The 1,153,433-nt window shown below is 43.6% G+C and overlaps 1 protein-coding gene across 1 annotated transcript; it reads right to left on the bottom strand.

Annotated features, from left to right (window-relative positions):
* Positions 1–195,366: 195,366 nt before the first annotated feature.
* Positions 195,367–1,063,647, bottom strand: GLIS3 (GLIS family zinc finger 3). The gene is made up of 11 exons (XM_069228373.1): positions 1,063,173–1,063,647; positions 994,349–994,824; positions 771,486–771,693; positions 750,772–751,921; positions 479,831–479,992; positions 468,919–469,029; positions 342,192–342,333; positions 276,846–277,017; positions 268,903–269,084; positions 203,427–203,609; positions 195,367–199,954 (listed from the first exon to the last, which is right to left on the bottom strand). Exons 2-11 carry the CDS (start codon positions 994,719–994,721, stop codon positions 199,818–199,820), a joined length of 2,820 nt encoding a protein of 939 aa, XP_069084474.1. The 5' UTR covers positions 994,722–994,824; positions 1,063,173–1,063,647; the 3' UTR covers positions 195,367–199,817.
* Between the last annotated feature and the right edge of the window lie 89,786 nt (positions 1,063,648–1,153,433).

Below are 1,153,433 nucleotides of genomic sequence, written 5' to 3'. Positions count from 1 at the left end.
TGTTTTGTACGAGTTGTGTATTTCGACCTCGGCGGTGTGTACCGCCAATAGAATACCGCAGTTGAAAGACCGCCGCGTGGATTCGTGGATCGTAATGGCATGGGCGTATTTCTGTTGGCGTGACGGTGGAGGTTTGGTCATCGCCAGTTTATCGCTGACCTTTGGTGTGACGGACTTTTGTGGATGTCGGAATTTTGGCGGTTTGCCTGTTGTGGGTCAGAATGACCGTGGCGGTTTACCGCGACCGTGGCGGTGTTATGGCGGTCTTCTGACTGGCGGTAAGCGGCTTTTACCGCCGAGGTTGGAATGACCGCCAAAGTGTTGAGAAGCAGTGGTTATTTGCACATCTCTAAATTCCGGGGCGCCCATACTAGCATGTGAATTACAGGGAATTTCTCAAATAGGCGTCTTGATTACACACTGTCTAACATTTGGAAGGCAAAAATGTACAGAAAGGCAAGGGGCAATAACACTTGTTTTACTATTCTGTGTTCCCCCAAGTCTCCCGATAAAAATGGTACCTCACTTGCGTGGGTAGGCCTAACGCTCATGACAGGAAACACAACATCGAACATCACATTTTTACATTGAAATCTGACGTGTTTGGCCTAAAGTGCCTAGCTGTAGATTTTGGCCTCTAGCTCAGCCAGCACCTAGAGAAACCTACCAAACCTGTGCATTTTTGAAAACTAGACACCTAGGGGAATCCAAGATGGGGTGAATTGTGGGGCTCTCACCAGATTCTATTACCCAGAATCCTTTGCAAGCCTCAAAATTTGGCCCAAAAACTATTTTTCCTCATATTTCTGTGACAGAAAGTTCTGGAATCTGAGAGGAGCCACAAATTTCCTTCCACCCAGCATTCCCCTGAGTCTCCAGATAAAAATGGTACCTCACTTGTGTGGGTAGGCCTAGTGCCCGTGACAGGAAATGCCCCAAAACACAATGTGGACACATCACATTTTCCCAAAGAAAACAGAGCTCTTTTTTGCAAAGTGCCTAGCTGTAGATTTTGGCCTCTAGCTCAGCCAGCACCTAGAGAAACCTACCAAACCTGTGCATTTTTTAAAACTAGACACCTAGGGGAATCCAAGATGGAGTGACTTGTGGGGTTCTCACCAGGTTCTGTTACCCAAAAACCTTTGCAAACCTCAAAATGTGGCCAAAAAAACACTTTTTCCTCATATTTCGGTGACAGAACATTCTGGAATCTGAGAGGAGCCACAAATTTCCTTCCACCCAGCGTTCCCCCCTTCTCCTGATAAAAATGGTACCTTACTTGTATGGGTAGGCCTAGCACCCACAACAGGAAATCCCCCAAAACACAACATGGAAACATCACATTCCTCCAAAGAAAAGAGACCTAATTTTTGCAAAGTGCCTAGCTGGGGATTTTGGCCTGTAGCTCAGCTGCCACCTAGGGAAACCTACCAAACCTGCACATTTTTGAAAACTAGACACTAGGGAAATCCAAGATGGGGTGACGTGAGGGGCTCTCACCAGGTTCTGTTATCCAGAATCCTTTGCAAACCTCAAAATGTGGCCAAAAAAACTCTTTTTCCTCACATTTCAGTGACAGAAAGTTCTGGAATCTGTGAGGAGCCACAAATTTCCTTCCACCCAGCGTCACTCAAGTCTCCTGATAAAAATAGTATGTTACTTGTGTGGGTAGGCCTAGTGCCCACGAAAGGAAATGCCCCAAAACACTATCTGGGCACATCAAAATTATCAAATACAAAACTACCTGTTTTTGCAGGGTGGGGGGGCACCTGCGTTTTTGGTCCTGGGCTCAGCAGCCATTTAGGTAAACCTACCAAACCCAGACATTTCTGAAAACTGGACACCTGAGGAGTCCAGGGAGGTGTGACATGCATGGATCCCCCAATGTTTTCTTACCCAGAATCCTCAGCAAACCTCAAATGTAGCTACAAAAATCACATTTTCCCACATTTCTGTGTGGGATCACCACACCAGGACAAATTTCCTACCACCCAACGTTCCCCTCAGTCTCCCGGTAAAAATGATACCTCACTTGTGTAGGTGGGCCAAGTGTCTGTGACAGGGAAGAGCCAAAAACATGTCAAAATTGAGGGGGAACCAAAGAGGGTCCAAAAGGGCAGTTTAAAAAAAACATTTTAGGCTGACAAGTGCAGCAGAATATTTATCAGTATAGATGAGACAATGCCGGGTAGTAGGAATTTTGTAGATTCCTGCAGGTTCCGGAAGGTTTCTTCACAAAAATGTGGGGAAAATGTGTGATGTCCAGCAAAGTTGGAGGTTTGCAGGACATTGTGTGTAAGAAAATGGTGCAGGGTGCATGTGAAGCACACCACCCTGGAATCACCCATATGATTCATTTTCAGATGTGTCTAGGTCTTGTGGATTTTTCTACATGGCAGCGTCCCAAAGTCCAAAAAGTGCAGCCCTCACTATTCCAAGTGGGACAATTTTGTGAGTTAGCCAAGCTCTCATGGACCAAATGTAAAATGAAGGGGCATATTTATACTCTGTTTGCAATGAATTAGAGTCATTTTTAACTCTAATCCAGTGCACAACTAACTCCATATTTATACTTTGGCGCTAGACCCGTTTAGCGCCAAATTTATGAAGTTAAAGTCATTTTGTGGAAGTCGAAATCTACCTTGCCTTTCTGAGATGCAAGGTAGGTGTTCCCTTGCAAAAAATGATTCTATGGCCTTAACACCATATTTATACTCCTGTGCAAAATTGGTGTACAGGAGGGTTCAAAAAATGGTACAAAGCTCGGTCAGGGCAGGCGTTAGGGGACATGTGGGCCTCTTGCCATGGTGGAACACCATGGAATAAGCCCACAGATGCCCTCCCCAGGCCCCAGAGACACCCCCACCCATACAAGTGGGACAGCGGAGGATGGGGGACCCCATCCCAGGTAAGTACAGGTAAGTATTTCATTTTATTTACTTTTTAAAGTGAGTGCCATAGGGGGGCCTGAAATGGGCTCCCATACATGACACAGGGTGCAAAGGCCATGCCCAGGGGACCCTGGTCCCCTGTGCTGGCCATTGGGGTGGTGGGCATGACTCCTGTCTTTTTCTAAGACAGGAGTCATGTGGTATGGATGGTTTTGCATCAGAAAATGACTCTAGGCTGGTTAGAGTATTTTTGTTTTCACTCTTACCTGCCTAACATCATTTTTTGGTACAAAACCCCCTGCTTCCATACAACCAGCCCCACCTGACTAACGTCATTTTTTCTACACTAGCCTACCATTTGCACCGGCTTGCACCATTCCACAAATATGGGGCCCGCTGGTGCACAGAAATGGTGCAACCCGGTGCTAAACATTTTGGTGCAAAACTGCGTTAGTGCTGTTTTGCCCCTAAAAGTATAAATCAGGGCAAAAAAAACAAAATAATCAATTGTCCTCTTGCTTGCCGTGGGATAAGATGTTTTAGTGTGCGGGGGGAGAGCTGAAAGACTGTTATCCCCTTCAATTGGGGTGGAGGCATAACCAGGCCCATACTGGTTGGTAGCCAGCACCCCACTATTTATTGTTTTTTTCTAATTCCCTGTCATCTAGTAGACTTTCTGCACCCCCCGGGTATGGATCGGGGGTAAACCCCATTTTTTTGGGTGGGGGTATGCCATACCCCCACACTCTTATTTTGGAAAAAAATCTTCCCTGGTCTCTGGTGGGCTTTCTGCCCCCCTTGGGGGGCAGATGGGCCTTCCAAAAATAGGCTGATCTGCCCCCAAGGGGGTCAGATATGGCCAACAGTAATGTGCCCCATGGGGAGCGACCCTTGCCCAAGGGGCTGCCCCCCCAAACAAAACAGACACATACACACACACCAATCCCTGGTGCCTAAGTGGTTCCTGCCCCCCCCGGGGGCAGATCGGCCTAATACAAATAGGCTGATCTGCCCCCAAGGGGAGCCTAAATGGCCTAAAATAACCCCCCCCCCCAGGGGAGCGACCCTTGCCTAGGGGGTCACTGCCCTTGAGTGAAATTGGCGCAAAAAAAATCCCTGGTGCCTACTGGTTTCTGCCTCCCTTGGGGGCAGATCGGCATAATAAAAATAGGCTGATCTGCCCCCGAAGGGGGCAGAAATGGCCTAAAAACAAATTCCCCACCCCCCCCCAGGGAGCGGCCCTTGCCCAAGGGGCCGCTCCCCTTGTTCAATTACAACAACAACAAAATCTGTGGTGTCTAGTGGGCATTTCTGCTGCCCAATCGCATCGCGATCGGGCAGCAGAAATGCTGAGAAAGACATCAAAGGAAAGGAAAGGCATTTCCTTTCCTTTGATGCCTTTCTTGGCCCCTCCACGTGATCGGAGAAGAAATGCAATCGGCACTGGAAGCTGAGCTTCCAGCGCGGAGGGGCAGGCCTCTGATGAGGTCAGCACGTGATCGCGTGCTGATGTCATCAGACGCCATCGGGGGCGGGGTTGGGGGGACACGGGGTGGAAGGGGAAGCAATTCCCCTTCGATCCCTGCCCAGGAGAGGGGGTTTCTAGCACTTCCCCCGTGGACCCCTATCTGGACATAACAGTTACGTCCTGGGCACCCGAGAGGTGTTGCCCAGGACATAACTGTTACGTCCAGGGCACCCAAGGGGTTAATTCAAGTGGGTGTCAGCACATGGCAAACAAGCAGTCATTGAATCATTTAATGCAAACATTACTGCTTTAAATTTACGAATAGTTACAGTTTCGTGTCAGGTAGAGAAAAAAGTGGACTTGTGAAATTAAGAATTATTTTCTCCTAAATGCACAACCTTAAATATTTGATCAAAAAATAAAACGTCTTTGGTGGTATGTTTGAATATGTAGTTGTTTGTTGAAATTCAATTGCCTACAAGCTTATTTTGAATACTGTTTCCAGTAGTTTAATAAAGTATGCATGAATAAAATAAACTTAAACTTGAATCTATAGAAGGATGTGAGTCATAATTGCAGAGTACCACTTCAGAAAGGTCCTAAGCACAGGTGTATTTGCTATTTCTTTGATTGAATCGGATCAACTGCATTTTCTCTTTTTTCTCCTGGCAAATGTCCAAACGTGTTAAAGAACTGTAACTTTAGCATTTTCTACATCAACTTCCTGCTCTGGTATGTTACCATCACCACCCACAACCATGCATATGCAAGGTGAAATCCCATATAGAACCTGCTGACCAAGTTTGAGAAAACCCTTCTTTGCATTTTACAAACCTTCTTTTTATGTTCATAGACCCATCATCAGATTGTGCTGTTCTTTATTCCTTTGGCCCGCGAACACTGCTGGTGGGGAAATATCCTGAACCGGAACAAGAGGTTGTCAACAACGCAAGTGTAACCACACTTGCTGGAAAAACTACTGCCTTTTTCTCTGCCCTAACCACGCATGTGCTGAACTACGTATATGCATGGTTAAAGCAGAGAAAAAGGTGGAGTGGATCATGAGAGGGCTAGGTCTGGTAAGTGGGGTTGGGGGGACGGGGTGGTTTGGTTTTTAGGGGTGGGGTGAAGGGATCGGAGTAGTTTGGTTTTTAGGGGTGAGGTGGGGGATTGGTGTAGTGTGGTCAGGTAAGTGGGGTTGAGGCAGGGTTGGGTAGTTTTTAAGAGGTGGTGGTGGATTAAGGGCTTGGGGTGGGGGTAGGGGTAGGGGTAGTTTGGTTTTTAGGGGCGAGGGTGGGGGATCAGGGTAGTTTGGTCAGGTAAGTGGGGTTGAGGCAGGGCTGGGGTTAGTTTTTAGTGGTGTGGTGATTAAGAGCTTGGGGCGGGGATGGGGGGTTCCGGGTAATTTGTTTTTTAGGGGCAAGGGTGGGGGGATCGAGGTAGTTTGGTTTTTAGGGGTGGGGTGAGGGGTCAGTTCATTTTTAGGGCGGGTTGGGGGGTCTGGGAAGGTTTAGAGCTCAGGGTGGGTGAGGGTGTCGGGTACTTTTGTTTTTAGGGGTGGGGTTGGGGGATCAGGGTAGTTTGGTTTTTAGGATGGGGGTCAGTGGATTTTAGGGCAGGTGGGGGGTTGGGAAGGTTTTAGGGCTCAGGGTGGGTGGGGGTGTCGGGGTAATTGTAGGAGGCCTGCCTGGTTTGTAGTGGGTCCCTGAGGTACTTGCACCTTATACCAGGTCCAGTTATCCCTTATTAGTGAAATGCAGGCAGTGTCTGGCAGCTTAGGCTGTCTAGGGGTAGCTGTAGCAGAGCAGCCAAGGCTGAACTAGGAGACATGCAAAGCTATTGCAATACCACTGTAGTCACACAGTACTTATACACAATAAAAGACAACACTAAGGCCCTCATTTGGACATCGGCGGCCTTTTTTCAAGACCGCTGAAGTACCGCTGTGCTGAAGACCGCCAGTGCAGGCGGTTTTCCGCACATCGTATTATGACTGCTGGCAGCTCTCTGCCCTTTTTCAGACGGAGTGCCGCCAGCAGCCATACTGGCAGTCAGCAGTGAAGTGGAGGCTGCTCCACCTCCACTGCTACGTCATCAGAACACCACCCACTGAATCACGTCCAAGGATTTGGTGTGGCGGTGTTCTGGTGATGGGTGCTGGCAGCGGAGCAGCCCCCATGCATCCCGTTCCCTCCCGGAGGATCATCGGACCAGGTAAGGTGATCGTCCGTTAGGGGAGGGTGGTAGGGGGATGTTGTGTGTTGTGTGTGTGCATGGGGTGTGCGTGTGAGTGTGTAGAGGGGGTGTGTGAGTGCGTGTATGCATGCGGGGGTGTTGTGTATATGGGAAATGTGTGCGTGTATGTCTGTGTGTATGTGTGCATGTATGTGTGCGTGTATGTGTAGTAGTTGTGTGAGTGTGCGTGTAGGGGGGTGTGTGTGTCTCAATTTTTGAGAGGTGGTGGGGAGGGGGGTCCTACCACCTTTGGTGGGTGATAGGGGGTTGTGGGTTTGGGGGGATGACTGGGAGGGGGAGAGGGGTGGAGGAGACCCCTATCAGTGCCAGGAAATGAATTCCCTGGCACTGATAGTGCCTACTGCCATGGATTTTGTGGCGGTACAGAACCCCATGAAATCCATGGCGGTATGCGGGGTCGTGATACCGCCAGCGGTGTAGTGACGGCCGCCGGGCTGGAGACTGAAGTCTGCAGCCCAGCGGTCGTTACCACCCTGGCGGTCGTAGTGCAGAAGTGGCGGTTTGGTATGGCGGTCACTGCCATGCTTCTAATTTCATTTTTTTTACTGCCGGCCCGTTTGTGGTATTACCGCCACTTCTCCACCAACTGCCAGGGTTGTAATGAGGGCCTAAGTGTTACCAAAAATAAAGGTACTTTATTTTAGTGATACAAGGACAAACAAATATCTTAGAGGCAATACTCCTTCTGGAAGTATTATACACAATATATACACCAGTAACCAAAATCAGGTAAGTAAACAGTCAAAGCATAGTGCAAACAGTGAAAAACACAATAGATTGCAATGGGCCTTGGGGCAACACAAACCATATTCTAAAATAGTGGAATGCGAAAGTCGGATTCCCCCCTAGGCAAGTGTAGAGTGTAGAGGGGCACTGGGAGTGTAAGAAAACACCAAAGGTAAGTACAATACCCCACCCTAGAGCCCAGGAAAACAGGAGTAAAATACAGCAAGTTTCCTTAGAACTCACTAGAAGTCGTGGTGAAGGATTATGCAAGAACCAAGCAAGACTGCAAGAAACCAACCATGGATTCCTGGACCTGAAGACCTGCGGAGAGAGGAGACTAAGGGGGTCATTCCGACCCCGGCGGGCGGCGGGCGCCGCCTGCCGGGCGGAATCCGCCCAAACACCGCCCGCGGTCAGATGACCGCGGGGGGCATTCCGACTTTCCCGCTGGGCCGGCGGGCGATCTGCAAAAGATCGCCCGCCGGCCCAGCGGGAAAGCCCCAGCAAAGATGAAGCCGGCTCCGAATGGAGCCGGCGGATTTGCTGAGGTGCGACGGGTGCAGGGGCACCCGTCGCGATTTTTAGTGTCTGCCAAGTTAGTGCTGTTTTGCCCCTAAAAGTATAAATCAGGGCAAAAAAAACAAAATAATCAATTGTCCTCTTGCTTGCCGTGGGATAAGATGTTTTAGTGTGCGGGGGGAGAGCTGAAAGACTGTTATCCCCTTCAATTGGGGTGGAGGCATAACCAGGCCCATACTGGTTGGTAGCCAGCACCCCACTATTTATTGTTTTTTTCTAATTCCCTGTCATCTAGTAGACTTTCTGCACCCCCCGGGTATGGATCGGGGGTAAACCCCATTTTTTTGGGTGGGGGTATGCCATACCCCCACACTCTTATTTTGGAAAAAAATCTTCCCTGGTCTCTGGTGGGCTTTCTGCCCCCCTTGGGGGGCAGATGGGCCTTCCAAAAATAGGCTGATCTGCCCCCAAGGGGGTCAGATATGGCCAACAGTAATGTGCCCCATGGGGAGCGACCCTTGCCCAAGGGGCTGCCCCCCCAAACAAAACAGACACATACACACACACCAATCCCTGGTGCCTAAGTGGTTCCTGCCCCCCCCGGGGGCAGATCGGCCTAATACAAATAGGCTGATCTGCCCCCAAGGGGAGCCTAAATGGCCTAAAATAACCCCCCCCCCAGGGGAGCGACCCTTGCCTAGGGGGTCACTGCCCTTGAGTGAAATTGGCGCAAAAAAAATCCCTGGTGCCTACTGGTTTCTGCCTCCCTTGGGGGCAGATCGGCATAATAAAAATAGGCTGATCTGCCCCCGAAGGGGGCAGAAATGGCCTAAAAACAAATTCCCCACCCCCCCCCAGGGAGCGGCCCTTGCCCAAGGGGCCGCTCCCCTTGTTCAATTACAACAACAACAAAATCTGTGGTGTCTAGTGGGCATTTCTGCTGCCCAATCGCATCGCGATCGGGCAGCAGAAATGCTGAGAAAGACATCAAAGGAAAGGAAAGGCATTTCCTTTCCTTTGATGCCTTTCTTGGCCCCTCCACGTGATCGGAGAAGAAATGCAATCGGCACTGGAAGCTGAGCTTCCAGCGCGGAGGGGCAGGCCTCTGATGAGGTCAGCACGTGATCGCGTGCTGATGTCATCAGACGCCATCGGGGGCGGGGTTGGGGGGACACGGGGTGGAAGGGGAAGCAATTCCCCTTCGATCCCTGCCCAGGAGAGGGGGTTTCTAGCACTTCCCCCGTGGACCCCTATCTGGACATAACAGTTACGTCCTGGGCACCCGAGAGGTGTTGCCCAGGACATAACTGTTACGTCCAGGGCACCCAAGGGGTTAATTCAAGTGGGTGTCAGCACATGGCAAACAAGCAGTCATTGAATCATTTAATGCAAACATTACTGCTTTAAATTTACGAATAGTTACAGTTTCGTGTCAGGTAGAGAAAAAAGTGGACTTGTGAAATTAAGAATTATTTTCTCCTAAATGCACAACCTTAAATATTTGATCAAAAAATAAAACGTCTTTGGTGGTATGTTTGAATATGTAGTTGTTTGTTGAAATTCAATTGCCTACAAGCTTATTTTGAATACTGTTTCCAGTAGTTTAATAAAGTATGCATGAATAAAATAAACTTAAACTTGAATCTATAGAAGGATGTGAGTCATAATTGCAGAGTACCACTTCAGAAAGGTCCTAAGCACAGGTGTATTTGCTATTTCTTTGATTGAATCGGATCAACTGCATTTTCTCTTTTTCCTCCTGGCAAATGTCCAAACGTGTTAAAGAACTGTAACTTTAGCATTTTCTACATCAACTTCCTGCTCTGGTATGTTACCATCACCACCCACAACCATGCATATGCAAGGTGAAATCCCATATAGAACCTGCTGACCAAGTTTGAGAAAACCCTTCTTTGCATTTTACAAACCTTCTTTTTATGTTCATAGACCCATCATCAGATTGTGCTGTTCTTTATTCCTTTGGCCCGCGAACACTGCTGGTGGGGAAATATCCTGAACCGGAACAAGAGGTTGTCAACAACGCAAGTGTAACCACACTTGCTGGAAAAACTACTGCCTTTTTCTCTGCCCTAACCACGCATGTGCTGAACTACGTATATGCATGGTTAAAGCAGAGAAAAAGGTGGAGTGGATCATGAGAGGGCTAGGTCTGGTAAGTGGGGTTGGGGGGACGGGGTGGTTTGGTTTTTAGGGGTGGGGTGAAGGGATCGGAGTAGTTTGGTTTTTAGGGGTGAGGTGGGGGATTGGTGTAGTGTGGTCAGGTAAGTGGGGTTGAGGCAGGGTTGGGTAGTTTTTAAGAGGTGGTGGTGGATTAAGGGCTTGGGGTGGGGGTAGGGGTAGGGGTAGTTTGGTTTTTAGGGGCGAGGGTGGGGGATCAGGGTAGTTTGGTCAGGTAAGTGGGGTTGAGGCAGGGCTGGGGTTAGTTTTTAGTGGTGTGGTGATTAAGAGCTTGGGGCGGGGATGGGGGGTTCCGGGTAATTTGTTTTTTAGGGGCAAGGGTGGGGGGATCGAGGTAGTTTGGTTTTTAGGGGTGGGGTGAGGGGTCAGTTCATTTTTAGGGCGGGTTGGGGGGTCTGGGAAGGTTTAGAGCTCAGGGTGGGTGAGGGTGTCGGGTACTTTTGTTTTTAGGGGTGGGGTTGGGGGATCAGGGTAGTTTGGTTTTTAGGATGGGGGTCAGTGGATTTTAGGGCAGGTGGGGGGTTGGGAAGGTTTTAGGGCTCAGGGTGGGTGGGGGTGTCGGGGTAATTGTAGGAGGCCTGCCTGGTTTGTAGTGGGTCCCTGAGGTACTTGCACCTTATACCAGGTCCAGTTATCCCTTATTAGTGAAATGCAGGCAGTGTCTGGCAGCTTAGGCTGTCTAGGGGTAGCTGTAGCAGAGCAGCCAAGGCTGAACTAGGAGACATGCAAAGCTATTGCAATACCACTGTAGTCACACAGTACTTATACACAATAAAAGACAACACTAAGGCCCTCATTTGGACATCGGCGGCCTTTTTTCAAGACCGCTGAAGTACCGCTGTGCTGAAGACCGCCAGTGCAGGCGGTTTTCCGCACATCGTATTATGACTGCTGGCAGCTCTCTGCCCTTTTTCAGACGGAGTGCCGCCAGCAGCCATACTGGCAGTCAGCAGTGAAGTGGAGGCTGCTCCACCTCCACTGCTACGTCATCAGAACACCACCCACTGAATCACGTCCAAGGATTTGGTGTGGCGGTGTTCTGGTGATGGGTGCTGGCAGCGGAGCAGCCCCCATGCATCCCGTTCCCTCCCGGAGGATCATCGGACCAGGTAAGGTGATCGTCCGTTAGGGGAGGGTGGTAGGGGGATGTTGTGTGTTGTGTGTGTGCATGGGGTGTGCGTGTGAGTGTGTAGAGGGGGTGTGTGAGTGCGTGTATGCATGCGGGGGTGTTGTGTATATGGGAAATGTGTGCGTGTATGTCTGTGTGTATGTGTGCATGTATGTGTGCGTGTATGTGTAGTAGTTGTGTGAGTGTGCGTGTAGGGGGGTGTGTGTGTCTCAATTTTTGAGAGGTGGTGGGGAGGGGGGTCCTACCACCTTTGGTGGGTGATAGGGGGTTGTGGGTTTGGGGGGATGACTGGGAGGGGGAGAGGGGTGGAGGAGACCCCTATCAGTGCCAGGAAATGAATTCCCTGGCACTGATAGTGCCTACTGCCATGGATTTTGTGGCGGTACAGAACCCCATGAAATCCATGGCGGTATGCGGGGTCGTGATACCGCCAGCGGTGTAGTGACGGCCGCCGGGCTGGAGACTGAAGTCTGCAGCCCAGCGGTCGTTACCACCCTGGCGGTCGTAGTGCAGAAGTGGCGGTTTGGTATGGCGGTCACTGCCATGCTTCTAATTTCATTTTTTTTACTGCCGGCCCGTTTGTGGTATTACCGCCACTTCTCCACCAACTGCCAGGGTTGTAATGAGGGCCTAAGTGTTACCAAAAATAAAGGTACTTTATTTTAGTGATACAAGGACAAACAAATATCTTAGAGGCAATACTCCTTCTGGAAGTATTATACACAATATATACACCAGTAACCAAAATCAGGTAAGTAAACAGTCAAAGCATAGTGCAAACAGTGAAAAACACAATAGATTGCAATGGGCCTTGGGGCAACACAAACCATATTCTAAAATAGTGGAATGCGAAAGTCGGATTCCCCCCTAGGCAAGTGTAGAGTGTAGAGGGGCACTGGGAGTGTAAGAAAACACCAAAGGTAAGTACAATACCCCACCCTAGAGCCCAGGAAAACAGGAGTAAAATACAGCAAGTTTCCTTAGAACTCACTAGAAGTCGTGGTGAAGGATTATGCAAGAACCAAGCAAGACTGCAAGAAACCAACCATGGATTCCTGGACCTGAAGACCTGCGGAGAGAGGAGACTAAGGGGGTCATTCCGACCCCGGCGGGCGGCGGGCGCCGCCTGCCGGGCGGAATCCGCCCAAACACCGCCCGCGGTCAGATGACCGCGGGGGGCATTCCGACTTTCCCGCTGGGCCGGCGGGCGATCTGCAAAAGATCGCCCGCCGGCCCAGCGGGGAAAGCCCCAGCAAAGATGAAGCCGGCTCCGAATGGAGCCGGCGGATTTGCTGAGGTGCGACGGGTGCAGGGGCACCCGTCGCGATTTTTAGTGTCTGCCAAGTTAGTGCTGTTTTGCCCCTAAAAGTATAAATCAGGGCAAAAAAAACAAAATAATCAATTGTCCTCTTGCTTGCCGTGGGATAAGATGTTTTAGTGTGCGGGGGGAGAGCTGAAAGACTGTTATCCCCTTCAATTGGGGTGGAGGCATAACCAGGCCCATACTGGTTGGTAGCCAGCACCCCACTATTTATTGTTTTTTTCTAATTCCCTGTCATCTAGTAGACTTTCTGCACCCCCCGGGTATGGATCGGGGGTAAACCCCATTTTTTTGGGTGGGGGTATGCCATACCCCCACACTCTTATTTTGGAAAAAAATCTTCCCTGGTCTCTGGTGGGCTTTCTGCCCCCCTTGGGGGGCAGATGGGCCTTCCAAAAATAGGCTGATCTGCCCCCAAGGGGGTCAGATATGGCCAACAGTAATGTGCCCCATGGGGAGCGACCCTTGCCCAAGGGGCTGCCCCCCCAAACAAAACAGACACATACACACACACCAATCCCTGGTGCCTAAGTGGTTCCTGCCCCCCCCGGGGGCAGATCGGCCTAATACAAATAGGCTGATCTGCCCCCAAGGGGAGCCTAAATGGCCTAAAATAACCCCCCCCCCCAGGGGAGCGACCCTTGCCTAGGGGGTCACTGCCCTTGAGTGAAATTGGCGCAAAAAAAATCCCTGGTGCCTACTGGTTTCTGCCTCCCTTGGGGGCAGATCGGCATAATAAAAATAGGCTGATCTGCCCCCGAAGGGGGCAGAAATGGCCTAAAAACAAATTCCCCACCCCCCCCCAGGGAGCGGCCCTTGCCCAAGGGGCCGCTCCCCTTGTTCAATTACAACAACAACAAAATCTGTGGTGTCTAGTGGGCATTTCTGCTGCCCAATCGCATCGCGATCGGGCAGCAGAAATGCTGAGAAAGACATCAAAGGAAAGGAAAGGCATTTCCTTTCCTTTGATGCCTTTCTTGGCCCCTCCACGTGATCGGAGAAGAAATGCAATCGGCACTGGAAGCTGAGCTTCCAGCGCGGAGGGGCAGGCCTCTGATGAGGTCAGCACGTGATCGCGTGCTGATGTCATCAGACGCCATCGGGGGCGGGGTTGGGGGGACACGGGGTGGAAGGGGAAGCAATTCCCCTTCGATCCCTGCCCAGGAGAGGGGGTTTCTAGCACTTCCCCCGTGGACCCCTATCTGGACATAACAGTTACGTCCTGGGCACCCGAGAGGTGTTGCCCAGGACATAACTGTTACGTCCAGGGCACCCAAGGGGTTAATTCAAGTGGGTGTCAGCACATGGCAAACAAGCAGTCATTGAATCATTTAATGCAAACATTACTGCTTTAAATTTACGAATAGTTACAGTTTCGTGTCAGGTAGAGAAAAAAGTGGACTTGTGAAATTAAGAATTATTTTCTCCTAAATGCACAACCTTAAATATTTGATCAAAAAATAAAACGTCTTTGGTGGTATGTTTGAATATGTAGTTGTTTGTTGAAATTCAATTGCCTACAAGCTTATTTTGAATACTGTTTCCAGTAGTTTAATAAAGTATGCATGAATAAAATAAACTTAAACTTGAATCTATAGAAGGATGTGAGTCATAATTGCAGAGTACCACTTCAGAAAGGTCCTAAGCACAGGTGTATTTGCTATTTCTTTGATTGAATCGGATCAACTGCATTTTCTCTTTTTTCTCCTGGCAAATGTCCAAACGTGTTAAAGAACTGTAACTTTAGCATTTTCTACATCAACTTCCTGCTCTGGTATGTTACCATCACCACCCACAACCATGCATATGCAAGGTGAAATCCCATATAGAACCTGCTGACCAAGTTTGAGAAAACCCTTCTTTGCATTTTACAAACCTTCTTTTTATGTTCATAGACCCATCATCAGATTGTGCTGTTCTTTATTCCTTTGGCCCGCGAACACTGCTGGTGGGGAAATATCCTGAACCGGAACAAGAGGTTGTCAACAACGCAAGTGTAACCACACTTGCTGGAAAAACTACTGCCTTTTTCTCTGCCCTAACCACGCATGTGCTGAACTACGTATATGCATGGTTAAAGCAGAGAAAAAGGTGGAGTGGATCATGAGAGGGCTAGGTCTGGTAAGTGGGGTTGGGGGGACGGGGTGGTTTGGTTTTTAGGGGTGGGGTGAAGGGATCGGAGTAGTTTGGTTTTTAGGGGTGAGGTGGGGGATTGGTGTAGTGTGGTCAGGTAAGTGGGGTTGAGGCAGGGTTGGGTAGTTTTTAAGAGGTGGTGGTGGATTAAGGGCTTGGGGTGGGGGTAGGGGTAGGGGTAGTTTGGTTTTTAGGGGCGAGGGTGGGGGATCAGGGTAGTTTGGTCAGGTAAGTGGGGTTGAGGCAGGGCTGGGGTTAGTTTTTAGTGGTGTGGTGATTAAGAGCTTGGGGCGGGGATGGGGGGTTCCGGGTAATTTGTTTTTTAGGGGCAAGGGTGGGGGGATCGAGGTAGTTTGGTTTTTAGGGGTGGGGTGAGGGGTCAGTTCATTTTTAGGGCGGGTTGGGGGGTCTGGGAAGGTTTAGAGCTCAGGGTGGGTGAGGGTGTCGGGTACTTTTGTTTTTAGGGGTGGGGTTGGGGGATCAGGGTAGTTTGGTTTTTAGGATGGGGGTCAGTGGATTTTAGGGCAGGTGGGGGGTTGGGAAGGTTTTAGGGCTCAGGGTGGGTGGGGGTGTCGGGGTAATTGTAGGAGGCCTGCCTGGTTTGTAGTGGGTCCCTGAGGTACTTGCACCTTATACCAGGTCCAGTTATCCCTTATTAGTGAAATGCAGGCAGTGTCTGGCAGCTTAAGCTGTCTAGGGGTAGCTGTAGCAGAGCAGCCAAGGCTGAACTAGGAGACATGCAAAGCTATTGCAATACCACTGTAGTCACACAGTACTTATACACAATAAAAGACAACACTAAGGCCCTCATTTGGACATCGGCGGCCTTTTTTCAAGACCGCTGAAGTACCGCTGTGCTGAAGACCGCCAGTGCAGGCGGTTTTCCGCACATCGTATTATGACTGCTGGCAGCTCTCTGCCCTTTTTCAGACGGAGTGCCGCCAGCAGCCATACTGGCAGTCAGCAGTGAAGTGGAGGCTGCTCCACCTCCACTGCTACGTCATCAGAACACCACCCACTGAATCACGTCCAAGGATTTGGTGTGGCGGTGTTCTGGTGATGGGTGCTGGCAGCGGAGCAGCCCCCATGCATCCCGTTCCCTCCCGGAGGATCATCGGACCAGGTAAGGTGATCGTCCGTTAGGGGAGGGTGGTAGGGGGATGTTGTGTGTTGTGTGTGTGCATGGGGTGTGCGTGTGAGTGTGTAGAGGGGGTGTGTGAGTGCGTGTATGCATGCGGGGGTGTTGTGTATATGGGAAATGTGTGCGTGTATGTCTGTGTGTATGTGTGCATGTATGTGTGCGTGTATGTGTAGTAGTTGTGTGAGTGTGCGTGTAGGGGGGTGTGTGTGTCTCAATTTTTGAGAGGTGGTGGGGAGGGGGGTCCTACCACCTTTGGTGGGTGATAGGGGGTTGTGGGTTTGGGGGGATGACTGGGAGGGGGAGAGGGGTGGAGGAGACCCCTATCAGTGCCAGGAAATGAATTCCCTGGCACTGATAGTGCCTACTGCCATGGATTTTGTGGCGGTACAGAACCCCATGAAATCCATGGCGGTATGCGGGGTCGTGATACCGCCAGCGGTGTAGTGACGGCCGCCGGGCTGGAGACTGAAGTCTGCAGCCCAGCGGTCGTTACCACCCTGGCGGTCGTAGTGCAGAAGTGGCGGTTTGGTATGGCGGTCACTGCCATGCTTCTAATTTCATTTTTTTTACTGCCGGCCCGTTTGTGGTATTACCGCCACTTCTCCACCAACTGCCAGGGTTGTAATGAGGGCCTAAGTGTTACCAAAAATAAAGGTACTTTATTTTAGTGATACAAGGACAAACAAATATCTTAGAGGCAATACTCCTTCTGGAAGTATTATACACAATATATACACCAGTAACCAAAATCAGGTAAGTAAACAGTCAAAGCATAGTGCAAACAGTGAAAAACACAATAGATTGCAATGGGCCTTGGGGCAACACAAACCATATTCTAAAATAGTGGAATGCGAAAGTCGGATTCCCCCCTAGGCAAGTGTAGAGTGTAGAGGGGCACTGGGAGTGTAAGAAAACACCAAAGGTAAGTACAATACCCCACCCTAGAGCCCAGGAAAACAGGAGTAAAATACAGCAAGTTTCCTTAGAACTCACTAGAAGTCGTGGTGAAGGATTATGCAAGAACCAAGCAAGACTGCAAGAAACCAACCATGGATTCCTGGACCTGAAGACCTGCGGAGAGAGGAGACTAAGGGGGTCATTCCGACCCCGGCGGGCGGCGGGCGCCGCCTGCCGGGCGGAATCCGCCCAAACACCGCCCGCGGTCAGATGACCGCGGGGGGCATTCCGACTTTCCCGCTGGGCCGGCGGGCGATCTGCAAAAGATCGCCCGTCGGCCCAGCGGGAAAGCCCCAGCAAAGATGAAGCCGGCTCCGAATGGAGCCGGCGGATTTGCTGAGGTGCGACGGGTGCAGGGGCACCCGTCGCGATTTTTAGTGTCTGCCAAGCAGACACTGAAAATCTTGCTGGGGCCCTGTTAGGGGGCCCCTGCACTGCCCATGCCAGTGGCATGGGCAGTGCAGGGGCCCCCAGGGGCCCCACGACACCAGTTCCCGCCAGCCTCTTCCTGGCGGTGTAAACCGCCAGGAACAGGCTGACGGGAAGGGGGTCGGAATCCCCATGGCGGCGCTGCTTGCAGCGCCGCCATGGAGGATTCCTTTGGCCAGGGGAAAACCGGCGGGAAACCGCTGGTTTCCCTTTTCTGACCGCGGCTTTACCGCCGCGGTCAGAATTGGCCAGGAAGCACCGCCAGCCTGTTGGCGGTGCTTCCGTGGTCGTTGGCCCGCCAGGGTCAGAATGACCCCCTAAGTCCAGAAGTCGGTGATGAGTCCAGGAAGAAAAGGAGCCCCTGCCAACCTGGAAGAAGGTGCAAAAGTGGATTCTCCGGTTGGAAGAAAAGTACAGAAATGCACCAAAGAAGATAGCTTTGGGTTCCTGCTTGGTGCAAGAGATGTCCGACGTTAAGTCGTTGGATGCAGGCTGTTTGCGTCTCTGGATTCCGCCAACAAGCCTTGGTTCACGTAAGAAGGCATGTTGCATCAAAGAGGAGCTGCCTGGCCCCAGAGGGACCTTGGGGTCTCAACTCAGACTGAGGAGACAGAGGGGGCTCTCAGCACTTCAGTGAGCCAGACAGCACCCACGGAGGTCCCAGGACATAGGGACAAAGGAGTGGCAAAGTGCAGTCATCGCAGCACTACACAGAGGGATCCCACACCGACGGAGAACAACTCAGGGAGCTGAGCATCGCAGAATAGAGTGCTGGGGACCTGGGCTATGCTGTGCATGAAGAACTTTTGGGAGAAGTGCACAGAAGCCCAAGAAGCTGCAGAGGACAAGATGCACAGGGGTACTGTCTGGCACAGGGAAGCAAGCCCTTACATCCACCAAATTTAGACAGCTGGACCTTTGGACAGTCAGGATCACTTCAGTCCACCACCTGTGTTACAGGGATCATGCTCGTCGATAGGAGAGGAGTCCCAGAGTACCAGTTGTCGTCGCAGAGAGGTGCTTGCTGAAGCAGAGAAATGACTCTGTCACTCCACCGGAGATTCCTTCGGTTCTTCTGGTGCAGGGTGAAGACAGGCATTCCTCAGAGCATGCACAACCTGGAAACTGTTGCAGTTGCTGGCAGGAGCTGAAGTTGCAGGTCACAGTAGCGGTTCCTGTATTGGTCTGGGGTTGATCAGACGGTCAGAAGCTGAAGCAGAGGATGCAGAGGAGTCCTGTTGGAGTCTTGCAAACCGAATCTGAGGAAACACCCAAAGGAGAGACCCTAAGTAGCCCTGAGAGGGGGATTGGCTACCTACCCAGGTATGCACCTATCAGGAGGGGTCTCTGACGTCACCTGCTGGCACTGGCCACTCAGATGCTCCCAGAGGGTCCCCACACCTTGGAATCCACAATGGCTAAGGCCAGGGACTCTAGAGGGGCTCTGGGCACCACCCCTGGGGTAGTGATGGACAGGGGAGTGGTCACTCCCCTTTCCTTTGTCCAGTTTTGCGCCAAAGCAGGGACTGGGGGTCCTTGAACCGGTGTAGACTGGATTATGCGAGGAGGGCATAGTTTGTGCTCTTCAAAGCGTTTCCAGAGGCTCTGGGAGGCTACCCCGCCCATGCCTGTAACACCAATTTCCAATAGGAGAGGGTGTGACAACCCTGTCCTAAAGGAAATTCATTGTTCTGCCTTCCTGGGATTGAACTGCTAAATCCCCAGGAGTGCAGAACCCCATCTGTGAGGTGGCAGCAGCTGGGGCTGCAGTGGAAACCTCAGAGAGATGGTTTGGCAGTACTGAGGGTCCATGGTGGAGGCCCAGGGTGCATGGAATTACCCCCCAATACCAGATTTGGATTGGGGGGTCAATTTCACAATCATAGACACCTCACATGGCCATATTCGGAGTTACCATTGTGTACCTACATATATGTATTGACATATAGGTAGTGTGTGCTTATAATGGTGTCCCTGCAATCATGAAGTCTGGGGAATTGGCCCTGGGTAATGTGGGGGCACCTGTGCTAGTGCAAGGGTGCCCTCACACACAGTAGCTTTGCACCTAGCCTTCAGCAACTGACGGTTAGACATATAGGTGTCTTATAAGTTACCTGGTGCAGTGAAAATGGCTGTGAAATAGTGTGTGCACTATTTCAGTCAGGCTGCAGTGGCAGTCCTAAAGGAGTGTTTTTATGAGGTCCTTATGGGGGACAAAAGAAATGCTGCAGCCCATAAGGATCTCCTAGAACCCCAATGCCCTGGGTGCCTGGGTACCATATACTAGGGACTTATAAGGGGGGGTCCAGTGCGCCAATTAGAATTGGTATATGGAGTCACTAAACTATAGTGACAAATTTGGTAAACAGAGAGAGCATAAGCACTGGAGTCTGGTTAGCAGAACTCCTGTGACACAGTCAAGCATACTGACAACACATAAAGGCCACAAACCATGAGCACTGGGGTCCTGCCTAGCAGGATCCCGGTGACACAGTAAAAACACACTGACAAACTCGCAGAAATTGGGGGTAACATGCCAAGACAGATGGTACTTTCCTACAGTAGTTTTGTTTTAATGGGTGGGGGTGGGGAGAGTGGGGTAGTTTTGTTTTTAGGGGCAGGGTGGGGTGAGGGGGTGCTTGTTTTTAAGGCGGGAGAGGGGTCGGGGAAGGTTTTAGGGCTGAGGGTGGGTGTGGTGTGTTTGGGTACTTTTATTTTTAGGGGCGGGGTGGGGGGTTGGGTAGTTTTAGTATTAGGGGTGGGATACTTTTGGGCCTTAGGGTGGGTGGGGGTGGCATGCTAGAACCACACATGCCATTCCCACACATGCCTTTACTAGCCATGCTTTTACAAAGAAAAATTGTTGTAAAGGCATGCGTGGTAAAGGCATTTGTGGTAACAACGCAGTTGTTGTTCCGACCGCGCTGTTCAGGCATGCATGGTTCTGGCATGCATTGTTCCATCATACATCCATTTTGAAAGGGGGGAACGGGCGAAATCATTACCTTTGTATTCGCACTGTTCAATAGCTTACTGCACGCTATTGCCATTTGTACACCTTGAAGCCGCCATCTTGGAAGTTGCTCTAGTTGTTTTGGGGCAGTCCTCCTTAAAATAAAGCCACAGCACAGACACGCCCCTAGAACCGACACCACACCGCAAAGGCTACTGCTGTGGGTCGTTTGTAATGTTTTTATTTTTTTGGCGAGTTTTTAATAATTTTTTCAATTACTGCTCTGAATTTGTAAAGAAGGAAACTGGGGAAATTGTTACCTTTGAATTTGTACTGTTTAATAGCTCACTAAATATTATTTCCATTTGCACATTTTAGAGCCGCCACCTTTGGAGGCAATCTAGTTGTTCTGGGGTGGTCCTCCTTAAATAAAGGCTGTTGCAAAAAAGGCAAGTCCATCTGCATCCGTCCTCACCCATCCGGGATCAGGGCCAGGCATTATTCCCCTTGCAACTACACAAAGGAAACATGTACCCCCAGCCAGCTGTGAGCATTTCAGATCATGCCCAATGGCTCCTGCCTCCACTCCTTTAGATTTAATCAGCACTGTCCTGTAAAAATTGTAGAATACACCTTGAGCTCTGGCCGACTCAGACCATCCCAGATGGCAAGCAAGGAGAGTCATTAATTGCCGCTCCTTGGCGGGTCATAAACTGGACATTTTCTATCTTATTTCTGAGACTACGGCGGATCTGTTATTCCTAACCAAAATCTGGTATCATGAGGGTTCCTCACCCAATGTCATTTAAGCCCTACCAGCAGGCTAACTCATCAGCAGGGCAGACCGGACTGGCAAAGAGGCGGTGGGGTAGCCATCATCTAGAATGATACATTCAGATGTTCCTTTATGCCCCTCAGCCTTCTCAACTGTGAGACCTTTCTCTTTTCTATCTTACTCACCCTCACCTTCACACTTCCAGGGACCCTACGTCACAGGCCGCCCCATCCCCAGGCTCATTTTCTACATCCATTTCTTGAACTGGTGACTAGCATGGCCATGAACAAGGCCAATTTCTCCCTCCTGGGTAACTTCAGTATACATGTTGTGACACCAATGATTTGACCTCAAGGAATCTTCTACAAGATCCCTCCAATTTAGGCAGCTGGTCAAGAGCCCTAATCATGAGAAAAGACACACTACAACATCGCAAACCTGTGCAAGGTCCTTTGCCACTAACCTGGTCAGATCTCTTTTAACTAACCATCACCTTGTCTTTTCCCTTCCCCCTGACTCCCCTTCCTCTGGTCAAGCAGAAGGAATGATGCTGACCTGAGTTAAACTTCACAAAGTGGGCAGTTGCTCTGAATAAAATCAGACCTGAACCATCCAACCACATTACTACATCTACCCACAGATTTAATGATTAGCTCAATAACTCCTTAGATAAGGTCTTACCTGCAAGATGCCACAAGGTTTCCTAGCAAGTTCACAAATCACCTTTGTTTCACCCCCAGCTTATGGCCTTGAAAAAGAGTCCTAGAGAGAAACTGGAGAAAGTCTTATGATAAGGCCAGTTAATCCATACATAGGAAAGTCATTAGAAATTACAGTGCAGAAATCATAGCCTCCCAAGCCTCCCATTACTCTGCCAGGATTAAAAACGTCTCCAACTCACACAAAGAAACCTTCAAGATTCTCAAAACCATCATTGAGCCCATTTTAGTTAGCCCCCTACCTGAAGCATCAGCAACAAACTGCCATACTTATTTCAAAAGAAAACAATGAATATGTGTTCATCCTTTTCTGACATGCCAGACCTGGATGGCCCTCTGTTCAGGAATACCTCCTCAGAGCAACCTTGTGATGGTCTCCTGGCCTTACCTGATGTCACACCAAGTTTCCTTAGACACCTGTTTAGCAAGGTAAAATTAGGCTCTCCCTTACATCCAGTCCCCCTGAACATTATTGGTCAAGGGTCAGAAGCATTTTCCCTGTCCTACTTGATATGCTAAACAATTCTGTTATCAGCGGGGTGGCCCCCTCGCATTGGATGCATGCAGTGGTAAAACCACTATTAAAAAAGCCCAGCCAAGATCCTCTATGTCTGGACAACTAGAGGCTGATTTCTCTGGAGCCAAGCATGTCAAAGCTCCTAGAGAAACAAAGAAACAAACATCTTTTCACCTTTCTTGAAGCCAACAAAATTCTCCACCCCACCCAAATGGGATTCAGAGCACAGCCTAGCACTGAAACAGCACTGCTGGCTGTAGTGGAAGAACTGAGACGGCTCCTGGATCTGCAGCCATCATTCTATTGAATCTCCGTGCAGCTTTTGACACTGTCGACCAAGCCTTACAGAGAATTTCAGTTGCTGGCATTGGAGGTAGGGCACTAAAATGGCTCACTTCCTCTCTTGAGAATAGAACTTTCCAGGCGTTAGACGAGTTATGTTACTCAGATAGTCTCCCAGTGAGCTGGGGGTACCCCAGAGCTTCGCCTTGAACCCCACCCTCTTCAACCTATGTTTTCACCTCTTGGCAGAAATTGTACACTTCTTCGGCCTGTTGGTAGTGATAACACCCAGTTAATTATATCAAATTATCCAGAATCCAGTTTGAATCACCTCCAGTTAGCCCCCTGCCTACAGGAAGTGGCCAGATAGATGGGAAACTGTCACCTGAAATTCAATGAAGACAAGACACATAGGTATTGCTGCTAGGAAATATTGCCAGAAACAACCAGGAGCCAAAACGTTGGCTTACTTGCCTCCAGAGCCTTCCTAGCCCAAAAAGCCTGATAAAGAACCTGGGGGTTTGGCTGGATAACAACCTCATCTTGGACTGCCAATCAAAAAAAATTGCAGCAAGCTGTTGCGGCATTCTTTGAATGATTAGAAAGGTCCTTGACCTCCTCCCTTTCACATCTAGAAGGCTGATTATCCAGGCCCTGATAATCTCACACTTTGACTATGACAACTCCTTGTATCTCGACTCTCCTCGATATGTGCTAAGAAGGCTTTAGGTTGCTCAGACTGCCATCGCTCTCCTCCTCCTAAACATTCCAAGGCCTCATTCTGCCAAAAAGACATTAGTCGAACTACATTGGCTTTGGATGGATGATCGGGTGGAGTTTAAGGCCTTCTGCATGTTGCACAAAGCACTTCACAATAAGGACCCTGTGCTGTTACAGCCTTTAGCCTCTCCCTATACTCTTGGTAGGCTACTTAGATCATCCTTGGCTAACTGTCTGTCTGTCCCAAAGATTCTCAGATCTAGAGGGGAGGCCATTCAGCACCTATTTAACCCCTGAACTTTGGAATTCTTTACCAATTGAACAATGCTGCATGTACTGACAACTCCCCTTTTAGAGATGCCCTGAAAACGTGTTTTTCATGCGTTAGCTCTCTCCTAACCGCTGCAGTTTAGTTGGTGCTATGTTGGTTTTAATGCTGAGAGGCCCCTGGGTAGCCATGCCCTTTACAAATCTTACAGAATAGAAGATGTTGCAGTTTTGTCGAAAGCATTGCCTCATCTTTCTATTTGTTACTCATTCTTTCATGAGCCCACCTCTCTGCCTTACTTTTCACTCACTGTCGTTTCATCATTTTCCTTAGTTACAGTCCCTCTCTCTCATCACCCCTCCCGCTGAATGACTCACTATCTCTGTTCCTGATTCTTGTACACCAGAGAATCCTGAGCCCTGCTTGTTACCACATTTCTTTCCACTTGCTCCCATGTGGCTGTGACATAAACTTGATCATTCTGTGCACTTGAGCCAAGCTACTAACCACACTCCATTGCCTACCTTCTTCTTTTGTTCTGTGCCTTCCATTTTTCAGCCAATTACATGTCTTTCTCTGCCTGCGCACCTTCTGCTTTTGTCTGCTGAACTCTTCTCTCTACTCTTTCTAATATCCCCATTGTACCCTTATTCTGACAGTCCCTGCACACCATTAATGGCTCCTTTTCTGATGCGCTAAACAATTGTCTTTCTGAGTCTGAAGACCCAAAATGTGTTTCTGACACCTTAATTATTTTATCTTCCTCCCACCACTACCTGTAATCTAAACCACGCTTTGTCCCCTCCCCCACATTTAATTTCATGATCTCATTTAACTATAAATATCAAACTTTCTTGGCCACATTGCACGATCCAGTGGGATAGTTCTTTTAATGCAACAATACACCAATCCCATAAAACCTCATAATTATGAGTTCCCATAGTTCGTGGACATCTCCAAATTCTACCAACATCAAAAGTAAGAGTCTTTTGATGTCAGCGTGAATTCAGGTATGTCCAGGGATTATTGTGAAGTTTTATAGGATTGATGTATCGTTACATCATTAGAACTATCAGACTAAACCACGAATTGTGGCAAAGAATATCAAAAGAGTAAGCTGCACTGCATCAATTTTCCCTAAGTTGAGTCCGTGGGCTAGTAAGTCATTTTGGAAATATTGATAAGTTTCTGAGGTTTGTCTGTATATCTATTTGGTCAGAATAAAGGAGCAATTTGAGATCTTGAGAAAACAAACAATAAAAGGTGGCATGACAACTGTGCAATGTGATGTACAAGGAAAAAAGTATTTATATTACAAGCCCCAACTTACAGCAATAGAAGAAATAGTTTTAACAGGTGGTGTTTCTGAAGAAGGTGGTAGAAAAATAAATAAAGCCACCTAAATGTGTGTCAACTGCTTTTATTAAGATTCAAGGACTGTTACCTGGCTACATAGAAGAAAGACATATTAATTATTTATCCTCTTGATCTGGGGATAAAAGGAGGTCCTTGAATGTTGTGTGAATTGTTTTTAGAACAATGGAATGTTGGGAGCTCCATTGAAAACAATGGAGTGCTCTGGGCTTGTAACGGCCAGTAGAAGTCCGGGGTACCAGCATTCCAATGTTTTTGTTCACATCTGTTGCTGTGAACAAAGGTCTCACCGTGCCTGAGGGGATTTTGATCCCCTCGGGCCCATGAGGCCTTTGTTTTATTTAATAGAACATTCTGCCCTCTAGCGGCAGAATGTTCTAATAGCCTTATAGCCCTCCATAGCTGGGCTATACCAGCATAAAATCCCACTCCCTTGTCAAAGGCCTTCACCTTCGGCTTGGACCTTCAACGCTGGAGCGGGCCTTTATTGACCGGTATAGCCCATTACGGAGAGCTTTAAGGCTATATCAATCAGTCTTGGGTATGAATGAGATGCATGTGTGTGAGATATGGCTGTGACGTTTGTTACAATGTATTTAATATTGACTTGTTATTACTGTGATGCATATATTTGCTTTACTATAAAGTGAAATTGTGCATATTATGGATACATTAAGGAATATATTTTGCGCTTGAACATATATGTTCATACAGATCATTAGTGGATGATTTCCAGATTGAAGTAATACAGGTTGAGTGTGAATTATGTGTGCTATTTTTAGTTATTAACCCCTTTCCAGAGCCTAAAAGTAAAATTTGGTGGATCCAAGTTGGTATATGTGATGATCTAATTCAGCTTCATGTTATTCTCTTCTGCTCCTCCTCAAATCTCCCCATCATGAAAAGGATTTTCATAGTCCATGCCTCCATCCCTACCAAAAGTGACTTCCTCAACACTCAAAAAATATTCACAATGTTCACAGTATCAAACAAGCAAACCAACCTGCAAAATCAAAACATTAACACTAAACTAAACACTAAACATATTTTATCAGAAAAGAAGGCTCCTTTTATCGATTATGAGTGCTCTGCTAACTTTCTAATAAAATAGTCTTGGCATGTTCTCTCTGATCAAAACATACACAACTTGGCAACAGGTGTGTTGTTGTATCTGAGCACCAGTGATGTGATACTATTTACACCAAAAGGGCTGTGCATCGACTACAGCATTGTTGCTTGAGTTTAAACTTTAATAAACACTATGCTGCCCATGGTTGGGACATCAGGCATTGGCTCTGTATGGGCTGGAGATTGCTGAGAACAGGACACTGGAAGATAAAGATATGATGAACCCCAGACCAATAACTGACAAGTAAAAATTAACTTCCTATGGTATAGTAAATTTTGGAGTATTCAGGCGTGTGACAGGATATAATGCTACTTCAACATGGAGCTTGAGCTTGGCGATGTGTTAGTTAATGTAGTCCTCCGCTTTGTTACATTTCACGTCCATTTACTCATTCCTCATTGTTAGAAATTGGGTCTCTACTTGGTAGAGGTATGCACCCTGTCCAACTATGGACCACAATCCTAGTCAGGGTAAGTCACAGCACAACCTAAAGTATCCTGTGCTCACCCTCGGGTAGTTTGGCACACAGCAGGCAGGCTTAACTTAGAAGGCAATGTGTAAAATATTTGTGCAATAACTCATAGGGGAACACAGTGAAAACATCAGAAGGTACTCCACATCAGTTTAGGAAAATAAATAATATTTTTCTGAATAAAATACGACTAAAACCACAAAAATCCAATTTGCACACGTCAAGATATCACTTTTTAAAAGTTTAGATGAGTCTCAATCCTTAAGAATCAGTGGTTGTATCCTTTTAACATACAGTACCTAGGATGCATCAAAAATAACAACGCAGAGGGCCAAAGAGGAGGGGATGCGTTGAAAAGTAAAGTAATGCGTTGTTTTTTCAGACGCGGCAAAGGTGATGCATCGTTTCTTTCCACCCAGCAAAGTGATACGCCAATTTCTGGGAGCGCGGGCTTGGTTCCTCACTGCAATGCAGGGATATTTTGATGCCCAATGATGATGCGTGGAAAACCCAAAATGCCTTGTAAAGAGGCAACAGGTGGTGTGTTGATTTGGCAGGTGATGCAGTGATTTTTCAGCCGCGAGAAAGGCGCTGTGCCGATTCTGCAGGCATGGAGTTGAATTTTGCAGACGTTGCATCAGTTTTTCCAGTGCTGGGGATTTTCGCCTTCAGATGAAGTCTTTGATGGAGCTGAATCTTCAGAACAAGGGGCAAGCTCAGTCCAAGACCTTTGGAGAGCACTTGTGGGGTAAGGCAGAGACCTTAACGCAGACTCAAGGGCCAGCAGGCAGCAGGGCAACAAGCAAGAAAGCTGTTCTTCCAGAAAAGTAGTCCAGATGAGTCATCTGGGCAGCATAGCAGTCCCTCTGACAGAGTCCAGTTGTAGGTCCAGAAGTGTCTGATTTTAGGGGGTCACAGACCTAGTAGATATACCCAAATATGCCTTTCAATTAGAGGACAACTTCAAAGAGTGGTTTGGAAGTGCACCAGTTCCCCTTTCAATGCAGTCTTTTCTGGCAGGAGATCTGTGTGTGGGATGGGGGGTGGAGGGGTATCAGTCCTCTGTGTCAGGTCCGGCCACTAGCCTTTGAAGTGTAAGTTAGAGCCCCTCCACCCCTCCTGCCTAAGAAGACCCATCAGTATGCAGATGAATGCAGATGCAGCTGAGTGTCCTGTGTTTAGGGCTGCCAGGGTGAAATACACAAGGGGAGCTGTCACCAGCACAGACCAGACAGTGATTGGAGACAGTCTGTAAGGCTCAGATAGCAGTATGTGCAGAGTAATGCCTACTTTCTAAAAGTGGCATTTTAGCAATTGCAATGTTAAATCAACATTAAGCAGGATTTCTCGCTACCATTCCAACCATATCAAACATGACAATGACACTCCTTTCAGGTCAGAAATGATGACTTAAAAATAAAGAAGGGAATTTCCAATGCTGGCCTATGAGAGGAGCAGGTTTCCTAGCAGTGAAAAACGTCTGTGGGTGTTTTTCACTACCGGGACATGTAAAACTTACTAGTACATGTCCTGCCTTTCACTTACATAGCACCCTGCCTTATGGGCTACCTAACACCTACCTTAAGGGTGACATATATGTAATGAAAGGGGAGTTTAAGGCTTGGCAAGTATTTCTAAATGCCAAGTTAAAGTGCCAGTGAAACTGCACACACAGGTCTTGCAAAGGCCTGACTGTTGGTTAAAGGGTTACTTATGTAGGTGACAAAATCAGTACTGCAGGCCCACCAGTAGCATTACATTTACATTTACTTACTTGTGATTTTCTCTTGCTTTACAACAGTGGTTCCCGACATGTCATCTGGGGACCCCTGGGGGTCCGCAAAGCCTCCTCAGGGGGTCGGCGACTGCTTGGAAAATTAAATAGTATTAACAGATTAGGTCCCCAGCTTTCAATAATGACTCAGTGGCGATCCCCGGTTTCAAATAATGATTCAGTGGGGGTTCCCTGGTTCCAATAATGATATAGTGGGGGTCCACAGAAGTCAAAACATTGGGAACCACTTCTCTACAGCAAACAGTCCACTCAGGTTAAGGTTATCCTATATCGTTCCCTGGTCTATGATGATCCATCCAGAAAGTAAGGTCCAATCTGGTGTTTCTCTGTCACTTCCCTTCTCTGTTTCCCCCGAATCCTATCACAGATGCATTAGTCAAATTTCCACAAGTGTGCAAGTTCAGGGATTGCAGGGGTATTTAGCTGGTTTGTGCAACAGAAGCCTGACAAGCCCCACCCTTCACAGCTCAAACTCCTGGATTGTCCAAACTGGACACTAGCAATATTATCTCCCCTTTCCAATTCATTGGGCTCTCAGCCACCCTTCAGAAGCTCCTAGTGGCTTATCAATGCCCTCTCATGATACTTGTTTTCCCTTGCAGCCTTAGCATTGCTACAACTACGTTGCCTGGTTATCTAGTGGCAGTCCAAAATTGTCAATGATCAAGACCATCTGCACAGGGCCACTCCATGGCAATCCATTGGCTACCCCTCCCCCGAGGACCTTGTACTCCAAAAATATGCATAAACCTCTGCTGTCTCTCCTGTTTAACTCTTCTCTGAGTTAAGAACTTCTAATGAGGCACTAGGACAAAGATATCTTGTGATATCAGACATGCCTAATGCATTGTATCTGTAAGTTAAACCCTGTCCGGTCTCTCATAGCAACTCAACACCCATCCCAATCTCAGACAGTTTTACCAGTCACCTCACATCATCTCACTCTGACTGCAGTTCCTTGCTGCCAGTGTTGTGACATGCTACACGTAAGACCCATATTAGTAGTACACTGATTCATTGCTTTATTATGATGATGCTGCATCTGCCATCTTGAGCTGAGCAAGACAGCAGACTGGAAGATTCCACCCACACAGCAAAAAATTATAACTTGGCCTCCCACTTCTTCTTCCATCAGAGCTTGTTTATCTACAATGTTCCTGGGGGAATAGCATGTTGATACCACCCACTCAGATGTAGAATGGTCTCTGATCTGTAAAGCTGAGTACAAATATTTTACCTAATTTCTCTCCTTTTATGTTTCAAGTATTTTTGTCTTACTGTCTGTCATGACTGCTCCTTGGTGAATGTTGTGCTAGTGGACAAGGTAATATAATAGCTGGACATAGTCTATTCTTGAGTATTAACAATGATCAAGGATTTTTTTCTTGTGACAATATATGTTTTAAAAAAATTCTATTGTTTATGTGCATTCATTATTGAATTGGGCACAGGAAGCAATGGTTTCATATCTCTGTTTTTGAGCTTCACTATCCAGAGTTCATTCACTATCTAATTGTGAACTTAGGGCCTGATTTAGATCTTAGTGAAGGGAAAACTCCGTAACAAACGTGACATATTTCGCGTCTGCCTCAGTACAATCTCCATATGATATCATGGGATCATAATAAGGCGGATGGGATATCTGTCACATTTCTGATTGAGTATTCCCCTCCACCAGGATCTAAATCAGGCCCTTAGGGCCTGAACACGACCTTGGCGGAGGGGATTACTCCGTCACAAACATGATGTTTATCCCTTCTGCCGTATTGCAAGTTCCACATAATATGATGGAACTTGTAAAATCGCGGGCTGGATATCCATCACATTTGTGACAGAGTAATCCCCTCCGCCAAGCTCATAATCAGGCCCTTAGTTTTATGCACTTTATACAGTGCAATGTTTTAAAAACAGGTGCACACTTGTGAAACAATGCCCCCCTTAGTGATTCAACTGCAGTACATCTATGTTTCTGAAGTAATATTTTTTCATGAATTTTTTGCTTATGTTTCAAGAATATTTTGTGCAACCCTGTTTTCTCTCGGTTTGCATAATGATTGCTAGTAAAATAAAGCATTGTGTTTCAATCGTCAAAGTTATTGTGATATATAGTGTCTCCCTTTCATGTCTCATCAATAAATCCAGAAACGTAATTTCTAAATTGCTTCCAGATGCCGTAAACTGTATGTGTTTTCACTTGTTATTGACCCATTCAATTAAGGTCCTGAGTCCTACTGTGTTTCTATCCCATAAAAACACTACTTCATTGTTTCCACTGAATGATCTTAGTTTTGAACAGGTTGTCTCACATACTCTTTAGTTTTCATATTTCACTACTATTTCTGCTGAAATCGTAGCAAAATTAGCTAAGTTTACCTTTACTAAATTAAGGATTACATTTATCAGAACTTTGCATGGTTGATTTATTCTGTCAGATATAGTACCTTGCCATCCAAACTTGCATTCTGTGGAATGTTCATGTATAGGGATTGTAGGTTTATAGTGACCATTAATTAGTAATCAATTGGCCATTGTCGTTGAAAAGGACTCCCCTTCTTATGCATTAATGGCATCAATAGTATCTCAGAAAGGATGTAGTGCTTGAAACAAATGGTTTAAAAATATCTACATTGGATCCAGTGGTGCCCCGCACCCTGACATGATGGGTCTTTCTGGTAGTTATTTGGATCTCTATACATATTTGATGATACATAAGACAGCTGCTCCTAAATGTTACATTTTCATGCTATCATATTCCTTTTGGGATAGACATCCCTCTATTTGGCCTTCAACTAAAATTTGTATGATTGCATTCTGTAATTATTTGATCAGACTGTAAAGCATTCATCTGTTATGGTTTGAATTTTCTAGATGTGCGATACTTGTTTATTATAAAAGTTGGTATCTGCTATCTTTTATATCTATGAATTCCTCCTTAGTATAATCATGATTGGATCATGCTTTTTGAGGTCAATGAGAGTGTTGAATTACTTTCTATCACCAAAGACTATCAGTTTACCCCAGTCACTAATTCTGGAGGCAACTTGGTAGACAGTAGAAAGAAAATTATTTTTTCAGGTCATTTGATATAGAGAGTTTCAGTTTTCTTGGTTGTTGAAAAACAGCTTTAGTCTATTTTTTCAGAAATATTCATGAATTTACTTTCTTAGATCTATAAAGTTTGTCCACTTTGTCGGTATGAAGGAGAACCCTTGGTCCAAAAATTCTTCTTTCTCCTGATGGCTAGTTAATATTATCTGCAAAATGTATGTACTGAATTCAAGGCTGGGGGTGTGAGTATTGGTATCTTTCCATGAGTACTCAGATGACTCCATATCTTCATTCTGCTCTTCATTGTCTTCCTCCTGGCCTCACACTAAAAAATGGGTGGTCTTTCTGGATCTGCTCAAAGATGTTTTTTGAGAAAGCCACAAATTTACTTCTTGATTAGCCCCAAGCTTTTGTGTTTTTTTTGTGTATTATACAATTCTCTACTTTTGAGTTAGTATGTTGGTGGTGAAGTATTCAACATGTTTCTCAATCTGCTCTAAGAGTGCCTTAGTGCCTTGAATTGTAATGCGTTTGTTCTGACTTCTTCTGGTGTTTCTGTTTCTTCTAGCTCCTTCTTATAGTCTCTCTGATGTCTCAATTGATGCCACATGGCAATCACCAGAATATTTTGTGAAGACTAGTTGATCAGACTAAAGAAAAAGAATATACACATACTGTTTTATATGGGGAGCTTGTTTTAGAGTATCTCAATACAAATACTATACCTCTAGGACTATGAGTTTGGATTGTACCTCTACTTTTCATTGGTGATGATGAAAAATGCATGACAGACTTTGTCTAGGTTAGTCTGTCACTGGTGAATAGGTTGTGTGACTGAGCTCCTATCCATACATATTCATATGGTGAAGACTGTGGAATCTAGTCCTTTCATTATGAATGGCCCACCATTACACAGTATTGGAAAATATCAGGGATTTAATACACCTCAGATGAAATGCTGTATACAGAGCAAACTTCCATGGCAACATTTGTAAACATGACTACATTTTTGGATGCATGCATTCAATTCCAATTATTGCTAACAGCAAAAGAGGAAAAAAAGGAATGTGAAGCCCCCCTCTACTTGCTACATGGTAAATAAAAAGATGATTCAGTAAAGGGTGTAAACCTTTCAACCCACTTGCCATCTGCTGCAGCAGTTCTTCTGCTTGCTCTCTCATTGACCCAAATCTTCATAATGAGAGAGAGAGAGAGAGAGAGAGAGAGAGAGTGTGTGTGACATAGATACCTGAACATGTGTGTGTGTATGTGTGACATCGATAGCTGAACAAGATATGCAAAGATGAAAGCCACATTTTTATACTTCCCACAATTCTTTTATAGTATTGTGGCTAATTTTGAGAGTGTTTGTTTGTGCTTATTTATTTTATATTTTTAACTCAAATCAAATATTTTAAAGTATATTAGTTTATAGATTATTTAAGATTTGTGTTATTTATTGAGAAAGTAGAGTTGTTTTGTATGTAAAATGTAAATGAGTCTCAGAAACAGAAAAAAACATATACTGACTGTAATAGCAGGCATAGTATGCCCATACCAAGCACATTTTATGGGATACTAGACAAAGTGAGGCACAGTATAAAGAGCATGCAAGGGGTGATTGGAACTTTACACAGTTACTGGTCTTCTTCAGTCATATAGGTGCAACAAAGTGTATTGTTTGGTCTGCAGGTTCACCTGCACAAATGTTAGATGTGTGGTAGCAAGCATAGCTGCTTGAAGATTCTGTCAATGGATAGTGGGCAAGATTTACCCTCACACCCCCTTCCAATAGCAAGATTATTATACTCTATCACCAGGGAAATACAGGGGAGTGTTGGTTATCTGCAAACATCATTTTAGGTGCACTGTTATCGATCACCTACCTTACAGACCAATTTAAGATTCAAATTTATAAATTAGAAGTATCTCCTTTAAGGGCTAACTACTAGGATTCTATCCCATGGTTCAGGCATGTGTTAAAATGGTTTAGTATTCAGAGGCTTGAAAGCTACTGGGAGAATCCACAGAACTTAGGGAGAAACCACAAACTGACCCTGAAAGCTGCTTATTGGTCTTATGTAAAAAACAATCTCCTCCTTTGCACATCATATGGTCAGCTGACTAATCAATTTCTTGTTTTTAAGTGGTACCCCCAATTCGAACCTTATCTAGATCTAATACCTGATATACCTGATATATTAGGGAAGAGTCTGTATGCTCGTTTTCGTTTTGGGTGTTTACCGCTGTTGACCCTAACAGGTGGTTGGGGATCGTCTTTAACATTTGACTTAAGTCCTGCCTGTTGTAACAATATTGAATTTGATGAACATTTTGGCCCTCATTACAACATTGGCGGGCAGCAACCGGCACCCGCCAAGTTGTAACCGCTGCCGGCGGTGGCCATTTCGACATCCCCGCTGGGCCGGCGGGCGGAAACCAAGTTTCTGCCCGGTCGGCCGCAACATGGAAGCCGGCTCTAAATGGAGCTGTCGGTGTTGCGGCGGTGCGACGGGTGCAGTTGCACCCGTTGCGCTTTTCACTGTCTGCTATGCAGATAGTTACAAGCTTCATGGGGCTGTGCCAGGGGGTCCCTGCACTGCCCATGCCAAAGGGCCATGATCCATTTTTTTAAAAGCAAATACAATAATAAAAAGCCAGATTTTCAAGTCCAGGCTATTGCCCGAGGGATGGGGGCCCCGTGACTCCCCTTTCTGCCAGCCTTTTCATGGCGGTTCCTGCCGCCATGAAAAGGCTGGCGGGAGGGAGACTCGTAATCCCCTCGGCAGCGCTGCCCTGGAGGATTCAATCTGCCAGGACCAACATGGCGGAAAACCGCCGGTCCCGGTGGTGCGACCATGGCGTTTCCACCATGATCGTAATTCCCGAGTTTGTACCGCCAGCCTGTTGGCGGTACAACCTCCAGAACAGCCCTGGCAGTCTTTGACCTCCAGTGTTGTAATGAGGGCCTTTATGTTTTTTTGCCTGGCATATTCTATCCCCCGGCGCTTGTGGATTTGTACAATTTTATGGAATTTGGGCATAAGACAATGTTGCGCTACCTTAAGTATTCTGAAAAGTGATACTTTAACCCTTCTAATTTCTGCGGTTAGCAAGTTCCTTGTGGCTGCCTGGTATATACACATTTGTTTTCCTAAGAATTTTAAATCTTTGTAAATAAGTATGTTGTGTATATGAAGTGGGAGGTTTCACTTTTTATTGCAATTGCAATTCTTGCATGTTATTTGTTTACATTTTCCCTATGTTCTTAACTATTTATGATTTTTAGATAGTTTTTTCGTGGCTGCTTCGACAGCCAGGTGGAAGACAATGTACCACCCACTGTATTATAACAGGCCTATCCGCCACCTTTTCCGGGGTGGATCAAAAGCACAGTGGAAACAGAACACAGAAGTTAAAGGACTCACCTCTGGAGACTCAGGGAACAACCACGATGCCATGGAGCCCAAGTTGCACATTTTTCCGGTGCTCGTCTCCCTTTTCCTGCATTATGAGCAGCAATGCCGGCGAAGACGACCACAGTGAGTACTGCCACCTAGCACACAAGGGAGTGGGGAGAAAAAAGAGAGTGAAACACACATGCAACACACAACACCCCCACCCTCAACACCATACACACAACTAGATGCAGTAACATTACATAAACATCCCGTACCCCTCAGGAATAATGCAAGGACAAAATGATAGGAAGAAAGTGAGTGTAATACGATAAAATACTATGAATAAGTGCATCAAAATACAAACGTATATACACATATTTACAAATGGAGGGACACTGCCCAGTCCTCAATGTCCGTGGGCCACAGGGCCACATCACATAGGCCAAGGCCCCACCTCACTCCAACAACAACACGGAGAGAACACTGCAGGGGCATCAGGTCGAAAATACACAGGCACCTCAGGGGGAGGGAGGATGGGGGGGGGCACCTCAGCAGGAAGATGGTACAACACCACTGTTCCTGGAGGGGGCTACATGCCCTGTGGGATGTCCTGCGGAGTGCAAGGCCACAGTCTCTCAAGTGGGTGGTTTGCCCACTGCTTGGTCCTGGGGAGTGCAACAGTCTCTCTAGCGGGTGGCTTCTTCCATTGGTTCTGGATGGGGCATTGTGCCCAGGATGCTTCATCCTGGGAAGGATGGGGTGAGTGGATGGCTTCTTCCACTGGTTCTGGAGGGGTGCATTGTGCCCAATGTGCTTCATCCTGGGAAGGATGGGGTGAGTGGATGGCTATTTCCACTGGTTCTGGAGGGGGCATTGTGCCCTGTGATGCAGATCTTGGGGAGTGCAAGGTCACAGTCTCTAACCTGGGTGTCACACCTACAGGATTTGCGGGTCCAGGACACATTAGGGCCCATGGAGGCAGGACTACACACTGCCCACCTGTAGTGACGGCTGCTCAGTGATGGCAGTGTCAGGCTGGTGTTGGGGCTGACAGTGGTGGGGGTAGGCTCCAGCCCTTCCCCTGCAGCCTCGGACGGCTGCCCACTGGGGCTGCTGCTGCTGGCAGTGGTGCTGGTGGTGGTCCTGGTGGCAGTGCTGGTAGTGGTGGGGGGAGGCTCAGCCCTTCCCCTGCACCATCAGCCGGCTGAACCACCATGGGTTGTGGTGGGGGCTCCGAGTGAATCCCAGCACCAGGCCTCCTGTCCTTCCTGCCTGCAGCTGGTGGTGCCTCCTTGCCCTTCTTTTTGCAGCTGGTGGTGCCTCCTTGCCCTTCCATTTCACAGCAGGTGGTGCCTCCTTGCCCTTCCCTTTCGCATCTGGTGGTGTCTCCTTTCCCTTCCCTTTTGCAGCTGGTGGTGCCTCCTTGCCCTTCCTTGATGCACCTGGTGCAGGCACACTTTCAGTGCTGCTGGCTGGTTCCTGGGATCCTCTTCCACCTGCAGTAGCTGTCGACACAACTGTGGCCATGGACTTGGTGGCTGAGGTGCTCGCCTGGGTCCTGACCACCCTAGCCCGACGTGAAGGATGGGGGGAGGGGTAGGGAAGAGGTCAAGGGTGGAAAGGAAAAGCTTCTTAGGGACATAGGGGCGGGAAGAGGGTGGAGGTTTGGGAGTGGCAGAAGAGGAAGCTGTTGTAGGGGGTGTCTGTCTGCTGTGTTTGGGTGCAGGTGCATGGGCTGGGTGCTGTTGTGAGGTGGATGGCTGTTGGGTCTCTGAGTGCTTGCGTTTGTGTACTTTGGGAGGAGGGGGCACAGACAGAGTGGGAGAGGACACAGGGGACGTGTGCATGGATATGGGGGTGGTGACTGCCAGTGAGGGGTGTGTAGTGATAGGCATGCTGGTGATGGAGGTAGTGGGTGAGGATGTAGTGCATGCAGTTGTGAGTGGAGATGCTATTGGGAGGGAGGTGGGCGAGGAGGAGGAGGGGGACAGAGTGGAGGCAGTGGATGTTGGTATGTCTGCATCTGGATGGTGTTTGTGTGGGTGCTTGTGTTTGTGTTTGCTTGAACCACTCCTGTGTGCATGCTGGTCTGCCTGTGTGCTTGGGATAGGTTGGGGTTGAAGGGAATGGGATTGGGAAGAGGAAGTTGGAGGGGGGAGGCTAGAAACAGAGACAATGGCTGCCATCAGAGAGGAGGCCAGAGCCTGGATTGATCTCTGTTGGGTCGCCATGCCAGAGTGAATGCCCTCTAGGAATGCATTTGTTTGTTGCAAATGGGCTGCCAGCCCCTGGATGGCTTTCACAATGGTTGACTGCCCAACAGAGATGGATCACAAGAGGTCAATAGCCTCCTCACTCAGGGCAGCAGGGCTAACTGGGGCAGGGCCCGAGGTGCCTGGGACGAAGGAGATGCCCACCCTCCTGGGTGATTGGGGGTGGCGGCTGTACCTGTAGTTGGGGTGGCCACAGAGGTGTCCGCCATCACCAGGGAGCTTCCATCGGAGGAGGTATCACTGTCCAAACTGTCCCCTCTTGGCTCCGCTGTGGTGCTCCCCTTGTCCTCCGTCCCACTGGTGCCCTCACTGTCAATGGATTCGGCCTCCTAGGCCATGCGGGATGCAGCTCCCTCTGTCGCTGGTGTCTCAGCTCCTCTGACAGATGATGCTAATGCACAGAAGGACAGGGTGATAAAACAAAAAGGGGGAAGAGACAAAGGATACACTTGGTCAATGCCTGCTCCAACACCACCGTTGGCGTACACGACAGACACACACACACACACAGGGAACAGCCCTAGGCATTAGGCAATGCACTACTAGCCACAATGCTAGTCACCAAGCCATGGACAGTAATACCTAACGCCAATAACAGCATACCTGAGACCCACAGACCCCTGCCCAGTAGTGGATGCCTACTAGTTTGGTTTGAGGTGGTTCACATCATACCCTGTCCAACATGGGACCTACCCTGCAATGTCCAGCCTGGCCTAGGGGAACCCACAGGCCCACATCCCTCACCCAGAGACCACCCCACCACGCGCAAGTAGTATATTGGGAAACTATACTCACCCCCTTGTGGCTGCTGTGATGCCCTCAAGCTCCCATCCAACTCCGGATACGCCCCCGCCAGTATGCGGGCCATCAGGAGGGGTTAGGGTTCAACAGGCACCCCTTCCTCGTTGGGAGGCCATCCCCAGCTGGGCCTCCGCCGCCTTCCTTGTCCAGCGTCTCAGGTCCTCCCACCATTTGTGACAGTGGGAGATACGCCTGCCATAGTCCACCAGGGTCCTCACGTCCTTGGCGATGGCACCCCATATACCCTTCTTCTGATGGGCGCTGACCTGCAGAAATATACACATAGCAAAAGATAGCAGTCCGACCGTCCGGCCTGTTACACTCATGTCCCACCATAGCCCTCCCATCCCCTTACGCACAGACATTGCCCACCATACATGCAGCACACAGCCCAAGGCCCTTCCACCAAACTCCCCACTACACGAGGCCCTCACACACAGCACTCCATGCATTCATGCCCCATGCATCATGCTCACAGTGTACTCACCTGTTGGTCTGGGAGCCCATACAGCATTCGGTAGTGGGGTAGGACCCCATCCACCAGTCTCTCCAACTCTGCAGCGGTGAAGGCAGGGGCCCTTTCCCCAGTGACACTAGCCATGGTCAGTTCCAGACACAGGTCACAGCAGCACTTGCAGTGTAAGTCCTCTCCTGTTGAAGGTCAGATAGCAAGTGAGTGAACAGACAGAAAATGGCGGTCACGTCCACAGCGGTGCGTACCGTCACCGCTGGCGTACATCACCATTGGCCACTGTAACCCATATGACCCAATGGGATCCAATGAGGAGTTGCATGGCGTTTTTCGACTGCCTCCCGCAATGGCGCACAATGTCAGCAGAATTACCTCATTTCCACATGTACCTCCATACAAGACAGGGGGATGCCATTTCGGGGGGTTAGGCCATGGCACCTAACTGCGTCACAGTACACATAGGCACCATTTGGGCCTATACAACAATATTGCGTTACAGTCACAACATGCAATGCAGTGTAGTGTTTGGAAATATGGAATACTGACCAGCTACTCACCGTTTGCCCCCTAGATTGCAACCGCTGCGGGTGAATAGGAGATGGAGACATACCCCGTATACAAGCCTCTAGTGGACTTGGCAATAATGGAAAACAGGCACACTATCCTCACCTATAATCTGGACAGGGCCACAATCACAGAGCTGTGTGCCCAATTGGAACCTGACCTGATATCTGCTATCCGTCAGCCCACCGGGATCCCCTCTCTTGTGCAAGTTGTAATAGTGCTCCATTTCCTAGCATGTGGTTCCTTCCAAGTGACAGTGGGCTTGGCAGCAGGAATGTCTCAGCCAATGTTCTCAATAGTGCTGACCAGAGTATTGTCTGCCCTGATTAAACACATGCACAGCTACATCGTTTTCCCCCAGGTGGAGGATTTGGCCACAGTGAAAGATGATTTCTATGCTATGGGACATATCCCCAACATTATTGGGGCTATTGATGGTACACATATTGCATTTGTCCCCTCTCCCCCGGAGCAATGAACATGTGTTCAGAAATCGAAAGAGCTTTCACTCCATGAATGTGCAGATAGTGTTTCTGGCGGACCAGTACATCTCCCATGTCAATGCAAAGTATCTTGGGTCTGTGCATGATGCCTTTATCCTGAGGAATAGCAGCATGGGCTGGGGTGATGATAGAGAAAAGTCCAGGATAGAGTCCAGTCTATTTGTATCACAGGTGCATTGTCCAATGGGGCAAAGGAAGGGGAGCAATGGCAGTTTAAGGTGGACATGGTGACAGAGTGGGACACAAGGGTGACATTCAGGAGAGTCTTATTTCCTGGCGGGGGTCTTGGTAATGTTCTTTGGCTAGTGCCTCGATCGCAGGGACCGTTTGCGGGGTGGTTCTCCTTCTGCAGGGGGTCGGGTGCTGGTGGCCTGTTGTTCCTGTGGCGGGCCTCCTGTCCACTAGCAGCAGCGGAGGTGGAAGGCTGTTCATCGGTTTGGCTAGTGTCAGGGGCCCGGTAGTGTCAGGGGCAAGGTGGTGTGCCATTGCCTGCCTCATGGTGTTGGCCATGTCTGCCAGCACCCTTGCAATGGTGGCCAGGGTGGTGTTAATGTTCTTCAAGTCCTCCCTGATCCCCAGGTACTGTTTCTCCTGCAACCGCTGAGTCTCCTGCAACTTGTCGAGTATCTGGCCCATCATCTCCTGGGAATGGTGGTATGCTCCCAGGATGTTAGTGAGTGCCTCCTGGACAGTCAATTCCCTGGGCCTGTCCTCCCACGTGGCACAGCAGTACTCCCAGCTTCCCTGTTGTCCTGGGCCTCTGTCCACTGAACCATGTGCCCACTGCCACTGACCCCAGGTCCTGATCGTCCTGTGTTTGTGGGGTGGCCTGGGGACCCTGTAGTGGTGGACACACTGCTGATTAACGTGTCCTGGGGACAGAGGTATGGGCCCGCTGGGTGGGTACTGTGGTGGTGTTTCCTGAGGGGGGAGGCTCTGTGATGGTATGGGACTGTGCCTGGGTTACGGACTGTCCGAAGATCCCTCATGGGCCAGGTTGGTCATCCAGATCCAGGCATCCAGAGATGCTGTCATCACTGTGGGCCTCTTCTGGGGGTGGACTGGAATTTGCTGGCACCTCCTCTCCGGTGACGTTGGGTGGGGGACCTGTGGGGATGTAAATGCAGTGTTATTGTTTCTGTGTGTGTCATCATGTGCATGGGTGTGTTGCCCTGTATGGTTGTTATTGCCTTGTCAGCTTTGCCTTGTGTGAGTAGTGATTTTGTGGGCAAGGTAATTCTCTCTAATGTGCATGCTGGTCTGTGAGGGGTGTCCATACAGGTCTTTGAGGGGTGTCCATGCATTGGTGTTGCATGCAGGGCTTGGTATTGGGATGAGTGGGTTGTGATGGGGTGTGTGTGAGGTGGTGGAGTGATGGGAGTGAGGGTAAGGGTGGGTGTTTGTGACGGCATGCAGGGGGGTAATAATAATAGAGATTTGACTTACCAGAGTCCAGTCCTCCTCCTACTCCAGCCAGGCCCTCAGGGTGCATGATTGCCAAGACTTGCTCATTCCATGTTGTTAGTTGTGGATGAGGAGGCGGGGGTCCACCGCCAGTCGTCTGTACAGCTATTTGGTGTCTTGCTGCTGTGTAACGTACCTTCCCCCGTAGGTCGTTCCACCTCTTCCTTATGTCATCCCTTGTTCTGGGGTGCTGCCCCACGGCATTGACCCTGTCCACGATTCTCCGCCATAGCTTCATCTTCCTTGCAATGGACGTCTGCTCACCTGTGATCCGAATAGCTGTGGCTCTATCCGGATAATTTCCTCCACCATGACCCTTAGCTCCTCCTCAGAGAACCTGGAGTGTAGTTGCGGTGCCATGGGTGTATTGTGGGTGGTGTGGGTGAGGGTGTGTGGGGTGCTGTGTTGGGGTGTGTGATGTAAGGTGCGTGGATGCTGTATAGGTGATGGTGGTGTGTGTCGGTGGTCTTGTCTGTGGTTTTGCTATCTCTCTTGTCGCACTTGTTTGTAATGGTAAAGGGTTGTGGGTAATGTGTGTGTGTGTTTTATAATGGTATGTGGGTGTGGAAGTGGTGTATGTATGTGTGTCAGGTGTGTGTAGTTTGAATTGTCTAATGTAATGTGGTGTTGTTTTGTATGTGTGTATTTTGAGCCCGGCGGTATGTACGCCAATGGTTTAGCGTCATTTAATGTCCACTGCGGTGATTCGTGGGTCATAATGCTGTGGGTGCAGTTCTGTTGGCGTAACGGTGTCGGTTTTGGTACCGCCAGTTTATTACTGACCTTTCGGCTGGCGGACTTGTGTGTGTGGCTGTATAGTGACGGATTGCTATGTGTGGGTCATAATATGGATGGCGGTAATTTGCTGCATTGGCGGTATGTTGGTGCAGTCAGCATGGCGGTAAGTGGCATTTACCGCCAACGTCATAATGAGGGCTATAATCTTTACCACAAAAAAGGCAAATGAGATGCCATGGTTTATACTGTCCAAACAAGCAATTACACAGTTAGTGGGAACCCTGGAATCCCTAAGTGTCCTATGAAAAAAAAGGATCTGAGAATTAAAAAACTTTGTAAAGGATCGCCTCACACACCACACTGGGTGACATGCTTCATCCACCATGTCAACATCAGGAGGATACAAATTCTATCTAGGTGTGGTGGCAGGGTAAGATCTTTTCAAAGTAAGAATACACAAGCTGAAAAGCCTCAAAGTATCTGCTACGTTTGGCAAATTCACTTGTTAGCTTTTTTGCCTACCACAGTGTGTGACTACAAGCCTTTCCTCTGTGTATTCCTCCATAGGATCTCCCTAAGGATACAATAAGTTAAGATGTGTGTGGAGTGGATCTGCATGAGTTTTTACAAATGGACACTTACTTACACTGTTTTTTATCACCAATGTGCAGGGGTTTGCAGTGAATACCGATCCCATGTGTCAAATGCAAATTGCTAGTATCAGCATGCAATAAGAGGCATTGTTTTCTTCTTGTTTTGTGAGTCCCTATTTGTCCTATGTTGTATGTTCTCTTGTCTGTTATTTTTAACAATATGTATTTTCTTCTCAAAGGACCATTTACAAAATTGCTCCATAAGCAAATTAATCTAAAACACAAACAAGAAGATTGGGCATTTAAAGAATGTGTGCTGGTTCTGTTATATGATTTAATGTAATCCAGGAAAGTAGAGATCCCAGGTCCTGACGAAAACCACAGACCCTGGTGTGGGACACTGCCTGAAACACGTTGACCCACCAGATGCAGGAGTATTAATCACTCCTCTGCATCCCTAATGGTTTTTAATCATCTTGAAACCCTTCTGTATACTAAGAGATTTCCCTAAATAGACAACTGAGATTTTTACTTATGCATTTGGAATTCCTTTTCCCACTTCTCATTCATAAGTACTCCCTGCCAATACAGGGTATCCACCCGCCATTTGAAGATTCTTTGGCAAGCGTGGATGGCCAACGATGAAGCATGACACCCCCGGGGTTGTGTGAGGACATCTTTTACAAAGGTTTATAGTTCTCTTTTCTTTTATGTTATAGGACATTTAGGAATGTCAAGGTTACCCCTAGATGTGTAATTTCTTGTGTGGACTCTGTGTTAAACCTGGTGTCTCGTTTGCCTTTTTTGTTGTAAAGAATTCACGCAGCCAACTGCCTCTGAAACATCCATTTCGTCTTCTTCTGAACTTTGTGAGACACTGTCCACCTTTTTTAGCAACAAGATAAAAAAGATCTATGATCCTTTTGAAAATCATTCATTAGTATTTCCTTAGAAGGGGCATTTTTGGAAGCACAGAGAGAAGACTAGGGACTTTTATAGAAATTACTGGTCAAGACATAGAATATCTGATGACGAATGTCCACTCGGGTTCCAAAAATAATGCATGGCCATCACATGTTGTGTTTTTATTTCCATCCTTGTCCTTTTCCCATCTGACCACACTTTCTAATCTTTCACTCAGGACAGCCAAGGTCCTTAAATCTTGGAACTTGCTATTGTGCATCAATTACTCAAAATACCTTCTGCTCAAACCACAAACCTTTAGAACTATTGCCTCATGTTGCTCTTTTCCTTTCCAGCCAAATTACTGAAAAAATAACCCCCAAACAATTATCCCAGTAGTTAGAAGAAAAAAAATGATTAGACTCATCTCAGTCTGGTTTTAGGGCAGTGCATAGTACAGAAACTATGATCCTGCCAGCCACTGTGTGTTTAGGACCAGTTTTGATAACTAGACCTCTCAGTGGCCTTCGATATGATTTCTTATGAAGTCCCGATCAGGAGGCTGTATGAAATTGGGGTGTATCTTGGGGAATTGGCCTGGTTCATCTCTTTTTTGCCTCACAGAACAGAAGTGATCTATCAGCCACACGTTAGATATAATGCCATTAACACTATGTGTGGGACTCCACAGGGATCGTCTCTTAGGCCCACACTTTTTAAAATTTACATAGGTTTACTGCAAAGGTCATTGTAAAATTTGACTTTGAAATATTATCTTATGCTGACAATACTCAGCTGGTATCAATTGCTGAAAATCAAGTGTCCACCAGAATAAGATTTTGTGAATGCATGAGATCCATGGCCCTCTGGATTTACAGAAATGTCTTGACTATAATGGGGACAAGACTAATATTGCCTGGTTCACTAAAGCAAATGAGATACGGTTGGGTAACTGGTGGCCATGTGGGAGCTTGGAGAGGCTCCCAAGAATTTGGAAAGGAATCTGGGCATCTTTATTGACAACACACTCAGCATGAAAGCTCCTATTTCTGCGCTATTTGGGTCCTGCTATGGGAAACAACACAAGCTCTTTAAAATATTCAGTTACACCTCTCTACAATATAGGAAAATGTTCATGCTTGCCCTAATCACCAGTTGGTTAGTTAATTGCAATGCCCTATATGTAGCCATTAGTGCCTCTCTTCTATCCCTCCTTCAAATGATTCAGAACACAGCAGCCAGATAGATTGGTCATCTACCCCAGAGAACTGATTCTGGCCCCTTATTAGATTCTCTTTGATCACTGCACATCCAGACGATTATTATCTTTAAACTTTTCTGTAATGTGCACAGAGTCCTTTACACTAGTGGCCCCTGCTATTTCCACACTCTTGACAGTTTTTACCATCCCAGTAAAACTCTTAGGTCATCTTCTCAGGCTCTGACAATCCCTCCCTGAATTTATCGAGTTAGGAGTGATGGCCATTTCTTTTTGTATCTGACCTCCTGGCATGGAATAAACTTCCATTTGCCATTACCATTTGCTCATGCCGAAAACTTGATACTACAAAAAACCTCTAAGAACATAGCTCTTCTAAGCAGCACACTGTGGAACTGTCTCACAACAGTCAGAGCACTCGGTGTTGCCTCAGCTCTGGGATACTCTTCTGACAGTGTCATTGGCACTATAAGAGAAACCCTTAACACAATGTAATACAGGAACTCAAACATCAACTTATATGCACTTCCGAAAATGTGGTCTTTCCCCAAGACAAATGCAAGCTCAATAACAAGAGAAAAAGCCCTCCTAGTCGAGTTAGGGGTGGCAAAACCCTATGTTCTTTCAATTTACATCTAGGTACTGTAAGATTACCCTTACAGGCAGTGTGAAGTATGGACTGGCATTTTCTACACAAGTGAAACATTCTCAAGTCATTCCATTGGCCTCAAGGATGCAACTATTGCTTTTATAGACTGATCAACCAGGCTCTCGTTGATACAGTTGGCATTAGTCTTGCTAACTTGGAAGATGTAGTATGCATATATCAAGTATTTCTAAAGCGCAAACCTAGCCAAAATGTAATGGAGTACTGTTTATGGTCAATATATAGTCAACAAATTATTGAAGAGACAACTGTGTTCTTAGAGAAGGCATAAAGCCTTACTGTTTTGTAATGCAGAATTCTAAATAGAGGTGTCTTCAACTTTTTCCCATACTGGAGCAACATTGTTGCGGTGTTGATGCATAAGGTGGGGCAGTCTGATGGTGCCCTGCCTGATTACCAGGATTCAGCCTTGAAATGTTAATGGAACTATTCACTCCGCTGAATGGAGATTGATAAATACAATGGAAATGCCAGGGCTAAAGCTTCTCATCAAAGGGCATACTTGCGAACTATATGGATCCCGACAGAGTACACAAACTTTAACATAAAACTCTCAAGGTGCACCTCTATGGCAATTATGAAAAGGCCACTTATGAGGAATTGAATGTGCAGCTTACTAAGGGAACAACACATTCTTGGGTCAGTGACATAACAAATCTTGAGGGGTCCCCCTGCAAAGTACATGAGGGACCCCCTTGAGTTCACTCAGGAGCTCTCATGCTAGGGTACTGAGCTGGGGGGATGCCCGGGAGCTGAACCCCCCCCCCCCACACACACACTGTGGGGGCTTTTGTTACGGGGGCAATATGAATAGAGCATGCACCATTGCACCTCTTCATTTGTTTCTGTGTCACAGTTATCTACTGCAGTGGAGTGACACTAGTGCTTAATGTGAGTTGGTGATTGCAGGTGAGGCCTCCGGCGCTCTTTTTCCAGACCAACACTTACTTTTCTTCAACAGACTTTGATCCAGAGCAAGATAAAGAAAAACACAAAAGAAGAAAAGGAGGAGGAAGAGAAAGACAGAAAAACAAGCACAGAGCGATAAAGCAGATAGGAAATTAACCGGCAAGAGTGAAATAAAGGGTAATGGAGCATCTGGTGGTGAAAGAAAGAGGTTTGAAATGGAATCTAGACTAAGCAGCTTTGGTATCCAAACACGCTGAACTTTGATAGCGCCTGCCACTTGCGTCTGAGCAAAACTTTGGGCACCAGCATTTTTTGCTTTACAAATTAAGAATTTGGTATCCCGACACGCTGAACTTTGATAGCGCCTGCCACTTGCGTCTGAGCAAAACTTTGGGCACCAGCATTTTTTGCTTTACAAATTAAGCATTTGGTATCCCGACACGCTGAACTTTGATAGCGCCTGCCACTTGCGTCTGAGCAAAACTTTGGGCACCAGCATTTTTTGCTTTGCAAATTAAGCATTGACTCCCAAGAAGGGTCCCAGTAGTGCAGGCCGTTCTGTGGTTTTATTTTTAAAGAAACATCAAAAATGACATAGTAACACACAGTGAACTAGTTACAGAGCCCCAATCGTTTTGTCTTTTTTGCGTTTTCTTTAGGGTGCTCCAAATAGGGCATTCCCTCCACTGATTCTCTGGCTTTCGAATATTTAGTTTTAAAAATGGCTCTCAAAAATTTCAACCATGTAGCTTTAAGGTAACAATATTTATCTGTGAATGAACATAGCCAAGAAGGGACACATTCCTTATTTAACTTCGTGCACAGCTGAAAATCTGTAGTATGGAACCAGGGTAAAAGCGTGCACCGCGTACCCGAGGTGCTACTGCCTGTTTTAGGACGTCTGCGGTTTAATATTGTTTTAAAAGTCTGCATACCGCTGTATAGTGATATTTAAAAGTAATTGAAAGACTGTCAGTAAAATACAAGTTTTTTGATCCAGGTTAGGAAATCTGGCTTTCTTTCTATGACTAAAGGTTGCAAAGTATGATAGTACACAGGGGGTCATTGTTCCAAGCGATGTTTTGGTTCTGCCTTAGCCTTTTACCTCTCACAATACGGTTTACAGCAATACATAACTGGGAAAGGGTGACGTGTTTACTACACCCAGCAAAGACGAGTACTACCGGGTGTGGAGTTTACTGGGAAAAGTAAATTCCCAATTTCCTTTAAAAATGTGGTATTACATGTTTAGACCAAGAATCTGTGTATACTGCATGTTTTAATATGGTAAATTTTGACAACATTAAACAGTGGAAAATTATGAGGGGACCGTGGTAATTACTGCAGTGCTAGGAATTGTAATCTCTGCAAAAACAGAAATTTGTGCTGGGATAAAAAAATGTCTAGCTATTGCGCCAATAATTTTCAATTCTATTAAGGACATGGGGCGAGGATTATGCTTTCTTTCTCTTTCTTTACCGAGAATAACAGCAGCCAATCAAAACGTTTAAATCACAAAAACTACTTCTCCCCAAGATCCCCATTAGTCCATACCCTGTCCAATCACAATCAGGTTCCCTATATATATGCCTCTTGTATAGCCAGTCCTTCATCTTTCTTTGCAACCAACTGGTAACACAGCAATATGAGTCCAAACGAAACTGGAATCCAAACTAAAAGCCCTGAATGAACTTCGAACACCATTGTCTACGTGACTTAAAGCAACGCACAAAGACCTCAGATCCTGAACCCTAAGGTAGTGTCCTTCGCACTGATTTTTTTTGCCAGGTGTTTGTCCTACCCTGAAAAATCAGCATGACTGGCTCTCTGCGCAATGCATGAGCGTGCTGCTTTTTATGTTTTTCCATCTATTCATGCCCTTCACTGACTCCCCGTCAAGAAGTGCATCATTTTCAAAGCTCTTTGCTTTCCTATGGTGCTTACCATCAACTTGTTCCTAGCTATATCTGCTGTAAATTCAGGCACCATGGCCCATATTTATACTTTTTGACGCAAATCAGCGACAGGGCAGATTTGCATCAAAAAGTTTACCACCGGCTAAAGCCATTCCAACGCATCTGCCGGGCGCCTTATTTATGGAATGACGTTAGCTGGCGCTGCAGCCTGGTTTGCGTCAAAATGAATGACTCTAACTGGGAAGCGGAGGCGAAGGGAAGACTGGGGGTTGTGCGCCAAAGAATGGTGCAAGTCAGATTAGAGTAAAAAATATTGGCTCTAACCTGACTTTTGCCATTTTTTGACGCACAACCCCCATGGAACTGACTCCTGTCTTAGCAAAGAATGGAGTCATGCCCCCCTGCCCAATGGCCATGCCCAGGGGACTTTGGTCCCCTGGGCATGGCCATGGGCAGAGAGGCATGTAGGGGGGCCCACGTTAGGCCCCCCATGCCACTCTAAAACAAATATATATATATACTTACCTGCACTCACCTGCACTCATCATGGATGGGTCCCCTCATCCATGGGTGTCCTCCAAGGGTGGGCTAGGGTGGCAGGGGGTGTCCCTGGGTGCACTGTTTTAGAACTCCTAAATTGTACAAATAATATTGGTACTGTTCTCAACAGCTTGTATAACTTTAAAAAAAAATAGACTTTTTATGGTGGTATACTTTCTAGGAGCATTAAAATATTGTTTGCTAGGTTTCCCTTTGTAACAAGATCACACTTTTGCCTAAAAAATACACAAGTTGTTTTTTGATTATTAAAAAATGTTTGTGTTTGCAAATATAGAAATGGTATTGATTAATTTGTAACAAATAACTCCAACTTCATTGAAATGTATAACACTCTTTAAGTCATTTTGAAAAAGTAAAAGTTTTTAACACACAGCCTCACAGAGGCATACAAACACATAACAGGAATAATAACTTTTTTAAAGGGAAGTCTGGGTTCCTTCTCATTTCCCAAAGTAACTAGTATCATATAAATTCCTCTAAAAATGTCAATTGAAGGGATATTATGGTTGCTAAAAGATACTTAAATTTGTATTTTACAGTGAGCTTTGCAACCTTACCTCATGCAATGCAGTGCTAGAGACCTGAAACATGGTACATGGTACATGGCGTGTGACGATACATGGCATTCAACCAAAGTCTATAAAGTCCAAAGTGTATAACTTATACATATATCTCTTCTGGGAAATCCCAAAATGGTGTTTTGTCATCAGATACTTTTTTGTGCAGTGAACCAAAGTGATTTTGCACACCGGTTGAAACAGTAGTAAGATGTTCTTTCTTGAGTTCATCATTATGAGGCTATAGCAGAATGTTTTTCTGTCCATACATGTTTTGTTAATGACATTGGCTTGTGTAGTTATGGTATATCACTAGGATAAGTAACAGGTGCACTAGAGTTTGTAGTCAAGTAAATAATATCTAGCTTCCTAGATAAGATGTGCTACTTATGCAATTAATTTTCCAATGTATGTGGCCCTTTACATGCATTTATTTTACCTTCAGTTAGAAGAAACATCTCTATGGATGATCTCTACCCTCTAACAACAACTAACCAATCAGATACCACACATCACCCACCCAAACATAAGTATCTTATGATATTGCAATTGTGAGTAATGGGATGTGAGGAATATATGGTATTCTTTATTATGCTAAGATGAGGGCCTACAACATGTACACTATATACTGAATAACCTGTCATATGCTACATTGCTCTCTAGATGCTAAGGAATACGCGTAGTCTTGCTGCAGGAAAATTTGTGAGAGAATTTCGGTTTTTAGAGCCTTTGTGAATGTAATCAGTTTGTGAAGTGTTTTTGTTGAAAAAAACATATGTGTTTTTTTACGCAGGTACTTGAAACACAAGTAGTCTCTTTTCGTGTTCCATTAGTCTGATGAAGAAATTATTCAAGCAAGTAAAAGTTACTTAGAAGACACATTTTCTGAGTTTAAATGACTGAACTTAACGAAGGTGCGAACTGGCACTTGCCATGATTTAAGGCCCACGTTCGCTTGTATATGCCAGATGAGAAGGGAGGTGCAGTCCCTCCAACTTCAGAGCTGCTCACGTTTTCTGGCGTGAGAACAGCAGTACAGAAAGAATGTGAGTGCCGCGCGGTGTGAGGCTTCACAACTGCAACGTGTGCACTACGCGAAAAACATAGGTCGAATTAAAACAAACTACATCAACCAGAGCACTCAAGAGACTTGTCATCTTAATGACAGCCATCTTATATCCATAGAGTGCAAGCTCCTCATATTTCAAAGATTTCCTTGCTAGGCAATCAAGCTACTGGGAATCACTGCCCCTCCATCTGGAATTCTCAGAGACGTGTTTGATTCAGAAAAGTGTTCTTTAATATTAAGGATGAATACTTGGGCCCATATTTATACTTTTTTAGTGCCGTATTTGCGCCGGTTTTTGACGCAAAAGTGGCGCAAACTTCAAAATACAATTGTCCCATATTTATACTTTTTTAGCGCCGCATTTACGTCATTTGCGTACAATTGTATTTTTCAAGTTTGCGCCGTTTTTGCGTAAAAAAGCGGCGCAAATGTGGCGCTAAAAAAGTATAAATATGGGCCAATTATATTTTGTAAGTTTGCGCCGCTTTTGCGTCAAAAAATTATGCAAATGCGGCGCTAAAAAAGTATAAATATGATTTCTATGTTAATAATGGAATCATCCTTCAAAGGATTATGAACTCTATTTCACAAGTTCACAAAAACAGACCAGAAATCCTCAACTTGAACAGACTTTGTTTATATTATGTATGGTTTTAAGGTGTTGCTAGAGGTGGGGAAGTAAATGATTATTGTGAGAAATTAAAGCACAATCCTAGTGTGGATCCATAATGTTACAGCTGAAGGACTTAGGCCTTAGGCCCATATTTATACTTTTTTAGCGCCGCACTTTTGTAGTTTTTTGACGCAAAATCGGCGCAAACTTACTAAATTTAATTGTAAGTTTGCACCGCTTTTGTGGCAAATAATGACACAAATGCGGCGCTAAAAAAGTATAAATATGGGCCTTAATATATTGTGAATCATTCAGATCACTACATTGATTTGAACATCACGAAAGGTAGCTATCTGTTTTGGAACATGTATTATAGCTCAGATTATTTATTTTCATCTGCTTGAAATGTTTAGTTTTCTTTCAGCTCTATAAAGCTCTATAAAGTCATAGTTTTCACCAACCATAGGGAGTGAGTTATACTGTATATTATCCTTCATAGTAGGAATAGTTATCTGTAATGCAAATACCAAAACACTAGAAGAGTTAATTCTTGTTTTAAATATCAATGCCTCTTCAGTGCAGGGTAAACCCAGCAGAATGAACATGGAGAACGAATATATCCAGTGTTGCTGTTTTTTATCCTATGTCCTATTCCCATTTCCTTGAGTCTACCGCTGATAGGCATAAATATCCTTTTTTAATCTGTGTTAGTGGTGGAGTTTGTGGAGTTCCCCCTAATCCGTGAAGTGACAAAAAAAGTCTGCTGCCCTCGTGGAGTTCTGCAGGCGACAGAGTGCGTTAAGTCGCGTCATTTGAGCTGATTTTTAGTGCTGGGTGTTTGTCCCATGCTGTAAAATCAGTGCGAACAGCACCATGTGCAGCGCAAAAGGGCGCTTCTTCTTTTCTGTCGCTCCAGTAGATTTTCTACTCGAGCGGCAGCTTCCTCAACGCGAACAGAAGGTTTCTCAAGCAGTAAAGGCCATCCGTGAGCGCCCACATTGAGAAATCTCACCGGGAGGCGGTCTGGACCCAAATTAATATTGGCGAGCGCGAACAAGGAAAATAACTTTGCTCTACTAAGGTACGCAGCGTTTTTCACAACTCTGCGCTCTAAGCGGGGCATGGAGTGGGAAAAACTTGACAAACTCTGCAAGAGGAGCAGAGTTCACCACCACCCCCTAGTCATGGAAGCACTGATACTAGCATTGTTCCTGTTGAATTCAGATTAACAGAATGGTGCAACCCTGACAGTATTAAGTGATTTCAAGACATTCATATATACTCTTTAGACCACTAAATGTGCCAAACTGCAAACCCTCCAGGGACATGCAACCTTACTAAACAGGAAGGCTTGAGGACAGGACTTTTACATTGTTCTCTTTGGAATTTACTTTATAGCTGATGCCAGCAAGCTAAGGCAAAATATTACCATGACAGTTTTTAATACTGTTTTGAATCCATTAAGAAAAACAACTGATATTTAGTAGAAACGGTATCTTGTAAAAACAAAGGGCCTTATTTAGAGTGTGGTGGATGGGTCACTCCGTCACACACATGATAGATATCCCATCCCCCATAGTATGACTTCGGGATATCTGTCACATTTGTGACGGAGTAACCCCATCTATCAAGCTCTAAATCAGGCCCAAAGTATAAAGAATGTTGAATGGAAGAATTCTGTTTAACTAATAGAAAACCTTTAATATTGTTGCTGTAAACATCAATTAAAAGAAGGAAAACTTCCCAATAGATGGGAGGTTTGGGTGGATAAATTCATGAAAAGAGGGACAGATTGGCATGCAGAATGGAAGGTGTTTGCAGACAGAAAGAAGGCTGCGAAATGGGAAGTAAAAAGGCATAAAGACAGGGAGCAATATCAGAATGGGATGGGAACAGGTGAGAGTAGCAGGTAGAAAAATAAGGACTTGGGATTCCCTCATGGAAAGGGAAAGCAGGAGCAAGAGACAGGCATTTAGGTGACTAAAGGGCTACTGGCTCAAGGACTAGGAAGGAGTGTGGAGGCAAAAAGGGAGCAGCAGTAAGGTATTGGCCACTAAGGGGCAAAGAGGTCACACGGGTAATATAAAGAGGCACCTTCCATAAAACTTAAAAGTGGGCATGATTTGTACATTGTGCCTGGTGGCAATGCCCTTTTTCCACTCTTGGATGTAATGCCCTGGAAGCAAAATCATCTTTGCCCAGATCCGGAAGTGACATCCTGCACATATCTCGAGCCAAAAGTGATGCCACCAATGCTCTTCTCAATCAATCAATCAATCAAGGATTTATAAAGCGCACTAATCACCCGTTAGGGTCTCAAGGCGCTGGGGGGGGGGCTACTGGTCGTAGAGCCATGTCTTGAGGCGTTTCCTGAATGTCAAGAGGTCTTGGGTCTGGCGAAGGTGGAGCGGTAGGGAGTTCCAGGTCTTGGCGGCTAGGTGAGAGAAGGATCTTCCTCCGGCAGTAGTGCGGCGGATGCGGGGATGGAGGCGAGGCTGGCGGAGCGAAGATTGCAGGTGGGGGTGTGGAAGGTGAGTCTGTCGTTGAGGTAGGTTGGGCCTGTGTTGTGGAGGGCCTTGTGTGCGTGGATGAAGAGTTTGAAGGTGATCCTATTTGATATTAGTAGCCAGTGAAGGTCTCTGAGGTGGGGGGAAATGTGGTCACGGCGTGGGATGTCCAGAATGAGGCAGATGGATGTGTTCTGGATTCGTTGCAGTTTTGTTAGGAGTTTGGTTGTTATTCCTGCATATAGGGCGTTTCAGTAGTCCAATCGGCTGCTGACCAGGGCGTGGGTGACAGTTTTCCTGGTTTCAACGGGAATCCACTTGAAGATTTTGTGGAGCATGCGAAGAGTGTTGTAGCAGGGAGAGGAGATGGCATTGACCTGCTGAGTCATGCTGAGTGTGGAGTCCAAGATGAAGCCTAGGTTGCGTGTGTGGGTGGTGGGTGAGGGCGCGGTTCCTAGGGAGGTGGGGCACCAGGAGTCATTCCAAGTTGAGGGGTTGGTGCCAAAGATGAGGATTTCTCTCTTGTCTGTGTTTTACTTGAGGTGGCTTGATTCCATCCAGCTGGCGATGGCGTGAAGTCCGTTGTGGAGGTTGTTCTTTGCAGTTGTAGGGTCTTTCGTGAGGGAGAGGATGAGCTGAGTGTCATCTGCGTAGGACACTATGTTGATGTGGTGGGTTCGTGCGATGTTGGTGAGGAGGGCCATGTAAACATTGAAGAGCGTGGGGCTGAGCGAAGATCCTTGGGGAACGCCACAGATTATTCTGGAAGCTTCTAACAGGAACAGTGGGAGGCGGACTCTCTGGGTTCTGCCTGAGAGAAATGACGAGATCCAGTCGAGTGCCTTGTCGCGGATTCCAGCATTGTGTAGGCGTGTGCGGAGAGTGTGATGACACACCGTGTCGAAAGCTGCGGAGAGGTCCAGGAGGATGAGTGCTGCTGTTTCTCCTTCGTCGAGCATGATCCTAATGTCGTCTGTGGCAGCAATGAGTGCAGTCTCAGTGCTGTGGTTTCTGCGGAATCCGGATTGGGAGGTCTCGAGTACCTTGCTGTCTTCCAGGAACCGGGATAGTTGGCTGTTTACAATTTTTTCGATTACATTGGCTGGGAAGGAGAGGAGGGAGATCAGCCGGTAGTTCTTGGGGTCGTCTGGGTCTGCTTTTGGTTTCTTTAGCAGAGCGTTGATTTCTGCGTGCTTCCATCTTTCTGGGAAGGTGGCTGACTCGAAGGAGCTGTTGATGGTTTTGCAGAGGTGGGGGGCGATGATGATGTTTGCCTTATTGAAGATTTGGTGTGGGCAGGGGTCCGATGGTGATCCGGAGTGGATGGAGGCCATGGTGGTGGCAGTGTCCTCTATGTTGACGGGGGTCCAGGTGTGGATGAGGTGGGTATTGCTTGGAGCGTTGGGTTCTTGAGTGTTTGTAGTCAGCTGGTGGGTCTGGGGTTTGAAGCTATTGTGGATTTCTTCTATCTTTTCGACGGAAGTGGGTTGCCAGTGAGTTGCAGAACTCCTGTGATGGCAGGGGTTTGTTGGAGCAGGTCCTGGGGGTGGAGATCTCATTGACGATCCTGAAGAGCTCTTCACTGTTGGGAGCGTTAGCTTTGATGCGGTTTTTGAAGTGGGTGCGGATAAGTTGGTGATGTTTGCGTAGGGCATCCTTGAAATCGATGTGGTTGGCGTTGGTAGGGTCAAGGTGCCAGTTTTTTTTTCATTCTGTGACATAGCCATTTGGATTCCTGTAGTTCTGGGGTGAACCAGCTGGCCTTGATTCTGTGGGATGTGTTTTTTTTTTTTTTGGAGCGGTGCGAGTGTGTTGGCGCAATCTTCTATCCAGCGATGCAGGTTGGTGGTAGCTATGTTGGAGTCTGCGGTCCCAGGGGGTGGGGCCTGGGCGAGAGTGGAGATCAGCTGATCCGCTGATATTTTGCTCCAGTTGCGTTGGGGGGGTTGTGTGCGGTGGTGGTGAGTGACTGTTTTTTCGTAGGAGAAGTGGATGCAGCGGTGGTCTGTCCAACTGAGTTCGGTGGTGTGGCTGAAAGAGACATGGTTGCTGGCTGAGAAGATGGGGTTGAGTGTGTGGCCTGTGGAGTGGGTGGGTGTAGTGACGAGTTGCTTGAAGCCGAAGTTGGCAAGGTTATCCATTAGGTTGGTGGTGTTGATATCGTTGTTATTTTCTAGGTGGAAGTTTAGCTCACCAAGGAGGATTTAGTCTGTTGAGGCGAGGGCTTGGGAGCTGATGGCATCGGCGATGTCATCACAGAACTGCGGTCTGGGTCCAGGGGGTCTGTAGACCAGTGTTCCTCTGAGTATGTTGTTGGCGTTGATGTGGATTTTGAAGTGGAGGTGCTCGGCGGAGTTGATGGTGTCGTGGGAGTTGGTGCAGACTCTTATGGTGTTTTTGTGGACTAAGGCGATTCCTCCTCCTGGTTGGTTGATTCGGTCTCTTCTGGTGATCTTGTAGTTTTCTGGTATGGCTATGGCTACGTCTGGTTCTGAGGCCGAATTCATCCAGGTTTCGGTGAGGAATGCGACGTCGGGCGAGTATGTGGTCAGGAGGTCCCCGAGTTCAATTGCATGTTTGTGGACGGAGCGGGTGTTAAGTAGGATGCATCTTAGGCGGTTGTCTGTTTTGATTTGGAGTTTGGAGGTTAGGTTGCACATGAAATTGCAGGCTTTGCAGGAGAAGGGTCCTTCGGTGTGCATCGGTGTGGACTGGAAGCAGATGGAGGAGCGTCCTGGATTAAGAGCGTGGAGTTCGTTGGCAGTGTAAAGGTGTTTGGTGGTGCGGGAGGCGTGTTGGCTAGGGGATCTGGCGCTGGGCGTGGTCTTGGCACGGACAGGCGCAGACGGGATTGCCTTACGCGTGCCTTCGGTGCGCCAACAGCGCACCCCCTGCACGTGTCCACTGCGCGTTCGCGCTGCGGCCGGCATAAGAGGGAAGGTGGGAGGAGTGGCAGGTGGGAGGAGGGAGGAAAACTTCCAATGGGAGTGCGGGGTGGAGGCAGCAGGAGTCAGGAGCGGGAAGAGCTCCGAGGAGGAGAGAGGGTCGCGAGGCCTTCTGGGAGAGGAGAAGCCAAGAAACCCAAACAAGCCCAAACAAGCGCAGTCAAGCCCAGACAAGCCCAGACACGCCCAAACAAGCCCAAACAAGCCCAAAACAATGGCAGCACTTACCGGAGCAGTAGTGAGGAGGAAGCGACCTGCCTGCAAGGATTCAGGGTCAGAGGTCGCCAACATTTCAGTAATGTCACTCATGAGCACTGATCCTGATACCCAACCAAGAAGTGACCTCATCTTGCTACTAGTGGCCATTTAGCCACATTCTCAAAGTAACTTTATTGATGAGCCTCCTCCTAAGGTCTGCATTGACAATGATGTCACCTATAAGCTCATAACTGGAATCCCAGCCCCAGAAGTGACATAACCTCATGAACCCTAACCGGAAATACATTCATGAATTCCACCAATGTTTGTACGAGAAGTGATCCAAGAGGAAGAGCGCCATAGGAGACCCAGACATCTTGGTCCAGAGAAGTCAAAGACAACTAGCTATCCAACCACCACTTACCTAGCTATGCACAGGAAGTAAGATGCTTGTGACCACAACTTCCGGTCCCAAGGGGTTAGTACACATCTGTCCTTCAATCCCATCCCAGCATGCAATGTATCAGAAGTGACATGAAAAGAGGACTCTCGTCAGCTGATGAATATTAATGTGAGCTATGCTGCCTCTAGGTTTCACGAGGAACTATGTTACAATTTATCAAACATAACTCTTTGTGATCTGCTGCAGCTGATATTAACAATTGAGAACCACGAGGATAGCGTTACTTCTTGTAATGCCTGTAAACAATATTGCTGAAATGGCAGCTGCAGAAGGATTTATATTGGTTCCTGACTCACTGGTGTATGACAATATGATCTATTTTTGGATAAGCTAATTCCTGAAGATGTTATGTCAAAGGAATCTCAAACAAACCCCAATCAAGGTCAGAGGATTTGAGCAACTCCAGGACGGGTCTCTATCTTTGAATGATTATAATGCTCTACTGTTAGTAATTATTTTATTTCATCTATGTTTTATACTTAATATATGTCTATGTTAGATCCCAACAAGGACTGTATTTCTTTCTTTATTGGATTACAAGAACATTGAAGGAAATCAACGGTGCTCAGGATCACAGACAATGGCTATCTTTATCAGTTATTAATGCTTCTCCTGTTCAAAACAGGATATAAGTTTCAGCATCCATACCAGAAAGATGCTATAGAACTGTGTTTACCTTGAGGATGATGATAATTTTGAAAGGGAAGCAAGTATTGGGCAAACAGGGCACCTTTTGAAGTATGTTGTTAAGAACCGATTTCAAAGAAGACACACTAATTGTCATTGCATCAGCATCCCCTAATATTAATTACTAGAAACCTATAGTCCACTGATTCTGACTGACCGCTTCACTATCCCCTGCACCAACGCATACATCAAGGACAACTGAAAAGAGGAAAAAAAAACTTCCACTTCATTAAAGACATTCATCTAGTAAAAATACAAGAACTAAACAACCTCCCAGACCCCTTAGAGCCCACCATAGATGTCAATGCTCTGCTTGGCATGTACATCTCCAGCGTGAGAACTCATTTTGAATGCTATGCTTCACTATAAACCTGACTGACTAACACAAAGGCCTCAGCTCCCTGATACAGAGCTTATTTAAAATAAACGTATCACATGGAAAAAGGAAAAGAAATGGAGAAGATCAAAACTCAGGATGACCTCACCCTACTCAAAACAATTGGCTCTAATTGCTGTTCTCTCGTTATCACAAACAAAGTCGCCTACTACTAGACAACCATCAATGAGATAACCAACAAAAGCAGACCCCTTCAAGACTGTCAAATAGTGAACCATTCCCTCCCAGAATTCACAATCACTGTTTTAGGTGAAAAATGTAGCACTTCCAATCTCTTTTTTGCCAAGAACATCAACAAAATCTGATTCAACTGCATTAACCCTCTCCAGGCCCCCTGACTTTCAGCCATCCCTCCCATCGCCTCACCACCAAATGGATCTTCATCAATCTAGTCTCACACATAGCTCTCTGCAATATCCTGAACTCTCGTAAGGAAACCTCCTATGAGGAGGACACCCTTCCTTCTTCCATCATCAAATCCCCCCCCAAGAAGTGGATCCCCCACTCCTATTTCTCATAACCAATGCTTCACTAAGCCTAGTAGTAATCCCAGATGCCCTTGAGGCATGTCAATTTCTTCCACCGCTAAAGGAACTACCTTTGTATGCAGATGACCTAATTATCTTCCACACTATTACCCACTTTCCATTCATAGATACATTCTTCAAGATACTAGTCACCATGCAGCTATAGGAGGACACCTGTAATCCTATGGGATTACCAATCAAGTTTCAAGTTTCAGACAATGCTTCGGTACTGAGACAACAACACCTCAAGCATGTCCTCCTCCTTCGTGACAGGAACAACTTGAGCCTTTGATCCTGAGTGACCTCTCGGCATCCTTCGACAGAGGAAACCATCTAGCTTCCATCAACACTCTGTAAACATGCATGGGATTTTGAAGCAATGTCTTGAAATGGATCTCATCCTACCTCATCACCTGGTCCCAGCTCAAGCAAATAGGTGCCATAACATCACAGACACTCCCCATCTCCAGTTGAATACCCCAGGGCTCCATCTTTTTTCACATCATCCTTAACCTCTGCATATAACCTCTCAGATCCATTTTAGCACATAGCAGTTCTCAAGATCCATCAATATGTAGATGATACTCAACTATACCTAAAAATGTAATTGCTCAGTGTCATAGAGAGACCCAGATCCTTACACAAACTAATCCAGTCTTGGATATCACCTAAGGTCTTGAAGCTAAACTTCACCAAGACCGCATTCCTCCTCTGCATCAACAGCACCAGAGAACTCCAGAGTCAGGCCTGGATCTTGAATTATACCCATCAGGATTTACCTCTGAGCTGACAGGCCACGCAAAAACGTGGGAATCTCTCGGAAAATTACTTCTGAACAATCGTACAAGCCTTGCTCATCTCCCACCTGAACAGAGGCAACATCCTGATCAGTGTTTTCCCTCAAACCCCCCTAGCACCCCTGAAAGGTATCTTACACTCAACAAGACAGCTGGTCAATGACTCAAAGAAATTCACCCACATCATCCCCACATTAAAAGACCTACCCTGGCTCCCGCTTCCAGTCCAGATAATCTAGATGATTCGCATCACTAAGGCCTTAGCAAAAGGGCCCCTGTTTACCTGGCTACTAGCCTAGTCTGATATCAATGCCAGACCAAAAGCCTGGATACTGCCAGACTGGAGAGAAAACATTGCAAGAAGAAAAGCCTTCTCTATTCATGTTTCCAGGATCTGGAACAGCATCCCTATTAACATGATGTGCACCAACTCTCATACAATTCAGAAAAAAATCTGAAGACAAAGCTCTTCAAGGAACACTTTCCCCCAATCATTTTATCTTCAGTCCTGTTTGGCATTTTAACACTTTGGCCCTCATTACAACATTGGCAGTAAATGCCGCTTACTTCCGTGCAGAAGACCGCCAACACACCGCCGTGGAATTCCGCCACAGCTATTACAACCCACAGCTCGGAATCCGCCAAAATCTAGACACCCACACAAGTCCCCCACACCAAAGGTCAGTGATAAACTGGCGATAACAAAACCAACACTGTCACACCAACAGGAATATACCCACACTATCACGACCCACGAACCCACGCAGCGGTATTTCAACCGCGGGAAACCATTGGTGGTACACACCACTGCGCTCAAAATACACACTCATTTACAAAACACAACCACTTTGGACAATTCCAAATACACATACCTGATACACATACACACACCACTCCCACACACCCAATACAATATAAAACACCCGCCCACATCACCCACAAACCCTTACTACCAGAAATTTTGACGAAGGCCAGAGAGACAGCAAAGCAAAGACAACACCAGCATACAGAGGCACACAACACCATCACACAAACACATCCACGCACATAACACCACACACCCCTAAACATTACCCAACACATCACAACACACACCACCTCACACATCACCCCCACCCCCCATGGCACCACAAAGACAACCCAGGTTTTCTGAGGAGGAGCTCAGGGTCATGGTGGAGTAAATCATCCGGGTAGAGCCACAGCTATTCGGATCACAGGTGCAGCACACCACCATAGCGAGGAAGATGGAGCAATGGCGCAGAATCGTGGACAGGGTCAACGCAGTGGGACAGCAACCAAGAACACGGGATGACATCAGGAAGAGGACCTACGGGGGAAGGTGCGTTTCGTGGTCTCAAGACACCACATCGCGGTTCAGAGGACTCGCGGCGGACCTCTTCCCCCACAACTAACAACATCGGAGGAGCAGGTCTTGGCTATACTGCATCCTGAGGGCCTCGCAGGAGTAGCTGAAGGAATGGACTCTGGTAAGTCAATTCTTAACTATTACATCCCCCACCCTACCTGCATGCTATCACATAACCCCACCCTCACCCCATCACTCCAACACCTCACATATGTCCCACTATCACAAACCACCCATCCCAACACCAAGCCCTGCATGCAACAACAAAGCATGGACACCCATCACCAATGCATGGCCACTACACATCCCTAAACAATTAGCACACAAGGTCCTACACAGGAATGCAAGCACTGGGGCACAGGGTCACCCACCCATTGCACACCATGGCACACACAGATGCAATAATCATGCCTTTACACCCATGCAGGACCCCTACCCAACGTCACCAGACTGGAGGTTCCAGACATGTCCACTCCACCCACAGAAGAGGTCCACAGTGATGACAGCATCTCTGTCCAACTGGATCTAGATGACCAGCCCGGCCCATCTGGGACCTCGGTACAGTCGGTTCCCCACACACTGGCACAAGCCACCACAGAGCCTCCCCCTCAATAAACACCAGCACAGCACCCACCCAGTGGGCCAATACCTCTGTCCCCAGGACACGTCAAGCAGCAGTGTGTCCACCACTACAGCGAACCCAGGCTAATCCACAAACCCAAGAACAGCAGGGACCTGGGGGCAGTGGTAGTGGGCACACGGTTCAGGGGACAGAGACCCAGGACCACAGGGGAACTGGGAGGGCTGCTGTGCGACAGGGGGAGGACAGGCCCAGGGAACCCACTCTCCACGAGGCCCTCTCCAATATCATGTCAGTGTACCATCATTCCCAGGAGACAATGGCAACTGTCCTGGCCAAGTTTCAGGAGACCCAGCGGCTGCAGGAGGAACAGTATTTGGGGTTCAGGAACGAACTCAAATCCATCAATACCACCCTGGGCACCATTGTAGGGGTGCTGAAGGAACTCGTGAACACCAGGAGGGACACTGTGGCACAACAAGGGGCCCCTGACACTAGGCTGGATGATGAAATGCCCACCACCTCCACCGGCGCTAGTGGACAGGAGGCACCGCCACAGGACCATGACACCAGCACCCCACCCCCTGCAGATGGAGAACCACCCCGCCTGAGATCCAGGACAAAGACAGAGAACAATGCCAAGACCCCCGCCAAAAAATTAGACCACCCTGATTGTCATCCTTCTGTCCCACTTTGTCACCCTGTCCATCCTTAAACTGCCCCAGCTCCACTTCCTATGCCCCTTTGAACAATGCACCTCTGAGACCAATAGACTGGACTCTGCCGTGGACATTCCTCCACCATCACCCCTGACCATTTTACAACCCCCCCACTATTTAGCACTTAAATAAACACCCTTAAATCACAAAACTATCTGGAGTCAGTCTGTGCTTTCACAAATGTGTATTTGCAATAACTGAGGGAAACAGCAATGTCCATTGTATTGTCAACATACCTATGTCACACAGCTATAGTCCATGAGGAAACATAGCAGAGGTCACACAGTGGGACCCACATCTGTGAAATAGAAAGGGACAGTGACAATTCAGGGTCCATACACTGGGTGAAAGTGACAGACAGATGAGAGGTAGAACAAGTGTATCAGATGTAGGAGGCAGTGATGTCTTCTTACCTTTGTCTCACTGGAAGTATTGATAAATCACGGTGTTTCTGTTGTCTATGTCCTCTTCTTCTACCTCCTCTTCTTCACTGTCCACAGGCTCCACAGCTGCCAAAACACCTCCTTCAGGACCATCCTCCTGCAGAAAAGGCACCTGTTGTCGCAAAGCCAAGTTGTGCAGCATACAGCAGGCCACAATGATCTGGCACACCTTCTTTGGTGAGTAGAATAGGGAACCACCTGTCATATGGAGGCACCTGAACCAGGCCTTCAGGAGGCCGAAGGTCCTCTCTATAACCCTCCTAGTTCGCCCATGTGCCTCATTGTAGTGTTCCTCTGCCCTTGTCCTGGGATTCCTCACTGGGGTCAGTAGCCATGACAGGTTGGGGTAGCCAGAGTCACCTGCAAATGTCGAGGGACAACTGTTAGACACACACTAACCCTTAGGGACAACCCCAGACCCAGACAAATATTCACACTGTATAGGGTCCATGTCCTCACCTAATAGCCACACACAGTGCCTCTGGAGTTGCCCCATCACATAAGGGATGCTGCTATTCCTCAGAATGTAAGCGTCATGCACTGAGCCAGGAAACTTGCCATTCACATGGGAGATGTACTGGTCGGCCAAACACACCATCTGCACATTCATAGAATGGTAACTCTTCCGGTTTCTGTACACCTATTCACTCCTGTGGGGGTGGGAACCAAGGCCACATGTGTTCCATCAATGGCACCTATGATGTTGGGGATATGTCCCAAAGCATAGACATCACCTTTCACTGTAGGCAAATCCTCCACCTGAGGGAAACTGATGTAGGTGCGCATGTGTTTCAGCAGGGCAGACAACACTCTGGACAACACGTTGGAGAACATAGGCTGGGACATCCCTGATGCTATGGCCACTGTCGTTTGAAAACACCCACTTGCCAGGAAATGGAGTACTGACAGGACCTGCACTAGAGGGGGGATACCTGTGGGATGGTGGATAGCTGACATCAGGCCTGGCTCCAACAAGACAAACAGTTCATGGATTGTGGCACAGTCAAGTCTGTAGGTGACAATTACATGTCACTCTTCCATTGTCGACAGGTCCACCAGCGGTCTGTACACCGGAGGATGCCGCCATCTCCTCACCTTCCCCAGCGGACGTGCTCTGTGGAGGAGAACAGCGAGCAGAGGGTCAGCCAACACTGAGGTACGAAAACACAAATGTATTCCACGCTTTTGTCAACCCCCTAGGTGCCTGTCTCTGTGTGTATGCAAGGCCTAGATATGTGTGACGCTTCTAAAATTAATGCCATGTGGCCCCCTGAAAAGGCGGCTGCCTGACCTGTAAGGTGGGACAATGGGATATTAGGTAACTGTACACCGTCGCGGTAGGCGGTCGAAGACCGCAGCGCAATCCTTCCTTGGTTAACATTGGACCCTATGGGTCCGAGGAGCCAATGACGATGTACGCTGGCAGTGACGGTACGCATCGCTGCGAACGTGACCGCCATTTTCTCTCTGTTCACTCACTTGATACCTGATCTTCGACAGAAGACAGACCTACATGGCAAGTGCTGCTGTGACCTCAGTCTGGAAACGACAATTGCTACAGTGTCTGGGGAAAGGGCCCCAGCCTTCACTTTGGAGGAGTTGGACAAACTAGTGGATGGGGTTCTCCCCCAGTACAAGCTATTTTACGGTCCTCCAGACAAACAGGTGAGCACAATGTGAGCATGCTGCATGGGCAATGCCTGTTTGGAGTGGTGTGGAGTGCAGATAGGGGAGGGGAGAATGAGGCGTTCATGAAATGACGGTGAGTGTATGTGCGTCAGGGGAAGGGTGGAAATGTGGGCCAATGACAGTGATGGTCCGGACGGTTATATTTTCTCCCTTTCCCCTGTACTATTCCTCTAGGTCAGCGCCCACCAGAAGAAGGATATTTGGCGTGCCATCTCCAAGGAAGTCCGAAACCTGGGGGTCCACCACAGACGGAGCACCCACTGCCGTAAAAGATGGGAGGACATTCGCCGCTGGAGCAAGAAGACGGCGGAGGCCCAGCTGGGGATGGCCTCCCAACGTGGGAGGGGTGCCCGTCGCACCATGACCCCCCTGATGTTCCAGATCCTGGTGGTGGCGTATCCGGAGTTGGCTTGAGGGCATCACAGCAGCCACAAGTGGGTGAGTACACTCTCATTCAGCTGAATCAGCGTGCATTGGAGGTGTCTGGGTGGGGGAGGTGGGCTGTGGGTTCCCCTAGGCCAGGGCGAGTTTAGTAGGCAAGGTCCCTTTGTAAGGCAGGCCATGTGGCACCCCACCCCACCAGTGTTCAGAGCCAAATACACCTAGTCAGGCTGTTGTGACTTCAATGTGTGCAGCAATCGGGCATAGGCCTTGTACCCCATGTCCCAGTGATTAATTAGGGAACTCTAAGTGCACGGCGTAGTGCAGAGGGCTTCTGTGTCTGAGGTGTCCGCCAACGGTAGCGGTATTGCATGCACTGAACATGTCTTTCTTCTGCCTTTCCCCCCCTTTTTGTGGTCTCCCTGTTCTTGTGTGCAATAGCATCATCAGGCGGAGGAGCAGTGGCACCGGAGCAGGAGGGAGCTGCATCCCACATGGCCCTAGAGGGTGAGACAACGGAGTCTGAAGGCACAAGTGGGACGGAGGGCGAGGGGAGCTCCACGGCGGGGACAGGAGCTGAGACCAGCGACACGGATTCCTCCTCTAATTGGAGCTCCCTTGCGGTGGCGGGCCCCTCTGTGCCCACCGATCTACAGGTACAGCCGCCACCCCCCCTACCAGCACCGCCCTCCCAGCAGCTCCTCAGCGTGAGCCCCGTGGCCGCTCACCCAGGAGGGTGGGCACCTCAGCCCCTGCCCCTGTCAGCCCTGCTGCCCTCAGTGAGGAGGCCATTGACCTCCTCAGATCCCTCACTGTTGGGCAGTCTAACATTCTGAATGCAATCCAGGGTGTAGAGAGGCAGTTGCAACAGACGAATGCATACCTGGAGGGCATTCATTCTGGTCAGGCAGCCCAAAAGCGAGATTTTCAGACTCTGGCCTCAGCACTGATGGCAGCCATTGTCCCTGTGTCCAGCCTCCCCCCTCCACCTTCCTCCACCCAGACCCAAATCCCTGTACCTCAGCCTATCCCAAGCACACCATCAGACCAGCATGCACACACCTCAACACAAAAGGGAAGCTATGGCAAACATTAGCCCCACCGTCCCACAGGCACTCACACAAGCATCATACCAATGCAGACATACCAACATCCAGTGCCTCCACTGTGTCCCCCTACTCCTCGTCTCCCTCCTCCCTCCCTGTCACATCTCCACTCACACCTGCATGCACTACATCTTCAGCCACTACATCCATCACCAGCACACCCATCACCACACACCGCTCACATGCACTCACCACCCCCACTACCATTCCCAGTGTGTCTGTGAGCCCACCTCCCAAGGTACACAAACGCAGACACACACACACCCAACAGCCATCCACCTCACGACGGCCTCCAGCCCATGCACCTTCACCCAAAGTCAGCAAACGTACACCTCCTACAACCACTACCTCTTCCTCCACTCCCAAACCACCTCCATCTACCCTTCCCAGTGTGTCTAAAAAACTTTTCCTGTCCAACCTTGACCTCTTCCTCTCACCTCCCCCACCCCTTCAGTCCCCTAGGGCATGCCTTTCCAGGTCCCAACCCAGCACCTCAGCCACCACATCAGCGGGAACAGTGGTGCCAGCAGTAACCAGCTTCTGGGGTGCGCCAAGCAGCAGGACAGCCAGTGTTCCAAGGAGCCAGACCACGGACAGTCCCCCACCTCAGAAGCGTAAGAAGTTGGCCGCTGCCCGGATGGAGAAGGGCAAAACACCTGCCACCAAGGGCTCTCCCAGGACTACAGTTGGGAGTGGGAAGACAGCTGCACCACCATCCAAGGTGGGCAAGGGGCACAGAAAGAAAGTGAAGTCGCCGCCAACCTGCTCGGCGGACAAGACCGCCACCAGCACCGCTGCCAAGGACACCGCCGCCACCAGCACCGCTTCCCAGGACACTGCTGTCACCAGCACCGAAGCCAAGGACACCGCTGCCAAGGACACTGTCGCCACCAGCAACGCTTCCCAGGACACCGCCGCCACCAGCACCGCTGCCAAGGACACCGCCGCTACCAGCACCGCTGCCAAGGCACCGCCGCCACCAGCACCGCTTCCCAGGACACCGCTGCCACCAGCACCGTTGCCAAGGACACCGCCGCCACCAGCACCGCTGCCAAGGACAGCGCTGCCACCAGCACCGCTGCCAAGGACACCGCCGACACCAGCACCGCTTCCCAGGACACCGCCGCCATCAGCACCGCTTCCCAGGACACCGCCGCCACCAGCACGCTCACTGAGCCACCCACCAGCACCACAGGCCAATGAGCGCTGCAAGCACCGCCGCTATTGAGGCCGCCACGAGCAGGATGAAGCACTCTGGGCACCAAGCCCCCTCCAGAACCAGTGGAGATTCACATCCACTACCTCAGTCTTTGGAAGGATGAAGCACTCTGGGCACCAAGCCCCCCTCCAGAACCAGTGGAGAAAGGCATCCATTACCTCAGTCCTTGGCAGGATGAAGCACTCTGGGCACCAAGCCCTCTCCAGAACCAGTGGAGATTCACATCCACTACCTCAGTCCTTGGCAGGATGAAGCACTCTGGGCACCAAGCCCCCTCCAGAACCAGTGGAGAAAGGCATTCACTACCTCAGTCCTTGGCAGGATGAAGCTCTCTGGGCACCAAGCCCCCTCCAGAACCAGTGAAGACTGTTATCCACTTGAGAGACTGTGGCTTTGCACTCCCCAGGATAAAGCAGTGGGCAAACCACCCACTAGAGAGACTTGAGAAACTGTGGCATTGCAATCCCCAGGATAAAGCATTGGGCAAACCACCCACTGGAGAGACTGTGGCTTTGCACTCCCCAGGATAAAGCAGTGGGCAAACCACCCACTGGAGAGACTTGTGAGAAGGTGGCATTGCACTCCCCAGGATGCAGCAGTGGGCAAACCACCCACTGGAGATACTTGTGAGACTGTGGCATTGCACTCCCCAGGATGCAGCAGTGTGCAACCAACCACTGGAGAGACTTGAGAGACTGTGGCATTGAACTCCCCAGGATAAAGCGATGGGCAAACCACCCACTGGAGAGACTTGTGAGACTGTGGCATTGCACTCCCCAGGATAAAGCAGTGGGCAAACCACCCACTGGAGAGACTTGTGTGACTGTGGCATTGCACTCCCCAGGATAAAGCAGTGGCCAAACCACCCACTGGAAAGACTTGTGAGACTGTGGCTTTGCACTCCCCAGGATACAGCAGTGGGCATGGAGCCCCCTTGTGGATCTGGCGTTGTGCACTCATCCGGCTGAGGTGCCCCCCTTCCCTCTGAGGTGCCTGTTGTATTTCTATCTGATGCCCTTGCAGTGTTCTCTCTGTTTTGATCAGGTATGTTGTGTGGGCTTCGCCCTTGCATTTTGGGACCAGTGGTCCACGGACTATGTATGTGCAGTACATGGACCTGAATTCTTGGTGTATATATTTGTTAATAGTATATATATATTTTTGAGTACTGAATTTTAATTGATTACAGTCGTTACAATCATTTCCTTTTGTCCTTGCGTTCTTCCAGGGGGGATTGGGGGGGTGTAAATGCAATGTTTCAACATGTATTTGTGTGTATGTTGTTGTGGGTGAGGGTGGGGTTGGGGGTGTTGCGTGTTGCATGTGTGTGTCACTCTCTTTTCCCTCCCCCCTCCCCTGTGTCATAGGTGCAGTACTCACCGTGGTCTTCTATGCCGGCGTTCGTGCTCCTGGTAGAGGAGCAGGAAGACAAAGGCAAGTAGAATATGGAGTTCTGGCTCCATGTCGTCCTAGTTCCTCTTGGGGTGTGTAGAGGTGAGCATTTTTCCTTCCAAGTCCTGTTTCCGCCGTGTTTTTGTTTGCGGTGAATCCGCCCCGGAAAAGGTGGTGGATTGGCCTATAGTAATAGTGTCGGCGGTACATTGTCTTCTGCCTGTCTGTTGGCGGTTACCGCTGCGGTGTTTGTTTGTACCGCCGTGGCGGTCGGTGTGTTAAAGTGGCTGTCTATGTTGGCGGTTTCCGCCATGGTTGTGATTCCATTTTTTTTACCGCCGGCCTGTTGGCGGTTTTACCGCCGCTTTAACACCGACCGCCAGGGTTGTAATGACTCCCAAAGTACCTAAAGTATAAAAGTTTATTCTTCTAACTTTTGAAAAGATCTATTGTGGTCATTCCAACCTCTTTTACACTCCACATCCTTATGACATAATTTCTCTTTTAATGCACATTGTGTTTATTAAGTACTATGTTTGCCAATGACACATACATCTTCTTATCCTTCATTACTGCCTTCTCAGAATTGTGCTTCCCCTGTGAATTCTGCTTTATTTCTCCAAGCAGCACCAACATTTCCTCATGTAATTCAGTTACATTTAGTTGAGTTTCGCTCAAGGTATCAGGCCAGCACTTCCAAGATAGCTATTAAAAACAAGCATTGGCAAAGCCAATAGTTCTCGCAATTTAGACCTATTGGTTTTGCCATTTCTTTATGCTGAAGCCATGCGTATGGTGAATAATAGATTAAAACACAGACATTGAGCTGAGAACCTGAAACCCAGACCCTCAACCAGAGGATACAAGGAAGTACAGAGATAAGATACACACTAAAGGTTTACGAGTGCTCACCTTCTGGTAGCTTGGCACTGAGCAGTCAGGCTAAACTAAAGAGGAAATGTGTAAGGTGTTTGTGCACAGAGTAACAGCACAAAAGGGCTGCTCACCAGTTTAGGAAAATAGCCAATGATGATCTGAGTCAAACAAGACAAAAACAACAAAAGTCCAACATACACAAGTCAAGTTATGATTTTTTAAAGATTAAATCAAAATGCAGTGCTTAGAAGTGAGGAGCTCCAAACCAGGGCTATCTGGTCACTCTGGACCGGGGCAAATTCCAAAGTTCGGTCCAACCGCAATGGAGAGTGGGCCAGCTACAGAAGTCACACAGGCCTGCTCACAGTACCTTGGTTGCGTCGCAACTCTGGGATGATGTGTTGATTCAAAGGAGGGAATGTATCGCACTTGCAGGTGATGAGTCATCTCCTAATGAGCCAACATTGTTGATGCGTCGATGTCCGGAAGCGATGTGTACCTGTTCCGATACGTTGTTTCCTCATCGGCCAAGTCAAGGCTGTGTTGTAAGTTGGGGTCGATGCATTGTGCAGTCGGTGAGCGGTGTCTGCAGGTTTGGTGCAGGCAGCAGCAAAATAGTGTTTCTGCAGCGGGATGCTTCAGTCCCAAGTGATGCACCGGTGTCGATGCGTCAGTTCTTGTGTTGCATGACCACATTCACCTCCAAGGGCCCAGGACTGTATTTGGCACCACTTGGCAGAGCAGGACTCACAGCAGAGGAGCCCATCTGCTCGTATCAAGTTGCAGGGAAAATCCTTGATATCCCTGAGACTTTCAGAAACAGAAGGCAAGCTCTTGGAGAAACTTTATATTACAGGATGTAGAGAGCTAAATCAGTCCTCTCACTCCCAGGCAAGAAGCAGCAGGCCAACACAGCAGAACAAACAGCAAAGTGGCAGTCCCTCCTGACAGCCCAGCAGTCCTTCTTCCTTGTGGAATTTCCTCAGTCCAGAAGTGTTCTGACTATATAGTGTCGTAGGCACAGTACTTATACCCAAAATGGCCTTTGATGTAGGGGCAACTTCAAAAGAATTCTCTGAAGTGCACAAGGATCCCTTACAGCCCAGCCCGGGCTCCAGACTATCAGTAGACGGTAATTAGCCCTTTGTGTGAGGGCAGTACATAGCCTATTCAGATGTAAGAGTGAACTGCCTCTCCCTCCCTCTGCCCAGGACAACTATCAGTATGCAGATGAATGCAAATGTGTCTCCTGTCACCCCAGCCCTTCCTGTATGTGGCTGTCTGGAGAGAATGCACAAATGTAGCTGTAACATAAACCCAGCCATGTATTCAATGACAGGCTAAGGCACAGAATGATTAAAGTAAGAAAATGTCAACATTCTAAAAGTGGCATTTTCATACCGGCAATATAAAAAAACACCTTTACCAAAGGAAGCATTTTAGAAATTTTTAATTTCAAGTCCAGAGACCCCACACGCCATAGTTCTATCTTTTCACACTTGGAAATTACACTTAAAAGATGTTTTAGGCAATCCCAAAGCGAGCCTATGGGCGCGTTTTTCAGTATCTGGGCAAGTTAAACTTAAAAGTACATGTCAACTTTTTAAATACAGTGCACCCTGTACTTGGGGATAACTAGGGCCTAACTTAGTGGTGATTTACATGTAATAAAAAGGAAGGATTGGGCCTGCCAAGTTGGTACACTTGCCAGGTTGAAATGGCAGTTTAAACTGCGCACACAGGCTCTGCGGGGGTAGGCTTGAGACAAGTTTGAAAAGCTAATTCTGTGGGTGGGGCAATCAGCGCTGCAGACCCACTTGTAGCATTTAATTTACAGGCTCAGCGTATATGGTATGCCACTTTACAAGGGACTTGCAGATAAATTAAATATGCCAAACAGGTGTAAGACAATTATACCAAGTTTTTGGGGAGTGAGCACATGAACTTTAGCACTGATTGGCAGTGATAAAAGGCCCAGAGTCCTAAAGCCAATAAAAAGAGGGCCAGAAAAATAGGAGCAGAAAGGCAAAACGTTTGGGGATAACCCTGCAGAAAGGGCCATTTCCAATAGCATAAAATAAAAATAATGGGATGTTCGTTTGCAGTGGTGGTTTCTCCCAAAAATAGGAGTAGGCCTGCCTGTTGGCCACTTCTTGCAGCCCAAATGCCATTCCACCAACGCCAGGCCTCGTTTAGTGTACACTGTATTTTAGTCTCCTTTTCTGTTTTCAAGGGAAAAAGGGCCCACAAAGTTTTCAGGTCCAAGAGAGGATACACAAAATTATTTTTGGCTTGCATTTTATAACATATCGGATGAGCTAGGTGATGTCATCATCCTAGAATCTTGGCTACCTAGACGCGAATGTTTCAATAAACAATGCAGGATCAGGGGGAAAAAAAGATCCACTGACCGTCGCAGCTTAAAGACATATATGCATATGAATAAATACATTTGAACATGAAACATGCTCTCAAAAGAAACTAGTGATCCAGGCAACCTAAAGGATTGTATATTAACCTGAATCAAGTTCATGGTATATTTAGCAGGCCAATAAATCGAACAATTCAAGGATTTTATAGCTTTCAAATGTGTTTAAAGAAAAACACAGTAGCAAAATAATAATGATGGAGCCCATCTCCACACAACAACCACAAACTTCATCAAGTGAGATTAAACCAACTCCATAGTGACATACATATTAATGTAATTACAAACGATCGCGCTAAATGACCTAAACTACATCATAAAGCAGGGCTGCAAAGAAATATGAGAATTGAATATTTTGTATACTTGTCATTTTCAAACCTAAAGCAACAGACAGAGATAGCCATGTATTAATTAGTCAGTTCATCACAAGAAATCGAACGGAATGCATACACTAGCTCTATCATGTGAGCTATAAATACATATTTAATTAATCATCCGCCTAAAACATGAAATGAAAAGAAGTGAACAATAAATCTGTAATATAAAATCGTACATTCATCTAAAGCCTTTAACTGTGAAACTCTCACGCTCTACTGCACAAAATATGTAACATACACCTATACTTTATAGGAAAAGACGTGCATAGCAAAGAGGATTATAACAAAACAACGTTATCGGAAAAGAAAGCACAGAGAGAAAACATGCATTTAAATAAAAACTATGCTGATTCATTTGAATTAACAAAATAAAAAACAATATGGGAAAATAACGTACGGACATTCGCAAATATCTAATTGCTCTATGAAATCACTAAAACACATCTTACAATAATTACACGAAATGCAAAATCCAAAATCTAAACGTTTTGGATTTTTCACCTTTTATCGGACAAACTAGTTAAAAAATACAAATATGGTACAACATTTTAGCCTTCAAGGCCCAACAAACTTCTTTAAATGTCAGTTGTGAAATGTTCAGCATGCAACGTTTGGAAATTATTTTCAAACACACGGTAAGAAAATTACATATCTGAACACTAGACGCTAAGAGTAAAAAAAGATTTGAGAAGCTTTACTGTGAATGGCTTTTGGCCATGTGCTAAGTTCTTATGTCACTCTCGGGAATTTAAGAACAAAATAGTTATGTGATAAACAAGGACGAAAGTACAGATCATCTCAAGAAACAAAAAGCAGACTTTAACTGAAAATATATGTTCAAAAAACAAAACAGGAATGTGGATTCTAAGGTCCAGAATTTACACAGCAAATATTGTCGTATTTTTTTCTAAACCCTTCAAATAGGGCATGTGTCACAACACACAGGGGTATATTTATACACCGTGTGCGACGATTGTGCGTCAAACATTTTGACACACAATCAGCGCAAACGTTGCCCCGTATTTAAACTTTGACGCCCGAGCCCGCAGACGACAAAATTCTGCCGTGTGCGTCATTTTTTGGATGCAGCAACCCGCCTTGCGTTAATTATATGCAAGGTAGGCGTTCCCGTCCAAAAAATGTCTGGGAGGCGGAGCCAGAAAATGACGCACAGCCCGATTTGAGTAAAAAATTAACGCATGGGTCAGGGCAGGCATAAAAATGGGGCAAACACACCTGTATTTAATCAGAACACACAGAACAAACAGCAGAGCAGCAGAGCAGCAACAGGGAGCCATGGAGGTGATACTAATCCAGCGTGCACGCAGACGCAGAGCCCAGCAGCAACAACAGCAGCTACAACACCACCAGCAGGGACCCCAAAGGCAGCGCAGAAGGCAGGAGAGGATATTCCGCCCAAGAACAACCCTTCAGGGCCTCAGGGAACACGACATCATACAGAGGTACCGATTGAACTGGCAGGCCATTCAGCAGCTGGTGCGCAACATTGAACAGCAGTTGGCCCCCACTTTGGTGACACCCTGCACCATCCCAACAGAAACAAAGCTGCTTGCCGTACTTCATAAGCTGGCAAGTGGCTCTTTCCAAACAACTGGTGCCCTGGTTGGCGGAATATCACAACTATCATTCTCCGCCTTTTTGCCCAAAGTACTGGATGCCATCATTCGACTGGCACCCCGCCACATCTGCTTCCCTAACACACTGCAGAAGCAGCAGGAAACAAAACAGGGGTTCTACCTCATCAGTGGCTTCCCACTCGTCCTTGGTGCAATCGACTGCACACCTGTACGCCTTGTGCCACCTGCTGCAACTGAACACCTCTACCGCAACAGGAAGCACACACATTCCATCAACGTGCAGGCCATAGTAGATCACCAGGGATTGATCACCAACATCGTGGCTAAATATCCTGGGAGTGCACATGACTCATACGTCTTCATCACTGCACCATCAATGAACACTTCCAGGATGGACGGTATGGCAATGGACTACGTGGTAAGTACAAAAACCTACTTATATACACACTGCACAGCAACCCTCTAGGACACACAACACATACACCACAACAGCAACATGTGAACAGGAACAGACTGAGGTCGTGACACCGCTAGCCATGTTTCTTAAGTCACCATTGAACCTGTCACACATCGGAAATTACTGTACAGCCTAATGTTAAGACGTCAATGAGTGTGGTTGCCTAAATGTCACCTTGCAAATTGTAAGTGTCTCAATGACCTTTACATTAATACATTGCATAAGTTTCAAGGTATGGGATGTCCAGGGTACTTTGATATGAACGTGTTAACAACACTTTCAATTTTAACTGTGCATGGAACTATCATCTCACCCCCAGTGAAGACACACGGACACCTGTATCACAAGTCACAATGCTAGGGAGGGCACACTGTACTGCAAATCCCAAAACATACTACTGACAAATGGTTAGCAGACAAACACTCGTTCAGCCAAGGAAACAACACAATGCAGATGGTACATCCAACAAGCATAGGATGCCACATTAGTACACAAAAGAGTCACAGACAACACTGGACAACTACTGCCATGAAAGGTCTTTTCAATAGTGCCATCTACATCAACATGATCCCATTCATTTTCTCTTGCAGCTGATCAGGGGTATGGCATACAGTCATGGATTATGACACCATTTGGCAACCCAAGTACTGCTGCAGAGCGTGCATACAACGACGCCCATAGGAGGACACGCAGCATTGTCGAGTGGACCTTCGACATCCTCAAGTCAAGGTTCCGCTGCCTCAACATCACTGGTGGTAGCCTCCTATATTCCCCCGAGATGGTCTGTAGGATCATCCTCACATGTGCAATATTGCACAACATTTGTATCAAAAGAAACATTCCCCTCCTGGAACCAGAGCCACACATGCCTGAAGAGGAGGAAGAGGAGGATGCTGACCTGCAACAGGAGGGGGAACTACAGAACACATCTCCTGGTATACGCAGGCGGCAACAGATTGTAAATAATTTCTTCTAAATATGATCACCTTCACCACTTTAGTTAACAAATTTAAATAAGCACCTATTCTAATCACCATATCATGGTCTGGCTATTCCTTTTTGCACACCTTCATCTCTACTTATCAGAATAAGAGTGTTGCCTCATGGAGCATTGCTGAGATACTGAGTAGGACACGGAACATCCCAGAGCTAATGTGATGCCTAACATACAATGGTCCAATACACACACACTCTTAATTACATATATCTTGTACATATCTCCTTTGAAGGCCAATAGCAGAGGACCACAACTATTTCACACATACATGTTGAAATCAAGGTCCAACGCAGCATATGGCACACAACTAACACACCATCACTCAATAAGGGGAAAACAAGCCTCATACATGAGGCAGTCAATGTGCTTTGGCATCACTAACAGGAATGCCTGACCAGACCCTTGACAGCAGTTAGTCCAACTGCATCCAATATTTGCAAGGACTATCTGTGACTAGAGTTCCATAGAAGCAGAACATAGACAGCACAAGTGCCACACATATGACATGCATTGCGCACATGACATTCCATGTCAGCCCATTTCCTAACTCATTACACACCCATGCACCTGGTCACAACCCACCTGTCGGAAGAGGTCCCTGGAATACTAAGATGTGTACCCTGATAATACCTCCTCTACACACACAGACCAACATTAGCAAACCAGTGTGCTACACCCTTTCCTATGGTATGCCATTGTCATAGAACATCTGACTGCAAGGACATCAGGCCAATTTATACACTGTCTTCTAGTTTCAAAGCCCTGTTAGCACATGTAGATTGCTTCCCCTTGTGAAAATGTCTGTTGGCCACTAGAATGCAAGTCTCACCTACAGGACTGGTGAGAAACAAATGCAGCCCACACCTATGATCACCTCCATGCACACCACCCATTTAAAAAAGCACTGCCCCTGATGATGCCTGGAACAGCATAGTAGTTGCCATTATGTCCAATACACCGTCAACCATTGATACTAATTAAGCCGTGTAACACAGCCACTGGGTTCATTTGTCACCTTCAAAAACACAGGACGTACACAGTTTGACATGTCAACTGTCTACTTTGTCCTCAATACAGTCTCAGTCAGACCACTGATTACGTGACTTGTCAAGTAACTGGATCCTGAATTACCTTGCATTCTGTCAGCCTGACTGGCAACTGTCTGTGCGTCACACAAAAGTATCCCTGTGTCTACATATGTGCCACACTTGCGTTAGCAAATCTCCCATTCATCAGGGGGCATTGGGCATGGGCTTCTTCCATGCATACCCAAATACATTGTATAGCATAATCTGCCTTTTAACTGTACCATCTGAGTGACATCCTCTTGGAAAAGCAAAATTCATGGCCCATCCCTTGTCTGGGTTGCATTTATGCATGAATGACAAAGTGTGACAGTGTCCCAGGGACATAGGCAGGGATTGGGTACCGGGCTTTCAGCACAACCAGCAACCTCTGATAATGTCCATGAATAATACACAAACGTCAGGACCATGACAGTTAACACACAGCATCACAGTGCGCACAACATAGTGATGAGCTGTGTGTGGTGAATAGCTGTGAGAATAATCATCACAGAGGCTATGATGTTCCCAGATGCAGTGGGAAGTGCAGAGGCCAACCTGTGTACAAATGTTGTAATGACACCTGCCGGAACATGACACCTGAGACATTATCTCACTCAGCACACCAAGGTTGCCCTGTTGACTGTCTCATTACACGTCTTTAGTGACAGGGTGGGACCATCCACATGTTGGTTCACATGTCCACATCTACTTTACTCACATTGATCAACCAAGGATACTCAGTAGTTACAGGAATAGCTGCCACTGACTCATGATGAGTCCTGGACCGAACTGTGACAAATTACACCCCAAACAATTTACAGGATCATCATTGGACCACACACATGAACAAGACACCTATGTGCAATTGATCACTGGAAATATGTGGACACGTGCTGTCTTGTATGCTGGTCCACCACAGCCACTTGATAGTTGGGGCTCACTTCTATGGCCTCAACTGTGGTGTCATCATACATATGAGATTCACCCTTGTCTGTCTGTGCAAACAACATGGTACCCACTTCCTCAATGTATGTGTATGACTCACTGTGGGATTCATCAACTAGTGCCTAGGAAGCTCTTACCAATACTCTAGGACATAGGATGTAGAAAATGTGGACGATTGACATGAACATGCGTCTGCCATCCATCTGGTGCATGCTATGTCACATGTGGTGTCTACGTGACCCTAAAACTTGGAAGTACACTTTACGGGTGTTGTTACATGTATGACTAACACATGCCCTTGCACATTTTCAATTTGACTTGCATCTAAGGATTGGACACATGGACGTCACATTCATACAACCATATGTACAATTATGCTTCATGTGATATACACACACTTGGTCAACCAACACATTCGTTGTCAAAGCACACACTTTGAGCCAAAGGCATTTAGGTATTGTACATATGTGCGTCATATTGCTATCCTCTCCTTATGCCAAACATGCACAATTTGTGCAACACATATATGTAGGCCACACTTATGACCATCTATTGCGTCAGCCAACTGTAAAAATACTGTGAAGGGTGTAGTGGATGATGTTCCGCTGCAGTATAATGTCACACATGTGAACATACACCATCAACACCATACTGTCTTCAATTAGCCAATCTCTGATGTGTTCAAAATGTAAAATAACCAAAAAACAAGTAAAAATTCCCCAAACCATTTAATGCACTGTAATTTTGACGTCCCTAGCGGTGTGCGTCATTTTTTGTTTACCAAAACTGTATTTGCGTCATTTTTTTTGACTCACAGGAGTGAAATTTAGCCCGCATCCAGATATTTGTACAGTCCATGTATCATTATGTGGATGCGGGTAAATATTCACGCCTGTGCGTCAAAAAAAAATTACGCAAATACAGTTTTGGTAAACCAAAAATGGCGCATAACGCGAAAAAGGTGGGACTTTTCATACAGGAAGTGATGTAATAGGATATCCTGTTTACAGATCATGTACAATGGGTGTACTTTCACTTTCGCTTTGCAGTCTATGATCCTTCTAGACTGTGTGGCTGTGTAGAGAGTGTTGTCCTGAGATTTTGTACTGTTTTTGTCCTGTATGCTATCTGTAAAGTCCTTTTGTGAAATAAATATTGTTTGTGTATACTGTAGTACTGTGTTTTGTCTACATTTGTCCATTTATCTTGTGTTTATCTTGTTTGTGGGAGTCTGTTGTGGGTAGTGTTAGTTTGGGGATAGTTGGGCTCTTTTAGTGTTTAGGTTTACTTTTTTTCTGTCTTTGTACCCCTACTTTCACTCTTTTCCCCTTTCTATTTCTTTTACCCCTATTCCTTATCGTCACTTATAAGTATGTCTGGTAGGCCGCATCTTGGCAGGATGGGGGAAGAGGAGTTGGGGGGCTTCATCTGGCTGGTGACGCATTTCTTGCCGCTCATGATCCAGGCAGAGGGCAGGGTCATACAGGGGTATCCGACACAGGCGTGCAGAATCCGGTGGGGAAAGGTGCTGCATCACCTGCAGCGTGTGTATGCCAGCCAGAGGAGTGACCACCAGCTGAAGCACCGGTGGGCTGACCTCATCACCAGGGAGCAGGATCTCTTGGATCACCTGGGAATCATGATTGGTGGCACTGTTGGTGAGTACGACTTATATTAATGTGCACGATTAAATGTTCTGTAGTGACATCAGGGGATTAGTGCAATGTCTGCCAGCTAACTTGCTGACTGTGTGTAATGCTGGGGAAATACAAGGGGATCATTGATGCACCATGGCAAGGATCACAATTGCTAGCTGTCAGTTAGAACGTGCTCAGCAAACTTACAGGTTACTTTTCCATGAAGGAAATTGGTGTGGCCTTTTTGTCAGAACAGCTAACAAAATAGAAGCCAATCATGTCTGTATAGGGTACTATTGACAGAGAAGTACAGATGTACCAACATTTAGGCCAACTATATTGACGCAATTGCTAGACTGACTTTACAATCACAACATGATGCAGAAAATGAGTGCTGCCTTCACGTAAATTGATAATAGCAAAGTGGCTCAGACATATGTCTCATGTGAGTCTGGTGAGTGTGGAAGGAAAGCGTTCACAGAAGTACTATGAATGTGTGGGATTATTGTGTTCCTTGATCTTTTTGGATACATGTCAGTTCTTGATTTGAAAACATCGTGAAAAGGTGTAAGGTGCCCTCAGCTAACATCTTAAGATGTTTGTTGGAATTAGTTGAGCCACAATCCAAATATAGATGGCAGTCCAAGTGTATGCACATGGCTTCACATCTCCATGGTTGGTGCAAATCACCATAGCTGGGCCATATCAATTGACTATACTGTAACAACAGGATGGCTTACAAAAGTCCCTGCCCCTCCCTCTGTAAATTGGGCCTATGTGCAATAAATGTGTCATGGCCACAAGTCATGTTTGACTGGTAACACAGTCCTCAAGTAATCAGGCTTTGGATGTCTCTCTTGGATGCACATGATGAGACGATTACACTCCATATTTTTTAGTGCTCACCAATTATGGGGCATGTTTGCAACCACATGATAGTTAGGGCCAATGTATGTGTGCAGATATGTGTGTGACTGTCACAGGAGACCCATGCTATGTACAAGTTGGCTGTGATATATCAGATCCAGTACCATCATGTCTGAATGGCTGCCATTTAATTATTAAGCCTACACATTGTAAATGATTATGAAATTGTTGCACTGTGCACAGATTTTGAGCACATTTCTTCCTTCCACCTTACAGGTGGACCGACACCCTACACTGTGGGAGAGGTGGTGACATTTGAGGACCCCGACCATTCCAGTAAGTGTTGATATGTCTGTTATGTGTTTGCTGGTTATGGACTCGTGTGAGTTGGACGCATAGCAAGGTGTGATGCGTTGGACAAGCTTTTCACTTGTTCCATGAGTGTTTTGAGTTTGCCAATGCGTATCCAATGGAATCATGTAGGGATTGTAGGACATCCCTGTAGGCCCCACTGTGAGTACAGGGGATAGTCATGTGTATGACACTTGTATCACCAAGAGTCGCAATGGAAGTCAGCCCCAATTTAGTCAGCCTCTCAGACCCACATTCTCTAAGATTGGTACAGCAAAAAGCTTTCCAATAGACATCTGCTTCCCTATTTACCTACGTAATTTTGAAACAGTAGGTAGAACCTCCTAGCAGCATGTACTTCCACATGTACTGCATCAAGTCTGTGGAACCTGAGTGCAATGGCCTAGGTGTGCATGCAATTCATGATCATGGGTGTTCTAGCAACTCTGTGTCTGATGTAAGTCAGGCCTCACTGGAAGTATATGTTGTGTATTAAGTTCTGCATTTCCTGACATGTCTGACCCTATGAGTGCTCTAGGGTTTGCTGACTCCTATTTGTAGATAGACCTTACCTGTGGTGTGTCTGTAGAGACAAACATGTGTGGAGTTTCCTATACACTCCTCTGTGTACATGTTGTTGGCAAATTATAGTTGTGTATCCACCGCCCCCCCTCAAACACGGCCATGGGTTTGTGAATGGGGTACCTAGTACTGATGCTACCAGTATGTTATACATACATGTGAATAAGTGACGGTTTGGTTGCATACTAGTATACATACTCAGGTTTGGCACTTGGTACTATACTAGCAAGTCCAGTTACAACTTGCAGACCATGTGGCTTTAGTTTTGCTTTCCGTACACTGACATTTGTAGCCCAGCTCTTGGCGGAGGATATGCAGCATGATTCTTAGATGATAACTGTCAGAACTCTGATTGCAAGTCAAAGCCAGGTATTACCCATCTTGTAGGTTATGGATGTGCTTTGTGTGATGTGACCTTTGTAGTCTGGCCTGCCATATACTTCCTCAGGGACATTCAGTGCTCTGTATTGTGATATGAGCTGTTACAAGTACAGTAGATGTAATGTCTGATTAACTTGCTGTGCCGTTTCACACAATGCAGTTACTAATGTAGCATATCTGCATTTGTCTTCACAGCTGATAACATGACTCCAGACCAGGTCCGTGAATTTCAGCGTCGGGCCATGAGATACCAGCACATCCTGCTGGTGGAGTCGGGGTTCCGGAGGATGGCCCGGCGATATCGCCATGAACGGGCCTCCGGGGTATGGCGAGCCTTCCCACAGGTTGGGCCTACTTTGCCCACCACAGCCACCACAAGCACAACCACCAATCAGAGCCATGTGGCCCCACCCACAGCTGCCACTGTTGGTCCAACATCTGCAGGACTTCCTGGCCCCAGCATTGCCACCGGTGCAGGACAGCCCACAGAGACCTCCTCCACCGGTACCCAGACTGCCACTGCTCCATCTGTTGACCCTGCAGCCTTCAACAGAATGGAACATAAGATGGACAAAGTGCTGCGCAAGTTGAGCCACCTGAGCCGGGACGTGCGGCACATTAAACGGCGGGTCAAGGATATTAAGAGGACCCTCCGGAGGTCCAACCTCTAGACACTTTGGGGGTGATTCTAACTTCGGTGGGCGGCGGAGGCCGCCCGCCAAAGTTCCCCGACCAAAATACCGCTCCGCGGTCGAAAGACCGCTGAGGATATTTTGGGATTTGCCCTGGGCTGGCGGGCGGCCGCCAAAAGGCCGCCCGCCAGCCCAGGGCAAATCAACCTTCCCACGAGGACTCCGGCTCAGAATTGAGCCGGCGTAGTGGGAAGGTGCGACGGGTGCAGTGGCACCCGTCGCGTATTTCAGTGTCTGCATAGCAGACACTGAAATACTTTGTGGGGCCCCCAGGGGCCCCGCGGCACCCCCTACCGCCATCCTGTTCCTGGCGGGAGACCCGGCAGGAACAGGATGGCGGTAGGGGGTGTCAGAATCCCCATGGCGGCGGAGCGCGCTCCGCCGCCATGGAGGATTCTGCAGGGCAGCGGGAAACCGGCGGGAGACCGCCGGTTTCCCGCATCTGACCGCGGCCGAACCGCCGCGGTCAGAATGCCCTGCGGGGCACCGCCGGTCTGTCGGCGGTGCTCCCGCCGACCCTGGCCCCCTTTATTTGATGGACATGATTCCCTCCCCTCCCTCCTCTTTCCTTGTTCTTATAGTTAGTGGGCTTAGGGGGCTTGGTGTTAGGTTAGTATAGGTTGTTAGTTTAGTTAGTGTTAGTGGGTGTGGGGTGGGGGGCCTGCTTGTTTCTTTTTTTACTTATTACATGTGTGGGTGGGTGAGATGTGGGCTATGTTGGGGTTCTTGTGTGTAAAAAAGAAAAAAAATATATATATATATATTTGTTTAGGATAGTATAGTATGTGTTTAGGTTAGTATGTGTTGTCCTCCATGTGTCCCGTCTCATAAGGGGGGTGGGGGGTAGATGTTTAGAACGTTTCGTTACATGTGATAAGTAAGTGTAGCTTAGGTTAGTTAGGGACAGTTGTGGGTAATGAGTAGTCACGGTAGATTAGGGTAGGTAAGATTTTTCCTTCAGTTTCCTCATCTATGGTTAGCATTTAATAAATATTTGGTTACCCCTTAATAGTATGTGTTGAATGGTACTTGATCGTGGGTTTGGATTCAGTGTACATCAATTTGGTACTATAACATCTGTGTCCTATGCTACAAACAAATCCCAACTGAGCTGTACGATTGGCAGCTAGCCCAGAGCTACCTTGCAAAGTGTCGACCCTTTGTTGCAACCACCAATCACAGTTAATATGGATCCTAATGTGCTTCTGTTGATAAGTGTGTTTTCAAAGTCACTAACAGTGCTTCCAGACTTGATATTGGGGAAACAGTTTTAGGTCTGACTGCAGTGTGATGATCATGCACACCCTTATAAGATGAGTTCTCATTGGCAATCTTGTATTCTTGTCTTCATGACCCTCATACATCATTTGTGACACAGTTTGGCATGATTACCTATTTGTATGTTAACTCAGACACCTTCCTTTGTGCAGTTTTTGTAGTGTTTACTTAGATTAGTGTGGCATGTTTAGTGTGTTATTTTTGCATGGTGACAACATTTTGCTAACACTATTTGATGACTTAGTTATCCCCTGAGGAAGCATTCTTCTGTCCAACACAGCATGATGGAGTATGGTTTCTCACTTCATGAGATTTGTCCCTCAGGATGGGCAGAGTATGATGCAGTCATGGACACTGTGCAGATTTCTCTGACTACATATTATCAGGACAGTTGTATTGACAAGCTACGTAATTTGACAGTAGGCACATTTCAGTTATCTACTGCACAGTTGATATGTCACATTACCCAGAGACAGATTTGTTGTGTAAGTGTTATTTATTGAAAAGTGCTGTAGTGCTATCTGTACATTGTCCATGATTGTGAGTCCATTATAGTGACATCTTACATTGTGATCCAACACAAGGGTTTACCAAAATGCTTTTGTCATGCTGGGGTTGCTGTTTCAGACAGTGCAGAGGGACAGACTTAGCCAATGAGTAGGAGAGAGACAATCACTGGGCTGGGTGACAAGATATACAGTGGTTTGCAGAACAGTGCTTGAGTACAGTTGCTTCAAGACTGGCAAGTTACAAAGCGCAGGGCCTTGGTAATAGTTGGCCATGTGGCAGGGACTAGTGCTTCCGGGTCATTTTCCTTGTGAATGTGATCTGTTCCATGTCTTCTTCTTCTGATGTGTGTGTTGCCTGCTTTGTCCTTGTTGTTGTTGGTTGTGAAGGGGCAACACACACCTCAGTGTTAGAAGACGTGGAGTCAGACATCCAGGTCGCTACTCCCTGTGAAGGTCTTAAAGGTAGTACTGCAGCAAGGAGGGCCTGCTGGTTCTTGAGAATAGCAGCCACATCACGATGGTAGGCAGCCAGGTCGGCTCTGAGGGGTTCAATGTTGCATTCGTGCACGCGTTGACAGGATTGCTGTTGTAGGTTTTGGGTCAACTGTATTACAGCTGTGCTGATTTCTTTCTGGGTTTTCTGCAGTTCCTGCAAGATAGATGTTAGGGCTTGCATAGCTGCTGCCTGATCTGCAGATGACATCATGCACGAACGCATCCCCTCAAGGCTGGCTGCCATATTTTGCATCCCCACCCGCACCTCCTTGGCCAGCTCCCACTGTACTCCAACTACAGTTCTCTCAAAGCTGGTGCCAGTGTCGTCTGAGTCCTCAGCTGTATTGGAGCTGGCAGGTCTTACAATTGGGGTGGTGGGTGGTTCCTCTGCGATGGCTGCTTGTTCTGTGCTCCTCCTTGTGACACATGGTGGGGTCTGGAGGGTTTCAAGGACCTTTTGGATGGTCTCCTGGGGAATGTTTATCGGCTCGTCATCCATGTCATCAGGGAAATCTGGGACAGGCATATCGGCAGGATATCCATCTTCCTCTGCAATGAAACAGGGTACAATTAGTGTGTCTGTGTTGTGGCAATTTTGATGTGACGTGCCTGCCTTTTGATGAATTCACTTTGTGATCTTGTTTTGTGTTAATTTCTCCAGTCCTTCAGATGGGCATTCTTCCAGGCCTATGGCCCACCTGTGTGTCACATGTATGTTATTGAGTTATCAAACTTGTCAGCCTCATCGCCTCTAGGTGTTGATTTATGCCAAATAGAGAATTGCCACCTTCTTTTCCTACTCGACCCTCCGTGTACATCCATTCTCATGGTGAGACCTTTCACTGGCTGTGGGTGTACTGATGGCCCTGGCAGCACACTTAACAACCTGGACCTGCCCCAATCTCTGATCGTTCACATCCACTTAAATGTCATTGACATGTGGCATATCCAATGCATGGCAATGTTGTGATCCGATATGGATGTTGACATTGTTAATGTGTCCTGCTGATGTTGGGGAATGTGTGTTACATTGGATCGCCCTGATAGTCGTATCAGTGTCCTATTTCCTCCTCTGACTGTGCAGGTGTATTTCAGTGACCAGTTACATGTGTCCCCTCCTCAATGCTGTTGTCTGAGCAGTATGACATTTGGGATGTTGCCTTGTTACCAGGCACAGGATGGACCCTGACATATGCAGCATGGGTGTGTCCTTAGTGCTGTGTAGCTCCTATTGTTGTTTACATTGGCTGATGTTTGTGACAACTATGGGCATTGACATTTGAGAGTACTGGGGCATTTGTCTTGTTTCTGGGGATTTTTGCAGTTGTCATCCTCACACCCTAATTTAGGTGTGTATGATCCATGGGGAGGTTACTGCCATTGGCTACTTGAGCTGCACACAGAGCAGAGGTGGTAGTGGCAACTGTTGTCGCAGTTACATTGTAGTTGGCGGTATGGCTAGAGGATTGCTAATAGGGCCCTAGTTAATGTAGGGGGTATGTTGGCTGATGTGTGCTAGGATGTCAGTTTGACGTAGTGGCCTTCCCTCCTGTCGTGGCTTTCCCTTTGCTCCATCATTGGCATGACAGCATGCCCCCATGGGACTGTTGTTGGTGTAGTGTAATGGTGTGCCACAGCTTCTGTCTGTGCAGGCCATGCCCCCATGCCGTGCCCCTTCACCCATGCCACTCCATGTATATGATGACTTACATGCAATGTGTAGTAGGTATTCCCCCCCCCGTTGCAGTTGACATTAGTGCATTTCAATTCCCCATGCGACTTACCCTGCATGTGTGTTGTTTCCTGTTAGTCTGCGCTGTCCTGTCCTTGAATCCCTGTGGCGATCTCCTCAGGGATGACGGCTGCGACCATCTTCTCCATGTGGTCCACGGCCTCCTGGTGTGCTGGACTCCCACCTCCAGTCTGCAGTGCTGCCTTCCTGTTCCTGGCCATCTTTTCCTTTTTCCTGCGCTTGCAGTCATGCCAGCGTTTCTTGCACTCGATGACTGTTCTGCGTACTTCAGCCACACTGTAATCTTGTCGACAATTTATTGCCATATAGCCTCTCTCCTACTGATTGGCAACTTTGATGTGACAAACAGTTGGTGCTGGTGTTCCGTCACCTCTTTAACCAGAATTTCCTGCTCCTCTGCACTAAAGCGACACTTTCTTTTCTTCTTAAATGTGTCCTGGTTCTTGTGTGGGTCATTCTGGCTAGTTCCTGGTCTGCTGTCATCTTCCTGGGGTCTGTAGTGGCATCTGGCATCCATTTTGGCTCTCCTCTGGTGAAATGGCTGTGTTCGCTGGTTTTTTTTACACTATTGCAGACGCTATTGCATTAAAAAAAAGGCGCATATCCGGTTTGCGGTGTCGTAAATCGACCCACAGTCATTTCCGCCGCATTAACTTTGTTTTGCTTTACGACTTGACGCCGCGGTGTGCGTCAAAAATAATGACTCCCACCTGTTGTTTGCGCCGCGGTGCGTCAAAGTATAAATATGACGCCCGCATGGCGCACCAAAATGGCGTTAGCCAGCGGTAATATTTTTGACGCAAAACTGCACCGGCGCAGTTTTGCGTCAAAAAGTATAAATATGGGCCACAGTCTTTATTAGATTTACTCAAGTGGTTCAATTATGATCGAGGTATTCTCGACTACATCTTTGATATGCAGTCGTAAATGAAACCAGATTGAGCATGGAACATACTAACAGAGATGTGTGTTTATGGTGCAGGACTGTTATTTTAGCACTGTAAGTACTGTCTGGGAGCTATATGCCTCTTTTGATGCAGCTCTTTTGTGGAAGACTACAATATTGAAAGTTGAACGATACACAAAATCGTGGCAACAGATTATTTCCTACATATAACATTTAAATATCGGTTTGTCCCCCCCCAACACATGTGCCAACTCCTTCATTATACTCAGTGGTTCAAAAGAATAGACAAGCGTCAATGTGGTACATAACTATCCCATGCAAAGAATATTAGCCTATTCGTTCTTATTACTTGTGCTGTAAACAAAATGTAAGCAATGTTATATACCCACCCATATGAGTTACAACTGGTGGTGAAACAAGAACATGCTGATCTTCTTCCCTGTATGTGTTAGGCATGCACATTTGTACCTGTCTAAAAACGGCTGCTAAGACTTGTTTCCACTTTCCAAAAAGGATTTATTTAAAGCTGATTGGGGTTGCATTTGGAACTCACTCACACTTTTATAAGGCTTCCCACCCTTGAAAAAACATACAGGCCTTACTCCAATGTCCAAAATTGCAATCATAAATAAATTGGCAACTGGACCTATTTCATCTACAGTTGGGGTGAACACAGACACCTGTGGCTTCGGCCCATGTCGGAAGACCCTGAACCAAAATCAAATGAGCGGTAGTACTGTCACATTTTGGGAGATTTTATTTTGCTAAATGAAAAATATTCAAGATGACTTAATGAAGTGGCTGTTATAAGTTGGGTCCAACACCAGCCTTTTCAATATTGCTGTTGCTGCTTCTTATGTGGGTGCTAAAGATCAGCCTAAGACTGATTATTGGATGGCCATTGCTTCCTAAAACCAAAAGGGTCCATCTATTGAACTATTCGATGTAAAACCAGCAGTTGACCTCGCCAACAAAACTCTTAAAACATTAAATTTTTACCAATTTCGATGCAAAGATGGCCCTCGATGCTCAAACAACATGTAATGGCTTTCTCAACCTGCACTAACCCCCCAAATCTCAATCCTTCTAGAAGATGATCACACAGTGGCGTGGTAGCACAGACTACTTCTTCAAATCTGCAAGTCTCTTCTATTTAGTAATCCATTTGCCTAAACATGAAATCACTCAACCTTCTCCCCACCACCTCTTGGTTGCCCTTCAAATTCTTGCACAGGCCTGAAAAATGCACCACGAGGAGACCTCTGAAGTACCTGAAGAGCAAACGTCAGCACTGTGTAATTGAAAGCACCTTGCACAAACACCCAACCAACAAAACTGTATGTGGAAGTTCATTGTGCCTGTTTTGCATGTGTTGCTATTGAAGCTTTGCTGCTGGTGTGACATCTATGTGACATCTATTCTCTGCCTCCGACACTGTAAATTACAAATCTTTCCAGGACAGCCCAGTTGAGGATGGGCCTATCTTTATCTTTTTACAGCTAGCCTTAGAGGTCTGGGTAAATTTAATATATATCTAAACTATCACCATGTCTTTCCTATCTCTCATAGCACTGATAATGAATTCAATCTAATGACAGATTTCATTTGAAACTCGGTGTCAGACCATTGTCTAGCTCTAATGCTTCTAAGACAGAACTGATGTTAATGAGATCCAACTATGTTCTGGGGCAGCTTGCCTTGTTGTATGATGAGTTTGATATCGAGGGCATTTTTTCTTTTGGCAAATAGGATGAAAACTCTGGGGATTGTGCTTGGCTCTTGCCTCCTCCTAGAGCAGAAAGTAATCACACTAACCAAAAACTGGATTTTTATATTCAACTCTTAAGAAAAAAAAGAGCAAGCAAAAGCTGCTATTGTGCCACCCATTATTATGTCATGGATAGATTATTGTAGTACTCCGTTTATTGGTGCCACTCTTATGCTCTCATTACTAGTGGATCATTCTTTTTTGATCACTGCACTGAAATCAGAACAAGTTTTGTTGTAGTTACCACATACCTTGCAATTTTCCCATGTAAGTTTTGGCAGGTGAAACCTGTGCTGAAAATGCACAGTATGTCCCAGTACTAGGCCGGAAGTAGAACTCCACTCTGTTGTGGAGTTTGCGGAATTCACACACTTCGCTCTATGTGGAGTAGTACTGAGTTCCTGAATTACACAATCCCGCATGGTTGGATTTTGGCGCTCTCTCGTGAGTGCCACGGTACTCCTGGGCCGTTAGCGTGAGCATGCAAGACTTTGCGTTTGGTGACACTGTTTCTGGCCACGCGCAAGACTTGGTGTTTACTTGCGCTGCTTCCGGCCATGACAGCAGCTGAAATAGTTCCGGTTGCGAGCACAAATGCACCTGCAGTAGATTTTCTACTCCAGATACATCTAGATCAGTCAAATGTGATTTTTGAGTGGATTTTCTTCTTCAACTGACCCTTCTAGCTGTTTTTTACATTAAGAAGCCTTTGTTTCAAACAGGAAGGAAATGCCTCAGAGATTCCAACTTCCTGTCCAGCAGGCTCCTCCCAGTGCTTTGTCCATCTCCTGGTCACTTTTCAATTGAATTTTGAGGTGGACCGAACACTCTCTTTGCTTCCTGGATATACCTTTGGATTTAGGGACTTTGTTTTTGTGAAACCACAGAAGTAACTTCCAAAACTGTTGAATAAGGGTGTTGTTTGTTTGCTTGGGCATGCACCAATATTTCTTTGTACTTTAATTTTATTTTCAAAATCTATAGTGGTGGGTGGCCTTGAGGTCCCAGAGTTTAAGTATGGGCCTAGTTATTTATTTTGCATTTAATTGATTTTTCATCTTTTGTAAAGGAAAATCCTTGCACAGCTTAGTACCTGTCCTTTTCTACATGTTTGCAACATTTGCAATATTATTCTACTATGTGGCCTAGATTTCCAAAGGGCAATCTAGCCAGTAGGCATTGTACTTTTAGTCATCAGTGCATTAAATAAATAGTTCAGTGGTATATGTTTTTAAAACTTCATTTAAGGCAGGGGTGGCATTGGATTAAATACACAATATAGGCTATTGTTTTCATTTCATTTTTTTGTAAAAAGTGTATATGTTGTGTTGTAATAGTTGATGGCATAGGAGGTTGTGTGTACTGTTGTTGTGAACGTTTTATAGCTCAGTTGATTTTTTATGTTTTGCATTGCTGAATTCATGTTAGTGCATTCTTCAGTGTTACCATCATGGCTCCTTTTGGCCAGTGCCTGTGTGTTTGTGTATATTTGTCATCTTCCACCATTTGTTTTTTTCTCCATGCCATCTGGCCAGAGGCTTTTTTGTGTAATCTATGTCCATAAGCTTGCATGTGTTCTTTGTGCTCCATTCCTTCTTGTTCACAGTTGTTGTTTGACCTTGTGGATGGCGGCTTGTGTTCTTCTTTGTTCTCCTTGCTCCTTGTTGTTGTTGTTTGTCCATGTCGCTGGCAGCCATTTTGTGCAAGCAGCCAGTGTTCCTTTGCCATAGTTCTGTCTGTGTTCTTTCTTTGATCCCCATGCCTCCTAGCTCCTTGCTGTTGTTATTTGACCATGTGGCTGGTGGTCATTTTGTGCATGCAGCCAGTGTTCCTTTGCCATAGGTTTGCCTGTGTTCTTTATTTATTACCAATGCCTCCTTGCTCCTTGTTGATTTTGTTTGACCATGTGTCTGGTGGCCATTTTGTCCATCCAGCCAATGTCCCTTTGCCATGGGCTTGCGTGTGTTCTTTGTTTGCCAGGCCTTCTTGCTGTCGTTGTTTGACCATGTGGCTGGTGGCCGTTATGTGCATGCAGTCAATGTTCCTTTGCCATAGGCTTTCATGTGTTCTTTCTTTGCTCCCCATGCCTCCTTGCTCCTTGTTGGTTGATCATGTGGCTGGTGGACATCTTGTCCATCCAGTCGTGTCCCTTTGCCATAGGCTTGGATGTGTTCTTTGTTTGCCATGCCACCTTGCTCCTTGTTGTTGTTTGACCATGTGGCTGGGAGCCAGTTTGTGCATCCAGCCAGTTTGTTTTTGCCATAGGCTTGCATGAGTTTTTCTTTGTTCCCCATGCCTCCTTGCTCCTTGTTGTTGTTGTTGCTGTTAGACCTTGCGGCTGGTGGTTATTTAGTCCATCCAGCCAGTGTCTCTTTGCCATAGGCTAGCATGTATTCTTGGTTTGCCATGCCTCCTGGCTCCTTGTTGTTGTTTTACCATGTGGCTAGCAGCCATTTTGTGAATCCAGCCAGTGTGTCTTTACCACAGGCTTGCATACAAACATCATTAATTAATAATCGTTTGTTTATTTTAAGTTTATTTTTTCATTTTTCTTTTCTATTTTATTTTTTTATTCTATTATTTTTTAATTTCATTTTTATTTAATTTTTAATTTTTTATTTTAGCTGAATTTGTATTATAATTTTAATTAAATTTGTTAATTTCTTGTTTTTTTATTTTAATGTTATTGTTTTCATTTATTATTTAATTTTATTTACTTCTGCATTTTGCCTTGATCCATACGTCCATCCATCAATCCATCTTCCAGCCATTCTATATCCATCCATCAATCAATCCACCAAAGGCGCAGAGCCGTAGTACAGCATTCGGTTTCTATAGGTGTATAATAATTCTATTTCCTACTAGACACCCTGGCTGCAGCACTGTAGACAAACCACTGCCGCATAATTATTTTTTTTAATGATTATTCCATTTTCCCTAGACCACCTTGCTGCCATAGAATTTTTAAGGATTATTCCATTTAACCATGCACCTCTCTCTAACTACCACAGGTGTCTCCTTTAAAATAGATGAATATAAAGCAACCAGTTATATCTGCATGTTGTGCTGACATAAAATTTTATAGTGTGGTGGTGTGGTTTGACTTTACCATGTTTGATTAAATTGGTATTTATTACATAAGTAACCAACCGCACTAAGGGCCATATTTATACTTCCTTTGCGCTGAATTAGCATAGTTTTTTTTACTGTAATTCAGCGTAAACTTAACTCCATATTTATATGTTGACACTAAACCTGGCTAGCGCCAAAATATTGGAGTTTAAGTCATTTTTTGAATGCTCGAAACCACCTTGCGTCAATGAGATGCAAGGTAGGCGTTCCCAACCAAAAAATGACTCTGAAATGGGCCCCTCTACATGGCACTGGGTGCAGTGGCCATGCCCAGGTGACCCTTACCCCCTGTGCTGGCCATTGGGGTGGTAGGCATGACTCCTGTCTTTTAAAAGACAGGAGTCATGTGGTATGGATGGTTTTGCTTCAGGAAATGACACTAGGCTGGTTAGAGGCCTTTTTTTGCCTCTAACCAGCCTAACATCATTTTTGGTGCGAAACCCCCTTTCCCCATAGCGCCACCCCCACCCGGCTAACATAATTTTTCCAGACGTTAGCCCACCGTCATGGGCCTAAGATTGCATTTGTCTGTACTATTTCAATCTGCAACAGTGCCATGTTTCACTAACTACATGTTTTTCTTGCTTGGTTGCTTACCCGTACTGAGTAGAAGTAAGCACTGCAGCAAGGCAATCAGAACACTCACCTACATCAAGTTCTTCTTCAGGCGTTGGCCCAGTAAGAAAGTACTTCTCTGCAGTTTGGAACGTTTTTTGATTAGCAAACAGGATATGCTCCATTTGCCCCTCAAGTGTTCCTCGAGATAAGCCTGGTTCACATTATGGTACTTGATAGATTATTGGAGTACAACCAGATGATCCCTATATTCTTAAATTTGTGGTAGCCTTCAGAAATGGAAGGTTCCAAGTCAGACCTATTTTGCCCTTGTTGCTGTTCCAGCATAGCTTCACAATGTGCTGCAGTTGGTTGGACAAGTTTTGCAGGAAAGTGTTTTCGACACTATCCAACTGACGACAGACATGAGGACCAGTTGTCAGGCTACTGATTACATGTGTATCACTGCACACTGGATGTCTATTGCAGGGGTAAAGCAAAAGCTATCTACAGGTCTTGTACCTGAATACATTTTTAAGAGCCTTCAGAGAGATGCAACATGAGCCAAGCTCACATGGAGAAACCACATACATCTGCAAAGATCTTGGATAAACTTAATAGCAAGGTGTCTGAATGGCTGCGACTCAGAGGGCTCCAAATAGGATTTGTTGCCATGGACAATGGCAGTAACATAGTCAAGGCCATGACAGACAGTGGCTTTTTCAGGGTCTTGTGTTTGGTGCACTACATCAACCTGGTTGTGGAAGACGTTCTAAAAAAATGAAGACATAATCAGCAAAATACTGACTATGTGCAATAAAATCTGCATTAATTTCAGCCATTCTTGTAAAGCCCGGAAGCAGCTGCAGATTATTCAGTGTGATAACATAGTACCAGTTAAAGCCCTGATACAGGATCTGCCAACATATTGGAACTCAACCTATTATATGTTGCAATGCCTGTTTGAGCAGTACAAACAGATTAATGACTATGTCATCCTAAGAGGGGATCCAATTGGGAAAGCTATGACCATGAATGCAGACAAATGAGGCCTAGTCAAATGCCTAACACATATGCTGCTCCCTTTCTTTCGGTTTTCACTTGGGAAGTTAGCAAGGAGGTCAGTACGGTGGGCAAAGCTACCCCATTGTTGCATCTGCTACAGAAGCAGCTAAAGAAGGTGTCTCAAAGGTTTGCACTAGAGGTGTGAACGAAAAGTCAGAAGCGCATGCCTTAGTTGAGAGCTAAAGTCTTTGCTTGTGTTGTAGTGCAAGGATGAAAAATGACATTATCTCATCCAAAGACTACATCTGAGCAACCCTACTTAATTCATGCTGTAAAAAAATCTTCACGGTTTGATTTCTTTTTCTGACAAGGATGTTTCAAAATACAAGAGTTAGAAAGTTGAGAAAGCTGGAGACTGTAAGAAGAATGGCTGGAACTTAGAGTCCCACTCTGTAGTTCTGGAGTTCAGCCTTCAACTTCCAGGGAAGGCAGTCTTGCCTCACAGGACACAAAACCGGCAACAAGAACACCGGCAATTATAGCATCAGAAGAAATGGACCCAACCTCAGCATTAGCTTGGCTTCTAGTGGCAGGTCTTAAGTCCAGTGCGGAGGCAAAGACAAAAGAGGTCAAGCAAGTGGCAGCGCCAATGACACTTAATTCCAGGAGTATTTGGATGACCCAAAAGAGGTGTATGTGGATTCGTATGGAAAGATGCACCAATAGCCAGAGCTCAACAGGCTGGCAATAAAGTATCTAGCTTGTCCTGTAGTCAGTGTGTCTGCTGAACGTGTGTTTAGTGCAGCTGGTGCAGTTGTAACAGTGAGAAGAACCAGTCTCTCACTTCAAAAGGTGGCCAGATTAACCATGATAAAAATGAACCAGCATTTAATACCACCTGATTACACTGTTCCCGAAACCCCACAAGAGGAGGAAGAGGATGATTGGTCAGAATCGAGTGTGCTTCCTGACCTGCTTCGAGGTGAACCACCTGAGTTTGAGGACAAACTCCATTTCCAGGACTGGGTATCCCAGTGCCACCATAGAACTTTTTAATTATTTCTCATTGAACTTCTTTCTTTCGCTACAAAAAATAAATAAAGAAATAAATTGCTAGTGGAACATTACATTTGTGTCAGATTTATACTGCCCCACCATTTTTTAGTGACGTATATGCCAGATTGGAGTTGGACCCATGTGCATGTGCAGTGAAGAAGCCCCCACATTCCCTTCAGAACATGCCTCCTTCACATGCCAATGCCTATCCTTTTTTTACACCACCTAGCAAGGGTGCCCAAGAAGATCATTGATTAAAAGACTGCCAGTGCCAATGCCAAATTCCAATGTGTTGCTACAATTGAAGAGGAGAAAATATTTTGTCAACCACTGTGCTTGGATTGGAAGAAGTAACTACTAACTATTGCACCAAAGAGTGTTCATATAATGAGTGATTATGAGTGTTGATTGATGATGTATGTGGTGGCAGACAATGAGGGAGGGAGTTAAAAAAATTAGCAAACTTGTTTCTGATGATTTGCAATGTCTGGGGGCTGATGGGTGATCGTTTGTTCCTGAAAGTGACTTAGTGAAATTTACCTGCATACTTCCACTCCTTTTTTCTGGTTCCTCACTCCAGATCAGTCACTTCAGTTACCAAAATGCAAATCTACATAAAATACTCCAGTTCTGTTTGTCTATTTGTTCTTCAGTAGCAGTGCACTACATAAGTCTACCTCACTCGGTTTGGGACTGGGATGCAGTTACTCAGAATCAGGAAAAGGAGAACAGAAGGACTTAGGGCAGGACTACTACAACAGCTAGAAGGAGAAAGCTATCGACTTCAAAGAGAAACCATGGTGATGGAAAAGACTCTGAGACCTAGTACTCACTAAGCTCTGTGGACTGGGGAGGTGCCTTGATTTGGGAAATGCACCTGAGTATGTGTTTGCTGCATTGCTTGCTTAAACGTGATACTCCTCTTATGTTCTTGCCCTGCCTCTGAATCTTCTTGGTACACTCTGACTCCTCATGAAGCTTACCTGCTTCCTTTTGTCCTTCTCCTTTACTCTATGATACAGTTACTGTTTTTTTCAAAAGGCAGGTCTTCTCCTTTTCCTCTTCTGCACCAACAAAACTTGGTGAAAGCTCAACACTCCAGTTTACCTATCAGACTGGTTCAGCCAAGCACCTGAGAGTGATAGACATTCCAAAAAGAATGGAAATGCACCGCCCAATTTGGCAGTAAAGTATCATTTTCCTTTCAACAATCATAATTTTTACTGGGTGGATTAACTTCAATTCTTCATAATTTGTATTTTCCAAACCTAGAAGACATAACATTTAGAGATATACTATCTTGGGTCTCTCTGGGGCAGAAGGACTGTTTGCAATGCATTTCACTGAACAGTGTCTTATTCATTCCTTCATTCTTCCCTTCCACAACAGATTGATAATGGTGTGCTGTTCACCACCCCAATGAATATTGTTATGGTTTCTTATGTGCAGTGTTTGTCTTTGTAACAACTTTCCCCAAATACTCTTTCACATCTGTTCATTAAACCCCAAACCCTCTTCCCCTGGGTTGTGTAATTTATTGAGGTGTGACTTAACTTTACACCATAAATGACTCACACACTTGATGTAGTGAAAGCAACAGCAACTCACTGCATGACCTTTTATTACCTGAACCATATTCCACACTGTTTCCATCAACATCATCATTAAGGCCTTGTGTAGTGAGTTGCGTAAATGCTTAACCTTGTCCTACCACTTCTGACTTTGAGCCCACTTCTCCTGACTCAAGGATTTCATTTACTAAGTGTAGTTTTTAAATGCTAGTTCCCCATTGCTCAATAGAAGTTGATATTGTCAGTTTCTTTTTATCGTAAAAGGTCTTCTTTGTTGTGTGCCAAATACTGTCATTGTGGTAGTCTGGTCTCAGTCTTCCTAAAGTTATGATATAATATGTGACCCACTAACTCTCTATTTTCCTTCAATCTAGTTGACAGTGACAGATAACCCTTTGATTAATCCTGCAGTTGGAGTTCGCATAGGTAGGAGTGGCAACTAGTGTCTTAGCTGTTAGCGCACTAGCCTGCAACTACTACTATACTACCCTCATAAGTTAAGATGCCACCTTGGTAAAACCCAGCAGTAAGAAGACTGAGGCATCAGCCCTCGCTTCATCTATTCAGGTAAGAGAAGAACAATTGATTTAAGTGAGCTTGTTTAGCTAGTAATTAACTTCTACCAAAGAAGATGTTGTTTGTCTGTACTTGGGATTTTAATACAAAATAGGTAATGCAATCATCCCCTAGTGGTCATTATAGTTACAGAGGGCAGTAGAGCAAGGGTATAAGTAAATGAAATACAGTTATTGTAGCAGATTTAAAAAACAGGCAACAAGAAAAGACAGCAGTGGAAACTAAAACACCAAAATAAACATTTGAGGCATAAATGAAGTAAAGTAAATGTTCTCATTTTATTTTCAACAGATAAGAAACCCCATCCTTTCCACCCACAACAGGCCCACCCCTCTCCCCTAACAAATAGCTCCATCCACAGAAAGTCCAACAAAAGTCCAAAGTGAAAACCAGTTCCGACTCACAACAGGTCCCTCCCACCAAAACAATAAAATGTAAAAAGGGCTCTCCATATCATTCATCTGCTGCAATATATATGTGGAGGATTGCCATGTCATTCTGGGAGGGGGCGGCAGCAGGTGCGGTCAGGGCCCCTGACAGCTGGTGGCAATGGCGATGTGATGGGCGGGAGGCTGGAGGCTGGGGTTGGCATGTCGCTGAGGACCTGAGTCCTGGGTCAGAGGCAGCAATTTCTGCCTCTTCATCCTCCAGGATCACCAGCCGCTGGTATTGGGCCTGGAAGTTCTTCAGCCTCCGCAGTGACTGATGGGCTGCTATCTCCTGCCTGGTGGGTGGTGCTGGTCGACCAACAGGAGTAGCTATATCAAGAAAAACAAAAATAAAAAAGACAAATTGTAAACAATGCTTTGAGCAAACACTTCTTTAAATGTAAGTAGTGGGTGGCACAGTAGCAGTACATTGCTGGTCCCCTATGGACATTGGTATTTGTTGTTATTATGATTAGGAGAGCCACAGGGCAAATTGTATTTCTTTACCCACACATGCCTCACATGAAAGCACTGACTCTCTGGTAGAAAATAATTATGCAGATTAACACCAGATTTAAAAAAAACTGTGATTTGATTTATTTTTCTTTTAAAGGCTTTTCTAGTAACTAAACAGACACTTTTGGTGGAAAAATAAATTAGCTCTCATTTATGAGTAAGACATGATGCGCTATTGAGTATAAGTTGTTGTACCAAATTAATAGTGACATACTAGCCAGCACTTCGGGTGCTTTGATACTGTCTGGAGCTGGTGCAGCTGTAGTTGACAATTATCTATCTTTAATTCCAATGGCAGTGCTCTTCTCCAAATGCCTTTCACTTAGTTTCTACCCTGACTCCAAAGAGGCAGATGAATATTAAATAGAATACATCACACATGTCACAAATAAAATGTGGTCATATTATCCTGTCTGCCATAAATAGACAATGGGGAAAACAATTAACTGCACTAAAGGGAAGTAAACTGGCTATATAGAGTGCATTTGGCACGTTCGTCACAGAGTATCCCTTATGCCTAACTTGAAATCAAATCAGGCACTTACTAGCCCCACTTTACTCACTGGCCTCGCCCACCACCACAAATTATTTACAACAAATTCATTTGCTGGGCAGTAAGGAAAGGAAACTTGGCTTACTCTACTGTGGGGTAAGGCAGATGGATTAGATAGGTAGGTAGAGCTTTTGTTATGGACTAAAGGGGTGTCACTGATCATCCTGTACCTAAACTTTGGCTTCTTTGGTCACTGTATAGATGAAACTCTAAAGGGAACAGGCATAAAGTAAATCTGTTATGGGAAGCCATGAAATATATTTTGGAAACACTTCATGTAACCATAAAAATGGCATGAATGGACTTTGCAATGTTTTTGGTAGGCTGGGATGGAAGAACTTAGGAAAGAATAAAGGAGTGAAGTACTAAGAGGTGACTGAGTGGGTGAAGGGAAACACACGTTGTGTGTTTGGTTTACAATGCATTGAAAACTTTGTAAATGCCACATTAAATGAAGCAGACGCACATTGTACAGCCAAAACTACAGTCACAAATTGAACATTACTGCACTTCTTTAGTCATGGGTGGCAAAATGCCATGGGTAGGGAGGGGATTGATGAATGATGATGGATGGGATACATATATGCCTCGCTTAACAAAGACAGTGAGTCAAGGGATAAGAAGAATACACATTGAAATACCCCTCAATTTGAACCTTGGCTTCCATAACCATAAAACAAAGTAGGTGAAGTAGGTAAGCAGCATACCTCCCACTTTGAACCTTAGCTTTGATAACCATAAACCAAACCAAAGTAAGTGAAGTAGGCAAGCAGCATGCCCTCTCCAGAAGAGCTCCATTGTTTCGTCATCCAAGCAATTATTCAGACATCCTTCCATTCTTCCTAAGTATATTCACCCATAACCACCAAGATTTAGGCTTTACTTTCTCTCATCCAGTCTTTTACCAAAATTTCCAATCCATTATCTATCCATTCACTATCCACCCTTTCTTTCAATCCTCCTTTGACCCATCCATACATTTACCCAATACTCACCCACACATACTTTCACCCACCCATGCATCCTTTCCTTTCACAGATTTCACCCATCCTTTTTTTAACCTTCCATTCCTTCCTGTTTCCATCAAGTCATCCTTTTTAGAGTACATTATGTGAGCTTTTGCTGAGTTGCAGATAGAAGAGGCCCTAACTCATCCACTGCTGTGGCTGGTAAAGCGGGGGGTTCATGATCACGAGTCATGATGATGCCTATGTAGCAAGTGAGTATAATGGTAATTGTCAATAAGCAAGCCATGTGACATACCACTGTCCATCCCTGCCACCGCTTCTTCTCCTGCTCCTTCTGCTCCTGCAGCGGAACGTGAGCCAGCGGCACTCTGTGTGGCTAGAATGAAAAATGACACATTTTGTAGATGCCAGGTACGCCTTCCCTTACTTATTTTTTTTATAAAAAAGACAAGCCCAATGCATTACTACACATTGGTTACCACTGCAGTATCTTTTTATCACAAGCTCGAGTTAGAGCTATTAGTGGTGTAAACTCCTAACTGGATTTTTCTTGCCACACAAATTAAAAGAAAAAAAACGCAGCCCAATCGCACCATGTAAAATGCAGCGCAATCGTGCTGAAATTGGAAACGGACGGAACAACCCAGCATGATCGTGCTATGTCAACCCCAGCGTGATAGTGCTGCGTGGAAAATAAACAGATAAAGTAGTCCGGAAACCATGCTGAAAACTTCAAGCCTCGTATGTTTTCTGTACTTTACCGGTGCTGTATAGGTGTGCTAAACACCGGAAAAAGCATGACGTATGCATGCCTTTCACAAATGAAAGCAAGCAGAGTTTTAAAGGCAGGCCCACGAACCAATGAAAATTACTGATGTGACATGGGCGTGGGTGGAAACCCAAAGAGAGAATACTGCAGGGGACAAAGCGCTTTGCGCTCACCCCTAAAAAAATAGGTATTCACTAGTCAAGCAAACAAAAAACTTTTTGCAATGGGGGGGAGGAGCTACATAGCCTATGATGATGATGAGTCGGACTCACTAAAGCGAATTGAAGGGGTGATATAATAATGGTGAAGGAAAGACATATGGTGTTGGTTGGCAAATGCAATGGGACCTCATACTTTCCAGCCATGCTGCACTGTCATGGGAACTGCTGTTATACTGTATAAATGTATTACACAGTACAACATTGGGGGTTGAAGGTTTGGTCCATGTACAAGGCCACTCTCTTGTTACCTGTTAGAGCATGAGCAAGAAAAAGAAAGCCTCCTCAACAAACATATGGTGAATTTACTTATAATGCTAGCTTACTCAGTCCTTAGTCCTGCAATCTTCACAGTAGACAGTAGAGTGCCAAACATCTGTTCTTAGTCTTGCAGTGCCACAAGATATATAGGGGGCAGGGAAAGATTACCAACAAAGCAGAAGAAATGCACAGACTAGTGCAGACCGAAAAAAGCCACCTACCAAACAAAAATGAATGAAGGAAAAAACGATAATACAGTGATAACAGGACTTAAACAGAAATTGGATAGAGAAGTTGGAAAAAAAGGAAACAGTATATAAAAAAGCAAGGCAAAATTAAAAGTAGTGAGCAGAAGTAAAAGTTAGGAAAATATTAATAATAAATAATAGTACTTATTGGGGTGAGCAGATTGCTCAGCAGAGACAGTGGTGGTCGGCGCCTCATCCCCAGCTCTTCCTGGACAGCCTCGTCACTGTCCCTCTTCTTGCACTTGCTTATGTAAGAAATAAAGAAGATAAAAACATAGATCAGTGGTACAGTTAATCTCCACAAAAAGTATTGCAACAGGCAAACGCAGTAACATTGTACTTAATCGCCTATGGTACTCGTATCGACTATTGTTGAGTTGACTATACTGATTCTAAAATCCCTATTCCAAATATTCTTAACAAAAACTACATTTGGAACAAATGCTTTGCGATGAATGATCTTTGACTGTATTCTCATTTCCAAACGCACTGATGGACCAACTCTGTCCCTCTTTTTTGCAATGCATAGATGCATACTAGTACTACACATCACTTTGAAACGGCTTGGGACTGTACGAGCTACATAAAGAAAGTCTTAGAGAATGCTAACTCACTGATATCACTAATTCACATGGTGACAGGAGAACAGAGGAGTCTGCATTGCAATGGATTCTTAAATAATCAGCCAAAGGAAGCATTGACGAGTACAATGAGGTAGCGCCGAGCACATACCTAGCTCTAACTGGATTACTTAATTATATTTTTTATGTAAACTAAACGCAACTCACCTCTGAGTGTGAGCAGCATGATATTCAGAAAACAAGTTAACACTGCAGAAAACAAACAAAATAATATAGTTAATACTCATCGAGTCCCAGAATCTCACAGAAGATGGGCCAGGGCTGCACCCCTTGGCGGTGGCTCTGCCCATAGGGTAGTCAGCTGCTGCTGGCTGTTCAGGGGGGCCTGGAGCTGCCGCTTCCCTGTTTGCCGGTGCCGCCCTGCTCAGCTGTGGGTGGTGGGGTGAAGAAAAAAGAAACAGGAGAAGGAAGGAAGACATAACTAAAGAAGTAAATGGAAAAATAAACAAAAAGCACACAAATAAAATAAAGTTTAAAAATACACAGACACAACACTAACGCAATAAATAAAAATGAGAGGTAGATTAATTAGAAGCGTGGCAGACTGAAAACATTTTTAAGGGATGAAAAAAACATGCTCAGCACCATAAACAGAGTGAAAAACAAGATGGCCACACCCATGCAAACCGTGTGGTGCCATTCTCGTGTGATTTTGAACGTGAGAACATCCTCCATGTTGCGTCTGGTGTAAAATGCAATGCAAACCGGTGCAATGGGGAGCTCCACCCACCTGCAGAATTCCATGTAGCAAGGTGGAGTTTTTTTACCACTTTATGGAACTCCACCAGCTCTGCACACCCCTACCCAGTACATGCTGATTTTGGTGCAGAAACCACCACAATTTGCAAGTTATGTCCCATTTTCAAGAGCACAACTTGTAATAGGAGGTAATTATCATACTTTTTAAATTACAATCTCTGTGGTATCGGATTTCTAAAGGTACAATAATAATCAGTTTTTCAGTCAGGCCCCTCATAATGAGGGATTTAGTGGGTAGTTTGTATAAGATTCTGAATGTCACTAAAAGAACCACCACTCATATCAGTATCAGTACAGTGCAACTTATTTCACAAACCCTTCATTCACTCGACTTCCATTGAAATTCATGATAATATTTATGTTGGATCTGATACAAATATTGGATCGATTTGGATACCTGGTATAACCTAGAGATACTTGGGGCTGCAGCCACTCCTTCAGTAAAATGTTTGAATGACCTTCCTATTGACCCTACCACAAATGCCATATGTAAATTTGTGCAGTGGAGTGCTGGCTTGTAGCTCTCTGCTGACCTCTAAATGAGAGCGCATGTCTGTTGGACGTGGCTCTCTCTGCATGGTCATCCCCAAATGTTTTGCCTTAACCTTCCTGTTTTCTGAACCCGTTGACTTTTAGGACTCTACAAGCTGTACCACGGCTAACCAGTGCTAAAGTGCTTGTGCTTTCACCTTTAAACAATGTGAAATTGGCTTACACCGGGTTGGCACATTTAATTTGCTTGTAAATTCCTAGTAAAATGGAACTACAGGTACCCAAGGCCTGCAAATTAAATACTACCAGTGTACCTGCAACACTCATTGTGGCATCCATTTAAGTAGCCCTTTAAATATGTCTCAAGCCTGCAATTGCAGCTTGTGTGTGCAGCTTTAAATTGTCATGTCGACCTGGCAAACTAAACCTATTGTCTAGTCCAAAACGTCCTTTTTAACACATATAAATTACCCCTAAGGTAGGCCCTACTGTGCCCACATAACAGAGTCTAGTGTATTAAAAAAGTTGGACATGTACTCTTAAGTTTTCCATATCAAGGTAGAGAAACACCCTTCAATTAATTTTTCACTCCTGCAAGGCTTACCTCTTCGATGGGATAACATTGGGTTATCTTACTACATTTAATGTGATAACTTTCAATTGGGAACAACTAGGAATGTTAACTTTGGTGTCTAAATAACTATAACTTAAACCCCTCTTTAATAATAAAGTTGGATTTTAAGTGACAATTCGAAAAATGCCCCTTTTAGAAAGTTGGCATTTTCTTGTCGTAACCATTTGGTGCTTGTAGACTGTATCCTGGGACACTTAACTAGGAGTAGCTGGCAGTTGGTCTTTGTCTATTGCTCTCAGATAGTGAGACAAAGGGGGAAACGTTGTCAGGATGGACCACCTCTGACTTCATACAGGGGAGGAGCTTTCACCTACCATACTTACACATCATAAGGCCTTTGCCTCTGCCCACTCACAAAGGCTTTAACACTAGTCTTTAGGTCTCCAAGACAAACTGGGGCCAGGGCAGAGAGAAAGGACATTCCAAACACCTTCTGAGGTGGAACACTCTAGAAACTTCTCCTACTTCAAAGCTAGCACTAAGGATAAAAATTGGTCCCTTAGGCCCAACTCTTAAGAATGCTCCTGGACCTGTGGATACTACAGAAGGACACACTCTGTCCCTGCTGTCTGAGGTCTGCACTGCTACCTGAGAAGGAAGACTGTCCCTGCACCCTCATCCCAGGCTGAAGTGACTCCAAAGGTCAGCTGACTAGCCTTCTGTTCTGAGTTACATAGCGAGCTCCAGAGGCCACCCTGCATCTGCCCAGCTGACCTGCTGCTTGGACCTGATACTGGTACTGCCTGAGCCCTGCTGGCCTCTGCTGGACTGAAAGCCTGATTGCCAAGAAGTGCCCCCCAGACCCTGGACTTGTGGTATGGCATCAGTTGTGCTTCCCCTCCAAAGAAATATAATGTTTTGGGCTCTTCTTTCTGGCTAGTTTGCCAAAATCTTGCTGCCTGTGCTGACTGAAAAACAGAAGCTCTGGCAAACTTGACTCTTCATGCTACAGCTACCACCAGTGATGACCAGCAACTCAAACCTGCACTTCGAGCTATAGCATTGACAGCTTTTGGTGACCTCCATTGTGAATCTCCTGCAAAGACTGTCCTGGACACCTGACATGATCATCCCACCACAGTAATGACCATCGACGAAGCCCGGCCTACTCTTCACACTACAGCAACAACCATCCGTGATGCACTCCCTGCTCCTTGTAGTGCGTCACACTACAGAAGAGATACTATTTCTGTCCAGTCACAGCTCTCTTGAGGAAAGCCGGGTACCCCTACTCCAGAGGTCACCCATTATGAATCATCTTCCACCTGGAAGGCAAATTTTATCAGCTCGAATCCTTTAAGGAAGGCTTGCTGAATTCTTTGTCTCAAAGACCCCTCGTCAGGAGAACAACTGCATAGCCCCTAAAATTGGACAGTGCAATGAAGACTATGCTGACGGACGACACACCAGCCCTCTGATACTATTTGCCCGGACCCAGGGACTATGGCCATGGAATGAAAGTCAGTGTTGGCCACACTCTCTGGAGATACTGACAAGCCTGGTTCCCCATAAAGCTAGGGATTCTTGATTTCATTCCCTGGCAGATGGGGGAGCGGGCTGAATGCAGCGAGGATGGGGCACAGGGATCTCTCTGTCTTGATTTGATATCCCCACCTCTTTATGGGTGGATGCTTCCCCCGCCTGAGACTCCTTTTGGCTTGCTGCCTGGCCCGTCTGGGTCACACCTTACACAAATTTCCAAGTTCCATGGACTGATTTGTTTGCAGTAGTACTGTTTATCTTGTTTGGTGGGGCTTTTGGGGTCATGTGTCTCCTCTGTCATACTATCCGGTCATCCCTTGGCTACTTATGCAATGCTGTAGTGGTTCAATATTGGGATACTACCCCTCTGCTATGCAGTCACATAGCTCCCTGTAGCATATACGTGATTCTATGCCCTTTAATTGCACTGCATGAAGCTAAAGACTATTAGCCTTAATGTGCGAGGTCTTAACAACCCTACCAAAAGATTATCTGTTCTCTCTCCTCGAGCGCTCCAGAGGCCATATCTGTCTCCTGCAGGAGACTCACTTATTCTCCAAGTGATCTCTGCAGTGAAGAATCGGCACCAAAGAGATAAATGAAAGAGTCTTGAAAAATCTGTCACCAAGCTGGGAGCCATGCACAAATGAACCGGAGTTCATAGAGTTTGGAGAGAACTGGAGAGGACCCGGCTCCTGATTTGAAACTGATTTGTTTGGTAAGAGTTCTTTATATATGGTTGTGTTGTAGTGGGATCAATACAGTAGTGGGGGCATTGTGCAATATATTGAACTGTTAGGATTAAGTGTGACTCAAAGATAATTGAAGGTTTCACTGAGTTTTGTATTCTGATGTGTAGATTTTTCATTCTGCTATCCGTTTTATATGTTTTACAAAGCGCAGCAGGGGCCGCAGGGTTTGGTGAGAAATGCCATCAATGATGTTATCAGTAATGTAATTTCACATGTCATGAGGTTATAGTTAGTTCAGTAAATTATAACTGATGAATAACAGTATTTTATGGTTTTGGTTTTTAAATATCATTGTTTCAACTCCTAGCTATAAAATCGGTTTAATCTTAGCTTTTTAGTCAATTTCTAGGGTGCTTTAAACATCAGGTAAGATACCTAACTATATTTTTTATAACCTTTGTTTTTCAGTTATTTTCTACAGATTTGTCTAATGCAAGCTAAGATCATATCACAATATTTAATTATAATCTCACTTTAACCTTTCTTTTTTATATCTCAGTGAAATTAGATAGATAGATAGATAGATAGATAGATAGATAGACAGATAGATAGATAGATAGATTGATTTTCACTTAAAATATATAGTTAGAAGTTAGTCATAGATTAACAAAGGCATCACCAGTGGAAGGCCAGGCAAGCCCTGTAACCAACACCTGCCCGTAGGACCTGCCCGAAGGCCATGTACAGCACAGAATGCGATGCAGTGCAGAATGGGTACATGATGCAGTACATCATAAAAATACAAAATTCACTGAAAAAATAGCAATTAAAAGTTTGCTATGGTTTAATGAGCATAAAACTGACGAAGCCCTGAAATATGTCAATAATAGTGTGCAACGTACAGTATACACCATCCGTGGCTTATTCTGCAGCGTTATGCAGCAGAAGTCTTCCGTTTAATAGCGTATGGCATGACTGCTTCTGTCTTGTAACAAGTCTTCTCAACCCTAGTAAAGAATGTCATAATGCTCCCTTTTCACTGCTAGAATGTAAGTTTTGTTGCTATACATCCTGCTCTGAACAGCTGCATTCATGCATGAGGTTGGCATTATTAGTCGTGTGGAAAGAATTACAGCGTCTTTAATAAGGTGCTCAGAGAAGAACTACTTCTCATGGTTCACCGCTCTGGCTCTCATCTCTTTTGTGAATCATTAATGGCACACATGGCCAGGTAAATTTACTTAGGCTGTAAATCTATAAATGGCATGGGAAGATATGGTACACTGATTTTAATATCGTGCGGTACAGAAATTAATACAAGGGCAAAAGTTAAGACATAATGTTAGGTTTTGTGAGGTCAAAGGTTAGCTGCTTGAAGTTCCATAGCAGGCGCTTTTGAATTTCAGTTTTGGTTGAACTGTTTGCAAGGAGGCACATTTCTTAAATTATGCGAATTCTCCTTCCCGTTTTAAGTGACAGTCTGTTTTGAAGTAGGCCTGTGCACGTTTACTACAAGCGTCATGTTATAGCAGGTTCTAAGATTCCCTTTCGCGATGCAGTTTTGGTTTACCTTAGAATCGTAACAGTCATTTCTGTTAAAATTACAAACTCCAGAGTACACAATAAATCAGACAGTCTTAAGGTTAATAAATAAACCAATGCAGGCTCAGCTGGTTTATTGCTAAGCGCGCGTGGAAGCGGCAAAAGGATGCTTACCAGTGCGGCGGTGAAACTTGAAGGGCAACCTCTTCGAAACTTCGAAACGCACTTCCACATGGAGAAGCCACCAAAGATGGGGCCCTTGTACATACACATCAGTATATGCTAAATTGCCACATTTTCCAATGCACATATGTTCATTCTTATAAGTATTCCTGGGAAGCTGAGTGGAAGTATCCTGAAGTACACTTGGAAATCATTCTGAAGTCAAAGAAAATCTGATATTTGCTCCAAGTTTAGGAATCAAGTAATGTAAAGTTCATTCACATCAATGTGTGTGTTAGCGCAGAAAGCCATAACCTGACACAACCATGTATAATAAAAAAGTTCAGTGACATTATAAAGCTCCAAAACCAGATCACTCCTCCACGGTACCCCCAAAACTTAGATGAGTTTTCCCCCCAAGCCAGCTCACTTAATTTTAGGGACCTCCAGCTGACCTGAGTTCAAGGATGCCCATGATCTATTAGCAGTTAATCAAATGAGTCAAGACATCTAGATATTGTAGTGTCTTCGAACTGTATGTGCTAGGACCACTACTCAAGGTGGCCCAAAAGAGAAAGCTGCCCAAATAGCACGAAGAAATGGCTCAAATGAAACAAAAACACCAAAGCAAATACCAAAGCATTCAAGAAACAAACAATGCACTTGCCGTCAAGAGTGAAGAAGGTGCAGCACAGCCACTGGGTTGGGTCAGTGGCACATGCTCAAGTATGGAGCCGGTACTTCCAGAAGGCGCAGATTCAGGTGCACAATGAATGCTGCCTGTACAGCACAAACTTTCAATGGAAGAAGAGAGAAAGGTGAAAAACACGACAGCTGCTTTCCTGAAACCTCTGCCACCATTCAACGCTGTCCAAAAACAGAATATTGGCACCAGATGGACCACGTTGATGAAGACTTTCTTTGATTTCACAGATGCTCAGAAAGAAGCAAGAGATGAAAAAATCATTGAATACTCAACGAATCTTGCTGATGAAGGAGTGAAAAAGTGTTAAAGAAACTCTCACAGACTGAGACAATGTCTTAATATCAGATCAAAGAAGAATTAGGAACCAAGTTAAACCCAATGCCAAACATCAACTATGACTGGTACATTTTCAAACAAGCGTGAAATGATGGATGAGTTTGTTGAAAGAGTTGATGTGCTGATCAAACATTTCAAATTCTGTGAATTTAATGATGAAGAAGCCATTTGCCTCGGAGTCATTGATGGTTGTCAGACTTGTCCAGAAAACACGTGTTGTGATAGACCCTCAGTATAGAAAATGTATTGATGGCCCGATTGAGCTGAGGAACAAGCCAATTGGCAAGCCATCGACATGGAAGTGAAAACAGCAAAAGGTGAATTGGCACTGGTCATGAAGAAAAAACAGCAGCACCAAGCAGTTGCCAGTAAGTTAGCGTTCTCAAAGAAAGAAAGACTGTGTTTCCAACTGAGAATAAATGCCCAGCCACTGGACAAAAGTGCAAGGGTGTGGAAAGGAGAACTACTTTGTAACCGCTTTTAGGGCAAAGAAAAATCCAAGTGCGTCATGACAAGAAGAAAAGATGGACACCAGAATGTTCCAGAAGCAGTCTTGCCACACCAACAAAGACAAAAACGTCCGCAACTGCGACAGGTCAAAACTAAATGAAGTCAATCACCTTCAAGTTCATCCTGTAAGAGTTCCTTGACATCAACATCAACATCGAGCAACAGAGAAGAGTCTGAATGTGCGATGATCATAGATAAAGGGGAACATTATGAACGAGTGGGCCTTCCCGCTTGCAAGGAAAATAAAAGAAGCGGAGAAACAAGTGAGCTGAGAAAGCAAAAGAACTTGTACGGACATTTCCCCAAAATCAAACTGAACGTCAACGATTGCCTGGTAACTTTTGTAATTGACAGTGGTGCATCGATCAACATCATGCCAGTTGAACAATTGCATAGTATACAGTCTATTCCATGACTCAAAGTGTCAAGTATGAAGGTGTACACATGGGCTTCTTCCAAACCATTGCAGAGTCAAGGATCATTCGTAGTGTCTCTGCAGCACAAGAAGACGTCTGTGCAGGCCCTAGTTCACATTCTTCAAGTTACTTCATCTAGTGGATGCCTATTTAGCTTTTGACATGGGGCAGATGTCCATCAGTTATGACCTAAATACACACATTGAAATTGTGAGTCAGTTTGTGTCACTATTTCATGGTCTAGGGAAGTTCAAAATGATGCAACTTCACATTAGTGAGGATGTCAGGCATGTTGCACAGGAACACCTCAGGGTAGCAGTTAACCTACAGGAAGCAGTAGAGAACAAGCTAGAAGCTTTGCTGAAACATGACATTCTTGAGCGTTCTACTGGTCCATACCCTGTGTGTTGCCCATTGTGGTAGTGCTGAAAAAGAGAGTGGAGGTGCAGTGCTCATCTGCGTGCATATGCGTCAAGCTAACAAAGCAATTGACAGAGAGAGTGAGCCATTCTGATCCACACATTGTGAATATGATCATGCCGTTAAAGGGAGCCAAAGTTTTCTCCTGTCTTGATCTGAACAAGGGCTAGCATCAGCTTTAATTAGAGGAGAACTGCAGGTACATTACCACTTTTCTGACTCATATTGGTTTATTTAGATGCAAAAGATTATTATTCCAAGATGTCATAAGTAGGATTATTCAGCCTGTGACACACACCTTCAATTACAGTGATGATGTACTGGTATTTGGTGCAAAACAGAAAGAGCATGATGAGGCCCTCAAAACAAGTGTGGCAGTTACTTACAGATGCAGCCTTAAATACAGAAAAGTGTGTATTTCAGAAAACAAATCTCAAGTTCTTTGGACATGTATTTCCTGATGGAGGCATGGCTCTGACAAAGTACCAGCACTACCAGCCAGCAGTTTTCCACAAGAAGTTACCATGGTATGGTCTTTCTTGGGCATGAACAGTTATTGGTCAAGATACATTCATGACTTTGCCACAGTGAGTGCCTCTTTGCGAGGCCTGAAAAAACAAAATGTCCAGTTCCATTGGTCTGCTGAATCAAAATATATAACATGCAATTGAAAATGAAAATGTGAATGGGATGGCTTACTTTGAGATCAGTGTGGATGTGAGCCAGGTGGGGTTGGGTACAATCCTTGGTGTGCATAGTGGACATCCAAATGCTTAGAGATACATTGTGGCATATGCCAGTCAAAGTTTGATTGACACAGAATGTACCTATTCCTAGCCGGAAAAGAAGAGTCTGGCTGTGGTATAGGAATGTGAACATGTTCATGTGTTTCTGTATGGAATGCATTTCACGATCATCACTGATCACCAGGCGTTACTATTTTTAGCAATCCAAAAGCCAAGATGCCTTCTCATATCAAGAGGTGGGGGTTGCATTTGCAGGGGTATGACTAAACACTTGTGGACAAGCCAGGCAAAAATCCAAACTCTGCTGATTATTTCCCACGAGTACCTTTACAGCAGCACAGTTCAATGTTCAAAATTGATTAGAAGTACATTAAATTGATTGTAAAGTCCTGCACACTTCAGCTCTGTCGATTTAGAAGATCATTACCACTACCAATGCTGATAAGGACATATGTGCCCTTGAAGATATTATTGCAACCCAGTCCTGGAGATGGAGTGTTCAACCTTTGAGTGATGATGTCAAATTTCAAAATACTGCAATGTCCAAGATGAAGTGTCTGTTACCAAAGAAGGGATTGTGCTAAGGGTGATCCCATATTGCCATACTTCTGATGAGAAAGTGGAAAGGGATATACAGAGTGCCCTTTATGCAACTGCCTGTCTCCCAAGGTAACCCAGTGTCCCCTGACAATGTCCAATCTCACTGCGTGTGCATGGGAAAGAATTGCTGTTAAATTCTTTGGGCCTTTGGCCAGAGGCCATCCCCTTATAGTGATTATGGACCAATGTTCCCGGTTTCCGCTGACAGAAGACATGTCATACACCACCCACCCACGACAAAGTCATTGAGTGCCTGGATAACATCTTTGTAGTGTGGGGCATACCAGACATTCTCAAGACTGACAATGGCTCACCATTCAACAGCAAGATGTCCAAGGAGTTTCTAGCTGGTCTTATTATCAGACATCAGAAAAGCACACCTTTGTGGCCTCAAGCCAATGGTGTCATGGAATGTTTTTTGGGCCCCTGAAATGAATAATTCAATGTGCATCAATAGAGGTTCTTGATCTGAATCACGCATTATGCCAAGCCCTCCATGCTTATCAATCAACATCTCATCCCACTACAGGTGAGAGTCCTGCCACTCTAATATTTGGGAGTGTCATGAACAGCAAATTACCCCAGTGGACACCTGAACAAACCTTACATGATGATGTGACTTGTGCTGCTAATGCTGTTCGGAAGCATCGGATGAAGATGTATACTGATTGACGTCATAAAACTCAGGCTGTCGTGTTCAATGAGCGTGATTTGGTCTTTGTCAAACAAAAGCGAAAGACATCCCCTATTTGATGATGAACCTTTAAAAGTTGTGATATGAAAGGGATAAATGTTAACAGCGCATCGTCCCAGCAAATCCATCACAAGGGACGCATCCCACTTCAGACATCTGTCTTGTCGATCATCAGTCTCTTCTGATTAAGAGGTAACCGCCCCACCTGAAGAAGCTGACCAACCATTCAACACTGTACCCTTGGGGCACAACCCGGGTACTGCACTACTACCTCATTCAAAATAGCCTGGCTGAACTGTGCGATATCCTAGACAGCCGATTGAAGGAATATGATGCTGCTATTTGTTCATGTCTTTTGTTTGTGTCTTTATTTAAAGAGGGGGGAGATGTAGTGTCTCAGAACTGTACGTATTAGGACCCTGTACCTAAGGGCAGACTTATGAGTTAGTACATATTATATGCTGAATAGTAAAGATGTTAATTCCAAGCTCCATGTGTGGTGTGTTCTTATTCATGCTATTGGGCCAGGGAATACACAACAGATATGTAGATCTACTTACTGATTGATGTTACGGAATGGCAGGGATGGCAAGCTTCGGGGGGCCATCAGCACCCTCCCCAGTCTGCTTTACCTAGTGTACTTAGATCATCCTCCCATTTGTCTCACAGATCCAGGACATTACACACTAATACTCAATACATTTTCAAGATGCCTCCTTGACCAAGGCATCCCATTGCAAGCTAAGGCTCATGTTTATGAAATGTTCGCGTTGTCTTAGCATAATTTCTTTTTACGCTAAAGTGGCGCTAATTTAACTCCATATTTACATTTTGACGCTAGACCCGTGTAGCGTCAAATTAGATGAGTTAGCGTCATTTTCTGGAAGCAACAACCCACCTTGCATCACATTGCGACAATGACATGCAAGGTAAGTGTTCCCTTCCAAAAAATGACGCTAGCCCCCAGTGCCATATTTACCTCCCTACGCTAAAACAACGTGCACCTAGAAGGTGGAGCCACGAAATTACACTATGCCCAATTAGCGTCATAATTTTACTTCTGGTCAGACCAGACGTTAAAGTGCTGTGAGGCACATTTCCATGGAGAAGCACCATAGAATGGTCACATAGATGCTCACCCCAACCCCTAGCATCACCACCACCCACACCACAGGGACACAACTGGAGGAGTATGTTTGTTGTGTGCCACTGGAGGCCACTTACATGGGGCCCCCAGGCTGGCACTGGCTGTGATGGGGTTGTCCAGGGGACACTTGTTCCCTGTGGTGGACATTGGGGTTGTGGGAATATATCCTATCTATACTTAGACAGGAATCATTTTTTGGCTGCTTGTGAGCCAAAAAAGTATGCAAGGTTGACAAGCTAACCAGTCTAGTGTCATTTTTGGCCCACTGACACCATTTTCCCTGATGCCATTCCACACCGGCTAACTTCATTTTTACTGACGCTAGCCAGTCCTTAGCGCCATTGTGTGTCTTTTTTTAAATATGGTGCATAGATGGCGCTAGGGAATGGCATTAGCTCGCTCTATATTTCTTGACGCACAACTGCGCTAGCGCAGTTGTGCATCGTTTTTCATAAATATTGCCTAAAGTGTTTGTGTGTCAGCTGCATCAATAAGGAAACATAGCAATTTGGCATCCAACAAATCATGCAATGTACACGTTGAATTGCATGTGGGATGGGTTGGAGGCCTGAGGGACACCACATGTCGATTAAGCCCTGGTAAAGTTTACATTTTGCTGACGTAATTCATGTCATTTTGGGAATTTCGCAAAGTGCTTGTTGTGTAAAGTTCCAGAAGTTAAGCCACATTGTGTGCCTAAGTCACGTTCACTGGAAAGTTTCAGCATGGGAACATGGGACCAATTAAAATGACCAGAAAACAAGAGGCTGTTGTTTGTGGTGCTTGTATTTTTTGGTGCTAATTTTAGTGAAAATTTCATCCTCACAGCCGAAATGGAGGATGCATTTTGCACTAAAATAAAGTTCAAATGCATATTTTCACCTTGCACATATGTTTATATGTGCAATTTAAAATATGTTTCCCAAAATTTCACATAATTATGATAAAGCAAACTATGCGCATTTCATACACCCCTAATGTCAACTGCACCAACGGGACAGACAAAGCATTATAGCAGAAGAGGAGAAATCTCCACAATATAATGTGGTTAACTGAACAGGATTGTAGAGTGTATTCTATCAAAAGTGGCTAAACGTTTCTGGAAGACTAACCATACTGCCGACCTCTAGTACTCTGTCTTCTGCAGCGTTCTGTCCTGTATATCTGGCAGAGCCATCTACATAATGTCTCTGAAAGACAGATTGGAGATAACCTGGCAGTTAACTTGTCTTTAGATGTTTGGTCAACTGCCTGGTGACCACGTTTTTATGATTCTGGTCAAGAAACACATACAGTCAATGGTCTGACAGGCTCACTCGAGTTAATGATGGTGTTTTAAAAAAAGGGAAGCCCAAGAATGATGTTTATGATAGTCTGGCACCCCTATTGTGGTCAGGGAACATGTAATATACCCTGTGGTTCCCATGGGCACAACACGTCCTTCACGATGGGGACAGGTAGCTGGAGAATTGTGTGATATTCATCCCTCCAATAAATTCCTCCACCTCACACACACTTACCTTTCTATGCCGATACTTAGGTATTGCAATTATCAACAAAATATATCTCTGAGGTAGACAGAGAAGGTTAAAATTAACTAATGTTTGTCTATACCACATGTAATCTTAGTATGGTCCTTTTCCAAGAAAATGTCCTGAATAGTCTGGGCTGAGGCAGTATTCTGAATGCTACTAGAGAATTCATTAACAATCCTCATATGAAATGAATGAAGAAATGTGCATAAGTATGATCTGCAGCGTACTGTATTTGGGTGCTTAAAAACAGTCTTTTTGGCTCTGCTAGATTTTCCTGGAAGGTGCACTACAGAGAGTTAATCATTACCTTGTTAGACTCAAAATTAGAGTTTTGAAAGTTTCTAGCAGCACTCCTTAGTTTTGAATTTCACCTGCCTGAGAATTCCATATTCAGAGAAGTTCAAACTTTCTCCTTCATTAGGGCATCTTTCAAAGCGACCAAATGATCCGATATCCCAGCCAAATTTGTGTTATATAAACCAGTCTAGTCTTTATCCTCAGCCACATAAATCTTGGTTCATGAACAAGAGGACAGTGAAAGAAAATGTCTGTAAGGAGTGGCTTGAGCTACTGGGAAATCAGTTTTCTACAGTCATATTTTCCAGATTTTCTTCTATAGGCTTGTAAACGCATCCCTTTATGATAATTTATTTCACATCAGGACTCATTTTAGGCCAATGAATCTTTTGACCCAGTTGAGAGACACCGTAGTACGAGATAACTAATCAATATATCAATCAATACATCAATAATGTCATCAATATTTATCACGATAATGCATTTCACTTTAGTCAAAGTCATTAATCAAGTCAAAATGCTACCATGACCTTTCAGTCATGAATAGCCACACCAGTTTAGTAGAATTTTATGAATTTTATTCCCTATTAATTACAATCTAGAAGCATATGCGTTAATCTCAACACCAAGAAACATTATAGCATAGTCACGATATGGCAACTTTGATAAGATTTCATTAAAGCGAGAATCACAAACATCAGAACATAACACGGCGTGAACATAGATCAAGATTGGCAGAGTGTCAATATTGCGTCAATTCAACAAAGCATAGTCTTGGTCGTTTGTCTATTTGCGTCAGTTTAGGTGAACACCTGTCCTAACCACTGATTAGCATTAGCATGTTGGGCTTCATGCAAAACAATTTAGAACACCAATTTGGAAAACATTTAGCTAAGGTCTCTATCAAAAGTAAGCAGTTGGTACCTAGAAAGGAAAAGCAAACAGACAAATCACAAATGCATTGTCATAATTACCCTCCAAAGATTGGGTCAGCGCACAGGTTCAGTCTTCGTCTTCAGGACATCAGTCAAATCGCCATCAGTAAGAACTCAGCTAAGGGGCAAAAAGAGGTACTTCCCTCATAAGGAGGAAAGTGTAAATGGACAAACTAAGGGCAAGGATGGTTTTAATAAAATCTCAAGTCACCAAACAGAGTGACAGAGTTTCTGGATAAAATCAATAGCATTCCCTAACCCACCTAAATGACCTCTCTGTGACATGGGTTTTCATCCCTTTTTCGTAGTACATTCCCCCAAAATTCTATTGGACATTTACTATACCCCACTATCTTTAACCTATCAGAAAGTACATTAAGTAATCCTAATCTTCACCCCATATTGATTTACAAGTTTTTGATTGGTCTTCATAATTGACGTCTTCAGAGGTGGCACATCCGGTGACTTCATCCCCTTGTAATTCTTTGCACATCTTTTGGTCAGCAATTCCACTGTCTTCTTCGGTTTGAATGACCTTGTACATTACATTAATCTACACTGTTTCAGTTCATTTATAACATTCTAGTTTTAAAATGATGGGAGCGGGTGAGAAACAGATCCAAGTTCGAAGGCAAAGAACGAACGGGGTCATGGCCCCCAATGAGCCAGCACACTGAAAAATAGGAAAATGCATTTAATATGAGAGCCAGGCAACTAAACTCCGGCTCATGCTAACTTAAGGCCTATGAGGTTTTCAATACAGATTTAATAACACAAATGTTAATATAAGCTCATTTAAACGTAACATAAACATTTTGGTCATCATTATTAGTTTGTGTATACATTGGTGGCCACTCATCGTGGTCACAATTCAAGTGCACGTTTAAGCAAAATTGCTATTACTACAGTTTCTATGCGGCATCATCACACATTAATTCATAAACATTTCATGTTAATATAGATTATATAAGCTATGCTCTCTCAGGCTTATCAAAGGTGTATTCAATGGTTGCGTTTCAAAACACACAGGAAACTAGAGCATAGTGTGACCAGGTGGAAAACTGAGAAGTAATGGACAAAGTGTCACACCTCTTCGACGTCAAGGCCCCTTACTGGAGTTGGCACTTAAATGTGAAGCAGTGGTGACAGATTTCTTCAGTCCTACTGTCTTCAAATATAGCAAAAGAGATGACACAACCACATTGACAGTTTGGTCCTCACAGATATAAAAATTCCGTATTCAGAAGAGTTTGGTAGGAATACCTGAATGAGTTGATAAAATCCTCTTCAAGGGGTGGGGAGAACGATAAAGACAAGCATCAGAGCATAAGGATTTGGAGTTTATCATACATTTGCAGGCAAATCCTTCAAATGAGGAATATGTAGGCACAGAGATTTGACTGCTATCAGTTTATTTTGTAAAAATAAGCCTGCATCACCATCCTAATGTTTTTTTGTATCTTCCGCCAAGGCTCAGAATTTAAAGAAGGATGAAGTTGAGTACAAAAGAATACTCCCTGAACTATGTCTCAGCTATTGTAAGTATCTACAAATCAAGACCGACTTGTGACTGTATGTCGTACCGATGGATAACTGCCCATCTGTCATCAATATATTACATTCTCAACACATAATTAGAATATTGGAATGTTGGGTGCTCCATTGAAGACAATGAAGTGGCTAATAATGGCTGGTGTAAGCCTTCTGCTCCTACATTCCAATGTTTGTCTTTCTGTCTCTTCCTTTTTAATTTAGAGCATTCTACCCCTAGTGAAAGGAATGTCACAAAAGCCTTATGGTTCTTCTGCCTTGAGCTTTATTGGCTGTTAAAGACCCTCTACCTCGTTACTTGGCTTTTGGGACTTTAACAACCTGTACAGCCCTCAGCAGTGGGATATAACACTACGTTATAAGCTCTGGGAGAGTAGTGACAGACCGTGTTTAACACTTAACCAACACAGACTGATTTAGATTTGTGGCTTGCTCCCCCTCACCCCCCAAGTATAGGCGCGCAACTCATTGCCTTGGAGTGGGCACTCACACTTTGGTACCTTCCAACCTTGAATTTAAGTTCAGAAAAAAGGCTAACAGACTCCCAAATATATACAGCCTTGGAGTCCATAGTTTGAAAATAAGAATCCCATTCGACCCATGATGGGGGTTGTCAAGACCCCGCAAAGGTGGAGCCAGTCACCTGCACCACCTAATTTTGTAGAGGCCTTTAGCACCCACATTCAGAAGTTGGGATGAAAGGTGCCCTTGAAAGGCACTAACAGCCTGGCACTCAACACATTTTCAGTATCTTTGCAGGTGCACCTTTGCCTGGCTTCTAGAGGGGTAACGAGGACCCTCACTTTCCCCTCCCAAAAGGCACCCACAAGAGGGCAGCTATTGTTCATCACCACCTTGATGACAGTGTTAGCATACTATAGACAACCTCATTCTTCAGGCATCTGCATCTAAAATATAGCACAAACATCATTTACAGTGGGCCATACCACTATGCAAATCAGAGATTACCTGCTTTACATTGCCAGATGCCAAATTTACTGAGGGAGTCACATACTGTTTGCAGTTCCATTTTTGATACAGAAAAGACCGAGGTTTAGTAGAAAATATCCATTTTACATGACACCCCTGGCTCTAATGGACATGATGTGGGCTATTTTGTAATGCAACTTAAGCCACGTATGGCAGCACACTCATTACAGACAGCACATTTTTCATTGAAAAGGCTACTAGATTTACTCAGACATACAGTTTTACACAAATGACAATGTGTGGAAATTGGGTTTCAGTGAATATTTATCATTTGTTCATCACCAAATAAAGGCCCTCATTCCGACCTCTGTGGTCTTTTTGAAAGACCGCCGAGGTTCTGCCGGGCCGAAGACCGACAGTGTTGGCGGTCTTCTGGCAACCATATTATGACTGGTGGCCACCCTCTGCCATTTTTTGGACAGAGAGCCAGCAGCAGCCATACTGGTGGTCGGCGGTGTAGTGGAGGTTGCTCCTCCATCACCGCCACGTCATCAGAACACCGCCCACCGAATTACATTCCAGTATTAGGTGTGGCGGGGTGCTGGCGGCGGAGCAGCCCCATGGATCCCGTTCCCTCCAGGAGGAACACCGAAGCAGGTAAGGTGATCATCTGACAGGGGAGGGGGCTGGGGGGGTGTTGTGTGGTAAGTGCATGAATGGGGGTGTGAGTGTGAGTGTTTAGAGGGGGTGTGTGGGTGCGTGTATGTTTGCGGGGGGTGTGATGTGTGTAGTGGGATGTAACGTGTATGTATGTGTGCATGTGTGCTTGTAAGTGCGCCTCTATGTGTGTGCGTGCGTGAGTGGGGGGTATGTTTGGGCGGGCCTATGGGATCAGGGGGCGGGGTGGGGAGGGGGCCCTACCACCTTTAAGGGTGGTGGGGGGGTCGTGGTTGTTAGCGGTGGACTCCTGGGAACGAATTCCCTGGCACTGATAGTGCCTTCCGCCATGGATTTCGTGGTGGTTCAAAATCCATTAAATCCATGGATCCATGGCGGTATGCGGGGTCATGATCCCGCAGGCGGACTGGTGATGGCCGCCGGGCTGGAGACCGTTGTCTCCAGCCTTGCGGTCAATGCCGCCATTGCGGACGGTGTGGTACATTGGTGGTGGGGCGGTAACTACCGCCTGCCTGTTTGCGGTCCTACTGCCAATATTGCACCATCCGCCACGATTGTAATGAGGGCCAAAGTGTCTTGATTTGTTTTAATCCTAATAAAAACTTTGATTCCTTAACACTTCAGAATTCCAAAAAATTTACATCGTGCAACATTTCCTTTCACTATCTCTGTAGTGCAGGATTATCACTTAGATTACTTTACACTTCTTTCTCTGACTGCAACGTGAAAGGGGGTAGTAAACACCAACCCCTATGTTAAAAACATAAGCAGCAATTTGTTAGAAGAAATAACCTGAACTTTGACCCCTGTCTTTGAAGTGCAGCAAACGTGACAAGATAAATACATAACTTCAAGAAATCTTTAATATTTGCTCTGACTTTCATGAACCTTCACAAAAACATCTTGTGACCCTCTGGCCCACAGGTTGGGAAGCATTGGGCTAAAGTATTATGAACATGAATAGAGCCCGCAATGACATATATTGAACTGAAATATAAATGATGTAATATGGCAAAGAAATGTGAGAAATATGCTTAAATAAGAAATTGTGCTCAAATTGATCCAATCGAAAGAGGAGCATGTGTTATGCTACATTATGAGTATTTGTATAATGCGGACTACCATTAGAATTGTGTCTTGCTGATGCAGGTCATCTGGTTCGTGCACTGCCACATGGCAATTGATGTTGCCTGTTTGTGTTATACTGGTGGTCTTACATGCATTCATTGAAAGGAAAATAGGAACCTTTGCAAACTTAACAAAGTATGCATTTAGAAATAGGAACTTTGTACAACTCCAGGGGCAGAAGAACATTTCTTCATACCACTACTTTTCCAAAGTTTTGATTCGCATCTAATATTCACTTTTACTATCCCTATTTCGTTCAGATTGTGAGGTATATTTTGATATCTACATACATTTTGGAATGGAGAATGTGGAAGATAGGTGTAGATTATGTCTAATGAACCTGTGGCAGTTAATGCTGGAGTGGAAGAATCAAGTCCATGCTGTTTCCTGTTGGTTTGTGAAGATACTACTTAAATTAAGAAGAATATCTCTTCTCATTATGCCTAAGACTTCATTTCACAGGAGACAAGCAAGATACTTATCAAGCCCTAAAAGAGTGGTCCGAGCTGGGCCCATCAAAACTGGGGTTGGTTTTCTGGAGTTACTGACAGAAGAGAGACACTTATGAGGTGGAAACCAAGTGAGAAGTAATTCAAGGCGAATATTCAACTGGATGAACTTCATCAGAGTTGGTTTCCAGCTCAGGATGAGGTTCACATTTCAAGACAGCCTTGTGCTGGACTGGCATGCACTAACTGACTTTGCGCAAGTACTTTCACAAGGTATTGAGAGAATTGCTTATGAGGTTCATGTGACGTGCACATACTCATCATGTCAGCTTCAACATCTTGGACCATTGTTAAGGGGACCAGCAAAATACACAATGTGACTGTGTGGTGACATTCAGAGCGTCTCCAGAGGGCGGAGAGCCTCTGCTCTGATGCAGTTGACTGAAGTGTTAGAGTGTCTCCCCGGAAAAACTGTGGAAGTGTATGCCTAGACGAGCACTGTGCAGCATCAAAGTAAAAGCAGTGAACCTTCACAGTGGAAAAAGGAGATATCTCGACCAGTGTTGTTGATTCTCTCTCTCAGCGTCTAGATCCAGGAGAAAACGCTGATCAGTAGATATTCATCCCAAGCCACTTTCATGCTCACAATAGTCAAGAAGTAAATAATAGAAATGACTGCATGTACTGGAGCTCTTTACGTGCATAAGTAGGATTGTTGTGTTAAAAGATCAGCATGAGGAAAGGGAAATGTGAAGTGTCTCACATAGTATTGATTGTACAGGAAGCACTTGCAACTCTACTTCGTGCATTTAAAGAACAGACAACCATGGTATTATGTCCACAATTTAGAATGTCACAGCCACACCATTTCTTCTAACAACGACAGTCAACCTCCCAATAAATGCAGCAAGTGGAAAAGCGTTTTCTGGCATTACTCCAGAGTGTGTGGCACAAGCCTCTCAGCTGAAAGAAAAAAAACCTTATTGATACACTATTTTGGAGTAAAACAATAAGAATCCTTTGAAGATCTGCCCAAGATGGTACCAATTGAAGCTCTAGGTGTAAATGAATATGAAATGTGTTTAATAAAGTTGGCCATGTGCTACCTGCCTAAAGTGAACATGGCTCTAGAGAGTCATAATTTTGGGGTTAGAGCTCAAAGGTAAAATAAAAGTGGTGAAGAGCATGCGATTAACCTAAGGAAAATTGCTTCAACTTGTACATTTGCAAATTTACCTCAACCATAAATGAAAGATTTAGGCCCTCATTATGACGTTGGCGGTTTGGGCCGCCATGCTGGCGGTGGCGGTAAATACCGCCATCCGGCATGGTGTCCCAGACTCCCACATAATAAAGGTACTCCTCCACCGCCAGGCTGCCTCCGACAGGCTGCCTGATGGTGGACGGCATCATTATCCGACAGGGCAGCGCTGCTGCTCCTCAGATAATGATCCCATTTCCTCCAGCCTTTCCCTGGTGGGTTTCCCCGCCAGGGAAAGGCTGGTGGAAGGGGTGCTCCGGGGCCCCATCACGCAGTTCACTGCCCGATTTACGTGACGGGTGCACCCGCCGCACAGAGGCATTGACAGCGGCTCCATGTGGAGTCACCGGCAATGTCCCGGCCAGGCATTCTGCTGGGCCGGCGGGCGGAAACAATGTTTCCGCCCGCCGGCCCAGCAGAATGTATATTATATGGTCGGCGGGGTCCCGGGGGGCTGGCAGTCTATAGAAAGACCGCCAGCATGAACACAGCGGTGTTAACCGCCGTGTTCATAATGAGGGCCTTAGTGTTGAAGTGTTGGAGTCTTTAGGTATGAGAGGAATTGTGGATGAAAGTTGATTCTATTTCAAGAAAAGTGTTGGCGGTAGTGAAAAAAATTGCTTTCTTTAGCATGCATCAATGGAATCCAAAAAAGGAAATAATACCCCAGGAGGAGGATTTACCGGAGCGGATGATGGTCAGAAGGTACATGTGGTGGAAAGGCAGGATGGGAACTGTGCTAACAAATTTGCACACAAGGCAAAGAGGAAGGACATACAGGAAGCTGAAGAAAGTTCTCTGCAAGTGGTTCAACATGTAGCATTTGTATAAAAAGTGGTCATTGTGCGGAATGTTGTCATTTTCTTCAATACCTTTATTTTTGAAGTTTTACAACCACATGAACAAACCAAACAATTTAAGCCATCAGTTACATGTGCCTCATGCTCTGTCTACTGTGATCACTGTGATTGAAACCAAGTCAATGAGCCAAACCAGCACATGCATATTTTAACCACTACTGACGTCCACATTTCAGTTATACACATCCATACATAGTGACAGTATTTGTCCATATCTTCCCAGTCCAAGTCAGTATTATGCTCACCACAATTATTAAATCATTCCAAAAGTAACCCCCATATTTCCACATCCTCAGAAGCTTTCTTGTCAAACCGGGACAGTCTTATCTGCTGCTTCTCTGCAAGCACCCATTCCAGCACATCATTAACACTGAGTGCTGCCTATGGCATAAGGGATCCCATCCACCTAAATTCTAGCTGCAGCTTAGCTAAGAGGAGTGCACATTGTAAAAACTTATAGGGCATCTTTCTTCCTCTGGGCTTTGCCACCATCCCTAGCCGTCGGGCCCTTAGGTGGAAGGGATTGTAACTCCTGTAGTCGTCTCAACCTAAGGTTCCACCGATATGCAAAAAAGTGGCCCCATCCTCACCATATCTAGCACATCTTGCTCTCCTAGTGGGATCAATTTTGTTCAGGGAGTATAGTCAGATATGCCCAATGAAGGTAAATAAAAGGAAAAAGTTCAAACCTACTATTATGGGAGATTCTGTGTACTAACTCACATACAAGTCTAATCCATGTCCATAAAGGGTTCCCCCCACTCCAACTCCCAGACCAGCCGGGCTCTAAAATGGGGCTTGTTCATGATCCCCTTTAGAGCCTTACACAAGATGGTAATCAAGTGCCTACCCTACCCCCATCGGAATAAGCCACCCAACACTTGAGATAGTATTTTCACTGCCAGGAAACCACACCTCCTTTGCTGTATATTCTAATTTTGCATATTGCAAGAAGTGAGCTACCCCCTACCTGGAATGGCTCTTGTGCATCTACAAAGGTGATAAAGAACTCCCTCGAGTAAAAGCCCCCAGCTGTAATGTGCCTCCATTTTGATTCTCAAGTTAAATTAGCTTGAAGTTGGGCCTTACCTGAGCATTTTACATCCAAAGGTTTGCCAGTACACTGTTTCTCTCTCCTCTGCAGGTGTGTTATTGGGTTCCTCACCAGCTAAAGAAAGGTTTATTGCTATGTATTAGACTGATAGTGAGGCCTGGAAAGTGAAAGCTGGGAGTGAATGGGAAGGAATGATGGTCAAAGGAGCCTCCTGTTTCTGGGATACTAGGAAGATGCAGCTCTCAAGGAGAAGCTAATGTGTACCTAATTATTTGCGAATCGGAATTTGGGGCATTTACAGAGTACGGTTAATGCTTCCATGGAATTGGTCTTGGGCTATGGGAGAGAGATATGGATTTTCAAGAACCTTCAAAGTTGTTTTTAATGAGTGTTCCATAGTTAGTTAGGGCAGTCCCTTCCCTGACTTACACGAGAGCAGACCTTTCTGGTCAGTTTTTCCCTGAGTGGAAAGCTTTATCCTAGGCACTCTTTTATTTTCTTCTGAACTTCTTCTGAGATTCATAGAATGCTGACACCTTCTTGGCTTCCTCTTTGGAAATCCCCAACTCTCTTTCATATCTTAATTGAGATAGTGATTTTTTGGGATTATATTAGTTGGATATTTTACATTACATATTGATTGTTACTGTTCTGTATTTCATGATACTTACATTTAGAATACTTGAATACCTAGAGATTCTAGCTGTACTAGTATATTTTCTTAACCATTTCCAAGTTTGCTGAGTGATGAATTGAATAATAATTTGAAAAAAAGCCTTACGTTTAAAATACCACTCTGTTTTCACTGGATTTGAAATGTTTTTTTTTCAATGTTAGCTCCCTCTCAACGCTTCAGGTTGACAACCAAGGGTCTAAATTACCAGTGGGCGATACTGTATGATGATTTTACCAAGTTATTGAGGTTCATATACCTACATTCCATCAAGAGGTAGCGCTGAGAGGATGATTTTTCACTAACGTGTAGGAAGCTAGAATACCCTAGAAGAAATCTGGAGCCTCTCAAGCCCAGTTCGTGCCCTTAAAATTGATTGAACAGTTCGGAAGATCAGCGGTGTTGCAATAGGTTTGAAGAAGTCTGCATTAGCTTAGCAGTGAATATTATTAGGGTTGCGTGTTGAGATTATGAATGTCAAGCTTGCTGTGTTGTGTTACAAATGTGTGTCCTGTGGTGTGATGATGCTTTTAGGCTTATTGTACATGTGCAGATGCACAAAATGTGAGCAGTTGAAGTTGTTAGTGGGCTTGTTGCAGTCCAAGATCCAGGGATAGATAAGAGTATGTTGTTGTTAACTTGTGTGTTGAAGGGTTGTAGTGTTGGTTCATGATGTACCATCAACTGCACAATAGATAGGGAGCTGTACCTTCGTTGTGAGAGTACTAACAGTGGTTGATGCTGGCAGATTCTGTTGCATAAAGGAGAAACTTCATCAGTCAAGGTTATTTTTTGCTGGTCGAGATCCCATCTGTGTGTGTGTGTTTATGCCAGAAAATTGTATTTCTCTTGTCCCCTTGATAGAGCGTTTACTTTGAATTTCTTAAGTAAAGCTGACAAGGATTTTGTATTAAGAGGGCCTTGAAAAAGCTTGTATGTATGGAGATATTGTAAAGGAGGGTGAACACCTGCAAGGAGTGATAGTTGCGTCACAGGGTGCAGCGCTGGTATTGGGTTGTTGGTGCAGGTGTCACACTGCTATTGATTGTTACATCATCGGATGTTGTGCTGTGGTAGGTCAGGACAGAGAGAGCTGTGCAGGTATTGGGCAATGATGATGAAAAATAGTCAACTGTGTTTTGATAAGAATTGCCTGCTGTTTAGAATAGATTTCTTGTTCCCTGATTGTTGAAATTGGCATAAAAAGGTTTCGGAGCCATTAGGGATATGGTGAAAGGTGATGTGAGAGTCCCTGTCTGAGAGGGCAGGGAAGACCCACGGGAAAGCATGAGAGGTCATTATATGTCCTTAAATGTGGGACTCCACACATGCATTTGAACTAATCAGTGGCATAAGCTCACTGAGAAACAAGGGACATTACAATTTCCTCGATATGGGACATTTAATTTAAGAATAATTTAACATTTGAGACGTGCGTTATATGATTTGAAGCCTCTGCCTAGACATGGCCAATTTAAGACTTTCAATTCTTGGGAGCACACTGCCCATGTGAAAGACAAAGAGAAATATCAGAACAGAGCTAAAAAGCTGTTTGCAGTTGTATGGGTGCTAAATGGCATACAGAACAGCAAAAGTGGAGAAATGAAGTACCAATAGAGTTAGGATGTATCCTATTGACAAATGAGACACCTAAGAAACAGAAAGCCCAAGGAGAGAAAGATACGGAGAAAGCAGACAAATGTGGCTTGGATAGTGACTCCAGCAATGATTTTCTAGATTACCTATTGTCATCCCACCCTCTGCCTTATAATGCCTCCCCACCTTTAAATAGTAATGCTGCCACTAACAGCTGTACTGTTGCTACGGCTCCTGTTCACCCCAATGTGGCACATTGGCCCTAAAGTGGCACCCTGTTCAACCCTTTAAGTAGCTGTTGTGTCCGATTAATCTACTCTACTCGAACTATCTTAACTGCCACTGGGCCTGTTGTACCTGTTTTTGGGTTGCCACCACCTGTGATGCCTGCACAGCTTGAAGTAGTCCTAACAACGATAGCACTGTTGATTAGTACTCTGTTGCCCCCAACGTTAGGTTCAGTGGAAAGAGTGTCAATGGTTGAGTTTACCCCTCAGTATCAGAATTTCCAAATAAGCATTTGAAGTCCACCACAACATTTTCAGAGTATTAATCTTGGAGGGTGGGTAGTGTTCACAGCCCTAACCAAACAGAACGAGATAGGTTTAACTGAGCTTGACTAATTGATTTGCTTCTTTAAGGCATGTCTGGGTAGTGATGAGACTGTGGAAGCAAATAAGGAACATCAGTCCCCATCAGATGAGAGATCATTGGAAACTGTTAGGCTGCAGTTAGTATTTTCAGCAGATTCATATGACATATATATCAACAGAATTAAATATTTTCAGAAAAGTTTTACCACTCGTTTAGATGTGAAGGCTATCTTGAATATGAGGGCTTCTGGAATGAAATTGCAGACAAGGGAATTGTTTGGTAGTGTACAACAATGGAGTGATTTAGATAAATGGAAGAACAGACAGTAGTTGTTTTGGGAGAGAGAGAGAGAAGCTGCCTCTGTCACATCCCGATAGAATCACAAGAATATATACATGTGTTCTGGATACGAGGTGATCTAGCCACTTTCACAAATCAATTCATGAAATTATGAGAAAATCCTGATCAGTAGTGTACTCAAGTTGAACGGTTTGTAAAAATGTTGAAATGTTTTGTGAGAGAATTCAAATACCCTGTTTGAAATAATGGTCCCAATTGATTTATGAGCTGAATGTAAAGTTTCCCTACAGTGGCCAATAGCTGAGCTACTGAGGGTGCCTGGGACAAACGCTCCTCCCTTTGATATGATGATGAAGCATGACCAGGTAATTAACTTCTTGAAGGGCAAGGTTCTGCAGAAAGAGATCGAATGGTTGAAAATAACTTGCATCACAGTGGGGTCGATAACCCAGAACTGAGAAATATGAGCAGTTTTGTGTCTGTTTGTTCCTGGTTACAGCTGGAGATTAGCATGCATGTTCAGCAGAACTTGATATGTTGGCAGAACAACCTCTTAAATTAAATTCTTCAGTATGTGAATTACCGCAGTGAAGATTTGTGCTGGGGCAAGCCAAATTGGTTCAGAAGGGATTTGGACCATATGTGAGGAAAGCTGAGGTAATGCAAGGCGTAGGATGTCCATCTGGAGGGCAACCAGTGTATGGCAAAAATGATGGTTCACAAGGTAGAGGTTGTGGTGGTTCTCTTTATCCAAATACAGGGAATGATATTGCAGCATTAAAAAAATCTAACCCTTCTCATTATTGTAATAAGTTGGGTCATTGAAAGCATGAATGTCACCTGTATCCCAGTAAGGGGTTAAATGACAACCAGGTGACAAATACAAATATCCGCAAATGCAGAATTTTAACTCAATGAGAATGCAGAATAACCCAATGCAGAGAATGCAAAATCCTAATATGTCTCAAGCTCCAGTGATGCAGGTTCCCCAATCCCTGATGCTGCAGCAGAATGCTGGGTATCCTAGACTCCATTTAAACCAATGTGCCCGAGTGAATTCAAACCCATTTCCAAAGCAAGCCAGTCTCCAATAGTTTCCTGTTTTTGATTCCTCAAAGGATTATTACTTTGATCAATCGCAATGATGGTGCTTGAGAGGGAAAGAAGATTGCATACTTAGCGCAGTCTTGGAGGTAGACAAGAGTGGTTTATTTGAGGAAGGTGAGGAGAATGACTATCAAGTGCCCTTTCTTATCAGCACTGTTGCTGTCCGTTCCACTGTGACAACAGTAGAAGTCACAAACCCACCCCTTTCTGGGAAACAGATTTAATTTGTTGGAGTTGCCTATAAACAAATCATTAACCCTGATGCACTATATCATGCATACCGGATGGTTCTGACTTTCAAACTCACAATTAAGATGTTGATTTCAAACTGGCCAGGCAAGAGACAGCTGTCAGTCTGTATCCCTTAATAAATATTGCAGATTTGCCCTTAGATCCTAGAGATACTGAGAGATACTGTAAATCCCCAAATCTGGGACTTCTTGGGTAAGGCCATTGGTCTCATAAAGGTGTTGAAACTACTAAAACAACTATCAAACCAAGTTGAGTACCCTAGGACACCCTAATACTATCTAACACCGGAGACAACAGCTGGAATCACTTTAGTGATTGGGTCACCAATATAACAGGGTATTCTGAAATAAATAATGGGGAGTCCAGGTAACTCACACATTATGGGCCTGCAGATTGCTAACAGTAAATACTGGATTGGTCAGGATCTAAGAAAACTAATAATATTGTTGTATGATGTTGTCCTGTGGTACTGAATCCTGCTGTAATATTATTCCAGATAACATGTGAGGCTGAGTGAGTTATTGTTGTTGACCTGTATCAGGCTTTCTTCTCCATACTGTTGCACAAGGAAATTCAGTTATTTTCTCCTTTAGGTTGCAAAATAGAGTTTTGGCATGGTGCTGAATCCCTCAGTGGTATAGAGTGAGTACCTCTGTATTCATTCAGATACTAAAGAAAAAAACTTTGCCCTGCAACTTAGTTCTTGTGCAATTCATTTGCAATGTTTTAATTGCATCAGATTCACAAGAAACCTGTAGGCAGGATAATACCGCCCTACTGAACCACTTGGCTGAAAATGGACACAAAGTGTCCCCAATTAAATTACAGTACTGCCAGAATTAAATTCTATTCTTCGTTAATAATATTTAGAATGGAGTAAGGATGTGTCACAAGAGAGGATATGTGCCATTTTGAAAATGAATCCCTCTACCATGCAAAGAGAAGTTTGGATGTTTTTGGGAATGGTGGGCTACTGCAGAAAGGATATTCTAAATTTTTCCAGAGTGGTGAAACCTCTACAGAGGTTAACCCACAAAGATGTACCTGATCCACTACAATGGGACAATGATTGTTTGATAGCAATTCCAGAGCGGAGAAAAAGTCTCTGTCATACTACAGTACTAGAAATGGCATATTACAACAAAGCTTTTACACTGTTTTGCAGTGGGAGGGTGGGCTGCACTCAATCAGTGGTTGCGCCAATGCATGGGGATGTTCAAAGAATTGTGTTTTGTTTTTCTGGTACTCTTGACCTTGTAGTCACAGGACTGCCCTGCTGCCCTAAAGGTATTGCAGCAGTAGGTGGTAGCATTGAGAGGCGTAAGAGTATAATCATGGGACATCCTTTGACAGTGATGGTTCCCCATTCAGTGGAGATTCCACTGACCTGCACCCAAACCTAGCACCTGACAAATAGTCACCTGACAAAGTCTTAACAAGTTATATTGCCTGCTGAAATGATTACTTTAAAGAGACGCTCATCACTGAATCCTGCTACACTATTATAATTACCTGAAGATGAAATGATTGATGGGGAGGTTGAGCATGATTATCTGGATGTCACAGAACTGTGCTCTATGCCAAGACCTGATATTAAAGATGAACCCCTTAGCTAGATAGATTATATATTGTTTATAGACAGCTCTCGCCTGAGAGATGATGGAGGAAATCGCAGAGCTGCGTATGTGGTCTGTGCTGTTGAAGGGGTAGGCGAAGCCTCATGACTCTGTGGTGTTACTTATGCACAAGTGGCTGATTTAGTCATTCTTACGAGAGCTTTCAGCATCTCAGACCAATTGAGCGTGACTATTTTCACAGGTAGTCTGTATGGCTTTTCTGTCATCCACAAAGGGGATTTATGACGTCTTCATGTTCCCCCATAAGAAATGGGAAATATGTTATGAGACTGTTGGGGGCATTACAGATGCCTTGAGAAGTTGCAGTGGTTAAATGAGCAACGCACAGGAGTGGAAATGATCATGTGACAGCTGGTAACCGGTATGCTGAAGAAGTAGCTCGGTACTGCTCTCATGGGTCTTGTGCGTTTAAAGGAGAATACTGAAATCAGTCTGAAAATTGGAACAGTTTAAATATTTTGTTGTATATAGCAGATACGTGGAAGGAGGTTAAAAGGTTGCAGGAGGAAGTGCCAGAGACTAAGCAGCAGGATTGGATCAGAGCAGGTTATGTTAATAATGAGGATGAGATGTGGATGCCGATAGATGTGTTACCTGATAGCCTGTTGTTTCATATGGCTAGAGATTTCCATGGTCCCTTCACCTTCAACAGGATGCAACTGGATTTAATTGAAATGCCTGTATGTAATGGGCTAAGGCACCGCCTAGTTTTTGTGTGCATTTTCTCCTGTTAGGTCGAGACATACCCGACTAGGAAGAATGACAATCCCACTGTGGTAAAGCTGTTGCTGTGAGAGTTGATACCACGTTTTGGGCTCCTGACTTCCCTGAAATCAGACAGAGGGACTAATTTTAATAATAAGATCCTGAAATTGTTATGTGTAGCATGACAGATAGAGCAACTATTGCACTGTAGTTAACGACGCAAAGAATCTGAAATTGTTGAACAGGTTAATGGAAATTGAAATTCTTGACTATGAAAGTGTGTGCATCCACGTCTATATCCTAGCCATCAGAGGGATGATTGTAGCAAAGTAATTTTAGGCTCCACCTTCTATATATCATTTATATGTATTTATGGGCCTGATTACAACCTTGGCGGATGGGATACTACATCACAAATGTGACGGCTATCCAGTCTGCCATATTACAAGTTCCATTATATTCTATGGAACTTGTAAAATGGTGGGCAGGATGTCCGTTATGTTTGTAATATAGTACCCCATCCACCAAGGTCGTAATCAGGTCCTATGTGTGAATCCTATATTCAAAGTGTGATTTCATTAATCTGCATGTTCCAATCTAATAAAAATTGTAGTGGGTCGTCATTTCTTAGCCTGTAAGAAATCAGATGTAACTGTGGTCACATGAACAAGAACCAAATTAACTGGATTTGCTGATTGTACTTACACTTTAATATTAATCATTTGATGTCTAAGGATTAATTGTGCTGTAATGTGCTTCCATTTTGATTCTTTAGTTAACTTAACTTGATGTTGGGCTTTAGCTGAGTATTTCACCTATGAAGTTTGGCCAGCATGCACTTTCCTCTGCAGGTGTGTTATCTGGTTCTTTGTTAGCTGGAGAAGAGTGTATTGTTATGTATTAGACTGATAGTGAGGCCTGGGAAGCAAAGGCTGGGAGCAAATGTGAAGGGATAATGATGTAAGGAGCCTCCTGTTTCCGATGTACTAGGAAGATGCAACACTCAAGGAGAAGCAGATGTATACCTAATTGTGTGTGAATGGAAATTTGGTGCATTTACAGATTCCCAGCAAATGCCACCATGGGTTTGGTCTTGGACTGTGGTAGCGAGATTTGGATTTTCTGAAACCTTTGGTTTTGCTTTTAATTCATGTTCCATAGTTAGTTAAGGCAGACCCTACACAGAGATAGGAGAGAGCAGCCCTTTCAGTAAGGGTTTCTCCTGAGGCAACATCTTTATTTTAGACATTCTTTCGTTTTCCTCTGAACTACTATTGAGGTTTGAAGAATGAAGACACCTTCTTCCCTTCCCCTTTAAAAATCCCTAATTTTCTTTCATTTCTTATCTATTTATGGAACACAGTATATAGATATTTTGTATTCTTTTTATATTGATTGCTACTATTCTTTATTTTATAATACTTAAGCTTAGCATACTGAAGCACCTGAATATTCTGGTTGTACTAGTATATTTTCTTAACCATTTCCAAGTTCACAGAGTGATGAATTGTCTAATAATTTGAAAAATAAACTCTTATGGTTAAAATCCCACCCTCTTTGTCGTCATTGTAAAGCCACCTTGGTTTCACTATATTTGAAACATATTTTCAATGTTAGCTTTCTCTTAACACTTCAAGTCGCCAACCAAAGCTCCAAATTACTAGTAGGGGATACTGTTTGACAATTTTACCAAGAGATTGAGGTTCAAATGCCCCACTCCATCAAATGTTAATGAGATAATGGAGCCACTTGAAGAATTTGTTCACAAGTAAGCCGGGGAGCATGCAAAAAACTCAAGGATATAGTGCGATTGGATGAACTAAGCATTGAAATACCATCCTATTCAGGACCATTGCTGATATTATTACTATATATTACACATATATATATATATATATATAAAGCTTTTAGTGAAAACAATGCTCAAACAGACAAACAGACAAATTGAACACTGGGGGGATACAGAGGCAAAACAATAAGGATGATGGCTTAGTTTGTTGTGCAGCTCAGTGTGAGACACAAAATGTGAGACAGGATGTATGTGGTACATGAAGGAGATTGCTTACCGAGTTGGCTTCATCAAAAGTTATTATGAGTCACTCTTAATCTGAATGCTCAACCACAAATACAAACAAACTCAGTGGAGTTTTTTGAGGTGAACTTCGTTAAAGATTTTCCACATGCCTTCGCAGAGACATTGGGATGTTTCAAGGGATAGGAACTTAAGATCTGATTAATGAGATCAGCCAGGTCCACAATGAGTGAGGAAAGGAGCATTCCAGTAAGTGCTTGAGAAAGAGTAAGGGCAGAACATGACAGGTTAATGAGGTTAGGCAACACAGAATTAGTTGATGTAACTCAATGGCTAGCCACAGTGGTACTGGTGCAGAAGCCAGTAGATAAAATATTTCTCTGCATTGGTCTTAAAAATGTAAACAAGAATGTTATTGTGGATAAATATTCGCTGTCTATTTTCAAGGCATTTGTGGCACTCTTCAAAGTGGCCAGAGTATTCAGCACCCTTGATCTCATTGTAGCTAACCCTGAAGAGATGCCCTATGAAAACTGGAGCGATTTGACAGACTTTGTAACACCAGCACTTTCAGGTGGATATGCATGCCTTTTGGTTTACTAACAGCAGCCTCATTGTTTCAAAGAATCATGGGGTGTTTACTTGGTGATATTGAAGGCGTCCAATATTTCAAGGATGCTGTGATTTTAGTAGGAAGGAACAAAAAGGAACATAGGGCCTGATTCTAACTTTGGAGGACGGTGTTAAACCGTCCCAAAAGTGGCGGATATACCACCTACCGTATTACGAGTCCATTATATCCTATGGAACTCGTAATACGGTAGGTGGTATATCCGCCACTTTTGGGACGGTTTAACACCGTCCTCCAAAGTTAGAATCAGGCCCATAATGTTAGAATCAGAGCAGTTATGCATGTTCTTTATTGGAGTGGCATGACAGTGATGCCGGGAAATGCTACTTTGCAAGGTTGGAAGTACAATACAAATAGTATATGATAACACCAGAAGGTGTGAACCCAAATGGGAGTTTGGTTTGTACTGCAGAGAAGTTGAAACCACAATCAAAGAAATACGAATTGATGTCATTAGTAGGAATGGCTTAATTTTACAGTCAATTTTTTATAAAGCTTTGCATTTAAGCGCGGGTGAGATTATTGTTAAACAAAGGAACATATTTTAAGTGGACCTGGTATGTGAGACGGAATTTATGAACCTAAAAAAGGATATGAGACAGGGACCTAGCCTTTCATTTCAAACTCATATGTATGATGAGGTCAGATGCCAGTGACAAGAGATTGTGGACATTTTTGTTGCAAGGGTATTACACCATTGCTTTCGCACGCAGCACAAGTGGGAAGAATGAAAAAAAAAACGGTCATTTGAAAAGGAGCCATAGCAGTATGTGGGAAGCCCAGAAGTTATAGAACCGCCTATGGGGGCACAATTCAGAGTACAGACAGCTTCTAAACCAACCCCTACAGGAAGTCTTTTGCATAAAGGCTCTTCAAGAATTGTAAAGTGCATTGTGCTCTGACAAGAATTGGATTTTCCAGTGAAATATTTTCCAAGGGTAAACTATATTACAGCAGATTACCTAAGTAGCTCGTCTGGAGGAGGGGAGAAATTGGAAAAGACAGGATTTGTGGAAAGAGGTAAATATTTGTGAAGTGTTGGAAGGATGTATTTCGAAGGAGTGGCAGTAAGAAACAGAAATGGATGGCCTGTGAAGGAAAGTAATAGAATGAATTAGAATTAAGTGGCCTAGGAGAAAAGAGCTGAGTGAAGGACGCCAGTGGTTGGAATATTCAGGAAGAGTTAGAGATCAATGGTTTAATGTTCAAAGGGACATCGCTAATACCACCTGTAAACCTAAGATCCAAGCTTCTTGAAGCAGCACATGCTGGACATCTGATCATAAGTAAAATGAAACAAAGGATACACAGTGAATCTGGGTTGCAGTCTAGACATGGTGATAGAGATATGCATTAGACTATGCATAAAACAAGGTGAATAAAATATGAATACCTCCATTGGTGCATAGAAATTTCCCACATTATAGTTTAAGTTGATTCATTTCATAATTCTCCTGAACTGGATATAATCTCAGTACTGAACTCTAGTAGAGCGATGACGTTCAGGAGCGTAGTATTTGTGCAGGAGTGTTTCTCTGATGTTTTTCTCATGGACAATGGACTGCAATTAATGTCAAACCAGATGAAGGAATCCCCAAGGAAAATGGGGATGAAGAAAATCCGCCTTTTCTGCATGGTCACCCCAGATGTTTTTGCCTTTTGCTGGCCCCTTGGTCATATTGGCATACTCCTAATTGGTTATTTAACTTGCCTATAAGCCTCTGTTTATGGTACAAAGTATTACTAGTGCCTGAACTATAAATGTCACTAGGGAGCACCAGCACCTATTGTGCCATCCACTACAATGGCAGTGCAATCATTGCTTCACGCCTACCATTGTGACCTGGCTGCAGCACCATACAAACTGCAACTTGACCTGTCAAAATATACCCCTTAGAGAGGTCATAACCTCCGTTTTAAGCATTAATGTCACACCTATGTAGGCCATGTAGCCCACAGGTAGAGTGGGTGGTATTTAAAAGTAGAACACGTAAAAATGTTAAGTTAATGTCTTTACAGTGCTTTGTAAACATATTTTCACTATAGGAATGACGGCTGGCCCATAGAGAAAATAATAGTGCAGATTAAAATAGTAATACTGTATTTTAAAAATGGAACTGGCTACAAAAATAATAAAACAACTATTTGTAATAGTTACAAAAAATTCAAGTCAATAGTGAAGTTGGATTTTTAATAAATTTTAAGGAAAAGTAACTTTTATAATGTTATCCTTTAGCTGCCTTAACTGTCAGAAAGCTAATTAGCATAATCCACTGCCAGTTCTCAGCCAGGGTTTAGACTTTAAATAGGCGTGAATAGGTGTGAAGTGCCTCCAATGAGCAAAAAATAGATTGACCTGAATGGGCTGGGATGACTCATCTCAGTTTGGCAAAATATGCATGGTGGGGCTGTAGGCGTCCTTTTGACAGCAGAGTTTGCTGAGCTACATGCAACACCTGAAAAGGAGAGAACAGGATGCCAAGAAAGTTCTTGTGTATCCACTGTCTGGTTGCTCAATGATCCTGCTTTGTTCTACCACACTTCTGTCTCTGAGTTTACTGTGGATACAATGGCTGCCTGAAACTGCATTTTAGTGTTAGATATGGGAGGACACTAGGATAACATAGTACACTCCCACATATACCCCCAGGCCTCAAAGCTCAAGGTCAGTGTGGCTGAAGACTTTTGTCATCTCGAAAATGTCTAAAGTGGGTAGGGCTGGCCCTGAGAACTTTTACCCCATTGGTTAGGGCATGCCCTGGAGTCATTCACACCCACCAGCTAATGGAAAGCATGAATGTGGCATCTCCAGACACTCACTTCAGAACACTTCCAGGCCTGCAGGAAAACAGAACTAGACCTGCTGCCTATTCCCTGCGATGAGCCCTGAAGGACTGGACCTGCTACCTCTTGTACCCAGGACAAAGAAGTGGATTTCAAGGGTCATAAGGAAGACCTTCTATTCAAGCTAGAGGGATACAACAAGCTGCAAGAGGCCTTTTACTGAAAGTACCTAGCTGACCAGTGGCAATAAGGACTATACTGGATCACACTTTTGGCTTCTGCCAGACACCTTGTGAGTCTCTAAGTGCGTCCTCTGAGGTCCTGGGGAATTTAGAAGTTTACATCTGTAATGGATTCAAGCTTTAAGAACTAAATAAGAAGGTAAATTCTTTGACTAGGAAAAAACTGATTGGTGTTTCTGACACATGCTCTATTGCGGTCAGCCTTAAAGTTCACCTACATCCTGGTCTACCACGACCAGTGACTAACATTGGCACTTTGTGCTTCTTGGTGCTATTCCTACTTAAAACTATTTAAAACGCATGTCTCCCATTCTTCTTATTGGATTTTGTCACATTTTGGTGACATTGTGTTTATTAAAGTTTACCTTGGTATTCTAATCCGGTTTCAGATTTTTATTGTTTTGAATTTTGCCTTTATTACTGTTTTTGTACTGCATAAATGCGTAACATATTGCCCTAAGTTAAGCCTATTTGCTCTGTGCTGTAACTTCCAAGGGGTTGAGCTCAGATTCACTTAGTAATTTAGATTTTTCACCCTGACAAGGGCTGAGATTATTCCGTGAGGTGCGAAGTCATCCACCCCAAATAATGATAAAAATTCTTACAGGGGATAAAACATAACAAAATGTCTTTGGACTACCCCAAAACCAATGAGGTGATAGAGAGCTTTAATTTCACAATAAAGTAGGCGAATCAACGGGCAAAGAGCAATAGAATTAATTAAAAGGCAAAGTGTTATAAAAAACTTGGGCATACAGGGTAACACATATAAGCACCATTGGGAGCCATTTTCAATTGGTCAAAGGGAGCACGCCAAACACTTTGCTATCTTCCATCTCAATGGACTGGAAAAGCAGTGGCCTTGACTACGATTGTTGAGGTGGTGTTTAATTGTGTTGTCAGACCTGAAGAAGAGAGCCTTTGGAACCTAAATAAAGTTGCAAAATGTAGTTCACAGAGGAAGGTGTGACAGCATCCAGCCTGCCTAATATGCACCCTGCAGATGATCAGGGAGAGCCTCCAGGTAACCTGATAGAGCCCAACTGTACAGCTCTTGTCAAACCTAAATATCTGGACGATTATCTTTTATATAATTTTGTTAGACTATTTTATTGTTTAGTCCACTGTTTCCCAATTTTATCTCTTAATTCTTAAATCGTTTTGTTATGTAACAGAAAGGAGATTTGTAATATGTTCATAAATTCTGTAAAGTACAATGTGGAAGATACGTGTGGGGTGTATCACATTGACCTGGGGTAGCTATGAGTGGTGTAGAAGCCTAAAGTCCACGTTGTTGCCAGTTGCTCCTACATACCCATTAGGTAATAATCTTCTCACTGTGCCTAGGACTTGATTTTGAACAACACACTGTGAATTCCATTTCCAGCACCACCAGATTTTACTATTTGTGGGACTGTTGGTATGTGCAATGCAACATCTGTGGACTTGGATGTCTTTCTTTCGAATGTGTCTGGTTATTATTTACACATGTTCTTGTTCTGCTCCTTGCACACCTATGCTTCAATGTAGTGGTTACATTCTGTTCACATGGACATGCTATGCAACGGAACATTTAGGAAACATTGAGGCGGTCATTCCAACCCTGGCGGTCAATGACCGCCGGGTTGGAGGACCGCGGGAGCACCGCCGACAGGCCGGCGGTGCTCCCAAGGGCATTCCGACCGCGGCGGTAAAGCCGCGGTCGGACCGGCAACACTGGCGGTCTCCCGCCAGTGTACCGCCGCCCTTTGGAATCCTCCAAGGCGGCGCAGCTAGCTGCGCCGCCGAGGGGATTCCGACCCCCCCTACCGCCATCCAGTTCCCGGCGGTCCGCCCGCCGGGAACCGGATGGTGGTAGGGGGGGTCGCGGGGCCCCCGTAAGAGGGCCCCTACAAGTATTTCACTGTCTGCTTGGCAGACAGTGAAATAAGCGACGGGTGCAACAGCACCCGTCGCACCTTCCCACTCCGCCGGCTCGATTACGAGCCGGCTTCATCGTGGGAAGGACGTTTTCCCCTGGGCTGGCGGGCGGCCTTTTGGAGGCCGCCCGCCAGCTCAGGGGAAACCTCAAAATACCCACCGCGGTCTTCCGACCGCGGTACGGTATTTTGGCGGCTCCTGCCGGGAACGCAGTAGTGCATCAAAATTGTTACCACCGGCTAACGCCATTCCAACGCGCCATGCGGGCGCCTTATTAATGGAATGACGTTAGCCGGCGCTGCGGACTGGTGTGCTTTAAAAAAAATTATTCACACCAGGCAGCGCCGGCGTATGGGAAAATGGGGGTTGTGCGTCAAAAAACTGTGCAAGTCAGGTCTGAGGCAAAATTCAGGCCTCAAACCGGATTTGCGCCATTTTTTTTGATGCCCAGCCTCCATTGACATGACTCCTGTCTTAGCAATGACAGTAGTCATGCCCCCTTGCCCAATGGCCATGCCCAGGGGTCCCCTGGGCATGGTCATTGGGCATAGTGGCATGTAGGGGGGCCCAAATCAGGGCCCCCTATGCCACAAAAAAAATCGGAAAAAAATACTTACCCAAACTTACCTTTCCTTCCCTGGGATGGGTCCCTCCATCCCTGGGTGTCCTCCTGGGGTGGGCAAGGGTGGCAGGGGGTGTCCCTGGGGGCAGGGGAGGGCACCTCTGGGCTCCTTCCGAGCCCACAGGTCCCTTAACGCCTGCCCTGACCAAGGCGTTAAAAAACGGCACCCATCAGGCTGTGCGTTGTTTTTTAAGGCCCACCCCCTCCTGTGCGTCAAAATGACGCCAGAGTATAAATAAGGGGCACAGGTCTTAAAGTCATTTTTTGGAAGGGAACGCCTACCTTGCATATAATTAACGCAAGGCCGGTTCCCCCTTCCAAAAAATGACGCACATGGTGGGATTTTGACGCCCGCGGGGTCGGACGTCAAAGTATAAATATGGGGCAGGGTTTGCGCTGATTGTGCGTCAAAAATGTTGACGCACATTCGGCGCAAACGGAGTATAAATATGCCCCTGAGTATTTAGCAGACACTTCATAACTTTAATGATATGAAAAGATACCCTCATATTGAATTGTGGAATATAACTGACAGTATATTACAAAAAGCCAAGAGCATAACGTTCGCAGCTCAACATTTTGAATAAACAAAAATAAAACATAACATTTGCAAACTGAAGAAAAAATACACAAAATAAACTCATCAGACCATCAGCAACCATTCCTCCAGAATGTTAGTTGCTGCTGTTTATCAAAACTCTACCCCTAAATTGTCAAGCTACGCCTTATCTATCCACTGTTCTTGGACCTCAGAATTAAACTTCTCACCTTGCCTCTGAAACTGCGTCTCCAACAATGTATCTACAGCAACACTGTGCGTTTTTGGGATGGTAGTATGTGCGGGTCAGGAGTGGGATGTGCAGATTTTCACTGGGTAAGTTCACACTTTTCCTGTGAGAACTACTGATTTACAGTAAGAGTAGAGAGTCCTAGGAGGTGGACACTCACTCAAAATTAGGTTTTAGGTCTCTGTGTTTAGCTGTCTGTGGCAAAGCATATTGTTTCCAACACATTACATTTGTTAGAAGTGGGCTTGGGGTAAGCCCTTTTCTCTTGAAGGCCTTGTATCTATCTCAGTTGTCTGCTCTTGAGCTGATTGCTCCCAGTTATTGTGTTTCTACAACTGAGGAACATTATGGTCTCACAATGCTTTGAATGAACAGGTCGATGAATTATATTCTTCCACTGTTTACTTCAGATGACTCTTTTTATTTGAAATTGTGCGATCCATGTGAGTGGGTGTGTTTCCTTGTGCTCTGTCCTTCTTTTTCCACACCTGTGTGCTCACTCTGAACACACCCTCCTACCCAATGCTCTCACGCCATTGTTCTGCTCATCCCATTCACAGTTACATTTTATTGATCTAACTATCTATCTATCTATCTATCTATCTATCTATCTATCTATCTATCTATCTATCTATCTATCTATTTATTTATTTTTGTGGGACCAGGTATTGTAACGTGCTGCAAGGTTGCTGTCATCCTTTTTTGCACTTCGATCACACTTCTTTTATCTTTCAAGTAGCACTTTCATTTGCCATTCTAACATAACCACCCACCAAGTTAGAAAATAAAATAAAAAATGGCTGCCATGAGCCACAACACATGCTCACACTATGTCACGACACATGCACGTGCATCAGTATGGATGAGTGTGCATCACCAGCCATCTTGGAATGGGTTTTCTTGGATAGAAAATCCAATTTAAGATTGGCAACCATGCGTGTGCATGTGTCTTGATACATGTATTTGCATGCCATTGACAAAAAGCCTTGGCAAAGTCAATAGCTCAGCCTTGTAGAGCTAAAGCTGATTGCCTTTGCCAATGCCTGTTACCCTCTGTAATTAGTGTAATGATCATGAACAGGTTTCCCTTGTCTGCTCAGTCGGATGTGAGGTAAGTATAAACAAGGTATGTATGCAGGTGAAAAAACTTCACAAACAGGACCGGCTTTAGCGCTGGTGGCGCATGTTGTGATAATCATTTTTGGGGCTCTCCTCCCCCCAACCCCTCCGGATTCCCTCACTACCACCGGCAAAAGTGCCCCTCATCTCTCCATAGCCCCAGTCTTACACATATTTAATTTGTTTTGAAACACTGGTAAAGGCGGGCTTTACTAATAGGAATGTGTATCTACCTAAACAAATCCTTTTTAGCAACACAAGAACATGAAAGACTGGTTAAAAAATATAGGCCCATATTTATACTTTTTATACATATTGTATACATATTTATACTATGACGTTCTGGCCCATATTTATACTTTTTTAGCGCCGCATTTGCGCCTCTTTTTGACGCAAAAACGGTGCAAACTTACAAAATACAATTGTATTTTGCAAGTTTGCGCTGCTTTTGCGTCAATAAATGACGCAAATGCGGCGCTAAAAAAGTATAAATATGGGCCATAACGTCATAACCTATTTTATGCTGTTTGCATGCAACTTTTTGATGACAGTTTGTAACAGTCACTGTTCTATCTTAGGGTTGTATCTTATGAACTGTGGTAACAAAAGGATCTCTGTGACAAAAGCAGTAATCCACTCAACTATTCACATAAAATACAGATCTGCATGGTTTGCATCTTTGCAGCAGGCTTATTAACCATCTGCACTACTTTATGGTGAGTCAAAAGTGCCACTAGACAAAATGTCATCTTTCTCCCTAGTAGGAACATTAATCACAAGCGTTACCTTGGCATTTCTATTGCTACCTGAAAGCTGGATGCACAAAGAACTCTGCAGCAGCTGTTTTTAATTCATACTTATTGGTAAACACAGCACCTCCCCTGAGGTCAGTGCCCCCTCCCAGGTCAGCCCCCAGTGTCACTGCACCTCCCTGAAGCCAGCCCTGCTCACACATTTCCTGTGCATCAAGTCACATGATGCTGTATAACACCAGTTTGACCATTTCAATGTTTTCTGTACTGACGCTTCCTCCTCTGTTTTTTTGCCTTTGTTTTCACCTGCCTGCTACTGACTTTTTCATAATTTTATCCTTTTCATTTTTAGTATTTTTCGTGTGGTTCTTGTGTTCAATCTGGTATGTAATGTTTCATATTTTATTTTAATTAACTTATTTATTTATTTGTCAGAAGCATGGCAGAGCAGCAAGGAAAGAGAGAGGCCAACCCCCACCTAACCAGGCTGTGGAATATTTTCTTTACAAGGGAGGTAGCAGCATTTATTTGTTTTACTTTATCAACACATCTTATGTATGTTAGCGGCAGGCAACAGATCCACTTTTAATCGCAATGTGCCTGGTGCAGCACTAATGAGTGGACACCATTAGACATAGGAAGGCCCTACCACAGTACCTTGAAGGTAGATAGATGTTCAGGCTGGCAAGTCATGTTTAATATTTCTTAATATCTTTAATTATTGATTTATCTAACCTGTGTCTGTAACCTATTAATGTTTTTCTGGAGGATGTCTCTTCCATTTGTTGTCAGTGTAACGTTGCTAAGAAAAGTGCTTCATCAGTTTCTTTTTTGAAGCATTCACCAGGTTTGCACGCTTGCTGAGCTAGAAAAGCTTTAAAATATGTGTGTCACTAGTTAAGAGGAAAGGAAGGGATTGTGCTGTGCAAGGTGTAACAGACATAAACAGCTAAAAAGGACAGCACCGTTTCGGAGGAGGGAAGCTTTCTACCGGAGTGAGAAATATATATCCATATGTGGTAGTGAGAGTGAGACATTCCCCACATGTTGGACTTTGAGGATATTGTAGTTTTGAGTAATATGCAGCAGATTTACACGGGAATATAGAATTAGGAAATAGGGACATTTAGGATGGGCAAGTAGGGGTTCGTTGGTTTCTAACAGGTGCATGTTGACAGAGTGCGAGTGATGTGATGAAAGTGCTACGTTGTCAATATTTTTATCCAGTGGTGTTTGCAGCGAAAAGTAATGGAGAAAAAAGAAAAGGGAGGATGTGTGAATTTGAAGCCCCTTGAAGGCACAGGTTACATACATGCTGATTGACAAGTCAACTCAGTGAGATGAAGGGGAGAGCAGAGCACCAGAGAAGAAAGTGTAATAGGACAAGGAGAGAAGTATGATAATAGTATTTCCTGTAGGAATGCTGGAGCTGCAGCACTACGGAATCCTAGCTATTACTTAAACTGAACAGTGGATTCTGCGCAAGAGGTCAATGGATCGACATGACATAGGAATGAGGGGATGTCATCAATGAGGAATGTAAGCATTAACAATAATCAATATAAACAAAGATTTTGAACCTCAAACAATAACCACACCAGTTTATTAAGAAGAATTATAAAACATATGTCCCTAAATTAACAATGCTAATGTCAATAAGATAACTCTCAAACATAAATGATAAGCATATCAAATTAATAGTGGTTGATTAGAACATCTTACATATCTGAGTTTAATAAAACAAATCAGGCAAATAATTTCCAAAATGACTACACTGACTAATAGCGCCAGAATTGATAATAATGGCAAAGTATGCATTAGTACAAATATTTAAAAGGTGTCAATATAAACCTTGAGCATTAGAAGTTAATACTCTCCCTAAGCACAAATTAGCATCAACATGTTCGGCTTCACGTAAAAAGAATTTAGAAACACAAATTTAGAAAAATCACTCTAACTCGGGCTATTATGAAAGAAAACATTATTAGTTTGCCTCAATCAAATTATAAGTTTCAGCTGGTACCTGCAAAGCAAAAGAGACACATATAACATTGCAATCTCACATGCATTTGAACCTGTTTTTTCTGATGTTCCTGCAACTGGTTCAGGAATAGTATAATCCACTAGGGCGGGACTACCCTCAATTCCTTTCCCAATGGGGTCACTCCTTTGTTCAGTTTGGTATGTCAAACCACCTGCTTCTGAGGACACCCTCCTCTGAGCAGATCTTCTCTCAGCCAAATGTCCCTGATCACTTTCGCCTGAGGACACCCTCCTCTGATCGGAATTTCTCTCAGACAGATTTTCTCTGTATTCAGGAACCAACTCTTTTTCTACTCCTTTTGAAGATTGTTCAGCTTTATCTGCATTTTGTTCCTTTTCATCTGTTATAGGAGTAGGCACATCTCTCTCATTCTCAATGTTCAGCTCTTCACTTTCCTGTTCTTTGCTCTCAATGTTGTCAACTGTTGGTAATCTTAAAACAGTTCTTCTTCTCGTTCTGTTGGGTCATTCACCTTTCTCGTGTGGCTGGCGTGCACCCAGTTCCGTAACCCTACACACTTCACAGCTGTCGTTGTGAGTACGATCTGGGAAGGACCCTTCCACCTTGGTTCCAGGTAAGGCTTCCTCACATGCTTCTGTATGATTACCCAGTCACCAGCTCTCAAGTTATGGCCTTGACCTTGCATTTGTTGTACTGTTGTTGCTTCCACCTGATGAGAAAAAGACCGAACCACATCAGCTCGGCTTTTGCAATAATCAAGCACGATGTCATCTGTAATATTCACAAGTGCATTTGCAGGTATTGCTGGCAATCTCATTGCTCTCCCCATTAGAATTTTGTGAGGAGACAACCCAGGCTTCTTATCAGGCGTGCTTCTCATTGACATAAGCACTAGTAGTAAAGCATCTGGCCACTCTAAATTTGTTGATGCACATACTTTTGCCAATCGTGACTTTAAAGTTCCATTCATTTGCACCTGAGGCTGCATTTGTTGTATTTGTGGCATATGTACCTGATGTACCTGTGGCTGTGCATTCTGCACCTGTTGTCTTGGCTGCAAAGGCTGAAATCCTTGCATATTATTCACATTAATCTGGAAATTTTGATTTTGACCCACCATTCTAGCTCCTCTCATGCTCTGAAATAGATTGACCACAATAGTCTGTTGTACAACTCCACCTTGGTGGTAACATTGGACACTGTCTCTTCCAATGTCCAATTACTCCACAATTATGACAACGTAACACTTTCCACTTTTGTTGCTCATCCTGCATCACCACTGAACTCAAATCCACATTTTGATTGACCACATATTCCACCTCGACCTCTGCCTCAACCTTGATTGGGAAAGAAACGATTCCCCTGTAGCAGCTGCTGAAATTTAGTCCTGTCTGTGCAGCCTTGATCTGAATCACCATCACATTTTCCTTTAACTTTTTCTGCTTTAACTCAATTTCATCACTACAGTATTTAGCATACTGCAACACCTCATCAATCGGTTTTGCTTGCCAACAAATTAAATGATTCTTAATCATCTGATTTATTTCCGGTTTCAGACCTTCAACCAACCTGAACACCAAATGATTCATGCTCTCTTTCTCAATTGTTTCCACACCACTAAATTGCTTAAACACCTTCAACAACCTTTCATAATAGGCACGAACCGATTCCTTCCCTTCCTGTGATGTTCTGTCTATGCATTGCCAATCAGCGTTTTTTGGCAAAACTCTTGTTTTCAGAAACTCAATAACCTTATAGTAATATTTCATTACTTTGGGAGATGATGCACCTGTTTTCAGATTTCTTTGCTGTTCACTCGTTGGCCAATCGACACTCATTTTGCATTCAATCCACAAATCTGCTGGAACAACTATATCAAAGAGTGTATTCAGGTCTTCCCACAGACATTTCGCAAGTTTCACAAACCTATCGGTCTGCTGGTACCATTCCACTGGTTTTTCTCTCAACCTTGGGTAATCCTTTGTAAAACTTAAAATATCACCCCTATTCCAAGGTACATGTACACAATTTCCTCCAGGTGTTTCCCTCATTGGTAACATCTTCACTGGATCTCCTGCCTGTGTCACATCATCTTTCTTTGGTCTTTCTCTTTTCTTGACCCATCTGCCTTCCCATTTGTCTAAGGCTCGCCAAACCTGCACTCTCTCAAGTAATTCTCTAAGATGTGTTTTCATCCCTGCAGATCTCATGTGTGTTAAATCGTCCTGCTCCATGTTTAGTTTGTAACTTCTTTTCAGACTTTTCATTTTCCATAAATAAATATCATATTCATCTGCTATTTCTTGTAGCTGCTGGTGTACCTTATCTGCTACTCTGGTAATTATTTTACACAACTATCTCAATTGGGCTACAGTATAAGAGTCAAGTTTGTTCAATCCCATACTCCCTTTCAGAAGTTAATTTCCTTTCATTGATAACCTCTCTCTGTTTATTTTGTCTTCTTCCCAGTCTTTCTTTTCTTCGGTCTTTAAATTACTTACATTTTCCAACCACTTCATTACTTCTTATGCAGATAAACCTTTCAAAGAAACTCCATTAGATTGTGCACCTAAATCTCGCTCTTGTCCCAAGCCAGCGCATTGTTGCAGAACCATTAATCTCTGTCATTGACTATTGTGAGATATTGTCCCAGAATTCTCAACAGGAGACAAATCTATTAAAGAATAAGGCCCTCATTCTGACCCTGGCGGTCAAAGACCGCCAGGGCGGAGGACCGCGGGAGCACCGCCGACAGGCCGGCGGTGCTCCAATGGGGATTCCGACCGCGGCGGTAAAGCCGCGGTCGGACCGGCACCACTGGCGGGCTCCCGGCAGTGTACCGCCGCCCCATTGAATCCTCCACGGCGGCGCAGCTTGCTGCACCGCCGCGGGGATTCCGACCCCCCCTACCGCCATCCAGATCCCGGCGGTCCGACCGCCGGGATCCGGATGGCGGTAGGGGGGGTCGCGGGGCCCCTGGGGGCCCCTGCAGTGCCCATGCCACTGGCATGGGCATTGCAGGGGCCCCCGTAAGAGGGCCCCTACATGTATTTCACTGTCTGCTGCGCAGACAGTGAAATACGCGACGGGTGCAACTGCACCCGTCGCACAGCTTCCACTCCGCCGGCTCGATTCCGAGCCGGCTTCATCGCGGAAGCCTCTTTCCCGCTGGGCTGGCGGGCGGTCTGAAGGCGACCGCCCGCCAGCCCAGCGGGAAAGTCAGAATTACCGCCGCGGTCTTTCGACCGCGGAACGGTAACCTGACGGCGGGACTTTGGCGGGCGGCCTCCGCCGCCCGCCAAGGTCAGAATGAGGGCCTAAGTCTAATTCAAAGCTTGTCCTTGTCTAGGAACTGATTTCTCCAAAACACCATTCTGAACTTTGATTAGAGAATTTACTCCATTATTGTTTACTTGTGCATATAATGGAGTTACCGGACACATCGTAATAGGTACAGTAATTGAATCCGGATTTGCTAAAGATCCAACCCTCTGTATCTGTCCTGCACCCATGCTCTGCATTTGTGGAATCTGTATTTGAACAGGCTCTCTTACATTCAATACCTGCTGACCAGACCAGGGGACAACACTAAATTAGTAGTCGTCCTTATAAATTGAGCCTCTGGCTGTATCTCAGGAATGTTTATTTCCAATTGCTGTCTATTGTTCAGCGAATCGTTGAAACTACTCTGCATCTGAACTCTTTCATTGTTCAGGATACCTCTTGATATCTCTGATGTGGATGGTGCAGTAGGAATTGTATTACTAATTCCACTCCCATTTGATCCACTATCACTTATCTGATTCACATTTGGTGGAGGATAAGTCTCTACAATCTCAGAAACTTACTCATCTTCACCCATCTTATTGTCATCATTAAACATGCCTTGTTTTAAGTCTTTCAATTTTTGTTATTTTGTCTCTGTTTAACCCATTTTCTTTTTCTTTCCATCTTTTGTCTCATCCTCATCTTCCTTTGTTCTTGCAGGAAATAATCTTATTCCCTGCAATGTTTCTACTCTCCACCTTTTCTGCTCCTCATCCCATCTAGCTTCCGCTAGCATCTTTTCCACTATCCTCAATTTCAATGCCTGTTGTTGTTTAGCTACCAGCTCCGAAATCGCTAAAACTTAGTATTGTGCTTGCCTCGGTGGAGGTTTTAAACTGCACATCTTTATCCTCAGATTCTCCAAGATTCTCAAATTAAATGTTCCATTCTCTGGAAAAGCCAAACAACCTTCTTTTCTTGTAATCTTAACCCATTGTTTCAACCAAAGACACGCTCCTGCACCCTTCTCCTCAAATACAATATATGCCAGAGTATTTTCTGGAGGACAGATTTCTCCTTCGAGTGCCAGAATATATTCATCACCTCTCAATGCGCTTCTCAAAGTCTTGAAAAACTTAATTTTCAACTAAATTTTATTCAAACCTGATGTCCACAACAAAAGTTATTTACAAACTAAATTAAACTAAGCAAAGCTTACCACTTACATCACACTAACACATACACACCATCTGCAATCGCTGAGACACTGACAAAGCCTATTGTTTCAATTTCTTTCATAACCCACACATAAAATCAACGCAATAATAATTTGTGAGCAAAATTCAAAACCAAAATAAGGAAACAAATTTGCCCATTTACTGCAGGTTGGGTAATACAATCGCTTCAAGAACCTTCCAAAGTAACCTTCAGCTTTTGCCTACTCTTTTTCAAAGTTCCCCTCAATCACAAGTAAAATTCGACCTGCAAACTTCACTTCTCAACTGATCCTTGGACTGTCGTCCTAGTGCACTTAGTACCCAGTATTGTTCCAATTACACCAATTAGCTCACAACCTCGACTTAACAATCACGCTGGATCAGTCCATTAAATGGACAAATTACAACATATACCAAGTGTCTCACTATACTTGTCAATTTACTCCGGAGTCCCAGACCTCTCTCCTTAGGTCTGTCATCAACAACCATGTGAATAATTTTCCTACATTAAGCGCCACACTCAAATGAAAAATGCCACTTCCCTGCTCTCATACCTATAGGAGTACGCCCACTCCTTCTAAAATTCTACTTGAGTAGCTCCACTTCTCTGATCTCGTACACACCTCAGTCAAGCTGTGCAAGTGCAAATCACCCCACTCAATTTAACCAAACACCGCTAGAAACATACCCTTCAACCTAGAAGGTCTCCAAGAACTGGGGAAAGTCACTGAAGGCAACTAGCAACTCACCTTGTCAAATCCGTATAACATTTCAGAAAAAGAAAACCAACAAATTTTACTTTTCAGGAAAAGGAAAGAAATCTTACATTATCCTCTTTATGACATCATCAAACAATGACGTATCTGTAATCTGCTAACAAATACTGCTGTAGCACTACGGAATCCTAGCTATTACTTAAACTGAATAGTGGATTCTGTGCAAGAGGTCAATGGATCAACACAACATAGGAATGAGAGGATGTCATCAATGAGGAATGCAAGCATTAACAATACTCAATATAAACAAAGATTCTGAACCTCAAACAATAACCACACCAGTCTATTAAGAAGAATTATAAAATGTATTTCCCTAAATTAACAATGCTAATGTCACGAAGATAACTCTCAAACACAAATGATAAGCATATCAAATTAATAGTGGTTGATTAGAACGTCTTATATATCTAAGTTTAATCAAAACAATCAAGCAATTAATCTCTAAAATGATTACACTGATTAATAGCACCAGAATTGATAATAATGGCAAAGTATGCATTACTACAAATATTCAAAAGGTGTCAATATAAATCTTGAGCATTCAAAGTTAATACTCTCACTAACCACAAGTTAGCATCAACATGTTGAGTTTCATGTAAAACGAATTTAGAAACACAAAATTAGAAAATCACTCTAACTCTGGTTATTATGAAAAAAAACATTATTAGTATGCAGCAATCAAATTATAAGTTGCAGCTGGTACCTGCAAAGCAAAAGAGACACATACACCATTACAATCTCATACTTTACCCCAGCGACAACAACATGTAGTCTACTTCAGCAAGGGGACACCATCAGGTATGTCTTCAAAGGATCAGGCCTAACGACAGCTAAACCCACTCTGCTAATATGACTTGGACCATCTGGAGCTCAGGTCTCTATCAGTCTCTCTTCTCAAATTCTCATTATGTAATCTCAGAATCTCTCTTTCTAACTTCTGCCATCTGTCATCTCACTAAAGAAAATTCCTACTCCAGTTGTTATACTAATCTTCAAAAAACGTATGACTGGTCAGTTCATGGGGTGGTTACGATTCAGCCAATAATATTTCTAATTGATAACCTAAAATGCAACAATGTCACGTTAACCAGGAAATTCTCTCAACAGTAACTTTTCCTCTTCCGTCTCGTCTGTAGCTCCATTGTTCCATCTCATCTAAACTTCTCTTCTCAGGAAGAAACCTTCTCATTTGCTACATTCACTTCCATCCTCGAGGAAGAAACCACGCATTAGTAGCATATTCAAACAATGGAACACTCAACTTATGCAAAGCTTGGTTAAACATGGCCTTGTAGGACATAATGCAGCAACCCACTAGGGGTAGCTGTGTACACATCTGTTAAATCATCTAACACACTTTTATATAAGCATTAAACTATGGAAAATAATCACAACACTTAGTTAGAATTTTGCTCAGTTAGGAACAGAAATGAACTCTGGCGACCATTTCAAAAGTCACCCGTTTTCACATGTTAATTCACTATATAATTAATATACCAAAATCATTAATAAAATATGTTAGAAAATTCACAGTCTCACACGGGTGATATTACCCGATAATCAACCATTTTAAAGATCTACGGATGCCATGTTGTTGATATGTTACTGACATCATGAAGTTGGATAGCTGAGTATAACAGAGCTGTATGTGCTACTATTGCACTTGATTTAAACGTATTATTGCAATACAGTGGGAAGATTCCATGGCCACGGATTTTGATTTAAACTTCTTTGATTTTGCACCATGACTCGTATTTCAATATTTCACATTATATGTCACAGATTTACCTTGCTACTGTTCTTTTCATCAGTCACCGCTGATAATTTTTGTTTGGCGATGTATAGTACATCACAGTCTGCAAAATACAGCTTCCAGAAAACGCTTCACTGACACTGCGACCTTCTTGTTTTTTTCCTTTTTTGACATCCACTCTGACTCAAGCTTCTGGTGTCTTCCCACATCAGAATATATTGATGAATTCAATTGTTTCCATATAGGTATTACACAACAAAAGTGGCAGGTGGCCTTGCTCCCTTTGGTGATTGCCCCCATGCCTCAATCAACCTTCATTGTTGCACATGCCACATGCCGACAGGTACCACAGTTTATTAGAGCCAACAATCACAATCTGAGGCCAACATTTTGTTGTGATTAGTACTCTATACTGCTGCCATTATTTTGCCTGTAATCCATTGTGTCCTCACAATACAGCACTTCACCTCAATCCAGGGATATTTTAGCATCCTCAACCTTCCCATAGTCTAGGGACTGCGCATAAAGGGAGGCATTGTATGAGGCAGAAAAATGCTTCATTTGTATTTTTTCCAATACAGTCCATTATTTCAGAGGTCTTGTCTAAAGAGCAAAGTGTTCCAACTGCTTTGAAAGAACAAAGATTGAAAGTTCTCTAAAGAACCCCCACTGAAGTTATAAAGGTCTGGACCTCTGTTACTCAGCAGAATATACAAGTAAATTAGGATATTACTTCCCTTATGTATCTCTAGGTGCCTCCCTAGGCCCATATTTAACTCCAGCAAGGGAAAAGACATTGTGGAGAGACATTCACATCTTGGGGCAGATTCACTAAACTGTCACCCAACGCAGCTCAGCAGACAAAAATGCTGTGTTGGTGACAGGGAGGGAGGGAGCAGGAGAGAGCTATATCTTCAGAGATATGGCACTCTCCTCCCTTCTTCCTAGCGCCAGATCAAATTTTGGGTGTTGTACGCCACGCACACAACTTTGAGCCATAGTACAAGGGTGTGTGCATGAGTTTTTTTTTACTGGAAGGCTACCCTTCTAGTACAATATACAATGCCTAGTCAACTCATAAAATGTTTTTACTTTGTGTGTGCAGTACAGTGCAGCACACATGCAAAAGGAGAAAAATGAAAACATTTCTCTTTTTAACGCCTGGTTTCAAAAGGCATTATAGTTTGATGCAAAACCCTGACTCACATTTTTAGTAGACAGGGTTTTGTGTCAAAAAGGGTGGGAGGATGTATGGGAACACCCATGTAACACCCCATTGATGCTAAGTAATGCAAAGCAGCATTTCATACTATTTTTTGTTACTTTTAGTCAATTTCCAGTGCACACAAGTTTTGCACTGGAAAGTAAATAATTAAAATAAAAATTGTACTGGTATGCGTCACGTTTATGATGCAAACCCAGCCCAGAATGTTAGTAAATCCTCTCCCTTGTGTTTTCCTAGACTTCAAAGCAGGGAAACAAGATCTGCTATCTTTTTGACAAAAGTGCTCCACACAAACATGAAAGCTGAACTTTATAGTTTGAACAAACATTTTGTTCAGATAAGTTAGTTTTTGATTCATTCAGACTTCAAGGTCAAATAGTGGGTAATAATTTATAAGCAAAGACAAAGAGGGAGAAGAAGGTTGTCTTGCTGGATCTGTCCTCCTTATATACCAAGTAACATTACAAAAAAGGCCCAGCATAAGGGGAAAAAAAACAGCAGGATGGACGAGGAAAAAATAATTTTCCTTTTAGAAAAACCGTCACCTACTAGGTTTACCCCTTAGTGGCATAGAACTATTGGAGAGATGTTAGAGGCAGATGATTGGGGAGAGGCCTTGCCGAAATTGATGCAACACTTTGTCGTTGGGCTCATGCTCTTGAGAGCCTGATGCGTTGCTGATCAATTTATGACCTGAAGACGAAGACTAACTTTGTTGCTAATCCATTCCGTGGATAGGTAGCTATGACAATGTGCCTGAATAACTTTTGTGCCTTTTCTTTCTAGGTACCAAATGCGCTGTCTAATAGTTTTTTTCTCTTAGCTAGATCTTTTTCCAAATTCATGTTCTAAACTGTTTTCGCATGAAGTCCAAAATGCTAATGCTAATCTGGGTTAGGTGAGGGTTCTATGCTAAAGACGTTGACATATACGGAGACAAATGACTGATGGACTGATTTGCTGAACTCTGCTACTGATGTTGTAATATTCATCTTTGTTGGCTTATGCTGAAGCATTAGAACGTACGTTTTCTCAAGTTCTGATTGGAATATCTTATTGGTGGTCACTAATGAATTAATCTTGAGTTGATTGAATAAAGTTTGTATTAACTTCATGAATGAGTATTGTAACTAATAGGGAAATAAAATTGCTAAAACATATATTGAGTTATGGTTATTCATGAATTGTTGATGCTATTAGCTGCTGATTAATGTTTTCCTTAATAGTTATTGATCGGTATATTTGATTATTGATGGTCATTGATTACTACATAGATAGAATACTCCGTGCGAATCAAAAGGTTCCTTGACCTATACGCGTCCCCTTGTAAGTTTACTTACTAAGGACCAGACGCGATATCACTAACGAGTATCATTGGAGGATATCACTTAAGATAGGTATCATTTGAGGATACCACATTAGATAGTTGAATTACACCTTATTGCGTAGCATGTATTATTTGTGCTTACACTAGTGGTAGTCATTTAAGGAGTGAAACCAGGGAGTAAACTTGGTCCTGAAGAGAAGCGTAGGGGTAAGGCTCCAAAACATATAGACCAAGAAGAAAGGTACATGGCATACCCAACTTCCATAGCGCCTTTTTAACCATACCGTCTCCAGGAGTTCTTTTAAACTATTGGAACCACTAGGAGGCAGGTATTTTTAACTTGTCCAAGACCCCACCACTCCTAACCCTTATTTGAGTCACATTGAAGTGACTACATCAGTTCTCCCACGTATCTCGCTGGTCGTAGCACCAGGAACCCAGTGATGAAGCATGCCACCAAGGGGTAAACCTTGTGGGTGAGGGTCTTTTTGAAAGGATAATCCTTTTTTCCTCCCCCTTCCTGTGGGGTGGGGGTTACATTCTGCTGGGCCTTTTAGTAATGTTTAATAATTGATAATACCTGGTATGCTATTCACTTAGCGGTTTAGCACAGAAGCAAATAGAGTAAAATATTTAACTTTAAAAATATGTTGCCTGCTTAGCATCTATTGCATGGCCTTAGACCCCTTGCTAATCCTTTACAGAGCTTTAAGGCCTACTCAACCTGTTAGGGTATCTGTAGCAGAATTTAGTGGTGCGCTATATAGAACACAGTTAATTGCTTCAGAAAGCATGTCTGAACATGAGCCAGGATCTTTTAACGCAGCCCAGATCCTACCGATATCAGTCCCACTTTAGCACTTGTCAGTGAGATTAAGTAATGGCATCATTAAGACAAACAGCATTTTCATGATAAAAAGCCTGGTGTATTACTAATTTCCTCCCACTGTCCACCTCCCCGCAATGCTTCCATTTCTTGCAAAACGAGCTTCAGTTATCTTGCAGTTCCCTGGTGACTTCCTTTTCCAAGATTGTGCTTGGGTATGGAGGTTTGAGATTGAATGGTAGGTGGATTGCACATATGGACCTGCTGGAGGTTTGTTGACGAGGAGAGGTGATGATTGCATGTAATAAAGAGCCAGAAGAGAAGCATGAATTAAGCATAAATTATGCCTGTAATGTTAGCAGGGAAGATTGGGATCACTTTAGTCACACAAGCAGCTGGGCAGGGTAACACTGGGAGTTTCTATGCTTTGTTGTTGTTTTGCACAAATATTTCTTCACTTACATAAACGTAAAGGATAAGAATGATCAATGGAGGAGAGAGACTGTCTGGTAGATTAAGGAGATTGAGCAGAGCTGCGGATGATTAATTTCCAATGCTGAAAATTTTAGACTTGAAGAAATCTACCTGAAAACCCTAACTACCTGATTTTTGCAGTGTTGCTTTGAGGTGATCGGTGAGGTTCTGATTACTTCAGGTTGGACTGATCTTGAAAAATGTTAGCTATCATCTTTGTTCAGTTCGCGGACACTTTTATATAATTGGAGAGCTAGGCCTGTTTTTCTTGGTTTACTGCTTTGTATCGTGTAGATGAGGTGGTGCACCATTAGTGTTCCAGGCTCCAATATTTTCTTTTCTGTCAGGTGAGAACTATACCATTTAAAGATTAATTTAGTCTAGAAGTGACTGATATTTTCAGCCCAGATTTATGGGCATTTGACATAGGTCAGTGCTGCAAGTCACCTTGATGCGCTGCCCTTCGTCAAAGGGAGAGGGCAGGAATGTGTCACATCTATGAAATATGGCAAATTCCTGCCCTATCTCACTGCACTGGTGCAGTTTTGGCTGCATAACGCCAATGCAGGCACCCTTGCACCATGGTCAAAGGGTATCTGGGTTGCATACAGGATTGTTTTTGTGCAAGAAAGGACACCTTCCTGCGCAAAAACACTCCTGGGAGGCTTTTTTCTCCTTCTATGTGTGCTTCAAAATACTGTAGAGGAAAAAACGAGAAGAAATAAAAAGTATTTCTCCTTGTTAGGCCTCGCCTGGGGAGGATTAGGGTTTTGATTCATAACCAGGATTACATGGCCTTGTAAATCTGTCAATGCATCAATATCAATGGTTGTTGCATGGAAACACCCACCGCAATGCCCATGGAACACCTCCCTAATGCAGAGTAAGGCAACACAGTGATTGTCACTGCCTTGCCATACTCCATATCTCTATGAGGCCAGAAAAAGTCACACAAAGTGGCTTTGCGTGGTCTCACAGATATGGTTAAAAGGTTTACACTGCAAAAGCGGCACAAGCCTCTCATAAATATGCCCCTCAGTTTATTGTCGAGGAAGAAAAGTAAGGAATAGTCTAACCATGACTGTGGCTGCACAAGTAACAAATCACTCCCAGTGGTGTGAGTGAACAAAAGATCCGAAACATGAGTTGACATACTCAGCACTTTTGTAAAGCTCAAGGGGTCAGAATTACTATATTTTAATACAATACAGCACATCAATCAAAGTTGCTGCACTGTGTTGTGCTAGGAGGAGAGAGTATGGCAGTGCCATATATACTAAGACACAGAACTCCTGCTGGCACCTCCAGGGCTGGTGCAGAAACATGCTGACTAGTGTCATGCACTATTGTAAAAAGGTGTCTGTGTGATGCTTAGCATGGTATAATATGGCTAGTAAAATACTGTGCTAAGAGTTGAACATTTATCAAACTTTTATGTGTGCTGTCCAGTGTAGCACACATGCAAAGTTTGAGAAGTTTGGATAAATAAAAACAATTTTCCAAGCAAGTTTACTCAAAGAGTTATTACTTGTTGGCACAAAGCCTTGTCTACATATATGAGTAGTTAGGGTTTTGTATGTGGTTGCCTGGGAACAACCATGTACCACCTATGGTACGCCCCTTTGAAACCAAGTAAAGCAAAATAGTGCAGAGCATTTCTTTATGGCTACTTCCCAGCGCAAAACACATTTTGTCATGGAAAGTAAATCCCCATTCTACATTTTTGCTGGTTTCTGTCACTTTTTAAAATATGACCCCAAGAGTTCAAGTCCTAAATTAGTTTCACTGCCTAGTTTCTACCAGAACTGTCTACGAGTCTACCATAATGGTGTTTTTCTGGGTAATGGATTGTATATGTATGGCTAGCATGAATATTTTATTCAAAATGGGTAGTTGTAGCCAACTGGCCAGTATATGACAGTTAAGGTAAACAAACAACTTGAGTTCAACCTGCAGATGATGAGAAACTTTGGATTAGGATTACTGGGCAGCTGTTGATGAATAATAAATCCCTGACATCTGCCCCCTCTCTTGGATTCTCTACTTTTGTGGATAATATTGTATTCAGGGAAGAATATGTAATCGAAAATTGCAAGCAGTACATGTCACTGTTAACTCAATATAGCAATCTGACTCACTTAGAAGGTCCTGATCTTCCAAAGCAGATTTATCAGCAGAGAGCATATTTATGAGGCCTAGCTAAGTGAGCAGCTTAGATTCTGGTTTATGTTGAAGAGGAGCACAGTGGCAGGGTGGAAAAGCACTTGGGTTGTTGAAAACCAACATTTTAAGTCAAAATTAATAAAACATTCTTCTGTTTTATGAACAGAAGAATGGCCAGATGCTTCATTTGCTAGAGATAGCCAAACATTTACTGTCCTTTCAGTGTTTCTTGGTGGATGGCCCACAACAGGGACATTCTTTTTGTTATCTATTATTCTGTTCATTTTATCTGATTTATTCCTTTACTCACTGCAGTTGTAAGATGCAAAGTTCATTCTTGCAATTGGTAAGGTGTAGGGAGCTTGCAAGAAGAAATTCTAATAGTGTACCCATTGCCAAGAAATGAATGGAAATTATGCACCAAAATACATTAAGAGAACAACGTATAAGGACTGTGGATATACAGGAGTGAATGCTTATTTTGCAAGGGTTGGTGAAGTAGGCGATGGTGAGCATCTATATAAGTGTTCTTTGATGTGGAGGGCTAGCCAAGAGGGATCAATTTTTGGTAAGTGTACAGGTTTGGTGGAGACTAACTGCAAACACCATTGGGAGTCAGAGGGATGATGGTGTAGAGTCCGAATTTAAGGGGAGGGAAGATGAAGTGAGGTGTCCTGGGCACAGGAAGGAGATAGGGAGAGTGGGACGCACACAGGCATTCACCCAGTTTCTGATGTGAGGTGCACATCAGAAACTCCTGTCACAGCGGGGGCCAGGTGTAATAAAGGAATTGGATACCTGCTATCCTCTGTCATGTCTTCATTCGGGAACTCCCCCTTCATTACACGACAGCTGGTGATGAGGCAGCTGAACCTGGGGTTCTCCGACCCGCCACCATATCATGGCTCTCAGCAAACCAACATGTGCAGCAAGGCCTGGGGTGAGGTCCTGTGGGAGACTGGCACTGTCCATTCAGTCTGTACGCAGTGTGGTGAATCAGGCCCCAAATACCCCTCTAAATCCATGGACCTTACCTGACCCCTCACAACCTGACGGCAGCCATCTTGGATTGGTCCGATTGAGACCTTCTCTACCTTAGGGTCGGCCATCTTGCATTGGGCTGAGTGCACCAGTCTTCTTCACTCCTGTCAGCCATCTTGCGTTGGGCAAACCAAGACTATTTATCCGAATGGTGTGTGCCATCTTGGATTGGGCTGACACCTCCTGAGCAGCAACCTGTTCTAGTCAGGCCCCAACTGTTATGACTCTGTCGTCCCATTTCTAGGGGGTGCTGTAAGGGGGCTCTCGGTTGCCTGGGAATCACCTTGAACACTTATCAAGAGTCCCTTGCTGACTCCTGTTTGTTTCTTTTTTCGCCATGGTATAATTGTGTAGTAGTACATTTGCTTCCAGGGACTGCAAATCCCATAATGCACAGCCTGGTAGTCAGGAAAGCCTGGATTCTGTTTCCCATTGTTTTCTATGGGAGAAGTCCAGTGGCTCCTTTTCACTGGATCCTCTCCTCCAGGACTTGCAAGTGTCTGAAACTACATACACCTGAGACCTCTCCTGTGCAGCCCAGCTTGGAACTGCTTATAAGCAGCCATTTCCTCAAGATCCCTGTCGTGCATTGGAGTTTGATTCCTTTGTGTTACAGCCCCTTTATCGGATGGAGTTCTAGTCTTGTTCCTGTTCTGTTCCAGTTTGAACCTGTTTCCTGTTTCTCTGTCCTGCTCCTGATTGTTCCAGTCTGCTCTCTACCTCTTAGCCTTGTATCTGTTTGTTTCTTCCAGAGCCTGCTCCCTGTTTCTCTGCCCTGCTCCTGCGTTGTTTCAGCCTGAACCTGCTCTCTGTTTCCCAGTCCTGTTTACTGCTTATTCCTGGTCCCTGTATTCCAGCCCTGTCCTTGCTTGTTCCAGCCAGAGCCTGCTCTCTGTTTCCCAGTCCTGTCTCTGTTTGTTCCAGCCAGACGTTTGCGCCCTGTTTTCCAGTCCTAGTCCTGCCTTTGCTTAAGCCTGAGCTTGTTCCTAGTTCCTGCCTCTGTCTCTTAGTTTGTCCCTTCTGTTTCTGCTTCCTCTCGGTATTTGTGTCTGGTAAGTGTTCTATCAGTCTTCACCAGTGTATTAGTGTCCTCCTTTGAACTGGGGTTGGCTCCTGGTTTCCAGGAGGCAATTCCAGCCCCCATCCTTGTCTAGTGTTATACGTTGTCTTTCGTGCCTAACAGTGTTGCAGGAATCGCCACTGTGTTTCCAGCTGGACCCACAAGAGCGTGTCTTGTGTATGTACCTACTATCCTTGTTTGTGCTCTAGGGTCCAGAGACAGAATCACTTCTGCTGCCTCCTTTCTATGGGGCTGGCAGGGTGACTATCTGTAAGAACAAACTGCACAGAGGCATTGACATTCCCTGTCACTGTGGGAGGTTTTGCGCCTTACTCTGTGTACAACCCCAGCGTGTTTGTCCATTAGTTATCTGTTTCCTGTTTGTTTACACAAGGGTTGCTCTGTTTTTACTTTCCTGTGACTGTCCATAGCTGTCCTTTCCATGTATGCCTTTCGCTGCTCTTCTGCCCCAGTATACTACCTCTTTAGGATATTCGGTGACCTCAAGGGGTGTCCCAACCAAAGTCCTGATCAGACCTGCCAGAAACCGTGACAGAATGCACAACCCAAAAATGTCAAGCTCCCCTGGCAGTAAAGACACACACAGACCTAAAATGCTTTCCTATCATGTTAAGACACCCCTTTCTAAACCTAAACATTCCCTGAAGACCTCTAAAAAAGGCCTTAGTTTAAAGGATAGACTTGTTAAAGAAAATCAAAGATTGCAAATTCAGTACTACATTGCGTGGCTTGCTGATCCATCAATGTTCAACTATTATCATATCGGTGATTATGACCCACAGTCCCTATCTGTAGAGGAATTACAAAGAAATAATGAGTTTTTGGAGATTCTATTACCTCAAACAGTGGAGAATGTTCCTGACAATTAATGTGTTTTTGCTATCTCTGCACAAGACACTCCCACTCAAGAAAAGGCGGTTAATTCCTTGCCTCATGCTAGTGCATCCCAAGTTCACTTCCAGGACTCTGCCATAACAAAGAACCCTGACACTGTCCAAGAAGCCACACTAGGGATTCCCTTGTTTTCTAATGCGTGCTTCAGCCCATCTAGGTCAGTTTCTCAGAATTCAAAGTGCAATGCTGACTCTTATGAAGACCTACCGGTCCCTCAGAGCTTTCAAATCAGCAGGCTAGACCCTGTATCTAAGGGATCAGTAAAGACTGTGGGATTCCTTAGTTCAACTCAAATGGCTTGTGCTCTTCCCAAATTGGATGACAGTACATCAGTCTTAATTCCTAAGTGCTGTGCTGACTCTTGTAAAGACTTACCAGTCCCTCAGAGCTTTCAAGTCAGCAGGATAGACTCTGTACCAAAGGGATCAGTGAAGACGGTGGGATTCCTTAGTTCCACTCAAAAGGCTTGTGCTCTTCCCAAACTGGATGATAATCCACCAGCCTCAATCCCTAAAAGCCCTGCTAAACCCTTTTCTATTCTGAGTGGGTTTGATAACAATATGGACATACACACACTAAAAGAGCAGCTTTGGCAGATTAAAAGGCAGATGTTGGACTTCTATGATGAATATGTTGTAACACACACTAGAAATCTTGCCCGTGGGCTCTTTTCATCAATGCATATTTCACTGTTGCCAGAAACAGACATTCTGTTTATCTGTAAGGTAGAAGAAGTAACAGAGCAGCTGATGGAAACTACTGCAAGGCAATTTGAAAACCTGAAAAAAGAAAATGATCACCAGCTCTAGCTTAAAGAACAATATGCTACTTCATGTGCCTCTCCAAAGACTACTATAGAGCAAATTGTCCCTTCTATTATTGACAGTCAAAAGACAGCTCCAGTTATAAATATATCAGCCTCTTCTTCAGACTCTCTCTCAGCTTGTAGTTCTCCAGAGAATATCCCTGAACAATTGACTGAATCTCTGACATCTCTGAGAGATTTGACACCTATTGGTTCAAAGGATGAATCAGAGTCTTCCGAAGGAAGTGTCTCAGCCACTCTATCAGAACAAATAAAGTCAAAGGAAGAAGACAATGCTGTTGCAGACTCCAATAGCTGCACCATAAGAAACCAAGATATGACTTTACTGGAGAGTAAGGGCAAGTTGTGCAGCAGTGTTGAAGAATCTGAATCTAGTGATGACAGTGGTTCCTGCCCTGCTGTGAACAAACCTGCAGATAGTGCAGTTCAAATGACGCACACACCAGAATTTTCAGATTGTGGAGATACTCTTGCCATTTCAAATGCTATCATAGAATTTGCAGATAATGAAAAGACAGTTCCTGTTTCAAGTGAATTAATGGATTTTTCTGACCGTGAAGAAATACCTGCAGTAACTAAGAATGTAATGGACTTCTCAGAAAGTCAAAAAATCTCTTCTGTGTCAAAGCAAACCGTGGAGATTTCAGACAAGGAAGAAAGCCAGCAACCTGAAACAGAACAGTATGTCATAAGAAATGATAGCCTTCTCCTAGAACTGGACACAGTTGCAGCCTCAACCACTGATCCTGACCTGCTGATCCCTGCCAATGTGTATCCTGTTTCCAGCTCAATGGTTAGTGAAGAACAGATCTCTGATCTACCAGTATCTGATCTTGATGTAAAACCAGCCACGACAATGTCACCTGCTGTGTCCCTGAAATTAAAGACTCCTGAAAACCAGCAATCTGAAACCGAAGCTCAAGTACTGAAGATGTAATATTTCCCATTAAAACTAAAGACTTGAATTTGAATCTTGTATTCGAAGATCTGATGATAAGTACTGTTCTTAGTGTTTTATTGCCAGAAACCATCATCAATTCAAAGGCTAGAGCTGAAAATGTAGGTAACAGAGTAAAGGCGATTTCTGAAGAGACTACAGTTCTATTTCTTTCCAAAGAACAACCTTTCAGTGTTAACAGAGTTGAAGATCAACTACCTGTAGTAGAAACGCTTAGCAAAGAAACCATCTCTGATACCACGAATACAACACAGAGCACTTGCAATGAAGAAATCTCAGTCTTGTCTGAAGATCAGCCTAAAGAATTAGCTTGTGGAACTTCTACATTTTCAGATGTTAATCCAGTTTCTAAAGACTTAAAAACTCTTGTTGCTCCTGAATTTGATACTCCAAAGTCATCCAATAATAAAGAAAATTCTGACTTTTTCATGTTGACCTTGAGAACACCAGTTACCCCGGTCTCCCAAGTCTCTATGCTTTGCAAGCCTCAGACCACAATCCTTGCAAATACTGCTGCAGAAACAGACATATCCTGCTTGTCGGAAGGTGTTACAGACCTGACAGTTACTAGTACGCCAATTATCTCCTCCAAAGAAGAAAGCATTGAACAGGAAACTAATGTCATAAAGAATACTGCCCATGGTGCCTTTCCAGATCTCCTTGCTCCTGAATCCACTTCACCAGACACCAACTCCATGCACTCCTCCCATATCAATCGAACAATAAAGAGGAAAGACATCAGAGCTCATATGTGTATTAATACATGCTTTGCTCATTGGATGATTCATCTGTGGCAGGACTGTAAACTTATCTACCAAGGTTCGTGTTGGATTTTCTTGCTGTGGCTTTTCCTCTTCCACTTTTTGCAGCCAAAGGATCGCCTTCTCTTCTTGAGCAGACTGGTGGGAGGGGGTATACTATTACGACTCTGTCGTCCCATTTCTAGGGGGTGCTGTAAGGGGGCTCTCGGTTGCCTGGGAATCACCTTAAACACTTATCTAGAGTCCCTTGCTGACTCCTGTTTGTTTCTCTTTTCGCCATGGTATAATTGTGTAGTACTACATTTGCTTCCTGGGACTGCAAATCCCATAATGCACAGCCTGGTAGTCAGGAAAGCCTGGATTCTATTTCCCATTGTTTTCTATGGGAGAAGTCCAGTTGCTCCTTTTCACTGGATCCTCTCCTCCAGGACTTGCAAGTGTCTGAAACTACACACACCTGAGACCTCTCCTGTGCAGCCCAGCTTGGAACTGCTTATAAGCAGCCATTTCCTCAAGATCCCTGTTGTGCGTTCGAGTTTGATTCCTTTGTGTTACAGACCCTTTGTCGGATGGAGTTCCAGTCTTGTTCCTGTTCTGTTCCAGTTTGAACCTGATTCCTGTTTCTCTGCCCTGCTTCTGATTGTTCCGGTCTGCTCCCTACCTCTTAGCCTTGTACCTGTTTGTTTCTTCCAGAGCCTGCTCCCTGTTTCTCTGTCCTGCTCCTGCCTTGTTTCAGCCTGAACCTGCTCTCTGTTTCCCAGTCCTGTTTACTGCTTATTCCTGATCCCTGTATTCCAGCCCTGTCCTTGCTTGTTCCAGCCAGAGCCTGCTCTCTGTTTCCCAGTCCTGTCTCTGTTTGTTCAAGCCAGACATTTGCGCCCTGTTTTCCAATCCTAGTCCTGCCTTTGCTTCAGCCTGAGCCTGTTCCCAGTTCCTGCCTCTGTCTCTTAGTTTGTCCCTTCTGTTTCTGTTTCCTCTAGGTATTTGTGTCTGGTAAGTGTTCTATCAGTCTTCACCAGTGTATAAGTGTCCTCCTTTGAACTGGGGTTGGCTCCTGGTTTCCAGGAGGCAATTCCAGCCCCCATCCTTGTCTAGTGTTATATGTTGTCTTTCGTGCCTAACACTGACAGTGTGCTATTGCTGTTTTTGCAGGAATCGCCACTGTGTTTCCAGCTGGACCCACAAGAGCGTGTCTTGTGTATGTACGTACTATCCTTGTTTGTGCTCTAGGGTCCAGAGACAGAATCACTTCTGCTGCCTCCTTTCTATGGGGCTGGCAGGGTGACTATCTGTAAGAACAAACTGCACAGAGGCATTGACATTCCCTATCACTGTGGGAGGTTTTGCGCCTTACTCTTTGTACAACCCCAGCGTATTTGTCCATTAGTAATCTGTTTCCTGTTTGTTTACACAAGGGTTGCTCTGCTTTTACTTTCCTGTGACTGTCCATAGCTGTCCTTTCCGTGTATGCCTTTCGCTGCTCTTCTGCCCCAGTATACTACCCCTTTAGGATATTCGGTGACCTCAAGGGGTGTCCCAACCAAAGTCCTGATCAGACCTGCCTGAAACCGTGACACCAACACATCCTGCCAGTGCTGAACTTCTTGGATTGTACCAGATGACCCAGATCAGCAGATTTTAGACCTAAAGCAATCTAGGGCAATCTGCACATCCCGGAGCACCTGCAGGCCTGTGATCATCTTATCTTAGGTAAGACGAACCAAGTACGACACAACTGCTTTCCTGAAGCCACCACTCCCTTTCAGCACTATGAAAAAGCACAATATGGGTGCAAGATGGACCACCTGGATCAAAAAATTCAACAACTTTATTGACGTCCTGGAGGAATCTGACATGGCAAAATCATCCAGTACATTAGGAACCTTGCGGTGATGGAGTCAAAGAAGTCATCAAGAAGATCTTGAAGGAAGACCGCAACACATACCATAAAGTAAAAGATGTACTTGTTAAGAAATTCGACCCTGCCACCAACGTGGATTATGAAAGATACACATTCAATAAGGCCCAACAACAATAGGGAGAGACCATGGATGAATGTGTAGAGTGCCTGGGAGCCCTCCTCAAGCACTGCAATTTCAACAAGTAAAAATAATGAGAAAGACATGTGGCTCAGGATCATTGATGGGTACCAGTCAGAGACGTTTCAGAAATTCAGGCTGAGAGAAATATACTCTGTTGACAAAATGCTTGCAGCTGCATGTGCCTAAGAATGGGCAGATAATTAGTCAGACATCATGGAATCTGCTACGTCCTAAAGATAGACAGCACTAGTCATGCGAAGCAGTCACCAGTCCTGCAGAGACAAGCACAAACCAGTATCCTGCGGGTCCCAGAAGATATCCTACTGATGTGGTCTCCCCTACCCACATGACGGCAATAACTGGGCCATAGGGCAGATATGCAAGCGTTGTGGCAAAGAGAATAACTTCACTTCTGTGTACCAAGTTCAAGACAAGAAGAAGACATCTGACCATCACCGGCCCCAGGATAAGAAAGAAGGGGAGTGCAAACACAGCCACAGATTGAGGGACACTGTAACGCACCACATGTGGAGCATCGCATCCACATCCAGGCAACAGACCACCATGTTGTTCTCAGCACTGTCCTCTGCATGAACAGCCAGTGACAGCGAGAATGATGGATATTTCCTGGTGTTTTCCATGAGCAGCCATGTGGGTCAGCAACCCTCCATCACCCTCACGATGGGAGATTGTGAAATGGACTTCATAGTCAACAGTGGTGCCACATTCAATGTAATAAGCGAGAAAGCTCTTGCATGCCTCCCAAATCCCCATCAGCCAGCGGAAACTCAGAAGATCTACTCAGGGGTCGAGACAATGCCCCTGTGCTGCAAGGGAAAATTCACCACAACTCTCTGACGCAAGGAACATGCTACAACCACCAAAATCTACATACTCCGCGCCAAGAGTCCTATGACTTGATACTCCAATTTGCCTAGGGCTCATGAATGCGCAGGCGGAAGGAGAAACAGTCCAGTATGTGAAAGGGCCCACAGTCAAATGCTCTGTTGTCCACCTGCGAGGAAACAACCACACTGTGCCCTTCATCTTTGATAGTGGTGTGTCAATAAAGGTGATGCATTATGACCATTTCAACGAGGTCACACCAACTCCAGGCGTTACAGACATTCAAGTGTGCATGTGGGCTGCATCCAAACCTCTATGCAGCTGAGGATCTTTCATGGCTACAATAGCACACAGAGAGACTATCACTGAGACTAACATACACATCTTTCAAAGCAAGACATCAAGAGCATGTCTCCACAGTTTTGCCACAGCTGCAGAGATTAGCCTCATTTCCATCAATCAACACATACAGGCCAACCACAGAGTCACCCAGAAATTCCCCACCCTTTTCAGAGGCCTAGGAAAACTAAAAGGAATCCACATACAGCTTCACATCAATGTGGCTGTCCGCTCGGTGGTGCAAAGACACTGGCTGGAAGCAGCAGAGGAAGAGATTAACAATCTCTCCGACCTCAACTTCTTTGAACCTTCCAAAGGTTTCACCCATCGGACAAGAAGGGAGATGAGTGGATCTTTGTTGATAAGCACCAGCTGAGCAAAGTGATTGAGCAGGAGCACCAACCAGGCCCCCACATTGCAAATATAATCACCCAACTAAATGGTGTAAACTTTTCTCTAAGCTTGATCTAAACAAATGTTACCACCAGATAGAGCTAGAGGAGTTAAGTTGATACATCACAACCTTCACCACACATATGATACTCTTTTGATGCAACTGACTGAATTTCAGCATCTTGTCGGCCATGGAGATTTTCCAAGCTGTCACCTGGCGAGTCATTCAGTTGGTGCCCAACACGTTTAACTACAATGATGACATACTGGTATTTGGAACCACGTGCAAAGAAAATGATGCAGGATTTAGACAAAGTCTGTCACCTACTCCAAGATGTAGGGCTCACTCTCAAACCTGAGAAATGTGAGTTACACAAGACCAAACTGAAGTTTTTTGAGCACATATTTTCGGAGCTGGGAATGATGGCAGATTAAAACAAAATAGTGGCCCTCACCACTGCCAGAACACCACGGGATGTCAACACACTCAGATCCTTCCTGGGGCTGGCCAGCTACTGTGCTGGACATATATAGGACTATGCCACGATCAGTGCTCCCCTGCGCCACATCACAAGACAAACTGTGGATTTACAGTGGTCACAACAGTGTCAACAGTTTGCGCCAAATTAAAATGGCATTTATGATGGTTGATGCCAGCCTGGTTAGGCTGGGGGCCATCCTGTCACAACATAGTGAAGCACATGTAACTCAGCGACCAGTGGTAGGCTACGCAAGCAAAGCCTCTGCTGGACCGAGAGAACCTATTCCCAACAGAAGAAAGAGAGCCTGGTGGTAGTCTGGGCCTGCAAACTTTCCACATAATTCTAGGTGGCAAGCAGTTCAGTATTGTGAATGATCACCAAACCCTCCTCACAATTTTCAGAAACCCTGTAGCAAACATCCCACCCTGGATCAAAACGTGGGAAATACGCTTCCAGGAATACAACTATGTTATAGTTCACAAGCCTGGCAAGGATCACAATTCCGCTGATTACTTTTCAAGGCACCCGGTGCAGCAGACAAAACAGCCTATGTCCATAGCTGAAGAATACCTCCACTTTCTAGTCAACATGAACATACAACCTGCTCTCTCAGTTCCACAAATAATCACTGCCACCATGGAAGACAGAGATCACATGCCAGTCAAGCATCTCACAGAGACACATAAATGGAACCACAGAAAAGACTGGGGTGGTACTTCTGAAGAGATCAAAGCTTTTCAAAATATCAAGAAAGAGCTAACAGTAACTCAAGAGGGATTCATACTAAGAGGGTCACAAATTGTAATCCCCAAGAGCCTTCACAAAAAAATCATCAACATTGCCCACAGAGGGCATCGGAGAATAATCATCATCAAGAGGACTTTTTGTGGGAGATTGTGGTTCCCGAAGCTAGACACCATGGTAGAGGCTGAACTGCAGACATGCTTCAAGTGTGTATGCCTGTCATCAAGGTCAAAACAGCTGCCACTAGACATGGCAGAATTTCCAGATGGTCTGTGAGATCAGGTGGCGGTAGACTTCTTCATCCCACTCTGTACTGTCAAATACTTATTTGTGGTAAAAGGTGAATCCAAATCTTGGACAACATCTTTGCAACTTGGAGGCTTCTGAAAATACTCATGTCCGACAACGGACCACTCATTCATCAGTAGAGACTTTAAGGACTTTGTAACTCTCATGGCAATCGAACATAGAAGGATAACCCCACTGTGGCCCCAAGCCAATGGTGTGCTGGAATGATTCATGGGCACTCTAAAGAGGACAGGCCAGAGAGCCACCAATGAAGGTCTGGTGGTTGAGAAGGCATTGTGCCATGTCCTTCGCTCATATCGCACCACTCCTCACTCAACAATAGGCTAGAGCCCTGCCACTCTAAAGTTTTGGAGAGCTATCTGAACCAAACGTCTGCTATGCACTTCAACTTGCTCTGTCGACCCTACCAAAGTCAAGACCACGGATGGTAAGAAGAAAAAAAATATGAAAGTGGATTCTGGCATCAAGCAGCAAGTGCACACAAAGATCTCTGACTGTGTGGTAGTCAAGCAACAAAAGAAGAGAAAGTCGAACACACCATGTGACATTGAACCACTCCAGGTGACTGAGCTCAAAGGAAGTAAGCATGATCAACATGATACACCTGGGAAATCCATCACACGGAATGAATGCCTCACACTTTACGGTGACCACCCACTTGTGCAAGGAAAGCACATGAAGCAGGTACGCCTTGAAGCCTGAGGCACTGACAGACTTCGCTAGTGGGCTGAAGGTGAATGAAATTTCTCCATTGAAGAAGACCACTTATTCTGGCCACCACACAATGAGGCCTTGAAGGTTCATTGAGGAGAAATGGTCTAGCAAGCAAAGGACTCTGTTAATGTTTAGAATGGTGGAAGGTGGAGAGTCAGACCATAGAGGAGGGAAGAGAAAGTGATGTCTCCTGGGCAGAGGAAGGAGGTATGCAGGGCAGGACACACACAGGTATCCAGGTTCCAATGTGAGGTGCGCATCATATGCTCCCGGCTCAGCAGGGGCCAGTTGTAATAAAGGAAGCGGAAATCTGCTATTTTGTGTCATGTTTTCATTCAGGGGTGCCCCCCTTCACAACACAATAAACTGCCAAAATGGAAAGTAGATATTTCCTTGAAGGCACCCTAATCTCTCACACCTGAATGTTTTGACAGAAGCACATAATGACCATTGGAAATAAAAACATGGAACACACCAACTCCACCTCATTGAGTACATATTCCTCTAGCTACTTCTGCTTGAATTATTATGGAAAGAGTGAATATTGTTAACTACCTCCTTCCTGAATATGATTATAACATTGTCTGCCATATGATAGGAAATTAGTCAGTGCTGCTGCAAACCCCAATCAGAAGATGTTAATGTACATTCAAACTGAAAAGCTAGTACACTCTTAAAGAGGGCAGAAACATCCTTTCTGTAGATGGAGAGAATAGTTCTTTTGCAGAATTAGCAGTGTGGTAAGTGACAAGAGAATGCTTGAGAGCTGGTTCATGAATTCCATAAACACCCATGATGGCATTGTGCCTAACAGGAGTAATGGTTATAGGCTGCACGTCAAGGGTAGTTCACCAATGGGGAGCAGCTATCAACAACTATAGTGCATCACTCGCTTCTAAGGTGGGAAACAATTTATAGATAAGCAGGATCCCACCCGTCTTTATGGTTGCACTTCGACTGAAGAAAGTAAAAATTTTGAATAGTATACCAAGTTTGGGGATTTCATTGGTCTCTTTTTGGTGTATAATATAAACCATGACTTAACGGTGTGCTCAAATAAACACAGACTCATTACATTTTTCAACATAATCAATACTACACTGCAACTGGAGCTTTCATAGTTAAGAAAATTCATTAAAAGGGAGAAGGATTGCCCATTGGTGTTGGCCACATTCAACATCATTATAGTTTGTCGCCTTAAATCCACAGATAGTCGAATACAATTGATGTCATTCAAAACGCCTAAACAGGTGAGGTATGGGGAAGAACCTTGTTGGTCCAGTGAAGGTGGCCAAATTCTGTTCTGGACCATTTCAAACAACTAAAAACTTAACAGAGTGTCAACAGTGGTGGCTGTGTTGGAATTAAAAAACACCACTTCCCATCATCATCACAATTTTGAATAACTTAATGACATTTTCAAGGCAATCCTGTAAAACATATAGGGTCCTAATTATGGCAATGTGGTGCAGAAGCAAAGCAAACCTTAAGTGAGATTTATGAAGCAGACTCCTCAAATCGTAAAGAAATCACAGCACTCCACCAGGAATTTATGCAGTGAATTTATTGACCAAGGATTGTCAAACGCCTTTCGGCACTCCCTGCTCTTAAGATTCACAAGGATAGGACTAATCCTCCGGGAGACTCATTATAGCAGCAATAGGCAGCCTGCTGGAGAATACCTCAAGGTATATTGATGACTTTTACAGCCTTTGGTTAAAATGCTCCCTTCCTATATTAGAGATACAACAGATTTTTTTAAAGAGAATATTTGATGTCTCATGGGAAGAGGGTATACTTATGATGACCTTAGATGTGTCCACATTGTATACTAGCATATATCATTGTGGTGGATTAAGAGCTGTAAGACACTGTCCGAGAATAAGACCATTGAAATTCTGTGCACATAATGAGATGTTGCTTAGGATGACTGAGTGGTGTCTAACACAGATTATTTTAATTTTTAATGGTGAATTGTTCCAACAAGAGAGGGGAACAGTGATGGGAACCTGCTTCGTCCCCAGCTATGCAAATTTGCATATGGGCTGGTAGGAAGATCAGGTTCTTCATAATACTGATATGGAAGAATGGGCAAAGAAGATCTTGCTATGGATGAGATTTATTGATGACCTATTTGTTTTGTGGTGTGGAGATGAAACATTAGCTAAAAGGTTTGTGGAGATCATAAATGACAATACATTAAATCTGCATTTTATCTGCAATATAAGTACAAAACAAATTGACATCCTGGATGTGTGAGTACAAATGGAAAACTCCAAATTGGTGACTTCGGTTTTCAGGAAGTCACTTGCAGGTAATAGTACATTGCATGCACAGAGTTTTTGCCCTGTGACCTTAAGCAGATCATTCTTTATGGAGAATTCTTAAGGTCAAAACAGATTTGTAGTACCCAGACACAATTTGAGATCTTGCAAGAGGAAATGATTTCGAGTTAGGGGGTATACAGATACTACATTATCATTAGCTAGATCTAAGGTTCGTACATGTAGGAGAGAAGAACTGCTCTTTGGCCTGAGTAGAAAGAAGAAAGAAAAAGAACAGGACAATAGTGTGAAGGTAAGCATACTTCGTTATCATATAGTGCAATTGATCAGGCACCAAAGAGATCGAGGGGAGGAGATAGAGAGACAGTGCTTCACAGGCTTGGATCAAGATATATATTACAGCTGAACACCAAAGAACCAGTTAAGTTGAATGTGGATTTGAAGGAGTTTGTTCATGTATGAGTTCTCATGGCAAAAAATGTTTTTAGCTCGCATAGCTGCTATCTTTAGTGTGTTAGTGCTCTTTATATGAATAAAGTTGCAAATAGGGTCTTAACTTCTGATTTTGTATATGTGTTTTTACAGGGGCAGAGCCTTCAGGAGGGATATGGGTGAAAGATCTATCAAATGTAATGGTCAACGTTGGTGTAATGATGCATTTAGGAGCATGTATTTATGAACTGATTGGATGGTCGAACAAGGTTATATTTGTCCATTTGGGATTTATTCAGATGATCATAATCTTTTACATGACATGAGGACAATAGCTCTGAATAATAGTTTGTTTACTTTATTGAAATGATTTGGTTAGATGATCACTTGTGGACACTGCCGTTATCCTCATAATGAAGTTATTTAGAACAATGTTTCTCCAATATGGTAAAATTGTGAGGAATGCAATTCTATGATTACTTTTCAAATAGTTGAAATGTATTTTTGTGTTCATTTATTCTTCTTTACTCTGACATGCTTGAAGATGGTGCTGCCCATAGCATATATTGGGCCTGATTACAACTTTGGAGGAGGTGTTAATCCGTCCCAAAAGTGACTGATATACCACCAGCTGTATTACGAGTTCCATAGGATATAATGGACTCATAATGCGGCTGGTGTTATATCCGTCACTTTACCGTCACTTTTGGGACGGATTAACACCTCCTCCAAAGTTGTAATCAGGCCCATTGTGTTTGTCCATTGTTGATTTTAATTTTGCAATGCACCAATGGGTTTTGTTTAAATTTCACATTTGGGGCTAACAACAATGTTGTGACAAAAAGTGCAGGGAGCGCCAAAACGCGTTCAAGAGTCCTTGGTCAATAAATCAATAAATTCACTGCATAAATTCCTGGTGGAGTGCCGCAATTTCTTTACGATTTGAGGAGTTGAGCTTTTTCATTAAATAAGGTGAGGGGCACTGCGCCATGTGCGGCACTGCTGGTGATTTGGTAGCCTGAAGATGAACGCATCAGAGAGTACAGAAGACATATATATATATATATATATACATATATGGAAAATGTCACTTACCCAGTGTACATCTGTTCGTGGCATTAGTCGCTGCAGATTCACATGCTGTGCACATCCCGCCATCTGGTGTTGGGCTCGGAGTGTTACAAGTTGTTTTTCTTCGAAGAAGTCTTTTCGAGTCACGAGACCGATGGACTCCTCCCATTTCGGCTCCATTGCGCATGGGCGTCGACTCCATCTTAGATTGTTTTCCCCCGCAAAGGGTGAGGTAGGAGTTGTGTATGCTAGTAATAGTGCCCATGCAATGGAGTAATGTACATAATGTAGTTTAAAGTAATATATTTTCAAATTTACAAATTTACAAATTTACAAATGTTCAAGATTAACTTTTTAACGGCTACAGGCTTCCGGGGAGGCGGGTGGGCGCATGTGAATCTGCAGCGACTAATGCCACGAACAGATGTACACTGGGTAAGTGACATTTTCCGTTCAATGGCATGTGTAGCTGCAGATACACATGCTGTGCATAGACTAGTAAGCAGTTATCTCCCCAAAAGCGGTGGTTCAGCCTGTAGGAGTTGAAGTTGTTTGAAACAATGTTCGTAGTACTGCTTGACCTACTGTGGCTTGTTGTGCCGTTAACACATCTACACAGTAGTGTTTGGTAAATGTATGAAGCGTAGACCATGTAGCTGCCTTACATATTTCGGTCATTGGAATGTTTCCCAGAAAGGCCATGGTAGCACCTTTCTTTCTGGTTGAGTGCGCCTTTGGTGTAATAGGCAGTTCTCTCTTTGCTTTAAGATAGCAGGTTTGAATACACCTAACTATCCATCTAGCAATGCCTTGTTTAGAAATTGGATTACCTGTATGAGGTTTTTGGAAAGCAACAAATAATTGTTTTGTTTTTCGAATTAGTTATGTTCTGTCAATGTTATACATTAACGCTCTTTTGATGTGTAATGTATGTAGTGCTCTTTCAGCTACAGAGTCTGGCTGTGGGAAGAACACTGGTAATTCTACTGTTTGATTCAAGTGGAACGGTGATATAACTTTTGGTAAAAATTTTGGATTTGTCCGTAGAACTACTTTATGCTTGTGTATTTGAATAAATGGTTCTTGTATGGTAAATGCTTGAATTTTACTCACTCTTCTTAGAGATGTGATGGCAATTAAAAATGCAACTTGCCATGTTAAGTATTGCATTTCACAAGAGTGCATGGGCTCAAAAGGTGGACCCATGAGTCGTGTTAAGACAATGTTGAGGTTCCATGAAGGAACTGGTGGTGTTCTTGGTGGTATAATTCTCTTTAGTCCTTCCATAAACACTTTTATGACTGGTATCCTAAATAGTGAGGTTGAGTGCGTAATTTGCAGGTAAGCTGAAATTGCGGTAAGATGTATCTTTATGGAAGAGAAAGCTAGCTTTGACTTTTGCAAATGTAGTAAGTATCTTACGATGTCTTTGGCAGATGCGTTTAAGGGTTGAATCTGATTATTATGGCAGTAATAAACAAATCTTTTCCCCTTATTTGCATAGCAATGTCTAGTGGTAGGTTTTCTAGCTTGTTTTATGACCTCCATACATTCCTGTGTAAGGTCTAAGTGTCTGAATTCTAGGACTTCAGGAGCCAAATTGCTCGATTCAGTGATGCTGGATTTGGATGTCTGATCTGTTGTTTGTGTTGTGTTAACAGATCTGGTCTGTTTGGTAGTTTGACATGAGGCACTACAGAGAGGTCTAGTAGTGTTGTGTACCAAGGTTGTCTTGCCCATGTTGGCGCTATCAGTATGAGTTTGAGTTTGTTTTGACTCAATTTGTTTACCAAATATGGAAGGAGTGGGAGAGGGGGAAAAGCGTAAGCAAATATCCCTGACCAGCTCATCCATAACGCATTACCCTGAGACTGATCTTGTGGGTACCTGGATGCGAAGTTTCGGCATTTTGCGTTTTCCTTTGTTGCAAATAGATCTATTTGTGGTGTTCCCCAATTCTGGAAGTATTTGTTTAGTATTTGGGGGTGAATCTCCCATTCGTGGATCTGTTGGTGATCCCGAGAGAGATTGTCTGCTAACTGGTTCTGAATTCCTGGAATAAATTGTGCTATTAGGCGAATGTGGTTGTGAATCACCCAATGCCATATTTTTTGTGCCAGGAGACACAACTGTGTTGAGTGTGTCCCTCCCTGTTTGTTTAGGTAATACATTGTTGTCATGTTGTCTGTTTTGACAAGAATGTGTTTGTGGCTTATTATGGGTTGAAATGCTTTTAGCGCTAGAAATACTGCCAATAGTTCTAAGTGATTTATGTGAAACTGTTTTTGCTGAGTGTCCCATTGTCCTTGGATGCTGTGTTGATTGAGGTGTGCTCCCCACCCTATCATGGAGGCATCTGTGGTTATTACATATTGTGGCACTGGGTCTTGGAAAGGCCGCCCTTGGTTTAAATTTATACTGTTCCACCATTGAAGCAAGGTGTATGTTTGGCGGTCTACTAACACCAGATCTAGAAGTTGACCCTGTGCTTGTGACCATTGTGATGCTAGGCACTGTTGTAAGGGCCGCATGTGCAACCTTGCGTTCGGGACAATGGCCATGCATGAGGACATCATGCCTAGTAGTTTCGTCACCATTTTGACTTGTATCTTTTGTTTTGGATACATGGTCTTTATTACATTGTGAAATGCTTGAACCCTTTGTGGGCTTGGAGTGGCAATCCCTTTTGCTGTGTTGATTGTCGCCCCTAAGTATTGCTGTGTTTGACACGGCAGAAGGTGTGACTTTGTGTAGTTGATTGAGAACCCTAGATTGTGGAGGATTTCTATGACGTACTTTGTGTGTTGTGAACACCATTTTAGCGTGTTGGTTTTGATTAACCAATCGTCTAGGTACGGGAACACATGTATTTGCTGCCTTCTGATATGTGCAGCTACTACTGCTAGGCATTTTGTAAAAACTCTTGGCGCAGTTGTTATTCCGAATGGCAACACCTTGCACTGGTAATGTACCCCTTGGAATACAAACCTTAGGTATTTTCTGTGTGAAGGATGTATCGGTATATGGAAATATGCATCCTTTAGGTCTAGTGTTGTCATGTAGTCTTGTTGTTTGAGCAGTGGGATTACGTCCTGTAATGTCACCATGTGAAAGTGATCTGATTTGATGTATGTATTTAATGTTCTGAGATCTAGTATAGGTCTCAGACTCTTGTCTTTTTTGGGTATGAGAAAGTACAGAGAGTAAACTCCTGTCCCTTTCTGTTGGTTTGGTACTAATTCTATTGCTTCTTTTTGTAGCAATGCCTGAACTTCTAGTCCTAGAAGATCTATATGTTGTTTTGACATATTGTGTGTTTTCGGTGGGACGTTTGGAGGGAATTTGAGAAATTCTATGCAATAACCATGCTGGATAATTGCTAGGACCCAAGTGTCTGTTGTTATTTCCTCCCAATGTTTGTAAAACTTGGTTAGTCTCCCCTCCACAGATGTTATGTGTTGGGGATTTGTGACTTGGAAGTCACTGCTTGTTTTGAGAAGTTTTGGGACTTTGGAACTTCCCTCTATTCTTTTGGAATTGTCCCCCTTTATATTGTCCCCGAAAACTTCCCCGCTGTTACTGGCTCTGGTAAGTGGGTCTTGTTTGTGAGGTTGTGGGTTCTGTGCTTTGTCCTCGAAACCCCCCTCTAAACTGTGTTTTTCTAAATGTGCCTTTGCTCTGTGGGGAGTAGAGTGCGCCCATGGCTTTGGCCGGGTCAGTGTCTTTCTTAAGTTTTTCGATCGCAGTGTCCACCTCCGGCCCAAACAACTGCTGTCCGTTGAATGGCATATTCAGCACAGCTTGCTGTATTTCTGGTTTAAATCCTGATGTACGCAGCCATGCATGTCTCCTTATTGTTACTGCTGTGTTGACAGTTCTAGCAGCTGTGTCTGCAGCATCCATTGCTGACCGTATCTGATTGTTGGAGATACTCTGTCCTTCTTCTACTACCTGCTGTGCTCTCTTTTGGAACTCCTTGGGCAAATGTTCTATAAAGTGTTGCATTTCGTCCCAATGGACCCTATTGTATCTGGCCAACAAAGCCTGTGAATTGGCAATACGCCACTGGTTTGCTGCCTGTGCCGCCACCCTCTTGCCTGCTGCGTCGAATTTTCGACTTTCTTTATCTGGAGGTGGTGCATCTCCCGAAGAATGTGAGTTCGCTCTTTTGCGCGCTGCCCCTACTACAACTGAGTCCAGTGTTAGCTGTTGTGTGATGTACACGGGGTCTGTTGGTGGCGGTTTATATTTTTTCTCCGCTCTTGGAGTAATGGCCCTTCCTTTTACAGGCTCTTCAAACACTTGTTTGGAGTGTTTTAGCATTCCGGGTAGCATAGGAAGACTTTGATACTGGCTGTGTGTGGACGACAGTGTGTTAAAAAGAAAGTCGTCTTCAATGGGCTCAGCATGCAGGCTGACATTATGAAATGCCGCTGCTCTCGACACCACCTGTGCGTAGGCTGTACTATCCTCTGGTGGCGACGGTCTAGCTGGATAACATTCAGGACTATTATCTGACACTGGTGCGTCATAAAGGTCCCATGCATCAGGGTCATCTTGACTCATTCCTGTATGAGTTGGGGATTGAATCATTGGTGGAGTGGCTACCGGTGATGGTTGCGGAGAGCATTGTGGAGATGGTGGCGGGGTTACTTGTTTAGCCACCTTTGCCTGTGGCTGCTTGTCTTTTTCTTGGAAGGCAAGTTTGCATCTCATTTTAATTGGAGGGAGAGTACTGATCTTCCCTGTTTCTTTTTGGATATGGAGCCTTCTTTGTGTATAGTCTGGCTCTATTGTTTCCAATTCCCATCCAAATCTATGTGTCTTCATTTGTGTGGACAGTTCTTGTTCCTCAGTGTAGGAACTTGTTTTCGGTTCTGAGGCCGGATGTTTCGGTATCGAAACCTTTTCGGCTGCTTTTTCGGTTCCGACGAAACCTTCTTTACTTTTAGCGTCGTGGTCTCTCGGTGCCGACCCATTTCGGTGCCGCTATCTCGGTGCCGAACCTGCTCGGAGCCACTATCTCTGGCCCGAGATTGCTGTGTGGCGGTATCTCGACCGGAGTCGGATGACTTCGCCACCAGCGTGCCCTTTTTCGGTGCCGATGATCGGTCCCCTATTTTTCGGGTTAAGCCATGGCCTGTTGGAGGTGGCGTCCCCTGGGCTTTAGTGTTTTTTTCGTGAGTTTTGTGTTTCGACGTCTTACTCACGGTTTTCGGCGTTTCTTCTGGATCGATCTCATCCGAGTCCGATTCCTGGATGGAGAATGTTTCTTCCTCCTCCTCGAAACGCTCTTGTCCTGTCGGCACCGACGCCATTTGCAGTCTCCTTGCTCTTCGGTCTCTTAGAGTCTTCCTGGACCGAAACGCTCGACAGGCTTCACAAGTATCTTCCTTGTGTTCCGGCGACAAACACAAGTTACAGACCAGATGCTGATCTGTATATGGATACTTGTTATGGCATTTTGGGCAGAAGCGGAATGGGGTCCGTTCCATCAGCCTTGAAGAGACACGTGGCTGGGCCGACCAGGCCCCGACGGGGGATCGAAAAAACCCCGAAGGGCCACCGGAGCTCTTCAAAAGTCGGTGTCGATCTGTTGTAACTAACCCGATACCGAACGCAAACAATACCGATGATTTTTCCGAGATTCTAACTAACTTTCCGACCCGAAACACGGAGCAAAAAGGAACACGTCCGAACCCGATGGAGGAAAAAAACAATCTAAGATGGAGTCGACGCCCATGCGCAATGGAGCCGAAATGGGAGGAGTCCCTCGGTCTCGTGACTCGAAAAGACTTCTTCGAAGAAAAACAACTTGTAACACTCCGAGCCCAACACCAGATGGCGGGATGTGCACAGCATGTGTATCTGCAGCTACACATGCCATCGAACATATATATATATATAACATAACTAGTTAGTATGTCAACTAGAAGTTTAAGGGTTATGGGATGGTAAGGGTTCAGGTTGGTAAGTGTTCTAATGGGTTTTTCTGGGTTCAGAGATGCGTAAGAGTATGAGGTAGTGAGGTTTTTACAGTGGTTTAGGGGAGTAATCAGAGGTAGTAAAGTTCTTTTGGATTCAGGGATAGGTAATGATACAGGGTAGTATGGGTTTTACAAGTGTTTTTAGGCTTCATCTTTGGGTAAGCATAGAGGTTAGTGAGAGGAACATGTAAAAGGGTAGCAGAGACATATATATTTAAAATATATATTTTAAAAATAGGGAGATTGGTGTGTGTCCTAAGTTTTTATAAAAAAACAAAACGATTTGTTGGGGTGATCTCACCCAACAAGTTTTAGTCTACTTGTTGGGCATAGACATAATGAACAAAGGGCCATATTTATACTTTTTGACATCAAAAAAATTAGCGCCGGCTAACGCCATTCTGAAGTGCCATGCGGGCGCCGTATTTAATCAATGACGTTAGCCGGCGTTAGCCGGCGGCGCTGCCTGGTGTGCGTGGAAAAAAACGACGTACACCAGGCAGCGCCGGCGTAGGGAGATATGGAGCTTGGGCGCCAAAAAATGGGGCAAGTCAGGCTGAGGCAAATTTTTCGCCTCAACCCGATTTGCGCCATTTTTTTTTACTCCCAACCCCCATAGAAATGACTCCTGTCTTAGCAAAGACAGGAGTCATGCCCCCTTGCCCAATGGCCATGCCCAGGGGACTTCTGTCCCCTGGGCATGGTCATTGGGCATAGTGGCATGTAGGGGGGCACAAATCAGGCCCCCCTATGCCACATAAAAAATAAAAATAAAAATACTTACCGGAACTTACCTTAATGTCCCTGGGATGGGTCCCTCCAGCCTTGGGTGTCCTCCTGGGGTGGGCAAGGGTGACAGGGGGTGTCCCTGGGGGCATGGGAGGGCACCTCTGGGCTCCTTCCGAGCCCACAGGTCCCTTAACGCCTGCCTTGTCCAGGCGCTAAAAAACGGCGCAAAAGCGGCCGTACGTCATTTTTTTTGACCCGCCCACTCCCGGGCGTGAATTTTGCCCGGGAGTGTAAATACGGCGCACATGCCTCGGAGTCAATTTTTTAGACGGGAACGCCTACCTTGCATCTCATTAACGCAAAGTAGGTGTCGACGCTAAAAAATGATGCAAACTCCATGGACTTTGGCGCTAGACGCGTCTAACGCCAAAGTATAAATATGGAGTTAGTTTTGTGTCGGAATTGCGTAAAAAAAACGACGCAATTCCGGCGCAAAGAGAGTATAAATATGCCCCAAAGTGCCTTGCGTGCTTGATTGTAACTTGCTTTTTGCAAATTTGCCCATCAGTTTAAAGTTTTGTAAAGAATCTTAAGCGATCTTGCATGTTAACTCTTCTTTCATAAAGCACAATTACCTATTTGTGCCTTTTTCACCCTATATAAAACTGCAAATATAAGTACATTAAATAAAACGCTCTGCTTGACAAGGCAATAGCGCAGTTCATTTCACATTTAGCTTGCATTCTTAAACTTAGGGCCAGAACATTTGCAAACCTATGACCTCATGAATCAGCCAACATTTAAAATTTGGATTAAATTCATGTTTTAAGTGTGGCTTGAGTTCAAATTTTAAGTGCTGTCCACGTTTTACTACTTTGAAAAATGTGAATTTAAACTCATCCTGAAAAAAGCATCTTGTTAATGTTACATTCAGAAGTTATATATGGCTAGCCATGAAGTCATTGCATTCCATGGATACCATAGTACTGAAAAGATTTTGTTGGAGATTATGCGTGAATCTGCCAAGGGTTGGCTGTATGTACTTCTATCCTTAATAAACCCAATTTTACAGCTAAAGCAGCGTCTTTGTAAAATTGGCGATGAGTGGCGAACCTTCAAAGTTTCAACCCCTGAAGGATCATGCCGCAGGAACGGGCGGATACACGTTATTGTTGCCTGGAGCCAATGAGCTGATATTCTCGTCCATCGCATCGCACACCACTCTGCCAGAATCGGACAGATTTACAATGAGGGGACCCGCGGAGAGAGAGACGCAGTCTAGTCTCTCCGCGGGTTGATTCGGGACGGGGGAAGTGGCGCGCAAGGCGCCCGATTGGTTAAGAGGTAAGTGGGGGCGGGGTGCTAGTGTAGGTTTATAAGGGGGGTGGAGGGTGGGGTCGGCCCTTTTGCGCACCGACTAGGAGGGAAGAAGGTTTATTTTAGGTAGGTCCGATTTAGGTAGTTTTCAGGTCAGATAGGCCCCAAAGCAGCGTGGGTGTCGGCCGGTTGCCAGGGAACCGAGGCGCAGCCGGGAGCAAACAGGTGAGCGTCGGATAAAAGGGGGGCGGCCCCGTGGGCAATTTTATCGGCGTTTACAGCCGGGAGGGGGGGGTAACCACCCCTTGGCTGCAGCGGAGGGAGCCGGCCCCTCGGGCAATAAAATATTTCATTTTGACGCGCGGAGAGCGCGCAGGGCAGCGCGAGGCGGCCCCCTGGTCCGAGGCCAACTCCGGGAGGCCGCGTTAAGTTTAGGAAGGCCGGCGGAGGCAGGCCCAGCAGCGCCAGCGGCCCCCACACCCCCGAGGGGGCCCCACAGAAGGGGAGAAAAGCGATTAGGGCGGCGAGGGGCCCCAAAAAAAAAAAAAAAAAAACTTTTTTTTTTGTTCATATATTTTTGTAAGGCCTGGGGAAAGGCAGATTCAGCCCCCACAAACCCCCCCTCGCCCCCCCCCCAAGCGATGGGCCACGGGGAGCAGCATTGAGGGCAGGAAGTAAAAAAAAAAAAAATATATATATATATATATATATATATATATATATATATATATGTGTATATATATATATATATATATATACATATATATATATAATAGCTGTTAAATACTCACCCAAGGTTAGTTATAAAAGTCATCAGATATACCCCCCCAGAGCCCGGGGAACAGGAGAACAGGCCCAATTTGGACAGTTTTGGGTCAGGCCGGCGGGCGGTATGGCCACAGGTCACGACGCAGAGGCGGTGAGGGCTGCGCTGCGCATACTCGGCGAAGCAGGCAGGGCAGATTTGCTCAGGCCATGGGTGTTAGACCAGGCTTGGGTCGGGATGGCACGCCCCGCCAGGGCGGCATCGGGCAGGGTCACGGCAGCAGTTGCGGCCTGTGAGTCTCAGGAATCCGAAGGGGAAAAAGATGAAGGGCATATACCCCCCGGACAGGGCACGTCGGAACAAGCACTTCACGGTGCACAGAGCCCGCTGATGTTCGGAGAGGGGACACAAGCTCCCCAGGCTAAGGGCACAGACAGCACACAGGCAGATTTGGACCCCGCTGGCCCGGGCGGGCAGGCAGCAGGGGGGGCCGGTTTCGAAAGGCAAGGCAGGGAGGCAGAGCAGCCCATACCAGGGACTAGCGGGGTTTGCGCCCCACTAGATTTGTCATACCACAGAGGGGAGGCCCTCAACACAGTGTGGTCCGGGGCGCCAGTCAGGAAAAGAGGCAAGTACGCCGGGAGAAACAGGGGTGGGCCGGGGAGAGCCAAGACGGCGCCCCGCCAGGCCAGGGGGGGGGAAGTTAAGTTACCACAGGAACCAAGGGCCGTGGTGAGCCAGAGTTCGAACACACAGGGGAACTGGGACCAGGCAGATACCTGGGACCTAGAAGCCAGAATCAGGGAACAGCGTAGGGCGGTATTGGAGACAGAGGCCAGGTGGGCACAACTGTGCAAAGACAGGGAACAGGTAAGTGCCCACAGCGAGACAACGCCTAATACTAGTGAGGCCAGCGGGCAACCAGGTATGCGGCAGCCAGGGCAAGAGAGAGGGACCTGGGTATGGGTGCCGCAAGTAAGAGGAGAACAGGGCCAGGAGGCTAGAGCGGCCGAAGGGTTAGTCGGCGCGGGGAAGCCTGGTGACGCAGACGGTCACAGGGTCAGCAAGGCAGCAAGGCTAGCGACAGAGGTTGGCAAGAGGAGGCACACGCCGACTGGGCGCAAGACGGCCCAAACGCGTTGGCACGAAGCGCTGGAGGGGTCTACGGCGGCCTTCTCCACACCGAGGGACCGAGGACAACGTCAAGAGGACACGCTTTATGCGGGCAGGGAGGAAAACGATAGTGCCTCAACCAATGTGAGAGATGTGGATCAAAGCAAAGGCCAGTGGGAAGGCGAAGATGAATTGGAATTGGATTACGAGGAGGAAGGGGATGAATGGGAGGACGGTGAAATACGAGATTGGGAGGTGAGCGCTGTGAAAAAGGGTGGCGGGCGAGGGCGCAAGAGCGGCGCAACCTCTTCTTCGTGCTCTGTTTTGCAGGTTACGGCTCCGCTGGAAGGCTCCACTGGTGTTCGGCAATTTACGCTGCGTGGCAGAAGCCAAAAAAGAATACCAAGGAGTTTCGGAGACATCGCGGGAGGTAAGAATTGGTGGTCAGTGTGGGGTGAAGGGAGCGGGACAACAAGGGAGGCTAACACAAAAAGGTCCATTGGGGTGGGAGAAGGGTCAGTTGTAGAGAAGGCAAGTGACAGCGACAATCAGAAGACCGTAGAGAACAAAGATAAAGAGGGCACCGCCACGAGCGGGACGGACACAACAGGGAAGGCGGATACAGGAGAAAAGACGGGAGACGACAAGGAAGGGGGAGGACACAGAAAGAGATTGCCGTACATGGGTTTAGCCATGCCACTAGGCTCGCACGTGGCCGAGAAAACAAAAAACAAAATATGGAAACACGAATATGTAGACGTGTTTAAACTGTTACACAGGGACATACAGGCAAAGGAAGGGTCCAAAGAAGAAGAATGGGAATTAGCACGTAGGCCCCGGGTACCGATAACAATGGACAACTGGACATCGGCTTTTCTGATATTCGCCAGTATATACTGCGAGAAATACCCAGACAGGGCCATTGCACTTTTTAAATACATGGATATAATTAGGAAGGCACAAATGCATTTTGGAGGTTTCGCATGGCTCAGTTATGATGAGGAATTCAGGGCCCGGGTGAGTGTCAATCCGGAAAAACCATGGGGTGATGTGGACCCCGAATTGTGGATGCAATGGATGGCATCGGCACAGACAGCGGCGTCCACTCACACTGCGAGTGGCCTGCCAGTAACTTACAAGCCCTTTCAAGCTCGCCCCGCCCAGGGAGGGGCGGGCAATATCACTAAGACAACAGGGACAACAGCAGGGGCTTGTTGGAACTTTAACAAAGGTTTTTGTTCCAGGGCACAATGCAGGTTCAAGCATGACTGCTCCAAGTGCGGGGGCCGTCATCCAGTCACCCAATGTTTCTCTTTGTCCAGCCCAGCTGAACAGTGGAGGGCCGCCAGAGGGAGAGGGGGACATGGCACTCCTGCGCATAAAGGGGCCTACACCAGTTAGACTGGAATTCCTTTTACCATGGTTACATAGTTACCCAGATGGGGAAAAAGCGCGTCTACTCGAATGGGGGTTTAGAGAAGGTTTTAGAATAGGTTATCAGGGCCCTAGGCAACGGAGATGGGCTGAAAATTTGCGGTCAGCAAAAGAACGCCCGCAGATACGGGTAAAATTGGCAAAAGAAGTATCGTTATGCAGGATAGCAGGCCCATTCTCCAGGTGGCCAAGCGACACCCTGACGATATCCCCCTTGGGAGTGGTACCCAAAAAAGCACAGGGGGAATTCCGGTTGATTCATCATTTGTCTTGGCCGGAAGGGACGTCTGTCAATGATTTTATTGCCCAAGAGGTTTCTAAAGTAGTTTACGCGTCAGTGGATGATGCGATAAAGTTGGTCCTAAAATGTGGCAGGATGGCGGAATTGGCAAAGTGCGACATTTCAATCGGCTTTTAGACTGCTCCCTATTCATCCAGCAGATTTCGACCTCTTGGGCATGCAGCTGGACGGCAACATATACGTGGACAGGGTGCTGCCCATGGGCTGCTCGATATCATGTGCTCTTTTTGAGACTTTCAGCACATTTTTACAGTGGGTCTTTGTAAGGGCGAGCGGACATAGGTGGGTGACGCATTACCTATATGATTTCCTATTCGTGGGGCCAGCGGCATCAGGGGCGTGTGGGCGGGCTCTGGATGCTTTCCAGAGAATGACACAACAGGCAGGTGTGCCTTTGGCTCCAGAAAAAACGGAGGGCCCCGTGCCGATTTTAACCTTTTTGGGCATTGAATTGGATACGAAAGACCTGGTCGCCCGTTTGCCAGCGGCAAAGGTGGGAGAAATGCTGGCGTGTTTAGCGGAGGTACGCGTTTGGCATAAAATGGACCTGAGAATGGCTCAGAGGCTATTAGGCTACCTTAATTTCGCGTGCAGAGTAGTTAGGGGAGGTAGAACTTTTTGTAGGCGTTTGGGATTTTCCATGTCAGGTGCTGTACTTCCGCACCACAGGATAAGAGTATCAGTGACGTTACGAGAGGACATCAGAGTATGGGAGATTTTTCTGAGACATTTCAATGGAGTGCCGATGTCTTTTGGGGAGTCAGACACGGTATGGCAAGTACAAATATTTTCAGACGCAGCAGGTGCATCAGGTTTTGGTTTGTATTGGGACGGGAGGTGGTGTGCGGAGACATGGCCGGCGTCTTGGATGCAGCAAGGAAGAAGCATTGCGTTTTTGGAGTTTTTCCCCCTTTTAGTTGCGCTGGCAGTGTGGGGACAAGAATTAGCTAACAGGACAGTGATGTTTCAGATAGACAATATGGCAGTGGTAGAACTAGTCAATAGACAGAGAGCAAGGGACCTCAGAGTTTTGCGTTTGTTGCGCCAGTTCATGTTGTTATGCCTGTCTCTGAATGTTATTTTTAAAGCTGCGCATATACCAGGGATTTACAACGAGATTGCAGACTCATTATCTCGTTCACAGTGGCGGCGTTTCCGCGAATTGGCACCTGGAGCGGATCAGATCAAGACTGTGGCCCCGGCAGACATCTGGGAATGGGGGGCATGATGATCACGGGGCTGGTGGAGATGTCATTAGCAGTATCCATGCGGCGTAATTACAGAATGGCATGGTTGGATTTTCAATCTTTTGAACAGTTTCGGGGCAATTTTTGGGCACAAAGCCTGCCAATTTTGGAAGCCAGGACTAGAAGTTTCGTGCTGTTTCTGATGGGGAGGGTTTATCTCCAGCCACAATTGGGGGGAAACTGGCTGGTGTGTCTTTTTATGGCAAATTGTTTTTCGGTTATGACCCAGCGCGCAATGATTTATTGGGTAAAATGCTGAAAGGATGGAGCAGGGTTAGAGCGAGCGGTGACAAGCCAGCAAGGGAACCCATTACGTTTGAGATGTTGGTAGAGATGGTACAGGTGCTACCAGTTTGTTGTAAGGATGACTACGAGGCGAGTTTATTTAGGCTATGTATGTTGTGGATGTTTTTTGGCGCATTTAGAGTATCAGAGTTGCTGGGGGTGGGGAAAGAAATCGGGGTACGAAGAAAAGAGGTATGCGTGCACAGAGACAGGTTTGGGATATGGCTAAGACGGTCAAAAACTGACCAGCTGGGGAAAGGCAAGTGGATATGGTTGGGAAAAGGGGGTGTGGAGTTAGCTTGTCCGGTTGAGGAATGGGTCAATTTCAAAGAGAGATGGCCAGGGGCAGGTGAAACAGGGGTTTTCATGCATGCGTCAGGTAGGAAGCTAACAAGTTATCAACTTCTACAAGTCATGAGGATGGCCTTAGGAAGGATAGGGCGGCGCGCAAGTGACTACGGAACACACTCATTTAGGATTGGCGCGGCAACTGAGGCAGCACACTTGGGATGGGATTGGGATAAGATCAAGGCTATAGGGAGATGGAAGTCTAGGTGCTGCGAGAGATATGTTAGGCCTTGAAGAACATGGAGCAGATAGAAGGAAGAAGAAGGGGGGGGGGTTGTGTATTTTCAGGCATTTGTTACAATGTTGTTTCTTTACAGGCTGTGTGGCCGGGCCGGAGACGGGAAAAATGACGACATGGTTGGTCGGCCATTCGTTTGTGCACTGGGCAGCGAAATTTGCAGAGAAGCAGGTTTACGGCAGATCATTGGGACTGCCCAGCAGAAGACATGAAGTGCGATGGTGGGGCAAGAGCGGTATGAGGTGGGGGAGCCTGCTTCCGTTTATCACGAGTAACTTGCCTCAGTGGGGATGCCCAGATTTGTTATTGATACATCTGGGGGAGAATGATCTGGTGAAGCTATCGGGGCTCACTTTGATTCAATTGATGCAGAGGGATTTGGAACTTTTAAAACAGAAACTATATGGAACATGCTTGATATGGACGGAATTTGTGCCAAGAAGGGTATGGAGAGGGGCGATCAATCATGAGCCATAGAGCGGGCTCGTAAAAAATTGAACAGAGCCATGAGAGTTTTCTGCTGGGCCCAGGGGATTAAAGTCCTGAGACATGGGGACATAAAAGAACAAGAACAAGTTTTGTTTCGAGACGATGGGGTCCATTTATCTCAGTATGGTATGGTATATTATATCACAGAATTGAGATTGATGATAGAAAGCGCATGGGGTACAAATTTGTGCGCCCGGAAATAAAGGGGGTGGGGCAGCGAAACGCCTAACGGGTTTCGCTGGTTGGCAGGAGATGGGGGAGGGTGGAGAGCCAGGTGCGGGCTTGTCCACCCTTCCAGGGGGAAAACAAGGAGGTGAAGCATCAGAGCGGGGAGGGGTAGGCTATAGGCAAGGAAGGCATGGGCGGAATAAGGGAGCACATACGGCAGGAAAATTGAAGGGAGACATTTGAGGACAAAATGAAGGAGAGGGAGTTTTGGAAAGTTAAAGTCTGCTTTAAAGAGATATACAGTTAAAGGTTTTAAGTATTGTTTGTGTTTAAATCCTGTTCTAATAAAATGAGCTTTTACACCAACAAGAGCGTCACGTATGTATGTCCCGATGAGGGGACCCGCGGAGAGAGAGACGCAGTCTAGTCTCTCCGCAGGTTGATTCGGGACGGGGGAAGTGGCGCGCAAGGCGCCCGATTGGTTAAGAGGTAAGTGGGGGCGGGGTGCTAGTGTAGGTTTATAAGGGGGGTGGAGGGTGGGGTCGGCCCTTTTGCGCGCCGACTAGGAGGGAAGAAGGTTTATTTTAGGTACCACCCACCCACCCAGCTAGGAAGACAGGGGGAGGAAGGGGTTTTTTAGTTAGGTATATTTAGTTATGTCAGGTAGGGGGGGTCAACAGTCATTTAGGACAGGTGAGTTGTAAAGAAGTAGCAGGAGATGGGGGAGGGTGGAGAGCCAGGTGCGGGCTTGTCCACCCTTCCAGGGGGAAAACAAGGAGGTGAAGCATCAGAGCGGGGAGGGGTAGGCTATAGGCAAGGAAGGCATGGGCGGAATAAGGGAGCACATACGGCAGGAAAATTGAAGGGAGACATTTGAGGACAAAATGAAGGAGAGGGAGTTTTGTAAAGTTAAAGTCTGCTTTAAAGAGATATACATTTAAAGGTTTTAAGTATTGTTTGTGTTTAAATCCTGTTCTAATAAAATGACCTTTTACACCAACAAGAGCGTCACGTATGTATGTCCCGATCTGAGAATGAGGGAAAAACTTCGGGTGATGTATGCTTTGATTTTGTAATGCAAGTACGATAGTGCCTAAGTAACTGTTATTTGCGCAAGCCACCAATCAGTTTATCATGCTGCTATGACATAGCATGCAGGGAGCAGCGCGTCATGAGCAGCAGCTGCATGTGTTCATCCAGTGAATATTCATCGGTCATTAGAGGCAGGGCGTGTAAACTTATGTGCTAGTCAAACGTGGCATACCTCAATGAGTACAATAATCTGAAAAGACGGCAAGCTGGAGTGAAGCCAGAAAAGGAGTATTGACTACAGCAATTTGCTTGCCAAAGGAAATCCTGTGTAAAACTCCTCCCAATCATACATATCACAGCAAGTGAAGGAGGACCAATCCTGGGAAGTTACATAGAAATAAAAAAAAGATAATCTCAACTTCAGGAAACAGTCTTTAAAAAGAATTTACTATCTGCACCTAGACTACGATGATTACTTTTGTTGTGTTGATTTATTATTTTTTTAAAACACCACTTGTGAATTATTTAAAAAATATATTTATAATAAGTTCAGAAACATTATCACTTAGAGAACATTATAGAACATGGATATTCAATCAATTACACCTCCTCCAAAGTTTTTACAGAATCCAGGCCATCCAATAATGCCATGGGAAGAATGGAGAGAAGCTTTTGAAAAATATTTGGAGGCTGTGGGAGGAGAAGTATTTAATTCTAAATGGAAATTAGCAATTTTAAGACATAGTTTGGGTGTGGAAGGGAGGAGGGTTTTGAGAATTTTAACTATCCAAGTCAACACTGAAAACAATGAGGATGGCGAATCCTCAGTACATGATGAGGCATTGGAGGATGAATATGGGAAAGTAATGAAAGCCTTGAAGGACAATTTTGGAAGAAGAACCAGCATAGTGATAGAACACCACAGGTTTTTCAAGGGCACAGCACTCTGGGGAAAGTGTGAAACAGTATACATCGGTTTTAAGCATGTTAGCAAACACTTGTAAGTTTAAAGGCTTGCAAGACAAAATAGTGAGAGATCAATTTATTAATAGAACAAATTATACCAAGGTACAAGAAAAACCTTTAGGGTTGCAGAACCCATCACTTGACAAACGTATATTTATAGCTAGGTGCATGGAGAATACTTCCAGGTATGTGAAGAATTTGAATGTGGAACAAACAAAGGAAAATACTAAAACTGACAATATTCATTTAGGACAGAGAACAGAGAATCTACCTGATTCACTCAAAGGCAATGTTGGCACTCGATCTTCATATAAAGGGCAATCTTCTAGACGCCAGTGTTATTGATGTGGAAGCACTAAACATTTAGCTGAGTCAGATACTTGTCCTACTATTGAGGCCAGATATTTCAAGTGCAAGAAAAACTGATTTTTTTTCCAGGATGTGTAGACAAAGAATGCGTAATGAAAACATGAATGTGAATATTGTACAGGATGCGGCATGCATTTTGAGTTCAAGTTTGAACGTGAATTCATCAAAAGATAGCGAAGTAGAAATATTGGTGGTGGATGCTAATAGTCACCAAGAGGACTTTATTGGGAATGTCAAAGGGGATTATCATCCTCCCAAGTGTTGGTTAAATGTGAATGGCAAAGGAATGCACATGTGGGCTGATTCATGTTCTCCCTAAACTATCATTTTCCGGGCAATGTGGGAAGGAACGTTTAATGCTGATCTTGTTACACCTGATGTACAACCAGAAGGCTACTTTAGGGTTAGAATACCTTTGATCTGGGTTTTCAAAGACAGTTTAGAGTATAAAGGACAAGTTGCTGAAGTTAAGGTGTGTGTGGTGGAAAATGGGAAAGCACTATTAGGATGGAAAGAGCAGGGAAATGTGAGCATAGTCTTAGATCCTAATCATCTTCATTAAGTACTATTGACTAGGAACAAAGACATTTCATAAGAAGAGTTATGGAGTAACAAATTCCCCAGTCTCTTTGCAAATCATTTGGGGTGTTTGGAAAACTGTGAACACAAAATTGTGTTGAAGAAGAATAGCATTCCTAAAGTACACAAGGTTAGGAATGTACCTTTGGTATTGATGGGTTAATTGAAAGACGAACTAGATTGATTATGTAATGCAGGGGTAATCAAACCTATAGAATCATCTGAGTGGTTGAGCCCAGTGGTTTTGGCAACTAAGGCTAACGGTAAGCTCAGAATGTGTTGACCTAACGGACCTAAATGAATGCATATGGGTAGAACGACATCCCCTTCCATGCATAAATTAAATGTTGATGAACATAAGAGATGCTAAATATTTTTCCTCACTAGATCTTTCCAGTACTTATCATCAAGTGAAACTACATGTGGAGTCAAAACATCTTACATCATTTATCACTCCAGAAGGTGCTTTTCAGTTTGCACGCATGCCGTTCGGTTTCTCTTTTGCGTCGTCAATGTTCCAGCATGTAATGCAAAACATTTTGTTGGGCATAACCAAGGTTTTATGTTTCCAAGATGATAGGCTAGTGTGGGGATCTGACTAAAGAAGACACAATGAAGAGTTATGTGCAGTATTGCAAAGTCTTGAATGGGCTGGTTTGACTGTGAGCAAGGAAAAGTGTGAGTTTTGCGTTCAGGAAGTGGAATATCTTGGGCATACTTTATCTAGTGATGGAATTCGACCTAAGCTAAAATTGGTGGAAGCTATCAAGAAGGCACGTCCACCAACGAATATGGAACAACTTCAATCCTTTTTAGTTTTGGCCGAGTATAATTCAAAGTTTGTGGAACGATTTTCTGACAGAGTGCATGCATTGCAAGTGTTAATGAAGAAGGGAGTATGTTATGACTGGACCAAGGATTGTCAAACTGCTTTTGAGGATATAAAAAAGCCATTATTGAAGCTGTTGTTTTGAATTCTTTCAATACTCAAGATAAGACAGTAGTTGTAAAAGATGCAAGCAGGTATGGATTGGGGGCAGTATGGCAGCAGAGAGGAAGTCAAGAGAGGGTAGTTGCTTTTGCGTCACATACTTTAAAGGGGGCAGAAGTAATGTACTCCATCAATGGGAAAGAAGCATTAGCTCGTTGTGGGGTGTGCAACACTTTAGAAAGTATTTTGGGGCACACCATTTGAACTATGGACGGATCAGAAACCCTAAGTACATTTGTTTTCCACATGAGGTGCGGCTAAAGCAACTCCCAGAATTGCTAAGTGGTTATTCCATTTACAGGAGTATAATTTCAAAGTCTACAGGGGTAATACTAGTGGTTGTCTTGGTGGCACCTCACACCTCCAAGGAACAGTTGGTTAATGTAACTAGTACACTTTCCCTGTCAGGGGAGACTTCCAGTAATAACCAGCAGAAAGAGTGTTACTTCCGGGAATTCCTCAAAATCATCACACATATTTGTAAAATTGTAGAAATGCCTACCTTTAACATTAATACCAACTCCGGCATTTCTGTTATATTTTTCGGACATGTTCCGCACCTGGACCTAAATTGGCTAAACATGAAACAACACCTGAACGTTCACAGCTGATTACAAAACTATTGCGAGATCACTTTTCTGCAGTGCAGCCGGTACCATCACCACATGAACAGTCCCAAATAAAGAAAAAAGTACACTCTTTAACTTATTTATTTCAATGTGTAGTGTTATAGATTTCCAGTTTTATTTTTAACCATGTGCACAAACCCTTCATTTTTACCTTTACAAAAAGAAAGACTTCATGAAACATGGTAAAATAACTTATGATTATATGAAACATAACTGTGACAAATCACAAAACAATGCACCTATTTTTAAAGGATTGGTAACATGTAATATGCAGCAAGTGTGCTACTGTAAAAGGAATTGAACAAATATGCAGCATATGTGCATGTAGTTTAAATCGGCATGTGATTTTACAGTATATAAATATATACAAACATTACTAAGATTTTATGTAAAACATATCCCCCTCCCCAAAGTGCTTTGCATAAACCACATTCCACATGATATTCTGCTGTCTGTACAAAATAAAGTTTCTTTTCTACACACAAAGTTAATTACTTCATTTTGTGGGTGATCGTGCTTCATTGCTGAAAGTAACAATAATAATCATGGGCAACTTCACACAAACAACAAAAAGTGCTGTTTTTCTTTTTTTTTTTTTTAAAAAGCCAATACAAAAGTGTAATCAAAATTATAAAAATATTACAAAAAAAGTTTTTGTACAAAAGTAATTCACAATAAATTGAAAAAAGTCTTTGTGGCCTGCAATTTCATCACAAACTGCATTGTTTCCTTTCTCTGATCCTCTGGAAGTTAAGTGGTATTCCAGTGTAGACATAAATTCATCCTTAGTTGACACAGGCAATCCAAAGGCCCATAACTCTTTTCTATGAGCAGTTACACACAATGAACATGCAGGTGTGGGTAATAAAATAATGTCCTAGTTACCTCATTTAATCTTTTTTATGACTACAGTAAGAAGATTTATTAGAGCTAACCATGAGTAGCAGCTGCTGTCCCAAAGCTTGTCCTTTGGTATACATCTGGGGCTTTCTTGCATACAAAAGAGTATACAGGGTTAGAATAGACCTCTTTCTTTTATGCTGATTGTATACCTTGCCCCCTACCCACAACAGCATACAGTAGGCTTTCAAGAGTTACAGAGTGGTGCATGGGGGGCAACACTGTGAGATCACTGAGGTCAGAGGGTGTCTGGTGTCACTTCCATTACCCCTGGCATTTTAGGGGATCAACACCATGGACTACAGTTTCATCTTTGATCTGTTAGAACCCACCTTTGTACAGACTCCAATTTTCCACTGTATTTTGAGTTCCTTTAGAAAAAGCAATTACCATTGAATCATCATATGTGAGGTGCATTTATCACTTAAAAAAATAGTTAGAGATATCCTCAGCACCCAACATCACAAGAAGTTGTACATTGATGACCAAGATGTCTAATGTAATTTATACCCTTTGCCATGTGCCTGACTTTTGCATGTTGTTCTTCCATAATGTGTATGCTTGTCTCCTGGCTCATTTGGGCCATGGGTAGTTGTCCAATTAATTTTTCCTCTGTAATTTTTTGATGTGCCATTTTTTTGTACTGGCTTCGGTGAATGTGCCATTTCTTTGCTGAAGCCCTCTTAGAAAGGGGTGGGATGACTCAATGTAATGGTTTAGAATAATGGTCAATGTTTTCAATTCTTCTTAAGTGAGCAAGATGGCCTGCAGCCCGACGAAAACCTCTGTGGCTCACTGTCACCAACTCTACCCAAGATAGTCACATTGTATATTTTGCAGCTCATCAGTATTTATTTGGGTAGGTCAGCTTGGGAGCATGATTCAGATTATTTAAAAAAGAGCTCTTTAACCATTTACAGATGTACAGCCCTAAACCAGAAATTCTCAAAATAGGCACTCTAGATTTTCATAATTTAATGTAATAAAGTTTTTATTATCTGTGGTTATCTAAGAATGGGAGAATGTCAGTATATCTAACACCAATATATTGTGCTACAAGAATTGTTGAGGAAATATTTACAGCCAAAATATTGTGGAAGTCAGTATATATATTGGTACGTATAGATGTATTATTCTTAACTTCATTTCTACGTATATAGATGATATACATAGCATGATTATTGAAAATGAACAATGTTATTCTCTGTCCATTAACTTGAAGTATAAAATGAAATCCCTGAGCAGAGAAGATTCTTTACTCATTCATAAGAACAGAAAAAACTTCTTACATTTATTTTAAGATTCACGACTAATGAATGACTAATGAAATATTTCTGGTGTTTTAATATTAGTAAGGTTATAAACCAAAGAGATACCTCAGGTAAGTACCCACAACCACAGAAAAAATATCAGAGTTTATTATCTGCACGCTTATTGGGGCATTAGTGGATATGATTTATTTGTATACTGCTTTCATTGTCAATTGCATTGATGGCGTCATAAAAACAGACTTTGAGTGAAAGTTTTGATGGGTAATGAGAAAGTACCCGAGCATTAATAGTAATTCTCCTTTTACAAGGTACTTACATAATACATATGTAATACATATTTTTTTCATGAGGTCCAACTATTTTTCCAACGTGGACATTCTTTTTTATGCCAAAATGTATTACAGTTTATGATCCATACAGTGCAATGCACATTGGTGTAGGGAGTAATGGCAGAAAGAAAGCCTTCAATAAGGTGTTGCACACATAATTTGGTGCAAAAATACTGCTTTCATTGTGATGTTCTATAACAGTGATGCGATCTAAAAGTGGTGCATAAACTATGATGTACTATTCATTATCAATACTGAAGGACTGGAGGGTCCAGGACTCAGAAAAGGCAGACGCAGACCCTCAAGTACATAATTATGCCCATTTCCTTTCTCAAAGTGGAAATTAAACAATACATCATACTGTGCACCTGTTTATACGTTGTTATGTTATGTTGTTGTCATTTGCATACCTCACAGTCTGCCTTCAGTTTGGTTTTGTAGTATTCTTGGCTGTTTGAGGTTGTCTGAACACCAGAATCTAGGGGTTCCATAGGAGATTGGAGTTAAAGTCAACCATCTGTGGTCAGGCAGTGGTGCTATGCTCAGTGAGCAGAGAGCGTGAAATTTTGGTGTCTGAGAGGTGTCCTGAAGAGTGTTTTGTAACCTTGTACTATACGTATAAAATATTATATGCACACCATCTCTAGAGCCAGACAACATCACAGGAGAATTTAATTCCATTAAAGTAGCCCAAATTGATCAATTGTTCTGGGTCTCTTTCATTTTTGCTCATGTCTAATCATTAATACAGCATTTTTTATTTGGAAAATCTAATTTCGAACCAGGTGGCACATAGTTTTGTCCTTTAGGTTGCTCACCTTAGTCACCTGTGACACAGTATGTAATTTGGTGCTAAGGTGCTTTGTTTTTCAAAGGGCCCATGATGTCACACATTAATGGTTGCATAGTCACCTGCGTGGGAATTCTTGCAAACATAGGTGTAAAATAATCAGCAAAGCTCATGGCTACCAGGTCCACCAATGACAGTTTTATGGACAGTTAACCCTTTGAACAGAGATCTTGCAGTTCCTTTGTGGGCTTTCATAGGTTAGCTGGAACATAAAACAAAAGAACTGTAGGTGCTCAAAGGCTCTCTAGCTAAATGTACATTGTGGGAGAAGAAGAAGTTGCAAAGTTATAACTACGTGAATCCATTTACAGAAAGCGTGGTAACTTCTATGTGAGTATCCTCCTAACCAGTCACTGTAAAAGCACGCGTCTGAGGGTGTGAAGTTGCTTGCTCTGTACTACAGAAAAAGGTTTAGCTCACTAATGCAGTTACATGGCTTGCTCTGGTAGAGGAAAGATAAAACAATGATGTCTGGCTAAAAAAAGAGAAGGGAGGGGAATCTAGGCCAGGATTTTCAATTCCTTGAGAATGAAGAAGCAAGCTCAGGATTCTGAACTGTATGTCTGGTGTCAAGTATAGTAAAGCTATTCTTACCTTACAATGTGGTCGAAGTAATGGATGCGGTATCTTTTAAAGGACGAAATTAAGAACCTTGATGGACTGTCATACAATTGTAACTACACAAATGCATAAATTCATTAGTGCAATTTCAAGTAAGCACTAGTGTTTTGCCCGCAAGCACAGTCTAAATTCATGGTATACACCCAGCAAAAATCAAAGCCTCGAGGGCACATTTTCATTGTATGGAAGAGTGCAGAATGTGTCCCTTAGGCATGTGCAGAAGTTTTATTCACATGCATCCTTATCCATTATGTAGCTTCATGTTCTTTTCTAACTGCACTTGCATGTCCAGTATTCATGCTTGTTTTATGTCTTCCTGATATTATTCAGCCGGAACAAATAGCCCAGGTCAGAGGGAGGCACACAGGAAGGAGGGAAATCTTGGATTTAAGTAGGAAAGAGGAGAGGATGATGATTTATTTGGCAGAGGGAGAACAGGAAGTCCTAACACAAGGGAGGTAATCAATGTGAGCTTCGAAAATTGTTGCATACCACTAGGTGCCTGACAGTGGTAGCTTCATTGATCAGTACTCTGCTTCGAGATTTGCACATTTTTTGTTGCTGAGGCTCTGACATACTAGTGAAATCTTTGACTTGGATACCGATGACGTTTGTTCTCACAGGCACGTTCCAGCAGCGTTAAAGAGACCCTTCGAGGCAAGTCCATGAGCTCAGCCTCTCCAAAGACTTTTGTATACGGAATGACAGGAGTGGCACACAGGAGACTTTATTCATACTGCATGCATCGAACATGGCCAATTCGTTAATACTGGCGTTTTAAAGTAATCTATTTTCACTAGATAGATCTGACTAGTTCTCAAAGACAGAGGACAGCAAAGAAGCAGAAGAGAAAGCTGCATTTGATTTAGTTAACCAGTAGGGAAAGAAGAGACAGCGAGAGTCAGGGCCAGAGTGGGTCAGGAATTAGGCCTGGGCTCCAAAATAGAAGTGGACCCCATTAGCGAATCAGATACCTAAAAAGTGGTCCACGTTTGCAAACGGGGAAGTTTTGAACTTGTAAAGGCACACTGTATGTGTGTTTTGCAAGGTAGTGCATGCTTTTGTACTTGCTGCAGGAAAATCAAAGGAAATAGTCCCACCAGCCCATAAAATAGGCCCATAAATAAACAAGCATTTGCAATGCAATGGGTCCCGCGTTTGCGTGAGTTAGAGCTATTAGCGTGTGAAATTCGTAACTGGACTTTTCTTGCCCCATAAACTAAAAATTAAAAGTAAAACAGTTGACAGAAGCAAGCCAATTCAAAGCACCACCGCTGCCATGAGACTTATTGGTTCCCTGCGTGAATGTCTAGAAAGATTCCTGGCTGGCATGAAAGGCACACCAAAACCGGAGGAGGGGCTATCACACGCTGTGACAGGAGGAAGCGTGACGTAATGTGATGACCAAAATTGAAATGTTCACTTAGTTAAAACGTCTAGGGAGGGAACTCAGTACACAAAGGAGGGACATTTCACAAAATGCACCAATCAAAATGAAGCATTTAAGACAAGCACAACAACGAATGAACAGCAAGAGTGGGTGTGGTTAAAAGCCCACAGAGAGATTACAGCAGGCTAGAGCGCTTGCGCGCTCAACCCTAAAAAGACCTGAACCTTTCTATTTCTTCATTCCTAAAGCTCAAAGCAAGTAAATCAGGGTCAATTTGTTGATCACTGAGCCAATCGTTTGCATCCAATTACCCCAGAGTAGCGTTTTGATTGATAAGAGGAACATTCTATAGGGAGTGATTATGCCTTTGTCTCTGATCAAACATCTGCTTGTTAGCAAGATCACTTATATCAGGAGGTTTGTAAAAGAAGCCCAAAGGTAAGGCGCCAATCCTTGTGTTTACCAACCGTGCCCCTCTGAGACAGAGAAAGACATGCCTGATCAAATTAGGAGATCTAAAATTCATTATGACACAATCATCCATATCGGTCTTTGGGCTCCTACTTACCCAGCATACCCTATGAATCATATTTAGATTGTTGAAAAGCTGGGTAGTGACGCCTGCTCTTTGGATAGATTTATTTCGGAGACTCTGTTTGATTGGTCTCAAGGGGTGAAACATGCTTCAAAATAATTACAAACTGCCTAGCCTCTGGAGGGAGGCCCAATTTAACTTGCTTAGAAGAAGAAGGCTAAACACTCTTGCCAAATGTGCCAAGATGGTGGTCTCAGATCTCGTAGCATATTTCTCCCCGCAAACTTTTGTGCCGTAAAATGAGACCCTTACCCTCGGCCACCGTCTCACCCTGTTCTTTCTGGTCCGGCTCATCAACCAAAGCACAACAACTGACTGGACCATTCTTATGTGCAAATCTGCATCCCCCTAAGAGACCATCATAGACTTAACATCCTGTACCACTGCGAGACAGGTATTAGCAGTGTTTTCAACCACCTGTAGCCTGGAGAAAATTAGATCCAGTGATTTTTTAACCGGCAGAACCAGATCCTTCATAGCCCTCATAAAATAACTTGTGCCCTCTTTGGAAATGTCATGTCTCTGCCCAAGATTTGTCTTATTATTACAACCACTCAGGCTTCTAGCCTGCTTGCTGTTGACAACCTCATTAGGTGTGTTATACTCTTTATTGGACAACTTTGTCACTGCATTCCTTTTCCTTTTTTGGGGTGGGTGTTGTTTCTGACACATTTGTCAATTTACAAAGGCTCATAGGACACACATGGGTTTGTTAGAACCTTCTCAGCCACAGCCTTCTCAGTATTAGGTAGATTTAGAACAGTGTTTATTGGAGTTTCCAAAATTTCTTTTGGTGGGTTTTGCATCGTAGCTAAGCACTCTTCAGTACTAATAATTTCTCTTTCAATCACACTCATAACATTAGTTACATATGTAGTGATAGAGTTTGATGCTTTACCTGTGATGCTAGTATGCTGAACATCCATTTTCCTTTTGCCCATTTTTAGGTTTTTGGACACAGCAGGCAAAACTAAATGCCGTAGCCAAGAGGGGTGGCCTACCCCAACCTCTTCCAGGCTCTGACAGACGCAGACGTCCCGAGCACTACGCAATGCAAAAGTTAGCTGGCACCCCTATTCCTGTCTCCGGAATGCAGGGGTATGTAGTCCAACCCCAGCAGCAACAATGTGGCCAGAAAAGTGACCCCCAGAAGTACTATTCACATACACCAAAATGCCTATGCAAATGAGCATTGCATACTTTTTTAATGCACAGTAATTGTGCTCAGTTTAATGTTTGCACAGGCAGTCACCACCAGGTCCTACATTTGGTAGGTCTGCAGGACAAAGATCAAGCATGAAGATTTGCATCTTTGTAAGAGCCCCGTCTCAAACCACCATTGTTCTTAGAAACCAGAAAAAACAAATGCGGTCCAACCCACATAACTAGCACAGCACAGTAACAGTTGTATTGTACTGTAGACTGATGTAGTGTTTACTAACCCCTAGTGGGGACTTAAAGCACTTTATAGATGGATAACATGCTAGTCCGTGAAGCCCAGAGTTAGTTTCCAGCGATAGTTCTAAGAGTTGCAATTAGACGTATATTATGTAAAATTGTTGGAGCTGGTGTACCAATGAGTTGCATGTGGATTCTAGTCTAAAGGAAATGTAGTTGTTAATTGTTGTTATTAATCAGATACTTCAATTATGTATCAATTTGCGTATAGTTGTCTAATCACTAGTTACCAATAGTACAAGACACTTGTCACACATACCAATAGTCGCCGACACAACAGAAAGCATTACAGTCCACCCACACCCTCATGCATGTAGAACAGCATCAAAGCCTCATATTTGCATGTCACCAGCTGCGCTCTTCAGTGGCGTAACAAAACTTGAGGGGGCCCTCCTGCAAAGTACCTGGAGGGGGGCCCCTCCCACCTGGACCAAGTCAAGGGCCTGCCGCCCGCGCACAGTGTACTGTGCTGAGGGGGTGCCCTGGCGCTCGGGGGCCCCGCGCACCACAGGGGCTGAGTGGGCCTTGGTTACATGACTGGCTCTCTTGTACCAGCACCCGTTCTGCAGGCTTTGGACAACCACTCACCCTTGAGGAATAGCAACACCTTACAGCTCACTCGCTCGGACACAGAGCACCTCAAAAAGACTCGGTGCAATCAAAGACACAAGGGCCACTAAACAAAATGATCCTTCACTGAAAAAAACACAAAGTCACACACATGTAACAAAAATAAACCTGACGACCGTGATTCTGCTCAGTGAGAAAGACTAAAGATGGAATGCGGTGAGAGAATGAGAGGAGAGGGTGTGGGAGAGGATGTGAGTTAAGGCCAGAGCTGCCGACTTTAGGGACCAGGTTTGGGTCTTGTGGTTAGCGCAACATCCTGTGGTTCTGGGGAAATCCCTTACTCTCCCTATTCTTAGGAAAAAAAATGAAGTCGACCTTGTGTCTGGGCAAATCCATTACTCTCCAGGTGCTTTAAAAAAAACACATGAAAGTGATCTCGTGTAATGTAACTGGTGTTCACCTTTGAGTAGACCGTGCGCTAAAGTACTGCGGGGGGGCACAGCTCAGGGCAAAAAAACACTAGGAACACTGTCAAAAAAACGAAAAAAAAATCATGCACCAAAGATCGCTGGGACCAGGTGAAAAATTGTTGAAACTCTGTGCTAAAGAAGGACTGTGAAACATGCGTAAAGATATGGCATCCCCGCAAAGTGATACTGACGTCAAACTGAGGAGGAAGGAAGATTATAATGAGAAAGAATGCATGCTCCACCAGAATGCACTGTGTCCCTCTGGAACTATTCCTTGAAATAAATATTGAAGCTGCCTTATCTATGCAATCAGATACCCTGGCTTTTTGACTAACATCACTTCGCCTGCAGAGATTATTTAGGGCTGTCTTTCATTGGTAAAAGTGAAACTACAAATCCCAAAATGCAACCATCTGTTGCCTAGGCATCAGGAACTGGTCGAGAGTGTCACGTATGACCTGGGACCACTTGGCAGCTGCAAATGTAATCAGCTGCTTGTGTTTTGCATATTCACATTTCACAGTTATAAAGGAACTTGTGTGATTAATTCAAAAACATTTCCCTTCCAAAATAAACAGAAGAAAAGATGATAGGTGAGAGTGAAAGCAATACCATATTAACTGAGTATGTTCACAAAATGTTAATGGTAATCAAAACAAGCATTTTCAATGGGCATTTGCTCGAGTTAGAGCTATTGGCGTCATAAACTCCTAACCGGACTTTTCTTGTCACGTAAATTGAAAATGAAAAGTGAAACAGTTTCACATAAGCGAGCCGCCATGAACATGAGTGTAAAGGAGACACACAAAAAGAAAAAGAAGCTCGCTCGCAGCCAAACGTATTGGCAAAACTGCAATTAGCCAAGTGACAGGGTCGATGGCCAAGGCGGTAACCAAACCGCCCCAAGGAGGAACAAACGTAAAGCCTTGGCCAATGATAACAAATGATTTTTGAAAGGCAAGCCCATGGACGAGTGCACGTGATGGGCGTGAGGTGAGCGTGGTTAAAAGCCCAAATAGATAACTACACGGTTGGGAAAACTCGACCTAAAAATGATCCACATACAGACCTTCCAGACCAGCCCTTCCGGCACTGCCAGATTGCCCTGTATGCCGGTCCAGCTCTGGTAGCAGATTAAGGCAGCCTACCTAGAGGAAGGTATAGTCAATTGCCACCCTGTAGAACAGTGCATATGGAATTTTATTCCCTGGGACAAGTAAACAATATGGGGCAGACATACATGCTGGCAAGTCAGCTGTGCCTCTTCACCTTTTTAGTGTGTCCTAAGGCCTTTTTCACTTTTCATTAAGAACACAGCACTGACAATGAACAGGCTCCTCCTGCTTGTGTTGACCTGAAAGAAAGTACAGCACAACCCACTGGGAGATGATTTTCAAAACATGGCTGCATGAATATCTCATGTGCATATCGGCTTTACTGCATGAAATATGTCCTTTCGACAAGTGCTGTCATGAGCATACAGCCAGCCAGCACTGAAAGACTCAGGGAAGAGAAGACATCATGCTGAGACGTGACTCCCAAAATGTACCTAGTACATCAAACTCAAGACGTCACCGCTGCGGTCAGTCAAGCTGGCCTTAACATTATGTACTTATTAACAGCTGTTTCGCTTTACTTGCTTTGGAAACAGGCAGATCGACTGTACATGAACCTTGCCTTACAGGTTTGATCCCCATGGGTTTTCTAAAAACTGCGTTTTTATTTTAAATCCTTTCCAGTGATTCAGTCCCAAAACAGCAGTAGTTCAAGTGCACTCTTTGCTTTCCCTTTTCTGCAGATAATGCTGTTGAAGATGAATAATCAAACAATAATAAAAAGTGGGAGATGCCTTTTTCTCTGACTTAGTTTGCATTTTTTTCCAACATTTTCTTTACTAGGCTGAGTCTCGTATGTCATATGTTGGGCCAATATTTTCAATGCATTGTGCTGACTGGAGGCTTGTAGATAAGTCTTACAGACCAATACAAACGAAAGGTGGCGTGTAGAATGATAGGGTCAAGCAGCCTTTATGTCACCCTTCAGTGTAGATGGAGGATAGCTGGCTTGGACATCGGTCCACCGCGTTAATTTGAAGGAAACCAGTGTCCTCACTGCCATTTCTCATTGAGTCTCCAAAAATCCCAGTCGATCCATGTGGGAGATCATACACTGGAGGAAACAGAGATAAGAACAATTAAATTAATGTGTAGGTTATTTGGTAACATAAGCTTAGTAGAGATCTCATGCTGAAACGAATTTCAAAATAATGTTAATCATGTACAGACTTTACTTTCAGAGATATATGTAAGTTATTAACTAGGTGGATAAGTAGTATGGGACTTAAGCTTCCGACCTAGAGGACCCAGGGCCCTATCACACAATGGACATAGAATTGCTATCTGTGCCCAGTTTGTCTAGTGCAAACTGGGAAAGCGCACCCAAATACAAAAAATAAATTGTTCTCAGTGCAGGAACAGTCATGCCTACAGTGGAAATAGTGCATTAATGAAAGAAGTACCGCCTGTTTGAAACTGCCATAGGTGCACCCAGGCTCAGTTTCAAGCAGCCCATGCAGGTGGGTGGCATGTGACTGGACCTGCTTGTGTGATGTGCCATTACTTCTTTAGAAGATTTCTGTCTTTAAAGGAGTACCTCATTTACGATCAGTAAAGAACTTCTAGTTCCTCCAGGCTTCTAGTGGATAATCTTGTTCTAGTTGTACATGCTCTTGATTTGGCTTTTCTCTCTTTTAGGTACATAGCTCAGTCTACAGAAATCTCAACTTAAACACACAATGCAAGCACTTCTGATTGTGTTGTTCCTAGACATGCACTCCGCTCGCTCTTACTTTCAGCAGACATTTTGCTTCACTCAATTTTGGTCTTGCATTTAATTCTTTGCTCTGCCCATTTCATGCAAACATTCACCCTCTCTTATAGACCGCTAAGCATTGACTCACCTCAAATCTTTACATAGAGCTCTTTATTCAGTGCTAAGCACAATATTGCTGGATGGACCAAAACTCACTTTCCTCCAGACCACACTGACCATTGTACTCTCTGCCCCTCTTATAACCCTTCATCTCACATGGACTGCAGTGTCGAATCTTTAGTATCCTCTATCTCCTTTTTTCTGACTTCAACAAATTTCACAGCTGTCTTCACCTGAACTTTGCCCCCGCTCTCTTCCCTTGTACATGTGAAACACTCAGTCTACAAATGCACACATGCTTGGATTTACCTGAATGGACCTCTCCAGGCAAATTTTTGTCCCACACATTCATAGAGACTGCCTCTCTTATTGTTGACAACCATCTAAATTCAACCCACTATGCTAAATTATTATCCTTCTTAAAAATTTCAACCTTTTGGTGGCTTGTAACTTCCAGCCTCTTTGCCACCCTGTCTTGTTCACTTGACCTTTCCTTTCCGGGTTGACTCTTATATTTACAATCTTTCTTAGATAGTCACCGCAGCCCAAAAACTTTTTCTCTCTTTTGTTATTGAGCATAGGCTTGATCTTATAAATAATATATTTTGGTTAAACAATTTTCTGTTCCCAACAATGCAAACGAAATGTACTACTTGTAGTGTATGATCTTCTCAAAATTTAACATGAATCCACTTAGCACAAGACAAATCCTTTGATTCTAACCCTCCATGAACAATTGAAATGCTTCATCTTCAGTGTACAAGCTTCTCTTTGCATTAACGTTAAAGTCAGTGGTCTTGCAGTTTCATGGGAGCCGGAAAAAATCCTGCATGCACTAAACTTTATCCCATATCATAAGGGACCAAGCTCAGAGATGGCAAATCATGGTATCTTTTGTCTCCTACCCATATGTTTCGATTCAGAGGAATCACATTATGGGCTTGCCTGCACTCTGTTCTCCGTCACTATTTTTTCTCCATGGACACCTCACCACTATCATTTGTTCTTCTGGGATGTCTTCTATGCAGATACGTTTCTAATGTTCATTTCATTTCTTTCCTCCTCTTCTTCACAATACAATTTCTGGCCATCAGAATTTGAATGTCCTCTCACTTTAAACACCTAATTTCTTCCAAAACTAAGAGTCTCATTTTTACTCATTACATACCTACAGCATAGACTTTGAAGTCTTCAGTTCTGAATATCATCCATATGTGAACCAATATGTAGAGGCAGTCTCGGAAACAAATACTAAAGTACAGCAGGCGGTATCCACCCTTCTTGAGGTGAGGAATCCCATCCGTGGTAGGAATGACAGTGGCAATTCAAAGAGCAGTGTATCCAATGGGCCACCCTCCTTCAACAGTGTCTACCTGAGAAAAACTTTCTATTTTCAGAGATGGGTCAAAAGCATGAAAGGTAAATACTCTATGACAGATCCACAAACCTAGAGGACTCCTAGTGCCACAGCAATATCATAAGTAACCTAGAAGGAAAACAAGCATAGCGCCCACTTCATGATCATCAAATACACAATGGCAAAAGACATTGGAAAGAGAATGAATTTATACAAGAGGTCCCAGATTATTGAAATATTGATCAAATATATGGAAAAGAAGCCACAATGATGGACATGAAGTAAAACAATATAGTACACACTACTGTTACAGGAATGTTGCTATAGAGTGAGCTAGCAATCGTTACTTTAACCTCACAACATAATTGTAATCAACAGAATTGTAATCTACTGAGTGACTTTTCTCTGGTAGCAGAAATGCTGGAATACAATTGGCTAATAGCACTGTTGTTTGCTGTAAGGAACAGTATTTAAGAGTGCAAGAACATCTTTGAATAAATAATTTTCACCAAGTTTGAATGTATTTCAACAGATATCTAAAAAAAAGCTTTGTGAGTAGGAAGAGACATTTACTATTCTTTTCACCACCCTTACCTTCAGGGGGCGTTCGTCCTCAGGAGTGGAGGAGCATCACCCCACCTGCTGTGAGTACAGCAGGCAAACACAAATAAACAAAATGGATAATAATGGTATTTTATTTTGCCATCAGCTTGTGCTGTGTACCTTGCAAGCATGAAGGCATGGAGCGGGGCTGAATCCTGCAATTGCAGGATGACTGCTGCCCCTTTCAAGATGCATGTCGGATTGGCCGGCTATCTAGCTACGACCAGCCTGACACGTGCACTGTAGACCCAGCAATCACAGGGCTGTCAAACAGCCAGGGAGGTTACTGGCACAGGCTCCCAGCCTCAAAATGAGCGCTGGGTTATCCTGCTCCAACCAATCCTGGAGCAGCTCTCATGCTGGAAAAGCCTGAGAGCAGCTCCACAGTTGGTTGAAATCCTGTTTCATTGAGCAGGAAGTCAGTCCTTCCATTCCTGCTCAGTGGACGCCGGGGGAGTAACAGATATGGTGAGTTGGGCATTCGCGCCCCATCATATTTATTACTTGCAGGCCACCGCTGCTTAACTTGTTGGCTCTCACCCTGCCTAACAGGAGCCCTTTTGCATGCTTCTAATGCTGTATTATAGTAGCAGTCGAAGCACGTTCTCACATCTCCATTGAGAAAAAGCATCCATGTTATGGCGCTACAGAATTGTAAGAAAGAACATTCAGTGTAGTTTGAAATATAAAAATCAAACGTATTTAGAAAAGAGAAAAGGCTGTTCAGTTGAAACACACATCTTGCTTTACCTGTAATTCCAGAATGTGCTGAGAAAGCTCTGTGAAAAACATCAAGACCTGCCTGTCCCATAGACGTGGGCACAAGGCAGTCCTCAAATGGAGGGACCGTATTGTAGGAGTTGCTGTGATGCATATTCCTCTGAGTGTCGTTGTAATGCGGAGGACAGAAGGTTTGCAGTTGACCATAAAAACCTAAAAGTAGAGAAATGCAATATATCATCATTTCCTCTCAAAACCAATTTCCCAAGAGGTGTGGTCATGGATTTAAAATAAATGTGTGCATTAGCATGTAACTTGCTACTCAGCGGCAGAAAGTTACGACTCCATAACAGCATATTACACATTACAAGACATCCCTGGGTCAGATTTGAGAATGGCCATTGCATTCAGTAAGAAAAAGCTGTATAAACCGCCTGGCTTTGTGAATACAAATCCCATCTTTGCAGTCTTCTCTCTGGCTTGTTGGTGGGTGGTGCATCCTGGATGATGCTCAAAGTGTTAATTGAGCAGCTTTTGTGGGTGTGCAGGGTAAAGGTCTTTTTAGTTAGGTGTGTGTCTGGGGACGGCCTTTTTGGCCTATGATACACCCATGGGCAGGGGGTAGCTTAGTCATTCTCTGTGGTTAGGACAAAGGAGGGGTGTTGTTCTAATATCAGTGGTGCCCAGATAGGGTAGGTTACATTTTAAGCATGGCAGGTCCAAATAGGATAGTGAAGGCACTAGAAAAAAAAAGGTAGGGAGTATTTAGTAAAAGTGTCAATTTTGGTGCAGGCCTGGTTAAGCTTGAAACATCCAAAATGTGTGCCAGGGGAGGGAGTAGAAGTCGCTGTCTGGACTTGCTCCCAGACACGCATTAAAACGAAGAAATGCTTGCAAAAATGTACTGGCGGAAGGACAGCAGTTACGTTACCCCAGATTGGCGATGAGGCTTTGGTCACGAGCAGTTGCTGGTAGCAAAAGTACTGTAGCGGTGCTGTCATATGGTCTACAGCGAGGGGCATCATGTCCTTCTGGGCAGTGAGGTGTGTTCCGTAAAGCATGAGTGGGCGGTAAGTGGCAGGGAGTCCTGATTATGGATGTGGTGTCCGATAAGGGGCAGCAGAGGGCAGGAGTGCTGCTGGTGGCTCACAGTACAAGTTAGCATGGAGAGAAAAGCCTGTTAACAGTGCTCTCCAAGTTGGAGGCATCCAGTTTGCTTCAGTCTGAGCTGATTTTAATGGCAGACTCAGAAGGTGAAGAGCAGCACTTGAAAGGTGAGCTCCAGCAATCATTTATGCCTCATTTCGAACTCATGAAAATAGTGTACAACTATTAAAACAGACACAAGTTGCACACAGGAATGCAGTGCCACTGGTGAACAGATTGTCTAGCCCAATGAAGTATAAGGTGCAAAGGTGAGTGATTGGAAACAGTGGGTTGACTCCCTGTACACATGTTTTGAAGGATGACCAGGCTGGTAGTAGGGAAATGGAAAAGCAGCTTTCATGTGCAGGAAAGGGGCATGGCAGAGATGAGTTGGGATTGTCAGGACAGTGGGTATGAATTCCTACTGATCCAGGTAGGCACAGCCTGGAGCAACTGAAAGGGCTTCTGTGTGTCTTGCATCACACAGGACTTAGTGACCTGGGTGGCATAGATGCATCGATGATGACATATGAGTTCGGTGAATGCTTCCAGACCCCGGTCAAGTCAAGAGCGTCTTGCAGACAGCGGGCTGGAGAGCAAAAAGGGTCCAAAGCTATCCTCCTGACATCGAAGGAGTGATGACCATATGTCAATGTTGATGGCAGTGGTGTTGGTGATGGAGAGTAACTGAGTACTAGTTCAGGTGGTTACAGTAGGATGAAAACTTTGGCGGATGATGAATTGCTGGATTATAAGGATGATGATGTAGTATTGGAGAAAGGGGAAATTACGGACGATGAACAAGTGGTAGGGAAGGCTGTGGAGAAGGAGAAGGTTGCTGGGAGGTCTTTTATGGTTAGTGGGAGTATTGGTGTTTTTCAGGAGAGTCATAGTAACCTGCAGAGTCAGGATGAGGCCACAGAAAGAATGAGTTGTGCACAAAGACTGGTGGTGGAACAACATAGTCTACGTACAGGTCAGAGTGCAGGAACAGGTATGGTTGGCCCCACGGCACATGGGGGGGCAGTCCAATTTAAAGTTTGGGGCCATTGGGAGTAGAGGTCTTACTAAGTTGAGTTTGACTGAAGCGGATGGGACAGCAGGTAAACAGCCTCAAAGCAAAGATGGATTTGTCATCAAAGTCAATTAATAGTGTAAGGGAGGGTAAGCAGCAGGAAACTGCAATTTAAATATATGAGAAGGGGAAGGAGTAATCAGGTAAAGAAGGTAGTGAGGCTAGTGTGGGTCAACATTTGTATATTAATGCCATTGGGAGGTGCATTTGATACAGGCCATGAAGGAAACAATTCAGAAGAGGTAATTTGTTGATGTATTTAAGTTATTACATAGGGAATTGAAGGCCAAAGGAGGAAGAATGGGAGATGGCACATCATCTCAGGGTGCCCACAATGATTGAGAATTGGGCATATACCTTTTTGATTTAGGCAAGTGTTTTTCTATGAACGTCATCTGAAATGATGCTTTGCAATCTTTAAATAATAGATGTGGTTCAGAGGGTGAAAATGGATTATGGGGGTTTTGGTTGGTTCCAGTATGAAGAAGAATTCAGAGCTTGTTTGGCAGTGTCCTCAGAGGAGGAATGGGGAGACATAGATGAAGAATTGCGGTTGCAGTGGATGAGACCGATTAAGCCTGTTCTAGTGGTACACAAAGCCAGCATTTTGCCTATGCAGCGTATGTCCTTTCAGGGGTGTCTGATCCAATCTAGGGTTTGCATCTCAGGTAGAGGACAGTGGCCACAGAATGGTGCTTGCTTGTCCTTCAACAGGGTAACTGCTTGAGACCACAATGCAGATGTAGGTATGATTGTGACAACTGTGGAGGGAGGCACCCAATAGTTCAATATCTAGGAGGTATCTAATTTGGTTGGAAAGGAAGCCCATTAAGAAGGGTGAAAGTGACAGAGGTCAGCTACAGTTGGCGGAAAAAAGGGCCAACTGCAATTGAATTGCAAGTTTTGAAGTATTGGTTGCAATTGTATTCACATCAAGAGGAGGAGAATTTATTTTATTTTTTTTCAGAAAGTTTCAGGCAGTGGTATCAAGGTTAAAGGAAAACACAATGGGACAATAATTTGTGTTTTGCAATTAAGAGCTCAGAAGTGGTAAATAGAAACCTCCACAAGGAGGTCAACGAAGGGAGAATTGTTGGCCCCTATTCTGTATGGACATGTAAAGAATTGACAATTTCTAAAATGGGGGTGGTATCTTGGAAGCAACAAGGGGATTTTCAACTGATTCTTCATTTATCTTGGCCAGAAGGTGAGTCAGTTAACAACTTTATAGTTAGCGTGGGTGCAGTTTTAAGAAGGCACTATGTACTAATGAGGTTAATTAGTTTTGTAAGGCATTTGGCCTATGTTTGCTGCTGGCTAATGCTACAGTTTCCAAACGTGTTCCTTTGAAAAGGCTTTTTACCATTACATATGAGCGAGTGTCATTCTTGGCTCCTTCTGTGGGCTTGGGGGAGATGGGGTTGCCTAGTCTACCCCTGTGCGTGTTGCGTGGGTGCTGTGGCCTGGATGACACTCAAAGCATTAAATGTGTGGGTGGACGGGTTAAGGGTCATTTTAGTTAGGTGTGCAGACAGCATCTTCAGCCATCGACAGACCCAGGAGTAGGGCGCAGCTTAGTCGTTATCCCATCCACCTTCCCCATTTCTTTTGCAAGAAGCTCAAATTTTATAAGGGAACTCATACTCCTGATTATTTATTGTATATCATTTAGGGTTTTAGTAGGGCAGGTCTGATTTCAGGATTTGTGGGTTTTGCTACTGGTAGGCAGGTCTGGTGATGTGTAACACGGCAAGAAGATGGTTGGTAGATGGGGGATTGAAAGGTGTGTGAACACAAGCTCAAGAAGGTCAGGGATTTGGTCGAAGACCAGAAAGATAAATGGGGTAAAGGTAACTGGGGAATGGTTTCATGACATCACTGGGGCCAGGAAGGAAGAGTTTTGAGGAAGGGGGCAAGGAGATTTTAGAAGGGTGGGGTTTTAGGAAGTCATTTTGTGCTAGTGAGGCTAATTAGTTTTGTACGGCATTTGGCCTAGGTTTGTTGATGGCTAATGTTACAGTTTCCAGGCCTGATCTATTAAAGCAGCCTTTTACCATTATATATGAGTGTGTGTGTCATCCTTGTGCCCTATCTCACCCAATGCCAGAAAGTTCACTGTGACTAAACCTCTGTTTCACAATTCGTGAAAACAACCACCTACACATTTATTATGAGATTCATAGTTAGGAAACAAAAGTTAACGTTCCCCATCACATCTTGACTTCCCTGCCCCAAAATTAAGTATTTCTATATTTGGAGAAAAACATCAATATTACACAGATAATGTTTTCTTCTGCTGATATCTGATTATAGTCACCCATGCAGCTTTAACAATGTGCCTAAAGTGATGAGGTGGACTTCCAACATTTTCTCATCTTAAGGGGAATCTGTATAACACCTAGAGACTCTAATGAGGTTGTGACTGTCTTCAGATCAGTAAAATGGGAAGAAATCACAGTACCGTCTGTCAAGAATTACTTTGCATGTAGATTTGTGGTACCAATCACTGAGTATATATTTGACATATAATTAAACTATTTAATAGTATAACTCTAGGTCTTGCAATTTTACTGTCACTTTTCAGGACCAATTTAGGGAGCTCTTTACTTTGCTTTTTTGGAGCATTCTGGGCAAAAGCTTAGTATGGGCTTAGGTAAAGCCAAACAATGAAAGTCTCTTGCTGCTCAACCAGACTACCCTATCAGGTGACTCTGATAGACACAGATTCTGGTTTGAGGTCATGTCCTGTGCTCTCTAAGTTCTCTAGTGTTTACTTAAGGAAGACAAAAACTCTTACATAGTGTTCATAAAGTCATTGAGTAAGTCCACATGTCCAGCTGCACTATCCCCATTACTTTCACTTTTGTCTTGATATTTGCCTGAAATGTTAATTTTGGCAGAGTTTTTATGTTTTTAATACCTAGGGACCACTCAACTGCAGATATGGTGCTCCACAGGATTCCTGATTATTCCTTAGACTGTGGACACTTCCATCAGTCTCTCAAGTCTGTAATTACAAGGAGCAGTCCCCTTAAACCTTGTTTGCACTCTTTCTGACTTATCCCAGCATTATAGTGTTTTGGGTAGCTGCACCCAGGGGCTATGCTTACTGTCCACCATTTTTACCTTAAATTACATTGGCCTCTGGGATTCCTTCATGTTATCATGAACATTATGTTCAAAGGTATTGCATTCATAATCACAAACTTTGTAATGTTTTGTGCATGGAGGATAGTTTATGACCATTATTGTTGCACCTACTGTTGAGATTACCGTTAGCTGATCACAAAAATCTTTTTATGTGTCTAAATGGAGTTTGCATGGGAGAGGATTTATCTGCCCGGATGCACAGGTGTAAAAGGATGTCCCAGCAGGCCCTGTGGTGTGTGGGGGGACCAGCGTTCCTTGGTTTGGGGGGCCATTATCCCTTAAATCATGTCAATGCATGCCTTGCAAAACGCATGCAATGGCATGGAATAAGAAATAGTTAACTGTGTGAAGGCCCCTGCAGTGCAAGCAACCGTTCAGGGGCTCCCATTGAGCCCAAGACCAATGAATATCTGTGTGATATGGGAAACACCAGGGACACTCATCACATTCTGCAAGAGGCCTAATCATTTTGCATTACACAACTGCCCAGGGGTAAGCACACCTCTGCCCTGCATCACTTGCAATGTTTTTGCTCTCCGGGTAGTGCCTCTCTCTAATTGGAGAAATATAGAACCTTTTTGGCCTGTACACCAGCTAGAACGATAAATGCCTTTGGGCCCGATGATTTGTTCTGTGGTCTCAAACACTACAGGCCTGATTTAGATTTGGCAGACAGGTTACTCCGTCACAAAGGTGAGGTATTTCCCATCCGCCGTATTACAATCGCCACAGGCTATAATGGGATCGTAATATGGTGGATAGGTTATCCATCATGTACTCTAAAATAGGCCCTTAATCCCGGTAGGTCAGACTGCAGTATGCTCTCCATCACAAAAGCCATTCCCTTCCTAGTGTAGAACCACTGACACAGATTTCCTAGTAACCGCAAGAGATGCGATGGCAATTTTTTTTAAAAGTTGATCACTACTATCCCTAAACCGGGGATTATGATAATCTTCCCTGCCACTGTTTCAAATTTATAGGCATGTGGTTACTGTATCATTGCTTCATTGTTTGCCATTGTATGTCTTCCTTTCTTTCAGATAGTATTTCGTGTTTCCGATCACCAGGACTACAAGTATCATTTTGTAACCTGACAAAAGGCAACCGTGTATTGGTGGAAGTGGTCCTCAAATTTACAATACAGAATTCACAAGCAGGGAGTGATCGCAAACTCCAAATACTTGGGAACATAGTTTGATACATCTAACCACCTTACCTGTATCTGAATTTTGCTGCTTTTTTCATGTTTGGTTTTCATGTGTTCACAGTCATTCAGTGATCACCACTATAGAGTTTCCATTCAAGGGGTCTGTTTTATCAGTCTTATTTATCAGTCTGCTGTTTCTGCATAAGCTTTTAATGCATTTCAGATGAATGTACTTTTTAAATGTTGACCTTTATTGTACATATATACACAGTTTGTGGAATATTTTTATATTAAAGTGTTGCATCTTTACAAAAATTCACGCCCATATCTAGACATTGACATCTTTAATAGAAATCCCATACTTGTGCTGATCTGTACTCAAACTCAGACTCACATCACCTTCTTCCATGAACTAAGCCTTGACTGCTCATCCAATGGTACCTAGAAAGTCAGGAGGCTTGACTCTCCAGGTAGCTGTGAATCATCTGTCTGACTTTTATCTAACTACTAAATGGTGCATTGTGTTCTTCTTTAGGAGCGCTCCAGTATTCGTCATGCTCTAGTAATCACAAACGCTAAATGGTATTTACGTCCAGCCCGGGTTATATCACTGTATGGTTAAAGCATTTCCTTTTCATTGTATTTATGATTTGTGTACTTCTTACAATACATAGAGCTGTGTACTGAGATAATGCAAAAGCTCTTAGGCCTGGTTGCAAATGGTTCCTTCTTTATTGCAGCTGAAATAACTGTGTTTTGGGATGTAACTCAATCCCACACGACCTTCTTAGAGCTAAGATTTGACTGCTCATTCACATCCACCCATAGAGTTCAGAAAGATTGTGAGGTCAACTTTTGGCACAGACCAATTACCCCAGAGCTTGGTTATTGAGAAACACCTGTACCCTGGAACTAACTCTGTTTTGCCTGCTTCTCAGGTTGTTGAGAAATGCTGAAAAGATCAAAATTTGAGCCAAAAGGCTCTCCCAAAAGCCTGGACGGTAGTTCATGGCATGATGGAGAAGAACCTTTCACAGACAAATCGTTTTCTTAGGAAGGAATTTTCATATAGCTTTTGCATTATCGAGTGCATACTTTCAAGATCTGAGTTTACAATGAACATCATCCTCCAAACATTTCTATTCTAAGGGTACACACTCTTTATTTTCCTCCAGGATACAACTATGTGGGTGATGTGATTGGAAAGAAAATATGCCCGAGACTTCAATATGGCTAATATTAAAGTCCACAATATTAATCCTATTGGCTCCCATTCTCTCTGCATAGAAGTAGATGGTGCTGATGATTTAGATTTGAAGGTGGTTTAGACTGATTCCCTCTAAGCTAATGTGGCCAGTGTCAATTCTGTCAACACTGAATAGAGAAGCAGTGTTTACATGCTCTTAATTTATCCATGGTTTGCCCAGCTGTCATCAATGGAGGTAGCTAGTATAAAAAAAAAGACTTTTTTAAATAAGCAAAAGAGTCTTCAAGGGAAAAAAAGATGAGGGAAAATCTAAACTAAGTCCTCCTCCTTTAGACAGCTTCCGTGAATATGTTTTGCCTCTTAGAAGGCAGGATACGTGCTGGGACAGGAAGGAAGCATTTGAGATTCACTGGACAGAGACCGTCAACGTCTTTCATCTACAGACCTGGAAGCAATGTAGGAAAGAAGGTTTAGGCCAGGCTGACTGAAGGTGATCTGAAATATCTCCTTCAGAAACGGATTTTAAAGAGTAAAAATGTTTTTTTTACAAAGAGAGGCCTGATATAGCTCTTTTCTCGCTGTTATATTACCTATCTAGCCAGGGTTTCATTTAATTTGCTATGCACGCCCTCATCTTGTCCTTCATTTGCAGACAGTGTCTTCTTTGAAATGACGGTGCACCCTTTGAAAAGTACACACCCCTTTTAAAAGTCAATAATTGTGCAAGTTGAGTAAAATTGGCTATAACATCTACATGACAGAACAACAAAAAATAGGAAAGCTTTAAAAAACACATGACGCTGAACAGACTGTGAAGCCAGAGGCTGTATTTATGAAATCCCAAGAGGAGGAGGACACATTACATCACTAGGAAGAAGGGTTTTGGGGCATGTTTGGTTGAGGAAATTCCAGAGCTAATTGACTCTTTCTAGGCAGAGAAAATGAAAATGTTCAGTGAAAAAGTTGGAGGTAGGAGTGTTGTTCAAGGTTCAGGCTCCACTCAAGTCCTCATTGTTCTCATCTAGGCAGTCTCTGATTCAACAGGTACAGGCGAAACTGACAAGGATCTTAGAGCCTCAAAAAAATAAGATCTAATCAAACTTACTAAGTTTAATAAGACGAGAAATGTATGATACTGCAGCACCCAGAGTGTAACTAAAGCATGGCATCAGCAAACGACTAGAAAATTTCGCCTCATGAAAGAAACAAATAGAATTATTGATGATTCAATCTAGGGTGCCTATCACAGAATCTTCAAGGATTCTTTTTAGACTGAAACCCACAGTGTCAGTTAAGGGAGAAGGTAGGCAAAAGGGAAGCTGCTCCCTTGAGCAATTCTCAATAACAGTGACTGCATTTCCTCGTCAAGTGAAAGAAGCCAACCACAGACTAGTCCTCGCCTTGCCAAAGCAACAACACTATCGCTGACTGCATCAGAAATTTGCCATAGTCACACCTTTAGCTGACAAACTTGAAAATGATATCCAAGCTCAGCTCAGCATATTAGTAATTGGATCATGAGGTTAATAATGGATCTGCCTGCTGATGGACAGCATTGTTATAAACAATGGATGATGGCTTGCAATCTTGCCCTATTCATGGCACTACACTCTTTCTATGCAATGCTCTTGGCGTATCAACAATGTCAGAAGAGAAAGTTATGGAGGACGTTCCCTCAGATCAAATTTCTGTAACAGAAAAAAGCTCTTTATTCGAAGGACATTTCATTCTAGCACTGAGGCTTGCAGGTAGTCTACAGCCACAGCATTGTATGTAAAGCATTATTTACTTATTAAAAATTTCCACCAGAAGAACATGGTACTATGGTTGAACTCACTAGAGGCTCCATTGTAAAGTATATCACCCTTGTATGGGAAATCAAGGTCTATCCCCGTCATTGTGGTTTGAATAAACAACTGGGTGATTACTGGACTGCATGACTATGTTTAAGGGGGTATGAGAATATGATAGATAGAACACAGCATTGGAGTGGTGGATAAAGATAGTTATATTTGTGGAACGATGATGTGAAAAAAGTTGTCTCTGTATGCATGAGTGGTAGGACACTGCCTTTGTTAGAATTCTGTGCTGGAGCGTGGCCTCTATTAACTTCAAAACACCAAAAACAGTGTACATTGTGTTTTATTTAGGTTTATTTTTCAGGCATTTTATACAGCAGGCTTCAGCTTAGGGCCTCAAAGCACTGGTTGTAAACACTTCTAAAGGAGTAATAAAAATGAATGGAAAGTCATTTTAACAAAGGATGCTATTAGAGGTGAAAATACTTAAAACACAGAAGCTAAATAAACCAAAGCCTTAAGAATAACTTGGAAATAAAATGCAAGTAGGATTTGATGGGAAATTGTAGTCCTGAAATTTGAGAACAAATTCAGGACGAGTAAATGATTGTTAGGTTGCTGAATATTTGCCACAAAGGGCATAAAGGCTAAAATCAAGTAGCAGTGGCACATACTGGTTAAAGTTAGAAAGTAAGTTTCCAGAGAACAGAATAAGGGTTGCTGGCACAAAGGGGCATATTGCAGACAGTGAGAGTATTGGGATCCACAGAGATCAAGGTCTTGCGTTTGCGTAGGTGGAATCATGACAATGCAAGATGGTATTAAAATGAAATAATACAAGACCTGTGTTAGGGATAAGCTTGGTAAGGAGAGATAGTGCTCAGAGACTCAAATGCAACTAGATCTATTTCCTCTTTCAGACCTCTGCTCATTGATCTTTGTGGGTACACCAATAAGAATTTAATTTGGATCACAATAGAGGAGAAACTTTGTGTAAGAAATTGGGTTACTGGTTGACTGTGGTGGGCAACCTTGTCAAGCAGCAACCACAATCCTTGTCAGGGTGAGGCACAAGCCACCTGTAAATTAACCTGTGCTCAACTCTCTGATAGCTTTGTACAGAGCAGTCAGGCTTAACTTAGCGGCATTGTGTAAAGTATTTATGCAACTTTTCAAACAGTAGAGAAGTGAAAACATCTCACAAAAAGGATCCCACATCAGGTTAGAAAATTAGAATACTTTCCAATAAATTAAACAAGACCAAAGCGGCCAAAAAACAATTAGTAGAACCAGAGATATGCAAGTTGAAATATTTTAATGTAAATAGCGCCAAAAAGCGCAAAGCGCCAATTGTGGAAATCTGCGTTGGAGCTATGCTGCGCAGCCCAAGCGATGCGTCGGTTTCAAGATGCAGTGAGGCTGCGATGCATGGTCTTGTGTCATTATCAAGGGACCCATTAGTTAAGGCTTGAGATGCAAGGTTCTGCTTAGAGGATACATTGGACAGGTGGGGTGATGTGTGAGTACTGAGGACCTGTGAGACTGCGATGAATAGTCTGGCATCGTCCATGAGGGATGCAAGGGCCTGCGCTGAGGATTCATCACACAGTGGCAGTTCCAATGAGGAATTGGACCGCAATGTGATGCTGGTCTTTGTAACAGGGAAGACCCATTCAGCGGTAATAATGCGTCAGTTGTGTTCAGATTTGCGTCGCACAGCAGCAGAAGATTCATTGGTTCTGCTGGGCCAAAAGAGGCTGGCAGAACACCTTAAGCCTACTTCCAATGGTCCAGGACTGGGGTGGCAACACTTGGCAGGGTAGACTCACAGATGACAGAATTCAGGAGCTGGGGTCAAGTTGGTTGGAGCTTTCGGTCCCTGAGACTCAAGTCAGGCGGCCAGCCAACTAGCCCTTGGAGTTACCCCGGGGTCCTGCGTTCAACAAATGCAGGTCCAGTCCTTCTCACCCAGACAAGAGTGCAGTAGACAGCAAGTCCTCATATCAAGGCAGAAGTCCTTCAGAGCAGCAGTCCAGAAGGGTGGCAGCCCTTTGAGCAGCACAGCAGTCCTTTCCACTAACAGAATATCCACAGGTCAGAAGTGTACTGAAGAGTTAGTGTCTGAGGTCTAATATTTATACCCACTTGTGGCTTTGAAGTGGAAGAAGCATCTACATTCTTGCCTTTGATGTTTACAGGTTCCCTGTCTTCCTCGCCCTGGCTTCAGACTGACTAGCTACAGGGGGCATGCAGTCCTTTGTGTGGAGGCAGGGCACAGCTTATACAAGTGTAGGTGAGGCAGTGCCCAGCTCCTTCTTCCCATCCTGCCAGTGGAGGCCCATCCAGACACACCTCAGCTTTCCATTGTGCGGGGTTGTATAGGAGGAATACACAAAGCCCAACTGTCAACTACACGAAGTAATGTGACCCAGAGAGAGGCAGCAGGCACCAAGGTCCTGATTATGAGTTTGGTGGGCGGAAAAGCCTGCCTGCCAAACTTCTGTTGTCGGGTTACTGCCTATGCGGCAGCCCTCCTGCAGCCCCTATTATCAGTTTCCTGCTGGCCCAGTGGGAAACAGCTCACAACACTAATGCAGGCTCGTAATCGGGCCTGCACAATGTTCCTGTCCGTCAGATGCACCAGCACCCATCACGCTTTTCACTGTCTACTAAGCAGACAGTAAAAAGCATGACGGGGCTGTCAATGGGGGCCCATGCCAAGTGCATGGGCAGTGCAGGGACCCTCATGGGAGCCCCGGCACCCCGTCTCTGCCAGCTTTTACAATGATGGTGCAATCGCCATGTAAAAGCCGGCAGAGAGGGGACTCATAATCCCCAGGGCAGCGCTGCCCTGGCAGATTAAGACCGCCGGCACTGCCAGGCCATCAGCCAGTGAAAAAGTGGCAGTGACGGCAATCTGACCTTGGAGCATTTGCCACGTTCATAATGTGGAGGCCGGACTGCTGCATTGTCCGTGGTCTGACCGCCCCTGGGACCGCCAGACTCATAATGAGGGCCCAAATGGCTAGGGCAGACAAATACCAACTTTTGAAAGTGGCATTTTCAAAATTGGAATTTAAAATTCGACATCACCATAAGTTAGGATGTTTTCATTACAATTCCAAAGACCCCAAACAAGAACTGGTTACCTGTTCCGAGTTGGAAATCACAGTTTATTACATCTGATACAGTAACTCTATATTGTCCATTGGAAGAGGTAGTGAAAAATGAATTTAAGAGTTTTATACTGCCAAGACATGTTAAACGTGCCTTACTTTTTAAATACATGGAACTCTGCCCTCTGGGCTGTTCAGAGCCTGCCCCCGAAGAGACATATGAATTAAAAAGGAAGGTTTAGGCCTGGAAAAAGGTTTATTTTGCCAAGTCGAAATGGCAGTTTAAAGCTATACCCGCAAGCTGCAATGGCAGTCTGGAGACATGTTGAAACCAGTATTTATGTGGTTGGCATGATCAGTACTGCAGGCCCACTAGTTGCATTTAAGTTACAGGCATGGGGTACAGGTAGTGCCACTTTAATAGGGACTTACATGTTAATTAAATATGACAGTTGGGTATAAGACAATTCTACCATGTTTTAAGGAGAGCACAAGCAGTTTAGCACTGATTAGTGGTGGTAAAGTGTGCAGAATCCTAAAGCTAGAAAAAGCAAAGTCAGCAAACAGGAGGTCTGAAGGCAAAACATTAGGGGGAAAACCAAGCAAAGGAAGCCAGGTCTAACAATATGTCAGTGTCCTGCAGAATGAATGAATAAACTCCCTCTGGCAAGACAAATGCTCTCAGTTCTCCGCAGAGGTTCGCTGGGTAAGTGCCCATTAGGGAAACCAAGGTCCACAGACCACCACTCTGCAATTTCTGCGCACAGCAAATGTCTACTGCATGCCTAGAATTACCACATCACCCATGTAAAGGGTCACAATACTCCAGACCTGGGTCTTCCTTTTACATACCATGATAAGTTGGTGATTCAGTCAACTTGATTCAGTTGATGTGAATCAAGGCTACAACTGTCAAGGGTATACTGCCTTGTTACATTAAGGTCTGGGACTGGATGAATGTGTCGGAACAACGCATGCTGGAACCACACACGCCTGAACAATGCGGTCGGAACAACGACTGCGTTGTTACCACTAATGCCTTTACTACGAATGCCTTAACAATGATTTTTTGTTGTAAAGGTATTCCTGGTAAAGGCATGCATGGTTCCAGCATGCGACCCCCTGGCCCCCCATCCCCACCCCTAAAATGACTGTGACCCCTTGCTACTAAAACCTAAAACTACCCCAACCCCTGCCCCTCAAACAAAAACTACTCCAACTCCCACACCACCCCTAAAACTACTGCAACCCCCCACCCCGCCCATAAAACCTAAAATTACCACAACCCCCATCCCGCCCCTAAAACCTAAAACCACCCCAACCACCCGCCCCGCCCCTAAAACCTGAACTACCCAAACCCCCCACCCCCACCGATAAAACTACAGCGACCCCCACCCCTAAAACCTAAAATTACCCTAACCCCGCCCCTAAAATTATCGCAAACCCCCACCCCCGCAACTAACACCAAAAACTACCCCAACCCCCTACCCTAAAACCTAAACTACCCCAACCCCCTACCCCGCCCCGCCCCTAAAACTACCGTGACCCCCACCCTACCCCTAAAACTTAAAATTACCCCAACCCCCATCCCACCCCTAAAATTACTGTGACCCCTCATCCCGTCCCTAAAACCTAAAACCACCCCAACCCCCTAAAACTACTGCAACCCCCCACACTGCCCCTAAAACCTAAAATTAGCCCAACCGCCCACCCCTGCCTCTAAAGTTACCAGGACCCCCACCCTGCCCCTAAAACCTAAAATTACCCCAACCCACCCCTAAAATTACCGCAACCCTCCACCCTGCCCCTAAAACCACCACAACCCCCAACCCGCCCCTAAAATTACCGAAATCCCCCCACCTCCACCCTTAAAACCACCCCAACCACCCACCCCTAAATCCTAAACTACTACAACCCCCACCCTGCCCCTAAAATGATTACAACTCCCACCTGCCCCTAAAACCTAAAATTACCCCCAACCCCACCCCTGCCCCTAAAATGACCACAACCCCGCCCCTAAAACCACCCCAACCTGCCCCAAAAAAACAAACTACCCTGACCCACCACCCTGCCCTTAAAACTACCCCCCAACACTACCCCAACCCCACTTACCTGACCACATCCTCTCTAATCCAGAGTGTTTTCCTCTGCCTTAACCACGCATGCTCGTTGTTCCAGACAGGCGTGGTTAAGGCAGAGGAAAACAGGGTCGTTGTTCACAAAAGAGTTGTTCCACTTTCGTGGAAAACGACCCTCGTTGTTAAGGAGTCGTGGTTTAGGCTGCTTCCCGGACTGGACTATTGTGCCCTCATAGACATGAAGTCCTCTAATAATCCTACCTATGCTGCTGAGAGTTCCAATGTCAAAGTCCCCATTCTCAGTCGCATATCACCCGTGTCATGGTGTAATCTCATGGTCAAGGTGGATCGAGAAGCCTCGAACAGTCCAGGGCAGATGTCTCTGGAAAGGGGTGGACATTCATCTCAAGTGACCTGTGGGAGGGTGGGGGTTGGAGTTGATGGGTCAACCTTTATCCTCAAGGTAAATGTGAGAGGAAAGTTCACTGCAGATGCTGAATTGCTAGAGACAGCTGAAGGCATGCATCTTAAACTTTAGAAATGCTTATGAGGAATATAAAAACCTGTAGTAAGTAAGTCCTAAAAAAGCAGTGGAGTAGCAAAAACATTTTAATGCAGCCCAGCACCTCTGGCAATCAACCCAATAACTTAATGCTTAGTCTGCCCTTGCAGCTCAGATGAACGTTATTCCTTCGGTGAGTGACCAGTTGGGCTTGAAGGTGCAGCAAACAATACATATCAAACACCAGCAGCCAGGGGGCAGGGTGAAGATAAACACAATAATTTATGTGATAAGAAGGTACACACACCCAAAAAAGAGCTTGTTTAGCATTTACTGCAAGGCAATCATCAGAGCTTTGCTGGGATCACTAATGAAAATATCTCAACGTGCTGCAGCTAAGACCTTTGGAACAAGATGCTCTAGAACAAAAGTAAAAAATGGAGGAGATAGAAAATATCATAGGGGCCATTATAGTGCACAAGTCACTGGGCCTGGGTGGCTTGGCCAATGAATTTTATAAAGAATTCTTCTTTAGGATAACCAAACTATACAATTCAATTAAAGAACCGTGATCAGTCTTAGAGTCTACACTGGGTGCGGATATAGAATTGATATACTAGCCTAGGAAACCAAGATTTATGTGACCATACAGGCCAATCTTGCTGCTAAATACTGATTACAAAATATACATTAAATGTATTGGCCTCACTTTTGGAATCATTGATGGTACATCTGATAGCTACAGACCAATCAGGTTTTATTAAAAACAGACTTTTGATAATATCAAGAGAGCACTGCCTGTAATCAAAAGAGCAAACAAATGAAAATTCTGGTAAACATTCTTCCTCTTGATGAAGAGAAAGTCTTTGACAAAGGAGAAAGGACTGTGGGCCAGACGTATCAAACATTTTTGGGATTGCAAATGGCCCAACGTGCCGTTTGCGATCGCAAAAAAGCCTTTTGGTATGTAACAAGTCCAATTTGTGATTCAGTAACTTGTTACCGAATCGCAAACTGATTTGCGACTACATACCAGCTCGGTATTACGAAGGGGCATGTCAAGGGCGTCCCTTCCTAATACCGAATTGCAAAGGTATGTATGATTGTTTTGGGACCGTGAATGCGGTCGCAAAACAATCGCAGTTACCACCTACTTCAAGTAGGTGGTAACCCAATCACAAAGGGGAAGGGGCCCCCAGGGGAGCCCATCCCCTTTGTGAAGGCATGAAAAAAGTGTTTTGGACCACTGCCTGCTCTTAAAAAATGAAAAGAAAACTTTTCATTTTTCATTTTTAAATGCAGCCCGTTTTCCTTTCAGGAAAACGGGCTGCATTTAAAAATAAAAAAGATTGCTTTATTGAAAAGCAATCACAGACATGGTGGTCTGTTGAGCCCAGCAGGCCACCATCCCTGTGATTGTAGCCACTCGCAATTGCTCGCAAATTATGACGTACCTCATAAATATTGATGAGATAGATCCATTTGCAAGCCCATGTGAATCGCAGTATGAAACTCCTGTAGTTTCATACATTCTAATAACAATTACTTAATTCGCAAAAAAATTGCAATTAGGTAATCGCTATTGGATAAAATGATACATCTGGCCCTATGACCTTTCAACTCAAAAGATGTTTCCACTTCTATTTGCCTGATTGTAAGCCCCCTAGCAAGGAAAGTTGGGCAGATGATAGGAACAGAGGTGATGCCCTTTCAGGACCCCCATTATAAAATACAATTATTCACAGACAATTACCCCCTAGCGTGGGTCAGAACAGAAAGCTTCTTCCCATTTGTATTGATGGTCCTAAAGGAATATGGCTCTATATCATGCTTCAAAGTAAGCTTGGAAAAATCTGAAATTCTGTGAGTTAATCTGGGACCCCGATTAGGAACGAGATTAGAGTGGCTATCTTTTTTAACTAGGCAAAAAAAGTCCCTAATATATGAGAGGCATCATCACACCAACGATTCAAGGTCCATATAAAGTTAACTAGCTGTCTGTTTGCAGTTTTAATAGGCATGTCTTGACGTTGTGACCTTAATTTATCACATGACATTAAAGACAAACATATTGCCACACCTTCTTTATTTCTTTCAAGTGCTTCCGGTATTTATCCCCGAAATTAATTGAGAACTTAACAATCAAACAACAGACACCATAGCTTAATCTTTAGTCCAGCTCTTGTCTTTTGGAAAAATAAAGTTACATTTAATTACTCATTCATACTCAATATGATATAAATCAAAAAAGCATACAGTGTGGTATCCATGATCATGATTCCCGTGTGGGTGTTGCAGCTCACACCTCCATCCTTACCTCCACCCCTGCTCATGCTTTCTGCCACCCAGTCACCCTAGTAGGATCTGTTCTCCAGCAAAACTAGGGTAGAAGCATGAATAAGACTCAAGTGCAGAATACATTTCGACTCACGTAACATATACAATTATTCACTGCTTGCTCTGCTTCTTGTGCCTGGTACCACAGTAGGTAGGACATCAATCTTTAGACTTCTGCACTTCCTTCAGCAAAAGTTTACTGGCTCAGGCCCTCGCAGAGGGAGGCCTTCAGTTTCAGCAACAGCTGCAGAGGAAGCTGGCTGCGGCTCGCATCTTCTCTTCTGACTGTAATCCTGGGTAGTCTGGCATTGCTTGGCCAGCCTTGGCATCACTCTGTGGGTGATTCTGGCACTGTAGCCCACTTTTGTGCTGATGCAGATAAACATCATTGAAGATGTGGCCCCAATCGGGGTCATTGCGCAAGTTGAGGCAGTTGTAGCACACCCCAGGCTGATATGCACACACAAGTAGGCAATTGCAGCTTGACCTGGGTCAGTACAGAGGGCATTGAAGCTGCAGCCCCGACGTAGGCCAATTTACATTGCAGGAGAGTTGCAGACTGAACCTGGGCTGGTGCACAAGGAAGAGCAGGAGAAGCTCCAACCTGGGCCAATACACACAGCAAGGAAGATCCAGTTCTGTCCTTGGCCAATACAAATGGGAAGATAGATACTGCAAGGCACAGGCGGATGGGCAGATGAATGTAAACTTTTTTGGTTCCCCCCAAAAAAGCAGAGTGACTGGCTTCTATCTCTCAAGTAGTCACTTTTTGGGTGTTTCTCAGGCCGGGACTACACGGGGATTCTCTTTCTTCATAGTCTCTTCTTCTCTTCTTTAGATCCAAATACATGCCTTTCTTCACTCAGAAGGCAGGAAGGCTTCAGGGCATTAGACCCTCAGGTCCTCCAGCATAAGGTGCAGATTTCCGGTGATGTCCCCTCACCTCCGGGAGGCTGGATGTTAGGCAGGCTCAATCCTTAGCCACACAGCAGCCCTTTAAGTTTTCTCCAGAGCAGTCCCTTTCTTTGTCATGACAAACTTGTAACTGGAACAAAGTAGGGTGGCTTGGCTCTCATATTTATATACATTTTCTAGACAGGTTATGTGGATCTACTGTCTCAAACTTCAAAAATGGTTTGGGGTTGGTCCCTTTCGAGTGTCCTTCTCCGACTGTTCTCCGTGGTAAGTGAAGCTTTTAACCTCAGGTAGCATTGGAGCTGCCTACAAACAAGAGCACCCACAACATGGACACAATAAAGTGTGAGGTTTCTGCACCTCACTGTCTTCAGCCTCTCTGATGTAGTAAAAAAGAACAGCAAAAGGAGAAGCCTGATATAGAAACTCCCTCAATTGACTTTAACAACAGAAACAACAGTCCATCCTCCACTCCTACAAGCTACCAAATGGCAGCATTCATGAAGAACTAATCAGCAACCCCTTGTTACCAAAGTCTTCATGGAATTTCTAAAGGGAGCTTTGTCTCCATCCTTCTCACTTGAATGTCTGGCCCCACACACTGGAATGCAGACAGTGCACAACGGATGTCTTGAGAAGCTGTAGTCATCCTCCATCTTGTGCCATGGTAACCCAGAAGCATCCAGAACAGTTTGCACTGTTTTTAGAGCTCATAGTACTGCACAATCTTACTACTGCCTCTATGTGACACTCATAGTACACATGCTAACACACTTAACATACATGCAGGATATCAGAACAAGGTTCTGAGTTTTCACCTAACAAAGGAGGTTTACACGAGAGGGAGCAGTAAGCCACACTCTCTCAAGGACACAGATAAAATGTCTGGCTTACTACATGGGATCCCAAAACATGTATGCTTCCATTACTGCCTTGTGTGCTGATCCCAAAAAAGGGCAGTAGTCACTTGTGTATTCTAAAGGTACACGTGGTGCACCCCTCCAGGTCACAGGGCAGGTCCTAGGTTTTACTTTTTCAAAGACAGGCCTAGGCCTCTGTTCACACACTAGAGTAGTTTAACGTCAGAGCCAAAAATAAAAGCTTTAAATCTAATACTCATGCTGATGGCAGGTTAAATGGTTGTATACCATGCCGGGGATATTCCAGTCCCAATAGGGAGCAAGAAACAACATTCTGGGACAGTAACAGGAAGATAATGAAAGCATGGAAATGACACCTATTAAAACACCAACAAATCACTAACATGCTGCTAATCTCTAAGGGTAAAAAAAGCAGATCTTTCTGTTTCTCTGCGTGGGTCCTTTAAGCCTAATAGAAAGAAACGTGCACCATGTACCACATCACTAGTGAGTCTGGGTTGCTGACACCATCATGCTCTAGTCATTGATGCTAGAAAAGTAGCACTTCACACGGACTCTAGTATCTCCATCTTCCTTCATAGAGCTCCCATTTGTGAATCTGGACCTGCAATTGCACTCGCTCATTAGAAAGAAGAAAAACGCTCCTCACACATGTGCAATCTCATTTCTGCAAATTGACTCTAGGGCCATCTCTTCCACTACTTTGCTTGCCTGAAAACAGCTCCTTCCTTTTACGCCACCATTACATATTTCTTTTTGACATTTAAATTAATACGTACTTATAGTTAGACCAACTTTACTCATAGACAAAGTGTTTTTTGTTTTGTTAATAACTTTGGTGCAGTTTGAAGAATTTTCATAAAATTTGCAGACTAGTTTGCCACTCATTTTGGCTGCTGTGTGAAAAGTTTCAGGGTGATTCATGAAGCAGGAGCTGACAAAAAAGGAGTTTCAAAATGCTTTTTCCTCATGCAATGTCTAAGGAGATTTTGCAGTTTTTCAACACAACTACTGCCCGAACTTACACCAAATTTAGAAGAAAGCTGATCTTGGTCCCGAAAAATCTCTTTTTGATATTCTGTGTAAATGTGTTGAGTAGTTTTGAAGTTATTAAAGAAAAAATATAGATATCTAGGGCCAGGGATCCACTGCGGATCCCTGTCCCAATTAGCTGGCAACAACCAGAAAGGAAATTTCCGGCTCCGTTTTTTTGTTGCCTGGCCTAGGGGAGGGAAAAATAATGTGCAAAAAAACATAAAGGGGGCAGGATACCAGGATACAGTTATTCTGACCCCATAGGACACATCGGATCTCAAGGGCAAACATTTTATAACGTCCCTGTAACCTTTGGTTTATATTTGTATGCGTGGTGTGTGTGTATATATTACATATAAAATATAATATGTGTGTGTGTGTGTATATATATTATATAAAACCTACTGGCAGTTGTCAGTAGGTAGCTGTAGTTAGGACCTAGTTTCCATAGAAAAAGCTTTTTTTGACTTACCTTTCCCTTTGGTACAGTTGGACGAATCTTCATGACATTTTCCAACAAAAGTGTCATGTTGGGTCTTGCTGTGCATGGAAAATTTTGGGATAATCCGTCAAGCAGAGACTGAGAAAGATGGGGGGTAAATAACAAAAGTGTGTTTCCCATGTTAATTCCCATAGACTCTTTAGGCACGCCTGCAGGCTGAACCCCTGGACAGAATTACACCAAGTTTGGCAAAAAGGTAGCTTTTGGTCTGCAGATCACCATTTCTTTTAATTTATGTCTAATCTGTTCAGTAGTTTTTGAGATATTAAGGGAAAAAAATTGTATGTCTAGGGCTGGGATCCAGGGAGATCTCCGGATGAGATCTGATTGTCTGCCAACACAAGAACTGTTTGCAGCCCTTTTGGGAGTAGGCTTAAGCAAAGTCCCAATAAAAACATAAAAAAAAGAAAAGGGGGCAGGGAATATATATATAACCCCTAAACTTGGCCAAAGGCTTATAAGTATTTTTTTGTAAGTCACAAAGAAATCCATCACTGGATCTGTGTATTCCACTGTGATTAAAAACAAAATGCGGTCTCCTGCATTTGTAAATTCTTTGATCCCCTGGTAGGCCAGATCCTGGGGACATTGCAGGCCTAAAATAGGTCGCTACTAGGTAGTTATAGTTAGGACCATGTTTCCATGGAAAAGCGTTTTTTGACTTGCCTTTATCTTTGGCACCATTTGACACTTCACAAAATTTTCCAGAAAAAGTGTTGCAGTGATTCGTGTTGTGCACAGAAAGTTTCTGGGTGAGCCGTCAAGTGGGGCAGAGAAAAAGGGGGGGTTAAAAAAGTTGCATTTCCCATGTTAATTCCGATAGGACCATTAGACACGTCTACAGCCCGAAATACTGGACGGAATTTCAACAAATTTGTCAGAAAGCTAGCTTTCGGTACGCAGATTAAGCGTTTGTTTATTTGGAGTAAATCTGCTCACTGGTTTTTGAGAAATATAGGGAAATTCAAATTTGTATATCTCTAGCCACAAAGTATTCACAAAGAAAGACAAGCTTGTGCAGGGAAATATACAGCTCTGATTGACTGCCAACACTTCAAACCAGGAAGTATTGGCAGCCATCTTGGGACTCGGTTTCAGCTGAGTCCCAGTAAAAAAAGTTTTAAAAAAAGAAAAAGGGCCAGGGCAGAGACACCTCAACTCCTTAGCTCTGGTAGGGGGCATTCCAGACGGACACCTCGCAGAGCAAAAAAAGCATTTTTTTAATGATCTTTTTGCCGTGAAATTGCGATATTTGTGAATTTGCAAAAAAAATAAGTGCAGGCCACTGTGCTTGTTTTTGATAGCCCTCCCAGGAGGGTCAGGTCCCAGGGGCATTAATGATTTTGAGTTGGGGGGCCTCCAGCCCCCCCATAGCCCTGGGGACCACCATCTCACTGGAGCAACTTTTTCCGATATATGCAGGGTGCCCGTGGCCCTCCCGCACTGCAGGGACCACCACATTCCTGGGGCAAATTGGTTTAAGTGCGTGGAGGAGGCCCATCGACCTCCCCATAGCCCGAAGTACCACCACCTCCCCAGGGCAAACAATAAAAATATGGAAAGGGGTCCGTTGTGGACCCTCTTAGCGCTGGGGACCACCACTTCCCTGGGGCAACGTCCATGTTGGAGGGGGGCCCCGCGGCCTCCTTGAGGAGCCTCTGATGGTCCTGGGGACCGCCACACCCCAGGACCGGCTCCTGCTATGTTCTGGGGTGCCCCAAGCCAAGCCACAGCAAACACTCTGTTTTTTGACAGTGGGGCCGGTCAAACAGATTTACTCTGCTGTCTAAAACCAGGCCTTTCATCTCTGTTCCCTGAAGGCAGAAATGCATACAGGAACAGCGATGAAAGGTTTGCTTCAGCAAGCATGGAGCTGCTGTTAATACAGCTCCTTGCTTGCTGAAGCAATGTCACCCATGGTGCCAGACAGCCCATAAAGGACATTTTTCTTTACATAAAATATATAAATAAATTTGTAGGGACTGCGGGGAGCCCTTGAGGGCTTCCTCGCAGTCCCAGATAGCCCATAAAGGGCTAAAAAAAAATAAAGCTTGAAAAAAAGAAAAGCAATAGCTCAATTTGAAAGTCACGGACCTTCGCATTGAGGATTCGAGTCCAACTGGGCTCGTTTCCCTCTTTTTTTTTCTTTTACTACTAATCTTTAAGGTTCATACTGAAAGGTAATCTTACTCTTTTTAAACGACAAATAAAATTTTCTTTTTAATTTGTCTAGAAATATCTAATTCTAAGTAAGCCTAAAGAAATCTCTCACTCACTTTCTCTCTCTCTATCTCTCTCTCTCTCTCTGTCTCTCTCTCTCTCTCTCTCTATCTTTCAATCTTTTTACCACCCACTCAGACAGTTAATTAACTACTCACACACCCACTCAGACTGTCAAACACCCACTTACAGAACCACTGACACACTCATGCACACACTCACAGACCCACACACATATTGACGCACCCACCACAACATTGATGTATGCACTCTCATACCCAGACAGACACTCTGACAGCCACTCTCACACCTATTCTCACATCCAGAGAGACCGTGGCCAACTTCTACCAACGTGCATGGCCAAAGGGCTGTGCACAGCATGGGGTTGGATGGCTGGGGGGGGGGTGTTGGCCACAGGGACAGGCGGCAGTCCTGCCCTTGCGGGCGATCCCTACTGCGCACTTTCGAAGGTGGAGCACGGTGCAAGGTTGGGTGCTTATAGGTGGTTGGCCTCAGTGCCTGGCCTGGCCCGTTTTGGCTTTTGGCCATGCGCTGTTATGGTTGGATTAACATATAGTAAAGAAATCACTGTATGCTAAAAAACAATAGAAATTCACTGAAAGAAACAAAGGTTACAGGGATGTTATAGTTAGGTTCTGAATTTACTCATACAAAACCATAGAAATTCAGCAGTTGTAATTAGAGTTCTTTCAAGTAACCATAACTCGCGCCCTAATGTAACTAAAACTCGTGTCTTTACCATGTACAGCTAATTGCTCCACATATTATATAATTGATGCCATCTTCTATCCCATCTTTCATATTATCACTGCAACGTTTGCAATAAAATTATTGATGAGACAACTGTGCATGGTGAAGGCGTGAGTTAGGGTTACCTTAGGGAGTAAGTTATTGTTACTTGAAAGAACTCTAACTATAACTGATGAATTTCTATGGTTTTTTACGAGTATACTCAGAACCTAACTACAACGTCCCTACAACTTTTGCTATTTTCAGTAAATATATATGTATGTATATATATCAAAATAAAAGGTTTCAGGGAGGCTATAGTTAGGCTCACATTTTTTTAAACATATAAACCATATAAATTCACCTATTATATTTAGAGTTATCTCAAGTAACTATAACTTGTGCCCTAAGATAACTATAACTTGGGCCCCGCCATGCATACTTTTCATCAAAACTTTTACTGCACAGATTACATTGACTTTATCAATGACGTTATCAAAGATGTCATGAGTGCCATAATTTGTTGGGTAATTAGCAGCGCATGTCGAGGCAGCAAGTTATAGTTATCATGGGTGCGAGTTATAGTTATTTGAGATCACTCTAACAGGTGAATTTCTATGGTTTTGTACATTGAAAATGTGAGCTCAACGATAACGTTTCAGTAACCTTTGTTTTTTAAAGTGAATTTTTAAGTTTTTTAAATTCTATTTCCTAACTATAATGTCACAGTAACCTTTGTTTATTTCAGTGAATTTCTTTGTTTTTTTATTGTACAGTAATTTTCATTACTATACGTTCAGCCAACCAATGCCGTGCATGGTCTTCGGCCATGCACGGCAGTGGTTAGCCGCAGAGTCTGTGGCCAACCCTCTATAATACCCCACCTTGCACTGCTCCTTTGTCTGTGAGCGGTAGGGTTGGCTACTGGGCCTGGCCTGCGGCCAACCCTCCAATCACCCATACCTGAGAGAGAGAGAAAGTTTGAGATTGAGAGAGCTTTGATGAATAATATACTTAAAATGAGATATTTGTGGACAAATTGTAAAGAAACATTTTTTGTCAATTAAAAAGAGTGAGATCACCTTTCAATATGTAATTTAAATATTTACAGTTGAAAAGAAACTAAAGCAGGAAGTGACCCAAAACTCACCTACACTGGAACCCTTAACCTTCAGTGTGCATGGCTGAGACCTTAACCACTGGGCCAGAGGTGACTCTTTACTGTGCAGTGTCCTGATTTAGCTATGACATTTAACCCACAGATTTTGAGAGGTAAGAGACTTCAATATCCCATAATTAGGAATGTAGTATTAGGCCAGAAGGGATCCTTCTCTTCTGTCCATCAAAATGTAAGTATCACATTTGCGCCAAACATCTTGCTGGCTTGATGCTTTGAAGTCATTGCATGGAGTGAACATTGCAATTACAATCTCTCTCTCTCTCTCTCTCTCTCTCTCTCTCTCTTCCATCCCATTATGGGATGGAAGAGAGAGAGCAAGTGACTGGACTGCGGGGGAAGCCTCAAGGTCCCTGCAGTTCTAGCCAGCTCCCCTCATCCTAGGCATTGCGCCAACAAGCAGGGAGATTCTTTATATAGTAGCTCCTTGCATGCAGCAGCAAAGTTTTCATCTGTTTCCGTGCACGCATATATGTTTCCAGGGAAACAGATGAAAACATCACTTTCTGCAAGTGAAAGCTCCTGCCAAGTCAGAGGAAGCAACAATGTCCCAGTGATGGGCACTCCAGCACTTAGCAGAAGCTGACCCTGGGAGGAGGTGGCAGTTCCTAGAGCCATCTATGGCTCCTCAAGGGGGGTCTCCTGGACCCCCGCCACCGTAAAATAGCCCCGCTGGAGTGGTGGTCCTCAAGGCTGCTGGACGGCTGTGCGGCCCACACAATTGTATTTGATTTCGGCCACAGGAAGATGCCAGTCCCTTAGGCTGTTGGGGGACATGCAGCGACCCTGTATTGTATTTGATTAAAGCCCCAGGGAGGTGGCGGTCCCCAGGGCTGTGGGGGGCAGCCATGCACCCCCTGCATAGGGAGGTGGTGGTACACAGGGCTGTGGGAGGGCGCACACCCCCCCCCCACATTATATTTGATCAAAGCCCTAGGCAGGTGGCAGTCCTCGGTGTGGCGGGGAGGGCCGTGTGGCCCCCACATTCAATATAAATGAATCGCGGGAGGTGGCAGCCCCCGGGCATCAAATGCCCTAGGAGGAGGGCCTGTGTGCCCCTCCTTTATTTCAGCATGCCCCCGGCATCTGGCCCACCCGGGGGATTCATAAAAACAAGTGTGGGAGCCAAATAATTTGGGGTGAATTTGCGACGTGTATTTTAAAAAACGTGCTTTTTTGGCATCCACAAGAGCTAAGGGGTCAGAATGCCCTTACCCTGACCCTTTTTCTTTTTCTTTAAACTTTTTTCTGGGACTGGGCTGAAGCCGAGTCCTAAGATGGCTGTCAACACTCTGGTTTTAAGTGTTGTCAGCCAATCAGAGCTTTGCAGCTCTGTGCACAAGCTCTTATTATTCATGGAGTCATCAGGGATGATCTTTAGCCCTAGATATACAAATTTGTTTTTGCTTTAATATCTCAAAAACTACTGAACGGATAAAGCACAATCTGCTAAACAAAATCTAGTTTTCTGCCAAATCTGGTGTAATTCTGACTAGCAGTTAGGGCTGTAGGCGTGTTCAAATCTCCAATGGGAATTAACATGTGAAACGCATTTTTTTTTACCCCCCCCTCTTCTTGGCCCCTACTTGACAGATCACCCTGAAACTCCCTATGTGCAACAAGAATCATTGGCACACTTTTTTGGGGAAAGTTTCATCAAACGGCACCAAAGATATAGGCAAGTCAAAAAATGCTTTTTCTATGGAAACATGGTCTTAACTATAACTACCTTGTGGCAATCGCCACTAGGTAATATACATAAATATATATAAAAAAATATAAATATATATATATATATATATATATATATATATATATATATATATATATATATACCACTAACATTTGTATAACAGCAATGGAGTGCTCATAAAGTACATTTTATTACCTCTTCAGCCATGTTACCATTTGTGAAATAATAACTTTTTCATATTCTGTTTGGTTTACACCAAGAACAATCCAGTGCAGTAGCTTTATCCACCAGGACCTGAGCCAGTGTGTTTCCTGAGTACTAAGTGATGATTAATGACTTGTTTAGAGATGTATTTGGGGCAGCCATAACTGCACTCTGCGGCTCTTCCTTTGTACTCCTACCCATGGTGCTGTGAAGAAATTAGAACAGTCAGTGCTTGAGAACCTCTTCCCGTAAAGTGTACACAATGGCATTGGCTAGGGCTCCTAGTTTCAGCAGCTCTCTGCAATGCTGATTCCGTTTAATTGAGAGCAAGGACAGCCAGCCTGATAATCGTGATGTTTTTTTATAGCTCTTCAGACCTTTGCCATGGACTGCCACTGACTTTTGAGAAACAAGTGGATTGCATTAACACTTCCCGGAGCTGCTTGTAGGACATCTTCCAGCGGATTTAATGGCATGTTCATAGATTCTGGTGTCTTGTGTTGCTAGGAGCTGCTTTCTTTCAATTACTTCTTAAGACTTCTTTATCGTTCACAGATTGGTAACCTTAAATGTTTGGTAGTTTTACGAGCCAGCGAAACTTGCTATGGCAGATAGAAAAAACATAGGGGCATATTTAAGAACTTTTAGTGATGCTTCTGTGGCACTAAGCACAGCTCCATATTTACAAGGTGTAACACCACTTTTTTGTGACATTATGCCTCCTTGTAAATATGGGCCCCAACAATGCAGTTTTCTGCATCAGAGGGGCATGCATTGGGTGTTGCTGTGGGCGTTCCACAGCAACACCCATTGGTTTTGACGCTGCCTCATATTTACAAGTTGCCAGGGGTGCTGCAAGCATGGCAAAATGAGGAGGAATGCATTTATTCCTCCTCATTGTTTGCTTTTTCTATGTATGTTGCGTTTTGCAGCACACATAGAAGAAGCAAAATGACATGGACGATTGTTTACATGCAGGAAGGGACACCTTCCTGCACATAAACAATCATTCAAAATTACGCTTTGGTACTTCTATGTGTGCTGCATTTTGCAGCACACATAGAAGTGCCAAATCACCATTATTGATTGTTTATGAGCAGGAAGTGACATCTTCCTGCACATAAACTATCTATCCCCTCAATGCAGACATCAGTGGGAAATGCAGGGGTGTGCCATATTCCTCTAAATACGGTGCCGCCTGCATTTCATAAATAGCACAGCGCTGCTATTTTTGGCGCAGCATTGCGCTGAGCCACTTTAGCATAAATCTGGGCCTTAGTTTTTGCCCTCTTACTTCAATTTTTGTCAACAACAGTGCTAATCCTTCCCAATCTTCGTCCAGGGTATATACCACCCAGATGTCTTGAGGTACCTTTCACAACCGATATGCCTGTCTCTTCTGCAGTGGTCTATTTAACTGTAGGCGAATTAAGGAAAAGAATGGTAATGATTAGTCAGGGTAGTTGATGCATTGCTTGATTCTCATCACTAAGCCCCACCGAAAAAGAATCAGGGACACAACAATACATGTCTGTGATCAATGGAGTAACTGACTTCGTATATGTGACGCTACAGGGTTAGTATGTCATGTCTGTAGCAGCAAATTCCAGCAACGTTTTAACTTATTTAATGTTTCTTTTTGTGAGTGACCATTTCTTTTGCAAGATATTTTCTCAAAATTGTAGAAAAACAAAGTTTGTGTGGCAGTGCCCTCTGTGTAAACTCAGAACTCACGATTTACGCCATGTTCTTTTTATGTGCGGCACTCTTCATAATGTAAGGTGTCCTTATTTAAGGAGCATGCTTTTGGTTAACAAACTTTGTAATTCTAAACATGCTCTGTTGTATGTTTTGAATTCAAAAACTTGGATAGATGTGCACAAGATTTTTAATTTTTAAAATTAACTTTATTTTTTTTATATGATTGTACATTTTTTAAATACCATTGTCTTTTACGTGGCTTTGTTTACTGTCTGCATTAATGCAGATTCATCAAAGGAGTAACTTAAATTGAATTGAATTGACGTCAAACTTCAGAAGTCGCTAAAAGATGAATGTTTACAAACTATTTGACTAGAAAATGTAGTTACTTACAAACCAGGATACTCTGAGAAACGTTAGGATGAAAAGTTTGTTTGCTGTTTCCAAAATGGGAAAGAGTCATATTTACGAAATCATGTTTACTTAAACAAATACATTTACATCCTTAAGACATAGCCACTGTTTTAATTTATAATCTCTGATAATAGGTGATTTGTAAATATAGGCGCCATTCCAGCCAAAATGGCCCCTTGTGAACTAATGATTTACCACGCTCGCTGTCACATACCTATGTACAGATACTCAAGGCAGGAAGAACTTCCAGCATAATGGCTAGTTATTTATTCTTGGCAAAAAACAATCTTCTTCTCCAACAAACAGCGTACTATATAATGATGTCTATAACTTCTTATATGCTGAGAGGAAGAGGAATCACCAATTTCAGAAAGGGAAAGGGGAGAAAGGAGAAAGTTTTAGATTTATTCTTCTATAGTTTCACAAAAGGTAGAGTAAAATTCTGTCATTTAAGGACTTGTCTTTGAAACAGCTTTAGTTGTCTTGACAAGCTATTGTGTTCCCCACAATTATATATAATATACATACACAGAGGAGTTTTGGATAGCAGGCTTCATTAATTGGTCTGATAAATTGTCATTCACATTTTGCTTACACCCATCACAGCAAAGAGCACTGTGTAGTGGATCAGCCAAATTTGCCCATTGGCTCCCTTCACTTTGAGTGACTGCACAAAGCCTGTGAACATTGTTCACATCTGCCAAAAGCTACTTATGTTTTTTAAAGTAACAAAACTGGTTCAATGTGTGCTTTTTATTTTTATTTATTTATTATACTGACTTAAAATGCTGGCTATTTATAAATAGTTTATGTGACATTGTAACTTTGTGACGATTTAAGTATTTGGTTATGTGGTGATTTATTCTTATATCCTTCACAATTAAAAAATAAAATACGTATCACAATTGAAAGGCATGAAGTTTAGAAAAATCACTAGTAGAATAACCCCACACTCACATTTGAAGTAATACTGTCTAATGAAGAAGAACAAACATCTGAAACACATGCTTAAAGATACACAGCACTGACTGCAAAAATGATGGTGAAAACTAAAGACTTTTAAAGTAAGCGAGTATTAACAAGCACTGCATAGGGAAAAGTGTGTGTGGTAATGCAAAGCAGTGTGCTCCCTACTCCTTGCTGTGGTCGCCTCTTTGCTGATTTATTGGGCAACCTCATTTGAATGCACCTGCGTTCTGGGAGTGGTACAAAAACCTGAGAAGGGGTTGAGCGTATTGCCAGTAGCCCCACATTTAAAGTGATACACTCTTCTGAAGAAGGACAAACACCCTAAAACACGCCTAGAGATACACAGCACTGGCTGCACCGGCAATGATGAAAACTAAAGACTTTCAAATTAAGTGAATGTCATTAAGGATTGCATTCACCACAATGGACTTGGGCACAAAGTGTTTCGGTATGCCAGAGTGTGTGCTCCTTCACCTGTTGTTTTAATTTTTTTCTTAACTTTTACATTTTTATTCTAAGCATAAGGCAGACATTTGTAGGAGACAGCATAATTTATTTAATCTATTTTTATTTTTTGAGTGTAAAAACAGTTCCATGACTGGTCCTGGAAATCCCAGTTTTAGGCTTCCCATACACATGCATCAATTTCTGCATATAGAATAAATATCACACACTTTCATATGTTTAGCAGGATGCACATTTTCATATGTATGTTTAACGTACTTCTTCTACTGAGTACATAATTTTCCATTGTAGAAAACCTTCTCCTTTACAACCGCTCATTATACAGGTGTTTGCTCACCATTCCAGTCCTTAAAATGCACTTCTTAGTCCTTTGAATGAAGTAGATTTGAGTACATATCCAGGAAAAAAAAAAACCTACAAAATGTTTTATTTGTTCACTGCATCTTGCTTGGCATATCCTCAGGGATGCCCATATTCCTGCCAACAGTACTAACCCTTATGCAGTTCCACTTCTGACAACAAACAGTCAGCATTCCTGACACCGTGAATCAAGATTGCGTTAGTTCGTGAAAGGCTGTTATGCCCTCCTAAAATGTACAAAATGTACAAAAATTAACGCAGGTACACAGAAACATCTAAGATTTGTGTTTCATATGTTCATCTAGGTTATATTATGTCAAACATGGTTCGTTTACTGCACAATAATACATTGTGAAAACACATTTCTACCTGTGTTTCTTCCGTTGTGTTTATGATTAGCCGTGAAAAAGGCTGAACAGGTGAGAAACATTAGCATTTCTGAGACTCACAAGAGATGTTATTGAAATTAACTTACAAATCATGAACTAAAATATTATTACACAATGATTGCACCAAGGCAAGTGCAGCGTCATATTTTCATACAAACAAGTGTGCACCTAGAGCTGTAGAATGCTTTAAGGTGTAGATTCTGAATTTTAGATCAATAATTATTTAATTTGGGAACATTTCTAATTTTCAGAAACAATGCAACTGCAAAAGAGAACATTGTTGCCAAAGATCACACAATTTGGTATGTAGAGGGATCAGACCTTATCTCATGAACTCTAGCTCTCCAGCTTGCAAAGTAGAATAGAGATCACCATTCCTCACTGCCACCAATGCACCATTACATCCACTTTTTGTTCAAGCAATCAGCGACTCATTATGTTCTTGACAAGTAAAAGCTATCTGCAAGGAGCTCTTTATGCAGTGCAGCACCACATGATCACTATGAATGGCCAGAAATGCCTTTTTAGGTCTTCTCTAAATAGTGCATGCACTGTCTCCTTGAGACATATTGTTATCTAACAGTGGGCTCAGATGCTGCCCATTACTTAGCATTGGTTAGCTTCATTGCGCTCTCGTTTCCTTGCTTTGTATTGGTCAGCTGCCATGGGCTTCCTTCTACTTCCTGTCTTTGTCCCCTCCTTACAGCATGCACTGCTCATTTGCCTCCCTTCTGTGTTCCTCCCACGCGCCATCACCTCGCTGTTCACCTGTTTCCGCCAGTTCCTCCATCCTGCCGTTATCCGTATGCTTGTTCCCAGCCCCCCTTCCACCCTACGTTATTGTCAGCTTGCCCCCAGCCCCTCCCACTGACCCGCTGTTGTCATGAGCTTGCCACCATCCCTTCCTTCTGACCCTCCATTGTCATCAGCCTGTCCCCAGCACCTCTCTCCCTCCTTTGTGCTGTCACGCAACTCGTCCAACACACCTCTCCTCCCACAATTAACAAACAAAGAAAAAAATACTATGATGCAGCCAGTGCTGGATATGTCAGACCCCTTTTGTTCCCACCGCCTCCCTCTGTGCTATCCCCCATGCGACCTTCATGTGTGTTGCTTCCCACTCCCTTTCCTGCCCCACAAGACGTCATGACCATATCATAGAGCTTTTTTATTTGTATTTTGATTTCAACGATCTGCCCAGCAAGGCTAAAAAAACTGACAAAGCAATCGCTCCCTCGTAGATTAAACGTTTTGGGTTTGCCAATGTGTGTTACATTTTGTTCAGTAGCAAGACTGAAGTAGCAAGGCTGAAGCTTTCGAACTGTTCGCCTGTTACATATGCTGGGGAGGATGAGTGATGTATGTTTATAAATGCCCAATCTGACATTTTACACAGTCTAAGGGGCCAATTCACAAATGTATTTCTGATCACGATATTTAGTACTATAGGAGAACTAAAACTCCCAACTCCGGATTAGGAAAAGTGCAAATAGGGCACAGCCCTTTCTCTTTGAACTAGTTGTAAATGACTATTCCCTTAATATTCCCATTTTAGATGTTTTGGAGCCAATTCAGAAAAGACTGAAAGAGCATGTGAAAGTGTGCTACAGAAGTCCTACTTTACATACTCCAAAATGACTTTGTAAATAGTCCTGTTAGTATCCATCAGCTAGCAAGATGTGTGCCTTTAAATTTAAAGCTGGGATACTGCTTACATCTCTTTTGTTGCGTTGGTAGGCATGCTGGCTGCCGCACTTACTTTCTTCTGTGGCATAACTAATTTAGACTCAGCTGACAAGTTTAAGACCACATATCGAGATGGAAAAATGTCCCCATTGTTTGGGAAGAGATTGAGCTGAGAGTTCAGTGGCTGTAGCAGCAGCCCTCTAAATCAATCGAAGCAGCTTATGTGAACATTAGCAGGCAGGACCACAGAGTATGAGTAAGCCATGTTGGTGCATATCAATAAGCGTCTGCACTAAACCGGAAAGGGCGATGTAATAACTGCATGACATCCCTTTAATATACTGAAATAAGCAGTTATTGGCGGGACTTGATCTTGAGATTAAAACATGGTAAGTGCCTGACAAAAACAGCAAAATCTCCTCCATCTTCTTTGAATATGTGTGTTTTTTAAATTGGTGCAGGGATCGCAAATCCGAGGAGCGGGATAATTGTCATACACCTGCTGTTTTACCGCAACAAACTTTGCCTGTTTTTATCAACCCGGTAGAAAATTAAAGCAAGTCGTTTTATTTCAGGTAACTGGTAAATCTGCATGTTATGCCTCATTTTCAAAGCCAAAACTCCAAGAAGGTAGACTTAAAAGTGTGATAAATACCTCACCCTGGGCCATCAGTATTTAAGGGGTGCTGTAAATACCCCAATCCATACTGACACCCTGCACCTCCTCCCCCACCCCAATATAGACCACCTGTATTGTATGGTAATATTTGTATAACACTTTATATCCTTGATGCTTCCTAATGTACAAGCAAAAGGCTACTCTGTTTTTTGCGCTTAGTAGGAGTGTCGGTTGATAAAGCATCTTATGATGGAGGTGATAGTAGTGCTGCATGAGTCTGCATGAGTTCTCCAAATATATCACACTGAAATTGTAACATACCTTTACACATGAGTGGAATGGTGAATTAGTTGCATTTTACATATGCTCACCATTTTTCAGTATGAGGCTAATTTGTTCTATGTGAGAGGCTAAAAGGGTATGTTCATGTGACCATACAAGGGCATTGTTTTATATGGGAAGCGTTTTGATGTTGTTCGTGGATTCAGGAAGGGTGCATCATATGTTTCGCTGTGAACTAAAAATGAGGAAATCCAGCTATATATAGGAGAGAAATGGCTACCCAGATTATGATTAGTGTGACGCGGTACTATTCAGGTAACAGGCTGCTCACTGGATGGCGTGCAGCACTACAAATGACTGGACACTACCACATGTACTGATTAATGCCAAGAGACCATCCGCAATGACTTTGGCCTTTATGTATACCTTCGGGCAGCTCCTGGCTCTCTGGCTGCATGTGCAATACATAGAATATTAGAGGCCTGGGTGGCACTCTACATACCTTCCAACCTTTACTAGGCTAAGACATTAATAGGTTACTTACAAAACTAGAACACAACATTCATGGTTTTTCAGTCTCTGGCTGGGCACAGGATTGGACCTGAAATTGAATTTCTTACTGCGGCCCCTTGCACCCTGGCTTGGGGTTTACTCACCACATGTGTCCGCTGGGGTTTCAGTAAAGTGTCTGCTTGTCTCTCTCAAGATCACCACCACCTGATCTGGTGCAGTGTCCAGACGGGGGCTGAGGGCGGGCGTGTCAGATTCAGGTGCACCATCCACTTCTTCTTGACTGTTGTTCCACCTGTCTTCATCTGATGTAACTTGCTTAAACCATGGGAAATTTCTTGAAACTTCGTACAATCCTCTTTGAATGCTGATCATGGTCCATTGGATTTGGTGATCACCCACCGTTCTCTTTCAAAGGGAGTGCGGAATTTTTAGCCTGGCTGTCAATCTTTCATGTTCACCTTGTCTTCAATAGTGAGGTCAGAGGCAACTGCCCTGTGATCTTGACTGGCTTGGTCTTTTTTAGCTCGCCGCTTCTCTTGTGGTGCTTGGGCATCCATGACCGAGGAACTTCAGCTGGGCCCAGCCGGAATGATATCTCGAGTGCTCCGCTGTGTATGGAGTCCCCCCCCCCCCCTTGGTATACCTAGACATAGGTGAACACCCTACCGGGGTCTACCTGGAACGAGAAGGGCCCAGCGCCCCATCCGCAGGTCAGCTCAGTCTCCACATTTGGAGAGCATCCATGCTTGCCCCTCCCCCTCTGCCCAGGTGGGGGCAGAGCCAGTGGCCCACAGCCACTTATTCGGGATCTGCCTTCCCACTTGGGGTCCTGGCCATCTTCTCTCCCTTCCCTATCCAGGCACAGCTTTTGGGATGCACCCGTTTGGCTCAACCTCATCCTCAGACCTCTGTTTTGGGTTCCTCTGGGGTGGCTCCCCTATGAGGGGTACTCACCCTGAGCATGGGTGCCTGTAGGCCCCACAGGCCTAATCCGTCAGGCTATGGGCATTACTATGGTGTTGCCAGCCAGGGCAGCATAAGTGCCCATACTTCTTCAAGCAACCAAGGTCACCCACCCCCCCAGGTATCTAGTACCCAGTTGTGGTGCCTTCCATGTCCTCCCCCTGCCACCTCCTACTACAGGTAGGGCAGGGGGCTCACTTCCCTCCTGCCAGACAGCAGGGAAGTGTGTAGGCCCAGCACAGGGAGAGAGCATTGACAAGGGGGAAAAAGAGAAAGGTTTCAGGATTTTTCCTTAAGGCGAGCCATGTCCAACAGCCTGCCATCAGGGAAGCTGGCAAAATCCATACTCACACACAACCACAGGGGTGTTAGGCAGGCTTCTTTGGTAATGACCAGGGCTGCTGGGGGATCCCCACTCATAATGGTGCAGGAGTGGCGGTATCTGACTTTCTCGTCAACCCATTTGTCCATGCCAGGAAACCACAACTTCTCTTGAAGACGGGTCTTGGTCTTCACAATGCCCTGGTGTCCCTGGTGTGCCAGCTCAACCACTCTTGTTCACAGGCTTCTTGCAACATTATCTGTCACCCTTAAAGATGAAGGTCTTCTTTGCGCTTACTGACCTCGTCTCGCACTCTCCATATTTGGCTCATCACCATTTGCTTGTCAGCGGTGAGGGCCTTTGACCATTTAGTAAGTTTGTGTCACTGCCCTTTGCAGAGCACTTCTTTCACTTTGGAGATACTTGTGTCACTTTTGGTGGCTTCCCGTAACTCATCCAGAGATATAGCTCTTGGACAGGCATCATTAAATATCATCCTTAGGAACTCCTCTGCACTGTCATCTTTCTCTGGTGGGCTGCTTTCAGTCAATGTTGCCGGGTGCCTGGACAGGTAATCTGCAGGGTTGTTGACCCCTGGTCGATACAGAAACTCAAAGGAGTATGGTTGAAGCTGCACAGCCCAGCGTTCAATGCGTGGTCCATTTCTGGCAGTGCCGGCGAAAAGGGAAATCAGTGGCTTATAGTCTGTCACCACTCGAAACTTCTGCCCACAGAGATCAAGGTGGAAATGTTAGGAGGCCCATAGAATAGTCGATGCCTCAAATTCTATCTGGGCATAGCATGTCTCCATATCAGTGAGAGCCCTGCTGGCACAGGCAATGAGGAGCCATGACCCTTCCTGTTTGTCCTGCAGCAAGATGGCACCCTGACCTACCAGGCTTGCATCTACTACCAGCTCTGTTTTGCACCAGGCGTCAAAGTGCGCCACTGTCGCGTCTTCAACGAGCGAATCTCTTCACCCTCCTGAATGCTCAGTCAGATTTGCTGTCCCATTCCAATGGGTAATCGTGCCTAGTCTGGGCTCAGAGTGGTTCTGATATATTTGCCAACTAGGGGATGAATCACCCACAGTAGTTGGCCATCCCTAGGAAGCTAATGACCTCCAAAGCATTTTGTGGGGTGGCTGCCATCCATATTGCATCTACTTTCTCTGGATCAGCTTGATGTCTGTCGTCTGAGAAGCAGTATTTGAAGAACTCAACAGAAGTTGTATAGAATAAGCATTTCTGTGTGTGGAGTGTTAGCCCACTGTGTGCCAATTGCTCACTTTCGGCATGCCGACTAACCCTGACAGGGTTTCTCGGACGATGTCTTGAAAGACTTCTGTGGCAGGGGAAATTCCAAAACTGTGGCATCTGTATCTGCAAAGGCCTATGTTGGTTGAGAATGTGGTTAAATATCTACTCACCTCATCAAGCTCAAGCTTGTGACAGCCTGCATTAACATCACGAGCTCCGTTGAGGTCTGCCACTACATCATCTTTTGTGGGGGTGATGTGTCTTTCAGGCCGTATTGCTTTAGTAGCGAGCCACATGTCAATGCATAGTTTAATTGCTCCTGGCTGCTTGGGTTTGGGGTCTATCACCAGCGGTGATACCCACAGGGTAGGGCCTGACACGTTTTCAGTTATCTCCATTCCTGATGGTTTTATTGATGTGGAGCTTTATTTTCATGCCTTTCAGGCATCCAAGACCTCGGAATAGATGCTTCTTGAATACAAGTCATGTTTTTGCCAGGCAAAGAAGACCAAGTCCAAGTCCTCCACTGTGTGGCATCCCAGAAGGGTGCCTGTGTCTCCCTTTGTTACATAGAATCTGGCTTTCGTCATCTTTTCTTCACTTCTCCCATCACCTCCACCACTCCTCTCAGGCGTTCTGTGCCTCCATATGTGTAAATTCTAGCTTTGGTGGGCGCCACATTTTGCCATGGTTTGAGTTTATGGAATTTGGTAGTGTCCATAATATTTACAGACCCGTTGGTGTTGAGGAGGGTGGTGATTTGTGCTTCACCAATTTGCACTTTGCACATCGGTGGTCTTCTACGATGGTTCTCTCTAACCACAAAGGACACTGTGATTACTTTGTCATCATCTTGGGGGTGAAACAAGGATAGGATTCTAGCTGCAGCACATAATGCCCTGCCTCATCTTCAACCGGGAGATTAGGAGGAGGGTGGGACGCCCTCAGTCTCCTGCACCAGTGGCTGGCGCACAACAGGGGCATACCTTTCCAAAGTGGTTGATGTGACCGCATTTTGAACATGGCTTTCCTTGCACTGGGCAAACGTTGGGTGTGCAGTGTGTCAGTTTGCAGTTCCCGCACCCTTATTCCAGTTGTTTGGTAACAGCAGAGCTACTTGGTCGGGTAGGGCGTTTTGGGATGGTGTCAACTTGTTCCTCTTTGATATTGACTGTGCAGGTTGTGATTGGCAGGGCTGCTCCTCTTTCTAGCACAATCCCCATGTCCGCAGCTCTACTGTTTACCAGTTCATGGGACGTTAAATATCAGGATGTCATCCAGGGATATGCCCAGCTGGTGAAGGGTAGATGACCAGCAACCCTGGATTAGCTGAGCTCTAATTTTGTCTGGCTTGCCATTGCCAGGGCCGGCGCTCACTAGTTTGCACAAGGACGCATAAAATACATCCAAAGATTTGCCTACTGTCTGGCAGGCCTGCATCAGTTTAAATCTTTCATAGCTGGGGTGGAGTTGGGGGTCAAAGTGTCAGTTGAGGCCAGTCATGGCAGCATTTAAGTCATCATATCCTTCTGTGTAGGGGAGGTGTTTGAATAGGTCTTATAACTCTACCTCGGCTACAAGGAGCATAATGGGCCTCTTCACCACCTCATCAGTCTCATGTGGGGTGTGGAAGTAGTGTTGGAGGTGCCTTATCTATTGGCACCAGCGTGGTGTGGTGGGGTCAAATAACTAGCTAAATGGTGGCAAAGCTGTGATTGACATGTGCATGCACCCTTGGGGAGCAGGAGGCACTTCATCTTGTTGACTGGCAGACAGCTTTTGGGTTCAATGTTCAAATCACTCCTTTTACTCTCTCAGGGTCAATTACCTGTGATGTATCCATGGATTTATTTTTCAGAAATGCCAGGTACGTGCTGCGAGTGATACTCACAACAGTCTTTCAAAGTCTCTCTGTCATCTAGTTCTTGTACTTGTGATTGTATTTAGCACTGCATTAATTATTTTTTTCTCTCTTATGCTTTTTTTCATTGTTGTGTAGTGGTTTCTTCACACTTCCTGTACCCAGTGGCGCCGCTGACTAGATCATGTCTTCTCTGGGCCAGTTCATGCACTCATGCGCTCTCATGCCAATGTAAACTCACATGCCTGCTGACAACTGGGCCCCACAATGCTTGCCAAGTGTGCCCTTGGCTTTCTGACAGGCCGAGGTGTGATATTGTGAGTGGCCGCTACGTGGTGCTGCAGCCACCTCTGACACACTGCAAAGGCATCTCCAAAACCTCTGGCCATGGCACTTGCTCTGGCATGGAGACAACAAGTACAGTGACGGGGGCACCCAGTGCTGGCACAAACCAGTGCCCAGGCTGCACTACTCTCCCTAGGTGGTGCTGCAGCTGCCTCTAAGACACTGCGATGGCATCTCCAAAACCTCTGGCCATGGTGCTTGATCAGGCACAGAGAACAGAGACAACAGGTGCAGTGGGGGGGGGGTAGGGGGCACCCAGAGCTGGCACAAACCAGGGACCAGGCTGCACTACTCTCGAATGTGGGCAGGTTGCTAGAGTCTCACATCGTCTGGCTGTGTGTGAGGCAGAGAGTTCTTCATTGGCTTGTGCACTGTGTGGCGGTCAGCTGATCTGTCCGCCTGCAGCGAGTGGCTTCTGTGCACTGGGATAAAACCGACCTCGTCGCGGGTGTGAAGTGGCACTTTTGGTAGCAGGCCGCTCAGTGTATGATGCGCAGCACCGCAAAAGACTGGACACTACCATATGTACTGGATAATGCCAAGTGACCATGAGTGATAACTTTGGCCTTTATTTCTACCTCGCTCTACAATTAGGGTGCTATTCTGATGCAGGCCTTTGGATGGCACTGTGTGGATTTGCAGTCAGGGTTGGAATGGGAAGCATTTTGGGTTAAATTCTGGTCTGTGATAGATGATAGTCTGTTCAGTTCAAGAGTGTCTCTGCTAACAATGAAAGCTAGGGCAACTGATGCAGTGGAGAAATGGCTGCTACCTTTGATGGCATAATGTTGATCCATACATGACCACAATGAATGCCTAATGTGTGAGCTAATGCTGTACTAATGTGAAAGTGGTGCGCTCAAATTCAATAATGAAGTACTTTTACTATAGTGTTAGGAAATTATATGTGTGAGGTATAACCATATTAATTGAACTGTAACTACTGATTATGAAATTTCAACCATCCTCATGTTAATAGAGAACTTTTACCTATAAAACGATAATGGTTTTCATAATATGTGTGTATTAATGTTGTAGGCTAATGTTGAGAAATGTAGTTCTCCATCATATTCATTTACATGTATAATCAGTTTATTTCGTTTTATATTTACTATGACACTAAGTTTAAATATGAATGTGACTGACATTTTCTAATGCAAAGACGATTTGCTTAAGGTAAAATTATTTAAATGTATAATTGAAATATTGCTTTAGTTAGCTTTGCTAGGCCTGAGTTTCCTAAACTTGAGAAACTGTTCCCATTTTGCTAACGTGTCATTTCATTTCAGATGTTCTTCACATGAAATGTTAGTTTAGGAATAGATGTGATATTGTCTTACTCATACAGAATCTGAGAAAGTAACCTTGTAAGAGGTACATGGAGAGACAGAGAATGTGAAGACTGACCCTATATATTATGTTGAAAAGACATGCAGGGGACCAAGGACAGCTACATTTTCATGATGGTCTTGGGAACAAAGAGGAATTGTTGCAAGTTACACTGTGAGACTAAAGGAGATGTCACCAGTATGGGCTGATCGGAGGAGGTGCTACCTAATCGAAATTGTGACTTTAACTAGGACTTTCACTGATCAATTTCAGGAACAAAACTGATTCCCTTGGGAAGGAGAGATAAAGACCTCTTTTGCCTTGCCCCCCAATGCTTGCTGTGAGAGACTTAGGCCCTCATTCTGACTTTGGCGGGCGGCGGAGGCCGCCCGCCAAAGTACCGCCGTCAGAATACCGCTGCGCGGTCAAAAGACTGCCGCGGTAATTCTGAGTTTCCCGCTGGGCTGGCAGGCGACCGCCAGAAGGCCGCCCGCCAGCCCAGCGGGAAACCCCCTTCCACGAGGATTCCGGCTCCGAATGGAGCCGGCGGAGTGGAAAGGGTGCGACGGGTGCAGTTGCACCCGTCGCGATTTTCAGTGTCTGCTATGCAGACACTGAAAATCTTGGTGGGGCCCTGTTAGGGGGCCCCTGCAGTGCCCATGCCATTGGCATGGGCACTGCAGGGGCCCCCAGGGGCCCCACGACACCCGTTACCGCCAACCAGGTTCCGGCTGTCAAAACCGCCAGAACCAGGCTGGCGGTAAGGGGGTCGGAATCCCCATGGCGGAGCTGCCTGCAGCGCCACCCTGGAGGATTCCTCAGGCCAGGGTAAAAACCGGCGGGAAACCGCCGGTTCCCCTTTTCTGACCGCGGCTTTACCGCCGCGGTCAGAATAGGCCTGGATGCACCGCCAGCCTGTTGGCGGTGCATCCGCGGTCCCCGGCCCTGGCGGTCCATGACCGCCAGGGTCGTAATGACCCCCTTAGACTTTTTCTGACCCATTGAGAAGATTCTTGACCAAGCTTATGAAATGCTGACACCATCCCTTTTTACCTACTTTAGTTAGCTTCTTTTTCCCCAAGATGTCCTTTTCCAGGATTTTTGTCCTTTATTTGTTTTTACCCTTTGACCCCATGTTTTGCGGTGCAGCTCATGTCAACTAGTGACATGATGTTTAGGGAGTTTTCCCTTTACCCTAGTTAGCTAATTTAGATGATTTTGATTTGCACTTATATGTTAAAGATTGGACCAACACTTATTTTCAGAACACCAAGTCTTCTTGTTATTCTGTATAGTAGTCATTGAATGCCTTGTCTGTCTTATGCTGTTCCACCTTAACTTCTTTCAGCATTTCAGTCACCCTGGGGTGTTGTATCTTTAAAGCTTGTTTTTGAGTATTTTTTACATCATCCTGAGCATAACTTTGTAATAACACCCTTTAACTTTATTTCCAATTTGGGTTTTCATTGTGTAACCAAATTGTTTTTTACTGTCAATTAAATGTTAATTAATGTCAGGTATTACTAGATCCTCACCCCAAACATGAGTGCTGATGGGCCCTACCTTCAAACACCTTCTCAAATTAAACACTGAGGACAGATCCACTAAAAGGAGGCACTGATGAAGAATGACATGAGGTTTGGAGGAAGGAGTCTTTAGTTTACATTTACGATACATAAGTGATTTGGGGGAAATCAATGCATTTCTCTGTGCTTTAGGAACTGTATTAAAAGCAGATGCACTTCACTACTTTCTAGCTGGAGAACGCAAAATGATGCAACCTTAATGTTTGTTGAGGGAAAGCCAAAATGGCACTTAGGCTTGCTGTGAAAGGGTCAAGCTTACACCTCTGCTTCCTTTAAGTATTATAAGCAGCTAAGCAATCTGCTTCCTTTTCATGCTGTTCAGCCCTATAGCTCACTCCTTCCACAGCCTTATATCTGACTTAACATACTCACTCCACCACCCATTGCTCATAGGCCATGTTTTGAGGTATTCTTTAAGAATCTCTGTCTAGACCCTAATTCTCAACAAAAATGTTGGCTCTCTCATCAACTTGGAAAAGGTTTTGCTCGATCTAACTAGAATCTCCAACAGAGATTTGGGCAGGCAAACAAGACAGTGAAAATGTTACTTTTTTTCACTAATATCCTTTCAGATTGCATTCTGAGCATACGCTTACACTTTTCTATATCATGTCGTTAATTTCCATTAAGGTTACATTTGCAAATCGAATACACAAAACCTCACTAACAGAGTAGTGGAGTGCTTCCTAAATGTTTTAAAACCACAACACACGTTTTAGCATGATAAGCTTTTGCAACCCACCTATCTTTAAAGGACATGAGGCAGCGATTTTATAACGTAACTAAGGCATCTTGTGGTATCGCACTGTCATTTACAAACAGCACATTTTCCATTATAACATTCACTAATCTTGCATAGAACTTCAGTTTTAGTAATATAAATATATTGCACATGATACTGTGTCAAAATCGGGTTTCAGTGAATATTTATCATTTGCACATTGCAAAGAAAAAGTGTCTTGATTTGTTTTGATCTTATCATTTGTTTCCATCACACTTCAGAATTCCAAAAAATAGGCTTCCTTTTTGCTGGTCAACTGCTGAAAGTGTTCTGTTCATTTACAGGCATTTACGTTTTGTTGTGAGTTACAAAAAATAAAATCCTATAACCTTTCCATTTGCACTTTCTGTTCCCCCACAAGATTGTCACATCATTCATGTTGCTTTTCTCTCTTTGACTGTAAAATGAGATTCGCTTTTAAACACCAATCCACATGTAAAAAACATGAGCACCAATTTGTCAGAAGGACACCTGAAATGTGTCCTTTGTTATTGAAACATAGCAAGATAAATACAGAATTTAAAGGCATCTTTATGACTTGCACTTCCAAAAATCAGCTCGCAGGAAACACTGGTGTAGTGCTTCAAGATACTCAAATAGTTGAGATTTTCAAGCCTACTTCAAAACTACTGCAGAGTAGTAAGACAGAGTTGGTGAATGGAGCTTTTGGATGTGGTCTCTGAAATGGTGCGAATCTCTGATGCACCCTAGCAAGCGTCCTCTAAATGTATACGTTTTAACTCATACAATAAACCTTACTCAAGCATTTCACAGTTATGATGGATATCTTCCTTTGGTCCAAATAACATGGTCTTCCTAATAGTGTCATAAATTATAATTCTGGTTGGTCAGTCTCATAAACTTGTTTTGTTGCAATATAAAACTTTCTTCACACTGCAGTGAGTGATCCAGGCATTGTCAACATCAATGGCACCTGAGACCAGATTTACAAACATTTTGCGCTGTGTTTGTGCCACAAAAGTGACTCAAACCAGCGCAAAATGGTTTTTTTGGTATTCACTTTCAAGAGCAAAACGTTGTTATGTTGGTACATCCCTGCAGCATTTCTTAGCATTTGGAATGCCACTATGTTAGAGGAGAGCTTCGTGACATGGGGAAAGTTCAATGGCAGCAGGGTGGACTCGAGGAGAAGATGCTTCTGTCTGGCCTGCTGGACACAGGATTTTAGCTCTGGAATAAAAGTGAAGCTTACTCTACAGAAGCCTCCAGTTGTGTTTGTGAAAGGAAACACAACATATTTTGGCAACGGTTTATGGGATTGGCCAGTACTGTGAACAGTTGGAACCATGCCGTTTGTTCCAGAGAAATCCTCTTTCACTGATTCCCACTGATTCCCACCTGTGCGGTAGGACTGCTTCAGTTTCCTATGAGTTTTAGCTATCTTCCAGTCCCTGTGCCGATCTTCTATTGTGCGCACCCCTCCATCCATAAACTATGACTTTTGGACCCCACTGACTCAGGTTCTCACGAGCCAACACTGTGAGGCAGGAGACAGCATCAGAGCCTGTCGACACTTGTGTTGTGTGCTTGAGCACCTTTGAAGTCTCTGTTTGAGGCCTATCTTCTCAGCCCTCTCCTAGCTGATGTTCAAGGTGAAAGCGGCATGTTGTGAACTCTGGCCAGTGCAGCTACACATTTACTGGCAGCGTATTAATTAAGCTCACACTACTTCAAAGCATTGTTTTACGTGCTGCACACAAATGCCTGCAGTATATTAAAAGAGCCCACGAAACCACATTGCTCTTGTGCAGTGTCAGGCGCTCTCTACCTGGATTAGGATTCCTCTGTCTTTCCTCCAAAAGGATCTGCCATTGTTTCCTCCCTTCGTGTTTGAAGAAAGCATAAAAGCCACTTTGTGGTGCACTATCATAGAGTTTTGGAGCTATGGCGTGCTGAATTGAAGCACAGTGCCACCTACCAGATTCTATCACTACTGTACTCTTCTCAGGTCTACCAGCAATGCACTTGCTTTTAATATCCTAGTTTAGCATGAGCATTAGTCCATCTGCATTGGTTCCACCTTAATTCTAGATGCAGCAGGGAGATCCACCCATTGAATGGGAAGATTGGGTGGAAACTTTTGATAATTATCTGGTGGCTCTTGGGGACACTAATTTCTCTCCTCTCAGAAAGAAAGCCTTGATGATAGAATGTCTGGCCACAGAAGGTCAAGTTTTTGTCAAGTATTTGCCCCACGTGCGAGAACAGGATGGTGAGGAATTGGGGAATGTGTTCAAAGAAGCAAAATTGTGAATACAAAATCTTTTTGCCAAAACAGTGAACAGTGTTGTACAATGCCATACGTTCTGTACACAGCCACATAAAACAGAATGAGTCTGTGCTGAATTTCTGGCTAGTTTGAGAGAATTGGCATCAAAGTGTAAGTTTGAGCTGATGACAGAGGAGTTAATTATAGATCAACTTATAGTCCAATGTAATAAAAAAATGTGGGAGTGACTTTAGGCTGCCAGTGATAGGAGAGACTTTAGGCTGCCAGCAATCCAACTTTGAAAGAATCTGTCAAGATAGCCAAGGTAGTTTAAGAATTGAACAAATGCATGAAGGAGATTCAAAAGATGGATGAATAAAATAGCTCAGAGGTAGCGGAGGTGGAGAGTGATTCAGAAACGGTTGCTTTAGTGAGAAAACTAAGTGCTGCCAGGGCAACACAGAACTGAGGTGGAATTGTGAAAGTCACTAACTCCATGATTGCAACCAAAACCACCATGTGGTCCCGCTACAGGTGTGGCAGAAACTCACATCTAAGGGATTCAAAGAATTGTTATGCTATAGGCAAAGAGTGTTGCACCTGTGGAAAGAAGGGTCACTTATCACGAGTGTGCAAAGCAACCAACAAAAGAGTTGCTTCTATTGAGGGAACAGGAGAAAAGGTGGCGCACACAATTCTTATGGTTGACTCTGATGAGAGAGGGAGTGTCACAGATACTGTGGCAAATTGAAGGACAGCCCCCAGGCAGATTTCAATGTAGATGAAAACAAATTCCATTGATGGTGGATTCCGGCTCTCTCTGTACCATCATGCCCAAAGATTCATTTGAATTTGCATGGCCTAGAAGAAAGTTATGTTAAACTTATGTCATATTATAGGGTTATCAGAGGGCTAAAAAGGATTAATGGGTTCTGGGTGGTAAAACGTTAAATGCATGAATTGTCACTCTCAGGGGAAGGTATACGTAGTCACTGAGGGTCCACCCATATTAGGCTGGTCAGAACAGTATGACTTGAACATGAAAGTGAATCCTAGAGCGGTTGATCAAGTCATGATTGTTGATGATGGTGACTTGAATGCTGACGATGAATTGAATGCTTTGTTGGAACAATTTAAACCTGTCTTTCAGGTCTGGTTGGGTCAGGCCAAAAACTATTTGCACAATATAATTTTACAAAATGCTATCCCTGTAAGACATGTAGCTAAGAAGGTACAGGTGGCAATACAAATGAAAATTAAGGGAACTGTGGGCCAAATGATCCAAGATGGTGTCATTGAACCGACTGAAGCCACACAATGGCTATCTCCGGTGCTGATAACCATGAAGGCTGATGGGACATTGAGGTTCTGCTGTGACTTTCGCAGCTTGAATCAAAATGTAGATATGGATCACTTTCCTTTCCCTAACATTATAAAACTGATTTTCCTATTGGCTGGAAGGAAGTACTTTGCCAAATTGGATCTGAGACGTGCCTATCAATAGGCTGCACCCTAATTCAAAGCACCTAACAGCGTTCATAACTACTGAGAGGGTTTTCAGTTTAACAGGATGCCGTTTGGTTTGTCTTCAGCGGTGAGTGTTTTTCAGAGGCTCATTTCCAATGTGTTGTCTGGAGTCAGCAATTTAGTCGTCTTTCAAGATGACATGTCGGATTTCAGGGACAGTATCCCTGCTCATAATGGCACTTTACTTGAGGTGTTATATCAATTGCTGAATGCAATCCTCACTCTACAGAAAGAGAAATGTAACCTTTTGGAGCAAGAAGGGGAATATTAAGGGTATCTCATATTTGGAGAGGGTGTGGGACCAAAGTTAAACCTTGTTAGTGCCATTGGGAATTCGAAGACTCCAGATGACTAGGACAAGTTGTGTTCCTTCATGGGACTTGTGGAATATTACTCAAAGTTTGTGAGGGATTTTGCTAGTGAATTCAAACCATTAAGAAAAATACTGAGGAAGGGGAGGAAGTTTGAGTGGGGAGACGTTAAAAAAAGGGCATTTGAGGAAAACAAGCACAATATTTCAAATGCAGACATTTTAGTTCCCTTTCCATGGAAATTAAAGACTGTTCTTACAGTGGATGCAAGTGTTGCTGGCACTGGGGTGGTTCTTTCACAGATGCATGGAAAGGTAGAGAGGACTGTAGCATTTGCATCTCGCTCATTGACAGATGCTGAAAGGAATTACTCTGTCATTGAGCGGAAGGCATTGGCTGCTACATGAGCGACCAATTATTTCTGCACCTTCATTTGGGGAATGAAGATAACACTCAGGAGAGATCACAAACCATTGCTTAAGGTATTAGGGCCTAATGGTACAAAGAATTGCTCAGGACACCTAGCTAGGTTGGACATCAAAATGCAAAATTGTGATTCCATTGTTGAGTTTGATCCTGGTTGGAAGAACAAAGTGGCAGATTGCTGTTGATATTGCCTGATAAAACTATTGATGAACGTGATTTGTACACAGGGGACGTTGTAGCCGACGTGGAGGATGTCATGGAAAATAGGCAGGGAACCGTCCCAATAGAAGAGGGGATGAAAGCGATGAATGATGATAAGGTATTAAGGAGGTGGTGAGAATGATCAAAGGGGGAGTGCAGAGGGAGAGCACATATTCTGATGTGATTAAATCATATCATAAGTTGATTGTAGATTTGTCTTTGAGTGGGAAAAACACACTATGAGCGGTGAAAGGTTTGTACCTCCGGGTGCAGCAACAAAAAACAAATTGAGGTGCTAGGCACATGAAGGTCTCTTGGGAGAGATGCTTACTCGAAAGAGGTTGAGGGAGAATTTTTGGTGGACTATAATGTCAAACCTGGGTAGAGAGATGTGTGGAGTGCAAAAATTCTGAAAAAAGACTGAAAGGTGGATAAGACATTAGTGGAGATCACCAGCATATGTCGGAAGCAGATTTTGTGTGAGAAAAAATGTGTTTTGATTTTATAGGGCCTTTTGATTTTATGCATGAGCAGGAGAGGTTTACTGCTGTTCTGGTTGATGCAAAATCAAGGTGGTTTGAAGTGGTGTATATGAGAAGTGTAAACACAAAGTCCACTATTGCCATGCTGGAAGAATTTTTAGGAGAGAAGACATTCCTTCAAAGCTTGTCACCGACAATGGCATACAACTCAAAATATTTTTGGGAAGGTGTGGGAGTGTTGGAGCAGTAATGATTTAGTGGCACAGAAGTCAGCACTAGGTGACTTTATATTTGAACTTCAAAGCTCAACTTAATCAGTTGCACTAATACATATTTTAAAAGTGTACACGTTTTAATAGAGGCTGGACATTGTGCCTACCATGGCAGACATTGTGCCTACCACAACTGACAAAGTGCTAACTATTTAACAATGTTGAACTATATCAATCATTAGAATTAATTATTATGAGTAAAAATTATTATGATTTATGATTATTTGTGATTTATTGGTTTAAAGTTACATGTGTGCAGAAAAATAAATGCACACCTCTAACACATTTAATGTAATGCTTTAACAAAGATTGCAATTAATATTGAAATGTGTTTGCATATTTTTAAGATATATTATTAATGATGAATTTGTAATTTTGCATATTATGTGTGTTTTTCTTAATGACGATATTAATGCATTTAACTTCTTGAGTTAGCATAACTAGGCCTGAAGTTTTCATGTTGCAGTAACATGAAATGTCGAGTCATCTTCTTTTCTCTAGCATGAATTTTTCCATTAGTTTTCCATGATTAGTAAAGAGTCCTATTGTATTATGTGTAAGTTTCATTCACAGCGACCTTGGATGTTTCAATATTAGTGCATGAGGACTGGAAAGTAAAGCAGCACCATACCTTAATGGTTAATTCTCATGAGAACCAGTAGAACTATTCTGAGCCATGGGAAGATGTTGGAATGTATCAAGTAATGAATAGAGTTGTTAGTTATTGCCTGTGTCACACGGAAGGAGTAGTGATTTCACCCAGACCTGGGAATCTTCATTGTTGTCGCAAATTCAACTTGTGTTTTAATTTGCATTGGATTTTTGCTTAATGTGGACTCATTGAACTGACCAATCAGATTGTTTTGTGTATTTTAGAATAGAGATGAACATTCTAAGTTTCAGCCAGTGCTCTCTTGATTCTTGCCCAGTGACATTCCCCACTATGCTCTTGAACTGTTACCTTGTCTCCTCGGACCTTTATTGATTTCCATGTGCAGCCCGTGTTCTGCACTTTCCCCCGATGGTATTTCTAATGTACTTTGCCGAAGATTCCTTGATTTGTTAACAAACCTGAATTGTAAACTGGTGCCAGTAGAGGTATATTTGAAATGCTAATTGCCCCCCTTGCCTTGTTTCTCTACTTGAGTTAGCATGTTGACACCTGCCTATTGTTTCTTTTTAGTTAGACTAACTTAGCCTGATATAGCTGATTTTTGCAAATTATTTTTGTCTTCTTTTCTTCTTGCCTTTGTCCACATATATTAGCCCGTCCCCACACATTTGTCCTAATTTGTGATGGTAGTGGACTGCCCCTATACCTTGTTCATTGAAATTGATACTAAACTGATTGTTGAATTGGCTTCAACAATGCATCAACAAATTATTTGAAATCTGTTTCTGTTGCACAAATTGTGTCTTTGTTAGTATGTGTAATTCTTTTGGAATGCCTAATGGTGTTGATTTTGAGTAGATTAAATTAGTTTCGTAGACTTGGCCAGCCTATGGTTTTCCTTTATTTGTATAATGTGATCTAGCGCACAATATACGTTACTTTGGCTCTCTGGTTGTCCTAAAGCTTTGAAACTTATCACAGATTTTTTGTTTCCGTGGACACATTTGTCATGGTGTTTACATTTTGTTGTTGTATTGATTGAGATTGGAATGACTGTATGCGGTTAACCACACTCCTAATAAGGTCCAAAGAGCTCATCGACCTTGGAAGAAAGCGGTTTTTAAACCTGACCGGGAGAACAAAACACGTTAGCAGAGTGAAGCATTCTTGCATCTCACCGTATAATCCTAATGTAAATTGTCAAGTGGAGAGGGTGAATAGAGTGATTAAAGGGACTATGGAATTAGTTAGCAAGACAGGGATGGTTGTGAAGACTGCCGTAAAGGACATGTGGGCATATTGCACCACACCCAACGCTACCACTGGAAAAAATCCTTTTGAGCTGATGAGAGGGAGGAAACCAGGGGGGAAGTTGGTTCGGTGAGGTGAGAAATGTGGATTGTGGTAAGACCGGAAACATGATTAGTGTGGGAGATTGGGTGAAGGTTAAACCTGGAGGAGTGAGTCGAGGTTTGTCAAGTTTTGAGGTCCCTACGAGGTGAAGATTGTGGGATCAGATTTGGTGAGGTTGGAGAATGATCAGACATGGAATTTGGAAATAGTGGCACTGATACAGAAAGGAAGAGCACGTCAACTAGAGCTCAAAAAGGGTAGTGGGTCCTCTGCAGGGTGGGTGATGATGCATGATGGTGACTTTCAAACAAATGCCAATCCGACTTGGGGGAAGAGAAGGCATCAGAGAAGCTCATGTGTCTAGGAATGGCCGTATTACTGGTGGTAAATCATATGGTGAACATGGAAAGAAGACGTAGTAGACCACCAAGTTGGTTGCAGGATTTTGGGTGTGGTTAAAGGGGATTTGTTGTTTTGTGGGGTTTTGTCTTGTGATGTATGTTTTTTATGTGTCTTTATTTGTCTCTGTAGGTTATCAATGTTTGTAGGGAATTGCAATGTATGCAGTCATCACTCATGTGTCTGATTGTGATGGTGGGGAAATGTGTTATATTGTATAAGTTGTGCTGGCACATTCCTGCAGCATGTCTTAGCATTTGCAATGTCACTATGTTAGAGGAGAGCTTTGTGACATGGGGAAAATGCTTTGGCAATTGAATGGACTCGGGGAGAAGCTGTTTGTCTCTGGCCTGTCGGACACAGGATTTTATCTGTGGAATAAATATGAAGCTTACTCTACAGTAGACTCCAGTCATGTTGTGAAAAGAAACACAACAAGCGTGCTGGAAAGGTGCTAAAGGTAACACAAGAAGGGTGAACATTGCCTTGCATTATATAGTGACAAAGGGGCGTTACATGAGTGATATATAGGCATTCCCATACACTCACCCATGATTTTGATGCAAAACCCTGTCTACTAGCAAAAGTAGACAGTGCTTAGCATCACAAATTAATGCCACTTGAAAACAGACGTTAAAAGGAGGAATGTTTTTATTTCTCTTTTCTTTTCCGACTTTGAATGTGTGCTGCACTGTACAGCACACATACAAAGTAGGAAAAGTTTTTATTAAAGTTATCTAGCCATAGCATGTTGTACTGGAAGGAAATACTTCCAGTACAAAACCTATGCTAGACTCACGCACACACCCTTGCACTATGGCACAAAGGTGTGTGTGTGGTGCTTGGCAGCAAAATTATGTGCCAGCGCTAGGGAGATGGGAGGATAGTGCCATATCTCTTAGATATGGTTCTCTTCTGCTCCCTCCCTGCGTTGGGTGGTACTTTTGTAAATCTGGCTCCTTGTTTCTTTTTAAATGTAGTCACTAGAGAGGCAGCTACCAGAAATTCACATGGGCAAAATACTAGGAATTTCTGGTGTCTCACTCTAAACCTGATGGATACAAGCTGGCTGGCCTGTCAGAGAAGACATGTGGGGCCCCTGGAGAATTGATTTGGAGATAAGAGTAATCCCATAGACTACTTTCTTAACGGCTGTAACCATTGTGGCTTTCTCTTTCTGGGGAACCGTTTAGCTGTACTCTGGACACTGGCAAGGAGTCCAGGTTAGTTCCTTGTGGCAAAGAAGAATGAAGATCATTCGCATTCTTTAAAAAAAACTAGTACTAGGAAAATATGGCATGATGGTAACTCGATCCTTGAAATTATGTAGGCAACTTTCCAGGATATGATGTACATAATAATTATCAGCTTAGAGGGAATATGTCATATGGATGTCACCCTCATGCTTCCATTTCATGAAACATGAGAGGGGTTAAGGAAACGGATGTTGTAACCTAAGTAAAGTAACTTATGGGTGAAACATGGACCATTGCTACAACATGCTTTCCGCAATTAGGCCCAAAAGAAATTTGGCTAATAGGGATGTGAATTCTAATTTATGACAGTGTCCGTCCCCACTTATTAATTACCGCATTGATACTCCGTAAAGACAAGATTGAAGCAGTTTTTCACAATGCACGCATACACATCCAGTGAGAATCGGTTTCGCTCTGTTTCTCAAGTCTCCCAAAGCATATGAATTTTGTACTGTGGTTATTTATGGCAATGTATCTCGAATAAACTGTATTCATCCTGGATGAATTTGAACTCTTCTTACCTGCAAATACCTTATACAAAAGTATTTACCCTTGGCAAGTTGATCAGAAGTATAGTACTGCCCAGAAGTCACTCACATTTTTGCGGAAGGTAGACGGGCATACGTATTTAAACAAAATAGATAAATCTGTCAGGCAAATTGGTGAACTGGGTCTTCAGAACGGCAGATCTTTGATGCTGGTGTTAGCCTTGATTAACGATACTTGGTAACACCCGAATTGGTAACATCAGCAGAAAGCCGGTCTGCCAATTAAGTACCATGAACACAGTCTGTCAACTAGTGCTCAGGGCTGACTGTTCCGGAGAGCGCTCTGCTTCATTAAAAGCTTGGGAGCGAGAATCAAGCCTATCTCTCTAGAAGCCCCAGGTATGGAGAGCGCCTCTAGGTCGGATTTTCATCCCACAGGCAGGGTGGTGCTAGCTCAATCCACAGATTACTAAATTATTCAGGACCTAGTGTAGTCGATGGGTCTCGAAAATAATTTCGACATGAAGAAGAAATTGCATCCAAACCCATGTTTATTTCTTACTACGTCACAAAAATTACATAAAACTCTGAGTTACTGACTGCATGGTCTATTGTGCATTTTGTCATCCCATACACACCCTTTACTTTTCCCAGGATGCCACTATGTGACTCCCCGCACACCTAACCCTGCTGGCAGCAATCTGTGCTGTGTGCCAAACTCACACATGCCAACATTTACCTTGGGGTTAGAGCTGCAAAATTTTGTAAACGTTTACAAAAGAAAAACTATTTTCTCGCTTTTGGACTGCTTGAAATTCAGAATTAAAATACACCAAGTAAAGAACACAGTGCTGTTTTAGTAAAAGTGTGTGACTGCAACAATTTGATAGATAAAGTCATGCCACACAGTGTTCCCAGAACCGCAAACGGGTAACACGCTGCTCTACTTGGTTAGATTCCAAAGATCACAGTCCCAGACAGCTTAAGTTTTAAATTACTGTAACTATTTAAACTTCGCATGGCTTGTAGAAAAACAATAACCAAGACTTAATTATTCTGCGCCACGCTGGCTGTCAAAACCTGCCACTCTTATACAATTCGCATCATGTTTTCCACAATGCACAGTTCAAAAGTTTGACTGGATAATGCGGCAGGGTGTGTGTTGGTGTGAGGCAACGTTAGACGCTCTCGGGAGATTCGATGGCAGGGCACAATAGCAGAGGGAGTGACCTTACTCCGCGCACTGACGCCAGCCTGAATGCAGGCTTGTTGTAGTGCATTCATAAGCCATCTAGGCGTGTCTAGCTTAAACTTATCCAGTATCGCTCACCCCTTTCACTCCTTCTCTACACCTGTTACCCCACCTCTCCCAGATCACAGGATCTCAGAGTGGATGACCTCCTGTCACAGCCGCCATGGAAGAAAAAACTATAAAGAACACCATGAAGGGACCTGTAGAGCTAATCACAGCTGCAAGCTACCACAGTCTTTAATGTGAGTGTCTGTCTCTCACACTTTCTCATCCATGGCATCGCCATGTGCTGTGTCCCATAATGCTAACTGCATGCACGACATAGAAACAATTCCTTCATAGGCTCAAAGCAAAGACAATACACTTCCAACCGCCCATCCGCAGACTGTAACATCCTATCTGTGCAGGTAAATGCTTGAACACCCAGATAGGTGTGGTAAGCACTGTATAAAAGCTTCAATACAATATCATATTGTGACACCTAGCTCCACTGAGATCAGTTGCGTCAGTCTAACTTGTTAAGAAGAAGAAACCAATGACTACAACTCCCAGAATGCAGCAGACCTGTAATTAAAGGGTGCTGAGAACCCAGTTGGTCACCGTACCCATGATTGACTGAGGAGGTTAGCTGGATTGATACCTTTCTAATGTTGTAGAAAGTTCATAATTTATTTTTTGTTAGGCCCATACTTATGCCACAATGCATGGTAATACAGTGCTAGTAGGCACTGCAGCAAGGGCTGGACATGGGATAGAAGTCAATGTCATGCCTCTCTCACAAAAAAACACAACCCCTGAGTGGCATCAGAGAACCTGTCAAGAATGCCCCTGTCTATCTGGTAGAACATCATAAAGGATTCCTCACAACACGCACAAATCAAAGCAGGTGGAACCTCAAGAAAAGGAAAATGTATTCTGCTCTGTTTTTCTGAACCTGTTTTTGCAACTCAGATAGAAAATGGTGGTGGGCCAGAGCCGAAGATCTCACCAGGAATTTGCCAGAAGACTGCAAAATACACAGTAAAACAGATGCTCTATCAAAAGTAATATTATTATTATTAATAATAATAATAATAGGAAGAACAAGAAGATGAAGAAGAAGGAGAAGAAGGAGAAGAAGAAGAAGAAGAAGAAGAAATAGATGGCCTGACCAGTCCAGGATCACAGATAGGCCAACAGAAAGGAGATTGGTGAGATGGTCTTTCATCCTTTCTCTCATATCTACAAGGCACCTCTTATTGCCTGCTTTTGTGTTACTAATGCTTGAACAGACATTTTGTATGTTACATTCTACAGGGCTTTTTCCACTAACAAAGCAACTTTATTACATCACCCATGCTAATTAAAAGTTCTTCTCTTTAAGTATCAACAGAGGAATAGGGTTGTGCAAAACTATAAATACAGGTGTATGAAATTAGACCATCAACATTACCATGCCCACATGGGAGGTGCCAACTTCACTAGTGACTTTTGCACTTAAAAAAACATGTAATTTCCAGCCCTGACTCAGTGTTCCGAATTTCGAACTGCACTGGAAGTCCAGATGAGGGCTCATTTGAAGCTACAAGATCATTCAGGGCACCAAGAAGCCAGATGCATTTTCTTAAATGTCCCCCTTTCACTCACTGTGCATTGATTGCAAGAATGAGTAGTGGGCTTCCTCTGTAGTTCTAGGACAAGGGTGTGGATGACCAGCAGTCCACCTGGTTGCTGCCCCTAGATAGTGCAAGGGCTCTGGCAGTCCCATACAAACCGCCAAATTGCCCGTTTGTGCTCTTAGTCGGATGGAAAGCTCTGCCAGGACCCCAGTTAGAGCTCCGGTGGGGTCCATATGCTGGGCTGCCATGTCTTTGAGAAGCAAGGGAGAGCTCCCGGCTTCGCTGGACTGAAAAGACCAGGCCTTGGGTCAGAGCTCTGGCAGACCCCAGGTGAGGAACCCCTGGAACTGGGGTCCGTGTGCAGGGCTGTTGTGTCTCAAAGTGCCTGGGACAGGGTATGGTTCAAATTGCTTGGGTAGGTGAAGAAGCCCTAACCGGGCCCCATGACAGAGCACCAGCTGGCCCTGGGGTGGAAGCAATCGGCTCCATTACCCAACCTGCTGTCTTGTGAAGTGCCCCAGATGGGGACCCACAGGCCTATGGCATGGTTCCCCTGTTTGGGCAGGTCGAGGAGCTCTGGCTTGGCACTGGATCAGAGTTGTGGCTGGCCAGGGGTGGCAGCCGCTTGCCCAGGGATCCATTCCACAGCCTGGCGTGTCACAAAGTGCTCAGGAAGGGGTACCAGGAGGGCCCCCCTGCTTGACCAGGTTAAGAAGCTATGACCTGAGTCCAGGTCATAGCTCCAGTTGGCCTGGGGATGAAAGCCCACTGCCCTCGCCTCCCTTCTCCAGCCTGCCATGCCTCAGATTGCACAGCACAGGGTCCTGCAGACACCAGGGGGGCCCGCTGCTTGTCTGGGTTAAGAAACTCTGACTGAGCCCTGGGTCAGAGCTCCAGCAGGCCAGGGGGTGGAATCCTCCCACCCTGGTCTCCATCCTCCAGCTTGCTGTGTCAATTACAGCCAATACGGGGCCCCAACAGCTCGGGGATGGTTCTCTTACTTGGCTGGGTGGAAAGGCTCTGACTGGGCCCCAGGTCAGAGCTTCATCTGGCCCTGGGGTGGAAGTCCCCAGCCTAAAGCTCCCTTCTCCGGCTAGCTGTGCCAGTTAGAGCCCAGCACAAGCCCCTGCAGGCCCGGGGAAGGGCTCCTTATCTGGTTGGGTCAAAAACCTCTGAGCGGGGCCCTGGGTCAGAGCTCTCTCTGGCCTGGGGTGAAAGTCCCGAGCCTGGGACTCCCTACTCCGGTCCACCTATATGGCAACCTGCCCAGAACGTGGTTCCATGGACCCCAGGAGGACTCCGTGCTTTGCTGGGTTGAAAAGGTGTATCTGGGCTCTGGGTCAGAACTCCATGAGGCCCTTCCTCACAGGCCCTGGGCTCCAGGAACCCAGCTCATGGATCCCCTAGCTCCTTCTAGGGTGAGCGGAATCTGATTCATAAGACATGGTGCGACCGAGTGACTTCAATTACAGCCATCTTGTCACTTTTTGCTCGGCTTTCTAGTTGTGAATAGAATAGGAATAAGTGGTCCTGATATCCATAAAAGTGACACTGTGGATTTGTTCCAGGTAGTGGTAGTCCAACGAAGGAGGTGTCCACAGTATGGGTGTCACTTTCATGGATACTAGGACCACTTTTTGAACACCGCAGTAAGTGAAGAGGATGACAAGTGGTTCCATTTATTTTTGGAAGCGTGGATTCCATGGATAAGGGATTTGTGTGTAAGGCAGGCGCCGGTTTCCTGAGGAGACCCCATGATTAATTAGGGGTTGAAACAGCAAAAGAAACCCCCAAATGCTTAAGGGTATTGCTATAAGGGTGGAATAGCTCTGATACTCGGACAGCCCAGCATTTAAATTTATGCAAACACCATTTGTGTGTATACAGTATAACATTTGCCCTATACACTTGTTTGTATTGTTGTAATTACACATTAGCACTGCGCCGTCTGCACTTAATTTGGTTCACTTTATTCACACTGTCAATGTAGAGATTGTTTTTTCCAACTTATATGACTGCTGAAAAACTAAAATATAAAAGTGATTTATCACGTTGATGGATCCAGCATGTGTATTATGACCATGATTTGTGGTTCAAAGGCATGTTTTCCACGATTAAAATTGTTTTGCATTACATGCAATGTAATAATATAAAGGGATCACAGACCGCGAGGCTAGTTGCCATATGAAATAAGTCCCAGGTGACAATTGTACCTCAATATTCATAGAATAAGCCAAGCATGTGTAAATACACATCACCTGTACAGTGATACTGTGAGCATCTCGTTAACCAGTTATGGTTCCTTTAATCACTCCATCAATCACTTGGATTACTGTGGTAATTCTTGAAAAAATACTTGTTGATGAGTTACTACCCCCGCAGGTACATGCATTTATCAGACCAAGACCAATCTGGGCTCACACAGCTGCTTCAGTGACTCTAGACAACCTCAGGCGGATCGCACATCCCTGTGACAGCGAAGATACATTCGATTGTGTGCCCTATCAACTTCCATGGTGACCACGGGTAATGGGGAATCAGGGCTTGATTCTGAAGAGAAAGGCTGGGAAGCAGCAAACTATGATCAGATACCATAGTGATCTGGAGGTGTTATTCCCATGACTCGCCAAGTTGCGGCCCAGAAACCAAAGTCTTTGGGTTCTGAGGAGGAATATGATTGCAAAGCTAAAGCTTAATGGAATTGGTGGAAGGTACCACCTGGACTGGAGCCTCTAAACTTCACGCAGCCCACACACAGGAAGTATTGACAGAATGATAGTTCTTTCTTGATTCTATGGGTGGCAGTACATGTCCACTCTTAGTTGGTGGAGTGATCCTCCAAGCTAGATAGTTACATGACACCAACCAGTCTGCATTCAAATTGTTAGAGTGATAAATATTATTCAGCCACAGCAGATTGAGCAATAACAGGACTACGATGCTCTTTTATGTCTGGGGTAACATGCACTCTACACTGAATGGATCACCATTAGCCCTCCTGTACCTGATCCTAGACAGCCCTGTTTTTTGAGTAACAAAGGAGCAGCCTGTCTCGAGGGCAGGGCAGCCTTGATGAGAAGGAGCCAATGCCACTAGGGAACCCTGGCTCCTCTTGGCAGAGATGTTGTGCCCCTTGAAGGTGGTGCAAACTCCTTCAAGGGGCATGAGGGAAAGCTTTAATGCATGAAATTCTAGGGGGCATCACAAGCTTCTTTGAGGGCATGAGGCAACCCTGCTCTTCCTCTCCATCACACTCAACCAGGGAAGAGGGACCATAGTCTGCCAGCACTGCTATCGGCCAACACCTACACTGAAGACTCTCGACATGCAAGGGGTCAAGCTCTCATTCCACAAGGTAGCGGATAGGTGAAATGCAGGTGGTGTGACCCTCCCTTAGTGCCGGGAACCTGATTGCCATGTCTTTTGTGGCCAGGCGGGGGTTTGAAGACTTGTGCAGACCTGCCCAGGCATCCTGATGGGCCAACAATGGAGCTGCCTCCTCTGCTTCTGTGAGAGCTGCTTGCCTACCCACAGTGGCAGTGGGGCGGGGCTCCTGGGCTGAGCTCCTTGAAGCACTTTTAGAACCATGTATGATGACTCCCAGAGCTGGTGACTCTGTTGCCAGCTGGCAGGAGGGATAGAGTGCACGCTTGTGCAAAGCTGTCTTTACCATATGCTGTGCAGTACACGTCTCCTCACATGCTCTGCACCACAGGGTCAAGGCATGACCAGATGCCCAGAGCAGGTGCCATTGGAGTCCCTGAAAAGCAGGTTGGCTTGTGGCTCTGAGAAAGTCCTCCTGAGTCCTCCTGAGTGCTGGCCTGAACATGCATGGGCACTCTGATATTTGACTGGCATGGGCCCTTGCACACTGTTCGCACAGTCGACTTGGGCCATCTGGTCACCAGAAGGACCCAGGACATCTGATCAGTAGCTGCCAGCTGAATGACCAGTTGGTGGATGGTTGACAAGATGACTTGTGGGCTGGCTGAAACAGCAAACTATGACTTGTGTCTCCCCTCACAGATTCTGCAAACTCCCACTTTGTGGGGACTTATTAGCTGAGGAAAAGTAGCTTCTTGGGCAGGTCCAAAGGGAGGGGTGGTTGGACAAAACTCTTCTTGGCTCCCCAAGCTCACCCTCCATGAAGATGGACGGCACCACCCTAGGGCACTCCTGAGCTGATGGGCTGGGGTGACAGAGAGGGCAAGGTGGCTGCAGACCGGGGAGGGCTCCCATTCTCCTCCAGGGTGGAGTGGAGCAAAGACCACTAGACAGAGCCTCCTAACCTAACTGGGGGAGGATGGCATTGGACTGGGGAGTAGTCTGGGGCAACTGTGAGCTGACAGTTCCAGGAATCCCCATGGTAGGTGGGCAAGTGATGGCTTTCAGCTTGGAGGCCGATCCCTGTAGATCAAATCTCTAGGCACTTGGCAGGGCAACCTTCCCTCCCTGGGGAAGGGTGGCGTCAGACTGTGGAGGAGTCTAGAACTCCTGCGGGTTGAATAGATCCATGCAGTGAGAGGTAGGTAAAGCCATAGCTTTTGCCTGGTAGACCCGGTTGCCACAGGCTGGGGGCAGGATGGTGCCACACCCACAAGGGTTTGCCAGGTTTCAAGATGTTCAACAGTTAGTATTTTGGATTTGAGATCATGTGTTGGCTAAAACATCGCCAGTTACATTTCAATCACAAGGCTGATCAAGCCAATGGAATATTATAGTTGTGGCAACTCAATGAACCACATCACTAGCCAAGCAGGTATAATTTAATTTTCACACAGCCCTACAGACAATCATAAAAGTCCTTTTATATCATGGACTCTAAAAGGGAATGCATGTCGTATTAAAAAAATCGAAAATTATACCCTATTTCAACTAGCCTAACACTCAGTCAACAAACCTATTTTCTGACCTGGAATTAACTTAACAGGCATATATAGCTCCACACAACATGGCAAGATAAACTGAGGGGCAAGGAAACCTGTAAATTGCTTAAACCCATCAAAACGAGTAATATAAAAAGTTCTACTGCTGGTAAATATTAGACTATCTAAAACATGGAAATCCTAATTAAACAGGAACCTAAGTGAATTTGCCTGCATCTCTCTCCTGTGTCAATATTAAGGTAAAATTCTCACAACGTTCAGCTCATATCATGCCTTAAATGTGAGAAAGAATGTTTATGCAACACCAGCATCAAACGCGCCTCTTAAGACTATCACAAAGCTCTCACGTTTTCTGACTGCTTATTTATGACATACAATGGTTCAATGTTTGTATGTTATGGAAGTCATTCTGATTCCACATGTGTGACACTTTTAGTGGCATTTTCACATGAGTAAAATCAAGCAATTCAGTTCACCAAAAGAGATAAATATTGGAAATTTCCCTCTTGCGCAGTAAGAAAATGCTGTAAAACTGCTGCAAAATGTGAAATGAAAAGCCACTAACCTAATGTAATAGATCATATAGTAGTGATTTCCAGAAAGAGCCTGCCTGGGCTCTGTGTAATGAGTGCCATTAATTCTACCCGATCTCTTTTAAGTGGACTTTTCAGACCCTTATTCTGCAGTGAGTATGGTAGACTAGACAAACCTCCCAACACACACTAAGAAAAAGGGAAAGAGACAGATACACCATGCAGTCATCACTAGGGCTGCCACCTCCCAGTATTTTGCCAACCTGGCTGGTATTTTCATGTCAATACAGGTAAAACAGTTAGGAAAACCATCAGACTTCAGTATGTTTTACCCTTTAAAATACAAATATGTGCCTAAAAATACAAAACTTCACAATTTATAAACAAGTTAGTTGAAGAAGAATACAAAAGAATTTCTATGCAGATGACATGGTGCTGGCCGTGGCAAATCCCGAAACATCTATTTTAACAATTTTTGATATTACAATTTGTGTGGGCATATTCTCATGCTACCACAGCAAGTGAGTAAAATCCAATATAATGAACATGTATGAAAACCTCCATGAAAGGGAACAAAATGACTGGAAAATAGAAACAGTAAAAACACCAATCAATAATTGATATGGAAATTCATATCTCAATATCAAATAATGTAGCTCCCCATTTAATGCAAATGAAAGAAAACACGAACACATGATTTTTCTGAGTTTGGGAGTCTGAAGCAAAATCAGTACAATAAAATGATGCAACAAAACGATAATGATTTGGTTTTAGAAATATTGGTATGTTTCCTAAGTTATTTAGACATAAATATTCAAAGTAGGATATTTGGTGACACAAAAAGATGTTTAGAGAATTTATCTGTATCAAGAAGAAAGACCTGTATTTTCCAATAAACTGGAAAGTTCTACACTATGTGGAGGGTTCAACCTACCCAACATAAAATCTTACTGCAAAAGCACATTTCTTGTTTGAGTCAGCATTTTATTCAAAGCATTGCAGGATAAACACCTACATGAGGCTTACTGGAGAACAGTCTATTTAGAATTAATGCTGAATTACTGATTATTTCCTCATATAACGTTCAATAGAGGTGAGATGTTAGAGTGTTTGAAAGTAATGAGAAAAGTTGTGTAGGAGTTTTTTAGGGAGGGCAAAATTGTCATAAGTAACACAAGATAGACCTTCTTTTGGAATAATAAGCAGTTAAGGCTACCATTGGATGAAAAAAGGTGTTCTATTTGGATAAGATGAAGGATAACAACCTAGAACATGTTATTGATAAGAATACAATTGTAAAGTTTAATATACTAGTTACAACTTTTGAGTTTCCTTCAACAGAGATTTGGAACTATCTCATGTTAAGGAGAATTACTGAAATTTACTTCTTGAAGAAACCAAAGGGAAAGGTAGCAAATAACCCAATTTTAGTAAAACAGTTGATGATAACACAAGAGAATTGAAATCAAGTGTATTGTGAAAAATATTGCAAAACTATAAAATTAATCTATTTGCAAAATGTAGCTTGAGTTGTAATTAATTATGGAAATCCCCTTCTACTTATGGATAAAGATATTTGTATACATTCCTTAAGTCAGTATACATTTTGCACAACGTTACATGCAGCAAATAATCTGCCTAGGCAAATATAGGTCACCAGCTACAATCCACACACTCAGACTGCCATATGATAGCAGACCTGTAGGTGTGATTCTGAGAGAATAAATCTTCTTCGTTTAATTGCAGCATGACCAACTAGAGGAACTATTGGAGGTGATTGTGTTAGCGTTTTTAAAGGGTTATATGCTCCATTCCTGAAAAGGTTAAGACCCCAGGAATTCTGTACTTTTCTCTCCAGAAATTGTTAGGTACGCTTCTGAGACCTTGTGATCTCTGTGCCCCAGGACCCTATCTGGTTTCACAAATTATCTCCAATGGCAAAACTATATTCATGACGCCACTGTGGCTGGCCCCCCTAATTTCACTTTAAACATTAACATTCACTAGTCAGTGTTTCTTGAGAACCTTGGTGACAGGTGAATAAATTTTCAGTTTGTTTCTGAGAACTGTTGTTCTTTGGCCAAACACTCTCTGGATATTCTTGAGTTTAGAAGCAAGCACAATATTGATGCTCTCTTTATTACTAAAACCTGGCTTAATGAGTCATCTGATATTGCTCAGACTATTGCTGAATATTACAGAATTACAAGGCAAGATTGTAGTGGAGGGTGAGGAGGTGGGATCCCCATTATTTTTTAAGCTAGTCTTAACTGTCACACTCAACCTTTATTTGCTCCCGATTTCGAAGGTATAATATTTTTGCTTCTATTAACTAAGAAGTATACCATGTCAGGTGTTTTAATAAATCATCCCCCTGACCCTGCTAGTCAGTGGTGCTCTACGATAGTGGAGAGTATTGTCCTGCTTGTAATAAACCCAGCTAATTTTACTATTTTAGGAAATTTTAATATTCATTTTGATGATTCCCATAATGGTTTGGCTGCCACCCTGTGCAAGGAATTTCAAACTATTGGCTTAATGCCCCTTGTACATACCTCAACTCACATTGCTGTCCATACTCTTGATGCAATTTTCTATAATATGGACTACCTCTCAGCAGCCAGGGACCATTATGCATTTCCATTACTACTTCAGACCTATGCTATGGGTTTAGACAGCTTGCACCAAGCTTGAACAGCAGTTACCGGCCGTGGGCAAAACTGAATGTACAAATGGTCAGTACCAATCTGCCTGAGGAAAGCCCAGTTATTACAGTTTGCATGGATAAATATGCTATTGCCACTGGTAATTGTACATCCCTGGACTGTACCCTGTCAAGTAAGGTAGACATTATTATACATTATTGTGTACCTTCTCCTTGGTTTAATGGCTTCTTACTATTGCTTCAGAAAATGTGCAAGTGGCTGGAACGATCATGGTGTAAGACTTAAGAGGAGAGGCCAGATCTAAATTGAAGACAGCTGATAAGGAGTCCGTAAAAGCCTGACATAGATTCTGGGCGGACTACTATTCCAGTAAAATATCTAATGCTCACAATTCATCTAAGGGGCTCTTTGGGATTATTAAATATCTGCTAGATCCCTTTCAAGTTTTTTTGCATATTTCTCTTTCTCAGATTAACTTTCTATGGACATCCACATTACTAACACTGCGACTTACTGCCTCTGGCTACTTAAGTGATTCAAGAAAATTCTTTGGCTTATTGTGTTGTCCACAGAAAATATGGCGGTTCAAGCCTTGATTGTCTCTAAATTGGATTATGGTAATGTGCTTTATATGGGTGCACCTAAGGAAATACTGAAAAGGCTTCAGTTGATGCAATATTCTGCAGCATGGTTGTTTTTCCATGTTCCTAGACAATCTTCTGTTGCTTGCAACGTTCGATCTCTTCATTGGCTGACTGTAAAGAACCACATTCATTTTAAAACACCATGCTTTAGGCATAAGGCCTTATATGTGGTGGCCCATCATACCTTAGGGTGCTAGTGCATTTTTATTCTCTCTGGGGGTAACCTTCTCCCCAGATATCTGTTTCTTGCTACCATGCCTTGCTATAAACGCCTAAGGCAGGGTAGCAGGTCTTTTCCTTTTCTTGGTCCAATTTGTGAAATTCTCTCTCCTTGAAATTTCATATGTGTACTTCGCTGTTGAGAACTGCTGGAAACCTGGTTGTTGTAAGCTTTCTGTTGTCCTGCATTTATGGACAATGCTGGAAAACTCTTTTAGGGTAGCCATGTGCTCTAGTAGTTCATGGATTGCTACAATGTCAAACAACAGACTCTTGAGTTTGTTGAGTTACCTCAGCTAGATAAAAACATTCACGTAAACAAAACTTTGAATCCAAAAAGCAATCACTGTGGGAAAACATGAATCCTAAGAAAGTGGAAATTAGAAGTAGAAATTTAAGATGAAAAAACTATAATCTAGCCGCTTTGGAGTAAATTACAAATACGCTAATAGAATGAGATGTCCACTTTAAAGCTATTTGATGAATGATAAATGTGATGGTTACCAGGGTGCTTGTTTCATTTTAGGCTCCAACTATCCTTGGTAAATAGTTTGTATTTACCTGCCTTCGTGATCATTTATACATATATTTATGTATTCATGTATAGTCTAGTGTTTATTCTACAGATTTTTGTTTTAATGAATTCGACGTTCCAAAGGAAGTGGCTACAGGACCGGCGAAATTAGTAGAATTGAATATATTTGATTTCTTTCCCTGAGACATGACATTTAAGGCAAAAAAGGGAAGTCGTCTATTTTAAACCATTGTTTATGACACTGAATAACTTTAATACTTTTTTAAAGGTAAAAAAAATAAATGTAATGTAATAAATGTCAATTGATACGCATAATATGGTAAGGCTTTGCCTGGTCAGGTTAGCAGGCTGCAACAATGGACAAGGTCAAAAACGAGATATCCTGAGCAAATAAAAAGGGAGGACAGAGGGAAAAGATGGATTTCATCACATCATCAAACTCTCTTGTCTCAGTTCACTTGTAATTGAGATAAAACATATATTTCCTCAAAAGAAGCTGTTTTAAACAGAAATATAACAGTAGATATAGTAGGCATAAACATCAAGCTTTTCATTTCCTCTGTCTGACCGTATATCCTTATACTTGATGGTTTGTAGCATAATCATCTCTGGGAAAGTACCTTCATGATTAAAATATTTTTTATTTTTAAGATCCCTCTGTAAGTCAATTGAAACACCCATTACATATGTGTGAAACTTGCACTGCAGTATCTTTAGATGACTGCTCCTTTTTCCTCCTGATCAATGTACCTTTCCACTGCCATTCACATTCTATTAAATAGGAACAGCATCTCTACGGACAACATCATTAATAAGGTGGTTTATCTTCCTTACCTTGAACCTGGATGTTATTTGATTGCACAGAGCAATCCTGTAAAGGTTGGTACGTCTTGAGGAGGGGAGGCATTGCCTGTTGTGCATGAGATGGCTGTGGAGTTCTTCTTTGCATCATGGGTGGAGGGGCAGGTATTCTCCGGGGACTGATATGATGAGGAGAGTGAGCTGCGGATGAAAACCTGTGTATATGTAAAGAAAAAGTAAGACACCAGTGATGAACAATAAAGAAATATACCAATCTTCTCTAATCACTTGCCTTTGTAGGCTTCCTCATCTATTGTGAACATGTAGCACACTTGAGCAGAGTTTCCTAATAGATATATGTAATGGCTCCATATTTACTAGATACATTGCAAACCCAATTATCCAAAGTGATGAAGTGAAAAATACTTAGTAAATGTGGAATAAGCCCTTTTTCATGGGATATTTCAATAAGATTGTCTGGGAAGAAACACCTTAATTGGTTCTAGGTGTTCTGCAATCAGGAGTAGCAAAGCATGCGGTTACAGCTATATCATTGAGGTAGCCATTACATAGAGCGTACAGCTGCATTTTTCATTCAATTTCCATGTAGATTATTTACAGGATTGTTCTGTGTTATTTTTTGTTATACAAATTATATTTCTGTTTGTTGTGGTTGTATAGAGCACCAATGTCATCACATAAACATAGTTGCAGCTTACGTTTATGAAAAAAACGAAAACCACCTGTTCTGATTACAGTTCTGACACAGGTTATGAAATAGGCCTGGTAATGCAGTTTACTTTTCAGATCACTGTTATGAGACAGCAAGCATAGAGTCATATTGACTACATTACTCTATGATGTTGTCACATTCTCCACATAGTAAAACCAAATCAGGAAATAATGTAAACCAAGCCCTGTCCATTCCCTTCAGGGCACCTTACCCATCATATTCCTGCTTCCAACGAAAACCACAGAATGGGAGGGAATGGAGGGGCATAATGACTGGTACAATGATGATTGGATCACAAGTAATGAAGATTACCAATGAATAATCCTAGACATTACCTTTAAGTCATGTATCTTGTGTTCTCGTCTGAGCCATTACTCTATGAGGTATATCAAAGTGATGAATGCCTACGTTAACACATACACCAAATAAATTGAAATCGTAAGGTGAATCAAAAGGAAATTAAATATATGCTGCACCCGGTGTTTAATCCAATGCCTACATTCTATTCACATTATTACTGATATTATAATCCCAAATCAAAATTCTTATCATAACATTTCCATTCATGAAGTCTGTAATGATGGATAAAAGTATTATGTTAAGTCGCTGTAACAAGATGTCAGCAACAGAAGCTCAGTTAACCTCTGCCCATGAAGCAGTAGGACTTCTTGTCGACCTACCCAGAATGCCCCCTGGACGAGGTTGTTTCATCATATACATAAGAGAAATTAAAGATCTTAGCCACCTATTTATAGTTAATGATGAAGCTTTCTTCCCTTGACCAGATGCTCCAAATATTAAGATAAAAGAATCACATTTCCAAAAGGATTAAGACCCTTTGATATACATAAACAAATCTCTTTTCACATCTAGCACGTGTAATTTTCCTTCCTCTGAAGAAGAAGGATTTGGGAAAAATCAAGTAAACGTAGCTCCTGCTCCATGTTAGCAGATGATGAAAATTTAGGGAGAAAGGCAGGGTTTAACCTCACAGTCCTGTAATCCAAAATATTCAAAAAGGGAAGCCAACATAATAAAGCTCCGAACTTCTCCACTCTATTGGCTGATGTGATAGCCACCAAAACATCACTTTCAAAGTCATAAACGTGATAACAGCTGATTCAAAATGTTCAAAAGGATGTTCCTGAAGTGCTCTTTGAAGAAGAAGTAAATTCTAAGGTGATTGTCTAATCTTTTTCTTTGTTTTTTCTGTTCCAAAGAAAACTCTTAAGCAACTGGATAACCAGGTCCCCATCACCATTCTCCAAATGTCCCGATAGATCTCTAAAAACTGTTATGAATGCCCACACAGATCTTAATGGAGCTACAAAAAATATTTTTATTGAAGCCACTGCATAAAAAAGCATAATAGAAGAAATTTGGCAATCTAACAAGAAAAGAGAATGGGCAGAATGACATGACTTAAAGCTTTTCATATGCTTTGCATCAGCCCTCAACACTGATGCCTTACATGATCTCAGAATAGTCTTTGCTTATGTGAAGGAATTTCTTTCCCCTTTCCCTATAGATGGTCTGGGAATTGACAAAACGCCTTCTTTGTTGCAAAGGGATGCAGAGAGAGGGAGAATCAACAGAGGTATTACTGTCATGTACTTCAACATGGGAAAGCACAACCTCCTCAGCCAGAATGGAACAACCATGATCACCTCTTGAGAATGATCAATTATTCTCTGCAAGACGTCTGAGAATATAGGAAAGGGAGAAAAGGTATATCAGAGCTTCTGAGGGCACCCCACTGTCAGGGCAGCCACCCCCATGCTCCACCCCCAGAAACCTAGAGAAATACCTGTGAATGTGCTTGTTATTATATAGATGCAAAAGATAAGGGAATTGTAGCTCGAGTCTCTTTCAAATCCTTGTCCTTCCCCCTGGTACACACACCTCTCAGGGAAAGAATAAGTATTACCACCCAGAGGTTGATCTACCATGTGATCTCCCCCAAGGATTTTGCCTTTGTTCCTAGCTGATGTATCAAGTATGATACACTGCCAATATTGTCTGAAAGTATCAGAACATGATTCTTCAGAACCAAATCCTGAAAGTGTTTCAATGCATTTTCCACAATAATTATGTGTCTCCAATTGTATTATCAAATGCTTTGAATCTAAGGCCTGATCCTCCAATGCATAGTCCTTTGATATTGCTCCCCACCCTAAGGAACTTGCAACTGTTGTTGTAATGCATGGTTCCCCAGGTTGAACTGGAAATCCTTTTGTTAGTATGTGTTGTCCTAGCCACCATTTCAGACCCTGTTTTTATTTGAAGAGGGTTTGGAACCATCTTGTTTAATTCTTGAAATTTCAGAGACCATTCTGAGTTCAGATGGAGTGTAATTGGATATAGACACAGATAGGTCCTGACACCAGAAAATGTCATTAAATATGAAGACTTAACCAAAGTCTTACCAGAACCTCTAGAGATCCTAGGAACACTTTTACCAAATACTGGCCAACAAATGCCCTTTGATCTATAAGGAACACCAGAAGCCCATAAAGGATAATTATTAAACGCTGTAAACCCTGCGGTTTCAAGCCCCACAGAAAACAATCATGGCATTTGTTTGGAAGTTTCAGCAACAAAGGTTCAAGTCCAGCAGGAACCTTTACTCTAAGCAAAATAAGTGTTCATAGACCACAAGCCAGGAATGAGTCTAACTTGCATTGCTTGGTTCTTGTCCTGATCTAAAGGCAGGAAAAACAAAACAGGAGGTATCTGGGTAAAGCATGTGTGAGAAATTAGGTTACTGGTTGACTAGGGTGTGAGCCCTTGTCAAGCCGCAACCATAATCTTTGTCAGGGTAAGGCACAAGCAAACCACAAATTAACTTGCGCGTGAACCCCTGATAGCTTGGCACAGAGCAGTCCGGCTTAACTTAGAGGCAATGTATAAAGTGCTCGTGCAACACTTCAAATAGTAAAAGAGTGAAAACACCACATTAAAATATTCTCATAACAGATTAGAAATGCAAAGCTTAATGTAATTAATAAAACAAGAGCAAAAGGACATAAATCCAAACTGTAGAATCGGAGTTATGAATTTTTAAAGAATAAAGTTAAAAAAGCACCTAAAAAGATTAAAGCACCAACCGGGTATATCTGGTCACGCTGGAGCAAGGATAGCATCGCAGACAGTGGTCGGCATGGCACGAAGATCAGGCTACGCATTGCAGATGGGCGGCCTGGAACTTTGCTTTGCCGGTCCTCTGTGGGTGATCAGTGCTTGCTGAGTGAAGAGACTGCCTGGCGCCAGCTTGCGCTGAACTTCGGTGCAAGCGGTATGGTCTCAGTGCAAATGGGCCCATTTGTGGTCACTAAGAGCTCAAAGGCTTTAATTAAAGAGCCTGTGAGCCATACCAAAGGTCCAGGACCTGAGGGGTGTTGCATAGCTATTTTAGCCATATTTTAGACATGTTATTTTAGCAAACTAGATCTGCCGTTGTGCACTTTAGCCCAGTTAAATTTTATTCAGCATCACTTTATTTTTCTAGCATTAGCCGCATTTGTGATGTTGTTTTTTTTCTCTATCTGTTTCTTCTTTCACCTAGGAAAGCATTACGTTCTTAGCACTGCATTCATTTCACTTTGTGCTTTTCTCAAGGCTGCAGTCAGATAGGGTTTCTGGCAAAAGTGGTACACTGTGTCTCCGACATTCACAGAAACATACATATCCTTACGTGGAGACCTTTTCTTAGAACATCAGTTGTTTCTTTATAAAAAACACTTCTGTGTCCCATACATGTTAGAGGGAGATTCCAGTCAGATGCCCATGACTGCATGCTGATTGCTGAATGTTTTTGCTAGAGCTGCTTGCTTAGACTGCCTAATCCCTAGCCTATATGGGGAAGGTGTCTTTCTAGACAACAGGCTTCCTTGCTCAGTGCTGGTGGTCTTCCGACCACCATATTATGAGTACTAAAGGATTTCCGCCACAATTTGGGTGGAAATCTTCCAGTAGTCAGGCTGGCAGTCGTAGGTGCAGAGGTGGTTCCACCGCCGGCCCTGCCCCACCAAAAAAAGTCCGCCAGCCATATTATGACCATTAATACGGCCTGGTGGTGTCCTGATGGCGGGGTGCTGCCGGCAGTGGGAGCGCCGGCCCTGTCCTCTCAGCGAGGAGCACCTCGTCGGACAAGGTAAGTGTCCTCTGCAAGGGAGGTGTGAGGGGTGTGTCTCTGTGTAAATGTGGTGTAAATGTGGTGATGGCAATGCGTGTGTGGGCGAATGTGAATGCTGGGTTCGGGTGCGTGTGTGCATGTATGTAGACAGGGGTGGGGGTTGTGTGTGTCTGTATGTCGAGGCAAGAAGGGGGTGGGATGATGAAGTGTGTACGCGTGTCAATGGGGGTGAATGTAGTGAGTGCGTGTGTGAGTGGGGTTATTGTGCGTGTGTGCATGTATGGATTTGGGGTGTGTTGCATATGTGTGAGCATGAGTATAAGGGTGTTCTGAGTGTGTGTGCGTGAGTGTAAGGGTGTTGTGAGTGTAAGGGTGTGCGTCTGTGGGTGTGTGTGTGTGTGTGCGTGCGTGCGTGTATATGGGGGATAAGTACGGAGATCGGGGTGGGGAGTGAGTACTTGTATGCGGGGTCCCTTCTGGGAGCATCGGTGGGAGGGTTACTGTGGGGCTCAGGGCGGTGGGGGTGGGAATGTTGTAAGGGAAGAGGGGGTGGGGGCTCTTGGGTAGATGGGGGAAGTCGTCTACTGGCAACAGGAATGCTGGGACAGTGAATGCTGGGACACAAGAAAAGGATCGAGGCAGCAGGTGGCAGCGACGAGAAGAGGTAAGTTATGTTTTCATTATTTTTTATTCCCTCTTCCAGCCCCCATCCCTCCCTCCACCTGCCCTTCCCCTAGAGATTTGCGGCCACTGGCCTACTCTTAAAAATGAAATTTAAAAGTTTCATTTTTTTCTTTTTAAACCATCCTGTTCTCCTTTAAGGAACACGGGCTGCATTTAACAACAAAAAATTATTGCTTTATTTACAAAGCAATCACAGACATGGTGGTCTGCTGACCCCAGCAGGCTACCATCCCATTGATGGCTGCGATTCCCAATGGGTTGCAAATTATGACCTATATCATTAATATTGAAACACAAAAAGAGAGTGCCGGGAGTGGTTCAACCCCACACATGCTCCTGTTTTGGCTAGAAAATCATCAATACACAAAAAGGTGTGGGGTGTAACTGGACTATTATGCCCTGTTCAGGAGGTGCTAGTTGGGCCCGTATTGACTATATCATTAATACTCATGAGGTATATCTATTTGCGACCCTCTACGAATCGCAAATGAAGCTCTAAAGGGTTTCATATATTTGAATTAGCGATTTCCTAATTGCGATTCACAGGAAATCGCAATTAGGAAATTACGAATTCAAACATTCATACATGTGGCCCAATGTGCAAAATAATAATTTCTTGGAAAATGTGCTTAACAAAAACAAAATGTCATCATAAGGTGGCAGGCTCTGGAAAAGAATGTGTGTTCCCTTTCACAGTTAAAGCAGATTTTGAACATTTTGGCCCTGAGAGAAGTGCAATATATTCGTCACTCATCACAGAAATAGCAATTAAAAGTATTGGATAAATAGTGCAGTTGCCAGACATTTAGACAGAAAGTGATTTTTGTAATATTTCTATTTGTTTAGGGATGGTATAGACTCTGAAAATCTGTGTTTGCAATTCATCGTTCCTATTTTATATTTTGCTTGCTGAGGACTATGGGCCAGATGTATCAAAGGGTTTTACCCATTGTGTGTCTATGGAAAAATGTGTTCGTACATATGGCCCTATATGACATCACAGACAACAAGCAGAATATGCAAACAAGCATTAGCAAATCAAATCGTTTTGGCTTGCATTTTGAGACCTGACTAAAACATTAAAAAGGTGTGCTGCAGTGACAAAAGCAAACCAACAAAGTATTCTATGTAGAATGCACCTTAGAGAGAAAGCCCCACCATGCAATTAAATGCAGGCACTATGTAGGAGGCGGGACAAACAGCCAGTAGCATAAAGTGAGAAAGAAATAATCTGTTGGGTGTAGACAAAGCCACTATATGTATATTTTGAAGAGTTGATAACAATAGATGAGTAGCAATTGTGCTGTCAAGCCAGACCTGAAGTGAGTAAAACTGCAAGTTAGTTTAAAATATTTAGTGAAACTCTCAGCTCTACCTCCAAATTTACATATAGTTAGGGAATAGCATTTGAAGAGCACTGCCCTTGAAACACTTTTCTAACAATACTTCTCAAAATAGATGAACCTTTGTCTTTGTGTGTTTTTGCCCACCGCACTTGTTGCGTTTTATCCGAGGGGCGAGTAAAACTAACGTCAAGTACTCCACTCAGGTAGTCCAGAGCTTAATATGCTATTAGTGGAGAAGACAAATGTGGCCCTGTTACTCCTTTAGTAGAAAATGTTTCTGTACAATTGACCAGACTTAGACTGACCAGTAGGTCACATCTCTGTAAGAACTGGGGCAGATTGTAGGCAGTCTAATAAAAGACTACCAAAAATCGGAAATCGTCGAGACGACCAGCCCAATGATCAGATGCTCCTTTACCTGAGCATGTTACGTTAGAAGCAATGGTAGATATAGGATTGTAATAAAGATATTCAAATCACTAAAAGGAATTAACACAGCAAAAGAGGTGAGAATTTTCCAATAAAATAAAAATTCCGTAGAAAAGTATATGCTACAGTGAGAAAGTTGCAGCCTAAGGAGCTACAATGTTCACATGGGGAGTGCATTGTTTGGGGTGCCCTATTAAGTCACGGACGTCAGAAAAGTACAGTAATAAAAAAGGTACATGGGTAGAGACCAATGAAATTAAAACACAACCATAGTGGGCAGGGAACACAGGGAGCCTGGGCAAACTGAAAAAGCAGGTGGTCTTCATCGGCTGTCAAAATGTAGTTTCTTCTTAGTACAGCATTGTTTTGGTAGTCAAAATACAGAGGTCAACAACACACTAACCTTGGCTATCGTGCTCCCATTTAAATTACTTTTACATATTCTTCTAGGAGTCTATGGAGCACAATATGGTCTTGATGGTTGAGATGTATTACTCATCTGCAAACCTAAAAGTGCAAGGTCACCATTTTCATTATCCAGACTGAGTGGCGTTGTTGAGCTATGTTTAGTTGTTACTTGAATAGCACACTCGAGGCATCTCAAGGTTGCACCGCTGGTCACATTGGCAGATCTAAAATCTCCCCTTACCTTTCTGTAGCCGGGTCCACTGCTGTCAGAGGAGGGAGCTGCGTAGGTGGGTTGTGGGGACTGCTCTGGGCATTGTGAGCTGGAGACGGGTGACTTGGAGCATGCGGAGGAGGAGGAACGATTCCAGCCGCTGTTCCGCTTCGACTTGAGTGAGTGCTGGAGTAGAGAGTTACTGAAATGAAACAGAGGTGGTGTTAGGCTATCTGAAGCACTGTTTTGGCCAAGCACCAACAGTGTGAAGTCCGTAAGCAAAAATTACTTCTGTTGTTATCGCCTAGAAAGAGATTTAAGAAGGAGCACTGCTGGTACACCACAAAACAGACTTCTCCCTGTCATTAGGCCTCCCATTCACTGTCTTTAAGTCTTTCGCCAGGGCAGCGTTTTTTAGCCTGTGTTCCGGGTACCCTGGGGGTGGCACAACATCTATTCAGGGAGTCTGTGACTTCTTAGAAAATTATACAACATTTAAAGGTCAACAAAGTGTTTACAATGGCGTCACTTGGTCACAATAATGGGGAGGGGTGAGCTTCAGATTTTCCCACAATCAATCTGGCATATAGGGGGTTATTCTAACTTTGGAGGAGGTGTTAATCCGTCCCAAAAGTGACGGAAAAGTGACGGATTTACCACCAGCCGTATTACGAGTCCATTATATCCTATGGAACTCGTAATACGGCTGGTGGTATATCCGTCACTTTACCGTCACTTTTGGGACGGATTAACACTCCTCCAAAGTTAGAATAACCCCCATAGTGTCAAAATACACTATATGACAAGCAGGACGCATGAGAAGGGCTTAAGAGGCCGTAGAAGGGACGAGGTATGAGGATTGCTAGGAGTACTAAGAGAGAAAAAACACAATATTTTGTAAAATTTTGAACATTTTTAGGTGTTATCAAAACAGAGATGAGAGAGAGTGTGTGTGTGTGTTTTTGTCAGTCTCAAGGAAAACCCAACAGACACCTCATGATACGTAAGCGAAAGCACCTGTAACCAACTATTCATCAGAAAATACATTTATTAAGGGGGGGTGTAACTCCCCAAACACCCCCTCATGCTATGCCTTTGAGTGTACATAAATGAAACGCAAAGTGCTGAAATGAAAATTATAAGTGTTTTGTAACTGTGAAGGAATTTTACATTGAACGCTAAAAACTAAGTTGGTATTCTCAGATTCCCAGTTTTAGGAGCAGTGTAAGTGCACCACGTAGAATATGTTTTTGACAATGGGTGGCCTCAGTTGAATTTAGAAAATCTCCAACCTTTCCAATAAAAGTACTATTTGGATTTCTTTATATTTGTGATTTAAAAAATGTTTCCTCATTTGTGTAATTGTTTGAGCAATGCTTGTTTCCATATTTGTTATGTTATGTTTTGCAGTTCAAATCATCAAAATTGCTTAGGACAGAGGCTCCAGATTCCAAAATGATTCAGTGAAGGTCAACAGATTCCAGTAATGATTCAGTAGGGGTCCACAGAAGTTAAAAGATTAAGAACCACTGGTTTAGGGCATATCTATGCTGCAAAGTCTTCAGAACGTATCACACCCTCCTTCATTACTTCATTAATACAAAGTCTCTCAGTTTGAAAGATATGGCACTTTCCTTATATTGATTCAGTGACCTACAAATCACATTAAGGCCCTCATAACGAGGCTGGCGGTCCTTCCACCATGGAGCTGGCGGTAAGGACCGCCACATTGAGTTGTGGGACTTGCCAGACCCCAAGCCTCCACAACCCCACCTGGCCTGCCTGTGCGGTCGCACCGCCGTGGTCAGCGGTGAGCACCTCCAACCCGGTGGCAGGCCTCAGCCTGACGGACGGATTTCAAGGCTGCAAACTGCCAGGCTTTCTGTGGTGGTCACCCCGCCACGAAAACCCTGGTGGTCACGCACCCAGTGACAGGAATCTTCATTCCTGTCTTCGGCACAAACATGCACACATGTCCCCACACATGCACACGTCCCCCCACCCATCCACACACTCACAAACACCCCCATCCCTTCACACACGCATGCATTCACATACAAACCCATTCAGCATACACATACATGCACTCAGACACCCCCATTAACTCGCACTCATCCACACAGACATCCCCACTCACTCAGATCCATCCACACAGACACCCCCATACACGCACACATACACGCACACACACATTCACATTCACTCGTATACATGTATGCATTCACCACTCCCCTTCCCCCTCCCAAGACATGCACACATGCACCCAAACTCACAGGCACCCTCCCCCTCCTTTCAGACGCCCATTTACCTTCTCTATCGAGGAGGATATTCGGGCGAGGCTTGTAATTGTAATACAGTGGGCGGAGTCCTGCTGCCGTGGCAGTGCTGGCGATGCTCCCGCCTCTGCATCGCCGACTGCCAGCATTACTGCTGGTGACCTTTCACCACAAAGATGGAGGACGGCTGCCAGCACTCATAGTATTGTGGTCTGCAGACAACCAGCACTGGCGGTCTAGTGGTGGGTTTGGCTTTGGTGGTCAGCCAAATTAACTGCCCAAGTCAAAATGAGGGACTAAATCTTCACTTACTCTCTATATCTGCTCCTGTTCATGAACATATAAAACATGTTTGCAAATGCCTATCTCAAAAAAGTACATTGGGCAGTCCACTGGCTTATTTAGCCAGGGGACTCATACATTAAAACCTGCTCAGAGCCCTGGTGTAACAAGGTGTATATGTAGGACGGCTTTGAGGGGGCGACCAGTATGATGCGTGAAAGGCAGTGGAGCAGGACGTTGCCACATTCAGATGCAAGAGTATGGGGACTTGGACAACACTTCTGAAGTCACTTTCTAGAGGGAATTATTTCACTTTACAGCAGGAGCTGGTTCCAGGTCGTTTAGGTCTTCTTGATGAAGTGCTTTCTGAGGATGAGTTCAGAGTAGAGAATGAGTCAGAGATTTGTAATGGGTTCATGTTGTTAAGAGAGACTTGGACTACATGTTATTAGTGGTTGTAGGCAAAACAGAAGAAATTTGATTTTGGTGAGGTTGAGTTTCAGGTAGGTGATGGACGTCTAGGTCTGGATACGTTGCAGGCAGTGCCTTCAGGTGTAAGATGTCGAGAACAGAGGAGACTTTCACATTAGGTTGTGTGTAGTCATTATATTGGTGTAATTTTCTATTTTTATCTGTGCATAGAGTGTTTCAGGGATTTCCAGTGGTACCTTGTCAGGGTTGAAGAAGACCACAGACAGGATGGATCGCTGGGGGCTCTGTAGGAGATGCAAAGCTTCTTGATTCTTCGGTGGGTATCTGTCTCAACTATTGCCAGTTGTAAAGATAGGAGAAGAATCAGTAGAGGACACTGCCAATTAATCTCATTCAAGACTTCAGGGTGTGGATGAGGGTCAGATAGTTGATTGTGATGGTGTTGATGGTGGCTTATATGCCCAGCAGTATCAGACGGCAGGGGTCATCTTCATATGTGATGAGGAGGGCTATGTCTGCTGTTTGTAAGATGGTTGTTTCTGTGTTGCAGTGTAACCTGAATTCTGATCGTTACGAAGAATATGGTTCAAATTAATGTGCTATTGGAGTTGTGTGCTGATGCTTCAGTGATGGTGTTGGTATAGGTTTTGTGTACTCCAAGGTAGCTGACACACTGGAAACTATGAGTAGCTTAGTTTACCAAGAAACCCCAACTCTATAGTAGCATGCCGTAAGGAATTGTTTTTAGCCATAAGAGATTTGCTATCAAGAGAGCCTAAATGTTCAAAAAATAAAGCTGTCACACACTCATGCTCCAAGGAACAGTGCAGACTCATGAAGGCTGTGCTGCTAGAGTCCATGAAACCCAAAGACCAACGAGGGATCCGCATGGCACGGTGGAAGTACATACAAGGAGGTGTTGGCCCATGCTAAATCATGCTGGGAGAATGAGGTTTGGAATGACCTGGTGTATACAGCTAAATCAGGTGATTCCAAAACCTTTTGGGGTATATTCGCACATGACAGCCACCATACTGTTCCACTAGTGGTCTTCCATAGTCAATGTCAGGTCAAACATTTTGAGACGTTGTACTCTGAAAATAAGGCCATGCGATGTAGACCAATTTTTAGGGGTCTAAAAATGGAACAAAACAACTAGAACACCTAGAGGTATCCATCAACAAATCATTTAAGGCCTTAAAGACCATAGCCCCTAAGAAGGATCCTGGCCCAGATTGCATTCTAGGTGATTTACACACAGCTGAGGCAAGTATAAAGGGCCATTTTCTTAATGTCCTCTCACGTGCAGTCCTGGATGGTGGCCCCATACCAAATCATGGCAGAGTACCGAGATTGTCCCCATATACAAGAAGGGCCTGCGGGACGATCCCTGTAACTATAGACCATTTAGCTTAATTGATGGTCTCCAGAAGCTATTCTGTCGACAACTTCTTGGGAAACATTCTGACTTTGCCACAGAGAGTTAGACTCTATCAGACCTCCAAGTGGGATTCAAACTTAAAACCAGTAATAGTAGATCAACTGTTCTGTTTCTGCACTATATATTAAAAAACAGTTGCGCAGCAGGAATCAGGAACGGTTCTTAAACTATCAAAGAGAATGAAATCTAAACTGCTTTCCCTAGCCGTTTAATTTTCTAACACTAAAGCAAAACATATTGACCCTACACGGCTCGGAGCTCTGGGGCTATGACAGTGGTAATGGACTAGCCATGGCAGAAAACAAGTTTCTTAGGTCCTTACTAAACCTTCCACTAAGCACTCCTCGGCTCCCATCGTTTTTAGAAAAGGAATGTATCTGATCCCTTTTACTGTGAAATTGAGATCTTTGCCTTTCTGGCAGGTTTTGGTCCACCGAAGATTTGGAAGCCTATAGTTTACCACTAAGGGAAGTACTAAGCACTCAGGGCCATCTAACAATCCCTTGGTTAGCCTACATTAAAAATCTGCTCTACAGTTTAGATCTTCATCCCCTTTGGGATTTCCCAGATGAAGCTTCTGCAATAGCCAAGCAACTGATCGAGGAAAGTTTAAGAGAATATTTATGGAGGGAGGAACCCAAGAGCTGCAAGGTAGGTAGTTTGACTGACAGATTTTTAGATCACAAAAACACTCCAGTATATAAAGCATTCTTTGACAATATTCTAGGTCTCCTACCCAAGCAGCTGTATTCCAAATTTAGATATCGTTCACTCACTATCTATAGTTTTACTGCTAATCGGGAAAATAACACTTACTTGAGCACTCATATGAATGGTTCCATAAGAAATGAATCAAACCAGTGTGCCAATTGCTAGGCTTTAGACAATACGAGAATGCCCTAAGAATTCCGGGCTCTGATATTAGAGATGTGATAGTTATTAGCATTGCCAAATGTTTACATGCTACATGACTCATGCGAAAATGATACCTCAAGGGCACTTCTGGTAGCTCCTCTAGCAGCAATTGATACAACGATGAGCCCTTTCTGTAATTGCCGACATATTTTTAGGAGCTCGCCTTGCTTACATATTCTATATAGTTAGACTAATATATGGTAATTCTTAGCTTTATCTGTCAAATGCATTGCTCAGTTTTATGTTGATTTGCTTATGCCCCTGAATTATAGTCGTATGTATTTTATTTTAGAATCGTTTTATTCACTATAGTGAGTGTGATCTGGCACAGTGTGAATTCTACCCTTTTTAGAAAGTGTGTTTTATAATCATTATAATGAGCTATTGCAACTTGCTATTTTGCATAGTATTTTGAATTGTCAATCATTGGTTTCATATTTTCGATCTTTCTTTCACCCTGTTAATTATTCACTGCATCCAAACTGGTATTACTTTTAAAGCTAGTATGTCTTACATTTTTGTTTGTTTTATGAACCATGAATATGAAATAAACAGATTTATCGTATAGTTTTTAGCACTAACCATTCCCTTTCCATGAAAGAGCACTAGTTGCAGTACCTTCCATGGGATCCTATGCACGTTGTGCACAATCAATCTTTCAATGGCTTCCGTTGAACTGTCACATAACATCATCCAAGCACCAATAAATGGTTGGTTGGATTATAGTAATCCTCTCATTATGGGCATTGCCAAAACCCTATTGAAAAGACTTCAGCCCATCTGGTGCTTAACTTGCCTGTGCAATCTCCCTTGGCCCAGACTCTCAAATCTCTACACTTGGTTACCCGTGCGTAAGTGATCTATATATAAACTCATATGCCACCCACACAGAGTTATCCATGCTGCAGGTCCTTATTATCTTCATAACAGATTATCTTTTTATAGACCAGTTGGAATCCTCAGACCCTCCACTTTGACTCAAGCCCACACCCCTATGTCTGTCTTTCTAGATAAGGTGGATGTTTATTTTCATATCTTGTTGCCCACCACTGGAACTCCCTTCATCCGAATATATGTTTCACAACTAACTTCCTCAAGTTAAGGAAACTTCTGAAACTGTTTTTTTTGTTATCTTTCCTCCTTTCTTTCTGTTCTAGGCTTTGGGCTATCTGTGTCTCCTTTTAGTGGTCCTGCATACCCAATAGGTGATGGGTTTGGTGCTATATAAACTCTCTTAACATGACATAACAGTGAGCATTTAGAGCACCAGTGTGCCAATTGTTCAAGTTAGCACCAGGTTTCCATTGGAAAATAAGCTTGGGTGTGCTTTCACGGTTATCCAGGAATTGATTGAAGTTGTTGATAAGGATATTGACAAGAGAGGCAGGAGGGCAGAGAAAAGCCTGAGCTATAAATTGTCACTGGAGAAGATGTTGAAAGATCTGAAGATTTGTTTTCTCCTCTGGATATAACTCAATATGGCTGTTGGATGTGTAGCAGGGCATAGAGGATGGCGAGATCTTCTGTCCAATGGTATGGATGGTGTGCATTGCATAGCTGGTGAGCATGAGCTTAAGGATGCAGCCTTGGAATGGTTGCTTGGGTGACATGCTGTGGGCACATCAGTAAACAACTGTAATTTGCATTTCAGGAGGCCTACTGTTATCTTGTCACTGTTCTAGTACAGCAGATCCTGCTGGCATGGCAGGCTATCTCCAGCACTAAATGATTGTGACATGATAGAATTACTATCACAACTATGGGCACCTAAAATGTACCCAAAGGAGGGGTACTTTACAGTACCCACTTTATAAATATCGCTTATATTACTGAGAGCATACAGCCAGCACCTCTGTGACATTAGGGACAGCAATGATTTTCATGGTGTTTTTACATAGAGGTGACACTGTTGGCAATGGTGGCTAGCAGATCTATTCATGTATAGGTTATTCACAAGGGGCACCAAATAAGGTACTGATGATGTGATATACTGTTCCTCCCAGATACATTAGGTTTTATGTGGGCCCTGCTTGATTTGGTTCATGCCATTATCTAAGTTGAGCACAAACTCCAGTTCTGCAAGAATCTAAATGCCCCTGTGTATGCCACAGGAATGCTTCTGCAGTGGTTTGCCCATTATCAACTTTGTCAAAAGTGCTTTTAGAAAAAGTGCTCCTTAAAACTTGCTATATTATGACATCATTAGTTTGAAATAATTACATGCAGAGATTAGCAGCTGTTGATTCTTCTCTGACATTGCACAGTATATAGGTATTAATTTAGCGATAGTTGTAAAGCCTGAGACACTGATTTTTACACACCCAGCAGGGCTTTACTGGAGCCATGTCAATATGGTTGTGTAGGTAAGATGTTAGCCAAAGTCAACTGCGTTCATTTCAGTATTCCTCACTAGTTTCTTGGTATGCTAAACATGGTAGACACACCCTCGTAGTGGAAGTGGGAGGCCACTGGAATCCTTCAGTGCCCAGTAGGCTGCAGTCGAGAGCAACATAGATGTCTGAACAAATGTCAGAAACCCTGTGAGCATGATGAGTAAAGACATGAAGTATCTTGTATGCATAGTTTTGAGGTGGTGGAGGAAGACAAAGGGGGCTGAGAACAAAAATTCCCCTTTGTCTTCTTCTGTAGAGGACAAGTAATAAATCTTCAAAAATCTATAGACTTTTAATAGATGTTCTTCAATGCTGATAGGTATCAATCAATCAATCAAAAAATGTATAGAGCGCGCTACTCACCCATGAGGGTCTCAAGGCGCTTGTGGGGGAAGGGGTGAGGGGGGTTACTGTTCGAACAACCATGTCTTGAGGTTTTTTCTGAAGAGTAGGAGGTCTTTGGTTTTGCGGAGGTTGGTGAGGAGGGAGTTCCAGGTTGTGGGGGCGAGGTAAGAGAAGGCCCTGCCTCCTGTGGTGGTTCGTTGGATGCGGGGGACTGTAGCTAGTGTGAGGTCGGCTGATCGGGAGTTGCGGGTGGGAGTGTGGAAGTTCACTCTTTCGTTGAGGTAGGTCGGGCCGGTGTTGTGGAGGGATTTCTGTGCGTGGATGAGGATCTTGAAAGTGATTCTCTTGTCTATGGGGAGCCAGTGAAGGGATTTGAGGTGTGGTGAGATACGTTCGTGGCGGGGGAGACCAAGGACGAGGCGTGCAGCTGTGTTCTGGATTCTCTGGAGTTTGCGTTTGAGTTTGAGCGTGGTGCCGGCATAGAGGGCGTTACCGTAGTCTAGTCTGCTGCTGATGAGTGCATGGGTGACTGTCTTCCTGGCGTCTGGGGGAATCCATTTGAAGGATTTTTTTAGAGTGCGGAGTGTGTGGAAGCAGGAGGAGGTTAGTGCATTGATTTGCTGTGTCATGGAGAGGGAGGGGTCCAGGATGATGCCGAGGTTGCGTGCGTGGTTTGAGGGGGTGGGTGTGGGGCCTAGGGCGGTGGTCCACCAGGAGTCGTCCCATATGGTTTTGTTGGGGCCGAAGATGATGATCTTGGTTTGTTGGAGTTAAGCTTGAGGTGGTTAGTTGTCATCTAGTTGGCGGTGTCGAGGAGAGCAGCGTGTAGGTTGGTTTTGGCGGTGGTGGGGTTGCAGGTGAGGGAGAGGATGAGTTGGGTGTCATCTGCGTAGGAGAGAATAGTGATTCCGTGTGGTCGGAGGATGTTGGCTAGGGGGATCATGTAAATGTTGAAGAGTGTGGGGCTGAGGGAGGACCCTTGGGGGACTCAGCAGATGATCTTGGTAGCGGTGGAGTGGAAAGGTGGAAGGCGGACTCTTTGGGTCCGGTCGGTGAGGAAGGAGGTGAGCCAGTCTAAGGCTTTGTGGCGAATTCCTGTGTTGTGGAGGCATGTGCGGAGTGTGTGGTGGCAGACAGTGTCAAAGGCTGCGGAGAGGTCTAGGAGGATGAGTGCGACGGTCTCGCCTTTGTCGACTTTGGTCCTGATGTTGTCAGTGCATGCGATGAGGGCGGTTTCTGTGCTGTGGCTCTTGCGGAACCCGGATTGTGACGGGTCAAGAGTGTTGTTTTCTTCGAGAAAGTGGGATAGGCGGGCGTTGACTAGTTTCTCGGCAACCTTGGCGGGGAAAGGGAGGAGGGAGATGGGGCGATAGTTGGAGAGGACCTCCAGGTCAGCTTTGTTTTTTTTAGGAGAGCAGTGATTTCTGCGTGCTTCCAGGGGTCTGGGTAGGTGGCGGAATCAAAAGAGGAGTTGATTATGTTGCGGAGTATGGGGGCGATGGTTGGGCTGGCTTTGTTGTAGATGCGATGAGGACAGGGGTCGGAGGGGGATCTGGAGTGGATGGAGTTCATGGTTTTTTCGGTTTCTTTGTGTGTGGTGGGGGCCCAGGTGGTGAGTGTGGTGGGGGGGTCATGAGTGGGGGTTGAGTTGGGTGAGTGAGGGGTGTGTGTGGTGGGTGTGGGTGGTATGAAGCTGTTGTGGATGTCCAGGATTTTGTGGTGGAAGTGGTTGGAGAGGGCGTCACATGGGGGCTGTGTGTGTGTGGGGTCTATGTTGCTGGCTTTGGGTTTGGCTAGCTCTTTAATGATGGTGAAGAGTTCTTTGCTGTTTTTGGAGTTGTTGTCAAGGCGTGTCTTGTAGTGATCTCTTTTGGTGGTGCGTATGAGTTGGTGATGGGTGTGAATAGTAGTTTTGAGGGTGGAGAAGTTGGTTGTAGAAGGTTCTTATCGCCATATTTTCTCCGCTTGGCGGCATTTGCGCTTGGAGTCTTAGAGTTTGGGGGTAAACCATGGGGCGTTCTTGATATTGCAGGTGGCGATGTGTTTTCTGAGGGGGGCTAGTGTGTCTGCGCAGGTAGTGATCCATTTAGAGAGGTTGTGTGCTCCTGCGTTGGGGTTGTTGGTGTGGGGGGGAGGTTGTGAGCCAGTTGGGAGTTCAGGCGTTCTGTGGGGATCTTGTCCCACATGCAGTAGGGTGTGGTGTGTTGATGGTGGTGTGTGGGGGGTTTGGTGAAGGAGAAGTGGACGCAGTGGTGGTCAGTCCAGTGGAGTTCGGTGGTGTGGGTGTAGGCTATGTGTTGGCTTGAGGTGAAAATTGCATTGAGCGTGTGTCCTGCTGAGTGGGTGGGTGCGGTGACCAGTTGTTTGAGTCCGAGGTTGGTGAGGTTGTCTATGAAGGAGGTTGAGTTGTGGTCTTGAAGGTTCTCCATGTGAAAGTTGAAATCACCGAGGAGGATATAGTCTGTGGAGGTGAGGGTGTGCGAGCTGATGGTGTCGACGATGGTGTCACAGAAGGCGGGCATGGTCCTGGTGGTCTGTAGATTAGTGTACCTCTGAGGGTGAAGTTGTTGTTAATGTGTATTAGGAAGTGCATGTGTTCTGTGTTGTCGATAGTGTCTTGGGAGCTGGTGGTGACTTTGATGGTGTCCCTGTGTAAGATGACGATGCCACCACCTGGCCTGTTGAGGCGGACTTTGCGTTGGAGTTTGTATCCCTTGGGGGTGGCGATGGCTATGTTGGGTTCCAAGGAGGGGTTGGTCCAGGTTTCCGTGAGGAAGGCGATGTCGGGTGAGTGTGATGTGATGAGGTCCCAGAGTTCTATGGCATGTTTGTGAAGGGAGCGGGTGTCGAGGAGCAGGCAGTTCAGGTGGTTGTGGTGGGTGGTGTTGGTGTGGTGCATGAGGGTGTTGTTGCGGGGTGTGTTCTCGTTGTGTGGTGACTAGAAAACATTGGAAAGATAGGTGAGTGGTCATATGCAGCCTTATAAAGCATGCATAGGGACCCTATGTGTGCACTTTTTTTAACTGGAAGCCAGTGTAAGGGCTTCAAGAAAGATGTGGCACTGCAAACAGGTCAAACGATAGCTGATTTTTGACTCAGGTTATAGCCACTGACCATCTCTAGCGACCAGATTCCTAGAAATGCAGCTGGCGAGAGTCCTTAATAAAACTTAAAATTCCTTTCTCTGGTCTGCAAAGCTTGCAGGTGTTCAGATTATGACCCATAAAAACCTCTTTTCAATTTAGTACATTGCCAACTGATAATATCTCCATGATACCAGAATCTCAGTGGGTAAATGCAGGAGCTCCCATTTGGGAGAAAGGCTGATCCAAGACAAAGTTCTGAAACGTAGAACACTACACTCAAAAAGGCACGTAAGTGAATATGTGAATTATACTCATTTGCCAAACCATCTCTCATGTGACAATGCTAAGTATAGGTATGATGTAGCTCTGACATCACTCAGAGGAACCATGTGTACTATCTAGCTATGAACCATGACACAGATTTATTTATCTGATGTTGAATCTGTTACAATCTTTACAATGTTACTTATGCTTTCATGGTTTATTTATTTCATTTACATGTTTTAATTTGCTTAGAAAATGCTCAGCCATCCTTACAGTCACTTCAGAGCACTAATGTAGAAGGCAACAATACAGGTGGAGCAAAACAATCAATTAATCAAGATTTATAAAGCGAGGCTAATCACCCGATCGGGTATCCAGGTGCTTGTAGGTCCCGGAGGCTTACTCGAACAGTCAGCTTTTGAGGGCCTTTCATAATTCCAGAAGTGAGGTGGTGGTCTGGAGATGTGTGGGGAGGGTGTTCCAGACTTTTGCTGCAATGTGAGAGAAGGAGCATCCTTCACTTCTGCTTCGGTAGAAGCTGGGAGTATGGGCAACGGAAAGAGAAGAAGAACGTAGTCTTCTTGACGGTTGGTGGAAGTTCAGGCTGTGGTTAATGTACCTGGGTCCTTGGTTGTGTAGAGCCTTGTGTGTGTGGGTCAGCAGCCTTGTGTGTGTGGGTCAGTGGCATTTCTTCTGTACGGGGAGCCAGTAGAGTTGCCTGAGATGGGGTGAGTGTTCATCAGGGAAGGCCAATCATTTCGTGATGGCAGAATTTGGGATCAAATAGATATAGGAGGCCTTATTCTCTTCCTTTGAACTTCAGTGGTCTTTTCTATGTCAAGTATTTAGAGTAAGAAACTTCTATTGCTGTGATTCCTGAATGCTGATGCATCATCCTCTGAACCATTGCTATGCATCATTGTAAGGGTAGAGGGCTTGTTGCGGGAACAATAACTAGGCTGTCTGGCTAGTTGCCAGGGTTAAAATATGTGAGACTTGCATCCAGAATATTCATTGGTAAATTGTATACAAATGAAGGCCTTGAATTTAGAACTTATTTTGTTATGTAACTTATTATAAACCAACCAGGCAGACGTTATGTGACCTGACCTTCTTGGACTGGAGATTATACCAGGGCCACAATGTGAAAGTTGCTTACGTTTTTGAATGAGCCTTCCTGGGAGATCTAAGAAGGTGAATATAGAGTAACTACTATTGCAACAATGAGATAATCCGGAGAATGGGGAGCAAATGGAAGGACTGTGCAAGAAAAGGCATAAGTGACAGAAGGCACTTCTTACTACTCTATTTACTTGGGACTCAACTATTAGGACTCTGTCTAAGCTGATCCTATGGTTAAGAAGCTGGTGAGGGATGTATTAAGTTATGGGGTGAGTGTCCACATAGAAAACAGTACACACATAAAGAAATACAAATATGTGTAACAATCCCTTACTGTGTGAGTCAGCCAGACTAATCAGTGTCTTGCTAGTCATTTCTTGCTTTGTCTGTAAGATCCTGCATGTCAAGCCTCAGGGACCAGTTCATTCTTCAATACTTTGATTTCAGTACATAAGTTATTATTAGTGATCTAATGTTCATCCACAGAGACTACAAAACCTATTTACTATGACATTATAGACCACCTTGGCTCACTATTATTGACAGCCTGCTTCAGAGCTTGACAAAAATACGAATTGCAAAGAAAATTGTTTTAACTTTGAAACACTGATAGGGTTTTGTCAATCTTCACAGACATGCACATCACTTGTACATCTTGGATGGCAACAGTGCAAGGTTCCCACACAAATATAAATAGGTTGCAGTACAGAAAGCAATAGTTAAGGCTTTCCTCACATATACAGAAAAGGTACAGAAAATGTCCCTACACAAACATAAATAAACAAAGTACAGTACAGAAAGCAATAGTTAAGGTTTTCCTCACATATACAGAAAAGGTACAGAAAATGTCCCTACACAAACATAAATAAACAAAGTACAGTAGAGAAAGCAATAGCTAAGGTTTTCCTCACATATACCAGAAAAAGTACAGCAGTAGTGCAAACTTCCATGACAGAGAGAAGAGTCACAGCTCTGGCATCAGCTGTGCAATACATTAACTCGCATACTCAGCGGAGTTGGGAGTAGCACCAGTGCAATTGATAATTCTTCTACAACATCAAGGGGTTCACATGTTGGACCAGGCTCCAGGAAAGCACAACGTATGTTGGGGGCACATGAAGACAAAAACCAGCGGAGGTTGTATCACCATTATGCACATCCCTGGTAAAACCTCATGTGGTATATTGTGTTTAATTTTGGAAATCACATCTGCACTGATGTGGCCAGTTGCAAGCCTTCATCTGGATATTGGTCCGTTCCAGAGTTCACCTCTGGCACACTGTATCAAGCTTTTTAATCAACTGCTGATGTACTGTGTCCTATGCTAGAGATCATATTCAGTATGCTGAGTGCAGTCCTGAAGGTCTCATCTGGGGTATTAGGTCCAGTTGTAGAGGACTCATTGTAAGTATTTCAACCTTTAACGGAGGCTACCTCAAGAGAATTGTGGTTAGTTTTGGAAGCTGCATCCAGTGTTTTATGTTAAGTTCTGGAAGCCTGACACATCGTTTCCATGTCTGATAGCCATCTCTGGTGTATTACGTCATTTTCTGTGAGTCTCCTTCGGCATATTGTATTCTACAGTCAACATCTGGAGTATCTAGAGTATTGTGTCGAGATTTAGATTCCACAACGTGTGTATTCAGTCCAGTTCTGAAGGTTACATCTGAAATGATACCCGAATTCGGAAAGCCGCCTGTGGAGTGTTTCAAAATATATAAAACATTCAGACCAGGAGAAGGAAATTCTGTTTATTAAAATAGACAAATCACAACACATTGCTTTAATCCACTATCTGGTTCTACACTGGTTTACAATGACAGTCATATCACCAGAATAGTAATGATGGTAATATTAAAATACAATAAAAACTGCAATGGAATCCAGATTTAAGACTAAAGTTTACACGTTGAAAGTATGATAAATGCGCGAAATGATGAATATTGTTTTATGGAGTGCCATGCTTCTGCAGCCCACAGCAAAACTGACAGATTCACAGCACGTTTCCACTTCTGCTTTGGGAAATTAAGGATTATTCTGTTGCAAAACAACATTCTGTGAGCGAGGTCAGTATTTTCTGGAAATCTATAGCTAGGATAGCAGGATCAGCAGATAGCCGTAGTTTCCGATAAGCAGAGGGAGAGGCTGTAGTTCAGTCACTGCCCTTACTGAACACCAGAAAAGTCACTTTCCTGGGCTTTGTTGAAAAAAAAGGCCCGACAGCAGTCAAAAATGAGTTCTTGGGGGCTGGACCAAGTTGCCAAGGTGGCGTTCGCAGCTGCTAAGATTCCAGAGACTTCTAGGTGGATGGCATCAGACCAGGAGCTTAAAGATTACCACAGTGGGTTGAATTAAGGTCGAAGAACACAAGGATCATGGCAAATCAAGCTATTGCCAGAACAACACTCGCAGGCGAAGGGAGGGGCCTCGTGGGAAGGGGGGAAGCATGGGCTAGATGGTGCCGGGAAACTGAGAAGCCCCAGCACTGAGCATTAAGAGAGGGCAGTAGGAAGTCACAAACAACAGCCTGACCCAGAGAAAAGCAGTGCCAATGTGGGAGCAATTAGAGAACATAATAGAAGGAAACAAGACAAAAAATGAAGAACGTGCAGAGAAGACTCAGTTTCAAGCACTGCTGAGAGAAGTCTCTAGAATGAGTAAGAGGCAAGAGGAACCGACCTGGTGTTTATCATGAGTAGAAGTAAGACAAGAAAAACCGGGACCGAGCCGGGAGTAAAGAAGACGGGCAGACCTGAAGCGGCAGGTAGCACGTTGGGGTAATTGTACAGGATCTCCCTGGCAAAAATGAGCAGGTGCGAACTCATTAGGCACTACGGCAAGGAAAGGCTCCAATGAGTAGGGGTGTCCACTTGCTCAGGGAGAAATAACACCCGTTCATTAGAGGGACCAGGCACAACCCAGCCACTCTAATAGAACCGAGGGAATAGGTCCTTTCCAAATCTGTATGACACCAAAACAGGTAAACCACAGTATGATTAAAGCTGGTCCTGGGGAAGATCGTCAACTGGGAGCCGGTTCCAAGTGCATAGCGATCAGGAACATACTTGATGGCATCATAAACGGAAGGGCAAAGTCTGACGAAAGACGGTATTCACTCACTTCAAAAAATCCTCAGGAAAGAGTGGAAAGACAATGCAGAGTAACGGTCTCATTAGACAAGACCTGGATCTGGTAGGCTAGAGAGTAGAGGAAGCAGAGGAGAGGCTGGAGAATACAGAAGCTTCAGGAACTCTGTCAGTGATGGACTAAACCTTCGGAATCACAGGAATAGAGAAATGGGAGAACTGATGAAAGAGCGACTGGAAGAAACAGAACCTGAAATCAACAGATCAACAATTTTTGTTGTTGGTGTCTGCCAGTATTGTGACAGCCCCGTTTTGGAAACAAACAAATGTGTCATCAATCAACAACTGGTTAATCAGACTATGTGACACAATGACAATGAAACAACTCTCGAAACACGTAATGACTGACAGACATTTCCTGATGGCGTAACACACTCTGCTTCACTATAAAGTTTACAAACAAAGATACGTTTCATGCCTGCCCAGACACAGGGTTACAAAGATTAGGTCAATAGCAGTGACACGTACTTGGATGGGTTGGATAGTGAACATAAAAAGGAACAGGATAAAACTGAACCCTGACTAGAAATAAGTGTATGGCTGAATCCTGGACATCGAGGGCTGTGAGTTCCTCCACAACACTGGGGTCCATATTTATGATTCCCTTGCACTGCTGTTGCATCACTTTTTGTGATGCAATGGTGGCGCAAACCACTAACTCATTTTTATGAAGCGCAACCCACTAACTCATATTTATGAAGCCATGCAAAGCAGCCCTGCATGGCTTTGAATGGCCTCATAAATATTGAGTAAGGCAAGGCAGCACAAATCTCACTCTGTGCTAGGGAAGTGTTCCATGGGCATTGTGGTGGCTGTTCCCACGAAACACCCATGGATTTTGACTCATCCCCCGATTTACAAGACCTGTAAATCGGTCGATCCACTAAAACCTTACAACTCTCCAGGGGAGGCACAAGGAGGGGAAATATCACTGTTTGGCCTTGTTTGTTCCTCTTTCTATGTGTCCTGCATTCTGCAGCACACATAGAAAGAGGAAAAAGCCTCCTAGGATTGTTTTTGTGCAGGAAGGTGTATGCAATGCAGGCACCTTTGCATAATGGTGCAAGGGTGCCTATGTTGGCGCTAGGCTGCCGTAATGGCACGAGCACAGGGGGAAAGGACAGGAATGCACCATATGTCACACATATGGTGCATTCCTGCCCTTTCACTGTGACGTGGGGCAGCGCAGAAAGGTAACTTGCTGCGCTCTACCTGCGCCACAAATCTGTAAATATACCCCTGATTCTCCTTCCTTGTCCAAGTCGTGCTGGAAGAAATTGAGTGATAATTTCTCTATAAAAACCCAGCTCAGAGAAGAGTGGGAGTAACAGGGTTGCGAAAAGCCTGGGGTGGTGGGGCTGGAATGGAACAAATACACATTCACATGAGGGACAGGGGCTTGATGCTTGTTTCCAATCCCTTTACAAGTTACAAGGTTTCTGTGGTGTCACAGCAGTCTCATTAAGTCCTGCGAGCTCTTGTGTGCACTGTGCCATGCATCCACAGCAATGCAAGCTGTATTTGGCAGGACAAGGGTTTATGAAGCGTCCTCTATCTTCCTGTATTGCGCCCCTTTTTCCTACACTCCTAGTGCAAAAGTTTCCCACAACTGGTTCGAATGCATTACTGCACCAAAACAAAGCATTGTTTCTGATGTGGAACACTGCAAACCGTTTCTATGTATTAGTCATAAAACTTCATTAAAAACGTTTGTTTGCCAATTCATACAAATATGTATTTTCAATCATATTTTGTAAGGATATTGCTTTTTATTACAAAAATATTTGTTTCTATAATTTACCATTGTTGTCTATGATTTAATATTATTGATCAGCAGCAAAATGCAACTTACGGTCGTCTGCAATATAATACAGTAATGTGTGTGGGGTTTACCACACGTTGCCTCTCTGACGCCTCGTTAGGCCCTTTGCTGTCAACGTTTGGTCACAGCTGTGTGCTTGGTTGCTTTTAAACAGGCCTTAAGATATTTCTACAGATTGGCAGCTGGAACAATTGATTAGGCATGGCAGATAAACATATCAAAAAACTCTTATTGCTTTAGCGATTACGAGGCCGAGAAATTCCCCAAAGTACAACCGTCTGTGGTCTTGATTAAATCCTAGAACGGAGGCCATTACATCACTTCGCTACCATTCAAATAAGCCGGTTTGCTTCAGCTCATTTCTGCTGCTTGGCGGTAAGATTATAAGTGAGAGAAGAAGGGGAGAGTTCAGGTGTGGAGGGGATTTAAAGGAGTTGGGTTTTGAGTCAATTTTAAGAAAGCAGAACAGAATTTTTCAGGCTGTCATTTCGAAACAATTCACCATAAACTTGTGAATTTGGAGTTATTAGACAAGAGGTATGAATGAAGAAAATATTGAATACAATAATTGAGGAATGATCTGTTTTACCCAATTCCCAACAGGCGCATAAAGTGAAGTAAATATTTGCCTTAGATGTTTGTTTTTACCTGTTTGCTAAAACATAAAAATATCATGCTTGGAAATAATTTTTTTCCCCACCAATATAGGGCACATTTCTGGCTGCCTTGCGCTAACGCACACGTGTGTGATGTCAAGCAAAGGTTTTAGTGGAAAGCAGTGCTTAATTTTAGCTGGTGGCATACTTTTGGTTACAGAAATATTTTCCACATCAGATTTTTACTGAGCCACAAAGGGAAAAAAAATAGAAATAAAACTGTCACAAAGTTAAGAGTGAGATATGGCAGCATGAAGTGTCTGATAGTGGATTAAACAGGCACGAAGTAGATTCTAGACTATGCAGCCCTGGTGTTTGACACACCAATGTTTAACTGCACCAGCCACAGTTATTTGAGCAGCAGCTTAGGGCACCAGCCCCCAAATGCCAATTAGGCACTTTGGAAGGGTATCCTTCACGAGTATGCCCAGACATAGGGTCAGATGTATCAAAGGTTTTTACCCATTCTATGTCTATGGGAAATTGTGTTCATACACATGGCCCATAGTCCCGTACTCACTGTGCCACTGGAGCCAAGCTATAACTGGCTGATGAGTCCTAATAAGGACTAAACTGGTCCTGGTTTTGCTTGTGTTCCGGTTCAGGGAACATCTCGCTTGGTAGTTTGGGTTGGACTGTTCCCACTGGAGCAGGATCAAGACTGATTTGCACATGGTTAAGGCAGCATGGTCAGCGAAAAACAATAGACTGGGATGTAGACCCAAGGGAATGTCAGTGGCCGAGATTAATTTGGGCACTTCATTTATCAATTTATTTTTGAAGCCCTAAACATGACGGGTATGTCCAGACGTGGATCCCATGCTCACTGTGCGACTGGGACCAAGCTATACCATGTTGATGAGCCCTATTAGGGATGAAACGTGTTCTGGGTTGCTTGTGTTCCAGTTTAGAGAGGTCTTTTGCAGTCCGGCCTGGACTGTTCCCATTGAAGCAGGGCCACAGATGATTTCCATATGGCTGGGTCCAACTGAGGTGGCATGGTGGGTGAAAAAAGATTGATTGGAATGCTGCCTGAAGTGACTGCCAGTAGCTGAGATAAATTCAAGCATTTCATCCATCACTTTGTTTTTGATGCCCTAGTTAAAGGATTAGACAGAAAAGTACAATAGCACCGATTATTCCTTTTTTAAATAATTTTTTTATTCCCACTTTCCCTGTGGAAGGCCAACAAACCTCTGAGTTCCCAACATTTCTACACACATCCCTAATCCTATTAGCTCTCTTTTTAGCCTTTGCAGTTGCAAAGGTAGAACTGCAGTACTGAAGAGGTAGCCGTGGTGGAGAACCAAGCATTACTTTTCCAAACATAGTTCAAGTTGTCTCCAAATAGCACTGACTTTTGAAACAAAAGATCATTTCTGATTGCTGCAAGAAACTTGCTTTCAAGTGCATACTTAAACTATATGTCATTCTTTCTTCCTGCCTGTTAGAAATGGGGTCTTTGGTTGGCAGTCAGGTTACCCCCTGTCCAAGCAAGGATACTCACTCTAGTCAGGGTAATAGAGAATCACCCTCAGCTAACCCCTACTTACTCCCTTGGTAGCTTGGCACGAGAAGTAGGCTTAACTTCAGAGTTCTAGGTGTAAAGTATTTGTATCAACACACACAGTAACTTAATGAAAACACTACAAAATGACACAACAGAGGTTTAGAAAAATAGAAAATATTTATCTAAACAAAACAAGACCAAAACAACAAAAATCCACAATACACAAGTCAAGTTATCACTAAAAATGCAAAAAAAGTCTTCATGTAATCTTAAACACACACTAACGCTATTAGCGTGAACATATACCTTGGGCGCATCAAAAATAACCCCTCACGGCAAGTGTGCATCAAAAAGGGCTTGCGATACATCGATTTCACTCACGAGCAAGAACTTGCGTCGTTTCTCCTTTCGTCGGGTCAGCGTGCGTCGTGTCTTCTCTCCACAGGACAGCAATGCGTCAATCTGGTCAGCACTCTCGGGTCCAGGCAGGCCTTGCATCGTTTTCACATGCCCAGCGGTGTTTGCATTGGAAATCCAGCCACACAATCATCCGAACACCACGCAGCGCGGGTTGCGATCTCACTAGCCTCCGTCAGCGATGCTGCACGTCATTTCTCCAGCTGCGGCCTTCGATCTTCCGGTCGCATTGCAGGCGAGCGTCGATTTTTCAGCCACAGATCGGAGTTGCGTTGATCTTTTCCCCGCACAGCGGTCGGTGTGTGGATTTCTCACTCTTGGGCTGCCAGTTTCTCCTTTCAGGGTCCCAGGAACTGGATGGGCACCACTTGGCAGAGTAGGAGTCTCAGCAGAGGCTCCAGGTGCTGGCAGAGAGAAGTCTTTGCTGTCCATGAGACTTCAAGCAACAGGAGGCAAGCTCTAAATCAAGCCCTTGGATAGTTCTTCACAAGATGGAAGGCACACAAAGTCCAGTCTTTGTCCTCTAGCACAGGCAGAAGCAGCAACTGCAGGATAGCTCCACAAAGCACAGTCACAGGTAGGGCAGCTCTTCTTCCTCAGCTCTTCTCCAGGCAGAGGTTCCTCTTGGTTTCCAGAAGTGTTCTAAAGTCTGTGCCCTTCTTATACATATTTTGCCCTTTGAAGTAGGCTTACTTCAAAGGAAAATCTCTCTTGGTTGTGAAATCCTGCCTTGCCCAGGCCAGGCCCCAGACACTCACCAGGGGTTTGGAGACTGCATTGTGTGAGGACAGGCACAGCCCTTTCAAGTGTAAGTGACCACTCCTCCCCTCCCTCCTAGCACAGATGGCTCATCAGGAAATGCAGACTACACCCCAGCTCCCTTTGTGTCACTGTCTAGTGTGTGAGGTGCAACCAGCCCAACTGTCAAAGCCAGACGGGGAATCCACAAACAGGCAGAGTCACAGAAATAGTATAAGCAAGAAAATGCACACTTTCTAAAAGTGGCATTTTCAAACACACAATCTTAAAATCAACTTTACTAAAGGATGTATTTTTAAATTGTGAGCTCAGAGACCCCAAACTCCACATGTCTATCCGCTCCCAAAGAGAATCTATACTTCAATCAGATTTAAAGGTAGCCTCCATGTTACCCTATGAGAGGGACAGGTCTTGCAACAGTGAAAAACTAATTTAGCAATAGTTCACTGTCAGGACATATACAACACATTCCTATATGTCCTACCTTAACCATACACTGCAGTGGGTACACTTGCCAAGTCAAATTTTCAGTTAAAACTGCACACACAGGCACTGCAGTGGAAAGTCTGAGACATGATTACAGAGCTACTTATGTGGGTGGCACAACCAGTGCTGCAGCTCCACTAGTAACATTTGATTTACAGGCCCGGGGCACCTCTAGTGCACTGTACTAGGGACTTACTAGTAAATCAAATATGGCAATCACAGAAGAACCAATTACATACACATTTTGTATCGGAGCACTTGCACTTTAGCACAGGATAGCAGTGGTAAAGTGCCCAGAGTTCAGCACACATCAACAACCTGGGAAACAGAGGCAAAAAGTTAAGGGAGCCCACTCCAAGGATGAAAAGTCTAACACTGCCCGACACCCCTAAGCTGCCACGTTTAAAAAATACTAGAGTTTAGGTGTCCCTAAACCAGTGCTTAATTTGAGCCAGTGTTTTCTGGGGTTTGGCATCAACACTTAGGGGGTTATTCCAACTTTGGAGGAAGTGGTAATCCGTCCCAAAAGTGACGGTAAAGTGACGGATATACCACCAGCCGTATTACGAGTCCATTATATCCTATGGAACTCGTAATACGGCTGGTGGTAAATCCGCCACATTTGGGACGGATTACCACCTCCTCCAAAGTTGGAATAACCCCCTTAGTCGTCATCACCAGCACTATGGCAATCTGCCCCATGTGATGGGTGATACCGTCTGCCTAGTTTAGAGATGAGCCCAACTATTGTTTATTAGTTCAATATACATTAAAATGACCAATACCTGCCACCCATGCCATTTGTATAGCTTTGGTGGCCTGGGATAGTCTGAATTGTCATACATGTGATAGTGTGAGGGTTAGTAGCTGTATAGTTCTTGTCAATGGCAGTGCTGGCAGGGACTATGTGTGGTGCAAGAAACAGCAGTGACCTCATGATGAGAACCCTGGCACCTATTTTATTTAATAAATTAAGCACTGCTTCAAACTAGAATTCTGCCCCTGTGATCAAAATCTGTCGGCTGAAGAATGCACACAGAAGAAGAAACCCTTATTTACGACTATTAAGGACTATTCTTCGAAGGTGCCCTAGAGAGAATTAAGACATATATTCCAGTGACTAGGGGAATAGCAATAAGACATGGTATTACCACTGTTTTACAAAGAACACTAAAACTTTACATTTATTGCTACCTTTTTATTTTTTTCTGACTTATTTCTATAGATCACAGCACACTTCCTCCTCCATTTCCCCTAATGTTGTGTTCTTTCTAGACCCCAGTTGGATTCACCTAAAGCACCTAAAGAAAATAATGTGTCAGGGTGGGGGAAGATATATTGTGGGGAAGTTGATGTAATAATAAAATCCCATCACATGTATTCCTCCACAATGATGCAGAACCAAGGTAGCAGCCTTTCCCAGTTGGTTTTCAGCTCTAAATAGTATTTATCCTTCTAAAAGGGATACTTTCCAAGCAGTCAAACTTAAGTTGAACTTAAATAAGGGCAGGATAGAAGCTGCCCCCCCCCCCACACCCTATCGGGTCTCACCCATCTAAATGCGGGCACTGGTACTGATATGTGCTGCTCAGTGAAAATAGACAGGCATTCTTTGGCTGAGCATGACTGGGATCAATTAAGGCCATCCTATGACCAATTGGGGTTCCAGACTCTTGGCACAACTGCAATGCATGTCTAATAATGTTGCATATAAAACAGAGCCCAATGTGATGGCCATAGGAAAAAGACTATCTAATAGACTATGGTCAATCTGAGTCATAAAAGGAAGAAGTAAAAAAAACAAAAAAGAGTGTAACTTGTGCTCACATTCCAATGATCAAGGTATATTTGCTAAGGATGTGTAATACTTTTAAGAAACCAATGCCCTCTCTAGGATGTCAGACACCTATGCTAAACTTTGAGTGAATGAGTGAGCCAGTGAGTGACTTAGATAGTGAGTGAAAAAACTAGCAATGAGTGAGCTAAAATTATTCAAATGATATTCTGTAGAAATTAGCTTTAATTTCATTGAGGCTAGAGGGTAGAAACAGACTGCATCAATGCTATGATGATACTGAATTTGTCACAGTAGAAAGTCTTGGGAAAGAGATATGTTAACAGAGCTCACCTAAATATTGGAAGGTTTTGAAAAGACTTTAAACCAAGATGAATTCTGGAGTCCTAACTCCCTGAATACACTGTGACATATCAGGTATTTGTTCATCCACACATGAACCACAATAGCACCACTGTGGACACTATATAGAGCATCGCATACAGCATCAATGTCTACTGCCATCATATCTTTAGCTGCAGAAATGTAGATTTAGGGAACTACACTCAATAATCCTTACAAATAGAACAAGACATGACCTAGATCACAGTATATTATCTCTCCTAAGAACCATATGATAATATTTATCATTACTTTGTTATCTGATGTTTTCAGCATTGTGCAGTGCTTGCAACATCTGGCACCACTCTTTATGGCTCTGGGATTCCCATTGAGTAAGTCAGGGTTATCTGTTATGTTAAGTGGGAGAGCTTCTGTAAGCACAATGTTTTGAATAGTAATGGTTCAATTTGAACCAAGGGAGTAGCCAGAAAATTAAAATACCCCCCTCTTGAACCATACATCTATCACACCGATCACCTGAGGAGAGCAAACATGGCCTCCTTCCCACTTTAGGAGACTTACCTCTAACCTCATGATTGCACCCATCCTTTCAAATATACATTCAGTTTATTATGCATCCAACCATCAATATGTCAATGTATCCTATCCATCATTTCAACGATCCATCCTTTTTAAAATATTTGTTATTTCAAAAAACAGTGCAATACAGAGCAATACTAGGATGATATCATCCTCTGAAGGGGAACCCTCCAGGTCTCATTTTGTTGTCAAAACTTGCAATTCCACCCTCTCCTCCACCCCCTCCACTCTCCCATGTCACCGGGCAGCTAGCACTCTTTGCACAACAATACTCATTAACACGATTTGGATTCCCCTCATCAGGACGGACATTTATATTGCCCCTATGACACCACAAACTTTAGGAATGTGGCTCACATGAATTGCTAGGGCTTTGAACTCTACCCTATATCTGAGATAAAAACAAATGAATGCCAGGAAAACCTTTGTAAATGTTCTTTTTGCCTGCAGCCTTAAATAGGCAGGCATAGCTGTTGTCTAAAAATGTGCTATTTAACAACAGTTAACAAGGATTAATGTTTGCTTATAATAAGTCTACAAGAAATGTGGACAACCACAAAAATGCGAAATAATGAATACTATGTGGTGGAGAAATTCCCTGCACTTTCCAGTTAAGGGCATGGGAGGGGCATTTTGTCTAATCTGCTTAATTTGCCTCAATCTTTGGCATCTTCTGGTATAAATTCAAACAAAGAAAATAAGTATTCCAAAGAAACAGACTTGTTTCTTGTTAATGTGTGTGTTGCTACATGTATGAAGACACTTGTAAATATTTTGGGTACCATTATTACTGAGATAGAAAATTTAGAGCAGCAGAAAACCTAAGATGTCCCAGGTATTCCCGTGCCAGTGGTATGTCAGTTTGACAAATGTGACAGAACATATCTCCACCAGTTACACAGATTGGATGCTGGAACTTTAAATGGACAGATGGAGGGTGATGTTCTAGCACAAATTACTAGAAATGGAAAGATGAGATTCTCTCTGTTTGCTTCCATGTATTCTTTATATCATCAGCCTTCATTTTGAGTAGTGAATGACACTGCACTTAGAAACTATAAATGAATACATTGTACTTTGGCCTTCTTTGTAAAGACTGCACACATTCGAAATTTAGGAAAACACAAAGTGTTAATCCACAAAAATGTACGTGTGGTTTGGAATTACAAATTTAAGCAAAGCGCTCATGCCTATATAAACGTTTGTTTGAGCGGGATGTAATGCCTGCCCCAGAAGGAAAATGTTTCTGGCCTTTAAGTGATGCATCAAGAATATAATTAAATACAATGAAAATTGCATGGAAGATACAAGTAATTTGTTGTTTGGTTCAAGAGTGTAAACAATAACAAGAGAGTGTTTTGAGATCTAGGTTAGAGATATATATTAGGACACCATACAAAGATCCATTATAGGTATATCAAAGAGATACTATTTTAAAAAACATAGATTGTTCTACATCAGAGAATATAAAGGTTCACAATAAGTTATGTACTTTGCCTCAGCTGCATGCAGTGGCAGCAGAAAAGAACCTAAGAAGACTTTGACAATACATTTCCTTTGTGATGGTACATAATTAACCAGGAGGACTGCTCTACTAGAAAGCGGACTGCGCGATATTCCTCAGAGAGCTATGATCTGCGAATGTTGATAATAAGTGTCGTTATATGGAATAGGCATTGGGTTGTCCCTTCATGATTTTTCAACTGATAGTTGATAAATTTAAAACATTGATAATACAGGCTCAGAAATCTGGTGCTCAGGCCACAGATGGATTACCCCGAACAACTGTCTAAAGGATTTGGACAATTTTTGATGTCTCTCTATTGTGAGTGTATAGTACAGTTGCATATTCCAAACTCTTGACGAGGTAGTATAACTTTTCCACTAAATAAAAAGAACTCTTGAGGAGATTTTATGAGTTAAAGGTGAATAGGACTGTGAAGCTATTTTCTTACTTTGCTCGTGAATGTTTGGAAAACTGGGCAGAAGGAAAAGGGATTCCGTTAATTGAGCAATCAGGACTCAGGAAATAGATAATATGGTATTGGTTAGCACAATTGTTGAAAAGTCTGCTTGTATAAGAGAACTATTGTATTCGACAAAGTTGAGTGGTCGAGTCTGTAGTGTAAACAGGCTAAGTTATAGATTTCAATCAATTTGCAGTGCCTAATTGTTGCTTTGCAAACAAACAACAGGCCCATCGAGTTTATGAGAGCAGAGAAAGGGTTTATAGTCCACAACTTCAACACAAAATGAGCTCAAACACTGATGCTTTCTCTAATCCCTTCTCTTCTGCCTATATTAGCGGAGTATCCATTGATTTTGGAAAGTATGGGGGAAAATCACCAATATTAAGGGGAAGATCTTTTCATATATTATTCTCATGTATTGCTCTATGCAGGTGACCTGATTGCTTGAATCTAACATCGTTGGGCTTGCAGAGGTGTTTAAACATACAGTAAAAAAAAAGTTTTTTTCCTGGAGACAGAAGAATAGAAGATACAGTCGGTATATTGGGAGTGATTTGTTAGAGCAGGTAAAAGTTGCATAATAAAAGCAATATGATACACATTAGCCAATGGTATGGTTAAGTAATATGTGAATATTTATGAACATCGATCGTAAACCACTTACATAAACAAAATATAGCTTCCACAGATGTTGGATCGTTACAGTCCGAAGTACAAGATAATGTGCTTTTTCTATCAGATCTTCATTGTGTGAACCGGTACATGACTTATTTAGCAGTTTAGTATTTATAGTATGACGTGTTTGGGGAAGCAAGGTAGCAAGAATAAGGCAAGTGGTAAAAGTATTTGTAGTGACAATAGCTCATTTGGTAGGCATCACTTCACTCATTTACTTAGGTGCTCTCAGTCAAAAATCTCTTCCATTACTTTATGAGTAGAATGTATTCCTCTCCATCACCTTTCTATTTTCTATAACATTGGGGACGGAGTGCCAAAGTTTATGACCTCTAGTAAGTGGTCCTATGCCATTCAGGTCTGGAGACTAGAATTAGCAGTTCCAGGTGTGATGCACAAAACTTTTGAAGTAATGTTAAGGTGGATAATTAAAGTACTCTCAGTTAAATTAGATCCCCTGCGATATAGAATTCAGAAAAAAAAATATTACGCAGGTTCTCATATTAAGATGGCAAACAATTATATTCATGTTTCACAGATTCAGAAAATGTCATATTCTGATTTGTTAAGGAGCATCACTGATTCTCATATACATTTAATGGTAAAACAGCAGTTCACTTATATAGCTTTTGTTAGAAATGGGGTCTCCAGTTGGCAGAGGTATACACCTTTATCCAAGTAGGGACCACATTCCTAGTCAGGGTAAGTCACACACAATCCAAATTATCATCAAAACGATAAAGATTCAATAAGCACAAGTTGAGATATCACTTTTGTAAGATTAGAGAGTCTTAAATCTTAGAAATCAACAGTTGTCTCTTGTTTTCACAAAGTACCTGGTGTGCGTCAAAAATAACACCCACGGAGACCGCAGTGGAGGAGATGCGTGGAAAAATAGGGTGTGCGTCAGATTTTCCGATGTGGCACAGACGATGTGTGTTTTTTTTTCCATGCTGCAAGGGGCTTTGCGTCGATTTCTGTCACGCAGTCTTGGTTCCTCACTGTGATGCAGGGATCTTTTTGACACCCAGGGACAGTGCGTGGAAATCCTGGGTGTGCAGGACAAAGTCACGGTCATTGCGTCGATCCGGTACGGCAATGCATTGAATTTTCTGTCGCACGGCAGGTGCTATGTCGATTCTTCACTCGGGAAATCGGCCTGTGTCATTCCGGTTCGGTTGTGCATCGATCCAGTAGGGCTGTGCATCGAATTTCTGGACGCAAGGCAGGCGCTGTGTTGATTCTTCACTCAGGAAGTCGGCTGTACCATTCCAGTTCAGCTGTATGGTGACTTCTCAGTTGCACCACGGCTGTGCGTCGTTTCCGGCAGGCTGTGCATCGATTTTCGGCACACAAGGAGTTTCCTGAAGAGATGAAGTCTTTTTTGGCCCTGAGACTTCAGACAACAGGAGGCAAGCTCAATCCAAGCCCTTGCAGAGCATTTCTCAGCAAAGTCAGAGGGCAGCAGGGCAACAGTAGAGCAGCAGTCCTTCTCAGCAAAGCAGTCCAGATGAGTCCTTTGGGCAACCAGGCAGTTCCTCTTGACAGGTTGCAGGTTTAGGTCCAGAAGTATCTGATTTGGTGGGGTCAGGGACCCAGTTTATATACCCAAAAGTTCCTTTGAAGTGGTTTTGAAGTGCACAAGGTCCCCTTTCAGTACAGGTATGTTGTCCAGGGTCCCAGTAGTAGTAGGTTTGGCAGTCCATTGTGTAAGGCAGGGCACTAGCCTTTGAAATGTAACTGTCAGGCCCTCCACCCTTCCAGCCCAGAAAGACCCATTCAGTATGCATATGAGTTCAGGTGTGATTTAGTGTCCCATGTTTGTGGTTGTCTGGGTGAAATACACAAGGGAGCTGTCAACCAGCCCAGCCAGACACTGATTGGAGACAGGCTGTAAGGCACAGAATGATCTTAAGTGCAGAGAAATGCTCACTTTCTAAAAGTGCCATTTCTAAAATATTAATATAAGATCCAACCTCACCAACAAGCAGGATTTTCCATTACCATTTTGGTCATACTCAATATGACCTGGTTACCCCTTTCTGATCATAATCTACCACTCAAACAGTATATGAGGGTAGCCCTAATGCTATTATATGAAAGGAGCAGGGCTCACAGTAGTGGAAAAAAAATTAGGAGCTTTCCACTACTAGGACAGAGAAAACACACATGTACCTGTCCTGCCTTTTACCTACATAGCACCCCGCCCTATGAGTTACCTAGGGCCTACCTTAGGGGTGACTTATATGTAGAAAAAGGGGAGTTTAAAGCCTGGCAAGTTATTTTAAATGCCAAGTCGAAGTGGCAGTGAAACTGCACACACAGGCCTTGCAATTGCAGGCCGTGACACATGGTTAAGGGGCTACTTATGTGGGTGGCACAACTAGTCCTGCAGGCCCACTAGTAGCATTCAATTTACAGGCCCTGGGCACATGTAGTGCTCTTTACTGGGGACTTACAAGTAAATCAAATATGCCAATTGGGTATGAGCCAATGTTATCATGTTTTTAGGGAGAGAGCACATGCACTTTAGCACTGGTTAGCAGTGGTAAAGTGTCCAGAGTCCTAAAGACAGCAACAATGAGGTCAGAAAAAGAAGAAGAGGAAGACAAAAAGTTTGAGGGTGACCCTGCAGAGAGGCCATTTCCAACAGCTTTAATGCAGATATGGAATGGCTTCAAACATGAGAAAACGTTACAAGGTTTCTGAATCATCAATTCTCTGTCATGTAGAGTAATACTTCAATATTTTAGTAGAGCATGATTTGCGTAGATTATACTAATCTTAGGGACAGATGTCTACAATTGAGTGATGCTTGAGGCAATGGCATAGGATGCATAGTGTAATCGGGTAGAGAGGATATGGTATAAGTATTGTCTGTATATGCCAAATTAAAGTTTGAGCTCAGTAGAAACTTAAAAACAATGTTTCACAGACGTGTATTGGAAAAAACAAATGATACAATAAATTATGACCAGGCTCTGAATACAGTTGATTGTTCTTGAATTTATATATTTTTCTATTTAAAGATTTCATGGGGAATATTTATTTGATGAATTGCTGTTATAATATGTGCTTGTATATTCCTCTTTTTAATTCATGCCTGTTATGGTTTGTAATTCAATAACAAACTAAAAACAAATAAGTTGAAATTGAAATAACAAACAACTATCTTCCCTAAAGAAACTGAACTGGAATCATAAAACAGTTTTATGGATTATAATAATGTTTTCTTCAAAATATTTACTCACGCTAATTGTATAGATGCCTATTATATATCTTTGCTTTCTGAAGATTCCATAAGTTGTTGTGAGCTGGCATATTCAGCAAGCTAGAGAAGGCCTCATTTACAAGGCCATAGTGGCACATTATGCCACTGGAGGGTAATTTTTTTGACATTCTGGTGGCGCAGTGTGCCACCCATATTTACAAAGTCACACAAAGCCACCCATGGAATCTGACGCATTCCCAGATTTACAATGTTGGGAATGCGTCAGATTTCTACATCACTTCAGGGGTTGAGTTAAAGTGGTGCAATGGGGAGAAATAACTTTATTTCTCCCTGTTTTGTCCTCCTTCTATGTGAGCTTCAGAGGCAGCAGGCATAGAAAGAGGAAAACACCATTAATGACTCTTTATGTGAAGGAAGGTGTCCCTTCATGCACATAAACATTCATCCCTGCAACGTAGACACCCTTGCACCATGATGCAAGGATGCCTGCATTGGCACTACCCAGCAGTTTGTGCTCCATTACGGAGAAAAGTACAGGGATGTATTGTATTTCTGTAAATATGATGCATCCCTGCACTTTTAAAACGACGCAGTGCTGAACAGTAAGCTGGCTTGCAGCGCCATGCTGCTCCATTTCTTTATAAATAAGCCCCAGAGTGCCTTAAAATCACAAATAAAGGGAAGCACATGTCTGATTATAAAAAGGGGTTGGAATACTCCCTATGTGAGCCCTACTACCTTCACAATGGAAAATGCAATGTGTCCAAAGCAAGAGGTTGGGAAAGGGTAGAACAAGGCTTGGTTACCCTGTATGTTTTTGAATGCCCGCAAACTGGTACTTTTGTGGCCTATTCAACAAACTCTGATTCGTACCTTTCAGATCCTGGAAATGGTTGGAGATTTATTGCGGCAAAGAGCTGGAGTAACACACTTTCCAGGATGATTAGACTTCGTATTAAATAGCACGCTCTCAATGAAAGATCAAGTTTATTCAGTAGTAAGTGCTGGTTTCTGTCATCTACACACGCTTAAAAAAACATAAGTTCTTAGCTAACCGCCACACAAAGCCCAAGTTATCATGGCTTTTGTAAGTTATCTGTGGTTGTATACCACAAAAGTATTGTAGTATACCTTTCAACCCAAACCATGGCTATCTAACAATTGATGGGTTATTAAGATGTGAAATGCATAGGATGCAAAATGGAACGGTCCACTTAACATGCAGCTTTTGCTCATAAGACCATGTTCCTACTACTATTACCATGTGTGCACTGGCTTCTATTCAGAAAGCATATTCAGTTTCAACCACAGAGTCTAGTCTATAGAGCTTTGTTTGTAAAGAGGTTCCGGCTTTCCGCATCACTGTGTCAAAAGACGTCCTCCGGCAAGAACTTGGCAATCAGTTGCCCAAGGCTACCTTCATATCCAAGGAGTCAAGAGATCTAGATGGGTGACTGTGCGTTCCTGATCTGTGGTAATAGTGTCTGGAACTTGCTGCCCATAGACTTAAAAATCTTGGAGGATCCTGCAATGTTTAGGAGTTTGATGAAAACATACTTGTTTCGTCAGGCATGCCCGAATCTTTAGTCACTCATCTGAGAGCGGTTCTGGGAGCTAGCTTTGACCTTTTTCCTTAGCAGCAAGACAACAGTTTGAAAGTATAATGCAGCACCTTACAAAAACGTTTACAAAACAGAACCTTTAGGGAAAGGGGTGTCACTTTTCCAGAGGAGAAAAAAATTAAAAGACAAATGTGTGCATTTGTACCTCGTGAACCAGTTCTCTAGTGCCCAAGCCTATACTATGTAGGATTATCCAATGCTGAAATGCAAGCCCAAAGAACATGTTGCATGTCATTCCCAGTATTTCACCTCCAATGCGCGCCTAGTGTAGCGTTCCAGGAATACTACCTGGAATGTTTGTGAATTATAAAAAATAGTAAATAGGTACACAATAGCAGGAGTACTTTTATGGGTGCAGGTTTACAAATGTTTGTGTAAATAGCTCACCTGGATGTGTCTAAAGTGCAAGGTAACTCTGAAATTACCTTTCAGCAATTTCTACTGAAACCTAGCAGATTTTATGATTTTGTATTTTGTTACTTGATCTGCAAAAATAGTTTAATAGTATAAGGAGACTAATCGTGTGCAGATACCACAATAACCCCTGACTTCTAATGTACTAACATGTGCAACACGTATGAACAATATTCATCCACATTATGTGAAAAAAAACAAGAACGTGCCTTTTTGTTAAAAAGTCTGTTCGTGTAGCAAGGTGTGAAATGCCCGAAATATGGAGGATTCCTTACAGAAGACGTTGACAGGACAAGCATATTAAGCAGCGGTCCAGTTAAAAAGTAACACGTATGATGACATTGATAAAGCTGATAGGAGGGTTGGACATTCTAATAACAGCAGTGTAAAAGACAATAATGGTACCTTCCCAGTTAAGAATGAGGATAGATCTTGAGTTCCTAAACCCACCAATACACAGTTTAATTATTTGTGTCTTTCAGATTGTCCCTATACTAGACGGGAGGGCGCCTGGAAAATTGAAATGGGAACCTCGATGGCAAAAATGACCAGAATGTGGGGGCTGACATGTCAAAAGCTAAGTAAACAGAGATTTTATATACATAACTTTACATACCTACATCATAACGATATATCTTTAAGGTGCATTAGAATGAAGTTAAGCTTAGTACATCTATATTTCCTCTAAATATTGACTTACCTGTTGATATTTTATTCCTCGATAGTGCGTCCGCAATATTCTGATTTTACTATATTCCAGTACTCGATATTCCATAGTACAATCATCTACACGCACCGCCGGGAAACCGTAGTGAAATATGCAATTGATTACATGTACAACATAATTGTGGTGATTTTTGCCAGCATTTAATGAGAGAGAAAGAGTGCAAATTCACCGATGGTTGTGATACTAAAACTCTTTCCAAGTCAAACTTGAATAATCATACAGATATAGGGAATTACGGCTTGCTAATGTTACCTTTTCGCTCTTTTTCACAGCAGGGCTAGCACAAGCATCCTCATAAGGGGAGATGAACATGAATTTATAGAAGCACTGCCCAGAAAATGCATTTATAAATGCATGCAAGATAAATTAAACTTGTATGTCCAAGACATATGTCACCATAGCCTGGGCTATACTGGATTACAAGGCCCTATGACAAATAACACAAGAACATTTGGGGGATGCATCGTGACACTGTGGGTGGGTCGGTGTAAGCATTACAAAACCAGCACACTGGAGAAAGTGGTAATCCAGGGGAGCGGAAATACTTTACTTTAAGGCCCTTTGCCTCTGGGTGGCGGTGACTGTGCCGCATGTTCTCTGGTATTTTTTTTTACTTTACACAGTCTTAACTTTGCAGCATTGTGAAGTAATGTGCTTCTTTTCTTGTTTTCATGTTGCCGAGATTCTCCTTGTAGCTCAAATTATCAAAGATTTTGTTCAACTCAAATACCTTCTGTGAGATGTGAGTGGAGGTGGTGTCAATGTGCTGTGCTTATAAAAGATTTCCATATTCATGACAACTCTTTTATAAGATGGAGCCTGGAGTCTGTTTCGTGGGAGCAGGAGTGGGCTCATGTAACTGAAGCACAAAAGCAATATTCAAATTTTCATTTGGATGAATATAAAGCGTTAGCAACCATATTGCAAAGTATGTGTTAGAGTTAGGAAAAAGCTGGAGCAGTGTGTGAATTTGTGTTTGTGAATATCTTGGGACAATTCCTTGGCCCGTAGCATCCATTGCCCTGGACTAGGTCCACTCTATACAAACACCCACATGCATGCATACAACAGAGTAATGTTATGGGACTGAGTGTGTCAACGCAACATTGACTGTCCAGTTAGTAGTCAAGCGATAGAAAATCGAATACTTTCCTCACCTTCTCTAACCCTTCCATTGGTTTCTCCTCTCCTTAACACATGGAAGAACTACACAGAGTGAACAGCGTATAGAAAGCGCCCATAGCACGTAATGTGTTATGTATCTATAATATGTGACAAATATTCTGAAAGGTATTTTAAAAATATTTTGACCTTCACTCTATATTTTGACATGATTATAGGCCTGAGTTCGGACACGGGTTGTCCATTCTGTGTATCTGAACCAGAATCCACTGCTCAGTTCCAGGGTCATGGGCAAACTTCCAGTCAGGATATTATCATAGTACAACTGGTGGGTGCAATCTTTGAGTTTAAAGTATTGAGTTGTGGTTTGCTCCTTCAGGAGCTTTAAAGATTGTTGATATATTCAGCTAATTCCCTTAAGAATGTGTAAAAACACAAACCTGGTCAGTTATATTCTTCCTATTGTTAATCTTCATGCTTATTGTTATACAGGTGTTTAGTTTGTGATGTTTTAAATCTCATATGAACTTGCATCTGTCATATGGATGCATGCAGCACTTTATAAGTATATAAAGATCATGCCACCCAGTCTACAGAGAAAAGTACATGTTTATACCCTAACAGTGACACCAGTGTAATGTAGGGTTGTTAGAGCTGGCATCCTTGGTGTGGTTCCCCTAACTTTTTGCCTTCTGACCTTCCGTTTTTCAGACTCATTTTTGCTGACTTATTAGGATTTTGGGCACTATACCATTGCTGACCAGTGATAAAGTGCAGGTCCTCTGTGCTCTAAAACATGGTAACATTAGCTTCTCCACAATTGGCATATTTAGTTTACCTGTAAGTCCCTAGTAAAGTGCACTAGAGGTGCCCAGGGCCTGTAAATCAAATGCTACTAGTGGGCCTGCAGCACTGGTTGTGCCACCCAGTACAGTAGCCCTTCAAACATGTCTCAGGTCTGCCGCTCTAGACCCTGTGTGTGCAGTTTTGAACAGCCATTTCAACCTGGCAAGTGTACCCACTTGCTAGGCCCAAAACGTCCCTTTTAGTACATGCAGATCACCCCTAAGGTATGCCCTAGTCAGCCCTAATGCAGGGTTAAGTGTATTTAAAAAGTTGGACATGTACTTTTAAGCTTAATGTATCCAGATAGTGAAAAAATTCTAATGTCAATTTTCACTATTGCAAGGACAATCTTTCGCATAGGGCAGCATTGGGATTACCTTAAAAAGTCTTTTAAGTGTAATTTCCAATTAGGAAGAGATAGATATATGGAGTTTGGTGTCCCTGGCTCACAATTTAAAATCACAACTTATGGTGAAGTCGGATTTTAAACTGTAAGTCTGAAAATACCACTTTTAGAAAGTTGGCATTGTCTTACCTTAAACCATTCTGTGCCTTAGCCTGTCTCTAAATACACATCTGGGTTGGGCTGGGTGACAGCTACACTTTGTGAGTTCCTTCTGGAGAGCCACAAACACAGGAGACTCAGCTGCATCTTCATTCATCTGCATAAATGATGGGTCTTCCTGGGCAGAAGGAAAGGGAGGGCTTGACACTTAAACTTCAATTGGTGGTGTTCTGCCTCCACATAAAGGACTAATTACCCCTCCCCCCCAGATGGGCCGGCAGACAGTGCTATGTTAAAAGGGACCCTTGTGCATTTCAGAGAAATTCTTTGAAGTCTCTCCTACATGAAAAGCCTTTTTGGGTATAAGTACTGGACTCTAGACCCCAACAAATCAGTTCACTTTTGAGTCCTGAGGGGACTCTGCAACTAAGAGGAGCTCAGCTGCCAGGAAGGACTGCCATTTTGCCACTGCCTTGTTGTGTTGGCCTGCTGCAAGATGTTTGCTGTGCTGGCAGGAGGGATGCCACTCTGCACTGTGCACTGCTCTGTTGGCCTGCTGCCTCTGCAGTTAGGGAAAAACTCAAGACTCTCCTCTATATCCTCTATGCTCCCAAGGGAAACTTTAAGAGCTTATTTGCTTGCCCCTGGTTCTCCAGCGGTCCCTTGGACATCAAGGACCTCCAACACTGACAAATCTGTTTCCAGCTGCTGGAGTGCATCATACTGTGCTACCAAGGACTGGGCATGGTGCTTCCCCTGTCTCATCACCCTTCAATTGCGCCCTGATATTGCCACCCAAGCAGCTCCAGCACGCTAGAGCGCTGAAGGAGAACTGTGAGTGCGGCATTGTCTCTCTGCTCGTGCCATGTCAGCAACGGGGATATTTCCGCCCCTTCTATGTGGTGTGTAGGGCTCTCTCTAGACCCAGTAACACGCTAGACATGCCCTGAGTCCCCAAGGCCAAGGGACTGCCTCAAGAGTAGGATATTTCCGAGCCCCAGCCCTGCAAGCACCTGCAAGGGTCCAGCCACAGTGCAACTCTCTTTTCTCTCAATGTGGGCCAGTGTGCGAGGCCCACTACAACTGAAGATACGCCTCACCTGACTCAGACGCAAGCCCTGTGTGCAAGGCTCGCTCGAGATCCAGAGTGGTTGCTTTCCTCGCCAACTGTGCTGCGCACCGGAGGCTGTGCGGATTGTGCCTGATATAAAAAGGCACTGTTTGGGAAATCTCATCAAAGAAGTAACTCTTGATACATTCTTTTTTTGTCGTTTTGGATTTGTTTTTACTAGATAAATATCTGCAGCACACATAGAAGAAGCAAAATGCCTCTCATGATTGTTTTTGTGGAGGAAGATGTCCCTTTCTGCAAAAAAACAATAATCCCCGCAACGCTGGCATCCTTGCACCATTGTGCAAGGGTGCCTGCATTTGCGCATGGCAGCAATTTGTGCACCAGCGCAGGGCACAAGGACAGAAATGCACCATATCTTGTAGATATTTTGTTTTGATACAGGGCAGTGCAGCAAAAAGACTTGGGACGCTGCCCTGCACCAAAACATTGTAAATGAGGCCCCTAATTTCTAATAAGGGGGAACCATTTTGATTGGGAAGGGGCTCGCCAAAAGCCCGATATACAGAAAAGGGGAACCAACACAATGGATAGGCTGTGTTTAGGTTTCCATAATCCCACTCTGTCTACTTCTGGCTCATTAGCCTGTGCTCACTTAATGACCTAATTCACTGGGATCTTGACTCTTGAGCGAGAGAAGGTTCTCTTCCCAGGAAGAGGTTGGGGAGTTTGGGAAGCCTTATCATAGGCTCATGAGCCAGGCAGCTGCACTGTCGACACAAGAGGAAAGGAAATAAGGGAAGCGGAAGAACTTTTCTTCTTGTAGGGGGAGGAGCTTCTTTGGGACTTTGACCAGTGACCTGCCAACTACTAGCTGGAATCCTTAGGGGAGAAAATGGGACTGAGAAGAAATGCTTCAAACCCTATATAAGCCTTCCAGTAGAGTGCAGGACAGATTTGTTGGAGTTCAAGCATCCCTCCTGATGCCTCCTCATTTTGTTTTTATGAACTTGGCCCACCAGAGTCAGTGACGATTTAAGAACCCATCTCATGAATGAAAGGGACTGTAGGGGCAGATGGGAAGAAAATAATGGATGCCAAGATGTCTTACAACTAATCTAACAACGTGTCATGTGGGGGAGAACAGGGAACTTCTAAGAGACATATAGCAGACGTTTTGAGGGTATAAATGACTGGAAAGAGAATTTGTATTATTTCCCAAGTGGATAATAATATATTGATACTGTAACAAAACCATTTTGAATTGATCATAGTCCTGGGTAACTGTGTCATTGGTTGACAAAGTACCATAAAATAAAGTCGAATCAGGACTGCTAACAGATGGATGTTTTTTTTCTTTAAGGTGTTCACAGACACCGAAGATCACTAGAGTGCTTACCTCATTCTGACAGCTGTTTATTCCCTGGTGTGTTACCTTCAAATCTTCATATTGTTATCCACCACTAGTGATTGTGTCCTGCAACTTTCATCTTCCTAGTGGTCTGTGTAAGACTGCTGCCCCTCGGCCCATGCACAGCCCCCTTTTACTGTAGGTGTGGCCAGGCACTTGACATGTCAGTTGGTCATTGACTGCCAGGTTTATTAATAAATGTGCATCATTGATTGGTTGTATGCACAGATAGTCAGTCCTTGGCTCAAACGCTCTACAAGTAGTGAAGGCTCTATTTTATTATCTTTATTATCTAGAAAACAGCTGAAGTTATAAACCCAGCATGTGAAAGTTGTCTCAACACCTAAATCTGATAATTAGGTTTTATATCTATTATAGAAACTAACTTGAATTGTGCATACTTCTGTTCCAGAGTGCACATGCACTTCTGGAGAGAATTCAGTTATAAAATGCAAATGTCACTGTCCGGGACACACTTGACCATGTCCGCGGATATGTCAGGTGGGTATTAAACCCTCCTTGTAGTGCAATACTTTATATAGTAGTGCTGTTTTCCGTTTGCAGTCAACAGGTCCTGTGTTGAGAAGAATGGACAGTGATATTACACAGTTTACAGCCAGTTTGCAGAAGATGTGGGCTGAGTTTCTCGAACCCATTCCTAATGATCACTGAAACATTTTAGTAGCACTGTTGTCACCCCCAAAATATTGATGAGTTGTTAATATATTGCAACGAAAACATTGGCAATATGTTGTAAGCCGTTAGAGAGCACGTTTGACTCTCTGGCGCTTGTCTTGGACAGATGCAGCTTGTGCGATCTGAAAAAGTGTTTTGTTCCATTCTCAGAAATCCTAAGCTCACAAAGACCTTTATGTGACTCTCAGACATGTTTCCAGCTCACGGGGTCTGCTTAGCTTTACTCCGTTGACCTCGCCCATCAGCTCTGTCTGCGCAACAGAGAATCCACATCAGAAAGAATGACCGCAAGAAGGCTGAAACCCAATTTAACATTCCAAAAGTGTTCCTTAGCAGCCAGAAGACACCTTCTTTCACATGGCAGATTTTGTTTTGACCTTTCATTTTTTATGGTGGTCAGCTTCTGCCAAGGATACTGCTTGGATGCTAGCTGAATTCTCACGCTGCTTCATTGATTTTTGAGAGTAAAAGGTAAAATTCTTGACCCCCCCTTACTCTAGGCCACCAGTGTTCACTCAGGTTTCAACCTTCATAATGGCCTCGGTTGTGCTTTGCACTTTACTTGTCACCACAGACTGACATGTGGCTTCACTTATATAATTTTAACCTTGACTTAGTTATCTTCAATTAGAAATGAAAAAACTTAATTTTCATCTTTTGATTTGTAGCTTTCACTTTTCTAATTGTGTGCTACCTAGTTAGTACCTTTTTGTTACGAATTCATGGTTTGGATTGTAGAGTTCCTTGTCTCTCAATTTTTTTGAGTTGCTGTAATCTAGGTACTCTCATGTCTCAGAGGGAATAAGCACTGAGATTGGACTGCACAACCAAAGGCTGAGCTAAGTGATACCTTACGTTGATTTTTAAATTGAAGCCACTGTTAACATTTCATGAAGATGAGGGTAAGATGCGTATTTATGTTATAATGGACATAGACCTGGCACAATCTGCAACCTGTCCCTAGGATCTGTGACTGTAATATAAACATTGCATCAATTTAGACACCTTTAGGGTTGAGACAAGCATAGAAACGTATCAGATCCCAGCCTAAATTTATGATATTCCATTTAAACTTTAATGCCCTGGTGGTAAGATATGCACAGCTAGGGAGCCATGCTTTCTCTAAGTTTGCTAATCAAATGTGGAATGATCCTCGTGTAGCTATTCATTTGATTTATGATCCACAGAGAAAGTATGTCCTGGAGGATAGGGCAGATGAAAAATAGCTGACAGAATTTGTCACCATCCTTTGTCATTCACTTATACATGTTTATCAAGATCACTTATTCTCCTTAATGATTTTTCAACATGGCCTATATATGGTAAAGCACAAAAAGGTTGGTTTATTTATCAAGAACCTAATGGTGGCAAAATAAAATAATATCAACAAACTGAACTAGTGAGCCTTCTATTTGAGAGCCAAATTCTGGATTATCAGCATATTACACATGGCGACACTGAGTACACCCTGCACTGATATGGCGGGATGACCAAATTTATCAGTCCTTTTGTGGTGGTACCTTAATATATGTGACTAAAAGTACCTATTTCATAGCCATTATTAGACAATGTCTGACAACAAATTCTATATCTCATAGACTAGTTTAATGTAATTTATTTAGGTCTTAAATGCATTTTTTTCATAACTGATTGTAACGTACATTACACCTGCTTTGTCCTATATAGTACACTGATTGAAAACCTTGAAAACCTTGTAGGACCTTACAGTGTAGTCTGCACTGCCACACCTGCTAGAATATTGCAACACGCATACTCTAATTGTAATAAGCTCGGCGATATGTAAAAACGACATAATGAGAAAATAAAGGTGGAATAATACTACAAAACTGAGGACCTTTCTCCAATCTTGTTTATAATCGCTCCTTACAAGACTGCTCTGAGATGGCTCTACATGTATTATTTCCAAAGTAACACGCCTATTTAGCAAACAATTAACTCATCTATGTATAGATGGGACCAAATAATGGGACAAGTGCTTTCTCGTATTGATATTGGATACTCCACAGCCCACACAAAATCCGAAAATCAAAATGATTTACAATAATTTGTCATTGTAGACATAACTAATTGTATCCATCATTGGCTAATCGGTGTGTCTCTCCCTTACACTTCTGCATGGCAGCAAGAACATGTACATACAAAAAAAACTAATAAAAAGTACCCCCTTTCTTTCACCAATTCAGATTTGATAATTCTCCTTTCAATTGTTTATTTAGGTAACCATAAAATGAAACTTCTGGAGAGGAAAGAAGGCTTTATTCTACCGCCTCATACGTTCACACTTCAGCAACTTTCAACAAAAGTTGTCCTTTGTAATGAGTGTTCAATTCGTTCTTTATTCATAAATTATGTTTTTGGGAAAAACCTATTGATCTGCATTTATGCTACAATCAAAAGTTGTCCGCTGACGAGCTCCAAATGAATTCAACATTTTACAAAGTTTATTATATGAATACAAAAGTGAGTTAATATCAGTTTCTCTATAGTTTTACCTTTCTCAGTCGTATCAAATGTGACTGTCTTCAACAAAAGTTGTTTCTGCATCCATTTGTCTACAGTGTGAATACCTCTTTATCGAGCAGAATACACAAACACTCGTTCTTTAGTGTGAAAAGGGGACTAAATCTGGGAGTTTGGCTCAACCTGTTTGAATACAATAAATTAGTGCTTTTAAAAAGTGCCCTTTTTGTTTTATTTTCTTCATCACTTCTCTGGATGGAGAAGGTAGCACTCTATGTTCTGTGGTGTGATTTTGGTGACACAGTAGGGATACGTCATTTCCCATAAGCTTCATATATGCCGCTTAGTTGTGTTCGTTAGCATTGGTCTAAGACGCATATTTGCAACCACTTCTCTCCTGAGTTTTCGAGAGTTGCACCACTGTCCCTGGCCACCTGAAATCAAGCTATTTGTAAGTCTATACTAGAAACATAAAACTCTGGCTTGAATGTATGTGCATGTTTCCTACAGAATTATCTGTTGCCACACAAACATGCCTTTGCTACTGAGCGAGGGTTTTTAAAAAACTTTTTTTCACAGCTGCAAACACATTAAGTGTTATGAATATTAAGTGGCACGATTTTTACGTCTAAAAATCACTGCAAAGTTTGAGATCGATTGAGCGCTACTGACCTGTACTTCAATGATGCTCAATTTAATGCATATTTAATAACAGGAGCTTATGCAAGGTGGAAAGGAAAAGCCCAGGTTTCCCTTAATAGGGAAGGCACCCCTTATATGATGTCAAATATAGAGGCACGTACCTCATACCTCCAAACACTCCATTGCCCAGATTCGAGCCGCAGTCCCCTTGCATGGGCAAGCACTTAGCTCTTTACAAAAATGATAATTCTGTTACATTCCTGGGCGGGGTCCTTTACATGCAGAGACTACATGCCAGGCGCCTGTGGTGCCCTCTGTTGGGGGTGTCACTTGTAAACCCGCTAAAAAGGGTTTCTGCTACATGGGTACAAATAAAAGGATACATTCGGTTAAAAAAAACTGAAGCACCATTCAGCTGCAAAACTGTTTTAACATAGCCCCCCTTCTTGGCTAGGAACAGTAAAGAGTGGAGGGCATCTTTGAGGAATTATGTTTGCCTGACTCGCACTGCTTCATGGCATTTTAGCCCATTTAAGAGATATTCATGCTAGTTTTATTGGAAGCATTTCTTGTCATGTAGACTCCTCTGCAATTCAAGATACTGGAGCTTATTTAGAGTGTGGCCGACAGATTACCCCATCCCTCAATCCGTGTCTACACTCTGCCTGTCTCATTTAGAGTCAGATGAACAGCCAGCTTTCTGTTGACAAAGCCCTCATTGATTCCATATAGAAACCTTCCCTCAACTGCCAAACGGAGTAGAAGACGTCCGAGACAGGGCATTACACTGCCCGCGGTTGTATGACGGAACCACGAGTTCAATTACCATGACTGCCTATACAACGTGGTAATTACAACGCATCCATCATTAAAATGAATGCACTTACTATGAAGGTTTTCACCACGAAAATGCATTTACCAAATATGTCTTTACCACAAATATTTTGAGGTAAAGGCATGGTTGATAAAGCCATTTGCGTGGTAGAAAATATATATATTTATGCATATACACACACATGTTGCCACCCACAAACCATACCCTCCCTAAGCCCTAATAATTCCCTTACCTCCCTAAATCCCATACCAACCTAAAACCTAAAAATGCCCTTACCACCCCAAAACCCATACCCACCCCAATACCAAAAATGACGTCACCGCCTCAAAACCCATACCCACCCTAAAACCTAAAAATACCCATCCAATCCTAAATCCCATACCCAATCTCAAAAATGCCCTTACCACCCCAAAACCAATTCCCATCCTAACACCTAAAAATCCTCTCACCACCCTAAATCCAATACCCACCCTAAAAACTAAAAATGACTTTACCACGCCAAAACTCATACCCACCCTAAAACCTAAAAATGACCTTACCACCCCAAAACCCAGTCCCCCAAAAACTTATAAATGCATTTTTTGGGAAATGCGTTGTTGTAAATTATGTTTCCCACTGCCCTCCCTATCTAAGGTGAGCGGTATAATTTCCTTTTTTTACTGTTATTCATTGTCATGAAAAATCTGACAGTGAGGAACAGAAAAACAATAATGACCTCCAAACTACAAAGGAGTGGGGATTATTAACAGTTTGTTTTTAAAAAAATGGGCTCTCATTTTGAAATTTGTTTTTGAAAAAGAAATGTTGAATGTTTGGTGGATGGCTGTCAAAATCGGCCGCAAACTTTTGTACCTTGAAGGGAACCACCATGATGTCGGTAGGAGATCACCAGCCGCAGCTCATCCTTTGAGGCTGAGGGGCTACGCCCCCTTGCCTTTTGCCCCTCATGAAGAGTGTCTGTCAAACGGAGCACAGACACTTTATTTTCAGGTCAGGCAGCCATGAGCTAGACATGCGCTATTTGCGCTGGCTCCCTGAGCTGAACTCTGCCAAGCTGAGAAGGTCACAGCTCCTGTGGGCGTGACCTCCTCCGCTCAGCAAATGTCCTCGAGACCCTCCCTCTCAGTGACAAGGGGTAGTGTCACTCATGCCTCCGACCTGGGTGCTTCAGTTTTAAGCGCCTAGGGAAAGTTTCAATCAGTGACACCTCATCATAGAGGTGGGTGGGGTCAGCAGCCTCACTTTGACAAGGTTGGGACTGCTGCCTTCCTACCTAAGGTCAGCCAATGATGGAAGGCGGCAGTCCCAACCCTCCTGGGACCTCTCAGCCTTAGGACTGCTGACGTCCCTCACTGGCTGACTCAAGGTCAACCAATGAGGGACAGCAGCAGTCCCAATCCTCCTGTGACCACCGAGGCTGAGCTGCAGGTAAGTGTGTGTGTGTTTTAAAATTGTTGGTGCATGTGTGCATGTATGTTTGAATATTTGGTAATGACTGCTGTGAATGGATGTGTGTGTATGTGTGTGTGTGTGTGGGCGTGTGTGTGTATGAATGAATGAGTGCAAGTGAGTGTGCATGTGTGTGTGTGTTCTGTCGGCCCCACTCCCTTCTAAAATTACCGGATGCCACTGTTGAAAGCCATGAGAAATCTGAAAAGCAGCAAGAAAATTCTCCAATTCTATTCACAACCAATGACCAGCACCTTTCAGTGGGCATAGACCTGTTTGTTGTGAGGTGAGTCAGGACTCGATTGAGGTGTTGGAGAATACCAACTATAGTGCGACCAGGCAACATAAATACTATGACACAATTTGTATTATTCCTTGCTTCCTTTTCTTTGTTTTTTTTGCGCTGTGAAGGACCTGTCTGACACTCTTCAGTGTCTTCTAAGCTGTGTACAACTAAGTTCTTTTGGTCGTTTCTGCTTTCATAAGAATGAGAACACATGTTGCGTCTACAAATAGCCCAAGTAACAATAAAGCATTTCAGTCCATTATGTGCAAAAGGTTCTGCTGTGAATAACGTTTATTTGAGAATTTGAAGAACTCTGATCAACAGCAATTCAGGAAATATGACAGGCGTTCAGGGCTAAAAAGTGAGAAAATTACAGCAGGACAGTTCACAGGCTAATTGGTACTAGTTACTTAAATGGTGAAGGGCAAACCAACACCAGCAGAAATCAGATCAGCGCTGGATAAGCTTGTCCATAGATGCCGGCACACTTCCTTCAGCCAACTCTTGCACATTATGTGTTAACTGTTTACTGAAGTACACCAATACATACTGTTTGTTTTAGTGATTGGAAGAGGAAGAGACTGAGTGGTGCAGGTCATTCAGGAAGCTAGCAATTTCAAGATCATAATTATCTACCTGTCCACTCAGCTCTCACCAGAGGCAGTATTAGATACAGCAATTATTAGCCAAATTGCATAACATTGCTCTGGTGCAATGCAATTTTGTAATTAAATTTGGTGTTCTGGTGTAAAAGCGAAATTTTCAACACTGGGCAATTACTACGATGTTATTTGTGCACTAATAGGCGAGTGCAAATGAAGATGCAAAACTGTACTACACGTGTGGAAAATGTAGTTAATCTGGTAGCGGAATACATAATGGATACATGCATGTGTATTCAACCAGTGCTAATTGTGTACAACATAGTTTTCTAGTGGGTTAAAAGTCAGGTGCTTTGTTCTGAAAGCGTGCGTCACACTTCCTGCGTACAGCACCTTTAGCATATGGATGTGCACCGGTGAGGCAATTTGTGCTTGCGTCTCCATATAACACACCACCTGTGTGCCCTGCTTTAGAGACGCAGTGGAACCATCACCCTTCCCAGATCTTGGTGGGAGGCCAAGGGACCTCATCATGGAAAATGCAATCACAAGCTTCACCCATAGGGAGTTCATAGGTCCCCTGGTATCTTTGTACCTGCCTGCACCAGCACCTGTCTCAGCAAAAGAGTATCCCAAAAAACAATTTTGAAGAAGCCACTAACCTGCCAGTGCCTGCCAGGGGTTGCACAGAGCTACGTTTGGCGCTATACCCAGACTTCGGTATGAAATGGCATTAGGTTGGCGTTGTTAGGCACTGATGGTCATGACCCACTACTTTTACACCTTTCATTTCTGGTTCCAATTGAACTTGTTAAATGCCACTGATAGTAATGAAATGCCACTGATACCCAGAACGAACACTACCCGCTTGAATGATAGAAAGCCGCATTTTGTATTTTTACTATTCATTTACCTCACTTGAGGTTAACATAGTTTGTTATCCATAGCTCGTGTGTATCGATTCCGATGACATTAAAACCTCTTTACTCCCTACTGTCTTTCCATCCGGCAGGAGCATGCCAGGGGAATCTTGAATAATAAAAATATTAGTAAATTCACAAAAATAATCTGGCAGCTCTCTAATATTAACGTTTGGGTGGAGACCTGCTGTCACTTGCAGGCCTCTGTCTCAGCATTTGCAAAACTGGCAATCTTGATATCCAGGTTTTAATATTATTCAGGTGGGCTAAGTGTGACTGTTTTTAACAGTACTTTGTGCTGCAAGGACTCTGAGCGTGTTTTATGGCACAAAGGAAAAGGCTTCTCGCAGTGTAATGCAAAGCTTGGAGCCACTACCAACATCTTTACGTATGTTCAAATTATTAAGAGCCCCTCTTATATTTTGCACTGTTTTTGTACCACATTTGCAATGTTTGCACTTTTTTCACAGTTGTTGGTACATTTCATTAACGTTTCATTTTAGTGCATGCTGTTAGTCAATCAGAACGTTAATTTACTTTTGTCTTTTCAGTTTTGCAAAAGAGGTCGCTGTTCAAGCAGTTACCAACTTTGGGCATTATTACAAGGCTAGCTGACTGAAGACCGCCAGCATCGCAGTGGTGGTTGAACTGACCCGGCTGTGGTGGTCTGGTCGCCACATAAGGAGGTTGGCGGGCAGACCCGCCAACCTACCACCGTCTTTGCCAGGATTAGTGATCCTGACAGGCTCACAGCAGACATGTTTGTAATCAGCCAGGGCTGACCCCCATGAAAAGGTTGGTGCAGGACAAGTGCAGGGGTCTACGGGGGCCCTGCACTGCCCATGTCCAGCACCCCTGAAATGAGCTCTGTCTGCTGTGCAGACAGTGTGCATTTCAAGGGTTCTGATGCACCCTGCATGCAGCAAGATTGCCACCGGCTCAATTATGAGCTGAGAACAATGCTGCCGCAGCTTTCTGACTGGGCTGAAGTCCGGAACCCTGATAACCGCCAGTCAGCCCAGTGGGAAATTTGTAATAAGGACGGTGGTTAGACCGCCGCCTCAACGCCGTTCTTCTCACCATGGATCTGGCGTTAGGTTTTCTGACCATCAAACTCATAATCAGGCCCTTTGTCTGTGCCTGCTCTTTTGAGTTTGCACTGCTTTGGCACATTGCAAATCAAGACTTTGTAGTCACAAAGTTGTTTGTAGTGGTATTCAAAATGCAATATGCTGTGTGCAACAGGCTCTAGGGATATAATATTATGAAGGCAGCATTGATGCCTTGTTGTATTGCCACAATGGTCTACTAATGGCATTGTACCTATATGCTTCGCTGTGTTTCTTAATGTTAAAATCTATTCTATTCTAATCCATCTATATTGCCCAATCATCCATGTGGGCAAATCTGACATCCATCACTCACCCTCTCATGCATTTAACCACCTAATCACCCATCTACCCACTCACCTGTTCAAATTTAGCCTTTCCCTAATTCATTCTACCATTCACTCACTGACCTACCCATCCACTCATCTTATCCATCCATGCAAAAACTAGCTAACTGTGACACATCCCTCCCCACCCACATACACACACACCTTGCCACCAATAAAGAAAACCTTTTACACAACACTTTAGTATGCCTAAACAGATCACATTAGCCATTCACCCACTGAACTATCAATGCATGTCCATCCATCCATCCTCTCATTCACATGGCCACCAACAGATCTGCACACTCACTCATCCATTCACTCTAATATCCAACTATAATTCCAGCTGCATATCCATACAACTAAATGCACCATAAACTCACAAGATGTCAAGTGTGACCATCAGAGCTAATCACATGACATTAGAAGTAGTCCCAGGCGTTGTGACAATATATAACTAGCTGGACACAGCTCGCAAGAGCTGGCCTCTAGAACCACAGAGAATACACCAGCTATGGGCTACACAAATGAATTCCAACTGATTTCAGCAGAGCTGGATAGAATAGCCCTACATGAGACTCCTTTCTCTGGATACAATATTCTAGATAAGACCTTTCGAACTGCTTACAACACTTGGCATGTGGCGCCTGCAGCCCTAGACACAGAATCCAGATATAGGCCCTCATCATGACTTTGGCGATCTTTTCCAAAGACCGCCGAAACCGTGGGCGCCAAAACACCACCAGTGCTGGCGGTCTTAAGACTGTCCTAATACGACTGATCTCTGACTTAAGCCTGAACTCGGATGGAATTCCGAGCACAGTCGTCTGACAATCGGCAGTGCAGAGGCGGTAACGCCACCGGTAATACCATGTCAAAAAGAGACTGCACACCTTATTACAACCCGTAATACAGTGTGGAAGTGTCCAGATGGCGAGGCGCTGTTGGCAGTGGAAACACCAGGCCCCATCCCCTCCCGGACAAACTCCTGGACAAACAAAGGTAAATGGATCTTCCAACAGGGGATGGTGTGTGTGTGTGTGTGAGTGTGTGTGTGAATGTTGTGAATGCAGGGAGAGGGGGAGTGTTTGTGGGTGCATGTCTGCATGTGTGAGTGATTGTGTGTGGATGGGGGTGAGTGTTTGTATGAGTGGATGGGGCAGAGTGAGTGAGTGCGTGAGTGCAGTGCGGGGGTGTGTGTGTGAATGTCTGTATGCACATGGGGAGGTGGGATGGGGAGTGAATGCCGTGTTTGTGTCTGTCAATATGAATGGGTGTGTATGTTGCATTTGCATGAGTGAGAGGGGGTGGGTTTATTTGTGTGTAGAAGAGAGAGTGCATGTGTGCTGGTATGTGGACATGAGTGCAAGTGTATCCTGGTGACAGGAATGCTTATTCCTGTCCCCAGGGTGCAAGACCACCAGGTTTTCTCCCACCTCGTGATATCACTAGCGGTATCACGCCATCCGCCGTGCTCAAGGTGCTCACCTCCAGCCCAGTGGAAAGCGGTAATGTGGTGTGATGGATGGAGGTTCGGCGGTTTGGCTTCTGCCAAACCGCCAAACTAGGAGTATTTACCGATGGCCCGTCGAGGGGACACCGCCACAGCGGTGTCGTGATGAGAGCCACAGCCTCCAGAACTGCACACAATTTCCATATAAGACTTTCACAATGGTACTCAAAACATTATTGACAGTTTAAGTAGCCAGACACAACAGCACAGAGAAGTCATCTCGAAATGGAAGCACTTCTCCAGATGTAGCATCAGCCCTCCATAATTAAATAAATTCAATGAAGGAGCACACTATGCCACAACTAAGCACTACTCCAGATGCGGCCTTACCAGTCACGTGTACACTCTATAGCTTCAACACAACCTTCGTATGTTGCTGGTGATGCCTCTGGCTCTGTACACTGACATTCCACATGCCCTCCCAAATCCTGGACATATTGTTCATCTACTTTGACACCATTGGATTCGAGCTGTTCAGGACGCCAAAGGAAAAGGCAGGCTTGCAATGTTGCTGTTTGTAGTGTGACTACTCTGAGTATGAGAAGGAAGCTTGCAGCGCTGCTAACCCTGTCACCCCTTTTTCTTTTTTCATAATGAAGGTTGCAAAAATCTTTTTATGACACAAAAGTCAATACATTGTGTGATCAAGATCTTTTAAAGGCAAACTGTCATCTCTCCTTTAAATCTGTGCAGTCATTAAGCTTTTATCCGTTTGTCATATGTGATGTTTTATCTCAATTGTTTGCCGTCTTCTTATTTTTGTCGTGGTTCAATAAAATGAAGAAGCCATAATGAAGTCCTCAACTTACGCTGAGGTTTGAAGCGCTATCTCACAGCCTTAGTGCTCACATTAGGTCTTTTCACAGACTATTTACCATCCGTTTGCAGAACATGTCAATGACAATGAAAACTGAGCTAGATGCCACTTAATGAGAACCTTTGCTCTTATGGACGCTGCAGCTCTGGGATGCCAGTGATCAGAATTTTCCATTAAGCATATTTCAGCTGTCAGTTGTCACTCACAAGCGTCTTCTTTGTCTAACTGTAGTAAATACGCATCTCCTGTTTAGTGGCAGGATGTGCCTATGTGAAGGGAGTCGATGTTGTTTATTTATTAATACTTGGAAGACTTGTCAAAAGTTGCTCTCAGTTCTGTCTGTTTTGTTGCCTTTACTCTCAGGCTCCTCCTAATATTTACCTTGAGCTGCATGAGTTGCCACTGCACGCGCTGCACCGCTCAGAGATAATGTGACATACATAATATGATGCAAAGGACTGAATATCACGCAAATAGGATTGCTGGTGGCCTGGAGGCGCTGGGGCTTTTCCGCAAGCTTTAGCAGAGCACTTTCAGTTAGAATGTCACTCTTAATTGTGGACGACCAATGGTCAAGTACTAGAGTGAGACTTTCTTTTAGTGCGATCAGTGATTTAAAAGGGCCGGTGCTGTCAGGTAATGAATATCAGCACTTTTTCTCTGACAAGGGAGAGTGCCTGCACTTCTCAACAGAGGTGCAATACTTTTACTTGGAGAGTAACAGCACTTCTCGGGAACAAACAGGGGCCCTGGCGTAGGGTGCTTGCACTTCTATTTTTCCATTCCAAGCACTGAGTGCGACTGCCCTCGTGGCAGATCTCTCCACACCCAACAGTGTCTGCCACCAGCACATCAAAAGTCTGCCATGGTAGGCTTCAGCCCTTTTGTGGAACAGAGCAGTTTATCTTGTGTATATTCTGACTTTGCGATGCCTGTGGCATGTGCCCTGCATGTATTAATAGTGTTACATCATATCTGGATTATTTGACAGAATACACTCTTCGATTCCAATTAGTGGCAGGCATGCACGTCAACAATCAATAATATACTAAAGAACAATAAACCTAGAGTTATCTTGGCATGCAGTAGTACAGGATTACTAAGGAATAGTAAAAACAGACACATACAGGAAATACTGCTTGAAGAAAACATGTATTTTCATTACTGTTATCCCCAATAACTCTCTTGGTTTGGTCTGTTCGTTAATACTTTTTCCACAGTGACAATTAAACAAAATTGCTAGTTACCACACCACGCACGGTGAACATCAAGGTTCTAAAACTAGTACGTTTTTCAATGGCGTGGTAGGATTGCAAATTAGATTTACAATGCTAACACTAACAGGCATGTTGTGAATAGTTGCTGCAAATAGCGGACCGAGGGCCTGATTTAGACTTAGGAATACTCAGTCACAAACGTGACAAATATCCCGTCCGCCATATTACAACTATAGGATATCTGTCAAGTCTTTGATGCAGTAATCCATCTGACAAAGCCTAAATCAGGCTCTAAGTTTTGAAACTTGTTTCTAATTTCACAGTGTGACCAAGCAATTATTAGGTCATTTTGCAAAATTCCCATTTGCAATGAGTGGTAGAACGATTTGCCTAACTATTATTTTTTAGACAGGTTGCTATTTGCTAACCAATGAGTTTGCCTATGAACACTGGGATAGTAGACTGCAAATGACAGCAAACTCCCACCCCTGCAATTGCTTTTTGAAACGGGAGATACTTTTTTTAAAGCAACCCATTCCGCACATCTTATTGGTAATAATCACTAAAAAAAACACAATTTATTTATTTAAATTTATTATTTAAAGTTCTGAAAATCCAGGGCTACCAATATAAATCATATATAGGAAAGGTAACGTAAATTAAACATTTAGCAGAACACCTGATTCTCTACTGGAAACTAAGGGGCTCGTTAGAAGTTTGGCGGTCCCAATGCAGGACTGCAAAATTCATGGGGAGGACACCACCGCCATGGTGGTGGCGTCCCTTTCTGCCCTACTACAAGGTTTCCATCAGCCTGACCCGGCTGACTGGCGGAAACCTTAAAATAGAGCGTTTGCGGGAACAGTGCTAAGAGACAGCACTTGGCTCTATTAAAGTAGCTGAGTGCTATCCCGTAGCACTGAGGGGGCTGACCAGCACCCTCAGAATGCACACTGTTTGCACTGCGGTGCAGACAGTGTGAATTCTGATTGTGCTGGGCAGCGGGACCATGGGCATGGGGCCCCCCTGTGGCCCCCTGCATTTGTTCTCTGCCAGCCTTTTATTGGTGGGGAAACCGCCATTAAAAGGCTGGCAGAGAGCAAGGTTGTAATTAGGAGGGCTGTGCTGAGTTCAGTTCCACCCTAGCTGATTACAATCAGGACCACCATCAGCCTGTCAAGATCTTTGATCCTGGTATGGACGGCGGTCTATGGGTGGGTCCGCCTGCCAAACTCATAATGTGGTAATCAGACCGCAAACAGCCACGGTGGTCCAACCACCACTGCAAGGCTGTCGGTCTTCTGACCGCCAGCCTCGTAATGAGGCCCTAAATCTTACCTGGAAAAAACATGTGGTGTTTTTTACCCAATGCATTACTATATGTGTAAATGGTGCAACTGAAAATGCTATAGACCAAGGGGTGCACACTTTCATATGAGCTAATAACTTATTCGTAGAACCCACTTAAATGAACTCCAAAATCCTAAACATGTTTTTGTTGCAATAAACCATATAATTGTGCTAAATATTGCAGTGCCTGTCATCTGTGCCTGGATTTTGTATTTATGGTGTTGAGTCCAAAGATGAAATCTCACTGGTTCTGGAGAAATTCTCTAGTGACATATGGCCATCAATAGACTTGCCTGTAACAATGTGTCTTTTGAACATTGTGTACACCAGATTTTCAGAAATACTGCTGTTATTCAATAAAAACATACTGCTGCCAAAATTCCATTTAAATTTCATCAAGCAAGGTAGCAATCACAAACATCTCTTTGGTGGGCTTTGTAATGACAATGGCTTTTGATCTCTTCTCACACTTAACTCTAACCATGTTCCTTTGCAGGTTCCTGAAAATAAATATGTTAAATGCTTTTCCAGGTGTTCGAACAAGATTGCAGCTAGCCACTAGATTCCACAGTGGTGCTTAGTACAGAGTACGCTCACTACAAATCTTTTCACTTCAAGACTCCGTTTCACATCAGGGAGTCTGACTTGGAAAGTGTGGCCTACCTGATTGAAAGTTTCTTATGTCAGTACTCATCACGTTGCAACACATTTGAAGTAAGTATTAGTATGGCTCAACCTCAAGCAGTGCAAAAAGGGAATTTCCCTTTCCTGGCATTTAGCAAATTTCTCGAAACAATTTCTTGGTCTCCAAAGTTTCCCCTCTCTTCACTCAAGGGTATAACCACTTAAAATGTATCACTACCTGTAAAATAGAATTCAGCAAAGTGCTTTTGAGAAGTACAGTGTGAACATCAGAGATAAAGATTTCCAGGCGTTATGAAAACAACATAGCAAATGTCATCCTGAATCAAGCAAAGGAGTTATAGGAACACTCTTTCTGCAGACCTGCTACTTGTGGGCTATACGATCTTGACAGAAACTTAACTTGCAGTCAAGATGGCAAAAACGTTTATTTGAAAAAAAGAAAATATTTATCAATAATAAGTGGTTGCACAAACATTAACTACATTACTAATTGAGTGCATGTAAATTTAAATATGTTTGCCATGTGTTGCACGGTTTTACAAAGCTGAGACAACGATAGAGCTTTCGGCAACCCAGTTGGAAATGCGTGGTTTAGCCTAACAACATAAGAATGTTGGTGATTTTTTTGTGGGTGGGGTCATTACAAGCTTTATTCTCTTACAGCTTAGTTCAAATCTCAAAGAGCCTCATCTTCTTGAGATCTTTTTTGTCTCAAAAAGAACAAAACAAGAATGCCCTTTTTCTTGAGTTCCTGCATATTTAGCTTTATCAGATTAGGAACTATGGGCCATATGTACGAACACATTTTCCCATTGACACAGAATGGGAAAAACCCTTTGCTACATCTGGCCCTATGTTCAGGAAACAGAGATGTGAATCAGGTTTTTCACTAACTAGAAAATGTGGTTACTAACATCATTAAAGTCATTAACATACTGTCTTGAAGGAACCATACATATTTAAGCACTAAAATGCCAGAGCATACATTGCTCACAAAGAGATGCATGTTTAACATAATTTGTTTGCTGTTCCAATATTAACCCAGATTGTTTTAACACATTATCAAGAATTCAAAGTGATGTTTTTGCCCTTCAATGATTAAAAAGCAACCTCATATATTTCATTTCTTACCAAGTGAGAAATGTGGCTACTTCCCTAGAAACTGAAATGCTGTAGGTTCACTTAGAACATTAATTTGTGCCACTATCTTATTTGTATATCATGTGCTCAAAGGATGGAGTCTCTGACAGGCATGCATTATTGACAGCTCATGCACCAAGACATTTCAAAAGGAATCTTGTTCGAGAAAGATCAGTCCTGGTGTGGTACCAATGAATTCATCATTGTGGAATAATGTATAGCTGAAGATGAATGATGAATAATTGTGGTGGATAAGTGGGAAGCATTCAGGCATTAATTGTATTTAACAAATATGGCACAATGGTGAATGCCCCAATTCAACCAGAGGAATCTGAACAAATTATTTACTGCATGTTGAAGAAATAGTTACACACCATTTCCATAGCTGATGTTTTCAAAATAAACACTGACCTGCCTTAAGTTTAAAAAACTGAAAATTTCAAAAATGTGTAAAGAGGTCGCTATTATAAAAGATTATATAAATCTTATAAAGGAGAGCCAAGCTGTGTGGAAGGACATATGCAATAAAGACAACCCCAAACGGGACGGGCTAAAATCTTACATAAACTGCCGAAGGCTGAGACCAGATACAAGTTGATACAATAAAATACTCTCTGCAGGCTGCATTGGCTACATTTTAGGGTCATAAAATTGAATGTTTTAGGCACTGATAGCTGTTGGAGATGCAACTGTCCTCTGACAAATGTAGATCATCTTTTTGATATCTACCCCATCAATAAGATGAAACACTGCGAAGTGTTAATCAGAAACAAATTAATTCCTGAGCCAATCACAACCTGAATTCAAGTCAACTATTTTAATGACATGGTACCTCAAATAGAAAGGTGGCCTTATTTGGAAAATATGGCAGCACAGGTATGATAGATGGAAAAACATCTTGTTTGTAACTAGAAAACCAAACCAGGTAAACACATTGGTGCAGATTTACAAGATTGCACTTTTCTTGTGTACCCCTACCACCACCTAGGGGCACCATGGTTGTGCTGTATTTATTATATGGTGCACCATGGCTGTCGTTAGCACAATAGGGTCAACATTTTTGATGATATTGTGGCGCTTTATTGCACTTATGTCAAAAATGTTGACGCTAGTGCAGCAAAGCATAGGGAGGCCCATAGGTTACTGTGGGGGCATCATTTTAATGCCTGTCTTGGGACAAAATAGTGCAGTGAACTACTTGTAAATTTCACTGCGCAATTTTTTCAGGACTCCTTGTGTCGCCTGCCAAACTCATTGCTGCCACTTCACCATCAGTGGTGAAGCCCCTGCCAGCCCTATTATGATTTTCCCACTGTGACGGCGGGCCAATGTGGTGGTGCAGCAGGTGCAGCAGCACCCGTCAATCATTTCACTGCCCGTAATTCGAGTGAATGGGCAGTTCAGGGGCCCAAGGGGGGCCCGAGTCACCCATTCCACAAGCCTTTTCCTGGAGGTGTAACCACCCAGAAAAGGCTGGTGGAATGGGACTTATTATCCACAGGGAAGGGCTGCTTGCAGCGCTGCCCTGTTGGATTTGAAACGCAGAGACCGTCAGGCTGCCTGGTGGCAGCAGTCTGGCAGTGGTTGCGTTTCCACCGTGGCATCTCCACCACGGTCATAATATGGCGGGCAGACCGCCACTACCGCATCGGTCCGCCGGACACCGTGAGGCTGGCGGTCCATGGACTGCCAGACTCATAATGAGGCCCTAAGTTTTTCTGTTACCTCCAGCTCTGACATGCACTTGTGTCCTACTTACAGTCTGTAAAAACCCATCCCTGAATGCTCCTCCTTGAATGCTAATATCCTACTCACTAATATCAAAGAACACAAATTATCTGCCATAGATCAGATGATGCTTTGTAATCAGCCTGACCCGCTGGCTGGGGTGAGGGAATTGTGGGAGCTCTATTTGGGATCACTAGAGGAAGAGGACTGGATCGAGACGGTGGCCACCCCAATGGAGGCGGTGATATCTTCCCATTTCTAATAGATTAAATTTAAATTGCTACATCATACATATTTCACTAGAGCACGCTTGTTCAAAAGGAGGTTGATTAAGATGGGAAGTTGCCTACAATATGATGACCCAAATGGTGACTTAGCACACACATTCTGGCACTTTTGTCTTTTTGGAGCAGAGTTCTCGGCACTTTGGAGACAATACTAGGTTGGAAACACTTAGAGACCCGAAAATAATTCTCTTACATATTAAAGAGGGCATGGAAGGGAATAGGTACCAGAGGGCATTGGTCTGTCTACAGCTGATGATCGCCAAGCGAGACACAGCACAGGCTTGGAAGAATCCAGAGGCCCCATCTATTAGTAAATGGCCCAAAGGAATGCATCATTGCATGGGATTGGATCGCCCAATATATTTGGTGAGCAGTTGCCCCAGAAACATCACAGGATATGAAGGGTCTGGGCCAGTCATAGCAGAATATTGCCAGAACCTAGCCCAGATAGACCGAGGTCCAGAGGTGGAGACGTACATTCTTGTGGGGGGAATTAAGATGGCTGTTGGGTTGGATGAGTCTCCAGGACCAAGCTGAGTGGTCGCTCTGTGTATTTTGCTTGCAAATGTCATGTTTTGGACGTTTGACTCTTTCTCTAATGTATATTGTCATGACTGTACCTTGCCTTCCTATTTGCTTTGTACCAACCATGAAAGATTTGTGGTTAAAATCAACAAATATATTTTTATAAAAAAAAGAAAGAAAAAACAAAATGTATCCAAAAGCCTCTAGAGACCAGGTATGGTCTGAGCTAGCAGCACAACTGCAACCACACACATAATAGGCATGGTATTTGATCCTCCTATAGGAACATCCAGGCCAAAACTGCAAGGTATTTAACAAGTCCATTGATGTTAAGGTTAAAAAGAAAGGGGCAAGTGGGGCAAGTGTGCACCCCTGGTGAACCACTCTAGTGATGGCAAATACTTTTGTGTCTCACCCCTCAGGCCATCCGTAATGCTTGTCATCACCCCAGTATACAGTTGCCTCAAGAAGGTGACAATGCCATTCTCCGACCCCATGCCAGACATCAACTCCCAAAGTTTAGAGTGAATGACACAATCAAATGCTAGGCTTAAGTCTATTAACGTGAGATACACAGTGCTACCCCTGGCTATAAAGATGCAGATTTAAGGACTGCTCAGGGGTCCCCAAACCAGCTCTAAAACTGTATTACAAAACAGACAATGTTATTAGAAATGGGCAACCCCTCCAGCCTATCTAAGAGGGTCTTATCTATGATCTTAGTGGCACAATCTATTACAGAAATCAGACAATAACACCTGGAGTCCTCTTTACTTGAAGAATGGGACAATAGTGGCATGAGATAATGAAGCTTTGAGGGCGTAGGCTAGTAACTGCTTTTGGAACATTCGTTAATAAGGAAACCCAAAGAAAAGGATTATCTTAAAAAATGTCACAAGGACCCCGGTCAGGACCCGTGCCTTGCCATTGGGGCACTTTTCCAAAGCTGCCTATACGTCACGGAGATCAATTACTGGGCAGAGTAGATGCCTCACTATGTTCTTAGTGCAAACTGGGTCTGTATAAGAATAGATCTTAGTGAAATTGGTAAGCTAAATATTTGGAGGGATTACAGTGTCCAGTCCCGACGTGAGGCCTTCCTTAAAAAGAGAGGAGTTAACGACCTGCCAGAAAGCACTATGGTCTTTACATTTACAAGCCTTAAGGAGCAAGTAAAAACCTAAGTATACTTTGCATTGATCAACTCACTCAATACTGGTCCCTTGTCAATTCTATTCCATTTCAACAACACCCGTTATTCCTGTCAGCACAAATGGGGAGATGGTTCAAGGGGTGTGATATAACATCCGTAATACCCAGCAGAAAACAGACAAATAACTATAGTCAGTATATATATTCTCATAAACTAAAAAGTACACTCTCTTCTCCGGGGAATGGAGTTAATGAATACATTTGAAGAATTTTCATAAAAGAGCGTTCATTATAGCATCCTTCTCCTTCCATCTCGACAGAATTAGTTTTTATTTTTCTTTGTTTAAACTGCTTTTCTTTCATAACGTTGAATAGCAATAACATTACGCCAATGATGAAATAAAAATGAACCACAAATGATACATTAATGGGTATTTAAAATTATCAAACTTACATGTACTGCTTTTTTGGGATGGGGCAGTGAGTATTTTAATAACCCTTTTACATAAGGTGATGCTTATCCAATGTTATGCCACCGTGAAAACATTAGTATGAGAGATTGAGGATTATAGTTGTTTCATAACTGAGTTGAAGCTATCTGTACATGGTTATTCATTTGGTAAGAACAAAATACTCCCTGGGAAGGTGTGTTTTTTCCTGGAAAGGCTCATTAATCACATTACACTCGACTTTTCCAAGGGTCACGTGAGGACAATCATTTATCTTCTTTCTACCCATTGATCACACTATGACAATTAGTACTCTATTAATGATCCTGAATTTTGATATTAATTAACTTTGGCCTGTTTAACTGAAGTGCCATTATCTGATGAGCTTTTACAATTTGACCCACTATCACATGTCTCTAGTTGCAAAGAAGATAGAATTAATGAACTTTGTTTCCAACTATTAATATCAAAGGTTTTATAAATACATACTTAACAACTACGTTAAAACTAGCTTTCAGAAAAAGTGAGATCTTCATAATGTCCACAAATAGTCAGGGACATTAATCTTGCCCTCATGATTTGCCTGAAGAAACTATTCTGATCAGTTGATCCAACATACTGTTCTTCTGAAACTGTACCTTTTTATAAGTCCTACCCAAGATGTAGAATGGTATTGATGATGTAATGATGTATTGAGGGGATATTTTAGAGTGTTAGCACCTTGCAGTCACTTGTCGTGTGGCAGTGCAGAAAAGCAGTCTTGGGATCCTTCCTGGAATAAAGTTCCAGCTGAAGCCATCCATGGATTACTGAGTGGTGTGTCCTCGAAGAGCCTATACCACATTTTATTGGCGATGAGTGATTTTGGACAAAATGTACCCACTGACAACCTGTTAACTTTATTCAGTGGATTGCGTGCAGATAGGCAAAGAGTGCATTCATTGTATTTTCTATTTATTAAATATTCAGCAGCCTGTTTACAGCTAGTTTGTGGCACTTTCACCCTTAGTTGCCTCATTTCCCTGGTTTGGGCCTATGTTATACTTTATTCAGGCTCAGAAATTCTTGTTGAAGGTTTTGAATATCATTGTTTGAATCTCGCATCATGTCTGCCCTCGGGGAGCAGAAGAGTTCCTTTGTTTCAATGTCATCTCCTGGCTGCCTGAGACGCTCGCAGAAGTGCTGTTTGGTTCCAGGTCACGGATTCATTCTGTGACTTTTTATACGTTGATGTTCCATGCTCTGACCTATTTTTCCACCATTACAAGCTCTACTTCCTGCAGAAAGCACACAGAGTGCATCCTCAGTGGCCATTTTGAAGGTTTGGGGTATTTACTATTGAAGACACTCATACACACAACGTTGTGTTTTGCTCATCATGCAGTGTGTTTTCTGTTTTTTTTGGTGACAGGCTCACCTTGTTTTGTCTGTCTACACTCTGTGATGAGCACACATTAAACAGAAACCTTTGATTATATGCTGCAGTATCACCATCTTCAGCCTTCAGGTATTCTGTGAAAAGCACACTATTGCAGTTTATGTTAAAGGAACTCTTGGTAACTGTGAGATATCTTCATTGTGAATGTGAAGTTTATTTAATGCTTTGTGTACTGTTATGCTATGGAGAGTATGTCTAGCAATGTTGTGCAACCACCACCATTCTTGCAGAATCCAGGCAAGCCGTCTATGTCTTGGCATAAGTGGCTTAGAGTCTTTGAAATTTGCATGGTTGCCATAGATGCTTCAAAATTCAAGCAGAACGTCGTGCTGTGTTGTTATTCAATCATTTGGGTGAAAATGGCCAGCAAGTTTTCGACAGTGTTCCTGTTGTAGCTGCCCAGTGGTGAGGAAGCTTGGGATGTTTATATAGAAGCAATTGCCTTTATGTCTAAATAGTACTTTGATGAGCCTTCAGTTATGCTTGGAAGGCATTATTATTTAAACATAAGCAAATGGTTGAAGAGTCTGTTGAGGACTATTTAGCTGTTCTTAGAGTCTTGGCATTCAAATGTGACCTTGGTTCCAATGTAGATATCTACATACGGGATCAGTTGTTGTTCATATAATACGAAAATCTAGGGGCGCATTTTAACGTGTAAAAGTCTGTCTCTGAATGAGGTTATGGACACTGCTCTTAGTATTGAATGTTCTGTAATATCTTCAAGAATTCTCGCAGAAGATCTGAGAAGTAGGATGGGTAATTGGCAAACCACTGTGTGTGAGATGGATGAAGTGGATGTCAACGCTGTGTCTTACAAGAATAAATTAAAAAAGAACATTGAGAAAAGGTTTTCAGGGGCATGTTACAGGTGTGGGCCTAAATATCATGCGGGAAACAGTGCTTCTTGACCGGCACAAGGCAAGAGGTGCAATAATTGTAAAAAACAATTGGGCATTCTTATACTGCTCGTAAATCTGTTACGCCCAAAATCAAGGTGAGCCAAATATGTATGGAAAAAGACAAGTGTATGAGAGTGTTAAAGATGTTTTATTAATGTCAGAGGACAATATGGGTGATCAACATGAAAGATGCAAAGGCCATATTTGTGATGTGGAGATTAGCATTTGGGTTTGATGGCTGATTCTGGCTCTCAAATAACCATTTTTGCTGATGCCACTTTTGAAAAGTTATGGTCAAATAAATTGCTCTACCTCCTGATGTTAATCTAAAGGCTTTTGGAGTTTATGATATACGTATGAGGGGATACTTCACAGATGTGATCTGTTTCAAAGGAAGGAATATATTTACCAAAATGTATGTGGCTGAGAATGGATAGGATATTTTGGGATGGCAGGATCAAGTGGGCCTGGGTATCATTCTTAAACCAGGCCACAAGAAACGTGTAGTGTTAGGAGATTTCCCTGTGTTATCATTAGACCATTCTCTTCACAAGGCAGGTGAAAGAGCTCTGAATGTTCTACTTGACAAGTATTTGCATGTGCTTAGTGAAAAGATTGGCATCATAAATGGTTTTGAACATACCATTAAGTTAAACTGCAATGCTTCACCTGTGGTTCAGAAGCTTAGACCTGTCCCAATGTCTGTAAGGAAGGATTTAAAAATACTGTGCACTCAAGACACTATTACTCCGGTCGAATCCTCTGACTGAGTATCTGCTGTGCTTATAGCATGGAAGAAGAGTGGGGACATTGATTTATGTACAAATTTAAGAATTTTGAACCATAATATTCTTGTGGATTGTCATCCTCTCCCCAGGATTCATGATATGCTTGCCAATATAGGTTCCAGTAAAAATGTAACCACCATGGATCTGTGATCATCTTATCTTCATATCCCTTTGAGAAAAGACTCTCAACCTCTAACTATGAATATTACCCTTTTTCTGGCGTATATGTACTGGCAGATGCCATTTGGACTTGCATCAGCTGCAAGTGTTTTCCATGGATTAATGGATAACATGTTTGATGGGCAAGTAGGCATTCAAGCATTTCAGGATGATATCCTGACCCACAGAGATGATGCTGATCACCAAATAGAGCTATTGGAGGATGTGATGCAAAGGCTGGAGAAGCATGGTATGACTGTCAACCGGAAAAAGTGCAGGTTTATGGAGAGTCAAGTTGACTACCTTGGTCATAATTTATCGCATGAGGATGTAAAATCCAAAGAAAGTCTATTGAAAGCAATTAATGACACCCCAGTTCCTGATGACAAAGATACTCTCAGAGTTTTTTTAGGGCTCAGTGAGTATTACGTCAGGTTTGTGCAGGGGTATGCAGTTACTGTGCAGCTGTCGAGATCCCATCTTAAATAAATATTAAGTATGTGTGGTCAGGTGAAGCACAACAGGCTTTTGACTGTATCAAGAAACTAATTGTAAATGCATCTGCTATCAAGACTTTCACTCATGGTGTGAAGAGTGTGAGCACAGCGGATGCTAGCTCCAGAGGGTTGGATGCAGAGTTGAGCCAATTTGTGGGAGGTGAAGAAAGAACAATTGCTTTTGCCTCCAGAATGTTAAGTTTGACTGAGAAAAAATACAGTACCATCGAAAGGAAAGCTCTTGCATACTCATGGGCAGCTGAAAAATTCAAGATGTATATCTAGGGACAAAATCCGACTTAGTCACTGACCACAAGCCGGTAATCTATAGGTAAGGAGATAGCTGTTCCAATTAGGACTCTTTGCGCTTGATTAGGCTGTTATCGAAGCTGCAAGAGTACAATTTTGACATTAAATATGATCCCAGTGGAAAGAATGTTAGGGCTGGCTATTTGTCACGTCTTCCTGTTAAGGATGAGGAATGTAGTGGTAGGCATGAAGATGAAGATGAGTGTGTCATAACTGTGGCTGATGCAAGTGAGCATATCAGGATTTCTGAGATTGAATGGGTTGAGCTTAGTGAAGAAGTATTTAGTGAAAGGATGGCCCTGTGACAAGAGTTTGAGTGTTGAGATGGAGCATTGGCTCAGGTTGATTCGGAGTTGTCAGTAGTAAATAGCATTTTGTGAGAGAGGATGCTTTCATACCACCTTTTGGGTTATGTGATAAAATAATTACTTTAGTACAGGCTAGACATTTAGGAATTTCTGTACCTATCAAAAAAATTAAGCAGTGTTACTGGTGGCCTGGTATCGATGGGCAGGTTAGTAAATACATTGTAGGCCTCATTTCCAAACCATTTGCGTCATTCTTTTGACGCAGTGGTGGAGTTAGCAGTGGACTACACTGCTCCATATTTACAAACTGACCCATTGGGCCCAATGCACCAGTTTGTAAAGCCCTGCGTCACAATAAACCTGCGCCAGGTGTAATATATGCAGGGTAGGCATTCCCACGGGAAAAGCCACACAGAACTGATGCAGTGAAATATACAACATTTCACTGTGTCATTCTGCAACTTCACTGCATCAAAATGTTACTGCCTGTTCAAAGCAGGCATAAAATTGATGGACTGCTTTTTCCTATGGGAGACTTCTTGCATTGCTGGAGTTATGTCAGTTTAATAATGCTAATCCAGCAATGCATGAGTTTACCGCCATCAGATGTGTAAAAATTTCTGACGTATTTGTGAAAATGTGGGCCATGGAGCACTGTATTGTAAATACAGTGCTCCCATGGCTTCGTTAGGGGATGAGTGGGAAGCGCAAGAAATCTGACGCATTGATGCATCCGATTCCTGTAAATGAGGCCCTGAGTGTTGTGGTGAATGCCTGTGTTTTGACAAGCACTGGAAATCATCCACTTCCCTGTTGTGTCCTGTGGAATGGCCCAAGGGTCCTTGGGAGAGAACTGGTCTTGATTACACTGATCCGGTCAATTTGCTGAGCAATGAAAAAATTTACCTTATTGTTGCAGTGGATTATTTTTCCACATGGCTGTGTTTTGCATTTCATAGGGCAGATGATTCTTGCGGTGCTATGACATTTCTGGAACATTTATTTCTGTAGGAGGGTACTGATAAGGCAGTTGTTTGAGACAATGGCATGCATTTTGTGTCGGAGGAGATGGCTTTGTTTCCCAGCATGCGGGACATAGGACATGTTAAAGTGCCAATGTCCAGTCCTCCTTCTAACGGTTTGGTGGAGAGGGCAAATAGTATGCATAAAGAGGGTGTACAGACTGCTATTTCCAACAAGTTGAAGGTAGCAGAATTTTTGCAACAGAAAGTGTGGAGTTATATTACCACCCCGCACAGCACTATGGGTGTTGCTCCTTTCATTCTGTTGAGAGACAAAGAACCATTGTCTGTGTTGAGTCCAGCCAGGTTAGAAGATATAGTAGGACACCAGGATGTAAAAGTGGATTTGGACAAGGTTTGTGAACATGTGAAAAACAACCAGGAAGCTAATAAGAAGTATTTGGACAGCAGGAGATGAGTGAAAGAGGTGTGTTTCATGCCTGGGGATTGGAGTCCTCGAAAGTGATGAAGGCATCCAAAATGGTTGTGTTGCTTGTGAAAAAGGAAGGTGGATCAAGAACTCTTAGGTTAAAAAGAGTAAAAAACAAGTGAAAATCATTGGTGAAAGATGCAGTTCCAGAGAAATGAGACAGCAGAACGATGTTTGGTTTCATTTTGAATACTTGGTTGACAGAAAGAATGATGTAGCTTCTGCTCCTTCTCTTGGCAGTGGTGATTGTGGTTCTCTTGGTAACACTAGAGTGAGCAATCCCGCAGTAATTAGCTCTGAGTGTGGTGATGTTAGCAGTTTGACAAGGAGTAATAGAATTAGATACTTTCCTGTAAGATTCAGGGATTAGGGGTCAGATGTAGCAAGCCGTTTGCATGTCGAAATCTGCGAAAATCGCAGTTTGCGCCATGCAAACGGCCTCACGCGATGCTCATTCCCAAATTGCGAGTCGGTACCGACTCGCAATTTGGGAATGCGACTCGCAAATAGGAAGGGGTGTTCCCTTCCTATTTGCGACTCGCATCGCAATTCAGAGTTGCTTCATGACCGCGAATGCGGTCGCAAACCAACTCGCAGTTACCACCAGTGTCACATTGGTGGTAACTCATTCGCAAAAGGGAAGGGGTCCCCATGGGACCCCTTCCCCTTTGTGAATGTCGACAAAAATATGTTTTCAGAGCAGGCAGTGGTCCTATGGACCACTGCCTGCTCTGAAAAAAACGAAACCAAATGGTTTCGGTATTTGTTTCATTTTGCAACTCGTTTTCCTTTAAGGAAAACGGGCTGCAAAACGAAAAAAAAAACTGCTTTATTTAAAAAGCAGTCACAGACATGGAGGTCTGCTGACTACAGCAGGCCACCATCACTGTGAGTGCAGGGACTCGCTATGGGGTCGCAAAATGCGACCCACCTCATGAATATTGATGAGGTGGGTCTTTGCGACCCCATAGTAAGTCGCAGAAGGTGTCTGAGACACCATTCTGCATCCGATTTTGCGACTTGCAAATTGCGAGTCGCTCAGGACGCAATTTGCAATTCGCAAAATCGGATTTTGCTACATCTGGCCCCATGTTACTTGTTATGTTCTGATGGGTGTTTGCACTAATTTTAAGATTTTTGTTTTGTATTTAGATTTTCTGGATTTGCTAGTTTGATGTTTTGTTTTTGTTTATTGAAGGGGGAATAGTCTAGTATGGTAGTATGGTGAATAATATGGAATGGAATTATGTAATGATGTATGGAGGGGATATTCTAGAATGTAAGCACTCTGCAGTTACTTGTCGTGCTGTAGTGGAGGGAAGCAGTTGTGGGTTAATACTTGGAATAAAGTTTCTGTTGAAACCATCCATGGATAACTGAGCGGTGTTTCCTCGAGGAGCCTATACCACACATGATTAAAGTACTGTAATGTTTACTAATGCATTCATATTTTAAAAAATCCTTAATGCATGCACTTCTTCATGTAAGCCAATTTATCATGTAATATAATTTTGTCCAGGATATTTGTGAGAGATGATTTTGTGAAATAACAAGAATGTTATCATCATCCCAAAATGTAAACAACTGCTACAAAAGCACCAATAAAATATGATGGAAGGAAATACTCTTAATTTCGGAAAAACATATTTTAAAGTTTATAATTGCTGCCCAAAAACATTGATTTCTTTACCTGGATATACATCATGGACAGGACCTGGTGATCGTCCCATGGTGGTGTCTGCACCATCATGTGGCGAAGCAGACGTCTGTAGAGGTTGGATCGTCAGGCAGTCACTGAGGATATCTTGGTCAAGCTCAGTGCTGGATCGCAACTGAAAAGTAAGGAGAACGATAAATACATAAATCATTTCAGTGCAGAAAATCATCATAGATTTTAATCTGGAGAATGACAACCCCACTAAAGAGAGTGAGTTCAAGGAGCCTTGGAGTGATTATCAGATCTGTAGTCACAAAGAAATTCAGCAAAACAGAATGATTGAGCCAACCGCTGGCAAAGCAATGAATACTTGACAGCCTCTGAAAACCAAAGTACATTATTATTCATTAACTAGGGCCTGATTTAGGGTCTGGCAGATGGAGAAAAGACAAACAGTATGGTGGAGGACTTTATATCTGCCCCCCCCCCCCATATTTAGAGATGTCTGCCAGCCCGGCCGACATTTCTATACATTGCTGTCCCAGTCAATGAAGGAAAAGACTGACATGACAGTCGAATGTCAGACTTTTGCACAGCATTTTATTTTTTCATAAACAAACTTCCACTGTAGGAGTATGTTTTTGAAGAATAAAAAAAATAATGACCCTCAGCATGGAAGTGTAAGTGGAAGCCTACCATAGCGTCAGAGATGCAAGCTATCAGCATTCTCTAATAAGTATTGGCTACAAAAATGTAGTAACAGACAAGTAGTGGACACTAGGCAAGACATCTGCCTTTGCAACCAAAACATACATTTCTTAGACTTGAACCATGATTTTAAGGATGGCGCTCTGAGTGAGATTTTCGTATTTCATAAATTGAGCGCCTAATCACTTTGTAGGCCAGCATTATTCAGCTGGGGGAGATAGGGCATAAGCAGAGAAAGGGATGTGCCCAAAGCCACACTCTGTGAGAAAGTATTGTAGAGAAGCCAAGATCTGATGTCCTGCCTTTTTAACTTCAATTAGGTCACAGGAAGTGACATCATGACATGTGACCCTAAAACCCAAAGAAGTGATGGCACCTGACTTTTATCCTGATGACCTCACAATAATTGATGCCACTGATTCTTAGTATATAACCCAAAGAGAAAACGTATTGATGGACCATGAGAATAGTCACAAAAAAGAGATTTAAAAATGGAATAGTGGTCATGCCCATTGTTAGTGATCCATATGGCCCTTATATTAAATATCAACTATGTTATTGACTTGATTTACAACTTATCATTGTTGAAACGTTTTGACTTAGGACACTTGTAGGGAACTATCACACTTAGGAAGCATAGAGGTGACTGTTTTATTCAAACACTCCATTAGGTAATCTCTAGAGCAGTGGTCTTCAAACTTTTTTATGCTGCACCCCCCTGTGGGAAAAATATCATTGTCCCCCTTCAGAACATTTTCACAATTATTCTATTACTTAGGCAATGTTTAAATATATCTAAGCTTATTTAAACATTGCAGATAAGTTCTATTACCGTTTTTAAAAATGCAATTAAATACAGGCCTTACTAACATGTAAAAGATTATTAGAAATGAGGGTGGGGGTTTGTAGAATATTGGAGGCCTTTTTCTTTTGACGCATACACCCAGCTAGGATTTAAATGACAAAACACATTGGTGATGGCCCATTACAGAGCGGTTTACTGCCGCTCATTATTTCACTGCTTAAAACAAAGCTTTAAGCGCCTGGCGCCCCCTTGGGATCACTTGAGGTCCCCTAAGGGGCTCCGTCTGCCAGTTTGAAGTCCCCTGCTCTAGAGACATCTTTAACAGTTTCGCCACTCTCATGTAGTGAAGAAAGGTCACCTTTTCTTCAGCGATTTGTCTATTCAACAGTCATTCACATTTTGCTTCCATCCAGTGCAGCATACAGCATGCAGTACTGGGGCAGCCAAATTCAGCCATTGGCTTATTTCACTGTGAGTGACAGCATTCTGCTCTTTCACAAGGTGCATATCTGTACAAAAAGTAGTAGCCTTCGGTGCCAGGCACCACTATGACAATGTGTGCTTTTGATACCTAAAAGATGTTTTGCTCTTTGCCATTTTTATAGTAGTAAGAGCTCAGTTTGTCCTTCAGCATAATGTTTTACAAAAACCTGTGGAAAAACAAGCATTGACCAAGACAAAGGGTAGCATCCAATGAAAAATATATTGGCTTTGCAGTGCTATTTGCTATCAATTAAGGTAACCCAAGTAAACAGTGTTTTTATTGAATGTTAATTAACATGAAACATTGATGTTTTCTCAAGAAGAATATAATTATTCTGGCTCCATGTCCTCACTTGGACGAGAACAACTTCATTACAGTGAAGAAGCAGAACCTTCTTCAACAAAACTCCCAGTGTAACCCCACAAACATAGATCCCCAGAGACTCACCAACTGAAGAGGCTTTGGTTCCTGTAGGGGGAACCCAGCTCAGACAAGAGCCAAGTATACCCACAAAGCGACCCCCAGGCACCTGTGTTTCTCAGAGGAACCCTTCACACTGTGGCACCCATGATAGTTTATGTACGCCTCACACGCCAAGACATATGGGGCCTAAATGAAGAAGGTAAACTCACACATTTGTGTAAACTTAAATTGTTTTGGAATTCATATACTCCAATTTAATAGCAGGTTTACGACTATGGAGATTCAGCAGTTGGGGTGGAGAACACCACACATTGAAAGATGCAGCATGCCTTTCTTTTTACATGTGGAGTTCTCTGCCCTGACTGTGAACTCTCCCCAGTTGTAAACTTGCTATTAAATCGGAGTTTGTCAATTCCTAAACAAACATAAGTACACATTTGTGTAAGTTTACCTGTGTGAATCACACCCAACATTACCAATCAACACACAGGCACCAACAAAAGCACCCTGATGCCCAAGAATCTCAATCAAAAGTCAATTTACCAAAAACTGACAAAGACGCAGGCTCAAACCCTACCCTTGAACTAGGCATGGCACCGATACATTCTATACATCTCCATTGTGCAGGTGACTGACTCAATGTATGAGCAACCCTCATGTACATATACACCACATTGGCTTCAACAATTATAGCCTTTCTAGTGCTAAAAATGTGAATATTGTTGGTTTATACTGCCTAAGGATACTGAATTGTTTAGGGGGATGTTATATTTTTCCAGTAACACTGACACCAGCGGGCCGGGCACTCCTACCTTTAGGGGGGGTTTGTGTAGTGGGGGAGGGGTTGAGGGCTTCGTCGGAATTCCATTCATATTCCGATCTTTGATGGCACTGAATGAGGACTTTTCACCTGCCTCCTAAATGGATAGCATGCCTCACTCAATTTGATAGTGGTGTGAAGGCGCCTTGGTCACATCTGCAGTCTCTGCTTTGCTACGAAGCCCACATGCTGCTCTCTTGCAATTGTATACAATTGATGTTTTTTTTTTTAAAGTGGAAATTATCAAAACAAGCACATGATGTCACATTGAGATGGCATTTTTTTCTATTTATTTTCATGCCATATTGTTTCAAAATTAAAAAATATATAAGTGTATCACAAAAGCCAGGCCTATTGACTTTGCCAGTGCTTGTTTGTGATGAAGTCATAATAATGAAGCAAAGCAACAAGTTTAATTAAAATTGTACTTTTTTTCCGTTATCTCATTTTGGAATATATTTTAAGGAATGCTGCACTGATAAATGCATTTATTTTGAGAAACACAAAGTTTCATGTCCCAGTGGGTCCTGTAGAAAGTAAACAGTGCTCACCATGACACTGTTTACCTACTGTCCTTGAAACTGCTTTCATCACACCTCTGGCCAGTGGACACAAAACCAATGTTAGAACTCGAAAGAGTCAAGGCAGGGGTTGAACTTGCAACCTCTGGCAGCCACCAACTGAAAGTCCAGGTGGGCAATGCAGGCACAAATCTTTAGCGGGCCCCAAATCTTCAGAGGGCACCATTCAGTCAAAGGCAAATGAATATTTGTGACATATGGGAGACTCAGTGGCCCCTCATTACCTTCTGGAGAAGGTGGGGCAAAAACTTGAAATTACGCCTCGAGTCCTGATCGAGTGAATACTGTACAATGTTATTTTAATCACGCAGAAAATCATGCCAGAACAAGCAAAGCAGCACAAGGAGAATGGGAACTTGTTGGGCAGCCGACCACAGAGAGGTCTGCCCCCCCCTGGTGTTATTTGTTAATGGGTGCAGTCAGATTTGACTGTCCTTCCCTTTCGTTTTGGACTTGGGCTCAATTGGAGCCCAAAGTAGCTCAACATGTGTATAAATGGGGCTCCCTGCCACCACTGTAGGTTTTTGGTGGCCTGGTGGCTGGCGATAGGGAGCACTGGAAGCTTTTTCTAGTGTGGGCCTAGAAATATTTCTGGCAGGAGGAAGACGGTGCATACCTCTGAATAAGTGACTGTGAGAGGCAGAATGAGTGGAGCGAGTAGTGGAAGGAGGTGAAACAACCTGATCAGCGAGGCCAATGCAGCAGGCCTCTGACTGTGTTGCAACAGCTGCGATTGTGTATTCAGCTCCCCCGCAAAATGTAGGCAGTGTCATCGCAGGTAAGGCTATGAGGTTGCGCCGTGACCCAGTGGGCAGCCTTGCAAGGTGTGCACGAGGGTAGGAATTCAGCAAAAGAGAAGCAGCCAGGAGAAACATATGTATGCTCCAGGGCGCCCCAGTGGCCTGTATCAGTTCCACAAAGTGGGCAGAGCAGCAAAGTCAAAGCACAGCTTTAAGGAAAGCGTACCCACTCAGTGTAGCAGCACCTCCCTTTAAAGGAAGCAAGGCAGCCTGTGAACGCCCCGGACGCATATAAGGGACCATCGGGAGACAGCAACTGATGGGTGAAAGGCCGCTGCAGTGCCAGGGGCATTATGAGAACAGGAGGCGGTGGAAGAGAGTTCAAATGGAGCACAGTTACATAGTGAGCGGGAGGTCGTTGCCGCACTTCCCGCTGGCCCGCCAAAGATTGCCAAGTAAAGTAGTAGGGAGGGTTGGTCAGGAACCCATGGGCAATTTTCTAGGGGCTCTGCTAAACAAGGGGCCCATCAGGCTGATACAGACCGGTTTTGTGAGGGGGGTTCAACAGGATTAGACGAAGACCTCTGGTTGGGGCACTGGGACTGGTTCAGGAGGGCCCCTCAGGGCCTACAGGAACCTTGGGTGGATGGTTGCCCCTGCGGCACTCAGAGTGGGACAAGGGCCTATTGAAAGGTGAGCCCAGGGTGGGGGGTAGCAGGCTAGGCCAGGGAACCATGAAAGGCCACACAGCGTGGCAATGGTCAGTGGAGACCAAGCTGAAATGGAGTGGGGAGGAGGAAGCCACAGAATCATATGACCAGAGGGCAGGGGTAAATAGACTTACAAACGAGGTTCAAGGCTTGAAGGTGGTCCCCAGGGAGAGTACCCCTGCTCAGGGCAGAGGGAAGAAACTGGTGGGGCAAGTAGTCTTGGGTCCCTGAGGCAGCCGACAAGGGGTAAGGGGGCAAGGGGTTCCAGCACACCAGTCCTGTCCTCTTTTTTACAGGTTGAGTAGCATCATGTTTTTCCAGACTTGGGAGAGCTTGGTGTGGCTTGGAGGCACCAAGGTTAAGAGATGGCTAGGCCTAGAGCAGTTTGCTGGACGTCTGAGGGAGATCCTGTCACAGCTAACGGAAGTAGGTCCAGAACAACCTAATTGGCTTCAACAGCGGGTAGGTCTTAAGGGACCCCTGGCATATTTGGTGTAGAAGAAGGATGGGTGGCATCGACAGACCGGTATGGTGGGGCTAATTCAGCCCTTCTGGCTGCCAGGTGATGGCTCATGGCTTAGGAGCGACCAACATTCGAAGGGGTGGCCCAACGTGGGCCAGGCCAGAGGACACCATGGGGTGGGATGTTGGACTATGAAGAGGATAGCCTCGAAGAAGGCAATGTGCAAGATGGGGAGGATTAGGTGGAGGCATGGGTGGAGGGTACAGCTAATGCATTGTTGTCTAGTTTGTACAGACATGGCACAGGGTGCCCCTGAAAACAAGGAGGCAACTGGTGAGGCGACAAGCATCTCCATGGGCACCGACCTTGGAGCCAGTAAGGGCCTTGAGGTGGGCACAGGCCCAGCTTTTGTATCCAGCCACTGATATGCAGGGGGATGAAGAGGTATGCCTATTATCAACTTTAATGGCTTGGATGTTGGAGCTGTTAGAAATTGGATCTCTAGTTGGCAGAGGTATACACCCTGTCTAAGTAGGGACCACAATCCTAGTCAGGGTAAGTCAGATACACACTTTAAATTAACCTGTGCTCACCCTCTGGTTGCTTGGAGCAGAGCAGCCAGGTTTAACTTAAGAGGCAATGTGTAAAGTATTTGTGCACACACACAGTAACCCAATGAGAACACCACAGAAAGGACTCCATACAAGTTAGGAACAATAGACAATATTTATCTGAGTTGAATAAGACCAAAACGACAAAAATCCAATCGTTAAATAAGAGTTATTCACTTTTCAAGATATCAAATGCAGTGCTTTTGCTGGGACTTGTCTTAGTTTTTACAGTAATTTCAGTAAAGCTTTAAGTATTGCTATTTTGGAGATTGATACACAGAAGTCAATCATAGTCCCACTGGGGCAGTATCGCAGGTATGGGTAACTTGTAGGTATCCCCTGTGGCGAGGAGCACTGCGTCACAATGTCGAGACCACTTGGGTCCAAGTTAAAACAAGGAATTTCACTACCGCAGGCTGACCCAAATAAAGTTCCTGGTTAGTTCAGTGTCACCGCTGAGAGCCAAGTCAGGCTGAGGTGCAGCAGGTGAGTTGCAGGCACATACAGCACATCGCAGTTGCCTAGGAAACCGAGCAGAGCACCTCTGGCCGCAGCACCTGTGGAGATCAGTAACAGGATCCTAGTGCGTCAGAGTAGTAAGTAGAGACCGTACAGTCTCATTGGGTTCAGGTTGCAGTGAGGCCCTACACTCAGTAGTAGAATCCCCCCCAAAAATGGTCTGCTTCTCCCAAAGGCAGACAGAATGGGCAGTTATGCGCCATACTCCAGATCTGTCCAATCCGTCAGCAATGCTGTCCCGAAGCAGAGAGTGTGTACTTGAACATTGTGGCAAATTGATTTTAAGCCGCTTACGAGTCTTTGATGTCTCTGAGACCTCAGGGGAGAACGGAGGCAAGCCAGAAAGCCCTTGTGGTCACTCTAGGGTAGTCCCTGGTTCCTTCTATTTGCAGGGTCGAGGTCAGCAGGCCTCAGGGCAGCTCAGCAAAAGCAGGGCAGCCGTTCCTGGGAACAGTCAGGCACAGCAAGGTGGCAATCCTTTCAGCACAGCAGACGTTACTCTAGCAGAGTTTTCTTCATGTCCAGAAGTTTACTGATTTCAGGGGGTCAGAGCCCCAGTTCTTATACTAAAAAGTGCCTTTGATGTGAGAGATGACTTCAAAGTATCTTCCTGAAGTGCACAGGTCTCCCTTTCAACCCAGCCCTGGCTCCAAACTGTCGGTATGGGGTAATCAGCCCTTTGTATGAGAACAGGAACTTCTTTTTTGACGTGTAAGTGGGAGGTCCCAGTCCAGGAAGACCCATCAGTATGCTGATGCTGTTGAGTGTCCTGTGCTGTGTTTGTCTGAAGGGAATGCACAAATGTAGCTGTCACCTAATCACATTTTCCCACCTCAGTCGCTGTCACCTAGCCTAGACCAGATGTGTATTGGAGACAGGTTGTCAGGCACACAGAACAGTGAAAGCAGAGAAATGAAGACTTTCTAAAAGTGGCATTTCTAAAATGGTAATAATAAATCTGACCTTAACAGTAACAGTAAAGAGGATTTATCACTACCATTCCAATGATAGGAAACATGAAGCAGCTACTCCTTTCTTATCAGGAATTACAGCTTAAAAGTATATTAAGGAATTCTCAATGCTGGCCTATGAAAGGAGCAGGCCTCACAGTAATCAAAACTACTTTGGGAGTTTTTCATTACTAGGACATGGAAAACTTAAAGGTCACTCTGCCTTACATGCTACCTACGGCCCACCTTAGGGGTAACTTATAACATACACATACAAGGCCATTCACAAAGAAGGACCAGCCTACCTGAACCACTGCGCCTCCTTCCACGCCCCCCGCCAGATCTCTCCTCTCTGCCCAGATGGCCATGGCCACCATCCCTCGCACCTGCAAAACCACCACTGGAGGATGATCTTTCACCTACACTGCAGCAAAGAGCTGGAACAACCTCCCCTGCTCCTCAGACAAAGCCCATCACTCAAGACGTGGCTCTTCAGATGAGGCCCCTTCCCTCCCCCCCAGCACCTGGAGACCCTCACGGGTGAGTAGCCGTGCTTTACAAAGACTGATTGATTGATTAACTTATAACACAAGGGGAGTTTAAGGCTTGGCAAGAGGTTCTACATGCCAAGTCTAAGAGGCAGTGAAACTGCATACACACACTCTGCAGTAGCAGGCCTGAGACATGTCGAAAGGGCTACTTAAGTATATGGCACAATCAGTGCTGCAGGTCCACTAGTAGCATTTAGTTTACAGGCTCTGGGTATAATGGTAGCCACTTTAAAAGAGGCTTGCAAGTAAATTAATTATACACCAGTTTTACCATGTTTTAGGGGAGAAGCACGTGTATTTTAGCACTGGTTAGCAATGGTAAAGTGCTCAGAGTCCTAAGGCCAACAAAAAGATACAGCTAGAAACAGGAGGTCAAAGGCAAACGGTCTGGGGTAAGACCATCCTAAGGATGCTAGGTCTAACAGAAGCCTTTCAAGTCTCAGAGTTCCTGGGATGTAGGGGCAGGGGAGGAGTGATGTGGATGTCCCAAAGAGCGAGGGTAGGTTGGTTGAGCGGCTGCAAAGTTCTGAAACAGATCAGAGGGCACAAAGGAAGAATGTGGTGTTACAGGTGCACCCAGGTGGCTTAGGGTAAAAGGTGGGCTGCACAGCGTGGGGTGTCTGGGGGGGGGGGAGGGTCCAGAGTCAGTCTGTGGGTACGGTTTCTGTGTTCCAGCTCCTCTCTGTTTTGCAAAAGGCACTTGCGGAGTTCCCCCTGGCAAGTATGGGACATATTGATTCCGGATTGTCGTTGCGACTGAGGTGGGAAAATGTGATTGGGCACAGGAGGATATAATGAGGCTGGGGCGCTGGTCTTCAGATTACTTTTGGATATATGTGCAAGCCTCAAGGGGGGAGAGACAGCGTGCCAGGGCTTTCTGTGTGAATATTTACTGCTGTTTTTGTTCCAGATTCAGTTGTGGGACTGGCAGTGGATGAGGTATCCATCTGGGTTGTAGGACATTTCTTCGTCAAATGGGCAAAGCATCAGGTGGCTCAGAGGGGATATGGACCAACTTGGGATTCCAATGAAATTTTTTTCCTCTGACCTGGCAGGGTAGAGGTGGCATGATATGGCATGAGCTTATCAGTTGTTTGAACAGTATGCTGGTGGAAGGAAGTTGCCTGGGTGTGTTGAGTCTCCATTTAGGAGAAAATGATCTTGTTTTGGAGATGGGAGTGGTGTTTATGAGGTCCAAGAAGCAGTATTTAAGGCAGTTGAAGACTCAGTGGTCTGGTTGCGTTGTAATCAGGACAGAGTTCATGCCACGTAGGCAGAGGAGTGGTTCAGGGAAGCCAGCAGCAGTTGGCATGGTGTACTGGAAGATTAACAGGGAGATGAGCTATTTTTGCAAGAAACTGGGTTTTCGGAGTGATGGTGTGCATCTTTCCCAAGTATGAATGAAGTTGTAACTATTGGAGCTTAAAAATAGTAGTGGTGCGGGCGCTGAATATCCGTAGATGAGCTGGGAGCCCTGGGGAAGCTAGCAACAGAAATGGAGGAAAGCAGAGGGAGGAGACAACAGCCTTTTTTGGGTGGTGGTGGCCTGGAAAGTGTTTCCAGGAGGTTACAGAAGTTGGAGTGGTGTTGCCTTTGGTGAAACACGGGGAAAGGAAAGGGAGGGTAGGCAGGAAGTTCAAGGTTAAGAAGTTTAGTTGCTTAGAGTTCAGTTGCTTAGACTTGCAGTTTTAGGCTGGAGTAGTAAGTTAAAGTTGGAAATGTTGAAATGTGCTTCAATAGCAAGGAGATAATTTGGAGGGTGGAATATTGTGGGTGGGGCAATAGGGGTGACGGTAGGACTTTGGTTAGTAAATTGGTTGTTAGCCAGGTGGTAGTTTGCCCAGAAATAAGATGTTAATGTGCACCTGTTTCAATATAGCGGCCTTTTCCACACTTTCCACAAAAGAGGGTCAGGGTTTTGTCTGCACCGTCTCTCCCAGATATGTCAAATTTCCCACTGGTGTTAAAGATGAGCCTTAGAACTTCAGCAGCGAAACAAACCATTGAAATCAATACATTAGCTCAGGATATCAAGTTGTTGTGAATTTTTAAACTAGCGTAGAGCGGTTTAGATAAGCTTGTTGTTTTCAAACATGCCTGTTGCAAGTTATTAGTAAAATATAGATCACACACACATGATATTCCCCTCACTTCCATATTAAAACACATTTAAATATTCATGTTTATCCTAACCAGCACATGTGTTTTAATGATATTTCCAGGTTCACCATTAATTGCCACTTAACATGGCTTCTCATTGTGCCCCCAGTGTCACTTAACATCTCTGTAAGGATGTTGGCAGCACACACCAGTAACACTGATGACTTAGACTACGCTTTACCCAGGGCCACTAGAATTATTACTGCGATATTCACATAATTAGGGATTTGCTGCAGTTTCTGAATAATTAATCATCTACAGCATAATCTGCAGATTTTAACAAAAAAAATGTGTTCCTAGCTCAAACCGTTCAAAAGTTACTAAAAATACAGCAACACGTGTTGTCGGGTGGTGGAAGGCACTTGGCAAAGCTGGACTGTTCACTTTTCTTAGACGTATTGTTATATTTGGGTGTTGAGTTGGTACTAATAAGGTGCAACCAATACCTTGACAGTGTTACCAAATTTAAAAATGACAAATTCAGGAAGTAACACTATTACAATATTTGCGCACTATGCCACATAATTTGCCTTTTCTTGCTGCATAATTTACTCAAACCTGGTTCATAATTTGGGCCTCTTCTCCCACATAATTTCAGTGGCCCTAGCTTTACCCCATATTCAGATGACAGCCAAATGAACTTCCTGACAAGGCATGTCATTGGAATGTTTATGTAAAGCACGTGATAGACTGATGGAGAATTATTTATACCTGAAACTAACCAAGACTGAAATCCTGCTATTTGCCAAGAACACAGCAGAAAAACATTGATCTCCTAGATGGTGTAATTAGGTTTGGCCACAAAGCAGGCATACAAAAGCGTGATAGTTTTACACACAGAATTTTTCACTCCACATATGAATATTAGAGCTGAAAGCTTCCAATAACACCTGCGGCTGACCAAAGAGTTCTAGCAGACATAACAGTATCTCATAAAACGACTCTTGTCCTTGCAGTAGCAGGATCGAGATTGGACTATTGTAAAGTGATAACTCTTGAATATATGACCAAACACCATAGGACTCTTGGAGAATGATCACAACCTAACGGTTAGGCTAATTCCAGAGGGGAGCACGCTCGGTTTTGCTCAGAAAACTATATTGTCTCGCGGCAGCCTGTAGGAGACCACGAGCCACAGGGCTCGAGTCATAAAAAAGTTGTACCTCTCCAAATTATATGCATGCATTTACTTGTCAACCACATTGGGGTGTGATAGATATAACAGCTTCAAAGCATACAACAGACTTACACTTGGAAAATGTCTGCAACACTACATGCAAAGTGGACAGGTGGCCCACAAAGGCAGTTTTGCATTCCAGAGAAGGCATGAACACTCACTGTGGGAAGGGGAAAACATTCTATGAAGGATTGTGCCTAGCCAATGTGTGGTCTCAGACTACAGTCCAGCTTACAGTACTCCCGCTTCGTTAAGAGTACCCAAAATAATGGTGGGTAGAATGCTGGAATGAATCTCACCTGCTGGTAGTAACTCTGAACTACATCCAGTCCACTGCTCTTTTGCCCACTAAGGTAACTCAGAAAAGAACCATCTTCGTGCATTCATTCTTGATGATGTTCCAACTGGAACAGTCCAACCCAAACTGCTAGGCAGGTCCATTTCAAATGGGGACACAAGCAACTCTAGACCAGATTTGCTATATTTGGAATTTGTCAGGAGGTTGTAGCTAGGTTCCAGTGGAACAGTGGGCATGGGAACCACATCTGGACATATCTATTGCCCTTAGATTTCCTTGAGGATGTGACTTGGCAGTCCAGGATGGGCTATTCCTTTTGGAGCAGGATTAGAGCCGATTTGCTTATGACTGGGTCTAATGTGAGGTGGTGAGGTGGGCAAAAAACTGGTAGACTGGGATGCGGATGAATAATTACCAGTGGCTGAGGTTCATTAATAATCCCATCCATAACTTTTTTTAATGATTTTGACTGGCACCATAATTCGGATGGGTATGCCCAGACATGGGACCCAGGCTCCCTGTGTCACTTGAACCGAGCTGTTACTGACTGAAGAGGCAGGATCTGGTCTTGGTTTGCTTGTGTAGTAGCTCCATGAGGGTCTAACTTGGCAGTTTGGTGCTGAACTGTTCCTACTGGAACATGGCAAAGACTGATTTGAGACAACTGGGCCTAGTCTATGCTGGCATGGTGGAGAAAAGAAGATGGATTGGGATGCGTCCCTAAAAAAATACCAAAGGTTGAGATCAATTTAAGCATTCCACCGATGGCTTTTTTGTATTCTTCATTGTGGTGCCCTAATTGTGTGGGGTGAGCCAAGATGTGTGCCCCATGTTCACTTTGCCAGTGGGACTATCCTGCACCTATCATAAGAGGCCCAAATATGCTGAACAGTGTTTTTTTCTGTTGCTTGTGTTGTGTTGCACTAAGGACCTAGCTCAGCATTACAGGGTAGACTGTTCCTACTGGATCAGGAACAAGGATGATTTGTAAATAGTTTGTTCTAATCTGAGAAGGCATGTTTGGCAAAATGAAAGGATGTACTGGGATGTGGTCACAATTAATTAGAAGAGCCTGAGGCTAACTCAAGCACTCCATCCACCACATTAGTGTATTCTTCCTTGATTCCTCAGGAGCAACCTACCTACTGCAGATACTGCAGGAGTCCTTCAGCTTCTATGCCATATTGTCGCTCTTGTTAAAAATACACAGACAGAGTCCTTTAGGAACATCTCACCTGCACTCAACATAGGGATCCCTTCCTGGATTGCACCCTCTGTTGAGAGTGGGTGGTATGTACTGCCGATATATCCTCCCCACTGCACCAGTCCTTTCACCCCAAGGGACTTTAGATTATATCCACAGTCAGTATCGAGTTTTCAGTTCTCCTCCAGGTACGTCTGGTTGTTCTGATATTTCAGATTCAGCGGGCATTGTCACATGACTTCAAATATTAGAAGGTCAGGGACTGCAATATGGATAGAATTATATTCCTGATTCATCTGCTTCTAGATAGATCATCGTAATAGTACCTTCTTAAGTACCCATCAGCTCATAGAAAATATTTTACACGGAAAGAGAACTTAAACAAAACAAACCCATTGTACTAAGTATGAAATTGACCGGGAGTCTATCTTGAAAGGCTGAAATGTCAATTGTAGTTGACGACACACTGAGTGAACTAGGTCCAAAAAGAAAAGGTGGTATTTTCGGTGTGACAAAAGTGCTATAAAATCCACCTTCAAGGATTCTAGATGATGAAATTTGGAAGCAAACTCCTGTACTTTGCACAGTATCACAAAATAGCTACCAGCAATAGCAGGGATCCTTTCATGAGCAAAGGCTCATAATATTTTAGCGAAGCTGCTAATGTTTCCTTCACTAACAAAAATATAATTTTTCTAAAATTGCAGTTAGGCACGTCCTTACTTAGCATAAGTCTCCTCTGCATCTCTCAAACTTCTGGAAGTTCCTGTATATGACCCCCTCCTCAGTAAGTAGTAAACTCTTCCATTTTAGTTAAATTCCATTATACACATCCTCACAATAGCATCTGAAGTGGAATACTCATCTTCCTGCCATGACCTTTAATCTTGTCAAACTGATTGAACTTCCGGACATTCTATGACACCTTAAAGGCCAACATATATTCAATGCCCCTTTCTATTAAGTGATTGTGCCATTAATCCTAAAACAAGCAGTGGTGCCCAACGTTCTCTAAAAACACTTATTTGGGCCCCTCCATCTTGTGCACCTAAAGGCCCATTTCTGTTTTTATTTTTCTGGCCAAAAACACCTGAGGCTTTGTATTACTTTTCTAATGCAGACCTGGTGCAAAGTCTTCTTGTTAGAATTTAGAAGCCTACAAAGTCATGATTGCCGTTGGTTTTGTAACCCAAAGTTACACAATGCAGAATCTTGGGCTGCCTGCTGTTAATTTGCATCAAAGAGGCATCTGAAGGGTGGTGCCCGTGCATCCACTCATGGGTTTTTATCCACATTTATACTTGTAGACATGGATTTATGCCAAAACCATGCACATGTTTGACACTGGCATAATGAGGAGGAATATTTTAATTTTGCTTTGTTTATTCCCCTCCTATGTGTGCTGCATTCTGTAGTGCATACATATAGAGGTAATTGCCTCAGAGCATAGTTTGTGCAGCAAGTTAAGCTTTCCTGCATAAAAAAATATATTGAGCACAGCGCAGGCTATGGTGAAAGGGTGTTTGCAATGGAATAAGGCTACACAATGTTCACCAATGGGCAGAGAGAGAGCAGAACTGCACCACTTCTTTGTAGATATGGTGCAGTTCCGCTCTCTCCGGTTCACTCTGTGCAGTGCAGCAACTGTGCTTGCTGTCCTGTGTTGCATGAACTATTGGTAAATCTGGGCCTCAGTGTGTTGGCATATAGCAACTTCAGTTGTGAAGCAAAAGGTACTGCAGCCTAGGCCTATAAAACCTAATTTCTCTCCACATCATTGCAAAAAATGTACTCTTTTTCTCATTCTAGAAGAAAATCTTTCTGCACAGTACTATATCTACCAAGCAGTCCTCTTCTTCTCAGTTTGCCAACTGCTCTTCAGAATATGTATGCATCTGCACAAATGTAGGTGAGTGTTGTAAATATCTATTCATAACATCTGGGACTGAAAGCAAAATGCACCTATTAGTTGTGCGTATAACATGAGCTGTAATCTAACGCTACAGTGGGCAGTCATATGTGAATCAGGTTCTTGGATCACCTTGATGTATGGTGTTAGCAATATAGGGAATAAATTATAAGGATATTGCAAGTCACCAGAGGCTCCCCGCCCAAGCCCTACACATGAGTAGAGAGCCAAGGCCAGACAAGCAACCCAAAGCAGCCCTGTCAAATTTGGCAGACCAGGCCCCATAGAGGGTGCATAGCGAGCGAGACAGCCACAACATTCGGGCTTGCTGCGTGTTCCTCCACCTCTCCCAAAAGAATTTGGGAAAACAATGGTAAAAACAGAGCATTCTACAACACATTTTTCATTATATATTCAAATGTATTAGTTTTTAAAGCATAGTAAATGATGACATTACAATGCACCACCATGCAGCAATCTTTATTGGTGTCCATCAATAATACCCTCACTGTCATTCTCTAACAGTGCCTCTCATGTCTCCATAGGCTCTCTCTCACATGTATTTCATGTGTTTTATAGCACCTCTCTTACCAGGGTAGGATGTTGGAGCATTTTACATCACACACACATACAGAGACAATGAATCATACAGTGTAAATCAGTGTATCGAAAATGTTACATCAGACAAAGGGGACTGCAAGGTGTAGGATTCTCATGTCAACCATACTAGTATGCATTTTTTTAAAGTGCTTCGTCTGAGGAAGCATAAACTCAGGATTCAGAGTGTAACATAGTGGTTATGGTTCACTTAACTAATAATTTATTTCTACTCAAACCCATTTTAGAAGAATTAGGATAATCAAAGACTGGGAAATAACAAAATTTTATAATCTTCTACCATGCAGTTTACATGCAGCTCTTTGGTGCCACGTCATAGCTCATTGTGCTAAATTATGATTGTAACATATAAACTGCACAATAACAAAAGGAGCTCTGTGCCAAAAGCAGTATCCCACTGACCTATGCACATAAAATACTGTTCTGTGATCTGCATAGAGCACATTCTTTGCAGCAGGCGTATTAACCCCCTGCGCTACACATGAGTCAAAACTGCCACTAGAAAAAAAACTGATCTCTCTGCAGCAGGTAAATTAATCACTACAGTTATCTTGGCACTTTTAACTTTCATTGTTGCCTGAAAACTGCTGGATATACAAGGAAGTATGCAGTGCTTCTAAAACTGCTGCACTGCTACAAACTCCCTGTTGGACCTGGCTTTTTGACAGGGACATCCCCAAACTTTTTGCCTCCTTCCTCCTATTTTTTCTGACCTGCTGTTGTTGGCTTTTGACCTCTGAGCACTTTACCACTGCTAACCAGTGCTAAAGTGCATATGCTCTCTGTGTAAATTGTACTATTGATTGGTTTATCCATGATTGACTATTTAATCTACCTGTAAGTCCCTATTAGAGTGCACTACATGTGCCTAGGGCCTGTAGATTAAATGCTACTAGTGGGCCTGCAGCACTGGTTGTGCCACCCACCTCAGTAGCCCCTTAACCTTGTCTCAGGCCTGCCATTGCAAGGCCTGTGTGTGCAGTTTCACTGCCACTTCGACTTGGCATTTAAAAGTACTTGCCAAGCCTAGAACTCCCCTTTTTCTACATATAAGTCATCCCTAATGTGTGCCCTAGGTACCCCCTAGAGCAGGGTGCTGTGTAGGTAAAAGGCAGGACATGTACCTGTGTAGTTATGTGTCCTGGTAGTGTAAAACTCCTCAATTCGTTTTTACACTACTGTGAGGCCTGCTCCCTTCATAGGCTAACATTGGGGCTGCCCTCATACACTGTTGAAGTGGCAGCTGCTGATCTGAAAGAAGCAGGAAGGTCATATTTAGTATGGCCAGAATGGTAATACAAAATCCTGCTGACTGGTGAAGTCGGATTTAATATTACTATTCTAGAAATGCCACTTTTAGAAAGTGAGCATTTCTTTGCACTAAAATCTTGTTGTGCCCTTCAATCCACGTCTGGCTAGGTTTAGTTGACAGCTCCTTGTGCATTCACTCAGACACACCCCAAACACAGGGTACTCAGCCTCACTTGCATACATCTGCATTTTGAATGGGTCTTCCTGGGCTGGGAGGGTGGAGGGCCTGCCCTCACACAAAGGACTGCCACACCCCCTACTGGGACTCTGGCAGACAGGATTGAGCTGAAAGGGAACTTGGTGCATTTCTTAGAGACTCTTTGAAGTCACCCCCACTTCAAAGGCACAACTTAGTATAAAACAGGGCCTCTGCCCTACCTCATCAGACACTTGCTGGAGAAGAAACCTGAACCAGAAACTACATCCTGCCAAGAAGAACTGCCTGGCTGCTCAAAGGACTCACCTGTCTGCTTTCTCCAAAGGACTGCTGTCTTGCTGTTGCCCTGCTGCCTTGCTGAACTCTTGTCTGGCTGTGAAAGTGCTCTCCAAGGGCTTGGATAGAGCTTGTCTCCTGTTCCTTGAAGTCTCAGGACCAAAAAGACTTCTTCCTTTCACGTGGACGCTCCGTGCGCCGAAAATTTCGACGCACAGCTTGTTTCGCGGCGAGAAAAACGCCGCACACCGACGCTGATCAACGCGACGCCCTCGGGACGATCGAGACTTCGACGCACAACCTCGCAAGGACAAAGCCGCCCGACTTCCAAGGAGAAATCGACGCGACGCCTACCGTGAGTGCGAAACTTTGACGCACGGCCTCGCAAGGACAACGCCGCCCGACTTCCAAGGAGAAATCGACGCGACGCCTGCCGTGAGACCAAAATTTCGACGCACGGCCTCGCAAGGACAACGCCGCCCGACTTCCAAGGAGAAATCGACGCAACGCCTACCGTGAGATCGAAACTTCGACGCGCAGCCCCGCAGAACGACGCGCAGCCGGAAAATAAGCAGGAGAATCCACGCACAGACCCGGGACATCTGGTAATCCTCGCGATCCACAAAAAGAGACTGTCTGCGCGCCGGAAAACGACGCCCGACTTCCCCGCGTGGAAAAGAACGACGCAAGTCTGTGTGTGCTGAGCGGAAAACGACGCACACACCCCTTTTTCCACGCATCTCTTCTCCTGTGGCCCTCTGAGGAGATTTCCCACCAGAAACCAGGTACTCTGTGCTTGAAAGACACTTTATTGCTTCTTAAAGACTTAAAGACTCTTAATATCACTTTTCAGTGATATCTTTACAAATTCGTATTGCAACTTTGATCGTTTTGACCTACAAGTATCCAGATAAATATTCTATATTTTTCTAAACACTGTGTGGTGTATTTTTGTGGTGTTATGCTATGGTGTTGTATGATTTATTGCACAAATGCTTTACACATTGCCTTCTAAGTTAAGCCTGACTGCTCGTGCCAAGCTACCGGAGGGTGAGCACAGGCTGATTTTGGATTGTGTGTGACTTACCCTGACTAGAGTGAGGGTTCTTGCTTGGACAGAGGGCAACCTATCTGCCAACCAAAAACCCCATTTCTAACATTGGTGGCAGCGGTGGGATAGGACTTGTGTTTGTGCAGTGACATACAGTAGCTAAGTATTTCACTACCTACCCACAGTTGAAGGTCAACTTGATTTTTTATCTTTTTTTGACTTTTGGTCTCTGATGTCCTCCTGGATATACTATTGATATTTTGGACTTTGGATTTTGGTTTTTGCTGGTAAGATCCTATCAGAATGGGATCGCTTACCTACTTATTCTTTTTGCCTACTGACCACCTCACTAAGGCTGACCTAAGGAAGCTTTGCAGAGAATGTGGCCTTCCTGTAGCAAAGAGATCTACTAAAGCAGAGATGCTACATGCCTACATAGTCTGGGAGGAAGACAGATGGGCAGAGAGAGAGGCAGCAAGAAACCAAATGACTAAGTACCCCTCAGAGGAGGAGGAGGACGACTCAGATGAGGAAAGAGACCCAGTGAAAAAAGAATGGCTCATGGCTCAAGCACGGTGGATGGAAGAGCTAGATGAGTTTATTGAAAGGGCTGAGGCAGCAAGTCTCTTAGCCCTGGAAGAAGAAAAGATTGCAGCTCAAGAGCTGAGCTGTAAAGAGCTGAAACTGGAAGCCGGAAGGGCTGAGTCCAGTTCAGATGGTGGCAGCAAAAATCTTGCATCTAGTACTGCTGAAGAAGGGCACAAGCCCAGAGATGTGGTACCCAACTTGAAGAAGAGAGTTGACACACCCCAGGCGGTTCAAGGGTATGAGGTAGTTCCCGTTATGCACAGGGTCCCTGAGAAGGATTGGGGAACTGGCACAGGGAGTCATATTCCTACTGGGGGGAGGGACACTTTACTGACTCTAGCAGAGAGTGACAGAGAAAAGGGTTCCCCCCTGGTGGACGTCCTGGATATAGAGTGTAGAGACATCCCAGAAGAGTTTGGGTTGAGTGTCAGGGACAGACAGAAACTGTCTCACCAGTCTCAAGAGGGTGATGTAGAGTGCTTTTCCAAGGCTGAGTTACTAGGTGGTTGGGTGAAGGGTACTGTGGTTAATACATGTGAAGGGCAGAGTGATGTAATTGCTGGAGAGCATATGTCTGGTCCTTATTTTCCAGAGCTACGCCAACACCAGGTGGAGTGTGAGTTCTCTGACCCCAGGGAACTTACAGTGGAGGCAGACTTTTGGGTGAGTACCAGAGAGTCTGAAGAGGCATTTGGGGGTGCTCCTGAAGGGAGTGGTCTAGGTGGTTCCCGACCAAGTGAGGTGGGAGAGGATTGTAGTGTCCCAGGTAGGTCTCAGAGCCTAACCTGTACCGTAGGGCCACCTGTTGAGGGAAGCCCCGCAGTGTCAGAAGAACTTGGTGGGATGACTGTAGACAGCATCCCAACAGTTCTGGTGTCTGGCAGTACCACTCCTAGTGAGGGGGTGCAGAAGTCCAGACATAGGGTTGAGAGGGGGTGGCAGACCCCAGTGGAGGATCTTGAAAGTCAGGGGTCAGCTCTGAGAGCAGAGCCCCCCAGGAATGACCCAGGTGAGACCGTTTCTGGTTTGGGGGAAACCCAGACTCTGCCGGATGGGCAGAGGTCGGGAGACCTGCGCCAACCAGACTCTTGTGTGGCCCTTGGGGACGGCGTGTCCCTTGTGGGGGGTGAGAGTGCCCCCCAGGAAGTCCTGGCATGCCAGGCAAAGATTCAACCTCAGGGTGGTGACTCTGGGTTGGATAACCGGGTTCAGAGGTTAAACCTTGACCTGGTGGGGGGTAGATGTGCCCCCCAGAAAGTCCTGGAATGCCAGGCAATGGCTCAACCTCAGGGTGGTGACTCTGGGTTGGCTTACCAGGTGAAGAGGTCAAACTCTGACCTGGTGGGGGGTAGGTGTGCCCCCCAGAAAGTCCTGGCGTGCCAGGCAGTTGTCCAACCTCAGGGTGTCGACTCTGGGTTGGATGGCCAGGTTCAGAGGTTAAACTCTGACCTGGTGGGAGGTAGGTGTGCCTCCCAGAAAGTCCTGGGGTGCCAGGCAATTGCCCAACCTCAGGGTGGTGACCCTGGGTTGGAGAACCAGGCTCAGAGGTTAAACTCTGACCTGGTGGGAGGTAGGTGTGCCTCCCTGAAAGTCCTGGCCTGCCAGGCAATGGTTCAACCTCAGGGTGGTGACTCTGGGTTGGATATCCAGGTTCAGAGGTTAACCTCTGACCTGGTGGGGGGTAGGTGTGCCCCCCAGAAAGCCCTGGTGTACCAGGCAGTTGTCCAACCTCAGGATGGTGACCCTAGGTTAGAGAACCAGGTTCAGAGGTTAAACTCTGACCTGGTGGAGGGTCAGTGTGCCCTCCAGGAAGTCCTGGCGTGCCAGGCGATTGTTCTACCTCAGGGTGGTAACTCTGAGTTGAATGGCCCAGTTCAGAGGTTAAACTCTGACCTGGTGGAGGGTCAGTGTGCCCTCCAGAAAGTCCTGGCGTGCCAGGCAATTGTTCAACCTCAGAGTGCTGACTCTGGGTTGGATACCCAGGTTCAGAGGTTAAACTCTGACCTGGTGGGAGGTAGGTGTGCCTCCCAAGAAGCCCTGCTGTGCCAGGCAATTGTCCAACCTCAGGGTGTTGACTCTGGGTTGGATGACCAGGTTCAGAGGTTAAACTCTGACCTGGTGGGGGGTAAGTGTGCCCTCCAGGAAGTCCTGGTGTGCCAGGCAATTGTTCAACTTCAGGGTGGTGACTCTGAGTTGAATGGTCAGGTGCAGAGGTTAAACTCTGACCTGGTGGAGGGTCAGTGTGCCCTCCAGGAAGTCCTGGCGTGCCAGGCAATTGTTCAACTTCAGGGTGGTGACTCTGAGTTGAATGGGCAGGTGCAGAGGTTAAACTCTGACCTGGTGGGGGGTAGGTGTGCCTCCCAGGAAGTACTGGTTTGCCAGGCGGTGATCCAGTCTGAGGGTACAGACCCTGGGCTGGAAGACCAGGTTCAGGGTGTCCCCCTGGACCTGGAGGGAGGGGCTACTGATAACAGTGCCCCTACCATGTTGTCTTCTGAGGAGGCCACTCCCAGTTGGAGGGTGCTGGACCCCAGAAGGGAGGGCAGGGGGAGGGAAGCCTCACCCCGGGCCCTAGTCCAACCTGAAGGTACAGACCCCAGGTTGGAGGGCCAGTGGCAGGTTAACAGCCCTGCACTGGTGGAGGAATGGTACAGGGCGACTTCTGTAAGCCCCCTGGCCATGTTGGACTCTGGGGGTACCGCTCCAGGAGGGAGGGTACAAAGCCCCAGAGGGGAGGACCAGGTTCAGGCTGTCATCCCTGACCTGGTGGAAGGGAGAGTGGTTAAAGGGTGCCCAGCACCTGGGGCTACCGCCCCCCACTCTCCACAGCCACAGTGGTTGGAGAGCTTTGAGAGGCCTGGGGCCTGGCTCTCATCCCTGGCAGCTGTCAGTAATCACTGTGGCTTGCTGTCCGGGTGGACAGAGTTATCCCTGGGGAGGGGACAAGTGTCACACCCCAGGGGTAGAGTGGGCAACCCCACTATGTTGGTCATGATGGTACTATCCTGCTCCTGGGATACATCTGTGAGCAAAGTAAGGTTAGGTGCTGCACAGATGGGATCCGCAGGAAAGGAGAAAGGTTCCCCATGGATGGGCTTAGTGGGCCCTGAGAGTATGGACAGAGGGATCCAATGGGAGTCAGGAAGGCGAAGAACTGGAGCATGCCCCTGCTGTTGTGGGCCTGGGTCCTGGTTCTGTCGCCTCAAACAGGGAAGTACATCAGGATAGTGATTGTTCTCCCCTGGCTTTAGGCTGGTGGGGGGTCATGTTGGACCTGGCTTTTTGACAGGGACATCCCCAAACTTTTTGCCTCCTTCCTCCTATTTTTTCTGACCTGCTGTTGTTGGTTTTTGACCTCTGAGCACTTTACCACTGCTAACCAGTGCTAAAGTGCATATGCTCTCTGTGTAAATTGTACTATTGATTGGTTTATCCATGATTGACTATTTAATCTACCTGTAAGTCCCTATTAGAGTGCACTACATGTGCCTAGGGCCTGTAGATTAAATGCTACTAGTGGGCCTGCAGCACTGGTTGTGCCACCCACCTCAGTAGCCCCTTAACCTTGTCTCAGGCCTGCCATTGCAAGGCCTGTGTGTGCAGTTTCACTGCCACTTCGACTTGGCATTTAAAAGTACTTGCCAAGCCTAGAACTCCCCTTTTTCTACATATAAGTCATCCCTAATGTGTGCCCTAGGTACCCCCTAGAGCAGGGTGCTGTGTAGGTAAAAGGCAGGACATGTACCTGTGTAGTTATGTGTCCTGGTAGTGTAAAACTCCTCAATTCGTTTTTACACTACTGTGAGGCCTGCTCCCTTCATAGGCTAACATTGGGGCTGCCCTCATACACTGTTGAAGTGGCAGCTGCTGATCTGAAAGAAGCAGGAAGGTCATATTTAGTATGGCCAGAATGGTAATACAAAATCCTGCTGACTGGTGAAGTCGGATTTAATATTACTATTCTAGAAATGCCACTTTTAGAAAGTGAGCATTTCTTTGCACTAAAATCTTGTTGTGCCCTTCAATCCACGTCTGGCTAGGTTTAGTTGACAGCTCCTTGTGCATTCACTCAGACACACCCCAAACACAGGGTACTCAGCCTCACTTGCATACATCTGCATTTTGAATGGGTCTTCCTGGGCTGGGAGGGTGGAGGGCCTGCCCTCACACAAAGGACTGCCACACCCCCTACTGGGACTCTGGCAGACAGGATTGAGCTGAAAGGGAACTTGGTGCATTTCTTAGAGACTCTTTGAAGTCACCCCCACTTCAAAGGCACAACTTAGTATAAAACAGGGCCTCTGCCCTACCTCATCAGACACTTGCTGGAGAAGAAACCTGAACCAGAAACTACATCCTGCCAAGAAGAACTGCCTGGCTGCTCAAAGGACTCACCTGTCTGCTTTCTCCAAAGGACTGCTGTCTTGCTGTTGCCCTGCTGCCTTGCTGAACTCTTGTCTGGCTGTGAAAGTGCTCTCCAAGGGCTTGGATAGAGCTTGTCTCCTGTTCCTTGAAGTCTCAGGACCAAAAAGACTTCTTCCTTTCACGTGGACGCTCCGTGCGCCGAAAATTTCGACGCACAGCTTGTTTCGCGGCGATAAAAACGCCGCACACCGACGCTGATCAACGCGACGCCCTCGGGACGATCGAGACTTCGACGCACAACCTCGCAAGGACAAAGCCGCCCGACTTCCAAGGAGAAATCGACGCGACGCCTACCGTGAGTGCGAAACTTTGACGCACGGCCTCGCAAGGACAACGCCGCCCGACTTCCAAGGAGAAATCGACGCGACGCCTGCCGTGAGACCAAAATTTCGACGCACGGCCTCGCAAGGACAACGCCGCCCGACTTCCAAGGAGAAATCGACGCGACGCCTACCGTGAGATCGAAACTTCGACGCGCAGCCCCGCAGAACGACGCGCAGCCGGAAAATAAGCAGGAGAATCCACGCACAGACCCGGGACATCTGGTAATCCTCGCGATCCACAAAAAGAGACTGTCTGCGCGCCGGAAAACGACGCCCGACTTCCCCGCGTGGAAAAGAACGACGCAAGTCTGTGTGTGCTGAGCGGAAAACTACGCACACACCCCTTTTTCCACGCATCTCTTCTCCTGTGGCCCTCTGAGGAGATTTCCCACCAGAAACCAGGTACTCTGTGCTTGAAAGACACTTTATTGCTTCTTAAAGACTTAAAGACTCTTAATATCACTTTTCAGTGATATCTTTACAAATTCGTATTGCAACTTTGATCGTTTTGACCTACAAGTATCCAGATAAATATTCTATATTTTTCTAAACACTGTGTGGTGTATTTTTGTGGTGTTATGCTATGGTGTTGTATGATTTATTGCACAAATGCTTTACACATTGCCTTCTAAGTTAAGCCTGACTGCTCGTGCCAAGCTACCGGAGGGTGAGCACAGGCTGATTTTGGATTGTGTGTGACTTACCCTGACTAGAGTGAGGGTTCTTGCTTGGACAGAGGGCAACCTATCTGCCAACCAAAAACCCCATTTCTAACACTCCCCCTCTCCCCAGTAATAAAAGTGCCCCCCCACCCTTCCAGCCTTCTGGGGAAACGTCTGATGCCAGTTCGGCCAGTCCGGCCTTGCAGGCAACTCACTGGCTGTCATTGTAGGTAATGAACTCCTGCTTCAAGCTTCATCACCTCGGCAACCAGGTGCGCATCACCCATTGGGCTGAGGGGGCTTCAGTCCACCATCAGCCTCCATGACCTCAGCTGAGCCAGGATGTCAAGCACCATCACGCGTATGCCGCTGCTCTGACCTGTGCTCTAAAGGCTGCTTACAGCTCATCAAGTCTCCTTTGTCTTGTAAAACGTCTCCCCTGAGCCCCCTGCAGCCACTAATCTGTCTGCCTAATCGAGACATCTGCACTGTAAATAACACCAAAGGAAGCTAAGGGGGTCATTCTGACCCTGGCGGTCGGTGATAAAGCGTGGCCAACCCGCCAACAGGCCGGCGGTCAAAAAAATGCAATTCTGACCCTGGCGGGAACCGCCAACACAGCCCGCCGCATTAACACTCCGACCGCCACGGCGGAACAAACAAACAGCGCGGCGGTCACCGCCAACAGCCAGGCGGCAGACAATGTACCGCCCACCCTATCACGACCCACCAATCCGCCACCTTTTCCGGGGCGGGAGCACCGCCGATAAAAACACGGCGGAAACAGACATTTCCAATGGAAAACGCTCACCTCGAGACACTCCACGCGGAATCCGGACAGCATGGAACCCGAATTGAACATCATACCTGCTCTCGTCTACCTGCTCATCTACCACGAGTACGAACTCCGGCGCAGACGTCAACGGTGAGTACTGCACCTACGACACACGGGAGGGGGGAGGAAGAAAGGTTACGGGCATACACATATGCGACCCCCCCAATATGTACACACCAATGCAGAGCAGGAAGTCACAGTGACACCACACAAAGACCCTTTAAAAATACAATGACACAACCAAATTTGGAATAAATTTTCATGTTCAAAAAAAGCACCTGGAAATAATTGAGCAACCGTGAAAAATATTTACAAAAACCAAAAAGATATACACATCAGTGTATCACTGAAGTAACAAGTCCTGCACATCCTACGAATCTAACATGTCCGTGGGCCAAGGTTCTGCGAAACAAGGGCAAAACCCACACACGAGACCTGAGTCCTTTGGAGAGAACACTGCAGGGGCATCCGATGTCAAAACTACAGGCACCTCAGAGGGAAGGGAAGGGGGGGGCCACCACAGCCACATGAGTCCACGACGCCAGATCCACGAGGAGCCACCATGCCCACTGTACCATCCTGGGGAGTGCAAAGCCACAGTCTCTCAAGTCTCTGCAGTGGGTGGGTTGCCCACTGTACCATCCTGGGGAGTGCAAAGCCACAGTCTCTCAAGTCTCTACAGTGGGTGGGTTGCCCACTGGACCATCCTGGGGAGTGCAAAGCCACAGTCTCTCAATGTCTCTACAGTGGGTGGGTTGCCCACTGTACCATCCTGGGGAGTGCAAAGCCACAGTCTCTCAAGTCTCTGCAGTGGGTGGGTTGCCCACTGTACCATCCTGGGGAGTGCAAAGCCACAGTCTCTCAGGTGGATTACAGAGTCCACTGGTCAAGGAGGAGGCATGGTGGGCACAGTGAACCATAAACAGTGCCTGAGACGGCGGGACCCAGCGCAGCGGTGCATGACACGGCGATGTCCAGCGGAGCGGTGCTTGACAGGAAGGGTCCAGCGGAGCGGTGCTTGACAGGAAGGGCCCAGCGGAGCGGTGCTTGAGACGGCGGGGCCCAGCGGAGCGGTGCTTGACAGGAAGGGCCCAGCGGAGCGGTGCTTGAGACGGCGGGGCCCAGCGGAGCGGTGCTTGAGACGGCGGGGCCCAGCGGAGCGGTGCTGGACAGGAAGGGCCCAGCGGAGCGGTGCTTGAGACGGCGGGGCCCAGCGGAGCGGTGCTTGAGACGGCGGGGCCCAGCGGAGCGGTGCTTGACGGGAAGGGCCCAGCGGAGCGGTGCTTGAGACGGCGGGGCCCAGCGGAGCGGTGCTTGACAGGAAGGGCCCAGCGGAGCGGTGCTTGAGACGGCGGGGCCCAGCGGAGCGGTGCTTGAGACGGCGGGGCCCAGCAGAGCGGTGCTTGACAGGAAGGGCCCAGCGGAGCGGTGCTTGAGACGGCGGGGCCCAGCAGAGCGGTGCTTGACAGGAAGGGCCCAGCGGAGCGGTGCTTGAGACGGCGGGGCCCAGCGGAGCGGTGCTTGAGACGGCGGGGCCCAGCGGAGCGGTGCTTGACAGGAAGGGCCCAGCGGAGCGGTGCTTGAGACGGCGGGGCCCAGCGGAGCGGTGCTTGACAGGAAGGGCCCAGCGGAGCGGTGCTTGACAGGAAGGGCCCAGCGGAGCGGTGCTTGACAGGAAGGGCCCAGCGGAGCAGTGCTTGAGACGGCGGGGCCCAGCGGAGCGGTGCTTGACAGGAAGGGCCCAGCGGAGCGGTGCTTGACAGGAAGGGCCCAGCGGAGCGGTGCTTGAGATGGCGGGGCCCAGCGGAGCGGTGCTTGACAGGAAGGGCCCAGCGGAGCGGTGCTTGAGACGGCGGGGCCCTGTTCAGCGGTACCTGTCTCCACGGCGGGGACCTGTTCAGCGGTACCTGTCTTCACGGCGGGGTCCTGTTCAGCGGTACCTGTTACCACGGCGGGGCCCTCTTCAGCGGTACCTGTCTTCACGGCGGGGCCCTGTTCAGCGGTACCTGTCTTCACGGCGGGGCCCTCTTCAGCGGTACCTGTCTTCACGGCGGGGCCCTCTTCAGCGGTACCTGTCTTCACGGCGGGGCCCTCTTCAGCGGTGCTCTTGCAGTATGTCAAGGGAGTCATACCTGGCCTGGACACCCTGCTCAGTCGCCCTCCGACCGTGCTGTGTCAGGCCCCTTCGGGGAGTGAGTCCTGGGCCCTTTGGTGTCGTCCCTTGCAGCCGGGATGGGGCTTGTGGGGCCCTCCTGCTCCGCGCTCCTGGTGGTTGTCCTCTCCGCCCTGCTGTCCTTCCGCTCCTTAGATGGGGCTCTCAGGGCCCTTGCCTCCCCTGGCTGCTGTGGCCGGTGAAGTGGCCGGAGTCACCTCCTTGGGGGCAGCCGTCTCTGTCCGCTCACGGCGGCCCTTCAATTTCCGGGTCCTCTTGCCTAGGGGGGGGCTGGCTGTCCCCTTGCTGCTCACCGAAGTGTTACTGCCGCCAAAGGGTGGACTCCACATGCCATGCACCACTTGCACTGTAGAAGTTGGGCTGGTGGTGGCTGAGGTGCCCTTGGGACTTTTCCCAGTTGGAGGGGGAGGGTCGGGGGAGGGAAAGAGGTCAAAACTGGAGAGGTAATTTTTCTTGGGACCAAGGTAAGGGGTAGGAGTAGTGGTGAGAGAAGTGGAGGAAGAGGATGTGGTTGTATGAGAGCCAGGTGTGCTGTCCTTGGGTGCAGGTGACTGGGACGTAGGCTGTGGTGAGGTGGTTGGCTGTTGTTTGGGTGTCTGCCTGCGTTTATGTGTCTTGGAAGAGGGGGTGACAGACACAGTGGGAGAGGACACAGGGGACGTGTAAATGCCAGTGGGGGTGGTGACTGCAGGTGTGCGGACTGTAGTGGAGGGTTTGCTGGTGGTGGAAGAACTGGCTGATGTTGGGGTGCATGCAGGTGTGAGTGTAGACGTCACAGGGAGGGAGAAGGGAGACGAGGAGGACGGGGACACAGAGGTGGTAGTGACTGTTGATATGTCTGCATCTGTGTGTTGCTTGGGTGAATGCTTGTGTTTTCTGTGGTGCTTATGTTTGGATGAGCTGGCCTTGGGTGTTGAGGTGTGTGCAGGCTGGTCTGATGGTGTGGATGGGATAGGTTGAGGTACAGGAGACAGAGAAAGGGTGGAGGCAGATAGAAGAGGGAGACTGGAGACAGGGACAATGGCTGCCGTCAGTGCTGAGGCCAGAGCAGTGAACGCTCGTTGATGGGCAGCCTGACCCGAATGAATGCCCTCCAGGTAGGCATTGCTCCGATGCACCTCCCTTTCCACCCCCTGGATGGCATTCAGAAGGGTAGTCTGCCCAACAATGAGCGTCCTCACCAGGTCAATGAGCTCCGCACTGAGGGCAGCAGGGGTAACAGAGGCAGGGGCTGAGGTGCCTGGGGCGAAGGAGACGCGCGCCTTCCTGGCCGAGCGGCCACGGAGCGAAGACTGAGGGGCTGCTGGGAGGGCGTTGCTGGTGCGCTGGGTGGCGGCTGTACCTGTTGTTGCGGGGGGCACAGATGGTGCCGCCCCCGCTAGGGAGCTCCCAAACGAGGACGTGTCCGTGTCGCTGGTGTCTCCACCGGCCCCCGTTGTGGTGCTCCCCTCGCCCTCCGGATCACTGGTGCCCTCGGTGTCTGTGTCAGTGCCCACCGGGGCCTGGTGACCTGCAGCTCCCTCCTGCTCCGACGCCAAATCTCCTCCGCCGGATGATGCTAAAACACAAGAAGACAAAGATTTAGGGTAGGGGGAGAAATTAAACAAAGTTGAGTGCATGCCTTAGCAATACCCTTTGCGGAGAGGACAGACACAGGTGCCTCGTGCACTAAGTCGCGAACTTGGGGTACACTACTCAGTACTTCTGACTAGGCAAACAGGTCTAGGGACAACACACGCGCACATGGGTGATGCTGGAGCATGGGTAGCTGCACTTGGCACCCTACAGAGGTGGGGGGCGGGGGCACAGGGCCATGCCTAAGGGAGCGGACTACACTACAGAGAGCGCCCGGGCCTAATGTCACCCACAGCCCTCCTCCCCCCCCCAGACGCCTCCAATGCGCATACAGATGGGAGAATGTGCGGATACTCACCCCCTTGTGTCTGCTGTGCTGTCCTCAAGCGCCCATCCAAATTAGGGTAGGCCACCGCCAGGATCCGGGACATCAGGGGGGTCATGGTGCGACTGGCACCCCTCCTAGGTCGGGAGGCCATCCCCAGCAGTGTTTCTGCGGTCTTCCTCGTTCCGCGGCGGATGTCCTCCCACCTCTTGCGGCAGTGGGTGCCCCGTCTGTTGTGGACCCCCAAGTTCCGGACTTCCTCGGCGATGGCACGCCAAATATCGATTTTCTGGTGGGCGCTCAGCTGTTTGACATGTACAGGGTGGGAAAGAGAAACCGTCACATATCTGCATGTTTGGAGTACATGCCCCCCCCCTCCCCAACCTTGTCATGGTTCCCATTCTCTCATCTGTCGTGCGTTGCACTCCCCATTCCCTCCACACCCCACCAACTTACATCCCCCCCCTCCACACAGGCATAACCCATTCAATGTGCACTGAGTGTACTCACCTGTTGGTCTGGAGGACCGTAGAGTTGCGCATACTGGGGGAGGACCCCGTCCACGAGCTTCTCCAACTCTTCTGAACTGAAGGCGGGGGCCCTTTCACCAGTAGCAGCAGCCATTGTCACTTCCAGACCGAGTTCACAGCAGCACTTGCAGTATAGGTCCTCTCCTGTGGATGATCAGGTCTCGAATGATTGAGCTGATAGAAAATGGCGGTCACGCCCGCGGTGGTGCGTACCGCGGCGGTGCGTCCCGCGGCCGCCGGCGCACATCGTCATTGGCTCCTGAAACCCATAGGCTTCAATGTTAACCAATGCGTCTTCGCACAGCGGTCTTCGACCGCCTACCGCCACGGTGTGCCCCGCCAGCGCAGTGACCTCACATCCCATTGTCCCACTTCACAGGTCAGGCATCGGCCATTTCAAGGGCCCACATGGCTTAATTTCTAATGCGTCACACAGGCCTAGGCCTTGCAATGGCACACATACAAACATATCAAACCATACATTTACCTGTACTGTGCAAGCTGTGTTGTACGTACCTGTGAGTGGATTGACTCTGTACTCCATATTCTCCTTCCTAGGCACCGTCCGCTGGGACTAGCGATGAGAAGGAGGAATCCTCGCGTGTACCGGCCGCTGGTGGACCTGTCGACAATGGAAGAACGCCATATAATACTACGATACCGACTTGACCGTGCCTCCATCCATGAACTGTGTGCCCAGCTGGAGCCAGCCCTGATGTACCCCATCCGCCAACCCACAGGAATTCCCCCTCTGGTGCAGGTTCTGTCAGTCCTCCTTTTCTTTGCAACTGGCTCATTCCAGACAACAGTGGCCATGTCATCTGGGATGTCTCAGCCTATGTTTTCCAAGATCTTATCCAGAGTGTTGTCTGCCCTGATGAAACTCATGCGGAGCTACATCATTTTCCCAGAGGAGGGTGATTTGCCTACAGTGAAAGCTGATTTCTATGCCCTTGGACACATCCCCAACATCATTGGTGCAATTGATGGGACCCATGTGGCTTTAGTCCCCCCAAATGACGATGAACAGGTGTACAGGAACAGGAAGAATTACCATTCAATGAATATCCAGGTGGTCTGTTTGGCTGACCAGTACATCTCCCATGTGAATGCCAAGTTCCCTGGGTCAGTGCATGACGCGTATGTGATGCGAAATAGCAGCATCCCCTATGTGATGGACCAGCTACAGAGACAGCGTGTGTGGCTAATAGGTGACTCTGGTTACCCCAACCTGCCGTGGCTATTGACCCCAGTGAGGAATCCCAGGACCAGGGCAGAGGAACGGTACAATGAGGCCCATGGGCGTACTAGGAGGGTGATTGAGCGAACCTTTGGGCTCCTGAAGGCCAGATTTAGGTGCCTGCATATGACAGGTGGATCCCTAATGTACTCACCAAAGAAGGTGTGCCATATCATTGTGGCATGCTGTATGCTCCACAACCTGGCTTTGCGACGCCAGGTGCCTTTCCTGCAGGAGGATGGTCCAGATGGTGGTGTTGTAGAAGCCGTGGAGCCTGTGGAGAGTGAAGAGGAGGAAGACTCTGAGGACGACACAGACAATAGGGACAGAGTGATACAACAGTATTTCCAGTAACACCCAGGTAAGAATCACCCACGCCATTTCACAATTGCTTAGAGCCTCCTGCATCTGTACTTTCTGTAGTTCCCCACAGATGTTTTTCATTAATTTTTGCCTTTCCCTTCCCTTCTCAGTGCTGTCTGACTCAGTACCTGACTTCTGCTTGGTTCGCACATGAAATACAGCGTATTGACATTGGTATGTTATCATGACTAATTGACAGAACAGAAATTGAACAGTAATATGTAATACATTTGTTAATAATACAGCATGACTCAAAACAGATTTGTGTGCAAAATGTGATTTATTTACAGTGCTAGATATCGGTACATGTGATTCTAAGGGTGATGGGTGGGGGTGGAGGAATATCCATGGCAGAGTCCAGTTCTCAGTCTCACAGGTGCATTGTTCTTTTGCCTGTGGAAGGATGGAGCATAGGCAGTTCATGGTTGGACAGGGTGGCAATGTGGGACAGTGGGAAGACTTGAGGGGGTATGTCCTGCTGGCGGGGGTCTTGACATCCTACTCTGTCTTTTTTTTTGGTCTCAGGCTCCTCTTACGGGGTGGTTGTTCTTCAGCAGGAGGTGGGGTTCTGGGGGGCTGTCGAGGTGTTGGGACCTCCTGTCCACTAGCGCCGGCGGAGGTGGTAGGCTGTTCCTGGTCCGGCCTAGTGACAGGGGCCCTGTGTGGTGCACCATGGTCCCGCAACGCGTCCTCTAACCTGTGGAGGGCCAGGACGATGGTCCCCATTGCGGTCCCGATGATTCTCAGCTCCTCCCTGAACCCCATGTAGCGTTCTTCCTGCTGTGCCTGGATCTCAGTGAACCTGGCCAGTACCGTCGCCATCGTTTCTTGGGAGTGGTGGTATGCCCCCATGATGGTGGTGAGGGCCTCTTGGAGAGTGGGTTCCCTGGGCCTCTCCTCCCCCCCCTGTCGCACAGCAGCCCTCCGAGCTGCCCGGTTTCCCCCGGCCTCTGTCCCCTGGCCGGTGTGCCCGCTACCACTGCCCCCAGGTCCCTGTTGTTGTTGGGGTGTTGGGTTAGCCTGGGTGCCCTGTAGTGGCGGACACACCGCTGATTGAGCTGTCCTAGAGACAGAGGCATGGGCCCGCTGGGTGGGAGCTGTGCTGGTGTTGGCAGAGGGGGTCGGGTCTGGTGTGGCCTGTGGCTGCCTGAGGGGAACCGACTGCCCAGAGGTCCCCGATGGTCCGGGCTGGTCATCAGGTTCACTGTCGACAGAGCTGCTATCCTCAGTGTGGGCCTGTTCCGGGGGTGGGATGGACACTTCTGGACCCTCCTGGCTGGTGTGTTGTCGTTCGGGTCCTGCATGGGGTAAGAGAGTTTGGTTATTGTTTCTGTGTGTGCAATAGCGTGCGTGTTATGGGTGCCTTTGTCCCCCAGTACAGGCATTCCCTTGAGGGAGGTGTTGTGAGGGTAGTTAGGGGGGGGGGGGGTAGTGCAGTGGTCATGCTTAGGTGATGGGTGCCCATGATTTGTGTTGGCATGCAGGAGTTGGTGTTGGGATGGGTGGGTTGTGCTGGTGAGACATTGTCAGGGAGGATGTGTGCTGGGGGGTTGGGGGTGAGGGTGGGGGTGTGGGTTGGCATGCTGGTGGGGTGGGGGGGATATAGTAGTTGAGATTGGACTTACCAGAGTCCATTCCTCCGGCTACTCCTGCGAGGCCCTGAGGATGCAGGATGTTCAAGACGTCTTGCTCCCACGATGTGAATTCGGGAGGGGTGGGTGGGGGTCCGCCGCCAGTCTTCTGGACCGCGATGTTGTGCCTGGAGACCATCGATCGGACCTTCCCCCGTAGGTCGTTCCATCTTTTGCGTATGTCCTCCCTATTCCTGGGATGCTGTCCCACCGCGTTGACCCTGTCCACGATCCGCTGCCATAGCTCCGCCTTCCTAGCTATACTGGTGTGCTGCACCTGCGAGCCGAAGAGCTGGGGTTCCACTCTTAGGATTTCCTCCACCATGACCCGGAGTTCTTGGTCCGAAAAGCGTGGGTGCCTTTGGGGTGCCATGGGGTGGTGTGGGTGTGGTGTGGGGTGGTGTATGTGATGATAAGTATGTTGGTGAGTGGTGCTTTGTGCTACTATGTGGTGTGTGTGATGGTGTAGTGTGCCTCAGTGTGTCTTGCTTTGGATTGTCTGCTGTGTCTCTCTCTCCTTCTCTCAGTAATTCTGGTCGCAGGGGTTTGTGGGTGATGTGGGTGTGTGTTTTATAGTTGGTTGATTGTGTGGGAGTGGTGTGTGTATGTGTATCAGGTGTGTGTATTTCAAATTGTCCAATGTGGCTGTGTTTTGGTGATGTGTGTGTATTCTGACCACGGCGGTGTGTACCGCCAATGGAATACCGCGTTTGAATGACCGCCGTGTGGATTCGTGGGTCGTAATGGCATGGGCGTATTTCTGTTGGCGTGACGGTGGAGGTTTGGTCATCTCCAGTTTATCGCTGCCCGCTGATGTGGCGGCCTGCAGTGGAGGACGGAATTTTGGAGGTTTGGCCGTTGTGGGTCAGAATGACCGTGGCGGTTAACCGCGGCCGCGGCGGTGTTATGGCGGGCTTCTGACCGGCGGTAAGGGCCTTTTACCGCCGAGGTCAGAATGACCCCCTAAATGTTAAGATGTGAAATCAGCAGCTAGGCCAGTGCTGTTATCACATCTTAGCCCGATTCACTGTCGCACAACAATAAACACATGGTATGCAAGTTTCCTGCAGTACATGCAAATTGTGCCTTCTCAATAAAATGTAACATAGAATGTATAACATTAGGATGTAATTATATAATTCGTAGTCGTTTGTTTTACTATTTCAGTGCTGTGAAGCCATTTATATGATGCAGCATTCTTGTAAATGTAAGCAAAACTAAATAAATGTTGCATTCGGACTTAGGTTTATCTAAAACTTTATATCAGCTTTTCTATCAATACACATGTGTTTATGCGCATGCATACATGTTTGTGTATATAAGTACATTGGCCATCAAAACTGCACGCCTCCCCACGGGAGGCGTGACAAGGATAAATATCTATTTCTCTTCATTTTTTTCTCTATGTGCGCTGCGTTCTGCAGCACACATAGAAAGAGGAAAATGCCTCTCTGGATTGTTTTTGTGCAGGAAGGTGCACAAAAATAATCCTGCTGACAAAACAGACACCCTTGAACCATGGTGCAAAGGTGTCTGAGTTTGCGCCAGGCAGAAATTTGTGCACAAGCACACAGGGAAAGGACAGAAATGCACTGTATCTTGTAAATATGGTGCATTTGTGCCCTTTACCTGTGGCACAGGGCAGTGCAGCAAAGTCACTTGGTGCACTGCCCTGCGCCACAGGGTTTATAAATATGCCCCTAAGAGATTACCACTGGCCTGAAAAAGATCTCTGCCACAACGGCTCCTATGAAGGCATTGAACATTTGCTGAGCAGCCATCATGTTTCATGCAGGAACTCTGCAATCTTTTTTGATTTTCAGAAACAAAAATGAATGGGAGTTTTCTCCCAGGGTGAGCGGGTAATCTTTTCATTCTATTCCGGACCAGGTGGTCCCAAAACAGGAAGAAAAACACACCAGATCATCCACTCTAAATAGGGCAGATGGTCTAATCCCATGTCAGTCAGACTGCCAGTGTAAGGTTTCCACTGCAGAGCCAGAGATGGCACCACCAACAGAAACATGACCGTCTACCTGACTTTAAATAGAGCAGATGGACCATTGGTTTGGCAGATAGGCATGCATATGTCCCTTGAGTGAATGCAGATACCTTTATGGTTAGTTCAGTCTGTAAGCGTTTAGTTGACTCCTGTTCATGTGGTGTTGTGTAGATACTGTATAAATGTACATTTGTGTTTGTGAATGTACATTCATTGATTTGAATTAATAGGAGCAGATGAATATTAATAGAGTCAAATGTACTTTCTTGGTTTAAATGCACATTGGTTAGAATGTTTTTACCTTTGTTTGTCTGATTGTACACTCATCATAGTAAACGTACAGTTGATTCGGCTCCCTTCCTATGTGCCAGATAGCTAATGAAGTGGATTTCCTACTAGTTGCTTTATGTAACACCCATTTCATGTTCATTGTATAATAATCAAACCTACTGAACTGGCTTTGCTAATGGCTTTGTGGACTGCTGTATTTTATTGTAGCATTTGTATAGCAATGTCATATCCCTAATAATGCCTGAAAGTGTTTTCAGGGTGGTCGGGTAAGAATATACGCAGCTTGCTATGCATGACCGGTAGGCAGTATGTTTCATATTGTGGTCTATATTGAAAGTATTTTGGTGTTGTGTGTGAAGTTCGGTGGAGTGTTACACACATGTGGCAATATTTAGCTGTGCTTAACCAAGGTACGAAGCAGAAAAGATGTTGGGAAGTAGAGCTGTTTTTGCATACACTTACCCTACCATACTTATCATCATTATTTACAATGGTTTGAGTGAACTATCTCTGCTGTGCTTGGTGAATAGGTGTGGGTTTAGAGACCAGGCAAAGGAAGAGTGTAACCAAAGGACAATCAACAGATATCATTGTTACATGGTGCACCGAAGACCAGAGATGTTTTGAACCAGGAAGACCAAGAGACCCTATTCATGCATGAGTTTATGGGATCCACCTTGGACTGAAGATGTCATGACCCAATCAAGAGACACTTGTTATATGAGCCTATGTGGCCCACTATGAAGTGGGGATACAACAAGCACAAGAATCGAGTGTCTGTTCGGTCCAATGAGGAGTTGAAGATGCCATGACCCATGAAAATCAAGAGTCACTAATTGTACCAGGGAATTTGTCGACCATCCAGAAGTGAAATTTGGTTGTCACAAGAAACAGGAGATGATAGATATCAGTCTTCCATTGAGCACAACATTAATTAATATGTTTGATTAAAGTCACTTTTAGAAATTGGGTCTCTAATTGGCAGTCAGTTTGCACCCTGTCCAAGTAGAGCGCCTCGCTCTAATCAGGATAAGGGAGATACCCAGCTCAGATAGCCTCTGCTTGCCCCCTTGGTAGCTTGGCACGAGCAGTCAGTCTTATCTCAGAAGCAATGTGTAAAGCATTTGCACATAACACACAGTAATACAGTGGAAACACTACAAAAGGACACCACACTAGTTTACAAAATAGCCAATATTTATCTGTGTAAAACAAGACCAAAACGAGAAACATCCAACATACAATAATAAAGATATGAATTTTGCAAGAATTAACTTAAAAAACAGTTCCTTGAAGTCGATAGCTTCATCTGAGGCTATTACGGTGTAGTGAACAACAAATCCAATAGTTCAGGCCAGCTGCAGTGTTGCGAGACAGCTACGGTGTCTGGAAGACCCGCAAACTGTACCTTGGAAATGTAGGGCGTAGTGATCCTCGCCATGAGATCCAGAGTGTGGCAACACTGACGTCCCAGGCATTGGTTGTGGAGGTCGGTGCGGGGGTCGCTGGGCCCTTGAAGTCACACGTGTTGCAGATCGAACTCTGGGCTGGTGACAAAGTCAGGAGCACTGGTGTGGATGGTGTCAGGGCTGCGGTGCGAAGCGATGTGTGGTGTCCACAGGTCACGGTGCAGGCAGAGGCTCAGGGACGACATCTTGTGGCATTGGTGAGACCAGTGCTGAGGTATGAAGCAGGATGGTGCAATGTGTGGTGTGTCCAGGTCACAGTGCAGGAAGCAGCGTCATCATTGCTGAAGCACTGTCATTTGTAGGCCCAAGGCGGCAGTGCAGCACTGGGCAGGCTCTGTGCGGCACCCACGGGTCACGGTGCAGACAGGGGCATCTGTTGACGACACAGGAGTCGATGGCACAGGCGTCGGTGGACTGGGGCTGCGGTGTGGGATGGGACAGTGCGTCGTGTACCTCACAAGCGGTGACCTCAGGCCATGGTGCAGGCAGCGGTGTCGGTGTCAGCGTGGAATGGCGGCGTCGGGGATGCCAAGGCTGCAGTATGAGCAAGGCAGTGTGGAGTGTGGGGCCCACAGGTCACGGTACAAGCAGCGACTCGGTGTCAGTGTCAGGTGGCAGCAGCGGTGAGACCAGGGTTGTGGTGCGACGTGGGGCACGGCTCCATGTAGCATCGTCAGGTCACGGTGCAGTCAGCCACATCGATAACGCATTGCAGTGTTTTTTCTTCTGTTGCAGCACAACACACAGTTCCCAGTGCTGTAGGCAGATGAAGCTGAAGTCATTGATATCCCTGAGACTTCCAACAGGAGTCAAGCTCTACTCCAAGTCCTTGCCCTCAGTAAGGCAGAAGCAGCAACTGCAGGCCAACCCAGCAATGCACACACTTCAAAGGAGCAATATTCCTCCTCCAGCTCTTCTCCTTGGCAGAGGTTCCTCTTGATCCAGAAGTGTTCTAAATGTCTGGGGGCTTGGGTCAACTACTTATACCCCTTTCTGCCTTTGAAGTAGGCAAACTTTAAAGGAAAGTCTCTGTTGTTCACAAGATCCTGCCTTGCCCAGGACTGGCCCCAGACACACTCCAAGGGGTCAGAGACCGCATTGTGTGAGGACAGGCACAGCCCTTTCAGGTGTAAGTGTCAGCTCCTAGCTTCCCACACTAGCCAGGGAGACTCATCAGGATATGCAGGCTACACCCAGCTCCCTTGGTGTCACTGTCTAGAGGGAATTAACAACAGACCAACTGCCAGTCTGACACAGACGTGGAATACTAAAGCAGGCAGAGGCACAGAATGGTTAAGCAAGAAAATGCCCACTTTCTTAAAGTGACATTTTCAATCTGACAATCTAAAAAACAACTTTGCCAAAAGATGTATTTTTAAATTGTGAGTTCAGAGACCCCAAACTCCAAATCTCTATCTGTTCCCAAAGGGAAACTGCACTTAAAATATATTGAAAGGGAGTCCCCATGTTAACCTATGAGAGGGATAGGTTTTGTAACAATGAAAACCAAATGTGACAGTATTTTACAGTCAGGACATGTAAAACACATCAGTACATGTAGTACCTTTAACATACACTGCACCCTGGCCATGGGGGTGCCTTACATGTACAAAAAGGGAAGGTTTGGGCCTGGCAAATAGGTACACTTGTCAGGTCGAATTGGCAGTTTAAAACTGCACACACAGACACTGCAGTGACAGGTCTGAAACATCTTCACAGGGCTACCCATGTGGGTGGTACTATCAGTGCCTCTGGCACACCAGTAGCATTTGATTTACAGGCCCTGGGCATACATAGGGCACGTTACTAGGGACGTATGAGTAAATTGAATATGCCAAACATGGATAAACTAATCACCAAAACAATTTAGATAGGGGCCACTTGCACTTTAGCACTGATCAACAGTGGTAAAGTGTGCAGAGACAATAAACAAACCAAAAACAGAGTCCAGCATACCATAATTACAGGAGGCCAGAAGGCAAAAAAGATGGCAGTTCTAACAGTCACCAAGGAGTGAAAGTCAGTCTTGGGAGAGAAAGTCTCCTGCATGGCTCTGAAGAGTATTCTGTCCTTGTTGTTTTTCCTGTTATAGCCTGTCTTTCGTATTCTCCCTAATGAGCCCAACAATCCATAGAAATCACTGAGGTGGCTCCCTATTAGTTGGTCCTAAGCCCCAAAGGATTGCTTTGAGGTTAAAGAGGCAGACAAGGTGCACCTTCATTATGAGTGTGACTATTGTCCTCTCTGTCGGGGCATTGTAGGACTGGTGGTAGTAGTATCATGAATCCTACTGAAGACAAATGCATTTTTACCTGTCTGCTTCAGTGTGGGGGACTAATGTTCAGTCTCATATGAAAGGTTCTGCAACTCTCCCTTAAAAATGTGTTTCCATGTGATTAGAAACGGCGTGGAAGAGTATGTACACTTTGTATGTCATGGGTTGTGTTTGAAGCCCGTTAGGGCCTTTGGAACAATATATAAAGGCATCCATTTGGCTCCCCTGTGAGTGAGACAACCTGGAATGGAGGATGGTTTTGTTTCATTTACCTGCCCATCAGTAGAGCACAGTGCAGTGCTGGACAGCCTGGCACTGCCAAATGGGCCAGCTTGAATAGTCCAGTGCGTAGTTTGTTTTTTTGGTCCTTTGAGCTCATGTGAGAAAAATAACAGCCTCACATTGGCCCTTTCAACCTGGCTCTTCTATCAGTGACAGACTACCTGACAGGTACCCTTAGGTGTCACCCTCCACCATTGTTGACAGATGGGAAAGAAATCCATGTGGACAGCTCAGTAAATGTCCCTGCTGCAGAAATATGTGTTAAACCTTTAGGTTACAAGTTCGAACCCAGCCTTTCATTTTGTTGGGACTGATGCAATGAGTACCATTGTGTAAAAGTGACGCTTGTAATGTGCGTTGTCATAAACCTGGAAAACTGGCTGAGACTACTGCATTTAAACATTACTCAAATGGAAATGATCCCAAAAATGGTTCACATTGCATTCAGTTAAAATTATTTATTTGCTGGCTTTACATTTGCTGGTACATTTAACCTTGTTGCAGAACTAATGAGAACTTTAGCTCTGCTTCACGGATTTATGTTATTTTCCATCTGATCATTAGGGTTGCATTCGGTGAAGGTATTAATTCCCAGCAACTGAAGTGGTTTGGAATGCCTCTCATCGAGCACTTACATCAGTTATTTTTCCTTCTGCAAAGGCTTCAATTTTTAAAAGAGAGAGTTGACATGCTCCAGTGTACAGAGAAAATTCTGCCTGGAAAGGGTTGCACAGCTCATCTGCAAAAGGACCTGTTGGAGACGTTGCGAAGTCCATGCCGCTCCAGAGCACAGCTTTCCCAAGGTCCTGGGCTGTAAAAGCACTTACATTTGTCAGCATCACTCAGGGCCCAACAGAAGGACTATCACCATTTGCCATTGTTAGCGTGTCAGACCTTAAGTAAACTTACAAGGGGACGCAAATAGGTCAGTGAACATTTTGACTTGCATTTAAGATGTTCCACCATAGAATCAGTACATGCAGATCAATCATCAATAATTAATCAATAATCAATGATAATCAATAGCACTAGCAATCAATTTGAGTCAGTAATTATCGCACACCATGACCTTTCAGTCATTGCTAACCACACCTTTTAGTAAAAGTTAGAATATTTATTTCCTTGTATTAACAATGCTTATGTCACGTACGATAATCTCAAAATCAAATGGTAAACATACAGAAACATAACTAGCTGTTCAAATCTGTGAAAGAAACGTAATCTATTCAAAGCATGAATAATTACACATTCTAAGATTACGGTGCAAAGTCATAACAAGAACAATTGCGCAAACGATATCACATACAATTATTCAGCAAAGGAAAGACATTGAATGTTACTCCATATAGCGAACTTTCCTTAATGAGGATCCTTATCTAGCACCAGATTAGCATTAGCATGTTGGGCTTCATGCAAAACATTTTAGGCCCACGAATTTAGAAAACATCTAACTATGGCTCTATCAAAATAGTGCGGTTGGTACCTAGAAAGAAAAAGCAAATAGGCATAACAAAACACATGCGTAACAGTATACGTCACCTCAATTGGATCGGCAAGCTAAAATAGTCTTTGTCATCAGGACATCAGTTTGGTCAGCAAAGCATCAGTATTCAGTATCAAAGTTCAGGAAAATGCAAAGTCTTTAAGCAATTCGAAAGAATGGAGGTAAAACCTCAAGAAGAATGGGGAGAATGGCGAATGGCAAGTGGTGGTTTCTTGTCAATCCAGTCTGGCTAAGTTAGATTTCCTAAAATTACTTCCCAAGTCCCTATTGGTCAAGGGATCACATGTTCACACTTCATCCAATAAAACTAAAATATCAAATCTATAATTTCGACTAGTACTCAGTTCACTTGTTGCTGATTGGCTTCTCTTGTAATGTCCTCATCGTTCGGCTCGTCAGGTAACAATATTGTTGCAGCTTATACTCCAGTCAGTGCCTCTATTGTTCTCCTCCTGAGAAAGGCAGTCTTACACACATCACACTTATAATGTGACATTTTACAAGAACAGCATTTTCTAGCAAGCGGTTCTCATGAGAAAGACTTTTAGTTACAAGCACACTTGGTCAGCACAGTGGAAAATTAAAATTTTAATTCTCTAAGCAGACATTTTATTAATCGGTTCATAAATACAGCTTGACGTGAGGCCGTGCAACTAGGCCAAGGCCTTCGCTAAGTTAAGGTCTACAATTAATAAAGCAAATACATAATGCATAACGCTTAATATGACATATTACTACATTAATCAAACATAAGCTCCATGTTTCATATTAATAAGCCATTAATAAGTACACTTCGTGAACATTGACGGCCACTCAGGTGGACACATTTTCAAATGTGTGCATTATTATCTCTATATTAATACATTTGCTACGCAAATCCATTACTAAGAATATATGAATATTCATTAATATTTTTATTAGAACACCTGCTTTAGCAATACCTCCTCTGATGACTAAATATGTCATCACACTAAACTATCACTCACACATTTTTTTGAATCAGCTAAAATTCTGTCATTTCAATCCCTTCAAATCTTTGTTTCTTTTCAAATTTTCCCTAAACTATTTTTCCCTTTTCTTTTCTTCCCTGCTCTGATTATTCTTTGTCCTTTTCAATTGTACTCTTTTACACAATTTACATATTCCCCATAGTCCAATTAGGCAAACCATGATAATTAACATCCCCTGTAAAAAATTGAATAAGATCCCTTCCCCAGTGTTGCTGAGCCAGTTTCCTACTGAAGCAAAACCTTTACCAACTTTCTACCAAACACCTGGTTCCTTCAATTCTTTCAAATCAGAACTTTCATTAGTCAGGTTAGAAAGTAAGCTTCTAATTTCTTTACTATTATCAGGAATGAACGAGCAACAGTGCCTAGAATTAAGCAGTCTACAAACTCCGCCATCCTTTGCTAAAAGAATATCTAAAGCAAGGTGATTTTGAAGAGTCATGGCTCTTTCAGCAGCTAATTCAGTATCTATCAGGAGTATGGCTCCTGAAAAGTTTATCCACAATAGTAGACAACTTTCGAATCTTTATCGAATTCAGAACAACTCCCACTGAAGGAATTATTGCTCCAAATAAATCTCCCACTAAACCAGAAGGATACTCTCTCCTCTGTCTGATATGATGTAATTCAGCCATTTTCGGAAACTTCTTTAAGTCATCCATTTGAAAAAGCTTTGGGAAAACTATTCCCAAACAACATGTCCCATACCATCCTCTTGGAAGAAAGTAATAAGCATTAGGACCACAGATGTAATATACCCCTGGATCCTGTCCATTCAACATAAATGTCCATTTACTCTGAAACAAAAACACATGTCTGCATTCGCTCATCGCACAAATAAAATGTCAGTGTGTGATTTAAGCCAATATATAAAATGTTTCCCTACGTGTTGCGCATCTAGAGCTAATTTCCCTTGTGTTTTAATTGCACTATAAGCATAACCATTCTTGTAAGTCTTTTTCTCTAAGCCTTTTTCTAACTTCTCCTCAACGCCTTTCTCCTGTCATCTGTGTGATCGAGGAGATGTTCTTCTCTAAAGGTGTAAGCAAGCATGTCAAGTTGTTGCGGTGTGCATAAGCCATGCCAAATGTTAATGTAAGTTCAAAGAAACCTCTAACCAATAGTATGTCATTTTCATTAGGTACTCTACTCAAATATTTAATTATAGGGACAAACGAAAACACCACATTGTGGTTAGAATAAAAGTACTGGATGCACTCCTGGTTATAGAATCTTGTTGGCAACAGACTACAACTTATCCCATAAGTGAAAGGAAAACTGTGATAAGTAACTCCTTTTTTGACCGATGAAGGAATCTGCATATACACATAACAATTCCTTGTATCCATTGTCTCAACATACTCACTCAATATGGATAGAAGACATTAGAAGAAAGTTCCCCTTGGGCATTAGTACCCTCATGCAAATACTTCTCATCTAAACTAAACTTCTCTATTGCTGTTAGTGCAGTAGTTATTTCAAAAGCAGGAGTATGGTTGGCTTTGCTCTTATCAAGGACAGTCATTCCCACAATCAATACCACAAACAATATCCCACATACAATCGCTAAACCAATGCTCATATATTTATGGCACCTATTTTTCCTACCCTGCTGGCTAATGTTACTCATGATCTTTAAAGAATCAGAAAGCAAAAGAGAAATTTAGAAAAAGGGCAGCAAAAATCAAAACAAAAATCTTCTTTCAGCAGTTATTTACAGCTTAAGTCTCACTTCCAGGATCCTTTGTTAAAATCGGTAAGCAGCTTGTCAAAATCAGGTTTAAAAAAAGGTCAAATTAGGTTATCAAAGTCTTTTCCGGTTAATTTCAACAGTCTCTTTCTTTAAAATTTTCCCCAACCGTTCTGTTCATCAGCTTCCTTCAAGTGCCAAAATATTGACCTGGAATGTCTCAATCAAAACAAAAAGACAAAAATTATTTCTGCCATTCTCTTGTAGTTGCATATGCCCATCCAGGACCTGCGTATCTTCAACTTGCTATTCTCTTTCTTTTTAACTTTCGATCACCATTCAATTCTCCTTCACTCAGATCTTCTCTCCTTGTTGTATCTACTTCTTCTTCGATTGTTGTTTCAACACCTACTTTCTTTCTCTTTGCTTGGTATTCCGGCCACTTAAGTCCTTTTAGAGGACCACTTGGTCAATGTTATTTTCAGTGTTGATCTTGAAACATCTCCTTGTTTTATGGTGTCTTCTTTTGACGGACCTGCAACTGGGTCAGGGGGAGTCAGATCACAGTGACTTTGATCCGCTTCAACTCCTTCCCCCTTGGGGTCTGGCAATTGCTCTGTTTGTCTCTCAAAATTGTATGCTTCTGGGAAAACCCTCCTTTGACTAGGCTCTCTTGCTGCCTCAAATGAGATAGGCTTACCGTCAGCCTCCTAAAGGTCTTCTCCTTCGTCTCGCACAGGAGTGACTGAACCGCCCTCAACGGGCTCAGACCTGGTCTCAGTTCCCCTTTCTTCTCATTCCGGCCCTGAGACTGGTTTTGCTGTTGTTGGTACTTTCAACAACTTTGCTTCTTTATCAGTCGGGCATATCACTTTCTTTGTGTGACAGGCACGGATCCAGTTTGGAACTCCAGCACACTTTACAGCTGCGGTAGTTGTCAGAACTACTTGGAAAGGACCCTTCCAACAAGGCTCCAAACATGTTTTTCTCATGTGTTTCCGGGCCACAACCTAGTCACAGTCCTTCAGATTGTGCCCTGGGTCATGGATCGGTGGCAGTGTGGTGGCTTCCACCTGCTAAGAGAAAGAGCGACCCACATCAGCCAGACCTTTGCAGTGTTCCAACACCATATCATCTGTAATGTTGACAAGTGCATTTGCAGGCACTGCTGGCAACCTCATGGCTCGGCCCATGAGGATCTCATGCGGCGACAATCCTGTCTTCCTGTTGGGTGTGTTTCTCATTGTCAGCAGAACTAAAGGCAGTGCGTCGGGCCATTTCAGATTCATGGACGCACACATCTTTGCAACTCTTGACTTCAAGGTACCATTCATTTGTTCCACTAGTCCTGATGCTTCAGGGCAGTAACTACAATGCAACTTATGCTCAATGTTCAATGATGCACACAGCAAAGTAATAACTTAATTGTTGAAGTGTCTTCCTCTATCTGATTCTAAAGAGATCGGAAACCCGAAATGTGGTATCATTTCCCTAAGCAGTAGTTTCGCTACTGTGAGACTGTCATTTCTTCGTGTAGGATAAGCTTCAATCCAGTGACTAAAGATGCAAACAAACACCAACACATATCTCAAACCTCCACACACAGGCATCTCAATAAAATCCATCTGCATTCTGCTGAATGGACCTCCTGCTCTTCCGATGTGGCTCAAATTAACCACTGTCCCTTTCCCTGCATTTGTTTGTTGGCAAATGATGCAACAATGGCAAACTGTTTCAGCAACCTGTCTAAATTTTGGGTTGAACCAATCATGCTTGAAGAAACGAATCATGGTATTCTTCCCAACATGTGCTTGACCATGATAATACCTAGCCAATTGAGACAACAGACTATTAGGCAAAACTAATTGACCCTCTTCTGAAACCTACAATTCATCTTGTCGTTGCACACATTTCATTTTGCTCCATGTTCGTTTCTCCTCCCTGTCAACATTATTCTGCAACATTTTCAATTCTTCCAACGTGTCGATTGCTTTTAATGCAAAACTTGGATATGTTTTCATCTTCTTCAGGTAACAGTTCCCACTTATCCTTGAACGATATACAGTTCAATACGACTTGATCCGCATATCCATTTCCCATTGACACAAAGTCTTGAGACTTCAGATGTGCACTGCATTTCACCACGGCAATCTTTTCAGGCATTTGAATAGCATGAAACAGATCTTCAGTTCTTTCACCATTCCTCACTGGTGAACCAGAAGAGGTCATGAAACCTCTCTGTTACCACAACCAGCCAAAATCATGGACTATTCCAAATCCATATTGGCTATCTGTATATATGGTAACTTTTAGCTGGGCAGAAACATGGCACGCTCTAGTAAGCCTAGTAAGCCCAGCTACTTGGGCAGAATACACTCCTCAAAGCCAAGCAGCTTCCAGGATACTAGTAATTGTGCACGCGGTATATCCTTATCTCAGTGTCCCTGCATTGTCTCTTAGACAAGAACCATCAAAAAAGATAATTAGGTCATTCTCTTCCAATCGAGTGTCTCTAATGTCAGGTCTTGGTTTTGTGCACAAGTCAGTTACTTCAAGACAATCATGCTCAATGTCTTCCGATTTTTCAATATCAACATTTTCATTTGGAAGTAAGGTTGCCGGGTTCAGCACTGTACATCTTCTCAATGACACATTTGGTGACCCTAGAATACTCATTTCATATCTAGTCAATCTTGTACCAGTCAAATATTGGGTTTTCATCTTTGTAAAAAGGATCTTAATAGAGTGAGGGACCATTATAGTCAAGGGATATCCCATCACAATGCCCTCACACTGTGTAAGGTTTTGTCCAACCCGCGCTGCAACTGCGCGCAAACAACCTGGTAAGGCTGCTGCAACTGGGTCCAAAGTAGCTGTAAAATATGACACTGGGCGGTTTACACCTCCATGGACAGACAAGGAACATGCATCACACCCATGATAACAATGTGAAAGGTTTCGTGTAGTCAGGCATACCCAAATTCAGAGCTTTGCAGACTCTCTCCCAATTCAGTGAACGCTTTCATTCCAGCCTGGTCTAACACTATGGTATCAGTGACTTCTTTGTCGTTACTACAATGGTCTTCAAATGACTGAACAATTGGGGATCCATTGGCGGCAGTATCCTACCATCCCTAGAAACATCCTGACATCTCTCTGTGTGGTCAGGGGATTCATTTGCAATATGGCTGCAACCCTTTCTCAGGATATCTTTCTTGACCCCTTCTCAGTCTGGTGACCCAAGTATTTCACTTCTTTCTGACAGTTTTGCAATTTAAGTGGGGACACCTTATGACCATTCTTTCCCAAATGATACAGCAAAGCAATTGTGTCATACTTGCACTTGTCCCTTGTTTTGGACACAATCAGCAAGTCATCAATGTACTGTACCAAGGTCAATTGGAAAGGCAATTCCATTGACTCCAGATTCTTTTTCAAGATCTGATTGAATATGGAAGGTGACTCTGAAAACCCTTGAGGAATTCGACACCAACAGTAAACTCAGTCCACAAATTTGAAACAAACAAGAAATTGACTGTCCTCATAAAGAGGCACAGAAAAGAAGCCTTGCGACAAGTCAATGACAGTGAACCACTCAGCATCACATGGAATCTGAAACATTATCACATCTGGATTTGGCACCACGGGACAACATTTGACCATGATGTCATTTACTTTTCTCAGATCCTGGACAATTCGAACTTTTCCACAGGGCTTTTTCAAACCTATTATTGGTGAATTACCTGGGCTGCTCAATACTTCCTTCAGAACTCCTTGTTTCACAAGTTTTGCAATTATTTGGGCGACCTTCATAAGGACATCTTGTAGCATGTGGTACTGGGGAATTTGAGGAAAAATAGCATTCGGCTTTACAGAAACTTTAACTGGCTCAACTCTCTTCATCAGACCTATCTCTTGTCCTGTCAGATCCCACACCTTCTCCTTAACCATTCCCTGTAAATCCGAATTAAACTTCTTCACTGTGACTACTGGGAAAAATTCAATCACAGGGTATTCCTCATTTATAGTCTCACATTCTGTCACTGGGACTTGGTCATCTTCATCATCGCTATTCGTCTGAATCTTAATTCCATCATTTGAACAAGTAATCGAGCATCTTGTTTTACACAGCAAGTCTCTTCCCAGTAGGGATACTGGACTTGAATCACAGACTACAAATTTGTGCAATCCCTGGAAGTTGCCAATTTTAACCTGAACTGGTTCTGTAATCGGGTTGGTTAAATACTGATTCGCTACCCCTACAAACTGAACTGTTTTGCCTGAAAGGGGCAAGTTTGGAACCTCAACTGATCTTACTGTAGAACGTGTAGCTCCTTTGTCAAACAAGAAGGAAACCCTGTGACCCATGACTTTCCCCTTCACAAAGGGACCTCTCTGATCTACTTCTAAGGAGGTTGCAAGCACATGTGGCTCCTCATCTGAACTTTCGCTCACCTAATCATTGTTTATTCCATTCTCACTGTGTAGCAGGAATTGGTGTACTGTGTTATTACTTTGGTTAAGCTTCTGACCTATGACCTGTTGAGAAAGCATCATTTGCTGCTGTTCCATTGGGACTTGAGTTATTTGAATTTGCTGTCTAGGTACCATGGGAACCTGCTGCTGCATTGGCTGAAACTGTGTCATTTGTACACATGGCATTTGCACCTGCTGAATGGGTTGAAAATTCTGCACTTGATTCATATTATTTTTAAAATGTGGATTAGGGCCTCTCATTCTCAGTCCTCTCATGTTCTGGAACAAATTGACACCATTAGTTTACTGAACAATACCTTCCTGCACCAACATCGGGCGCTCCAGTTTCCAATGTCCGACGGCTACGCAAGCGTGACAAGGCAACAATTTCTTCATCCCCTGCACATCATTCTGAACTACTACAGTACCCAAGTCTGGACCACGATTCATGTCACCTCCGCGACCTCTACCTCTCATCTGGGGCTGAAATACCCTGTTCCCCTGCATGCTTCTGTGGTAGCTGTTGTGGAAAATTCCCTTGCATGCCTGTCTGTGCAGCTTTAATCTGCATCACCATCACCTTCTCTTTCAGTTTTTTCAGCTTCAACTCGATTTCATCACTACACTACTTTGTATACTGCAACACCTCATCAATCGGCTTTGCATGCCAGAAAATCAAATGACTCTTAATCATCTGGCTAATTTCAGGTCTCAATCCTTCCACAAATCTGAACACAACATGAATCATGCCCTTCGCCTCATTTGTCTCTGTACCACTGTAATGCTTGAACACCTGTAACAATTTCTCATAATACGCATGTATTGACTCCTTTGCTTCCTGAGCTGTCCTGTCAATTCTCTGCCAATCAATGTTCTTGGGCAAAATTCTAATTTTCAAAAATTAATTCACTTTATAGTAATATTTCATTTCCTCAGGAGATGGTGCAACCGTAATTTTATCTCTCTCTGGTTCTCTTGTTGGCCAATCTATCCTCCTCTTACACTCTATCCACAGATCAGCTGGGACCACTATCTCTAATAAGGTGTTCAAATCCTCCCACCAGCACAAACCTTTCTGTTTGCTGGTACCATTCTACAGGCTTCTCTCTCAATTTTGGATAATCATTTGTAAATGATAGAATATCACTTCCACTCCACGGGACATGAACAAAATTCCCTCCTGAAATCTCTCTCATGGGTAAAATGTTCAGTGGATCTTGGTCTTGCTGCATATTTGCAGTCAATTCAAAATAATTCCTTTTTCTTTTGTCTCTTTTCTTTACCCATCTGCCTTCCCATTTATCTAATGCTCCCCAAGTCGGGCCCTGTGAAGTAATTCCCTAACGTGTGCCTTCATTCCAGCAGATCTCATGTGTTCAAAATCTTTAGTCTCAAAATTTAATCTATAACTAATTTTCAAATGTTTTGTTTTATCTATTTCTATGCCGTGCTTCTCTGCCAGGTCTGCTAACTTCTGATGCACATTGCTCACTTCTCTTGTAATCTTTGGGCACAGATATCACACCCATAGTTTCCTCAATGAGCTCACCCGCTTCCATGCTTAGCCTAGTGTAATTCAAATACTCCTCTCCCTTAGGAGCACTCTGTGGGGTATTCAGCTTGTCTAACCATTCAGTCAACTGCTGAGCAGTCAAACCTTGAACAAGATGGTGTTGGCTTGGACAGGTGGTACCTGCTGTGCAACTGCATTTGGGGTCTGCGGTGTCAGCAATGTCAAGCTCTGGCTAATGTTTGACCCTATCATAGTATCTGGAAGTATTCCGAATGGACCAAGGTCCAGCAGTGATCTCGATCTGTCAAAAGTCTGTCCCACAGGAGAAACTACTCAAGTGTTCTTTTTATGTCCTCCCCTCATTGCATTCTGTGTCATGACGGCCTGTTCACATACACTGGGTTTCTTTTGTGCAAATAAGGGTATGGCTGGACCAACAGTAATAGATAGAGATATAGCATCTGGGGTTGGTGTGGCACTTAAGTTTTGTGGGAGAGTAACTCCCACGTTCTGATTCACCATTGAAGACATATCTGACTGTGTCCCTGTTACTGGAGTGAATCTCTGCATGGCTTGTGGCTGCACTTGGGGCAGTAAAAGTGGAGTTGGTCCTGTCTGAACCAACATTGGTCTCGGGGAAACCTGTTCTGTAGGCACCATTAAGTTTGTGGCATTTTCCACAAGAGGCACATCAGGGTAAATTCTCTGAACAGTTGGCCGCTGCACCTGACTTTGTACCACTGGAGTAGTAGGCGTGTTAAAACTACTCTGCATCGGACTCTGTTTCATGTTAGTATTAACCTGCACCGAACTCTCTGTCCCATTAAACTGTGACGGAGCTCAAGGATCAGCACTGGTGCTCGGACCACTCTCATGTGCAGCATATGGTGGTGGACGATTTCTCAATAACTGTAAAATATATTCATCATCATCTGATTCTTCCTCCACTGTTTAAGACTTTCTAGCCTCCCTATTCTCGGACGTACTTCTATTAGTCTTTCTAGTAGCTTTCCTTCCTTCTTTCTCATTGTCCTGCGTAATCACTGGAAATAATTTAATTCCATGCAAAGACTTGTTTCTCCAAATTATTTGAACACTGCCCCACCTAGCCTCTGTTAATGTCTTTTCTGTCTTTCTCATGTTCCTCTCGAATTTCTGTTGCTGTTTCTGTCTGGCTACTATCTCCCAGATCGCTAATGCCTCAAACTGTGCTAGTCTCCGAAGGGGCTTCGACTCATATAACACCATCCTTAAATGCTCTAAAACCCTCAAGTTGAACTTTCCATTTGTAGGAAATGCTAAGTTTCCATTTTTCTCTGTCACTTTGCACCACTGCTTCAGCCAAAGATATGGCTCGACACCCTTCTCTTACATTACAATGTAAGCTGGTGTACCTTCTGGCGGTATAGCCTCACCTATACTCGTTGTAATGTATGTATCTCTCCTTAAAGCACTCTACAAAGCCTTGAGAAATGTCATCTTTTTGACCTTAATGTTATTCAAAATCAAATCAGGAAGTGACTTTTAAATCCCAGAATTCTCTTCACCCACCTTCTCAACCAACTGTGCCTCATGGGTGGCTTCCAATCCATGCGAGACCCTTCTCACTAACCAACCTATCCCAGCGCGGCTCCAATTATGTCACACTCACACACTGCGGCTGACAAAGTCTTGCGGCTTGTTCTCCCAAACTTAGATTCACACAAACCTAATGCAACAATTGCGAGCACTAAACCCAAAATCGAAAACCAATCTGCTGGTTAACTACAGGAAAGGTAACACAAGTGCTTCAGAACCTTTATGGATTTTTCACTGATGGCTCTTCCCGCTCTTACCGCTACTCCTTCTTTCTCAGCTTCCCTGATTCGCAAACAAAATTTGACTCGCAAATTTTACTCTCAACTGATCAGTGGGTCTGTCCTGGTGCATGTAGGACTCACCAGATCTCAGTTGAAAACTTCTTTCACTCACTTTGACTCACACTCTGACTTGTAGATCACGCCCGATCGACCTATCAAACTAGACAAATTTTATTTTACAACCAAGTGTCTCATACACTTTTCAATATATTCTGCAGTCTTAGACCACTCAGGGTCCGGACATCAACAACCACATGAACAATTTTTTTGAGAGCAAAGCACTGCACCCATGTGAAGTTTGACGATTTCCCTACTTTCACACTGCGGAGTACGCACACTCCTTCTACAACATCATTTGGAGTATGCAAACTCCCTAAACCCTCACACGCATCACAATTCACCTGCGATTTGCATAAGCTGTGCAAGCACAAAACCTACTTCATTCACACTATCACTAGAACGCCCAGAACATCCTCAAACAATCATTGGCAGGCTCCAGGATTCTGGGAAAGTCATTTCAGGACTTAAGGGAACATTTTCTCTCCAATTTGTATCACTGAAAAAACAAATCCAAACCTATACCGGGCATCTATGATGGGCTCTTATGGAGACAAACCATCCTCTGCTACCACGTTTTAACGCATCAGACCTTAATAAGTAAACTTACAAGGGGATCGAATAGGTCAATGAACCTTTTGACTCGCATTTAAGATGACCCTCTTTTTTCCATGACCCATCTAGCATTGAAGGGAAACCTGTGTCTGTCCACCTTTGCTTCTAGGAGGGTTGGAGACCCCTTTGGTTCCATTTCCTTGCTTGGAGAAGTCTCAGGGGTAATTAGGTGGAGCAAAATCTAGTATATAACTGCAAACTGCATTTAAATCAGTTACACAGTTGCAGAGATGTACTGATTTGAAATTCTACCCTCTGTCTCCAGCTCGGTCTTCACTAAATGCTGCCGCATCAGAGTCCATGCCACAGATCCTTTGGGCACCCTCCACCAAAGGGAAAGTCCAGCCGTGACTGGCAACTGCAGACTGCAAATGGGCAGTTCTGATATAAATACGCTGATACACTCAGATATTTTTGCTGAAGGTGTGGTATGAAGAAGCCCAATGGTTACCATCATTCAAGACCTACTTGAGCGCGTCTTATAGTATGTGGATACATTTTGACATCTTGACTCCAACCATGGTGAAAAGAAACAGCAATGTAACAACTGCAGAGATGGATGTTTAGTCTGGAATGCCATACCACAAAAAGGTCATGCTTAAATTTGGAGAAATTTGTTTTTAATGCTTTTGTTTGAAATATGTTCTGATTGTGACGGATATCAGTTTACCAATGTTCAAGTTTGGATGCCAAGCACTGGGTAATCATGCTAGAGAAAAAAAAGTGAGAATGGTGTTGCTGTGTGAAATTCATACATGTGTAGAGCTCACAGCACAGTTGTGCTTTTTGGTGAAGAAGATTCAGCTTTGTAGACATAGTAGTATCAAGGTAAACTGAATTACACTGGAAATATTGAAGAACTTTCTTTACTAAACCCAGTCAATATGGATCTGAAATTCAACTGTGCCGATTCAAAACTGGATTCTTCAGAAAAGCTCGTTTGAGTGATTTTTTCAAGTAAGAGTATCAGAATGTATTCTAAATGAATTAATGTTTACCTGTGTGAAGAGCCTCCTTATTGAGCTGTCATAACCATCAATGTCACCACTCTCTATAGGAGACCTCACATTTTTCAGATGCTTATTCAATACAACTTTTTTTGTGTCACACACCAACACTATGGGTACCTCATGAATAATATGTTGTAATACACCATTCAAATCTCTAGACTTCTTATTGGCTAACATTCATAAACTATAGACATGATTAATGATGAATAAATAATTCATTTTATGACATCCTTATGTGTGATTTTGAAATGTTAGCTTTATGATCAAAACATTTAACACTGATTTTCAACAGTTATGGCTAACTATAACGTCACAGCAGTCTCAAATTCACTTCTCATGTGCTTAAAGCATGACCTGTAAGCAATAGCACTATCTGTGGTAATTGCTGGGTCTGGCATCGCTGGATTTGATAGCCCAGACTTGGGCAATAACATTAAGCTGCAAGACCAGATGTTCAGATTTTGCAGCTTTCTGTATTAGATAACCTATGGTGACGTTCAGACTGCACTGTACCTGTTGAAAGTGTTTTGCAAGTAATATAGGTTCTCAGAGCACACTAAAGCCTCTGAATAGTCTGAGAAAAGAAATGAGACAACAGTAGGAGGAGAAAAGAAAAAGTATATCTGGATATACCAGAATCAGAGGTATATAATTGAAGAAAGGAAAAAAATAGAAGAGCGCTAAACACAGTGAGTCAGAAAAAGACAAAAAGAGAATGAGTAAATTAGTGTAAGAGAGGACATCGGAGAATAAATAGAAAAGGCATAAATAAAGGGAGACAGATGAGAATGAAGAGAAAATCAACAGGGAAGATAAACAAGGAGGTGAGAAAGAAAACTAGATGCGAGCCAATGACAGGAAATTGTGATGCAGATAACAAATACCAGGGCTAGAGATGACTGTGAGTTGAGACAACCAATAGGTCAGTTCTTGAAATAGTAGACGCCAAGTACAGGTATTTATAGTCTTAAAGTATTTGTTTCCTGGTCTGATGTGCCAGTGCTCTACCTCTCAAAATCAAATGAAGTTGGGAATAGGGCTGCTGGCCCTATATATTTTTCCCACTTATCTGTCTGCCGCAACACAGTAGAACATAGGAGCATATTCATGATGCCACTAGTGCCAACTTGCACCATATTTGCATCATTTGTTTTACGCAAATGTGGCGTTAAAGTGGCATTTCCTGTGCGCCCTATTTACAAAGAGGCGCAATGCAAGCATTGCACCACTTTGTACACCCTTGCACCACATTATGCCTGTTGCATTGAAGTTTACTAGATTTCACTGCACAATTTTTAGCATCATTATTAACGCCTGCCTAAGGCAGGCATTAAGATGACGCTCCGATTAAAAACAATGGTCTCCCTGTGCTCTGCTGCGTTAGCCCCATAATTTATGGAAATAATACAGCAAAGCGCCACATAAGCGTCATAAATTATGATGCTAATGTGGACACGACCGCCATGGTGTGGCATTTTGTAAATACGATGCACACATGGTGTTGTTAGGGGGATGCAATGGGGGCAATAGAAAAGTGGCACATCATGGATGATGCACCACTTTTCCATAAATGTACCCCATAGCATTTCTGCAACTTACTCTTTTCCTAACACCAATCACAACTGATGATCCAGAACCTTTTTTAGGTCCATACCTAAGTTGGCCTTATCACTCTTGCTATATACATGCATTATATAAACTGCAAAAATTCTATAGAGTTGAAGATGAGTTCAAGTAATGTTGTGAAATAGTTTCTTCAATTCTAATACTATTTGATATCCTACAGCTACCAGTGCTTGTGAGTATGTGGCAAGTATTGGCATTGATTCTATGTTGTGGTGGCACTTTGGACAGTCATACTTCATGATCAGTTTCTGTCTCTGTGTTAGTATAGTCAACATCTTTCCAAATATGAGACTCGTTTCAGGCCATGGGAGTGCCTAAACATATCTTAGCAGAGAATATTTGATGGCTGGTAAAACTCAGGAGTAACATTTGGAACCGTGGAAATACAGATTCAACATTCTATGTCTTATCGAGCCCGACAAAAGGCATCCTTCGCCCTGACTGCAAGATGGTTGATTCATGTACTAATGTCTGTCCTGCAAATGTGTTGGTGGTGTGTACTAGTAAATATAGTATGAACATAATAATAACTACAAAATTGTGCTTAACCAGTGACCATTTTACAAACCTTAATTTGGTGGTAGCCACCCAAATATTTAGAAAGCATTGTTTTTAAGAAAAGTGCATGACAGAATCAATCTTTAGCTGCTGTTTGACCCAGAAATTAGAACCTGAAATTCTGCAACCTACCAAATCTAATGGTTTCTTATGCATTACAACAAACGCAACATGTATTATTCATTCTCCTAAAATGCCTTGAGGGAATACCCACTCACTCTAAGAGTTATTAAATATTCTTACGCCAAGCCCAACCTTATTGCCCAGTGCACTTATATGCATCATTGGCCACATATCATTGAGAATAATAACAATCAATGTCAGGTATTGCACCAGAAGATTTAAGGGAACCCCACAAGTGACTTTGATTCAGCTCTCAAGATGGCCCCGCTCCCATTATTCTGTTAGCCTCCTCCCACCACCCCTCTAACCCCCCGCCGAAGTCTGTATCTGGTTGCGCCCCTGCTGGCAACCATAAGTGTCGGCTTGTGCAAAGATGCGAGTACAGAACATATATATTATCCATGCTAACAAACATAAGTGAACAAAAAATAGCAAATAAACAATCATACCCGAGTGATTCCCTTGTAGAACATAGAATGCTATGCAGAAAGTGGGGAAGGGGAGCCGGACATTTTTCTACTCCTATGTTATGGAGATAAGAGAAATACCTAAATATGGGATCAAGTAGTTCAAACTATGTCTAAAGCAGGAGTGCCTCAATCAGCTAGGATTGGGACAAGGAGGCCAGAGATGAGAGGCCAATATAGCCACGGGAAGGAAGGGTCTCTACTACGGGTATCATGGTTAGACACCTCTCAGCCAAACTGTGCCTACTTCTCTCGGACTTATTCTTGATTCTTTCAAAGAACTCATTATTTTTTGCTAAAGTGGCCACCAATAGACACAAAGAGTAAACGTGTCTTTTTCACCACATTTATTGACTGATCCTTTGGTTGCTTGATTTTACAAAGTCATCCTAAAATGGTCACACGATCGCATGCGGCTTTACAGTAGAATATAAAATGCTTAGGGTAGTTAACTCAGCTTGCACAACGAGGTGTTGGCGTGCTAACGGTACTAGGGGCACCAGAATTTCTCCTTTGCATGCGTGAATCAATTACTTTCAATTTAAACGTCAAAGGTAATTGTGAGTTTTCACTCAAACTTGACTTGTGGGGAACAATCGAACTGAAGTCTAACAAGAGGTCCTGGCGCTACCCTTTTCGTTATTGGTTAATTTGTTTCTTTGTTTTTTTTTTTTTTTAGGGAACAGACTACTTTGGAAAACTGAAGAAGTAAAACGTAAATAAAACCGAAAGTTTGCCAACTGCCAAAGGTAATTAATTATCTCTACGTCGTCGTCCGGAGCTAAAGCCTTTTCCGGAGCGCAGATGCGGTGTCCCCGTGTGGTGTCATGGACACCAGTCTGGTTCGTGTTAGCTACCGACTCTCCGCGGCTATCAGTAGCACCGAGGGCCTCTCATGAAATTAGGCACATATGTGCACTCCAGGCCTGACGCTGTTGTCAAAAAGAATCACGCTTTCCACATCACGAGCGGCGCTCCCAGCTCTGGAGACAGATTCGCCAAACGGGAGAAATTAAGTGTGGTCTGTGATGCTTAACGATTGGAAGACCGGATTGTTATGCTCAGGTTTTCTACACCGGATGCACATTAAAAAAAAAACAAAATCGGTACTTTATCTCTAGCCCCAACAATTATGCACCCTCGTTGGCTTCTGTGTCCCAGGAGTTCCAAACTGACGTTTGTTACTTTGATATAGTTACGTGAAAAATGAATCAGAAATAACAGTTTAAAATCAGTATGCGTTTGGGAAGTTTGTATATTAGCCGGATTACTCACATTTCAGAATGAAGCACACGCACCAGCTTCCAAGCAGCGGTGTTCTGGTTAATACACAATCAATCACTCAAGCACACAACAAACATGCGCCCACACACTCACCGATATAGCATAGAGCGTCTTAGCATGTCTTTAGGATAGATTGCTTTAGCGGTGAACTGCAAGTGCTCCTTGGAAAGCCTTGTCTTCGTCTGAAACAACGCACGTCTTGCGTCAGCTAATGGCAGTGTTGTTCACCTGGTGCGAACTGAGCGCGCGGAGCACCAGCAAGCTGTGCCTGGGGAAGACATTTATAGCGCATTCTCTCAAAGGAGGGAGGCATTAGGAATGAAAAGAAGCATCTTTGAAAGGAGGACACACACCTGCCTTTCCATCTCAATACAAACCCCCAGGAGGCTAAGGCCCATATGTACGAACACATTTTCCCATAGACACAGAATGGATAAAACCCTTTGGTACATCTGGCCCTAAATTCGTTACCTGTGTCGGAGAGAAGAAATTGGAGGGAGGTGATGACTGGTAGCCATTTTAGCAAGGGCGTGTTGGTTGGTGGAGTCAACATAAAATGGGTCCTACCAGCCAGGGTCTGTCCTAGGTAAAGTGGTCTTTGAACACCTTTAGGATGTGTTTGAACGCTCTGGTGCCCTCCTTCCAGAGATGCCCCAGGCAGCTGCACCTAGACCTGTGGTGACCGAGAACCGCCCCCCAGCCTTCACTTTTACTTCCTTTGACCCCCATAACTCCAGCCAAGCCCATTCCTATTTGATGAAGTATTGTGCTACCACCAAGTACTGGTGTATCTTAGGGAGACTGTTAGGCATGAATCAGTGAGTCTCTGGAGGGCCCACCTTAAAAAGATGCTGTGAAGAACGACTTGCACTGAAGTCAGAGACTGAGGAGGGCTATTGGGATGTTTGGAGGCACTTAGGGCTGCCACTGGTTGGAAAACGATATTCCTGAAACGAAAAATCAAATTTCTCAAAGCATTGAGGTCTCTCTGTGTTTCAAGAAAATAGCTTGGAAAAGCTGCCAATGAATAGAGAGGTGAGTGGAGGGCTTGCCACTTAATGTGATACATCTGGAGGATGAGTAATGTAACAACAGGTCACGTGTCAGTTAGGTAGCTAGGTTTCTCAGTTTATCTGCTACACAAAGAGAGAGCAAAAAATACAATGTGTATGTACTATCAGCATTTACAACCTGTAGCAGTTGTTTCTCAATAACCCCGAGGTCATGTTTCACTTTCGCCAATTCTGCATATTTTCTCTGGGGCAGGCCTGTGTCACCCCCTTATGGTGCTGTCCAATGAGACTCCTCTGTTTCCTGCAAGGCACTGAGGTTGGCGTATAGCTGTGTTGTTTTTATATGCGAAGTAACGCAACAAGGTCCAGATAAGCGATGGCAACCAGCAGTAAACGCACTGAAGGAGTGTGCAGGTGCCCCCTTTTTATCACTTTGTTTGACAATTGCCCTCTTGGGATAAAATAATTTCATTTTATCACTGTCTTTAGGAGGTTTCCTATTTTGGCTAGGCGTGGCGGTGGAGATGTTAGTGCAACACTTCAACGTTTACTAAAGAATCCCCACCAAGCATGTCCCACTCTATACCAAGATGATAACAATGTTGGCTTTCTTTTTTTAATTTCTGAATTGCCAGGTCACAATGGATCCTCCATTCCCACTTCCCTTCTTTCCACTGCAAGAAGCTTATACAAAGCATGAAAAGAGGCTTTTCTCTCATCTACTGGTTTTCTTCCTTCCACTCAGGCTGCTCCAACCTCACCACCATGAAGGGCCAGCTGCCAGCACTCCCACACTGGTGGTGAGCTTTGACTTCTCTTCACCGAACACTCAACCTAGCCATTTCATTCTGGCCTGAGTTCTCCCTCAGGCAGGTGTCACTGAGGATTTCAATTGCTTTACCCATTTCCTCAAGTCTCCACCTCAATTAGGGCCTTCTGATCTCCCTTTCAAGGCCCCTTGCCCATACCAAGACCATAAAAGAGGTCCCCAGGTCTACATTTGGTCTGTTTGTTTGAGAGATATTTCCTGTGAAAATGCATAGTCTTAAGTTCACTGATTGTTTCACCAGTAAACACAGTAGTTTGAAGATAACTGATTGGTAAAGTTCTCTGGTGTGTTACCGGTTTGCATTATGTGCAAAAACAGAACAATTTAACAATAGAGGTCAACCAGAAATACATGAAGCAAGGAGTGGTCAAATAAGAAAGACATATAAGCAATATTCATGTGCTTTGTTGCTTTTGAAATAGGCCACCACAAATGTGAATATTTGATTGATTGGGCTTTTCTGAGAGTAGCCGTCTCAACAGTGAAAACGCTTCTGCCAATTTCAGAATTTTTGCAGAACAGGTGGTCAGAAGATGGCTGACCTATACCACATCGGTCTTCTTGGAAACAGGAGCAGAGTTTATGTTGAAGAAAGAGTGGTTCTCTTCCACAGGTTGCCCGAGGTACCAGGTTGTACATCTACACATGAGGAACCACTGCAAAGGAAGGAGTGCTGATGTGATATCAGTCTGAATGGGCAGATTAAGGAGTTGCTTGGTGGCTGCATCCTGAATTCTCTGAAACATGAGAAGTCAAAAGAGATGGGTGTAATTGTTTGGTAAGACAATGGTCGATTAAACTTCTTGAATGAAGTCTATGTGTAGGAAAAGTCAGTGCATATAACTCATCTCATAGAAGATTCTTTGGAATTTTAGTTTACTTCCAGTAGTGGCTGGTGACATTTGAAAGTGGTGGGGCGTAAAAGTTTTGAATGAGTGCCCACTGGTTAAAAAGTGTAGCGAGGGCACCCGACCGCTTCAAGGGAGATTTGGTGGTGTTCTCCCCCTGGGAAAATTTTGAAAAAAGAGTGGGCAAATTGTGCTGTTTTAAGCAAATTTGAGAAAGTAAGAAGGTTAATAAAGTCATTGTAAAAGTCTAGCTATGACATCAATAAAGAGATTTCATACGGTAATGATGTAGGTAGCTACTTATTCAATGTAACCAGAGAACTCCATATTAGACTTTAAGATAACAATGCAGTGAGTACCTTACAGATTTATTTATTTGGTGATATACTTTTACAAATAAATCTACTGAGGAGATACAAGTTATTGTGATTTGTCGGACTGGACACAATGAGACAACAAGGAATAAACATTAAAAGGCAGTAGGGCACCCTACAAGGCACTTTGGGGGTCATTCCGACCCTGGCGGTCATAGACCGCCAGGGCCGGGCACCGCGGATGTACCGCCAACAGGCTGGCGGTGCATCCAGGCCAATTCTGACCGCTGTGGTAAAACGGCGGTCAGAAAAGGGAAACCGGCGGTTTCCCACCAGTTTTCCCCTTGCCTGCGGAATCCTCCATGGCGGCGCTGCAGGCAGCGCCGCCATGGGGATTCCGACCCCCTTCCCGCCAGAACCTTGCTGGCGGGAACGGGTGTCGTGGGGCACAGCAGACACTGAAAATCGCGATGGGTGCAACTGCACCCGTCGCACCCGTTCCACTCCGCCGGCTCCATTCGGAGCTGGCATCCTCGTGGAAGGGGGTTTCCCGCTGGGCGGGCGGCCTTCTGGCGGTCGCCCGCCAGCCCAGCGGGAAACTCAGAATGACCGCCGCGGTCATTTGACCGCGGTGCAGTCATTCGGCGGCTCCCGCCAGGCGTGCAGTTACCGCCGCCGGCGGGAGTCAGAATGACCCCCTTTATGTCTAGTTCAGGTGATGAAGAAATTTACTCACATCACCCCCATTGTGATCCTGCTGTAACTCCATTAGCTCCCCTTGCTGGTCCACTACATCATCAAAACCAGCTGCATCTGCACAATCTGCACTGACTGTACTGTTGGAAAATGGCCTCTCTGAAGGATCATCTCAAACTTTTTGCCTTCCCCCTCTTCATTTTCTGACTTCATTTTTTCTGGCTTTAGGACTCTGGACACATTACCCCTGCTAACCAGTGCTAAAGTGCATGTGCTCTCTCCCTAAAAATATGGTAACATTGGCTCATACCTAATTGACCTATTTCATTTACTTGTAAGTCCATAGTAAAGTGAACTACATGTGCCCAGGGCCTATAAATTAAATGCTACTATTGGCCCTGAGGCACTGATTGTGCCACCCACATAAGTAGCCCCTTTACGTTGCCTTAGGTCTGCCATTGCTAGGCCTATGTGTGCAGTTCACTACAACTTCAACTTGCCATTTAAAGTTACTTGCCAAGCCTTAAACTCCCCTTTTTCTACATATAAGTCACCCCTAAGTTAGGCCCTAGGTAACCCATAGTGCAGGGTGCTATGTAGGCAAAAGGCAGGACATGTACTTATGTGTTTTACATGTCGTGGTAATAAAAAACTCATAAATTCATTTTCCACTACTGTGAGGCCTGCTCCTCGCATAGACTAGCATTGGAACTGCCCTCATATACTTTGGAGTGGTAGATTCTGATCCGGAAGGAATAGCCCTGTCATGTTTAGCATGGCCAGAATGGTAATAGAAATCCTACTTACTGGTGAAGATGGATTTAACATTACTATTTTAGAAATCTCGCTTTTAGAAAGTGTGCATTTCTCTGCACTTACTGCAATCTGTGTCTTACAGCCTGTCTCCAATCCACATCTGGTCTGTGCTGGTTGATAGCTCCCCTTGTGCATTCCACCCAGACTGCCATGAACACAGGACACTCAGTCACATCTACATACTGAATGGGTTTCCCTGGCAGGAAGGGTGGAGGGGCTCTCTCTTAAACTTCAAAGCCAGTGGCCTGGCCTCACACAAATGATTGATAACCCCCCACAGGGATCCTGGCAGACAGGACTGGACTGAAAAGGGAACGTGTGCACTCTAAACCCACTCTTTGAAGTCTCCCCCACTTCAAATGCATGTTTGGGCATATAATATGGGTCTGTGACCCAGCAAATCAGACACGTCTGGACCTACACCTGTACTCTGTAAGAGAGACTGCCTGGCTGCCCAAAGGACTCATCTGGACTGATTTGCTGAAGGACTCCTTTCCTGCTTGTTGCCCTGCTGCCTGGTGCTCCTGCCTCTGCTGCAAGGACTCTGCCTTCCTCCAACAGTGCTCTCCAAGGGCTTGGATTGAGCTTGCCTCCTGTTCCTGAAGTCTCAGGGCCAGCAAAGACTTCACCTCTTCAGAAAATCCTCGTGCCTCAGAAAATCGATGCAACACCTGCAGAAATCAATGCAACACCTGCATCACAGCTGTAAAATCGCCCACAGCCGACCGGAACGATGCAGCACCAGATTCCTGACTGGAAATTTGATGCAGCACCTTCCTCGCACCAGAAAATTCACCACAACGCCCACCGGATTGACACTGCGCCTGCTCCGTCTAACAGCGCATCAAGAATTTTCAATGCATCGTCCCTGGGTTTCAAAATATTCCTGCCTCACAGTGTGGAACCAAGACTGCGTTCTTTAATAATGATGCATTACCTTGCAGTGTGGAAAGAAACAAAGTATTGTATGTGCTGTGCTGGAAATTCTGTCACATCCACCCTATTTTTCCACGCATCTCCTCCCCTGCGGTCAATGTGCGTCGTATTTTTGATGCAACCCAGGTACTGTATGTTATAAGGATACAACCACTGTTCCTTAAGAACTGAGACTCTTTGACACCTTTAAAAAGTGATATTTCAACTTGTGCTTATTGGATTTTTTCTGTTTATACCTTATTTTATTCAGATAAATATTATCTATTTTTCTAAACCTGTATGGTGTATTCTTGTGGTGTTTTCACTGTGTTACTGTATGAGTTATTGCACAAATACTTTGCAAATTGCTTTGTAAGTTAAGCCTGCCTGCTCTGTGCCAAGGTACCAGAGGGTGAGCACAGGACAATTTAGGTTATGTTGTGACTTACCCTGACTAGGATTGTGGTCACTACTTGGAAAAGGGTGTATACCTCTGCCAGCTAGAGACCCCATTTCTAACATGTAGAAATGGTTCAAAATATATCAGCAGTTAGGAAAGAACAAATGAAGCAGTTTTTGGTCATTCTCAAGTGCGAATGAAGCACAATTTCCACACGTTTGCATGTGTATGGGCTCAACTTACAGTGGATACAGTGGAATCTTTCTTGGCATTTTGTAGTCTGCTGGTCTGAAGATGGTATAAAAGCTAGTGTGGCTGGGACAGAGTCAGATAGGCTACCACAGATGTCCACCACAATACAATGGAACTTTATTAGCAGTTAGTTGGTTCAGCTTTGAAGATAGGGTAAAGGCAAGTAGGGCTGGGACAGAGTCAGACAGGGTATGGCACTGTAGTCCATGCCAAGCCCAAACTACAGTTGTTCATCGGTCTGAAGAAGCACCCTACCAGCCCGCAGTCTCCCACCCTGGACTCTTGTTATCAGAAGCTGCTCAGAGCTTTATCTTCTGGTTCCAGGGTTCCCACATCCTTACACTCACAATTTCCAGTTTGGAGCCAACTTGTGTGTGTGTACAAAGGGAACTGCTAAGCATGCACCACAATGCACCAAGATGTGCACTGTAATGAGAAGAAAAACGGGCAAAGCTTCTGCACTACTCAGTGGGTTTAACATGCATTCCATGCATTGACTCAGGTCTGTGGTTTTTAAATGCTACAAGGCTATTGTAATGTTTCTGCCAGCGTTCTTTTGAGGGTCAGGGTCAAGCGCGCAAGCACGCTGGCCTGTTGTAATCTCTCTGTGGGCTTTTAACCATGCCCACTCTTGCTATTCATTCTTTGTTTTGCTTGTTTTAAATGCTTCATTTTTGTGGTGCATTTTGTGAAATGTCCCTCCTTTGTGTGCTCAGTTCCCTTCCAAGCGATTTCACTAAGTGAACATTTTTGTTGACCATAACACTACGTCACGATCCTCCTGTTACGGCGTGTGATGGCCCCTCCTCCGGTTTCGGTTTGCCTTTCATCCCAGCCGCGATCCTTTCTAGATATTCACGCAGGGAGCCAATAACTCATGCTCACACTCATGGCGGCTGTGGCGCTTTGAAACGGCTTGCTTATGTCAAGTGTCTTACTTTTCATTTTCAATTTATGTGGCAAGAAAAGTCCAGTTAGGAATTTACAATGCTAAAAGCTCTAACTCGAGCAAATGTGAGACCCATTGCATTGCAAATGCTTGTTTATACCTTTCAGTTCTTCCTCCCATTCTGGATATTGAGGGCCGCCCACCTCTTTCTGTTTCTATGGCAGGCTTCAAACCTGAAACTGCTTACTTAATAACACATTGGTCAGGCTCTTTGCTTTGACTGGCTCTCCGTCACACAATAAAGACCACGCTTCCCTTGTTGTCTGGTGAATGAGTTAAGGAGCAAATCATTGCCCCAGGCTAGTAAGAAATTCCCATTTCACCTGCACCACATAAATCATTTGTGAGTGCGGGTCCCACTCCTGGAACTTGGAACCTGAAGAGATCAGACATGAAGTAGAGCTGAGCAGCTTCAGAAAAATAAGCTAAAAACGTTTCGTTTCAACCAATTCCTAAGTGCGCTTCAACTCGGGGTGCAAGCCACATCGTGTTTATTCTACTCATCGAAATGCAAAAGTTCAGCTGTATATATATCCTATAATAATAATAATATCAGCCTGAAGCTGGTTTTAGGCCCTCGCCATTTTAAGTATACATGTGAATAAGGAACAGGATGTTGGAGCAAATTGTCCCGGGTCACACGAGATGCACGCTGAAGCTGGTATACCAGATAGAACCCACACCTAATTGTGCACTTGTTTATACATCTGACAGGTGGCGCTACACTTACAGAATGCCTCCGGTTCTCACTAGGCATTAATAATATAGTGTGGCTTTTGAGAGAAATCTAGTCTAAATCTAAAAATTAGCAAAAAACCCCAGATTGAAATAAGCAAGATATAGGTATTATTATTAATACAATAGCAACACATTCACATTTACAATTTCTTTCCTACTCCACACACCCTCACACCCCGCCCCACCCCACACACACACACATATGTTAGGCATGCCATAAAATAGCTGCTGGATTCCTGCGATTCTTTTACCAAACTGAGTCGTGCAACATATTAGAACATGGTCGGTGTGAGTGATTAAGGATGAGTGCTGCAGTGCCCTCTTTCCACTGCTCTGCCAAGCAATCAGGACTGCAAGCAATGCGCACCTCCTCTTACTATCTGGAATGAAAGAATAGAAAGAATATACTATCCAAGGAGATGCTTCTGCTTCCTGTAAAACCAGAGGCAGAGCTAAAATTGGTGCAGCAAGCAAGTGCAGTGGCACCGGGCCCAGAGCCTTCAGGGTCATATTGCACCCTAGTAATCACGTAGCTTACTGTCCCAAAAGGTGCCAAGTGAGCCATTTTCTTGTTTGTACCAGAGCCCTTCACCATCCCCGTGCCCCTTATACTGGACATCTCTCCCCACTTCAAAACCACCTCCACACCCCTCGAAATTGTTTTTCTTTAAAGCTTAGAACAGTGCTACATAATAAAGTACAATTAAATGCGTTTCCATGTTGAGGCTGGGGAAAGACTTAACCTGAACAGATCCTCCCTGGAATGGAAAGTTCATATGCATTAAATGGAGGACATATCAATGGGAGGGATCCCTGTATGGGATTGGACAGCAAGAACTATTAGTGTAATACAACAGTTATGCATTAGCAGCTGCTTTCCAGAATATAATCTGGTCAGAAAACGTGCTTTGCATTTCAAGATTTTTTTTGTGACAGTGGGCGTAATACTATTATGAGGAATTACTCGAACACGGCATTATTAATTTAGGAGCACCACTCCAGATGTTATCTCCCCGATCTATGTATCTGGCCACTTTCCTCCTTAGGGGGGGCTCATTATTATTATCCTAGTCCCTGGAGCTTCCTGACCGCGAGATACTTCTATGGAATTAGACTGGCTGGCTGCCTAGCTCATTTTTGACAGCATATTTTCAGAACAGAAGTAAATAATAATGGAATTTGAAAACTACAGGTGGACCCAGCTCTTTTAGCAGGGTCAACCCCAAACGTTCTGCCTTGTTCCTCCTCTTTTTCTCTGACCTGTTTTTGTTGGTTTTAGGGCTCAAGGCACTTTACCACTGCTGACCAGTGCTAATGTGCAAGTGGTCTGTCTCTAAATGGTATTGATAAATGGCTTATCCATGATTGGCATATTTGATTTACTAATACCTGCCTAGTATAGTGCACCATGTGTACCCAGGGCCTGTAAATCAAATGCTACTAGTGGGCCTGCACACTGATTGTGCCACCCACATGAATAGCCATGTGAGCATGCCTCAGACCTGGCACTGCAGTGGCTGTGCATGCAGTTTTAAACTGCTGTGTTGACCTGGCAAGTGCACCCATTTGCCAGGCCCAAACCGTACCTTTTAGTACATGTAATGCACCCCTACAGTAGGACCTAGGCTGCCCCACGGGTGTGGTACTTTGTATTTAAAAGGTAGGACATGTCTTGATGTGTTTTACAAGTCCTGTTACTGAAACACTGCCCAATTAGTTTTTCCACTATTGCTAGGCCTATCTCTCCCATAGGTTAACATCAGGATTGCCCTAAAATATCTCTTATACGTAATTTCCCATTGGGAGCAGATAGAGATGTGGAGTTAGGGGTCTATGAAATCACAATTATTATTATTATTATTTTTTTAGTGAAGGTGGCTTTTAACTTGTGTGTTTGAAAATGTCACTTTTAGAAAGTGGGCATTTTCTTGTTTAATCATTCAGTGCCTGTGCTTGGCTGTGGAACACACCTCTGGGTCAGGATGACAGTTGGGCTGGTTGTGAATTCATTCTAGACAGTCACACAGAGGGAGCCAAGGTGTGTCCTGCATATCCTGATTGGTCTTCCCGGGGTGGAGTGGTGGGAGGAGCTGATACTTGCAGCTGAATAGGGCTGTGCCTGTCCTTACACAAGGTCTGGGACCAGGGCAGGAAAGGCAGAGTCTTGTGCACAACAAAGACTTTCCTTTAAACTTTGCTTACTTCAAAGGCAGAAATTAGTATAAGTGTTGCACCCAAAACTCCAGACTTTTAGAAAGCTTATGGATCAAGAGGGACTCTGCCAAGGAGAAGAGCTGAGGAGCTGTGAGGAGGAGTACTGTCCCTTTGCTGCGTGTGCTTTGCTGGGTTGGCATGTAGTTGCTGCTCCTGCTTTGGAGAGGACAAAGCCCGAACTTTGCTGTGTATCCTACTTGTGAAGCTTCTCCAAGGGCTTGGACTGAGCTTGCAATCTGTTACAAAGTCGCAGGGACAGCAAAGATTTAATTTGCCAAACCCTGGGTTCTCTTGCTGAGGACCTTGACTTGAGGTGCCCACTCTAGGTCCTGGGCCCTTGAGAGTGAAATCTGGCATAAAACATGAAGAACCAGGCACCCCTACTCCAGACGACTCTAGAACTGGTGCTGCTGCCCGACTCCGTGCCACTCCCTGCACCTGAAGCCGCGGTTCCTACCGAAGTGTGATGACAGCAATGGACACTGCAGGCCCGCCGCCGCAGCGCCTCTGAAGTCCCACAACACTATGAGTCCTGAGTCACTGACATCCTTTACACCCGACTACGCTGCGGTGCCTGTGGCCCCGTAGTGTGACCGCAAACCAGAGAGGTTGCCCCCTCTGCTTAGAAAGGGTGTAAACTGACTGGCAACTAGAGACCCCTTTTCTAACTACTAGCCAGTTTCCAGAGATGGTATGATTCGTACCTGACCAATTTGCAAACTTGTGAGCTGACTCTTGGTGTATCATGCATTGGTAATGGCAGTTGTGACCCTGCTTTGTTTGTCTCAGCCCTACAATCCTACTCCTGCATCTCCTGAGCCAATCTGCACGCTTCTCTTTTGCAGTTTATATTAGTAAACAGCATGAGAACACCATGAAGGTTGGCTCCAACAGGCAAACACCGCAGTCCTCAGGAGACCTGGGGGCTGTAGCTGTAATGCCCCAGGCTCTAAACATTGAGCAGGTAGGAGAGGGTTTAAGTGGGCATATTGGGCTGGGCACAGCAGGCACCTGTCCAACCCGACATGCACACTTCTCTCGGAGGCCCAGCTGAAACTGTGTTTGTCCATCAATCATTTAGCCCCTCCCCCCACATCGGCTCTCACTCTGCAGAAACTAGGAAACTTGGCTTGGGCGTGCTGTAATAAAAGCAGTGAACTGCCTGCTACCAGGCTAAATTGAATCAAAACATTATGAGACCTGGACCTAGGGGCAACAAAACAGACGGGGATGCACCAATGAAGAAACCACCCCTGTTTACATCTGATATAAAGGAAGGATGGAGTCCATAGACACCCCAAAATCCATCACCTCCATTCGGAGGTGGAGGACCTAGGTCTTGTGACCAGATGATCAAAGGGTGATATCTGTTAATTTGCCACATTTGCATCCTTCAATTTTCAGTGTGTTGATGGTATCCATGGGTCAATTACAAGGTACTCCCAGCTAATACGTGGCTAGGAATATTAAAACAAATGTTTAACTTACAAAATCTTTAATGGGAAAATTGGGATTTGTCAAGGGAAATGCTAACATGAGTTGTTGCATTGTAGCTACTGCTGATCTTCCATAAGACACAAGCATTATTGTAACTAACAATAATTCTGGAAACACACGCTCTGCTGACAGCCATCAAAGAAACTTAATTTGAGGGTGGGATAAAATTTCCATATGAAAAAAATGATTGCTGTTTGTTGGTCTATTGCTGTGACATACTTTGTGAACTGAATCACACCAGGATGATGTATGCCCAATTTGCTGAATTGGTTGCCAGGCCTCCACTATCCGCCCCCTCTTTTGTTTCCTCCTTCTGACTCCCCCACATCACTTCCCCCTGACTTGCTGAGTACCGCAACTGTTCACTCACAAAAGAAGATTGGAAAACGGCAGGAGTAGGATTTCTGTCTCTTGTTCTGGAAGTCTGCAAACATAAACCAAGCAGGAACTGAACAAAAGCAAAACTAATTCACGTTTGACATTGGCTTGTGTTCAGGTATTAGACTAAATCTCCTCATTGTTATGAGGACAGCTCAGGTTTCTGACATGCACACCTCATCAGATCTCATGCACACTTTCCTTCTTAGGATTGATCGACTTTTATGAAGAGAAAATAATATGAGATGGACATGGAAATGTTGGACAGACTGGTTTAAAAAATAAGCAAAAATTGATCTCTTGAGGTATTCACGGTGTAGATTTCCATTGTTTGATAACAAGAGCATCTGTAGGGTTCTTTAAAGCCAGGTAGCGCAGAGTGCCTACGCCCACACTTCTTACGCATGGAGGTCCCTGATATCACCTGACAATCCAGCACACATCTCATTCTTTTCGCTTTGTGAACATTCTGAAACATTTATGCTAGATTTATCTTGTTATTTACACAAGGACCTTCTCTAAGCTGGGCTCTCTTTTACTCATTTCCAGGGACAACAGTGTACAGCACTACCTTCGTGAGGCTTGTGAGAGATTCCTTTCACTAATGCCCATAAGTCTAGGACACTGGTCCCAATTTATGTTCTGCATGCCATAATAAAACCTGTAAAAACCGTCAATGAAAAACAGTTTATTTGCGTCAATTAATAATCTCATAACACAGTGCTATAATGTTTTGTATATCAGAGCATGGGTAACTGAAGTGCTGTGTGGAACACACAGAGGGCACAGCCTGGCAGCACCGGTGCGTGATTCTACAAATCAGGTTTGAAATGTGCCTTATCACTGCTCTGGAAAGACTGTTTTTGGGTGGCTGTAAAGCAGCTGAACCCTTTTGTTCTCTTCCCATTGGCAACTGCCCTGGATCCACTTGGGCACTGACTTAGATTTCTAAGAAAGGCCACAGAAAGTCAATGAGGATTGACAGTGATGTGTGTGATCAGGTGGACTAACAGTGAACAGGACACTGCTGAGTTACCCATCTCTTCTGATCCTTTAAAAGCCCCAACATTATGTGTAGTGTGTCTTTCAGAAACACTAGGTCAAACCATATTTTTCAACAATTCAAGTTAAGATCCCACCAGGGCGAGTGATTAATGCAATGGCTCATGTGAGCATCTTACTTCACAGTTCTTAGTTATAGCAGCTGAAGCCACAACCAAACAACTAGTGAAAATAAAGGATAAACTTAGAGAACATTTTACTGTTCTTTGGAATGACAAAGGAGCAGAGACATGTTCCAACCCCTCAGGATACCTGAATCGGAGACCTCCAACAAGGACTAGACAGGGTGTGTATGTGTCATCCTATGGAGAGAGGACTGTGAGTTTGTGACTCCATTCGGAAGCCTTTATGTCAATGTTTTTACTACTGCATTTTTTCCTCAAAGGATCAGTACTTAATTTGTGAAAGAGTGCTGGTGCCCATAGCTCTGCTCAGAAGTCAGCGGCCGGTGCAATTAAATGTTGCCACACTGAATGCTAAGGCTGGCTATCTTTAATCCACTACCACACTTCCAGCCCCCTTTTCTCACTTTTGCAGGCCCCTGCCATTGTGCTCTTCCTCTATCTTTCCGATCTGTGTATTTTCCCTCTCTGGTAAATAATTTAATGCAAAAAATAAGTGCTGGTCTCCCAAAAATAAGTGCTGGTGGCCCCCATCGACAACCACCAGCTTGAATTAAGCACTGCAAAGGACTATAGTAATGGTGCAAGCCTGCTATGAAGCATTTGCCTCCTATCATAGTTTTTGAATGACTCTGGGTACAAGAAAGGATAACTCATTGGGTTTAAGCCAAGGTAGTAGAGAATCAGCGAACAGTTTCCACCAAGCTCTCAAAATTATTTTGAGCAATAGAGACCAACCACCTAAGAGTAAAATGTTGATTTTAATCACACAAAATATCCTCTTTTAAGATGGCAAATAACCAGTGCCATAAAGGTCTACTGTCCGGTAAACTGTTGTACATGTGATTTGGTGGCTAGTAACAAGAGTACTGAACACTGTTCAAAGGGAGATCACTTACTGTTTCAGCTGGTCCCACAAGTCAGTGTTCAAACCATGGATACTACAGGTGCTGGAGGAGGACTGAGCACCAAGTACAGGACCTCTGTGACCAACTTAATGGCATCTATCTCTTAAATGCACAGTAAGAGTTGCGCTTTTCAGGAGGTGAGGAGCCTGGACCACCCAGGGGGTTCCACTAGAAAGCCAGTTACATGAATTTGGGGCCAGAATACTAATAAACATCTAAACTACAATGTACCTGAAACAATAAAGCATAGAAGGATGGTTAAAAAGATTATTCGAATGATGTTTCAGTTTTAAGCTAGAAAGAAGACACAAGCAATCCCTTTGGTGGTCCGTGTTAAAGGAAATGTGTGCACACAGTGCAATGATAAAAAGGTCATATTTTATTTACCGTTATCTCCCATCTGAAAAAAATATGGCGCATTTCCGCAGTTTATTATCTTATATTACAAATAGCATATAAATATTCAAAATCTCGTGCCTATTTCTTCGGCCTTTTTTAAGCAACTGGTTTAATATTAAAGAAAAGCTTATGCCACTTTACTGGCAAATACGAAAAAAGCCCCAAATGCAACTTATTGCAAATTAATACATCTTAGTGGTGGCACTAAATAGTCCGGTATCAATCGCTTAGCTGTGAGATGGACATTTTGCAGCATCTTTACATTAGAATACTAGAGTGCACAGAACATGCATGCTGTACAGGTAGTGGTAGGTTAGTCTCGTCTGATAGATGTAATCTTGTTCTGCCATGTGAAGTAACACCGGGCAGATGGCAGGACAGTTTATGATAATCTTGGATACTTAAAATCCCTTGACATGGAGCAGATGTGAACTGTATTGGATTGTTACTGTCAACAGTCAGCCTGAAGGGAATCTGATTTTCATTAAGATGACATTACAGCGAAATTTCATCTACCGAAACATCTGGTAGATACGCTCACCTTTAATGGTTATGAAACTTGATTGCATCTAAGAACTTGCTGGCAGACATATTGTATTGCAGCATTAATATAGCACTTACTACTCCAATGTGGGGCGCTGAAGCACTTGCCTACATGAGTACCGCACTTCACCATGTAGGGGGTGTAGTTGGAAGGACTTTGCATTTGTTTTGATACTATGTAGGAAGTGTTTCCATGTTGTGGATAATGACCACCAAGGTGCAGTTACTAAATTATGGGATGCAGTGCACATCAGTGTGTTGGATGATGAAGTGTAAGAGACAAATGCGCAATTTTAGGGTTTTCATCATGGTAGCTTTGAACAGCTCTGCATGTCCCTTTATAGTATTTCATCTAGTATAGTGTGCTTAGCAGGTTACTGCACTGGGTTGTCGAATCTAAGAGTTTTTGTATAGTTTTAGTCCTTAGCTGGCATAGTTGCAGAGAGAAGGATGTGGAGAGATCTGCTGGATTGGGCATTTTTATTATCATCCAATATTTAAGGGTCTATTTGAGATGTAAAGAAGCAATCAGACGGTATAAATATTTGGGACCTGCAGTGAATGGACTATATTTAAGTCCCCCAAAAGTGTCTAAGAATGTGTGAATGGTCTCCAGTTATTCCACGCCTGTTCATTTGGTAATATCTGGCTTTACAGTGCTGGTGATCAGCAACTCTCATACATGGGAAGATGTTAATTTCAAGTGAACCACTACACAGAAGTAATTTTAACGTTTATTTTCCTAATTCCTATATTCCATTATATTGTAAAATCACATGAGGTTTAATAATATCCAGGTAAGTTTCAGGCCGCCGTAAGTATGTAAATGTAAAGGGTTATTGGATCCAGAACATGTTCTGTGTGGCGGTGTATAGAAGAGAACTTCAAATGAGTGTTCATAGGTAGAATGAAAGCCCAGTCAATTCCTAGAATACTCTAGCATTGAAGAACTGAATTAGGCAAGCAGTGTATCCATCCTGAAATGCCAAAAACAATGTTAAATTCTAGCAAATAGGTTTCATCAACAGCATATTTGTGGCCAACATTATAACAAATGAGGCCCCTTAGAAAGTGGGCACGGGTATTGTAATTTTACTCTTTGCTGCAGCTGATTTTCATATAAAACATATTTTCCCATTATTACATTCAGTGAACACAAATACTTTTGTTAAACAGTCACAGGGCTTTCATCACTACAATTCACTGCAATAATCATAGATATATATCCCATTGGACAGCAAGTCCTTTTAGACTTAGGCCTATGTCTGCCCGTTGCAGTGCTGCTTGGCCCTGCTTGGTAACATATTTTCACTCTGCTGCTTTTCATGTGGATGTGCTCACATTTGATTATATACATAGTTAGCAAGTCCAATATTGGTGCATAATTAGACTACGGCCCATGCAGTTCCCTTAAAAAATGACATGTTTTGAGCCATGACCAGATATGAAAAGAGACAAGCTGTTTCCATCCAAGATGTCAGACTGTGGGGCCCTGTAGTTATATGTTATAGCAGTATATATGTCATAGCAGGGGGCCATCATCCCTTGCTTAAGTAATTATAAAACACTCACAACAAATTGGTATTGGCTATCTCATATCCTGATTTGTCACTACCCTTTCAGTCAGTTGTGTAGCAAAGATGACATGACCCATAGTGCAAACAAGTTAAAATGGACCCCCAGCACTCTGCTTTCACAGTAAAAGACAGCCACCAGGGCAAAACCGTGGGACCTTCACATTCCGTGGCCTCGGTGCCCTACACCTGCTGCAATATTGATAGCTACACCTGCACATTTGATTGAGAAACATATTTCTTTGTTGTGACACAAACCTTCATACTGACCCTAGCGTCATGACATTTTGTTTTAGAATAACTTGTAACCTGATAGATGTGGGCACCCAGTGCTTAAAGGAACAAAGGTGTCATAATGACCTTGTGTAAGCATCAGTCTCCATCCTGTCAGGAGCCTTGGATTTATTCCCTTGCTGTGCATATTCCCTATTGGAAATTGAATGTCTCCATCTTGCTCGTCTTTTCTCGTGAACGCTTGGCTGCCTACAACATCTCAGTATTTTCTGAAACCACTTAATACTCCAATCTCTACATTGTTTTAGTTTTTACTGTGTACATTATCAATTATTTCAATGTTTACTTCAACTTCATAGCTTGGCACAATACCCCAGATTAGGTTCCATCAACGCATCTTTGACCTCCTTGACTTCAGATTGTCTTGTTATGTAGTTGCCATCTCTGGGGACATTCATTTCATGAACACCTAGATCCAATGTCTGCCTCATGGCCACTCTTGCCTCATTCCAAATTCCGCATTGTTTCTTTGTGTATACTTTCCACCATGCATGCTTTACCATCCTTGCAGTGCATATAGTAGGGGCCTTTCCATATGAATGTTTTAGTTTCATGATATTCACGTCCTATTCCAGCTTTACTTCCAGTTTCTATTTTTTATTAACTAAAAAGTTACAATATTTCTTGAATATTCACCTAATCCAAAAAGAAGCAGGGTCTAACATGTATTACCTCTGAGGTACCAAATGCCAAATCTAGTTCTTGTTCATAATTTGTGCATCTCTCTCAAGGGCATACATTTCAGATATCCTTCTGGCTAGCATTTATGTTTTATTTGAAAGTAAAACTCGAGAGATCTGAGTCAAAAACATCACTGGTTATCTGCCCACATCATTTGACAAACCATCTCGTGAACCAGGGATTTTATTTCCTAAAATATTAAAAGACCAAAGGAATGCAAATAGAATCTATTTCCAAGTCTGTCACAATGTTTAATCCCCGCAATATCAATGGTGTTTGTGAAATCCTGTGTCTATTTCAGAATTAAGGGCCAGATGTAGCAAGGCGTTTGCGCCTCGCAAGCGGCGAAAAACGCCGTTTGCGAGGCACAAAAGCCCCCACGCGATGCAGAAACGCATTTTGCGAGTCGGAACCGACTCGCAAAATGCGTTTCCGACTCGCAAATAGGAAGGGGTGTTCCCTTCCTATTTGCGACTCGCAAAGCGATGTAAGCTGATTTGTGACCGCTCGCAGTTACCATCCACTTGAAGTGGATGGTAACTCATTTGCAAACGGGAAGGTGTCCCCATGGGACCCCTTCCCCTTTGTGAACGATCACAAAAGTATTTTTCAGAGCAGGCAGTGGTCCTATGGACCACTGCCTGCTCTGAAAAAACCCAAAACAAACAAAAGGTTTCGCTATTTTTTTCCAAGTGCAGCTCGTTTTCCTTTATGGAAAACGGGCTGCAGATGAAAAAAAAAATTGCTTTATTTAAAAGCAGTCACGGACATGGTGGTCTGCTGTCTCCAGCAGGCCACCATCCCCGTGAGTGCCCAGACTCGCAATGGGGTCGCAAACTGCGACCCACCTCATTAACATTAATGAGGTGGGTCTTTGCGACCCCATTGCGAGTCGCAGAAGGTGTCTGAGACACCTTTCTGCATAGCAAATTGCGACTTGCAATTTGCGAGTCGCTCGGGCTCGCAAATTGCAAGTCACAATTTGCAACGTACCTACATCTGGCCCTTAATCCTCTGCAGAGATACCGTTTACACAGAGGGTCTGCCTTTCACTGATTTGTGCCATTAACACGTGGGTGGAAGGTACATTGTATCTCCCAGGGCTCTGGTCAGATTTGCCTCACTCTTTACACACAGGCTTTCGCATAAACTGAAGAGAAGACAGCATGAGATGAAGTCAAAATGAGACGGCGTGATGGAACTAAAGGGCAAGAATATAAACTGGACGTGGTGTATTGTTTTAACATGTAACTTTCAAGAGTGTAGTTCTCACTTATATGTGTCTGAATGAAGAGATTCTGTGTCATATTTTAGTAGCAACATGCTCCTCAATACGTTAATGACAGAGGCTCGAACTGAGGCATTTAAGCCCACATTTAAGAAAAGTGGCGTTTGATGTCATGAAGTGCCAATTTTCTTACGGCCCATTGAGCCCCTCTAATGTCACCATGTGTGCGCCGTATTTAACATACAGCGCACCATGGCGCAGGTTACAGACAATAGCGTCATAATTTTTTCAGATTGTGGCGCTAATCCTGCAAAGTACATAAAGGCCCATTAAAATGAATGGTGTGCCTCCTTTTAACATCTGCTCTGTGCAGGCATTAAAAATGCTGCTAAAAATGGCACAGTGGAATCTCATAGATTCCACTGCACCATTGTCTCGGGCCCCCTAATGGGAGAACGCCCCCCTTGCATACATTATCCCTGGTGCAGGCATAATGAGGCGCAAGGGTTTACAAAGTGGTGCAATGCGTTTTTGCCACACTATCAACACATTGGTGTAAAAAAAAAAATGCTGCTAATGTGGCAATAGAGCTAGGCCCTTCTTAAATTTGGGGTCACAAATGCAAAAAGAACAGTTGATGGAGGGAATGTAGAACAAATCAATTATTCACCTCCAGTCACAGATCTGGGTTTAATCTATCAGTTTTTCTGCTCACCATGCCATTCCAGTTTGGACTGAACCATATGCAAATCAGTCTTGACCCTGTCCCCACTAGGAACAGTCCAGCCCAAACTGCAAGGCCAGATCTTCCTTGGACCAGAAACAAGGATTCTGGGACCAGTTTCGGGGTATCACCCCTTTTCAACCAAGCTGGCTTGAATCTGGTGGCATAGTGAGCACGGGACCCAAGTCGGGGCATACCCTTCTCACTTGAGGCGACAAATGCTAAAAGAACAGTTGATGGAACCTAGACCAAATCAAACATTCAACCCCAGTCACAGATCTGGGTTTAATCCATCAGTTATTTTGCTCACCATGCCATTCTAGTTTGGACCCAGCCATATGCAAATCAGCCTTGACCCTGTTCACCATGGGAACAGTCCAGCCCGAACTGCCAGGCCAGGTTCTCCCTGAACCAAAAACAAGCATCCTGGGACCGGTTTTGGAATATCACCCCTCTTCAGCCAGGCTAGTTTGAATCTGGAGGCATAGTGAGCACGGGGCCCACATCTGGACATATGCTTCTCACTTAGGGCAACAAATACAAAAAGAACAGTTGAAGGACGGAATGTAGACCAAATCAAACATTCACCCCCAGTCACAGATCTGGGTTTAATCCATCAGTTGTTTTGAATACCATGCTATTCCAGTTTGGACCCACCTGTATGCAAATCAGTCTTGACCCTGTTCCAGCTGAGAACAGTCCAGCCCAAACTGCCATTCCAGGTCTCCCCGAACACGAAACAAGCAATCTGGGACCGGTTTAAGGGTATCACCCCTCTTCAGCCAGGCTAGCTTGAATCTGGTGGCATATTGAGCACGGGACCCACATCTGGGCATACCCTTCTAACTGGGGGCAACAAATGCAAAAAGAACAGTTGATGAACGGAATGTAGACTAAATCAAACATTCACCCCCAGTCACAGATCTGGTTTTAATCCATCAGTTTTTTTTTATCACCATGCCATTCCAGTTTGAACCCAGCCATATGCAAATCAGTCTTGACCTTGTTCTCCATGGGAACAGTCCAGCCAGAACAGCCAGGCCAGGTCCTCTCTGGACTAGAAACAAGCATCCTGGGACCGATTTTGGGGTATCACCCCTCTTCAGCCAGGCTAGTTTGACTCTGGTGGCATAGTGAACACAGGGCCCACATCTAGGCATACCCTTGTCACTTGGGGCAACAAATACAAAAAGAACAGTTGAAGAATAGAATGTAGACCAAATCAAACATTCACCCCCAGTCACAGATCTGGGTTTAATCCATCAGTTGTTTTGCTCACCATGCCATTCCAGTTTGGACCCAGCCACATGCAAATCAGTCTTGACCCTCTTCCCCATGGGAACAGACCAGCCTGAACTGCAGGGCCAGGTCTGCCCTGGACTAGAAACAAGCATCCTGGGACTGGTTACAGGGTATCACCCCTCTTCAGCCAGGCTAGCTTGAATCTGGTGGCATAGTGAGCACGGGACCCACGTATGGGCACTTAATCCCCTTCTTAAATTTGGGCCTTAATGTTTGGTGGTGGTCTACCATCTGCCAGAGTTGCAGAGTCTACTACTTCTGGCACACTGACAGAAGACCACCTTCCATATTCAGAGATCTCTGCTGACCTGGTGTAGATCTCTGTGCCTTCAAGGAGCCGGCCCCACAGTGGCTCCTCTAAAAGTTTGCTGAGCGGTTCCCATGTTTCATGCAGTTGCCTAGCAAACCATTTTTCGTTTTACAAAAACAAACTCCCAAAGTAGGAGTTTGTTTTGTAAAACAAAACACTACCGACTGGAAGTGTTTCTCACACTATGTTGGTTATTTCTCCACAGGACCAACAGGCTTTCTCTGGCGGTTCCAAACAAAAACAAAAAAAAGAGATCAAACCATCCATTCTAAACAGGGTAAATAGTGTGATGTATTTGCACTGAGGCCGCAAGTCTGTGTAAGGTTTCCACTAGTAGAACCATTGGAGAAATTTCTGCAGAAACTGGACAGTCTGCCTGATTCTGAACAGAGTGGGTGGACTGTCAGCTTGACAGATAGGATACTGCAGCAGTGTACCTTGTCTATCAAACTTTAAATAACCATCTTAGTATTCTCTCTGTGCATGACTGCTGCAGTGCTAGATGTGGCAATTCATTAAATATTTCAAAATTTTAATCATTATCTTGCCACAAACATTGATGAGTCCTTAAGGATCTCACTTTTTTTTTTTTTTTTTGGGGGGGGGGAATAATCCTCCTTTCTTTTCTTGCCAAAGACTATGGCCCTCATTATAACCCTCATGGTAAATCCCGCTTTCCACCGTGCAGAAGACCGCCAACATACCACTGCGGCCGCGGAGTTCCGCTACAGGTATTACGACCCACAGCTCGTAATCCGCCACAATACAGACACCCACACAAGTCCGCCACACCAAAGGTCAGTGATAAACTGGCGATACCAAAACCGACTGCGTCACGCCAACAGGAATATGCCCACACTATCACGACCCATGAATCAACACGGCGGTCTTTCAACCGCGGTAATCTATTGGAAGGTACACACCGCCGTGCTCAAAATACACACACACTTACAAAACACAACCACATTGGACAATTCGAAATACACGCACCTGATACACATACACACACCACACCCACACACCCAATCCAATATAAAGCACACACCCACATCTCCCACAAACCCTTACAACCAAAAATTTGAAAGAAGGCCAGAGAGAGAGACTACCTAAAACAACACCAGCATCCACAGACACACAACACCATCACTTACACAACATCCACACACCTCAAACAACACACACCAACACATCCCCTCACACATCACAACAGACACCACCGCACACATCACCCACACCACATCATGGCACCTCAAAGACACCCCAGGTTCTCTGAGGAGAAGCTCAGGGTCATGATGGAGGAAATCGTCCGGGTAGAGCCACAGCTATTCGGATCACAGGTGCAGCACACCTCCATTGCAAGGAAGATGGAGCTATGGTGCAGAATTGTCGACAGGATTAACGCAGTGGGACAGCATCCAAGAATACAGGATGACATCAGGAAGAGATTGAACGACCTGCGGGGGAAGGTGCGTTCCGTGGTTTCAAGACACCAGATTGCTGTACAGAGGACTGGCTGTAGACCCCCACCTCCTCCCCCACAACTAACAACATGGGAGGAGCAAGTCTTGGCAATACTGCATCCTGAGAGCCTCGCAGGAGTAGCAGGAGGACTGGACTCTGGTAAGACATATCTTTACTACTTTATCCCCCACACTCCACCTGCATGCCATCACATACCGCCACCCTTACCCTCACACCCATCACCCCAACAACCCACAGATACCCCACTGACACAACCCACACATCCCAAAACCAAGCCCTGCATGTAACACCAATGCATGGACACCCATCACCAAAGCATGTCCAGTACAGAGACTCACTCATGCCCCAAAATCACCAATCACACAAGGACTAAGCCAATAATGCAAGCACAGGAGTAGAGGGTCACTTACCCATTGCACAAGATGGCACACACAGATACAATAACTATTCATTTACACCCCAACAGGACCCATACCCAATGTCACCAGACAGAAGGTGCCAGACATATCCAGTCCCCCCACAGAAGAGATCCACAGTGATGACAGCAGCTCTGCACGCCTGGATCAAGTTGACCAGCCCGGCCCATCAGGGACCTCAGGACAGTCGGTTCCCCTGACACAGTCACAAACCACCACTGAACCTCCCCCCTCAGGAAACACCACCACAGCACCCAACCAGCGGGCCCATCCCTCTGTCCCCAAGACACATCAATCAGTAGTGTGTCCACCACTACAGGGAACCCAGGCAGCCCCACTAACACAGGACGATCAGGGACCTGGGGCAGTGGCAGTGGGCACACGGTCAGGGGACAGAGGCATAGGATAACAGGGAAGCTGGGAGGACTGCTGTGCGACAGGGGGAGGACAGGCCCAGGGAAACCACTCTCCATGAGGCACTCTCCAACATCATGGGAGCTTATCACCATTCCCAGGAGACCATGGGCACGGTACTGGCCAAGTTTCAGGAGACCCAGCGGCTGCAGGAGGAACACTACCTGGGGATCAGGGAGGACTTGAAGTCCATCAACACCACCCTGGTCACCATTGCAGGGGTGCTGGCAGACCTTCTCAACACCAGGAGGGACACAGTGGCACACCAACGGGCCCCTGACACTAGCCTGGACGATGAACAGCCCTCCACCTCCGCCGGCGCTAGTGGACAGGAGGCACCGCCACAGGAACAACAGGCCACCAGCACCCCACCCCCTGCAGATGGAGAACCACTCCGCAAACGGTCCCTGAGATCCAGGAACAAGACAGAGAACATTGCCAAGACCCCCACCAGGAAATAAGACCCCCCTGAATGTCACCCTTCTGTCCCACTACGTCACCCTGTCCATCCTTAAACTGCCATTGCTCCACTTCCTATGCCCCTTTGGACAATGCACCTGTGAAACAAATAGACTGGACTCTGCCATGGACATACCTCCACCATCACCCCAACCCATTTTACAACCCCCTCCACTTATTTGCACAGGAATAAACACACTTCAATCACAAAACAATCTGGAGTCAGTCTGTGGTTTCACAAATGTGTAATTGCAATATCTATGGAATATAGCAATGTCAATTTACTTGTTCACATACCAATGTAACACAGCTGTAGGCCAGGAGTAAACCAAGCAGAGGGCACAAAGTGGGACCCAGATCTGTGAAATGGAAAGTCAAAGTGACAAGTCAGTGTCCATACACTGAGTGAAAATGAAAGACTTATGCTAGCTCCAACAATAGTATGAGATGTGGGAAGCAGTGACATCTTCTTACCTGTGTCTCACTGGAAGTATTGCAAGATGATGTTGTTTCTGTTGTCGATATCCTCTTCTTCTGCCTCCTCTTCTTCACTGTCCACAAGACCACCATCTGGCCCATCCTCCTGCAGAAAAGGCACCTGGTGTCGCAAAGCCAAGTTGTGCAGCGTACAGCAGGCCACGATTATCTGGCACACCTTCTTCGATGAGTAGTATATGGAACCACCTGTCAGATGGAGGCACCGGAATCTGGCCTTCAGGAGGCCAATGGTGCGTTCTACCATCCTCCTTGTTCGCCCATGTGCCTCATTGTAACGTTCCTCTGCCCTTCTCCTGGCATTCCTCACTGGGGTCAGTAGCCATGAGAGGTTGGGGTAACCAGAGTCACCTGCAAATTTCGAGGGACAACTGTGAGACACACATTAACCCTTAGGGACAACTCCATACCCAGACACCTATGTCAACTGTATTGGGACCTTGGCCTTACCTATTAGCCACACACGGTGCCTCTGGAGTTGCCCCATCACATAAGGGATGCTGCTATTCCTCAAAATGTACGCATCATGCACAGAGACAGGATACTTGGCATTCACATGGGAGATGTACTGGTCTGCCAAACACATCATCTGCACATTCATCGAATGGTAGCTTTTCCAGTTTCTGTACACCTGTTCATTCTTGCGGCGGGGGGAGACAAATGCCACATGTGTACCATCAATGGCACCAATGATGTTGGGGATATGTCCCAGGGCATAGAAGTCACCTTTCACTGTGGGCAAATCCTCCACCTGAGGGAAAACGATATAGCTGCGCATGTGTTTCAGCAGGGCTGACAACACTCTGGACAACACGTTAGAGAACATTGACTGGGACATCCCTGCTGCCATGGCCACTGTTGTTTGAAAAGACCCACTGGCCAGGAAATGGAGTACAGACAGGACCTGCACTAGAGGGGGTATCCCTGTGGGATGACGGCTAGCTGACATCAGGTCTGGCCCCAACTGGGCACACAGTTCATGGATTGTTGCACGATCAAGTCTGTATGTGATTATGATGTGTATCTCTTCCATTGTCGACAGGTCCACCAGGGGTCCGTACACCGGAGGATGCCCCCATCTCATCACCTGTCCCAGCAGACGTGCCCTACGGAGGAGAACAGCGAGCAGAGAGTCATCCAACACTGAGGTATCACAATGTGTTATTTTCAGAAACGTTAGTAATCCGCAATGTGATGCTATCTGTCTGTATTCCCAGCCTAGATAGGTGTGACGCAGTTTTCATCCATCCCATGCGGCCCCCTGAAATGGCGGCTGCCTGACCTGTAAGGTGGTACAATGGGATATGAGGTAACTGCGCTGGCGTTGTACACCGTCGCGGTGGGCGGTCAAAGACCGCGGCGCAATTCTACATTGGTTAACATTGGGCCCTATGGGTCCCAGGAGCCAATGACGATGTACGCCGGCGGTGACGGTACACACCGCCGCAGACGTGACCGCCATTTTCTGTCTGTTCACTCACTTGATACCTGACCTTCAACAGGAGGGGACCTACAATGCAAGTGCTGCTGTGACCTGTGTCTGGAAGCGACGATGGCTACAGTGTCTAGGGAAAGTGCCCCTGCCTTCACTTCGGAGGAGTTGGAGAAACTAGTGGATGGGGTCCTCCCCCAGTACACGCAACTGTACAGTCCTCCAGACAAACAGGTGAGTACACTGTGAGCATGCTGCATGGGCAATGCCTGCTTTGAGTGGTGTGGATGGAAGAGACATGGGGGGGCTGAGGCCTGCATGTGCGGATGGTGAGTGTATGTGCGTCAGGGCATGGGTGGGAACTGGTCGGCAATGAGTATGACGGTCCGGATGGGTGAGTAATTTCCTTTCCCCCTGTACCATTCCTATAGGTCAGCACCCACCAGAAGAAGGGTATTTGGCCTGCGATCGCCAAGGACTTCCGGACCCTCGGTGTCTACCACAGACGGAGAACCCACTGCTGTAAAAGATGGGAGGACCTGCACCGCTGGAGCAAGAAGACGGCGGAGGCCCAGCTGGGGATGGCCTCCCAACGTGGAAGGGGTGCCAGTCGCACCATGACCCCCCTGATGTCCCGGATCCTGGCGGTGGCCTATCCAGAGTTGGATGGGCACTTGAGGGCATCACAGCAGCCACAAGGGGGTGAGTACACTCTCATTCAGCTGACTCTGCGTGCATTACGAGGTGTCTGGGTGGGGGAGGTGGGCAGTGTGTACCCCTAGGCCAGGGCGAACTTGGTAGGCAAGGCCCCTTGTGAGGTAGGCTATGTGGCACCCTAACCCCACTAGTGGTAAGAGCCATCTACCACTAGTCAGGCTCCTGTGACTTCCAGGTGTGCAGCAATTGGGACTAGGCCTCGTACCACATGGTCAGGTTAATTTTCTAGGAACTGTTAGTGTATGGCGTAGTGCTGAGGGCTGCTCCCTGTGTGTTGTGTCTGCCAACAGTAGTGGTGTTGCATGCACTGAACATGTTTTTCTTCTGTCTTCCCCCCCCTTTTTGTTTTGTCTCCCTGTTCTTGTGTGCAATAGCATCATCAGGCGGAGGAGCAGTGGCACCGGAGCAGGAGGGAGCTGCAACCCACGTGGCCCTGGAGGGTGAAGCAACGGAGTCTGAAGCCACCAGTGGGACGGAGGGTGAGGGGAGCTCCACGGTGGGGACAGGAGCATACACCAGTGACAGCGACTCCTCCTCTAATGGGAGCTCCCTTGTGGTGGGGGGCACCTTCATGCCCACCGCATCAACAGATACAGCCGCCACCCCCCCTACCAGCACCGCCCTTCCAGCAGCCCCTCAGCGTGTGTCCCATGCCCGCTCACACAGGAGGGTGGGCATCTCCTTCGTCCCAGGCACCTGAGGCCCTGCCCCAGTCAGCCCTGCTGCCCTCAGTGAGGAGACTATTGACCTCCTGAGATCACTCACTGTAGGGCAATCTACCATTTGAATGCCATCCAGGGTGTTGAGAGTCATTTGCAACAAACAAATGCATACCTGGAGGGCATTCATTCTGGGCAGGCGGCCCAACAGAGAGCATTTCAGGCTCTGCCCTCAGCACTGATGGCAGCCATTGTCCCTGTGTCCAGCCTCCCCCCTCCAACTTCCTCCACACAGACCCAATACCCTGTACCTCAGCCTATCCCAAGCACACCATCAGACCAGCATGCACACACATCAACACACAAGAGTGGACATGGCAAACATAAGCACCACACATCCCACAGGCCCTCACACAAGCACCATCCCCATGCAGACACACCAACATCAACTGCCTCCACTGTGTCCCCCTCCTCCACGTCCTCCTCCTCCCTCCCTGTCTCGTCTCCACTCACACCTGCATGCACTACATCCTCAGCCACTACTTCCATCACCAGCAACCCCATCACCACACACCGCTCACGTGCACTCACCACCCCACTACCATTCACACATCCCCAGTGTCCTCTCCCAGTGTGTCTGTGAGCTATCCTCCCAAAGTACACAAACGCAGGCACACACCCACCCAACAGCCATCCACCTCACAACAGCCTCCGGCCCATGCTCCTTCACCCAAATTCAGGAGACGTACACCTCCTTCAACCACTACCTCTTCCTCCACTCCCAAACCCCCTGCATCTTCCCGTCCCAGTGTGTAAAAAACTCTTCCTGGCTAACATTGACCTCTTCCCTACACCACCTCCCCCCGTCCTTCCCCTAGGGCCAAGCTTTCCAGGTCCCAGCCCAGCACCTCAGCCACCAAATCCCCAGACACAGTGGTGCCAGCAACTGCGGGGTCATCGAGTGTGCCACCCATCAGGGCTGCCAGTGTGCCACGTAGCGAGGGCAAGGACATTCCACCACCTGCCAAGGTGAAAAAGGTGCCCACATCCCGGAGGGAGAAACCGCACCTACCAGCCACCAAGGGCTTAGCAAAAACAAAAGGGGATAGTGGCAAGACAACTGCGGCACCATCAAAGGTGGGGAAGGGACAAAAGCACAAGAGCAGGTCAGGAGAGGGGACGGTGGCACCGACTGAGGGACCAGTGTCACACCTTCTGTCCACGACCACACCAACCTGTACGGCGGCAAACACCGCAAGCTGCCCCGCCACCACAACCGCCACCTGCCCCACCACCTGCACCGCCACCTGCACCGTCACCTGCACAGCCACCGGCACGTCTACAGCCTCAGCGACACTCCCCAGCCTCTACCCCAGTAGGCAGACGCTGCCCCAAGGGCAGGGTGCAGTGTTTTTAAAAGGTTGGCCATCTACTTTTAAGTTTAGCATGTCCTGGTAGTGAAAAATGATTACATTTCTCTTTCACTATTGCAAGGCCTAGCTTTCCCACAGGTTAACATTGGGATTCTCTTGAAACAGTCTTTGAGTGCAGTTTCGAATTGGGAAAATATAGGAATTATGGAGTTTGGTGTCTCTGGACTCACAATTTAAAATCTCAACTTATTGTGAAGTCTAATTTTAAATTGTAAGTCTGAAAATGCCACATTTAGAAAGTTGGCATTTTCCTACTTTAACCATTCTGTGCCACTGCCTTCTCTGAAAACACGTCTGGGGTGGTGGACCACTGGGCTTTGTGCATTCCCTCTAGAGAGTCACCCGCAAAGGGACCTGGGGTATGACATTTACATCCTGCTGGCCTATCACCAGGTTGATGGGCCTTCCTGGGCTAGACGAAAGGGAGAATCTCATACTTGCACCTAAATAGGGCTGTACCTGTCCCCAGACAAAGAGCCTCATAACCCCCTGTAGAGTGTCTGGAGCCAGGAAAGAAGGGGCAGGAACCTTGTGCAATTCAAATGGATCTCTGTGAAGTCTCCCTCACGTCAAAGGCTCAACTCGGTTAAATACTGGTCCCAAAACCCCACCAAATCAGTCACTTCTGGATCTGAGGACATTCTGCCAGGAAGAAGGACTGCTGTGCTGCCAGGAGGGATTGTCACTCTGCTGAACTTCTTTGCTGTGTTAACCTGATTCCTGGCCTGCTTCTTCTTGCCTGGGAGTGAAAAGGACTGGATTTATCTCTCTACATCCTCTAAAGATCTAAGTTATGCCAAGGGCTTGATGGTGGCTTGCTTTCTGTTCAGAAGTCTCAGGGCCATCAGAGACTTCCTACAACCCTGCTCAAGCTGCTGTATTCTGCCAACTGTGAGCCCTGTCCTGCCAATAAGTGCCAATCCAGTCCTGGGTGTGAAAGGAGATCCTGCAGCTATTTTTCTGCAAAAATCAAAGCATCAACTCCGTTGTGCCAATCAGAACTGCTGCATCCTCCCTCAACGTCGACCCATCGCTTGTAGGTCAAAATGGCAGAGTAAACTGCACACACTGGATTCAATGGCAAGTCTGAGACACATTTAAATTTCTACTCAAGTGGGTTGCACAATCAGTGCTGCAGGTCCACTGGTAGTATTTAATTTACAGGCCCTGGGTACAGGTAGTAGCACTTGCAAGTAAGTTAACGTGTTAATTGAGTGTAAGCCAATTTCACCTTGTTTAAAGGAGACAGCACAAACAGTGTAGCACTGTTTAGCAGTTATAAATTGCACATTCCTAAGGCCAACAAAACGAGATCAGCAAAAATAGAGGAGTAAGGCAGAAAGTATAGAGGAAGACCACCTCCTGTGTGTGTGAGCATGAGTGTGTGTGTCTGTGCGTGTGTGTGTGATAAAAAATATTCGGTGGGGTCGCTGACTCGCTGACTAGGCATCTGCACTACATTTCTATTCAAGAAGTGTTCTGTTGTTCCAAATGCCTCCCTGTTAACACAGATCCCACCCGATACTCGCCTGACACTTTGACCAATTACTATTTTGATGCAGGCGATGTCAAATATTAATAACCAGAACAATTTAAGTTGGGCAAGACCATCCCATCTAGTTGTGTAATTGGCTGGAAAGTATTGAATATTTCCGCAGCAGACAAACATATCTCAGGTGGATTTAATGTGAAGAACATGCAGCTGACAAGCCTGTTTCCTGAAGCTGATCCTCACAAATTGTGCATTCTGTCCTTAAATAGTTATGCAGGTCCTGTTGGTGGCTTCAAAGATTAAACATAAAACTTGAAATGTTTTTGGATTTTGCGTCAAAACTCACAAATCTGCAACCAGGCTTTACTGATCTCATTTACTTAAATGGTTGAAATTAAAGGCTTTAACCAGCCACCTAGGTTGGGAGAAGATATAATTGATATATACGTGGGTCAGGCAGGGAACTCTTTAACATCACCAGTACTAAACTGATGCAGGTTTTATATAGGGATATGGTAGGATGAGTACTACTGGGCCTGGCCTGGAAATGGAAATAAGGTGTGACCTGAAACTGACAACTTGCCCTTTTTCAACTACCCATTCTCTAGACACATGTCTCTATCCACTACAGAAGGCTTTTTGTCAACGGTTCGGCAAAGATGTTTTTTATTCCTATGTTGTGCAGGAGGTGAGTTAAATATCCAGGACAGCTCTGACTCTTCGAAAATGACCTCTGCCATTTCCGATTGTACAGGCGATGGCCTATAAGACTTCCACAAACAAAAAGCACATCCCACAGAATTTGGGTGACATCACACTGCTGACAAAGAGTAAGTGGGGCACGTTAGGGCTGGCTTTTGTCAATAAAATCCCATGCTGGAACTACAGTCCCTCAAATGAGAACCGAAAAATTGGAGAAAATGAGATCACCCTTGCTTTACATGCTGAAGGAAATACCAGATGAGCTTTCCTGCAAAAGATGAGACGTTCACATCAGAAGTCGGGGGTAGGGAAGGAGTCTTTCACAAACCTGACGACCGATGGCCGGTCTGCTTTTGACCATGACCCACTCCTAAGGCCCCAACAGTCTTTCTGCACCCGAGGGGAAGATTGGATCATTTTCCCCTAATCTGCCCATGTGGGATATTATAGTCTATACCTACTTTGGGATCCACCAAACCATTGTACTCTGTATCTTGTGTCTAGATTTGCCTGGGCTAGAAAGATAAAGCAACAGAGGAGTTCCTTCCAATCTGACTGTTAAGTATTGGGAGGCCTTTGGAAGTTGTAGCTTAGCTTGTGAAACCTATTGGCAGCTATCCTGAAATGGAGTGGGTTCACTGGATAAAATTCTGTACATTTCCAATTCAACCAACCTCGTAACACTATCCTTGGGTTCCTTCTCTCTGCTTGCAGAAATACATCAAGTTTGATGTGGAAAATGTTTACTTTGCGTTCTGATGACTTTGTGCAGTCTGCTGCATTTGTCCATGACAAACTTCACCAAATTGGTTAAATCCATCAGGTCACGCTCTGAGAAGTGTCATATCTGCAAAATATATCTACTAAAGCTTTCATTTGTGGGTATGAAGCTTCACTGCTCTCTCTCCAGACACAGTCTCCTGGAGTGACCACCTGGTCACAGACTCCTGGAGAGAATTGTTTTTTTTTCTTCGCTAAACATCTGAAAGGAAAATCGTTGACCATTTCAACCTCAACTTCACACGGAATGAATCTGCAATTAGGTCTCTCTTGATCCCATAACCCTGCTAAGACTTCCACAAAAGGGCTATTTATGTTTTGAGGAACATAAGCCAATTAATCTCCACTATTCCAACCAGAAACCTTTTTGAGCTAAAATATCGCCTTTATCTTTTACCGAATGTTTTCATTTCCATGATATTTTGCATACTACAATTGTTTTACAATTGCTTTTTTATTCAAATTGATTTGTCCAATTAGCCGCTTCATTTCTAAGCTGTTTGATTACTTTGCTTTACATTACAACCCACATACATTACTGTTCTGGGGGCTTCGTTTAGATTGTGAAGAAGCTACATCACAACTCATATAAGACTCAGGAGGAGTTTTAGACTAATGGCCAGAGCTACCAACCTTGGAACTGGGAACCGCGCTCATGTCCTGACCTTGGATAAACATCCTGTGATTTTGGTCAAATCACTTAGGCCCTCATTCCGACCCCGGCGGTTTCAAACCGCCAGGGTGGAGGACCGCGGGAGCACCGCCGCCGAGGGGATTCCGACCCCCCCTACCGCCATCCAGTTCCCGGCGGTTCTCCCGCCGGGAACCGGATGGCGGTAGGGGGGGGTCGCGGGGCCCCTGGGGGCCCCTGCAGTGCCCATGCCACTGGCATGGGCACTGCAGGGGCCCCCGTAAGAGGGCCCCTAAATGTATTTCACTGTCTGCTTCGCAGACAGTGAAATACGCGACGGGTGCAACTGCACCCGTCGCACAGCTTCCACTCCGCCGGCTCGATTCCGAGCCGGCTTCATCATGGAAGCCTCTTTCCCGTTGGGCTGGCGGGCGGCCTGAAGGCGGCCGCCCGCCAGCCCAGCGGGAAAGTCAGAATCACCGCCGCGGTCTTTCGACCGCGGAACGGTATTCTGGCGGCCCGCGACAGGCCGGCGGCGACCGCCGCCGGCCAATGTCGGAATGAGGGCCTTAATCTCCTCAGGCCAAAAAATGTGTAATGTAATCTGGAGCTCCTTTGGAAGCGCTGTTAGCCCTTGTACCAAATTTGCTCTCTCTACAATTGCAAAAAAAACTTTAATCTCGTCCCACTTGATGCTGGCAGTGGTGAAGGGAAAGGTCCTGCCACATAACCTTATGAAACTATACACAGGATGGAATGAGGCAGTGTTTCATAATTAGGCTGCCGGTGACCTTAAGAATAATCTGACATTTTATGCACTTCCCTGATATATTCGGCACACTTTGTTTAAAATAGCTCCACTTTGGATGTCTGCCCAACCACAATTCTATATTTTTCTGCTGTTATGGAATGGTTCCCAAGCAAAACAGCTTGTCACGAAAACATGTCAAACATGCCCACGTTGGTCTAGAATATCTTAGCAGACTGGTATGTTTCTGTGACCCGCAAGCAGCATTATCACAACAATCGTTGGCAGGGAGCATGTTTTGTACTGGTTTGACATGAGGTATTGTAATCTGACAGGTATCACGACCACAGCGATTTAACGGCATTAGGGGAAATAACGTTTCTTTGAAACTAGGAAATTATACAAAGAATGTGTTTATCTTGCAAAACGTGTTTAAATTGTAAACACAGCTGTTTATCATATCTTTCTGAAATGGCAGATGAAATAAAGATCACGCTGTTAATTTTTATTTTGCTGGCTAATAAAATCTGTCTAAAATCCATAGCTAAAGATCACCACGTGTCCTCTTATTTAATCTCCTCTGGAGATTCACGAAGGATCATGGGTAACAAAAACTCGTGCAAGCAAAGAAGAGATGTGGGCAAGTGGTTCAAGCCCTGGCTTTGAAATCAGAGCACCCAGGTCAATCAGAGCACCCAGGTTTACTGGAACATTATGCTATCACCATGTGCCCTGGTGCCTCCAATTAGCAAAACTAGTAACACTTAGAAACTCCTACTTGCCATTATTAATTGATGTCATTGTCAGTGATTTCAGTTGATGTCATGGGCAGTATTAGACCTCTCGGGTTTAGCTGTGGTCTTCCCCCAGATGTTTTGCCTTCTGCCCTCCTGTGTTTCTAAATATTATTGATTTTTTTTGGCATTAGGATTCTCTGCATTTTACTACTGCTTACCAGTGCTGAAGTGTTTGTACTCACTCCCTACAACGTGGTACAATTGGCTTACACCTGATTGGCACATTTAATTTATTTATAAGTCCCTTGTAAAGTGGTTTATCATACACCCAATGCTAATAAATTAAATGCTACCAGTGGGCCTGCAGCACCTAGTGCCACACACTTAAATAGCCTCTTACAATCATGTCCCAGGCCTCCCATTGTAGCTTGTATGCACTGTTAAACTTCTAATTTAACTTGGCAAAATAAACCCTTGAAGAGTCTGATAGAATGCACTCCAAATATCACCATACAACAGTCAACCTTCACTTCTGCTATAACTTAAAACAATCTTTGGTGTGCAACAATGGTGCAAGCTCTGCCCATCGCATGCGATTGAAATAATTGTAATAGCTAGTGACCGAATGGTCAACCAGACCCAGAGTGCACAACCTTTTAAGCCCCTTGGGCTACCACAATTTATACAAAATCAACGTTGTCCACAGGCTTATAAGGTTGTGCGTACTAGGTCTAGTTGACCATTCAGTCACCAGCTATTGCAAAAATAAATCCCTTGCCAGGCTTAAAACTACATTTTTATTACATGTACGTAACTCCTAGCAGCCTATGGGCAGGGTGCATTGTGTTTAAAAGATTGGACATGTACTTATAAGTTCTAAATGTCCTGGTAGGAAAAAACTCACAATTGTTTTTCACTACAGCAAGCCTTACCTTTCCCATAGGATAACACTGGGTTCCCTTATTACATTTAATAAGTTGTAACTTGTGTTTTAGAGCAGGTGGAAATATCTTGTTTGGTGTCTAAGGAATTGTAATTTAAAACCCTCTGTAATGGTAAAGTCTGTTTTAAGTCACAATTCTAAAAATTATACTCTTAGAAGTTGCCTTCTAATTTTCCTAGACATTTGGTGCCTGAAGCCTGTTTTCTGGGTCACATGACTAAGTGTAGTTGGCAGTTGGCCTTTGTGTATTCATCCCAGATAGCAACACAATAGAGGGTTCGGATATTAGCAGGATGGCCCATTCAAGAAGGATTTGGAACCCCACTTGCACTTAAAAGACCCTGTCTCAACTCACACACAAAGAATTTCACAAGATCATATTGTGCTCCTAGACAGACTGGGACCAGGACAGGGAGGCAGTAAATTCTGGTGGGGCAAAGACTTCAAACATTTCTTCCACTGGCACTAGATATAAATTAGGACATCGGGCACACTCTTCAGCTCAATTCTAGAACTGTAGAAGGACTCTCAGAGGACTTCCATGCTGCCTGTGGCCTGCTGTGTACTTTAGATGACTGCCTTTCTGCACCATGTGGACTGCCCTGCTGCCTGAAGCATGGTGTGTGCTCTATAAGACTGCCCTGCTGCCTGAGGCCTGCTTTACTGCTTGAACCCAAGACTTCCAAAGTGACCCCAATGGCTAGTTGGCTGGCCCCCTAATTAGAGTTTTCTTTGACAGAAAAGGATACAACTATTTTGAAACCACACCTGGAACCAGCATGAATGAGTCCTGACCCTTCAGTTAGTGCCCCTTCATCCTGGACCCTTGGAAGTGGTGCGAACTATGCTCAGATAGCCCAAATCTAAACTTTGGATTTAGAAAATGTTCTGCTGAAAAGTGTTCTGAGACATGAAATGACACAGGACCTACCGGCTCACGATCTGTTCAGGGTGCAATGTCTGTTGGTATAGCTTCTCAGCATCCCCTGTTATGTTCTTATCCACAGCAGGAAATCCTGTTCAGAACTCCCCGCGGAAAGGATATTAGGCATCGTGCAGCCCTCACCAGCTACAGCTTGCTGCTTCGTTCCACTGGAGATTTTTGACTTCCATTAAAGAGGCTAGGTGCAAACAGAAATCTTCAACATGACTACTTCAAGTGGCTCTACGACAACGATGTGCCAGCTGCCTTGCTCTACTGAACTTTACTTTCTCACTCATTTTTCTATAAAAAGGCTTCTAAGACTAAAGGAAAGTGGACATCAGGCCCAATCCACTTCATGTAACCAAACGACTCTTCATCATGGTCGGCCATTACTTTCAATTTTGAACTGCTCTCATGTGACTAGATGTCTGTGATTGGTGCATTTATCTTTTAGTTGCTATTTTACACTTCAAACTTTAAAAAAATAACACTGATTTTTGTCATTTTGGTGTCAAATAATTTATTTAAATGATTCTATTTTTCTAAATTAGTGTGTGATTTTTTTTGTGTTGTGTTTTCACTTTCTTACTGTTTTAGTGTTTTATACTTTATACATTGCCTCTAAGCTAAGCCTGACTGTTTTTGTGCTAAACTACCAGAAAGTTAACCGTAAGTTTATATAATGATTTTTTTTGTGGTTTACCCTGAAAAGGATTGTGGTTGTTGCTTGATAAAGGGTTTCACCCCCTCAACCTGCAACCCAACTTCTCACAGGCAGAAATTATTCAAATTGCAATAATGACAGTGCATTGATAAGCACAAAAGAGACTGACGTCACTGAATGAGAGAGAACATTTCTGGACCTGCCTTGCACAGTTTGTATGGAACATTTCTCTAGTTTCATTTTAAATAAAGTTGAATTCATTATAATGTTCTGACAGCTAGCACCTTAAAAGTCAATTTATTTGTACACCATTTCATTGGCACACCCATTACATTACATTTTTCTCAAATTTGTGTGTTCAGGATATACTGCCAAACCCATATAAGACATGTCTAAATCAATGTGTATCACCAACAGTATTTTTAAAGAAATGTTATCACTAAACAGATGTGTTATTTACAATTTATTGTCATTGTAAGGTATTTATGAAGATGTGTTTTAGCTCTGTTCACTTTTCCATGGCCAGCGTTTGCAATCTTCTTGTGCCAGCAGCTGACAATTCAATTACATCGTCACACAAAAACATGAAGGGAGTAGTCTTTCAATGACAATAGCGGGTCTGGTTCACAAAGACCCTGATATAAAGCGGAGGCGCACTCCATATGTGCTGCAGCCTTGCTCTAGGAGCAGCACAACATGACCTGTGATTCACAAAAGGACCTGAGTTTGGTAAGGGCGTAGAAAGGTGAGTGCAAAATTTGAGCTAATGCTGACCTCCAAGAAGAGTTAAGGGTTCCACCTAAAACTGCTGTTCATTGCAGTAATTTGCACATGAGTTGAGGGACAGGGACTTGTGGAAACCACCTTGGTGATTCGTGCATTTCAACAATCTTGCCATAAAGAATCTGTTCTCTGAAATGCAACTCTACCCTTACCTGTCCTATTTAAGGGGTTGTAATGGAAAAATGTTAAACTTTGACTAATAAAACCTTATGGTGGTTGGCAATGCACGCATGGGCTAATAGGCATCCTATCTCTTTGCACATCCTCCTGTATCTGATCTGCGCCAACTCAGACCAGACACAGATGAATGGAGGGCTGTTGGATTTGAACATGTGCTCCATGACATTCTCAGTACGACTACCGGCAATCACCTTTTGCTCAAGGTGAAGACTTCCATAATGGACACCTGGTGTAAATGTGTTCAGTATTTTGGGAAGGTAATTTTTATAGACATATTTTCTTAAACAAATAATTGTCATAGAGTGGTAGGTTCTCACAGTTCACACTCTACAAGATTATAGAAGCATCATACCCAAGCTATCTCCTGCCAAGTCGCCACGGGTGATTAAGTATCTGAGATGGGAGAGGAGTTCACCTCTTTGCCTCACATAGCTACCTCTGAACCCCCGGAATCCATGAACAATCACCCACTCATTCACATTCCTCATCCATTCATCCACACTGGGGTCAAGTTGCCCGATCCATGCAATTGCAACTCTTCTCTTAGCCAACAACAAATGTAGATGCAGGAACTGGAACTCAATTTTTTTAACCTTACTCCATTGAACATCCCTGTAGGAAGTTGGCTCTGTATGTGCTACTTCAAAGTAAGGAATAGCATGCACAGAGTCCAATGGTTCCCCTTAGAGGTAAGATAGTGGCAAAAAGAAATAATACTAATGCTCTATTTTGTGGTAGTGTGGTCGAGCAGTAGGCTTATCAAAGGAGTAGTGTTAAGCATTTGTTGTACATACACCCAGGCAATAAATGTGGAACACACACTCAGAGACAATTCCAAGCCAATAGGTTTTTGTATAGAAAAATATCTTTTCTTAGTTTATTTTAAGAACCACAGGTTCAAATTCTACATGTAATATCTCATTTGAAAGGTATTGCAGGTAAGTAATCTAGGAACTTTGAATAATCACAATAGCATATATACTTTTTACATAAAACACATTTAGCTGTTTTAAAAGTGGACACAGTGCAATTTTCACAGTTCCTGGGGGAGGTAAAGTAATGTTAGTTCTTGCAGGTAAGTAAACCACCTACGGGGTTCAAATTGGGGTCCAAGGTAGCCCACCGTCGGGGGTTCAGAGCAACCCCAAAGTTACCACACCAGCAGCTCAGGGCCGGTCAGGTGCAGAGTTCAAAGTGGTGCCCAAAACGCATAGGCTTCAAAGGGGAGAAGGGGGTGCACCGGTTCCGGTCTGCCAGCAGGTAAGTACACACGTCTTCGGAGGGCAGACCAGGGGGGTTTTGTAGGGCACTGGGGGGGACACAAGCTCACACAAAAAGTACACCCTCAGCGGCACTGGGGCGGCCGGGTGCAGTGTGCGAACACGCATCGGGTTTTCAATAGGTTTCAATGAGAGACCAAGGGGTCTCTTCAGCGGTGCAGGCAGGCAAGGGGGAGGCTCCTCGGGGTAGCCACCACCTGGGCAAGGGAGAGGGCCTCCTGGGGGTCACTCCTGCACTGGAGTTCTGATCCTTCAGGTGCTGGGGGCTGCGGGTGCAGGGTCTTTTCCAGCCGTCGGGATTTTAGAGTCAGGCAGTCGTGGTCAGGGGGAGCCTCGGGATTCCCTCTGCAGGCGTCGCTGTGGGGGCTCAGGGGGGACAACTTTGGTTACTCACAGTCTCAGAGTCGCCGGAGGGTCCTCCCTGAGGTGTTGGTTCTCCACCAGTCGAGTCGGGGTCGCCGGGTGCAGTGTTGCAAGTCTCACGCTTCTTGCAGGGATTGCAGGGGTCTTTAAATCTGCTCCTCTGGATACAAAGTTGCAGTCTTTGTTGAACAGGGCCGCTGTTCTCGGGAGTTTTGTGGTCTCTTAGAAGCAGGGCAGTCCTCTGAGGATTCAGGGGTCGCTGGTCCTGGGGAAAGCATCGCTGGAGCAGTTTTCTTCTGAAGGCAGGAGACAGGCCGGTAGGACTGGGGCCAAAGCAGTTGGTGTCTTCTTTCTTCTTCTGCAGGGGTTTTTCAGCTCAGCAGTCCTCTTCTTCTGTAAGTTGCAGGAATCTAAATTCTTAGGTTCAGGGAAGCCCTTAAATACTAAATTTAAGGGCGTGTTTAGGTCTGGGGGGTTAGTAGCCAATGGCTACTAGCCCTGAGGGTGGGTACACCCTCTTTGTGCCTCCTCCCAAGGGGAGGGGGTCACATTCATATCCCTATTGGGGGAATCCTCCATCTGCAAGATGGAGGATTTCTAAAAGTTAGAATCACTTCAGCTCAGGACACCTTAGGGGCTGTCCTGACTGGCCAGTGACTCCTCCTTGTTTTTCTCATTAATTCCTCCGGCCTTGCCGCCAAAAGTGGGGCCGTGGCCGGAGGGGGCGGGCAACTCCACTAGCTGGAGTGCCCTGTGGTGCTGGAACAAAGGGGGTGAGCCTTTGAGGCTCACCGCCAGGTGTTACAGCTCCTGCCTGGGGGAGGTGATAGCATCTCCACCCAGTGCAGGCTTTGTTACTGGCCACAGAGTGACAAAGGCACTCTCCCCATGTGGCCAGCAACATGTCTCGGTTGTGGCAGGCTGCTGGAACCAGTCAGCCTACACAGGTAGTTGGTTAAGTTTTCAGGGGGCACCTCTAAGGTGCCCTCTGGGGTGTATTTTACAATAAAATGTACACTGGCATCAGTGTGCATTTATTGTGCTGAGAAGTTTGATACCAAACTTCCCAGTTTTCAGTGTAGCCATTATGGTGCTGTGGAGTTCGTGTTTGACAGACTCCCAGACCATATACTCTTATGGCTACCCTGCACTTACAATGTCTAAGGTTTGGCTTAGACACTGTAGGGGCCCAGTGCTCCTGCACTGGGGCCCTCACCTATGGTATAGTGCACCCTGCCTTAGGGCTGTAAGGCCTGTTAGAGGGGTGACTTATCTATACTGCATAGGCAGTGTGAGGTTGGCATGGCACCCTGAGGGGAGTGCCATGCCGACTTACTCGTTTTGTCCTCACCAGCACACACAAGCTGGCAAGCAGTGTGTCTGTGCTGAGTGAGGGGTCCCCAGGGTGGCATAAGATATGCTGCAGCCCTTAGAGACCTTCCCTGGCATCAGGGCCCTTGGTACCAGGGGTACCAGTTACAAGGGACTTACCTGGAGGCCAGGGTGTGCCAATTGTGGATACAAAAAGTACAGGTTAGGGAGAGAACACTGGTGCTGGGGCCTGGTTAGCAGGCCTCAGCACACTTTCAATTCAAAACATAGCATCAGCAAAGGCAAAAAGTCAGGGGGTAACCATGCCAAGGAGGCATTTCCTTACACAACCCCCCCCAAACGAAAGAGGATGAGACTAACCTTTCCCAAGAGATTCTTCATTTTCTAAGTGGAAGAACCTGGAAAGGCCATCTGCATTGGCATGGGCAGTCCCAGGTCTGTGTTCCACTATAAAGTCCATTCCCTGTAGGGAGATGGACCACCTCAACAGTTTCGGATTTTCACCTTTCATTTGCATCAGCCATCTGAGAGGTCTGTGGTCAGTTTGAACTACAAAGTGAGTACCAAAGAGGTATGGTCTCAGCTTCTTCAGGGACCAAACCACAGCAAAGGCCTCCCTCTCAATGGCACTCCAACGCTGCTCCCTGGGGAGTAACCTCCTGCTAATGAAAGCAACAGGCTGGTCAAGGCCATCATCATTTGTTTGGGACAAAACTGCCCCTATCCCATGTTCAGAGGCATCTGTCTGCACAATGAACTGCTTGGAGTAATCTGGAGCTTTTAGAACTGGTGCTGTGCACATTGCTTGTTTCAGGGTGTCAAAGGCCTGTTGGCATTCTACAGTCCAGTTTTCCTTCTTGGGCATTTTCTTGGAGGTGAGTTCTGTGAGGGCTGTCACTATGGATCCATATCTCTTCACAAACCTCCTATAGTACCCAGTCAAGCCGAGGAATGCCCTGACTTGAGTCTGGGTTTTTGGAGCTGCCCAGTCCAGAATAGTCTGGATCTTAGGCTGGAGTGGCTGAACTTGGCCTCCACCTACAAGGTGTCCCAAGTAAACCACAGTTCCCTGCCCTATCTGGCATTTGGATGCCTTGATAGAGAGGCCTGCTGATTGCAGAGCCTTCAAAACCTTCTTCAGGTGGACCAGGTGATCCTGCCAGCTAGAGCTAAAGACAGCAATATCATCGAGATAAGCTGCACTAAAGGACTCCAAGCCAGCAAGGACTTGATTCACCAACCTTTGGAAGGTGGCTGGGGCATTCTTTAAACCAAAGGGCATAACAGTGAACTGATAATGCTCATCAGGTGTGGAGAATGCTGTCTTTTCTTTTGCTCCAGGTGCCATTTTGATTTGCCAGTACCCTGCTGTTAAGTCAAAGGTACTTAAGAATTTGGCAGCACCCAATTTGTCAATCAGCTCATCAGCTCTAGGAATGGGATGGGCATCTGTCTTGGTGACAGAATTAAGTCCTCTGTAGTCCACACAAAACCTCATCTCTCTCTTTCCATCTTTGGTGTGAGGTTTGGGGACTAAGACCACTGGGCTAGCCCAGGGGCTGTCAGAGTGCTCAATTACTCCCAACTCCAGCATCTTGTGGACTTCCACCTTGATGCTTTCCTTAACTTGGTCAGACTGTCTGAATATTTGGTTTTTGACAGGCATGCTGTCTCCTGTGTCCACATCATGGGTACACAGGTGTGTCTGACCAGGGGTAAGAGAAAAGAGCTCAGCAAACTGCTGCAGGACTTTCCTACAGTCAGATTGCTGTTGGCTAGAGAGGGTGTCTGAATAGATCACTCCATCCACTGAGCCATCCTTAGGGTTTGATGAGAGGAGATCAGGGAGAGGTTCACTCTCAGCTTCCTGGTCCTCATCTGTTACCATCAACAGATTCACATCAGCCCTATCATGGAAGAGCTTTAGGCGGTTCACATGGATCACCCTCTTGGGGCTCCTGCTAGTGCCTAGATCCACCAGGTAGGTGACCTGACTCTTCTTCTCTAGCACTGGGTAAGGGCCACTCCATCTGTCCTGAAGTGCCCTGGGAGCCACAGGCTCCAAAACCCAGACTTTCTGCCCTGGTTGAAATTCAACCATTGCAGCCTTTTGGTCATGCCAAAACTTCTGGAGCTGTTGGCTGGCCTCAAGGTTTTTGCTTGCCTTTTCCATGTACTCTGCCATCCTTGAGCGAAGGCCAAGTACATAGTCCACTATGTCTTGTTTAGGCTCATGAAGAGGTCTCTCCCAGCCTTCTTTAACAAGAGCTAATGGTCCCCTTACAGGGTGGCCAAACAGAAGTTCAAAGGGTGAGAACCCTACTCCCTTCTGAGGCACCTCTCTGTAAGCGAAAAGCAGACATGGCAAGAGGACATCCCATCTCCTTTTGAGTTTTTCTGGGAGCCCCATGATCATGCCCTTTAATGTCTTGTTGAATCTCTCAACAAGGCCATTAGTTTGTGGATGGTAGGGTGTAGTGAATTTATAAGTCACTCCACACTCATTCCACGTGTGTTTCAGGTATGCTGACATGAAGTTGGTACCTCTGTCAGACACCACCTCCTTAGGGAAGCCCACTCTGGTAAAGATACCAATGAGGGCCTTGGCTACTGCAGGGGCAGTAGTCGACCTAAGGGGAATAGCTTCAGGATACCTAGTAGCATGATCCACTACCACTAGGATGTACATATTTCCTGAGGCTGTGGGAGGTTCAAGTGGACCCACTATGTCCACACCCACTCTTTCAAAGGGGACCCCCACCACTGGAAGTGGAATGAGGGGGGCCTTTGGATGTCCACCTGTCTTACCACTGGCTTGACAGGTGGTACAGGAGACACAAAACTCCTTAACTTTCTGGGACATGTTGGGCCAGTAGAAATGGTTGACTAACCTCTCCCACGTCTTGGTTTGTCCCAAATGCCCAGCAAGGGGAATATCATGGGCTAAGGTCAGAATAAACTCTCTGAACTCCTGAGGCACTACCACTCTCCTACTTGCACCAGGTTTGGGATCTCTTGCCTCAGTGTACAGGAGTCCATCTTCCCAATAGACCCTATGTGTTCCAGTTTTCTTGCCATTGGACTCTTCAGCAGCTTGCTGCCTAAGGCCTTCAAGAGAGGCACAGGTTTCTTGCCCCTTACACAACTGCTCCCTTGAGGGTCCCCCTGGGCCTAAGAGCTCAACCTGATAAGGTTCCAACTCCATAGGCTCAGTTCCCTCAGAGGGCAGAACTCCTTCCTGAGAAGAGAGGTTCTCTTTTTGGTGTTGTGTTGCAGCTGGTTTCCCAGCTGGCTTTCCTTTTCTCTTGGTAGGCTGGGCCCTTTTTCCAGACTCCAGCTCTACTTTTTCACCCTGTGCCTTGCACTGTGCCCTTGTCTTGACACAAACCAGTTCAGGGATACCCAGCATGGCTGCATGGGTTTTCAGTTCTACCTCAGCCCATGCTGAGGACTCCAGGTCATTTCCAAGCAAACAGTCTACTGGGATATTTGAGGAGACCACCACCTGTTTCAGGCCATTGACCCCTCCCCACTCTAAAGTTACCATAGCCATGGGATGTACTTTAGTTTGATTGTCAGCATTGGTGACTGGATAAGTTTGTCCAGTCAGGTATTGACCAGGGGAAACCAGTTTCTCTGTCACCTTTGTGACACTGGCACCTGTATCACTCAGGCCTTCTACACTTGTCCCATTAATTAAGAGCTGCTGCCTGTATTTTTGCATGTTAGGAGGCCAGGCAGCCAGTGTGGCTAAATCCACCCCATCCTCAGAGACTAATGTAGCTTCAGTGTGACACCTGATTTGCTCTGGGCACACTGTTGATCCCACTTGAAGACTAGCCATTCCAGTGTTAGCTGGAGTGGAGTTAGAAGTGGTTGTTTTCTTGGGACAGGCCTTGTCTCCGGTTTGGTGTCCAGGCTGATTACAGCTACGACACCAGGCCTTTTTGGGATCAAAGTTTTTACCCTTATACCCAAAATTGTTTTGTGAAGAGGCTCTGGGCCCACCCTCCTGTGCAGGTTTTTGGGGGCCTGTAGAAGACTCTTTACTATTTTTGTTTTTGGCTGTCTCACCACCCTTCCCCTGGGGAGGTTTTGTGACCCCTTTCTTTTGGTCACCCCCTTTGGAAGTCTTGGACACCCTAGTCTTGACCCAATGGTCCGCCTTTTTTCCCAATTCTTGGGGAGAAATTGGTCCCAGGTCTACCAGATGCTGATGCAGTTTATCATTGAAACAATTACTTAATAGGTGTTCTTTCACAAATAAATTGTACAGCCCATCATAATTACTTACACCACTGCCTTGAATCCAACCATCTAGTGTTTTTACTGAGTAGTCTACAAAGTCAACCCAGGTCTGGCTCGAGGATTTTTGAGCCCCCCTGAATCTAATCCTATACTCCTCAGTGGAGAATCCAAAGCCCTCAATCAGGGTACCCTTCATGAGGTCATAAAATTCTGCATCTTTTCCAGAGAGTGTGAGGAGTCTATCCCTACACTTTCCTGTGAACATTTCCCAAAGGAGAGCACCCCAGTGAGATTTGTTCACTTTTCTGGTTACACAAGCCCTCTCAAAAGCTGTGAACCATTTGGTGATGTCATCACCATCTTCATATTTAGTCACAATCCCTTTAGGGATTTTTAACATGTCAGGAGAATCTCTGACCCTAGTTATGTTGCTGCCACCATTGATGGGTCCTAGGCCCATCTCTTGTCTTTCCCTTTCTATGGCTAGGATCTGTCTTTCCAAAGCCAATCTTGTGGCCATCCTGGCTAACTGGATGTCCTCTTCACTGGAGTTATCCTCAGTGATTTCAGAGATGTTGGTCCCTCCTGTGAGGGGAACAGCATCTTTGACTATTATGTTTGGAGACAGGGCTTGAGAGGCCCTGTTCTCCCTAGTTAGGACTGGTAGGTGGGAATTTTCCTCCAAGTCACTATCTTCATCCTCTGTGATGCCATCCTCAGAGGGGTTGGCCTTTTCAAACTCTGCCAAAAGCTCCTGGAGCTGTAGTTTGGAAGGTCTGGGGCCCATTGCTATTTTCTTTATTTTACAGAGTGACCTTAGCTCCCGCATCTTAAGATGGAGGTAAGGGGTGGTGTCGAGTTCCACCACATTCATATCTGTACTAGACATTATGCTTCTAAAAGTTGGCATACTTTTTAAGAATCTAAAACTAGTTCTAGGTTCTAATTCAAACGTTCACAAAACTTTTAAACTCTAAAAGGAAATGCTAAACAGGGACTAACACAAGGCCCTAGCAGGACTTTTAAGAATTTAGAAAAATAGTTCAAATTGCAAAAATCAATTTCTAATGACAATTTTTGGAATTTGTTGTGTGATCAGGTATTGGCTGAGTAGTCCAGCAAATGCAAAGTCTTGTACCCCACCGCTGATCCACCAATGTAGGAAGTTGGCTCTGTATGTGCTATTTCAAAGTAAGGAATAGCATGCACAGAGTCCAATGGTTCCCCTTAGAGGTAAGATAGTGGCAAAAAGAGATAATACTAATGCTCTATTTTGTGGTAGTGTGGTCGAGCAGTAGGCTTATCAAAGGAGTAGTGTTAAGCATTTGTTGTACCTACACCCAGGCAATAAATGTGGAACACACACTCAGAGACAATTCCAAGCCAATAGGTTTTTGTATAGAAAAATATCTTTTCTTAGTTTATTTTAAGAACCACAGGTTCAAATTCTACATGTAATATCTCATTTGAAAGGTATTGCAGGTAAGTACTCTAGGAACTTTGAATAATCACAATAGCATATATACTTTTTACATAAAACACATTTAGCTGTTTTAAAAGTGGACACAGTGCAATTTTCACAGTTCCTGGGGGAGGTAAAGTAATGTTAGTTCTTGCAGGTAAGTAAACCACCTACGGCGTTCAAATTGGGGTCCAAGGTAGCCCACTGTCGGGGGTTCAGAGCAACCCCAAAGTTACCACACCAGCAGCTCAGGGCCGGTCAGGTGCAGAGTTCAAAGTGGTGCCCAAAACGCATAGGCTTCAATGGAGAGAAGGGGGTGCCCCGGTTCCGGTCTGCCAGCAGGTAAGTACCCGCGTCTTCGGAGGGCAGACCAGGGCGGTTTTGTAGGGCACCGGGGGGGACACAAGCTCACACAAAAAGTACACCCTCAGCGGCACTGGGGCGGCCGGGTGCAGTGTGCGAACACGCGTCGGGTTTTCAATAGGTTTCAATGAGAGACCAAAGGGTCTCTTCAGCGGTGCAGGCAGGCAAGGGGGGGCTCCTCGGGGTAGCCACCACCTGGGCAAGGGAGAGGGCCTCCTGGGGGTCACTCCTGCACTGGAGTTCCGATCCTTCAGGTGCTGGGGGCTGCGGGTGCAGGGTCTTTTCCAGCCGTCGGGATTTTAGAGTCAGGCATTCGTGGTCAGGGGGAGCCTCGGGATTCCCTCTGCAGGCGTCGCTGTGGGGGCTCAGGGGGGACAACTTTGGTTACTCACAGTCTCGGAGTCGCCGGAGGGTCCTCCCTGAGGTGTTGGTTCTCCACCAGTCGAGTCGGGGTCGCCGGGTGCAGTGTTGCAAGTCTCACGCTTCTTGCGGGGATTGCAGGGGTCTTTAAATCTGCTCCTCTGGATACAAAGTTGCAGTCTTTGTTGAACAGGGCCGCTGTTCTCGGGAGTTTCGTGGTCTCTTAGAAGCAGGGCAGTCCTCTGAGGATTCAGAGGTCGCTGGTCCTGGGGAAAGCGTCGCTGGAGCAGTTTTCTTCTGAAGGCAGGAGACAGGCCGGTAGGACTGGGGCCAAAGCAGTTGGTGTCTTCTTTCTTCTTCTGCAGGGGTTTTTCAGCTCAGCAGTCCTCTTCTTCTGTAAGTTGCAGGAATCTAAATTCTTAGGTTCAGGGAAGCCCTTAAATACTAAATTTAAGGGCGTGTTTAGGTCTGGGGGGTTAGTAGCCAATGGCTACTAGCCCTGAGGGTGGGTACACCCTCTTTGTGCCTCCTCCCAAGGGGAGGGGGTCACATTCATATCCCTATTGGGGGAATCCTCCATCTGCAAGATGGAGGATTTCTAAAAGTTAGAGTCACTTCAGCTCAGGACACCTTAGGGGCTGTCCTGACTGGCCAGTGACTCCTCCTTGTTTTTCTCATTAATTCCTCCGGCCTTGCTGCCAAAAGTGGGGCCGTGGCCGGAGGGGGCGGGCAACTCCACTAGCTGGAGTGCCCTGTGGTGCTGGAACAAAGGGGGTGAGCCTTTGAGGCTCACCGCCAGGTGTTACAGCTCCTGCCTGGGGGAGGTGATAGCATCTCCACCCAGTGCAGGCTTTGTTACTGGCCACAGAGTGACAAAGGCACTCTCCCCATGTGGCCAGCAACATGTCTCGTTTGTGGCAGGCTGCTGGAACCAGTCAGCCTACACAGGTAGTTGGTTAAGTTTTCAGGGGGCACCTCTAAGGTGCCCTCTGGGGTGTATTTTACAATAAAATGTACACTGGCATCAGTGTGCATTTATTGTGCTGAGACCAAACTTCCCAGTTTTCAGTGTAGCCATTATGGTGCTGTGGAGTTCGTGTTTGACAGACTCCCAGACCACTCTTATAGCTACCCTGCACTTACAATGTCTAAGGTTTGGCTTAGACACTGTAGGGGCCCAGTGCTCCTGCACTGGGGCCCTCACCTATGGTATAGTGCACCCTGCCTTAGGGCTGTAAGGCCTGCTAGAGGGGTGACTTATCTATACTGCATAGGCAGTGTGAGGTTGGCATGGCACCCTGAGGGGAGTGCCATGTCGACCTACTCGTTTTGTCCTCACCAGCACACACAAGCTGGCAAGCAGTGTGTCTGTGCTGAGTGAGGGGTCCCCAGGGTGGCATAAGATATGCTGCAGCCCTTAGAGACCTTCCCTGGCATCAGGGCCCTTGGTACCAGGGGTACCAGTTACAAGGGACTTACCTGGAGGCCAGGGTGTGCCAATTGTGGATACAAAAAGTACAGGTTAGGGAAAGAACACTGGTGCTGGGGCCTGGTTAGCAGGCCTCAGCACACTTTCAATTCAAAACATAGCATCAGCAAAGGCAAAAAGTCAGGGGGTAACCATGCCAAGGAGGCATTTCCTTACAATCCCCCAACAAGCAAGCAATTGGGTCCATCGATATGGGAATCCTCACTAAATTAGCCACTTGCATCACAGCAGACATACAGAAGGAGTGCACCAGAGGACAGTACAACACAAGGTGCAAAATGTTGCACTGGGAGACTCACATCAGAAGCTGGGTTTCCTGGGATCTAATCATTTGAGCAGTACTGGTGTCACATATTTACGGTGCAAGAAATTGAAATGGATTAGCTTAAACCGGGCATTACAGGAAACAGACTGGACCACAGCACTTGCACCATTTGGGCATTCTCCAGGGGAACCACCAACTCCTCCCCCCATGCCGCCGAGGCAGTGAGATAACTGTGGATAAACTAAATTAGACCCAAATTGAAAGAATTAATCGATTTGGATCTGTAACATTAGAATCTATTTGTACTTCTACGGTTCCATAAATTCAAATTACGAGTCCTTTGTAACTGCATTGTTATTTAACTCACATGATAAATAACAATACTCCGAAAATTGTTGTGTATCATTATTGGATGATATTATTTATGCACATTATGCATATTGCAATGAACATTGGGCATAACAGATAGATTTTGTGCTTACCCCACAAATATCCATATATCTCAGTAGTTACGGGGCATTTCTCAACTGGTACATTTTGGAAGGTCTAATCCTGGCACTCATGCAAATAATGATTTGCACGGGTGTCAGAATATTAAGAGTCATTTTTAATTGTGGCCTGCAGACGAGGAATGGTGCTCATAGAAATCTTTCTTTATTATTCCCTAAAAATCAGAAAATACGCAAATCATAGGAAGAAACCTACAGTGAGCAGATTTCTATCTGCTTAAAAAAAGGCTTTGAATTGTTCCATTAACTCGCTATGCCACACATGGCTGTTTACATTATATTATATCATATAGGACACTCACTTCAGCTCTTGGGCTTGACAATAGGCACCGATTTTTTAGGTACTCTTTTGAAAGATTTAGTATACAAAGGCTCTAGCATAATATCTGTAGGTTTAAGCGCATTAAAGACAAACAATAAAGAAAGGTTTATAAAATCATGGCACATAGACAATTCAGGAGGAATTCTACTCTTACATCGGTCATGCTTCCATTAATGTTCAGTGAAAGCCAGAGCCTGGGAAATGAAGGATTATTTTTTATCAATTCTGTTTTCTGAAACGCCAATCGACGAGAATATATTAGTCAATCAATGATTTGACCTGCTGCCATCCTTCCTCGTCAGTGATTAATTTAGGAAGGGCTCTCCCACCTTCACAGAGATAGTTGAGATAGAAGAGAGCATAGTTTGTGTAAATAAACATACACTAGTAAGTTCAAATAGTTTTTTCTCCTTTCTTCATAAGTTGCCCCTTTCCATTTTTTGTTGTTTCCTGATAAAGATCCACCTTTAAAAATGTTATTGGCTTCTTTTACTTTGGGCACTCTGTACACAGGAGCAACCAGTGCATCTCGAAGATGTGTATATATTACTGATTTCTAATACAATCTGAATTGTTTTGCATACATTTGCCTCTTTAGTTGTTTTTCCCTATGTTTTCTCTCCTTTTTCTCATGATTGTTTAGTTGATTGCTTTGCAGGATTAAGGTATGCAAACTGATTTGTATACCCCATGTGGCCTGTTCCTAGGGCCATTTTGTTATATGTAACACGTTATACCCAGGTCCTTCGACTATTTGGGTCACCCCATTGTTTTGTAATGATGCTTCATGCTTGTGGCTATCAGATGAGTCCATGTCAATGGGATGACGTGCTTCCAGACCTAGGCTTTCATTTAACAAATCAGCTAAATCTGGGAGGTGGAGTCTTCGTCTGAAGCCTTTGAATTATTACACTTGAAAATAATTTGTAAAAGGAAAGCACAGTGTTGAACGAGAGGTGTCCTGTTGTGCACTGGGTAACCTTGTGTTCAATGCAATAGTGCCACTTGGTTCCATGCCATGAAAGTTCAATTCAGGAAGTGCTGGTGCTTCAGCCACAACACTAAACCTCATGAAATTTGCCCAGACGTACTTGGAAACATAAAGCTAGAAGTGTCCATTTTCCCTGTCAATCTATATTACAGTATCCTACCACCATGTGGAGCTGGTGGGCGCACTGCTTGGATACACATTAACATGGCCACCTATTCAGCCCCCATCCCCCCCCACTCTACACGACTGGAATGTCACTATTAGATAATTCTGTCCTTCTATGCCTCGGCATATGTCTCTGCTTTAGAGGGAAATGGTCGAAATAGAGGTACCTTTGGAAGTCAGAGAAAGACATGAGAACTGAAATGAGTGGAACATTTGCATGCTTATTTTATTTTAATTTATTTTGATTTTTGAAGGTTTGTATTGGCATGAACAACACGGACAGCAGTCATCAGGTAGCCTCACAGTAATATTTACAGTAGTATTTAGAGTTCATTATGCAATGTATACCAGATGATCTGAGTTAAAGAGTAGTTTCAAGGCAGACTGGCAGGATACAAGGAAAGCTTGCTGTATCACTGCATTACAAGTCCAAAAAGTATATAATGCAGCAGATTGTGAAAAATGCCATAAAACACTTTACATTATTTTCAGTAATAGAAAACAAGGATATCACGTATCAAGGCATTTCCGGAGCAAGTATAATTTCAAGAAGCATTTACATTGGTGGAGTCAGGTAAGGAATTCTAATAGAGAAGAGATGGGAAAAGAGTTTCATAACTTGTCCTCAATCGTATTTGCTTCAGTGCTTGAACCACTCGCATGTTGGATAAAGGTTAGCCCTTGATGAAGGGCCTTAGATGATACGGCGACTAGGAAGGCCGACTCTCTATGTTGAATGGTCTGCTCTTCTGCCTGACATACCCAGAATACTCCTTAGAGAGTCTTCTGTATATGCTTATGTTATTTGGCCAGTACTCTGGTTTCAGAATAAATTGGGTAAAATTGACAATATTACCACTTACCATCTGGGTATCTCTGGCTGACTTAGACTATCCACTATAGGTTTCTACTTGGGGTATTTATTTGCCACACTGAATGCAAAGCTCTGCATCTTATTGCAGAATTAGGGTCTACCCAGAATCTCATTGGCAGCACTGCGCAGAGGGATAAATGATGAGGGGGGGGGGGGGTTCACTGCCAGGTATGCACAGTTATTATTGGGCCTTTCATATGATAGTGATGAATGACAGGGCATTTGCCTCCCAGTAAGTGTCTCTAAATGGGGACAGATAGGCAAAGGGAAGGGGGAGTATATTAAAGGATTATAAGTAAAGATTACTAAGGAGTTGCCTGATCCCGCTCTGGCAGTGCCGAAAGCCTGAAGGGTACCCATGCTCTAGTGAGACAAAGGGGTATCATTACTCATGAAACCCTGCTGTGGAACTGTGAAGTTCGGAAAGAGGTTAGTGATCTGAGAAGAATGAGAAAATGGGATATGATCAGCATTTTGAAACTTGGGAACATTTATCAATGAGAGAGTTTCAAGACAGTTGCAAGTCTTAAGGAGGTATATGAATTAGTAGGTATGCAGTGGTAGGAGTACATACATTTTACGCATGCTTTGTCCCAGTACACTAAAGACTTTCAAGATGGTTCCCACTTTAAAAAAAAAATCCACTCTATGCCCATTGTTTAACAAGGCAATATTCCTCGCATATGAGACCTTCATATTTATGATAAGTTCTTGTTGAGCAGCTGTACATTAGCATAAACCCCATATGGAATGGTAATATTGTGTTCTATGTAACTTGCCCTGCTTGGACGAAAATGTCTCAGAGATTTTACTCTAGTTAATTCTACACCCAGTCAAATGTCTATTATTTTCTTTTTTTTAAGAAAAAAAAATATTGTTTAAAAAATTAGACTTCTAGAATTTATAACACAGTCTGAGAATGATCGAGCAGGGGAGCCTCCTTTCTTGATATATGGGCTGTAAATAGCTTCTGAACCTTAAATATACCTGGGAGAGATTCCGTGTCGGCATCCTTCCCTAGTCTGTAGCCATTATATGGAGGGGAGGACCACTGTTGAGTGGTCATTATTTGCAAGAATTAGAGACAGTTTAGTTATTTTGGCTAGAGAATTAGAACAGTACTGTAATTGCAATTGTGTAGCGCTTACTACTCATGATGGTGTGTTGAAGCGCTTCACACCAGGCCGCAGGCTACTCTGGAACCCAAGGTTATTGGCTGAAAACCTCCTACAGTGCCATGCTCCCCTGTCACCAACACAGTCGTGCGACACCAGTCAGAACCAGGTCCTGGAATCACTTTCAAAGCGCATTTTCCTTCACAGAGCTGTTCCTGCGGCCATTGACGGCGCTGAAAGAGCCAGTCCCTTGTGGCTCCAAAAAGTTTTACAACAAATTGTGTAATTACATTCCTAAACACTTCTGTCCATTACTAATCCTCTTTCGCCAACATCCCTTTACAGAAAAAAACGCTGCGCTACGTGGCGCCTGATTTATATTTCATTTTGAGAACAGGAAGTGAGGGGATTAACGGTGAGGATTAAAGACACTTACTCTTTGCGGCATGTTATTCTGCAGAATGGTTCCCTGGTTGCCATGGGCACGGCTCGCTGACCCCAGGCCCTTTCAGGCACCTCTCCGTGCACTAATGAAATATTTTAAATGCGCCTCAAATAGAATAATGAGAGTGCGAGCAAGTAGGTCACCAGAAGCCAAGAAATCAGATGTTTACAGATGCGCCGCGTGCTAATTTCAGCTGGAAGATCTCGACTGTGTGTGGAGAGGATTAGGACTGTTCGGAAAGGTTATATGTAAGGGTCGGAAGCAAGTGGGCAAATTCTGGAGTTTTTTAGTATGAGATATTTATTTCATTTTGATTACCAGTAGGTGTTTTAAGAATGTTAAATGATTGTGTATCAACTTTCTGTAAAATTATTTGACATGGTTGCCAGATGAATCTGTATACACGTATCTCCATTATTTGATATTAATTTTGTGTTTCTAATGAATAAAACACATCTGTTGATTTTTAGTTCCTACCTGGGTTTATGATGAGCTATTATGTGATAAAAGAAATATAGGTCAGGCGTTTTTTCCTATTTTAACTGTATTGGTATTTACCCCGCCCCCCTCCCTGATTACATTTAAGAAGGTATACCTCTTATCTTTGCAAGACAGTGGAAGAAGCCACATGTCAACTAAAGGAAAGGAATCTTTGAAAGAGAGGAGCATGGACTCAGTTTTACCTTTAACCTTTCCGAGGTGAGTTTTCAAGGTTCAAATGTTTATTCTACTATTTATTCTAATATTAAATTAGGCATCATCGACATACTGATGTATGCGGATTTCTTTTTCATATGGCATCGTAACAAGTTGCTTTACATGTACATTCGATAGCGAGAGAGAAGGAATTGAGCGCCGAGGGAATTCCACATTTTAAAGGATGGATACATGTTCCGAAGGAGCCCAATTTTATGAAATGAGGCCTAGATGGGGGAATCGATGATAACCAGCTTAGAATTTGGTCTATTCCTAGCCTTTGCCTTTTGTATCAGGATAAATCACAGCCATTATATTATATGAATTACAATGCATTATTACATCAATTATAACTATGTGCTGAAAAATAATGAAAACCTAATTTCATATAGCAGCGATCAGATACTACAAGTGTCTAAACTTTTGCCTCCATACACGTTCATATCACAGTTAGACGAACCTTTAAAATATTAATAAATAATAAGACATCATAATACCAGAGGGTGAGGAGGAACCCCTTATACTCCAAAACCTCTGTTCTGCGGTTCAATCCAAATCACACATTTTTCCTAAAGAGCCAAAAACTTCATCAATGATCCAGTTCTTACTGCACAATGCTTTTCATGTTTTTTTCACTTTCAGTATTTTAGTTTTCACTGGTCAAACAAGAGTACTTATACTGTCCTCCAGACCTATAATATTACAGACTGTGCTACAAGCACTGCTATATATAACTTTTCGCAGTGACTTGAACTTAGCCCCCTGCATGAGGGCTGGACTAATACAATTATTTTGGTATCATCTGACAAGCTGATATCTAGCATAGTCTGAAAGTATTGTAATATGTATGAACAGCAGTTCTCCAGTTTGGGGCACAGCCACACAATATGCATTCAGTTGTTCTCCAACTGTGGTGAACATTTAAAATGATTAGATGGAATTTGTGACTTGATTTTATTCACAAACACCAGTGTTCTATACAATTACTACTTAGTAAAAAATTGTATTCTATGAAAATTCTCTCCTTTGAGAATGGAAAATTGTAGACGCTTTTTCTGTTCCATGTCCCTAGCCTCCTTCGTAAGAGAGTGAAAGGTGTCTTGTAGTCAAATATGTCTAATGCAATGGATAGATGAGATAAATCAAGAGAAAGGTATCACTGATGTCTGATGAGCGAAGAAAGTAATCCCTTATTTGGAGAACTGCTACCTCTGTACTGCTTTTGATTTGAAATCCAGATTGGAAGAGTTCACTGGATTATTGTTGGTCTAGGAATAGTACGGAGACTGCTTTCTCAAATATTTTGCGAAGACAGTGAGTCTTAGAATCATGTCTTAAATTCTGGAAGTCTATCAGGCCTAGTTTTTGTTTCTTTAATTCAGATGAGCACAGTCCTTCTTGTAGGAATGAGTTGTTGAATTTCAGAATTAAGGGCGCAATCAGAAGATGTAAAATGAGCAGTTGGATGATCCAACAATTTGACAAATGGAATGTATGTCAAGTTTTTTGAAAGAAGACACATTTTAAATGTTTCGTTCTGGAATTTTCAGGAGGATTTTAAGTGCCTTTGTTTTACTATAGGCTTAATTAATTTGAGGATCTTCTGAGAGAAGCGGTTAACAATATTGGTCACAGAAGAGGCTGAGCATGGGCTGTTAGGTTAGGAGCTTTGTTTGACAGTCTAAAAAAGTAGTCTTGGTCAGTTAGATACTTTGTGGATCTATTTAATTTTAAAGTAGCTGGCTTTTGTGAAGAATTTAATCATTGTGCTTTTCTTTTCTGGATCCTCAGCGCATGTTACGTATTGGGAGTTTGAATTATTCACTGGGCTTTTTCATATTTTGTTTTTCATTGCTATGCCATGGTGCTGGGGCTTTCAACGTATTCCTGTTTAAGGAGTAGTAGTAACTTGTCAAACCGTTAATTGCTAAAGATTACAGTACTTCTGGCATGCAAATAATGTAGATGTTATTTAGATGTCCTGCTCACATTTTCTTACGTTTTGTGTGGTTTAGTTTGTGCACCTTGTTAGCTCCATCGGAGAGGTGTGGGGTCGAACTACTTGAATGACATAGGTGCTGATGTTGTTATGAGGAAACAATTTATGATGTTTGTAGAGGTTGGTAATGGATGGGGTCATAGTCTTATCAGGGAGGTACATATGGCATTGCTGTGGACTTGAGATGAATTAAGTAGATAGAGAGTAAGATTTGTTTGGTCAAAGGTAAAAGAGTAGAAATTTGAAGGATAGATGTTTGGTTGGAATGGGTGGTAGTGGGATTAAGGGGTATTTTATTATTAATAGCAGCTTGGATAGCCAGAACATTTATCACAAAGATTTTGTTGAGGTGTCCTAGTGTCCTTGGGAGTGTAAGACAGGGAATTTAGAGAACCTAGGTGCTAGGTAGCTCTTGGTGAGTTTAAATATTTCTTCAGATTGCACAGTGCTGTGATAGTTTGTTTGAGGCAGATCTGTCAGTTTCACATATAGTTTTAAACGCAGCCCAGATTTATGGTGGCTAGTGCCATTCCAATGCCACAGTAGCGTAATTTTTTCACGCTACTGTGGCATGGGAAGGGCAAAAACACTGCACCATATGTACAAGGTGGCGCGATGCTTGCATTGCACCACTTTGTAACCCCTTGTGCCACATTATGTCTGTGTCAGGCATAATGTATGCAAGGGGGGCGTTCCAGTGCTAGGGGGGCCATAAAAACGGTGCAAATGAATCTCTGAGATTCCTTTGCACCATTTTCATCTGTATTTTTTAACACCTGCTCAGTGCAGGCATTAAAAGGAGGCTCCCATCATGTCAATAGGCCTCTGGGTGCTTTGCAGGATTAGCATCAACGTTTGTGATGACAGTTCTTCAAAGCACCAGACTAGCGTAAACAATTATGACGCTAGTCCCCCTGACTACCGCCATGGTGTGCTGCATTTTAAATATGGTGCACACATGGTGGTGTTAGAGGGCGCTAAGGGGTGCAAGAAAAGGGGCGCTGCACTACAGCACCACTTTTCATAAATCTGGGCTTAGGTAATTAGATCTGCGGGCATATGAGTGATATAACATATGTGCCTTAAGTGAAAGTGGGTTGCCTATACTCCAAGAGCCGCACTCAACATAAGGTATTTGTATGTCTATGAGGTATACATAAGTGCTTAATATGTAAAAGAAGAATTACCAGGTCCCAAAGTTTGGCTGAGAAGCCTGTGGTTGGCGTTATTGAATGTTGGGGTGCCGAATACCACGGCTGCATAGTTTTGATTCCACGGCATGTCTTTTTAAACCTCCACACGACTCTCTCCCCCCTTTTTATCTCACGTTTGCAGGGTCCTCATTTCTTTCTTTGTCACAGTATTCCATCTTTCTCTGTCTCCCTTTTTTTCACTTTGTATGTTTTTCATTTTCTTATCTTGTGTCAAAGTCTGGTGAGGAAAAATAAGTGGCAGTCCTAAAAAATTAGATCCCCTGGCCCCCACCAGCAGCCACTGGTTCAAATTAAGCAGTGCATAAGTTACATTTTACGGGCCCCTTGCCAAATACTGCATTATATCACTAGTAGTACATGATGCTGGGATGAAAAGAGGAGCCCTTTTAATGTCTCTGTTGCATATAATGGATTGGAATGATGGTGTGGATGCTGTAGGGGAGTATCTTGTTGAGTTATGAATAGATTGATCTGCATTTAAAGATGTGCCATGATATGGTTGTTGTAATTTAATATTGTCTTTTTTGGCTGAAAAAAGGATATGTGGGTGGGATATGTTGATTGGAAGACATTAGAAATTGGGTCTCTAGTTGGCAGAGGCATGCACCCTGTCGAAGTAGGGATCACAATTCAGTCAGGGTAAGTCATATACACACCCTTAATTAACCTGTGCTCACCCTCTGGCACAGAGTAGTCAGTCTTAACTTAAGAGGCAATGTGTAAAGTCCTTGTGCAACACTTAAATTATAGTAACAGAGTCAAAACACCACAGAAAGACTCCACATATAGAACTATATAGAATATTTATCCGAGTAAAACAAGACCAAACCACAAAAATCCAATAAGTAGAAGTTGAGATATGAATTTTTATAAGATTACATTTAAAAACAGTGCTTAGAAGTCACTAGCGGTCAAAAGGTTACTTGAGGTCACGAGGGACTGGTTTAGATCGAAAGTTGAGGCCGACCACGGTGGAGGGCCGGCCAGCTGCAGAATCCTTGCAGGGTCCACTAAAAACTACCTTCTTTGGAGCAAAGCATTGACGTCGAAAGCACAAAGTGTCAGTGTTTTCCACACTATTGGATCGATGTTTCGTTGTTGAGCCTCGCAGGCAGTGTCAGAACCCACTTCTGAGGCCCAGGACTGGAGGGGAGGCCTGAGGCAAGGGTAGGACTCACAGATAGCAGAGTCCATCAGCACCAGCAGAGTTGCAGGCAGTCTTTGATGTCACTGAGACTGTAAAAACCCGGGGCAAGCTGACAAGCCCTTGGAGAACTTAGGTTCAAGGATATAGGGAGCAGGTCAAATCCCTCTCACTCCCAGGCACGAAGCAGCAGGCTAACAAAGCAGAGCAGATAAAAAGTGGCAGTCCCTCCTACAGCACAGAAATCAGCAGGCAACAGGCCTGCACTGCAATGCATTTAGCAAAGTGGAAGTTCCTAATATGGCACTACAACTCTCCTTCCAGGCAGTATGTCCTTGGATTCAGTAAAGTTCTGATTTGGTGGGGTCTGGGATCCAGTACTTATACCCAAGTGTGCCTTTGATGTGGGGGGGGGACTTCAAAGAGGCCTTTGAAGATCAAAAGGTCCCTTCCTTCCCTGGCTCCAGACACTCTACAGGGGGTTATGTAGCCCTTTAAGTGGGGAGAGGCACAGGCCTATTCAGATGTAAGTGTCAGCTCCTTCCTCCTATCTAGCCCAGGAAGACCCAACAGCCTGGTGATGATCCATCAGGATGCAAATGTCTCACCCCAGCTTCCTTTGTGTGTGCCTATCTAGAGGGAATGCACAAAGCCCAGCTGTCATCCACCCCAGATGTGTTTTCAGAGTCAGGCAGAGGCACAGAAAAGTTTAAGTAAGAATATCCCAACTTTCTAAAAGCGGCATTTTTAGACTTACAATTTTAAACCCGACTTCATCATAAGTTGTGATTTTAAATTGTGAGTCCAGAGACACCACATTCCACATTTCTATCATGTCCCAATGGGAAATTACACTTAAAAGATGTTTTAATGCAATCCCAATGTTAACCTATGGGAGAGATAGGCCTTGCAGTAGTGAAAAATAAATTTGATCGTTTTTCACTATCAGGACATGTTAAACCTAAAAGTACATGTCCAACACTTTAAATATATTGCACCCTGCCCTTGGGGTTACGTACCTTAGGGGTGGTTACATGTAATATAAGGAAGGTTTGGGACTGTCAACAGGGTACACTTGACATGTCGAAATGGCAGTTTAAAACTGCACACAAAGGCTCTCCAATGGCAGGCCTGAGACATGTTTAAAGGGCTACTGTTGTGGGTGGCACAATCAGTGCTACAGGCCCACTAGTACCATTTAATTTACAGGCCCAGGTTACATACAATGCACTTTACTAGGGGCTTATAAGTAAATTAAATAAGCCAATTATGGATAGGCTGATGTTACCATGTTAAGAATGCAAAGCACCTGTACTTTAGCACTAGTCAGCAGTGGTAAAGTGCCCGGAATGCTAACGCCAGCTAAAATGAGGTCTTAAAAACAGAAGGACAAAAGGCAAAATGTCACCGGCAACCACACCAAGGATGCCAGGTCTAACAGAAGGTCAGACCTACAAAGAAGGTGGAGCTGAGAGGCATGAAAGTGATGACCTCGGGGATTACCAGGTCTAGATATGGTCTCTTGTCATGGGTAGAAGTGGAGGATATTAAATGGAAGTCAAGAAAGTCGTTAATGGCACAGAAAAGACTTGTCCACATTTTAGAGAGAGCCCTGAAAACGACCATTGCACTGGGATGCTCTGAGATAGGGAGAAACTACATGTTGCAGAAAACGTAGAAAGGTCTTTGAAGTGCCAGTGTCTTTCTTCAAAGTGTCAAGGAGAGGTTGGTGGCAGTGGATATGGATACATCCTATTGGTTCCTATCACCAGGTACGGAGACCAAGTTATTCAGATCCTCCAGGACTTTAATACAGGATGGTGCCCCATAGCTTGCACAATGCTCTCTATATCCTATTAAAGTGAAAACTAGATACATCTGGTGAGACATGTCAACCTTCAGGAAAGGAAGCACAATGGGAATACACGTTAGCCTTCACCGTGGACACCTAAACCTCCCATAGGTGACTGGAGTAATGCTTACTAGTTGCAGACAGGATTAGTGCTGAAGACTGGGATTGTAGCGGTGGATTTCTACAGGTAACCTTGCCATATTCTAAATATAGCAAACAGCAGAACGAGAGGAGATGAAATAATTAAAGAAATAACACAAATCAAGATAGAAAGGCAGATTTCAGAAGGCAGTGATTGATGGTACAGCTTCTGAGACATAAATTGTGCATCTGCAAACATTCAGAGGGTTTAGTTGTATGTTTACATTTTCACAATTGTATTTAAATGATTTAAACCCCTCTACGAATTAAAAATGCTTGTATAAGTCCCAGGAATGCAAAAATGACAGGATAGCAGTGCAAGAAAGCCAGGTAATAAAGCTGTAAGACAGAAAATACTTTAGTATCAGCCTCAAATTGCAAGATAAATGACTAAGCACAGTTTGGTCAATCCCTAAGAATGTTTTTTAATAATGGACTCAAAAGATTTATTTTTAGGCACAATTGTTCAAATATTTTGACAAAAATGGCATAGGTGTTAGAGGCAGTTCTGAAAAGAACTTCGTGAAAAATTGCAGTGCCTAAGAGTTTGACAGTACATTCAGTGGTATTCCTTCTCTGGAGCTGTGAATCACATATCTGTCTAAGTGAAAATTGAGGGATTCTCCCACACAAGGAAGGGTCAGAATTAGAGGCAAGTCGCAGAGGTGGTAAATTGTTCATATTGCTGTGAAGGTCAGCGGGTCAACTGGTGCTGCTTGGTAGCCATGCTCCATGACACCCCAACCACATAAATGTGCCAATCCCACCAACTACCCGTGGCACAATCCCCTGACTTGTTAGCCTCCATTTCCTCCCCACAAAATCTGTTTTCTGTGCATCGTTCCATGCTTTGTCTTAAGGGTTCCAGAGATGCCCCTTTCCTCAGCTGCCCTCCCCATAACGTGCTACATTCCCTACCTTCTGTTAATGCCTATTCCAGGGATTTTTAGTGCGGGATGCCTATCCATTCATGACGGGGCCTATTCTGCAGCTGGAATATAGCCCAACTATGAAGGCTCAGGGCAGGGAAACACCACTTTCACAAAACATATGAAAACGTTGTTGTCTTCTCTGAGGAAAAGTTTCAGAATTCCACTGACAAGGGTAGTGAAAGTTTTACCTCCAGTCACCCTTACCCCTACACCCCAACCTGCTAGTGGTTCCTGCTTAGGCCTAGACAGATTCTCAAATATGCTGGAGTAATCAGAATAATTTCACTAATGCTGTGTTACGCTTTGATGTGGAATTACTGATGGTAACACAATTATACCCACTTGCATTATTAGGAGTAATTTAGGGGAACAAATCTTGCCACAGCAGCACATTTAGCGAGTGTGCACAGCTGCTCACACTCAATATTTATGTTCTGTTGCATTTAGCACTATTTCTTAGCACAAAATGCATCAGCTTGTTCATGTTGTACATGACTTAATTTTGCACTAATAAAATAGTGCTCAATGCCGGGAGTAAGCTGAGGGGGAATCTTACCCCAATGGCACACGTAGTGAACATGAGAGACTGCTCACTATTCATGTCCTGTTGCATTTAGTTTTATTTCTTAGCACAAGATGCATCCTTGTGTCCATTTTTGAAGTAAGAGGGCATCTGTGGCACTAAAAAAATAGAACTCAATGCAGAATCACTCTTCTTGCATAATTCTGTGTACTCTTGTGGAATTCTGGGGACATTTTGCATGATTACACTACATGGATTTATGTGAGTTACCCCACCCCTACTTCTGACACCCTATGTGAAAAGCCAGAACCTACTACTTTGGTTGGGCTTATTTTTTTCTCTTTAATGAATTCTGCTGCATGGGCACCAATCAATTAATACGTTAGAGAAGACCATGAGCAGGTAACGTCTGGGTTGGTGCGATGGTAACAGTTTTAAGGCTTGACGGGTGACAGATGGAGGCTACCTTAATCCATATTCCTATTGACATCTTCTCGCCTTGATTTTCCATTCTCTATTTCATTTCAGCGTGCACAACACATTGCAATGGCATGGTGGGGATGGTAATGGTTTGTTAAGGTATCATCGGGCTATGTATATCAAAAGAGCCCCCAGAATCCCATGGAGAGAGGAGAGCGTGTCACTCCTATGATATTACTTTACTTATAGACTTCCACCATTCGCAACAAAGCCAATGAACACTAAATAAAGCCAGAAATTTAGCAAATAAAATATTGTCCGTGAGTGTCTTGGGATACTTTAAAAAGGAGATTAGATGGAGACCATATTAAATAAATCCGTGACTAACAGAGTGTGACAGGAGAAGGTTTCAACCCTTTCAGCTCCTGGGTTCCCCAGGGTTGCAGGTATTTACTTCTCTGCAGCTTTACCACTTTGGAATTTTTATGGCTGTTTCTGATGAATTCACAATTCTGCAAAGTGCGCTTTTTGACCCTGTGCCAATTTTAGGCTTTAATTAAAGCCATAAATACTTCTAGTCTGCCTACAATGTTTATTATTTCATACAGTGTGTGTCAGTACTACCAGGAAACATATCACAAAGGAAAGAAGGCTGTGAGTTAACAATTACAAAGAACGACTAGGCAGCTACGGTCCACCAGCAATAAAACTAATAACCTTTTTTTTGCAAAGTGGACGGCTCTAAGGCACGTTAAAGACAAATCTTTCCTTCCTGCTGCGTTGTGTTCATGATTCACAGTTCCAATCCCTCATCTATTCAGGATCCTGCACGTGCAACATAAGAGCATTAATACTTGCTATGTATTCCCCTGACACAAGCATCCATGCTACGTTTTCAAAAGTAGCTAAGTGTGTGCCACGCCGGATCTGAAGTGATGTCTGTTTAAAAAGCCTCGGAATTGCTAAAGGTACCCGTGAGATTCAAAGACATGCCTGTACTCAACAAGTAATCACCACACTCCCCAGCCCCTTGTAAGTGCTCTGCAGTAGCTCCGAAGCCTCAGAGCTCTAAACAAAAAAGTATATAAGTATAATAAACACGTTCCTACCGTACCCAGTCTGAATGCTGAAAGAAATATGGAATGCAAGAACAAATGCAAGAACACAGAAAACAGAGTCAAAAGCCCCACGTGATGTGACATTTTCGGCAAAAAAAACTGCTAAGAGTTCATCGAGAAAAATGCAAATTTACTTTTTTGATTCCGAATTATTGCAAAAGGTATTAGTTGGGGGGTTGTTGGATAGCACTAGTGGCGAAAAAGGCAAACAAGGCCCCTCGCATTAGTGTATTAACAATAATAAGGTAAACAACGCAATTAAAGGAAAGCTATGTGTCGTATTGGGGAGGGAGCACATACTATTTCCCACACACCATTACATACATCACCACACAGAGCATCACTCATACATATGATCACAGAAACCCAGTCATAGCACAGTACACACACCTTCATGACTAGATCATCATACATAGGTACCATTACAGAAATATGACCCATCACATACCCTCTCTCTCACTGACACAGACATACACGAGGATCTATCAAACGCACACCATGCAAACACACACAATTTTGTATATAAACCACCTCAATGAAATCTCTTTCATGCACCATCACACTAACAATCATGTTTCCTCTTGTTTACACACCACCAATGTCAAAACACACATATCACATCAATGCACAAACACCTTCAAACGAACACTCACCATCACACCAACCCACACCATACACCATCACACATATGCACCATCACAAACATACTCCATCACAATAAAAACATCATCACAAGCACAATTTCACACAAAGTATCACAACCAACACGTCACACTAACACAGATCATCATAAATACCTAGACGAGCCACGGCACTATTGCATACATGCATCACCTCTCCCTCTCTCATGCAAACACACACCATCCATCACGCACCATCTCACAGACTATTGCACATGACCATCATACCAACACACCATCACTCACATCATAAAATTATTGCACACTCATGGCATCACAGTCACCCATGTGAATATGCACATACCATCATATCACAACATAAACATGCAGAATAAGAGAAACCATTACACCCTGACAAAGGACCACACTACATACACACACATGCACACCCGTCACACACACATATCATTGCAAACAATCACAGCATTGTACACACCTTCATGGTCACATCATGAGACATACCATCACACCAAACACACAATCAGTGCATTAAGACACCACTTATTCTCTCTTTCTCTCTTACACAAATGCACACACACATACACATAGATCCATCACATACATGTAAAACACACACCATTTCACAGGTGCACAAACTGTTTCTTACACATTACATAATCTTTCACTCGCCATTACACTATCAAGCACACACTCTCTCCACAATACCAAAACATGCTCAATCTGACCAACACACTCCATCAGAAAATACATCACTACAGCATTACACATGTACCATAACACACACTCTATCACAGTAAAACATCATCACCCACATCATCTCATACAGACTATCACAACAATATCATCATAGTAGCACATATCAACAAACCAAAAAGTGACTGGCACACTATCACATACATTCCCCTTCTCACAGAGACACATAATCAATCACACATACTGCCTCACACATCATCACACAAAAGTGCACACACACAGACACACACACACCATCACACAAAGACCAACAAACTATCAAAAACTCACCACAACAAATCCACAATGTGTCACATGCACACACCATCACATGACCACAGGTATCCATACAGCCTAGATCTACTAATGCTTCATGCTCAGTCTGCATCATAAATGTGATGGAAATTCAGCACAAATAGTTGGAGTGGGATTTACTATCCAGCGCAAACCAGGAATTTCCCCATAGCATTTCAAAGTTTCTCTATTTACTATTTTGTTCTACTGGGTGTGTTCAAAGGGTGGTGGCAATGGTACATGGGCATTTCCATGCAATCACCCTTGGGTATGACTTGACTCCCTATTTACTAACATTTATAGACAGGGATTTGCAACAAAACTTCACGCATCCTTGAGGATGGCATAACGAGGTGGATTATTTTAATTTCTCCTTACTTTTTCCAATTTTGCTTGTGTTCTGCATTGTAAGAAAAGTCTTAAAGCATAGTTTTTGTACTGAAAAGGTTCTCTTCTACCTCATGCTCTATGTCCACAGAAGCCAATGACAGATCATGTACATAAGAAGTAATATCCTCCAACTCAAATGTTTTCTACTTTAAAGAGATTCCCTAATTTCTTTCGGTCGCTAGATCTGAGGTCTCCTTCGCGAGCAGCTGTGCATCTGTGGTAGCTCTCCGTTATTCCCTTATGTCATGTTCACTGAGCTGTTCACTGGAGCACCTGTCATATAAACAATAAGCGATTTATTTTTGGGATTTGGTTCAATGTGACTAAATTGTTCAATTTGATTATAAATCATAACTTGTGCATGGTGATTGTTGATGCCAAAGGAGCATCGTTTTATGGCTTCTTCCGAGGGAATAGCTCTCAGCCCTGCAGAATTTTATAAATATATATTTTTTTCAAAGTTTTCACAAGCAGTTTTGGTAAAGGTGAATTATGTCAGTGATTTGCAGATGGTGGATTCCAGAAGCATTGTAATTAGACCGCTAAACGAACCAACAATGTAATTTAGCCTACATTTTGAATTTGCATTGTGGGATTTTTTACTTTACAGTAAACTATCTGTACAACACAAAAAAAGAATACTGGGGATGAACCGCTTTACTCCCATTAACTCTGGTAACAACCTTATATTTTTTTCCACAAGTCTACCACATATTGAACCTAGGGTACCAGTTCCAAGTCTTTGTAGTTCATTAAATTGTGCTCTGTGACTTCTGAGATATTTCCTTTTTTTGTTAGTATTAATACTTATGGCACATTTTTATAAATTGTTGTGGCAGCCTAATATTGTAATCTTTTTCTTCAACAGTTTGAAAATGCCCTTTTTTGACTTACTCATTTTCGAGTTCTTTGAAGGAGGCAATTGTACATGAATTAAAAAAATACAAAATGTCCTGTATGCCCGTTGCATACACGACCTCGGGTGACAATAATACATTTGTATGGACTCAACACTGTATACGTTGGTCACAAGTTTCAAAAGTAAACACTTATCACTACACAATCTCTTGCCAAAGTGATGCAGCAAATAGACTTTTTTGTGTAGTTATCTGACTTTTGAATTTGAGCACTACTTTATCTTCAGTAGTTATACACACTTTCAGAGTTTTCTTGTCTGTTTAATCAAAGTCGAATTATTTTTAACTTTGTCTAGCTTTCAAAATGGCGACTCCTCTGATCTCCTGGTCAGCATCTGCTCACTCTCCTCTGCGCAGCTCCACCTGTTGCTGCTGCTGCTGCCTCTGCCGCATTCATACTGAGAGCCTGCCTGACTCTCAGTTCGAGGCTCACCACCACCCTCAGGCTATTGCCTGCGATCATTGCTAGTGGCCTACTGGCTATCTGTATGTAAGTATCTTGCTGTCTCCTTTCACTTTTGCTCATTATTCTGTCATCTTTATTTTTACCTTCCTTTCTTTCTTGTCTCTTTTTCCTCTCCTTTACCTTTCACTCTCCCTGCATTTTCCCACGTTGCATTCCCCACCACTACTGCCCCTGCAGTCCCGCCCCCCCTCCCTCCCTGCGAAGGGCTTTCCCATCTTCCCGCCTCCTAACTGACCGGCCCCCGCTTCACTCCCCTTCTTTATGGCTCTGCTGCCTGCCATCTCACACAAACTCTGAGACACCCATGGATCGTTCTCACCCTACACCAAGCACCGGGACCCTCCCGCCACTGAGCCACGGAACACCAGCCTGGAGCCCCTCAGCTACATCCTCCTCAAAGTTTGCTCCCTGCACAAACATGGCGTAGAACTCTGGGACCTACTAGACTCCATCCACCTGGACATCACCTTTCTAACTGAAACACGGACACACCCAGCATATGCACTGGCCATCGTCATCGCCATCCCTAGTGACTAGAAACTTCTCTGCAAAGACCGGCCTTCTCACCCAGGCGGCAGCCTGGCCATTGTACACAAATCCACCCTCCACCCGACAACCAACACGGAAGAGCACTCCGCCCCTCATGGAGCACCTCCATTTCCAGATACACTCCACCCCAAAGTCAACCTACCACTGCACCCTCCTGGCCACCCGGCCCCCACCAGCCTTCAATTACTCCATTGTCAACACACTCTCACCTCCTTGAACTACTTCTTCCTCAGCAACCCCAATTACCACATTGACAATGGCAACAACACCAACACCCCATCCCTGCTCGATAACCTTGCAACAATAGAAATAAAGCAACTGGTCACCTCGCCAACACACATCGCTGGACACACACTTGACACCATCTTTTTTACCAGCAACAACATCACCATCAACAACACATCCACGCTTCACTGGACTGACCTCCACTGCATCTATTTCACATCACCTCACCAACCATCCACCTCCGCACATTCCGAGCTCCAAGCAGAAAATGAAACTACATCATGAGGAACTGCTTGTCAACACCCTCAGCAAGGCTTCCCCGCCCCTCACCGCACACACTAACATGTCAGCACGGAACTTCCACCAATGGATTTCCGAATGCTGCAACACCCTAGCACCTTTCCGTAAGACTTCAGCCAAACACCACCTCAAGAAGGCCAGCTGTTTCTACCCCACACTCCAGGACTCCAGGCACACCTGCAGACAGCTAGAGAAAAGATGGAGAAACAGCGAGTTCTTGGAAGATTTCAAGGCCTTCAAAGCTGCCACCAAATTCCACCACCACCTCATCAGAGTCACCAGGAAAGCCACCCTGCAGGACTGTATCAGCGTCACTGCCCACAACATCAAAGAGCTCTTTGCTGTGGTCAAAGAGTTTGCCAAACCCCAATTGGAAATGGCAAGCATCCCTCCATCTCAAGACCTCTGTGACAGACTAGCCAACTTCTTTCACCGGAAAATCACGGACATGTACGACAGATTCAGATCCCAAGACCATCTGAGCACTCCAACAACCCCCAGGCTCCAACCCACTTAACCATCACAGATCCTGCACCACTGGGCACCCTCACCACCGACGAAACCCGAATCATCATGAGCAGCATCCACTCCGGAGCCCCCACATACCCCTGTCCTAACCACATTTTCAACAAAGTCAACACCTCCATTGCACCCGCGCTCTGCCACAACTGTTCCATAGAGACAGCCACCTTCCCAGAGGACTGGAAGCACGCTGAGATCCGTCCGCTCCTGAAGAAACCCACAGCCGACCCCCTGGACCTCAAGAATTACCTCCCCATCTCTCTCCTGCCTTTTCCAGCCAAGGTCATCGAAAAGGCCATCAACGCTGAGCTCTGTAAGCACATTGAGGACAACAACATCCTGGACACCTCCCAATCAGGCTTCAGGAGCAACCGCAGCACAGAGACTGCCCTCCTCGCCGCCACAGATGACATCCACTCCCTCCTCGATCACGGCCATGCAGCAGCACTGATCCTACTGGACCTATCAGCCGCCTCTGACACGGTCTCGCACCTCACCCTCTGCTCCAGACTTCACGCTGCTGGCATCCGCAGAGAGGCCCTACAATGGATATGCTCCTTTCTGTCTGGCAGAACACAGAGGGTCAGACTCCCGCCATACCTGTCAGAACCTACGGAGATCAGCTGCGGAGTGCCACAGGGTTCCTCCCAGAGCCCCACACTCTTCAACATTTACATGGCCCCGCTCGCATTCATCATTGGGAAACATGGGCTGAACATCGTCTCCTATGCCAATGACACCCAGCTGATCATCTCACTGACCGAAGACCCTACCACTGCCAAGAAGAATTTCCATTACAGGATGGAAGCCATCGCTGCTTAGATGAAGGACAGCTGCCTCAAGCTCAACTCTGACAAGATTGTGATCCTGCTCCTGGACCATCCACATCAGCTTGGGACGACTACCGGTGGCCATCCACTCTCGGCACCCACCCCAACTAACCATGCACGCAACCTCAGCTTCATCCTTGACTCATTGCTAACCATGACCTGCCAAGTCAACTCAGTCACATCATCCTGCTTTCACACACTCCAACTTCTCCAGAAGACCCTCAAATGGATCCCAAAGGACTGCTGCAAAACCGTAACCCTTGCCCTGGTTACCAGCAGACTCGACTATGGCAATGCCCTCTACACCAGCACCACCCAGAAGAGCATAAAGAAACTACAACACATCCAAAACGCCTCCACCAGACTCATCCTGGACATTCCCTGCCGCAAACACATCTCCAACCACCTGAGACCTCCACTGGCTTCCTATCGAGAAAATAATTAACTTCAAGCTCCTCATCCACACATACAAGGCCCTCAACGACCTAGGACCCCACTACCTAAACCACTGCATCACCTTCTGCTCCCCAACCAGACCTCCCTGCTCCGCTCAACAAACACTAGCCACATGTACCCCGCATACGGAAGACCTCGGATGGGGGAAGATCCTTTGCCCACCTTGCAGCAAAGAGCTTAAAGTAGGCATACAGCAAGAGGAAGGGCTCACTCTGCTATAGGTGAATACATTTAAATACTTACAAAGTAATCCAATGAAACGGAGTTCATGAAGTAGTAACAGAAGCAATGTCAGCTGCTGCAACAAACATCTTTGCTTTCTCTTCAGATACTGTTTGCATTTCCATTTTTCAGCCTGGTCAAGTGATATTTACACACATGCATTTCACAATGGCCCTGATGGGCATTTACCTTTTTCCTGGCCTGTTGGTCTTTACAGGAATGTGCCTTCACATGCTTTCTCAAGGAACTTGGGTCGGTGTATCGCTTGGCACATCCCTGGATCTGACATGCGTACGGTTTCTAAACATGGATAAAACCAGAGGACAAATTGTTATAAATTTGTGGCGCTACGTTAAGATGTGCTGTGGTTTTTGTGACACAGTCCATTGGTGGAAAATCGGAATCAGTGGCAAAGGTAAACATTGCTTTCTCCTATACAGAATAAAAGGGGTGTACTGCCATTCAATTGGATGAGGGGAAAACAATCAAAGAAAGACCAATAATTTAACATACATTGGGCCAGATGTATCATCACGGCCCTTTGCGAGTCGGAAATAGCGATTTTTAAGAAATCGCTATTTCCGACTCGCAAAGTGCCATGTATCACATTTGCGATTCAGTAATAGTGATTTCTTAAAAATCGCAAATGCTATTACCAAATTGCAAATTGCGATACCGGCCCCATTCGCAGCTATGGGCCTGTTGTCCCATATCTGCAAATTTTTTGCATTTCCAAAATTGCGATTTCTGAACCAGAAATCTCAATTTTGGAAATGCAAAAGCCCAGGGTGCTGGGGGCCTAAGGCTGCACTCCAAAAATGTTTGGGGGGACATGTAAGGTGCACACATGCCAAAAGGGCATGTGTGCTTTACATGTTCAATTTAAAAATGCATTTTAAATGTAAATTTTGCACCAGGTTACCACCTGGTTTAATTTCATGGTATTTTGCATGTGCAAAATGCCATTCTGTGAAAAATCGCAAATTGCGATTTTTTGCAGCATCGCCTTGCGATGTGGATTTTGTGAATCGCAATTTGCGTCTCGCAAAACCAGGTCGCAACGCAAGAAATCGCAATTTTAGCGATTTCTTATTTGTGGTCTGCGCATGCCTTTCATGCATCACAGACCACTTTTTTGCACTCGCAAACGGTCGAATTTTGCGATTCGCACCATTTGCGAGTGCAAAAAAATTTCATACATCTGGCCCATTGTAACATGGCATATATTTCATGGAATTATACTTTTATTCAATATTCACTGAGGTATCTGCTTACTATACGGGTATTTTACTTACAACGGTAACAATGGCTAATTTGGAGGCTAGTGAACTCACGTGGCTTAGTGAGCCTGGTTAAGTAACAGTGGTAAAGTTCCTTGGCACACTGGAGAGTGTTAGAGGAGAAACCTGCCCCAGGGACAGAAAGAAAGAGAGGAAAGGTTAGTTTGGGACAGGAAAAGACAGTAGACAGACTGAAGCAATAGAACTTCGAAGAACAATTTTGTATCAATCCACATGCAGAAATGCTCTTGTAAAATCAGGGCGAATTGATGTTCTTATTTTCTAGCTGCACAGGCACAGGCATTACTAGCACACACGGATTCATTTACCTTTCCCTGAAGAGCAAGTGTGAGGAAGGATGCATACTGTACTAGCAGGAGAGGGTCGGAGGGGTCCCTTCCACCGCTTCCACCACCCTCCACTCAATGTCTGCATCTCCTGGTTGTGCTCAGATGGGGCGGCCACTGGGTATCTATGTATTTGTCTACTTGCATTAAGACTTAGGTACTTATGTACTACTTGAACTATCCCTGCCTTCGGATGTCATCCGGTTGCTCAGTGAGTTGAACCCTCGAAGCTCGAATTTGTTCAGTCTATAACTTGCAGGTCTCAGTCTCAATGCAGTTTAAACTGTTTAATCAATTTCATCTTTCCAAGGTCAATGAAATAAAGCTTCTGAGTTGCGTACTATGAACACTGTCTTTTTGCATGCTATGAAAAATACAAAACCATTATAAAAATGACAATTTAAGTCTATATTGTAGGCTGTTTGGGCTTTGCTGTCCATACTAAGCAATGTACGACTCAGAAGTCCAGATGCTTGCAACACAGAAGGGAAGAATTGTGTGTGTGTGTGTTTTTATACAGCTATTCTTTATTGTATTTCAAGCTACATCTTTTGGAAGATATAAAGGCAACAATGCACAATAATATATTACATGTCACAAAACATGAGTGAGAAGGAAAGATGCTTCCAATTTGAGGTGCGGGGAGAGGTCCCAGTTGGATTAGAGTAATTAAACAAAAAGCAACAATAACAAGACCTTGAGGGTAGGAACATATGGAGAATAAGGAGTTGGAGAAAGGGTTCAGGTAAAGGCCCACACAATGAGGTAACCTATGCCTATGTGGAATGTGAAGTCCTCGCAATCCTGGCTTCTCCCCCAGTTGCAGTCTTCCCTCTATTGCCTTCATGGGCACCTGCCAGAACCCCATGGAGGAGTGTGTGAGCCTGTTTACTCTAACGATGTATGTCATTTACAGTGGTGTACTAGGGAAGGGAATGTTGGGTTGTGGTGGGTATTTCCTCCCTCTCTTTAGATGTATTAACTGGACAAGAGCCTTCATCATAGGCCATGAGTACAAGGGACAATGCATCTGGTTTTTAAGTTTGTATATGATCTTTTCATAAGTCGCCATCATGTGCATGTCAGATAACCCACATATGGCAGGAAGGTGGTGTAGTGGATTTCCAGTGCCGTAAAAGCTCAACTTTGGCTACCATTAGGGTTTTTGCCAGCCACTGTTTGGCATTGAAATAAACGTGAAAAGGAAGACATATCACGTAGTAAGGCCAATATGTTCATCAGCCACCAGGACGCCCCTAATTCACCCTTTACCAGATCCCAGACCTGCTGCTAGTAATAGGAAAGGGTCGGCAGTCCCCTTAAACGTTCACAATATCGCAGTCTGGGGTTGTGCATCGCCAGCATCTACAGACGAAATGTGTTTTCAATGCGACAAAACAAACGTGTGAGGTATGCGAGTCATCACTGGGTTTACAAAACCCTCAGTATTAGAATAAAAAAGCTTGCATGAAGATCAGTGGAAGCGCTGGGTGATTCTCTGCTAAGGGCCAGACCAAGGCTGCACAGTTTTTTTTTAAATAAGTCGAACCCTCAACATCGCTCTACACCACTGGAAAACTTGTAGCAAAACATCAGCTTTTTACATATTCACGGATAAATACGCAAGGGAAGACTCTGCTGTTAGGTTTAAAATAAAAACTACTTGTACGGAAAATTAGAGACAAGAAAGCTGCCCCATTTCTGAGTAACGTGTTGGGGCTCAACTCAGGAGTAGCTCTAGAGACGTCTGTCTCATAATAAATCCTGGTCTGCAAGTTACAGAAAAAACTAGGACTGTGGGAGCTACTCACACTAAACATGGTTCATCCTAGAATCTCTGTTAATTTCCTGCTCATTTCCTTTCAGACTAGGCACACAATTAAACGTCTGCACAGTGTGACACCAAACTAACATTTTCTTGATCACTTTCAGTTCTTCTTTTGTGATACTTTTTTAACCTTCACAAAGTGGACATTTAGGTGCAGAGATGTGTCCCACCAAAGTCAGGCTTCATGAGTCTCACAAATATAAATCAATGGCTTCCAAAATATGCTGAAGCTCACTATTCCGGTAGCGGACCATGCACAATGCTTCCTCTTAGAAGTGAATAGTGATGAAGATGAAGGAAGATGAACAATTCAGTTCAAATAGTTAAGAAATGTGAAAGTACCACACTCATAACTTAGAACAATAACAGCTTGTTTGAGTAAACTAAGGTACACAAGCTTGAAGAAATTCTAAGGAAGTATAAGGTTCGACACTAGCTGGTAACTGCTATGTTGTCTGCTTCTGTTAAAACTGCTCACCGAATATGCCCATCTTCGAGGTGATATGTGCTTGACACTTGAGAAAGATTTTCAACAAGCTTCTGCAGCCGGGTGTAGTTTACAATATTGTTACTTGTGAAGGTCAGCTACCAGGTTCAATGGGCTCAGCAAGGCACCTACTTGTATTTGTGATGAGAAGTGTTTTATATGATCAATACTACACATCATCAGTGATATAGTATAAATTTGCATATCAACTTTGCTCTGGGACCTCTTTCCATTTGCCGATGTATGGGGGATCCCTTGTCAGTATTCTCTCTGACTTATCAACTACTATTTTTTTCAATAAACACTTTACTGTCCTAACCAGAGCAGAAGACAACATTTTCTCTGACAGATCTTGGTGTGTTGGCTGGGAATCCAACTAACTTAACTGAGGAGTGATGGCCGGAGTTAGATTGGACCACCACTTGACAATCACAGGTTAGTTAGGCAGTAGGAGTTAGGTGGAGGATGACTCAGAACATGGCTTGCCAAACAGATCAGAGTCTTTTGCTACCTAAACTTTGAAATGCGAGTCTGTTTGGTATTTAATGATCAGTTAGTCATAAAACTCAAGGTACTTTGTTGCTGCTTTTATATTGTAAAAATTCATATGGATAGGAGACGATCTGGAGGAATGGCTTGGTAGGAAAGGCGAGAGCTCAAGGTACTTGGAGATAAAGATGTGACTGACAAGCAACGAAAATAGAGCATGACTCTATTGGATGAAGGTTGAAGAAAGAGGGGTGCTGATTCACTTGCCTCGGACCTTCTGTGAGCCTCAATGTGCTATGACCAGAGGTGTTGCGTTTGCAAAGGGGCAAGTTGACTTGTGAGGGTGCCCTTTCCAACCTCCATCCAAGGTTGGCAGGGAAATTTGTCACATACTTCCTTTTCCTCTTACCCTAAAATCTTCCTTGCTTCCTCCATTGGCATGATCTGAAAGGATCATTTAAGGGATCACTAAGGGACACCCACACCACCTATTTTTTGTAATTGTTTTTCAATCCCACCAGACTCCTGTTGCAGTAAGAGGGTCATGCTGGGTCTCATGAGAGTCCCACAGGCTCAGGGCAGCCCAAAATACATTGTGTTTTAAATTTGGCAGCAGAGAGGAGGTTCTTTCTCCTACAGGAGCAAATTGATAAATGCATAAAAAAGCCCCCTCAGCCAATTGAACTGCTCAATTTTTTTAAGTTGTATGCTTGCGAAACTCCAGTATACAAAGTCTTCCAGATATCTATACATTTAGAAACTCAATTTCTTATAAACTACTGAACAGATTTACAACATATGACAAAAAGCACAGCTTTAATTCAAATAATAGCTTTCTGCTAAATTTGGTATAATTCCATTCTCCATTTTGGCTGTAGCACTGTTTACAAATCACTATGAAAATTGCAGGGGGAAACTGTGTTTTGGGACCCCACCGTTATGGACCCCAACTTGACAGATCACCCTAAAAATATCAAGGAAAGAGCTGAGGTGGATGTAGTTTTTTTTAGAAAGTATTGTGGGGATTCAGCAAACAGCACCAAAGTTATTACTGGGGGGGGGCAGAACTCACTGAGTTTCACTTTGGTGAATTGCACAGAGTTACATCAAAACTCAGCTAGATTCTGCGGAGTTCCACTAACAGGGAGAAAATATGCATGTTGTGCTGTTTGTGCAGCAATTTAGTGCCAGTAGCCTGAGTAGTGCTGAAAAATAAATGTGAACGGCACCATTCGGTGAGCAAGAACATGCGGCCAATAGAGTTGATTTTGCAGCTGCTCAAGTAGAAAAACAACTTGAGGGGCAGCAAACCTACTTGAGAAGCAGCCCTCTGACTCCAGCTGCTTACATTTGCCTGTGTTAGAAAATCGTGATAAGGAATGCCAAATCTTGCAAGCATTTCTGGATCTTTCCAGGAAAAAAAATTCCTCCACGTGGCGAATGGTTTCATTTGGGTGGAACTCTGCATTACAAGAGTAACAAGGCGGCGCCAAATTCTGCCCCCAAAACCCCTAATTAGGAGCAAACCAAAAAATCTATTTCCTATCTTGACTAGGTCCTAACGACTATAACTACACAGTGGTGACCGCCACTATTTAATATATAATATGTGTGTATAAATGTATGTATATATATATATATATATATATATATATATATATATATATATATATATATATATCCATGTATGTAAGAATTTGGCACTGTTTGACGAATCATCACAAAACTTTCCAAAATAAAACATTTATCTACTTCAACGCATTCCAGGAAAGTTTTGGGGAGCTCCGTCAAGAGGAGATCAGGAAAAACAAAGAGTCCCAAAATGCATTTTCCTGTTTCCCCTTGCATTTTTTCAAGGGAAAAAATGGCTTAACAGAATCACACCAAATGTGACAGAAAGCTAGGCCTTGGTCCAGTAAGTGTATTTTTTTCTGATTTGGTTTAAATCCGTTCAGTAGTTTTTTAGAAATTGAGGTTCAGAGTTTATCTATATATCACACAGTGAAGGATCTGTGAAGCTGATAGATCTAAAAATAAGATTTGATTGTCTGCCACCACATTAACAAAGACATGGCAAACACCAATTTAGAATGTAGGGGGACTCAGTCCCTTGTCCTAGTTAAATAATACAGAAAAACATATAGGAGACAGGGCAAGGATATCCTGCCCCCCAGGGGCCAAAAAATTTATTTCTTTTTATAATTGTACCACAGAGTTGCAGAGGATCTGCGGATCTGTGGCACTCATAAGAAAAATGGCAGGCTCCTGCCCTTTTAGAAAATAAGCCCCTGGAATGAGCTGGGGTCTGGAGGTGTCAGAAGATATATTTTTTTAGGAGGATGAGGCACACACTCCCCCAAGCCATTTTAGGGCCCCATCGGTCCCATCCGCCAGTATAGGCAGTATAGTTATTCATGGGGACTGGACACGCAGACTCCATCTCCTGGAGCTAATTACTTAATTTGTGGAGGAGGGTGTGCAACCATACTCCTGGGTTTCTTTAAAGCCCAAGGACCCCATTCTCTGTGGCCAAACTAATATTTTTGTGGAGGGGCATGCAGCCTCCCCCTTGCTGAGCTTTAGAGCCGAGCTGGGGATCCCATCTGCTAGGGCCATTGTGTTTTATTGGGGAGGCCAATGTTGGGCCCTGAGTCGCAGATCGACCAAAGACACCCAATCCCAAGGTGCCCAATCAAAGTAGTGTTGGGTTGTGAAGATCTCCTCCCCAGGTACACTGCCATATTAAGTGCTCCGGAGAGTTTGGGTAGAGAATGTAAAATGTATTCCCTGCATGCACTCTCCCAGGCACGGAACACAACATTGCTCTCACTTGGCAGGAGTAAAGAAAACAGTCGAAATGAAGCAGGGAAGCCGGCAGGGGTGGCCGGGACCTTGGGGCTCTACCCATGGTTCCCCAAGACTGATAGGTTGTGGGTGTCCCAGTTGAACATCGGGACACCCAGTATGAAATAGTAGTGGCTCCTGCTGGCATCCAATATGGGTGCTGGCAAGTGAGACGACAGGGGTCGCATGGGCGATGGGACTCCCCTGGTGGCACGCAACAATTAGGCATTTTGCGGGAGTGTCTTTTGGGCACAGATGCACCCACTTTGAAATAATGTCTGGCTCCCATTGAGTGCAGGCTGGGGAGCCAGCAGGAGCCAAAGAGGCCTAGGGGCTCCTTCCTAGGTCCCAAAGTTAATTTTATGTTTGAGTATCCAAGGTGGGACTTGGATACCCCCCCAAAAATAAAAATGAATAAGAAATGAACTGCATGAGATGCCTATTTATTATATATTACTCTCTGGAGGGAGCGCCATTTAATGCCTTTAAGGGCTATAAAATTATATGTTTTGACCCTGGTGGTGCCCCTGCTCTCACCATGCAGTGCTAATTACCTCACATATAACATCACTCATAATATATTCTATGACATAATTGATAACATCAGCGCAACATCTGAAATAACATCATTGATAACATTACTGCGCGTGGCGGGGTGAGAGTTATACTTACTTTAGGGCTCAAGTTATAGTCAGGGCCACTGGAATTATATGATTGTGCAGCGGTTTTCACATAATTACTGATTTGCCACATAACTCGTCATCTGATGCATAATCTACAGAATTTAACGAAATAATTTGTTCCTAGCTCAGACAGTGCAAAAGTTACTAAAATTGTGACAACACATGTTGCTGCACAGTGAAAGGCCCTTTGCATAGCTGGAGAGGTCACCTTTCTGTTACTTATTGCTATATTTTGATGTTAAAATGTGACTAATAAGGTGCAACCAATGCCCAGAGAGTGTTACCAAGTTTAAAAATGATGAAATAATGAAGTAATACTATTACAAAATGTGCTGCCTTATGCCAAATAATTTGCCTTTTCTTGCCGCATTATTCACTTAACCCTGTCACATAATTTGGCCCTCTCTTGCTGCATATTTCCTGTGGCCTGGTCATAGTTACTTCAGATAACTATACCTGCTGAATTTCAGTGGTTTTGTTTGTTTAAAATGCTATGTTATAGCAGACCTTTTCACCTAACTATAACGATCCTTAAACTTAACCTTTGGTTTTTACCTTTATATATGAATGCTCACTTTTTTTTTAATTTAAAATAAAAAATAGAAAATTAACATGCATAACGCATTAACATTTACTGCATTATGAAAGGGCAAGTCCCTCATTTACTTGGAGGCCTACCATGGTGTTAAACAGTTAGTTATGGTTAGCAACAAAAAAACGCGTAAAAGCACAGCCTTTATCATACAGTTAGTTACTTGGACTCCTCAAAATGAATGAGATTGAAAATTTACACGGAGCATAAGTTTCAGCTTCAACTGTTCTAGACAAAAGCTTTTTTTAAACGGATCTTGCATGCGTGCTGTATTTGCATTTTTTTAAAATGTTTTATGATGGAACTATTTTTCTTATTTGATAAACTGTTTTTATCATCTAATGGATCGGAATAAACTATTATGACAGACTGAAACACACAGAATAGTGCAATTTTTTAAAGGCAACGTCACTTTGAACATGTCATTATCTAACATTACAAACGTCGAATGTATAGCTGCTACCCCTTTGGTGAAGTGTTTGAGCCTACACAGACAGTTAAAACATACTGTATTTCTCACCTCGACATTCATGTGACATATATTATTTGAAACTAAAAAGATACTAGTTTACTTTAGCATTCAGAATTTTTTTAGCAGTGTCACTAACTGAGCAAAACCCCACATTGCTGTCCACAGTTTGTCTTTAATCTAGGTGTATATATTTGGTGCAGAGTGAAAGAGTTGTCGACCCAAGAAATTCCATACCAAGGAGAATTTTCATCCAGGAATTGCAGTCTATAGTGAGGCACCTTAAGGATAAGATGCAGGAATTCCTCCTGTAGTCCAACAATATTATTTTCCCCACTGCCTCCACAAAAAGGGGTCACGCGTTTGTGGTATGGGGGTCGGTGCAGGGGGGAAAGTTTTTCTTTATGTGCTCTTTGTTACCATAACATTTACTGACCTACGTTTGAATGGAGCTTGGGATTTCCTGTCAGATTATTTTATGCCCACATACTCAAGTAGTCCCCCCACATTCAGTGATTTTTTTTGTGACTTTAGGGATTTGTGAACATTTCACCACACGGCACAGACACACTTGACTCCTGTGTTTTCCATACGGTGATTGATGCTTTTCATGGGAGCTGTCCTCCCCTCCCGCCACTGGCCCCTCCCCACCGCACCTATCCCCACATTGCCCAAGGGTATTTTGCCACCCCTAGCTGCACTGCTGTTTAATTAGGTGCTGCAGTGCAGGTGGTGAAATGTCAGTCGGCAAAAAAAAGTAGCACAAAGTCTACATACCATCTTTTGGCATGTCATGCCAAACTGATTGTCCCATCTATATTGGAGACAGCCCTCATTAGGTATTCTCTTACTTGAAGTTTTGCATTACATGCCAGATTGATTGACTTATCTTTATTTCAGTAATCCTGCCACCGTTGATTCGTCAAATTTACATCTTCAAATGCCTTGTCATATCTAATGACTGCCTATAATTGAGTCAGTCCCTTACCAGTGAGTCTCTTCCTAGATTCTTGGAATGTCATATCAGACTGACAGGCTTCCCTTTAAGTAGGTAATGCCGTGCTCTGTGATTCCCTTACTTGGTGTTTGGCATTACATTTATTGATCAGTTCTAAAGTAAGCCTACACCAGTCATTCTAATACTTGGTACTTATGATTTCACATCAGGTTGAATGAGTCCCATATATTTGAGTAAGCACATTACTGGTGATTCTGCAGCCTGGTGCTTGTGATTTGGGGCTACAATGATTGCATAGTGAACAAAAAAAATCTTGCTTTACTGCTGAGAGATGGAAGTGTCCTTTCCCACTACTGTGGAATTCACAAAGAACACCTGGGTTACTTCATGGAAACTGAAACAGATTCAGATTCCTAGATAGTGTTCAAGAATCTTTTTTGAATTCCATATTGCTCCCTTGCATAGCCATTCACACTTGTGTAAATGTATTCAGTGTGCATGTATCCAGTATCCAGAGTGCTTCAATGTGCCACACAAGTGCAATTGGATTTTGAGACATTTTTATTTCTCCACAGGGAAAATCATTTTCTCTTTGGAGAAGCGCTTTCCCTCATATCCTCGTCCATTTTGGCGATGATTAACTTTTTTCCCCATCCTAAAAAACAGATTTACTCTAGCCCTTGATAGCAGCAGGTCAGCAACCGTTTTCAGGCAGTGAAATGACCAGCAAATGTTTTGCAAATACACAAAAAAAATTGAGTTTGTGGGTGTCTACCACCTTTACCTGGTTTTCACCTTCTGAATGAAAAATCTATGTCACCTTGTGAGAATATTTACTCACATTTGATATTATGCCAAACTGAATTCAAGTGTGAGAAAATCCAATTAATGGTTCAAATTCACGCGTGGTAAATTTGCACACACAAATGATGCATTTCTCATGCCTAAATGAAACTCGTGTGTGCGGATAGCTTTGTACATTGAGCCTTCTATCCTCAAATACATTTGGCACTGGTTGCAATACACTCACGTTTTCATTTTAAGGGAATAACTAGAAATAACTCAGACAAGTACAAATTAGTGAAAATAAATGACGCCCGTGCATGCCCCCTGTAGATACGTACAGTGTCTTGGTGTGTCCGCTGATGCTTCGCTCGGTCACTGGAGTTACTGAATGCCTTTTGACAACCTGGGTGCTGACAAAGGTATGGTTTTTCTCCCGTATGGCTTCTTAAATGTATCTTGAGGTTTTCAAGCCTAGAGAAGGCTTTCTTGCAGCCCTCAAACTGTGAAAATAAAGTACACATTTTAGGTTTTTACCAGTGTAGAAAAGTAGATTTGTCATGTCTCAATTTTGACATTCAAGTATCAAATCTACAATCATAGGAACGACCTTGTAGTCTAGATGTACAGATCTGATTGTTCTATATTGGAATATGTAGATTGTCGTTATAATAACCCCTTGATATAGAAATTAACTTTCACATATGTCTTTCTGTTGATGCTTTATATGTACCACTGTTTTACATGCATAGATACTACGCAAGCTGGATTTCAACTGCTTCACAGTTGTGAAGAACCTTTGCTGCTAAAGACAAGTACTAGTTAGAAACAGTTTGTAACAGACTACTTAGTGGCTTACAAACCAGGATGTGCACTTTGAACGAAAAGAAAAAAGGAGGGACCGGGAGGTTATGTGGTCCAGTGTACGGTCGCCGAAATATAATGCATTATAAGGGGACTGCCGACCCTTTCCTATTACTAGCAGCAGGTCTGGGATCTGGTAAAGGGTGAAATATGTGCACTTTGAACCTCACCTAGTTTGTGAACTAGTGTTCAACTTGCGATGCAGCCTAATGCACTAAAAGGTCATACTACAAATTGTACATTCACAGGAGGCCATCATCAACAACCTCACACCAATTGCCGGCAATGGCACACAATTGAACATCACTGAGAAAACAGTTAATTGCTAACTTCAAGCATATACACCCATCCATAAACTTCTCAAGTCATTACAGCCCACTTCCGGCCCAGAAATTACAATTGAATAGCCACCCTTTATTTGGCCTGACACCCTCGTAGCAGTCCACGCATCACAGTATATTTCTAGACATAAGCACTGTTTGCACATCGAAGCATTGCCTCTGTTAATTTGACGCAAGCTGTTTTTCATCCCCTGAAATCTGCTGGGCAGTGGCATGGACTGCCATCAACTCTTGGTGACATTCTGGTGGCTCACTCAACTTCAGCCTGAATTGTCAAACCTTCTATCGCCAAGGTGCCCAAAACTAGCAGAAGGATTGGTGTGTGAAAGAATTCCAGAGGGTCGACTTCCTGCCACTTTCATCAGTGGGGGGGGGGGGGGGGGGGTGGAGGGGACATTACCAAGACCCTCAACGTCAAGCACATATGTCGTTTAGGGAAGGTCACTAAATATAGAACTACAACCCTCTTTTGTCCCTGAGCTCATCTACCAAAACCTGTTCCACATCCCCTGAAAATATTGCAGCGCAATAGGAGCTTGAGGTTTGTGCAGTGAAAGAAGGCTGGCTATTGAACAGGAAACCCACAGTCCCCCTCGCCGAAGCCAGTCACCTCCCTTCACCAAAAAACTATTCTTCAGGGAATCCTGTGGAAACTCGGTCCTCCTACAAGAAGTGTCTAGATGCCATCCAGTTCACAGAGCTGAACTCTAATGCAGTTCAGTCAATTACTCATTCAGATACGCGCACATACAGCACAACCATGTCTCAAATGTCAGAATACAGAGTTCGGAAAAAACAGAGTGCTGTCTGGGAATCATACGAATAAGTGCCTTAGACATTGTGTTTGAGGCCAAAACATTGTCAAAACACCCAATGTAGAAGTCCTGTTAAACAACAAATTCCTCAGAGTTAAAAGGGAAATTGCAGAAATTGTCTTGTTTTTTTATTTAAATGCGGATGATTGCTGCCTCACAGTTTGTGCTGTCTCCAATAATTGCAACGTCAAACGCGCATGAATCCCACTTGCTAAAGTGAAATATTTGCCGAAAATCCTTTCTGTGAAGTGAGAATGGGCACTTTATGTGTCATGGTGGGATTTCGCGCAGAAGATGCACTCCTTAGCTGGGCTCTACAGCATTTGAGACAAAAACCCGGAACAAAGGTAGTGAGGGCCGGCATTACCACACTAAAAAGAGTAGGACCAGGCTGCTGAAAATATTACTCTTGCAGTTTCATTGAATATTTTTAGCAGACCCTCATTCGGATTTTACAAATTAAACGTAATACTGGTAAATCAACAGTGTATTTAAAAGGACAAATGTATGGACAACATTTACGGTTCTTTATAATTTTGGAAGGTTCATCCTTCCCATGGACAAGACGTCGGCCAGAAAGCTTAAATAGAAAAATCACAAAAAATGGTTCCACTTAGTAAAAATCCCTACGCCATCTTTTATCGAAAAAAGGAGGAATAAACAATAGCCGAGGGGTAATCACCGTCTCAACATGCGCCTGATTACAGAGTGCAGTGGTTGAGCTGGCAAGATGGTGACCCCTGGCAGAATCCTTGCCTCTTCATTAGAGGGCTTTGTTTGAGATGCAGCACTGCAATGCAAATGAAAGGCTCATTAGCCACCATCAAAACATGATTTATTCCACATGGGTAGCCAAAAATGAGATGGAATAATCACCTATTAAACTAATCAGCACGAGCACCCAGGCCTGTTGGAGAAATAAGTGCTAATAACACCAAATACTTACCTGATCGGGTACCGGTGACATCTGTTATCTCAGGAGAGTGGGGACAGGGGACAAAGTAAACTTAAGGCAAGTAGTTGTTGCCAATAGATGGAACTGTGTATGCACCACAGGGCTTTAAGGGAAAACCTGGGGTTGGTGTCCATGCCATGCATGCTATGTGGTAACCAAGAATTCAATAGGTTACGAATGGATGAGTGGTTGTGTCTGTTTTTTTCAGTTTGTGATTCTTTAAAAACCGGTGGATGGAAATTGTATTTCGGGTAAGTTTGTAATGTGGCCCATTTTAACCAACATACAAGACAAGCATTTGCAATGCAACGGGTCTCACATTTGCTCGAGTTAGAGCTATTAGCGTTGTAAACTTCTAACCAGAATTTTCTTGCCACATAAATTGAAAGAAAAAAAACAAGTGCGATCGCACAATGTAAAACCCAGCGCGATTGCGCTGAAATTGAAAACCAAAAAACCAATCGCGATCACGCTATGTAAAACACAGCGCGATCGCGCTGCGTGGAAAATAAAAAGATAAAGTAGTGCAGAAACCAGGCTGAAAACATGGAGCCTCTTATGTTTTCAGTAGTTTGCTGGTGCGCTCGAGGAGGGCTGAACACCGGAAAAGGCATGACGTACGCATGCCTTTCACAAATGAAATCAAGCGCATTTTAAAAGTCATGCCCATGAACCAATTAAAGTGACAGGCGTGACATGGGCGTGGTTAAAAACCCAAAGAGAGATTTCAACTGGTGCACAGCACTTGTGCATTCAACCCTAAAAAAGAATCAGTGGCAATGCCAAATAGGTCTGTGATTAAAGGAATGGTGTATGGCAATGTGAAGCATCACAAGAAAATAGCATGGCAATGGATATGTAGAAGCAAAGAAGCATAGAACAATATTGGTGTAGTTTAAAGGGTCAGGTGACAGTTGTACTGTCATGTCAAACTTAAAAATCCATGTAAGTTAATGACTGTATTCTTCCCATCCATGTTGCTAGCAGAGAAAAATACTATTAAAAAGTCTACTTATTTAATATTCTTTTATAGAATCACAATGTCATGTGTGTGCCCCTGAAATTTCAAGCACAGCCAGACGGATAAATAAAATAATCACAGCTGGTGGGGGGGCAAGTACTTTCTTTGTGGAACCAGACAGTTTCTTCCCAATCAAAACATGTACTCCTGGCTCCCAACAGGTGGGTTGAGCCAAAGCCCCTCTCTAGTGGTGCTGGCATAATTGTCTGGCAACAGCCCTATGACATGCCAAACCATAAAACAAAGAAAAACAATAAACACAAGGATAAACTAAAATTGCTAAGCTCTGCCACTATCATTGAAGAAAGATGGGGATAGGTTATGGAAGTCTGGCTCTTCCTAGTTACTGACTTCCCCTCCTGGATAGATTATAAATCATAATTCAGCAGTGGCACTGCACCCCAAGTATCAAAGGGTGTATTTACCAAAAAGAGTCAAGCAAGCTGCAGAGGATGAAGGGTCTGGGGGTAAGAGAGGACACGGCAGAAGTGCCATACTGCCATAACTTCAGGACTTGTGGATTGAGGCAAGGAGGACAGAGTCATCTTGTCCAGGCTTCCTCCCTTGTGAATTGCCTCAGCTTCCTGTGTGACATCACCTGTGTCCTCCTCTATGAAAGCTTGGCAGGCCACAAGTGGCTGCGAAAGCAGCTCACTGCAGATGCTACCTGGGAAGAAATCAAGCTGCCTTCATTTTTGGTGACATGGCATTACATTTTTATTATATTTCTTCATTCTCATTTCTTTTCATTTCTTCATTTTCAATATATTTCTTCATTGTTTATCTCTTTGGAAATACTTTTTGAGGTGCGTTTATTTGCACTTTATAGTTGCCTTGCATAATCTTAGTTCTTCTGGCTTTTGATAATGGATCAGTGTTTGTGTACATTCTTGAATACACAAATGTACATCTCAAATGATGTATGAGGTGCTCCCTATACACTGCAAGGGATAATAACCTGATGTAACATGTCTGTCCCTTTCAGGGGAGGGGGTACAAGATTCAGCTTCATTTCTAGAGGTCAGTAAAGGGAGAGATCTTGCTACAAGAGCTCTAATGGGAGTTCTGTCTTAGCTTACATCTGTCCTTCCTACTCCTAACCTTTCCAAAACGAACAGCTTGCCACGAGCTGGAACGAAATCTGGAGAGTTAAGGAGCTCCCATACACTTGGTTGTATGTAAGTTGTCTAATGGATGCTAGATGCAAAAGGAACGACGTGGATCACTTATGACATACCTTGTTAGTGTTGCCGATGGAGTCTTCCAAGTCTGAAGACGAAGCATCGGAAGTGTTCTGCTAATAAAGAAATGGGAATTGGTTATCCTACAGTCTACCCAGCTCACTCCATGTCACTACCGACACCGCTTCCAGTCCTGAACGTTTCACCTACATGCCACTGCATTCAGGTCTGTTAGTCTAATTGGTTCATTGGAATCAAACAAAGTCTGCAACACTCAAAGTGCTTTAGGTTTCAACGCAAAGACCCAAGAGGGAAAACTGAGTCCATAATGACATTGAGTGAGGTGGTCAGTCAAGAGAGAGCCGGATCACCATTTCAGTCTTCAAATGGTAATATAATCGGTATTGCTAACTTGGGTCATAACACTCTATCAATCAAAGACCAAGAAAATTCAATTAATGTAAAAAATAAAAATAGTAAATGTTATGATTGTGTCTATGATTAATAAGAATATGAATATGATCATTATTATTACCCGTGTGCTGCATTACAGACTGCCTGTCCTTTAAGTACCCAACCTTTTGATTTTCGGGTCAGTGTGGGGCCTAGTTGGTGCACTGTGTTCTTTTCACTGCTGCTTGTTTTCGTTGGTTTTGACTTTCACTTACCCATTCCTTCCGGCTTTCACTTTTTTTCTCTATCTTTCTTGTCCACTGTTCCAAGGTGGGGTGTCTTTTTAAAGGGTGGATGTGCTACAACATTAATGCTCTCTGATGAAAAAATCGCGGCACCATCAGAGAATATTCTTTTGCATAATGTTTGGGGGAGGGGCTGTCTACTTCTTTCTGTTAATGGCAGTCAGGCCCTCAGCTGTTACCACACGGATCTCCAATATAACAAAGGTTGTCGACGAAAAACTCGTGTTAGATGGCATTTAGAAAAGGTCAGCATTCCATGATTGAAACAACTACAATACTCAAGGAGAAATAAAATTACTGGCGAATCAGGGAAAAATCAATACGGGGGAGGGAGCAAGCAGAAAACATGCCCCAGGAGGAAAGCAAATATTTTTTGTTTATTGCGTTTAACTGAGGAGTCAAAGAAAGTGGACAGTCAATCAAGAAGGCTAGAAGAGACTTTTATAGACACGTGTCCATCGAATTGCGAAAGCCTGCAGCAAATAGTACAATTTGCCATATCTAAGTGCAATAATTGGTTGCTTTTAAAAAAAAAATGTTCATCACCCATAGAGAAAAAGTACAATAGGTAAACCTTCTTTGACAGCAGGCATTTGTTTTTGAAAAATAAGAAATCAATGTGCCTGATGGGCCAGGATTTCCTATGGTGGGGAAAACATTGATATTTTTTTACATGCCCTGGGCTGGTTTACTGTGCTCAGAGGATAGTGCATTGGTAACCTCACACCGTTGCTCCACTGTCAGAAAAACAGTGGTTGCCCCACCTTAAAGTAGGCAGAGAAAAAGACCTGGGTGGATGACCATCCATCAATTTTTGGTGAATGCCCATATCACCCAGTTCTAAATGGGCCCCATAGTCTTGAGTGACATTTGGGATAATCAGTGGGCTGACTGCTAGTAAGTCTACAGGAAATACGATTTTTGGAGGGCTGTCTTTGGGCGTGGAAGCAGAATTCTGTTAAAGGAAAACATAGGCGAGGTTTTTATTTAGTAGCACCTTTTTGGGCAATATATAATGATTAATACATAGTACACAGCTCACATTTGCCATTGGTCGTGCTGTATGGCTACTTATCATATCTGTTTTAGGGTTGTTTGTAGCATTGTTGCTGCCCATTTAATTTGCTTTCTGCCTCCCTAGAACGTTAAAGCATAATTTCATGGATATCATTTGGGGGTCGCCAAGGGTCGCTTTTGCGACCACTGGCTTCCCCCTTATGGCCAGTGGCATAGCATTTGCGAACCGTGGCCTTAAAGAGATGGCACAATCAGTGCAAAGATCCCAGGTGTATTGGAGCTCCACCATCCCTTGTTTTCTTCCCATTTTTTATTATAACAATACTGGATAACAGTTTAATATTCACTATTAGTGTAATAAAAAATGGGGCACATGGGGAGCTGGAGTATGTTGTCTGGATGCCTCCCGGTGAGAGCACATTTGTGAGAGAGAGCGTATGTGTGATCATGTGTGTCTATTTAAATGTGCAAGCATGTGTGTGTGACTAAAAGTGAGTGAGAGCCACTGGTTTTGATTGAGAGTCAGTGAGGTTGATTGCGAGTATGAGCAAGACAGATTGAACGTGAATTAGTCAGTTACAGTAAGAGTGACTGCAAATGAGAAAATGAATACGTAAGAATGAGTATAAGGAATGTTAGAGAGTGTGAGTGAGAAGGGTCTGAGTGAAAATAAGTGAGCATAACTGAGTAAGAATGAGTGAGTCAAAGTGAGTGACAATTAGTGATTAAGAACTAGTGTGAATAAGCATTAGCGAGTGTCAAAAAGAGTGAAGGTGAATAAGTGAATGAATGGGCGAGTGAGAATAAGTGAGTGAGGGAGTGAGTGCTATAGTGCAAGTGAGTTATCAGGGTTAAGGTCATGTGACATAACTTCCTGCGACAAATCAAGGTAAAAAATCCTAAGATTTCACTTCCTGTAGTTCAATGGGTGTGTGTTATGTGGCTACCCCTGGAATTTTTGGGAATCGACGTCCATGCTAAATTTCAATGTCAGAGGAAAAGATAAGCGTAACATGAAGTAAGTCCTGAGCAAATGTGAATCACTACAGTGCTATCATTCTTTGCAACCAGTGAATGGATGCACTGCTCAGCCTTATACAATGTTCGTCCTAAGCAAACTCAAGCAGTGTGAGGTACATTCATTGCAACCAGTGAATAACTAAAATGCTAAGTGTAAAATTAAGTAAATCATATACAATCTTTGAACCATTGCTTGAAATGGGCCGATACTGTCCGGTACAGAATACCGGCACTTCTTTATTTTGAGAGGGAGAGTACCTGCACTTCTCAAGAAAAACGTAATACTTTTCATTGGAGAGTTTTAGCACTTCTCAGAAACAAGCAGGTACTCTGGCACAGAGTACCTGCACTTCCATTTTTCCATTTCAAGCACCGCTTTGAACCACTGTGATAGTATCATTTTTCAACAAGTGGATGAGTCGAATGCTCATTATAACATGAAGTAAGATCTCTAAAAACTGTGCCACCATTTGAGGCAAAAGGAAATCGTTGAAAATGTACCACCAAATTTACCCTACGATAAGTGATTTAGCATCAGTGATATCAATGCTGCAATTGAAAAGTATGGGTGTAATAAAATACAAAGAATGATTTCCGTCCCCCTTTTTGTCTTCCAAGAATGGAATCCAGTATGCTAACCATACTTTAAGAGCCTATGGACCAGATGTGAGAGGAGGGTCCAACAGAGAGGATCACAAGCGGGAATTCCTTCATCAAATGATGATTTATTTATTGCAGCATGTGAATGCTATGCAGGAATGAATGCAGTGGTACAGTAAGACTTTGCAGAGGTATGGCAGCAATGTAAAATTGCCTTCCTCATTACTTCATTTGTGGCTTCCATTTACCACTGTTTGGGATTTAAAACTATGGCCTTCTCGTGGGTTACTGGCTCTGTCTGATTTTTAATGAGTAATGTGGTTGGGTCACTAATCGAGATATGTAGAAACTGTCACCTGTTTTTTGCTTTTCATTCACCACGACTAAAAATATACAAAGTCTGTCTAAATAATTGATGATGTAAAGTGATTAGTAACTTTAATTTCATATTTAACATCAGTGGAACTTTTCAGCGCTTGGCTTGTAAATTCCTTTTCTCACTGCTAACTGTATGAGAATTCACACAGACCACAATAAATCTCTTAATGTTCAGCTCCTGCAAACTGAAAACACCACAATGAGACGTCTAGATTTATTAGTCAGGGCCTCAAGTTGGTCGGGTCCTTCTGGGTCTCAGACCCGACAGTAATTAAAACCTGATGTTGAAACAGGTCCCTATCAGCCCATCTATTCATTTCTCCAGCTTCACGGAAAAAACAGTGATTAATTTCTTCATATTTTACTTAACCTTGCATCCCAGAAGAACGTTGCTTTTTCCTGAATATTGTGTTTCTATCTTTTCATGTAGCATTTTACTCTTCCATAGTGTGCACTGTGAAGTGAGTCACCTCTAGGTGTATGAGTGAGTTCAAGTTATAGGTGAGTGCTTATAATGGGCCACTATTGACAACTCTGGAGTTGAGGTTGAAGATGGTGCAAGTTTTTGAAGGTACCTATCAATGGGTCTTAAAGGCACTTGGAGCACACGCTCATCCAGTCCTTGGCCTCTGTGCAGAGCGCACAAAGCAATAGTCCTGTATGCCTATTGTAATAGTGATTCTATGAGAAAGAGGGCAAAGTTTCTACACAGCTGTTGAAATATTGACTGGGGGAAGTAAAAGAAAACTATTTTTTTCATAGATGATTTGCTGTGTTTTGTGGGGCGTATGGGGACGAGAAGGAGATGTAAGGAGGTACAGGCAGGAGAGAAAGAAAATATGGTGCTGAAGGGGAAAGAGATTACGTGTGAGGTATGCAGATGGAGGATTTTAGAAAGATATTGGGAGAAAGAGGGAATATGTGTCGAACAATCTGAGAGACTGCAGAAGAAAATGGCGTGACCGTAAGAACAGGAATGACTGCGACACTGGGAAGACCACAATCCCTTCCACCCTTCCACAGACTTTACTAATGCCTAATTCACAATATCATATATTTCCAATTCTAATTAAAATCACTGAAGTTACTTTATTATCTGAGACTGCTAATAAGCACAAGCAATACCAGAAGCCCTGGTTCATTTAAGCTGCATGCACATAAATAGCTAATATGTCTGGCAGCAGTAGCAGAAAGCTCACATAGCATCACCAAAATACTAGTCAGGTGGCACTCCATGGAAGGCACAGGGTTTTAGTTTACCTGTTTTAAGCCACATCCTTCAAAGGATTCCTAGTTATGCTTCTTAGTACACACACTTTTTCAGAGACCCCCTCTCGTTATTCATCCTACTGGATGCCCTTGGGCATAGTGCAGTGCTTAATTTGTGCTTGTTGTTTCCGGTGCTGAGCACCGGCACTTATTTTTGAGGGCCGGGGCTTATTCTTCTGCCTCAAGCATTTACTGAGAGCAAAAGACACATATGGGACAGACGGAGGAAGGGAAAAATGAAAAAGCGTCACAAAGAGAGAAAGTAGAAAGCTGCAAGAGTGAGCTGAAGGGGCAGGGATTGCCTTTATATGTACTGAAGAGGCCCGCGATGGCTTCAGGATTACGTTGCCTCAGTATTCCGTGTTCAAACATTTAATTGCTGCAGCCGCGTGTTTAAGAGGAGGGCTTTGGGCACCAGTACCTTTTTACTTACAAAATAAGCACTGGCATAATGGCTCTTTAAACTCAATCTCTCTTAGTATCTGAACACAAAGTGCAGCTGGGCTCTGGCAAAGAGCATGGTGTCTCGCTCATCTGGGATCCTCTCTGTTCAACGAGACAAGAGACACACTTCTAACAACCAGCAATGTATTCAGCTATGATTATTTGATTTCGTTGTTGTACTGTTTACTTTTCTATAGTGGTGCAAAGAAAAGGTCTTAGGGACTCAAAAACTGCTGTTTTAAAGTGGTAGAAGGAAAGAAAAATAACTGTATTGAAAAACAATCTCACAAAGATCTCCTAAGACAGCCAAACGATTGTCTTTGTAAGGCATTATTGAAAAAAACCAACATCTTCACAAATAAGATTAAGAAAGGCGAGAGATGCTCTCCTATGTTTAAAGTCCTGATTCAAGATTTTCAGGTGGGGCAGATGAACATTGGCTATTGGTTTATTATCGGCAGGAAAACACTTTTTTCTATAAAGAAAGGAGAGGTTCTTAATGATTCAGGACCTTGGATATAATATGAGGCACCCAAATATACAAAAAATGTGTGGCTGTGTGGGGAATCAATGACTAATAATAAGATGTGAAGAAGGAAAATGACATTTCTTGTTCAAGAACCCAATCAATTTTCTGAATGAAAGGACGTTTTTATATTTAGAAGAAAAAAAACTTTAGTAATCTAACAGCATTTTACTTTGAAGTGATGTGACAAGTGCAATAGCGTGCTACAGACAAAGATAAGACATTAACTTCAAATGAAATGCAATAAAATACACATATCAAGCATTGACAAGCCAGGGGGTCTCACCTTTTTAATGTGAGTGCTGAGTTGGTGGCTTTGCTAATGTTTGTATGTAAAGTATTATTTTAAAATATCAGAATACTTGAGGCAAAGGAGACATATATTATGGTAGCTCAATGCTGACCACTGAACTCAATGTTTCCAATTTTCATAAATCGCATGGATTATTTTTCACAAACACTTCACTCAGGAAACTCTGAACAGAGTTTAAAAAGAATAAGGAAATATCAGAATGTAAAGGGAAATGCTTACCAAGGCCTAATTTACTTTTCACAGGATTTAGCCACTTGGTCCTGTGTAGTACCAGGGAGCAGATTTATTGCCCTCCAGTAGGTGCGTCATGCTAAGTACACTTTCTGCCTCAGATGCCATTTGATTGAGTGAGTAAATGGATCATACCCCTGCACCATATAAACCTGTTTTTGTGCTAAAACGTGTATTTTATGCAATAGGTAGAAGACAAAAGGTAAAACATAAACAGCCCTTAAAGTCTGCTTTTCCGCATGCCCTGCAAAAAATATTCATGTTGCTGTGTTTTTACAGGAAGCAGCATAAACCTAAATGGACACAGCAAAATAGGGATACACAACTTTTAAAATAATGAAAATTAAGACAAAAGTTAGCAACGAATCACAGAATAATATCTCATGTTTCTGTCTAGACTCTTTATGGCTGGACGTCCTGTTACCTGGTGGTTCCTGGTGAGGGTTAGGTGGAGTGGAGGTGAACCTGTTTCTATGTCTGTTAGAACACCAGTCAGAATTACTCTCCTGAGACATTAGTTATGACCACACGATGTCAGAAAGCAGCAGAACGTCTACCTTTGCACCAACTGTCTTAGGGGAGTGGACAAGAAACGTCTTCAGAAACATGCATTTCGATCACAGTAATCGTTTCTATTCAGTCCTTTAACAAATCAAACGCCCAGCGCAGTTGGAACTTGACAGAAATAATTCGTCACTGGACCAGATCAACCCAATATTTGTATTAATTGTTTACTCGCCCGCAGTTTATAAGAAAATGTGTTTCGAAATGCAACATGCCTTCCTGGTTCGGCAAATGTGTTCTCAGTTTCCTCCAGCTTGGCCAGGTTTTCCAATTACGATCTATTTTGCTGAAAGCTCCCGAGGAAGGATTAGCGCGGTCTCTTATGGTATATTAGAAATTCTCTTGGAAGCTAGATCATGCATTCCAAGCTCTCCCTCCCCGCTGGGGAGAGTAACGTGAGGGGGAAAGTGAACTCGTCTGATTTGTTCAGCTGTACACCCCAGTGGCGCTCATGCAGGGGTCTGCTTTCTGCGAGGATAATAACTCAGTAACATGCAGGCCCCGTCCGCAGAAAGAGGCCCTCTGTGAACAGCTCATCAGTGAGAGATTCGATCTTGTCATGTACTGCCCCCTCCCCCCGGGAACATGTGTGGAAACAGTCAACATGCACTCGAGGAGGAAAATACTCTTCTGCCCTTACTAACTCACCAGGAAGACATTCGGCAGCCCTGAGGAAGATGTACAAGGATAAATAATTAATGTAGTGTATTTCACTTAATCTTTCTTCGCTATTACTCTGGGTGCCAGAGATGCTGAAACACTTGACAGAAGTCAGAAGTAGGTCTCTAGATTTGAGGTCAGAGATTGCGACTCTCACCTGGAAGGGTCTTAAGAATACAGAGAACCCCCCTCAGAATGTCTGTAGCTCCCCATCAGGAGTGATGACTTGTTTTGGAAAACCGATCTTAGGTATGTTGTCAGGTGAGGAGGTATTACCGACTTGGCCAGGGAGTGAGGTGCATGGCTATGCAGAGCTTTAACTGCAAAGAATAGTATTTTGTAGTCAATATTCTGATGTATCGAAAACCAGTGTAGCTTCTTCAGTGCAAGAATGAAGTTAGTTGACTTTGGCATTCTGAGAAAGCTGCATATGTATATACTGCTTAAAGCAGTGGCTCCCAACCTTTTGACTTCTGTGGACCCCCACTTTATCATTACTGGAACCCGAGAACCCCCCTCCCCCGAATCATTAATGGACTCCGGGGACCCTCAACTGAGTCATTACTGAAAGCTGGGGACCTAATCTGTTAATATTATTTAATTTTCTGAGCAGTCACGGACCCTCAGAGGAGGCTTCATGGACCCCTAGGGGTCCCCAGACCTCATGTTGGAAACCACTGATTTAGAGTATGCCAAAAGATTTTGCTAGATGATTGCCTTAGAGTCCACCACAGCAAGCAATTCTGAAGGTGATGACTCTGGTCATTAAGACAGTCTGGTGGATCGTTGGATCCCGTCAGCTGAGAGAGGTGGAAAAGTGAACTTCTGGACACTGTGGTTATATATCGAACGCAAAGCAATTTTTCATCACGTAGTCTCCATGTTATGGATTTGCTGCTATGGCACATTGGGAGTACCTTTGAAAGTGGGTAGTCAAATATAGGAGAGAAGTAGCAGTAGAATCTTTACTTTGGTACCACTCAAGTATGATCAGCTTTTCTGCTTTTGGGTCAGGTGATCCAGGGGACATGTTGCTTCCCACTTTCCTCAAGCTGCGGGTATCAAATTGGCAATCACCTCCATATAGCTGATAACTGCTGCTGTAATTGCCTAGGGCCTGAATTGCTGGTATCATGCATATGTTGGACTGATAGGTGAAAGAACAGAGCGCTGGAGTACACCACAGGACCCACTGCTCATTTCTGACAATGGCAATGTTTTGATGCTATGTTTCTAAGTTCTGGTCGACAGATACATTGGAGGCACTGACAAACTGGGTGATGAGTGATATGAAAGACCTCTAACCCAACATGATGATTTGTGGTTTCCAGGAAGGGTGTGTGAAACTCATGTAATTTGTTGTAAAGTAGTTACACAAAATTACTATAAAACTGTGCAAATATGCATAATACCATGAAATTAATCTTGCACCCAAGTGGCCTAGGAAAATGTTATTTGAAGTTGCTTTATGGTCGCTCGCATTCAACCCACTGCCTTGCATCCAGATTTGTAGTTTTACTCTAAAAAATTACCCAGACCGTCCGTGTCGGTAAAAAAACTAACCTGAAGTATTTGTTGACCTCCCATGTTAAAGGAATTGCTGCTTGAGTTCAAAACACTGCAACTCACTTTCAGGTTTTTAATTTTGTACTAAAAAATTCTCTGAATGGTTTTCTCAGATAAAAAGTCTACCTGAACTGCCACACATGTTCAAAAATTATCCAAGTGGTACATCTTGTGTTAAAACTTCTCCCAGAAATTACAAGATGTGGCTCAATGGCATAAACTCAGTAATTGCACAGAAATTTTGTTATCTGAAATTACCAATATTATGCATATTTATCCAGCGTAAACAAATTTTTGACTAGGGCTAGTTTGCAGGTTTTGATGTCTGATGTTGACTTTTTCAGGGCTGGTGTTCAATACAGTATCATCTAAGACTTCTGTTTTTCATAGGAGGTCATGGGGCATATAACATTTTTGGATTAAGACTCGTGGGGGGATCTGTGTGGTTTATGAGAAACTTGACCATTTGTTTGCTAGGACTGCCATTTTCAAATAGACCTACTTTGTCACGCATGATATTTGTAGCAGTAGTTATGTGGTTCAAACTTACATAGAGAATGATTGTAGAACTTAATGGAGTGTCAGAAAAAAAGGCCTAAGCCAGGATGGTTTTCTATTTCTCTTCCATCCTGTCCCAGTATTAACAACAGTAGACATGGCTTTCGGCCTCAGCAATACAATACAAAACAAACAAACAACATAATAGAGCATAGTACAAGGTGCCCTTTTGGCTTGAAAAGATACAGACGCGTAAAGTATTGCCAAACTAAATAAATCAAATGCATAAAATATTACACTCCAATCAATAGTGATTATTTCAGGTCCCAGGCTGTTTAAAAGTCTGTTGCGTTACACGCTTTGCCTATCTTTGGTTCTATGCAGAGACATTTATGCGGCCTTCTCTACTGATTTTTAGCTGGTATTCTGGAATGAGGCATGGTTTGTATTCTTCTGTTTTATTAAAAAAGAGGGATTATTCCTCAATGAATATGTGTGTCTTAAATGTTTTGTAATGGGGTCAGTTGAGGAAAAGTGCCTCAGCATCTTCTTCTCCAAGGACACACCTTTGGCCTGTTTAATCTTTTCTGGCTTTGCTGTAGTTTTAGCTGAGAAGTCATGACATCTAAAACGGCATGAACACAGAATAACAATGTTAGGCCAGACTGGCAAATCTATTTTAAGGTCGCAGACATTCCGAGTCTGAGTGTTCAACTGCAAAATATGTTTTTCTCATGTTTTAATCACATTTTAGAAGTCAGGTAACATTATTGACTCCTAAAAGGAAATTGGAACTCCATGCAGATTCGCTATTTGAAAGGAGTGTGTTGAATGCGTCTCTACCAACACCAAATCAGTATGAGATGTATCCGTTTTTACCAGTGAAATCCAGTTGCAAAACATTGCAAAGATTACTGAATCCCAAGTTTGAGAAATAAGCCATTCGCAAAAGGGAAAGACGGGGTTCCCCTGGAACCTCTTTCTCTTTGTGAATGTAAAATGAAGTAGGTTGGGGGGTAGGCAGTGGTCCAGAAGGCCACTGCAAGAATTACACAATCTTTTCAAAAATAGAAACGGTTTTTTAAACATAGCCCTACTTCATTTAAAGAAAATGGGCTCTATTAAAAAAAGGTTTTCTCCCTTCAAAAGTGACCAAAGACATGGAGGCCTGCTGCCGTAGCAGGCAGCTATCCCCGTGACGGTCACCACCTGAAGCCAGCAGCAATTCGCCACTTACCTCGTTGCTGTTATGAGGTAGGTCAGACTATGACCCACTCTGAATCTGCATTTTATGAACTGAGCGATTCCTACATAAATCGGTTCAAAAAGTTATTCACTGGTCGCAAATTACAACCAGCTGTCTGGGACATATATTTCATATCTGGCTCGTTATGTTTTTTAAGCAAAAAAACAAGGCCTTTGTGTTTCCATTTTGGGATATTCTTTATCTTTATCTGATCTAGTGTTACAAAACCATTCAGAATTATGGACGTCATTTCGACTTTTTCTAGCCCTGACAGATGTAGGGTGTGGGGTAATGGCAATGCCGTCCGTTTGGCCTTTTTTTCCAACAACATGATGAGAGCACCTTTGGGGAGGAAAAACAGTGTGCCACCAACCATGGCGGTATGGCACACCAGTCTGCACTTTTTTAAATGTTCAATTAAAAAATGAATGTCCTTGACACAAAGAAGTTTTTTTTCCCAGTCTGTGAAGATAGTTGATAAATTTAATCCCGCAAACCGACAAAGAGCGCATGCCCGTGCCGAACATGAACAATTCTAACTAAAGTGACGTTTGAGGAGCATTATATCCACCAGTGCCTTGTCAAAATAGCTTTCCTACCGGCAGAGCTGGGAGCGGCTTCCTGTCAGGAAAACAGCAATAACCTGCTCTCTAAACGATGTAGGGAAAAGGAGAAGTTGATGGACCATGCGTCTTCCAGTTTCTGTCGGGTGCCATATACTGTATCATTTATCAATCGCACGGTTTTTTCAGGCGTCTATTCATTTTTACACTTTTCCTATCGTGCCTCAGTTTGACTCTGTCTTCTCTCTTTTACCTGGGAACCACAATATCTCCAAAACTACCTTTCTTTGCAAATTCACATTTGGACGAAACTTATCCTGCATTTTTCTTTGCACACAAAGTTTTAGGCGGCCTTTTTAAAGAGGGCATGCATTCTTCAGGCAGTGTAAACATGTGGGAACCTGAGGGTTGCAGCTCTTTTAATTATTAATGTGGTAAGTTTGCTACTCAGAGGCCTAGGTTTACAAGTTGTTTCACATATATACACAAGCTAGTGTGGATGCTGGGAGAGGCATGCATCATAATACGTAATGCAACAGCTTTGCATGCAAGAACCTTCTGGAGTCAATGAGAACCTTGCACTCCCGCAATAATGGATTCAATCACTATCTGCACCCTTTTTGCCTTTAATGGCTATTAGGAGTAGATGGCACGTGCTCACATTTCAAACTCATTGTTACAAACAGTCTTTTTTGGAAACAATCACAGCAAAACTATTACAATACGGTAATAAAGTTCACAAATGAGGCCAGAAATTGTATGCACGAGTTATTTTCTATTTATGTCACTCCGATCGGGAAACTGTTGTGGGAAAAAAAACTGCGTGAACTGCTGGCGCACGTGTCATTTGTGGTGTTTTTGCATTCACATTTATCGATTCGGTCTAAATGCGCCTGGTCTCTTGCCTGATTCCCAGTTTTCACAATGTGTTGTCTGGGCCAAGCCACTTGGCTTCTCTTTTCTCCGATGTAAGTTTCGAACGCTTAGGACTGGAATTAATCTTGTGTATTTGTTTATGAACACACGCTGCTCAGGGTAGTTACGAGTCACTGGAGACGCAATGGGAAATGTTACTAATGTAAAATATTCATATGTTGGTAAAGATTGACTTTAGTATACAATTTGTTGTGGAAGATCACTTTGAGTGTGGCACACCCTTGCACACCAAGGATGGTTGTTCAATTGATTAATCACTTTCTACCTGTAAAGAATACTTTTTATATCAAAAAAGTTTTTCGATGTTGTTATCATAAATGTATTTAGTATTGGAAGCAAAGAAAAACAGGTGGCCTGAGCGTGGAATGAGGATTATCACCAAAACGAATATCCAGAGGTTTCAGGGATAAACAAAGGCCATACTAGATATTGTGCACTAGCCCCTAGGTTGTGCTAGACACAAGGCTCACTGTCCTGAAAGTGGTGCAACAAGGGACCGGAGTCCCATCATGTAATTTGCACCCTATGGGCGAGAGCAGATAAACTGTACTTTCGGGGTGCACCTGTCCTCTCCTGCAGGCTATGCAGTCTGACCCAAGAGTATGGTACCCCTCCTCTACCAGTGTGTGCCATTTTGCAGTAGAGTATTTGGTGCAAGTCCCAACCCCCTTATACAAAGGTCTTTTTCAACAGGACTGTCCCCTGCTTGGTATATGTGTTGTGTTCCCCTGCCCTGAGAGCACAACTGTGTGTGAATATGGTATCCGGACTTTTATTATGACCCTGGTGTTATGCTATTCTAGCATGTGTTCAGAGGTCTAGGCCTTTTCTTTACTATATGAGGTCTAGGACCTGTCCTGTGACATAAGGAAGAAAACTATGCATACCATCAGGGTGAAGTGGGGACTACTGTTCCTACACTTGTCCTGGGTCTATTTCACAAAGTGATGCAGACAGCATACCTTGTTTTGTGATTTGTAATGTGTCTAGATGTTTTTATCTGTGTCAGTGAGAGTTCAGTCTACTGGTCCCTCCTCTATTATGGTCTGCAGTTATGTACCCAAGAACCTTGCTATGACATCATGTGTGTATGTCAAGTGGAATAGTGTGTACAGTCAGCCTATGATACATGTATGGTACAAGGACTTTTTGTGTGTGAGTCCTGACACGATTGGGGTCCATTGGGGTCCATTTGGATACCTCTGGTTTAGCAAAGCACAACATGGACAACATGGAGAAGGAGGACACATCCCCCAGAGAGTGGAAGTGTATTGCCTCCATTCCTGTGGCTGGAGGGTGGAGATCCAGACAATAAGTAAGGAGATTGGGGACAAGCCTATCTTTACAAATTCCATGAGGACTTTGCTAGCAAGGTACTGTTGATGAGTTCATTGTGAATACAACAGTTTGGTGGATGGTAAGGGTGAAGGGTGGGTCTGTACTTTCGGTTGTTCAATGAGAGTTTCTAAGTCAGTCCTGTCCTTTTGTCTGTCCCTGATTACTACAATAGAGAGGCTGACATCCAGTTGACAAAATCTTGTGCTTTATTGTGCCCATGTGGCAGGTGCTTCTGTTTGGAGACCGCCCCAGTGCTACCTGCTGTGCAGAGCATCACCTTACAAAAAAGTCTGTGTCTAGAGCAAGCTGTGAAGGTTATTTGAAAGAGAAACCCCCAAACTGGGTTCTGAAGCTAAGACAGTGGATCCACATCACCTCTCTAGAAAAAGTGGATTAAAGTTGGCCCCAAATCATCCCATTACAAGGTTTCCCCAACAGCTGGAGCTCATGCGCTGAGATGCACTAAAAGGAATAAGATCCCACAGATTTCAGACAGTCTACATGAAATGAAATAAACAAAGGGTACGTTTGAGGGACTAAGTTGCACTCCTAAGCCTTATGGGGGTACCAAATATGATTTGCACCTGAGCCTAGTTTGTGCTTTTGCCACTAGATACTCAGAACCATACAGCCTAGATAATCACCAAGGTGGGTAGAGGACATTAGAGCAGGAGGGTGTGGCACCACCTCAAGGGGGCAACCAGGGATCTAACCCTGTATTCTTGAGCATAATTGAACTGTGTAATATTTAGTTATGTTGTGTAATTAAAGTACATATTTAACTAAAACGCAAGCATCAGACATTAAAGTTTGATCGTTGAGTTCTTTTTTCCCCTCTACATTACCTCCCTGACAAGCTTTAGTCTGCTCGCCCTTTGCTACCCTGAGAGTCAATGAAGAAAAGGCTGCACTTGGCCCAATTTGCAGATCCTTAGCAAGAGGGTCCACAGGACACCAGTGTTAAACAACCTCACCCGATATGTTTGGGGCCCAGTAGCACATGTCTGCTCTGTGGCCCCACAAACGTGGTCTAACAAGGTTAGAAATACCATAAGCATTTGACTGGTTTTCGGTTCTGAAGAATTGCCGCTCAATCATTTTGGATGTAAAGGGCATGAAACATGTTAGCCAACACATCGTAGTAGAAAAAATCTTTTTACAAAGTTCCTGTTGGACTTTTGCTTATGCAGGGTCATCCCCAGTCTTTTTTCGCCTCCTGCCTCCTATTTTTTCCTGACATGTTGCTGTTGGCTTTTCAACTCTGAGCACTTTACCACTGCTAACCAGTGCTAAAGTGCATATGCTCTCCTGTTTAAATTGTATGTAAGTGGTTTATCCATGATTGGCATATTTTATTTACTAGTAAGTCCCTAGTAAGGTGCACTAGAGGTGCCAGGGCCTGTAAATCAAATGCTACTAGTGGGCCTGCAGCACTGGTTGTGCCACCCACATAAGTAGCTCTGTAATCATGTCTCAGACCTGCCACTGCAGTGTCTGTATGTGTATTTTTACCCTGTAAATTCGACTTGGCAAGTGTACCCACTTGCCAGGTCTAAACCTTCCCTTTCCTTACATGTAAGGCACCCCTAAGGTAGGCCCTAGGTAGCCCCAAGGGCAGGGTGCAGTGTATGGATAAGGTAGGACATATAGTAATGTGGTTTATATGTCCTAACAGTGAAATACTACCAATTTCGTTTTCACTGTTGCAAGGTCTGTCTCTCTCATAGGATAATATGGGGGCTACCTTTAAATATGATTAAAGTGTAGATTCCCCTAGAGAGTAGATGGACATGTGGAGTTTGGGATCCCTGAACTCACAATTTAAAAATACATCTTTTAGTAAAGTTGATTTTAAGATTGTGAGTTTGGAAATGCCACTGTTAGAAAGTGAGCATGTTCTTGCTTAAACCATTCTGTGACTCTGCCTGGTTTGTGGATTCCCTGTCTGGGTCAGTTTGACAGTTGGGTTGTTTTTCACCTCACACCAGACAGTGACACAAAGGGAGCTGGGGGGTGATCTGCATTTCCTGATTAGCCATCTCTGCTAGGAGGGAGGGGTGGAGTGGTCACTCTCATCTGAAAGGACTGTGCCTGCCTCTGACAATGCTGTCTCCAGCCCCCTGGTGTGTGTCTGAGGCCTTGCCTGGGCAAGGCAGGATTTCACAAGAAGGTGTGAGTCCCCTTTGAAGAAAGGTGACTTCAAAGACTAAAATGGGTATAAGAAGGGCACCCAAACTTACAAACTTTAGAAACACTTCTGGAATCAAGAGGAACCTCTGCCTGGAGAAGAGCTGATCGCTGAGGAACAAGTGCTGCCCTGCCTGTGACTGTGCTTTGTGGAGCTTTCCTGCAGTGCTGTTTCTGCCAGAGTAAGAGGGCAAAGACTGGACTTTGTGTGCCTTCCATCTTGAAGAAGAAATCTCCAAGGGCTTGATGTAGAGCTTGCCTCCTGTTGTTGAAGTCTCAGGGATAGCAAAGACTTCTTCCTGCCAGCACCTGGAGTCTCTGGAGAGACCCCTACTCTGCTCTGTGGTGCCCTTCCAGTTCCTGGGACCCTGAAAGGAGAGGCTGGCAGCCTAAGGACAAAAATACACGCACCGAGCGCCGTGCGGAGAAAAGATCGACGCGAATCCGATCGCGGCTGAGAAAACGACGCGACGCCGGCTCCGCAGCTGAGAAACGACGCCGCAGGAAACGCGACCGGAGAATCGACGCCCGGAGCAGGAGAAACGACGCGCAGCATCGCTGACGAAGGCTGAGAGATCGCAACCTGCGCCGCGGGACTTTCGGACCGTCGCGTGGCTGGCTTTTTCGACGCGCATCGCCGTGCCGAGTTGTTTTCGACGCATATAACCGTGCAGGGTTATTTTCGACGCACACCGCCCGTGCGGGGTTATTTTTGACGCAAACCAGGTACATTTACACGCTAGCAGCGCTAGAGTGTTGTTACAACTACCTAAAGACTCTTTTTATTTTAAACCTTTAAAAAAATCATAACTTGACTTGTGTATGTTGGATTTTTGTCGTTTTGGTCTTGTTTTGTCTAGATAAATATTTCCTATTTTTCTAAACTGGTGTTGTGTCATTTTGTAGTGTTTTCATTAAGTTACTGTGTGTGTTGGTACAAATACTTTACGCCCAGCACTCTGAGGTTAAGCCTACTGCTCTGCCAAGCTACCAAGGGGGTAAGCAGGGGTTAGCTGAGGGTGATTCTCTTTTATCCTAACTAGAGTGAGGGTCCTTGCTTGAACAGGGGGTAACCTGACTGTCAACCAGAGACCCCATTTCTAACATTGGTGACCAGCGGTCGGGATTGGACTTGTATTTGTACTTGACATACAGTAATTAAGTGTACACTACTGTTTTGATCTCAGACCACTACGTGACCACATACTACTTGTTTGGTGATCTTTTGATTTTTCTCTTAAGGACTCTTTTTATTCTACTTCCATGATTTTGCTGATCCCTTGACTGATTCTTTTTACTTCATTGGGAAATTATTTTTTCTGCCTTTTGGAACTTTGCACTTGTGACCATCATGTCTCAATCTGGAGATGCAACAGCTGGAGCTGTGTTTGAAACGGAGAAACTGAAGGAGTACTCAGTTGCTCAATTGAAACAGTTCCTTAAAGATCTTGACTGTCCCACTGAGAGCTCCACCAGGGAGGGGGAGCTGCAACAGGCACAGAGGGCCTGGGTGACAATCAAGAAGGCTGGAAGGCACACAGAGGAGGAGAATATGGGGGGGGAAGTGCAGAGGATACACAGTGGTGTAGTGGAGGAACCTGTTACGCCTGGGGGGAGGGTCCCCAGGAGGGGTGGCAGGGTGTCACCCAAGGGTCTGACTCCTGAAGATGTACAGGACAGACAGGCAGAAAGGGTTCGCCGGTTGGAGGCAGAAAAGTTGAGGGTGCAAAGGGAGTATGACAAGTGGGAAAAGTTGGAAGAAAGGAGGAGGAACTTAGAGATTAAAAAAATGATTTATGCTTACGAGCTTAAATTGAAAGAGCTGGAAGTCATGAGGGCTGAGTCCAGCTGGAATGGTGGCAGCAACAATTGTATATCCAGTGATGCTGCAGAAGTGCACATGCCCAGAGAGGTGGTGCCCTACTTGAAGGAGGGAGTAAACACACGCCAGGAGGTTCAGGGGTATGAGGTAGCTCCAGTGATGCACAGGGTCTCTGAGGTGGATTGGGGAACTGGCATGGGGAGTCATATTCCTACTGGTGGGAGGGACACTCTACTGACTCTAGGTGAGAGTGACAGGGAGAGGGGTTCCCCCCAGGTAGAAGTCCTGGTTATGGAGTGTGAAAACATCCCAGAAGAGTGTGGGTTGAGTGTCAGGGACAGTCAGGTACTGTCTCACCAGTCTCAGGAGGGTGATGTGGGGTGCTTTTTCAAAGCAGAGTCACTGGATGGTTGGGTGAAGGGTACTTTGGTTAATTCATGCGAGGGGCTGAGTGATGTAATTGCTGGAGAGCATATGTCTAGTCCTTATTTTCCAGAGCTATGCCAACACCAGGTGGAGTGTGAGTTCTCTGACCCCAGGGAGCTTACAATGGAGGCAGACTTCTGGGTGAGTACCAGAGAGTCTGAAGAGGCATTTAGGGGTGCTCCTGAGAGGAGTGGTCTAGGTAGTTCCCAACCAGGTGAGGTAGGGAAGGATTGTAGTGTCCCAGGTAGGTCCCAGTGTAGTGGGATGGGTGAGGGACCCCATGTCCAGTCTCAGAGGAGAGGGAATGGGGATGGGTTGAGGCCCAAGGTGCCCGAGATCCGGTCCCAGGTCCTGGAGGGTTCCCTGCGGGAACACCAGGAGGGGAGCCTAGCCTGTACCATAGGGCCATCTGTTGAGGGAGACCCCACAGTGTCAGGAGAACTTGGGGGGGCGGCTGTAGCCAGCGTCCCACCAGTTCTGGTGTCTGGCAGTACCACTCCTAGTGAGGGGGTGCAGAAGTCCAGACAGAGGGTTGAGAGGGGGTTGCGGACCCCAGTGGAGAACCTGGAGGGTCAGGGGTCAGCTCTGAGAGCAGAGCCCCCCATGAATGACCTTGGTGAGACCATTTCTGGGTTGGGGGGAATCCAGACTCTGTCAGATGGGCAGAGGTCAGGAGACCTGCGCCAGCCAGACTCTTGTGTGGCCCTTCGGGACAGTGTGTCCCTTGAGGGGGGTAAGTGTGCCCCCCTGGAAGTCCTGGTGTGCCAGGCAATGGTTCAACCGCAGGGTGGTGACTCTGGGTTGAATGATCAGGTTCAGGGGGTAAACTCTGACCTGATGGGGGGTAAGTGTGCTCCCCAGGAAGTCCTGGTGTGCCAGGCAGTGGTTCAACCGCAGGGTGGTGACCCTGGGTTGGATGACCAGGTTCAGAGGGTAAACTCTGACCTGGTAGGGGGTAGGTATGCCCCCCAGGAAGTCCTGGTTTGCCAGGCAGTGATCCAGTCTGTGGGTACAGACCCTGGATTGGGAGGCCAGGTTAAGGGTGTCCCCCCTGACCTGGAGGAAGGGGCTACTGCTAACAGTGCCCCTACCATGTTGTCTTCTGGGGGGGCCACTCCTAGTTGGGTGGTTCAGGACCCCAGAGGAGAGGGCAGGGGGAGGGAAGCCTCACCCCTGGCCCTAGTCCAACCTGAAGGTACAGACCCCAGGTTGGAGGATCAGTTGCAGGTTAACATCCCTGCACTGGTGGAAGAATTGTGCAGGACTGCTTCTACAAGCACCCTGACAGTTTTTGACTCTGGGGGTGCCGCTTCTGCAGGGAGGTTACAGAGCCCCAGAGGGGAGGACCAGGGTCAGGTTGTCATCCCTGACCTGGTGGAAGAGAGAGTGGTCAAAGGGTGCCAGGCACCTGGGGCTACCACCCCCCACTCTCCACAGTCACAGTGGTTAGAGAGGCCTGAGGTCGGGCTCTCATCCCTGACAGTTGTCTGGGGTCACTGTGGCTTGCTGTCCTGGTGGACAGAGTTGCCCCTGGGGGGGGGAGGACGAGAGTCACACCCCGGGGGTGGAGTGGGCAACACCACTGTGTTGGCCCTGGTGGTACTATCTGCCCATTGCAATACATCTGTGAGCAAAGTAAAGTTAGGTGTTGCACAGATGGTGTCTGTAGATGTGGAGAAGGGTTCCCCATGGGTTAGCTTAGTGGGCCCTGAGAGTATGGACAGAGGGATCCAACTGGAGTCAGGAAGGCGTAGAACTGGAACATGCCCCTGCTGTTGTGGGCCTGGGTCCCTGTTCTATCGCCCCAATCAGGGAAGTACATCAAGGTATTGATTGTTCTCCCCTGGCTTTAGGCTGGTAGGGGGTCGTGTTGGACTTTTGCTTATGCAGGGTCATCCCCAGTCTTTTTTCGCCTCCTGCCTCCTATTTTTTCCTGACATGTTGCTGTTGGCTTTTCAACTCTGAGCACTTTACCACTGCTAACCAGTGCTAAAGTGCATATGCTCTCCTGTTTAAATTGTATGTAAGTGGTTTATCCATGATTGGCATATTTTATTTACTAGTAAGTCCCTAGTAAGGTGCACTAGAGGTGCCAGGGCCTGTAAATCAAATGCTACTAGTGGGCCTGCAGCACTGGTTGTGCCACCCACATAAGTAGCTCTGTAATCATGTCTCAGACCTGCCACTGCAGTGTCTGTATGTGTATTTTTACCCTGTAAATTCGACTTGGCAAGTGTACCCACTTGCCAGGTCTAAACCTTCCCTTTCCTTACATGTAAGGCACCCCTAAGGTAGGCCCTAGGTAGCCCCAAGGGCAGGGTGCAGTGTATGGATAAGGTAGGACATATAGTAATGTGGTTTATATGTCCTAACAGTGAAATACTACCAATTTCGTTTTCACTGTTGCAAGGTCTGTCTCTCTCATAGGATAATATGGGGGCTACCTTTAAATATGATTAAAGTGTAGATTCCCCTAGAGAGTAGATGGACATGTGGAGTTTGGGATCCCTGAACTCACAATTTAAAAATACATCTTTTAGTAAAGTTGATTTTAAGATTGTGAGTTTGGAAATGCCACTGTTAGAAAGTGAGCATGTTCTTGCTTAAACCATTCTGTGACTCTGCCTGGTTTGTGGATTCCCTGTCTGGGTCAGTTTGACAGTTGGGTTGTTTTTCACCTCACACCAGACAGTGACACAAAGGGAGCTGGGGGGTGATCTGCATTTCCTGATTAGCCATCTCTGCTAGGAGGGAGGGGTGGAGTGGTCACTCTCATCTGAAAGGACTGTGCCTGCCTCTGACAATGCTGTCTCCAGCCCCCTGGTGTGTGTCTGAGGCCTTGCCTGGGCAAGGCAGGATTTCACAAGAAGGTGTGAGTCCCCTTTGAAGAAAGGTGACTTCAAAGACTAAAATGGGTATAAGAAGGGCACCCAAACTTACAAACTTTAGAAACACTTCTGGAATCAAGAGGAACCTCTGCCTGGAGAAGAGCTGATCGCTGAGGAACAAGTGCTGCCCTGCCTGTGACTGTGCTTTGTGGAGCTTTCCTGCAGTGCTGCTTCTGCCAGAGCAAGAGGGCAAAGACTGGACTTTGTGTGCCTTCCATCTTGAAGAAGAAATCTCCAAGGGCTTGATGTAGAGCTTGCCTCCTGTTGTTGAAGTCTCAGGGATAGCAAAGACTTCTTCCTGCCAGCACCTGGAGTCTCTGGAGAGACCCCTACTCTGCTCTGTGGTGCCCTTCCAGTTCCTGGGACCCTGAAAGGAGAGGCTGGCAGCCTAAGGACAAAAATACACGCACCGAGCGCCGTGCGGAGAAAAGATCGACGCGAATCCGATCGCGGCTGAGAAAACGACGCGACGCCGGCTCCGCAGCTGAGAAACGACGCCGCAGGAAACGCGACCGGAGAATCGACGCCCGGAGCAGGAGAAACGACGCGCAGCATCGCTGACGAAGGCTGAGAGATCGCAACCTGCGCCGCGGGACTTTCGGACCGTCGCGTGGCTGGCTTTTTCGACGCGCATCGCCGTGCCGAGTTGTTTTCGACGCATATAACCGTGCAGGGTTATTTTCGACGCACACCGCCCGTGCGGGGTTATTTTTGACGCAAACCAGGTACATTTACACGCTAGCAGCGCTAGAGTGTTGTTACAACTACCTAAAGACTCTTTTTATTTTAAACCTTTAAAAAAATCATAACTTGACTTGTGTATGTTGGATTTTTGTCGTTTTGGTCTTGTTTTGTCTAGATAAATATTTCCTATTTTTCTAAACTGGTGTTGTGTCATTTTGTAGTGTTTTCATTAAGTTACTGTGTGTGTTGGTACAAATACTTTACGCCCAGCACTCTGAGGTTAAGCCTACTGCTCTGCCAAGCTACCAAGGGGGTAAGCAGGGGTTAGCTGAGGGTGATTCTCTTTTATCCTAACTAGAGTGAGGGTCCTTGCTTGAACAGGGGGTAACCTGACTGTCAACCAGAGACCCCATTTCTAACAGTTCCATTTAGAGAGGGTAGGAACATTATTTTCCTTGATACTCTCCCGTTATCTTTGATCCTTGACATAAGCACTCTGGGTAGTAATAAAGCATTTCTTCACATTGCTTATAGTCACTTTTAATCTCACACATTCCAGTCCTTCACCACACATAACTACATGTTTAAGGATGTCCCTGTACGGAACATCAGCACTTAAAAATAAATCTCTAGCAAAGAGGACCCTTGCGATGCCCGCCAGGCATTGCAGTGACGGCCCCATGAGGAGCAGACCTGATGATAAAGCATGTCACCTTTTGGTGGGTGAGGGCGCTTTCTTTTAGCAATTAAGTGCCTAGATGACCTGGTAATACTCTATTAGTTGGGTCTGAGTAGGACCCCATATTTCGGTGTTAGTGTATCTTGTTGCTTTTGATTAGAAATACAATGGCCCCATGCACAGGTCCATAGTAGAGGAGCTAGCTCACACAATGGGTGTAGATTAGACCTTTCTTCTTCCTCACAATGCTGTGTCACTCAGAGTGGTCTACAACTTGCACTCCACAAAAAAGAAGGGAATCTCTGGGTGTGCATGTACTGTAATCATACATTCTCCAAGGGAATCTTCCATTTGCACATGTGGCAATACTCCCTCTAAAATGTGTTGAGAGCGGCACACCACTGACCTATTAGTGTTTTAGACTGGGGTAGAAGACCCCGCTGTGATTCCATTTTGGTTTGGGTATAAAGAAACAGGGCGAGCTGAGGTTCACGCATATCTCTCTGCCCAGAAGATTTTCTTAGTAGGGCCCTTTGTGGCAAGAGGCACATTCATTATGAAGTAAATGTTGTTACGCCATTACTATTGCTAACCATGAACGTGTTCCCATCATGTGTGAAGGTTGTTCAGGGCAAACAGTTTTCACTTCCTTTATTAAGTATTAAGGAAAGTAAATAGGTGTTTGTGAATAGGATGTTCTTTGTAGGTTGGGCATGCGCTTTGGGTATTTTGTATTTAAACATCCATACTCGTTGGAAGAGTTTTTACTTTTTTCTTCCATTAAACTAAATCCACTCAAAAGCTTCCCCTGTGTTGGTGAGATGGTTCAATTCGTGGTACATTTTGAAATTATAGTTTAATTCAGCCATTCAGACCACAGAACACAATTAAAAGGATAACAGGGGGAGGGCAAACATTTCCAGGCACACCCCTAAACATAGATGCTGCCATCCAGCTGGCGTGAGAGAGTCCTAGCCTGTCTTTGAGACCAGGTTTGAATCCCAAACTTCACTTGAAAGCCCCAACTGTTCCTTCTGTGTCCTTATGCTCCTACCAAACAAAGCCGCAATGCGGTCTGTTGATGCCTTTCCGTGGCCATGGAAGCGCATGGCAGTCTTCCACCCCTTGCAGAATGCTGTAATTGGCCTGACAGAGAGGATTTGGGTTTTTAACACATCCCCTGTTTGGCTGATCTGCCCAATTATTATGCATTTCCTATGAGTGCTCTGGACGCTTTTGTACTTGGGGGTCATTAAGCTTGTCAAAACTAATTTGTCAGTACAACCGCTGACCTTCATTGCCTCTGACAGCAGCACAAGCATCAAGCTAAACATGTTCTTGCCTCACAAGGGAGTGAGTGAGTGATCAGAGCTCGGGGTGTGTTCAGTGCGGGGCAGGCCTGGACCTTCTCACCTCTGGGGAGGAGGAAGCGGCTCTCGTTACCAAGCGCAGGTCGGAGGCCCCAGGCAAGAATCTCATTTCCATGTTTTTATGCAGTTGAGTGTAAAATACTAATAAACATAATATCAAATAAAGCCAGTGCTGGTTTGTAAAAGCATTTGTACGGCCATGAAGAGAATCCAGTGGGAGGGCACGTGGACTAACATAATGGTGAGTGCGTCTACGTGGTTGTTAATAGGGGCTGGAATTAAGAAGGTAGGGACTTCACTAGCTGCACTTGATTGTGTTGAGGAGAATATAGAACAAAAGGTGAAAAGAGATATTTCGGGCCTCAGCATAAGTGGCATGGGAAATGGAATGGTATTTTTCAACCTCTGAGTTGTGGAAACATGGGCTATGGGTAACACAGAACAAGGGGACCATCCCGCCCGTTACCAGTTAGGCCCTGTGCAGCAAATAATGAATCAGGGATTACAGGGAATATTGGTAATTCTGGGTGTGAATCCCTAAGGAGTTTTTCATTTTGCCAGGGCCCCAACCCGCCCCCTGGAGAGGTTGCCTGCTTTCAGCATCACTACCCTGCCTTGCAGAGGACTGTTTACTCAAGGCTTATACTTACACACCCTATGGGCTTACGGGGCTGATCTGGCTAGATGATTCCCTTGAAATCACGTTTACATCCAAGAGGTTTATTGCCCATAATTACTTTCACTACTTCTTTGCAGAAACATATTCAGGCTGTAGATACAAAACATGTATGCTATATCCCATGATTTTTTTTCTGGAAGGAGCACATCTATATATACATCTGATGTTAAGCAGCACTGTGGCTGGAGTATGTTCGGCCTTAGAGCACTACATTTAGTCTGCAGGCCCCAGTGGTGAGATTAGATGTGAATTTATTTTGCTAACTATGGTTCGCCTTCTTGCCCCCCTGAATAGATTGTTCACAGCTCATAGAAATATATCACGTCTGGTTACTTGCTGTCACAGCTAAATTATCATCCAGTTCTCTCTGTCTTTGTATTTTTGAAGTAGGGAAAAACCCCACTATATCTCTTTTATGAACATATTCTACCTCTTCACAATCTAGTTCAGTTCCTCTCACATAATGTGAGGTAAAAAAACTAATGAACCCCTGTTTCTCTCTCCTCACCATGTATAGCAGAGGGATGATGCCTGTAATTGCTTAACCAATGATAGATAAAGTAATGAGATGGCAGCTAGGTACCTCGAACCCTAACTTTCTGATACAGAACCATTGTTGTAGATGAACAGGACTGTCTTGTTACATGGTTCCCATTTGCAGGTCTGCTTTACATGCTATTATAATAATTTAGTTTAATCATGGGTGTCTGTATGATTTGCTCACTGTTGGCTGTATTGTCCTGCTTGCCACCTAAGTCAAAGAGGTCAATATAAAGCCTATTTATTTTGCTTTGTCTTGGCAAAGTCTTCAGTGCCATGTCCATGAAGAAATACATACTAACCAAAATCAAAGAGTCAGGCTAATTTTTAGCCATGAGTGGTGGGACCACTATTGTCTGCCTTTGGGATGTCTTTGTTCAATGCTTATAGCAGTCCACAGACATTCCCAGATGCACTAGATCGTCCTCAATTGAATCAGGGTCAAAGACCAAGTCTATCTCCGCTCTCTTGCCCAATAATACTATCCAAACAGGACTCTAAGATCCAGGCAGGCCAACATTCTTAACATTCTTTCCCCTCGCCCACCACCACTAACAACAAATCACGACTGAGGGAGAAGAATAGATGTGCTCCACCCAAAGTCCATTAACTCTGTGTCTGTCAGTATCAAAGCCATCAAGGTTCAATATGGAATATGTTGAAGACCCTCATGCTTCAAAACAACTTATTCACTGGTAGTGCTACTAATGCATATAATTTCATTGCATTTTCCTTCAACCATCTATCAAGTATTGAAGCCAAGTCCTCATTGGTTCCATGCAGTGACTGAGAAAACCCCCCAAAACTAATGAATACATAGGCTGCGCTGGTCCTACTAGCCATAGTGTCATATTTAATTTTAACAATAAAGAGATTATGACATCCTTCACATTGAATCAGTCTCCATAACCGGTGGTATGGGAGTGCTACTATTATTTGGGGCAATAAGTGAATTACGTAACAAACGAGTGTTAGCCATTATCCCTAGATATGTGTTTAATATCTCTCTACTGCAGCCAAACAAAAAAAAAAAGTTTTTTTTCTTGAAGACAACCTTTCCAGTAAATGTCATGCCACCTACGTGGTAAACAGATTTTGTTTTCTGTAAATTAAAAAGAGTGTATCACATGATTCCCTTCTTACTTTTCTCTTGTGGAAATAGATTAAGAGTGAACTCAAGGATACACTAGGCCAACTCACGTAACCTGGAAACCACAAAGTCTCTCATTTCCAAAGTTCTGATCACTAAAAATGCTGGAGTCAGATTAGCTAACCCTACAACTTTGATGGAAATTGTTTTCTCCACCTCACAAGTACAAATTAAGGAATTGCAATGTATTTGGTCCCTTAACCCTAAGGGTTGGACCCGCCCATCTTCCCCTAAGTCACAAATGGAAATAACTTCCCGAAGGAGAAGCACTCAAAGACCAAGTCCAATCTTCACATTGGTCAACCACATGTTACATGAACCATAATTCCAAATGTCCATAAAGTTGAGGTGTAGCCATCTATCCTTATGTAACTTCCAATAAGGAGACTTATATGCAGTTGATTAAAAATACATGATCAATTTTTATTCTTCATTGCTCCATAAAAAATAGACATTGACAGCTCAGCCAACGCACTTCATCCACACAGAACTTCATTCGGTATTATGATACATCTGTTCACACAAAGTAGCTGTCAATTTACACTTGGTCCACAAGAGTTTCTTAAAACCATATTGAATCCTTGTAAATTGTTGCTTTGCTGCCTGATGGATGACTGATTGACTATGTAAAAGATTTGCAGGGATTTAATATGGTTTTAAGAAACATTTGTGGATCAAGTGTTTATTGACAGTTAATTTGTCTGAACAGATATATCACAATCCCTGATGAAATCCTGTGTGGGGATGAAATAAAGTCAGATTAGCATCCGAGTTACTCAGGAAAGATGCTTTCTTTTAGGCTAGGTAAGATTTTCGCTGACTCTAATGAGAAGATTGAATCACCTTAAAAAATAAGGATTTTTTATTTAAATGCCTATCTAAACGGATCCACTCGAATTTCCTGTTTCAATATGTTTATTTGATTTTACAAAGTGCTTCAGACTGTGTCAAGTGCAAAAACGAGTGTACAAGATAAGTCAAACAGTAGGTCCCCCTGAATTTAATGGAAAAACAATTATTTCTTTCAGGCATGTTAGAAATGGGGTCTCCAGTTGGCAGTCGGTTTGCACCCTGTCCAAGTAGCGACCATCACCCTAGTCAGGATAAGGAAGATACCCGCTCAGATGACCCCTAATCACCTCCTTGGTAGCTTGGCACAAGCAGACTGGCTTATCTCAGAAGCAATGTGTAAAGCATTTGCACATAACACACAGTAATAAGTGAAAATACTACAAAAGGACACCACACCAGTTTTAGAAAAATATTTATCTATATAAAACAAGACCAAATAAGATAAAAATCTAGCATACAGTAATAAAAAATTAATTCTGCAAGATTTACTCAAAAATGCAGTTCCTTGAAGTCGATAGCTCCACCTGGGGCTATCATGGCGTCGTGATCAGCAAAACCAACAGTTCAGGTCGGCTGCGGCGTTGCGGGCCAGCTAAAGTGTCGGGAAGACCCGCAAACAGTACCTTGGATTTGCAGGGCGTTGTGATCCTCGTGGTGAGCTCCAGAAAGCAGCGTCGCTGACGTTGTGGTGTCGGTTCCGGAGTCGGTGCAGGAGTCGTCGGGCCCTTGAGGTCACACGTGTTGTGGATCGAACTCCAGGCTGATGAAGTCAGGTGTGCCAGCGTGGATGGCGTCAGGGCTGCAGTGCGAAGCGGGACGATGCGATGTGCAGTGCCCACTGGTCCCGGTGCAGGCAGCGGCTCGGTGACTGCATCCAGCGGCTTTGGTGAGACCAGGGCTGTGGTGTGAAGTGGGGCGCTGCAACATGCGCTGTCTACAGGTCACGGTGCAGGCAGGGTCATCATCGTTGCTGAAGCACTGTCATTGGTAGGCCCAGGCCAGCAGGACGGGACAGTGCTTCGTGGCCCTCACAAACAGTGTCCACGGGCCACGGTGCAGGCAGGATGCCTGGTGACGACACAGGAGTAGATGATGCTGGCGTCGATGGACCGGGGCTGTGGTGTAGGACGTGATGGTACTTAGTGTACCTCACGAGCGGTGTCCACAGGCCACGGTGTAGGCAACGGCACCGGTGTCAGCAGGACGGCGTCCTCGTGGATGCCCAGGCTGTGGTGTGAGCAGGCCATGCCGGAGGACGGGGCCCACAGGTTGCGGTGTGAGCAGCGGCTCGGTGAAGTTGTACGATGACGGCATCGGTGAGACCAGGTTCGCGGTGCGAAGTGGGGCAATGCGACTCCGTGCGGTGTCGGCAGGTCACGGTGCAGGCCAGCGGTGTTGTTGGCGGCGTCGCAGTGGCTTCTCCTCTTGAACAGCACAAAACACACAGTTCCCAGTGCTACAGGTCGAGGAAACTGAAGTCTTTGGTGTCCCTGAGACTTCCAACAGAAGACAAGCTCTTCTCCAAGCCCTTGGAGAATTTTCTCAAGCAGGACACACAGCAAAGTTCACCCTTTGCACTCTTTTCAGGCAGAAGCAGCAACTGCAGGCCAGTCCAGCAAAGCAACACAGCCAAGGGACAGTACTCCTCCTCCAGCTCTTCAGCTCTTCTCCTTGGCAGAGGTTCCTCTTGATTCCAGAAAGATTCTAAAAGTCTGGGGTTTTGGGTCTTCTTCTTATACCCAGTTCTGCCTTTGAAGTTGGCAAACTTCAAAGCAAAGTCTCAAGTGTTTGCAAGATCCTTCGTTGTCCAGGCCAGGCCCCAGACGAACACCAGGGGGTCGGAGAGTGCATTGTGTGAGGGCAGGCACAGTCCTTTCAGGTGTGAACGACCACTCCTCCCTCCTCTGTAGCTCAGATGGCTCATCAGGATATGCAGGCTACACCCCCACCCCTTTTGTGTCATTGTCTAGAGAGGTGCAAAACAGCCCAACTGTCAAACTGACCCAGACCCAATGGTATAAGCAAGAAAATGCCTACTTTCTAAGTGTGGCATTTTCAAACAGACAATTTAAAAACCAACTTTACTGAAAGGTGTATTTTTAAATTGTGAGATCAGAGACCCTAAACTCCATTTTTTTATCTGCTCTCAAATGGAATCTGCACTTTAAGGATATTAAAGGCAGCCCCCATGTTAACTTATTAGAGAGATAGGCCTTACACTGTGAAAACCGAATTTGGCAGTATTTCACTGTTAGGACATATAAAACACACTAGCATATGTCCTACCTTAAACATACACTGCACCCCACCCATGGGGCTACCTATGGCCTAACTTAGGGGTGCCTTACATGTAGTAAAAGGGAAGGTTTAGGCCTGGCAAGTGGGTACACTTGCCAAGTCGAATTGGCAGTTTAAAACTGCACACACAGACACTGCAGTGGCAGGTCTGAGCCATGTTTACAGGGCTACTAATGTGGGTGTCACAACCAGTGCTGTAGGCCCACTAGTAGCATTTGATTTACAGGCCCTGGGCACCTCTAGTGCACTTTACTAGGGACTTACCAGTAAATCAAATATGCAAATCATGGATAAACCAATCAACAGCACACTTTACACAGCATATGCACTTTAGCACTTTAGCACTGGCTAGCAGTAGTAAAGTGCCCAGAGTCCTAAAACCAACAAAAAACAGGTCAGAAAAAATAGGAGGAAGGAGGCAAAAAGACTGGGGATGACCCTTCAAAATGGGCCATTTCCAACAAGGCACAAGAACTTTAAGGTCATCCAATAATGTGTTTCGCTGTCCCATATATTATGGTCATCAGTGTGGTAGGAAAGGAGATGTAAACTTGCCAGGCAAATGCAGGAACACCTTGCCCAAAAATCTTCTTCTAGAGGCGTGTCTCTTGCATTTTAAAACTGGTCGCCGAAGGTATTTGTTTTCGTAGTTTTCTGGGTCAGCAGTTACAAATAGAAAATGCTCGTATGTTGGGGTGCTTTATATAAATGTCATCATCATAATCATTTAATGTTCTTCTATTCATTAAACTTAATTGTCTGTTGCCCCAACAATCTTATCCCCCTCTACTCGAGTGACCAATTTTCCTTTTGAAGAACTTTTCGTTTATTTATCAGACTCTTGCATTGTTTCTCATGTGTTTTACAGAGTCAGTGATTTTAAATTGGGCTGAGCCACTCATTCATAGAAAACGTTTTTCCATTTTCAAAAATATTCCAATTTTTCAACATTAAAATACTCACACTCGCAATAAGAAAAAGTCATTCAGTGTGTTTCATTGTCTGCTTGTGTGATTCTCAGCCATAGTTATAAAAACTTGGTCAAATCAGTTTCTGATATAATTTAATCTAAACTGGAACGGATTCAGAAGGGCGAACTCAGTTCATCAATGGTTTGAAAACTGTTTTGAAAAAGCTTAATGCAGAAGCATTCGTTTTCTCTTCTAATCATAAAATTCGGTCATCGATATGCCTCCAATGTAAATGTCTTAATTTAGTCTTTTAATGCTCAGGTACTTCCCACTGTTTGGCCGATGAACCTCTTTCCTTAAAATTGCAGTCACTGAGTCTTCAGTTACATGATACTGATCTCATTTAAATGCACTAAGACAAGCACAACCAAAATTTGAAGAGATGAAAACTAAAATCCATCTATCTCTATCACAGGACACGTCTGCTTTTTCAGCTGATGTCCAACATCATAGTGAATTTCAACTTTCCTGTGTTGCCTGGGTTGACTTTTATTAATAGGTCTTTGTCTCCTGCTATTTTTATCATGATCTAATCAAGAAGGCCTCCTTGACTCTACATACCTGGACAACTACAACCAGATCCCTGCATTGCCAGTTCTAGACTCTAAAACCCACTGCTCCCTCAAACCGTACTCATTTTGTGCCAATTCTCAGCATCTAACTTCACACCAGTCTGCAGCGCCAAGATGACCAGGCCTCATATGCTAGATGTTGCGGTAATGCTGGACAGAGAGGCCGCCTGTATTTTTGAGCTGCTGGATCACATTTTCAACGGGTAACCGCGGTGTAGTGCTGTTCATCTTGCAGAACCGTATTACCAGTGAGGGACTTTGTACTGTCTGTGCGATCTCAGACCAACCTCCTCGCAGGCTGGCGCTGCCCAGGTTTCCAACCAGAGGTTAACAACTGGTGAGACTCGGCAGCACGTTCGGCAGGCCCGGCGCAGCTCTGCTAATTCCCTGGCTCGGTTTCTCGAAGATTCCACGCTGGTGTTAAAACGTGCATACTAATGTTTCGTTACAGCTGTAATAACGTTGGACAGCAGGATATTTTGTGGTTAATTGATGTCAGAAGTAACGAAAAGAACAGCAAAAAGAAAGAACGATAGAGAGCGAGTCAGGCACCACCCCTCGGAGTCCAGGGCTATGTCATCTGAAGTCACAGAACGTTTTAATCTTTGGTAAGTGAAAGATTTCCTTCTCTAAGAAAGAAAACCCGCTCAAATCCTGGCAAAGCCCGCGTTTGCAGAGGCAGCTAGAGCAGCCAAGACTTGGCTGTGAATTTTAAGTTGTTTCCCCTTCACCAGGGCACATCTGCAGGGTGGAAAAGTTGCAGGCAGAGAGGGGGCCTCTTAGAACTGAGGTTATTTTAGGATTCTTTACAAACTTAACACGCACAAGTATGTGTAATTAGCTTTTTACTTCGACATAAACGTTCACCAGAGAAGTGAAATATGAGTTGACTTTGCTTCTTACATTTTCCTTTCTACATAAAATGTATGAGCACCCTTACTGCTGTGAAAGGTTATTTTACTTCCCAGCCAAGCCCTGCTGTACAGGCCCAGTGCACAGCCCAGAGGTCGAAGTGCTCCATGCCCAGCAATGCATCGACAGGTAAGAAAGTGGCGAATGAGGCATCTGCCACTCTCGCCATTGGCCTTTGGTGCACTGGCTACCAGTCTAAGGGTTCCCAATGGTGGAGCCATTTTAATTTGCCAATTTAAGATGGAAGCCCCAGAGTCCCTGTTGCTGTGCTAGCCAAGCCCGTATGTGCTTGTATGAGAGGGAAAACAAGAAAAGCTGGTTATCTAGCTAGGAATGTAATAATATTACAAAACAATTGGAGGTAATATAAATTTGAGCTAAAATCAATGTGGCCTGTGAGGCAAAAGGGGCAAAGTTGAAGCTACAGTTTCAATTTAAAGATAACATTTGATGAAAAATGTACAAGACTGTTATTATTTGCTAAAGTATGGATTTTATAAGAACCTACTTGTAATGGGCTGATGGCTACAAAGAAAATTATAATCGATATCCAAAAACCAGGTTACGAAACAATTAGTTCTATAAAATTTGATTTAACCAAATGGCGATGTGAGGTCTCGATTGTGGGTTAAAATGTACATATCTAGCCGAAGGATAGAAAAATTTTGCAAACCCTAACAGCACTGATGAATAATACTGCCATATTACAAACATGAGGTGGCCACTGCTTGGCCAAAGGAATGATGAGTATAAGTTGTACATTCGATAAATAATAATCACGTCATCAGCAGGGGGACAAACACCATGAAAATGAGCTCATCAGGAGTCCTGCTTTGGGATTAGGTAAGATGGTCCATACTGTTCCTTTGCCTGTGGGCATGGCACAATGCCTGCTCATTTATAGCCTGCCCTGCGAAGAAGCAAATCCATTCCTGTATGACTGTCAAAGATGCAGCTCATGGGGACTCCATGATGGCATGTCCATGACTGTAGGGTGAGAGTGGTGGTAGCTGTTGTGTGTGCATTGAGCGACAACCCTTCTCCTACTCAACACGTCACAGGCTGGGTCCTGGCCCCTGGTTTAAGAGAAAGCGGCTTAGCTCCGCGACACCGGTGTCCTGCCGCAATAGGGGTGCAGCTGGGGTACAGTGTTACAGTGGGATGACCAAGTGTGAACGACCTCTGTGACTGGATACTGGCAGTTTTTATGTAATCTGCCCCAAAGAGGCCACTCTTAGCATCATGGTGGCAATGGCACCACATGCAATGCATGACATTGGTGTAAATATGTAGCTATATGACATTTTCGACGCTAACTATGCCCGCGTATTGGATATTGATATTCTAGAAGGCAGGCTTTGCATGTTATTTAAGCTATACCTCTGTACAAAATGCCAAGCGTGGCACTATTGAAAGAAACAAGGTTTTCCCTCTTCTGTTTGAGCAGTGGTTCTGAAGGGCACACATTTTTGGAGCAACGCTCTCTTCTCTGTACAAGAGGCTGAGTGCTCAGCGTGATGTACACCTCTTAAAGAGCCTGCTGCTTTTCTGGCCTTTCCTGGCGGTTAGAGCAGCCTGCAGAGCTCTCAGTTCCTGCTGTAGCTGTGACAGGTGCTAAGAGGCCAAGACGGTGGGAATGCAACAATTCTTGAAACGCGCTCTTTGATGATTGCTTTTGCGTGTGTGGCCGCTTTTATACTGTCACCATTGATGGCTTGGCTCCACTCTGCAAGTCACTCAAGCATTCACTGAAATGGCTCATCTCCAGGTTGCTCTCAGTCAAAGGGCTGTAGTGACATGCAGGTGTGTTACAGTGACTATTTTAAAAGTTAAACCTTGGCGTACGTTATTGTTCGTCTCATCAACGTGGACATCTCAAACTTTTTAACATTTTAATGCAGGCCTGTGTGCCACTTAGGACCTCCAGCGACAGATTGGTCGTGCCCGGAGAGATGGCGGGTGAGGGGTGTCAACAGGAGCTGCAGGGAGTCTTACACCCTCAGAGGGTTCAATGGACAGGATCCCCTGTTCCGTTAGGGGAAGCAGAAGCGGATTGATCATTATTTCACTCTGACTTATGCCAGATGGGAAGTGCTTAATTTGAGCAGGTGGTTGCAGGAGGGGCCCACCGGCACTCTTTTGTGGCCACTGACACTTATAGTTAATTATCAGGCTTTGACCCAGAACAAGAGAGAGAAAGGTAGACAAAAGGGAAGGAAGGAAGAAGTGAAATAAAGGAAAACAGTTGCTTGGAGAGAAAACAGATAGGAAAAGGCTCTACATGAAAGAGATAAAAGGGCAGGAAGGGCATGCACCTTGGTACTGTGCAATCTAAATATCACGCTTGAGAACAATTTGGGTGCCAGCGCTTATTATTTTACAGATTCAGCAGATGGGGCGGGGTGCACTATAGGAATTACAGTCTGTTCACTGCTAGCTTAGGGCTGCTTCCCTTGTGCCTCAGGGCCACTTCACAGGAGCTCTTCTCATTCCTCCTAACTAGCAGTCCTAGTGTAAAACTGTGCATGTGAAGCTGTTTGAGAGGAGATCTTCTGTAGTACAGTTCCTTCCTCCCATTAACTTTGTAAGCAAATGCAGGTCCACCACAGACACTGCAGCACTGGTCGTGTTCAGTGTGCAAGGCCTCTCGATACATACTGCCATGCCTTCTCAAGGCTTTCCAGTCTGCTCTGGAAGGCAGGAGCTTGTGGTACCATATACTAAGTACAGATCAAACTATACCTTACTGGAGGAGGGGAATGGATGAAGAGTACAGTAAATGGAGCATAAGGTTCAGCCACTGCACCGCCATATGTAACACGTGAGAGAAGTGGGCAGGAGGTAGGGCCCCATGCATGGCACTTGGCCCACCAGAATGGTCGGGCTGGCGTAGAATGGGCATGTAGGATTCAGTATCTGACTACATCACCCCACCAGAGCAGGTTAGAGGACTCAGTGTCTGGTCTGTAAAGCAACATAGGAAGGACTGGTAAAACGAGTAGCTGGTGGGGCTTCAAATCTGGTCTTTTCTCAACCAATTTGGGAGACGGTGAATACTGATAGCAGCTTGAGAAGACATAATCCTCTGCACTCTCACAAACTCATCAAATATATGCCCTCTTCTCCTCCACCCTCCACTTAGCATCATCTCAGACATGATCCACACACCCTCTAAGCCCTTACCATGTGCCAGGTCAGAAAAAGTTGCAGGCCCTATGCTGAGCAGGCATACTTTACAGCATAACTGCAACCTTTTAGATGAGTGCCAGCAATAACAGGAAGGAGGTCAAAGGAGCAAAGAGAGGAGTGTAAAAAATGCAATTAACTACTGAGCAGTACTAGTCACTGTAATGATTAGTGTCTGATGGAGTGAATATTGAGGGAACATTATACAATGGAGATTGATTGGAGTAACTAGCACCACATGGAGTAATTACTGCACATTAGTGAATGGTGAGACTGACTGGTGTTGGATGTGGTGTGCATTACACAATTGCAGCTATTAAGGTGATTATTGGGTAACAAAGCCTGATGGGAATGCACAATACAACTGATGAGGTTGATTACTATTCAGTAGTACCTGGTGGGAAGTACAGTGCACGCTGGTGGGTGGCAGGATTGACCGTTACTCAGCACTGCATGTTGTGGGCTATTGCTTCATCATAAAGGATAATTTTAATGATCCTGTACAGAAAAAAAAAGTCTAAGTTACTCTGCCAGGATTTCAGGGACTCATTGACTTGACAACCCAACCACTCATCTTCTGTCACTATAACAAATATGAATTTTAAGGCAATAGATGGTTCAACACTCTTTCATAGCAAAGACGAGAACCATCAATCAATAGAGGGGCTGGGAGAATGAATCAGCCTAGCGTACAGTCTATATATTCTAATATCACAATACAATAAGGTACACTGTTCCAGGAAGCAAAGTCCTACTCAAACCCATCTATGGGAGAAAGGCCATGGCATCTAAGAACTCATTTGTTAGAAGCAAGAGTCCTCACCCATCTCTTGCTTGTAACAAATGAGCGCTTAGATGACCTGGTCTTTCTCTCCTAGTTGGGTTTGAATAGGACTTTGCGTCTTGAAACAGTGTACCTTATTGTATTGTGAAAGACGAGAAACATCCAAGACCAAGTGGAATTCTGGAAAGAAGTGAAGAGCTTTCCATTCTCCAAATGATCACACAGTAACCAGACTTCACTCTCCCATCACTGGGAAGAACAGTCTACAACCCGGCTATATCCATGCAAAACTTTACCAAACTTCCTAACGGTGGTAGGCAAAACCACGTGTGTATCTGTCTCTCACTGTCCTTCTGTCCATTTCATGCAAAGGTTTAGCTACACATTTGCAGTAACACTATATAAGCAGCCTACCACACACCACCCAGCCCCACATCACTTCCTACAAAGACTACTCCATTCACGCTGTTCTTTCAACCCATACGCTGGTGATTTATAAGCCAAATCCTTCTATCTCCCACTCCTCTGTTTCACTGCATGCCAAGGCGCAACCACAAAAATATGATAAGAACAGCAGTCTGACCCTCACTCATGACATTAAAATACTATTGACCCTTGCCACATGGCCAACACACACTATTATACCCAAGCGTTCCCGGGGAATAGCATGCTATCCATCCACAAGTGTGATCTGGCACTATTTAATGCAACTACAGTACAAACACAGGAGGTTGCAGCTGAGTCTAGATCTGACTTGCAACTCTGCAGTTTTCAAGTTTGACATCGTTCTTACAACATAGTCTCACATTTTCATGAAAGATTTGCTCAATAAAAGCACTGGAGCCTATACAGGCAAAAATCTGGGCACCAACTGGGCCACATGGCGGTAACAAGACACTATGCTGAGGTTGTTAAAATCGACCTACAAAAATAGCACATCCATTCTTAACCCTACATCTCCTTACACTGTAATGAAGATGAAGCATAGTAGTTAGGTCGATGAAGTGGGTGCAATATTTTTTAGCAAATGCGATATAGCGGGTATGTACCAATGAGACGGCTCCAGACATAGAAGCACTTCTGCACCTACTGAACACCATTCACCTGAGTCTAAGCTACCTCTAAGTACACACATACCTCTTATCAAGAAGACTCCTGACCAAAGAAAAGATCAGTTGTAGAAATCTGACAAGCACGCCTCAGACATAATGTGTGCGTCTCTGCTGGCATCGAGGCTGCCAAGACACAGAGCCGCGGCCCACACACAATCAGCCCTAATCCGTGGCGCACAGGAGCCTGACAGGCATGTGCTTATCTGATTGGCACCCTCTCAGCGCTATTTGGAACGTTGAAGTAAAAGCCCCTAATAAAAGCATTTGCAAAAGGATTGCCTGGTGTACAGCAGATTATTCCACTCCAGTACTAAAACCTATTATATTTTGGATTTCTGAAATGTTTTGCAGCTTTTCAGACTATTGAGCTTGTGAAAAATGAGTTGAACCAGTTTTCACGGTTGATATCTAGCAGTTAAGTTATGCGCACCTGGCAGCCTCTTGATATTAGGGCCATGTGTGGTTTCTTATCGACGGGTAATCTATCCAAAGCAACGTTTTTGTTTCGTAGAGTTTTAGAATATGATAGCATAATGCTATCAAGGAACAAATCTACTCGTGGCTCCACTGCTGGTGAAGGAGGCCTCAATGGACAACGTGCACAGCAGTTTGAAGAGGAGACATCTAAACTACAGGGGAGGAGATGTCGGGGAACTAATATCAGTACTTGAGCAGTTAATCCTCAAATTATAAAGTGCTTTTTCGAAAAAGCGGATGGAGAAATGTGGTAATGTTTTAATGGTGGCACGGAGATTAGGAGTAGGTAAAATATGCCTTGCGGGCTAAAAGGTTGCGCGAAAATCCATACTATTACCCTGCACAATTATCATCAAACTTCCCTGCAAAAAGTGCAGCTGAATCCAGCAGGAACAGGTTTTTTCCCCACGGAAACCAGAAGAGCAATTGTTTTTCATTGAGCCATAACGTGAGGCGTTGAGTGTGCTTTTCACTATTTCCAGCTTGTATCAGAATTCAGCTCTGTAGGGGTACTCCTGCATATGTTTACTTCTTGTTGAGTTTTTCTACATACAAGAGCTTTGTCGGTGGATAAATGATAACTAACCTCTGAAAACTGCATCCTCTGAAGATAGGTTTTATTGTAAAGTAGGGACATAAGTGGGATAAATTAGTTGGAAATTCCCAATTTTATACATTTTATGAAATTTGCATACTTTTCCACAGACCTTTGCAAGTTTTCAAAAACAAAATTGTGTGAAGTCAAACATTCCTAGTGGAGATGCAGACGTATACAAATGCTCATTATCACTGTGTCCCAAAGCAGCAGCAAGACATGTTCTAAAACCCAAAACATCAGAATTTGGACATGGGAATCCCGAGTCCTCATCTTCATTTTATAATCCTTCTTCATTTTTTGCTCGTAAGCACTATGATCTATGAACTTCGACACACATCCAACCAAATAGAATTGTCCCAGTAAAAATCTTCATCCACCATCTTCAGTGCTTTTATGATGATCCTTCATCTTGGATCAATCTTCTCCAAGCCCCTCATATCATATCACACACAAACAAAAGGAAAATAAAAGCACACTGTTTCCACTGCTTGCCTAATGTGTAATCATGTATCAATAGTTCTCAATGAAATTATGGAAGGTGAAGTGTAATGATACATTTGTTTAATATTTTGATGATATTCTGTTTGCATGCTGTCTTGTTTTGGTGTGTGTTTTTTAATTCATGAATCCTGAACCCTCCTGCCGGCCTAATTGTTAATTTAGTGGTTCTCTTACCTACCTCCCTTACACCATTGGCTCATCAAAGGGGCAAAGCCTGGAGTAGATCTTTATGCTGAAGTCCAGGGGATATTGTGAAATCTGTGGAAAGCTCTCTCTGACTTCAACTACCAATAACCCACTGTCACTCAGACCAGGTATTGACAATCCTGTTGAGGCTAAGGGTTGCAGTTTAGTTGCTGACAAAATTAGTCAGACCTAACATAGTAGCCTCCAAAACACTGAATAAGTGCAGAGCTGAATGCAAGATGGAGGCTTATGCCATGCAGAGTGGAGAGTGTCCTCCCACTAAAGCGATGACCATCTCTTGCTAATTGGAGCATCAAGTCACAGAACCCACTTAGACCTTGCTAGAGCAACCCATGTGACCTGAAGACCACTTGAGTGGTGTGTCCTGCCAATCCATGGTGCAACTCTTTAAGTAGAGGTTTGGAGAATGGAATGCTTAACGTCTCCCAAATCAATGTCAGGGTATAGGTCAGCTCAATCTGAGAGAAAGGGACCTGAGGGCCACCCTGAGATGGCACTTGGACAGACATGGAAATAAGTCCAGCTGAGGGAAGGAGCAAGATCCCGTGTGGTGATGTTCCTGTCAAGACAGAGGGCATGTGTGGAGAGGTAGACATCCATTCTGCTCCTTTGATAACACTAATACTATTAATATCAGGTCACAGGAGATTTTTAACTGTGTTGGCAAACAGTGAAAAATGAATTAGGAAACCAGAAGTGCAAATGCAGTGCATAAGAGGGAAATTCAGTCTTTCCACCTTCCCCACTTGCACCCACAGAAAGCCCCTCAACTCTTCTACAGATACATAGTGAAGGAATGATTTCCGAGAATGTTGTGTCCTGCCCCTGTGGAGTAGGCTCAAGAAGTTCAGAAGTCATGAACAAGATAATGGATTATCTTCTTATGGAAGCGAGTGGTAGATGCCAATTGTCCGCAGGACACAGGCACATCTGGTTGACAGTGACTGTACAATATGTCCCCAAAAAGCCCACCAGAGACCTACAGATACAGACAGTAAACTAATTGTGTGAGAAAAAGACTACACTTAGAAATGCAAAGTAAGAGCAATGAAATATAAAATTGCTTGTAGCTTGAGGGAAAACAAAAAGGCACACTTCCTCATGGAAAACTCAAACCATTCTCTCAGACAAGCTATGGATAATGACATGTCCCCTGAGGAAAGTAAAGACTAGTGTTCATTGGAAAGCAACACAGACTATTAAACCACAAATCAGGGTGTGCTGTTGTGGGAAAATTAGAATGAGGTGCTGGGAGGTAAGATGCATAGATAATTTCAAGGGTTGAGAGTCAGAGAGTCTAGATAAATAAAAACAAATCTTAAAGGTATAACTGCAGTGAATTCACAGAGAAGATGCAGGAACTCATCCAGAATAAGAGGAACTTAATTGTAAAAGAGATCTTACAAACACCTTAAAAAGTAAGTTGATATCCTTTCTGAGGAGTCAACTCAAGGCAATTAATGTGACACTCAAAGAACTAACATTGAAAGCAAGGGTGTCCACTGATGAATGGGCAACTTCAATGGTGCGTGTCATTGTGGGAAATGGAAATGATAACTCAGTTTTTGAGCTGAGATGTCTTTGTATAAACAAATGAAAATAAAACATGCTCTTACCATGTGCGTGCAGGCAACTTGGCATTGGAAATCTTACAAAATGGTCTGCCAGTGCCTTGGACCGTTACAGGAGGAATGGCAGCCAATATGCTGCCCTCATTTATATTTATTTTAGACATCTATGAGGAAATATTCGTGAAAAAGTAGACAAGTTTCAGACCCTCACCACAGGTTACTGGAGCAGAGATACTGGAACCAATCTAACATTCCAAGGCCCAGATTCTCAAAGATGTCACGGAACGCAGAGCAGCACCCGAATATGCTGCACTGCATTGCTGTGACAGGGAGAGACCAAGAGAGTGCCATATTCACAGAGATATCCCTCTTTACTCCCCTCTCCCCAGTGCCGGCGCTGATTCAAACTGCCGAGCACCATGCACACACCTTAGCGCCATAGTGCTAGGGCGTGTGCATGAGACCAGCATAGGTTTTGTACAGGAAAGGTCTCCTTTCTGTACAAAATACTATTCTCAGATAAGTTTAAAAGCAGTTCCTACTTTGTGTGTGTGCTGTACAGTGCAACACATATGCAAAGTCAGAAAAGCACAGAGAAAAGAAAACATTTCTTGGTTTAACACCTGCTTTCAAAAGCGTTAATGTAAATAGGATTTAGCATCAAAAGCATGAGTGGTAGCACAGGGATACCCATGTATCACCCATGTAATGCCCCTTGACACAAAGTAATGCAAAGCAGCATTTTATGCTACTTCATCGTTACTTTTCCATACAAACCAACGCAAATACCAAATGTGCCTTTGTTTGTTAATCCTCAAAAAGGTATAGCATTGGTTTGAAGTTAAAAAAGTAATACTAACCCGATGCTAAACCTTCGTAAATCTGGCCCCTAGTGTTCCCAGGCCTGTAAATACCTGATCCACAAACTCCAGCAACATCAGGCCTAGACTTTACAATGGTGAGTTCTGTGGGGGATGTAGACAGCCCTCAACTGTGCATTAAAGGCAGTATGAGGGGAGCAGCAAATAGTCTCCCCTCACTGACACTGCCCTGATCGCTCTCCCACACCACTGCCCTAAAAATAGCTCCCAACATATTTACCACCTTGTTTAAGCAGGGGATATCATGCAGATTTGAACCTGCGTTCCAGATTGTTTGTGTTATTCCCCATTCTGGGGAAAGTAGCTTGCAATCACTGAATTTGGCCGATTCTGGCTCTCTGGTATTCATCCACATAAATTCAGAGACCTCATAACTGGAGGTCTCATGGTGTTCTGAGTACTATGTTTTAACTGCCAATTGCTTTGTACGATAGGCCCTGAGGGTTCGAAAGTACTAAAACAATTCATTCACACACTAGGTAAATTACATGAAGGAAATTTCCCTTTCTAAAATTACTTTTTCCACATTACATCTTCACACTTTCTCCCAATCTGAATTTCTACCTATTCCCATCTTCCCTTGAGCTACTTTCCTACATCTAAATTCATGCTTTTTCACATCCATTGTCGCATTCTTGCCAAAACTACTTCTTTACATATTCGCCGTCATGGTTTCAAAGCACTCGGGGTTTTTCACCGCTTTGAAGTGGACAAGGTGAAATGTCCACACTATGCAAAACATAAAAATAAATAAATGAATGAAAACCTAATGTCAAGTTATTTATTCATCAAGACTATAAAATAAGCCAAGCATGCTCCCACATGACTGAAGTTGCAATAGGCCATGTGGCAGTGGTTCAGTTTCAGATAACAGCAAGAAAATGTACACAATGAATCATAAATTTACATATTCAAGCTAGCATGTCGTTAAGATTTCTGACATATGGAATGCACACTTCTGTTTTTGATTTTCCAGTGCATAGCAGGATGTTTAAAGGAATAAATATAGAAGACTAAGTGGCAGATTTAAGAAAAGTGGCGCTGCACACAGTGCAACGCCACTTTTCTTGTGCCCCTTAGTGCCCCCCTAACGCCACCATGTTTGCACCGTATTTAAAATATGGTGCACCATGGCGGTAGTTAGGGGAGTAGCGGCATCATTTTTTTACACTAGTCGGGAGCTTTGCAGGATTAGCGTCAAAAAGTTTGACGCTAATCCTGCAAAGCCCATTGAGACCTCCTTTTAACGCCTGCTCTGAGCAGCCGTTAAAAGTGCCAAAAAAAATGATGCAAAGAAATATCTTAGATTTCGTTGTGCCATTTTTTCGGCCCCCCAACAGGGAACGCCCCCTTTGCATACATTATGCCTGGTGCAGGTATAATGTAGCGTAGAGAGTTACACTTTGAACATTTGGCGCTGGGATTTTGGCCTTGTTGGGCTACATTAGCACTTAAAAAATTATGCTAATGTGGTGCAAGGTGGCTGTAGGGGCTCTTAAATATGCCCCAGAGTCCTATACAAACGAGTCTGAAGTTTCAGTCAACTATGAAAGTGCTAACTAAGAGGGGAAAAGTTAATTCATAGCACTCATGTACCAAAAGAGAGCATAAGAGATCCAACTGAATTCTGTTACACTTCATGCATTTAAGTTTTTTGCACCCCCTTGTATCCTTTTCCAGAACAAATCCCAACTCATAGCTAGAGTGTTAGAAATGGGGTTTCTGACTGGCTAGAGTATGCACCTAAGCTGGGCAGAACCCACCCACTCCAGTCAGAGTGAGGGAGTTACACACCCAAGATAACCCCTGCTTACCCCCTTGGTAGCTTGGCACGAGCATTCAGGCCTATCCCAGAGGCAATGTGTAAAGCGATTGCACAACACACACAACACATGTGACGGACTATCCCACCACAAAGGAACACAACACTAAGTTATATAAAAATAAACTGTATTGTACACAACATCATTATACCAAACACAACATGTAAGTATTACCCTGCTACACAAGCAGTTGTGAGAACATTACACAGGATTATTACTCTGCAAAAAAACAGCAGTAGTAACATAGAACATATAGGCTACTGGTTATCCTGCAACATGAGCAGTATTCAGGTTGTCATTACTAATGGTAAAACATATATCACCAGGAAGGCATAGGGTCATAGTAAACATGTTACAAAAAATGCACATGTCCTAGTAGACAGATGCTCATTACTGCCAAAGCATTATCAGGAATGCACAACACCTGGAACAGCATAAAAGCTCATGGCATTACCATACTGTACAACATTACTACGACTATACACAAAGTGAAAGCATCACCAAAGAATGCACCTGTGAGGCCGCCACCTCATCCCAGGGCACTGGCCCCAAGAGCATATGCACAGCAAATGAAAAGAATAAGGAGGTAACCACCTAACGGTTCCCCCGGTACTCCAGTTACCGGGCTCTGGACTGGGGTGCACTCTGTTTCCTCAGGAACTAAAAATGGGTGGTGGACTCAGGTGGCTGGTCTAGTGAGGGTCCTCCTCCGAGGTTCTCCTCCCACTTCGTCCAGCTGTTACTCTTTGCGCACAGCGACTCCTATCTTGTGTCGGTTCTCCTCCCTGTGCATCTTTAGTGGTGACAGGCCGGGTGGGGTGAGCCTCTTGCCTCGGGACCTCACCCGGCCCAGAATCAGGCCTGCCGGTCACAGAAGGAAGGGCTCTAGCAGGGGGATCCTCTCCCTCCAGCCCATGTCCCCTCCACTTGTTTGCTGTTGGTGCGTGGCAGAGCCGCTGGATCTACCCAGGTCGCAGCAGTGAACTCTTCGACCACCCACACCTGTCTGTGCACAGGAAGCCAGCTTCCTCCTTCTCCGCGGCTCAGCGGCAGCAGCCCCAGGCTCCAGGAATGGATGCCGGCTTGTGCCCTGGGGGCGCTTCTTGAAAGGCTCCTGTGCCCAGGGTTACCAACCAGAAGCGCTCTGACTTCACTTTCTTGTGCCCCAGGAGCATACAGCACGGCGCGCTTCCGGCGCACTTCGGAAATACAAGCTGCCCTGTCCGCAGCAGTGATTCTCCCTCACAGGAATAATGAAAGCCCTTTCCAGGCACTTTAGGATGTGAAAACAAGGTGCTCTCAAGGAGCCGAGGAAATAAGTAGAGCGCTACTCCCTACGCTCTAATGAAATTAGGGGAATCGCACCTCAGACACTGTGCAGTGGGGTAAAGCGCTCCTTTGCGCTGGTAGCCAAGTAGATGTAGGGGGCAGGTGCCACAGCACACAGCCCCTGGAGGACACAAGTGGAGCACAGAGTGGCTGGGCCTAGCAACAGGTCAGAACAAGGGGGATGCAGTTTATCCTAGCGGCCCAGCCTGTCACAGGTTAGCACAGCAGCAGTCCAAGGTGGTTCCTGGTGAGTCCCTCCGGCGGCATTCTGTGTCCATTTCCTCAAGATGTTTCTTGTGTGTTTTAGATAAGGAAAATCCCTTCTACTTATACTCAGTTTTGCAAAGCAATTTCAAAGAGGGAGAGAAGAGGTTCCAACCAGTTGCAACTGGTTCTAGGAGTGTCCCCTCTCTCCTCCAGCCCAGGCTCCAGACATCAGTTGGGGCTAAACAAGCCTTTTGTGTGAGGCCAGGTCACAGCCTTTACAAATGCAGGTATGCCCCGCCTCCCCTTCAAAATGCAGATGCACCTCTGTGACACCCCACCCTCCCTGTGTACAGGCTGTCTGAAAAGTATGCACAAAGCCCAGCTGTCACCCTGCCCCGGATGTGGATTGGAGTCAAGCTGTAAAACACCAGAGTCATAAGCTCAGAGAAATGTTCACTTTCTGGAAGTGGCCTTTCTATAATGATAATAAAAAATCCACCTACACCAGTAAGCAGCATTTCTCACTACCTTTACAACCATACCAAAGATGTCTATGCTACCCCTCATAAATCAGACAATACCCCCTAGTCATAAATCAGAGCATCAGAGCATGTCAAATGCAATCCTATGTGCAAGGCAGCACTCAGCAGTGAGAAACCAAATAGGCTGTCTGTCACTACCAGGACAGGCCACATAACCAGGCACATGTGCTGCCTTCTACATACATAGCACCCTGCCCATAGGGCTAGCTAGGGCATACCTAAGGGGTGACTTACATGTAGTAAAAGGAGAGTTCTAGGCCTGGCAAGTAAATTTAGATGCCAGGTCTTTGTGGCAGCAAACTGTGCATGCAGGCCCTGCGCTAGCAGGCCTGAGACAGGTTTTAAAGGCTAATTATGAGGGTGGTGCAAGCAGGGCTGCAGGCCCACTAGTAGCATTTAATTTACAGGTCCTACTGTACAAGGGACTTACAAGTACATTAAATGTGCCAATTAGGTGTAAGCCAATCATACCAACTTTAGAAGGGAGAGCACCTGAACTTTAGCACTGATTAGCAGTGATAAAGTGCTCAGAGTCTTAGAGCCAACAACAAGAGGTCAGAAACAAAAAGGCGAAAGGAGGCAAGAAGTTTGGGGATGACCCTGCAGAAAGGGCCAGGTCTAACACAGAGCAAGAGATCAACTATGGAACATCACAAAATACCCACTTCCTGCAAAGCTCTCTAAACACATTCTGTTGTGTTTCAGTCCTCCAAAAATTGAATGTCTTCAAGAGGTGGAATTCTAGAACTTAATGTCAGATGTACTTACGGACAGGTTGCAGATAGAGGGTATGAATTACACACGAACTTTTCGCGATTGAATCGTAAATTTGCAATGCAACCAATGTACTAATAGGCCACATCCTGAAATGCCCATTTGCTGGAGGTTGCAGAATGACTGCCTAATGAATATGCAATAAAAATGTTTCTGGCTTGGGAAGACTTTGGGGGCAGCAGCCGGTGCTCCTACTGCCTTCCCAACAGAATTCCCAAAGGAAAAGCTGTTTAACAGGGACAGCTTCCCATGTACAAAAGAGTTACCACCTTATTTAAGGTGTAGGTAACTTTCAATAGTTTGCAACTGTAATTGTGATCTTGGCCCTTTTCATGCCCCCTCCTTAATGCAATTTGTAATGAGTAACAAAATCCTTTTTGCAATTTAGGAAGGCTTTTTTAATTGCAGAAGTGGGTTAGTGCATTACAAAAACAATGCTGCTGCATTGTAGACTGTCTTTTGTAAGATGTGGTGTAAATGTTTGTTCACTTACTTGAGCACTGTGTCGTCTGCACTTTGTTCACCGATCAACTGACCACTGCATGTAAATTGTGAATATATACTGTTGACACTAACCTATATCAGTCCCTTGTTTTATTTTTTTTTCAAGTAAGAGGATATTGCTGTGATAGAATGATATGACATTGGGTGGCAGATTCCCTAGAATCTTCCGTGGGTTTCCCACACTCTGAATGAGTACCACAGGACATTATGAATATATGGGATATTGACTCTGATCCCCCTTGTCATATATGGTTACCCTTGTTTAGTATTATAAGCAATCCATATTGGGTCGCAATTTGTGAACTACCTTATTAATATTCATGATGTAGCTTGAAATGCAACCTATTAGGGATCAGTATTTTGTAAACAGACCTCTTAGTTCATAGGTCAGTTCACAATACAGTACACTGCTCACAAAAATACTGGTTGTAAAGTGGTGCTCTTGTCGCACAAGGCTGAATTTCACTAGGTACCACTGCAGTTTAGTTATAGCTGTTGTAGGCTTACAAGTTTCCTTTCAGATGTCCACCTTGTAGAAAAAAGAATGAAGGAAAGCTAAAACAATTAGGTGAGCCATGAGGGTCCTCCATGTGATGACCAGAAAAAAGGGAAAATTAATTAGTGGATTAAACTTGCAGCTTTGAAACTAGAGATCAATGGCAGCATAACAGACCAGATTCAGTCCTCTAGTGAAAGGATTCCCACATTTACTCTGATACGTTTTCCAGTGGAATCATTCTCGTTTATATGTCTGTGCAGTTTTCTCAAATAGCTTAAATATCTCAATGGTATTATTTACCACCTGGCTTAACAAGTCTGAATAACATGCATTATGGACTTCAGTGTGCCGCTCAAATGCATATAATCAAAGCACTTTTACTAGCATTGATAACCTCAATGTGATCCAAATTATTGACACGAAACACAGACATCTACTCCTATATTGGCTTTGACATTTTCTCTGATCCTGAAATATCCACATCTCCAAACTGCCACCATTTTCTTTGTCCAAGCACAATCTCTTTGACATCACAGGGAAGTTCTGTAACACACCAGAGCAACCCAGAGATGCACCTCTTAGCTAGAAACCTACATGCTATTAACCCGATGCCATTCATCAACGTCTTTCCTAGCACTTCATCACCACTATCCAATTACCCCCCTACATTCCTGGATGTCATCGAAAATGGGATTGTCACTGCACTTGACCAGGGTGCTCTTCTCACACCTCACAAACCTCAAATGGCAGGAAATGTAAGGAAACTTGAAAGATGCTGGCTAGGAACGCAACCCTCCTTGACACAGGTGCTGCCTGACTTCTGTTACAATAAAAAATCTTTTATGTTGATAATTGATTCAAAGATCTATTCCAGGATCAACTGCGATCTGGTAATGGCACCACAATGTGCAGCCCCTCTGCTTTGCAACAATCATATGTACTTTTTATTTTATACAATTAACACTATTCAATCCAACATCCTCGGCATTAACCAGTGCATGTTGTAGAGCTGAATTAAGCCTTCAGCAGCACTATAATCCTTGAGTTCAAACTTGCTCGTGAAACAAAGATACTTAGCTTTGTGGCTACTGTGAAACAAGCTTAATCGACAAAAATCACCAGCAATACCAAGGTAGCCATCCTAGATCTATCAATCTTGGTCAATCTAATTACTAAACTCATCAACACATATCTCTCAACTGGATTACTATCACAGAAAATCAAGCAAAATATAATTCATGCTTTCATCTACAAAGCAGGATTAGATATTCTATGCAGCTACCACCCACTGTCTTCCCTACCCTTCCTAGCTGAAGCGCTCCAAATTGTAATCACCATGCAATTTATCACTCACCTTGAGTCACATTGTGTTAGGAGTTTTTGAACCCATCTTCTGTCCTGGCCAATAGACTCAAGTTACTCTAACATTTAGGAGAATCTCTTAGAGATTGTGGATCAATGCCACGCTTGTGTACTAATAATAAGGCTGCCATCCACTGCAACATTTGATACCACTGACCACATGATGCTCTTTACCTTCCTGGCTGATCGGCTTGTATTGAAACTGCTCTACGTTTATTTTCACAGTTATAGTAAACTGAATATATAAGTTCAATTTTATGGACCTTCCTTTCCAAAAATATTTTTTTTTCCAGAACGTCTCACAAGGGTCCACACATTCTCTAGTCTATTTTACATGCAAGCCCCTGAGTTCAAATCATTAAACACGCAGCATCAGTTTCCATACATACACTGATTATACCGAGCTGCATCTGAAGTTACAGATTAACTTTTAGGATCAAGGGCTGGTGGTACCTGGTATGATGATAAACATCAAACAAACTGCTTCAGTACTTCAACATTTCAAAGTGTGAAAATGATTTCAGTGCTCCCTCCCTCTTACAGTAGTCGATTCATCTGGCTACCCTCATTGTCTCACCTACTTCGGTCCTGTCAAAGTATTCCTGAAAACTTCATGTCTTGCTTTCTCTCAGTATTACAGTTATTCCTCAATGTAGCAATATTGCTAAGTGCATCTTCCATGAGTTATAACTACCAATGAGTATCTTATCCCTGTTGGCTTTTTCCCTGCATCAGATTTTACTTGTTCTGTCAATGGTTATGTCTAGAAAAGGTTACTGCAAATACCATACATACACTTTGACCATCACCAAATGTATTGACTGCTGCACTTTAAGCCCTAATTAACTAGCAATAAATAAAGAATTGGAGTTTCAAACTGTTTCGTTACTCACGAATCTCAACATGGGGCGGTTCGATCCACCCAATGATGATTGTTCACAGTGTTAGCCAATTAGCCTACTACGGCCTCGTCCCTGAACCTGCTTACCCTTCAACCTACTAAATACAGAAACCTTGACAGTGGAATTTTGCACTCTGACAGCTCCACCCTCTGACTCACTCCTCCCACTCCCGCTTAGCTTTGAAGTGAACTAGCTGTAATTCTGGAAAGGATAAAAAACATTTTTTTCATGCATCTGATCATACTTTGACTTTCACATATTTCACCTAAGTCGTGTTATTACTTCAATACACCACCGTACCACTGCTTACACCCCCCAGGTTGCCTCTCCTAGTGATTTGAAACACCTGTAAAGTGGTGTTGAGCACTCCACAAAGAAACTAAATACATTTTTTAATTACAACAGCCACCCTGGGCCCATATTACCTATAGGGTGCACTTTCCTTCTTTGCGCCACGGCGCCGGGTGCAGACAGGGAAAGTACTCCCTATTAGGCAGAATGAGCTGCCCTTAGGGTAAGCGCAAACTCGTGCTGCACCCAGGGCAGCACATTCAAGAGAAATACGGAGCAGCTATTTAAAAGTTGCTCTGTGATTCTCTGTGCAGAAGGCACCCCACCTGCACTTTTCAGAGAGATTAGATACCCCCTTGCAGGCGGGTGCAGTGAATCACTGCACCCACCTGCAAGAGAACATCTGAGGGGTCCCTGGGACCCCTTTTTATCCCTCCAGTGGGTTGCTTTTAGAAGGTGCACTGAAAGTGTGCCACCTTTTTGGTGCCCACTGTCAGTGAGTCTTTTAAAAGCATGTTTGCCTCTGCGCCCACCCCTACAATATAGCGCGGGTGCAGAGGTGAAGAGATTCGATCATTTGCATGGGGCCACGCCCCATGCATATAAGGGAATGCCCTCTAATGATATCGCTGGTGCTATAGGTGCACCAGCACTATCTGTATTACAGAAGGGGTCGCACAAGCATCTGTGGCCTCTTCTGTCATACCAAGGTGTCCCAGGGCCACGCAAAGCTGTCCCAAATGACTGTTATGCCCCCGGGGCACTTTGTGTAATATGGCTCCTAGAAGAGTTAAGCAGCTTAGGGCTAACCAGTACTAATTATCAATTGTTTTTGGACCTGCTATTCTTTACAATGATCTTGATTTGTGTGGTAGTGGGTTAATTATTTAATAATATAAAATAGGCCTGGGGGAATTATGTCTCTGTAACGTCTTTAATATTTAGATGTGTATTTTGCAACCAAGTTATTCACCAAAGAACATTTATTAGTTTCTCTGCAGACATTAAACAGCCTACCTTTTACGCTCTGTAACAGAATTGACTCATGCGACTGAATTGGATCCAACTGGAATTATGTGCTTTAGGGCTGGAGTTTCGAGGGGATTACCACTCGTTTGGCCCCATTGCTTTAAGGGGTCACTGGTAATTAGTACCAGGGTTATGTAGGTTTTGCCTTTAATTTTGCCCACATTTCTTTTCGCAAGGATGACTTACACTGCACTGTTTTTAAATTGATTAAAGCTTTCTTTGTCATTCCTTGGGGAAGTAGAGCTTAAGAGTGTGTGTTTTACAGTAGTCCTTTTTGTTTCAGGAATCAAGTGGATCTATGCTATTAATTTCTGGGAAGATCCTGCAATCAGTTTTTATCATGGATAGCCAGGATTGGTTGCCTTTAAGGCTTGAGGCTCAATTTCATCATCCAGTTAGACTCTGCTGTAAGAAAGACAACTGTGGGCCACAGACATCATTGCAGGGTAAATGTTTCACTTTTCAGAGTCATTTCCAGTACTAGGTTTTGCTTCAAGGTTGGAAATGCTCCACTGGAAAAAGAGAGACGACACTATCTCATAAGTGGAGCCAAGGGAATGACCCGTCTTCTCCACTCGATGTAATGAGTGGAGCCACAAGACTGATCTCTCTCGTTCACTCTACCTCATGAATGGAGTCACAGGACATATCGCTCTTCTCCACTCCACCTCATGAGTGGAGCCACAGGACTGATCTTTCTTCGTCATTCTACCCCACGAGTAGATCCACGGGACTGATCTTTATTCACCACTCTACCTCACGAGTGGAGCCATGGGGCTACTCTTTTGCCTGAAAAGCTTGTTTGAAGCTCTGCCTCGTAGTTATAATGTTCATGTCCCTCATACTGTAAGAGTAAATATTTGCCATCTCAAGTTCAGTGCTCTGAGACGAAGGCCTGTTGCAGTGCTCTAGCAGGACCTGAATCATTTCTTGAAACACAGAATGACTTCCAAAAATGAGTGGAGCCACAGGACTAATCTCTCTTCTCCATTCTACCCCACGAGCAGAGCCACGGGACTGATCTTTCTTCTCCACTCTACCTCACGAGTGGAGCCATGGGGCTACTCTTTCGCCTGAAAAGCTTGTTTGAAGCTCTGCCTCGTAGTTATAATGTTCATGTCCCTCATACTGTAAGAGTAAATATTTGCCATCTCAAGTTCAGTGCTCTGAGACGAAGGCCTGTTGCAGTGCTCTAGCAGGACCTGAATCATTTCTTGAAACACAGAATGACTTCAAAAATAAAACGTAATGGGTGGAAAAAACGCCCACAAGCTCTACAAACAAAGAGTATATTACTACAGTGGTCCACTGTTACACTCTTGAGTTTTGCCCTCCTGCTGTTTTGAATTTGTCAATACTGAGGCTAATAATATTGAACTGTATGTATACTAGCACAATACTAACTACCAGCATATCATCAAGGTAAGCATATGAAAGTGGTATATACATTTACTATTATTAACCCCACATCTAATTACTGTGACAATATATTGGTAGTCAGTATTGTGGAACTGATATAAACTGCATGCTAATATTAAAACTTTGATGTTGTGATAGTGTAATGTGGAAGATTCCTGTCCTGACTAACAGAAAATGTGCCGAATAGGAGAGCGGCAGGTCAGATGTCCTCTGATTCCTCTTTCATGTGTGTCAATAATAAATAAATATTTGGATAAACTCAGTGGTTACCAAGAACCCCAGGAAAAACCAAAGAAACTTGGCTCTCCATCTCATGGGTTGGGAGTAAAAACAGCCACTAATGGGGCTGAAACTGGCCTCTCTCACTTCTGAACCCCAGTGCCACTACATCAGCTGCACTGTTACCTAGGCCCCTAAACAAACCGCATAATAAGCGAGCATTTCACTTATTTCCCAAAGGTTATAAATTCGGCACGGTCTCAATTGTTTACCGGTAATTGCATTACTCTGAGTCCTCTTCCCTCGCTTCTATTCATTACATCCCTCCCTCCCAGGTAGTCCAGGCAAACCAAAACATAGGGGTTGTGTCTGGTTGTGCTGTACATACAGGAGGAATGGAGCGGAAAATCACATGGCATGGGTGTCTGGTGAGGCAGGACTGCCGCAACATATTAACGAAGGGAAGCGAGAGAGGGATGATGAGGTAATGAATTCGGGTGGGCCTAGTTGATGGGTATGAATAATGATATACATAAAGGAAGAGGAAACCTTTGTAGTAAAGATCTTTCATTCCAGATCAGAGAAATGAAGGACATGACCAACTTCAATATTGTAGAGTGTCTTAACTATTAAAACTCAACTCTGTGGTTGGGAGTACAGCTCTGCTTGTCTGTGGCTGACAACATTTTTAGCCTTGGAGACTTTATCTAGTTTAATTACAATTTTTAATTACTGGCGGTATTCAATTTTTTTCGACATATTAAATTTCAGTGGTAGGGGATGTTTTCATGAAATGAGTGACACAGGCATCTTTCTAAATAACAAACATGCACATTGCCCTGATCCACTGCGCTTTGACATCTTGTTCTGCAATCGCAGAGAACCTCCCAAAGCAGCTACGACAAGCCGTTTCCCTATCTGTGTGAGATGCCTCTGCTGTTTCAGATTTTAATAAAATTCCTGCCACTCACAGTTTAATTACAAAAAGCACATCCAAACACATAAAATGACAGCATCGCAGAGGTAAATTTAGTATTTTGCCTCATAAGAAAATTCTTAATTTCTGTTCATGATTTTTTGATGTTTACATTTTCTAGGTAATAAAGAATATATTCTAATTTTAGAAAAATGTCCACATTTCAGCACATTTTTTCCATCTAAAATAAACAGTTCTGTCCTGACAAGAACGACTGTTCTACCAGGCCCTGCTATGCACACTTAGCCTGAAAGAAAATGCGAAAAGAACTCTTGGTCGCCATTTCCCTCTCACATAGTGCTTGAAATGGAAAAATGGAAGTGCAGGTACTCTGCGTCAGAGTACCTGCTTGCTTCTGAGAAGTGCCGGTACTCTCCAATTAAAAGTATTACGTTTTCCTTGAGATGTGCCGGTACTCTCCTTCTCAAAATAAAAAAGTGCCGGTACTCAGTACCGGACAGTACCGGCCTATTTAAAGCACTGCTCTCACACAGACTACACCACATCGCACAAGGCAATGCCAGCCTGGCTGCAATCTGCACATTGTAACATCCGGCCGGCACCTGGACTTTAAGCCATCCAGGAAACCACGCAGATGCTGCTGCGATCCGCCCTCCTGTCTTGTATTACTGATATAGCCGACGAACAGAAAGTAATGGGATAGCAAGTTTTATCTAATGTACATCACCTTTAAAGCATGGAATGCCGATTTTCAGTCTTATGAAGCACAGAAAGAGAAGGCGTATTGTCTGGGTCAGACTGGGGCAGAAAACAGCCCTGGGCACCAAACTATAAGTGGCCCCTATGAGTGAATTAGATAGCTAGAAAATGGTCCATGTTTGCAAACTGGTGCTGTTTTGAATTTGTAAAAACAAGCTATGTGTGTTTTGCAAGGTATGGAAGGCTGCAAGGATTCGTGCTTGCTGCAGGCAATAACAGCCAAAAAACAGCCTACACACTGATCTGTCAGACCTTTGGGCAATGCCTTATTCCTATAGGCAGGGCCACTGGAATTATGCAATTCTACAGCTGCAGCGTCTATCTGCATAGTTATGGATTACTGCATTTGCCACATAATTCCTCATCTGCAGCATACTCCTCAAATTTTAACAAACAAAATAGTTTCCAGACCAAACTGATCTAAAATTACTAAAGGCCCATCACAATAGTTGAATTGTCATATTTTAGTTGCTTATTCGTGCGTCTGATTTCTAAACAGGTACTATTGAAAAGAAATGTTTGCCCAGACAGTGTTTCAGTGAGTACAAATTATAACATAATGAACTAATACTATTACAAAATGTGCCACATTATGCCACATAATTTACCTTTCCTTGCTGCATAATTTAGTCAAACTTGACGCATTATTTGGTCGCCCCCTGCGTCATAATTTTCGTGGCCTTGCCTGAAGGTTTGCCCGACCAGCCTGACTCCGCATGTTGTAGTTCTGCTAACTTTCATGAAATTTCTGGCAGAACTGCTTTCATCATGGTATGTATGGCCCTAGGTATCAGCTCACAATCTAATATGAACCAACTGGTACACATTGCTACTAACTAAGATCAACATTTAGAATAGTTAACCGGAATAATTTATTTCAGGGAAGTGAATAACTAAATCTGGCACAGTAATCATAACAATGCTTAAACAAAATACACTTTGTATATGTCACGTGATATATGCACTTGAGCATCCTTCAACAAAGACTCAAAGGGGCATATTCAAGAGTCCCTAGCGCCATTCTAACGTCACATTAGTGTCATTTTTTGGTGCTAATGTGGTGTTAGAAGGCCCAAAACACCATGTTTAAAAAGTGGTGCAACAGATGCGTTGCGACACTTTGTAACCTTTTGCGCTACATTATGCCTGCTCAGAGCAGGCGTTAAAAGGGGCATGCAATAGCATGCAAGGGACACCTATGTACTCTGCAGGAGTAGCACCAATATTTTGGCGCTACTCCTGCAGAGTACATCAATAGCGTAAAAAAAAATGACGCTATTGTCCTCCACACTGCGCCATGGTGCGCCATATTTTAAATAAGGCACACACATGGTGGCGGCCGGGAGGACAAAGGGCGCAAGAACAGTGGCGCTGCACTTTGTGCAGCACCACTTTTCTTAAATATGTCCCAAGGGTTCCAACGTGTCTTCACAAGTTCAAAACTGCCCTATTTGCGAAAGTGGCACACTTTTTAGCTATCTGATTCGCTAATTGGTGGCCACTTTAATTTTGGTGCCTGAGCTTGTTTTCAGTCCCAGTCTGACACTGGTATTATCTGTTACTGGAAGAGGGCGAACAAACCCACGTGGTCTGGAAGGTCGCTCGGGTGCTGCAGTACCAGGCATGCCTGACCCGTAGAATGCAATCCTGGAAACGAGGCATCGTCTAATTAGAGACGTGCATCGGGACAGCGCGCTCTAGCAAAAGAGACAGGCCCATGACATTCAGAACTGAAAAAACATCTGTGCAGCAAACTAATCCCGCTCGTCTGGCACAGAAAGACCAAGAGAGGTTCCAATAAACCATCAGTGACGGCTTCCTTGTGAAACAATAAAAGTGAATCCCACAAAACATCCGATTCAGCATCACAAAGCGAAGATAAACAGGCTACAAACCGCTTAAGCAGCCGGGATCAACTTGTATTACTCTGTCAAAGATTTCTATCCTTGATTGATTTTCCATTTTCCCTTTAGCTACCTGCTTAACCTCCCAAGAATGGAGCTCATTAGCAAGCAGTATTTCAAAATGCATGTCATGATTTGTGCATTGTCTGTTTCCTTTGGCTTCCTGCAGAGTGCAGCCTCGTGGATTTCACTGACAGAGTCCTCCCAGTTTGGGTCAGAATAAATCAGTTCAGTGCTTTAAATGGGCAGGTACTGTCCGGTACTGAGTGTGTGCACTTCATTAATTTGAAAGGGACAGTACTGCACTTCTCAGCACTGGTACAATACATTTAGGGCCTTATTTATACTTTTTGGTGCAAAACTGCACTAAGGCAGTTTTGCCCCAAAAAGTTTTGCACCGGCTTGCACCATTTTTTAGCACCAGCTGGGCACCATATTTATGGAATGGTGCAAGCCGGTGCAAAGGGTAGGCTAGCTTAAAAAAAAATGACGTTAGGCAGTTTTGAGTCAAAATAAATGATTCTGACCAGATTAGCATCATTTTTTGACGCTAAGGGCCATATTTATACTCTGTTTGCACTGAATTAGCGTAAATTTATTTTTACTCTAATTCAGTGCAAAACTAACTCCATATTTATACTTTGGTGCTAGACCCGTCTAGCACCAAATTTATGGAGTTAAAGTCATTTTTTGGAAGTGGAAACCTACCTTGCCTTAATGAGATGCAAGGTAGGCGTTCCTGTGCAAAAAAATGACTCTATGGCCTTAACACCATATTTATACTCCCATGTAAAAATGGTGCAAGGGAGGGAGGAGGGGTCAAAAAATGGGGCAAAGCTTGCTTTGCCCCATTTTTTAAGACCAGGGTCAGGTCAGGCTTTAGGGGACCTGTGGCCCTATTTCCATGGTGGAACACCATGGAATAAGCCCAGAGGTGCCCTCCCTAGGCACTTGGGGCACCCCCCACCCACACTAGAGGGCTGCGAGGATGGGGGACCCCATCCCAGGTAAGTACAGGTAAGTGCATTTTATTTTTGAAAGTGCCATAGGGGGTCCTGAAATGGGCACCCATACATGGCACAGGGTGCAATGGCCATGCCCAGGGGACCCCTGACCTCTGTGCTGGCCACTGGGGTGGTGGGCATGACTCCTGCCTTTTCTAAGGCAAGAGTCATGTGGCATGGTAGGTTTAGCACCATAAAATGACGCTAATCTGGTTAGAGTCATTTTCTTTTACTCTAACCTGCCTAAAGCCATTTTTTTGTGCTAAACCCTCTTCTTCTATACTGCCAGCCCCACCAGACTAAAGTCATTTTTTTTAACTCTAGCCTACCCTTTGCACCGGCTTGCACCATTCCATAAATATGGTGCCCGGCTGGTGCACAGAAATGGTGCAAGCCGGTGCTAAACTTTTTGGTCCAAAACTGAGTTAGTGCAGTTTTGCAGCAAAAAGTATAAATAAGGGCCAATATTTTGTAAGTTTGCGCCACTTTTGCGTCATAAAATGACGTTAATGCGGTGCAAAAAAAGTTTAAATCAGGGCCTTGGTGCTAGATGGGTCTAGCACCAAAGTATAAATATGGAGTTAGTTTTGCACCGAATTAGAGTGAAAAAAAAATGACACTAATTCGGTGCAAACAGAGTATAAATATGCCGCAGAGTATAAATATGCCCCTAAATATGGCGTTAAGGCCATAGAGTCATTTTTTGCACGGGAACGCCTACCTTGCATCTCATTAAGGCAAAGTAGGTCTCCACTTTCAAAAAATGACTTTAACTCCATAAATTTGGTGCTAGAGGGGTCTAGCACCAAAGTATAAATATGGAGTTAGTTTTGCACCAAATTAGAGTTAAAAAAAATGACACTAATTCGGTGCAAACAGAGTATAAATATGCCCCTTAATGGGAGAGTACCAGCACTTCTCAGAAGCAAGCAGGTACTCTAGAGAGTGTGTACCTGAATTTACGTATTTTCATTAAAAGCACTGTTTAAAGATAAGCAGTGGGAGCCTATAAATCCACGTGGCACAAAATGATGGAAGAATACGATGAGGTGCCCATCACTAATACTGCCCAAACATAAGTTGTGATAGCAGTGAGGGTGTAGCCAGCTGTCAGTGTCTGGACCCCCTGGTTTGGCGGTGTGTTTCTGTCCAGCTACCACTAATTGGTCCCTGTTTACAATGGCAACGAGGTTCTGGCCAGCTGCAAATATCTGGGCTCTCGGTTAGTTACACAAAAGGATGATGGATAGAGTGCTGAACAATGCAAACACTCACCCACAGTCAGAGATCTGGGTTTAATCCATCGTTCTTTTGCTCACCATGCCACCCCAGTTTGGACCCAGCCATTTGCAAATCAGTCTTGACCCTGTTCCTCATGGGAACAGTCCAGCCCGAACTGCCAAGCCAGATCCTCCCTGGACCGGAAACAAGCATTCTGGGACCGGTTTCAGGGTATCACCCTTCATCAGCCAAGCTAGCTTGAAATCAGTGGCACAGTGAGCATGGTTAGTTAGTCAGTGAGGTTCTGGCCAGCCCCTGTGCCTGCGCCCCTGCTTGTAATGGCAGCCATGGTGTGAACAGCTCCAGGTATCTAGGCCCTCTGGTATGCCAGTGAAGTTCTGGCCTGCCGCTAGAATTTGGGGCTCTCATTTACAATGTTAGTTGGATTTTGTCTTTGGCCCTCTTTAAAGCAATGAACGTCTGGCCAGCTGCTAGTGTCTGGGCCCTCAGTCATAATGGCAGTGGAATTCTAGCTTGCTGCTGGTGTCTGGAGCCCTCAGTTATGGCAAAAGGGCCTTGGCCACCTGCCAGTGGCCAAGGCTTTAGATATAATGCTAGCGGAGGTCTGGTCTACTCCAGGGTATTGCGTCCTTATTTATCTGAATTGTGTTCTGACCTGATGCATGGGTGTGGATCCCGGGTTAATGGTAGTAGTGTTCTGGCTTCTTGCCGGTGTCTGGGGCTTTTGATAGGCACGCTCAAACTAGTTTCTTTCAACCAATCAATCATAATTTCTATAGCGCAGCTTATCACCCAGGGATTCTCAAGGCGTTAGCCGGGGGACAGGGGTCAGTCGAAGAGCCAGGTCTTGAGGTCCTTCCTGAACTGAGCCAGTGATGGGGACTGCCTGAGGTGGAGCTGCATTGTGTTCCAGGTCTGCGTGGCGCGGTAGGAGAAAGGTCTTCCTCCAACCATGTTCTTACAGATCCTGGGGATGGCGATGAGAGCCAATTGAGCAGAGTGAATTTGCCTGGAGTGAGTGGATCAGGAGTTTGAAAGTGATGCGTTTGCCAGTGTGGTCTCTCAGGTGGGCAGAGATGGGGCTATGGCGGGGGATGTCCAGGATCAGTCTGTCCGTGGCATTCTATATTCTCTGGAGTCTTGACTGGAGTTTCTTGTTGATTCCAGGCTAGAGTACGCTGCCGTAGTCGGGTTTACTGCTGACAAGTGCATGGGTGATTATTTTTCTTGCGTCAATGGGGATACAACTGCAGATCTTATGGAGCAGGCAAAGAATGTGGAAGCATGAGGATGAAACGGCACTGACTTGGTGAGCCATGGACAGTGATGAGTCGAGAATGATGCCGAGGTTGCATGTGTGGTGAGTCGGAGACAGGGCAGTTCCGAGGGCACCGGGCCTCCAGGAGTCATCCCAGGAGGTAGTGGTGGAGCCAAGGATGAGGATCTCCATCTTGTCTGAGTTGAACTTGAGGCAGTTGTCCCTCATCCAATCGGCGATTTCCTTCATTCTGTTGTGAAAGTTCTCTTGGGCTGTTGATGGTTCGTCGGTGAGGGGATGAATGAACTGTTGTTGTCTGTGTATGAGATGATGTTGATCCCGTGGTGTCTGACAATCTCGGCAAGCCGGTCATGTAAAGATTGAAGAGGGTGGGGCTTAGGGAGAAGCCCTGGGGAATTCCACATCTGGTTTCTGTTGGCTTTCAGGAGAAAGCTGGGAGCCTGACTCTCTGGGTTTGGCCAGTGAGGAAGGAGCAGATCCACTCCAGGGGTTTGCCGCAGATGCCGGAGTTGTGTAGTCTCGCGCACAAGGTGGTGTGAGAGACGGTGTTGAAGGTGACGGAGCAGTCAAGGATGATGAGGGCAGCTGTTTGTTATCCACAGCTGCTAGGAGTGCAGTTTCAGTGCTGTGGTTGCTCCTGAATCTGGATTGGGAGGGGTCGAGGATGTGGTTGGCTTCAATGAACTCAGTGAGCTGTGCGCTGATCGTTTTTTCGATTACCTTGGCTGGAAAAGGGAGCAGTGAAATTGGTCTGCGGAGGGCTTCTTTACTAGGGGGTTTATCTCTATGTGTTTCCAAGCATCCGGGAAGATGGCGGTCTCGATGGAGCAGTGGATGGTACGGCATAGTTCAGGTGCAATGATGGTGCCTGCTTGATTAAAAATGTGGTGGGGGCATGGGTACGAGGTGCCCCAGAGTGCGTGGTATTCATGAGCTTTAGGGTGTCTTCTGGGGAGAGGACTGTCCAGTGCTTGACAATCTGTTGGTGATTGGCATCCGTGGTGGTGCTGGTTGGCGGGCATTTGCTTGCGATCCATAATTTTTTCCCTCTTCCTCGTAACACTGCTTAAGAGCGAGGGTGAACATGCACTCGTAGACAGCATCTTCTTACCTCCTGCAATAATTGTTTTGCCTTTTGAGCTCTGGCTGTTTTAAAGCTTGTATTCGTGTGTTTTGTTGCATGTTGTTTCACAGATCAATGAAGGAGGAAATGATTTTTGTGTTGGTGATTTATGTTGGTTACCCCATAAGGTGCCACCCTGCTGCTCTAAGAGTGTTTTGAGCTCCATGAGATTGTGTTGTGTAGTAGGAGGGCTACTGAAGTCCCTTAGTGTGCTCATTTTTGCTCTGCTGATCTTGTGTACCTGACCAGTTCCCCATGTTCCAGCCCTACCACTGACCCTTTAGAGGATGTCACCCACAACTGCTTTCAGCATAGATTCTGTTCTTTGTGAACGTTTCAGGGGATCCAACTGCTCTTTTTTGCAGTGACCCTCACCTTTGGTGTCTGCCTGAGGCATGGGCACTGTGCCTAATCCCTATTAAATGGCACAGATTTTGCAGTATGTTGGACTTGATTAAATCGCTCTTCTTTTGCTCTGTACACCATCCCACTTAAGGACTGTTTGAGAAGTATGCGTGATGAGCGGTAACTGAGTCCTAACCTTACTTCTTACCATCCTATTTTCTCGCCCTCCCTTCTGACTGAGGAAGTGGTTTCTTCTGCATAGTATTGCTGTAGTATACATCTGCAAGATAAATGTAGCAAGGGGTTTCTTTTTATAAGGAAAGGATTCAAAGAAATTAAAAAATTTAAACATTTGGTGGAGGCAATGAGGTACCTGCCTTAGGGTGGTGCGTCACCCTAACTGCTAAGTAGGTTATTTGAAGGACTCTCAAGTCAGCAGGAACATTCGCCAAAGGATCTCTTGTACTGCTAGTATTTCAAGATTTCTGCAAGTGTGTGTTTCTCATTAATCTTCCTTTTAAATACGACACAATTTACAGGAACTAATTTGACTTCAAAGGATGTCTTGCATGCCCAGGTGGAAGTTAGACATGGAAATGAAGGCATGAACTTTGTCTTACTCTTCTGCGTGAAAAATACCACCTGGAATAGAGGACTAACTTAAAACATGTCTAGGTTGTAGGTAATTTGTTATCTGCATTCCTCTTCACACTTGCAATAACTGTAGCGACGAAAGACAAGCCCTTGAGCCACAAACTATTAATCTGCACGCATGCAACTTTACTCCTCCTACTGTATATATTTTAGATCTTCTCTTAGATATGGAAAAAGTGGTGAGTTTGAATTATCTATATGTATATGTGTGTATATTTTTTTTTCACTAAAAAATCTAATGTTACAGGGACGTTTTAGTTTGGAAATAGAATTAAAAACACTTAGAAATTCACTTAAAACACCAAAGGTTATAGGGATGTTATAGTTAGGTTCTGAATTTATTTCCGCAAAACCAGAGAAATTCAACACTTATAGTTAGATTTATTTCAAGTAACTATAACTAGCGGCCAAAAATAACTATAACTTGCGCCCCCTTCCATACACAGTTTTTTCTTTTCAATAATTTGCTTTCTAATGTTTAATTGATATTTTTTATTGATGTTATAAAAGCTGCCATGAGTGCTGTAATATCTGGGGTAATTAGCAGTGCATGGTGAGGGTGTGAGTTATAGTTACCTATATATACATATATATATATATATATATATATATATATATATATATATATATATATATATATATATATATATATATATATATATATATATATATACATATATCAAATGCAAAGTGTCCGTATTCCAAACACAAAACTCTCCAGGATGTGTTTCCAAGCTGAATAAATTTGTATGGAAACACATCCTAGAGTGCAAGCTTTTTTGTCGGGTGGGTGCACCCAGATTTTTTGCAAGAGACTCGAAGATGTACACACACACACACATATATGCTCCCAAACACACACATTCTCTCCGGCGCCACTGTGTAGTTATAGTTAGGACTCAGGGTGCACAGGTAATTGATTTTTTTTTTGCTAGTAACCTTGGTGCCATTTGATGAACATTTATGAAACTTTCAAAAAACAAAGTTTATCCACCCCAACTCCTTCTTAAAAGTTCCAGGTTAATTCATCAAGTGGGAGCTGGAGTAAGGGGAGGGACTGAAACATGTGTTCCCCCTGCAATTTCCCATAGGAACTTTTAACAATGTTAGAAACTAAATAGCTAAATGGAATCGCACAAAATTTTGCATGAAGCTAGATCTTGAAGCAGAAAGTGTGATTTTTGTGATTTGGGAGAAAGTAAGCTTAAAAATGTATAGATATCGTGCATCTGCACTTCTGAATGTATGCCGAGGGAGAATTGAAGGGAAAAACAAACAATGAAGCATTTCTATTTTCTGGTGCCATAGAACTGGCACCAGTTCTGCAAGACTGAGTGCCTTGACTGACCGCAACCTGAACAGAAGTGCTGCAGCTGTCATTTTAGGACTCGCCCCCTGTGTCCTGACAATTAAAAGAAGGTGGCAGGGTTGGGGTTACCTGACCCTCTGACTGTTTTGGGGGGAGGGGTTGTACTGGGGTCAAAGTGCAATTTCATGCCACAGTCACGGTACTCTGGTGGTACTCAATGTCACCACTCAAGTAAATTCCCTGAAGTACAGCAAAATTGCCATAAGATTACTGTGGGACCACAAAAAAAACAAGTTGGGTGGGTGTCTGTTGGTGTTGCAAGGCTGTGGGGGATTGGCCAGCAAAGAGGGAAGCGGTTGGTCACCTGTGGGAGGTTGGGCACAAGTCCTGGGCCTGCACCCAACCCCACGCCATGCACTGCTGAAGGCCATATGCAATAGGGTTTGGTCACCCGAGGGGATAGGGTGCCTATGGCGGGTTGGTCACAGCACCTCCTTATAGGCCATGCCCTTCACCCTACACTTTGATGCACCTGGTCAAAGACTGTGAAGACATTCAGTTTTTTTGCTTTAGAAGCTTAAGCTTGCAAACATCTCCCAAGTGAACAATTCTTGTGTATTTGTACCCAACCCCATCAAGGCAGCCTGGGGTGGCGAGAATCCGCCAATAGTTAATGCATCAAGGGTGCTACCATTGCTCGTGGTGGCTGATGTGACTCTTCTGCAGATCCTACTTCTCGGAGATCTGATGGTATGTCAGGACGATTCACACAAACTTTACAACCTATGAGAACTAATCGTAATGCCTGCTAAAATGACGGGGAACATGCCGGAGAAATCTTCCGAAAGCTCTGTTTTTTTTCTGCTGAAGTTAGTGTACTCACGGATGCCTTAGGAACCGGGGCTATTTATGCATTCACATTTTAATCCAGAGGTACTTTTTGTGTATGAACTACTTTGTGATAATTGGTGGGTCAGGCAGAGTTTTCTGTTTAGCAGCGTCTTTTAAAATATTATCCACAAGGTGTCCAGTATTAATTCAATAACATGGAATTCATGGCTAAGACACTGGCGTGTAAACCACTCCTTCTGAAACACATGGTCAAGAACACAATTTGGATCTCTCTCCCAGTGTGGCTAGCGAGACCTTCTCTGAGAAAGGATAAGACACAAACAAGACCTCCCCCTTAACACAAATCTTTTTTTCAAAACACACAGGACAAAAATGCATGTATTAAGCATATTTGAAAACGTTTAGATATGTTGCAGGTCTTTCTCAGGGCCGCTTGTTTAATCTTTCCAAGAAAACATCTATATCCAGTGCTTGAAATGGAAAAATAGAAGTCCAGGTACTCTGTACCAGAGTACCTGCTTGTTTCTGAGAAGTGCTGGTACTCTCCAATTGAAAGTATTATGTTTTTCTGGAAAAGTGCAGGTACTCTCCCTCTCAAATAAAAAAGTGCCGGTACTCAGTACCGGACAGTACCGGCCCATTTAAAGCACTATAAAGAAAAGGATGACTGTATTTATAACCCTAAGCCAGCAAAGCAAAACAGCGTTATGCATCAGCTAGCCATGTGTGACTGTCCAGTAAGTATTTTTTTTAAACGGGAAAAGTGCTTTTAGAGGGAACTATAGTGCCATTTTTATTTGTTATCTTACTGCTTGCTACATGACACAGTAAGAGATTTAAGAGGGGCTCTGTTATGCTCCATATGAGTGGAGTGCAGTGCCTTGTGGAAGTACTCAAACCTACAACGCAAGCATTTAATCATAGATCAACTAAGTTTGCACGTGAGGCTGTGTAAAAAAACAGAAGGCAAGAAACCTGAACACCGAGGGGAGAGTTAGAGGTAAAGGTAGAATTGGGCAGAAACCAATGGGAAGGTGTTGGACCAAAACTTTGACGCACGGCCTCGCAAGGACAACGCCGCCCGACTCCGCAGGAGAAATCGACGCGACGCCTGCCGTGAGATCAAAACTTTGACGCACGGCCTCGCAAGGACAACGCCGCCCGACTCCGCAGGAGAAATCGACGCGACACCTGCCGTGAGATCAAAACTTTGACGCACGGCCTCGCAAGGACAACGCCGCCCGACTCCGCAGGAGAAATCGACGCGACGCCTGCCGTGAGATCGAAACTTCGACGCGCAGCCCCGCAGAACGACGCGCAGCCGGAAAACAAGCAGGAAAATCCACGCACAAACCCGGGACATCTGGTAATCACCGCTACCCACAGAAAGAGACTGTCCGCGCGCCGGAAAACGACGCACGACTTCCCCGCGTGGAAAATAACGACGCAAGTCCGTGTGTGCTGGGGAGAAATCGACGCACACACCCTTTTTCCACGCACCTCTTCCTTTGTAGCCCTCTGAGGAGATTTTCCACCAGAAACCAGGTACTTTGTGTTTGAAAGAGACTCTGTGTACTTTCTAAAGACTTAAGACACTTTATATCACTTTTCAGTGATATCTTTACAAATTCATATTGCAACTTTGATCGTTTTGACCTGAAGATACCCAGATAAATATTATATATTTTTCTAAACACTGTGTGGTGTATTTTTGTGGTGTTATGCTATGGTGTTGTATGATTTATTGCACAAATGCTTTACACATTGCCTTCTAAGTTAAGCCTGACTGCTCGTGCCAAGCTACCGGAGGGTGAGCACAGGCTGATTTTGGATTGTGTGTGACTTACCCTGACTAGAGTGAGGGTTCTTGCTTGGACAGAGGGCAACCTGACTGCCAACCAAAAACCCCATTTCTAACAGAAGGCCATTGCGGAAGTGGGGGCGGGGGCCTAGTCTTTGTTTGAGGAGATGTGCCACTCTCCTTTCATCTGTCTCTCCCTTTTCCTCTAACGTCCTCCCCTCTTTTTCCATAATCCTCCATCACCTTCCTCTCTTTTCCTCCTACTATAATTAAATTATACTTCCTTCCTCCCAAATTCCCTAACCCATCTCTGGGGACTTTTCAATATTCCCGAAGCTGATACTGTATTTGCCCCGCGTTAATGGTGAGCTACACATCGAAGTGCTGTCCGTTTATACACATGCTGGGGTAAATCATGCTTACCTGCGAATATTTTAGCAGAGTTATCCATGTGTACAATGACTACAAGTGAAAACTCACACGAGGCCGGCGTGCATCTTCGAGAGCTGGACAGGTGCTCGACAAGGGCTGTGTTCACGTGTGGAGTGGTGACGAATAGTGGAAACAGTGCAAGAGCCAGGGGTGTGGCTTCTGTTGAAGAGCCACTGGGGTGAGAGGTCTAAGGGGGCCAAGGACCCTTGATTAATGTTGTATTTTATAAAGCAAAGAGCATCGGGGGGAGGGCAGGGATGGAAGGTGCACTCTTTACTCGCACAAGTGCACATGACATGCTGCCTACGCTACTGGCAGGTGCTGATGAACATTCTTATGTGTTCTGCTAAAAGGGCAGAGTGCTTGGCCATGCAAGGGCTGCTCCTGAAAGGTGAATGCAACAAGCTGTGAGTCCATGCAGACATGTGCATCTAAGAGGCCTTGATGTACATTGTATCTGTAACCAGTGACCATGGCATGGGAGAAAAATATAACCCAGTTAATGCTGCTACATATTTTCACGCATCTCCCATAAGCAACGGGGCGCACAGTGGTGAAAAGAAAACGCTGCCCACGTGCATTCATCTACACCTGCAAATGTATTCGTTTTATTGCATCCTGAAAATTGTAATGCTTCTGTGAAATGAGTACACGGTGTGCAGATGTGTCCTAGTAACCCCTCGCCACCAACAGACTCTGAAAACGGTGCCATAATCTTGGATTTCCCACTTTGACAGCTCCTGTAATACAGGGCAAATTACTTCCTTGTCATGTCCTTTATTCCACTTAAACCATCTCATTTAGAATGCCTAGAGAAGGGATAAATGGTGCCAATGACAACGCCAGTGAAATAATTCTATAACATTACCATTCCCTTAATCGGAAAGCAATACGGAAAGGCAAGAATGCAAAGACACTTGAAATGGCTCCCTGGAGCACTGTACTATGCATGTGGTTCAGATGTGATCTTGTATACTGCACCACCTTTTGTCCTGGCTGCCATCCAAGTACAGTGGGCAAAACAGTGGGAAGGCGGTCTAACCATCCTGGGTAGAGGCAAACAGGCAAGCGCCACAAGCAACATGAAAGCTCGGGTCAGGATGAGCTTGAAATTTCAACAGGACCTTGAGTTGAGCCGGAGCCAGGCTTTCAGCTTGAGCTTTAGTAGCTCGCCCACCTCTACCCTTTACTAGATGAAGACATCATTCATACACACTCTTCGTGGTGCCATTAATATATTGCCTTCTCACGGCCTCTTTGCTAGACAAAGACGTCATTAATGCACACACTACGTAATGCCAGTTGATGTATTGCATTTTCTTTACAAATATTTAAAAATAATGGGTAGGTGGTTGCAAAACCAAAGGGAGGAGAGAGACAGCCTGCAGATGCACTCCTACAGAGTGCTCATTCCGAAATGTAAATAAATTACCTGCGGAAAGGGTAGCCAGTGGAAGTAACTGCCAGTAGCCAGTGACCGGAAGCTGAACTTGGTCGAAGCTCCACATCAGGCAAGGATGGCAAAGTAAGAGCGGAAGTGAAAGTGGACAACGTTCAGATGACGTGGGGGCCAAACAGAAGCACGTACATTAGAGTGACTTTGGAATAAGCCAATGGCAAGTTCAGGAAAGTACAGGGCAAGTACTAAGCCCCTTCTAAGATTTTTTTTATTTTTAAAAGACTTCGCAAGCATAACCCAAGCACTGTGCAGGCGATACCTAAAAATATGTTCAGAAAAAGAAGACTAAATACGGTGGAATGCAGATGTGAGTCATTCTCTATTGATGGAATTACCGCCTGGGATGAACAACTATTTTATATTTTACCCGTTTAGGTCCACTCCTTAGCTCCTGGGACTGACTAAGGGCATAATTACTGTAAACCTAATCCACCTACAAGGCAATTACGTGCTCCTAAAAAACTCTCTCCCGGCTATGCCTCTGTGAGCCCATTATGCCTTTGCAGAACGGCACATTTTAAGTCCTCCCTTGTGTTCCTTCAGCTCCATTGTATTTATTTGCGAATGCAGAGAATAGAAAAGAACATGACATTCCAAAAGACACTTTTTCTCATGGTTTGTCTTGCTATTAAACGTGCCCAGGTACCGTGATTTAGGACTCACCGCAGCTGTGCAAATAATAAAACACAATATTTTATTAGGCCAGCTCTTGGGAAAAGCTGCTTTTTGAATGGACCCCAAAAGCTATTCAGGGGCATTCTTGGCATAGGTTGGCAAATTCATGTCTGCTTGTGCCATTCGAGCAGCAGCCACAGCTGCAGTTATAGCAGCTTTGGAACCACAGGATAATGAGCGAGTCGTCGGAACCTTCCCGGCCTGAAACTGTGGCGAACACCTTCTTTGGAAATAACTACAATAAAAAGCTTAGCGTTCTCATTTCTTTCCTCCACGTTTATCCATTACACGCTTTCCTATGTTCCTTCATTAGTAGTTTCCTACTTTTTTTGTTTTTCTTTCATGCGTGTTTTTGTTGTTCGATTGTTTTGCCCTTTAATACAAGCTCTCTCACATTTTCTCCAAATACGGTTTATATAGTGCAAAAGACCAAAAGTGACCATCCATGCATAACGGTGGTAGGAAACTAAGAAAAAATGACTGCAAAAAAAAAACAGAAAGGAAGATTTAGCACCCTAAAAAGGAATAACCCCTGTATGCAAGGACTCAACAGCAAATGAAATGCCTTCTAAAAGGACACAGCGGTTTCTTCTCTTGCTACCAGGGATTTAAATCCACAAAACACAAACAAATGGTGTGTTTCGGCTTGCAGCATTACTTGGCCCTCTCCAGGTTGTAGCTTGTGGTACTTCTGCTTGATTAAGGAATTTACGTGGGCACATTTGTGTATTACTCTGGATGGTCTAACAAATGACATCTTCACCTGCACAGAATGTACTGTTCAGGATAAATATTTAAGTACATATGTGGTTCATTAATGTCGTGGTAGAAACTGCAGATGTGCACACCCATAAAAATGTGGTTTTCCTCCACCCTCTGCTGACAGAACAATCTTTGGCTAAATTTCACAACCACTGAGCTTTCCCCAATACCACCATAATTAACACTATCCTTGATTTAGTCTGTTTTCTGGTGGTGCAAATTTGCTGTGTAGAGGTCCCCATACCTCGGAGGACACTTTCAGATCCTTGTAGTGTGGCGTAGAAAATCACGTGGCACTATTTATGAGATGTTACTCTTACACACTCCTGGCAAAGTAGGCCTCCTTCCAGACCAGGATGGGCTCCCTTCTGACCGGCTACCTTCCCCTCACCAGCATGCATATTGACCCATGTCTACGAAATACTGCTCTATTAAGGCAGGGTTTTGTCCTGTGCAATAGGGGCTCAAAGAGGTGTATGTTAAAGAAACAGAAAGGCTTGCACTAGTGGTCACAGCAAGAAACGGTAAAGATCAGGGTGACCATGTATTGCGAGTTAGTCCGAAGACCACTTTGAGATCTGATCTCGCAGGGCAGGGAGCAGAGATCTGCAAATGTGTATCTGAGTGCACCATTAGCCACAACACTCCAGACATGGTGGAACATAACTCGATAGCTGGGGATTATGTCCTTTCCCTTACCATAGAATTTCATTTATTATAATAGTTACATCACATAGGCATTACAGAGACTCTTATTTGATGCCTGGGGAGATAGGGATGCAAATTGATCTCACATTTGTTCAAGGTGGGCACAATTAGTCAGACACACAGTGTAAATTGCACTTTAACCTGGAACAAAAAGGAAAGGCTGTGGTGTGCAGAGTTAAGACACCGGGCGCTTCACCCACTAGTGAAGCAAGCTGCCATAAAGGAGAATCTGTTGTTTGAAACTCTGAAAATCCTGATCCCTCCACTGATGGTTTATAGGACTATCATCTCTAACATCTATGCATACATATTTAATTCCCTGCATGTCAACGCATGGGCACATATGAACACAAGGGAAAGAATCTTGAGTAAAACCATTGCGATAAGAGATTGTGAGGTAGAAAGAGCTAAAAAACAGAAATCTCCTGCTCCTCGAAAAATCAGGAGACATATTATAAGGTCCTGTTCCTGCAAGCCCATGAAGTTACACCATATGTACCCATCTGCTAGGACATATTGCCGGAGGGCATGTGGAGGGATGGGTGCCAAGGTGCATATTTGCTAGGAATGACCCCATATTACTTCCTGCGAGGGAGGTGGAGTGAAATTGTAGAAATAAATTCCAGGATACCCTACCCATTCAATCCTGGGGTCTTGATGTTAGGTCTGGATAGAGAAGCGTGTATAAAGCTGACAACAACTGGATTATGGAATCAAGAAACATCAAATGTCAAAAAGCAGTGTGGGTGTAAAGGTCAATTTTAGTCAGTCTGCTTTACCATAATAGCCACCAGAGGCCACTTTGCACCAAAAATGAAATAGCGTTACTAGGAGACTGTTCGTGTCCCACACCGGCTGAAGGATCAGGGGCAAAATCAGTTACCTTGTGGCTGTTACACACAAATGGTTCCAAACTTCACAGTGTTCTTCTGAGGTCGGCACAGGCTACTATTTTCAAGAGAAAGGCACCCCACCCACTTGTTTCTTGCCCAAGACAAAAAGTCTGTTTCCCACTTTGTCAACGCATTGCATATGTTCTGGATGTTTAATCTCAGGGCTATCCAACTTGCAAGAAGTCTCCTGCAGGATTTCAGCCACAGATCCTAGGGACAGACCTCCCCCTCACCACTGCTTTGCTATAGCCACATTCTAGAGTCTTATTGGGTGTGCTGAATTCCTATTCAACGCTGCAGTCTTCCATGGAGTCCTGTCCAACTGGGCATACAGAATACTTCTTTGGAGGTGCCCCCTCTCGCCCATTATGCCCCTGGGACTACAGAGGCAATTTCCTTTAACCCTTGAGAAGAACTTCCAGATTTTGGGTACGTGGGCCGCCAAGCCCCAGAACTTGTGCACAAACAGATAGGACAGATAAACAGCAGACGTATTCCTGTGTTTTCTTCAGCACGTCCACTTTTTTATGAGGTGCTGATGATTGGGAATGTTTCTCATAGTGGCTGCTGGCAAGTAGCTGGAGAAAATTCCAAAAATAAAGCAAAGGGCGTTCCCACATACAGATCAGTCATCTTTTTCAGTACTCCTGTCACGTTTCAACAGTCATTCCAAAATACTCAGTGACAGCATGTGGAGCTCTGACTCTCCATGCAGGGGTTGTCCTAAAACCACTCCACTAGATGATTAATCCTGGCCAGGTCTGAGAGGAGACTGCTTGACTGGGAGCAGGCCATCATCAAAAGCTTTCAACACATGAAAGCTCTATTTATCCTAAACATACCAACTAATGGAGCCACGCTTTGTTTTTTTGTAATACCAATCTAATGTTCCTGTCCATATCCTTCTCCCACATTCAAGATAACTATGTGTATGCCACCTGTAATTCAAGGTCAGCACCTAGGATTTAACAAATATGCACTTCCACATCCCATGTAACTGTTTGGTATTCATACATGTCAACAGACCCAATTCAGACAGGAGATTCCCCATTCAATAAATCAGAAACGACTTTGTTTTAGCTGTCACCCGCCTTCAATTGCCTTTTCTTCATTGTACTTCAATGGAGAAATTAAAGTCCCCTGATTCCAAAATCTCCTTTTTTCTAATTTCAAAATCTTGGCATGGATCTACCTAAAGTCTGCAGCACATTTAGCCACAGTCCTAAATTCCACTGCTTTCATTCATGCCTAATATGCCTACCCACCACACCTAATCTACCATACATACCTACAATTACCATCAAATCTACCTGCCATACCTAACTGGCAAGAAATTCAATGCCATACCTTTATACCTGCCAACCAACCACACCTATGCTACTTCACCATACTACCCAATTTAACATAGCTACCTATGATGCTTTTAATACATGTTACCTACTATATTTAACCTAGCATACCTCACCTACTATACCTACAATATTTAACCTAAATAACTTACAAGTACACATATGTAGCTATTGCAATTCAAATTTATTGTAACATTAAATGAAAATATATCACAAGATACTTCTATTTCAACAACGATTCAAGAAAACTAACAATTACTACATAGGCATAATTAACAAGCCTATTGGCCTGTTAGTAAATTGGTGGAATGTCTGTACTTTTTTCTTGTTATTTAAGTATCATTTAGAACAAAAAAGACAATACAAAATAAGTCTAAAAAATGAAAGAGGTCTAATGTATTTTTATCAGATGTAGAAAATGCAAAAAAAGCAACAAAACTGATTGAAAAATAAAAAATAGATCAATGTGACCGCGATATCTGTTACATTTGATGCTATAGCTAATGTATGCACTGTTCAATAAACTGCAAGCCTCTTCGACACTTTGCTTGCAAAATGGGACTGCAGACTTCCTTTTCATTGTTTTAATTCCTGCATTTCAAGCCTGGTGGGATTTATTGTACAATATGTTCAATACGTTGCTCGGTATCCATGATCTGCTGTTTATCTGTTGTTGCTAGGAATACTAGTTGCAGCAAGCAAGATTTGTATCTCGGGTGAAAGTACTAGATTAATATTTTATTGAGATAACTGCAATTACAGTAAAGACTAAACTAATGGATTGATCATGGAACAAAACATTCCTTTTTTAAGCAATGAGCATGTTTGTGAATTTTAGTATTGTACGGAAATCCAGCTTAAAGAAAGGTGAACATACCACAAATGGAAAATTTACTCGCAAACTCACAAATAGGAGAGCAGCATAACATACCAAGAGTAAGAGAGGATATGCAAGGTTAAAAAAGCTGAAGGTTGAAGGTCACTGTTAAAGACGCTTTGTCCGAAAACTGAAAAACAGGTTTGACTGCGTGCCCTTCCAGAAGGAGACATTTCCAAACTCAACACAACATCTGAGGAGATTGTGCCATACGCTTTCCTGGCCTTAAGGGATTTCCATCTTGACTGAAAGAAGTAAACATACTTAAATAGTTTACACTTTATTTCCTACCTGCTAATTTAGCAGCGAAACCAGTCTGGATAGTGATCCTCAAAGGGGCCTGAAAGGTAAGTTTTGTTTATTGTGTTGCCTGAGGAACCAAGATCCTACACTACCATGTAGTGGGCAGTAGACGAAGCAGCTGCTGTGGAACAGACCAGGCATTGCCTGGGTTTTGAAAGCTTAGATTGCTTCACTTATGGGAGATGGGTGACGGAATTAAGTTTGCCACTTTTAAGGGCTTTAACTTAAGAAGGTCTCAAAAAGAATTAGATAAATCAGCCTTCCATTTGCAATGAATGAGTGCAGTCCAGTAGTTCGAAACACTTCTTTTGTTCACTGAGAGACAGTGCAATGATCATAGCATAAGAATCTATACCTTGTCTTATTTGAGGCTCCTTTGAGTAGCCACACCACTGCATTTTGATACCTATGATATCTCATTACAAGAAAATTGGAGGGTCCTGTACAAATATCAGCACATTTTCAAAAGTGTATCTGCAGGATATCTAGAAAACGATTGCTAAGACTCCCAGAGGGATTAATATGAGGAGAGTAAGAAGACTGCAGTAAATGAACAATCATGGTAAATTGAGATCCAATTGAAAAAAATATGTAGAAAATGAAAATAAAATGTAGGCTGATTCTGCTTGTAGCAGGGCAGGAATCTGGCAAAAGGTCCGTAGACCAGATTTCAGGTCCTCCCGACATATAAGGTGAGGGTAGATATCTCTGCTGCAACAACCTCTCTGTCTTATTTTGTGCATTAATAAAGACAAAGTTAATGTCTTTGATTGTATACATGGAACCTTCTTTATTAACAAGGATTAACAGGGCTTGAAAATAACCAAGAGGTTGGATTCACCATCATATTTAAAGATACCAAGAATTGTACACCCCCACCAACTATATGTAACACCTGACTTTCAAGATATGCATCACAGCCGCCTTCTCTCTGGGTGGAGCCCTTGTATACAGACCAAATGGACCCCACACCAATTATGCCAATTTTGACATCACATACTTTGTCACATCCCTCATGCTCAACCCAGCACCTTCATCCTCCTCAGGGACATTAAGTTTCAACTAGAAGACTGCACCAAATCAAAATTTAAGCCCTTCTAGAAAACCCTGGAAACCTCAGCCTCACTCAACCCCTTGCTGAACCCACCTACAAAGTTGGACACCTTTTGGACCTGATTTTCTCCTCCATCAGCAACATCACAGTCGACATGCCAGAAACTATTACCTGGAAAGGCCACGTCCTCATCAATTTCAGCATACCTATCCTGTACCACCACAGACCTACCACCACCAGACATGCCAGCCAAAGCTGGAAAAGCAACACAGAAGTGGAGTGGGCTTCTGCTCTCTCTGCGCATGACCCAAAAACACCAGCAACTTGTGAAAAGCCATCAAGAACATTAAAAGCTGGATCACCACATTCGTCTGACCCCTGGCTCCCCTCAAGCACAACCCAATGGTAAAAGCCTGTCTTCATCCCAGCAAGTAAATTCAGGGACTATGGCTGATGAAACTCCCCTGCAAGCAACTGGAGCGTAAATGGAGAACAAGACACCATACATAAAGACATTTTCAAATGCAACCTAAGGCACTACCGCTGGCAAACACAGAACATCAATTGCAAAGCTCTTGCAGATCTCATTGACACAAGCACCAATAACAGCAAGGAAATCTTTTCCATCATAAAATATTTTAATGTACTTCCAGCCACCTCCAGCAAAATCACACCCTTGCGAAACCTTTGCAGCAAGTTCTCAGAATTCTTCTGTAACAAAATCACCTCCATATATGCCAGCTTCAACTCTCAACCAGACCACTTCATCATTGCTATTTTACTTCCCACCATGGCCAAAGAATGAACCACTGTCGAAACTACTGCTACCATGAAGACAGTCCACTTGGGAGTGCCATCTGACCCAAGCCCCTCCATGCCTTCACCAAATGACTCATACCAATCACAGAAACACTAACACCCATCCTTGATGCCTCTATCAACTCAGCTATATCTCAGACACCTGGAAACATGCCACTTTCATGACCCTGCTCAGAAAACCATCAGTCATATTTTCCAACTACAGACCCATTTCCCTTCTACCATATCCAGCAAAGGTCTTAGAGAAACTAATCAACCAACGCCTTACTGACCTTCTGAACAACCACCAGCTGGAAGAATTTTCAGAGTGAGGGTGCTGCAATCAATGTTACATCTCTGAAATCATAGAGAGTTTGAAAAATCCAAGTGTGACACAAAAAAACAAGTGTAGCAAGCAAAGGAGCCATGTCAATTCAGCAGGAGAGAGGTAAAAGTGTAGTATGTAACCGGCAGTGCACTTTAGGACACTCTGTCACATATATATTACTAAAACATTGTGGTAGCACACTGTTATTTAACATAACCAAAATGTGAAGGTCTTTTTATTGCTCATCCATCTTCCAAACTCCAGCTTGGTTATTTTTGTCATCTGTGGGGTGCTAGTGCAGCAATAATTATCCAACCTTATTACATGCCTGTGGAGTGCACACGGTTGTGGCAGGGAGCAAACCAAAGGAATGGGGACTACACAAACAGGCAATCTATACTTACTGTGAGAACTTCCCCAGCAGCGATAGAAGGATAATCAATATGAGTGTGCATTTTACAACAAGCTGTAATATTTGCTTTGAGAGTGTCCACCAAGAAACGTCAGAGGAGCAACCCACTGGAATAGGTGCTACTGAGTCTAGGTGAGAATCAATAGTTCACTAAAACCTGTGGCAAAATCTAGTAAAGTTAACAATATTAAAAGGCAAAGGAATGAATAAAGGGGTGGATCAAGGGAAGTGGAATAGGGAGTTTGCGGCTTTGATCTTACTATGCAGTACAAGGTCAATAAGTGAAGGCATCATGGGAAGACACCCTTAATCTCTTTGCCATTCACGTAGATTCCTTGGATGGATGCCCTGGGAGTAGAGGTGAAATAGTTGTGACCCCCTGTAAGGCGAGGAAGAGGGTGGGCAATTAATAATGTGTGCAGCACAATAGAAAAGGTGAAACCTAGAAGAAAATGTACTACACAACAAGCCAAACACAACCCAATTGCAGATGTAGATCTCAGCAGCAAATAGTCAAGTTTAAAACAGGAAAGCAGGGATAAAAGGGCAGTGTATAAACAACTCTAAATGTATTCATCTCTTTGACAATAATGGTGCATTAAATCAAGTGGCCAGAACACACCCTAATATCAAAATTAGACCTGGAGAAAGGGCATGTTAGTGATACTGGTTGAGTGGCTAAACAGATGACCGATCCAAGCAGAAAAGGGTCTCAGTTGGCTTTCTTCTTTCCATCTCGTACCTTGAAGATGTTGAGGGACAAGTTAATTGGGTTAGAGGATGCAGGTGGCAATGCATGGCCTATGAGTAGTATACAAAGAGTTAGCAGGTGTAGCTGGCATACGTTGTCGAGACCTAGGTAGAAACAGAAGTGGGAGTAAGAAAGAGGACAAGGGATTGTGACTTAATCATCTCCTTCTTTTACACCGAGTCCTGGTGAAGGGTGGGTGTGAGGCATAGTGATGGGAGGGAGCATGAAATAGCTTTTGCACAAGCTGGCCTTTGTGCCGGTTATGAATGCCCGAGATCAACATGTAGAAGGAACTCAGTGAGGAAGAAAATGAATGACAGAAAGCTGTGTGGTTAATTATAGTAACCATAGTTATGAAAGGTCCCATTGACCTCAGACCCCCACAGGCTTAGTTATGACTGAAAATGTTTTGCAAAAATAATACCCTTTAAAGCATTATGGGGCAAGTTTCCATGTCACAAATAACTTAGAATGCAGATATCACTTTAATACTTACAACAGCCCCTAGAGGATACACAATGAAAATAGCATTTGAAAGAAACATGGTTATGGAACTATATAGTTAGCCCCTAAAGGCCATAACCACGCTTAAAATAACGCATTAGATAATACAGCATAACCATACATTTAGCCCCTAATCAGCATAGTGCATTATACAGTTTCAGGGGGAGCAGGCCTATAGCAATGATATTACAAACAAGGCTCTTAAAATATAAGCTATTCCTGCTGTAAAAACAAAGGATCCAGCCATAAGAGCACTTCAAATGACACTGAATGGTGGGTGGGGTTATTATTTTGGGCTCCCCACTAATCTAGTGTTGGGACCAAGAGATGATGTAGACAGAAAGAGCATGTTGTGTTGAATGTTTAGTAGGTGGTCCTATTGTCTTAGGACCACCAAGAAGACCCAGAGATGATGTAGACAGAAAGAGCATGTTGTGCTGAATGTTTTGTAGGTGGTCCTATTGTCCTAGGACCACCACAGGCTGAGTTATGAGCAAGCAAGTTACTGCCCTGCAAAGCATTATGAGGCAAGTTTCCCAAGTACAGTGAACACTGTAGTATTGGCTCTCCCGCTGTGCTGGGAGAGCTGCGTTTGCTTTGAAGATTTCTGTTTTACTTAAAGTATTTTCCAATTTCAAGTGTTTTAAGGGGGGAACCCCATGAAATGCCTCTGATTAAGTAACTGTGAACAATGTAACCAGCGCTCCAATACCACCCATCATGTTCACCCTGTGGAGCCTGTTCGTGCTGTGAGCACCATAGCTGCCATGCAGCACGAAGGGGAGAGACAGAAGAAAAAATATATAGTTCTCCATGCAGACGAATATTGGCAATTGTGCAATAATCCATGTAACAGGGGCAGTCTGCAAGGCATGACAAAATCAGCCTCAAGACGGGGCAAACGTAAAGCATTTACCAATAACATCAGGTGATTTTTGAAAGGCAAGTCCAGGAATGAATGAAAGTAATGGGTGTGAGATGGGTGTGGTTAAAAGCCCACAATACTTACAACAGGTCAAAGTGCTTGCGCGCATGACCTAAAAAGGACTTAATTATCAAAGTGGAAAAATAAAGCAACATATCCCTGCACATGCCATTGAATGGAAATGTATGTTCTCAAATCACGAGCTAAGCCCAAAGTCCAACACAGTCAGGTTCACCAGTTGGAATGCACTCAATGTAGACATCCACATCAAAGCAAATTACCAGGCCACCACAAAGTATAAGGACACGAGTCTGTCCTAAACCCCAAGCCTCCTCCTAGTAAATAGCTAGAAGTAAATCAGTGTGTTACCTCAATTATGATGTGCGATTGCGACACAGTATTCAGGCAGCAAACGTTCTCACCTCCACTATTGATACCTTCTGCAGTTTTCAGATTTTGTAGCTCAGTACAGAAAGAGAAAGTGCATGGATGAAATCCCTTCTAAAGATTAGTGTTAACATGAAGAAGGGAACTTAGTCAGTGGCGTTGGGTGGAAGGACTCCTTGCAACTGTGGCAATGCGACCAGACAACTCAAGGTACTTATTGACTAACCTATCCCCAATGACATATCAATCTTGGACATGAACCCAAGTAATAAACCAGAGACTTTAAGTCCCATTCTAATGTGGGATAGAGGATTAAATAAAACCAGATAAGTTTCCTCAACATCTGTGGATGACAATGGATCTTTGGCCATATGAAGTTAGCACAATAGTGAAACAAAGGATAAGTGAGCACCAAACTTTTTAATTGCTTTGCTTGCCATTCCAAATACCATTTCTAACTATACACTGGAGTTCATCTTTAAAATGCAGACAAAGGATGCCTCTGCTTGGAATTTCAATTGACCAATTGTAAGCCGTTTCTATTTGTTAGAGTCCAAATATGGTATTTAAATCCTGCATGTGACCAATGCAATGAATAAGGGATATGCTGCTCCTGGTTGAATAAGAACACTAGCTTACACCTACATGTATACGTATGCACAAACATCCACACTACTGGGATCAACTGGATTTTTCTCCATTGTTTAGTTATCAAAAACCCATGTGAAAAAGATCAACTGGAGTTTTCATCTGAGACAGCTTTAGTTTATAAATCTAACATAGCACTGTATTTAACCCCGAGTGAAAACATGCTAATGATATTTGACCTTTGTCTCTAACTGCTGTTCAGAGGTTATTTTTCACAGAGTTATGAACAACTTTCGCTGGATAAATGCCACTGTGAAGGCATAGATTCAGCCAGGCTCACATTTAAGCCAGGGCAGTGACTTCAACACGGAATCATGAACCCCATTGCAATATCACTGTTTTTAGGTCAAGCTTACCAGACAGAACAACTGTCTGGTTACACGAGACATATTGAGGACTTAACAAAAACGTACAGCGGCTTACAGGGGCTTGCAGCCTGCCCTTTGCCTACCAATAGCTTGTTTTTTTTTTGCAATTTTCTTGCTTTCTATTTGGTGGCTTTCATTGTTTCACCCTATCCATCTTGTGTTTGTCTCTCCCATTCAGCATAGCCCTCTTACCATCTCTTTGATTGGCTGACTTCTATGTTTCTACTGCTCAATTTTAGGGCACTACTTTTTTGTTTTTGTTTAACCTCTTCTGTGCCTTGGACGAGATGATCTCGTCCAAGGCTACAGTTCCCCTGTGCCTTGGACGAGATCATCTCGTCCATGGCACAGGGGAACTTGGGGGCGCGCTAGCGCGCCCCCGTGCACCCCCCTCCCCCCCCCCAAGTCGGGGATGGAAGGGGAAGACCTTCCCCTTCCACCCCCGACCCCCCCCCACCCCCCCTGTGACGTCAGCGCGCGCGCGCGCGCTGATGTGTCACAGGGGCCTCCCTCGTCGCGCTGGAAGCTCTGCTTCCAGCGCGATTGAAAAAGAAATGCAAAAGCATTTCTTTTTCAATCACTTGGGAGGCCCGGAGGGGCTTCAAAGGGAAGGAAAAGTATTTCCTTCCCTTTGAAGTCCCTCCGAGGGTTTCAAAAGCCGGATTGCTTGCAATCCGGTTTTTGAAACCCCACTAGACACCAGGGATTTTTTTTTTTTTCGTAGAAATTGACAAAAGGGAGCGACCCCTTGGGCAAGGGTCGCTCCCAGGGGGGGCATTTTTTTGAAAAGGCCTTTTCTGCCCCCCCTGGGGGCAGATCGGCCTTATTAGGCCGATCTGCCCCCAGGGGGGGCAGAAACCTCTAGGCACCAGGGACCTCTTTTTTTTTTTTTTTTTTTTTTTTTTTCATTTTTTTTTTATTGAGGTGGGGAGCGACCCCTTAGGCAAGGGTCGTTCCCCTTCGGGGAAAATTATATTTTGGCCATTTCTGCCCCCCTTGGGGGCAGATTGGCCTATTTTGATGAGGCCAATCTGCCCCCAAGGGGGGTAGAAACCACTAGACACCAGGGATTTTTTTTTTTTTTTATGGTTATTGACAAAAGGGAGCGACCCCTTGGGCAAGGGTCGCTCCCAGGGGGGCATATTTTCGGGAAGGCCTTTTCTGCCCCCCCTGGGGGCAGATCGGCCTACTATTAGGCCGATCTGCCCCCAGGGGGGGCAGAAACCTCTAGGCACCAGGGACCATTTTTTTTTTTTTTTTTCATTTTTTTTTTTTTGGTGGGGAGTGACCCCTTAGGCAAGGGTCGCTCCCCTTGGGGGAAAATTATATTTTGCCCATTTCTGCCCCCCTTGGGGGCAGATTGGCCTATTTTGATGAGGCCAATCTGCCCCCAAGGGGGGTAGAAACCACTAGACACCAGGGAGTTTTTTCTTTGCGTGAATTTCACGCAAAGGGAGCGACCACTTAGGCAAGGGTCGCTCCCTGGGGGGGAGGGGAATTTATTTTAGGCCATTTCTGCCCCCCCTGGGGGCAGATCGGCCTATTATTAGGCCGATCTGCCCCCAGGGGGGGAAGAAACCTCTAGGCGCCAGGGCAAATTTTTTTTTTGTGTTTTTTTTTTTGGTTCTTTTTTTTTTTTTAGAGATGGGGAGCGACCCATCAGGCAAGGGTCGCTCCCCTGGGGGGCAAATTGTATTTAGACCATTTCTGCCCCCCTGGGGGCAGATTGGCCAATTTTAGGTCAATCTGCCCCCAAGGGGGCAGAAACCACTAGGCACCGGGGATTTGTTTTTTGGCGCCAATGTCACGCAGGGGGAGCGACCCCGTAGGCAAGGGTCGCTCCGGGGGGGGGGGGGGTGGGGGTTGGGGGGGCAAATTTATTTTAGGCCATTTCTGCCCCCCCGGGGGACAGATCGGCCTATTATTAGGCCGAACAGCCCCCGGGGGGGGGGCAGAACACTCTAGGCACCAGGGCAATTTTTTTTTTGTGTTTTTTTTTTTTTGTTGTTTCTTTTTTTAGAGATGGGGAGCGACCCATCAGGCAAGGGTCGCACCCCTGGGGGGGCAAATTATATTTAGACCATTTCTGCCCCCCTGGGGGCAGATTGGCCAATTTTAGGTCAATCTGCCCCCAAGGGGGCAGAAACCACTAGGCACCGGGGATTTGTTTTTTGGCGCCAATCTCACGCAGGGGGAGCGACCCCGTAGGCAAGGGTCGCTCCCGGGGGGGGGGGGTGGGAGTTGGGGGGGCAAATTTATTTTAGGCCATTTCTGCCCCCCCGGGGGACAGATCGGCCTATTATTAGGCCGAACTGCCCCCGGGGGGGGGGCAGAACACTCTAGGCGCCAGGGCAATTTTTTTTGTGTGTTTTTTTTTTTTGTTGTTTCTTTTTTTAGAGATGGGGAGCGACCCATCAGGCAAGGGTCGCTCCCCTGGGGGGGCAAATTGTATTTAGACCATTTCTGCCCCCCTGGGGGCAGATTGGCCAATTTTAGGTCAATCTGCCCCAAGGGGGCAGAAACCACTAGGCACCGGGGATTTGTTTTTTGGCGCCAATGTCACGCAGGGGGAGCGACCCCGTAGGCAAGGGTCGCTCCCGGGGGGGGGGGGGGTGGGGGTTGGGGGGGCAAATTTATTTTAGGCCATTTCTGCCCCCCCGGGGGACAGATCGGCCTATTATTAGGCCGAACTGCCCCCGGGGGGGGGGCAGAACACTCTAGGCACCAGGGCAATTTTTTTTTTGTGTTTTTTTTTTTTTGTTGTTTCTTTTTTTAGAGATGGGGAGCGACCCATCAGGCAAGGGTCGCACCCCTGGGGGGGCAAATTATATTTAGACCATTTCTGCCCCCCTGGGGGCAGATTGGCCAATTTTAGGTCAATCTGCCCCCAAGGGGGCAGAAACCACTAGGCACCGGGGATTTGTTTTTTGGCGCCAATCTCACGCAGGGGGAGCGACCCCGTAGGCAAGGGTCGCTCCCGGGGGGGGGGGTGGGGGTTGGGGGGGCAAATTTATTTTAGGCCATTTCTGCCCCCCCGGGGGACAGATCGGCCTATTATTAGGCCGAACTGCCCCCGGGGGGGGGGGGGGGGGGGCAGAACACTCTAGGCACCAGGGCAATTTTTTGTTTTGTGTTTTTTTTTTTTTTTGTTTCTTTTTTTAGAGATGGGGAGCGACCCATCAGGCAAGGGTCGCTCCCCTGGGGGGGCAAATTGTATTTAGACCATTTCTGCCCCCCTGGGGGCAGATTGGCCAATTTTAGGTCAATCTGCCCCCAAGGGGGCAGAAACCACTAGGCACCGGGGATTTGTTTTTTGGCGCCAATGTCACGCAGGGGGAGCGACCCCGTAGGCAAGGGTCGCTCCCGGGGGGGGGGATGGGGGTTGGGGGGGGCAAATTTATTTTAGGACATTTCTGCCCCCCCGGGGGACAGATCGGCCTATTATTAGGCCGAACTGCCCCCGGGGGGGGGGGGGGGGCAGAACACTCTAGGCACCAGGGCAATTTTTTTTTTGTGTTTTTTTTTTTTTGTTGTTTCTTTTTTTAGAGATGGGGAGCGACCCATCAGGCAAGGGTCGCTCCCCTGGGGGGGCAAATTGTATTTAGACCATTTCTGCCCCCCTGGGGGCAGATTTGTCAATTTTAGGTCAATCTGCCCCCAAGGGGACAGAAACCACTAGGCACCGGGGATTTGTTTTTTGGCGCCAATGTCACGCAGGGGGAGCGACCCCGTAGGCAAGGGTCGCTCCCGGGGGGGGGGGTGGGTGTTGGGGGGGCAAATTTATTTTAGGCCATTTCTGCCCCCCCGGGGGGCAGATCGGCCTATTATTAGGCCGATCTGCCCCCTGGGGGGGGGGGGGGGGCAGAAACCTCTAGGCGCCAGGGGAATTTTTCATTTTTTTCTTTGTTTTTTTTTTTTAGAGATGGGGAGCGACCCATCAGGCAAAAGTCGCTCCCCTGAGGGACAAATTGTATTTAGGCCATTTCTGCCCCCCTTGGGGGCAGATTGGCTGATTTTAGGTCAACCTGCCCCCAAGGGGTCAGAAACCACTAGGCACCGGGGATTTGTTTTTTGGTGCCAATGTCACGCAGGGGGAGCGACCCCGTAGGCAAGGGTCGCTCCCGACGGGGGAGGGTGGGGGTTGGGGGGGCAAATTTATTTTAGGGCATTTCTGCCCCCCCCCCCCCCCCCCCCCCCCCCTGGGGCCGGCTGAGCTACAGGCCAAACACCACAGGTAGGCACCTTGCAAAAAACACCTCTGTTTTCTGTGAAAAATATGTTGTGTCCACGTTGTGTTTTGGGCCATTTCCTTTTGTGGGCGCTAGGCCTACCCACAGAAGTGATGTACCATTTTTATCGAGAGACTTAGGGGAACGCTGGGTGGAAGGAAATTTGTGGCTCCTCTCAGATTCCAGAACTTTCTGTCACCGAAATGAGAGGAAAAAGTGTTTTTTGGGCCAAATTTTGATGTTTGCAAAGGATTCTGGGTAACATAACCTGGTCAGAGCCCCGCAAGTCACCCCATCTTGGATTCCCCTGGGTTTCTAGTTTTCAAAAATGCACTGGTTTGCTAGGTTTCCTCAGGTGTCGGCTGAGCTACAGGCCAAAATCCACAGGTAGGCACTGCTTTTTATAAAAAAATGTGATGTGTCCACGTTGTGTTTTGGGCCCTTTCCTTTCGTGGGCGCTAGTCCTACCCACACAAGTGAGGTATCATTTTTATCGGGAGACTTGGGGGAACGCTGGGTAGAAGGAAATTTGTGGCTCCTCTCAGATTCCAGAACTTTCTGCCACAGAAATGTGAGTAACATGTGTATTTTTAGCCAAATTTTGAGGTTTGCAAAGGATTCTGGGTAACAGAACCTGGTCCGAGCCCCGCAAGTCACCCCTCCTTGGATTCCCCTAGGTCTCTAGTTTTCAGAAATGCACAGGTTTGGTAGGTTTCCCTAGGTGCCGGCTGAGCTAGAGGCCAAAATCTACAGGTAGGCACTTCGCAAAAAACACCTCTGTTTTTTTCCAAAATTTAGGATGTGTCCACGTTGCGCTTTGGGGTGTTTCCTGTCGCCGGCGCTAGGCCTACCCACGCAAGTGAGGTATCATTTTTATCGGGAGACTTTGGGGAACGCTGGGTGGAAGGAAATTTGTAGCTCCTCTCAGATTCCAGAACTTTCTGCCACAGAAATTTGAGGGACAAGTGTTTTTTTAGCCAAATTTTGAGGTTTGCAAAGGATTCAAGGTAACAGAACCTGGTCCGAGCCACACAAGTCACCCCTCCTTGGATTCCCCTAGGTCTCTAGTTTTCAGAAATGTACAGGTTTGGTAGGTTTCCCTAGGTGGCGGCTGAGCTAGAGGCCAAAATCTCCAGGTAGTCACTTTGCTAAAAACAGCTCTGTTTTCTGTGATGTGTCCACGTTGTGTTTTGGGGCATATCCTGTCGCGGGCGCTAGGCCTACCCACACAAGTGAGGTATCATTTTTATCGGGAGACGTGGGGGAACGCTGGATGGAAGGAAATTTGTGGCTCCTCTCAGATTCCAGAACTTTCTGCCACAGAAATGTGAGGAACATGTGTTTTGTTAGCCAAATTTTGAGGTTTGCAAAGGATTCTGGGTAACAGAACCTGGTCCGAGCCACACAAGTCACCCCTCCTTGGATTCCCCTAGGTCTCTAGTTTTCAGAAATGCACAGGTTTGGTAGGTTTCCCTAGGTGCCGGCTGAGCTAGAGGCCAAAATCTACAGGTAGTCACTTTGCTAAAAACAGCTCTGTTTTCTGTGATATGTCCACGTTGTGTTTTGGGGCATATCCTGTCGTGGGCGCTAGGCCTACCCACACAAGTGAGGTATCATTTTTATCGGGAGACGTGGGGGAACGCTGGGTGGAAGGAAATTTGTGGCTCCTCTCAGATTCCAGAACTTTCTGCCACAGAAATGTGAGGAACATGTGTTTTTTTAGCCAAATTTTGAGATTTGCAAAGGATTCTGGGTAACAGAACCTGGTCCGAGCCCCGCAAGTCACCCCTCCTTGGATTCCCCTAGGTCTCTAGTTTTCAGAAATGCACAGGTTTGGTAGGTTTCCCTAGGTGGCGGCTGAGCTAGAGGCCAAAATCTACAGGTAGTCACTTTGCTAAAAACAGCTCTGTTTTCTGTGATATGTCCACGTTGTGTTTTGGGGCATATCCTGTCGCGGGCGCTAGGCCTACCCACACAAGTGAGGTATCATTTTTATCGGGAGACGTGGGGGAACGCTGGGTGGAAGGAAATTTGTGGCTCCTCTCAGATTCCAGAACTTTCTGCCACAGAAATGTGAGGAACATGTGTTTTTTTAGCCAAATTTTGAGATTTGCAAAGGATTCTGGGTAACAGAACCTGGTCCGAGCCCCGCAAGTCACCCCTCCTTGGATTCCCCTAGGTCTCTAGTTTTCAGAAATGCACAGGTTTGGTAGGTTTCCCTAGGTGGCGGCTGAGCTAGAGGCCAAAATCTACAGGTAGTCACTTTGCTAAAAACAGCTCTGTTTTCTGTGATATGTCCACGTTGTGTTTTGGGGCATATCCTGTCGCGGGCGCTAGGCCTACCCACACAAGTGAGGTATCATTTTTATCGGGAGACGTGGGGGAACGCTGGGTGGAAGGAAATTTGTGGCTCCTCTCAGATTCCAGAACTTTCTGCCACAGAAATGTGAGGAACATGTGTTTTTTTAGCCAAATTTTGAGGTTTGCAAAGGATTCTGGGTAACAGAACCTGGTCCGAGCCCCGCAAGTCACCCCTCCTTGGATTCCCCTAGGTCTCTAGTTTTCAGAAATGCACAGGTTTGGTAGGTTTCCCTAGGTGGCGGCTGAGCTAGAGGCCAAAATCTACAGGTAGTCACTTTGCTAAAAACAGCTCTGTTTTCTGTGATATGTCCACGTTGTGTTTTGGGGCATATCCTGTCGCGGGCGCTAGGCCTACCCACACAAGTGAGGTATCATTTTTATCGGGAGACGTGGGGGAACGCTGGGTGGAAGGAAATTTGTGGCTCCTCTCAGATTCCAGAACTTTCTGCCACAGAAATGTGAGGAACATGTGTTTTTTTAGCCAAATTTTGAGATTTGCAAAGGATTCTGGGTAACAGAACCTGGTCCGAGCCCCGCAAGTCACCCCTCCTTGGATTCCCCTAGGTCTCTAGTTTTCAGAAATGCACAGGTTTGGTAGGTTTCCCTAGGTGGCGGCTGAGCTAGAGGCCAAAATCTACAGTTAGTCACTTTGCTAAAAACAGCTCTGTTTTCTGTGATATGTCCACGTTGTGTTTTGGGGCATATCCTGTCGCGGGCGCTAGGCCTACCCACACAAGTGAGGTATCATTTTTATCGGGAGACGTGGGGGAACCCTGGGTGGAAGGAAATTTGTGGCTCCTCTCAGATTCCAGAACTTTCTGCCACAGAAATGTGAGGAACATGTGTTTTTTTAGCCAAATTTTGAGGTTTGCAAAGGATTCTGGGTAACAGAACCTGGTCCGAGCCCCGCAAGTCACCCCTCCTTGGATTCCCCTAGGTCTCTAGTTTTCAGAAATGCACAGGTTTGGTAGGTTTCCCTAGGTGGCGGCTGAGCTAGAGGCCAAAATCTACAGGTAGTCACTTTGCTAAAAACAGCTCTGTTTTCTGTGATATGTCCACGTTGTGTTTTGGGGCATATCCTGTCGCGGGCGCTAGGCCTACCCACACAAGTGAGGTATCATTTTTATCGGGAGACGTGGGGGAACGCTGGGTGGAAGGAAATTTGTGGCTCCTCTCAGATTCCAGAACTTTCTGCCACAGAAATGTGAGGAACATGTGTTTTTTTAGCCAAATTTTGAGGTTTGCAATGGATTCTGGGTAACAGAACCTGGTCCGAGCCACACAAGTCACCCCTCCTTGGATTCCCCTAGGTCTCTAGTTTTCAGAAATGCACAGGTTTGGTAGGTTTCCCTAGGTGACGGGTGAGCTAGAGGCCAAAATCTACAGGTAGTCACTTTGCTAAAAACAGCTCTGTTTTCTGTGATGTGTCCACGTTGTGTTTTGGGGCATATCCTGTTGCGGGTGCTAGGCCTACCCACACAAGTGAGGTATCATTTTTATCGGGAGACGTGGGGGAACGCTGGGTGGAAGGAAATTTGTGGCTCCTCTCAGATTCCAGAACTTTCTGCCACAGAAATGTGAGGAACATGTGTTTTTTTAGCCAAATTTTGAGGTTTGCAAAGGATTCTGGGTAACAGAACCTGGTCCGAGCCACACAAGTCACCCCTCCTTGGATTCCCCTAGGTCTCTAGTTTTCAGAAATGCACAGGTTTGGTAGGTTTCCCTAGGTGGCGGCTGAGCTAGAGGCCAAAATCTACAGGTAGTCACTTTGCTAAAAACAGCTCTGTTTTCTGTGATGTGTCCACGTTGTGTTTTGGGGCATATCCTGTCGCGGGTGCTAGGCCTACCCACACAAGTGAGGTACCATTTTTATCGGGAGACTTGGGGGAACATAGATTAGCAAAACAAGTACTATTGCCCCTTGTCTTTCTCTACATTTTTTCCTTCCAAATATAGGAGTGTGTGTAAAAAAGACATCTATTTGAGAAATTCCCTGTAATTCACGTGCTACTATGGTCACCCCGGAATTCAGAGATGTGCAAATAACCACTGCTCCTCAACACCTTATCTTGGGCCCTTTTTGGAAATGCAAAGGTTTTCTTGATAGCAATTTTTTACTCCTTATATTTCAGCAAATGAATTGCTGTATACCCGGTATAGAATGAAAACGCACTGCAGGGTGCAGCTCATTTATTGGCTCTGGGTTCCTCGGGTTCTTGATGAACCTACAAACCCTATATATCCCCGCAACCAGAGGAGTCCAGCAGACGTAACGGTATATTGCTTTCGATAATCTGACATTGCAGGGAAAAGTTACAGAGTAAAACGTAGAGAAAAATTGATGGTTTTTTCACCTCAATTTCAATATTTTTCTTTTTCAGCTGTTATTTTCTGTAGGAAACCCTTGTAGGATCTACACAAATGACCCCTTGCTGAATTCAGAATTTTGTCTACTTTTCAGAAATGTTTAGGTTTCTGGGATCCAGCATTGGTTTCATGACCATTCCTGTCACTGACTGGAAGGAGACTGAAAGCACAAAAAATTGCACAAATGGGATATGCCCCAGTAAAATGCCAAAATTGTGTTGAAAAATTGGGTTTTCGGATTCAAGTCTGCCTGTTCCTGAAAGCTGGGAAGCTGCTGAGTTTAGCACCGCAGACCCTTTGTTGATGCCATTTTCAGGGGAAAAACCACAAGCCTTCTTCTGCAGCCCCTTTTTCCAATTTTTTTGAAAAAAACGAAATTTTCACTGTATTTTGGCCAATTTCTTGGCCTCCTTCAGGGGAACACACAAAGTCTGGGTACCTTTAGAATCCCTAGGATGTTGGAAAAAAAGGACGCAAATTTGGCTTGGTTAGCTTATGTGGACAAAAAGTTATGAGGGCCTAAGCGCGAACTGCCCCAAATAGGCAAAAAAGGGCCTGGCACAGGAGGGGGAAAAGGCCTGGCAGCGAAGGGGTTAAGCACTCCATGAGTTTGCATTTGTTTGCCAGCTGTCTTCCTCATGTGCTCCCCCCACAATGCTCTCTGTTGTCCACGTACTTCTCTTCCCTCACTCCCACTTGTGTTCTTCCCTTTTGCATGTGGTTCTCGACGCTGGCTCCACCTTGCTCTTTTTCGCCCACGTGTCTCTCCCTTTGCCCTGATGTTCTCTTGCTCATGTTGCCCCCCCTTGACTTGTTGCTTCACTTCCACAACCTGATGTTCCCTATATATTTTTAAAGCACCTTTGTGCTACTTTTTTACTTACCAATCCATCTCAGATCAGTAAACATTTTTTAAAAACTGTCATTCTGTAAACGCGTCACACATGCATGCAATTGCAAAATGAAGCAGCAGCCACATGGGTGCGTTTTTTTTTTATCATACATTTTTTAGCCACTTGTTTATATTTGTTTTAGCCATGCTGTACTGCGCCCATAATTCTATACAGCAAAGTTTAAAAAAATCATCGGATACGCCAATTAGTCGCATAGACGAATCCTACTGGCTTTGGCAACGGAATTTGAACAATGCAAAATGCTGGGTAGGCCCAAGAGCTACTCATTGCGTAGGCTAAAAATGTAACCACCAGGTGGGCGCCTTTCTTTCCTGCTGCCACTGATTGGCTATCTGACATTCATGTTAAATCAAATCAATTTTTTCGACTTCTGACCTTAAAGGGGAAAAAATGATGTAAACATATTAACCAAATACATAGGCCGATGCAAAGAAACGTAGCATTCACAACTGGGCGTTGAGCACGGCAAGTGTTAATCAGCCTTCTGATGTCTTCTACAGTTTTGTTGATTTTCTTGTAATTCGGTCTGACGAGCAGGATCGCTTGCTGCTTCTTACTCAAACTGCCGCAGTGAAGCAGAACGCACGACAAATCAGCAGGCAAACCGCAAACGTCCCTCAGCGTGCTTTGAAGCAATTCACGGCAATCACTTGTCATATCTGCCTGCGTGGGTCGAAGCAGAAAGGGAAATGCACTGGCTATTTTGCAGGAGGGCCTCGCCCACCATCAGCCTGCACGTCACCTGGTAGCAAAAGAGCGGGTTTGTGCAAGGAACAAGTTCTGAATCCGTCAACAACTGTTATTAGTCCCGCATACCGAAAACTCTAGGAATTGCGATGCAGAGTGAACAATTAATCAGGTTGAAAGATTATCCAAAAAAGAAATGGTGAAGCCAATATGTCTGGCTTGTGCCAACATGTGTAAAATTAGGCATGCACAAATGCTATTTAACATTTTAAAGCTTTGACAATGTTGGAGAAAAGTAGCACAAACAAATAGTTTTCTACTTAGAATCTATATAGGAGATAAAGTATTAACTATGGCATACATTGTGGTGATTGAGTGTAATTTTCAGATGTAAACTAGTCCCTTCTAATGCAATGCAAGTGGAATATTACACCAAATAGACAACAGCAGGCGGTGACACAGCAACACTCCTCTGAGTGGAGAAAAGCTAACTCTTTGGATTTTAAACATTCGGAAGAATAAGAGCCTGATTTAGAATTTGGCGGAAGGGTGACTCCATAACAAACGTGACAGATATCCCATCCGGGTATTACAATTCTTATAGGATATACTGGGATCGTAATACAGCAGACAGGATATCCGTCACGTTTCTGACAGACTTAACGCCATCCGCCAAACTCTAAATCAGGCCCTAAGTCTTGCAGATAGTGTGTGACTGTTAATGAGTGTTCATCACGTCGAGAGACATTATATCGCAGGTAACTGTGGGAAATTTGCATAATTTGTTTTAGAGTGAAACTTTGGGGAAATTACATGAAATGCGAATCCACAATTAGCACTATATTTTATCCCTTTACGCAAATTTGGTGCAAAACGAACTCCATATTTATACTTTGGCGCTAGCCCTGTCTAGTGCCAAAGTTATGGAGTTAAAGTCATTTTTTAGACGTGGAAACCTACCATGCATCAATGAGATGCAAGGTAGGCATTCCCATGTAAAAAATGACACTATGGCCTTAGCGCCTTATTTATCCAAATCTTTGCACCAATATTTAACACCTGGGTCAGGGCAGGCGTTAGGGGACCTGTGGGCCTATTTCCTTGGTGGAACACCATAGAATAAGCCCACAGGTGCCCTCCCCAGGCCACAGGGACACCCCCACCCACACCAGAGGGATAGCAGAGGATGGGGGACCCCCATCCCAAGTAAGTATAGTTAAGTACAGGTAAGTGTTTAATTTTATTTTTTAAATTGCCATTGGGGGCCCTGAAATGGGCCCTCCTACATGGCACTGGGTGCAATGGCCATGCCCAGGGGACACGTCCCCTGTGCTGGCCATTGAGGTGGTGGGCATGACTCCTGTCTTTTCTAAGGCAGGAGTCATGTGGTATGGATGATTTTGCATCAGAAAATGACGCTAGGCTGGTTAGAGTCATTTTTTTTTTACTCTAACCTGCCTAACGTCATTTTTTGGTGCAAAACCTCCTTCTCCCATACCGCCACCCCAACCGGCTAACGTCATTTCTTTTACCCTACCCCACCCTTTGCGTCTTGCACCATTCCATAAATATGGTGCCCGGCTGGCGCTCAGGAATGGTGCAAGCCGGTGCAAAACTTTTTGATGCAAAACTGCAGTTTTGCACCAAAAAGTATAAATATGCCCCTAAGTACTTTCTTGCATTTATTATGGACACTCGGGCGCACTTCACTGTAAAGAAAAGGGAAGAACAGCAGTTGGAGTTTTCACCACTTGTGCTGTTCCAGCACTCCTGCACTATCCTGGACTATAATTATGTGGCATGGCATAATGTTGTAGTTTGGGGATTTCGTATAACAAGTGCAATGCAAAATTTCTGAAGTTGGGAAACTTATGCTGGCATTATTGAAACTTCACCTGGGCCTAGTAAATATACTTCTGTTTGCATGTATGTGTTTATGTATGTATATATTTACATAAGACCTAGTGGCAGTCGCAACTGAGTAGTTATAGTTAAGTCTGCGTTTCCCTAGGAAAATAATTTTTTGCTTTCCAAAAAACCCTAGCGCTGTTTGACAAATCTTCATGAAACTTTCAAAAGAGTGCCCTTTTTATGCTTAGCTCCTTCATGAAAAAACTTGAGGTGATCCGTCAAGAGGGGGGTGAGAAAAAGGGGGTTGTCCCAAAATCCAAAACCTCCATGCATTTTTCCATGCAACTTTTTGGAACGCAATACAGAAAAAAACTGTTGAACAAAATGACACCAATTTTGGCAGAAAACTAAATCTTGGTTCAGAAAGTGTGCTTTTATGATTTGGTGTAAATTCTGTAGTTTATGAGAAATTAAGGGAAAAAATTTGTTTATATGGATGGTTGAGATCGAGCACCACTTCAAAAAAATTAAGCTATCTGATTGGTCCAGGGCTTTTTTCCCCTTGGGCCACCCCACTCCTGCTGGAGTGAATGTCTAGCGGGAGTGAGAGCTCTGACTGACTGGCCACAACATGTAAGAACATTTTGTAATGGTCATTACAGGACTCTGGGGACTTAGTCCCCTGTCCTGAAAATATGTATATAAAAAAAAATATATAAGGGGATAGAGTAGGTATACCCTGCCCCCCTAGCCCTGTGTTGGGGGCACAGGATAGAAGGGAAAAAACTAAAATGGCAGCCATCATTGATTAATTAAAATGGACCCAGGGGTCAAAATGTCTTCAGCCATTTGGGAAAGGAAGTGCATGGGGCCCCCCTCCATGAGCAAATTTCGGCCCTGGTACCCCATCCCCCATGGTCTGGCTTGTTACTCAAAGGGGAGGGGGCATATATATATATATATACATATATATATATATATATATATATATATATATATATATATATATATATATATATGTATATATATATATATATATATTCACTAAAAAAGCCAATGTTACAGGGACTATATAGTTAGGTTGACATTTTACCCATACAAAACCATAGAAAATCAGCAGTTATAGTTATACTTATAGTTAAACTTATGTTAATAAACTACACCTTGTGGCCTAAAGTTACTTAATGGCACTAGTTTTAATTTCTTCAGATAAGTATGCATCATTTTTCTTCAAGCAGCCGCAGACATGCATCTGTTCCGAGATGCGGCAAGTATAGGGGCGATGCGCCAAGTCTGATCCTGCAGCAGCGGTGATGCGCCAGTTCCAATCCATGCAACAAGAGCAATGCACCGGTTCTGATCCACAAAACAGGAACAATGCACAGGTTCTGATTCATGCTGCAGCGGCGATGCATCCAGTGGACAGGGGATGTGTTGGTTCTGCTGGAGCAACTACCTTAGACCTCACTTCCAAAGGTCTAGGACTGGGGTGGCACCACTTGGCAAAGCAGACTCACAGCTGGCAGAGTCCAAGTGCAGAAGTAGGTTGGTTGGAAGTCTCTTATTTCCCCAAGACTTCAGATCAAGAGACCAGTCGGCTGGCCCTTGAAGCCACTGTGTGTTCAAGAGATGCAGGTCCAGTACTCCTTATCCAGGCAGAGGAACAGCAGGCAGCAGGGCAGCACAGCAAAGCAGGAGCACCTCAAAGCAGCTGTCCAGCAAAGCAGCAGCCCAGCAGAGTGACAGTCCTTCAGTAGCACAGCCTACTTCCCGGCAGAGTGGTCACAGGTCAGAAGTGTACTGAGCTGGTGGTATCAGAGGTCCAGTATTCATACCTAGTTGGGCCTAAGAGTGGGGAGGGTTAAAAGTCAGGCCTCCGAAGTGCACAGAGGTCCTGCCCTTCCTACTCTGGCTCCAGAGTCACTACAGGGAGTTATGCAGCCCTTTTTGTGGGGACAGGGCACAGCCTATTCAGGTGTGGTCAGCTCCCCCCTCCCATCCTTCAAGGATGGCCCAGCAATGCCCATCTAGTCACACCTAAGCTCCCATTGTGTGTGGCTATCTAGGGGGAATACATAAAGCCCAGCTGTCACCCACCTCAGACAAGTGATCAGAGATAGGCAGCAGACACCAAATGGCTAAAGTAAGAAAATGGCAACTTTCTAAAAGTAAGACAAGTAATGATGCAAGCAAGGGGCTTAATTAAACCAAAAAACGCTAATGAATTAGACTATGATTTGAAAAATGTCCAAATAGTAACATCAAAATTAATTTCAACAAATTATTCAATGCAAAATTAAACAAACACAGCAAATTGACACTGCAGGTGTACAATGCATAAAGTTATATTTTGAAATCCAAAAAGCATGAGACATATAAATAGGGCTATATAAACTGTATATCTCAAAATAAATGGACATCGCAAAATCAGAGCTAGCTGTTAGAGTCCTTATTAGGCCCATGTCAATGTATTAGATAACCCACTTGCAGATATCAGTGAGAATGTCCCAAAGAGATCTACTTCACACATATGAAAGGGCTATGAACAATGAGTGGGGTTATGCGTTGAGGTTTTGGTTCCAGTTGTAATCATCCGTGAGACCATCTTCAGGACTTCAAGTTCATCGGAAGAGGAAAAAAGATCCCTCAGTTGTAGTGTATGGAAACAAATAACAATCAACTGGTCAAAAGATCCAGTAAGGTCAAGTCTGATCTTTAGTGAATAGGCTATTTAGCGTGGCGTGAGTGTGGGAAAGTCTATATCGATTTATGCAGCACTTAGTAGGGCCCTGACACCCCAATTGTGAGTGCAGAGATGAAGAATAAGATAAAACAACTCTTTGCCACAGGCAGCAATGCTTTTCTCAAAGTCAATCACCTACTGATCGCAGAAGCCTGGGACATGTAAAACTTAAAAGTACATGTCGTGCCTTTTCAATACATTGCACCCTGCCCTCTGTTATGTCCAGGGCCTAACCTAGGGGTGACATATTCACTGCACACACAGGCTGCATTGACAGGACTGAGGCATGTTTAAAGTACTTCATAAGTAAGTGGAACAATCAGTGCTGCAGGCCCACTTGTTGCATTTACAGGCCCTGCGCACAGGTAGTGCCATGTTACTAGGGACTTCAAATGTCCATCAAACGTTCTGCATGTATACTTCATGCTCATAGGTCTACGTTGTGCATGTGCTGCAGATATAGCCGTCATCAGAGCCATAATCATCTATATGCGACCTGCATCACTGAAACATGACTCGACCCCTTCCTCCATGCAGATCCATTTCCTTACCCTAGAAGGCAAAAACATTCTGCATATCAGTTACAACTTCAAATCTGGGGGGAAGTCTTATCATTCGCCACAAGTTGTTCTGGACCTATATTTCATGAGGTTCCTCCACTTTCAACTTCCCTGAAGTCCTCAAGTGCTCCTTTGACCTTCCAGCATTCCAAATAACAGTTTTTTACTTAGTACAGAGATATCCCCAGAGGCAGTATAACCATCAAAGAGGAAATCGAAGATAAAACAATATCTTCCTTGAGGACCTTAACTAAGAACAAGAAGAAAACGCTATTTAATCTCCAAAACATAAAATATCAGACAATAAGGCACCAAAGTAATCTACTTTAAAAGCAACGCTGGTTTCCTCGTTTTTATCATCAGGACGCATAACAAAAGACCAGCAGCCACTGAAGTTTGACTGGTCAAACCATGCATTCAAGTTCTATAAACACCACAAAACAGTCATCAAATATGTCCAGCCAAAACACATTAAAAACAATATTGCCCCTTCTCGTTTTACCTCTGCAGCACCCCCCAAACAAACCTCCATACCCTAGTGTTGCACAAGCTACCCCAAATCCGCTGTGGACTCCATTCTGAAATCATTGAACTCCGCCATGAAGGGCGAAATCGATACTGGCACTTCACCGGAAATGCACTAATTGATGGCTAAGCTTTCTCCTTCCTGGTAAAGCTACGAACTCTCGGACAGTAACCGGGCTAAAAATAAGCAAAACATGTAATGGAGCACCGCCTAACTCGAGGACTATCAGTCAAACTTGAAAGATTTCTATTTCCAACATAGAAACTGCTACATCACATACAGTGACATCCCAATTCTAGGACCCCCTTCCTCCATATTTCTACACTGACACTTTTGGAGATTAGGCGCAGGGGTGAGTTCACTAAGTAATCCTGAATTAGTCTCCTTAATTAGTCCTGAGCCAAAGAGGTCATGCCGGTAAATGTTAAATTCCTAATAACAAGTGACTCTTTGTACAACCAAATCAGAGTTTCTCATTCTTTTGATCTCAGGCCGTATGTTACCTGCTCAGAAGAGCTGTATTAGGTGAAATCACTGAAATGCTAGACATGGTAGTCTTATCGGTATTTCTGCAGTGCGGTACTGTGGATGGCAGCTATTTTCCTCACTCCCTGTGCTGGATAAACAGCATAGTAGTCCTGGTCGATGGATGCTTGTCTTCAGCAGTTGCAGCTTCTGGTAGCAATGATGGCTTTCGCAGGGTACGCCAGACATTAGGGCCATGGCAGTACAATTCTGTTGGGCATGCTTCAAGAGTGTCATATGGCACACTATTGTTCAGCTCTGTCTTTTCTGCACACAATTTGCCACAAGAATCAGAAGGTTTTGCATTGGCTCCAGCTTTGTCCCCAAACCAGTCGACTTCTTCTGGGTGTTCCACATGTGGGAACATGGCTGAACTTCTCCTACTGGATATTCTATCCTCCTGCAGGGCCATGCAGTCTCCTTCTCACTCTCAGCAGGCAAGCAGACTTCAAGGTGCAAGACAGACCTCCAGCAAGTTTTCCAACAAGCTGTGGATATTTCTGGTGATGTCCCCTCACCCATGGGAAATTGGCTGTCATACAAACACTAACATTAATGTCACCGCAGATCTTCAAGTATTCTGCCGAACACTCAGTTCTTTTGTGAAGAAGAACTTGGAACTGGAAAAATGTGGGATAGTGTGGAACCAACCTCCATACTAATTATCCAGACAGGAGAGATGGATCCACTGGAACCAATTTGAGGTGGGTTCCTTTCAAATATTACTTTCTGGATGAGGTACAAACACAGTCTTTGTATAAGTGGATGGCTCACAAGCAAGGAGGAATAATTCTTGCTCAATACAGGTTATCCAAAACAGGGCCACATTGAAATATGATTCTGCACTAGGCTGGCATCAGGCATCCTGAAGTACCAATCCTGGACAGACGGTAGGGCAGACAGTAGGGCACGCTCTGCTAGAAACACCCTCAACTTTCACTGTAGAATTCCCCGTTTCAAACACTTAATGGAAGTGCTCAGGAAAAACTAATCAGCAATCACCTGCTAAAAGGTACTTGCTGATTTTTTTATGTTTGCCTTGTTTCCATCCTCCCTCACTTCAGTGTCTGAGCCTCCACCCTCCAGGAAAGTAGACAATGCACTTCTACTGTCTAGTGAAGTTGTATCTATCATCCATTTTGTGCAATTAGACATCAGGAACAATGCAGAATGGACCCCACTGGTTCAAACAATCATTTTCTCACCACACGTGCAGCCTTTGTACTATTAAAGTGCCACACGTCTGGACCTTGACTTACAATGGACAGTCCTAGAAGTCAATGCACATGTACGATTAGCATGTTGGCTGGACCAACATGTCAGGATACCAGTTTCAAATGCAGGTGAGAATTTCCGTGCAAATGGGTATTTACCATCCAAAGGACATTCCGGTCTCAGTATGAGGGCTACAGATGGAGGGAGCATCCTTGTCCCAAAATGACAGCAACGAAAAATAGATGGGTTTCAATGCACTGCTAAGTGAATCACAATATGCAAGATGACAACTTGAGGTGAACAGTAAATACAGGGACTCATGTACAATAAATGCAACGTATGAGATATTTAAGAAATGTCATAAAGTAAATAGAGGATCAAACAATCATCAGCAAACGTTGTCAACCTTTCGAATCCAAAACCCTTAATGTGGTAGGATCTTCTTCAAGATATGAAAGCTTAGCTAAAACTTGTAGTAACTGTCTGGAAGTGAAAAACATCCTCAGCATATCAAGTAAGACCTTTCTGGAGAATAAGATTACAATTCTTCAGAAAATAATTGTTGCATGTTTAAAGGACATGCAAACTGTCAATTTCTGCTGGCACCCACATTCTTAGTAGGCAAGTGTCTTTCTCTTTCTCTCACTCCCCCTCCCTTCCCCTCCGCCTCTCCCTTCCCCTCCCGCTCCTCCTCCTCCTCTCCCTCTCCCTCTCCTTCTCCCTATCCCTCTTCCTCTCTCACTGTCCCGGAAAATGCTTTTGCAGGTGAACTCTTGTTCAAAAGCACCACAAAGACAACATTGTTGCTTCACAGTTGCCTTCCATCCACCATTTTTATTTCACTTCAACTTAGCAACATGAAGTATTTACACACAGGACTACATCTACTTTCAACCCGGAAAACCTCATGCTTATGCACAGTGACATAACTGCACCATATTTAGAGCATGTCTCCAAACCTCATACGCCTCATCCAACATACGGCAAGTAGGAAAAGCTCCATCTAACACCGCTTTAACCACACGATTGAGACAGGCACCCAGGATTGCTTTGCTACCTCCTCAGGGGTATGAAATGCTATATAAATGCTACAATATAACTTTTACCAGATAGATTGATTACAAGATCGTGACAACACAGTTCAACAAGCATTGCCAAACCCAACAGGTTTCACCTATGAGAGCTGGCAATGTTTTCTAGCCATGCTATACAGTAACACGGCTACTGCTAAGTGCGGCTACAGCTAATTTTAAAAAGTGCTATGGTGTATGCAGCACAAATGTACATTATATTGAGAGTATTAGTGCTGGCAGATTTATTGCCATTTTTTTGTTGTGCACCCCCACCCCATCTTGCCTGCCCTATCATCCCTCCTGCATCCTTCTCTCCTGCCCTTCTTCCATGTTGCCTTGTCCCCTAACTCACTCCCCTGTTTTTTCATTTCCAATAAAGAGGAGAGTGGGTTGAGAGATGCGGCAACATGAAGGAATGGAGACTGGGAGAGAAATACGCAGAACTAGGGAAAGGGAGAGGCAAGAGAGAATGGGCAGCACACTGCTAATGGAGGATGGGCAGGAGGCATCTGGGGCAAGCAAACAGACGACAAAGACTGGGCAGGAGGGGCACACACAACCACACAAAGGGCGGGTGGGAAGATCTGGACAAATCAAATGGACAAGCTCAAGGACTGTGGAGGGTGGAAGTATACGGACAATAGAGGCGTGTGCAGGGGGGCTGGAGCAAGCACAAAGACAATGGAGGGTGGGCGGGGAGACTGAGGGGGAATACAGAGAGGGAAGAAGTACATCAGAGAGACTGCTGTAAAACACACACTCTCTTAGAGTGCTTAAGCCAAAAAAAGGTAGTGGCCGAATAAGTGAGCAGTGGAAGAACACATGAATGTGTCCATGCTGCAAGGATGTAACAAACACATGAAGAGGAAGGAAGCCTATGAAGCGGATGAATACGATGCAAGCAAATAAAAGTGACAATGAAGGCAGCCAACGGTTAGCAATGGGTGGGTCTCTAATGCCCCAGTAAGGTAACAATAGTTCTCACACAAGTCACGTTTGCCAATTAACTTCACAAACTTAGGATTGGAGTGGCACCGATGTGCTCCAAACTTTGAGCAGTGCAGAGACTTGATAAATTGTGAGGTTTTCAAATTGACAAAGTAACCTCGGGGTGTACATTGTGATGATTAACATCCAGTCGTTTCTAAATTTGACATTCTAGAAATCTGAAGCCATGACTGAAGGCGCCGAGAAAGTTGAAGAACTCGTTACCTAGCAGTGAGCATTCCTCCTGGTGATAAACAAGGAAGCCGCTGACCTTGTGACGCGTCGTAGTTTTACAACTGAATAAACTGTTCACTAAAGTGGAAAACGTGTCATGGAGATGATTCTGGCTCTACCCAGTTAACGCCGACCGCCGGCGCTTTACAGTCCATGCTCGTGCTTTGAAGCACAAAGCCTTCTTGTGAAGAAATGAATGTAAAAAGATTAATGGTGAAACACGATATTCCCTCCTGACAGGCTGACAAGCCATAATGAAAAGGAATCACTTGGTGATGTCTTTTCAACATGACAACAGTCTAAAAGTGCACTTAAGCAGTGCATAGAAACTGTCTGCACATCTTGTGGGGCACGTGGAAAAAATGCACTGGTTCGGGTGTTTTTTCACGATCTTTAACAGGAGAATGCAGGCGCCCGCAGAAGTAAGCTTCAAGGAGATGTTTCAATCGGTATTAAGGTGCCTAACTTTATGTTTTTCGTACATTTAAGTTTGTTTGATCTGTTAATATATTATTCTTATTCAACCAACTTTAGTTTTTAGTTGTACTAAAAATGAAATTAGAGGACCTTTGTTAAAATAATGAAGAAAAGTACTCACAATTATGTTAACAAAAATGGGCACGTTAGTTTTCTTGTGTGAGTTGCAACGCTATAAAATCCATGCACAATCCAATAATACACTCTATTGATTTAATAACGTATGTTGTTACTGTGTTTTACTACAGGTTAAACACAAACGAAGCAGGGCTCGAACTAGGCCTCACAAGGTGCCCCATGTCAAGCAGGAGTACTGGAGTAGTTTATCCAATTCTGTTTATCAGGTTTGGCCTCGAGAGATCTCCAGTGAGTTTATTATCCGAGTAAAGTAAAAGTGACATGAGACAAAATACTTTTGACTGACTCACAGATTGCATGCAACAATTAATTGATGATGATATATCTTTAGTATGATTTTACCTTAATGCACAAATGTGATCCTTTGCACCCTGGTCTTTGGTAAATAATACATTTACAAAAAAAATACACAATGATATTGGAATGATAATGCATTTGAGCCAATGCATTTGAGCCATGGCCCCTACCCAACCTTAACAATGGTAACACTATATATAGAGAGAGAGAGATGGAGATATTTATAGATATAGATATGTATATATATATATATATATATATATATATATATATATATATATATATATATATATATATATATATACATATATACACATATAGATATATATATATATATATATATATATATATTTCGTAACCAAGTCCCGGAATGCAGGTGCTCCACACAGCGGTCCTGGATGGGTTCCGAGAGACCCTAATATAACCTTAAACACTCCTACCAATATCAGGAGAACCAGGACACCTCCAATATGAAAATTCAGTTTATTTCAGCACAAAATCCAACGCGTTTCGGCAACAGCCTTACTCATGGACACCACATAAATAAAGTGCTTCACATATATACAGCCCAAGTTGGTCATAGAAATAAAAATAAGAGTGAAAATACAAGTAAGAATAAAAATAAAAAACAGACAAATCCTGATACAACCACAGCAGAACACGTATTTGTGGTGGCCATCTTTAAAGTGCACATTCAATCTTAATACACTGTAATAAATGTTAAATAGTTTTTAAATAGTTTTTAAATCACACTGATATCACTCATAAGGTTTACATTATCAAAAAGACTTATTCAAAGTTACTTCTCATGATGTTACTTTACAAACAAATGGTAGAAAATATAATAAATAAATAAATATTTTGATACACTATTGCAAATTTATAAAATAATTCAATTATTAAATATCTCAAATAAATATTACAATTACATATTTCATTTCCATGACGTTTGAGTAAAAATATCTATATATATTTTATCAAGTTAAAATCCAATATATTTTATAAAATATTTCATATAAGTATTTAGTACTCAAACCCATATCTCAATTACTACCATTGTATCTTGTACTGCCCAAGTGGGCATATACATTCGCAAGTAACTGTCCTAGAGGATACCATATCATTTCTGATGTTATACATAAACGACCTCGTTCTACTAGTGCATCATGGCTTATTAACCCAAATGGGTGGACATACAAATTTCATTCATAATAGAAAATTAACACCTCTCCATATCTTAATGTACATTGAAATAACACCAACACTACAAAATACTATTGTGGTAAAAAATGCTCATTGTACTACAAAATTTCACATATCCTCAAAATATATTAATTACTCAAGATGGATGCTCAGTTCCTCACTCGAATTCAGCCCTACAGGTTCCAATGTCTCAAACTCAATTATGTATTTAGACTCCAAAGTACGTAACGTCCTTACTCTATTGCCACCCCTTTTGTTGATCTTGACTTGATCAATGACCACAAATTTCAATAAATTCTCATTACCAAAATGTTGCTTAAAGAAGTGCCTCGCTACCGGATAGTTTTTATCATAATTCTTGATAGCTCGTCTGTGTTCCAGAACTCTTTTCTTTGCACTATGTATCGTGCTCCCCACGTACAATTTGTCACATGGACATATCAGACAATAAACACAATAAGTTGTGTTACAATTAAAGTTCCCCCTAATTGTAAAACTGTCTGACATCCCTGGAACATTTAGTGTTCTACAATTGTTACTAGTTCTGCAAGCTTTGCATTTCATACAACAAGCAAAACCTGCCACTTTAGTATTCTCCATATATCCCTTCAATGTTACATCATTGCGACATAAATTGTCTTTCAAAGATCTATTTCTCCTGAAGGTTATTTGAGGATTGTCACCAATCCAATTGTTTATAGTGGAGTCAGTCTGTAGAATGTGCCAGCTTTTGCTAAGAATAGACCGTATTTTATAAGACTGGTTGTTGTATGTCGTAATGAATCTGATTGGGTCATTGTCCTTCACCTGACTCTCATTCGTTCTATACAAAACATCATCTCTCTTCAAGGACTCTACTTTCCGTCTAGCTTGATTAATAACTTTAACCCCATAGCCTCTACTTCTAAATCTTTCACACATTACCTCACATTCCTGTTGGAAATCTACTGTCTCACTACAGTTCCTCCGGGCTCTCAGCAATTCCCCATATGGGATGCTGCGTATCAGGGTCCCCGGGTGTGCACTATGGGCGCAAAGCAAGCTGTTACCAGCTGTCGCTTTCCTAAACAATTTGGTCACCAATCTGTTATCTCTTACATAGACTTCCACATCAAGGAACTCAATACAATTTGGATTCAAATGTTCAGTAAATCTCAAATTGTAATCATTATTGTTCAAGTCTTGTACAAATTGTCTAGCTCCTTTCTCATCACCCTTCCAGATTACAAAAATGTCGTCAATAAAACGGCACCATAGGACCACATTGACATCAAATTGAGTGATCACTTCAGACAACTGTTCCTCCCACCAGCCCATGAACAAATTGGCATAGCTGGGGGCGAAGCAGGTGCCCATAGCTGTCCCTTGCAACTGTTTGTACAGATGATCATCAAAAATAAATAAATTATTCTTGAGACAGAACTCAATCATAGTACATAACATTTCTGAGTGAAAAAGGAAAGACAAAGATCTCGCTCTAAGAAAATGTCTAATAGCTCTTACCCCTAAGTCATGATCTATACTTGTATACAAGCTGGTCACATCTAGGGTCAATAATAAAAAGTCATCATCCCATTGAATGTCCTCAATGATTTTTAGAAAGTGTGTAGTGTCTCTCACATAGGAGGGTATTGACTCAACAAAGGGGCGTAGAAAATAATCGATATATTTCGATGTATTTTCCAAAAGAGAATCCATAGCCGAAACTATAGGTCTCCCCGGTGGACTAACCATATCCTTGTGAATCTTCGGAAGGAGATATAGCACTGGAATCTTCGGATGATCACACTTAAGAAACAGGAACTCGTCCCATTCTATCATACCCTGATCTTTCCAATCTATAAGCATGGCATGATATTTCTCATTCATTAATCTCACATCACCCCAGCTCACTTCCTCATAACATTGGACATTACTGAGCTGTCTCACTCCCTCTGCCACATATTTAATGGTATCCTGAATAACCACATTGCCCCCCTTGTCAGATTGTCTAATGACAATGGTGAGATCTTTTTTCAGTTCTTGGAGAGCTTGCCACTGCTCACCCGATAGATTGCTATTATTCACATTAAATACACCATATTTCAACTTTTTCAGTTGTTTAGTCATTTCTCTTTCAAAAACATCCAGAGCATCACACTGGATGGCAGGAAGAAAGGTCGATTTCGGTTTAAAATTGCTAGGACATGTACTGTCTAAGGCGATATCTAATCCCATCAAATTTAGAATAGGATCCTCATGAGCATCCACCCCCTCACACAAATCCATTGCTGTGTGAAGTACATCAATATCCGAAATGCATAGTTTGCTCTCATTATCTCTTACCACCACTTTCTCATCACTTTTAACTTTAGTGTGGTACCACTTTTTTAATTTCAATTTTCTGATGAATTTGAAGGTGTCAATCCTAGTTTGAGTATAGTTGAAACCACCAGTTGGGCAAAAGGATAAGCCAAGAGAAAGGAGATCCTCTTCAACAGCAGACAATACTCTGCTGGAGAGATTGACGACATTCATAGTTTTTACTTGCGTGCACGAGTTACCACTCCCAAGGGCCTTGCGTCTTCTCCTGCGCCCCCTCTCCTTGGCTTGTCTGTTCCTCTTCCTCTTCCTCTGACTCCTCGTCCTCTGCCCCTCTGGGGATGGATTCCTTTGTGTTGTTCCAACCTTCCCTGATTCAACAGTCTGAATTGCTTTAAAAAATTCGATCTATCCTTTTCTTTGTCTGATGTCAAAGCCCCAGACAAAACCGTGTCAGGCACATCCGAGAGGTTCCCATCCGAAATGTCACTTTCTTCTTGTTCCTCAACTAGCTGACTTACTCGTTCAGTATTCCTTACCTCAACATCAGTGCTACTTTCATACATATGGTCGTATTTTCGTTGAAAGGTTAAGATTCGACCAGCCTGATAATCTTTAAAGTCTCGTATATATTTTCTTTGCTTCTTACCAGTGATCTCTTCCTCTAGTTTGCACAATTTCTTCTCTAAACCCTTCATATACTCATCAAACATTTCTTGCGTAACCAATGACAGTAATTCTAGTCTCACTTTCTCCATCTCCTCCAGAAGTTTACTTCTATCCTTTATTGCATACTTAATCAATATACGCATCATGTTGAGTGAGCTCTGTTTCGAATTTTCAGCCCACTCCTCCAACATTTCTGGGTCGGGATCCTCATACGTTGGTATAGTATAAATTCTCAAACCTCTGGGGACACGCCCTACATCAATATACCTTTGTAATGATTCCACCTCCCACCATTTAGATAATTCCTTTCTGTGCAGTTTTTCCATTTTGTCATATAGGGTTTGCAACTTCACTTCTACCTTCATATTACAACCACCCAGCTGAGCATTGGATCCATCCTCCATCTGAGCAAAAAATAATTTATCCGATTTCTCCTTTCGTCGTGCTTCCAGTCCGGAAGCCATACTTGCTGAGACAAATTGAATAATTTCCTCCAAACAAATAAACGCTTGTATTTCTGTTGTTGTTCTGGATGTGGACAATACAACTTCAAATCTGCTGCATTGGCCACTCTGTTCCTGTAATCTGCTACAATCAGGGATTGATTCACATCAAGGATGTTTAAAAACACCCCCAAACATTCATAATACGGCCGAGAGTAAGCCAATTGTAACTAATGATTAGGTGGTAAAGAGTGTGCCCTCTCCAGAAAGAATTCCCACCTTCATTCACTGCTTGCGTCTTTAGACTAACACAGTTAGCTTCTCCAGATTGTATATACCTCACATTAACGGGTTAATGGCAATCTTTTTCTGATCATCCAATTTTCCACTGGTATGTCGATAAATGTTATTATTGTACATTCACAGCCGCGAAACCTCCTACGTTCACTTAACACAGCAAATGAACACCTCACTATGATTAAGTCCTTCAATCGCTCTTCAAACAGCGAACGCCTTCACTCGTGACGTTTCTCTTGTAGCAACGCTCGTCTACAGCATTGGTACAGGGCTGCGCGACTACTTCCAGAGTCCCGAATCTATAGTATACTGCTCCACAGTGCCGTTGTGATTTCCTCCTTCCGCAAATAGTGAGTTTTAATTCAAGATAAACAGGGGAGAAACACAGACGTTTGCCCATTAGCAACCCGCGATCTACACTGAAAGCGTATATATATCTCCAAGGTTTGATCTTATTGGACGGCATGGCACTCTTCGTGGGGGTGCAGGTGAATGACAGGGCCTACAGTTTTGCATCACAGCACCAAACTGTTTGTTATGCACACAGTGAAAGCCCCACTACCATAAGAATTTGCACTATAAATCACTTTAAATGTTCCTTTGAGTGTTGTTCATTTCTGTTGTTTTTGGAGCAGTATATCTCAAATGTTTGAGTGCTTTTATTGCACAAAATACAGTAGTATAAAAAATATTGCACTGGTGAAATATTTCACAGTTCTCTATTAAATACAGATTTGATCATCATCGTTACCTTCTCCAAACCACTCTTCTCAGCGTTACCATCATTTGCGATAGAAGGATTGTGCGGCATGGAGGACAGAATAATGTGGCAAGGTGATTCTAATTAAACCGCAAAAACTGCAAATTAAGCAGCATATCCTCTGAGAATATTTTTTTCATCCATTTTAGCTACAAACATATTTTATGAAATCTGTACATTTTGCATATCATTTAACAAATTATTTGTCAAATGCAGTGTATCCGTAATTATATAGTAAACACCGTAGCCACTGAATCACATAACTTCTCTGGTCCTCACTTTTGTCCACTGTATTATCAACAATTTATTCGTGAAAGGTAAACCTGAATATTCTAATTGCAATCATTGCCCATTGCTGTCTGTAATTTGAAGAACACCTTTTTTAAACTAACTACCCCAAAATAAACATGTTTACCCGTTACTCTCTATTTACTTTATATATATATATATATATATATATATATATATATATATATATATATATATATTTATCTATATATATATAGTAGGGAGACCTACTGGCTTTACCAATGCTTGTTAGATCTGGCAAGACAGCGCTGCTATTGGCAAGACTCATTGTTACAAATTCTAATAAAAAGGGCTAGAGTAGGCTTCGGGTCCTCCTGGTGGAGTATTACTCTCTTATCTCATACTATTGGCTATTTGTTGTATCAGGAAATACTTCCTTTGGGATGCATGAGGTTCTATTTTACATCTGAAAATTATAATCATCTCTGTGTGCTACATTCTGTTCTATCTCGACTACATGCATTCTAAATAAAAAGATGTAATTTTTGGTACCTTTTCCCCAGCATTTACAAAGACAATAGGGCAGGCCTTAATGTGATGGAAAAACATTTTTTGCAGGCCATGCATGCAAAAACCATTTGTGAGTATTTATGTTTAAAGGTGTTTGCATAGAAAGTCGGATGCATTACCTTTACTCAGGGCCAGCTATAGGGCAGTGTGGCTGGTGCAGCCGCACTGGGCGCTGACCTAGAAGGCGGGGGGGGGGGGGGATCTCAGGGGGAGAATGTGTTCAGCAATACATTCCAATTTCCAAAACACTTGCTGGAGAGCTCCTTTTGCTTCCAGCTTTCAGATAACAATAAAAATGTCAAGTTAACTCTTGTGACTAATATTCATGCTAGAGAGTGTCTAGTGGCAGTTTTGACTCTCCTTGGCATGGTTTCTCAGGGCAGTACAGTAAGGTCGTTTAAGAGTATCAAAAAGCAGGAATAGGGAGAGCACGGTTCACACTGAAAATGACAAGAAAAACAAAGGGAAAATGAGATAAAAACGAATCTCACCCATATTTCAGATGTGTAGCAATAAAACACATTTTCAGTGCAGGAGGGACAGGAACCTGCCAAACAGAGACTGTTAGTCCCAAACAACGCTATTTGGCCAAAAAAAGGCAGTCTTTGCTTAGCACCAAAAACAGGTTTAACACCTCTTCCAGGAAATCACTTAAAGGTCTATGTGGGATATTACTGAATCAGTGTGAGATATTACTTTTCGTGCCACTGTTTGCAACTGATCACCACCGTGCTGCCTCTGGCAGCCTGCATGTCTCTATTGGGGAAGGCAGTGGACTTCTGCCACTTCTGGCAGTGCATTCGCCTGTGGTGCATTCTGTGCTGGGCTGTTCCTTTTTTAAACACATTTTCATTCATATGTTATTCCTTTTATTTTTAACTTTCACTCAAAGATGTGCATCCTCCATTTTGGAGTGGTTAATAAAAAAGCTACATGACAGCCACGTCAGTAGCATAACACAAGCCCCTGCAGTGCATGGTGGCCCAACGACTTTTTTTTTTTTTTTTTGCGGTTTTATATAGTGCGATCTCGACCGGAAGGAGGTATGTACACTAGCACCAGTTACGTTTCACAAGGACACATTTATTTTTGGTAGGAAGGGGGAAATTAAGTGATTTGCCCAGAATCACAGGATGTTGAGCGGATGCTGAGACTCGAGCCTGGTCCCCTAGCCCCAAAGTCAGCAGCTCTGGCTGTTACACCACATCCTCTTCAGGGGCCCCTTCAACTCTGCAGGGGGGCCCCATTCAGGCTGTAAATGAGTCTCTTTGAGATATGGGAGACTCAGTGGCCCCTCCATACCTTCTGAATTGGGGCCCTATCATTTTGCATTACGCCATTGGGCCATGTCATTTGTTGTGTACACTCATATGCGTCATCATACTGGGCCCTGCAGAGGCATAAGATTTAGGTGAGTCTGCCTAATGATGTAGGAGTGCATACACATCACTAAACTTTTTGTTTGCTTTTTTTTTTGCTGCTGCTATTTATTATCAGCAAACAAGCAAAGTCTCCTTAAAAAGTATTAGCAAAGCCACTATGTCTACTTGTCAAAGCCAAAAGGTGGGACCCTTAAAACGTGACAATGCGTGTTTCAATGCCAGGCCTCCAGTTTAGAGAGAAAAGAGCGATGGAGGTGACATTCTTATCTTCGCTTTTCCAGCACATACTATAATGAACTAAATTAAACATATGGGCAAGATCTACTCAGTTGTTCCCATGCATACAACTTGGCTCCCTGAGTTAACACTTGCAGCTTATACCTGTGGAGATCTGAGGATCCCAAATTCAAATTGCAGCAAGGCAGACTCAGCCTTCCATCCTTTCTGAGGTCAGTAAATAGAGAACAAGTACAATGGGCATTAATATTGTGTAAATCACAGAGTTTACAAATGGCAGAAATATTGGATGAAGCATTGCATTAAAAAAAGTCTGGTGGGGTGGATCAGTGAGATGAATGTGCTGACACATACAGTCATCTGCATGTAAAAATTGGATAATGTTACTTACGTCATACAGCACCTAGACATGCCAGACGTGGGGTATGAAGCAGGCTATGTTTATTACTGTTACAGTGAACGTGGACAACCACTGGACTACCATCGACTTAAGACGAGGAGGGATATATTGAAAAACTCAATGTTTTATAGAAATCACATTTTAAGAAGTAATTCAGTATTATGCCCCACAATTTGGGCACATATGTGACAATATACCATACATATAAATGGCATAGCAGTTGTGAGATATGGCCAAATTATTCAAAATCTTCCCATTGTTTTTTTATTTCACATTTTTCCGATCCTCATTTTTATCTCTTGTTTAATGCCTGACGTGCTTGTTTTTTAATTGGTGTCATGCATATAGTTTTCAAATAATTGCATTTTTCTAAAAGGAATATTATACCAGGAGGGCACGTGATGTGTCGCCCAAATATTGAAGACATTGTTTCTCCAAAATACCAGGTGCAAAGGAAAGGACTTCATACATCATTTGAACCATGAAGACATAACAAATTGGCCCCTTGCTCTTATTTAGCTCTTGAACAACTCTTTATTGCTGAAGTGCTCGGAAGGTGAAAACTCCAGAAAGCAAAAGAAATCTTAAGTTGATTTACATATGGACCATGCTTTTGTGGAACAGAGTCCAAAGAAAGCACCAGAGGTGGCAGGTGCTATCTTTGACTACTCCTAAAAAGTGTCATGGCAGAATGATGTTTGAGAGTGAGGTATAATCGAAACATACACTGTATCCTCTGTTCCTTTCATGAAACAAGACTTATAAAGCACACAACTATCACATGGGCATACCAGCACTGAACATTCTCCTGATAGAAGCAGTTACAAGATCATAGCTTAAGTTAGCCATGTTTTGATATTTTTCCTATATAAAGTGAAGAGTGAAGTGTTATTGTTAGACTTGGCATCCTTGGCGTGGTCTCCCCTAACTTTTTGTCTCTGTGTCCCAGGTTATTGATGTGTGCTGGACTCTGTTTTTGCTGTTTTTGTTACTCTGTGGACTTTACCACTGCTATCCAGTGCTAAAGTGCAAGTGCCCCTATGTAAAATGTATGTGTAGTTGGCTTTCCATGATTGGCATATTTGATTTACCGGTAAGTTCCTAGTACAGTGCACTAGAGGTGCTCAGGGCCTGTAAACCAAATGCTACTAGTGGGCCTGCAGCACTGGTTGTACCACCCACATTAGCAGCTCTGTAAACATGGCTCAGACCTGCCACTGGAGTGTCTGTGTGTGTAGTTTTAAACTGCCAATTCGACTTGTCAAGTGTACCCACTTGCCAGGCCTAAACCTTCCCTTTTTATACATGTAAAGCACCCCCAATTTAGGCCCTAGGTAGCCCCAGGGGCAGGGTGCAGTGTGTGTGAAAGGTGGGGCATATACTTATATGTTTTACATGTCCTGACAGTGAAATACTGCCAAATTTGGTTTTCACTGTTGCAAGGCCTCTCTCATAGGTTAACATGGGGGCTGCATTTAAATCTGATTAATGTGTAGATTCCCTTTGGGAGCAGATAGACATGCAGAGTTTAGGGTCTCTGAACTCACAATTTAAAAATGCATCTTTTAATAAAGTTGTTTTTTAAGATAGTGTGTTGGAAAATGCAATTTTTAGAAAGTATGCATTTTCTTGCTTAATCCATTCTGTGACTCTGTGTGTTTTGTGGATTCTCTGCCTGGGTCAGTTTGACAGTTGGGCTGCTTGCACCTCTCCCTAGACAGTGACACAAAGGGGGCTGAGGTGTAGCCCGCATATTCTGATGAGCCATCTGTGCTAGAGGGGAAGGGAGGAGTGGGCCTTCACACCTAGCTGGGCTGCACATGCCCTCTCATAATGCAGCCTCCAAACTCCTGGAGTGTGGCTGGGGCCTGGCCTGGACAGGAAAGGATTTCACAGACACTTGAGACTTTACTTTGCAGTAGGCCTACTTCAAAGGCAGAAAGGGGTATAGGAAGAGCACCCCAAACTCCAGACTTTAGATTACTTCAGGGATTCAAGAGAAACCTCTGCCTGGTGAAGAGCTAAGGTAAAGTGCTGCCCTGCCTGTGATTGTGCTTTGTGGATCCATCCAACAGTTGCTGCTTCTACCTGTGCAAGGGGACAGAGACTGGACTTTGTTCCATTCCTGCTGGAGAAGTGCTCCAATGTCTTGGAGTAGAGCGTGCCTCCTGTTTTGAAGCCCCAGGGACAGCAAAGGCTTTACCAACCAGACCTGAGTCTACTAGCTATAGACTCTAGATTGTCAGAGGGTGCCATTCCAGTCCCTGGACCTCTGGAAGTGAATTCCTGGAGAAAAAACAGTCTACAACCCATGTCGGATGACACCGTGTGACTTGGTAAAAGATGCTGTTGCCCGGAACCGCGCCGCCGTTTGCGCCGAGGTGGTGGACCTGGCTGAGTGTGAATCTGATGACCTGTGAGCTGACGCCCTACCCTGGAACCGCGACGCTGCTTGCCCGAGGCTGTGGACCTCGTAGAAGTCTGACGACCCTGTAGGACTCACATTGCTGCAATCGCCGATCCTGCCCGACTTCGCTGACACCGGAGTGTTATAAGTCCGATGTCCGTGACGATCCAACGCCATTGCTAAATTCATATTTTTAACTGTATATTGGGGATTTTGTATTGTATTGGGTCTTGTTTATTTAGATAAATGATTAAATATTTTTCTAAACCTGTGTTGTGTCATGTTGTAGTGGTTCACTGTATTAATGTGTGTGTTTGTACAAATACTTAACACGTTGTCTCTGAAGTTAAGCCTACCTGTTCATGCCAAGCTACCAAGGTGGTGAGCAGAGGTTAACTGAGTGTGATTCCTCTTTACCCTGACTAGAGTGAGGGTCCTTGCTTGGACAGGGGGTAACCTGACTGTCAACCAAAGTCCCCATTTCTTACAGTTGCACATTATTAAAGAATCAGAATTGTAAAGCTTAGAAGCCAAGTAGGCAAAGGTTCTGCCTTCCTGTCTAGCCAACCTCACCTCAGGAACATTTACAAACCGGGAAAAATCTAAGCAAATTATTCGGCCAGATATGTATCTAGAAGTTTTGTGAATTATATAGCCCGGAGCTTTGGCATCAAGAGCTTTGTGGACAATACATAAAGAGTTGAACATGATAGTTATAAATTGATTTTCTCCATCCAATAAACTATCGCTATCATACAATTTTGAAAATTCATCTTGGTATCTTCTGCCTTTATGATATTGAATAGTACTATTTGGATGCCATCTGCATAAGATAGGTTCAATCCAAAATATCTTACTACTGTGGCCAATGAAGATACATATACATAGATGTTGAAAAGCACTGGGTAGAGTTATGAACCATGTGGTACCCCACAGCTTACAAATGTGTGGAGATCCAAAAGATAGTAGAGCAAACGTTTGTTCTCTGTTGTACAGCAATGATTTAGTCCATTTTTATGCGTTGTCATGCATCACAACCTCTAAAGTTTGGGCAACTAGGATTTAATGATTTAAGATAGTGTCAAATGGAGCGAAGCCTCCATGTTCTAGGGTTATTCTGAGGTGGTCTGACGTTTCTAGCAGATCCGTTTCAGTGCTGTGGTTAAGACTGACGCCAGACTGAATGGGTCCTGCATAGAAGGTTGTTCAATATATTGTGAACAATGTATGTAACAGCTTCTCCAATAAACTTAACTAAGAAAGGGAGCAAAGAAATGGGTCTGAAATCAGATAGATCATAAGTGTCATCTGAGGGTTTCTTTGAAAAGTGGCCTCCTAATGGCTCATTTCCAGAGGGGGTACGTCTGCTGCAGTAAGAGAGAGGTTACTCAATGTAGTAAATTCAGGAAAAATTTGAGCAGGGGTCCTTTTTACTACATGGGAGTTGAAGGAGTAGGGGAGAATAGGGGATGCAGACTTGATCCTATTTGGAAAGTGGGATTCTGATAACTGCTTCCATTCCGAGAGTGAGGTAGAGGCGCTAGTGTTGCCTACACCTTGGGTGCTGGGGGTTTATAGAAGCCAGTTTCTGATGCTTCGAGTAGATGGCTTCTATGTTATTTTTGAAAAACGAGGCAGATGAACTTCCAGGTTAGAGGCTTCGGGGTTTTTAAATTTCTTTGCTAAGGAAAAACGCCACGCCATTGATTCTTGGACTTAGTGATGCTGGAAGAAAATACGCTGCGTTAGCCTACTTTATCAGAAATTCTTTCATATCAGAGGCATAATTTTCCCTTTATTTTTCCTGTAGTTGTTTACAATTCTTTTTCTCCTTTAAGTGAAGTTAATCAGTAAATCAGTGTTTATTTCAGATCGTTTTCTTCTAGCTAATAGGGGTGATTAAATTAAGTACAGAATCTGTCCAGGAATTACATTTGTTTTCTGCTTCATGTATCTTTGTAACTTTATTGAGTTGTCCCTGTTCACGGGACTGACTAAGTTTCAGAGTATTATTCTTATGACTAGGTCCGTTTTCTAACACTTTATGAAGTGTGGGTACAGATTTAAGAAGTTTTTTAATAGTTAATCTGATAGGTATATCAGCATGGCCCAATGAAGTTAAAGGGAGAGCATTTGGTAGTGATAGAATTATTGTTGGTAAACACTGCATCCAACGTATGTCCCAATAGATTAGTAGGTTGCCTAACAAGCTGTGAGGGAAATAATTAGGCATGGGCAACATTAGTGCAATGGCAGCACAAATTGCATAGTTTCAATAATTTTGCATTGACGTTCTTATGCAAAATTCCAGAAATTAAACAATTACATCACCATACATACTAATGCACGATTTGCGGTCCAATTTACTGCAAATGTATCTGACAACTAAAAACGACAGAGCGCAAGTGGCTGTGGTTTGCAGTGCTTTTGTTTCTTTTGCAGTATTTATTTAGCATTAAAAGTGGACATGAGAACTAATTCCAAGCTAAAATACAGCACTAATTACCAGTTTAGCATTTTATAAAATTTTTGTGTAATTGCACATAATTTTGTTGAAATTTAGCATAATTACACAAAATTAAATTACACGCATTTAACACAACCCTTTTCCTAATATGGACATATCCTCCACAAGCTCAGTGTTGATGCCCTTGTCAGTGACATTTCCAAAATGAAAAGTCAAATCCCTCGAGAGGAGGAAATTGGAGGGTAGCGTATCATGGAGTGTGGCAATTCACAGGTCTAAATAAACATTGCAGTGAAAAATAGCAAAACCTGATATTTCAGAAGCTACGCAAAGGGCACAAGGGTTTCTGGATTTTTTTTTTGCCCACAATGCTTGCTTAGGGGCTCATTATGAGTTTAGCGGTCGGACGATCGGACCACCAAACTCGCGGGGATGAGGTGGCTATCCACCCAGCTGTCACACCCCTGTCATATTGCAATGCTCCTACCGGGTTGACCGGCAGGAATATAGTGTTACGACGTTCCCTCCGGTCAGCCTGGCCAGAACAGTACTACGGTATTGGTCTCCATACCGCAGCACCCTGGGAATGCGCACTGTTTGCACTGTGTTTCCACCAGACTTTTTATAGCAGGGTTCCCACCATAAAAAAGGCTGGAGGATACTGGACTTGTGATCAGCGCAGCAGCACTGAACTCAGCGCTACTATGGCTGACCACAAGTCCGACTGCCATAGCCCATCGATAAACATGTTCCTGGCGAGGACAGTGGTCTACTGGTGGTCAAACCACCAGGGTCATAATGTGGCATTCAGACCGCCTGGAGTGAGGCAGTTCGACTGCCACCACGGCATTGGCAGTTCTAGGACTGCCAGTGTCACAATGAGGCCCTAAGTCTTTACACACCAAAAAGATCACAGCCTGTATCCAAACATGGGATTCATTTGGGGGTTACCTCTGGTTACAATTGCAACTCTTTTGCTTCTCCTTCCAGCCCATGTAGGTTGTCTTCTAGCCTCTATTGTTAATCACTTTTGTAGCAAGCAATGATATTTATTGATTCTCATGTTACCCTCCACAGAAAGGAAAATATCTGTTTGTTTAGGGAATCTTTCCTTGTAACAGGGAGCTCTTCCCTTAACCATACCTTCCTATTCCCTTTCAGTTCAAGTGAAAATATCTGCAAGCTCTGTGCACAGATGTCAACGAGCCAAAATTGTACTAAGAGCACTCTGACATGGAAAAGCTATTCCTTGTCATATTGCTTAGTGAGACAGCTCATTAAGTCAAGGGCTAGTTGGTCCCTGTCACAGAATAATACCATGCAGGAAACGCTTAGCCTTTTATCACTCTATGGTCAAGAAGATATTAAATCATTGAAAGGCCTGTTGAGATCATATTTTACCTGCGGCAACTGCGTATTGAAACTAGTGACCAAGAAGTACCAATGTATGTGAAATTTACTAAACTATCTTTTCCTGTTGTGAATCCAGATTAATTGGCATACATATGTTAATCGGATCCAAAAACAAACCTGGGTACAGGTGGGAGTATTTTTTGTGTCTGAGTGCCTTTACGTCCGGTAATGTCACATATGGTTAAAATAAACATAGGAGTGAAAAACACTAACACCTGATATTTCAGAAGCTACAAAATGGAAAGACAGCAGTAGCAAGTACTTTACGAAGAACTTATTAATACTTTGATGGTCCTACACACGAAAACTCCAAACGTTAGAAGTAAAATGATGGTAAGACCCTTAGGATGAGGCTCATGTAGAAGGTAAGTGGTAGATTGTTTTTGCACCTAACCACATGAAATGTTGAGCAGAGTACATAATGACAGGGCTGTACAGTTCTGTACAATTCATATAATTCATGCCTGGTCTTCTTGAGCCCTCCCTCCTGTTGTTGTGTCAGTGTTGTGTATGTTGTCAGTGTTGTGTATGGTGTTAGCCGGCTGTAGGAAATCATACTATAGCTGTGGGGTTAACCTAACTAGCCTTCACATCTAGAGGCCTATGCATGGTGTGGTGTAGGTTTTTGCTTCACAGTTTTTTGCTGTTGTGGTGGTGTAAGGGTTTGGTGGGTTGGGTAGTTTCAGAGGCTTCTAGCTGGTGTTTCCCACATGGTATGAAAGAGTTTTGGATATCTGGTAGGTCTCGTTCACAATGTGCTGTATGTTTCAAGCAAGTAGAGTTTCTTATAAACCACAATGTTGTACCAAAGTATGGTGGGGCTGACTCGGATCGGTAATAATAGATGCATAACAGTGGATGAGTATTAAGACAACGGGGAGGGGATAAATGGCGTGTTACTGGTGTTATTTTATCCAAAGCTATCTGAGCTTCTCTAAGCACTGACGAGTATTGATGATGGGTGGTGGAGCGTGAGGACTGAGTCTTTTTGTTGGCTGATTGCATCATAAATCCGTACAATTCTGGGATTGCATGATAACATTGGTGGTGAACTGGTAATTAATTAGGCTGTTCGGCTGTTGCTTCTTGGATGTTATTCTTTTGCATGTGTTGCTGGGGGGATGTGACTTGGCGAACACTAAGACATTTAAATATTGGAGATGTGTTTTTTCATATCTGTTTGTAATGACAAGGAGCTGATTTTACTTTTTTTACCATTTCTATATTGTTTTTAGACTGTCAAGCTTCAATTAGTAATAGTCACTACAATACCAATGACTATGGTTCTGTTTTTCTTAAAATGTAGATGGATGGCAGAAGTGAAATGCCTTGGCGGTTCAGTATATTTGCTTTTGCTTATATTTCCTCCCTACACTCTTGACACCCTAGCACTGAGAGCCTTAACGTATGCAGCAATTAAGGGATGGTGATGCTATTCCCCCTCACAAGATTGGCTTGTTAGGCCATGGGACTCCTGTTGGCCCATCAAAGGCCAACAGATTTGCAGTTTTGGCACCTCGGTACTTTGGCACAGATCAAGGTTGATTGACAGGTAGATGCAAAAATATTTTCAGAGATTTTCCATTCCACTGCAGAAAAACATACACAAAAAGTACTTGCAGTAAACAGAGTTTTTTGTACAATACTTCACTTCCACACCTGACAAAGGAAGCCAAGATAATTGTGCATAATTGCCAGATAAGCTCAAAGTAGCCTAGGGCTGTGTTAGAAGGCAAAGTGTTCAGAAGATCCTGCAAAGGTATTCAGAATACTGCTTCTCGTGAGGAGATGACTAATCACATTTTTCAAAACACCATGGCTATGTTAGCAAGCAGAGTGAGTGACCTCTCAGCTTTACTAAAAAGTAGTTCGACGGACAGTACGAAATGCAGCTGATCGTGTATCAGGGCTAGTAAATCTTTCACAAAAACACTTTCAGGTTGCCACCGCACCACCCACCATCCGCTAGAGCAGGCTGAGTGTGTATGACACCTCTAACAGGTTACCTTCTGTCAAGTTGCACTTTTCTGAAACCCATCTTCACAAGCAGCGCAATAAGCAGCAGAACCAGCCACAACGGGTTGTTTCTCAGATTGTTGTTGTCACAAATATTATCTGCCAAAATATTGTGTCCTAAATTGTGTTTACAAAAATATCATCCCATTAGATCAAGATGTTCTACTAATAACCTCCCAAAGAGAAAATAGTGCTTAAATAATATTTAGGAAAAAAAATAATTCACTCCAGACAATATTCTAACTACCCTGATCTATTAACATATCTAATAACCCTACAGAAGAACAAGGCAATAGATTGAGTGCAATTATTAGGCCAGGGAACTACAAGAAGGTGCAATATACTTGTTAATCAACGGTAAGGGGCATTTTATTCCTTAAAATGCAGGGCCAACGTTACTTGAGCCTAGCCTCCTTTTAAATACTTGGCTTATTGTGCCTTTCAGTCAAAGAAATCTTCGGAGTGCAGAAAATTTACAATTTGTAATCTGAAAATAAACACAATATGAAGTTTCTAATTGTTTGCGAACACATAGCCTCTCATTACAGGTTTATAGGAATCAGGTGGGGTATTTACCACAAGTGGTAAATATCATTACCCCAGGGTGAACTATTATAAGTTTTTAAAAGGAAAATGGGGCATAACATGCAGAATTAGTTTTTAACAAACAGCTGTGGATTGTCTGATATTTGTTCATTTGTTTTAGGTTACTATAGTAATGTTGCAGTGTCAGTTACCTACTGCAGGCGATCAGAGATGTCACAAATAGATACCAATTAAGAAAGTTATAGACAAATCTTTATCTATCAAAATGCCCACCACTATATTAATTTAAACTTATGGAAACAATATCATTCTAGAACCATCCTGTGTAAATTACAGACATCTTTAGACATTCAACCACCTTCAGAGGTTAACAATATTGCAAGGTCAAATTATTTTTTGGGACACAGTACGATTCTTTACGTTAAGGACCCCTTTGATGCATATTGTATTTTTTTTAAATTAAAAATCTGAAAGAATGTATCAGTCCTGGGTAACAGGAAGTGCAGGGTGTTATCACAAAAAGTATCTTTAGCCTCCGTGAACATTGTTCAAACTATGACCAGAAATTTTAAAAAAATACTACCTGGTTATTTAAGCAGATAAAAAAAGTACATTCTATGCAAAGAGAAGTTGGGGACACTGGAGAAGTAGTGATCACGGGTCGAAAAAACAGGGGAAGTGGGTGGGTACAATAAAAGCAGGGCAGGACTGGCTGTATCGAGCATCGGGTGTTTCCCCGGAAGGCTGGAAGGGTGGGGCCCGGTTTTGTTACTGGGGTCCGTTTTTGCAATGATGCAGAAATATTGCCCCCAGTAACAAAATCAGCAATCCATCATAATCCACTAACTCTCGATTCCAGCGTCCGTGTAGGGGTTGGCCTGACAAAATTGCTAGGGCTGCTTTGGGTTCCCACCCGGCCCTGAAATAAAGTGCAAGAGACAAACTGGTTAATTAAGAATGCTACCATGTGTATTTCAAAAATGTGCAAATGCCAGCTTTTCTGTATAGCTTTGAGTTTCTATTCTGTAGTCTTTCTGAGAACGCTTGTGTGCTTCGGACTTTTAAGGATCTTGAAATAATACTAGGAGTATCAGCTAGCTACTTATCCAAGGCGAAGTGCTATGAGTAGAAAACCGGTTCTCAGTTGGTGAACACACTTGCCCAAGAGAACCCTGAAAGGAAATGATTCTGAAGAGCAGATTGGCCAAACTGTGAAATGCGCTGTGTGAGGTAGAGGCAACCAGAACATTAGAGACTGATTTTTTGAAGTTGGTCTATCAGGTGGGGAATGCAGCCCAACCATAAATTATTTCCATCACCTTACAGTATGTCTTCCAGAATTCTGACTTCCCCAGGTGGGGTGACAGACATTCTTGGAGGGTTTGGAAGCTTGATTCCCTACTGGGGAATCAAGCCTCTGGGTAGAATGTGCCTGGTCCTATAGGATGCTTGGCAAAAAACACCACCACCTCCTTTGAATATCACATTCCTTGCAAAGAGAGGGAGATTTCGCATACTATGAAGGCAGTGTTCCCACAGAGGAACACAAGCCCAGGTAAGGGAAAGAGAGACCGTGAGGGATTTTTACCTAGAATTCTTCAATGGAAAAACAAGGCAGATCCATCTGAACCAAAAAAGGGAACAAAAAGAGCTAATCTCTGTCAGCCCTCGAGGGGATGTGGAACTGATGGGGAGTGGCCTGACCTGTGCCCTGGAAAGAGAGACTAGAATACAAATCTGCCTGAGGGGAGTGACCCATAGCAAGGAAAGAGAGAACATAATACATTACTGAATTATGCTATTTGTTCGAACCAAGGAAGACAGCACATCGAGTGTTTTGGAATTGCATGTTTTATTACAACCAAGACCATTTTATAAATACCTTAATCTGAGTCATGTATTGCCGTTACAAGAGGTATTCAGACAAAATATCAAATTTAAAATATTGAGATACAAAAAAGACGAGTTTTAGATATCGTGATCCACAAACATCGTGAAGCAGGAATATTGTTGTCAATAATATCGTTTTTAGAGGTAAGTAATATCGATGTTAAAATATCTATGTTGTAAATATCGATGTTAAAAATATCGTTATTGTTAATATCGTTCACAAAAGTATCTATTTTATTAATATTGATGGGAAAAATATCTATGTTGTTAATATAGTTTGCAAAAATATAGTTGTAAATAATATCGTTTTTTTAAAACTATTTTTATGGGTTTTAGTATATGTTTTAATTTTATACGTTATAAATTGTTTGCATAGATATTATTCATGTTTTTTTTATTTAGGTTGTACATTTTTTTTTTTTTTTTTAATTTAACGTAATTGTTTATTGCAATTTTAGTGTTGTAGCAGATTGTGGGTTTTCTAGGGCTATAGGGTGGGAAGTAATTTAATTACAATTACTTAATAATTAATTGGTAATTATTATAGTAATTATTTATTTGAAGTAAATTCCCTAATTAATTAATTTTTAAGTCATGTTTAAGGTGCGGGTTAGAGGGTTTATAGGGGTACAGGGCTGGAAGTAAATTAATTCTAATTAATTATTCATTAATTTAAATTATTGGTAATTATATAATTGATAATTCTTCATGTAAATTGTGTAATTAAGATATTTTTTAGATTATATGTTATGTTTGTGTTGTGCTTTAGGGTTACAGGGTTAGGAGTTAATTAACAAATAATTTATTGATAAGTAATTATTACTTTATTATTTATTTTTTAATTGATAATTATGTTAAGTTATATTTTAGGTCTGTGTTGTTAAGTGTGTACAGTAATAGGGGAAGGTATTTAAGTAATTATAAATTTAAAAAGGTTTCCAGTTTTTTTAAAATGTATTTTTTAAGTGTTTCATAGGTTAATTGTGTTATACTTTCTTCATTTTTATTACATTTTAATTGTTGGCTGTTATTTTTGTGGGAATATGGTGTGGTGTTTTAATTATATTAATAATAATATGTGTGTTCATTGATAATAATTATTCAAATTTGTAATAGCTATGTTATTTTTCAAATTTCTCTTAAAATTAAGAGATTGAGGGTCTGATTATGACTTTGGCGGCCTTGGGACTGCCATACATTCTTTGGTGGTATCACCACTGCCTCCTCGGCGGGCTGACTGCCCGATTACGAACTGTGCAGTCAGACCGGCACAAGACCACTGCCACTGCCGACATTTGAGCTACTGTGGCAGTAGGGACAGCAATGGTCAATGTGTAGTATGATCTGCCTTTCTGCCGACCTTTTCATTGCGGGCACACCATCATGAAAAGGTTGGCGGAAAGACAGGTAAAAGGCCACAAAAACGGGCCCAGGGTGAAAAGGCCCATGTGGATTGTGGTTGGGGTCCACGTTATTCCCCCCCATGCCTGCAATGTTGGTGTGTGCACTGTTTGCCATGCATGACATGATGCATGGAAACAGTACGCCCAACCTGCTGGAGGCCCAGCAGTGTAGGCGGCATTGGCTTCAGGCTCTGTCCTAGAGCCGAAGCATGCTGCCGTCTTGACTGCATTGCCAACACACCGTCAGCCCTGTGAGAATGTCGTAATGTGGCGCTCGGGATGCTGCCAGCTTGGTGACGTTTTCACAACCGCCGCTGCGGCGGACTGCTGGTCCAACCTCCAGAGTGGTAATCAGGCCTTTATTTTTTATCATTTGAATTTTATATTTTATGGTATTTAATAGCGTTGTTAAAATATATTGTTTGTTTGAAGTGAAGTATTCTCATTGTACTGTACAAGTGAATGGGGTGAGAATAGTACATTTTACCTCTTCTGAGTCTAATGCTTTTCATACTGTTCCACAGACTGGAGTGGGAATAGTAAATTGTACCCCCCCACCCGAGTCCATTCCTTACCCCACTGTTGCATACAGTGTAGTGGGAATACAAAATATTACCCCTTCTAAGTCCAACACTTTCCCTACACGTAATGGAGTGAGAATAGTACATTTTACCCCTGCTGAGTCCAACTATTTCTCTACTGTTGCACACATTGGATTAGGAATAGTAAATTATACTTTTTCTGAGTACATTACTTTTCCTAGTCTTGCATACAGTGAAGTGAGAATAGTAAATTTTATATTTCCGGTGTAAAACACTTTCCCTACTGTTGCAAACACTGGAGTTGGAATAGTAAATTGTACCCCTCCTGAGGTTAACGCTTTCCCTACTGTTGCACTTACTGGAGTGGGAATAATACATTTAATCTCTCCTGAGTAATACAGTTTCCCTATTGTTACACACACTGGAGTGGGAATAGTAAATTGTACCCCTTCAGAGTCCAACGGTTTCTCTACTGTTGCACACATTGGAGTAGGAATAGTAAATTATACTTCTTCTGAGTACAATACGTTCCCTAGTGTTGCATACACTGGAGTGAGAATAGCAAATTGTATATTTCTGGTGTCCAACGATTTCTCTAATGTTCACAGATTGGAGTGGGAATTGTAAATTTTACCCCTCCTGAGTCCATTGCTTTCCCTACTGTTGTATTGATTGGAGTGGGAGTAGTAGTATATTTATTATTGCTATAGTTTTAGAATGTTTCTAATATTGTTTACATATTACTATTATGTGTCTGTGTATTTAATTTCAAATTATTTATAATTATAAATGAATGTAGTGTTAAACCTATTTTTAGTTAAATGTATTTTTATCTATTCTTTAGTTTTTATGTATAATTAAAAATATTTTAACTTTATTTTAAGTCTATTTGCAGCTTATTTGTTATATTTGTTATGTTTATATATAAATATATATAAACTAAAAAATAGAAAATTATAAGATAAATTACAATTAATATTTGTTATAAAAGTTTTACATGACGTGTATATAAACATTACCTTTTGCATATGTATGTGTGCATATGTTTATATATTACTAAAAATATTTAAATTACTTTATATTAATGTTATATGTTAAATTAAGATTTACTATTGTTAACTACATATAAATTTTAAAAAACTATTTTTGTACTTACCATTATATGTATGAGAAAACGATATTTTTGTGACCGATATTTTTGACACAATATTTCAGTATCACGATATTTGTGATTTCAATATTGTGTCATAGAACCCTTATAACAGCATCTTCAAACTCTGTGAGTGGCATTAAATACTTGTGTGTCTACTGAAAGTATGGTGAGTAGCCAAAATCACTGGACAAAAACTTCTTGGAAAGTGTATCTTTGCATGATAAACTGCTGTACAGACAATACCTTAACTCTGCTCAAATAGGTTAACCATATGAGGTACAATATCTGATCTACTTGAAGTGCTGTTGATCCGGCTACAACTGGGACAGTGTTGCATGCCCTCATTGTGTCAACCATCAGAATTCAGGCCTGCTGTTTACTGTGTATAACAATACATTCTGGGAAAATTCAAACCCTGATGTATGCAGTTAAAATGTTATTCTCCATGGCACCCTGCAACATTCCATGAATAGTTAGCAAAGAAAATCGGGAGAGAGGTGCTTTGTTGCTGAATTTCACCAAAATCGCTGTGGCTACAGAAGTGAAATCACATACCCTTTGACAGCCAATAACATCACAGGGGGCTCATCATGAAGCCTTAAACCCTAGATTATATCAGTATTGATTATCATTTATAAAGTGTGTGTAGCCCCAAAGGCATCTTCGAACTAAAAGAGTTGAAATAAACTTCACCAGGGAAGGAACTTTAGAAGAGAAAAGGTTTTCAAATTCTTCTGACATCTCCCACAGTTGAAGAGGTGAAGTAGATCCAAATGGACTGGACTCCAAAGCTAGGGACCCTGAACTATGAGGGCTATCCTGCCACACCTGGCATGAATAGCATCAGTTGATATTAGTTTCCGATTTGAGAGTCCTCCAAAGAATGTAAAGGTTGGCTTTTTTCATTAAAATCAGAGGACCAGAATAGTACAAGTACCGATGCATCATACAGGGAGTCTTAAATATTTGCTGCTTGATTGACAACCCTTGCCGGGGGTGCCACATAATTGCGACATGAGCATGACAACAGAGGGCGCAAACGAACCTGACTTTCACATAATGCATGGTCTGCAACCCTGATAGTGTCACAGAAAACTACACAAAGTGATTTGATATTGATTGTATATGGCATACTAACACCGAAAGGTCTAACTAAGGGCCTAATTATGAGTTTGCGGGTCAGATCGCCCGAATTCCAATACGGTGGCGGGGGCATCCGCCGAGCTGGTGGCCTCCCCTCTGCCGTAAAACAATGTTTCCGCCCGGCTGACCAGCGGAAACAGTGCGATTGCATTGGCCTTGGCTCTCAGAGAGCCGAGGTCAATGCCGCCGCACACAGCACACTCGGAAGGCGCACTATCTGTCAAGACAGACAATGCGCATTGGAAGTGTGCTGACAAGGAGGTCCCTGCACTGCCCACGACATTGTCGTGGGCAATGCAGCGACCTCCCTGTGGCCCCAACTCTGCCTTTTCAGCTGCCTTCTCATGGCCGGGACCTGCCCATGAAAAGGCTGGTAGAAAGGAAAATCGTGATCAGCATGGCGATCTCGAATTCAGCACCTCCGTTGCGGACCATGACTTTCCCCTCCGCCAACCTGTCGGGATCTCTGATCCTGGTGGTGGCGGCAGTGTTATGGTAGTCCGACCGCCAGAATTGTAATCTGGCAGGTGGACTGCCAGAAATGGAATGCTGTACTTGTAAATAGGCCCTAAAATTGTTCCCAGTGCTTAATTTGCATCAGTGGTTGCATGTGGGCCTCAGTGGCACTCATTTTTAGAGACCAGCACTTTTTTCTCTGCATCAAAAGGGACCCAGGACAAGAGAGAGAGAAAAACAAAAGGCGGAATGTAGGAGGAAGAAAAAAATGGAAAAAGTGACAATGAAAGAATGCAGAACCTGAAAGAGGGAGCTAAAGTGGCGGTAGTGTCTGGTGGTGGGTTAAAGAGGCATTAGGTGGAATCAAGACTAAACAGTCTGGGTATTCTGCACCCTAGACATTCGACAGCAGCAGCCGCTGCCTTCAAGGCAAAACTTTGGGCACCAGGACATATTATTTTACAAATTAAGCACTAGTTGTTCCTGGTGGTTTATATAATTTACAGATACAGCATTTTTTAAATTTATACTGGATCTTTTGCTCCAGTGCAAGTCATTGAAGCTCTGTGCATGTGGTTGAAATCTGATCAACTGTTCTTAGATGGTAAAGAAGGTGAATTGCGTTTTGCACCCTCTAGAGCTTGTGAAGACTAGAGGCTGCCACAGTACTTGAGCTTGCGAGAGTCACAACCACGACAATATTAGTTTGTGGTGTTTTGTGAAGATATGACAGCGAATGCACTAAAGGTGCAGTTTATCGGAGGTCACAGATATAACTAATCTCTAACATTCCACCTAAGAAATTCACTTTTGGCACTGGATCCCAAACTGGAGGGCCAAATTGACGGTGTCAGCAGTTTTCACACTTTCCCAAGATCAACAGTTTCATATTCTACATTAAACGCCATCCATTGCTGCACAGCGCTCAGGAAGTCCTGAATGATACTACTTGCTTCCACGGTTGCTAAGTCGGCCACTCTGACCACATAATCACGCAAAGAATTTTGAAAAAAATAGAAATGCAATGTCTTTGAAGGTATGATCATGTTACTTGAAAAAGCCATGATGTTGTGGAAAAAAACTATCTTTTTGTGTCTCAAATTATTTACCAAAACAGCAGAACATCCTAAACGATAGTATTATTTTGGAAATCGATGTTGATAATTGGTGAAAAAGTCAGGCTTATAACACACATGAGACATATGTGCCAATATATTTTCCCAAGAACGTTACATTAGGGAAGGATAATTGGAAAATTGCGGTTTATTCAGTCACATGCGTGAAAACTTGAAATTAAAGTCCATGTCGGGAGAAAAAGTGGCATATTATACTTGTGTCTAGATATTGAACTGGTGGTAAATGGCCCTTCAACCCCTCCCTGAAAGCTTTCAAGGCAACTAAAACACAAGATTGCCCCACAGTACACACGTCATTACGGCACCTTCGACGCACAGCTTCCGGAGAAGGTTAGCGAGGGAACGTGTTACTCCTGCTCACCTTTACATTCACTTCACGCCATCAGGCAGTAATCACCCTCATGCTGGCAGGCTTATCGCCGGACTGGTTTTTCCAGCTTCCTGTCTGCACGTGAGCGCGTAAAGCACTTCAGGTAATGCAAACTGGACGCACGAGACCATATCAGCATTCTCGTCCACCGCAGTATTTCAGTCTAAACTCACAGCAGCTCCTCTTCTGCAGGCACTGCATGCACCTTCAGATTGATGGGACTGCCTGTGACCCTGAGTTCGCAGGGAGCCATTCTTTCACTGGGGTGTTATTGACACCGCTGATCACTTACATGTTCGGCCATCAACACAGTGTTAATGACCTTAACCAACTGGTTTGAAGATCTGTGTAGGTAGAAAGAAATACTGTGAACTTGAACCCTTGGCCATAGTTCTAGTTTGAATATGCGTTTTCAACCAATGTACCTACCACCCAAAGGTCTTTGAAATATTATCTCAGTGTAAGACAAATGAAAAGTGGTAATTCCTTTGTGATTCCAACCCTCAGATTCTGAAATATATGCAAGTTTGGGAAGAAAGCAAGCAGGATTTTCGTAATGTTCATTTTTAATCAAATTCATCTCTTCTGAAGATTGAACAAAACTACTTGGAAATGGTGATTGAATATTTGCCCGGTGATCCCTCTGAAAAATGTAAAGTGCTTAAAGCTAATCCTTACCCTGCCACAGGAGAAGGATATCAGTGCAATAGTAGACATCAGCCTACCTGGGCTGATTTCAATTAATTTCAATGGATTCGGCTTGGTACATGAACCTGGTTCTTCTGTGGCTGTCAGGCAAAAGGAGATTCTCTAGATTCTATGTAGCAAAGGGAACAAAGGGGCATATTTACAAGCCCCTAGCGCCAACGGAGCGTCACTTTTTGTGATGCTCCGGTAGCGCTGTGCACCGTGCCATATTTGCAAGTCGGCGTTAAGCCACTTTTTGTGGCTTAACGCCACCTTGTAAATTTGGCCCCTTCACACTCAGCACTTTGCGTGGAAGGGACATGCAATGGGTGTTACTGTGAGCGTTCCACAGCAACACCCATTGCATGTTGACGCTGCCCCAGATTTACGAGATCTTGTAAATCTGAGGCAGCACCAACATTTTCATTCCTCTTCGTTTTTTTCTCTTTCTATGTTTGCCATTGAAAATTGTTTTGTGTGTTCCTTCCTGCACAAAAACAATCTCCCCCGCAACATAGCCATCCTTGCATCATGGAGCAAGGGTGGCTGCGTTGGCTCTCAGCAGCTAATTTAGCTCTGACACAGGGGGAAACACAGGGATGTGCTGTATTCTAGGTAAATACGGTGCATCCCTGCGTTTTAGTAGTGACACAGCGCTGCGCTGCAAATTCTAACACAGCAATGCGCTGCACCACTGTTTTGTAAATCTGGCCCATAAACTTTGATGAACTTTGGAAAAAAGTTGCTTGGAAACCTGAGAATGGTAAGGTTAAATGCCAGTAGTGTCAACCTACGGAAACCCACATCGATCTCCAGCATGAACATGTCCTGATCAGATCCCAAACCAAAAAATGTACATAGAAAAGACTAACTTCCGTGAGGACTTGTGTTGAGACCGTGCGCATTGCAATTTTGCAAGGAATACACTCAGGCAACTTTGACCAATGGCACAGCTGTAGCAGATGATATTTTTCAAGTAAGAAATGATTTTCATTGAATAACAGTTCAGCAATTGAATATACCATGCTGTGTATGGACCACTTGGAGTCGTTCTAGCAGGCCGACTCGAGATTCACTACTATGCTACTGATACTCAACTGTATCTCAAGGAATCCACAAACAAAAACACAGATAATCTTAGGAACGGTCAATTCATCATCTAAACATGAGCATCAACATTATCAAAACAAAAGTCATTCTCATCACTAACAGCAACAAACAACTACAAATCCACTATTGGCTTAATCATGCAACTAGATGGATTCTCAACTGAACTCAGCACAAACACAAAATCTCTTGGCTTTGTCTTCATCTCTGACCTACCCTTCAAAACTCATATAGCAAAGAAAACACAGACCATTTCTACCAACAAATCTTACTTCTACAAGGCAGATGTCAGAACGACCAGTAAAGCCAGAGCCTTCTCCCATCCTGACAACAGCAGTGCCTTGCTCATGTGAGTTTCAAACCAATACCATTAATGAAGAGCATTGTTCAGTGCTTCATCAATGGCTTCACAAACTTTGACCAAATAGCACTCACCATGAAAGAAATACACTGGCTGCCAACTCAAGCATGTTTCATCTTCAAGACCTGCTACATCACCTAAAAAGCAGTAATAAACAGTTTCCCCACCTGGCAAAAAAAATACTAGAACATTTCCAGGGGTCATACTAGTGCAGTAAACCAAAATATCACCAGTTTGAAGATGAAAAATTGCGAAAAAGAAGAAAACTCAGAAACAGGCCATCCTCGTCCAAACATTCAGAACATGAAGAAATATGCCATGACTCAAGCATGCAGACACAGCTTCCCCATCCCTCCAAAGGGCCATGAGAGATCTGGTGACACACCTCTTTGAGGAGAATATAATGAAGCTATGAAGAAAAACTTCACTCTTATTGTGTGAGTGATTAAGTATTTTCTCCCTCTTTCCACATCTCCAGCTAAGTATACCATCTTGAATCATCGGTACTCACAGGGCTTGAACCCTAGTGCCTCAATGTGTTCTCAACTAGGTTTCGGTTTTTATACGTTTTTTTGGTTTCCTCATATTTATAGAGGAGCTGTACCCACAATGCATTTGATCATTTCTTCAACCTCACCAGCGATTAAATCATTCTGGCCACCTTCAGTGGGGTGAAGCCTTGATGGTTAGCTGCCCATGGTCCTCTTTGGGTTGGATGGATTCTGGGAAGGGTCATAACTTACATTTTCATTCTTGGAAAGTGGAACCTTACCAGTTAGACACTTTTTGTCTATATTTCAACCTTGCCTCAGTCACATTCCACTTTTATTTAGCACCTCATTTTGCTTTTGTAATAATAGTGACAGTCGGTTTCATATAAACTCTTCTTATATTATTTCCGATTCTTACTGACTGCATTTTTAGTAGTTCTGCCTGAACATTCCTTTTATTATCTTCTTTGCTTGAATTTCATTGTTATGAACTATGTCTCCTTGTAACTTTTGAATGAAAGACTTGTGCTCAGCTTTGCCACAACAAGAAGCTTTGCATATGGTTACGAAGCTACTGTTCTCTTTTGCTGCACAACTATTGGTGTCTAATTTTGTTGTATATTCTACACTTCTACCTCTCCTCTCATTTAAAGAATGTTGAGTGAAAAAGCCGGCTGCACTCTTCCAATACAACATTATAACCCACCGCTGAGGGCAATACTAGTTGTTAAAGGTCCTTACCTCAGTGTTAGAATCAAGCTGTAGTTGATGGCCTATAATGGTAGCGAGGGCCTTTAATGGATGGCATAGTCTGAGGCAGAAGGACTATAATTCTATTAGAATATTGTATGCACTGGGAGTAGAATGTTCTAGCTTAAACAGAGAGAAATGAAAAGATAAACATTGGAAATTTGAAGAATGACTTTATCCTGCTTCCTCTCCTCTCTTTCAATAATGCCTGTTTCTGCTTTTCCCATTTTAAAAAATGGATCACATTTAATCAGCCTGGTTTCAAGGGTCAATGTGTAGTGCTAAAGGACAAGGCAATTCTTCTGGCAAGTAAACTAAACAATTGGATTTAGATACCCAAACAACCTGGTCTTGCAGATTTGTGCCGTACATGATAGCTCAAAAATTGTGACCACATTAAAAGTGCTCTTACGCTGCATAGCGGTCTACAACATTGGAATCAAACCTCTCTGTTGTGAAAGTACCCACATGTCTTTTTAAGAAAGGTGTCCTGTATGCAGGGAAAGATGGCTTTATGGAAGTCTGACTAACGAGAATGAACCCAAGACAGCTTGGCTGTACTAGTTAATATAAGACCTTCCTACTTCTTGCAAAGCTGTATTAGACTACTCTGTCCATACGCAAGGATGGATACTCATGGTAGAAAACCTCCTAGTATATTCAATGTGTCCTCTCAGTGCCCAGCACCTGTATATATTAGGCATACTATGGGATTACTGCTTCACCTAGATTCTTTAAGAACATATCAGGAGTTCACCTTTCCTATGTCAGAGTATTGAGGAAAGAAAATGTATTGGTGATCATGTGAGTTTGTAACAACTGAAACCTCATGTCCCACTGTGAAAAAGGAGTAATGAGTTTCTGACAACCACTGCACTGTTTAAAACCCGGCTGCACCACAATAGCCATCAACCATTCATCATCCCCTGCTCCTGTACTTGTTAGTAGTTTATCCCTTTACATGTATTGTAAACAACCTGTGACTTTTACCCCTGTTCTCTGTACAGTCCTCTTCAGATCTACAAGTATGGGTTCATGACCCACAAAAACGGATGTGATGTAGCCAGAGCTGCTGACTTTGGATGTGGAGAACCAGGTTGAGTGTCGGGAGTATCGGCGTCGGCACAATTTCCTGCATTTTTCCGCAGATTACTTAATCTCCCTGTGCCTACAAAAAACAAATAACATCAGTGTGTCCTTGTGTAATATAACTGGTACTCATGTAAAGTGTTCCAATACCTTCGTTTTGAGTTCACACTATATAAAACTGAAAAATAAATAAATGAATAAATATATAAATAAATAATTAAAACCAGCACACCAGTTAATAATTGATTGATTCAAATAATGGCACACCTCAGCACCACTCTAGGTGTCCCCGAAGCCCACTGTACAAAACCGAAAGCCCCCTTTGCTAAAGGCCGCTCATTCATTTAGTAGAAAGCACTAGGGTGGCTTAGTAGCAAGGACATTTTCTGGTGGATGTTGTTTTCACCACCATCCGAATGAAAAATGGCATACTTAATAGGTGGGCATGGGCAGCTTTCACACACATGCTTTTTTATCTTTCACAGAAGAATGACCTTTACAAGTGAGCTCTATGCTTTCAATTTCATATGGCTCTTGGCCTTGCAGTGCCAATATGCAAGGAGAGAAACTATTCTACCAAAGATTATCAAAGAAATGCAGTAGTTACAAAATTAAATGTACACTGGATGTTATTCTAGCCTGCCTGAAGCAGATGTCAATGAGACACAGAAATGATTCATCCTCTAAATATGTTACCACTTGAAGGAGAAAGGCCCATATAAAATCATGAATTAGAAACACTATTTCTTAACGGGAAAATGATGATGCGGTTAAGTGTAAACAGCTCATTTTCTCCAAATATACTTTTTCATGCTGGTACCGAATTATATTATGGTTAATTTGGACACATCTATAATTATTCCCTTAGACTAGATTATATTTTCAGCATTTCTCATGGGAAAGATGTATAGTGGCTACTGCTAGTCACACGCATTTCACCATTATCCAAAAGCTCGATCCGCCTATTGCGCTGAACTGGAGCCTGTTGGTTTGGAGCAACATGCGGGCGAGCACACAAAACTCGGAGACAGTGCTTGGTTGTGTATACTCTGGAGACTGCGTCATCGCAGTTCCTCTTTTATTTATACCCTCGTGCTCCGTGCCCCTCCCGGACACGCAGAGCACGCTTACGCAAACAAGGAGAGCCCGCACGGCTCTCAATACACTCTTTACATCCCCCCCATGTTTTACTCCACATGGAGAGGGATTAATATAAAATAACCTTAAACAAAACTTAAACAAAACAGGAACAATATAACTGGCTAATAATAATAATAACTTTAAACCCTGTTAACACCCTTATCCCCAGGACCGCAAACACTGTGTCTTTTAAACGGTTGTAAGTTCTTTTATACTATCGACTTCCTTTTCCGACAGCAGCTCAACCTTTACTAGACACCAGCAGAACCCATGTTACAGACAGTCCATCTGACAGACAAAGTCTTTCAATTGACTGCTCGGCACAGGATTGGGGCGTAAGTTATATCTCGCACTTCTGGTACGCAAACCTCCTTGCTCTGAAATGCAACCAGGCCCAGGTTGTTCAGTTGGCACTGGCCTGGTAACACTCTCCATCTCGTGAGCGACCGTGGATGGACCATCCATGGTCTCATTTTCCTCTTCTTCTTCTTCACTAGCCGGCTCCCTCAGGCCAGCTCTCTTAAAGTGGGACACATTTCGTGTGACCCTTTTCCTTCCTCGGGCTGCAGTTATCATACATCCTTTTACCCCAATGACTTCCCAGATCTCAGGCTCAAATGGTGTTTTAAACTTTCCTCCTCCTCGCCGATTCCTTACTACCACGCGATCTCCCTCTTGAAACCCTCGATACTTAGATCGTCGTTGGTTACTCGCCCTTTGGTTATTAGCTCTTCGTCGTCTTTGAGTTGCTTCAACGTCCAACACCGGAGGTTTCCATTTAGGGCCTGAGGGGATACAGTCACGGGGAGCCACTCGGAACATCAAGGAAGAAGGAGCACAACCAGTAGTGCTATCGGGCGTTTGACGATAAGCACTTAGGAACTGATGCAAACACTGTTCACTGTCTTCCTTTTGCTCCACTCCAATCCTAAGAGCCCTATTCAGAGTTCGCATGAACCTTTCCACATCACCGTTTGCCTGAGGCCAGTATGGCATTATTTTGCGATGACGAATTGCCAAACTGTCAAGATACAGTCTAAACTCTTGCCCTTGGAACGGGGGCCCATTATCAGTTCTAACTTCATCAGGCAGGCCGAACAAAGCAAACGGCTTTTGCAGAACTGGCCGCACATTCTCAAACGCCGTTGATGATACCACCTCGACCACCGGGAACTTAGTATAGGAATCAATCAGAACAGCAGTTAATCTCCCATCTGGAAAGCTCCCGAAGTCCATGCTTACTTTAGCCCACGGTTTCAGGGAGGGCGGCTCGGTCACCACTGGGCAACTTGGGGGTTCCATCGATGTTATGATGCAGGAGTGACACTTCCCTACCATCTCGTCAACCTGACTATCCATGCCTGGAAACCACACTTTAGCACGTAATCTCGCTTTGGTTTTAGCAGCTCCTTGATGCCCTTGATGAGCCAGAGCAATCACCCTGGACCAGAGACATTGTGGAAGTACAATTCTTCGTCCCCTCAGAACCAAACCATCCTTGTCGGTGGACAGCTCATCACGCACCTTCCAAATACTCTGCATAGCTATCCTCTGATCAGGGCAGGACACATGTGTCTTTTCTAGAAAATACTTCCACCGTTTGTGGCTCAAAGTCTCCTTAACATGACTCAACATTGCATCCTCCTGGGTAGCCCTTACAATGTCAGTTACGAGAAGAGCATTAGGACATGCCGACTGTACGACCATGCTGACAAAACACTCCGTACTTTCCTCATCTTGTCCTTGCCGAGCATCAAACCCCTGCGGAGAGGGGTGGCGCGACAGATAGTCTGCCGGATTGTTCACACCCGGCCGATAAACAACCGTGAACCTATAAGGCTGAAGAAGAACTGTCCATCGCTCAATCCTCGGAGGTGCAAGACGGGGACTCCCCGCAAACAATGACACTAAAGGTTTGTGGTCAGTCACTACCTGAAACTCGTGTCCGTACAAGTACAAATGAAAATGGCGACATGCCCATCGAATGGCCAGGGCCTCTCGTTCAATCTGCGCATACCTCGCTTCAACTGCCGACAACGCCCGACTGGCATATGCAACTGGGATCCACTCATTATACCGCTGTTCCTGCAAGAGAACAGCTCCAAGCCCAACGGGGCTAGCATCCACCACCACTTCAGTTCTCCGGTTGGGGTTGAAATAGGCCATAGTTGCCTTATCTAGCAAAGCATCCTTAATATCCACAAACGCCTGTTGAGCCTCGGGAGTCCAGTCCCAGCGGTGTTGCCCTTTCGTGAGTCGGCGTAGAGGTTCAGACAGGGTGGCAAGCTGGGGTATGAATCTTCCACAATAGGTGGCCATCCCCAGGAAACTGCGAACCTCAGTGACATTTTGTGGAACAGGAGCCTGACGGATAGCTTCAACCTTCCGGGGGTCCACTTGCAGACCATCTTTTGAAAACACATAGCCAAAGAATTCGACTGAGGTTTGGTAGAAAGCACACTTCTTCTTATGAAGCGTTAGCCCTGCTTCAACCAAACGTTTCAAGGTTGCCCTTAAATGACGATGATGCTCTTCCCTCGTCTTGGAGTGTATTAAAATGTCATCGCTTAAGTTGATTACCCCTGGTAGTCCAGACAATGTCTCTCTAATCACATTCTGAAAGACTTCAGCAGCAGATGACACTCCAAAGCTTAGTCTCTTGTACCTTCTCAGCCCTACGTGTGTTGAGAAAGTCGTGATGTTTCTACTTCCGGGGTCTAGTTCCAGCTGATGATACCCCGCATTAAGATCCAACTTTGAGAACCACTGCGCCCCATTCAGATCAGCGATAATATCGTCCATGGTAGGCGTGATGTGCCTTTCTCTTCGAATGGCCTTATTTGGCAGTCGCATATCCACACAGAGGCGAATCGCTCCAGGCTGCTTGGGTTTTGGCGCAATCACCAACGGTGACACCCACGGCGTAGGCCCGTCTACCTTCTCGATGACACCTTGGTCCTCCAGCAACTGCAGCTCCTTTTCAACAACAGGTCGCAGATGAAATGGCACCCGACGATGTCTCAGCGCCACAGGAACCACACTGTGATCTATGTGCAGTTTGATGCACTTCCCTTTCAGCCGTCCTAGCCCCTCAAAGAGCTGTGGAAACTCATTAAGAAGGCGTTCCACTTGGGTATCATATACTTGTCGTGCAAAGAACACCAATTCAAGCTCTTCTGCCGTGTGACACCCTAACAGAGTGCCACGATCCCCAGCCACCACATAGAACTTTGCCTCTGTAGACCTATTTCCACTGCTCACAGCCACCTCCACTGTTCCTTTAAGGGGAAGGGGGTCTCGCCCTCCATAATTATATATCTTAGTGGCTGTTGGGTTAAGTGGCGGGGTGGGTACGAGTTTTTGGAAAAGAGTTTCATCCATCACATTAACAGATGCACCCGTATCAATGAGTACGGAGACAAGCGTGCCGTTGACGTGAACATCACTCATGGGCGGCGGTTTCACTTTCTGTGGCTTACCTCCTGTAAAGGATATTACAAAAATGTCCTCTTCCTCGTCTTCCTCAAAGACCGGGCCACTCGCCACTGCCTGGTCCCTTACCTCCTCCGTACTTTTGGATACAGCTCTCACACTCGTATCTCGTCCTTTCTGCTCTCCTGGCTTATTTCTCCTAGACCTGCACACTTTAGCAAAATGATTCGGCTTGCCACAACGGTTGCAGGACTGACCTCTTGCCGGGCATCCCATATTTGGTCGGTGCTCATATCCACAGCTTCCACAAACCCTATCACTTGGTTTGGTAAGGTTCGGCTTGCGTTGCGCTGCTTGACGTGTCTGGACAACATCAACGTGTTCCTCCTTTACCTGGACTACCTTCGATGATGACGCTGCAGCTAGCGAATGACCTCTCACGGCCGCCATCGCATCTGCTCTCACCGTCGACAGTTCATGTGACCTTGCAAGAATCAAAATGTCGTCAAGGGACATGCCCTGTTGCCGAAGGATAAGCTTTCTCAAGGCGTTGGATCGGCAGCCTTGGATGATCTGTGCTCGGATCTCCTCTTGCTGGTTGAGTCCCGTGCATGAACTCACCAGCTTTCTCAACCTCGCATAAAACATGTCCATCGACTCAACTTCAGTCTGTTGCGCCTGTCTCAGTTTGAATCGCTCATAATCCGAGTTAAGTTGAGGATCAAAATGCCTGTTCAGAGCAGTTACTGCTGCGTCAAAATCATCCTTATCCCCTGTGTCAGGGAGAGAATCAAACAGCTCCTGTAGTTCATCTCCACCCATCAGCAGCATTACAGACCTACGCACCGCGCCATCTGTTTCCCGGGTGGCACAGAAGTAATTTTCTAAGCGATTTATCCATAATCGCCACCTGGGTGCAGCAGTAGCCGGGTCAATTAGTTGGCTAAATGGTGGCAAAGCAGTAAGTGATGAGTGAATACTGTTATTCAGCTGTGCCGGAAGATGGGGGTTCCCTGGTGGCGGTGGAGGATTGGCATCGTCTTGTGGCGGGGCACTCATGTTTGCCCTCTCTCTCCTCCGCTGTATACAAGGGTGAATGTTCTCTCACTGTCCTTTCTCTTTTTTTTTTTTTTTTTGTGTGTGACTGCCTAGTTGACTTGTATTCTATGTGCTTTAATCATGCTCCTCCCTTCTTTCGTTTCTTTACTTGTTTTTTTTTTTATTATTATTTTTTTTTTTTGTGTGGCCACGTGTCCTCTTCATGCACGTCTCCTTCCTTTTAATGGCACGCCCTCCTGGCAGCTGAATCGGAAATTCCCCTCGCTCGGGGATCGCACTTGTCAATACCAGCTGATCGGAAAATCCCCTCACTCGGGGATCGCACGCGGCAATATCAGCTGCTCTCCGGCAGCGAGGAGACGCCCGAGGTGGAGCGATTGATCTCCACGTGGCGTTCTCTGTCTGGGGGCGGGGCGCGGCTCACTGTTACTGGCTTCCCCGGCCAGGAGGCCAACGTGCAACGGGGCGCGGCTCACCTATACTGGCTGCCACGGCCAGGAGGCCAACGTGCACTTCCTCGTCCGACGCCGCAAGGCAGTCCGGTTCCCCCGGTCGCCTCCTTCGTTCCTCGCTCCACGGCCAACACGCACCAGGACTTCCACGGTACGTTACTTCGCGCGACAGGGCCTTAAGTCGATGTTAGATTTGCTGCGCGTGATGCCTCGACATCCCGCTCGTCGCCAATGTTGGTTTGGAGCAACATGCGGGCGAGCACACAAAACTCGGAGACAGTGCTTGGTTGCGTATACTCCGGAGACTGCGTCATCGCAGTTCCTCTTTTATTTATACCCTCGTGCTCCGTGCCCCTCCCGGACACGCAGAGCACGCTTACGCAAACAAGGAGAGCCCGCACGGCTCTCAATACACTCTTTACAGAGCCTAGAAACAAAGGCCCGTATTTATACTTTTTTAGCGCCGCATTTGCGTCGTTTTTTGACGCAAAAACGGCGCAAACTTGCAAAATACCATTGTATTTTGTAGGTTTGCGCCGTTTTCCGTCAAAAACCGGCGCAAATGCGGCGCTAAAAAAAGTATAAATACGGGCCAAAATCCCTTAACCCCGGTCCCTAACCCCTTACACGTTCCCCGTTCTACGCAACAATAAACTTTGCTATATTAGCATTTAACAAAAATAATCGGTACCACCTTCTTGAAAAATAAATGTTTAAGCTTAACGGATACTTTTACTCTCTGAGTTAACGAGGTATAAAGTTAGTCTGGTGATGTACAGGAATACTTAATTCCTCATGTGAGGCACTGTAGGTTCTTGTATTGTTAGTGTGACCTAGGGGGCTCAGTGCTTTTTGGCGGCCATGTTGGGTTTATTTTTGTTTCATAGACCCAACGAAAGCAGGGGATCAGCACTTGTGACATTATTTCACAAACTGTAAGAGTTTTTGAAGGTACTGTAGACAAAAAGTATGAAGGGTGGGGTGAGGTACTTCAGATGATTAAATGATGCAAGTTTTCGGGAACGGAAATTTGCCCAGTACAGTGGATGATAAAGTTGTGCAGATGGGGCACTAATAGATTGTTTTGTAGTTTCTTGTAGGGGAGTTGGGGAGAGTTCCTGTGGTGCCAGAGTGTGGTGGACACAGAAGGTGCCATAGAAAGCACTGGCAGCAGACTTGTATTTACAGTGGGGGGCGGGGTACAATAATAATAATTTTAAAAAAACAGCACTTACCTCACAGTGCCCTCCTCTCCTCTCGTCGTCTCTCCTGGAAGCTCCAACGCGGGACGCAGGAAACTGCACTAACTAATCCTAGTGCTGCTCTCATTTTGTTAAACTGCATGAGAGAAGTTTCAGGATTGGAAGGGGTGGCCTCTTTCAGTGCTCTTAAGAGTGCTATAGACCTGGGCTTTCTCTAACGCAGCTGTCTTAAGACAACTGGGTAAGAGCAGTCTATAGTGCACATGTCAGGCTGGCCGTCGCAAGAGGGCTGGTCAAAGGGACATGAGCACTTTGATCTAAAGTGCAGAGTGGCCTGCTGTCACTTAGCTGCAATTGCCCCACCCTGTCCTGTCACTCCGTTCAGGATGGGGTGATGAAAAAAAAAATGGTAATAAATTTTATTTTTCAGTTCTGGGGGCATTTTTTTAGTGGGGCAACGCTTCTCTGATCTCGTGGAGGGGCCGCCCCTAATAGAAAGGTGCAAGTGAAGTGTCAAGATCTGTAGTGCCTATAACAAACATAGCAGGAATGCATTGAGAGATGCTGATGCGTTTAGAGACAGTAGAGCAGACTATGCTGTTAATCAATTTATGATGTAGGAACCAGAAAGAAGAAATTGGTGATGCTGAAATTGTAAGGAGTACAATGAGGGATGTGGCATTGGAGGAGGATGCTAAGGAACAGTAACAAAAGCTGAACGGGTAAGTGGTATGGGTGGAGACTTGGTATACATCAGAGGGAGCAGAGAACAGGAAGTGAGGTTCATTGTCAAGATGGAGAAACAATTCTTGATGTTGCACTGGATAAGTGAGTTCAGAGGCAGAGGGGGTGTTGATGCATGTTGAGGGGGTGATGATGCAGGTTGAGTGAGGATGCGAGGCATACTGTTGGTAATTCTTTAGGGGTGGTGATATGGAGAGTAAAGGGCAACACAGTGGAAGGAAGGTGTGTCAACACAGGCAATGCTATAAGCTGAAGTGTGGCAAAGGAGAGGGGCATAGCGGATGAATCCAAAACGAGTGGATGATCAGGCAATCTCATTTGTGATTCTGAAGTCACTGTGGGAGTCAGATTGCACCACTGTATAAAAGAAAATATTATGCCACTTGTTTCACTCAGTTAAAAAATGAGAAACTGTTAGGCATCTTTTTTATCTGTGTCTCTCAGTGGAAATCTAATCCTACCGTCAGAAATATATTTTTTCATGGTGTCTGCAGTGATAGGAATGGCACTTATTCAGCGGCAGATCAACAATGAGGGCACATTTTTATAGGAAAATTTAAAGCCGCATAAGGATGTCCCTATAGGCACTGGTACCCTGGAGGGCTCTAGGTCACTTTTTCTTACCCCAACATGCTAGGAGGAACCAACAGATGGTGACTTAGCAAAGCCTTTATTCAGTGGCATCAAAAAAGAAGGGAGCTGTCTAAAGGCCCAGGCATAAAGGTGATAAACAGTTAGGCTTTAGAGCACAGCTTGAGGATGTGCAAAGTCACACAACTGCAGGAGGAGACTAACCAATAAGGCGGGGAATAATGGGTCCATACTGCTTTTTTGCTAATTTCCATCTCTTTGGTTATTTCACAGCAGAGAGGACTGTAGACTGAAAGCTCAATGCACTGTACAAACATCAAGGGCCACACCTGTAAGAAGGAATGTCTACCATTGGTCTGTTAAACTGTCATTCACATTTTGCTTCCAACCACTTGCAACATACTGAAAGGGGCAATGGCTCTGTCCATATTACCGACTGGCGTCCTTCACTGTGAGTGACTGCACAAAGCCTCTTTATGTTCACATCCGTCTGAAAATAGTGTGTTTCTTTTAAATGACAAAGCTGGTTCAAATTGCGCTTTTATGTATTTTTTATATTAACTTCAAATGACAGCTACTTATTGTTCCTACACTTTAAAAAACCACCTGCAATTTGACTTCTTGGTTTGGTGGTACTTTATTCTTGTCTCCTTGGCAAATATTGATAAAAGTGGTAATAGTAAAATGTATGGCACAACTGAGAACTGTTATTTTTTTTTTAAAAACATCACCAGTAAAGCGGCCACCTCACTGATTTTCTTTAATGGAACATTTTTATTACACACATATTGCAGCCATATTGAAGAGGCTGCGTGTTTTTTGTTCATTTTATTTAGAGTAGTCTTTTTGGGTTAAACCTTTAAACCACTGTCTTTATTCAGTCAGGTTCTTTCAGATATTGGGCTGAGACATTGTCAACTGCCTCATGACTCAGTCTAGTGAAATATTCATATCTTATTTAAAGGCACTGCCTGCTTAAAGGTATAATTCCACTTCAGTGCTTGCACTGAATTGCACGAGGGATTACTCTATATCTATTCCTCTGTCCCCTCCTGCTGGCTGGCTCCCATTTGCCTCACTCTAATGTGTTAAAATGACACGCCTTACCACATTAAACCAAGATATATTTACTTTGCCAATGCTTGTTTTTGGTTGCAAGCAGCCTTTGATAAGTTAACTATGTTTTCCTTTCATGATGTTTGCAGAGTTGTAGATTTCTGGTTCCCCTTCGCCCCACTCTGCATAGCTATCTTTTTCCATGCTAATAGAACTCTAAAGCAAACTTGGCCCACTATTCAGACTGCCTATATATTTACAACATAAATGTTTCAACGCTAGAAATTGAATGCAGAGTTTTGTCCCTGCATGTTTACCTGCTGCTGAGCTTTTCTATACTTTCTATGCTGAGTGACAATATAGAGGAAAATGACATACATGTTTTTCTGTGAGCCGTTCTCAGCATTAGATGTCACAAAAGTGGCAATTTTCAACTTTAAACACCAAAGTGAAAAACATAACTGACTATGCAAAGTTGTGGTGACTTCCAATTTGCAAAGATCCCCGAAAACTTTGCAACTTTTTACACTACAAGCCATGTTGTTAGTGAGTTTACAGAGCCGAGGGTGCTGTGCAGAGCATCCGTGCCCCCTGTGCTAACACGCTAGGCATTCTTTACCTTTAGCCATCATCTGCAACAGCTAACAGCATCAAAGCACGCCATTTCTAACAAAATAAAAAATGAAAAAAATTGCACTATGTCTTTCTTAACTCATTTGAATGAATACATTTAAACTGATTTGCCGACAGGGAACCATATTGTGTGGCTGATCCACTGTTAATGACTTCTCATGTTTCGAATATACCATATGAATAACACTATAGACCTAAGTGAGCAGGCTGATTTTGAGACAAAAAAAAGCAGAAAATCAATACAAACGTGGTAGCATGAACTCGTTACAAGGTCAATGACTTGTGTAAAGGTTTACCTGATAGTGTTCATACTAACATCAACAGAGGCCAGTGTGGGAACATGACTTTTGAAACGTTCCCATCTTCACACTGCAATTTATTCACCTCTGTAAATAAACACGAGATAAGAAGTGAAGCTAGAAAATAAAAAAGTCTATTATACATAAATAGCGATTGTTTAAAAAGGGAAGATTTAGAAATATATATTTTCAACAGGGTCTATTTTAACTGATCTATGACTAATGAATTGTTTGCTGAGTAGTATTTCCTCACCGTGGATAAACGCATTCCTTATATATTTTAACTGTTTGGTAAGCCTTTCCACCCAGTTCACCTTTGTTTGTAACATCCTTTTAGAGCACAGCATCAAGAGATAATATTAAAATTAGTTTAAAACATCTTTCTTTTAGTCAAAAATGAAGTTTGTGCCACTGAGGCGAGATTGTGGAGATTTCAAAGCATTATTAATATACTTTATCATTCACTAGCTTTAGTTACCACATTCGTTGGAAGAAGCATCTAAGGGGACTCCCTGGAATGTAGTCCATAACTAATGATACATGCCCAAAGCCTTTTTGTTAACAACACGCTAGTAATGTCTTAGTGGCTACGGAAAGGGGGGCGTGGCAGATCTGCTATTATTGGGTTTGAAGCTAATCAACAAGGCTGGGTGCTGAGGTGGGACACCATCATAATGTCCCAATGGTCCGGAGGTGCTAGATTTGTGAAGGACCATCTCCTCCACTGTGAGGTGAATGAGGCAGCACTACACAGCTTTTATCTCTCCAAGTGCCAAAAGGAACCGAGAAGGTGTGAAGGGGAGTATGTACTATAGCATATGCACAATTTATGCTTTTCAAGGCGGTAAAGGTGAATTGAGGGCACTCTCAAAGTTGGGGATGACGCACAATCCCTAATTTTCCATACTAACAGTTCGAAGGCTTTTGTCAGTCATATTATATTATTGATAATCTCTTTGAAAATTTAAGGAAGTGCAAGCTAGGATTGAAGAAATTGCTTTTTACAAATATTTACTCTTACAATTTCACCTGCAATCTGTGGATTTTTAGATAGTTTCTTTAAGCACTCTTCTGTTGCATTCTTTTTAAAATTCTCTTCAGCAAGCTACTCTCCACTTTTTACCCAAACCCACGGAGATGGTCAGGCTTAATAAGCATACCATGAAATGCTGGCTAAGGAGACACTATTTTTTGTCTGGCTGAAACCAGACCACCTGAAACCAGAACGCCACACAGGATGCCCGACAGAAAAGGGTTGCAACACACAGCCAATCACAATGCTCCTTACTGTAAGCATGATGGTAACTTCAATAGAGAGGCTAGAGAGAAGCTCTGCCTTCACTGGTATCTCGAACCATACCAGACAGACACAATTAACTGACAATGAACATCTGAGGGTGGAGAAGGCACGACCAGTCTGTCGTCAGTTAGTGAGAAGAGTGATGGTCAGAGTGTGTGTGTGCATGTGCGCGTGTGTGCATGTTTAGTCATCTATGTGTATGCATTTTTGTCTGTGCACGTGGATAGAAGCACATATATGCCTATGTGTATGTCTCTGCATGCATGTGCATATATGAAGATTGTTCACGTGATGGCTGTTGCACACTTTAATTCAAGATGACTGACAGGCAAATAGGATAAACCTGGGACACTTGATAGTATTTCCTAGAATATGAGGCTTTTGCTGGGGTACAGGACTCACCTGCACACAGGACACCAGGACTTGAAACACACCTGTTTATATGATGGCACAGATTCACCTGACTATATGGTGGCATTAACTGGCATAGATCTATGTCAGAATATCAAGTAACAAATATTGGGCAATAATATATTATCCAGAATATCGTCTGCCACGATATCGTGACAATAAATACATATAGGCAAGTACAGATTTGCTTGTGTACCTACACCTACACAGGAGAGGGGGGTGTTTATGTCCCTTTTACTATTCTTTAATATTGACCATATCCAACTTCTACACATTAATAACTCAGGCCTGTAGATTTATCAGGCACTCTTAGGAATGGCTTACCAATTCCACAAAAGTAGAAATTCTGCATTGCTGCACACTCTTTCGTCCCCAGTCTCACTGCAGTGGTTAAGACTCCAGAGCAGCCATGACACAATGGTGTTCTCTGGAGCCATATCATGTATGTGTGACGTTTCAGTATACGCAGCAGCCCATGTATGACATTTAACTTCCATGCCACTGATTGGACTGGCCACGGCTGTACGGGAAAGGTAAATAGGTCGATTGGTGGAAGCCAATTTCAGTCTGTTTAGGGACGAAGCACAAACGTTGGCACTGAATGATAGTCTCTCAATGCACAATGATAATACCAATAAAACCAACAGGAAAGAATGTGAGGGCGCTACTTATTGATGTCATTTGTTACAATACTGATCGTCCATACAGATTTAGGGGCAGCTTTTGCTCGCGTTATTACATCATTTACTTGGCTGCAGCAGTCTCTTTCTGCTTCTACATTTATTTTCTAAATTTTGCAGGCATTTCATGACCTACAGTCAGGCATTTTTATAAACTTCCTACCACTAGGTATTGTTACTGCCTTGGAGCCAAGCATGTAAAGCAGAAGTAGCTTTGCCCTGCTAATATCCAAGATCCATCTACCCTCACTGAAAGGTAGCCATGCCCTAGAAGGACTAAAACTGCAATGCGTATATCATAATTTTCAATCCTAACAATGCAAAACCATTTCCCAGCCATACTCTAATATAAATAATCTCTTTGGAAATCTAACCAAGTACTAGGTAGGACTGAAGGAATTGCTTTTTAGAAATGTTTACTCATACAGTTTCACTCGCAGTTTGTAGATTTTAATTTAATTGTTTAGGGCGCTCTTTAATTGATTTCTTTCAAACTTGCCTTCAGCAGGCTACCCTCCATTTTCTCCCCAAACCCATGTGGAGAAAGGTTCAGCAGCACACTTTGAAACAGTGGACTTCACGTATACCCCTCCAGAACTGTCTTAAAAAATATATAATTCAACGACTTTAGGTAATTTTTGGCAAAAATGTGCTATACAATTAACCATTTGAGATTCATGTTCTTCAATGTTTTCTCTGGGAAAGTCTTTTCTGCCGGGTCCCTTTTGCTGGATGGTGGGTGAAGGGGGACAGTCTTGCTTTTTGCATCTTAGTTTATGCACAATCATTTCGTGACTATGAGTTAGGGCACGGGCTGCAGGCAGCACAACTCAAGGTGGTGGATGCGCCTCCATGTGCCTGCCCTGTGCTGCCTAACTCGCAAAATTACTGCACTGGTGTATGTTCTATTGATATCTCAGCTTTGTGGAAAACAGATACATGGAGCTCTTCTGCATCTGCACTTGGCCGTAGAGCGGCATTGTGTACGCCTTCAACCTTTGTGAATGAGCTAGGCCTCAAGAGGAAATCAGAGGATTGGGTACGAGACTGTCCTGTGAACACCTATAATAAAGCAATGTTGTCCTTTAATAGCTGGTTCTCATTCACTTATCATTCCAATAATGAGCAGATGAGGTATCCTAATGGCTTTAAAATCTGTGACTTGCTGCTGGTAACGCAAAGATTTCTGCATCAGGCACATTAACTTTACTTAAGGCCTGACAGGGGGAGCATTACATGCTTCCTCGTGTCTTGTATGAGGGTCAAGCAGGGTTCAGAAAATGGGTCCAGGCTGCTTTGTAGCCCTTTCTCAAAGTAATTTTAGTGACTGGTCTTTCCGACCAGTAATATTGGGTCCTGGGTTGCAATACCCTAAAATCCTCATCCCTTTTCACTGTCTTTAAGCACAGCAGATTGAAAGTTGAGGTTTAGGTTCCTGAGATGGCCATGTGGCTGAACAGGAGGCCACTGTGTTTCTGAATATGTCACACGAGCACAGATTGCGCAGCAGCTTTATGACTGAAAGAGGGAGAATATTGTTTACCTTCTGAAGAATACTGCATTTTAGAGATACAATCTAAACTTGAAGGATGCAATAACATTCTGTCTTTGTTGATTTAGGTGTGTAGCTGACATCTAGTCCTCTTTGCTCTTGAGGAAACCAGCCAGCCAGAGAATGTCTATCGATGTCCCCTGCTGATCACTCCTTAGGACACTGCAGGAGTCTCTGGCTTACTGGTATGTGGATATACCCCCATTGCCCAACAGATCCCCCAGTGCTTGTAAGATGGGGTTGACTGCTCAGTCAGATATTAAGCTTTCAACATGAGTATGGTGCTTGAGGGATCAATCATTATGGACTTCCAAAATCCCTTAAAAATGAGGTGATTCGCTACACGACTATTCTTAAGCATCCGTGCCTACAGAAGGAGCAGAAACCTCTTATGGAACAGTTAAAGAGAAGGCTCAGAATGATCATAGGGAGACATGTCTTCACAGAGAGGTTCATGGGGGCATGGAGCTGAAAGCAAACAATGCTTGAATGGGCAAGACTCCCACCAGTTCACAAATGTCTGGAACAGACATACAGATCCATTTGAGACAACATGCCCAAAGCTGCAGACCTAATAGAAGCTGCATCTTTACTGAAAGCAAAAAACACAACAAAAGAAGCAGAGACCAGGTCTGGCAGCCCGAATGCTCCAAATGGTGTAGTAAAAGATCGATCCACATTGACAAGTAAAAAACTGTGTATGTCTTACTTCTAAAAGGGTACGTGTTTCTGAACCCATTACAAGTACATACATTACATAAATGCAAGTTTAATGTGACATGGAAACACCAAACACCATCTGTAAACACAGTCAGACTCACTAGTTAACTCATTTAATTAAAAAATCAAAAATCAATTTTCTAGTTTGTCTTCACATGTCTTATTTTGTCAAGATTGTAAAACACATCAGAGCACAGCACTGGAGATATTTATTTAATCAGAACAGACTAGTAATATCTCGTCGAATCCCTAGGAGTGTTCTTGTTTTTGATTCTGTAGAGGACTTGCTAATTAATCTGGCTTGTGTTTTTCATTTGACCGGGGATCGGTTTCCACTGTAATCCTCAGATCAATGGAACAGGCAGAAGCAGTCTATGTTTAGTTGTGAGCTGCCTGTTATAGACCTCCTCCCCTGTCTCTTGTAAGCCTACTTCTGACTAATCCAGTCTTTAACATGCGGGAGTAAATGTGATCCATAGCACCGAGCTGATACATGTAGTGGACTACGCCAGCTGCTACTTAATTGCTTTTACAATATGTTTATAACGATCGTGTGGGTCCTAGAAACATGGCCAGATAAAATATTATCATTTTAATCAGATCAAATTAATAAAAGCACATTTTTACTCCACGGTACAGTTATATTAAAATATGCAACGTTTGATATACAAGGTATTGAAACATAGTTGGAACTTCTCATGATCTGTCTGAATAAGAATATTCTCTTCTACTCTTTACGTTTTCAAACTCCCCAATAATTGAAAAGTAAGGCCCATATTTATACTTATACACGCAAAACTGCGTTAGCACAGTTTTGCATGTAAAAGTATAGCACCAACTAGCGCTATTCCTGGACGCCAGCCAGGTACCATATTTATAGAATGGCGTTAGCCGGCACTAATGGCCTGTTTTAACCGGGTGGGGGAGGCGTAGGAAATACTGGATGTTGTGTGCTGAATAATGGCGCTACACTGTTTAGAGGAAAAAATGCCTCTAAGCAGTTTAACGCCATTTCTTGGCGCACAACCCCCATGGACATGGCTCCTGTCTTAGTAAAGACAGGAACCATGCCCACCACCCCAATAGTCAAGCCCAGGGGGCGAATGTCCCCTGGGCATGTCCATTGCGGCCAGTGCCCCCCATCTTGTCCTGTGGTGTCCCTCTGGTGTGGGTGATGGTGTCCCTATGGCCAAGGAAAGACACCTGTGGGCTCTTTCTATGGTTTCTGACCGCAGACAAAGGCCCACAGATCCGCCAACGCCTGCCCTGACCCTGGTGTTAAATAATGGTGCTAAGCAAGCTTAGCACCATTATTTAAGGCCCCCATCCCTCGATGCTAGATTTTAGCACGGGGGACAAATATGGCGCTATGGCCATATCGTCGTTTTCTGCACGGGAACGCCTACCTTGCATCTCATTGAGCAAGGTAGGTTTCCACGAACAGAAAATGACGTAAACTCCATAACTTTGGTGCTAGCCATGTCTAACGCCAAAATATAAATATGAAGTGAGGCTTGCACTGATTTAGCGTAAAAAAAAATACGCTAATTCAGCGCAAACAGAGTATAAATATGGGCCCAAATGTGGAGAAGGCCTGATACTGAGGGATAGTGAATGTGTTAGTGTTAGCTACAGAGTTAGGATTATGTTTGGGTTAGTGAAGGTTTAAAAGAGGGCGAATAAACTACATTTTGTTGCAAAGGAATCGGTTGTTGCACTTTTATTTGTGGTTGATGTTTTGGATTTGCTTCTCTGTGAATGTCGTCTTCTACAAAGTTATTCTTTGCCATGATATCTTACCCAAGACGCTTTTTTGTGACCTTTCGAAATTTCCCAATTCGAATTGGGAATAGCGTGTTGTGTTGGTTTTCCCAACTGGAAACGGCAAGCAAACAGGGGCATATTTCTATCCTATTTGCGACGAATTTGCGTCATTTTTTTACGCAAATTCGGCACAAAAATAACTCCATATTTATATTTTGATGTTAGAACTGTCTAACGTCGAAATATTGGAGTTTGCACCTTTTTTTTAGATGCATGAACCTACCATGCGTCAATGAGATGCAAAGCAGGCGTTCATATCTAAAAAATGGTGCTAGCCCATAGCCCCATATTTATCCCCCCATGCTAAAGTGACACACATGGAATAGCTCCACAGGTGTCCTCCTCAAGCCCCAGGAACACCCACACCAGAGGGACACCTGAGGATGGGGGACCCCATCCCAGGTAAGTAGGGTAAGTATAGGTAAGTATTTTTTTTGTAAATTAAAGTGCCATCAGGGGGCAAACTTGGGGCCTTCTGCATGTCACAGGATGCAATGGCCATGTCTAGGGGACACTGGTCCCCTGTGCAGGCCATTGGGGTGGTGGGCATGACTCCTGTCTTTTCTAAGACAGGAGTCATGTGGTATGGATGGTTTTGCGTCAGAAAATAACGCTAGGGTGCTTAGAGTCATCTTTTTTTACTGTAACCAGCCTAACGTCATTTTTTGGTGCAGAACCCCCTTCTCCCATATCCCCAGCCCCACCAGGCTAACATCATTTTTTTTCCGCTAGCCCACCCTTTGCACCGGCTTGCACCATTCCATAAATATGGCACCCAGCTGGTGCTCAGGAATGGCACAGTGCAGTTTTGCATCAAAAAGTATAAATGTGCCCCCTAGTATCTTAAATTCCACACAATTTTCCCTGTGCACGTTTCTCCTTCCCTACAGCACTTTATGGAGTCGCATTCTTTCAGGAGGTTGCAACCAACTCTTTGACGTCAAAGATACCCAATGATAGCAGCACTTCCTGTAACCTGAAGCGCCAACAGCCAGTGCTGCAGACAGTTTGTGAGTAATGAATTCGGCTGACTGTTAGCATGAAGTTTGATTTAAGCAGTGATGAATATATGTATAAAGAATTAAACAATTAAAATTAGTAGCTTATTGACACAGCCTCAGGGTCATGGAAGAACGAGCAAACAGAAGCACTTCACCACAAAACCATAGCGTTTTATTACGTTGCCTATAAAGATTATGACAAAAGGTTACCACAGGTGTAAATTTGTTGAGGCATCCTGCTTCTGCAGGGTAGTATTGTAACAGACATGGCATCGGCCCAACAGTGAGGCAAGCAGGTATGGCAGGATGCCTGCCGCTTCTTGGAAACAGTTCTCTGTAGAAGCGGAAGTGTATGTTAATATACCTCACACTGCATGTTCTTTGGTGAGTTCCAGCGCTTTTGACACACTTTGGTTGTTCGATCTTCTGGTTCCACATGATAGCCTTTTAGACTCTGACAAGAAGCACTCAGGCTCCTTGAATCCATGACAAGTGTGGAACACTTCTTTTGCTGGTGAAACGGTTACTGGTTTGTTCCAGTTGCAACTGGGAAAAATTAGGTTTATAACATATAAGGTGATGTTCTCCATTATAGATAAAACACTATGGACCATATTTATACTCGGTTTGCGCTGAATTAGCGTCGTTTTTTTTAATGCTAATTCAGCGCAAAACTTATACTTTGGTGCTAGACACATCTAGCGCCAAAGTTATGGAGTTAACATTGTTTTCTGGACCTGAAAACCTACCTTGCATCAATGAGATGCAAGGTAGGCATTACCGTCCAGAAAAGAACAATATGGCCTTAGCGCCATGTTTATCCTCCCATGCTAAAATCCAGCATGGGGGGATGGGGGCCTTAAATAATGGCGCTAAGCTTGCTTAGCGCCATTATTTAACACCTGGGTATGGGCAGACATAAGGGGACCTGTAGGCATATTTCCATGGTCAGAGACCATGGAAAGTGCCCACAGGTGCTCTTCCCTGGCCCCAGGGACAGCCCCCACCGACCCCCACCCACACCAGAGGGACACCACAGGATGGGGGACCCATCCCATGTAAGTCCCAGTAAGTATTTTTTTATCTTTATTTTTTCCCACTTGGGGTCTCTGGGCATGGCCATTGGGGTGGTGGGCATGGCTCCTGTCTCTATTAAGACAGGAGCCATGTCCATGGGGGTTGTGTGCCAGAAAATGGAGCTACACTGCTTAGAGGCATTTTTCTGCCTCTAAAAAGTGTGGCGCCATTATTCGGTGCACAAGCCCCGGTTTCCCCTTCGCCTCCCCCGCCATGTTAGCATCCTTTCCAAGGACGCTAACAGGGCATTAGCACTGGCTAGTGCCATTCCATAAATATGGCGCCCGGCTGGCGTCTTGGAATGGAGCTAGCCTGCGCTATACTTTTTCACACAAAACTGCGCTAATGCAGTTTTGCGTGTAAAAGTATAAATCTGGCTCTATGTATTATAGTTGGCACAACCATTCATATATATTACTATTGTTTTTCTATTAAAAGAATTACAGTCACTGAAAATATCTGCTAAGAGAGTTTGAGGTGAAGAGATTGATCTTCAAACAAAGGTGGTCCCTAGGATCAGCAAAGGATAAGAGAATGCAGCTTTGAATAAAGGATGCTGAGCTGAGCATGGAGAAGTGCTGACTAAAATCAAGATTCTCCTTTGAAAAAAATAAAGTAAGCATTTATGTGCCGAAACACCTAATGTTAATTCATATTTTGTGAATGAACTCAAGTGGGTATACTTCTACTGACATGTTTCATTTTAGCCATAATCTAGAAATGTTTTGCAGAGAGAAGAGGGTAAAGGTTTTTATGACATGTGATCATAATGTAAAAGCATTGCCACATCTAGAGCCCTGTCACCTCTGAGGACTTAATAGGCAACATCCTCACCACATTTATCATTCGTCACACACACCACATTCCTTGAAGACCTCAAACTCCCTGGCACTGAATCACAAATCAAAAAAGAGATACCCTTATCAAGCTGAAACAGCATGTCACAGAACCAGCCAAAAGGTCACATGTTCAACCTTTTCCTTTCAACCTCAAAAACCATCCCCTATGAACCATCTCTACCTTTGGACTTGTTTGACATTGACGACTTGCCCTGCTTTATGTCCAACAAACAAACTGAGGTCAACTAACACCAGAATACAAACCGTCTGCTTCTTTACGGATTTCTCCATCAAGAATAGCCAACAGAAACTCATCACTCTCACCACAACCCCACCACTCGAGAAAACTGATGTCAGCACCCTTCTGAACCATTGAACATCACATAACTATCCATGTCCCAATGTAAATAAAAAAATACAATATAAAACCACCATTCACACTCAACACTGACCTTTCCATCTACCTTAACTGGTGAATTTTCAATGTTTTAAATAATTTGACTCCACTAGCGTGACTGACAAAATATTTTACATCACCATTTGGTGTAGGTTTGACAATTTGTATGTGTTAAAGAATTCCAGGAGTAAAAGCCACAGTTTTCGGGATGTACTTGCAACGTTTAGCAGTTACACATGCCTAATTGTACAATGCATACAATGACATATGTCTAAAAGCTTACAAAATATCTAAATGCTTATCAAAAACACATCTTTTTCTCCATTTAAAATTAATTGTTCTCTGTAGAGAAACAACCACCAATTTTTGGAGTGTTGCCTCTATTTTCACAAGGTTGCCCCTGTCCTTAGCACAAATAAATCTCCAACCATACCCAGAGTGAGAGTATGCCATGGAAAAGTTTGTCAATACTCACAAATGTACAAGTTTGTGATCGTTCTCCAATTTCCCATGGTATTCCCACCCTGAAACACCCACTCTCCACCTCTGGTAGTAGTTTTACTCCATAGTAATATTACACCACAATGGTGTAACATTAGATGTGGCTCAAAAATCAAGCCATTTGTTGCATTTAGGTGTTCAAAAAGCCCTGTAAATTAGGACCAAGCATGACAGCTTTCACAACAACCTTGCTTTAACCTTAAGAACTGCTTTTTTCACACACATATACACGTAAACATAGGCCGCAGTGAAGTATACATTTACCATTTTAACTTCATGCTAGAAAAAGTTACGCAGAGGACCAAAGTAAATATATTTTGATGGTACTCGCTTGAAAGTATTTAAACACACTGTGAGGACCCCTCCTCATAACTCATGGTCACAACAATGGTGTTTGTCAGAATTTGTCAGTGCTAACCAACTTTAGAAGGATTGGTATGCCCCACCCCACCCCACAGTGCACATTAATTATTAATGGCTGGAACACATTCTGTCACTTGCAAGTGCAACACCACACCGAGATAGTCAATATTTCATGTAATTTATGTTTCTGCACAATGGCTAGAAGCTAGTCTGTGACCCTCACTCACAGATTTCTCTCCCAGGGCGCAAAGACTGAATTGGCCATTCACATGGCCATCCACACCTATCTTTGCCTATCCGTGTCTACAGTTGCCATGAAGGTCTTGGTCTGTACCCCATAACAGGATTGTGCAAGTGACACCAGCTCACCTGTGTACCTCCTTTGATACACAAACAGCTGGTTGCATAAACACCTCTTCACCTGGTAGCAACATGGCAGGTCCTGGACAAAACCTGCAGAGGCATACACCATGGCCCAGCCCTGCATCAACATGAGCCAGTGAAGTATGCTGCATGAAGTGACTGTAAGACTGGCCGAGTCATGCAAGTACATGAAACAGCACAGAGGCTTCTCATGGTGGCACAATGATACTGACAACACCTGGCCACTGTGCACACATGCTAGTGAACAAGCTGAGAGCGTGGGGATCTGCTCTAAATATCTGCCTTCACCACCAGCCAGGAAGAGTGAGAAATGGGAACTTCCATCTGAAACTATTTTGGGTAGCATTGTCTTACAGTGTATTTGTAGTTGATTTGTAATTAGAGAAGTACTCTTCTAAAATAGTACTACTTTTGTGCATTATGTAGCGCACAGCAAACTGAATGGTCTTTTGGTGCTTTTTTACTTGCTATATAAACAAATTCAATGCTGCTTATTTTATTGGACTTCAAAGGACGAAATGCTCAGTTGGTCTGTGACTTGGCAGTTACACACAGTGGGCCCGATTTACATATAGGCGGAGGGGTTACTTCTCACATCGGTGAAGGATACCCATCCACCGAAATCTAAATCTTATTACACCCAATGGCATTTAGATTCTGACGGATTGATATCTGTCACCGTTGTAATGGAGTAACAGAACCACCAATATCTAAATCAGGCCCAGAATAACATATTAATTTGGCCCCAGTAGCTGCAGTGCTTTCCCTTGTGTTTTTTTTTTTTTTGCTTTTGGCGAAAGAATGCTCCGTAGTAGTCACTACAAGTGAGCACTTTCCAAGCACAATATTGTTAAACACAGCCAAATATAATGGCTCAGATAGTAACAGCATCTGTTGTATATCTCATGAGACTTCTGGCTGGTGCTGTACTGTCAGTGGTGGTCATGGGGCACGCAGCAGTAACAGTGGGTGGGGCCTTCAAGAAACACCTTGGGCCGTGACGTTTTTTTAAACAAATGAAATACTTTGCACAAACACACACAAGCACACACACTGACATGCGCACACATACGCTCACGCACATATGTGAAATATTTTAAAGTTGAAGAGAAGTGTTTTTGAGTTTAATGCTGGCTGTCAACAGACGTTGTGCAATGAGAAATTAAACCCTTATTTTGAGAAATAGTCAAGACAATTGACGAATGATGAGCAAGCAGGAATGCCAAAACAGTCAGCAAGGTACACAATGTGCCTAAAAGTTCTGCATTTCACAGTAAGTGCATTTCACAAACGTCTTGCATCATTAGATACACAAAATCAACTTGTTATTATGATTCTTCTTTCCAACATCTAACTCAGAGAACCCTCACTGTTGGTTTTTAGAGTTGCATCGCTAGTGATAGTCATTGATAGCTCCACTAATTACCCAAATGCAGGTATTTAATACCCAACATGTTATTATTTGCTCAAAAAAATAGGTGTTTTATATGAGAGTCGCAAAATAAATAGATGGAAACATCTTTCTTTAGACTACTTTGCATGGTCTGTGTCCAATTTACAATAAAACGATTGATCCCGCTCTGGCATGGGTGTAGAATTGCAGATTTTGGAAATTCACAACACTTTTCACATGTGTACTCCTCGGAAACGTGTTTTTTTATTATGTGATTGCACTGCAGAGATGTCTTCGCACACTTTTGTACATAGGGTACACCTAGCCAAGGGAAAATGTCATCATATCTGTGCAAGGGCACATGCTAAATAAATGTTTTCTACCTCTTCCAACCCAACAAAGAGATGTATTCCTGTCTTTGTCAGCAAACGTTTCAGGCCTGTTCGAGGTTAGGAAAGGGTCTGAGGAGAGTTTATGGATATCCACAAACCTATAAGTTTGTGTTTGTGCAAAAATTCACAAGAGAGTCCTGCTCTGGAATGCCACTGCCCACTGACAGTTGTAGATTTGCTCACTCCAATATCTTTGTGTGAGTACATTTTTTACAAATATAAAACCAGTTGTTGAGAATTCCGAAATGTGTTCTACTCTCATAAACCAGACTGTTTGCATTTATAAGCTAGAGTTACAAGTTTTAGAGTTCTCCCCTCCCAGCTTTTTGATCCCACTTCAGGTCCAACATCCAGTGGTCTTTTGTGAGTTAGGCGAGGTTGGAGTCCAGTGCTTAGAGGCCCCGCTTTTTTCCCTGTTGTTTACATGTACCATTGCACCAATATGTAATTATTGTGTTTGCTCTGTTGGCCGAGAAGTTGTGATGTGATCGTTGCTCCAGACTACTGGAGAGATACTAGTTACTGTAGGAGGCTGGACTGGCTTGTAGTGAGTACCAAGGGGTACTTACACCTTGCATCAGGCCCAGTTATCCCTTATTAGTGTATAGGGTGTCTAGCAGCTTAGGCTGATAGATAATGGTAGCTTAGCAGAGCAGCTTAGGCTGAACTAGGAGACGAGTGAAGCTCCTACAGTACCACTAGTGTCATATGCACAATATCATAAGAAAACACAATACACAGATATACTAAAAATAAAGGTACTTTATTTTTATGACAATATGCCAAAAGTATCTCAGTGAGTACCCTCAGTATGAGGATAGCAAATATACACAAGATATACGTACACAATACCAAAATATGCAGTAATAGTATTAGAAAACAGTGCAAACAATGTATAGTTACAATAGGATGCAATGGGGACACATAGGGATAGGGGCAACACAAACCATATACTCCAAAAGTGGAATGCGAACCACGAATGGACCCCAAACCTATGTGACCTTGTAGAGGGTCGCTGGGACTGTAAGAAAACAGTTAGGGTTAGAAAAATAGCCCACCCCAAGACCCTGAAAAGTGAGTGCAAAGTGCACTAAAGTTCCCCAAAGGACATAGAAGTCGTGATAGGGGAATTCTGCAGGAAATACACAAACCAGCAATGCAACAATGATGGATTTCCAGTCAAGGGTACCTGTGGAATAAGGGGACCAAGTCCAAAAGTCACAAGCAAGTCGGAGATGGGCAGATGCCCAGGAAATGCCAGCTGTGGATGCAAAGAAGCTGCTACTGGACAGTAGAAGCTGAAGGTTCTGCAGGAACGACAAGGGCTAGAGACTTCCCCTTTGGAGGATGGATCCCCCACGCTGTGGAGAGTCGTGCAGAAGTGTTTTCCTGAAGAAAGACTGCCAACAAGCCTTGCTAGCTGCAAATCGTGCGGTTAGGGTTTTTGGATGCTGCTGTGGCCCAGGAGGGACCAGGATGTCGCCAATTGCGTCTGGGGACAGAGGGGGCATCGAGCAAGACAAGGAGCCCTCTCAGAAGCAGGTAGCACCCGCAGAAGTGCCGGAACAGAAGTGGAGTGAAATGGTGCTCACCCGAAGTTGCACAAAGAAGTCCCACGCCGCCGGAGGACAACTTAGGAGGTCGTGCAATGCAGGTTAGAGTGCCGTGGACCCAGGCTGGACTGTGCATAAAGGATTTCCGCCGGAAGTGCATGGAGGCCGGAGTAGCTGCAAAAGTCGCGGTTCCCAGCAATGCAGTCTGGCGTGGGGAGGCAAGGACTTACCTCCACCAAACTTGGACTTAAGAGTCACTGGACTGTGGGAGTCACTTGGACAGAGTTGCTGGATTCAAGGGACCTCGCTCGTCGTGCTGAGAGGAGACCCAGGGTACCGGTGATGCAGTTCTTTGGTGCCTGCGGTTGCAGGGGGACGATTCCGTCGACCCACGGGAGATTTCTTCGGAGCTTCTAGTGCAGAGAGGAGGCAGACTACCCCCACAGCATGCACCACCAGGAAAGCAGTCGAGAAGGCTGCAGGATCAGCGTTACAGAGTTGCAGTAGTCGTCTTTGCTACTGTGTTGCAGTTTTGCAGGCTTCCAGCGCGGTCAGCAGTCGATTCCTTGGCAGAAGGTGAAGAGAGAGATGCAGAGGAACTCGGATGAGCTCTTGCATTCGTTATCTAAGGAATCCCCAAAGGCAGAGACCCTAAATAGCCAGAAAAGAGGGTTTGGCTACTTAGGAGAGAGGATAGGCTAGCAACACCTGAAGGAGCCTATCAAAAGGAGTCTCTGACGTCACCTGCTGGCACTGGCCACTCAGAGCAGTCCAGTGTGCCAGCAGCACCTCTGTTTCCAAGATGGCAGAGGTCTGGAGCACACTGGAGGAGCTCTAGGCACCTCCCAGGGGAGGTGCAGGTCAGGGGAGTGGTCACTCCCCTTCCCTTTGTCCTGTTTCGCGCCAGAGCAGGGCTGGGGGGTCCCTGAACCGGTGTAGACTGGCTTATGCAGAAATGGGCACCATGTGTGCCCATGAAAGCATTTCCAGAGGCTGGGGGAGGCTACTCCTCCCCTGCCTTCACACCATTTTCCAAAGGGAGAGGGTGTAACACCCTCTCTCAGAGGAAGTCCTTTGTTCTGCCATCCTGGGCCAAGCCTGGCTGGACCCCAGGAGGGCAGAAACCTGTCTGAGGGGTTGGCAGCAGCAGCAGCTGCAGTGAAACCCCGGGAAAGGCAGTTTGGCAGTGCAAGGGTCTGTGCTAGAGACCCGTGGGATTATGGGATTGCACCAACAATGCCAGGATGGCATAGAGGGGGCAATTCCATGATCTTAGACATGTTACATGGCCATATTCGGAGTTACCATTGTGAAGCTACATATAGGTAGTTACCTATATGTAGTGCACGCGTGTAATGGTGTCCCCGCACTCACAAAGTCCGGGGGATTGGCCCTGAACAATGTGGGGGCACCTTGGCTAGTGCCAGGGTGCCCACACACTAAGTAACTTAGCACCCAACCTTTACCAGGTAAAGGTTAGACATATAGGTGACTTATAAGTTACTTAAGTGCAGTGTAAAATGGCTGTGAAATAACGTGGACGTAATTTCACTCAGGCTGCAGTGGCAGGCCTGTGTAAGAATTGTCAGAGCTCCCTATGGGTGGCAAAAGAAATGCTGCAGCCCATAGGGATCTCCTGGAACCCCAATACCCTGGGTACCTCAGTACCATATACTAGGGAATTATAAGGGTGTTCCAGTAAGCCAATGTAAATTGGTAAAATTGGTCACTAGCCTGTTAGTGACAATTTGAAAGAAATGAGAGAGCATAACCACTGAGGTTCTGGATAGCAGAGCCTCAGTGAGACAGTTAGTCATAACACAGGTAACACATTCAGGCACACTTATGAGCACTGGGGCCCTGGCTGGCAGGGTCCCAGTGACACATACAACTAAAACAACATATATACAGTGAAAAATGGGGGTAACATGCAAGGCAAGATGGTACTTTCCTACAGTTACCGAGGCATGTTTAAGTGGAGGATGAAAAAGATTTTTAGGCCCTCATTTTGAGTCTGTCGGTCCTAGGACCCCCAGACTCGTAGTGGTGGAATCGCTGCCAATGCAGCAGTCTGACAGCCACATTATGACCGTGGCAAAAGTGCCACAGTCTGACCATCGGCACCACCACTTTTGCGCCAGCCGACGGCAGTGCTGCAAACGTCGCTACCCTGGGGATTACGGCTCCCGTGTCCGCCAGCTTTTGCATGGCGGTTTTACTGCCATGCAAAGGCTGGCAGAGATAGGGTGCAAGTGGACCCATGGGGGCCCCCCTACTGCCCATACACTTTGCATGGGCAGTGCAAGGGCCCCCATGGGCAGTCCTGTATCACTTTTCACTGCCTGAATTACAAACAGTGAAAAGCGCAACGACTGCTTCCGCACACGACACAACACAACATTGCCGCCTGCTCAATGACAAGCCAGCATCAATGTTGTGGGTAGTATCCCGCTGGGCCAGAGGGTGGAAACTCATAATAGGGCCACTGGGCAGAAAATCGAACTGGCATCAGCCGCCCTCCAAACTCGTAATGAGGCACTTAGTGTGTTCTCAGGACAATGGGTTGAATAATTCACAGTTGAGACTAAGGGTAACCATATTTAAGCATAATATAACCATTGTTTCCAATATACATGCATTGGACTTTGGGTCTACCACTTTCAACTACTGGATTTTTTTAGTCAGCTTTTTTTAGCCGTAGACTTGAGACTTAATCCAGCCCAGAGGTGTAACTTTTCTCTCACCTAATTCGATTGGCTGCTTTGGTGTATTCTTCCACCATCAATAGGGTGCATGTATTGAAAAACATAGGGGACTATTTTACATCTTCTTCATCATGCTTCTTCCTTTATTAGTGCCTTGTTAATGCATGCAGAAAAGCACACTTGTCTTACCTGCACACCTATCTTAAGAACATGAAACACAGACCTATTTGCTTTACAAATGCTTTTTAAATGATCTGATTTGTGATTTTTAGGCACCACATGCAGATGTCTGTGTGACAAGAGGAAAAATATGTAAAATAGGCAGTAGTTTGTAGCAGTGGTTGAAGTGGGTGGGATCTGTTTGGAATGACATTGCCCAATCTTTTTTACATTTACTTAATAGTTCCCATACTTCCTGTTGCCTCGCCCCCAGATTTGCTGTCCTCACCCCACCGCACTCATCATAGTTCCCATACTTTTTTATGCACTTCAATCTCTGCACTGAAGGAGCAATGGGTTTGCAGACGGGATTGCATTAAGGAAGATCAAAAAGTTATTTCTATCAGGTATTTTCACCTTGAATGCACTATTGGCCCTCCTTACAGTGCCAAAAGGCTGGTGGATAAGGGCGGTCGTCAGTTGCCTCCATAATCTGTAAAGGCTTGTTGTGGTCTCTGTTCGAATACAAAAGCCACTCTGTGTGCATATTTGTAAATAGATTCAATACACAAAGCATAGGATTGCCTTAAATCCGGGAGACAGTCATGAGATCATAAATGCACTGCTGTCTCACCCAGATGGGGTATGGAAACATATTGCAGCTGGAGCAAGGATTAACAATGACCGGATATTTACTGTAGTCATTTATGCGTGTAAATCTAGAGATGTTAAAGAAGGCAGTGACATCATGTGATACTGTGCAGAGCAGAGCTGAAAGGGTGAACATGTAGTTCCAATTACAGATCCCTTGTAATTTGATCCATCCTGTAGAACTTCAACAAGGCAGTTTTAAGATACAACTGTGAGCTGCAAAGTGTTGAAACGTCTTCTTTCCTAAGTAGGCAGGAGGGAGAGGGGTGGAGGTAAATGTTTCCTCAAGCATTATGAAACAGAGTTACCTTTGCAGATTCAAGTATGGGGTCTTACAATCAAAATCTAGAATGCCCTAGGCAATGTTGACTAATGTTATTCTATACAATACCTGCCTCCAAGGAATTTTTATGCAAAAAAAACAAAAGTAAGCACCACACATAAGTTATGGTGCTTGTCTGCTAATACCGCCTTCCTGCGCTGTTACCAACAGCTCTCCTCAAGGACAGAAGACAAAACAATGCATAATGTAAAACCCACAAATCAACCCGCGGCCTAGTAGGAGGGCTGACAAATCCTTAACAGTTGCAGATGTTGCTCTCAATGTATTCAAGATGCATGAGCGAGGGCCAGTACTCGCGGTTTCATGCTCTGCTGCATTGGAAAATATCATGTGATATGAGTTCTCGGACTCTCAAAACATATAGTATTCTAATAAAGATACACAATTTAACCATTGCCTCCTCATTTGAACAATCTTAAAATTTCTGCCAAAAATGTAGATTTCTTACTTCCTCCTCTTTTTTAGGAAATTTCCAGCACATTTTGTAACTCTGATTGAATTTGAAGTCAGAAAGAAAGTGAGTGGAAGCTTTATAAGTTAAAGAGGCGTCAGTGGGAGCTGGAGGTGGAACCACAACAGCTGTTAATACAGGCTCGCAAGACTGCTGATGCTGACTGAGGTACTGATCTATTGTAATGGCAGCTGAGTTGCAAGCTTGCCACTGGGTAGACACCTTCAGAGTTTGGCTTTTCAGGGCAGCAATGCAGTCTTTCTCTCAGTGGTCCACGGGAGGCTGTCCTCTCCATAATATGACTAAACTCGAGCAAGCAGGAACAGAAAAAAACAAAGTGTTGCTGAAATGAGGCATAAGAGGCAACAGAGAACCTGGAATTATGATGATCATGACACAGGTCTGCATGCAAGAGCAGCCGAGGGGCTGACATGAGGCTGTGCAAGGTGGAGGTCAGTGGATTTATTTAAATTAGTTTACTTTCTAAACATTAAGGAATGCTCGAAACAAACACATTAATTGCTGTTTTGTTACTTTGCCTCATTATTTTTTCTTTACATTGAGGAAGAGTAACACACATTGTCAATGTGATTTCCGCCGGCCTTGTCACACAGAGTTTACATTATAACCCAATAGAAATGGCTATACATTATACGTATCTTCTAAAGTTTCCACGGATTTGGACTGCCTCTAGCCCAAGCTTAAATGTGATTTTAATATTTTTCGACCCATATTCTGCTCTCTTTTCCTCTTCTCACGCTGCAATCATTTCTGATTAAGGAGAAGCAGAACTGGTGAACGGCTCGGTGACTCAATGACATTGTAGATAAGGCGCTTGTTTCTCTTGCTCATAGGATCAGATGATAATGTTCTGCTGGAGATAGCATTTTCCACTGTCCGGTCAAGAGGGACAATGATTGTACTTAATACAGGACAACCCCAAGTAAGCAGGATAAGGTGTGTGCAATTTGTGTCACACAACGCACGTTTGTGTAGTTCCCAGATATTGGCCTTCACTTCGTTTGCAGTTTGATGTATTTACTACCGGTACGAAGGTGTGGTTGTTCCCCTCAATAGATAACACTTTACAATAAAACATTATCCAAATTGCAAAGTAACTTGTTTTTTCACCCTTTTTTATTTCCTATGCTCAAAATATGTGTTTTTGTGCAAGTGCTTTTACCTTGCATAACTTTTCCTCAAGGGCAGGTCAGCCCTCTCCAGAGAAAGGTATTTCAAATTACATTCAAGCACACCAAGTTGAAAAGAGAGAGTATATAGTGGTACAAACTTCACCGAAGCCCCATTTTCCCAAAAAACGCCCAGTGGCACAAAACTTCACAACCTGTTCACATTTTCCATAGTTTTCTCTAGAAATATGCAAAGGTTAGGAGAAAAGAAGGTTTCGACTTCAAACACCCTTAGGATAACACATTCATCTAAAAAAGAATGTTCTTCTCTGTGAATGTTGAATTTGACCACTTCACAATAGCCCTGCTTTAGTCATACATTTGCTGGATTTTGAAGAGGCCCATATACCCTGAGTTCGGTGGCATCTTTGTACATTGAAACAGAAAAGTATTGTGTGATTTGTGTTATGTACAGACACAACCTCCCATGTAGACCTGATTATCAGATATAAGAGCACAGGCCAATATCAAGAATGTTGGGGGGAGGATCTAATTATGAATATTTGAATTGTGCAGCATTAGAGGACTAAATTATGTGGAAGAGTTGACTAAATTATGCAATAACAATAGGTTGATGATGTGGCATTTGTGCAGCGACTTCATGCATTAGGAATCTTCTCTGCAGAACAGTGCAGTGCATATCATATTTATTTTGTATGTGCAGTACTAGGAGACTTTAGGTTTTATCCATCGAGCAGCCTAAAAATAGGTGCAACATATTTTTGATTCTTCTGAAATCTGATTGCCCTGTTGAAATACCTGTAGCCTTTAGAACAATGTCTGTGATATGAACGTGCATTTGTGCTAGTAGGCAAAAAATAAGAAGCAAGGCAAAATCATCCACCCTGATTTGCGCTTGAATATTTACATTTAAATATTTAATATTCCATTCTGTTGACCAAAACGCCTACTCCATCGTAAGTGGATGATTACACCATCTAGGCAATATTGTTAAGTCTTTAAATAATGGACAACAGCAGGAACATCTGAAAATGACCACTTATCCTGTGCAAAGTGTTGCACACCTTGTGTATGAATGGTTTCATAGAGCGATACAAGCTACTCCGAGGAGTGTTTTGCCACTGTTTCCAAAGAGAAAGAAATCCAATCACCAATCTAGATTAAACCATAGCTAATAGTTTTGTTTTAAGCAGGTTATTGAAAGAAGACTCACCGCTAGTGCAGCACATTTGGAGATGTAGGGAGTTCCACTCCCTGTCTGCCAGAAATGTCAAGTAACTGTGCACACTGTGTGCTACTGGAAAGTACACCTCTTTAAGAAATCAACTACCGTTAGAACTAAATCTAAAATGATGGAATACGTTTCAACCACATGTGTATGACACCAATAGTGTGGAAAGAAACCCTCATTCAAATTAGGTCAACACACACATGTGAGCTACCAGTAGAATATGAAAAGACAGAGTATGCCAGGCCTTTGAGTGGCACTTAAGGAATAATCAACAAATGTTGTTCAGTGAGTGGTGTGACTTACTTCTGACAAACTTCTGAATATCCAAAAATCACATTTACTAATGAAAAAAATGTTTTTAAATCAAGTCCATGGAATCTACCACCAAGGTGGACATTGTTGTAGCAAATACCTTCATGTCTACCACTTGCTGCAGAGTTATCTCCCTGAATACCGCAGGCATTGCAAATTTTGACATGAATGGCTGCTAGAGACCTGCTGACATGAACACTCTTAGAAAATAGAGAATCCCAGTGCCTCACAGCCCCAAGCAGATTTATGCCAGAAAATGAAATCTTCTGACAGCACATAATTATATACTGCATAACACATTAAATACTTCTTTGTTGTGGGCGGTTCGGCAAAGCTTTGATCTCTCTCCCAAGTAGGATCAGGTCAGAATGAACCAAACTCTAATAATGATCTCGCTGTTAGCCTACTCGACCTAAATGTTTCTGCTGTGGCTTTTGAGAAAGAGCAATACATGCAGGAGATGTGCAAACACATGGCAACAAAATTTAAACATTTAGTATTTGACTGCTTTCTCTCCCTTGAGGCTAGCGCACAAATAGTATGTACAGAATATATGTTACATTCAGATATTACAAACCAAACTATAACTATTGTATGATTTATTGTTTATTCCTATGTACAAACATCTCAAAGCATCTGACAACAGGCATTTACACTGCTCTTATTCACATGAATTGTCTGTCTAGTAGCAAATGTAAAGCAGTGAAGATAACTCATCCATGGATAATCTATGGGAGGTTTGTGAACCCGAAGAAACACAGGAGCCTACTATAGACACAGGAGGAACTCTACGAGGAGGAGATTTCAGGCTTTTAAAAGCAGGTCAGCGAATCAGGGCCTCAGTTGCCAACACATGTATGAAAGAATGGGCCTTTTAACACTGCAGGTAATCAATATACAGAATTCATAATAGTTATAGCTTTCAAATTTTATGTACTGTGCTTGAGAGAAAACCCAAAAATCTCACTGGCACCCAACCCTTGATATCATTGATTGAGGTGGCATGATGGAACTGAGAGAAATGTAAAAGAGGGGAATACCCGAGGATCCTCCAACATTATTTGCTTAAAAGAAAAACAAAAAACTTAACATTCAAAAAGTGTTCATCGAAACAGTTATGTTCACCTTCGGACTGTTATTACAGCATAGAAGCAGTGTGACACCTTCCATGTTTGCTTTGTTACTGTTAAGGCATGACTTGAGTGCCAATCATGTGAAGTTGCTAGCTGCTTACATTACACCTTCTCAGCTCTCAGACACATTATCTAGGTATCAGCGACTACCCGTGACTATGTGTGATCATATAGATGTTATTAATGCAGATATTCACACTGCTCTCCTAACATTCAATGGATTTTCAAACACTGTGAAATAACAAGCATCCATTGAGCAGCATGCCTGCAAACAGCGCCTTGAGACCCTACGGGTGAGTAGCTGCGCTTTAGAAATTACTGATTGATGATGGTTGATTCTGATGCGATATAAAAGTTGTCTTAAAATTGTGCACAGCATGTTTAGCTCTGCTGAGCAGGGTAAACAAATGTCCAGGTTTCATCCCTCATACAATTTATGTTACAGATATGTGCAAGGTATGAACTCAAACAACTATCACAAGCATGTACAGTGTCCTACATGAGCTGCAAGAAAGGAAGTAAATCAGCTATCCAGGCATACCGCTGGGAATTGTGTGTGACATTTATTGTTATTTCTCCAATACATGATCCTGCACATTGTACAATCAAGATATGGAAGTGCTGCTCACTGGAAAGTTGCACTTTTTATGTTTTGCTTTTTTTCTATGCTAGGAAAACATTTTATCCTGTGGAGAAGAGACTACTCCTACCCCTCACCCTCCCCAAAAAAAAAAAAAAAAAAAGTTGGCCCAATCCTCTTCACGCCCTAAAAGGAAATTTATTCGAATGATTTGCAGGAACAAACCTCTGGCTATTTTCATGGTGCACAAGGGTGTAATACAAGTTTGCAAATGCTCACAAAACTCACAAACTTTGAATCTTCGCAAACACACAAGGCAAGTCACTCCCTGGCCCTCCCTCTTCTCACCGCCAAAAGGTCCTGCTCCCTCTTTAGTGTACACATTTGCGGTGAACAATTACGCAGCCCAATTTTACACAGCCATTACATACACTAAATAACACTGTACATTATTTACACCCTCCAGTTTACCTTTTACGAATGTCTAGCAGAAGTGAGCCCTGCTATTTGCACTCATACACGTGATTTACGAGGGCAAAAGTTTTGCAATTCAGGTCTGTTTGAACACAGAAAACGATTCTGGGCCTCAGTCTCAATATTTATCTGGTATCTAGCCACCTCTTCAAAATCATTAATCCCAGGTACGTTAATTTAGAAATCGGGTGCATCTGTGATGAAAATACCGTAGTATCGTCGTCTCCGTGGTTTACTTAGGTCACATTACCCTCTTGGCATGCCCCGGCCACCTAAGCCCTGCCCGAGGAGGCCCGCCTATGCTCTCGGTATGTTAATGGCATTCCATGCCACAAAGAGAAGTTTCTGTGCTGCGGGAAAGTGACTGGCCATCTCAGACAAAAACTAATCCCCGATAATCCTCTGTTAAAAGAAGCGAGGATTGACAGATTACACGAAGCACACTTCTGATGCGCTCTGCGAGCACCTGCAATTTGTTGCTAAGTGAACCGGGGCAGAGGCGAGGCGCATGGCGGGAAAGCTCGGATTTCATTTTTTCGCCTTTATGAGTCTGATGAGTGTTAAGATTGGAAGCCATGCAAAGTGCAGACCATAACGACTCTTTTGGTGTCGTAGTGCATAATCGTTTGTGTTAGGGGACATACTCATTAGTCCAACACTCCAAGCAAGTGGGTGTGACGGAAAGGCACAGAAAGCTTTCCCCTTCAATTGTGCACTTTATTTCAAGGAGCAAGTGACTTGCGACAAACAGGTTTGCGTTGAGAATAAGCCATTATATTGCCACAGTAGTAGTCCAATAAAGTAGACTCTTTCAAAGAGGCACAGTGCTAATGAAAGCGAAGAGAAGGTTCTGGAAACATTGCAATTTGAAATTAATAGAAGAGAAAACTGTGGAACGGAAATTTACCCACACCGAAATAATGAAATCTACTGTTTGCACAGAAGAAGCAGCCTTAGATTAAATGTCAACATTATATATTGCTTTCTTTTAATAAGCCTTTCCAGGAGCCCATGTTAAACATTGATTTTATTTGCCTTTTTGATTTCTGCGTTATATGTCATCAGCTTGAAAAATAATAATCACTGAAGAGTGATTTCAATTGAATGTGTTGCTTTTTGTGGAATCTTTGAAAATGATTTATGCGACAGCATCATTTCCATTGAGGTTTTTAATAGATGAGGGCTGTTTGGAATACAAGGAGGGAGGTCGCTCTACCCCCCAATGCATAATACTTTTGAATTGGCTATCCAGGGCACAAGTCCTAAAAAACACAAGTGGGGGGACTAACCAAATTAGGCAGTATGCAGGCGACATCATGCACAACTTTGCATTTGGCATTACGGGAAGTGACATCAAAGGAAGCAACATCACAACCCATAGCTTTACAGGAAGTGCCGTCACAGAAAATGCCATCAGATCTTAAGACCTCACACATATGGTTAGCAGGGCTATCATGAGTACATTTTGAGCGCATTACAACTATACATGCAAACACTCCTGATTTAGACATGGTAAGCTACACATAAAAAATGTTGCCATTTGTCAGCGTATAGTTTCCTTAACCCAAAGCCTGAACAAACGATCTCCATCAGGCATAATACTCCATTGCAGCACATTTCCATGTAGATGAAATTGCTGCCTGTACATGCAATGCTTCCTGGCGCAAGGTAACACAATGCAGGGCAATCTGCTAACTAGCGTTTTTTTTTTTTTTACAAATCTATACAACCAGGATTTGTGTTGCATTGTAAATCACAAAACAGATTTTGCGTCAGGGTTGAGCCAGAAAAGTAGTGGTACAACCCTGGAACAAAATCTGCACCTCAACTTATATATTTTTTAAAAACTCCGTCACAAAGAAATTGGCAACAAAGAGAACAGGAAGTAAATTTGTTCTGCTTAGTTGGTTGCAAAGTCTTTTTTTTAATTTTTTTTTACGGGGTTAAGATACCTGCTGCAGAGATCTTTAGGTTTGCAGTAAATCTGAGGTATTTATAATAGTGGTAAGATAATTTTGGTGGTGAATGCATTTGCTGGAAAGATCTGTGTTTGTCTAGTGCCAGTTTTTACTCAAAGTAGCATTGAGGGTTAATGTGTGCCTGCAAAGCACATCATTTAACATGCATATAGAATATTTTTATTTTATATAGATAGGTAAGTGGGTTACTGCTTTTAACACAGAGATACTTTTGTTACTTGCAGTTCATAAATTGTAATCCTTCTAAAATAGTGCAATGACCTATCAAGGACGATATGTGACTCTACACCTTGTAAGCCTCACTGTCTTATATAACATATCCTGAAAATTGATGTGCAAACGTGTATGATTTATAGTCAATGTAATGAGTATGTGTGATATAAAGCGCTCTGACACCCTGCATTTTGATGAGTAGAGTTCTAACAGAAATAAAAAAATAGCAGTATTTAGATTATTTTCTGTAAATACTGGGATAGACCTACACATCTGACATTCTTACAGTGTATGTATATTGTGTCTATACAGAGATTGAACAAAGTCAAAAGTGTGCTTCTCCACTTAGGTGTGAAGTGCCAACAAGCTGTGTGCCTTTGCTTCCATTCCACTGCATTTTGCATCCAGGTGTGGGGCTCCAGATAGTTTTCAGCCAAGAATACTTCAACTAAAGGAGGCCAGATGGCCCCTTAAATTAGGCCTTTGTTATGGGCCCAGTTGGAGTCTGAAATTTTAAAGACCCCCCTCGCAGACTGCACGTTATTGCTTGGATCGAAAGCAGACAGCGTGCAGACGCTGCTGAATGTGTCCTGGTGTCTGAAAATTATACCAGGACAAGTTCAGCATTTTACAGTGTGCCCAACTTCATGGCAGGGTGGACAGCATCCACCCTGTGGAAATAGTGGGTGGACACTGTCCATCCACATTAACCCCTGACTTGTGCCCTGTGAGTATCCCTCCCCTAACACAATAGTTGTGGGCCAGTCGTGGGAAAGGCAGCATGTCTGGTAGGGTAGTCGTTAGATGGCAGGTGTCAAATCCAGATGGTTTTTGCCTCAACGTGTGAGGTGGATGCAGAGCAAGAAGCTTGAGCCCATACCACCTGCCTTGGCCATGGGGTCGCTGAAAGAGCAGATGCATTGGCCATGGGCCACCTCAGCCTTATCATTGTGCGGCCCAGAGTTCAAATGCTTATGGGGCACAGGCCACAAGCCCAGAGCAGCCTCTAACTGGTTATGAGGGTACTGAGAGGAATTGAGCGTGCCTGTAGGACGTGCACCCCTAGTTATAGGATAGCTGGGAGTAGGCAGATTGGCCACAGAAACCAGCCTGGTCACAGAATTTGCTGGGAGGTTGCATGCAACGTGCTGATTAGCCATCGGTCTCTTGGTCATGTGAGTAGCTTGGAGGCAGTACACATGTCTAGAAGCTCTCTGCCTCTGGCCATGAGGAGAGCTAGGAATAGGCACTATGGCAGACAGTATGCTCTTGGCCATGCAGCTGGTTGAAGAAACACTGCCTAAAAGCAATTGCCCACCAGCTCTGATGATGCCTACATTTCGGGGAAGGACCTTTTCCTGAGGGATGTCTTGCACCACTGTGTGTAATCTGAAAAGGTTGGGAGCCATGGCCAGCAGTTTCTTGCTAAGAGGCGTCTGTCTCTGAGTTCAAAAGGAAGGTGCAGTGGAGTGGGAGCAGTGATTTGTTTCTCAGAGGACTTCATTCAGAACAAAACAAATAAATGCTTATTGAGGCCACCTACGGTGGTTCTGCATGACCATTTAATAATAACCTTTACGCAGAAGGAGTTAAATCTTTGCAGTGATGTGGAAAATGAGTGCACAAACCTCTCTAAGCTTGTTAAAATAGGCTCAGGCTACTGGAATATCCAGTCCTAGGCTTGATTATACCTGGGATGGTGAGTGCAGGAGCCTCCAACCTGGAACTTCCTGGCTGTTAACTTAATTGGATGGAAGTCATGGGAACAGGCTTTAAGTAGTGCAAAACAATGGTGGTGGGCATAGGATTATTCCGATTTCAGAGGATAAGATATGGACCTGTAACAGCAGCATTAACCTGTGCTATGAAACTCCAAGACCCTTGTATAAAATACAGCCTGGAAGTCCACTTCAAATGCAGGATCTAACACTTCATACTGTAGCTCTTCACCGGAATGGTGCCCCTCCTCCAGACATTATGACGCCGTAGCACTGGCCATTTGCTACGGAGCTGCAGGGTCAACAGGAGGGGCATGGTGACCAATGGCCATACGCAAATGAGATCTTAACACAGAAGTCTTCAAACTTTTTTGCCCAGTGCCCCCTCTAAGTAAAATGTTTTGAAGTCGGACTCCCCTCCAAAACTTTATGGCAAAGATTTAGAGAGTGGGAGGGGCATGGCTGATCACAGGAGGCAGGGATTATGAAATCATTTCAGGGGTGCTTTCGGTACCTCATAATCCACACTAAATGTAAGACATTTAAAAGAGCAAATGCATCAAACAAAAACAGAATAGACCAAAACACTACTCCCGATAAATGTGGTGCTGTGAGCCCCTTACACCCCTGGGCCCAAATGCAACTTCAGCTGTTGCACTAATGATAGCTGTGGCCTGAGATGCAGGCTATCTCCTCTTCTTTCACCCCTTTCACATCATGCCGACCCAGCATTTTAACCTTGATACAGGCTCACTGACCCTTCCAAAAAAAAGAAATGTGCTCCGCATTTTGCCCCCCTTTTTGCAGTGAATAACCCTCATATTCTCATTTTAAAGTAAGGCATTCATAACTGTGGTGCAGTGAGCCCCTCAAACCTCTGGGCACCAGTGCTCCTGCACCTCTTCACTAATCATAGCTACTGCCTTACGAAGCAGGTACTCTTCGCCATCCCTCTCACTCGCATCTATCTGATGTCCAAACCAAGGTGTTGTTGCTGATTCAGTTTTCCCCTCCCATGGGCCATTGCTTCAAGGCCCAAAGCAACAGTGGCACAACAAGTATGCACTGGTCTGCTAATTCAAGAAAGGAATGGTAGTAAAACAGCTGTATTTATGCAGCTGCAGCGCAACTGATACATACATCTCTGCAAAGCAGACTGTCTACCATGCCTATTCCCTGAGGCCATCGCTCCTAGGCCTGATGCCCAAAGTAGGACTTCTGTCACTCCATTTTAAAAAGAAGCCACATCTAGTACCACACTCCCTCCCCACCCCAACCCTTTGCTTGGGCCTTTTTTGCATGTGCAGCAAGGGTGACCTGGATCCTAATTCTAGCAAGGAAATTGGGCCCCACTACCACAACATAAAAAATAGCTGTTAGAAATGGGGTCTTTGGTTGACAGTCAGGTTACCCCCTGTTCAAGCAAGGGCCCTCACTCTAGTCAGGGTAAAAGAGAATCACCCTCAGCTAACCCCTGCTTACCCCCTTGGTAGCTTGGCAGAGCAGTAGGCTTAACTTCAGAGTGCTAGGTGCAAAGTATCTGTACCAACACACACAGTAACTTAATGAAAACACTACAAAATGACACAACACCAGTTTAGAAAAATAGGAAATATTTATCTAAACAAAACAAGACCATAATGACAAAAATCTACAGTACACCAGTCAAGTTATCAATAAAAATGCAAAAAGAGTGTTTAAGTAGTTTTAAACACACATTAACACTGTTAGTGTGAAAAAGTACCTTGGGTGCATCAAAAATAACCCCGCAAGGGCGAGTGCGCGTCAAAAAAGACATGCGATGCGTTGATTCCACTCACAAGGGGACCTTACGTCGTTTCTCCTTTCGCCGGGTCAGGGCGCGTCATTTCTTCTCTCTGCAGGAGAGTGATGCGTCGATCCGGTCAGCGCTTTCAGGTCTGGGCAGGCCTTGCGTTGTTTTTCCACACCCAGCACTACTTGAGTCAGAAATCCAGCCGCACGATGATCCGAAAACCCCGCAGCACGGGTTGTGATCTCCCAGCCTCTGTCAGCGATGCTGTGCGTCATTTCTCCCGGCTCCGTGCGTCGATTCTTCAGTCGCGTTTCCTGCGAGCGTTGTTTCTTCAGCCGCAGATCAGAGTCCAACAATCTTTTCCCCGCATGGTGCTCTGTGCGTGGATATCCTTGTCTTTAGGCTGCTATCTTCTCCTTTCACGGTCCCAGGAACTGGATGGGCACCACAGGACAGAGTAAGAGTCTCTCCAGAGACTCCAGGTGCTGGCAGAGAGAAGTCTTTGCTGTCCCTGAGACTTCAAACAAAAGAAGGCAAGCTCTAAATCAAGCCCTTGGAGATTTCTTCTCAAGATGGAAGGCACACAAAGTCCAGTCTTTGCCCTCTTACTCTGGCAGAAGCAGCAACTGCAGGATAGCTCCACAAAGCACAGTCACAGGCAGGGCAGCTCTTCTTCCTCAGCTCTTCTCCAGGCAGAGGTTCCTCTTGTTTCCAGAAGTGTTTCTCAAGTCTGTGTTTTTGGGTGCCCTTCTTATACCCAATTTCTCCTTTAAAGTAGGCCTACTGCAAAGTAAATTCTCTTTTGAATGTGAAATCCTGCCTTGCCCAGGCCAGGCCCCAGACACTCACCAGGGGTTTGGAGACTGCATTGTGTGAGGGCAGGCACAGCCCTTTCAGGTGTGAGTGACCACTCCTCCCCTCCCTCCTAACACAGATGGCTCATCAGGATATGCAGGCTACATCCCAGCTCCCTTTGTGTCACTGTCTGGTGTGAGGCGCAACCAGCCCAACTGTCAAACTGACCATACAGGGAATCCACAAACAGGCAGTCACAGAAAAGTTATAAGCAAGAAAATGCTCACTTTCTAAAAGTGGCATTTTCAAACACACAATCTTAAAATCAACTTTACTAAAAAAAATATGAATTTTTTTAATTGTGAGCTCAGAGACCCCAAACTCCACATGTCCATCCGCTCCCAAAGGGAATCTACATTTTAATCAGATTTAAAGGTAGCCCCCATGGTAACCTATGAGAGGGACAGGCCTTGCAACAGTGAAAAAGGAATTTAGCAATATTTAACTGTCAGGAAATATAAAACACATTACTATGGCCCTCATTCTGACCTTGGCGGGCGGCGGAGGCCGCCCGCCAAAGTCCCGCCGTCAGGTTACCGTTCCGCGGTCGAAAGACCGCGGCGGTAATTCTGACTTTCCCGCTGGGCTGGCGGGCGGTCTCCTTCAGACCGCCAGCCAGCCCAGCGGGAAAGAGGCTTCCACGATGAAGCCGGCTCGGAATCGAGCCGGCGGAGTGGAAGCTGTGCGACGGGTGCAGTTGCACCCGTCGCGTATTTCACTGTCTGCGCAGCAGACAGTGAAATACATTTAGGGGCCCTCTTACGGGGGCCCCTGCAATGCCCATGCCAGTGGCATGGGCACTGCAGGGGCCCCCAGGGGCCCCGCGACCCCCCCTACCGCCATCCGGATCTCGGCGGTCCGACCGCCGGGATCTGGATGGCGGTAGGGGGGGTCAGAATCCCCGCGGCGGTGCAGCAAGCTGCGCCGCCGCGGAGGATTCAATGGGGCCGCGGTACACTGGCGGGACCCCGCCAGTGGTGCCGGTCCGACCGCGGCTTTACCGCCGCGGTCGGAATCCCCATTGAAGCACCGCCGGCTTGTCGGCGGTGCTCCCGCGGTCCTCCGCCCTGGCGGTCAAAGACCGCCAGGGTCAGAATGAGGGCCTATATGTCCTACCTTTAACCATACACTGTACCCTGCCCTTGGGGCTACCTAGGGCCTACCTTAGGGGTGTCTGACATGTAAGAAAAGGGAATGTTTAGGCCTGGCAAGTGGGTGCATTTGCCAAGTCAAATTTATAGTTAAAACTGCACACACAGACACTGCAATGGCAGGTCCGAGACATGATTACAGAGCTACTTATGTGGATGGCACAACCAGTGCTGCAGGCCCACTAGTAGCATTTGATTTACAGGCCTTGGACACCTCTAGTGCACTGACTAGGGACTTACTAATAACTCAAATATGCCAATCATGGATAAGCCAATTACATACACATTTTGTAAAGGAGCACTTGCAATTTGGCACTGGTTAGCAGTGGTAAAGTGCCCAGAGTAATAAAAACAGTAAAATCAGAGTCCAGCACACATCAACAACCTGGGGAACAGAGGCAAAAAGTTAAGGGAGACCACGCCAAGGATGAAAAGTCTAACAATAGCATTTAATTTTAATTTAAAGTGTGTTCCCGGTATTTCTTATGTAGTTAACGGAAGGTGAAAATAACTACAAAATACAGAATATTTTGTTCTTTTTAGCCACTTCTTTGAATCTGTCTCCACAGTCACTGCCCCCATGGCACTTAGGCCCTCATTATGACATTGGCGGTGAATCCCACTTACCGCCATGGTGACTGCCGCCAACATACCGCTGCCGCGGCGGACATCTGCTAACCATATTATGACACACACCTCCCAATCCGTCACTATACTGCCACACACACAAGTCCATCAGCCCAAAGGTCAGTGATAAACTGTCGGTATCAAAACCCACACTGTTACGCCAACAGAACTACGTCCACAACATTATGACCCATGAATCACCACGGCGGACATTCAATGGCAGTAAACCACTGGCGGTACATAACTCTGCGCTCAAAATACACACCCACTAACAAAACAACATCACATTGGACAATTCAAACTACACACACCTGACATACATACACACACCACACCCACACCCCCACACCACTATAAAACACCCACCCACAACTCTTTAACGTTACAAACCATTGGCACGAGACAGACACCACGACCACAGACAAGACCATAGCCACACACCACCTACACCTATACACCCCCCATGCACCCCACATCACACACCCCAACACATCACCCTACACACCCTCACCCACCCCACTCACACCACACTCATGGCACCACAAAGACACCCCAGGTTCTCAGAGGAGGAGATAAGGGTCATGGTGGAGGAAATCATCCGGGTAGAGCTACAGCTATTTGGATCCCAGGTGCAGCAGATATCCATTGCTAGGAAGATGGAGCTATGGCGGCGAATCGTGGACAGGGTCAACGCCATGGGAAAGCACCCCAGAACAAGGGATGACATCAGGAAGAGGTGGAACGACCTACGGGGGAAGGTACGTTCCATAGCAGCAAGACACCAACTCGCTGTACAGAGGACTGGCGGTGAACCCCCACCGCCTCCCCCACAACTAACAACATGGGAGGAGCAAGTCTGGGCAATCATGCATCCTGAGGGCCTGGCAGGAGTAGCAGGAGGACTGGACTCTGGTAAGTCAATTCTCTATTACTATCACCCCCCTACCTGCATGCCATCACATACCCCCACCCTCACCACTCCACCACCTCCCACACACCCCACCATCACAACCCACTCATCCCAATGGCAAGTCCTGCATGCTCTACCAATGCATGGACACCACTCACAGACCTGCATGGACACCTATCACCACAGCATGCACACTAGAAAGAATCACCTAGCCCACCAAATAACAACTCACACAAGGCAAAGCTGCCAGGGCAATAACAATCATAGAGGGCAACACACCCATGCAAAATATGTCACACGCAGAAACAATAACACTGCATTTACATCCCCACAGGTAACCCAGCCAATGTCACTGACAAAGAGGTGCCGGCAACATCCAGTCCCCACCCAGAAGAGGCCCACAGTGATGACAGCAGCTCTGCCCGCCTGGATCTGGATGACCAACCTGGCCCATCAGAGACCTCCCGACAGTCGGTTACCCAGCCAGAGTCTCACACCACCACAGGGCCTCCCCCTCAAGAAACACCAACACAGCACTCACCCAGTGGGCCCATACCTCTGTCCCCAGGATCCCCAGGACACGTCAATCAGCAGTGTATCCACCACTACAGGGACACCAGGCCAACCACAAACACAGGACAATCGGAGACCTGGGGTCAGTGGCAGTGGGCACACGGTTCAGGGGACAGAGGCACAGGACGGCAGGGAAGCTGGGAGGACTGCTGTGCAACAGGGGGAGGACAGGTCCAGGGAACCGACCCTCCAGGACCCACTCACCACGATCCTGGGAGCATACCAACATTCCCAGGATATGTTGGGCCAGATCATGGACAAGATGCAGGAGAACATGCGGCTGCAGGAGGGACAGTACCTGGGGATCAGGGAGGACTTGAAGGCCATTAACACCACCCTGGTCTCCATTGCAGGGGTGCTGGCAGACATGGCAGACAGCGGGTCCCATGACACTAGCCAGACTACTGAACAGCCCTCCATCTCCGCTGCCGCCAGTGGACAGGAGGCCCTGCCACATGACCAGCAGGCCACCAGCACCCCTCCCCCTGCAGAAGGAGAACAACCCTGCAAACGTTCCTCGCGATCCAGGCAGAAGCCAGAGACTATTACCAAGACCTCCACCAGGAAATAAGACTCTCCCGATTGTCACCATTGAGTCCGACTCTGTCAACCTGTCTACCTTGAACTGCCATTTCTCCCCTTCCTATGTCCCCTTGGACAATGCAACTGTGAAACAAATAAACTGGACTCTAACCCGGACTTTCCTCCATCATCACCCCAGCACATTACACTACCCTCTCTTCTTCAGAGCACTGCAATAAACACACTTTGAGAAAATACAAGGATGGTGTATGTCAAATGTTTTACAAATGTATTCGTTTAACCAGGTTCAAACATTGCTATTCAACTGTCCAGTAATGTTTACATAGGAACGACCTGTAATTGGCTGCTCTGAACACACCAGGAGCAATAGTGGGGCACCAACATCTTGAAAAAAAGATGCCAAAGGGTACAGTGAGTGGGCATAGAAGTAGAAATTCACAGCCTGGCAGTGACAATGCCACACCTGAAACTGTCAATTATATGTGGAATAACACTGTCTTACCTGTGTCTCATTGGAAGTATAGATGAATAACTGCACTTCTGTTGTCCTCATCCTCATCCTCTGCCTCCTCATCTTCACTGTTCACAGGGTCCACTGCTGCCACATGGTCATCTCCAGCCTCCTCCTCCTGCAGAAAAGGCACATGGCGGCGCAAGGCAAGGTTGTACAACATACAGCATGCCTTCTTGGGTGAGTAACACAGGGATCTACCCGTTAGATGGAGGCACTGAAACCTGGCCTTCAGTAGGCCGAAGGTCCTTTCTATTATACGTCTTGTTCGCCCATGTGCCTCATTGTAACATTCCTCTGCCTTTGTCCTGGGATTCCTCACAGGGGTCAGTAGCCATGAGAGGTTGGGGTAACCAGGGTCACCTGCAAATATCAAGGGACAACTGTTAGCCACACTCTCACCCATAGGGCCCACAACATACCCATACACCAACATCCACTGGGTGGGAACCAGGGCTCCCCTATTAGCCATAACCTGTGCCTCCGGAGTTGGGCCATCACATGAGGGATGCTGCTATTCCTCAGGATAAAGGCATAATGCACAGACCCAGGATACTTGGCATTGATGTGGGAGATGTACTGGTCTGCCAGGCACACCATCTGGACATTCATGGAGTGAAGAGTGAGCAGCTGGTCGTTATCTGTACATTCTAACCACTACAATTTAATGCATGTTGTGACTGTAACATTATTTTGGTGGGGTATGTCCAAAATGAAAATGTGTTTACTGTGATGCAGTTAGGATCCATGGCCTGCAACCCCCCCTGAAATGGCGTTCGCCTGTCCTGTATGGAGGGACAGGTAGAAATGAGGTAATTCTGCTGACGTTGTGTGCCGTTGCGGAAGGCAGTCGAGAACCGCCGTGCAACTCCCCATTGGTTATCATTGGGCCCTATGGGGTACAGTGGCCAATGGTGATGTACTCTGGTGGTGACGGTACGCACCGCCGTGGACCTGACCGTCATTTTCTATCTGTTCACTCACTTACTACCTGACCTTCAAGAGGAGAGGACCTACACTGCATGTGCTGCTGTGACCTGTGTCTGGAACCGACCATGGCTTGTGTTACTGGGGAAAGGGCCCCTGCCTTCACCTCGGCGGAGTTGGAGCAACTGGTGTGGATGGGGTCCTACCCCAGTACTGACTGCTGTATGGCCTCCAGACCAAAAGGTGAGTACACCGTGAGTACGATGCATGGGGCGTGAATGCATGGTTGCTGTGTGTGAAGGCCTCATGTGGGGGGTTGGTGGATGGGCCATGGGCAGCGTGCAGAATGTATTCTGGGCCATATCTGTGCTAATGGGGATGGGAAGGGGCATGGTGGGCCATAAGTGTAACAGGCAGGACAGTCGGACTAATACCTTACCCTGTGTCTTTTTCCCTGCAAGTCAGCGCCCATCAAAAGAAGGGTATATGGCGTGCCATTGCCAAGGACGTGCCGACCAAGGGGTTCTACGGCAGACGGAGCACCCACTGACGAAAACAGTGAGAGGACCTGAGACGGTAGGCACGGAAGATGGCGGAGGCCCAGCTGGGGATGGCCTTCCAACGAGAAAAGGGTGCCCATCGAACCCTGACCCCCGATGGCCCGCATACTGGGAGGCCGAATCCACCGACGTGAGGGCACCAGTGGGATAGAGGGCGAGAGGAGCACAATGGCGGAGGCTGGAGGGGACAGTTCTGACATGGATACCTCCTCCGATGGAAGCTCCCTAGTGGTGGCAGGCACCTTTGTGAACCCCCCAGCTACAGGTACCCCTTACCATCACCATCCTCCCAGCAGCCCCTCAGCAAGTTTCCCATGCCCGCTCACACAGGAGGGTGAGCATCTCCTTCGCTCCACGCACCTCATGCCCTGCCCCAGTTAGCCCTGCTGCCCTGAGTGAGGAGGCTATTGACCTCCTGCGATCCATCTCTGTTGGGCAGTAAACCATTGTGAATGCCATCCAGGGGCCGGCAGCCCAAATGCAACAGTCCAGTGCATTTCTGGAGGGCATTCACACTGGCTTGGCGGCCCAACAGAGATCAATCCAGACTCTGGCCTCCTCTCTGATGGCAGCCATTGTCCCTGTTTCCATCCTCCCCCCCTCCAACTTCCTCTTCCCAATCCCATTCCCGTCAACATCAACCTATCCCAAGCACACAGTTAGACGAGCAGACACCCAAACACAAGCACCCCACTTCATCCCACTTCATCCCACAGGCACTCACACAAACACCATCCTGAAGCAGACATAACAACAACCACTGCCTCCACTGTGGCCCTCTCCTCCTCATCATCCACCTTCCTCCGAGTAGCGTCTCCACTTACGCCTGCATGCACTCCTCCTCCACTACCACAATCACTAGCACATCTATCAGTACACACCCCTCACTGGCAGTCACCACCCCCACATCCATGCACATGTCCCCTGTATTCCCTCCCACTGTGTCTGTGCCCCCTCCTCCCAAAGTACACAAATGCAAGCACTCAGACACCCAACAGCCATCCACCTCACAACAGCATCAGCCCTTGTGGGTGCACCCAAACACAGCAGACTGACACCTCCTACCACCACTGCCTCTTCCTCCACTCCCAAACCATCTCCCTCTTCCCACCCCAATGTCTATAATTTCCTCGCCACCATTGACCTCTTCCCTAGCCCCCCCTTCCCTCATGTCAGGCCAGGGTGGTCAAAACTCAGGCAAGCACCTCAGCCACCCAGTCCACGGGCACAGTAGTGTCCCCAGCAACTCCAGGTGCGAAAGGATCCTGGCCACCAGCCAGCCAGACGGCAATGGTGCCTGCCCCAAGTGCTTCAAGGAAGGGCAAGGAGCCAGCCCCAGCTGCAGGAAGGAAGGGTAAGGAGCCAGCCCCAGCTGCAGGAAAGACGGGTAAGGAACCAGCCTCAGCTTCAGGAAGGAAAAACAAGGAGCCAGCCCGCTCAGCAGGAAGGAAGGGCAAGGGGCCTGCAACAGCAGGCAGAAGAGACAAGGGGCCTAATGCTGGGACTCAGTTGGAGCCACCACCATCAACCATGGTGGTGCAGCCGTTGGAGGCTACAGGGGATGGGCTGGAGCCTCCCCCCACCACTACCAGCAGCAGCCCCAGTGGGCAGCCGTCCGAGGGTGCAGGGGATGGGCTGGAGCCTCCCCCACCACTATCAGCTCCACCAGCAGCACCACCACCAGCAGCAGCAGCCCCAGTGGGTAGCCATCCGGGGCTGCAGGGGATGGTCTGGAGCTTCCCCCCAACCACTACCAGCTCCACCAGCAGCACCACCACTAGCAGCAGCCCCAGTGGGCAGCCGTCTGAGGCTGCAGGGGATGGGCTGGAGCCTCACCCCACCACTACCAGCAGCAGCACAACCACTGCCACCACTGAACAGCGGTCACCGCCGGCAGACAGTGTGTAGTCCTGCATCCATAGGCTGTTGTGCGGCCTGGCTTCTGCAAATCCTGTGGGTATGACGCCCAGCTGAGAGACTGTGACCTTGCATTCCTCAAGATCTGCATCACAGGGCACAATGCCCCCTCCAGAACCAGTGGGCAAGACACCCACCAACCCCAGCCTCCCCAGATCATGAGCACAGGGCATGATGCCCCCTCCAGAACCAGTGGAGAAGACATCCTCTCACCCCATCCTCCACAGGATGAAGCTCACTGGGCATGATGCCCCCTCCAGAACCAGTGGAGACGACATCCACTCACCTCATCCTTCCCAGGCTGAAGCTCACTGGGCACTATGCCCCCTCCAGAACCAGTGGATGATCCATCCACTAACCCCATCCTCCACAGGATGAAGCTCACTGGGCACAATGCCCCCTCCAGAACATGTGGGCAAGTCACCCACTTGAGAGACTGTGGCCTTGCACTCCCCAGGACCACGCACAGGGCCTGTTGCCCCCTCCAGAGCCAGTGGGCAAATCACCCACTTGAGAGACTGTGGCTTTGCAAACCCCAGGACCAAGCACAGGGCATGTTGCCCCTTCCAGAGCCAGTGGGCAAGTCACCCACTTGAGAGACTGTGGCCTTGCACTCCCCAGGACAGAGTGATGGGCATGTTGCCCCCTCCAGGACCAGTGGTGTTGCACCATCTTCTGGCTGAGGTGCCCCCCGTTTCCCATCCCCCTGAGGTGCCTAGCTATTTTCGACCTGATGCCCCTGCAGTGTTCTCTCCATGTTGTTGCAGAAGTGAGGTGGGGCCTTGGACTTTGTGATGAGGCCTTGTGACCCACGAACATTGAGGACTGGGCAGTGTCCCTTGATTTGTAAAATGTATGTACTTTTTGATTTGGATGCATGTATTAATGCTATATTTATCTCATTACACTCTTTTTACTCTATTGTAGTTGTCCTTGCAGCAATCCTGAGGGGTACGGGGTCAATATGTTATGTTAATGCATCTACTTGTGTGTATGGTGTTGGGGGTGGGGGTGTTGCGTGTTGTGTGTGTGTGTCACTTTCTCCCTCCTCTCCTCTTTTGTGCTAGACGGCTGTGCTCACCGTGGTCATCTTCGCCGTCTTTGGTGTTAGTAGTAGAGTAGCACGTCCAATAGCATGGGGAAGTCATGCAACTCGGGCTCCATGGCGGCGTGGTTCTTCCCAGAGTCTCCACAGGTGAGTCGTTTCCCTTCTGTGCAGTGTTTCCGCCAGGCTTTTGATGTTGTTGGTACAGCCCCGGAAAAGGTGGCGATTTCCTGTCTCATAATACAGTGGGCGGAACATTGTCTTCCGCCTGGCTGTAGGCGGTTACCACTGTGGTGCCTGTTGACTCCGCCCTGGCGGTCGGTGTGTTAAAGTGGCTGTCTGTCTGAGTTGTTCCCGCCGTGGTCATAATTTCGCAGTTATTACCCACTTTATCACTGACCGCCAGTGTTGTAATGAGGGCCTCAGTATTACAGTCCCCGCACTATTTGCACTTCAACTGCTACTTGTAAGGAGGACAGCCTGGAAAAGTGTGCCAGTGGCGCTTCCAGGCTATCTTCATTTAATAGTAAATGGAGAAGCATTTGTGCTCCTCTGAGAATACAACCATGGACCCCTAGGGAGCGAACCTCACAGTTTGAATACCTCTGTCTTAGCACATGTTTCTGAGATGCTGTTTCTTCAGGACTGTTATTGCATGCTGGATAGTCAAAAGGGCACACAGAGACTGTAGAGTGTCGGGTTGTTGGCAGTCACGCAAGAGGGGTATGGAGATCAGAATCTGGAAATTTGAAGACTTGGTCAAGTTATGGGGAATTAAGATGTAGTTTGTCTGCCATGAAACTTCACATGTTGACAGTGTAGATTAGGCTCAATGATAAAGTGAGGTAAGCAGTTTGGGTAGCTTGAGGTAGGTGTATGAAGAAATAGATGACAAGAACTGAAAAAGCCAATAGGTGTGGCATTGATATAGTGAATGCACACAGAAGCAAAACCCAGTCAGAAACAAATATACACACAAACTAACACACATGCCAACATTTTTATTACATTCAACAGACACACAGACACCCATGTACAAAGGACTACAGTAGCAGGGGCGCAGTATGATGTATCCTGGCTGCACAAAAGGGTACATACATGGCTGTTCAGCCGATGGGCATAGACTAATATCTGTGACGTCTCAAGCTGCCACATTTCAGGCATGAACCTAGCCAGTCTTTTTCCCTGTGAGTTTTGAGACTGCAGGATCACAAGTACTAGAATAAACAACTCTGTGCTTGGCCTTTCACAAAAGTTAACTGGTGATATTTCAGTTATTAATTATTGTATTCAGGCATTTGAAATGGTGGCAGGGTTACTCACATTGTATAAACACCCCAGTTGACAGGGGCAGGAAAAGGTTTTAGCTTACAGTAGGAAACACGAAGTACTTAAATACAATTTATACAGTGTGGAAATAATAATTCTTTCTTTCTTCACAAAATGCTTTGTTTCGCAAGTTATCAAAATGCATGTGTACATACAGAAGATCCAGTCCTCAGAGATGCAGTTATTTGGAGAGGACCCCTGAGGCTAGATTCGGAGTGCCTTCACACTGGTCAGGAATTCTTCTGCTGGAGTAACCGGTACCTGGGATACCAGCAGCTCTAAGGCTGGGTAGAAATTACTGGTTGCTTACAAGCAGGACCCTTAGAGTTCCCTTAAATATGCTGAAATGTGGACTAGAGAAGAATCCCACAAAAGCCGCATCCAGTTTTAGAGTCTGCTGTTTTGATTCCTAAATTACCTCCCAAGAAGGCACGTGCATTTTTAAACTGATTTGTATTATATTGTTCTGAATGGCTGTTTCGTTTTGAGAACGGGTGGTTCAAGCGGCCCTGTTGTGTAACACAAGGTAAACCTGAAACGGAAGACAGGTTTTAAGAATATAACTGGAACGTGCCAAACAAATCACATACATCTTCTTTTGTGCAGAGCGCAAATTGTGTCTATTTTACATAATCCGTTTCAAATTGGGATGTAGAAAGTATTCTGTTAATAACATGGCATTCAGGTGCTTCCTGCTTCCATATGAACAAAATCCTTCATTTTTGGTGCTTAATAATTAAAATAGGATCTGCAGAAAACGTGCAGTTCTCTTTAAAAATAAACAATGTGTTATTTAGTGTTGAGATCTCTCGCCTATACAGTTGTTTAAAAATGTCCAAGTATTAAGATATTTGTTCTACAGAATGTGCCGTATTTATTGCCTATTCACATATGCGAGCGCGCAAGCGCTCTGACGTGTTGTAATCTATATGTGGACTTTTTAACCGCGCCCATTACTATCACTAGTTCATAGGCTTGCCTTTCATAAATCCTTTGTTATCATTGGTGAATGCTTTATGTTTGTCCCTCCTTTGAGCAGGTTTGTTACCGCCTTGGCCATCAACCCTGTTACATGGATAATTGCACTTTTGCCGATATGTTTGAGTGTGAGCAAACTTATTTTTCCCTTTGTGTCTCTCCTTCATGCTCATGGCAGCCATGGTGCTTTGAATTGGCTTGTTTATGTCAGTCAGTCAGTCAGTCAAAATTCTTTATTCTGCAAAATGCCATAAAAGTTCAAATATACTATACAAAATTTTTTAAATAATTAAAATGCAATAGAGGTAATCTAGGGTAAAATAGCAAAATATTTTCACGTAGAAAAAATACAAATCTAATCACAATTACTTATGTCAATGCTTCCATAATAATAATACCTAAAAACAGTAGCAAAACAGAAGTAATATATAAAACCATCATAAATAAACAGCAAATACAGTAACTTACATATAACAAATAACACAAAGTCAAATCTAGAAATATATGCTGTTCCAACTTGAATTAATATACAACTGCATCCACCAGTTCATATTGTTTCCTAATAGCGATAGTAGCTCCGATAAAATTTAAAACAGAATAACACACTTGTAAAGATGACAATTTTTGGACACTAATCGATGTTTCCTTATGAGAACTGGTTTGTAATACACGTAAAAGGGGCAATATAAAAGCACGTCTGGGAGCAGAGTAGAGTGAACAAAATAAGAAAAGGTGTTTTTCTTAGAAAAAGTATTGAGTGGATTGTTTATGCTTTCTTGAAAAAGACAAAGAGTGCCCATGGCTGACTCTTTACAAGTTAGCTATTTTTAAATAGTTGAGGTCGTTTTTGCAAAAACTTTTAGGATATCTAGACACTTCTGATATCTATATTTTGTAACAGAAAAGCAATGTTTAAGGACTGTATTTCTCACAAGCCAGCAGAAAATAAGCTGTCAGTACATTCAAAAGCGGTTTCTAAAAGCCAGCTCTGAAACATTGTTTTGCATGTTATGATAATAAGAGCGATAAGTATTTGTGTTCTCTTTCTGTACACCATAGAATAACTTGAATAATAGCAGCCCCTTCAGCGAAGGGCATCCATTGGCAGGATAAGTGACTTGCAGAAAAAAGCATTGCAGTGAGAGGCCAAGGTTTTCCGAGCAGATCACTTTCCCAGAAAAGGTCTCTTTTTGTCAATGGTTATAATATTTAATGTACATTTGGGGAAATCCAGCCTCAGACTGAACAGGGTCTCATCCTATTTATCTCACAAATATTATACATTATTACTGCAAATTACATGTGACAAATACAATACAACATTAAATGCTCAACTATTTCCTGTAAATTTGTGGTTGATACAATCACGCCCCTCATTATGTTCACTGTCCAACGAAGGAGGATTGAGGTACGTAGGTGTGAGGTAATAAAACCACAAACCCTTACTATTAGATTAATGCAGGTTTGCATGAAGGATGATACAGCAATGTCCAAAGGGATCTTCGGCTTCATGCAAATGTAAAAATAATGCCAAGCTGGGTGATAGTCTTCAAGCGGTTATAAGATGTGAGGGGAGGTATAACTGAGTAATACCTGGAGACAACACATCAACACTTTGGTTCTTCTTTTTTTGCAGATTAGTTTCTAGATGTATCTGCATTCACTGTTACTCTTAAATGTGTAGTTCGGCCAAGGTGGTTTATAAAGGAGAACAAGGCAGATATTTAACATCAATCACGATTTTAATCATGCAAAATTATGGGGCCTCCCTGCAGAAGGTAATGAGAGGCCCCTGAGTCTCCCACATATCACAGATATTCATTACCCGTGGACTGAATGGGGTCCCTTTGAAGGGTAATGGGGCCCTGGAGGGTTGGGTCCCCCTGCGCTGTAGGGGCTCAGGGGCCTGTGTTACACCCATGATTTTAATACGAACCTTGACGGAAGGTGGATTGGAATTGGTGTAGCAGTTGGAATTGTTCTATGTGCATAGTTGTATCTTGACACATTTCTCAAGGAGCTTTGCTAGAGTCGGTATGGTGGAGATTGTATGTAAGTTATTGAGGTCAGCATGATCTGCCATGGGTTTGTTTCAGAAGAGGGGTTACCTGTCCAGATTTTAGGCAGTCTGGAATAGTGCAATGAAGTAATGAGGCATTTACTATCTTGGTCCAACGGGGGAGTACAGACATTTTGATCTCGCTGAAGAAGTTAGGAGGTAGAGGGTCGCAGAACTGGTTTGAAGGTTTTAGTGTAGTTAGGATTTTAAGAATATCACTCTCTTCAAAGTTTATGAATGCAATCCATGAAGCGTTGTTTTTGAAGGTATGCCCTTGGAGATGTGGAGGCCCATCGCTCAGAGGAGGAGCAGGGTTGAAAAGAGGTCTGACCGGAAGATGTTCCATTGCTGTTAAGAGATCACAATCAATCTTTTTTATCTTTCCCATGAAGTAGGAGGCAAATTATTTGCAGTTTGACAGGGGGATCAATTCAACAGTGGAAGGATTGGTTTATTTGTTAGATTGTAGTTTAATGATTTTGAAAATTTTTCTGGGTGGTTCTGGCTGTGTCTAGTTAGTTTCTAAAGAAACTGCCTTTTGAATCTCTGAGGTGTTTGTTGTTGATGCTCCTCAATGATCTCAGGCGTTTAAGGTGTTCAAGGGATGGAGAGGATCTACACATTAGTTCCCCAAGTCTTAACTTGTGTCTATCTTCATTTAGGATATAATTAAATCATGGCTTAGAGGATTTGGTGGAAATTCTTTTTAGCTGTAAGGGAGCATCCTTGTTTAGAATGCTTGACATGGAGTTGTTGTAGTGGTCTGTAAGGTCATGTACATCCGACATGTCCGAAGGAGGAGGCAGGATGTCATTGCTGAGGGATGTCAGTTTGTTACTGTTCATGTTCCATATTCTCCTTTTCCCGTGTCTGGGTTTCTTAAGTTGATTCTTGTAAGCTCTCACCATTCAGAGATGAGGAAGGTGATGTGGTGATGGTCAGTCCAGTCGCAGGGGACGATAGATTCAAGTTGGATGGAGTCGGCCTACACAATGACTAGATCTAATGTCGAGCAGAGGTTGTGTGTATGACTGTCACAGATTTGGGTCAGGTTGAGGTCTGCTAGGAAGGTTTTAAAGCTGTTAACTTCTGGGTCACCCAGGTCATTCCAGTGAAGGCTGAAATCACAGTGGAAGATCTGGGTGCAATGTTGATCCAAGCTGGTAGAGATGATTGCCATAATTTGTTCAATGAATTCCTAGGTTGTCATCTGGAGGGTGAAATATCACATGTAGTTTACATATTTGACTGTTCTTATTCACAATGTTGATACATAGGTACTCACAGGAGTTTACAGCCATTGTTTGTGACTGTTTCACAGAGAGGCTGTTGCTGTGTATGCAGTTGATACCTCTACCTGGTCTAGTAGGCCTGTCTAATCTTATGATTTAGTGACTGGGTGGAACTAATATGTTAAGGATTGGGGCAAAGGAGTAATTTAGCCATGGTTCACTTAAGATTAGTATGACCAGCTCATGTGCGAAGATTAGATCCGTGATGTCAGCTGCATGTTTTATTACTGATCTGCAATTGAGAAGCATGTATTTCAGCTGTGTTTTGGGGTTTGCTGGGGTATTCTGATGGATGGTAATCTTTTAAAGGTTGGACTTGTTAACGTTTCTTGTATTGGGCCTCAGTTCAGTATGTGGGTTTGCGGGAATGGTTTGGATAGGACCCAAATTGTGTGGGTTACCATAGTATGTAGGATTATATGAGAGGAGGAGGGAGTGGATGTCGTTATTAGCTAGAGGATGTCTCATTCAAAAAAGCTGAGTAGAGGCATTGGTGTGTGGTATCATACGCCATCTCAGTTGAGGGGGCGTACACATAGATGTGGAGATGTTGGAAGGGGTGTCTAAGGGCAGCTTCATGTGGAAGAAGGTAGATTTGAAGTAGTTGCGTATATTGATTGCAGTGGTCTTGTTAAGTATCCAGTAGGATGCAATTCCCTGAGGTGATGTTTATAAGTCTTTGTAAGTCAGACTTAAGTTCTTAGAGTTCTAGTGTTATCCCACTAAGGGGGTCATTCTGACCCTGGCGGTAATTACCGCCATGGCGGAGGTCGGCGGTAGCACCGCCAACAGGCTGGCGGTGCACCGTTGGCATTCTGACCGCGGCGGTTCAGCCGCGGCCAGAAACGGAAAGTCGGCGGTGTCCCGCCGACTTTCCGCTGCCCTTGAGAATCCTCCATGGCGGCGGAGCGCGCTCCGCCGCCATGGGGATTCTGACACCCCCTACCGCCATCCAGTTCCTGGCGGTTCTCCTGCCGGGAACAGGATGGCGGTAGGGGGTGCCGCGGGGCCCCTGGGGGCCCCTGCAGTGCCCATGCCAATGGCATGGGCACTGCAGGGGCCCCCGTAAGAGGGCCCCAAAAAGAATTTCAGTGTCTGCCTAGCAGACACTGAAATTCGCGATGGGTGCAACTGCACCCGTCGCACCTTCCCACACCGCCGGCTCAATTCTGAGCCGGCGTCCTCGTGGGAAGGGTGTTTCCCGCTGGGCTGGCGGGCGGACTTTCGGCGGTCGCCCGCCAGCCCAGTGGGAAAGCCAGAATGACCGCCGCGGTCTTTTGACCGCGGAGCGGTCTTTCGGCGGGAACAGCGGGGCGGGCGGCGACCGCCGTCCGCCACAGTCAGAATCACCCCCTAAGTCTGGAATCCATTGCGGTGTGGGCGGAGAGGGTCTTGGTTGAGATAAAGGATTGAGTGGTGGGAAGGATCTTTTTGTTGTGGTATTAGCAAACTGCTTGGTTGAAGAGAATAGTGAGGTTCTGTGTATTGTGGTAATATTGTAAGGCTGGCTGAGGAGATCAGTGAGGGGGATGACGCGTTGGGGATGGATTTGCGGTTGATGTATGCACGAGTAGGGCCTGAGGTCTTGTTGTGAGGAGGTGCTGGGGTCTTGTAGACCATGTTGCTAACTGGGTTATGGAGTTTTGTCTTAGAGAAAGTCATCATAGTGGTTATAGGGAGTGTCATAGTCGAGCTAGAGGTATCTAGGATGGTGAATTCAGGGGTCAAAGGTAAAACTGGGGTGATGGATTTACTAACTATGCTGTGTGTCTCAGTGTCCACTGCTTTGGTGTTGAATAGTGGACATAGATTGTTTTGGCAATGCAGGGGGTTGCCCCCATGGAAGGTGGCAGAGAGTTGGTATTGTGTGAGCGGATCACCATGGGGGAACAAGGGTGGAAAAGGTGTGGATTGCTTGGTATGGCTGTGCTATGTGAGAACATTACTCATGACGGTTGCGTGGACAGCTAAAATGACCTTGGGAGCAACTCAACAGTTGGAGTCCTGTCAGATGCAGCACAGACTGATGCAGCAGTCCTCTTTCTGTGGCGACTTTGGAGCTGTTGCAGCTTTGATAGGAACATGGAAACTTCAGTGGTCTTGGTGAATCAGACTCCTCTGGCAGCTTCTCATCTTTGGCAGTTGCAGCCTCCCTAGAACAGGGACTGAAGGGACTCTGGTAGTAGTAGTCTGTGGGCTGAACTTGACTTCAGAGATGGTCTTGACAGTTGTAGCCTTCAGGCTAAACAAGGTACACACCTCAGCTGTGCAGGAGCACTTGGGCTCTAAAAAGACAACACAGTCTTTCTGCAACAGCTCACTGCCAATTTCCCTACGTGGTTACTTTTTGTAGAAAGCTTGATGCTGATCATGAAGGGAATCATCTAGGAAGATCTAGGGACCCGTTCTTGGCTCAGTCTCTGGCAGTTACTCACTCTCTCTTGCATTCCCACAGCTCTGGCTCTTCTCCGTTTGGACTATCTCTCTTGTTCTCTTTCAGCAGGCAAACATCTAGATTTCTAGGCAGATGCTCAGCTCTTCAAACAGAAAGTGCAGACTTCAGGTGATATCCCTTCACCTCTAGAAGATTGGTTCTCAAGCCAACACCAGTCCTAGTCACACAGAATTCCTTCAAGTACTCTGCAGAGCACCCCCTTGCTTGGTCATTAAAAATATGAAACTAGAACAAAGTGGTATGGTTTGGATCCCACATTTATACACACCTTTTAGAAAGAGGATGTCAATTCACTCTCTTAGTTTTCAGAATTGGTTTGTGTTGGTTCTGTTTCAAATGCAATTATCAGGTTGCTGTCAAGACACAGCTTTTGACCAAATTGATGCCTTCCATAGCAGTTAGGATTTGGACTTGATTTAAGCAGGAGTATCCAAAACCTGGACAAAATGAATTGTGAATTCTCTGCAAGGTTGTCACCAGCCTTCCTGAAGCAGCAATCAGACACAGGCAAAAAGCCAGACCACGCTTGGAGACTGCTTCACACTGAACAACAGAAAGTACAGACCACACCCATATCATCTACCAAATGGTAGTGTCCAGAAATAACTAATCATCAGTTCTTTGCTAACGAGGACCTTACAGAATTTCTAAAGGGTACACTGGCTCTATCTTCTTCAAGCAATTAAGTGTTTGGGTCTCAACCCTCTAAGTGCAGGAATGCACCCAATACATTCCCACTGTCTGGAGGAAGCTGTCCTCCTCCTCCCTTTTGTGCTAAGCTTAGTCAGGGACACTCAAAATGGATCCCACTGGCTCGAGGCTCGTGCAACACACAGAGTTGCACTACCATACACATGGTACACATGCACTGCACACATACACACCCAAAGTGAACATGGGATGTTAGGACCAGGTTCTGTGTTTTACATCACAGCAGAACTTTAAACAAATAGGATCAGTACGCCATATGCACACTGACATGTAAAAAACTTCTTGCTCTACTATAGATTCAAAAACACAGTATGCTTAATGTGATACACTTAGGGCATGGACAGTAGTCAGCTGTCTACAGGACATGCTTGGTGCTGCCATCCAGTCTCTGGACATATCTTAGATGTCATTTTGTCAGAGACATGCCTCGGCCTCTGCACACACACTAGGTTGGCTTGACAAGAGGGCCAAAATAAAAGTCAAGACACCAGGTTCACTTGTAATTGGGCACTCAGGGCCAAATGTACCATGTTTACCATGCAAAGAACACTCCCGTCCCAAAAGTCACCTAGTACGTGCCACTGAATAGACACTGACTTTTACGCTCATCTGTAAAAATACACACACAACACAAAAACAAATTCACATCTACATAAAAATATTAACAGAAATAACTATACACAAGCATTGGCAAAAGCAATACATCTTGGTTTAGTGTGGTAACACATTCAGGATTAGCATACTAGAGCAAGACATGTAGGCAGAAGCCAACTGGGGTGGAACGAGATGCTCTAGACCCAAGGCCCACTCTATATGTTCTTAACTATAGTTCTTCTTGACAGACCTAAGAAGAGAGAACGTAGAACAGGAGTAATACCCAGGTGTCCAGATATTTTAGCAGATATTTATCTACTCTTTCATTTTGAAAACTATTTGCCATGCATGCTTTGAATCCAAAATTGGCCAATCACGTTTGAGCGAAGGCTAAAAATTGTATACCTCTCGCCTAAACTGCCTTTTTCCATAATCTAAAGGTATCCTGTCACTTACTTTTTCATCTCTCAATAGGTGTACTTAGCCTCCCTCTACTCCAAGAAAGATAAAATAAATATTACTGTGCTTGATAAGAACAACATCTCTTTATTTACAACGCAGCGATGCCTAAATGTTACAGCAATACCAGTTTTTTTTTTATTTTATCATTAAAATTACAAAGGAATGGTAACAACGTAAAGGAGTGCCCCCAGCGCAGAATTTTTTAATAAATCGTGCTATAATAGTGTATGAACTTGGCATTCACCACAACACTCCTTTCTCTCTAAATATTATAAGTGCTTCAGTTTATTGTACTGTCAATCAGGCACCTTACACGAGCACTCTAAGTACAGTGTCAAAAACTCACTTACATCTAAACCAGTGGCATGCTGCCTGAGCATTTACGCATCTGCCCCCCAGCCTATTGATGCTAAAGATAATATTTTTCACTGGTGGGGGCAAACAAAACTTTGAAATAGTAGCAGGAATATTGAAACTAAAGTGAACTTTGGAGGCTTGAATTAAAAGACAGAGCAAATAAAATTTACTAAAAGGTTTCTTTTGAAAGGACCATGAAAGGCATTTACTTCAGAAGGAAACATGATTTTATAATGGCAATGTGGCATCTGCTAGTACTCCTCATACTTGAACCAAGACACCATTAATTGGATGGGCTATAATTTTCTCACTGTTCCAAAATAGCATTTTAATCAGTGTGAGAATGTATAGCTTTTTTACGCGAAGGCGTCATTTTAATTACGCTGGAGTAACTGTGGTAATTTCGGTAATTCTGCTACTCTTTGATGTGGAATTACCGATAATAATGTGATTACGCCCGCTCATGTAACTAAGAGGAAGTTGGAGAAAACAATTCTATTGTGAAAGCACATTTAGCAACTGTGAGTGGTTGCTCACACTCACTATTTATGTCCTGCACCATTTACCACTAGTTCTTAACTCAAAATAATCCATTTTGGATGCAAGGGTGAATTTTGTGCTAAGAAAATAGATCTAGATGCCAGGATTAGGTGGGGGAAATTCTATCTGAACAGCACATTTAGTGCTATTTGTTAGTGCAAAATGCCTTCTCATACCCACTTTGGATGTTAGGAGGGTATTTTGCAATAATCTTCATGTTCTGTTGCATTTAGTACTATTTCATGGTGCAAAAGGCATTCTCATGCCCATTTTGGACCCAAGGGGACGTTTTTGCGATAAGAAATAGCTCTAAATGCACAATTACTCCTCACATAATTATGAATTCTTTTGTAATTCCACGTGATTACATTATGCTGAATTACATGAGTTACGCCCACCCTTAATCTTTTTGAGTGATCCCTTATCCTTTTTTGGTTGTCTGTTGATACCATAAGACTTCCATGTAATGATGCAGTGCATGAACTCCCCAAACCATGAGGTAAAATCGTTTACACCTAATTGGCTTTTCTTACTTGTACGTAAGGTCACAGTAACATGCTGTAAGGAGAGAGCCAGTAGAACAGAAGTTAAACACCACACATGGATTGCAGTGTACATTTACACCATCCAAATATATGAATGGAAAAACATGGTTTCAAATTCACCATTGAGGTCTCTCTGGCTGCAGACTAAACACTGCAGTAAAACACACCTTTTTACAATATTTAACTCACCTTTAACAGTTTACTTGTAGCTCAGGAGGATGGAGCTTAGTATATAAAAGCAGGGAATGGTAAATATTAAGAAAAGTATGGGAGGAGTGAATAATGGACATTTATCTTGGAACACAGCAGATGGAAGTGGACAGGAAGTCAGGTAACATCATAAAAGACCATTCATGTTTTATTGTGCCATATGGTCCTCTTTTCATATTGACACTCAACAAAGTCATGCGTTTCTGTTTCTAGTTAGTGAAAGCTTGTTTCATACGGGTTGAATCTTGAATTAAAATCTCTGAATACTGGAGCCAAAGTCCTGCCACTCCTGCCATTTTGAACAAAGGCTTATGGGCTTTGTTTTCTGACAGGAAAACAGAAATGGTTGCATTTGTGGGATGGTTGGCTGGTCTGCAGGAATTCTCTAGGGTTGGAATCAGGGATTACTGCCAATTACTGGCTACCGTACAGAATAATTATTCTAACCCATCAACAGTTCATCAGAACACATTTGGACACAGTAAAGATCCAGAAGAAGGAAGATTCTGTCTTCCAGTGAAGAGGACTGAGGAGTACTATTCACTTCACATTTGACCCAGGAAGAGGAAGCGCTCTCACGGATCAGAGAGTTTGCCTTCTGTTTGCCCCAGGAACACAAAAGGCTGAAAGGGAGCTCCAAACTGTATGGTAGAACTAACTATGCTGGGTGTACATCTCCCTGCAACATTTTGGAGCCCTGGCTGAAGAGAGTCATGGACCATAGTGGCCTTCATTGGAAGCCTGTGAGTTGTGAGATAGATTAGGAGAAACGTTTTCATTAACTACAACAAAGTGGGAGTTTGTGATTTTTGGGCATCTGGGAAATATTTGAGACACCATAGCATCAGGAGAAAAGTGTGATCTAGCAAGCTACAAACTGGCAGGTTTTCGAGATCAGAGATTTTTCTAGCAAAGTGCAGAGCTATTGTGCAACCGCAAAAAAGGAGCTTCTGAATTTGTGGATACCACATCAGCTACCTTTAGCCTCCTGTCTTTCTATGAACATGGGTTTTGGAACCAAGACAAGGATGCAAACACATTCTCATTGCGAAATGACCTTCACAACTTCAGAATTTAGCTCTGCTTAGCTTGGGGATTTTGAGATCCAAACTTAAGTTGCAAGAGAAGCCCAAAATTGACATATCTGTTTTCAAGCTACCCTTGCTGGTTTCACTATCCTGCCTTGCATGGCCCCTGGAGTTTCACATCCCGAAAAAGTATAAGAATCTCATTTTGAGTATGGAGGGAACTGAAAATCTTCCATATTTTGGAGGATATTCTGAGGGCCAGATGTACTAGAAAAAGACAGTGTGCGGCACTGCGCCAAATTTGGCATCGCTGCACACAGTCATTTTTTAAACGCTGGGATGTGCCATATTTAATAGAATATGGCGCAACCCTGGGTTTCCCCCTGCACCGGCGCTAAATTTGCTTCCGAGCACCAACTCAGCCACCCTTTCACCATGGTGCAAAGATGGCTGCGCTGAGGGGGACATTGTTTTGGTGCAGAAAGGGAGACCTTCCTGCACAAAAACAATCTTAAATGGTGATTAGCTTTTTGTATGTGTGCTGCAGAATGCAGTGCACATAGAAAGAGCAAAAAACAAGGACAAATGAGAGCATTTCTCCTTGCTGCGCCATGCTAATGCCACCCTTGGGGTGGTGTTAGATTTTGGCTCTGCCTCAGGTTTAAAAAAACTCATAAATCTGGGGCAGTATCAAAATACAATGGGTGTTGTTGTGGCATGCCCACAGCAACACTCAGTGTGCGCACCTTCCATGGAAAGTACCGCGTGTGAAGGGTCCGTATTTACAAGGTGGCGTTTAGCCACAAAAAGTGGCTTGACGCCACTTTGTAAATACGGCGCAGGACATTGCGCCATCGGAGCATCACAAAAAGTGACGCTACGGTGGGGATAGGGCCATGTAAATCTGCCCCTTAATTTGGAGTCAAATCTACTCCCTGAATTTCTTCCACAATATTATCCATAAGATGGAGAAAAATTCATCCATTGGATGTTACTGCTTAATTAGAGTTACCTTTAGAAATTGGAGAATTTTCTCAGTTTCATCTGACCTTCCAAAGCAGGCATGTTAGGGCATTTTAAATAATAAAAATTAACGCCATTAACATGTAGAAATAACCTGTGGATTTCAGACGAAAAGCTGCATTTTAAATGCAAGAGAGAGCAGTAAGCTTTTATAGCGGTCAGTACTAAGTTTAAAAGGCTGTAGAATGCAATTTTCTATCCTTTTTACAAAACCCTGAACTAGGTTGGGAATGTTAGATGTAAAACTTTCAATAACGCAAATGTGCTGAGATAGAATGATTTAAGAGACATTGTTAGATTGCAACCTTATCATAGGCACAAGTTTCATGAAATATATTAATGTATTTAAATGTTTAGTTCAATTCCATAGATTTTTTCATATGAACAATGAGGTTTGTTAGTTTAGATGGGTAAGAAACCCATTACCTCATATTTTAATGTACAGGCCTAACCATGAACATTTTTTTTTGTAGTAGTAATTGAACGCTTGGAATCGACTTGCAACGTGTTAATAATATGTCTCTGTCTAAATGTTTAATCTCTTCAAGTCATTGTCTTTAGATTGCTTCAACAGAAGCTTTCTTGATCCCATGATGACACTGTGTATTGACTGGATGAACCAACCAAAGATGGAAACAACTTTTTGCAAACAGTTGATATGAAATGTGATATACATTATGGGGTCATTCTGACCCTGGCGGTAAATACCGCCATGGCGGAGGTTGGTGGTAGCACCGCCAACAGGCTGCCGGTGCTCCGCCGGGCATTCTGACCGCGGCGGTACAGCCGCGGCCAGAGGCGGGAAGCCGGCGGTGTACCGCCGACTTTCCGCTGCCCATGGGAATCCGCCATTCTGACACCCCATACCGCCATCCTGTTCCTGGCGGTTCTCCCGCCAGGAACAGGATGGCGGTATGGGGTGTCGTGGGGCCCCTGGGGGCCCCTGCAGTGCCCATGCCAATGGCATGGGCACTGCAGGGGCCCCCTTAAGAGGGCCCCACAAAGAATTTCAGTGTCTGCTTTGCAGACACTGAAATTCGCGACGGGTGCAACTGCACCCGTCGCACCTTCCCACTCCGCCGGCTCCATTCTGAGCCGGCTTCCTCGTGGGAAGGGTGTTTCCCGCTGGGCTGGCGGGCGGACTTTCTGCGGTCGCCCGCCAGCCCAGTGGGAAACCCAGAATGACCGCCGCGGTCTTTTGACCGCGGTACGGTCTTCTGGCGGTTCCCGCTTGGCGGGCGGCTACCGCCGCCCGCCAAGCTTAGAATCAGGGCCTATGTTCCTAGAGTAGGCTAAGAGATCGTGCTCAGACCGTTTCCAGGCATTCTGAAGAGTCGTTTGCAGACATTTCTCGGATTCATTCTGAGAAAGCCCTTCATTTTCTCTACCTTAATCTATGCTGCACTGAGACCTTACTGAGTTTCTTGAACTTTTCTTTATGGGAAGTTCTGCTTTATGATTTGAGATCTAATGCTAATATAGCTCTTTGTGGGTTCTGACTGATGCTTTTCGCTCATTGTCCATAGCCTAGAATAGAGACTTTTCCTTTATAGAGCACACTTTATGCATTTGTTCTGATATTAATGATTTGTATTGATTAATTGACTGATTGTCTCTGATGATAATCAATATTTGCTTACTAAATGTTTTTTAAAAAGCTATGAAACTCATACCAGCTCTCATCATTGACTCCCACCGATTGAAGTTGAAGCTGTGATGTATTAATTGATTTTGATTTACAGCTCCTGATTAATTCATACTTAAGGCAAAGGTCTATCGACCTTGGGCCCAGAAAGGGCAAGGACTTTTTGTCTGAATGAGTTTGTAAAATTTGCAATAATTGCCTGCTCCACCAGGCCCAAAGTTTCCAGGTACAACCTTTAACCAGATTGACTTTGAAGGCTTATGTGACCTTTGATTCATCACAGCTTTTCTGAAATCATCCTGGGTCCCAGTCAGCTGCAACCATTCACTTTAATTTGCGCATTATGTTTTCTTTCTCTAGGTAAAATCATACTCCTTTTACCATAAATACCAGGGGGTTAATATTTCTTCAATAAACCATATTGTTACTCACAATCAGTATGCATATAATTCAGTGTGTTGTGTGCACTTCAAATCATTTATCATTTGTGATTCTGCACCTGCATCTAAACATAAGACAAGAACTAAACTGCACATTGAATCCAACAAAAAATGGCATACTGATTCTTCTCAGTGTCTTCGTGGCAGTTGACACCATAGACAATGCAGTACTGCTGGAGTGTCTTAACAAGATAGATGGAATTAGAGACATAGCTTTGATCATGTTCACATCCACTTTAAAAAGCCAAACTGACTTTGAAAAATGAACACCTTTTCTATCTAAGCGTACAGACATCACTGTGTCATCCCTCTGGGATTTAACCAATTGACTTCAAAACATGAACGTTTCCATTGTCATATAGTCTAGCTACCTACAAAAATAACTTTTTACATTTATGTCAAGGACAGCAAGATCCATCATCATATCCAGGAAAATGACCTTCTGACATATATGCATACCTGCAGACACCAGAATAAGCTTTGTCTCAACTCAATCAAAGCTTGAGGTCATGGTATCTAATTGACTGCTGTGGTCTGTCCCCAAGATAGTTGATCCAAACCCTCCACGGATAAAAAGAAAGACATATATGTTATCAGTTTACATGTTTGTGGTGTTACCTAGAGTAAAACTGCACCTACTTATATATGTAAATACCTTCACAGTGATGGTAGTTGATAATTTGGTCATGAGTTTGTGTCAGAGCAATATGTAAGTAAGTAATAAACTTTATTTCAGCACAGAACCATAAAAAGCACAAAACTAAAAACTGTAAAACCAATAAAACATCAAATAAAACAAGTTGTACATTTAAGATATGGCAGTGATAATGTCCATAAACCCCAAATCATTATACAATACTACAACAACATAAAAGACGTCCCGTCAAAATAGTTCAACCACCATACAGCAATAGTATCTCAAGTATAGACAATACAACCCTGTGTAGCCAAAGAAAGAAATATAATTGAGGAACAATACAACAGTTAAGTTATCCACTGACACAATAAAAATACGATCAACCCTGATATAGATCATGAGGCACATTGATCATTTGCGGGTAAACAGATTACTCATTTTCGTGTGAAACTTCTACCCCACCTCTAACCACTAGACTAATATGCAACATTTGCCTTACTCGACACATCCCCAATAGGAATCTACTCACAGTAAAAACAATGGTGCGACTAACATTAAATCTCAGCATCCTGTCAGCTACTCTGTAACCTCTAAATCTCTAAATCTGACATAAAGAGATTATCGAATTTCTCCTGCAAACACTGTACACTGGACAAAAAAATAAAATGTGTTCAATAGCTTTTATTAGACCCACACATTTGGCACTGGTCTCCCAGGCCCCCCTTGTGTTTCGCCCATCTTGCAGTAAACAAGCCCAATTGCAACATTCCATTTCAAAGCTGCAAATATAGCTACCTTGCAACAGGCGGTTTTACTTCATCCAAAAAGTCCTCCCGCATACATGAGTCCTTAACAATTAAAAAAGCTGTTGTCAAGGACCCATAACCCACATAGGAAAGAAGAGCAGAATCTTTTGAATGCCAATACGCTTTTTTAAGCACTAACTTTGTAAAGTTCCCAGCATCACCAGGCAAGCTCCAAAAACTCTCCAGCCCTCATCCCATCAGGGTGGTCTTAACATACCTAATCCAAAGGATATTAATAGAGTCAGCATGTGACAAGATTTCCTCCAGGCCCTTGCGATAGGAAAGAAGCTTGGGGGTAAGCCAAATTCTCCTCCAATAAAGAAGAGGGCATAACCCTACTTTATCTGTAAAAGAGCTCAACCCTAGGTCTAACCTGATTGGAAGCAGGGGAGTACTAATGGGGAACCAAAACAGCTGTCCCATGAAGCGATTTTCCACTGCTATGAGCGTATTCACATCAAGGTGTCCCCACAATTCAGCTCCATAGCAAGCTGAGTCCTGTGCCTGTATGTTGTACATTTGCAGGGTCAGTGAGATAGGGTGGAATTGAGATCCTAATAACACTTTGATAATACCACACACAGCTTACTCCAACTTCAGCCTACGCTGCTTAATGTGTGCATGCCACCCCAAATGCTCAGTAAGGGTTATACCCAAGTATTGAAATGTACTAACGTCCTCTAGAGGGATACCTGCTAAACTGGGGTTTGGCCTAATGAAGCGCCCTGGATTTAAAATCATGTACTTTGTTTTTCTCACATTAATCTCCAGATCTCTAGCTTTGCAGAAGCTTTCAAAACTAGTCAGAAGTCTCTGTAATCCCATAGGTGATTTTGAGAGGAATAAGGTATCGTCAGCAAACATAAGTGCAGGTACCCTCTGGTTCGCCAATGTTTGTGCGTCACTTTCACATAACTCTTGGTGATCAATAGGGCCATTGATATACAATGAGAATAATATTGGAGCAAGGACACACCCATGCCTACCCCTCTGTTCACCAGAAAAGGCTCCGTTAGCTCACCAAAACTGCCACAACTCGCTCACACATAGTTGTCAATGTGGAGTCTCACTAAGATATCAAAAAGCTAACTCAGGACCCCCATCTCCGCCAGGCCCTTCCATAAGTTCCTTCTTGGGACTAAATCAAAGGCCGAGTACAGGCCAACAAATACAACATACAGGCACCCACTATCTAAGGTGATGATCTTCCAATACAACATTTTGAGACAAAACATGTGAGCTAAAGTGCTTGTGGACTCCCTAAACCATGCCTGCAGAGAGGTCAAATATAATTTGTCGTCATCCAATCCTGCGACCTGCCCAATATAACCTTACTGAATAGTTTTTGCACGCAGTCAGTAAGGCTTATATGCCTACAGTTAGAGGGGGAATTACAAGAACCTTTTTTATAGATGTAGATGATTTCAGCCCCTGCCCAGGTAGGCGGAATGGGGACCCATTTCATAATGGCAGTAAATATAACTTAAAAATAGGCAAACCATACGCCAGGCTCATTTCTAAACAAATGACTCAGAATCTTATCAAGACCAGGAGCCTTATTAGGTACAATCTCACCTATGTATTTTACCAGTTCATGGACTACGATCTGGTATGAGCCATTATCATATAGGCACCTGAAAGACATAAGTGAACCATCCTTAGAGTCTAAATCCTCTCTCTTGGAAATACAACCAGCCGTTCTAGTTGCCCCAGCGACTACCCTATCAGCTGAGATAACTGTCTTTTCCCCACTTTGGGAATAAAGGCTGGAAAATAAATGCATAACCCAATCGGCTGCTGCAATATTACTATCTAAAGGGCAAGCACCATCCCGATTTCCAGTTGCGACAAGATTCCAAAAAGAGCAATAGTCTTTGGATCTGGCAACCTCTTGTAAGGATTTCCACTTCTCCCTCTTCTCTTCTTTTTTTAGCGACTAGCATCGCCTTTTCATAGGAACATCTTGCAGCCAAAATCGAAGATCTGTCTCACTCCTTAACTGCATTAACTTATTTGGTTCTGGCTCTTCTACAAGAAGCATTAAACCAGGAACGTTTGCATATGCCCTTACCTATATACCAATCCTCAATACAAATTTAAAAAATAACTGGCTGTTAGCTAATAAACTGTCTGAAGGAGCTCCTCAGTACCCCCAAGGGGGTCCACCATTAACCACCCCTCCAAACAGTCAGCAACCATAGAATAAATATTAGTAATGGAAAACTGTTGTAATTGCACCCTACTCCAATTAACTCTGCACTTGTTACTAGTAACTACCAATCTTCTATCAGAATTAACATCTATTATGTTGGCAGGAACCTAAATGGATATGCTCAGTGTGAGAGACAGGGCGTTATGATCACTGTCAGTGCATGGAAACACAGACATGTTCAATAAGTTTGGCCAGAGTCTAAAATCTAATAAAATATAATTAATAAGACAAGTGTGGCTAACTCTGTTAAAGGTATGGGCTCCCAGTCTGTCAGATGAAGTTCTCCCATTGCATGCCTGCAGCCCCTGATTCAAGGTAAGGGCATTATTTTGTAGTGCTACGGTGGACCACTTCTTAATGGGTGCAATACTTATCATAGGAATTAGTCACACAGTGTCCTCGACAGCCAAGGGCAGTGGTTCCCAAACTGGGAGCCGCGGCTCCCTGGTGCGCCATCAAAAATAGCCAGGGGCACAGTTTGGGAACCACTGAGCTATTTCCAGTTCGGACACAATAAAACTACAGCCAGTGGTTCCCAAACTGTGTGCAGCGAACCTGGCTAGTTTTGATGGCGCACCAGGGAGCCGCGGCTCCCAGTTTGGGAACCACTGGCCAAGGGGGACCGATTATCAATACAAAGAGGTTCAAACTGGCAGTTAAAATCACCACCCTCTAACTTCCTAGCTGTGACCAGGATAGTTGACATATGAGAGTTCAAAATATCTAACACTTTTGACTCCTTTGTATTACCAACAGACCTAGAATATACATTCTAAATAAAGTAGGTCACTTCACCTGAAATCATAAGTCTAACACATAACAGATTAGGTGAAGCCACCTCAACCTCCCTTAGTTGGCCTATTATGGTGGTGTTCACCCAAACGTAAGGCCCTCAGAAAGCCTACCTGCCCCTGAGGATATTGCCATCCTATTAAAGTTGACAAATCCAGAGAGGTGCAAGGGCCACAATGCCCAAGTCTCCTGAAAGAGACAGATATCATATCCATTGATAAATCTGGACGACTCTGAGTTGGCTAATTTGGGGCCCAAACCTGCAACATTCCACAAAATTAACTTGGTAAGGGTGTACTTTGCCTTATTCGTAGCCCTGCCTTCTGCCAGAGGTGGATGCAATCCAGTGGCCTCACTGCATTCATCCAGAAGATCTAACCTATGATGTGCAGCCATGTGTGCCAGATGTTGTATGGAAAAGCTAGTGATGGATTGACTAAGTGAATCCTGTGTTTTATGTTCCAGAAGCTCGGGAGTCAATAATCGTAATCCATCAATCAACAGTCAATCTACCCCTTCAAGTGATTCAAACCAGTTGTGATTAGGTATACTAAAAACATTACCACTTCTGGGCTGAATCAAATTGAGGAGAGAGGAGGAAGCCACTGTGATTGCCTAAAAATAGAGTCATGCTGCCTAGCAAAAGGCCTATAGAAATACCCCAAAGCTCTATAATGGTGCTCCTCTCACGATGGTTACATGCCCTATCAAGGAGCACAGAATGGACCAGTGATGGAAATCTGAAGTTAATAATGATACAATCCCCTAAATGGTCTACCTTACCAGGTCCTAGCCAAGCAACCCGTCAGGTGAATAAAATATTACGGGCCTAGAACATAGGAAAGTTTTTATATTTGACAAGCCACCCAAACATTTTGTTATATAGCTCATCATAGGTTTGTGTTTGGACAACGTGTAGCTTAGATACTCTGCTAGTTATAACAACATACGGGCAAGAGGCATGGGGGAGATTAACCCTTAGTGGACTAGGACCCCTAGCAGTCTGCCCGATCTACAATCACCTTCAAAATTATGGACCCCACTACTCACCCCTTCCCGGCTGCACTGTGACGAAGTTCGGTCACCATGGGAGTTAGAAAGAGGGGGAGCTGAAACCAAGGGACTACCAGCCTGCTATAGGATAGCAGATGAACATCCCCTCTACTGTTGATGGGAGCTAGCGGGGCCTCACTACAACTAATTGGACCTCCCACCCCTGAAGCACCTGCCAAAATATTCCTATTTCCCTCAACATCTAAACAGATGCCTGATGAAGTTCTAAGTTGTCTAAGGGAACAGTTATCTTTGAATAGAATCCAGCATAAATGGTGCTGAATTCAACCCTGAGGCGTTCTCTAATGCTATTCATGCAATCTACAATGAGATGCTCAATCCAAATAGGTTTTGGCACAGGGATATCACTAGAGGTATCCTCCTTAAGAATCCCTTTCATAGCCTCCGTGTCTCCCACCTGCCTATCACAGTTGGGGCTGGCAGCCAGGATAGACTGATGAGATTGTTGTCGAAGTCCCTTAGATCTTCCTGGATGTTTCTGTGCTAGTCGACTATGTGAGGTCTCAGAATTAGGAGCAATAATTACAGAGGGTTCCAACAAGATATTTCTCTGAGGAGAAATCAATTGCGCATCAGGGTCAGGGTTGCAGGATGACTGGGCCGGAGAGAACCCTGAGGATTACCCTGCCTGTAGGGAAAGTAGGCATTCTGTAAACTCTATCTTGTTACTGAGGACCCCTAATGCTCTATGTAACATCTTATCGATAGATGTACACTTGGTTCGGGGAGTGGGTGTGGAACAGACATCAAGGGCTTTTTTTACCCATCCTAACAACCCTCACTAAAAAGCAGTTCGGGAAAGAAGAGAAACCTATATCTAGGTAGACACTAACACTCCGACATAAGGCGAAAAAGTATGCAATAGGCCCTAGCCAAGGTATTACGTTTTAATTGCAGGAAAAGGCACAACTCCCAGCAATACCCAACCCAACGCACACAAAAACCCAACACGCACAAAAAATGTAGGAAGATGGCTCTATATACACTATATGAAAATAGGATATAGTGTGCACAGAGTCCAGGGGTTCCACAGAGGCTTGACAGAGGCTAAATTCATAGCAGGTGTTAAAATGAACCACGCATTTTAATCAATGGGCCTCCCTGTACTTTGCTGCACTTGCGCAAAAAATGTTGACACTAGCGCAGCAAAGTGCCACAATAGCGTAAACATTTTTGACGTTATTGGCCTAACGACCGCCGTAGTGCACCGTATTGTAAATACAGCACAACCGTGGTGTCATTAGGTGGGGCAGGGGCGACACAAGAAAAGTTGCACATCGGGACCGATGCGCAACATTCTTGTAAATATGCCCCTAAATGTATCAAAATCCATGCACTTCTCTTCCAGCCGTTCATTAAGTCCCTGGATCTCTTTTCAGTTGGGGGGGGAGGGGTGGAGTGAAACTGCCAAGTTTCCTGCCTTGCGGACATTTCAGTTATCCTTTCTCGGCATGACACCCCCTCACATTTAGTTTTGCTTTTTATATCTCCATGTGTATTTAATTGCATGCAGGCCACTCTTCTAAAGACATGTTTTGATTACACTGGCGCATGCTGATAGAGAAATGAGCAGCCAAGGACTGCCCTGCAACAGTGAGCCGCTCCCGCATGAAGCCGCAGAGAGGCACAGGTCTGCTGACAGACAGGTCGACTGCTACTGGATTAATCACAATCCGAAGCTTGACTTGGCAGACAGATTCTCACTTTACAGGTTCCCCTTGTCAAAACGTGGCCAAGTGTGACCCGCGTGCTCCTGTCATCTTTAGTGCTGTCATACCACTTGCTGCACAAGGAAGCCCAGCTCTGAGGGAGCGAGTGGCAGCAAACCTCAGCAATCTGCAGGTTTCTGATCTTGCACAAGTGCAGATTTCTGACTTTTGCAAATTCTCAAAGGTTGCACCGGTAAACTTTGGTGAATTTCTATTTACTCACATAGAAATACTTTCCTATGTATGTAATGATGCACACCAGGACGTGATTTGTGGTATGAATGTTAAGTGATTTGAATTTAAATCAAGAAATAAACATATGAAGGTTTTCAAGGTTCTCAAGCTAATCAGTGATGATGCTTTTTTACATCATGTAACAGCACAGTCAGGGTAGGAATGGGACAGAAAATAGGTCTGGGCACCAAAATAAAAGTGCCCCCTATTAGTAAGCGAACTAGCTAAAAAAGTGCTCAATGTTTGCAAATCGGGGCAGTTTTGAAGTTGTAAAGACATGCTGTATAACTTTTTTTTGCAAGTTACGGAAGACTTTATTGATTTAGCTTGTTGCAGGCAATATTTCTTTTAATATTAGGGAAAATAACAGGAAAACCCGCACAGCAGACCATAAAACAGGCCCACAAACAGCCAAATAAAATCTCACACACGGACCTGTTAGACCAACCCGGTGGACACTGCCTAATTGTCCTATAGGCCAGTCCAACCCTTAGCACATTGATGTTTCAGCAGCTTTATTGAGGTTTTCTTTATTTTGCTGTATATAAAAATTGCTCTTCTTCCTCCTGACAATGATGCTTCAGAGCACAGGTGGCATGGAAACATCCTAGATTACTGCACACTAGTAGTCATCATTTTACTGGATTTATCCACAGCCTGTGATACTGTTGATTACGGCTGAGTAGAGCTGTGGCTGAGAGCTTTTGATCCTGAACAGCACTGCACTAACTTTTGGCAAGGTTCACTATTTTCAAACACCACATACATACATATATCAATTTTGTCTCATAAATAAATCTCCTCTTCCTTATAAGAACAAGGCAAACTCATCAGAATTACTGCCATGTTGTTCTCATCAAAAACGTTTATATGTGAGGTACCACAGGGATCTTTGGTATCACTATTTCAGTTTAACATGCACATGTGACCAGTGGCAGAGGTGAGACCACCACTAATGTTTGTTCGGCATAGTTGGTAGATGCAGGTGATCGATCTTGCCATTAGCTCATTGATGACAGGGAAAGACTTGGAGTTGAACCAAGCTTGAATGAAGAAGAGAACATCAAGATTGTGGATTGCATTGAGGTTCAAATGTCAGATGCATGCTTGTGTATGGAATCATCATTGATGAACATGTAGGTGAGTATGGAAAGAAAGACGTGATGGGCCATACATAGTTGATGTAATGCTTGATGAAATTGGGCAGGATATACCTGCAAGCATGGTATGTGTAGGGGCTCCTGGTTTTAAGGGAGCGATGTACTGTGGAGCTGGGATGACAGCAGGTGCAGGAAAGATACATGGTGTATGGATGTAGGGGTTGTGGCTCAAGGGTTGCATGTCAGAAAATTGTTGTAAAAAATATGGTCTGAAATTAATAGGTTGTCCTAAACATCATTAAAAAAATATTGTCCCATTGGGTGTACATTTTCTAATCTTAACTCCAATGGGTGATATTTATGCAAACAATATTTACGACAAGATAGTTATGTCAGATGTTGTTCTGACACCAATATTCTGGTAGCATACTGGCCCAATAAACTTTTAGCTAAAACATGCACAAATGGGGAGTTTGTCATAGGAGTCATTCCATAAGACTTCAACTTTTTTCTACATCACCTTTTCTGGATGCCCAGGAACATGCAGCTACGAGGCAGTGAGAGAGACGCAAAGATACCAGAGGCTCATTCATAGCAACAAAACAGTCCTCAGGACTGAGGAAATTAAAACTATAGTTTCTGCCGGTAAAGGTCATACTTAGCACAGTTCTGCCGGAAAAGTTTATATTTAGCACAGAAATGGGAACAGGAAAGCCAGCAACAGTGAGTGAGTCCCAGAAATTATGGACAGTGTAAGGATAGCATATTTGTTGCTTTGGGTCAATAGTTATTCATGACACCAAAAGATCAATTACGGCAGCCAAACAGTCCTATGGATGCAGGGACTTAAGTATGTAGGTGAGCAAGGTTTTACTTGATCTCACCAAAACACACACCCATTTGATGATGTTTACAATAGCAGTTACATGACTTCAGACCAATTTCCATAAAATAAGAAAGACTGTCGTTATTGTCCTATTTAGATTGTGATTAAGTACCTCCAAAAAGACATTGAAAGATCACAAAGATTACGCAAACTAAAAAATGGAGTAAAAATAGCTACTTAACCAGTGGAATCTTCAGTAAGAGAGATCAAACCTTGAATACACAAACAGTACCATGTGTCCCGCTCAATGGTAGAAAATGTTTATTACACCAATAAGACGTCTTGCACCAGCCACCCAAACAAAATAATTGCCAATGGACCAACATATTAACCAATACCTTTCTGTTGCAGATAATTCCAGTGGAAAAATCCAAACTAAAGAGATTCTTCAAAAGGAGCATATACCACTTATTACACACACACTTGGAGACTTAACCAATGAGCTCTTAATCAAATTCAGTGTATCCTTTCCTGATAACTGTTCCATTCTTTATTTCTCATTTCGTAGTGGGAGGGATATGATGTCAGAATACTGTAGCATTAATACTGTCTGACAAAATTCTAGGGTCCTAAATATCATTTACAAAAATATTGTCTCATTGGAGTCAATAATATAAAATCTGAGTGATGTTTTTCGTAGACAGTGTGTAAGACATGATAGGAATTTAGGCTGATATTTTTGGTGTTGTTATTCAGAGATACAACCATGGGTGGACAGCCATACCAAGAGTAGAATAAGATACAAGGTTTATTAGGTAAAATTTGAGCTTCCATGATGTACAGCCTAGGCTGTTCATTGACAAAGGGGAGGCAAAGGCCACTAAGGTATATTTACTCTGTGGGTCCCTTGACTGGGTAAAAAGGCCCAATCCTGCAAGAAGAATTGCAAGATAAAAAAGGCACAATGCAAAACAGTCATGAACACAGGTTGATTTCAAGTTTAGAGAAGAGATTACTCCGACGCTGTTGCAAACTAGTTCCCTCTCCACCAAACTGAAGTCCCACCCATCTAGTTACAGCCAGGCAGACCAGATGTATGTAAGTGATAGAGCCTACTTTGTCTCAGTTGCTGACATGCTCCTCTGACGGCATGTCAGAATAAGGGCTTTTAGAGGTTTGGGCATTCTACCGCCTGCCCAATTTAGAGTGGGTGGATAAATAGCCAGTTTTTAATGTCCCCTACCGCCTCAAAAAGCCTGGTGTTAGGGGACAGTAAAAATGTTTGAAACTCCCATTGTGTGTAGGTCATTTGTTTTTGTTTTTTCAAAATCCCGCTTTAAGAGTTTGTTTGGAAGAAATAGAAACTTTTCAAACGTTTGACAGAGCCATCCATCAAATGTTTAACTGATTCACAGGAACCACAGTGACAACCACCTATTAGTTCTCTTGTTTTTGTTGTCTTCACATGCACTCACATTTTGTATATCTTTTAAAGATAAATGTACTATTTATACTTTTACAGATATTTCAATTCCTGCAATGGATTTGGAGCCCACAGAACTTTTTTTTTAAATTCAGGTTTTCATTTACTGCAACTTAACCCAAAAAAATTCAAATTCTTTTAAAATGCTCTATTAATTCAAGTGTATTAAGCAAACCTTTTGGTTGTAGCTATGTTTGAGGAAGAATGTTAAAAGAATATGGCTCTAGCTGGAAATTGCAACTGTAATTGTATTTACGTAGTGCTTGCTGCTCCTAATTAGGCATTGAAGTGCTTGCCAGCGAGTAGCACTCTGCTCCAGAACCCAAAGGTGAATTAGTGGTGGATTAGTAGGAGGAAATATAAATTACTTGGAGTGGTTGACATGTAAGTATGTTAGTTGAAAGAATAGGAAAGAGGGTGGACTGAAGAGGAAGGAGTTTAGAAAGGTTTATTTTAGAGTTCATAGTAGTAAAAGAGGTTTAGGATGAGTTAGAGAGTCTGTTAGCTGGATGAATAGAACAAAGGATGGATAGAGGAGAAAATAGTTTGGTAAGAGTTGTTTGGGAATTTATAGCAGTAAAAGAAGTTTAGGATGATTCTGAGAGTCTTGAAAGAGCATCCAAAGCTATAATAGCCCATTCAGATTTTACATTTATTATTATAAGTTCATAGTGTATAAGACCCAAAAGTGCTAAAAGTTTTACTGCAATGGAAGTGTGTCATATTGGCTCAGGCAGTCATCTTATTGTATTTTTGTAAAGCATGCTGATACCAAAAACGGTGTCCTGGCACAAGGGAATCAAATTGCAGAAGTCAAATAGAAAGATAGATATGGAGATGGATTTCTAGAGTAGATAAATACGTTTGTAAATGCTTCCTAAAGATGTATGAGAAGAAATGGAATGAAGAATCAATGGAAGTTTGCTTCATGATTTAGACATCGGGTGGCACAAAGAGCGACCTCCTAACGTAGTTTTCTTTATAGGTGGGGTGCGTTGCAAGTTCACGGAGACAGTTCTGAGTATGGGGAATGAGGCATAATATTTGGATTAAAATGCTTTCATACAGCAAATTAATGATGTAAAAATTAAACCATTATTGACACATAAAATGATTTTATATTTGCCATCTTCATGAAACTTGGAAAGATCTTTTCCAATTTTAGAAACGTTGCACAGGTCATCTGCTGATTTGTTCTTACCAGGGATTAGACAGCACATCAAATCAAATAGGAAAATAGAACAACCCTCTTAACCTTTTCTAGTCAAATGGACCACCCCAATCTTCCAAATCTAGGCCAGTATCTTTCTCCAAATTCCAAATCAGCTGCATTAATTTCCCGCATCTGAAAGCCTTCCTATTTCAAGAGTACAAATATCACAAAGATGATCAAAAAAATCCTCTACATATGTGTCAACCAGTAGATTTCCCCATCACCTTGCTTAGTTATTAGGTGACTTGCTGATCTTCCGTAAATAAAAAAAATCCTCTGTTATTGAAGAAGCATCTTGTTCCTGTAGCAAACTAATGCAGTGCTACGCACCAATAAAAAAATGTTGGTCGTCAAGAGGAGGGGTGACCACATTACCTATTTTTTAAAAGCAGGCTTATTATAGCTGCAGACAAAGCAGAAGAAATTGTCTACTTTGATGAAAATACTTTCTTCAAAGTTAGTTGTGTCCTCCCCATTCCAATCACCTTCAAGAAAACTCTGTTACATTCAAATTTTGTTTGTAGTGTAAGCCCAAAGGGTCCAAATTAATTGAAATACTAACTCAAATTTAAGTGACTTTGAGGGAAAATGTTAATCTCATAGTAAAGTAAATAAATATTGAGTGGACAATTAAATGGTTATTTTGTTACACTTTCACATATGGTCTGTGACCTACAACACAAGAATGTAACTGTGAAATAACAGCTAATAGATCTGCTGAAATTCATGCACTCTGGAATCGTGCTATTTTGCTCTTGCAATATAAATCAGTAACATCTTGGTGAGATTTAGGATAAAGGAATGAGTCACTGGGCATAGCTGAAAAGGTCAAAAATAACAGGAATCTTGTCCTTGGCCAACTGAAAGGGAAAGACAATAATACCTTCCCAGCCTATTCCAATGCCCTGACAAATCCATTTGTAGATGCAATGCTGGAAGAGAAAATTGCCTTGATCTATTTATGATCACCTCCAATGACAAACTGCACAATACTGAAACTACAATGACTATTGCCAAAAGAGTGAGGGTGCTAGTAAAAGGGGGCCGGGGGGAGTTAAACGTTATAAATTGTTACATGACGATTTATAATATGATGATTGACAGGAAAACAACCAAAATAGATTTTTCTCTGGGAATACGGACACTTGATAAAGCTTTTGACATCATTTTTCAAAATATGCTTTTTCTTTCTTGATGTACCTCATGTTATAAAATGGCCACTAGGTTTGAGTAAGAACCTAAAATGAGCAACACATACTTAAATACACACAACCATAGAAATTCTCAGAATTAAAACAAATCACCTGGAAGGAATGCCAAATATTTCTTTTAAACAAGAGATGTCCAGAAATAATGAAAATTGTGGATCGGTTTACCAAAGATCACAATAGAGAGAGATGAAGATTAGATGTGCGCTATTCCATCATTGCTTATTCAGATTTGCAATGGATATTCCAAAAAGTCAAAATACATTGTATTCTATTAATTTCCTACTGGTGTATTGATGGGACAAGGTGGAGATATTAATATTCCAATGCTTTGTAGTGATGTGTGTACACATAAAATGAGTAGAATAAGGTAGTTTGCGAAAACCAACTGTTTGCATCTGGTTTTGATATCCTTTGATTGGCTAAGTATTTTTCAAAACACATCTTTTGTGGAGTCTTTTTATCCTTCTGAGCAATTATTATTCCAATGAGTAATGCTGTGTATTTTCCACTTTTGATTCCAGAAAGCTTTGAAGATGAACTTATTTGTTTTTAAGTCACTTTATTTGTCGTTAACATGCATCTCTTTTCATATCTTTGGTTTAAGGTAAATCTGTCACTTGTTGGCTTCTTGACCTTGCCAGTGAATCATTGTAAGCAGCTTGCTGGTCTGCAGTTTTCAGGCGGGAACACTGAATGAGGTTTACAAAGGATCTAAAAGCAGGAAATACTTGTGTAGCCTGATTTCTTAAATGCAAAGGGTATAAATCTGAATATCAGGTAAAATAAAACAATGGTTCATTTATTTTTTAAGATACATATATTAAAAAGGTGTTCTGCAAATGTTTTTTATCAACTTGTTTGCCTCTGACATAGACCCAACCAACTTGGAATGTGACTATATGTAGGTCTACACTACAGGCCTTGGCACACTGAAACATTCAGAAAGATTAAGGATGCTCTAAAAATGAAAAGAAGTAAGGGCTCATCACCTAAATTAGCCTACAATTAAATTAACTAAAGCTTTGAGAAAAGCTGCAATTCCCTAGGCAATGCATTTATACCAATTTTTAAATTACTCCAAAAATTTGAATGGAACACTCATGGAAACAATAGCTATTCCTTCCCTAAAACAAACAGAGGTTTAACTTTAGCTAAAATAATTGTCCTATCTACCATAATAACTTAGAGTGTGATTAGGCAAGACAAAATTTAGTCTGGCTCCATTACGGAGCATAGTGTTCAGAATGGTTCTCACTGAGAGTCACTATTATGAGTATCAGATTGTAATCCTGGTTATGAACTACTATGCTATAGCAACAGTGGGAAACAAAAGGTATTTCCCACTGTTGTGATGCTATGAAGGAATTCCAGGCAGTTCTGACGCGGCTCCCTGGAAGCCTTTCAGTGTGGCACTGGCTCACTACTCCAGTAGAGAGCAGTAAGCACAGTTTCAGGGATGGAGAGAGCGAGACGGCAGAGGCATGGATTGGCAGGAGTGAAGGACAGGTGTTTTCTTTACACTTGGGACAAGGAGAACAGGTCATAATATGCATTTCTACCCATTACTGTTCTACCTATATGTAGCAGTTGAAAGCAAGGTCGCATTATTTTGGGGGCCATACATAATATAAAATGATTGGTACCTAAATATCGAATAATAATTGATGTTTTTTACCTCAGAGTTCTGAGTCTTATCACAGACAACTCAAGCTTCACTCTTGTTGTCTATTTGATGTCACTGAGAACACCTTGGTAAAATGTATTGCAGGTATTCACTGTTAATCTTCTATAAACCTTTATGTTGCTTCTAACACAACATTAGTGTTACAGTGTTATTGGTGAGACTGATTACTAAATGTTATTCTGGTATAAGGTGACACATTTCATCTGGAAAGTTTACCTTCTGACTTAGAAACTTTAGGAAAGAAAATGTGGTTGTTGACGAGTCTGTGGCGGGGCACGCTGCAAGTTGAAGTCAAAGTGGGGCTAGACGACGACGGGTTACTTAAGAGCAGGGTCCCGTGTGGTTGTCGATGAAGATAGGAAAGCTCAGAGCGAGCAAAGTCAGAGGTCCATACCCGGGAAGGCCCTGACACTAGATACCGCTTGGTGCCAGTGCCAGTGCCAATAAAGCCCACTGTTTTCAGAGTTAGAAACTTTTCTGGAAGTCAGATCTCCTTCAGCAATACAAACCGGCAAGCTAAGGCAAACGGGTGATTCAACAGTGCAACTTTGATGTTGATCTTGGCCTCCTGCGGTTCTCCAGGCAGAAAGTTGGCAAAAACATTCTAAGTCCTACTTCTTGCAGTTTCGGAACAAGAAGACTATACTATACCAGCAAATGGTCCAGAATCTGACGGGGGACTCACTCCAACAGAGGCCAGCAGAAGGGTCCAGGGCACATCCAGTTGGAACTTGTGAGCTGGTAGCTGCAGTGAGGCCTCTGGAAGTTTGTTGTGTCCCTGTAGTTCAAACAGGTCACCCAACTAACTCTTGGAGTCACTTCAGGGGTCATGGGTTCAAGGCAAGCAGGATCAGTCTTCTTTCAGGTTTCAGAAAGCAGAGCATTCCTTCTTTACTTTAGTGAACTGCATTTGTGACTATATGAAGTAGTATTATAGGTGTACCACTTCCCTTACTCATAAATGTTTTTCTGAATGAACCCCCATTATTTCTTAATTAAATTCTGTTGGACTTGGCCCTCTTGGCAGGGTCATCCCCAAACCTTTTGCCATCACCCTCCTGTGTTCTGAGCCCATTTTTGTTGCCATTTATGAACTTGTAACTGCCCCTCTGCGACACATCCTCAATGCAAGACTCTGCATCACACCTCGCAGCTCCTCAGAACTGCTGGTGCCCAAAGCATCCCCACATGGGATCTCACAAAGTTCACAACCAGGATTTAAGATACTTTATTCAGCTGGCCTACCTTGGTCCCTATATTTGGCCCAGGCTCCATCGTGGTTGGCCTGATCTTGTGACATGGTCCCAGTTCGGCACGACCAGAAGACCACAGTTGGCACTTTGTGCTTGCTGGAAATGGCCCTTTCTGCAGTGTTTTCCTAAAACCTTTTGTATTTCTCCTCCTATTTTTCTGAACTTCTTTTTGTTGACGTTAGAACTCTGGGCACTTTACCACTGCTAATCAGTGCTAAAGTGCATGTTCTCTCTCCCCTAAAACATGATATGATTGGCTTACACCTGCCTGGCATATTTAATATACCTGTAAGTCCCTTGTAAAGTGGTATACCATATACCTGGGGCCTGTAAATTAATTGCTACTAGTGTGCCTGCAGTGCTGATAGCACTACCCAAAGGGGTAGCCTTTCAAACCTGTGTCAGGCCTACCACTGCAGGGCCTGTGTGCGCAGTTTCTTGACTTGGCATTTCCAACTACTTGCCAAGGCCTAAACTCCCCTTTTATTACACCTAAGTCACCCCAAAGGTAGGCCCTAAGTAGCCATATAGGCAAGGTGCCATGTATACAAAAGTAGGACATGTACCTTTATGTTTTGCATGTCCTAGTAATGACAAATAACCTATTTCATTTTTCACTCCTTTGACGGCTGCTTCCTTATAGGTTAGAATTGGGAATTCCCTTACATGCTTTTAAATGGTAATTTACCATCTGAAAGGAGTAGCATTGCCATTTGTGGTATGCTTGGAATGGTAGTGAGAGATTCTGCTTACTCATGTAGTTGGAATTTATATTACTATTTTAGAAATGCCAATTTTAGAAAGTGTGCATTTCTCTGTGCTAATAACTCTATGTGCTTTGCAGCCTTACTCCAATCCAGGTTTAGGGCAGAGTGCAAGCTACATGTTTGCATACTTTCCAAGCAGCCACAACACAGGAAGGGCTGGGTGTGACAAGAGGGACATCTGCATTCATCTGCATAATGATAGCCTTCCTGAGCTGGGAGCGGGAGAGATCATTCACACCTTATATGTCAATAGGCTGTGTCCTGTCCTCACACAAAGGGCTGATTTACCCCCTACTGATGTCTAGAGCCAGGGCCTGGATGATTGGGGTTTGTGTTACACTTAAAAGGGTTCCTTTGAAATCATCCATTATGTTAGACCTGTCAGTTCTTGGTCTGGTTCCCCTGTCTTTTTGCTTCTGACCTCCTGCTTTTGATCCTGTGCCGAATTTTGGTTTTGCTGGCTGCAGGAATCTATGCACTTTACCACTGCTGATTAGTGCTACAGTGCAAGTGTTCCCTTTCTAAATTATATTGGTGATTCGTTTATCCATTATTGGCATATTTGATTTACTAGTTGTAGGAAGTTGGCTCTGTATGTGCTATTTCAAAGTAAGGAATAGCATGCACAGAGTCCAAGGGTTCCCCTTAGAGGTAAAATAGTGGTAAAAAGAGATAATACTAATGCTCTATTTTGTGGTAGTGTGGTCGAGCAGTAGGCTTATCCAAGGAGTAGTGTTAAGCATTTGTTGTACATACACATAGACAATAAATGAGGTACACACACTCAGAGACAAATCCAGCCAATAGGTTTTGTATAGAAAAATATATTTTCTTAGTTTATTTTAAGAACCACAGGTTCAAATTTAACATGTAATATCTTGTTTGAAAGGTATTGCAGGTAAGTACATTAGGAACTTTGAATCATTTCAATTGCATGTATACTTTTCAAGTTATTCACAAATAGCTATTTTAAAAGTGGACACAGTGCAATTTTCACAGTTCCTGGGGGAGGTAAGTTTTTGTTAGTTTTACCAGGTAAGTAAGACACTTACAGGGTTCAGTTCTTGGTCCAAGGTAGCCCACCGTTGGGGGTTCAGAGCAACCCCAAAGTTACCACACCAGCAGCTCAGGGCCGGTCAGGTGCAGAGTTCAAAGTGGTGCCCAAAACGCATAGGCTTCAAAGGAGAGAAGGGGGTGCCCCGGTTCCAGTCTGCCAGCAGGTAAGTACCCGCGTCTTCGGAGGGCAGACCAGGGGGGTTTTGTAGGGCACCGGGGGGGACACAAGCCCACACAGAAATTTCACCCTCAGCGGCGCGGGGGCGGCCAGGTGCAGTGTTAGAACAAGCGTCGGGTTCGCAATGGAAGTCAATGAGAGATCAAGGGATCTCTTCAGCGCTGCAGGCAGGCAAGGGGGGCTCCCTCGGGGAAACCTCCACTTGGGCAAGGGGGAGGGACTCCTGGGGGTCACTTCTGCAGTGAAAGTCAGGTCCTTCAGGTCCTGGGGGCTGCGGGTGCAGGGTCTTTTCCAGGCGTCGGGACTTAGGTTTCAGAGAGTCGCGGTCAGGGGAAGCCTCGGGATTCCCTCTGCAGGCGGCGCTGTGGGGGGCTCAGGGGGGACAGGTTTTGGTACTCACAGTCGTAGAGTAGTCCGGGGGTCCTCCCTGAGGTGTTGGTTCTCCACCAGCCGAGTCGGGGTCGCCGGGTGCAGTGTTGCAAGTCTCACGCTTCTTGCGGGGAGATTGCAGGGTTCTTTAAAGCTGCTCCTTTGGATAAAGATGCAGTCTTTTTGGAGCAGGTCCGCTGTCCTCAGGAGTTTCTTGTCGTCGTCGAAGCAGGGCAGTCCTCAGAGGATTCAGAGGTCGCTGGTCCCTTTGGAAGGCGTCGCTGGAGCAGAGTTCTTTGGAAGGCAGGAGACAGGCCGGTGAGTTTCTGGAGCCAAGGCAGTTGTTGTCTTCTGGTCTTCCTCTGCAGGGGTTTTTAGCTAGGCAATCCTTCTTCTTGTTGTTGCAGGAATCTAGTTTCTAGGTTCAGGGAGAGCCCTTAAATACTAAATTTAAGGGCGTGTTTAGGTCTGGGGGGTTAGTAGCCAATGGCTACTAGCCCTAAGGGTGAGTACACCCTCTTTGTGCCTCCTCCCAAGGGGAGGGGGTCACATCCCTAATCCTATTGGGGGAATCCTCCATCTGCAAGATGGAGGATTTCTAAAAGTCAGAGTCACCTCAGCTCAGGACACCTTAGGGGCTGTCCTGACTGGCCAGTGACTCCTCCTTGTTTTTCTCATTATCTCTCCTGGACTTGCCGCCAAAAGAGGGGGCTGGGTCCAGGGGGCGGGCATCTCCACTAGCTGGAGTGCCCTGGGGCATTGTAACACGAAGCTTGAGCCTTTGAAGCTCACTGCTAGGTGTTACAGTTCCTGCAGGGGGGAGGTGTGAAGCACCTCCACCCAGAGCAGGCTTTGTTTCTGCCCTCAGAGAGCACAAAGGCTCTCACCGCATGAGGTCAGCAACTCGTCTCAGCAGCAGGCTGGCACAGACCAGTCAGTCCTGCACTGAACAATTGGGTAAAATACAGGGGGTATCTCTAAGATGCCCTCTGTGTGCATTTTTTAATAAATCCAACACTGGCACCAGTGTGGGTTTATTATTCTGAGAAGTTTGATACTAAACTTCCCAGTATTCAGTGTAGCCATTATGGAGCTGTGGAGTTCGTTTTTGACAGACTCCCAGCCCATATACTCTTATGGCTACCCTGCACTTACAATGTCTAAGGTTTTGCTTAGACACTGTAGGGGCATAGTGCTCATGCACATATGCCCTCACCTGTGGTATAGTGCACCCTGCCTTAGGGCTGTAAGGCCTACTAGAGGGGTGACTTACCTATGCCACAGGCAGTGGGAGGTTGGCATGGCACCCTGAGGGGAGTGCCATGTCGACTTAGTCATTTTCTCCCCATCAGCACACACAAGCTGGCAAGCAGTGTGTCTGTGCTGAGTGAGGGGTCCCTAGGGTGGCATAAGACATGCTGCAGCCCTTAGAGACCTTCCCTGGCATCAGGGCCCTTGGTACCAGGGGTACCAGTTACAAGGGACTTACCTAGGTGCCAGGGTTGTGCCAATTGTGGAAACAATGGTACATTTTAGGTGAAAGAACACTGGTGCTGGGGCCTGGTTAGCAGGGTCCCAGCACACTTCTCAGTCAAGTCAGCATCAGTTTCAGGCAAAAAGTGGGGGGTAACTGCAACAGGGAGCCATTCCTTTACACTAGTAAACCCCTATTATAATACACAGTGTGTGCCCAGAACCTGTAAATCAAATGCTATTAGTGGGCCTGCAGCACTGATTGTGCCACCCACATGAAAAGAACTGTGAACATGTTTCAGACCTGCCACTGCAGTGTCTGTGTGTGCAGTTTTACATTGCCATTTCGACCTGGCAAGTGCACCCACTTGCCAGGCCCAAACCTTCCCTTTTTCTACATGTATGTCACCCCTAAAATAGGCCCAAGGCAGCCCCATGGGCAGGGTGCAGTGTATTTAAAAGGCGGGACATGTACTGGTGTGCTTTACATGTCCTGAAGTTGGTTTTTGAATTGTCAGTTTGAAAATGCCACTTTTAGAAAGTGGGTGTTTCCTTGCTTAACCATTCTGTGCCTCTGCCTGTCTGCTAAATACATGCCTGGGTCAGGGTGACAGTTGGGCTGGTTGTGTATTCCCTCTAGACAGTCACACAAAGGAAGCTAAGGTGTGTCCTGTATATCCTGATGGCCCAACACCAGGCTGATGGGTTTTCCTGAGCTAGAGTGGTGGGAGGAGCTGACACTTGCACCTGAATAGGGCTGTGCCTGTCCTTACACAAAGCAGTATCCAGCCCCCTGGAGTGTATCTGGGGCCAGGGCAGGGAAAGGCAAGGTCTTGTGGACTACAAAGACTGCTCTTTGAAGTTTGCCTACTTCAAAGACAGAAATGGGTATAAGTACTGGACCTCGTATATCATATAGTTAGAATCCTTCTGGACTGAGGAAATTCTGCCAGGAAAAAGAGCTGGATGCTGTGTTAGGGACTGCCACTCTGCCTTTCGCTTTGTTGTGCTGGCCTATACTGCTTGCAGCTTCTGGCCTGAGAGTGAAAGGACTGGACTTTGCTTTCTGCATCCTACTACCAAATGTTTTCCAGGGGCTTGGACTGAGCTTGCCTTCTGTTAAGAAGTCTCAAAGACATCAAAGACTTCACCTGCCAGCACATGAGCTCTCTTGCTGAGAGCCCTGACTTACCAAATCCAGTTCTGTGGCCCTTGGGAGTGAGTTCTGGTGCAACAAGGAAGAAGCTAGTGCATCGACTTCTAGAACGACTTCGGAACTGGTGCCACTCTCTGACTCTGCACCTCTGCCTGGACCGGAGCCATGGTACCCACTGAGTGCACTGACAGTGACCTACAACACAGGCGCCGAAGCCGCAACTGCGTCTTGGAGGTCCTGCCACAGCGTGAGCACAGAGTGCTGCGTCACCAACGTCTGTGGCACCCGATTCCGCTGGAGCACCTGTGGCCCTGTGGTGTGACCGTGACACTGCAAAGTCAACGCCTCAGGTCTTGACTTCCTGAATTCATTGACCCTGCCTTATTGTAAGGAACTGACACCTCACAGCCAACGCCTCATCCCCTCCTCTGCAAAAGGAAGGAACCGATTCCTCACCACCCGTACCTAGCAGTAAGGAACCAACACCTCACCTCCTCAGTGGCAGTAGGGAACCGATGTCGCACCGGCTCCAGTGACGCCTCACCTCCCCAACTTCATGCAACGTCTTTGTTTCCTCATCATTTTCCAAGGTACTGTAACCTGAGTCTATACAACTCCATAGCCGGCTTGTGCTCTCTCGCAGGTGGTGCAGGACTGTTGGAAGTGACCCCTTCAATAGCCCCAGTTGGAGCTATTGGGTTTCTAAGCATAATACTACATTTCATCACTAAAAATTTGCATCTTTACTTGTGTATGTTCGATTTTTGTCATTTTGGTCTTGTTTTACTTTTGTGGTGTTCTCACTGTGTTACTGTGTGAGTGTACAAATATTTTGCACATTGCCTCTGAGATACACCTAACTGCTAGAGCCAAGCTACCAAGGGGGTGAGCGGGGGTTATCTTAGCTGTGTGACTCCCTTACCCTGACTAGAGTGTGGGTCCCTACTTGGACAGGGTGAAAACCACTGCCAACTAGAGACCCCATTTCTAACACCTTACATCAAAGACATTTTTGAGTCTGACCCATGTATTTTGAGCACTTTTGGAACTGCCACTGAATATCTGACAGAAGGGCTACTGCACTGCACAAAGGATTCATCTGTACTGCTCTTCTTCTGGCCTGCTACCTGCTTCTGCTGAGTTGCCTCAAGGATTCTGTGAATTGCTTTTCTGTTTGTTCCCCTGCTGCCAGCTATTCCCTGGCTTTGTTCTATCAAGGCACTGTGAGGCTGCCAGGACAGATCGCCAGGAGAGATCGCCTTTGGAGCTATTAGTTTTCATTGTGCTGGTCTGCCTGCTGACTGCTGCCTGTTGGGTGTCCCTCCAAGTGTTCTCTAAGGACTGGGCTGCTCCAGAACTGGTTGTGGGACCCCAAGCTCAGCCACCCAAGTTCCCTACAATTGGTGCCTAATGAGCACCTTGTTTAGCACTCCTTCATGATCTGCCCATTGGGACTGCTTTACTGTAGTGCAGATCGTGGTGAGCGCAGTTGTGAGACCTGTGGGAGCACTGTTCCTGGCTCCTCTTTATACTTTGTAATGCATGGTGAGTGCTGTTGTGAGAGCTGTGGGAGCATTGTTCATGGCTTCTCTTGGTACGACGTAGTATGTGCTGAGTTCTGGACAATGCAAGGAGTCACAGCTGATCCCTCCTGCATTCCAGTCCCCCAGCTGGAGAGGGATGCCACAGAATGGAGGGGCACCCATCTCCGTAGCCCCAGGAAGTTACCTACAGGGAGTGGAGGAGCTCCGCTTACAATACGTGTGGGCGGGGTCTGGCAAGGGAAGCTGAGCCAGCCCCCTCTTCGGGAATCCTGGACTACATTGAAAGTTGCACTCACAGCTAGGGAGGCGGGCCCACCAGTACTCCTGCTGGAGTCTTCCACTTAGCGATGCTCTGGAGGGTCAAGTGACCATGTGGGAGCCCCCTTCTTGCATGGTACGACCTACCTCTGACTTCACTGCATGCTTGCGGCAGCTCTCTGTGCTTACAAATCCTAGCAGCTGCATTGTGTTACAGGTGTAGCTGTTCTACCCTCGATTCTGCCCACGGGGGATCCAGGAGGGTCTCTCCACTCTCACCTACAGTGTGTGTGTGTCTGTGTGTGGTCCCCATTTTGTGGAGCAAGGAACTGCCCAGAATTACCAGGGTGTGCGTAATCATTGCACAGGGATTCCGGTGACCTCCCTGTAAAAAATGGATGTTGTATACATTTAGCAGGAGGGCAGTTGTGCTGCATGCTAGGTGTCCCTTTGGTAATGTGGTGATTAACGTGCTCTAGTTCATAACCAATCACTTACAATGTGTCTACTGATATATATTGTCTTACCAAGCACTGTCAGGATAGCAAGTACTATTTTTAGTAATGGTTTAAAAGGCACAATAATTAAGGTTCATATGCTTTACTTCTGCATTTCATGGCCTGATGTTATAATATTTGTCCTTTTGTCTTGCCTTGTCAGGATTATGAGTATTTTCACAGGATTTGTACCACATGCACAGTGCTTGTGATCTATGTTTTTTAAATCTAATGATATATATAAATATATAATACAGAAATCTAGTTTTATATAATCCCGTGTGGAGTCTCTCTTATTTATTGTTACCCTGGTGTGAGTGGGTTGCTCAAAGGCTTTACATATTGTCTCGGGGGATAAACCTGACTGCTCTGTGCCAAGCTACCAGGATGTGAGCAGCCCAACTGTTAGCCTTATCTTTGGTGTGTACTATACTGGCCCTCTCTACTGTAGTGGGTTCTGTCTGGCTTTTTAACAGTGCTTTTAAACACAATTTTTACCTAAATATTTGAAATTGCATATCTCTGGCTCTACGGACTGGATTGTTGTCATCTTGGTGTCAAATTATTTATTACATGTCACTCTATTTTTCTAAATTGGTGTGAGATATTTCTTATTTTGTGTTTTCACATAATTATTGTCTGACGTTCTTCATAAATACATTACACATTTCCTCTAAGTTAAACCTGACTGCTTTTGTGGCAAGCTACCAGAGGGTTGAGCACAGGTTAATTTATGGGTTTCTTGTTTTTCATCCTGACAAGAATTATGTTTTTTGTTTGAGTAACATAGGTAACAGATTTCCTACAAATCGCCCTTATGGGAGGAGAGGCCCACCCAAGCCTTGTATGGGTTTTCTCCCAAACTCACCCTTGGGATCACCCAGCCTACTACAGTGTCCGCAACCTGCTCTAGCTAATGAAGGGACTCTAGTGGTAAATATTGGAATGTGCCCCTTTGGAACAGCAGAGGATAATCCTTCAGAAGGACTGTGTTCTACAATCCAAATGTTAGTCCTTGTTTTAATTCTATAAAACTTTAGGCATAACAGAAGGAGTATGTTTTCTTTCTTGAGCTGTTATTGCTTGCCCTGGGCCTTATGCACTATATTAGTAGTGTACATTCCCAGTAACAGCAAAATTCTTCGTCATAACTTCAATGTACCTTGTCATTTTATTGAAGCATCATGTTTCTTCTTTAGTAGTGTCTTTCTGGTGCGCAGCACGTGCCACTTCTCACAATCTCAGACTACCCTCCGTGAATCGCATGACTAAGATATTTCGCAATTGTAAATCCTGGAACGTTCCAATAGCGCGAGACTTCAACCTCCAAACCAATCAAGACATCGTAACCTACCATTCCTCCCTTCCTGTCATAGAATGCTGAGCGTAGTAGTGCCTTGCGGTATGCAGAAGATACGTGCACGAATAGGCTCTTCCGGATCCAGGTCTGGAATGCCACAAGCGGATGGGTTGGGGTTGGTGAGCTGCCCGTGGGGATGTCCCTTGTACAGCTATGTGCATTGTGGGCATGAGTTGTACACATCTGACTTGAGACACTGGCATTTGTTCAGAAAGAGCTTTGCAGCACAAAGCTGCTTTAGGAACAGGTTTACCCAGTGCCTTAAATGGGCAGGTACTGTCCGGTACTGAGTACCTGCACTTCCTTAATTTGGAAGTGAGAGCACCTGCACTTCGTAACAGTGCTGCAATACATTTAATGGGAGAGTACCGGCAATTCTCAAGAGTAAATAGGTGCTCAAAAGAGTGACACTTCGACATTTCCATTTAAAGCACTGCGTCTACCTAAACTCCAGGACGAAGGGGGGTGGGTGAAAGCCTGACGTGAACAGGCCCTAGACCTGCACATTCCCAACCTTAAGTTAGCAGGGATGGTCCCAGAGCAGCGGAGGACAGCACCAAAGCCCCCAGGCAGCTGGCCGAACGGGCATTACAAATATTGGATTAATGGTCAGCCGCCCGTATGGAAACGAGCCCAGGTAAGGTGATACGTTGTCTGCTTTATTGCGCGTGCGCTTGCTGATTTCATGTCATGATCGGAAACACGCCATCACAGAAGATGCTCTACACTGGTTTCTTTCGCAGTCCACGTTTGACCACGGCTACGATCAATCGCAGCAGAATCGCTTCGTCTCGGATGCAAGTGTCTCTCCGCCTCACTGAAAGTGAACCGACTGCCCCATCTCGGCACCCCCTTACCGCCAGTCGGAACCAAAAAAATACATTTACCTTTCGGCGGTGTTTCTTCGCATGGGAATGTTAGGCATTTTTAATTGTATTTACTTGCAGTTGGTCGAGCATTGGTGGCAAGCTGTAGTTCAGCTCGAGGGTCAAAGGTACATTTTGTGTTGAGCTGAGTAAAATGAACGGCATGTGGGGTGAAAATGTTATCTTGTTGAAGTAATTATTCATGCTGACAGTGCACCTGCTCGCGCGCGCACGCACACACATCACTTGCACCTTGGCCAGTAGTTTTCTGGCCTGAAGTCTCTTTATTGAATATTATGCTAACTTTCACAAATAAGCGAAGTTCGCTTCATTCTCTCCAGCAATACATACAATACTGATTCCACGCCATTTTCAGGTCTCTTTTGTAGTATATAATTACACCATTGTGAGAGAGTGGAAGAGACAACTATTGGGTCAGAGGAGTCGGCGTGGGGAGGGGAGGCACACGCCAGGAACGTCAAGGGCGAGTGCAAATTATTTCCACCAATCATTACACCAGGCTTTCTGCTTTGAAGTGCTTGCTTTGATATGTCTATTCATACAGAACTCGGGGAAGTTCGATGTAGGCCGCTTCCCATTTCTTTTAAGTCTGACATTTACCAAAAGAAGTCTACACCTACGTTTGGGGTAATATTATGACCTTCTAGCATTTTTTAATAACTCCTTAGAGGAATCCTGCGAACCTGCGTTGCAGATTTACAGGAGTAAATACCCATTTATCTACTTTTGCATACAGGAATGTAAAAGGAATAGATTTCCATTAGTGTGCTTGAATACCAATTTACTCTCAATAATTGCCAACATACCAGCCAAATTTAAATGCCAGAAAATTCCATGTGCAAGAACAAAACCACATATTTTCTGATTCTATGAACCTGTCATTTTCAACACCCATGGTGTATGCCACAAGTAGGTGAATGGGAACGTGCCCATAGAATCCGTATCTTTTTAGACAGTTCTGTCAACTGAAGTTGCACAATTAACCGCGGATGCCACTGTCTGTGATGTTTACTTGGACATCTGCCTCTGGGAAGCTGTACTAAGAACAGCTCTTCCTTTAAGGCCACCGTCCAGCTGGTTCCTGGCAGTCATTGTCACTCAGGTCCAGTTGGGAATCACGAATTCTGCGTGCAGTCTTAAGTCGCCGAAACAATTTATTATTTATAGAATGATGCTTTACTCTCGTATTTCGGGGAAAGGAATCACTCATCAGTTGTTAAAGACAACTTCTTTTGAATAAGCTCATTTGCATAAATGATAATATCCCCATTACAGCACTCTCAGGCGGCACAGGTAAGACTCTTTTATAAAAAACACAGAGTAACAATTTCCTTCTGACATTTTCAGTTCAAACAATGTGTGGGATTATTATGACCCAGACAATGCATGGTCTGAAAGTCCTGCCAGGTGAAGCATACCAAACCAAACTATAAGTGGGCATGCTTGATAAAAAAAAGTGAGAGTTGTTCCAACTGCTACAGATAAAGCTGATAAAACGGTACTCTGTACGGAGGCATAGAAATCAATGGCACAGTTCTCCAAGTCCTGTCATCCCCGCTTCCACAAACAAACTGGGCAGAATTCATGGTTACACTGTGTAACTGCACTTGTTCCTAATTACCATGAAAGAAATACCTGAGACAAGTTTGGACAAGCACAGCTAAAGTGTTGAAACAGCCGCAAGGTCATATGACTGGAACCTTGTCACATTGATTATCTAAAGCTACTGGAAGAGAAATCCCTGCTGGTTGGGGACTAGACAGGGGAGGCTGTACACCTAACAATAGTTACCTTGTCTTTTTCTTGTGTGACCAACCAAAGTGGCAATCAGTGACTTATTTTTTTTACTTTTAGTACTGATAAGCGTGTTTACGTACCCATATTTTCAAAAAAATTGCCAACCATCCAAGAAAAGCATCTCATATCTAGCTATTCTGCAAACACACCTACGGTGCTGTCCAGTGTTTACAGTTTTTCTTTCTTTGGGGCCATTTTTACATTTGAACACTAACACTCCAAAGTGAGCTAAGAAATCTCGGTTGTATGCTTGAGTATAGGCAGTACCAAAGAAAGTTCAAGTTCAAGTGAGAGTACTGAAAGACAATGGATAATACACACTGAACACACTGAAATTCTTTCTTCAATTATGTTTTGATGTTGTCTAAAATGATGAAATATCAAAACTCAAAAAGAAAACTTTTAATCGTACCAATAGAGTACTCCAACAACAACAAGAGTACTTATATGTTTAGGATGGAGCCTGGTGCTTCCTGTATATCCTGAAGAGTTGAAAATGGTCATCTTCTGCTGCACTGCTTATTGATAGTGGAATCAATGTTCTGCACAAGGCAATGCTCTACCTCTGACCAAGCAGTGTTGCAAGGAGTGGACGGGAAGGAAGGCAGGAAATGGACCGAGCCAAATTCATATAGACATTTCACAACTGTGTGCGTACTCCTCAAGGGTAACCGTTCTTCTCTTCACAAAGCATTAGTCATTGCCCTAGGCTTGTAATCAAATAAATGGATGTATGAGCTATACGCTTGAAATGACTTCACAGGCGCTTAATCAAAGAGTAAACGGACAACGGCTGGTAACATGAATCTAAACAAAATTGGGTTTAGCCCAGCTCCTAGATGATTCATCAGGCTACAAATGGTGCATAACTTTTAGCAAAATCTTTGCAAGCTACCAATCACACGCAACAAAAACCACCACCTGTTTGGCGAAGACAGTTCTGAGTTTGAAAGTACTAGGTTTGAAAAATAGGTCTGAAATGACATTGTAATGTAGGATGCAGCTGCTTTAGGTTAGAAGTGAAAAAAGAAAAGGATGAGAGGAAATCGTTTTCACTGTTGTAGACCAAGGCGTTCCTGGGAAAGAAACATAGCTGATGCATTGAAAGTTCTTGGAATAAATGATCCTTCATTATTAAACAGACTGCCTATCTTGATCATTTCAATGACTTGAGAATATTAATTATCACGAGGAGGAAAAATAGATTTAGTTAAGAGAAGATTGGTACGTATTAATGAGCTCCAGTAATTGGGTAGTTTGAAATATTTTTAGCATCACTTAAATATATCAAGTGATGGTAACTCGCAGAGAAATACCTGCTAACAGAGATAAAAATTCACCATCCAGACCTTAAATTGATCACTCTTGTCCCCTTCATCATGTTGCCAATCAGTGCAGCACTGGTAGTCCAAGCTACTCCATTAGGTCAGCCTAAAATAGTAGTCTGTTCCGTATATTTGACAAGGGTGATGTGACTAGAGTGTGGCTAGGATAAATGGAGTAAACTGGTTTTTAGTCTTTGTTGTCATTGAGTTACCTTACTCAAAAGTTCAGTTGTGGCTCTCCACTGCCTATGGGTTCATTTGGTTGTGTGGGATCTTTAATTACTAAGTGCCTCCATGCACCTATTTAGGATTGGCAAGTATATTCTCTGTCGGATATGCATACTGGGCTGCTCAACACCACCATTTAATTAGACAAAGGGGGTCATTCTGACCCCGGCCGGCGGCGGTAGCCGCCGGCCTGGCTGGGCCCGCCAGAATACCGCTGCGCGGTCAAAAGACCGCCGCGGGTATTCTGGGTTTCCCGCTGGGCTGGCGGGCGACCGCCAGAAGGCCGCCCGCCAGCCCAGCGGGAAACACCCTTCCATGAGGATGCCAGCTCCGAATGGAACCGGCGGAGTGGAAGGGGTGCGACGGATGCAGTTGCACCCGTCGCGATTTTCAGTGTCTGCATGGCAGACACTGAAAATCTTTGTGGGGCCCTGTTACGGGGGCCCCTGCAGTGCCCATGCCATTGGCATGGGCACTGCAGAGGCCCCCAGGGGCCCCACGACACCCCATACCGCCATTCTCTTCCTGGCGGCCAAAACCGCCAGGAACAGGATGGCGGTATGGGGCTCGGACCAGGGCAGCAGGAAACCGGCGGTACACCGCCGGTTTTCCGTTTCTGACCGCGGCTGTAACGCCGCGGTCAGAATGCCCATGGGAGCACCGCCAGCCTGTTGGCGGTGCTCCCGCGGTCGTTGGCCCTGGCGGATTTTACCGCCAGGGTCAGAATGACCCCCAAAATGTGTAATAGCTTTAGCCCAGCAGAATGGCTTTTTACTAGGTTTTACCCCCTGTTGTTATAAGACTCTTTTCTTGGGCCATCCTGGTTATTTTGCATCCCCTTGTGCTCTGCTCCATGTCTCTGCCCTCGTCTCTGGCCTCACTGCACAGCATTGACTCGCGCAATCTAGTTTTGTGAACCACTCTGAGCATGTGCAGTGATCTGGGAAGAATTAAAAGCAGATGCTCAGCATATCTGTGCAGCAGGATGTCCTGCCAAGGCACCCAAAGGAAAGCCCGTCTGTGCCCAACCAGGCCCAAATGCGATAATGCTGCCAGTTTTCTCTGCTGATTGCGCGACTTTCTACAAAATGCCCATTATTATCTCTTTTACCCAGCACTTGCCACTTGAGCAGCATGTTAAACACTTAAGCTTTAGTAGAGAGTAGTTCTATCTTTAAATAATACATCCATACCTATTTCACGGTTTTTAATTAGTAGTCTCCACTCTTTGGAATAGTAGATCCACAAAGGAGTCAATATTCATCATCATTCCCATCCTCCTAGACGTTTAATTTAGGGAAAAAAGCTCTAGTCTTCCACACTCAAAATAGTTTTTTCAACTTTTATTCTCTTCCAAAGCACTCGTTGGAATTATAGAATTTATTATCAGACATTACTGAGACTACGCTTAAGCCAGGATTTGAGCTAGCTTTAATAGAGTCCTTTCAGTGAGGCTATTTCAGCCAGAAGACTGTTTCACATTGGCCTCATCCCCATCCCTATACAATGCTTTCTAAGATGTTGTTTCCTTCCCCACAACACTCTTGCTCCTTTAACCTTATTTACAGAACCCCAAGGCTAGCAAATTATTTTCTCAACGACTTTAATGGAATGCTCATTAGCGTTTCCACTCTACATAAACTACCTATTATTCTTGTGTGATTTTAATTTACATGAAAACGAACCAAATAACCATAATATGGAACAACTGTTTTTATTTAATTTATTTTAAATTTTCAAAGACACAACGAGTGTTCTTTTTCTATACAAGTATGTTGAGTATCTTCAGCCGCAGAGACGATAAAGGTAGGTAACTTCTTTATTCATAAAATAGTTTAGAGAATATAAATACATTCCATAATATGAAGCCCCAACCGCATACACAGCCGCCGTCCTTCGTCCTGTTTCCTCACCGTTCAACCGTCCTCAATAGCTCACTCAAACACCAACATTCCCCCACAACATTCTACCCTTCCCCGGCTCGTGCTACCAGCGCGAGCCATTACATTCACAATACAACACATCTTCCCCTTTACACAATATTTCCTTTCTATAACAATAACATAAAGAACATACACTACTATATTTCTATTGCTACGTGAAATGATACAAAAACAATATCCTAACGTTATATGAAGCATAAAACTACAATGCAATATCTACTAAATAAATCCTACGAATATTTCATTAGTATCTAAAGTTATTCATTCTCTATAATTTCTTAATTTGGTTCCTGAATCCTTACAGTGACTCAGTCGCAAACATAGTCATTGAGTTTTCCTGGTTTTATGATCCTCCTACCACATCTGCTAATATTGTTCTTAACGCTTGTCATGTCACCAATCCGTACATTGTCACCTTCAGCCATCGTTTCGGTTCTGTGTTCCACACTTGCAGGACTAACACTGTTTCTTCCACCAAGCGCAGTCTGTGCAACATTGGCACTTTGCAAACCCCTTTCTTTCCCTGTATCATCATGCATAAGCCAGTCAGTTCCAATCGATTTTTCTCCTCCTGAACCTTTGTATGGGGAAACTCTACTTAAGTGCCATATTTTCCCGTTTTCAAGTTGTACAGCATTACACAACATTTTTGTGACTTTCAAAGGAGGATAGAACCTTCCCTTCTCATATTTTTTAAAACCTGGAACTTTCACCCTAACTAAATCACCCACCTGTATATTTACACTTTTGCATTTATGTTTTGCATCATAAAATTCCTTTGAACGGATTTGCGCCCTCTTAATACTTTTCCTAACACTCTCACTTGTCCAGCAACTTTCCCTACCATCAATCATCCAACCAACATTATCTTTCCTCAGTGGAACCCTCCCTCTCATAATCTCAAATGGACTGTGACCTGTAGAGCTACACGGTGTAGTTCTGTATGACCAAACTGTTTTCCAAATTTCCTTTTCCCAATCTAACTTCGCACATACAGCCAATTGTATACTGTTTTTTAACACTCTGTTGAAGCGTTCCACAGCACCATTCCCAGCTGGATGATAGTTGGAAGTAGTAATGTGTTTAATACCACACCTCATTAAGAAAGCTTTAAATTTGTCAGATGTGAATTGTACCCCATTGTCAGTGATAATGGTCTTGGGTAGACCCTCTCTCAAAAAAACATTATCCAAAAATTCTACAATGGTCCCAGAATCCACCTTAGACACTATTCCAATTTCAGGCCATTTAGAGAAATGATCAAACATTACCACAATATATCTATAACCGTCTTCCACTTGTAATGGTCCAGTAATGTCCAGACCAATCTTCTCCCAGGGCATGTCTGGACATCCTATGGGAACTAACGGTGGTCTGAACGTGGATAACGTTTTTTCTGACTCATTACATAGGACACAATTCCTTACTGTCCTTTCCACAGCTAAATCAATTCCTGGCCACCAATATAGTTGTTTAACTTTACTTTTCGTTTTAGATATGCCCAAATGTCCATCATGGCATAAACTAAGAATTTTCCATCTGAGTGTTTCTGGAGGAATTACCCTACCACTACGCAACAATCTATTATGCTCCACAGACAACTCCTCCTTAACTTCCCAAAACCTCTTCACATCTTCTTCAAAATTTTTTTTTAAGAGGCCAACCTTCCCTTAACAAAATTTGAACCTTATTCAATGTTTCGTCTTCCACCATGGCTTTATCCCATTCACCTTCTGAGATGCCCTGAAAAGTTGTGGGTATAACTTCAGCTACACAACAATCCTCGAACTCCTTCTTACCCTCCACAGTATTTACCAACGGCATTCTACTTAAGAAATCAGCAACCTTATTCTTAATCCCGGGTACATATTGTATTTCATACTTGTAGTCCAACAGTCTTATGGATAACCGAGCAATACGTGGGGAAGCTTTAAATAATCCTTTTGTCGTAAGCACTTTGGTAAGCGGTTTGTGATCACTACGCAAGATGACATTCATACCCCACACGATTGATCTGAAATGTTCCAAACCCCACACGCATGCAAGGGCCTCCCTTTCAATTACTGAGTATTTTGCTTCAGCGTTGGTAATAGAACGAGAAGCAAATGCAATTACACATTCCTTATTATTCATATCCAATTGTGTAAGAACAGCTCCTAAACCCTTATTACTTGCATCAGTTGTAATTATACATTGTAAATTTGGGTCAATGCCTTGTAAGGCTGGTGCATTAATAATATCATTCTTAATCAATTTGAATGCTGCTTCACATTCTTCACACCACTTAAAAATGCACTTTCCTTTTAACAATTGTCTAATAGGAAACGTTTTGTGAGAAAAGTTATGCACGAACTTAGCATAATATTCTGCTAGACCCAAAAAAAGCTCTGACTTCGTCCTTGTTAGTAGGGGCTGGTGAATTCTTAATAGCTTCAACAAGACTAGCTTTTGGTTCAACATCCTTGCCACTTATTTCGTGTCCCAAATAAGTGACGCTTTTCATGGCTATTTTACACTTGCTATGCTCAGCCGTAAGTCCATTATTTTCTAATATCTGAAGAACATTCTTAACTCTAATGTCATGGTCATATCTCGTATCCCCCATAATTAAAATATAATCTTGAAAAAACAACACATCCCGCATTTTACTAAAAAGCTTATACATCAGCCTTTGAAACATAGCCGCTGCAGAGGCTAAACCAAATGGAACCCTAACAAATTGGTAACAACCAAAGGGCGTAATAAATGCGGTTAATCTACGACTATCAGGATGTAACTGAACTTGATGATAAGCAGAAGTAAGGTCTATCGTGGTAAACCATTCCTTGCCTTTAGTTAGTGCTACAACTTCATTGATCTTTGGCAAAGGAAATTGATCCACCAAAATATTCTTATTAAGGTCCCTTAGGTCTACACACAGCCTCAATCTGCCATTAGAACGTCTGGCTACCACCAGGGGAGAAATCCAATCTGATGACACAACCTGTTCAATGATACCAGTTTCTAATAACTTGTCCAACTCGTTTGAAACTTCATTCCTGATGCTAAAAGGAATATTCCTTGCCTTATGAAAAACAGGAATGGCGTCCTTTTTAAGTATTATCTTATGCTGGAAACTTTTCAACTTTCCTACAGTTCCTGAAAATACCAAAGGATACATGTCCTTCATAGTAGCATCACACACACAATCTTCCTGAACCACCGACACAGGTTCTGAACCATTGGGATTTAAAACCATTCCTAGTGCACCTTGGTCCCACCAACCTAAAACTGATGGTCCTGATTTTTACACATACATCTTACATTCAGCTTTACGATCCTTAAATGCAAATGACAATTTTTTGTAGCCAAGAAGCTGGATTGTTTCCCCCGTAAAGCTTTTAGGTGAGATATCAGGTGTGTCCAAACTCCCACCAACCGTACGTTTCAATTTCTTTAACCAAACTTGTTCATTAACGATTGTATAAGGTGACCCTGAATCTGCGGTAATCGTAATAGTAACACCTTCTATAGATATGTCACACTTTGGTCTTTTCCGCAGTCCATCTGGCGTTCCCGTTCCAGCATTCCTTATGTTAAGCACCCACATATTCTTGTCTTCACTGTCTGAGGATGAAGCAGATTCAGAAGCATCCTCTAACAACTTTATTGCCAAGCCTTTCTTTTTCCTGCAAACCTTAATAAAATGGCCAAGAGTACCACAACTGGAACATTTCTGATTGCGTGCTGGACAGCTTTTATCATTTGCGTAATGGCCCAGTAATCCACATCTGAAACAAGTAACTTCCGCCTTAGAAGTATTTCTTTTTGACTTCTTGTTCCTGTAAGAACTGGTCTTCTTCGAAAACTCATTTGGTGGACATTTTTTTGACTCTATAACTCTGTTCACCAACTTATGTGCATCTCCACTCGAATCATCTATTTTAGAATTCCCCAGTAGAACAGCTTTTGCACACCTTCCTGTAAGTTCCGCTTTCTTGACCACTTCAATTACTTCTTGTAAGGGCGATTCTCCTTTAGTCCATAAACAGTCCTGTATATTCTGGTTGGCAGCGTGCATAACTATCTGGTCCCTAATGAACTCGTCATGTAAGGTACCAAATCTACACGTTAAAGCCAAATTTTTTAAAGCTGAAACGTATTCCTCAATCGTTTCCTCTTTGTTTTGTTTCCTGTGAAAAGACTTATAGCGATCAATTCCCACACACACCGTTGGAGAATAGTATCTGTCTAGATCCTCTAATGCATGAACAAAAATATCTCCCTGGTCTCTTTGTTTCTTTTCAATTCTGTTGTAAATTTTAAGACCGTCCGGCCCTAAACAATGCAATAAAATTTTCTTCTTCTTTTCTCCTGAAAAGTCATTGTCTTCATCGCATGCAGAGATGTAGTTCATAAAATACTCTCGCCATTCTTGCCATTTGATAGAAACATCACCGCTACCAGGAATAAAAGGTTGAGGAGGTGGAAGATTCAAGTTATTAGAAGCCATAAATGCGTGCCTCAACTTAAAAAAATATATAACATCAATGTCTAAATATTCGTAACGAAGTGAAGATTCACTTAAACCTCCTTAAAACCACAAGAAATTCGATTGCCAGTATATTCCTTAGTTCCAAAGGTTATTCAGGACGTAAGAAGGTCAGCGGTATAGTTATTGGAAAAAAACAATTGAACGTTGCTAAGAGACGCCCCAAAAAAAACACGCAAGTAGCAAAAACAATGTTTCAGCACTTTAGGCTGAAAAAAAAAACACTTACAAGCGTTCGCAGGTCGAGTTGCGTGGGCACGTAGGAGTGCGATAGTGAAGTAGAGGATCACAACCGGATGCAGACGGGGCAAACTTGTCAACTCGTCGCCAATTTTGTTGAGTATCTTCAGCCGCAGAGACGATAAAGGTAGGTAACTTCTTTATTCATAAAATAGTTTAGAGAATATAAATACATTCCATAATATGAAGCCCCGACCGCATACACAGCCGCCGTCCTTCGTCCTGTTTCCTCACCGTTCAACCGTCCTCAATAGCTCACTCAAACACCAACATTCCCCCACAACATTCTACCCTTCCCCGGCTCGCGCTACCAGCGCGAGCCATTACATTCACAATACAACAAAGTAGAAAACAATATCTAAGTGCAATTGATTTCACCCGCCTCTCATCACAGATAGTGACAATCATAACAGTGCCCCGTGACATAGTCATGTAATCAGTAGCAATATCACAAACTTTAGGTAAGTTCCACAACTTCTGGTTTTAAATCGTCCTTATATACCGCCCCCGACACCCTGATTTTCATATAAAAGACAATGGTAATCTTCTGCTCCCAGAGACCCACACGTTTAACCCAAAATGCGCATGTAGCGTACATCTGATCTATCAAATATGCCAATGTTTTATGCGGTATAGATCCTTTCCTTTCTAAACAACTGTCATCTACTATTCCAACCTGTGCTCTCATACAAACATTACAACAAAAACCAGCAGTATAGCTAGTCATGTACTTGACCTCTTTATCACTTCTCTTACATTTTTCAGCACTTACAATGAGCAAACGTCTTATATGATTCGGAATTGAAAACACTCTATAAAACTCTCTTTTTGATATGAGGTGGCAATTCATGAAACTAAATGCTACTTGTTTATCGACAGGTTTGAAGAGAGATCTTAAAACCCATAAATAATCCACCCCTGTTGAAGCCACCTAGGATTCTTTGTACCCACAAGCCTTTTATGAGCAACGAATTACTTATTTTATACATAAAGTTCAGAACAGTTGCTTACCTATCGCTAGCCCACTAGTTATAGAGACAACACCAAAGACCTTTTTGTAGCATTTCACCCTATCGTGTCCCCTTTTTCTTTATTTGGCCTAGATGCATTCTTACAACTACTAGAACAATGGGAACCTGTCTCTCCACTGTACCGTATTCCAGTTACATTTCTCTCCTCTTTGAAGGGATTCTTTCCCCAACTCTGCTCAGCATTTTTATATCTTCTCTGTCTTCTGATACTGTTCTGGATGCCCTTAGGAGAGGTATTGGTATATCTCTTCTAAAGAACTCTAATCTTGAGCCATCATTACCTTCCAGTTATGGGCCTGTCACCTTGCTTCCAGCTGCTGCTAAAATGTTAGAATCTTCTGTAACAAAACAGCTTTTTCAATATCGTGGGACAAATTCCATTCTGGATGACTCTCAAATGAGAGCAACTACAGTTCATAAATAGCTTCATTGGCAGATGATTTGCACCTAGAAGCGAGGAAGGGCCATAGCAACGCTCTATTTCTTTTAGACCTGCCTATGACATCTGATACTGTGGACTACCAACATCCTATTGGCTACCTTTACTGAATGCAGTCACTACAATTTCACAAAGACCTTTCCGATATATCTCTGGTAGACATCTTTTTTCCACTGCTTCTTTGTCTTTAATTATTCCCAGGTTGTGGCGGTGCCACCTTCTCTGTCTCTTCTTCCACAAAAGATCCAATCCATCTCCACTCAAATTATATTTAGGACAGCTCTTAATACATTACTGTTTATTTCACTTTTCTCTTCTCTAGCTGATCTGTGCCTTCGTCTTGCCTTAATCCAGCAACAAGAGACCTGCGGTGTAAGAGTGTTCTACAACACCCAATATAAATCTGAATCTTAGGGTCACAGTTCTGATAAAGGCAACTTTTTAAACGTGAGCATCTACATAGCCATATGCAGGACCACTTGAATTATGCGATTATGCGGACTCAGCTTTATTCGCATCATTCTGGATCTGCGGCATTTGCCACATAACCCATTATCTGCCGCATCACATGCAGATTTTAACTCAAAAATGGTTTGTAGCTTAAACGGTTCAAATGTTATTAAAATCGCAGCAACATGTGTTGCTACACAGTGGAAGTTCCTATGCAAAGGTTGACTGGACACCTTTCTGTTGCTTATTGATAAGTTTGAGTGTTAAACTGAGGTGAAACTTATGCCTAGATAGTGTTAACAAGTGTGAAAGTAACAAAATAATGAAGTAATGACATCAGAAAATGTGCAGCATTTGCCACACAATTTGCCTTTTCTTGCAGCACAATTTAGTCAACCCTGCCCATATTTTGACCCTCTCTTGTTGCATAATTCCAGTGGCCCTCGCCATATGTAATAAAGACATGTTAAGAACATTCTCAGCATAAAGAAGCTGATACCTTTTTAAAATATTCATTTTCAGTAACAAGAAAAGATGCACCAATGATTGGCCGCTTATCAACACAACCTGGAGAAGGTGTGTTCCATCAGCATTTGTAATGAATGGGCAGGCTTTTTCCCTCTATAACATCTTGGAGATATTACATTTTCACAAACCATTTTCAGGAGCCACTGTTTCAGGTGGCATTTACATTTTTTAATGAGAATTTTAATTTGCAGGGCATTTTTAGATGGACTACTGACTGCAGCAGACTTACTCGTGAGACCAGTCTAGAAGTGACTTTGCTGAATACCACTGGCAGTCAGTGTAGCTCAAATTCTTTGTACTAGCAAACAGCCTTCTATACTTCTTTTAGGTATTTTTGAATGATGAGTGAAAATGTGGAAGTTTTTCCATTAATGATGCTATTGTTGCAAGAATTATGGGTTCTATGCAAAATATGTATGGACGGTCGATTACGTGAAAATTGTACGTGAGGTATTCTCTTGTGTATGAAAGGCTTGTAAGATACAAGCTCATTCTATTATCCACCCATTTTCTAAATTCACAGGGTGAATGTTGCTAAGGCAGCATATGTAGCTGTGGTGAACATTTCAACAGTTCCCACAAGATATTTTCATTTCAAATCAAGTTTCCTGCCACTCAAAGTTACACAATGTAAGCATAAGAAAAACAAAAATTAAGTGTGACACTCTTAGCCCAATAATCTGGGTCCATGAAAGATTACACTTGATAAAATAATAAAACACAACCCTTGTACTGATTCACACTGTGATCTAGACTTTGAACCATTTGTTTTCTCATGATAACCACACAACATTACAGAGAGGAACTCCATTCAATGTAGGTGGTCCTTATCCCAAATTCAAGTAAAGGGCCTAGCCACTGCTGGTAGGACAGAAAAATCTTTAGCCACTGAGTGCTAGGATACAAAAGGTGCCTCACTCAGTTGAGTGATAGAAAAAAATTGTTTTTTACAAGGATTTCTGCATAGTGCCTGAACTCAGCTCTTCAGTTGCATCAATGAACCTTCCTAAATGGTCCAATGACCGTTCAAAATAAAAAATACTCTCACCAATAAACTGGCATATAGCACTGTAATCATGGGCGTTCCCGAAAGACATGCATATCTCCATAAGTGAACAGGCTTGGCAGCCAGTCAAAGACTTGTACTTGGAGGTCTGTAGCAGTTCCAAGCAACCCTGGACAGAAGGGACAGTTAGAGAAACATATTCCTCTGGGCACTAGCAGAGATACGTAGATATTCCTAAACCTCATAATAGGAATGTGCACTTCTTGGGCAAAATAAACTAGAACAAATTCAGGTCTTCCAGCAGATTCTGTCTTCCCATAACTTTGCATCTATTTGGCAGAATAGGAGACAGGTGAGGTCATGTCTTAAGGCAACTGCTTTCCCCAGGGGGGTGTAACTGGAAAAAAGGTGAAAGGGATCTAATTTAGGTTTCACCAGCTCAACTTTCTCCCCAATGCAGCTATGCAGGGATCCTGTCCCAAAAGAAGTCCAATATTTATAAGGGGATTCCCTGAATATAATGCACGTAGCTCAGACAGGGAAATAACCAAAGTAGGTAAAAACTACTACAAAAGCTACTAAGATAGCCATGAAGATACCATCATCTTCACGTACCAATACTATGGTCTGAGATGATACTAACTATATGTGACTGACCAGTAGAGTATTTTTAATAGGCTACTCAGTTTAGGTACTCAAATAACAGAATCCTATTACATAATTGATACAAGCTTATTTTACAAATATAGATATTTTATTATTCCATAATGATACAATCATAAAAAGTATATACATTAAATCAAAAAAATAGAAGAAAATACATACAAAGCCCCTAAGTCAAACATACCACATAGACATTAAATAATTCAAATAAAAAAACGTGTCTTATTTACAAGTGAACCAACATATTAAGGAACCAATGATACCATAGGGACCGAAGCCTGGACATATGGAAACATATTCATTTCAAAACGAAGGGAGCAGGCAAGAACGAGAAAGAGGAGCGAAACATAGGGCCTGATTTAGAGTTTGGCAAAAGGCCACTACATCATAAACTTGACTGGTATCCCATAAGCCTTATTACAAGTGCCTCAGGATATAATACACTTGTAAGAAGAGGCACGGCTATCAACACATTTCGGATGGAGTAACCCATCTGCCAAACTCTAAAACAGGCCCTCTAGCTCTCTCTGCGAGACCAATGTTCTACTTCAAACATGCACAAAAAGCATTAAGCTGTAGAGAAAAAGATAATTTACTCACAACGCACATCTACTAAGCAACTTGCTAAAAATAATAATGATGCTAATAGCATCAGTGATGGCTGTCATCGTCTCAACTGGCTGAAGATACTTCTGAAGGACTCATTCTTTAAATCTTTAGAGTGCCTACACCCAGTGCTAAAGAAATCAACACCTCAATCCAAAATACAAAGAAACTGTGACTTTGTTGCCCAGTGTTAGAAATTAGGTCTCTAGTTGGCAGAGGTATGCACCATGTCCAAGTGGGGGCCACAATCCTAGCCAGGGTAAGTCAGGTACACACCCTAAATTAACCTGTGCTCACCCCCTGGTAGCTTGGCACAAAGCAGTCAGGCTTAACTTAAGAGGCAATGTGTAAAGTATTTGTGCAACACTTTAGTACAATAACACAGTGAAACACACAACGAAAAGACTCCATACCAGGTTCGAAGAATAGAGAATATTCATCTGAGTAAAACAAGACCAAAACGACAAAATCCAACCAGTAGGAGTTGAGAATTACATTTTTAAAGATTAAATGTGAAAATAGTGCTTCACAGTCTATAGCAGTAAAAAAGTGACTTGAGGTCACACGGCACCGGTGCAAACCAGAATCCAGGCCAACCGTGATAGAGGGTAGGTCAGCTACAGAGCCAGGTCGAAATGGCAGTTTAAAACTGCACACACAGGCTCTCCAGTGGCATGCCTGAGACATGTTTGAAAGGCTACTGTAGTAGGTGATCCAGTCAGTGCTGCAGGCCCACAAGTAGCATTTAATTTACAGGCCCTAGTCACATATAGTTCACTTTACTAGGGACTTAAAATAAATATGCCAAACAGGTGTAACCCAATTATACTATGTTTAGAAGAGAGGACACATGCACTTTAGCACAGTTTAGCAGTGGTAAAGTGCCCAGGGTCCTGAAACTAACAAAATCAGGTTCAGAAAAGGAGGAGGAAAGCGAAAAGTTTGGGGATGACCCTGAAGAAAGGGTCATTTTCAGCACCCAGTAAACTGTATATATAAAGCTGAAGAACAGCATTGGTAAAACAGCACATGAATACACCATGTTGCACTAATAGAAACGGAGTTGTAATATAGACTGGTGCAAATTCGGTAATTAAAATGGTAATGAGTTGTTATATCGGTTGATTAACTAATAGATGCAGAGTTTTGTGTTACCAGACCTCCCTATTTGTTTAGTTTCAACGCAAAGTACTAGCATTCATGGAAGGTGCCTAACATATGAGACGGTCTATGGTGATAAGAAATGTGGGATTAGCAAATGCCATATGTTGTTTTCAGAATCTTAAATTATGCCCTTGTGACATTTCTTGTGTTTAAAAAAAAATGACAGTGCTGGGCCGTCACGCTAAATTCTGCCGTTGCTCTAGAATGTAAATGTCAGAAGCCATATCACTGCAACTCAGAAAGCATTGTATTTCATATTCATGCGGAGAGAAAATGACAGGAAAGCAGAAGGCTGGAGCAAATCAAAGCAGATACGAGGGTGGAAAAGTGCGGAGGGAGTGATACAGAGGGAGAGGGAGTGAGAGGGAAGCGTTAAAGAATGAGAAGCAATTGACCTTAAATAGAGAAAGAAAACAAATTATGTCAACAGAGGCCTTCCATTCTGGATTTTTACGGCACCAACCTCCACCACGTTAATTGACTGAGCTAAAAAAAACCTGCAGTAGTTATGCTGTATGAAGATACTGTTGTCAAAGCGTCCCTTTCTAAATCTTGTGAATCTAAACATATTTCGCAGGAGATACTATTTAAATTCGAGATTTTAAAATAAAAGAATGCTAACATTCAAACCGATGAGCGCACTGTTTTGTCACGTGCTCTTGGGGGAAGTAGGGGCCAGATGTACCAAAGGGTTTTACCCATTCTGTGTCTATGGGGAAATGTGTTTGGACATATGGCCCTAGGTTCCTTGCCAAGTCGGCTAGATGTACTTCCTAGCCCGCAGTTGTGCACTCAGGGCAGCAGAAAGTCTCTTCGACATCGGGAAGATACATCTTCTACTCTAATGTCAGCAGTAAAATATTCAGGGTAAGAGCTACGTTTCTCATATTCCAATAGTCTTAGCAACTAGCCTAACCCCAGCACTGGAAAATTTAGAGGAAAGGTAAAAATTACCCACGTACTTAAAAAAAAAGTGGTGAAAGTTGTAATTTTGCATTGCTGGAAAGCGACGCCCTGAAGGCACCGCTTAAGACTAAAGAATAGAGATTAATAAATTGACTACTATAAATTGAGTAATAGTAAAATCAGCTTACAGTGGCTGCTCAGGGAAGACAGAAATGTGGAGTGCAATGATTAATAAAAAAATATATGTTATGACAGTAGTCAATCTTATGTTCACTGTAAGTCTTTCTTTCCATTTGCTGTTGCTTCGCTCAACCTTGGTGCTATTTGGACTTTTGGTTTACATAAAAAAAAGTAGTGAGGTTTGTTCCTTCAGATCTTGGTACAGTTATTCAACCCTGGTAGCTTATTTAAGCCTGGTGGCTTTGATAAATGTTGCCAGAGGTGGGGACATATTACACAGATATTTTAAACATCTGTATATGCTAAAGAGTTGGCGAACAAACACTTCTCCAGCAATGCAGGTAATGTCGTTGCTCCAACAATGTTTTTAATGACATCTATGGCGTGGACATTCACCCCAGAAGGTATTCAGGCGAAGTGATTCATGACTCACTTTTGAGAGTAACAAATGCAAACAAATACATTTGTCACTGACTAGGGTTATGTTCGCAATGATATGTGTGCCCTGCTTCAACATGCTGTCCAAGCCAACACGTTTTTTAAAACAAATTTGAGTAGTATTATGTTAAAACTTTAATGCCCGTCACCTTTCAATCTTTACCAATAGGTTTTGGTTGAATGTGGATGTGACTGCATAGTGCATACACCTGCATGTCTGAAATAGCTCTGACACATCCTATAGTAATGCAGAGTTTTTTAGTATGGCACTAAAATGGGAACATATCACTAGTAACATATGAGACCACTGGAAGGCATACGAAATGGCAGAATTTCCACCAAATGACCAATATCAAATGGTGTCATTCCAACCAGGGAATAAACTGTTAAAAAGCTTAGTCCATGGAAACGGCCATAGGAATTTTAAAGTCCAGCGTGTAGAGCTGAAGGCACTCCGCTAGTGCCCAATGGATTCATATATATTCTTTATGATGTTTTAAGTGGTTTCCTTCAGCCACCTAACTTTTATAATAGTACATGCAGGAATCTGGCGTTGTATATACTATATCAAAATGAGTTATAGTGTGCACAGAGTCAGGGGTTCTCCAGAGGCTTAACAGAGGCTAAAGTAGATAATACTAATGCTATCTTTTGTGGTAGTGTGGTCCAGCAGTTAGTCTTATCAGAGGGTAGTGCAAAACATTTGTTGTACACACACACAGGCAAGAAATGAAGCACACCCTCAATGACTAACTCCAGGCCAATTGTTTTTATATAGCAAAACTATATTTTGTTACTTTATTTCTAGAACCACAAGATTCAGTTTGTAGGTAAGTACATTTGCAAGTAAGTAGCAAGCATATATATTAACACCACTTTGTTTCAATTTGGCAAGTTAAACGGGTTTTAAGAAAATAGCGAATATCTGTCTTAAAAGTTGACACTGCAATTTTGAAAGACAGTTCTGGGGGGAAGAAAAGTTAGTACAGTTTCAAGGTAAGTACAAAGCTTACAGTTTCAGTCTCCAGGGCTTCGGATGTCCACAGGTTGGGGTTCAAGTTAACCCCAAGCACCCAACACCAGCAACATGGGTCGGCTGGGTGCAAAGGTCAAAGTTGATGCAAGATTTAGAATGGGCTCCTATGGAGACTGGGGGCACTCAGAATTGGATCTGCCAGCAGGTAAGTTCCCGTGTTTTTGGAGGGCAGACCTGGGGGGTTTAGGTGAGCACCGCGGGGCCTCAGGTCAGCACAAAACACACACCCTCAGCGGCTCAGGGGCGGCCGGGTATAGGGTGCAAACTCAGCATCGGATGCTTTTGAAAAGGGGGACTCCAGGGGTTACAAGTAGGCTACAGGCTGGGTCCAGGAGGTCAGTTCAAGGAAACCACGGGCTGGAGAAGGAGGGGGGGCACCTGCTGAATGTTGCTGGACTGGTGGTCGGATTCCCCAAGGCCAGGGAGCTGCAGGGGTAACTTTAGGTGTTGGGCATCTTCGTCCCGTTCTCTCGTGGTCAGAGGGGGTCCTCCGGATTTAGGGTGCAGGTGTCATTGTGTTGGCCAAGAGGGGTCAACCCAGGGTGGACACGAGGTAAGAATCACCTGGGGACCTGCTCTGGACCGGTGGGCCACCTGTTCACAGGCCCTGGGCGTCAGGTGCACAGTGGGCAGGACTTGCGGATCTGGGCAGTTCTGCAGTCCTTTGCTGTGGACAGGGCCACTGAATTGGCCAGAGAACCACTCTTCAACAGATTTATTGTACAAGATAAATCTCGGTCAAGGTTAAAAACAAAGGGCAGTAGAGAGGAAATAATGTTCCACTACTCCATCCAACTAAGTGAAGGGCAAAGGGACACTATCTCTATCCCTAATTACAGGTCAACATGTTTCACGTCTTGGGTATCCCTAAGGATCAGGTGGTGTTTCATCAGGATCACAAGAAAAACCCCTTAGCTACTCATAAAAGTACTCAAATGAGTGTGAAAATATGGAAAAACTGTAACTTACATAGAAAGCTACGCCAAAAATGAACACAATAGGTATAGACCCTCCTATATTAAGGGAAGGGCATCATGGGCAAAGTGCAAGCCGAGAGACTGCTGTCGCAATTAGTGACGAAGGCCCCTCCTACATGACCTACCCAAAGTTGCACACCGAGACATGCGGCCACAGGTAGATCACGCAGCGGGGGACTAATTGCGACAAAAGTCTCTGGGAACATTATTTCCTCTCTTCTCTCCTTTGTTTTTAACCTTGATCAAGATCTAATACATACAATAAATATGTTGCAGTGTGGTTCTCGAGCCAATTTTCAAACTAATTTCTCCAGCTCCCCTCTCTTTCTAGTAGATCTAAATTTTTTCCTACTCTTCTTCTTGGCACGCAGTCCAAACGACCTCCTGCACGGAGCCCCCTCGTGGGGCCCGTCAAACATTTCAGCGCCAGTCCGAAGAGGAGCAGACCCAACGATGAAGCATGACATCCAGTGGGTGTGTGAGGGTTCCAGCTTCTAAACATAGAGGTGCCTTTGTGACCCCTGTCTATTTACGAGGAATAGTGTACTTTTTGATTTGTACTAGGAATGGACTTAGACATTGTAGGGGCACATTGCTCATGCAGCTATGCCCTCGCCTGTGGTATAGAGCACCCTGCCTTAGGGCTGTAAGGCCTGCTAGAGGAGTGACTTACCTATGCCACAGTCAGTGGTAGGTAGGCATGGAACTTTGAAAGGGGTGTCATGTCGACTTTATCTTCTTCTCCCCACCAATGTATACAACCTGCAATGGCAGTGTGCTTGTGATTGGTGAGGGGTCCCCTAGGGTGACATAATACATGCTACAGCACTTGGGGACCTTCCCTGGCCACAGTGCCCTTTCTACCATGGGGCTTTTTACAAGGGACTTACCTGTGTGGCAGGAGTGTGCCAATTGTGGGAACAATGGTACAGATTTTGGGAAAGAACATTGGTGCTGGGGAGCCATTAGCAGGATCCCAGCACACTCACCATCAATACCAGGCAAAAACTGTTTGTGTGGGGGGGGGAGTAACCATGCCAAAAAGGGCACTTTCTTACAGTAACACTTTGTTTTTACAGCATATACTACCATTTTGCAGCATTATAAATACCATTAGCCAATTTCACAATAATCTTACTTTCCTTCTTAGAAAGAAGGGCTTAATTGGATATTTAAAAATCAAACATGCAATGTGCAGGTAAAACAATGTTGTAATCAGGAAGATAGGAGGTGTTTAATTTACTGATTAATCTTTGTGGCTGTTGACTTTCCAGGGTGGTGTTTTATTTTGGTGTGGCATGTTATGTCATGTTATGTTATGTTATCTTAACTTACCTTATGATACCTTATCTTATGATATCTTATCCTATGGTATGCTCCACGGAAGAGATTTAAATAAAGAAAAATGTCATGATGTCTGGAGATTATCTCTGTGAAAATTGAGCTGCCTTGCTGCTAAAATAAAGACTATGGGGGTTATTCTAACTTTGGAGGAGGTGTTAATCCGTCCCAAAAGTGACGGAAAAGTGACGGATTTACCACCAGCCGTATTACGAGTCCATTATATCCTATGGAACTCGTAATACGGCTGGTGGTATATCCGTCACTTTACCGTCACTTTTGGGACGGATTAACACTCCTCCAAAGTTAGAATAACCCCCTATCTCTGAATATGGCCGTTCATCTTTCTGTGGGCTCCTCAAATTGGTTAAGATTAATCAGCCTGAGACTTAGACCTTGATTTTTTCAAGTTCAAAATTGCTGAAGCTATTTATCCCTCTCTCTGGGCAAAAGTGGATTGAAATTGATGCCTTTCTCTTTTGACACAATACTGTAAAAGTGAGATGTGCTGTTGTGATTCTGCAGTATCGCCTTTAGATAGTAACACCCTTAACCCTCTACTATTTGGCTGTTGAGTGACAGTGGTTGTAGACTAGTGTGAGCTTACACAGTACTAACGATGGTACCGCTGAATGAGTGAAGGGACCAGTTTGTCAACATTTTCACCATCATCTTGACGGCAACACTTTCAAAAGCTATGGTGCCTCATCCTTTTGTGACTTACATAGGTCGTTGTCATGGGACCCAACAGTGGCTTTTTGTCTTTAAAATTAGTTTTACATGAGCACTGAAACCATTTTCTGATGCATGTCTGAAGCTTTTTTGATTCTATATTTGTATAAACATATGCCTGAAATAAAGTTGTTGTGTTGCTGATATATTTTCTGTATCTCCTGCTTTTGTCTTTCTCTGTTATGTTGCATTGTAGTATTTGTATAGAGCTTCATAACACCGGTGTGGCCCAAAACACCATCCTGTGCAGGAAGCATTGGGTGTTGTTCATAAGGGTGACAGTGGTGATCTCAGTGTGTCACTGCATACTTGTAGCTGGTCTTAAGGATGTCTTTGTGGCTGAAGTATGTAACGTATAGACAGAAGTACATGACATCACAATGCTATTTTACATTTGTCTGCCAAATGCAAGTTTGATGGCAGTTTGTGGGGTGGGCATTAATTGGGATAGTCTTGGATGGAAAGCAGTGTCATCTGCTCAGGAATAGCAAGCCCTTTGGAATGCCAAGTGGTTATCAAGGTTGCTCATTCTTGCTGTGGGAGAGTTAAATAGGGGCCAATTTATAAGAAAGTGGTGAATGTACCCAATGAGCCACTTTTCTTGTGTCCCCCCCTACCATGACCAAACAATACCATGGTTGCACCGTATTTGTAATATGGCACACCATGGCAGTCGTTAGCACAATAGCATCAACATTTTTTATACTATTGTGGCCCTTTGCTGCATTAGCATAAACATTTTTGACATTAGTGTAGGCATTCAAAATTATGGAAAAGATGGCGCAGTGAAATATTGTAAATTTCATTGTGCCATTTGTTTGGGCCACCATAGGTCCAAAAGCCCCCTTGCATACATTATGCCTGATGCAAGGATGTGGTGCACGGGGTCGCAAAGTGGTGCAATGCAAGCATTGTGCCACTTTGTAAATCTGGCCTAGGTGAAAAGGCCACGTTAGCTTAACAAAAAATGACACTAGGGTGACACAAGGTGGATTAAGGGGCTTGTAAATATGCCCCATAGTACCAACAACATGAGATTATCTTAGACTATGGATGGTCAGAAGTGAAACTGCACTGTCTTTTAGAGTACTTCTTGGCTAACAGAAGCAGAGTTTGTTCTGTGATAAAATCAGTCTAGTGTCATGGATGGTCCAATGTATGATGTAGAGTGCTTTGAAGGAAACACATGGTGATCCTTTCAGTTTCAGTCTCTGTCCCAAGAATGCACATGGTTATGTTTGCAGGTCCTCTGTAGTAAAATCTGTTCACATGTGGGCTTTTTGTTTGCACTGATGTTTGACCTTATTTTATTGAAATATTTTATGAGTGGTCTGACCATTGCCTCTTTTCTCTCATTGTGCCTGTGTGCGGTTTTCGCTGTACAATCCTTTTCTACACGGCATTTCGAAACAGGCTAAACAACTCAAGATTTACTCATGTTAATCTCCTTTCAATTTAATGAAAATTCCTATCAGTGAAAACACTTTCACCTGTACCTCTAAAGAAATCAGTACTTCAAACGATATCAGAGACCATAAGATTGTCTATCTTTCTCTATTTACTTTTGGCATTCTTTGAGAGCCACAATCTTTGTTTAGTTAGGTTTGTTACAGACCATTCTGGTTCAAGGATAAAATGTCTTTTGGCACTATTTCTGTTGGTTTCAGTAAAATAGGCACAACTTTTAAACATTTTTGAAACAGTATATTACAGAGTATTCTACATCAGCTCGGACATTCACTCTCAGTTGGGACTGCACAATGAGCAACAGTCTTTCTACCTTTCTTTCTCTCTATCTCTCTCTCTAGATACAGTAATCCCAAGCCTGGCAACAACAGTCCCTATTTTATAATGTGTAAATTTGCACATGGAGAATCTTCAGATGACTTCAGGCTTGGGCAACAGGCTAGGTGCAACCCGTTCTTGCCTGCTCTTCTTCTATAACATGAAGGAAACAGATAACGCTCTGTTATACTCAGTGTTAAATGTTCCATGTCATAATGAAATCTTGTTTCCAAGATTCCACTCACTGTCAGAGTGCCCTAGTGACAGTTGGGGGTGGCTGGATGGGAACGAGAGATAGCCCTTTATTGTACTGTGCTGTGTGAATAAACCTTCACCTGGTGTACTTCATTTTTCTCATGGTGTGGTGATTACAACATCCTTTTTGGCGACGAGGGGCCCAGCCATCTCTGGAAGCTGTGAACCCACGAACACAAGAAGACGAGGGACAATATTGAGAAAGTGTGGCTGGTATTGTGCTGATGTTTTGCTCATTTCTGTAACTTTGACTACCTTAGTCCCATTCTGTGTGTCTTCATTTTAAAAATGTTAAGTACTTAATATATAAGGAGCCAGGCTCACGTTTGCACTCAAGAGCGTTTGCATCATTGGAGCCAGAGTGCACTCTAAGACACATGCACTCCTGGACACGCAATTTCGTGCGTACACGTTCTATGTTCCAAAGCATTTTGGCAACATTACACAATAGCACACAGCAACCTCAAAACTTGCGTGTCAGCATACACCTATCTGGCAGCACGGCACTTCAGCGTGCTCCAGTGCATAAAGGATACAGCATACAGCAACCTGCGTGTCAGCACACAGTGACATGCACACCTATCTGGCAGCACAGCACTTCAATTTTTCAGCACGTTCAGGTATTCCTGAGAAGCCCAGGTCACGTTTTGGTGTGCTTTCTTTCCCATTACAACTGGCGTGTCAGCATACAGTGACACGCACACCTGATTATTATCTTAACACTTTGCTTTTCTCATAAGAGTTAGTTCCTTAAAAAGTCACACAACGCTGATGAGCACAGCTCGTCCTGCAAGAATCTATTTATCTCCAGATATTTATTTTCTGGAAAGCTACCTATACATTATCTGGACCAAAACTTGTAGGAAGGAATGCAGTCTATAAATGCACCTCCACCATTTTTAGAGTCTCCAGGCAATCCTGGATTTCCTTGGAAACAATGGTTTGATACGTTCGAAATGTCCCTGGTATTATAGGTGCATCTGAATAAGACCTGAAAGGAAAACATTTTTACTACTACATTCCTTGGGCTTTGAAAGTCACAAAATTTTCAAACATTTACCTGATCTTGTATTGGCAAAGGGTGAAGAGTTAAACAAATTCCAAGAAACTGTCAAGAAACTAGTCACAAGATTTGATGTACAACCTAGTCTAGTTCCTCGTCACAAATTCTTTCAAAGGAAACAAATGCAACATGAAAAAGTTGATGACTACATCAGTGTCTTAAGGCAACTATGCTCCCAATGTCAATTTGGTACCTTTCATGATCAGCTAATAAGAGGTCAGTTCATTGGTCATTGTTCTGATAGACAAATACAACAAAAATTACTGACCTTGGGAGATCCTTCGTTAGAAGAAGTTATCAAAATTGCTAGAAGTGTTGAACTGGCACAAGTGTCCCTTAAAGAACTGGCAGTGTATACCTCAGAGAAGGAAAGTGTTAAAGCTGTGTGTGACAAAGAGTGTAAAGACAACAAGTCATGAAATGTTTTTTTAAATGTTCCAATATATGTTTTAGATGTGGTAATCCATCACATAGCAAGGAAAGTAGAGGGTGTCCGGCTAAATTTGTTTCATGTCACAAGTGCAGCAAAATAGGTCATTTTGCAAATGTTTGTCAGACCACTCATGAGAAAAGTACTGAAGTCAATTGTGCGGTCAATGAAAAACAATATGGTATACAGCAACTAAAAAAAGAACTCCAAGATATGATTGTGGTTGTCACTGAAGAACATGTGGTTAGTGGCGATCCGGGATAATGTGTAAATCCCTATGTGGATATTAAGGTAGGGGATAAAACACTACATCTGTTGGTGGACTCAGGAGCATGCATAACAATGGTGACGGCTGATTTATTCCATAAAATGTGGGGTGATCACTATATATTCCACCCTGACAGAGCCCCTGTGTCGTATGAAGGTCGTAAAATTGAGTAAGAAGGGTACATTGAACATATTTGGGAATTTAAAGGACGTAGGAATCAGTGCAAGATTTATGTTGCTGTGAAGGGTTTTAACATCTTGGGTTGGTTACATCAGGGGTTGTTTGGAATGGTACTCAAACCACCCCGGATGAACAAGTAATAGTTATCAAAGATTTGCCGTCTTGTGAGGTTTTGGAAAATGAATTTACTAAAGCATTCTCTAAAGATCTGGGTCAAATTGTGTAATTCCAACATAGGATTAAAGTAAAACAAGATGCCATTCTGGTAAAGCACAAAATCAGATCTGTTCTATTTAGCCTTATAGATGACCTTAAACTAGAGTTAGAGACATTATTAGAAAAAGGTATGATTGAACCGATTGAATCTAGTCTGTGGTTGTCTCCCCTTGTAGTAGCTCTCAAATGAAACAGTGAGATGTGTTTATGTATAGACCTGAGGAGTCTTAATGAAGAAATCTGGGTGGATTAATTTCCTCTACCCTGGATAAGTGATCTTCTGGAAGAACTGAGAGGTACGGAGTGGTTTTCTAAGATTGACTTAGCATCCGCTTATCATCAAGTGGTCTTAGAAGAAAGTTCTAAGTATTACAGTATACAGCGTTTAATTCACCATTTAGTACCTTTCAATTTTGCAGGATGCCGTTTCATTTGGCATCAGTGGTCTCTGCTTTTCAGTGCATTATTCAAAAATTATTGGAAAATGTTCCAGGAGTCTTGGTCTTTCAAGATGATATCCTAATTTTTGCTAAACATTTAGAGGAACATGACAAAGTGCTCAGAGCTTTTACTTCATATTTTTCAGAACAACGGTGTAGTAGAAAAGAATGAAAAGGGTGAGTTCTAGAAAAGAGACTAAATTTTTCAGTCACAAGGTATCTGGTGAGGGTATTAGCCCTGGACCAGGTCTTGTCAAAGCTGTGGTAAAATGTCCTAGTCTTGAGAACAAAAACGAAGACGCTCATTTATTGGGCTTTGTGAATTCTATGCCAAATGTATACCTGACTATGCCACGAAACTGAAATAGTTAACTAATATGTTAAAAAATAAAGTCTATTTTAAATGGGATAAAAATTGTCAGGACACATTTGGTTTTTGTCAAGAAGGAAATGACAGCTGCCAAAGCGCTGTCTCCATATGATCCGCATTAACATGCATTATCACAGTAGATGCCAGTAAGTCTGGGCTGGGTGCATTGCTGACAGAAATGTGTGGGGAAAGGGAGGTCACTATCAGTTTTGCATCAAGGGTTCTCTGTGAATCAGAACTGATTTATTCTGTCATAGAGAAAGAGCTCTTGGCATGCTTCTGGGCATGTAAAAAAATTCAGGAGTTACAAATGGGGAAGGAAGTTTGTCATACAGACATACCACAAACCACTGGTCTTTATACTGAATGGTGAAAAAACAAATATTCAACCCCGCGTATTGCTCGTTTAACCACAAATTGTTACAGTATGATGTACAAGTTAAGCATATCCCAGGAAGGGATAATGTGAGAGCTGATTTATTATCCAGATTGCCTATCACTGACCAAGAGGCGTTAAACCCAGGGGAGGATAAAGAGAGTTGGTTTATAGCGCCAGTTGACATGGCGCAAACCATGGCATGTAGTGAGACAGAGTAAGGGTCAGTTTGTGAGGAGGATGCGATTTTGGTCAAAGTAAAACAGTTAATTGTTAATGGGTGGCCTAAAGAGAAAAATTTGGTTGGGGAGATTCAACCCTTTTCCAAAGTGGCAGAGGATCTTTCCATTGATGATGGGGTGGGAATAAGAAGTGACCAATGGGTGCCTCGTGACACAATCTGGATTAAATTGATAAAGAATGCCCATGATGGCCATTTGGGTTGCACCATGACAAAAAGGAGGGTCAGAGAGCATTATTGGTGGCCATCAATGGATAAGGAAGTGGAAGCAGTAGTGAAAAACTGTTTTGAATGTAGCGGGAAATGCCTTAGTAGTGACACCCCCTTTACAACACATAAGCTTACCAGAAAGGCCTTGGATGAAGGTTGTAATTGACATGGTCTGTTCAATTTCCTCCCACACCATTTGCACTATGCTTTTTTTTTCTCATGGATTACCATAGCAAATGGACAGTGGTTAATTTTTTTACCACACCCACTACAAACAATGCCATGACATTTTTACAAGACATTTTCATGAGGGAGGGTGTTCCTGAAGCTATTATTTCTGACAATGGGGTACAACTCATTAGTTATGATATGGAGAGGTTCTTGAAACAGTCAGGGATTAAACATTTAAAGAGTTCACTGTACCACCCCGAAACCAATGGTTTGGTAGAAAGGACGAACAAGGTTGTAGGTGATTGTGTTAAGTGGGCCAAAAACAACACTTTTGACACAGAAGAAATTATAAAATCTATGTTATGGTTTTATCGTACTACTCCTCACTCTCTTACTAAGATTTCCCTGTTTGAATTACTGAGAGGACGCAAAGCCACATCCATTCTATCCCACGCATGGTTATCCAAATTAGAGAAAATAGATTGTGTCTCCAATGGGATGGATAATTCGGACATGAAGAACAGGGTGTTACGAGGACAAGAGGTGATGAAAACCAGGTTTTATGTCAAAAAGTCCACGAGAAGTGTGTGTTTAAGTCCCGGTGATGTGGTTTGTGTGAAGAACAGCACCTTTGTTAAAAAAAGGTATTAAACGTTTTGGTGTTCCGGTGAAGGTAAAAAAAATATGTGGCAATGCTGTGGTGGTAGGGAGTGGACATTGGTGGAACATGGCCAGAGTGGTAAAGGTACAAGGAGATGGACCCACAGTCTCCAGTGATGCTGGAAAGTCACAGGAGATGGCAGAACCTTCTACCCAATATGTTGAAAAGTCTCTGGGTGCATCAGAGGAGACGAGTTTACGTAGATCCACACAAATTAAATTTGTCCCATGGAAGTTGAAATAATGTGTGAAATAACGCATGCATATGTTTGGAAAGTTTTATCATTTTATTTAGTTATTTAGTTTTATATTGATGCTTAGGTAATTCGTTTTTTTGGTTTATATTTTTTTTCATCTTGCTCGAATGTTGTTTATAAAAAAAGAGGTAATATTTTCTACTCAGTGTTAAATGTGCCATCTCATGATGGAATCTTGTCTCCAAGATTCCACTTACCGTCAGAGTGCTGTGGTGGCAGTTGGGGGCGGCTGGATGGGGACGAGAGATGGCTCTTTATTGTACTGCGCTTCTGTCAATAAACCGCCACCTGGCGTACTTCACCTTTCTCATGGTGTGGTGATTACAACACACACACACCCAAAAAAACACACTGTAGTCTGCTGAGCCCCTGACCTGCACCATTGATCTCTTCAACATCCGCAGCAGTCTGTTGAAAATAGATGGTCAGTATCAGCTGTAAAGGGCCTATAACTGAGCCTGGAATCAGAATGCTATGCAGAAAAGTACCCAATATTCCCAGGTGTGCATGTTATTCCCCATTCTGGGATCAACTACTTGTAAAGCCTATTATTTGGTGTGAAGATACTGAAAGAAATCAGATAGTACAACAACCCACAAATTGTAAGAAGGCCCTAACTTAGGATGGAGCAAGCAGATTAAAGCCTGCAGAGCCACTTTGTGTGAAGATTTGATCGTTTAATTATCCAAATAAGAGCAAGCAAAAGAGATGTTGTTGGTACTGAAAATGAGTGACCTCTTTTACTCATCATTCAGAGACAATGTGCATTCAGAAATGAGACTCTAGTGTTTATAAAAGGTGAACCGGTAATATAGCTGTGAAGAAAGCTTGTCCCACCTCCTGATGCAGTTGCACAGAGGGTTAGGAGAACATGATAATATTGCATCTACTCAAAAGAAGCTTGATGCGCTTCCTCATGCCAGTCTGGTTTGTATTGACATACACCTAATCCCTAATGCCACATAAGCCTATAGAGCATGTGATGAAATAAACTCCCAATGAGAGAACTAGTTGGTCATGCACTTGCATTTTTACAACTTCAACGAGTACAGATTTATTTCTTTCACAGTGACAACCATGCTTGGATTTGAAAAAAAGATGCATCCTTTGAGATACCAGTACTAAATATGCTGATGATATTTTCAACTGCTTTCAACATAGAAGCAACTAAGGGTGAGGGACTAAAGGCCTGGTTTAGGGTTTGGCGCCTGGGTAACTCCGTCACAACTGTCACAGATATCCATTCTTCCATATCACAATTCTATTATATCCTTTAGAACTTGCAATACAGCGAATGGGATATCTGTCACATTTGTAATGACAATTCTATTATATCCTTTAGAACTTGCAATACAGCGAATGGGATATCTGTCACATTTGTAATGAATTAATCCATCTGCTAAGCTCTAAAGCTGGCCCTAAATTCCTGATTTAGTAGGCTGGAAACCTGGGGTCTATTCCCATTCATGCCATCTGATCAAATTTTGTCCAAACCTAAGCAAACCCCTTCATAACCCTTCATCTGAAATGAAAATAAGTATAATTTAAACATGAATATGCAAATTTTAGTGTCGTATTGTCCCGTTTATTTCCTCAGCAGTTGATGCATATAATGCTTCTGTTGCCTATGGTCTAATGAACTGCTTGTTACTATTTACAGACCTCTTCACTGCTCATTCCAATAGTGAGCAAGCAGTCCAGCTCTTTGTTTATATAGCCACCTGTTATTTGTATTCCATAATTTTTAATTATATGAGGATGGCAAGAAACAGAATGCAAAAAATATTATATTACATGAGCTGATCACAAATGAAATTCAATCTGTACTGCAATTTTGATAGAATGTTTGGTTTACAGATAATAGCAATATAAAAAGTACTATTTTCTTGATAACGTGAAAATACTAGTTAGCAGCAGATGTCTAACCAATCTATCTATGTACTTTTATGTGTATATACATCTTAAATATCTCATACACACATATATATGTAGAGAGAGAGAGAGAGAAAGAGAGGCAAGCACTCTATTTTCTACGCATATGTGCTAGGTGCTGCAAAGATTAAGGTCTGAGTGTGATGCTCTCGAAGCTATAATGTAGTTGATCCGTACCAGATGCAGCGAAAGCAGCATAATTGCTGCTCCTGATTGACAACAGCAATATTACTGTTCACCACATTTCTTTAATCCTATCAATCAGATTAGATGGAAAAAAATCTACTTACATCATAGTAATTATAGCTGTGGGGGAATTCTGTTTAGTATTAAAAGCAGAAACATTGCATTTTATGTTAAGTTAAGAGCTGTGCTTTGCACTACCAGTAACACAGAAGTATGACAGGTTAATGTTTGTAACTATATACTTTGTGTAAAGCACCACAGAAAAACACATGCTTTGTACTTAAGTATTGCGTGTATAATGGGCCGCTAATTGAATGACATTCACTTGGATCCTCAAATTTCAGCTAAGAATAAGAGTACAGCACTGATTTTGAAGAAGAAACAGGGAATTTCAAGGAGAAACTCAATCACAAACATACTTTGTAACCACAATCGAGCACGATTTCACAGTGGTCTTATCATGGCATATGTATTGGAAGCATAAACTAAATGTTAGAGAGCTGCTTCACAAAGAAGTCAGATTTTACTTGACAGTGCCACACACACCAACGTATACTTGTAGCTGGTCCTCAAATGTTTATGCTTTTATGATTTGCAAAGTTTGGTATGTGTACCACACATGAAACTTCACTAGGTGTAAAATGTTCACAGAAGTGTTGGTGATTAGATCATAACTCTACATTTGGTCTGCATGTAGAGTTGCAGGATCCAGAGAAGATATACTCAGGACCAGTAATCATAAAAAAATAACTCTCCCTTATGTTTACAAAAGTGTATGAACAGAAGAGGAAGTTTCACAAATTCTTTAATTAATGAATGTCTTCAACTTGACCCACATCACTTCTGGAATTATGGTCTAATGGAAGAGTGTTCCCATGAATTATTGCCTCAAAAATATTGTTTGACCAGAATATCATGGCCAAAATATCATGATTACAAAAACATTGTAGACAAAAAATATGTGGTTTAAATTATAGTTTGCTCTAGTATCATTTTTATTTTAATGTATTGTATAACATTTTATTCCATTATTAGCCTTATTGCAAAATCTATTTTTTATTTATGTTTAAAAATGTTTTAAAGTATTGAATACTTTTTTCTACTTGCTAGGCTCATTGAGAGATTAGATGGGTAATGCTTTTTAATTATATATTTATCTTTTTAATTGATTAATTTGATTTTTATTTATAATTTACTTGGTAACACATTAAGTAAATGTTTCAATTATTTCATACATTTGATTTCGGGTTGCAGGATATATTAGTTAGTTACTGAGTGTATTAATTATGCACAACATTAATATTTTCATGTTTATACTTAAACATTTTTAATTTATGTTTTTTTTTTTACATATTTCTGTACATTAGTACTTTATGTATTTTTATGGCTGGTGTTCTGCATTGGGCTTTGAGTGGTAATATAAGTTTTAAAATGTATAATCATCATTCTTAATTGATTAATATTTTGAACATTTATGGTTTGCAATTTTTGTTACTTTTCATTTTTATTTTATATTATTTTTAGAAATATGGAATAAATTGGAGGACTTGTTTATATAAAAACTAATTGTGTGCAATTCTGATATACCTTTTGAAAATGTACTAAAAACAAAAAAAATAGAAAAAAGCAAAATTCTGATATACTTGATATACTGATATACTTGTTTTTGTTAAGATGTAATTTTTATTGTTAATATATTTATGATGTTAAATGCTTTTTTACATTCATGAAATAATTTTAATGTTCATTCATTTTATTATAATGTGTTGCTTTTTAAAATACCAATGCATGCCCTAGCCCCAGTGATTTTCTTAGTTTGGTGTCCAAATAGTAAATCTGAATGCGTGAAGCCTTTTTTCATTTGACTAGAGTTTGAATAGCAAATCTACCCCCACCTCCAAAAATGTATGCACTTTCCTCTAAATTTGTTAGAATAGAATAGTAAATATAATCCCCATCCTCCCAATGCATACATTTTCCACTTTGCTTGTTAGTTTGGAGTTAATATAGTAAATGATACCCCCAATGAATGCATTTTCCACTTTTTGTAGGCTTTTATTTAAAGTAGTGTATTTGTATTGTCAAATTATTTGCTTTTTTAAATAAATTTTCAATTAGGGTATTGGAATTAGATAACTACATAATTTACAATATTTACATAAATGACATGATTTACAAAAAGTATACATTTTGAAGGTTATTTCAGACTATTTAATTTACACAAATATATGTTTAGAATTACATTTTTTTTTTTATTGAATTGAATTTGAATTAGCTGGTTTTCAAAAACAAATAAAATATCTTTCATGTATTTTAAAAACAATCTTTTGTAAGTATTTTCAGAAATTATTTATCATGCTCCAACACATTTGAAATATGTTTTAATTTGTTTAGCATTGTTCAATAATTAAATGTTTGTATGTGTGGTGTTATTATGTAATATACATTAAAATCATATATTTTTAAGAATAATTTTATACGCATAATAAATATACATACAATAATGTATCAGAACATATAAAACCATATCAAAAGGTATTTTAAATTAATTATACATATTCCTATAAAATGATTTGTATTAAACAAATCAAAGCTAATAAAAATGTTTATATGATACCTGCTTATGTATATTTTTAGATAGATATATTTTATAAAATGTAACTTAACTTTTAATTTTAATGTTAATTACCATTAAATATATATACTTACCATTATAATGTTGATATTTTTCAATACAATATATTTGTACTTTACATTATAAATCTATAACAGTGCTATTTTTATGGTGGATGTTTTTACCACGATATTTCTGTACCACAATATTTTTCATTGATACTTATTTTTGTGGTGGATGTTTTTACCACAAAATGTTTGTGTACTTTTACACAGTCAACACTCGTTTCTAAATTTGCTCTCCACTTAATGTTTGCAAATGTTAGGTTACAAAACTGCACTGTAATATAAGTACACAGAGTACGCCATTTGTATGTCACATTTTGGTATATGCACAAGCTTTTGTGACTCGTCTAAAGAATGTGAAATGTTCCTCTTCACTGTAAATAACGTATAACACCCAAACATATACATACCACACACTTACATATTATTTGCACAGTTTAATAGGAAATATATTTAGTATGTATGCTGCAGCATGTGATAGAGTACCATGCTGTTCCAAAAATAATTATGAATAGTATGTACACAATGAAGTATTCCAAGTACCTCCTATACAATGTCACAAGTAGTTTTCCAAAGGCAATGTGAACTTTTTTTAACTATCCCATCCTCTGTACACTTTCCACTTCATCAGCAGTACCTTATACATATACACAATCTTTATTCGATTCCCTACGCACTATGAGGCACAGCTGTATTATGTGATTTCTCCTTCATAGGAGAAAAACAAAGATCTGTGATAATAAAATATGACCCCCTGAAATGGAAACACTCTGCAAACCAGTTTATTTACATGCAGGATATTGTGAACTTTGAGTTACTACTTTAAAAAGGCTTTTAGACAGGGCACCACATAGGTCATTATAAGCACCATGAATGATAGTATCAAACATTGTCTAACAAGTTCTAATAACACAATATTTAGCAAACAAAGATTAAATTTCCTTGACAAATAATTGCCCCCCTCTCAATGTGATGAGCGTCTCAATATTCTTGGTGTACACTGAATGTGATTCTCTTCCCTTGACATGTCATAAGGTTGTTTGTAAGGTCATCGGTTAAGTAAAAGTTATTAAATTGATCCTGGGTCGTGCAGCAGTGCTATTATTCCTGACCTTTCAGTGCTTCATAAAAAAAAACTGAAAGTACTAAGATGTCAATCTTCTATAACTTAACATCTGAGGTAAAATGCAATGCTTGTTATCCAAGATATTAGAGAAAATTGACAATTTTTTCTAATTTTGTCTTTTGAAATGTTGGGCTGGAGAGCACGCAGCCATTACAAGTTTTGGCATAGAATATTCAAGCATTTTAAAAGGTAGTACCGCTCTGTGGATAATTTGTTATGCTATACAAACTTGGGATTCTCTGATGATAACACCATAGTAAACCACGAAACCATTTAAAAAATGTTTCTAAATAGTTTTAAGTAGGTTTACCACACTTAGGGTCTGATTAGGAGTTCGGTGGATGGGAAAACCCGTCCACCGAACTTTCGACAGGGAAGTTGCCAGCATACTGGTGACCTCCCCGACTGACCCATTATGACTTTCCCGCTGAGCTGACGGGCGGAAACCAAGGTTTTCACCTGTCACCACAGCAGGAAAGTGGAGGCAGCATTGTGGCAGGCTCGCAATCGAGCCAGCAGCAATGCTGCCACCGCAGAGAGCACACACACCCTTGCAATGCTCACTATCTGAACAGCAGACAGTGAGCATTGCGAGGGTGCTGGGCAGGGGGACCCCTGCACTGTCCATTCAAAGTGCACAGGAAGTGCAGGGGCCACCCTGTGGCCCCCTACACCAGTTCTCCACCAGCCTTTTCATGGTGGTGACAATTGCATCACATACATTAAGTCAGGTGAAGTACTGATTGATGAGATCAGCCCCGATGTCTCCAGATTCATCCTCATCATGGTCATCCTCACTTGGCAAATCTGCATTTCCACCCACAGGAACTGCTGGCTCTCCCTCATCTGGTATCAATGGTATCTGATGTCTCAGGGTAAGGTTGTGGAGCATGCAGCAGGCAACAATAATTTGACATAGTCCTCCAGACTTTTTGATGCTGAGAAATCTTGCCTCCAAGAGCCCAAAAGTCCACTCCATGACACGCCCTCTCCTTCCGTGGGCCTCATTGAGGCAGATGTCCCCATGCGTGGTTAGGTACCTCACTGGTGTCAACAGCCAAGGATGGTATGGGTAGCCAGAGTCCCCTGTAAGGAATAGTTACAACAAGTCTCACATAAATCTTGGACATACACATTTCATATAGCAGATATAGTTACAGAGACACATGACATATGTGACTTACCAACCTGCCAGGCCCTCTCTGTGCATAGTTGTGTCATCAGAAGTGGGATATTGCTGTTCTGCATGATGAAGGAATCATGAACTGAGCCCGGATACTTTTGCACAATCTTGTGAAAGCCAAACAGACCCCTTGGACATTGATGGAGTGGAGGTTTTTCCTGTTCACGTTCATTGGCATTTGGGGGAACCAGTGCTACATGGGTGCCATCTAAGGCTCCCACCACATGTCGAATGTGCCCCAAAGCGTAACATGGGCCAAATCCTCACATTATGGAAATCTAATGTAGCTAACCAGGTGTTATAACAATGGAGAAAGTTCAGCTTTCAAAACCAGACTGAACATAGGCTGAGACATCCTTGCAGTTAGGGCCACTGTATTTTGAAAGGACCCAGTGAGCAGAAGTCCCAGCACTGACATGACTTGTACAATGGGAGGTATGCTATTGGGATTACTAATGGCAGGTATCAGATTTGGCTCCAACTGAGGAAAGAGATCCACGATTGTCTGCCTATCCAGGTGGTAGATTTGAATCACATGTCGCTCCTCCATGGTCTGCAGGTCTGCTAGGTGACGGTACACTGGAGATTATCTTGCTTTTCTCATGCCAGGGTAACTATGTGGGAGAGCACCAGAATGTATGTACCTCACACAATCTGTACAGCATTAGTATGATCCCACCAAAGTCACATATAATGCTACTTATTGACACATGAAACTGTGAAAAAGGTTTGGCTTATAACTGCATTCAGATCCTCTAACACCTATCATGTACTTTGAATGGAGAAACATGTCACTGAAAGTGAATGTGACATTAACATACTTAACATGTTGCACTTATTTGGTACACCTATATTATTTACAGATTTCCATTACTCTGCTGGGGGAAGCATCCTGAACAACTAGGTCTAAACCACTACTTGCCCGAACCACTACTGCTAAACAACTAAAAAGTCTCTACAACTAAGTACTATGTACGGAACAACTACTGTCTAACAACAATTGTGCCTGAATAACAATTGCCTGAACAACAAATTTTAAGGTAAGGTTTACTTTTTGTTTTTTATGGTTTATTAGTTGTTTAGAATATATATATATATATATATATATATATATATGTTTTTCTCCAAATGCCACTGAAAATGCCGAACACTTAACTTAATTTATGGCTTTGAAGGAAAGCCGGTTTTGTTGGTATGTTTTACGTGTATGCCACTTGCACGGAGGAGGCACCCATCGTTAAGTGTTCTGCATTTTCAGTGGCATTTGGAGAAACTCATAATGACAAAATGCCAGAACTGCCGTAGCCCTGAAATATTGAAATACTTGCTGATTTTACAGGACATGACTACATGGATTGGCATTAGTCACGAGACTGCTGCCTTCAGGTATGGAAATAATATGGGCATGAGACGGAGATGAACAGGCTTAACTAATTTGTTTCATGAAAAGACATTCGCATATTTCCACAACAACATTGAGTTTTCATGCTGAAAGCGCGCCGATTACAATGACAGTATGAATATGCCCAGAATCACTACTGCAACTGGGACTTTTAAACTATAAACAACACATGTTAAAATGGCAGCGCTCTGAGCAGAGTGATTTATGGATGAATTGAAGTCCTTTCTCACTGATGACTAATATCGAAACTAACAATGAAGGGAAACTATTTAAACAGCCAAATACGAGTGTCTTTTTATTTTGCTGGCATTTGAGAAAGGCATTTAGCTGAAACGCGTCATGCTGGGGAAATGAACTTAGCTGCAACCTGGAGAGTGCCCCTTTATGGCTTTGAAGGAAAGCCGGTTTTGTTGGTATATATATATATATATATATATATTAGTTGTTCAGGCAATTGTTATTCAGGCACAATTGTTGTTTAGACAGTAGTTGTTCCGTACATAGTTGTAGAGACTTTTTAGTTGTTTAGCGGTAGTGGTTGAGGCTATAGTTGTTGAGGACCTAGTTGTTCTGTCACATATTCCCCTGCTGGCAATACTATTTCATGGATACACCTATTTAACATCCTCTACATGATACATGCACATTGCTACATGTTTGCATAAAGGCAGCAGTGAACACAAAGTCGTAGATATGTTTCACAGTTAGTGACGCACCTTTCTAAACCTTATTGTTCACCTATGAGCCTTAAAATGGTAGCTGCCTGACCTACTGTACTGGACATTAGGAAGTGACCTAACTCCGCCGGCAGATGTCGTCATGCAGGTAAGTGGATACAACCGCAGTGGACATTGCCATTGGAACATATTGCTGCCTTGGGTGGACTTGGGCCTATGGCAACTTCCGCTGGACGTGACGGTCCTGCACGGGACCGCCATCTCAAACTTTATCCCTCACATGACTCCTGACACTGCTACCAGCAACAACCTCCATGACCTGAGCTGCTGTGTACTGACAGAGCCTAGAGGTGATAGGCCCCCTGCCTTCTCGTCTGACGAGCTGGACAAGCTTGTGGAGGGGGTCCTACTCCTGTATGGGCAGCTCTATGGTGCGCCAGAGGAGCATGTAAGTGCATAGCAATACCAAAGTTTGAATTGGTGAGTGTATGCTGATGTTCTGGAAATGTGGTTGAATGAAGGATTGAGGTGATATGTGTGGGTAGATGATCATGTGCACATGTTCATAGATAGATTTTGAGTCCTGTTCCATAGTTGGGAGTGTGTGATGTATCTACCCTGACCCACCTATAAACTATATTACATTATATTTGAAGGTGGTGTGAAAAATAATTTGACAGATATTCCATGTTTTGAGACATGCTTGTGGTCTAGTCATATGTTTGAAGCCAGCATCTGGTGCTGGATATGCATGTTGTATGCCTGTCTCAACATTGCACATGGCCTGACTACAGATGGTAATTCCACATAGAAGGGGAAGTTGAAGGAAGTCTGTGTATGGCTAATTGCACTTACTTGCATTTTCACCCTGCTTGTTTTGTTATGGTGCATGTGGACATAACATTTTCTTCTTGTCTGTGTCATCCATGCAGGTCAACACCCATCAGAGGAAGGGAATTTGGTGTGCCATCACCAAGAAAATGCGGACCCTGGGGGTCCATAGCCGGTGGATCACCCATTGTCGGAAGCGGTGGGAGGACCTGAGACGCTGGGCCAAGAAGGCCACAGTGGCCCAGCTGGGGATGCCCTCCCAAGGGGGATGGGGTGCCCGTTGGAACTTTACCCCCTAGTGACCCACATTTTGGGGGTGGCCTAGCATGAGTTGGATGGGCGTTTGAGGGTAGCACGCAGCCACAAGGGGTAAGTACAGACTCAACACATTTTCATTCCTTTACCAGGTTAGTGTAAGATGTGAAAGAATCTAAGCTGTGACAATGTGGTATGTGCAAAGGGTTTAAGATTCTCAAAGAAACACATAGATTTACAGTCATCAACATTGGTACATATGTGACCCCATTAAGTTTTGTATAGGAACAACTTACTCACCTATGTTGTTCCCTCTGTAGAGAAGCATATGACGATACACATGTGACTATGTCATATGTGCACCACTACAGAGCTTTTCATACCCTGCTGGCTGTTCCTTGCCACCTGTAAGTCTGTACGTATCAGTTATACTTATAAGTTGTCCAGGTCTCTGTCCTCTGTCCATTACAATGTCCCTTGATTCATGTCTTTATGCAACATCGCGTCAGACAAGTTAAAGTCATCCATACTTTTAATAAGGTTTCTGATGAGTGACAGCCTCATATGAGGCTGTGATGTCCATCTGACATTTCACATGCCATACTTGCTTAACTTAATCTGAGCAGTTACAAGGTGAACCCCTTTGGCATGTGAGGGATCTACATAGGCTTCTGTAATGTGTCATCTGAGTGGGCATCCGACATGTAGGTTATGAAGGGGATATTGCTAGACTCCTATGGGATCACATACATTGATATCCGAGCTATGAATAATATTGACATGTTCATGTTCTGCAGATGGGAAATGGCTACACAACTATTTCTTTAGCTATAGTGTTCTAGGCATGATTATTGGTCCAAATCCTCTTCTTTACGGTTACAATCAGAACAGGTTTTTGTCAACATCCTGGGCCTGATTACGGATAGGCCCATTATGGCGGATAGGATACTCCGTCACAAACATGATGGATACCTCGTCCGTCATTATATCCTATGGAACTTGTAAAACGGTGGGCGGATATCCGTCATATTTGTGACAGAGTATCCAATCTGCCAAGGTCATAATCAGGCCCAAGGTGTACATGATAATGTTCTGTCTAAAATCACACTTGTAATGTGCCTTAAACATACCTTCTTTTGCTTGATGGTGATATTGCCACTCAGTAATTGGGATATTGATGGAATGATAGTATGATACGATGAACTATGTGTCACCTCCCTGCATGACAGGTGTCCATTGAAATGAGAGTGTTGTTATACTACCTGTGGTTGTGTAGGGGTAAATGCTCACGGCTAAATAGGCCCTTAAAGTATGCAATACTTTGTTTACAGGAGAACAATGACTTAGATGACATGGTTCACAAAGTATGTATCATCCTTCCCTACATAACTATTGGTACATATGTTGGTGACGTGTTCTGACTATATCAAACTCCAACTTTGTATAAGCCAATTTGAGTAGTTGCATGTTTGCTGATTTCCATTGTGAAGGTTGTGAACTCAGTGACATCAAATGTCTATGGCTTGTATGCAACATGCTGTCTTGTGTTTAGCATATGATATGGTCCCTTGCCTGGCACATGACATCAGGTCAATATGTTAGTATGTGTAGATTTTGTGTATGTGATATGTGGAAAGCAATGTTACCACTCTTTCCCATAGCTTGGTTATTGGCTGAATATGTTGCTGAGGATAGGGGTCCAGTATCATGTGTCCATGTCAGCTTGTAATGGTATGGTTAGTGTGATAGCTCTACTGATGATGTTATTGTAGGTGGCTTAGCTGGTGTGTGACAAGATTTTTATGTAGGAATGTTTATTGTATCTTGTTGTGACATGATGTTGACACAGAACTGGTTCTACCTGGGGGTGTAGTACAACTAGATGTAATGTTGTTGATGTGTACAGTGTGATGTAAGTGGTATGGAAAGAATGTGATGATCCTACCTCACTTTCTGTTTTCCAGCAATGGCATCGGGAGGCGAAGGAGATGGGGCACAGCTGAGTGGGGAAGCTGCTGGCCACAGGACCTCCAGTCATGAGAACACTGACACTGAGGGACCCAGTGGCCAGGAGGGCGAGGGGAGTGCCACGGAGGAGACAGGATCCACTCCATCGTCCTCAGAATCCTCCTTCAGTGGACACTCCCTGGCAGTGGCAGACCCATCTGCGACCACCCCAGCACCATCTCTGTCCGCCACACTCCTTTCTATCATGCCCTCTTTGTAGCTCCCCACCCAGTAGGCCATGCCCGCTTACCAAACAGGGTGGACGTCCCTTTCACCACAGGCACCTCTGCCCCAGACCCTGTTAGCCATGCAGCCCTCAGTGAGGATATTGAGCTCCTGAGATCTATCTCTGTGGGTCAGTCGACCATTGTATATGCCATCCAGGGACTGGCAACTCAGACACAACAGAGTAATGCATTTCTGAAGGGGATTCACGGTGCACTGGCTGGCCTAAGGAGATCATTTCAGGCTCTGGCCTCCACAATGACGCCAGCCAGTCACCCTTTGTCTCCCGACCCCCTTCCACCTTGCTCTTCCCAATCCTAAACCCCCTTCCCAAACCCTGTCAAAGCACACAAACAGAGAGGCATGCATCCACCTCAACATCCAAGTGTAGCGTAGACAAACCAAAGCACCACAGCACACACCATTGGCATACACAAGCAACATTCAGATGCACACACGGCAACAGTCACAACCTGCCCTGAAACCCCCACCACCCACTGCTTCTCAGGCAGCACACCTGATGTACCTGCAGACACCACACCAACATTCACAGATCCAGCCACAACATCTATCCTACCCGCAGACAGCACCCCAGCAGACCCTCAGACATCCAACCCAGTCACCACACCTGCAGACACCACAACCACAGACATGTCTACAAGCAGCACATCCACCATACCTGCAGTCACCACCCCAACAGACAGTCCTTCACCCACCACAGCATCCCCCAGCACCTCCACCCCATCAGCCCAAGACACACAAAAGCCCTCACTCACCCACCCAACAGACACTCACCACCCACAAGCATACTTCCCACAAGCACTCACCCAAGGCATCCACACCAACACCTCTTACAACCACTCCCTCTCCCACCACACCAAAACCCTTTTATAATGAGCGTCCCCCTGCATGTAAGATATCCTTCCTTTCTGAGTTTGCCCTATTCCCTACTCCTCTCCCCCTGTGAAACCCCTAAATGTTCTGTTTCCCTCCCCAAGGCCATACCTTCCACCTTCAAGGCCTCCCCTACCGACCCGCAAGTACCCATACCCCATCCCCTGACAAGAATTCTATCTCTCCAAAGAAGACCCAACCCTCCCCCAAGCCTAAAGCAACCACCCCCAAGCCAAATCTCAAAACTCCACCATATCTAAGTCCAAACACCAACTCCTTCACCCCCCCAGATCATCTCTGAGGTGCCTGCCTGCCCCCTTGATGCCCCTACCTGTGGAGGTTACATGACAGTCAGGAGTTGGGGCACCATATGGTGCCTTTGGCAATGTACAATTGGCTAATGGCCTTGTATTTATCTACTTCTTGCTTCCAAATATATAAAGATACCAACCCGTTGTTGGTTTTCAGGTTACACCTTTGTCCTGGATTTCCTTTCCAAGATTAAAGTTGTTCTTGGCTGACATTGGTTGTGTGCGAGCATTTGTGTGTGTGTGTGTGGTGCTTGTGCTTCCTGTATTGTATGAGCAGTATGTGATGTTGTGTGTAATGCTTTTGTCCCCTAGGGATAGGCTGTGTGGGGGGCTTGTGTATGTAGCAGACATGTTGTTGTCATAGTATTGTGTGGTGTTTGTGTTGACATGTCTTTGTTGTTATGATGTGTGGCTTTGTGTGCTTTGACTGTGTGAGTGTGTGTGTATTGTGCCTGGAATGATAGGCACAATGTGCTGTGTGTGATGTGTGTGTCGATTGGTAAGTTGTATGATTGTGTAACTGTGTGTGTTTGTTACCTGTTGGTTGTAGATTGTGTTGTATGTGTGATGTGCTCCTGGATAGTGTCTTTTGTGGGTGAGTGCCAATGTGTTTCTGATTGTGCAGTTGTGGTGTTGTTGTGACATATTGTTATGTTGTATGGTATTGTGTGAGACTGGGCCTGTCCTGTGTTGCTATGTGTAAGTGTGTGTTTTTGATGTGTAGTATGTGGGTGTGTATGTGGTGGCTGCAGTGTGTGTGCTGTGTATGTGTGGTTGTATTGGTTGTTGTATGTGAGTGTGCATGTAAGTGTAATGTTATGCGTGAGTGTTGCCCTCAGACCCCCTTCCCTATGGTATGTTATGTAAGTGTACAAAATTTAACAATATACAACAGTAACAGGTAAGTGTGTGTACTTACAGTTGTTGTCGGTGGTGAAGATTCTGTAGTAATTTGGTCGAGCAGGAGCATCCAGATGACGTCTAGATATGGTTCCATGGCGGCTCAGGACGAGTATGGCTTCCTGAAGGTGACTGTCTCCTTTTATACAGTTAGTTTCCGCCTGGGTTTCTGTGGTGGTGCGACCACGTAGGAAATCTTGACAGTGTGAAGCTTCGTAATAGGTCTGCCGGAAACATGCTCCTTGCCAGCCTGCTGGTGCAATCATTCATCCATAGTGGTCTGAACACACTGGCAGTGCCGGTGAAGTTTTTGCTGTATTCTGTGGGGAATACTGCCTATATCATAATTTGGCAGTTTTCTCCACCAGCCTGTTGGCGATCTGACCTCCACCACCAACATGGCGGTCCGCAGACCGCCAAACTCGTAATGAGGCCCTAGGTGTGCTGGATGTCGGCTGTCCCAGTTTTAGGGAGAGCTGAATTCAATATCAGAATCTGTAACATTTCATATGAACGTAAGAGATGGAGCTTTTGAGATTGGTTTGGGTGTGAAACTCTGGAAAGGACATATAGGGACATGTGGCAATTTATTTCCCCCCCCGATGTCCTAATAGTAAGAGCCAGACATGTTCTTTGTGCCATTAATTGCATCACTTGTTTCACTTGCAGAGGTAAAGCGCAGCCTAAAGGCAGTTTTAAGACCACACAATATTTACAAGCTGCAGATCAAGATGTTTGTTTTTTGTGTAAGCTTTCATCAAAATCACCATCCAAACCTGATGTGTAACCAAGACTTCAAAACCGAGGGGCATATTTGAGAAAAGAGGCGCTGCACACGGTGCAGCACCACTTTCATTGCACCCCTTAGTGCCCCTACACTGCCACCATGTGTGCGCCGTATTTAAAATACTGCAGGCCATGATGCAGAGTCGGGGGGCTATTGCGTCATTTTTTTAACACTATTGAAGTACTTTGCAGGAGTAGTGCCAACATTTTGGTGCTACTCCTACCTAGTACATAGGGACCCACTGTAAACAGTGGTGTCCCCCTTTTAACACCGGCTCTGAGCAGGCATTAAAAGTGGGAAATAAAATGACACGAGGAAATCTGTTAGATTTCCTTGTGCCATATTTTTAGCCCCCTAACGGGGGAACGCTCTTTGCATACATTATGCGTGGTGCAGGCATAATGTAGGGCAAAGGGGTACAAAGTGGACGAATGCATGCACTGCACCACTTTTTAAATATGGCATGGCAAATTTGGCCTCCTAACACTACATTAGCATCAAAAAATGATGCTAAAGTGGCATTAGAATGGCGCGAGGGGCCCTTAAATATGGCCCCAAGTATATGCATTAAACCACAGACCTGTTGCTGTAACAAGTGGGGTGATTGTCAAATCTATGCTACATATATGTTTTTTACAACCACACTTCCAAGAGCACTATTCAACTGTTAAATAATGAAACAAACAAACTGAGGATCTGATTTAGAATTTGGCAGAGGGGTTACTCCATCACAAACATGACGGACATCCCATCCGCCATATTACAATTTCTACAGGCTATAATGGAATTGTAATACAGCGGATGGAATATCCGTCACATTTGTGATGGAGTAACCCCATCCGCCAAACTTTAAAACAGGCCCAAAGTGTTTTAATCCCTTTCTTGAAAGGATTGATCATAACTTGCAACAACTATATGGGTCTGAAAAGCATTGCACATTTGTGAGAATTTCCCACATTTGGCCTTTGTAACTGGTGTATGCAGTTCAAGAAAGTGAGCGGAAAAAAATAACATTTTGCAAAATAAGCACAAGAGATATTACAAGAATAGGTTTTGCAGGAGGAAAAAAACACCAAAATGTTGTTACATTTTACAAAACTCTAGCTTCAATATGTTATCAGTTCAGACAGGGTTGTGGGGATGTCATAAATATGGCAGCCATCATGCAAAGAAAAATAAGATTTCCAAAGAGAAGTTTGGAGACTTCGACATACCGTGCATTTGTTTGGCTTCTCCCCCGAATGGACCCTCATGTGAATAAGAAGCTTGTAACGAGCATTAAATGACTTGTATCTCCGGGGACATTTAGCCCAGAAGCAGGTAAAGTCCTCTCCTTTCCTCTGGTCAATATGCACTTTTTCTATGTGCCTCACCAGTTCCTCCTGCTGATCATACATTGAACTGCAGTCTATCCAACGGCAACAGTGCTTACCATTGAAATCATCTAGTTCTCCATCCTCCTCCAGGAGAGGCCCTTGAACAGGAGGTGGGAGGGAAAGTTGGTGAGGATGGTTTATTGTGCTATGCTGGTGAAGGTGCTGATGGGCATGGTAAGGGGGAGGAGGTCCTTGTGGAGGAGGTGGAGAAGAGAGAGGAGGTGGTGGGGGTGGAGGTGGCATCTCGATCCTGCTGCATGAAAAATCTTCTACTTGTTCACTTTTTAACAAGGACATTGTTTGACTTTCTACCACAGACATCCCTTGCTGAACCACCATATTGTTCATGATTGCAGACTGTAGACTGCTTTGCTCCAGCTGTTGCATCCGCTGGTTTTCTGAACTTCTACTCTCACTGTAAGGGGGGTTAGCAATATTTCCATTAGCCAACAGAACACTCTTTTGAGTATTTGAAATAGTACAAGGCTGAGGAATACAGCTTCCTCTTATTCCTAAAAAGTGCCCATATACTTCAGGCTGTGGGGAAATGTTTGCTGGTGATGCCCGAGATCCATTGATGTAGGCAACCAATGATGTTGGAGATGTGCGGATGATCGTGTTGAAGTCAATTCCAATCCCATCGGAGAGAGGGGACAATGATAGGGCCCTTTTCTTGGAGCGGGCCGAATGAGATCTGGCGGATGAATGATGGGGACTGAGGTAAGGTGAGTTGTTGGCATTCTCCATCCCAAACAAATATGATGGTAATGACGTAGAGGCACTTGTGCTGGACATTGCTGTTCCAGGTGGTATTGTGAGCATATCCCCAAGCTCACTGCCATTTTGGGATCCAGGGTTAGAAGGCAAAGATGGCAGAGATGGAAGAATCCTGTAACCATGAGACCACTCCTGCTTCACACTTAGGGTGGATTGACTTTCAGATATGCTCAGGGTTGTGGAGGCCAATGAATCACGTGACATCAGGCACCTAAAACAAGAACAAAAGAACACAATAATAGTAAGTGTTTAATGAGTCTTGAAAAGTTTCACAATTACTTGCACAGTGTCCTTAATATTTTTTTCCAGTGCTCCCTTTCTAGATGTTCAAGGTTTTTTCACAATTATATAATTTGCAGTTAAGCATTTCTTTCCTAAAAGCTTATAAGAACATTATTTGGTTCGCACAGCAGATTTAAATTTGTACTCTTTAAGGTTGTCTCTTGCAGTAAATAAAAAACCTTGACACTGATGACGCAGAAAAAGAGGGTCCGACATATATTCATATATCATGTAACCAAAATCGTATAATGTAGTGTGATTTTAGTAAAGAAAATAATGTACGAGGGAAATTGTGCCCTCGGAGTAGTTCGCCGTCATTATAAACGAGCTTTATTAATCATGAAGAATTGAAAAATGTAGTAATCCGTCATAATTGCAAATGTGTGCCATGATTTCTTGTCGAAACTGTTTTATGCTTAGCTTAAATTTAGTAAAGGCTTTGGCCTAGTTGCCTGGCCTCAAATTCTAACTGCGTGGCTTTTCCTTGAACTAATGTAACATATATTCTTGCTTAAAGTTGTATTTTTCCAGTAGAGATGACTAATACACTTATCTCCAAGGTTTCGTACTAGGCCAGTTTCATCCCCTTTGAAGCAAGGTCAGTCTCTGCAGGTGCGGACAATGAGGGTACAGATATCAAAATAATTGGCAAGCCATGTTGCAACTTGTGTTCCAAGGCTCCAAGGACAATGTATGCATAAATGAGTACTAGTAGAAAGACATTATTCATTGGTCAATTTGAAGCCACCCTATGAATCCTCCAATGGAAGACCCTGCAGAATTTGGAATGTTTCTTACTTAAACCCACTGGACAAAGAGAAGTCAGCCATTTTCCTTGATGCCATCTTTGAAGCCAAATGCCAGATGCCATCTTAGACGACATCTTGATGCCCTTTTCTCTATCACAGAGAAAGAGACTTTGAGAATTCTCACCCTAGAGACTTTAACTTTAAATTGCCCCGTCTTCCTCATGCAGTAATTTTGCCCCATCCTCCTTGCTGCTGCAAGGAAACTTACCCTTAACTTTGCCCCTTTGAAATTCTGCCCCATGCTGATCGAACCGGTACCTGAAGGACGAAGACTTTCTTGAATGCTGATTGTAATTGGTAATTATGAAAGGATAATTGTATTATGCATTGTGTTTTTCCTTTTAGGTACCAACTGCTATTTTGATAGGGCCCAAGCTAGAAGTTTTCCAAATTTGTGTTGACTAAATTCGTTTTGCATGAAGCCCCACATGCCAATGCTAATTAGAGGTTAGTCGAGGTATGCAATTGATGCACCATGTTGAATTGAAATCTTGTCATGCTGACCGATGTATGAAATTAGTCAAATTCAGTTGCTTATATTAGTAATTTGTATTGCCATAACTGAATGTATCATTATTCAGATTTTGCGTAGATTGCGTTTCTTCCGCCGCTATGGACAGCTAGTAATGTTCGTATACATATATCATTTGGTTTTGAGACTTATATACATTGTGCTAGCTTTGTTAATTTAGGGAAATAAATTCACTAACTTTTAATAAACTGGTGTGGTTATTCATGACTGAAAGGTCATGGCGCGTCGAAATACCAACTGTTATTGATTCCTAATGTGTTATTTCGATCTATTAATTGAGTATTGGCTATCGCGTACAGCAGTTATTGATTATTGATCTAAGTGACCTGACTATTCAAGGATGAGGAGAGCCCAACTCGGCTAAAAGGTTCACCGACCTCCAACGTGTCCAGGTACAGGTAATTTATAAGGGCTGGATGCGTTATCAGTAGATGGAAGCAGAGATTGATGGTTTCGCCCTTTGGGACCCCATCCGAGCAATAGACGGAGTTAAGTTAGAATTTTCTTTGATGAAACAAGTTGGAGAGATGATGATGCCCTAAGTCCCCAATGACTTTCCCGGGATATCGGAGCTTGCGAATGGAGGACATGGAGGTGTGAGAATGTTTTCGGCGTTTCTATTGACGGTCTGAGTGAAGTTAGGGTTTTGCGCTTGCACACCTTATTTGCCGCGGATGAATTGAGAAGTTTGTGAGGATTTTAAGTCTTAGAGGAGTGTGACTCCAAAGTATGAGAGTAGGGAAGTCGTCAAACTTCACGTGTGTGTAGCGCTTTGTGCAGAAAAATTGTCCACGTGGCTGTTGATGTTGAAACGGGCCCTGCGAGGTCAAGAGACTCCGGAGTATGTTGAAAAGTGTATGAGACACTTGATTGATGTTGTAATCTGTTCGGTTTAGTAGGTTGATCGGGCGTGGTCAACAAGTCGGTATGAACATTGAGGCATGAAAGAAAATGTTCGACTTTGAGATTTGACGGATTCTAAAGCGCGCTAGAATAGTTCATTGATCAGTTGAGAGTAAAGTTTGCGGGTCAAATTTTACTTGCGAAAGTGGGAGACCAAGAAAGATGGAATAACTGCTGAGGCTAGTGAAAAATCCCTAAGGTTTCTGAAGCGATTGTGTTACCCTTCCTGTAGTAAACTGACAGATTTGTTTTCTTCTTTTGGTTAGTGCTCGCGATATATTGCAGAAATTAATTTTGAGTGAAGCCGAATGAAGGAGGACAAGCCGCGGGACTTTGTCAGCCGCAGTGTGTGAGTGTGAAGTCACTAGGAGCCGCGTTGGGATAGGTTGGTTGGTGAGAAGGGTCGCGCACGGATTGGACGCAGTCCGTGAAGCGCAATTGGTGGGGAAAGGCAAGCGAAGAGTATTCTGGGAATTAAAGTCACTTATTGATTACTTATTCTAGAAAAATAAAAGACTGAAAGATGAAATTTTTCAAAGCATTTAAGAGTGCCATGAGGGGAGATGTTTATATTAAGGCAAATGTAGGAGAAGAAACACCGCCTGAGGGTACACCAGCTTACATCGTGATTGAGGAAAAGGGTGTTGCACCATGTCTTTGGCTAAAGCAATGGTGCAAATTAACAGAGAAGCATGGAAGTGTAGCATTCCCTATCCATGGGTCGTTTAACCTAAAGGTTTTGGAGAATCTAAGATTTGCGCTATATGACATGAAAGTACCTCCCAGGCCAGCACAGTTTGAGGCACTAGCAATCTGGGAGTTAATAGCTAGAAACCAACAAGAAAAGAAATTTGAGACAAGAATAAGAAAAGTAGAAAAGACACTAGCGGATGCTAGATGGGATAGCACACAGAAGGTTTGGAGATCAGACGTACTACAGGGAATTAAATTGTTTCCAGCAATTACTGATGAAGCAGAGACGGAAGGAAGGAAAGCTACCTATAAAACAAATAGGAGTCAGTCCAGAGATAGAGAGAATAACAGAAACTCGAAAAGGTCAGACGAGTCAGACGATGAGGAGTTTATTATACAATTGCTGAATGATCGCCCGCCACCATATGTGGAAAGCAAAAAAGGCTCAAGCATTAGTACTGCCCCTCCAGAACCAACCCAGGGTAATGTGACACCGAATCTGAGAATATCGCAAAGGCAGAGCGGTCCCGATATGCCTTTTTCACCACAAATACCACAAGTTCAGAGAATATATCCTGATGTACCCAAATTGAAACCTGCCGATACTTATCAGCCGCAGGTTCAAAGGCACTGCTGTGATGAGCATAACTTGGGAACAACTTCTGGCTTAGAGGCTCAGGGGGCACAGAGTTACCAAAGACCGACATTGATTCAAGCCGAATCAACACAATTTTTGATGCCTCAAAAGCAGGTACAAGAAGTGCTGAGGCACACTCCAGTAACAGAGGGCTAGTTAGGTATGCCAGCAATGATGAACCATAATGTGGGGATTAACATGCCACAGAATTCAGGGAACAGACAGAATCCAGATGCAATATCTCTGCCTATCACCGTGGGTCCGCCAGTACCATTGTATATACGGGCAAGCTCAAACGTATGCGACCAAAGGGTAATGGCACAAAGTGAGACAGGGAGAAGATGCATAGAAAACACTCCAGAAACGACTCCGATAGCAACACTGCCAAATGGATCTGGGTCCTTGTCGGGATTTAGTCCAATTCCAATTTGTGCTCCGTCGACAGTGGTAAGGTCAAATCCACCACTATTAATACCGTTAACCTCAAAGACTGAAACATTACAGCAACCTTCAGTAGCAGTTGATGTAAGTGCTACACTGATGGACTGAACGCGCAACAGCTAACACAATGGTTCAACAGTCTGAACTCCCCACAGAGTACATCCAGCGGGAAGGGAGAGGAATACCTGAATAAAATAAGATTGGGCATGGAGGCAGATGAACTAGTGGAGGGAACAATGGGTCTGAACAGGTTAGAATCATACACAGAAGAAGAGCTGAGATACATGTGCCCTAGGATTACAAGAGGAGTGAGCAGCATACATAAGAAGTTACAAGAAATTGCAGACAGAAACGAGATTGATATAGGTAAGACTAAACATTTGAGCAGAAGTTACAGGCTAGACTTTGAGACAAAAGATTTTGAACACATGAGATCGGCAGGGATGAAAACGCACCTTAAGGAGAAACTGCAGAGCGCGCAGGTCTGGAGATGTCTAGATAAGTGGCAAAGCAGGTGGGTTAAGAAAAAGGACAAAAAGAAGGAAAGTACCCCAGATCGGAACGAAAAGGCACAACAGAATGATGATATGATAACCATGTTGCCAATGAGAGAGACAGCAGGGGGAAAACTTGTACATGTACCATGGCACAGGTGCGATATTCAATCCTTCACGGATGATTTCCCTAAGTTAAGAAAGAAACCGATCGAATGGTATCAACAGACAGATAGATTTGTGAAACTCGAAAAAATGTCTCTGGGAAGACCTGAATACCTTATTCGAAATTGTGGTTCCGGCAGATTTATGGGAAGACTGTAAGAGGGCTGTAGGTTGGCCGACGAGTGAACGAGAAAGAGATAGGGACACAGGTGCACCATCGCCTACGGTAATGAGTTTATACCATAAGGTGATCGAGCACTTGAAAACCAAGGTTGCGTCGAAAAATGTGGATTGGCAGAGGATTGACAGAACAGCACAAGAGGCTAAAGAGTTGATACATGCATACTATGAGAGATTGTTGAAAGCGTTTAAAAATTACAGTGGCACAGATACGATTGAAGCAAAGGACATGCTCCATTTCGTGTTCAGATTTGTGGAAGGGCTGAGACCCGAGGTCAGTCAGATGATTAAAATGCATTTGATTTGTTGGCAGTTAAAATCGATCGATGAATTGTTGAACTATGCAAAATACTGCAGTGATGAGAATGAGACAAAACAGAAAAGGTTGAAAGAAAAGGTGATGGTGATGCAGCTTAGAGCAGCTCAGACAGGTTTGCAAGGTTTGCAAGGTTTTCAACAACAGATGCCGCAGCAGCAACAGCAGGGAAATGCTATGTTTCAGCCGCAGATGAGAGGCAGAGGTCGAGGAGGTTTTGTGAATAATGGTCCTGACATAAATACTGTTATGATTCCAAATGGTATACAGGCAATGAAGAAGGTGATGCCATGTCACACGTGCGGAATCGTCGGCATTGGAAACGGGAGTGCCCAATGATGGTGCAGGAAGGTGTAGGTCAGCAAAACAATGATGTCAATGCATTTCAGAATATGAGAGGACCGAAATTGAGAGGTCCAAATCCAAATTTCCAGAATAATATGAATCAGATGCAGGATTTACAACCCATACAACCGCAACAGGTGCAAATGCCCTGTGCGCAAATGGCGCAGTTGCAGCCAATGCAACAGCAGTTTCCCATGGTACCTAATCAGCAAATGCAAATACCCTTAGCACCAATGAATCAGCAACAGGTAATGCTTCCTCAACACGTCACGGGTCAAGTGATGAACCAAAATGACACAGTACACCAATTCCCTTTACACAGTGAGAATGGAATAAACGATGTGTGGGAGAGTGAAAGTTCAGATGAGGAGGGAAATTGTATGCTTGCAGCATCTTTGGAAGTTGATCAAAAGGGTCCGTATGTGGAAGGAAGAGTTATGGGTCATCGCGTTTCATTCTTGGTTGACACGGGAGCTACACGCTCTACTGTTAGGAGCATCGATGTACCAAATTTGCCACTTTCAGGGAGAACAGTTCAAGTATTGGGAGTAGCAAATAGGTACCTGACGAACCCAATTATAGATCCAGTGCAAGTCAGGATCGGTAACTATCAAGGGTCACATAAATTTGTGGTGTGTGACTCAAGCCCGATATCACTGTTAGGGAGAGACCTATTGTGCAAATTGGGATGTTCGATTATGTGCTCAAATGATGGAATTAAAATTCAGACAAACAGTGATGGGGAAGAAGAGGACGGCGTAGGAGGGGACGAAGTGGAAACTGTTGATGAAGAGTATCCCCTGATTACTCTTTATCCAATGAACACTGAAGCAGATATTCCTGCTGAGTTGCAGGAAACAGTTGGAAAGGAAGTGTGGGATATGACAGGGAAAGAAGTAGGATTGGTTAAAGGAGTAGAACCAGTGAAAGTGACTGTAAGACCCAATGTAACTTTTCCCCAAGCCCCACAATACCATATGGCGCAAGACACCCTCATGAAAGTCGCCCAACTCATTGATGAGTTCGTAAAACAGGGAGTACTAAAAGAAGTGTTAAGCAGTCCATGTAATTCACCAATTATGGGACTGATAAAGCCGAGTGGAAAGGTCCGGATTGTTCAGGATTTGAGGAAGATAAATGAAATAATAGTCAAATGTTGTCCCGTAGTACCAAATCCAGCTGTGATAATGTTTCAAGTTCCATGTGATGCTGAGTGGTTCTCAGTCATCGACTTGTCACAAGCATTCTTTTCTGTGCCTCTTCATGAGGACAGCCAATTTCTCTTTTGTTTCAAATTCCTGGACAGGGTCTACAGTTGGTGTCGAATTCCGCAAGGGTTTTCGGAGTCACCATCAATTTTCAATCAGATTATAAAGAAAGATTTGGAATCGTTGGAATTACCGTTCGAATCAACCTTGGTGCAGTACATTGACGATTTGTTAATCGCATCCAAGACAGAAAGTGACTGTACAGCAGATACTATTGCCCTATTGAACCATTTGGGAAGGAACGGACACAAAGTGTCCCCTTTGAAATTACAATTCTGCCAGAAGAAAGTGAAATATTTGGGTCACCAAATAGAGAAAGGGTCACAAAGAATTATGAAAGAAAGAATAACAAGTGTACTTCAAATGAGTCCACCGAAGACGAGAAGAGAGGTGAGAAAATGTTTGGGAATGGTGAGCTATTGTCGTCAATGGATTCCCAATTTCTCAACTCTAGCAAAACCTTTACTGAAACTGACCCAGAAAGATGCGCAGGATGAAATAGAGCTGAAAGGAGATGAGATGGATGCTTTTATTGAATTAAAGGAATGCATGTGCAGGGCTCCAGCATTAGGTATGCCTGACTACACAAAGCCTTTCACATTGTTTTGTCATGAACGTGATGCATGTTCCTTGTCTGTCTTGACTCAAGCCCATGGTGGCGTAAACAGACCAGTAGCATATTTTTCAGCTACTTTGGATCCGGTCGCAGCAGCACTGCCAGGGTGCTTGCGTGCCGTAGCAGCAGTTGGTATCAGTCTAAATCAGAGTGAAGGAATAGTGACGGGACATCCTTTAACAGTCATGGTCCCTCACTCGGTCGAAATACTTTTGACACGTTTCCGAACACAGCACATGACTGGTGCTAGGCTTACAAGGTACGAGACAATAATTCTGGGATCACCTAATGTGCAGCTATAAAGGTGCACTACGTTGAATCCAGCAACCTTGTTTCCTAGTGAAAATGTTGAAATTGAGAATGCTGAAGACATCGAGCACGACTGTCTTCAGGTGACTGAATTTTGTACTAAAACCAAGACCTGATATCAAAGACACCCCATTGGAAGAAAATGATCAAGTCATTTTCGTTGATGGTTCATGTTTAAGAGATGCACTAGGAATATTGAAAGCAGGATATGCTGTATGTACAATAACAGGTGTTCTGGAAGCATCTTGGCTTCACGGAGTTTACTCTGCACAGGTAGCGGAACTGGTGGCGCTTACTAGAGCTTGCCAACTTTCCGCATTGATGAAAGTCACCATTTACACTGACAGCCAGTACGGATTTGGAATAGTGCATGACTTTGGACAATTGTGGTCACAGAGAGGCTTCATGACCTCTTCAGGATCACCAGTGAAAAATGGTGAAAGGATAAGGGAATTGTTACATGCCATCCAGTTACCGGGAAAAGTGGCAGTGGTAAAATGCAGTGCACATTCAAAATCACAGGATTACATCTCCTTGGGAAATGGATATGCAGATCAAGTCGCAAGGTTTTGCGCATTGAACTGTATATTGCTCAGAAATGAATGGAACTTGATAAATGAGCCAGAACTTGAAGCGAGTGAAGCTTTTGCTCTAAAGGTTGTAGATACAATGGATGAATTGAAGTCCTTACAGAACGATGTTAGTGAAGATGAGAAACTCTCATAGACCAAATTGCAATGCGTAAAGAAACTAGATGATTTGTGGGTTTCAAGTGAAGGGAAACTGGTTCTGCAAAACAGTCTGTTGATGCAATTGGCCAGATTCTACCATGGACAGGCTCATCTTGGAAGGGACGCCATGGTTAGACTATTTAAAACTGATTGGTTTAACCCCAAATTCCGTCAAGTTGCTGAAGCAGTTTGCCATCGTTGTGTCATTTGCCAACAAATGAACGCAGGGAAAGGAACAGTAGTAAATTTGAGCCACATTGGGAGGGCAGGAGGTCCATTCAGCAGGATGCAAATGGATTTTATTGAAATGCCCGTGCATGGAGGTTTGAAGTATGTGTTGGAGATTGTGTGTATTTTTAGTCACTGGATTGAAGCATACCCTACACGCAGAAATGACAGTCTCACAGTTGCAAAGCTACTCCTGAGAGAACTAATACCACGTTTTGGATTCCCGATCTCCTTAGAATCAGATAGGGGAAGTCACTTCAATAACGAAGTAATAAAATTGCTTTGTGCAGCGCTGAACATTGAGCAAAAGTTTCATTGTAGCTACCGTCCTGAAGCCTCAGGATTAGTGGAGCAAATGAATGGCACACTGAAATCGAGGATGGCGAAAATATGTGCTTCAACAAACTTAAAATGGCCTGATGCATTGCCCTTGGTGTTAATGTCAATGAGAAACACCCCTGATAGAAAGACTGGACTGTCCCCGCACGAGATTCTCATGGGCAGAGCCATGAGACTTCCAGCAGTTCCTGCAAATGCTCTGTTGAATATTACAGATGACATGGTGTTGGACTACTGCAAAGGTCTAGCTGATGTGGTGCGCTCTTTTTCTCACCAGGTGGAGGCAACCACCTTGCCACCGATCCAAGGTCCAGGACACGCCCTGAAAGCAGGTGACTGGGTCGTGATAAAGAAACACGTGAGGAAGTCGTGTCTGGAACCCCGTTGGAAAGGACCTTTCCAAGTGATTCTGACAACTACTACCGCTGTGAAGTGTGCGGGAGTTCCCAACTGGATTCACGCCAGTCACACGAAAAGGGTGACGTGCCCCACAGAAGAGGAAGTTGAAGCACTGAAATCGCCAGTGTCTGACAAGAGAGTAAAAGGCACTGGGACAGAACAAAGAGGACCCGGAGGCGAAGAGGTAGGAATAGAGGAAGGAGAAATATTCTCTGAAGAAGAAACAACCGATCCATTTGAAGAGATCCAAGGAGAAGCCTCAGAAAGTGACGAAGGTCCTGAAGGAGACAAAAGGCCTGAGACAGGTGAAGGAGCAGGAGAGCCTGATCAGAGGAGGGCTTTCCTAGAAACAGACGATACAGAAAAGGAAAAGGAAAACCTGATTGATCTCCTAGAGAGAGGAGACAAGACAGGACAGAGTGAAACTGTTCAAACCCTTCCAGAAGTGGTTGCAGGTCCATCAGGCGAAAGTAGTGCAAAACGAAGACAAAGCATATCGCCAGTGAAGTTAAGGATCAGGGAAACATTAAGCGAGAGTGAAGGACCAAAGTTGAAAGAGAAAAGAAAAGAAGTATCTGTTGAAACAGCAACACCAAGTGAAGAGAAAGACTCAGCCAAGGAAGAAAGCACCGGCGAAAGAGAATCAAAGGGAGATGCAAAATTGAAAAGAAAGAGAATACCGAGCAGAAGGTATTCGGGTCCGGAGTGGGCATACATAGCCACTAACGATTGGTCAGATGAATTCGTATCCCTCAGTCTCGAGAACGAAGAGGCAGAACTTCACTTTGGCACTTGAGGAGTAAAACTCCATGAACTTTACCGGATAAGACATTGATAACCTGATTGACTTTTAACCCGGCTAAGACATTGCTAAACTTGATTGACTTTGAAACAGATTTTGAGACAAAGCTGCTAAACCGATTTTGAGACAAAGCTGCTAAACCGATAAAAGACAAAGCTGCTAAAGAAAACTGTGTGAACATTGAACTCGTTCAGCTTTGTATATATCTGCAAATCCGATTTGATAAAGTGTCTTCAACTTTCTGATTCTATACAGATCATGACAGGCTACACTACACAGGGGCATAAAATGAAGTGTTGTAAATACATGTGTATAGGTCTAATAACTGCATGTGTACTAATCATTGTAGCAATAGTTCTTGGAATGCATGGGAAGGATGAGAAAGGGACGAATGATGCTTTTACTTTTAGACCTGCTACTACTACTGAACTAACAGCTTTAAAAAGACTCGAACAAGACGAAAGACATCTGCATGATAAAAAGGAACTTTCGTCTAATGTTTTCTATCGCTTGCTGAGTGAGTATGTTGAGACCATGGATGCAAAAGATTGTTATGTGTGCACACAAATACCTACCTCAGTAGTGGAAGGGGTGACATATCATAGTATGCCTCTTACGTACGGGATTACATGTAGTATAATAACGTCCAGATTTTATGGCCAGGAGTATATCCACTACTTTTATTCTAATTATGATGTTACATTTGCATATGTCCCCATAATCGAGTACCTGAGTAAAGTAGCCAGAGATTATTATGTAAAATTGATGAGGGGCTTCTTAGAGCCGTTGTCACCTTTCCACACAGCTCACGCACATAGAGAGAAACTTACATGCTTAATTTCACCGATGGAGATAACTTTTTTAGATAACACTGACGATAGGAGGAAAGAGATGAAGGAGGAATTAGAAAAGGAATTACACAAAAGGACATCTGTAGATAACTATACTTTTGCCACGATAAAGACACAAGGGAAAATAGCTTTAGATACATTACACGTAGGGAGATTCTGTATTCATAGACATAAATCATACTATGACACAGGTTTTGTGGGAACGAGTGAATGTAAACATACGTTTTTGTTTCAACCTAAATGGACGTTCATGCTGAATGGACAAGACCCGATTATTCCAGGGGTATATTATATTTGTGGACTTAACGCCTATTATCGTCTTCCTAAAGGATGGTATGGGAGATGTTATTTGTGAATAGTATTCCCAAAGGTTTATCAACTGGACGACTTAAAGAAATTCCCAAAGCTGTCTAAATCGCATCATGTTCAGAAGAGAGAGACAGCTTCTGGTGTGGTAGGAGATATATTTGGAGCAATGATTCCTTCAGTGGGAGTCATATTGAATTCAATCAAAATACGAAAGTTGTCTACTATTGTGGATAACATGCTGACAAAATTCTCAGGAGCTATAATCCTGATGGATGCTGAACTTGCTGCAGAAAGAGCTATGACTCTTCAAAATCGGCTTGCCTCAGACATTCTTTTAGCAAAGGATGGCGGCGTTTGCAAAATGCTTGGTACACGTCACTGTTGTACATATATACCAGACAGCAGTGGGCAAATTAGAAAGATGCTTACAAACTTAACTAACGAAAGTACAGATTTAAAGGAATTGAAAGAACCAGGAGTATGGGAGAAGGTTGGAAAAGGATTTGCTTCGGTGGGATATTGGCTCAGCAACGTTTGGAACGGATTGTTACTAAAAATAATAAAGGGAATATTAATAATATTCATTTGTTTATTAGGCCTTTGGGGAACATGGAAAGCTGTCAAAATATTGAAAGCAAGGAACAAAAGGAAAAGAGAAGAGAAAATAGAAAACAAAATAGTAGAAATATACAGAGAGAAATCAAAGGGAACCAAAAGAAAGAGGGAATTGACTGAAATGCCAAATTACTAAAACAGAATTTTAATGGAATAAAATTTGTGGGAAGATTTGATGTGATGACATAATTAGTCATCAGAGGAGGGATTGATGACGCAGAAAAAGAGGATCCGACATATATTCATATATCATGTAACCAAAATCGTATAATGTAGTGTGATTTTAGTAAAGAAAATAATGTACAAGGGAAATTGTGCCCTCAGAGTAGTTCGCCGTCATTATAAACGAGCTTTATTAATCATGAAGAATTGAAAAATTTAGTAATCCGTCATAATTGCAAATGTGTGCCATGATTTCTTGTCGAAACTGTTTTATGCTTAGCTTAAATTTAGTAAAGGCTTTGGCCTAGTTGCCTGGCCTCAAATTCTAACTGCGTGGCTTTTCCTTGAACTAATGTAACATATATGCTTGCTTAAAGTTGTATTTTTCCAGTAGAGATGACTAATACACTTATCTCCAAGGTTTCGTACTAGGCCAGTTTCATCCCCTTTGAAGCAAGGTCAGTCTCTGCAGGTGCGGACAATGAGGATACAGATATCAAAATAATTGGCAAGCCATGTTGCAACTTGTGTTCCAAGGCTCCAAGGACAATGTATGCATAAATGAGTACTAGTAGAAAGACATTATTCATTGGTCAATTTGAAGCCACCCTATGAATCCTCCAATGGAAGACCCTGCAGAATTTGGAATGTTTCTTACTTAAACCCACTGGACAAAGAGAAGTCAGCCATTTTCCTTGATGCCATCTTTGAAGCCAAATGCCAGACGCCATCTTAGACGACATCTTGATGCCCTTTTCTCTATCACAGAGAAAGAGACTTTGAGAATTCTCACCCTAGAGACTTTAACTTTAAATTGCCCCATCTTGCCCATGCAGTAATTATGCCCCATCCTCCTTGCTGCTGCAAGGAAACTTACCCTTAACTTTGCCCCTTTGAAATTCTGCCCCATGCTGATCGAACCGGTACCTGAAGGACGAAGACTTTCTTGAATGCTGATTGTAATTGGTAATTATGAAAGGATAATTGTATTATGCATTGTGTTTTTCCTTTTAGGTACCAACTGCTATTTTGATAGGGCCCAAGCTAGAGGTTTTCCAAATTTGTGTTGACTAAATTCGTTTTGCATGAAGCCCCACATGCCAATGCTAATTAGAGGTTAGTCGAGGTATGCAATTAATGCACCATGTTGAATTGAAATCTTGTCATGCTGACCGATGTATGAAATGAGTCAAATTCAGTTGCTTATATTAGTAGTTTGTATTGCCATAACTGAATGTATCATTATTCAGATTTTGCGTAGATTGCGTTTCTTCCGCCGCTATGGACAGCTAGTAATGTTCGTATACATATATCATTTGGTTTTGAGACTTATATACATTGTGCTAGCTTTGTTAATATAGGGAAATAAATTCACTAACTTTTAATAAACCGGTGTGGTTATTCATGACTGAAAGGTCATGGCGCGTCGAAATACCAACTGTTATTGATTCCTAATGTGTTATTTCGATCTATTAATTGAGTATTGGCTATCGCGTACAACAGTTATTGATTATTGATCTAAGTGACCCGACTATTCAAGGATGAGGAGAGCCCAACTCGGCTAAAAGGTTCACCGACCTCCAACGTGTCCAGGTACAGGTAATTTATAAGGGCTGGACGCGTTATCAACACCACATAATGTCTGATGGTTTAGAGTACATAAAGCCCACATAGAGATTATGTTGATCGAAAGATTTTCTGTTAGAAACATGTATAACGTTATTAATCTTGTTAACTATGTTACTGTTGGCATCACCTTACCATCACAACATAAAATTCCTATGCCTCAAAACTCTAGGGTACCACTTTTGTTTTTCTTTTATTTCGGAGCAGTGCTGCAAATCAATGTAATACAATGTTGGGTGGAAAGTCAAACCACTGACTAAAGATTGTCCCACAACACAACACAAACGCTTTTTAAGAGTTTAGAATTTGGCACTAAGAGTTTTCTTGAGAATCTCAACTAATACTAAATGCTAAGACACAAATTTTAACAAGTATATTTCTAGGGTCTGATTCAGAAAAGCATTTATGAGTACAGGAAGTAGCACTACACAAGTAATCTTTTAAATATTTTTACATGCCATGGGCCAGAAACATCCAACACCCTACTAGTAAAAGGGCAAAGAGGGCCCAATGCGAAATTTCTTTTTGTACTTTTCTATTTGTATTAACTGTAAGAATATAACCTGAATATTCCCAATTTATTCACATTTTTGATGTTAAGTGATGATTTTCAAAGTGATATAGAATACATAATAGAATTCAACACGGGGACTCGTGTGTACTCCTTCATGCCTTAGTGAATTGGCCCTTAAGCGTATTTCATTCTAAAGAGGGAGTGGCTGCATGGGAGAGAATCTTGTTAAAATGTTATCTTCCAACGTAAATGATATGCCAGGTCCAGAGGATACTCTGTTTACACCGGTGGTGACTAATGTTTTTATCGAACAAATGACATAAAATGTCCTAAATCATCTTATGACACTTTTGGCAAAAGGCCTATCTTTTGCTGAAAGATAAACACAACTTCATCGCACCTCCTCTTAAAGATATATTTGCCATTTAACTCCTACAGGGGGAACGTTTGTACACAAAAAAGAACAGCAGAATTCAGGATCTGAAATATGGGAAGGGAATCCATGCATTCTGGAGAATTGTTCTGACACCTCAGTACAAACAATACCCAGGGTTGCTCCAGTTAAGTGTGCAGTGTAATGTTTACACATGATACATACATTCGGAGCGCTGGCTTACTACCCTGATTGTGAGTGATACAAAGCTGGAAAGGGTCACCTGAAGCTGGAAGCAAGCTAAAGTCATTCCTGCAACATCTCTTTGGGACCGCAGATCGTGTCTTCCGTCCCAGAAAGACTAATTTACCCTTTCTGAGATTGATTAGCTAGACAACATTTAAACATTAATAGAGGTATTTGTTGTTTGCAGTGCCTAAAAACCGCAAAACTATGTGAATGACAATTATATGAATTTGACATTATTGCGATTAATGTCACATACTAGGCTGAGTCTCTGAGTTAAAGGCCAGCTATAATTTAGCTTGACTTCCCAAACCACATAAGGGGCACATGCCTTAACTTCACATTATGAAAGTAGTATTCTAACCATGTTTAGTTTGAAGACCTTTCCTGGTGACGCCCATTCTTTCTCTTCCTTTCTGAAATCATTGGCTGATGGAAGCTTTCTACAACCTCCCCGGAGGCATTTAAATTTGCCATGCTGTCAAAGAGGCTCGAGTATCTTGGTATCAGCTAAACTAGGGCACCTGACAGAGTTTTAAAAGGATCCCAAAGACTGGGTCAGATTGACGATTAAGGTTTCCTAATCTTGCCCTATGTATGTCAGACATTAGCCAAGGTCTTTTATTTTTAATAAAAATATATGTACTATCCATACCCTTTAGGGCTTTTAGTCAGCTTTCTTTATCAATTGGTCTATTGTAGTGTCATTCACATTTTGCTTCCTCCCACCACAGGACGCAACATCGGGCACACACTTCAGCCATTGGCTTAACTAACTGTAAGTGATGGCATACTGCTCTTTTAACCCCCATGAGTGCCAGGGACTACTGGATCTGTACATGTTTTACAGTACAAACATTTATGTATTTGACTTGTAGACAATGCTTATTTTACTTAGGCAATGGACTGGCAGCTTCCCTAACACACCTACTTGGCCACTCACTTGTCACGTGTCTTCACACAAAAATATTTTGCAAACAAAATGAGCATTGTAAATACCAATGCCAGACCTATTGGCTTTTCCACTGTTTGTTTACATGGACAAAGGCCACAAGGCCAGAAAAAGGATTTTTACTATTTCTAACTTCTGAGAAAAGCTGAGATGTGGTGTTGTCTATATTTCCCACACACACCTACCCCCACCCCTATCGTTATTAGAACTATGCATATGAGGTTATGAATGATGCCCACTAGCCAGCCTACGATATATTTTAGGAGACAGCCCATGTGTCAGGAGCAAGACCATATGCATCATAACATCACACTTACAAACATTCCAACTGGAGGGCCAAATACCCAACTGGGAAAGCAAGTGTCATGTTTGGGTGACACAAAGCATAAAACCATTTAATTATGTAACACTGCACACAAATTCTGTCTTTAAAAAAAGCCAACAACAGTGGTGTAACAAAGGATTCAGCAGCCCCAGCGGTGCTGGCCCCCCACCCCCCCCCCCCCCGAGCTGCAAGGCCCCCCTCAGCACAGTACGCTGTGCACGGGCGGCAGACCACTGATTGGGTCCATGGGGCAGGGGGCCCACTTCAGTTACTTTGAGGTACTTGGCAGGGGCCCCCCTTACGTTACGCCACTGGCTGACATAAATGTAAGCTTTAAATAGAGTTCAATAAGCGAGCGAGTTTCATGCAAACAGGTTATCCATGAGCAAGATTTCAAAAAATAGAAAGTGGAATGAATAAGCAGAAAATCAACTTGAATAAATAGCGATAATATACACAAAAAATAAATATGCACGAACACATGCGGAAATATTTTTTTTTTTAAACGGGAGGTCCGATTAAAATAAAAAATGCAATCTCAATATGCACCCCAAAAAGAGTTTAAAATTGAACAGGACGCATTCTTTAGCAAAGGTATATTTATCGTAAGCACTAATTCTGAGAAGGCAATGTCATGTCAACAAATGGAATTATTTTTTGTCACAATTCTCAGCAACATGTCAGTGGTCACAAAACCAAACTGCGCTCTGCCTGCTGTTGTCAAAGCACATGCCAATGAATCAGTCTCCTGCAGGCTTCATGACACATTTGTCTTGCAGGCAAGGCCCACGGTGTGCCAGAATCTGGAGCCGCATGGCTAAGAGTGACACTTATCTGATCACACTTAATGCTGCATCCAGCAGTCGGGAGGTATGAGCAGTACCTGGAGGCAGACACTTCAGTGCCACAGTCACGGACACTCTGTCTTCACAGGAGTCCTTTGCAATATGTTGGAACACGTTTATGCTACTTCAAAATTATACTTGTCAGAGAAGCCTGACATTTCTGCTATGTCGTTACTTTCTGTAGAGCAGATTTTTAGGATTACTAAAAACCCTTCAATATCTGGAGGAAATAAAGAGAAGAAACTACTAGATTAATTTCTTCATCTGACTAGTCACTAGCCATATGATGGGTGAAATTGAGCTAATGGGTCATCCTCTGTTTAAGCATTTCCTTCAACAACTGGATAGTTTTCAGTTACTACCAAACTGTAAATGTACCTCTAAATTTTTCAATGCAAACACCTTAAAACAACAGGTGGTCTTTGACAGGCTTATTAAAAATTCACCATCTAATACTGAAAATTAAGAAACCGCTCTATGATCACTTCCAGTGCTGTTTGCTTATGTCCCCCCCACATGAACCCATTGGGGTTGCGCTAAAAATCCTTACCTTAGTTTTCATTAGAATGATATACGGAATTGTAGATGGTTAGCTCTGAGTGAGCTTCTGCTTCTTGCTTTCATTGTCAGTGAAGTCACTCAGAAGCCCTTAGTGGAGACCACCTCACTTGTCAAAAACCACCAAACTACAAAGATATTTTGCATAGGAGTCTGATATATGGTTGTTATCTACAACATATGTCTTTTCTTTTAAAGTTAAAAAGGATAGCGAATTTGTGTAGTTGAAGTAAGATGTCTAATCTCATTGTAAATTGCGAGCTTTCAGTTGTTAAGTGTTTGCTGTATTGAGTTGAAATTTTCATATTGGTATTCTTTTACGTGCTGTTTTATTTTTTATTGTATCGATCTGATGTTTGTTCTTTGTTGCAGGTCCTATGGGTGAAAGATGCGCTTTCATTTTGTGGGTTGAGTAAATTTTTTTGTGTTATCGGAGGTCCGAGACTCCCTTTGGGTTTGGGAAGTAGGACATGCTTAAAGGTATTTCATTTACACTGTTGTGAGGTTGCACAACTGATAGAAATGTTTCAATTTACTCTGCAATGACATCACAGCAGGCATTATTTAATAAGAGGATGTATTGGACCTACACATGACCTACACTTGACAAGTTAGCTGCTCTCTGACAAAAGTCAGGTAAAAGGAAATGGGTGTTATCTGCCTGTGTGCCGTCTGTCATTTGTGTAATGCTGACCCTAGCTTTCATTCACACAATGTTAACAGTATTTGTGGGCGCAGCGGATCCACACGTTATTTGCTCTTGTGAGGCACTTAGACACAGTGTGGCAGGAAATCCGCCATATTTAGCAAGAAGGCAACTTGAAAGTGAAAGATGCAGTTGTCCCATTATGGAAAGTGAGGACCAATCTCTCTATTGACAGTTAGATTTCGATACATGTAGTAAGTATTAGCATTAGTTGTGCAAGTGCACATTGAAGGTTTTTTTTAATAGCTCAAATCCGCAAAGCTCTCCTACAGAAATGCTCTCTTATTCTCTGGACATTTCACATCATTAATCATTTATTCTAAGTCAAGCACCAAGTCCTTATTCCAAAAACACATGGTAAAATGTAAAATTGAACAATTTAAAATCGACTATAAATGAGAAAGAATTTGAGTTTCAAGGCTAAAAATTAAGTTGGTATTATTAGCTGGATTCATAGGAACAGCAAGTACAGCAAACAGAATTTAGTATGAACGCCTGATGGCTTTATCTGAAGTACTGGTATGTGCCAACCAAAAGAGAGCATACAATAGGAGCAAAAAAAACAAAGTGATGTGCTTGAGGTTAGCACATTGCGTCATCCTTTAGAAATAAACCCACATTTTGAAAAGCTTCAACACGCATTTTAAAATTTCTATTTGTGTTTATTTTATGTTTCAGAATTGGATACAATATTTCAGATTTTGCCTAATACATACTTTTACCCTATTTCTGTATATTCTTTTTAGATCCAAATTGTATACATTTTTGAGATACTGGTCCCCAACTGCCAGCAGTGATTTACTGGGGTCTACAGAAGTCAAAATGGTAAGAACTGCTGCTCCAGAGGACTCCTAAATATCTGTGACATCTTCAAGTCATTGTGAGGTGATATAAATCACTCTTTAAGTCATACTGGTGTAGGAATTTGCCTTGACCAAAAACCTCGTTTTTTTATTACAGTCCTCTATTGCTTTGGAGGCATCTGAGGAGTGGAGATTGTGACCCCTCGTTTTCACCACAAGATGAACCATTCTCTTTTCTTTGTTTTGTGAAAACATTCTGTCGCAATACAAAATGACATCACATCTTACCTGGCTGCATCACTGTCTCATAAGCAGAGCAGACAGGGAAGTATGTTTCATGTGCTTTAAATCAGATTGCCAATATCATGCAGTATATAGATATCACAATTAAAAAGGCAGACCTGGTATCTGATGGAGGTACATTTAGGTGTGACGCATGTACTGTCTTCTGCACGCCAGGACTGATTTGGTTGCTCCCTGTTGATGCTTGGTTTGCATTGGGAGAGATAGGTCCTAGTCGCTGCACCATCATAGGGCTGCTGGTAACAACAAGATTGTTACCACTGCTTCTTCCAAGGGACGTACACTGAGGCCCATATACAAGGCCACCTGGAACCAAAGAACACTTGTTATCTTTCTAGTCAACTCTCAATTTTGCAAGAGCATACAGGTAGCCAGCATTCACATCATTAACAACATTTAAGTTTTGGCTGTTATAATAGACCACTTAAACGTCAATAGTGTGCAAAGTGGGAGGTTACATGCAGAAATAATGTAGCTAAAAGATGCATTACAAAAATAATTCCTACCAAGAACTCTAATTTATTTGCATTTGCTGCCCTTGTGCTAAAATTTCACTCACAAAAAGTACCTATTGTAATCGGTTTGATTTTTTTTGTATTTTATCAATGTGATACAAAATGTACAATAAAATGGTTAACAAATGATTCAATTAAAAATTTCTGAGGGAGAAAGGGAAACAAATATTGAGGGCAAGGAAGAGGCAAGTAGGAAACAAGCATTGGCAAAGGGAATCAGTTTTGCCTATGAAAAAGTTATTGGCTTAGTCAATGTTTTTTAAATGTGGCACAGCAGTAGAGCTGCAGTGTAACATAGCTTAGAGTAAAAAAAGAAATACAACACGGCCAGCACTGACCGCGTCATAGCACTTTTTTAGGTGAAGCCATGTTGCAAAGCAGCTCAACTGCTGTGCAAAATGTAAAAAAACATTGACAAAGTCAATAGAGTTCGCATAGGCATAACCTATTGGCTTTGCAATGCTTTTTTGTTTTACTTCTAAACTCCAAGAACATGCAGTTCATTACTGACTGCACCTAGAGGTCGACCTCCTGAAACCATGTAAACAAATGAGTGGATGTGACATAATGGACACAACCACCGACTTTGGATCCTGGGAACCTGGCTTGAATCTCAACATCTCCTCAACATCCTCGAATTCTGGGCAAATCACGTAATATCTCAAAGCCTACCAAAAATAAATGCGTCCTTGTGTACTGTAACTGGTGCTCATGTAAACCACTCTATGTTCTTCCGGCCGAATTTACAGCTATGATGGAGGTAGGCAACTAGCGACAGGGTATTGAAGGGGCATGCAGAGACAGGAGTGAGGTGGTAGAATGGATGGGCAAGCAACAAACAGGGAAAGGGTATGCAGCGATGTGAGTGAAGTGGTGGAAGGGACAGGCTAGCAACGAACGAAATGCAGACCCTGTAGATGGCCTGCAAAACGATGCATTCTTATGGAGTTCTACCCTGGAAAGTAAAAAATAAATAAAGTACCTTTACAAGTGCACGGTCAGTGAAAGGACACTAGCCGCAGGAAGCAGTACTTGGTCGAAGCTCCACAGCAAAGATGAAGATGTGAAGCTGAGCAGGAAGTTGGAGGCAAGGGGAGACGCTGGTCAACAGGAAGAAAGGAAACAAGAATGAGATGGGAGCCAACTAATGGTAAGTAAAGGTAAGTTATGGGCGAGCTCTAAGCCCCTTTTAAGATTTCTTTTTTGTTACAAAAGATTTTGCAAGTATGGCACAATCACTGTGCACGTGAAACCTAAAAAGGAATGGGGGAAAAAAGCTGAGTATGGTTATGCAAAGTTGAATATGGCTGTTGCCCACATAGACCATTATGGAGTGTCCAGGCCCGACATGCTCTCCTGCTCCTTTATATCCAAGACCCCTCGGAAGGCCGTACACAATAATTCTCACTACAGGTCAATGGAGGTTTTCTGACCAGCTGCACATAAGCAGCAGCAACCACAATGTGTAAGCAAAGCCCCTGCTGATTCCGTTTCTGTGACATACTCTGCCTGACCACAGGTTCTTCTTCAAACATTCCCCCAATCCTGTCATAAGGAAGTCTCTACATGACAATATCTTTTTGATTTTTAGCTTGCCTTGGATTGCCAGCTAATGCCCTTACATTTTTTTTTCACAAAGATGTTTCAATGATGCTGTTCCTCCTCCTTATTTATAGGTGGAATATTTTGTTGTACTTGAATTTTTCTCAGCTGTTCTCTCCACAATGCATGTGACAATGCATGTGACTTAGAGCTCTCTGCGACTTTGAGCGCTCTTCCTGACAGTTGTCACATTCCTTTGCTCATTCTGCTCAAATACAAAGACAGAGGGTGCGGCTTACTGCAGGTATGTATCTGACACTGTGGTTTGCCTGATGAAAAAGCTCAAAGACTTTGCGAGTGATTTTGATCATGCACTGATGACCAGCTTTTAAGGACGCATCATACAAGTACCAGCTGTGAGGGATGCAGTAATGTATTATGTCCTTCTGCTATTTCAAAAAGTGAGAGCATCTGATCTGGGTTAAAGCATTCTAGATCATTTTATGGTGAGTCAAGCTAAGGAAACTGAGTTATTGCAAAAGGAGTTGAATAGTCTGAAATTAAATGCAAGCAGATCCCTTAGCTAGGCACTCCTGTCCATTCCTGTCCAGTTTCATAGGAAGTGAGGTGCTGTTGGTTGAAGATTTGCCAAAAGTGCTTAGATCCCCTACGACTGGTCAATGTGTATATAACGTAGCTGGCATTTCTACATATGCAAATGTAGGCAACATAATTAGTACTGCGAGCCATATTTGACCCAAAGTATCAGGATAAATACAGAAACGAGAGCAACCAAAAGGGAGCACCTAAATATTAACAGAATATTGGTGTCGTTCAAGCAATAATTGAAACTTCTCTTTTAATAATTATCCAATGTTTACTTCTATAGCACAGGAATAGCTCGTCCAGCTATGTAGCATGTTGAAGAAAGTGGATAAACTCAGAATCTAATGAATGGGGATGAAATATTGGAAAAGGTTTTTGCTGTTCAATATAGTCAACGTCATGAACGTGGTCCCTAGATGTTTGAGCAGGCTATGAGAATACCAGTCAATGCGTGTTAGTAACAAATTCCACGTTGTTCGGGAGGTATTAATGACATGCATAGCATTAGTAAGATGCATGATTAAATACATTCGCTGATTAAGCCCCAAGCCCCCAAGGGGCTCAACTAATATCAAGATAAAGAGAAGTCATAGAGAAAAAGATGCACACAAATCAGGCTACTAAAATGATCCAGATACTGCTTAATTCAAGACAGACCACATATTTAGAAGTAAAATCTATTCGTTTGGAAATAAAAAAAAGACCTTGAATGGCCTAAATTCTACAGCATTTAATTCCAGCGATTTGCTGGATGTCAGGGTGGCTGATTTGTAAGAGGCATGGATGTCAGCTGCGTCTAGCATTGAGTAGCCACAAACATGGCAGGTTTGAGGATGATCAAAATATCAAGTTGCTTTGTAAATTGAAAAGGCATGAGCAACTGAAATGGTTGATACTGTGCTGATGAAAGTTTTCCACTTTGAACACAGTAGACGTTTACCTCTTGCTTGGTTCCTACCTTGGATCAGACACTAAGGGCCATACTTACAAGTTACACTTTTCTTGTGGCCCCCTTGCGTCCCCTAATGCCACCATGGTATGCTGTATTTACAATATGGTGCACCATGGCGCATGTTAGGGGCAATGGCAGAATTTTTTGACGCTTCTGTAATCCTATACTGGATTAGCGTAAACAAAAACAAAAATATGCTAATCCAGTATAGTGCTAAGAGGCCCACTGAAATCAATGGGAGCCTCATTTCAACGCCTGCTTTAAGCAGGCATTAAACATTACGCTAGAAATGGCGCAATGGAATCTTGTAGATTTCATTCCACCATTTTTAGCGACTCTCTAATGAGGGAACCACTCCCCCTTGCATACACAATGCATATATTATGGCACTATGGTAGTGGCCCGTTAGTGTCACATTTGCAGCAAAAATGTTGCTGCAAATGTGGCACAAAGGGACGCAAGGGCCTTGTAAATTTGGCCCTAAATGTACACAATTATCAACAATTAAAATAAAATATGTCCTAAACCTTTAATTCACTGCCACGTTCAATACAGGCAGCCATGACATCTTGATCTTCCTAATGACTGAAGATCTAGTGTATGGCCAGATGGCTTAGATGATGTCCATCTTTCTTTCCATACAAATGCCAGCCTGTCCACTTTTTGCTAGTACCTTTCAGCATGTCTCAGAATTATGGTTTCTTATATTAGAAGGTTTTGACTCAGATGGCCCAGTCCTCATTCCCTCATTTCCTTCTCAGAATCTGCAAATGGATGAACCAAAATGTGCACAGGTGCAACACGAAAAGGCATTGCTTTGTGGATTAACAACTCCTTCTTACACCTATTTCCAAAAGCATAGCTAACCAGAGGAGGCATTCATCCGTCTCCAAATTTTGCAATCTCGGAAGAACCTGAGAAAACATCTTTCCTGACCTCATATACCAATAATCATAGAATCTTCAAACTATACATTCCTCTTGTTCGAATACATTTCACCAGTGCTGAACCTCTTCAACTGCCATGTTACTCAGATAGCCTTAAGGTTCAAGCCTAGGCCTCACCTTGCTAAAAAAAAAACTATCAGGTAGACATACAGTCGGCAACCCATGGATTTCAGTTATTTTTTTTATTTCCTGACAATTTAGCTCGTCCAGTACCATTCCAGGGTCGTACACGCCTGTAGGGCAACCAGGCAGTGCCCGAAAGGCTGGTCTCACAGATCAGTGTGTGGCCTTTTTTTTAATCAGCTTGTGGGCCTGTTTTATGGCCAGGTGGACCAGTTTGTACTGTTAATTCCTGATATTACCACAACCATTGTCTGCAGCAAAACACAAATATATGCAGTTTCCCCCATCTTGTGAACTACTTCTATAACAGGTCTTTACAAGCTCAAACTGGCCACTTTCTTAGCTATCTGGTTCGCTAACAGGGACCACTTGTATTTTGGTGCCCGGGCCTATTTTTTCATCCCAATACGACCCTGTGCCATTCCTGCTTCCAATTTTTAAAGCGGTAGAAACGCACCACACCTTCAGTTTCAGATCACCTTTTCTTTGTACATCTGGACATCAAAGAGACAGGGGTGTAGCTTAGTCAGTAAGACTGGGTGGGGTGGTTGTGAGCTACACATTTTCCAACAATCATTAGACTGCCTTAAGGGGCAGCGGAAAGAGAGGCGAATGAGGATTCATAGGAGTACTAAGAGGGAAAACACAATCTTTTGTAAAAAAATATATATATATTTTTGAGGGCTTTCAAAGCAGAGAGTGAGTGTTTTTGTGTGCATGCATTTGTCTGTGTGTATGCAAAACCTTCTGCGGAAATCCGACTGACATCTCACAATATCTGACTAAAAGCACTTGTGCCCAACTATTTACTAGGAAATACATTTATTGGAGTGGGTATAACACCCTAAATACCCCTCCCTGAAGCTACTCCCCCTGCAAAGAGGTGTATCATGAGGAAGCAATTGCTAGTGCCACTTGACATTTGTTACTGGTGGCACTTCCTCTGTATCACCTGGTCACAGGGTTCATAAAGGTGGTCACAGGATCAACAAATAAGCACAGTTCTAACAGGGCTGTCTGTAGTTTTCACTACTTGCTATTTGTGATGTTACTTCTGCCCAAAGGTTAATTTGTAAAAGAATAAGTGCAGAAGTCCAAACCTTAACTCAGAATTAATGCGACCAGAGCCATTGAAGGTTGGGCTGCCAAATACCAAGACTGCATAGTCTTGATTCCACCTTATGGCTCTTTAATCCACCACTAGACATTCCCTGCCCCTTTATCTCATTCTTGCAGGTTCTTTTTCATCCCTGCTTGCTCTTTTTGTCATTGTTTTTCCGTCTTTCTTTGTCTCCTTCTTTCCCCTTTTGTGTTTTTCTCTCTGTGGCTCTGTGGATGAAAGATAGTTGAGGAAAAATAAGTGACGGTCCCCAAAAATTAGTGCTGGTGGGTGTGGGCTCCACTTGTGCTCCTGGTAAGCAATAGCAACACAGTATGTTGGCCTCTGCTGGGGCTCTAATTGAGTTTCGGGTTATCACTTTGAGGGTGGCAGCAGTGAGATGAGTTCTGGCTTCAGCATCTCACCTTTGTCCTTTAAGGAAGTAGAGCGGTTGGCACATGTCACGATCCAGCCCACCAGATGCCCAGGGTAGAAGCAGGGTTTCCCAGAAAAATAGTTCACTTGGATGCATGATTTGATGGTTCCCAATCCAAACTACAAGTTATGTTTGTATTCACCTGTGTTTTATATTGCAAGACAAATATATAACAGCATTTTTACTGCACTTTTTTTTTTTTTTAAAGGAACATATATGTTTTTTTTTAATTAAATGAATACATTAAACCACGTTCTGCCTTCACAGCTATTAAAGAAAGCCTCAGCTATAAAACATCTTCCTTTACATAAAAGCTGTAATGCACTTATATATTTTTTCGTTGTTTAGGGATCGAAAATTGGATGAAGAACCAAAAAGGTCTGAATTAAATATATTTTCCCTTATGGATAATAGTAAAAAAAATGGCTTAGCGTCGGTTACGATATGCCCTTTATGAAAAGACAGGCACTTTGGTCTTCTTTGTTTGCTATTTCATCTTGAAGATTTATTTATCATCTCTGCAGGTGGGTGTGTATGTATATAAATATTCATACCACAGGTTAGAATAAACAAATCCCGAATAAATGACATTAGTCAGTAAAACCGCTGGTGTGAATGTGAAAATTCAAATTTATAGAAAAGAGCGCATGCTCCCATTTGCACTTGCTTCACCATCATTTTTTTTAAATCGTTGAACTAAACTAAACTCAGATAAGACAGAGGTCCTCATCCTCAGCCCCACCCCCACTGCTTGGGACACCTCCTGATGGCCGCCCACGCTGGGAGCTGCACCAACGCCCACCAACCACGCCCGCAACCTGGGTTTCATCCTTGACTCATCGCTCTCCATGACCCAATAAGTCAACACCGTCTCATCCTTGTGTTTCAACACCCTCCGCATGCTCCACAAAATCTACAGGCGGATCCCTACCGAAACCAGAAGGACAGTTACCCAGGCCCTCGTCAGCAGCAGACTGGACTACGGCAACGCTCTCTATGCGGGAACCACGGCAGCTCTCCAGAGAAGACTGCAACGGATACAGAACACCTCCACACGCCTCATCCTCAACATCCCCCGCCACAGCCGCATCACAGCCTACCTGAGAAACCTATACTGGCTTCCTGTCAACAAAAGGATCACATTCAAACTCCTAACCCACGCCCACAAAGCACTCCACAACGCCGGACCAGCCTACCTCAACAATCGTCTCACCTTCTACACCCAAACTGGCAGCTCCGCCACCAACCCACGCATCCGCCACCAACCCACGCATCCACAGGACAACAACCGGCGGCAGATCCTTCTCCCACCTCGCGGCCAAGACCTGGAACACCCTCCCCATGCACCTACGGCAGACCAAGGACCTACTGACATTCAGGAGACTCCTCAAAACCTGGCTGTTCGAGCAGTAGCAGCTCTCCCACCCCTCCTCAAGCACCTTGAGACCCTCACGGGTGTGTGCGCGCTCTACAAATGCATTGATTGATTGATTGAACATGTGTGCACATGAACTTGAGCACAAAATACAATACACATGAAAGTGCATGCACACTGTCCATGCACACATTGCACAGAACCATCATTGTCAGGACTGCCACAATTATGAGCACATGCCTTAACATACCCAAATATGGAAGGCCGCAAAGTGATTCTGTGGCAAGCACATACTTGACAATAAGGAGAAGGAGCCCAGCGCCGATAATGGTCTCTCTCCTTTGATCAGCCGCTCCGCGACTCGTGATGGCTAGACACAGCAGACGAACTCAGTGCTGGTTGGTGTCTTAATTAATCTGTGCAGTCCAGGCCAGCGTCCTCTACTGTGCTTATCATGTTGGGCCAGTGCCTGCTGCACACCTGCTGCCAGTGCTTAATTTGTAAATAAAAACGTGCTGGTGCCCAAAACTCTACTCTTAAAACATGCGGCTGCTGCAATTAAATGTGCAAACACGGACAACTGAGGCAGCGTAATCCCGAAGCCACCTCGGACCTCTTTAATCCATTTACAACCACTCCCTGCCCCTTCAGCTCACTCTGGCAGCTTTCTGCTTTCTCCCATGCGATGCTTTTTCGTTTTTCTCTTCCTCCATCTTTCCCATATGTGTCTTTTGCTCGAAGTATGGGCTATATTTATAGGCTCCTAGCACCACAGGAGTGTGGCGCTAAGCACAGCGCCTTATTTACAAGGTGGCACTTTGTGACTTAATGCCACCTTGTAAATACGGTCCCTTCCCACAAAGCACTGTGCATGGAAAGGGGCGTGCAATGGATGTTGGTATGGGCGTGCCACAGGAACACCCACTGCATTTTGACGCTGCCTCAGATTTATAAAATCTCGTAAACCCGGGGCAGCGCCAAAATCTAACGCCACCCCTAGTGGTGGCGTTAGCAGGGCGCAACGAGGAGGAATACTTTTAATCCTCCATGTTTTTTGCTTTTTCTATGCGTGCTGCATTCTGCCGCACGCATAGAAAAAGCAAAATGCCATAAATGATTGTTTATGTGCGGGAAGGTGTCCCTTCCTGCACATAAACAATCATTTGAAATTAGTACTTCTCTGTGTGCTGCACAGAAGTGCCAAAGCACCATTAGTGATTATTTTATAAACAATCACAACCCTCAACACAGACATCCTTCCACGATGGTGCAAGGATGCCTGCGTTGGCACTGGCAGCTAAATTTTGCACCTGAGCAGAGGGAAACGCAGGGGTGTGCCGAATTCTCTTTAAATACAGCGCAACCCTGTGTTTCTAAAGTGACGCAGCGCGGTCCTGCGCCACTTTTCTTTAAATCTGGCCCTAAATGCTTGAGGCAGAAAAATGGGTGCCGTCCCTCAAAAATAAGTGCTGGTGCTCCGCACTGGAGACAACGAGCACAAATTAAGCACTGCCTGCTGCTCGACCCCTTACTGTTGCCAAACTCATGCACCACAGTAGTTAGGATGGTGATAACAGCCAGTTCAGTACAGGACGGTAAGCGAGTTGTCCGATTGAAATTGTTGGTAGTTCACAAGCACAACACAGGTGGCAGAATTAGGAGCGGACAGTTGTATTTCTAAGCAGCAAGGGGACCAAAAGGTGCGCTGCATACACACTTTTAATTTGCTCTGTAGTTTGCTTGCTTTGCAGAAAAGTTTGTTCCGCGTCTGCACTGTCACAGCCTGCTTCACCAAAGCTCAGTCACCCAGGTCTAAGACACTATTATCCAATCGGAATCAGTAAAACTGAGTGAACATGACAGTCTTTGTGACAGACAATCGTTCTGACATCATTAAAGTAATGATGCAGATTCATCTTGCCTAGACCAGGGTGGACCAGCCTGAAGGCAAACCAGGCAGGCACTCTGAAGGACAGATACAGTTATTTGTAATAATTATCTGATCCACACGAGAAAAAAAAATCTATAGCCCCAGAACTGTGAAATAAGTGCCGGTGCTGACGGCCAGAAATCATGGGCACAAATTAAGCCTTGTTCCCTAAATTACCACAGTCATAGTTAGCCAAAAGGCAATTGTCTCACAGCTTACTCCTGGTTACCCACCACCTGAAAGCATCTTGATTCCAAGTTAGAGGATTCCTATTCAAACACAACCTATCAACTACTACAAGAAGCAGTATGCAAAATGTATGATAATAAATATACAAAGATGACTACAGCAGGATATAAAGTAGAATACATAATAAAAATGCCATAAGTTAGGTTTTGGATGCATATCTGTGAGTTGGCTATCATTTTCACAAGTGCTGCAGAAAAGGGCTCCTTATAGTGGGCAGTGGTTTTGAGAGAGTATACGCAAGCCACATTTATGGACTCAATGTGTGTCGAATCGTACTCTCTGCTGGGAAAACATCCTCCTTAAACCAAAGGTGTTTTTGGCTTCATGTGTATCAAAGAACTTGGATGGGTGTCATAAGTGCACACTTGAATTGAGAAACTATTGCAATATGTGGTGTGACAAATAAAGGCAATTTCTCTATGCTTGGGATTGTTAAGTTGTCGTCTTAAAGAAACTGCACTTCAGGCCCAACTTGTATGCTGCCTATTTTAAATTGAAACGTAATTGAACGTTGCATACTTTGGAGCTGTAAAATAAGATTACACCACACACAAAGTACAAGATTGTCACAACAAGTGGCATATACATTAACAAGTTATCACTTAAATTGCGGGCTGTCCTATTGCAGTTGCTCCAGTTTCCAGAGGTTTTTGAAGTCCATGTTCTATGCAAAACCTTGGTGACATGCATAGACGTATTTTGCTTGTCTCTCAGCTGTTTCTGGCAAATTACCACAATTTTTCCTCTTTAGCTTTTCTAGAATATACTTACTTTTCTTGTAGAACATGGTTGAGAAGGTGTCTCTAGTGTCTTTGTAGTTGGGGCAGTGTTGGAGAAACTGCTTCCCCTCGTCTACTTCTCCCAAGTGACACTGCTGATAAATTCTGTCGCCTGTGAGTTTGTGGTTTGATCTGTGTTGGCCAGTCTCTATTTCTAGACTATGGCCACTCAGTAAGTAGTTTGTAAGCATTTGTGCTTTGAAGTTTTCAGCACAGCCAGGTATTCATCAAGATTAAAGTTTTTCCCAGTGATCTGTAACATTTTAGCTTATTGTGTTGCACCATGTGTATCTCCTAGGATGCAGGACAGTGTTTACTCTGAACCTGTTCTAGGTCTCTGGAAAGTCCCTCCTCTGGCTTGGGGTCTCTTGAGTTAGGATTATGTGGGACTGTCCCTGATTTATATTTGGACTATGATATCACAACCTTGGGATTCTTTGGAGAGTTTGGCTATGTGATTTTAGAGCCACTTTCCCTGATGTGGCACTAGAATTTACCACTGCATCTTTGTGTATTAGGGGAAAATTCACCCAATTCTGCTCTTCACAATGATTTACACAATTTCTGTGCATGCAGAGAATTTGTTTGCAGAACTTCCGGGGTAGAGTTCTGTTGGGTGTTTTTTTTTCTATTCTGCATACATGCTTGTTGGTGTTACGCCCCAAACTTCACTTCCACAGAAACGTTGAACACACCATATCCAGTTAAACTGGAGGTGAAGGGAAAACACCATGATTCCAATTCACAAACTCTTTCAGATGTGCACGTGGTTCTTACGCATGTAAAAATCAATCACTCAAGCATGCGTGGCTTCACTGTCATTTATGGAGACACAGGTGGCTATATTACAATTGCACTAGTGTCATATGCGGGTTACAATTCAAGCAAAGTATACTGAATGTTAGAGTAAAGATCAGGAACGTGTGTCACAAGCACAATGAACGCATAAACAGTCACAGCATTATGGATATTCACACAAAATGCTAATGCATTTCACACACATATGTGCAATTCTAAAGGTACATCTAAATAACCAAGGTGTAAGTGATGCAGAAGGCATAGTAAAGGGCAACAGTGGCTATAGACAGGAAACGCGTTTCCAATTAAAACAAGCATTTGCAATGCAACGGGTCTCGCGTTTGCTCATGTTAGAGCTGATAACGTTGTAAACTCCTAACCCGACTTTTCACCTATCGGCAAAAGTGCATTTATGTACGTAAGCCGAAAAAGTGCATTTAACTATGTAAAGCGCTCGACTTTTGCCAAGCGAAATTGCGCTAGTAAATTAGAGAAAAAGTAGTCCACGAGCCGGACAGAAAACAGCGAGCCTCGCATGTTTTCTGTACTTGGTCGATGCGCTCGAGTAGGGCTAGCCACCGGAAAAGGCATGATGTATGCATGCCTTGGACTAATGAAAGCAAGCAGATTTTAATAGGCAAGCCCACTAACCATTGAAAAACACTGACGTGACATCGACAGGTCTCCGAGCCCTTTTCTAAACCCTAAAGCATCTCGCTGCGATACGCATGCGCGAGCGCATGCAACGCAGGCTCGACCCTAAAAATGAAAAGAAATAAGTTAAGGTTGAAATATGTGTAAAATTTCATTATTTTACTCACCCAGCATATATGGAATTTCTACATTGCAGAAATTCCACACATGGTTAGACTTGCCATAACATCTCAGTTGCAGAAATCTTCGCAGCAAGTGTTAAAGCACAATTAAGCAAGATCATGTTGGGGTAACATCAATTTTGCATGAACTAAACATTACAAACAATAAATAAATTCAATAAATCAAATACGTACTTTATTGAAGCTGAAACATACTTTCCAAAACGTTGTTTTTAAGCTGAATAATACATTAATGAGATTCAATTCACCGATCATAATATTAGACGCACGTAAATGATCAAGGGCTGAGTGCGCCCTAAATTCATCTTTTGTGTAAGGATATTCACAGCCAGAGGTAAAGTTACCACTTGCCATTTGGGGTCACCGTCATTGTTGCCATCAAGCAACCTGACCTATTGTTGCGGCCCACTTAGACAGCTGCTTACAATGACCTGGTCTGCCTAAAACACAGAAACATTGACGGTATAAAGGCAGGTAATAGAGCAGAACAGAAAAAACAAGGTGTGTGTGAAGTTTCTACGTTTTTTGCAACCTACACGAAGGTCTTTGGAAACCTATGACTCTTAATATAATTTGCATTTGTTTTTGTTTACTTAGGGATACGTCTATGGAAATCTTAACTTTTGTGACAGTGTATGTTCTCTCTATCCTTTTGTAATGCTTTAAAGAGCGTTCTGCTGAATATATACGCTGCAATGGCCAATTCACAAAAGCATTTATGAATACTGGAAGTAGTTCTACAAGAGTATTCTTTTATGGAGTTTTAGTTGCCTTTGTGAATGGGCCCCTAAGTGTCCAACTCCTTTCTTAGTTAAAGTGAAAAGGGGCACAGTTATGTCTATTTGTACTACCATGATATATTATTAGCCAGTGAATATTTTAGATTTATTGGGACACATTCACAAAGGCATGTTAGATTATGTAAGGAACACTACAGGAGTATTACTTTACATACTCCAAAATGCCTTTGTGTATAGGCTGCTGAGTGTTCTTATCCTATGCAGCCACATTTTACATAAAAAAAGATCACCAAAATGTAAACTTGCAAAGGACAAAGGGCCCAATTACAGCATTGGCAGTCCGAGGGCCACCAATGCCGCAGTGGCGGTCCAACCACCGCGGTTGCAGCTGTCTGACCACCACATTACAAGGTTGGTGGGCAGATCCATCAACCTACCACCATCTCCGCCAGGTTCTTCGATCCTGACAGACTGACAGCGGGTGCAAGTTGTAATCAGCCAGGGTGATGCTGAATCCAGCGCCGCCCTGCTGATTACAACCTTGTTCTCCGCCAGCTTTTTCATGGAAGTACCACCACCATGAAAAGGCTGGTGGAGAACAGGTGCAGGGAGTTTCAGGGGGGCCCCTGCACTGCCCATGTCCAGGGCATGGGCAGTGCAGGGTCCCCCTGCCCAGCACCCTCAAAATGGGCACTGTTGAGGGTGCTGGTGCCTCCTGCGTGCAGCAGCATTGCCACCAGCACAATTATGAGCCAGTGACAATGCTGTAGCCACTTTCCTGCTGGGTTGAGGATTCCACCCGTCAGTCCAGTGAGAAAATCTTAATGGAGCTAGCAGGGAGCTCGCCGGCATCATGGCGACCCCCCCGCCGGGAGTTTGGCAGATGTGTGTTCCCATCAACATCCCGTAATTGGGCCCAAAGTCTGTATACATGTTGCAACATGGAAATATAACTTTAAAAGGTAGCATAAATCATATTTTGCAGGTCAGGCTGTGATTGGCTGACTTAATTCTATTACCACAGAATTTCACTCGCCAAAATGGTAACCATGACTAAAATGATCACTCTTGTGAATGATAACCAGAAAGCTTTGTAAATTTCACCAAGGAGGAAAATCCAAACTCTGCAAAACGTTGTGGGTATAAAATAAATGTTTAAACCAAGAGAAATAACATACTTTACTTCAAGGAAACAATAATGATTTGTGCCAAATACAATGGATGCACTTATTTTGAGAAAGACCAGATAATGCCCCAAAATAGAAAGACATTGTGAACACGACTTGACACTTGAAGTAAATTCATAGTAATGTGGTGATAAACTAGGGCACATACCCTTTCCAAAAGAGTTCAGCGTGACCATTATTGTGAGGAAATTAAGGTTCATTCAGAGAAGATGAGAACAACACATCAAACAAGAGGAACCTATTGTAAGGAGACAGAGTGGAGGAAACCAGCAGGACCAAAGAGAGAGGGCTATTGTTTTAAAGAAGTTCCTCCCACAGTTCAGTGCAAGCACTCAAGTGGAGGTGGAAATATACACTCAAACAGCCGATATCATTAGGGGAGAGGTGAATATTTCACTGGCCTGACCAAAGACATGATGGCAATGTCTCAAGCTGATGGCTGAAAGAGGCTGGTCGAACAGAGCAGATGGTTGACAAGGGTGGACCCCGAGCTCATTATGTGTATATTGTTAGCAATAGGTAGGTTTGCCAACTGAGTTGTCAAAATCCAGACCAAAAAAGACATATCACAATGTAAATGGATTTTCATGGGAGGGTAAAGTAATGAATACATTGCTTAAGCAGACTAAAATTACACATAACTGCTGGCACCACTATGTTTTTTATGTGTAAACATTGATTTTGGAATGAATTCAAGATTACCAGCACTCTCTGAGAATAATGGGGCAATATTCAAGATGTGTCATGTGAGAACAATATGACTGAATGAAAAATATTTTATAGATCGCCATATAGAAATGTGGTCATCGCACTTTCTTTGGGAAGTTGTCGAGAACATTAACATCTGGCAAAAGACAAATAATATGGTGTTTCGGTTTGTGTCATACAACAAAAGGTTGAAGTTTTAAACGCATAGATTGTGTAACAAGAGGACAAACTCTAGAAGAGGACGGCAGAGGAGTCTGTTGAAGGGTGTATTGATTAAAACCCTTGTTCATGTAAACCTTGTGTCAGAAGCATTAATGTTTTCCCCCTCAGAATGCAGTAGCGAGATTTAAGATATTTTGTACAAAAAACCTCAGTGGCAAAATCAGACTGCAATTCAATCCCTGTTGGGAAAAGCAATTACAGACACGTCTGTGCCTGCAGGTCCTTACAAAGCTGATTACTAGGAATTCCCTTATTCTCGCTGGACTCTATATAATTACGCTCTACCATCCCATTTTATGAGATGCAGATCCACCTTTATCAAATTTAACAAATTTGGAGAACTGGCACATTATGTTTTGTTTTGCCCTAGTGAAAGTTTTGCTTAATAAGACTGACTCTCAGTGGCTGCTGGCAATTTTAGGAGGGAGGGGGGCGTGCGGGAAGCACACCGCACACTCATTTATTCACACATGCACGCACATCCATTCACAACACTCATCAACATTCAAACATACATGCACGCACCAAACATTCATTTAAAAAAATGACACACACCTTCAGCTCGGAGGTCCCAGGAGGGTTGGGACTGCTGCCTTCCCTCGCTGGCTGACCTTAGGTCTGCCAATGAGGGAAGGCACCAGTCACAACTTCGTCACAGAGTGGGATGGGGTCAGTGAGACTTCTGACCCCATCCCACTCTGTGACGAGGTGTCACTGATTGACATTCACCCTGGGTTCTTCAGGGCTTAAACCTGAAGCGCCCAGGTCGAAGTCAATGGGTGACGCTTCCCCTCGTCACCGAGGGGAAGGGCCTCGAGGCACCTTTGCTGAGCTGAGGAGGTCACGCCCATAGGAGCTGTGACCTCTTCAGCCAGGCAAAGTTCAGCTCAGGCAGCCAGGAGTCTGCGCAAATCCCACATGTCTGCTCCTGGCTGCCTGATCTGAACATGAAGAGTGCCTATCAGGCTGACCTTTCTACATGGATGGGCAAAAGGTGGGGGGACGTGGCCCCTCTGCCCTAAAGAAAGGGCCGCGCCTGCTGACTCTCCCTGGCAAGTAGATTACGGACTGCCTGCCGGAGACCCAGCATGAGCCACGTGTTATATAGGTTCAACCATTGGCATTCGCTCCATAGATTGCTATGGAGCACTATTCTCAGTTCTATGGAATACCTGATGAAATGCGTACATAAATGGGCTATGACACAGGCAATAAAGCATATATGTGCCACAATACCAGGAACTATCTGCCTTTAAATGCTATTAGCCCATTTGGTCACACCTGTAACGGCCATTTCTAGTCATATACATTAAATAATACTTGTACTTAAATATATTCAAACATGTGAATACATAGAGACTGAAATATAGGAAACGGACATTGTTCACGTGTGAGGACATCATATATGTAAGAAAGTAAGGAAATAAGAAAACGGCGAGGCAGTGGAAAGGGTTGGCAGAAAGCATGCAGTAATGCCATTTTTATTACAACAAAAATATGACAACAGAACCAAAGAGACTCGTTTTCAGGTTTCAGCTGAGTTTTACAATGACCTTAAAAAAATTCCACCGATATTCTCAATTCTGTGAAACACACCGAAGAAAACGGTTTGATACGGTTTCTCAGGGGAAATTATAAAGACAGTTCCTAATGGTGTCCAGTGGTACAGCAACTATTTCAGGATTTGTACTCACAAATTTCTAGTAAAAAAATTGTAAATTATTGGTTTAACAATACTGAAATATGTGAATACTGGGTCAGAACACGTGACCATGACCAAACTGTTCGAAATAATGATAGAATAACACTAAGATGAATTATCCGTTGCGCATCACGGCAAAACAAGAAATACAGTTTAAAATAATTATTTCTAGGAAAAATGTTACCAGTTCTACATGGAATGACCTTGTCATAAAAATACACACAAAAGGGGATGGAGGCTTTTGTGGAGCAGCAAAGAAAATGTGGAATCATATTGCTACACTAAACAGATAAGCCAAGAGCAACCGAAAAAACGTGGAATATTATTTTGACACTGAATGTTAAACATATTTATGAAAAAATGTAGCAAGTACACGGGAAGAAATTGTTGAAACCAAAAATCGCCGAACCCAATACCAAGGAATTCCTTCCTTGAGAAAATGCTCGCTTGACAAAAAATAGATACTGAAAGGGATAGGCAGATTAGCATGTTCATGCATCTAATATAGAAATAAATGTAGTGATGGGGACAGTAGTTTACTTAATCTTCCAGGTAACAAACTGGACAGCAGTGCTACTCTAGTGCAGGACAGCTGCCGCAAATCTTATGAGGAGGGGTTGTGGAGGGGATAAATAAAATAATATCTTTTTTTTAAACGTACCTACTGCCGCCGCCGCCCACCTCAATCCTATTTCTGCAATTGTGCTGGTATCCCAGGAGTCCCTGGGTCACCAGCACAGGCTCCTCATCAATCCTGGCGCTGCTCTCATGCTATAACTAGCATGAGAGCAGCATCAGTATTGGTGTGAGCAGCCTGTTCTGCTGCTCAGCCCCTGGGGCCTGAGTAGTTTCTCTAACCGGGTTGTGTAACACAGTCAAGTTAGAGAAACCTAAGCGTGCATATCAATTTCGCCGGCCTAAGACAGCTGGTCAAACTGACATGCGCACTTAGTGCACACTGACTTCCCCTCCTTCTCCTCCCCCCCCATGTACCAGCCCCACCACTCCCTGCACCATTTTAATTTTCAGTTGCTGGCTCAGGCAGTGGGGCAACGCTCCTTCTCCACTGATTATTTAAAGTGCTGGCTTGTTACCTCTTTGTATTTCACTGAATGTCCTCAGGACACCACAAATTCTCGACTAACCTGGTGCAGTGCATTCATTGTAATAGCCGCACTATCCTTATTTGTGCCTGGCACATCTGCTTAAATGTGCGCAGCGGTGAAAAAAAGGATAGACATAATACAGGTCTTGGAAGCAAACAAAGAATGACTACCAAAGAGTGCAGTTTATAGAGATTCCCTGAAAGTTTTCTTTTGGGCTGAAAAAGATTCATCCGCTATCGCCAGAATATTGACTGACAGAGCCAGAGCAGCACATATTTTTCCTCTGCATCTATGACTACACAGTTTAAGAAAAGTTCACAAAATCCTACCACCTGTAGCCCCAAAACATTAGCTGAGGAAGAACAATTAACCCCATGCAAATCATTTTTGATCAATGAGCATCAACAAGGCAAATCTCACCGATCATCAGATTTATTTTAGGGTACGATGCAGTACCTCCTCAGTGGCAGGACCTCAAGTATCGAATGCTCTAATTGCTTAGGCCTGTGCAGAAAGGGGACACTTAACAGGCCAGGATCTGGACACAACCGAGTTGTTTTATCTGTTCTCTGAATACCTGGACGTACCCTCTGCTGAGAAGCCATACATCAGAACTTAGGTGCTAGGAAAGAGAGTTGGAACCTGGGACTACTAGGTTTGCTGTTGCCCCTAGGGTGTATTTGCTTTATGTATCTGTCTCTCACTAGTATTTGTTTTCTGCCTTTCAGTATCACATCAATGTCCTCTTCTTGCGAGGATGAAAGCTCTCACAACCCCCCCCCTCTATTGTTTCAGATGTGCTATTCCTAAATCTTTTAAATTCACCAGTAAAATCTTGCTTGCTTTTCTCTATGTCTTGATCACCTCCTACAGATATAAGGACATGTGGTTTGCTGATAACACAGTTCTGAGAATTTGATAACTCACCATCAATGAAGCTCTCTTGTAGTTCATGGGAGAAAGTATCTCAGGCTGCAGAAAGGGTGCTCCACCATCGTACACCCTGCATTGGAACACCCTGTTGCCCTAGACATCTTCAAGGCTCTTTCACCCGTTGAGCCCTTGGCCAATTGATCTCTCTTGCTGGCTGAAAAGCGGGATCCGGTTCTGTTGAAGAGCGGCAGCAGAGAATCTCTCTAGGAGAGACAAGCACTGAAACACATATAATCTCCTGCTGTCAGTCCAAGTGTAGCCACTCCCATTGTGACCGTGCAAGGGGCAGCACCTACGATTTCCTGCAGAAAACTTTAAACATAGCAGCAAACAATCTCTGTTAATTGCACCAGCTCCTTCTCCAAATTCACTGCCACCGAGGCTCGGGTATCAGCATGGCAGCTGCCTATCGACCCTAAAGAATGCAAACTTAACAGTCGTGCTTTATCTTAAAATTGCTTTTCTCAGCAAAAATTTTTTAAAACTGGGAATCCCAAGCATGATATACAAAGTCTTGCCACGGATAACATAAGAAATGGTGACAGCAACATATCAATTTTGTTTAAACGGTTTTTGGAATATACTTTCTATGTACAAAAGAGGTGTTTCTGAAAAGTTTAACTAAGACTGTAGAAGCCAATGTACTTCCTTGATCCAGAGGTCAGGTAAAGCTCAGGCACGGAAAGCCTGCACAACCTGTCCTGCTAGTATGCCTTGGCCCTGCTCCTCTATGGCGCAGGCGGGTAACCTGCTTCTCCTTAATAAGGGACATAATGCACTGTACATAATAGCAAAGACTTGAATGTAACGTTGCACACCCTCGAAAGCATTGGATCCACGTTTATTTCAAGTGTAAATGCATATACAGGGAGTGCAGAATTATTAGGCAAGTTGTATTTTTGAGGATTAATTTTATTATTGAACAACAACCATGTTCTCAATGAACCCAAAAAACTCATTAATATCAAAGCTGAATATTTTTGGAAGTAGTTTTTAGTTTGTTTTTAGTTTTAGCTATGTTAGGGGGATATCTGTGTGTGCAGGTGACTATTACTGTGCATAATTATTAGGCAACTTAACAAAAAAAAAATATATACCCATTTCAATTATTTATTATTACCAGTGAAACCAATATAACATCTCAACATTCACAAATATACATTTCTGACATTCAAAAACAAAACAAAAACAAATCAGTGGCCAATATAGCCACCTTTCTTTGCAAGGACACTCAAAAGCCTGCCATCCATGGATTCTGTCAGTGTTTTGATCTGTTCACCATCAACATTGCGTGCAGCAGCAACCACAGCCTCCCAGACACTGTTCAGAGAGGTGTACTGTTTTCCCTCCTTGTAAATCTCACATTTGATGATGGACCACAGGTTCTCAATGGGGTTCAGATCAGGTGAACAAGGAGGCCATGTCATTAGATTTCCTTCTTTTATACCCTTTCTTGCCAGCCACGCTGTGGAGTACTTGGACGCGTGTGATGGAGCATTGTCCTGCATGAAAATCATGTTTTTCTTGAAGGATGCAGACTTCTTCCTGTACCACTGCTTGAAGAAGGTGTCTTCCAGGAACTGGCAGTAGGACTGGGAGTTGAGCTTGACTCCATCCTCAACCCGAAAAGGCCCCACAAGCTCATCTTTGATGATACCAGCCCAAACTAGTACTCCACCTCCACCTTGCTGGCGTCTGAGTCGGACTGGAGCTCTCTGCCCTTTACCAATCCAGCCACGGGCCCATCCATCTGGCCCATCAAGACTCACTCTCATTTCATCAGTCCATAAAACCTTAGAAAAATCAGTCTTGCGATATTTATTGGCCCAGTCTTGACGTTTCAGCTTGTGTGTCTTGTTCAGTGGTGGTCGTCTTTCAGCCTTTCTTACCTTGGCCATGTCTCTGAGTATTGCACACCTTGTGCTTTTGGGCACTCCAGTGATGTTGCAGCTCTGAAATATGGCCAAACTGGTGGCAAGTGGCATCGTGGCAGCTGCACGCTTGACTTTTCTCAGTTCATGGGCAGTTATTTTGCGCCTTGGTTTTTCCACACGCTTCTTGCGACCCTGTTGACTATTTTGAATGAAACGCTTGATTGTTCGATGATCACGCTTCTGAAGCTTTGCAATTTTAAGAGTGCTGCATCCCTCTGCAAGATATCTCACTATTTTTGACTTTTCAGAGCCTGTCAAGTCCTTCTTTTGACCCATTTTGCCAAAGGAAAGGAAGTTGCCTAATAATTATGCACACCTGATATAGGGTGTTGATGTCATTAGACCACACCCCTTCTCATTACAGAGATGCACATCACCTAATATGCTTAATTGGTAGTAGGCTTTCGAGCCTATACAGCTTGGAGTAAGACAACATGCATAAAGAGGATGATGTGGTCAAAATACTCATTTGCCTAATAATTCTGCACTCCCTGTATGCAGAGCCACTGGAATTAGGTTTCAGGGAAAGATACAATTATGCAGCATGGTGGACAAAGTAATGCAGCAAGAAAAGGCAAGTTAGGAGGCCTAATGCTGCACATTATGTGATAGTGTTACTTCATTCGTTTGTCATTTTTACACATGGTGACAGTGTCTGAGAAAAGATTTCACATTATTAGGGCCAGTCTAATACCCAAACCAACAATTACCAACTGTGAGATGATCAGTCAGCCTTTGCTGCTCCACTTCCACTGCAGAGAAATGCGGGCCATATTTTTAGTAACTTTTGATCCTTTTGAGCTAGAAGCAAAAATAGTTTTCAGTAAAATGTGCAGATTACACAGCAGATAATGAATTATGTAGCAAACGAGGCAATTCCTTAATTATGTGGAAATCACCGCAGAATCACACAATTCTTGTGGCCCGCATACACGTTATTGAGTGCGCTCAATGTGTGCATTGTTTGTTTATGCATGTGTACCAATTGAACGTTGCTGACTATATAAGTGAGAACGTGACAAAGTACAAGAGTGCAGTAAATAGCCATGCACTCGTGCTCACTGGAAGGGTCCATCTTCAACACAAGAAACCCCTTTACATGGGGAAGGAGGGCAAACACGCACCAGACTGACAAAAAACTAGCCCGAGTGACTGGGTGCTCTCCTAGCACGCCGGCCCAGAGGAAAGAATCACTTTACCTTGGAATCCAAGGCAAATAAACACAGATTTGACTGATACGCTGTATCTTGCCTTTTGCAACTGAGAGAGAAAACGTGTGCGGGTGCCAGGGAGTCAGAGAGCCCTGCTAACAGATGAGTGTCAAGTTGCTTTCTTTTTGTGTCAGATATTTGTTCTCTTGGACAAATGAAAACCTGAAACCATGTAATCAGTCTATTGTTCATACATGATTACGCATGAGTTCACTGAACCTTAGGTGCCAAAAAGTCAGAGGTGCCTGGTAAACACGCAAAGTAAATATCACAAGGAAAGGCAAATTAAACCCAAATGATTTGTTTCTTCCGTGTGTACATCATTCCCAAGCAGCTTCCTGTAAGATATTAATGTCTCTGATTCTTTCAGCATGACTGACAGAGCAGATGGTGTGCCCTCAGCTCTGGCCCTGCAAACCACGGTTGTCTCCATCCAAGTAGCCTGCCTTGGAGCCTTTCTCGTGTCTCTAGTCTGGTTGTGGCTAAATTGGATAAGCAACTTAAAACTCCAGGTAGTTGGCTGTACCAGCCAACAAAGCGTTGACTAGCAGAAACGGGGGGTGGGTGGGGGGGTCCCTTCCAACTTTGTTCCACAAAGACCCTTTGTGCCTCCAGAAGCTTTCCTTTTTTCAGCAACCATGGTGCCTGCCCCCAGCCTGTTGCTAATCTCCACCAACAGTGGTTGGTTATGTTTAAACTAGAGGGTAGTGTTGTCTAGTTGCAGATCACCTGATATCCAGAAATGCCTTCTGTTTAGCGGTCTTTAAAAAGGACGATGAACGTATGTTTGGGCCTTATTGTGAAAGGAGATGGATAAAGTTACATTAACTGCAACTTTGTGTATTCATGTTGGCAGTACCCGTAGTAAGACATATAAACTACATAATCCCACACTTGTAAACAGTTAACTGAGGCAGTAATCTCTGGAACATGTAACACTGGATGTTCAGGCTACACCAGCCTGTAGATCACTTTACAAAGCCATGCATGCCCAGCTCCAACCAATGCCACCATTGCCAAAGCTAATAAGTGCCCTTCCTAGAACAATAGCATCATCTTCATTAATCCGGAAGCCAAGATGACTTTACCCATAGTAACCCTCACATGATACTAATCTTCATCCCCTGAGGTATCAACAGTTAGAATGCACAATAATCAGGGCAGCTGGAAGTATGTGGTAGGAAAGGACCAAATTATATGGTAAGGTTGACTCAATTATGCAGCAAAAAAAAGGCAACCTAGGCAGTGTAATGCAGCACATTTTGTGATAGTATTGCTTCATTATTTTGACATTTTTACACATGGTCACAATGTCTTGCAAAGGTTTCACCTCATTAGTACCTGTTTAGCAGCCAAATGCAGTAATAAATGACAGACAAGTGTCCGGTGAAAATTTGCACAGGGCCTTCCACCGTGCGGCAACATGTGTTGCTACGGTTTTTTGTAATGTTTGATCTGTTTGAGCTTTTTTGTTAAAATTTGCAGATTATGAAGTTGACGATGGATTATGGGGTAAATCCATAACTATGCGAAAAATGCCTCAGCCCCAAAATCATATAATTCCACTCTCTCTGACAATAATGTATTTGGAGGTCTTGTATGTATGTGATCCTACCAGTGATCTTGATAACTTCATTTGCGATGTTGTGCAAGGTCTTGAGCAGTGCACTGGGACAAATATCAGTGCTTTTTGCGTTGTTGTGTACCCTTAATTATAAAGTCACCACCTAAACATCCAGCATATACATCATCACTTTCTTTGACACATTCTGTTCAGCATCAGCCATAACCATTTATTTTTATTATTACAGGTGCTGAACAGCAACGTCAAAAAGTATTGTCAAAGCCAAAAGATCTTCATTGGCAAAACCAAAACTCCGACTGGCTTTGTCAAAACTCGTTTATTTCACTGCACCCCTTTTATGTTTGTTAAGTTTTCCTTGTTTGTGTACAAACCTACTACTGTTTACTGCTTATATTCTTTTTCTTCATGTAACTTGTTTGGAGACGGTCCCTGCATAAAGCTCTGTGACCTTTCGGGCCTGGGCCCCACTGTAGCCAACCGTAAGGAAACGAATGCGCAGAAGTAAATGTCTTTTGTCTCTCTCTTCCGATGTAGCTCTGAGAGTCCAGGTTACTTAGGAACTGCTGGTCTGCCATCTATACTAGCCCCTGCTCTGCTCAAACACAGACAAACTTACGCGAATCAATACTGCTTTGCAGAGCTGAAAGCTCTTTCCTGCACCCGTCTAGACACATAAAGCAGGCAGCTTGAGGCCGCCCATCTCACATGCCTGTTCCGCCGCGGCGAGTCTGCTCAGTGCCATGGAAACGTGCGGACACACAAGCCATGCCAGAACTGCAGAGCACCTTCTTAAGGAAAAGAAACATTGAGGGGTCATGGCAACTCGGTTAATTTTTTACATTGTTGCAAGGACAAAATTCCCTTCAGTGAGGGCAGAGGTCCAAACAGGATCAAGACACGCTGTTCTTGCTTTTTTTGTTCACTTTCTGGCGCAATGTTTTTCCATGCGTTTCTTGTGGCGATATCATTCAAATAAAAAAAAAAACACCCTGAGCAAAGTCAGAGAGCTCAGCAAAGGCAATGGCTCTCCAAAAGCTCTGGTAAAGGTTGGGAACTGAAATCCATAGGTCCATGTAGGGTGGCCAATTTTCAATTATCACTTTGTGCAACAATTTGGGCGTGTGGAGACAGAGTGTTTGAAGACACTTTGCATATGAAGAAACACCAGGAGACGTTTGTGTAGTAGCAAGTGAATGATGAGTGGCATTGCACACTTCTGGAGTTCCACTTCTAATTTAGGACATTTTAAGATTTAATTCAGCCTCAGATTGAGTTTGTGAAGTTTGAATACTATTCATACTGCATTTGGGTTTTCATCCCTTTATCACCTGCTGGATAGGCCTTGACTGCTCAACTCTGGCATCCAAGTTGAAAGAAATATTCTTAAGCTTTGAAGCACCAGTGGCAAAAATTAGTTTCTACATATTGCCTAGTAACCAACCACTGCCACAGGAGCTGGTCCAGTGAGTACTTTTAGCCGTGGAACTGAGATACTAGGCATTTAATCTCAGGTTTACCACTTCATGTAACTATGATGGAAACAGACACTGTATTCCTCACCTGAGCATGGCCAACAGCACAGAGACATTTTTATGGGAAGGTCAGAGTCTTTTTCCTGTCATCTAATCATTTCCACACCAGTAGATAGAAACGTGAAACCAAGAGATGCTATTTTTAATGCTGGCTTCCTGGTTGGCCAAATTGTGTGCCTTTGGGCAATCACTTTAAAAAGACAAAAATGTATTCCTCTCTGTTGTTTTGACAAAAACTGGGAGACTTTCTAGTCAATGTAAAAGCTGCTAGTAAGCATGCAGTTACAAAAATGGACTGGATGCTACCTGTCGAAGGGTGGAAATGCCCATTCTCATAAAAATGAAACATGGGGGTGAATATATATACCCTTCCCAGCAAGTAGCAGTGTCATACAGTCATGGGTCTACTACTTTACCACACAGATTAATCCTGGGCAAATCATACTCACTGTATGCTTCTGTTCACTCATCCGACAATATGTTAGCACTCTGTAAAAGGCTTAATGGAGGAAATAAACACCAAGGCAATGCTCCCAGAAAGGTCGTCAGCATGGTTTGGTTTCACACAGTCAGGGCTGTCGACAGGGAGGTTGCTGTATTTGCTTTACTGCAGCTGAACATGCTTCTGAAGGTGCTTGGTGCAAAATCCCTCTTGTGCTGCTGCTCGTCCTTCCCTGCCACCGACAGTCACCTCTTGCACAGCTCATAATGGACTGAAAGTGTGAGAGTTGCTTTCCTTGGAGACTGCTAATAGTCTCCAAGGACTGTCTCCAAGAACGAAAATGTTGGACACCCTGCATCTGAGAGAGCCTCCGTGAGGACAGTGAGGCCACAGTTGCGGGGCAGACCAGCAAAATGCAGGATGGCTGGCCACTTTAGGCCCATTCTAGGGGGTCGGAAACAACCCCAAATCTCTGCATCTCACAAGAGTGCTGTGACAGAAAGGAATTTTAAACCATTGGCCCAATTCGAGACACAAGGACAGAGGTCAATTTAGCATCTAAGAAAGAAACTAAGGGTTTGATGTACTAAGCACGGTTTTCCAACTATTGCGTTCTAATTGTATGCTCACTGGTTTGTGAACAGGTCTTCATTTTGCAATGTGCCTGATGTACTATCAGTCATATCGCAAAATGCACATTTGCAGGAGTTTGCAAAACATCTTACCTCATAAATAAGAGTGAGCCAGTAGACATTTTATGACCTCCTCTGAGAATTCCTCCACAATGCATGGATGGAAGCCTGCAAAGGACAGGAGCCCCATCATTCCTTCTAAGTGAACATTAATTTGAGAAAACAGTCGTACTCCTAAAAAATATAGAGAATTTAAAAAAAAAAATCACTTGGGAGGAATGACCTGTTTGGAGCAGGCAGTGGTTCTCTCAAAGTTCACCCTGTCCCATTTCTAGGCCACGGGTGTTCAACTGGGGCTGAGTGCCATGCCATAGGTTCAGGACTTCCACTTAAAGTACATTTACATGCAGTGAATATAACTGGGTCTCATTTATATAGAGGTTACACTGAAATGTGCATATATACAGCCCTCTCAGTTGAACACTTCTGGACTAGACAAAGTTTATTATGTTTTTACTATAAATGTTTTGCAGCTCCTGCTGCTGGCGGGGGGTGACTCTCCTCCGTCCTAGCAGAGGAACTGCCTCTGGGTGGCACAGTCCAAAAATGTTTTGATATGAAGAGTATTCAATAGTCAATTGAAGAAATAATTTTGAACAAGGTAAAGAGTATATTACTCGTAAATTCACAGATGTGTCAGACGTTTAGTAACTTAAACACTGCTGAGACCGACTGCAAGCAAGATTTCTACTTCTGTCTCACATCTACACTAAATAGGCCTGGCATTTCTGATGATCACAGAGCAGGCAATAATGAGATTGCTGCCTTGTTTGGAACACTACCAGAGAGATGTCCACAGCTAAGCTAACAGTTACATTTATTGGCCTTCTGGAGTACATGTGCTGTGTCGACCTCCGAAAGCCTTCTTAATAATAGCAGATTGAAGGGAAGGAAATGCGTTGGCAATGTATGAAACAATCCCCTCAGCATAAGGAGGTGTTTTCACTTTTCTTCAGACAGGAGAGTCACCCTGATATCCAGCTTGTGTTTCTGCATCATATATTTCTTCTAGAATAGTATGTATTTGCGTGATTATACTAGAACTTGGAGCTAACTGGGATGCAATGGAGCACTAAAGAATGGAGGGAGCCAGGGGTATGACTCAGGGTCATTGACAGTGAGGCAGGCAGCAAGAAGCTTCCTATTTTGTTATTGGGGAAGGACAAAACTCTCTTGAACAGATTCCTTGGGACATTTGCCCAATTTATTTTGTGATTTTGCTTTGTGTGCCCTAAGTGGCTAGGGTATGCCCAGGCGTGGGTCCCTTGCTTGTTACGCCACTGGATTCAAGCTAGCCTGGCTGATGAAGGGTGATACCCTGATACCGGTCCCAGGATGCTTGAATCCTGTCCATGGAGGACCTGGCTTGGCAGTTGAGGCTGGACTGCTCCCATTGGGAGCAGGGTCAAGACTGATTTGCATATAGCTGGGTCCAAACTGGGGTGATTTGGCAAGCAAAATAACGATGGATTAAACCCAGATCGTGACTGGGGGTGAGTGTTTGAAAAGTTTCAACACTCCGTCCATCATTATATTTTGTGATTTTACATTTGCCCAATAGACTGATGATAGAAGTATGGCACTTCTTGTGCAGCCTGTCTTCTGAACATGAAGGGGGCCCATGATGAAAGATCTTGGAACGGAGGGAGCATCCTGACCGTTGGGAGAATCTCAAGTTAACTTGTGCAGTATTGGGAAATCTTTTTGGACCTGTTTCCAGTTCTCTTGTTCCATTTGCAATGTTCCTTAACTTGACACTTCCAGCTGGAAATGACCCACAATAAACCAGACCAAGAACCAACTGGTAATCTCCCTTGACCTCCGGTCCTCTATTTTTATTTACACTGACTTTGAAGGGCAAAACTTTGTCAAAGTTGAAAAATATGTCCAACTGCAATGGAGTGCGGTTTAGGCACAAGTAGTGGATTGGGCCCAGTCAGCGTTTACCTTTGAAATTCTGGGAAAAGTGTCAGAGAAGGTAAACTTCAGTGGGGTAAAGGCTGCATGAGGCTTCTGAGGAGGGAGCGTCTCATCAGATGGCCTTGGGTTGATGCTGTGGTGAAGAATTCTATGTTCAGACTTTGTCGTCAAATGGAAGTCAAAAATCTCCAGTGGGATGAGGCAGAGAATTGTAGTCGAAAACAGTTCCACGAGGTTGGATACTCCTTTGGTGAAAAACCACCGAAAAGGATTTTCTGCAGTGGAAAAAAAAACATAGTGGGAGAAGCTCGAAGTCAATCGAAAAGTGATGCACCTTGGGGGGACAGATGAGCAGGTTGGTTACAGTCTCCTCCTGGTTCTCAGAGGAGTTTCTGGCAAAACGTTTTCAAAGTCCTCAGTTTTGGGCATTTTTAGCCCCACACGAATGGGTTCAGGGCTGGTGGCACACATCTTGGGGGTTCAGGGCTCACTTAGGTTCGGTCCAGTTGTGGGTTCAAGATCGTGAGAGCCTTTTATGTCCCTGTGACTCTGAACAGGAGGCCAGCAAATAGCCCTTTGAGTCACTTTGGTAGTCCTGGGTGCAGGTGAAGACATAGGGCTCAACAGCAGGGATGGTCTCTGAGGGTTCAAGGCAGTCTCCATGCACAAAGCAGGCCTTCCAGGTACAGCAGCAGAGTGCATAACAGGCACAGCAGCAGGCAGTCATCTGAGAATACTTCCACAGGTCGAGTAGTGAACTGAAGAATGGGCCTGAAGGTCCTATTTTTACACCTTGGTGCCCTTCTTCTGGAAGGTGGGAGAAGCTTCTGAAAAGGTTCTTTGAAGTGCATGGAATTTCGTGACTTCCCTGGTCTGGTCCTAAGCTGGCTACAGTGACAATGTGGGGTCAGTAGGCCCTTTCTGTGAAGGCAGAGCACAGGCTATCATTTGTAAGTGTGTCTGTGCTCAGCTTCGTCCCCCCAATTCTGCCAGCTTATGGCGCTCTGGGGTACACCTAATCCCTCTATTGTGTGACTGTCTGGAAGTAATTCACAAAGTCTAAAAGTCAGCTACACCCAGTCATGTGACCCAAGACAGGCTGCAGGCATAAAGGGCTAAGGGCAGGAAAGTGGCATTTTCAAAATTGCAATGAAAAATACAACTTTATCTTTAAGGAGGGATTATCATTACAATGTCATAGATCCCAAACCATACCTACCAGTTGAAAATTAGGAATTACAGTTTGTTAAGCATAAGAAGGAATCCCCAATGTTATCCTACAAGAGGGGTAGGTCTTACAGTAGTGAAAACACATTTAGGGGTTTTTCACTACCAGGACAACTTAAATGTACATGTCCGACCTTTTCATTACAGAGCATCCTGTCCTATGGACAGGCCTACCTTAGGGTGACTTTTATGGTTTGGCAAGGGAGTGTAAATGCCAAGTCGATATGTCAGTTTAAAACTGCATTCAGACTGCAACAGCAGGCCTGGGACATATTTTAAAGTGCTTCTTAACTTGGTGAAACAATGAGTGCTGCAGGCTACTAGTTGCATTTAATTTACAGGCCCAGGTTATATTTTATACCACTCTGCAAGGAACCTATAATTGAATTAAATATGCCAATTAGGTGCATGCCAAACAAACCATCTTTAAGGGAGTGAGAACAAACACTTTTGCACTAGTTAGCAGTGGTAAGACCAAAAATGAGAGGTAAGTGGGCAAAATGTTTTGAGGAAGACCACCCTAAGACTGCTAGGTCTAACAATGAGCAATCCTCTTCCTTACCCTAACATAGTGGTTCCACCACACTATATGGCACGACTGGGTGCCATATAGCTCCCTCGCTCAGTTTGGGCTATGCTCAGCTCTTCTACCAGCTCTTTTAACATTTGCATCTTATAAAAAGATAAAAAGCAACATTTAATATTTCTGGGTGCAAGGACAAGAAGGGATATTGGATTGCTCAATGTTCAAAATCTTGAATATAATATTCAAGCACATAAAATGACAAGATATATCCATATTCCACCACAATTCACAAAACGTCTTTCTAAACCCTAATGCTGTGATCTTTTATTCACTTAATTCTGTGTTTATTAAGCCAAAACATGAAGATTCTTGGTGCGAATATACATTTTGTTTCTGAAATATATTTCTTGGAATATCATCAGGTTAACTCTTTATATCAATAAGCAATACCCTTATATTATTCAACAATAAATCCATGAACTACACCAAATCCAATGTAACAATCTTCCATACATATTCTAAATAAATATCCAGTGTTGGATATGGACAAGAGCCTTCTGATGCAGATTTAGCCACATGTATAAAAGATACTCATCATCACATAGAGTGATCTGGATGTGTGCACACTCATTACTAGTGTTCGAAAAATGGGTGAAGGACTCAGGGTCTGATGATGCCAGAAAGCACAGTCTCTCACACACATGTGAAAAAGGAGCCAAAGGCAAATGAAGTTGGAATTACAGGTTACCCATGCACTGCTGTCATGTACTCCTGCAACACAAAAGCCCTGTTGTAAATTTGAATCTTGTGTTTTTACCAGACAGAGCTGTTCACATGATGATTTGGATTAGGCACACAGTACTCCATGTCTCAAAAAAACATGTAAAGAATATAGGTGACCGAAGTCTCACTGGTATTGTGCGCTTCTGACCTAATTACATTAATATAAACAATTTAATATAAATATAAAATTTGACGAGGCATTGATTACATGTACAAGAGCAGAAATGTAACTCAATATTGAAGCTGGACTTTATTAGAGGAATACTTAGAATATGTAGAAGAGGTGTCAGATTTCCATTGCATCCCTTAAACTATGAGTGAAGGTGTGTGGATGATTTTCCCTCTAGCACCTAAAAAGTGATGGGAGGAATGTTTGAAAAAAGTCCAACCACTGGCAATGGCTCGTGAAGCATTCCAACCCATTGCGTTTTCAGGTCTCTAAGGACCCTCAGATAAGACCCAGCCATATGCAAATCAACATTGGTATTGCTGCAATAGGAACAAACCAGCCCAACTACTAAACCAGGACCTTTCTGAACTGGAACACAAGCCACCCAAGACTGGTTGCGGCCTAGTTTAGCCTCTTCAGGCAGGTGCAGCTTAGTTCTGGTGGCACAGTGAGCACGGGACCCATTTCTGTGCATGCCCTTGGCCACTTAAAGAGTTACAGCAAACTCACAAAAATTGATGGGAGGTATGACTGCAAAAAGTCTTTGTTACCGACTGTACCAACCACATTCCCACATTATATTTGGCCAAAGGATGCAAAAATGATGAATTGGAGTGCTACCCAAGCTATTGCCAGTTGTTACATTATTTGCCAGCACATCTCTCACCACTTTTAGTGAGTTTGATGATTTTTCCAGTCAGGGTTTGCACCCTTAGCAGCAGGACAGAGAGAATTCTATTGACAAGTTGCTTGATATTGATATTTTGACAGAGCTCTGTGACAGCCTGTCACCCTACTACTCAGAACACTCCACAGTAGAAACATTTATGGTGGGCGAGTAAAGTCAAGAATTGTTAGAGAACACCTAGATCTGGAGTCTGTTGGGCAGGCCTAAGGACACTGCAGAGATTAAACAGTAAAAGTTAAAGGCAAGAGAGGAAGAAATAAACAAAGGTAGATTGATTTTCCTACTGGTAACATTATTTATCAAAATGACTCCATCAACGTAAGTTATTGATTAGGTTATCAGGTAAAGTCTTCCCTGACTACGCTCTCTCCCATTAGCAACTGATGTCCATAAGGAAACGCCAATTCATCACGTATTACTATGGTTTACCTTCCAAAGAGCTCTAGCTCTAAAGGAACAATGTCGCTTTCATTCCGAATTCCTGAAAATCGGCTTCTAAGCACAACAGAGGAACTGATTCCCTCACCTGGGACGCTGATCAAGAAACATTTGCACATCAACATGAAGCAGTACATGTTCATTAATCTTTGGTGATTACTATATGTTTCGAAGTGGACATTAGTCGCCCATGAAGCCTAGGCCCAAGATACAAGAAAAGACACGTCTGGTACCCTGTAATCATTTTGTAATGTTAAAAAAGAGAAAAGACTCTAGCAGTCGTTTTCATTTGCACGGTACAGAATGACCTAGCACAAACGTTGACTGTGTGACCCTTGTAAAATTCATGCTAAGAGGAGTGAACAGTTTATTGTTAGTTTTATAACAAGCATAAGTGTTGTTTGAATGGACTGCGTTGTATCAGCTGTTTTCTCAGTCATGAGCACGCCATCTGGATTGAGTGAGAACAGCTTGGCGTGTGAAACGTCTATGACATGCGCACTTTCCTTTGTAAATGTTATGGGTCTGATTCGTTTAGATATTTATTTCAGGAGGTTGCTTTTATAGAAAACATTGAAATCGTGAACAATGCATATAAATACATAAAATATAATAATAAAATATTTAAAAAGAAGCTAAATGTACACACATCAGTATTAGTCAATTAACCTAAAGAAACATTACAGTACACGAAAAGATCCGAAACATTTCATCATACAATAGCAGGTATTCACAGGAGGTGAATTTAATAATAGATAAAGTGATTCATCGGGCATTGCCAACGAATATTTAAAAATAACAGGATAAATATAGTTTCTTTGCATATTAAAAAGTTCTGGACAGAAGAATAAAATATTTGATTAGCTGAGGCCCACAAGATTATGTGACAGGGATGACTAAATTATGCAGCAAGAAAAGAAAAATTGTGTGGCGTGCACATTTGGTGACAGTATTACTTCGATATTTTGACATGTTTACACCATAACAAATGTGTCACCTAATTGGTGTGATTGTACCATTCAAATACAGCAATAACCACCTGAAAGGTGATCAGTCAACCTTTGCAAACGATCTTCAGCTGCACAGCAACATATGTCAACTCGTTTTAGTAACTTTTGATCCGTTTTAGGAATAAACAAGTTGTTGGTAAAATCTGCAAATTATACATGACGCATTTGGTATGCAAATGCTGAAAATATATAGTTATGTGAAAAACGTTGTGGTCACAGGATGGCATAGTTGCAGTGGCCCTGAGCTGCCACAAGCTTACAATAATTCAAAAAATGGAAAGTGTCCGGCAAAGCCAAGTCTGTCCAAAGCAGGGGCGGCCTTCTCACGAAGGCCTCAGTGCTACCTCCAGGGTATTTACAGCATTGGATGATAGTATGCAAATTAGTTTGTTGGCACAGCTATGGGGGAAAGAAGAAAGAGAGCAGATCTGAATTCATGGGACTCTTTCTGAGTTAAAAGGCTCTTGTTCACGCACTCTAGGGCTCCTTGCCACACATGAGGGTTATGGCCCAAGATTATACACATCCAGTAAATGTTTGGTTAGTGTTACCATTTCTGGCAGCATAACCCCTTCAGTCATTTTTGCCCTCAATCTTTTTCACATCTCGCCAATAATACAGACCTATTTGAAAACTAAATAGAAAATATTCAGTAGCTCCTTCATGCAGCCCTATGGTCCCCAAAAATGTTTGTAACGCTGCAGAGCAGAAATCTGCATTTTTTTCACTCTAGAAAATTACCAACAGGTCACAAATAATCCCATAAATCTCGGCGCAAGGACTACAGTGTATGTTTTCCCTACATTTAATTTTTTGGGGAAGTCACGGAATTTCTGCAGGTTACTCTCAGAAATCTGTTGCAGTATTAGAATTCCAGGTCTTTGGCAATTGTCTCCTAATCGTATCTTATTCCTACTAGAATTTATATTGTGACAGGTTTAACAATACACTTTACTCGTTCCTTTAAAACCCTTTCTTTTAACTTAGAAAATCCTTCTTCCTTTTCAGCTGCAAAACATTCCAAACCCTTCCTTTCCCCACCCTTGAAACACACTTACTCCTGCCTTTTGAAGAAGTAGTTTAAAAAGTGATACCAGCGCAGGAAGCTGTTTGGAAAGTGTTAGAACTCCACTAAGGAAGTCGATTTTTCCACAGGCGTAAGTGAAACATATTTTCACAAACATGCACAAATCCAGATTCTGTGACTCAGAAGCTGGAGTTGAAAAATGCAAATTAATGCTTTTTGTGTGCCTGGGTAACTCCTAGGGGTCTGAAACATTTTGTGAAATTGACCCTCACTCATCAAGGCTCAGTGTCCATAACTGATCATACAACAGGATACCCTTGGCATATTGGCAATATTAGAAGATAAAATCATCATGCTTTAAGACTTTGCCTTAATCACACGAGTAATATGATTTAATTGCTTTATCCTCTGTTACATCAGAACGAAAAGTCTATCTGGTATTAAATTATGTTTTACACCTGCATATTTTGATTTTGGACGATGCTTGAAAAATGCCTCATTGGAAAACATTACACGCCTCATTGAATGGGGAAAAATAAATCAATACTTGCATATTTCTTATTATTTAACAGCTTAAACTGTTAGACACTTGTGGAAGATGTTAGTTCTCCTATTTAGTTGTTTTAATGGGATGGATATTAGGTATAGTGATTTGGTGCTGTTGTAGCAGAACTTTATGCTCCTGCTGTTTCAACTAGGGATCTTCTGTGAGGGACTTGGGCAGAATTAGTGCAGTTCTGCCCACTGTTAAGGTTAGACCATGATTTTGTAGGCGTTTATGAGGCTCCGCATAGGGTGGTCTTCATTAGTCTGCTTTGAATGACAAGTACAGGGAACAGGGAGCAAAGAGTAAATGACAAATGAAAAATCTAAGGATAGACTATGAAAGCAGAGACCAGAATCCTAGCACTGTGAATCATCAGGTCACTCTAATGAACAGCTCTTCAGAAAGGTATACATCTGCGCCTCGCGACAAGGGCTCTCAAGTGTCAACAAGATGAGATTGCCATGGCAACACGATTGAGCAGCAATCACTAAGAAGAACATAGTTCATTTAAAGATGTTTCTCATATTTATTTTACTTTACATTTCTGTAACAACCTCAGTTTTCGTCATTGCTTTCGCACTTCAGAGGGGTAGAAGAACCTTTCTAACATTTTCCACCTGGTCACTTGTAAACTAATTCACTGATGTGCTAGCCTGTTCACTTTGGTCAATAAGGCTTAAGTATGATTTCATTTGTCACATAATGCTTGGTGTGTGATGGACAATTCTAAAGTGTCAACGTGAAGTGGAAAGTCAATTAAATGAACAGGCTTTTAAAGAAGCAATCTAACGAGGAGCCAAAGGGATTAGGAGGTGCTGAGGTTAAGACACGAGTGTGCAAACTCTGCGGGAGAATCTTGAACTAGAAAATTTAGCACTTCACTCACAATTTAGACATTACAATCCAACTCACAATAAGACATGTAGTGGTACTCAATTTATTGTCTGCTAAAGAATAAAAGACTAATTGGACTGAACAACACACACACATACAACACAGCACTTAATTGGATAGTAACGTGCTCCCAACAGCACTATCTACCTAGATAAATCACACATCACCTTAAAGCAGCGCTTTTAACACAAACATCTGAGCATATGCTTAGCGCTGCCCAAGTAGGCACGTAAATGGCTATCCAGACACCTAATAGCATTTAAATCCATCAACTACTTACCACACATATGCATTGGAAATGCAATGGATACCTGTACCAACTGAGGAATATGTAACCAATTTGGAACAACACTCCAGTGTCACTCATCCAAAACTGACATACTCACCCCACTGACACACTTTCAAAAAACTGAATAAAATCTCTGGTCTCTAATGGAAACGTTTGGAAAGTTGTACCCTAGGCTAATGAAAGGCGATCCAATGCCATACTAATGGCAGATTGTGTGGTGTATACATTCTAATAAACAATGTCAACAACTGTCAGACCACCCAGTTTCAAAGCTATGATCAGAAAGAAACACACGTTAACTTGCTCATCTGTCTCCCTTGAAATATGTAATTCTCCCAAAGTCTTGTCTCTCTAAATTCACCACTGAAATCAGTCCATAGCTCTTTCCTGCAAAGCCAGGAGGCACATTTTTTGATCTCACATCTTCCTTTACTACACCCCTCTTTCTGATTGAAGAAAACACAGTACCTGTCTCGAAGCTGGCCAATTAGGAAGTGTAATTTCACTCATTTGTTCGTTCCACTCAAATCACAGGACCCTTTATTGGTCAGCTACAGCTTGTAACTAGACAATGTTTTTTCCATGGGCCTAATTCACAAAGCCATTTACATGTGTACCTTGAACTTGCTCACACAATTGGCTTAATTTTCAAGTGCAAGATGTTATTACAAATACACCTTGTAGTCGTACATCTATTTACCAATGTGCAAAATGACCCAAAAGTTGAATAATATAGTGCATGATCACACCCCACTACAGGGCCAGGGAGGGGGTGTTCCAGGGTAGGTATTCCCTGGAAAGTTTGGGAACACCCTTAACCTAAAGAGTTTCTGTGTATTCTCAAACTGTGTTCTGTCCTATTAGTGCCCTGGAAATGGTTGGTGATTTATCCCCGTTGCAGTCAGGAATACATCACTTTGCAGATTAGGATGGAGAAAAAACACCACCAGATTGGCAGCTGTACAGGGGAAGACCATTCACAACGGGGAAAATATTTTCCCTGTGTACAAAAAGATGCCATTGTTCACACATTTCCCCATGCACTGTTGTACACTACTCTCAATTGCATATGCGACAGGGCCGCCAAATAGCCAATATTGCTGAGCCTCAATAGTTTTCCAAAAGTATCCCCAGAAACCTGAAACTCTTACTGAATTCTAGGTGTAACCTGGAAAACATTTGTGGACTCTAAAAAGTTGGAAATCTGCCTCAGTCAAGGTCAGACACCAGCAGGTCAATTTAACTCTGGGGATCATAGCTCGAGCAAAGGGAGCCTGTACGCTGATATTGTACCACCAGTTCTTGTAAGTAAAGTGGGCCAGTACCTGACCAAGCTTTATGCAAGTAGCATAGGGCTTTAAACTGTATGTGTTTGTCCACCATAAACCATGAAGTTCGCAAAGCAGACACAAAACCAAGGCATGTTTGGGAAGATGTTATAAAAGTCTGGCAGCAGAGTTCTGAATGAGTTCTGAATGATTTGTAGTTGGCTAATAGGAGCCTTACCTGCCAGTAAGTAGAAGATGCATTGACAGACTGACATCTAGCCAGTAACCTAGGTTCTTGAGCTTAGAAGAGAACCTAGGGTCTCAGGCCAGTGTTAACAATATCTGCAAGAGGACAAACATAGATGTTGAATAACATTGTGCTTGAGACTGATCCTTGAGGGACTCCAGCAGTAGGAGCATGAGGCTCTGACGTACAGCTGAAAGACAAAACTAAAGACTTGGAAGGTGCGATCTTCTAAGAAAGAGGTCATCCGAGCTAGAGCTGTCCCTTGAAGTCCCAGGCTAACCAGTCCTTCTAATAATGGTATGTGATACATTAATGAAGACAGAGCTAAGGTCGAGTAGAATCGGAGCAGCCATTCTGCTGTTATGCAGAAGCTGTTGTAGATGTTCAGTGACTCCCAGAAGGGTAGATTCGGTACTGTATCCCAGTCTAAAGCTGGACTGTGAGGAATGAAGAACATTTTTGGAGTTCACAAAGGAAAATAATAGCACATTAACATGCCTCTCCAAGATTTTGGTGAAAAGAGGAAGCATTGAAATATGTCTGAAGTTAGACCAATTGGAGTGATCCAAATTGCGCTTTTTTAAAGAGGGGCAGGTCCACAGCATACTTCCATTTCTGTGGAATGCATCCCTCTTGTAGAGAGGAGTTGAGGAGAACTGTCAGTAGTAGTATTAGTTCTGGACCCGGTATGCAAAGTTTGGCCAGGGGAAGAGGGTCTTGAGGAGAGCCAGACTTTATGGAGTAGTTGTCTGCTTCAGAGACTGAACATTTCATTTGTGAGATGGTGCTAGAAATATTACCATTCGTCTGAGATTTGCACATCAAAACAGTCATGAGAGTGTGTTGGATAGCTGTAACCTTTTTTCCAAAAAAGCGCGTGAGGTCCTCACATTGTGACTGTGACAGCGAGGGGCAGGGAGACAGATTACTGGTATCTGACAGTTCTTCAACTACTTTAAAAAGAGGTTTTGAGCAGTTCTGAGTAGCGGCGATTTTATTTGAGTAGAATGTCGCCTCGGTGGCTCTACATAGTATGTGATAATCTTTTCGTGCCACTTTCTACTTAAGTTTTATTACCTCAGCATAAGCATTTTCTCCAGGACCTTTCCAGAAGCTTACACCACTTTTTCTCCCTATGCAAAGTCTCATTTAACCATGGGGCTGGAGGGTGAAGTGTGGCTGAGGAGCTCAGGTTAGCAGGCAGGACTTCATCCAGGGAATCCGGGATCTGATAATCAACCATAGGTTGACCTAGATGGACGGACTGCACTAGGCAGTGTAAGGTGTTTAGGAGTTGGGAGTTAAGGGAAAGGGGATCTAGTTTGAACCATTTTCTGGACATAGTCAGAAATCCAGCAGCAGCCGTATAGGGCACTGAATGAGTCTGAATAGAGAAAGGCACTATGAAGTCGTCAGACTAGAGTAGTGGCATGGGGGGTCAGTAGTAAGGCCCTTAATATTTGAGAATATAGGATCCAGTTGTTATCCGGCCTTATGTGTGGGTGCAGAGTTAATCAAACTGAGATTCAAGGCATTTAGTTCCTCTATAAAGGCAATGCCAAAACTACAAGTGGGATCCTCCAGATGTATATTTAAATACACGCACCAAGCTAAGATTCATGTTTTTAAAATGCCACAGCTCAACATACTAAGAATAAAAATAATAAAATACTCCCTATTCCCGGACAACAATTTGCAATCATAAACAACAAAACAGGTATATATTTTTTTTAAAAGCCAGCACAGCGGTGCCACAAGACACCCTACCTGTGCCGATATGGCCACGCCACAGCAGCTCTTAAATGGAGGCCATGCGCAGAAACTAGAGCGCTAACCATGTAGCAGAGGCCTGCCAACAATTTCCAAACACAAACAACAAAACAGTTATTTCTCCAAAAAAGAGAGCATAACGGTGCCACAAGACATCTTACCTGTGTGCTAGACAATGGAGTCTTTTCTCCCTACGGGTTAAACAGTGATTATGCTTTTGTACAGCTAGGACTCTATATTTTAGTCTTGCATGAATCTCAAATGCTCATTGAAACTGATGCACAAATAACTGCTAGTTACTGTTTCATTCCTGTACTTTCATATTGCTCTAAGTACAAGTCTTTAGTGAGTGGCTCCTTCATGCATAAGAGGTATATTCTTAATTGTTTACATTTATGTCTGCATTTTTTCTATAGACAGACTTCTTTGTATTACATGGCTTATACAGCACGTACTACAAATGTATTTGTCTCGTGGTTCATCTTCCCTGGCTGCTTGTTACACTGTGCCTGCCTATTACATTTTGCCTACAACTTCCACCTTTTCAAAATTTCTGCACTGTGCGCCCACCGTGGGTGACAGGTATCAGGTAGGAGGTGTTAGAGGCCTGGACTGGCGAAAAGGAAGACGATGAAGGTCATCTTGCAGGTTATAAGACCCAAGAAGGCTTGTATTGGGACTGGTAGGGAGGTTTCAGGGTCTGGCGTCTCGGTTTTTCATAGGTTTGGATATTTCAGGCAGGAGGATGTTGGGAGGAGCAGATATGCTTGTTGTGAATGTAAAATGTGTTGATGTGACAGAGATGAGAGCATCTGCTTTGTACTAGTTGTGTCAGTCACATGAAATGTATGTAAAGCTGGACACTGGCCTTGTGGTGGAAGTTTGCACCTCTAATAGTCTACCAAGAGAGGCACCTAGCCTAGTCAACTGCTGAATCCATATACAGGCCACCAAGGAATATTCCTAAAAATCTTAATTGTTAGGTAAGAGCCATTAAGAGAGCTGTGACACTGTTCTCAGTGTCGCTGCAAAACAAATGGCGGCGTGGCACCTCTGACTCTGAGAAGACATGCTCATACTCACAGTTGTAAACCAGAGTTGTCAGCAGAGGCCAGACAGGGACCTCAAAACAGGACTAATTTGAGTCCTTCAGCTTTGGACTCATTGGCCAAACAGTCTTTTTCTGAGTAGCCTGGGTTAAGATGTTGGTATACTTCAAAAGCCATCCTATAGCTGTTCTCACCGTCCAGACTAATAACTAAAGTGCCCAAATACTCATTTGAAACTTGCAGTCGAGGACAAAGGTTCTTAAAGTTCGCAGCTGTGGACACTGCAATCCCACATCAGTTTCACCCTAAACAGACATAGAGATGTTTGAGTTTGCAATCTGTAATCTGATTCCTTGGGCACTTCATTGGTACCCTCCTAAAGCCTTGGATAAAAACCTCCAACACTAGACTTCGTAGTCCTAAAAATGTTTTTTTTCATCTGGGCTTAAAAGGCTGTTACAAGGAATGGGCTGTGTCACCTAGCTTTCAAATTCCACTTCCGACTTTGAAAAGATGTACACAGGTGATATTCTAATCTGACATAAAGTTACGCTGAAGGAAAAATACAATATTTTTGAAAATTCTTGAGATAATTTATGATTAGCATCGTTTGATCTCCCCATTCCAGACAAAGTGAATACTCACATATTGCTTTTGAAACGTTTTCTATGGAGCATAGTTGAGTCTTATCTACCAAGTAAATGTTCTAATAAAATGTTTTTGTGACGCTTTCTTATAAGCATATCGTTGTCTCCTCTGCTCTTAAAATAGGGTGGTTCATGTTATGAAAGTTTTGGAATGGATGTCTATCTATCTAGAAACCTGCAACAATCATGTATGGGGATTACCTATATAACCAAATGAGGAATGGGGGCTAATTGAACGTTTCTTAAATGTACCATGGTCCCTTTTCCAGCCAAACAACTTTGTTCACAAGAGATCGCTGAAAAAAGCTCTACAGAGTAATTTATAGTTAGTGGTTCTCACTTCCCTAGGTGTTTGACAAATCCAGTGCTTGGAAGTCTTGGGGAGCACTCTTTAGTAGCTGTGTTGCACCCAGCTCTTGTAACCATAAGATTTTGTTAGCACAAGCTGATAGGTGACAGACAGTCCAGCAGAAGAGCCAGAGGCCTAAGACATTCCCTCCACATATTGTGCCCTAGCCACAAGAGACTATCAAGGTGTCATGAATTGCATTGACATTATCATACATAGTGTGCAAGACATTGTAATTTGACAGCAATGCCAATAAGAAAAAAAAGTTCTCAAGCGCTGTCAAATCAACACTGAAAGTCCCGATCTATATCATCCTTGTTTGTCTCTTGTTTCCTCTAAACACCTTAAATTTTCCAAGTTTTTCAAAGAGCATTGAGAAGAATCCAATTCAAAAGCCTAAATTTGTGTTCATAACAGTGATCACAGCAGAAAGAACTGTCTGTAACTTGAGCACCAATCATCCTGCTTCATCAATCGACTATGCCTGTTTTTCCAATTAGGGCACTTAAAGTCTTGTTCACTGTAAGCACCCGCCCATCCAAGGCTGTAAATCCAAAATGGACATTGTTTGCAACTTGCTCCAGCTTTCAGTGACATGAGTGGTACAAATGCACTTCCTATGACGGTATCTTTCTTGTGGATCCACCCTGCACCGCACGCTGTCCTGCTCCTCTAGCAACTCTGACCTGGCACTTGAGCCACTAAAAGGCCCTTATTATAACAATGACTGGCCTAGTGGTCCACTGCTTGCTAATCTTATTGCAATGCTTTGTGGAAATGTCAACAATAGGTTGACAGTCAGTTAAAAATGAAAGGCTCAATCTAATTTGATATGTCTTGAGCTTGTTAAACTCCACTTTACACACTTCTGTGCGTTGTGACCGCTCAACTTCCTGAGTCCTCTTTGTGGAACTGAGAGAAAAAATCTAAAGAATTTCTAGTTGCCTGGAATTCATTGTTTGTTTGGTATTAATATTTATTCTAGTCTACTGCCCCTAAGCCTAAACAATGTTGGATGGCTGGCTTACTAGTTAGCCCAACAGTTCCCCCTTTAACTTCTTCTTTCAGTGGGAACAAGTTAACAAAATTAGTCAGTTTCCTACATCAATCTTTGTTTTGGTTGTAAGTGCTTTGTCTGTTAAATGTTTTATGTTTTTCAAAAAATTGTGGAACCTTTTTTGGGTTAAGCCTTTAGCTCAGCCACAGCTACCAAAAGCAGTGTCAAGGAAACATTTAGGAGCATGTGGCTCACCTCTCCCCGTAGATTAAATAGGATTAAGCCTCAATCTTCTCTCCCTTTTCCCCTTCCGTTTCTCCACACATTCACTAACCTCCGTGTTAAGCAGGAATATGATATGATATCGGTGGATCATTTAATGCATGCTAATTAACGTATGCTAACATGGGTGAGTAAAAAGCACACCATAATGGGTCCCTAGAACTTTAGCAAAAGACCGGTTGCACTTGTCATATACATCACCCTAGAACACATGTAATGTAGGAAATACGCTATTTGTACTCCACCCGAGCCACTAAAAACCGAACAGATTGTGTCAGAAAATGCTATGAAATAACATTTCCGAAACCATTCGACATGATCTAGTGTTCTCTTAGCATTAACCGACTCAAGAACACGATTTCACATTTAGCTAAGAAAACAATCAATACTAACCATTAATAATTTACAGGATTAGAGCGTAAGAATACCTAATGGGACTGTGTTTTTCCATTTCCTCATTCCCCAGCAAATAATCTAAATATTTGACTGCTCCCCTCACTCACCATGTTTTTGGTTAATAGTTAAACTATCATCATTTCTGAAATGCAAAGAGTAACACTCAACAAAAATGTCCACAAGCCAGCCATTGTGTTTTTGTAAAGAATCATCATAAGGCTTGATTTTTGTTTTTATTTGCGGTAGAATTAGCTCTGTCTTTTGTGCATTAAAAAGGAGACTTCAACAACAGGAAAACCCTGGGTATGTTCATTTAGATTGTTCAGGACAGTCTGATCGGATCTTGCACACTGATTCTAACATCTTCTTCCTGGTGTACAACATGATCACAGCCGAACAAATTCACAGCTGGCTGCATTGTCACGTGAAAGGGAACAGAGAGTCATAAGGAAATAATCTGTAGTGGTGCAAAAAAAGGCTTCTGATCATGTGCTCTGTTTTTTTGTTCCCCTCAGGAACAGGATGTTCATGGGGAAAACATATTTGCGCTTGGTCCTACTTTGTTTTCATGGTCCTCATCATTTGATGGTGATGGAGACAGTTCATTTGATCTTACTCAGGTATCACTTTTGCTACTAAATTGGGAGAGCTAGGTAGCCTAGTATGTAGAGCTAAGTGTTTGCATTTCTTAACAGAGGAGTTGGTGCTTTGCACATTCATGTCCTCCCCTTCATCACTGATTTATGATTTCTAACTGCTTTAGCTCCAACGTGTTGGTGGAACTCAGCCTACAATGTCATTGTGTAGCAAGGGCACTAAATACACATACACTTTTTTGTCTCCATCAAAAGCTCCCTTAGTGAACGTGCTCGACTCACCTTCCTAATGGAATATCTCTTGAATAGTCTCAACCTGCCAAATTTGTCTTGTTCGGTCTATTACTGCTATAACAGTTTCATGGCCCAAATGCAGGGGAGTATCTGTAACTGACATATGCAAGGCAGCTACTTAGGCTTCTCCTGGCACTTCTGTGTTAGATTATAAACTTGAAGTGGGTGAGGTATCAACCTCCTTTGTGGAAGTGGTGCTGAATACGGTTAATGTACGAGGAGTGCTTGACTTACCGATAACCAAATACCTATTTACCTATTTATGACTTACTGTGTAGCATGAGTAATTGTACAGCTTTGTGAATCTTCCGATGAGCTCTATGTTGAGGAAGCATGACAAAGTAGTTATAATTCTATTACATACAATAATCTTTTTGAATAGGGCATTGTCCCTTCCTCATCAAATCTCTATATACCTCCTACAATCGTGGAAATATGTGTAACTTTTTAACCACATTGTTATTGCTTTAGTATAAACCACATGAAGCTGATGGGCAGGTGCCCCTGTTTATGTTCCCCTAAAGGAGACCTTTACATTTATAGAAATTTAGCAAACACAGTTGAACGTTAGGAGCTGGTCAGTCAATTGTAATACTCTGTTTGTGGGCAATATTTGACATTACTGGCTTGTAAAGATAGTTTTCTGTGGCTTGCTGTAGGCCAACAAAACAAACCTTGTCTACTTTTTTTTGTCTGATAGGACTTCCCTCAGAAAAGCAAGAAGAGGAGCCAGAACAGCCACCTGGGAACTGATGGTGCTTGAGAAGAGGCTGAAGGAGCAATGTAGAAAATGGAGCTGTATTTTTCACCCATCCAGGTGAAAGGCTGCTTGTATTACAACAGTGCTCAGTATTTTGGGGGAGGGTGGTGCTAATAGGCATATTGACCTTATTGAATAGGTGATAAAGCTTATTCGAGGTACTCAGAGGTGTGATCATCCAGAATGATGGAGTAATGTGGTATTTTTGCTCACTATAGTCCAGACTCAAAATCAACCAGAGCACAATTAGCACATGGAAATTTGCTCTGCGTGATTCATAGTGAGTAGGTTTTTCCACACCCATTTCAATAGGAGTATGAGAACCATAACCGCTTTTTCTGGCTGGTAACTTTGGCAGGAAAAACCACACAAAGCTTTGGCATCCATATAGAATGCTCAACTGTGCCAAAGAAGCCTCGCCCTTCCCTCCTCACTCATCCCATCCCCCTTAGCCACCTCCACCCCCACAGGCCCCTGCATGCATTTACCACATGCCCAGAGCGAATGGTAAATTAGTTAATGTATTAGTTAAAAACCAATGAAATGGGGAATGTCGTGTGGTTTTGCAACTGGAAAAAACCACCCAACACATTCATTTCCCTTTCTATGGGTTTGCTCATAATTGCACGGTGGGGGTTTGGATTGACCAAATGGTAATTAATATCAAAACCAATTTCACTGCTAAAGAGTAGCATGAGACTCAAAATCAGGCCCAATATATTTCTCCAAGGTTTACCTGGAGAAAACGGTCTGGGGTTGTGGAGGTTGGGGACCACATTGCAGTAGTTATGTCTGTTTTCACTCGAATCTGGATTCCTGCAGAGTGTAATGAGGAAATAAGTTTGTATGGTTTATGTGTCCCCAAACCACACTGATGATATTATCACTTGTTTACCCCTTTTAACCCATACAGAATGATTATTGTAGAATCCAACATAATTCAAAATCACTTATCCTAGGACCACTTTGCAGCCTCTACACATTTAGGCCCTGCTTTAAGAGGGCCTACTGCCACTTTGCTGTTTTTGGTACTCTGGGCACTTTACCACTAAAGTGCAAGTGCTTCCTGTGTAAATTGTATTTGTAATTGGCTTTTCCATGATTGGCACATTTGATTTACTAGTAAGTCCCTATTACAGTGCACTAGAGGTGCCTAGAGCCTTTAAATCAAATGCTACTAGTGGGCCTGCAGCACTGGTCGTGCCACCCACTTGAGTAGTCCTGTAAACATGGCTCAGATTTGCCACTGCAGTGTCTTTGTGTGCAGTTTTAAACTGCCAATTCAACATGGCAAGTGTACCCACTTGCCAGGCCTAAACTTTCCCTTATTACAAGGTAAGCCCTAGGTAGCCCCATGCGTAGGGTAAAGGTGGGACATGTACAGATGTGTTTTACTTGTCCTAATAGTGAAATACTGCTAATTTCGGTTTTCACTGTTAAAAGGCCTATCTCTCTCATAGGTTAACATGGGGACTGCCTTTAAATATCATTAAAGTGCAGTTTCCATTTAAAAGCAGATAGATATGTGGAGTTTGAGGTCTCTGAGCTCACAATTCAAAAAAACATCTTTTAGTGAAGTTATTTTTTAGATTGTTAGTTTGAAAATACCAATTTTAGAAAGTAGGCATTTTCTTGCTTAAACCATTCTGTGACTATGCCTGTTTATGGATTCCCTGTCTGGGTCAGACTAACAGTTGGGCTGTTTGTGAATCTCCTCTAGACAGTGAGACAATGGGAGTTGGGGTGTAGCCTACATATCCTTATGAGCCATAAGAGCTTGAGTGGAGGGAGGAGTGGTCACGTACACCTGAATGGGCTATGCCTGCCCTCACACAATGCAGTCTCCAACCCCATGATGTGTGTCTCGGGCCGGGCCTGGGCAAGGCAGGATCTTGTGAACAGTAGAGACTTTCCTTTGAAGTTTGCCAACTTCAAAGGCAGAAAGGGATATAAGTAGTGGAGCCAAAACCCAAGACTTTAGATTTTCTTCAAGATCACTTCTGGATTCAAGAAGAACCTCTGCCAAGGAGAAGAGCTGTAGAGCTGAAGAGCTGGGGAGAAGTGCTGCTCCTGCCTGTGATTGTGCTTTGTTGGGGTATCCTGCAGTTGTTTCTTCTGCCTGTGAAAGGGGACAAAGACTAGACTTTGTTGTGCATTCCTGCTTGTGAAGAATCTCCAAGGGCTTGGGTTGAGCTTGCCTCCTGTTTTGAAGTCTCAGGGCCATCAAAGACCTCCTCTGCCAGCACCTGGACTCTCTGCTGCCCTGCCAAGTGGTGCCCCATCCAGTCCCTGGGCCCTTGAAAGGTGAAGTTGGCGGAAGAAGGACTGAAATCCACGCACAGAACACATTGCGAGGACATTTTTGATGCACCACTTACAACACAGCTGAAAAGCGACGTGCCACCTGCTTTGCGGCAAGAATCAACGCTCCACCTGCATCACGGCCGGGAGATCACAGCATCGCCGCTGGAGAAACGGAGCAACACCTGCTTGCGGCTGCTGAGAATGGTGTAACCCCCCACGCATCATCGCTGGGCATCAAAATCATCGTGAACCAATGCGGATTCGAGGTGCCCTGTCTGAAAATCGAAGCATCGCTCTGTTGCAAGGGAGAAAAAAGACACATCTCTTACCCAACTGGAGAAGAAACGACGCAGGGTCTAACTTGCGAGTAAGGAATCTGTGCATCGCTGACTTTTCCAACGCATACTCGCCCGTGCGGCTTGATTTTTGACGCAAACCAGGTACTTTGTGTAAAATCAACGTTTCCATTGTTTTCTATGGAGTACAACTCTTATTCTTTTGAAAACTCATATCTTGACTTTTGTAAGTTGGATTTTTGTCGTTTTGGTCTTGTTTGATTTAGATAAATATTGTCTATTTGTCTACACTGGTGTGGTATCAATTTTGAAGTGTTACTGTGTGTATTACTGTGTGTTTTGTTACAAATACTTTACACATTCCCTTTGAGATAAGCCTGATTGCTTGTGCCAAGCTACGAAGGGTGTGAGCAGGGTTTATCTTAAGTGTGTATCTCGATTGCCCTGACTAGAGTGGGGGTCCCTGCTTGGACAGGGTGCAAACTGACTGCCAACCAGAGACCCCATTTCTAACAGGGGCCGAAAAAATGGTGCACAGAGCAGGCGTTAAAAGGGGCACACCATTGTTTACAATGGGCCCCTATGTACTGTTCAGGGTTAGCGCCATACTTTTGGCACTAACCCTGACAATAATGTCAGAAATTATGATGCTATTGCCCCCTACCCTGTGCCTTGGTGCGCCGTATTTTAAATACAGCGCACACATGGTAGCAGTAGGAGGCGCAAGAGGCGCAAGAAAAGTGTCACTACATGTAAGGTACCTTCACTTTTCATAAATCTGGCCCATACTATCTTGCTTAGTTAACAAACATGGTTGTGCCCTGACTGTGTAATGTAAACTTGTAAAAAAAATCAAGCTATTATCACTCTTGCTCAACAAGGACGTCAAATAGGGACTGCCAAGGGTAGCAGCGACCCAGGAGTCCCTGCCAAAGCTTACTTTTATTAATTATTCCTTAAACATTTTCAGGATCAGAAGTTTGCTTCGCGTCATTTGCTTTTGTTTAATTATCCAAAATTCCACAAAATTGCACACAATTAAGTGAAATGCAAAACTGGAATTTAATGTTCTGTCAATATAACAGAACTTTTGCCCAAACCCAGCCAAGTTAACATTGCACCTCTCGTACATTCAAGTCCCTTCTGCTGTGGGTGACCAACACTGCACAAGTTTCATGACTACAGACAAGAGCAATGTTGTGCATCCTTAGCACAGTTTGGTTCAGAGAGCGATTGTGTCAATTATTAAACACATGGATAATAGTCCAGTGAACAGCGCTCATGTTGAAACTTGCCGAGTTCCGGGTATCCACATTTCAAAGACTTTCACGGCGTCATCTTGCACTAAGGTATAAGTTTGGAAACGAAACCAGGCATAGCTCAGTTGCTCTTTGTGTTTCTTACTGAAGCATGGTTAGTTTATCCATGCTACTTTTTGTTTGTTGTTTTTTCTCATCTAGGCTGCAAGCTAACAGACCAAATCATTTTAACCTACAAAGCGTAGAGTGGTGGATGCAAACTACTTGGGTGTATTAAGGCAACAAGCACAGTTGCTAGTTTGGGTTATGTGTACTTTCTGTCAAGAGCAAAATTTTAAAATATCAACTTGCTGATATGTATGTATCTTGTCTACTAGGCTCAGTCATATTTTTTTAACGTTTCAGTAGTTTTTATTGAGGAAAACAAGGCTAGTTGTACATAAATAAGCATTGTCGTTTCACAATGATGGAAATAAAGTGGTCCCTCTAGGTGCAGATTCTCTGGGGCATATTTATGAGAAAGTCCTGATGCACCATTTCTCTTGCATCGCCCTTGCCCCACCTAAGGACACCATAATTGCTCCATATTTACAATACGACGCACAATGGTGGTCGTTACCACAACAGCATCAGACTTTTTGATGCTGTTGTGGCGCTTTGTTGCACTAGCGTCAAAAAGTTTGATGCTAGTGCAGCAAAGCACAGGAAGGCCCAATGATTTTAATGGGTGCATCATTTTAACACCTGCCTTGAGCAAGCATTAAAAATGATGGGAAAATGGCTCAGTGACATCTAGTAAATTTCACTGTGCCAATTTTTAGGGCTCCCTACGTGGATACGCCCCCCTTGCTCATTATGCCTGGCGCAGGCATAATGTGGCACAAGAGGTTGCAAAATGGGGCAATACATGCATTGCGCTACTGTTAATGCAGAAGTTTTTAATGAAAATATTAATGGATATTCATGTATTTTGAGTGTTGTATTTGCGTAGAAAATGGAATAACATAGGGAAAAATAATGCACACATTTTAGGGTGCGCCCACCAGAGTGGGCAACATTGTACTCAAAGTGTACTTATTAATGGCTTATTAATATGAAATGTTGAGCTTATTCTTGATTAATGCAGTAATATGTCATATTGAGGGTTATGTATTAGCTTTATTAAATGTAGGCCTTAACTTAGCAAGGTCTTGGCCGAGTTAGTTGCATGGCCTCATGTCAAGCTGCATTTCTTAATCGACTTATAAAATGGCTGTCTAAATAATTAAATTGTGATTTTTCCACTGTGCTGACCAAATGTTTGTAGCTGAAGTCTTTCTCATGAGAACTGCTTGTTAGGAGATGATGTACTTTCCAGTGCAACAATGTTTAATGTAATGTGTGTGAGACTGACTTTCTCAGGACAAGACTGACTGGGGTATAAGCTGCAACATTATTGTTACCTGATGAGTGCAATGACGAGGATGGAAGAGACGAGAACCAATCATCAACATGTGAACCATGTACTAGTAGAAGTGTACATTTGAAGGTTTAGTTTCATTGGACAAAGTGTGAACATTTGATCCCCTGGCCAATTAGGATGTGGGAAGTAGTTTTAGGAAATCTAACTTAGCCAGACTGCACTGAGGGAAGACAGGCCATTTGCCCATTTTCTATCTTGCCAAAAGGCCATTATTTTCTTGACCACCTTGAGAAGAGACATGCTTAACTTTATTGCTTAAAGAGACTTTACCTTTTCCAAACTTTGATGCTGAATCCTGATGTCTAGCTGACCCAACCGATCTCCTGAGGACAAAGACTGTCACAGCTTGCTGATACAAACTGGAGATAGGTATATTGACAATGATTCTGTTAGCTATGTCTATTTGCTTATGTTTCTAGGTACCAACCGCTATTTTAATAGAGCCATAGCTAGAAAGTTTCCAAATTCGTGTTGACTAAATTGTTTTGCATGAAGCCCAAACATGCTATTCTAATCTGATATTAGTTAGGGTTCTCACTGATGATGTTTGTTACTTGTAATAAAATTTGATGTCTTTTCCTTGCTGAATCTAAATGTATGTAATATCATTTGCTTAGTTATTCTTGCTATTAATTTGTACTGTAACTTTGGAATGTGTAGTAGTTCATGCCTTGATTAGATTGCAATTTTTTCGCTGCTTTGGACAGCCAGTATAGTTTTTCTATGTTTATCATTTGATTTTGAGATTGAGTTATATAACATTAACATTGTTAATATAGGGAAATAAACATTCTAACTTTTACCCAAAGGTGTGGTTATTCATGGCTGAAAGGTCATGGTGAGTGACAACTACTGACTCCTTTTGATTAATAATGTTATTGATTGTTATTGGTTATTGATCTGTGCATGTACAGGATATATGGTGGGAAAACCTCGAAGCGAGTCAAAAGTTTCAACAACCGATTTGCGTCTCCTTGTAAGTTTACTTATTAAGGTCTGACGCACTAACACCACTTTGTAAATTAGTGTCATCTATGCATAAACAAAAATTATGTTATGGCGGTACTAAGGCGATGCAAGGGGCATGTAAGTATGCCCCTCTGGGTCATAGCTTTCCACCAATATTACTGGCATCAAGTATAAACTCTCAATATTGTGCACTATGGTCATAGAATTTGTTCATAACAAAGAAACTACGTACAGTGGGAAGGGAGAAATCCCCTTTCAAGCCTGCTTCTCTGGTGTTAAACCACCCCAGTCCTAAAAGAACCCCCAGTCCTTAAGTAATTGAACATCAACCCTCATCACCGGAACTGAGGAACTCCCAAGTTGCCAGAGGTTGTGCAAAGGAAAAACTGCTTCTTGATTTTCTGCAGCCCCTGTCTCCTCATGAATGTGGTATGGCTCAGGTCTAGTAAGATGTGTATTTGTATCCCCTTAAAATGAAGATCTGATTTTCTTACCTCTCCTTTCAGCATTATTGTTCTCTATCTTGGATTCACTAAGCTTTCCACAACAGTACAAGATCCCTTCTCTGCCTCTCGCAGTCCCCTTTTGGAGAGTCTAGTGACCCTCCTAAGCTCTCTCTTACATCCCGGATTTGCACCCATTACCACAGTTTGAAACCAATTCTGTATCAATCATCATAAACCATCTGATTGGCCTGTCTATGGCAGGCCTAAAATTCCAAGGCAATGGGCTTTTGTCTAAATTTCCATAAACTCAGTCTTACTGTCCAAGTCAGACAGTGACGTGACAACACATTGCTGAAAATGTGATCTGTGTGCCACCTCCTTTATATGCCTTTCTCTATTGCAGATACTCGCTGGTCCAGCTTTGTCACTGCTAAGTCATAGTCCATGCTCTCATTTATAGTCTGCAGCACATCCTCCAATGCTGGCATTTTATTTTCAGATCATTGGTTGCTTTGCTGGAGGTCCTTGAGCACTGACATCATTGCCAGCTAACTCTGATTTCAGACAGAGGAAATTCTGTTCTCACAGTTGTTTCAGCCTCAGTACCTTCCTTGCTGAAGTGCGATTTCTTTGTGAACAAGAATCTTTCTCCCCCCACCCCTTGTGGCTTTCCTTTCAATTCATTTGGGAACATTTTCTCAGAGGGTCAATTCACCACTGATGACCACCAAGGTGACCACCAAGAGTACACCTTGGGCTAAACACTTCTCCCCAGCACAGAAATGTATGTCCTGTAACCCTCTCTCTCGTCGCAGAGGCTGTCAAACCTCAGTAAGAGGCCGCCACTCTCTATGCTCTCATCTGCCCTCTGTGATGGGCCTCCAACTCCATTTTTCACTGCTACACAGCTATAATACATCCAGTATACTTTCTTGATGTAGTATACCCAAAGGCTCTGAGCACCGTCTCCCTCCTCTATTGTTTTTTTGCTGTGTGGAGCACAGCCATTCAGATTCAGGCCACTACCATCTTTATAGATATATAGCTCAGGTCAGGGAGGAGTAGCCTCTAGATTGGAGGTCAAGCAGTGCGCCCTTCTTGAATACCATCTATATTGTCAGGATCCGCAGTCCCGTGGCTCCACCACCACCATTGAGCAGGAACATATTGCGAATAAAGAGAGCCTCTCCTGGAGCTCCCCGCCCTCACATACATTAAAAAAAAACAGAAATATGTGACTATAACTGTACTTCTAGATTAGAGGGGAGATAACATTTTTAGGATGCACATAAATCTAGATGAGCAAAAGTGAAAATTCACTTGCATATTTCCATACAAAACCCTCCTTTCATCCTCTAGGCTTCTTTGTCTGCGGACAATCTGTAGTGAACAACTTTCAGGAGTATGGATGAAATGTACATTAGCGCTGAATTAGTTTCTCATTCTTATAATCCCTTTCTCTACAAACATTAAATATTTAGTGAAACTTTACAATACATTTGTAAACTTCCCCCACTATTCTGAGGAGTAATTCTATATAGGCAAATGAGGCTGAAAAATACCCTGAAGATATGTGAATAGCGTTAATATTATGACTCAGTGGATCTTTACCTCCTTCCCAGTGGTCAAGCAATGCTTCTCTTCACAAGCCCATTCCTATGCAAAATTTAGCACCATGGAAAATTTTCTATACTGGTCCTGATTTTCTTCAGAGGACCTGAATGTCTGCTTCTATGTTTGCAAATCATTATCCTGCAAATCATGATGTGGGAATTACACGAAAAGGTGGAATATTTTGGCACCTAAATTGAATTAGGTAGATAATTAATATTATGAATCGGGTCCTAGATCACTGTAGTTAGCAAATACTTGCCTTAGTAAAACTGTATAGGGAATATGATCACATTCAAGTTGCTCAGTGCTTTTCAGTGTTTGACTGGGCTACGGGTCACTCTGTTACTGACAGATATGCCAGCTTCAAAAGTCCAATGCTTCTCTAGGATTCTCCAGAATCATGGCAATGCTGTATGCTCTCTGATTCTGCCCAGAGTGACTCGGGTTGCATTCCACTCAGACACATCGGAATACCAAACTTACTCTCCAGATTCCCTTGTGGCATGGCACATGGCTGAGAGAGACAGCCGCACTTGATGGCTTTGGGAAATGGGATCTTATTAGTATTACACAATTGTGCAACATAGGGACTGGGCCCCACATGCGCTCCTTTCAGGAACTCCAGGAAGCCCATTCCACTCAATTTTCCAAACACCTATGGTACTTTGCAAAAAAAATAAAAATACTTACCTGGACTTACCTGGGATGGGTCCCCCATCCTTAGTTGTCCTCCAGGTGTGGGTGCGGTTGGGTGGGGGCGTCCCTGGGGGCAGGGAAGGGCACCTGTGGCCTGTTTCCATGGTCTCTGACCATGGAGAAAGGCCCACAGGTCCTCTAACACCTGCCCTGACCCAGGTGTTAAATCATGGTGCTAAGCAGGCTTAGCACCATTATTTAAGGCCCTCCTCTTCCCAGGCGTGATTTTTGCACGGGAGGATAAATAAGGCGCTAAGGCCTTTGAGTCATTTTTTGCCAGGGAACGCCTACCTTGCATCTCATATTCAAAAAATGACTTTAACTCCAATATTTTGGCACCAAACACGTCTAGTGTCAAAATATACATATGGAGTTAAGTTTGCTCCGGATTTGCCTAAAAAAAATAACACAAATTTGGCACAAACAGAGTATAAATATGCCCCTTAGACTCCTATGAACTATGACAGACTGCAAGAGTAACAGTACCTGGAACGCTTTATATCCTTAAAAGCCCATTCAGGATGAGGAGGAGGGAGAGTGGTGAGGAATCTGTAGTTAGGTAGAGTGTTCACCAGGAACAGCGATACCAAAAGTAAGTTATTTTTTTATTCTGAAGAACTGCTAACCACAGATTCCTCACCTTTTGAATTGATACCACTGTAGTACCTACCAAAAGGTAAAGCATCCAAAGAGTGGTTTTACGCCAGGAAGTCATGCAGGATGAGGTGTGAAACTTTCTACATGGAAAAGTGTCTCTAATTCTGGTAGAAAGGAAGCTCAAGATTGCAGCACCAATTTGTCAGGGATAAAGTTGGTATACTGAGACTGCACTGGCAGTGCCTGTGGCTCACTGGCACTGCATGCAGAAGTTATTGCAATGAGGAATACCATTTTAATGGTAAGTAATCTCAGTGAGCAACTATGCGTATGATCAAAGGGCATGCACAGCAAGAACGTGAGAATGAAGTGAAGGTCTCATTGGGGTACAATAAAGGGTGCAGGAGGGAACATATTTATGAGCTATTTAAAAAAACGCATCACAACCTATGACTGGAAAAAAGCCAGTTAGCCAGGCAAATGTAGAAAGGCTGAAAAGGCTGGCAAATATCCTTTAATTGTGCTGATAGCAAAGGCTTGCTAAGCCACTGAAATAACACACATTAGCATATCAGACAGCTTGGCCTGAAGAGGGTAAACCTGGCGGTCACTGCACAAGGCCACAAATTTCACTAAGCAACTAGAATAAATGGATTTGGTTTATCAAATGTCCAGCCATCAGGATACTATCTACTACTTCTGCATGCAGACCAAATCCACCCTGTTGATGCTGCTCAAGCTCCATACAGGGAGCTGTAGTTTGTGGAGATTTTATTTTTTAAACAAGAGGTCCTCCTAAATGGACTGGAGGGCAAATCCTTTGGCTCAGCAAATTATAGTAACACAATTTCTTGGTGCAATTTGGGACGTAGAACAAGTAGAGCTTGGTCCTTCCTGACCTTCTTCAGGATTGGATGCAGAAGTGGCAGAAATGAGACAGCATACAGGAGACTGCAGTCATCTGCAAACGGAACATGTCTAACAAAAAAAACCTTGCAGTTGAAACTCCAAGTATTTCTTACCGAGTGACTACACCTGAATCACCTCTGGAAGTAGATGGCATTTAGAGTCTACCAAGTCATGTCTGCAGAGCTCACCTGCCTTTGTATTTAGTGAGCACGGCAAGTGATTGCCCATCAGAAATATCCCTTGAAAATCGAGCCATCTCCAGAGTTGCACTAGTCACTGGCTCATGACCCACAGTCACACATTGCCCTATTTGTTGCACTACTGCATAGCAGTTGTGTTGTGCTTCAAGGCCTGAACCAGCTCACTCATTGATGAACTGGAGGAAGACGTTCAGAGCCAACTGAAAGGCATGAAGCTCCGGAACATTAATGTGGTGCCTCTGCGTGGACTTTTAATAAAAATTAAAAATAGTGGTGCACTCAAATTTCTAGCTGCTCCCTATCGAGCGATAGCAGAATTAAGATTTAATACTACTTCCCATTAGTTCTTATGGGCCAGCCAGAGCCTTGGTACAGTGAAAATAGCTTTTGGTTGCTCATCACTGTAAGGACATGTGAACTTTTAATTTCTACATGTACTCCTTTTAAATACCATGCACCCTTTCATGTGGGCTGCACACCCTACATCAGTGGTTCCCAACCTTTTGACTTCTATGGACCCCCATTTTATCACTACTAGAACCTGGGGACCCCCACTGAAACATTATTGGAATACGGGGACCCCCCAATGAGTCATTGGGGACCTAAACTGTTAATATTATTTAATTTTCAGAGCAGTCGCGGACCCCCTGAGTAGGCTCCACGGACCCCCAGGGGTCCCCGGACCACAGGTTGGGAACCACTGCCCTACATAGAGGTAACTTATTAATATTTAAAAACAAGGTGTTTTTCTGTGAAAAGGGGTAGTTGTGACAGGTTGCACTGCAGGTTTTACACCACAGTAGTCAAATGACAGGTGAAGTCAGATTTTTGATCAATATTAAGGAGAATCAACTTTTCCAAAGTTACCTTTCTCTGCCTGAAGCTCAGGGAGGCCAAACTGACCCAGCTCAACCAGTAGTAGCCCAGCAGGTGATTAGCCCTGATGAGATTCGAATGTGCCCTATTGCTTTGTCTGCAAGGCATCACCATTAGGCAAACCCTGGTGGTGAGGTGCAGTAAAAAAGAAATAATGCTGTTCTTGCCGTGGGAAGTGCCTCCTATGACAAGGGGGGCATTATCGTTTTTATGTTCAAAAAGAAAATCCCCTTTTAGGATTTAATTTTTGAAAATAAAAGGATAATGTTCTTTCATGTTGAGGGAGCCCTGCACCGAACAGCAAAATGCATTCACCAGAACCTCTGTGATGACGTGTCCTGACAATGCTTTTTAAATGGCCACCAGGTTGCGGTCATTTATTAACCTAGTGGTCGGGACCTTCAGCAGGATGAAAGCGTAGATTATTCCGTTGCCTAGGAATCTGGCCCCAAGTGGCAGTTGGCTGACCTCATGCATAGACAGGGATAAAAAAAATCAGCAAGAGGCCCTTTTTTCTGAAGTGTCCAGGCTTACCAGTATCAACTGGGCTTTACTTGGTGGCCTCTGCTGGAGTGAGTTGTGACCCACCCCAGTTCTGCTCCTGATGTCCTGGGACCCTTGGCTGTGTCTGGCTGAGCTCCTCAAACTACCCTTGAAAACGTGCAACTTTAAAAACTTGTGAACTTCCAGCTCTCCGAAGGACTGGGAGAAGTGTCCTCAGCCTATCCAACCTAGGAGTGGCCTTGCTGAGCTAAAAAAAACCTGATTGGAGCTTCTCCACAGCAGAGGACCCTTGGCTGGAAGGTATATGGCCTCGTGGAACTCAACATAAGATTGCCCTTCTGAAGGATTCAGACCTCCAAAAAGAGACTGAGCCCGAAGGTATAAATATTCCATGGGCGCAGGCACCAAACGTATCTCACTGACAAAAGGACTTCCATGGGCACGAAATTTGAATTTCTCTCCCTCAGAGCATTTCCCACCAAAGCCAAAGTCTTCAGAGGTACCGAGCTCAAAGCCAATCTGACTTTGTGAAGGCTTCATGGATACTAACTGCTGCCTTGCCCCACTGAAACAAAGACTAAGGACAGGATTTCGATCTTGGCGGACTGGGTTACTCCATTACAAGAGTGACGGATATCTTGTCCACTGAATTACGATCCCATTTTATCCTATGAAGTTCATCATACAGTGGACAGAATATCCTTCAAGTTTGAGTCCGTCAACATGGTAATCAGGCCCTAAGTCCCAAGGTAAAACCTTGGACTAAGCCAACCTGTTTGATGTGTCCAACCAGGGCTCCATCATGCTTGGCATTAAATCATGCCTGGGTTCCGGTCTACAGTGACCGTTGACTACCATTGGTGCTTTGCACTTTTTGGTGCTATTTTTACTTTAAAAAACGTAAATCCATATCTCTGGCTCCCCTATTGCATTACTGCCATTTTGGTGTCATTTTACTTAATAAAATGTGCTAAATGTTTCTATTTCAGTCTGGGATTTTTATTTGTTGGTGTTTTGACTTTATTACTGTTTTATGCTGCTTAAATAATGTATAGCTTAAGTCTTTCTGCTCTGTGCCATGTCTACTAGAGGGTTGAGCTTGAAGTAATTTAGTGACTTTAAAGGTCCTCCTGACAAGAGTTGTGATTATTCCTTGAGGGAGACAGTCGCCCACCACAAATAATAATCTGATTTCTTACTGCTGTTCTTAATTATTAAAATATATAAGTATATATTGTATAAAAAGGTAAAAAGGAAGTCTTCTGTGCTTTAAACTGTGTAAACATTGGTGCTCGTTATTGATATATTTGATGAGCTGTATCCCAGGGTACGCGAATGAGCATCTTAATTAATTTAATCAGATATATTGGGATGCATTTTAATGAAACATTCACAAGTACTACTACTCTCAAATGCTCATGTATGACAATCATATCCTAATAATGCTTGCCATGGATGCCCATCAGATGCCAATGGCAGACACTATATGCCAGAGATGGGAATCATTACACCAGGGCTGCCCACACTATGATAGGCAGTTGAAATATGGCACTGCCATCATTGTACTGGGGATGGCACAATTGTACCTTAAATAACCACCACAAGGCACAGGATGACTGTCTTCATAGCATGGACAGAAAGCATAATGCCAAGTAAGACCAGAGGCCTATATTTAAGCAATACAATATAGCACATCATGACGGTCATTAGCACAATAGCATCAAATTTTTTTATACTATTGTGGCTCTTTGCTACACCAGCATGAAAAATGTTGACGCTAGTGCAGCAAAGTGCAAGGAGGCCCATGTGTTCCTATGGGAGCTTCATTTTAATGCCTGATCAGAGCAAAAAATATTTTACATTTCACTGCGCCATTTTGTGGGTCTCCTAGCGCCAGAACGCCCCCCTTGCATACATTATGCCTGGTGCAGGCATAATATGACGCAAGGGGTTACTAAGTGGCGCAATGCATGCATTGCACCACTTTAAAAATATGGTGTAGCAGAAACATTCCCACAATGCCCCAGGGTCATCTTTACACACTACTCCCTACCAGTAAAGCAAATTAATCACTGCAAGCACACCATAAAATATTCCAGAAAGGTGGAGTACATTCAAAATTTGTGCACATATCCCGGGTAGGCCGAAAGGAAGGAAAGGAAGAGAATTTCCCATATTTCAAACCCTAGTGTACTCCATTTCCTTCTTATTTCCATTCTTAAAGCAGGATGGTCCATTTTTGCTCGTCCGTCTGCAACTGGGTTCATCTTTGTGTTGTGCCACTCCTCTAGAGACTGGTGCTTCTACACTTACTAAAAGATGCTTGCAATATTTCTCTAACCCGTTAACAACTCCTGACAGTAAACTTCAAATGAATTGGGGGAGAGAATGAAGCAGTCATTAATGCCCCTGTAGGTAGAACTATAAATGTGAATATATGAACCATTACGAATTGCAACAGATGAATGATTCAGTGTTTCTCCAACTCTTAATAAGAGGTCAAACGTTAATGTGGAAGGGTCCAATGAAACCCTTATTGTATAATTCGCTCCCACAGTTGCTGCTGATGCATCCAAAGTTGGTCTTAAGTACAAATTGGACTTTCAATGACTTCTTATAAAATGGTATGAGGCAAACAGTGGGCGTCTTGGGTGTTCTGTTTCATACATATATGTTGACTTGGGCCTCGACAGAAATGAAGGATCGCTTTGGAGGAAACTTAGTATCTGGGCATTGGATGCAAATAATTCAAATGCACCATTAGCATTAATCCGCCAGAAATTTGGTTTGCATTTTATGAGCTGATGCTAGACAAACTGCGAAAACAGTCAGTTAAAAAATCAGATAAACACTCTGGACCTACACTTTCAGAAGACAATACAACTCGTTGACTTTTTAATTTACTGAGCTCTCTTGCTCCTTAAGTTTCAAAATTGGTGGCAAGACTCATCATGTCGCTATTGTAACCTTAAATCTTGGTAATCAGTAAAAGGTAACCTCAAAACATTTGAGGCTTGGTGTAGTTACTTGCTTTGTTGCTTCTGGCTGCTCACAGTGCAAGGGAATGAGTAAGCTTGGACAGTGTTTAAGAGGAGCAACAATTATGCAAGCATTGCTTTGAGATTGGATCACCCAGCACACGCTGAACCTATTTCTACCATTGTACTACAAGACGGTAAGGTTTAGATGTGTATATAATATCTTCCTTCTCTTCTACCATCCACTTAGTTCGTGTTTTTTTTATCCTTTTCTTTCATTCTATCTTTCCATGTAGATTCTGCCTTGTACATAATGAGCGAGAATCTACCTAGATGCGTCAGGGTAAAAAAATGAAATGCTACACAGATTTCACAATTTCTGTCCACAGTCATCACAGCAACCTTAGATTAAGGCAGCCTTTGCTGTCACAATGTAGGGCAAAGGTCAGCAGACCTCTCCGAGGTCAGACAGTTCTCAGCCTTTAAGTTAAGACACAGACCATATGTTGCAAAAGGTTTGCAATTAATTCCTCAGGTAGCAGAAGGGATGATAAAAGGACATACAAAGATATCAATAAAGGTGAAGAAAGGCTTCAAAGAGATTCATGAAAATTATCCACAATAAGAAGAGTACACCTCCATTGAGGCCACAGCATATTACGTATACCCAGCTCAGCATGGCTTAGCACTCAAACATCAATTTACATATCTTGCAGTATACAACCCGCTTTCCTTTAAAAGAGGAATGGGGATGTCTCAATGGCATCATATTATATTGATCACGGGGATTAACGAGCTTTGGATGAGTCTCATACTTTGTCTTTCATAAACTCTAGCTAATTACACATCACTACTCTTTCTATACTGTCTTGCTTTGATGTATGTTCATTTGTTTTTCTGTTTATGATTCTCAACATTAGGGCTACCCCACTGACTTTTCTCCCACCCCTCTTGCACAATATTGACTACACAAGATGCACGTCCGGGGATAAACATTCTCCATCCTCACCTTCTAAGTTTGAAGCTAGTGACTTCTATGGAAACACGTCTTGGTATTGGTTAACTTCCTTTCTCATCATTTTGGAAGCTGTTTTTGGAAATTTAACATTTTCAAGGGGGATTTAGCAGAAGACATGAAATCTGTATTTATGAGGACAAGGTGAGATCCATAAAGCAATTGAAGCTGTCCCAGAAACCCTGAGTTGGGAGCAGATCACCATTTGACCCGAAATTGGGATCATCTGGTGAGCAAATAGTGCTCCCCCATAATATCCACTTATTAATCAGAATTCCAGGACAATTGAAATGGGGACTTTAGAGTGTTATTTTTCACCAAGGTAAATTTGTATAAATGAATTCCCATGTGGCCAAAATCCTGATCCGTGTTTTGCTGAAATAAAAATCAAGTTAAGGGTATTATCTGCCCAAATGCCCCAACAAATTATTGAATCATAAAAGGGTGCTTTGTTTTGATAACCACTTTACTCGAGCCTTCTTTTGGCTGACAAATGAAAGCACTTGCAACAGAAAGAGCAAGAAATGGCTCTTGTGTTCTGCATTGTCCAAACTATGAAGCAGTTTTCATTGCACGAAAAATGGGGTAAAACAATTATATTTTCTACATCTGTGAAATGCTGATGATAAGACATTTTAAGATAACAACGATGATTTCTACCATGTGATGAAGTGCCATAGGGCACCGTGAACCAAGGAATACACCAGGTAAGGACGAGCGATCCTGCTTCTCGTGTGACCAATAGACATCAATGCTCCTCTTACTCTGGGTATGGATGAGCAATCCTGCTCTCGCATGACAAATAGAGTTAGCGTTCCTGATACACACATCCAAAAGACCTCTTTGAATTCTTTATTCATGAGAGAAGTCACAGCAATCTTATACATACAACCTGAGACTACACCTAAGCCACATTTTATATTCATGCTCTACTTTTACCCTTCATCCAGTATTTTTAGGTTGCTCTCCTGAAGGACGTTGTCCCATTCTAAAACCCTCTTGTTAGCATAAACCTCCTTGACTGACTTATCTAATCTGCTAAAAACCTAAACTAAAGGTTTTCCCACAGATCTTAGATGACTTGTCAAGCACTTATAATTATGTTTGGGTCTTGAATTCGCTGTAAGTTGCCTTCAACCAGTGGTGAACTATCAGGTGTTGTTTTCGTCGCTGCACTCTCCTCTGGGCAGTAAGATATACCACTGTGAAGAAGTTGAGATTTCTTGTGAGCCATATACAACTGAGCCTTTCGCAACACAAGTTCACACCATATATGAATAAATAATAAAAAACATTTTAAAAACTGCATCTGTGCAAAATGTAGAATCCCTTCTGTGAATCAGGTACCTTCAAAAGCTGCCCAGACTGCACCACCATTTTTCAAATGACCGTGAGGGACATATTCTATGGGTTCAGTTCAAAACACTTTTTGAGCACCTGAGTTCACATTACGGCCCATATTTATAATTTTTTAGCGCTGCATTTGTGTAATTTTTTGACGCAAAAGCAGCGCAAACTTGCAAAATACAATTGTATTTTGTAACTGTGTGCCATTTTTGCGTCAAAAAGCGGCGCTAAAAAAGTAAAAAATGTGGGCCTAGGTGTGCAGAAAGTGACACCCTCCTGCGCAAATGGCAGACCCTGGCTCAAAGATTCAGGTTAAACTTTTACACTCACGAACAGAATATATGACTGCTGAAAATATTGCAATTTTCTACAGTGATGCATCTAGTGTTGGGTGGGAACAATAGTGTATGTCAAGCGTAGAATAGGAATGTGGCCATGAAAAAGGTGTGAAACAGATTAAATGCCAGAACATGCTATTTCACAAACTTTCACAGTATGTTTGCAAAGGTAAATGTCCTCCAAAAATTCAACGGGGGTGTGACGGCCTGGTGAAAAATTTCCCTGATGCCTCCTGTATTTCGAAGGAATAGGGATCTTTTGAGCAAAACTAAAGCTAACCCACAGGAGCAGCTAAAGAGAAGGAGTTGGAAACCTACAGTTTGGGTAGATATCCATGCATACTTCTGTGGAGTCTCTTGAATAATGAATATCTATGCAAGTCATATGCGAAAATCTGCAGGACGCACACGTCAGATATTTTACAGGTTCTGAGAGAACCAGGCCCTATTTGATTACATTGTTGTAATGCATTGGTGTACTACATCATTGATGTCTTTGGTTTTCTTCTATTTTTCAGGAGGAATAGGGCACTGACCAATTGTTTTTATTTGTCAAATGAGTTTTCGAACTTTAACCCACGTTCACACCGGCTTGTGTTTTACTGAGACTCGGTAACATTCTGCCATTACTCGTGGCAAGGTTTCCAATGGCCCGCCTAGCCTGGCATTGATTGGTAAGGACAATGTCAATTTCCTTTCGCTTGTCAAATGAAACTTTTTTAATATCTACAATGTGGATAAAAACAGTATACAATGTTTTCACATTCAATAATCCTGTTGATGTTTTTGCAGCAATGTAATAATTGTAAATGTTTATGCACACACAATGCTGTTGTTGAGGTCTCACCCCCAGTGCTGGAACACTACTTTGTTTACAAATAATGATATAGAATAATAAATAAATAATGAATAAATGGCCTCACACAGTACAAACGTGATGAGCTGAGTACTTGTATTAATCTCTCTCACTAGTAGTCATTCGGGACCACATTTAAGTTTCATTGCTTTTAGCCCATCTGTACAACTACAGACAGTTACCAACCAAATACAAATCACTCTCGGCTCCATCCTAAAATGGATGTGGACCTGCTGGAGCAGGACTAAGGGTCTGGTTTATTATTTGGTGGACATCCTCTCATTTCGCCAGGGGGATGGCGTACATTACTCCATCCCTCTGGTGGAAAGACCATCCAACAAATGTATAAATGACTACCAAGCAGGTGGTCATTCACAATGCATTGACAGGAAAAGCCTTCATGGTGGTTCCTACCAATGCATTTCGCTGTTCGGTGCAGGACTGGATCATGCTGACCATCCCTCCGCTGAACAGTTTTCTTTTTTCGTTTTCAAAGAGGAAATCCTGAAACTGTATTTTCTTAACAAAAAGTGTCACGCTCGTCATGGGAGTCATCTTCCATGCCCGGGAAGGGTTTAAGAGGATTATCAGCATTTTGTTGTGGCACTGACAGACTGTAAAAAATGGCTAGATGTCCATCCATCCAGATTCCGTGGATGGACTTATGGCCATTTCTCAAATGGCCTGACAGTTTGGCTATAGAGGTGACTGAGTAGTCACCTCTATAGCCAAACCTATGGTCCACCCACATTTCAACTTGGAGGGTGGACCATTAAGGGGGCGGTGAGGGTACTCTGTCATCATTGCGATGAAGTATCCTTACCATCAACATATAAATCAGGCCCGAAGTCTGATTTGCGTGAGGTTGGTCCCTGTCTGTAGTAGCACATTGAGTAAACAAAGAAAGGACTGGAATGCGGCCCAGAACATTTCCCAGTGATTGAGATTAATTACACCAGTCTTCCCATCACTTGTCATTGGCAAGGGAGTACAATGGGGCTAGAATTTGAATAATGTGCACTTCTTGCTGACTTCTGAAATATGAATTCTGACACATTTATCATGATCAGTTATCTTCGCTCTTCGGTATATTTCTGTATATTTCTAAGGAAGTAGAAGAATCTCATATCTGCGCTTTTCTAAAGGATTGCTAAGATGTAAATTATGTATATTTTTATAGGATGCTAAAACAAGAATTCTGCATATTCCTTTTCAGAAACACATCATCACCGAGGCTCAGGTCACACGAATCACTTCAAACACTTAACCCCTGCTTGCACGGCTAAATATAGAGCTCCTGTTTATCCCTCTTCTGTGTTATCATGTGGAAATAAAGATGTAAGTGTTGTGTCTCTTAATAGTCAAATTAGAACGTTATTCTCGATGTCGCCTTAACCAGGCAGAGCTAAAAAAAAAAACACATGCAGCCAAAATAAGGCTTGCATTGCGGGATTCTTCAAGCTTGGTTAATTAGTTTAGTCGAAGCTTTCATGCTTGGATTGAGGGTTTCATGATTCATTAAATATCAATTCATTTTTACCCACAAAGCCCTTTAGAAAGCACGCAGTTGTCTCTCAGAGTGACAGTCTTGTTAAGCGTTGTATATATTTCAAGAGCGCCTCTCCACTGCAGGCGGAGTTTGCCTCCAGAGCCGCGGAACAGATGGGGCTGTGCCCTGTAAAAACCTCCGACCCCTAGACCTGGCAATTTTATTTCTGAACTTATTCTGTTTGTAGAAATTATTACATGTCCCTGTTGTTCATCATTCGACTTTATCTTCTGAACACTACAGCACACTTTCACATGCATAAACTTCATACTTTAAGGTTTAAGGGTCATACTGAAAGGTAATCTCACTGTTTTTTAATTGACAAATACATTTTTCAATTTTTCCAGAAATATCTCACTCTAAGTAAATAATCCATCAACGCCTAAATACTCTATCTCTCGCCCTCTCACTCTTTCTCTCTCTCTCTTTCAATCTCTTTCTCCCACTCATACACCCATTCCAACTCTTACGTACCCACTCACATACCCACTCAATGGTTAGGGGGGGTGGGCTACAGCATCTGGCCAACCCCTAGTGCACACTGCCATAGGCCGTGCCCAGTGTTGGTTTGGGTTGTTATAGGGACTGGCCGCAGGGCCTGGCCATAGGCCAGACCCTGTGGCCAACCACCGATATGTACGGCATTAGGCCGTGCATGACGGTGGTTGGATTAACGTATAATAATAAAAATAACTTTACTTTAAAATAAACGTAGACATTCACTGAAAAAAACAAAGGTTACGGGGACGTTATAGTTAGGAAATAGAATTTAAAAAACATAGAAATCCACTTACAAAGCCAAAGGTTACAGGGACGTTATAGCCAGGCTCACATGTGAAATGTACAAAACCATAGAAATTCACCTGTTAGAGCTACCTCAAGTAACTATAACTCATGCCCTAAGGCAACTATAACTCGCACCCTCGCCATGTACTGCTAATTACCCCACAAATTACAGCACTCATGAAATCTTTGATAACATATTTGATAATATTAATGTAGAATTTGCAGTAAAATTTTTGACAAAAAACTGTGCATGGCGGGGGTGCAAGTTATAGTTACGTTAGGGCATGAGTTATAGTTAGTTGAGATAAATCTAACTATAACAGGTGAATTTCTATGGATTTGTATATTTAAAATGTGAGCCTAACTATAACATCACTGTAACCTTTGTTTTTTTAAGTGAAAAAAATAAATATATATGTATATATATATATATATAAATAAATATATATGTGTGTGTATATATATATATATATATATATATATATATATATGTGTATATATATTTATATGTATACTCTTCAGCCCACTATACGCCGCTACGCCGTTGGTGCACTTTATGGCACCCTACTGTATTCTATGCAACTCCACTCTCCAAGACTATACTACACTATATGTCACTATATGGCACTGCACTCTCACTTTATACCCATCCACTCTACGCCACCATACTACATGTATCACACTACCACACACCACTCCACTCCTCTCTATGATACACCACCCCACCCTACTAAATGACCCAGCACTCCACTCTATGACACTCTCCAACACTATATAACACTGTACCACTGTCCACTGTACGACACACACCACTCCATGACGCTCCACTGTTCAACACTATACTGTATGATACTCTATGCCACCTTACTGGATTGCACTCCACAGCACTGAACTATACAGCACTTTACTGAACTGTACTTCACTCTATGCAATTAAATTGTGGAACACTTTTCACCACTCAGATACAATATGCTCGATGACACTCCTCTTCATGAAACTCGATGACACGCCACCATACAACACTCAACTGTGCTGTACAACACACCACTCCACTGTACAACACAACACTCCAGTCTATGATACTCCACTCCACTAAATAGCACACTGCGCCACTCTACAACATAACACTCTATTCCGTTATGCGCAGTGCTACTCCACTCAACAACACTCGACTAGATAACACTAGACTGTACAACATTATCTTTCTCTATACTCTATGACACTGCACTTAGCAGGACTTGTTTAAATGACACTCCAGACTACAAGTTGAAACACATTTGTATTAAAAAAACAAAAACAAATTTAAGTTCAATGAAAAAGACAAAGGTAAGATAAGTTATAGTTAAGAAAACTTTATGCATTCTTTCTATACACAACCCAACCTAAACTATTGAAACTTTAAACATTCTAAAGCTATAGCTACAACTAAACCACCAATTATAACAAATTTATAATCTTCACTCCACCTTCAATTTACTATAAGTTGTGCACCACTACACACAGTTTTTCACCTCACTCGCCACTCTACATTAACTATGTAGTGTGTAACTAGATGAAAGTGAAAGATGTTTTACAGATGGTGATTGTGAATAGTGAAGAGAAAGTTTACAGCCTGCACAAAACTATTGGGGTCACAGAACAGCACCGCAGCTGTCAGTCAGATGGTCAAGATGCTGTTTGGCACCCACTTTCAATCCTTTATCCTGGCTAACAAAAAATAGACCTTCTCTGCTCTGGGTCATTCGATAAAACATGGCCAGCTGTGGAAACATTGAAAGCAGGTTAGCTTTTGTAATGCTGGATTAAAAGTGGCCTGTGGCAGCTGCATGTGGCCTGCTGTAGTGTCCATGGAAGCAGTCTTGGTAGCAACCCACAGCAGGAAGGCAGTCATGTTTAAAATATTCCCAATGCCTAAGAATGAGTTCACTGAGAAATGTTGTTCTTCTTTCAATGATTGCTTTCCCCCAACAGTTGAGGTGGTTATGGGTTTTCCCTAATTCAAAATAGGACAAATTCCATATTGATATTTAATGCCATTGCTGACATCTTGGTGAAGAAATGGCCATAGCTGACTTGGATGGACGGAATTCTGTAAAGTATCTGGCCTGAGGCAGTAGCTGAACAGGAATCATCAAGTTAACTTAGGAGAAAGTGCCTAAAATAGGAGCTAGGACGACGAAGTTCTCTCAACTGTTAGAAGGGCAGAGGCAGATGTAGCAATCACTCTACTAATCAGTGTAGTTTGCAAGTCAGTTGAAAATTGCAATCAAGGACTGTTGTATAGGACTTGTCAACTCTTCGGGGTGATTTATGGAAAAACCTGATTAGTTGCTGTCTTTTTCCCTTCCTTCCTCAAAAAATGCACAAACAAAGGTAAGCAGTCATCCATGAAGGTGATTAAAAACTCAAATTAATGTTTACTTTCTTAATTTACTGTATATCAGTTTTTACAATACACAGCATGAACCCAATTTTCTCAAGGCACATTAGACATAAACAACACAGAACTAAAAAAAGAAAATGTCATGCTGTTGCAGCAGTGGGATGAACGCTAGCGTTACTAATTTGTTTAGCCAGTGTATAATTTGTTACCGTTGAGCCTTGTAAACTTCATCTTTTTTGGGGGTTACACTTCTGTGTTGCCCCTGGGTCAGCATTTTGTATAATCATCTGATGTTGTACCTATTCCCTGGTCGCACATGAACGCCTTGACGTCCCTTCCTGCTTGCATGCTCCTGCTGCAGGATGCATCATGGGCAGTTGAATGGCCCAAAGTTATTGAGTGAAGGAGGAGGGTATCAATAGGTTGATGCATCTCCTTCAGAGCAGCCCAGAGACACGGAGTCATTATGGCACTCAGTTTCTACTACACCATCCCTCCTCCTGGGCTGGCTTGTTTCTTGTTCTTGTTGCAGTTTTAAGCAGTAACACCTCTTCCCCCGATTAATAACATCAAGGTGCACTTAGTGGGCAGCACCTGGGTCCTGTCTGTGGAAGAGTGATACAGGGTCTAACTTCTATTAAAGCATTACATTTTAGGGAGATTAATTGACAAGGAAGCAGAGGGCTGTTACAGACCGTCTGTTCCTCCATTTCAATGGCTATCTTTCTGTTTCCATCTGTTTAATTTGGAACACACACTATTCTAGGAGGGTGAGATGTTCTGATACCCTCTAGTATAGTTGTTAAAGCCCTTTTGCTCATTATAGGCCTTCGCATGCCACTTATGCCGCTCAGGCCTAGTACTTTGATAGAGGGCCTTCAATGGCCGGTATAGCTCTCGCTAGTGGGCTGGAATGCTAAATTGATGTCCAAGTTCTATAAAGAACCCTTTGCACTGTCTCCCTAATTACGAATGGTTTCTGGGCAGTGAACAAATGTTTTCTATCTCTACTGTCTGGGGAGCTGTGATCAAGCACAGTGATGGCTTCAGAGCCTATGAAATAGCAGGTTTAAGACGTCTATCTGAATTAGTCTGAGATTACTAGTCTAGCTCCATCATACCAACACCTATTAGACAGGAGTGAAGTACGACCCACCATGACTGCACTTTTATTTTCGAAATGAACGCGTTTTTATTTTTTAACCGCAATCATCCAATGGTCATGACTGACAGCTAATTACCTAAGAGGGTATTTTTATCCTCCTCTGTAGGCAGACGTCTGGCCAGGTGCTGCTAATTCTTATGGTTTCTGTGCTGGACACTTGGGCAATGCCCAGTAGTTGCTAGGTGCTTATACAGACTCTCTGACAGTTGGTTTGAATGTTGAAGGTAGGGAATATTGTCATATATGACATGAGTGAAGAATGCATTCCTACTGGCTAGTGTAATGGCTAACTCTCCCGTCCACTGACTAGCTGACTAGTCGGACAGTGCCTAATCTGATTTTAGGTCTGAATGGTGCGTGAGCATGTCAGTCATCTGAATGTCAATCACTTGTTCAGTATGTGTTGTGATATCTAGAGTGCTGAGGGGATACCCATCAAGAGTTCCTTCTGTTGTTACCCTTTAACGGGCAATTGGTCCAAGACTGCATTGAAGACAGATGCCTAAAATTGTTTTTCATTTGACTTTTTTCAAACTGGAATTAAGGTCAACAAGAGAGCTAAACGTAGTACAGGGGGTCACCCAACAAATAAGCCACTCAAAGGATAGGGATATTTTACAAGTTTACTAGGTCCAGTTTGTCAGTGAATTTTCTTCCTAGGTGGTGGGAGGATTCTATTTATGTCCTATCGCCAAGCAAAGGTGAGGGTCATTCGCTCCTCTGTGGTAGTGCATCAGAGTGCACACATGCTGTCCCTGCCTTTAGTTCCGATGTGTGGGTTTATCAATTACCTCCCCAGAGTGTGGTAAGGGAACTGGGACCTTCAAATGACCTGAGGTCAAAATTTTACTTCAATTGCATGCAGTCGCAGCTCGCTGCGCTCTGAAGGGCTGGGTGTATGGGGGGTGGAGGGGACACAAAAACATTTAATAAAAAATGTTTTTAAAAATGTACCTGCTCCGCTGCCACACCGTGCTGCTCCTCTTTCCCACGTCATTGCAGGCAGGCACAGGTTCCCAGCCTGCCCTGCAGCCAATCCTGACACTGCTCATAGCAGCGTTAGGATTGTCTGGGAGCGCCCAGCCAGGGCGCTCCCAGGCAGACTGGGAGTCTGGGCCTTTTCTCTCCAGTCTGACAACGCAGAGACCACCAATAAAAGGCGCATGGCATCATCTAATCATCTAAGTCACACGAACATATGTTGTAAATACCATTTCCTCCTATATAAGACTGTAATTTTCTAGATGAAGCATTCTGGATGCAAATGAATGCAGCTTTGTTTTTACTTTACCTTCCCATCCTTGTACTTCCACATACTTTAATAAGTATAGCTAAGCTCATAGAGTGAGAGGTAATTCAAGGGAACATTTTGATAACACCAGCTGATGAAAATTGCTTACCCAAAGCATAGGCCATTTTCTTTGCCAGGGAAATGGTTGGCACAATGAGAGTCTCCTGACTCACAATAGGTCACTCTGTACTTCAGGTGTACTATAATCTAATCATAATGTGGTGCAATTAGGAGAGATGCACTTTCAGAACATAAGATCATGTTTATCTTAAATCATTTTATCTATGGCCTACCTTTGACTTCCACAATTAGCGAACCCAAACATGAACCCCAAATCTCCTCTGGTCTCTTTCTGTCAGGCCAGGGCATGAGGATTCCGAAAAGAAGTAGAAAATGACGCTTTTTTGTTAGACCTTATGCGCCCTCACCAACCTGTCAAAAAGGTTTGGTCAATTGGAAGTGGTTAGTCAGATTACAGGGGGGCAAAACCATGTACCATATACCAAGGTTCCCTCCAACACAAGTTACCAGATCGCCTGCCAGTGTACCAGAAGCTCATTGGAGTTCCAACAAAAAATAACCTTTTCTTTTGCCCTTTCATCTGTGTGAACAGCAATAACCAGTTCGGCCTCTAAACGTCATCATTTTCCTTGCTTGCTTAAGGGCCCATGGCACCCGTGCTTCACCCTTACTGCAGAACATAGTTCAGTGTGACGAGGTCCTGCCTTCTTGTGGCTGATTCAGCATAATGCTTGTGTTCCTAGCCTGAATCTGACCTTCTTGTTCAACCTGCCAACTTGTCTTATACTGCACAATGTATGGTAAGCATGGGATTTTCAAGCCAGATTCTAAATGCAAGAAGTCATTTCCTTGCTCTAAGATTTTAAATCTGAACATACCTTTCTTAAGTGAGAGATCTCGTCCCAGCTTGTCTGAATAAAGCTCCATCTTGGACCTCACGCTGGTTTATTCCCTACAGATGCTTTTCAAACTTGAAGGCATTTTTAAACCTTTTCATCTCTTCACAAATCATTACTTTTGTTATAAGCACCTATTTAAAACTAAGCACTCTGATTTAATTAGGGATGGCTAATTGCTTCATTCTAAAGAACCGCTGTTCTATTTTAATCATCGTTTACCCTTTTGAATGTTGCTGTATGGGACTCTTCGAACAGTCCACGACAGTAAATTGAGTTATTTATCGTTTAAGTGTTGTTGGACTATTTTGAAATGACTTTCCTATTTAGCCACTTTCTTTAGGTAATAAGTTTGGACTCAAACTTTGACAAAAGCGAAGGGAACATGAAAAAGTGGGTTTCAACTTTGTGTCAGTAGGAATGTCCGGGGTCTCAGGTTTTTTTCTCTGGGGGCCATCGCTTCAGGGAACTCCAAGCAATCAATTTACCTACTAGCAAAGGCACTAGGGGCCAGATGTACGAAAGGATTTTACCCATTCTGTGTCTATGCGAAAAAGCTTTCGTACATATGGCCCTAGGTGTTCTGTTTGCAAAGCAAAGCTGTCCCCACTAATCTTCCTTGACTCTCCCGGTAGGCAAGGATGAGAAGTTAAGGCCTAGCTCAAGGGAGATAGTGCAGGAAACATCTAGGTACAGGACCAAGAAATGTTTGAAGTTGCAAAAAGTATTTCATTGGTGAGCCAGAGTTGTGGGTGCACAACACCTTAGTAATAACTCGACATTATATATATATATTTGTAGTTCAAATGGTGTCAATTGATCAAAAGTACACAACACAAAATACAGTAACAATGGACAATGATTGTAACATAGTAGTGTACTAAACTAAGATTGTGCAAAATTTGTGTAACTTGCTTTCACATAATTTTGCAAAATGTGGGGAAAATTATGCAGACTTACACATAATTACACGAACTGCAAGTCCGTTGTTTAGTGCTTTATTTTAGCATGAAATGCATATTTGTGTCAATTTTTGATGCGAGGATGAATTTTACACTAAAATAAATAGGACACAAGACACAATTGCTAGGAACAACAGCTGCTCTTGTTTTGGTTGTTCACATTGTTCCCACACCCCTGCACTATATTTGTGCTGAAAGCAGCAGTGTGCTTAGGAAGCATGGCATAATGGTTTAGTTTCAGGAATTTCATGCAACAAACGTTAATATGAAATTTCCAAAATAACATGAATTATGCCGCCGGTATAATTTAGATTTCACCTGGGCCTATACAAAACTCATGGCACCTGTCTGTGCACCTTACATACTGTTTGCTATCAGTGAATGGTTGTTAATGTCGACGGGGTACTGGAACAAAATACACAATACCACAAAAATGCAGTCCGAAAAGTATATGGTTAAGCGAAGTTCATAATGGTTGCAATCACTAGCTGACTATAAACAATATTCTGTAACATAAAAGATCTCATCCCGCCTTTGAAAATTGAGTTACTTTTCTTCAAGTCGATAACATTTACTGTTTGCAGCTGTATAGGGATTGTGAACAGAAACAACATAAAATCAAGGGCACACAACTGAGAATATTGGTAAACTACAAAAGAAGGGAACACTGTCTTGGAGTTCAGAAAAAAGCATTTACTGGCTCCAATCAATCAATCAATCAATCATTTGTAAAGCGCGCTACTGACCCGATGGGGGGGGGAGAAACTGCTACTGCTCGAATAACCAGGTCTTGAGGCGTTTCCTGAAGGTCAGGAGGTCCTGGGTCTGTCGTAGGTGGATGGGAAGGGAGTTCCAGGTCTTGGAGGTGAAGTGGGAGAAGGATCTGCCTCTGGCTGTAGTTCAGTGGATGCGAGGGACGGCGGCGAGGGCGAGGTTGGCGGAGCAGAGTTGGCGGTTGGGAGTGTGGAAGGTGAGTCGCTCATTGAAGTAGGCAGGACCAACGTTGTGGAGAGCTTTGTGGGCGTGGATGAGGAGTTTGAAGGTGATCCTCATGTTGACAGGGAGGCAGTGTAGGTCTCTGAGGTGGGCTGAGATGTGGTTGCAGCATGGGATGTCGAGGATGAGGCGTGCGGAGGCGTTCTGTATATGTTGTAGTTTTTTCTGGAGCTTGGCTGTGGTTCCAGCGTAGAGAGCGTTGTCGTAGTCCAGTCTTCTGCTGACGAGAGCGTGGGTGAAATGTAAGCCTTCCACCTGGGTTTTTGGTTAGTGGCATGAATCACCCTAAATTAGGATATCTTGCTCCTTTCAAGCCCTAAAGGCTTCATGCCAGTGACCTACCTCGATACTGAAAGGAGCATATATCTGTCTAACCAGAAAAGTGGCTGCAAACTCACAGGCACAAAAATCCTTTCTCAGGCCACGCAGGATTCTTTGTATATGGCAAGCTGGCAAGCCAAATAGGTGCTAGACCACCACAACAATAGTATTGTCAAATGAAAACAAATGAAGGCAGAGTGACAACTCAGCTCACCTTCATTTGTAGCAGTAGACATCTTGACCACATCTGCTCTGGTGGAGTGAAAAGTGGGGTTCAAGTGGCTGTGTCTACATCTCTGATGCTCGTGGACTGGCTGGAGAGTTCTACACATACAAGGTTAGCACCAGAAACAAGGTATGCTGGATCAGCTCCAGCTGGGGTCTTCAGCCTGGTAGAAATGGTTGGCAAATAGCTCACATTCTAGAATCACCACTAGCAACACGGCCAGTGCTTAATTTGTAAATAAAAACGTGCCTCTGCTCAAAGCCTTCCTCTCAAACACGGTGCTGCTGCAATTAAATATGGGAACACGGAATACTGCGGCTGACTAATCCTGAAGCTATTTCGGGCCTCTTCAGTCCATTTAAAGCCACTCCCTGCCCCTTCAGCTCACCTTTGCAGCTTTCTGCTTTCTCCCATTGTGACGCTTTTTTGTTTTTCTCTACCTCAGTCTTTCCCATATGTGACTTTTGCTCGCAGCAAATGCTTGAGGCAGAAGAATAAGCGCTGGCCCTCAAAAATAAGTGCCGGTGCTCTGCACCGGAAACAACAAGCACAAATTAAGCACTGAACACGGCCCATAACAGTCTAGTTCCTCATCTGTTGAATATGATTAAGGGAAGGTCTAGCTTATACCTACATGTTCAGGCAATTGGGCTATGTCTCATTGCCAATTAGCATCAGTGCACCCCTTGAACTTTAAAGGGTCCAGTCAATCAGGTTGGGGTACAGTTTCGCTCATCACAGAGAAGTCTGGGAAGGTCCTCTCCCCACAATGCAGTGCAGTGATCGCTGCCTACTTACTGCTGACTGTGTACACCTTCCTTGGGGTTAGTCTGTGTGAAACCTTTCATATTTCTCTCAAAACAGCCCTGAAAACACAGACGTAGAAGTGATGAACGAGGTTATCCTCTGTGGCCTCCTTCTGTCCTCCATTTTGCAGCCATCGTTTTTACTAAAGTAGATGTTACAAACTGTTACAGGTAAACCTAATAACAGCCGCACGATCAATGTTTGCAAAATATTTACTCTGTTCACGAGTTATTTTTCATCAGTTTTTGAAAAAGTTAATCATATTTTTTATATCAGACCCAAAAACCAACCAACATAAAGAATACCCTGTCTGTCACAAATTGAACTTAATTTATATTGGGAGACCAGTAAGCAGACTATATTGGTGCACCTATGCACCCCAAAAACTATGATATGTAGCCACCAGCCAGGGATAGCTCAGTTTTCAAGAGGGCTACCACAAAGGTAACCCTGAGGAGCACAAATTTGCAATTGTAGAGGCCCCTCGAGATTCAGGAACGCACAAACTCTTGCCTAAAAGTTCAAAAGTAAAGGAACGTTCAGGGATAAAGAAAAAAATGAAACATAGCACAGCTGCACAGGTAGTTAGTCGTTTGTCATTACATTGTCACCCATCTACCCATCTTTGTCACCCAGTTACACCCTTAAACTCGACGTGCTGCTGTAATAGTTGCATAGTGCCCAATGATGCAATGAAGTTCGTTTTATATAGGTATCATGGCTTGGACATCTTTATGTATTCTCCATCGAGGGAAAGTTACAAAGACACAACTTAAAAGAACGTATATCTGTCTCCATGTAAACGGTATACTGTATGTGCTTTTGGGTAGCATTGAAAGCCACATGGAAATTGGAGAAATGCTACTCCCCCGCAGCTTGTATTGCAGAGGCTGGCCTGTACCAGCAGTCCTCATGAAGACTTCTTAGCTTCCTAAAAACCGCAGCTTTCTTGCATCACGGTCTAACACAAAACGTCCTTTTTACTTTCCGCTCTGATGTCTTCTAGAGATGATGCGCAGATTCTGGGAAAGCGATGGCCGCAAGTATTTGAAACCTGCATTGTCCAGATTTTCTCGCGCTCATCCCGAAGGCTCCGGCATGCAGTTCTCTTTTCATCTGTGCTCTGTCACTAGCCAAAGACATGCTGATTCATTGGAATTTTCCAAGCAGGGCTTTTGTCATTGGCATAAAACATCCCTACATGTTATAGAGAGCTGTCTAGCGTACAAAGGGCAACACAATGCTATGGAACAGAGGAGGTAAACTTGAACCCGGGTTCAGCATCAGCGACGAGGGCTCCAGTTCCTGTGTCTAGGCTCTGGGCTTTGTCAGTATTATTAGGGGTGGTGCTTAACCACAGCCAGTAGGGGAAAATTGCTTCATTGATTGTCCTAAAGCAGTCACCCAATGTTTAGAAGAGTGGATAGCATCTAGCAGGCAAAAATCTAATTGTGGGAATTGACCATCATTTACCAGGTGTACCTCCAGATTTTTTAAAAAGCTGTTTTTGCTGGCTTTAGAACTTAATGCACATTACCTTTGTGCACCTTCCCTTTACACACAAAAAATTGTATACACCTGGCATACTGAAAGTCCTTAGTATATGGCAAAAATGGCACCCATGGCTGCAAGTTAAATGTCACTGTGCCGTCCACCACAGTGGCAATGCAAACACAAATGTTGGCCTGTCATTTGTAGCCTGGCTGTTGCACTTTCAAACGACAAATAGGACCTGTCAAAATAACTCCTTTTGACACCTCAAAATCTTCTGTTTAATTATTTATGTCGCCCCTATATAGGTCCTATTAGCCATAAGGCAGGGTGCATGGTATGTAAGAGTAAGACATTTAGCAATTTATTGTTAAACATGTCCTTACAGTGAAACTATTTTCACTGTACCAAGGCTGGCTATTCCATAGGAAAATTCTGGGTTATGTATTTATTAGAGCTTATTCTGGTTAGAAAACAGCATAAAAACAGTAAAACAACAATTGTTATCCATAAGTAACAATTCAATCAATGGTGAAGGCAGGTGTTTGATAAATATTCAGGAAAATGTACTTTTAGAAAGTTACCTATTCCCTGACTATAGTCTTTTGAGAGCCATTTGCATTTACATTTGTTCTCCCACTTCTGCCAGCCATAATTAGCATTTGAAAAGGCCCGAAAACTCCTACCAGAGCAGAAAATAAAGTCCTGGGTGTGAGAAGGTATTGTTATTCCCTTGCAGGATGACTAGTGTTGTTGGGACAAGGAAAATGTTAGCCAATACTTAGGCAGGGCCTTCTTTTGTCCCCTATAGATAGGCACACTTTCGTCGCAATGGGTCTCTTTTTTATTTTACACTGTCAAATCCTGTTGTAGTGTCAAATCCTACTTGACAGGTCTGCTTGAGTATAAACTTGACAGCGCACTTAAAAGGCAGGATGCCAAAACAATTTGTTTGTATCCACAGTCTGGTTGCTGGAAAACTCTCCTTTGTTCTACCAGACGTCTGTCTCTTGGTTTATTAGAGGCAAGGTGACTGCCCCAAACTGGATTTTAGTGTTAGATGTGGGAGGATATAAGGATTACCATATACACACATCTCACAAACACACAGTGGCCACAGCCCAAATTTAGTGTGGCCAAAGACTTTCACCATCTTGAAAATGCCCCAGGAATCTTTGCCCCAGTGCTTAGGATGTACCAGAGTCATACCCACCCACTAGCTTGTGCAGGGCATAAATGTGACATCACCAAACATCCACTTCAGAACATTCCTAGACCTAAGAAATATCAGAAGGGGGCTGAATCTGCTGTTTCAACCCAAGAAGAGCCCTGAAAGGACTCGACTTCCACTCCCTTTATACATAGGAAAAAGTGGACTTAAAGGGTCATACAGCTGACCTCCTGTTAAAGCTACAGGGACACAATACATCACAAAAGGCCTTTGCCTGCAACTGCCCATGGCAACAGGACCTTGTTGTTTGGCCTTTGCCTGACACCCTGTGAGGCTCAAAGTGCCTCTCATTAGGTTCTGGGGGAGGGGGGGGGGTTAGAAGTGTACCCGTGGGACGGATTGTGACTTAAAGCCCTAAAGTCAGAAGGTGGAATATTTAATTCAGATGAACCTGTTTGGTGTATCCAGCCCATGCTCTATCAAGGCCAGCATCAAATTGTGCCTAGATATCAGTCTACTGCGGCCATTCGTTATCATTGGCACTTGGTGCTTCTTATTGTATTCCTACTTAAAACTTTCACTCTATTTTTCATCTTGGGTTTGGAATTGTTATTGTGTTGCATTTCAGTTTTAGTACTCTTTTGGTATTGCATAAATACTTTAGACATTGGCCTAAGTTAACCCTGTCTGCTCTGTGCCATAGGCACCAGGGGATTGAGCTCAGATTAATTTGGTAACTTTAAAGGTTCACTCAGACAACGGTTGTGATTATTCCTTGAGTTGGGTAATCAACCACCCAATGAATAATCCACATATACAAAGCCCCTTTCTTTCTATATTACATCACGTCATACCAGCAGACTACAAGCACTGCAGCATATATGGCGGTAAATCTGAATAAAAAGAAATGAAAGTACAAAGTGTAAACAACTTCAATAAATGCACCTTTGATTTCATGTAAACGTTCATGGTTTGGAGAAGAATATTTATACATATGTGCAAGCAGCTCCAATTTGTTCTCTTATTCAAGCCTTACCCTCGCTCCCGATCCCTGACCATCTCTTGTGATGTTCCCAATAGGCAGTGTTCCTGTCTTAAACCCTTAGGCCCGTATTTATACTTTTGTAGCGCCGCATTTGCGTCATTTTCTGATGCAAAATCGGCACAAACTTACAAAATACAATTGTATTTTGTAAGTTTGTGCCGATTTTGCGTCAAAAAACGACGCAAATGCGGCGCTAAAAAAGTATAAATATGGGCCTTAGTCCCTCTGTGGTTTCTCTACTGCTTCTATTGATGTCCCCAATGGACAGTGCGCCTGTAATGGAGCCTTACCTACTCTCCTGTTCCCCTGTTTCCTCTTCCAATGTCCCCAATAGTTTTTTTTGCCACATTTGAGCCATAACATTTCTCCTGTTTCTCTACTGCCTGTTCTAATGTGCCCACTAGCTTTTGTTACATTTTTAAATCAGTACACCAACTCCTTTACTTTACCCATTCAGCCTCTTATGATGTCTGCAATAGCCTTTGTTTTCCTACTCCTCTTTCATGATCCATGACTGCTTCTACTAATGCCCTCAATGGACTCTGTTTCGTCACAGCAAAATTGTGTGAAGCGGTCATTTTTATCAAGTTTCCTCTCTAGGATTTGAAAATGTAGACATAGGCATGCCATTGAATATAGACTCTTATTCAGAAGTGATATTTAGTCAAAGAATTTTAAATGCTTGATGACTTAAAAGCTAACTGCAAGTATTTAACAGTTTGTGGGTTTGAATTCAGCCTTGCTCAGCATTCTATTCATCCGAGGTGGATATAATGAAGGTAAACTTGTATGGGGTGGTTTCCTCAAAGGATTGTTATCAAATCCTCTGGACAGCCCACATGAGTCACATAAACACACAAACAAATTTTAAATCAATGAACACATGGCCTTGCTTATGATTGTGCAAAATCTCCCACATTTTTCAGCGGATATATTTCGGCAGGTCAAACCTACCAATATTTACAATGGATAATTCCCATAAAATACTGATACATGTGGAATTTGATGCAGTAAGCATACTTTCTGCATGTTTTTCTCCATTTATGAAGTGTTTACGTGGAATAGGAAGTATTTACCACAGTCTATAAATACCTCACCCATCAATTTCAGTATTTGCAAGGTACGATGAATTTCATGTGGGCATTGAAATATTTATTTTAGTGATATCTAACATATTTGTTATACTGCATGGTACAGCTGTCAAAGATCAGCCTGTCCCTTAGTTTATGTGGGAAGAGCTTTTGGTACATAAGATGGGTCAAATGAACTTCCTGTCAATGGAGGTGGCTGTTTATGTGGAGGTTGGCATGCTACCAACATGTCTGAGATCACAGGGTATGTTTTGTGAGGGTAGTGTGACTTCTAGTTTCAAGGTATATTCATTGTTCAAAGAGGGAGAAATGGCAGTTCTGCTATTTGCCTACAGTCCAAACGCTTACACAAACAAGTGTTTGTAATGCAATAGGTCTCACATTTTCTTGAGTTAGAGCTATTAGCATTGTAAATTCATAACAGGACTTTTCTTGCCACATAAATTGGTCAACCCTACCTCATCATTTCGTCTTTGCCTACCATATAATTCTAGTGGCCCTGCATATAACTAAAGTACTTTCATTTACCTTCTTCCTCTATTTGCAGCAAAAAATGAAAATGTTGCCATTTAGCATCCTAATTTAAATCTACCATGCTAATTCCAATAAAATACCACTTTCACCACCCCACCATCAGAGCTGCTGGCTGGCTAACACAATTCCCCCCAAAAAGACTCAAGACAGCCACAGACGATAAATAAACTAGAAGGGACACCCAAACATATCAAGAGTGTTCAAACAGTCATAGTTTAATAAGGATGTTAAGTTGTCTTGAATCATGGTCATAATAGTAATAAGGAGAGATAATTAAAACATATACAATTATCATATAAACCTTTATCAGAAATAACATTTTGGCATTAGACTGTAATGTTCAAAACAGCCCCCAGAGAGCACCACAACAAAAATTTAATTTGTAAGAAACATGGTCATGTAATCATAGTTTTATCCGCTAGAGGGCATAACCCCATGAAAAAAAACAGGAGAAATTAATGCAGTGTAACCATGTACTTAGCCTCTAGAGAATGTTTTAGGGCAAGCAGGCGTACTGCAATGATATTACAAACTAGGCCTTTAAAACAAAACTTCTCCCAGCTATAAAACAAATATTCTATCAATGAGAAAGCTTAAAAAACACTGAATGGTGGGAGGGGTTATTATCTTGGGGCCCCACTAACCTAATGTGGGGACCCAGAGGTGATGTAGACAGAAAGAGCATTTTGAAGGTGGTCTATGAGCTAAAATGTTTTCTAAAAGTAATGCTCAGCAAAGCATTATGGTGCAATACTTTATGCCGCAAATATTATAGTATGTTGACTACAATGTTCAGAACAGTTCCCTAGAGGACACCACAATAAAAATAGCACATGGCAGAAACATGGTCATGTACCCATATAGTCAGTTCTTAGAGAGGATAACTACATGAAAAAAGAATGGGAGAAAGTAATACAGTGTAACCATACATTTACCCCCTAGAGAACATAGTGCATTACACATTTTCAAGACTCTACCGCAATGATTTTACAAACACAGCCCATAAAACAATACGTCTCTCAGCTGTAAAGCAAACATTCTAGCCATTAGACAGCTTAAAAAATAATGAAGAATGGTGGTAGGGGTTATTATTTTGGAGTCCCCACTAACATAGTGCAGAGACCCAGAGATGATGTAGACAGAAATAGCACATTGTGGTCAATGTTTTGAAGGTGGTCCTATTGTCCCAGGACCACTGGTGGCTGCGTTATGAGCAAAAATGTTGTGTAAAAGCAATGCATTGCAAAGCATTATGGGACAAGTTTCTGTGACACACATATTTTAGTATGTTGATATGACTGTACTGCTCAGTACAGTCCCTAGAGAACAACACAATGAAAATAACACTGGTAAGAAACATGGTCATGTAATTATTCAGTTAGCCCATAGACAGCATAATCACACAAAAACATGGAAACAAATAATGGAATATAATCATATACTTAGCCCCTAGAAAAGATAGCGCCTTACATGTTTTCTGACCTACCAAGCCCACTACAATGACATTACAAACAAGGTGCTTAAAATACAAAGTATTACCAGCTGTAAAACAAAAATTCCAACCATGAAAGCGCTTGAAAATACACTCCATGGTGGAAGGAGGTATTATTTTGGGGTCCCCACTAACCGAGTGTTGTGAAACAGAGATTACCTAAACACAAAGAGTGTGCCATGCTGATCGTTTTGGTGGTAATTCCATTGTCCTAGGACCACCACATGCTGAGTTATCGAGAAAAATGTTTTGCAAAAGTAATGCTTTGCAAGCATTATGGGGCTAGTTTCCAGAGTGCAGTGAATATTGTAGAATCAACTCTCCCGCTGTGCTAGGAGAGCTGTTTTACCTTGGAGGATTTCTATTTTACGTAAAGCATTTACCAATTTCAAGTGTTTTAAGAGGAGAGTCACAAGAAATGACTCTGATTAGGTAATTGAGGGAGAAGTGTGGCACAATGGTTAGAGCAGCAGACCCTGATGCAGAGACCTGGCCTGGGACCAGGTTTCAATTCCCTCCTCGACGGGTGTTGGGCTCAATTCTCTTGGACCAGATAATTCTCGCCTCAGTGCCTAATCTAAGCAATGGGTCCCACCCTGTAACTCTGGGCAACAGCTTACTTAATCTCCATGACAGCACTTGGATGCCTGGCTTCACCCTGGGGTTGCCCAGGAGTGGGTGCCTCACAGGGAAAAGCCAGGAGGGGTTCCACAGCGGTATGCATACAGCACCTTGAGACCCTAACAGGTGAGTAGTGTGCTATACAAGTGCAAAGTTTACATTTTTTTACATTTTATTGTGAACAATGTGACCAGCGCTCCAATACCACCGATCAAGTTCACACTGTTGTGCCTGTTTGCACTGTGAGCACCCTGGCCACCATGCAGCATGCAGGTGTGAGACAGAAAAAATAGTTTGCCCACGCTGAAGTATATCGGCAATAGAACAATAATCCATGTAACAGGGACAGTCTGCAAAGGGAGACAAAAACAGGCTCAAGCCGGGAGAAACGTAAAGCATTTATCAATTAGATCAAGTGATTTTTGAAAGGCAAGCCCAGGAAAATACGAAAGTCATGGGTACTTACACCAAGCCAAAGTACCTGAGCACTCAACCTAAAAAAGCCATCAGTAGGCCATTTCCGGATTTGACGTAGCTGTCACCAGTACTGTAGAACACACACTATTACATGTGATCCAGGAAGGAACTCAAAGGTATTACAGGCAATATATGCACTAGGTTGTGGTCCAATGTCAGTGACCTCAAATTGTGACAGTAGATCAGGGAAGTAGGTGTCCATAAATGTGAATTTTCGTGGCTAGTGAATAAAAGGTTTGGTGCCTAGTAAATAACCATGCTTCCAATCACAATCTGACTATCTCTATATTTATGGATGACATACTAAGAAAGGAAGATTGCTGATTTATCGAACTCAAAGTAGTGGGATATAAACAAAGATCAATTATCCTGCATTTAGCTTGAATCTATTTTCGGTCATGCCTAACACTGGATCCTTGAAGGGCTGAAGGAAATGGGAGTGTATATATAGGTTATGTCATTTAAAAGTGAAACAGTTCAGTTAAAGCTTCAGTACAATCCATTTTAAGGATGATCTCTCGAAAGGTAACATGATGTGAAATATATAAATTCAAATGTATTTTATTAATTTGTAAATATATTTATTTGTTACATTAGAAAGAAGCAAATGCTGTAGCTTTGAATGCTTTGTGATTTTTAAAGAAATATGTGAAATAGAAATGAGGATAATGTACATTTTCTGTTGTAATGTTGATCCTTTGGCAACAACTGTATGAGTTTTAAAATATTTTTTCTTCTGGAATCATAACATTTATTGCAGAATTCAGACCATATTGGGCATTCAGCTTTTACAAACAAGAGAATGATGAGAAGAAGAGCAGCTGGCCAAAAGTTGAGCACATTTATTTATTTCCTGGGCTCTATTCCTGATTTGAGGTAGAAGAAAATGCCACAAGAGAACACACCAAAACATCATCATTCAGCACAAGATCTAACCATGTAGAGATTGATCTATCAGGGTCAGATCCCTGAAACTGATTTCAGTTCAAGGATGGCGTTATGCTCTCTCCCCATCAGGTGAAACATACCCTTGCTTCAGATTTCATAATAACTTGTGGTTTGTTAAGATTTTTTTAGAAGTTCCTGTTAATTTGGCATTGACAGTACGAGTTTGTGCTTATTGTGGACCTGGCAATCACTGCTGTCTGCACTGAGAGAAAAAAGATAACACAAGTCTAATAGAGTAAAGGGAAGGTGTTGGACCTAGCCCTCTTTGTAGGGTCTCCCCCAGATGTTTGCCTTTCGTTGCTGAACCCTCTTTTGTTGGTATTAGGACTTTGTACACTTTATCACTGCTAACGAGTGCTAAAATGCTTGTGCTCTCTCCCTAAAACAAGGTAAAATTGGCCTACACCTAATTGGCACATACGCCCCTTGTAAATGGCACTACATGTACTCAGGGCCCGTTTGTAAAATGCTACTATTGGGCCTGCAGCACTCATTATGCTACCCCATAAAGTAGCCTTGTAAAACATATCTCAGTTCTGCCACTGCAGCCTGTAGTGCTGTTTTAAACTGCCATTACGACCTCGCAAAATATGCCTTTTACTAGATCTTAACCTTAACCTTCCCTTTTAATACTTATAAGTCACCCTAAGGTAGGTCCTAAATGCCCCTAGGAAAGGGTGCATGGTCTTTAAAAAGTGGGACACATGGGTTTACTTTTTACATGTCCTGGAAGTGAAAAACTCCTAAAACCATTGTTCACTATTGCAAGGCCTATATCTCCCATTAGAAAATAATAGGTTGCCTTATTACACGTATTAAGGGACCCGCTGTGGTGCTGACTGAAGTGAAACTCATTGTCTAAGCTGTCAACGTGATAGGAGCCACCTGGTTTGTTGTTTGGAGGAGGAGCCCCCAGGCACTTATGGTGCCATCAAGACACCTGCTGTGTGGGACACTCTGTTGTGCTGTCTGGAGGGTGACTCATTGTTCCAGTTCTCAAAGCAATAGGAGGAGTCTGCTTTGCTTTTTGGGGAGGAGCCGCCATGCGCTTATAGAGCCGTGAAGACACCCACTCCGCAGGACCTGCTGTTGTGCTGTCTGAAGGGGGACTGATTGTCCCAACTGTCAACTCGCCAGGAGGCACCTGCTTTGCTGTTTGGGGGAAGCCCCAGCATGCTTATAGAGCTGTCAAGACACCCGCTGTGCAGGATGCACCTGGTCCACACCCAAGCAAAGCCCGGAACAAGGGTGGGCCCATCTTGCACCTGTCATTGCCTGGAGGAGGCTGGGCAGGGCCACCCCTCTGACTTTCTTAGTACAGGTACAGGCAAACTTTGTCTAATCTTTTTCTAATTTTTTATGTTCGCCCAGCGTCTGTGTTGTTAATCCTGCTGAACATGGGAAAGCGTAAGGCTCCAGTTGTTACTCCAAAGCCTCAAACTAGTACCTCCATCAATGCTTTCTTGCAATGTGCTTGACAAAGAAACTCAGCTGTCTGAACGTCAGCTCTCCCTCTCCATTCTTTCTGCTGGAGCCCCACACAGAGCATTTGGCAACACCTCCTGGGTTTTTTCTGGTATTGGTGGCCCTTTCTCCTTCAGTCCAGGAATCGACTAACTTACCACATGGCCCTCCTACGTTTACTGCTGGAGTACCCTTGTGGTCCTTCGATACTCCTGTCTCCTCAAAACCCGTTGCCCAGGTGGCCTCTATAGTGAGTGGAGGTGCATTAGGGAAAACGCAGAGGGTGGATACCTGCAGTAAAACAAAATACCCCTGAGTAACAACTACCGAGAAGAAGGAGATGGACATTAATGACAAAGGCACTTTGGAAGACTTGTTGTGTGCTCTATATGACAAATTTATTGGGGCCATTGTCAGTAAATTGCAAATAATGTGTGATCGTTTGGTGGTAATTGAATCTGAATTAACTAACTAAAAGTTGCCCACAATGTTGCCCCTCCCTTAATGACTAGCTTCACTGATGTGCCTGTTGGGGGGGCTTTGGGAGTGAGGAAAGATTGTCCATACACTGTGGGTGACAGTGCAACATCCTTCTTTGCCAGTCACTGCTCTACAGGATAATCTACTCACCCATCAGCCAGCGGGGTCATTGTTGCTTCTGTTTCAGTTGGGTCGGGCAGAGTTATACAAAGGAATAATAACCTGCATGGCTCCACCCGAGGTCCGGTGGCAGAGGACCCTGGTAACTCCAGATGAGAGCATCTGCCATCTTATCACAATGAGGTAGTTATCAACCTACCCCTAGTTGCTACCCACTGCTTTGTAATGCTTGGAAATGTCCTTCCACTCAAACCTCATACCCCAGAAAACTATGCTGAATTGAAGAATAAAGTAACCCACTGGATGGGCTGCACTTTTTGGGTGCACATGCAGATGGATGGATCAATTCAGTAAGAAGGATGAACTGGATTGGCAATGACGTGAAAAAAGTTGAAGGGGATTGTGTGATTATAAACTTTAACAGACTTTTAGCTGCTGGAAAAATCCTGGCATCTATCAAGAGGGCATATATCAATAGTGTTCCTGATAAAATACTGGATCTTCCCCTGGGTTTCTTTTATAGACCTCAAGCATTGGGACTTGTCCCTTGGCATACATCAAAGCAACAGGCCCAATCTAGGCGTGCAGAGATTTCAGTCCCCTACCAGATGGTCACTTTCAATAAATATGCCCCTGTGGGTTCTCTTGATGCTTGCGGTTGACTGGTACAGCATGCTGACTTGACTAATATCACCCAGGGCCCACTTACATCCTCTGTCGCTGACTCAGCTGAAGACAACTCTAAGACACTAAACTTAATAAGTGGAATACTGCAGGACTCTCAGCTAGCATTAAGGATAAAACTGGATAAAATTCATCAGCAGATTTAGGGTTATCTGCTCACAGGAAACATGGTCTACTACTTTTTTTTCTTGCGCGGGTATACATCTTTTTTCTTGCCACTGAGTATCAAGCCAGCCGGCCAAAAGGGGGCTTGATTATTTTTGTTTCCTTGGCAGTTAAAGGAAGGTTTGATGTCTTCATTACGGGGGCTTCGACCCTTCAAGATTTATCATGTACCCTTGCGGGTCCTGTGAAAACTGTGTTGTGGAAGGTTTATGATGCCAAACCCGCTCAGGACAATGTAGGCAATGTGCACATTTTTGGCTCCTTTTTGCATGTGTTGAAAGTTATTTAAAAAAAGTCAGTCTTATCCTTATAGGGGATTTTAATATCCATCTTTGTGGGAATCCGCCGGCAACAGCCAATTATACCCAATATTGTACATTCCCGTCTGTTTTGCATTTAGAACATTCTCGTCAGGGTACAATGTTAAATGGAATCTTGGATGAATTCAATCTTGTTTTTTCCCTTGATAAGCTCATTGCCTCTAAAGGTCAGGTTTTACAGCCTGCCGTTACAGGGGTGATACAATTATCGATTTAATTTTCATTTTGGAGCCCGTTTTGGTTAACATCACAGATATCTCAATCCATTTAGTGACCAGAACCCCATGTTTCTATCTTTATGTTGGACTCAGACTATGCAAAAGAATCCGTTAGTGGTTAGTACTGCCTGTAAGGTAACGAGCCATGGTAGAAGGCTTAAGCTGGTACAAGTAATTCCTGAAAGTTTCGATCAGTCCCTTTATTTTAGATGTGTAACTGAGTTCATACCTTGTCGGACTAGTAACTCTAACCCTAGAGAGACCCTGGAGGCCTTTAAATGTATTTCACGTACAGTGTCTGCCCTCCTGGATGTCCTAACGCCTCACCAATGCAATATAGACCCCAAAGGGTATACGCAAGTGTTAAGGCAACTAAAATGTGCCATGAACCTCAAACCAAAGGGCTCTGCCCTTCTTATGATTTGCCGTAAGAAGTATAAGACGAAAACTGGGAGACTCAAGAAAGCATTAGGAGAGATAGCGCTGCACAAGTTATTAAAAGCGAGCACATTCAGACATAGTGCCAAATTCAGGAGCTTCATTAAAAACCTTCTATTTGCTTTGAATGATACAGCATACCTTGCCTCACATATTACCGAAGATAGCTAGTTCTCTAATTTTTAGGGTATCTATAGTAGTGCCCCCCCCCCATTAATGGTGGCAGAGGAGGAAATTTGGAGGGTGGTTCATCCGAGATGGTATTCGCATTAAACGTAGTCAGGAAGGGTATTCAAGGACGATCCAAGAACAAGGTGCTAGGACCAGATGGCATACAGCCAGACCTATATTTTAATGATATTGAGGTCTGAGCTCCAGTACCGACTCAAACCTTGGACACAGCAGTTTTGGTGGGTCCTCCACGGTCTTCGGCCCCCTCCACAATTGTTCCTGTATTCAAAAAGGGTGATAAAGACAACCCTCAATGTTACAGGCACAGTTCCCTGTTTGACTCAGTTGTTAAGGCGGTGGGGAGGGCCCTCTTGGACAGATTGGTGATGCGGGCTGAGGAACATAAGATCCTGTCAGAAGTGCAGTATGATTTTCGGTCAAGCAGGTCCACAGTGGACCAATCCACCTAACCTTCATGGATTTAACCTTGGCTTTTGACCGGGTTAATAGAGACTAAGGGGGTCATTCCTACCCTGGCGGTCATAGACCGCCAGGGTAGGTGACGGAGAAAGCACCGCCAACAGGCTGGCGGAGCTTCCGGGGGCATTCTGACCGCGGCGGTAAAGCCACGGTCAGAAAAGGGAAGCCGGCGGTTTCCCGCCGGCTTCCCGCTGCCCCAGGGAATCCTCCACGGCGGCGCTGCAAGCAGCGCCGCCATGGGGATTCCGACCCCCTTCCCGCCAGCCTGGTTCTGGCGGTTTTCATCGCCAGAACCTGGCTGGCGGGAACGGGTGTCGTGGGGCCCCTGGGGGCCCCTGCAGTGCCCATGCCACTGGCATGGGCACTGCAGGGGCCCCCTAACAGGGCCCCACATTGATTTTCAGTGACTGCGTGGCAGACACTGAAAATCGCGACGGGTGCAACTGCACCCGTCGCACACCAGCAACTCCGCCGGCTCCATTCGGAGCCGGCTTCCTCGTTGCTGGTGCTTTCCCGCTGGGCGGGCGGGCGGCCTTTTGGCGGTCGCCCGCCCGCCCAGCAGGAAAGTCAGAATCACTGCGGCGGTCATTTGACCGCGCTGCGGTGTTCTGGCGGGGGAACTTTGGCGGGCGGCCTCCGCCGCCCGCCGAAGTTAGATGGAGGCCGCCCGCCAAAATTAGAATGACCCCCTAACTGTGTTATCCATGGGGGTGGACGGAGATATAATATATTTTTTAAGGGACCTCCACCTTAACACCGTGGCCTTGTGCATTATTTTAAAGATCTGAAATGTACCTGCTGTTTTAACATCGACAGAGGGGTGAGAAAGAGATGTATTATGGCCACTTATTTGTTCACATTGTATATAAACAAGCTGGTGCAGGCTTTGCCAGATACTCAGTCAGATTGTCCAATGGTTTTGTTTTGTCCACTGCCTGTTTTACTCTATACAGACGATGCAGTCTTGAAGGCCAAAACAACAAGGGGCTTGCAGGCCCTGCTGGACACTTTTTCAGCATTCATGGGTAATTTGGATTTATCAGTCGATGATAGTAAATCCTATGCTCGTAGGCCCCTGCTCAACCAAAACTAATCCTCTATATGGGCACTCATATATTACCTATGACCAGGGAATTTTCATATTTGGGTATATTGTTTGATTCATCCTTACACTGCAACCCGTTGGTGAAAGAGAAAAAAAGCAGATTTCATGAGAGGGTAAATGCAGTGTTTTTTAATTTAGCATCCAGGTTGGGTAGAAAACCTACTGGGGCTTTATTGCAGGTTTACCATGCCAAATGTGTTTCAAAAGTTGTGTATAGGGGTGAACATTTGAGGGTACAATAAACTAACTCAGCTGCAGACAGTCGAAAACATTTTTCTAGGATGAGTCTTATGTGGCCACCAAAGTGTGTCAACGTTTGTGGCACATGAGGAACTCGAGTAGACTATGGGCCTCATTACGACTTTGGCGGTCCTAAGAGCTGACTGGCAAAGCCGTGGGGAGGACACATGGGTTTACTTTTTACATGTCCTGGAAGTGAAAAACTCCTAAAACCATTTTTCACTACTGAGTCGCTGACTCAGCTGAAGACAACTCTAAGACACTAAACTTAATAAGTGGAATAGTGCAGGACTCTCAGCTAGCATTAAGGATGAAACTGGATAAAATTCATCAGCAGATTTAAGGTTATCTGCTCACAGGAAACATGGGCTACTACTTTTTTTCTTGCAAGGGTATACATCTTTTTTCATTCTTGCCACTGAGTCTCAAGCCAGCCGGCCAAAAGGGGGCTTGATTATTTTTGTTTCCTTGGCAGTTAAAGGAAGGTTTGATGTCTTCATTACTGGGGCTTCGACCCTTCAAGATTTATCATGTACCCTTGCGGGTCCTGTGAAAACTGTGTTGTGGAAGGTTTATGATGCCAAACCCGCTCAGGACAATGTAGGCAATGTGCACATTTTTGGCTCCTTTTTGCTTGTGTTGAAAGTTATAAAAAAAAAGTCAGTCTTATCCTTATAGGGGATTTTAATATCCATCTTTGTGGGAATCCACCGGCAACAGCCAATTATACCCAATATTGTACATTCCCGTCTGTTTTGCATTTAGAACATTCTCGTCAGGGTACAATGTTAAATGGAATCTTGGATGAATTCAATCTTGTTTTTTCCCTTGATAAGCTCATTGCCTCTAAAGGTCAGGTTTTACAGCCTGCCGTTACAGGGGTGATACAATTATTGATTTAATTTTCATTTTGGAGCCCGTTTTGGTTAACATCACAGATATCTCAATCCATTTAGTGACCAGAACCCCATGTTTCTATCTTTATGTTGGACTCAGACTATGCAAAAGAATCCGTTAGTGGTTAGTACTGCCTGTAAGGTAACGAGCCATGGTAGAAGGCTTAAGCTGGTACAAGTAATTCCTGAAAGTTTCGATCAGTCCCTTTATTTTAGATGTGTAACTGAGTTCATACCTTGTCGGACTAGTAACTCTAACCCTAGAGAGACCCTGGACGCCTTTAAATGTATTTCACGTACAGTGTCTGCCCTCCTGGATGTCCTAACGCCTCACCAATGCAATATAGACCCCAAACGGTATACACAAGTGTTAAGGCAACTAAAATGTGCCATGAACCTCAAACCAAAGGGCTCTGCCCTTCTTATGATTTGCCGTAAGAAGTATAAGACGAAAACTGGGAGACTCAAGAAAGCATTAGGAGATATAGCGCTGGACAAGTTATTAAAAGCGAGCACATTCAGACATAGTACCAAATTCAGGAGCTTCATTAAAAACCTTCTATTTGCTTTGAATGATACAGCATACCTTGCCTCACATATTACCGAAGATAGCTAGTTCTCTAATTTTTAGGATATCTATAGTAGTGCCCCCCCCCATTAATGGTGGCAGAGGAGGAAATTTGGAGGGTGGTTCATCCGAGATGGTATTCGCATTAAACGTAGTCAGGAAGGGTATTCAAGGACGATCCAAGAACAAGGTGCTAGGACCAGATGGCATACAGCCAGACCTATATTTTAATGATATTGAGGTCTGAGCTCCAGTACCGACTCAAACCTTGGACACAGCAGTTTTGGTGGTCCTCCACGGTCTTGGGCCCCCTCCACAATTGTTCCTGTATTCAAAAAGGGTGATAAAGACAACCCTCAATGTTACAGGCACAGTTCCCTGATTGACTCAGTTGTTAAGGCGGTGGGGAGGGCCCTCTTGGACAGATTGGTGATGCGGGCTGAGGAACATAAGATCCTGTCAGAAGTGCAGTATGATTTTCGGTCAAGCAGGTCCACAGTGGACCAATCCACCTAACCTTCATGGATTTAACCTTGGCTTTTGACCGGGTTAATAGAGACTAAGGGGGTTATTCTAACATTGGAGGAGTGTTAATCCGTCCCAAAAGTGACGGTAAAGTGACGGATATACCACCAGCCGTATTACGAGTTCCATAGGATATAATGGACTCGTAATACGGCTGGTGGTAAATCCGTCACTTTTCCGTTACTTTTGGGACGGATTAACACCTCCTCCAAAGTTAGAATAACCCCCTCACTGTGTTATCCATGGGGGTGGACGGAGATATAATATATTTTTTAAGGGACCTCCACCTTAACACCGTGGCCTTGTGCATTATTTTAAAGATCTGAAATGTACCTGCTGTTTTAACATCGACAGAGGGGTGAGAAAGAGATGTATTATGGCCACTTTTTTGTTCACATTGTATTTAAACAAGCTGGTGCAGGCTTTGCCAGATACTCAGTCAGATTGTCCAATGGTTTTGTTTTGTCCACTGCCTGTTTTACTCTATACAGATGATGCAGTCTTGAAGGCCAAAACAACAAGGGGGTTGCAGGCCCTGCTGGACACTTTTTCAGCATTCATGGGTAATTTGGATTTATCAGTCAATGATAGTAAATCCTATGCTCGTAGGCCCCTGCTCAACCAAAACTTAATCCTCTATATGGGCACTCATATATTACCTATGACCAGGGCATTTTCATATTTGGGTATATTGTTTGATTCATCCTAACACTGCAACCCGTTGGTGAAAGAGAAAAAAAGCAGATTTCATGAGAGGGTAAATGCAGTGTTTTTTAATTTAGCATCCAGGTTGGATAGAAAACCTACTGGGGCTTTATTGCAGGTTTACCATGCCAAATGTGTTTCAAAAGCTGTGTATAGGGGTGAACATTTGAGGGTACAATAAACTAACTCAGCTGCAGACAGTCGAAAACATTTTTCTAGGATGAGTCTTATGTGGCCACCAAAGTGTGTCAACGTTTGTGGCACATGAGGAACTCGAGTAGACTATGGGCCTCATTACGACTTTGGCGGTCCTAAGAGCTGACTGGCAAAGCCGTGGGGAGGACGCCACTGTAATACTGGTGGCACCCCCTCCGAGCGTATTACAATGTTCCTGCCCGGCTGACCGGCGGGAACATTGTAATACGCATTCCCACTGGGCTGACCGGTTGGAACAGTGCTTCTTTATTGGCCTCGGATCCTTTAAGGGAGCTGAGGCCAATACCGTAGCACTTCAGCACCCTCAGAATGCACATTGTCTGCAGTGCCGACAGTGTGCATTTCGACGTGCTGGGCAGGAGGGGCCCCTACACTGCCCATGCCATGGCAGTCCAACGGTCTGACCGTCACCGTGAGACCGCCAGCCTCATAATCAGGCCCTAGGTAACTGATATAATGGCTCTCTGTCCACTTATCAAACCAAATTAAGCATTTGATTGATTGATAACTCAATTTTAAGAGCACGTAGGAAAATTATATGTACCCTCAAATGAATTGTAATTTAAAATCCTCACTAATGGTAAAGTCTGATTTCAAGTTACAATTCTGAAAATGCCACTTGTAAAACATTGGCATTTTTGTGTACTCACTATTTGAGTCTTCTGCCAGTATCATGGGTCATATGACTGTGAGTGCCTTTGCTGTTGGGGCTTGTGTATTCTTCCAGACAGTGATACAAAAGGAGTTTGGTTGTAGACAGGATTGGCCATCCTGCCAGGATATTTGGGGGCAGAGCTGTACCAGCCCCACTTACATTTTTAAAGGGCTTTGCCTCCAGCACAAATATAGGAACCTGGCACTTGTCTTTTGTCACCCCAGATTTCTTGGAGGCCTGACAAGGGGAGAACCTTCCAGAACCATATGTAGAGATAGTATAGGGATTACTTCTAATTCAAAGTTGGCACCAGGTATAAATATTGACCCCAGAGCCACTCTTGAGGTCGCTTCTGGACTTGTGGAAGACTCAAAGGGACTACTCTGCTGCCCTGCTACAACGTCTGCCCTGCTGCCTATGGAAGGAAGACTGGATCCGTTCCTATGAACCCACAGTGATTCCAAGGGCTAGCTGCCTGGCCTCTTGTGTGAGCTACATGGACACAACAAGCTCCAGAGGCCTGTCCTGCATCTGCTCAGCTGATCAGACTCAACTGGACCTGCCTGTGCCCTACTGCTAGCCTATGCCATAGATCCCTAAGAGGTGCCCCAAAAGGTCCTGGGCTCTTAGTTGGCACCAGAGAGTACTCCTGCTTGTCCAAACAAGGGTTCCCTCAAACTAACTCTGCCCGAAGCAACTCAGTGCAGGACCTTGCATCGCAGCACCCCAGAGGTCCTGATTGGTGGCTCCATATGAATCAATGCAACTCGGCACAACTCGATGCAGGACATCATTTCGCAGCACCTCATAGTTCCTGACTGGCAACCTCGCTGGAACCAATGAGGTGCAACACAGCATGAGACTGGACCTCACCTCTCAGCCACAAGTACAACCAGGTGCATCTTCCAGTGTGCCAGACCCGGTCCTGTACCCGGCCCGAGCTCATCGCCTGAAATTGTGACTTTGTCCAGGTCAGCACATCCAGATAACCACACCTGGCACTTTGTGCTTTTTGGCACTACTTTTACGTAAAACTTTAAAACTGCATATCTCTGGATCTAATGATTGGGCTTTGTTAGTTTTGGTGTCATTTTATTTATTAATGTACTGTGTTTTCACTTTCTTGCTGTTTGAGTGCTGCATAAAACTCTACACTTTGCTTCTATGTTAAGCTTGACTTCTTTGAGCGAGGCTATCAGAGGGTTAAGCAGAGATAAATTTAGTGACTTTTGTTCACCCTGACAAGGACTGGGTTTTTACTTGAGTGGGGCTTCTATACCTTTCTCAATAAAAAAAATACAAAATTCTTACGTAAGGCACAAGAAAGGGATTCACATGAGGGTCCAGGGAAATGTCAGGATTAAAGAGTACAAGAAGGGTTTTAACTTTGTCAACTAAGGAGACAATCCCTGTCCCACAAAGATCTTATCACAATAGTATTTCGCTCCATAAATGTGTTTGTCCTGGCTAGTAGGGAACGGCCTGTTGTCCATCATTGTATCTCAGCTGCCTGTGGGATTATCTGTCATCTCTCAAGGTGATAGAGCAGAGTAGCCTCTTGACCTCTGAAACAACTATTCATCATCATTGTGAATTGCTGCACCACAAACCGCGCGACAGTTGCATGAATTTCTATTTAATAACGAGCAGCAATGGAGCAGCAATATAGCATTCTTCAACACAGAGACATGTTTTGCTATTCTGTGGAATGAGCTACAATGTGAACAGTCTGAGTGAATGACTGGTATGTTAACATGTCAGTGCTAAAAAATGAAGTGCAAGCAAGAGTATTTATTGTTTAACGAATGTGTTTACACTTAAAACTGAGATGACAAGGCCAAATATGGAACCTATACATCATTCAACAAATGTGAATATCGTATCTCTTTTGTCAAAACAATCCGAAGAATTGTTTAAAATATAAGAAAGTGTACAAATAAGCACAAGTCAAAGGGCACTGAATACAAAGGCTGTCGTGAATATTTCTATATGTATGTATGCTATTGGTTAGAGTGTCAACTTTAGAAATAACATTCCATACGCGGCAAACTCGGGCGCCATTTTATCAACATCTACAGATGCTCCAATAATTTGCAAACCCAGTTCACTCATTCCAAAGACTTCAAAAAGGTCACATTCTTGATTCATGAAGGTATTTAGCACATGGTTTGTGCTCACAGGAGTACAAATATTTGCTGGATAACCGACATAAAATGTTAAGCATGAATAACATGCTAGGGATGGGAAGCCAAAAGAAAAAAACTTGTTTAGAGTATTCATAAGTGCTTCTGGACAGCAGGGTGCAATCTACACGTATCTCATATGCTGCTGATCCAGTTAAAGGTTGAGCGTTTTGCGCACACATATGATCATTGTAAAGGAAAGCAGAACGCTGGTGTTAACCCTGAGTGTTCAAAACATAAAAATGCAAAACATGTGGGAACACATGCAAAATGAGTGCTATAAGCATTTGCTCGCATTATGAGCCACTTGTACTCAAGAATTGTAAATCTGGTGCAAAAACTCTGTGATCAACCAGCACAAATCTAATTTTTGCCACTGAAATATTATGCTCATATTCCCTAGTGGACTCTAAATATTTGCTTGTAAGTAGGGATTCTGGTGATGCAACAATACATATGCCAACATTTCAGAAGAGGAAAGTGGGAGATTTAAGAAAAATGATCGGGATAATGCATTTCCCGCAGTGACTTCTATTGAAGTAGAGGCAATGTAAGGCAGAGGACAGCCAAAATAAAGCCATTTTTGGTTTAAAAATTGGCAGTTTCCAACTGAATCAGGGCTATTAGCATGTATGCAACAAGTAGAGTCATGTGGTCCAAATCCCAAATTCCCTGTGGGAAGGGTGGGATTTGAGCCATAGGGTGGAACAAACATGTGAGCAGAATTTTGATTACATTGGTGTAATCGGAGTAATTTTAGTAGTTTTGATAATTATGCGATTTCTCCTGCTCACGTACTTTAGAGTAATTTTGGGGGGAACATTCTAACAGTGAAAGCACATTTAGCAAGTGCAAGTGGCTGCTCACGCTCACTAATCATTTTCTGTTACATTTAGCACTATTTCTTTGCGCAAAATGCAACCTTGCGTCTATTTTTATGGTAAGAAATAGCGATAAATGCAGAACTACTCCCCTCTCGTAATTCAAGTGTAATCTCACAGAATTCTGATTTAATTGAACACTTGTTATAAGTAGCACCCCAGATGGCACTAGAAAAAAAGAAAACATCAATAATTTTATTGCAAATGTTGGAGTTATGTTATAAATGATGTAATAGACAATGTAATTACTGATGTAATATGTGGGGTAAGTAGCACTGCATGGCGACGACGCGAGCTATGGTTACTTTACAGCATGAGTTATAGTGTTTTGAGATATGTATAACTATAACTATTGAATATCTATGGTTCTGTGCATGTAAAATCTAAGCCTAACTGTAACATCCCTCTAATTTTTTTATTCTGTTTCTCAACTTTAACGTCCCTGTAGCCTTTGTTTTTTTTCAGTAAATCTCTAGGGTTTTTTAAACATCAAGTAATATATGATTACCTTAGCTTATGTTAATCCAACCCCTGCCATGCATGGCCTTTGACCGTGCGTGGAGGGTGTGGAGGGCGTTGCCTGTTACCAGGCCCCGGCAGCCAACTCACCATAGGGACTCTACCCCGCACCAGGCATGAGAGCACCCAGAACCTGCAGCCAACCCCTCGCAGGCACCTACCCGCACTCCAGGCCCTGTAGCCCACCCTCCACATGTAGGCAGCATGGGAGGGGGCATGCAGCCCCCCACTGAGCCAATTACAGTCTCAGGGACCCTAGCGGCCGCCCAATTACTAAAAGGAGACGGGCCATGGGGCTCCCCTCCCTGGGCTGATTAGATCCTGGGGACCCCATCCTCCAGTGCCCAGCCAATTGGTGAAAGGAGAGGGGTCCATGTGGCCCCTTCCCCAGTCTGATTTTGGTCCTGAGAACCCCATCTTTTGAGGCCCGGACAACTAATAAAAGAGGAGAGGCACTCAGTCTAAGGGAAAATGCTGATGGCTGCGGGAGCAAAGGAATGAGCAGAATGACAAGCTGCTGACATGGAAGCAGGTACAGTGCACAATGAATCAGTGCTGACCATGAAAAGCAAGAATAAGCACTAAACAGACCCACGTAAATTGACGTCCTCAAAGAAGATTAAATTATGCTTCTGAAGTGGATTGTTGCTTCCCCATGAAGACAAATGTCTAGATCAAATCTGCAAGGGTTATGAGAAAGAGAACCACTTTGTAACTGTGTTTCGAGCTAAAGAAAAATCAAGAGTGTCACGAAAGAAAAGAGAAAATGGATGCTAGAATGTACCAGAAGTGCTCTTACCATGCCCAAAAAAACAAAAAGAAATATGAGCTACAACAACTGGAGGTTCGGTAAAGTCAATTGTCATCAAATTTCTCGTACCAAGGTTCATCAATGTCATTATAGAGTACCAGCGTAGACAATGGTCGCATGCTGCTGATGCCCACCAAAAGATGGCATGCACCTGTAGGGCTGTCTGCCTGTGAAAAAGACCAAAGTTCAAAAACAACTCACTACACAAAGCATCAGATTTCTTTCAGACACTGTCCCAGGATTACATTGAAGGTAAATGGTCACCCCATATCCTTCATCATTGACAGAAGTAATGCAAGAGAAAACGCCATCAGTACAAACCACAATTCATGTCCTACAAGAAACCTCGTCTAGTGCATGCTTGCTCAGTTTTGCCTTGGTGGATGATATGGGGTTACTATCTCTCATCTACAACCTCTGTGTTCAGCCTGAGACTATGAACCAATTCCTGTAGTTTCATGGTTTGGGAAATCTCAAGAAAATGAAAGAACAACTTCACATCAATGAAGACATTCGTCTGGTCACCAAATGTCACCGTAGAGTTGCTTTTTATCTGCAAGGAGCCGCAGAGAAAGAGGAGGCAACACTTTTGAAACATGACAACATTGAACAGTCCACAGGCCCCACGCCAAGGATTTCACCCATATTAGTTGTGCCAAAAACGGACAGCAGTGGAGAGGTGTGCATCTGTGTTGATATGCACCATCCAAACAGAGCCATTCAGAGGGAAAGACATTCTGTTCCCCTTATAGCAGACATGATCATGTAAAAGTCTTTACTTGTCTTGACCTAAACAATGAGTAATACCACCTCGAGTTAGAAGGGAACTGCAGGTATACTAACATTTTCTTACTTGTTGCTTTTTTTCATTTACAAGAGACTGAATTTTGGAATATCTTTGGGTGCTGAGATATTTCAGGATGTTATCTGTAGAGTAATCCAACCTCTTCAACATGCTTTCAATTACAGTGATGACATGCTGGCCTTTGGGAGAACCCAGAAAGAACATGATAAAGTCCATATACAAATATGTCAGTTACTTACTGATATGGGTCTCACTTTGAACGCAGCAAAAAGTGAATTTCACAAAACCAAACAAGTTTTTGGGCACATATTCTCTGATGGGGAATGACTCCGTTCCCAGATAAGGTGCAAGCACTGTCATCCACTTACCCCCAACCAAAAGATGTTACCATGCTGCGATCATTTCTAGGCATTGTTTGTTACTGCTAAGATGCATTCACAATTTTGCTATGGTGAGCGCCCCATTGAGAGAATTGACAAAGTGGAATGTTCCTTTTCAGTGGTCTCCTGAATGTGATCAGAGTTTCAGAGGAATAAACATGTAATCCAGAATGCAACTGAAATGGCCTGCTTCGAGTCCAAGCTGCATACCGAGGTCAGGGAAGACGCATGTCCAGTAGGGCTGAGGGCAATCCTTGCTCAACCCAATGGCCTTCCAAATGTTCAGAGACACATCGCCTATGCCAGCCGAAGCCTGTATGAAACAGAATATGCCTACTCTCAGCCAGAGAAAGAGAGTCTGGTTGTGGTGTAGGCCTGTGAACATTTTCATGTATTCATCTATGGGAAGCGATTCACTGTAATCATGGACCACCCAGCATTGCTCACCATTTTTGGAAATCCAAAGGCCAAGATGCATCCCCACATCGAAAGGTGGGGGTTGAGGCTGCAGAAATATGACTATGAGATTGTCCACAAACCAGGGAAGGATCAGAACCCAGCAGATTACTTTTCATGAGTGCTGCTACATCAGCCTAGTTCAACATCAAGGTTGGCTGAAGCATATCTCAATTTTATTGTAATGGAAGGCTAGCACACAAGCGGCTCTGTCTATTGATCAAATCATTGCTGCCACCAACGCTGATCGCAACATGGCTGTTGTCAAAGAACTCATTGAGACACAGTCATGGAGATGACATGCCCAGTCTTTAGCTGATGATACTGAATACCAAAAGTTCAAAGATGCATAGGATGAGTTAGCCATCACAGAAGAAGGCATTATACTGATAGGCTCAAAAATCGTCATACCTGAGAGCCTAAGGCAATGGACCATAAAGTTGGCCTATGAAAGACATCTGGCATTGTAGCCACCAAAATGGCACTGAGAGACATACAGTGGTTCCCTTGATTAGATGAGCGAGTTGAAAGGGACTTGAAAGCATGCCACATCCGTAATTGCCTGTCACCCAAAATGACGCAGGACCCAGTCTGTCCTTCCTTTTCATGCCAGGGAGAAAGTCGCAGTTGACTTTTTAGGACCATTAGGATATGGATAGCATCTCATAGTAATCATAGATGAATATTCCCATTTTCTATTGGTAGAAACACTGCCCCAACAACTCATGATAAAATCATAGAAAGACTTGATGACATCTTTGCAACCTGGGGTATCCCTTAGATCCTCAAATCTGACAATTGTCCACCCATCAACAGCAAAGAGTTCCAAAAGATTCTTGTATGGCTCCACATCAAACACCAAATGAGTACACCCTCTGGCCCCAAGCCAATGCTGTAGTCAAAAGATTTATGGGCACCCTCAAGAAGGTAATTCAATGAACATCCATGGAAGAAATCCATTTGAGCCAAGCTACGTGTCAGGCCCTCAGGGCCTATCAACCAGCTCCTCACTCCACAATGGGTGAGAGCCTAGCTACTTTTTGTTTGGGACAGCCATCAGAACAAAACTACCTCAATGGACATCTGATCCATCAGTGAACGCTGACAAACTTTGTGCCATAGATGGTTCTCACAAGAGCATAATGAAAACATATGCCAATCGGCGACAACACACCTAAGATACAGTCTTTGATAAATGAGACTAGGTAAAGGTAAAGCAGAGACAGAAGCAAAAAACGTACACCCCTTTCACCACTGACCCTTTACAGGTGATGGCATGCAAAGGACACATGGTGGCAGTACGTCGTCCTGGAAAGTCAATCACTGGGGACACATCACACTCTAAACACCTACCTCGACACTCACCAGCTCACCCCTGTTGCCAGGTACGGGTAGACCTCGATCACCTTGGGTCACCTGTGCTGGACGACCAATGTGAGCTTCTCGCCAGCTGATTGAGGAGATGTGATTTCTAATGATGCCTGCCACCTTTTCATTTAACAAAGGGAAAGATTTAGTGTGTTGATGCTATGCACCCTGAGACCCCTGTGGTTCTGAGCAGACTTTAAATAGGAACTAACTCATATGAGTGGAGGGGTCAAGGTGTGGTTCTGGGAAGTATGACATAACCAATATTTGTGAATGGATGTTAGAGAAAAGGCATGTTCAACCCCTGCTCCCATGTGTGGCATGATCTATTTGCATGCTGCAGGGCCAGGAAGATGGTACAGTGAGTTTCTGCAACTTTTTGTGGCTGCGGGTTTGGATTGAAAAGGGTTTAGCTAAAAGTGATAAAATGAACAAAAGTAAAAGCGTGCACATGTATTATGGTTCTGGTACATGCGGCAAAAAAGCCAGAGCCTTGCACATCCTGGATAGTGTGTGTTGAATTAGAATTTAAAAATTGATATCATTTTTTAATCTTTGCGAAATCTGTGGCTTAAGGAGATATTGAGTCACCACGCTTGTTTCATATACATGCATTATTATTCCACCCACATCTCACATGGATATAGCATGAAATAGCATTTAAAATTTACAGAAATAAGTGAACCCTGTTAATCTTCTCTGTTGCGTTCTGTTGTAGGTATGCTGTTCAAAACACTCTCCTCCCTCGTTGGAAGAAATGTTGCGAAAGGCAACTCTTAAAATTTCCAACCACCTCCATCCATCATCATACCCTTAACTGCCCCAATCAGAAAAAATTCTAAATCATGAATCAGGCCTTCTATGCCCAGAATTCGAGCTGCACCCCCGGATGAGGCCTACACCAGCTGAAATCAGTTTGGGGATGTACCTAACAGTTCAGATTGGACTGTTCCCATGAGAAGTATGTTCAGAACCGATTTGTATAAAGCGGACCACTGCCTCGAATGGCTCAGTGGATAAAAAACGATAGACTGGAATGCAGCTGCGAGAGTTCACAGTGGCTGAGATTAATTCAAGCATTCCATCCATCACCTTGTTGCGGGTAAAATGTATGGCAAATAAAGAACATATTCATAACAGCAACCATGCACATGTTTGATAGCGTCTCAATCAGCAACCTTTAGTGCAAGCGACATTGCAGTTCAGTGCTTTTAACAGCTGCCTTTACTTTGCCTTTGGTATTCACCTCCAAACTCTCCTTTGCAGTCCCATCTTTTTGCTTTCCGCCTCCACCCGTCTTACTGCCTTTCTTCAGACTCACTCAACCCTCCATCCCATTCAAGAGGCTTCAGATGCATGGAATACTTAAGAGCCCTGAGTTCCAAGTATCTCCCTCCCATGTGTGCGCTCACAGAGTAACCAAGCAGGCAGCCACTGTCCTTGATTGGCATGGGGCCAATATCCATGGACGTGTAAGCTGACTTTTTAAAGCTCCTCTCCAAGGGGTGAATAATTAAGGTCAACTCAAGGGTCAATTTTCACAGGAAAAAGACAGTTTTCTTCCTGATTCAGGTTTGCGGTGAAAATATTACCACACACCTCTTGGCACTCCCACAAAACCCACTTAGACGTGGAGCCCAACAACCCTTTGAAACTGTCAATAATGCACGATGAACCTCGAACTCTATATTCTTCTGTGTGGACTTTTATGAAGTTGGTTACTAGTAATAAATCGAGAATTCATGTCAAAGGCAGTCAGGTGAGAGCATTGGGCCAGATGTATCATACAACCGATTTACGATTCTCAAATAGCGATTTTTAAGAAATTGCTATTTCAGAAATGCAAAAAGGTATGTATGATTTTTGCGATTCGGTAATAGCGATTTCTTAAAAATCACAAATGCTATTACCGAATCGCAAATAGAGAATCTGACCCTATTTGCACCTATGGGCCAGTGGGCCCATATCTGCGAATTTTTTGCATTACCAAAATTGCGATTTCTTAACCAGAAATCGCAATTTTGGAAATGCAAAACCCCAGGGTGCTGGGGGCCTAAGGCACCCTCTGCTGCACCCCAATTTTTTTGGGGGGGGACATGTAAGGTGCACACATGCCAAAAGGGCATGTGTGCTTTACATGTACATTTTAAAAATGCATTTAAATGCATTTTTAAATTTTGCACATGGTTCCCACCAGGTTCAACCTGGTGGTAAATAGCGATTCCTAAATGCCCAAATCGCATTTAGGAATGGCTTCATACATGTGCTAAGAAATCGCAAATAAGGAATCCTTATTTGCGATTTCTTATTTAGAGTCGCAATTTGCGACTCTCTAAACAGGGTCGCAATTTTAAGGAATCGATATTTTTGCGATTCCTTAAAATTGCGTTCAGAATGTCTTTCATACATTCTGAACTGGCTTTTTGCATTCGCAAACGGCCATTCGCACCGTTTGCGAATGCAAAAAACCTTGATACAACTGGCCCATTGACCCCACGTAACGTATTCCATCATTATGCAGAATGTTTTGTTTTATTTAGATTTGCTATTGCACTTAAGGTCTCAGCCTGAATCAGATTTTACTGTTTCTGGCAGATCGAGATTTACGTCCATGCAGAATAGGGACACACAAATTAGCACTTCAAGGAGGTTCAGTGGTCTAGGTAAATGTCTGAAAAGAAGCATAGTAGAAAGCAAAGACTGGTAGTAAATCACTCTTCCTTAAATGTCAATGTTACCCGACCAACGAGGGCATGATTTTTTACATTTATTGTTATGTTTGCATGCCCAGTTATTTGCTTTTCTACTGTACTACAAAAGGTCACAGTGCAAGGCCGTCATAGCTCCGCTATACAAGCCCAGACTCTCTAAAATGGATTCTCTGAAAAACTCCATCAGTGAAGAGCTCATTGATATGATCTAACATGAATTTTGTGCGGAGGGTCAACGACCACATTTTCAAGAAAGAATTGCAATAGTGTATATGTCTCGTCTAATGCACTGGCGGCTAAATATCTAACTTTAGGGTAAAGTGAAACTTTGATGAGGGAGCCAGGCAGACAATATGCATACAAATCTATTGAGATCTATATTTGGATGTTGGTTGGGATTTAGTTATCCATGAATGGTCCTTCAGTCCGCATGGTAAAATGAACAAGAATCAGGTTCTGATGTGGTGGCAGATGAGACACGGCAACCATGTTGTGAAGCACTTTCACCAGTAGCTGGGGTTCCTATCCTGCAGTGGCATAGCAAAACCTGACGGAGCCTCCCTCCAAAGTACAGGGGTGGTGGGGCTGCCACCCCACCCACTCAGTCAGGAGCTCTAAAGCCAGCGGCCAGCTGCCTGTGCAAAGTGCCAGCCAGGGCGAAGTGCGTGACTGTGTGCTGCTGAGGGGGCACCCTGGAGTTTGGGCCCCCCACACCTCATGGGTTGGGGGGTATTGTTATGCCACTTCTATACAGAAGAAATCCTACTGAAAAACAGAATGGTAAGGTCCACTGTTATATGACACAGCATAGCTAGTTTCATAAATGTTGGCCTTAATCAGGGTGGTAGTGAAATAAATCTTTAGTTTCTTTCAAGCCACTCCCATAGATAGAGATGGCACACTCGAGGAGCAATGCCAATACCCAATATGCCTAGTTTAAGGGGGCAAAACCTTTCTGGGGCCTACATGGACCGATTATATACTGCCAGTGCTGACAAGGAATGAGCCATGGCCTTATATGTGCCTTGCTCAACGGTCTCCTTCTTTGCGCTGTGCAGATATATGATGGTTCATGCTGCCACCCACCTGTGGTTCCCATGTACAGAATGTTAAATTGAACCCCGTGGGCCTGTTTTAGCACCAGTCAAGGTGCCGAAAGAAATTGTTTTTTATTAAGTCCCCTCTCGAATTAGCAAATAAGCCATGTGGTATTTTTCTCTAATCGGCCATAATGACCACAACTTGCAAGCTCATATAGCTCTTTATTGACAAATCTAATTAAGATGGATATATAAATGAGAAAGTAGGCTGAGCTACAAAAGTCCTAAAAAAAGCAAACATTCAGCCCCTAAAAAAGTTTTCGTCCATGAGTGACGCTTGCCGCTTGAATTGGAACTTAATTTCCAGGGCCAGCAGCAGACACATTAACTCACCTTGAGCCCAAATGATTAGACCATGATCAGAACACAAGACCAGCTTGGAGTATCCATATCTAAAGTTCATGTCTTGCCCAAGCTGGACGTCAGCAGAAATAAGTAGGCGAGGGCAAGGCAATGGCGCATTCATTTGGCGAGTCCAGGAGAAAGAGATCTGATTTTGTGGCCACTTTTTACGGCTGTGGGATTAGATTGAAAGAGCTCAGTTCATGGTGATAAAATGAACGAAAATAAAAACCAATGCACTTGTTTTGTGTTTCTGGTAAACAAAGTGAAAATGCCCTAGTCTTGCACATCTCAGATAGAGTTTCAAAATTGATAAAAATGTGAACCCTTGTAAAATCTGTGCCTGTTATGGCGATACTGAGTCACCACACTTATTTTGCAGATATGCTGTATTACTCCACTCCATTCACCTCTCACATGACTCTAAAATTAAATAGCATTTTAGATGTATGTAATTAAGCGAATCCTGTAAATCTTCTCCATTGCTTTTGCTTGTCTGTGTGCTGTTAAATACGCTCTCCTCCACCACAGGCCGTACCATTGCGAAGGCAGCTCGCGAAATTTCTAACCACCTCCGTCCACCACCATGCTCTTAACTGCTCCAGGAGACAGCTAGCCAAGAAGCAGGAGAGTAGCCTGAGATCACTATATCAGTATAGCACGGGGGATAGATCTTGCTGCTAATAGATGAGCTGTCCATGAGATCTTAAAAAAACAAAGGAACAACGCAGCACACCTCGCACACTGGGGCGGCCAGTAGACCAATAGGCAAATCAGTCCAGACGACAGGGATTGTGTAAGGGACCCTGATGGAAGAGATTTGCAATCTGATAAATTAGGAACAGTTAGTAGAGATAGTGGAATAGTGGAAGGAAAAAAATGTTCAGTGTCTCTGGAATGTTCTCACAGTTTTCTTTAAATATACTGTATGATATTACCATATTTTTATTACCTGCTTGGTAAAACTTGCTGCTTCAGAAGTCTTTTCCCACAAGTAAATCCGGAACAATTCCATCATCCACGTATGGCGTTAGTGAGTGACGCAGGATACAACATATGTTTTGGATTAAAAGACGATGGAGATGGGAGGAGAAGGCCACAAGAAATTGTTGAGAATACTACAGAACCCTGGTAGTGATGGCATCGGAATATCATTGCCTAAATGTAATCTGACAAAAAATGTGTGTCCTAAATATTGATTACAAAAAAATAGCGCCACTGGAGTTAATAATGGAAAAACTACACACAGCTGGGTGCTGTTTTTGCAACTGATATTTAGTCCACGATATTTTTGTCAGATAATATTTAGCCAATGATATTCTGATATGCAAACCCTTCTCCTCCTCCCCCCTATCGTAGTTGGGCCAGTGGTGTAACAAAACTTAAAGTGTCCCCTCTACAAAATACCTGTAGGGGGTCCCCTTCCCCTGGACTCAGTCAGGGGCATGCCGCCCGTGGACAGTGTACTGTGCTGAGGGGCCCCCTGGAGCTAGCCCACCCCACCTCGCACCGCGGGTGCTGTGGGAGCCTTTGTTACACCCCTGAGTTGGACCCACCTGAGATCCACGACCACCTATTTAGCATTTGTCGTTATGCTGACGACTTATTACTCAGTCACTTGTAGTACCCTGATCACGTATTGTTGAAAATACATTACCGCACATATATTATCGGCTCTAAGAAAATGAAAAACTGAAGCATGAAACGGATCTGCACAGTTTACAGTTCATTCACTGTTCAAACTACAGATGCACTCTACAGAATTCTTTATATAATTATTCCTGTTCTTGTTACCTGATCTCTCTGCTTTTAATCTTCTGAGACTTGCAAGGGGGGTTCTCTCAACCATAACATGCCGCTGGTGACCCAGTTGTGGTACTGAAGAAATGTGTATTTCGAGAGGAGAGTAGATGTCACCGACGAAAAGAGCAGGAATCATCACACAACTGCTCCCTTTCTAGCATTTTAAGGTTCTGTGACAAACTTTTCCCAGAGGACCCATAAGCATTAAGTATTGTCAGCGAGGTTGCAACTTTGCCAAATTCTTCCTCATCCTAATGGAACTCTGACTACTAAAGGGGAAATCGAGAGGACAAAAGTCACAATCATGATATCACGCATGACCACATGTCAATATACCAGAAAAAAACACATGCTGTCCAGCAAACAAGGATCATCCCCACCAGTAAAAGTCGAAACAAAAAAACCAAACGTAACAGCGGACTGTAACACAATACTGCTCCTTCTCTTGACAGACCCCATCCTGCATCCCTTCCAGAACCTCTTAAGAATCCATGTTTTCCTTGACTTCAATGACAAAAAAACTGGACTTCTGCACCAATCACCGACCGTTTAACACGTCAAACCAATTCCTATACCAACACAAAGCATGCAACAAGAAAAAATATGTCAAAAATACATTTAGAAAATCACGTGCTTAAATTGGGGAATATTCGATATATAAATTATAAGTAGTGTGGTTTAAAAAAAGAATGAGCTGAACAGCTTCCATTAAACCACACATTCTCCCTTTCGCCTAAAATATTGTTTACATCATTCAAAGCGCCATTACAATGTGGGCAGTGATGGGAACATTATTTGTATATCTCATCTGATGCTCAAAAATGAGGAGGTGGATCACTGCATCTTACCAGATCGCATGTAAAATATCATATTTTTGTACTGATCCAGCAGCTCAGAATACATTGCCCAAAGTGCAGAGCAAAAATAGTTTAACTATGGGACAAATGTTAACATGTATTGTTTTTTTTCTACCTAGGAAGTAATACCGGTTTCCAAGACAACAACACGCATTTCAGTATGCCACCTGCTACCTTTGAGGCGTTGGAGTAGTGCGTATGCAAAACTGGATGGAACTAATGTTCTCAGGAAACGTAATGAGGACCTTTTCTTGATGTATTTAATCTTTGACAAGCTTCTGAGGGGAAGAATTATGCAAATACAGATAGGAAGAGATGCTCCCTCAAAAAGTACTACCTTAAAGGTCATCAAAAACAAATAATCACAGCTTGCAGAAAAATATGAGATTTAGGACACTCTATTTGTTAGGATGCATGGTGTGTGTTGGACTTGGCACTTTCCGCAGGGTCACTCCCCAAACTTTTTGCCTTCACCTTCCCATTTTCTGAACCTGTTTTTTTTGGCTTTTAGGACTCTGTGCAATTTACCACTGCAAACCAGTGCTAAAGTGTTGTGCTCTCACTTTAACTTGGTAGACTTAGATTACCCCCATTTGGCACATTTATTTTGCTTGTAAGTCTCTAGTAAAGTGGTACTATATGGATTCAGGGCCTGTAAATTAAATGCTACTAGTGGGCCTGAAGCACTGACTGCACCACCCACTTAAGTAGTTCTTTAAACATGTCTAAGGCCTGCCATTGCTGCATGTGTGTTCAGGTTTTGACTGTCATTGCGACCTGGCAAAACAAACCTTTTGCCAGGCCCAAATATTAGTTTTAAATACATATAATTAACCCATAGATTAGGCCCTGAAGAGTCCAGAGGGCAGGATGCAGTGTATGTAGAAACTTGGACATGTACTTTTAACTTTTACATGTCCCAAATTCGTTTTTCACTACTGTAAAGCCTACCTCTTAGGTAACATCAGGTTATCGTATTACATTTAATAGGTACTTCGTTTCAGTTGGCAGTAGGTAGGCAGGTCAAGTTTGGTGTCTAAAGAATTGTGATCAAAAGCCCTATTTAATGGTAAAGTCCCATTTCTAATCACGATTAGGAAAATGCCACTTTCAGAAAGTTGGTATTTCTTTGTCTTAACCAGTTGGGGCCTGCTGCTTGATGCTGGGCCGCATGACTAAGTGTAATTGGCAGTTGGTCTTTGCGTATTGCTCCCAGACAGAGACAAAGGGAAGTTAGGTATAAGCAGGATGGGCCACTTAAAATTATTGATGGGGAGGAGCTGTCACTTACCACATTTGTACATCACAAAGGCTCTGCCTAAGCACACTCACAAAAGGGTTTGACACCAGTCTGTTGTGACCCTATACAGTCTGAGGCCAGCGCATGGAGGCAGGAACTTCTAAGCACCTGTGGGGTTGAGAGGGGTGGCAGCCTCCAGAATCTTCTCCTACTTCAAAGTGGGCACCAGGTATGAATATTGGACCTCAAACCTCAACTCTTCAGTACACTTCTGGAACCTGTGGAAGACTGCACGAAAGAAGGACTGCTGTGCTTCTGAAAGGACTGTTCCTCTGTTGAACTGCAACCCTGGAGGACTTCTTCCCTGCTGTATTGACCTCTGGCTTTCTTGCCTGGATGAGAAAGACTGAACCTGGACCTGTACCCAGGTCCAAGAGTGGCTCCAAGGGCTAGTCTCTTGTATCTAACACCTGGGCTCTGCAACTGTGTGTCCTATCCTGCTATTGGAACTGATGCAACCCTGATCAGGCCCTTGCATAGCCTTGGCTTTATAACATATCCTGGATGCTCTGCAACTATGATTTAAGGTACTCTTGTTCAGCAGGCCTAAGTGGCTCTCTATAGGAGCCCAGCTCCAACGTGGTCAGTCTGAACATGTGATTTTGTCTTGGTTGGGCATAACCAGATAACCACAGTTGGCGCTTTGTGCTTTTTGGCACTATAACCACTTAAATCTTTAAAATTTCATATCTCCAGTTCTACTGATTGGATGTTTGTCGTTTTGGTAGTTTCATTTATTAAAGCTTACTCTATTTCTCTACTTTGATATGGGATTTTTCTTGTGTTCTATTTTCACTTTATTACTGTTTGAAGCGCTACAGAAGTACTTTAATCACTGCCTCTAAGTTAAGCCTGACTGCTCTGTGCCAAGCTACCACAGGGTTAAGGACAGGTTAATTTGGGATGTACTTGTGACTTCATCCTGAGTAGGGCTGTGGTTGCTGCTTGAGTAGGGTTTTACCCTGAACCAATAACTCAGTCTCCTACACTGTGGTTTCATGAACACAGAGTCATTGTAATAATACAGATGTTTACTTGTAATGATAGTAATAATAACTTGTTTTTTCACTGCTTCAAACCAGATTTTGCAATTTATAAGTGCTAAAAATGACAATTATTACTATTAACTAGTTTTAATAACTGTAAATGAGTACTCATCTCACACCAATTGGCTTGCAGTGCACCTTCAATTCTCATAAAATACTCATGAAATTCATAACAATAATAATGCTCTCTTTTGCTGAGGTCAAAAAAGTGAAAACATATGCTACCAGACAACTACTGCAGCTTTGCCTCTAATGTACAAAGAATTACTTTGATCTCAGTGCACTTGGAGGATGATCATCCCTGTGCTTTACAATAAAGCCCAAAGCAAAAAGTAGTTTGTGAAAGGCCTATTTTACTTGATTGCAGCTAGCTTGAGGAAAAAATTATAACACCAGTAATACTATTTGCAGTAATAATAATAATAATCATCATCATCATGTTAATAACAAAACCATTAACTTTTTAAATGCAGCACTTCAACCAATTTTAAACTTACTAAAGCACACTCTTAGTAATAAGGTCAACAATTGCTTTAGGACTGACGGTGGTGCAGGGGTCTTGATTATAGCTGTGGTAGAACAAAGATACTGGCTGCTTCACCCAAACTGGCACAAGTCTCCTCCTAAATGCCTTTTTCAAGGAGCAGCGATGGAGATTTAACGAATGACATAGGAAAACCCTGTTTCTGCCATCCCCGTCATTCATTATTTCCCCACTTCTGATCCTACCATCAGCAGGGGTGGCTCCTCCACTAAGGCAGAGGAGTGTCGCCCTGCTGCTTTTAAGCAGAAGGGGATGGACAAATAAAATGATAATAACAAAGCATTATTATCCTTTTAATTTTCCTGTGAGATGGGTTAGGGCGGGGTGGGGCTGGAGGGGGCCGGAGGAGGGCTGGAGTGCACAATAAGTGCACATGTCCGTTTGGCCGGCCATGTTGGGCTGGCCAGACAGACATACCACTTTGCATTTCTCCACCCGGCTGTATTGAACAGCTGGGGGGAGAAAGTGCACAGGCTCCCACTCCCTGTATGAGCACCTAAGCAGGGTGCTCACAGCAATCACAACACTGCTGTCATGGTGGTGACAGCTGTGTTGTGATTGGCTGGGAGCCTCTGTGATGAGGACGGAGGAGACGCAAATATGTCTCAAGAAGAAAGGTATGTGTTTTTTTCCCTTTCTTTCTTTTTATCCCCACCCCCATTCACCACCCCCATTCAGTGGCAGCCGCCAGTGACCAGCAGTCTGCGAACCATTCATCAATTGCATAAAATGGTTGGTATTTGGCACTCAATTTACAAAGAGACTAACTCAAAGAGAGGATGCCAATATGGCGAAAGTGGGCCTCACATCTCTAAACTGGCAGAAAGCAAATAATCTCATTCCCCACCCTCAGGTAATTCTAGAGGGTGCCTCATAGAATTCCCAAAGCCTTGGAAGGAGAACAGGATTTCTGCCTCTGCATACTTTAGGAAACATAGATAATCCCTTAGATTAAACAGCCCAGGTATGGAAGCACACCTGGCCAAGATGGAACCAAGGAGATTCCTTCAACATTATTATGCAATCTCTGTGGAACCCTATTAGGTGTGTGCACATATCAAAGATTTTTCTAATGTGCATCTTTAGGTGACAAATTATTTGTGCAAATTAGTAAACCTAAGGATGCATATGACCATAACTGAAGAATTCATAATTTTGCATGAAAAATTATATCATTATTTCATTTAGCAGCGTGATTAAAAATGTAGTAAACTTATGCTACATTTACGTGTCAGACACTATTATTTTTAGAATGGATGCAGCTTTTTGTGTTGAGCTAATTCTGTTCCTGTCATTCCCCCTCCCAATCAGTTACTCGCTGCGTAGTCTTCACACCCTATAATTTTTGCGGAACACAGAGAGCAATGACGCAAATAGACTATACTGTTAAAGCATGTATTGTGAATGAACCTCGTGAACCTGATGTGCAATTCTTAAGGATTTTCACTGTCAGTTCTGGTGTAAGCATACAGAAGAACTTAATGCCATGTTGAGTTTGCAGTTTTATTGATTAATATGTGTAAATTGTGTATAAAACCCCCTATTTTTTATGGATTGAGGGAGACTTTCTATTTTCCTCCTGAAACTCTGTCCAATTATTTAGAGATTTTACTCACTTAGGATGCTGCCAGTACTCTTCAAAAGTTTGATACCAGGGACTTCATGTATAAGCCCCTTGCACCACTGCTTCATAATTTCTTTTTTTACACAGTGAAAGGGCTAGCAGTGCACCACACTGCTCCATGTTTACCAAAAGATGCATTGGGCCCAATGTGTCAGTTTGTAAAGCCATGCTTCGCAATATACTTGTACTAGGTACAATGCATGTAGGGTAAGAGTTCCCACAGAAAAAGCCACGAAGACCTGACGGAGTTTTTCATTGCGTCAAAATTTTTACTGCCTGCTCTGACCAGGTGTAAAATTGTTGCAGGGCTTTTTCCAATGGGCCTCTCCTCACGTTGCTGGAGATGTGTCAATTTAACAACGTAACTCCAGCAATTGGTCACTTTAGCGCCAACAGATGCATCAGAATTTCAGAGGCATCTGTGAAAACGCAAGCCATGGAGCTCTCTATTGTAAATACAGCGCATCCATGGCGTCATTAGGGGATGTGCGGCAGGCACAAGAAATCTGACACATCAAAGATGATGCATCAGTTTCTTGTAAATAAGGCCCTTAAAAGGTAAAGACATTTTTATTGACTAACTAAAGTTTCTGTTGTTATTTGTGATTTCTGTATTCTATAGGAGCGTTAATGGCAAAGTATGTGAATTTCTCTGTAAAGCTTACTTTGACAATTAAACCTTTCAAACTAAAATTTTCTTTAGAACTCAGTTCTTGAGTGGTCCCAGGATCTAATTATGATTTTACTCTGCTACTTTGAGCTACAGATGAGGAGGGCAGTCTCTTGCCTCTAGATCCATGACAGGATGTGTCGGGCTGAACTGCATATGGTAACATCTGGGCTTCAAGTAAATTAGGGGTTCAGAAGATCATTGGGGATTGGTTCCCACATATGTCCTAGAAGAGGGGGGATTTACCTAGGAACCCAGGATCTCAAGAATGTATGTGATTTCTCAATGGAAAACCATGCAAGCACAGCTGTGTGGGAGAGAATTGCAAAAAGAACAAGTGATGGACGGATTGCTGAACAATGTCAAACATTCACCCCCAGTACAGAGACCTGGGCCTAAATCCATTGTGTTTTTGTGCTGACCATGCCATTCCAGTTAGGACCCAGCCATATGCAAATCAGTCATGACCCTGTTCCCCACGGAAACAGTCCAGCTCGAACTGCCAGACGAGGTCTTTTCTAGACTAGAAACAAGCATCCCAGAGCCAGTTTCAGGGTAACACCCCTCCTTAGCCAGGCTAGCTTGAATCCAGTGGCAGGGGGAGCACGGACCCAAGTCTGGGCATACCCTTCCCACTTAGGGCGATAAATGCCAAAAGAATAAGTGATGGACGGAATGCTGAACAATGTCACTAACTCACCCCCAGTACAGAGATCTGGGCCTAAATCCATTGTTTTTTTGCTGCCCATGCCATTCCAGTTAGGACCCAGCCATATGCAAATCAGTCTTGACCCTCTTCCCCATGGGAACAGTCCAGCCTGAACTGTCGGGCCAGGCCTTCCCTGGACTGGAAACAGCATCCTGAGACCAGTTTCGGGGCATCACCCCTCCTCAGCCAGGCTAGCTTGAATCGAGTGGCATGGGGAGCATGGGACCCACATCTGGGCATACCCTTCCCACTTAGGGCGATAAATACAAAAAGAACAAGTGATGGATGGAGTACTGAACAATGTCAAATATTAACCCTGTATAGAGATCTGGGTCTAAATCCATCATTGTTTTTGCTGCCCATGCCATTCCAGTTAGTGCCCAGCCATATGCAAATCAGCCTTGACCCTGTTCCCCACGGGAACAGTCCAGCCCAAACTGTCAGGTCAGGTTTTCCCTGGACTGGAAACAAGCATCCAGTAACCGGTTTCGAATTATCACCCCTCCTCAGCCAGACCGGCTTGAATCCAGTGGCATGGGGAGCACAGGACCCACGTCTGAGCATACCCTTCCCACTTAGAATGACAAGTGCAAAAAGAACAAGTGATGGATAGAATGCTGAACAATGTCAAACATTCACCCCCAGTACAGAGATCTGGGCCTACATACATCACTTTTTTGCTGCCCACGCCACTCCAGTTAGGACCCAGCCATATGCAAATCAGTCTTGACCATGTTCCCCATTAGAACAGTCCAGCCTGAACTGCCAGGCCAGGTCTTCGCTGGACTAGAAACAAGCATTTTGAGACCAGTTTCCAGGTATCATCCCTTTTCAGCCAGGCTAGCTTGAATCCAGTGACATGGGGGAGCATAGGACCCACGTCTGGGCATACCCTTTCCACGTTGCCCTAAGTGGGAAGGGTGTTCCCAGACGTGGGTCCCTTGTTCACTGTGACACTGGATTCAAGCTAGCCTAGCTGATGAAGGGTGATACCCTGAAACCGGTCCTAGGATGCTTGTTTCCAGTCCAGAGAGAACCTTGCCTGGCAGTTCGGGTTGGACAGTTCCCAGGAGGAACAGGGTCAAGACTGATTTGCATATGGCTGGGTCCAAACTGTGGTGGCATGGTGAGCAAAAGAACGATGAATTTAACCCAGATCTGTGACTGGGGGTGAGTGTTTGAAAAGTTTCAACACTGCGTCCACCATCCTTTTGTGTAGTTAAAGTTGCCCTAAGTGGGAAGGGTATGCCCAGACGTGGGTCCCTTGCTCACCGTGACACTGGATTCAAGCTAGCTTAGCTGATGAAGGGGGATATTCTAAAATTGGTTCTTGGATGTTTGTTTCTGGTCCAGCGAGGACCTGCCCTGGCAGTTTGGGCTGGACTGTTCCCATGAAGACCAGAGTCAAGACTGCGCTGGGTACCCACTGGGGTGGCATGGTGAGTGAAAGAACAATGTATTAAACCCAGATCTGTGACTGGGGGTGAGTGTTTGAAAAGTTTTAACACACCATCCATCATCCTTTTGTGTTGTGTGGGAGAGAATCGCAGAGATCTCTCATGTCAATGGGTGCAAAAGGCCCATTGTATTAGTAACCATGCCCATGTTCTGCAGGCAGTGCTGTAGGGGTGCCTCATTGAATTGGACATCAACATGGGAGGGGGATTCAAAGCAAGAGTGATGCTCTCCAACACATCACCATCTCCTTGCCATGAGCAGACATATCGAAAATGTAGCCATATTCCCACTACTGACTCTGCAGGGCAAAATGAGATGTACTAGGATGGCACTGTACCACTCAACCTTTGACATCCCTTCAAACAAAAAATGTGGTGGGTATCTTGTTCAAGGGGCTGGATACTGATTTCTTACATTTTCTGTTTTGGTCCCTGTTCTGTGGGGTTTCCTTCCAATTCATCTTCTGTCACTGGAAGATCACCCATCTTTCAGGAAGAGAGTTAAACTTGGTTGATCCCAAGTTGGCAGCTTTTAGGTCGAGCGCACAAGCGCTCTGACATGTTGTAATCTATCTGTGGGCTTTTAACCACACCCACCGCACGCCCATTACTATCACTCGTTCATGGGCTTGCCTTTCAAAAATCCTTTCTTTTTGTTGGAAAATGCTTCATGTTTGTCCCTCCTTTTTGCAGTTTTGTGATCACCGTGGCCATCGATCCTGTTACATGGATAATTTCACTTTTGCCGATACGTTTGACTGCGACCAAACTTCTTTTTCCTTTTGTGTCTCTCTTTCGCACTCGTGCTCATGGCGGCCATGGCACTTTGAATTAGCTTGCTTATGTCAAGTGTTTTACTTTTCATTTTCAATGTCTGTGCCAAGAAAAGTCCAGTTAATATCTTGCAAAGCTAATAGCTCTAACTAGAGCAAACGCGAGACTCATTGCATTGCAAATGCTTGTTCTTTCCAGCGCTCTGCACAGCCAAGTAGAGGAACTCGTTGGGGAAGTGTATTCAGACCAGAAAAGAACTCTGCAATACCCAGAAGAATAAACTCTCTCTCTCTCTCTTTCTCGTTCTCTCCCTCCCGTGGTATGTGTCTCTGTGTCGCAGGACATAAACCGAAGGATACTGGCACACACTTTCCGCCACCGGTGCCCAACCTCCAGCTCTGGGTATACAATGATAGATTCTCGCTCAGGTCTTTCTCGTTTTTAGTGGGAAAGACAGTACTTGAAATATATCCATGCTCTGTACGGCATGAACATTTATTTCTTTGTGGGAACACGGGGTTACAATTTCAATGGTGTTCATGCCAAACTTTGTGAATCATCGTTCGAACCCTCTCGTAAAAAACAACATCGCTTTTCTCATTTTGTTTTCCCGCGCTGCCTTTATGTTTTTCAAGACTTACCCCCATGAGGATCGAAACACCTTATTAACCAGGGCATCCTGACAACAGTAGAACGACATGTAACTAAAACAATTCAGCTAGAAAACACACAGCGGATTTCAAACAATTATGCAAAATAAGCACGATGACTAAGATTAATTTGTGCTACAAAGCAAAAACTGTAAAACTTTCCAAGACCTGCTAGCATCAGCTTCAGAGACAGGCTGTCAAAATTATTCAGAATAATATACTGAGCAGCACGTTGGCCCACTGTGTTAATAAGACTGCAGTTCAAGTACACAACTTGCAAAGAAAGCACTGGGTAAAAAACATAACACCAAATATTTCCTTTTCTGTTGCGTGTATAGTGACTGTCACAGTTGCAAAAGAAAACGACTCCTTGTAAGTAGTTCTTCTCAGGAAGAGCTTGAACATTAAATCATGTGATTTAATGTTTGATTTGTACACCCAAAAACCATCTCTGAATAGAAACGTGAATTGGGTCATTCTGGGGTCCTCACCTGGCTCACGCGGTAGATTTTATATGCTTCGCATGTACAGCTTCCTGCCATAGGGTGCAGGACAGTTTCTACCGCATCAAGATAGCTACAATCTGTAACAAAATAGTGGATATCCCCTCCTGTGAGCAGAGTAAAAATCTGCTCCACATTTCCCCCAATCATTCAATGTTTGGACCAGTTATGCTTGTTGAAAAAGTGAGAAAAATATGGCACTCTAACTTAATGAAGGCTTTATAAGTTTCTCACTTGCATACACTTTCGTAACACTTTTTAGGTCTAACTTAACAGCCCAGCTGTAACTGGACCTATTGGGATCAACAGGAAAAAAACATTAAGAAGTTGAAAGACAGGGACTTTGGCTCCATTCAAATGTTGATTACCTTGAGTACAGATTTTGGTAGGACAAAAGTTAAGTGTTAACACTGAAATATCAATCAATCAATCAATCATTTGTAAAGTGCGCTACTCACCCGCTAGGGTTTCAAGGCGCAGAGAGGGGGTGAGGGGGGCGTGAGAAGTGCTACTGCTTGAACAGCCAGGTCCTGAAGGTCAGCAGGTCCTGGGTCTGTCGTAGGTGGATGGGGGGGGGGAGTTCCAGGTCTTGGCGCCAAGGTAGGAGAAAGATCTACTGCCGGCTGTAGTTCGGTGGATGTGAGGGACGGTGGCAAGAGAGAGGTTGGCGGAGCGGAGATGTCGTTTGGGAGTGTGGAAGGTGAGTCGCTCGTTGAGGTAGGCAGGGCCAGCGTTGTGAAGTGCTTTGTGAGCGTGGATGAGGAGTTTAAAGGTGATCCTCTTGTTGACGGGGAGCCAGTGTAGGTCTCTTAGGTGGGCTGAGATGTGGTTGCAGCGTGGGATGTCGAGGATGAGGCATGCAGAGGCATTCTGTATACCCTGCAGTTTTTTCTGGAGCTTGTTCGTGGTTCCCGCGCAGAGTGCATTGCCGTAGTCCAGTCTGCTGCTGACGAGGGCGTGGATGATCGTCCTTGTTTTGGTTGGGATCCATCTGAAAATCTTGCGGAGCATGCGGAGGGTGTTAAAGCAGAAGGATTAGACGACGTTGACTTGCTGGGTCACAGTGAGCTCTGAGTCTAGGATGAAACCTAAGTTGCGTGCGTGGTTGGTGGGCCCTGCTGCGGTTCCAAGGGCAGCTGGCCACCAGGAGTCGTCCCATGTTGAGCGGTTGGAGCCGAGGATGAGGATCTCCGTCTTGTCTGAGTTCAGTTTTAGGCGGCTTCTCTCCATCCAGTTGGCGATGGCCTTTATTCCGTCGTGGAGGTTGGATTTGGCAGTGGCAGGGTCCTTGGTGAGTGAGAGAATCAGCTGGGTGTCGTCGGCGTAGGAGATGATGTTGAGGTTGTGGGATCGGACGATGTTGGCGAGTGGTGCCATGTAGATGTTAAATAGGGTTGGGCTGAGCGAGAATCCTTGGGGAACACCGCAGATGGTCTTGGTTGCTCCAGAGAGGAAGGGAGGGAGGTGGACTCTCTGGGTTCTGCCAGAGAGGAAGGATGCGATCCAGTCCAGGGCTCTGTGGCGGATTCCTGCATCGTGGAGGCGTGTACGGAGGGTGTGGTGACAGACGGTGTCGAAGGCGGCCGAGAGGTCCTGGAGGATGAGGGCCGCAGTTTCGCCTTTGTCGAGCATGGTCCTGATGTCGTCGGTTGCGAAAATGAGGGCGGTCTCGTGCTGTGGTTCTTCCGGAATCTGGATTGAGAGGCGCCCATCTTATTGTTGTCTTCTAGGAAGCGGGTCAGTTGGCTGTTCTTCTCGATGACCTTCGCTGGAAGGGGGGAGGAGGGAGATCGGTCAGTAGTTTTTGAGATCTTCGGGGTCCGCTTTGGGTTTCTTTAGCAGGGCGTTGATCTTGGCGTGCTTCCAGCTCTCTGGGAAGGTGGCGGTCCCGACAGAGCTGTTGATAGTCATACGGAGTTGGGGGGCGATGATGGGGCTTGCTTTGTTGAATACATGGTGGGATCAGGGGTCGGAGGGAGATCCGGAGTGGATGGTGCTCATGGTTTTGATGGTGTCCTCGTTGTTGATGTTGATCTGGATCCAGGAGAGCAGGAGGTTGGAGCGTCTGGGTGCGTTGGGGTTTGTGGTGGCCATGGGGGTTGAGGTGTTGAAGCTGTTGTGAATGTCCGTGATCTTCTGGTGGAAAAAGGTGGAGAGGGAGTCGCAGAGGTCTTGCGAGGGAGGGGGGTCGATGGAGCAGGCCTGGGGTTGGCGAGGTCCTTGACGATGCTGAAGAGCTCTTTACTGACGTGCACGTTGTTGTCGATGTAGTCCTTGTAGGAGGCTCTCTTGGTGGTCTGGATACGTTGGTGGTGCTTGCAGATGGCTGTTTTGAGGGCAGTGTGGTTGCTCTCTGTTTGTTCGTGGTGCCACGTCTTCTTGATTCTTCAGCACTGCCGCTTGGAGGCCTGGAGGTAGGCGGTGAACCAGTTGGCCTTAGTGCTGGAGCGGTTGTTGGAGGGTTTCCTGATTGGGGCGAGGGTGTTGGCGCAGTCGTCTATCTATTGTCTGAGGTTGAGAGCGGCTATGTTGGGGTCGGTGGCGATGGGCGGCGGGGCACGGGCGAGGGTGGAGATCAGCTGGTCTTAAGTGATCTTGTTCCAGCTGTGGCGGGAAATCTTTTGAGGGTGGTGGTGTGTGGCGTGTTTCTGGAAGGTGAAGTGGATGCAGCGGTGGTCGGTCCAATGGAGTTCAATGGTATGGCTGAAGGTGATGTGGCTGCTGGTGGAGAAGACGGGGTAGAGCGTGTGGCCGGCGGAGTGGGTGGGTGTCGTGACAAGTTGTTTGAGACCGAGGTTGGCGAGGTTGTCGATCAGGGCGGTGGTGTTGCTGTCATTGGCGTTCTCGAGGTGAAAATTCAGGTCACTGAGGAGGATGTAGTCAGTAGAGGCAAGGGTGTGGGTGCTGATTAAGTCGGCAATGGAGTCACTGAAATGTGGCGGGGGCCTTTCGACGAGGGTTCATCTGAGGGTGGTGTTGGTGTTGATGTTAATCTGGAAATGTAAGTGTTCGGCGGCATCAAGGGCGTCATCAGTGTTGGTCAAGATTCTGACTGTGTTCTTGTGGACAATGGCGATCTCTCCTCCCGGTCTTTTGGATCGGTCTCTACAGGTGATCTTATAGCCTACAGGGATGGCTATGGCGATGTCGGGTTTCTGTGGAGGGGTTCATCCACGTTTTGGTGAGGAAGGCGACGTCTGGGGATGATGAGGTAAGTAGGTCCCAGATTTCTACGGCGTGCTTCTGGACAGAGCGGGTGTTGAGGAGTATGCAGTTGAGGTGGTTGCGTTTGGTTCTGGTGAGGTGTTTGGCGGCTTGGGGGCAGGAGAAGCTGCAGTTCCTATATTGCAGTTCTTATATTGCACCTTTTGCCTTGTGGGGAAGCCTATGCTCAACATAGAAGGACTGTTTTTTTATGGCAACAAGGTATTGCACTATTATTCATCTGTGTATTATGAACATTTATGGCAATGGCAGTAGGCCATCATCAGTGATATCATCAGTGATTTAATTTGAAATGTCATAAGTGAAGTCACCAGTGATGTCATAAGCAGTGCATTGGGGGGTGTAACTATAACTGCTGAATTTCGATGGTTCTGTGTGTGTAAAATCTGAGCCTAACTATAACGTCTCTGTAACCTTTGTTTTTTTCAGTGACTTTCTAAGGTTTTTTAAATCCTGTTTTCTAACTATACCATCCTTCTAACCTTTGTTTTTTAGTGAATCTCTAAGGTTTTAAATTTTATTGCCTAACTCTAACGTGCCTGTAACCCTTGGTTTTCTCAGTGAAATTCTATGTTTTTTTAAATTTTATTTCCTAACTATAACATCCCTGTAACCTTTGTTTTTCCAGTGAATTTCTATGGTTTTGTAGTGGCATTTTTAAATATAACTCCCATGAAACGTTTTTTTTTTTTTTAGTGAATTAGTATGGTTTTTTTAATCATATCTCCTAACACTTTTATTTGTCTGAAACCTTTGGTTTTTAGACTGAATTTGTACATTTTGTTTTCGAAAAAGATAAATAAATAAAACACACCAAGCTATAACATTAGTTTAATCTTAAATGATATGATAGGTGGGTGTACGAATGGTTGTGCGAGTGGCTGTGTGGGTTTGTGGTTCTCTGGATCTGTGAGTGGATGTATCAGTGGCCATATGGGTGCGTGCGAGTGTCTGTATGGGTGTGTGAGTGGCTGTGCAAGTGGTTGTGTGAGTGTGTAAGTGTGTGTGTGATTGTGTGAATGGGTGTGTGAGTGGGTGGGTGAGTGGTTTTGTAAGTGGGTGTGTGAATAGCTGTATGAGTCTGTGAGTTGGTGCGTGAGTATGTGTCTGTGAGTGGCTGTGTGAGTGGCTGTGTTGGTCTGTGAGTGGCTGTGTGAGTGGTTGTGTGAATAAGTGTGTGAGTGGCTGTATGGATGTGTGAATGGTTATGTGGGTTTGTGAATAAGTGTGTGAGTGGATGCATGGATGTGTGACTGGGTGTCTGAGTGTATGGGTCTGTGAGTAGCCATGTGAGTGGCTGCCTAAGTACATGAGTGGGTGTGTGGTTATCTGTATGGGTGTGTGAGTGGGTATGTGGGTCTGTGAGTGGGTGTGTGAATGGTTGTGTGGGTCTGTGAGTGGGTGTGTGAGTGCCTGTATGGGTGTGTGAGCAGGTAAGTGAGTGACTGTGTGGGTGTGTGAGTGGCTGTGTGGGTTTCTGAGTGTGTGTGTGAGTGGCTGTGTGTGAGTGGGTACGTGAATGTCTGTGTGGGTCTCAGAGTGGGTGTGTGGGTGGTTATGTGGGTGTGTCAGTGGCTATATAAGTCTGTGAGTGGGCGTGTGAGTGGCTGTATGGGTTTGTGAGTGGCTGTGTGAGTCACTGTATGGCTGCATCATGGGAGGACCCCAGGCCTCGTTCCCTGCAACAGACATCACTCCATTATATGCCGGGAGATAGGGGATCTCTGCCCTGTGAAAGGTGTGTCTCAGATTGGGATTTTATGAATGGTCCCCTTGGGATGGCACCGGTATCCCAGCCCGACAAGCCAGCTTCAGTGACATGCTGTGTGTCTGGGCAGCTCTGGCAGCTTGAGGTGTGCAATGCCCAGTATGGACATGCAGCAATACCGAGCAAGTTTACAACCAGAGGACTTCATGGCACTGGGGTTACATGGGATGAGAAATCACTCTGTGCATACCCAATATTATCTCCCAAGGAGCCCTGCACACCCTGAACTTCCACATCCAGAACAGAGACACTTGAGAAAAGGTAAGCCTGCGCAGGTCTGAACCCACAACTGCGAATTATGATATTGCTTTAGAATGTTCTGTAAACCCCACCCACACAAACACTGGTGAGCAAAGCATCACTATGAGGAGCAGCAGGGATGGGATTACTCACCCTCCCGGACCTAGCCCACCTGAGGGGTGTCAAGAGAACAAGTGAGGGAGACCGTGCTTGTTTTTTCTTTTCCAATTTTGCAGTGTATTTGCAAATCCTCCACGAAATTCTAGCAAAATTTAAAATAAAAATGTTTTTGTCCCCTGTTGGGGTCCTGGGGGGGGAGGGGAGCGATGTGGCAGGGACCCAGGCCTAGGGAGTCAGGGTATTCCTACCCTGTCCCCTTATATTTTTTGCCATTTTTCTTGGAAATTGGATAAATTTCAGTTCTAGAATGGCTGCCAACACTTCCTGGTTGAAGAGCTGGCAATCAATCAGATCTCAGTATGAAATCTGTCGGAACCGTGGATTATTCACATCACTAGATATCTATCAATCTTTTTTCTTTAATAATTTATAATCTACTGAACGGTTTTAAACTAAATCGAAAAAGGGTTCTTTCTGGACCAAGACTAGGTTTCTGCCAGACTTGGTGTAACTCCGTTCAGTGGTTCAGGATGTAGTCGTGTCTGAAATCTCTATCGGAAACTGCATGGGAAATGCACATTGTTTGCCCCCCTCCCCCTTTTTTCTTGGCCCCCACTAGATAGATCACCCCAAACCTTTTCTTGCAGAACTAGGCAGTGGGGCACTTTTTTGGGAAAATTGTGTGAAATTTGCCAAACGGAACCAAAGTTATTAGCAAACCAAAAAATGTCTCATCTTTGGGAAATAGGCCCTAACTGTAACTACCTACTGGCAATAGCCAGTAGGATATATATATTCTTTAGGTCAGCCCTCTTCTGTCTGCTTGAGTGTCATTCACATTCTGAATCTCTCCATGATAGTGCACTGCATGGGGCATTGGTCTAACACAATTCTGCCATTGGATATATTGCTCTGTGAGTAGCAGCATTTTGTATGATCATATGTGCACATATGCCTGAAAATGAGTGTACTTCGGTGTCAGTGTGAGAGCTGGTGGCCAAGCCATTAGTTTTCCATTTTTTTCTTTCATAGGTCCCCTTTTGTTTCTTTCCTCCTCCTAGTTTTTTTTTTTTTTATCATCCTGTGGTTCCGCAGGCAGTCCTACCAAGCGGCTTGCATGCCACTCACGGCATCTGCAGTGAACTACATCCTGTGCAACCACTATTTCTAAACTGGGTGTCCATCTTGGAATGGTGCTGTCTGCTGTGTATCATTGCTTTACAGTTTCATGATTTCCACCATCTTTGAAAGCATTATTTTGGCTACCTTGGATCAGTACAACAGTGATACATTATACACTTTAGCACTTGAAGATTTCTGCCCAGTCCAATGTTTTCTGAGTGGTCATCTTGAAATGATATTGTGCATAGTGTATTGTGCTACAAGATTACCAACACGTTGTTTCTAAATGTTTGAATTTTAACACAATATTTTATGCACAATACTATTTCAACACGATCCACTGCTGCTAAGCATGATTGTATATTTGTATTGCAAGTATGTCAAGTATATGTCAAGTATAAGTGGTGGTATATTTTCTTTTTCATTTTTCATTTCTTTTTCATAAAAGTTTTAAATGTGCATGTCTTTTACTCTGGGTATGTAAGTGGGTGAATGCAAGAATGAATAAGTGGATGGATGAATGGATGTATGAGTGCAAGCATGAGTGACAGCATGCATGTATGTTGACTTAGTGAGTGCATGATTTAGAGTTCAGTGGACAGGATTTACTCCATCATGGCAATGGATCAAAGTACACTGTCGCCCTGATGGAGTACCTGCCCGCCAAATTTAGAGATCTTCATCAGCCCAGCGGATATCCCTTGCTTTAGCATGAACTGCCCTCACAGCAATTCCTGTCAATGTACTGAAAGTTTGACGGATGGCTGTCAACATGACAGAGCCATAGAGCAAAATTCAATTTGTTTTTTTTAATTTTCAAACACAAAAACCCGAAAGTGGTATTTTTTGTGAAAAGATAAAAACAACAAATATTTAAAAAAAGGCCCCCCTTGCCATGGGAGATTTCTCCTATGGTGTGTGTGTGTGTGTGTGGGTCTCTTACAAGTGTTCACTGCTCTTTACCCCCAGATGGTAAGGGGCAACTCTAAAGGAAAACTGTCCATGGGACTGTCTACATCGGGCAGGCAGTCAAATGGAGGTGTTTGTCAGCGGTGGAGACATATTATTCACCACCACTGACATAGAAAAGGCCCACCCTACTCTAAATGTGCCAGGTGGACCTATAGTTCTGGGGGCTGGGGTACTTCGTCACAGTTGCGATGGAGTGCCCTCTCTGCCAAACCCTAAATCAGGCCGAGAGTATCGAAACGCAGCAGTAACTAGAGAGACACTTAATTTTAAGCCAGATCTTTAGGCATTGCCAGTGCTTGTTTTAACTGCAATCTACTTGTCTGCAATCAGGCAGCAGGCATGTAAATGCATGCTCATTACCTAAATATGTATGATTGTAGCATGATTAGAAGAGGGTTTTGTGACCTCAGTATGTGTTTTCTTTATCTCTGGGAGAGTCTTTAATCACTAAAACATGCCCTAATGTCAACTTGCTTCAGCTATGCACAGAGCGTCTACACTGAGCTCTCATTTGCATCTGTAAAGGGTGGTTCCCACTAGTACATAATCATACATCATTATAATATAATTCCTTACAAAATTACCAATGACACCAATATACTCAAGATCTATTTTTTGTTTTTTCAAACCTGCTCTTTCAGGTGGTGTAATTGAATTCAATGAGAGTTTTCAGTTGGAAATACGTAGACGTTCAGTACTTCATAATCTTGTGTTCATTTCAATGCACATTTAATACTTGACGTGCCCATTTTGATAATTTTCTAAATTCGATTCAAGTTTTTTGACCTTACTTTCTTTCCAAGTGCAAGGACTTAAAAAGATCTCTACAATCTCAGCTGTGCACACAATTGACAGTTTCTGTTCTTGTTTTTTGGGAGCTTTCAGTGTATGTCCCTAAAAGCAAAGATCTCATAATCTTTAGCTGAGCCTGATGACAATATACTCTGTATAGAGTCTGTTATGAGTGATTCTTGTGTAAAAATATATGTATAAATACATGTATGGCCATGTTACAATTCCATCTAGACACAAATTTCTAAGATTAAATAGATAAAAGAATAATCACTATCGTGTTGTCATCATTTCTTGTTCTCACAAAGTACAATCGTCCAAATCCAATGACCAAATATCCCTGAAAGGCTTTGGCCCAATTCTTAAACATTTCAAAGAAAATCGGAAACGTATGAAACATAGGTTTCCTGCTATGACTAGGATAGACTTCCAACTCTCTATGAAATTACAGAAATCCTCAAAACTATATGTGATCGATGCACTTCTTAATTTTACTTATAATATGTTGTCATTAGAAATCATTTCAGTTTGGAAAATGATACAAATACCAATACCCACAACAATACTTCGACTTACAAACATATGGGGGTCAGATGCTCATTTATAAAATAAAACAAAACTTTCCTTAATTGATGTATCTTCCCAATTTAATAAAAGGGCACAGCCTGAGAAATAGATTCTACTTTCTCACTGTTAGAAAATGTGGTCTAATATAGGTCACTCTTACGGTGCTCAAATATGCACACAAAAAGGAACAAATCCCTTTGCTTTCGAAGTAAATCCTCGGGTTTCGGGATAGGGGTCGAGGGAGAATGAAGTTGCAAAGGAGAGGGAATGGAGATGGATTGGGAGGAAGATGGGAAGTGAAAGATTTCTGGGACGTGAAACTTCTCTGTCTTGGCATAGTTATGTATTAAACATCACCACATAAAACAAAATATAACAGAGGTGGCCTGTAACAAAAGCAAGGGAAAGGAGGAGAAGAGGGGCAGGGGTCGGAGAAGAACCAGGTGAAGAAGTAATGCCTCCGAGAAAGGCGTATACAGGAACGGAGAATGTCAAGGGCTATGATATGAAGATAGTGATAAGAGAGACAGAGCTGAGGTGCACCAGTACACTGACAATGAATAAGATTTTACTCAAAGAAGGAGCATTGGGAAAGGTCAGCTTCAGAGAAACATAAGCACAACAGTTGTCATAGTCATTTAATCACTTAAAGCACTGAAGACAGAAGGGGCTTGAGAAGGATAGCAAGAGAGGAGAAAAGGCTTTAGTGAACTGAGGTTATGAAACTTAGATGTGTGTAAGAACATTGAGAATATGATTTGGAAGCACAGTTTCAGGAGTTATTGGTGATGAGATAGTGTGTAAAATACACAAACACCATGCAAATATACTAAAGCAACAGAATATATATTTTTAAACAAAACCTTGTCACTGGGAACACACACATGCATGCAGAAGTACAAACTCATCTGGATATTTCTGTTGCATTCCTGAGGGTAGAAAAGAAACATTCCATGTTTTAATCCACCCATTATACAACGCCCTCACCCCCCAAGTCTTTGTCAATGATTACACACATAAAAATTCGTGGTGTAATTAGCGTCATGGAATTTGTATACACGTTTTCACTGAGGAATGTCCATTTGCCATAACACTGAGACTGTTTGACATTCCTAGACATATATTCACATTTTAATTTTTGTAAATCGTCTGCTGCGTGTTATTCAGTTGTGGCTCGCGGGTGTTAAAAGGGGTAAGGCAGCGCACGCGGGGGAGCGGGGAGGGTGGCGGGGATGAAAATATTAATAAAACATTAAAAAAAAAATACACTTAACTGAACGCAGCCCCACGCTGCGCCCTGCTCCTTTGCTGGCTATAGGCAGGCACATGCTCCTAGCTTGCCCTGCGGCCAATCCTGACGCTGCTCAGAGCAGTGTTAGGATTAGCTGGGAGCACCCAGCCAGGCAGACCGGGAGCCTGTGCTGGAACTCTCCAGCCCAGGAACACAGTTGCTGGGCTGGAGAAATTCCTGTGCGCATGTGTGTTTGGCCGGCCCTAGACAGCCGGCCAAACACACATGCACTCTGAGATGGAGTGCTGAGAACATCCCCTCACACTCGTCACCCCTGTGGCCCCACCCCTTTCCAAGAAAAGGATAATAAACTTAGTTTATTATCCTTTTCTTTGAAATGTTTTGCAGCTGCTGCTGCTGGCGGGGGGCAACACTCCTCCGCCCTCATGGAGGAGCCACCTCTGGTGTTATTTTTCTCTGTCACCAGTGTTGGTGGTATAAGGCACATCTAGGTTTCTTGTAATAAATAAAACCAATATAGACCATCCACTGCAGTCCACTGCAGTCTTGGATTCTGTTGCATAACCTGGGCATAGGAAATAGCCCAATAGTAGAAACATTGCTAAATTGCACCATTATTGCATCCAGCGTGGTAAAAACGAAGGGGCATTGCTGGCTGTGAGCCTTTTCTATACAATGGACAGAGACTCTGTGCCAGCCCATTCAATGGGAAACTCTAGCTGGGTAGACATGAGCTTTACAAATATGGTATTATAAAATATATAATAACAATTAGGGACATTGCCTGTTTTGCAGAGTACCCCCTATCTGCAAACAAGGAATGCTTGTTACCCAAACTGCATACATTTTGGCAACTCATCTTCCCAGAGAAGATCAGAAAGATTGCACTTTGTGGCAGTCTACGTTTTGCACATTCTGTTCCCTGGAAGAAGATGAATATCGGTGTGCATGAATATACACAGGGGGTGCAGTCTGACTGGCCATATGGTCCCAAGTTTACGGCCAGACAGTGCAACCATGATTGCACTGGCTATCCTTGCACCAGGGAACCTCTCCACCAGCTTTGGAGGAATCCTTGAGCCCTCTCACAAGGATGGTGCAGCTTCTGTATTACTGCCACACTCCAGTGGGAGATTCTTGTACTGGCACACCTTCACACTGTAGCAAATATAACTGTGACTCTGACTCCCATCCATAGCCATATATTTCCAAGAGGGTGCACTGCAGTAACATAGTCATCACACTTCAAAATACCACAGTGTTTTATCAAAGCCAAGTCCAGTGCGGATATAAATTATTTTCTCAAGCTGGTATCTTTGCCTTCTCTACGTTGTTTTTTAACATTGCTACTACCTCGTTGTTAGTGAGAGCAAAGACAGCATCATGCAAGATGTTAACAGCTCTGCTGAATAAGGTTATTGATTTGTCTATTTAGCCCACTCCTTATCGATATTAGGCTTTGATTACTAAATTTCCCCTTTAGCATTCCTTACCTCTGCACAAAAAAGACTCAGAAGGCTGCATAGATTAGGTACTGGTTTCACGTCAAATTCTGGCACATGCCCATTTTCTGCCAGCCAGTTTCTGAATATTTTAGTTGCCCATTTTTTGCTTTTCTAGTGATGCATTCAGCCCTCTGCTCTTCAGGAATATCCCGTTCATGAGCAGCAGAGTTTTGGTGGCGTTTTGCACCCACCTGTTTGTACTCCAGCTGAACTGTTTACCCATTCACGAAGAGAAATGTGAAACTGAAAAATTGTCCAGACTTTAGAATAGACAGTAAATATCTTGGAAGGTTTGCCAGAGCTACAGCTCAGCTCTTCACCTTGGTATGACAGTTTTGCTAACTGTGATTTTAAGCTGTAGAATAGATTTCTGCCAGCATTCTGAAGATTCCAATTGTAGAATATTACATAGCAGAATGGAAAGTTCTTTATCTAAGTAGCCCCTACATGTGGCCAATGGCTTCATGTAACACCCATTTGTTTTGTCAAATACATTACGTTTTTGGGTGGTACCAATTTGTAAAGGTAGAATATTTAAGTGCTTATTAATATTTATCAGACCCCTTAGTAAAACATTAAGAAACCTTAATGTTTGTGAATGCTAAAGAAAACAGGAAATCTTTAAAATGTAAGGGTAAAGTGGGTAACTAAAAGAGAGACTTAAATATTAGATATTTATTCACCAAAATAATTGAATACATAGTTGTATAAAACAAACAGTTGCAGCTTGTGGATTTTGGAACACTCTGTTGAGAGGGCCTTTACCAGTGAATACAATGGAGCTCTCAGCACTCCAATCCTCTAATGAGAGATAGCACTGAGAATGCCTTTGTCATATATTGGTACTTTAATAACTCAAGCCTTAAAGATGCTCTGTGCCCACTGCTTTATCTCTCTTTCACCCAGACAGCCCAACACCACATCACTCCATCCAGCACTGGATATATAACTCATAACAGACTTTGTCGACAGTTTCAGTTCTGTATTTTCAGCAGTCCTACAAAGACTTAGGGCCTGGATGTAACGGATCATTATACAGTGGACAGGATTTCCGTCATGTTTGTGACGGAGTAACCCATCCACCAAACTCAAAATCAGGCCCAAGAACAGCTGTGACTCCACTTTAACACATTCACGAGTTATTTGTAAATATTTAATATTGCTGGGGCTACACCAATTGCCACCATAAAACGCAACTTAACAGCTAAATTGAGCTTCACCATTCCCCATTCAGTGCCACTTACAAACTATTTAACACTTAATTCGATATGGCAAAGTAGTGTTGTAGCAAGGATTCCATGGGCCCTGGGCAAGCAAGGACAATGCCCCTCGACCCAGCCCCACACAGCAGGAGGCCACAAACAGAATGGTGCAATGGTGCATGATTGGGTCATACCAGCGCATTCTGTGATGAAAGCAGCCCTCTGGCCTGCAGTCAGTATGGGTGAGAAAGGTTCAGAATGGCCAGTTCGGCTCGGGATAAATTAATGGTGGGCAGGTTGCACATTTAACCCTCTGGATAAATTCCAGATGTGTTTGTAAAAAGAACTTTTTAATTTCACAATTGCAATGTTTGTCATTAAACTGATATTACTTCCATGGCTATGGCCAAGCAAAGTTTATTGGTTTTTCTCTCAACCCCATGGAAACACAACAGGCTCCTTTTCCATCTTAGACATGACTTAAGGGCCTCATTATGAGTTTGGCAGTCCCACCACAGGACTGCCAAACTCACGGGACGAACACCACTGCAGAGGTGATGACATTCCCCCCGAGCGTATTACAATGCTCCAGCCAGGTTGACCAGTGGGAACATTGTAATAACCACTCTCGCCTGGCTGTCCGGCGGGAACAGTGCTAGGATTGGCCTTGGCTCCTTTAATGGAGCCAAAGCAAATACCCTAGCACTCTGGCACCCTCAGAATATGCCTTGTCTGCAAAATAGACAATGCTGGGCTAGGGGGGCCCTGCACTGCCCATGCACTGGGCATGTGCGGTGCAGGGGCCATCTGTGGCCCCCAGCACTAGCTTTCCCCCAGCTTTTTCTAGGTGGGGTCCTCGTCATTAAAAGGCTGGGGCTGGCGAAAAGTGGGGTTGTAATCAGCCATGTGGCACTGAGTTCAATACCGCCATAGACGGCTATAAGCCCGACCACCGTCACCCCACCGGGATCTATGATCCTGGCTGGAAAGGTGGTCTTTAGGCCGGTCTGCCCACCAATGCCACAGGCGTGGCGGTCAAACAGCCACCGTGGGGCTGTCGGTCCTAGGACCGCCAGCCTCGTAATCAGGCCCTATGTCTCTAGTGCCTGCTTTAGTATGTGTATTGGCTTCACTTCTGTATACCAGTGAGGAGCTTGAATCGAGCTGGACATTTGAATTCTCTTTAGTCTGCCATTTTGAGACAATAGGACGTTTACACTGCAGGCCTTGCCAAAATAACAGGGACCATGCTGAAAATGTAGCATTGCCCTCCTGCTTGACAGTAAAAGAAGTGCACCCCACAAAATAAACAGTATTCCTTTTTATTTATGTATATTTTCGTAAACAAAGGCATCAACTGTTCAAAGTGCTAAAATACCAAGGGAGCAGAAGTGACATTACACACTTTTTGTCTAGCCATTACATGGCTGGGCTGGCTGTTTGTCCCATGGTGAGCTGCTTTGCAACCTATTTATTGTTGTGGAACGAGGCAAATGCTGGAACGTTTATATGGGTTTTACATCCTGTTTTATTTTAAGTTTTTGGAGTTGTTGCCAGACTCCCTAGACCAGGGGTAACTAGGGCACCTCCTGGGATACCAAAGGGCAAATCATTGGCAGCAACATTTGGCTCTACTAACCCTAATTTAAAAACATATTGCTATATACAAAATCTGTTAAAACAATATAGGTTGGGACATTACCAATATCAGACATATGGATTAGCCACCAGTCCAAGCATGAACACCCTTCATTCTAAACCACAAACATAGTCACTTACAAGCAATACCTCACTATGTGAAACAAGGCAGGAATTTGAGCCTGCACCTCAAAAAATCAACCTGTGCTCCAAACCCTGTGTATGCCATTTTACTTGTACTTAGTCCCCAAAATAATTTGTGAACAATTCAACCTACATTTGATTACAAATACTACTCATCACCTGCCTACCTCACACACCACAGCACCTAAACAAAGTCCAAGAGTCAGGTGAGGTTCCAGCAACATCATACATAATGAGGCAAAGGCCAAATGGCTTGCAAATCTGAGTAGAACCCAATTATGGTAAAAAAATACGCTATTACACTAACTACCTGTTTTGCTTTTTTTATTTATTTTTTATTTAGGGACAGTTAGTTTTAAAAGGGTATGCTTCTCATATAGCTGTGTGTTTATGGGAAAGGTAGAAAAATACTAAGTTGCACTGTCTAGCTGTCTGTAGCAAACACAAGAGAACAGTACCTAAATAAGTAGAAATGAATGAAGAATTGTAGACAATATAATCCATGTGTTTTTTAAATGTTCTGTCTGTAGAAGGGAGAGATTTGCAAAGCTATCTCTGCACAGTGTAATTAACAAAGGCACTATTGGAATTAGAAGGTTCAGATTTTGTATACTTTTCATGAACACATTTTAATTAAAGCCTCAACAATGGTAAGTTTCTAAGGAATGGATTCGGGCTGTCAATACGGTGCTCAAGCCCATATTTCACAGGGATCTGTCAAATATTTTCCATATTTCACAGGACAGCAGAAGGATGTCTTCTGCATCCCTGGGGAAAGCTGCCTGCTCTACCTAGGACACCACTTAGCCACCAGTACTGCAGGTCTCCACTGAAGCAATGCTGAGTGGGTGTTTGTTATTACAAAATACAGGTGGGATAGACTTTTTTTCCCTGTGCCTGAGGACCATATCTTTAGGTTCTATGTTCAAGACCACCAGGCTTTCCCTGGTTATCATCAACAGAGAAAACATCTACCATAAATGGGGCAAATGGTCTGGTGTACAATGACCGAGGGTCTTTTGGCAAATGGGCGGTGCTCAGAGGTTTTCACCAATGGAGCCACAGGAGGCTCTACCATCAAAAACATGGCACTTTTCCCAAGTATATATAAAGTATGAAATGCAAGTTTGGAAGATGGGACATCCAGCCTTAATCCTTAGGTCCAGATTTACAATGTTTTGGCGTCTTCTTGCTGCGCTGCCCTGTGTCAAAACAAAAGGGCAGAAATGCGCTGTATCTATGAGATACAGCGCATTCCTGTCCTTGTCCCCTGCGCTGGCACACAAATTGCTTCCGTGCACCAACGCAGAATGCATTGCGGCAATGATTGCTTTTGTGCAGGAAGGGGCACCTTCCTACACAAAAACAATCCCAAGAGAAGTTTTCCTCTTTCTATGTGTGCTGCCAAGTGCAGCACACATAGAAAGAAGAAAAAACGGGGAGAAATAAAGGTATTTGTCCCTGTTGCCTCACTTCTACACCACCCAATGTGGCTTTGCATGGCCTTGTAGATATGGGTCAACAGCCTGCCCCACCAATGTGTCAAAAAAAGTGACGCATCAGTGGCGCAAGCCACTTATAAATCTAGACCTTTGTTTTTTAAGTTTGTAATTTTTTTTTGAAGATCTGCTTTGTGCAGTGTGTTAATGTACTCCATTGACAGATTTATGCCTCACTTCTTTCACTTCAATTCACTTGTTCCCTCAGTGTTGCTTACAGTGGTAGCTTCACTATTTTTCTACTCTGCATGAATCTTTCTAAGTCACTGCAATTCAAGAGCTAAGGCAAATAGTAATGTTTCCAAATACAAATGGTGGCTGTATGCTCTCATATTCTTCGGAAGTTGTGAGTTTGCCATACATTAAATTAATTTTCTCATGTTTTGGTGCTTTTTTTATGCCTCTGACTATCCATTTACCTCCACAAGCAGCCTAGAACTGGTCACTATGTCTCTCTTTTTCCGTGCGAATATTTTTTTGTGCGCCTTGAATTTCAAACAAATACAATCCCTTCTTCAGCAAATCACATTTCATGAAAAATTAAATGTGATTGACTTTGTGCGTTTCCAGGTGACAAGTTCAACATTTAAAATATTCTTGTAAACTAAGCCTTTCTTTCCCACCAAACTCAAGATTTACTAAGAAATATTTCAAACAAGCACTGGCAAAGCAAATAGGTCTGCGGATCTCTGGGTTTCTGTGCGTTAGCACATTATGTCAGACTTGTCGGCTTTACCAGTGCTCACTAATATTCATAAAGTTTAGGAAGAGAAAATAGCAGCATAAGGACACCACACATACCTCCCACATTCCCCACCCAAAACCAAGTACTGCTTTGTATTTGTAGGCAATATCAAACAAGGCCAGCCTTAAAAACGGGTTTGTTACTGCTTGTGGCACACGGTCTATTGCCCTTCTTCCTTTGGAACTCATTCCTGCTTTCTGTCCTTACAGTAGCATTTTGGCACATACAGAAAAGAGATGAACAACCTTTCCTTAAAGATAGTCATTTGGACTAGAAGCTACCTCTCTTACATTGCTCAAAAAATCATTTTGAGGTAGTATGGGTGCTTTACAATACAATAAATCTAATTAAAATTCATTTGGAAAGCACAAACACAACATTCTGCTCATGTGCGTTTCCATTTGGGAAGGTACATCCACTTATATGTCAATAAAGAGAGACCTTGAAAGCCATAATCATTGCAGCACAAGGAAATGGACAGAATGAAATGTGTGCAGTGTTTATATTTGAAAAACTCATGATAGGGTAGTCAGAATTCTCAAAGGAGGGATGGAAAGAGCATAGAAGCAAAGCAAACATTTTTTAAATGTTCCTATAGTATCTACCTTAGCAACTAAACAGCAAAGCCACCCTGAATAACTATTCTTAGAATTCGTAATCACTAAAAAATATTTTACCCTGCCATCATCACCTTACTACCAGAAGACAAATAAGGCCTGTACTCCTGTGATGCCTGCATTACAATGATGAAAACGTCCACAAACAAAACACAAATCCACAAAATGTCTGATAGACACATCTATATCATGTCAAAGTCATGCCGCAAACACAGAATCTGTGATGTGTCCCACCTATATTTACAAATAATAAGCCTAAATTAAAATCATTTGCATAATGGTCATCATGAAACTCTGGATTCAATAGGCCCTCTCAAACCTATGTTTGACATCCAGCATTCATCTGTACAAACAAACCGGGGAACTTTGCAATAACTTATAGGTTTTCAGTGGAAAAAAGGATTCTTGTAAGCGGAAATGTGTTCTGATGGTATTATAGGTGGTTTTGTGCATTTATTAAATTGCCATATTAACAACATGCAGAATGTGGATCTACACTCGATCTCAAATGTAAACACTTATATGATGCTATAGCCTTTGCAAAAGATTTGCTATGAACTGTTAAAGTGCAGTGTCATGGCTTATGCCTACTAGGTATCAGTTAAGCCTTAGCATCATATTGTTCAAAATGGATGTCTCGCCCTGCACCTACACTGTTTATTATTTCCCCTGCACGCAGTCAAGCATAATCATGTTTGTTTATTTCCAAGTGACATTGTTCTTGAAGAGATCTCTCTAACATGGGCTCAGTACTGTATCTTTCTCAAGGTTTCCTCTGCCTGCCTACTACATTGATTTGATTCATAATCGTTCTTTTTTGTTTTGTAACTAGTTTTTTTCTGTCATCTCCGGATGACATTAGCATAGAGTGAGCCGAAACAATGTTCATGCAGTGAGATAGTGCATTGGTAGTAAGGTAGTTTGACGCTCTAGTTTTCTGTGCTCTGATTTACTATGAGATTTCCTATATATACCCTCAAATTTGGAGATGAGTAAGAGACCTTTCTTATATGCTAGGGATGATGTTTAGTTTCTTTTTGATTTTGCTGCTCAAAGGGACTTGGACTTTTATAATTTTGACCCTGATTGTTTATTGTCTTATTACTAAAAGCCGTCATGGCAATGACTTTATGCATATGCACTTGACACCTTTAGTACTGTACCCTTTAAATGTATAAAAAAATCTTTCTACATTTTATAACTCTGCCCTAGAACTCACTTACTGAGTATGTCCTTACTTAATTGACTGTATTTTTGATATGCTTTGTTATACCTTATCTTGGGACATATTGCATCAAGAAATTGAGGTTTAACACTGTCCCTGGTCCATTTACCGGTGGGCAAATAATTGAGGTGTCATTTAGGGTGTAAGAATTTAAGGAGTTCCCCACATTCCCAAAATGTTATCTGCGAAATAAACACTTAGAGTTGGAGTGCTGGTTGTGAAGTAGAGTGCCGTATATGAAGGAGCTTCTCTTCACCTAAAACTTGGGAACTACCCAGGGTTCTCTGCTCTTAACATATCCTATGCGGTGCTCTAAGCTTGAAAGGGCATTGTTTTGACTTATACTGGTAGCTCCCTTGTCTCTGAAAAAACCTCTACCTCTCTGACCAGCTCTAATACGAGTGAAACACATGTGTCAGGGATTGCTTTTATTCATTCCAGGTTGGTTTGGATTGCATTTTACCAACGCAAAGTTGTAATACTATGCCTGGAATGGTAAAAGGTTTTTGACATTTTCAACTTGGTGTGGATGGCATTTGCTATATCCTATGCTTAAAGACTTTGCTGAAAAAAAGGTCAAAGTCTATGTCACTTTTTAGCTCAGCATTGATGCTTAAAAACTCTGGTAGAAAAACAGACATTTGAAATGAGCAGATTTAGAGTGACGGTGGTGTTGTAGAGTACCCCATATAAAGGAGCTGCTCTCCACCTGACACTTGCTAACTACCCAGGGCCCCCTTCTTTTTAAATAAGTTAGGGAGTGTTCCAAGACTGAAAGAACATTGATTTGAGACACATATAGATGTTAATTACACAGTGGGGTTGACCTCAGTGCATTAATAAGTCTGTGTTTTTTGGTCATAACTTGTGTGCTGTTTGACAGTCTTTACAAAACTTTCCCAAAAAAATGTTCATCCACCCCAGCGCCTTCCTGGAGCAATAGGAGTGATTTGTCAAACTTTGGCAAAGAGAAAGGGGGAGTTCCAAGACAAAATTTCCCCATGCAATTTCCATAGGGAAAGTTGTACAGTGCTGCAACCAAAACGGCTCAACGGAAATACACCAAATTTGGCAGAAAGATAGCTGTCTGCCAGAAAGTGTGCTTTGTGATATTTTAATGGAGATCTGTCCAGTTGTTCTTCAGAAATTAAGGTTCAAAATGTAGGGATATCCAAACTGTATGACCGGTGGGAGTTCCACAGGAGTCCAGCAGGCACACAACTTCAAATATTAGAGCAATCAGATTGGCCGAAGGAGCTTTTTCTCCCATCATCCATTTCAGTGTGGGCCTGGTCATGGTCCCACAGGACCGAGTTATCTGATAAGCTGGCTGAAATATTGCAACTGCTATTGCAGGACTTAGGGACTTGGTCCTTGTGTCCTGAAAAAGCCACCCTAGGTCTAATGCACTTGTGGGGGTGGCCAGAGGTACTCTCATGGGACCCAGGGCAGCTTTCTTATGAGTTATTGTGTATTCCTGCGGGAGCCGCTGTTCAAATTTCACCATATGGTAAGGTGCAAACTTCCCCATGGATGGGTGGATGGTACTGCAGAACCACGGGTGGAAGCTTGCATGGTGTGTAACTGGGGAGTACCATGGTACATGAAGAATTAAAAAAAAATGTGGGCTGGGCATCCATTGATGGCTGGGCGTAAATGGGGTCTTGGGCAAAGGATGTGCCCAGACGCCAGGCCATGTGGCCAACCCGGCTACAAACAGCTTTAGGCAATGTTTAATAGGGTGGTTGGCTTGCTGCTGTGGAGTTGGGTTCAGGGTCTGGCCAGAAGCCAGGCCTTCTGGTCAATCCCATACTACGCACAGCTGAAGGCCATGCATAGTAGGAGGTTGTTTGCCCATGGTGGGCTGTGTGTAGGGCCAGACCGTAGGTGTTGGCTCAATGTGATAAAAGAGTCTCAGAAATTTACTGAAAAACACCAAAGGCTAAAGTGACATCATAGGTATGGTAGCAAGAGCTTAAAAAACAGAAACTCACTGAAAAAAACAAAGGTTAACGTGATTTTATAGTTAAGTGCTGAATTGAGAAAAAACTCATGTTTAAAAAAACAGTGAATTCTGTTGATAAATATGCTGTGTTTAGCATGTTGTCAGATGTTATGGCCATTATCAGATGATGTTTATTATCACATAACTGATGCTAGAAAAGAAGTCCACAAACCCTACAAGACGTTGTCACATTGACTGGATGATGTCATTTAACATGTCATGAGTGATGTTGAATGTGATGTCTTAAGCATTGTATGGCAGGAGGTCAAATTATAGTTAGTCTAGTGAACTATAACTGAGGAACTTCAGGGTTATTTTGATTTTTAAACTATAACATCACTTTAATTTTTGTTTTATCAATAACTAAATATATATATATTTTTATATATATATATATTTATATATAGATATGTATATGTAGACATCACATTTCAGGACGCTGTGTCACCTGTATTAAGAAATAAAATTATCAACTTAATTCGAGCCTGTTGGATGCAAGTCTATTTTACCATGGAAAATCAACTGACGGGATCGGTGCAGCCGTCAGATGGCTAATTGTCCATCTGTTGAAGAATCATATATATATATATATATATATATATATATATATATATATATATATATAGTACCTAAGTGGCAGTCACCACTAGGTAGTTATAGGTAGGATCACGTTTCTATATAAAAAGGGTTTTTTACTTGCTTATATCTTTGGCAGCGCTTGACAAATCTTCACGAAACTTTCCAAACAAATTTGCCAGTACCGTCAGCTGCTGCCTGGAAACTTTTGGGGTGATCCGTCCGGGGGGGGGGGCAGAGAAAAAAGGGGGGTCCCAAAACATGTTTTCCCCATTGATTTGTCCATAGGGATTTTGAACATTGATAGCACAAAAGCTATTGGATGGAATTACATCAAATTTGGCAGGAAGGTAGGTCCTGGTCCAGAAAGAGTGTTTTTTTTGTTTTGGTGTAATTCCGTTCAGTAGTTTTTGAGAAATTAATGGGGAAAAATGTGTATATATAGGGACGCGAAGGATCTTGTGCTGAGATCTGATTGGCTGATAACACTTCAACAACAGAACCTGTTGAAGTGTTGTCAGCCATTTTGGGACTCGGCTTCAACCTGAGCCCCAAAAAAAAAAGTTAAAAAAAACAAAAAGGTACGAGCACCCTGATCTCTTAGCTCTGGTGGCGGGGTCCCAAAGAGACGTCCCCCCAGGGCTAAAAAGCATTTTTTGTTTTATTTTGCAAGCCGAGATGTGGTGAATCAGTGAATCCGCTTGTAAAACCAAAAACAAAAAAAAACAAAAAACTAAGAGTGGCCTCTCACGCTTCATTAGCCTAATGCCCCCGGGTGGACAAAGTCTCAGGGGCTTTTTAAAAAGAAAAGTATGGGGCCGTCTGCCCCCTAACGCTGCCCTGGGGCCATCTCTTAGTTAATGCAGGGAGCCTGTGGCCCCCGCTGCCCCACGGACCACCACCCCCCTAAGCAACAGGTCATTTGAAATGGTTCCGCTGTCAAAATCCGAAGTTTCATCTCTGTTGTCTGCACGAGTGCAGAGGACATAGATGAAGTGCTTTAGCAAGCACGGGGCTGCTGTCAAATTATTTCCGTGCTTTCTGAAGCATTGGCACTGCGGGGGAAGCCTCAAGGCTTCTCCCGCAGTGGCAGGTAGCCCGTAAAGGTTTTGTATTAAAAAAAATAACAAAAAAAATAGGGACCGCGGGGGGAGTTCTTGAGGGCTCCACAAGGCCCGTAAAGGGCTTTATAATAACACTTTAAATTTAATATATATTCTTGAGGGCTCCCCACTGAAGTCCCTATTTTTTTTATCTATTTTTTATAATGCAAAGCCCACAAAGGGCTAAAAATAAAAAAAATAAAAAAAAAGAAAGCCCCCATAACTCAGTGTGAAAGAAGCTATGGGGTTTCGAGTCCACCTGGACTCCTTTCCTTTTTTTTTTTTAAATGAAAAAATTATACTTTCTTAAATATATTAAAAAAATTTTTTTGTTAAATCCAACAAAAATATTTCATTCTAAGTGTATGAGATATTCAAGCCTAAAAAAAACTCTCTCTTTCTTTCTTACTTTATTTCTCTCATTCTATCTCTCTTTCAATCAATTTCTCCCACTCATACACTCACTTAGACACTTATGCACCCATTCACAGACCCACTCACGCACCCACTCACAGACCCACTCAGACACTCAGGCACCCACTCACAGACCCACTGACACCCTCATGCAGCCACTCACAGACTCGTGCACAGACTGATGCACCCGCTAAAACGTTGATTCACGCACTCTCACACCTAGACAGACTATCTGACAGCCACTCTCACCCCAGATACACACTCTCACACCTATTCTTACACCCAGAGAAGCTGTGGCTAACTCCCGCCATGCACGGCGGAAGGGTTGTGTACAGCGTGGGTTTGAGTGGTTGGGGGTGTTGGCCGCAGAGTTTGGCTGCAGGCCAGGTCTGGCGGGCAACCTCCCCTGTGTATGGGTAAAGGACGTGCACGGTTGGGTGCTTATAGGGGGTTGGATTCAGAGGCCAGGTCCTGTGGCCAACTTCCACTGTGTGCGGCGGATGTTGGATTAATGTACAGTAATAAAAATTACTATACATTAAAAAAAACATAGCAATTCACAGGGACGTTATAGTTAGGAAATAACATTTAAAAAAAACTAAAAATTCACTGAAAAACCAAAGGTTAAAGGAATGTTATAGTTAGGAAATAGAATAAATAACCTTAAAAGTTTACTGAAAAAAACAAGGGTTACATGGATGTTATAGTTAGGTTCTGTTAGGCTCTCTCGTAATGCACTGCTAATGACCTCATTGTATGGTCAGTGACGTCACTGATGACATCTCATATGACATCACTGATGACATCATCCAGTGAGTGTAAGTGGTTGTATTGATGTGTGAGTGGGGGTGTGAGTGTGTTTATGGGTGAATGAGTGGTTGAATCATTTGCTATATGGGAGGCTGAATGGATGTGTAAGTTGCTGCATAGGTGAGCAAGTGAATGTGTGAGCAGCTGCATTTCATTTAGTGAATGGGTCTGTGGGTGGCTGCATTTGTGATTGAGTGGGTGTCAGAGTGTTTGTTTGGGTAAGTGAATGGGTGTCACTCTATTGGTGAGCGACTTGGTGAGTCACTTATTGTATGGATAAGTCATTGAGTGGCTATAAGGATAACTAAGTGGCTGTGTCAGTGACTGCATGCAAGTCAGTGAGTGTATGAATAGCTGCATCGTAAACTGAGTGGGTGTCAGTTTTTATATAGGATAGTGAGTGGATGTGTGAGAACTTGTGTTGGTCAGTGAATGGCTGTGTGAATGGCTGTATGGGTGACTGAGTGGGTATGTAAGTGCCTCTTCATGTGAGTGAGTTGGTGTGTGAATAGCTGTATAGTTGAGTGATTGCGTGTGTAAGGGAGTGTAATAATGAGTCTGACTGTGTCAGAGACTGTATGGGTAAGTGTGTGGATGTCTCAGTGTTTCTACAGCTAATAAACTGGATGTGTCCCTAGAGTAGTGACTTATTAATTGGCTGCGTGAGTATGAGTGGATGTGTCAGTGGGTGTATGAGTGAGTGTGTAGGTAACTGTATGAATCTGAATACCTGAGTTAGTAGTGCATGGGTGAGTATATAAAGAATTGACTAATATAACCATAGGTTACAGGAACGTTATAGTTAGGTTCATATTTTACACGCACAGAATCATAGAAATTCAGTAGTTATAGTTACAGTTATCTCAAGTAACTATAATTGTGCCCTAAGGTAACTAAAACTCGCGCCCCTGCCATGCACAATTTTCTCATCAATAATTTTAACACAAATGCTGCCAAGTTAGTATAAATTATGTCATATAAGATGTTATGAGTGTTGTAACATGTGGGGTAATTAGCAGTGCACTGAGTCCAAGTCGCTAGGTGGGTGTCTCAGCATGAATCCTGTCGGATCCACAGAGGATCCATGTCCCTAGATATACAAATTTAATTTTCCTTTAATATCTCCAATACTACTCAACGGTAACAAAAAGAGATCTTTCACAATCTAAATGTAGCTTTCTGCCAAATTTGGTGCAATTCCGTTCAGTGGTTTGGCCTGTAGTCGTGTCTAAAATTAGTAAGGGAAATTATGCATTTTGAGACCCCCCTCATTTTCTAGGCCCCTCCTTGATGGACAGCAACTGCATTGACCAGGGCACAAGTTTTCAAAATTTCTTGAAGATTTATCAAACAGTGCCAAAGTTATTAGAAAACAAGCAATGCTTTTCCCATGGAAACTAAGTGCTAGCTATACCTACTGGAGATACATGGTATTCACACATATAGACATATATTATTGGTTTGGGTGCTCCTTGGGATGTAGGAAATACTTTGTGGTTCCCTGTGAAGTATGGAACCCATCATTATAATGACAGCCACCCCAACCAATCTGATGTTGCTGAGCTACTAGGTTCATGGGGCATGGAAGACCAAATTATGTAGCAGTGCTTTCTTAATTATGTGGAAAAAATACAAATTATGCCACACATTCGCCTCATCAATTTTTAACTATAACCTGCATGTTTTCTATATTCTAAATTTGCAAATTATATTGCAAATTATGCAGTAAGAGCCAGATGTACGAAAAAAACAAATTGCGATTTGCAATTTGCGAGTCTCTGCGACTCGCAAATTGCAAGTCGCAATTTGGGATGCAGAAAGGTGTCTCAGACACCTTCTGCAAGTCGCTATGGGGTCGCAAAGACCCACCTCATTAATATTAATGAGGTGGGTCGCAAATTGCGGCCCCATAGCGACTATGGGCACTCGCTAACATGGAGGCCTGCTGACGTCAGCAGGCCTCCATGTTAGCGACCTGCTGCTCAATAAAGCAGTTTTTTTTTTTTTAAAATGTAGCCCGTTTTCCCTAAGGGAAAACGAGCTGCATTTTAAAAAAATCTGAAACCTTTTGTTTAGTTTTTTTCAGGGCAGGGAGTGGTCCCTTGGACCACTCCCTGCCCTGAAAAACTATTTTTGGGTGCAATCACAAACTGGAAGGGGTCCCATAGGGACCCCTTCCAATTTCCGATTGTGTTACCATCCACTTGAAGTGGATGGTAACTGCGATGCCATTTGCGACCGCATATGCGGTCGCAAATGGTATTGCATACCATTGCGAGTCGCAAATAGGAAGGGAACACCCCTTCCTATTTGCGAGTCGCACATGCATGTTGCGAGTCGGTAACGACTCGCAATATGCATTTGTGCATTGCAAACCCACGTTTGCGAGTCGCAAACGGCGATTTTTGCCGTTTGCGACTCGCAAAAGGGTTGCTACATCTGGCCCTAAGTGCAGTAAATCCATAATTATGTGGTAAATGCTGTAGCCGCAGAATCACATAAATCCCCTGGCGATCAGCATTGTAAATTATTTTCTCAACAATTTATTCATCAAACGTAAACCACGATATTCAAATTATCCATTATTATCAGTAATTTGAAGAAAATGGTATTTTTTAGATAAATGCCCCGCATTAAACATGTAATATAAACATATGTAATATAAAAACTACAGGTAACATCTGTAACATGGTCCTTTTACCTTCTCAACCTTTCTGCCAAATTTGGTATAATTCCGTCCAGTAGTTTTAGCGCTATTGCTGTTCAAAATCCCTAAGGAAAAATGAATAGGGAAATTGTGTTTTGTGACCCCCCCACTCTTTCTTCTTCCCCTTCCCCTGTCCCTGTGCCCCCTCCCCAGGCAGTGATGCATGTAGTGGGTCACAGAGATACACTCTTATCTATAGGCTGAGAAAGCAAGGCACCCACTGATATATACAGTGATCCATCGGGACACACTCTTTTACATATGCTGATACATCCAGGGATGCAATTATGCATCTACTAACAGATCCAGGAAAATATTGGTGCATGCTGCGATGCTGCCAAGTGGACACTGATGTATTCAGAGAACCATTCAGATGTACAGTGATGTATACACTGAGGCATCCAGAGAGAGATGGATAGAGTGATACACACCTAAGAGTACACTGATGTATAAACTACCACACACAAGCACACACTGATGCATACACTTACACAGCCGGGCAGAAACTCATGCATACACTAAGTCAAACATGTACAAACTTATGCAATCACTGATACAGCCATACAGATACTACTGCATACAGTGAGACGCCTAAATGCAAAATGATGCATGCACTGACAAACCCAGGCCAACATGATTGCATACACTGACACACTCAGATGCACACTAATGTATAGATTAATACATCCAGGGATACATTAATACACACACTAACACACTGGTGCATACACTAAGAGACCCAGGCAGAGTAGTTTTTGATAGAAGTTTTTAATTTTTCTTGTATTTTTCTTTTTTTCAGAAAATGTATTGGAAACGTGGGAAAAACTTTTGCATTATGAAAGCACAACAGTGTGCAATAACAGCTAGTTTGAAGAAAAACCCTGTGATTTTTTTTTAGCAATGGTGGTTTTTGATCTGCAAAAAGTCGTCATTGACATTTTGAACTTTTGCAATCACAAAATTCTGGCAGATGCTGCAGGATGCTACCAATTGACCTAATTTGGTGCATGTGGCTCGCATACTGATATTCTGAGCAGTAGCTGGCTAGATGATGATGCACCAGGTTCTGCATCGAAATGTGTCAGTTCTTTTTCTCTCATCATTCGTTGGTATGCCCGTTCGTGGATTGTGCATAGATGTTTCCCCTTACTTTACATTACGTGGCTGGATTTATTTGATGTACCATGTTAGAAATGGGGTCTTTGGTTGGCAGTGAGGTTACCGCCTGTCCAAGCAAGGACCCTCTCTCTAGTCAGGGTAAGTCACACACAATCTAAATTATCCTGTGCCCACCCTCTGGTAGCTTGCCACTGAGCAGTCAGACTTAACTTAGAAGGCAATGTGTAAAGTATTTGGACAATAAATCATGCAATAACACATTATAAACACTACAAAAATACACCACACAGGTTTAGAAAAATATAGAATATTTATCTGGTTATATAAAGTCAAAATAATCAAGATTTGCAGTATGTACAAGTTGAAATATGAATTTCAACAGTTGTAAAATAGTCATCAGATAAGAAATAAACAGTTAATGGTTGGTTTGTCAAAGTACCTGGTGTTTGTCAAAAATTACATGCATGGGGATCGCAGAGGAGGAGGATGCGTGGAAAAAGAGAGGATGTGCGTTGGATTTTCTGGCGCCCACAGACGATGCGTTGTTTCATTTCCCGCAACATGGTACTTGCGTCGTTTCTTCGACATGCGGTTTGGGTTCCTCACTGCGGTGCGGGGATATTCGTTGCACCCGGGGATGATGCATGGAAATCCTGGGTGTGCGGGATGAAGTCACAGGCTTGCGTTGTTCCAGTAGTGCGTTGCACCGGATTTTCTGTTGCATGGCAGGTAGTGTGCCGATTCTCCATCCGAGAGTCATGCTGCGTCGTTCCGGCTCGGCTGTGCATAGATCCAGTGGGCTGTGTAGCGAATTTCTGGTCACAACGCAGGCACTGCGTCGATCTTCACTTGGGAAGTCGGGCTGCGTCGTTCTGGTTCGGCTGTGCGGCGATTTTCTCGTCGCAGTGCAGGCTACGCATCGTTTCCAGCAGGCTGTGCATCAAATTTTTGACACACAAGGATTTCTTTGAAGAAGGAGAAATCTTTTTGGCCCTGAGACTTCAGCAACAGGAGGCGAGCTCTAGCCAAGCCCTTGGAGCGCACTTCTCAGCAGAGCCCGAGGCCTTCAAGGCAGCAGGGCAACAGCAAGGCAGCAGTCCTTACAGAAAAGCAGCTCTGGTGAGTCCTTTGGGCAGCCAGGCAGCTTCTCTTGGCAGGTTTCAGGTTCTGGTTCAGAGTTTCTTTCCCAGGAGGTATCTTGTCAAGAAGTGTCTGAGTTGGTAGGGTCAGGGACCCAGTTTATATCACCAAATGTGCCTTTGAAGTGACGGAGACTTCAAAGAGTGGCTTAGAAGTGCACAAGGTCCCCTTTCAGTACAATCCTGTCTTCCAGGGTCCCATTACGGGGTTTGGCCGTCCATTGTGTGAGGGCAGGCCACTGTCCTTTGACATGTAAGTGTCAGGACCTCCACCCTCCCAATCCAGGAACACCTATTTAGTATGTAGATGTGTGCAGGTGTGACTGAGCATCCTGTGTTTGGGGTTTTCTGAGTGAAATGCACAAGGGAGGAGTCAACTAATCCAGCCAGAAGTGGATTGTAAGGCGCAGAAGGATGTAAGTGTAGAGAAATGCTCACTTTCTAAAAGTGGCATTTCTAGAATAGTAATATTAAATCCAACTTCACCAATAAGCAGGATTTTTTATTACCATTCTGGCAATACTAAATTTGACCTGGTTACTCTTTTCAGATCAGAATCTACCACTCAAACAGTATATGAGGGTAGCCCTAATGCTATCCTATGAAAGGAGCAGGCCTCACAGCAGTGTAAAACGAATTTAGGAGTTTTACACTACCAGGACATATAGAACACACATGTTCATGTCCTGCCTTTTACCTACATAGCACCCTGCCCTATGAGCTACCTAGGGCCTCCCTTAGGGGTGGCTCATATGTAGAAAAAGGGGAGTTTAAGGCTTGGAAATTACTTTTAAATGCCAATTCGAAGTGACAGTGAAACTGTACACAGGCCTTGCAGTGGCAGGCCTGAGACATGGTTAGAGGGCTACTTATATGGGTGGCCCAACCAGTGCTGCAGCCCACTAATAGCATTTAATGTACTGGCTCTGGGCACATGTAATGTACTTGACTAGGGACTTACAAGTAAATTAAATAAGCTAATTGGGTATGAGCCAATGTCACCATGTTTACGGGAGAGAGCATCTGCACTATAGCACTGGTTAGCAGTGGTAAAGTGTGCAGAGTCCTAAAGCCAGCAAAAATGCGGTCAGAAAAAGAGAAGGAGGAAGGCAAAAAGTTTGGGGGTGACCCTGCAGAAAGGCCATTTCCAACATACCATGAGAGAATCTTTTTTCACAGAAGTTGCATTTCACAATTCTAGCACTGACTTTTTTCAACCCTAGGTATAGTAAAACATTTCCATACATCACTCTCTTTTATAGATGAAGAAGGCACCTGTTGAGAATAATCTTCTTCAATAATATCTTAATACTGTGCAGGTAGTGGTAGAGCACACCCTCCAGCCATTCTGGAAAGTTCTGTGCAGGAGGATCACAGCTGAGAGCTAGCAGAATAATAATTGTTTTAGGGAGTAGCCCTACCCAAAATTAGGTGTGGTTCAAAATTAACTAATGAAATGTCAGATTGCTCTTCACACATGTAGCAGCTCCACGGTCCTGAACTGGCTTGCGGTTCCACGAACATTGTAATATAAGTTTTGTGTTCTATTGTAAATAAATAAAATATGTTTTTGAGTTGTAAATATGCTCAGTCTTCTGTTTATATCGGAATGAATGGGGTGTATATTGTAATTAAAAAAACAAATTATTGCAAATCTGCAAATTCGAACCACAGATTCATTCCGGTCACATGATCAGAACAGAAACCATAGAGCTTCGCCGATCTGCTTCTGCTGAACCGCGGATGGTGCTGCGGTTCAAAAATTAATTTAAAAAATAACAATATTACTACTTCAGAACTGTGTAAATACTGAATAAAGTATAAAACAGTATCAGCAGTACTTTCATAAGAAGGATTGGGCCTCTTCAATTCAATTTGCAACCCTTTACTATAAATCGGGATCAGCGTTTTCATCTTTACCGGCGCAACCGCTATACTATTCAACGGTCGCTCGGACCGTATTGCTATTTATTGACACGAACTGTCTCACCGTGTCAACACTTCTTTGGGATATATAGATTGCTTTACTTTATAACGGTCGTACGGATAGTGTTACTCGTGATGGATCTTGACTAACTTGCACCATCTACTATTTTTGGAATTTTTCCTCTTCCCCTACTACTATTGACTTTTATGACTGACTGGATATCATCCTGCCCTGAAGAAGCCCCTTTTGTTGATGGGCGAAACGCGTTGGCTGTAATGTGTTTGCATTACGTGCTGCAACATGAACACGACAATTGTGTGGAATTAAAAGTAACAAATGGATGATTTGACTCGTCTCTACCACTGGAGTATTGGACTGCTTACTCACTAATTCAATGTTTTGTTTTTCTTGTGGTGCACCACCTACTTTTGTTTAATTCCAGGGCCTTGTTTTGCCTATAGGGCCCTCTATGCAGCAGGGGCCTTGGTGTAGTTGCACGCCATTTTTGATACTAGAAGTAATTATTCCCTTACTGAACACTGGGACAATCAGGTACTCTTAGGGATTCTGTGCGTTACCTATGAGCGTGCTGCATGGACTTTCTGAGTGTCTCAATTTGCAACACTGTACAGTGTTGGTGTATTTCACTGTGGCAGAGAGCTGCAAAGGATTCTTAACACTTTTTCCCCAGACATCTGAGGTTAATATCTAAGTATGTATGAGAAAAAATATATAATTATCTAAAAAACCCAAACATTACACACAAGTTATAGTTTAAAAATACCCTTAAACAAACCTTAGATTAAGGTTAGAATAACGTTTCAGCCGCCACCACGGCCTTTATCAGTTGAGTTTCACAATCTGTGCAGCGTGCATATAACAAACATAAACACACAGAAGGACTTATGCAAGTATATCTAAACACCCAATGCTTGTGCAGGCCCCATATTGGAGAAGGCTCACATCCATAATAAAGCAATAAGCCAGTATATCTTATAATACATCCCAATGGACTGCCTTAATAACATAACCCACAGAATTAAAAAGTAGACTCAATGAGTGAAATAAACAAGTTACTAAAAAGAAGGTCAATATTCACATACTTAAGCAACTGCTTCCACATAATAGAAAACAAGGTGCTGTCAAATCAAACTAAGTCCAGTAAAACTCTGTGGTAGAAAATTGTTAATGCATAATTAAGCACCACAGTCCAGACATAATAAAGCCCCTTACTTTGCCAAGCTGTATCGCAATATGTGAGATGTAAACATGATCAATCAAGCCCAAGTGGGCTATAGTACCTGTGGGAAAAGAACCTCCTTGTACACATCATAGTATTGTTAGATCAGGTATCTAAACCTTTGCATGGAATCTACAGTACATTCAACGTATATGTAAAAAACATGGGTATCATTCGGAAGGGGAAATATCCTAATTGAATACCATAGAGAGCTACAAAAAATGGAAAAATAGCAAAACATCCTGAATAAAGTACCCGTGGTCTAATAGCAACAATCCCCATTAGGTAAGGACTTCCCGCCACACCCAAAACTTACGCCCCCCTTTACTTCGCCATCACCTAAACAACAAATTCCCAACCAATCTAGTAGAGCCTTTCTTAAGTGCCCACACTCATCCCACTAAATAAAGATTTATTTTTAGACTGCTTCTTTAAAAACAAAAATGTGATCAATGAAAGATGACTTTTTGAAATAGTTGGAGTCTAGCTAGAGCACTAGCATGATTAAACATGTTAATCACAAATTTCCATCAGACATATCGCCCGTAGTGACACTTCCAGATTATCTATTTAAGAGAAATTAAATAACAAAATGATTGCCTTGACATCCCAATCATACATAAGCTTCTTTTAAATGCCAAGTCTCAATTATGAGAAAATACCACAGAATGAGGCATTACAGCGCAACCAAGCATAGTCACGCTTGTGATGGTTAAATCACATCTATTAGACTTTTAGCACTGGAGTGAACCCAAGGTTCTTGCGCGCTGATTATCTTTATATTGCTAATGAATATACTAGAGGGCATTATTATAAGATAATTGTCAACCACCCAAGTTATGCTGCCTCCCAGGAAGGCAGGGGCACATGAAGTGGTTGAAGGTCAATTATCTTAATGATAATGCCCTTCAGAATGCTCATTAATGTTACCTGAACAAGCTTGCTTGAAGCAGAAACCCTCTGAGGCTTATAGTTGAAATAAGTATTGGCAAAGCCAATCAGTCTGGTCTTTTCGTTTTGCCAATGCTTTTAGGTAATGCTTTTGAGCATGGCAAAAAGAAAACAAGACGGTTATTGCTGAAGACGATTAGCATTGGCTAAAAAAGAAAAATCCAGCACAATGATATATGCATGTGTCACCACACGTACGCATATGCGCCCTGACACTAAAGAGGCCACTAGCCTAATGACGTATGCATGGCACATGCATCACCACACACACACACACATGCATGTATCATTATTCTGCAGCCGTTTTCTTTTTCGCCAAATAGAACAAGTCATACAAATGTGCATTACAGGAAAGGAGCAGCCAGGCAGAATATTGCCACTGCTGGGGCTTCATGAAAATAAAAACAATAAAAATATAAAAAATTGAGACACATGGGAAGAAGATCAATAGAGAAGTAGGGGCATCCATGTCAATAACGAGAGACAGGGATGGCTAGGAGAGCAACGGAAAACCCAGTGTAGGAAAAACCTTAAAGAAGCTCATGTGGTGAGCTAGGGCCCACTGGGGAAGCAATGGAATATTTGTGGGGGAGCGACAGGGATAGTGGGAAAAAATTAGGAGGGAAGCAGCATGCGAGGAGAAAGTAAACAAATGTATACAGTATTCATGAAATGGTCAATCACAAATTTTAAATAAAAGTCAGAATACAAGCAGTGAAACGACACAAGTTATCACAAGTTATACAGTTGGACAGAACAGAGTAAAGAAGAAATGCACTGGACGCAGGACAAACAAAGGATACGGGGGGGGAGAAAGCCATAGAATAAGAAGCAGGAAAATGAAATAGACAAGAATATCATCCAATCAAAACCAAGGGGTGACCCAAAGCCCGCTATATTTTAATGTACTAGAGACAATTGTTATTCAACAACGGACAGCTAAAACTGTCCGTAGAGAAGACCTAAAACATTAACATAAAATGTTTGCATTCCCTAATCTACTGGTTAAGGAGTGTTATTTGCAGACTTTATAATTGACATTACAGTATCCTGTAGTGGCTGGATAAGCAGAACCAACTAAACCTTTGCAAGTCATATTATGATTGGCTATTGAGGAATCATTACATTGCATGATAAGTTGTGATAAGTAGGCTTTCGCTGCGAGGTAACCGATTTGGCCCGCAGAGCCTGAACACTCCTTTACATGTTGTAACACACATTAATGTAACCAAATAATAAAAGAAATCTGCGTTGGTAAATCTCAGGTGAAAGGAAGAGATTCACGTTCTAAAACATAGGTACGGGTGGGTCACTGAAAAGACAGCAGAAACCCCCTAATACTATTTCTATTTTCCAGTGAGATGAAGATTACCAAAGGACTTTCACACTAGAGAAAGAACAAATGCACTCCACCTCTCAGCGGGAATGGATTATTCCAATGCTTTACCAAGATGGTATTACTATTGGGTTCAGTTGGGTGGATCGCAGTGGTCTGTAACACATTTGGAAGTGTTGATGATTCGTTTACAACGCTGCTAAATAAACCGAAGAGATACTAGAATCTGGTGAACAGATCCTCCCTGTGGAATACTGTCATAAAAGCTAAATAGACCCAGGAGCACTGCTAGGTAAACTACGCGTGGTTACAAACGTGGTTCTAGCCTTAGCTCCATTTTCGATATGGAACTTCCACTGCATAATACAGAATACAATCATAAAATGACTATTTTTCTTCTAGATGTTGCTCCTCAGCACGTGCATACATAGCTGCATTAAAGTGCAGCACTATTTGGATTTTTGTCACACAACAATGTTGTGCATTCTGCTGCAGTCACCGTTTACATTTCTTGATTCATTTTTGCCTACATTTGTCAAAATGCTGATCTAATATCAGGTATATAGTCTGCCTTTAATTGACTTTTTTTCTTGCTGAGTGGAAAAGCATAAATCCATTACGGCCTATGGATCTACACTTTTTACATATTTTTATTGATTTTTTGCAATAAAGTATACAATGCAAGTATGCAGTGCATGCAGTACGGCAATCCACATTTCCATGGATCAGCTCATAAACTAGCTGTTTCGCAGACCCTACACTTGCAATGACTAGGCTTGGATTGTTCCTAATTGGCACATATTTCATGCTTCTTTCTGTCTCCCATGCTCTATGCCAATGTATGTTTTTTGTCCATGTTGTGACCCTTTACTAATCCCTTATGCCATAGCTTGAGTGTCTGATTCTGTTAGGTAACCCTCTATCTGTTCTTATCATTGCATTCGTCTTAGAATTACCTTTCCCTTTTACTGTCTATGCTGCAAGCCATTTCAAGCAGCTCTTGCCTCACTCCGCTCGGATAACCTAGTGTCTGTGGGATCCAGCATATCCTGAAGCTTTGCCCTTGACTCTGCTAAGTCCTCACTCAATTTCTCGACTACAATACTTCATGTTTTCTTTCCTCAGCTATAGCCCAACCCACTCTGCCCATACGCTTAACTGGGGCGGTTATGATCTGAGCCAGTGAATTGCAATCCGTCACTTTCCTAGGTGTTGGTCCCAATGGAGCAAATTCTCACTTTATCTTCCCTGTCTTCTTTTTATCTAGCTTTTCATCCGATCAATAGCTTTGCAAATGCAGACAGGACCAGTCATGTGTTCAAAATCTGCTCTAGGTGCCGCACATCTAGGGCACTCACTTGACCTAGATTGGTAAATTTTGCTGAGCTTCAGTGGCGTTAGGAATACCCTGCATTAACTGGAATCTAGTATTTCATGATGCCTTTGTTACACTCTCATTACATTCTCTTAGGCAGACTTCATGACGTGATTGGGTTGCTTCATGCATGCAGGACCAAGGCTTGCAAGTTTATGAGAAGGCTTTATATTCTAGTGCCTTCCAACTCTAACTCCTTCTGGGGGGTTCCACGGCAGTCTCCTTTCAGCCCAAAGCTCCTTAATATCAACATTTGCCCTTTAGCTGTTATTGTTCAATGTTTCAGTGTTTGCTGGTCTCCTATGCTGATGACACTAAGCTAGTCCTCTCACTATCTATGCACCAGGGTAAACATTCCGTCATATGCTAAATATCACAATTATCTATTTAACTATGCAATGAGATAAAACGTTACATTTGTGGCATAATGAAATACCACCTTGCATGGATGTAAAGTTGCCAAAATACCAAACCTCGCTGAAGTATTCCTATATAATCCTTGACTCCTGTTGACATCCCACAGGGATGGCCTTTTGTCCTATCGGTTGCCCTAAAGAGCCTCCAATTCGCTGCTAACAGTGTGGGAGACCGGCACAGAGTGGAAACTAAAAACGTAAACAAGGTTCTGTCTTCATGACCCCTTTCAGCAGGAGCACCAAAGAGGAGGGCGAGCTACACCTAAATGATTTCCCTATCCTGTTGCCAGAGTGACCACCTCACTCTAGGACTTTATGGAGGCTATCTCTAGGCCTGAAAGCTTCACTAACTAACCATTTATTTCAGGGCTCATAGTTGAACTAGTTCAATAAAATGAAAACTAGATTACAAAACACAACATACATTAGGCTATCACACAAAAGTCCAGGAGTGGAAACACTGTGTCCATAATGACCTAGAGGGCGGTGATTGTCCAACGCATCACCACACTTCACGGAACTGCGCTGGACAGCTCTGGAGGAACTGTCCCAGGCCTAACACTGCTCACGCCTAGAGGCTCCGGCTACACACCTATCTATAAGAGATGGAATGTACTCACCCAGATTACTGACTCCACTCCAGCGCACAATGCAGCGCATGAGGGGTGTTTGAGCAGCAGATCCTAGCAAGAGCTGTTTAATTGCTGCTGAGAGAAATTCTCCTCTCTGATCATCTTGTCATGCAGGCGTAGAAATATGCGCTTCTCTCTATGGGAATGAAAGCAGTGGCTAAATTGACCCATATTTTGTTTCAAAGTTATTAATGTGTCAAATTGTGAGTCCATGCTGGCATCCCATTTTCCACACGTCACAGAAAATGTACTTTAATCACAGGCTGTAGCTTCTTGCACTGCTGTTCTATTCATCATGTGACCCTTTTCAAACCCGACATGACAATGTGTCATTTCTTAGGAGGTTCTCTTTGTGCCAGGTTCATTTCAGGAGAAAAGCGTTCGTGTTAACATTTTGGCGAGTATTCTGCAAACATGTTGTTTTTTGACACTCAATTCACAGGTCCAGGGGATCGGTTTTATTTTACTGCTTATCTTTCAAGACATGGATGTCGTATATTCGCAGGAATGGGCCCCAAAGCTTTTAGTGCCCCAGGACGGTGACTGCACCTCAATAATGAGGCCAAGCAAGGCTGAAATATGTCTGGAAATGCGTGTCATGGCCTTTCAGTTTGGGATGACCTATCCACTTAAAAACGGGTATGAAGTTGACTTCCATATGGCTGGTCCCTCTCTGTAGCTCACAGTAAGGAAACAGCAATGGACTGGAATGCGGCCCTGAGTCATTACCCGCCGCTGACCTTAATTCAGACATTCAATGCATCATTTTAGGTTTTCTCATTGACATGTTCCTACTGGATCAAGACCTAATTTGCATAAGTTTGGTCCCTGTCTTAAGTGAGCAAAGCAGTGAAGCGTGGCTCAGAGTAGCTACCATTGGCTGAGATTAATGAATTTACTTCACACATCACTTGCCTTTCTTCTTATTGTGCCAGGCTGGGTGCTGTGTAAGTTACTGCCTGCCTACTCCAGAATATTAACAGAGTAAATTAAGGGCCAGATCGACAAACCTTTTTATAGCAATCAAGTGGGTACTACTCCTTTGAAACCCAGAAGCAATTCACACTGACTCACAGAAAAATAAACTTTGTGAAAGAGGCATGAGTTTTCAGATCTGCCCTAATCCTAATAAGAACAAGAGAGGGAGCCGAAAAGAGTGAATTCCACAAGATGACCTTCTCCCAACCCATCACAGTAAGGCTGATGGAGAGCGAGCATCAGTTCTTAAATAAATCTCAATACTCTTTCATTGTATAGATTGAGAATTGTATAGATTGAGAATGTTCCTATTAAGAGGGGGAAGTTGAGTACCGCATGCTCTCACTGTAGAGGCACTGGATGATTTATAAATGTAAACAAACATGGATAAATGCTTTCAAATTTTTGCATGAAGACTGTTAAAAAATGGCATTAATGCATTAATGGTGAAGAAGGCAACATGTAAGGACTGATGCACATAGACATTGATTTAACAGAATCACAGCATGTGTTGAATGCTTCTGTTGTTATGAATAGTGTAACATAAGAAAATGTGGACAATTTATATATAAATAGAGTAAAATGTAGTAAAAGCAAGCAATGAGGGCTTGTAGTGTTATAAGTTTAGAGTGTTTGGCATGATGCTTGTAGTATAATATTTATTTTTGTGAAGCACATTTGTTATTTTACAGTGGAAAGAGTACATATTGAAAAACCGATTGTATGTCAGAGTGATACACAAAAGACAGAGAACATGTGCAGCAGTTACCAGTGCTTACTCCCACACACTGTGACTCTCAGTGCTGCTGCAAATGTTGAACCTGTGCTGTGTGAGTTGTAAAACAGATATGGCTGCAATCTGCCCCATAACTGTTCTTTGTGTTAAGAAAGCTTGTTCTGCTGCTCCGCAGGGTGTCCCTGTGTTGTAAGGGAAACCTGCAAAGCCTCTTTTCATTACGCAATGCCAAGGCGGATGACACTTTGATGAAGTGCAAGGTGTAAGTGGGAGGGGGAGTATAGTGTGCACTGGACAGTGCGGGCTAAAAGGCGAAGCACAAGGCGTGGTGCAAGATAATGCAATTATCTATAGTGCAAGTGCACACACACACCCACCCACGCGCACACACACACACACCCTCCTCATTAGTGAGAGCAGATGCAGTTGGCAGTAAATTTGTCTGTTAGAATGCAAAACCCTCACTGTATATCTAGTCTAAGAGCTTGTGCTCCTAATTGTCTCTCTTACCTGCAGGCAGTGTACACGAGCACTCTCTGCACCACCACCAACACAAAGGGAGACAATATCTTCATCAAAATAATGTCTGCATGGTGTTCCTACCGTCATGAAAGCATCAGGCGTTCCAGCAATTATGCTTATGCACAGTCATGCACAAAGTGGAACACCATGAAGTCATATATTAACCCCACCATGTGCACATCTGCGTACTCTTGTTGCACATCACTCAAAGATCTGACTGTTCTTTGACACCATAAATCCTTTCTCCAAACCAACATCATTTGACAGCATTCCATTTCTACTTAAAAACAATCCATTGATGCTGCATATTCACAGCATTATAATCAAAGCAGACTTTGTCACCCCGTAAGGCCCACAGAGTAGTGTTAAACCTGCAGGATGCTTAGAGGCTCAGCACACGCACAAGTTACAAGGAAAATAGTGGGTGACTAATTATCATATTCAATTAAACAAGACAACACAGGAAGTGATGTCACAAGGAGTAATTTCATGTCCTAATAGTCATCATCACTTAAAAGGTCAAAGAATATCTTACAAAAATTCCAAAGTTACAATAACACAGAGTATTTTGTTTATACTTTGTATAAATCAGATCCATTTTTTCCACATAGCAATGCAAAACTAAGCTCAAAGTAGCCAAAAGTGACAATGTTTTTAAAGAGACGCCTGGTAATTTTGTGTTCAAATTGCTTATAGCAAGTCAGCTAAATGTGCTGGGTGTGTTTTTTAAACATTAAACTTGCTGTGAACGCGTGTTTTGTTTCCTCATGGAGTAATTTACCCAGCTCAAAAGCACAAAAGTGCTTCACATTTGCAGTTCCATAAGCAATAAAAGTGTTAACAGCGTCTGTTCCTCAGAAAAGAAATTAACACATAACCCCCTCCTGTGCCTTTCGTACAAATCCGCTGGAGGCCGGTTTTTAGAACAAGGGGCTGCTCCTAGTGCCCTTGTCACTTTCTCCTGTTCCCCAAGGTTAACTGCAGCAGGCACAAGGAGGCTTCAAGAGAGAGGGAATGAGATGGAGGGGAAAGGCAGAGAGAAACAGAGAGAGAGAATGGATGGATGGAAAGAGCAAAATTACATAAGATGAAGCAAATAGGGCTGGTTTGAGAATTATAGATAGTCTCAGCCCTGAATGGAGGCTTACAGACATACTGAGGACAGGTTGAACGCTTACAGTGTTTGCCAACGCAAGCAGCTGCAGTGCTCAGTAACACCACTCAGGCTCGTGCCAAGGGGAACATAGTCACCGTTTTGAAAATAGTTGGGGGACTACGTACACCTGTGTCCAACCCGACTTATGCTTTGCTCAAACATGAAGGGAGAATCCTGCTTACAGGTTCTGATGACGCAGAAACAAAGGTTTTACATTTATTAGCGCATAAAACGTAGTGCTGCAATAATCAAGTGTGACTTTAACAGAACTAATAAAGATTGTACGGGGACAAATGTGCCCTCAGAGTAGTTCGCCAACATTTATAAGCGTGCTTTATATAACGTGATGTATTAGAATTGTACTAATCTGACATAACCGTAAACGTGTGCCATGATTTGCTTGTTTGAAATGTTTTAACTTAGCATAACTTTAGTGGACGCTTCGGCCTAGTTGCCTTGTCTCACGGTTTAGATGCTCGTATTTTTCTAATGTGCTAATAAAACGTGTATTCTTGCTTGAAGCTGTACTTTTCCAGTGAGATCGGTTCACATGCTTATCTTTAAGGTTTCGTGCCAGCCTGGCATCTTCTTCTTTGCTCCAAGGTCAATCTGCAGGTGCAGACAATGGAAGCTCTGAAAGTGAATTAATTGGTAAAATATGTTGCAACTTACGTTCCCGACTCCAAGGATAATGTAGGCCTAGGTAGAAGCTTGTAAATTGTTGTTTTTGATTGGACAATTTGAAGCCAACCTATGAACCCTCCAATGGAAGACCCTACTGGATTTGAACTGTTGATTATTTAAACCTGGTGCACAAGAAGAAAGCGGCCATTACCCATTGCACCCATTGAGGACATTAGACATTGCAGACATTGCAGACATTATGGCCCATCTTGCCGACCTCGTCATTTTGCCATCTTCTACGATGCCAATTGATGTTCGACGCCATTTTGAATGAGACTTTGATGCTTTCTCTAATCGAGAGAAAGAGACTTTAAGAAATTCTCACCCTAGAGACTTTAACTTTGATTCGTCCCTTTGCATAAAGTAGTAGTTTTGTCCTTTTATCTGGCCGCTGTGAGGCAATTGCCCCGTCCACCCTGCCCCTTTACCCCCGTCCCATGCTGATCAACCGGTACCTGTGAGACAAAGACTTCTTTGAATGCTGATTGAATTTGGTAAATATGAAAGGATAAAATGTACAATTGCATTGTGTTTTCTTTTTAGGTAACCAACTGCTGATTTTTGATATGAGCCCTAGTTAGGAGTTTTTCCAAATTAATGTTGCTAAATTGTTTTTTGCATGAAGTCCCACATGCAGATGCTAATTTGATGTTAGATGAGGATTCATTTGTTGCACAATGCAATTTGAGACCTTGTTATGCTGACTAATGTATGCAATTAGCCTATTACAGATTATCATTTTAGTGGTTTGCGTTGCTATCATCGAATGCATTGTTATTCAAATGCTGCATAGATTGCATCTTTTCGCCGTTATGGACAGCTATTAATGTTCATTTATATATATATATCATTTGGTGTTGAGACACATTTATATCGTGCTAGCTTTGTTAATATAGGGAAATAAATTCATTAATTTTGAATAAACTGGTGTGGTTATTCATGGCCGAAAGGTCATGGTTCGCCAAAATGTTTTCTGGATTAATTGTGAAGTGTTATGTTGATCAGGGCATTGCTTATGTTCGTTATTGATTATTGATTTGATTAAATTGATTACTCTCGGGTGAAGAGAGCCCCACTTGGTCAAAAGATTCATCGACCCAAGAGCGTCCAGATACAGGTAATTTATTAGGACGGAACGCTCTATCAGTAGATGGTAGCAGAGGACGGTTTCGCCCTTTGGGACCCCACTCGAGAGGTAACGGTTTCGCCCTTTGGGACCCCACTCGAGAGGTAACGGTTGCGCCCTTTGGGACCCCGCTCGAGAGGTAACAGTTGCGCTCTTTGAGACCCCACTCGAGAGGTATATGGTGTTGAATTAGATTTTTTCTTGGGTAAAACAGATTGAGAGAATGATGATGCCCTAAGTCCCCCGCGACTTTCCCGGGATCTCGGAGCTTGCGAATGGAGAGAATGGAGGTGTGAAATCGGCGTTGGCGGTACTAGTGACGGTATGAGTGAAGTCAGGGTTTTGCGCTTGCACAGCTTATTGCCGCAGATTGTTTGAAAAGGTTGCGAGGATTTTAGAGAATAGCGGAGGTGCGACTCCGAGTGTGAGAGTAGGGAAGTCGTCGAACTTCATGTGCATGTGGCGCTTTGTGCAGAAAAATGTCCACGTGGTTGTTGATGTTGAGACGGGCCCTGCGAGGTCAAGAGACTCCGGAGTATGTTGAAAAGTGTATGAGACACTTGTTTTATGTTGTGGTCTGGTCGGTTTAATAGGTTGACCGGGCGTGGTCAACGAGTCGGTACGTGTGTTAAGGGAGTGAAAGAAAACTTCGACTTCGGGCTTTGACAAATTCTAAGTGCACTAGAATAGATCATTGACAAGTTGAGAGCAGAGTCTGTGGGTCAGGATTTGCTTGCGAAAGTGGGGACCGAGAAAGATGGAATAACTGCCGAGGCTAGTGAAAAATCCCTAAGGTCCTGAAGCGATTGTGTTACCCTTCCTGTAGTAAACCGACAGATCTGTTTTATTATTATTTGGTTGCTCGCGATACATGCCAGAAGTTGTTACGAGAGGAGCTGAGTGAAGGAGGACAAGCCGCGAGGCTTTGTCAGCCGCAGTGTGTGTGAGTGTGACGTCACTAGGAGCCGCGCTGGGATAGGTTGGTTGCAGAGAAGGGCCGCGCACGGATTGGACGCAGTCCGTGGGGCTCAATTGGAAGGGGAAAGGCAAGCGAAGAGTATTCCGGGAATTAAAGTCACTTATTGATTACAAACTTTGTGAAATAAAAGACGAGAAAATGAAATTTTTTAAAGCATTAAAGAGTGCGATGAAGGGGGAGTCTTACATTAAAGCGAGCGTAGGAGAGGAGACGCCACCCGAAGGTACACCAGCTTACATTGTAATGGAGGAAAGGGGGGTAGCTCCGTGCCTTTGGCTAAAGCAATGGCACAAGCTGACAGAGAGACATGGGAGCGTAGCGTTCCCGATCCATGGGACATTCAATATAAGGATCCTAGAGAATTTGAGATTCGCGATGTACGACATGAAGGTACCTCCAAGGCCAGCACAGTTTGAGGCTCTAGCGATTTGGGAACTAATGGCTAGACAGCAACAGCAAAAGAAGTTCGAGACCAGGATAAGAAAGGTAGAAAAGACACTAGCGGACGCTAGGTGGGATAATGCACAGAAAGTGTGGAGGTCAGATATATTGCAGGGGATAACATTGTTTCCCGCAATTGCTAAGGAAGAAGAGGCGACAGGCAAGAAAGCTACCTGTAAGACAAACAGGAGGTGTTCCAAAGATAGAGAGGACGAGAAAAAGTTAAGGAGAGAAGACGAGTCAGAGGATGAGGAGTTCATCATGCAATTGCTGAACGACCGTCCACCACCTTATGCAGAGAGTGAACAAGGTCCAAGTACCAGTTCTGCCCCTCCGGCACCGGTACAGAATAATGAAACTCCGAATTCAGAAACGCCATCGGGATCTAAGGACCCGAGTTTACTGTTTACCCCGCAGATACCGCAGGTTAGGAGAATATATCCAGATGTGCCTATGTTGAAAACAGCAGAAAATTATCAGCCGCAGGTCCCAAGGTACTACAGCAGTGACAACAGTACGGGAATGATTCTAGATGGTCGCAACCCAACATTGGCACAAGCTGAATCAACCCAGCTTTTGATGTCTCAAAAGCAGATGCAGGGGGGAACCGCACATGCTCAGATGACGGGGAGTCAGACGGGCATGCCGGCAATGATGACCCATAGTGTGGGAATGAACATGCCTCAGAACCTGGGGAATGGACAGAACCCAGATGCGATATCCCTACCCATTACTGTAGGTCCACCGGTACCTTTGTACATTCAGCCTAACTCAGGTATGAGCGGTCAAGGATCAATGGTGCAGAGTGGGACGGAAAGGAGGTGCATAGAAAACACTCCAGAGACAACTCCGATAGCGGCTCTGCCGACTGGATCTGGGTCCTTGATGGAGTTTAGTCCCATATGTGCTCAGTCAACAGTGGTGAGGTCGAGTCCCCCACTGATGATACCGCTATCATCGAACACTGAAAAGTTGCCGCAACCATCAAAGGCAGTCGATGTGAATGCTACACTGATGGGGTTGAATGCGCAACAGCTGACGCAGTGGTTCAACAGTCTGAATTCCACACAAAGCTCAGCCAGTGGGAAGGGAGAAGACTATCTGAATAAGGTCAGGTTGAACATGGAAGCAGAAGAATTGGTGGAAGGGACTATGGGTTTGAATAGGTTAGAGTCCTACTCGGAAGAAGAGCTGAGGTATCTATGTCCCAGGATTACGAGAGAAGTGAACAAGGTAAATAGAAGGTTGCAAGAAATAGCTGACAAAAACGGGGTTGAGATAGACAAGACAAAACACTTGAGCAGGAGCTATAGATTGGATTTCGGGACCACAGACTTTGAACACATGAGGTCAGCAGGCATGAAAACGCACCTTAGAGAATTGCTGCAGAGTGCACAAGTGTGGAGGTGCTTAGACAAATGGGAGAGCAGATGGGCAAGGAAAAAGGAAAAGAAGAAAGACAGTGTCCCAGAGCACAAGGAGAAAAGACCACAGAGTAGTGATGCAATAACTATGTTACCAATGAGGGAGACAGCAGGGGGAAAATTAATACATGTACCGTGGCACAGGAGCGACATTCAGTCTTTTACGGATGATTTTCCCAAACTGAGAGAGAAACCGATTGAATGGTATCAACAGACTGATAGGTTTGTGAAGCTTGCAAAATGTCTTTGGGAAGACCTGAACACCCTCTTTGAGATTGTGGTTCCGGCAGATTTGTGGGAAGACTGCAAAAGGGCTGTAGGTTGGCCGACAAGTGAACCAGAGAGAGACAGGGATACGGGTGCACCATCACCTATGGTAATGAGCTTGTACTATAAGGTGATTGAGCACTTGAAGACGAAGGTTGCCGCGAAAAATGTGGATTGGCAGAAGATTGATCGGACTGCCCAAGAGGCTAAAGAGTCGATTCATGGTTACTATGAGAGGTTGTTGAAGGCGTTCAAGAACTACAGTGGCACGGAAACAATAGAGGCGAAGGACATGCTCCATTTTGTGTTTAGATTTGTGGAAGGGCTGAGACCAGAGATAAGTCAGATGATAAAGACGCATTTGATTTGTTGGCAGTCGAAACCGATTGATGAGGTGTTGAATTATGCGAAATACTGTAGCGACGAAATTGAAGTGAAACAGAAAAGGTTGAAAGAGAAAGTGATGGTGATGCAACTTAAAGCAGCTCAGACAGGTTTGCAAGGGTTGCAAGGGTTCCAACAGCAGATGCCGCAGCCGCAGCCGCAGGGAAACATGGTGTTTCAGCCACAGGCGAGAGGCAGAGGCAGAGGAGGCTTTGGGAGTAATGGTCCGGATTTGAACACTGTTGCGATTCCGAATGGTGTGCAGGCAATGAAAAGGGTGATGCCGTGTCACGTGTGCGGAATCGTCGGGCATTGAAAACGCGAATGCCCGATGGTGATGCAGGAAGGTGCAGGTCTTGGTCAGCAAAACAATGATGTCAATGCATTCCAGACAATGAGGGGACCGAAAATGAGAGGTCCAAACCCAAATTTCCAGACCATAAATCAGCTGCAAGGATTACAGCCCATGCAGCCGCAGCAGATGCAGATGCCCCGTATGCAGATGACGCAAATGCAGCCAATGCAACAGCAGTTTCCCATGGTACCTAATCAGCAAATGCAAATACCTTTGGCACCAATGAGTCAGCAGCAAGTGATGGTTCCTCCACAGGTCTCGGGTCAGGTGATGAATACAAATGGCACAGTACAACAGTTCCCATTACACAGTGAGAATGGAATAAACAATGCATGGGAGAGTGAAAGTTCAGATGAGGAGGGAAATTGTGTGCTTGCAGCATCCTTGGAAGTTGATCAAAAGGGTCCGTATGTGGAGGGAAGAGTTATGGGTCATTGTGTTTCATTCTTGGTTGACACAGGAGCCACACGCTCAACAGTTAGGAGCATTGAAGTACCAAATTTGCCACTCTCAGGGAGAACAGTTCAAGTAGTGGGAGTAGCAAACAGGCACCTGACGAACCCAATCACAGATCCAGTACAAGTCAGAATTGGTAACTACCAAGGGTCACATAATTTTGTGGTATGTGACTCAAGCCCGATATCACTGTTAGGGAGAGACCTATTGTGCAAATTGGGATGTTCGATTATGTGTTCGAACGATGGAATTAGAATTCAGACGAGCAGTGATGGGGAAGAAGGGGACAGTGTAGAAGGGGATGAGATGGAAACTGTCGATGAAGAATATCCTCTGATTACCCTTTTTCCGATGATAACTGAAGCAGATATTCCAGCTGAATTACGGGAAACAGTCGGAAAGGAAGTGTGGGATATGACAGGAAAAGAGGTGGGATTGGTGAAAGGAGTGGAACCAGTGAAAGTGACCATAAAACCCAATGTAACCTTTCCCCAGACCCCACAATATCATATGGCACAAGACACCCTCATGAAAGTCGCCCAACTCATTGACGAGTTTGTAAAACAGGGAGTACTGAAAGAAGTGTTAAGCAGTCCATGTAATTCACCAATCATGGGACTAATAAAGCCGAGTGGAAAGGTCCGAATTGTGCAGGACTTGAGGAAAATAAATGACATCATAATTAAATGCTGCCCTGTAGTACCGAATCCAGCTGTGATAATGTTTCAAGTCCCTTGCGATGCCGAGTGGTTCTCAGTCATCGACTTGTCACAAGCATTCTTTTCGGTGCCTCTTCATGAGGACAGCCAATTTCTCTTTTGTTTCAAATTCTTAGACAGAGTTTACAGTTGGTGTCGAATTCCTCAAGGGTTTTCGGAGTCACCGTCAATTTTCAATCAGATTCTAAAGAAAGACTTGGAAGCGTTAGAATTGCCATTCGAGTCAACCCTAGTACAGTACATTGATGACTTACTGATTGCATCTAAGACAGAAAGTGACTGCACAGCCGACACCATTGCCCTATTGAACCATTTGGGAAGGAATGGACACAAGGTGTCTCCTTCAAAGTTGCAGTTCTGTCAGAAGAAAGTGAAATATTTGGGTCATCAAATAGAGAAAGGGTCACGGAGAATAATGAAGGAAAGAATAACAAGTGTACTTCAAATGAGTCCACCAAAGACGAGGAGGGAGGTGAGGAAGTTTTTGGGGATGGTGAGCTACTGTCGCCAATGGATTCCCAACTTCTCAACTCTAGCAAAGCCTTTACTGAAACTGACCCAGAAGGATGCATTGGATGAAATTGAGCTGAAAGGAGATGAGATGGACGCTTTTATTGAATTGAAAGAATGCATGTGCAGGGCTCCAGCTTTAGGTATGCCTGATTATACAAAGCCTTTCACATTGTTTTGTCATGAACGTGATGCGTGTTCCTTGTCTGTCTTGACCCAAGCCCATGGTGGCATAAACAGACCAGTAGCGTATTTTTCAGCTACTTTGGATCCGGTTGCAGCAGCACTGCCAGGGTGTTTGCGCGCCATAGCAGCAGTTGGTATCAGCCTCACTCAGAGTGAAGGAATAGTGATGGGACACCCATTAACAGTCATGGTCCCTCACTCAGTTGAGATACTTTTGACCCGCTCCCGAACGCAACACATGACTGGAGCAAGACTCACAAGGTATGAAACAATAATTCTGGGCTCACCGAATGTGCAGCTGAAAAGGTGCACTACGTTGAATCCAGCAACCTTGCTTCCCAGTGAAAATGCTGAAATTGAGAACGCTGAAGACGTCGAGCACGACTGCCTTCAGGTGACTGAATTTTGCACAAAACCCCGACCTGATATTAGGGATACTAAGCTTGATGAAAATTACCATATTATTTTTGTTGATGGTTCATGTCTAAGAGATGGGTTGGGAATCTTGAAAGCAGGATATGCTGTATGTACTGTAACAGGTGTCTTGGAAGCGTCCTGGCTTCAAGGAGTCTATTCCGCACAAGTAGCAGAGCTTGTAGCCCTTACAAGAGCATGCCAACTGTCTACATTGATGAAGGTTACCATTTACACTGACAGTCAGTACGGGTTTGGAATTGTGCACGACTTTGGGCAACTATGGTCACAGAGAGGTTTCCTGACCTCTTCAGGGTCCCCAGTGAAAAACGGGGAGAGAATAAGGGAATTGTTACACGCCATTCAGATGCCAGCCGAAATTGCAGTGGTAAAGTGTAGTGCTCATACAAAAGGACAGGACTATGTTTCCCTGGGAAATGCATATGCGGATCAAGTCGCAAGATTTTGTGCCTTGAACTGTATATTGCTCAGGGATGAATGGAATTTGATAAGTGAGCCAGAGCTCGAACCAGCTGAAGCATTTGCCTTGAAGGTCGTGGATACAATGGATGAGCTAAAAGCATTACAGAATAGCGTCAGGGAGGATGAAAGAGTTTCCTGGATTAAGTCACAATGTACAAGGAGACCAGATAAGTTATGGGTTTCAAATGAAGGAAAATTTGTTTTACCAAATAGTCTCTTATCGCAGCTAGCGCGGTTCTATCATGGACAGGCTCACCTAGGGAGAGAAGCCATGATAAGATTGTTCAAAACTGATTGGTTTAACCCCAGATTCCGTCAAGTTGCAGAAGCAGTTTGCCATCGTTGTGTCATTTGTCAGCAGATGAACCCAGGAAAGGGAACGGTTGTGAACGTGAGCCACATTGGCAGGGCGGGTGGCCCGTTCAGCAGAATGCAGATGGACTTTATTGAGATGCCTGTACATGGAGGTCTGAAGTATGTGTTGGTGATTGTGTGCATTTTTAGTCACTGGATTGAAGCATACCCCACACGTAGAAATGACAGCCTTACAGTTGCAAAACTATTGTTGAGGGAGTTGATACCACGTTTTGGATTCCCGATCTCTTTAGAGTCAGATAGGGGAAGTCACTTCAATAACGAGGTGATAAAGTTACTTTGCGCAGCGCTGAACATTGAGCAAAAACTGCATTGTAGCTATCGCCCTGAAGCCTCAGGACTGGTGGAACAAATGAATGGTACACTGAAATCAAGAATGGCGAAAATATGTGCATCGACAAATTTGAAATGGCCTGACGCATTGCCTTTGGTGTTAATGTCAATGAGAAACACCCCTGACAGAAAGACTGGATTGTCCCCGCACGAAATTCTCATGGGCAGGGCCATGAGACTTCCTGCAGTTCCCGCAAACGCGCTTTTGAATATTACAGATGATATGGTGTTAGACTACTGCAAGGGTCTGGCTGACGTGGTTCGCTCTTTCTCTCACCAGGTGGAAGCAACCACCTTGCCACCGATCCAAGGTCCAGGACACACACTGAAAGCAGGTGACTGGGTCGTGATAAAGAAGCACGTGAGGAAGTCGTGTCTGGAACCCCGTTGGAAAGGCCCTTTCCAAGTGATCCTGACGACCACTACCGCTGTGAAGTGTGCAGGAGTTCCCAACTGGATCCACGCCAGTCATACAAAGAAAGTGTTGTGTCCCACAGATGAGGAAGTTGAAGCGCTGAAACTGCCAGTACCTGATAACAAAGTGCCGAGCGCTGAGGCAGAGCAAAACAGAACTAGAAGCGAACAGGCAGAAATAGAGGAGGGAGAAATATTCTCTGAGGACGAAGCAACCGATTCACTTGGGGAAGGCCAAGGAGGAGCCTCAGACAGCGACGAAGCAGCTGAAAGTGACAAAGAGCCTGAAGAAAGTAACGGTGACAAAGGGCTCGAAAGAGGTGAAGAAGCAGGAGAGCCTGATCAGAGGAGGGCTTTCCCAGAAGCAGACGGTACAGAAAAAGAAAAGGAAAACCTGATTGACTCCCCAGAAGGAGGGGACAAGGCAGAACAGAACGAAACTGTTCAAACTTCTTCAGAAGAGATCGCAGGTCCATCAAGTGGACACAGTGCGAAGAGAAGACCAAGTATATCACCAGTAAAAGTAAGGACTAGAGAAACGTTGAACGACAGTGAAGGGCCAAGAGTGAAAGAGAAAAAAAAGGAAGTGTCTGTCGTGGTACCAACATCGAGTGAAGGAAAAGACTTGGCCAAAGAGGAAAGTACCAGTGAGACAGAATCAAAGAGAGATGCAAAATTGAAAAGGAAAAGGATACCAAACAGGAGATATTCCGGTCCAGAATGGGCATATGTAGTCAATGACGATTGGACCGACGAATTTGTATCTCTTAGCCTCGAGAACGAAGAAGAAGAGATACCAATAGAAAAGAAAAGTTTTATGGACACTATTGATTGAAAAGGTGATAAATGACATTGCTTGCTATAATCTAACGTGATACAACCAGCTGAGACATTGCTAAACCGGATGAGACGTTTGCTAACTTGATAAGACTTTGATAACCTGATTGACTCTTAAACCCGATTTGAGACAACGTTGCTAACTGATAAAAGACTGAGTTATTGCCGAATTGAGACAAATGCTGCTAACCGATAAGTGACTGGGCTCCTGAAGAAAACTGTGTGAACATTGCGCTCGTTCAGCTTCGTATCAATTTGCTAAATCGTTTCTTTTATAAGTGCTTCTAGCTCTCTGATTCTATACAGATCATGACTAAGTACGCTACACAAAACAGTAGAGTGAAATATTGTAAATATGCGTGTATAGGCTTGATAACTGCATGTGTACTAATAATAATGGCAATAGTGCTTGCAACGCGTGGTAAGGGTGAGAATGAGAAAATTGATGCTTCTACTTCTGCTCCTGTTACTGTCACTGAACTAACCGCATTGAAAAGACTAGAATTAGATGAGAGACACTTGCATGATAAGAAGGAACTTTCGTATAATGTTTTCTATCGCCTACTAACAGAATATGTTGAGACTATGGATGCGAAAGATTGTTATGTGTGTACACAGATACCGACATCGGTAACGGAAGGGGTGACTTATCACCACATGCCTCTTACATATGGGATTACATGTAGTTTAGTAACTTCTAGATTTTATGGTCAAACTAACATACAGTATTTTTATTCAAATTATGATGTTACCTTTGCATATGTTCCTATAATAACGCAACTAAGCCAGATTGCTAAAGATTGGGATGCTAAAATAATGAGGGAATTTTTCGAGCCAATGCAACCTTTTGAAACAGCTCACGCTCATAGGGAAAACCTTACCTGCTCGATCTCTGCAGTAGAAATAAGCTTTTTAGATCGCACAGATGATAGAAGGGCACAAATGAATGCGAAATTAGAAAAAGAGCTAAGTAAGAGGACTTCAGTAGAAAATTATGCTTTTGCCGCAATAAAAACACAAGGAAAAATAGCTTTAGACGCTTGGCATGTAGGGAAATTTTGTATATATCGTGGTGAGTCTTATTATGATAACATTTTCGTGGGAGCAAGTGAATGTAAACATACGTTTATCTTTAAGGCCAAATGGGCATTCATGCTGAACGGACTTGACCCTGTCATACCTGGTGTATATTACATTTGTGGGCATAATGCCTATTATCGTCTTCCAAAGGGATGGTGGGGGAGATGTTATTTGGGTATAGTGTTCCCAAAGGTTTATCAACTGGATGACCTATCGGTGATTCCAAAGACGTCTGGATCTCATCATATCCAGAAAAGAGAGACCGCAGCTGCTGTGGTAGGAGATATATTTGGAGCCATAATTCCGTCATTGGGAGTTGTGTTGAATTCCATCAAAATAGGAAAGTTGTCTACTATAGTGGATAACATGTTGACAAAGTTTTCAGGTGCTATAATCCTGATGGATGCTGAACTTGCAGCGGAAAGAGCTATGACTCTTCAAAACAGGCTTGCCCTAGACATTCTTTTAGCAAAGGATGGCGGCGTTTGCAAAATGCTTGGTGCGCGTCACTGTTGCACGTATATACCAGAAAACAGTGTGAAGATTAAAACAATCCTTGCAAATCTAACAAAAGAGAGTGCAGACTTGAAGGAATTGAAAGAACCAGGAGTTTGGGAGAAGGTTGAAAAGGGAGTTGCTTCAGTGGGAAATTGGCTTGGTGGCATTTGGAATGGAATATTACTAAAAATAATACAGGGAATACTAATAGTACTAATTTGCATCTTTGGGATTTGGGGAATAAAGAGGGGAATACTAATGATCATGGGAAAAATTAAAAGAAGGAAGGAAGAGAAAATAATGAAAAGAATGGCAGAAGAATACAAGGCAAGAACAAGGGGAACTAAAAGGTAAAGAGAACTGACAGAATTTTAATGGAATAAAATTTGTGGGAATGGTTTTGTGTGATGACAAATAGTCATCAGAGGAGGGATCGATGACGCAGAAACAAAGGTTTTACATTTATTAGCGCATAAAACGTAGTGCTGCAATAATCAAGTGTGACTTTAACCGAACTAATAAAGATTGTACGGGGACAAATGTGCCCTCAGAGTAGTTTGCCAACATTTATAAGCGTGCTTTATATAACGTGATGTATTAGAATTGTACTAATCTGACATAACCGTAAACGTGTGCCATGATTTGCTTGTTTGAAATGTTTTAACTTAGCATAACTTTAGTGGAGGCTTCGGCCTAGTTGCCTTGTCTCACGGTTTAGATGCTCGTATTTTTCTAATGTGCTAATAAAACGTGTATTCTTGCTTGAAGCTGTACTTTTCCAGTGAGATCGGTTCACATGCTTATCTTTAAGGTTTCGTGCCAGCCTGGCATCTTCTTCTTTGCTCCAAGGTCAATCTGCAGGTGCAGACAATGGAAGCTCTGAAAGTGAATTAATTGGTAAAATATGTTGCAACTTACGTTCCCGACTCCAAGGATAATGTAGGCCTAGGTAGAAGCTTGTATATTGTTGTTTTTGATTGGACAATTTGAAGCCAACCTATGAACCCTCCAATGGAAGACCCTACTGGATTTGAACTGTTGATTATTTAAACCTGGTGCACAAGAAGAAAGCGGCCATTACCCATTGCACCCATTGAGGACATTAGACATTGCAGACATTGCAGACATTATGGCCCATCTTGCCGACCTCGTCATTTTGCCATCTTCTACGATGCCAATTGATGTTCGATGCCATTTTGAATGAGACTTTGATGCTTTCTCTAATCGAGAGAAAGAGACTTTAAGAAATTCTCACCCTAGAGACTTTAACTTTGATTCGTCCCTTTGCATAAAGTAGTAGTTTTGTCCTTTTATCTGGCCGCTGTGAGGCAATTGCCCCGTCCACCCTGCCCCTTTACCCCCGTCCCATGCTGATCAACCGGTACCTGTGAGACGAAGACTTCTTTGAATGCTGATTGAATTTGGTAAATATGAAAGGATAAAATGTACAATTGCATTGTGTTTTCTTTTTAGGTAACCAACTGCTGATTTTTGATATGAGCCCTAGTTAGGAGTTTTTCCAAATTAATGTTGCTAAATTGTTTTTTGCATGAAGTCCCACATGCAGATGCTAATTTGATGTTAGATGAGGATTCATTTGTTGCACGATGCAATTTGAGACCTTGTTATGCTGACTAATGTATGCAATTAGACTATTACAGATTATCATTTTAGTGGTTTGCGTTGCTATCATCGAATGCATTGTTATTCAAATGCTGCATAGATTGCACCTTTTCGCCGTTATGGACAGCTATTAATGTTCATTTACATATATCATTTGGTGTTGAGACACATTTATATCGTGCTAGCTTTGTTAATATAGGGAAATAAATTCATTAATTTTGAATAAACTGGTGTGGTTATTCATGGCCGAAATGGTTCGCCGAAATGTTTTCTGGATTAATTGTGAAGTGTTATGTTGATCAGGGCATTGCTTATGTTCTTTATTGATTTGATTAAATTGATTACTCTCGGGTGAAGAGAGCCCCACTTGGTCAAAAGATTCATCGACCCAAGAGCGTCCAGATACAGGTAATTTATTAGGACGGAACGCTCTATCAGTTCCCTTGCTGTAAACGAGGAAGGACAGCAGACAGCTCAGAACGGATAAGAAGGACCAACCTTCAGCATCCATATTTTGCAGCCTCTAGTGCCAAAAGGAAGCACAGCAGAGGTGTACAGGGGCTTAGTGTATCTGCATCAAGAGCCAGGAGAAAGTGGGCTTTCACACTATGTCACAAGAGCTGATGCCATCTTAGACAGAAGCAGACACGACTGGAGGTGGGTGACAATACTGCTAAAACATGGCAGCTGGGTAAGTCACCTCCCTGCTGGCTATGATGAGAGTAGAGACTCAGTGTGAAAGGTAAAGAACAGTGGGTAAAGGAAAGCATGAGGGGGAGGAGGACCACTAAGCTCTGCAAAGGTACAACAAAAAGTAATTCTCAAAGCTAATAGATCTGGGGGCATGGTTTGATGCCCGAGGAAGATGGCAGCGTCCGATTGACTCTCCTCAGAATGGCGTGAGGGGAATGCAACACTGCAACAGTTTTACCTGTTGAAAGCTCTCCTCTTTGGAGTGCAGTGTTACAAATACTGCCAGGCACTTTTTCTCTCCTTTGTGCAATGACTGAGAGCACCATGTTTTACAGCATCAGTGCATATCCTCTCATCAAACTGCCCACTATTTTGTGAAGACAGAATGGTGTGGAAAGAGGGAGCGTCACCTCCAATATTACTATTTCCAAGTTTGCTCCCACCTAACCTTCTGTCAAATATCTTTGCATTGACACTTTTTTGAAGATATGCACCAGAGCACCCAATTGTAACTATCCTTTTCTATCACTGGAACTCCATGCAATATTGACTATTGGATATATAACGTTGTCTGAAGTGTGCTTTACCGTACTTATGTCTGCTCAGAATTTCCCTCACTTTGCCTTGTTGTGCTTGCGTCTTGTAGTTTCTGACAAAAACACATTTCTTTGTGATTCCACTGCTTTTTGCAACAACATATTTCTCACTATGCAAGCATAACAGAAGACATATTACCTATGCACTGTCCCTAACGTTTATACATATTACAGTCTCCATCTGTACTTTCTATTCTGTTAATTTATTGGTAAACTTAAAAAAATCAAATCACCACTGAAGACCCCCTCACATAAGCTAATTAAGAACTCCCCTATATTCCCACAGTTCTCAAAGATGGACAATTCAATTGCTCTTTTACATAGAGGTAGCACCTCTTCCTCAAACTCTGCTGCAGCCCCCTCCGTTACTTGTTGCTGGTAAAGCATGTACCAAGCAACTAAAAAAGGACCCACCCTTCCCCACAAAATCTCTTCCTACTATATCAATGGATATTTTATTGGAAGAGATCTGTGATTGGCACCCCTACATGGAGGACACACATGCTGAATTACTGAACCCTTACTGACAGATGGTCACAAATGGAAGAAAGGCTCTCCATAGCTGAACAATGCATCACAACTTTCACGGACACTTCCATCAAAGTGAACACCCTTAAGGCACACGTTTCTACTCTACAGATGCAGATCAAGGACTTTGAAAGCAGGAGTAGGAAAAATAACTTGCGTATTTATGGTTTGCCTAAAGGTCCTGAAGGTTCTGATCCTATTATGTTCTTCAAATCTTTTCTTCCTAAATTACTAAATATGCCAGAGGTGACCTCACTCAATATTCAAAGTACACACAGATTAGAGCATCAACCTGCTGTTGCTTCTACCTCCAAAAAGCCAAGAGGAGTTATCCTTTATTCCCCAGAATATACAGACCTACTTAAAGTCCTTTCTGCAGGTAAATTGATTAAACGAATTTCCTGGTCAGGTAGTGCTCTATACTTCTCATGAGACTTTGGCCCTCATTACGAGTCTGGCGAGTGGTGGAGGCTGCTCGCCAAACTCGTACTGCTCCCAGACCGCCAGTGCAGCCAGAACACCGCCAGCCCTGCGGTGAACAGGGCCTTAATATTGACACCAGCTTGTAATCAAGAGTTTTCATGTTCTACAGTCCTCCTTGCTCCTTCCCCCAGAGTTCGGACGTGTCATCTTTCCCATGTGGCTTTACCTCCCGCATCCTGTTTGAAATTTTTGGGTATGTTTTTCTTTTTCTTTAGCTTTACCATAGTGCTTCTCTTTCTACGCACTCAAAGATTTCATCCTTTTCCTCTTCTTTCCCTCCCCTCCATGTAAGTTCCATTTTCAGTATTCTATCACCTTATTCCATATATATTTCTTCTATTTGTCCCTCATATTGGCACTTTAAGTTCTTGTTACTTGATTCTCGTTTAATCTGCTACTTACTATGTCTGATCTATCTTCTTTTCTTGTTTTTTTCTCATGTCTTTGAAAATTGTATCTTGGAATGTCAGAGGTCTAAATTCTCCAATTAAACTGCAAGTTTTGACGAATTATATCAAAACACATGCAAACATTGCGCTTATTCAAGAATCATATCTTACAGAAAGTGAGTCTTTGAAATTGAAGAAAGGGTGGGTTTGTGAGGTTTTCTTTCTTTACTCAGAGAAAAGGTGAAAAAAAGGAGTCATATCTTTATGTGATAAATCACTTCATATTGAGTTGATATCACAAGAGTTTGACAATGACGGAGGATGGCTACTCATCAAATTATAAATTGATAAAGTTCCAGTCTATATCTTTAATGTTTAGGGTCCCATTACTACTGGCTATCAGTTTTGGTCTAATGTTGCCCAAAAACGTATCCAATGTTCAGAAGACAATTTTGTTTTGCTGGTGGTTGTATTCATGTTGTGGATCTGTTTATTAATCGCCATTTCACATCTCCTTATATTCCATAAACAAATCGCAAAAAGTATTTGTTTATGCCCTTAAAAAGAGAAATGTAATCAATGCATGACGGTTATGTAATCCCACATTGAGACATACACATTTTTTGTCCAGTCAACCACAACCAATCAGGAATGGATCACAATTTCATCTCACATGATTTATCTCAAAACCTACATTCTGCTGGGCTCAGTCTTAATCTCAGATCATGTCTCAGTTTCTATACCACTAGATATTCTTCCTAAACCCAACTTGACAAAAAGATGGAGATTTAACAACTCACTTCTATTAGATACATCTTTTATTTCATCGTTCATCTCATTTTTCATGATTATTTCAATTCTAATCAGATATATATTATTGCTTTTTACAATGTTTGGGATGCTTTGAAAGCCTTTGCCTGCAACTTTATAATTAATTACATAGAAAAATATCTATGTAGTGGGCTCATCCGCTAAGATCTTTTCCTTCTTCTAGTATAAACCCTTCACCCTGTATTATCCCCTAAATAACATTGGATGCAATATTTATATATATTATGGCTCTTTCCTTTATTAGTCTTGTGATTACGTTAACCTCCTTCCCATACTCGAAGACAAAACAAAACAAAAAATATTCTCAGAAGTCTTCTTCGTATCTCTGCTTTTTCACTTCTCTTCTCTTCTTCCTCGTTCGTTTCTCTCTACAGGTTCTCCTGTTCCTTCTCTTAAGTGATACTGTCTCTCTTCTTTCCTTATTTCATTTTTCTGTTTTTAATAGTCTTTATTTCAGTTTTTCTTTCAGGCACTCCTTGGGGTCTCTTGGATGTCTCTCCGGTGAGCAAGGAGGAAACACAGGATATAGAAGGAGAAGGTACGTTTGGGATTTTCTCTCTTTCTTTGCAATAGGGTTTAAGCGATGTGAGGGAATTAGTGAAAACAACTGTGCACTCCCTATAAATGTCTATTTCTTTTCATAGGTGATTTCCGCAATGAGGTCATGTGAGTGGAATAGAAAAAAAACTATCACCATAATAGTTTTAACATGCACTGTTGAAACCCTAGGTACTTATTTATAGGACTGTTCCTTCCCTGTCACTGACATAATTATTGTTTTGGTCCCCTTTCCCCACCCCTTTGTCTTCCTCTATTATTCCAACTGCCTCTCTTGTCAGTGCCCAAGTGGTGTTCCAGGCCCATATACGGGCACGTACCTGCTTTAGCCACGTCCCCCAGGGACGTGGCAGGCTGTTAAATCTTCTCTTTGTGCTCGCTCGTTGTTATCTTCCACCTGTTCCTCCTCCTCCTCGCCGTCCGTCTCTGCACTGCTCTCCCGCGGTTCTTCTCCCTCACTGGCCGTGTCTTTTCCCACGTTGTCCCCTGCTGTGACGGTGTTCTCCTGGTTGCGCCTCCCTCCGTCCTGGGTTTGTCAGTGACGGCGCAGAACGCATCAGCTTCCGGTTCCTTTTATGGCGTCTTAGCAACCCAACGCTTTTAGAAGTGCCCCCGGGGCACTTCTCTGTCGGCCCCGATCTTGTGGCGGTTGTAAGGGGTTTCGTAACCTCGGTACAATCTCATACTCAAACTAAAGAAATGTTTGCAACAAATAAAAAACTAGAACACTCATACTATACTTTCATATAAAAAGAATGCTTACAAGAACTTATTAACGTTAAACTTCAATTTAATACATTATTTACCAAAAATGCATCAACATAGCTTCTCAAATCCAGTGCAAAACTTTATGGAGGCCAAAATAAAACTGGAAACGTATCTCAAAATTGGAGAAAAAAAATATATAATGGAATCTATCATTGATAATTGTCTGACATCATGACATAAAAACTCCAAAATTTTAAATGAATTTGTCCATTTTTATAAAGCACTATATATGCCAGAGGACTCTCCATCTGACTCTGAAATTATATGATACCATTCCACTATCCAAAAATCTAAACATATTTCAATACTCCACTTGATTTTACAACAGTATGATCAGATATGGCACAGACACAAATCCATGTTGCATTCAACAAAAGTAAAAAAAGATAAAGCTCTGGATCCAGATGGTCGGACAGTTAAACTCTTTACCCATGTTTTCAATTTACTTCTTTCTAACTTATATGCTCTCACAAACCATGTATTCTCATAAATCTTTCTCACTTTAACACAAATCACCTGGCTCCTTCACAGATGTCCTTATCCTTTTTTTATCCCAAAAAAGGGGTAAGACCCTCGTTATTGTAAAAAACTTAGACTTATCTCATTTGTTAACATTGACTACAATTTTTTTCAAAAGCTTTAGCTTTATGATTAGAGCCTTTTATCCCTAAACTCCGAGGTAAGGAATAATCAGGTTTTTTAAAGGGAGTTATGTATCTGACAACACCCATCTATTCTTTGATCAAAATCTACTCATATGTCTGAGCCTTTACCAGTAATCACCCTAGACATTGAAAAAGCTTTTGACCAAGTCCATTGATCTTTTATTTTTTGGGTTTGGGCCAAACCATACTACCTTGATATCCCTCCTTTACACACCTTCACAAGCAGTCATCTTTGCAAATGGCTCCACATCTTCATATTTTACTTTGGGTAGAGGTTTTCGACAAGGATGGCCTCTTTGACCTTTCCTTGTGACTTTGGCATTAGAATCATTTCTATCTAAACTAAGACAGAATCAAGACATCCATGGCTTTACCTATAATAGTCAGCAGATTAAACTAGCAGCATACACTGATGATATTTTGTTATTTAATTCTTAATCTCAATCTTCAATCGAAACTTTTTAAATAAAGTAGCTTATTATGCTTTTTTATCTGGTTATGAATTAAATATTGATAAGTGTGAGATATTACCTCTAAATAAATTCACTTTCAAACTGGATTTTTTAATGTCCAGTTTTATGTGAAATATCTTGGCTTTTGGGTCACTAAATCTTTACAACTTCCATCTTGGTAAATATGGACGAATGTTTACCTAAGATAACCTCATTAATCAGTAGATGGCATCATTTACACCTTTCTTGGCAAGCCTTCTTAATACTATCAAGAAGATGCTGGTACCCATTATTATATATACTATTTCTAATATTTCATTAACTATATCGCTCAAATCCTTTAAAAAGATTAGTTCCATGCTCTCTTCATTTATTGCAAACAATAAAAAACCTTGTATGTTCATGTTAAAATTAAACCGACCTAACGGACGGTGTACATTTTCCTGATTCTAACAGGTACCACATGGCTTTTTTATTAAGAGAATCTGCTTATTGGATTTTAGACTCTCCAAATCATCACCCATTATAGTTTGATATAGAAAAAACTTTTTCTCACTTTTTTCCATTCAGGAATACTGGTCATTCACGTGCACACCACAAACCCTCTCCACTCCCATCTTTAAATACTCCTGTAAATTAACAAAACCTATATTATCCTATACTCCTAATGATCTTCACACATTTCATAATTCTACCATAAGGCATAATAGGTTTATACCCCTAACAATAAACCTATGTACTGGAAAACCATGGAGGAAGAAAGGTTTAATTTGGGTCAGATAACTTTTAGATCACAATATCCTTTGCACAAGCACAATCTCTTTATCAACTCCCACCTTTTTTTAAATATAAATTAAAAATCTTACAAAACACCATAAATACTGCTTATAGTTAATTTCGATCCCATTCTCAATTTCCCTCACCCCCCAGCTCACGGCTTACGTCATCTCTTCCCTACAATTCCCACATACATTCTACTCCTGCTGATAGAGACAAAACATATACAGAGTAATCTTGGAAAAATGATTTAGGAACCACATGGTCTGTTTTATTGTGGAAATTCTTTTTGAACAAAACTTAGAAAATACTCCCAAACAGTAAACATTACACAAACACGGTTCTATATGTACAACAGACTCCTACTGTGTCCTGTAACTCTGCAAAAACTTTACTTTACTTGTTGGTCATGTTCCTCACAACATGCAGATTTATAACACATACTCTTCGCATTCCCCTTCATCTGTGACTTCTGGTTACAAATCTGGAATCATATTAACTCTCTTTTACAATCTAAAGTACCTTTCTCTATTACTAATATCTTCTCAGGGAGTTTGTCTGATGATTGTTACACGTGTTCAATTGATGTACGATTACAGAATTTGAGTTACAGAATTGTCAATAGCGTTTCAATAAATAACAAACAATTGGAAAGACCTTTTCAAGCATGGTGGTACGCAGGCTGCCATAACCACAGACTAGCTGTTGCCTACAAGCACCCTTCATCCCTTGTTTTAAAAGGTTTAGTGTTATGGTCCCCAGTCACAAATGTTTTGGACATCTATACAAAGCCATCTTTTGCACATCAGCCTAGTAAAGAAGCACCCCAACCTCCTTGACTTTCCTCTTAATAATAACATTATTGCTTATATTTGAACACTTTTGTTTTGTTTTCCAAAAACACTACTTTTTATATGTAATTATCAGATTATCCTTTCTCTAAACCACGTGTACCCCGTGTCCACCCTTTAAACTGTATAATGTATTAATTAAAATTTTATGCCCATTCTGAATTGTAACGCAGTATCTAATTATATTTTACTTCAATTTTAATAAACGTACTTTAAAATTTAAAACAGTTAATAGGTCTGACAATGTTAGAAGTGAAAGTGAAAGTTTTTCTTCATAGTTTGCCACTGTTATTTGTGGAAGAGTGAATTAGACACTGTGCGCGGTTAGTTATTCGGTGGGTGAGTGCATGTATTGATGTTATTGTGACTGCATGGATGAATGGTTGAATAAGTGATTGTGTAACTGGATGGGTGAAGCCCTGTATGGATGCAGACTGATTACATAGTTATACAGAACCTCAGACCGTTTTATTGATAATGATATATATATATATATGACAGGAATTACAAACATTATGTCAGTGCAAGCATTACACCAGGGCTTTCTGCAACGTACATTCGTTATTAGGGGATCCTATCTGGGGCAACAAGGGTCACCGCCTAGCTTTGAAAAAGCTGCAACTGCTAGTCGGAGGGGCAAGCCTAGGCACCCCATCATTTGAAGCCTATTATCTGGCAGCCCAGCTGCAGTGGGTGGACAGGTGATTGGCGGGACATAACCTGGAAGAAACAAATCACAAGTTGGGCCTTCTAACACCGATCGCTATGTGAGCCTTCCTTCTCCCATGGTAGTACCCAATTGCCCTCAGTCCTTGCAAGTGCTACTGGCCCGTAGATCCATTGTCCAGGTGCACCTCCTCACACGTCAAACTTCTCCATACTCGCCAATATTTCCCTTGCTGGGCCATTTCCCTTGCTGAGCTTCTCATACTTCCCTGGCATGTACTTGGCCGCAGACATACGCAGCTGGCAGGAATGCTCGCAGATCACAATTGGTGACCTTTCCTCTGAAGGTCACCGCCTCACTTTCGATCAACTCCATACTGACAATTCCTCACTTACCAACAAATCTGAAAGACATATTAGGTCCTTTGGTCCACCCAGGATGAGGAACCAGCGACCCACACTGTTCTCCAAACACTACCCACTTTTGGAGGTGGCCGTCACCTGATGACATGGATCTACAGAGCATTGTGAGTCCTCACTAGCATTTCCCTGGCGAGCTTACAGAACAAATGCAAGGACGACCTGCGGAGGGTGTTGAATGATACTGAATGGGAACAAACCTTTGAATTCCCCTTACTGGTCACTAGGAACACCCGCTACAAGAGTACATATTTGTCCACATTCACCGAGCCTATTTGACCCCCGCGCAACTGAATTATTTCCCCACAACGGACCTATACTGCCCCCGATGCTAATCAGTGGACGCGGATCTCCAACACATGCCATGGTCCTGAAGAGCCCTTAAGACCTAATGTTAAGTGATATAAAAAGCACTGCAAGAAGTCACGGCGCTCACTGAAATTTCCACATAGGAGGCCTGTGCTCTAGGCATCTTTAAGCAAAAGAATCACTACAAAGTGAGGATGCACTTTGCTATCTTGGTGCTTTTGTTGACTAAAAGGATGATCACACTCCAGTGGGGGGCCTCCTCTGCGCCACTGGTGTTGGCATGGTATGGAACAGCAGACTCGCCTGTGAAGGGAAAGAGTAAGGGTGATAAGACATGGCCAACAAGGCCTAACATGGTGATTTCTCCATTCAGTACTTGACGGAAATGTCCACCAAGTCTCCTTGTGGTGTCAAGCCCAGTGGGGACTGTCCCGGGAAGGGGGTACATAAACCTACCCCACGGGTGGTAAGAGATAATCCATTGGGTAGGAATAGAACAAAGTTAGGACATTTTAAGGTCATTGGCGATTGGCCTGGACTTCGGCCCATGGTAGGCTATTACATTTGTTGTAAATTTGTTGTCCTGCCCACATCTACTACAGTTGCTCAAGCTCCCCCCCCCTCTCAGTCTCTCATTCTAGGAAGCAACATCTTCTTTTCTGTGATTCTGGCCAGTTTCCAGAGGTCTCAAAAGGGTAACTCTGCCTACTTCTTGTTTTTTATAATATGTTTTAATAAAAAGGAATTGTGCATTAGTGGCCCCAGGAAGTTGTTATAAAGTTACCTGTGCATTTTCTAGACGAAAAAAATCAATTAAACAAGTAACGCTCAAATAATTCATGTCTCCAGATCCTGCACTCTATATTCTTTTACTAACTGCCATCATCCGCCTTCCACCAGTCTGGCTGAACACAGTGATTACTGTGACTGTCTTGTCTTCAGATGCCATGCAGAAGCATGGGCATAGCTTCTTCTTTGAACTCTTCTGCCAATAGCTACCAAGGCCGATTGACACAATCTGCAATTACAAACATGAGTATGCGCACTGCTCGGCCATTCCGAGTGCATGCATGAGTCCTTCGCAGTGACCCCACATGTGTTCCAGTGGATGTCCTGCAACTGAAGGAATCGGACAGAGCTAATAGCAGGCTCCCAGTACTGTAAGACCTCCTGTGGCCCTGGCAGATAGTAATGCTTGAACAATATTTAGCCTCAAGGTGCTGCCACCAATGCTGCACCATCGCATTTATAGGTATTCTGAACAATCCAAGCATCACACAGGGAACAAGTGTCACAAATGAGCCACACTAACTCAGCAGGAGAGACAAAAGAAGGTAGCATGTGGCTGGTGTTACACTTAATAACACACTGTCACAAATGTAGCATTAAAGCGTTGTGTGATAGTACACAGTAATTTAAGAACAACACTTTTTCCAGTGAACTAAATTTGCATAGACATACAGTTTACTGATAAAGCAACATAGCTCTCATACCATAATGTGTGGAAACAGGGCTCAGTGAATACTTGTCATTTGAGGCTCACCAATTTAAGTACCTTAATTTGTTTTGATTCTATTAGAATCTTTGTTTCTTTTCAATCACACCTCAGAACTAGAAAAAAGCTTCATCTTGGCTTTATTTGGGAATATTTGTACAGTTCATTCATGGGTATTTAAATGTTGCAGTGTGTTAGACAAAAACAACATCCTACAGCCTTTCCTTTCACACAGCAGGATTATAACAAAGTTAACTTTAAAACAAACCTCACACTATGCAGAAAGAGAAAGAAAAGACCAGTCTTGATGTTAAAAGAATAAACGATAATTTGCGGAAGATTAGACTGAAGTTCAACCTCTGCTTTGAATGCACAGCAAATGTGACAAGATAAAAACAGAATTTAAAGTAATCTTTAATGTTTATTCACCTTAAAAACTCCAGCATACTTATTGTGTGGGAGCTGCAGTACCCCATGCACCTCTAAATCCAGCCCCTATGCTAGTAGGTGCACTCCCAGAGCTATAGAGGCTGTTGTAGTTGGGCCCCCTCCCACCACTGGGCCCCATGCATTGCACCAACTTGACCACCGGTAGCTACCCCTCTGCTGGTGACAGGAATGAGAAGACAGAGGAGTTGCTCCAGCAGCTACTCCATTCTTGTCAATGAGGAAAGCAATATTGGCATGCAGAGAAAAGCAAGACCTGCTGGGAAGATACAGATACAAGAAAAAGCAGCAACTGCTCGTAGATGTAACGGATTCGCAGGGAAAAGCAGGAACTTTTGAAACAAGCACTGGAAAGGCCAATAAGTTTGTCATGGCTGCCTGTCTTTTGGCCTTTTTAATGCTTGTTTTATTTTGTAATGGTATTTGTAAAATGTTATTTTTTTAGGAAGCTAATGAGCCCTTGACAATAAATCATAAAAAGCTACAATGAAGAATATTGGTTTCGGGCTCAAAAAGCACACACTGCTGTAGTGGTACCTGGAAATGAAGGGAACTACTTTATGCACCTTGTAAAAGCGCCTAAGCCATCACTCAGAGTGAAGTTAACCAATGGCTGAAGTAGGCTTATCCATTGCGCAATGAAGTATACTGTGTGGCAGAATCAAAATAGGAATGACACAGCAATAGACCAATGGATGATTGGAAGTCCTTGTAATTATGTTGTGCATAAAAGGGCAAAATGTGCTAAAGGGGCAAAAACAATGAAAAATAAACTGCTGAGAGTAGATAGGGGCAAACAGGGAAAATCAGGAGCTGCACATAGAGGAGGGTTACTATGGTGGAATGACAGTGAGTCAGGTGATGAATGGTCAGACCTGACAAACAGTGTGACCAGATTTTGAAAATCAAAAACTGGGATGTTCTATAAAGAGATAAGTAGAACTACAATTTTGCATGGACCAAGAGGCACAGCTACTACGAAGAATTAACTGCAACTTTCATGCAAAGTGTCATCTATAAGAAATAAATTGCTTCTGGACAAGGGCTCTTAACTGATCCTGCACTGAAGCATATGAAAAGCTACCTCGGTGTGTTCAATCGACTTTATCTTAAAACTGAGAAGTGTGAAAATTACTGAAATTTGCTGGGACAGACGGGGAGCACTAGGACTGTCCCAGCTGATCTTGAACACTTATACACATGAGTCATAAGGACACAATGGAGTACAAGGAGAGCTAGTAGAAACTGCTGATGGAAGAGGGATGGGCTAGCATAAGCAAGCAGGAGCCTTGGAGGCTTGAGATGAGCAGAAGGAAGCAGAAGTTACTTTAGCTAATAATAACCAAACAATCTAAAAGCAGGAGTCCTGAGTAAAGATGGTCTAGCAGAAAGAAGCAAGAATGGTTCAGGAAAGAGGGGACGAACATAAACTCAGAAACTATTCGAAAAAAAGAATAACAGACAGGAAGAACAAATCATTTTCACATGCAAAGAAGGAACAGCAGGAACCACAAAAGAGATAACTCTAGTGCAGACTCACAAACTGACACCACTTAACTGACTTACACCCCAAATCCCTAATTGATGGCTTGTGGGCTGGTTCAAAATGAGAATGACAACAAAGTCAATGACTGATTGTGGCTGACATAGTGCATCATACTATATATGATGCTGTGTGGCTTGATTCAATGTGTGGATGAAATTACAAATGAGCAGATGCTGAAGGTGTAGTGCTCCAAATACTAATGACAAATTTAGCAACATTTCAAAGTTGCTAATTTCGTTACCTTCACACGAAAATTAATTTGTAAAAACAGAGATTTTGCATGCAAGCTTTTTTTTGCCATTAATCAAGAGGTTGGTCTGAGTCATACCAAAAACCATAACTCTCTCAAATTTGCAAACATTTTTACTCAGACTGCTTGATTCCGTACCCATGAATTTTATGACTTGGCATCCTGAATATAAGCTCTTTGAACAAGCTTGAACAAACCATTTTCATTTTTTAAGAGACCCAAAAGGCTATCTTTTTTTTTGCTTCCTGAACATTGCCACTGCGAGGTCACTGCTGACTTCCTCCATACTTCCTCCTGTGTTAAAAGAAATAACACGTAAAACGTGTGGCAAGGGTATGGGGACTGTCCTGTTTAAAAAACATAGGGTTAAAACATCAATATTGGGGGCCATGCCCATTAAAAAAGGATAAAAAGGCAAGGAAGAAAGTTTCTTCAGCATTGTGAAGGGGCACTGAAAGCCAATCAAAACTTCACTTCTAACTTTACCAGCAAGACTGCAACTAGGGATGTCAACTATGTCATTTTGAATATAAAACCTTTGACACGGATCTCACCATGGGGGACTTCTCTGCCATGCTTTGTGTATCAAATGCTTAAAATGTAGAAGTAGCTGAAGCTGTGGTCACCTACGCTCATGATGGGGACAGGACCTCAATTGTCAAGAAATACAGAAAAGGAAGAAAGGAACAGAAATGTAGGGAAAAATTTACTCAGGGAGAAATAGGGAGGAAAAAGAAACCATTAGAGTAAGGTAAAGAGACTTAACTTGTAGGGTGCTGGTCGAGAGAAGTAGGAGATTGAAGTAAAGCTTGGTGGCCTTGGCATATTGCAACCCCTGCCCCTGCCTAAAAAAACTGCTGTGCTCCTTAGTTTTTACACATTAAGCACTGCAGGCATTGGTGTGCTCCCAGCAGTGATCAGGGGAGTAGCTTTGTCATTATGAATGGGGGGGGGGGGGTGAGCTTCTGATTTCCAACCAATCACATTATATGAGAAACAGAGGGGGATGAAGGGGAGGTGGAAAGCGAGGAATGCAATTGTTAGGGGTTCTTAAATCTCAATATGTTTCAAACTAATCATCATTTTTGGGGCCTTCAAAGCAAAGAGGAGAGAGTATGTGTGTGTTTTTGTCAGCGTGGGCATGTAAAAATCAGAGATGAAATCCAAGACACTTCACATTACCCGACTGAAAGCACTTGTACCCAATTATTTACTGCGGAATACATCTGTAGGGGGTGTAACACCCCACAAACCCCCCTGGAGCTGCGCCCTGTGTTATACATCTGAAAACCTCCCACAACAAATGCAAACTCTTGGGAACAAGGTTCAGTAGATGGAACAATGCGGGATTTGGTGGGTGTATTTCCCTGTTCATCTCTGTGGCTACAGCACCAGTGAATTCCTGAAGAGTTTAGGCAGTGCGGACAAAAGTGAACTGCTGGCATCTTAAAATAAATTATCATTGTGTTTCCAGCACTACTGACACCTGTGACTATTTAATAAAGCTCAACCACGGGCAGAGAAGACTACTAGAAATCAAAAACTTCCTCCACTGCAAAGGGAGAAAATATCTCATTTAAGTCAAGTACAGCAGTAGTGGCTACATTTAACTTCATTCACAGGCACATCATATGCTCAAAGCCTTGCCATGGTCATTGAACTTCACAAAATGCCGAGGCCTTAAGGGCAGCCACAGACAATAGACTCCGAGGTGTGATCTGACTTCAAAAAGATCTTGAGACTGTGTTTCTTTAAATAATGAAAGAGCAAACTAAATATTTCAGCAGGACTTCTGATGCAAATATCTACTTCATAAAAGGCGTATATATGTTTGTTAATATCTCCCACCCCCAAGTGGATTGATGCAGTAGCAGGTTTCCTCAATGATTTCAATTTCTTTAGTCAACCTTAGTAGCATCCATACATTTTGATGAATTGCATTTAAATACGCGTGTACATCTATCTCTTAGAAGGAGAACAACAAAAGTTAAGTAATTTACTTTCAGAAGCTATGTTGGACATGCAGTGCTGGCTTAGTTCACAGCGATGTCCTCACAGACCTAGAATGTGGTGCTTGCAGAAGAATGGGCACACGCTACCCACAGGTGCTGAATAGTCAGCTCAGATGGTGCAACCATCTAGTGACCGGCGCAAACTCATACTAGGAAATGGGCACGTAACTTCAACTGAAAGTCATACTTAGTTAATTTTCTCTGCCACCTTTTACACACTGGCAAGATTGTCATGCTCTCAGTGTATCACATTGTTCTGGAAAACTAGTCAGCACACATAACCTAGAAAAACAATATGACAAGTAAGAACTATCCAGGAGCCAACAAGAATGGGGAGAGTTGGTGGGGCAATTCTACATTACATAATCCTCTCTGACCATTAATAGTATGGATCCACAACCCAGACTCCTGGCTTGATAAAAACAATGGATGGAGGAGTGATGCAGTGCTACCCTGGGTCTCTTTCCAGCCTATTGACGCTCTGGTCCACCCCATTCTCTGTCAAAACTGGATGGCATCGTTTACTATGACCTTAGATCGACATGGTAATGAGGTGTCCTTGCTGTTGCAAAAGTTCAGGGATCTGCTAGTACAAACATGTATGGAAAGAAACAAGAGCATCAGTACTCCCCTTTAAAACACACCACATGACAACCAAGGGTGGTTTGACGATGAATGTCTTAAGTTAAAAAAGTACTATCGCAAGCCGTAAAGAATCGGCATTTGAGTAACGTTAATGAGGAACAATTCATTGATTGCACACAGCTTTATAAGAAACTGCTCAAATATAAAAAGAAGATCTATTTGGCACAAGCCCTGGGGAAATCTTTTAGATGCAATATCTGTGGAAAACTAAAAAGAAAATTGGGAAATAATCAAGTGGGGTTGTGAAGGCCCTCCAAAAACCCTGGAATTGAATATTAGCCCACAACTCTGGGTTGATAATTTCACTGTTATGTACCAAGGAGAAGGCAAGACTGCACCAAAAAGTTCCAATGATTTGGCAGGTCACAACCAGGTGTTGAATGGGCGAAATTACAAATCATGTGAGATGATCTAGCTCGTATAGAACTGTGCGATAATGACTCATCAGCCTGAGGTGACCAAATACAAAACAGCTGATCAGTTTATCTCAATCAATGCAGCCCAGCTTAAGCTCCCATACAAAGCCCATGGCATGCCTTGTGCCATGACACTATTGCATAAATTCAGTCAAAAGGAAGTTGAAAAAACTGTACAGGCAGCAGACCCAGATAGAATTCCATCAGACATCTATCGCAATCACCTAGCTTTATGGCTACCAGTATGAACTCACCTATACAATAGTGTTTGGTCCTCTGAAGAAATTCCTTTATCATGGAGAAAATCAATAATTGTTCCCATACATAAAAAAGGATTGTGTGATGTGGTATGTAACTAGAAGCCTATTTCATTACTTGACAGTGCAGAACAAATCTTTGCCAAATTGGTACTATCTCACCTAGATCAGTGGATAGAAGAAGGAAATCTAATATCACCATTTCAAGCTGGTTTTAGGAGGGGCCAGAGCACAATAGACCAACTTTTTAAGAGGAACCTGATTTGTTCTAAATATGTCTCTTTAAAAAAATCCCCACTGTTTTTGGTATTTGTCAATCTCCAAACAGCATTTGACAGTGTGGATAATTTAGTATTTTGGCAAATCTTGATGGAAATGGGTATCTCAGAAAAGATCTTGAAGTTATTAATCTTACTGCAAATTGGCAATACCACAAGGATTAGATATCACAAGAAATGATTACACGTCAGAAATTCTGATCCAACGAGGTGTTAAACAAGAGTGCGTCAGTGCCCCAACCCTCTTTAATTGCTATATAAATGAAAATGTTCTGATATTGAAGGATTTAAACTTTGATGTGACTAAATCATCCAACAAGACTATACCAATACTGCTCTTTGCAGATGATGCAGTGTTACTGGCAAGAAAAGAGATATTGATGCATCACCTTCTGAGCTTCCAGACAATTGACAATTAATGCTGGCAAAACAAAATTTATGATTCTTAACTAAAGAGAGAAGCTGAGAGTAACCTTCAAGGTCAATAATAGGCCTTTGGACCATGTAACCACATACGATACAAGGGGGGTAGAGTGGACAGTAAATTAGTTTGGAATTCGCAGGCATACAAAAGCAACATCTCCTTGGCCCAGCAAGCTGGTGCGGTTTTCAGATTTGCTAAATCTACTCGGAACCATTCTGTGAGATCGGCACAGCTAGCCTATAAAATGAAGCAAGGGCTGCTGCACTCTATGGCGCAGAGATCTGGGGGTTTAAAAAGATCCCAGCAATATAAATAACTGAAAATTTCATACGACATCTGCTCTGTCTGGGCCGTGGTACACCAAGGGATGCTAAGAGAACAGATCTGCAAATAGGAAAAATCGAAGATTAAATCGCATTGGCACAGATAAAATACTAGCTTCCCATTTGGTCCAAGGAGGAATCAACATCACACAGAACTGCAATGGCAGAACTCATGAAGTTACAAAATCATCAAAAGCTGCCATGGGTCATCCATGTATCAAATGTTCTGGCTGCCATTGGCTTAGAAGAACTCTGGTTTTATCCTGAAAAAATTTAGAAAGCCAGCCTTGCTGTGGTCACAAAGGCATACTGGGATCATAAAACATTGATGACTTAGAACCAATCTGGGCCTTGCTAAAAGATATTTCTCATTTAACCAAGAACATAACCCGGCTATTTTTATTGACAATATATCTCCAGCAGAAGAAAGATCCCTTTATTTCAAATTCCGCATGGGTACATTACCTGTGGCCTCAGTGATTAAAAAGTGGCCTTTAAACCCGATGGGGATTTTGACTGCTGTCCTTGTACTCTAGGTGGTGAAGAGACATTAGTTAATTTCCTCCTGTTATGTTGCTTCACGACTTATCTCTGCAAGCTGTATTTACGCCACTCTTTAAAAGGCATGAGGTTAGGAAATGTAAGGAGGCCAAAGCTTTGGGTGTGCAATCCGACGATAAAGGCATTGTGATAACTGTTTCAGCATATATTTTAGAGGTATGGAAACTAAGATCACTTATCTATCAATAGTCTTTAGTGGTAACATAATAACTGTCACAATAAAATACTACTAGTATAATAGTGTTTTGCAAGCTGTACATTCTTTAGGGCCAAGTGGAGTAGGAAGTGGTGCTTTAAAATAGTATTACTTTATTCTTGGTTTCAATAGTGACAGCTGAGCCTCCATCTGAAGAAGTAATTTTTGCAAGCATGGTAGAAGTTGGATCAACCCATCAACAGGTTTTTAAACTCTACAAAAACAAAGGGCTATTAAAGAAGCACAGGCATTAATCTATACAAAATATGATAATATCATAGCACAACACATTTCTCAAACTCAACAACAGCATAAAAAGACTCGATCTTTCAATGAACAAAATTCAGGGATCAATCTCCTGTCATAATTGGGTTGAAAAACACATACATGACACCCCTTGCATTGCCTGTTAAATTTTACAGGGTGAGCAGTGCTCAACTGTAACGGGTGAAGTTTAAAGTAATATGTTATGATGTGTTTAGGTTTTTAAACTGTTTATTGTAAAAGACACAGCATTAGTTGTTTAACTGTGCAGAGTGCTGATCCCACTGGTCCAGTCGGCTAAAAGTGAATTCTAACTGCAAGAAAATGAATTATTTACTCTGGTAGATAGTAGCCAACCATTATTAATGTAGTCACTAAACTGTTAGGTCCAAGCACAGGTTTCGATTATTTAAATCTAAATTCAACCCCTAGAAGCTGCAGCACAAGGCAGACAAGCTTAACTTAAAATGAGGTTGCATTTAGAAGTAACAAAACAGTTACAATACCAAAAATAGAACGCCATAAAAATGCCAGTTCAGTTTATGAAAATAGGTTTAGTTAACAAAATGACACCAAAATAACAAAGATCTAACAAAGATCCAACAAAGGGAACTGGAGATACGAATTTTTAATATTTAGGGCAAAAGGCTCCTTGAAAAAGGAAAGTGTCAATGAGTAGTACTGTTGGGTTGTGAAGGTGGCTTAGTTGCTATTTCAGGCTGACAGCGATGCAGTACGGATTAGATACACCAAGCAGGTTTGTCCGGGTCACAGATTTTACCTTCTGACTTAGTCTCTGAAACATAAGTCTAAATCCTCCAGGGGAGCAAGGCTGCAGGCTATATCCACATAAGTCCTCTAACCCTGGACAGCCACCCGATGAGATCTTGCTAAAGCAATTGCTCTTGTCAAGAGAAGCTTTGAAAGGAAGAAATTCAAAGTTTGTGGCCACCAAAGGCTTTGCAGCGGGCGGACTATTTTTATACCTTTGCCTGCTCAAGAATTATACCTTTGGACTATCGGGCTGATTTATATGTTGATGGATGGTTTTTACTCGGGTTGATGTAGTTGTTTACTATGTCTCCCTGACAGAGGAACAGTCTGCCAAATTTTTAAATATTTGAACAGACATTTAAACCATTGGCACTAACTCCTGTCAAGGCGATACGGCTAAATCAAACATGAAAGAGCCATATGGCAAAGTTTCAAATGTTTTTTTATTGTCAATAACAAAATTCCAAAAGGGTTTTTTGTTTTTGAAAATAATAAAAACAATGCCACCCTTGCCATGGGAGTCATCTCCCATATCGAGGGGGAATTTTTGTGTTTTTGCTGTCCATTACTACTGTCCTTGCAGTGCTGGGTAGTAAAAAAACAACTATATGTCTGCCCATCTAAATTGGTCATCGGACATATAGCCACATCTTCGATGACCCTTGCTCCATCAGGCTGTTTGAGATCAGTTGGATACAGCTAAGTGTCCCAGGACCCCCGGGACAGTATTTAGGGGACAGGACCTACTCTATCAGGGGCCACAGGTAGGATCCAGTACAGGTCCAGTTGTAAGTGGTCAACTGGTGGTTTAGCCACACAGGTCAGTCAACTGACCATTGGAGCCCTAATCTTTGTCCTGGGTACAAGTGGAAGTGGGTCCGGCCCTCCGGGCCTCCTCACAGGTTACAAACAGCAGCGGCAGTCCTTGTTCTGTTCTTCCACAGGTCCAGAAAGTGTCCGGGTGTCGGTGAGGTCCACCTTCGCATAATTCAGTAGCGAGTGGATGGGTGAGACTTCTGGACACTCTCTAACCAACGAAAAGTTCCCATGGCCAACCCCACTCATTTTTACATCACATCTTGTTTGTTTTATTGTAAACTGGCCCAGATTGCAATACTCCAGGGTGAATTCAAGCTGTCAGGCCCCCTTACCAAGGCAATAGACCCAAAGTCCAACCAAGGATTGATCTAGGAAAATGAGCAGTCCCCTCTTCCTAAGAAACACCAAACGTGTCCAGAAACCAGCTATCCTCCTCCTAGGCTGGTGGCAGGCCTACTACATTATGTCATAAGATCTCGGAGCTTCCCCTTCCTTCCCAGCAATCTCCTTACACTAAACTATGAATGTCCATGCCTCACCTTTGTCCCTTTCAAGATAATGAAGTACATGGAACCTCCTCAGATGCTCTTCCGGATCTGATAGGTATCACAAGCTCCACACCCAGCTCATCCTGTCACCAGGCCTAAGCCAGTGTACTGCGTTTGGTGGAGTTTTCATACCTCATTAAGGTCAAGCACTAGTGGGGCGGCTGCTGGCAGGCTATTGCAAATTGGACTCAAGGAGCTTCAAGAAAGGAAAAGGTAATTTTTTTAAAGTAACTTTGCATAAATATTTATCAAAAATCTGACTTCACCATTATGTTTTTTTAATACATATTAATATTAGTGGTTGAATCATTATTCTAGCTTGTCCCAAACCTGGAATAGCAAAATTAATACATTAATCTGCCCTCTAGTTTTCCTCACAGGATAGTCAGAGCCTTCCACAGTAAAAATAGTTTTTGAGGGCTTGTCACTGTAGGGATATGGCAACCTTACATTTCTATATGTCTCACTTTTAAAAGCCATGCACCTTAACTTGTGCCAAATAATGTGGTAAGCACTTTCTTTTTGCCAACATAGTATTGGCTATTGTTGTGTCTGTAAATAGTGGCTTATGGTAGGTAATGGGAACTTATAATATGCTAGAGATGAATACATGGAAATATGCATCCTCAAGTGTAAGGGACCTATACAGTCTTCCAGTTTCTTACTATATATCTTACTCCCAGCAAATCAACGCAGAACAGACTTAATACAAGGTTACAGTGTCTTCCTCTCTTCTTCACTGTAATACACCTTACAAGATGTTTACATATAGCTTAGGTCAACCATGTATTACTTCATGTACATTTGAACAGTGGTAAAATGTAGTTCGTAGTCAGTTGTTACTCCTTGTTGACATTCTCAATTCCTCCAAGGATATGCAAATTAACACCATGAAAGTGTTACTTTCAGCCTGGCATATTCAGTGTGACGCCAGGAATGGTGACAATTGGTACAATATGCAGGGGCATAGCTTGGTCAGTAAGATTAGAGGCTGGGGTGAGTTTCAAATTTCCCAATAATCACACTGGCATATCTTGGTAAAATACATTATTTGAGAAGGAAGGCATGAGGGTGCCTGAGGAGCAGTGGGAAGGGAGAGCAATGCTGATTATAGTTACTTAAAAGACAATATATTTTAAAATAACCAACGGTTTTAAGAACTTCAAAACAGGTGAGTGTATGTGTTTGTGTGTGCATGTAAAAATCCCAGGTGAAATGCAACAGGTACTTCACCATGCCCGACTGAAAGGACCTGTACCCAACTACTTACTACAGAATGCATTTATTAGGGGGGGTGTAACACTTCAAATGCCCCCCCCCCGAGGTTACGACCCTTACAATAACCCATCGATGTGATTAGTAATGAGGTTCTCTTGCAGGGGCAAACATGCAATACTCTATCAATATGCAATTCCACAACCGGTTTGACCAAAGAAAACTTGGAGTATTTTAATAGACTCCACTAATTTGTTCATATCACTGGTGGTTCAGTACATTCCAGTAAACGTGGAAGTAAGCTGCAGCTGACACCATATGTGAAGTAGTGAAGCACGAAGTCAGTTAACTGAGGTAGCAGAAAGACCATGGGTTTTGGATCCCAGCAGGATTTAGAAAACTCTGTCCCACAATTTGAGCCCAGCTGTGCGCTGCCTGCCTGCTGCCATGCTAAAACCTGAACTCAATCTGATGTTCAGTGTTAGAACTACAATGGAGGGCCTATCTGCAAAGAAAACCAGACACGTTGATTGTGGGTCACATGGACAAGGACCCAGGAGATGCAGCGGGAGGAAGCTGTTGTCTCAGAACACTGACAAAGGTTTCTCTAGTACACATAATATAAGGATAGCACAAACAATAATATATTTATTTAATGTTAAAAACTGAATAATTGAATAATGATTACGAAATACAATAGGAAAACATTTAACTCATAAACATACATGTAGCAGAATCTAAGCAACCTATCACAGAGCTAATTAGAGGCCAGAATCAAATCCAATATTGCTCCTTTGGATATAAAGCCATAACCCAAAATAAACCACAGTGTATGCTCATCCAACTCACCATCTCAAGTAATTTGAATGATCTCGGAAGCAAACAAATCATTATAGCTAGAAACACTGAGGTTCAAAACTTCTCAGACACAATATCAGTCTTTCTCAGGTTTGCCTGAGACACAAAACCTCAGCAGCACCCCGTGTTTAACTGCCTTTCTTTACCACAAGTTCAGCTATCTGTATCTGATCACTTATACATGTAAACTACTTTAATACCTCCATAGTTCTTGGGCACTATAAAGCTCATTCTAGAACGCACATCCTCTTGGAGAAATTGAAAGAATTTTCACAGCATTTAGTGCCTATACCACACATATGTTCCTGCTCAGAACTCCAAATTCAGGTTGGCTAAGGACTTCTTCAAGATACCACCTTCTTTCCTATCAAGGGGAAAACTTTGTTATCTGCAATGGAGGCCTGACCGGCAATGCCAGAGTCTAAATGGTGCATCATGATCAATGACAGAAAATCAGGGTCAAACTCTTCTATAGAGTATTGACTCATAATGAAACACAGAAAGTCCTGTTTCTCCCCCCCCTTTTATTCCATGCAACAAGACCTCCTACAGTCCTGAGTCCTCCACTGCCCCATTTGTTCCAACTCAAAAGCTGGGGTTCAGTCCACAGATTGTCACACAGATATCCAGATGATCTCTTGAACATATTTAACTCATCTTACTCAGCCTCAGTCAGACCAGGAAAACGTGTTTTTCCTTTTGGAATAGATCAGCCATTTTTACTGGGTCACTTAGGATATGGAAGCATTGGATTCTGTACCTTGACATTTGCAACTTGATCCTGGATGAGACAGACAGGATTCAGCCAAGATATATGACTCCAGCAAGCGTCTGTGCCTGTATGTCCCCTTTAAGAGAAGTATAGGCCCAACCCCCGTTTACCATGTGCTGCAACCAAGCACAGACAGCTATGTTAATAAAACCTCACTACCATGTCAAAGTCAAGCATTGAGGCCATTCATCAAGGTTGCCTTTTAATGACATGCCTTGCCTAGAATGCTGAAAGACACAAAAAATTACACAGAGCGCCCAGATGACTGACAACTGGTACCAAATATAGATAAACCAGTGAAAAGATACCAATTGTACAAGCAACATTGGCCTACTGTTTAGCAGCACAATTGCAATTTGTCGCCGGTTGGTTTGAAACAGACACTAATATAGCCGGAATCCAGGGGCAGATGAACACTTACCTACAAAACTATTTGCGACGCCACAAGCCCTAGCTGGTTGCCCACACATACTGCAAGGCATGGCATGGCTCTGGAATCGATACTGCAGGTGATAGGGTAAACATAGCCCATATGCGCTGCCTTACCACCATGGTGCATACCGAAGGAGCCCACCTAGAACGCAACGTGAACAGGCTGGCAAAAGGGGGTAAGCTTTAACATATTAGCTGACTTATAAAAGACAGACTCGATGTCCTCTTTCGAGATGACAGAAACCCAATATGGTGTTGATGCTGGACAGTATTTAAATTACTTTGCCATAATGGGGGTGGTGTGTAATTTTGTGGGGCGACATGCATTTACCCGCAGAGAGATCTGCCACACTGTCATTGCTGGTGAAAGCAGACAGTGGCCTGGGCAGTATAACTGGATTATACATGGATATTAGGGATGGCACATGCAAAAACACCCACTGCATACCTGTACAAAATGGAAGACTGACTGAAACCAGTGTTTCACAGATACACAGTGGAAACAAACACTCTTATTAACTAAGGAAGTCTTCATAGTCTCAGATTGCTGGTATTTTAATTGTATACCCAGAATGTTTATGGCGCCCGCACTGTTACATCACATAAACAATGGACACATGAGGCATTGCTTAAATGCAAAGATACAGAAGCTACATACTGTCACCTGAAATGAGACTGTCCAAGAGTAGCGTCGTACTAGAAGGAGGTGGTGGACCGATACTCGACACATATCACTCAGAGTGGAATTGGCGCCGCAAACATATTTATTGGGTATTGAATGGAAAATAAAGCAAACATTTGCACACTTTACACTCTTGCTGACAAAAGACGTGTAGCTATCTGCTCGCTGAGCACAAGATCTCCAGAGTCACAACAGTGGATTTATAATGTGGGGGAGCGGACGACCACGGAGGAAACAAAAATTAAACTAACTAGAACTGACCACAAACTATAAGAGGACTTTGACCTGTGTAAAGCTCTGTCACGCGCACTGATCTACCCCCAGACAAAAGACCCCCTTGAAGGCCGTAAAGACATATCGAACTGTACTGGTACTATAGTAAGTTTTATTGTGTTCACAAAACTGTCATCCATGGCTATGTGTAACTTCCGCTGCCCACTTCCCCACTTAATGGGCTCTAATCACTGTATGTGCCATCTAAGTCTTTGTAATACATATATGTTATTTTTAAAAAAGACCATTAAAAATCGTAAAACAACATCATAAAATTGCATTTTATGATGGCATGTCCAGCATGTTCCAGCACATCAAGTCTATTATTTATCAGGCATGTTCCAACACAGCAAGTCTGTTAGAAATGGGGTCTTTGGTTGGCAGTCAGGTTACCCCCCTCTCCAAGCAAGGAACCCTCAATCTAGTCAGGGTAAGTCACACACAATCCAAATTATTGTGTGCCCACCCTCTGGTAACTTGGCACTGAGCAGTCAGGCTTAACTTAGAAGGCAATGTGTAAAGTATTTGTGCAATAAATCATGCAATAACACAGCAGAACACCACAAAAATACACCACACAGTGTTTAGAAAAATATATAATATTTATCTGGTAAGATGCAGGTCAAAACAATTAAGATGCAATAAGTATATGTTGAAATATCACTGTAAAAATGATATAAAGTGTCTTTAGTCTCTTAAAAGCAACAAATGTATCTTGCAATCACAGAGTACCTGGTTTACATTCAAATGTGTGGAAAATGGGGAGGTGTGTGTTGATTTTTCTGGCGCACACAGGCGATGTGTTGTCAAGTTTTCACGCAGGGCAGACATTGCTTCGATTTCCGGTGCGTAAACTGGGATCCTCTTTGGGTTGCGGGGTCTTCGGGCACCTCGGGGACGATGCGTTGAACTCTGGCACATGCAGGATAAAGTCACAGGGGCTGCGTCGATCCAGTGGGTGTTGCGTGGAAATTTCTACAGCACGGCAGGCGCTGCGTCGATTCCTCTCAGGAAGTCAGGCTGCGTTGTTCCCGCTCAGCTTTTCATCGATCCAGTGCTGATGCTGCGTCGATATTCTCCTTGTGAAGTCGGCCTACGTCGTTCCGGTACGGCGTGCAGTGATTTTCTCACCGCCATGTAGGCTGTGCGTCGTTTCTTGCAGGCTGTGCGGCAATTTTCACCACACAGGGAGTTCTTCTTGCAGGAATGAAGTCTTTTTGGTCCTGAGATTTCAGGGACCAGAAGGCAAGCTCTATCCAAGCCTTTGGAGAGGTCTTCTCAGCACAGCCAGAGAGCAGCAAGGCAGCAGGGCAACAGCAAGGCAGCATTCCTTCTCAGAAAGCAGTCAGGTGAGTTCTTTGGGCAGCCAGGCAGTTCCACTTGGCAGGTTGCAGGTTCTGGTTCAGGGTTTCTTCTCCAATAAGTGTCTTGATGAAGTAGAGTGTCTACCACAGAAGTGTCTGAGTTGGTAGGGTCAGAGGCCCTGTTTAAATACCCAAATGTGCCTTTGAAGTGGGGGAGACTTAGAAGTGCACAAGGTACCCTTTCAGTTCTATCCTGTCTGACAGGGTCCCATTAGGGGGTGTGGCAGTCCTTTGTGTGAGGGCAGGCTACTGTCCTTTGACATGTAAGTGCCAGGCCCTCCAGCGTCCCAGCCCAGGAAGACCCATTCAATATGCAGATGTATGCAATTATATAACAAAATAAAATGTATGCAAGTGTGACTGAGCCTCCTGTGTTTGGGGTTGTCTGACTGAATGCACAAGGGAGCTGTCAGCTAAACCTAGCCAGACGTGGAAGGCACAGAAGGATTTAAGTGTAGAGAAATGCTCACTTTCTAAAAGTATAATTTCTAAAATAGTAATATAAAATCCAACTTCACAGTTAAGAAGGGTTTTGTATCACCATTCTGGCCATACTAAATATGACCTGGTTACTCCTTTCAGATCAGGATCTACCACTCAAACAGTATATGAGGGTAGCCCTAAGGCTATCCTATGAAAGGAACAGGCATCACAGCAGTGTAAAAATGAATTTAGGAGTTCTACACTACCAGGACATATAGAACACATATGTTTATGTCCTGCCTTTTACCTAAATAGCACCCTGCCCTATGGGCTACCTAGGGCCTACCTTAGGGGTGACTTGTATGTAGAAAAAGGGGAGTTTAAGGCTCGGCAAGTACTTTTAAATGTCAAGTCGAAGTGAAACTGCACACACAGGCACTGCAGAGGCAGGCCTGAGACACGGTTAGGGGGCTACTTATGTGGGCGGCACAACCAGTGCTGCAGCCCACTAGTAGCATTTAATTTACAGGTCCTGGGCACATGTAGTGCACTTGACTAGGGACTTACAAGTAAATTAAATAAACCAATTGGGAATGAGCCAATGTCACCTTGTTTTAAGGAGAGAGCATATGCACTTTAGCACTGATTAGCAGTGGTAAATTGTGCAGAGTCCTAAAGTCAGCAAAAATGAGGTCAGAAAAAGAGAAGAAGGAAGGCAAAACATTTGGGGGTGACCCTGCAGAAAGGCCATCTCCAACAGAGTCTATTAAAGATAATAAACACATGGGTGGGGTTTGAAGAGCAAAGAGTCTTCACATATCTATCTGTCAGAGCACCTCTGGGATACAACCAAAATTGGCAGGGGTGTTAAAATATCATCAGACTGAGGTTTCCTTTTCAGGAAGGTCCATTAGTGCCTCATGGTTTCCAAGCAAATCTAAAGTATCCTCTAACAAACATGCATATGAAACGAAGATACACAAAGAGGAAAATCACCTAATTATAAACACATTGAACACATGCACACACAGTGTATAGTAATGTGTAGTCTGCTTTCAGAGCCACAACAAAAAAACAGATTGGGTTGAGTAGGGAAAGGCCCGTTATGGACCCAGGAGTGTTATATAATAAAAATCTAGGAGGGTGCGTTTTAACAGAGCAGCAATGAGTTCCAGTCTTCAGGCAGGTAGTCACCTTCATACAGCTAGGACTTCCAAAAGGATGACGTAGTAACATGACTGCTGCACAATACAGTACCACCATGTATTAGTCAAGATGTGCAAGTTTCCCTTTTCTCTTTAGTTTCTTCTTCCCCAGCGTCACCACATCAGTCTCATGCATGGCTGATGTGCTTTCCTGATGTTATATTTTCCCAAAATTGCACAGTTGTTTTTCTTTGTCTTCCATGGTTGGCATGACTTCTCTGGTTGCATTTTGTTGTTTTGCATCTCTTTCCTTTTGCCTTGTTAGTGACCCTTGGACCTCTACAGCTGGCTCAAAGCAGTGTAAATTGGGGTATTAGTAAAGAGGGGCCGGAAGCCCACACTCAAATAGTATGCATAGTCTTTGTCAAGGTGAACCACAAAAGTCACTAAATACACCTGTGCTTAACCCTCTGGTGCCTTGCCACAAAAGCCATCAGACTTACCTTAAGGGCAATGTGTAAAGTATTTGTGCAGCACTCAAAGATTAATAAAGTTAAAACACAATACAAGAAACCTCCCAAACCAATTTAGATATATAAAGTACAATTAAAAAAATTAAATGACACAACATAGACACAAATCCAATCAGTAGAACTAGAGTTATGAGTTTTCAAAGTTTTAGGTGAAAATTGCACCAAGAAGTGCCACTCACAGGTATCTAATCTCACTGGACCTGCTTAAAGTCACAAGTTCAGGCCAACATCGAGGGAGTGCAGGTTGGATAGAGGGATCAGTTTCACCTTCTCAGAGGCCAAGTCCTCACAAGGCGCTGCATCTGGAGCTTTGACTTGGAGGCGGCAGCACAGGCAGCCCTTAGAAGTCTGGAAGTGGGTGGACATAGCCTTGAGGCTACTTTCGGAAGCTTAGGAAGGCTGAATACAACTCCTCCAGGACATTTAGGCCTAACAAAAGTTGTCTTTTGCCAGGTCAAAATCGCAGTTTGAAAATGCAGTGGCAGGCATGAGGTATGTTTTACTGGGCTACTTTAGTTGGTGGCACAATGAGTACTACAGCCCACTAGTAGCATTTAATTTACACGGCCTAGGTATATGTAATACCATATATTAGGGACTTTTAAGTAAATTACATATACTAATCTGATGCAGGCAATTTTTATAATGTTATAGAGGGAAAGCACAAGCCCTTTATCACTGTTTAGCAAGGAAAATGTGCTTAGAGACTTAATGCCAACAAAAACTGGTCAGCAAAGGAATGCAAAAATCTAGGGTGACCCTGCATAGAAGGCTGGGTCTAACAAATGTGGTTTTCTTTGTATATTCTTTTCTACTAAATACTTACACACAATATGACTCTACTGCTCACTTCAGCAGTCTGTGCAAAATGGCGCCATTCGTTCCTTGTTTCCCGCTCATACCAGCATTTTATTTAGTAGGTTGTTGGACAATATGCCTGACTAGAAGAGACGAACATGATCATTCAATCCCCCTGCAGTGTTTAAACAGAGTCACTACACGCTAGTGCAGACTGATTAAAGGCAAGAGATGAAAAATAAGGCTGGGAGAGTCTCTGCTGCATACTAATGACCCTTTAGTTCGGCTTGTGCCAAATGACACAGAGACAACAAAGGCCGCAGGAGCAAAATGGCCCAGCAAAAGAGACTTTGAGTGTGGCTCAAGCTGCTTACTGATTAACGCTTTTGCATATCACACTCTTCACAGACCTGCGGATATTGTTCATAGTAAAACAAGCTTTTGTTTTCAACGGGAGACAAATGATCCTTGCTGACCGAGATCAGAGTTCTCACAGAGCTTAGGAGTGTGAGAGATGCTGCTTTTTTTTTTTTTTTTTAATGTCCCAGAAAACCTTTGCCGAACTTCCATCACGCTCAAAATAAAGTTAGTAATTAACCAAGAAAATGAAATGAAGAAAGCAAATTACCACATGCACCCAGCCCTTTCTTTGTGCTGACATTTGTATTAACGGGTGGAAATGTAATCAGAAATACACACAGGGCAAGTGTGTAATTCTCAAACAGTCAAGTGAGGTACAAAATGTACTACAACAATATTCAATTGCATACCCTGCTACACAGAATCTGGACTTGTGGAATTTTGTATTCACAATTGTTAGACCTGACATCCTTAACCTGGTTTCCCCTTAAGCTTTTGCCTACAACTCCCCTGTTTGGTTGGTCATTTTTGCTGCCTTTAAGACAACTAACAAGTGCTAAGTGCTTGTGCTGTTTCCTTAAATCCTGGTAGAGTTGGCTAATACCCAATAGGCATATTTAATTTGCTTGCAAGTCCTTGGTAAAGTGGCACTACCCGTGCACACGGCCTGTAAATTAAATGTTACTAGTAGGCCTGCAGCACTGATTGTGCCATCCACTTAAGTAGTCCTTTGAACATGTATCGGTCTGCCATTGCAGCCTGTGTGTGCACTTTTAAATTGCCATTTCGACCTGGTGAAAGAAACCCTTTGCCAGGCCCAAACCTTCCTTATTAATATACATAAGGCACCCTTATCGTCGGCCCTGGACAGCTCAAAGGGCAGGGTGAAGTGTATTTAAAAAGTTGAACATGTATGTTTTAGTTTTGCATGTCCTGGTAGTGAAAAACTCTTAAATTCAATTTTCGCTACTGCTAGGCCTACCTCTTCCATAGGATAACACTGGAGTTACCTTATTACATTTAACAAGCTGGAACTTCCAAGCTGGAACAGGTAACTACTTAATGTTTAGTGTCTTTGGAACTGTAAAGAAACATCCACTCTTATGATAAAGTTAGATTTTAAATTACAATTTTGAAAATACAACTTTTAGAAACTTGGCATATTCCTGCCTTAGCCACTGGGTCACATGACTGGCTGTAGTTAGCAGTTGGGATTTGTATATTTCTCCTAGACAGCCACACACAATAGAGGGCTTAGGTGTGACTCTGAGGTTCTGGACCCTTGGTGTGGCCTCAGTGGAGCTGAATTGATGTTTTTAGGCTCTTTGCGACCATGAATGGGCCTGTTGGTGCCAAAACCTTGTTGCTCACACTGCCTGACAACACAAAGTTCTGTCAACCCAACCCTTCATGCTGTAACACCGACCACTCGTGGGCAATGCCAAACCTAAAGCTCCGCTGTGACACCAACAGCACCTTCGCACTATAGAGAAGACTGGTCGCAATGCATGGCATGCTCTTTGCGCTGCAACGACGACCGTCCGCAACACTTCCCTGCTCCTCGCTACCACTTTCCCCTCAAATGGGACTCTTTGCGCTGTACTGAGAAAGTAACTTTTCAGTGGGTCTAACCTGGTCCTTGTATCGGACATGCGCTCCATCGCGGTTGGCCTGAACTTGTGACTTTCCCTCAGTCTTGCACAACAAGATAGCCCTGAGTGGTAAGTGGCACTTTGGGCTTTTTGGTGCTTTTTTTTACCTTAATCTTTAAAACTGCATATCATCGGTTCTACTGATTGGACTTGTGTTCTGTTAGTCTTGATTTATTTATTAAAATGAACTCTATTTGTCTAATGTGGTGTGGGTTTTTTTCTTGTGTTGTGTTTTCACTTTAGTACTGATTGAATTGCTGCAAAAGTACTTTACGCATTGCTTCTAAGTTAAGCCTGACTCCTCTGTTCCAAGCTACCAGAGGGTTGAGCACAGGATACTTTGTGGTTTCCATGTGCCTCATCCTGACACGGATTGTGGTTGCTGCTTGAGTAGGGTTTCATCCCCCTTAATCAGTAAACCCATTTCTTACAACTCCTCACCCAAGAGTATTGGTATTCCATAGGTGTAGCTCATTCCTTACCTTTCACCAGACCACTCATTATCAGGTACTTAGAAAGGAGACAGGACACAGCATTAAATGGTGGAGGAGAAGCTATTTGCTGTTTCTAGGAGTAATTAGAAACAAGAGTCACTGACAAAGGCAAAGGTTTATGTAATGTATAAATGGGTGTATTGTTCGAGGTCATGGATGATTAGTTTAAAATGTGAATCTTTGTTTCATCACAGGGGTGCGTTGTGGATGTATGCTTTGTATGTGTGTAACTATATATGTGTTTTCATCAATGATTGTTCTTTATATTATTATTATCAGTTACATAAATGAAAACTCTAACTGTACTGAGATCCTTTTACATCATTCTGATCCATTGCCAACAATTACTTGTTTTTCTCCAGATTTAAATGATCCATTCTCATTTACGCAGCTTTAACTTTGGAATACTGTCCCACACTTAATGAGGTCACCAGCAGGTCCCCTTGCCTCGGGAGCATTTTGAAGTTCTGTCTACAAGCAAGAGTCTTCTTTACACTTCTATCCTTACTCCCTCACATTACTCCTTCCCCCCGCCAACCTTTGTTCCTCTCTCCTCCTGGCTAGGGCTGGATGTAGAGGCGCCCATGTAATCATTCTAAATGAATGATCTAAAAGAAAGCACGGAAGGTTGCTGTGCGCCTTCCTGATAAAGTGTAGGATCCTTACTCATAAGCAGTGTCAACATTTCTGCGTTCTGGGTGAAAGGCCTATTAATAAGGCATTACAAATATAACAGCGCTGCTCTAAACTACTAAACTGCCCATCCAGGTCAATTGAATATAAAACAATTATACCGAAAAGTTCTAGCACTGTCCTATTAAAAGTACGGCGACTGTGGCACTGTCCTATTAAATGTGTATCAGCCCTTCTGCTGGTGATATATGTTTCGCCTTTGCTATACTGTATATCTCTTAGGCATAAGAAGTTGTTCTGAAATTGGTGATGCTGTCCTGATGTAAAGTGTTAGTCCCAAGAAGTACTGCACTGTTTAAATAAAACCAAAGCAATTGTTCTGATAAGTGCTGATACTGCCCCACCAAAAGTACAATCAGGATTTTAGGAAATACTCATATTGACCCATTACAGATAAAGCACCCCTTTTAATAAGTGTGTACTGTCCTATTAAAGGTGCAGTCCTCATGCAGCAGATACCCCCTGGATAAAAGCATAGGAGACTTGTCGAGAAAGCTGGTGTCTCAATGATCATAGACCGCCCTGCTCTGAAGTGCTGGGAGAGTGCCTCATTAAAGGTGTGTCATTCCTTCTCACAAGCGGAAGCGCAGAAGAGGAAATTCAGCCAGAAGGCGCTCATTAGTAGCTAAAGAGCTGCAAAACGACCTGAAGCAGTTTGAAGTCGCAATCATCTATCGTACGAAGAATAAGTGAAAAACATCTCCACCTAGAGTGCACAGAAGAACTGAGATGGGCAGTACGGCAGGGATAACAGCTTGCACTCCTGCAGTCACGGAGAGGGAGATGTAACGAGACAAGACAACACAAGTTAAACTATTCAAACGACCCGAGGAAATCAGGCACTCAGATACAAATAACAATGGTTTGGAAACACAGCACATAACACTTTCTCTTTTAAGATATGGTATACATAAGGGATAGACTGACAATTGTACTCAACAACTGGCAAGAAATGCATGAAACAGAAGGGGCATAATAGACGGCATTCAAGCAACCTGGGGTTATTTTGCCTTAATAAACACAGCAATAGTGCATCCATTGTAAGTAGACATTGGTGGACTGGTATCCTGGCCAGAATCAAACGTGCAGCTTTATAGGTTTGGTGACAGACAAGACCTTTCGATTTTAGTAAAATTGTGCGTAAAATGTACTTAATCCACTTGTCTCTACATGTGTAATAAACATTTTTCATCAACCACTACATCATAGAGCATGGGGCAGTGGGCCAGCCCACTTCTGCCATAGGCTAACTTCACTGTGAGTGACAGCACTCTGATCGTTCAAAAGAGGCACGTCTGCACACACAGTGGTGCGCAATCTGTGATCCAGGGACCAGTGAGGGGCCACAAAGCCTACTCAGGGGCTCCGCGACTGCTTAAAAAATGAATATCAACAGATTAATGAAGCAGTGCTTAATTTGTGCTTCTTGTTTCCGGTGCTGAGCACCGGCACTTATTTTTGAGGGCTGGGGCTTATTCTTTTGCCTCAATCATTTGCTGCGAGCAAAGACACATATGGGAAAGTCAGATGAGCGGAAAAGAGAAAAAGCGTCACAAAGGGAGAAATTAGAAAGCTGCAGGAGTGAGCAGAAGGGTCAGTGAGTGGCTTTAAATGAATTAAGGGTGCCCGAGAAGGCTTCAGGATTACGCTGCCTCAGTATTCCTTGTACACACATTTAATTGCAGCAGCCATGTGTTTAAGAGGAGGGCTTTGGGCACCGGCACCTTTTTATTTACAAATTAAGCACTGTAATTAAGTGTATATAAATAAAGTGGCTAAATGTAAAATTGAACATTTTAAAATGTACTGTAAATGTCAAGGGATTTGTAATTAAAGGCTAAAAATTAAGTTAATATAATCAGACTGATTCATGGGAGCAGTACAAGTGCATCAAAAAGAATACAACATAAACAATGTGTGCCTGTAATTGAATTTAGAAAAGCTCCAACCTTCCTATTACCATTAATTTTTTCATTTTTTGTTTGCAAATTAAATAATATGTGTTATCATTTGTGTATGCGTTTGATGAATGCTTGTTTCTGTATTTTTTGTGTATTGTTCTGCGGTTCAAATCATCAACTATGTTTAAGCCGGGATCCCTGGCTTCCAGTAATGGCTCAGTGGGGAAGTGTCCCCAGATTCCAATAATGATTCAGTGGGGGTTCCCAAAGTTCCAGTAATGATAAACTGGGGGTCCACAGAAGTCAAAGGGTTGGGAACCACTGTGCACACAAATTAGTTTTCTTCAGTGCCAGTCACTATATGCATGCAATGTATTCTTCCGAGAATAAAAAAGGTTTGCTTTTTTCCAATTTTTTAAATATTGGTGAGGGTCCCGCAGCTCGCACAACAATGTTTTATCAGGATTTAACTAAAAATAAAAGATGCACTGATGAAATGCAAAAGAAATTCACATAGTCACATGCAGGTGTACAGTTTTGCAGTTGTTTCTAGACAGTTCTTGAGATACTGTGGCTCACTGTGCCACCACCCACTGGGGCCACTGGCTCCACGGCCCTCATATCACTTGTTCTACAGCAGGTTTTTTTCTAAACTGAGCCATCAAATTTGGCTGTGGTTAACATTCTTGTGCTTGGAAATTACTCATAATTATTACATAGCATTCATAACTGTGCCATTGGCCAAAGACAAGGGGAACATGTAAGATGCAAATGAGCAGCTGGGGACCATGATACGATGCTGCCCTGTGTGAATCCGCAGGTCACATGTTCAAAAGTTGCTAGTCAACTCAGCAGTTCACATTTTGGGGTTCAATAAAACAAACAGCATTGAGTTAGTTGATAATAATTAGAATAAATCACTAACAGTCAATTTAATTTGTAGAATGTTCAAGCCTGTCAAGGATCATGCATCATATGTGACACTAATAAAAAATAGATTTACACAGAGAGAGTAGTGATTAGCCAGGCACATTTTATAGGTTCGTAGAGCTGATTCTGGTGGCCACTTAGCGCTTGTTGGGTGTGTTGCCTTGTCTGCCAAACCTGTGGTTCACCTGCTCATTAAAATCTGGACAAAGTGCCAGGTTTCTTCCAAGACAGCCTCAACTGCGTCTACAAGTGTAAATCTTTGACTGAAATCCTGCCTGAACTGTACCTCAGTAAATGTACAACGGAATGGTCAGGTGGTATTCCTACCTACTTTTTTTCCTGTTTGGGATCTCAAGGGAAGTCCTAGAGGTCCCTCATAGGATACAACAGAAATTATCAAGACACACTGTGTTAGAGCCAATTATGTTTTATTTTTCAAGAACCCTCTTCCTCTTTCAGTGTTTGTCATTGAAAAAAAAAAATTTGCCTAGTGGGCAAATTAAACATGGTGACCACTCATGATCAAATGATCAGCGTTTTCAATGGATCCAGTAATGCACCAACTCCACGTTATGCACAAAGATACCCGCCAGGTAAGATGGGATTTATGAGGCCCTCCCCCTAAGGAGACATGACCATAGCTCCCCTGACCTGGCAGTCGAGCAGGTGAAACATCCACCAGACTTTAAATGACCTCCTCTGTCTTGTGTAGGCATGTTTCATCTTTGAAATGTTCTTGAACTAATACATCTACAGAGAACACTGTTGAGAAATGTTGCTCAGCTTCCCTCACAGGTTGCTTCTGACTTGTTTTTTCAAACATATTAAAAACTTCAGTTTTTAGGGGCTAACAGTTATATAGGCATGGCCTCAAGCCACCGATAACGTTGTCATCTTAACACTTATTAGTCAACTGACCTGTAAATATAACAAACTATGTTTTTGCTTCCAAGCGTTTCTTAAATATGTTGTAACTTTATGCAAAATTATTCAAATATTGCTGTGAAAGACAGAGTGCCCTTTGAAATTTTAACACTGGTAATATCAGATGTGTTTCTGAAAAGCATTGATAAAGACATGGGTTTTGCCTTTCCGATGTGCACTAGAGTCTGCTTTTCTCAAAAACTTGAGCACCGTGGCTGTGAAAGTACCAGGTTCCATATCAAACATATTTGAAAGTATGACGTGGTTTAATGCCAAAGACTGAATGATTGCAGTCAACTGTTAATAGATACATGAGGCTATGACTAGATAAATGGTTTTTAGAAGGGCATCCATGCTGCAATAAAATGACAAATGTGTCTTTCATTGGTTTTCTACATTAACATGGTGAATACATATATACTCAGAAATCAGTTCATATAAAAATGGAGAACTCAGGTTATTCCTAAACATGTGTAAATAGATGATTATATCTTGTTTTGTATTCTAATTTGATACTTCCAGTTCTGTATTTCTAATGAGGAAAAGCAAAAAAAATATGTGACCATACGCATCTGAATGAGCTACTCACTCCTGACATGGAGCAATTTGAGATTTCGCTGTTACATATGTTGTAAAAAAACATCTGCGGTTGTGTTTGTTCTTCAATCACACATTTTGCGCTGTTTCGTAGAGATATGTTTTAAACACCAAAAATGAACTTAGACTGGGACCTGACACGGGACACCGTCTGAGCCCTTAACTTAACTTTTGCTTGAATCCCATGTTGTAAGTAGCTCAGACAGTGATATATTTTTTTCTTTTGCATTCTGGCACTTGTAGTCTTGATGTTCTCATTATGAATACAAAGCTATATGGATGAAAACAAAAATGAGTAAGGGTGATCGCACTTCTGTTTGCGATAAAGTGTTAACTCAAAGTTTCACACGAGCCCCAAGATGTCACATGTAGACACAGCAAATATAGAAATGTTGTCAATATAGATAAGGAAAACTTGGCAGCTACGCATATGCCATGCAGTAGATAAATTTATATTTTTATGAGGGGGCTTCATCCATTACAAAAGCCAGCGGAATTACCATTTAAGACAATACAATCAAAAAAATAAAAAATGGCAGAGGTTGAGGTTTCTTGTTCTGCATGACCGGTAGTCGTGGCAGGATTACAAGTGAGGGTCTTCTCCTCGCAGTGGGCCCAGGTCTTGAGCCATCCAGACGACCACCCAGAATACGTGCACCATGGTCAGATGGACCAGGAGTGTCAATGCCGTCAGGGGCATGTTTAGCGACACAGCCACGCAACCATCAAGAAGTCACTCAATCACTGCACCTGGCGCACATCATTGATGTGCAGTAGTGCTGGTGCAGAGGATGGGCCACAGTGTGTGCCATTGTGGTTGTAATCTGGGACACTACATACTGATGTCCGATAAGGGAATGGGAGTCTACTTTGGTGAATGCGCACCTGGCTGCTTGCGTGCTTGAAGGGGCACACGGGTGGGAAGCCTACACTGTGATGAATCATGGCATTTCGGGTAACAAAGGGCACAGACTGGCAGAGCAAAATATTTGTGTTGCATATTAAATAGCCTGCATTATCTATACCCATTTAACTGAGCCTATATTGCCAATGAGAGAGAAGGGATTCAGTCGTGACAGGGCAGGCAAGAGCAGCAGTCCAATTCCCTCTTCCTTATGTGTGGACTCAGAAAGTGACAAGGTATAGGGCAGGCTCCGCCCGACTGCATAAGCAAAATTTACATTTAATAGATGACGGCCTCAGGGAGGAGTCACATTTGTAAGTGCAACCCATGGTGACAGAAAGAGTCTTTTGACCCCAAGAATCCGTGTCCCTGTCCTGCACTGGCAAATGCCAGCACAAATTAAGATAGTTTTTGACGATCAAAGTTTCAGTATAAAAGTTGCTGGAATTCCGAATTAATGCTCTTTATCAATAGAAAGAGCTGCATGATTGTAATAAATTGATCACAATTCAGTAATGACATAAGTTTTCCCCAAAAGAATGCCAAATGCATCAAGACGAAGTGCGTGGTTTGGTGTGGGTTAATTTTTTCTATTTCCAGAAAATACGTTTTGAATACTAATTGTAACAATTGTTATTATTATTGCTGTTTCACTTCGTTTACTTAGTTTATATTCTTATTAATATTATTATTATTATTATTACTATTATAATTGGGTTGGGGAAACATCTAGCAGAAGGGGTTGAAAACGAAAAACTTGTATTTTTTAATCTGTGTGGCAGTCAATGCTCCGATAAAGTAATAAAACATAAAATAACACCTTAAAAATTTACTTAAATTCAGTTGTAAAATCCACAAGATTGATTACATACTTTTTAGTAGCAAAATCGTCTCGAAAACAGTCGTCATTGGTTTTACTAAATGGAAAGTGCGCTTTGGGGAAACAGGGCCACAATCAACTTTGAAGATACATGGGTTTTCTGAAGGGAGGTCATAATAAGTAAATACTTATTTCTTAGAATCATGTTATATTCTTTCGAAGAATTTTCTGATGTGGCATTTGTGTGACACATTTAAAGAAAGGGGACCTAATTACAAATATAAGAGAAAAAACGTAATGAATACAGGCAATGAATGCCCTCACAATGATAGCCAGTATATGCAAGCCAAATTAGGGGATGAGTTAATCGAAAATGTGTGCTGTGCTCTCCCTATAATAGTTTTAAAATACACATATTTCAAATTAGTGGCATCGTGAACACAAAGTTCAGTATTCTTCTGCATTGCTGGTGGAAAAATAGGTATTTTATATTTTTAAAAGGTTTTGTTCAATACAGATGTTGTATTATGAAATGGATGAGGAGCTCCTGGGCAGTAATCTTTGTGAATAATAACCTCTCTAACAGATAGAGACATCTTTGTCATGTACAAAGGATAGAGCACTGGATGGGGACCTCTTTTGTGTGAAGAATTCACACGTGCTGCAAAACGTAGTTCCACCAATCAGAAATCATGATGCAATAGACCAATGAGAACCAAAGGAAGCTCGGATTCCATTTTCACTCATGAAAGACCCCTGTGGGCGTCCTTTTCACTGAGAATAGGTTTGGGATCAATGATCCCGCACTTGTAACACCTAACAAAAGGAAGCCATCCGTTGGGCTGGAACACGAGGAACACCACATATGACAAATAGTAATAAAAAGGGATTTTAAAACAACTGCTACGAAAATCTTGAAATTACCAGCCCACAAACCAGACTGCACACTAAGGACAGGACAAACAATTAATGATAAAACGTGAGTAATTTGAAGGATTATGTTGGCAATAACATTTATTTCAGAGTCTAGTCACCCACCATGTGGAAGCAATTACTATTATTACTGTGACTCAGATTAACACCTCCCTTTGTTTAGAATCGACCATGACATTCTGTTCACAAATGAATCAAGTTCAGGAACACTGTGTGGTGCAGTTCGGTGATGGGCCAGCTTTTCTGGAAAAGTATTTGAGCATATGTTTTACACAGGTAACGTTTCAAAATGTTATACAAAATTGCACCAAACTTGTCTTTGCAGTTTTACCCAGCCCATTTATTACACAGACCACATGTTATTGTATACAAAAAAGACAGTCGAAATGCGTATTAACAAACTTACATTGCTTTGCATTTTTTAGGACAAATTAGAAAAAGACAACTGGGTGATACTTTGTATTACAAAATGTGCTAAAATGTTATTTAAATACTATTGGTTTATCTTTTGAAAATGTAATTGAATGGATCACAGCCTTACTTTTCAGAAAAGTCCGATCACTTACTGATGAGGATCAATACGACAATTCCTGTTTTACGGTATAAAGCGTAAGCTCAAATGCACAAAAACATAAAACCCATAAACCAGCATAAAAGTTTGTGCTGCACACTGAAAGTATGTTGCTACCAACTGTTGAAGTCTGAGGCACTTAAACTGTGTTGTAACCACATCCACCTACCATAAAGACAATCCTGATCTTCACTCTTTGAAGGAAACATAAATCACAAACCACACACTCAGAACCAGGTATGCCAACACACCCAGACACGTTACTGATCTAAACTAGAAATTCTGGCCGTAGGTCTTAGGGGAATCAACTTGTCATACCTGAAAAGAGGAGCAATTTGTGTGACATTTTGTTCTTAAAAGTTATGCTACTATTACATGTTAGGAATCACAACCTCTAAACTGCAAAACTGTACACTTTCATCACCATAATTGGCATACCCTGACATTCAGATATTTTATGTTTCTTAAATAGATGTGCAATCCAAACACCCAATAGTGAGGGTCAGAGAGAGGTCAAACTAAGCAGTCATTGAAGGATTTGTTAAAATGTGAAAACTGGAAAATCTGTAAATTCTGCTTTTTAAAGCAGGTCGGAGTCAGCTGGAATGTGCAATGGGTGACTCAAAGGGAAAGAAAGTTGAAAGAATTACTATGTCATGTCTATGAGATTTAGAGAAGGAAACAATGAGTTACAGTTTTGCCCAGGGGGCTAGCTAATTATTACTGCAGTCACCGAAACTTCCTGATTGCCTGATTTGGTGTCCTCCATCCACTTCTAGATATTGCTTACAGAGTGGACAGCACAAAATGGTTAATTTAACGATTCAGTTAGTCTACTCTGGGCCAGGATATCACCTGAGCTCTAGTGTGATGCCAAGTGCTCCTTTCAGTGAGCAGAATTAAGAAGGTAATGTTTGGGATCTAGCCAGGTTCATGACTGTACAAAAATGTTATGATAGTGATAGTGTACGAACGGTTAATGTCATTGGTTTGCAGAACCACCCACTCCTGATGTGAGCCAACACAAATCCACCTTGCTTCCAAGTGCACAACTCAAACATGTTTGTCAATAACACATACTTTGCAGATTGCCAGGGATCTCGATTAATTAGAAGCATTATAGGACATATGCAGCAAATCTTTTAAACTGCTTCTATTTTGTTTAATTTTTTGTTCCTCCAAAACATCGTAAATATTCTACCATTACCCTTCCAGAAAATGTATAGAGCAGTTGCACTGCCACCCGTGGAATATGTATTGATTGATATAACTTCTTTAGGGACATAAGGTAGAGTAGCTAATTTATAGAGCATCTATATGGAGTGCCTCGGCTCCAATAACAGTTCACAGGACCAAAAATCATGTTATAGTTGACAAATTGATTCATCTCTTTTTGCCTGGAAGTACAAATACGTATAAAGTAATATCTAAAAGGAGCTTAGTGAGTCGTTGTTCTTTTAGACATTTAGGTGCCAAACTATGGAATCATGGAGTGGCCTGCTCACACCAGACTACAATGGGTAAACCAAGCCAAACAAAACAGCCCTAAGCTACAGCTGAAGAAAGCTTGTCAATCACTGGACCTATAAGAATTTGGCTCCCTTGACCCCTCTTCGTCCCAATTTCCCCAACTACAACCACCATAATGTTACCTGGGCCTGGGTTTGCAGCCTATTCCCTGGCAGAGGGTGGTGAAATAAGGGAGGGAGCCCAGGACAAGACCCAAGCAGAGCAGTGATGTCTACTGTCAGTAGTTCAGTTGGGGGCACAAATAAATAGCACTCTATATGTGAACACTCTCTAGGCACTTTACAGCCTACAGCCAGTCTGTTGTGGGAGAGAGATAAAGCAGAGAGAAAAATCTTTAAAGTAATCATACATTTAGCAAAAGATGTTTTAATCATGAGAGCAACTGCAAGGTAGTTGATCAGCACAGCACCCTATAGGAACGATTTTTGGTCCAAATGGTAGCTAAACAATAAGGGTCTGTGTCCATTAATACCCTGTCAGTAGACAGATATTGCTCAGAAAATGAATATTTCAGATCACTATAATTGATCTAATCCATGGATACGCCTAGGAAATATGCAAAGACTTTTACATGGAATCTGTCTTAAACCTGTAACCAGAGTAGACATCTACTGGGTCCATAAAACATGAGCAAATATTTCCTAAACTGGTCTTTAGTCTGACTATGGCATTTTGGGCTACTTTTGGTCAATGGAGAATCTTTTAGTGCTGTTCCCATACATAGAAATAGAATATTCTGCTCTTACATTAATTCACATCCATTTCACAATAGCCCAAAGACTGATGTGAATTAGCTGAATTAACATGCTGAGATAATTAAAGAGGCTGAAAATGCTGCTTGTTGCGTAGGAAACCTTCAGTTGCAAGGACAATTCTGCATCCAAGAAGACAACCATACCTTCAAGCTGTTCTGAGGGCATGATTGTTTGGCCAATGTCAAGAATGGACATAGCCTGATTGTTAGATTTTTTAGCTGTCCTGTAGTTTACAGGCTTCCATTTTATCACTTTTGAAATAGATACAGTATTATTCATCTAGGGCCAGATTACGGAGGGATTTTGCAGTCCTAAAGGCTTGCATTTGCAAAATCGAAGCCTTTGCAACTGCAAAATAGCTTTTTGGTATATAGAAAATACCAAATTACAATTTGGTAACACATTGCCAAAATGTATGGGATTTGCAAGCACATAACTGAATCGCTATTTGGAAGGGGAGTTTTTAGGCCATTCCTTCCAAATTGCAATTTGCACGAGGATGTATTAATGTTTTGTGACTGAAATCCAGTAACAAAACATTAATATTTTATCAACTACAGAAAGGTAGTGGTAACCCATTCACACTTGAATGTTAACAAGCATTTCCTCTGTTAATGTTAACAAAAAATTTTTACGAGTAGGCAGTGGCCTCATAGATCACAGCCTAGTCTAAAAAAATGTTAGTGAAACTTTTTATTTTTCTTAAAACGCAACCCGTTTTCCTTTAAGGAAAGCTTGCTGCATTAACATAATGCTGTATTTAAAAGCAATCAAAGACATGGTAGTCAATCAATCAATCAATCATCAATCTCTATTCGGATTACAAAAGTCCAAAAAAGAATAAAAATATAATAAAATCAAGTACAGTACATTTGTTACAGTGCCTTGTTACCAAAGATCAAATAAGCTTACAACCATAAGCAGTTATCTTTATCAAATCTGAGCAATGCATAGCATACATACAGTGCAAAAACAATCTCAAGTACAAAGGTTAGAAAAGGTTCAAAAGAATACATAAATACCCCTTTTTGGACCTTCATCTTAACAGTAAACTCACATAGCAGAGCAAAAAAGTTCAGTTATACTAAAAAAGCAAAGGATAAAAGGGAGCATTTTGGGGAGCATTTAAAAATCTATCACCTTTTAAGACAATCTATTTGTAAAAGATTGATGGTAATTCTGTGATACAAAATGAAGCTATTACACGGCTACACTGATTTGGAAGCGCATATGCACACAGGAAAGGGGATAGTTCATTATAAATTGCATAAACATGATGGAACCAATTAACATCATCTCCATTATTCTATTTCATATGTTAGTGTTTCCAGATAAGTGATAAATGTCCTTCTTTTGATCACTAGCGATATGGGGAGACTGCACAGCACAAGCCAACGTCATCAAAATCCCATAAAAAGTGTAAAGGCATCCTTGTAATAAATACGTTTCTTTGATAAAAATAGTGATTGCAGAAAACATATTCCAATATCCTTATAAGTCTTGCAAAACAAGATAAAGTGCAGTGTAGATTGGGAGGATTTCCCATCACAAGGGCATTTAGGCAATTTATCAGCCGAAGCCCCAATTTTGAGGAAAGCTACAAAAAAGTGTAAAATACCTAAATGAAAACTTGTGATATTAAATCTGTTGTGTGCATTTGTTATGGTAGTCAAGTACCTTTGTACACCATGTTGAACGGGATCAGAGCAGTAACTACGCACTGCAGGTTTGGATTTCTCTCTTATCTCTCTTGCAGCCTCCCTTTTACCAATGAAGATAACATTCAATTATTTTTAGTATATAGCAGATTGCTAGAGGGGTCCCTCAATACTAATATTAGCATTGGTTTTCTTTAATAATTTCTTCACATACACCAACCAAGAAATTGCATCATAATACTCGAGTCGTAGACAGGCTTCTATTAATTACTTACAAAACTTTGTGCCTGTTTTACTCCAAATGTTATGCCAACTGATATTCGTACTTAACCCCATTGCATCCTAAAGGTAGGATACATATGATTCTTTGTGAATATTATAGGTAGATGCTGAACCTGGGACTCCAAATAGTCTGCGTAAAAAGAGGTTCTTCTGGTTTTGTAGAATCATACTGTCTGTCATACTTCACAAGAGTGTCCCATTTAAGACACCCGATTAACATTTACTCTTATATAGTAGGAACATTTCTCTAATGGGTTCATTGCCTATTTTTTGGTGACTCTAAACAAGGCTTCATGTGTCCTAATAAACTTAAGCCTCACAGTTTTCAACTGAATAACCCTTTGACCTCCATATGAAAAATTAATACCCAAATAGGTGAAATTTTGTATTTCTGCCAGTTTATGTCCCTTCACATAATGTTTTTTTTTCTTTGGTTTCCCTTCACCACTTACCATATAAAAGTTTTATTTAAATTAAGCTTCAAGTCTTTCTCCATATATGTGACAACATTTCCAATCAGGCATTGCAACCTATTGGCGATTCTAGATATAGGCACTGCCTCATCATCACTGGGGTCGGACGATTGTCAACTCTCAGGGCATTAGCATTCTCCTTTTGCAGTAATCTGTCCACCTCGATAATACATAATGAAAACAGGAAAGGGTCGAGAATGCACCCATGCGTAATACCGCTTGTGATCCTAAATCTTGATGTGCATTCCCCATTTGTGCCACACGTACTCGTGCTGTCAAGCAATTGTACAGCTGAGATAAATGTGAGATAATATCCACTGGGGCCCCCATTTTAACCATAGCCTGCCACAGATTAGTGTGATTTACAAGATCAAAAGCGCTACTCAAAACAGCAAAACAGAGATGAATATGCCCTTCCTTGACCAGGGTATACTTCCTAATAAAGAGGTTTAAATTGATGCATTGATCCACTGTGCCAATGTCCCTTCTGATCCCATACTGTGAATCTGTCAACACCTGAATATCTATTGTCCAGGTTTCTAATCTGTCTAAAATGATCCTGCTCATTAATTTGGCCAGGGCATCCCCTTCACAATGGCGAAGGAGTGTCGCCCCCGTCTAAGCCAGGAGATTAAAGGTAAAACAATTTTCTTTACCGTTTTATCTTTCATCTGCTGGCTCAGGTAGCAACCTGTTCAGGGAGGGGGGGCTGGATCATGGGAGGTGGGAGTGAAGTGTGCCTAAGTGCACACGTGTGTTTGGCCGGCCATCTCAGGTCTGCACAGACCCCAGTGCACTGTCTGAGCGGCCATCCAAGCCACTCAGACTAATCGTGGTGCTGCTTTCATGCTAGGTTTACCATGAAAGTAGCACCATGCTTGCTAGGGAGCATGTGCTGGTGTCCCCCGAACCCCCATCCCTCACGCCGCTGCTCCCCTTGAGATTTGCGGCAGCCGCCGCTGAAATTTGGCAGATGAGTCGAGAAGGGATATTAGTTCGTAGCATTTTGAGTCTCCCCCTCCTGTTTCCTTCCTTAAATATCGGGACAATCATACTCTCTATCTTCAGGTTATGGGGAAGCGTCCTTGGGCTGCTGCATTACATACTTGGGTCAATATTGGCACCCATAAAGTGATGCAAGATTTAAAGACATCTATTGGGACCCCATCAGAGCCTGGGGCTTTCCCATTAGCACAATACACTTCTTCTAGACTAACAGATTTTGGTGGTACTGATGCTGGGAAATGTGTATCATCTGAGAACGGTACAATGCATTCATTGTTTGAGTTAAACATCTTTCCAAAATGGCTAATCCAATGTTATGAGGTAACAAGTGCCTATGCCTTTGGTGATAGATTGTCCCTAAGGAACAGTGAATTTATGGTTTCCCACAACAACACAGAATACCTAATTTCGGCAGCCTGTTCCAAGTTGAATCAGGCCTGTTGTTGTAATTCTTTTTCCTCATACCCACCCCTCATTTATAATGAGCTTTAACTTTTTAACCTCCTCCTTATTGTTAGGGGTTCACTGAAGTGCTTTCTTAAGGTTCTAGTGGGCTCCTGAGCATTGGTGATGGAACCAGCCTACGTTCTTTTTATTAGTGCCCTTATTTACCACTGTAAGAAATGGGATCTCTAGTGGGCAGTCAGTTTACACCTTGTCCAACTAGGGACCCTCATTCTAGTCAGGATAAGAGAGTTACACACCTAAGATAAGCCCTGCTCACCCCCTTTGTAGCTTGGCATGAGTAGTCAGGCTTATCCCAGAGGTAATGTGTTAAGTGTATGTACTCACACATAGTAACACAGTGAAAACACTACAAATGGATACCACACCAGTTTAGAAAAATAGCTAATATTTCTCTAAGTGAAACAAGACCAAAACAACAAACATCTAACATACTCAAGCAAAGATATGAATTTTTAAAGATGAAATCCCAATAAAGCGCTTAGAAACACAATAGCTCCAACTGGTGATATCACGGCATCGTGACGGAGTCGTTCCCAACAGTCCGATGCCACTAGTGAAGAAATGTGGTGATGGTCACAGAGCTGCACGGACCCCAGGTACAATACTTTAGAAATGAGGCAGAGTCAAACATGTGGCACGGAGTCGGGAAGGTGAGGCGTCGCCAGAGCCGGTGCGGCATTGGTTACATACTGCTACGCAGGAGATGAGACATCCGTTTGTTACTACTATGCATCGGAGATGAGGCGTTGGTTCCTTATAGAGGCAATGGATGTGAGGCAGCGTCAGAGGTGAGGTGTTGGTTCATTACGATCCAGCAGGGTCAATGAGTGCAGCGGGTCAAGACACATTGGAGCGACCTCTCAGGGTCTCGGTCACACCAAAGGGCCACAGGTGCCACAGTGGAGTCGGGTGTCATGGACATCAGTGAAACGGTACTCAGGACTCACAATGTCGCTGGACCTCAGCAGCGCTGCAGCGGCTTCAGGCCAGCAGTGTCGGATCTGCAGCGTTGATTGTGTCAGTTGCATTTCAACAGGGACCATGGCTTCCGGTGCAGGCAGTGACATTGAGTCAGGCAGTGGTGCCGGTTCTGGGGTCGTCTGGAGTTGATGTGCCTGGTTCTTCTTGTTTTTAGGCCAGTTGACACTCCCAGGGGACTAGGAACTGGAGTTGGCACCACTTGGCATGTCAGGATCCTCAGCAAGAAAACCCAGGGACTGGCAGGTGAAGTCTTTGATGTCCCTGAGACTTCCTAACAGGAGGCAAGCTCAGTCCAAGCCCTTGGAGAAACTTAACAAGCAGGATACACAGCAAAGTCCAGTCTGTCCTCTCCAAAGCAGAAGCAGCAACTGCAGACCAACCCAGCAAAGCACACACAGCAAAGGGGCAGCTCTTCGCCTTGGCAGCGTCTCCTCTTGATCCAGAAGTGTTCTGAAGTTGTAGGGTCAGCAGTCCAATACGTATACTCATTTTGGTCTTTGACATAGGCAAACTTAAAAGGAAAGTCTTTGTAGTGCACAGGACCCTGCCTTTCCCTTTCCTAGCCTGAGACATACTCCAGGGCATTGGAGACTACTTTGTGTAAGGACAGGAGCAGCCCTATTCAGGTGCAAGTCTCAGCTCCTCCCTCCACTCTAGTCCAGGAAGACCCATCAGGATATGCAGGACACACCTCAGTTCCATTTGTGTGCCTGTCTAGAGTGAATTCACAAATGGCTCAACTGTCAGTCTGACTCAGACGTACTGCCAGGCAGAGGGACAGAATGGTTAAGCAAGAAGATATCCTCTCTTTAAAAGTAGCATTTTCAAACTTACAATCTAAAAAACAACTTTACTAAAACATGTTTTTTTCAATTGCGAGTTCAGAGACCCAAAAAATATATTTCAAAGCAATCCCCGTGTAACCCAATGGGAGAGATAGGCCTTGCAATAGTGAAAAACAAATTTAGCAGTATTCACTATCAGGACATGTAAAACATACTAGTACATTTCCTACCTTTTAAATACACTGTACCCTGCCATCGGGCTGCCTTGGGGGTAACTTAGGGGTGACTTACATGTAGCAAAAGGGAAGGTTTGGGCCTGGCAAGTGTGTGCAGGTCTGAAACATGTTTACAGGGCTACTCATGTGGGTGGCATAATCAGTACTGCAGGCCCACTGGTAGCATTTCATTTATAGGCCCTGGGCACACATGCTGTGCTGCACTATACTAGGGACTTACAAGTAAATCAAATAGTCCAATCATGGATAACCAATCATAATCACCATTTACACAGGGAGCACTTGCACTTTAGCACTGATCAGCAGTGGTAAAGTGTCCAGAGTACCAAAACCAGCAAAAACGAAATCCAGCACACCATCAAAAATACAGGAAGCAGGGGCCAAAAAGACTGGGGAAACCACGCGAAGGATGCCAGGTCTAACAACCCTTCTTTGGTTATTTGCAATAGCTAAAATTATTTTGCCAAAAGCTGCCAGGATCTTACATGAGGTGACATCCTATTCTGTGCAGATAGTAAATTCTTCTATAGTATCTTTTACTATCTTTTCCAAAAAAGGCATATTTGTTTATCCCTGCCCACTTAAGGTTTACACCATTGCTAACCACTGGTTTGATATGTGCAGCTAACTGTGGGCTTTTCCTATGTTTGGTTACAATGCTAAGGGTAAGTACTAGCAGAAGGTTTTCACTGAAGATGCTGGGTTCAACCCAAAATAATCTAAGCAATTACAAACCATTTTATGAGTGTAATATTGATGAATGATCAAACACTGACTGTTTCCTTGGAAGGTAGGTAGCGGGGCTTTTTTATTATGAATACATTGTTCCAACAGTTCTAAGGTGTATTTTGATATCACTTCATTTATAGTCTCACCAAATATGTTGTGTGGGAAGAATGACCAAGTATTCCCTGAACCATCCATATATCTGCATAATTTTCTGGATGCGAGTTGACATTTCCTTATGTTGAAATCTCCCACCCAAACATATACACAGTTGGCCTCGTATCCACTCACAAACCTTTCCAGCTCATTATCAAGGTCCACTATAACCATGCTTCTCACAATATTACAACCATTGTTACAGGAATTAATCAATACAATATTTAATTTGATGTCAGTCTGTAAGAGTAGGAACTAGAAGTAGGGTGAATTTGTGTAAGTTTTCTTTAAGGTTACTGGTACAACAGTTGAGATTAACACCACCAGTCCCCTCTTGGCCCGCCCTCTGGTCGAGGGGACTGCAGGGGCAATTGTGGAGACAAAGCCTTCGATGTTAAAATGCTCCACTTGCCAAGTTTCCTCCGATCAAGTCAGTTGTGAAGTGTTTTTAGAACTCAACCATTACTTGTTTTCTAACTTATTTTTAATTCCCGCCAAATCCTGGATCTGATAACCGTTAGATTGCTGGTATCGCTACCACAGGGTTTCCTGCTCATTTTATCTTGTTGATCTGTCATATTCCTCAGTCCTGTATATTAATCTTCAATCCAAGTATCCCCCTGTTGTCAATCCTGTTCACTAAGACTGTGAAGTGGAGCAAATCTATTGAGATTGATCAGGGAAGTACCTATTCTAGGCATACTTGGATGGCGCAAATGCAAGGCAGTCTACTGACCACAGGACACCACCATCCTTGTGATGGCAGAAAATTATAGTGGGTTGCTGTTTGCAAACTAATCATTAATATTCATAAAGTAGGTCGAATTGTGACCCACTACAATTTGGTACTGTGTGAACTGACCTATTTGTACATAGGGCGGTTCGCAAAATACCAATGCATTCGGTGAACGTTGGTGTGCAAATTGTGACGACTTCTATTGAATGTATTCTTTGTACATGAGGCCCCAAGTCACGTAGACCTAATGATTGAAGCTTGTGAAGGTATGCCACTCGTTTAGCTCCATTAGTACTTTGGTATCATATGTCTACCTTTGAAAATTCAGCTTGGAACCAGAATAACAGGCACCCCACCACAGAGTATTGTAAGCAACACAGAAAGTGGGCCCAGTCTCACTGTTGTACTACAGTTTTCCAGAACACATTGGAACCATTTTAGGGGGGTCCACATTAGCTGTTCTAGTGAGATCGCTCAGTTGAAGAGGACAAGGTAGTTAATATTATCACAGTCAGATGTTAAATCTAGATGAATGTGAGTGGCGATCTGACCACTGTTCACATTATTCTTGATATTGTCCATGATGTCTACAAGAATGATTTCAATGTGCCGGAGGGGTTCAAATCTCTATTGGTTGACATCTGGCAATGTGTGGTGGTTTAGGTGAACATGTATTTAACTCAAATATACCCTCTCCACCAACTTCCTCAAGATTGAGAGGTATATGATGCCGATAGATTCTGGGACGTAATGGATATGTATATTTTTAATGGGAGTTTCTAATAGTGTTGTTGAGGTTTTATGGAAGTAAATTCTTCATTACTTGTCATATTTGTGATGTCTCCCTCCAAGATTTTATTTGAAGGCTGACAGGGTCCAACTTGGGACTATGTCAAAGGGCATTCCATGTGCTCAGTTTCTCTTACAAGTGTACACAGCTACATAGTGGCCCTAAAAACAAATGTAGGAGGTAATCTTGCTGTGTCATACAGGAGGTTGGCCCATCTATGAAAATGTATAACTGTATTGTACTGTACTGTGTTGCAACATCATGCCTCACACCCCTGTGAAAGTTCAACATGCTTCCCAGGGTCGTGTTCATTACTACTCTCTTTTTGTGCATAGCTCGCACTAGTTTACAGTGTGGCTTAATTCGGAATTTTTGTGTTTCGTGTGAGGTGTCTCAGTCTCTGCTATGTTACCCTCGATAGTGGTAGCCACCGACCCTTGAAGATAGCTACATAATAGCCTAAGGATTAAGAGCATGTGGTAATCACAGTGCCTGAATAGGGCAGATCTGTGAAGTTACCTCTTAAAATGTATTGCTCTCAAATAGTTGATGGCAGAAAGCACATTGGGGCATATTTAAGAGCCCCTAGTGCCATTCCAATGCCACATTAGTGTCATTTTTTTATTCTAATGTGAATTTAGCAGGCCAAAAACACTGTGCCATATTTACAAAGTGGCGCAATGCATGCATTGTGCCACTTTGTAACCCCTTGTGTTACATTATGCCTGCACAAGGCATAATATATGCAAACTGGGCATTCCCCAGTTGGGGGGAGGGGGAAATGGCAAAAGGAAATCTATGAGATTTCCTTGCGCCATTGTTTTCAGCACTTTTAATGCCTGCTAAGAGCAGGCGTTAAAAGGAGGCTTCCTTTGCTTGTAATGGGCCTCTGAGTGCTTTGCAGGATTAGTGTCAGAATTGTTTACGCTAAACCTGCAAAGCGCCAGACTTGCATCAAATATTCAGATGCTAGTCCCCTAACTATTGCCATGATGTGCCATATTTTAAATACGGTTTACACATAGTGGCGTTACGGGGGCGCTAAGAGGTGCAAGAAAAGTGGTGCTGCACTGTGTGCAGAGTGACTTTTCTTAGATATGCCCCATTGTTTCCTCAGGAGGTGGCCTTTGTATTTTCAATTGCTTTGTGACATATTTTTAGATGTTCTCAGTCTCCCTGCATTTTCCATCACCTGGCCTCAAGCTGCCGAGGACTGTAAGGGCCTTTATATCTCATGTATGCCAGAGGGCCTGGTGCGTTTATATATGAAATAAGGTACTGGACCCATTTGGTTAAACTGCGTTCACTGTATTTTTTTACACAAACTCCCTCATTTTCCATTGACCAGGCAGGCAAAATGCAGATCATTTTTATCTCATGTGATAACAGGCTGTCTATACTGACCCCCTTGGTGTTTTCTTTTTGCTGAAGACTTTGGGATAATTTTTTGGGAGGATGGTACCGGGATCACAATAGCCAGTCGAATGTATGGGTCCCAGTGGCTTCATAAGTAGGAGACCAAATTTTCCTGAGAACTACATTCAGCATGTGGCCTCCACTGTGTGCAGAGGATGAAATACATTGGGTGAAATTCAAAAATAATATGTAATCAATATAGTATTTGCTGTTTTTTCAAGGCTACAAAATAAATTCCATTACCAGATCCTCCAAAGATTATTTTCAAGGATCCCTTAACCAACTAGGTATAGTGGTTTGAGAGCTTGCCATTTCTTTTCAGCCCTTTAGAACTGATATGTTAGTGCCAGTTTTACCACTCGAGCTACGGTCTGAGTGAGGTATATGTTATGACTGAAAAGCATGAATTTGCCAATATATTCCAAATTTATATGGTGTATCACTGTGAAAACCCTGTTATAAATGGGATGTCTGATAAATTAACAAATCCGGTCTATTGTTTTCATGTGCTTTCATTATTGATATGCTATGTTATATTACACTCATATATATGGCATGAATTATGCCATTAAAACGGCTTTACAAGGCTACTCAGTTCTGTAGCTTCTCGCCCAAGTTTTGAGGATTTAATTAAAGAACAGAGTGAGTTTGTGGGTTGTAGTAATTGGAAGGCAGTATAAGGACGTTTTCTGGGTCATAATCAGATGTTTACCAGCTGGCTGGGTATAGCCAAAGGCCTTGCAAAATGTTTATATGCTACCTGTGTTATTTGGCTTCTGCAAGATTGTATGTGAGAAATAACTAAACGAAGTAATGAGTGCTGCTGTGGAGGCTTGAAATCTGTGTGTTGACTTATCTGGAATGTGTATGTTGGGATGTATGATGTTGAATAAAGGTATGTGTGCTGTAAAGGTGAATTATTTTGCGAGCACACGTATACGTTTAAATAGTACATCTGTATAATATTCGAAGTGTGTAAGGTATCTAATGTGTTGTAATGACGGTTTTTAAGAGTTGTATGTTGAGGATAAGTGCTTGCTTGTAAAGAGCTTTGTCTAATGGAGGTTGTTGTCGTTTTGAGCGTATTTGAGGCCGCCACAAGACATCTGTTAAGGGCATAGCTGTATGAAGTTCTGTTCTACCGTACTGAGGGCTTTAAATTATGGAAATGGGAAGGTAGCCCATCATAAGGTACAATTAGGGCTTCGGGTGTCTGATTACTCTCTATATCTCTTTATCTTAACAGGTGGCACAGTCAGACTCGTTACTCATCTTGCACGTTGCTACAACAGCTTAACTCGAGTTCTCTGCATAGTCAGCGTGTTTTACTTCGGCCCTACTGAGTGCTTGTTGTCTCAAGAACTATGATGGCCAAACCCTAAATCCAAGCTATGTTTGTCTCTCCCAGGATTTCACACAGTTTGCCAAGGTTTACCTATATTTTCCATCCTTCCCAACTTCTTTTACAGGTACCTGACCTGCGACTCATTCAGTTTTAATGGGCAGTTACTGCTGTATAGTACACCTTTTCCTTTGGTACATTTATTCAACACAGACTAAAATAACTGCTTATGAAATTAATGAGTTAATTGCCATTTGACCAAAATGATGAGGTTGGTACTACATAACAAAACACCTTACTTGTCTGTGATAGAGTCACACAATTATTCTTTTCCATTTCTGTCACTCAACTTTATTGGAAAGAAAGTGTCATAGCAACCACCATTACCCAATGCAGTCGGATAATGTGGCAATTAAATATATGCTAATTTCTGTTCATCAGCAAATAAGGTGTGTGTGACAGACTTAAATCACAATAACCATAAAATTAACGGATAGCTTAATCTTACCTTTCACACTGCTCACTGGGAGGGTATTTCCAAACCCCTGCTGCTTTGGTTTTGAGCATGGCTGTGATGGATGTCCAAGAGGCTGAGGTACTTGGAACACTGGCTTCCCATTTGTTAAAACTTGCCTCCAGGGGCTGAGGGCGGGAAAGTGGATGGAGCCATCTGCTGAGGTGCTCTGAGGGGTGACACCGCCCACCATCGGCATCTTTAAATACAGGTTTCCAGTGGCTGGGCTGGGTGTGCTGCTGTTGGATGACGGGCAAGGTGTCCCGGCATGAACTCTGATAGGGGGAATTTGTTGCCCGTTGATCACACCAGGGCCTTGAGGAGTGCCAGAAGTTCGGTGGTTCATGTTGCATGACCTCCCATTCATTGTCCGTCTGATATTGTTATTAAACTATGCTGCAAGGACAAACTTTGGGTGTACCTCCAGTCAGTCACAGTCCCACAAGACACTCATTTTGTGAGTGTAAGGCCTGAGGATGAGAACATATGAACAACAGAAGACATTAGAATTGGCATTGGATATTCTGCACACTAAGAAGAATAACATTTTAATAATGACTGAGGGCCTGATTTAGACTTTAGTGGTTGTGGGACATCTACCAAAAAGTGTCAGTTGTCCTGACCACCCTACGTAGTGTATAGATGTCTATGCACTCTAAATACAGTGGACGGGGGGACAACCACTGCTTAATGACAGATGTCCCGCATTGGCCCAAACTCCAAATCAGGTCATAAATTCTCATTAGTTAGGCATGGCCAATAATTATGCGGTTCTTATTACTCAATACTCACAATAACCAGTTAATACATAAACATGCATGCTCTCACGCCGCAACACTGGCCAAGACAGGCTCTATACTAATGTAGGTAGTACTGGATTCAAATCTTCAAGAGCTTTGTGTTTTGCCTATATGAGCATGAAAGTACTAGCCTTATTCCATGACCTTCATGATAATCTTGCATGGAGTAACTGCATTCTCATAGTTAGCCTGCTATATCATAATATGCCCTGTTTCTAATGGCATATTTATTAATGTATGTATGTAGCTTTAAAAAGTAACTCATGCCATGCATAAACTGAGACCTTTTGTGTGCCTTCGTTACATAGGAAATCATAGACTACACTGAGATACTGAGAAATATTCAGCTGCGAGGTATTTCATGCAAAACTCAAGAACCTTTTTAAATTTTATAGTTCCAGTTGTCGTTCAAGTGATGTGATTAGGAGATGTGGTTCAGTTGATCATTTGCAAGTGATGGGGTGAAGATACCTGTGTACCAATCAAAGCATTTGACCAAACAATGTGTGATTCTGGAATGTCAATTGATTTCACTTGTCCACTATGCTATAAATATGACTAAGGTAAAAAATAACTATCCACGCTACTCCCAGAGTTACACACTTCTATAATATCTCAGCTTCTTCAACTAGGTTTCAGTTTGACTCCACACAAATACAATACCATTCTGTGTACAGCAACTCATGTTTGAGATGCTCCTAAAGCAGTAAAAGTTCTCCACTACTCTTTGCAGTTAGGTTGGTTCAATATTAAAAACCATAAAATAACGCAGTCAGTTCACCATGTATCGTTTTCCACTATTGACTGCATAAGCACATCACAAAGTCAAAAGGCTTGTATACAAACAATATTGCTAAACACTTGCATTGTCTTTTGATCTTGGATAGATAAGTTGTGCTGTCTCATGGTACAGATTTTATTTTGCACTGTTGTGCTCTATTCAGATCAGTGAAATAACGTATACCCTTCAGCCCTAAAGCTTTATTCATTGCAGGTAGCAAACTGCCTCATCGAGTTCCCTATAGGGTTCGGGAAGTAAGACAATGGCTCCGCACCAGTCATGTACACCCTAATAGGGCCAAGCAAAGAAGTCTAGCAGGTATTCAAATGCAAAACACCGCCATTTCGTTTTGTTCCCCAACACTCTAAGGCCTCGATTACAAGTGCTGAGTAGGATTTGGTGCTGTTTGTTGCAACCGGTGATATATGAAAACTGAGGTTTAGGGATTCGCCAGGCGTGATAAATAGCATCAGCTACGAGTTTGTCCATAAAAATTGCGTGTAAAGTGGATTTTGGAGTTTTCTGCACTAAAATTCACGTCATCGTGTTTACCTGGCTTTTTTCCTGAATTACATTTTGCAAGTTTGATCAGAGGAACTTAAAAGTGAAAAATCTAGAGGGAACAAAATTTATCGCACAACCTGTAATTGTGATCCCATTGCAAACGCTTGTTTGCACTGGGGTGCAGTTTAAACAGGCAATCATTACCGAAGCTTAAGAGTGGGTGGATGTATATGGGAAAGTGAGGGGGGCGGCAGAGGAAGGCAGAGAACCAAAGTATGAGATAAGAAGCAAGGGTAAGCCTCTTCCCTGCTTACCCGTGGATTGCTCCATATTTCCCAACAAAGGGGTCCTCAAATGCCATACATCTGTGATCAGGAAATACAAGAGGCAGCGCCCATACAGAATATTTATACTTCAGAGACCTACTTTTTTTCTTTTTCATGCAGCACTCGATGAAAGTGCATGTGGTTTCTAGATTTCTTACTCTTTACCATACCTCAAACTCACAGAGCCAGGGGGTTCCTGCATTCCACATATTGCATGAAAACACATGCTTTGACACACAATGGCTTTATGGTACTAAAGGAAGGGTCATCTGCTACATTCGCTCAACTGTCCTCTGGGGCAGGTGTACTTAGCATGATACTTCTTCTAGAGTCCCATAAACCTGCTGCCTGGGTGACAAAGCAGAGGACCTAATGGCGTGCATCCTGTGGAAAGTAAATTAATCCTTTGCAAGCATGTCCCTTCAGGTTTTGCCGACTGAGAGGCATTTAAAAACTAAACTACATCATTTAAAAAGATTGAAAACGTTGAATATGATGTACACTGTTGAGATACCATAAGATATATGTTTGCCTTTTCACCAGTATTTTTAAATGTTTTTTTCTTTTACGTTTCTGAGCAATACTTTACAGACAGACATTGGGGAAGCCATCACTTCTACACTCATTAGATAGGTGTGACCATTGGCTTTACAACTGCTTATTCACCTTGGCACCAGTAGTAGTCTAGACAGCAAACAATTAACTTCATTCTTCTCGTTGTGTTTAGGACAACATTGGGAACACTTTTGTGGAAGACCTCATACAAAAATAACTCCTACAAGGTTGGCAGGTGCATAATGTAACTTAAGATTATGCAGGCCTTGCAGTGAAGGGGGTGAGTGTTTGAAAAGTTTCAACACTCCGTCCATAATCTGTTTGTGTTGCTAAAGTTGCCCTAAGTGGGAGGGTATGCCCAGACGTGGGTCCCTTGCTCACTGTGCCACTGGATTCAAGCTAGCTTGGCTGATGAAGGGTGATACCCTAAAACTGGTCCTAGGATGCTTGTTTCCGGTCCAGGGAGGACCTGGCCTGGCAGTTCGGGCTGGACTGTTCCCATGGGGAACAAGGTCAAGATGGACTTGCATATGGCTGGATCCAAACTGGGGTGGCATGGTGAGCAGAAGAACGGTGGATTAAACCCAGATCTGTGACTGAGGGTGAGCGTTTGAAAAGTTTCAACAGTCCGTCCATCATCCTTTTGTGTTGCTAAAGTTGCCCTAAGTGGGAAGGGTATGCCCACACGTGGGTCCCTTGCTCACTGTGCCCCTGTATTCAAGCTAGCCTGGCTGATGAAGGGTGATACCCTGAAACCAGTCCTAGGATGCTTGTTTCCAGTCCAGGGAGGACCTGGCCTGGTAGTTCAGGCTGGACTGTTCCCATGGGGAACAGGGTCAAAACAGATTTCCATATGGCTAGGTCCAAACTGGGGTGGCATGGTGAGCAGAAAAACAATGGATTAAATCCAGATCTGTGACTGAGGGTGAGTGTTTTAAAAGTTTCAACACTCTGTCCATCATCTTTTCATGTTGCAGTGAAGGAGCGCTCCCACACATTGAATGGCCTTTTACATAGCCAGACTACCCTATAACGAAAGTGGAAATTTCACAAAAGGCACATGCTTCTGAAAGGCAGGTAGGTTTCAGCAGTCAGTTGCAAATCAAGATTTACCCAACATTCCCCTCCCCAACTTTGGGACATAACATACCTCCAAATTACTGTTTACATCTGCCTGCTCCAAATCGCACTCATGGACATTGATGCAGAAGTTGCATCTGAATGCCGCCAAGGGTGGACTTGTTTGTAGTACTCCATATTTACCTGAAAATCTGATGGGCTTGCAATGCTTTATATGTGCTCTATGTCAATTAAAAAAAAATAATAATAGTAATAAAAAGTTTTATAAAACAAAGATTTACCTAATAAGCAACTCACATGGAATCTGCTCCCGCCCTCTCTACCTTTCAGATGTTTACATTTAATGCACTGTTAACTTTTTCGGGTTGAGGTACTAACTTGTGTTTCTTCTATTTTGCCCTTGACACAAGCATAATAGAGTGTATAGACTGGTTTACCACGTTACCCTAGGTAGATTAAGCTGACACAATGTAATTAAGGGCATTATTTCCTTTTTAAAGGTCTATAATAACTTTATACTAAATATACAATAACCCACAACCCCTATCCTACGACGTAGAAATCCTATGCACAGGCCAGAAAGCACTAGACTGAGAAACCTTATGAATAGTCACAGTAAGTCATTGCCTAACCCAGTTTCATGCTATTTTCTCCTCCAATCACAGTGCAGATGTTCAGAAAAAAATCCCAGAGCCAAGGAGCTTTACTGCATTTTTAAGTGTTCAAGAGTAGGTCAAATTAACAAACAAAAGTATGCATACCAGTTCAGGGGGTAGATACTACTTAAAAGGGCAATCACAAACGGTTTATTTCAGGAACACTACTACAGTCTGGATCACTTCATGTTTGGCTGTTAATTAACTGCTATTTTTAAGGGCAAGACAATGGCTTTTAATGTACATAATCCTGTAGATGTTTTCACATCACGCTTTTTGACACATAAATCTGACATAATTGGTGATTGTTTGCAAATACTTCATTGAAGTGCAAAACATAATAATATACTGTATAAGCAGAGAAACAATATATTTAATTTATCCACAAATTTAAAAATGAAAGCAAAATTATAATATGAGACACTTTTTGTTAAACAGCTTAGCACAAAAGTTATAAATTAAGCTCCTAAATTTAGATAATAATAACCCAGTGCACATAATGTGTTTGATTGTTTTGCCACATGATGACTTAGACAAGACAAGCTGCCGGCTGACATCTAAACTACTACAACTGAAAACATAAAAAGTACAGAGAAGACAGGGGACAGTAGAGGCTCTAGAACTCAGGTGACTGAATTTCTTCTTTGGATTCGTATCCCATTCCTTTCAGCTGTAGGGGAGGACATATAGTTCAACAAGAGCCCAGGGTTTCCGGACTCCCTATGGCAGTTATGTGATGAGTTAATACTTTTACCAGTTAAAGGTTTTAAAAACACACAGAATTATTCTTACCTTCCTGAAAACAAACTCCTGTAATGAATGTGGGTTTTGAAACCGATTGACGCCATTCACTTGATTGCTCATTTAAGATATGGAGATTTAGCCAGGTAAACCCTCCACCATGCCCACACAGGCGGCAAACCACATGCACTCCGAGTACTCCACGATATTACTGACACTTATAATCTTAAAGACACTTGGCATTTTCAACACCCCACTATTCCTGGTCACACTTTCTACTCCGCACCACATGCAGTATGGACATGCTTAGATTATTGGTTCATATCCGCTAGGGCTGCTCCATGGCTTGCAGAAATGTAACATCTTCTGGCACACTCTTGCACCATGCTCCAGTGAGGATGGTGATGAAGGTCATCTATGAGGGCTCGAAAGGTAGTGGTGTTTCCCGAGTACTGCCCTTCTCCATACCGTGTTCCGTTTCGAAGCTCCATGACTCCATTCTTGAATATTTCAAGATTAACACTGGCTCAGTTCACAATCAGGCTATGCTATAGGGCACCTGCAAGGCCTATATATATGGAGTTTGTACCTCCAAACATGCCGGCGTCCTTAGAACAATCCGCAATGACCTTACCCGCATAGAGCCAGAACTCGTGATATAAATAGGGCTGTCCCCCAGCAGCTTGAGAATCGCAATGACCTTGCCCGCATAAAGCCAAAACTCGGTGATATAAATAGGGCTGTCCCCCAGCAGCTTGAAAATCACCCCTACACAGATGCTCTGCCTTAGTAGCAGAGTTCCATTCACTGGCTGACAAAAATACTGCATATCTGGGCAAATATGCCACAGCCCGCAGATACAGGGAGGGCAAATGCCCGGGCCATTCTATAGCCCTCTCCTACACCCTAACAGAGGTCCGGAATATTTCTCTGAACTACACTTGGAGGGAGGAGAAAAGATCTCCTCTAACGAGGATGTCATCCGCGAACTACTTTCATACTACAAGCACCTGTATTCCTCTAGGCTAGATGGTGATACTGATGCACAGAAGAAACACCTAGAGAAAATTGCAATGGTATTGATTACCCTAGCACAGTATCGATTCCTGAGTGAGCCCATCTCTGGTGAGGAGATAATCCTAGCTATTGACTCCCTCTACGGCTCAAAAGCCCCAGGCCTTGGTGGCCTCACAGGTGCCTTTTGCAAGGTCTAAAAGCACCTGCTGGCTCCACATTGGTTAGAACTGTATTTTGAGGCTCTCAATAAGGGACACTGACTGCCTTCACTGCATGAGGTGCTTATTACCCTCCTACTTAAGCACGGCAAGGAACCTCGTCTTTGTACCTCCTACGAGCCACTTTCCTTACTCAATTTTGATATCAAAATCCTAGGTAGTAGCTAACAGGCTCTCCCGACTGATGGATCAGATCATCCCACCTATCCAAACCTGGTTTGTTACCCACAGGTCCACTTCCCTCAACCTGCCTACTATGTTTGCAGTGCTCACTAGAGTTTCCCCGAAGATGCAAGAAGCTATCGCATTATTGGATGCCGAGAAGGCATTCATTTCACTCCAGTGGCCCTTCGTGCATGTGACGGTGCAGAAGTTGGGGCTCCCTAAAGGCTTCATTGCCATAATCATGCTGCTTTACTGTGACTCAGTGGCTTAACTTCAGGCCAATGGCTCTGTATCTGAAGCTTTCGCCATAACCAGGGGTATAATCCAGGGCTGCCCCCTATCACCACTATTATTTATAATCAACATGGACCCTCTCGTCCGCCACTTAGGAGAACGCCTTATGCACTGCGGCCTCCAATTTCGCCTCAGCGCCTTATATCCATGTAGGCAGACCATATATTTTACTGTTTATGTGCCATCCCTCCATTATCCTTTGAAATCATTAGATTTGGTGGCTTCTCTGGTCTACATATTAACTGGGTGAAATCAGAGTTATTCCATCTAACAGACATCACCACACTCCTGCCGTGTGAATTTCTACTCAAGTAGTGCGAGGAGTCCACTAAATTATTGGGTGTAATTTTGCACCAGGATAAAGAACAGGTTATTTGTCTTAACTATGGCCCTGCCATTGACAAACTTACAATACATATTGAACAATGGCTCCGTCTTCCCCTATCCATAGTGGGCCGCATCACCATTATCAAAATGGTGGCCCTTCCCCTGCTTCTTATATTTATTTCTAAACATACTTATACCCCTTACCAATTCCTTTTTCTCCACCTTAGGGAGATTGCTGCTGGGACTGATATGGGCATGTCGTAGGCCATGGGTTAAATGGGACATCTTGTTCTACCATATGAATGAGGTGGACATGGGGTCCCAGATTTTCAAATACATTATCTTGAAGAGCAATGTCAATTCACATTTTACTGGTTTCACCCAGATGTCTCGCTCCCAAATGCTAAGCCTGAACATGATCAAGCGGGATACAATCCCCGGGGATCTCTCCTAACGCAGGTCCTTAAACTGGACCCTTCTGATACACAGATATTGTTCACCACGAGCTGGGCGTGGAAGAAACTTTGCTGTGACCTGGGAAATGGCCTCCTGTATTCCCCTGCACTCCCCCCACCCATAACTCATGGCTGCCATTAACTCTGGAGAACGTGGCCCAATATATGCTGGCTCGCCACAGACTACAGAGGATAGGCAATCTTTTCCCTGACAGCCACGTTCTCAAACATACAGACGACAACAGTTTTACACATGTATTTCACATGGACCATTTTCTACTCTAGCAACACATGGCACCTTATGGACACATGTCCCCTCCAATCGTCCAGCCCGGGATGATTTCACCCTTTTGACATTATTGATATCAGACACAGAAGGGAACCGATTGGTCTCTAAACTTTACCGCGCATGCATAGTTCTCAGGCATAGACATGGCACAAGCATAAGGGCGTCATGAGACCGCCACTTGGACAGTCCTCTTACAGGCAAAGAGTGGTACTATTGCTGTTCACAGACAAAACTAGTCTCGCCCAATCACCAACACAAATTCCTTAATTTCAAGTTCTTACACAGAGCCTACATAACACCCAGCGGCCTGGCCCGAATAGTTCCCTCTAGATCCTCCCAATGCCCTAAATGCAGCGGTCAAGAGGCTAATTTCTCTCATTTGACGTAGACATGCCCACATATCTGCACATACTGGACTGAAGTGTTCGACTGCCTTTCCAGAATGACAGAGACGAGGCTCGAGCCAGATACACTGCTTGCGTTTTTGGGCTATGTAGCACACGTCCCAAAAAATATTCGCTGATTTACTGCCACAGCCTTACTCTTGGCTAAAAGAGAGATAGCATTGCACTTGGGCAATGACATCCACCCCACCACCAAGGCCTAGATAAGCAGCATGGTATACTGCAACATGACGAGTGATGCTTATGCAACAATAACTCCCTCTACTGCAGGGCCAAAAGACACCTGGCAACCCCTGCAAGACTATTTACTATCTATTGAACCAGACGACCAAAGCACTCCTGCTGCACCCCGCTGCACCCCTCTTCTCCTGAATGTGATCTGCACCGCACTCTCAAGGCCTTGATCCGTGAAAACGGGTCCCTTCACACACCCCCATATAAGCCGCCAACCCTCACCTTGATCCCCCCACCCCGAATGACAACCACACACTACTCCTTGTATGTTTCTGGACCTTGATCCTACTACTTCCGTACTATTATGATGCAGTAACAAGTATTGTGCACTGTTCCCCCTTGTGGCTTTTGGATGTTTTTGTTTGTCCTGCCGTTGCAAATAATAAATACCTTGCTAACATAAATAAGCGTGCAAAACATCCACTCAATAGGCCTTTAAAAGGCGTTTAAGATGTCCTAGAAATTAACTTTATAATTCTTGCGTGATGTATAGTTTTGGATCTATGATATAGAAATATGGATTACAAGTGTTTCCACAAAACAGTATTTTGTCTTCATATTCGAAAGGGTTCTGCGAGTGTCTCTGCTATAATATAAGATATAATTTTCTGCAATGCAGAAGCACAAACAGCTTAGGTTTACCACTATGGGCCACCTGATAGCTTGAACAATAGCACAATAAGAGGCAGTACTGTAAGCACTTATTTTCTGGACTGCAGGGGTGAACTAACAGCAAATTAAATAATATCCTTGCCGTGAATGTAACGCACCAATGTCTATCAGACATGCGTTGAATCCTGATGTGTTCTCTAATGCATTTTAAATATGTTTTGTTCTTTGTAATGTCATCACACACGTTTCATTTTTAATCATATTTTACAGTGTACCTAGAATTAAATACACAGAGAAAGAGCGACTTGACCATTAATGGACCACAATTAAAAAATATATATTTCTTTAAAGTCAAAGATCGGAATCCCAGTGGTGATCATCAGACAGTGACTTCAGGAAAGGTAATCTTAGATAGCCATATATTTTAAAATGTCACATTCCAGCAAAACGTTATTAAATAACAGAGTAGGTTTCAAGAGATTTCTCGGTCTGGGACAGTAATATAGAGCGCCAGTCCTCTGCCCAACACAGGTTGGGTTTATGTGTGCAGTGCATCATCTTGCCCAGAAATGGTGCCCTATCGTTTTTTGGTCTATTAAATCGTGTCCTGCAATACACATCTTTGAATAGCCTATGGCTATGGCTCTGAGTCCTCCTGTGTCCACCAGCACCAGCATCCTCATGGCCTGGAACCCCCAATGTCAACCTCAGAACCAATGACTTTCATAATTGGGTCAAAAAGGGATTCTTTGCTGTCTGGCTGTAGAGAGATGAGTTTGTTTGATTAATATCTTTCTGGCTGGGTGTTGATGACTTCTGAACGTGTAAAACACAGTCTGTGTATAGTGGAATTGATCCACCTGTACTCCAGGAAGAAGGTTTATCCCTACTTGCAGGGCCAATTTATTTATCAGGGCAACTCAGCATAAAGGTGGCCACTCCATCGAAATGATCTTCCTTGGTGCAAGTATCATGGAAGAAGGTATGAAGCTTATTGAAAGGATGTCACAAGATGGGAGCTGCCAGCCAACTATCCTTGCCAGTCAAACTTCACAATCTATGGAAGCAGAATCTTCGCAATGCATTCCATGAGCCCCCACAAGCACAAGATGTAACATCCATCTTCTGTAATGAGCCAGTGCTTCAGGGACAAGCATGAGTCCCGGAACTCTGCCGTCAACCTGGCCAAGGGTCAGCTGTGGTGGCCCTGTCTGCGCTCCTCACCCAGTATCATTTTTAAGGCATATGGCTCCCACTGCACTAAAAAAGAGTTACAAATATGGCCGCACTCCAGTTTGAATATCTTCTCTCTGGTAGATTACATTTGAACTGGCACATGGGCTGTGTTCTGGGGAAATCATATCCTTGCCGAAGTAAAAGATAAGGCGGTTAGTCATTCCCTAAAATGACTACGCTGAAATCATCTCATCAGCTATAATCTGAAGCCAGCTCAATGCTTCGGAGTACAAACTGTGATGTATGTTGCAATGAGACATGCGAGCACTGCTTGACTAACATCAAACTTTCTTTTGGAAAGAAATTAAAAATAAATCTGGTGGTCGGCTATTCATAATAGCTTTTAGCTTTTTCACTGTGAAGTTCCATGGTGCACTCGGCAAATAGTGTAAGGCTACTGTAGTATGCTGTGTGTTCCCATCCTCTGCATGTCTGAGCTCGTGAGGTCTGGAATGCTGACAGGGAATGATGTAATACAGAGTTGGTGTGTGGCACTACCATCACGTCTGTACACCAACCTTACAACACTTATGCACACAGCACATATAGTCACGGATGCCCAGTCACTCATTAAGACATAGAGAGAAGGGGAGCACAGGATAGATACTACAGCTTTAATACCATAGCATGAGTAAGGCCTGCTAAAGATGCAGAACCAGCTGACACCGCCGATTCATCCGAAAATCCCCCCGACCTCCCGGATCAACCCCCTTGCTTAAGGCCATTAGAAGCTTCATGAAAAGCTTCCCTCACCCCCACCGCTCACCAATTAATGAGGGTTTCCTAACGCGTCTCACATCACATACTTCCTACTAGCTCTAGGGATCCATGCCATTTGTGGGATGAAACAGGTATAATTAGTTTTCTATTGCCCTGCTTCCAATGGACCACAAATAAAAGAAGCACTTTCAATGGAGCCTCTGTTTTTAAATCATTTAAAACGCACAGTTCCTTATTGTTGATTCCTGGTAGCTAAGAGCCTGACATGGTTATGCTACACATTCCATTGTCAGTGCCTGCCTGGCCTGATTGTAGGCACTTGGTCCACTTCCTCCCCCATACTCATAACTACCATCTGTATGCCTGCTGTTGGGTGTCCACGAAATGGAAAATGACTTATATTCACACAGGGGTCATTGAATATCCTGTATACTTTCAAAGCATAAATAATTAAGTTTGTTATTGGAACTGCACTTGAATCGAGAAGGTGCCGAGACCTGGGTGTAACTTTTAATTTCGAAGAAAAAGCCTTTCAAATCCTCAATAGCATTATTAATCAGGTGGAGATGATCAATTATTTACCCCTGCATTTGTCCGCCCACAACACCAGATTTAGGTCTCCTACGTCAAGCATATGCTTTTGCAGTTTAAATTCACAGTAGGATTTAAAGTCCGGCCTAGCCACAAACACACGTTCAGAATTTCTTTAAGTCAAGCTGATGACATCACCGTTGAACTGATGTACCTGTCACCGGTAGCAGTCAGTTCCTTTTACTGTGTTGTGTTTCATATTTCAACATGCTACACACAGCAGGAGGAACTGACTGGGTGTTTTCTGTGACGAGGCTATTCCATAACAAGATAGGCCTTATAGAAGCTCTTAAACGGGGCTGTTAGAGGGAAAATTATGTCAGATTTAATCAACATTCTGAGGTTATTGTGGAATTAAATGTTGTTTTTGAATAGAGAAATACCTAACATTGGGAGTTCGTGGTTCCTGCAATGTAACCGGAACACTTTTTAGTGAACAGCCCTAATGTTAAAGTCCAGCTCTTTATACACTTATTTCAGTCTCCTTTAATTCAGTTCACTTTCAGTTATCTAGCCGAGCAGAAGGAAACTAAATGTGTCAGATACATGATGGCAAGGCACTGGTCACAAGTTGTGACCAAGATTTTGGCGACTAGTAAAGATTTTTAAGAACCAAAATATGTACTTATAGGTCGGTTCTAATACGAAACCTGGAGGACCGGAATCTGACCTGCTCATGAATATTAATGAGGTAAGTCACAAATTGCGACTCACTATGATTGGATGCCATCAAAGGTACAGTGGCCTGCTGGGTTCAGGGAGGCCATCATGTCTGTGATCGCATTTCAATAAAGTACATTTTTTTAATGTAACTTAGTTTCCTTAATGGTAACCTGCCTGCCTTTAAAACAAGTTTACTTATCTTTGTTTGTTTTAGAGTTCACAGTGGTTCAGTGGACAGCTGACTACTCCTAAACAAACTTTTTGTTAACAACCATGTCACAAATTGGGTTACTGTTTGAGGGAGGTGAACCCTACTCATGCAGCAACCACATCCTTGTCAGGGTGAGGTCACAAGCAGACCCTAAAGTAACCTGTGCTCAACCCTTTGGTAGCTTGGCACAGATCATTTAGGCTTAACTCAGAGATAAAGTATTTGTGCAACACCTCAAACAGTAATAAAATGGAAACACCACACAAAGGACCCCTTACCAGATTACAAAAATAGAGTAAATTTTAAATAAAACAAGACCAGAACCGCAACAATCTAATCAATAGAATTAGAGAAATTAAGTTTTAAAGATTTAAGTGAAAATAGTGTCAAAACGCACAAAGCTCCAACTGTAGCTATCTGGTTGCGCCAGACAAGGATAAAGTCACAAGTTCCGGCTGACCGTGATGGAGCACAGGCCAGCTGCAGTGACCCAGTTAGGTCAGCTCAATAAGAGTACCTTAAATCCTGGTTGTGGAGCATTGCAAGGTCCCGGGTTGAGAATGTGTTGCGTGGCCGAGGCAATGTGAGGTCTGAGTCAAAGATCAGTTGTCCAACATCGGTTCTGAGGAACTGCGAGGCTGCAATGCAAGGTCCTGCATCATCATGGAGGAGGCCATTAACGAGGATAGCATGCAAAGTGAAATTCTGCGTTCAGGATGCATCATGTACTGTGTGGTTCCGGAGCAACTGCGAGGCTAGTGATGCAAAGTCCTGCATCATCGTTAAGGTTGCTGTCGATGAGGGGCTTGCGATGTGGGGGCCTGTGTTGGGGATGCACCGCACAGCGCCAGTTCCAATGAGCTGTAAATTGCGAGGTCGATGCACAGTCCTTGCTTTGGAAGAATCCTTGCAGCGTGGTTCTGCTCTGGGTTGCTCTGCACCAGTTCAGTTGGATCCCCAAATGGGCAAGCATGCCACCTTCAGGCCAATTTTCAAGAATCCAGGGATGTAGGGGCACCACTTGGCAGGGGAAAATAATTCACAGTTGCAGAGGTCAGGTGCTGGTTTACAAAAGACTAGCTCTTGGAATCACTCTAGTGGTCCTGGGTGCAGGTTGCAGGTCCAGTCCTTCTCACCCACCTAGGCAAGAGGGCAGCAGGTCAGCACATCAGACAGCAGTCCTTCAGGGCAACAGTCAAGCAGAGTGACAGTCCTCTCAGCAGCACAGCAGTCCTTCTTCCGGGCAGAGTCTTCCACAGGTCAAGAAGTGTGTTTGAGGTCCAATGTTTATACCCGGTGCCTTCTTTGAAGTGGGAGAAACTATTCGAGGATTCCCTTTAGGGTGCTCAGGTTTCCTGCCTCACCTACCCTAGCTCCAAACTAATTACAGGGGTATGCAATCCTTTGCATGAAGGCAAGACACAGCCTATTCAGGTGTAAGTAGGGCTGTGCCCAGCTCCGACCTCCCATTCCCCAAGTAATGGGCCAGCCAGGACAATTAAGCTCTCTATTGTGTGTGATTGTCTAGGAGGAATACACAAAGACCAAGTTCAAACTACACCTAGTCTGTGATGCAGAGATAGGCTGCAGGCACTAAATGACTAAAGCAGGAAAACTTTCTAAAAGTGGCATTTTCAAAATTGTAATTCAAAATCCGACTTTACCATAAAAGAGGATATTTCATTCTGATTCCAAAGACACCAAACATGAAATGTTTACCTGCTCTCATTTGGAAGATATCCTTTTCAAGTATAATAAGGTAACACCTATGTTATCCTATTGAAGAGATAGGCATTGCAATAATGAAAAACAAATTTAAGAGTTTTTCACTGTCAGGACATGCAAAGCTTAAAAGCACATGTCCTACTTTTTGAATATGTTGTACTATGCCCTTTGGGCTGTTTAGGGCCTGCCCTAGGGGTGCAATATGCATTAGAAAGGAAGCTATGGGAATGGCAGTTCAAAACTGCACACAGAGGTTGCAATGGCAGGCCTGAGACAGGCTGGTAGGGCTCGGTGGCAGAGTAAGTGCTGCCGGCCCGCTAGTACCATTTAACATACAGGCCCTGAGTATATCTAATACCTCTTTACTAGGGATTTACAAGAAAATTAAATAGGCCAACTGGGGGAAGCACACACAGTATAGCACTGATTAGCAGTGGTAAAGTGCACAAGTCCTAAGACCAACAAAAACAAGAGCAGAAAAAAATATAACTTGGGGTTATGTAATTTTTCAATGGTTTACGACTGCTATTTCAGTCTTAAACCTTTGATAAAGATGAATAGAATCACTATTTAGAAGGGACATCTATAACACAACCCTTGCAAATAGTGATTCCTTATCCATTTTCTAAATTAATTTTAGGAGCTGGTAATAATTTACTAAAATGTGTTTAGTACATTGCTAAAATTGCTCTTACTTATCACCAAAACCTTTAATTGTTTTGAGTCTGATGATCTAAACCTCAAATAAACAAATAAATACTCACTATTCCATTTCACGTAGTCTGTGATGAACTCCCTATGCAAGAACCAACTGGAATGACATCTCAGACAGTGCATCCAGTACCTAATCTTATCCTCATGGAGCCTGCCAAGAATACCTTCTCACATTATGAAGTCCTAGCCATTTTAATACTACAGGATCAATTTTGGACTATCAACTTGCAACAATATTGACTGCAAGGTATTGACCTGCATAATACAATCACAGCAAATATGTTTTGAGTTAGAATAGCAAATCTACACTCCCCTATGAATGTTCACCTTGACAATATTGTGCAAGTTGGTATCTTCCACTTTGTTTTGTTGTTGATGGACAATTTTGTTGTATTCGGTGTTGTGGCATAAAACATCCCATCCCAGCAAAGCCGGCTCAACTCCAATGGTGTGCTACCTCAATGGTAGCATCACAGTGCTGAATGCTTGAAGATTTTATTAAAGGACAAACGTATCAATGGTAACAGTCCTCCCCTCTGGTGCCACACATCTTTGCACCACCACATTTTCCCTGTTTTTGCCAAGGGATTGGTTTTCACACACTTTAAGAAGTTGTTCGGCTGTCTTTGTTCCATAACACCTTACATGCCTCAGAAAGTCATGTTGAAACGTTCTGCCTTAGTTATCCCTGTGTCCTGCAGCAAGAATGTAACAAAAGTGTTTTGTTTTACCTACTCTGGGGTCTGAAAGCATAGCTGATGGTGTCACCTAGCAGGGATGATGCATGCCCGAATTAAAACTAAATCATGGACTTCTCTTTGAAGGGCCCCACATTGAAACAAAAAGCCTTCACCCCCACTGAATGATTTCAAAGAAAACTATTATTTTATTGCAATATGAAAGTTGCACAGTCCACTGCAATGTTTTGTTATCTGTAATATGTTTGTACAAAGAATACAAACATCATTTGGATATTTAGGATAATATAGATTTAAACTTTGTGTTACACCAAGCAACAGATACTCGTCCTAATTAGTACAGAACATGCACAGGTCTCGTGCATGTCAGTATTTTGAGGGAAGTACCACTTGCGCTGCGAAGGTAGCCGTCTGTGTGGAAATTACCACTGAACAGATTTCCTCCAGCCCCCAATCCAGACACCTACGCATGGGCGGCTCCTCCTCAATGGCAGAAGAGCGTCGCCCCCCTGGCTAAGAGCCGGCAGCAGGAAAATAAAACAATATTTTAATGTTGTTTTATTTTCCTGCTGCTGGCTCAGCCAGCAGGTGCGGGGAGGGGTGGAGCTGGGGCACAGGAGTTTGTAGGGGGAGGAGGAGTGGAGTGCACTAAGTGTGCATGTGTGTTTGGCCAGCTGTCTTAGACCGGCCAAACACAGCCAGGCTGGAGAAACTGCACACACCCTAGGGTAGTGTCTGAGTGGCAGTCCAAGCCGTTCAGGCCAATCCTGAAGCTGCTTTCATGCTAGGTTTAGCATCAGAGCAGCACCAGGATTGCTGGAAACCATTAGAAGAGGAGCGAGGTGGCAGGAGGCGGCAGGAACAGTAAGTGTTTTCTTCAAACCTTGTCCCCATCCCCGTCACCCCACCCTCCCCCCTTGACATTTGCCGGGGCTGCTGCTGCAGCTATGTAAACATGCAAAATCTCCTTACCTGCATGCACAGTAATGCAAACACACACAGACATGTAATCCTGACCAAAGCCACAAATTTCCCACTTGTGCAGAGTACATCCCGGACCCTCATCACGTGCAGATTGCTTTTGATAAGCCTGGGCCTTCTATTGAGTTTAGTACAGATGAGCTTGTCACATTTTTCTACCAATTTGTGACATTTTAAGCAGCGAATTTGAATTAATGCAAAATATATTTTTTCAATATTTTCAGTTGTGCAGAACTTCATAAAAAGCAAGGTAGCTTATGAAAAATGTAATATGTACATTTGTGCAAATGACAAGGAGTGCATGTGACCAAACTGATGATGAGGCTTATTGATTAAAGAAATGTGACTGTATCTGGGCACACGGTGGTGCCAATCCAATTTTAGCAGAGGTGCATTGAGGCACACTTTCTTCACCGTATATCACCAGGTTTTGCTTTTTAATTCACAATGCTGTTCGTGCTTTTAAGCACATTTCTATTGTTAGAACATGGGTTGGTCAATACCTGGAGAGTTGGAACTGTGTCTGTTAGGTCGGATCCCTGTGAAAAAGAAAAAGAAACGGCGCAGGAAATTTCTTCTGCTGGGACTCATACTGGCTGAACGCAAGGATGTCCCCGGAATCCCCTAAAACTGCAGAATGACTGAACAATATGGCAGAGTGTGAAAATGGGGAGTAATGGGCCAGATGTAGGAAAGTTTTTGCATGTCGCAAACAGTGAATTTTGCTGTTTGCGACGTGCAAAAACCACATCGCGATGCCCAATCCCCGTTTTGCGAGTCGGTAACCTGGTTACCGACTCGCAAAACGGGACTACGAGTCGCAATTAGGAAGGGGTGCATTGCTTTGTGACTGCGAACGAGGTCGCAAAGCAATCACAGTTACCACCAGTGTCACATTGGTGGTAACCCATCTTCCCCTTTGTGAATAGCATGGAAAACATTTTTTCAGAGCAGGCAGTGGTCCATTGCCTGCTCTGAAAAAATGAAACTAAAACGTTTCGTTTTTTCATTTTGTAATGCATCTCGTTTTCCTTTGAGGAAAACGGGCTGCATTACAAAAAAAAAAACCTGCTTTATTTAAAAGCAGTCACAGACATGGTGGTCTGCTCTCTCCAGCAGGCCACCATCCCTGTGAGTGCTGCGAGTCGCAAGGGAGGGTCGTAAATAGCGACCCATCTCATTAATATTAATGAGGTAGACCTTTGCGACCCCCTTGCGAGTCGCAGATGGTGTCAGGGACACCATCCTGCATACTGAATTGCGACTCGCAAGTTGCGAGTCGCAATTCAGGAATTTCGTACATCTGGCCCAATGTCACATACGCAAAACAAGAAGTGACAACAATTAACTTCTAGATGATTTACAGGCCTAGGCTGGGATGCTCACTGAATTATTGGACTCTCCAGATGCACTACCTCCCTAAACTAGATTGTGGAAGTAGATTGGGGGAGCACCCACTGATGAACACCAGGGGAGACGGATAAAGGCCTCATTCATTATGAAAGTTGTGTAAAAGACATCTTTATACTGCTGTGGGTCGGTTTGGGGCGCATTGTTGTTTGCAAAGAACATGAGGAAGGGAGATTGTACCATGGGACAGGGAGGTGGGATTACAAATGATATAGTTCTATGAAGTGTCCTGTATGGTCGTAAAAGTATGCCATGTATGTTTCAACTATTGTACAAATGCAAATAAAAACCTATACACAAAAAAATCAATTGTCAGAAGCCATGCACCTGCAGGTTTTGGGTTTCACAAAGGTAAAGTTGACAAAACTGTGCAAAACCGCTACACTGTTAGATGGAGAATAAGACCATGAAAGATTAATTGACTCTGAGGCAATGAGTGCACGTGCTGCTCTTTGTTTACAAAGGCAAAAATTGTATGGTACAGTAGCTCTTTATTAAGGAGCATTAGCAAAGTCAAAATGTCTAGGTTATGGTGAAACCCTCGCTCCAGATCAATCAAGATACTGTTTCCACGTCCTGGACTTCTGTGTGACAGTCAAATGAATTCGGAGTGTTGTAGTTTTGTCTTAACCCCTTAGCTGCTGGGCCTTTTCCCCCCCAGTGCTGAGCCCTTTTTTGGCTATTTGGGGTAGTTCGCGCTTAGGGCTTCATAACTTTTTGTCCACATAAGCTAACCACGCCAAATTTGCGTCCTTTTTTTCCAACATCCTAGGGATTCTAATGGTACCCAGAGTTTGTGGTTTACCCTGGAGGAGACCAAGAAAATAGCCAAAATACAGTGAAAATTTTGTTTTTTCCAAAAAAATGGGAAAAAAGGGCTGCCGAAGAAGGCTTGTGGTTTTTTCCCTGAAAATGCCATCAACCAAGGGTTTCTGGTGCTGAAATCACTATCTTCCCACCTTTCAGGAACGGGCAGACTTGAATCAGAAAACCGAATTTTTCAACACAAATTTGGCATTTTACTGGGACATACCCCATTTCTACTATATTTGGTGCTTTCAGCCTCCTTCCAGTTAGTGACAGGAATGGGTGTGAAACCAATGCTGGATCCCGGAATGCTAAACATTTCTGAAAACTAGACAAAATTCTGAATTCAGCAAGGGGTCATTTGTGTAGATCCTACAAGATTTTCCTACAGAAAATAACAGCTGAAATAAAAAAATATTGAAATTGAGCTGAAAACAACAGCCATTTTTCTTTATGTTTTACTCTGTAACTTTTTCCTGCGATGTCAGATTTCTGAAAGCAATATACCGTTTTGTCTGCTGGACTCTTCTGGTTGCGGGGATATAAAGGGCTTGTAGGTTCATCAAGAACCCTAGGTACCCAGAGCCAATAAATAAGCTGCACCCTGCAGTTGGTTTTCATTCTATACTGGGTATACAGCAATTCATTTGCTGAAATATGAAGAGTGAAAAAGAGGTATCAAGAAAACCTTTGCATTTCCAAAATGGGATCAAGATAAGGTTTTGAGGAGCAGTGGTTATTTGCACATCGCTGAATTCCGAGGTGCCCATACTAGCATGTGAATTGCAGGGCATTTCTCAAATAGACGTCTTTTTTACACACTCTCTTATATTTGGAAGGAAAAAATGTAGAGAAAGATAAGGGGCAATAACACTTGTTTTGCTATTCTGTGTTCCCCCAAGTCTCCCGATAAAAATGATACCTCACTTGTGTGGGTAGGCCTAGTGCCCGCGACAGGAAATGCCCCAAAACACAACATGGACACATCCTATTTTTTTTATAGAAAACACAGCTGTTTTTTCCAAAGTGCCTATCTGTAGATTTTGGCCTCTAGCTCAGCCGGCACCTAGGGAAACCTACCAAACCTGTGCATTTCTGAAAACTAGAGACCTAGGGCAATCCAAGGAGGGGTGACTCGCGGGGCTCGGACCAGGTTCTGTTACCCAGAATCCTTTGCAAACCTCAAAAAGTTTTCCTCACATTTCGGTGACAGAAAGTTCTGGAATCTGAGAGGAGCCACAAATTTCCTTCCACCCGGCGTTCCCCTAAGTCTCCCGATAAAAATGATACCTCACTTGTGTGGGTAGGCCTAGCGCCCGCGACAGGAAATGCCCCAAAACAGAACGTGGACACATCACATTTTTTCATAGAAAACAGTGCCTACCTGTGGATTTTGGCCTCTAGCTCAGCCGGCACCTGGGGAAACCTAGCAAACCAGCACATTTTTGTAAACTAGAAACCCAGGGGAATCCAAGATGAGGTGACTTGTGGGGCTCGGACCAGGTTCTGTTACCCAGAATCCTTTGCAAACCTCAAAATGTGGCTAAAATACCACGTTTTCCACACATTTCGGTGACAGAAAGTTCTGGAATCTGAGGGGAGCCACAAATTTCCTTCCACCCAGCGTTCCCCCAAGTCTCCCGATAAATATGATACCTCACTTGTGTGGTTAGGCCTGGTGCCTGCGACAGGAATAGATCACACAACGGTCAATGTTGGTCCTTACGTGAGGCAGCTGTTGACCCTGGGGTGATCCATTCCTGACACAGGCACTAGGTGTAGGCACTCAAGTGGGGTAGTGTTTTTATCAGGACAGGTGAGGAGTCACTGGGTGGTAGGAATGTTGTGGATCCCAGCATATTCCTGTAGTTTGTGTGACAGAAATGCGAGAAAAATAGAGTTTTTTCTCAACATTTCAGCTTTGCAGGGTATTCTGGGTAAGAAAACTTTGGGGAATCCACACAAGTCACACCTCTGTGGACTCCCCCGAATGTCTAGTTTCCAGAAATGTTTGGGTTTAGTGTGTTTCTCTATATGGCCGCCGAATCCAGGACCAAAAACACAGGTGCCTGCCTTACAAAACCAGTTTGTTTTGCCATAGACAATTTTGATGTCTCCACAATATGATTTGGGTGGTGGAATTTGGGGCTGAACTAAATTGGTGAGCTCCCAAGAGAGCACTCTCTCTCTGCTTGCCGCCGCATTCACCTGCTCTCTGGGTTGGCCTAACCCACTATTACCCAGTTGCACGAACAGCTTGCGAAGGGACAGCAGGACTGTCCTCATCACCTCCCTCATAATGTACTGGAAGAGGAGTTTTCGAATGGGACTCCTCTGACTGAAAAATCACTCCCAGAGTCTGCGCCATTGTCCTATCCCTCAGATGCTGTCTCAGTCTCTGATCCTATGTCAGAGCGGTCCTCTATAACCCGAGTGCAGGCAGCAGTCATCCATCAAGATGCCATCTCTGCTATTGGCTAAACTGTTGCTCTAAAACACTAGCCTACGTAGACAGTCACAAAATCGATGGTGTGTGTGAGATACGTGCAACAGTAGAGGCCACCTTACCTGCGCTTCTTCCCTCAATCAGCACGTACTTTCAAGACACTCAAAAAACACCTTGTCACATACCATTCGTCACAGTCTTTAGCACCTCCTGCGCCCAGTCCAACAATCATTATTGGTGCTCCCACTCCCTCCTCCTCGGAATTCCTCATTACCACCCAGCAAAAGTGCCCTTCATCTCTCCATAGACTTTACTAATGTACTCAGCTATTTACATAAAATACAGATGTGCTCTTTGCAGTAGGCATATAAACCTTCTGCGCTTCTTTATGGCACTAAAACTGCCACTAGACAAGTCGGACCCTTTTCCCCCCAGGGAAACCACACACATATTGACAAAAGTGATGTATATATGACAGCCAACCACCTGAAACTCAACTCAAGCAAAACCGAAATAATCCTCTTTGGCCCTCACCAAAAAAACCTGGGACCCCCCATGGTGGCCCACCACGCAAGGCCCTGCACCCACCCCCGCCAACTACGCACGCAACCTCAGCATCATCCTAGACTCCTCCCTCTCTATGACCCAACAAATCAACGCTCTTACCTCCTCATGCTTCAACAAACTCCGTATACTGAAAAACATTAAAATGGATCCCCACAGAGACCAGAAAAACTGTCACTCACGCACTCATCAGCAGCAGGCTTGATTACAGAAACGCCCTCTACGCCGGCACCACTCTAAAACTCAAGTGCAAACTACACGCATCCAGAACTCAGCAGCACGACTCATCCTCGACCTCCACCGACACGAACACATCTCTCCACACCTCAAATCCCTCCACTGGCTCCCCATTGACAAAAGGATCACCTTCAAGATCCTCATCCTCACACACAAATCACTCCACAACACAGGCCCTGCCTACCTCAACGAGAGTCACCTTCCACACCCCCACACGAAACGTCCGTTCAGCTGACCTCTCTCTCGCCTCTGACCCCCGCATCAAACACACCACCACCGGGGGCAGATCCTTCTCCTACATTGCACCCAAAACATGGAACGCACTCACAACCCACATTCGCAAGACCCAAAACCTACTTCTTTTCAGGAAGGGCCTCAAAACCTGGCTTTTTGAACAGTGAACCTCCTAGCCCCTTTCCCTCCCCCCCGTCCCCCCCCCAGCGCCTTGAGACCCTCACAGGTGAGTAGCGCGCTTTATAAATCTCTTTGATACAGATCTACCAATATATATATATATATAAATATATATCTACATAGATATATCTATAGATATATCCATGTACCTAGATATATCTATCTACATAGATATATATATATAGATATATACATATATTTTTTTTTAGTTGTTGTATGGTTTCCTTGGGGGCCAAAATGGCCCCCAGGGAAACCCTACAACATCTAAAAAAAAAATTGCCACGGGCGACCCCCTGTCATTTCATTTTTTTTTTTATTTTATTTTATTTTTTAAATCCCCTGGGGGGGGGGGCGCGATCGCGCCCCCCCCCCTCCCCAGGGGGTACCTACCTTTTTATTTTTTTCGGAAAATTATCCGGGGGGGGGCGGCCCGTTTTCCGGGGGGGGGCTGCCCCCCAAAAGTGAAATCCCTGGTGTCTAGTGGGGTTTCCTGGCCCCCGATCGCAGCTGTGCTGCGATCGGGGGCCAGGAAACCGTTTCAGAAGGCCTCATAAGAAAGGGGAGACTCTCCCCTTTCTTACGAGGCCTTCTGAAACTGTTTCTGGCCCCCGATCGCAGCTGTGCTGCGATCGGGGGCCAGAAACAGTTTCAGAAGGCCTCGTAAGAAAGGGGAGAGTCTCCCCTTTCTTACGAGGCCTTTTCAAAATGTTTCCTGACCCCCCCGATCGCAGCTGTGCTGCGATCGGGGGAGCCAGGAAACCTGAAAGTGTTTCCTAGCCCCCGATCGCAGCACAGCTGCGACCGGGGGCCAGGAAACACTTTCAGGAAGGCCTCGTAAGAAAGGGGAGTGTCTCCCCTTTCTTACGAGGCCTTCCTGAAAGTGTTTCCTGGCCCCCGATCGCAGCTGTGCTGCGATCGGGGGCCAGGAAACACTTTCAGGAAGGCCTCGTAAGAAAGGGGAGACTCTCCCCTTTCTTACGAGGCCTTCCCGAACGTGAAAAAGGCCGTTTTCCCCATGAAAGCAGGAAGCGGTCGCAAGGCTGCTTCCTGCTTTCATGGGGAAAACACCTTTGCAACGTCAGCGCGCCTCGCGGCGCGCTGACGTCACAAAGGGGCGGGTGGGGGTCGGGGGGAGACACGGTAGCTTCCGTGTCTCCCGGGGGGGGGAAAAAAATAAAAAATAAATCCTCGGGTGCGACGCACCCGAGGATTTATTAATGCCCTTCCTGGTGTCGGCCACTGGTCGTGACCCGCACCAGGGAGGGTGTGTGGGCGTCGGCCAGTGGCCGACGCCCGCACCTAAGCGGTTAATTCGTCTAAAGCGATAACAGTAACATATCTGAAATCATTCCTTCAGGACTGGAGACAGTGTCTGCAATGGCCTGGAGTGAAGTTGCCATCCTGTTCTGAGGGTAGTGTGCTAACACGTGTATTGTTAGTATATTGGAGAAAAGGAGGGAGTAGTAGGAGTGGACAGATAGGACTATAGTTGAGAAGCAGCCCCTCGTGCACTTCAATGCAACTACAGATTTGACGGTAGAGGGCTTCACCTAAGCAACCAATTGCAATAGGTAAAAGATGGCTACCCTGCTCCACCGATCCAAAACTTGTTTGACAAAGTCTCATGCAAATGGCTGAAAGAGGCTGGTAAGAGAACCTGAATGATTGAAAGGGTGAGACCAAAAGCCCACTCTGTGTATATTGAAACCAATGGTTAGGTCTGACTGCTGCACTGGCATAACCCAGACTTAAAAACTAAAATGGAGGAAGCCTGCATTTGTTGCAGAAAAGGATGCCATGCCTATCCGTGCAAAGCAAACATTTTTGGAAAAGTCACTGACGGGGCCCCAGTTTTGGCCTGATAAAACACTTTGTTGAATTTTGTGCTGGAAGCATTTTGAAATTGGTGCACTTTGGCCCAAAAGAATTTGATGAAGGCTTCAGCAAGCTCCCTATTGGTGTGCTGCGTAACTTTTCTGTAATTGGTGGTTTTTGCAGGCAGAGCAAGAGCTATTTTGCTAAAAAGTATTTTTTAATAGAAGATTGTGCTGCAATGTGTCACAATGCTTGTTTCACAGCAATCGCCTGCAGTTTTAGTCACCCTCGCCTCCTGTGGCCGTGCTGGGTTGGGCAGGGGGGCATTCAGCTGTTTTCTTCGAGCATGACTAACTCGTTTGAGTGCCCCCAACTTTTTGTGTAGTCGGCGGGCCTTTAAGTGGGCCTGACCCTGCCACTGACAAAGTCAATAGTCCTTGCGTGTTGGTGGTGCAATGTTACTCGTTGCATTACCTATCTGAATGCAATGACAGAAAGAAGCAGAAAATACCAGTTGTGCGGCACATTATGCTAAGCACAGATCTTTAGCTTACGTTTTTAAGCCATGCTCTTAATTACATCAGTCACGCCTCTTTGAGAGACCTCCCCAATTTTTTCATCCCACTTAAAGCCCTGGTAGTCGCTTACTAGCCCACGGCTTGTGCTTGGACAGAGAAGGTAAGAAGGGGAGTGGAGGATTTAATTATTTCGGCTGTGTCCCCATTGGGGTGTACAGTTGGTTGATATTTGTGGATTTCTTGAGTGCATCAGACATTCTGGGTGGTGATAGTTGAGATTAGGTGTTTTTTGTATTGTATGTGAATCGACCTCTGGTAGCAGGTATGCCTTTCACTGCAACCAAAAGGGCATCAAGCCTCACCAGTAGGGATCAGGGTACGGAGAGGTTCATGGGTAGGTTGGACTCAACTGAGGAACTGTTTGAATTATTGAGGCCCAACATCCTTGCTAGGGAGGTTGGTGCACCAAGGTAGACAAAAGTTTGGTGAATATGGTGAGAGATTTCAAAATGTGTTAGGCTGTAATGTTAGAGACATTTCTTGATTGGGACCACAGCTGCCCCTGCTGCAACCAATTTTTGGTCATGAACAAATACAGCTCATGCACCTGCACTATGGCCTAGGCCTGTCTCATAGATTGTTAAACCGGGAGATATGCACAAAGTGCTACTCTCATAGTGATAAAAGGCTACTCCCCTTGCCAGAAGTTAATTAGCACAAGCATGGTGGTGGCAATATACCGTTTTGTAACATTGATCAGAAGTGTGAACAAGTCTTGTCACCTGTCTCACAAGAGTGGGGCCTACCAGTCCACTCATGTAATCTTTCTCTGCTGAGTGAGTACTTAAATTGCCCTGGACCTACATCATGTCCATGTGCGTCGATCTGCAGTATGCATGTGTTTGCGCGTGTGAGCTGTAATGTATATGTGCCTGTGTGTCATACAGTACTTAGAGGCCTGTGGGTTCCATGTTGGAAACTCAGGGCCTTGGAAAGGGATCTTGAGGTGGAGAGGGCATCCCAGGCACATTTGTGGATTGCCTGCACTCCTGAGATCTGGATTGGGACACACACAATGGAGAAAGGGAGATCCAGGCACTTCAAAGGAATGGTTTCATTTAGGAATGGTCACTGGAGCCTTGGTACATTGTCAGAGAGATAATGGGGCTGATAAGGGAAATACTACAGAGGCAGGGAATCATAAAAAACAGAGCTAGGACCTTGGTAACCTGTAGGCAGGCATATATCAGTGAGGCTGACATTTGAGTGTTATACTCTAGTCACCCACATGGAGTGCTGTGGGATTATCAAGGTTAGAGTCATTCCTTCCGTGGCACACTGGCTCCTAGAGAAAGGGGAAGGCAGGGGAGTGGGCACTTCAAAGGAAGCAACACCTACAGCACAAATTTCAAAGACTGAGACACTAAATTATATCTGGGCATAGAAACAGATTATAAAAAGGAGAGCTTGAATCTCTCACGTTGTAAAACGGTCAACTACTCGAACTGCCGCTCTGCAGCAACTTGGAGAAGCTCAGCACAATGCCTGTCTTTTGTAACCAGGACTAGGTACCAAGGTCTGCTAGACTCCCTGCTACATGAGGGGACATTACCCAGGAGAATCAAGACCACTTGCCCTGATGCCTGGAGCACCAGTGTTTGCCTACCTGCTGAGACCAGAAGACTCTATTGGGAGAAGGAGAGTGCCTGGAGATAGCAAGGTCCTGTGGGGATCCTGTTGAGTGCACCCCTTAATTGAAGTATGAGACTCAAGTTCCAATCAGGACTGCAGTACTGATCAGGCCATCTCTCCATGTACTGCTCAAATGGACTCTTGTACCAATTGGGCTGTCTGTCCATGTGCCACTCATGTGACCCCGAATGCCAGGGGGAGCCGCCATAAATATTAAGGTCCATCACCTTGGTGCATCGATGTAACCAAGGAGGTCTGTTGCTCTGTGCAGACCAGACGGGGGCCATCTGCCCGTGTACCACTCAAGAAGAACGCTGCCTTAATAATCGATGGAAGGCTGATCTAATGTTTTTTTAGCACACTCTATAGATATGTTTTTTTTTTATCTCATTTTATGGTAGGGCTTACATATGTATTTTATTACTGAGGCCCTTATGGTCTGAAGGGTCAAACATCCTTGGCCTATTGTACCTCCATCTGTCTGATTCACCAGTATCAAATGGATGTTTTAGTATGTGATTTGTATATTTGTGACTGAAATAAGATTTTATTCTGTGGATGCTTCGATTGCAGTTTTATTTATTCTGTTTGTGGAGTTGTACTGTGTCTCATTTATGGTTTTCAAAAAATTTAATAAAGATTGGATTGAAATGAAACCTGCATAGTCCAGAGTCTAAATCAATTCCCAAAAAAGTCATGGTCATGATGACCCACAGTTCTTTTCTTGCATCAGCGGCACTCCCAACCAGCCAAGTGCTTAACAAATACTGCCAGTGATTCCCCACAATGACCAGATGCTGGGAGGACCCTAGAGCAGAAAATCATCCTGTTCTTTCCTCAAACACCCATTCCAAAACCGACTAATTTGAGCCAAGACCTACTCCTTCAGCACTTGATTCTCAGTGGTAGTGGAAGTCAAGCAATCCAAGGCGTTTCAGGGGGGAGGTAGGTGCAAAGTTTACACAGACTCAACACCCAAAACTCAACATCCGCCATTCAGACAATCATTGACTACCAACAGTTGTGAGGCTAGATAGTGTAGATACAAGTTAGACATCCTAAGCCCATCTTCATAGGGTCCCCATTGGCAGGTTGAGAAGGACAGACATGGGAGCGAATTGTGCCATAGGAACCATTTAGCAATGGAGTCCATTTTGTTAAACCAATGCCTGGAGATCATGTGGGTAAAATTTTGAAGGAGGTAAACCGGGGCAGTATAATAATTTTATACAATGTTATCCTACCCATGACATTTAGAGGAAGTGTTTGCCATTTGTGCAGGTCTTCTTTAATCCTATAGGTAAGGGGTGTAACGTTAAGTAACCACGCCAGCTCCAGCTCCAGGGCAACTCTGATGCCCAGATATCGAAAGGTGAGGGGCCGAATTGGAATTGTATTTTGCCAATCAAAACAATCCTGCGCAGGGTGCAGTGGGACTAGTACCGATTTGGCTGGATTAACGGGGAGCCAGAGGCCTATGCAAAAAGGCTTAAGAGTTGCAAACAGCTAGGGCCATTGCAAGCCGGATTTGCCAGATACAAGAGGACATCATCTGCATATAATGCTATACGATCATACTGTGCCCAGTGGGCCATACCCATCCCTGTATTAGGGGTCACCTCTTAGAATCCTCACTAGGGGTTCAATAGCTAATGCAAAAAGAAGCAGGGCCAGGGGGCAACCCCGACGAGTCCCATGTCTTATGAGAAAGACACTAGACACCGTTCTGTTGGCCAAAAGCCACGTTGATCGGTTGCAATAGAGAATCTGCACAAGGCCACAGAAATTGGGACCAAATCTCGCTTTTACCAATACTCAGAATAGATAGGTCTAGTCGACGGTGTCAAATGCCTTTTCAAAATCTATGAGGAGTAGTGCCAGCTGGGGCGGTAGGAGGTGACGATAAACCAGGGCTACATGAAGGTGCCTGAGACAGTGCTCCTGGTAGGCATGAACACACATTGGTCCTAGTGAATTAAAGATCCAAGCACTTTTTGCAGGCATTTAGCGAAGATAGTGGAAAGAAATCTTTATTTTAGTATTGATAAGTGATATGGGACGGTATGCAGCAAAGGAGACTGGGGGCAGCGACTTTGGAATAACTACAATCGTGGCTTGATTGAGTTCTGGGGGAAAGACACCAGTTTGCGCTGCCTCCGCATATAGGTGCAGTGGATGAGAAGCAAGAATTTCCCTGTATTTACTATAGTACTATCCAGGGTAGCCATCCGGACCAGGGGTTTTACCGGTTGCCATTGCAGATATGGCTGTAATAATTTCCGCCAGCGTAATGGGCTCTTCTAAGTCGGGGGAGCGGCACTTCATCAATGAGAAGGTCTGTCAGTTCGATTAGGAGGCGCAAATGCGCATCATAGAGCTTAATGTAGTAGGAAGCAAAGGCTTGGGCAGTTGCTAGGGAAGCCCAATGGGAATGCCCTGTGTCATCAATTATATCGGGTTGACTCTACTGGCCCAGGGGAGCAAAGCCAGGCAGTACAGCAGCTTCTCATGTTTATCGCCCGAGCCATAGACCTGCACCGTGGATGTATGCCAGATGTGTTTTTCTGTCTCGAGGGAGAGGTGCCGGATCGCTTCTCGAAGCAACAGTAGTTGCCTGGTGATAACGCCATGAGTGGCTGAGGAGAGCTGTGCCTTCGAGGTGCAGAGTCTGGGCCGCAAGATGTGTGATGTGTTGGTTTCTGGTATGTTCTGCCATCCTGAGGAGATGTCCATTGTCCCCCTGAATGATAGCCTTGCAAGTGGCCCAAAGAGTACCTGGTGACCGCACTGACCCCTCATTAGTCTGAAAATAGTGCAAGAGTTCCAGTCCTAATCCCTGGGTGAACAATTCATTTTGGAGATGCCAGGTCTTCAGCCACCACATATATACAAGAAGAGGTACGAGGTCACATATCCCACGATGAAGGATCTGAATATGGTCACAGAGAAAATATCTGGGGCTGGAATGAGGAGCATATCGATGCGAGCATGCGTGTGGTGAGCTACAGAAGTGTGCGTGAATTGTCTTACCCTAGGGTGCCATACTTGCCAGACATCCCAGGGACCCAGCTTATTGATCCACTTATGAAGCAACTTGGCTCGATCGCAACGAACGTTACAGCGGGAACTTGTGGAGTCGACAGAGGGATCTAGCACTACATTGAAGTTGCCTCCTATAAGTGTAAAACCTGATGGCGAGTTATTACATCCAGGAGAGCATCTAGGAATGATTCTAGGGCAACTGGGGTGGCATATATACAAAGCAAACTAAGTGGGTGGCTGTTCAGCATGCCCGTGAGGGCAATGGAACGATCTAGGAGTCCAGCAATGTCTTGGTTGCTGTCATGGGAAAGGCACAATGCAGGAGGATCGCCACTCCTCGGTTGCCTCTTGTAAACCCCGTATGATAAACTTTAACCAAGCCCTGTTGAGCTCATAAGAGGCACTTGGAACACATTAAGTGGGTTTCTTGTAGCAACAGACTAAAAGGAGAGGAGTATCAGACACAACAAAATACAGAGGAGCGTTTAACTTGGACCAGAAGCCCGTTGACATTCCATGACATAATGGTGTTGAGGAGACTGGCGGGTCATGGGGTGTCAGTAGGTGGTTGCATTAAAAACCACTACGCTATGAGTGTGAGCCCTTGAGAAGGATGCATGCCCCCATGAGGGCACCTGTTTGATGTAACAGCAATGGACCAACGTCACCACCTGTGGAAGAAATGTTACAACATTGAAAACATTTGATGGGAGAAATACTCAAACATGTCCCAATCAAAACCCTCTTCCTCCCAAACCCCTGCACCCCATACTTTCCCCCATGAAGCATTTGTCACCCTATAACGAAAACCCCAAACCAAAGGCAACTTGTCTTAGGTGGGTGTGGAGTGGTGGACCTCTCCAGGATGAAGGATCCATGTAATGCGGTGCCTGCAAAAGCTTAAGTGATCAGCAAACAATGTGTTTGACTATTAGAGATGTGGCATTTGTCAGAAATATGTGTCCACAGGATATTGTGTGATTAAAAGTGAGATGGAGTCTGGCTCAGATGCTCCTCAGTGGCAGTCAATGAATGTGGATAACCTGCCCTGCGCAAGGATGGGTCAGACCTCTGAGGAGCTGGAGGTGTCGGTGAACCAAGGCTCAGCGAGGGGGATGTGTTGCAATTTTTCATCCGGCGAGAACCCTTCCGGAGTCTGTCCACTATGGGTCTCTGTGTCGATAGCTGTCTGGTACCGGGAGAGAAAGGGAGTGCTGTGGGGCAGGGCTGCTTCTCCTCAGTAAGCCACTCCCAGGCTGAATCAGGGGTGTAAAGAAAAAGGTTTTGCCCTCATGAATAACTTTACGGTGTGCCGGGAACAGGAGCATATAAGTCAATTGAAGAGCTCCAAGTTTCTGCATAACCAATTCATAGAAGCAATGTTTAGTCTGCACTTCTTGTGTGTAGTGCGGAAAAATGAGTATTTTTGAGTTTTCATAGTTGGGGTCTGGACCCCCTATAGCTTCCTTGAGGATTTTGTCCGTGTCCTTGAAGTTGAGAAGTCTTGCTATCAGCGGACACCGCTGAGCACCCGGGGGTGGTTTAGGAGTCAAGGCACTGTGCGCCCATTCAACTGCAAACTGTGGGGATAGTTTGTCTACAGGCATCCATGACTTCTGCGTTTGCTTCAAGAACACAGCAGGGAGCAAATTCGCCACCTTTTCTGGAAATCCCACGAAATGCACGTTGTTATGCCTGGAGTGATTTTTGGCATCTTCAGCTCGGTGGTGGAGTTTGTTCGTATGGATCAACAGCTTGATTACCTTGGTTTTGAGATCTGCGACCTCATCTTCGACTGTGGATACATGGCCCTCCACCTCTATGAGGCATCCTGCAGTGTTCCGTAGGTCCTGGTGGAGAAGTCACACATCTGCACGATCTTCATCTCCTCTGCATTCTGTGACGTTTGTAAGCCCTGAAGGATTTTGTCCAGGCTACCGGCGGTGGTTCTGCCTCTGTAGAGGAGTCGCCCCAAGAGGATCCGGCCGAAGTAGTGAGCTAATCTATAAGGGGTTGGTAGATAGTGGTTTGCTAGGTTTGTCTTTCCCCATGACTCCTTAAGGCTGCGACTCAAAGCTATTGCGGTCTGGCCGCTTACCGCACTTCACGGAAGCACGAGCAGCCAGGTGCAGCAGTGGGCTGCCTTCTGGACTAGGGAACAAACAAGTAAGGATGCACCTGAAGAAGGCGTTACAAAGCAGACAAGCATGGACCCCAGTTGGTTGAGGTCTGTTGTCCAGCAAGGTCCAATGTTCACCACTTCCACCATTAGTAGACCCCCTATATTAGGCCATTCTCAAAAGGCGCCTCCTGCCGCATGAACATGTCCAACTGCTGGTGTCATAAGGGCCCACCAAGTTCCGTTCTGTGAGCCGGCCTCCACCACCGCGGGCGGAGTCCAGTGTCCTGTGGATGCAAAATGGTACACCGGGCCGCCACAGGCCTCAGACGGTGAGCCCAACCTCCAGCGCCTCTTGTGTGCAGCTAATGTGGGCGTGTCGCCACCCGAGCGGCTCCCCCACCTCAGCAGAGCCCGTAAGTGGGCTAGTAATCAAGGTGTTAGCATCCACAATGGTTCAGCGCTGGGTCCCCTTGCTCTGCTGGCATGTCAGAGGGCCCATCCACAGATGGAGCCACGGCGTTCACTCAGATCTGGCGGAGGCAGACAGCGTGACCAGTATCCAGACCTCGCCCCCACCCCCTCACCTCCAACCAGAGGGCACCATATTAGCAGCCCATGCAGTGACTCCTCCAGGCCGGAGTCTCAGGACAGGGGAAGTCCACTCACCCCAAGTCTGGAGTGGGGCTCCCCAGACCGCCGCCCCTCAAGGGGTGGCTACAGTCAGTCACTCAAGTTGTGGCCTGAGCAAAGCAGGGTCTGCCATGTTGAATCACTGTGGGCCAGGGGAAAACCCTTTGGTCCGTGTGCCAAAGGGTGCCAAACTAGTCGCGGGGCTCCCCCGAGACACCTACGGCATTCCCCCTTGCAATTATTGTGAGACACTTCAGGCGATGGTAGCGAATAATAGAGGGGTCCGGAGCACTCTCAGAGTGCAACCGCCATTTTGACGCCCCAAGCCACACCTCTGCTCCTCTAGATTTACCATTAATTAGGCATTGAAATCCCCTCAAAGAAGATTGCTTGGTTGGGATATAGCCCCTGATCCTAGTAAATTCAAACTAGTTAGAAAAACAAAACATTCCTTGAAATATACACAGCTTGAATTAGAGAAATCATTATGATAACAATTACCAGATAAAAAAATTAAAATAATTCACGTTATCTTAAATAAGCAAGGCTTGGAAGGCAGAAGTATCCGTATCAATAATCAACATCTGTACAAAGAAATTCAGATGAAACCAGATTGAAAGGCCGCCACTGGCTCAGCCAGGCAAAGAGGTTAAAGAAGGACAAGAATAACAAGAAAAAACAGAACATGAAATAGGTGAAGTGGCCTATGGTTCCTGGCAAGCAATGATATCAAATTTAGCAATAAAGTTGAGCCAGTTCTGGATAATAATCTTGTCCTTAAGACCTGCGATATTCCAGCTCAAAAGAGAAAAGGAGCATCTAGCACACATAGACACTGAGCTGCATCCCTTCATCATAGCATCAGGCCCTTTAGGAAGATAAATGGTTAAAGGTGCAAAATGAGATTGTGAGAGTCAATCTATATCAGATAAGAGTTCAAAATGATTTGCTACAGGCATGCAAAACTGATCGCTGGTGAAAACAGAGGGTGTGGTAATTGATTGAGGCAAGTGTGGAGCTATAGTTTCATCAAACTATTGGATCCTCTTTCACAAGGCTTGTGTACTTGTTGGTTCTAGAACAGAGTCAAAAGGGGTGGGTTTATTAAAAAAAGGCAAGTGGTAGTAGAGTGATTGAGCTCCAGGGAACATCTTTGCTCAGATTCCCCAAATAGTAATCTTTGAACCAAATGCAGGGATCTCAGATTGATGATGACACAATCACCCCGAGTTTCAATCGAACCTGGGCCAATCCATCCAATCCTGTGGGTTAGCAGGATAGCCTCAGCAGAGGAAATCAAAAAGCCCCTGTGGCGAACGACTCAGTGCAATAACTTGTTATATAGTTGTGCCTGGGACTCCTCCTGATTCTTCTGTAAGGGTGGAACTCTGATAAGGACCTCCACACAGGAACAGGCTGCAAGGGGAATGTTAATATATGTCTGACTAGGATTGAGAGTAGGCCTTATTGTCTTGTGTCCAACCAAATCTGGGGTTGCTGGTGAATTTGATCCGCTTGAGATGGGTAAAGACTCTCTAGACGAGAGTAGTGGTGACCCAGGGATTGTAATAGACCTGGGCTCCTGAGGCACCTGTGACACAAGATTGAGATGATTACTGGATGATGAGACCCCACTCAGTTCTTCCTAAGAATTCGCACTGGGGGGGAGTCAGTGCAATAACTTGTTATATGGTTGTGCCTGGGACTCCTCATGATTCTTCTGTAAGGGTGGAACTCTGATAAGGACCTCCACACAGGAACAAGCTGCAAGGGGAATGTTAATGTATGTCTGACTAGGATTGAGAGTAGGCCTCATTGTCTTGTGTCCAGCCAAATCTGGGGTTGCTGGTGAATTTGATCCCCTTGAGATGGGTAAAGACTCTCTAGAAGAGAGTAGTGAGGACCCAGGGATTGAGTAGACATGGGCTCCTGAGGCACCTGTGACACAAGATTGAGATGATTACTGGATGATAAGACCCCACTCGGTTCTTCCTAAGAATTCACACTGGGGGTGGGGGCAGGGTTAAACAGGGGTTCAGATGTAGAGTTGCTAGCTGCAGAGGCTTCTTTAACAACACTCATATGAGGGGGCCGCCGTAGCAATAAAGACCCAATCTGTGCCTCAATAGCTTCTAAAAACTATCAAGGGGAACGTTTGGCCTTTAATAATGCCTTAAATTTGATGAAACACTCCTCCATAAAGCACTCAATACAGAAGGTACTTTGTTTTGAGTCACTCGTGGCCTCCGCTGCGATAGGAAGTGATGGATTTGTTGAGGCTGAGATCACTAATTTGCATGTTTGAGTATTTGCCTCTATATTATTAGTCTGAAAACTCCACCTTGCCCTTTTTGTTTTTGACAGTTACCATGAGGCTATTAATATCAGCAGAAGCACTGTTCCTTTTGTGTGTGGCTGAAGCATTGTTAGGAGAAAAAAAAACAATGAGCCCAGACATGATGTATCCACTACAGCGGGCATACAAATACCTGAGCTCAAAGACAGATTTCTTTCCGTAAGAGTAATTTCTGTGCTGATAACCCCCATGACCATTTCAAGTATCCTGTCAATAGATGTGCTCTTTACAGGAGGAGTAGGAACTGGCACAGCGCCGGTGGTCTTCTTTTTCCCCATTTGTCTATTAAGGAAGACCACTGCAAACAAGACTGAATTGTTACGCCTTGGCTTCACCCTGTATTAAGAGCTCTAAGTGGTAAGAGGAAAACAGCAAAATACCCTCCAAGGAGAAAACCAGAGAGAGGGGCCAGCCTCGCCACCTCTGAGCTATGAGATGCGCAGATTGGCTCACTCTTGGCCCAATCTTTGCCCAGGAGCAGCAGGGACGCATCTTACACAAGTGCCTTGCTGCAGGGAATGGAGGCACGCTAAAAGAGCTTCAATAGGTCCTTCTCAAGGGCCAATCAGGAACAGGGCAACTTGGTCAGTGTAGCCACTCCACTCCAGCAGCTAGACTCAATGTGTCTCATCTTGAAAAGGGGGATTGCTTTCAAGGAATACATAAGTTTGTTTGGAGGCAAGGAAGGTAACACTATACCAGCTACAGGTGTTATTGGGACATTTTAATTTTGCACTATGCATCATACCGATGGCCCGCCCCTTTTTTAGATCTATCACGCAGGCAATATTCGTTATTAAGATAAAACTTCACTGGACAAGGCAGTCAGTGAAACTATAGCAATAAGTACTGGAAGTGTGGGTTTGGGATGATCCTGGGCCAGGAATGGTGTGCACAGAGGTGGCCTCTTAGATGTTTCGATTCTTGTGTGGCTTTTCAAGTCATGTTTCTCATTTTGGTAGCCTTGTCTCTATGGCCTACTACTTTTTGTGATCAGTCAGTGATATTCTCGATGGACAATGTGGCAGTGGTTAAGTCCACAAACCAGCAGTGTGTTGCAGGATGGTACTCAAGGTGCTCAATGGGATAATTCTACTTTGCTAAAAGAAGAATGCCAAATCTAAGCATACAAACATAATATGAGTGATAAATAATGCTGGCAATACTCTGTCTCTCTTCAACCTGTAAGAATTTCGGTATTTTCCATCCAAAGGATGCAGAAGTACTGAACCATTCCCAGATCAACTATGGAGAGCTAATATCCTGTCCTGCCCACCTCGTGGCAGCCAGCATAGTGCCTAAGTACAAAAAAAGTCTATGTGGGGCGTTTCAGTATTATTTGTGTTTTATGGAATAAACGGGTTAGTAGGAGCAGTTTTCTGAGGCATCCTGGATAGTTTTCCTCAAATTGCTGAAACACGAGGCAAGATTAGTTGCGTTTGCTAGGCGACACTTTTCTGCAGTGTCCTTCTTTGCAAAGTTGATGGGAGGTTGGGATTTGGCTAACTCCTTTCCCATTAATCTGGTAGGGGCTGGCAAAGGCTTGAAGGGGTGAAGCCAGATAACAGGTGACCTCCTGGTATTGGCTAGTTTGTCTTCATTATAGCAGGTCTCCTTCTGGTGTGCTCTTCATAATTTTAGGTCTTCCTATATGGTGCGCCTTCTGATTGGCCTTTTATGGGACTTTCAGAGTAGGAGAGATAGTGGCTGGATCCAAATGTGGCATCCATGAGGGATTGCATTGGAAGCAGTGAGTTAACTGGAGGGGGTGTAGGAGTGGGGTTTATTGGTTGCCCCATTGCTTTTTTCTAAACTGATCAGGGAGGTCAGGTTGAGCAGATAATTCTCAATGCGTCCAGACAGTAAAGGATTATGTGGAAATTAAAGTGCTAGGATTCGCAAGGGAACCTTTCCTCCTTGCTTATCAAGTTCCTTTCTCCAGGTCCCTAGTCACAAGACTACTAAAGCTTTGATTCCCTTTGCATCGCCACAGCCACATCAGTTGCTGGTTCTGGTTTTGATGATAGGATAGTTCAGTGGAATGGGAGGTGGAAATAGAGCTGTTTCAAATGGTATGTTAGTCTCAACATGGTGTAACCTTTGGCAGCTGAATAATCTGTGCTTTTCCTACCATACCTACCTCTTGTCTGTGCATCTAGGTGATATGTCACCACAGGAGTTGTTGATGCTTGGACATTACTACATCATGAGGGCCTAGGAGATCATCAAATTGGTGACTTCGCTGATTGGGCCAGAAAAGTTGGTTTCAACATGAGGTGATAAAGCTAAGGAGGTCTGTTGTTGAGAATTTGAGGTCAGTCATTGATGAGATGTTATCAAGGAGGCTGCACCCCATCGCTTGTTACTCTTCATTTGAGAAGAAATGGTCTAGTGGTGCATAGTTGCAGGGACCTGTTGGAATTGTTAATTGATGGATTGCAATGCTTCTCTAGGCATTTACCTGATGCAGTTTTAGCATGTGCACTCATAGTTCCAAGGCTAGTGTTGGGTGGTGGTGTCTCTGTTCAGACTTTTAACTAATCTGCAATGCACTTGAACAGAAAAATGCTGAGGCTTCTAAGGCCATCTAGACTTATGTGCATCCACCAGGGTTACTTCATGTGAAGGAAGGTTTTTTCTCCCAGATAGGTTGCATCTTTCCCCTGCAGATAATGATATGTTTGTGAATACATTGTTTTTGTTTGCTTGTCAATTGATGCTACAGCTTGGTGGAAAGCCAGATGGTAGGTAAACCATGCTGGTCTTTTGGGGGAGAGGGTGAATTCATGTTTGGCAGGGGCACTTTGGTCACCTTGGCATCCATCTCACACTGAGTAAGGCCAATAGCACACACAGTTTGACGTAGACATCAAATGTGGAATTTGCAGCATTTCTAAAACCTTGTACATTTCTTGGCGGTTGGGTAAGTCACACTACATGGCTCTTACCAGCCTGCTATGCCTGTTCTTTGCTCTAATGGTGGGTGGCCCTGTGGGGTGGTGGACGATGCTGTCTACACACGCTAGGGGACAAATTATATCCCAGCTGCCCATACCATCTCTCCAGTGAGTGTTGAGGGACCCCCTGGGAGGATGCTCTGGGGAGATGCACCTCTAGAATGAGTGAATAGAGCTTGGGTTTGCATAAATGTGTTCTACTTTTGATCTGAGGTGGGGACCATAGTAGGCTTAGAATGGTATGGACAGACAAGAGGACCAAGTGGAAATGAAAACCATGAGTTCAAAAAAATGTTTTGAGGCACAGATAGGGGCTGGGTTGTATGTCACTCCATGTCTAAAAGACTATGTACAGGAAAGGAATTTTGTGCAATCCTGCAACTGTGTGCCTATGTGATGTGAATATTTTGATTTGTTATGTAATTTTTAATAATTATGGCCTGAGATAATATTCTCTAACCAAAATAACAAAGGGTCTCAGGCTGTCATTTCATAGTAGTGGGGTCACGAAGGGGAGGGAGGTGAACCATGTCAGATGCAATCGATGTGTCATCTCCATATATCCTATGGCTCTCCCCCAGAGTGGTGCTGCCAATGTTATGAAGGGCACTGTAGTGAAGAAGTCACAACAATTTGTGTGAAATACACTTTATTGCCGGAGCCTACGGGAAAAGCCTCTCTTCCAACCGCTCTCCAGTTTCGTTCTCTTCGACGCGTTCCACGGCGCGCAAGCTGCAATGGAACGCGTTCGAATGTAAACACAACACATCCCCTTCCTTTCAAATACACAGATAATAAAAAGAAAATATAAATAAAATAATAACAATACATTGAATTTAACAGTAGTACTAACAGTTGTACTTAAAGAAAAAAAAAACGTAGTATGTACATACGGCTATCACCATAATAATTAACTCAGGAAACAACAAAACATTGAAATTTCTCAGTAGTACTAAAAGCTGTACTTTACATATATTATGTACATTCGGCTCCTATAACTATAATACTTAACTCAAGAAAACCTTCTCCCCACACACAAAATCCTAAAGCCAACCAGGTGGTTTCCTCGCTCTCCCTTCCTTTAAAACCTCACTAACATCACTTTCTCCCTCTTTATTCACTTCAGCATTCTTCTCATTTCCACCAATCTCCTCGTTCTCACTTCCGCCACTCTCCATAATAAATCCTTCACTACTTACTGTGTCAGCTTCTTCCCCTTCCAACCATCCAAATCAGACATAGAGGGTTTATGTTTCTTAACTTCCCTACACACTTTGGCCACCCGTTTAAGATTCCATACTTTTCCATTGCTCAACGTGACTGCATTGTTCAAAACCTCTACAACTTCCTCTGGTTCATGAAACTGACTATGTCCTTTTATAACCGTACCCGGTTTCTTGACTCGAACCCAATCACCAACCACAATGTCAACTGGTTTAGCACCATGCTGCTCATCATAATGTTTTTTCATAACATCATGTTTTTCCTTCATCTTATTCTGAACTAATTCTAAAGACCATTGCACCGCGTTACGGTGATGCAACCAGTTTAAACTGTACTTGGTCCTAGGCTCCCGCCCTCTCATTATCACAAAAGGTGACAATTCTGTTATCTCATTCATCATTACTCTGTATGCCCACACAGCCTTGTGTAACTGTACTTCTCAATCCACACCACTAACACCTGCTGATTGAATAACTCCCTTAATCACCCTGTTGAACCTTTCCACCATGCCATTGCAACTAGGATTATAAAGGGAAGTAGTTTTATGTTGAACACCAATTCTTTTGAAGTAACCTTCTGATGCCTCGGACAAGAACTGAATACCTTTGTCACTTAGTACCATTTTAGGTAAACCTTCCAACACAAAAACCTTATCTAGAAATTCCAAAACGCATTTCGTGTCTATTCTCTCCACAATTTCTACAACAGGCCACCTTGAAAACAGATCCATCAACACTATTACGTATTTTTGTTCATTACCAAACGGTCCTGCAAAATCAATTGCCACATATTCCCATGGTTGTTTCGGCAAGAAATGTTCATTCATTAGCGGTCTGAATGTTTGCAACGTCTTGTCAGCAATCGAACACTTGGGACAATTCCTTACAAACCTTTCGACCTCAATATCCACATTAGGCCACCAAAATAACCTTCTTACCACACCCTTTGTTTTTACAATGCCAAATGTCCTTCATGACATAAATCCACAATTACTTCCCTCAAGTTCTTTGGAGGAATAAGTCGCTCACCTCTCATTATCGGACCATTCTCCACAGACAACTGCGATCTCACTTCCCAAAAAGGTTTAACCTCCTCCCGCAACTTGCCTTTATCAGGCCAATTTCCTTGCAAAAATGTCTTAACATCAATCAGTACTGTATATTTATCATATTCCGATATCCATTCTTCCCTACACACAGCATGACTACCATCTGCATGTACAAAGGCTACTTGGAAATTATTCCAACTCTCATCCATACAGTCTTCCAATTTAGTAGGCATTCTAGATAGGAAGTCCGCTACAAGATTGTCCTTGCCAGGTAAATATATCAGTTTATACACATAATGCTGCATTCTTATTGACAATCTTGCAATCCTCGCAGAAGCGTTAACAGTTCCCTCCGTCGTCAATAATTTCACCAAGGGCTTGTGATCACATAAAATCGTTACTGGTTTTCCCCACACAAAAACTCTAAAGTGATCCAGAGCCCACGCACATGCCAATGCTTCCCTCTCAATTGTGGGATACTTTTCCTCTGTTGGCGATAAAGCTCTGGAAGCAAAGGAAATGATAAATTCCTTCCCATCTTTATCCCTCTGGCTTAATACCACACCTAACCCTTTACCACTGGCATCGGTTGTGATACAGTTATCCAGGTTAGGATCAAAACAGTGCAAGCTTTGAACTTTATTAATTTCTGAAGTGATGCGATTGAATTCTTCCTGGCATTCCTTAGACCATTCAAACTTGACTTTGTTTTTCAAAAGCTGTCTCAAATGGAAACTTTTGTCAGCAAATCGTGGAATAAATTGTGTACAGTATTCCACTAATCCTAAAAAAGATCTGACATCGTCTTTAGAACTTGGAAGCGCAGAATCTTTTATAGCATTCACCAGAGACTCTTTAGGTCTGACACCTTGGGCTCCAATGTCATGACCCAAATACGTGGTGCTGATCCTTGCAAATTTGCATTTTGAAGGTTCTACAGTTAAACCACTTTTCTCCAATATCTTCATCACCTCTTTCAGTCTTGAATCATTTTCAACATTGTTCTTTCCATAGATAAGAATGTCATCTTGGAAAATGTTTACGCCAGAAATATTCCCAAATAACTGTGACATAAGTCTTTGGAACACTGCGGCAGCAGATGCTAATCCAAAAGGCATCCTGTTAAATTGGAAACACCCGAAAGGTGTAATAAACGCTGTGTACTTTTTGGAGTCAGGGAAATCTGATGATATGCAGCAGATAAATCTATGGTGGAGAATATTTTTGCATCCTTTAAGGAGAGAACCATTTCATTAATCCTAAGTAAAGGAAAACGATCAATAACGATATTATCATTCAAATGACGTAGGTCTGCACATAGATGGATTTTTCCATTGCTGCGTCTGGCAACCACCAATGGAGAAATCCATTCTGACCCTTCAATGGGTTGAATTACTCCTAATGCCACCAATCTCTCCAGCTCCTTTGAAACCTCATCTCTAATCAAAATAGGAACATTTCTAACCTTGTGTACCTTCGGAACTGCATTGGCCTTCATAATTATCCGATGTTCAAAACCCTTTAAATTTCCCAAACTTGTGTCAAAAACTGAAGGAAATTTCCGTAACAGATCCTTTGCAACATCCAACTCTTCATCCACCACCTTCACCTGTTCTTCACTGTTAGGATCCAGGACAATATGCAATTTGCCCTGATCAATCCAGCCAAGAACTGGTGGACCTTTCTTACTTATGTACAACTTAGCTCGAGTGGATCTGTTTTTAAATCTAAAGGTTAACCATCTATAACCTAACATATCGATTTTATCACTACTGTAATCTTGAGGTTGTATGTCAGGTTCACATAACTCGATACCAATCTTCCCTACGAATTTATCTCTCCACACTTCTTCATTCACAATAGTATATGGTGAACCAGAATCAGCAAAAATGTTCATGATAACACCTCCAATGCTTATTTGACACTCTGGCTTGTTTTTCCCTGGCTCCCCATTAACATTCAAAATCAAATTTGTTGTAGAGCATTCAACACTATCACTTCTAAGCACATGACTCCCTCCATCCTCTTCATCTTCCCGTTCTGAATTTTCCAACACACACTTCACGTTACAATCTTTCTTCCTGCAAACCTTCGCAAAATGACCAATCAAACCACAATTTCCACACTTTCTTTGGATAGCTGGACAAGTCTTGCTATACACCAAGTGATCCTTACTACCACACCTGTAGCACTTATTTTTTTCTTTAGAAAAACGATTTTGATTGGGCATTTAAAGATTTACTGGCAGGCTGGAGAGTATTGTAAGACTTACTTGCAGGTTTGGAGTTTATTTTACAAACTACCTCAGACACCTTAACTTTTGACAGTAACTCCTTGGCACATCTACCTGACATCTCAGGTTTACGCACAATGTTCATAACCTCCTCAAGTGATGAATCCCCATTCACCCATAAGCGTTCTTGAATGCCTGGATTATGAATATGCATAACCAATTGATCCCTAATTAACTCAGTTTGTAATGTTCCAAACTTGCAATCAATTGCTACTTTTTTAAGTTCAGCAACGTATTCATCCACAGATTCGTTCTCATTTTGGTTCCGTTGAAAAATGTATACCTAGTAATACCTATACAAACTTTCGGTGCAAAATAAGTGTCAAGATCTTTCAATGCCGCCTCAAAAACATTCTGATCTCCTGCAACCGGAGCCTTTAACATTTGGTTATACACTCTTAACCCATAAGGACCTAAAGAATGTAGCAAGATACGTTTATTTTGTTCTGCTGACATGTTACTTGATTCCCCTACTGCATCAATGTAATTTATAAAGTACTCCTTCCACTCTAACCATTTAATCGATGGTTCAGAACCTGTTGGCCAAAATGCATGTGGTGGTGAAATGCTGAAATTCTGTGTTGCCATTCTAAAATAATTAACTTATATTTAACACAAAGATATGGAAAGGAAAAAAAAACCAACAATACAACTAGTATCTATGTTTTCTACGAGGAATATCCTAAAGAATAAAGATGGCCGGTAAACACCTTGGTTAATTCCAAGGAATCCGATTTAGTCAAGTAGCCAGAAACGTTGTTTCCAAATGAAAAAGAATTGTTGAAAACTAGTGCGTATTGCAGTACAATTAAGTCAGCACGATCTTCAGGATCTCCACGATATACCCTGCAAAACATGAAACTTAAGCAGCTTCCACGAGTCCGAGCTCATAGGCAATTAATCCTCGTTGCCCAGCAACAACATGAAACCACTGAATCCCTCAAAATGTCCACCGGCATACACCACCGGCATTCTCGTTGTTATGGCAACTTGACGCACGCACGACGCGTCAAATTACTGTTGTCCAGAGCCCAAATTAACGTCCTCTGTGAATCCTGTTATTAAACAGTACAATTGCAAGGCACACCGTCCGTAACGATCAATCCTCCTAGCTGCTATACACAAGCAGTAAGTAAGAACACTTGGTCAGCACAAAAGGAAAGTTCCGCAGCACCACCAGTCCACCCAGCGCAGCACGCGTAGTCCTTGTCTCCAGGCGCTCGTCGCCAAATTGTAGTGAAGAAGTCACAACAATTTGTGTGAAATACACTTTATTGCCGGAGCCTACGGGAAAAGCCTCTCCTCCAACCGCTCTCCCATTTAGTTCTCTTTGACGCGTTCCACGGCGCGCAAGCCGCAATGGAACACGTTCGAATGTAAACACAACAGGCACGGCAGGCTGGTGGGGGCAAGAAGGTGGACCAGCAGGCATTAGCCTCTTTGATCTGACCTGCCACCTTGCTCCTGGTGCCTCAGCACTTGTGAGTTTTGTGACGACTGTAGGCGGCTGAAAATGTGGTTTCAGCCACTGCCTTCAAAGTGCACAGCGAGGCAGGGCTCAGTCTCTTTGCTCCTGCCTTCATTGCTGTGTCACTGCCTCCAGCCATCAAGAACCTGCACCCTTGTTCAGAGACCGCTGCTGGCAAGGCATTGCTTTGTTCCCCTCACCCTTTCTTTCTTTTACAGATTTTCTAGGGCATACACTAACGTTTTTATGTCTCATTTTGTTACTTTGCAGGTAATAAGCTTGATGTTATATTTCTTTTTGTCGAGCTGTGGCAGGGTTAAATTGTGGTTGGCAAAGACACTTCTAGACAACTAGGCATCTCGCAGAGTAAGGCACTTAGAATGCCAGTTTCACGTGGACCTCAAAGGAGGTGTTTCTACTTTATAGTGAGGTGGGTCAGCATCTTAAGCCGCCATTAGCAGGCTTGCCATGCCTGCCCTTTGCTCTAATGGTTAGTGGGCCTTTGGAGTGGTGGGGGTTGTGGCCTTTGCCACACGACCAAGCTATGCCCAGTTGCGCAGACCAAGTTAATAGATCTTGGGTTTACATTAGAGCAGACGTCTTTTACCCTGAGGTGGGGCTCATAGAGGGCCCAGAACGGTTGGGGTTACCAGGGGGACCAGGTGGAAAGGCAAAGTATGAGTTCACAAAAATGTTCAATGCACAGGTAGGCACTGGGTTGTACGTAGTAAACATGTGTGAAAAAGTGTGCTTGTGTGATGTCAATATTTTAATGATTTATTGATAAATATGGTCTGAGATAATATTGTCTAATCAAAACAATAAAGGGTCACAGGCTGTCATTTTATGGCACTGGGGTCACAAAGGGGAAGGATTTGTCCAGTGTCAGAGGCAATCGATGTACCCTTTCATATGGTTGTTGTTTAGTTGTTTACTAAAATATCTTGCCTCCTATATCTGCAGGGACATGAATGAATGAGTCACTTCTCCATTACCTATTCTTTATCTCAAGTAGTCACATTTTAAATCTTGCACTTTGTTAAGCAGTAGGCTATACTGATAGTCTATCACCAACTTGTCTTAATCTTTATGGAGATCTGACTTCTGGTACCTACCACCAAGCACCAGCTGAATCTTTACTAGTGATGTGTATCACAGTACTCAAACAAGTTCTCTGATAATATTAATAATTTTCTCTTTGTATCAGAGTTTTCCTCTCAATCTCCCCATAGCTTTAACAATCAATCAAAGGTTTTGTAGAGCGCACTGCTACTCAAGGAGTGTCCCAGCTTTACCATGGTCTTTGATCAATTAAGGTAATCTGACATGAAATGCCACAGGCCTACTCTTCTATTTATAGTCTATACCCTTTCAAACTGGGCTCCACTGATAATACTGATAAAGTACTTGTTATGTCTTCGAATTGGCAGTGCAATGATGGTGGGCGGTAGTTTGGTGTGTTGTTTGTGCAGATATTTTCTACAAAAATACTATCTGACACTAATATTGTGTCCTAAATACTGTTTACAAAAATATTAGCCCAATGGGTGGGAATTGTTTATTACTAACTTTAAAGGAGTGCTACCTTTCTAACTGATATTAAGGGCAAATTATTTATTTGAGACAATATTCTTACAATGATATTTTGGTAACATATTAGTCCGGTGATGTCAGAAGGCAGTGTGGTGGTGAACTTTGATGCACTGTAGTGTGCGTGGTAGAGTGGGGCGGGTAGTGTAGTGTTGAGGGATAAAGTACAATGCTGTGGAGGATAACAATATGCTGTGTGGTAGTGCACTGCTCGGGTTTGTGATAAAGTGTGGAACAGTACATTAATAAGGTGGTAGTGCAAAAATAAGGTGGTATCATAGCTTAATGTTGGGTGGCTGTAGTGCAGTGCTCAGGGGCAGAAGATTGAGAGGCCTGGTAATGCAGACCCTGAGTAGTAAAGCAGGGATGGAGGATGCTATAGTATAAGTGCAGGTCTAGAAAGATGGTAATGTGGGTAGGCAGTGTGGTATCATGGCTAGGCAGTATTGTAGTCTATTTCACAGGGAGCGGCAGAGCAGTCACAGTCCTCTCTGCACTAAATTTGTGTTGCGGTGGAAGTAAAGCATTTGAGGCTGATAGCTCATAACTTTACATGGTAATGTGGTATATGGCTATAACACTGTAGATCTGGAGTGGAATCAGTGCCTAATTTGTAAATAAAAACGTGCCTGTGCCCAAAGCTCTCTTCTGAAACATGTGGCTGCTGCGATTAAATGTGCAAGCACGGAATACTGAGTGAGAGTAATCTTGAAGCCATCTCTGGCCTTTTTAATCCATTACATCCCTCCCTTCTCCTTCACCTCACTCTTGCAGCTTTCTGCTTTCTCCCCTTGTGAAGCTTTTTCTTTTTTCTCTGCTTCGGTCTTTCAAATATGTGTCTTTTGCTTGCAGTAAAAAATAAGTGCCGGCTCTCAAAAATAAGTGCTGGTGCCCTGCACTGGAAACCACCAGCTCACATTAAGCACTGAGTGGTAGTGTTGTTTTAGGAATGAACTTCAGGGATGACAGTTGCAGTGTGGTGCTGTGAGGCTTCATTACAATTTTTGTGGTAGTAGTGCAGTTACAATCTCTTATACAGAAGTTGTATTGCAATACTGTGAAGTGGCAATAAAGAGTTGTTGGCAATGTGGTGAAGAAAGGGGATGCAAGCTAAAGGAGCAGATTGTGTGTGTTTAATGTTGAGATTTAAATAGGAGTGTGTTGGTAGTGCAGTGGCGGGGTAGTTGTGCTGTGAATTGATAGTGGAGAGTTGCGAATGAATTACCTTGACAGAGGGCAGTAGTGCAGTGTTGTCACTGTAGCATTGTGCTGCACAAAGCTGCACAGTAATATGTGGTGTTAGTATGAAGTATTGAATGGTATAGCATAGGGTTCCACTGTGATGGTACTGTAGAATGGCGCAGTGTGGGTAGAGTGGTTCTGACCTGGTATTTCAATGTTGTTTGATGGTGGTGTAGTAGTTTGGCAGTGGCGGTAGCAATACAGGGCAATACAGTTTATATTGTGCTGCTAAGGATGGTAATCTCAGGAGTGGCAGTGCAGTTCAGAGGGTTGGAGTGTGACGGTGGTCTTGTGGCAATGTTGTATTTGGATGAGGTACAGCACAGCTGAGACATGTAGTGCACAGTCGTCTGGGATGTTTATGCAGTGGTAGCAGATGGTAGTTCAGTGATGTATAACAGCAGTGCTGTGAGGATGAAGAGCTGTTGTAGTAGTAATAATATGAAATGAGAATAGTAGCTTAATGGCAGGCTCTTGTTGGGGTGTTGTAAGGTGATAGCAGAGTTGGGTGTGGTGGTGGGGTGATGGTAATACAATTACATATATGTTGTGGTTTGCACTGGATCACTTGGCTGGAATACGGTGACAATCACTTTGAGGTCACAGCATTTCAGGGAGTGTCAAGCTTCTGAGGGAGATTTGAATGTGGTCGGTTACGACTGGTTCACTGCCTGAGGAGGTAGGATACAAATGCTACGGATCTAATAAAGGTTTATGAAGAACCTTTGAAGTGAAAAGCAAATTTTTAACACTGGCGATGAGGAAGAAACTGTCGCCAACCTCCTAGGTGAATCGGAACCCAACCCACTCATATTTAGCATATTTTTAAGTGATATTGTGGACACTGAGGTGGGAGGGGAGCCGATAAGAGAGAGAGGAACTGCTGTGTATGTTTTTGCTGATCCGGGGTGTGGGTGGAACTTTGGAGCGTTTGCGAGCAGTTGAAGGCAGTGAATCGAGCCGAGGTGTAAGCGGAACCTTGGCGCGTGTGCAACTGGTTGAAGGCACTGAGTCAGGAGAGAGGTGTGCCCTTGTTGCTGTCTGCGAGCAAAATGATGACGTCATGAGCATGTGACCTTCCGTCCAGCGTGATTTACGTTGTGAGCACATGACGTTACGTCCAGCATGATTGGATAAAGCTGGGAAACATGAGTAATGGAGAACAAGCAGTTTTGTTGCAATGACGTTTCTTCTTATGTACAAGGGAAAACTTGATTGTAAATGCCTACAGCCATTTTTGATGTATACTTCTCACGCGGGTCACTCGGCAAGAAGCGGTGATCCGCACACCATTCATATTTAATTATTTATTACCTTGTGGATCCCTCAGCAACAAGCGGTGATCCGCACACCTTTGAGATTAATGGGTGATCTGCACACCATTGATATTTAATTATTTATTGACATGCGGATCACTCGGCAACAAACAGTGAGCTGCACACCGTTGATATTAATTATTTGCTGACAATAAATGAGACAGAATTTCATTTTTTTCTCTCTCTCTCTCTCTCTCTCTATATATATATATATATATATATATATATATATATATATATGTCAAAACAAGGCCCTTTCAGGGTTAGAGTGACGCATAAATGATGCAAAAAACAAAGGAGAACTCTGGGAAGTTCCCAAATTTAGGTGAAGAGCAGCTCTAGTAAGGAGCACCCTGCAACACCAGCAGCACTCTAGATTTCCTCACCTCAAATGTCTGCTTATCTAGCAAAGTTTTTAAGCATAGGTTCAGCACAGTGCTATCCACGCCGAGCTAGACATGCTACGAATCTAATAAAGGTTTAGGAAGAACCTTTGAAGTGAAAAGAGTATTCTTAACAATAGTGCTTGTTCAGTGCTATGAAGTGATAATGCGATCCTAAAAGGAAACAGAAATGCCCAGACACTGTACTAAGGTGCTTTAGCTAGTAGTAATGTGGTGCTATGGTGTTTGCTTGTGGTGATGGGCTAATGAAGTGTGTTGATGAAGTATTGGGAGTGTTGTCCAAGAAGTGTTAGCATGGTGTGTGAGGTGACAATACATTGGTTTTAGTGTGAGGGAGTAGGATAAATGTGCATTGGTGTAAAATAATAGCTCATTGATGTGGCATAGCATTGACGTACTGTGAGGTTGCAGTGCAGTGGACAGGAATGGAACTGTAGGGTCAGTGGAAGTGTGGTTGTGTATCATCACAGTGTGTTGATGGGAGTGGTAGTGTGCTGAGGGTGGTAATTATCATATGGTCCTGGGATAGCAATGCAGTTTGTGACTGGTTAGCAATGTGATAGTGTCTGGCAGTAGTGCATTATTATGGGTAGAGTGTGGAGATGGTAGTTGAGGGAGCTCTTAAGTGCAGTATTAGTCCAGATATAGTAGTTGATAAGCGGGTATAGTGTGATGGTTTCAGATAGTATGTAGTGTGGTGTGGAGTGTTGTGCTACTCTGGTCTTGTGGTGTTTGTAATGTACTCAAGGTGAAATTGTAGGATTTTAAGAGTGGGTGTGTGGTGTAAGGGTGGTAATACAGTGCTGAGCATTGGAAGTGCCGTGGTCGGCAGCAATTGCTTGAGCTAAAGGAGTAATGTGATTTTAGAAATTTAAGATTGTGGAGAGGTGCTACTGGTGTGCATTGATGACATATGAGGGTATGATATGCAGCAGCAAAGTAGTTGAGGTGGTATTGACATAGCTAGGTGACTGTGTGGTGTAGAGGTATGGTGCAGACTCAAAGTGCAGTTTTGGTGGGTCTTGGTGCTACAATGTGAATTGCTACAGTGGTACTGTGGTCTTGAGGAGGCTGTGTAGTGATTTAGGTGGTTTGCGCTGCCCTGCCATGTGGTGATAGGTACTATGTGGGTAAGTGTTTTACTAATTGTTGTATTGCTGTACTGAGGGGTTGTGTGGTGATAAAAGGGTTTAGAGTAGTAGTGTGGTGCTGGTGGTGTAGGGAATGGGGTGGTAGTCTGGGTTTTAGCATAGTAGTATAATAATGCAACATTGCAAGAGTTGGATGGCAATTCAGTGATCTGGCATTGGTAAAATTAGAGCGTGGGATGATGATATGGCTGTAAATCAGAGCTGGGTGTGACAGTGTGGATAGAAGGGATAGTGGAGCAGTACTGGGATATTAGTGATGTGGTTATGAGGAAATCCAAATAAGGGTGTAGAGTATAGTTACGAGGTTGCGGTGTAGAAATGGAGGTGATTATTCAGTCATGGGAGGATTTAGTGCAGTGGTGGGAGATGGCAGTGGAGTAGTGGGCAGTTTTAACGACTGTGAGGAAGTGTGGTGGCTGTGATAGCGTGGCAGTGCAGTGGTACTATAGTGAGGTGTTAGTGTGGTGGTGGATACAACATTGCCGTGTTGCTAGTTCAGTGAGGTTGGTGAGCTTAATGTAATGGGGTGAAAGTACAGTGTTGGAAGCTAAGAGTAGGGCTGGACAATGGTAATGTAGTTCTCAGAAGTGGCTGTATAGTTGTAAATTGAGATAGCGATGCACTGGGGCGGCTGTAGCATGGTGTCATGGAGGGCTAACATCTCGTGCAAATGTTTTAATGGTAGTAACAGGATGGTAGATTAGTGGTGCAGTGATGCAAGTTTTGAGATGGGTGGGGAAAATGTTGTAATGTAGTAGTGCAGTCTGTTATGGATGTAAAGTGGTAGTATGCTGTTGTACTGAAGTGAGTATGTGGTTGTACTGAAGTGATGTGAGACAGTAATGTGGGGCAGTGGTAACTTAATCAACATTGTGGGCGGTAATGCAGTGTACTATTTTCTAATGTAATTCTGGGGATGGTGGTGGGGTGCCAAGTGGGTGGTCATTTGGAAGAAGGGAGGATATTGTGTGCTGACATAGTGTAGTACAGTGCTGGGAAGATCATATGTTGCTGGTCATGGTAGTGTTGTGGGTGGTACTGTGACATGGGCTATAGTGGTGTTCTATTATGGGGTTTTAGTGTAGAGCTGGGTAATTGAATTTAAGAGATGCTATTATTGTATGCAAGAGTGTATGCAGTATTTGTATAACACAAATCCAGTAGCAAAGTCAAGGTCCAAAGCAACTATATATGTTGTGCTAGACATGGTCATCTATTAATGTGTAGTGGCAGTGTAGTGCTGTAATGTAACAGTGTGGTGCTATGTGGTGATAATGTGGAGGTAGACAGGGCAATGCATGGCAGGGATGAGACAGCTGTGAAGGAGGGATTGCTGTACATTTTGTGTGGTGGCAAGACAGTGCTGGGCATAGTAAGAACAGTGAAGGGACTGTAATGCTTTGTTGATGTGGTACTTTGTGGATGTGGGATGAAAGTACAGTGGTGCTGAGGTGGTAGTTCATTGGTATGATATTACAGTTCAACAACAGTTGTCTGGATAGTCAAAACATCTCAACTGACGGATGGAGGAGGGTGATAGGGTGTGATTTTGCCTGTAGCAGGAATCTAAACACACAAATACTTGAATGTAATTCAAATAGGGTGTATAGAACAATATATTTCTTATAAAATTTTGAATGTCATCATTAATTTTCCAAAGCTGCAGTTAAGTCAACAGGGCACTCAGACATAAGAAGAGGCATAAATATGGTGTATTTCTTCTCGAACACTAAAATACCCCAGAGAGAAACACATATAATGAATAAGATATATTGCACTGCAAAACTGTTTTACAGGAAAGAAGTGCCACATGACTGCAACAGAATTTGCCTTTCTTTGCTATATAATTTAGTCAGCCCTGCTACTTGGCAGTGTTACCGCTAAGCCACATCGATGGCGTACCCGAGAAGACCATCAAATCAATGGTGTTTCTCCCACCGTATTTAGATGTTAACACACACACACTGTCCCTCAGCCATATGTGTTCCTCTTGCACTACACACCACATAGACACCATTATCCATTACAATTCCAAAACACACAACCTGTATATGCCAAAACACACATTTACATACATCCAAGGCACAACACACATGCCATTGACACTGCACCCACACACAACACAACCACTACAACCAACACAACTACACATATCACAACAACATCCACCACACACTCACCTGAATGGGTCACACGGCAACACAACACACACAACAACATTGGTCTCACATGCAAGTGACACACATACAGACACAACCCCGTCAACCACTCCAGCTCCCTCCACCTCATCCAGCCAATGCACGCACACACACAGATGCACGTATTGACTCACATACACAAAAGACAACACAAACCTACCAGCACAGGTCCCTTGCAATGTGCACACATGGACACCATTGTCCAGTGTGAATGTACAGTCATTGTGGTGCCAGCATTCATTTTGCAGTGAATGACAGCACAATGACAGTTGTGTATGTGTGCGATAAGCGTGTTGTGCAAGTGTCCCCAGACATGTGTGACACCATTGTGTACCCCACATATGAATGTCACAGTAATTTTGAAAAAACACTGTGACATGCAATGTCAAACGTGCAATGTGACTGCAATGGCCCCAACCTCCCATCCAGTGCCCACCCAATGTACCCTGGCAATGTGGCGTCCCTATCTTCGAGTCTGGGGACGTAGGGCTGTGTTTTCTCTGTAGGTCAGAGGCAGGAGTGACTTTAGATGTTGTCCAGTCATAGACCGGTGTGGAATGGGAAAAAGGTGAGTTTTCACCCCTTCCTCCCCCCAATCTGCCAACTCAGACATGGCGGTCGGACCGCCACTTTTTGCTTGTCGGTAAGGCACATCCAAATCTGCATGGCGGGTAGGGTGGCTGGGGTCCTGCCGGCATCCACTTTTCTCTGTTCCACCGTCAACGCGGGCAGTGTTTCTTGGTGGAGATGGTAGTTCAAATGCAGGCTTTCGTCTATAGGACCACCAACATCTGAAGGCAGCGGGGGGGACCGTCACGGAAGCAGATGGGTTTTCCATCAAAAAGTCAACAGTGGGAACGTTACTACCAAGCTCTAGATCACACCCTAAACTTGTTTCTCTGTCATTCTGGTACCAGGAAACCTTGCCTTACATTTAAAAGAGTTTCTGCGGACCAATTAGTCTATTTGTGTATGTGCCCTGAGATGCTTTATAGCGGTATAGTCAAATATCTCAAAATGTGTATTGCTGGCAGGTATTTTAATGTATAACCAAATCCAGTGGTTGGCAAAACATTAAATCGTATGGGTATTTTTCCTGAACAGATGGGAAGGTTTGGAAAGAGTGTAAAGTAAACATTCACTCAGCTTAAATCAAAAAGAACAAGCACTTATCAAGAAATCTTCGAACCTAAATTAAACAATGAAATGAAAGATGAGTCCAAGAAAAAGTGAACCTGAGATATTAGGAATGAATGCCTAGTTTAAGAGCACACCAACCTATGAAATGCGGGAAATGGACCAAAAGCAATATTCTGGGGAAAACTTGGTTGACAGTAGCCTGGCAAACTTCCTCCAATCACGCTAATGCATGTCTTCTGAAAGGCATAACAGAACAAAACAATTAGTTGCTTTCCACACCTCTTCAGCTTATCAAGAGGAGAGGATTTTTGGGATTATTCCTTCATGTCATGTGCAGGAGACACAGACACCAGATTAAGTTAAGAACAATTCTTGGACACTATACACCTACCGCTGACATCCAAAGCCTCCATGCGGAGCTTGAAGCAAAGGTAGGAGATGAGGGCAATCACATTTTCAATCACATTTTCAGCTGGAATTGAAAGTGCAGCAACGTCTCAAGAGAGCGATGATACTGGTTTCTGTTTGTGTACTTGCCTATCCTATGTAAACTACTATATCATGTACTGTATGACAGAAACACAACAGGGCCTTGAGAGTTAACAGTTATCAAATTGAATCTCTATCCAGGAAAGGATCCCTACAGAAATTAATAAGATAGCCATACATTACTTCTCAACTAGATGCCTAGTCTGATATAAGAATATTATCCAATAGGCTCAACTGATCTCCCTAGGCATAGATAATATGCAATGTTTCAATCATTCTTGTTACATCCATTGTTGTCCTTTGGAGGCACTGTAAATAAGATGCACTCATTTTGCAGACCTTTGTGGGATGAAAAACTGAGCCATCCACACTGGGATTTAAACATGTGTGCAGGTTTGACCCATAAGTGCTCAATTCCCAGGCTATCTTTTTTTTATTTCACAGACAAGCATCAGCTAGGAAAAGGTGATATGTTAAAAGCCAGTTATTTGTGGCATTACAAAGGAAATAGTAGATGCTTAGTCAGCCACACTGGGATTTAAACGTGATCTGCAGGCTCCAGCCATTTGGGCTCTGCTCTGTGAGTTATCTTGTTTTAATCAAACAGACAAACATCAGAAAAAGATCATAAGCCAAATGCCAGATTTCTGCAGCATTAAAAAGGATCCAACCAATGATGGAAGAAGTTGAGGGTCGCGAGCACCATATACCTTGGACATCCGTGACCTCATCTGTGGAGATCCTCAAGTATTCTCGAGAGCCTGATCCTCTTTAATTGATACTCTAGCCTGCATCATCCACTTTCACAACATCAACACCCTCTCCTACACCAATGGCATACAACTCATTCTCTCCCTCCCGGACAAGATGCCCAGCATCCAGATCAAGTCCAATGCCTGCATGACTGAAATCGCCCTCTGGATGACGACCAACTGTCAGAAGCTGAACACCAACAAGACCGAAATCATGATCTTCGGAAGAAGCTTTTCACCTTGATGCTCTACCTGGTGGCCAACAGATCTAGATCTGGCAGCCACCTTTCATGCTAAGAACTTGGGGACCAACAGCAAAGTCACCATGACTACCCACGTCAACACCATCACCGGCTCATGCTTTCATGCCCTGAAAGCTGAGAAAGATTTTCAAATGGCTCCCAATTAGCGCCCAGAAAACAATCACATTTCACTATCACAAGGAAGGTGGACTACAAGATGAACACCCTCTGTGCCTGGATAAACAAAAAGCTCATCAGAAGGCTGCAAACCATTCACAATTTAGCAGTCATAATCCCCCTCAACCTCCCATTCTGCATTCGCATCTGAAGGGACTCCACTGGCTCCCCATACACAAATGAGCACAATTCAACCACCTCACCCACATTTTAGAGGTATTACATAACACTGACCCAGCATACCTAAACAACTGCATCTACTTTAACAAACCTTCCAGACATCTCAGCTCACCTGGACTCCTATTTGCACACATCCCACACATATGTGAAACCAGATCCGGTGGTTGAGGCATTGTCCTATATTGCTCCTAAAGCAATGAAAGAATTGCTGCTACACCTATGAATCTCTTCCTCACTTCTTGTTTTCTGCAAGAAGCTAAAGATCTGATTTTTGAGTGGTCCCACTAGGCACAGCTATGGCCACACCTACTCAGCACCAGCACAGCCTCCCAGGTGATGGTGCACTCTACAAATCTGCAGGGGATAAGGTTTTGCAAGGTTTTACTTTTTATAAAAGTACCAACAATTTTGAGAGCTAATTAATTCAAAGTGTCCTGTGGTCAACAATAAATACACTATATCATAGCTGCTCTAGAGTGACCACCTCACTCGAGGTCATTAAGTATATTGCCTCCAGTCCTGAACCTTTCAAACATTGTGTTGAGGTGTTTTAGTTCAAGTATTTCAATGGAAATCAAAGAAAGACTACACTACCTAAAATGTATCAAGCTATCACATGAGTCCAGGACTGGAAGCTAAAGGGAAGTGGTCCCTCTAGAAAGGGCCTTATGAGCTAAGAAATTCATATAATGATGGTTCTCAATGTAATTATTTAATTAAGTCCGTTTATGAAAAAAATAAACATTGTCTCAATTTTTACCTGACATAAAGATATCTGCCAATTCCATATTACTCCTGCTAAACAATAACTGCCTCTCTAGAAATATTAAAATGTTGTATTTGTAAACATGTATTCAAAGTTAGCTGTGAACTCCTGAGAGAACTATATTCAAAGAATATGAACAAAGAACATGAAATGCTAAAAAATAAAAACAAAACCAGTTGGCATGTTGAAAATACTCTATATTTTCTGCAAGGAATGGGGCTGAGACAAATGTAGGAGATAAATTAATTTACAGAATCCATTCAATACATTTAACTGAAACTAAGGGACAGCTTAATTGACTTGCACAAAATGCAGGTGTGAATTGAGCTTTCTTTAATTACATCTAATGTTGGGAGTGGAAATTAGCAGTCACACAGTTTGCATGTGGTTCTGAACTGCACTCCACTGGACTGGGAATTACACAGAATTTGCATGATTTCACCCAGTAATGTGCAAAACTATATAGAAAGACATTCACATCCATTATTTGTACTGGGTGTAAATGTTCAAATCCAGGGGTAAACGTCTGTGGTGTGACAGTTTGTGCCTGATATGTAATCCCATTTCATGCACAACCATGGAGTTTGTGCTCGAATTGAGATTACTTGTCCAAATATTGACGGAACCTATGAATCTCATTCTGACCTCAATAGGGGCACCATCTTTACTCATGTATCCATACGCCATTGCTCTACTATGACACCCCCGTGATTTCTATTGACTTCTTTTTACTATTGAGAGGGCACTGGGCAATTATAGGACGCAGCAGAATACTAGCATGAGGTAGGAAAAGCTCTATGCTTGTGGTAAGTTGTGCAAGTTGTTCCTGCAGGGACACTCAATGATACTTCACGGGGGGCAGGGACGAGAAAAAAGGGCGGGCCCAACACACGTTTTCCCAATTCATTTTTCTATAGGGATTTTGAAAAGCGATAACGCAAAAACTACTGAACAGAGTTACACCAGATCTGGCAGGAAGGTAGGTCCTGGTCCAGAAAGAGTGATTTTATTGTTTTGGTGTAATTCCGATCAGTAGTTTTTGAGAAATTAAAGGTAAAACAAATTTGTATATCTAGGGACGCGAAGGATTCACGGCCCCCACCGATCTCGTTCTGAGATGTGATTGGCTGATAACTCTTCAACAAGAGAAGCTGTTGAAGTGTTGTCAGCCATCTTGGGACTGGGCTTCAGCCGAGTCCCAAAGAAAAGTAAAAAATCTTGTAGTTAAAGCGGAGGCTCCCTTACAGTCCCACAAAGCCCGTAAAGGGCTTTATAATAAAAAGTTAATACATCTATTTTAGTTTTTTTTTTAAATAGGGACCGTGGGTGGGCCCTTAAGGGCTCCACCAGGGGTTCCTGATTTTTGGTATATATATTTTTTTTCACTACAAAGCCCAAAAAGGGATAAAAAAAAATAGAAAACCCATATAGCTCAGTGTGAAGGTCGTAGACCTTCACACTGAGTTATGGGTGTTATAGTCCAGCTGGACTCATTTTCCTTTTTAGTTTTTCCTAAATTAAAATTTGTTTACTTTGTAAAATACATTAGATACCTTTCTTTGCTAAATCTGACAAAATTATCTAATTCTAAGTATATGAGATATTAAAGCCTAAAAAAAAAACTATTTCTCTCTCACTTTCTCTCTTTCTGTCTCTCTTCCAATCAATTTCTCACATACTCACTTAGACACTTAAGCACCCAATCACGGACCCACTCAGACACTCACGCACTCACTCACAGACCAACTGACACCCTCATGCAGCCACTCAGAGACCCGCGTACAGACTGACGCACCCACTAAAACACTGATGTACGCACTCACACCCAATCTGACAGCCACTCTCATTCCCAGATACACCCTCTCACATCTATTCTCACACCCAGAGAAGCTGCGGCTAACTCCTGCTGCACACGACAAAAGGGCTGTGCACAGCGTGGGTTTGGGTGGTTGGGGAGTGTTGGCCGCAGGGTCAGGCTGCAGGCCAGGCCTTGCGGGCAACCTCCTCTGCACATGGGTGAGGGACGTGCACGGTTGGGTGCTTATAGGGGGTTAGCCACAGGGCCTTGCCAAAGGCCAACCACTGCTGCGCACAGCCAAAGGCCGTGCTCTGTGGTGGTTGAATTAACGTATAGAGATTAAAATTACTATTCTTTAAAAAAAACATAGAAATTCACTGATAAAAAACAAAGGTTACAGGGACGTTATAGTTAGGAAATAGAATTGAAAAAACCTTAGAAATTCACTGAAAAAACAAAGGTTAAAGGGATGTTATAGTTAGGAAATAGAATAAATAACCTTGGAACTTCACTGAAAAAAAAAAAAGAATGTACTCATACAAAACCGTAGAAATTCAGCAGTTATAGGTACTTCAGCTAACTATAACTGGCGCTCCCGTAATCCACTGCTTATGACCGCACATATTAAATCCCTCATGACATAGTCAGTGACATCACTGATGACATCTCATTATACATCACTGATAACATCATCCACAGTCATACACCCACTCATTTGCTGATACAAACTCTTGTGTACCCACAGACACACATCTACTCAAATACTTATTCAGAGGTGCATAAGAGTAGTGATATACAGATATTCATTCAGTCAAACAGCCACTAAAACAACCGCTCACTCACCCATACACTACTAACTGAGGTATTCACACTCATACAGTTACTTACACACCCATTCATACTCAGCAGCCCATTAATATATCACTATTCTAGTGACAAATCAAGTTAATCAGCTGTAGAAACACTGACACACCCACACACTCACCCATAGTCACTGACAGTCACTGATTCATTATTAGTCACTTACACACGCAATCACTCAACTATACAACTATTCACACACCAACATCAATCACATGAACAGACACTTACATACCTACTCAATCACCCATAAAGCCATTCACACAGCCACTCACTGACCAACACAAGGTCTCAAACATCCACTCACTATCCTATGTAAAAACTGACTCACCCACTCAGTTTACAATACAGCTACTCATACACCCACTGACTCTCACATACAGTCAGTTACACAGCCACTCAGTTATACTTACAGCCATACAGTAAGTGACTCACCAAGTCACTCATCAATACAGTGACACCCATTCACTTACTCAGACAACCACTCTGACACCCACTCACTCACACATTAAATGAGATCATATATAGGACTGTTTTTTATGATTACTTTATGGTGCATAATTGGCATATTGCTGTATGATCGATATTATAAATTCATCAAGCCGTTTATTTGTTCAAAACAAAGCAAACTTTCATCAGAAAGCCAGGAACTGGCTCCCGGCATTTGGATCACAGATGTTTAAAACATATGGTATTTTATATTATCAAGTAATATGTCAGTTGTCTTGCCAATAAAATGGGAAAGACAAAGGTGTCAATAAATGTATCACGCTATTGAGTATTTATCATGGAAGATTCCACATATGGCAATTAAATTATACAAAATTATATAAAGCAACACTAGAAAACCATCAACAATTTCACTGGATACTTTTGCAAATGCGTTAGTAGGTAATTTTCACCAGTTCCCTCAATGTCCTAAACTTCGCAATTTTGGTGCCTCAGTGGGAATCTCCTTAAATGGAATGTTTGGCAATTCAAAGCACATAACAAAAAGATAGTACTTAAATCACTCTTTTAGGGCCTGTGTTGCACCATGCGAGCACTATTGTAAACTTGAGAAAAAAGGAGATATTTTTATTTTATTAATTATACTGGATATATATTTGATAGCTAAAGTTTGTTTTAAAGCAGAGGCCGCATGAATTATCACCATGGTTAAATAAGTAACATTAAATCTGATTCACATTATATACTTTGAAATTGTGATGGCAGATTTAAAAAATCTGAGGAAAAACTTTAATAAAGGTAAGTACATTTTTACACAAGGATTTATCATTACAAGTTACTTACTATGTATTTAAATTAATGAAAAATTCTAAAGCTATTCTGACACAATGTCAGTTGATTCTGATAAACCGAAAGTTTAAATGTAAGACATCTGGCACGTATATACAAAACTGCTTTTAATACAACTGCAATAATCAAAACCAAACATAAAAGCAAATAAACAATTTATCCAACTTCACCAAAAAACTCTAGCTGTAAAAAGTAAAGTACACGCCAGATAAAGGCAAGAAACCAAGTTAAAATGTTAGGCATTTGAAAGTTTTTATTGAAATGTAATATGTTTTCTTGTTGTATGATTGTCTGTGGTAGGTTGTTCCATGCCTGTGGGAGTTTATACAAGAATCCCGTAACTCTTAATAAAGTTTGAGAAGGTGGCAATTTACTGAATATTCATAGCAAAAGTTGCGCTGGGAAGTAGCATTTGATATTTTTGGTAAAAATATTGTTGAGTCGGTCCATAGAGGCCTCTGTGTAACAGGCAACAGAATTAATCAATTCCAGCCTGCACAGGAAACCACGGGATGGTCAAATAAAAGGTATCAGTGGGCCTCATTTAAATGCACCTGTAACAAATTGCCCTACCACATAATGGGTGAGGTTTTCACCTACAATTTGAATTTATGCCAGCAACCTCACTGACTTACTACTGCAAATTCACTGTCAATTGCAGAGGTAAAGGGATTTACTCATTTGTGATAATAATACCCAAGCGTTGCTCAAGTAAAATGTAATCTGTCACACAATTAAATCTTCTTTCATACATTGGTAGCAGAACTTTCAGGGTGTGGGTGTTTTTTTAATTTTGTGCAAACCCACAAACATGAGTTTGTGCGAATTCACAAATTATCCTCCACTCATTCCTACCCATTCGAAAGTTACTCCAGTCCAGGACAGAATTAAATCTACTTGGTGGGCGGGAAGGGAACACCCTGCAAATTTGAGGATGTATAAGACAAAGATTTCTCTAGAGGGAAAAAATATTTTCCCTCAAGAGAAAAAAACATTAAAAAATTAAAGTGGACTAAAATTGACACTAAGCCATTTTTGTATGCACAGCTGTATGCTGAGTACGATTACACGTGCATTGTCACTTTTGCAAGGATGTAATCGAGAATTAAAAGAATGTTTCCAAGAATACCGAGGCACAGGATGAGAGCAATATTCTTGGGGATGTTTTTGAATTCTTAAGATTTGTAAATATTCAACCAATCTCTGTCTTTAATGAATCAGTCAGCATCTTCCATAGGCAACTGCTCTGGTAAACAGGTAAACCAGCATAAAGGGCAGTAATATAACCGACACAAATGTAGACCACTGCCACAATGATAAGTCCACAGAAGTAATCTGTAACATAAAGCAGAATTTATTTTAACATCTTCAGCAGGAGTTGCAACACTGATTTTACAGCTTCCTAGATGTCTGAATATGTACTGAGATCGGGATCCAGCAATTCAATGTTAGTTCGCAAAAAGATAAGCAAGGGTGTTAGTCCATGCCCATACTTTAACATGAGTCTCAGGCAAAGAACAGAAACTTCATGCTTGCCCCCCTTAAATCATAACCATAATTGATGAAGTCACACTTCCAAGGTGCTGAGTACGCAGGCCCTCGCCTTAGACAGTAACTCCTGTGTAATATTACATTTCTGGTGGAGTCAGTCAGTCTGTTGCTGGTCTGAGACTGACCCGTGTTGGTAGGTACACGTGGGGATCTAAAAAAATGCAGACATTATACAAGCAAACAAGGAATTGGCCAAACAGCCTCTCTGAACACCCATACAAACAAATAGGAATTTCTGACGTAGCCTCTCCCTCCTCTACGTTAGTGCTGAAAGGTACTTCTATAGTAAATGTACATTAGAGGCCTAGATGTGTATTGAGTGCAGAGGCCCATTAACAGTGCTGGCTAGGAATAGGTCACATTTTTGATAAACCATACCAAGGAGCAATAATGTTAAAAAATGCAAAGATACAATGCAGTAAATGTGCTCTTTTATTTAGGCTGTTCTCTAGAGTTCATAAATCTTTTTGAAGAAACTTTGGTACAGTTCAATAATTCTCCTTCAACAAGCTTTGTTACACCCTTAAGGCAACGAGGCCAGTCCATTTTATTGTAAATGGACTGTATTTAATTAGAGTCGAAATTAGAGTCTTAATAAATATCAATTGTTGACGCTTGATGTAATCTGTCATCCGAATCTGCAACTAAAAGTACATAAAAACACACCATGCAACCCTGACAACCAAGTATGGTAGGTAGAGCTTTTCCTGACAGTGTATATGTAATGCAGCTATATGGTCATGTCGAGGGAGAGCACACGATCTTTGAGTTGGCCTTGGGCCATTGAACTCATGGTTGTGTGTGAAATTTTGAGTAAAGGGGCCCAGGCATTAGCAATGCTTCATACTTTGATATTTTGGCACTCTGAGATTCCCTCCTCATTCTAAGGTATTCATAATTCTGACAGGCAAACTTAATGCAATAAAAAAAAACAGAAAGTATCAAAGGCCTCTCCTAGTCAGAACTTAACAGCTGTAGTTTTTTTTGGGGGTGGGTTAAGTGGAGATGCCCCTAAGGTTTTTTTTAATCTGACAACTGTTCATATGTATTGGAGGTCCCCGATGGCCACAATGAGAGTAGAAGCTTTGCTGAGTGATGAGCTAACATTTGAGGCATTTCTTGTGGTTATACAGGAGGGTGCATGCACCTGTCAACCTTAACCCATCATATAATAAGAATCGCTCGTATTCACTCTGCACATGCTACATCTTAAGGGAAAGCGCTGGAAATCAAGTAGTAGTGGTAAAGCCTTCGTATTCAGACAAGTATTGGCTAGCTGAACAAGAATTCAGCCAAAGATGGAGAGCTAAAACAGATTTGGTTTTATCTGCTCTTTTATAGCATATTGCTGAAATAAAGATATTTGACTTAAAAATTAGATTTATTTTATTTATTTGTGGAAATACAAAATATCATACTCTTTGATAAACGACATTTCCTGTGTTTTTCTATTTGCCAGGCCAAAACTTCTGTAACTAATAGCATCAGAGTAAAGTATAACACATTACTACTAAACAAGAATTTGATTTGAGTTTGTAAAATACATTTTTTATAAAAACGACCCAACACCAAATCTAACTATTCAGTCTCATACAAATTTTTTTTTTTTTTATTGAGTCAAAAACTTGAATTGGGGAAGGAATCCTGCTTAATGTCTATTTTAGGACACACTACGGTACACCCTTAAAGAAAGGAGGCCAGTCCACGCCATTACCACAGGGTCCATCTAATACCCAGGTATTTGATGATTGTTGCTTTTCCGACTGAAAGAAGAAATTTGATGAAGAGATCGTCAATTAATGTATTTAATTAGAATCAGTTTGTGTTTTTAAAAAAATTACTGATGGTACTCAAAGCAGGATTATCACACAAAATATTTCAAAGAATTGAGCAATATGAAACCCAGAGCAACTATTATAATTTGTTATATTCCATCGCATATTAGATTATATAATACATTTTTTAGTTTAGATTGCTAACATGAATATTCTTTAATTGGATTTTTATTTTTCCCCACTTATGGGTATACAACTGTTTCAGTCTTCTTGTTACTTTGCTGTTTAAAGTAACTATTGATCAGATATAGAGAGAGATGTCATGTATTTATTCCATTTCTGAAATGTCATATGGAGAGACGCGGTACAATGCAGATTCAACTGACAGCCCCCTCCCTCCCACCCACTAACTATTTAAAAAGAAATAGTGAAGACCCCGCAAATATGTTTAAAAATAAATAGGATAGGTTTAACTGGTGGACTCAGTTTTAGTTTTCAACGCAAATGCCACTGCTTTTGAAAAGTAAGCGCCTGCAAACGTACCTGCGAAAGGGAAGACCTATGGGAATTAATACGTGAGATAGTGCAGTTTGTCGTAACTCTGGCTTACACGAAACAACTAGAACTTGCTCCAAGCGGTGTCTGTTACTGTGAATTATGTGACGATTTACATTATTGATAAATGGTTCTATTGTTGTTACTTCTCGTTACTAACGTGTATATAGAAAATTGAACAAGTCCGTTGTATAGAACTGGATAGAACCACTCGCAGCTTCAGGCCTCAGTTACAACGATGACTCTTTGTCCTTCAATAAACCGTTATTCCCAAACTGAGAACATGTTCTTAAAGCAGACATTGTGAGAGTCGTAACCAGTGCTTTAAATGGGCCGGTACTGTCCGGTACTAAGTATCGGCACTTTTTTATTTTGAGAGGGAGTACTGGGGCAGCTCAAGAAAAGCGTAATACTTTTAATTGGAGAGTACCGGCACTTCTCGGAAACAACAAGGTACTCTGGCACAGAGTACCGGCACTTTCATTTTTCCATTTCAAGAACTGGTCGTAACTGTATCGAAACCTCCGATGCCTCTACTGCGGGTTGTGCACCGCCAATTGATTCAAGCGGATACTGTGAGGTGTGTACATTCAAGTATTCCTTTTCGCAGCTTCTCATTACAAGTTGCAGGTATTTTCACTAATATGTAAAGAAACACACCTGGGTGGCCCCGCGCTGTTATAACCAAACACCTCTACCCTGCCACCCACCAAGGCAACGGCCAGCTTGCACTAACGACGGAATGTGCACAAAATATCGCACTCGTGCGTCGCAGACCCATCGTAGCCGTGAGAATAACGCGTTCCCGCAGGGGCGGTGGGCTTCGTGTTTGCCTGTGGTCTCTCTGCCCTGACGTATAGGGGCAGCGTACATGCGCCCAGAGGTCACGTTCAGTGCCGCGCTGCGAGTGAGACTGGCCTGGGGGTGACCTCACGTGCACCGGAAGTGGCCGTAATTAGGCCCTGTTGATTTCACTGATGAACTCGGAAGATAAGGTGAGAGTAAAGGTTTGTAAACAACCGGGCACATTGCATCTGCCACATGTTTATTTTTGGATGATGTATTTGCACACGTTAAAAACATTGTTGTTAAATTTGTCATTCGTTGCGTAGAAACTTAGGGTCCACTTACTAGACCGATGAACTACAAGGACGTAGCCGAAATATTAATTTAAATTAACTCGTGTGTTTCCCCATATATTACAGCTAATAATATATAACATTCATGCTGTTTACTTACATGCTAAGCATACAGAAACGTGAGCGACACGCAGACGGTGCAAAAGTAGAAACAGAAACCGTAGAGTATACAACACAGGTGTCTGCTTAGGAGCACAGTGGTATGAATTGTTTTAAATCCGTATAGATAATTTAAGATTGGCGGGCTGTAATCACCTGCACTTACTAAGCTGGCACTTTTCAGAAGCTACCACTGAACCGTATGCACAGCTGTGCTTAAAAGTGAATGTGTAGTAGCGTACTAAATTACTTAGAAACTAACTGTCATAACATGCCCCTCCACAAAGCGCTGTCTTGGATTGTTACTTTTCTTATTTATAGTAAACAAACCATCCCAGAAATATTAAAACGAGCATTACACGTCCATCATACAAACAAATGTAGTACTTTCCTTATCAAACGTACCAAACGCTTGTTTTTCGAACCGCACTTTTAGCAAACTGGAATGGGCCTTTGGTGGCTTAGTTGGGTGATGGCAACCCCTCCTGCTTCGAAAGCAGCCCACGTTGTCTACATTCCGCGGTAAAACGCCAGAGTAGCAGACTAACCAGGCCCTACCTTAGTTAACCAAAGTGTAAGAAAGATTTTCTGTGGGCGGCTGGTCAGAAGGTAGCCCATACAAGGAGTAGTGAAGCAACAGTCACACCACAGTTTTGAGAATGGGGCCTGCACTGACAGCACCTTGGGACGAGGACATACCTAAGTTTCAAACCACCCTCCCAGACCCCAGTTGACACCAACAAGTTCAGTGACTGCACTGCCTGAAACAAAGAGCATTTTGAGTTTCCTTTGCGTGAGATATGACATACCAACTTTTGAAGCACACTGCCCTCCAGTTAATAAGCCATATGTGGGTAACAGTTTCAGACGAGGGGTGCCCAAATCAGAATTATAAACTTTCTAAATGTAAACTAGCAATGACTGCACTCAACTGGTGTATGTGTGTGAGTGATGGGGTGGAAGAGGAAATGTATCACATCCAGGATCGCTAGTTTCAGCTCTTATAACAACAGTCTGATAGCACCACTGTTCACCCTGTGAAACGTTATGAGGAAACTCATATTTGTATGCCATTGTTGTGACAACTGTGCCTCAAAACTTACCTCCAGAAAAAGCGATGAAACCCTTCCATTTTGTGGTTATCTCTCTGTTAGGTAGAGCAAGACGTCGCATGCAGACCAGATTAGATTCCACAAGAGTAAGTTATGGTCGTATGCAGGGTCAAGGGGGTGGAGTGTCTAGAACTCCCCTCTTGACATTGTTTAACATATTAACCAGAGAGTATTCTCTGTAAGGCATGGCCCAACCCAAGCAGATGCAGGGGCTCCCTTTGGGGCATGCAAAGGAAAAGACTTGCTTACTACCAGGGCCAAACTGCCCTTTGAGTATCCTGACATTTCCCCAATGAGCTGTAAGCTATGGGGCTGTTGTAGGGCTTGATGGGCTGACATGACGAGCCAGCCTTTAAAGTGCTCTGTCTGAAAATGTGTGTTTTAATAGGCCAGTGGATGGGGCTCAGACTTGCACGCTGCGCTCCATCGCATAGTCCAGTGTGACACTGATTTGATCTATTTTTGCCAGAGCCGGTATTAGTTCCGAGTCTGGCCCTCAGTCACCATCACCTGACTGATACCAACACTACACCCTCCCAAACCCCCCACCCCCTCAACCCCCTATTAGGGAAACACTACGCCTAATCATGGGAGTAAAAGGTAAACTTTGTTGTAATGCCTGCTTTGTTGCTTTCACTATTATTGCGCATTGTGACCTCGGTATACTTCGAAGTTTGCAGGAGTGGGGATGCTTATTTCTCAGAAGTCTAGGAGTCCGCATGCCACCCTCACCTCCCTCTTAAGTTTAAAGGCTCCCTCTCTGGCTAGGAACTCTAGCACAGGTGTGTCCGCTGAGCTCAAACCGAGTGTCCCTACTACAGATGTGTCTGCTGAGCTCAGACTAGGTGTACTGAGCAAATGTGTCTCCGCTGAGCTCAGACTAAGTGCTCCATCTTTGTCAGGGCCCGGGATCTCTAGGTCCGACTTCTAGCACAGGTGTGTCCCTGAGCTTCGACTGAGTGCCCTAGCTGTAACTGACCGTGGTCGCAAAGCCTAGGCACTGTCCTATATTCAATCCTGAAACTTCACAACTGCGGCTCCAGAGTTAAGCCCAAACCTCTTTGTGCCGTTCTTATTGCAACTGAAGGCAAACTTTACTAATGGCACCGTCAAGCTGTATCCCAGCGGTGTTGATATCTTAGCTTAATCATTAATGACGAGGAGTCTGTTTTAAGCAGAGGGTTAGCTATCAAGTAGTTCTGCAGGTGCGGTCGCACTGCTGCCCCGAAGTGTGAGGGTCCCGTTGCTCTCCAATTATGTATTTTTTTAACTACCAAACCAGGGGATGTAAGACCAATCTGCCGTGTTTGCATTGCGACCCATGGCACAGGTACTGCGCCACTGGTTTTAAGGTTTAGCAAATTAATGTGATAGAAGAATACAGTAACAGCAGAACACATTAAAACAGGAGCATAGCATGCCCTCAACAAAACCAATTTCCACGTGTAAGGCAGGCTCAGAGGTTTTTCTATTCTTAAAATAATAACAGGCACATCTATTTGCATTTCCCCTACAGTTCACTTCCCTTGCATTGAAATGATTAAAATTTGATGAATGTTTATGGACATTCGGATAAATAATTATTGTTTTTTGGAGTCAATATCAGCAGAATTGGTGACACTTCATAGATATTTTGTCGCCCAGCCTGGGTGTGTGAGTAAGAATAAGTATGATGTTTTTAAAATGCCAAAACCTACATTCAGCGATAAATGTAGGTCCGGACCTGCATTGTTCATTAGGTGGAACTATTTTGTAGTGTGAGCTACACTTGCAAATTAGGGCAGAATGTGGGGAGTGGTAGAAATTGATCATTTAAAAAGAAAGCATGTAAAACAAGATAGAGAGAGGTGGTCTACCAAGACCAAAATGCACTGGGGCACGTCTTGTGTTCACCAGCGAAGAAACGCTGTCTGGGGGCACCTTGTCAGTAGCCTGTCACCGGATCCCATCTTCATATTCGGATACCATCTTCCCAGTCTAAACGATGAACCGTGTACAGTATAAAAAAGGCCTTTATGTCAAGACAGGAGGCAACAGTCTGAGGCTTGGAATTATATAATATGGCCAAAATATCTGAAATTCTATTTTTTACACTGTGTCTTTGTTGCATCAAGACAGTAGGCATCAAATGGTAATAATTAGAAATTCACTGAATATGCGTTGTTTGTAATCTTTTTCAGGCACTATAAAAAGGGGTGGTTTTATTTCTTCTTGTACATCTGAGAGTATTATATGAAATATTGTCCAAATGTTTCTTTGGCTACCTCTGTTTTCTCCCCTGTGTCATGTTTTTAAGTGGTGGTACACCGTTTCCAGGAATAATGAGCGAGGCGCCTCCAGAGGGGCAGCGTCCATGAAGTGAGTAAGTTTGAGCTAAAAACCGCCAAGTTGTTACTAGCAAAGCCTCAGAGAGTTCTTCCACTCATCTTTTCCAGACCTCCGGACTAACTTCCAAGAAAGAGTGCACGTGAAGTGTTCCCTTAAGGGGCGCGTGACAACACAGGGCCCTTAAGAAGCTCGAGCCTTTACAAAAAAGTGATTGGGCATGCTTGCATCCCGCTATCAAATGAAAGGCTTGCTATAAAATATCTAAAACTACTTTTCAACTTGTAAAGGGTCACATCTAAAAACTGTTATTATTAAAGCTTTAGTTTCCCCGAGTACGGTCTGTTGTAACTGCCACCGTGGTGGCACTGTATCACTTAATGAGTTGTTTTGATTTATGGGTATATTTAGAAAGACCCCTAAAGTTTTCACCGGTTTTCTGGCTGACTTACGTGTCGCATGAGCACGCGCGTCCACTTGGCATTAAGGGCAGTTTAAAAACCTTCAGCATCTTTTGTGAACGTTAATATGCTTGTGTATCTGTTTAAGAGAGTATTTGCAGAACACATTTCTTCCCCCTCTCCTGCCAGAGCTGCGTCTCTGTCGCGTCCACTTACCAGGTAACCAGGGCTCCACAACAAAGCGCAGCCTGCTTCCTCCTTCCACGGCCGTCGGCCGGCTGGAGCTCGCAGCAGCCACCGCAGCGGGCAAAGACAGGGATCATGCAAAAAAGAAAAATAAGAATAGGTGCAACTTTGGCCAGCACATCTTCAGCACACCGAAAAGTGGTGATTTCTGATTGCGCAGCCCACAGCCATCCCGGGGCTGGGAGCCACAAGCCCACACAGGGGTTCTCTGTGCAGAGCCTGCCCGGCTGTCATGACCTCTGCTCCCATGGCAGTGCCCTGTCTGCGGGTGGGGGGCGCATCTGGGCGTGTGGCTGAGCCCCTGCTGCCGCTGCGGGGCCCTCTCTTCGGGTTCCAATAGGAGGACCCAGCTGACAGGCTACGCGCTCCGGACAGAGGGCTGTCGGTGGGACTGTGGGGGGTTGTCCAGCAGAGTGCAGGGCTCCGCCACTAGCAGTTACAAGCGCTCTCCGCTGGGGCTCTGTGCGCCTGCAGCTGAGATGCTGCCGCTGGACTGGGATGGGGAGGGCGGGGAGGAGTACGGGGGAGGGAGAGTTGCGCTGAGTCCGTGGCTGCCCTGCACAGAAGGGGACACGCATACCTGCCCAGGCTCCTGCCGTCCCACAGACCGGGCTGGTGCACACCTGGAGGTTGTGTGGTTTAATGGCCAACTTGCGCCGAGGCCAAGGAGCCTCAGTTTTGACATACCCGGCTTTCCTACTCGGAAGTGTGATCTTGGACGGATAGTTCTATATCCCGCTACATTAGTTTCCTTTAGCAGAAAATGAGGACCACTTTCAGATTGGTGTTATATGCTGTCCCTGGACGTTTGCTTTGTCCTTTGAAAGAGCCACACCCCGCATGTGAAAGAAACTATGAAAGCGCCATCCCCTGATCCTACAGTACTGGAGTTTGCTGAAGTAATAAGGCTGTGTGTTTAGTTACAGTGCATAGAGTTTTTCTTTGAGCCAGAACAGGCACATCAGAAAAGTACCTTGTTTAACAGAAAGAAGGGTGACTGAGACGGGGATTGGCAGTGCAAGTAGAGGAGACACGCAGTGTTGGAGGCCCCCCCCCCCCCCCCCTTTTAACCCACCATAATCGCTCTCCTTACGCGATAAAAACGTATTTGTAACGGAAGCTGTGCTTCCCACTGGATGCGTCGTGCAGTGTGCAGTTCCTTTAAGTGGTGTAATTGGGAACTTCGAGACAGAGCCAGCCCGCTGGTGGTTGCTGTAGGGGTCTTACATCTACCCTTACTTGTCCCTCCTTCAAAGCCATGCCCACATGTCCGGTTCCCATGCCCTCCCCCCGCCACCCCTCCAAACTGAGACACAGAAAAAAGTGAGAAGCGGAGAGTTGGTGACACACCGTCTGACACTTCACTACTGAGTGTGTGATTTCATGATTCATTTGTCTGAACGTATCCACGAAAGGATGCGAGTGCATCAGGCAGTGTGAGCCCCATGAGGGGAAACCCGGAACATTTGAAAACTTGAATGAAGAGCGACTTTACTTTAAAGGATTCCTTCCACAATGCGCGCTCTCGCTTAAATAATGGAAAACAGAAATAACTTCCTAGAACTGACATAGCTACTTTGTCGAGTGGTCATAGCATCCAGTTCAGGCGGATCGGCTCAGCCTTTCATCTTCCTGATGTCTTTGCTAGTGAAGATTAATAAACTGGGTTCACAAAGCGGACAAAGCAGAGTGAATTATGTTTACGCGCAGCTAAAGTGTTAAAATCAGTGAACTGAATGCTCAGTTATCGGCTTCAGAAGAATGAAGGGGGAGACTTTCGTACCTGACTTGATTAATTTTCTGCTACACTGGGTTAAACTCACGTAATTTCACGGTACGGTTGTTATGCTAAATTCCGGTTATTATGCTAGTGCGCCTGGAAGCATAACTGAACGCTACTTTTGGCAAAACGTTAGCACAAGCACATTGGAACAACACAGACTCTTGTATTTTTGTGCTACGTTTGTAGTGTGAAATGCTTATGTTGCATTGAATGTGAAGTAAGTACATGTAACTTCAAATAACTTCCCCAGAATTTCATGTAATTACACAAAAATCAATTACACTAATCTCGCACACCTCTCATTAAACCTGTAAATTGCATAATATCTGTGAGACAGGCACTGAAGTCATTGAGCTACGTCACCAGCTAACCGACACATCTCTGACATATAGGGCCGGGATGTAATGGGTGGACCAGAAATACAGGATGGTGATATAATAATGAAACAAATGGAATTCCAAGTTAGATGCCAATCGCTACATGTTACCAATTCTGCTACTTTATTTGGAAAATGTCAAACTCTTGCCTATGTGATTTGTTTTGCTGTTCTCCATCCTATATGGTAGCGTTTTTTTTTTTTTTTTTTTTTTAGGGTGGGGGGGCGTTAACCACCTCCCTCCTGGCCATTGTGGAGACTGTTTTCAGTTCTTGAATTACATGGGCCAAACGAATGCATTCTGAGTATTGTAATCTTGTTTTAATTGAATTGAGCTGAGTGGACGAACGCACTTGAAAATAACAATCTATAGGCGACAGGTTCCGGCCTGAAGTGGGTGCCCATAAAGACCTGGAGTTAGATGGTCACCCTATCATTGCTTCATTACATCTCAAGGAATCGGGTCTCCAAGTAGGGTAATGTCAGATGTTTTCAGAGGGTGACCTACTGAAATGAATGGAGCTGAGCGGCTTATTGACTAGGGGTTATCAGGTAGCTGGATCCCTCCGGGCCTATGGGTGGAGATGAATTTAAGGTTGGGTGTGGAGCAGCTTCACATGAGGGCGAGTTGAATAGTATCTGTCGTCATACCGAGATGTCCACATTTCACAATGCTGGAGACGGGTTTAAGTGATAAACAGCGCGAAGCCCACACCCACACTGACAGGCTCGAGAGTTACATCAGAACTCTGACTGACAAGGCTCAGCGCCATTAAGTCACTGTCCGCTCCGTCTAAAGTATCAGGTAACGTCCCCACGGCCGTTTATGGGCTTCGGAAAGCAGTAGTGCCCGCCAGAATGGGCAGTTTTCTCTGGGCCTTGCTAAAGTGGCTGTCGTCACCAGAGCTCCGAAGGCCGCGCCAGAGGTGAGCTCGCAGTTTAATCATCGACGAGTGATGGAATGCCATCGAGGCCCGCATTTCCTACCTACGGTATTTTAAAAATCTCGCCTCTGGTGACATACCGAGTGTGCAACGAGCGGGAGGAGGTGCATCGACACGTGCGCTGACGGGTGGCTAGTGAGGCTCTCTGGTGGGGTGGGGGCATGAGTAAAGGTGGGTAGAGGTGTGGAGGGACAGCGCGAATAGATGGGGAAAGAGACGGCGAAGAGATGGGTGAGCAGGTGGGGCGGATGTACGATGAGGTGTACCAGTGGGGAAGATTTGGGGTTGATAGTGCCAGGAATTTATGTCTGGATGGGCCAAGGGTGCGTCTGGGTGGGCCAATGTGTGAGCAATTTTTGTCAATTCTGGAGGAAGCCTACAACCTGGGCTCTGGTGCCACTGCACCTGCCGCATCATTGACAGGTAGACCCCTGTCTCCTCTTCCCCAACACACACACCTCCTCACTGCAGCTTGCCTCAGACATGAACTAAGGTGGCCACCAGGCTGTTTTCTTTTCACAGGCATGCCTAGAGTTTTGTCTCAGACAGTTGAAAAATAGGGAAACTCCTCTAAAGGTGGTACACAGGTAAAACAGCTATTGTCAAAACAATGTACTATAAAATGTATTCTTGATATTTCTCATTGACCCCCTGACTGATAAAGTAAACAAAAAAATCACATTTGCCGACATGGAGGAAGCACTTACCAGGTGTTTTCTCTGTGGCCTCTTTTGGTGTTACTGGGAGGGCCAAAGGTCATGTTTAGGTTGGCCTGGCCCACCCGCTAGAACTGGGCCTGGGTAGTGCACTGATTGGAGGTAGTCGATGGTTGCATGAAGGGACTAAGCGAGTGCGCATGATTGGGAGCGTCTATCAGTGGCATAATAAAACAGGAGCCCTCCCCCGCAAAGAACATGGCCCCCCCCCAGACTCATTCAGGCGCTGTGCTGGGGGCCCCCCTGGCATGCATGAATAATGTGGGTTCATAAGAGAGGGAGCAGAGTGTGTGAAGATAGCAAGGGTGGATGGCAGTGGAGGATGGAGTGCAGAGTGCACGAGTGGGGTAGACAATATGAGGAACAGATGGAAGATATGGTGTGCCTAGGTGCTGGAAGGTGATCTGTGGTATTTGGAGAAGGGCGATGGGGAAGCCCAGTGAGGCTACCGATGTGCATGAGTGGATGGTAAAATGCACTGATGATGTGTGGCTGAAGAGGGATGGGTATGGCTAGGTGAGAGCATATGGATGATTTAAAATTATGATGATTGAAAAAGAAATAATGTAAAACAAAGCAAGAAGAAATGGACTACCAAAGCAAAATGCACTTCAGTACATCGTGTGATTGCTTTGAAAGAAATGCTGTTTTAGTACCTTATCAATAGCTTGCCACCCGATTAGGGCTTCGGGGGACAGCCGCCCGTCAGGTGGTCTGTCCTTTTGGGGTAATGAGGGGAGGTAGCGCAGTCTAGATGACTGGGCTGTGATTGGGCTACATCCATTAAATAATGTAGCCCAAAGAGTTTATAAGCGGCCATGTTAAGTGGGCTAGCTACCATTTGTAGGTGAGGTTCACAGTGGCAGCCTTCCAGTTAGTCAGGGGATTAATTTTTATTTGTTGTATCGTAGCCCTAGCTGGTTAGGAAATTAAAATTACAGTTGCTCTCTGTGCCTTTGGTGGTCTTTATAACAGCTTACCATATTCTGTGGTGCATGCTACATAGTTGAATGGTGCCCGAAGACAAAAACGTTAAGGAGACCATGAGATTGCGGGCAGAGGCCAGCCGCCTTGATCTACTGGTCAGAGGAGGCACGCAATTTTGGCCAGCGAGATGCAACTCGAATGGAGTGGCGGCGGTGGTCTTCGCTTGCTCGCCTTCCAGCACTTGCAAGGAGGTGCAGGAGGTCCAGGAAGGTGGCAGAGGCTGCTCGTGTGTGTGCTGTGCAGCCAAAGCCAAAGGGAAGACGGGCTGAGGCAGGGGAAAGGCTCCAGGGTATAAACAGCGTTGGGAGTGGGACGGAGTCTTCGGCAATGGTGGACTGAAAGGATGAAGCGAGTGAGAGGGGTCAAAAGGGGGCTGAGGAAGTGCCACCGGGAGTGAGTGGCAAATCGGGCTGTGTTGTAGGCAGCAAGGCTGAAGATGCGTGGGAGGAGCAGCTGGAAACAAATATATACACTTCACCACAAAGTGAGCCTGCTCCTCCCATAGGTCTCTGTTTAAAGAAAAAGGTACCAAATAATGCTATGGCAGGATCTGGCACACAGGAAATAACTGCTGATATGCAAAATAAAGGGGATGCAGATAGGGAAGGGGGGGACAATCAAGGGATAGCATAAGGTGGAAAGAGTGTGGTGACTCACGGAAAGAAGAGCCATTTGGAATGTTCTGGGAAGGATATGGTGTCCACTTGGTTTTAGGGAGGAGCAGGGGCATGGGAAGGGGCAGGTTATCACTTGGGTGGCGGCAGGGAAGAGTTGGGAAATAGGCCCAGTACTTCCATAGTGGCGCAAGTGGCGAGCTTCTATGGAGCGATGATGAAGAGGGCGGGGATATGATGTCAGGCAGTAGGTGGCCTCCCAAGCATCTATATTCGAAGAGTAAAAGCGACAGGGCCTGGGAGCAGGTGCTTGGGGGAGAGTGAAGAGGGAGGGGCATGCATTTCTTTCACCAGGCCAGAGGTGGAGAAGGCTGTACAATGGTCTCACCAGGTTTTGTACAAGGCGGGAGTTGCGGAATCGGGAGAGCATTGTTCGGCACAACAACCTGAGGGGAAGATTCGGCTTGGCACGCAGCAGCCAGTCGGGCAGCATCGTGGGACACATCGGTGAGCACCCTGCATAGGTTGGCAACGGCCTCGCAGGGGGGACTAGCGGAGCGTGAACAAGTATGTTCTGCCAGAGCTGTGAGTCAGGAGTCACAAACAAGGCACAGCAGTGCAAGTGGGTATGGTACGGCCCCTCAAGCACAATGGATAATTACTCCCTGTATGTACATGGGGTTGCTACGGTGTAGCCAGTACAAGTGGCGCAAGGTTGCAAGAACCAAAATGGAGCCGTGAAGTGCCCAAAGTGGTATCTGGTGGTTGAGCGGTGGCCAAAGTGAGCTGGGTGGAGGACATGGATTTAGATTATAATGACGAGAGTCCAGCGGAGGGGGAAATAGTAGAAGTTGAGAGTGAGAGGGAGGATGGTCAGAGGTATGTGTGGGAGTGGGGAGTTAGGTGGGCAGCTAACGGTTCTCACAGTAATGTTTTGTAGGACAAGTCAAGGCAGCTTCGGGGGACCAAGGAGAGGAAGGCATTGCGGACACTGGCAAGGCAGTGGGCTTTCGTGCGGGTGCCGACCTAAACACCAGGTAAGCAAAAATATGGTCAGAATTGGGAGAAAAAAGGCATGGAAGTTGGATATGGTGGGAGCATGGATGAGCTACGTCTAATGAAAGGCAAATAAGTTAAGGATGCGGTATTGGGGCCTGAAGAAGGAGGACAAAGTGGTGAGACTCCACAGGTAAAGAATACAGAGTTACAGTTCAGGACGGATGAGGGGAAAGCATGGAGGGACAGAGGATAGAGGAGGCAGGAAAAGAAGAAGGGGCCAATGACAAGGTAGGGGGTGGAAAGGAAAGCAAGCAGTTAAAGATTAAAAAACTTACATACATGGGAGTTACAATACCCTTGGGAGCACATTTGATGCTCACCACTAAAGAAAAGATTTGGAAAGGTGAGTATGTGGAGATCCTAAAACTGTTACACAGGGAGCTGCGGGCAAAGGAAGAGTTGAAGGAGGAGGAATATGAGCTGGCAAAATGCTCATGGGTGCCAGTAACCACTGAAAACTAGACATTGGCTTTCCTAATCTATGTAAGTGTGCATTGCGAAAAATATATAGATGTGATTAGAAAGGCTCAGCTCTCTTTCAGTGGTAATGCATAGGCTCAGTATGATGAGGAGGTCAGAGCACGAATGGCAGCGGATCCACAAGCAAAATGGGGGGAAATAGACACCGACATATGGCAACAGACTATGGGTCCGGCAAAGTGTGCAAGGTTATATTTATGGCCAGCGGTCTGCCAATACAGTACAAGCCTTTTCAAGCATGCCCCACCCGGGGAGGGGTGGGGTCAGCAACCAAAAATCAGAGTGTGTCACTGGGAGTGTTCTAGGACTTTAATAAGAGACTCTGCACAAGGGAGCATTGTAAGTTCCACCATGAGTGCTCAATGTGCGGAGAACGGCATGCTTTGGTACAGTGCTACAGTAACCAGGGAGGAGCACAAGGGGGCAATCAGGTCAGTACAATGGCAGGGGGCAACAGCAAGCAGCTACACAAGGGTGGCAATGTGGATCTCAGGGGAACTTTAGAAAGGGAAGGGAAGACAAGGGACTTGGGAAAAGAGCTCATATACCAGTTAGCGTGCACTGGCTACTTTATTGGTTGTGGTTATACCCTAAAAAGGGTGATGCTGCTCAGTTAGCTGAGGGTTTCACACAGGGATTTAAGTTGGGATATGAGGGGCCAAGGCAGAGGTGTTGGGCTGAGAATCTTAAATCTGCAAAGACACATCCACATATGGTGAGAGGAAAAATTGGCAAAAGAAGTGGCTGAAGGTAGGATGCCAGGACCATTTCAGGATTGGCTGATGGAGAACTTGATTATCTCTCCCATCTGAGTGGTACTGAAGAAGGAACAGGGACAGTATTGGTTGATACAACACCTTTCGTGGCCTAAAGGGGGGTCAGTGAACAATTTCATTGCAGGGGAGATTTCTTCAGTATCCTACTCTTCAGTGGACGTAGCCATGGCATTGGTGGAACAAGCGGGACAATGTGCCCTTAAGGCAAAGTGTGATACCAAGTCGGCATTTCAGTTATCACCTGTTCACCCAGATGACTTTCAGTTGTTGGACATACAATTTGAGGGACTATGGTATGTTGACAAGGCTTTACCTATGGGGTGTGCCATAATGTGTTTACTTTTTGAGCGTTTTAGCTCATTTTTGGAATGGCTCTTCACACACAGTACCGGTCACGAACAGGTAACACATTATTTGGATGACATTTTCTTTGTCACGTCTTCCAGTTCACCTGGGTGCCAGAATTTGGTCGATAGCTTCCAGGAGTTTATGAAGGATGTAAGGGTGCCTCTGGCACAGGAAAAGACAGTGGGTCCCACCACATCGATTTCTTTTTTAGTGATTGAGCTGGACTCAGTGAGAATGGAAGCCCGCTTCCCAATTGACACGAAAGTAGCAATGCAGTTGTTGTTGGACAATATGTTGGCTAGACAGAAGGTCACGGTCAGGAAAGTGCAAGTTCTTTTGGGCCACTTGAAGTTTGCTTGTAGGATGGACAGGGCTGGACAAACATTTTGCAGGTGACTGGGACTGGACCTGTCAGGACTTTCCTTACCTCATCATCACCTAAGACTATCGGCGGGTGTTTGGGAAGATTTGCACATGTTGTGCGTATTTCGAGATTCATTCTATTTGTACGCTGTTGGAAATGAAATATTTTTAGACGCCTCTGGCGGATTTGGATTTGCCATTTACTGGAAAGGAAGATGGTGTGCGGAGGAGTGGCCACCAAGGGTAGAAGGGAGAAGGATGCAGCATTGCCTCTTTGGAGCTCTTTCCTCTAGTGGTGGTATTATATTTGTGAAGTCACTTACTGCAACATAAAAGAGTTTTGTTTCTTGTGGACAATATGTCAGTGGTACAGGTTGTTAATAGGCACTCAGCAAGAGATCCACAGGTGCTTAAGTTGTGGCGAGTGCTTGTCCTAGCATGTCTGCGGTATGAATAATGTTCAAAGTGCAACATGTTACCGGTGTGGACAATCACATTGCGGATGCTTTGACTCGTTCACAGTGGGAGAGGTTTCATTGGCTTGCCACAGAGGCCGAAGGGCAATGGACCTGTAAACCACAACAGTTTTGGAATGTGGCGAGAAAAGATGCTGCAGCTGGTGGTAGATTCATTGGCAATGTCCACAAGGAAAGCTTATAAACAGGCTTGGATGGAGCGGTTGACAGGAAGGGATAGGGTTGAAGATTTGGTTCAATTTATTCTAAGTCTTATTGAGAAAGGGCAGTCACGGGTAACCACAGCAGGTAAATTAGCGGGTGTAGCTTTTATGGGCAAACTATTGTCGGGCTATGCACCATCAGCGGGAGAGATGGGTGGACACATACTGGAGGGCTGGACAAGGGAGCACGGCCATTTAAATCAGTCAAGGAGGTCGCTGACACTGAACTTGCTATGGAGAGACGTGACAAAACTACCTCAGATTTGTCATTCATTGGAGGAGAATGTTATTTATGCATCATTAAGAGTGTGGATGTTTTTCAGGGCTTCTAGGATATTAGAAATGTTGGGCACCAAAAAGGGAAAGAGCTTGTTATGGGAGGATGTGTCGCTGCAGCCACATGGGGTCTCTGTCTTTTTGTGTTGTTCCAGGACAGATCATAGAGCGCGAGGGGTGCATGTCTTATTGCCAGTACAGGAAGATAAAGAAGTTTGCCCTCTACAGTGGGGATTATGATTGGAAGGGCTGAAGTTATAGAAGGCGGGTTTGGTCTTTAGGCACATGAATGGCAGGTTAGTCTCAGCCTTTCAGTTGTTACAGATTTTACAGAAATCCTTGACATTCCTTGGAATTCCAGGATAGGATTTTGGAGCTCATTCCTGTAGAATCAGGGCAGCTACGGAGGCAAGGTGGCGAGGGTGGTCCTGGGAGGGCATAAAGCAGCTACGAAGGTGGTCTTCAGAGTGCTTTCAGAATTACGTACGGTGTAATGAGGGGGATGTTTTATTTTGAAATTTGGAATGCAATATAGGGCAATAACAGCTTTTTCTTTTGTAGGTTCAGTGCAGTGTCCTTTATCGGCAAAATTAAATGTGTGGATGGTGGGACTCTCATTTGTCAGACAGGCAGCGCAAGAAGCTAGGACATCGAATGTAGCTAATTTGGGGTTAGACAAAGCATCCAGTATGGTTTCCTGGCATGGAAAAGGGGGCATGAAATGGAAGGAATTTTTGCAGTTTTTGAATAAATTGACCCGGGAAGCTTAATGCCCATATATATTGATCATTCATCCAGGGCATTGGTTTTCAAACTTTTTAATGACGCTTTCACCCCCCGTGGGAAAAAAAAGAATTGGGGCCCCTCCATATTTGTCACACTTTGTCTATTAAGTTGGCAATGTTTAAACATGTCTAACCTTATTTAAACATTCCAAATAAATTATGTTATTGTTTTAAAAATGCAATCAAATACATGATGCTAAACATACTATTCTGGTCAGGCAGGCCTTACTAACGTGTAAAAGGATCCACAATGTGATTATTAGAAGTGGGGGTAGGGATTTTGAAATGTATTTGGAGTCCCTTCCCTTTTGACATCTACTCCCAGCTTGGATATAAATAACAAAACTTGTTAGTGCTGACCCATTACAGAGCGGTTTAGTGCTGCTCAGTTTATTCAGTTTGGCAGTGGTGAAACTTATGAAACGTGATTTGTTGGAGATTAACGGTCAGTGATCAGGTTGCTTTTCAATGTGGATGGAATTCGTACCTAGGAGAGTTTGAAGAGGTGCTTACAAGCCAGCGGTCATTGATAGAGTTCATAGAAACTCAACAGGGAAATTAGGCGTTTTTGTAGGGAACGGAATATTGGTTGTATAGTGCATACAGACCTGCGTTATGATAGGGCAGCATTCTTTCATGCTTTCATGCTGTACCTATAGAGATTGGCATACAGGTCTACCTACTGGAGATTAGGGATTTTGTGTCACGGACTCTTAAGTGGGTAGTATAGGGGGAGTCTGGGGTTGGGGGGAGGGGTAGGAAAAAATGTCAGGGATACCCATTGTGTCTGGTGGCTAATGCCCAAAAGGTTGGAGGGGTCTTTACAGAAGGTCAGTGGAATTTACAAAGGGAAACCAGGCCCTAAGAGAGGAGTTCAACAAATTCTACACAGAAAGAGAGCAGGTATTAAGGTTATTTCCACGGGAAGTTGCATTTAGTAATGTTCACAAGTTTAAAGTTAAGTGGGGGGAGTTCAGGTTTTATGAGTTACAGAAGTTAGTAGAGGAACAGGGGGACTGGTGTGTAGAAACAGGAAGAAGCTGGCACTGCACAGAAGAAATTAGAGGAATGATGTGTAGCTAACAGGGGTGTAGCATCAGAGGGTTGTTGGGGGTGCGACCCTTCATCCAAATAAATGCGTTCTTGGCTTTGCAGTTGGGTCTGCAGGCCCTGAGTCAAGTGCAGTCTGTCATTGTCGATTATTCTGATGTGTGAAGCCCAAGGACCTGACTTAGAACTCAGCGGGCGGGCTACTCAGTCATAACGGCGACAGATATACCGTCTGCTGAAATCTAAATCCCATTATGTCCTATGGAATTTAGATTTCAGTGGACTGGATATCCGTCACTGTTTTGATAGAGTAACCCGTCCACGAGTTCTAAAACAGGCCCTAAAACACAATTCAATGTCTTTTGATGTAAAACAGGAGAGAGAGAGATCAACAGAGATATACATTGGGTGGCTGAATTTCAAAATATGAACCCAGAGAACCTGGAATCAATACTGGTGTCCCCACTTGTCTAAATTGTGTGGTTGTAGGCAAACATTGTATTTCACAGAGCTTCCTTTTTCTTTATTATCACATGAGAGAACACTCTTAAATACTTGAGTTAAGGACGTGCACTGTACAAGCACTCTATATGTTGAATTTAAAAGACTATAATGTTATTCCATCTATAATAAGAATCTAGGCCACATTTAGGGTTTACATGCCTACATACTAACCTCTTAGTTCTCTAATGACATTGTTGTGGGGAAGAGCAATTTAAGTTTCTAAGTACATGTTTAAAAACTATCACTTTTAATAAATGTCTGTCTATACAGTGATATAATCTGATGTACTAAGGTGAAGTGCTTCTACATGTTAAAGACATTTTTTTTTTTGAATTTTGAAGAAACAGTATCATATTTTTACATTATGTTTGTTTCGCCGTATACATGCCAAAGATTTTCATGGCTTGTCTTGTACACAGACCATTAGGGCCAAGCCAGACCCTTTGCACTGGCTTGTCTTGCCCTATTAATTTACTTGCCCCCATCTAGTTGCACCTCTGGTTTAGTACATGGGGCCACCAGTCACTTAATAAAATGATTTGTGAAAGGCAAGGACTGGAAACATGGAGCCCTGACTACATGCACCAATTGGACAACTTTGCTATCAAGGCTTTGCGTAGCAGGGATGAAGAAGAGTAAGTACAGTGAAAGTGCATTCAAAATAAGTGATCTCAGGGTTGGGACTACAGGTAATTGTGTTGTGCATGACCATAGTCATAAGTTCCCAGGGAGAAATACCATGCCCAGGTGGGAAGGACAGGGGTGTAATGTCAGCAGGCTGTTTCGGGTGTGATACCCTCCAAATGCATTCTTGGCTTGGTAGTTGGGGCTTGCTATGTCTGTGTCAGTTTTTCTCCTTATTCTCATTTCATTAAGAGCCTTTAACTTATTCATTTTTGTAGCAGAAAATTATAAAAAACAAAAATATATATATATATATATATATATATATATATATATATATATATATATATATATATATATCTCGTGACTGGTTTACCAAAACATAGTCGATCTGCATCTATAGAAGTACTCCTTGAATGGGTGCGGATTTACTACTTTTTGGAATTCACAAACATTGATAGTAGTAGGCTTGGAAAGCTGCACCTGTCTCAGGTTTTCAGACATACTCCTAGCAATCAAACACCAAAAACGTGAAGGAATGAATTCTTGCAAATAGTCGAACCAGTGGCAATAATTTGGTGTAGCATTCCAAACCATAGTTTTTCACACACTGGGCCACTCTAGTCAGAGGCTCACCTAATGCAAGTCAGTAATGACATTGTTCCTCACAGAAACAGTCCATCGCAAACCTTGATCATCTCACCCCTCCGCCCACTGGTTTTTGGGTTGGAGAAATTTGGTTTGGAAACCCCTGAACCTCCCTGAATTACACCACTGGTAGCAAATCACAAGGTGAAATAAGACAGTTCACTGCTAACGTGAAACCCCGGAGGAGAGCCTGACACTGAGGTACACCTGTCATGGAGGGGAATAGTGCACATCATATTTGGATCATTTCAGATGTGTTATGAAGACCATTTTTCATGGGAATACGCAACAAGCCTTAATTTCCTATTTTGACACTTTTGATATGATTTTGATTTTAGGATATTTGATAGGTGTGGATTGTGAAGTAGGCCAGAAAATGTTTTAATGTCAGCCCCATATACAAACAAGCTAGAGAGGCAGCCGGGTATAGAGACAAGCTAGAGAGGCTGATACCTACCCCTCACCATACCTGCTACCTGTCCACTTAATTGTTGGCCCATGCTCTATCCTCTCCTGTTTGTCTCCTGTCTATCACTTCTGTGCTATCCTGCTCACTCCCCTCTATCCTCCAGGCCTCCCATCACTCTCCCCCTTTTTCTACTCTTATAACCTGCCTTTCAACTCTTCTACATTGTTTAAGTCACTCCCTTCTGTTCTCATCTGTTTTTCTACTGTGCTCCCTCTTGACCAACTTTTTTTTTATCATCTAATTGTGTTAATGTTTCTTCAGCTTGATTGTAAGGAAGGGTCTTGTCCTTTATTGTTGTTTTACTTCCAAAGCACAGTCACTCTGGTTTGAGTCACGCTATATTAAAATGTAAAACAAATAAATAGTATAGTTTAAAAATAAATGGAGTCACTCCGTAATTTTTTCAAATCTATTGGCATAAAACCCATAAAATTTACATACAGTTCTGAAGTGAACACATATTGCAGTATTTTGGGGTTTCTCACAGTGCCCTCACGGATTATCTGTTGCAGAAAAAAATCATTTTTATGTCGTTAAGAAAATTATTTGTTCTTCCTTAGAGGTGCGTTTGAGACCCTCCTGGCATTAAAAGAAGCCAGTGTCCCTGCTCACTAGGAGTCTACCCTTTGGTCACAGAATAAAAGGTGTACATAAAAGGGGAACATAGACATTATGAGGGTGAGGCCCTTTATTCAAGGTTCCACTGACGTCTAACAGAGTATGTGGTGGATATGTATGAATAATGCTTTTATTACATACAAGTAACCTCATTGCTCAGATGTATTTTTCCTTGCTGCAGTGCTTACATCACAGGGTGTTTCCACAATGTGGGAACAAGGGCACGGCTGTCTACATACATTAATTAAATAAAAACTTTAAACACCTCCTTCCTTTGAGTCTTTCTGTATACAACCCACCCTCTCCCCAGAATCCTACAAATAGACTACCAAAGCAGCCCAAGAACCGACCACAATAAAAGGTGAGCAAAATTACAACAGACTGGGATGCAGCCTCAAGAAATTACCTCTGGCTAAGATCAATTCAAGCATTCCATCCACACCTTTTTGTATACTTTAGTATGTCACTCTGAATGGGACTGGTATACCAGACGTGGCTCCCGTGCACACTGTGTCACTAGAATCAAACTATACCTGGCTGATGAGCCCTACCTAGGGTGAAACCTGTCCTAGGCTTCTTGAATTCTGGCTCAGGGAGAACCTGGCTTGGCAGTTCGGCTGGACTGTTCCCATTGAAGCAGTGCCAAGACTGATTTCCACATAGCTGGGTCCAAACTAAGGTGGCATGGTGTGAAAAGTAACGATGGACTGGGATTCGGCCCGAGTAATTACCAGTGGCTGAGATTAATTCAAGCATTCCATCCATCACTTTTTGTATACTTCATGATAAAAGATTGACACCCAGTTGGGAGGATGAAAAAGAGGTGGACAAGAAAGAAGAATTAGAGTAATGAGATTGCTGTAAACAATCAAAGTGTTAAGGCCTCATCATCTAATCCCATTCTTTAGATGGTGAGTGTATGCCAAATTAGGCACAGCCTGTACCAATTGCCCACCTTTGCATTTTACTAGAACAGGCAAAGATCAACCACTAAAGAGAAGAGACTGAAGTCTGAAAGCCAACATAGCCCCATGCCCCTGACTAATGCAAATCGACAAGCACAGGAAGCTTAAACAACAGAAGAAACAAGCAGTGTGCCCAGAGGCTTAGGGCACCAAATAAAGTTGATATCTACAAGGACTGCCCCCACGAGGCAAATGGGGAGCTGAGGAAGCCAAAGTCAGTTGCTGGCCCAAGCCCAGCTCCGTTCCCAACAATTAGTACAGGGAGGAGCTGCTGCAGAGACCTCACACCAAAGAAGAGCATGGGCCAAGGGCACATACCAACAAAAAGGCATGCATCAGCAGGTAAAACATGTCCAGGGCTAACCAAACCCCAGAGCTGCAGTGCACACTGAACCTCAAAGCCCCATGCCATTCAAGAAGTACAGGAGGAGCTCACAGCAAGAACCCACACCAACATAGGTGGAGGGGCAAAAAAATCCCAACACTAAAAAGTGTACATCAAAGGTCCACATGTTATGGATCCCACTAAGAAGTACATAACTGGTGTATCATGGGATGTCATCTGCAGCAAATAACTGGCAAGGGAAAGGACAACCATAGAAAATACCACTATTAGTACTTCAGGAGCAGTAGGTGTAAACATAGGGCACAAAGCACAACAACACATGAAGCAACCCTCCACCAGATGCCCCATCAAGAAGATTCCCCAGTTCAAAAGGAGAAAGGAAAGACCTCAGGTAAAACAAAGCCTCAAGAATGGTCTGAACTGGTACAAAAAGATATCCAAAAAGGGGAGTCTGTTTATGATCATCTCAAAAAAGGGCACTGAAAGACAGGTACGGCCACACAAGAAAGCTGAGTCATTTCTTGCAGAGTTGGGGGTAAACCCATACCACAAAACCCTTAAGGGAGCACAGAGCCAGTCAGCCCACGAGGAAGAAAGTGGGAGTTCTCCTAGCAGAGTCCAATTCCCTCATGCCTAAAAAAAGAAACAGGCCCAACAAGGAGAACACAAGACAGCTTCCATTTACCCCCTATGCTAAAAAATGACGGAGGAAGCAAGCAGAAGAAAGCACAACCAATCACAAGCTTCCTGCAAAAGGCGAAACAACCACCTGGGCAGATAAAAACATCTCACAACAAAAAAACATTCTACCGGGATGGAGAGGGAGGAAAAGGCACAAAAGGCACTAAAGAATGCAGGGCCCACAGCACAGAAGCCCAAAAGGGTGTGAAGATTTTGTACCTATAGAAGATCTAGAAGAACCAAAGAATCTAAATGAAAGGAGAACTCACATTCTGCAGCAGCAAAACAAATATATAATTCACCCTGAAATCCTCAGGCTCATAAGGGGGACCAGAAGATGTAGCAAGAAAATCACATATAGACCCCATGCAGCAAAGCGGTTGAATACAACCATAATTGAAAAAAATAAAATGGGGAAAACCATGGACCAAATCTCAAAGCACTAGATCAAAGTGCTCTGGACAGAAGTTGTATTGCCTTCTATTGTATTGTTAGGGGAACTGCCCAACAGAAGGCCAAGGGAGCACAACAACCACATCAGTACAAACCCACCCTAGTCCTTGCCCAGACAAACCCACAAGTACAGCCATGTCAGGGAGTGCATTGGATAGCTTGTCCCTACACACTAAAGTGGAGGGAAGAAAGGCCATAGCAGAATACTTCAACCTCTTATAGAGATGGAGACCTATGCCCCAAAGACACAACTTGTGTGGGCCTTATCTTGTGCAAAGTTATTAATCAACACAACCAGGTCAGACCCAATCCTAGCCCAAGAATCATACCTCATAGGGTAGCCAACCAACAATCCTGACATCAAACAGTGTCAAGAGTCGGCAAACCAATTTGGTCTAGCCTTGGCAAGGTAGTGTAATATTTTATTTATTGAAAGCCTATGCCACAAAAAAAGTAATATGGCCCGCCTAAATGTTGACACCACATCCTTGCAAAAAAAGTAAATGTTTTAATAATTATGTTTTTGTTACCACTGGTCAAGACCTAACCTGTGCAATCTGTGCCCTTTGCAAATCAGCCTGATTCAGTCATCTCTTTTTGTGCCCCCGTTCCTCCCTTGATATTATTAGTTTGTTTTTTCTCATTGCTTTGGTTCCCTATAAAGTCCTTCATTTGGGCTCACCTATGTTTTTAAAACCCTTGAGCAGACCCTGCATTGCCCCCCGAATTCTTCCAAAATTCTCAAGGTCTCTTCTGTATTCACGCTCAAAGTCTTGTGGGATTTCGAGCATGAACATGTGACTGTCGGCCACCTTAAAGAAGTGGGTATAGATACCACTCCCCTTCTTCAAACTGGTGCTTGGTTTCCGGACATTTGGGTACGACACTCAAGGTCTGCAATCCTCTTTCCACTTAGCTGCACCTGTGCATCGTTGGATGACTCCACCCTGCAACTGAGTCTTGTACTGCACAGCTGCGCCACTCTGCAGCCGAACCGCGCACCATATAACAATGTGTCTCATTGAATCCTGGAGTCAAATCCTGCACTACAAGACGTGATGACGGCATGCCCTGAAACCTGCAAAGACAAAAGAGAAATTTTAGTGCACACTAACAAAGTAAAATGAGGTTAGAAGGAACACACAACCCACTAGAGATGTTCGTATAATCACTGAGACTGTGATTTTAGAGTGCCTGCTTGGAACATTGAACCTTCTGGTTTTTGGTGGTGACTTCTCTTCACTTTAGGACAGTTCTAGAGGAGTTCAGAATTTAGCGGACAATTCAATTAAGTTCTCAGACTTTTGAATGGAGTTGTGAGTTAACAACTCTTCATAAAGGAACAACCATTACAGACTGGTGACAAGAGGTAGTTAGGTTAGCTAAGTAAAAGTTGAAGTATAAGCTTTACTGTAAAACCTATATGTTATTGTGCATGCTGATTAATGTTAATCCTATGCTGTGCTCCTTGTATACTGGAACAATCCTAATTAGCAAACAAAGATAAATCATGACACCACATTCTTCTGTATCCTGCATCCTAGATGCAGAAGAGAAGAACATCTCTTTCTGTTGATCTTATTCTCCATCCCCTGTACCCTTCGTGAACATCTGTGAGTGCCTGCAACTCTGGGTATGCTTTGAGAGCTGTTCAGATGGAATTGGGAGGACTATTCCCGCTCCTGCAGAAGGACTGAGATTTGCAGGTGAGTGGCAAAGTATATTGTTTTTTAAACTAAAAAGCCTTTCAGTTGTGCCATGTATTTAATATTATTATTAATGTTGTTGTTTGACGTAAGCACTCATGCTGCAGGTAGCTACAAAGATATAGGGCCTTTTTACGAGTTTGGCGGATGATTTAGGTCGTTCGCCGAACTTCCGATGGGGAGGTTGCCGCCATAGTGGCTACCTCCCTGCCGGGCCCATTAAGAGTTTCCCACTAGGTCAGTGGGCGGAAACCTGAGTTTTTGCCTGCTTGCCTAGTGGGAAACAGCCTACAGCAAGCCGGCGGCAATGCTGTAGGACGCAGGGTGCACCAGCACCCTCTAAATGTTCACTGTCTGCAAAGCAGACAGTGAACATTGTGATGGTGCTGACCAGGGTGGCCCCTGCACTGCCCATGGGCCACCCTTCGGGCCCCCTGCACCTGTTCTCAGCCAGGCTTTTCATGGCGGTGCCACCGCCATGAAATGGCTGGCGGAGAACGAGGTGGTAATCAGCAGGGCAGCACTGGCGAATTAGAACTGCCGCAACCACGACACCACGGGATCTCTGATCCTGGCAGAGCTGGCGCTCCCACCGCAGCCCAACCGCCATGGTCCTAATATGGTGCTTGGACCATCACATTGGTGGAGGTATGACCACCATCTGCGAGTCTGGCAGTCAGGTGAATACCAGACTCGTAATGAGGCCCATCATGTCACGTAAACACTTTACAGCAGCAACTATAAATAAAAAGGGGATTGAAAATAAATCGCAGTCTAACTTGGCCCCCAAAGTGCAAACAACAAACTATAACCAATATTTGAAATAGTATAAAATAAATAAATAATTTAAAACAGCACACTTTGAACCAGCTTTGTCATGGAAGAGAAAGGATAGGGCCGGCTTTAGGGGTGGTTGTGCCCATTGTAGCCATCTCTGTTGACGTTTGGCCATTTGCAACAGTATTATTGCGACCAGCGCAGTATTTTGTGAACTGACCTATGTACTAAAAGATTGTACCGATTGATAGTGGGTAACAAATGTAACTATCTCATGAATATTAACGTGGTAGATTGCAGTTTGTAACCGAATAGATATTGCAATCAGAGAGAAATATCGACCTGCTCGGGTTAGCAGACCACCATGTCTCTGAATGCTTTTAAATAAAGCAATCTTTTTTCCCAAATGCATCATGTTCTCTTTAAAGATAAACAGAATGTATTAAAAAAAGTAACATTTTTAAAGGATAGGCAGTGGTCTCAAAAGAGAACGAGTCGCTTAGGGACCCTTTTCTATTTGCAAATGACTTATCACTACATGTTTGTAGTTGCTAAAATATTAATGTTTTGCAAACAGATTTCACTCGCAAAAAAATAATGCATACCATTCAGATTCAGTATTTGGAAGGGATAGCCTTAAAATACCCCTTCTGAATGCCGAATTGGCATTCTGTTGTAAACCCAAATTGCGACTTGGTAATGTTTTACTGAATCACAATTTATGATTTGATTGGTAATGTTTTACTGAATCACAATTTATGATTTGACACACCAGAAGGAAGTTTTGCTATCACAAATGGCCTGATTCTGCAAATCAAACTGTCTACGGAAACAAAAAGCCTTTGTACATCTGGCCCCAGACCACAAGCCTAGCAGTAGACCAGGATGCCAGCACAAAACATAAACACAACACCCTGCAGATGTAAAGTGCTGGCAAAAAGAAAGAAATGGGATAAGGGCAAATTCAATCGGAAAAGTTAACCAGGAACTATTATCAAGACACAGGAAGCGCCAGGTGACTGTCTCCTAGACAACTCTGCCAGAATTGCAGGTTCTGAGTGGAAGTGGTTCTTTATAGTCAAGCATGGCGAGGAAGAGTTTTAGCTTTTTTAATTTAGGCAAGCAGAAGGGTGCTAATCTTTATAGGGTGTGGGCACAACTTATGCACCTCACCAAGTGACTTGATTCTTCCTCCTGACATTCATGCCGTTCCACAGAGCTTTTTGCAGTATCTGTGGCTTGACTATACTACATCTTAAAGCGGTAAGTTACACTACAAAATATCTTGTATGCAGATAAATGGCTTCTGTTGAACAAAACATAGCCCGGTCAAAGACTGGCCACTGTTAGGGACTGTCTTATTTCCTTCTTGCGTACCCGAGGAAAGGATGACTCTTCCCAGTAGCCATGATGCCATCCTGCACTAAATAATACATGTGAAAGTTGTCAAAAGGTTCCCAGGTAGGCAGAAAAGGAGTACAAAAAACCTAATTGGCAATGTTGCAGGTCTGGGTTGAAGATGAAGACTAATTCAGAAATATACAAGCAAAGCACTGAACTGTCCCTGACATGAGGGTAGAGATAAGAGTCTAACACATCCCTCCTATAGAAGATCAAAATGAAATTTTGGCTGCAAGGTGCAAAGACAAGGGTCACAAATAGCAGCAAGTAATGAACACAATGAAAAGTATTGGAACTAATACATTATAATGCATCCTTCACTTGTTGATGCCTCCATTAGAAACTGAACACACTTAGGGGCAACCCAGTATTCCCCTAGGAACTGGGTGCAGACAATGTCTCACTTAAAAATGCTCCTAGAGGAATTGTTTAGATATAGTATGTGTACATATGATCCAGTCTCCAATTAATTAATAAGACAACTCCGTACTGTTAAAATCCAATATATTACTCAATAGGATTAAGAAAGTTTTTAAAAAATGTACAACAAATCCAACAAATGTCCATCTCATAAACAAAAACACTGTATAAAACGCCCTAGATCACAAGATTGATTCCCAGCTGTAGATCTAGGAAGGAGTTATAACCCTCCTAATGACACAGTCCTGCACAAAATTTCCTGTTTTTGAGTCACAGTATAAGCAGTATCATGGACTTTCAATTCAGCTTGTCTAGCTTTACCTAGACCTTTAACAGTAAGTAATGGTTCCAAAGGTTTATGATTTGTTATCAGAGTAAACTTACAACCCCATAAATAAGTGGAAAAATGCCTAGTTGCCCACACAAAAGCTAAAGCTTCACACTCAATTGCACTGATAATTACGTTCTGTCTCAGATAAGCACCTAGAGGCAAAAGCTATAGTGCATTCTCTTCCATCAACCACCTGCGATAACACAGCCCCGAACCCGATTCCACTCGCATCCATAGTAATAATAGGCTTACACTATCCACAAATGAATGCAAACCGTGCGCCTCAATAATGAGATGTTTCAGGATAACAAATGCCTCATTCTCTTTATCCCCCAGATGCACTCAGCACCCTTTCTCAACAGTTTCCTAAGTTGTTCAGTTTGTAATCCAAAATGCAGAATAAACCTTGAATATATTCACACATGCCAAGAAAAGACCAGAGCTGATCTTTATCTTGGAGTTCAGGGCTTAACCAGATTACATTGACCAGTTGTAACTTTGGTCTGATTCCAGTTTCAGATACAACATGGCCTGAATATTCCACCTCAGACTTCATGAAGCTGCATTCTTCCCTCCTAATGGTCATACCATTACTCTGCAACACATTCAAAACATCATCCAACACCTTTATATGATCTTGTTCATCTGTTGTAAAAACAAGAATGTCATCCTGATAAGCCAGAACATGCTTATTCTCCCCAACCAACAGAAACATTAGCCTCTGGAAGACCAATTCAGCTGAGGCTAGCCCAAACGGCAAACGTAAAAATTCAAATGCACCAAACGATGTGGTTAACTTCCTTGAATCAGTGCACAATTCTATTTTATAGTAAGCTGCGCGTAGGTCTAGGATGGAAAAAAACTTTCTCATCACCTAACTGTGCTAACATCTCCTGAATCTTCGGAAGGGGAAAACAATCCACCAAAATGTTCTTATTAAGTGACCTCAAGTCCACACAAAGTCTTATCTCTCCATCTTTCTTCTTGGCCACAACTATAGGGTTGACCCACTCTTCAGACTTAACAGGTTCAATAACATTCTCCAAGCATAATTTGTCCAAATGTTCCTTTAACTGGTCTCTCACACTCAAGGGTATATTCCTCACTTTATGAACTACAGAAACAGCATCTTTTTTAAAGATAATCTCATGTTTCAACCCCTTCACTAGACCAAACCTATCTTCAAAGAGTCTCTCATGCCTGTCCAACACTCCAACCAATATGCTTGGAGTAGAATATGACTCCACCAATGAAATAAGATTTACTGAACCAGATTCCAAAGAAATTGGATGATCAGTACCAGGTCTCAAGACCTTCCCAAGGGCACCTTGGTCTCTCCACCCTAGAATGTTGTAACCTTTCTTTGCTACATAAATCTTCGTAACAACTGATTTTTCCTGAAAAAACCCAACTAAATCAATACTGTGACCCCCAAAAGCCACAGTGCGGATGTCTGGTGGTAACAGTGGATTGTCAACCCATTCAGATTCATACAGAGTCTTTGTCGCAATTGAAATAGGTGACCCAGATCAACTTTAACCGCAACTTTGAAATTATTAATGCAAATACCACATATTGGGTCACTAATGTGACTTTGCTCCATCTCCAACATGTTAACTGACAACACCACGCAGCTGTCAATGTCATTGGAAAAATCAAGGGTGTTAATTGAACTTTCTTCCTTTAGAGAATTGGACCTCAAAGTACTCCTGCACACTTTTGCAAAATGACCAATTCTTTTACATTTAAGGCAATATTTGTTCAGCGCAGTACAATTTCTAGCATTTGACATGTGGTTGTGCGACCCACAACGGAGACAAACCCCAGAAGAACTCATTTTCCCATCTTTCTTTGATTCTTTTACAGTTGAACTAGACAGTTTATTTCTAAGTGTAAGTGCACTAATATGTTCTGTGGCAGTATAATCTTCCTGTGCATGAAGCTACTTCTATGCCCAATAGACCTTTCAATTCCTCTTGCAATTTCGAGTGTCTCTTGTAAATCTGGATCTCGACCACATAAATGTTTCTCCTGAATATGTCTACCACAACAATTGACTCCAATCTGATCTCTAAAGTAGTTATTGAAATCGCCATCAAATCTGCAAGTAGCTGCTAGCACTCTCAACTCTGCTAGAAAAGTCTCTATGGACTCGTGGCAATTGTTTCTTGGTAAAAAATCTGTGACGTTCCATTATGATGTTCGTTTCATCCTTGATATGATTCTTCAATCTAGTGACTGCTTCCATATGTATGTCCCATTCTGTATTCGGAGCTTGTAAAATAGTTGGTAAATGATCAAAAATGTGTTGACCTTCTGCTTCTAAACAATTGTAGAGTAATTCAAATTTTCTTTTAGGTGTACATTTTTCACCGTCAATAGCTGTTAAGTAACTATCAAACTTTTTGAATCAGTCTAATCATTTATATTTTCTAATGCCTGGTTCTGATAAAAATGGTGGTGGTTAATCAGCATTTTGCATGTTGTAGGAGTTGTCAATAAAACTTTTTGGAAAATTGCAAAATAATTTTTTTATTATTATTTATTTTTTATGGGAATAGTTCCCGAAATATGGCTGCCAAACACATTTGATTAATTCTGCAGGAAATCAGGCTTGTTTCTAACTAATCTTCCCAAAATATGGCCGCCAAAAACCTTCCACACGTTTTCTACAGGAATTCTTGCTTGTTCTTTACCAAAGTTCCCCAAAATATGGCTGCCAAACACCTTCCAGGATATCGGTAGGAAATTGGGCTTGCTTTGTTCTTATATAATCTCACTGACTCACACTTCTCTATCGCAAGACTTCCCTTCAAGACCACTCGACAATCACTGAAAACGATCAACAATTACTTAAAATATCACCGCTGCTTCCTAGTTGGAAAATAAGCAGACAAACTCCTATTCTTAGGCTCCTATTCCACGATGAATCTACAAGGCGTTTTCCAGGTGCCGTCCTGCTAGCATGGTAAGTCCACTCGTCACCAAAAATATGTGTTGCGTTTATCATGCGAAGACACAACAAGTCTGAAGTAATTATAAGCGTTTATTCTTCAGAGATGCAGGACAACACACTGCCTTCGCACCGTACGCAGCCCAGCCCAGCAATAACTACTGTAACTTGAATGCGCCGGGGGAATGTCATGTGCGTTCCAATAATAACATTACACATCCAAACATTTTAGCCATGCTGTTGTTTGGATAAGATCCTTCCTCTATGGCTGGCCCAGATGATTTATCTTCCTCTTTTCATGTCTGATGGCAAACCTCTCACTTGTGCAACCCACAAGATTCTACCCTGAGTCAACCTTTTTAAATATTTATGTGGCTCCCCTAGCTCAGCTAATCTGGTCCCATGGGCTTATGTATGCTTATAATATAATGGTGACAGCCAGATCATCAAAGTAGGGATATCACATAACATCATCCTTTAGGAGCTGCCTTAAATGTATGCTTCCTGAATCTTTGCTTGAACTGCAGCAGAACAGAGATTTGTTTTGGCATGTGTATGTAGATAGTTTTGAGGTGTAGACATATGGCCGAAGCCTCCTCCCACCAACCACCACTCACTCCCCCCCCCCCACTCCTTAAGACTACTTAATAATTTAGCCACCCTTCTTTTTGGGGTTAGGGGTCTTGAACCCCCAGCCGTATTTTTATTGTTGACAACACATTATTTGATCATAATCATTAAAATTATACGCAGTAACCACAATCACATTCACAAAGTATTTACATTTACCGCAATGTTGGTGGTTGCGAATGAGAGCATCACTGTTTTTGCTAGTACCCCAGTCCCTGCCCCTCCTCACGCTATGAATCCCAGGGGTAGTATCTCCATCAGGGGGTTCATATCCCTTCCCAAACTGTATTAACGTGGAGGGGCCCGTGTGCCTGCCTAGATACCCACCTCGGGCGCCCCGCTACCATCAGACTCCACCCCTCAAGGGCCAGTGTGAGAAAGTAGCCTCTTTCTAGCCTTGTTACCCCCACTTTTGGCCTGTTTGTGAGTGTATGTCAGGGTGTTTGTCACTGTTTTCACTGTCTCACTGGGATCCTGATAGCCAGGCCTCAGTGCTCATAGTGAAAACACCATGTTTTCAGTATGGTTGTTATGTGTCACTGGGATCCTGCTAGTCAGGACCCCAGTGCTCATAGGTTTGTGGCCTATATGTATGTGTCACTGGGACCCTGTCACACAGGGCCCCAGTGCTCATAGGTGTGCATGTATATGTTCCCTGTGTGGTGCCTAACTGTCTCACTGAGGCTCTGCTAACCAGAACCTCAGTGGTTATGCTCTCTCATTACTTTCAAATTGTCACTAACAGGCTAGTGACCATTTTTACCAATTTACATTGGCTTACTGGAATACCCTTATAATTCCCTAGTATATGGTACTGAGGTACCCAGGGTATTGGGGTTCCAGGAGATCCCTATGGGCTGCAGCATTTCTTTTGCCACCCATAGGGAGCTCTGACAATTCTTACACAGGCCTGCCACTGCAGCCTGAGTGAAATAACGTCCACGTTATTTCACAGCCATTTTACACTGCACTTAAGTAACTTATAAGTCACCTATATGTCTAACCTTTACCTGGTAAAGGTTAGGTGCAAAGTTACTTAGTGTGAGGGCACCCTGGCACTAGCCAAGGTGCCCCCACATTGTTCAGAGCCAATTCACTGAACTTTGTGAGTGCGGGGACACCATTACACGCGTGCACTACATATAGGTCACTACCTATATGTAGCTTCACCATGGTAACTCCGAATATGGCCATGTAACATGTCTATGATCATGGAATTGCCCCCTCTATGCCATCCTGGCATTGTTGGTACAATTCCATGATCCCAGTGGTCTGTAGCACAGACCCTGGTACTGCCAGACTGCCCTTCCTGGGGTTTCACTGCAGCTGCTGCTGCTGCCAACCCCTCAGACAGGCAGCTGCCCTCCTGGGGTCCAGCCAGGCCTGGCCCAGGATGGCAGAACAAAGAACTTCCTCTGAGAGAGGGTGTGACACCCTCTCCCTTTGGAAAATGGTGTGAAGGCAGGGGAGGAGTAGCCTCCCCCAGCCTCTGGAAATGCTTTGTTGGGCACAGAGGTGCCCAATTCTGCATAAGCCAGTCTACACCGGTTCAGGGACCCCTTAGCCCCTGCTCTGGCGCGAAACTGGACAAAGGAAAGGGGAGTGACCACTCCCCTGACCTGCACCTCCCCTGGGAGGTGTCCAGAGCTCCTCCAGTGTGCTCCAGACCTCTGCCATCTTGGAAACAGAGGTGCTGCTGGCACACTGGACTGCTCTGAGTGGCCAGTGCCACCAGGTGACGTCAGAGACTCCTGCTGATAGGCTCCTTCAGGTGTTAGTAGCCTTTCCTCTCTCCTAGGTAGCCAAACCCTCTTTTCTGGCTATTTAGGGTCTCTGTCTCTGGGGAAACTTTAGATAACGAATGCATGAGCTCAGCCGAGTTCCTCTGCATCTCCCTCTTCACCTTCTGATAAGGAAACGACCGCTGACCGCGCTGGAAGCCTGCAAACCTGCAACATAGTAGCAAAGACGACTACTGCAACTCTGTAACGCTGATCCTGCCGCCTTCTCGACTGTTTTCCTGCTTGTGCATGCTGTGGGGGTAGCCTGCCTCCTCTCTGCACCAGAAGCTCCGAAGAAATCTCCCGTGGGTCGACGGAATCTTCCCCCTGCAACCGCAGGCACCAAAAAGCTGCATTACCGGTCCCTTGGGTCTCCTCTCAGCACGACGAGCGAGGTCCCTCGAATCCAGCGACGCTGTCCAAGTGACCCCCACAGTCCAGTGACTCTTCAGCCCAAGTTTGGTGGAGGTAAGTCCTTGCCTCCCCTCGCTGGGCTGCATTGCTGGGAACCGCGACTTTGCAAGCTGCTCCGGCTCCTGTGCACTTCCGGTGGAAATCCTTCGTGCACAGCCAAGCCTGGGTCCACGGCACTCTAACCTGCATTGCACGACTTTCTAAGTTGGTCTCCGGCGACGTGGGACTCCTTTGTGCAACTTCGGCGAGCACCGTTTCACGCATCCTCGTAGTGCCTGTTTCTGGCACTTCTCCGGGTGCTACCTGCATCAGTGAGGGCTGTTTGTCTTGCTCGACGTCCCCTCTCTCTTCAGGTCCAATTTGCGACCTCCTGGTCCCTCCTGGGCCCCAGCAGCGTCCAAAAACGCCAAACGCATGATTTGCATGTAGCAAGGCTTGTTGGCGTCCATCCGGCGGGAAAACACTTCTGCACGACTCTCCAAGGTGTGGGGGATCCATCCTCCAAAGGGGAAGTCTCTAGCCCTTGTCGTTCCTGCAGTATTCACAGTTCTTCAGCCTAGTAAGAGCTTCTTTGCACCAACCGCTGGCATTTCTTGGGCATCTGCCCATCTCCGAGTTGCTTGTGACTTTTGGACTTGGTCCCCTTGTTCCACAGGTACCCTCAGTCAGGAATCCATCGTTGTTGCATTGCTGATTTGTGTTTTCCTTGCATTTTCCCTCTAACACGACTATTTTGTCCTTAGGGGAACTTTAGTGCACTTTGCACTCACTTTTCAGGGTCTTGGGGAGGGTTATTTTTCTAACTCTCACTGTTTTCTAATAGTCCCAGCGACCCTCTACAAGGTCACATAGGTTTGGGGTCCATTCGTGGTTCACATTCCACTTTTGGAGTATATGGTTTGTGTTGCCCCTATCCCTATGTTTCCCCATTGCATCCTATTGTAACTATACATTGTTTGCACTGTTTTCTAAGACTATACTGCATATTTTTGCTATTGTGTATATATATCTTGTGTATATTTCCTATCCTCTCACTGAGGGTACACTCTAAGATACTTTGGCATATTGTCATAAAAATAAAGTACCTTTATTTTTAGTATAACTGTGTATTGTGTTTTCTTATGATATTGTGCATATGACACTAAGTGGTACTGTAGTAGCTTCACACGTCTCCTAGTTCAGCCTAAGCTGCTCTGCTAAGCTACCATTATCTATCAGCCTAAGCTGCTAGACACCCTATACACTAATAAGGGATAACTGGGCCTGGTGCAAGGTGCAAGTACCCCTTGGTACTCACTACAAGCCAGTCCAGCCTCCTACAGCCAGTGCTTGCTTCAGACCTTCTGCGCATGCGCGGGTGGTTGGCCCAAAGGGCCAGATGCCAGCGACCACTCGCAACCCCTCACGCCCCTATATGTCGTCCTCACTTCCCAGCCAGCACCCCTTGGAAGGTCCAATTAGCTTGCCACCCTGTTCCTGTAATAAAAGGTACCCATTTGTATTCCCAGTCATGATCTCACCCCGCCACAGGCCCACATAGTCGACTGATGAGGTGGCTCCACCCCCAGCAAAGGTCCCCTTACCGAGTACGATCACACAACCAAGCGTATAGGTTCTCCAAAAACATTTCATAACTGATTCGAGAAAGATGCACTCCGTCCTGCAAGAAGAAGCCCTCTCCATGAATGCAGTAATGTTGAAATTGATTTGATATAGTTTACACTAATAATAATAGGTATACGTAAAGGTTTTGCTAATAAATCTTTTAGGCCTTAGCATGAGTCAAGGCTTAGCTGCCTGACTCTCATATTAAATGTATTTTTCTATTGTGCAGTGTGCTAACTTGCTAAAGGACATGAACTCTTGTTTTTTTCCAGAAGTTAGAAGCTGAATGTAACTGTAGTAGATCCGTTCTCATGAAATTCACCCTGCCTATAGTAACATTTCTTTTGCTAAATGCAACAGTGTAGATTAACAAGATCGCCTAAACCGGTACGGACAATGGAGCCACTGACTGAAGATGTGCAAAAGACCCCAAGACGATGAAATCATACCAGACACACCACCTGCTAAAGACGTCAATCATAAGCACCAATAAAATATGTGGGAAATGTTGTGGGGTGACAAAATTTATGACTTAATGCATTTTTAATTGGGGTATAGATAGTGGGGTGCAACCCCTTATCCAATCAGATTTTAGGGGAATGTACAAAGAAAAAGGGCTAAAACCTCTTGACACACGGAAATGAGTTAGTTAGGGAGATGCTGATGCGATTTGATATGATCCAGAGACTTTGCCATTTTGCTTAGTGACTTTGCTGATTTTACTTAGAACCATCCTTGTCCTTTGTTTACCCCTTTACACTTTACATCCTTATGAGGGAAGTGCCCCTTTACCCGCAGCTGAATTACTGGTGGCGATTCAACTGATGTCCTGAAGACGAAGACAGAGCTTGATTGCTGACCAAACTTGGAGGGTAACTATATGACAATGAACTTGTGATTGTCTGTTTGCTTTTCCTTTCTAGATACCAACTGCTTTTCTTTTGACAGGAGCCATAGTTAGATGTTTTCCAAATTTGTGTTGCGAAATTGTTTTGCATGAAGCCCAACATGCCAATGCTAATTAGAGGTTAGGTGAGGGGTGCACTAAAACTGACGCAAACAGACAAATGACTGAATCTATGCTTTGTTGAACAATGCGTTGATATACTCTGCTAATGTTAGTTTATGTTCACGTCGTGCTATATTCTAATGTTTGTGATTCTTGCCTTGATGAAATCTTATCAGAGTTGCCATATTGTGACTATGCTAATGTGTTTCCTGGTCTTGAGACTAATAAATTTGCTATTAGTGTTGTAAACAATAGGGAATAAATATCACTAAATTCATACTAAACTGGTGTGGTTATTCATGACTGCAAGGTCATGGTGGTGTCTCGAGTTTGATGAATGTATTTGACTAAAGTGAAATGCTTTATTGTGATAAATATTGATGATATTATTGATGTATTGATTGACATGTTGATTAGCTATCTCGTCCTAAGGTGTCTCTCAACAGGGTTAAAAGATTCATTGGCCTAAAACGAGTCCCAGTGTGTAGAAATTTATCATAGAGGGACGCGTTAACAGTTCTGGTAGCAGAGCGACAGTTTAGGCCCTTTGGGGCCCTAGGACGGAGAATTATTGTTTAAATTGTTTTTCTGAGATAATGCAAATTAGAGGTATGATGCATTTCTAAATTCCCCAGGACTTTCCCGGGATCTCGGAGCCTGCCTAAGTGAGTTGGGAATGTTCTCGGCGTTTTAGCATGCGTGGTATAGAATTTGCGCTTGCTCAGTTTATGCATTTTGCAGGTGATTTGTGAAGGTTGTGTGTTTTAGGCCAGGTAGTGTTGTTTTAGGAGGAGTGGGCGTACTCCGCAGTATGAGAGTAGGGAACTTGGCGTACTTCATGTGAATGTGGCGCTTTGTGCTAAAAAATTATCCACGTGGTTGGTTGGTAATGCACGGACCCGTCGTGGTCTAAAACTCCGGAGTATATTAACAAGTGTAGGAGACACTTGGGTGTATGTTATAATTTATGCGGTTTAATAGGTTTAATCGGGCGTGGTTGACAAGTCGAGTTTGAGTCAAATTGTGTGTATGAAACCTTCAATGGAGATTTGGCAAGTTCTATAGTGCACTAGAACAAACCATTGACAAGACAAGAGTAGGCTTTGCAGGTCGAATTCTTCTTGCATATTCGGGAACTGAGAAGGTGAGAGTAGCGGCCGAGGCCTCAAGTGAAATCTCTGTAAAGTTCTGAAGCGATTGTATACCCTTCCTGCAGTGAACCGGCAAATTTGAGTTGTTGTTGTTAAAGGTGCTCGCATTAATTTTGCATTAGTTTGGTGTGAATCTAGTGTAAGGAGGACAAGCCGCAAGACTTTGTCAGCTGCAATGTGTGAGTGTGACGTCATTGGTGCCGCGCTGGGATAGGTCAGTTGCCGAGAGGGGTCGCGCACGGATTGGCAGCTGTCCGTGAGAGGCAATAGGTTGAGAAAGGTGGGTGAAGAGTGTCCTGGGAATTAAAGTCACTTCCTGATTAAATTCAAAACAAAAATAAAAGACGCAAAAATGAATTTTCTTAAACTTTGAGGAGCGCTCTGAAATACATACATTATGGCGAGTGAGGGGGAGCCTACACCACATGAGGGTACTCCAGCTTATATAGTAATGGAGGAAAAGGGAGTAGCGCCTTGCCTATGGATGAAGCAGTGGCACAAATTAACAGAGAAGGAGGGATGTTTGGCGTTTCCGGAGCACGGAACGTTCAATACAAGGATTTTAGAAAACTTGAGGTGGATGTTAAGTGTGCAGAAACCACCTCCGAGACCAGCTCAGTATGACGCATTAGCAGTCTGGGATTTAATGGCCATACGACAAAGACAGCAAAAATTTGAGAGGAGAATGAAAAAGGCAGAGAAGACTTTAGCTGAGGCTAGATGGGCCAACAAGAGCAAAATGTGGAGAAGGGGAATAGTTGACGGACTCAAATTGTTTCCAGCAATAACACAGGAAGATGAGACGCAGGGAAAGAAAGCTACCTGTAAGACAGATAAGGGCTCTAGTAAGCCAAAAGAGACCAAGAGGTCTTGGATAGAGGAAGATGACTCAGATGATGAAGAGTTCCTTAATCAATTGCTACATGATCACCCGCCACCTTCTGCAATAGATTACAATGCCCGAGCACTAGTGGCGGGTCCTGGGCACCAGACACAGAGTAAGGAAGTTACAAATACAGTGCAGACTAGTGATAAGAGTTTTATACAGAATGGTGTCAGTGTACCCACTGCGCCAGACATGCAGTTACATTTGCAACCTCTGCCACCGATACAGAGGATTTATCCAGACGTCCCAGTACTAGAGACTACTACGAGTCTGATGGTGCGCCTGATCCAATATTGACAAAATCAAGGTTGGTGCAGATTGAGCCAACTCCGCAGTTGCTGCCCCAGCTGCAGCAACCACTGATTCCGGGTAATAGCCCAGCGGCAGGACCTCCGTTTGTGCCTGCACCAGCTACAGTGAGCCAAGCTCTGGGAGTTACTGCTCCACGGGGTTTGGGACCAGGACAGACACCAGCTGCATATCACTACCAATTACAGTTGGCCCCCCAGTACCATTGTATGCACAGGGTAAGCCTGGTATGTGTGATCAGGGAGTGATGACCCAAGAGGCAATAAGAGGAGGGTCCATAGGAACTCCTCAATTAATGGCACCAAGGGAGAAATCAGCTGAAGGACCCAGGTCCTTGATAGACCTTAGTCCGATCGAAGCACCTTTAGAGGCAATGAGGCAAGCAGGGTTAGGTGTGCTGACCCCACAGACAATAAGTACAAACTTGTCACAGTCGCCAATGATGCATGCAGGGAATATTTCACTGCAAGGTTTTTCTGTGCAACAATTGAATGAGTGGTTAGAAAAGACCTATGCTTCACAAAATACTGCGGTAACTGCAGAAAAGCCAGAAAAGGAAGAATACCTGAATTTTGTGAGACTGGGAGAAGAAGCTGCAGAATTAGTAGAAGGGAGATTGGGGGTAAACCAATTAGAGTCGCACAGAAGCAGAATTGAGGTACCATTGTCCTAAAATCACAAAATAAGTGGGCAAGGTGTATCAGAGGTTGGCGAACCTGGCAGATAAATACAATATAGACATTGAGAATACTAAACATTTGAAAAGAAGTTACAGATTAGACTTTGATTCTAAAGATTTTAAGCCCATGAGATCTACTGGAATGAAAGCGCATCTTAAAGAGATACTGCACAGTGCGCAGATCTGGGGTGCACTAGAAAAATGGGAAGGCAGATGGGCAAAGAAAAGAGATAAGTAGAAAAGTGATAGTCCGGAATCAAGTCAAGCTAAAGCTTCACCAGATACGGGATCAGTAAAGATGTTACCAATGAGAGAAACAGCTGGAGGGGCTCTAGTCCATGTACCATGGTCCAGGGGAGACATTTTGTCATTTACAAATGATTATCCCAGGTTAAGGGAGAAACCGATAGAGTGGTATCAGCAGACAGACAGGTTTGTGAAGCTTGCGAAGTGTCTCTGGGAGGACTTGAATACTCTGTTTGAAATCATTGTTCCACCTGACTTATGGCTTGGGTGCAAAAGGGGTGTGGACTGGCCGACGCAAGAACCAGCAAGGGATAAGGTGACTGGAGCACCATCTGAGGAGGTGATGAAGTACTATCATAAAGTGATTGAGTTCTTGAAGTAGAAAGTGTCGCCGAAAGTGACCGATTGGCAGAAAATTGGCTGGACTTCACAGGAGGTCAAAGAATCGATCCATGCTTATTATGAGAGGTTGTTAAAAGCGTTTAAACATTACAGTGGCACTGACACTATTGAGCCGAAAGACATGAACCATCTTGTGTTTAGATTTGTTGAAGGACTGAGACCAGAGGTTAGCCAGATGATTAAGAATCATTTGATCTGTTGGCAGGCAAAGCTGATTGATGAGGTGTTGCAGTATGCGAAATACTGCAGTGACGAGATTGAACTGAAGCGAGAAAGTTGAAGGAGAAAGTGATGGTAATGCAGATTAAGGGAGCGCAGACAGGTATGCAGGGAAATGGAATCCAGCAGATGATACAGCAACAACTGCAAGGGAATGGCATGTTTCAGGCACAGCCAGGAGGCTTTGTGACTCGCGGTCCAGATTTGAATACCGTGGTGGTTCAAAGTGATGCCCAGAGGATGAAAAAGATGTCACCATGTCACACGTGCTGGTGCGTGGGGCATTGGAAGCGGGAATGCCCAAATGTGGTGCATGATGGTGTCGTTCAACAAAGCACTGATGTTGGTACATTTAAAAATATATGGGGTCCAAAATCGAGAGGTCAAAATCAGAAATTCCAGAATAACATGGTTCAGATGCAGGGGTTACAGCCCATGCAACAAATGCCGTGTGTTCAACCAGCACAAATGCAGCAGGTACAACAGCAGGTTTCAATGGTACCTAGACAGCAAATGCAACTACCATTAGCTCCAATTGGACAGCAACAGGTGATGCTTCCTCAGCAGGTCACAGGCCAAATGATGAATCAAAATAACACAGTGCAGCAATTCCCATTGAGTGGTGAGGATGGAATAAATGATGAATGGTTGGATTACGGTTCTGACAGTGAGGAGTGCAGGATTGCAGCGTCCCTAGAAGTAGATCAGAGGGGACCCTATGTAGAGGAAAAGGTGAAGGGTCACAAGGTTTCGTTCTTGGTTGATTCAGGAGCTACACGCCCTACAGTCAGAAGTGCAGAGGTTCCGAAATTGCCACTTTCAGGGTGTACCATAAGAGTGGTAGGAGTAGCTAATCAGTATTTGACAAACCCGATTACAGACCCGGTTCAAGTTGAGATTGGAAACTTTCAGGGACTGCATGAGTTTGTAGTCTGCGATTCTAGTCCTGTGTTCCTCCTGGGAAGAGACTTAGGCGGTCATTCTGACCCTGGCGGTCAAAGACCGCCAGGGCGGAGGACCGCGGGAGCACCGCCGACAGGCCGGCGGTGCTCCAATGGGGATTCCGACCACGGCGGTAAAGCCGCGGTCGGACCGGCAACACTGGCGGGCTCCCGCCAGTGTACCGCCGCCCCATTGAATCCTCCAAGGCGGCGCAGCTTGCTGCGCCGCCGAGGGGATTCCGACCCCCCCTACCGCCATCCAGATCCCGGCGGTCCGACTGCCGGGATCCGGATGGCGGTAGGGGGGTCGCGGGGCCCCTGGGGGCCCCTGCAGTGTCCATGCCACTGGCATGGGCATTGCAGGGGCCCCCGTAAGAGGGCCCCTAAATGTATTTCACTGTCTGCTGGGCAGACAGTGAAATACGCGACGGGTGCAACTGCACCCGTCGCACAGCTTCCACTCCGCCGGCTCGATTCCGAGCCGGCTTCATCGTGGAAGCCTCTTTCCCGCTGGGCTGGCGGGCGGCCTGAAGGCGACCGCCCGCCAGCCCAGCGGGAAAGTCAGAATTACCGCCGCGGTCTTTCGACCGCGGAACGGTAACCTGACGGCGGGACTTTGGCGGGCGGCCTCCGCCGCCCGCCAAGGTCAGAATGAGGGCCTTACTGTGCAAAACGAAATGTTCGATTACCTGTTCTAACGAAGGGATTGAGGTGCAGACAAACAGTGATGATGATGGGGATGATGGGCAGTTTTCAGAGTTGGAGACAGAGACCGTAAATGAGGAATACCCTTTGATAACCTTATTCCCGATGCTCACAGTGACAGACTTGCCAGCCGAGTTGCAGGGAACAGTGACAGAGAAGGTGTGGGACCTGACAGGAAAAGAAGTGGGACTGATAAAAGGAGTAGAACCAGTTAAAGTACAGGTAAAACCCAATGCAGTGTTTCCCCAGGTGCTGCAGTACCACATGGCACAAGATGTCCTCATCCAGGTATCACAGATAATTGCAGACTTTGTAAAACAAGGAGTTTTGAAGGAAGTATTGAGCAGCCCATGTAATTCACCAATAATGGGTCTGAAAAAGCCTTGTGGAAAGGTTCGAATTGTGCAGGATTTGAGGAAAATAAATGATATTGTGGTGAAATGTTGCCCCATAGTGCCAAATCCCGCAGTGATCATGCTTCAGGTTTCGTGTGATGCAGAATGGTTCACAGTGGTGGACCTGTCACAGGCATTCTTTTTGGTGCCTCTCCATGAGGACAGCCAATTTCTCTTCAGTTTCAAATTCCTGGACAAGGTGTACAGTTGGTGCAGAATTCCTCAAGGGTTTTCGGAGTCACCATCCATCTTCAGTCAGATATTGAAGAAGGACTTAGAGTCGTTGGAGCTGCCTTTCAGCTCGACTCTAGTGCAGTACATTGATGATTTGTTGATTGCATCCAGAACGAAAGACGACTGCAGGTATGACACAATTGCCTTACTGAATAATTTGGGAAAGAATTGACATAAAGTGTCCCCAAAGAAGCTGCAGTACTGTCAGAAAGAGGTGAAGTACTTAGGGCACTTGATTGAGAAAGGGTCTAGGAGAATATCAAAAGAAAGGGTGACAGCCATACTGCAGATGAACCCACGACAACAAAGAGAGATGTCAGAATGTTTTTGGGAATGGTGGGCTACTGTCGCCAGTGGATCCCCAACTTCTCGATTATCTCTAAACCATTGATAAAACTGACAGGCAAGGAAATTTAGGATGACCCGAGTACCATAATTTTGTCCGAAGAAGAGCTTGAGGCATTCATGGAATTGAGAGAGTGCATGTGCAGGGCGCCAGCTTTGGGTATGCCTGATTACACAAAGCCTTTTCTACTGTTTTATCATGAACGTGATGCTTGTTCTTTGTCTGTCTTAACACAGGTCCTTGGAGGTGCAAACCGCCCAGTAGCGTATTTTTCAGCTACTTTGGACCCAGTCGCAGCAGCCTTACCGGGTTGTTTGCGGGCAGTTGCGGCAGTTGGTCAGAGCCTCACACAATGTGAAGGCATAGTGATGGGACATCCTTTGACAGTAATGGTTCCACATTCAGTTGAAATTCTGTTGACCCGAACTAAGACTCAGCACATGACAAATGCTAGGCTTACGAGATATGAGACCATTATACTGGGGTCTCCAAATGTCTCTTTCAAGAGGTGTACAATATTGAACTCGGCAACTCTACTTCCTATTGAAAATACTGAGATTAGTAATACAGAGGAAGTGGAGCATGATTGTCTTGAGGTAACAGAATTATGCACGAAACCCAGACCTGACATCAGGATACACAGTTAGAAGAAAATGATTGCATTATGTTTGTTGATGGATCATGTTTGAGAGACTCAATCGGAATACTGAGGGATGGCTATGCCGTGTGTGCAATCACCGGCATCCTAGAAGCTTCCTGGCTCGAAAGAGTGTACTCTGCACAAGTGGCTGAATTGATTGCCCTTACTAAAGCATGCCATGCAGGTGCAAATCTGAAAGTCACTGTCTATACTGACAGCAGGTACGGATTTGGTATTGTACATGATTTTGGCCAATTATGGTCACAGAGGGGTTTCATGACCTCTTCTGCCTCACCCTTGAAAAATGGCGAACAAATTAAGGATTTGTTGCATGTGATTCAGTTACCTCTTGAAATTGCCGTGGTGAAATGCAATGCTCATGTCAAGTCACAAGACTTTGTGTCAATGGCAAGCGGCTATGCAGATCAAGTCACAAGGTTTTGCGCATTGAACTGTATATCCTTTAAGGAACAGTGGGAGCTACTACCTGAAACTGAAAATGAAACATGCTTGAACTTTGCATTAAAAGTGGTTGATACATGAGATGAGCTCAAATCACTGCAGGGCCGTGCTAGCAGAGAGGAAGAACGCTCCTGCCAGAGAATGCAATGTGTACAGAGGGCTGATGACTTGTGGGTTTCAGAGGAGGGGAAGTTGGTTTTGCCAAACAGTCTTTTGTCACAATTTGCAAGGCCTTACCATGGTCAGGCTCACCCTGGAAGAGATGCAATGATCAGATTGTTCAGAATTGATTGGTTCAGTCCAAAATTCAGACATGCTGCAGAAGTTACCTGTCACAGGTGCATCATCTGTCAACAGATGAATGCGGGAAAAGGGACCGTGGTGACTTTGAACCACATAGGGAGAGCTGGAGGTCCGTTTAGCAAGATGTAGATGGATTTCATTGAAATGCCTGTGTGTGGAAGCTTGTGGTACGTGTTGGTGATTGTGTGCGTTTTCAGTCATTGGATTGAAGCATACCCTACACGTAGGAATGACAGTCTCACAGTAGCAAAGTTGTTGCTTAGGGAATTAAAACCACGGTTCGGATTTCCGGTCTCTTTAGAATCAGATTGGGGCAGACACTTCGACAATGAGGTGATTAAGCTCTTGTGTGCTACTTTGGACATTAAGCAGAAGCTGCATTGTAGCTACCGCCCTGAAGCATCAGGATTAGAGGAACAGATGAATGGTACCTTGAAGTCGAGAATGGCAAAAATGTGTGCAGCTACCAATATGAAGTGGCCAGATGCATTGCCCTTAGTGCTGATGTCAATGAGAAACACACCTGATAAGAAGACAGGACTATCTCCCCATGAGTTATTGATGGGCAGAGCTATGAGGTTGCAGTACCTGCAAATGCTCTTGTGAATATCACGGATGATATGGTGTTGGACTACTGCAAAGGTCTGGCTGATGTGGTCCGCTCTTTTTCCCACCAGGTGGAGGCTAACACATTGCCACCGATCAGTGATCCAGGTCACACCCTGCAAGCTGGTGACTGGGTGGTTGTCAAGAAACACGTGAGGAAGTCGTGTTTGGAGCCGCGCTGGAAGGGGCCATATCAAGTAATACTGACAACAATCACCGCTGTGAAATGTGCAGGCGTTCCAAACTGGATACATGCCAGTCACACAAAGAAGGTAACATGTCCGACTGATGAGGAACTTGAAGTTTTCGACTCAGCAATTCCAGAGAAGGAAGTCTCAGGGCCGGAGAATATTCTAAGGGGAACTGAGACTGAAGGAGAGTCCACTGAGGACGGCTTAGTCCCTCAAACAGTAAACGAGTTTGATAGAGGTGACAATGAGCCTATCTCAGTAGAGGCGGCAGGCGAACTAAGTCATGGAGAGGTTCTCCCACAAGTAGACGGATACGGGTTAGAACTTGAACCCGTTACAGACCCTGAAGACGAGGGGGAAAGAGCAGAAGGAGGCCAGAGCACATCAACTACTCCTGAGCCGATTGCAGGTCCGCCAAGAGAAAACACCATAGCACAAGAGGAGGGTGCTGTTCAGTGTGCTGAGAAGCCAAGCAGGAAGAAAACACATAAAGGTGATAACTGGCCAAAGAAACAAGTTGCAAGAGAAAAGTTCATTCCAGGTGAAACAATAGAGGAAGAAATTGATACAACCAGAAGGGAGGATCTTAGTGAAGGAGAAATACAAAGCGAACGCAGACTGAAAAGAAAAAGAGTCGCGAACAGAAGGTACGCAGGTCCTGAATGGGGATATGCGATGACATCTGAATGGCAACAAGAATTCTTAGCGTTCTGTTTTGATCGAGAGGTACCAGGCCAATATTACGGCACCTGAAATCAATCAGAGAAAGAGACTGTGTTAAAATTGAAATCGAAAACTGAAAAGCTGAAAAAAAGAGACTGAAAAATTACCAGATGTGACACGGAGAACCTGAATTGACACTGAAACGCTGAGTGAGTGGAACGCTGTAAATAGTCGCAGAAAGAAAGAGAGACTTTGAAAAAAAAAATGAAAAAAAAGAGCTTTAAAATCGTCCTCAAGTTGATTGTTTGTCTTATATCTTCTGTTATCTGATTCTTTACAGATCATGGCTTACACTTGAGGTAGTAGCAAGAAGGGTAAAGTTTGTGGTTGGTTGATTATTATTTTAGGGACTGTGTGTGCAATAATAATTATAGGTGTGATTGTGGGAATGCCCTGGTTAGTTAAAAAGGTGACTAACAATACTTCAAAACCTGAGACTGCTACACTAACACCGTGGGAAAAGTTTGAACAGGATACAAAACACTTGCATGAGGGAACTAATTCAAAGGGGGAACTTTCTACTAATGTCTTCTAAGGCTTGTTGAATGAGTATGTTGATACAGTGGATGCGAGGAACTGTTATGTGTGCGCAAAGATTCCTTCATCAGTACAAGAAGGTGTCACCTACCATAGTTTGCCTCTAACCTACGGGATAAGCTGTAGTTTGCTAATAACAAGATTCTATGACCAGGAACATGTGCATTTATTTTTATTCAAATCTAGATGTAGTGTTTTCTTTTGTGCCTGTGATTGAGTTTCTGAACAAGTTAGCTAAAGAGCACAGTATCAAATTAGTTAGGGGTTTCTTTGAACCGACACTAACCTTTGTGACAGCTTATGCGCATCGCAATAATTTGACCTGTCTACTAACACCTGTAGAGAAAAGCTTCTTAGATCACACTGATGATAGACACAAAGCACTGAAAGAAAGGCTAGAAAAGGGGTTAGAAAAACGCACATATGCAATTGATTATGATTACACCGCAATAAAAACGCAGGGCAAATTATCTATAGATGCATTACATATAGGAAGGCTTTGTATATATAGGCCGAAATCTGATCATGACACTTTATTTGTGGGAACGAGTGAATGCAGGCATGTTGTTTTGTTTCAGAGTAAGTGGACATTCATGTTAAATGGACAGGATCTATTATATATGTGGACTCAATGCTTATTACCGTCTCCCTAAGGGATGGTATGGGACATGTTATTTGGGAATAGTTTTCCCAAAGATTTACCAGATTGATGACTTAAAACAAATACCTAAAATATCTGAATTACAACATGCTAGACAAAAGAGAGAGACAGCGGCTGCTGTCGTTGGTGACATATTTGAAGCCATAATTCCTTCAGTGGGGGTTATCTTAAACTCCATAAAGATTCGAAAGTTGTCTACTATTGTGGATAACATGCTGACAAATTTCACAGGGTCTATACTCCTGATGGATACTTAACTTGCTGCGGAAAGAGCTATGACTCTTCAAAATCGTCTTGCTTTAGACATTCTTTTAGCAAAGAGCGGCGGAGTCTGTAAGATGCTTAACGAGCGTCATTGCTGCTCGTTCATTCCTGATAATAATAAAAAGATTAAAGGTATGTTTACTAACCTAACTAGAGATAGTGCAGATTTGAAGGAGCTGAAGGAACCTGGAGTTTGGGAGTAAGTTGGAAAGGGAATTGCCAGAGTAGGAAGTTGGTTTAGCAGTATTTGGAATGGGGTACTTGCAAAAATAGGGGGTCTATTAATTGTCCTGATTTGTTTATTGGGTTTATGGGGAGCATGCAAAATTAATGAAAGAATTAGAAGAAATTGGACAAAACGAAGTAAAAGAAATGAAGAAAATAAAAGGGAGAAAATGTTTAATGAAATTTGGGAAAGCTCACACAAAGGGCAAGATGTTGAAATGCGCATTATGCGCAAAGTAAAAAATTTAAAGTGAAAGATTTGTGTGATGACTAGGGTCATCAGAGGAGGGACTGAGAGAGCATAGCTTATATAATCAATAATTAACATTAAATGTTTATGAACTAATGTATAATAATGCCGCATAGAAACTGTATTAACCTGTTTTGCTAAAACGTGCACTTGAAATGTGACCACGGGGAGTGGCCGTCAATGTATACGGGGACTAATGAAACTGATTAATAATGTTGAAATTGATATGTTATGATATAGTTTACACTAATAATAATAGGTATACGTAAAGGTTTTGCTAATAAATCTTTTAGGCCTTAGCTAGCATGAGTCAAGGCCTAGCTGCCTGACTCTCATATTAAATGTATTTTTCTATCGTGCAGTGTGCGGACTTGCTAAAGGACATAAACTCTTGTTTTTTTCCAGAAGTTAGAAGCTGAATGTAACTGTAGTAGATCCGTTCTCATAAAATTCACCCTGCCTATAGTAACATTTCTTTTGCTAAATGCAACAGTGTAGATTAACAAGATTGCCTAAACTGGTACGGACAATGGAGCCACTGACTGAAGATGTGCAAAGGACCCCAAGACAATGAAATCATATCGGACACACCACCCGTTAAAGACGTCAATCATAAGCACCAATAAAATAAGTGGGAAATGTTGTAGGGTGACAAAATTGATGACTTAATGCATTTTTAATTGGTTATAGATAGTGGGGTGCAACCCCTTATCCAATCAGATTTTAGGGGAATGTACAAAGAAAAAGGGATAAAACCTCTTGACACACGGAAATGAGTTCGTTAGTTAGGGAGATGCTGATGCGATTTGATATGATCCAGAGACTTTGTCATTTTGCTTAGTGACTTTGCTGATTTTACTTAGAACCATCCCTGTCCTTAGTTTACCCCTTTACACTTTACCTCCTTATGAGGGAAGTGCCCCTTTACCCGGAGCTGAATTACTGATAGCGATTCAACTGATGTCCTGAAGACGAAGACAGAGCTTGATTGCTGACCAAACCTGGAGGGTAACTATATGACAATGAACTTGTGATTGTCTGTTTGATTTTCCTTTCTAGGTACCAACTGCTTTTCTTTTGACAGGAGCCATAGTTAGATGTTTTCCAAATTGGTGTTGCCAAATTGTTTTGCATGAAGCCCAACATGCCAATGTTAATTAGAGGTTAGGTGAGGGGTTCACTAAAACTGACGCAAACGGACAAATGACTGAATCTATGCTTTGTTGAACAATGCGTTGATATACTCTGCTAATGTTAGTTTATGTTCACGTCGTGCTATATTTTAATGTTTGTGATTCTTGCCTTGATGAAATCTTATCAGAGTTACCATATTGTGACTAATATGCTAATGCATATGTTAATGCGTTTCCTGGTTTTGAGACTAATAAATTTGCTATTAGTATTGTAAACAATAGGGAATAAATATCACTAAATTCATACTAAACTGGTGTGATTATTCATGACTGCAAGGTCATGGCGGTGTCTCGAGTTTGATTAATGTCTTTGACTAAAGTGAAATGCGTTATTGTGATAAAAATTGATGATATTATTGACGTATTGATTGACATGTTGATCAGCTATCTCGTCCTAAGGTATCTCTCAACAGGGTCAAAAGATTAGCACCACCAACAGTTTAGTTTAAAAAATGTAGTCATTTTAAGTGTTGGTAGATAATAGCCTTAACTGTGAGATACCCAGGTTCATGGTTTAGCAGAGGCACTGTAATTTTAGGTCTCTGTTTTAGATCATGAAGTTGAACCTCATAGATGCTGGGGACCCCTGATCAAAATACATTCTAAGTGACCCCCTGATCATGAGTGTCCCTAACATTTTCAATGTGTTCTGAGGGGGCAGCGGTAAATCACATTTTAATTCAATTATTATTTAAAATGGACTGTGGATTTTTTCACAAAATACATATAAAAAAGTCTTACACCCCAGGAACCCATACAAAACAAACTTGAGATGTGCCGTCCAGATCGGCCTTCTCATGGCACTGAGTTGCCTTACTCTTAGGATATCCGAGTGGCCTGCCATGTTAAACGTGGTCAGTGCGGGCAACAGGCCCGAAGCTATCCATGGTGCTGAATTCCTATAGGCTTGTCTTGGCCCATCTAAGCCTGAAAGAGCCGTTTTGAGGAACTGGACCTTGAAGGTCCTCTAAGTCCATGCTAACAGTTCCTTAAACAGACTTTCACTAGTCTTCTTAATTTTACCTGCACTTACATTCCAAGGCGGTTGTTAACAAGCACAAATATTTGTAAAAACATTATTCTTTTTCAAAGTAATTACAATAATGGGATATTGGTATTTATTCTTTGTGTGCTAATCAAAAGTGCTATCCTTTGTTTTGACTAGTCCTTCACACCGCCTCCCACCAGCAAGATATCTATTACTCCATCAAGCAACACAGAAGATTCAAAGGAGCTTTGAAATATCAATTTTCAGTCTTTGATGAAGTACTCCCCCTTCTCTCCAGGCCAGTAGGGAGCAAATGTAGTTTAATTTCCCCTGCTTGGGACTGTAAGGAAGCCACAGATCTTCAGGATCTAGATATGTGTGTCATCATTTTTGGGCCTTATGGAACCCCTCTATTGATGACATAATATATGTAAAAGAACCTTTGCCGCAGCCAGTGAAGGGAAACTAAAGCAGGTTTTGCAGACAGGTGTCTGGGAATCTTCATAAGTAGGCGTGCTGTGGTGTTCTGCACCACCTGAAGTCTTTTTGGTACATATGCAGGTGAACTCAGATAGAGGATATTTCCATAGTCCAGGTGTGAAAGTATGAGAGCCTGAGTGATTAATCTTTTGGCTTGAAAAGGAAGTATCTTAAAGTCTTTTCAAAGAAGTCTTAATAAACTAAAACAGGTGGCTACCTGCTTTTTAGATTGATAATCCATAGTCAGATGGGAGTCCAGGCAAAAACCCAAGGTCTTTATGTTGTCTCTTGGTGGAGGAAGGCCTTCCAACCCATCAGGGAGCAGAGAAAGGGATCTGCGTGGGCCATAATTACCCACCAGCATCACTTCAGTTTTTTTCTTCATTCAGCTTAAGTCATCCATCTAGCTACTGCTTGAAGACACGTTAGGCTGACCTGTCTTAGAGATGGTTGAGAATGAGAAGACCAGCTGTGTATTGTCAGTATAGGAAACCAGTGACAAGCAGTAAGGTTCCACAATCTCAGCCAGAGGGGACATCTAGATATTAAACAATGTAGGGCTTAGAGAGGAGCCCTGGGGCATGCCACAGCTGTGAGGAAGGCTGTTGGAAAAAAAGGAGCGATAAAGAACTTGAAAGGTTCTATCCCTCAAAAAGGAGAAGACCCATTTCAAAGCACACCCACTGATGCCTGCATGGAAAATTCTATGGAGCAGAATGTTATGAGCTACTGTGTCAAAAGCAGCACTAAGGTCCAATAGAATGATGGCGGCAGCACCCCCCTAAATCTAGTTGTCATCGAACATCTTCGACTACTGCCAGAAGGGCAGTTTTGGTACTATGTTGGAGTCTGAAACCCATTTGAGTATGATGAAGGATCTTGTGTTCTTCAAGAAAACCTGACAGATGTCTATTGACATGTTTTTTCAATCAGTTTAGCTGCTATAGACAAGAGAGAAATTGGTGTATAGTTACTCAATAGGGCTGTATCTAGATAAAGCTTTTTAAGTAAAGGTTTAATGATAGCATGTTTCCAATGTGACGGAATCAGGCCTGTTATTAAAGACTCGTTAACCTCTTAGCTGCTGGGCCTTTTCCCCCCCAGTGCTGAGCCCTTTTTTGGCTATTTGGGGTAGTTCGCGCTTAGGGCTTCATAACTTTTTGTCCACATAAGCTAACCACGCCAAATTTGCGTCCTTTTTTTCCAACATCCTAGGGATTCTAATGGTACCCAGAGTTTGTGGTTTCCCCTGGAGGAGACCAAGAAAATAGCCAAAATACAGTGAAAATTTCGTTTTTTCCAAAAAAATGGGAAAAAAGGGCAGCCGAAGAAGGCTTGTGGTTTTTTCCCTGAAAATGCCATCAACAAAGGGTTTCTGGTGCTGAAATCACTATCTTCCCACCTTTCAGGAACGGGCAGACTTGAATCGGAAAACCACATTTTCCAACACAAATTTGGCATTTTACTGGGACATACCCCATTTTTACTATTTTTGGTGCTTTCAACCTCCTTCCAGTTAGTGACAGGAATGGGTGTGAAACCAATGCTGGATCCCGGAAAGCTAAACATTTCTGAAAACTAGACAAAATTCTGAATTCAGCAAGGGGTCATTTGTGTAGATCCTACAAGGTTTTCCTACAGAAAATAACAGCTGAAATAAAAAAATATTGAAATTGAGCTGAAAACAACAGCCATTTTTCTTTATGTTTTACTCTGTAACTTTTTCCTGCGATGTCAGATTTCTGAAAGCAATATACCGTTTTGTCTGCTGGACTCTTCTGGTTGCGGGGATATAAAGGGCTTATAGGTTCATCAAGAACCCTAGGTACCCAGAGCCAATAAATGAGGTGCACCCTGCAGTTGGTTTTCATTCTATACTGGGTATACAGCAATTCATTTGCTGAAATATCAAGAGTGAAAAAGAGGTATCAAGAAAACCTTTGCATTTCCAAAATGGGATCAAGATAAGGTTTTGAGGAGCAGTGGTTATTTGCACATCTCTGAATTCCGAGGTGCCCATACTAGCATGTGAATTGCAGGGCATTTCTCAAATAGACGTCTTTTTTACACACTCTCTTATATTTGGAAGGAAAAAATGTAGAGAAAGATAAGGGGCAATAACACTTGTTTTGCTATTCTATGTTCCCCCAAGTCTCCCGATAAAAATGATACCTCACTTGTGTGGGTAGGCCTAGCGCCCGCGACAGGAAATGCCCCAAAACACAACGTGGACACATCCCATTTTTTGACAAAATACAGAGCTGTTTTTTGCAAAGTGCCTACCTGTAGATTATGGCCTCTAGCTCAGCCGGCACATAGGGAAACCTACCAAACCTGTACATTTTTGAAAACTAGAGACGTAGGGGAATCCAAGATGGGGTGACTCGCGGGGCTCTGACCAGGTTCTGTTACCCAGAATCCTTTGCAAACCTCAAAAAGTGGCTAAAAAAACAAGTTTTCCTCACATTTCGATGACAGAAAGTTCTGGAATCTGAGAAGAGCCTCAAATTTCCTTCCACCCAGCGTCCCCCCAAGTCTCCCGATAAAAATGATACCTCACTTGTGTGGGTAGGCCTAGCGCCCGCGACAGGAAATGCCCCAAAACACAACGTGGACACATCACAGAAAACAGAGCTGTTTTTTGCAAAGTGCCTACCTGTAGATTTTGGCCTCTAGCTCAGCCGGCACCTAGGGAAACCTACCAAACCTGTACATTTTTGAAAACTAGAGACCTAGGGGAATCCAAGATGGGGTGACTCGCGGGGCTCTGACCAGGTTCTGTTACCCAGAATCCTTTGCAAGCCTCAAAAAGTGGCTAAAAAAACAAGTTTTCCTCACATTTCGATGACAGAAAGTTCTGGAATCTGAGAGGAGCCTCAAATTTCCTTCCACCCAGCGTCCCCCCAAGTCTCCCGATAAAAATGATACCTCACTTGTGTGGGTAGGCCTAGCGCCCGCGACAGGAAATGCCCCAAAACACAACGTGGACACATCACAGAAAACAGAGCTGTTTTTTGCAAAGTGCCTACCTGTAGATTATGGCCTCTAGCTCAGCCGGCACATAGGGAAACCTACCAAACCTGTGCATTTTTGAAAACTAGAGACCTAGGGGAATCCAAGATGGGGTGACTCGCGGGGCTCTGACCAGGTTCTGTTACCCAGAATCCTTTGCAAACCTCAAAAAGTGGCTAAAAAAACAAGTTTTCCTCACATTTCGGTGACAGAAAGTTCTGGAATCTGAGAGGAGCCTCAAATTTCCTTCCACCCAGCGTCCCCCCAAGTCTTCCGATAAAAATGATACCTCACTTGTGTGGGTAGGCCTAGCGCCCGCGACAGGAAATGCCCCAAAACACAACGTGGACACATCACAGAAAACAGAGCTGTTTTTTGCAAAGTGCCTACCTGTAGATTTTGGCCTCTAGCTCAGCCGGCACCTAGGGAAACCTACCAAACCTGTACATTTTTGAAAACTAGAGACCTAGGGGAATCCAAGATGGGGTGACTCGCGGGGCTCTGACCATGTTCTGTTACCCAGAATCCTTTGCAAACCTCAAAAAGTGGCTAAAAAAACAAGTTTTCCTAACATTTCGGTGACAGAAAGTTCTGGAATCTGAGAGGAGCCTCAAATTTCCTTCCACCCAGCGTCCCCCCAAGTCTCCCGATAAAAATGATACCTCACTTGTGTGGGTAGGCCTAGCGCCCGCGACAGGAAATGCCCCAAAACACAACGTGGACACATCACAGAAAACAGAGCTGTTTTTTGCAAAGTGCCTACCTGTAGATTTTGGCCTCTAGCTCAGCCGGCACCTAGGGAAACCTACCAAACCTGTACATTTTTGAAAACTAGAGACCTAGGGGAATCCAAGATGGGGTGACTCGCGGGGCTCTGACCAGGTTCTGTTACCCAGAATCCTTTGCAAACCTCAAAAAGTGGCTAAAAAAACAAGTTTTCCTCACATTTCGATGACAGAAAGTTCTGGAATCTGAGAGGAGCCTCAAATTTCCTTCCACCCAGCGTCCCCCCAAGTCTCCCGATAAAAATGATACCTCACTTGTGTGGGTAGGCCTAGCGCCCGCGACAGGAAATGCCCCAAAACACAACGTGGACACATCACAGAAAACAGAGCTGTTTTTTGCAAAGTGCCTACCTGTAGATTTTGGCCTCTAGCTCAGCCGGCACCTAGGGAAACCTACCAAACCTGTACATTTTTGAAAACTAGAGACCTAGGGGAATCCAAGATGGGGTGACTCGCGGGGCTCTGACCAGGTTGTGTTACCCAGAATCCTTTGCAAACCTCAAAAAGTGGCTAAAAAAACAAGTTTTCCTCACATTTCGATGACAGAAAGTTCTGGAATCTGAGAGGAGCCTCAAATTTCCTTCCACCCAGCGTCCCCCCAAGTCTCCCGATAAAAATGATACCTCACTTGTGTGGGTAGGCCTAGCGCCCGCGACAGGAAATGCCCCAAAACACAACGTGGACACATCACAGAAAACAGAGCTGTTTTTTGCAAAGTGCCTACCTGTAGATTTTGGCCTCTAGCTCAGCCGGCACCTAGGGAAACCTACCAAACCTGTACATTTTTGAAAACTAGAGACCTAGGGGAATCCAAGATGGGGTGACTCGCGGGGCTCTGACCAGGTTCTGTTACCCAGAATCCTTTGCAAACCTCAAAAAGTGGCTAAAAAAACAAGTTTTCCTCACATTTCGGTGACAGAAAGTTCTGGAATCTGAGAGGAGCCTCAAATTTCCTTCCACCCAGCGTCCCCCCAAGTCTCCCGATAAAAATGATACCTCACTTGTGTGGGTAGGCCTAGCGCCCGCAACAGGAAATGCCCCAAAACACAACGTGGACACATCACAGAAAACAGAGCTGTTTTTTGCAAAGTGCCTACATGTAGATTTTGGCCTCTAGCTCAGCCGGCACCTAGGGAAACCTACCAAACCTGTACATTTTTGAAAACTAGAGACCTCGGGGAATCCAAGATGGGGTGACTCGCGGGGCTCTGACCAGGTTCTGTTACCCAGAATCCTTTGCAAACCTCAGAAAGTGGCTAAAAAAACAAGTTTTCCTAACATTTCGGTGACAGAAAGTTCTGGAATCTGAGAGGAGCCTCAAATTTACTTCCACCCAGCGTCCCCCCAAGTCTCCCGATAAAAATGATACCTCACTTGTGTGGGTAGGCCTAGCGCCCGCGACAGGAAATGCCCCAAAACACAACGTGGACACATCACAGAAAACAGCGCTGTTTTTTGCAAAGTGCCTACCTGTAGATTTTGGCCTCTAGCTCAGCCGGCACCTAGGGAAACCTACCAAACCTGTACATTTTTGAAAACTAGAGACCTAGGGGAATCCAAGATGGGGTGACTCGCGGGGCTCTGACCAGGTTCTGTTACCCAGAATCCTTTGCAAACCTCAAAAAGTGGCTAAAAAAACAAGTTTTCCTCACATTTCGATGACAGAAAGTTCTGGAATCTGAGAGGAGCCTCAAATTTCCTTCCACCCAGCGTCCCCCCAAGTCTCCCGATAAAAATGATACCTCACTTGTGTGGGTAGGCCTAGCGCCCGCGACAGGAAAGGCCCCAAAACACAACGTGGACACATCACAGAAAACAGAGCTGTTTTTGCAAAGTGCCTACCTGTAGATTTTGGCCTCTAGCTCAGCCGGCACCTAGGGAAACCTACCAAACCTGTACATTTTTGAAAACTAGAGACCTAGGGGAATCCAAGATGGGGTGACTCGCGGGGCTCTGACCAGGTTCTGTTACCCAGAATCCTTTGCAAACCTCAAAAAGTGGCTAAAAAAACAAGTTTTCCTCACATTTCGATGACAGAAAGTTCTGGAATCGGAGAGGAGCCTCAAATTTCCTTCCACCCAGCGTCCCCCCAAGTCTCCCGATAAAAATGATACCTCACTTGTGTGGGTAGGCCTAGCGCCCGCGACAGGAAATGCCCCAAAACACAACGTGGACACATCACAGAAAACAGAGCTGTTTTTTGCAAAGTGCCTACCTGTAGATTTTGGCCTCTAGCTCAGCCGGCACCTAGGGAAACCTACCAAACCTGTACATTTTTGAAAACTAGAGACCTAGGGGAATCCAAGATGGGGTGACTCGCGGGGCTCTGACCAGGTTCTGTTACCCAGAATCCTTTGCAAACCTCAAAAAGTGGCTAAAAAAACAAGTTTTCCTCACATTTCGATGACAGAAAGTTCTGGAATCTGAGAGGAGCCTCAAATTTCCTTCCACCCAGCGTCCCCCCAAGTCTCCCGATAAAAATGATACCTCACTTGTGTGGGTAGGCCTAGCGCCCAGCAACAGGAAATGCCCCAAAACACAACGTGGACACATCACAGAAAACAGAGCTGTTTTTTGCAAAGTGCCTACCTGTAGGTTTTGGCCTCTAGCTCAGCCGGCACCTAGGGAAACCTACCAAACCTGTACATTTTTGAAAACTAGAGACCTAGGGGAATCCAAGATGGGGTGACTCGCGGGGCTCTGACCAGGTTCTGTTACCCAGAATCCTTTGCAAACCTCAAAAAGTGGCTAAAAAAACAAGTTTTCCTCACATTTCGATGACAGAAAGTTCTGGAATCTGAGAGGAGCCTCAAATTTCCTTCCACCCAGCGTCCCCCCAAGTCTCCCGATAAAAATGATACCTCACTTGTGTGGGTAGGCCTAGCGCCCGCGACAGGAATGGATCACACAAGGGTCAATGGTAGTCCTTGCTTGAGGTCTACTGTTAACCCTGGAGTGATTCATTCCTGAAGCAGGCACTAGGCGCAGGCACACAAGCGGGGTTGTGTTTTTATCAGGACAAGTGGGGAAACACTGGGTGGTAGGAATTTTGAGGATCCCTGCAGATCCCTGGACTTCTGCTCATTGGAATGCAAGGAAAATGTGTTTTTTAAGCACATAATGTAATTTCAAGGGGATTCTGGGTGAAGGAAAACTGGTGAGAGCCATGCAAGTCCTGCACCCTTGGTCTCCCCTGGTACTAGTTTGTTAAAGTTAACCCACCACTCACACTGGTTGGTTTTAGCACCTCCAGAAATTATGGTTTTAAAGCATGATTACTTATCAAAGTATCTGAATGTTGAAACCAAGCCTTCTGAAGGTGGGCCATAAAGCCGCGTCCAGGCACCAACCTCTTTATGGTCCATTCACACGCCATTCACGCACAACAAACAACCCTTTCATATCGCCAGCCACGGGCCCAATCCAATCAATCACTCCACTCACATTAACTTACCGCTGCCAGACAAGGGCCCATCACATTCACACGCCACAGAACGGAATAAGTTTGACTACATTTTACCACCTGTCAAGTAACTGCCTCCTTCTTCCTTAACATTACCAAATGCATGCGTAACAAACCTTTACTAATGACTCCTGTGACAGCCACCTGAGGCTCAGGAAGACATGTTTTTCATGCGCCTTTAGCGCACTCTCTGTGCTAAATCCAACTCCTTCCAGTTTGTGGATGCAAGTTGGGGGTGTCCGAGTATGCCGTACAAAGCGATTCCTCGAACTGAGTGAGCATATCTACCTTTGAAACTAAGGGAGACATGCTGGGGATTTCTCATGCTGTTACCTAAAGAGAAGGTCATAGGCTACCTGCCTCCTTCTTCCTTAACATTACCAAATGCATGCGTAACAAACCTTTACTAATGACTCCTGTGACAGCCACCTGAGGCTCAGGAAGACATGTTTTTCATGCGCCTTTAGCGCAATCTCTGTGCTAAATCCAACTCCTTCCAGTTTGTGGATGCAAGTTGGGGGTGTCCGAGTATGCCGTACAAAGCGGTTCCTCGAACTGAGTGAGCATATCTACCTTTGAAACTAAGGGAGACATGCTGGGGATTTCTCATGATGTTCCCTAAAGAGAAGGTCATAGGCTATGGAAAAGGGTAGTGTTTGGTACATAGGGGAGTCCATGAGAACGTAGCATATGTCCCAGCCAACATTATGTGCAGTGATGTGACTATAATGCACTTATACAGCAAACTGAACATCTACTAAGTTCTGATGGAGGATGAACATGAAAAGCAGGTCAAACACTGACCTATACAAGTCATTCTCCTTTAGTGCTGGGATGGCACCAATGGGTTTGAATCCATAGGTGTAGATGATGTACATCTGTACTACCTTTACTATCTGCCTTCTACCTGTGCAATAACCCTGTGAAGGCACTCCTACCATAAGCTTTCCTTACCCATCCATGTCTCTGTTCTCATCAGAGTCCTGGCTAATCCTGTATAATAGCCAAGTGAACCTATACTAGTTTGTGGAAGCAAGTTGGGGGCTTCCAAGTATGCCCTACAAAGTGATTTCTCGAACTGAGAGAGCATATCTACCGTTGAAAGTAAGGAAGACATGCAGGTGAAGAAAGGGTACTCCGTGGCAATGTGGCATATGTTCTGTCTACTAGTATATGCAGTAGGGGGAAGAAAATGCATGTTAATTGAACAGAACACCGACCACGCCAAAAGGAAGTCCATGATGAAGTAAAATTCTGTGGCTCCTTGCCTAACGAAGCAGTGGCCCATGGACGTTCGGTATCCATGCACTGCCACTGAAAGGATTACCCAACAGCAGCTCAACCTCAGTCGATTTCCCAGAACTTTGCTTTAGTATGATACAACGTAAAGCAAGTAGGGATACAGAGGCCTGGTTGTGATGGACACTGGGGACAGTAATACCGACTCTCCTGCCGCTTTCCATGCTTTGAGCACACTTTACAGCGACGACATGGGCGATCCTTTTTGGGTGTTTTAGGTATGCGATCAGCAAAGTGTCGCTCCTGCAGCCTTGCCACATCCTCCAGAACATATGAGGTGGAGGCTGCTGCTTCTTCAGTAACAGCAGTGAGGCTTTCAATTACAGACAACTGGAAGTCAAGGAAAGTCATGAGTCTTCCTGTTGTTGTCTGACGGTAAACAACATACGCATTATATGTTGCCATCTGAATCAGGTGGGTAAACAGTTTCTTGTACCAAGTGCGAGTTTTACGACACGCATTGTATGGTTGAAGAACCTGGTCGTTCTTGTCCACTCCACCCATGTACTTATTGTAATCAAGTATACAGATGGGCTTGTGGACTTCGGCCATCTGACCCCAAACCGTGATGGGAGAAGTGCTCTCATCATGAATTGTAGTGAGCACGTATACATCACGTCTATCTAGGAACTTGACTGCGAGCAGTTCGTTAGAACGCAATGCAGTACTCTGTGATTTCTGGAGCTTCTTGCAAACAAGCTCCCGCGGGAATCCTTTGCGGTTACAACGAACTGTACCGCAGGCCACAGTGCCAGCTTTGTAGAGCTCACTGAACAGCTCTACTCCTGTATAGAAATTGTCCACATAAAGGTTATAACCTTTGTGAAGAAGTCGATGGACAAGTTCCCATACAATCTTACCTGTGACCCCTAACGTGGGAGGGCAACCTACAGGGTTTAGGGTAGAATCCTTCCCTGTATACACTCTCAGGCTGTACACATAGCCAGTAGAGCTCTCACACAGCATGTACAGCTTTATGCCATAGCGAGCTCTTTTGCTCGCAATGTACTGTCTGAAAAGCAGCCGTCCTTTGTACAGGATCAAGGACTCATCGACTGCTATATTCTTTCCAGGAGTATAGATCTCTGGAAACCTGGCAGACAAATGTTCCACGACAGGCCGAATTTTGAACAACCTGTCATGATCTGGATGGTCCCGGGGCAATGCAGCAGAATTGTCATTGAAATGCAGCATGCGCTGCAGTAGCAAAAAACGATCTCTGCTCATGTATGGTGCGAAGATGGGAGTTACCCAAACCGTGCGAGTCGTCCAGTAGGACTGCAAGGTGGGTTTCTGTACTAACCCCATTTTGAGGGTAAGGCCCAAAAATATCTTCAACTCCGCCAGCGAAGTGGGAGTCCACTGGCGTGCCCTAGAACGGGGCCCTAGAGTGCCTCCGCGCTCCCTCAGAAATTGGTCTGCACGCAAATTTGTTTGCTGCACAACTTTCTGAAGAAAGTCAACATCCAAAAACAGATAGATGTAGTCGACTGGCAAAAAGTTAGCTGTATCGACTTTACATCCAGCGTCACCAGTAAAAGGTGGAATTTGGGGCTGAACCAAACAGGGGGGCTGCCAAGAGAGCACTCGTTCTGTGCTTGCGGCAGCAAGCACGTGCTCTCTGGGTTCGGCTAACCCAATGTGGTCCCGCTGCCCAGAATGTGCTTGCGAAGGGACAGCACGGATGTCGTCATTGTCTCCTTCAGACTCACTGGAAGAGGTGTCGTCAGATGGGACTCCGCCGACTGAAAAATCACTCCCAGAATCTGCCCCATTGTCCTCTCCCTCAGATGCTGTCTCAGTGTCTGCTGTCTCAGTCTCTGAGCCTACATCAGAACTGTCCTCCATAACCCGAGCTAGGGCTTGATCAGCAGTCATCCAACGAGACGCCATCTCTGCAACTGGCTAAACTGTCCCTCTAAATTACTATCCTACGTAGAAGGCAGATAGTCACAAAATTGCTTGTTGGTATGTTTGTTGTGTACAACAGGAAATGTTGTCACCTTACCTTCGCTTCTTCTCCAATTCTGCAGATTCTCTGAAAACACTGAAAAAAACAAAAAAAGAATGTATTACTTCACCTTACCACACACCCTGTGCAACAGTCATTTTTGGTGCTCTGCCTCCCATTACCTCCTCTTCTAATTCCCTCAGTACTATCCAGCAAAACTGCCACTACAGAAAAGACATGCATGCATGCATATTGTGTGTATATATATATATATATATATATATATATATATATATATATATATTTATATGTTTAGAAACAAAGTGGTTGAAGGGTTGCTGGGCGGCACACTTCACTGCCGGTGCCCAGTGACAGGGAAGACCAATCTAGAAATTATCTAATGCCGAAAAATTTCACCGCACTCCATGAAGTACAAATAAACGTGTATTTTATTGCAGTCAATAACCACCAACGTGTTTCAACTCACCAAGGAGTCTTGATCACGGTCCTCGTGGAGTGCGGTGAAATTGTTCACCATTATAAAACAACACACACAAGAATAACAAGCATTTACAATGCAATGGGTCTCGCATCTGCTCGAGTTAGAGCTATTAGCGTTATATACTCCTAACCCAACTTTTCTTGCCACATAAATTGATAATTTAAAGTTAAACTCTTTCACATAAGAGAGCCGATTCACAGCGCCATGGCCACCATGAGCATCATGTGAAGAGTTACACAAAAGGAAAAGAAGTTCGCTCGCAGTTAAACGTAACAGCAAAAGTGCAATTAGCCATGTACCAGGGGCGATGGCCAAGGCGGTAGCAAAACCTCCCCAAGGAGGGACAAAGGTAAATCATTTTCCAATGCCATCAAAGGAGTGGTAGTGATGGGCGTGAGGTGGGCGTTGTTAGAAGCCCAGATACACACCAACAAGTCAGAAAAGCAGCACATGGACGCTGCAATGCTTGTCCTGAAAAAAATATATATATCTATCTATATATATATATATATATATATATATATATATATAGATATATATATATATATATCTCTATATAGATATATATATCTATATAGATATATATATGTGTATACATATATACACATATATATGAGACTCATGTCACAAATCTTTTTCTTTTTATACATGTGTGCTTGCCCTCGGCAAAGCACACATGTATAAAAAAAAAAATGGCCCCATTGATGGTCACCCTAAGGGCTGACCACCAACAATTTGTTTTTTTTAGTTTTTTTTTACCCTGGGGGGGCGATCGGCCTCCCCAGGCAAAACTACGTTATTTTTTTTTCCCCTGGGGTCGGCCCGTGTTCCAAGGGCCGACCCCGCCATTTTTTTTCTTCTTTTTTTTATTTTTTTTTTTTGTGGGGGGCGCGATCGCCCCCCAAAACAGTATAAATAATTTAAATATTGCCGGGGGGGGGTGGCCCTTTTACGAGGGGGCTGACCCCCCCAAAGAAGATCCCTGGTGCCTAGTGGCGTTTCCTGGCCGTGGATCGCAGCCGCGCTGCGATCCACGGCCAGGAAACGGTGCCAGGGAGGCATCGATGGAAAGAGGAGAGCCTCCCCTTTCCATCGATGCCTCCCTGGCATCTGGGGAGGCCGTTTTGGCCTTTTTTTCCCCACCGGAGAAGGAAAGAACGCTTACCTCTGTCTCTCCTTCTCCGGTGGGGAAAAAATGTGACGTCAGCGCGCCTCGCGGCGCGCTGACGTCATAAGGGGGCGGGAGGGGGGTGGGATGGAGACGCGGAAGCTCTTCCGCGTCTCCTACGGTGAAAAAAAAAATAAAAAAAATCCTCCGGAGGATTTTTAACCCCCTCCCTGGTGTCGGCCACTGGTCGTGACCCGCACCAGGGAGGGAGTGTGGGCGTCGGCCAGTGGCCGACGCCCGCATTTAACGGGTTAAGGGCCTTAGTCAGAGCAGGGACAATCATTTCTGAACCTAATGTCATATGTGAGGAGGGGCAGGGTCCAGTGGAGATCCTGATTTTATAATGTGTAACAAGTTTGTTACCGATTCCTCTGTAAGGGACGGAAAATCTAAAGAGAATCAACCTGAGCCTGGCCTGCAAGGTCGTCATTCTGAGTGGTCAAATCTGGAAAAGCTAAATAGATGTCTAGAATTTTCTTTTGAAAGAAAGTGGCCAAATTACTGCTATGCTCCTTTGAAGCTTCAGTGAGATTGGTGTGAGAGGGCACTTGAATGATTACTTTAACTATTGAGAGGATTTCTTTGGGAGAGTTGGAGGACTGATATATTTTAGATGCATAATATGATGACTGTGTGACTTTAATTTCTGTATGGAAGTGTCTAATTGCCTTCCTATATTTGTTTTTTGAGGACATATCATAAGTTTTCCTCCACTTTCTTTTAAGGCGTTTACACTCTTTTTTAGCAACAATAGCTGAGGGGTGAACCATGGTGACTTTTTCTGGCCTGCACCTTGGGCGATAGTTTTTATTGGTAGTACACAGTCTAAGGATGTAGAGATCCATTTATTGAATTTGTCTGCTGAACTTAGGGTGGAATTAAGGAGAATGGCCCTAGCGTTCTCAAGGGCGGAGGCCCGTTCCTTGCAATTTAGCTTACACCAGTGCTGACCAGATAACTTGTTTGCTAGCCGACCTGTGTCAGCGGCGGTAGTGGGTATCATGAGCCTAATTAAAAAGTAGTTGGACCATGGCAGAGAAAGGGGTTTCTGAGCTGAAAGTTCTGAGACGTTGCTGAACACAAGGTTGATCATATGACCTTTAGTATGTGTAGGGCCATTAATCAACTGTGTGAGACCTAGCGCCTTAAGGTCTGTAAATAGTGTTTTAGCCACAGCATCACTTGGTTAGTCTGCATGGATATTGAAATCGCTGACAATAGGAAAGTTTGATCTACTACCAACTAGATCAGAAAATTGTTCAGGAAGAGCTTGAATAAACCTATCGTGAGGGTTAGGGTGGGCTGTAAATAAGAGTCCTGGAGAATGTGAATGTAGGTTTCACTGTTAGGGAGAAGGACATGCTTTCACAGTTAGGAATTATCAGCGGTTGAGAGAGACATTTGCTAGAGTCCTTAAAGATAATAGCGATTCCTCCCACCCCTTGTATGTGCCCTATCTAATCGGTTTATTGAGTACCCATGAGGCAGGGCCAAGGTGACATCCGGAGTGGAGTCCTCCCAGAGCCTAGATTCTGTCAGAAATAAAACTTTTGGGGCATTTACTCAACAGTAAATGGATATCAATTTTGTGGATGGGTAGGGATCAGCAACTTACTAAAAGGAACCTGCTGACTGACCCATTGTACTCCCTTCGGGGTTGCAAGATGACTCTCTGAGGAATCCATAAGCAGTTGTTGCAGACCCAGCGTGGGAGACCAGGGTCAAAAGAGTGCTGGCAGCAGCTCAAAACAGGCGTTCTGAGGGCAAGGAGTTGACTAACTGAAAATGTTATTACATCTAGGCCAGAGGGGGCAGCATCCCTTGCCCCTGGTCCCGGACGAGAGCAGACACGCACAGACAGACTTGCATTTTGCACACCTCCTCAATATATTTTAGGAAATAAGGCATGATGGGGACAACATACCTCAAGCCCTGCATTCACATTCCCTGAACGCCAACACTTTTGAAAGGCAGCACTGCCTCATAAAAGAATAGGGCCTTCTGGAACAGGGGCAGGTTGCTTTCCCAAATAAATGTTGACACTCAGGGAATGACATTGTGGAGTCTGGTGCTACATTTCAACTTTCATAACAGTGCACAGCACAAATGTTAAAATTTGTCTCAGTACACTACATTGGTAACAGCACAAGATTGTTACAACTCATAAATTGTATGTAAGTAATGCATGTAATCTAGAGAAAAAGATGATACATTCATTTGTGATTTCCCTGTAAAAATTGAAGTACAACTTTGGAATGGCTCTTATCAGCAATTACTTCTTCAGGTTGCTACAAGGACACTACAGATATTTCTCTCCAAGATTCTGACCCTGAAATTCAGGTATAGCTCATCAGAAATGTGAAGGTTAATTCACAGGAAGTGAAAAGAGTCAAATATGATTTTCCCATTGCAGACGTTCTGTACTGAGGGGTCAAACACAAGGAAGACACTTTTGTTTGTATGAAGGGCACTTTAAAAACGCAATAAATATTCACTATAGAACAACATAGAGAATGGAAATCAGACAGTAATAAACAGACACACTGGACAAGTAAGGGAGGAGAAAGAGTTGTGCATTCCCATTAGACGCAGAGGAGAAAACCAGACCCAAATGAAGTCACTAAACCAGTCTTAATAGAAAGGGCAGCAGTCAGGGCAGGCTAAAATTACTCAACTATTCCAAATGGAAATTTGATTAGTTAGACCCCTATTGTAAGAAATTTTGCTTTTAGTTGTGGGAAGTGGGAGCCCCACTCAGGCAACAATCACAATCCCTGTCAGGATGAACCACAAATGTCACCAATTACTGTGCTTATCTCTCTGGTTGCTTTGCACAAAAACAGTAAGTCCTTATTTAGAGGCACTGTGTTAAGTATTGATGCAGCACAAAAACAGTAATAAAGTAAAAAAAAAAAAAAAACAACAACACAAGAAAAATTCCAGACAAATTTGGAAAAATAGAGTAAATCTTAAACCTGGAACACAACAACAAAAATCCCATCAGTAGTACCAGAAATATTCAATTTTAAAGTTAGAGGTAGGTATAGTGCCTAAACACACAGCAAACTACTCACAGTCATCTGGTCGTGCTAGACCGGGGGAACTCACAAGCTCAGGCCAACCTCAATGGGCCAGATACAGTTCAGCTGAAAATGCTACCTTCTTAAAGTCTTACGCAAATAGTCCAGAACTCCAGGATTTCTGTTTCTCTTGTAGAGGAGTGCACTGTGATGCCAGCCAAGGTCCCAGGGCCTGAGAAGGCACCTATTGGGGATTAGGGCAGCAGCAGTGCTCAGGCAGATCCAACTGCAGGCCCAGCTGCAGCAAGCCAGCTTAGCAGTTGCAGGAAGACCTCTGGAGCATGTTGTGTCCCTGTAGCCCAGAACAGGAGGTCAGCCAGTTGACTTTTGTAGACACTCTGGTAGCCTGGGATCAAGGGAGCAGGTCGAGTCTTCCATCACAGGCAGCAGGCCTCAAGCAGCAGGGCAGTCCTTTGGGGAACAAGGCAGGCCTCAAACAGCAGGGCAGTCGTCTGTGGAACAAGGCAAGCCTCAAGCAGCAGGGCAGTCCTCTGAGGAACAGGGCAGGCCTCAAGCAGCAGGGCATTCCTCTGGGGAACAAGGCAGGCCTCATGCAGCAGGACAGTCCAATTGGGACAAGACAGTCCTTCTTATTTAATGTCCACAGATCCAGGAGTGCACTGAAGAGTGGCTCAAGAGGTCCACTATTTATACCTGGTGCCATCCTGTGAGGTGAGAGAATGTTCTTTGCTACCCCCACATCGGGTTCTAGAAATATCTTTGCTTCCCCTACCAAGACTCCACGAAGTCTAGGGTGACAAGGGGCTAGTGTCAGGTTCCTTTGTGTATCTGTGATGGAGGCAGTTCTTTGAAATGTAAGTGGGCAAGTTACCAGCTCTACACCCTGCAATCCAGATGGGGTGGAACTCTCCAAGCTACATCTATAATGGAGAAGTCATTAACAGACCCAGGAAGCTAAAAACTTCAAGAAGGTTTTAGAAACTGTTGTGCAGGAAAATGCAACCTTTCTAAATGTACCATTTTCAAAACTGTAATCTAAAATCTGACTTCACCATTAAGGAGGATTTTAAATTACAATTTATCGGAACCCAAAACATGACATGTCTACCTGTTTACAATCCAAAGTAAGCACTTTTTAAGTGCAATAAGGCAACCCAATGGTATCCTATAGGTGAGGTAAGCCTTACAGTAGTGACAAATGAATTTAGGGGTTTTTCACTACCAGGATATGTCAAAATTAAAAAACATGTCCTACTTTTCAAATGTAAAGCACCCTGTCCTATAGGCTGTTTAAGGCCTACCTTGGGGGTGACATATATTTAAAAAAGAAAGGTTTACATGTGACAAAAGGTTTATTTTGCGAGGTCAAATTGGAAGTTTAAAACTGCACTACAGACTGCGGTGGGAGGCCTGAGGCATGTTTTAAGGGGCTGCCTTAGTTAGCAGCACAATGAGTGCTGCAGGCACACTAGTAGTATGGCTCTAGGTTCACGTGATACCATATGCTAGGGACTTATTCGTAAATTAAATGTATCAATCAGGTGTAAGCCAGTTTTACCTTGTTTTAGGGTGAGCACAAACACTTTAGTGCTGTTTACCAGGGTTAACGTGCACAGAGTCCTAGTGCCAACAAAAATGAATTTAAAAAACAGGAGTGGTGAAAGCAAAATGTATGGCTGTAACCCTACAGATAGGGCCAAGTCCAACACCCATTGTGTATGTACTACTACCTCCAGATCCGGGGGCAATCAACCAAGGGCTTCTCCATAAATGAAATATCGATAAGAGGGACCCTCCATAATTTGTCAACCCATTCCCCTCTTTCATGTCATTGTTCCTACTTATTGTCCCTTTTCATTACCCACATTCATTTTATCTCATAAAAGATCTGCCTTAGAATACTTCTCATCCTGCACCACTAAAATAATTAGGCCTATTCAGTCTCATGTCTGCTCTCGAAAATGCTGCATTGTACTTAAGTAGACTGGTAACAACCCTGGGACTCAGTTAAGATTATCGCCAGACTCAGAATGAGGAACGTTGCAAAACATTTATAAATGTTCTACATTCTACTAAAAAATATTGAGAAATAGGTATTAGATCTGATCCATTGCTCTTCTTGCCAAGGAAAGATGAAGCTCTCGGTACATATTCAGTCTCTTAATTAAATGGCAAGAACAATGGTTCTTAACCTCTGACTCCTGTGGATCTACACGTAATCATTACTGGACTCATGGGACCCTCATTAACTTGTTATTAGAATACATGGACCCCTAGTGAGTCATCATTGGAATTTGGTGACCCCCATTGAATCATTATTGGAATCTGGGGATCCAAGCCTAAGCAATTTCAATGATTTGAGTCACAAACCAATACACAAAAATACAGGCACACGCATTCATCAAACAAATACATAAATGATTAAATATTTTGTTTAATTCACAAATAGATATAAAAAAAATAAAGAGTGTAATTTTAATGAGTGTTTGGAGCTTTTCTGAATTCAATCGAGACCACCATCTGTCCATGCTATATTGTGTTTAATGCACTTGCACTGCTCCAACAAATCTTTCTTATGATACCAATTTAATTTTTAGCCTCCAATTTCAAATTCCTTCACTTCCACAAAATGTTCTAAAAAAATCTATTCTACCTTTGTTTCTTTATTTACATACACTTTATCAATCTGTTAATATATTTCATTTTCAAAACAGCTGTGGGCTCCCTGAGAAGGTATTGTGGATCCCCAGGAGTCCCCCAACTACAGTTTGAGAACCACTGATCTAAAACATTAAAACTATTTAAAAGCAGTTATAGGAACCCCAGTAATATTCATATCCCAAATTCTAACCAAGTCTAAATAGATTGTTCCATACTAGTACCAGGCCCCACACTCCTAGAGTCCATACCCTACACTACAGTGAAACCCTACAGTCTGCTGGGTGCTTCTACCGGACCTTACACTCTTAGGATCTGTATCCTACACTACTCTCAAACTAAATCCATTGCTGGGAACTCCTCTGGATAGACCCTAGCCTTTCATATGCATTACAGTTCAGTGGACTCTGTCTTACGCTACACACTGCAAGACTAAAAGTTCAGTGCATACTACAATGCAGATTTTTGCTAAATCCTATCTTGGCTAAATAAGCCTACTACAGCTTAACTTTTCTGATGAATAGTCCTTTTACTCAGTATCATGCAGTGGTTATATGACACCATAACTCTCAATACCTAATATTATTTGAAATGTTCTATTTTTGAAAATGTAATTTTATTTATGTTATTTAAAGAGTTTTAGGAAATGTGTGAACATGACCCTAGAGTATCAGAGCACTGTACACAGAACAGAAGCAAAACAATAACTATGATCTGATGCATCACAAGAATGCCCAAGCAACAGCAACTCAGATACGAAACATAAACAATTCAGGACACCAGGATGAACAGTGTTTCTAGCCATTCTGCTGGGATGATGGTGGTCACTTCAGATGAGTACTCGTACTTTAGTTGGGGATCATTCTTGGAGTCAGGCTGACCGGGACGCTACTGGTTCCTGATGTTAAGTAAGGAATCTGTTCATAAAAATCCTTTTCATCCCTTTTTATGGTCTGACGTGGCAGCGAATCTGTTGCCAAAAACAATGAAGTGAGAACTACCAGAAGAAGGGCTTTGCCCATGCCCACATGTTGAGAGCCAGGAAAATATGTTTTGATTGGACAGAAGTTGTGTGCTTCCACAAAAGAAAGTGCTTGACCTCCACACAGATGTGACCATTTTGTTTAGTTTTCCAGCTGCCTAAGGTTGAACCTCAAGAGGCATACACATGCCATTGTAATGCTATTAAAGTATCTTAGATAAGTAGATAATTTATGGTGTTTTTCTGTGGCAGCAACACAGATGGAGGGAGGCAGCCATTAACATGTCGGTCTGGCTTGACAGTGCGTTCAGAAAGTAGACCTGTTGGCATTGCCAATGCATGTTTGAAAACCGAGGTTGATGGGTTCAACCGAGTATCTGTTGGGAAAGAGTTACCATATCCTAGTGGAAGATCCTGAAATGTTTTGTTCCTACACCTGGACTTGGGGGGAGGTCAAGCCAGAGGGAGTTTGCACTCCTAAAGGAGCTGCTGCTCCGTGATATTCATATCTTTTCTGCAAGGCAAAAGGGTTAATCATAGCGCAAGACTTTATGTGTATGGCAATTTTTAGGTGAGCTCCAGCTCCAAAAGGGAGCAGTTGAGAGACTTTAGGGAAGGGGTAATGTGATCAAAGAGTCTTGCTGTTATTAGTCTTGCTTCTGCATTGAGAGTCTTGAGTGGAGCTGTTTTGGGCTTGGGAAGACCCGCAAAGGTCGCACAGTTATATCACAGTCTGGACACCACTAGTGACTGTATTGCTGACTTGAAGTCTGATAGTGGCAGGAACAGGTTTACTTTCTTCAGGGTTTTGAGATGCAATGATCTACTGTGTGTGGTTAGACTGACATGCACATGCATGTTAATTTTTTTATCCAGTGCTATTCTTAGGGATTTAGTTGATTTCATATTGGCAGGTTTGCAGTTGAATCACCGATAACTACCCCGGTGCCAAATATAGCCCAATGATAAAGTATTTTTAAACGCCATTCTGCCATTAGTAACTATCAATGTTGTGTGTCACTATGCGTTGTATGCGAGTACAACTAATTAGATCCAGTAATGACATTCACCCTGTGTTAGTTAATCCTGGTAGACTACTAATAGTTAGGTAATTAATTGTTATTGTGATTAAAGAGATTACCAAAGCAAGGTTCATTCTTGGGTTGTCATGAATGTTATTAATGAGGCAGACTACTAATCCTGATTTAGGAAAATAATGATCTCAACTACTTATTGATTGAAAGTTTTACCAAAATAACTCAGCAAGCGTTTATACCTATATTGTGTGACTGACGTGATTAAGGAATAAAGGTCAATACTTCACTGTAATTTATGCACAGGGTAGTTCTAGATTGGTATATCAATTCTGAGATAAATTGAATATGAAAGGAGCTAGGTTTCAACATGTATACTTTGAAGATGCCCCCCCCCCGGCAGAAAATTAATTGTACAATTAACTTGCCTTTTAAAAAAGGATGGAAATTGCCATCATCCTACTTATTGCTTTGAATTAGCACTTTTATAAAATGACCAATTTGATGGCAAACAAACAACTGGATTTCCAGCATCATGCAGCGTTGCATTATTGGAAACGAGTTTTTATTTCATGAACGCAGCCCTATCTATCTATCTATCTATCTATCTATCTATCTATCTATCTATCTATCTATCTATCTATCTATCTATCTATCTATCTATCTATCTATCTATCTAATTACTTCTTTTGTGGCCCGCATGCCACCTTGCAGAAGTCGCCTTGTTGCTTCTTGATGTGCCAATAAAAGCCGAAATCCTCAGTCTCAGCTTTTGTGTTCCTCTTTGGTATGAAAAGACCATCAGTTGTGTCTGTTGCATACTTTTTCCAGGACACCACCTCATCAGCACGCACACAAAGAGAAGATGCTCTCCACAGCTTCAAGCTGAAGAAACTAAAACACATCATAGTAACATATTTTCACTTTGTTTTCGTTTCTGTGGTCAGGGCATTGGCAGGGCAAAGTGCACATTTTACCAGCACGGGAGGAAGGATTTGGACGGCTACCCTGAGCCATGGATTATGCAGGTAGTATCCTCGCACAGAGAGGCACATGCCTATGAAGCTTGTATACAACAGAAGAAAGGGGCTCTGGAAGCCTCTGTCTGAGGTGAAGTATGTGAAGTGAGGAAGCTAGTGTTTTTCGTGGTAGTTGATTGAGAATGAGAGTGACAGTGAGATTGAGACGGAGAATGAGTACTTGTGAGTGAATGCGAGAGTGTAAGGGAATGTAAGAGGGACAGTAAGTGTGCAAGTGAGTGAATCAGAGACAGTGAATGAGAATGAGTGTGAAAGAGTGAATGAGTACGTGAGAATGAGTTAGTGAGAGTGAATATGTGTGACTGAGTGAGTGAGAATGATTAAGAGTGAGTGAGCTAATATGTTCATGATGCATCAAGTCAATGAGAACAACAGTGAGTGAGATTAAACGGGTGGTAGTGACCTAGTGTGAGATAGAATGTGAGCGAGTGAATAGTGAGAATGAGCAGTAGTCTGTGAGAGGAAGAATGTGAATGTGAAAGGAAGAGTGAGCAAGTGTGTGAGAGTGAAAGCACTAGTGTACTAGAGAGAAAGAATACTGGTCATGTGTGTCTGACAGATGTTATCCTGAGGGTGTGTGAAGTGCCTGTTTTTTATTTTTACTAGCGGGGAGGTGAAGTAAGTTGTGTTGAGTGGCCCATACACAACATAGTAGCCCATCTTATGACATATTGTTGGCTTCTTGACCACCATCTGTCATTTCCGCATACAAATGGCCTAAACAATATATAGTGTGAGCTTCATTGGAAACATTCTGACTAGCCCTCGCAAAATGATGGCATATTTGTGAGATAGTGCTAAATTCCTGGAAGATTTGTAGCTTTGCCTGGCATAATAGGGTCCCGTTCTTGACATCATGATATATTGTGGTTTTAGTTCATGACATTCTATTCCTGGCACAATGATGGCCGATTCATAACATACTGTGACAATTCCCATCAACATCGCATTTATCCTTGACACATTGGTGGCCATTCATTGACATATCCTGTCAATTGTTGACAGTGTTCCATACTTGGCATATTTTGAAAAGATGTTGTGTCCAGACGAGGATGCCTCCTGCATAGTTACACAGACATGCAACTATCCCAAGTAACTCATCTATATGATATTTGGTACACTGAAATTTTCCTTATGGCCAAGTTCACATGGCCATCGTGTGCATGCTGTTGTCTAGGTGATAGTGTACTCTGTATGACCCAGAGCCTGGTTCTGTGGACTAAGGGGATTCACAAAGCATTCCCTTTGGTTGACTCGAGACTACTGATTGCGTCCAGGGACATATATATATTAAGGTGTGGTGGCAGCATACCATATACTTTTGTATTGATGGTCTTAAACAAGTTTATTTCCTCTTGGGAGAGAGTGAAGTGCCTACAGGGCCCATTCAGGTGAAGGAAGTGACTAGACATACTCTGACATTGAGAGTGAATGTGTGCTTTTACTGTTTGTATGTGGTGCTGGAGGATCAATTTTAAATGAGAGTGTGTACTTAACCAGACCATTGCAATCAAATTTGGATTATCCCATGCACAACACACCACACAATAATGGGTGTGGCTTATTCTTTCCAGAGATGGAAGTATATTGCTGGCATTCCTGAGTGAGAGGGAACAGTTCAAGATAATGAAATGAGAGAGGATGGAGACAGGGTTGCTTTGGAAATGCAGCAGTGACCATTTGATGGAATGCATGCATATTATTCCTCTTAAAGCACTACAGTCAAACTGATAGTCGACAGAGAGTGGTGAGTCTGCAGATACTTTTCAGGTGTAAACAAATCTTTCAGGTTTTTCCAAGTTTGCACGTGATTGTGCTGCTGGTGTGGGTGTTAAAGTTGAAGACATCCCTCATCTCTACCTGCCGAGAACAGCCTCACCAGAGACAATGACTACATCTGATGCAATAAATTGAAATACAAAGAGGGGAATAAATGGCCAAATCCAGTTGCAGGCCTTTGTGGGCAAGACCGTAGGATCCACACCCTTTATCTAAAGATGATTATAAAGGGGTAGGTGGCAAGCTTTCCAACTTGTCTACATTTTTCTTCACTGACCAATGTGAAGGAGTGAGATTGTTATGGGGGTGTAGAGTACTCAAAGAAATCCTGAGATCCAAGATTGGTGCACAGTCTGTCTCCCAGAGGCAATGGGATATCACTTGAAACCATAATTAATGCTGAAAGGAGATGGGGTCCGCCCATTATCTTGGAACCGGTGGCATGTTGAGAGAGAGAAAAACAATATTTGACAAGAAGAAGCACAGCCATTTTGCCCAGGAAAGTTGGGCAACCCCAGAAGTTGCACACTTCCATGAGGAGTGTAATTGTATTGTATTGTAATCGTATTTATATAGCGCTTACTACCTCTGACGAGGCGTCAAAGCGCTTTTCGATGAGTAGCACGCTACTCAGGAACCCAACAAGAATTAGTGATGGATTAGTATTGTTTAACAATGAGTACAGTTTTAGTATTATTATGAGTTAATTTGACCCGCGGATATGAGAGTTTGTTAGTTAGATTGACTGGAGTAATGGATGGGTGGAGGAGGAAAGAAATCCAGAAGTGTTAATTGGGAGTATATCCTTCATTTACTCAACCCAAAGGCTTGGGATGAATAAAGGGGGGTGGAGGAGGAAGAGTATGTGGAAGGGTTAGGGAGAACATAGTAGCAGGGTGAGATGAATGCAGGAGAATTTAGTAGGGTTGTGTGGGAGGTCACAGAAGTAGAGTGAGGTTTGATGAGTTAGATGTGGAGGTGGAGGGAAGAGCTTAGGCAGAGATATTTAGGAGATGAAAGTGGTAGAAAGGATTTGGGATGAGTCAGAGTGAGAATGGAGGATAGTTTGATAGCGACATGACATAAGAGTGATGAGTAGATAAGTGTGATAAGATGAGAGCAGGAATTCATAGATATCTAGTATAACAACCCAAAACCAGGAGCCATGCAATGATCCACGAACATGCCAAGCACAGAAACAACATATACACATACATACATATATATATATATATATATATATATATATATATATATACACACACACACATGAATACACACACATATGCACATACAATACATAATTAGAATCATGGGTAAAAAAATACTTAGTCAGACAGGTTTAAAGAGTGTGTGTGTATTTTATTGTTATGACAGTAGCAATACATATTTTCCAAAGAAACTATAAATAAATAGAAATATACATATAATCTGAAAAACATATTTATGCACATAGGCATATGCAGTTCATAGTTGTTTGAAAAAGGTGGTTATGAAGAAAAAAGCCAACTCTTGAGTAGTTTTCTGAAGACAAGAAAGTTATCTGTGGCTCTTATAGTTGGGGGTAATGAATTCCATAGTTTGGCTGCTTGGACGGAGAAGGATGTACCACCTACAGTCTTTTTCTTGTATGGTGGTGTTCTAAGGCGTGGTGCCAGTCTTGAGAGGAGGGTTCTTTGTTGGATGTATTTGGTAATTTTCTTTCTGATAAAAAGCGGTCCTGTTCCATGTATAGCTTTGTGGGTGATACAAAGCAGCTTGAAAGTGCATCTTCTGGCAACGGGTAACCAGTGTAGTGCTCTCAAGGCAGGGGAGATGTGGGCTTGCGGCTTTATATGTAGTAGTAGCCTGGCTGCGGAATTCTGGATACGTTGTAGTTTTTTCATCACAGATAGAGATGATCCATGGTAGAGGCTATTGGCATAATCCAGTTTGGATAGTACAAGCGAGATAGTAGCTTGCACCTTGTGTGGAAATCCGAGGTGGGGGAAGATGCGTCGTAAAGTCTTTAAGGTGATGAAGCTTGTGCGTGCTAATTTGTCTACTTGGGCATTCATAGTTAGCTTGGAATCCATGGTGATTCCTAGGTTTTTAACTTCCTTGGATAATTGAGGAGGTGGTCTGAGATCGTCAGGCCAGACGCACAGAGGGTCATAATTTTTCCTGTCACCACATATGAGTATTTCTGTTTTGGAGGTATTTAGTTTGAGATGGCTCCAGGTCATCCACTGATCAACGGCTCTGAGGCAACTGAAGATTTGTGAGTTTTCAATGTTTTTGGGGTCTTCTAATTTAAGTAGTATTTGTGTGTCATCTGCATAGTTGTAGCATGTGAGATGGAAATCATTGATCAGTTCTGGTAAAGATATCATGTAGATGTTGAAAAGCAAAGGTGAGATGATTGACCCTTGGGGGACCCCTGCTTTTGTGAGGTAGGGTTCGGACGAGAAGGGGGGCGAGTGGATGATATTCGCTCTTTTTTGGAGATAGGAAGTAATCCAGTCGAAAGCAATCCCTTGTATGCTGGCTTTGTGGAGTCTTTGAGTTAGGGTGTCATGGTCAACCGTATCAAAGGCAGCTGAGAGGTCCAAGAGAAGTAGTGCAGCAACTCCATTTTGGTCGACTGTGTTTTTAAGATCGTCCCAGATTGCCATGAGTGCCGATTCAGTGCTTCTTCCTGGGCGGAATCCAGTTTGGAAGTCTGAAAGTATAGAATTGTCTTCAATTAATTGTGACATCTGGGCGAATGCTGCTCTTTCTATCAATTTGCCCAGGAAAGGTCCATTTGTGATAGGTCTGTAGTTGTTGGGGTCTTGCGGGTCTAGGTTTGTTTTCTTTAATAATGGTCGTATGTATGCCTTTTTCAGGTCTGCAGGAAAAGTTCCCGAAGTTAAAGAGTTGTTGATGATTCTTCTTACAGGTGTGGCAGCAAAAGTAGATAGCAGGATGTTCTTGAAGATTTGTGGTGGGCAAGGAGTCCGATGTGTCTGCCTTGGTTGTGTAGTGAGTTGCCAATTTGTTTGTGAAATCTTGAGTGGTGGGATGACTTCCTTCCATGTATGTAGGTTTTCGAAATTCATTGAGAATTTTATAAAATTCCTTGGTTGTAGATTGAGCATTTAGAATTCTGTCTGAGTAGTATCTTTTTTTAGCTTTTTTGATTGCTGATTTGTATATCCTGTTAAGTTTGTGTAGCTGCAGTTTGTCTTGATTGTTGTTTGTTTTGAGCCAGGTCCGCTGCAACTTTCTGATTTGTTGCTTTATCTTTTTAAGTTCTGTGTTTCTCCAAGGTGTTGGTTTTCTTTTGTCGTGTTTAGTTTTTCTGAGTGGTATTAGGACATCAAAAGCTTCCTGTAGCCACTCATAAAGTTTTGGTACAGAATTCATTGTATCTAGATCTGTGTTTGCTGTTAGTTGTGTTTCTAAGTGATCTAAGTTGAGTTTGCTCCATGGTCGATAGGTGTATGTATGTAAGTGGTTGTGGGGTGTGTTGATTTGTGGAGTTGTCTGTCGGAAAGTTATCAGATGGTGGTCTGACCAGGTGGTTGGTGTGATGCTATGAATAGTAATGAGTTCAGGCTTAGCAAAAATGACATCTAGGATGTGACCAGCGATGTGTGTTGGATTGTGTACAATCTGATGTAGGTTCAATGCGAGTAGGCCAGTGGTGATAGCTTTTGGATGGGGCATATTGGGTTTGTCAAACCAAGTGTTTAGATCCCCAAGAATGCATAGATTGGAGTATAGTGTAATAAGGTTTGAGACTGTGTCAAGAAAAGCATCTGGGAAAGTGGAGTTGTTAGGTGGAGGTCTGTAAAGGAGGAAAAAGTTACAGGAGGAAGTTGGAGTAGGGTGGCATCTGGTAAGGAGGGCTTCACAACCTTGTATGGAGATGTTGTCTGCTTTACTGAGGTTTATTGCCTGTTTGAATATAATAGCTAGTCCACCTCCTCTCTTGCCTATACGGTTTTGTGTGATGGTTTGATAGCCCGGAGGAAGGGCTTCGTGCAACACTGGTGCCATGTCATCTCCCAACCAGGATTCCGTAATGAATAGAAAGTCAGGTTGTGTGTCTGTGAGCAGGTCATAGATGTGGTGCTTGTTTTTTGAGAGTGATCGAGCATTTATGAGCTGGCAGTTTAGATAAGGTGTGTTAGTGGTGGTGTTGTTTTGTTTAGTAGAAGGGTAAGTAGTGTAATGTGAGCTTGAAGCAGGAGTGTTGCTAGTTGTGATAACTGTTTGAAGCTCACAATAGTCTTGCTTTTCAATATAGTGTTCCTCTTCCAGCAGGTTAAGGAGGCATTTTGTTGGGTCTGTGTGTGTGGGTGGTGGCCTTGGTGGCTGAGAGAGCCATGAGGAGTGTAGTGTTTTTAGTAGGGTTGTTGTATTATGTAACAGACAAGGGGATGCGAGGTTGCTATGCGTGGCGTGTTTTTTATTTTGTTTCCGTTTGTTTAGTGTGGATGGAGTATGGGTTAGGGGTGGTGGAGGATCATGTGGATCATGATGTAAGTCTCTAAATGGTGCAATGGAGGAGAGGCGAGTAAATGAATGTTGCTGGGATGGGGTGCTTGTGGTAGGTGTTTGTGAAGAGTGGGGGGGTAGGGGTGGAGATAGGATGGAATTTGTATCCTTTGTGTAGTCCTGGGGGTGGGAGGGGTATGACGATGAGTGCAATGTAAGTTTGTGTTGCTTTGATGTGTTGATGTTTGTGGTCGGTATTGTTTTTGTGGACTAATGAGAGGGGATATTGGTGTGTTTGTTTTTGGTGAGGGATTTGTATGTGAGTTAGTGCTGCTAAGTTGAATTTGAGTGTTAGATGGGGTGTTGCTGTGTTTTGGAGATTAATTTATGAGGTGTGTAAGAGGTGATGGGTGTGTGTCAGGGAAGTAAGTATTAGTTGAGATGACCAGAAGAGGTAATATGTGTGGTGGAGTGAAATGTGGGGATTGTATGGTTGTGTGTAATTGGTGAGGAGAGGGGAAGAGTGTTTGTAGATGATGTGCTTGAATGCAGGGTTTGGGCATTGTTATGATGTCAGGTGGTCTGTGGGGAGCGAACAGCAGATAGTGTTGTTGGTGAGTATCAGCAGAGAGTGTGTAACTGGGAAACTGAAACTGAGAGAAATGTATGTTGTAGTTTTGTATTGTGTGGGTGGTGGCAGGTAGTGTTAGTGGGAGGGGACAGGGTAGTGTTTGCTGTGCGAATGAAGGTGTTTGACTGTACTAGTTGTGGGGGGTATGTGTATATGTGTTGTATGTAGGGTATTGTGTTGGGTGGTGGGGCAATGCAATCTGTCTGTGGTCAGTTTGTGATGCATGAGTTGGATGCCTTTGCAGATAATGTGTTTGCATGTTGAGGGATGTGTGGGGGTTGACACTATTCCTGGTCACATGTGTCCCGAACAGGCCCAAACAGACAACTGCCCTTGTCCTCTCCGCCCTTTGCCTCTCCGCCCGGGCTCAGATGCCCTGAATCCTGGCCTTTTATAGCCCTACTGGCCAAATAGAAGCTGGTCCTAACCCTAGCCAATCCGATTTTAATCCCTGATTTAGCCAACTAATGGGAGACCCAGCCCTAATCACCAGTCACAGCCCTATTCCTGACTACCAATCACAGCCCCAGCCCCCATTCCACCAATAACAGCCCTAGAACCAATAGCCAATCAGAATCCCAGTCCTATCCACCAATCACAGCCCTAGAAACAACAGCCAATCAGAAAATCCCAGCCCTATCCACCAATCACAGCCCTAGAACCAACAGCCAATCAGAAAATCCCAGCCCTATCCACCAATCACAGCCCTAGAACCAATCACAGCCCTAGAACCAACAGCAAATCAGAAAATCCCAGCCCTATCCACCAATCACAGCCCTAGAACCAACAGCCAATCAGAAAATCCCAGCCCTATCCACCAATCACAGCCCTAGAACCAACAACCAATCAGAAAATCCCAGCCGTTTCCACCAATCACAGCCCTAGAACCAACAGCCAATCAGAAAATCCCAGCCCTATCCACGAATCACAGCCCTAGAACCAACAGCCAATCAGAAAATCCCAGCCCTATCCACCAATCACAGCCCTAGAACCAACAGCCAATCAATCAGAAAAACCCAGCCCTAGAACCAATCAAAGCCCTAGAACCAACAGCCAATCAGAAAATCCCAGCCCTATCCACCAATCACAGCCCTAGAACCAACAGCCAATCAGAAAATCCCAGCCCTATCCACCAATCACAGCCCTAGAACCAACAGTCAATCAGAAAATCCCAGCCCTATCCACCAATCACAGCCCTAGAACCAACAGCCAATCAGAATCTCAGCCCTCTCCACCAATCATAACTGCATCCCTGGAGCTAGCAACCAATGAAACACCATCTCCCAACAACTTATCACAACAGCATATGCAACAACCACAAGGAACTTATATAAGGAGCAAGTTAACTAAACTCCAGTCCCTGTGGGCAGGGGGAAGGCAACTGCTGCTCTATTCAGTATCTCCTTGGATACAGACAGGCTGAATCCACACTTCCAAGCTAGCAGAGTCTACTTTCCGGGTAAGGGGGAGATTGTTTAAGAGACAAACACTGCAATAGTGCTGGGCGCACACTCTAAAATCGGGCTTTTTTTTCAAAGGCAAAAATACAGGGGGGCAGACAGTTTTTAAGCACAATTTAAAACACACAAACAGATTAAAACAGTCTCCTAAAACCACACTCTGAAAGATGTATGTAGCATTTTTACTAAGAATAGGGGGGGGGAAAGGTGGGGGCAGAGGCGATGGGGGTAGATGGGGGGGTGCCACAAACTAGCAAGGGAAATTCACACAGTCACGGCAAAAACGATTTTTAAAAAAACACCACTTTAAAAGAGGCTAGGCTGCCTGAAACACAGAGAGTCCACAGTAAAACAAACACGTTCTGAACAAATAATACTATTTAACCAGAAATATCTTTGGGCTCCTTACCTAGGTCTTTTTGCAATCCTTGAACACTGGGCTGTATCAGGACACAGGGGAGATGCACAGAGGAACACAAAATGGAGGTGCCTGTCTTTGGCCTTCCCTCCACAAACTTAAGGAGCCAGAGCAGGTGGGGGGGGCGGGTCTCAGGTGCAGCAGAGACTCAGGGAGCCAATCAGCTAAGTCCAGTCCCTGTGGGCAGGGGGAAAGGCAACTGCTGCTCTATTCAGTATCTCCTTGGATACAGACAGGCTGAATCCACACCTCCAAGCTAGCAGAGTTTACTTTCCAAGTAAGGGGGAGATTGTTTAAGAGACAAACACTGCAATAGTGCTGGGCGCACACTCTAAAATCTGGCTTTTTTTTAAAGGCAAAAAAATAGGGGGGCAGACAGTTTTTAAGCACAATTTAAATCACACAAACAGATTAAAACAGTCTCCTAAAACCACACTCTGAAATATGTATGTAGCCTTTTTACTAAGAATAGGGGGGGAAAAGGGGGGGCAGAGGGGAGGGGGTGCCACAAACTAGCAAGGGAATCTACACAGTCACGGCAAAAACTATTTTAAAAAAAGCACCACTTTAAGAGAGGCCAGGCTGCCTGAAACACAGAGAGTCCACAGTAAAACAAACACTTTTTGAACAAATAATACTATTTAACCAGAAATATCTTTGGGCTCCTTAGCTAGGTCTTTTTGCAATCCTTGAACACTGGGCTGTATCAGGACACGGGAGATGCACAGAGGAACACAAAATGGAGGTGCCTGTCTTTGGCCTTCCCTCCACAAACTTAAGGAGCCAGAGCAGGTGGGGGGGGAGGGGGCTGGTCTCAGGTGCAGCAGAGACTCAGGGAACCAATCAGCTAAGTCCAGTTCCTGTGGGCATGGGGAAAGGCAACTGCTGCTCTATTCAGTATATCTTTGGATACAGACAGGCTGAATCCACACTTCCAAGCTAGCAGAGTCTACTTTCCAGGTAAGGGGGAGATTGTTTAAGAGACAAACACTGCATTAGTGCTGGGCGCACACTCTAAAATCAGGCTTTTTTTTAAGGCAAAAATACAGGGGGGCAGACAGTTTTTAAGCACAACTTAAATCACACAAACAGATTAAAACAGTCTCCTAAAACCACACTCTGAAAGATGTATGTAGCCTTTTTACTAAGAAAAGGGGGGAAAAAAAAGGGGGCAGAGGATGGGGAGGGGTGCCACATACTAGCAAGGGAATTCACACAGTCACAGCAAAAACGATTTTTAAAAAAACACCACTTTAAAAGAGGCCAGGCTGCCTGAAACACAGAGAGTCCACAGTAAAACAAACACGTTTTGAACCAATAATACTATTTAACCAGAAATATCTTTGGGCTCCTTACCTAGGTCTTTTTGCAATCCTTGAACACTGGGCTGTATCAGGACACAGGGGCGATGCACAGAGGAACACAAAATGGAGGTGCCTGTCTTTGGCCTTCCCTCCACAAACTTAAGGAGCCAGAGCAGGTGGGGGGGGGGGGGGGGCGGGTCTCAGGTGCAGCAGAGACTCAGGGAGCCAATCAGCTAAGTCCAGTCCCTGTGGGCAGGGGGAAGGCAACTGCTGCTCTATTCAGTATCTCCTTGGATACAGACAGGCTGAATCCACACTCCCAAGCTAGCAGAGTCTACTTTCCAGGTAAGGGGGAGATTGTTTAAGAGACAAACACTGCAATAGTGCTGGGCGCACACTCTAAAATCGGCTTTTTTTTTTAAGGCAAAAATACAGGGGGGGCAGACAGTTTTTAAGCACAATTTAAATCACACAAACAGATTAAAACAGTCTCCTAAAACCACACTCTGAAAGATGTATGTAGCCTTTTCACTAAGAATAGGGGGGGAAAAAAGGGGGGAGCAGAGGAGAGGAGGGGGTGCCACAAACTAGCAAGGGAATTCACACAGTCACGGCAAAAACGATTTTTAAAAAAACACCACTTTAAAAGAGGTCAGGCTGCCTGAAACACAGAGAGTCCACAGTAAAACAAACACTTTTTGAACAAATAATACTATTTAACCAGAAATATCTTTGGGCTCCTTACCTAGGTCTTTTTGCAATCCTTGAACACTGGGCTGTATCAGGACACAGGGGAGATGCACCGAGGAACACAAAATGGAGGTGCCTGTCTTTGGCCTTCCCTCCACAAACTTAAGGAGCCAGAGCAGGTGGGGGGGCGGGTCTCAGGTGCAGCAGAGACTCAGGGAGCCAATCAGCTAAGTCCAGTCCCTGTGGGCAGGGGGAAGGCAACTGCTGCTCTATTCAGTATCTCCTTGGATACAGACAGGCTAAATCCACACTTCCAAGCTAGCAGAGTCTACTTTCCAGGTAAGGGGGAGATTATTTAAGAGACAAACACTACAATAGTGCTGGGCGCACACTCTAAAATCGGCTTTTTTTTTAAGGCAAAAATACAGGGGGGGCAGACAGTTTTTAAGCACAACTTAAATCACACAAACAGATTAAAACAGTCTCCTAAAACCACACTCAGAAAGATGTATGTAGCCTTTTTACTAAGAATAGGGGGGAAAAAAAGGGGGAGCAGAGGGGAGGAGGGGGGGTGCCACAAACTAGCAAGGGAGTTCACAGCCACGGCAAAAACGATTTAAAAAAAAACACCACTTTAGAAGAGGCCAGGCTGCCTGAAACACAGAGAGTCCTCAGTAAAACAAACACTTTTTGAACAAATAATACTATTTAACCAGAAATATCTTTGGGCTCCTTACCTAGGTCTTTTTGCAATCCTTAAACACTGGGATGTATCAGGACACAGGGGAGATGCACAGAGGAACACAAAATGGAGGTTCCTGTCTTTGGCCTTCCCTCACAAACTTAAGGAGCCAGAGCAGGTGGGGGGGGGGGGGGGCGGGTCTTAGGTGCAGCAGAGACTCAGTGAGCCAATCAGCTAAGTCCAGTCCCTGTGGGCAGGGGGAAGGCAACTGCTGCTCTATTCAGTATCTCCTTGGATACAGACAGGCTGGATCCACACTTCCAAGCTAGCAGAGTCTACTTTCCAGGTAAGGGGGAGATTGTTTAAGAGACAAAGACTGCAATAGTGCTGGGCGCACACTCTAAAATCGGGCTTTTTTTTAAGGCAAAAATACAGGGGGGTAGAAAGTTTTTAAGCACAACTTAAATCACACAAACAGATTAAAACAGTCTCCTAAAACCACACTCTGAAAGATGTATGTAGGCTTTTTACTAAGAGTAGGGGGGGAAAAAGGGGGGGTAGAGGGGGGGGTGCCACAAACTAGCAAGGGAATTCACACAGTCACAGCAAAAACGATTTTTAAAAAAACACCACTTTAAAAGAGGCCAGGCTGCCTCAAACACAGAGACTCCACAGTAAAACAAACACGTTTTGAACAAATAATACTATTTAACCAGGAATATCTTTGGGCTCCTTACCGAGGTCTTTTTGCAATCCTTGAACACTGGGCTGTATCAGGACACAGGGGAGATGCACAGAGGAACACAAAATGGAGGTGCCTGTCTTTGGCCTTCCTCCACAAACTTAAGGAGCCAGAGCAGGTAGGGGGGGGGGGGGTCTCAGGTGCAGCAGAGACTCAGGGAGCCAATCAGCTAAGTCCAGTCCCTGTGGGCAGGGGGAAGGCAACTGCTGCTCTATTCAGTATCTCTTGGATACAGACAGGCTGAATCCACACTTCCAAGCTAGCAGAGTCTACTTTCCAGTAAGGGGAGATTGTTTAAGAGACAAACACTGCAATAGTGCTGGGCGCACACTCTAAAATCGGCTTTTTTTTTTTAAGGCACAAATACAGGGGGGCAGACAGTTTTTAAGCACAATTTAAATCACACAAACAGATAAAACAGCCTCCTAAAACCACGCTCTGAAAGATGTATGTAGCCTTTTTACTAAGAGAATAGGGGGGGAAAAAAGAGGGGAGCAGAGGGGAGGAGGAGGGGGGGGGGTGCCACAAACTAGCAAGGGAATTCACACAGTCACGGCAAAAACGATTTTTAAAAAAACCCACTTTAAAAGAGGCAGGCTGCCTGAAACACAGAGAGTCCACAGTAAAACAACCACTTTTTGAACGTATAATACTATTTAACCAGAAATATCTTTGGGCTCCTTACCTAGGTCTTTTTGCAATCCCTGAACACTGGGCTGTATCAGGACACAGGGGAGATGCACAGAGGAACACAAAATGGAGGTGCCTGTCTTTGGCCTTCCCTCCACAAACTTAAGGAGCCAGAGCAGGTGGGGGGGGGGGGCGGGTCTCAGGTGCAGCAGAGACTCAGAGAGCCAATCAGCTAACTCCAGTCCCTGTGGGCAGGGGGAAAGGCAACTGTTGCTCTATTCAGTATCTCCTTGGATACAGACAGGCTGAATCCACACTTCCAAGCTAACAGAGTCTACTTTCCAGGTAAGGGGGAGACTGTTTAAGAGACAAACACTGCAATAGTGCTGGGCGCACACTCTAAAATCGGGCTTTTTTTAAAGGCAAAAATACAGGGGGACAGACAGTTTTAAAGCACAATTTAAATATCACAAACAACAGATTAAAACAGTCTCCTAAAACCACACTCTGAAAGATGTATGTAGCCTTTTTACTAAGAATAGGGGGGAAAAAAGGGGGGCAGAGGTGGGGGTGCCACAAACTAGCAAGGGAATTCACACAGTCACGGCAAAAACGATTTTTAAAAAAACACCTTTAAAAGAGGCCAGGCTGCCTGAAACACAGAGAGTCCACAGTAAAACAAACACTTTTTGAACAAATAATACTATTTAACGAGAAATATCTTTGGGCTCCTTACCTAGGTCTTTTTGCAATCCTTGAACACTGGGCTGTATCAGGACACAGTGGAGATGCACAGAGGAACACAAAATGGAGGTGCCTGTCTTTGGCCTTCCCTCCCCAAACTTAAGGAGCCAGAGCAGGTGGGGGGGGGCGGTCTCAGGTGCAGCAGAGACTTAGGGAGCCAATCAGCTAAGTCCAGTCCTGTGGGCAGGGGGAAAGGCACCTGCTGCTCTATTCAGTATCTCCTTGGATACAGACAGGCTGAATCCACACCTCCAAGCTAGCAGAGTTTACTTTCCAAGTAAGGGGGAGATTGTTTAAGAGACAAACACTGCAATAGTGCTGGGCGCACACTCTAAAATCGGCTTTTTTTAAGGCAAAAATACAGGGGGGCAGACAGTTTTTAAGCACAATTAAATCACACAAACAGATTAAAACAGTCTCCTAAAACCACGCTCTGAAAGATGTATGTAGCCTTTTTACTAAGAATAGGGGAAAAGAGGGGGGAGCAGAGGGGAGGAGGAGGGGGGGGGCACAAACTAGCAAGGGAATTCACACAGTCACGGCAAAAACGATTTAAAAAAAAACACCACTTTAAAAGAGGCCAGGCTGCCTGAAACCCAGAGAGTCCACAGTAAAATAAAACACTTTTTGAACAAATAATACTATTTAACCAGAAATATCTTTGGGCTCCTTACCTAGGTCTTTTTGCAATCCTTGAACACTGGGCTGTATCAGGACACAGGGGAGATGCACAGAGGAACACAAAATGGAGGTGCCTGTCTTTGGCCTTCCCTCCACAAACTTAAGGAGCCAAAGCAGGTGGGGGGGGGGGGCGGGTCTCAGGTGCAGCAGAGACTCAGGGAGCCAATCAGCTAAGTCCAGTCCCTGTGGGCAGGGGGAAGGCAACTGCTGCTCTATTCAGTATCTCCTTGGATACAGACAGGCTGAATCCACACTTCCAAGCTAGCAGAGTCTACTTTCCAGGTATGGGGGAGATTGTTTAAGAGACAAACACTGCAATAGTGCTGGGCACACACTCTAAAATCGGGCTTTTTTTAAAGGCAAAAATACAGGGGGGCAGACAGTTTTTAAGCACAATTTAAATCACACAAACAGATTAAAACAGTCTCCTAAAATCACACTCTGAAAGATGTATGTAGCCTTTTTACTAAGAATAGGGAGGAAAAAAGGGGGGCAAAGGGGGAGGGAGGAGGGGGGGTGCCACAAACTAGCAAGGGAATTCACACAGTCACGGCAAAAACATTTTTTAAAAAAACACCACTTTAAAAGAGGCCAGGCTGCCTGAAACACAGAGAGTCCACAGTAAAACAACCACTTTTTGAACATATAATACTATTTAACCAGAAATATCTTTGGGCTCCTTACCTAGGCCTTTTTGCAATCTTTGAACACTGGGCTGTATCAGGACACAGGGGAGATGCACAGAGGAACACAAAATGGAGGTGCCTGTCTTTGGCCTTCCCTCCACAAACTTAAGGAGCCAGAGCAGGTGGGGGGGGGAGGGTCTCAAGTGCAGCAGAGACTCAGGGAGCCAATCAGCTAAGTCCAGTCCCTGTGGGCAGGGGGAAAGGCAACTGCTGCTCTATTCAGTATCTCCTTGGATACAGACATGCTGAATCCACACTTCCAAGCTAGCAGAGTCTACTTTCCAGGTAAGGGGGAGATTGTTTAAGAGACAAACACTGCAATAGTGCTGGGCGCACACTCTAAAATCTGGCTTTTTTAAGGCAAAAATACAGGGGGGCAGACAGTTTTTAAGCACAATTTAAATATCACAAACAACAGATTAAAACAGTCTCCTAAAACCACACTCTGAAAGATGTATGTAGCCTTTTTACTAAGAATAGGGGGGAAAAAAGGGGGGCAGAGTGGGGGGGAGGGTGCCACAAACTAGCAAGGGAATTCACACAGTCACGGCAAAAACGATTTTTAAAAAAACACCACTTTAAAAGAGGCCAGGCTGCCTGAAACACAGAGAGTCCACAGTAAAACAAACACTTTTTGAACAAATAATACTATTTAACCAGAAATATCTTTGGGCTCCTTACCTAGGTCTTTTTGCAATCCTTGAACACTGGGCTGTATCAGGACACAGTGGAGATGCACAGAGGAACACAAAATGGAGGTGCCTGTCTTTGGCCTTCCCTCCCCAAACTTAAGGAGCCAGAGCAGGTGGGGGGGGGGGCGGTCTCAGGTGCAGCAGAGACTCAGGGAGCCAATCAGCTAAGTCCAGTCCCTGTGGGCAGGGGGAAAGGCACCTGCTGCTCTATTCAGTATCTCCTTGGATACAGACAGGCTGAATCCACACCTCCAAGCTAGGAGAGTTTACTTTCCAAGTAAGGGGGAGATTGTTTAAGAGACAAACACTGCAATAGTGCTGGGCGCACACTCTAAAATCGGCTTTTTTTTAAGGCACAAATACAGGGGGGCAGACAGTTTTTAAGCACAATTTAAATCACACAAACAGATTAAAACAGTCTCCTAAAACCACACTCTGAAAGATGTATGTAGCCTTTTTACTAAGAATAGGGGGGAAAAGAGGGGGGAGCAGAGGGGAGGAGGAGGGGGGGGGGGGGCACAAACTAGCAAGGGAATTCACACAGTCACGGCAAAAACGATTTAAAAAAAAACACCACTTTAAAAGAGGCCAGGCTGCCTGAAACACAGAGAGTCCACAGTAAAATAAACACTTTTTGAACAAATAATACTATTTAACCAGAAATATCTTTGGGCTCCTTACCTAGGTCTTTTTGCAATCCTTGAACACTGGGCTGTATCAGGACACAGGGGAGATGCACAGAGGAACACAAAATGGAGGTGCCTGTCTTTGGCCTTCCCTCCACAAACTTAAGGAGCCAAAGCAGGTGGGGGGGGGGGCGGGTCTCAGGTGCAGCAGAGACTCAGGGAGCCAATCAGCTAAGTCCAGTCCCTGTGGGCAGGGGGAAGGCAACTGCTGCTCTATTCAGTATCTCCTTGGATACAGACAGGCTGAATCCACACTTCCAAGCTAGCAGAGTCTACTTTCCAGGTATGGGGGAGATTGTTTAAGAGACAAACACTGCAATAGTGCTGGGCACACACTCTAAAATCGGGCTTTTTTTAAAGGCAAAAATACAGGGGGGCAGACAGTTTTTAAGCACAATTTAAATCACACAAACAGATTAAAACAGTCTCCTAAAATCACACTCTGAAAGATGTATGTAGCCTTTTTACTAAGAATAGGGAGGAAAAAAGGGGGGGCAAAGGGGGAGGGAGGAGGGGGGTGCCACAAACTAGCAAGGGAATTCACACAGTCACGGCAAAAACAATTTTTTTAAAAACACCACTTTAAAAGAGGCCAGGCTGCCTGAAACACAGAGAGTCCACAGTAAAACAACCACTTTTTGAACATATAATACTATTTAACCAGAAATATCTTTGGGCTCCTTACCTAGGTCTTTTTGCAATCCCTGAACACTGGGCTGTATCAGGACACAGGGGAGATGCACAGAGGAACACAAAATGGAGGTGCCTGTCTTTGGCCTTCCCTCCACAAACTTAAGGAGCCAGAGCAGGTGGGGGGGGCGGGTCTCAGGTGCAGCAGAGACTCAGAGAGCCAATCAGCTAACTCCAGTCCCTGTGGGCAGGGGGAAAGGCAACTGTTGCTCTATTCAGTATCTCCTTGGATACAGACAGGCTGAATCCACACTTCCAAGCTAGCAGAGTCTACTTTCCAGGTAAGGGGGAGACTGTTTAAGAGACAAACACTGCAATAGTGCTGGGCGCACACTCTAAAATCGGGCTTTTTTTAAAGGCAAAAATACAGGGGGACAGACAGTTTTTAAGCACAATTTAAATATCACAAACAACAGATTAAAACAGTCTCCTAAAACCACACTCTGAAAGATGTATGTAGCCTTTTTACTAAGAATAGGGGGGGAAAAAAGGGGGGCAGAGGTGGGGGGGGGGGGGGTGCCACAAACTAGCAAGGGAATTCACACAGTCACGGCAAAAACGATTTAAAAAAAAACACCACTTTAAAAGAGGCCAGGCTGCCTGAAACACAGAGAGTCCACAGTAAAACAAACACTTTTTGAACAAATAATACTATTTAACCAGAAATATCTTTGGGCTCCTTACCTAGGCCTTTTTGCAATCCTTGAACACTGGGCTGTATCAGGACACAGGGGAGATGCACAGAGGAACACAAAATGGAGGTGCCTGTCTTTGGCCTTCCCTCCACAAACTTAAGGAGCCAGAGCAGGTGGGGGGGGGAGGGTCTCAAGTGCAGCAGAGACTCAGGGAGCCAATCAGCTAAGTCCAGTCCCTGTGGGCAGGGGGAAAGGCAACTGCTGCTCTATTCAGTATCTCCTTGGATACAGACATGCTGAATCCACACTTCCAAGCTAGCAGAGTCTACTTTCCAGGTAAGGGGGAGATTGTTTAAGAGACAAACACTGCAATAGTGCTGGGCGCACACTCTAAAATCTGGCTTTTTTAAGGCAAAAATACAGGGGGGCAGACAGTTTTTAAGCACAATTTAAATCACACAAACAGATTAAAACAGTCTCCTAAAACCACACTCTGAAAGATATATGTAGCCTTTTTACTAAGAATAGGGGGGAAAAAGAGGGGGGCAGAGTGGGGGGAGGGTGCCACAAACTAGCAAGGGAATTCACACAGTCACGGCAAAAACAATTTTTTAAAAAACACCACTTTAAAAGAGGCCAGGCTGCCTGAAACACAGAGAGTCCACAGTAAAACAAAAACGTTTTGAACAAATAATACTATTTAACCAGAAATATCTTTGGGCTCCTTACCTAGGTCTTTTTGCAATTCTTGAACACTGGGCTGTATCAGGACACAGGGGAGATGCACAGAGGAACACAAAATGGAGGTGCCTGTCTTTGGCCTTCCCTCCACAAACTTAAGGAGCCAGAGCAGGTGGGGGGGCGGGTCTCAGGTGCAGCAGAGACTCAGGGAGCCAATCAGCTAAGTCCAGTCCCTGTGGGCAGGGGAAAGGCAACTGCTGCTCTATTCAGCATCTCCTTCGATACAGACAGGCTGAATCCACACTTCCAAGCTAGCAGAGTCTACTTTCCAGGTAAGGGGGAGATTGTTTAAGAGACAAACACTGCAATAGTGCTGGGCGCACACTCTAAAATCGGGCATTTTTTAAGGCAAAAATACAGGGGGACAGATAGTTTTTAAGCACAATTTAATTGGAGCTGATATAAGTTCAAAGCGGGTCTACCGACCTTGCTAACCTAATCACACAGCCTTGACCTATTGTAGCTATTCTTGAAATCATTTTGGATTTCCCTGGCCCAACAGTGATGAAAATTCCTTCTGTATTTTGTGCATCCATGGTATTTTATGGTAATAAGTTGTCACAAAAGGCAAACGTGTTCCATGAGTGAAAGTAAAACATGAGTGCACGGTAAAAAAACATTTTTTGTCAAAAATTGAAATTCTTTATTTAAATTAAAAATGAGCACAGTGAAATGGCTGTCTTTCAGAACTGGCAAGCTGACGTTCCTGGCAAAATAATTGCATTTCATGAAACATACTTAAAGCTGGTGTTTTACAGATAATTCATGCTGAACTCAGGAGGAGTATTGCTAATTTGGTTGTTTGGTACTAGAGGGCCCTTCCTGCCTTAGTTTTTGTTCATGCTTATGTGGCACATTTCCTCATCTATACTAAAAAAACTTTCTAGTCAATTATCAGTGTAGCTGTCTGAGGTCATGGCATAAACAATTGATGTAAACTGTCTGATCCTGTATCCCTGGTGTATGAGCCAGTAGAATGTGTCTAGTTTTGGTTGTGTAGGCTCATTTGAATTTGTTTTGATTTTCCATCTTGCCCTGTTCAAGCACAAACTTATTTGTAACATCTGATTGAGAATCTACAGTGAAGAAGTGGGATGGACCATGAAAGAAAATATGCTATATACATTTCAAAAATATGGACGTGTGCATTGCATAGCAAATTTATTGATTTAATAAATCGTACCCCTTTTTCCAATGTGTATGGACGTTGAGGTCTGCTCTCCCTTACCACTATAATTTACAACAATTGTTTCAAGGTTTCCATGGAGAGGGTGAGCGCAAACACCAGTGAAAAATGTTAGGTATGCCTGACATGCCACAAAAATGTTGGAGTAGTTCATTAAGAACATATATTTGTAGACAAATTATTTTTTAAACATGTGCGATAAAATACACCATCTGACCATTTCTCTTTTAATTTTGCTTTGTGGGAAGAACCCATTTAATACCACAAATTAGATTTGATATAGTTTTAGGCGGGTATCTATGTCCCATCACTGCAGGGTTTAAAGCACCCTTTTGGGATGGAATGGACCTAATTGCTTGGTAGTAACCGCACTATGACTACCCAGGGACACCAAGGGCCATGTGTAGGAACACTTTTTCCCATAGACACAGAATGGGTAAAAACCTTTGCTACATCTGGCCCCAAATGCTTTTAATAGCAGTGCTAATTTTGCCATGTCTGCATTTCAAAATTCTCCAAGATAAAAAGCCTTTATGGGCGTGTCGCAGATTTGCAGATGTTGTAAACAATGTGGGGTAGACACATCAGTTTCAGTGGTGCTATTTGTATAGGTCACAGATTTCACACTGATCTCTACTCACATTCCTCTACTCTGTTTATTGCAAGGTTCAGTAGAAACTTCCTTATCACACTTTTGTTGGAGTATGTCTAGGTTTCTCGTAGAAAACGTTTTATGCAGCGTTCTATACCACGCTTCTATCATTTGTAAATGCTGTGACTAGCAAATGTTAGTATTACTCAGTGAACCAGCCTGGGAAAGATGGAAGGCTGTTAGCAGTGACAGGTACAGGGTCACGCATTTCGCTAGTACTCAATTCACTTGGCGTTCTTCTCTCCTTTGATATTGCCTTCTTTATTTGTAAAGGTCATTGCTATAATTTGTAAACCCTTCTAGAACTAAGAGAAGATTAACTTTGTTTTCTGAACAATTATATTTATCAATGGGACATAATTCCATTGATTTCATCCCCTACTCTTTCTGACTCAAAGTCTGGGATGCATTTAAGCAAAAACGAATGGATTAAAATCGTTTTTTGCTCTTTATCCCAGTTCATGCTTTTCGATGATTTCACCGGAAACGTACTCGATATGCACAGTCCGTACATTTACCTTCGATGGATTCTGCAGCTCGTTTTCCCCCATTGAAGTTTTTTGAAAATAAATATCGCAGTTTGATCAAGATGTGGGAAAAGTTGACCGACACATGGATGTGTGAGCAATACGTAAATGAAGATGCAAGAACATTACTCATTACCTCGCTGAGTCAAAAGTCCGAGCCCTGCCAACTCTTCCCTTTGAACTGCATAAATCACTCAGTACTGCAAAGTCCTACGTTATGCTTTGAGCATACATTCCCAGATGCCTCATAAGGCAGTTTTGTCTTTTTAAAGTTGGCATGAACATTGCACCACGATATTCCTTGCAATGGAATGCTGTGACTTCAGCATACAGGTAACCATGCTAGCTTTAGTTCTCTCCTGGCAGTGTAGCTCTGTGTAAGACCTGTCAGCTCTTGGCATGGTTTCCCGTGTCTTTTTGGATTCTGACCTCCTTTTATAATCCTGTGCTGAACTTCGTTTTTGCTGGCTTTAGGACTCTGGGCACTTTACCACTGAGGATCAGTGCTAAGCTGCAAGTGCTCTCTATCTAAATTGAGATGGTGATTGGTTTTCTCCATGATTGGCATATTTGATTTACTATTAAGTCCCTAGTACCATGAACTAGAGGTGCCCAGGGCCTGGAAAGCAAATGTTACTAGTGGGCCTACAGCACTGATTGTGCCACCCACAAGAGTACCCCTGTAAACATGTCTCAGACCTGCCACTGAAGTGTCTGTGTGTGCAGTTTTGAACTGCCAGTTCGACTCAGCAAGTGCACCCACTTGCCAGACCCAAACCTTTCTTTTTACTACATGTAAGTCACCCCTAAGGTAGGCCCATGGGAAGGGTGCAGTGTATTTATAAGTAGGACATGTACTAGTGTGTTTTACATGTTCTAATAGTGAAATACTGCAAAAAAATATTTTCACAATTGCAAGGCCTATCCCTCCCATTGGAATAACATAGGTATTGCCTTAAAATATCCTTTAGGTGTAATGTCCCATCGAGAGCAGATAGAGATCTGGGGTTTGGGGTCTCTGAACTCACAATTTAAAAATACATCTTTTGCTGAAGTTGCTTTTTAAATTGTACGTTTTTCGAGGCCACTTTTGAGAAAAAGAGTTGGTTCTTTTCAGTAAAGCCTGCAGGAAAGGAACCCCTCAAGTGCTTTGCCTGTAGTCAGGAAGGGCACATCAGAGTGAGTCCCAAGTGTCCTAAGTGGGTACAGCCCCCTACCAGTGTGCAGTCACTTGGGGTGGCCAGTGTATTGCTTGGGGGGAGTTGGCCCCATTTAGTAGTGGGGAGCCAGCTGAGTTAACCCTAGTCCCTTGGGTGAGGGTGAGGTGGTTCAGAGAACCCTTGTGCCTCATAATACAAAGAAGTACAGGCAGTGGGTGACCATCAATGGGAGGTGGGTGGAGGCTCTGAGAGACACAGGAGCAAGTATATAATCAGTCAGCTATCATCCGGTGTCTCAAGAGTAGGTAATCCCTATTGTGGTCTACCAGGTTGTAGCAGAAGACAACAGTGAGCACCAATGCTTGGTAGCTCAGGTTCCCTTTGAATGGGGGCGGCTAAGGTTCCTTGAGGGTAGATGTGAGTCCATCCATGCCTGTTGACTGTCTGCTAGGGAATGACCTGGAGCATACCGCCTGGAAGGAGGTAGAGCTTAGGTCACACTTAGAAATGTTATGATTGCCACAGTGGGCCTGCATGACCACATGGTCCATGGCCACCAGAGAGGGTGATCAGAAGGACCTGGAGCCTGAAACAGTGGCCCAGGTGCCTGCCAGGAGAAGGAGGGGCAAGGGGCACAGGAAACCCGCTCATGAGATTCCGATGATCCGGGAGGAGGCTGAACCTGAGGGGGACGCTGCAGAACCTACAGGGGAAGAAGTGGCCGAACTGAGAGACCAACCTAAGCTGACCCATTGGCAGCAGGAAGGAGGCCCCACCAGGAAGGAGTTCTGTGCAGCGCAGAAAGCATGCCCCACCTTTGAGGGCATTCAGAAACAGGCCAAGGCCCAAGCAGCTGGTGATACCTCTGATTCTCATCTGATATACAGGGAGAGAGATCTGCTATGTGGTGAGCCTAAGGTTGCTGAACATGGGGCAGCCCGTGTGTTGGTGGTGCCCCAGTGTTTCAGAGCCTTCCTACTGGGTCTGGCTCATGATGTGCCAATGGTAGGTCATTTGGGCAGGACAAGACCTTTGACAGGCTGTCACCTACTTTTATTGGCCCCAAATGAGCAAGCCCTCAGATGTGTTCTGCAGGACCTGTCAGACCTGCCAAGCAAGTGGCATATCTGGGAAGAGGTGCAAAGCTCCTCTTCAACTCTTTCCTGTCGTGAACACCCCTTTTGAGTGGGTGGGCATTGACATTATGGGGCATCTGGATCCCAAGACAGCCATGGGCAACAGGTTTACCCTGGTCTTGGTAGACCATGCCATTAGTTACCCGGAAGCTTTCCCCCTGAGGACAGTGACTGGGCCCACAGTAGCCAGGGCACTGAGGGGGATCTTTATCCCTATGGGTTTCCCCAAGGAGTTGGTATCTGACCGGGATATCAGTTTTGTGGCGCTGTACATGAAGGCCATGTTCACCATGCCTTACCACTCCTAAAGCAATGGGTTGGTTGCAGTCGCGGGTCGCTTAGCTCACAATGAGCGGCGCGGGCTGGGGGGAATGGGAGGAAGTACAATATATATTTTTTTTAAACTTACCTGATCCGCAGCATTGCTCCTCTTTCGCCACTCGCTGCAGGAAGGCATAAGCTCCCAGCCTGCCCTGCAGCCAATCCTGGCCCTGCTCCGAGCAGCGTTAGGATTGATTGGTAAACAGGGTTTATTATTGTTTTGTTTGTTAAAGGTTTTGCAGCTTCTGCTGCTGGCGGGGGTCGACGCTCCTCAGTCCTAATGGAGGAGCCACCGATGGTTGGTTGAGATGATTATGGGTCTCTCTGAACCCATGAGGCGTAAGTAGGGCGTTTTGTTACTATGCCTGTTGTTTGTTTACAGAGAGGTACCACAGAAGGGGGTTTGCTTCAGCCCTTTTGAACTTCTGTATTGGCACCTTGTGAGGGGGGCCTCTCAGTTTGGTGATGGAAGGCTGGGAGCAAGCTTCCAAGACGTCACCCCAGGATGTATTCAGTTACATGCTGGCCTTCAGGAACCAGACAGCACGCTTCTGGAAACTCGCTCAGGAGAATCTGGAATCTAGCCAGGATGACATGAAACAATGGCATGACCAAAATACCACTCTGGTTGAGTTTCAGCCTGGCCAGATGGTGTGGGTGATGGCCAAAGAAAAGTCTTGTGCTCCCCAAGACCATTGGTCTGGGCCATTTGAGCTGAAGGAACACAAAAGTGATGTCACCTACTTAGTGGACATGCAGCCCTTAGAGGGACCTGCATGTGAACAGCCCAAATCACATTTTGAGAGGTCTGAGTTGACCGTGCTCTTGGTCACAGATGATGCGGTGAAAGAGGAGAGTGAACCTCTCACCGACCTCCTGTCTTCCAAAGAGCAGAATGGGTCAGTGGAGGGTGTGGACCTCTCCCCTACTCTGACCCTAGATCAGAAGAGGGACTGTTGCCAGTTGCTGGGACAGTTTGCCTTTCTATTCTCACTGGCCCCCAGGGTCACCCACTGGTGCACCCATGACATTAATACTGGGGACTGCAGGCCTGTTAAGCACACAACTTACAGGTTGACTGACAGAGGGAGAAACAATATCTATGAAGAAGTCTCTAAGAGTCTGGAGTTAGGGGTGATTGAGCACTGCAACAGTCCTTTAATCAATCAATCAATCAGGTGGCTCTTGTAAAGCGGGAGCTTGTCACCCAGGGAGTCTTCAGGCTCTGGTTTGGTGCTGCGGGCCTAGCCCGTCTGGCGGAGGTGGTGGTCAAAGAGCCAGTTCTTGAGTTGTTTTCTGAAATCCTTCAAGGAGAGGGGATGCAAAGGTGGATGGGGAGGTTGTTCCAGAACTTTGCGGCAAGAGGGACGAAGGAGTATTCTCTGAAGCATTTGCAGCGGATGCGCGGCATGTGGGCCAGGGCAAGGGTGGCGGATCAGAGTTCTCTGGTTGGTAGGTGGGACGATAGGCGGTTGTTGAGGTAGGTGAGTCAGCTGTTGTGGAGGGCCTTGTATGGGTGCGTGAGGAGTTTGAAGAGGCATCTTTGCTGTACGGGGAGCCAGTGGAGGGCTCTGAGGTGGGGAGTGACACTGGTCCTTCTGGGAAAGTCGAGGACGAGCCTGGCTGCTGCATTCTGGATGATCTGCAGGCAGTTTAGGAGCTGCTTGGTGGTTCTGACGTAGAGCGCATTTCCATAGTCGAGGTGGCTGGAGATGAATGCCTGGGTGACTGTTTTCCTGGCGGTGATGGGTATCCAGCACAAAATGTTGCAGAGCATACGAAGGATGTTGAAGCATGCGGAGGAGACAGAGTTGATCTGTTGCTTCTTGGTCAGGTGGGTGTCTAGGATGATCCCTAGGTTGCGTGCCTGGCTGGAGGGTGCGGGTGGCAGGCGGAGGGCCACCACGAGTTGTGCCAGGGAGAAGGCTTGTTTCTGAAGAGGCAGATCTCTGTCCTATCTGAGTTCAGCTTGAGGCAGTTGGACCTCATCCAGGGGGTGATGTCTGTCATGGTGTTTTGGAAGCTGGATGGTGTGGAGGTGGAACCTTCTAAGAGAGACAGGACAAACTGGGTGTCATCGGCATAGGAGATGATATTGAGTCCGTGTGTGTGGGCAATGTTGGCTAGTGGGGTCCTGTAGGCATTGAAGAGGGTGGGGCTGAGAGAGGAGCCCTGGTGGATGCCGCAGGTGATGTCCTTGGGGGCGGAGACGTGTGGTGGGAGGAGGATTCTCTGTGTTCGGCTGGTGAGGAAGGAGGAGATCCAGTTGAGTGCTTTGTTTTGGATGCTGATGGTGCTGAGTCTGGTGATTAGGGTGCGGTGCGAGGCGGTTTCAGAGGCTGCGGAGAGGTC

Source organism: Pleurodeles waltl, chromosome 1_1, assembly GCF_031143425.1.
Source record: "Pleurodeles waltl isolate 20211129_DDA chromosome 1_1, aPleWal1.hap1.20221129, whole genome shotgun sequence".
NCBI lineage: Eukaryota > Metazoa > Chordata > Amphibia > Caudata > Salamandridae > Pleurodeles > Pleurodeles waltl.
The sequence above is the reverse complement of the archived record's forward strand: the minus strand, read 5'-3'. Positions and strand labels throughout refer to the sequence as shown.

Coding starts and splice junctions, on each gene's coding strand:
- GLIS3 (XM_069228373.1), bottom strand. CDS start 994,721: ATGAATGGGAGGTCATGCAACATGAACCACCGAACTTCTGGCACTCCT. Junction 469,030..479,830: donor AGCGGACACACCAAGACACT/GTACGTATCTAC, acceptor ATCCATGTTTAG/AAACCGTACGCATGTCAGAT. Junction 199,955..203,426: donor AGCACATTCTGGAATTACAG/GTAAAGCAAGAT, acceptor TGTTTCCTCCAG/TGTATGATCTCCCACATGGA.